The following is a 1,153,433-nucleotide window of genomic DNA, read 5'->3' as shown; positions in this document are numbered from 1 at the left end:
TCCCCGACGCCTCCGCGGTGCGCGGACGCTTGCCTTCCCGCTGGAGCTGCAGGGGGCGTGACCATGGTATTCAGAGGGCGGACGCTTTCCTTCCCGCCTCAGAATACGGATCAGGTAAGGGGCGCGCGGAGAGCGTGATACTTAACGCTCTTTCAGACGCTCACCATCTCGTTACTTTACAGACCCCCCATCGCACGTTGTGCGCTGTACTTCTGTATCATCAGAGATACAACTCCGTGACTTATAGGTGGTGGTTGGGTACACGCGGAGCGAACAATCGCTTCCCATTCATCGGCTGTGTATGAACAGAACGATGGTTTACCTTATATCACGCCTGAACTACATTCTCACACCGTGGCGCTCAAGTCACCCCTGACATTTGGCGCATGCACACCAGGGAGGGATTGGAACCCCCTACGCCCTAGGGATTCCATACTTAGGCCTTGTGAGTAGTTTGGGAACAATCCTATCCGAGATGTCTTGGTTTAGTACATGCCCTGTTCAGTATTAATGCATATGTTCTCACCCTTCTGCAGCCTACTCCAAGCCGTGTGGGACGGATCCATCACCCTGCACATACCTCAGCTATTCCCGATCGGATACCCTCTTCCCTGTTCCCCGAGGTGCTTCCCTCCATACCAGATTACATTGCTGGGTGGGAGGCAGTGACTGGGCGAATAGGGAGGTCTCTCTACACTGCTGTCGTCCCTGCTGGCTGTTTCATAAGGTTAGTGGCTCGCCTGTTTACCTTGTGCTGCTGACACCCTGACAGATTGTCAAGCCCAAGTTAAAAGACCGGCCTGGACGATGGACACCAATGTGGTCTTGTCCTCTCTGCTGGAGAGTCTAACGGCACTCCAGCAAGAAGTACATACCTCCCGGTTAGAAAACCAGGACCTGAGAAAGGAAATGAATACATTGCGGAGAGAGGTGGCAGGACTGTCTCGTAAGGGCCCTGGGATAGGTTCCTATATTCGTGAGGCCACCCTTCCTCCTCCAGGGGCGGTGCCCCCCCCCAGTGACAACCACTGCGAGTGAGGGTGGGTTTTTTGTGGTACCTCCTGTCTCATCCACCTCCTCAGGCCCTAACCCTACGGTGCACGTGATACAAAATACCGGGATTCCACTGGCACCTCCCGAACGCTTCCATGGAGACCCGAAGAAATTTGAAACCTTCCTCAATCAATGCAGGCTCCATTTCCTATGCAAACCCGCAGTCTTTCAAACTGATGTAGCGAAAACAGCATTTATGATGTCTTACATGGGAGGCAATGCGGCCAGTTGGACCATACCGGTAATGGAAAGAAATGATCCAGTGCTGCATTCCTTCCCTGACTTTTGCGTGGCACTGAGGAAATTGTTTGATCGCAAATCGCACATGTTATCCCTGGACCGGGAATTGTTGACCCTGCGACAAGGATCGCAGGATTTACTGTCCTATATTACATCCTTTAATAGATTGATAGTGGAAACAGATTGGCCGCCAGAGAAAAGGACCACTCTGTTCTATCAGGGTTTGAGAGGGGAACTAAAGGACGTACTGGCACAGGTAGTGCAGCTCCCTGCCACCTGTGAGGAAATGATTGACCTCACCGTCCAGTTGGACCATCGATTGCAGGAAAGAAAAGGAGATAAGGGTAGAAGTGATCCCCGAGGTTGAGACCCGGCGGAAAACTGAAGAGCCCGAGCCAGAGGGAGATCGCTGGTTTGGGTGGACGCCGGAATTCGATCTCTTCAGTTATAGCTAATACCTTGCAGCCAGCGGTTGCTCATATCTGTGTCAATGTTACCTTGTGGGTCTCCATTGACGAGCCCCGTGAGGTGGATGCACTATTGGATTCGGGTGCAACAGGCAATTACATGGATCAAGGGTATGCCTTGAGCATTGGAGTACCATGGGAGACGAAGAAAAAACCCGAATTGGTGAAGGCGGTCGACGGATCCGCGCTGACTTCAGGACCAGTGACATCACATACTGTACCCCTACTAATGCATTTTAACGCCTGGCACCAAGAATACATTCAGTTTGATCTCATAGATGCACCGCAATTCCGCCTCATCCTTGGCATGCCATGGTTGACTCTCCATGATCCCACAGTGAGATGGGGGGAAAGAACAGTGACCCTGGACTCTGCGTACTGCGACAAGAACTGCCATGAAAACCCAATCTCGGGGACCAGGTCCACCGATACCCAAGCCTGTCTGCTGGCTATAGCCAACACCCAAGATCGGATCTCTGTCACCCGAACATTACCACAGGAGTATGAAGAATACCGATCTCTCTTCGATAAGCAGACAGCTACACGGCTTCCGCCCCACAGGGAATACGATTGCCATATTGACTTAATACCAGGAGCACACATCCCTTGTAGTAGAGTGTATGCTCTTACAGAACCCGAGACACTGTATCTAAAAAATTACCTGGAGGAGAACCTGGCTTCCGGATTCATCGTCCCTTCCTCTTCCCCAGCTTCTTCCCCACTTTTTTTTATACCGAAGAAGGACTGTGACGAGCTGAGACCCTGCATAGACTACCGAGCAATCAATAGCATAACAGTGAAGAACAGATACCCGCTACCTTTGATTCCTGTTTTGCTGGATCAACTCAAGGGAGCTCGTTACTTTACAAAGTTGGATCTCCGTGGCGCATATCATTTAGTCAGAGTCAAAAGTGGGGATGAGTGGAAGACAGCCTTCCGAACGAAGTTTGGACTCTTCGAGTATAAAGTAATGCCCTTTGGGCTATGTAACGCCCCGGCAGCCTTCCAATATTTTATGGACGAAGTGCTGAGGGGATTGCTGGATACTATTTGTGTGGTCTACATAGATGACATTCTCATTTATTCTACTTGTCTCCAACATCACGTGAACCATGTGAAAAAAGTCCTCAACAGACTGCGTCAGCACGAGCTCTATGCAAAATTGGAGAAATGCTTTTTTCATGTGCAAGAGGTAGCCTTTTTAGGGTATTTTATCAACGCCCAGGGCTTCCAAATGGAAACGGGAAAGATCGAGGCCATCACTCAGTGGCAAACCCCCCAACATGTCAAATCAGTGCAAAGCTTTTTGGGGTTTGCAAATTACTACCGTCGGTTCATTAAAGATTTCTCCAAGATAATACATCCAATTTCCTGTCTTTTGAGAAAAAATGCGCCATTCAACTGGAGCGAGGAGGCAGAAACAGCCTTCCAACTGCTTAAGGCTCGATTCACACAAGCCCCCACCCTAGACACCCAGACCCGCAACTCCCATTCATAGTGGAAACCGATGCTTCCCATCACGCACTAGGAGGGGTGTTGTCCCAGAGACATCCACAAACCGGACAAATACATCCCGTGGCGTATTTCTCAAAAAAACTCACCCCCAGTGAGGTCAATTACTCCATAACAGACAAAGAATTACTGGCGATAAAAAGGGCGTGCGAGGAATGGAGGCACTATCTGTTAGGGGCCCATCATACAGTCGAAATTTACACAGATCACAGAAACCTGCTGTTCTTGAAAACCGCCAAGGCCCTCACCCCACGCCAGTTGCGATGGACGCTCTTCTTCGCGGATTATGACTTTGTAATAAAGTACCGCCCAGGGCCGCAAAATGGCAAGGCCGATGCCCTTTCACGAAGTATGAACACAGAGAGCGAAACACCTGCGAACGTCCCCGAGACACCTTTGATTTTGGCGGAAGGAGTGTTCAGGCAACAATCCCTCGCCCTGCTAACCACGACCGACTTTGTGGACAAAGTTAGATCCGCTGTAAAAGACATAGACGAACAAGACTGGCTTAAAGAACACCCCAGTCATAGGACCATGAACCTTGGACTACTATACCACTTCCATGCCTTATACGTTCCCATCCCTGACCTACAGCTCCAGGTATTGCAGTGGGCACACGATTCCAGCCTTGGTGGACATCTAGGAATCCACAAGACGATTGCCTGTGTGGAGCGATCCTTCTGGTGGAACTCGCTGAAAGAAGATACCAAGGAATATGTCCAGAACTGTTCGGTGTGCGTCCAAGGAAAGGCGAGACATGAAAAGCCTACCGGAATGCTTCAATCCATTCCTATCCCTCCTGGACCATGGCATACTGTGTCCATGGATTTCATTGTGGAAATGCCCCCCTGCCAAGGATACACAACGATACTGGTAATAGTGGACCATTTGACGAAGATGGGCCACTTCGTACCATTGACAGGACTGCCTACATCCTCGGCTCTTGCTCTTTTGATCCTACAGCACGTAGTTAGACCTCATGGTATTCCTAGCGTCCTCATCACAGACAGAGGGTCTCAATTCACCTCCCGCTTCTGGAAGGCCTTATGTACAACTATGGGAATCGATGCACGCCTTTCGTCCAGTTACCATCCCCAAACAGATGGGAAAACGGAGCGCCTCAACCAGACTCTTGAACAATATCTCCGGTGTTTTTCAATACAAAACACAGCAAACTGGCTAACCTTAGTGTGGATGGCGGAGTTCGCGTACAACAATGCGGACCATGCCACGTTGGGGTGCTCCCCTTTCTTTTGTCTAAATGGATACCATCCGAACATGCTTCCCTTCGAATGGCCTATTACCACCAACCTTCCCAGTATAAAGGAACACCATGAACACCTTAGAGCGGTTCTACTTGACGCCAAACAACATCTCATCGCAGCACAAGCAGCACAGAAACGCTTCGCTGACACGAAGAGAAAGAGAGAACCTGAGTATCAAGTGGGAGACAGGGTATGGTTGGCCACAAAAAACTTGCACCTAAGGGGAGTGGGAAAACTGAAACCCAAATATATCGGTCCCTACAGTATTGAGAAAGTGATAAATCCAGTTGCTATGCGATTAGCCTTGCCCGCCGCATGGCACATACACCCAGTGTTTCATGTGTCCTTGCTCCAACCCTGCCCCCCTACCGTGAGGTTACCAGATAAACCTCCACCCCTAGATGTTGATGGCCAAGAGGAGTATGAGGTCCAACAACTCTTGGATTCTAGATTGGTGCGGGGGAGAGTACAGTATCTGGTAGAGTGGAAAGGGTATGGGGTGGAAGACAGGACATGGGAGCCCATACAGAATCTCCACTGCCCTGACTTACTAGCCCAGTTCCATAGAAATAATCCTGGTAAACCTGGTCACCCGCCGAGCCGGCGGTCCTTGAGAGGGGGTTCTGTAGCGATAATTCACGGTTACAGGCAAGCCCGAGCTCGCCACCACCCTTATCAGGCGACTTCCAACCAAAGAAATAGACGGGAGCGGTGCACAACCCAAAACTACAACTCCCAGAACACCATGGGGCCTGGCCAGGAAACGCGCGGGAACAGGAAACAACCCGCCCCTATATAAGCTCCACCTCAAGTCAAGGTGAGTGCTTGACAATCCTACCGGAACCTGGGACTGCCCGAGGCTTCGTGGCAGTTGACCCTCGTTCGTCTATCCTCGGTGCGCGGACGCTTGCCTTCCCGCTAGGACCCGCCGGAGATCCATAACCTCCCCGACGCCTCCGCAGTGCGCGGACGCTTGCCTTCCCGCTAGGACCCGCCGGAGATCCATAAACATCCCCGACGCCTCCGCGGTGCGTGGACGCTTGCCTTCCCGCTGGAGCTGCAGGGGGCGTGACCATGGTATTCAGAGGGCGGACGCTTTCCTTCCCGCCTCAGAATACGGATCAGGTAATGGGCGCGCGGAGAGCATGATACTTAACACTCTTTCAGACGCTCACCATCTCGTTACTTTACAGACCCCCCATCGCACGTTGTGCGCTGTACTTCTGTATCATCAGAGATACAACTCCGTGACTTATAGGTGGTGGTTGGGTACACGCGGAGCGAACAATCGCTTCCCATTCATCGGCTGTGTATGAACAGAACGATGGTTTACCTTATATCACGCCTGAACTACATTCTCACACCGTGGCGCTCAAGTCACCCCTGACATTTGGCGCATGCACACCAGGGAGGGATTGGAACCCCCTACGCCCTAGGGATTCCATACTTAGGCCTTGTGAGTAGTTTGGGAACAATCCTATCCGAGATGTCTTGGTTTAGTACATGCCCTGTTCAGTATTAATGCATATGTTCTCACCCTTCTGCAGCCTACTCCAAGCCGTGTGGGACGGATCCATCACCCTGCACATACCTCAGCTATTCCCGATCGGATACCCTCTTCCCTGTTCCCCGAGGTGCTTCCCTCCATACCAGATTACATTGCTGGGTGGGAGGCAGTGACTGGGCGAATAGGGAGGTCTCTCTACACTGCTGTCGTCCCTGCTGGCTGTTTCATAAGGTTAGTGGCTCGCCTGTTTACCTTGTGCTGCTGACACCCTGACAACTGCCTGCAGAGCTGCCGTGGTTCTTATACCACTTTTTTAATATATGGTTTGGTCCCCCCCTGGGGCCCTGTGATTCCATAGCTATTTATTGTTATTATAAATGCTTTATTGAATTGTATCTTTACCTCCAGCCTCACAAGAAACTAGTGGGATTTGTTCTTAGAATAAATACATATATGTTGAATATATACCTGTGTGGACTACTCTTTCATTTGGTCATTCAAGAAGTTATCCATGGTAAAACAATAAGCTTAACACTCCTTCAAGACTTAGCCTGAATGCTGCTCTCCACAGATACCACTAGGATAGCTTTCTTTAAAGGTTGTCTTTTAACCTATCACCTTAAGAGTCGAATTGGACTGGTGCAAGGTGTCCCCTATAACTAGTGGACAGCATATGCCAGGCCAACTTCTCACATTGGTGTGCAGCAGTTGGATTCAAGCTTGCCATTGTTTTACCAGATAACAAATTGAATTTCTAAAGTGAAAGCCACTTTGGTACTAGAAGTACATATCAATTCAGCATAGAATACAATAAGTTCTACTGAACTTAGGAGTTGTGTGTAGAGGGCTTAGCACACCTTGACTACAACTCAAGAAAGGGTTCAGTAGGCCACACCTAGTGTAGGTAGATGCAACAATCCACTACACTAGAAATGTCTTCAGGATCAGGAGCCCATAAGGGCCTGGAAGGACCTCAAAGGGTCCCAGTCGACAGGTATGACAATCTCACTTTTGCTGAGCTAAGGGAGATGTGCACTGCTAGACATTTGAAGACAACCAAAGGTGCCAACACACAACGTCTCAGAGAAATTCTGCTCATTGCAGACTTCAAGCAGACTCTAGTGTCTGAAGGGGTAGACAGGTTGGGTGGGCATCCCACAGAAGAGGACACCCAGGTGGTGGACTCTGATGAGGACCAGGAAGAGGACAATGAACTCGACCTGGAAGAGCAGACCACTCACAACATGGAGGTGGGGACCCAAAGGGCACCCCCTCCATCCCTAATGGGAGTGTGGTGGATCCATACAGGAGAAACAGCTCACCCTCAGGGGAATCTGTCCATTCTGGGAGATCCAAAAGGACCTCTGCCTTTTCTCAGAGAAGAGATTCCTCTGAAGGGAGGAAATGCAGACTGATCCAGTTTGAGCAAGCCAAGCTTCAGCTCAGGAGAGAACAGCTAGCAATAGACAGGGAGTCCCTGGAGCTTCAGAAAGCTTCAAAAAGGTGGGGTCTAGAGACCCCTGGTGGCAGTAATAATACCCCTAGAGTTAGAGAGAAAGCTCCTGACAATAGGAACCTGCATAAGATTGTGCCCACCTATCAGACAGGGGATGACATCCATAAGTGGATCACTGAACTTGAAAGGGCCTGTAAGGTTCAAAGGGTCCCAGTAGAGCAGTGGACAGCAATCTCATGGCTCTCCTTTGCTGACAAAGGAAGAGACAAGCTCCTCTCTTAGAGAATGCTGATGATTATTATACCTTGAGGAGTGCTTTAATAGATGGGTTTGGTCTAACCACTGATCAATACAGGTTAAAGTTCAGAGATACCCAGAAAACACAGAATCAAGATTGGGTAGACGTTGTAGATTGTGCTACCAAGGCTCTGGAGGGTTGGTTAAATGGCAGTAAGGTAAATGATGATCAAGGATTATACAATCTCATCATGAGGGAGCAGATCCTTAATAACTGTCAGAATCAGCTATTGCATCAGCACTAGGGGTGGGCGGAATTTGCGTAATTGCGTTACGCAAATCTCCGCGAAACGGCAAAAAATCTCCGCGAACACACAGAAATTCCGCAAACACGCGGAATTGCTTGTTCGCGATGCTTTTTTCCTGTTCACAATTGCTGTTTGCGTGCTCGGGGAGAAATATCTCGCGAACACGCATTTTGAGAACGCGAACATGCAAAAATTTCGCGAAATCGCGGGAAGCAGACTTTTGAGCAATTTCGCGTTCTCCGCGGAACGCGAAATTACGCGAATTCCGCAAATTCCGCGAGCGGAGCGGAATTTACCGCCCAGGCCTAATCAGCACCTGGTGGACTCAGATCTGACCTCTCCCCAAGAATTGGGAAAGAAGGCAGACAAATGGGTCAGAACCAGGATCAAGCAAAAGGTCCAGCCCTTGGGGTGTGCAACTAAAAAGGAAGATGCCAAAAACTCTGAGAAGGGTGGGGAAAAGGGAAAAGACCAGCAGTCTTCAACAGGCCCCCAAAAAGCAGCATCTGAAAATTCCCAATCTATCAAAGCCAAACAGTCAAGGAAGCCATGGTGTAAAAACTGTAAGCAGAAAACCCATTGGACTTCAGACTGTAACAAGGCCAACGACTCCACAACTACCACTACACCTGCCCCTAAGGCAACTGTCCCCCCTAGTCCAGCTATAGGTGGTGGTACACAGAACAAGGGCTTAGTAGGGTTGACCCTGGGATCTGGAGAGGACTCTGGACTAGTCAGAACACCTACTCAGGCTGCGCTAGTTTGTGATTGGGACCTGTCCCTGATTGTGAGTCCCAGTGGTCTGGGCAAATACAAACAACAGCCTAGGATAAATGGAAGGGAGTCTCTAGCATACAGGGACATGGGGGCTAGTGTCACCATGGTGACTAAGGACCTTGTGGATCCTAGCCAAATCATACTTGGGGAAACTTACCAAGTGACCAATGCGAGCAATGTCAGTACTAACCATGCTCTGGTCATTGTTAACTTCTCTTGGGGAGGGGTACCTGGCCTAAAGAAGGTTGTGGTGAGTGCAGACCTACCAGTAGAATGTTTGCTAGGAAATGATTTGGAGACCTCAGCATGGGCTGAGGTGGAGCTAACTACCCATGCAGCAATGCTGGGTATCCCTGCAGAAGTGTTTGCCCTGACAAGATCAAAAGCTAAGCTGACAGAAACTGAACAAGCCTTGGATCCTGGAAAAATGGACCAAGGACCTCCCAAGAGGAGGAGTAGCAGGGGTAAGGCAGTGTCTTCCCCCCAGGATCAGTCTGAAGAAACTCTTGTAGCAGAAGAGAATCTGACCCCTGAAGAAGGAACTGTCTCAGATGAACTTGAGCTTGATCAGGTTGAGTTCTTGGGGACAGGGGGACCTTCTAAGGCAGACTTGAGCCTGGAGCAGCAAAGCTGCCCCACTTTTGAACCCCTCAGACAACAGGCTAATGCTGAGGCTGCTGGGAATGCTGGTGGAACCCATAAAGTATATTGGGATGATGAGCTCCTTTACTCTGAGGGTCGCGACTCCAAGCCTGGTGCAGCCAGGAGGTTGGTCATACCTCAGAAGTTTAGGGGTTTCCTGCTCACACTAGCCCAATAAGACTTGGGACAGACTTGTCCCTCACTTTCATTGGACTTAAATGAGTGAGGACTGCAAGAGTTTTGTAGCTCTTGTATTACCTGCCAGGCCAGTGGCAAGGCAGGTAAGTCCACAAAGGCCCCCCTGATACCACTACCGGTGGTGGGGGTTCCCTTTGAACGAGTAGGGATTGACATAGTTGGTCCCCTTGACCCACCAACAGCATCGGGGCACAGGTTTATTCTGGTGGTAGTGGATCATGCCACCAGGTACCCAGAAGCTATTCCCCTTAGAACCATCACAGCACCTGTGTTGGCAAGAGCCCTCCTGGGAATCTTTTCCAGGGTAGGGTTCCCTAAGGAGGTGTTGTCTGATAGAGATACACACTTTATGAGCAGTTACCTCAATGCAATGTGGAAGGGGTGTGGTGTTAACTACAGGTTCACCACCCCTTATCATCCTCAATGCAATGGGCTTGTTGAAAGATTTAACAAGACCCTCAAGGGTATGATCAAAGGACTCCCAGAAAAGCTCAGGCGAAAATGGGATGTTCTTCTGCCCTGCCTTCTCTTTGCATACAGGGGGGTGCCACAAAAGGGGGTTGGTTACAGCTTTTTTGAAGTTTTGTTTGGCCACCCTGTCAGAGGGCCACTCTGTCTAGTGAAGGAGGGATGGGAGTTACCTCTCAAACCCCCTAAACCGGATATTGTGGACTATGTACTTGGTCTCCGCTCCAGGATGGCCAAATACATGAAGAAGGCAACAAAAAACCTTGAGGCAAGTCAGGAATTACAAAAAGCCTGGCATGACCAAAAGGCTGTACTGGTGGTGTACCAGCCAGGACAGAAGGTATGGGTGTTGGAGCCAGTGGCCCCAGCAGCCCTCCAAGACAAATGGAGTGGACCCCAACCATATTGGAACAGAAGGGAGAGGTCACCTACTTGGTGGACCTTGGCACTCCCAGAATTCCCCACAGGGTACTTCACGTAAACAGACTGAAACCATATGTGGACAGGGCTGACATGAGCTTGCTCATAGCAAATGATGAGGGACAGGAGGAGGAGAGTGACCCTCTCTCAGACCTGCTCTCTCACAACCCTGATGATGGGTCAGTAGATGGTGTAGCCTTGGCAGGCAGCCTCACTGCTCAGCAACAGTCTGACTGCAGACAAGTTCTCCAGTCATTCAGGCATATGTTTTCACTGACTCCAAGTGAGACCACCTGGTGCACTCATGAAGTGGACACTGGAGACAGTCTGCCTGTGAAGAATACGATCTACAGGCAACCTGACCATGTCAGGGACTGCATAAAGACAGAAGTCCAAAATATGTTGGAAGTGGGAGTTATTGAGCCCTCAGATAGGCTTTGGGCTAGCCCAGCAGTCCAAGTACCCAAACCTCACACCCAGGGTGGCAAGAAAGAGATGAGGTTTTGTGTAGACTACAGAGAACTCAATGCAGTCACTAGGACTGATGCACATCCCATTCCCAGAGCAGATGAGCTCATAGATAAATTGGCCTCAGCCAAATATCTGAGCACATTTGATCTGACAGCTGGCTACTGGCAGATAAGGTTAGCTGAATCTGCAAAAGCCAAGACAGCATTTTCAACCCCTGGTGGGCACTATCAATTTATTGTAATGCCTTTTGGTTTGAAGACTGCACCTGCCACTTTTCAAAGGTTGGTAAATCAAGTCCTCATAGTCCTGGATGACTTTAGTGCAGCATATCTAGATGATATTGCTGTCTCCAGCTCCACCTGGGAGGATCACCTGATCCACCGGAGGAAAGTTTTGGAAGCCCTGCAAAAAGCAGGACTCACTATCAAGGCTACCTAGTGCCAGATAGGGCAGAGTCAGGTTGTGTTACCTGGGCCACCTTGTAGGTGGAAGCCAGGTTCAACCACTAGAGAGCAAAATCCAGACCATAATGGACTGGGTTGCTCCAACCACCCAGACTCCGGTCCGAGCTTTCTTAGGTCTGACTGGGTACTCCAGAAGATTTATAAAGGGATATGGATCCATTGTGACCCCCTTAAATGACTTAACCTCTAAGAGGATGCCCAAGAAAGTTCAGTGGACTGTCAGCTGTCAGAAAGCTTTTGATGACCTAAAACAGGCCATGTGCTGTGCTCCAGTGCTCCAAAGCCCCAACTACTCCAAAGAATGCATAGTTCAAACTGATGCATCTGAGGTGGGGGTAGGTGCTGTATTATCACAACTGAATGAAGAGGGCCAGGATCAACCAGTAGCTTTTATTAGCAGAAGGTTGACCCCCAGAGAGAAACGTTGGTCAGCTATAGAGAGGGAGGCATTTGCTGTGGTCTGGGCCTTGAAGAAGCTGAGGCCATACTTGTTTGGCACTCACTTCATTGTTCAAACCGACCATAAGCTCCTCCTTTGGCTAAAACAGATGAAGGGTGAAAACCCCAAACTACTCAGGTGGTCCATTTCCCTACAGGGGATGGACTATACAGTGGAACATAGACCTGGGAGCAACCATGCCAATGCAGATGGCCTCTCCAGATATTTCCACTTAGAACATGAAGACTCAAATGGTCAAGGTTAGTTTAATGTCCCTGCGTTTGGGGGGGGAGGGGTGGTTATGTAGGAGATTGGCATAGACTGCATAGTTGCCCCCAACTTTTTGCTGATGTTTTGACTGTTTTTTGACTCTAGCCAGGCTGTGGCCCTGCAATCCAGGACCCCAGCCTATCTGCTTCCTCTCTAAACTTATGTGAGTACCCTAGGTACATACCAATTGGATACCGAGGACACCCTATGAACCCCTTGTAGATGGGTCCCTCAGAGGCCTACCAGGGGCTGAAGCACTCATTGTGCCACCCATGGGACAGCCATACAAACTGACACCACCAGACCACTACTGTAGTCTGGGTAAGGTGGTGCTTGCACCCCTTACAGGGATATAGGTATCCTGTATCCCACTTAAATACAACACATATATCCTCATAAGTCACCCCTAAGGCAGGACTTGCTAATCCTACAAGGCAGGGTGCTGAGATACGTGTGAGGGGTTCTTTGTAGTGCAGCCATACCATATACTCTTAAGCGCATTATAATCAATCGCGATAGGATGCTAACTTGTGAATGGCTGCACAGAACCATATCGTGCTTGGTGTCAAACATCTTGGAATCATACCCCCAATCCCATCATGGGAGAGAGAGCATGATTCCACCTTGCTAGAGGGGTGATATGATAAAAGCGGCAGATTTTAGACACCAATTTAAAAGAGCACACGTAGTACAAAATGGATGCTACCCGCCACCCACACGATTCTGGCTGCCTGTTGCTGGGCAGAACTCCAGCCACGGCAGCTGGACAATAGGGATCTTGTTGCAGGGAGGTGTCCCAACCTCTCTAGACAGACTATGTGGATTGGAACTGGGTGGGTGCACCTTAGGATGCCTTTCAAACTTGCACGTAGGCTTCTCCAGTGCCTACTTCTGCATACACCACCTCAAACCGGTTCAGGGGCATCCTGTCCCCTGCCCAGGCGGGAAACACACAAAGGGGAGAGGGTGTAGCCACTGGTGGGCTCTGATTTAGACACTCCCCTAATCCCTGGATAAAGGTGGGTGCGAGGTCCCCAGAGCCTCAGATTAATCTTGGACGAGAACTTTGCTTCAAAGACTTGAAACTTGGACGAGCGGCTGCTCAGCTGAATGAAGAAATCTCCCTTGGGGTAAAGGAGTTACCCCCCTGCTTGGCAGGCACCTGAAACACTGCAAGTGACCCAGTTGGAAATCCGCTGCTCCTACGGACAATGAACACTGCTGCCTACCCTGAGGTGGGTTCCCAAGCATCCCAGAGGCCAGTGAGTGTGCACAGCAAATCTGAGCATCGTGGACCCCGTGGGTGCCGAGATACCCAATACCCCAGGATACTGGCCACCTCTTGCACAGCACACAAACCCGACAAGTGGGGAAGTTGTGCTTTGACCCATCATTGAGCCAACCTCCCAGCATCACCTGTGCCAAAGGACGATGCTCCAGCCCGCTCCGGCGACCCGTGGGCACATCTTTACGCACTCCAAATTGCTGCCTCCCCTGGTCCCTTGTCTCTCGACTGGTGGGCCCTGGCGGAGGTCAATCTTCACTTTCAAGGGCTCCTCTGGTTGCTCCAGGCCTGCTCTACAGTCTCCTTGCTGGAGACCTCGCTCAGACCTCGTGGGTCTGCACCGTAGCTGTTTCTTGATCCTTGTGTGGGTTGCGGTTGCCAAGGCTTAGTGGATCCAATCAGGACACTAACACCGCAGCAGCCTTCATCCTTTATGGGACAGTCACCCTCCAGCAGCTGCTCTTCCTTGACACCTCCTGGACCCCGTGGCTGCTGATCCAAGCTACCCGTCTTCAACCTGAAAACACCCGACATTAAAGGGCTCTTTCTCCGAAGGCCCCTGGTCACTGGCTAGTGACCCAGACTCTGTCCCCTCTGCTTTCAGGTCTTTTCCTTCAAGATCTACATCTTCAATCTGCATGACATTGATGACGCTTCTCGCCAGCAGCAGTTCTTCACGTTTTTCCATTGAAAACGAGACATCGACCCGACACTGAAAACGACCTATGCACCGGCTTCCCTGGGGCCGGTAACAGTGGTACCTCGGTACTATCATGGGTTTGAGCCCTCCAAGAGCTTAACTTTAAAATCCTGAACTTGAACTCCTGCTAGAAGTGTCCAGATTCTTGCATTTTCCAACCGCGACATTTCCCATAGGGTTTAATAGGGATCCCGACTGTAGTTTCAACACTGCACACGCTTCCCGTGGGTCCCCTTCCTCGCTACCTTGGGTGGTTTCGTAAGGGGCCAGCGATCCTAAGTGCCCTAGGCACTGCCTGCAGAACTGTTGTGGTTCTTATACCACTTTTTTAATATATGGTTTGGTCCCCCCTGGGGCCCTGTGATTCCAGTGCTATTTATTGTAATTATAAATGCTTTATTGAATTGTATCTTTACCTCCAGCCTCAAAAGAGACTAGTGGGATTTGTTCTTAGAATACATACATATATTTTGAATATATACCTGTGTGGACTACTCTTTCATTTGGTCATTCAAGAAGTTATCCATGGTAAAACAATAAGCTTAACACTCCTTCAAGACTTAGCCTGAAGGCCGCTCTCCACAGCTACCACTAGGATAGCTTTCTTTAAAGGTTGTCTTTTAACCTATCACCTTAAGAGTCGAATTGGACTGGTGCAAGGTGTCCCCTATAACTAGTGGACAGCATATGCCAGGCCAACTTCTCACAACCACCCTATGTGAAACTGTATGGAGAATACTAAGTAGTAATACCCTTCAGACATGACTCTTCCAGCTTCTCCAACCCTCTAAGATTCCCCCATGGAAATTGTAGTAAAACTGGTAAGGAAGTTAGTGCTAACATTCTTACAATAAGATCTGCAGAAAGGAAATATTTGAAGGTCTCATAAATTCAGAAGATATTTTTTGCTGAGTTATTTGCTCCAAATTTACCCGAAGCACAAGATAAAAAGTCCCACAGACTCTTTCTCCACATAATTGAATCCGCTCATCTCCATGTTTTTGCCAGCAACAAATATCTAACCATTTTTTTTTACCTGTTTAATTTTGCACTAGAGATTCTATTTTTATTCTTCATGATTGCAAACATTATATCTCTTTCATATGAAAGAGGTAGGCACCAAAGTGGTTTGTTGGAAAAGGTGATATTGTGTGACCATGTATTATAAGGAATAAAGTACTTTCTGCCATATATGATAAAGATATTGCAAGTCACCTCAGAGTTCCATAACCTTATAAAGGAACTCAGCCTTCTCCCTCCTTCGACTATATGGTCATGGAACTCCTTGAGGACTTGTAATATCCTTATAAAGTACAGCAGGGGATACTTTATCGTAAATATATTAGAGAGCACTGGAATGCTGGGATCTCCATGGAAGACAATGGCTCAGGTATATAATCGCTGATATAAGCCCTTTGTTCCCTTTTTAATTTAGAACATTGGACCGTCAGTGGGTGGAATGTTCTAATAGCCTTATTGCCTTTCTACCGAGGGATATACCAGTTGTTAAAGGCCCTCCCCCGCGTTATATGCCTGAACCACTCTGTTTCAGGGCCTTTTCAACCAATATAGTCCTTTGCAGTGGGCTATAAGGCTATATTAGAACACTGGAATGCTGGGAGCTCCATTGAAGACAAGTAAGTGCCTTTGGGACAATATAGGCTGGGATAAGCCTTGTGTTTCAACATTCCATTGTTTGTCTTTCTGTTGCTCATCTTTCATTTATAAACTTCTACCTGCAGTGGATGGACTGTTCAAATAGGCTTATAGCCCTCTTACTCAGGCTATAATGAGGGTTAAGGGCTCCTCACCCTTGTGAAACCTTTGAGGTCTTAAATCTGTCAACTTGCAGTAGGGGTGAGTGAGGTATATCTTAAGAGAGAGCAACAAAAAATATTATAATTAGATTTTTAATATAGCAGTGCTGTTGGTACATTGCTCTCAAAAGGGAGATGCTGAAGATGGAACAGTATTGTGTTTAGGGGGTTAGAATGGCATCAGAGCAGAGCACTAAAACCAGTGATATTGCAATGGGCTGAGTAGACGGGTCATTGTTATTGGAACACTACCAGACCAATAGTTATTTTTTCACATTTTTGCATTATCCAATTGAGGATATCTACAAATAGAGCCAGGTTTAGAAATAACCCATAATGTGCCAGATTAAGAACACCCAACACCCTTCTCTTGTAAATGTGTCTTTATATTGTATTCATATTTTACAAATGTACATTTCAATGCATAATTTGCCACACATTTCCCCAAAAAATCTTAAAGGAAGAATAATATTACAATCAGACAATATGCTAGAAAATGCACTAGGTGTTTTCTTCTTTAAATCGTTTTATTGAATTTTTTGGGAAGCAACAGTAATAAGAAAAGGTTGGTCAGAGAGACATATAATCCCAACTTTACTGGCTGCTTAAAACCTAACCACTCACGTTGGCACATTTTTTCAAAACTATTCTTGCAAGTAGAAACCCCCCATGTGGTAACCCAGTGATCAGAGCCCCTCAGCCTTTTGTTGATACCCTTCACATTGTTTTTTTCATTGGGGCCAATGCCCACAAAAACATACACTCATTCCTACTGCCCTGGGCAGATGTAGATTTGTGATCAGGCAAAATGTCATCACTCATAGGACAATGCAGCTGAAGTAGGCTGGCCCATTGCCCCATGCAGTATGCTGTCATTGACAGCAGATTGTGAATGACGCTCAAACAGACCAGTGGCAGACGAGGGCTGATACAAAGCCTCTCTATGCTTGTATACATATATGTATTTTCTTTTTTTTTCTTAAATAGAGCCTGGGAGATAACTAAACCCAGTACTTTATTTGAGCCGGTGTTTTCCAGTCCTCAGCACCAGCACTTAATTTTCAACACTGAGATTCATGGAAGTTTACCACATGGAGGCAATGTTTGTCTAGAGATGAGCATAACAACAGTTGTTTATTAATTCGATGTACGTTAAAAAAATACGGATACTCACTGCTTAACTTATTCATTTAGCTTTAGGGGTCTGGAATAGTCTGAATTGTCACACTTGTAAATGTGTGATGCTTAATACAGTGTTGGTACTGTAAAGCTGCATTGACCTCCTGATGAGGGCCCTCACACTTATTTTTTTACAGATTAAGCACTGATTAAGCTTATGAAGCTCTACTGAGATGTTCTAGAATGAATGATCACAGTGGAAATTCTCTACTTTCAGAGTGGGGCACCAATATCAAAACCACAACAATTTGTGAGGTTTCATGTCCTAACAGTTTTCAACACTATGTAATAAAATTGCACTATTAAAGGCTTTTTGGTTTTAACAAATACTTTTCACTATAAATAGGCCAGGCTTACTGTCTTAATCATGACATTTAATGGTAAACAGATTAAACTAATGGTATCTGTGGCACCTGACACCATTTTCTCCCAATGATCCAATCAGGACTATATGCTTGATCACTAACTTGTCACCATCATCCTCACAGGCCTACAGTATTGAGCTTTCCACAAGACAAACATCAGGCATTTAGCGAGGAAATTGCAAATATGTACAAAATTTCAGCTGGCAGGGCAATATGCCCATCAAGGATTATAAAAGTAGAAATCATCTACCCCTGGACTCTGTCAGAGAAGGTAACCAAAATCAAAACTCAAACAATCAATCAAATAGTATTTTTAAAGCACTACTTCTCACCCCAGGGGATATTCAGGTGCTGTGCTGCGGGTCTCAGTTGAAGAGCCAGGTCTTGAGTTCCTTCCAGAAGTGGTTGAGCGAGGGTGAGGTGCAAAGGTGGAAAGGGAGGGTGTTCATTGCTTTGGGGATGAGGTGAGAGAATGAGCGTCTTCCAGTGCTGCTGCAGTGGATTCATGTCATCTGTGCGAGGGTGAGGTGTGCAGAACGCAGGTTTCTGGAGGGTTGGTAGAAGGTCAGGTGGTGGTTCATGTAGTGTGGTCTGATGTTGTGGAAGGCTTTGTACCCATGGTTAAGGAGCTTGAACTGGCATCTCTTGTGGATGGGGAGCCAGTGGAGGTCTTTGAGGTGTTGTGTGATTTGTGTTCTCTTGAGGAGGTTGACGGATGAGTCTGGCTGCTGTGTTTTGTATTGACTAGAGTCTTTGCACAAGTTCTGAGGTATGCCAGCATAGAGTGCGTTGCCATTGTCGAGTCGGCTGATGATGGGGGGCCTGTGTCACCGTTTTCCTGGTGCTGGTGGCGAACCATCTGAAGATTTTCTGGATCAGGCGGATGGTGTTGAAGCAGATGGATGTAACAGAGTTGACTTGGCATCTCATGGAGAGTTTGCTGACCAGTATGATGCCAAGGTTGTGGGCATGGTCTTTAGGTGTAGGAGTAGGTACAAGCTCCAGTGGCTACCAGGAGTGGTTTTGAGGGCAGTGTGTCTGCCGAAGATGAGGGCTTGCGTCTTGTCCATGTTCAACTTGAGACAGTTGTCTTTCATCCATCTTGCTAGGTTCTTCATGCAGTTGCAGTTCGCTGAGAGTGAGAGGACGAGTTGGGTGTCGTCAGCTAAGGAGATGATGTTGATGTTGTGAAATCTGACAATGTCTGCGAGTGAAGTCATGTAAATTTTGAAGAGGGTGGGTCTGTGAGATGAGACTTGGGGTACTCCACAAACTGTGGGTTTGGGAGAGAGGAGAATGGGGGTAGGCAGATTCTCTGGGTGCGTCCTGAGAGGAAGGACTCCATACATCTGAGTGCGTCATCTGTGATTCTCATCTGGCGAAGTCTACTCTTGTTTACTATAGTAATTATGAGATTCCATGCAACAAAATGCCTCTGTGCAGGCTTTAACATATCGCAATAGAAATCTACCTTTGAATGCCTATTAGTTTTAACATATGGTTTCCAAACTAAATATTTGAGGCTTCTAACTTTGTGCAACTTTTTATAATAAACAAATCTGTCCTATAGCATTGATATCAGATTGTCACCCTAACCAACTCATTCCTATTGTCTTGAGCATTAGGTTTTCCTCAAGCCTATCTTGACGAGAATTAGCATGTATGCAAAGCCAAAGTCCCTTTCTCAGTAGTGCTCATTAAGGCTCTTTGTCTGTTGATCACATAAGGTGTGGCAACAGCTACACTGTCGGGCCAGACCTAAAAAAAGGACAGATATCAATCCTTCCCTCCTTTCTTTTAATTCACTATCCTTGTTGTCCCCCATCCCCTTTCCCTCAGACATCCATACTTTCTTCCCTTTTACTGCCCACTTTATTTTTAATTGCATAATTATTTTAACAAGATGGATATTTTGTGCATTTCAATCTTTTCTATTCTGTTTTTTCTTTTCTCTTCTCTTTCTTTTACATACTTAAAAGACAACATGTTTAATGCCATTAATTTCAAATTTTAAGCCATGATTATGCTTTGTGATATTTGTGTCTTTGGTTTTGGCTCTTGTATTTCTTATGTGGTGGCTGCTAGATGATTGCAGCAGTGGTCAGCGGCTGACTCTCCAAGTCTCAGACAGAGGTGGAGCTGGCCGGGATGAAGTAGAAAGATTTAAGTCTCATTCTCTATGACTCTCCATAGAGTCACCGAAAACTGCATTTTGAAGTTTGTGAAGCAGTGCTACAGAAGTACACCTCAGGTCCTACTAAATGATATCCACAAACCTAAGGGCAGAGACCTCAGCCTCTCCTATCTTTTCGATGAGGAGACTCTCTAACAAGGTGGCAGTAATCTCTGCAACCATAGGTATAGATTTGTGGAGTAAATGTGGGAGGACGAGGGAAGTGGCTGGAAAATGTAGACTTACTACTATATGGCAGAAGTTTAGGGAGGGTTTTAGCTCTCTAAAACCCTCCCTAAACTTCTGCCATATAGTAGTTAATTAAGTAGTTGTACTAATATAAACACCCACATAAATGTAATACCATTGCATTTCAATGATTACCCTCCTAAAGTAACTATATCCCAAAAGGTGTCAAAGGTGTAAATGTACTTCAGTCCAGCCTTAGACCTCCTTGCTCATAGAAATTCCCTTTGGTCATTACAGCCTCTTGTGGCACAGGCCCCTATTTTCCCTACGTTACTGTGACAATCCTTGAACTACCTGGATTAATCTCCTGAGTAGAGGGTGTGTATGTCCTGTGTGATTAGAAACAAGAACATCAATTAATCTTGGACAATTAATACTTGAATATTCAGTTTGCACCCAGTTGCCGGTAGCTAAGCCAGAAATCCTGGTAACTGGTGCTAAGGTATTTAGTAATAGATTTAGGATAAAAAAACAAGTGATAAAACAAAGGAAGATGGCAATCAAGCATCCGCTTTGATATAACCGTCAAATCCTGGCAGTAGTATCCTGGTTACCTGGGCAACATTCCCCTAAAAGAAAATGATTAAAAAAAAATCAGGATATATGTGACCCATTTCTCCCTGCAAATAAAAAGGTGTGGAGTGTTCCCTGTAAACCCTTGAGTTTAGGAAGGTAAATCGGAAAAAGAAAAGTTATTCTTAAGAAACAAAATTGGAAAATTGCATATGACGAATTGTAAAGCTTATTTGGAATACACTGTGGATTTAATCATAATAATGAAATTAATTCTGAATTTAGATGTACCATATAGCACAACTTAAGATATGGCTAAAAGATATACATTTATTAAATACAAAAACATGTACTACAAACCAAGATTAGTTAATTCAGAGGTAATTGCCAGAATCAAATCTTAAAATGACCTGTGTGATCTAAAATAGCTTGTCCTTGAATTTATGTGTCATAAGGAAGTCCTTGCTCATGAATGGAGCCGAGTCAAAATGGGTTAGCCAAGCCATTTTGAGGTATATAGTGACTTATCTCAAAGTGAATCTCACTAGAGTCCAAGTCTTTTTGGTCCGGCAGTAGGGAGGCATCCAAGAGGTGTTCATACGTTTTGGCTGAACAACAATTCCAAAAGACTCTTCAGGACAGTCTCAAGGTCCTTTATTTACAGTTATGGGGCATGTGACTTTATATTAAAGTGGCCGGCACACAATGAATTCCAGAGCTAAATAGTGTTGCCCTTTGTAATGTGAAGCTCAGAGAAGTGCTGGGGTAGGGTCATGTCTCACCCTGATCATATGCCTCATTGTGAGTTGCATTCCTCATTCAGAATTTCCCTGAAAATCTCTGATTCTGTAGTAGGGCTTCTTTCATGGGATTCTTAAAATCCAGTCACCATACCTCGTTACAGAGCTTCACAAATGCTCACAAAAAATAGAAGAGAATATTACAAGATCAGGACCTGGTTCCCAGGGGCTATGCATATATTAACCCTTTTATATCGGGTGGAGTAACAATAACTACCTACTGCAAAGGCAGGTGTTTAATTATTAAACAGTCACATATCCATATAGTTTAAATATTAACAACATTTCAAAATACACCTTAAAGGGACATTTTATGGAACAGGAAATTAGAACAAGGTCAGATGCTAACCTTTTAAACAAATCAAAAGCTATTTTGTATTGAAACGAGTACTTAAATAACTTATTCACAATTAAATTCAGAAAATAAATATTAATCACAGAAGTTCTTATCAGAACGCCATGCCTTTAAATCTATCACTTATAATCTGAATGGAGACAATTAAATAATACATTAGGCTGGATTAAATAATAATGCATTTTGTAGTTTGTGAAGCAGTGCTACAGAAGTACAACTCAAGTCCTGCTAAATGATGTTCACAAACCTAAGGGCAGATTCCTTGAACTCTTCTATCTTTTCGGTGAAGAGACGCTTCAACAAGGTGACGGTGACCTTTGCGATCATAGGTATTGATTTTTGTAGTCAATGTGGGACGGACCAGGGGGAGTGGTTGGAAAATATAGAATAATTACTACTAAATGGCAGAAGTCTAGGGAAATTTAGGGAGGCGTTTAGTGAAGGGCATACTCACAGAAACACCCACAAAGGTGTAAAACCATTCAATTTCACAGATTATCCTTCTAAAGTAACTATACCCCAGAAAGTGTTAAAGGTGTAAATGTATTCCAGTCCAGCCTTGGATTAAGACAAGTACTGCAACATCTACTCCAATAAAATGTATTTGAACACACTCTTATTGAAAGCACCCAATAGGAATGATTGTTAACTCAATTAAATTATTTTGATATTTAAATTAAGTATCTATATGTATATATAATGCTTGGGGCTCGATTACAATGTTGGTCGGAGTTGCCTCTGACCTACACTGTCGTGGACTGGGGACCGACCAACCTCCAGGCGGTGGTCCCGACACCGCAATTATAATGCAACCACACATTGTGTGGTCGCATACTCCCATTTCTCAATGGAAGCTTGTGCTGCAGACGTAAAACGGCTGTAGCACAAGCTCCCATAGTGAAATGGGAGATTCCGTTCATCCGTGAACCGCGTGGCAGGGATTAACAGGGAGGCACCATAGGTGCCCCTTCGGCCCTCCAAACGGAGACCGTAGGGAGAAGGGGGCCCTGCTAGGGGCCTCCAAACTCGCTTTCCAACAGACTTTCCATGTCCGAAAGCCCAGCATGGAAAGCCTGTAGGAAACCCTACAGCGGAAACGCTGATGTATTGGGATTACGTGCCTGTTCCGAAGGAGCCTGTCGGACGCCAGCTGGTATGACCGGCCGGTTTCAATTCTGACCGCCTACATTGAAATTAGGCGGTTGGAATTGAAACCGTCGATGTCAGTCAGAAATCTCTGACCTGAGGTCAGAGGCTTTCTGACTGACATCGAAATAGGCCCTTTAAAGTTAAAAACATTTCATATAACTAATAAATATTGATTTTATAATTTTCAAATGTAAATTTAAGCAAAACAAAAAATTTAAATTAGTGAGGGTGGGGTTCTTTCAGTTATTATTAAAAAATATATATATGTATACATAAATAAATTTACATTAATTAGTTTAATGCATATTTTAATACATGATTTAATGAGCTAATGTGCTGTAACGTCTACTTTATTAAATCTAGGTCAATAATAAATGTTTTAAATCAATATACATTTATATTCAACATTTAAGTATTTTTGTTTGAAGAAAAATAAACTTTAATAATTGTATCTGTACTTTACCATAGGGAACTCCTCGCCAAAGTGGTGGTAATCTCCATCATAGTGCGAAAAGTTACTAGAAGTAACTATACACTTTTAAATCCTGGTGTTGGAAGCCCCCTCTCTCTAGCTAAGACAATGGAGTCTAGGTGTAACTCTAGAGATGGAAATAGTGAATAACAATAAAGTAACAGCTAGGTGTATTAGTAAATATACATGTGAGTAAATATACACATGTATAGTTACCATCGTCAGTTATTTGCTTAGTATATCAATCACAGCACATTGGTTATCTGGCAAAGGGGCACTATCCCCCAATGACGGAGTTCAGTGGCTGACCATTGCACCACGTTTAGTAGGCATACTGTTTCCAGGCTCATCCAAAAGGCTATGAAACAGCAGATACCTTTATGTGGTCAACAATTTGGTTGGGTAGATTAGTAGCTCACACACTATTCAAATCTTTCTGCAACTGGGATTTCCTTTCACCTAGACCATCATAGGCAGTGGTGGGTCTTCCGCTAAGAAGGAGCAGCGTCGCCCCACTGCTCTGCAAGCAGTAGCAAGGAAAACTAAAATGATAATAACCAGCGTTATTATCATTTAGGTTTTCCGTTTCCTGGTGCGGCCAAGTGGGGCCGGGCTGGACTGCCAGAGCGGGGGCCAGGAGGAGGAGTGGTAGCTCTAAAGTGCGCACAACTGTTTGGCCGATCCTCTTGGGCCGACCATAATAGTCATGCGCACCTTGCATGTTCTGAAACCCAGGCTACACTACAGCCTGTGTGCTGAACATGCCTAGGTCCCCATTACCCATATGAGCGCCGAACCACAGCACTCAGACCAATCACAACACTGCACTGCAGCGTTGTGATTGGCTAGGGGAGTCACTAGCCTGGGTGTTTCCTGGTTCCTGCTTCCAAGGCGGCTGCTAGCGGAATGAGAGGCGGAGGCCGGCCGGGTGGACGGTCTGAAGGTAAGTGTTATTTTTTTATTTTCATTTACAACCACCCCCCTCCCCAGAACCGCCGGTAAATAGCAGCCGCCACTGCTCATAGGACCACATAACGGACGGAAATGCAGGAGATGCCTCTCAAATCATAGGTGATTGGTGCTTATTTTTCCCATTTAGTTGTACCAGGACCAACCCTGGCTTAAAAATATACCAGGGAACTAGTGAGGTCTGACCATTTGCCAAACAGGAAAGTGAATTATGTTTCTTTTTTCACAGATGGCATCACAGAAGTCTTGCATATAAAGAGGTTAGTGGATTGACACAAAGCTTTACAGAGAACACGGGGTATAGCCGAAGTTTAACACGTCAGCCAATAGTTACAATGCCAATTTTGCCTCTGAGGTTTGGTTGGCATCCATCTAGACTTTGCTCATAGGCTCTCTAATAGGGAGTGATGGGGCTTATTTTTCTTTGGCTTCCATAATGTTACAATGAAAACTGTCAGAGCTGTTGATGGATGAAACTTCAATTATAGAGGGTACATTTATGAAATCCTGGAATGTTTGCATTATGCAGTATTGTCACAATTTCCTGTTATGCAATTTTGAGGAGCTTTCTCCCAGAGTAGACTAGTTTGTGTGGAAAACGTCTCCACAAGAGACATTTTCTACTTAAACCATTCTCTTACCTCTACTTGGGACGTCTTTTTCTGCAAGGTATGTTCTCATCTGGAAAAAAAAACACACGTTTTGCACAACTTTGTGAAACATTTGTGAAATGTAATGACATTTAGAGAAAAAAAACTATAGCACTTCCCAATGTTAACAGGTTCCCTTACATAGCTTACAAGTAGAAACCACTAAGCACTGATTGATAACATTAAGTGATTCTAGTTGCAGCACATTGGCGAGAACCATGCTATTGCCGAAACCCAAGTTCCAAATGCAAAAAATTGACTTTTTCAATCTTAAGCATCTCTTGTGACATATACTGCGTTGGTGATACATTCACAACAAAAAGCGCTTGAAAGGATGAATATTTCAGAATACTCAACCATTGTCTTAGAGACATCCAGAGGCTTGTGATAACATGCCTTGTCTAGACCCATCTGATTGGGAGCAAAGATGTTTTTGAGAAGCTTCAACTTATTTATTCACTTCATTTAGCACCATTGGAAATCAGTGTCTCTTATATGGAAAACTTTATAGTAGTTTGATACGATGAAGTGGTACCACCTCACTCTCAATCATCATATACTGAGATACTGAACAATCGCAATGCAATAGACTGTACTGTCGCTCAACCAAGGCTGACTTTTCTGATACACTAAATTTATGGCGAAGAAATTACAGCCGGATCCAGACATCCAGTTACTGGAGCTGCATCTAAAACAATGTGACTGTCCACTAAATATTGTCCTCCTCTGCATCCAATATTCTTTATTAAATGTTTCAGTGATAAACTGTGAATAAAACCATGCCATGAAACTATAACATGTATTTTGTTTCATACTTCTATACTGGCACATTGAACTTCTCTGTGTATCACTTTAAGTGCTTGTTTAAGATAGATCTCTGCCACAGTTTTGAGCTGACTGGTGTATCACATGGCTGAAGAACTGGAACAATGCTCTCTTACTACTTTAGACAGTGGACATTTTTGCTTGTCTAGAGAACGTTAAAGGCATGTGCTGCTTTTGATGAAACTTAGCAGTATGTGTTGCATTGTATAGAGTAAACAACAGAACATAACTGTTGGAGAGTAGGATCTGCCTCTTATGTTGCCCCCACTTTTGTTCTGATGTTTACACTGGTTTCTGGCTATAGTCTGGCTGGGACCCTGCTGATAAGGGCCCCAACCTCTCTGTTCTCTGTAAACAACATGGAGTGCATATTAGGTGCACTAGTGATTGGATACTGTGGTGCCTTATGAGTCCCTAGTATATGGTACCTTAGGTACCAAGGGCATAGGTACTTCACAGGCCTACCAGGGGCTGAAGCATGTATGATGCCACCCCTGGGAAGCAGACTAAATCTGACACCACAGGCCTGTTACTGCAGCCTGGGTGAGGTGGTGCTAGCACTCCTCACTGAGATATAGGTTCACTATATCTCTCCTGCACACACATTTAAACCTATCAGTCACCCCTAAGGCAGGCCCTATCAATCCTGAGGGCAGGGTTCGTGGTTTCCATGTGAGTGGGTGCCTCTGCCTGAGCAGGGCCCCTCTGCAGCTCTCAGAGTCCGTTCTCTGGGGCTGTTTGTGAATGCGGTCAAACCATATACTCTTAAGTGCATTATAACCTTGCGGTAAATGCTACCTTTGGAATGGCTGCATCAAAACATGTCGTGTTTGGTGTCAAACGCTTTAGAATCATACCCCCACACCAGTAACTGGTGTGGGAGTATGATCCCACCCTTCTAGAGGGATAGACATGTACCTACTGTGGAAACGCGGTAGAATCCTGAAGAGCCCTGGCATCACAAAATGGATGCCACCAGTCACAGACACTGGGCTGCCCTCCTGCTGATGACCGAAACTCGCAGTGGAGGAAGCCCAACAATAGGTATCCTGTCTCAGGGAGGTGTGACCACCTCCCAGGCAGGCTTTAGTGTATTGGGGCTGGGTGGGTACACTCCTAGAGTGCTTTGAAGTCCTGCACTGGGGGAGCAGTAGGCTCCTCTGTGCATACACCAGTTCAAACCAGCTCAGGGGCTACCTGCCCCTGCTCTGGCGTGAAACTGGACAAATGGAAGTGGGTGTAGCCACCCACTCCCCTGACCCTCCCATAGGTGGGGCCATAGAGCTAGTCCCTCCCTTCCTTCCAGCATAAGTTAGGGAACCCTTGCCATAGCAAACTAGATACCCCTGGACGACGCTCTGAAGACGAATCCTGGGCCTTCGACGTTCCACTACCTCTGGAAGACTGAAGAATCTCCCTTGGAGTCAAGGAGTGACTCCCCTGCTTGGCAGGCACCAAAAACTACGAACTACGGTCGCAAACTCCACCGCTCCCGCCACAGCCTGAAGTCCCTGCAGCCCAGGAGGAGTATTTCCTGACTTTTCCAAGGCCATTGTGAGTCCCCAGTGACGCTGAGGCAAGTGGACCCCACGAGTGACGAGGAACCGCATTCCCTGGGTACCGTGCACTATTTTCAAGTGCAACCCCTTCACGACGTTCTACGAACCTGTGCCTTGGGCCACGTGTGGTCCAAGCTTCTAGCAGGGATCCCTTCAAAGATCAGAGGCCAACCCTGTACCGAGTGACCGTGGGCCACTGTTGAGTGGATCCTCCTGAGGCGTCTTCGCGATCCCTTGCCGGCTCGCTTGTGGGTCCCCTGAAGACTTTCCTACAGTTTCTAAGGGCTCCCCTGGATGCGCCATGCCTGCCCTGACTTACCCCCGCTGGTTGAGTCCCTCAGAACTTGCTGGTCTGCACCGCTGACTTTTTGTCCTTTCCACAAGATTTGCTGTTACCAAGGCTTGTTGGCTCCAATCTGGTCACCGACACCACAGTAAGCTGCAGAATTTGTGGGACACGCCGAATCCAGCTCCTGGTCATCGTCAACACCTCCTGGACCTCGCGGCTGAAGAGTTAAGACACCTGTGAACCACCTGAAAACACCCGACGACTGTGGGCATCCATCTTCCTTGCCCCGGGTCACTGCCAAGTGACTTTGAACATTTCCCCCTCTGCTTTCAGGTCTTCCTTCTTCTGAATCCAGGCTTGGATTCCACTGGACACTTCTTCTGTCTTCACAAGCAGCAAGTCTTCATTGGCTCCCATTGAAAACGACGCCGCGACCAGACACCAAAAGACACCAATGCACCCGGCTTCCCTGGGTGAGGTAACTCCAGCACTACGGTGCTCCTGTGGGTGTTGGCTCTAGAACTACTTACCCTGTAAGTGACTTGCTTGTAGACTCTCCCGAAGTATCCTTAAACTCTTAATTTCCAACCGCGACTTGCACCATTGAAGTCAACGGGGATTCGCGGCTGTGTTAACACACTGCATGCGTCCCCCGTGGGTCCTTTACTTACCTGCCTTGGGTGGTTTCATGAGGCCTCAACGCTTCTGAAGGCCCTAGGACTTGTCCCTTTGCAAGTCGTCATCTCTAAGTCTCTTTTTTAGTATATTGTCTGGTACGCCCCTAGGGCCCCAGCCATATTTGTGCTTAATCTATTGTGAAACGTTGATTTGTGCATATGTTCCTGACTTCTAATATCATAAAGAGATTAGCAGAGAGTTGTTTAGTAAAAAATACATATATATTTGATATATATACCTGTGTGGTGTCCTTTCATTTGGTAATTCAAGAGATTATGTGGTAAAACAAGCTGCTTTACATTCCTCTAAAGACTTAGCCTGAAGGCTGCTCTCCAAAGCTATCACTAGGATAGCTTTCTTTAAAGGTTGTCTTAAACCTATTTACCATAAGAGTCGAATTGTACTGGTGCAAGGTGTCCACTTTAACTAGTGAACTGCATTTACCAGGTAAACTTCCCACAATAGCAAACATAAACACAAAGCAATGTAACATCATAATTAAAACATAACAGGGCACAGCACAACAAAAGAGTCAAAATAGAGTGCATCACATCAACTGCAGTGCAACACAATAACATTACATTGTAATAATGCAGAAAAAACCCACACCAGGACAAAACAACAGATCACATCACCACCACAACAAAATGTCCCACAACAAATATACAGACACATTCTTGAGACATATTACCACCCCCAGAAATCCTGTTTTCTTATTATTGTGGTGGGAAGTATTTGCAGCAAGCAGTACCTTAATGTACGGCCAAGGCCATGAACTAGTGATTGTTAGACCTGGCCCTTTCTACAGGGTCACCCCCAAACATTTCCCCCCCCACATTTCTGACCTTGGTTTTGTTGGATTTAGGACTCTGGAAACCTTACCTCTGCTATCCAGTGCTAAAGTGCTTGTGCTTCCTCCCTAAACTGTGGTAACGTTGGCTTATCCACAATTGGTATATTTCATTTACTTATACGTCCCTAGTAAAGTGCACTACTTGTGTCCAGGGCCTGTAAATTAAATGCTACTAGTGGGCCTGCAGCATGTTAGGAGTCAGGCTTCCTGTACTGTGCTTAAACTACATCTCCCAGAAGCTCAGCCAGTGAGGTGGGTTCTGTGCTGTCCCATACTGCTTTAAGACTGGTCAGGTGATTGGGAGGTTCTTAAGCCTTCAGCTACTGTGCCTCAGTGCTTGGCTTTCCTCGTGTGAACCCTGCCCTGTTCCTTGTTTGGATTACCTCTTCTTACACCTGTTCATGGATTTGCGCTTTCGAGTCTGCTGGATCCTGCTGCTTTAGGAACTCCTGATTCCTTTTTGTATTGCCTTGAGCGCGAGGTCGCGCTATGAAGTACAGCTGTGTTTCTTCCCGCCTGCTGACTCCGTTTCATTCCTATCAGTCAACAGCACGAGGACGCGCTGCAATCCTCAACATAGCATCGTTTCTTTTGGCCTCGGACGAACTGCCTTTCATTTTTTGTTCAACGCGAGGATGTATTTGTTTCCTCCTCGCTGCCGTCTCCATTGCAAGACGCGCAGTCATCCATTTTTTTTGTTCAACGCGAGGACGCGTTGATTTCCTTTCCGCTGCCGTCTCCATTTGCATAACGCGCAGCTGTTAATTTTAGTTCAAACGCTTGGGCGTGTTGATTTTCTTCACACTGTCGTGTTCCGTGTGGGGCGCGCTACCTTCCCCCAGAAGTTCGTTAAGAGCAGATATCAGGCTCTTTATTTTTAAGTCCTCTCTGCTGGCAATAAAGGTTCTATTTGAAATCGTCCGAGCGTTCAATATTTATCAGACCGGATACAAGTAATCCAGTTTTCATTTGTCCAAGAATCCGCTGGAGTTTATTTTTTATTACATGAACTGCACTTTGGAGAACGAGCAGACGTATGCTCTAGGATTGTTTTTTTACTGTTTATAAAGCTGGATTAAGGAACAACTACCCTCACCAGCCTTTCTACCTTTTATTTCAAAAGAGACCTTCTTCTGGGACAATTGTGGATCTTCTTATGAGACAACACCCAGTGTTGAACCAAGTAAGTGTGGGATGGTACACAACCTAAGTTTATTAGCTTAAGTCTTGAGTGTGCTGTATATTTCCTAGACTTAGGTTCCTTAAATAATTGTGTCTGTTTATTTCTTGTCATTTCAATATAGAAAGACCGCGTCTAATTGGACTGGACCTTCTCCCTGTCGGCAGCATTGGAATTTTTCTGATTGTCCTCCTTGGTCTCTTCATTTTCTGAAGATATTTGCATTCCACTAGTGTGTTCTGTTTTGGCACTGGGGAGGCTGTATCTTTGGCGAAAGGAGGGGCTCCCTCTTCGCTCCTGGGGAACGGGTACTTCTGCCTGGGAAACCAGTCTCCGCCAGACACAGCACTGAGTGTGCCACCAACTTCAGTAGCCCTTTAATTATGTTTCAGGCCTGCCATTGCAGAGCCTGTGTGTGCAGTTTTAAATTGCCAAGCTGACCTAGCAAGTCAATCCTCTTGCCAGATTCCAACATTCCCTTTTAATATATGTAAGACACCCCTAAGGTAGCCCATAGAGAGCCCAAGGGTGGTGTGCAGTGTATTTCAAAAAAGGACATGTACCTTTAAGTTTTATATGTCCTGATAGTGAAAAACTCCTAAATTCATTTTTCACTACTGCAAGGCCTATCTCCCCCATTGGTTAACATTGGGATTACCTTATTACATTTTATAAGTGTAATTTCTAATTGGGAAGAGATGGGACCCTCAAGTTTGGTGTCTGTGGAATCTCAGTTTGAAATTCCAATTTATGGAGAAATTAAAGTTTAAATTGTAATTCTGAAAATGCTACTTTTAGAAAGTTGCATGTTCTTTAGCCATTTGGTGCCTTCTGTCGGTCTGTGAATACTTGTCTGGGGTGGGTGACAGATTGGGCTTTGTGTATTCCCTCTAGACAGCCACACACAAAAGGAGCATTAGTGTGACTGATGGTCTATCCTGGGCAGGATGGTAGAGAAGACCTGATACACCTGAATAGGCTGTGTCCTATCCTCACACAAAGGAATACTTAACTCCCTGTAATGAGTTTAGGGACAGGAATGGCAGGGACGCTGTGCACTTCAAAGCCACTCTTTGAAGTCTCACCCACTTCCAAGGCCCAACTCTGTATAAGTGCTGGACCTTAGACATCACCACTTCAGTACACTTGTGGACCTGTGGATACTCTGCCAGGAAGAAGGACTGCTGGGCTGTTACAAGGACTGCCACTCTGCTTGACAGCCACTCTGCTGGATACCTGCTCCGTTATGCTGATCTGCTGCCTGCTTCCCTCTTGGCTGGGAGTGAGAAGGACTGGACCTGCATCTCTCTATCACAGAACCAGAATGTCTCAAAGGGCTTGACTGCTTGCCTCCTGTTCTGAAGTCTCAGGAACATGAAAGACTATCAACAACCCTGCTACAACATAAACAGTAAGAAACAACAGTGGAACCTGCTGAATGTCAGCACCTAACCTAATATCACTCCAGTGATATTTTACCTTTCTATACTTCCAAGGGTCTGTGTCCACACTGAATAGCACCCACTGTCACAGTGCTTGTTCCAACAGGAACTTAACAATTTCATACATAAGCGAAGGTGCACCACATTGCATAGTATAGTCCAACAGGACAAATATTTCTAAAGAAAGTAGTTCTTTGATTATTTCTTTTTATTCCAGTTTCATTTTGTGTAGATTAACAAAGGAGAGTCCAGTTCTAATGACTCCACATACAGTACAGCCGACGCGTTTCGTCCTAATATAGGACTTCTTCAGGGCAATGAACAGAGATGAGATCAAATATTTGCTTCAACTGCAAGGGCATCAAGCTCACTATTTGTGATTTCTCCTCTGGTGCACCGTATAAATATGTCCGCAGTCTGCGAGCTAACAGTATAGAGCCCACGACTGGCCGAGAAATGCACGGGACGACCCTCGATACAGGATCAAAGTACCATCAACTTATGTTATATTGGATTGCCGAGCTAATTCCTTAAGTAAAAGATCTATAACGCATATAGGTGTCGTGAACGTATCAGCGACCTAAGATATTTTGGTCACAGGTCACAATATGATAGTTGTTAGGAGATTATGCGCTGAGAGACGTCGCTCCAAAAAGAGATCCTTGCCACAACACCTGGACTCTGCCGTGTGTGAGTCTTGTTCCGCCAAGTGGTGCGAATCCAGTCCTGAGCCCTTGAAAGTGGGTATTAAATGCTGCTCCAGTAAATATTCACACATCAATGCCGTTGCACTGTTCGGAGCTGGCGCATCTTCATCGAGGCCACAGCTGCGAGGATCAAGGACAACGCATCGCCGTTGTTGTGGCATTATTGCTTCCATTCCCGACGCATTTCCAACTTTACGCGGCTCAGAGCCAATGCATCGCCTACATCCTAGGGATCGATGCTGACACATCACCTTTTTTTGCTCTTCGCACCTCATCCTCAGCGTTGACGCAATCCCGAACCAAGGTGCTATTTCAGTGGGGGCAAGCCTGGTCCCTGTATCAAACCCACACTCCATCGCCTTCGGCCTCAACTGTTGCATTTGACCCAGTCTAGCGCGACCAGATAGTCCCGGTTGGTGCTATATGCTTTAAGTATAATCTTTAAAATAACATATCTCCGTTTCTACTTATTGGCTTTTTGAGTTTTGGTCTTGTATTATTCATTAAATTAAGCCCTATTTTTCTAACCAGGTATGGTATTTTATTGTGTGGTGTTTTTACTGTTTTACTGTTGAAGTGTTGCAACAATACTTACCCATTGCCTTTCAATGTAAGCCTGCCTGCTCTGTGCCAAGCTACCAGAAGGTTAGCACAGGTTAATATAGGGTGTTTCTGGTTTAACCTGACTAGGATTGTGGTTCCTGCTTGGACATAGTGCATACCTCTACCAGCCAGAACCCCAATTTCTAACAGTGATAGTACAAAATGCTTTGCGATCCAGCCCAAGAAATGTAATGTCCTCTTATGCGGGCTCTTACATTGATGCTGGGAATCGAAGAGAAACTATTTCCACAGTGTGGGGAGTCCTAGCAAATTCAGCTTGGACAGCAAACAAGAGTCACATAACACAATTTATTAGATTACAAAGGCTTTATTACACTTGGAAGTCTATCAGCATCTCGATTCCTAGCTCAGGAGCTAAGCCATCAACAGGAAACGTTCAACAGAGGTCTCAAGCGCACCATGTCTCAAACACTCCTGCACTCTTCCGCAGGGTTATAAATCACATAAGTTATTATCATGAAACTTAAGCTTATTGTTCCCTTTGTTAAACCCTTTAAAAACATTACTTGTTCATTCAATCAGTTATTTAGTTGAGCAGTCTCTCCCTGTCATCAATAATTTCTCAGGACTCGCCCATTCCAGTTTACAGTTCCACTCGCATTAAAAACGTTTATCTGCTCAATTTACCTTCACTTTACAGACTTCTTGAGATATTCGCATTCGTTTGCTATACAAAAAAGATAAATAATGAACTAACTGATTTGTAGAACAGCCTCTTCTGAGTAAATTCAGTACAAAAGACATCCAGGATTTTGGCCCTTACAGGGGCATTAGGTGATAACCTAGATGTAACAGAGGAACTGATATTGTAAACCCTTAATATTGATGGACAGATTACCCTGACATCAATGCAAAAAAAAACAAAAAAAAACGTAATCCTACAGTGAAGGCGGGGGGGGGGGGCTAAAAATTATATACATTTTAGCGAGGTGTTATTTGAGAAGATGATATAAATTATTAGAATTGGTGGCAGCAAGTTCTGCAAATTGTTAAAACGTAATTGTGTAATTTATAGGAATGACATTATGCTTGATCAGGAATAGAAGGAACGGAGCGTGAGCAAGGACCTTCCTATCAATGCTGAGAAAATCCTTGCAAAGTTGCTCTTTCTTTTGCAAAAGGCAAAGCATTTGCAGGAATTAGTTTCTGTGCCTGGCAGCAAGGTTGTCGCTAGACCATATGACAGCAACTGACACACTAGGCATGGAATGCAATCTCACCACCAATTGTTTGTCAATTTCGTGTTTGTGTGTGGTTTGTCAGGTCAAGCTGTAAAAGAGACCTATTTCTTGCAATAAACATAGAGTGGGGTTTGGAACAGCCCCTTTCACCCATTGGCTTTTTCAACCATGTTCTTTCATCCATTTGCTTGACACTTTTTTCAATCACATTTTGGCTCAAGCCAGTGGAGTATTCATGTCTTATCTTATGCTATTGTCTGTTGGATTGTACCATTTGCCTCCACTGAGTGCTTGCATTGAAACTAAGGAGGGGCAACTTTACAGCTACAATATACCTCTCTAGCTACTTCTGCTGCCTCCCTCCTTTGTCTTCCTGACAAATGCTAATGCTGCATGCAGTAGCGCATTAAACCCTTTGCCATTGGCTTGCTTGATCTGATTTTTTGTTTTAATTTGCTGTCACCCTTAACTTGGTGACTGCCTAGTGTGCCTACATAGGTCGGCCACCTATGCCTATAGATTTTGCATTTGTGTATAAAAGTTACGTTGCATAAAGATGCCTCACGCTGATCAGTCTAGAGCATGGTTTACTTTCAAACAAGGCCACCCTCTTTAATTATATTTGACTTAAACTGAAGCATTGTTTTTACACATAAACCTTTATTTTAATTCTAAACGATATAGAGATTTACTTTGTGCACTATTTAAAACTTGTTGCTGACCATCATTTTATTTCTGTCATTAACACTGCAATTAACAGCCTCTTTGGTGTTGAAATTCAGTTAATTAAAAGTATTCGCAATGTTTCTGGTATCGTGCTGTGGTTAATCGGATTTGTATGTGCACCGCCTCGGTGCTTTTATTCCTGACATCACAACACTTGGAATACAATGGATGCTCTGTTAGGAAACGGTGAATTATGATATGAACCAGATGAGAAGGGTCATTTAGTCCAACATGAGTGCCTTGCTGACTGCGATCCTCCTGTCAACTGATATTGCAGGAGGCGGGGCGAGCTAAGCTCGAGAGGTTTTCCTTTGTGTTGTTTTCTGGTGTTGCAATATTCCTGTCTGTAACAATGACCACACAGGCGCTCTTGATCTCATCTGAGCGCTGCTTCTAGGTGTCCGGGCAGCAATTGGACTTCAGTTTCCATGGCGACGGGAAGCAGAGGCTGTATACTCCCCGTGTGGACTCTGTTAGCCGCGTTCTCAGTTGGCTCATTTCAGATTTCGCTCCTTAGGTCTTTGCCAGACAAAAACCTGAACAAAGGGATTGACTAAATCTATGAAAAGGAAGCAATTTTCACAGCAACACGTTGTGCTGCAATCCTGAAATAATGTAAGGGAGAGATGGGAGGTAAGAATTCTAGCACACGAAGATGGAGGATTTAATACAAGAGCCAAATCAGATTCTCCCGGCCATATTGTGACATAATTAATGCACATTATAATTCAGCAGAAAACAGACGCTAGATGATTTCCTGTCATTTTAATTAAACAGAAGTGCATTTCACTTCCTTTTTTGTGGTCAGAGCTTGCAGCATACAGTGTGTGATCGGGGGAGGACAGTAGGTGTTAACAAGTAGGTGTATGATCTCACCCTATCTGCGAACCAGTGTCGGCTCCTCCGCTAAGGCGGAGGAGCGTCGCCTCACTGACTTGTTGCAGCAAAAGAAAGGAAAAAAATACAATGATAATAACTAACGTTGTTATCATTATTATATTTTGCCCTCCTGCTGCGGCAGCTTGCGTGAAGGGGCAGGGTGGGGCTGAAGAGGAGGGGAGGAGTGGTAAAACCCTCCTAAGTGCGCAATAACTGTTTGGTCGGCCCTCTTGGGCGGCCCAAAACAGTCATGCGCACTTTCCCCGTTCTCCATGCAGGCTGCGTTATAACCTGCATGGAGAACATGCCCACCCCTCCAGCCTCTGACTGAGCACCGTGTCACAGTGCTAGGATCAATCACAACGCTGCATTGCAATGTTGTGAGTGGCTGCGGGCAGCGTGGGAGTCCTGGCGCTTCTTGCTTCCGGTTTTTGCCAAGAAGGAAGAGGACGCAGGACAGGCGGCAACAGGTGACCGGCCGGGAGGTAAGTGATTTTCTTTTTTACCAGATTACCCCCGCCCCTTCTTCCCCACCAGCCCTGGGAGGCAGCAGCCCCGACTGCAGTGGACATTAGTCAACAACAATCATTTTCATGCTGAAATAACACATCAGGCCTGACTATTATTCAGTATTAGGCAGGCACACTCTGGATAGTGGATTTTAAACGAGCATTGGCAAAACCAAAAATGAAGGTTGCTGTGGATACATTTGCATCAATGGTTCCCAGTTTTGAAAATTGTTTGTTAAAATATACCAAAATGCATTCAAAGAGGACCTTTGTGGATGAATGCACATCTGCAGTGACCACCTTTGAATGGGATTTGTTAAAATGCAAAAAATATCCTTTCTAAGATGGCCGGTGTGCATAAGCTTTAGCGGTTATCTTGAAATGTAACAAAAAATATTTGAATACGACTGCATGCGATGGCGCAGTTGGTGCACACTATGAGGTGGGCTGATGGTGCAGAGCAGAAGCTGGGTGGTGGGATAAATAGAGGTGTTTGGGGAAGAGGGGGAGTAAGGAGAGAATGAGAGATGAGTCCCTTACATGTATTACAAAGCAAGGTCTGACTTCAACAGTGGAAGGATACATCATCCAATCAAATCGACGGGGAATGGAAATGCGCCTGCAGGTACAAACACAAGAATAGGAGCAGGGAAGTGATGCAGAGAACAAAGCCATTAAATCATGAACACAGGGCTGACAGCAAAGTTAAGTATATGTTATGTAATGATAACAATAAGTCTCCACCAGTTAAAGCTGTCTTTAGCAGAGACCTAAAAAACAGGAATACAGGACTTAATACAAGTTTACAGAATCTGCCGAATTGGTCTTCCCTAGTAATCAAATTCAAAACAAGTTCTTTCTTTAAACTTGCCAGGTAATCAGTATCGATGTTGTTCATTATACTTTCCTCAAACAAATTTAAGCAATCTACGTTTTAGATGCATCCAGACATCAGACTGGCTTGACCAATGACTCCCATTCAGTCAAAATATGCAAAAGTCTTAGATTGCAGCAGAAAAGCTAGGTGAGTAGGCAGATTCCTCTTGAAGTTTCCCAAACTCTTTACAAATTTGACAAATTGATCATGAAAACTGCTCGAGCTGCACAGACCTTACTAGTGGGTTTGTTGCTTGTGTTCCAGCTGCTGCTCATTGTAATGAACAGAAGGATTTTTTGCATTTGGCCTGATCCAGGCTCCAGAACCTACAATATTTATAATCTTTCTTGATGTAAAAGCACCTGACGTGTGCACCACTCCTTTTGCGACTTGCACTAGAGTGAGAAACAACAGTTGCAGATATGACCCACTGCTGACCCTTTGGCCTGGATTCAAGGGGCGTCTGACCAATCACTGGAAGTGACAACAGTTTCTACTTGCCACTTTTGCCATGATGCTAGAGCCACACTGAGCCCAAAGGAGATCTTGAATAACTTCTTCCTGTCGTTTTTCCATTCATTATTTGGGGTTGAGTGAAGGACCCCAGAAACCAGATGAGTTGTTCACTGCACCTGGTCCTGCAACTCAGGCAAGAAAGAGGGCCTGATTCAGAGTTTGGCACGCAGTTTGGCAACCCGGGTCTAATGACTTGATGTAGCAATGTTAATGTAGTCCTCAGATGATAACAATGTACTCAAGCTGCCACAGTCTGTTACTGTTTGTCCTAGTTTCTCTTGGAGCTGAAGCAAGTTATGACAATGGGGTGTAGTAAGTGCTGCAGACATTATGCCCAAAACCTAGTATCACCCCACTCAAATTTTAACAGGAACCCAAAACAGCAAAACTGAGTGTTACTATTTGGCGTGTGGAAAATGGATATAGCACATCTTTAGTATGTCCTCTATAGCAGTTCCTCTAAGCTGTAGTGCAAGTAATCGTGGTTACTTCAGAGGTGGTATATTGGTTTTAAAATCTGTAGAAATCATATGGCAAGTCTCAATAGCTACCAGAAAAGGTTACAATTATCCAAAAGGCTTATAGGGCAAAGGTTATGTTGGGCACAGACAGGACAAGCAAAAACATATTGCCGGACAACAGAAAGAAAAGATGGCCACCAAATCAATCATAAGACCAAATCTAGTGGTCTTAACTCCTCTTTGATCAGAAATTGCTGAATCATGACAAATCTTCATAACATCCACTTTTAATTACTTAGTGGCAGTGAATATAGCTTGCTGGATAAATACTGCTCATTTTGTCGAACAAAGTGGTTCTTTGGATGAAGATCCTCTATATCCATTAGATCTATCTGTTCTTGTGCAGTCACAGAAGACAGGTTAGCCACTGTAATATTACATGTACCATCACCCAGTTTATCAAACAGTGACCAGCATATTCCTGGGGAATGATCAGGCAAAATTGTGATGACAAGGATATTGCTCATTCTGCCCCATTGCAATAAAGATCATACCCTTTTAACCAAGGAATTCCAAATCTGACAGGATATACTGAGAGGTAATAAGACCAAAGGATACCATCTAAGTATGATCAGTGAAAGATATTTGTAATAGAGAAGAAATTACGCGTACAGGGTCTGAATTTAATGGTGAGCCATCAGTAGTTCTAAACTCTCTGGTGTCTACTTAACTATTTTAGGATTATGATTTCTTATGCCCCAATCCTGATCAATAAGCATTCCACAAGCCCCACTATCCAGCAAGGCAGAAGTCTTAACAACATTTCCCTTTTCTGTTCTTGTAACAATCAGTAAGAGGAACAAATAGTTATCAGCATTGTTCATAGAAGACACGATATAAGGGAGTCAACAAACTCATGTCTGAAGCTTGAAAACTCCCAGAATTTTTACAGGCAGTTTAATGAAAAGCCTCAACCACTTGCCCCACAACTCCACAATAAATGCACAACACAATGATACATTGATGTTCCTTCTCACTTTTTGGCCAGAGACCTTTCATTGCTCTAACATGCATAAACTTGATGGTGGACTTGGCCTTCTATGCGGGGTCATTCCTCAGACTTTTTCCCTTCACCTTTCTGTTTTCTGAACCCGTTTGTGTTGGCTTTTAGGATTCTCTTTTTTGTACCACTGCTAACCAGTGGTGACGTGCATGTGATGTCTCCTTTAAACATGGTAAAATTGGCTTGCACCCAATCGTCTCATTTAATTTACTTGTAAGTCCTTAGTAATGTGGTATAACATGTACCCAGAGCCTGTATATTAAATACCACTAGTCGGCCTGCAGCACTGATTGTGCCATCCACTTAAGTAGCCATTTAAACAAGTTTCAGGCCTACCATTACAGCCCGTGTGTACAGTTTTAAATTGGCATCTCGACCTGGCACTGAAAATCTTGTGCCAGGCCTAAACCTTCATTTTTAGTCCCTATAAATCAGGACCTAAACAGCCCATATGGCAGGGTGACGTGTATTTTAAAAAAATGGCCATGTCCTTTTAAGGTTTACATGCCTTGGTAGTAAACAAACTCTTACATTTATTTTTTTACTACTGTGAGGCCTACCTCTCCCATAGGATAACATTGGGTAGCCTTTTTACATTTATTAAGTGCTAAACTTATGAATGGTAACAGATAAACATTTCATGTTTGTTGTCTGAGAAATTGTAGTTTACCATCTTCTTTAATTGTAAAGTTGGATTTAAAGTTACAATTTTTGAAATGCCACTTTTATAAAGTTTACCTTAACTTGCCCTAACTGTTTATTAACTGCAGCCTGTTCCTATGTCACATGACTGGGTGTAGTTGGGCTTTGTTTATTTCTCTCAGACAACCACACAATAGAGGGATTAGGTTTGTTTGGATGGGCCATCAAGTGGGAGGATGGAGGGAGGGTGCAGCTGGGCACATCCCCACTTGCAACTGAATAGGCTGTGCCCTGTCTTCACACAAAGGACTTGTCACCACTGCACTGTTCATGACATGGTAGGGGAGGAAGGAAACTTCTAACACTTGAAAGGGAAGTCACTAGAAACTTTCCCTACTTCAAAGTGGGCAATGTGTATAAATATTGGGCCCTCAGGCTCAACTCTTCAGTACCCTACTGGACTTGTGGATGCTACAGAAGAAGGACTGCTGTGCTGATTTGCTACCAGAAGGATTGCTACTCTGCTGCTCAGTGCCTTGCTTGCTGAGAAGGAAGACTGGACATGCACCCTTCAACCCAAGGTAAAATGACTACAAAGGCCAGTCAGCCAACATCCTGTTCTGAAATACAGGCACATAACAAGCTCCAGAGGTTGCCTGCAACTACCCAGCTGACCTGCTCCCTGGACCTGCATGAGCCCTGCTGGCCACTGCTGGAGTGAGTTCCTGACCCCCAATTGGTGGCCCTCGGGCCCTGGCCTCTTGGAGTGGCCTCGGTTCAGCTTTCCTGAAGTTTTTGTATCGGTCATGTGCTCCATCATGATTGGGCTGAGCTTGTGACTTTCACATGGTATCGCACAACCGAATAGCCATGAGTGGAGCTTTGTTCTGTTTGGCACTATTTACACTTAAACCTTTACAATTTATTATATCCAGTTCTACTGATTGGATTTTTGTTGTTTTGGTCTTAAATTGTTTATTAGATTTAACACTACCTTTTTTAATTGGGGTGGCATTTTTCTTGTATTGTGTTTTCACTTTATTACTGCTTGAAGGGCTGCATAAATACTTTACACATTGCCTCTAAGTTAAGCCTGACTGCTTTGTGCCAAGATACCAGAAGGTTAGGCACAGGTTGATTTGGGGTGTGCGTGTGACTTCACCCTGACAGAAATTGTGTCTGCTGCTGGAGTAGGGTTTCACCTCCCACCCCCAGTCAGTAACCCAATTTCCTAGACTCGTCCAATGGTAATGGGTTCACATCCATCTCAGATTTACCACATGAAAAAGACATTAGGGAATAGCGAATGACTGAATCAAAACATCCATTTTACCTATATCTTCCTTGTAATCAGTGTTCAATCAAAAGTGCCAAATCATATGATGCTGTGTTTGACCTAGCTACTCTTAATATTCTCCTTTAACCTATGTTGTAATAATGTTATCTAGGCATCCTCAGTGGGTATACCAAATCAAGACATTAGAACATCTTCTCAAGTACTGATAAGGTGGCATTTTCGGACTGTAGCTAAGCATCTGAATTGTTGCTTATGGGGTTGCCCAAGCCTTTGCAGATCCAGTAAGATGGGTTAAGAGGTAACCCATTTTGACTTGCTCTTTATTAAACTGTGTGCAGAGAGAAAGGCAATATGCACCATAATAGAGTACAAAAACTCACTTAACTTAACTGGATCCCTATAAAAATTATGAGCTTTTGAAACTATTACAGGGATAGCTGTAGATGGTGACAAGAAGGTCTGGTTTAACTCCAAATTTACAAAGCACAAGTGTTTCAACTCTTGTACCAGGTTTTGTCTTGGATCCATAACAAATCAGAACCTGCAAAGTCAGTGGCAAAAGCAATTTGTCACTGGACACTGAGAAGGTCTGTCGAATGCCCTTCTAGATTGCCCAAGGAAAGAGTGACTAATCCCAGTAGCCATGATGCCACCACCACAAAATGAAAGACAAAAAGACATGAGAGGTGCTTAAGTATTTCCTTTTGAGGGTCTCAGCTTGTAAGGAAAACTGACACAGAGGAAAAATCCCACAGATGGCAAAGTTAGAAAATCTTTATTTGAGATGAATGTAGCATTGGTGTTAGTGAAACCAGAAAGGCACCAAACTCCTAAACATCATGAAGATGAAAATAGTCAAGCTGAGCTAAGGGATGAAGATGATGATGATTATCCACCTAAATAGAAAATGGGTATTGAGGACAACAACAAAATTTGAGAATAAAATTCAACATGATTCATCATTCAATTATAAACACTGCCCTATATTTACTTGAAACAGGAGCTAACATCACAGGAAGAAACACTGCAACATTTTGGATTGGGGTACTCCAGTAACTTCCAATGAACTGACCACCATCTTGGAAAGGGCACTGTAAGAAATTGGGTATGAGACCTTCACAAGTAATATTTCTGCAATTGTCTTTTTACAGGGTCCCAAGTACCACATTGTAACACTTGACTCTCTCAGGGTAGCAAAGAAGAGCAGTCTAATGCCTACTCAGGAGATGTGGTGTGGGCTAGTAACCCCAGCTCACTGGTACTCAGTAACAACACTCGATGAATCATTGTCCAGTGTGTTCCTTTTTTTTTAGATAGACACTTTTATTACACACTCACTAAATACTACATATTAATTTACAAATATATGCAATCAAGTACATAGAAATACCTTTTGTAAGACTTTCATATCAATTACTCCCTTAATAGGTCCTTAATCCTATAACCACAAACCCCCACCTATACTAGATAACATATGACAATTTATGCTGCAGTCATTATCAAAAAGGCAGGCCTCCTGGCTTTGTCAGTGTGACACCACATCAGTAAAAGCTGGGACCATGTGATAGTTCACCATTGTAACACCATTGAAATCACCGGAGACACTCCAAAATGCAATGCATGTTACCACTCACCAGTGAAATCAATGGAGGTAGTACCAATATTTAATAACATTCATTGTACTGTAGAAACTTGCATTGTTCATTACCAATATTCTCAATAAATCATTGAATTCAATAACATATGGACAGAGTTTTCCTTCTACTTTTATCATGCCCCATTTGCAGCCTTTGGACCCACCACTAGGGATCCTTGCACTCCAAAGCCCAGTTGCAAAGCCAGCAGCTCCATGAGTGTTTAAAACTGTGGGGCTAACTTGTGGGGGTAAGGAATTAAATCCTCAGGGAGATGCAGGGCAAGTGTATAACAACATCCCTGGAGGGAGGGGTATGGGGTGGCTTGCAGCCCCCAAAGAGCGTGTCAGAAATGTTGATGGTACATTTGTGGTGCCCCTGCCTATCGTGGTGCCGCCACACAGAAAATAGGCACATTTTAATGTCGTCGTGGAGGCTTATGGGGTGCTTCATGCCATAGGGCTTGAATAACGAGCGAGAGGCTCTTCATCCTCTTTTGAAGCAGCCTCATGCAACACTTTTATTCTTTATTTTTACACACTGGGTGCCTATGCCCAGCAGGCACTCAGGTGTTTCCAGAGTCATTGGGTTTTGTGTGGTAGCGGCATCCTCTGTGCTCCTTCCTCCACCAGTGGCGGCTTCTCCGCTAAGGCAGAGGAGCGTCACTCCACTGCTTTTTTGCAGTGAAACAAAGGGAAAATAAAATGATAATAACTAGCAGTATTATCATTTTATATTCTCCAACTTACACAGCTTTGCATGAGGAGGTGGGTTGGGGGCAAGGGAGGAGTGGTAGGCAGCACCCTCCTAAATGCGCAATGACTGCTTGGCCGGCCCACTTGGGCTTCCCAAAACAGTGTTGCGCACTTTGCATGTTCTCCAAGCAGGCTTCATTGCAGTCAGCATCAGAGTGCAAAATCACGGCACTCAGATCAATCACAACGCTGCTAAGGCAGCGTTGTGATTGGCTGACTGGGAGCCTGGGTGTGCTTCCTGTGGCCGAGCGAGGGAGGACTATGGAGAAGAGACGTGGCGAGGAAGTGACGAGAAGGTACGTTTTAATGTTATTATTTTATTACACCCACTTCCTACGCGTCCTTCCCTCCTTCTGCCTCCCTACCTCTGATCCGTGCCGGCCGCCGGTGGCCTACACTGTTCCCAGCTGGGAGGCTTAGAGCAAGATGGATGAGCAACGTGCAGGCCTCCTCCTTTTTCTTTATACCAGGGGATGGGGTCCCCTAGGACATTGTTTATTGTGGTGGCCCCAGGTGATGGAGTCCAGGGCCAAAAGTTGACTCAGGAAAGAGGACACACGCATGCTCCCTCACCATTAAAAATAAATTAATGTTGTTATGCTGGCCCCCGAGCTTTGGCTTTCTACGGAGGAATATTCATCAGCTGCCTTGAAGTATTATGCAGTTTCTTTACTGCCTAGTCCACCCCAGGTGACGAAGCTGTATGTCAGGCCTTGTAGGGCAAACTTTCACAATTTTGGGGCCACTTTACTCCTGGTAGCCTACTGGCCTCTAAAATTGTGTCTATTTAAGGAATGTGGGTTTTCTGGCTCCCTGTGCTAGACCTGACCTCTGCATCACTTTTAGTATTCTTCTCCTGTTTGTGGGGACGTCTTGTGCAGCCCCTCCACAGCCAATAAGCAGTATATCCATCCTGCTACACTCCCCAGGTCCCACAGCCTCACCAGGAACTGGGTGAAACAATGTAATGGCCCTGTGTGTGAGAAGGCATGTAATCCTCCTGTTGGAGAGCAGAGGATTTAACTTGACCCAGAATTGGGACAGAGGTCTGGAATCTGATTATAAGCTGAGTCAGGGAAATATGCCAAATCTTAAAGAACCATACGGAGTGTAGGTGTGATGACATGGACTGTGAATCTATGCTATGGGTACATATTTACCCCTAGATTGATACCTCAATGGACCCTGTAGACCTAAGCTGGGTGAAACTGTACATCTGATAGAGACTTCAAGCCACAGATTCCTTACCTTAGAATGTTCCCCAGCAATCAGATTGGGTCTGGAAAATCTTAAGCTGTACCTCTGCACACCGGTAGCTGGCGCCAATCGGCTCTACGTTTGTGCTTTCCAAGCCAGATGTGACGCATGCGGTGCCTATATAGGCACCACCCCATGGCCCTGACATCAGTTATTTTCTTTCCCCGCCATCAGCGCTGATCCAGAAGAGCTACCTCAGTCCTTTTTTTTACCGCTTTAAAAAAAACTTTTTGTCAACAATTTTTTAACAATTACACTCCCAGTGTACCTTAGCGACATCCCATAAGAAACAAGTGGATTTTAAACAAATGCAAATGTCTGTGACAGCCCCCCACCTGGTTTGCTTATAGTGCCTAGAGCTGGACCATGACTCCAAGGCCTGCCCTGACTGCTGTGTGATTAACCTCAAAACATTCAGGGAGAGTACGTAGAAGCTTCTGGTCGATCAGCATCAGATGATTCTGCACTGCTCCCGGTCCCGATCATGTGGAAGGTTCCGAGCCAACTCTCGGAGTCGTTCTCATCGGTTGTCGCCGAGGTCAAAACCTTCATCGTGTAACTCCCACAAGAAGAAGAAGACCAAGAAGTAAGAGCATTCTTCGACTTCACCGTGTGGATGCAAGGCTTTGAACGAGGCGCGGGAACAATGCCACAAGTCTAGTACCTGCTCCCACACTTCCCCTGCAGAGCCTAAGACAGGGGCTGGTCTGGGCCTCCCGAAATTTCCTGTCGCAGGAGTGACCCGCTCCCAACTGAAAGAATTCTATGAGGCTATGCACCTCATATATGTGTGAGCCAACCTCTCTGGAGTGCCTTCAGGCCCTGGGATTGGAAGGTGCATCTGGATTTCCACTGGTGGGTTTAACCTTGGCAACAATCGGGCCCTTTAGATCTGTTCCTGGATCCGGACTGGCTCCAGCTGAAAATCCACAACCTTCACCGGAGTACGGTCCCGTGGCGCCGACCCCATTACCTTTCCCGACTCTGATATAGAGCCGGAACAGCACCCTCCTATGTCAACTCTGGCCTGACTAGATGAAGAACCTCTGGATCGGAGACAGTGCCTGAGGTGGATCTGAGGATCCTTATGGTTACCCTGACTCCCTTGAAGAGAACTTGACTGAGAACAACTGGTAATAGGAACTGGCTGGACAGCTCGTCGGACCTGGGCTCACCTTCTAGTGTGGCTATGGAGGAAGGGGGTTCCTTTTCCATGGTGGTGCAGCGGGCGGCAGAAGTTCTAGAAGTTACACTACCCTCTGTGGCAGTCAAGACCAATATCTTGACAGAGTGGCTTCAATACTGGGTATACCCCATGGAACCTCTCCTCCCTTTCAGTGAAGCCCTCTCTGATGCCCTGCATTGGGGTCTGGGCCAAGCCCTGCACAGGTGCTCCTGTGCACAGGACAATCTCCCACCACCCCACTCCTGTGGACCCACCTACCCTCACCCAGCACCCCACCCCTGAGAGCCTGGTCATGCAGGCCTCAACATCCAAGTTTAACCATGGCGCCTTCCCTACCACGCCACCAAATAGGGGATCCAAGAGGCTGGACACCTTTGGCAAGAGGTTTTTAAGCAGATCCCGGTCATTATTCCCGCTACTTTCTGGTGCCAAAGATGGACGGAAGTCTCTTCCCTATTATAGATCTGCACCCTCTCAACTACTTCTTGAAAAAAAAGAAATTCGAAATGCTCGCGTTGGGTTAGGTTCTGTCTGACCTGGACCTCGGACATTGGATGGAAGAGCTGGTTTTGCAGGAAAAATATGTCCACATACCTGTCCTGCCAGCCACTGCCACCCAGTCGCCATCTTGGAGTGGCATTTTTATATGTTTATGATTTTGTTTTCTCACAGTTGTTTTAATTATCCATCCCCCTATGGCCTTCAAAGCCGGACGAGGAGCGTATATGCGCAGCCTGAGCAAATGCGCCTTGTTTTACTGACTGGCTTGTCAGTTTTATTGCCTTGTAGGCATTCGCGTGCCAGGGAGTTGCCTGGCTCCCACCTAGTTGCTATCTTGGAGTGGCATTTTTATATGGTTATGATTTCTTTTTCTCACAGTTGTTTTATTTAGCTTTTGCTTTTACAGTAGCCATATCTCACAAGGGAGCTTGTGAGTGTGGCCTAGTAGCTGGACCCCTGTTCTCATTTTATTTGTCCTCACATTTGGAATTCTCCTTTTTAAATCGAGCCCTCGTGCTCTACAGCACCTGTAGCCACACCTCTGTTAGCCCCAAACCCCATATGGCCTTCAAAGCCGGACGAGGAGTGCATCCGTTCAGCGGACGCACGCAGCGGGCGTGTCACTGGTGCTCCAAAGGCAAGCCCATCCATGCCCGTCCGCGCTCGGACTGCGCTCAGCGCCAGCCATGCTGCTAGTTTTGTCCCAGGTTCTACTTTACCCAAACATCCCCTGCAGTATTCAGCAAACACCCTGAGGGATCTCCGAAGCTCAGGTAAGAAATGCCCCGGCCCGCTCTTTGACCCATGTTTAGCTTCAGCTAAAATGCATTGCAATATCTGCAGCTCTAAATTTCTCTTTTCTACCTTGTCCACCTGCCCTAATGGAGCATCCTTACAAGTGAAGCCTAGACCATAGTCTTCATGCATTTTGATAAACGCTAAATCGCTGGTTAAAAACGACATCCCTTTTCGGGAGTTTCTAGAATCACATGACATTGACCTAGCGTTCATAACAGAGACTTGGGCAGAGACCTCCTCCGACCCAGATCTACTCCTGTCTCTCCCTCCGGGCTTCAAAATCCACAATGTGGATATTGTGGATAAGAGAGAGGGGGTCTTAGCGCTCGTCCTTAAATCTAACTTTAAATCCTGCATTTTAAAACTATCTGGGAATCCAGCCTGTAAGGCCATGAGCTTTAAAATTGAATTAGACAAACTTTATTTGCTGAACGGCATCCTTCTGTATAGACCACCCATCCCTAAGGCCCCCTTCCTTGATAATCTTGATTATATTCTCACCTGTAAAGTAAATCATTTGGACTTTATCTTTCTAGGTGATTTCAATTTTCACCAAGAAAACATTTCAGATTCAGACACCAGAGTACTCCTTGATCAGATGATCAGCGCAGACCTCCACCAACTGGTTGAATGTGCGACTCGTACTGCAGGCCACTGCTTGGACGGGATTTTTACGGACAACCCACACATTAGTTGGACTGATTCTCTCCCTTTGACCTGGTCCGATCACTACGCAATCCTCTTCAAAACCACCCTACCACATAAATCAAGCTTTAAATAGGTAGCGGAATCTCTTGTCAGGCGACCTTTGAATAAAATCGAGGCAAATCAGCTAGCTACCCGGTAATCTAAATCTTCTCCAAGTCTATCCTCTGACTTGGACTTAGCAGACACAAATTATCACTCCTGGCTAGACTTAGCCATGAGAGACTTGGCTCCACCAAAAAATAGCTGTCGCATTTGGCGCACTCCTTCTGAACCATGGTTTAATGACACACTTAAACAGCAAAAACAACTCTGCCGCAGACTTGAGTGGAGATTGGAAAACAACGCTGCCACTAAAAATGAATACAAAGAATCCCTTCAGACTTATAAAAATTTTATCATCCGGGAGAAAGCTGCTTATTTTACAGATCGAATCAGAGCAGCCAACAGATGTCCCAAAACCATGTTCACTATGGTAAAAAGCTTGTCCAAACTGCCAATTCCTTAGCGGACACCTTTCAAATTAAGGTCAAAGCTGTTTACGATACCTTTTTGCAACAGTCTAATGACCAGGTACAGACCTCTGTTCAACTTAATAAAATAAGACCTCCAACAAAGGCAACATTTGTCACCCTGTCCTCGTTTACTGCACTAACTGCCGAAAAAACCCTACAATTAATCAGGACCATTAAATTGGGTTCTCCTGCAGACCCATGCCCCCTAAAATCTTACATCTATCGCCTGAGACCTTTGCACCTCATTTGACAACAATATTTAACGTCCTGCTTACTTCTGGGAGGTTTCCTTTAGAATGGAAGAAAGCATCCATACTTCCTTTATTTAAAAAAACCACACTCGTCAACAAGGATCCACTTAATTATAGGCCGATTTACAGGCTCTCCTTCCCATCGAAGGTGGTGGAAAAGGCTATTAATGTAGAACTTTCCTGTTTCATCAAGGACAATAAAATCATAGATCCCTCCCAATTTGGTTTTTGTGCACATCATAGCACAGAACTGGCGTTGATCACAGCCACGGAGGAGCTCAGACGGATGCTGGATGGTAGGGATAGTGCTGCCCAGATCCTACTGTATCTATCAGTGATCTTTGATACAGTTATTTACAGGCTGCTGATGGACCGTCTGGCCACCATATGAATCAAGAGCCTTGCTAGGCTCCTTCCTATCTGAGCGATCGCAGTCGGTCGCACTAGGCGATTATGTATCCCCTCCATTTTCACTGCCATGTGGGCTACCTAAGGGATCCTCTCTGAGACCCACACTTTTCAATTTATACATTACCCTGCTGGCCAGACTAATAAAAAGCTACGGTTTTGCCCTAGTATCGTATGCGGATGACACACAACTAATTGTCTCTGTAAATGGATCTTCCAGTCACACAGCAAGCAGCTTCCACAACTGCATGAGTCGTATTGGGAATTGGATGTCAGACAATTGTCTGAAATTGAACTCATCCAAAACAGAGGTCCTACTTTTTGGCAACAATCCTCATTTCTGGACTAATAACTGGTGGCGGCCCAGCTCGGGCCACTACCCACGCCTGTCCCTAAAGCAAAATATTTGGGAGTCATAATGGCTAACAAACTGTCTTTTGAAGCTCAGAACAATTCTACCATCTCTAGCTGCTTTTTTATTTAAAAAATCTTGCGGAAAGTTCTACCTTCAATTCCGTCCTGATATCATCAAGACTGGATTACTGTAACGCCTTACTTACCAGCGCAACTGAACACAGCATCCAAAAACGTAAAATTGTACAAAATACTGCAGCCAGGATTCTTCTAGGAATGCCCAAATCTGAGTCTGTAACTTCAGCTCTTCTCCAGCTTCACTGGATGGCGGTAGTGAAGCGGATTAAGTTTAAGTCCCTTTCCATTGCCTTTTAGAGCTCTCAACTAAATGGGCCCAATCCAACTAGCATGCTATTTAAAACCATATGTCCCGTCTAGGCCGCTAAGATCAGCAGAACTCGGAAATGTGATTGTTCCCAGGATAAAAGAGACCAAGTGGGGTGGAAAAAGTTTTACAACCACCACTGCCAAATTGTGGACTACTCTACAAACCTCTCTTAAAAGAGATTAACTTGTTAAAGTTCAGGAAGAACTGAAAAACCTGACTATTTAGAGCATAACCTTTTCTACCCCCACTGTAATCGAGCTGTATAGTGTTTTTCAGGTAGCGCGTAGACACCTCAGGGGATTGCTGCGCTTTATAAATAAATCATTCATTAATTTATTCACAGACGTTATCTATGGTTCACGGTGGGCCATGAGCACTTTTACTTGACTGTTTTACTCTTTGGCCTTACCAGCGCCTCTCAGCTGTTCGCGAAAGTGAGGGCGGTAGTTGCAGTCCATCTGCTGAGAGCAGGGGTTCCAGTCTTCCCCACCTTGATGACTGGCTCTTGAAGGCGAGCTCTGCCCAGGTGGTCATCATCCACATCCAGACTATGGCGAACCTCCAGCATTCACTGGGATTCATTATCAATGTGCCAAAGTCATACCTGACTCCCTCTCAGATGCTCCCTTTTATCTGAGTCATTTTGAACACAGTGCACTTCCGTGCCTCTCGTCTAGAGTGGCGAGTCCAGTATATTCAGGCTATGATTACGATGTTGCAGCCTCTAGCTGGACTTCTGTGAGACTAACTCTGAGGCTGCTGTTTTTTATTTGCCTCCTGCATCTTGCTGGTAAGGCATGCCCGAAGGCGTATGTGGGCTCTGCAGTGGGACCTGAAGTCTCAATGAGCGCAGCATCAGTGGAATCTCTCTAGCCTGGTCCAGATATCAGAGGGAACTGCAAAAGGCCTGTAGTGGTGGCTAATGAACCACCATAGGGGCAGCATTAAACCCTGCTCCCTTCCCCACCAAGATCTCACAGTATTGATAGATGCGTCACAACTGGGTTTGGGCAGACATCTAGAGAGGTGGAGATCAGAGGATTCTGGTCGTCAGCAGAGTCTTAGCTCCACATCAACTTGTTGGAGTTCAGAGCAATTTGCTTAGCATTGAAAGCCTTGCTGTGATCCATCAAGGGAAGGCTGGCTCACTGACAACACCACTGCCAAGTGGTTCTGCACATACAGGACTGGGTGTGGTCATGGACCCTGTGCCAGGAGGCTCTGTGCCTCTTAATGTGGCTGGAACATCAGGTGTTTATCCTGGTCGGACAACACCTGGCAGGGTCTCTGAATGCCAGGGCAGACAAACTCAGCCGTCAATGCCTTGCAGATCACGAATGATGTCTACAGCCGCAGATGGTGTATAGTCTCTTCCACAACAGGGGAGAACCTTGGTTTCAAGGAGAGAGCCACATACAGTTAATGGAATGAGGTTTGGGAAGTCACAGCTCAAACATCGCAATTAAGTTTGAGCAGTTGCTAAACACATCAGTGAATTGGGAAGTCAATCCAGTTTCAGTTTGACCATTTGATACAATGACTCAGTGCACATGGTGCCAAACATTGAGATAAGTATCCTATACCATTTCCTGAGTGCCTCACAACCTATTTTGAAAATATGCATCTGCAATTGATGTTTTATTTAAGTTTTAGTTATGCCATTGAAGTATAGTTTGCTTTTACAGGGTAGCATATTTATATGTAATTTTAGATATAGGTTGCTTTTGACAGAAAATGTTTGACATATTTATTATCATTTTGCAATGTTCACTATGTTTGAGTCCTTAGTTTTATATTTATGTCTAGTCATGGGAAATTCAACAGGGGAAAATGCGCTGATTTAAGGATAGCTTAAACTCACCATAGACACATCTTGAAAATATAAAATTATTGAATGAGTTCATGAAATAAGGTACTGCCATGTAAAGCATAATTTCCTATGTGTGTTGTAGTTTTCGGTGTTTAGATCACCTTTTTGTTCAGCAGAAATCTCAATATTTGTATTATTTCCTCCATGTTACTTGCTGGCACATACCACGCCTGGTTGTTTGCACGGATACTGTTTTATTCTTCTTTTCAGTCTCGTCTAAAACAAAGACAAAGTTGAAAGCAAATTTCCAAGTTCCTTTACTTGGGGTCATCGGTCTGTGGGTGGTTATTGTAAAATATCCTGTCTGTTGTTTACCACTGGTGTCCCAGGGTCCCTTATTGCACTCCAAATGGTGACAGAAGATACTCGGTTTAGGCAGCTGACTCTCTCTCCATTGTTGTGACCTCAAGTTGACAAGGCGTATGCTTGGTGGTGGTCGGAGCGAGAAGCTAGGACACAGAACGAAATAGATTTTAATGCCCAATAAGCTCAATGCCCAGCCAATACCCTATTTAGAAAGAAGGAAGGGCTTTGCCACGTGCTCAATGAAGGAAGCTTACAGCAAACCTTCTCATCCCTGCAATGTGTTTCTTCCGGCACTGATGTTTATCGTCTCCTCGATCTCCGGATGAGGTAAAATTTACTGAACTCTGGATGAGGTGCAAGTCATTGTATCATATGACTCTGAATGTATCCAGCTTGTAAGGTACAGGCGGGACACCTGAGCCAATCCATTTAGGGAGGCATGCATTTGGGTATGGTGTGAAAGCAGGGCAGTTTCTGGGTGTTTTGCCGCCCTAAGCGAGGAATTTCAGGACCGGACTGGCCTAAGCAAGCACCGGGCGTTTTGCCGGTGGGCCGCCAGGGTGGGGGCCGGTTTTGTGCCCCTGGGGGGCCATTTTAGTTACGGGGCTGGCAATATCGGCCCCCTGTAACAAATCGGCCGAAACAGGCCCCAGCAAACAGCTCGGCTGCACCACCCTCCCTCCCCCAGGGGGGCCGGCCGAGCAGTTTGCCAGGGCTGGTTTCGGTTCCCAGTCCTGCCCTGGCGAGAATTGAAAAATGCTGCCCCCTCTTTTTTACTACCATCACTCTCTTTCCCTGTCATCCAGGCTAGAAGAATTAATGCCCCCTTTTGCCACCCTAGACGGCTGCCTAGTCTTACCTAATGGTAGAAACGGCCCTGTATGAAAGGGAAATGGAGGAACCATTACATGGGACAGCAAGAGGGCAATCTTGCAAGCAGGGGTGTAGATTAAAAGGTACAAACCACCAAAGTATAATAGACCCTACCGCTGCTGGGGACCTCATAACCCAGCATGAGAGGGCAGTAAACATTGTCACTTTTTTGGGGGGTAGGGGAGCGAGGGGGTGGTACTATGGGTGTAAGGTGTCCTTTAATCCAGGTTCTGCTGGCGAACAGCAATGTAAAACTTTGAAGCATTATCAGTGGGCTCGCATATTGTCGAGTTCATTGGAAGAGACCTATATGGGAGGCCAGAAAAACAAACAGGGCAAATGGCATAGTTTTTCTCTCCCTAATAGAAAATGTTCGTTCCAACATTACTCTAGTAATACATTTCTGTTTCTGGTGCCTCTATGCTTATTTAGAATTGACTTTCTAATGCGGTCCTTTCGAAGAAACGGTGGCCAAAAACACACAAACATCTCTGTTTGGAAAGAACATCAGGCACAAGTTTGTTTCAAATATATCATTTAAATCTGTGTACAGACACCTTTAGGTTCCTCCTGGACTTCATATCATCAACTTACACATATACAGAGAAAGAACCTTTGGTCCGCCTCCATCAGGCTTTTGTGTTTGAGGTGCCATTCACATTTTGTAGCTGTCTGCAGGAGTATTGTGCAGATATATACAATTTGTATATGCGATTTTAAAAAAATCAGTCTTTTGCCTCACAATCCAAAATGAGCACATCATAGGTTTTAAAAGTGTGATATTTAAAACCCTATTTTCAACATAGTTAGCTGAAAGACAGCCCTCGTCTGAGCAAGATCGCTACGACTCTAGTCTACTTAGGAGCTATATCTTGGTATTGTGTGGGACACTAATACGATCATAGTCTAGGGTCATCCTTCACCAGAAGGTGTGTTTCTTGTAACAGCAGCACATTGACTTCTTTATGTCAGGTCCACTTGAGGTAAGCAACACCCCCCACCCCAACCACCCCGGTTTAATGGGAAGTTCGGCCCCTGGGTGTTAGGTAGAAAATAAGTTTATTTAGACAATTGCCCATAAAACATTCTAAAAACACATTTAACGATTAAAATAAGTAGAAGGGCCCCATCTTACTACCCAACGCCCCCTTCCCACTATACTTCATCATTAAAATTCAGTTTAACAGACCATAAAAAACAAGCAATTCCAACTGCCACATCTAAATAACGCATATCTGATAACAATTCCACAGCTTTTCTCCTATGGAGAGTATCATATTTAAAAAACAGAGGTCTTAAAAACGTAATTCGATTTGCAAAATAAAAGACACAGTCCATAAGTATATGCAGCAAGGAACATTTTGCATTCAGGGGGCACGGGCAGAGACCACTATTATCCTGGACCCTGGCACGGTATGGGCGGGATGAGTAGAGTGGATTACATCCCACCCTGACCCTTAATATTTCATTTCGCAACGTAGGGAAAGACAGTGTCCTGGCCCAGAGTAGAAATTGAGAAGCTGATAGATGGTTTCTTGCTCAGGTAGAATAGGTCATTGGATTCAGACACCAAAGCAACTGACTCTTTCAGTGCATGCTTGTCTGGGAAGGGGTACCAGGATGTAATTGTACCACTGTCTGTATGGAGTTTCCTAAAAACAATTAATCTAGTTCTTAGATACTTTGCCCACCTTCTTTCATTATTTTCAATCTCTTCCCAACATAATTTGGAGACTTTGGACACCCCATCATCGTCTGAGAGTGTATTAAAATATCTTAGGGCACGAGTAAAGGCCATCAGGTTCCAAGAGACAAACTTACTCTCTCCTTACAGCTTGTACCATGGTGCCTTGGGGAGAGAGATAAAAGCCTTCTAATCACTGCCCCTTTTAATCTGTCCCATTCATATGTCGGATCAAGGTAGAAGACCTCTCCCCCATACAGACCCAATGGAGGAATCTTCCCTTTGTAAGCCTTTAGTAGTAGAGTAGGGGAAAGCCCCCCGCAAATCTACTATTAAATGTTGATAGATCACTGGTCTGCAATGGGGCCTTCTGCTTAATGCCATCCCAATGCGTGCCTCAATTCAGGTTCCTCCTAAAGGCCAGGCCCAAGTATTTATATTGGCCAACTTGTTCCACCTCCAGTGTGTCTAAGTACCAACTGAATTTCTTTGTTTTTTTCTCCCAAAAATAATATTTTGGTCTTTTCCAGGTTAATGCAAAGCTGGTTCTGCTAACTATACGTTGCTAGAGCATCTAGTTTCCTCTGCAGAGCAATTGGAGTACAATCCAGTAGTACTAGATCGTCTGGGTATAGCAGACAGTCAATGTGATGGTTCCCGACTTAAAGGGGAAAAAGACTTGGATTGGGAAATAAAGGTGGGAAGGTCGGCTAAAAATAGATAAAAGAGCAGGGGTGCTAAAACGCACCCTTGCCGGAGGCCATTCTCAATGGAGATTCTTTGGGATAACCGACCCGACTTGTCTAGCTCTACCTGAGCCTAATTGCCAGAATGCAGGGATGAAGTACACCAAGGAGGCTTAACGGAAGCTCCCAGGCAACAAGTTACCCCCAAATGGTATCCCTATCCACAGAATAGAAGGCTGTTCTGAAGTCTACAAAGCTACAGCACAGCCTTTGATTTACCTACAGTGCTTTCCGAATAATGGCCCATAATGCAAAGCAATGATCTATAGTGGAATGACCCTCCCAGAAGCCCCCCTGTTCTATTGGTATTCTCTGAGTTTCAGAAGCCCAGTATTCTAGTTTGAATAAAATAATTTTAGAGATGATCTTCAGTGAGAAATCCGGAAAGCTAATAAGCCTATAATGTTTGGGGTCTGACTGCTCCCATGTTTATGTATGGATGTTAGAGTAGCAAGTAACAATGTGGCCATAATTGGGCATCCTATAGAGTGCCTACAGGTTGCCTATTGTATGTCCTGGCTAACAAATCAGTTCGCCCTCCTGAATCAATACAGAATGTGAAGCAAAATTAGATGTATGCTGCTATAAGGAGAACGGCGCTTGGTGTGTGATAATGTGGATCATGTTACGCACCCTGTGGTGTTTTTATGTTTTAAACAGCAGGTAAAAAACAACAATAACAATGACAGAGGAAAGAACAATAAGTAAGCATCAATCACAAACATGTGCGCATTTGAGTAGTAAAAAAGAAGGTAATAGGGCAGCTACCCGGAAAATCTCGAACATTCCATGAGGCTGCAAGCTACACAGTATGAGAAAATGTTGGCAATCCACATGGAAGTATCAGTGTCCTTCAGTTTGAACAACCACAGGTCACCTGTAAGATCAATAGTCCCCCTCAAGTAAAGCAAAAAGATTGAAATAAAAACACCTACTGAGTTTGGGAGCCAGGTGCAGTCCAGGTAGCCCAAGCCATGACTGTCAAGGCTCTGTGTGGTCATCAACCACACCACCTAAGTTATCTCTGATGAATGTGGCTTTTTGTACCTCTCGACTCACTACTGAAGCGGACGTTTCCGGTGCCTTGCTTTGTTTGATCACAGTGTTTTCTATTCAGCACCAGAGGCCCCAGCTGATGGCTCATGGTCCGGGCCCCGGTCGTCGTCCGCCGCGGATAGATGAAGATCCTGAGCCTACTCTGGGGTTTTAGCCGAGTACAGCTTGTTATCTTTTTATAATGAAGCATAGTCAGAAGGATAGCCCCAGAGGTATGGAATCCTCTCCTGCCCGAGATGTGCCATGATATCCTTGAAGTCAGAGCTGCAAGCCAAGATCACAGAGGAGACGTCCTGAAAAATATATAGCTTAACTCCTCAAAACTACATCGTGTTTTGAGACTTAGACACCATGATAATGAAATATTTAAACTTGAAAAACGTTGACTTGTGTCTGCACATCTGGGATTAGATTTTATTTCTACTGGAAGGAAGAAAACACCCTATGGGTGTGGTCAAGCATAATCTCCAAGTCCACAGGAAGTTGGAGTATCTGACGGAACAGGTCTTGGACGTGCCAATCAAGTACATTACGTCTTTGTTAAGGCCTTTGATCCAGGTATTCTTCCATCATGACCTGCTCTCATAGTCCTCTAGTTTCTCCTCCAGCCATGCTTGAAGTGTCTACACTTCGTCCAACAGAAGATCTTGTTCTTGGTTATCATGATAATGCTTGGCTTGTGAGGTTTATATTTGATCAAGTCTAAGTTCGGATTTTTGGACATTGTGTTCCAAGTCAGAGATCGTTTTTTGAAAATCCTGTTGAGGTGAAGACATGCCCTTTTTAAATTCCAACAGCAACAGCTGGATATTGGCTTTAGTTGATGGCGACTGTAGGTGCCTGGCACCCGGTGGGTCCGAAGGGTCCAAATGAGGTAGAGCAGACTTCAACTCCCAGTCTTAGGGTGCTGGTAGAGCATCTCTTTAATGGAAGGTGTTTTCATTAACTTTGCCTTGTTAGAAGCCATATAAATAACATAACATAACATAACACTTGTATTTGTAAAGCACACTTATCACCCAGGGGTCTCAAGGCGCTGAATAACAGATGTTTTGTTGTTACCCAACTCAATGGTACTCATTTTATCGACCTCAAATGGATGAAAGGCTGAGTGGACCCACCGGGATTTGAACCTGTGACCATGAGGTCAAACACAGGCCCCTGTAGTGGATGCATTAGTCCAGGGGCCCATTGTGGTGTGCTGCGGCTGGAGGAGGGGTGCTGCTGGTGGGGCACTGCAGGACTACGTGCTGCTGCTGCACTTGTTGGGGGGGGCCAGAAGATTGACTTTTGGTGCCCTTTCACAGCTGAGTGCTGAGGGCTGTACGGAGTGTGGAGGCTGCCCCTTCTTAAATCCTTTTTGCTTAACAGCAGCTGTTGAGTGGAGGCTTTGTGGAGGCTCTGTGCTTCGAAGTGGTTAAGTGCAGAGAAGTGCAGCTGCGTGGCTCCAACAAGTAGGCTGGGCAGTGAATCCTAGAAGCACTGAAGGCCAAGTGATTCAAGTGTGGATTAAGGCAGGAGAGTGGCAGGAGGGCGGCATTACTGGTGAGTCTGATATTGTTTGAGACGCACCGCATAGCAGCTTGTGCGGCCATCAGCGGGGACAAAAGTGAGGACTCCAAGGCCAAGGCACAGAGACCAGCGGGGGTCTCAAGCTGACCGGCAGCCCCTCCTCTTTACTACTGGGGGTCCTTAACTGCCAGCATCCTCCCGCGACCCGAGACGCGCACGGGCGGACGCAAAGGGCAAAGGGCGGGCCATCCGTGGCCGTAAGAGGCCGGGCTGGGCCATCCCTCTAAGCACCTCATTAAGGTGAGTGACACTGAGCACTATGGGGAGACGTACAGTTGCACCAGGCCCGAAGACCTCCACTACTACTACCATTGAAAGTATGCTCGAAAAAGCTGTTAGCATGGTCTCATCGGAGATCAAACTAACTGAGAGGAGACTTTCTATGGGCCACCCGGCACCTCTACTGCATTTGTCTGGAGGATCAGAGCAGGGTAATTCAATTGTCCCTCTCCCATTATCACCCAACGTACTAATTACATTATCCAGTAACCGAGAAATGTTGCCTGTGGGCTTTGAGATTGATAAGGATGATGTGGAAATTTTTGACTGTCAACTCAAGTTAATGTTAGTATTGAAAATGTGGCCCCGGTTACCGAAGCAGTGGGGGAAAAAAGGAAGAGAGGTACGTCAAAACTCACAAGCAGTAAGAGGAAACAGCCACCCCGCCTAAAAACCCAACCTTCACCCTTGAGTTTGTGGAGATGAGGAGCTACTGCCGTGACTGCGAGCCCCATTGAGCAAACAAATGTCAACACCGTAGACTTGACCACATCAGAAGCAGTAGTTAACTCTATCCACACTCAAACTGAGCATAGAACTGCCCATGGTACTTGTGAAAGATCGGGTGAAACCCTAATTGACACTATAGTGGATTCTGTTTATGATCGTTTAAAAAATTTGGTAGATAAACAATTTAATGCCCTTTTTAAACGTCTGGACAGGTTGGAAAACCTGGTTAAAAAACCGGATATTCATAAAAAAGCTGTCACTATTGTTGATAAACTCAGGGGGGAACAGCACCCAAAATCAATGGAGCCAATTGATCAGGGTATATCAAAGGAGAGTGGTAATTGTATGCTTCCTATTGTTAATACTGCATGTGATAAGTGTGGCAACCATAAGAGCAGTTTTCTTTCCAAACCTATCCCCAGTTTGATGCCCTTGTCAAAAGCAGCACCTGGCAACAGGTCCATTGGCAATAGTTTGTCTCAAAATTTAGTATCAGCCACCCCTGTGCCGTTGGCTCCCGTTTTCACAAGTATGGCAACTGCTCCGAACGTTACTCCTATTCTTGAAAATCAGGTTAAGAATCCATCTGAAGATGTTCTCCATTTACCACCTGAAGCCTGCCCTTATGTTGTAATTTTAGTTGGTGCTCCCCCCCTGAAGAAAGACCAATCAGAGTCCTGGGAACAATTATATTTTAATGGTGCGAGGTGTAGGATGGGTAGGACCCTCAGATAAGAACATTACAGGTGACAGTATAGTCGTGAATTTTAGACGTCCCTCCCTGGTGAAATGGCTACTAAGAGCACAAACGCTCCACAATATTGCCCCAACCAGCATACTCTCACTACCTCTGGTCTTTTTTTACAAACCTCCTCTGGGCACACGTAATCTTACTATCCCGACATACATCACACAGAATCGGTTTACCGTTCTGTCTAGTCTGGAGAGCCAGGACTGACTATCAAGTCAACTATCGACTACTGTACCAGAGTTAGTGGAACCCTTAATAGTCTGTCCGGTTGTCACTGAACTCAGATCCTCAGATTCTAACTTAAATGTGCTAAGCTGGAACATTGCAGGATTAAGATCCAAATTGAATTCCATGGAGTGGGTCGATCTGGTTGGCAATTATGACATTCTGATGTTCCAGGAGACATGGTGCACAACTGAATTGTTTATTGGGGGATTTGCATGTTATAATAGCATTGTACCCTGCCCCAAAACAGGTCGCCCATGTGGGGGGTTATCAACATGGATAAAGATCTCAGTTGGGGGTAGTATAAAACCTCTGGTGACAAATAACGAGAACTTTCAAGCCACAGTTTATTCACAGGGGGCCTCGATATGTTTAATTAATTTTTATAATAATGATTTTACATCACTACCAAATAGGAATTTTATTAATTTGTTTGAATTTATTGATAAATTAGAAGACGAGCATGGGTATGGCAAATTGGACGGAATCTGCCTAGGCGGTGACTTTAACGTACGATTGTATAGTGGTATTGACAACACAACCATTGCCCCGGTTAGGGTCAACCTATGTTAAAGAGGGGAGGAACTCCGTAATTATACTTCTTCCCGTAATTTAATTAATTTAATGTAATGGAAAAGGCAGGCGTTGTCTCAAATAAGGGTCCACTGCCTACCTACAGAGGACGTGGATGTTCATCTATTATAGATTATATTTTTATATCATCTTCATTGGTAAACCTTTTAGAAAAGGCTGAGGTTTTATGTACTAGCCAAGGTGACCATAACCCAATTTTAACAACCATGAGATTTTTTTCTAAATGTATTACCCAAAGGGAAATAGGGGCTAAACATTTGGAGTCATCAACTGACAAACTTAGAGTGATTTGGAAAGGCATAGATAATAAAGCCCTATTCGCACGCATGTTAAAATCGTATCCCCTACTGGTAGAGACGTGCCTATCGAGCAGCATTTTGGGTGCAGAGATCATTGAGGCCTTTAGTGGTTTATGTGTTGGTATTAAACACATACTGGCACATGCATCAACAAAGACTTTTGCGATTCCTTAATTGCTATTTTTAAGGAATCGCAATTAAGGAATTGCAAAAGCCTATGCATGTAGGAATCGCTATAAAAATAGCGATTCCTTAAAATTCCTTAATTGCTACTTGCAAATTGCAAGTAGCAATTAAGGAATGCCGTCCCATTCATTCCTATGGGCCTCCGGGCCCATAGGAATTAATTGGAGATTGTATGAGCAAATTGCGAGTACCAGTAGGTACTCGCAAATTGCTCATGCAATTTCAAAGGTGCAAGGGTGTCAAAATGACACCCTATTGCACCCCTGAAATTGATCTGTGCACTTATGTTGCACACACACATGCTCTAAGGGCATGTGTGTGCGCAACATGAAACTTTGAAAAATGCACAAAAGTGCATTTTTCAAAGTTTTTGCAAATTACCATGAAGTTCAACTTCATGGTAATTTGCTCCCCTTTTAGCCAAATCGCTAATTTTTTAACTTTCATGCCTTGCATTTAAGGAATCTCAATTTGGGATTCCTTAACTGCAATCGCAATTTAAGGAATCGCTATTTAAAGATTCCTTAAATTGCGATTTTTGCATTTGGGATGATGCATCCCAAATGCAAAAATACCGGGAGCAAAGGGGCAGATTCTGAGAATCTGCCCGTTTGCGACCGGGTTTTGCTTTGATGCATATGGGCCTAAGTCTCAAGACCTGTTACCAACTCAAGCAAGAATCCTAGATGGTTCGATGGCATATGCTCGCGGGCTAATAGAGAATTGCGTGAAGCACTAGCGGCCATACCCAGGGATATAACCCGAGTTAGATCATTAAAAGCCTGCTATAAGAAAGCAACTAAATTACGCTCAGATGAGATATTGAGAGAACGTTGGGATAACCTTGCTAGTGCTGCCGCGCTTAAAGGTGTAACTGGATTTTGGAAATAAGTTAAAGCCATGAGATCTATGGGCTCAAATATTACCCCCATAAGCTGTAATATAACTAGCGAATTATGGGAGGAGCACTTTGCCAGAATCTACACAGCTTCCACAAAGATCTCTAATAGTCATACCTACCCCCCAGTTTTAAAGGTTGCTTTAACTGTAATTGAAGTCGAGGATGCCATAAAACAAAGTACAGGGAATAAAGCCCCAGGCTCGGATGGGCTACCAATCGACCTTATAAAATATGAACCAGGTTTTTGGGCTCCCCTTTTATGCAATGTTTTTAATAACCTGACCAATACGGCTATCCCGAGCACTTGGTCGACCAGTATCATTGTGCCCATCTTTAAAAAAGGTGACAGATCCAATCCCAGCTGTTACCGCCCAATTTCCTTGATAGACAATACTTTGAAGATCTTGGGCAGGGTTGTCTTTAATAAGATCAGGAAATGGGCTGAAGACAACCAAATTTTAAATTGTTGTCAGCTGGGCTTTAGAAGCAATGTCGGAACTGTCGAACAGTGTTTGAACTTAAATCTTATTCTGGGCAAATATACGATCGCTCAAAAAGTTCCACTTTATTTGGGTTTTATGGATTTAACCTCAGCCTTTGATTTTGTTAGTAGATCACGTTTACGGGAGATTCTTTTAAATTATGGGTTGGATGAGGCTTTGGTCCATTTTTTGGCGTATTGGCACAGGGATTTAAAGGCACGGAGGAGGATAAGCAATGATGCAGAGGTTTCTGGGGATATTGTCATTGGTAGAGGGGTCAGACAAGGCTGTGTTCTAGCCCCTCTACTTTTTATTCTTTATATAAATGAATTACATAATTCCCTGTCTAAATTGACCAATGATGTACCGAAAATTAATGGCAAATTATTCCCCGTGCTTTGATATGCAGACGATGCGGGCCGAAAAAACACTGTATTAATTCTATAACATCGGGCAGCGAATCCCTAACACGCACAAGCACTTTTCCTTATCTGGGCTTAGTTGTTTCAGAATCAGGCTCTTGGCAAGTCCATGTAGCCCACAGCAGAAGCAAACTTTCCAAAGCGGTTAATTCTATAATTAGTCTTCGGCAGCCAAAACAAGCAGAAGTGGTGTTACCTTTAATCCAGATATATAAATCGCAATGTGTATCGACGGCCACCTATGGTGCTGAAGTCTGGGGGTATGTAAATTGTAGCGGAATCCAAATTGAAGAGAATAGATTTTGTAGAAAAATTCTCAGGGCTCAAATTTCATCTCCAACTTACATATGCCACAAGGAATTGAACCTATATTATGTGGAGGATTTTATTAGGTCTCGTCCAGCTATATTCTGGCAAAAAATATGGCAGAACCCCGCTGCAGTTTTAATACGAGAGATAATTATAGATTGCCTTAAATGCGATAAGGGTGGTTGTATACCTTGGCTTGTTGCAGTTAAAAACAGTTTAGCCAGTGTGAAGTTGGAGCATATTTTCTTATGTCCATCAGCATTGGAAGGCATAAGTACAAAATCACTTAGGGGGCGCTGTATGATCTGTATCATAAAGAAAGACAGAACATCGAGCATCATAAATCATCGATTGTTAGGTATATGCCCTTTCTGGAGGCACCGAGCACTCAACATCATATGCCACAGAAATACCTCAGGAAGAATATAGGGAGATGGAAAAGGAGCTTACTTTTCCGCCTTAGGGATGGTAGTATAAAATATTCACTTTGCTTCCCGATAGGATTTAATAGCAACCTTGAGCAGTTGTGTTGCCCATGCGGTATTGGTAGTAAACAAACATTATTACATTTTTTACTTTTTTGTATATTTTATGCCAGATATACAAAACAGTATCTAACTCCCTATTTTAAGGCATGGGCTATCTTTGATTTCAAATTAGCATATTTTGAAATTTTACGGCTAGAAAGTGATGATTTGATTTTCCGAGTAAGCACGTTTTTACAAGCTGCGGTACGCTCACGTGCTTCCATGAACGAACCCTAATGTGCCACAAATTTTGTAACACTGCCTAGTGAAATTCACCTTTTATCTTTGCTCTTATAATAGTCATTAATATTGCCCGTAACTAAATAGTCTGATAAAGCTGCTAGTATTGGTAGACTTGAAAATGGGGTTTTAGTTAAATTATATCTGTACCTTTATGCCCATCATTGTCTGATTTATTGCACGCTATCGCACTTTATCTGTAACATACTGCTGACTTTGCACATTGGTCTAAACCTCATACTTTGTTATTAATGCTGCTAGATTCTGCAGGTTCGTCCAACCTTTTTACTGTGATTTTACTACTGTAACCTTGTATTTGTATTGGATGATATTGTATATTTACATGTTTTAAAACTTGTATTGTATTTGCCATTGGTAGTGATGAATTGTGCTTTTATGGATATTTTTATCCGAATAAAGATTATTTGACCTTTGATTAGTCCACTAAGCCAACAGACACGTCTGCTCTTGTGGGTCCAGGAGACAGAGATAGCATGTGTGCTGTAGCAGATAACTCTCCATTACAGCAGTCCAGTAAATCGGGGCCTTTGCCACTTAGTCCCAGCAGCACTAGTCCTGTATCTTCTCAGAAGTAAGGGGGCAGCACTGTCCGGGACCTCCAGGACCCGAGCGCTGTGCTGGTGGCAGTCACCACAGAAACCCATCAGCCACGGACCACCAGTCTACCCTTTAGATGTCCCAATAATCAGGTGTGAAGTAGTATTCCCCCGTGGCCCACTCCTGGGCACTAGAATAACATCAGGCAACAAGTCAACAAACCAGGACCTGAAGGGAGCTTGTGATGCCCTGATCAGGCCACAGTACCACGGTGTCATTGCAGGACAGGACTCCAGATCTCATTTTGTCACGTTCCTCAACATCCTACCAGCCACCAGGCCCAGACAACAAGGCTCCCATGAGGTCCGTGCTGGGCCATGCCACAACCCAGCTTCTGCAGGCCCAGCCTGCTGCCCCGACCCCCACTGGCCTCCAGTCCCCCACCTTCCCACAAGGCGACAACGAAAAACGAGTCACCCAACAGATCCTCGCTGCTTTGTTGTGATGCTGTCCCAGGGCTCCAGATAGGCTGAAATGCACCCTTCTGGCTGCCCCGAGCGAGCTTCTCCTACTGCAGGGCTCCCCCAGCACCCGGGCCTCCTTATCTACCTCTTGCTCCCGCCGTCTTGAATCCCTGGAAGCTCCTATCAGCAGCATATTGTTCAGTCTCTTGGCCTACTCTCCCAGCTCAGAGTAAGTCAATGGGGTTAAAGTTGTTAAAACCCCTGGGCAACTCACTCAGTTGCTTTGTGTTTTTTCCGGAATAACTCCATTATGGGCACTCCCAGTAAGCGAGGCCCAGAGCTCAATAAGGAGATATTTTGTTTCCGCCCTGTCATGGCCATGCCCCCTACTTTCCTTACTTAAGGCTACTTTTGAAAATAAAATAAGTTTTGCGCTGGAAAGTAAATCCAAATACAACAAAGTGACTCAAACCTGAGAGAAATTAGATAACAGAATAGCGAATATTGAACAGTTTCATCCCATATACTTTGTCTCCTAATGAACCTCCTATAAATGGAAAATAGTGGGGGAGCCCCTACTTTCCATTTATAGAGCACTTCTATCACTGCAGCTGCTGTACACACATGCCCTGCACCTGCAGGGGCAGGGTTGGACTCGGACAGAAAATTGACTTGGGCCTCAAATAAAAGGGTTCCCCACCAATGAATCAGATAGCTAAAAAAGTGTCCCACATCTGCAAATCAGGGCAGCTTTTAACTTGAATAGACAGGCTGTGTATGTGTTTTGCAAGGTATATGAGACTGCATGTGGTTGTGTTTGCTGCAGGCAGTGTTTGTTGCACTATCAGATAAATCCGTCTCACCAGACCAGGAAACCGAGCTGTCAGACTAGCCCTTCAGGAGAGTCCCAGTAAACCAGCACCTCTTTGTACACCAGATTAAAAGGGTGTTAATCTGAGCCGCAAAGAGATTCATAATATCCAACTACCACACAGAAAAAAGTTGGAGGCACCGGCATACAATGCTGTGGTGAGTCAGACTTTCTGGGAGCATCCGAGTCCAATTGCTGTGGCGGAGCAACGAAGCGATAATAAAGAAAAGTGGTGAGTTGGCAACGATAATAAAGGCGAATAGCAAATGATATTGAACACACAGCAGAGCGGAGCAGGCAACCAACCGAGCGCTACAATAATCTGTAATCCCGAATGAATATTGATCCAAATAGTGAAGTGAAGTGCAATAGGTGCATGGAGAGTGTTTTGGAGTGAGGTATGGCAGAGAATTTGTGTTAGGGGAAGGAGAAAGAGAAGAATTAGGGACAATGTGTGTGAGACAGATAAAGTTGGATTGAGTGAAGGGTGAAAGTGGGAGAAAGAGGAGGGAGAGAGAGCGGCAATAGAGACACTAGATACTGTGAGAGAAAACAAAGTGGATAGTGCCATGTGTATACGTGAGTAATAGAGACACACCTGCCAACCTCCAGAAAACCTCCCTGTATGAGAGGAAGAGACCTGGTGTGGGTGGGGCCTGGAGACGGGGTATGACCTTGAACCCATTACCTCCCAAGGCATTAAAGTGCTTCGGGGAGAGTGTGGCCATCGGGAGGGTGTAAGTCTTGGTGCAGGTCACTACCAATAATAAACCACTCTAAAACTCCCTAAAAGAACACAGACAAGGCTACAAAGACTGCGGCTAATGTACTGGGAAGGTTGCAAAACCCTGATGGACATTAGAGGTGCTTATCCTCTACATAATGTGAGTTAAAATCGCTCTCTGCCGGGGTTTTCAACTCACTTTGCCACTGAGTGATATCGGCTTCTCACTGGGTGAAAGGAGCTAATATCGTGTGACAGACAGTAGCACTGTGTGAATTGTCTGCTTTGTGGAGATCATGATTGAGAGAGAGTAGTAGGCAGGGGCGGCTCCTTCTTTGTGGCGGAGGAGCGCCGCCCCACTGCTGGAACCAGCAGACGCATGTAAAATAAAATGATAATAAAGCAATTAATAAAACTGCTTCATTATCATTTTATTTTACTCCGGAGCCACAGCCGAGTCTTGAGGGTGGGGCCATCAGCAGCAGGAGAAGTGGTGAGCACAGGGCCCTGTAAGGGCGCTTGTCGGTCTGGCCGGCCGTCTTAGGACAACGAAACTGAAATGCGCACTTGGATATCTCCAGGCTGTTGTTTGGAGATATCAGCAGGGCTCAGGAGCACAGGCTCTCACTCCCTGCTGGAGCATGGAACCAGCCAGCTCCGCCAAATCCCTATGCTTCTCTCATGCTGGGCAGCATGAGAGTAGTGTCTGGATTGGCGCGGGGGGGGGTGGTCTCGAAGCTGTGTCGGCATCGGATGTCAGGCTGGCGACAAAGAGGTCGCCAGGAGAGTGGGGGAAGGCTAAATAGCCTCCCCCTCACCCCAGGGCCAGGAAGTGACACGCCTTGCGCGTCACTTCCGGCCATCCCAAGGAGGGGGGCTCCGGACTGCGACCCCGCCCCCCCCCAGTGAGGAGGGGAGGGGTGACCGGTGCCCCGGAGGCACTAAGGCGCCGACCGCCGATTGGCCCCCTGCGGGGGCCGCGGTCAGCGGCAGGTAAGTTTTGTTTTTTTGGCCCCCCGCGCTGCCCCCGCCAATTTGCTCTGCTAGCGGCCGCCACTGGTAGTAGGTGGAAGAGAGTGTCTGTACGTGCGAGTGACTCAGAGATATAGATCATTAAGACAGTGTGATATAGAGATATGGGCAGTCAAATCATTTTGAGAAGATGTTTCTTCAGTATATCGATTCTAACACACTGAGGATCAACAAACGATTGTGTTCAATATTTTCACCATGGCAAAGCGAGGTTGAACAGCTATTTTTGCGAGCCATCATCACATCTTAAATGCCACCTTTTCTCAGCATAAGCTTTTTTAGCATCTTAAAAATGTCCAGTATAGCTCACTCTAAAAAACAGGAGGCAATTTCTGCTTAATATCAAACCTCCCCCTTTGTCCACCACTAAACAGAATTAAAATAAACATTGTTTATTAGGACGCAGACCGAAATAAGTAAGACTTTTTACATGTATCTTTTCCTACACTTTGAGCCCGAGATTGATTCACCCTCGTGTTCCTGAAACAAATGCACGGAAGGATGAAAAGCTATTGCCGGTCAAGAACCAGCCGTACTGGAATCACTGACTGAACAACCAAGAGATCTTCCTTTACCATAGTAGCTATATAAGTAAACAAAACGTCCACAAAGGAAACTGCATTACATAAAAACCCCATGGGCGGGCAACCAACCTAAAATCATTAATACAATAACATGAATGCATACATTATATCCAGATCAAATATATTGAGAGACAGGACACCATTTTTGATTGGAGGAAAATTATATCTCAGGTTTTTTAGAAAAGGCAATGTGGAAGGCGAGGTGACTTTTTTTCAATCTTTATTAGTTATTTTTTGACTTAGCATTTACAGTGTACCAGTCCATTTGATGACTAGGGTGGCTTTTGCCTGTTTTTAACAATTACTAAGCGGTGACGGTATAATACGTGGTAAGACCAATTTATGGTTTACTTCATGTCTCACCTTTATGAGGTGTTATTCACAGGCTTTTCTGAAAATGTCGCTGATCCCGTGATTATTGGGATTTATGGCATTATGTTCACAATTTCTTATGCACATTGACTTCTAGTTTTGTTTTTATGTCGGTCACTTTTATATAAATCATTATCTTATCATGGGTCTCTGAGGGTGTGTGGGATGATATCCGTCTTTGGGTTAGGCACAATGCCTTCATTTCACACTTACTTCTCTATTTTCTACTCAGATACTGTCTACCTTTCGGGCTTTTTCTCGACGTCTTTCTACCTATGCCTCTTTAGAAAACCTTTTATGATTATTACTTCCTGGCATACAAAATGTGTACATTTACAGCCTTGAAAAAGCCACTGTTGTAATGAAAAACCTGTCGACTGTTTTTCTTGATGTCATAAGCACATAGATCATTGGATTTGCTACAAATTTTCTCTTGAACAAACACCTTTGCACAGTTTTTTTCTACATGCCCTGCTTTGTGGATTTTATTTGTGGACTACCAATATAAGTGCTCTGGTATCTTTCTCTAGATCCCCTCGTTTGCCTGGGCCCATGCCCCAATGCAAATAAGGGATGGTCCTCAAATGTGTACCAGGGCTATCGGTATTACAGAAAGGGACACATATATGTCTGCGGTCCCTTCTGTAATAATAATAATTCCTATTTTTAAAGCACAAACATATCACACCCTTAAGTGTTTCAAGACGATTGGGGCTGTTGGGGAGATTCAGTGAGTTATTGCTCAGATTTACAGGACTCTAAGCTGAGCTGCCGCCGGCGTTGGGGATCGAACCGCAATCCCTGTGCTCTGGAGTCAGCGGCTCTGGCCCCTGCGCCACACCTCTCACCTAATACCATTGTTCCCCAGGGGTGAACAAAGTAGGCACACACACCGGCTGCCCCCCTCCACAGGGCAATCCATAATACGTCCCCTGGAGATCATAGCCCAGGAGAACATAGCTCCCAAAAAAGATGGAGTGATCATACGCCAGACGCACAGTTGGTCTGGCTTGCAATGGTCCCAGAGAATACAGGGGATTGTCGTTTTGTCTGGGGCCCAATGAATAATTGCAGAAGCATAGTCACATAGCCTCCTCTTCTGGAAAGAGAGCAAAACACAATACCGCTCTGCTTCTTCGCTCAGAGACCAGCGAAAATAGAAGGATGGGGGTGGCAGCTGTCGGTTAAGCCTATTGGCCTGCACTCCCAGAAGGCTTAGCTAGGAGGGTTAGGCTCCACTCTTTCAGCCCCTCCCTCTCGAGCAAGACTTGTTGCTAGCATAGGAATGAAACACTAACTTGCCATCTGCCAATTGTGCTTCCCTACCTGTGATGCAGGCAGTTTCATTAAGCCAGAAGTTGGTGTACTGAGAAATTATTGAATCCTGGACCTCACTCTTAATGGAGTTGGTCACTAAACAGAGCCTGACAGTGTGGAAGAAGACATCCAAGCTTAAAAATAGAAAAAGCTAAAGTCTCTGCTATCATCATCATTGGGTTTTGTATAGAGCAGTGAACCCCAAATAGGTTATGTCACATCCTCCCTAGCTCTGGAGTACGCAAATGACCATGCCACACATGGTGCTCTGTAACACACGTCTTTATTCTTCAGCATATAACCGTTAACTGAACACACATCAAGTCATAAACTGTATTGACCACACCCAGATTCCTTCCAACTGATTACGTAACTTTGTAAGGAGTCCGCTGAGGATGACAAGGGTTGTACTGCAAATGATCGTCTCAACTGATTACGTAACTTTGTAAGAAGTCCGCTATGGACCACAAGGGTCATACTGCACATGATCAAACCACACTACATCTCCCTTTTGTTAAAAATAAAAAGTATGGACAGCATATATGCATTAGAGCTCATTGAGGTGCTCATACCAATCTTCCAGATCGAGTCTTATGAGATGAAGGAGTTGCACTGTCGTCTGGCATCGTAGATGTGGACTCAGATGCTTGACTTGGGCACTCAGGTGGACTTGTCTCACTTGTGATGTCTGGAGCTGATGAACATCAAGGTAAATGCTTTAAATGGGATGAGTCCTTTGTAATGGACTTTCCTGGATGTTGAGCAGTCACCATATGTCCTTTATGTGTCACGACTCTTAATGCGTCAGACTTGTGCTACCGTTTTTGTTTGACTAGTACCCAGTCTCCGTTTTTAACAAACGTGTCCCAAGCTTGCCCTCTCTTATCTGTATAAGTCTTCATTTTGCTTTTACAAGAAATGACCGTAACACAAATCTCACCAGTGTATCAATCGGCTCGTGGTCCATTGTGGTAGCTTTGTCACAGTGGCTCTCCAAACAACAAGGTGGCAGGGCATTACCTGTTGTACAATGAGGAGTTGACTGATAGTCATGAAGGGCTGGACATAAGGCTTACCTGAGAACGGGTTCCTTCGCGCACAGTATGTTGAACCACTTTCTACAGGGCGCCCATAAATCGTTCAATACTGCCATTTAGCTGTGGCCAGAGAAGTGTGCTTTTCTGATGCTTGACATTCAAGCAACATAGAAAGTCCTTAAACTCTTTACTATTGAAGGTCGGACTGTTGTCAGACTTAAGAATGGATGGAACACCCCACGCTGTGAAAATATCATCCAGCCTCTTGATGACTTTGTCATGGGTGGTTGATATTAAATCTTTCTTTTAAGGGAAAACATGAGCACTCGTCACAAACTACCATGAGATGATGTCCATTGTTTAAGGGTCCGAAGAAATCAACAGCAAATTTCTCCCACACTTGTTTAGGAAGGTAAGACATATTTAGCGGATGGTGTGTCGTCGTAGGAGATAAGAAGTTACACAGGTGACATGCTTTCAGTTCTTCTCAACTCGTTCATCAAGGTGAGGAACCACTCTGGATCTCTGAAGGATCTTTTGGTAGCTACAATGTCACTATGTTCTGGGTGTGCTAGTCCCATGACTTGTTGACTCAGGCTCTCAGGTATGACAATTCTCGAACCCCTGAGTGCAATACCTTCTTGAATGACGGAAAGTACTTCCTACACATTTTCGAAACTTTGATATTCAATGTCATCTGTGAGAGGGCAAGTATGTTTTCTCCATGATTGTGTTGTGATGATATCCTTGAGTGTAAGTATGTCTCTGTGTTGGTAGCAGCAATGATCTGCTCAATGGATAGAGCTGCAGGGCTGCTAGACTTTACTATGAAATTAATGTACTCTTCAGCTGCTTTAGACATTGCACTGTGATGCTGTAACTGCATTCGTGAGAAGTAATCTGTGGTGTTTTGATCCTTCCCCGGCTTATGCACAATCATGTAATCATACTCTTGCCATTGAAATCCCCACCTCTCTTGGCTTTCGGATTTCCGAAAATGGTGATCAGTGCCATGGGTGAAATACTTTCTGTACAGAAGCTCTTTAAAATGTTCACAAGCCCACACTACAGCTAGTCTCTCTTTTTCTCGATGAGAATAGGCACGTTCAGTCTGAGATAGACTTCTGCTAGCATAGGCTGAGCATTTGGTTGTCTATTTTGTTGAACAAGGATCATGCACATCCCCACCGGGCTTGTGGTTACTATGATGTCAGTATGCAACTTTGGATCAAAATAAGCCATTACAGTTGCATTTTCAATTGTGTGTTTGATATTCTTGAAACTTCACATTCAGAGGACCACTAGTAGGGAATATTTTTTTTGTCAAATATCTTAATGGGGCACTCACCGTTGCAAAGTCACGAATGTGGCTGGGGCAATAGCTGACAATGCCTAAGAAGGATCGCAGCATTGTTACATTTTGTGGGGACAAGTGGATGACAAAACCTGTACCGTTTCAGGGTCAGGAGTCATTCCCTCTTCAGAGAAAATATGCTCCAACTGTTTTGAGTTGGGTTTTGTGAAACTCACACTTTTTTGCATTTAAAGTGAGACCTGCATCAGTGAGCAAACTGCATACTTGTATAAGAGCTTTGTCATGCTGCTTTCGTGTGGCACCAAATACTAATATAGCATCAATGTAGTTAAAAGCATGTGTGACAGGTTGAATTACTTGGCAAATGACATCCTGAAAGATTTCTGCAGTTGACGACATAACAAAAGCTGAGTCTTTTTGTATCTGACCAAACCAACGTGAGTTGAAAAAGTAGTAATGTTCTTAAAGTTCTTGTTAAAAATGGGGGTCTCTAGTTGGCAATGGTTTGCACCTTTGTCCAAATAGGGGCCCTTCCTTCTGGTCAGGATACCGGGGATACAGTCCTGAAATAACCCCTGCTCACCCCCTTGTTAGCTTTGCATGAGCGGTCAGGCTTATCTCAGAAGCAGTGTGTTAAGAATTTGCACATAACCAACAGTAATACAGTGAAAACACTGCAAAAGGACACCACACCCGTTTTCAGAAAAACAACCAATATTTATCTGTGCAAACAAGACCAAAATGATAAAAAAAAAGCCAATATACAGTAATCCAAAGTAGGCACATTGCTAGAATAACTCTAAAATGCAGTCCCTTGAAGCAAGTAGCTCTGTCCGGGACTACAGCGTTGCTGAAGACAACAGGCCCCCACAGTTCCGGTGATCGCGTCAGAGCGGGCCAGTGTTAGTGTCGGCAGACTTGTAAACAGTACTTTTTTGTTCTAGCCGACCATGTCTGTGCGGGCTGCTCTTGGCAACTGTCGCGGTTGCGATGTGAAGCGTAACGGTGCGTCGTGCGGTGCCCTAAAGTCGAGGTGCAGGTAGCAGTGAGGCGGTGCTCATTGCGCTTCTGACAGGTCATGGTGCAAGCAACAGTCCCGGTTGATGGGAGCTGGCGTCGGTCGCCCAGACTGCTGTGTGGGATGGGGCGGCAGAGTGAAGCGAGGCGGTGCAGAGTGCGGTACCCACAGGTCGCGTGCAAGCAGTGGCTTGTTGGCAGTGGCGGTTGTCATCATCGGTGAGACTAGGGTTGCAGTGTGAAGTGCGGCGGTGCCCTCTGTGATGCCTTCAGGACTTGGAGCCCACAGTGGTGTCAGCTGCTTTCTCCCTCTGAGGCAACTGAAACTCACGGTTCCAGAGGCAGTATCCAGAGGTATGTGAAGTCTTTGCTGTCCCTGAGACTTCGTGAACAGGAGGCAAGCTCTATTGCAAGCCCTCGGAGATACTCAGCAACAAGTAAAGAATGTTCTGTCCAGTCCTTTCACTGCCCAAGGCAGAAGTAGCAACTGCAGGCCAAACCAGCAAAGCAACAACACAGCAAAGGGGCAGCACTCCTCCTGGCAGTTCTTCCATCTCTTCTGCTAGGCAGGTTTCTTGATCCAAGCGAGTTCTAAAGGTCTGGGCCCCATTATTTACACTGCATTTCTTTTGTTCTCTTGGGCAGAGTGTCTCTGCTTAGTCCAAACTAGTTCTGTCCTCTCTAGCCTGGCTTCCCTGGAAGAGGTGGACACATTGTCCAAGGCAGACCAGGCAAGGAATTTATTTATTTATTTTATTTATTTGCAGTCTTCTATATAGCGCTGGCTAGACCCGGAGGTATCAGAGCGCTTTACATGAAAAAGTTGTACAGAATTACATCAGTTACCAGAGCATAAATAACACAACTAAGAGTCACTTGGAGCATAGAAGGTGAGTGGGGGATAGAGACAGGAATCTGGAAAGACGGACAAAGTCAGCCATACAGACTATGGAAGAAAGAACATCAAAGAACATCAAGGGACCCTCAAAGTCCACGCGCCCATAGTCCATTGTGGGTCACGGAATCTCATCAACTGGGGCCAGATTTGCTCTCTGTGCCCGAGCACCATAGGTAGTGGAAGGGGCCCAAAGGAAGGGGCGAAGAGGAAATCTCGCTGTGGTCATCCTTATTGGAGGGGGGGGGGGGGTAGGTGTCCCGAAGGGGGTGGTCGACTTGATGCAATATACAGGCTAGCGACACCAAGACGAGGACCGGCAGCTTGGAGCAATCTTAATAGCCGGTCGAGGCCGTCAAGATGGGAGATCAGGACACGGACCGGAAAACCTCCTGCACAAAATGGAGGGATTGCAGATCAACAAACATGCAATCCCAAAGTCAGTTAAGAAACCCACCTCCGGGAGCTGGACTGGAAGGGGGAGGCAGCCACGGGATCAGAAGGGCAGAAAACCGGAAAAATCACCGATCTTACTTGAGTCATCAAGAAAAGCATTCGGCAGCAGCATCTCGATTGTAACTTGCTGCTTTGTCACGGGATGCCGACTTGGGGGCCCAATCAATAGCTCCGGAAAGGGGAGGCAGCTATGGGGTCGGAAGGGCAGAAGACCGGGAAAACGCCACACTCACTAGGAGATTCGAAAAGGAGAAAAGGCTCGGGGGCACAGTGCAGCAGCTTCACAGCAATAACCTTGCAGCTTTGACAGGGGAATACGACTCAAGCGTCCAAGCAGCAGTCCCTGAGGGCGTAGCGGGAAGCTCAGCAACCAAGTTTATGCCCGGAAGGTAGGTGACGGCCGGAGGAGTGATCCCCAGCCCTTCTCCTCTCAGCTGCATAGGCAGCTCAACCGACCAACAGCCATGATAGCTAGGTATCCGCTAGCACCGGTCTGTCCTGGATACTCAGAGAGTGCTGAAGCTGGTTGTTGAAAATTCTCTCGGGTGGAGCAATCGCTGGACAGCCATCCACAGATACCTGGAAGAGTAGGTGTTCGGAAGAGGGGTTTTTCCCCGGGAATTATGTCCACAGGAATTCCCTAGCCGGGGAGCTCCTGGCCGGAGCTCTTACCCGGCGGCCATCTTGTTGAATTCTCCTCCCACTACTCTAAATGCAGCCCACATCTATTCAGCCCAGCCCCGACTCATCCATGAAAGGCAGGACACACCTCGACCCCCAGTGGCTGTGTGAAGCGAATGCGCATCCCCAGCCCCTGTCACTCCAAAGCCAGACAGTCAATACACAACCCCGCAGAGGCACACAGGATGGTTAAGCAAGAAAATACCTACGTTATAAAAGTTGTATTTTGAAACCCAGAACATAAAAAACATCTTTACTAAAAGAATGCATTTTGACATTCTGAGTTCAGGCATACTAAACCCCATTTCTCTATACTATCCCAATGGGCAGATACACTCATACAATGTTAGAGTATTTCCCATTCTATCCCATGGGGCTGATTGCCTTTCAACAGTGAAAAACAAATTACACTGTTTTTCACTATCAGGACATGTCACACACATCAGGACATGTCCTACCTTTCACATACAGTGCACCCTTCCCATAGGGGAATCTTGGGCCAACCTTAGGGGTGCCTCATATGTAATAAAAGGGAAGGTTAGGGCTTGGTAAGTGGGTGCGCTTGCCAAGTTGACAGGGCAGTAAAAACTGTGTGCAGACACTGCAGTGGCAGGTCTGATAACCCTTTGAAAGGCTGCTCATGTGGGTAGCACAATCAGTGCTGCAAGCCCACTAGCAGCATTTGATTTAAAGGCCCTGGAACTCTCAGTGCACTTTACTAGGGACTTACCAGTAAATCAAGTATGCCAATCATGAAAACATCAATCCATAATCTAATTTAGGAGCGCTTTCACTTTAACACTGGACAGCAGTGAGAAAGTGTGCAGAGACACTAAAGACCCTGAGACAGCAAAAACAGAGTCAAAACCAGGAGGGCAGAAAGCAAAAAAGACAGGGAAAACACACCCGAAAATGCCAGGTCTAACAATAGAACTTTAGGATCTCTTCAATGTAAGCATAGAAGCTATCATATGTGCTTGATCACGTTGTCATGAGCCCTGAGCAAAAAGAGAGGGGAAACACACCAAAAGATGCCAGATCTAACACATATTCCCTCCAGCTGAAAGTAGGGAGAACTACCCAACCTCCTTGGAGTTCTCTTCACCAAAGTAGAAGAACCTGGACAAAACATCAGCACTGGTGTGTTCTGTGCCAGGGCGGTGTTCCACCGCAAAGTCCATTCCATGTAGGGCGATGGACCACCTTAACAGTTTTGGGTTCTCACCTCTCATTTGCGTCAATCATCTGAGGAGCCTGTGGTCAGTCTAAACTCAGAAGTGCGTCCCAAACAGGTAAGGACTTAGCTTCTTCAGTGCCCAGACCACAGCAAAAGCTTCTCACTCTATGGCACTCCACTTCTGCTCCCTGGTGAGTAGTCTCCTGCTAAGGAAGACTACAGGCTGGTCTAGGCCCTCATCCTTCAGTTGTGAGAGCACCACTCCCATACCATGATCGGAAGCGTCAGTCTGCACTACGAATTGGAGAAGTCGGGTGCCTTGAGCTTGGGTGCCGTGCACATGGCTGCCTTCAGGGCATCAAAAGCTTTCTGGCAGGCATCAGTACAGATCACCTTCCTGGGCTGCTTCCTGGAAATCAGCTCTGTCAAGGGGGCAACAGTGGTGCCATAGCCCTTGACAAACCTCATATAGTAGACGGTGAGACCTAAAAAGGCTCTCACCTCTGTCTGGGCCTTGGTGGGCTACTAAGCCAGAATGGTGTAAAAGGCTGTAGGGGGTGCCACCTGGCCTCATCCTACCTAGCGCCCTAAGTACACCACAGAGCCCTGCCTTATCTGGCACTTACTGGTCTTGACCATGAGGCCTGCCCTCTGCAGAGCCTTCAACACTTCCCAGAGGTGATGTGAGTGTTCTTTCCAGCTGGAACTGAACACTGCAATTTCGACCAGGTAGGTCACACTGAAATCCTCCAGCCCAGCCACCCCCAGCTTGACCAACGTCTGAAAGGTAGCAGGGGTATTCTTCAACCCAAAGAGCATCACCCAAAACTGGCAGTGCCCCTCTGGGGTTTAAAATGCTGACCTCTTCTTGGCCCCCTTGGTTAAGGCAATCTGCCAGTACCCAGACATCAAGTCAAACGTGCTGAGGAACTTGGCAGCTCCCAACCGATCAATAAGCTCATAAGCTCTGGGGATGGGCTGCTCGTCTGTCCTGGTGACGGCATTGAGCCCACAGTCGTTCACACACAACTGCAGTTCAGGAGTGGCACCGGGTGCAGCAGACTATGGAACCAAGACCACCGGGCTGGCCCAAGGACTGTTGGAGGGCTCAATCACTCCTAACACCAACATCTTAGAGACCTCCTCTTTGATGCTGGTTCTGACCCGGTCAGTCAACCTGTACATTTTGTGTTTCACAGGAGGGCTGTCACCAGTGTCCACGTCATGGGTACACCATTTAGTAACAGCTGGGGTCAGGGAGAACAGCATGGCAAACTGCAAGAACAATTAGTGCCAGTAACTCTGCTGCTCCTGGGAGTTAAAAAATTCACCAGGTAGGTGACATTCCTTTCACGCGCCACCACCTCAAAAGGCCAATTCCACTTATCCTGCAAGGCACAAGGTTCAACTGGGGCCATGACCTGCACTTTCTGGTCTGGCTGAAACTCTACCAGTGTGGCATTTTAATTGTACCGGAGTTTCATCTCCTCCTGGCTTGCTTCCAGGTTCACATGAACGTGTTTCCTGAAGTGGGAAGTTTGATTCCTGAAGGCCAGCAGGTAGCTAAATACATCCTGGGGAGTTTTCCTGGGAGCTTCCTCCTCACCTTCCTTGAGCAATCTGAGAGGTCCTCTCACAGGGTGCCCATACAGAAGCTCAAAGGGACTGAACCCAAAGGATGTCTGTGGTACCTCCTGGTATGCAAAGGGGAGGCATGGTAAGAGGACATCACACTTACGCCTCATGGGTTCTGTTAGACTCTTGATCATTCACTTCAGAGTCTGGTTGAATCTCTCCACCAAACCATCACCTTGTGGGTGATAAGGAGTGGTGAACTTGTAGGTCACTCCGCACTCCTCCCACAGGTATGTCATATAATTGGATATTAAATTGTTCCAATGGTCAGATACCACCTCTCTGGCGAAGCCCTCACGGGAAAAGATCCCCATAAATGTCCAGACCACCACTGCGCTGTTGTTGTCTTGAGAGGGATAGACTCCCGGTACCGGGTGGCCAGTAGCGGCCTGTGGAGGGAGTGCTGTGGGGCGGGATGGGGGAGGATGGGGGTAATAAACAGTGGAATATGGATGAATGGAGGTAAGTAAACAATTAAATAAATAAAACAAATTTTGTTGTGTGCGCTGCATCGCAAAATGTGATGCAGCGCACGCAAGGAAATTCGTTTTATCTATTTAATTGTCTACTAACTTCCGTTCATCCATATTCTGCTGTTTATTACCCCCACCCTGCCCCTCCCCAGCCCCGCCGCCCCGCAGCACTCCCTCCACGGGCCGCTACTGTGGGTGGCATGGTCCACAAACTCCCAGATGTACCTGTTGCCTATGACTGTCTTGGGATCCAGTGGCCCCACAATATCCATCCCAACCCTTTCAAAAGGGGTTCCTACAACTGGAAGAGGATGGAGAGAAGCCTTACACTTCCTCTCACTCTTACCACTTGCCTGGCAAGTTTGGCAAGACCTACAATGTGCATCTGACTGCCTTCACATTTGGGGACAAAAGTAGTGGGAGACAATCCTGTCAAATGTCTTGTCTTGCCCCTAATGTCCTTCCTATGCGCTGGTAGCACCGTTAAAAGTGGTTTGTTCTTCTGGCCCAGAAACACGAGCATTTTGCAGAAGATGCTGCATTGAGTCAGAGGAACAAGAAAGTTGCTGGTTAAATGTATGCAGTGGCTGGTAGATGTCACAAAATGGAGCGAGCCATTGGTGTTTTCAGGGCAGCATCAATTTGCCTTTCTAGCCACTAAAGCAGCTCCTAACCTGTTGCCCACCATGGAAATGCCAGAGTGGTCAGGCCAACCTTGATTAGCATAGAGGAAAATATTCTAGGTTGGTGAAATGAAGATATGAATGAGAGAATTTTTTTTTCCAATATTTGTATGGTAAGTGAAGCACTACATTAAGATCGAAACTTGAGGGCTACAGAAAGAGTAACCTGCTGAGGATATATAGTCAAACCCAAGAAAACAACTCTTCGGGCTGTTAAGGCAGAATGAAGAACTCATTTCACATATGCGGCTGTGAGCAATCGTATTTAAAATGCAAATGAGCAGACCTATGCTTAAAAGTAAGCGGTATGACATTTACTTAACATACTTTAATTGTGCAATTAAAAGAAAATGAAATCCACGGCTAATCATAATATTTGAAAGTATCGCCCACAGTGTTAGCCCCCTCCGGAGAGCTACTGTGCTCTAAAAACTCAATCTGTCTAGCTGTGAGCGAACTTCTAAGAGCCATGAATGCTAATCAGCTTTAAGGATCGGATTTGAAGGGAAAAAAACCTCAGGAATTTAAATCTCCCACTTGAAAATTGTTCGGTTCTCTTTCTTTCAAACTCTGCTTCACAGCTTTTAAGAAGCAACTGCAGGATACTTTCCATTTGGGTTCGTGTTGCAGGAATTTTAACTTTGTAAAATAAAAAATACATGCTACTGGTATACTTGTAAGAACTGACACTTTCTGAGAATATATTTTTTAAAGTGAAGTAAAACTAAGTGAGCGATTTGTGAAATAGCTCACTGAGTTGAACCATCGCTGTATATGATCAGCAGGTTCAAATCCTGGCAAAGGCTGACTCTGCCGTTCACCCCTCTGAGGTTTGTAAATGAGTACCAATTTTGGTTGGATAATAATGTGTTCGTGGCATATGTAGCTGCATATACACATGCTGTGCATACTCCTACCATCTAGTGTTGGGCTCGGACGAGTGCCGCTTGCTATTCTTCGAAGAAGTCTTGGAGTCACAAGGTATAGTGACTACACCTATGAATGGTAATGTGCATGGGCATCAGCTCCATTGCAATTGTTTATTTTTTTTGCCGCCGTCAGGTTCAGGCGTATTTGTATAGAGCTCTGAGTTGACGTCTCTTGGTGTTTGTCGTCAATCGCCTTCGAACTTCTCCTTATTCGTAGAAAAAAGATAATGTGTCTGCAAGATCTTCGACGTCATCACGACCTCTGTTAGGCTCAACGAATGGATTCTTCTCTGCACTCGTTCGAGGCCCCTTGGGACCTTCACCCTCTCTCTTTCGTCTTCAAGAAAGCGCTCATTGTAATGGAAAGGACACATTTCCAGTACTACTCACAGTATAGAATGAACTAATCCAGGACATGCATCCTTCAGTTTAGCTACTTCTGTCTGTCCCCGGAGCACGACGAGGCATCTTGTGCTGCTTGTTTCACTTTCTACTCCAAAAAAGACCCTCAGGTGCCGACACTTTCAGCATCTCATTCGGCGCAAAATGGCTCAGCATCAAGAGAACAATACCCCCAACTTCTTCAGGGACCACAATGTCTAAGGGGAAGAGTTACCTTGACCATCAGGCGAGCAGGCCATCCACTTCAGCCTCAAAGCCAGCTTGCAATCCGAGTCAGAGACTGAAGAATGACAGGTCAAAGAAGTCCATCCGAAGAAGACGTCGACTGTGAGTACAACTACGACTCTTCCACCCCTACTACAACATCACCCTATCCACGAGGGTGTCTGGTTTCGAGCCCAGAAGCCAATCATCAAGCTTCCGGTCCACCCCTGCCTGAGGGCCAGGGTCGGCACTGACTCAAGGCTTTGGATCCAATACCAATCAAGCCTTCAGCACTGAAATAGCCATCAAAGACTCGACATCAATACAGAAACTGTCCTCAATGTCGAACTCAGCTCCGAAAACTCCATCAGTACAAATAACACCATTGGTTCGTGCAGGCCAGAAACCATCTTCGGTGCTGAAGATGGTGACGCCAAAAACTCTGTCCTCCATGGCCTTCTATGACCAGGAGCAACCGATTTTGCAGTGCTTACAGCAGGAGCTTGATGCCAGGCACAAGCGGATCCTAATTCATCCACAAACTGGCAGCATCTTCCAGCAGCCTTCCCCTAAGGCCCCAGACACCATTCCTCACAAGAGGATGCTGACTTTTGAAGAGGCTTTCAGAGCGGAGCCCGAACCACCAGCCAAAGCCAAGAAGCTCCAGGTTTGGGGCACTAGCCTGCTTCCAACCAGACCCCGCCCTCCTTCTCCTTGCCTTGTCACCTGGGGGTTCCCACACTCATCACCTGGTGGGAGGGGTCCTTCCTGTTCATTGGACTCCTGTGAGGCCCCTTTCAAACCTGAGCCTCAGGATGACCACTGGGATAACTTTGATTTAGATCTACCTGGGGGCTCTACCCTGCCAAGCCATCTCTCCGAGACAACACCACCTCATATCACAAGGTTCTCCATCAGGCTGCTGCCTTTCACAAGGCAGACTTGCATATGGTCCAGGAGAATGAGGATTTCCTTGTGGAAACGCTCTCCTCCACACAGCCCTCCCCCCAATTCTTACCTGTGCTCTGAGGCATGTTATAGACTGCTCATGACAAGTTCAAGAGCTGGTGAAGGCCAGGTTGGTTTACTCCTAGGGTGGACAAGAAATACATGGATTTCCCCCACATAGCCACCTTACATAAGGTGTCAGCTCCCCGAGACTCCATGGTAGTTAAAACAGCCCAGAAGTGCACCAATGACCAGGGTACCAGTGACCCCCCACCACCGGACAAGGAGATCAGGAAGATTGACACTGCTTGTAAACACGTCATGGCTCTATCAGACACCCATTAACTTATCGCCAATTTCTGCTGTCCAAGTATGACTGGGCTCACTGGGATGAACAGGAGGAATTCCGCCAAGACCTCACAGAGCTGCATCAAAAACAAGGTCATGACGTTATCAACCAGGGGAAAATTGTATCAAACACTACCATTTGTTGTGCCCCAGATCCTGCGGCTACTTCGGAGTGTGGGATCAACCCGAGCTTAGTTGTCCGGTGCCATGCTTCGTTGTGTGTCTCTGGTTTCAATCCAGAAAGGGCAACAGCACCTGCTTAACCTTCCCTTCCATGGGGAGCACCTTTTTGGCCGCAGGTTGGCCAGATGCTCGAGAAGACCAAGAAGGATACGGACACAGTCAAGGCCATGGGTGTGCTCCAGACACCTTCTCCTCGTGGTTCTTTTTGCAGGTCCCAGTACAGTGCAAGCTCAAAGTCCACATTCCCTAAAGCCTCTTCCTCCTTTGACAGGTAGAAGAGCTCGTAAACCTCTTCAAGGGGCTATTTCAGGGGGGTGTAGGGGCAACAACTCCCAGGGTATAGGAAGGAGTGGTGCCGCCAGAGGAGCTGCCAAAGACAAGCAGTTACTTGCTCACACTTCCTCCCGATCACACTGCTCCTGCAGGTGGAAGACTCCAGGGGTTTCTACCATGATGGGCAGAAATCACATCCGATCAGTGGATCCTAGCCATCAAAGGGCATTGTTACTGTCTACAACTCACCGCAACCCCTCCCAACTTGCCACTCTACAAACACACCTCCTCTGTAGAACATCAGCGCCGCCTTCAGGAGTAAGTAGAGTCACTCATTCGTAAGGTGGCCATAGAATCTGTACTGCTCCACCAACGCAGCAAGGGAGTGTACTCCCTCTACTTTCTCATCCCAAAGAGTGACGGGTCCCTCAGGCACACACTCAGTGCACAAACAGAATATTGAGTTTAAAATGTCGACAAACACAAATATCAAGTTTTAAATATCGTGATACAGAAATATCGACAGGAAAAATATTGTGGTCAAGAATATCGACTTGCAGGTAAGAACTATCGTTTTTGTAAATAACGAAGTTGTTAATATCGTTTGCAAAAATATAGTTGTTTAAAATATCGATGTTTTAATTAGTGTTATGTATTTTAGTATGTATTTTAAAACAGTGATCTATTTTTTGTATAAGAATTTTTTTTGTTTTTTAATACGTGTTAAATTGTAAGAATTTGTTTTCTTTTTTAATATATGTGTTAAATTGTTAGTAGTTATTAATTTGATCTTAAATACATTTTGCGTTTTTAAGTTCTGTAGCGGGTTGTGGGTTTATAGGGGAATCGGGTGGGAAGTAATTTATTATTATAAATTAATGCTTTTTTTTCTGTATTAGTATTTATTTAATTTAGATTTTATAGTGTTAATTTTGGGAATTAATTTATTATGGATTTATTAATTGGTTGTTAATTATTTTTAATTGTCAAGTATGTTAATTGTGTCATGTTTTTAGAAGCAGGTTATGGGTTTATTGGAAAATAGGGTGGGAAATAATTTAAATATAATAAATTAATTATTCATTTCTATGTATTAGCATTTATTTAATGTTGATTTTATAGTGTTAATTGTGGGAATTAATTTATTATTAATTGGTTTATTATTAGTTAATTGGCAATTATGTTAATTGTGTAATTTTTTTAGGAGCGGGTTTTGGGTTTATAGGGGAATAGGGTGGGAAGTAATTCCATTATAAAAATGTATTAATCCTTTTTATTTAATTTATATTTTATAGTGTTAATTGTGGGAGTTATTTTATTATTAAATATGTATTAATTGCTTGTTAATTATTATTCATTTGTAATTAATTATGGTAAGTGTGTCATGTAATTTTTTTAGGAGCGGGTTAATTATTAATTAATGTGTAATTAATTATGTTAATTGTGTCTTTTTTTTAGGAGTGGGTGGTGGGGTTTATATGAGAATAGGGTTGGGAGGTATTTATTTATAATTAATTAATATTTGTTAATGAATGCTAATTAATTAATTACAATTCAAATATGGCAATTGTGTAATTAATTTTTGATGTAAGTTGTGGGGTTTATAGTGGTAAAGGGTTGGAACTAAATTATTTTCAATTAATTAATAAGTTGTGAATTGATAATTTATTAATGTAAAATTAGTTATGGAAAATGTGTAATAGTTTTTAAGTGTAGATTGTGGTATTTATTGGGGTAAAGGGTGGAAAGTAATTTATGTTCAATTAATTAGTTGATTATTACTATTAATTTATCAATTGATTAATATTTATGGTACATGTTTATTGTTCTTTTGTGTGTGTGTTTGGGTTTTATACGGGTATCGATTGGGGTTGAATACATTTTTATTTGTTTTCCATTTTTTACAGTTAATAATATTTGTTTTATTGATAATTATCTTAATTATGGAGGTACCTTTTTTAATTTAAATGTGGGTTGTGAATTGTGTGGTGTTGTAGGATAGGAAATAAAAAAAATAACATTTATATAATAATTCATGTTTTGTTTATAAAAAGTTTCTTTTGAAAAATAGTTTAAAAAATATTTTTTTGAATTTTTTTAAATAATCTTTCTAGGTATTTGTTAGATCTTTTCAACATTCTAATCTGGTTCTATCTTTTGTAATAGTTAAAAATGTATATATGTTTAGTTTTTTTGTTTTTTATAATCTTTTGTGTTGTTATTGTTAATTTGTTTGTTTTTCATTTTGAACTGACTTCAGTGGAAATATGAATTTTCCCCCCTCCGCTATCCAACACTTTCCCCACTGTTGCACAAACTGGAGTGGGAATAGTAATTTTACCCCTTCACTAGCCAACACTTTCCCTACTGTTGCACTCACTGGAGTTGGAATAGTATTTTGTACCCCTCCGCTATCCAACACTTTTTCTACTGTTGCACCCACTGGAGTGGGAATATTAGGTTTTACCCCTCCGCTATCCAACACTTTCCCTACTGTTGCACTCACTGGAGTGGAAATAGGAATTTTTACCCCTCCGCTAACCAAACTTTTCCCTACTGTTGCACTAATTGGAGTGGGAATATTGTTTTAACCCTCCGCTATCCAACACTTTTCCTACTGTTGAACTCACTGGATTAGGATTAGTCATTTCTAACCCTCCACTATCCAACACTTTCCCTACTGTTGCACTTAATGGAGAGTAAAATGTAATTTTAAATACTATTACATATTTTAATGTTAAATTTATAGTATATTTTTTTTATTAGATTTTATGTTGTGTATGTAAATATATATTTTATTTGTAAATTTGTATATATTTATAAAATTATATAACAAATAAAAATGTATAGTTTATTAATTGTTTTAAAGGAAATATATATATATATATATATCCAACAACAAGGTTACCCCATTTAGAAGAGCCAGCTTGCAGGTAGGTGAAATCTTCGTTTATTATGCAGTTTATCAGCTCAGTGGAGGGAAACAAAGTCCAAAAGCAATGATGAGCCTGACGCGTTTCATGCTTCTCGAGCATTTCTTCAGAGGCTTGTGTGAACATTTCACGGAGCACTGATTAATTAAATCTTGAACACCTGCCCCAGTGGGCGTTGGCTCTCCCAGAGCCTGCTGGTGTTTGTAGTTTCGTTCATTTTGCTTCAGTGAGCTGCTCTCTTGAAATGTGAATATTCAAAAATAAAACCACTGTGGGTCTGGAAATCGTTCCTCTGACTCTGGGCTGCATATTTTAAAAGCTGCACCACGACCTTCCTGCCCTTGACACTGCTTGCCAGGTGACTGCAGCTCGGTCCACTTATATGTGGTAGGGCTCTTCCCCGACCGGGATCAGGCCGTAAAACAAATCCAACAACAAGGTTACCCCATTTAGAAGAGCCAGCTTGCAGGTAGGTGAAATCTTCGTTTATTATGCAGTTTATCAGCTCAGTGGAGGGAAACAAAGTCCAAAAGCAATGATGAGCCTGACGCGTTTCATGCTTCTCGAGCATTTCTTCAGAGGCTTGTGTGAACATTTCACGGAGCACTGATTAATTAAATCTTGAACACCTGCCCCAGTGGGCGTTGGCTCTCCCAGAGCCTGCTGGTGTTTGTAGTTTCGTTCGTTTTGCTTCAGTGAGCTGCTCTCTTGAAATGTGAATATTCAAAAATAAAACCACTGTGGGTCTGGAAATCGTTCCTCTGACTCTGGGCTGCATATTTTAAAAGCTGCACCACGACCTTCCTGCCCTTGACACTGCTTGCCAGGTGAACGAAGATTTTACCTACCTACAAGTGGCTCTTCTAAATGGGGTAACTCTGTTTTGGATTTTTTACGGCCAATCCCGGTCGAGGAAGAGCCCTGCCACATAGAAGTGGACCGAGCTGCAGTCACCTGGCAAGCAGCGCTGAGGACAGGAAGGTCGTGTGTGCAGGTTTTCGAATATGCAGCCCAGAGGCAGTGGAACGATTTCCAGACCCACTGTGGTAATATTTTCTTTGAACATTGACACTTTTATTTGAGCAGCTCACTGGAGCAAAACGAATTTAACTACAAACACCAGCAGGCTCTGGGAGAGCCAACGCCCACTGGGGCAGGTGTTCCAAGATTTAATTAGCCGGTGCTCCATGAAATGTTCACTAAAGCCTCTGAAGAAATGCTGGAGAAGCATGAAACGCGTCAGGCTCACTAATACAGTTGGACTTTGTTTCCCTCCACTGCGCTGACAATTTGCACAATAAACGAAGATTTTACCTACCTACAAGTGGCTCTTCTAAATGGGGTAACTCTGTTTTGGATTTTTTACGGCCAATCCCGGTCGGGGAAGAGCCCTGCCACATAGAAGTGGACCGAGCTGCAGTCACCTGGCAAGCAGCGCTGAGGACAGGAAAGTCGTGTGTGCAGGTTTTCGAATATGCAGCCCAGAGGCAGTGGAACGATTTCCAGACCCACTGTGGTAATATTTTCTTTGAACATTGACACTTTTATTTGAGCAGCTCACTGGAGCAAAACGAATTTAACTACAAACACCAGCAGGCTCTGGGAGAGCCAACGCCCACTGGGGCAGGTGTTCAAGATTTAATTAGCCGGTGCTCCATGAAATGTTCACTAAAGCCTCTGAAGAAATGCTGGAGAAGCATGAAACGCGTCAGGCTCACTAATACAGTTGGACTTTGTTTCCCTCCACTGCGCTGACAATTTGCACAATAAACGAAGATTTTACCTACCTACAAGTGGCTCTTCTAAATGGGGTAACTCTGTTTTGGATTTTTTACGGCCAATCCCGGTCGGGGAAGAGCCCTGCCACATAGAAGTGGACCGAGCTGCAGTCACCTGGCAAGCAGCGCTGAGGACAGGAAGGTCGTGTGTGCAGGTTTTCGAATATGCAGCCCAGAGGCAGTGGAACGATTTCCAGACCCACTGTGGTAATATTTTCTTTGAACATTGACACTTTTATTTGAGCAGCTCACTGGAGCAAAACGAATTTAACTACAAACACCAGCAGGCTCTGGGAGAGCCAACGCCCACTGGGGCAGGTGTTCAAGATTTAATTAGCCGGTGCTCCATGAAATGTTCACTAAAGCCTCTGAAGAAATGCTGGAGAAGCATGAAACGCGTCAGGCTCACTAATACAGTTGGACTTTGTTTCCCTCCACTGCGCTGACAATTTGCACAATAAACGAAGATTTTACCTACCTACAAGTGGCTCTTCTAAATGGGGTAACTCTGTTTTGGATATATATATATATATGTATATATATATTTCATTTTATGTATGTATGTCTAAATATTTAAGTGACATTATTTAATAATATTTGTAAAAATGTATATTAAATCTAAATAATGTTTTTAAAGTTAATTTTATAATTTAATATGTTTAACATTAATTTTTATTTAAATTAAAAAAACAATATTTTGTACATCTATATTTTTTTACATCAATATTTTTGTACTTACAATTTTAAATATAGGATGTCGATATTTTTTACATCGATATTTTTGCATTGTTATTTGTGTATGGGAAAATTGTGGGCATCGATATTCTATCAATGAACCCACATACTCAACCTCAGGCCCCTCAACAAATGCATCCTGTCAGAGCACTTCCACATGGTGACGCTCCAAAATGTCCTCCCTCTACTGCAGCAAGGCGACTTCATAACCACCCTCGACCTGAAGGACACCTACTTTCACATCCTAATCCACCCTGCACACCCCCAGTACCTCCAGTTCATGGTAAGTGGCCAGCATTACCAACTCAAAGTGTTACTCTTCAGGGTTGCCACCACCCCCAGGTTGCTCACACAATGTTTTGCAGTGGTAGCCGCTCATCACAGTAGAATCAGCATCCACATCTTCACCTACTTAGATGACTGGTGCAACCTAACAGCAGTGCTTGGCTCACACCCAAACCGCCGTAGACCTAGGGCATCATTAGGCTGGCGGGCGGACATTGTCCGCCTGCCATCCTGATGGAAAACGGGACCGCCCACCATATGTGCGGCGGTCCCGTGGGGTATATTAGGATGCGCCCACCACACTGGCGGGCGCATCACGCATTTTTAACAATGCGGTGGGTGATGCTTTCAGCGGCATCCGCCGCAATGGTAAAACTGCATGTTGTGCATTTGCATGCACAAAGTAGCAGGCACCACGCAGTGCCTGCTGCATTGTGCATGCAAATGCAGGGGGGTACCATAGGTACCCCCCATGTGCACCCCCCAATACCCTGGGGGCCCGCAACGGGCCCCCAAAGTCACTGTCCGCATGCCTTTCTGTGGCGGCGTTGCCTTCCTAATATGGATGGCGGTGTCTAACAGACACCGCCACCATACCAGGCCCCTTTTCTGCCCGGTCACCTGTGTGACTGGCGGAAAACCGGCAGACGGTCTTTCCATCCTCCGGGGTCCCCCCGCCATACTAATATGGTAGGGGGGAAATGGGTGGCGGGCGGGGAAGGATGTAGGGCGGATCGCCACCGCCATGCGGGCGGTGGCGATCCGCCCTACATCCTAATGGGCCCCCAAGTGTCTGGCCTAGGATTTGTCATCAGTACTACAAAATCCCAACTCCATCCTCATCAGATCCAGCCGTTCTTGGAGGATTTCCTAAATTTGGTCATGGGGAAAGCCTATCACAGTCTGATCTAGTTAGGTTTGGTAATAAGATCTTACTTTATGTTAAAAAACACAACCAAGAAATTCACTGAAAAATACAAAGGTTAAAGTGATATTATACTTATATATGGTAATAAGATATTATCTTGCAATAAAAAAAACCTCAGCAGTACACTGAAAAAACAAAGGTTAAATTGACATTATAATCAGGTGCTGAAATAAACCAAAAACAAACATTTAAAAATGAAAAAAAACACTGAAACGAACCAGTTATAGTTTACTGAGCTAACTATAACTTGGGCCCTAGCCACGCACTGCTTGTGATGTAACATATTACATCACTCATTACATGTTAAATGACATTATTGATGACATCACTCATGACATATTATGTGATATCATTGATGAAATCACTTATGACATCATCCAACAGATATGACAGTTTGCTATAAACTTTTCAGACTGGAAAGTCTGAAAAGTCTTCAAAAAAGTACACATAAACCCAATTTTCTATATCCTATGTAGTACTAATGGGTGTACATTTTTACAACAAGCAGAACGAGCAGAATATGAAGCATTTCTGTGAAACCACCCACATTAGGGGGCCAATTCTGATCTCGGTCGGAAGGGCACCGAATTGGGTTCGGCCGGAAAAACTACGCGCCGTACGCGTGTTTTCCGGCAGACTCGTACATTAGTACGAGCGAGCAAGTACGATGCGAGCTACATGAAATTCACCGACCGAGTCGTTTCCGGGTCCAAACCGCTCCGTACGTCCCGGTCGGAAGCTAACCGTGGTGTGCAATGGATGCGATTTACAACTGAGCCAGTACGATGCACGCGTCGGACAGCCTGGCAAAAGCTCCCAGAGTCGGACTTTGGGGGTCCGCGCCAGACCCCCTGACACCCGCAGCCCTATGACTCGGACACAGGGGGAGACCTATGGGTCTCCCCAACACAGGCATGTACGGTGCGGGTGGCACCGACGCATACCCACTGTAGGGGGCGCACTTGTTCGAGACGTACCCATTCAGTCAATGGGAGCCCATGTACTCGTCGTACGACCGGCTCCCATTGACTTCTATGGGAGTCCGACCGAACCGAGTCCGACAGCATACGTGCGCATCGTACTCGCTCGGTCGGACTGTAGGGGTCCGGCTCGGTCGGAAAACACTCCTGATCCGACTCGGTCGGAGTGATTTCCGACCCGGATTGGAATCGGCCCCTAAGTAGACTTTATGCTCTTTTTCTTTTTTACTGGAATTGAGATGCGTAAGAAACATAATGGCTCTGTTGAATGTGTGTATATATATATATATATATATATATTATCTACTGGCGGTCGCCAGTAGATAGTTATAGTTACAACCTAGTTTCCATAGGAAATCTCAAAATTCTAATTTGAATAACTTTGGCGCCGGTTGACGAATCCTCGCAAAATTTTCAAAACTAATGGGGCGCTCTGCTCAGCTCCTACCCTGAAAGTCTCGGGGTGATTCGTCAAGCGGGGGCCGAGAAAAAGGTGGGGTCCCAAAACGCGTTTTCCCCATGCATTTTTCCATAGGACCTTTAGTCGCAGCTACAGCCCGAACGGCTGAACAGAATTACGTGAAATTTGGCAGAGAGGTAGCCATAAGGTCAAGGAAGTGCCTTTTGCAGGTCTGGTGTAAATCTGTTCAGTATTTCCTGAGAAAATAGCATTTAAAAGCATATCAAAATCTATACGCGCGCACCGTGCGCGCACGGCGCGAGCGCAATTCTGATTGGTTGTTAGATGTCGGTAAACATTTGGTCGAAACCAGGAAGTGTCGGCCGCCATTTTGTCTCTCGCAGTCTGAGGGGGTGAAAAAAAAAGGTGGAGAACGTGAAAAGGGGGCAGAGTGGACAGTTCCTGACCCCCTAGCCTTGGTCAGGGGGTCACAGAAGGACCCCCAAGGGAGAAAAAAACAATTTTATTTTTTTTTTTAAATCGCGAGGTGCGCGCACCGCGCGCACACGGCACGCACTGCGAACCGTTGGGTGCTCGGTGCGCGAAGCGCACCGAGCGCGCACCTCGCGATTTAAAAAAATAGGATAAATTCACGGTGCGCGCACGGTGAAAAACCTGGAGAAAAAAAAATAATAATAAATACATAACTTAGCATTTAAAAAACCGTACAAATTCACTGAAAAAACCATAGGTTTCACACATGTTATAGTTACGAATTAGCATTTAAAAAAACTTGCAAATTCACTTAAAAAACCATAGGTTTCACACGTTATAGTTAGCTGGACATTTCACTCGTAAAAAACCATTGAAATTCCCCTGTTATAGTTAGTGCAGGCAACTATAACTCACGCGACCGCAATCCTCTGCTGATGACGTCAGATATTACATCACTGGTGACATATGTGTCTTTATGAAAAATAAATATTTGTAATATATGTATAGCTAAAGATTAATGGAAGAAGACATGGGTAAATAAGTGTCTAAATACAGTGATGTAATATCTGACGTCATCAGCAGAGGATTGCGGTCGCGTGAGTTATAGTTGCCTGCACTAACTATAACGGGGGAATTTCATTGGTTTTTTACGAGTGAAATGTCCAGCTAACTATAACATGTGTGAAACCTATGGTTTTTTAAGTGAATATATATATATATATCCTACTGGCGAACGCCAGTACGTAGTTATAGTTAGGACCAAGTTTCCATAGGAAGAGCATTTTTTGTTTTTGCCAGGGATGCAACAGAAATCCATTTCTTAGTCTAAAATGATAGGATGCCTCGCGCTTTACTGAGATAGACTGAGGGCTGCTCCGACTGCCGCCTTTTGGTGTAAGTGCTATCACATGCCTTTTATGTGTTACTGTCGGAATTAATCTCATGCCGGATTTACCAACCGCGTCTATTTAATTCTCGACAGAAACAAATTGCCAATGTCAGTCTTTCGATGCTGCAGCGGCCTACGAATTCAGTAAATTCAAATCGACTGCTGTAGAGCCAATTATATTCCGTTTGCATCTGCAACAAGACTGTACTGCAAATGAGAACAACATGGTTCAGTTCTGTTGAAGGGATGCAAACTGGACTGCTTGAAAACCGAGGCCAGTAAGGGAGAGGCCTGCAGAGTGCCAGGAAGTGAAATTGGCAACCTCTGGCCATGAAGATGGGCTTTCACCGCCTCAAACCTTTACACTATACGTTATACCTTGTATCCTCTTCAGCCTGACGGTCTAACTCTTAAACCTTCACTCCTGTCAGACTCTCCTCACTTCATGATATTTTGGAACAAGCACTATGAAAACTGCTTTTTTTTAAATAATTGGGAAGTGTTATTTTTAGAAGTGTTGTTTTCAAAGTTTTTAGAAAATGCCGTCATAACATTTTATGTGCAAGTGCCACCACCTGCTTTTGTCACCTGGGTGTAGCACTGAATGATTATAAAGCCGTCCGTTTTCCTTTCTGCGTTTGGGACAAAATATAGTGTTCAAATACATATTTGCACCCAACAGTTTGATGTGTATGATTTTTCTAGGCAAACTTGTTTTCTAACCGATACCCTGGAGGAGGAAAATTTCCTTTCTGAGCACCAGTCGGTCCTACTGTGGTGTAAATAAAACCAAGCATGTCCATGATCGGTGGTAGAGCCTTATTGTTTATCTAGTGCAAAATCAGGCGACATATTCCAGGGTAGTAGGTACGATATACCCACGTGCATGAATATGTTTATTCATACCAAACTCATTGAATGCAAAAACATTGTAAAGCCTCTGGCTGTTACTGAAACAGCTCCATCATCCATGAAAACCATAAATCTACACTCTACCCCAAATTTAACCTGTGGTGGAATAAATCTTGTACAGTAATCAAGGGCCATATGTATCAAAAAAGAGTTTTGCGATTCTCAAATTGCGATTTTTAGCGAATCGCAGTGAGAGAATCGCAAAATGCAATGTATGTAGGATTTTCTTAAAATTTTGCGAATCCTACATATTCCTTATTTGCGAATCGCAAATTGAAATACCCAAATAAGGAATACCTTTCCATTCATTCCTATGGGCTAGGAGGCCTATAGGAATGAATGGGAAGCCTTTCTCAATTTGCGATTACCAATTAGAGAATCCCAAATTGAGAATGCAATTTCAAGGTTGCAAGGGTGCCAAAAGGACACCCTGTTGCACCCCTGAAATATGCATGTGTGCACATTTTGCGCACATACATGCCCTAAGGGCATGAACGTGCGATATATGGCACTTTTAAAAAATCTAAAAAGTGCTTTTTTTAAAGAGAATCGCAAATTACCACCAACTTGAAGTTGGTGGTAATTTGCAATTCCTTAAGGCCAAATAGCACATTTCTAGTGCTTCCAGAATTGCATTTAAGGAATCGCAATTTGCAATTCCTTAATTGCTTTTGCAAAATATAGAATCGCAAATTTTGCAATTTTCTATTTTGTGATGGCCTTTTGGGATGATACATCCCAAAATACTTTTTCCCATTCGCAAACGGGCAGATTCTGAGAATCTGCCCGTTTGCAAATGGGAAAAAGGCTTGATACATATGGCTCCAAATCAATTAACCTGAGGTCGCTTTCTTGGCTTGAGTAACCATTTCAAAAGGGAACTAAATGCAAACTCAAACCCATACTCAAACTTTAATGTTTAAACCAGGCATTTAATATAGAGAAACTGTCCATGGCACCCAGATCATAACAATGGTATAGGCACTACAACTGCAGGTTTTGTGCTTGCCACAGAAGGCAGACCCTGCATGTCCAACCAAAGTATCTTTTGACAAGAAAGTAGTGCCTGAGAGGTTAGCCCATCCATGGTGTCAGAAATTAGGCCACGTCATATTCCTATCCTTCTGCCTCTGTACAGTGATGCCATCCGAACACAGAATTCTATCACACCTTCAGATCAGATCATCCACTCATATCCAGAACCACTACCCTAGTTGCATTCCTCATCACACTAACTACATCCTTCACAACATTAAAAATCCCTACCTAGGAGAGCTCATCATGCTCTCCCTGTTTACTACCACTCAAAGAAGTGGTACATTGCTACAAAATAGCTTACTACACTCTGCATTAACCTCTGTCAAGATTCCTATCATCTCAAGGAGGAGATGCACATCCCCCTCAACCAACACAAACATAGTGAATACTGTGAACCTCATTTCAGTCCAGATTCAAACAACTACTGTGTCTTAGACTGAGACCTCATGTCTCAGACGCCTATTCCACAAGTGCAGGACAGCATCCAAACACAATCTCAAAATTGCAGATATAATTGAAAGGCATAACATGAATCCACTGTTTGGAAGAGAAACATGGCTGATCGCCTCAAACTCAAGTTGCTTTGAACCTCCTCATGTTAATAGGTTGTTAAAGTGCTTGTGAAGATCCAGAAAAGTCTGTGGGTGGAGTCATCCTCAAAACCTCGGTACAGTGTAAAACTCTGAACCCAGTCCAACCATTGACATTCTCATGCTCATCTGTGGAACCAGAAACGTCTGAACGAAAGCCTAGAGTACTACACACCATCTACCAGTCGAAACAACTCTGTGGAAGAAATGATACAGATTTAAGTTTGGTGTTTTCAAAGATACAAATGGACTCCCTCCCCAGTAGTCATTTAGGTTCAACTTGAGTCCTAATTATAATTGTTGGGGAAGTCGACAAGGAGCGGGAGACGTTTTGCATATTTTATAGGCATATAACAGACTTACACCATATTGGCAGTTAATCCATATAGAAATGGAGGCATTATGAGAACAGAATTTCCCATTCACAGTAGGCATGGTAAGGTTACTTGTTTTTTCATAGGTAAGAAGTATAACTAAATGCTGGCGTAGATGATTTGGTACAGCCCCGTTGTTGGCAAAGTTGTGTATACTTAGGAAATTGAAAATCTGATATCCCACTGGAAAGAGATGAATCTTTCAAGGAAATGAGGGTGATGACAGGGCAAGAGAAACATTTATGGATTTGATAACCAATCACAGGTTTTCATGAGCATATGGGGTTGTTTTCTGTATAGACCCCAACATCTGCTAAGGTGGAATTGCTGCAGATCTGTTGGGCTCAGTCAGAGGACATTAGTATAAGGGTAGAAGGATGGGGAGTGGGACATGCTTTCACTAATGGGTGCAACTAGAAGTCGACATGGTCAGCGATTAGTGATACTGAGTAGGAGGAGTTGAGAGGAGAAAGGAAATATGTTGATTTGTTATGTAGATATTAATAATCTGATTTACGCTGAAGGGAAATTAGCCTAGTTCGTAGGCTCATGCTTGTTTTGATTTGTGGAAACAATATAATTCCTTTTGTCATTTATGTTAGATCACAAACTGTACATAGTAGAGTCCTGAATTGTTTTTAAGGCATATGATGCCTTTTGATCGTTCTTTTCTTTTGTTTCTCTTTTACCGTCAGTATGCACTTATGATGTATTCTTCATACTAAAAATGACTAAACAAATGTCTAAAAAAAAAATCTCTACAGGGGAAAAATGTAGATCCCTCAGTCTCACCACTGTAAACCTTCTTACTTGATAGTGACCTTGAACAGTCGTGATTAAACGGTACACATACAAAAGGCAAAACACTCAACCTAAAGGAAGAATTCTCAAGACTGATTCAAATTCTCATTGATTGGTCAGACCGCTTCAAACATCTGTGCGCTAAAAAAAATGTCATGGGACGAATCTAAACATCCAATGACCTGGATCAGAAATATCAATGATGTTAATGCACATACCCAAGTAAACAAGATCTCAATGAAACCAGGAAGCTGATGACCCCAGTCTGAACACAGGCATGCTAGAGGGGGCACATCGAATGTCTGACACAGACACTCCCATTGCCCCTCCCTGAAAATTAAAAAGCTAATGATAATTAAAGTCAGAAGTTGGTTCTCCAAAGAAAACTTTGAAGAATGGAAATCCCTTTTACTAACAGATCGGTTATTACACGAAAATACCTCAAAACTAAGTCTAATGACTTTACACAAGTGTAAAGAGTGCATATACCACATCTTTGAAGCCAAGGCTAACTACATCACATCAGAATTTGACCTTCCTACAAGAATATTTGACTGTGTTAGAAAAAATTAGAACCAATGCATAAGTTGGCCTGGCGATCCCAAACACCCAAAACTCCTCCAAAATATTTTCCAAATTTTTTTAATACAAAATAAAAATGAGCAATTTCTCTCCTGAATCAATAACTGATACAATTCCAGCAGAACAACTAGCCTACAACTGCCATCAATCTGGTCGTCCCTGAAGGAAATAACCCCCGCTGGTGTATCTGCAGTTGCCAAGTTAAAGCCATCCAATCACTTTATGCCCCCTTTCCTGGTAAAATACTCAGACATCATAAAATTAAACAAAACTGCTCAATCCCTATCAACCTATATTCAGATCAGGATGTAACCTGGAATCTGCAATTGTAGTGGAGACAGGGTTTTGTCTGCCTACATTGCTGTTAGCATAAGCGTTTTAGATGTTATCGCCATCTTGCCACTTTGCTGCTTTTGCACACGACACTACTGGTAGCTGTTATTATAAGTAAAACTGCTTGCTTGCTTTTTCACATGAGAACGGTCTGTTTTTCACATACCTAGACGTGCACCGTGACCTTAGTCTGAACACTGTGTGCAGAAACCGTCAAGTTCAAATAACAATGTATGCTTTTGAATTCAGGTTGATCGGCCCATGCACTAGACACAACACGCACACAGCTGCAAATATCTGAAACTCGGGTGCCTTTATTATTGCATTTGCATGCATGATTCAGGCACTTCGAGAAAACCTTTCCAGACACAGAGAGCAGAGCTGATCCTGTGATGTGATTCGCCTAAGCTGATCTTTGAGGTATGGGGTTCCCCATTCAAACCTAGAGACCTTCTATTATTATATAAAACTAACTTACTAGCCAGGGGAGGGTGGTGCACAAGGTATTATAGGACCTGTTTCCACTATCATTTTAATATAATTTCTCCCTTTGTTTTTTATGGTATTGTAACAATGCTGATGGTTTTATTTTTTATCATTTGTCTGCTTATGTTAGGCAAAGTAGTGCACCTTAGAGCACGTAGTTAAAAATGAACATTTTAAACTTTTCCGTGTCTCTGATTACTCACGTTGTGGACTGATATGAGAATAACAATGAAAATGTGTTTCTGATTCCCACCATTCCTGAGAGTACTCTAAGTCGCTTGTTCTGGGTTGTCTAATCATTGGTAGCTTCGAGATGATATGGAGAATGAATGAGACACTGATGCTAGTCGGATAGGGGTTCTGGGTACTGAGGAGAGTTTTTTTGGTACACCACAATTCACTGAGGTCCTGGTTTCCTGCGCATAGTTCTGTGCATGAGCAGAATCCCTGCAACACAATGTTGCATACATAAATAGATGATGTGCTCACTATCTTTAAAAAAAAATAACTTTGGTTTTCAGTTTTCTATAACACAACACAGCTGTGGTGAAAACCTGAGTTACAGTATATGGTGAGTAATACATGGGAAAGCACCCTGTATTACATCCAACATTCCCTTGCAGTTTCATTAGTGCTCATGGAACGGGATTGTCATTGCTGAGGGGGTTTGTTCCTTCCATGGGCTCATTGCCAAACTCCTCCTCATTGTCAGTACTGTCACTTTCCTCGGTTGTCAATACGGTGACAGGGTCAAGGAATTTGTCGCACAGGTCACACCAGACTAGGAGCTCCTTGTCCACCTTATCATCACTTCTGTTAAGCTTCATATGATCTTCCTCTGCCAGGGATCACTCTGCTACATCCTTGTGCCAGAGTTCTATATCTCAGGGGCCCACTGTCCCATCCAAGTGATAGCAACCCTGCGCCTAGCCAGTACCAGTCCAACTGTAAAGCTTTGTATGCCATTTTCTGGTCCTTGGGACTTTTAATGTTTCTCAGCAAGCAACACTGGGGCGTCCCCTCTATTCTTAGGTGCGTTAGCTGTGCTAATTCATCCATCACCTGGGTCCAGTAGTTCTGAACCCTCCTGCAGTCCCAAGCCAGTTGAAGAAATCCTGCCCTCCATGAACCACAATGGGGGCAAGCATCCGCCTGAGTCAGTGTCATGGGATGGAGACACCTCGGGTCAGATAGATGCGGTGCAGGAAATTGTAATGTACTAGCTTGAAGTGCTCATTTCTGGAGACTGACTGGGTAAGCTCACATATTTGTGCCCAGTCCCTAAGTTGGCACCCCAGGCCGTCCAGGCTCGTGGCTGGGTCAGCCCTCATGGCTTTGTATAACAGGGAAATCAAATGCCTACCTGCTCCGCAGGACAGTAAGATGTCCAGGGAGTGGGTGAATCCAGGCCCCTCGAGGAAGGAGGGCCAGGTCTGTCTGACCATCCCCGCTAGATCCGCATAGTGCAAGAAGTATCCCTGTCCTGTGTGAACTCCGCCCATGCGTCCTCAAAAGTGATGAAGTGCTCCCGGGGTAAAGATCCCCTAGTTGGGTACATCCTCACTCTCTTCGCTTGGGAGGACATATTAGCCACCATTTGCCTGATTGGTACCAGTATCCATACCGTTAGATCCCGATGAAATGGGGCATGTCTCAGCACTGCTGTTACAAATCGTTGCCATATGTTCGCAGTATGTCGGACCACATATGGCATATCAGCTTGCCTCAACCATCCCTGCCAGTGAACGCTTCTCCCAGCTGTCGCCTGCCTCCAACCATCGAACTGCATGCTGTAATTTGCTGCATTGTAGTACAAGTTCAGCCTTGGCACCTCCCATCGACCCTCCTCATATTTAGTCAGCATGACCAAGGCCACCCTTATCCGTCTGCACGACCACAATAGGGAAATGAGAATCAAGCCCATCAGTGATAAGGAGAGTGTATTCCAGAATGTTACTGAGGTCTGCAACAAGTCTAGGACCCTGCCTATATTGAGACACAGCTATTGTGCCCTAGTATGTGCTACCACTATCGCCGAGTATCTGAAGTGCGGCAACTCTCATCTCAACCCAATGTCCAGAAGGCGCTCCACAGGATTAAACACCAGAGACGGAAGTGGAAACAGCAAAATTTTAGTGCGATTGAGCTGGAGCCCCAAAGTAATCTGACAAACGAAGCAAAATCGCCAGTGAGACACCTGGGAGGAAAGGTAAAATAGTGTGTTGTCTGCATACATCGAGCCAATGTGCTGGACATTTCCCAGGGGTATGCCCCAATCCCGCAGCTCCAGGCATGCTTGGAATGCCAAGGGCTCCATCACAAGAGCAAACAGGAGTGGCAAAAGAGGGCAGCCTTGACGCAATTCCTTCTTTTCTGAGCGACTCTGCCCCACTCGCAGTTTGGCACTAGGTAATAGTAACCGGATCCATTGCCAGAAGCGGGTCTGAAACCCATGACCCTCAGGTCTTCAAGTAGATAGCCCAGTCCACCATATCAAAGGCCTTTTCTAGATCGATAGAAACCAGGACAATTTCATCCTCACATTGCTCAACCTCATGCATAACATGAGATAAGCGCCTAAGATTCATCCCAGTGTTCCGACCCGGTATAAACCTGCACTGATCCTCAAGGACCAAGCTAGTCATGTGGGGACTCAAACGGTTGGCCAGCAGCTTACACAGGACCTTCATTTCCTTGTTTATCATGGGGAGTGGCCTGTACACCGCAGGGTCGACTTTGTCACCTCTCAGTTTCAAGAGTATACACATTTCACCCTCTCTCATTTTCGATGGCAGCATCCCTTTTTCTCAAGCCTTGAGGAAAACCTCAAGTAGGCCCTGTGTCATTGTTGCAAAGAAAGCCTGATAAAACTCAACAGGGAAACCATCCCCACACGGTCCCTAGGCCCGCAGCAGCATGTGTAGCATTGTCCGCAGTTCCTACATTTCCTATGGGTTCGTCTAATGCCTCAGCTGCTTCTGCCCGGAGTCTGGGTAACCCCAGGCTCTCTAAGGTATTCCTATAAGGATCCGGGTCTATGTAAGGTGCGCAGTATACACTCGCTGCAGATGATCTCGGAATGCGGCCACTATGCCTGCTGTAGTGGTGACGTTGTTGCCCTCCGGCATCACCAAGTGTGTCGTCAATGGTGGTGAGTGTTCCCAACGCAGAATACAGGCCACAAGTATACCCGATTTATCCCCCTCCCAGTGCAATCACTGTCTGTACTGCTTCAGTGTGAATTTGTCTAGACGGTCCCAAATGTCTGCTATTCGTCTTCTCACCCCCCTGTTCCCATCTGCATATGTCAGTAATGGACTGATCCCCGGCTGTCTGGTAGCCAGCACTGACTCTTCTCTCAGTATCATCAGCTTCCTCCCATCCAGTGTCCCCTTCAACAGTACATACCTCCCTCCCACATCTGCCTCCATACATATTATCGAAAATGGCAGCCCTGGAGCGCTCCAGATTAGTGTCCTCCTAGCATATGTGGAGTAGGAGGAGCGGAAAACATGTCCTTGCCATTTTTTGGGTAAACATGTAACCCCTACATCATTCAAATGTATTTCCTACAAGCACACGACCATGATCTTATGTCTCTTCAAGAAGCAACGCACCCTGTGTCTCTTGATCTCGGGACCTAGACCCTGGACATTCCAATTAAAAAATCTGCAGTCACCCCCCCATTGTTGAGAGAGTGAATCCCACTCACACTCAACCACTGTGCATGCAAAAACAAACAGTTCAAATCAAACTCTAATTCTTCCCCCTTCCCCCAAAGACAAACATAGCACAACATTTTGTCTATCAATGCCCACCCATTGCTTGTGCCAGGACTGGTGCAGTATCCCTGCCCGTCCAACAAGGAACAGTTAACTGCATCAACCCAGCAAGCCACTCATATCTGCACACATTGTCTGAGCCCTATTGACTGATTCTGATCCCACCTCACAGGCCGGGGCCCCCAAATTTAGCGTCCCGTATAGCGTGCCTGGGTATAGTCCCCCTCTCTTTACATTTCTACAACCCCGGTTTGCTCTTGCCAATTGGCACACATCTGTTACGTGATGCCTTAACTTCCAGCTACATCCAGTTTCCCCAAACACATGCCTTACAAACCCCAGGGCAACATTTCTAGAGCAGGCAATCAACCTCAGGCATCCCCAGTCCCCACCTCCGGGCCAACCATGGTGTCTGGGATAAAGTCCAGGGCAGGGCCAGTAGCCCCAGTCTCTGTTCCGGTCTGAGCCCCATCATTCATCTCCATCTCCTGTGTCTCCGGCCCATGCAACTGCATAGTTATGTCTTCCTGTATTGTCACTCACAGGGGGGCCAAGGGGAGGGTGTTCGAATCCTCCTTGGCAGACAACTCTTCTGGATGGTCAAATAAACGGGCCTTCCCTTGCAACATGATCTTGAGTCCCGTTGGGTACAGAAGCATATATTGGAGTTGTAGGTCTCTCACTTTTTGCTTTACACGTAGGAAGGATTTTTGTTACTCCTACACATTTTTGGTCTAGTCTAGTCCTGTCTAGTCCTGGGTAAATGGCTATTTTGCTGCTCTCAAAGAGAGGGACAACCTGTTCGTGGGCAGCTCAAAGTATACTGTCTCTGTCACGAAAATTCAGGATTTTGTCAATGATTGCTCTGAGGGTCCAAGATATTCATAAAGGGTGACCAAAGAGGGGTCTAATACCAAACCTGATTAATGCTAAGGTGGCCCTGACTTCCTGACACAAAAGTGTTGTTCCCTGCCTGATCTAATGTTCAATAACAGCAGCAAATTATATCCTGAATGTGTACAATAATAAATTGTCCCCCCAGGTGACTACCAAATACTCATTCTCCTGGGCAACTAGATAGATAGATAGATAGATAGATAGAACCTTTGTAGGTGGCCCCAGCACTTTTATCTATGGCTTAATGTGTGCTGCCCCCCGTTTATTTTTAAAGATGCCACTGCTTGTGTGGTATGATTATCCTCCCAGGGAAAGGAAAATAAGGTACGCATTTAGATGTTTTAGTGGCACATCAATGCTTTCAGATGCCCCAGGCACTATTTATGACACAAGGGGCACATTTAAAGTGGTGCCCCTCTGCCATGGAGTTTTGCTTGGGGATCATGGCAGGGACTGCTCCATCAGGGATCCCACTAGGTAACATGGAACTTTGTTTTTTGGGAGGGGTTGGCCCACTTCAGCATGGTTTAAACCCCCCCCCCCCCCCAGGAGGTTTAATTCATTTAGAAACTTTCCTTGGGGGGAGGGGGGCAGAGGGACCCTCTTATATGGCATGATCGCCACCACCAAGGAAAGGAAATATGGCTATTTTATTATCAGTGGTTGAAGTGGGCTGACACATTGTCCTATGCCGTGGTGGGCAGATGCAAAGGGGAACACGGTTAACTTCATTGTTAGTCATCAATATTCTGCCTATTGCCAAGGAGCGCATCCTTAAACAATTCCTTACAGTGCCAGGGACAACTATGGCAATATGTGCTTTTGCCTTATTTTGTGTGTTTCAAGTTGAAGTAATATGTATATATTTTTTTTCTTTAGTTTCTTTGGAGAGCTTCTTTACATCACAGCCTGGAGACAGGTAAATCCTTTTTTTTCAAAAATTGTCATTACTACAATCTCAGTTGCACAGCTTTGGATTCTCACTTTCAGCTCATTGCAAAAACACACACAGTCACACTCACCTATTAGTACCTATTCATTCGACCTAGGACATACTGTTTGAGGAGGAACGTTTTAAAGATTAACAGAGATGCTACTTGGTGGATGACTTCTGCAGAGGCTCAAAAAGGAGAGCTCTGAAGCAGGTCCTGATTCTGAGACAGCATCTGATGAAGAGGATCAGGGAGCAGAATCTGCAAAGGATATTTTAGTTACTGGAGTTTCATCTGCTGATGACTTGTCTTCCAGTGATTCTGGGCAACATTCCCATGGCAGTCATGATGTTCCTTCACAAGTACAATATGTTCAGCTGAGAGACAGTAGCAGGGTAGCCAAATCCAGAGTGCAGGCAGGTATCGCGATGAGCACAGAGAGTGTGATCACTAGGCAGCACACCAATTTAGTTCAAACATACATCTCCCAATTAACTGCAGATGCTGGATGTAAATTATGTCACTATTTCAATTTTTTTTTTTAAATGAAACTTCCTTGAGGAAATTGTACACCAAATTAATTGGCATCCCAAACAGTCTCTGAGCGAGCATGGAGGCACTCTGGACACTCATTCTAGGGCACACTAATGGACAATTTGGGAAGCTGAAAACATTTCTGGGCCTTTTGCTTAATTTAGGAATAGTGCTCAAATGTGCAGGTCTAAGTGAATGGTGCTAAGCCCAGCCACACAAGTTGGGTACCTTTTTTTAACAGAATTGTGGTGATATCTGAACGGCAGCCAAGCAGGGTCCAAATTCTAGAGCTACTCAAAAGGTGTACAATCATTTAGTCTGATGTCATGTTTTGGGCCTTTTCTGTTGTGGGCAGTTGGGCCACCCACACAAGTTGGGTACCTTTTCTATCAGGAGAAATGTGGAAATTCAGAATAGTAAAACATTTGTTATTACTAATTATATTTATCCCCATTTTTCGTTTCCAAATGTAAGCAAGTGTGCAAGAAAAAAACACATTTTGCAAAAGGCTCTCTGGATCACATGATAGAATGGGTGAACCCAAATACAGATGCAAATAGTCATGATTCCTAAATTGAGTATCGTGTACACAATACATAAGTTTCCTTCATACACATTAATTTATTAGATTTTACCATATGAATTGCTGCATGGTTGGTACACAAAGAAAAATAATTATGAGCTGCTGCTCAGTTGTTGGCTCTGGGTATCATGTGCTTTTGGACAACGAACAAACTCTATATGTCCCTGTAACGAAAAGGGTCGTAAGGATATAACAATATTATTTTTGTAATTTAGCCAGCTAGGAAATAAATTATAGAAAACATTGTCATCAACTGCTACATTTACTACTTATTTTCAATGTTTTTATTAAATTCCAACTATCAGTTTCTTTTAGAAAATCGTGAGTAATCTTTGCAAATGAACACTTGCTGAATTCATAATTTTGTCTAATTTTCATAAATGTATAGCTTTTTGTGTTCACCATAAACTGCAAGTAGGTTGATAGCAAAAATGGAGCACCAGTTAGACAAATGCAAAAAACTGTGGTTACAAAATTGGTTTTCTTTTCCAACTCTGGTTGCTTCTGAAATCTGTGAAAATGGTGATTGTTGCACAGCACACCTTTCCTTGATGCCATTTTTGTTAAAAGAAAAAATATGCTTCTTGCACAAAACCTTTTTCGCATTTTCCCACAAAAATCATATTCTATTGCTATGTTTTGGCTATTTTCTCAGTTCCACTCAGGGGCATCCACAAATCATGGGTAACTTTAGAATTCCCAATGTGTGGGGGAGTAGGGTGCAATTTGGCGTGGATACCTTTTGTGGAAAAAAAGTTATGAAAGCCTCAATATGAAGTGCACCAAACATCAAAAAAGGCTCACTTGGTTGGATACATCCTCAGCAACGTTCATCTATCACCACCTTCAGAAGGTGGCACTTTACAAGTTAGGCCTAGGCCAGCCTTTGCCTGGGACTTTAACGTTTCTATATATAGGCAATTCTGTGAGTGTTTGCTATGGATGAACGGGCACCTGCCTATTATTTCCTATCCAGGTAATCTTTCGGTGGTGTCAGTTGGCCCTTCTACTTTTTCATTTATATATCAATGAACTAGAGTAAATATTGCTGGGCATTAATCTGCTGTCCCTTCCCTGGTGGGCAGACGTCATCGCATTGTATTAGTCATGGACAACATTATCCTGCTCACAAGGATTCTTAGCACCCTGAGGTCTTTGCTGTTTACCTTTCAAACCTAAAGTTATGTCAGTGGGGCCTTGGAGACTGAATTCATGTTTTGTGTTAGTGTCGAAATCCTGTACAAATTAAATGCATTTAATTCCTAAAGGGTAGTATTCTTCTAGGTACACTGGTGAGTGAAGGACATCAAAGTGGTGCTAGTAGCACTTAATCAAGCGACACTAGGTGTACGCTGCTCCCACTCTAAATGGTGGTTCAGTAGTAGCACAAATTATTTCATTATACCATGCCGAAAACAACCTTAAGGAACCTGTAGGAATGCTGCAGCATGCTTGAAGAAAAACAGGTTTTCGTCCTCCTTGTTGAGTGTCCCATAGTCCACCCCATGACAATTATTAGTGCCAAACTTGCTCTAAGTAAAGGGCTAGTTGCTGTAAAACCCTTACTTCTCTGACTTTAGATTTAACAGATGAAAGTTGGTCTTCTTTTCACACATACCATGTTATAAGTGCACCAGTTTGATAAGATAAGAAAATACACTGAAATAAAAGTATCAAGGTTTTGGACTGGTGCAGAGTAATCAAAAACTGGTACAATGCCTTGAAGTGGGATTTACTTTCTAGCACAACTTTAATTTGCATCGGAAAGTGACATATAGTAACACAAAGTAGCGCTTTGCACTACTTTGTGTCAAGGGGCTGTCACATGGCTGGTACATGGATATTCTCATGCATCCACCCATGGATTTTTATGCAAATACCTATCTGTTAAAAAAGGTAGCCACGGCTTTGTGCTTAAATGTTTTCTTTTCTCAAAACTTGTCTAGTGTTGCATGTGTGCTATGTTGTATAGTACACGCACACACAAAGTTACAAAACCTTTGAACTATGGCTAGGCATAGTTTTTTGTACTGGAAAAATGCCCTCCAAGTGCAACACCTATACTAGACATCATGTGTGTGTCGCACAAGGCAGCCTAAAGCACACCAGCATAAGGAATGATGTGTCTTTTCTCGGATGTGTGCTTAGACTTTCCATACATTCATGCCTAATTCTTTGTTCATTTCTACAAAGGCAGACTCCATGAAAGTCTGCTATTTGATTTATGCTTAAGAGTTGTCCTTGCTTCCATACCGAGCAGTCCCGATGTTGAACTGTTACCTGACTTTACAATTCGACTTTTGCTTTGAACTCACGGTCTCCATGTTAGACTCCCTTCTGATTTCTTTCTTTACATTGACGTACGAACTGAGTATATTTATGCTAATTCATTACTGAACTATATTTTGATTGTGGCAAAGTCTTTTATTTTATGACCTCTTGCAGTTGACTTGATGTGTTTTCATTATTCATGGTCATTCGTATCTGAATAACAATTTCTTGACTTCTGCAATGATACTTAATTTTGAATATACCTTTATGGTTTTGACATTGAATATTGTCCTGCAAAGGTTTTCTTTATGTGTACTAGGCCCCTGTCCTTTGGGACTTTCACACAGCCCCAATCCTGCACATAGGCACTTTAAATGTATTGGTGCAAAGTGCCAATACAATTAACCGTCTGTTGTACCCAAGTTCTCTGCCAATAGGCTATATTTTCACGAGGGCCAAGTTTCTGTGACCAACAAGATGGGACTGTGTGAAAGGACGGTGCCAGAAGAATGTAAATGTATAGATGCTCTTAGTGTTATAGAAACTATGATGTAATATTTTCACTTTTCTGTCTGTTGGATCTTCAGTGGGGAGTGTGGTTAAAACTTCTCCTTGTCGATTGAGGGATCTGGTGTACCAGGGAGGCCATGCAAGTTTTTCCTGAGACAAGACACATTTTGGGGATTTTTCCAGTTTTACTGTTTTTGTCACCCGCATTGAGGCTTGATGTATATGAAACAACTATGTTTGACAAGAATATTTGACTCTGCTGGCTAATGCCCTTGCGGGTGGTGCTGCTGTCCCTGACTCGTGGCTCGGGGCAGACATATTGCCGATCTATAAGAAAGGCGATCGCTCTGCCCCGGCCAATTATAGACCTATTAGTCTTATCGACGCAGTACAAAAAATTATAGCCCGTCTTGTTCTGGGTCGCATCCAAACTTGGATGTCTGATTTTGATGTGCTGTCCCCACTACAGTCAGGGTTCCGTTCTCATATTGGGACCCTGGACCAAGCATTCAGGGTAGTTCTCCTTTATTGGAAGGAAGTTCTTTTGGGGGGTGGTAAGCTGTACGCGGCCCCGTGGATCTAAGGTCCGCGTTTGACCTTGTGCCGAGGGACAAGTTATGGAATGTACTCGAGGAAATGGGCATGCCAAAAGAATTGGTTTTCTTTTCGGTTACTATCCATGAAAATACGTATGCCCGTGTTCGTTGGGGTAAACCAGGGGAGGTGACGGACTGATTTAAAGTGTCTAAAGGAGTTCGCCAAGGGTGTGTGCTCGCTCCCACGTTGTTTTCTTTATTCATCAATGGGGTCATAAATTATTTTTCGAATACCCCCACTGATGCTCCCACCCTGGCTGGAATGAAGATTCCCCTACTCATGTTCGCAGATGACACCCTTTTGATCTCGAAGACGAGACAGGGTTTGCAGCTCGCCCTGTCTCGCTTTGAGATCTTTTGTCGCGAGCATGAGTTGGAAATTAATATTGGGAAAACCAAGTTCATGGTTTTTCGAGGTCCCCGGCGTACTAAGGCGCAGGTATGTCTGGGTGGTGTTAACTTGGCCCAAACGGCTGTCTTTACCTATTTAGGGGTCACTTTTAGCGAGACATGCAGCTGGTCTCATCAGCTGGATCTTCTCGCTCTTAAACATGCTCAACTGGGTGGTGCTTTATTGAAAGAGCATAAACACTCCTTAACTAAACCATTAGCCCCCCTAATGAAGATCTATGGTTCCAAGATTCTACCTGCCATTTTATATGGTGCTGAAATTTGGGGTTTCAGCAACTTGTCTAAGCTGAAGTCTGCCCAGAATAAATTTCTTAGGTCAGCTATTGGACTTCCCCAATCTACTCCGCGCATCCCCTTATTGTACGATCTGGGAATCCAGCCTATAGAGGACTGGGCAGGGTATAGACCTCTGGCGTTTTGGCGCCTCCTGTGGACTACTCCTGAACTATCGATCTATGCAAAAGCCCTTTTAGAGTTTAAAGGGATGGAGGGTTCGCATAGGATTCCCTGGTTGTCCAGTATTAAAACCCTGTTGATTGATCTTGGGTTGCGTGATCTATGGGCTAGTTCGGATTCTGTGGTTTTCCCGTCGAAAAAAGTCCTTAAGGAGGCCTATTGGTGCTTTATTAAGAATAGGAGATGTACTTCCCTCATAGGCTCCACGATGACTGCCACATTCCTAGTTCTCAAGGACGACTCTGCTTATGAAAACTACTGGGATACTATTTTGAAGTATTTTGACCGCAAATTGTATCACCAGTTTAGAGTGGGCGCCCTACCACTGCGAGGACTCACCAAAAGCTGGAGTCCTCTTGGTAGTGACAAGTGCCCCTTTTGCGTAGACAAGATCGAATCCTTGGACCATTTTCTTTTTGGTTGCCCAATTTATCATCTCCCTCGTCGCGTTTGGCTTCGACCTGTTTGCAGATTAATGAGTACCTGTTCTGCACAGGTTGCCAGTAGAATCTTGAAAACCGATACCTCAAAACCCATAGTAATAGGTGTTCCCAAGTTTATTAGCTGGGCATGGATTCTCAGGGCAAGGAATCTTAAGATGTGATTTGTGTCTTGCTAGCTATTATTATTAGTACCCTGCTATGGATTATTAGGTTAACAGACGTGTCCCATTTTGTATCTTATTGTATTTTATTAAGCTGTGATTATTTTTAATCTAATTGCTTCTATGCAATATTTTAAAGGTCCAGAAGTTTTTCTTGTATTCTAACTTGAATTGTTTTATATATGAATTGTTTATATTTGTGTAGAATGTCTTTTATGATGTGAATCGAATAAAGACCAACTGACTGACTGACTGACAAGAATAGCTCCTCAGTGTACACGTGACATAGTACAGGCAGAAGGGTGCAGATCAAGAGGTGCTTGGATACCACAGAAAACAACATTCTTCCAGCAAACCTGGCAACATCTATAGAAAGTAAGAGATTGAAATTAGAGAAATGCATTCAGAACCGGACTCTACAGCCCCTACCCTATGCAGCATCATTACACTTTATGCATTTTAAGCAGGCTTGTTTAAGCTCACACTTTAAGAAATTGGAATATTGGTTGAAGGGTATGAGAACCCACTTCAAATAATAATTACAATCTTTGTCAGGGTGAACCACAAAAGTCATTAAATAAACTGTACTTAACCCTCTAGTAGCTTGCCACAAAAGAAGTCAGGCCTACCTTAGAGGCAATGTATAAAGTATTCATGCAGCACTCAAAAAGTACTAAAGTGAAAAACAAAACGCAAGAAAATTCCCAAAGCTATTTAGAAATATAGAGTAAACTTTAATTAATAAAATGACACCAAAATGATTAAAGTCCAATCTATAGAACCAGTGTTATGAATTTTTAAATTCATAGGTAACCAATAGCGCCAAAACTGTGAAGTGCCAACTGTGAGTATCTGGTTGCGCCATACAAGGACAAAGTCACTAGTTCAGGCTGACCGCCATGGAGCATAGTTTGCTCTATAGAAGGGGCCCCCTCTAAGGGTGCATAAGGTCTGGGAGAAAAGGGGGAACAACCACAACAAAAATACTATTGTACAACCTCCCGCTTGACCTCTATTTCTTTAAAATTTGTGCTAAATCTGCTCATACAGGCTTATCTTAGAAAAAAACCATTGTGAGACATTATCTACTCAACACCAACTTTATAACAAAAAGGATATTTTTATTGTTAATTTTGCTAAATGTTTTATACTTATTTTCATCAATAATAGCAAAAAGTGAATAAAAAATCTTTTTTCTAAAAGACATACATATTATTACAAAATCTTTTTTTCATATTATTCTTTTTTCTACATTTCATTAATATACAAACGGTTATGTATTTCTTTAAACAATACAAAACACAAATATGCAGTGCACCCCTGAATTCATACCAGCAATTCAAATCACTCTATTAGATCCACATTCATTCTAACTCATACCATACACACTAACAATCAGCCCTGAACCACATATACATCCTGGTCAGAAGGGGACAGTGGTGTTTGAGGTCTCCATGACATATTGTGGGCCGAGTGCATATGACTAGGTCAATGCGGGTTTCGGTGGAATAAGCCTTATCTTGACCACCTTCTTCAGGACCTTCTCAATTCATATGCTGCAGGGTTACAGTCAAATGCTTTGTACGTCGGTCGATCACGATTCTAGTGATTAGCTAGCAGTGTTTCTTTTGTTGGGGGGTCCTCCAAATCAGACAAGAATCTCTCCTTATTGGGCAAGTTCAACAATACCTTGCCATGATGAATTTTCTTATTGATATTTGTGTCCAACTGAATCGAGGGTTAACACCCCCGTGCATGGGTAATTCTCTATGCCTTGTATGTCCAAGGGTCCCCAAACGTCAATGTATATGTTCTCTGACAGGTCTCTTGTAAGTAGTACTTCTACAAACAGTGCAGCGAGTACTCTGATAACACCAATTTGTCACACTGTCATGTCAATCCGGTGCATTTCTTTTCCTGTCAGGACACACGGTGTCCAAGGCAGCAAAACCGACGCGCAACCTCACTCTTTAAGAAATTGGAATATTGGTTGAAGGGTATGAGAACCCACTTCAAATAATAATCACACTCTTTGTCAGGGTGAACCACAAAAGTCATTAAATAAACTGTACTTAACCCTCTAGTAGCTCAGCACAAAATAAGTCAGGCCTACCTTAGAGGCAATGTATAAAGTATTCATGCAGCACTCAAACAGTACTAAAGCGAAAACACAACACAAGAAAAATCCCAAAGCTAGTAAACTTTAATAAATAAAATGACACCAAAATGATAAACGTCCAATCTATAGAACCAGTGTTGAGTTTTTAAGTTCATAGGTAACCAATAGCGCCAAAAGCTGTGAAGTGCCAACTGTGAGTATCTGGTCGCGCCATATGAAGACAAAGTCAAAAGTTCAGGCTGACTGCCATGGAGCATGGGCCAGGTACTGGAGTGGGTTCAGCTCCCAGGGAGTTGTACCTTCTGCCCTTAGTTCGGGAGTTGTGCAGTGCGGCGATGCGAGGCTCTGTGTCTTTGGGTGTCTGGTAACCTAAAGCCACCGATCGGGAGCTGCGTGATGCTGCGATGCAAGGCTCTACATTGCTCTGCGTCGGATTCGGTGGAGTCGCTCGTAGTACTGTGATGGAAGGCCTTGCATCATTCTGCTCTACATCGGATCTGATGAACCCATCAATTAAGCACAGAAAAGTACACTTGAATTCCAGCCAGGGGTCCAGGACCTTGAGAACAGCACTTGAGAGTCAGGACTCACTCACACAGACGTCAGGTCCAGTTGGCTCTGTCCCTGTAGCTCAAACAGGAGGTCACCCGACTGGTTCTTGGAGTCCTGGGTTCAAGGCCAGCATGTCCAATGTTCCATCATCAGACAGAAGGGCAGTCCTTCTTTTGAATCTTCTCAAGTCCAGCAAAGTTCTGATTTCAGGTTCTGGGATGCCACTTTTCCGCCCTGTACAAGCTTGTGGGTGAGAGGCACTCCCTTTGTCTACCCCTAAACTGGTTCTGGTCAGTTCCTCTCTTTCCTCTGGTTTTGGCTTCATCTGGCAAGTGAAACAAAGGGCAGACATGCCTAGGTGTGAGCGGCATCTTCCCATGACAGGGTAGACACCTTCTGAAGTCAGGAAGGGTTGAGTACAGCCCCCAGGCTACTCTTCGAAGTGCAATCAGGGCAGAGGCACAACCCCTCCACAGACATCCTGTCAGGAAGACCCACTCCGAGCTACACCCAGGTACTTTGCCCAATGTCTGGTTCTAATACATATTTCCCAGTGGGACAGCCATCAACAGTCAGAAGACCTTGGACACTTGCAGAAAGGCACATTTGCCTTTGGCCGGAAAATGCCCACTTTCTAAAAGTAGCATTTCCAAAATAGTGAGTTAAAATCCGACTTTGCCATCAAAGAGGATTTTAAATTATCATTAGAATGAGTTGAAGAAGAAATTTCCCAGCTTTTCCCAAACCGAACTTAGCATTTATTAATTGTAACAAGGTAAATTAGTTTTAGTTTAAGGGAGGTCAGCCTTGCCATAGTGAAAGAACAACTTTGGGTGTTTTTCACTGCCAGGCTATATAAAACATTAAATGTACATGTCCTTCCTTTTAACTACAGTGGCCTGCCCTATGAGTCTTTAGTACCTACCTTAGGGGTGATTTGTAAGTACTGAAAATGAAGGTTTAGTCCTGGCAAATGGTTATTTTGCCCGATCAAAATGGCAGTTTAAAACTGCAAAGACCTGCTGCAACAGCAGGCCTGAGACGAATTTTAAAGTTCTACTTTGATCGGTGGCACAATGAGTGTTGCAGCCCTCTAGTAGCATTTAATTTTCAGGCCCCAAGTACATGTTGTACCGTATACTGAATTAAATATACCAATCAGGTGTAAACTGGTTTTACCATGTTTAGAAGGGAGAGCGCAAGACCTGTACCACCGGTCAGTAGGTGTAAAGTGGCGGAGTCATAAAGCCACAAAAAAGCAAAAATAGTTATGTGAAAACTAAAATCTGGGAGAAGACCACACAGAAAATGGTCATTTATAATACTTGCCATAACAGTACAGTTGAAATGACACTGGAAAGTGCTATTTGTAATTGGTGTCGGGGGCAGTTGAAAGATACTTTTAGTAAAGTGCTAGCACCTCTGGTGGGATCTAGCAGTGTGGCTAGGGCTTGCTTACAACCAATAGAACAGCAATATGATTAGTACTGACACAACAATCTGTAAAATGAGGTCAAAGGATGTTATTAGTTGCATAGAGGTTAGATCAGGTGCCTCAGGGATATATTAGTATCTATACAACAATTCATGTGACTAATCAGTACCATCATCACATGTAGTAACACTTGCCTCCATCTTTGGGGATTCCCAGGGATTTGTCGCTGTAATCAAAATGGCTTACTGAGGACTGCAGTTCAAGGACAGAAACCAATATAGAGATTAACCACTACCAAACAGTAGGAAGAATTAGGGGCATATCTACTAGAAACTGGCAGAGTGTGGTGTTATGCCAAAATTGGTAACGCCGTGCTCCGTCAGTTGCAAAACGCAGGGATGCGCTGCATTCACAAAAATACAGGGCACCCCTGCATTTCCCCTAGAGCTAAATATGCTGCCTAGCCCGAGTGCAGGCACTCTTGCGCCAAGTTGAAAAGGGTGCCTGTGCTGCAGGATGATTGTTTATATGGAGGAAGAGACGCCTCCCTGCACATAAACAATCTTTTCAGGCAATTTTCTGTTTCTATGTGTTCTGCAGAATGCAGCACACATGAAAAGTGCAAAATACTAGGAGAAATAAATAAATTCTCCTCGTATCGCCTGTTTAAGGCCAGGTATTCCCTGGCGGGATTTTTAGCGCTGCCCGATACCTTGAAAATATGGGGCAGCGTCAAAAAGCAATGGGTGTTGCGACGGAATGCCCACTGCAACCTCCATTAAACGCCCCTTTCCCACTAAGTACTGCGTGAATAGGGGCATATTTACAAGGCGGCATTAAGCCACGTTAAGTGGCTTAACGCCGCCATGTAAAAAAAGTAAAGGCATTAATGCCACCAGAACGTCGAAAAAGTGACGCTCTGGTGGCGTTAACTCTTTGTATATATGTCCCTTAGTTCTCTTTTTTGGACAACATACGACAAGCAAACATACAGTGGCCGTGTGATTTTTCTGCACGATTTTGCCTTGAACCCTCTCATGCCATTCACTCCCAATAATTTTGATGCATTCGGTAGAAAGGAAGGATTTTCCCTCATGTTTCAGGGGGATATACTGGCATGCATTTAAAATATCTTCACTTTTGAATAACGCTCGCAGCGAGCCGATGTGTTGCCAATCAGTGCCTGTGAATAAAGCCATAGTTCTGTGGCTTAAAAACACTTCAAGCATCTCTAAAACAAGTAGATGACAGCATCGCCTCATTCAGTTTGCAGCTGCATGCTTTTCTGATGTCATTCAAACCGAGTCCAACAATGCAAAAATTGTTTCTGATTTGGCGGGCTGACACTAAAGACATTTTGTCACCAGAACAACCAGTCATTTGTCTGGATGGTGCCATGAAGTGCAAATTCGTGGAATTGTTAGTCAAAGGTCTGATTCAGATGGAAATAGCAGGTGAAAATCTCTCAAAACACACAAGACCAGCACAGCCCATTAGCCGAGCAAATTAGCTTGCAAGAAAAGACAGGCTCAAGCAGGAAATGGCTCCTGTGAAGCACTTTCAGATTTCTCACCCAAAGAGCAGGAATTCTCATAGTGAGACTGCACTGTAGCACCGAAGAGGGCTGTAGATTGCTTTCGGGGGCCCTCCATATTCTCTTTTAGAAATATATGTTTAATATTGTTAATTTGTGCATCATTCCATAGTATCTTTCCACTACTTTTCGGCAATCTCATTATTTCAGGGGTAACTCCACTTACGAAGTTGTTATTTATGAACCTTATTTGTAAAAAAAAAATGAATTTAAAAAATGATAAATAAGTTCAGTGGTACAATGGTTTTCTTATGGGATTACTACTGGCGCCGCCAAATTCTGGGGTGGCTGCTTAGCACCACTGCCGAGTCTTGATTTCCCCCTCATGCCTTCTTCCATCATCCTTCACTTCCTGGCTCGTTATCTCATTTTTGCAGATTCTTTTTTATTCCTGTTTTTCCCTTTGTTACTGTGTTCCTATTTTTCTCATACTCTTTCCTCTCCCTTTCCTGCCTTTTTCTCTCTTGCTATTTGCCAAAGTCTGTCGAAGATAAATACGCCCGGGTACCATAAAGAGTGCCTTTCCACACAACCTACACCTGCAAGTACAAATTAAGCACTGTCTACTGGAAATATGGTTTTCCCTCCTCTGAGGTAAAATACCAAAGCTGTACTGGGTGGCATTACCAAGGCTTGAGGATACACCCGAAGCCAATTAGGATTTCATAGCACTGAGGGAGAAAGATGCATCCAACCTTGGCCTGACTAATCTGGTGAGCAGCCACACACATATTTTCTTACCTCCACATAGTCACACCTATGCAGGGCCAACTTTGTAACATAATGAGGGCTGGTGCCCAAGCCATTGATCAAAAGACAGCGACCGGTGTAATTAAATGTCCCTGCACGGAATACCAAGGCTGCGCAGTCCTGAATCCACCTCATCCACTGCCAGACACTCCCTGCCCCTTAATCTCACTCTGGCAGCCTCCTTCCTGCTTTCTCCCTTGTTGACGGGTTTTCCATCTTCTCTTCCTTCTTCTTTGCTCTTTCTGTGTTTGATAAGGAAAATAAGTACCGATGGGCTCCATCAGCTCCAAACATTAGTGCCAATGGGCCCCACCAGCAGCCACTGGCTCAAATGTTCTACTACACTACGCACTGTATACAAAATAGACATGTAGGTGAATGACGTGGACAAACCAGTCAGACATACAATCACTTCAGGCACACTTCTTAACAGGTCAAATCACAGATGAAATTACCTAAAAATTAAATATGGGTTGTTAAATCTATTAGATCCTATCAACGTTTTGTCCGAATTTACCAATTTTATATAAGCAATGTTCAAAAATCAGGCTCCAACGTGCGTAGTCTTTATGTGATCTGTTGTCTTTTAGTACTTGGTTTCAAATGTCATTTATTTTTTACTCTAGTTACTTCACATTTGTGCATAGTAGGTTGTGGTCGTGTCCCTCAACCCGGTCCTCCCTTCCTCCTCTCTAGGCAGTCTAGACAATTGAAAGCTGGTTGTTCTTCCTTATTTATTAAGGTAAGGTTTGTTAATGTCACAAAACTTTACACAGTTCTGATATTCGTAAAGATCCATATACAAAATCCAAAGATTCTCCTGGCTGGTTCAGGTCCTCTTCCGGCCTCTCTCTACTTCCGACTTCTTCCCAGGCTCGGGGTAGGACCTGCTTCCACGACCCTCCTGGGCCCTGGTGATGGAAGACCCTGCTCCTGAGTCTTCGTGGGAGGCAGCGGTCTTGGGCGCAGTGCTCCTTGAGTGGTCTCGGCGTCCTCCGTCGTCCTGTGTCCTCACGCTCCCGGGTCTGCTCCTGTCGTCTTCCTCCGCTAGCTGCTGCTCCTGGTGCTCTCTCCCCACTTCGTCGGGGTCCGTTGTCGTCCTGCTCTCTCCTCCGGTCCGCGGCTTCAGCTCCTCTCACCCTGCACTTGCCTCGCCATCGTTCTTTTCAGCTGGGCCCGTACTCGGCCGGTTTGCGTCCGCTAGACTGTCTCCCTCACTTCCGGTCTGGCGGATCGCGGCGGCCATGTTGGAGGTATCTGGGTTGTCCGATGGTGCGGGACCTTCCCCCCGGGAATGGACGATCGTACCATTCGAAGACAAGGAAGCGGTAAAGGAAGTCCACGTTCGTTTGTAGTTTCCCCGGAACATGAACAGTCACAAAGATGAAGGGCTGCAAAGCAAGAAACCATTGTAAGACCTTGGGGTTAGAGTCTTTGTTTCGTGACAGCCATGTAAGGGGGGTGTGATCAGTTACCAAAAGGAAAGAACATCCCAGAAGATAGTATTGTAAAGCTTCCATAGCCCATTTAAGGGCCAGGCATTCTTTCTCGATAGTGGCGTATCTTGTTTCTCGGGGATAAAGTTTTCAGCTTAAGTACAGTACAGGACGCAGATCTCCAGACGCGTCGGGCTGGGACAGGATGGCCCCGAGGCCTCCGCATGAGGCGTCAGTTTGAAGGACGAACGTTTTCTTAAAATCCGGACAAGCCAAAATAGGGTAGGTACACAGGGCTCTTTTCAGTTGCTGAAAGCTTTTCTCTTGAGGATCAAACCAATGAAGGCGTTTCCCTGTGTGTATCTTCGTAAGTAAATCAGTGAGGGGACTGGCGATCTCAGAGAAATGAGTTATGAACCTCCTGTAATACCCTACTAAGCCGATGTAGGAATGGATGTCCCTTTTACAGGTGGGTTGCGGTACACTTGCAATGGCCTCTATTTTGTTGACTTGGAGTCTTATACACCCTCCCTTGATATCATACCTTAGGTATTCAATACGCTCAGTTTCAAAGGTGGTATTTTTTGGATTAAGGGTAAGACCTACTTGTTCTAATGTTTTTAGGACTGTTTCTAGGTGAGCTAGGTGGGTGTTCCAGTTGGGGTCCAGTATACGACGATGTCATCAAAATATGCCACCGCGAAACGTTGATGTGGGGCTAAGAGGACATCCATTAGCCTCTGAAAGGTGGCAGGAGCCCCGTGGAGGCCGCAGGGTAGGACTTTAAATTGATAGAGGCCAGAGGGGGTTGAAAAGGCGGTTTTCTCTTTGGCTGCCTGGGATAAGGGAATTTGCCAATAGCCTTTTGTTACATCTATGGTGGACATGACTCTTGCCTCCCCCAGACGTTCTATCAATTCGTCTACCCTTGGCATAGGGTAGGCATCCAACTTTGATACCGCATTGAGCTGGCGAAACTCAATACAAAACCTGATGCTACCGTCAGGTTTCGGTACAAGAACTATTGGAGATGACCATGCACTGTGGGAGGGCTCAATTATATCTGACTCTAACATGGCTTGTATCTCTTGATTTACTGCCTGTCTTCTGGAATACGATATGATCTTAGCTTGATAGGTTGTGCTGTTTTTGTGATTCTATCATGTTCTACAAACTTAGTTCGCCCTGGTGTTCCTGACAAGACATTAGAGTACTTTTCACAGAGGGATAACATTTTTTGTTTCTGTTCTTCAGTGACTTGGGGCCCCAATTGAATGTTGTTCGCTAGTTTACTAGGATGAGGGGTGAAAGTTACCTCTATATGCTTGTTTATGGTAATATGGTGTATGGGTGTTCCTGTCTTTGCGTTTGTAGGTACAGGGTCCTCACAGGCTTTGGGAAGATTTATATGGTAGATTTGTCCAGCAGCTTGCTTGTGGGGAACATCTACTCGATAAGTTACCGGTGTTACTTTGCCCAGTATCTTATAGGGCCCTTGCCAAGTGGCTAGAAGTTTTTTTCCCAGAACTGGGCAAAAGGATGAGAACCTGATCCCCTACCTTAAATTCTCTCAGTTTAGTATGACGGTCATAAAGATGTTTCTGTTGGTTCTGAGCGTTTTCCATATTAGCGTGTACGTCTTCCCACAGGAAACACAAGGTATTCTTTAGGGAAGCCATGTACTGTAACAGAGGTTTGCCCTCGTCTTCTTCCTCTGTCCACTGTTCTAAGGCCATGTCTAGAAGTGTCTGGGGTCTCCTTCTGAATAACTCAAAAGGTAAAAAACCTGTTGATTTTGGTTTGTGTGTTCTGATAGCGAACATGACTAGGGGCAGTTGTCGGTCCCAGTCCCTCCCTGCTCTGTCTATGCTTTTCCGTAGGATAGTCTTTATCGTGCGGTTGTACCGTTCCACCAACCCATCAGTTTGAGGGTGGTAGACTGATGTATGTATCTGTTTGACTTTAAGTATGGTACATACCTGTTTCATCAGTTTTGACATAAACGGGGTTCCCTGGTCGGTTAACAGTTCCTGGGGGAACCCCACTTGGGGAAATAAAGTGACCATGGCATGAGCAACTGCGGTGGTAGTGGTGGAGGACAGGGGTATGGCCCCGGGATACTGAGTTGCATAGTCTACGAGCACTAATATATATTGGTGTCCTCGGGCCGATGGGATGAGTGGGCTGACTATGTCCATACCCACTCTTTTGAAAGGGACATCGATGATGGGTAGGGGTTGTAATGGAGCTTTGGGCAGAGAGGGTGCATTAACTAGTTGACATCGAGGACAGGAAGCGCAATATCTGGATATACCCCTGGCCAATAAAACTTGGGTAGTAAATATTTCAGGGTGTGTTCTTTACCATAGTGTCCACCCCCAGCTTGACTGTGGGTTAAACACAATACCTGTTCCCTAAAAGCTCGGGGTACTAACAGTTGTTCTTTCCTGATACCCTTTTCCTGAGATATCCGGTATAGGAGGCCATTTTTCACACTAAAGAAGGGGCCTGCCTTGTCTAGTTTATCCTCTTCTGCTTGTTCCCAGGCGTTTTGTAGGGTGGTATAGTCTCTCTGGGCTGCTCGGAAACTTCTACCTGTTTCTGAAGTCGTTTCTGTGAAGGCAAACACATGAGCGGGTATGACAGGCATTGTTTTTTGATACATGGCCCATTCTTCTCTTTTCTCCCTATTTATGGTACTTATGTAGCGCAGTCTCTGATTTTGGATATCAAGGCTCTGTATCAGTCCCTGGATGATACATCTGACTATTCTGGGCTTTAGGAGCATTTCGAGCAGCAAGTGGAATTCCTTTCCAATGTGTCCTTTGACATGGTTGGCGCCTCAGCCTTTTCTGGGGGGGGAGGGCTGGTATGCTGGTATGCTGGCTCGCTGCAATCTGGTTTTAAAGTATTGGAAGACTGATTCCACTCAGAAGGCTTCTGTCCTATGCTTGCCTTTTCAGGGGACTATGATGTTTGGGGAAGAGTTGGAGGAAAAATTGCACAAACTTTTGAAAAAGCACTCTCCTTTTTTTAAGTAATCCTCCACTGCGACGGTTTTATCTAAACCTAAATCCCTCTTTCATCTGCCCTCTCGATGGCAATTTTCTAGAGGTCATGGGAGGTTTTCTTCTGGCAGGGGTCGGGACAGGAAAGCGTAATCTCCCTCGCCGAAACTGCTTTCCTGACTATATGGCAGCCAATTCAGGATTGTTGGCCGGAGGTCAGCTTCAGCTCTTTCTTCTGGCCTGGTTGCAGTCATGTTCTGATGAGTGGGTGCTGGACATTTTTCGTCTGGGCTATTGCATCACGTTTTCATAGACTTCTCCGGATTCAGGGATTCGTCTACTACTTGGCCGTCTTGTTGGACCAAGTGAGCCGAGCTGTCTCTGGCAGCCGAGTGCCTCTTGGCGAAGGGGACGATTCAGGGGGTGCCTCCTCTAGAGATGGGGAGGGGGTTTTACTCACAGATTTTTCTTGTGCCCAAATTGACAGGGGGTTCTGTCTGGTGGTTTTTGTATTGTGGGTCAAAATGTTTACATCTACTACATGGACTGTTTTTTTAAATTTGATTGCAAATTTCAACACTCCCACATAGAGTGTTGGTTGTTATGTCGAAATGTCCTTATCAGTCTCACATACATATTTGCATTATGTATAGCACTTGCCACAAATTATTTGCTTAATCACTTTCACTGCACCATCACACCAATAGGAGCACCTTGTTTAAGATTGATACTCTGAATTGAAAAATCAAATTATTGTCGAAAACTAGACAATTTATTTGGGAATTCACATTCTAAACCTTATTAATTAAGGTTTTCTTGTAACTATTGTCGTAGAAGTCAAGGTCTACACTTCCCCCACAAGGACTAACCACTTGTGTCTTTATTATTTATAACTGATAGTGGCAGGTGTGCACTTTTGCTGATTTAATGTCACTAATCATATTATAAATGTGTGCCATATAGGGGAATTTATAGATCTATGATTTAAGCTTAGTGATGGTTTGCCACTCGATCTTTTAACTATCCCTAGACATTACACCACCGAATCCAAAAAATTGCGTTCCTACTCTAATCGGCTGCAACTTATCAAGCAGACGCATTGTAACTAGGTTAAGCAAAGTCTATTACTTAGAGCAAGTTGTCGTATGGGCAATGGTGCCGTGGCAGCCTAAGGCCAGGCGCAACAACCTAACTCACTCCTCTGTTGAAAATCAACATCCTAAAATGGAACACTTTACTAATAAATTCTAAAAGTGAACCCTTATGTAATCATGATGCTTGTCCTGGTTAATGACTGCTATAACACATCATCTTCCTTGCATAATACAATAGAAGACCAAAGGGTACAGAGTTTACACTGACAATTTGACATGATTCAAACTGACCTAATACAACACAGACAAAGACTAAGAAAGACTCACTTATGAAACAGATAATGAACCCTGAAGATTTAATATTTGATATTAACTTACTCAACTACTAATATAATCGCTCATCCAGTATGGCAGTCTTCGATGCCTACTGCGTAGTGCTCTAATGACATGGGATATACCACCTTCAGTTGAGCTATTCAAGTCACTACTGGATCCTGGTGCTCTTGGTGGTACAGCATCATCTGACCATTGTTCCACTGTTGATCTTCTCAGTATCACCATGTCACACATGAAAAACTATCCCCTGCATCTGTTCTCCTGATGCACACCTGAGCATATAGGCCATGTTTGCCTCCAAGATGAATTACAGGCATAGCAGATGAGACTGTTAGAAAGATGCCCAAAGCTGCCACATTTGTAACATCTCAGCATGGAATCTTTAGTAGCCCTCATTCTGAAGTTCTCCCCAGCCACCTTTTGTATCGCATGTTTGTTATCTTCATACATATCTTGGTCAATGCTGATCTAACCGGTCTCTCAGCAACACACAATTGGCTCTCCCACCTTGTCCTATGGCTGGTTCTGTGTCCTTTTGCCTCCTATGGAGCCTTTGCATTGCAAGGCATTAAGAACTATCGTCTCTCCTATCTCTCCATGCTGTCTCCATGCTATCAATCTCCACTTCTTGTCCTCTCTTCGTTCAGTCTTCTCCTACCCCAGCACTGTTCTTTCATCCACTCTCTCCCTGCTTTCTCTTGCTTCACGTCCCACAACTCCCTCCTCCAACTTCCTGCTCCCAGCACACAGATATTAGTTTGCCAATGCTTGTCTAGTTGCATTGGTAAATCAGATATTAAAGAACGTCTGTTTTTATTTTTTCTTCATAAAAACCATTCAAAAATAGCTGCTGGTGCATGCGCACACGTGCAATCACTTGGGCGACTGTCTTTAATTGCTTTAAGGTAAAAAGTACTCAACAATGGTTGCAAATAAATACACGTGTGTGCACACACCCCATCAGCCACATTGGAATGGATTTTGGTATACTTGCCACAGCTATGCCAAGCAAATAAGCATTGGGAAAACCAACCTGTCTGGAACCACTTATGTTATGTTATGTTATGTTACTCCGCACTTTTTGAGCGCACGGCTACCCCAGAAGGGTGTCCCGGCGCTTTGGCAAAGTGACCCAGAGAAACACGAAACCAAAGGGAAAGACCTACTACCGTCACACTAGGTTACTTAGTAAAAAGCAGAGTTTTCAACTCCTTCCTGAAAGCCAGAAGATTATTCGCAAGAGAGAATGGCTTTGCTAATGCTTGTTTACATTCAATTCTCCCTTTCTTGTTTGCTTAGTGCACAGATGTACAAGGTTTACAAGCATGTTTGAAAGTGCTATCTAATTATGTTTGCACATTGTACAGATTTGAGAGAGTTAAAATCATGTTTGATCTTTTGGCAATATTTAATTTTATAAGTTTATGTTTCATTGGCAAAGTCATTATCAATACCAGGGCATCCTCCAACCATCCGATGTGGTGGTCAGTCTATGAATGTAAAGTGTTTTAGCAACGTACATGTAGTGAGAATGGTAAAAGCACGATGACCTTTCTGCAAAGAAAATAGCGTAATGCCAGTATCACACTAGTCAAGTAGGTCAATATCATCTCTGACACCTTCCGCCAGTCTGTACATCTTTGTCATAATCATTTTGTATGCAGAGGTTAGTCAGTCACTACTTGCATTGGTAAATGTGAAACCATAAGTTGCCACAATGTTATGTCATATTGATTTAAAAGTCGGCCCTAGCCAGTTGTGACTAGCATGGACGTCAATTCACCAAAATGCCTGGGGTAGCAGAAGTGACATCATTCCTTGACCCTCCCTCTCATGACATCATAGAAAGTTATGCCATGTAACCTTTGAACCTGGAGACCATACAGGAAGTGACACATTTTAAGGCCTAGAATAAAAGACTAATGAAATAATAGAAAATATACGACAGTAAATAAAACTACATTACAACCCACATTTTAGCTGAGGTGTAGCTATAATAAATCAGCTGTGAAATCATCATATTCCTGTGGCAAACCCAAGACAGGTTAGGGCACATCTTTCTCAGACCAACACTTCCGCTACAGTACAGCCAGGCACATACACTGTATTGTCAAGTGTATATTCAAGTGCTCTAGGAACAACCTCCACATGTTCAGGCACAATCATATAAAACTACCATCATTATTTAGAGACTAGCCTGGATGATGCATGTGCGGTGTTTTCCTGATCAGAGCTAATTTGCACACAGCCTACAAAAATGTGTCTGTGTTCAACCCCTAACAAGTGAGTGAGTGCTCATGAAACTGTGACATTCCTGGAAACATAAATACTTTATTCACTAATTTGGGTAGCTTATGTATAGAGCTGAAATATCATAATAACTATAATCATTTGGCTCTTCAGATTATAAATACAGTAGCTATTTCTATAGCACCGCCAAAACATTGAATGCTCTCTAGTTGATTTAGAAATTGCAGGTGAGATGATCCAACAACTCCTTGAGCTATGCAGGATGGTGAGATGATGTTCAACACTCTGTAAGTACCTTTATCCATAACGTACCCTGCATTCACTTGGGCATTACCCCTAACCTGCATGCCCTAGCTATATGGAATGTTTGTGTTCTTTGCCTTAGAAACCGAGAGGTATTTTTGACAATAATTCACACTTTTTATTTATTAAGGTGTTACACCGTTTCATCAACACAGGTGGATTGTTTATTTCAGCCCTAAATACAGAGCATCCATAAACATTCTCCTTGTCGGGTTATTTAATCATTTCAAAAACTGAAGGAAACAACAATCGCCTCATATTTCATTTTTTCTAAAAAGAAATGATCGCAAGAATAAGCACATTTACCTGCTGGAGATCCCAATGGGTTCTACGGACCAGGGCCGGTTCTAAGGCGGTGCGACCGGTGCCACCGCACCGGATGCTGACTTTGGGTGGGGCGCCCTATTTGCAACTATATTATTCTTTTAAAGGCACCTGCTGCCACGTTCCTGGCCTCCAGACATTTTCAGGCAACTATATAAATGTCAAGATAACTTCCGTGATAAATGTTCTTCTTGGAGCGAGATAAGTTTTGTCTAGTGGAAGTTTTGACTCATCCAAACGTAGCAAAGAGGGTTAATAGGCCTGCTGCAAAGAAAATGTACCATTCAGATCATAAAGTGCATATAATGTAAATAGGTTAGTGGGTTACTGCTTTTGTCTGAAAGATCCTTTTGTTACTGGCAGTTTATACGTTATAATCCTAACATAGAACAGTGAGCTATTAACTGTCATCAAAGAGCTGCATGCTAGCTGCAAGGTATAGTTTAGAGCGTTATGATTTTTTCCCCAGTCTTTCATTTTACTAATGTTGCAAAAAAGGTTCATTTGGACAGAAATGAATTCTGATGAGTAAAGAGAACCCGCGATCATGGTGTTAAGTTTTAAATTCTGAGTTTTTGCTTCTCTAGACCCAGCATTGTTAAACTGTACTGCCTACCAGTATGGATGACATGTGATGTGACTCCTACACCTTTTAGCCCTCTGCCTTATGTAACATTTCCTACACACTGATTTGCACACCTATGATTGTCTCTGTGTAGTGTGTGCCATGTAAAGTGCTCTGACACCCTACACTGGTATGAGTGGCGGCGGCGCTATAAAACTAAATTAAACGCATCTGAGAGAGAGTGGTTATGGAGACTGAAGGGGCAGTACTAAAGAGTGGTAGTGAGGGAAGCTGTGGCAGAGGTGATCATTGGGGGGCGCCAAAAAACATTATCGCACTGGGCACCGCCAGCGCTAGAGCCGGCCCATCTACGGACACTGTGTCAGGGTTGTTAGTGAGACACTTAAAATACTTACGGTCTGTTCAATGCCTGGCAGGTACATCTCTAGTATATCACTGCAGCTAGTGGTACATTCACGGGACATGGCATTGCAGACTTCTGCTTCATGGGAAACTCCTCTGATGTTGCAGCACACACAGACCTTCTTGGACACCCAGAGGAAGTCTCTTCTACTGGGAAAGCTATGAACGTTTTCCTGGGTAACTCACACACTGAGAAGGGAGAAGGAGCAGGCCTCTGTCTCCTAGCTGAAGCACCAGGCTACTGATTAATTGCTTCCCGCATTTCTTTTCAGCTATTGCAATGGGCTGAAAAGTAACAAAGTAGCGAGGCCTCATTCAAGCTAAGGAAATCCATAAAAGGGAAACAATGTATAAACCCATTCACAGTTTTGCTTTAATGACAAACACCTGCAGCCTTTCCAAAAATGCACTTTCCCTCTTTGGAAAGCAGCCTTGTTCCCTTTCCTGTCTAACTACTCATATCAAATCTGACCACAGGGGTCGCAAGTGCTCTGGAAGGGGTCACACGGGCGAACCAGAGCCCTGGCGACCCCTAATGGTGACTTGCAACATGATTAAAGTCGTACTCACACTTAAGCCCTGTATGCTGGGGAAGACTGCAAAAAAGCAAGGTAGTGCAAGCTGTAAGAACCTGATGTTATAATATTTCTTAAATAAAATCTGAAGACAGAAAAAGTAAGCCTTTAATGTTCCTCTAAATGAGCCATGGTTCTGAAATAGTTACAAATGTGAGAGACGATGAAAATGTGAGGGTGATGAAGAGAGATCAAGTGATAAGCCGTGATTTTATTAAATATGAATGTTGCTTGTGCACCACAATAAAATAAATGTTTAGTAAACACTGAAAAGCAAACATTTTGTGGAGAGAGTGAAATAAGGACTGATGATTATTGTTCGACAAAAGATAATATAACCCTGGAAAACGCTTCCGGTGCACAAGAAAAATAAACACATAAAAACATGATTTCCCTAGTCAAAAGCAGCTCCTGTTAGAATTGCCCAATTATTGGGACTCAATTTGCTGACATTAGAAGGATGAGTCTCCCTCGCCTCAGTGCAGATTTCAATATCAAGTTGTAACTCATTGAGCGATTGATTATGCCAGCTTTCCGTCTTTGACTATCTCCAGGTATATGGTATTTCTGTTTCTGACTTGGACTACACACTCAGTTCTGCTCACTGGTTAGCCCTTTCACAGGTCATAGCTGCTAGGAGCGTGTCTTTTTCCAGCTATTGCCTTTTATTAACTCCTTTTTTGTGTCGTCTCACTTAACAAGCACTGGTCAAGCATGTGCGGCACCACAGACAGTAGGTATGAATTGGTTTAATTAAAGCAGCCTTTTCTATAGTGGTAATGCCACATATTAGTAAGGACAAAGTACTTGTAGACAAAGAAACCTACATGCAACAATGATATGTGCTGCACCTTGCACTCTCACAAGCCCACCGCTCACCCTGCACTTGCATGAGGAGAGACTTTTGCCTCTTGTATACTGGAAAATAAGAAAAACCATTTGACTGCTCTTGTGTAATGTGGGCACAACCAGCAGTCATGAGAAGAGGCACAAAGCATGTGAGAGCCCATATGGGGCTCTCACATGCTTTGGGCACTTGCAAGCACGCCTAGACACTCTGGACACGGGCCTGCAAGTGCTTTGTGCACCATGCAAAGTGTCTTAAGCAAGATTGATATATTCATTGAAAGTGTGTAGGAAGTCTAACTGGAATTTAATAAAATTAAATTAGTTTAAATTAATCGGTAAATTAAGTAATGGACATGACGGCTACATTTTGAGCAATCCGATGATAGACAATATATTTAGGTAAACCAAGCAAGATTACATTCCTATAATCCAAAAAGGACTACTGTCTAGATCACCAGCTTTCTCACTTCAACTCAGACTGAAGGAAGAGTTTTCCTTAAGCTCGGGTTAAATACATGGTAAAAAACTTCACTTCAAGTGCACAATAAATCCTATTCAATAAATGTCCAGTGTTTTTACTTTTAACAAGAAAAAGTACTTTACTTCACAAACAACTAAAAACTAAACAAAAAATGACAACTCCACACAATGAAATTGAGACCTCACTAGTGCCACCTGAATTAGCGATCTGGGTACGAAGCTATCTCAGTGTTAAAGAACGTAGAGGCCCTACGTATGGTGTTTGTCAAGGAGTTCGCAACAAAAAGTACTTCCTGTTGTAGTTGTCACACTGCTTGTTCTAAATGTAAAACCCTTTCCTCTTGCATTTGTCAATGAGTTCACATTGTAAAACCCGACTCTCAGGATATTGAAGCACAGCAGTCCAAGGCTGACTCGGGCTGGCGCTGTAGCCTAGAAAATCAGAAATGAGCAACACACAAAAGCAATGCACAATAAATCAATGCTTATTCTTTAAAAAGGAAAAGTACTGAAGAAGCCTATACTTTAGGCTGATTACTGTACAACCTTTTGAGTTGCAATAATAACAGTGATCCTTAAACCCAGACAGCCCCATATGAGGTGCACCTCGTATCATGCTGTTTCATTGACCAACTTAGAGACAAAGATACTGGCCAAGGGCCTAACTAATCGCTTGATAACAGTAATAACTAATAATTGTTCCCCGGGACGAAAATGGGTTCATGCTGGGCTGCAGCACTTGCCACTGTGTAAGACGGATGAAGATTGCTCTTGATTGTGCTCTGGGCTGTACAGACCAGAGACAACTGATCTCGATTGATTTCAAGAGGATCTTTGATTCTGTACATCATCCCGTCATGTTTCAACTCCTGGACTGCTTGAAGTTTGGGCGAATCTTCATAAGATATGTTTGGATTCTCCTTACAGGCAGTGCTTCCGGTGAACATAACCATATCCTCTCCATTTGCCATGTAGAGGGGAACTAATGAGGGGTGCCCTCTTTCACCCTTCCTGTTTGCATTAGTTGCCAAACCACTTGCGTAGCAGATTCATCATGTTGCCCAGATCAGTGGATTTACATGGGCTGTTCATTATATGCAGACGACATCCTGATATATGTGCTGCATCCCACATCATCTCTACCGCAATTGATGAAAAAACTGCTGGTCTTATACGCGGCCTCTGGCCTCACTGTCAGTTGTCCAAAGGCCGCCTTTCACTCACTGCAAGCAGTAATTACAACTTTACAGTGGGCAGGTAAACGAGCCTGATTGCGTTCTGCAAATGCAGACTAGCAGATAGGCAGTATTACCTAGCCAGCTAGTTGTTATCAGTGAATAAATGGCGTTTGCGAAGAGGCACAACCTGTACCTTATCTCGAAAGTGAATGTCATAGAGCAACATGGTTTGCATAATTTGCTATACAGCCCCTAGAAAAGATTGGGGTTGCCTCAGGCCACTGACACAAATTTGCAGTGCTGGCATCAGGCATTCCGTTGGAGAGGGTGGGAGGAGTCTTGACTGCTGATATTTCGCAGTGACAGGGAATTCATTTGCGCCACATGGTAGGCTTCTGTGTCTTTCTTCACTGGGAACTAATAGTCATCTTTAAGTTGGGCGATATATGTGATAGAGATCACATTAGACCATTCAGTCAGCTAATGGAGACTTATGACATACATAAATCTCAATTTTATAAACACTTATAGGCACTCCATTCCCTAGGAGTTCATGCTGGAGATCTGGGCACCCTCACAAAATGTAGTAGTTTAGAAACCTTCCGACCTTAGAGATGGGGGTGAAGGGGTATCCAGACTGTAACACACTCTGATGAATAATACTCCAGACCCACAGACACACTGGTACAATAGATGAACACATGATTTTGGCCCTCTAGATGATGCAGACTGTGCAGAGGTAGGTGATTCCCCGAACACTTGATGTAGCCATGCCTCTCAGGCTTGTCCAACTGAAGTATCAAGTGCAATATAGTATTCTGACCAGACTGAGTAGGAAGAAGAAGGGTTAAGACCATCATTGCCTTAAATGCAGAGTGGGACTGGGAACCTTTTACCACACAATATGGGAATGTCCTCTATACAGACGTACTCCCTCCAAGTACATTTTGATTTATCCGAATCAATATGCAGAATAATTGTCCCAGACCCTAAAATAGCATTGTGGGGACTGATGGATAAATGTAGGGCCCTAGAAGCACAAGACTCCTGTTGGCAGTGACATTCCTAGTGGTGAAGAGAGATGTTTGCCCAACACTCGTGTCTAGACAGGGCTCCCTCAATGAGAGAATGGACACAAGGAATAAACCATTGTGCAAAAGCAGAAGAGCAGGTGGATAACTCAAGTACCACAAAGTATGGGACCAGTGGTGGGAATATCATCAGGGGATAGACTGTAATGATCCATTGTCAAAAAGGAATAACATCTTAGAAATATCATGCATTGATTGGCACTAATGAGAAATGAGAAAACACCGGGCACAGTGTAGGTGACAAGCTTGTTACCTGTCAACTCCAAATTCAACAAAATTGCTTCTAGCTATACATCATACATACATACATACATTTATAAAAGAAAAAATTGAAGAAAACTAATAGAACAAACGCTTTTATGTATTTTTGAGCTTTTTTTTATTATTATAATGTATAAATATTTTTGTTTTACTTTCTTATTCTTCAATAAATTAATTTCTCTGTGTAAACATATACATTTACAATAATCAGTGAGTAATTATAATACCAGTATACATACAAATTCTATTCCTGATAAGTCTTGATATGATTTAATATAAATAGTAAACATCTGTAGCTGCTATTGTTTTCTCATTTTCTGAATTTGATCTGAATGATGAGGACTGAACATTACAAGAAAGCGATTGAATATTTAAAAAAAGAGAACAGTTCATACCTATCAAAACATAATTATTTCTCAACAAGCAGTTGATAGGCATTAGACATTTCAAGAAAACAATGTATACATATCATAACATGATTATTTCTCTACAGGCGGTTGGTAGACACAACGCGTTTCGGCCAAGCCTTCGTCAGGGACCCGCTCAAGGTTGTATACTACATGCAACAAATAATTACAAGAAATTAAAAACCAATGTTAGAATTAGGAGTCAACATGGCAATCTATACTTATTTACAAATTTGAATATCAATATACAAATAATCAATACAATAAGATCTAGTTTAAGGCTTCCAAACTGAACTAAATGTAAATGTAAATGTAAATGTTGTAGACTTGTAAAGCGCACAGCTGCCCCAGCAACGGGGCGTCCCGGCGCTGTAGACCGCTGGGGAACCCGTCCTGGCTATCCCTGTGAGATGGTCCCTTTCTGGGTATCTCCAAGGTGAAACCAGGCATCCCCGGTGTCTGTGGGGGGCCGTTGTAGAGATGAGGCAAGCTTAATGCCCAGAGTTGCCGAGTGTGTTCCTGGTTAGAGTAGGTACCGAGGCGAGAATTATCGAGTCTGTTTTGACCCTGGTCCACGACCCTGCCGCGTCGGGAATTGAACCCTGGTCCCTGGCCGATTCTCTGCTTACGGGTCTGCCGCCTCTAACCAGTGAGCCACACCTCTCCACAAGGCAACCACTTGTATGTTGGAAACACTACATGTCCAAGGGGTAATGGAACGCTTAAAGTGTTGCATGGCTAATTTAAGCTTCTACTCTCTTACATATAGAGTTTATTCCAAAATTGTTTAAACATGAATGGAATTACAATCTGTATGCCTACCTCTTATATCTTTGGAAGTTAACGCTATCCATTCGTACAAAGTGCATCAATATCAATCGTGTTTCAAGGTCATCTATATTTGATAGAAACAGGAATGTAATTAAATAATCCGAAAAGGCCCTGTACTTGTTAGAAGATCTACACAAGCAGTCATGTTAATGAGTATATTTTATGTACCTGTTAAGATTCTAATCTCTGATTAGTAGTATGGGTCAAGTGAATAAGGATCACTAGTTCTCTCCGTATTTATTCCAGATTACTGTTCAGTAATAACACCGACTAATAAAAACAAAAGTAAAGATACGGTAAAAAAGAAAAGATATGTCTTTAAACCATACATAATACTGCGTCAATACGCATATATTATTAAGGATACTTTTTTATGAGTGGGGTTTCTTATGACTTGATACCATAAATACTCACTTTCTAAAATGATTAGATTTCAGCTTGGTATATGGTTATTGAAATGTTGGAAAGTCACACTTTCTCCCCATTCTTCAAATGAGGTATGGTGTCAATAGTCCTAAACATAGGGAATATGAATAAATCAATAACATACAGGTATTAAGGGTAATTTACAAAGATGTTTGACTTTTTCTTGTTTAATAGATTGCCTGCAAGGTCATGTCCCTTAAGCTGTTTCGAGACGGTACGTTGCAAATTTGCGTACCCTTGGCCTCAAGGGTAAATCTATTTATTTACTGTAATGTCTCTTTGTTACACTCATCAAAAAAACACCCAACCTTATATACTACTAAAGGGTGTATGTACTCGATTAAATATTATTTAAACCATCGAGCATCACGCTAAGAGTCAGCCTAGATAGAGCAAACTTGAACGTATATATATTAAATGTCAAACAATTCTGGGGATAGCAGGTATCACATAAATCACTGCTGTTCCATCCTAAAAATTACCCTAATCTGAACCCTCAGGTTCATACTATTTATTCATGACTTCTAGTTTTAACTGATGTTCACATCATTGGCTGATATTTATACACCAATACATTAGAGTGTGCATACCTGTATTTACGTTGATCATACGTTCTGACTGAAATTGATTACTTTCCTATTGTCGGCCATCTGGGTCCTCTTATATATGTCGACTTGACACAACACAACCTAGTCAATAACATAAACATATTACTATTTATTAACCAGTATATGTTTTCCATATGGGCGCCATTTTAGCCATGCTCAATTATGATAAACGAACGAATATATCGATCTGTACTCCTTACTAATTTGTCGAAAGTTAACCAAACAACCTACATACCAAAATTTTAAACCGCCCGAGTATTAAATATATGAACGCTAAATGCAATCCATACCTCATCTTTACTCATTATTAATAGGGGTTTACCCAAACTGATACCACACAGAGATTTAGACTACTAAGGCCTTAAATTGGTTAACACTATTTATAAGTCATGTCTAAGATTCAAACAAATAACGAGAGCCAGATACTCATCCATCATGAATGTGAACATTATCTTCAACTGCAAGTATATTTTAGTCACTAACAATATCTAGCCTTAACCCTTACTTAAACCCATTATTCTCTGATGAGATCGTCAAACATCCAGAAGTTACATACCTACACTTGCGTTAATTCCGCGTTCTCATTAGAATCCGCAACTAACCATGTGGCGGCCATCTTAGTCCTTATAAGTTCGTCGACTAGACGCAAGCTAACTCGATCATTGACATGGATATAGGACTATTGATAGATCACTATATGCCAACTGAATTCGTGCCATCTTGGAATTCCTCGATTATAAATTAAAACACGCTAATATGCTGATGTCCACTCAATATTAGTAAATTCGAGGTTAGTCTAGAGATCTAATTCTAATTATATTGTAACCTCAATCAATACAAAAATTGGTCATAATACCTAAGTCTAATGATAGGCTCCATATAATTCGAGCCATAGCCAAAATACATGAAACAGATAACTCTGAATCAACCTTAGTTTACTCTGTAAAATGTGTTTGCTGTTGGCATTTGTTATTATAGAGATCAACTACAATCCACAATGTCTCCTGATTTAGACCCAATGCTGCCGTATTGAAGCTAACGCTAGCTACCACGGTCAGTGACATAAAAATGGGACTTGTATATTAACTTAATGAAAGCCATTTTAACATTCCCAAATTATGAGTAGAAGTGAGCTAGTACATTAGTACCTACTCGATGTTGGCAAACTAAATGTTAGCTCGCAAGAGACCGATTATTTTCGTTTTGTAACTGCAATCAAAATACAGATTTATCATGATACCTAAATCTAATAGGCTTGTTACAATTGAGGCCAAAACCGATATATCAAACAGATAATTTGAGATCAACCTATGTTTGATGTTATAATTACAGGGATTAGCGTCAGATAATAAATTCAAAATCATTATCCATTATTTTTAATCGCTTGGTCCCAGGGTATCTCTTGATTTAGACCTGATGTTGCTGTATTAAGAATAAAAATCCAGAAGACTTCCCTCATTTTTCTTGTCCTCTCTGTCAATACACCTATTTTAGGGCAAATTTTCTCCAGGATGTACCACTGCATTTCATCTGGTGTATGCCCTCAATTCACATAATGTTGGACCATGGGTGCCGACAATTTCTGCGTTCTGATCGCAGATCTATGTTCTGTTAATCTAGTGCTCTAAGATCTGCCTGTTTCTCCCACATATCCCATATTGCAGGGACATATGATCAAATAGATGACATCTGTCGATTTGCAATTGTTGAGCGTATTGGGAGAAATATATTGACCATTGAACACAAGTGTTGGCGCTTCAATGGCCGTTCCACAGGATTTACACGAAGTGCATCTGAAATTGCCCACTACTGTTTCCGTTCCTTCCAGATTGGTTTGAAGGAAGGTAGTGGCATTTTTCATCCTCGAGTGTACTATATGATCTTTTAGACTTTTGTTGCGTCTGTACCCAAATAGTGGTTTAGACATTGTGCCTCTCTCACTAGATTTGTCTACATTGAGTATTTGCCAACTGGAGCAAACCGCTTGACGAATTCTAGCATTAAGCATAGAATGCCGTGTCACAAAGACTAGAGACGGATCCTTTTTAGTTTTAATGTTCGTTAATAGATGCTGTCTATCATAATAACTAGCCCTTTTATAAGAATCCCGCACAATTTTGTTAGGATAACCTCTAGCTAAAAAGATTTTCTTCATCATATTAGATTTTTCATCAAAATCAATAATGCTCGTGCAGTTACGCCTGAGGCGTAAAAATTTGCCATATGGAATGCTGTTTTTTTCACTCATAGGGTGAAAACTATCCTAATGCAGCAGTGTGTTCCTAGCGGTAGACTTAGTGAATAATTCAACTACCAAAATACCCATATGATGTTTGATGAGGATGTCCAAATATTCAACTTGATCAGTACTAATGTTATGAGTAAATATGGGTTTAGCCCTTTAGGCTGTTTTTTGCATCTGTTGAAAGGGACATGGAGGCACCGAGGGAGGGAGAACTGAGGGCTGCAGGGACAGCGAGACTATGCGACTTCAAAATGACGGACACAACTGTGTCAGAGAGCAAAGCAGGGAGGCATTGAGGAAACAGATCTGTACGGGTGGGGTGGGGGCAGAGAAAATGACGACAAAGGTCGCCAGACAGTGGGTGAAAGTATGGAGACATAGGATGGCGGGCCTTTCAGACGGCACAAGAAAGGATAAGAGGGGCAAGTATCCGAATGGCCCTGTTCTAGATTCCTTTACCAAATATTGTACAACAAATAGCTACGAATGTGACTGACGGGTTAGTTAAAACTAGAAACACGGAGTACAGGAAACTGAAAGAAAGGCAGGGGGTGCTACCGTCAGCAGGTACAGTCCAGAAAGCAAATCATACCAAGGCAAGCATACTTTCCAGGGTGGGGTATCCAGTGCCACGAGCTAATGAAACTGCAATACCCAGGCCAGAGGTGATGGGTAGAAAGAAAGACAGCAATTGCAGAATCAAACACAAGCAGGCGATTTTGGTGGCAGGAAGGGGGAGGGTTAGACTCTGCAAATTACAAATGAAAGCACAAAAAAAGGTAATTCTCTACTGGGACCCCGCCATTCGCTCACAGCTTGCAGCCAGCGAAATGAGCCCTGCGTAGGCCATGAATGCCTGCCATGGAACCGGTGCCTCACAAAATGGCCTTTTGTCGTCATTTCTTGAGTGCCCCACCACATTGTGCCTGACCGGTTCATTTTGCCTCCATGCGGGAAAGATTTTCTTCATCATATTAGATTTTTCATCAAAATCAATAATGCTTGTGCGGTTACGCCTGAGGCGTAAAAATTCGCCATATGGAATGCTGTTTTTTTCACTCATAGGGTGAAAACTATCATAATGCAGCAGTGTGTTCCTAGCGGTAGACTTAGTGAATAATACCCATATGATGTTTGATGAGGATGTCCAAATATTCAACTTGATCAGTACTAATGTTATGAGTAAAGCTAATATTATCCTCACACAAATTTATCCATTCGATAAATTCAAGCAGCTTTTCATGTGTATCTGACCAAATAAAAAAGACATCATCTATGAATCGTGACCAATTGGTCACTGATTCATAAAATGGTGCCATCTCATTGAAGATAAATTTATTTTTTTTCAAAGTCATGTAAATGGTATCAAGCTATGCTTTGCTGTGCATTATCATTGCTGTAGTCAACTGAAAACTCAGTAAACAATGTTAGGGAAAAAAGAAGAGTACTTTATTGCACACATAAATGAGTACTATACTCAAAATGAAAAATATTAAAAGATTTAAGTCGAATTACAAACTAGAACCCCTCCATTAGAGGCCTCACAGATTAACCTGCAAATCAAGTACCCTAAAGAAACGTCCCTGTAAATGTAGTCTGCGCCCACAGTCTGTAAGATACCATCTGTCAATGTGTGCACCAGCAGGCTTTCATCCTTAAAACAAGCATTTACAATGCAATAGGTCTCGCATTTACGCGAGTTTGAGCTATTCACATTGCAAATAACAATGCCTTTTATTTGTGTTTTTGTTTTTCAAACATAAATAAAAGGCATCGTCATTTACAATGCCAATAGCTTAAACTCGCGTAAATGCGAGACCTATTGCATTGCAAATGCTTGTTGTTCCTTTCACTGTAGCAGTGACCTGGTTTGTTTTTAAAAAAATAAGACCTTTGGCGTCACGCTGTTTGTTTATTTGCATCTCACTGATGCTGGGAACAAAGAGATTGCAATCTTTACTGCCGATCTTAAAGCACTTAATTATCTTGTCCTGGTTTCGTTTCTCAGCTGGCGCAAACAAGCTGACACTTCACACTGTACCAGACTTTCTGTCTCTCTTTTTCACATCCTATTCCCATTTGAAGGACAATGCGAAGTGGCTGCTTGGGTGTTGTATGGACGCGGGTAGAAAACACTAGTGTTATGGTGTACATAGGTGCAGCGCTTTATGCAGTTTTACAGTTCTTCCCTGTCTCTTTATACATTTATAACAAATGGCACGCCCTGTCCTGACTTTGTAACGATAGCAGGGTGATTTAATGTCTGAATTAAGTCCTGTAAATATACAATCACACTTGATGTCATAAGCAAGCGTGAAACTTGCTTCAGTTTTATAATTGCATGTTCACTCACTATCAATGGTATGCTATGTATTGAGTGCGTAAGGATAGTAGGGTGAGTTCTTGTTAGTATTGAGTGTCTCCCTCTTGCAATTACTTGTTTTCCGATTTCTCCTCCAGTCTATCCCTGGCGCCGGGAAACCCACTGCGGGTAGCTGCGCGCAATATAAGTTCAATAAAATAAAAAAATAAATAAAATTGTAAATATACCATCCCGCTTGATGTCAGCAGTGAGCGTGAAACTCGCTTTAGTTTTATAATTGCACGTTCACTCACTCTGAATGGTATGCTATGTACCGAGTGCGTATGGATAGCAGGGTGAGTTAATGTTTGTATTGAGTCTTGTAAATATACCGTCCCACTTGATGTCAGCAGCGAGCCTGAAACTTGCTTCAGTTTTATAATTGCACGTTCACTCACTCTCAATGGTATGCTATGTACTGAGTGTGTAAGGATAGCAGGGTGAGTGCTTGTTAGAATTGAGTCCTGTGAATATATGCCAACCTACTTGATGTGAGCAGTGAGCGTGAAACTCGCTTCAGTTTCAAATTGCACAGGCATATGCATTACACGAAACATTATTTTAAGCTATGCGTGTACTATACTAAATATGGCTTAGCCCTTTAAGCTGTTTTTTGCATCTGCACAAAACAAAGCATTATTTGTTAAAGCTTTGCTTATGTTATACTGAATATGGGCTCAGCGCTTTCAGTTGTAATCTAGTTTTGACCTCTGGTGTTAGGAATTCTTTATAAATGCTCTGTCATGTACCGACTGCGTAGGGTTTGCAGAGCTAATGTTAGAAATATGTTCCGTAATATACCATTGCATTTGATGTCAGCAGCGAGCGTGAAACTCGCTTTCGTTTTGTAATTGCACGTTCACTCATTACCAATGGTATGCTATGTATTGAGTGCGTAAGGATAGTAGGGTGAGTTCTTGTTAGTATTGAGTCTTGTAAATATACCATCCTACTTGATGTCAGCAGCGAGCGTGAAACTCGCTTTAGTTTTATAATTGCACGTTCACTCATTATCAATGGTATACTATGTACGTAGTGCGTAAGGATAGTAGGGTGAGTTCTTGTTAGTGTTGAGTCTTGTAAATGTACCATCCCACTTGATGTCAGCAGCGAGTGTGAAACTCGCTTTAGTTTTATAATTGCACGTTCACTCACTCTGAATGGTATGCTATGTACCGAGTGCGTAAGGATAGTAGGGTGAGTTCTCGTTAGTATTGAGTCTTGTAAATATACCGGCCCACTTGATGTCAGCAGCGAGCGTGAAACTCGCTTCAGTTTCAAATTGCACAGGCATATGCATAACACAAAAATTCTTATTTTAAGCTATGCATGTACTATACTAAATATGGGTTTAGCCCTTTAGGCTGGTTTTTGCATCTGTTGAAAGGGACATGGAGGCACCGAGGGAGGGAGAACTGAGGTCTGCAGGGACAGCGAGACTATGCGACTTCAACATGACGGACACAACTGTGTCAGAGAGCAAAGCAGGGAGGCATTGAGGAAACAGATCTGTACGGGTGGGGTGGGGGCAGAGAAACTGACGACAAAGGTCGCCAGACAGTGGGTGAAAGTATGGAGACATAGGATGGCGGGCCTTTCAGACGGCACAAGAAAGGATAAGAGGGGCAAGTATCCGAATGGCCCTGTTCTAGATTCCTTTACCAAATATTGTACAACAAATAGCTACGAATGTGACTGACGGGTTAGTTAAAACTAGAAACACGGAGTACAGGAAACTGAAAGAAAGGCAGGGGGTGCCACCTTCAGCAGGTACAGTCCAGAAAGCAAATCATACCAAGGCAAGCATACTTTCCAGGGTGGGGTATCCAGTGCCACGAGCTAATGAAACTGCAATACCCAGGCCAGAGGTGATGGGTAGAAAGAAAGACAGCAATTGCAGAATCAAACACAAGCAGGCGATTTTGGTGGCAGGAAGGGGGGGTTAGACTCTGCAAATTACAAATGAAAGCACAAAAAAAGGTAATTCTCTACTGGGACCCCGCCATTCGCTCACAGCTTGCAGCCATCGAAATGAGCCCTGCGTAGGCCATGAATGCCTGCCATGGAGCCGGTGCCTCACAAAATGGCCTTTTGTCGTCATTTCTTGAGTGCCCCACCACATTGTGCCTGACCGGTTCATTTTGCCTCCATGCGGGAAAGTGCTTTACTTCTTTCATCTAGTTATTTTTTCAGAGTGGCGGATATAGCAATTCACTTCAATTGCAGTCTTTAAAAATAATGTGATTATTTTAGCCTTCTTTAAACACCAAAAGAGCACACTGTGCCAGAATGACCTGTTAAGCTACTTCTTGCAGCCAACGTTTTTTCGAAATACAGTAGCAACCCTATCCGCCTCTCATACATTGTTTTAGCCTCCTTTTTACTTTCCACCCTCTCCTCTTTTGTTGTTAAACTTGAGTTGCGTGTTGCAAAGCTCAGCCACCTTTTACATTTGTAATAGAGGCCTAGGCTGTGTGGCATGAATTCCTCGATTTTTGCATTAATACATCTCATCGGCTAATTAAAAATAAACGTTTTTTTCACCCCAAAAGATTTGTAGGAAAAGTCAAAATGTTATATAAAAATTGGTGACAGGTACTGTGGAAGAAAATAGTGACTATTTGGCAAAACAACTTTTTCAGTGTGGTGGCCAAAGGAAAAATTGGGGGTTCGTATGGACTCTAACCTTTTTGGGGAGGGGATGCATGGTCCGCGTCAGAGCCGTCGGCCATGTCTTCGGGAAAGCAACTATTTTGAAAACTGACTAACTTATTTACAACCCCCTTGCGACGCCTGTGCGTCACTTTTAATATGGAAAAAGTGACATCCGGTGGCGCAAGGGGCTTGCAAATAGGCCCCTCGGTTTCCTGTGCTAGCAGCCGCCTGCAGTCACATATGACGTGTTTATTTGTTGGCCTACATATACCTTTTCACTGTAGTTTGGTGGCAGTGGACTCTGATGTCAGAACATTTTAAAGTGGTCGTCTGTCACAAATGATGGAAGATGTGGAAGTAAGGGCCAGAGCTCTCGGCTTTGGAAGGGGGGAAGCAGGCTCGAATCTCGGCATCGGCAAATTACTTAATCTCCCCCTGCCTAACAACTATGGATGTGTCCTTCTGTAAAATAAGGGGTGCTCATATAAAGCGCTCGAATAGCTGCGGGTCGAGTTCGCGCTGTATAAAATTGCATTGTAGTTCCCAATTTAAGCTCCGTTTGGCTCTTTATCTAACTAACATGCCTATGGACTCCGAAAGGTGCAATTTTGCTCTTCCTAGCTTAAATATGTTTGTAAACATCCAAATATGACGCCATTACAAGTGGCCGGTTGGATGCACTTTTAGCGGGAAAAATCAAACCCCCCCCATCTGCTGCGGGTGTCGTCATCGAGTGCGGGGCTGGGCTGTGGGAGTGTTGGCTGCTGCTAGCGCCTGCTTTGACGGCAGACCTGTAGGTAGGTGTGAGCGCTCAGTGCCCAGTGATAAATGGCGCACACCCCTCGTGGTGCCAAACAAAGCCCGGCTGTCACCTCAGGTAGGATCCGTGGTGAAAGACAGGCCCACAACAACACAGGCTGGCAGCCCTCGTAGGCGAGCGTGCCAGTGATTTATGAAATGGTCCGGCCTCAGAGAAGTGCTCCGAGTGAATCACGAACGTAAACAAACAGCAGGGGCTTGTCACCATCAATCCAAAGGGGGCTTGTAAACCGGGGGGCCAGAGGCCCGGTTGTTAATTCTTTGGAGAAGAATTACAAATGAAAGCACAGATACAAAGTAAAAGTAAAAGTAACGGCCTCGCGGCCGTGAAAACGAAAGTAATAGCGATCAAAGCGAAAGTGATCGCGATCGCTTGGACGGGAGCGCTGTGTGGCAAGCACGCGAGTGGTGCGCGCGCAGCAGTGATGGCGGCTGCGCGTTCGTGCACGCTCACGCGCACTCAAGCTTTAGGCCACAGGCAGCACTTTAAAAATCCCAACTACAAAATGTCTCTCCGAGCCAGCGCATGCGCTGGGCTCAGCGAGACCTAAACAGGAATGCTCCATTAAGGTCCTATTAGAAAACATGAGGCTTCTCACAATCAAAAAGATTAAGCCTAAAGGCTTTGTCAAATGTTTCAAAACGTAAACTTTTAGGGCTACTGTCTTTTTCACAACATTTAATAATCCATTAAACGTGTTGACTAACATGAAACTATAACCATGTGGTCTCAGCCTAGAAACCCTCAATCATTTTATGGAGACTCAAAGTATAGATTGACCTTATGTCTTCCTGTGGAGAACGCAAGCATTTTCTGGTACCAGACCAGGAAAAGGGTTGTATGAATTAAACCCCTTCTTACTCCTTTTGTTAAAGAGTTCACAATGTAAATCCTTTTCCTATTGTATTTGCACATAGTTAAAATGTAAAACCCCTTCCTGTGGTGTTTATACCTGGTGAACACAATAGGAAGAGGTGTTAACTTTTAAACTCCAGGACAAACACATTCTGTTGAAGTTGTCCGAGTAAACAATGCATTGAATGCAACACCTGTTCCTACTTTATTTGTCAGAGTCCACAATATAAAGCTGAGCTATGGTGCTTGCACAATGCAAAAGCCTTTCCTGTGCTATTCCTCGGACTTCCTAGTGTAAACTTCCTTGATTTTATCAGAGTTTAAATGGTAAAATGCCCCACTTAATGCATGTGTCAGAGCTTGTAATGCAAAATACTGTCAATTTGTATTTGTCATAAAGTTCACAATATGAACATAAAAGGTGTCTCTTGGCACTACTGACAGATATCTGATGTTTGTTACCCAATTGTGTGGGCTAATTTTATTGACTTTGGGAGGATGAAAGGCTAAGAGGCCCAACAGAATTTGAAACTTTGACCATGAGATCAAACGCATGTCCCTGGATTGAGTGCATTAATCCACTGAGCCACCCGACCCAGTATTTAGAACTGCTGCATGCAAAGCTCCTTTCTTCCTGAGGTGCTTGGCAAGAAGTTGACAATGCAAAACCCATCCATGTTGTATTTGAGAAATATGGCTCAGGATGACCCAAGGCAGTCAGTAGGTACAGGGCCCCAAGTGTGTTAAGGGTGACTGCTTTCGTGTTCTGGAGCCTCTGTAAATAGTCTCTCAAACTAGGGCCACTTACCCATATTATCACTAGAATCTCAGGGTAATGAGGCAGGGCATTATGAGGCAAACTCAGGGAGGTGGTATGGGCCATAAAATCAATTTTCAGAAAATCAATGTTTAGCCAACGTTTAGACAATGCTTCCTTAAAAAGGGAAAGTAGTGTAGTGAACACACAACTAAATACTATGCACAAAATTACTAATATTTACAAGGTTTCAAATGGCATTGCAAATCGAGCCCCTCCCCTAAAGGGGGGGAGGGGATCACAGAATTGCAGAGTACTAATCATACATCTCAAGGAAATATCATAGGTAACAACTAATACAGTGAATTTAGTCAGTTTCCGTTATTTATGTTGTGCCAGGTGGCAATCTGTGCACCAATAGACTCTTATCCCTAGTGGTCCTCTTGCAGCACCTAAAGCTTGTCACGATCAGCAAGGTTAGTCCCTCAGGCTTTGTCAAATCTTTCAAAATGTAAAACGAGAGGCTTCGTCACCACAATTAAGTATCAATAAAGTAAACCTATTGGCTGAGCATGAACATTAACAGAACCCTGGAGAACCCATCAAACAAAGCATTTCTTGTGGCAATTGGCTTGTCACAATGACCAGCGAAGGCCTATCATACTGAGCATAATATGCGGAATACAGGTACTATTTTTCAGCGGAAGCACACAATTTCTTCCAAATCAATTCCCCTTAGGAGGACGGGGGTGGCCTGTGGATGGACTCAAAGTCCTTCTCTCTGCAGAACTTGTTTAAACTTTTTGTTGATCTTATAAGGTATTTAATGGCTGCACTGTAAAGCCAGACCTAAGATGCAAAATAGATATGACTACATGCAAAATATTATGTGAATAGATACCCTCTAAAGTAAACCTTTTATGTATCAAAGCATCAGCTGAATTCAATGTAATCATTATGTTAAGTTCGAGCCCCTTCAAAATATATATATTACATTACTTAAGGTAATAAAATGAAATATTTCTGAGATTGGCCCTCCCATTATTTTCTAAGATAATTTTCGGCTAAATCCCTATGAGATGTGTAACATGTGCTGGCATTTAGTGCAATACTCCCATCTAGTGTTCACACAGAGTATTTCTGCTAAAGCCAGTTATTGATGCGATTGTATTTCTCCTTAACTAATGACTAAAATAACAATATTTTGACTCTTTATATAGAATGTTTCACATAAAAGCTTTTCAGACAATCACCAATTAGACATTTCGTACAGCGCGCTGACACGACAAGGTATATTAAAAGAGGAATATCGACTAACGCTTAGTAAGCAAGGACGTTAAATGTCAACATTTCTGTTAAAATGAGTACACTTCGTATGTGAAGATTATACTCGATTAGAATGGCAAATTTATTATGTCCTATGATATAATCCAGAAATAAATGCTGAGCCAAAGAGGCCTTACAGACTACAAACAATGAATACAAATGTCCTTCTTTCTCTTGAGGGTGTTGGGCAAATCACTTTTAGATAACTTCAAGAAATTTCTATTGATTTTTAATTTTGTGGAAAATGCTTCGCTTAACATCAGTTATCCAATCACATCAGGTAGGGCTTGGACAGGAAAAGAAGAAAAAGTAACATAAGGACAGAAAGGAGCTATACCCAGTCCAGTATCAGTAAAGTCAGTTGCTACACATTCTGGTGAGGCATGTACAAGATACTATCTGATGTAATAAGATGTACGAATATTTCATCTGAACACACGATTAATACAAAGATAGTGACCATAGTTTTTTAATGTATACATTTTTATTAGCATTTTCATAATCAACAGTTCGATACTTACACATTAAGAGAACACAATGTTATTCAATAAAGAGATTCAAATGTAACCCCTCCCTCCCTCACCTTCAGGCTCTAACAAAATCACATTACTATATCAATACACTGTATAGCTGTAAACAGGGACATATTAATGTTAGTGGGCTCCCTGGGCCAAATCCACTTTGGGGGCCCTGGGCCAAATCCATTTTGGGGGCCCCTGTTCAGAACAGCTTTGAATTTATGATCCAATTTCAGCTCTTTCATACCCTCTTTGGCCAGGTCACTGGCAGTGCACAGGCACACTCGTCCAAATTCTAAATGTACTTACATTTAATATTCAGGGATAGTGATATGTGTTTTCAATATTGTAACACAGGAGGAGCACACTAATACTACTGCAAAAATCTCTGTGACACCCTCTCATTTCTCACATGTAAGGCCCTGTTTTGGTCTGAACGAAACTTTTATATGAATATTACATGATACATAAAAACAACATTTCTGTGCAAAATATCTGTTATAGATTCTCACACATCAACTACATTAAAAATAAATTAAAGCAAAGAGTATTCAAAACAAATATTATTCAAGGTCATTGGGGCAAGACTCGCAGAACAGGCCTGGCTGTATCAGAGGGCCTCCTTAAAGGCAGGAGCCCTGGGCCAGTGCCCACTTTGTCCTTACCTTAAAACGTCTCTGACTGTGGAAGATCAGAAGTAGAGAATTGAATAAATCGTCTGATACGTGCTATAGTGCATATAATCTACCAGTTCCAATCTGTCAATTAAATCGCACCATCCTTCAGCAGCATACGTATCTAAGGGTGCAAAGTGTCTGGGGGAGCCAAAAGTTCAGTGAGCATTGCTGTCCAAGCCTGTAGGTCGTCAGCAAGTTTGTTGTCCCTTGGTGTTTTGTCATATGGCTCTCTTCAGTATTGGCCCATTCAGCCAATCCGTTAACTTTGGTGCAGTTGGGGACAACCATTGTATGGCTCTTCTAAGCTTGGCTAGTACGAGACCCGTGAGGAGGAATTTCCCGCTTAGCTTCTTTTTCTTAATCGGGATTCATCTCAACAGACACTGCTCTACGCCTCTGGGGATGGACCACCCAGTGGTCTTATTCAGGGACTTTAGAATCGCTTCCCAGTATTCATTCAGCTTAGGACACCCCCAAAACATGCAAAGGAAGTCCGCTCCCTGCCCCGTGCAGTGGGGGCATAAGGAGGGCTGCGCCAAAATATATATATAATGTAGCATACTTCGGGGAAGGTAGAGCCTGGTGCACCACATTATACTTACGTAGTTTAAACCTTGCATTGGTGGAAGTGGTCTTCACCCTCTCATGGATTCCTTCCCAGTCTTTAGCCGAGAGTGGCACTTTCAATACCTCCTGCCAATTAGTGTGCACCGAGAGCTCACCAACAGGCGTATTCTCCCTCAGTGCCCTGTAAATGTGTCAGATCATTCTCCTTCCACCCACCATGTTCAACAGCATTCCCAAGCTCTGGGATGCCTGGGGGGACCTCAGGAAAGGACTGCCATATCCCATGTGGCGTCGCCGCAGTTTTTGCGAACTGCAGGAATTGTCTTGTGCCCAACTGAAAAGTTTCTATGGCATAAGTGTGAGAATGATAAACTGGTTGTTTGGGCATGAATCCCGCAGTATATCGAATCTGCCGGCACACCATTTCTCTATTGACATTGTCCGTGCAATAAGTTTCATGCCAGGTGCAAAGGGGGCCCTCTTCAGCACAAGCTTAACCACCCTCTCACATGCCCTGCAAACTTGTCTGACCACATATGGCAAGGAAGCCTGGACCCCCACGCCAATCATCAACAGCTAAAACAAAGGAACGCCATTGCAGGGACCCTTCAACAGTCTAGACAGACTCCCAGCTCTCAAAGTCGTCCAACCAATGGACTGTGTGTTGCAGCTGTATCGCTAGTTAGTAAAGTCCTAGGCTAGGTAGCTCGACACCTCCCTTCTGCCAGGAGCACTTGAGAGTGGCCAGGCTAACCCTTTTTCTCCCAGAGGCAACCACAGAAGTTCAACTGTCAGTCTATCCAATTCCAGAAACACTTTTAGATAATTTGTTAATTTAGAGATTGACTGCAGTGTTTTGTCATTTTCTTACTTTCTCAAAGAAGCCCAAACCGGGCAAAAATGCATCTTTACTCGGTTGATAACTTTTATTTGAATATAAATCCTTTTAAATTTTGCTAAGCATTGAGTTAAGTATTTTGATGGTTTTTATTCTTCTTTTAAAAGTCTCTTTTTCTTATCATGAGTGTGCTTTAAAGCAATTTCATGTAGAGAAGTGTGATATAATATGGGGTCAGGAAGCAATGTTGGGAAACTTTCATAGGTTGTGTCTACACTACTGAAGTGCCCAACTAAATATGGGTCACCAGCATGAGGGTAGCATTAGAGGATATTTGTGAGAAGCTGCACAGAAAAGAAGGATGAGCAATGCATGTTCCATATAAAAAAACAGAACAAAAAACTTGCCATTAGGTTTTTGGGTAATCACAACTGGAGATATCCAACTTGAGGCCTCAACGGGTTCTATGATACCTCCCTCCAACATTTCCTTTATCAAATTGTTGCCTTCATCTTGAACAACAGTCAGCACTCTTCTTAACATATATTGTACAGGAACTGCATCCTTTCTCAATACAATCTTGTGGACATACCCTTTTAGTTGTCCCAATCTATCTTTAAACACTTTATTTCCACCACCCAATAGATCCATTAACCTGTTATCCTCAACAACCATGACTTGTGTGGGAGCCGTGGAACTTACTATGACATGCAGGTATTATTGGTGTACTCAACCCAAAATGGGGGCCACATACACATTCTCTTGTATGGATCTGCTGGGGAATTCAAATGAGCAACAAAGTACCCTACTATGTCAATAGACTCCCCTTAGTATCCCCCTGGAGAAATATCCTTAGGTGTCAAGACTTTACCCACCCACTCTCGCTCTTATACACTCTTTGGAAAAATAGTATACATGGAACCAGTATCCACCATAAGTTGGATGGAATGCCCATTAATCTCAAAATTCGCTTTGGGTCTTTTCTTTCTCCTGTCTTCCTCCAATGTCTCAACATCTCCCCCCCACACCAGGTTTTCTGTCTAAGTGGTCACCATCACCACTTACATATTCATGAACTACTGCCACTTTGCCCCGTCCCTTTGTCCTAAACATCCTGCCATAATGACCTCTTCTACCGCATTTTACGCATTCTTTGTTGGTTGCAAAACAATATTTTGAATCAGCCATGTGACTGGTACTACCACGCCTGTTGCACATTCTGAAACTTGATCTAGCCTGCATGACTTCCTTTCCCACTATACTCTAACCCTCACTACAGATACCACACCAGCTTCAATTTCACTATTTTCGGCACCCTCAGATATTTCAGCCACCTCATGCACTTGGTTTTTCTTTTCCAACTCTCGCGTAGATATTTCAGACTGTTCAAAAACTTTTGCTAAATCAATGTCCGCCTTCAAAGTGGGGTTCTTAGCTGCCCAAAGCCTCTCTTAATTTTTTTTACATTGTACAATTAGCTGATATCTGATGAGTTCATCCGTTATGGTCCCAAATTTGCATTTGATAGGCAATTACCTCAATCTAGCTATGAACTCATCAATAGATTAGTTTCCTCAAGCTTTATGCTACGAGTTAGCTTCCTATCTGGAGGTTAAAATCGACAAGATAGTTAGGTATTTTGATCCACCAACAGCGGTGGAAGAACCTGACCCTCAGTAGTCCAATGCTGAGCAGTGTTCTCTGCCATCACCAGACTCTAAGTCCAGCAACCCTACCATTTTAAAACACTGCCAGCATACTCTGGATTGCTTTCTCATTCCCGATGAGGAAACATTTGATACCTTAGCCAGGGGTGTCTCCTCTGGGTCCCCCTTTGATCCCCTTCCCCACAGAATTTGGAAAGAATACGGGGTCGAGCTCTTTCCCTATTTCTGACAGATTTGTGGTCTATCCTTGAGTACGGGGGATGTCCCTAAAAACTGGAAGGAAGCAGTTGTGACCCCTCTTCTAAAAAAAAAACACGCTTGACTCCGGGTGTGTGGCCAACTATCGGCCAATTTCTTTATTGCCATATCCTGCTAAAATTCTGGAACGCATCGTCAGTAAGTCTCTATCCCAGTATCTTGAGGAGTATTCGCTCCTTGACAAGATGCAATTTGGCTTTCAGCCCAAGCACGGTACTGAAACAGCACTTGTTACCGTGCTTGATGATATGAGGATGCGGGCGGACAGTGGCCAGTCAGTGATCTTGGTGCTGTTGGACATGTCAGCGACTTTTGACACTGTAAACCACGGTATACTGTTGGAGAGACTTAAAGACCAGGGTGTGACTGGTCGCACCCTTGACTGGCTTTGTTCTTATCTAACAGACAGTACACAGACAGTTTGCCTTCATCTGTTCTCCGCTAACAAGTCTTTCTTATGACAGGGAGTCCTGCAGGGCTCAGGGATTAGTCCTGTGCTCTCTAACATCTATTTGCAGCCTCTCATTCCGCTTATTAGATCTTTTGGAGTGGAGGTGGTGAATTACGCGGATGATACCCAGCTCGTGTTTTCCTTGGAAGGGAATGATTCCATTTCCTTGGAAAGATTTCACAAGTGTGTGACTAGCACCACGAAGTGGCTTGAGAAGAACTGGTTACAATTTAACAGCTCTAAAATGGAAGTGGTCCTGTGTTCTTCCAGAAGATCTGATCAGCCTGTTTTACCCATCTTTCAGCTGTCCCCTACTGGCGCACCTATACCCCTTCTAGCACAGTACGCAATCTGGGGGTGATGGTGGATCAGGACCCCCAACTGAATTCTCAGGTTAACAAAACGGTTGGCACTTGCTTCTCACTAATCCGAGTGCTGAGAAAGATCCTCCCTTTTTTGCCTAACTCTGCTAGAACGCAGGTTGTGAGATGCGTAATTCTTAGCAGACTTGATTACTGCAACTCTCTATATCTGGGTGCGCCTAACACCCTTATTGGGAAGCTGTACAGAATACAGGCCATTGCAGCGAAACTCGTTTTAAATGGGCAGCGAGGGACCTCAACCACATTAGCCTTGCGAGATTTGCACTGGCTGCCGATCCACCAACAAATTCAATTCAAAGCTCTATGCACTGTCTTAAGGGCAGCTCATGGAACGGGCCCTAAGAACCTGCAAAGACAATTCAGCTGGTACTCTCCAACTACAAACCTTCGTTCTGCTTCTGCATTTCTGATGAATGTAGTCCGGTTCAGGCGGTCCAGAACAGGTGGCAGATCTTTCTCTGCCGTTGCTTCTCGGCTATGGGACACTCTCCCTTTGGATCTAAGTCAGGTCCAAAGTCTTATGGATTTCAGGAAAAAGTTGAAAACTTTTTTATTCCCTAGGCTGGAGTAATTTTTCCTTCTGCTATTATTTTTCTTTCCCTCCCTTCCTGTGTCACACCTTGGCTGCCCCTATTAACCTCTGGTGGGGACTCTCTCTTTTTTAAGCGCCAGGATACCCGTCGGGTGATAGAGCGCTATATAAGCATCTCATTTCATTTCATTTTCATTCATTTCATTAGTCATTCTTCTGGTGCAGAGTGAACTAATGCCTTAAAAACTTTAATGGTGTGTATATCACCATTGCTTGACACAAACAGATGAAATGCCTGAAGATTCCTTATTCCAAATTAAGATGGCTGCTGCAGGCACGCTGTCAGCTGACGTGGGGTGGTTCACGTTGTGTGCACAAGTCACACACGTTGGCAGCACGGATGACAAGTGAACACGCTACATCATCAACTTCTGCACAGGCTGACATGGCACAAAATCATTCATACGCTTCCCTTACTTGTCGGAAGATTATTTTGTGGATACTGCCTGTGTGGTAGGCGAAAACACCTCTTGAATATCCCATGTGCGTCTTTGAATATCGTTTTCACTCTTGATACGTCTTTATGTCCCGTCCGTTACTATATGTGCTCTGATCTGACCCGAACTGAAGTTGGTCCTTTTCTGTGTCCTTCTGGCCAGCTCGTCCCCATAAACTGTTGTAAAGAACCAACCAGGTACAGATAAATCCTGTTTATTGAAGTAAGGGCAGATAAGATAAAAGAACACTCCTTGGCTGGTCAGGAGGAAACTGACTCGCCAGATAATGTTTGGCTTCAAAAGAATACGTGGAATCTGATGTCCATGAACATCCCATGTCGGGAGACACAAACCATACAGTAACATGATGCTGATTGATACAACAGAGTAACCAAATGCTCAACTGTGAGCACACCTTAGAGCCTCACCCACAACATTGTAGTCCTACCATCCACTACGCCTTACAACCCCCACACAGTCATGCAGGATCTGACTCACAATCAATCAGACTACGCATGCAGGCTCCAGCCTGAAGACATTCAGACTAAGTATGCAGGCACCCGAGACTTTAATACGGTTATTTCACGCTAATTACAGAGCAAATATCATATTCTAAGTTACTACCATTGCGCTGTGAAATTGAGAGCACCACACTTTTTACTTTTACTTTCCTTAGTGAAATACCTCTGCAAAGTACTTGACCTCTGAAACTCCACAGTTATGGCCATAAACCATGGCCTGCACACCTGCCATACAAACCATAACTCTCACACTAAATGCAATGTTGACACCCTCACAATATTAAAACTATAGATAAGAGTATTTTACACCACATCTTTAAATACAACACAGACGATCACACTGTGTCTGTATTCCTGTCATACATAATGTTAATGGTAAAGTAATATGTAACATGACTTAGTAGATCGTTTATGTCTTTCGTTATGTCACTGATCACTTCAAGGGTGAGGTCAATCATTGCATTTGGTGTGTGTGTTGTGGTTTGCATGCCAGCTTTCATTTGGGGAGGAGCTAATCAAAAGTGTGGAATTTCAGGGTTGTTTGTGCCTTTTCTATAACCATAGCTGCAATTTAACCGTTGTTTTAAGTGACTTGCAGGACATTACATGAAGAATCTCTACATCACAGTGAGTACAACAGGAGTCATTTTACATCAGGAGTTCTTACATTGCAAGTATGTTGCACCACATCTTTGAAAGCGAAAAAGTTTTTCCAAACATCTATCTATATATAAATATATATTTATGTATACAAGTATGTTTTTAATTATTACTCTCTCTCCTCACACACACACACACACACACACACACACACACACACACACACAAATATATATATATATATACCACAACCCAGAGTTTACCTTTGAACAAGGCTGTTACACCAGCTGAAATGCGTCAAGATTGTTTAAATCAGGCTTCCACAACGCTATTGAATGATTTAATAAACATCTATTTGTATTCACGTCCAGTGTCCGGCACTCTTCTTGGCGTACTATGAAGGAAGTAGTTGTTGGATGTTTTGTAGGGGTCCTCCATCCCGAGCGATGAGACTGCCCTGGGAGGTCATGGTTCCTTAAGCGGAGACAGCAAGGTGGTTATATATATATATATATATATATTCACTGAAAAAACCATAGGTTTCACACATGTTATAGTTAGCTGGACATTTCACTCGTAAAAAACCATTGAAATTCCCCCGTTATAGTTAGTTCAGCTAACTATAACTCGCGCAACCGCAATCCACTGCTGATGACATCACATATTACATCACTGTATTCACTAAGATACTGTTAATAAGTCAGTTATACAATTAATTTTACAATAAAAACATCCATTTAGACACTTATTTACCCATTTATTCTTCCATTAACCTTTAGATATACATATATAAAAAATATTTATTTTTCAGAAAGACACATATTCACTGGTTGATGTCATCAGTGATGTCATCAGTGATGTCATTTGAGATGTCATCAGTGATGTCATGAGTGATGTCACTGACCATGTCATGAGTGATGTAATATGTGACGTCATCAGCAGTGTATTGCGGTCGCACGAGTTATAACTAACTATAACGGGGGAATTTCAATGGTTTTTTACGAGTGAAATGTCCAGCTAACTATAACATGTGTGAAACCTATGTTTTTTTCAGTGAATTTGCAAGGTTTTTTAAATGCTAATTCCTAACTATAACGTGTGTGAAACCTATGGTTTTTTTAGTGAATTTGTAAGGTTTTTTAAATGCTAATTTATGTATGTATTATATTTTTTATATATTTATTTTACAATAAACTACCTATGTATATAGTTATAGCTTGACTGTATCCTTTAATATGGAATGGCACAGCTCTTTTATTTTGAATTTGGATAAAGTTGAACAGCATAGTTAATATCTTCTATAAACTTATAAACAGTCTAAAATGTTTTTTTTTTAAGGGTTTTTCACGGTGAGCGCACGGTGCGCGCACCCCGCGATTTTTTGAAAAAAAATAAAATGTTTTTTTCACCCTTCGGGGTCCTTCAGGGACGCCCTGACAAAGGCTAGGGGGTCAGGAACTCTCTACCCTGCCCCCTTTTCATGTTCTCCACCTTTCTTTTTCACTGTCACACACAAAATGGCGTCCGACACTTCCTGATTTCGACCGATTCGAATGTTGACTGACATCTAACCACCAATCAGAATTACGCTCACGGACATTTGGTGCGCGCCCCGTGCGAGCACGGTGTGCGCATAGAGATATTTATGTACTTTTAACTGCAATTTTCTCAGGAACTACTGAACAGATTGACACCATATATGCAAAAGGCACATGCCTGACCTGAGGACTACCTCTTAGCCAAATTTCAAGTAATTCTGTTCAGCCGTTCGGGATGTACCTTCGACTAAAAGTCCTATGGGAAAATGCATGGGGAAAACGTGTTTTGGGACCCCCCTTTTTTCTCAGCCCCCGCTTGACGAATCACCCCGAGACTTTCAGGGTAGGAGCTGAGCGGAGCGCCCCATTAGTTTTGAAAATTTCACGAAGATAAGTCAACCGGCGCCAAAGTTATTCAAAATAGAATTTTCAGATTTCCTATGGGAACTCGGTCCTAACTATAACTATCTACTGGCGACCGCCAGTAGATAGTACATATCTATATCTATATCTATCTATCTATCTATCTATCTATCTATCTATCTATCTATCTATCTATCTATCTATATATATATATATATATATATATATATATATATGTATATATATAATATATATATATATATATCTATCTATCTATATATATATATATATATATATATATGTGAAGAAAAAGGTTGCCCCTAGTTGAGCAGCACTCCCAAAAGGTAAGGTAGAGATCAGGGGAAGCCAAGTTGTGCTCCTTGCGTCCAACAGTCCTGACGCGTTTCGAGCATGCGCTCTTCATCAGAGGACACCTGCAAAGAACCACCAGCAAACGTTATTCCAGAGTCTTCCCTTTATTTAAATTTCAAACAGGCTCAGGTGAGTATTTCGCTAAGCATTTTGGGTCTGGAAGTCCATTCACATATTAACCCCAGTGGGCTGCTGGCAGGTTGCAGTCGTGGCTAAAACAATCCGGTGCACACACAAGCACTGCCCCCAGTGCTAACGATCACCTTCTGTTCCGTTTAACGCTGTAAGAAATCACAGCACGGATCCGCATTCTCAGCGGCGGTGCAAGCTCGCGACCAGGCGGGCCGCAAATATGTGAAGAAAAAGGTTGCCCCTAGTTGAGCAGCACTCCCAAAAGGTAAGGTAGAGATCAGGGGAAGCCAAGTTGTGCTCCTTGCGTCCAACAGTCCTGACGCGTTTCGAGCATGCGCTCTTCATCAGAGGACACCTGCAAAGAACCACCAGCAAACGTTATTCCAGAGTCTTCCCTTTATTTAAATTTCAAACAGGCTCAGGTGAGTATTTCGCTAAGCATTTTGGGTCTGGAAGTCCATTCACATATTAACCCCAGTGGGCTGCTGGCAGGTTGCAGTCGTGGCTAAAACAATCCGGTGCACACACAAGCACTGCCCCCAGTGCTAACGATCACCTTCTGTTCCGTTTAACGCTGTAAGAAATCACAGCACGGATCCGCATTCTCAGCGGCGGTGCAAGCTCGCGACCAGGCGGGCCGCAAATATGTGAAGAAAAAGGTTGCCCCTAGTTGAGCAGCACTCCCAAAAGGTAAGGTAGAGATCAGGGGAAGCCAAGTTGTGCTCCTTGCGTCCAACAGTCCTGACGCGTTTCGAGCATGCGCTCTTCATCAGAGGACACCTGCAAAGAACCACCAGCAAACGTTATTCCAGAGTCTTCCCTTTATTTAAATTTCAAACAGGCTCAGGTGAGTATTTCGCTAAGCATTTTGGGTCTGGAAGTCCATTCACATATTAACCCCAGTGGGCTGCTGGCAGGTTGCAGTCGTGGCTAAAACAATCCGGTGCACACACAAGCACTGCCCCCAGTGCTAACGATCACCTTCTGTTCCGTTTAACGCTGTAAGAAATCACAGCACGGATCCGCATTCTCAGCGGCGGTGCAAGCTCGCGACCAGGCGGGCCGCAAATATGTGAAGAAAAAGGTTGCCCCTAGTTGAGCAGCACTCCCAAAAGGTAAGGTAGAGATCAGGGGAAGCCAAGTTGTGCTCCTTGCGTCCAACAGTCCTGACGCGTTTCGAGCATGCGCTCTTCATCAGAGGACACCTGCAAAGAACCACCAGCAAACGTTATTCCAGAGTCTTCCCTTTATTTAAATTTCAAATTTCAAACAGGCTCAGGTGAGTATTTCGCTAAGCATATATATATATACACATACATACCCACATAGACACACCTGTGGGGGTTGCCACTAGGTAGTTATATAGGTCCATACAAAGAGTGCTTTTCGGTTTGCTAATAACTTTGACCACTGTTGACGAATCTTCACAAAACTCTCCCCCAAAAAGTTCATCCACCTCATCTCCTTCCTGGAAAGTTTTTAGGTTATCTGTCAAGCTGGGGCTGAGAAACAAGGGTGGTCCCAAAATGCAAAATCCCCATGATTTTCCATAGACTTCTATAAGACGGGCTACAGCAAAAACTGCTGAACGGAATTACAACATTTCTAGCAGGAAGCTAGATCCTGGTCCACAGATTGTGTTTTTTGTGATTTGGTGAAAATCAGTTTAGTGGTTTTTGAGAAATGAAGGATAAAAACAATATTGATATCTGGATGGTTGAGCCTGTGAGAGTCTCGAGAGACTCTCACAGGAGCACCAATTTAAAAATGAATCGTTCTGATTGGTTCAGGAAGCTGTATTTCTCTTGGGCCATCTCGCTCCTGCTGGAGTTGGACTCACCTGATAGTGAGCGCTCTGAATGGTTGTCAGCAACATGACAAAAATGCTGCTGCCAGCCATTAAGGACTTGGGGACTTTGGCCCCTGTCCTGAAGTTACAAAAACCAATAATATAAGGGGACAGGGTAGAGATACTCTGACCCTCTGGGCCCCATTAGGGGGAAACAGAGGACCCAAACAGGGCAAAAAAAGGTGGGCAGGCAGCATTTATTTATTTTAGTCCCTGGGAAGCCTACCCCAGGGATGTGTTCATAAAGAGGAGGAAGCTGTGTGACCCTCCTCCCTACCAGCCAAAGGTCCAGGGGAGCCCACCCCCAGGGCCAAAATGACCATATATGGGGAGAGGGGCTGCCCGGTACCCCTTCCCCTGCCTGCTAAGGCCCCAGGGGAACCCACTCCGGGGCCAAAATTTGCTTATATCAGGAGGGGGACCAGGCAGCCCACCTCCCCGTGCCTCAAGACGCCTCAGGGAGCCCACCCTGCACTGATTCCATTAAGAGAGAGGGGCTGGGCAGCTCCCTTTCCTGAGCCAATAATGGCCTGGGGCAGGCTTACAGGTGGGGCATAGTGGTTTCTGTGTTTGCTCTCGCTTGGCTGGAGCATTTTTAAATCTCCCGCCAAGCGGGAGCAAACACCAAGTCCGCTCCCAGCAGGTAGTAGTTAAAAAATCCTTTAGATCTGTTCCCCTGCAGCAGTGATGCGTGCAGGGAAACAAATCTAAATATTGATCCTGCCTGCAGGCTCCTGCTGGATGCATGGATCTGGCTGGGGCTGCGGAGGTTTGAGGCTCCCACTGTGGGCCCTCCAATGACAGTATGGTGGATGCCTTGGGTGGGCACCAGGGACCCACTGGTAACATTTCAGGGCCCTGAGGTACCCCAGACCCAATCGGCCTGGGGAGAGGGCCGTGTACCCCCTGCAGAATGTCACCAGGCCCTGGGGATGGGGTCCCTGGGGCCAAAATCAGCTCAGTGAGGGAGGCCTTGTGCCCTCCTCCCCTGCAAATATCACCAGGCTCTGGGGGATGGGGTTCCTGAGGCAGAAGCTGGCACTGGGAGGGCGTCCAGATGCACCCCTCCCTTCAAAATTACTCTGGACCCCAGGGGATGGTGTACCTGGGACCAAAATCGGCCCTGGAAGGGGGTAATGAGTACTTCCTCCTCTTTATTTAAAAGAGTGGCCCAGGGGATGGAGTCCCCAGGGCCAATAAATGGTCGCAGAGGGGAGGCCCTCTCTCCTTAAAAAGCTTAAAAAGGATGGTGTCCCCAGAGCTTAAATAGGTTTGGAGAAGTGGACAGCGCTGCCCCCCTTCCCCTTTATTTTTGGGAATGGCCCTGGGGGATGGGGTCCCTAGGGCCTAACTAGGCTTGGAGAGGGGGCTCCTCTCCCCTTTGATATAAAAAAGCGGACATGGGGGATGTGGTTCTCTGGCGCCAGGCCCTATGGCCAATCCCTGCAGAGTGTGGTTGGCTGGATGGAGGGGCCCTGCAGCCATTCACCTTCTGCCCACCTCTGAAGGCCGGTTATGGCAGGGGGTTGCATTTTCGTAGGATAATTAAGTATTACATTAAGAAAACTAGACATTCACTGAACAAATGAAGGTTAAAGTAACATTATAGTCAGGTGTGATAAAAAAGATCTGTTTAAAACATTGTTATAGTTAGGTGAATTTGTTAACAATATTAATGTTTTGAACAAAAAAGAAACACAGAAAATGTACCTGTTATAGTTAGCAGTGCTAACTGCAACTGTGCCCCCGCCATGCACTGCCTATGACCTCACATATGCCATAACACATAACATGTTCTATGACATCATTTATGACATCACTGATGACATCTCAAATGATGTGATTGATGACATCACAAATGACATCATCCAATGAGTGTGTTTACATTTATGATGGGTAACTACCATGTTACTTTTCTACCTAATTTTGTACAGCTTGTGTCCAGCTAATTGGTATAAGTGTTTACAAAACGCATGTGCTCCTAATGCACAATAGGTGTGTAGAGGTACTGAACACGTTATAAATCTGTTTTGAAGAGTACCTTTGTGTGCAGGTGTCAGTTGACGACTTGAGTTGCTTATGTTCCAAGTTTTTTGGTACTGCAGAAAAAGTTTACAGCAGAGCAAAGATTCTATGTACTACATACTTTATTTACAAGCCCATTGCACCGCCGGTGCATCACTTTTTTATATGCACTGGCAGCGCAGTGTGCCTGCCCATATTTACAAAGCCACGTAAAGTCACCCTGCATGACTTTTCATGGCCTTGTAAAAATGTACCCTTTCACGCATTACTCTGCGTGAAAGGGGAGTTCCATGGGTGTTGCTGTTCCCACGCAGCATCCATGACACCTGACACATTCCCAGATTTATAAAGTGTTGTAAACCTGGGAATACGTCAGAATCTTATGCCACCCCAGGAAAGGCATAGGAGTAGTGCATTAGGAGAAATACTTTTATTTCTCCTAGTTTTTTGCTCTTTCTGTGTGTGCTGTACTCATAGAATGATATATTTTAAAGAAACAAGGGAACCCAAATAAGGTCTGCCAGGGACCTTGGGAATCTAGCTATTTTTGAGAACAGTGGTCCCTAGGAAAATGAAAATAAAGAGGGGGGAATGAATATAGACCCAGTCAGTACTATATTTGTATAACTTGTCCAGCCGGACAGAGGTCAGATATTTAATATTTTAAATTCAGATAGGAACAATACAGAAAAAAACAATTTTGTAAGTGGGACACACACCTGCATCCTACTAAACCAGGAGGGACAAACAATAGAAAACACAGAAGGCTCATGCAAAGCTGTAGGTTTGTTAAATACAAAATTTCTCAATGTAACAAACAAATCACAAGAAAACACCTTTACATGTTAAATAACAATTTAGAGCAGTGTATAAGGTGTATTGGGTGTCGAAGGCGTTTCTATCCATATAAACAATACATGGATCATCATCAGGACATTTAGAATAAGCATGCCTGTGTGTAATTGCCTGTAATGAGTGTTGGCAATTCCCGCATGGAAAGTAACCAATATATAGCTGCAGGCACAGATGGCGAACAGACAACCCAAGAAAGATAAAATCAGAGGTATGGGGAAACCGGACCGGCTAGGGCATCATAGGTAAGGGCGGGATATTAATGTAGAGTAACCCATCCAATGATGGGAAGGGGAAGGCACGATGGCTTATGTATCCAGATGGAGGAGGTAGCCCAGGGTTATTCTAGGTCCGTTTTCCTGGGTGGCAGACAGTGTGTGCCGGCTTCCGAAATGAGGGAACTGTACTCATAAAAGGAGCAAATAGCCTTTAATGATTGTTTAAGTGCAGTGAGGACTCCCTTCCTGCACATAAACAATAATCCCTGCAATGAAGGCACCCTTGCACCATGGCGTAAGGGTGTCTGCGTTGGTACAGGGCTGCTGTTTGTGCGGGGGAGAAGGACAGGAATGTACCCTATCTTATAAATAAAGTGCATTCCTTCCCTTTTATTTTAAAGCACAGCAGCTCAGCAGGAAGGCTTGCTGCACTGCCGGGCTTCAAATATAGTAAATGAGGCCCTGAGCAGGTATTGTAAGCAGCCTTGAGTTATTAGACAGAATCATCTCACAATGCCAATTTCTACTTAGCATAGAAGACTGTGTGCACCGGTACTAACCTAACCTATGTACATGTGCTTGTTTTGGTTCAGAAAATGGACTATCTGTAAAGTTTTCACCACAGTATGAAGCCTACAGGTAGTATGATCTTTAATACCTTTGTTTGGACACATTTTGCATAGACTGTTCTTAGTAGATCATTTTTAATACTCTGTGGTGTATTTCTCATGAGAGTTTCACTGTTTGCAAACTGTGTGGTACAGAGTAAAATCTCGCCGTAGAGTAAACAGTGTTAACAGAACCCACTTTTCTACTCATATCCATTTCATTTCTCACTGTAGTTTTAGTGACTTTCAGGGGTTTGATACGGGTAAAGACTGTCCATAGTAGGGCATTAGCTATGTAATAGGTCTTGAGTATCTGGAGGAACATGGTTTTCCCTGAACACTTGTATACACATTGAACACTGTGTGCAGCATAGGTTACCCTTTCATCTGTGCTTAATAGTCAACACGAACTTGGCTGCCCATAATGTGAAGGGTACAGGGTTAATGTTACAAATAGCACAGGTATGCTTTACCTATCATGGTTTCATGCATGATAGTAGTAAAGGCACTTAATTTTCTTCAAAGCTATTGTGCACTTTCATAGCTCTAATGGTATACCCTTTATAGAGCAATGTGTATACAAGAATCTTGGATGATATTAACAGTAAAATCATAAAAGATGTCATGAGCAATGTCATATGCGAGGTCATAACCAGTGCATGGCAGGGCGCAAGTTATATGCTAACTATAACTGGTGAATTTCTGTGTTTTTTTTGTTCAAAACAAATAATGTTGTCACTGACAAATACACCTAACTATAACGTTACTTTAACCTATTTGTTTCAGTGAACATAAAAAACAATATATATGTATATTTCTTAAGGTACATTAAATTATAGCTATTAGAGTTTTTAAGTATTATTTTATCATTTCCTTTATGTATATTTCAGGCTTCAATTTTAAGATATATGATGTTTAAAATACTATTGTTAGCGGGTAAATGGGAACAGGCACGACTCTTTGTGGTTATAAGGAGGATTTATTCGCACGATACAAGTGTCTCTCTTGATGTCAGTACAAATACACGGAATCAACAACGCCAACGTCCTAGGCTCCCGCTGTCCTCTTCCCCTCTCACGAAGTCGTCTGGGCGTCCCTCACGGCCTTCAGGGGTCCCGGGCTTGGTTCACAACAGATGGTGACTCGAGTTATATGCAGAAAACAAAAGGAAAGGCAGTGGGTGAGTCTCTAGGTCAGTGAAAAAACGAGGTGGGGTGGGGTGGGGTAGTGAAGGAGCACCTCCAAACGAGTGACGTCACCTCAAAAACGGGGTAGTGATAGTGCGGGGAGGGGGTAGTGACTAGTGCAGGACTCAGGCGTCCCCACCCAGCCCAGGAACCGCTTGCATACCTGGGTTAGTCACGCTCCTCCAGGAACGTGGCTGGGCAAAGCGCGGTCCTGGCTGCTCCTCAGGGGCTTCCAGTTGAGTTACTGCTGATGGATCCATCTTAGGTTACACCAATCCCCCTTGGGACACACTCCTGCCCCTGTACAGACTCCGGTAAAGACTTCAAGACCTGCGCTAGGCCCTTCCTCGATGAAGTCAGCACTAATGCCACTGGTGCTAGAAAGGAACCGGAGCATTTTTCTAAGTATGACAACCTCATTCTTAACCAGTGCCTCTACACAGGCAGACATGCCAGCAAAGGTTCCATAATCTGGCTCTGACTCTAAACAAGATACAGGAGGATGATGTGGGGGCCGTGGTTTACTCTTTCCTAACTATAAATATGTCATCTTTAATATGGAATTACAAGGTTCCGGGGGCCTGAAACCTTCCCACAAACAGGTTTTGACTCGCCTCTTAGAACACCAATGGAAGAGAATGCATCATTTGCAGTAGTAGTCCAATGGGCAGCTGATGTCCTAGATTTACAGCCACCTTCAGTCAGAACCAAAATGAATATACTTTTCAGAACTTGCAAAATGTTTGCAGCATGGGCCAGCCATGTCTGAGCCCCTGTTCCCCTTTGATGAGGATCTCACCAATATCTTGATGGACACATGGTGGACACATGGTCAAAGTCCTGTTCTTGTCGATCAGTGAATAGGCAGATGGCCAGGCATCACAGACCAACTCCTGGCAGTCCTGATTTTCTCACTATACATCGTACTCCAGAGAACCTTCAAAGAGGTATCTGTGAAAATCGAAATCTTTCAAGATCACTATCAGTTCGTGGTGTGTGCTTCGAGTCCAGTCTGTTTGCTAGGGCATGATCTTTTCTGTAAATTGAATTGTACCATCTACTGCACACCAAAGGGAATCTAATTGCAGACTAATGAAGTGGACATTGCTTTAAAATTGTCCAATCAGAATTATTACACAGCCATGTTTCCTTTACTGACAGTAAAGGATATTCCACTGGATTTGAGAAACACCGTCTCTCCAGTGGTATGGGAGTTCAAAGGGGAATGAAATCGGATTAATTCAAGGAGTTGAGCCAGTCCGCATACAAGTCAAACCAAATGCAGAATTTCCGAGAACACCTCAGTACAATCTAACCCCGAAACAGTGGCAGGGATTACACCTGTAATTGAATCCATGACTGCGCAGGGCATCTTAAAGGAGATCATGGGAAGTCCGTGCAATTCGCCTATCATGGGATTGCAGAAACCGAGTGAGATGTATCACATTGTTAAGGACTGTAGAAAGGTCAATAACGTAGTGATTCCATGTTGTCCGCAGTACCTAATCCTTCTGCGATCCTATTCCATATTCCTTGCAAAGCGGAGTGGTTCACATTAATTGACCAAGCCTTTTTCTCCATCCCGTTGCAGGAGGAGAGTCAATTTTTATTTGCTTTGCGTCTGGAGAATCGTGTTTTAACATGGTGTTGTACCCCTTAAGGGTATGCTGAAAGTCCACCCATAGTCAATCAGGTTTTGAAAAAGATCCTCCACTGGAGGGGCGCATGGTCTGTGTACAGGGTGAATGGGTGACCCTCTAGGTAATAGCGTAGTTTATCTATGGCCCACTTAACCGCTAGACATTCCCTCTCTATGGTAGGGTACTTTCTCTCCCTGGGGAATAGTTTTCTGCTGATGTATACGATAGGGTGATCTGCTCTATCAGCAGAGAGTTGGGACAGTACGGCCCCTATCCCATGATCAGAGGCGTCGGTGTGCAGGACAAAGGGCTTTGATAAGTCAGGGGAGATCAAGACGGGAGAGGTGCTTATGGCTCTTTTAAGGGCGTGGAAAGGTTCCAACATCGGGACTGTGGTTTTGGGTCTTTACGTCCCTACGAAGGGTGTCCGTCAAAGGGGCTGCTTTTTCAGAGAACTGTGGTATAAACCGTCTATAGTACCCTATTAGTCCCAGAAAGGCCGTCATTTCTCGTTTTGTGGAGGGAAACGGTGTCTCGCGAATGGCCCTAACCTTTTCTGTTTGGGGTGCAATAATGCCGTGTCCCAGGATGTACCCCAGATACTTCACATTTCGGTATCCTGCTCGAGATTTTTTGGCATTTACATGCAACCCTGCTTCTCGTAGGGCCTGGAGGATTGTCTGTGTGTGTTGAGGTGGGTTTTCCAGTCAGGGCTAAAGACTACAATATCATCCAGGTAGGCCAATGAGAAGCTGTTAAAGTCCCGCAAAACCATGTTCATTAGCCTCTGGAAAGTCGCTGGTGCTCCGTGCAGTCCAAATGGGAGCACCGTGAATTCATAGAGCCCGTTGGGGTTGAGAAGGCCGTTTTCTTTTGGTCTTCCTTGCGTAACGGCACTTGCTAGTATCCTTTGGTTAGGTTGAGTGTGGTGATATAACTGGCGTCCCCCAGTTTCTCAATCAATTCGTTGATGCGTGTGATGGGATAGTCATCAAAAGACGAAATTTCGATGAGGCTCCTGAAATCCATGCAAAAACGAGTGCTTCCATCGGGTTTGGGCACCATCACGATGGTGAGGACCATTCACTCCTCGAGGGTTGGATGACTCCTAGTCGTAGCATGTCTTGCACTTCCTTCTGTATAGCGATCCGTCTGGCTGCAGGGATCCGATAGGGACGTTGTTTGATTATCCGGCCAGTCGGGGTGTTGATCCGGTGTTCTGCCAGGTGGGTCTTCCCTGGTTTGTCGGAAAATATAGCCGCGAACGGGGCGAGCGCCGTTCTAAGGGAAGCTGTCTCTTCGGAGCTAAGTTCGTCGTTTATCACTAGTTGTTCTAAGGTGTGGTGGTCTTCTGCCCTAATTGGTAATGTAAGATGGGCCGCGGTGGGCAAAGTCCCAATCCATTTTTTAAGCATATTTATATGGAAGGTCTGGCTTCAGCTGGGGGATAGCTGGAGCCTGTAGGTGGTATTTCTTATCACTTTGGTGACTTTGTAGGGTCCCTTCCACTCCGACCAAAATTTCTTGGTAGATGATGGTAACAACACCAAAGCCCAATCACCAAGACACAGTTTCCTCCATCTCTTTCCTTTGTCATATACTGCTTTTGTCATTTTTGTTTCTCCTCTAAGTGGGAATATGCCAGGTCCCGGAGTTTTCCTATTTTGGCTCTCAACTGTTGGGTGTATTCCAACATGTCTCTGGTATCCACATTCTCTTCTTTCTCCCAGGCATCCTTTGTCATTTGAAGTAGGGTCCGTGGCTATCGACCATAAAGCAGCTCGAAGGGTGAGCACCCCGTAGAACTCTGTAACTGTCCTCTAATGACAAAGGGTAACAGCTGGTCCCATTCCTTCCCATTCGCATTCAACATTTTCCTCAAAGTGGTCTTCAAAGTGCCGTTATACCATTCAACGAGCCCGTCGGTTTAGGGGTGGTATACCGACGTCTTGATGTGTCGCAGGTCCAGGGTCTGGCAGACCTCTCTCATCATACGCGAGACGAATGGTGTACCTTGGTCTGTCAGGATTTCCTTAGGTAAACCCACCCGTGAAAACAGTTCCAAGAATTTGTCTGAGATGACGCGTCTTGTGGGAGCCCGTATGGGAAAGGCCTCCGGATAACGGGTGCCATAATCCACTATTACCAGGGCATACATATTCCCTCTTTTTGTGCAAGGAAGGGGTCCGATTAAGTCCATTCCTACCCTCCCGAAGGGGGTACCGATGATGGGCATAGGTTGTAAGGGCACCGCCGGCGGTCTATGGGTATTCCTTTTTTGGCATATTTCACAGGACTGACAATACTCTTTAATGTCTCTGTACACCCCGGGCCAATAAAAGTGCCTCAGTAGGTTCTGAGTCGTTTTCTCTGCCCCAATGTGCCCTGCTTTGAGGTGGGAATGTGAAAAAAACAACAGCTGGTCCCTAAAGAATAGTGGAACTAGCAGCTGATGGGAGTCAGTGGGGGAGCCCTGTCTGGATATGTGGGTATACCCCTGTCCTGTGACGCGTGTGCCTGTTCCCAGGCATTGAACAATGTTGCGTCGTTGGCCTGGGCGAATTTGAAGCTCCTGTCATGTAACCATGGTTCTGGGGTGGTCAAGGCTGATGAACGATTATCTGTGATTTCCCCAGTACCACTCTTCACATCTTGTTCCTTCATTACTCTCCGGAACAGTTCAAGGAACTTGGGGTTATCTGATCTGTTCCTATTATGACTTCCTCTGGGAGGCTTTCCAGGACCCCTACCTTAACGCTACATGTCACCCCGCTACTAGGTGTCAGGTCTATCATCGCCAGGGGATATGACTTGACGTCCCCATGCACACACCTGATATGTACAGTGGTGTCTGCTATAATCTGTCTAGGGTGTATATGGCGTCTTTGAATCACTGATTGTCTGCACCCTGAATCTAACAGGACTTTTACTTGTCTCCCACTCACCCTGGCACTTACATGGAAGGCGCTCCTCATCTCCGCAGTGTACATGATGGACTTGGGGATATACCCCACCTCCATTGGTTCTTCCGTCTGTCTCTTCCTAGGGCAGAGGCAGGCTATGTGGCCCCAATCACCACAATCATAGCATTGTGGCCCCTTGAAACCTGGTATGTCTGGTCTTGGAGGTTTAGGCCTCACAACGTCTGGGGTGGTTTTAGGCCTTTTGTCGTACGGCAGGGCAGTCGTCTATTCGTTTTCTCCATTTCCCAGGGTAGCGGTTTAGGCTGTGCGTAGGAATACGTGGTGGCCAGGTCTATGGCCTGTTCCATAGTGAGGTGAGTATGCTGCCTCAACCACTCCTGGGTGCTAAAGGGGAGGGCTTCCAGATATTGTTCTAAGTAGATCTTTTCCATGATCTCCTCCTTGGTACTAACGGCAGGGGTTAGCCACTTGTCGGCTGCCATTTTTAATCAGAAAAACAAGGTTTGGGGGTTTTCCTCCGGAGCCCCCTTCTCTCTCCTAAAACGCACCCTGTAGGCCTCAGCATCGAGACTCAAATGATCTAAGATTATGTTCTTGATGTCTATGTATGGTGTATCCCCTCTGGCGTTTGCGACTTGGTAGGTGGCTTGCGCCTCCCCAGTCAACAGGGGTGCCAAAAAGAATGGCCATTTATCCACAGGCCAGCCACACGCCCTTGCCGCCCTCTCGAAGTTCAAAATTAAGGCATCCGGATCCTCCCCAGCCACATACTTCTGTAGGGAGATACCCAATGGGGAATGTATGGTAACTCGAGTGGGGACTGACGGAGGATTCTCTGTTACCCTTTTCTGCAGTCCCTCCATTTGGGCCGCGATGGTGTCTTTAAAGATGTCCCGGTCAGCCTGCGCTGACGTCATCTGGAGTTCTACGGCCCATTCTAGTTTTTCTTGCCCCTTTACGAGGTGCTGTATTAGGCTCTCCATCTTGGTTTGCAGATGGTAGTCCTATGCCCGCATTCTCCACCAGTGTTAGCGGGTCAATGGGAACAGGCACAACTCTTTGTGGTTATAAGGAGAATTTATTCACATGATACAAGTGTCTCTCTTGATGTCAGTACAAATACATGGAATCAACAACACCAAGGGATCAGTCCTAGGCTCCTGCTGTCCTCTTCCCCTCTCACGAAGTCCCTGGGCGTCCCTCGCGGCCTTCAGGGGTCCCGGTCTTGGTTCACAACAGATGGTGACACAAGTTATATGCAGAAAACAAAAGGAAAAGCAGCGGGTGAGTCTCTAGGTCAGTGAAAAAACGAGGTGGGTTGGGGTAGTGAAGGAGCACCTCCAAACATGTGACGTCACTGAAAAAACAGGGTAGTGATAGTGCGGGGAGGGGGTAGTGACTAGTGCAGGACTCAGGCGAGAGTGCGTATCCCATAGGCGTCCGGTCTCTCTCGCCTCCCCACCCAGCCCAGGAACTGCTTGCATACCTGGGTTAGCCACGCTCCTCCGGGAACGTGGCTGGGTGAAGCACGGTCCTGGCCGCTCCTCGGCTCTCATGACGCCTTCGGCCTCCCGACGTCTTCTCCACCAGCTGGTATTCACGCTCCTCCTCGCTCTCCCGTTCCTCCTGGCTCGATTCGGCTTCCACTCTCCTCGCTTCCTCGTTTCTCGCTCTCCTCTCTTCCTCCGGTGTAGAGACACACCCTCTTCTGGGGTTCACTGTCTCTTGTTAGAACGAAGCCTGCCACGTCACGGTTGGGGGCGTAGTCGGATACCACTCCGTCCCAGTTAAAGGTGCAGTACTCAGGGGTAGCGGGACTCTCGCTATCGTCATGTGATGCTGCTAGCCAGTCATCCTGCTGTGCGCCTCCCACCAGTCCATCGTTCTGGGTAATACCTCCCCGGGCATTCCGACTCCGCGACAATTATATACCGTGGCAGTCACCACTATGTAGTTATAGTTAGGTCAGACTTTGAATAGAAAGAGCGGCTCTTGTTTTCCCAATAGCTTTGGTGTTGTTTGCCAAATCTGTACAAAACTTTTGAGAAGCAAAAAGTTCATCAGACTCAGCTCCTTCATCGAACGGTTTGTGTAAATCAATCAAGTGGGGACCAAGAAAAAGGGGTTGAGGTACCAACATGTTTTCCTAGGTGAAACTTTAAAAAACCCAACTCAACAGAATTACATCAAATCTGGCAAAAAGTTAGAGCTTTACTCAGAAAGTGTTAGTCCTGTCAGTCTTAGGGTGGTCTTCCCCCACACCTTTTGCCTTACTCCTCCATACTTTTCTGATCTCGTTTTTGTTGGCCTTAGGACTTTCTCCACTTGGCATATTTAATTTACTCAGAAGACCCTAGTAAAGTGGTACTACATGTTCACAGAGCATGTAAATTAAATGCTACTTGGATCTTGCGGTGCATATTGTTCCACTAACTTAAGTAGTGTTTGAAATATGTCCCTGGCCTGCCATTGCAGCCTGTGTGTGCAGTTGTAAACTGCCAATTCGACCTGCCAAAGTAAACCTTTTGCAAGGCCTAAACCTTAATTTTTAATACATATAAGTCACCCCTAGGGTAGGCCCGAAACAGCCCACGGGCAGTTAAAATGTATTTAAAAAGTAGGACACATACCTTTAGATTTTACATATCCTGATAGTAAATCATTAATTTAAGTGCTTTTCACCATTGCCTACCTCTCCCAAAGGATAACATTGGAGTTACCTTATAACATTTAGTAAGGTTATCTTCCAAATAGGAACACATAAACAGTTTGTGTATGGAATTGTATGAAAAATTGTCTTTTATGGATTTTGTATTACAGTTTTGAAAATGCCACTTTTAGGAAGTTGCCAATTTCCTGCTTAGGCCATCTAGTGCTTGCAACCTGTCTCTGGGTCACATGACTAGGTGCAGTTGGTCTTTGTGTATTCCCCCTATACAGCCACACACAATAGAGAGCTTAGGTGTGCCACGATGTGCCATCAATGGCAAGATGGGAGGGCAGAGCTGGGCACAGCCTTCTTTACACCGGACTAGGCTGTGTCTTGCCTTCACACAAAGGTTTACATGCCCACTGTAGTTGGTCTGGGAGCCAGGGCAGGAGGCAGGAAAACTGAGCACTTCAAAAGGAATCCTCTAGACGTTTCTTCCACTTCCAGGCACCAGGCAAAAATATTGGTCCTCAGAAGCCAAATCTTCAGTACACTTCTGGACCTGGGGAAAGTCTCTGACAGGAATAAGGAGTGCCGTGCTGCTACAAGGACTGCCACTGTGCTGGACTGCTGTCCTTAAGGATTGCTGCCTATTGTGCTGACCTGATGCCCTCTTACCTGGTTGAGAATTACTGGATCTGAAACCTGTACCCAGGACCACCAGAGTCACTGCAAGGGGTAGTCTTTTGTAACCTGCACCTGAACTCCACAAATGGGAGTCCTACCCTGCCAAGTGGTGCCACCTCAGTCATGGACCCTTGGAAGCGGACCTGAAGGTGCTCTGCCAGCCCATCTGTGTAACCAGCAGAGCCGACGCATCTCCTCTCCTGCATGGCACAACCCCAAACAAAACCAATGCATCACCACTGCTGCAAGGACTTTCTCGGTGCCAGAACTTCACAGTATAAGCCCTTCCGCTTTTTCAGAAGCACCGCTGAGCAACACATCTTCAACGCTGGCCCTCATATCGCAAGACGCTTGTCAGCGGCAGCCTTGGCGATGCAGGACTTCGCATCGCAAGCACTGTTGCTTCTTTAAAAGCAGCTAGTTTGGGACACTTCCTCGGCTCAGGACTTCGCATTACAAACCCCTTGTCGACCGTCTCCTTGATGACGATGCAGGAACTTGCATCAAAACCTTGCAGCTCCCAGGAATCAACGCTGAGTGACGCATCTGCACCCCGACCTGGCATTGCCTCACCTGCGCAACATATCCTCGACTGAGGACCTCGCAACATCCTGCAACCGGGCTTTAAAGTACTCTTGTTCAGTGGGCCTATGTGGGTCCCTGTATCTGCCCCGCATTCCATCGCCTGAATTTGTCCTGGTCTAGCATAGACCAGACAGCCACAGTTGGCACTTTTTGCTTTTTGGTGTTATTCTCATAGAAATCTATAAAATTGCATATCTCCAGTTCTACTGGTTGAATTTTTGTCATTCTGGTCCTGTTTTATTTATTAAAATCCACTCATTGTTCTAATCTCGATGATTCTTGTGTTGTGTTTTCACACAACTTGCACAGATACATTATACATTGCCTCTAAGTTAAGTCTGACTGCTCCGTGCAAAGCTACCAGAGGGTTGAGCACAGTTTAATTTAGGGGTTGCTTTTGACTAGTAGGGTTTTCTTGCCCCTCAATCAGTAACCCAATTTATTATAGAAAGCATAATTTGTGTAATTTGGTGAAAATCCATTGAGCCGTTTTCGAGAAATCAGCATGTAAATGGGGGCTCATATTAGGCTTGAAGGGGTTAAAAAGTTAGGTATGTCTGGACTTTTGGTGTACAAATTTGCGCTGAACGGCTATTTTAAAGAGGCTAGTCAATCCTGATCCTGATTGACTGACCACAACTGGAACAGTATGTTCACTTGCGAGGTGTTGGGCACAGGGCCTGCGCCATGGGGGATTGGCGGCCAACCGCACGCTGCACACGGCCTGAAGCTATGCTCAATGAGGGAGTTGGGTCAATATGATAACAAAATTGCAAAAACACAAAGGTTAAAGTGACGTTATAGTTAGGTGTGACAATAAAAGCTTTATGTTGAAAAAACCTCAAAACTTGTGATGTTACAGCGAAGAAAAGTAATAAGATTTTAGCTTACATAAGGTTATGTAATTAGTGACATCATTAATTATGTGATTAAAAATGTCATCAGTGATGTCATCAATATGTCTAATTTCCATTTCACAAGTAAGCACACCCTAACCCCTTAGGGGCATGTGGGTGGGGTCCTTTTATTGGCTGGCGACAACATAGACTTCAAGTGGCATTAATTACAGGACTAGAGAACATGTGCCCATTGTGAATAGCAGTGAGCGGAATCAAAGAGATTTAGTAATTCAGCGTTACTCATGTAAAGCGGGATTACTAATTAATTCCACCGTTGGAATTAAATCAGCACTGCTGTCACAACTTACGAGGAAGAAAGTGAAGAGGTATTTCCCCCTTACGTCTCCCCTGTTCTCTGTTTACAGTCTCCCATAGATACCGCTATGAACGAAGTTGACAACTCCTTTAACCCGTTAACCGCGGCGTAAAATCCGCCGCGGTGCGATTAAATTATTGTGCGGGCGGGGCCGCGGCGGCCAACGAAAATGCGCAGCACTACGGAGGAAGTGCTCGCGATGGTCGTTGGCCGACGGGCGCATCGAACGGGTTAAACAAATCAATTTCTTAGACGCCGAATCAACCCATGTGACAGGTGCACATGAGCCAATCAGAACCCCTGAAGGGGCAGTAGGAAGCCTCATATCCGGTCTCCCTCATCACAGAGGTGGGACGAACCTGGAAGAAAACGCCAGAATTGCCGAAAAACTGCGTTCAACCAGATTCAAAGCCCTACAGCGAATTTTGCCATTGTGGGACTAACAGAGGAGATCCCAAAGGCGAACGAGGAATCCAGAAGTAGTGCCGGAGAAACAAGAAGGGAGGTGGACCCGTTCCGACAGAACAAGGACTCCAGCCGGGTTCCTGGAGAAGCGTGGCTCAGCGAGGTACGTGGACGTATCTGCGGGCTTTTTTCCAACCGCAGCTCGGCTACTGCAATACCCAAGACAAGGGAAGGGGGGGTGGTGAAGTCTGGCTGTGAGAAGTTGGCCTGGCATATCCTGGTCACTAGTTATAGTGGCCACCTTGCACCAGTCCAATTCGACTCTTATGGTAGATAGGTTTAAGACAACCTTTTAAAGAAAGCTACCCTAGTGGTAGCTGTAGAGAGCAGCCTTCAGGCTAAGTCTCAGAGGAATGTAAAGCAGCTTGTATTACCTTATAATCTCTTGAATTACCAAATGAAAGGACACCACACAGGTATATATATCAAATATATATCTATTTATTTCTAGACACACTCTACTAATCTCTCTATGAGATTAGAAGCCAGGAACCCATTTAAATATCAACGTTTCACAATAAGTTAAGCACAAATATGGCTGGGGCCCTAGGGGCGTACCAGACCATATACTAAAAAAGAGGTTTAGGAAAGTCGACTTGCAGAATGACAAGGCCTAGGGCCTGTAGAATCGCTGGGGCTTCACTAATACAGTAAAAGCAGGTAAGTAACAGACCCACGGGAGACGCATGCAGTGTGAGAACACAGCCACGTGTTCCCCATTGATTACAATGGAGCAAGTCGCGGTTGGATTTTTAAAGTTTTAGGGTACTTCGAGGAAGTCTACAAGCAAGCCACTTACAAGGTAAGTAATTCGAGGGCCAACACACACTAGGGCACCGGATTGCACGAGTTACCTCACCCAGGGAAGCCGGGTGCATAGGTGTCTTTTGGTGTCGGGTCGCATCGCTGTTTTCTATGGAAGCCAAAGACGACTTGCTGCTTGCGAAGACTGAAGAAGTGTCCGGTCGAATCCATGGCTGGATTCTAGATGCAGATAACCTGAAAATTGAAGGGACAGTGTTCACAGTCACTTGCCAGTGACCCGGGGCTAGGAAGCTGGATGCCCACGGATGTTGGGTGATTTCAGGTTGTCGATGGTGTTTTGATTCTTTGTTCACGAGGTCCAGGAGAGATCGACGTGGACCAGCAGCTGGAATCTGAGTGTCCCACAACGTCTGCAGCTGATGGCGGTGTCGGCAACCGGATTGAAGCAAACAAGCCTTGGCAAAAGCAAGTCTTGTGGTGAGTGAAGAAAGTCGATGGTGCAGACCAGCAAGATCTGAAGGATGTACCCAGCAAAGGTAAGTGAGGGCAGGCCTGGAGATACCAGGAGAGCCCTTTGAGTTGATAAGAAAGTCTTAGGGGGACCCACTAGCCAATAGGCAAGGGATCGCAAAGATGCCTCTTGAGGAAATGCTTCACAGGTGCCCACGGTCACTCTGGACGTGGTAGGCCTCTGATTTTCGCTGCCAAACCTGCTGGAGGCTTGGGCCATACGTGGTCCAAAGCACAAGTTCGTAGAACGTCGTGAAGGGGTTGCACTTGACAATAGTGCATGGTTCCCAGGTATTGCAGTTCACCATCACTCGTGGGGTCCAGATGCCACAGCTTCGCTGGGGACTCAAAATGGTCGACAAGAGGTCAGGAAATCTGCTTCTGGGGCTGCAGGGACTTCGGACTCCGGCGGGAGCGGGAAAGTTTGCAACCGTTGTTTCAAGTTTTGGTGCCTGCCAAGAAGGGGAGTCACTCCTTGACTCCAAGGGAGATTCTTCCATTTTCCAAAGTTAGTGGAACATCGAAGGACCAGGATTCTTCTTGTAAAGCGTCGTCCAGGGTTATCTGATTTGCAATGGCAAAGATTCCCTAACTTATACTGCAAGGAAGGGAGGGACTAGCACTATGACCACTCCTCTGGGAGGGTCAGGGGGTGGGTGGTTACACCCACTTCCCTTTGTCCAGTTTCGTGCCAGAGCAGGGGCAGGTAGCTCCTGAACCGGTTTGAGCTGGCAAATGCACAGAGGAGCCTACTGCTCCCCCAGTGCAGGACTTCAAAGCACTCCAAGAGTGCACCCACCCAGCTCCAATACACTAAATCCTGTCTGGAAGGTGGTGACACCTCCCTGTGACAGGATGCCTTTTGTTGGGCCTCCTCCACTGCGAGTTTCAGTCAGCAGCAGGAAGGCAGCCCAGTGTCTATGCTGGTGGCATCCATTTTGTGATGCCAGGGCTCTTCCAGATTTCTACCGTGTTACCACAGTAGGTACATGTCATCCCCTCTAGAAGGGTGGGATCATACTCCCACACCAATTACTGGTGTGGGGGTATGATTCCAAGATGTTTGACACCAAACACGACATGTTTTGATGCAGTCATTCCAAAGTTAGCATTTACCGGGAGGTTATAATGCACTTAAGAGTATATGGTTTAACCGCATCCACAAACAGCCACAGGGAATAGACCCTGCCAGCTGCAGAGAGGCCCTGCTCAGGCAGAGGCACCCCCTCACATTGTAAACCAAGCACCCTGCCCTCAGGATTGCCAGGGCCTGCCTTCGGGGTGACTGATAGGTTTATATGTGTGTGTATGGTGAGATATAGGAACCTATACCTCTGTGAGGAGTGCTAACACTACCTCACCCAGGCTGCAATAGCAGGCCTGAGGTGTCAGATTTAGTCTGCTTCCCAGGGGTGGCATAATACATGCTTCAGCCCCTGGTAGGCCGGTGAAGTACCTATGCCCATGGTACCTAAGGTACCATATACTAGGGGCTCATAAGGCACCACAGTAACCAATCACTAGTGCATCTAATATGCACTCCAAGTCATTTAGAGAGAACAGAGAGACTGGGGCCCTGATTAGCAGGGACCCAGCCTGACTATAGCCAGAAACCAGGGTATACATCAGAAAAAAAGCTGGGGCAACATAAGTGCAGATCCTACTCTCCTACACAAACGCATGGACATTAAACTAACCTTGACCAGTTGAGTCTTCATGTTCCAAGTGGAAATACCTTGAGAGTCCGTCTGCATTGGCATGTTGGGTCCCAGGTCTATGTTCCACTGTATAGTCCATACCCTGTAGGGAAATGGACCACCATAGCAGTTTAGGATTTTCACCTTTCATCTGTTTAAGCCATAGGAGGGGCTTGTTGTCAGTCTCAACTATGAAGTGAGTGCCAAACAAATATGGCCTGAGCTTCTTCAGGGCCCACACCACAGCAAAGGTCTCCCTCTCTATAGCTGACCAACGTTTCTCTCGAGGGGTCAGCCTTCTGCTTATAAAGGCTACTGGCTGGTCTTGACCTTCATCATTTAGTTGAGACAGTACAGCTCCCACACCCAGCTCTGAAGCATCTGTTTGGACAATGAACTTCTTTTGGTAGTCTGGACTGTGCAAGATGGGGGCAGTGCACATTGCCTGCTTGAGGTCATCAAATGCCTTTTGACAGCTAGCTGTCCACTGAACCTTCTTTGGCATTTTCTTAGAGGTAAGATCATTTAAGGGGGTCACTATAGATCCATATCCCTCAACAAACCTCCTATAGTACCCAGTCAGGCCTAAAAAGGCTCTCACCTGTGTCTGGGTGGTTGGAGCTACCCATTCCATTATGGTCTGGATTTTGCTCTGCAATGGTTGAACCTGGCCTCCACCTGCAAGGTGGCCCAGGTACACAACCTGACTCTGCCCTATCTGGCACTTAGTGGCCTTGATAGTGAGGCCTGCTTTTTGCAGGGCCTCCAAAACATTTCTGAGGTGGACCAGGTGATCCTGCCAGGTGGAACTAAAGATATCAATATCATCTAGATAAGCTGAGCAATAAGTTTCCATACCCGTCAGAACTTTGTACACCAACCTCTGAAAAGTGGCAAGTGCATTTTTCAAACCAAAGGACAATACCACAAAGTGTTAGTGCCCACCAGAGGTTGGAAATGCAGTTTTGGCCTTGGCATCATCAGCTAACTTGATTTGCCAGTAGCCAGCTGTCAGGTCAAATGTACTCAGATATTTGGCTGAGGCCAAAGTATCAATGAACTCATCTGCCCTTGGAATTGGGTAGGCGTCAGCCCTGGTGACTGCATTGAGGCCTCTGTAGTCTACACAAAACCTCATCTCTTTCTTACCACCCTGGGTGTGAGGTTTTGGCACTAGGACTACTGGACTAGCCCAAGGGCTATCTGAAGGCTCAATAACTCCTAATTCCAACATTTTCTGGACTTCAGTCCTGATACAGTCCCTGACATGGTCAGGTTGCCTGTAGATTTTACTCTTGACAGGCAGACTGTCTCCAGTGTCCACCTCGTGGTTGCACCAGAAAGTCTGACTTGGGGTCAGGCTAAACATATGTCTGTACTGTTGCAGAACTTGTCTGCATTCAGTTTGCTGATGCTCGGTGAGGCTGCTTGCCAAAGCAACACCATCAACTGACCCATCATCAGGGTTCTGTGAGAGCAGGTCAGGGAGAGGGTCACTCTCCTCCTCCTGGTCCTCATCAGTTGCCATGAGCAAGCCCATGTCAGCCCTGTCCACATATGGCTTTAATCTGTTGACATGGAGCACCCTAAGGGGGCTCCTAGGAGTTCCAAGATCCACCAAGTAGGTGACTTCTCCCTTTTTCTCAACAATTGTATGGGGGCCACTTCATTTTTCCTGGAGAGCTGCTGGGTCCACAGGCTCCAACACCCACACTTTCTGGCCTGGCTGGTAAACAGTCAGGACAGCCTTTTGGTCATGCCAAGCTTTTTGCAATTCTTGGCTAGCCTCAAGGTTTGTGGTTGTCTTCTTCATGTAATCTGCCATCCGGGAGCGGAGACCAAATACATAGTCCATCACATCCTGTTTGGGAGGTTTGAGAGGTAACTCCCAGCCCTCCTTCACCAAACATAGTGGGCCTCTGACAGGGTGCCCAAACAGAAGTTTAAAAGGGCTTTAGCCAACCCCCTTCTGTGGGACCTCCCTGTATGCAAACAGAAGGCAGGGAAGTAAAAGGTCCCATTTTCGCCTAAGCTTTTCTGGGAGGCCTTTAATCATTCCCTTTAGGGTCTAGTTGAATCTCTCAGCTAACCCATTGCATTGTGGGTGAATTTGTAATTAACACCACGCTCCTTCCACATTGCTTTCAGATATCCTGACATAGAGTTTGGAACTCTGTCAGATGTAACCTCCTTAGGGAAACCCACTCTGGAGAAGACTCCAATGAGGGTTCTTGCCACCACAAGGGGCTGTGGTGGTCCTGAGTGGAATTGCTTCTGGGTAACTGGTGGCATGATCCACTACCACCAGGATAAACCTGTGCCCAGATGCAGTTTGAGGGTCAAGGGGACCAACAATCCCTACCCTTTTAAAGTGTACCCCTACCACAGGTAGTGGTACCAGGGGGCCTTTGTTGTGCCACCTGACTTGCCACTGGCTTGGCAAGTGACACAGGAGCTACAAAACTCCTTGGTGTCCTCTGACATGTGTGGCCAATGAAAATGAGGTACAAGCCTGTCCCAGGTCTTGTTTTGGCCCAAGTGTCCTGCCAATGGGATGTCATGTGCTAGGGTCAAGAGGAACCCCCTAAACCTCTGAGGTATTACCAACCTCCCGGTGGCTCCAGGGGTAAGATCTCTAGCCACAGAATATAGGAGTCCCTCATCCCAATAAACCTTATGGGACCCACTAGCACTCCCACTAGCCTCAGCAGCAGCCTGCTCTCTGAGGGGTTCAAGAGAGGGGCAGCACTGTTGCTCCTTACTCAGATCTTCCCTGGAAGGTCCCCCTGCCCCCAAGAACTCAACCTGACCAGGCTCAAGTTCCTCTGGGGCAGTTCCTTCTTCAGGCTCTGCTTCACCTCCCTCTGGAGGGGAATCTGAGATCTGAGACAGAGGGGAAGGCACTGCCTTAACCCTACTGCTCCTCCTCTTGGGTAGCATCTGGTCCATAGTTTCAGGATCCAGAGCTGGTTCAGCTTTAAGCATCTTGGCCTGTGACCTGGTCACAGCAAATGCCTCTGCAGGTATGCCTAACATCTCAGCATGAGTCCATAACTGTACTTCAGACCAGGCTGAAGTCTCCAGATCATTGCCCAATAGACATTCGACAGAGAGGTCTGCACTGACCACTACTTTCTTAAGGCCAGTTACCCCTCCCCAGGAGAAATTCACAACTGCCAGACTATGATTGGTCCTGGCATTGCTTGCATTGGTCACCTGGTACATTTCACCCAGGATGATCTGTGCAGGGTCCACTAGATCCTCTGCCACCATGGTGACACTAGCACCCGTGTCCCTGAATGCCAAAGCCTGTTTGCCATTTATTATAGGCTGCTGTTTGTACTTGCCAAGATTACTGGGGCTCACTAGGAAGGACATATCAAGGTCTCCCTCACAAACTAGCATTGCCTGTGTGGTTTCTCTGACTAGGCCAGAGTCCACATCAGAACCCAGGGTTAACCCTACTACACCCTTATTCTGATTACCACCTCCACCAGTAGCTGTACTAGGGGGAACAGTTGCCTTAGGGGCTTGAGTGGTGGTGGTTTGGTCTTTGGACTTGGTACAATCAGAAGTCCAGTGCCCTTTCTGTTTACAGAATTTGCACCAGGGATTAATTTGGCCTTTTCCCTTTGTAGACTGTGAATCCCCACCAGATGCTGATTTTTGGGGCCCTTGTGAAGACTTCTGGTCTTTTGCCTTATCCCCACCTTTATCTGAGCCTTTAGGATCCTGCTTGTTAGTGTCACCCCCTTGATTCTGGGTTTTCTGCCTCACCCTGATTCTGACCCATTTGTCTGCCTTCTTTCCCAATTCTTGGGGAGAGGTCAGATCAGAGTCCAACAGGTATTGATGCAACAACTGGTTTTGGCAATTATTAAGTATCTGTTCTCTCATTATACGATTATAGAATCCCTTAAAATCAGTAACTCTACTACCAACCAGCCAACCCTCCAGAGCCTTGGTTGCACAATCAACAAAGTCAGTCCAGTCCTGAGTCTGTGCTTTCTGGGTATCTCTGAACTTCAACCTGTACTGTTCAGTGGTTAAGCCAAACCCATCTATCAGTGCACTCTTCAGGACTTAATAATCATCAGCATCCTCTTCTCTAACAGTGAGGAGCTTGTCTCTACCTTTATCAGAAAAGGAGAGCCACAAGAGTGCTGCCCACCGTTTCTGGGGGACCTGCTGAACTTTACTTTACAGGCCCTCTCCATAGCAGTTATCCATTTGGACAGGTTCCTATGGTCTGGGATAAGATCTCTGATCCTAGGGACACTGTTGCTGCCACCAGGGGGTTCTAACCCCTCTTTTCTAGAAGCTCTCTGGAGCTCAAAGGCTTCTCTATCTAAGGCCAATTGCTTGGTTCTGAGGACAAGCCTGGCTTCCTCATACTGGAGCATCTTGTACCTTCTTTAATAGGAGGTCTCTCTTCTATTAGAGTAAGAGTTCCTCTGATGGACAGATTCTCTGCCAGAGTGATTTGAGTGGTCAGATTCCCTGGAAAGGGACCTAGGCCTCTCTTCACCTCTGTCAGCTCTCTTAGGGAGAATTCCCCTGTCCATGTCAGACCCATATGGGCCTGGCCCTTCAACCACAGAGTCCTGGTCATCCTGATTCTCATGATCTGACCCAGAGACTATAGCTGACCCACCCCCTGATCCAGATCCACTAGGTCCTAGAGCTAGTTTCAGATCATCTGCTGTCAGCAAATTTATCAGGTGTTGTGTGGAGGGACTCTGTCCTAACCCCAGGTGTCTTGCAACACACATGGCCTTCAAGTCAAAGAAGGTCATGTCCTTATACTGAGGTCGGGTGGGCCCACTGGGTCCATCCCTTGAGGACATTCTAGTGTTGTGCAGTGTTGTACTACCTACACTAGTTTGTGGCCTACTGATCCTAGCTTGAGCAAGGGTGTGCTATCCCTTCACAAACAGCTCTAAGTTCAGTAGAACTTATTGATACTAAGCTTGACTTTATATGTACCTTGAGTACCTTAAGTGGTTTTCAGTTAGTAATTCAAATAGAGATTTTCTGGTAAAACAATGGCAAGCTGGAATCCCACACGCTGCCCACCTATGTGAGAAGTTGGCCTGGCATATGCTGGTCACTAGTTATAGTGGCCACCTTGCAACAGTCCAATTCGACTCTTATGGTAGATAGGTTTAAGACAACCTTTTAAAGAAAGCTATCCTAGTGGTAGCTGTAGAGAGCAGCCTTCAGGCTAAGTCTCAGAGGAATGTAAAGCAGCTTGTTTTACCTTATAATCTCTTGAATTACCAAATGAAAGGACACCACACAGGTATATATATCAAATATATATGTATTTATTTCTAGACACACTCTACTAATCTCTTTATCAGATTAAAAGCCAGGAACACATTCAAATATCAACGTTTCGCAATAAGTTAAGCACAAATATGGCTGGGGCCCTAGGGGCGTACCAGACCATATACTAAAAAAGAGGTTTAGGAAAGTCGACTTGCAGAATGACAAGGCCTAGGGCCTGTAGAATCGCTGGGGCTTCACTAATGCAGTAAAAGCAGGCAAGTAACAGACCCACGGGAGACGCATGCAGTGTGAGAACACAGCCACGGGTTCCCTATTGATTACAATGGAGCAAGTCGCGGTTGGATTTTTAAAGTTTTAGGGTACTTCGTGGAAGTCTACAAGCATGCCACTTACAAGGTAAGTAATTCGAGGGCCAACACACACTAGGGCACCGGATTGCACGAGTTACCTCACCCAGGGAAGCCGGGTGCACAGGTGTCTTTTGGTGTTGGGTCGCGTCGCTGGTTTCTATGGAAGCCAAAGAATACTTGCTGCTTGCGAAGACTGAAGAAGTGTCCGGTCGAATCCAAGGCTGGATTCTAGATGCAGATGACATGAAAATTGAAGGAACAGTGTTCACAGTCACTTGCTAGTGACCCGGGCCAGGAAGCTGGATGCCCACGGATGTCGGGTGATTTCAGGTCATCGATGGTGTTTTGACTCTTCACTCACGAGGTCCAGGCGAGATCAACGATGACCAGCAGCTGGAATCTGAGTGTCCCACAACGTCTGCAGCTGATGGCGGTAACGACAACCAGATTGGAGCCAACAAGCCTTGGCAAAAGCAAGTCTTGTGTAGAATGAAGAAAGTCGATGGTGCAAACCAGCAAGTTCTGAAGGACTTACCCAGCAAGGGTAAGTGAGGGCAGGCCTGGAGCAACCAGAGGAGCCCTTTGAATTGATACGAAAGTCTTCGGGGGAACCACTAGCCAATGGGCAAGGGATCATGAAGATGCCTCTTGAGGAAATGCTTCACAGGAGCCCACGGTCACTCGGGATGTGGTAGGCCTCTGATTTTCACTGCAAAACCTGCTGGAGGCTTGGGCCACACATGGTCTAAAGCACAAGTTCGCAGAACGTCGTGAAGGGGTTGCACTTGACAATAGTGCATGTTTCCCAGGTATTGCAGTTCCTCGTCACTCGTGGGGTCCAGATGCCACAGCTTTGCTGGGGACTCAAAATGGCCAACAAGAGGTCAGGAAATTTACTTCTGGGGCTGCAGGGACTTCGGACTCCGGCGCGAGTGGGAAAGTTTGCAACCATTGTTTCAAGTTTTGGTGCTTGCCAAGCAGGGGAGTCACTCCTTGACTCCAAGGGAGATTCTTCCATCTTCCAAAGGTAGTGGAACGTCGAAGGACCAGGATACTTCTTGTAAAGCGTTGTCCAGGGTTATCTGATTTGCAATGGCAAAGATTCCCTAACTTCTACTGCAAGGAAGGGAGGGACTAGCTCTATGACCACTCCTCTGGGAGGGTCAGGGTGGGTGGTTACACCCATTTCCCTTTGTCCAGTTTCACGCCAGAGCAGGGGCAGGTAGCCCCTGAACCGGTTTGAGCTGGCATAGGCACAGAGGAGCCTACTGCTCCCCCAGTGCAGGACTTCAAAGCACTCTAGGAGTGCACCCACCCAGCTCCAATACACTAAATACTGTCTGGAAGGTGGTGACACCTCCCTGTGACAGGATGCCTTTTGTTGGGCCTCCTCCACTGTGAGTTTCAGTCAGCAGCAGGAGGGCAGCTCAGTGTCTGTGCTGGTGGCATCCATTTTGTGATGCCAGGTCTCTTCGAGATATCTACTGTGTTACCACAGTAGGTACATGTCATCATCTCTAGAAGGGTGGGATCATACTCCCACACCAGTTACTGGTGTGGGGGTAAGATTCCAAGATGTTTGACACCGAACACGACATGTTATGATGCAGTCATTCCAAAGTTAGCATTAACCGGGAGGTTATAATGCACTTAAGAGTATATGGTTTAACCGCATCCACAAACAGCCACAGGGAATAGACCCTGCCAGCTGCAGAGGGGCCCTGCTCAGGCAGAGGCACCCCCTCACATTGTAAACCAAGCACCCTGCCCTCAGGATTGCCAGGGCCTGCCTTAGGGGTGACTGATAGGTTTATATGTGTGTGTATGGTGTGATTTAGTCTGCTTCCCAGGGGTGGCATAATACATGCTTCAGCCCCTGGTAGGCCTGTGAAGTACCTATGCCCTTGGTACCTAAGGTACCATATACTAGGGGCTCATAAGGCACCACAGTAACCAATCACTAGTGCATCTAATATGCACTCCAAGTCGTTTAGAGAGAACAGAGAGACTGGGGCCCTGATTAGCAGATACCCAGCCTGACTATAGCCAGAAACCAGGATATACATCAGAAAAAAAGTGGGGGCAAAATAAGTGCAGATCATACTCTCCTACACTGGCACTTGGGGAAAGCGGCTAAAGTCGTAGTGGACAACATTGTTGAGTCCACAATTCATATATAGGCGTGACACTGGTGGTGGTGCAACTGGGTGCTTCTCCGAACCCCCTCACACCTACTCCCCCAAAGGGTCCTATTATATAACACCCTCTCCTAAAACAATCTCTTTATTCTTTGTTTCGAGTGACATCCCCTTACTAATTTCCTTTGGCTGGAAGAAAGAAGCCTTCTCTAACATTTTGCTGATTTGGATGATAAGAATCTAAGACTCTCCCGGGACCAAAGATCTGAGGACAAAACCATATTTGTATATTGGATGGACCAATAAAGAGTTGTTTAGTTCTATCACCTCTCGTTGTCATCCTTGGAGTGCCACAACTGCTCATTGCTAAGATGTTCCTAAACGTTCATGGGTGTTCAGGCTGTCACTTGCTTGTGGTCTTTCGAAGAGTACAGGCTCAGCTGTGGGGAAAATCGGGCAATGCCCTGCAGCATGGAAAGCAGTTCAATCTTTGACAAATGAAAGTGAAACATTTCAATAAGGAGCAAAACAGGCAATTGATTGTAATTTACCTAGAAATACAGGGTATCTAATGGCACCAGTCACCATGGAAGCAAGCTCTATTCCTGGAGGCTTTATTTTCACAAAAAGCATGTTTTCAAAGCTTTGGTTCAATTGAGTAAAGGCCAGTGCTTAATTTGTAAAAGGATAAGTGCCGGGGCTCTCGTCAAGAGGCAACTGCAGCTTGCACCTCACATAACCCATGCCAGCTGCCCATAACAGTACATACACAGCTACTGACCTTCACACTCCTACAAGTGTGACAAGTCAGACTATTTCAGGCCCCTAAAGCCAAAAGCCAGAAGAATGGCTTGGGAGGCAGGTATTAGTCATTGTTAATGTGAATGTTGCAGACTGTCATAGCCCCAGTGCTGGCAATAAGGTGCCTGTACGGAGCACCGAAAAAGCACTGGCTCAAATTAAGCACTGAAAGGGTCCCTGTTTTACAGCTCCCAGAATGCACCGATTGTTGAAAGAAAAAATACAGGGCCTGAAGTTATCTCGGTGTCATCTAAGTGCTTGTTTGCAGTTAAATGGTTGATTGTTTAATTTAAAATGCCACAGAGTTTGCAGAATGGTATAAATGTTATACAAGGCTGCCACTACAGTGCTCCACTGACTTACCGAAGTATACAATGCCGCAGCATTATCTTATTCCCTAAGCATACGGAAAGTCTTGAATAGAATAGCAGTAAATAGTGTTTCAGGCAGATTTTCCATAACTTAAAAATCGTACTAATAATTATCGTGCAAACTGTAAAATCAGATAATAAATAGAGCTAGACTGATTGTGATTAGGAATAAAAGTAGATGACTGCCGCTTATGTCCTCAAAGAAATCTTGCTTTACACAGTGTCCTCTCTAACATGGCTGTCAGTGCTTTACACGCCAATCAACAGGCTCTCGTTGACCCTCTTTAGTGCAGGACTGACCGTAGCGGGCACCAGGCATTGTCCCCCGCCCCCAGGGCCGGTCCAGCAGCAATCTGCCAGGGCTGGTTGCTGTACCTAGTCCTGACCTGTCCCTCTTTTGTTTTTAGCACACCAGGGGAAACCCAGTCTATTCCTGTTGTGCTCGTCAGTCCCTCGCACTTGCTGTCCACGCGCCACGGCTTCTCATTGTTTTTTTTTTTTTTTTTGTATAGCGCGAACTCGACCCGAGGGAATTGGAGCTCTTTACATGAGCACCAGTTACGTTAAACAAGTACATATTCATTTTTAGGTCTCGCCTGACCCAGCGCAGAGACTTATTGAGAGGGCTCCAAAAAGTGCTACCAGGCCAGCCTAGAGCTACAGTGCGCGGGCACGCGCACCGCGCTTTACTGCGATTACTTTCACTTTTGTGGCCGCTTGGCATAGCCAATAGGTCTCGCTTTTGGGACCTTATAAGTATTTAGTTATGCAACTGTTGCATGGCTAAACACTTATAAGGTCCCAAAGGCGAGACCTATTGGCTATGCCAATGCTTGTTTAATTTTTTTGGTAGGCACGGGGAGATTATGTGATTTGCCCAGAATTACAGGATGTGGAGTCGACCCCGAGCCTCGAACCTTGGTTTCCCAGCTCCAAAGTCAGCAGTCTAGCCGTGACACTACATCCTAACTGCAGCGCAACTGTCTAGTAGCCAGTGGGCCTGCTGTCACTGAGTGCACGGTGGCCACAACAGATCACTCTCAGTGCATATGGCAGTGAGATGATAGATTATTTAATTAGAAGAGTGCTATATTTATTGCTTATTATTTGCCTATTAGTGCCGGCCTTTGATCCTTCATTTGTCCAGCATGGTGGTCTTCAGGAGGTGCTCAAGCATGGCAGTGATGTTCAGTGAGCCGGACAAGGCCTACTGACCAGGCGAGAAGGTGGCTAGCCGCCTCCTGTTGTCGGTGTCCAAGGCAACGCAGGTTAGCGCTGTCCCGAAGCAGTGCTAGCCACTGGCGTAGCCAAAGTGTTCTTGTTGAAGGGCTCCCACTAGTGCAAGCAGGAGATGGAGTACCAGCATACCCAGAACACCCTGCGGATGGAGGACCAGGCTTCTGGTGAGTATCTGGAAATATGCATGGTATGTGTCTCATCATACTTAGTTTACAGTGGGTGTGGGTGTCTGTATGTAATAGACCATAACATCAATCAATATCACACATCCGCTGTTTGGGATTCCCTCGTTAAGGCTGCATCTATAAAACCTGCTTAATTTATGGATGCATGTATGGTGTAATAATACTAGAACATTTTTCGGGAGTGGATACCACTTGGTGCCCTTCCATACATAAAGAAGGCTTCAAAGGGTATGGACTGCACATTGCAGTGCCCTCTCTATGCCCCTTCACGGAATTCCGCTGAATTTTAATGTAATTCCGTGGAATGAAACTCCACCAATTCCGCCATTTCAACCCACCCTTAATTGTAATGCCTATAATGAAATACTGTTTTGATGGCAACAAAAAAGAGTACATATAGAGGGCGATAAAAGATTTTGGTCGCAAAATAAATCATTTGTTGGTGGTACCATACTAGTTTTAGGGGTTGTCAAGTGATCTAAAAATGCCAGTTCCCTTTTGGATTTGTGAACCTAGTTCGAGAGTAAACTGCTTTCTTTGATGATTTTGTCATGTATGTTTTGGAAGGTGCTCCAGAAGCTAACATGATAGCACATTTTCTATAAGTTCACACTGTTGACGTCAGCCATGAGAGAATAAAGTCTAAATACTTAGTAAAACATGTACTTCCAACAGTAGCAACAACCTCTCACTTGATTCACCAATGTTCTGTTGAAGCTTTTCACAGGATTCTAACATAACAAACAACTAGAGCGCTGACACACTGCATTCGTGACAAAATTGTGGCACACCTGAATCCATTTTGACGGAATCAAAGCATTACAAATTAAAGTATTATCTGCAGAAATGAACAAAATGAGGGGGTTCTTTATGTCATAAAAATAATGGTTTGTGTTCTAGAAACCTAGGCAAGGTTTCTATCCGTTCTCCACTATTGTCCCCATTTATCTCAGTAACACATCCTCATATACAGATTGAAACTTACTTTTATCACCAGCAACAGTCTTTCAGTTACCTCTCTAGTGATCAACTGCATCTTTACAACAAAGTTTTAATAAGCAAGTAGAGCGCTAACATTTTGCATTGAATGCAAAAGTTAGGCAATTCTGAATAATTTTTTGGGGGAATAGGAGCTGTTGGATTTAAGCCTTTCCTGAAAAGCTGACAGAAATAAACAAGCATTGACATGTTAATGCAGTCATAAAACCAGAGAGTGAAAAATGCGAGTCATCTCTTTACTCAGCTTACCCATCTTTTCATTCTCAGTCCCTTAAAAGCTCCCCAATTGTAAAATAGCAACATTTTAGTTGAGAGTTTGTTCATTTTGAAACCATAAAGAACAAACTTATTGCAAGAGGATGCCCTAAGAAACTTGTCAAAAATTCAGTGTTAATTTTCTTTTATACCCCTTTCCCCATTTTTAATATTTGTCAGGTAAATACTGTGAGTAGTCATTGGTGGTTGGGGTGAGGGTAGGCAAATGCATCTCTGCCATTTACCAGGGGGAGGTGAGAGAAATGTAAAAGACCAGATTATTTTTTCTGTCATACAACTAATCTCAAAAGCAAGAGATTGGCCTTTATCCTTAGACTAGGTGGCTAGTGAAATAACATCTCTGGTGGCCCTATAAAGAAATTCTAATTGCAGGTTTTTTTTCTGTGTAGTACAAGCTGCTACTAAAGTGACTCATTAGAGTCCAGCAAATTGAGCGAATATTGTACCGGACTGGCGGTAAGGTCATATCTACATGGGAAAACCATCATAAGGGCTAAAAAGACCATCCAGCATGCGGTGGACAAAACACAAATGGGCCTAACCACAAACTTCATTATGTGAAGTAGTGCTACAAAATGCTATTCACAAATGTACAAGCGGGGGTCTCCACCTCTCCTATCTGTTCTATGCAGAGATATCTGCACACAAAAGTATAGCTTTCTGATGAATACATCTAACTGCAGATTCTACACCTTAGAATGTTCCCCCTGTGCCAGACAGGATTCAGAAACTATTCTCCAGCAGTGATGGCACCATGTACTCTGCATTGGCTCCATACCACGTTCGAAATGACAGAACAAAGCTTGCCCTCTGATTGAAGTTCCTATTTTTCTGTGTCTTGAACTCCACTCCAAATTTTGGCAGCCTTGCAACGATTTCCAAACTTAACCAAGTGTGCTAGGGAATGATGTCCCCTCCTAAAACAATTGGTTTCAAACCATGACGTGACTGTAAAAAGCATATTTTGGTCAAGTACCTGCAGGAGATATGCCTCTGCTGTTTGGGCTGGGAAACCGACTCAAAGCCGTGCAACAAATGTGCCTTCGAACACCTGAAGGCGATCCGGGACGAGAAGCAAAGCTGTACATCATGAACATAGGGAGTAGTTGTTGAACTGACATTAGTCCTGCTTCAAATGTACTCCATTCCCTTCTCCAGATCAGAGGTCTACTTTGTGGTCACACTCAAATCAAATCAAAGTTCAAAGACAAAAAAATGAAGCAGCACTCAACCAAATCTGCCTCCATCCTTGGTCTCCAAAGAAAAGGCGAGAGACGTCACAATGTCAGTCGGTCTCCCAGTAGGTCCTAAGTTGCGGGCCAGTTCCACAGCAGATACCAATGTGCCCAGAGTTTTTCAGGCCATTGATGATACTGCAGAAAATTGATGCCTCCAAACAGGCCATGCTTCAGAGTTTTGGTGCAGTACTGGCTTTCTTTGGAACACCTACAGGTCCCGAGGAAAGGCAGGGGCTTCCAGTCGAGTTACTGCTGATGGATCCATCTTAGGTTACATCAATCTCCCTTGGGCCACACTTCTGCCCCTGTACAGACTCCAGTAAAGACTTCAAGACCTGCGCTAGGCCCTTCCTCGATGAAGTCAGCACTAATGCCACTGGTGCCAGAAAGGAACCGGAGCGTTTTTCAAAGTATGACAACAAAACCACTACACCTCGATCCTGAACTATGTCATGCTAAATGTTTACAAACGTGCAGCATACAGCCTCATTCTGAACCAGTGCCTCTACACAGGCAGACGTGCCAGCAAAGGTTCCATAATCTGGCTCTGACTCTAAACAAGATAGAGGAGGATGATGTGGGGGCCGTGGTTTTCTCTTTCATAACTATAAATATGTCATCTTTAATATGGAATTACAAGGTTCCAGCGGCCTGAAACCTCCCCACAAACAGGTTTTGACTCGCCTCTTAGAACACCAATGGAAGAGAATGCATCATTTGCAGTAGTAGTCCAATGAGCAGCTGATGTCCTAGATTTACAGCCACCTTCAGTCAGAACCAAAATGAATATCCTTACAGAACTTGCAAAATGTTTGCAGCATGGGCCAGCCATGTCTGAGCCCCTGTTCCCCTTTGATGAGGATCTCACCAATATCTTGATGGACACATGATGGACACATGATCAAAGGCCTGTTCTTGCCGATCAGTGATTAGGCTGGTGGCCAGGCATCACAGACCAACTCCTGGCAGTCCTGATTTTCTCACTATACATCGTACTTCAGAGAACCTGTTCAGGCTTCAAAGAGGTATTCGTGAAAATCTGAATCTTTCAAGATCACTATCAGTTTGTGGTGTGTGCTTCGAGTCCAGTCTGTTTGCTAGGGCATGATCTTTTGTATAAATTTAATTGTACCATCTACTGCACACCAAAGGGAATCTAATTGCAGACTAATGAAGTGGACATTGCTTTAAAATTGGCCAATCAGAATCATTACACAGCCATGTTTCCTTTACTGACAGTAAAGGATATGCCACCGGATTTGAGAGACACCGTCTCTCCAGTGGTATGGGAGTTCAAAGGGGGAGGAAATCAGATTAATTCAAGGAGTTGAGCCAGTCCCAATACCAAATGCAGAATTTCCAAGAACACCTCAGTACAAGCTAACTCCAAAAGTGTGGCAGGGATTACACCTGTAATTGAATCCATGACTGCGCAGGGCATCTTAAAGGAGATCATGGGAAGTCCATGCAATTCGCCTATCATGGGATTGCAGAAACCGAGTGAGATGTATCACATTGTTAAGGACTGTAGAAAGGTCAATAACATAGTGATTCCATGTTGTCCACAGGACCTAATCCTTCTGTGATCCTATTCCATATTCCTTGCGAAGCGGAGTGGTTCACAGAGATTGACCAAGCATTTTTCTCCATCCCGTTGCATGAGGAGAGTCAAATTTTATTTGCTTTGCTTTTGGAGAATCATGTTTTAACATGATGTTGTACCCCTTAAGGGTATGCTGAAAGTCCACCCATCGTCGATCAGGTTTTGAAAAAGAACCTTTGAGAGCTTGATATGCTGGAGGCTTGCAGGGACACTACTATTGCCTTACTGAACCATGTGGCTGACAATGGGAATATGGTGTCTCCGAGTAAGCTTCAGTACTGTCTAAACGAGGTACAGTATTTGGGACATTGAATTGAAAAAGGCAAGAGAAAGGTGTCACCAGAGCGAGTGGAGGCATTCATGAAAATGAAACCGCCCAGTACCCAGACAGAGGTCAGGTTGGCAACTGCCGACAACGGATTCATAATTTTTCTTTGATGGTGAAGCCTTTGCAGATGCTGACCTACAAGGGTGTGTGTGATCCGGTACCTTGGGATAACGACTGTCTGCTGCTTTCCTGGAGTTGAGAGAGTGCCTGTGGCAGGCTCCGGCTTTAGGAATGCCTCATTATGACAAGGCATTCTTATTATTCTGTCATGAGCGGGATGGTTGTGCTCTTTCTCTACTCATCCAGACACATGGGGGTGCCCATGGACCAGTGGCCTATTTCTCATCTACATTAGATCCTGTAGCTTCAGCGTTGCCCGGATGTCTCAAATCTATTGCTGCAACAGGTGTCAGTAATGAGCGATGTGAGAGCATTGTGATGGGTCATCCTCTTACTGTAAATGTAGCGCATTCAGTTGAGCTCCTGATGACGAGAACCAAAACACAGCATTTGATCAAAAACAGGTTGACAAGGTATGAGCAGGTGCTGCTTGCTGCCGAGAATGTTACCCTAAAGTGTTGTTCTGTATTAAATCCATGCAAAAGACAGGAAAGAAGTTGGAGGAAGGATTTCTCTGTTACCAGTAAAATCAAATACAAAGAGGCGTTAAAACTTTACAAAGCTGAAATAAAAGCTGCCCAAGCCTTTTACTACCAAGAAAAAATTACATCGGCGGCAAACTCCCCCGCAAAATGTTTAAAATTGCCAAATCTCTTCTCACACCCCCCAGCCCCCCCACTAACTCCGACAACCCTCAACATCGTTGCAATGAGATAGCAGAATAATTTCTGTCAACATTTTGAATATCTATAAGTCGTTTCCGCAGGCCACAGACCTACAAACCATCCCACCAACAGACATTACTAACCCAAAAGCACAAGCCTTGCTGGAGGAATTCCCGTCTTTGGACCTAATTTCCCTCCAAAGCTATCGGAGACTGTTAAAATCGGGTTCCCCTGCTGACCCCGTTCCCCCCACCATTTTAAATCAAATCACCGAGATTGTATCGCCAGTCATACTTGAAGTGATAAACACCTCACTCCGCACGGGAATCGTACCCCCCTTATGGAAACAAGCCTGGGTTAAAGCACTCCTGGAAAAAAAATTGAACCCCGAAGAGTGGGCAAATTATCAACCCATGTCCCTGCTACCTGGAATCAGTAAATTAGCAGAAAAACATATGAATTCTGCTCTTTCTAGGTTCCTGGAAGAAAATAATTGCCTCCATCCCACGCCAACAGGATTTAGATCCCAACAGGGCACGGAGACCGCTCTCCTAGCCGTGGTAGAAGGAGCGAGAAAAATTCTCGATGACGGAGGCTGCGCTGTCCTGATTTCATTAGACCTCAGCGTAGCCTTCAATATGGTGAACCATCAACGGATGATCCAAAGACTCAGGGAGGTAGGAGTAACCGGAATAGCATTGAAATGGTTACAGTCCTTCCTGAAAAATCGAGTTTTCACAGTCTTCGAAGAGGAATTCACCTCAAAGCAAATGCCGCTGCCATGTGGAGTCCCCCAAGGATCTTACCTTAGTCCAACCATGTTCAATATCTATATGAGTTCCCTTGCAGGAATCGTATGCTCAGATGGGGTTCAGATGGTCACGTATGCCGATGACACCCAGCTAGTTGTCTCCCTTAATCAGCAGGACAATTCCGGTCCAGGCCTGGCTTCATGTCTCGAGAAGGTATCCAGATGGATGGATAACTCATTCCTAAAACTCAGTGGAGCGAAGACTGATCTTATGATCCTGGGCCATTCGGCCCCATCAAATATAGACCTCTTGTAGCCCAGCTGTGTGGGCTCACCGCCTGCTCTGAAAAAGCAGATCAAGAGCCTGGGTGTCTGGCTCGACTGTAATCTCAACTTTAAGCAACAAGCTCAAAAAGTCGCTGCTAGTTGCTACGGCCTACTAAGAATGATCAGAGGGTCCTTCCCCTGCTCCCTTTTGTGGCTAGACGGCTTCTAGTTCAAGCTTTAATTTTATCATGGCTTGACTATGCCAATTGTTTTTTGGAACAAGGGTACCCCAATATACGAACCAGGGGTGATACAATGTGGAGAGAAACAATGGTTCTTAATGGCCTAAAAGGTCCAGGACAAAAAATTACCCTAGGGAGGGCAATGAGTTTAATAAGGTATTTAGAACTTAAGTCTTAGATGAGAGCGACAACTAATGCAGATAGAGGGACATGAAAGTCAGAGTTTGACAATTGTTTATTACACAAAAGAAAATCAAGTGCTCACTTATTCAGTGACAATAAGCGTGACGTGAAAGGTGAGGGTGAACTTAAAAGAGACATCGCATTAACAACAATAGTGAAACCCTTTTCTATTTATCTTAATATAAAGGGTTCATGTTGTAGGGGGTCGACGACGTTTCGAACTCAGTTATTCGAGTTCATCTTCAGGACAAATAGTGAGCAGCTAGAATCTAAAATAAAGAATTCAAAAGTAGGAATAAATCACTCATAGTCTAGTCCCTGAGTAATAGCATCACAAACATTTCATCATAATTATTTAAATGTATAATTCATAGTGCTCTCTGTTGAGTGATGCCACATGTATATTGTAGAACATCTAATTTATAGAGAACATAAATTGATGGTGGAAAACAGCAGCAAAAGTCAAGCTGTGAACTCATTAATTACACATTAAACACACTATTCATTGGTAGAAGTTAATCGTGGCTTACGAAATTCCTTGTAGAGGACAAGGAGGCATGAAGCATTAAAAACAACTATATCATGGGAATCTGGAGGGGCGCTGAAAAATCTGTGGCACTTACTTGGAGGTTGAAGCGGTGTGAGTAAACTGTGTTAAAGCGCTTCAGTGTAGTGTATAATCAATATACAGGCCGGATGTGGTAGATAGCACATTAATGAGGGCCTTGACGGAGCGGGAGGCCTGAGGAGAAAGGTTAGTAGGTGTGAGGAACTAATATAACGTAATGGATACTGAATAGCGGGGGTGGGCCAGGGGTAGCGAACTTACTTGTGCAGCGCGCTGAAAATCACGAGAAATCACTGGTCCGAGGAGTGGTAGAAGTTTTTTTCTGCGCCGGGAATTTAATCTGCAAGGAAGGGGGAATAATTAGGATCAAGGGGTAGTTGAGGTGGAGGAAGGGGAGAGGTGGAGAGGATCCTCCAGGTATAACTTACTATTTATGGCCGGTAGCAGTGCAGTAAATGAAAGCCGCATGGCGGGGTGGAGCGAGTCCTGCTCGTGTGTTCCTTCGCGCAGGGAAAGACGGCAGGGGCCAGGTGTGCTAGGTATATATGCCCATGAGTTGCTAGGGGTTACGCATGGTGCCAATTGGAAACAGCTGCGTGCGTGAGCATGCGTGTTAATCAAAAACGGTCATTGGCTCAGGATGAGTCAGGTGAGCTCGGTATATATGCCTGTAGGTTGCCAGGGGTTACGCATGGTGCCGAAGGAACAGCTGAGTGCGTGAGCATGCGTGTTAAACGAAGGACGCTCAATGGTTTGTGATAACTCAGTAGTGGAACATGTGTAATTGAGTGGTCTGTAAGCACAGCGAAAGCTCAGTGCTTGATGGGGGTATGTATTAAACAACTCCACATGACTTATAAACACACGGTACAGCATAGGGCTCAATGGTTAGCAGAATATAGTTGTGCCCAGTGAAAAAGAGGTGAACCTGATTTAGTAACAATGCGCGAGCCTGCGTGTCCTTTGATTAACACGCAGGCTCGTGCATTGTTACTAAATCAGGTTCAGCACTCAGCTGTTCCTTCGGCACCATGCGTAACCCTTGGCAACCTACAGGCATATATACAGAGCTCACCTGACTCATCCTGAGCCAATGACCGTTTTTGATTAATACGCATGCTCACGCACGCAGCTGTTTCCAATTGGCACCGTGCGTAACCCCTAGCAACTTATAGGCATATATACCTAGCACACCTGGCCCCTGCCGTCTTTCCCAGCGCGAAAAAACACACGAGCAGGACTCGCTCCACCCCGCCATGCGGCTTTCATTTACTGCACTGCTACCGGCCATAAATAGTAAGATATACCTGGAGGATCCTCTCCACCTCTCCCCTTCCTCCACCTCAACTACCCCTTGATCCTAATTATTCCCCCTTCCTTGCAGATTAAATTCCCGGCGCAGAAAAAAACTTCTACCGCTCCTCGGACCAGTGATTCCTCGTGATTTTCAGCGCGCTGCGCAAGTAAGTTCGCTACCCCTGGCCCACCCCCGCTATTCAGTATCCATTACGTTATATTAGTTCCTCACACCTACTAACCTTTCTCCTCAGGCCTCCCGCTCCGTCAAGGCCCTCATTAATGTGCTATCTACCACATCCGGCCTGTATATTGATTATACACTACACTGAAGCGCTTTAACACAGTTTACTCACACCGCTTCAACCTCCAAGTAAGTGCCACAGATTTTTCAGCGCCCCTCCAGATTCCCATGATATAGTTGTTTTTAATGCTTCATGCCTCCTTGTCCTCTACAAGGAATTTCGTAAGCCACGATTAACTTCTACCAATGAATAGTGTGTTTAATGTGTAATTACTGAGTTCACAGCTTGATTTTTGCTGCTGTTTTCCACCATCAATTTATGTTCTCTATAAATTAGATGTTCTACAATATACATGTGGCATCACTCAACAGAGAGCACTATGAATTATACATTTAAATGGTTATGATGAAATGTTTGTGATGCTATTACTCAGGGACTAGACTATGAGTGATTTATTCCTACTTTTGAATTCTTTATTTTAGATTCTAGCTGCTCACTATTTGTCCTGAAGATGAACTCGAATAACTGAGTTCGAAACGTCGTCGACCCCCTACAACATGAACCCTTTATATTAAGATAAATAGAAAAGGGTTTCACTATTGTTGTTAATGCGATGTCTCTTTTAAGTTCACCCTCACCTTTCACGTCACGCTTATTGTCACTGAATAAGTGAGCACTTGATTTTCTTTTGTGTAATAAACAATTGTCAAACTCTGACTTTCATGTCCCTCTATCTGCATTAGTTGTCGCTCTCATCTAAGACTTAAGTTCTAAATACCTTATTAAACTCATTGCCCTCCCTAGGGTAATTTTTTGTCCTGGACCTTTTAGGCCATTAAGAACCATTGTTTCTCTCCACATTAACTATGCCAATGCCCTCTATTTAGGAGCCCCTCAGGTCTCAACCAAAAGACTGCAAACTGTACACAATTGTGCAGCGCGCCTACTATTGAACATCCCTAGATGCCTCTCAGTGAAACCTGCTCTTGCCACTTTGCACTGGCTACCAATCCAAGAAAGAATTAAATTTAAGTCACTGTGCATTGCACATAAAGCACTCACTGGCAAGGGCTCCTCAATTATTCGTTCTATGATTCAGCCCTACCGACCAAGCAGGGCATTGAGATCTGTCAAAAAAGGCTTAATCTTAGTCCTGAGGATCAGGAGATCATGATCTGGAGGCCATCTATTCTCATATAACACGGCTAAGCTCTGGAATCAACTGCCAGACCACATACGGCTCGAACTTAATTATTTGAACTTTAGAAAACAACTTAAAACCTTTCTTTTCCCTTGATCTGCTTACAGTTTAAGGGTGCCACTGATAGTGCTGGGATGCCCACGGGTAACCACGCACTCTACAAATGCATTTTAATTCATTCATTCATGCTTCCCATACCCGACGAGTGGTCTTTCCGATGAAACAGCTCCTCTCCCATAAGCATTTCCAGCCGTGACCGAGGGGTCACTGGAGAGCACAAGCCAAGCTGTGGAGGTTCCTGAAGAGGCTGGATCCACACCAGATTAATCTGAGGGGGGGTCAAGTTACAGAAGATCCTGGTATAGACTTTGTGAAACAAGCAGTTTCACAAATAATAGGCCTTTAATTCTCTTTCAACTCTTTAGTCAAGGCGAAGAAACCACACAGAAGAGCTCTCTTGGTGGTGACAATGCCATGATGACCCTCATGGGCTAGTTCGATGACTTGTTGTCACAGGCTCTCTGGAATGATAATTCTAGAACCTCGTAATTTAATACCTTCTTGTGTGACAGAGTTCCTCGCTCACATTTTTTAACTTGTGTTATTCAAAGTTATCAGTACGAGATTGATTGTGTTTTTTCCAGGATTGCTGGGCAATAATGTCTTTGAGAACACACAGATCTCGATCTCTATTTGTAGCAGCAAGAAATTGCTCCACTGAAAAGTATGCAGGTATGCTTGACTTGACTATTAAGTTAACATAGGCCTCAGCTGCTATAGACGTTGCAGTGTGACACTGTACTGGTACTTGTGAAAAGTAGTCAGCAGGATTTTTATCATTACCTTGCCTGTGAACAATAATGTTATTATACTCTAGTAATCGCAACCCCCACCTCTCGATGTGAAGGGGCATCTTGGATTTTGAATTCCCAAAAATGGGAAGTAAAGCTTGGTGGTCAGTGACAATGGTGAAGTGTTTTTCGTATAGAAACACATGGAAGGGTTCACAGGCCCACACCACAGCTAGATTTTCTCTCTCAGGATGGGAATAAGCTTTTTCGGTTTGCAAAAGACTCCAGCTCGCATAAGCCACAATGCGCCTTTGAGTGTTGTCATGTCCACTGTTCTGGGCAAGGATCGCATCCAACCCCACTGGGCTGGCATACAAAATCCGAATATGACGCTTTGGATCAAAAACGGCCTTTTAAGTAGCATTCTCAATTGCATGTTTGATTTTCTTAAAGCTTCAGTTACATTCAGGAGACCATTTGAACACAGCGTTCTTTTTTGTCAAGTGTCTCAATGGGGCACTGACTGTGGCAAAATCACGAATATACCTGGAACAGTAACTGGCTATGCCAAGGAAGGATCGCAGCATGGTCACATCGTGTGTTGGAGTAGTGGACGATAAGGCTTGTACTTTAGCTGTACCTGGTGTCCTCCCCATTTTAGAGAATATATGCCCAGAGAACCTGAGTTTTGTTTTGTGAAACTCACGCTTTGCTGTGTTCAAAGTGAGACTGGAATCAGCCAGCAAGCAGCATACTTGTGTAAGGGCTTTGCAATGTTCCTTTCAATCAGTCCAAGATGCCAGTATATCATCAATATAATTAAAAGCATGTGTGACAGGCTGTATTATGCTGCAAATTACATCCGGAAAGAGTTCTGAAGCTGACGACACCCCAAAACGAAGGGGTCTATTTACTAAGATTTAAAGCTGTGTTTGTGTCACAAAAGTGATGCAAAACGATGCTAAATCTTTTGTTACCTGTAGGAAGGTGGAATCTGACTGCATGGTTGCCCCCACTTTTTTCTTGGTGTTTTGCTGGTTTTCGATTTAGTTTGGCTGGGATCCTGCTATTCAGGACCCCAGCCTATCTGCTTTCCCCTTTAAATTGATTACAAGTAGTTTAGGTACACTCCAGATTGGATTCTGGGGTACACTTATAAGTGGAAGAATTCAAGGGAAGAGCAAGGGATAGGGATAGGAGTGCGTCCTGTTCCCCAAATAGATACTGAACTTAAACAATGTGGACGGACCCACTATGTGTATGTAATTTAATCACTGTATGTAGTGTGAACATGGACCCATTAGGTATTCTTAAAAGCACCCTCACACACCAACCTGGTTGGTGTCATGCTTCATCATTGGGGTCCCAACCGGGCGGCCGAGTGCCCCCTGGTTGTGCTACAACGCCTGATTACAGCGGAGCTGGTGTTGGTGCGCAAATGTGATGCAAGGTGATATTTTACAGTTAAAAGCATCTCTGAGAATCCTTGCCTCTAATTTTAATGTTGGTGGCTCAGGATATGTCTAAAACCAGTATGTGTGGTGCAACTAAATAGGAGTTATTACCGTTTAGTTGGCTATGTGTGGCGTGCTACATGTTTCTGCCCGTGGTCTAGAGCGCGGTGTGCGCCGGTGTACTGGAGTCAATTATGCATTTAATTTGGCATTAAATGGCAGGGTGCTCCTAGTTTAGATAGTGAATGCGAGGTACGTGACTGCGTAGGAAGTGAAGGATTAAAAACATGCACAAGTGTAGTTTATATCATAGTTACAATGTTTTCAGGTATTAGGCAGATATCGAGGCTCAGGGGGTAGGGTGCTCTTCCATGATTCCGATCTGTAAATCAAAGAGCGCCTTGGTGAGCCCAGAGGTCTGAAAGGGCTCTATAGAGTAATACCATTGGAGCACGCATGGTCTTACTTGGTAATGGAGAGTTGTCCGCTGCAAACCTGAGTAGGTCCCCCGTAGTCCCGGCTGGTGCTGGGTATCGTGGGGGGGCCAGCTTAAGTAGTGTGTGGACCAAACCCGGTACGTGCAATGATACATGTCCAGGTTGGTCCGTGACTCGGCACTCTGTTCAGTGCGCATGCGCGCACGTGCGTGGTGATGGCATCAGGTGTTTGTCTGGGAGACGGGATGGGGCGTCCGACTTGGCGGCCATCATGGAGAGGGGTATGGATTCATAAAACCCATAGGAATTATTCAGGAAATAGGTGATATGCCCTCTCCATGAGTAGAATCGTGCAGATGTGTGTATTAGGTTCTCTGTGGGAGCGACGTGTACACAAACAAGGGAACATTTAAAGGGTGAAGAAGTGTTCCAGAGAAAATCATACTCGTAGGTCAGTTGTATAGTAATGCCTTTCATAAGCTTTATGGTTTGAGATAGTGTGTAGAGATTAGGTTGAGGCCTCTCTGACTGGTGTATTGCAACAGGTGGTGCAAGTGTATGCGTCCATACTACTAGTTTGCGTAGTCCAAAGTATATCTGCCACTGGCATATATCCATATATGTGGTGTCTACTGAGGCCTTATAAGTGATATCCGTCATGTTTCTCTCACTGCAATGGGAACATGGGTATATTGTTTGTAGTGTTCTATAGCGGCGGCAAAAAGAAGATGGTAATTATTGTTTGTTGAGGCTATTCCAGGGAATATTGTCATTCAAGCCTGTCTTATGGGTAGAAAGGCGATAGATCCATCTTTGTTCTGTCTGTAGTAGTTGCTGCTGGATGTTGGGCATGTTGGGGTCCAGAGCCTCTATGATGACCCAGCGCATGTCGTTGGTCGTGTGTCCTGCCTCAAGAAAATGATTGGTCATTTTTGTGGTGTTCCTCTTGCATCTTATGGTGCTCCGATGTTCACAAATTCTGTTTTTTACTTTTCTGTTGGTCATCCCAATATAGGTGAGATTGCAGGGGCACATGATGCGGTATATTGCATGTGCCGTGTTACAATTGGTGTGTTGTCGCAATTCCAACGTCTTCCCCGGTTCTAGGTGGAGATTCTTGGTGGTTACAATTAGGTGGCATATACTGCAGTTGCCACAGGCAAACTGGCCGGTGACATTGGAAAGTCCCCAAGCATTTAGGTCAGTATTCCCTGGCTTTCGCTCTTGGATCGGTCTGGTAGAAACAAGTGCATCCTTTATGGATTTTGCTTTCTTGTGGGATAGTAAGGGAGCGTCCCAATTGAGGTTTCCTGTCCTGAGGATTTTCCAATGTTTCTTTATGATGTTAGAGATTTTATTGGAGACCGTGTTGAAGGTTGTGACGCATGTCAGCAGTATCGGTGTAGCTTCACGTGGATGTGTCTCAATGAGTCCTTCACGGTTTTGGTTTCTGGCTCGATTTTTGGCCTTTTCAGTGATGTGTTTGGGGTACCCACAGTCCTGGAGCTTGTTGCTCAAGTCCTTGGCTTGATCTTTGAAGTCTGCCACATTACTGCAGTTTCTTCGCAACCGTAGGTACTGGCCATAGGGGAGGTTCTCCCTCAGGGTCCTGGGATGGAAGCTGGAAAAATGTAGGAGTGCGTTTCGGGCAGTGGGTTTGATATGCGTTTTGCTTTTGAGATACCCATCATCAGCCTCGATGTCCAGGTCTAGGAATGTTGTTTTTTTGATGATCAAAGCTGTGTGTAAATTTGAGGTTCTGGTCGCAGGTGTTGAGCCACTGGCAGAATGTGGTAAGCGACTCAGTGTTTCCTTCCCAGATGAGTAGGATATCGTCTATATATCGTTTATAGAATATTATTTCTGGAATTCGTGGCACGTTGTTGGAAAAAATGTACTTGGTCTCGAAGTGGTGTACATAGAGGCCCGCTACACTGGGGGCGAAAGTGCTCCCCATCGAAGTGCCGTATTTATGAAGGTAGAGATGGCCTTTGAATTAAAAAAAGTTGTCTTTCAGCGCAAGTTTTGCGCATTGCCAGATAAATCTTTTGGAGGTCTGGTGTTGGCAGTCCATTTTTCCCAGTGCCATCTCTAAGACTCTGAGGGTGTCGTCTTGTGGGAGACTCATGTAGAGGCTCTCCACGTCGAGACTTACTAGGAATGGAGTCTCTGGGTTGTAAGTCATGTTGTTCAGTAGTCTGAGGGGGTCCTGTGTGTCCTGTAGGTAGGTGTTGGTGGCCTGGACCATGGGTTGGAGAAAGAAGTCACAGTATCGGGACAGGGGTTCAGGTAGGGAGCCTATGCCAGACACAATGGGGCGCCCCGGGGAGGGGGGAAATGTGTATCTTAGGTACTACGTAAAAGTAAGGTATTTTGCCCGTTGTAGTTAGAAATTTGGCTTCTCCGGGCTTGATTTGTCCTGTTGTTTCTGCTACTTCCACCAGAGTGTGAATGCGTGATCTTAGACTCTCACTTGGGTCCTGATTGAGTTTTTCAGAGTTCTTGGTGTCACTGAGGAGTCTGACACATTCTCGTTGGTAGTCTTCTTTATTCATGATGATTGTTCCTCCACCCTTGTCAGCAGGTTTTATGACAATGGATCGGTTGGATCTCAGTGATTGTATGGCTGCGCGTTCTGCTGTGCTAGTATTCTGAAATGTGTGGTCTGCATTGAGCTCTTCAATATCTTTGAAGACAGCCTGTTCATAGACTGCTACCTCAGGAGGGATGGTATTAGGGGTGGCTTCAAGGTGGATTTGGCTCTAAATGAGGTATCTCTTTCTTGTTCAGTGGTAGGTTGAGGTGGTGAGTTTTCAAAAAAGGCTTTTAGTCTGAGTTTTCGGAAGAAAGCCGCTAGCTCACAGTGTAGCTGGAATTTGTCTAATCTGGCCGTGGGTACAAATCCGAGTACTTTCTCTAGGACTGCCAGTTCGGTAGGTGTTAGGGTGTGGGATGAGAGCTTGGTTATCAGGCTCATCTCGTGCAGGGGCCTGGTTGTTGGTCTTTGGATTTGCTCCCCATTAGAGCTCCTTCGTACTGGTCTTCTCTCCAATGGACTTAGTTCCCTTGTCGTCTTCTTCCTCTACCTCGTGGGCCTCCTCCTAAAAAAGGGAATCGTTGGTTCTGGTTCATGTAAAGTGGTGGTGGTGGGGGTCCAAAAGGCAAGTTCCAGCCATATCCATATTGTGGATGCATCGGCGGGTATTGGCATGGACAGTGTATGTTTGGTTCCGATGGTCCTGGTGTCCATGGTTGTTGCCAAACGGTGTTTCTACCCATTCCTTGTTGTTTTTTCCTGTAGCTATTTGAGCTGGAATTGCTGCTGCGTGACGAATCTTCATCCGAAGATCCTCCTGATGTATCACTTCTCTTGGGAGCTATAAAGTCAGTGTCAGCATAGGGGTATGTTTTCAAGTAAGAAAATCTTTTGAGGTCTTTCTGAAATTTGTTAATTTTGCTTTGTGTCAAGCTTTCTTTATATTCATTGATCTCCTTATTTGTCTCGTCCAGTCTTTTTATGAAAGAGGTCAGAGTAGCTTTGAAATGTGTTTCAGTGGTTTGAATTTCAATGAGAATGGCCTCGGCTGTTTGGATAATTAGAATAATCCAATCGCGTGTGCATCGCCACGCTATTTGTGCCCAATCCTTGCCGAAGGTCTCATCATCCAAGAAAATCCGGGGAGCATTCGTGACTATTAGTCCTCTGGGCGCTGTGTTGTTTCTCAAATATTCATTAAGGATGACTCCGTGGAGAATGGTTCTGATGCGTTGCATTTTTTCTCATTTAGGCTTTCCCAATCGGCTATTTGGGCAATCAATGTTGCCACATTAAAATCTGCCATGAGGGGAGGGTTAGCTAGGATGCTGTTGACATCATCCAGGGTAAAACCCAGGCCCTGATTTTCTGCCATGATGTAACTGGGCACTGTGCAAGTGGTCGAGGTAAAAACAATGGCTCTCTCAGCTGTGCGCTGCACAATTACTGGAAGAAATCAAGGGAAGAGCAAGGGATAGGGCTAGGGGTGCGTCCTGTTCCCAAAATAGATACTGAACTTAAACAATGTGGACGGACCCACTATGTGTATTTAATTTAATCACTGTATGTAGTATGAACATGGGCCCATTAGGTGTTCTTAAAAGACCCCTCACCCACCTAATGGGTCCATGTTCATACTACATACAGTGATTAAATTACATACACATAGTATAACCTTATAAGTCCCTAGTATATGGTATACTATGTACCCAGGGTATAGGTACCCCAGAGGCCTACCAGGGGCTGCAGCATGTATTATGCCACCCCTGGGAAGCCTTCCAAAAGGACACCACAGGACTGCTACAGCAGCCTGGGTAAGGTGGTGCATGCACCCCTTACTGAGATATAGGTTCCCTATATCTCTCCATACCACTGCCATATAAACCTATCAGTCACCCCTATGGCAGGCCTTACCAATCCTGAAGGCAGGGTGCTGGGTTATATATGAGAGGGTGCCCATGCATGAGCAGAGCCCCTCTGCAGCCTTCGGAACCTTTATTCCGGGGTTGTTTGTGATGCAGCTAAACCATATACTCTTAAGTGCATTATAACCAAACGGTAAATGCTAACTTTGAAATGGCTGCATGGAAACATGTTGTGTTTGGTGTCAAACACCTTGGAATCATACCCCCACACCAGTAACTGGTGTGGGAGTATGATCCCACCCTTCTAGAGGGAGAGACATGACTGCCCTGGTATTCCCGGTACCAGCTTAATAGACCCTGGCATAACAAAATGGATGCTGACATCCACAGACACGAATCTGCCCTCCTGCTGCTGAACGAAACTCCGGCAGGGAAGGCCTGGACAATAGGTTTCCTGTCACAGACAGGCTTTATTGTATTGGGGCTGGGTGGGTGCAGTCCAAGAGTGCTTTGAAGTCTGCACTGGGGGCACATTTGGTGTCCCTGTGCATAGTCCAGCTCAAACTGGTTGCAGGGGCTTAACAATCCTGAAGGCAGGGTTCTGGGTTTCATGTAAGAGGGTGCCCATGCATGAGCAGAGCCCCTCTGCAGCTTTCGGAACCTTTATTCCGGGGTTGTTTGTGATGCAGCCAGACCATATACTCTCAAGTGCATTATAACCAAACGGTAAATGCTAACTTTGGAATGGCTGCATGGAAACATGTTGTGTTTGGTGTCAAACACCTTGGAATCATACCCCCACACCAGTAACTGGTGTGGGAGTATGATCCCACCCTTCTAGAGGGAGAGACATGACAGCACTGGTATACCCGGTACCAGCTTAACAGACCCTGGCATCACAAAATGGATGCTGCCAGCCACAGACACGAGTCTGCTCTACTGCTGCTGAATGAAACTCCGGCAGGGGAGGCCTGGACAATAGGTTTCCTGTCACAGGGAGGTGTGACCATCTGCCAGACAGGCTTTAGTGTATTGGAGCTGGGTGGGTGCAGTCCAAGAGCGCTTTGAAGTCTGCACTGGGGGCACATTTGGCGTCCCTGTGCATAGTCCAGCTCAAACTGGTTGCAGGGGCTACCAGCCCCTGCTCTGGCGTGAAACTGAACAAAGGAAATGGGTGTAGCCACCCCTCTTTCCTGACCCTCCCATAGTTGGGTCCCTAGAGTTTGTCCTACCCCTTCCTTGGGTATAAGATAGGAACCCCTGGCAACATGACTTTAGATTACACTGAAACTTCGACGATCTACATTGAACTAGATGACTGAAGAACCTCCCTAGGAGTAAAGGAGCTACTCCCCTGCAAGGCAGGCACCAAAGACGCATCTGACCAGTTTGCATCTCTGAAGCTCCTGAGGACTCCGAAGAACTTTGCAACACAGGAGGTAGGTTTCCGTGGTCTGAGAGGTCGATCAGCGCCCACAGCAAGTCTGAGGCCTGTATCCCTCATGGCGACCGTGCAACCCGAATCACTGGACACCGCGTCACTTTGCAGAAGCATCAGCTTTCCAGCAACTCCTGCAGCTGAGCTTTGGGTTACTTGTAGCCCTGACCCCGAGCAGCAATTCCACCGAAGATTGCCCGCCTACACTCCACGAGTGTTCCATGAGCTGGCCCTTGGTGTTTTCTATTGAGGTCCCTTCTCGATCCCTGGTCTGTCGACTGGTGGGTCCCTGTGAAGACAACTCTAACTCTAATCGGGCTTACCTGGTTGCTGCAGACATGTCCTGACTCTCCATTGCTTGGGGAGTCCCCAAGACCTTGCTGATCCACACCAAAGCATCTTTTCTCTTCCTGCGTGGGTTGCTGTTGCCAAGGCTTGTTGGGTCCAATCCGGGCACCGACACCGCAGCACTCGACATCCTTTGTGGGCAGCTTGAATCCAGCTCCTGGTTATCGTCGACACCTCCTGGTCCTCGTGGCTGCAGAGTCACGCTCCACCTCTGCGCACCTGAAACACCCGACATCGGTGAGCATTAGTCTATCGTGCCCCTGGTCACTGGCAAGTGACCCAGACTCTGTCCCCTCTGCTTTCAGGTTCTTCGCCAGGCTTGGATCACACCAGACACTTTTCTCCTTCCCGGCAGCAGCACTTTGCAGCAGATCACCATTGAAATCAACAACGATTCCCGACACCATTTGACACCTATGCACCCGGCATCCCTGGGTGAGGTAACTCGAGTACTCCAGTGCTCCCGTGGGTGCTGGCCCTAGAACCCCCTATGTCTAAAGGGGTTTGCTCAAAGTCCTCTCCTAAGTGTCCTTAACTTCTAAAAATTCTAACCACGACTTTCCCATAGAATAGTACGGGGCTCGTGCCTGTGTTCTCACACTGCACGCGTCCCCCGTGGGTCTCCTGTGTCACTACCTTGGGTGGTTCCTTGGGGTCCCAGCGATTCTACGTGCTCTAGGCGTTGTGTCTAGTCAAGACGTGGTTCTTATACCACTTTCTTAATATATGGTTTGGTCTGCCCCTAGGGCCTATTGTATATTGGGCTATTTACTGTCGTTTTAGAATTGTATTATTGTGTATCTTGGACTCTTATCTCATAAAGAGATTAGTAGTGAGTGTTTAGAAATAAATACATATATTTTATATATACCTTGTGTGGTTCTCCTTTCATTTAGTAATTCAAGAGGTTATAATCTGGTAAACCAAGCTGCTTTACACTCCTTCAAGACTTATCCTAAAGGCTGCTCTCCATAGCTACCACTAGGATAACTTTCAATAAAGGTTGTCTTTAAACCTATCATCAATAAGGGTTGTTTGGACTGGTGCAAGGTGCCCGCTATAACTAGTGGACAGCATATGCCAGGCCAACTTCTCACATTACCCATTTCCTTTCCAGTGTGAATCCTGCTTTATGCTGGAAAATCACTTGAAAGTATTGTAAAGCAGCGCATACCGCCATGAGTGGTGCATTGGTGTTCCAATGCAACCACACAGAGTTTCTGATGCTAAACCCTATTTGCTCAAAAAAGTAGACAAGGTTTAGCATCAGAAACTAGCGCCCATTTTAGATGGGTACTATGAAGGAGAAATGCTTTTTTCACCTTTATTTTCCGAGTTTGCGTGTGCGCTGCACTGTACAGCACACTACAAAGTGGGAAAAGGTTTAAAGTTAGTCTAAGCATAGTATTTTGTACTGTAAGGGTATCCTTCCAGTACATACCCTATGCTAGACTCACAGAGACATCCTTGCACTGTGGTGCAAATGTGTGCCTTTGGCACATGGCCGCACATTTCTGCATTGGCGTTAGGGAGAGGGGAGAAGAGTGCCATATTTCTGTGAATATGGCACTCTCCTGCTCTCTCCTTCTCACTCAGTGCAGCATTTGCAGCTGCTGCACTGTGCTGCATGAGAAACTGGTAAATCTGGCCCTTAGTCTTTTATAGCTAAACAATCTTTATATCAGATCTTTTAGTATTGAATGATCTTTTTGTCATTTGCTTCTTCTAGCGCATCGATGAAGTCATCAAATTTCTCAATGCCGGTAGTCCATCTTGCACCAATATTCAGCTTTTTGGCAGTAGCAAATGGCAGCGGTGGTTTCAGGAACATGGCAGCATCATAACGACCTGTGGAACTTACTACTGTCAAGATCAGGACTTGCTCTTGTGCTGTCTGCTGCCCACTCGGACCTGCTTCATTCATAACATCTCTAAGCCCCAGCGTGTGTTTGCATCAGTGTTGTTGTGACCACTATGATGTCGTATGGCCTCTTTTTCATCTTGGTTGGTGAGTGACGCCTTTGTATCTTGCATACGTTCCCTTCCATTCTCAATCATCTGCATTGTACCTGGTTTTTACTGCCTCTAGTGTTTCTGGGTGCTTGGATGCTTCTACTTTTGATGTGCTTGTTGCACCTGGGTATCCCGCCTTCCACGCTTCTCTGTACATGGTGCGTTGTCACTGCCTTTGGCATTTCTGTGTACGAATGATGTCTCTGTGTTACGCCATGGCACAGTTTGTCTTCTTTCAGCCTTAGCAGCAGGTTCCGGGCCAAATGTGACTGAACTTTCTGTAGGGCCTTCGCCTTCTTTAAAAACCTTGCACTGGCTGGAGTGGCACTTTGACTCGACATGCGCCAACCGTTGATGGCTTCACTTCAACTGAGGCACGCTTGGCACACACAAGCAGTTTGCTGGACCTCGGCAAACTCTCAGGAAGAGCACTCCTATTACTTTGGTTGGCAGATCCCCTAATTCATCGCTAGTTGTAGCGTCCTCCCCAGCCCAGTAACATGCAAATGACCACACGGAGCTCTGTAGTGCACATCTTTATTCTTCAGAGAGCAACCGTTACCTAACTGTACGCATTGCGTCATGAACTTTATTAACCACACCCAGACACGCACAAACGATTACGTAATTCTTCTACGGAGTCCATTAGGGACCAGAAGGGTTCCGCTAAAGATATTTAAAAGACACTACAGTGGGCCAAGATGAAAAGCACAGAGGAGGTTGGTGAGTCCAGCAATTTACCCAACCAGATCCCATGTACTTCCCTTCGCAGCACAGAGATGCACAGTTGGGTTCTGGATGCCTGATTAAATCATCAATGCTGTCATTGGGAGCGAGATATGACAAACCCCAGGGCTGTGATTCAGGTAGTGGGATAGTACACCAGCCATAAACTGCTTTAACATGGCACAAGTGACCTAAAAAGACAATAGGCTATTATTTACGACCCATGCAGGCGTAATGCAGTCTTGTGGGGTGCACGTGAAAGAGAGTATATTGTCGCCAGGGGTAACTGGGAAACCACACATTTTTAGTACATCCACCTTTTTTACCTTTGGTAGAATTACAGGACCACTCCCGGGTAATTTGATCATGTTGATCATTAACAAAAGATTGATTGTCGTCTACAAAGGTAAGAAAACAAACCAGTGAAAATACAAGTTATTGTCCACGTTTATTCTACAGACTTTAAATAAACTTTTCCTAATGAAGCTATTAGACCTGCACGGTTCTTGCCCTCGTATGGAGGCTGTAAAGGAGGGCTAAGGCAGGTGGCAAGCTGCTAGTCGGTGACCTTTCCAACAGCCAGTCGCCTGTGGTGTTTGGTCCACGTGTTTCTTGTACCTCTCGTTCTCCTCAGCGCATGGTTCCTTCATTTGCTCAAAAATAAGCATCTTCTAATAACATCATGATCATATGTTGAGCAGGAATTACTGTCCGAGCAGATCAGTTTTGTACAAAGTGATGAAATGAGTTGAAGCTCAAAGGGACAATTAACAAGAATACGAGGTATGATCCAAGCGCAGATTGCACGAACTGAAAAATTGATTTTGATCTTGTCAATTTTACGGGTATAACTTTAAATAAAAAAGAAACAATACATTAACAACAGCCTATACCAAAAAACCTAACTAAACCGATCTGGGTTGGATGCTTTTGACATTCATTGTAAGATTTGATTTTGTGTAGTTACATCGTTCTGAAAATGGCAACATACTGTTTTAGTTCTATTTTTTATTTTCTTAACAAAGCAAACACCAAACACCTTCAACTGTCTCCATTTTTATTCCCTGGTGTGATACAACGCTTTAACACTAAACAAGATGTATATAAAGTTCGAGCCAATCAAAACTGCTCGACATTCTGCAGCATTGCGCAATACTTTGCTTGCTGGTGTCCTTGGTCACTGTTGTGCTAAAAATGCAGTGGCATCACCCTGTGGGGCAAACGCGAGTGAGCAAAGCCTTGCATGAGTTGTGTACCTGAGCAGTAGCCTCGAGTACATCTCTGCATCAATTATCACCGAAGGTTTATCAAACGATGTGCGTAATCTTTGAAAAAAATTACACAGGAAAAAAAATCATGCAATGAACCTTTTGGTTGTATCTGTTTTCAGTTGGTACTAGGATTCTATGGAAGGCGACGTCGCACTCCTTTGGTCTACTAATGTGGATCTGACTTTGCCTGGTATCAGTGGTGTAGCAAGTGGTGGTGGTGGGGGCGGGGCGGTCCACCCCAGGCGGCATTAGTTTTGGGGATGGCGCCTCCCCCCCACCCTCCTCTTACCTGCAGGCAACATGGGGCAGCCGTCGCAGAGATCGCCAGCACCCCCCAACTCTTATATGCGCCCACTGCGGACGGCAAACGCATGGACGCCCAAGGTACAACTAGGCAGTTGACTGGCATCCTATGGGTTTGTTCAATTCCTGTCACTAGAATACCTAGTTTGCATAGATTATGAATGTTGGTGCTACACAACGCAAAGCATCCATTTACATGGTAACGTTTTTGTGCGCAGTTGTTTGCACTACTTTGTGTCACGCTAGCACCCCTGTTAAAATGTAAGAGTTTGTTTACAAATTTCTCATGCAATGCAGCACAGCAGTCGAAAATTCTGTGCAGCTTTGTGTGAAAAGGAGAGAGCAGGACAGGGCTATATCTACAGATATATGGCACTCCCCTCCCCTTTCCCTTGTGCTGGCGCATATGGTCTGGTACTTACCTATGTCCCCTACTCCAACTACAGACTCTGGGGTTATGGATGGCACCTCCCACCCCCAGCGTAACAGTATTGGAAACCACACCAAAAATGATATAATTTTGGATTAGGTGGTGTAACCCACCCCGGCCGTATTTATTACAATTAACAAACAATTTGTAAAATATTATATACAGAAATTTTCGCAGAAAGTACAGTTACATTTGATAGACAGATATTCCACGGCTAACCTTAACACAGTCTAATACACAAGACACTCCTATCGTAAATCTATCAATGCATGTATTTACTTTCTGCGTGTCCCATCTAGAGCCTACGGCAAAGTCAGTGACTGGCAGCTCCCCCGGTCCCAGTGTACTCCTAAGGTTGCGCAGGGGGTACAGCTTATCGGATGGATATTTCCCCCCGGCCCCCCACTACGCCCTGTGCCTTAAACTCCATTACGGGGGGCTGCAGACTTCTGCATAATGGTGCCTTGATGCGCGTGCAGGGGTGGCCCCAGGTCCACTGGGAAGGATGACTCCCGCACCCCGACAGCCTACTTACCGGCTGTCACTACCCCCTGGAGTTACATGGTGCTGACCGCTAAGGACCGAAGACTATGCATACCAATCATGACCTTACCGCCACAGGCCAACCTAGTTGCCCGACTACCTGGTCTCCCCCTCACTCACTAGGAAGGTCATGTACTGCGCGTCATACTCTCCACCCTAGCTAGGATGTTTTCCATGAAAGCCTGATTCCCCTTATGTGAGAGGTGCACCCCCTCCTGTAGAAAAAACTGTTCCCCCTTGATGTATCTGTGTCCTATGAACCTTAATCTAGGGGTCCTGAATAACTTATCAAATTTGTTGTTCATCCGCTTTACCACATAATTCAACGCTCTAACTGACTCGCCCCCCCTCCATTGGGACCTGGGGATCATGTGTGACCATGCTATTATCGACTGAGGACACTGCTTCACTAGCCACCCCACTTCTGTGAGCAGATCTTCCACTAGCACTCTCCTGCCTAATCGGGCCAAGTCATTACCCCCCAGGTGCAGGATCCAGATCACCGGTGGTCCCGTACTTGCTTTCAAAGCTCGGTTCACCAACTCCCTGAATTGACCTACGCACAAGCCACCCTGTCCAATAAATGATAAGCTTATCCCTAATTGAGTGGCCCTACTCTTGATAGGCCCTGAAAAGAAATTCTTCAAATGGCGAACATATGAGTGCCCTATCACCCAAACATGTTGATCTTCCTGGTGCGAAGAGTGAACTTGCGCCACCATTTCCGTTGCTCGCCCGAAGCTAGTCGTCCGATGCTCTTCTGTTTGCTCCTGTGGCTTGTGAGTGCAAACGAGTGCAAGCTTCCCCCCTGAGTCACAGTATGAAGAAACTGAGAATGACGTGGAAACAAGAGAGCAAAGGTAAATGCTTTGCCACGCTGGCGTGAAACACACAAATTCCACAAAAACTGCACCTAGCACTATCTGATAGTGAAATGTACCCCTCTGAGTCACAGGGAGAAGGGAAAAAACCCCATTGCGCATTTTTACAAAATTGGACAGTCACACCGTGTTAGAGCATGTGCAGACACACATATCTCTTGTAACAATTAGAGGACCACCTACCGATCCTTTTGAGATGCTCGTCCCTCAGCCCTCTTGCTGCTTCTTCAGTGGCTGCTCCTATCCTGAATGAATGAGTCCCGAAGTCGGCAGTGTCTATCCTGGCACTCCTCAATGCCAAGAGCATGAGTCTCCTGAACTGGAACACCGTGAGAGGTGACCTGTCCCCATGTATCTCGTGTTTTGTGCCCGTTGGGCCATAAAGGTCTTCAAGCCTGTAGACAGGGCAGCATGAGGTATCCCCCACCCTGTGTAATACTATGCTCTCTCCCCTACCATCTTGATCGGTTTTGGACTTCAGGATGGAGATCAGCACTGAATCCTTCTTTATGTTAACGTGTCCTATCTGCAGGCCCCCCAGACAATCTTTCTTATTCTTTGCGGCTAGCTCGCCTACCCTAAATGCGCTGTAAAATGCAAGGCAGAATGCTGCTTGAAACAAGACCACTTCGCTTGGGGAAGTGCAAACCTGCGGCAGTGCCCCCACTAGTTTCCCCAGTATTTCTAAACCGATGGGTCTCCTGACATCCGGCTGTCCTCCCTGCAAGCGTTGCCATCCTTTCAGCGCCTGGCGTACCACGAAGTTCCTTGTGGGACCCCCTCTTCCCTTTATCTTCGCAGAGAACGATATGGCTGAGATATGACTTCTTGCCCGTGCTACCGTGCGCCCTTGTTCCCTCATGAAAGCAAGATATTCAACTACTGACTCCTGATCATGACACTTGTGCTCCCACTGTTCCCCCAAGAACAAACAAAATGACCCAAACGCCCCTTCGTAAGCACTCCTGGTTCTGGGCGCTAGGCTCGCTGCCACGAGGTTTGATACTCGGGGCACCAAGCTGCCAAAGCTGTTCTGGGAAAGGTGTTGGGTGCACTGCTGCCTCTGGGATGTGTGATCGGAATGCCTGCATTTTAAAACGAGACAATGCATAAGCTGCGTGATTCAGAATACCTGGCACGTGTTTAGCTTTAAAAAGGACATTCAATTTCATGCACTGCAACACAATGTCCTTCAACAAACGCAGCATCATGCCACATTTAGCCTTTTGGCTGTTTATGCATTCTACTACTGCCATGTTGTCGGACCAATATATTACAGACTGATTTTTTAGACCCTCCACCCACACAGTCAGCGCCACTAGAATTGGAAAAAGCTCTAAGAAACTTATATTAGTGGTGAGCCCAGATTCCCTCCACCAATCTGGCCATCGCTGAGCTACCCACTAACACCCTAGTATGGCCCCGAAACCCTCGCCACCTGCAGCGTCAGTCATTAGGCCCAGCTCCGGGCTGGACCTAGGTGGGCTGGGCCACACCACTCTCCCATTGAAGTCACACAAGAATGCTTTCCAAATCAACATGTCCTGCCTGACTTCGCCGGACAGCCTGGTGTGATGATGGCCTGACATGGCATGTGCGATGGTGCGAGAGAAAGGGCGCGCCATTGGGATTATGCATAGTGTGAAATTCAATTGCCCTACCACCTGCTGTAACTGGTGCAGCGTAACCTTATCTTTGCTGAGGCAGTGTTGCAATGCCACCCCAAAATCTTTGACTTTATCCGCTGGCAGTCTCGAGACCCCTTGGACAGAATCTAGTTCAATTCCCAGGAATTCAATTGCCGTGCTTGATCCCACTGTTTTGCTGGGTACCAGGGGCACACCGAACTCTTGCATCAAGGTGCAAAACTTTGACAATGCTGCCCCGCATTCCCCCCGAGTCTGGTGCCCCCAGGAAAAGAAAGTCATCAAGGTAATGTAGCACCCATTGATGCCCCGACTCCCTCCTGAATGCCCATTCTAAAAATGAGCTAAACTTCTCAAAGTACCTACATGTGCCTGGCGGTCTACTGCAAGTTCTTTTGTTAAAGTAAAAACAGACGCCTTTTTTACCAGTGTTCCCTGCCTTCCCCGTGACCCCTCCGTGTTACCGGTGGGGCCTGTTTTAAAGGGCTGGGACCGAACGGTGTCAGGTACCTGCCCCCGCCCATTGTCAGCTGCTCCCTTTACCAAATGTCTCAGATGAATAAACATGTCTGTCTGGCTCCATCTTAGAGTTGGATCCTGTGCTTTTGCCCTCCTAAACTCCATGTCATATTCCTTCCACACATCGCCTCCCTGTGTAGCATGGGCGACAGTGATGCTATTCTGATAACATGCCATCTCAGATCCAACCTCTGGCAAGCGCTCTAACATGACGGCCATGAATATAGTGAAGCCCTGTATCCTATTGGCCAAATTCTCCTCTACTCTGTATTTCAGGACTATGTTGGACCATTCTTTGTAGTGTGTCCATTCCTTGTTCTTCTTAGCCTCTTCTCTTTCTGCCTTGTCAATCAAGAGGGAAAACATGCTAACATATTTCCCCTTCCAGATCCTTTCCTTAGTCTCTTTCGACAAATGCCGCCCCAACTGTTCCCTCCCAGAGCGCATCTCTCCCAAGCCTAGTGGAGGCAGTGTTGCCCTCGTACCTGCTGGTGCTTTCTGCATCAGCTGTCTTGCCCGCTTCTGTGTTCTTCGCGTCGTTGGTTTTTTCCCCAGACACCTTCGCCACCGGTGCTGTGGCAACGGGTGTTGCACCCCCTGCCGGTATTGCCGGAACCTCACTTGCGCGCCCCTTTCCTAGCTCAGCCATTAATTTCTTCGCCCTTTCAATGGCATCCCCCCCGCCAGATGTCGCCCCTGCGGCGTGAGACCAGTTCCCTACCATCTCCAGCCAAGGTATTACTACCGCCAGGTTGGCTGCTATGTTAGGCTGAGCCGGCGTGGCTCTCCGAGTCCCGTCCCCGAGGGGGAGGGCAGGGACAACAATGGGTCCCACAGGCACTGCACCACTTGGGCTCCCCTCGCCCGAGGGGCCCGGCGTGTCTGCCGGTGGGACTGCGTCACCTGCGCCCCCTCACCCTGAGGGCTTGGCGTAGGTGCAGGCTCACTTCTTGGTGTCACCCCTGCCCCTCCCCCACATGGCGTGCGCCTGTTCCTCTTTGGCGGGGAGTAGTTTCTTGGTGGGACAATAGGCTGCCTACCCCTCCCCTCTGGTACCTCAGGACCCTCCACCGTATCCTGTAACCTGTTGAGGGTCTGCCCCATGACCTGGACTTGCTGCATTAAAGCCTCCAGCAAAACATCTGTGCGCGATCGCTTCTCGTTCCGCCGAACCGGAGGGGCCATGGCGAAAGATGTAAAATGATATGGGACCTGTCTGCACACGTAAACGCTGTCCCAGATAGGTGACTGTGTCACCCCTTACCTTCAAGAAGCGATGAGATGCTGGCTAGCCGGTGCCGCCCAAGTGAGTTCCTCCAATGACCACCAGTGACTTCTTTATCCTGGCACTGTCTTGTCCTCCCCGGAATGTGTGCTGGGGCTGTGGAAACACAAAGCCAGTTTCGCTGCGCAAAGCCCTACCCGTTTGTTACCCAACCACTTCTAATCACACTTCAGTCTGATTATAAGTCGCTCATGTGCTGCAACTCGTAACGCGCTCCTATTTATTGTGCTGCAGACCCCCAGCAACACTCACTTTGAGCACAGCACTCTAATTATCTCCCCACAGTACTGGCGTAGATACCGTTGGCCTACACTTTAGACTGAGCAAACATTGATATTGAAAGACCAAGGATTGACTACCTAATCTTCACAGTAAGTGTCAAAATGGCAACAGAAAAAATTATTTCCCTACTTTACTGAGGACAATACAACTGCCTACACTTTATACTGAGTAACAGTGCATTGAAAGACTAGGGGTTAAACACTTCAGAGTGAGAGATTTAAGCTGCTAACTGCAACACTTATTTCCCAACCTTACTGAAGGAAATACCACTGCCCACACTTTAGCCTGAGAAACAACAGTGCCTCTGCTTAATCGTGTATGCTAATTCAGAAGCGATGTGTTGGCATATTATTTTCAACACAAAATGTTGGCATATTATTTTCAACCCAAAATGAGCATTTCGCACCCAGGTTTCCTGCAAAATCAACACTGTTCAAAGCTTCACGAAAAAGTACAGCGAGCCAAGGAGATAGATTTCTCTATTTGTATTGACCAAATATGCATGAATGCAGCTTTATAATAGCGCGCGCTCGACCCGAAGGTTCGCTCGACTTAGGAGCGCTTCACACGTGCACCGGTTACGCTGCACAATACCACACGATAGCTCCAAGCAACACAAGAGCATTAGAAATCCGCCCATCAACAGTCACCGGCCGGATCTGCCGTGCCGCTCCCGCCAACACTTTATTCCCCCACCGCCTTCACCGCTTACCGCACTCCTGGGGGGGGGGCACAGCCAGCGATCCCAGGCGATCTTGAAACTCCACCTGCGGCCCGCCGAACACGCCGATACACGTCGCCGCATCCCTTACGATTCTCCACGGCAGTGGCGGCTTGGGAAACGGATCAACTCGAATGCCGGCAGTGCTCCTCAAATGATTCCGCTCCCTGGACCTGTAAAACACGAGAGAGATGCTGGACGTGCGCTGACCTTTCTCCTCCGCTTTCTTCAATGCCTCAAACCTGAAAGTTAAAAGAAACAAAAAGAGATTACGGGCCCGCAGCCGGCCCGGTGGACATTTCCTGTGGGGAGCAAGAACAAGAGACTGTTCTGCTCCCCACAGGCCCCTTTTAAAGAGGGCACCCAGGCTGACCGGATCAGATCGGTCTAGCTGGGCGCAGGCTGAACGTTCCTTGAGCCAGAAGCACCGAAGTGCTTCCGGCTCAAATGGGCCGCTTCGCCCATTGGCCGATGCGGGGGAGGGAGCGCTGCGTCATGTACTGACGCGGCCTCTCCCCCCCTACTCTTGGCTGGGGACTAGCGTGACCGCCATAATGGCGGCACGGTCTATTCAGCCCTCGCCTTCTCCACAATCAGGCTGCCAAGCGTCACCTGCAAGTCTTCGCACCATAGTGCAAAGGTGTCTGTGTGACTCTAGTGTAGGTTTTGTACTGGAAGGATACCATTCCAGTACAAAATACTAGGGGGCTTATTTATGAGCCCTTGCATCACTTTTGCGCCGCCGGTGCGTCACTTTTTGTGACACGCCAGCGGCGTAAAAAATGCACCATGTTGCGTCATATTTACAAAGTTATGCATCTAGGTAGATGCGCCCCTTTGTAAACCCCTGCGCCACATTATACCTGCGCCAGGTATAATGAATGCATGGTGGGCGTTCCGACGCAAGTAAGCCTCGTAGAAGTGACGCAGTGAAATCTATGCGATTTCACTATGCCACTTCTAAGACGCAAATGCGTCAATATTGTATGCCTGCTTCACAGCAGGCGTAAGACTGATGCAGGCACATTTGAAATGTGAAATGACCCATTGCTGGAGTTGCGTCACTTTTGTGACACACTCCAGCAATGCGTCATTTTTGCACCTACAGATACGTCAGAAATACTGCCGTATCTGTCACTCCTTGCGACATGATGCGTCATACTGTAAATATGACGCATCATTGGTGTGGCAAGGAAGGCGCAATGGAAAGTGACGCATCGCTGTTTTCACGCAGCGATGCGTCACTTTTCATAAATGAGGCCCTAGGCATAGACTAACTTTAAAACTTTTCCTACTTTGTATGATACCGCCCCTTTGAAAAAGGCTCTATGTTTTTTAATGCAAGCCCCTGTCTACTAGAACATAGGGTGTTCAGTCAAAAACCATAGGTGGTTGCAAGGGACCGCCCATGCACCACCCATGGAGCGTCCCCTTGATGCTAAGTAATGCACAGCAGCGCTAGGTGCTTCTTTGCGCTACTTTCAAGTTAATTTTCAGCGCACAGCATGTTTTATGATGATCAGCAAATTCGGAACAAATATTTTGCATCACTTTTGTGACGCAAAATCTTAGTAAATATACCCCATAATATACCAGTGCCCTATCGCACAAACAGAAAAACGCATCAACGGAGCCTTTGCTCCATGTTTGCGCTAGTCGAAGCTTTACCTACTCTAGGCCTCTTAATATTCGGATATAGCCGAGTTCTCCTTTCAACAACGGTTTTAAGAAAGGTGTTGACAGTTTAAAAAGAATTATGATTTTGTTATGCTTACTCCTGTTAATTGCGTAACGCCACTGAATTCAGTTTTACGAAGGAATGGTTGGTATGTTCAGAAAACAGCTCTGCAAAACCTCAAGAGGAGAGGTGTGTAGCAGTCATGGAAATAGTTTCTTTTCTGACAGACCACAAAGCATGTTTCCTGAAGGTGCAGTTTTTGTAATTCTGTCTGCCTGCTCCCCCCAGTGCATTCCCATCACAGTCCACGTGCACTTCACTTGAAAGCACTGGCGTGGGATGAAACAGAAGGCATGGAATCATGCACAGCAAAACGAGACGACCGCAACAGAAATTCCCCAGCATTTCTCTCTGCTTGTTTAACCTTTTTCTAAATACCGGCCTGGGAATCAGTGGCAAAAGACAAGGTTTCCATCAATGGGTTTTTTGAGTGTAGGGAACTCTAGTTGGGTCAGTTGCCCCTCCTATACTTGGGTACTGTGGGCTTTTTCACTTGGAATTCTTTTTTTTAATGAAGTAGTTATCCGAGGTATTATGATTGCGTTCAGTCCACAATGCAGTTTTCTAATCGAGGTCAGTCATTTCAAGTTTAGAAAAAAATGTGCTTGAAGATGTAAATGCTTGCCCCAAAGTTCAGGGGATTTCCAGTCTCTTCACGTTATTTCAGCTGGACATTCACAAGGATGATGAAGTGTACTTTAACCTCTTGCGTTCCACTGGCTATTTTCCAGTCCAGAATTTGCGCGATGGGAGGGGTTATTGTTGATCTCACTTGGTACCCTCTATTTGGTTTACTTTTTAGATCTTGCCTACCGCAGTGCAAGTGGTCTGATTGCAAAAGACCCATTGTGTGCGTAGTGTGCTTAGAGTCCACCCATTGCATACCACCATTGCTTGGCTTAATTATCACTTTTATTCATTGCCTTCCTTGTCTGTTTTTCGCTCCCCTGTATAATACTCACTTTGCATGTGTCCTTCCACTGCTTACTTTTCTGAAACGACATGTTTGTTTCTGGTTAAGCACTCCATGAGAGTGCTTGTGGTTTCCAGCTGTCTTCCTCATATGTTCCACTTGCCACTCTACTGCGCTATGTCTTGCTCTTTCTCTTCCGTGTGCTTCTCCCCCACCCCTTCCGTGAGAATTTACGACGTTATCCCGCATAATTTCATCCAGCATACCATCACTCCGCATTTTTCACAACGAAAATGCAATTGCTCCGTGATACCATTACCCCGCAAACTTTCACTCCTCATATGACTTTACCACGCATGCCTTTACAACGCAAATGCATGCGTGGTGAAGTCATAAGGAGGTCCCCTGAGGCTTGAGCCGGGTGGACGTTAACTTGCTATACGCGCGTGAGGTATTTGGTTGTTTTAAAAGTTTTAAATCTTTTTATTAAAAGGAGTTCGGGGACGATTTTATTCTTATTGCTGCTTTACACATTGCACATTGCATATTGCTGCTTTGCACATGGTTTAATGCACTTACCCTGATCTGGGTTCTGTTCGTGCCAGGGCAAGGCCGCCATCTTGGGGGAAGTCAGGACGGCGCTCTAGGCGTTCTCATTACCAGCTACTGAAACCGATGCCAGCGCGAGCGCGCCGCTGGCGCGCCGAAGTCGCGCCTAAGGCACACCTGTCTGAGCCCGTCCGCGCACGGCCCGCGCACCGTGCCAGTCCCCCTGCCCGTTCCCCTCCGAAATTACTCAGACGCCAGATTTATTCAGGCGCGATGTTGCACGATCTTAACATCGGGGAGAACAACCCCCGGTGTAGATGCATTTTTCCGGATGCTAAACCCATTTTAGATACTACTACTTGCTCTAATTGTGGAACTACTATACCACTGTATTGCTCTAAGCCGTCTAACACCGCAGAGACCCGGACTAAAGCTAGGACAGGAAGAAGGAACGTTTTTAACCCCTTCTGTGCCACGCCCTTTCCCCCTCCTGTGCCGGGCGTTTCAATAGTGGGCGGGTTTCATGACGAGATAGTCTCGTCATGGGCACAGCGCGACCGTGCTCCATGACAAGACTATCTCGTCATGGGCACAGAAGAGGTTAAATGTCTTCTATTAAACGCTAGATCACTGGTAAAACATAGTACTGAATGCGCCCACCTTATTGAAAATGAAGCAATTAAGATTGCTTTCATAACGGAGTCATGGACAGATGAGACTTCTGGTCCAGACATTGTGAAAGCCACACCCCCTGGGTATATTTGCCACACTCTTAATAGATTAAACAAGAAGGGCGGTGGACTAGCAATAATCTATCAAGATTCCATAACCGCTACCTTCAACAGTTCCACTAACTCAGAGTGCGAGGCTTTAGACTTTTGTTTCTACCTTTCGCACCAATACTCGTTCAAAGGTACTCTGGTGTACATGCCTCCTGGCCCTAAATCCCGGTTTATAACTCATGCCAGTAGATGGGTGGAAAATGAATTAGGAACAAGCTCATATTCTATATTAGGAGACTTTAATTTCCACCTAGAAGCCGAGGAAGACTCGGAGACGAATAACCTAATTGACCACATGAAAACGATCGACCTAAAACAATTAGTCCTGGGGCCCAAACACAAGGCTGGCCACACTCTAGATGGCATATTTTCCAATAATGCACATGTCACTTTCACTGAAACACTTTCTGTGACCTGGTCAGACCACAAAGCAGTAAAATTCACAGTATCACCCCCAATGCATGGCGCTATCAAAACTACGGCTAATCACACGGAGTATCGACCATGGAAAAAAGTGAAGGCTGACGATTTAAATAATCGCCTTGTAAATACCTTTCCTACTATTCCCTCAGATTTGGACGAAGCAGTCTTGAAGTATTCTAGTTGGCTAGACTCAGCATGTAACGAATTGACCCCAAAGAAAATCCGTCATAATTTTAGAGTTCGATCGTCGTCTCCCTGGTACTCGCAAGAGCTAAGAGAAAACAAACTTTGTTGTAAACAATTAGAAAGAACATGGCGAAGAAAATACGACATACAGGACAAAAACCTTTACAAAATTAGTCTGAACCACTATAAACAACTACTTCATAAAACTAAACAAGAGTTTTATTCTTCTAAAATTAATGAGGCAAGAAACTCGATTAAAGAGCTATTTAAAACGGTTAAAATTCTTGCATACCCTATTTCTCCCCCTATAGAAGCAAGCCAAGAACTTTGTGACAAAATAGCTAATTCTCTTTTCGAGAAGGTTGCAACTATCTTCTCGACTTTTACACGCTCCTCAAATGTCACATCCCCATTAGGGTTGGTAGATGTAAACTGTCCCGATAACAATGATGCGGTGCTCTACAATTTTGCACCCGTTTCGGTCCCCGAGGTTCATAAGCTCCCGGAGGCAACCAGATCAGGTTCCCCCATGGATCCCTACCCCTTATCAGTACTGAAGCTGGCTTCAGAATCGGTCTCAGCAATTCTTAGTCCCATTATTAATACAATATTCGCAAATGGATATTTCCCCAAAACATGGAAATCAGCATCCATCCTTCCGCTTCTGAAAAAGCCACAGTTGGATCCCAAGGAACCAAATATCTTTAGACTAATATCCAGGCTCCCATTACCTGCTAAGATAGTGGAAAAAATAATGAATATACAACTCAGTAGATTCTTGGAAGAAGGCCAGGTATTGGATCCCACACAATATGGTTTCAGAGCGGGACATAGCACTGAATCAGCGCTTCTTAAGTCAACTGAGGAAATTAGAGCTATATTAGACATAGGAGGAAAGGCCGCAATGATTATGTTGGACCTGTCTGCGACCTTTGATACGGTCCATCATGGATTATTGATGGACAGGTTACATGACATTGGAGTCAAAGGGAAAGCATGGAAGTTGATTACGTCTTTCCTAGCTGATAGAATACAAGCAGTCACGCTGGGAGACTTTACTGCCAAGGCTTTTTCCCTGTCATGTGGTGTTCCACAGGGATCATCCATCAGTCCCACACTCTTTAATGTCTATGTAAAACACCTGGCACCTCTGGTCGAATCCTTTGGGCTCAACCTTACTTCCTACGCAGACGTCACTCAGATTGTGGTCTCTATACTCCCCGGAGAACATTCGAACATAGCATCAGAATTTAAGAATTGTATGCTGGCAGTGGGCAGTTGGATGACCCAGAACTGCCTCAAGCTAAACTCCAACAAAACCGAGGTGGTGCTTTTTGGAAATTATCCAAATTTCTAGACACCAACATGGTGGCCAGAATCATTGGGCCCACTACCAACACCCTGTAGAAAAGTTAAGAACCTGGGTATCATTATTGATAATAAGTTCTCGTTTAAGGACCAAGTCAATGCAGTAGTCTCTGCGACATCGTACACTTTTCGGTCCTGTAAAAAGATCCTGCCTCTTCTACCCAAAGAGTCTCAAAGGATGGTTATCTCTGCCCTGGTGTTATCAAATTTTGACTACTGTAACAGTCTTAATCTAAACATTCAGGAGGGACTACAGAGAAAACTACAGCTACTGCAAAATGCTGCGGCAAGATTGATCTCCGGGATTCCTAAATATGCCTCTATTTCGTCGGAGATCAAAAAATTGCATTGGCTGCCTGTAAATAAACGAGTGTTGTTTAAAGCCATGTGCATCACGCACAGAGCCTTATATAGAAGTGGACCCCTCCACTTGATAAGGCACTTTCAATGGTACACACCTGGAAGAAACCTGCGGTCCTTAGAGGCCAAATTAGCTGCAGTCCCCAGGGTAAAAAAAGCGAATTGGGGCGGACGAAGTTTCCTAGCTAAAGCAACCACGGCATGGAACTCACTGCCACCATTCCTTAGACATATTTCCAACCATCTGGAATTCAGGAAGGCACTTAAGACCAGTCTTTTCACACTCTGAGTTTTCTACCCCCTGGTCTCAGACCAAGAATGGACCCCTTTGCAATAGCGCCAGGACACCTTTGGGTATTAGCCGCGCTCTACAAAAATTATTAACATAACATAAACGGTGTAAAAGTGCTTTACCTATATCTATTATCTACTGGCGGTCGCCAGTAGACAGTTATAGTTAGGATCGTGTTTCCATAGGAAATCTCAAAATTCTATTTTGAATAACTTTGGCGTCGGTTGACGAATCCTGGCGAAATTTTCAAAACTAATGGGGCGCTCCGTTCAGCTCCTACCCTGAAAGTCTCGAGGAGATTCGTCAAGCGGGGGCCGAGAAAAAGGGGGAGTCCCAAAACACGTTTTCCCCATGTATTTTTCCATAGGACCTTTAGACACAGCTACAGCCCGAACGGCTGAACAGAATTACTTGAAATTTGGCAGAGAGGTAGCCATAAGGTCAAGGAAGTGCCTTTCGCAGGTCTGGTGTAAATCTGTTCAGTATTTCCTGAGAAAATAGCATTTAAAGCATATCAATATCTATACGCACGCAGGGTGCGTGCACCGTGCGCGCACCGTGAGAGCACCCTAATGTGCGCGAGCGTAATTCTGATTGGTGGTTACATGTTAGTCAACATTCGAATCGGTCGAAATCAGGAGTGTCGGCCGCCATTTTGTTTGTTTTCAGTGCGAGAGTGAAAAAGGAAGGTGGCGAACGTGAAAAGGGGGCAGGGTAGAGAGTTCCTGACCCCCTAGCCTTTGTCAGGGGGTCCCTGAAGGACCCCGAAGGCAGAACATTTATTTATTTATTTATTTTTTAAATCGCGTGTAAAATAAATATATAAAAAAAAGAATAATACATAAATAAATTAGCATTTAAAAAAACGTACAAATTCACTGAAAAAACCATAGGTTTCACACACGTTATAGTTAGGAATTAGCATTTAAAAAACCTTGCAAATTCACTTAAAAAACCATAGGTTTCACACATGTTATAGTTATCTGAACTAACTATAGTTATCTGAACTAACTATAACGGGGGAATTTCATTGGTTTTTTACGAGTGAAATATCCACCTAACTATAACATGTATGAAACCTATGGTTTTTTAAGTGAATATATATATATATATATATATATATATATATATATATATATATATATATATATTACCTACTGGCGGTCGCCAGTAGGTAGTTATAGTTAGGACCACGTTTCCATGGGAAATCCGCAACATTCTATTTTGAATAACTTTGGCGCCGGTCGACGAATCCTCGCAAATTTTTCAAAATAGGTGGGCGCTACGCTCCGCTCCTACCCTGAAAGTCTCGGGGGGATTCGTCAAGCGGGGGCTGAGATAAAAGGGGGGTCCCAAAACGTCTTTTTCCCATGCATTTTTCCATAGGACCTTTAGACAGGGCTACAGCCCGAACGGCTGAACAGAATTACTAAAAATTTGGCAGAGAGGTAGTCCTCAGGTCAAGGAAGTGCCTTTTGTAGGTTTGGTGTAAATCTGTTCAGTAGATTCTGAGAAAATAGCCTTTAAATCAATATATATATCTGAGCCAGCTTACGGTGCGCTTACGGTACGCTTACCGTACGCGTACGGTGGCGTGCGCGAGCGCGATTCTGATTGGCTCTTAGATCTTAGTAAACATTCGAATCGGCCGAAACCAGGAAGCGGCGGCCGCCATTTTCTCTCTCGCACTGAGAGTGATTTTTAAAATATAAAGCCCAAAAACATGTAAAGGGGCTGTTTAGACAGCTCCCACACACATAGCCATGTTGAGGGAGTCCCCAAAGATCCCCCAAGGCCAAAAACGGAATTTTTATTTTTTCGGTAATTTCGCCGATTACGCTTACCGTACGCGTACGGTAAAAAATTAAAAAAAAAAAAAAATTATCCACACTCTCTCCACCCCGTGTGCAAATGGTGCCCGAAGGGCACCATTTGTGCATGGCTTATAAAATATACGAAAAATTAAAATATTACCTTTCAAAACGAAGTGCATCATATGTCCTCCATGTGCGCACGGTGCGCGAAGCGCATCGTGCGTACATGGCCCATCTAGCGTAACGTGGGCACGCGGTGCGCGTAGCGCACCGCGTGCCCACCGTGCGTGCACGGCACTAACTGCGTAAAGTGGGCGCGCGGTGCGCGAAGCGCACCGTGCGCGCACGGAACGAACTGCGTTAAGTGGGCGCGCACGCCACGAATGGCGTAAAGTAACTTAGCATTTAAAAAACCGTACAAATTCACTGAAAAAACCATAGGTTTCACACACGTTATAGTTAGGAATTAGCATTTAAAAAACCTTGCAAATTCACTGAAAAAACCATAGGTTTCACACATGTTATAGTTAGCGGAAATTTTACTGATAAAAAACCAATGAAATTCCCCCGTTATAGTTAGTGCAGGCAACTATAACTCACGCGACCGCAATCTTCTGCTGATGACATATGTGTCTTTATGAAAAAAAAATATTTGTAATATATGTATAGCTAAAAATGTATGGAAGAAGACATGGGCAAATAAGTGTCTAAATACAGTATTAGCATCAGCAGAGGATTGCGGTCGCGTGAGTTATAGTTGCCTGCACTAACTATAACGGGGGAATTTCATTGTTTTTTTATCAGTAAAATTTCCGCTAACTATAACATGTGTGAAACCTATGGTTTTTTCAGTGAATATATATATATATATATTTATTGCAATATATTTATATTTTTTTATGTATTCACCCCAAAAACAAAACCCACCTTGAGCCCTAAAAATTCCTTCTACACCCCAAAACCCTAACCCCACCCTGAGCCCTAAAATTACCCCTGCACCCCAAAACCTAAACGCACCCTGAACCCCAAAAATACCCCTGCACCCCAAAACCTTAAAGGCACACTTAACCCTAAAAATTCCCCCTACACCCCAAAAATAAAAAACCCACCCTGATCCCTAAAATTACCCCTGCACCCCAAAACCTAAACGCACCCTGAACCCCAAAAATACCCCTGCACCCCAAAACCTTAAATGCACCCTTATCCCTAAAAATTCCCCCTACACCCCAAACCCTAACCCACCCTGGTCCCTAAAATTACCCCTGCACCCCAAAACCTAAACACACCCTGAACCCCAAAAATTACCCTGCACGCCAAAACTTAAACACCCTGAGCCCCAAAAATACCCCTGCACCCCAAAACCCTAAACACACCCTGAACCCTAAAAATTCCCCTATACACCAAAACCCTAAGCCACAATGAACCCTAAAATTCCCCCCGCACCCCAAAACCTAAACGCACCCTGAACCCGAAAATGACCCCAGCACCCCAAAACCTAAACGCACCCTGAACCCCAAAAATACCCCCTACACCCCAAAACCTAAACGCACCCTGCACCCCAAAATTACCCGTGCACCTCAAAACCTAAACACACCCTGAACCCCAAAAATACCCCAGCACCCCAAAACCTAAACACACCCTGAGCCCCAAAAATACCCCTGCACCCCAAAACCTTAAACGCACCCTAAACCCTAAAAAGTTCCCCTGCACCCCAAAACCCTAAGCCACCCTGACCCCTAAAATTCCCCCTGCACCCCAAAACCTAAACGCACCCTGAACCCTAAAAATACCCCCAAAAAACTCCAAAACCCTAACCCCTTACCCCTAAATATACCCCAGTACCCCAAAACCTAAACGCACCCTGAACCCTAAAATTACCACCTACACCCCAAAACCCTAACCCACCCTGAACCCCTAAAATACCCCAGCACCCCAAAACCTAAACACACCCTGAAACCCTAAAATACCCCAGCACCCCAAAACCTAAACCCACCCTAAACCCTAAAAATACCCCAGCATCCCAAACCCAAACATACACATTACCCTAAAATAACCCCTCAACCCCCATAACATATACCCCTACACCCCAACACTTCCTTATACTTACATTTAAAAAACATGGGGCATATCAGAATCAACCGGTGATAATTATCGCTAAGCACACTTAGCGCTAGGATAATTATCGCTGGCTAATGCTGAATTTTATCGCTGAGATAGCGTGCTATCAGCAACGCTTATCTCAAAAGCGATAAAATTCCAGGCGCAAGCTGCCAAATGTGCGATTATCGCTGGAAATCCAGCGATAATCGCACAACATTTGGCGATAGCTTGCTGATAGGGCAGGGCAGACTCAGCCATGATATCCACCTTCCATTGGATATCATGGCTAAGTCAAACTAAAAGCAGGCGTAAGGAAAGTAGCGATAACCGTGGTTAGCGCATCTTTTCTTATCGCTATGCTTGTTAGCGTACCCATTGATAATTGGAGAAATGTCGGGCATCGACATTTCTCAAGTTATTTTGGGAAGGAACGCCCACTTTGCATCTCATTAGCGATGCAAGCTGGGCGTTGTTGTGACGGGCGCTAAGTCAGCAAAACAGGCGATAGCGTGTCTTTGCTGATAAGGCGATTAAATTATCGCTGCTTTTCGCATGAAAACGGACGCAAAAGCGGCGATAATTTCATAGCGCCGCCTTGATGATATGCCCCATACGCTTTTACCATTCATGCGTTGTAAAACCATGCGTGGTAGAAGCATATGAAATGTAATGCCATGCGTTGTAATGGCATTGCATAGTAATGGTATTTCGGGGTGATGGTATGCGGGGTAAAAGATTTGTGGTAATGGTTGCTTACCTTCCGTGCTCCCCCCTGCTTTGCTTTGCTTTCTTGCTTATGTGCTTCTCCCTTGAGTGCTGCTTCCCCCTCCAAGTCACTCTTCTTTGCACCTCCCTCCTCACGCACCCGCTCCCCATTGCTGCCCATTCCCACTCCCCCTTGCTCCTCACACAAGGCCTCATTTATGGGTTTTTTGCCATAGGGCAGTGCAGCAGGCCTACGGCAAAAGAAAAGGGCAGGAATGTGCTGTATCTATTAGATACAGTGCATTTCTGTCCTTTTCCCCTGTGCCGGCGCACAATGGGTTGCCATGCACCAACGCAGGCACCTGTGCACCATGGTGCAAGGGTGCCTCAGTTGGGGGATGATTATTTTTGTGCAGGAAGGGAAACCTTCCTGCACAAAAACAATCACAAGAGGCTTTTCCTCTTTCCATGCATGCTGCAGAATGCAGGACACATGGAAAGAGTAAAACCAAGGGGAAATTAAGATATTCCTCCTTGCTATACCTCCCTTAGGCCTCTTGGAGAGGCGTGAGTTTTTGGCACTGCCTCATACTTACGATTTCTCGTAAATCTAGGGCAATGCCAACAAGCCATGGATGTTGCTGGGAACGCCCTTTTCACACAGTGTTCTGCATGAAAGAAACACATATCTATAAGGCCATGAAAAGCCATGTAATGTGACTTTACGTAGACTTATAAATGTGCCAGTGGCACATTGCGCCACCGTAACATCAAAAACAGGAGTTCGGAAGCGCAAAAGTGCCACAATCTTTTTACATTTAAAGGACCAGGCACCAAGTTGCTGCTGGTCCATCCACCTAAAAATGTGATTGACCTACGTTAATTTTTAAAAATGTATTAATCCACTTGGTATAGGAAAATTTAAAAAAGGCACCAACTTCATTTTGTGGGCATGCATGCATAAAACAGCATGCACTCACCTACAAAAGGATGTGGTTACATCATTGCAAGTGTGTTTTTTAAAGCTTTTCGCTAAGCTGCAGAGTTTTTGCCATTACTGTACAGTATGGCTTAAAGTACTTTGCAAAACCAATAGATTCCAAAAGCTAGACCTACTGGCTTTACTGATGCATGTTTAAACTTTAATGTTCGGTTCATGGGGGATATGCTGTTGATATGGCTTATCTGAGTCGGTTTGTTTGTTCTATGTTAAAAGCAATCAAGATATAAATGAAAGGTGTAGGTGCATCAAAGTGATGTATGTGAGTTTACTCTGATTGTAGGGTTGGGATGATGTAGACCATTGGCTTGAAACCTTCTTTCCAAGTAGTGTCCATTACTGGATAGCATGAAAGTTGCTGTAAATTCCACTGACAGGTAGTAGTAACTCTTTCATTCAGTGTGTGTTTTGCTGGTGAGGCAAAGGGAAAGCCAAAGCGGATGAAGATGCGATGAAGACTTAGAGCCAATAGTATTTAAAGCCTGTGCAATAAATGTCTGTTTGCAGCCCTTTCAGTCTCTCAGATACAAGTGTTCTGGCAGTTATGTATAGTGCAAAGACAGCAGTTTGAAGAATAGTAATATAGGAGTAGGATTAGGGCTAAACAATCATTGGCGTAGCCAATAGGTCTCGCCTTTGGGATCTTATCAGTGTTTAGATAGAGCTATTGGCTTTGACAATGTTTTAAGCTATGTTGTAGAGCATTGTGGCTGCTGTGAAGCATGTTGAAAAGTTATTATAAAAAAGTGTTATAATAATTTTTGATACCCTATATAAAACCAAGAAGACATTATGTACTAATGAACGACCCTTTACATTAAAACAGGTCTTCTAGTTTTATTTTTGTCCTTTCAATGCTGGTAACTTCTTCCTGCCTGTTCAAAATAGATATATAGTACCCCCAAGGACAAGAGACTCCTATCTCACATAACTCAGATACCGGTCCACTGCCCGAGTGTCCGCCTTACCACTCTGACCCTAGGGGCCTTCTGCTATCCCCAGTAGTTACAAATACACCTTGTACCAGTAACTCGGAGGGGGAGGGGTGTAACTCGGTGCTACTCCTGACACGGTGACGCCAGAGCCAGTAGTCCTCAGGCAGCTCCGCATGTCACTCGACATCCAAACTCACGTGTAACTGGACAGGGGCAGGTTAAAGACAGTGGTGAGCACCATACAGTGCATTATGGGATTGTGAGGGGTGTTAGGAGTTTATGATGATTAACAATCTGAGGGGGTGTCAGGGTTAAGGTGGGCTGCAGGCTTAGGGTCAGATGTGTGTTTTATCTTTCCGAGAGAGTGGTAATCATGTGTACCGGATTCCAGAACCAAGCTATGAGTCTCATGAAAAATGCTATGAATAACATCATTCATTTCACCCAGAAACCCCGCCTGAGAGCGTATACGTCAATGCTTTCAACTTCATTGTTAAAGTTCAGACAGTAACTCAGGAATGAAGCACACATGCACAGAGTAACATGAAACCACACCTACAAACGCATGCTAACGGCCGTCACGAGCACTACCTCGGTAGTGCTGTGCATGTCCGTTGGCCGACGTGGCCCCGCCCACTCAATAGAACAGAATTACCGCCGCGGTAAACGGGTTAATGCAAAAATACCCAAGCATGCATTTGAGCGGGTATCTCACAAGTAGATGTAAATACGTTGTACGGGCATTCCTGTTAACATATGCTTGCGTGTGCAAACATACTTGTAAACACACAGATAGTGCTCCAGAAGCTGGTATGTGCAGATAGCTTTACCACTGCGGGGATATTAGGCATATTTGTTTATTCAAACAATGCAACTCTGCTGTTGATTGTGCACTGAATGCATCGGAACACGTACAGTTCCGGGGTATTGCACGTCCATTGGTGCATTAATGCTTGCTACAGACCAGAGCCGTGCATGTGCATCAACCTATTCACAATGGAAGGGTTTAAGCACACTCGTGGAATGATTGTATGATAAATCATGAACACACTGATTCATTAGTTCGCACGGATTCCTATAAGTGCAACACCCAAGCCCATGTGTGCCTGTAATTAGGTGCAGCATTCGAGCCATGTTTTTCATGGATTTGTCTGAGTAGCTTAAAAGCTATGTCCGTGAAAGCCGTTGCTCAAGTGCACATTCAAAGCCAGGCGCGTAAAAATGAATTGTAAACATGTGAGTCAAAAGCCATGCATATGTGATCTGAACCACACACATGCAATTCACAGCAATACATGTGAACTGATTATATAAATGTAGCATCAAATGCATGTAGGTACACTGATCCACTCCAGGGCAATGCATGTGAAATAATTTGTACAAGTGTAGTTACAGAGCCATGCGAAACAATTAGGAAACAGCTCTGTCAGAGCCATGCATTTGAAAGGATTAGCAAAGAACATGCTGGTCCAGAGATATGCATCTGAAAGGCTTTGCTCAGGTGGAGCTCCAGTGCCGGATTCACACTTAAAGCTCCGCAGCAGTGCACCTGCACTGATGTGTAGAATGCCCCAATTGGCTGCCTCGTGTCCGGGGCCGAACCCTGGAGGCGTCGTCACCCTTTCAGAGCCTTCCTTACCGTGAAACTGTTAGTGGGGTCACCCCTGTCCCTGATCTAAGCGTAGAAGGAAATCGCCGCCACCTGTTTCCTAGCTGCGGCCGCAGAATGCCCGTTGGCCCTTAACCAATCCAAGTATGAAATGAGTGCCCCTGTGTCGTGCCACCGCTCCGCCCACCCCTCATCCAAGAAAGAACAATACTGCCAGAACGCCCCTTCGTATGCTTTCCTGGTCCTGGGTGCTAGACTCGCTGCCACGAGGTCTGGTAAGCGGGGGCACCAATCTGCCAAAGTCGTTCTGGGAAGAGGGTTGCACGCTCTGCCGCTGCTGGGAGGTGAGCCCTGAAAACCTGCATCTTAAAGCGAGAAAGCGCGTCAGACGCATGATTAAGTACACCAGGCACGTGTTTTGCTCTAAACTGTACATTCAATTTCATACAGGTGAGAACAATCTCTTTCAAGAGGCGGAGAATCATCTTACATCGGGCTGCCTGCTGATTGATGCACTCAACAACGGTCATATTATCTGACCAGAAAAACACTGACTGATTACACAATTGTTCCGGCCATACAATCAATGCCACCCAGATGGGGAATAGCTCCAGGAAGCCAATGTTCCCTGTTAGGCCGCTCTCCACCCACCACGCTGGCCAACGTTGAGCAACCCACTCGGTACTGAGTATGGTGCCAAATCCCTCACTGCCCGCGGCGTCAGTCATTAAACCCAACTCAGCGGATGCAATGGGCGGACCCGGCCACACTACCCTGCCATTAAGATCCTGCAGGAATGCCATCCAAATCCGCATGTCCTGCCGAACCTCAGCTGACAGCCTTGTGTGGTGATGTTTTTCCTTGAGGCCAGTCATGGCTTGGGAGATGGATCTGGAGAAGGGTCTGGCCATTGGAATGACCCGTAGGGCGAAATTGAGTTGCCCTACTGTCTGCTGCAACTGATGCAGTGTGACCTTCTGCTTGCTCAAGCATAGTTGTAAACATGCCCTGAATTTGTTGACCTTGTCCAAGGGTAACCTAAAACACTTCTGGATAGAATCCAGCTCAATGCCCAGGAACTCTATAGTAGATGCAGGGCCAACCGTCTTCCCCGGAGCCAAAGGAACCCCAGAGCCTGCATGAGCGTGCAAAATTCCTGCAGCGCAGGCATACACATATCCATGTAAAAATTACCCTGAAATTTAAAACCAAGTAGATGATAATCGTCCGGATGTACCAGGAGTAACCGAAAGGCTGATTCTATGTCGGATTTCGCCATCAGTGCTCCCGGGCCCAACCCCCTGAGAATCTCCACTGCTTGGTCAAATGATGCGTACTTAACACTGCAGAACTCATCGTTAATAGCATCATTAAGAGAGTTACCCCTGGGAGCAGACAAGTTGTGTATGAGTCTGAATTCCCCTTCTACCTTCTTGGGGACTACGCCCAAAGGGGAGCACACAAAGTTCTCAACTGGCACAGTCTTGAAAGGGCTGGCCACCCTACCCAGGCGCAGCTCCTTGGCAATCTTTGTGGAGACTATGCTCGGATTGGTCCGGGCGGAGAGTTGGTTCTGGCACTCTGATGCCCCCACATAATTTGGAGCTGGCATCCTAAAACCATCCCTGAAACCCTCCAACAAAATTCTGGCTGTCAAATGACATGGGTATTTGTTGAGCCATGGAGTCAGTGCCGTGACGTCGATGGGTGAGCGCGCTTTAAGCGGGAAACCCACCTCACTCCTGTTTCTTCCTGCCCTTATCTTTGGATCTTTTAAGACATTTGGATTCAGGGTGGGATGGATTGGCGCAAATGGAACACGCGTGCTTGAACCTGCACTGACCCTGTGGTCTGGTGCAAGTCCGCTGTTAGAATCCGGGTTCTCTGGTTGGCACAGGTAGGTACTTGTGACAAGCAGGGAACCTTTCCTCTAGACAGGGTAAGGGGTTACACTACTAAAACAACCCCTCCTCACCCTCTAGGTAGCTTGGCGCGAGCAGACAAGGCTTATCTCAGAGCGTTATAGGTTAAGCATTTGTGAACACATACAGTAACCAAGTGACAACACTACAAATGGACACCACACAGGTATTTATATTAAAAATAAGAACTCTTTATATAGGATTATCACAAGACCATTAAACGATTAAAACTACACAATACGGTTGCTTAGTTGGTAGAAGATTGCTTAGTTTCTCTTAAGTTCTTAAATGCGACACTTTAAGTCAATGTACCTTAGATGCGACACGCAGAGCAACGAAAGTGTTGCAGCGATGCAGATGCGTTGAAGTTCTTGGTGCAAAAGAAATAAAGACGGGATCTTCCAGATGCGTTACGCTTCTCCGATGTTGCGAGAAGTCTCGACTCGATGCGTCAGCTACAGCAGCGTCACCCTTGACGAGATGCGACGACAGCGGCCTTGGCAGCGGCACTCTTCTCCGACGTTGCGAGACGCTTCCGCTCGATGCGATGCTGCAGCGGCGACACCTCTTCTGCGAGATGCAACGACAGCGGCTCCGACGGAGGCACGCTTCTCCGTGGATGCGAGGCGCTTTTCTGGATGCGGTGCAATGCGACAACTACGATGGCTGCGATGGCGACACGCTTCCTCCTCGATGCAAGACTCTTCTCTCGATGCGGTGCAATGCGACAGCTACGATGGCTGCGATAGCGACACGCTTCTTCGGCGTTGCGAGACACTTCCGGAATGATGCGAGACGCTTCCGCTGGATGCGATGCTGCAGCGGCGACACTCTTTGCGAGATGCGACGACAGCGGCTCCGACGGCGGCACGCTTCTCTTCCTTGCGTCGCGCTTCCAGCTCCTTGCGACACGCAGTCCCTCAGAAGGCCCAACAACAGCAGCAGGCACTTCCAAAAGACTCTGGGGAGCTGGGGGTGAAGTCCACTGGTCCTGGGACTTCGTTCAGGGGGCAAGCTCAGTTCAAGCCCTTGGAGATCTTTTTAAAGCACAAGTTGAAGCAAAGTCTCTAGTAGTCTTTCTCCTCTCCTTCAGCAGCAAGGCAACCACTGCAGGCCAATCCCCCAGGTCAGGGACAGTACTCCTCCTACAGCTTTCCCAGTTCCTTCTCCTCTGGCAGAGGTTCTTCTTGTTTCAGCAGGATCTAATTTCTTGGGAGCAGGGTCCCAATACTTATACCCCCAATTCCTTTGTTCCTCTGGGGTTGAGGGGCCTTTGCCCAGTCCAAACCAGTTCTTGAGCACTCTGTTGACATGACTCTGCCTTTCTATTCAGGGTGCAGGGCGGAGACATCAGTCGATCCACAGGGGGTGGAGCCAGCATTGTGGTAGCAGAGCACAACCCTATTCAGAGCCCAGGTGTACTCCTCCCACCCATCTGACTGCCAATCTTCCTATTCACCACCAGGCTACCTAGCCCTGCCCCTCTGTGTTTCCACAGCCCTGTCACTCACACAACCAGACAGGCAGATACACATCACAGCAGAGGCAGGCTGAAATGGTCAAGCAAGCAAATACCAACTTTCTAAAAGTGGTATTTGCAAACACAGAATACTAAAATAAACTTTACTAAAAGATGTATTTTATTATTCTGAGTTCAGGCATACTAAACTCGAATTTCTACCATGTTCCCTGGGTCTGTTAGGATCATAGAATGTAACAATTCTAACAGCCCATTCTGGCCTATGGAGAACAGGTAGCCTTACAATAGTGAAAAACGAAAATGGCTGTAATTCACTATTAGGACATGCCACACACATCAGGGCTTGTCCTACCTTATGCTTACAATGCACCCTGCCCTTGAGCCTACCATAGGGGTGTCTGATATGAAGTTAAGGGAAGGTTTAGGGACTGGCAAGTGTGTGCACTTACCCAGTCAGCATGACAGTACCAGACTGCACGCAGGTTCTGCAATGGCAGACCTTAGATACATTTTACCAGGCCGCTTCTGTGGGTGGCACAACCAGTGCTGCAAGCCCACCAGCAGCATTTGTATTTACAAGCCCTGGCACTCCTGGTGCACTTTACTGGGGTCTGACAGAAAACCAAATAAGCCAATCATGGAATCCAACCAACATATACATTTTAAATAGGGAGAGCATATGCACTTTAGCACTGAACAGCAGTGGTAAAGTGCCCAGAGTCATAAAATAGCCAACAACAGGTCAGAAAAAGTACAGGTGGAAGGCGAAAAGTCTAGGGACCATCCGGCCAAAAGGGCCAGGTCCAACATCCGCCTGTTGAAATCCCAGCACGTCCCTTTCCTTCCACTATTATTTCTTGAATTCGTGGTGTAGCTTGCGTTACCCTGTGACCGAAAGGGCTGTAAAGGCTGGGCTGGCTGAAAGGACTGACTCTTTATTCTACCATGGCCCTCGCCCCCGAATAGCTCTAACCAAGATACCGTGTAAATTCGATCCCATGACAGGGTTGGGTCAGATGCCTTAGCCACCCTGAAATTTTTGTCATACACTAACCACTCCCCGACCGCGAATTTATCATGGGCCAACACTATTCTGTTCTGGTAACAAGCCATCGGTGCCTGTAAGTTTGGAAAACGCTCAGCTGTGACTGCCATGAATATGGAAAAGGCTCTAATCCAATTAAGTAAGTTCTCTTCTACCCTAAATTTCTGCATCTCACTAGCCCATTCCCTTGGAAGCATGTAATCCTTGTTCTTCCTTGACTCCTCCCTTTCCCTCTCGCAGATCAGAAGTGAAAACATGTTAATATATTCACCAGCCCAAATTCTGTTTTTCAACTCCTGCGACACATGCCTGCCCAAGAACTCGCGCTCAGAGCTGATCTCGCCCACACCCAACATTGGCAATGTAGGGAGTTTACCTGTTACCGTTGTCCCCGGTGCCTCCGGTGGAATCACAGGTGCTGTACTGGGGACTGCCACCCCTTTGTTCTCCAAGGTGGCGGGACCCCCCCCTGAATTGATAGGTAACGAAACGACAGGCCCTGCAATGACCTGCTCCTTGCGCCCTGCATTGAACTCACACACAATTCGCGTTGCTTCTGCTAGCGCATCAGTACAAACCTCCTTTACTCCCACCGCAGGGGCCAAAATGCCTGCCTTCCCCAACCAAGCAGAATTGCTGCCAGATGTGATACTACATCTTGAGGGACCTCCCCCCCCACCGGTGGCACCCCCCCCCAAAGGTACTGGTAAGGGGACGGGACCCGGGGTCGCTGGGGCTGGCACCCCTAAGGGGGCGGGTTGTGGCACTGGGCCATCCGGAATCGCCGGCGACCCTGGCTGCAGAGGTGGGGCCAGAGGTGCCACTGGTGGTGACGGTACCGCTGGTGCTGTTGCCGGTACTGGTACCAACGGGCTCCCTGTGCCTGGCACTGGGACAGGGGTAGGTGGCACCTGATCGTTTCCCACTGGGGTCTGGGTGTAGAAAATAGGCCTCAGCTAGGCCTACCAGTGCAAGGGGTTCGCCCTTCTCTGCACAAAGTCCTCAGACTATTAGAAAGAAGTTGGCACAGAAACTGAAATAGAAAATACATAGTTTATTAAACCTCAGGAGGTGGAACCACATTCACCCAGCACCCTGTGGTGCTGAATGAAGGTAGCACCCAGAGTAGAAGAACCTTGGGTCTTTTATACCCACACAGGGGCTCAGGAAAAGGGCGGTGCAGGCATACATGAGAAGAGTTACATACATAGATGGTCATACAGAAATGCACCGTAAATAGCATAGGAGGAGCTAGCAGTTGCTGACTCTGGTAGAAACAACCTGATAGTTACAGACTAAAAACAGATGCATGGACAGTTAGATATTCCTGCGCATGTGCAGGGTAGCAGAGTCTAAGTATAGCCAGTCCTTTAAACAGAGCACAAGGGAAGACAAAATGGCTGCCAGAAATACAAAATGGATTCCACAAAATGTACAGGATAGCCTGTAAATACCAGATGGATTCTGCTAACGCTAATTTATTCGCAGCCAATTTACGACAGACGACCCTTTTAGCGTTAGCTGAAGACATCTCCCATAAAAAATGAAAAATATGCATATTAATTTTTAATAAATTTTTTTTTTTCATAAATTTACAAATTCATTGCTAGGTGGGCATTTCTCATTCTAAATATTGTTAAGCGGGTATGTATGAGGTATAAACAGAAGTACAAAGGGAACAGAGAATTGGGTCATACAGATAGCAGGAGTAATTACTATTATCAGAAACAGAATTATTAGCTTTCTAGTCCTAAGCAAATCCTAGAACCATCCAGTAAAAACATTTTCAAGGCTCCTATGCATTTCAGTTACCATCAATTTCAACTTCAAAGTATCCAACAGTACATATCTAATAAAAACATTTTCGCTAGACTTTTCCTGTGTTTCCTTTATGAGGGCTAGAGTATCTATCATTATACCCAATACAAACATTAAAGCAGTCAGACATATTATTTACAAAAATGATCCTGGATCCAGAGGACCAGGAGAACTACACAGAACCATGAGAATTAGGACGAAGAGCTGCAAAGGGTTGCTCCTCCTCAAAAATGGGACGATCAATGGGGTACATTTTCAACAAAAAGAAAAAGAAGTCCTTGGGAAATTAAAGCCGCTGTACAACCAACCAGAGGGGAGTCTTCTCCCTGTGTCCGTTTGAGCCTCACAGGCAGGCTCTTGTTGTTCCCACGGTGGAGCTGCACAACTCGCAACTCAGGAATCATGGCCCAGTTTCAAGGGAAAAGTTTCTTCTTTCAGGATAGGGCAATCACCCACCAGGGCAAATGCGCTCAGCGATCCTGTCCACTGTCTCAGGCAGTGCACCAGTTTTCTTCATTTCAATCTAACAGGCACCAGAGACACAGCACCTGTACCCTGAACTCAAGTCCTTCCCTAACTCCTGTATTGCTCTGCTGGCATACTGCTCTTTCGTTGGGGCCATGGATTGCATTCAGTTTGCCCAGGTATCTCCTTTACAGCCACTTTGGGACCAGGATTCAGAGGCCTGATGCTAGGATCTCTGAAGCAACCCTTGTTTCAAAGGGGGTTACCTCAAGCAAAAACCTTCTTCCCTTCCTGGTCGGTCTGTGACTCTCAGCTGGGCATCAAAAGTTTGATCCACGATTTCTCCTTTCTGATTTGTGACCCCGTCTTTCGCCCAAGATAGTAGCAGGGGTACGCTCATCACAATGCTTCCGGCCTTCTACCTTCACTGAGGTCCTGGTTGCCAGTAATGCCTGTGCTGGTTACCTTCCCTTTGACTTCAAGCTGGACTGGTGCTGACTCCTCAAGCTGGATCTGATGTCCGCGCCCCTCTGGCAATGGTTGTAAAGCAGCAAATATCTATTGGTGGACAGAACAAAAGGTCTTTAGACAAGGCACAGAAATAATCTATCAACAGAGAGGATAGTCTCAGAATACTTCCTAGTCCAGGGACGCCCCATATATTAACAAGGCACCCTGGAACCACTTTCATATATGTGAGAGTAAATAAAACAACAGTCTGGACCTATTGGCAAGTATAAAAAGAACTCTTTAGTGAACTGACAAGAGTAATACGTCACCCAATGCCAAGCAGTCAAGGAAGTCTGTGTTCATTTCTAAAGACCCTCAAGAAAAAGGAAATGTTATACACGTTTTACTCCTAAACATTGCATTATTTGTACAGGACTGCAGACACTTCTAAAATGATTTTTCTTAATTAAAGCACCTACATTGTATGCTTAGGACCAGGCTCTCATGTTATAGGAGCAACAGGAAAATCTAACACTGCTAATTTAACAGGGATTCCTATTACATACAGAACTAAAAACTTCAACATAATGGGTACATGTTCTCCAGCGGAACATCTTGTGACTAACAGACTCCTGTAAAACAATATTTTCCTCAAAAATGTTTGCTAAGGTTCACATGGGCATCTTCTCAGCATTCTATTTTTCACAATCCAAACTATGCAACATCAGCTCTAGCAAGGACTGTCAGTTTATTTACACAGACTAGCTAATAAAAACTAGCAATGCCCTTGCAAAAACTGTATGTAGCATGAGAATAACAAACAATAGTGGTGTTGTCACCTGAGAATTTTCAAACAAAAACTACCCACAGCTTGTTCCCCTTAAAGATCAAATAAGGAAGCAGCAATCTAGACTACTCATCCTCTCATAATTCCATCAGAGAGGATGGGTAGTAACATAGCAAAATATATTTATTCGTTTTATTAATGCTAATAATGTTGAAAACAGTATTACTGAATAGCCAATTAAATGTCTCATGGTTATTTCACAGACAGTTTAGACAGGCTCGAAAAAAATTAAGAAAAAGAGAGAGAACACATAAATTTGCCTATCCTTAATTTGTAGAGGAGCTAGCCCCCTTTCCCCAGTTTTGACAGTAAGAAACCTGTACCAGGTTTCATTCTGTCAACACTATCAACCCCAATTTGTAGCAACTGGGCATAAACAAACTCTGAGGAGCGAAATAGCACATTTCAGCTAGCCAAAGAACATATTCCTTTAGCAAATGTACTAGTGCAACATGAGGCCGCATGAAGTCAAACTGAATCCCATTGCTTCCTGAATTCAACCCTAAAAACATTTATACTATATATATATGGCAGAGCCATTGTCCTTTAAAGAGAGGTCACATATACTATGTGCATTGAGTGCACACAAAAACTTGCTTTTACCAAAAAAAAAAAAAGGGTAAGCAAAAACCTCTTTCTTCCCCTGCCATTTCGTCTTTCAAATGTCGAAATGTCAAAGCAACGTTGTGCTGAGCCCTACAGGCTTCTAAATGTAGGACTTTGACCTATAACCTATGCAGCTGTTCCCCAGCATGCATGCAAGGTTTTCATGTGGTGCTTCCAAGTCAAAGTGACCCTAAAGACCGAAGACAGAGCAGCAAAACCCACTCTGTGTGTCTACCAGCAATTTCAGAGGTAAGCTTAATAACTTCTGCCAATTTTTGTACATTGATATGTATAAGCAGTGTGCCAAGCGTTTGTCTAGCAGTATAGATGGTCTATGCTTACATATGTGCATTTACTGGGGCGTAAGGCAGTTTAAAAACTGATCTGACTGGAGAAAACTCATTTAAATAGTGAATTTTTACTCAATTTCGACTTTGATTTTCAGGGCACTTAAAAATTAATATCCTACAATGTTTTTGCATAATAGTCATCCCCAGAATGTCCTCTACATATCCCAGAGATGGGCATCAAAAATGTATAATGTATACCCTTATAAAAATGAGTTTTGTACGCCTGGGTAAAGTAACATTTTCACATGTAATTGACCCCCTATTGCTGTATAGCACGGCTTAAATGCAATTTGGATGCTAGGAGGTCACAGTATCATTATTAGGCATTATAAATAGTAAAAAACGAATTTGTTTTTGCACCTATTTGAAATAACATTTTTTTTTATATAATCAAAATATATTTTTTTTGTTAATAAATCTAATCATTTTGATGAGTCTACATATGAAAAGCGAGCTGCATCCCTTGCCTATTATATTGAAACACATTAATTCTTAGCCCTAAGCACAGAAGCTTATCTTGAAACATCTTAAGTCTGCGCCACTTTCAAATGAAGGACAGCCATTATTATTTAACATCAAAAACCACTCTTATCCTTATTTTAAAAAAGGCATTAAGAAAAGAAATCCCTACTGTCAATCTGCAAAAATAATGAAACTACATTTCTAACTTTGGAAACAGCAGTCTGAAATGCAGAATTTTACTCCGTGTTTTTGACTTCAACTATTCTCTGTAGCCGGAGTCCGAGATAGAAATGGTCTTGTTGACACAGCTGTTTAACACGTAAAGGTGTCGAAATTCACACGCCTTGCAAGTCAACCCTTCAAGCCAACACAAATCTGTCGTGCTGTATAATGTGAATGCCTTTGAATACCCTATACAAAAGATAAATGCTGTGACATTTTGTATCTGAATTTAGTCTATTGTAAAACACACAATTTCGTTTTTCTCTTTACACAGGTCATCTTAATTTTAACTTTCTAAAGGTAAAACTCTTATCCGATAATCCATGTTAATTTTGCGCCACAATTTCCACTGAGAAAATTAATTCTCAATTGGAAAATCGTTTTTATATAGGCATATAGCCCTTAAAATTTCAAGCAAGAGCATCATTTTACTTTTTGTGTAGGATTAATGCAACAGTTTTAAAAAAAAAAATAAAAACAGTTTTCTATGGAAAGTCTAACTGGTCTTTGCACAAAATAGGGCCGAGGAAGGCTCCTTGGGTTTCGTTCCTCAGCTGCCCTGTCTCATCAGAGAAGCTAAACCTCAGCGCAGAACCGGGCCACAGCGAGTGCTCCTAGCCCCCACCTTTCTCCAAGGCTGTCCTGCTGCAAGCATTACACATTTTCATGTCAGTGAAGCTTTCTAAGCAGTGATTTCACCTCCTGGTTCACTCCTCTATTTTTAGCCCCCACCTTACAAGCTGCAAGGTCAAAATCTGCCTTGCACAGCCCTGAAGCTGTCAAAGACAAAAAGCCTTCCTAATGTTATCTAAACTGCAATAATTTGCCCTATGGAAACATTTATTTTAATATACAATTTCTTTTCAAGGGTCATAAATTTAGGTTCAATTCTCAGATTAGCAGGTTCAGCTTAAATTAGAACCTACAACCCTGTGGACCCAGCACATTGGCTCACTGAACCACCAAGAACACAAAGCTGCATAGGAACAATTTGCAAATTCGAAATACCCACAATTTTTTCAAGCTAAACTTTTAACGGGTCCCTAATTACTCTTCATTAATACTTTTGTACATTAAGGGTGTCATCAAATCACAGGGGTTGCTCTTTCTCTTGCTACACCCCTCTCAATTTCCTTTTGCGACTTATTGATGGTGATGAGACCAAATTAAATTTACTCCTTAACAATTTCACTTCTCAGAATTCTTTCACATATTCACAGTCATTCAATCACACGCTTTTTCCAGTGCTAGCAACATCCAAAACACAATTTACCACACCATAACATGTAAACACACATTTAACCCACAGATCAACACTTAAGACAGAAACAAAAGACAGCCCACAGACTGTACTTAAACCAAACCATTTGTAAATACTAGTTGCAAGTCATATTCACCAGATTTGGCTGGCAGAACACCAAAAAAAAACGCTCTGCATCTCATCACTTGTGAATGTTACTAAGTGCACAGACCAGGATCCTTTTATGTACATATTTAGTTCCTCGGGGTACTAGTCACCACTTACAAGTATTTTTATTCCATAATGCGCTGTACATTATAGAAGAAAGACCATACTTAATATACATATCCCTATTAGGCGTCCCCTCCGGGGGGGGGGGGGCAGTTGTGCTTCATCAAGTCTCATTTCGGTACCATTCCAAAAGCAACACATCTTTTGAAGTGTGCTAAAGACAGATATGCCAAAAATAGTGCAGAATATGCAATATTATAATCAAAGTAGCACTTAAGGTACCTTTAGTACGATGTGCCGTTCAAATCAATTCAGTTAGAGAAAATTCTCCTCATTACCTGCCTATGTGAATTGCAAGTCACATATGTCAAAACAAACCAAGTTGGCCAACACAAAATATACCATACTCAAAGCCACAGTAAGCGTTACTAAACTACCTTACCAATCACAGGCATCAAAACCAACAGCAAGCGCCGCAGACACTTACCAATCACTTGGTGTCCAGATTCATCCTGCCAAGTTCTAAAATCGACCAAATGGTCACTGCACGGTGAATCAACAGAAGAGATCTCAGTCGAGGACCGGTGCCACCTGGATGGTCAGATCAGAAAGAAAGGAAAAGTCGCCGTGGATGCCAAGACTCTGGTCTTATCGGGCAGTGATCACGTCCAGAGCGAGATTCCAATCCTTTGTCGCGACCAATCCTTTGGGCATCCGAGTCACCGATGAGCCCCAAGTTGAGGCGCCAATTGTAGAAAATAGGCCTCAGCTAGGCCTACCAGTGCAAGGGGTTCGCCCTTCTCTGCACAAAGTCCTCAGACTATTAGAAAGAAGTTGGCACAGAAACTGAAATAGAAAATACATAGTTTATTAAACCTCAGGAGGTGGAACCACATTCACCCAGCACCCTGTGGTGCTGAATGAAGGTAGCACCCAGAGTAGAAGAACCTTGGGTCTTTTATACCCACACAGGGGCTCAGGAAAAGGGCGGTGCAGGCATACATGTGAAGAGTTACATACATAGATGGTCATACAGAAATGCACCGTAAATAGCATAGGAGGAGCTAGCAGTTGCTGACTCTGGTAGAAACAACCTGATAGTTACAGACTAAAAACAGATGCATGGACAGTTAGATATTCCTGCGCATGTGCAGGGTAGCAGAGTCTAAGTATAGCCAGTCCTTTAAACAGAGCACAAGGGAAGACAAAATGGCTGCCAGAAATACAAAATGGATTCCACAAAATGTACAGGATAGCCTGTAAATACCAGATGGATTCTGCTAACGCTAATTTAATCGCAGCCAATTTACGACATGGGGGTGGGTGAAGGTCTTCCCTTTGTCGCGCGCTTATTGGTTCTTACCCTTTTGGGGATTGCTGGAAAAGCAGCCTTGGGGGCACATGCGGGCGCCTAGGCCTCTCACCCTCCTGTCCTTCCACCTTCTCCCTGAGGTTAGCAAGATCCTGCCCCATCTCTGTCACCTTCCGCATCATCTCCTCCATCAGCCTCTCCATACGAGAGCCCTGCTCCCCCCTCTTAGCCTTCCCTGCCATAAGGCAAAACAATTCACACAAAAAACGCCAACCACCCAAACGTAACTTAAATTGAGCTTACTGGTAGTCGAACAATTGCGTACGGAGGTTAGCCCTCGCAGATTGCTTCAGGTCAAATGGTCAATCTGTACCACAAAACAAACTACACTTATTATTATTATTATTATTAATATTTATTTTTATAAAGCGCATAGTCACCCGGAGGTATCCCAGCGCTAAAAACCCTAATTCAACAAATCTGAGGCCCGGGAGCTAAGAGCAAAAGAGAGGAAGGGTGGGAAATCAAAACAGGGGGGTGGCATGGAAGCTAGGGAAAGAGATGTGTTTTTAGCAGCTTCCTGAAGCGCAGATATTGTGGTTCAAGACGTAAGTCATAGGGGAGTGAATTCCAAGGACGGGCAGCTTGTACCGAGAAGCGTCTTCCTCCTGATCGGGCTTTCCTGAATCTCGGGGTATTGATGAGGTTTTCTGCGTTAGAACGGAGGGATCTAGTGGTAATGTAAGGGGTGACAAAATTGCTGAGGATTGGGGGGCCTTGGTTATGCAACGTTTTGTGGACCAGGCACAGGGCCTTAAATTTGACTCTCTCCCTTATGGGGAGCCAATGGAGGAGTTTGAGAGCGGGTTTAGCAGATGATCTGGCCGGGGTGTTTGTGATGATCCGGGCAGCAGTGTTCTGAATTCTCTGCAATTTATTAAGGGTCGCTTCGGGAGCGCCCAGATAAATCACGTTACTGTAATCTAGTCTCGATATTATGAGACCTTGGATTAGCAGTTTTTGGGATTTAGGGGGAAGAAGGGGCAGGACTTTCCTCAAAGATTTAAGAAGACCGAAGCAGGTCCCTGCTACCTTCTTTGCTTGCGGAATAAATGAGAGATCGGAGTCGATCCATACTCCCAAGCTTTTCACCTCTGTTTTTGGGTCAGGGAGAGGACCTAGACAGGCTGCCCAACTATCCAGGGGGAGTGAGGTTCCTTTCGGGCCAAGTATAAGGACCTCCGTTTTTGTCCCGTTTAGTTTTAAGGCTGATCTATTCATCCAACGATGAACCTGCGTAAGGCAGTTGAAGAGATCAGCTTTCTGTTGTTTGGGATGGGACAAAGACACCACTAATTGTGTGTCGTCAGCATAGCTGACGACGCTCACTCCGAATGGGGTGATAACCTCCTCCAATGTGGACATATAGATATTAAATAATGTGGGGCTCAGGGAAGAGCCCTGAGGCACATCACATTGGAGGGGCATTTCGGAGGAGCGGGCGTTCTTCTCCCAAATCTGATAGGACCGTTGGGCCGTGAAAGATGACAGCCAGGATAGGGCTGTACCTTCCACTCCAACTCTTGCCAATCTTTCGATAAGGAGTTGATGGTCGACGGCATCGAACGCCGCGCTAAGGTCGAGGAGGATCACTGCCACTGATCCTCCCCCATCCAGTAGCACTCTGGCCTCCTCTACCGCTGCCAGGAGGGCGATGTCCGTGCCCTGCCCTGGTCGGAAGCCTGTCTGGGAACTTTTTAGTTTGTTATTGGCCTCTAGAAACTGCGAGAGTTTCCTGTTGACTAATTTTTCCGCGATCTTGCTGACTCCTGGGAGTAGGGAAATGGGCCTGTAGTTCGCCAGGTTCTCAGGATCGAGAGAAGGTTTCTTCAGTAGGGCTTTTACCACAGCTTTCTTCCAGCTCGAGGGTACGACTCCTTGTTGGAGTGAGGTATTAATCAAATGAGTAAGGGAGGGGATGATAGTGGGGGCTACCTCCTTAAGGATCCGAAGAGGAGCAGGGTCCCTAGGGGAGCCGCTCTTCATGGTGTTGAACGTATTTCTCACTTCGTCTATTGTGACCTGGCCCCATGTGGACAGACAAGTGGACGATGTCGTGTATTGGGAAACAATTTCTTCCCCTGGGCTCGAGGGAGGAATTGAGTCCAGAATAAGTCGGATTTTGTCATGGAAGAAATTAGCCAATTTTTGGCATTTCTCCTGGTCTGCTTTAGGATCGGAAGGAGGTCCCGGTCCTTGTTCTGGGGGTTTTGAGAGCTCTTTAAGAATGGCGTATGCTTCCTTACTGGAGCATCCCGCTTTTTCTATTCTCTCCTGATAAAACGCGCTTTTGGTTTTGCGAATAGCGATTTTGTAGCTTAGAAGAGAGGTAGAGTAGGTGTTTTTATTGGTTCCTGATTTTTCACGTCTCCAAGCGCGTTCGGTTTTTTTGCACTCTTGGCGCACAGCTTTAAGCTCTGGAGTATACCATAGAGCGGGGGAAATTCTCTTGGGCTGTTTAAGGGTGGTGGTTTTCGGAAGCATCGTATCAAGGGACGAAGTGATCCAATCACAAAATTGTTTGTCAGCCGTGTTGGAGTCAAAGGAGAGCTCGGGAATGGAGTCTGCCAGAGAAGCAGCCCATTTCTCCGATGACAATTTGCGCCATTGTCGGTCGGTAACCTGGGTTTTAGGGGTTAGGAGAGTAGGTTTGGGGATTTCCCAGGAAAAAGGGACCAGAAAATGGTCCGTCCATGGTAGGGTCACAGGTAGGTTGGTGGTCACCGCTGCTATATTGGTGAGGATAGGGTCCAATAGATGGCCCTTCTCATGGGTAGGCTCGTTATTCACTAGATGTATCTTTAAAGATGTTAAGTCGTGTCTAATATCCGAGGCTACTCGATCCATGGGGTCTAGGAAGTGGAAATTCAGGTCACCTAGTATAAGGAAGTTGGAGGTGGAGGAAGCTAATTGTGATACAGATTCGAATATGGAATTGATAAAATTGCCTGGGGCTCCTTGGGGGCGATAGATCAATAGCCCTGCCAGGGAAAGGGATGAGGAGATTTGGATGGAGAATTGGCCGCTCTCGCAGTCCTCGATACCAGCGTTAGCCATCCTACAGGTGAATTGTTCCCTGTGAATTATAGCTACCCCGCCTCCTCTCCCTTTAGGTCTATTTAAAGCTTGGCAGAAGTATCCAGTGGGTAGGGCCGCGACGACGTCAGGGTCGGTGTTATCTGATAGCCATGTTTCCGTTAAGAACAGTAGGTCAAGATCCTGATTCTGAATCAAAAGGTTTACTTCGGTAGCATGTTTGGGGAGCGAACGGCAGTTAAGAAGTCCCAACTTCAAAGGGAGTGTGGTAGATTTCAGGGGGGGAGTCGGATTGCATCGAGGACAGAACGAGAAAGCATTACCTGCGGTGAGCGTGTGGTAGCAGGTAAGGATGTTCTTAGGTCGAAGGGAGCGCAATGTATACGTCACTCGGTCCTGAGGGCCACCCGGCAGAGTAACGGGGCCTAGGGCCGTCCGGGGCCGGACGGGCCCAGACGGGCTTGCCTTTGGCGCGCCTTCGGCGCGCTGACGGCGCGCCCGCTGCGCCCGTCCGCTGCGCGTCCGGTGATTGCACATCCTTATAGGTAAAAAAAGGGGCGGGTGGGTGTGGCCTCAGGTGGGCGTGGCCTCGCTTCCTCGCCGTGAATGGCGGCGAAGAGTGATTTCCTGGCTATCTTTGTTGCAGCGAAGGGGTCGCTGTTTGTGCGTGACTCTAGCCCGCTGCTGGGATGCTTGCCGGGTGAGTGCGCTTTAAAAATGCAGTTTTACGTGGTGACACAGAGTAAACAAAGTGACAATTTTTAAAATAATCGGCGGTCTCCCGGCTTCCGCCTCAGGAGATTGAAAGGGTTCTGGTAGCTTAGCGCTGACAGCAGCGTATTTATGCTGTGGGAGTGGGCGTGGCCTCAGGTGGGCGTGGCCTCGCTTCCTCGCCGTGAATGGCGGCGAAGAGTGATTTCCTGGCTATCTTCGTTGCAGCGAAGGAGTCGCTGTTTGTGCGTGACTCTAGCCCGCTGCTGGGATGCTTGCCGGGTGAGTGCGCTTTAAAAATGCAGTTTTACGTGGTGACACAGAGTAAACAAAGTGACAATTTTTAAAATAATCGGCGGTCTCCCGGCTTCCGCCTCAGGAGATTGAAAGGGTTCTGGTAGCTTAGCGCTGACAGCAGCGTATTTATGCTGTGGGAGTGGGCGTGGCCACCACTTATGCTGAAGCCAAGCACCCAGGTGATAGAAAATTGCCCCTCCCTCTCACACAAAGCCAACAGTTATGAAAACAAGCGGCTGCATTGGGCACTATTTGTTCACCACACATTATGTTGTCGCTTGCCCGCACAGAGAAACTGACCTGTACAATGCTGCCCTGCCTAGGCGCTATTTAAATGAGGGCGCGCGGGAGAAAAAGGTGATGTTAGACACCCCGAGCCGCTGCCCCAGCAATTCCAGTAATCAAAATTCCTTCGGGACGGCTTTGAACTAGCGTCCGAAGGATGGCCAGTATTTTTTTTTTTTTTGCAGTCCTCCCTTCGGGACAGGATCTACCAACTGCGCAATTAGGGGCTCGCTTCTAACACCACCAACTAATGCGCATACCCAAAACTGAGGAGGTCGTTGTCTTCGACTATCAAGGAATGCACACCGACACTCCCGAGTACACCTAAACCAGCGTGACTCCTACCGTGCCCATGTAACAACGCGCGCGATGCATAAACCACAGACGGTGCAATGCGATGCTTAAACCACAGGACGGTGCAATTCACAGTTCGCAACCGGAGGGGTGAGCGCCGTTACCGGCTTTGCACAACCCCAACCGGGAACCTCAATCCGGATGCTGCCACCCTCGACCTCCGTGCGCGGTACGACTCATCCCACGATTCGGCCGATCTCTCGCAACAAGCAATGGCTCCTTCTCGCGGCCTCCGATGCCCCCCGGCTCCACACCGCAATCGATGGCTTCCTCCTTCCTGCGCTCGACGATCCGAGACTCGAGGTCCGGTGCCCGTCCTCGCCGCAGCAGTCGACCTGAAAAAGTAAAAACAAAAGTTACCGCCTCCTAGCGAGGCGTGGTGGGGGCAAGCTGGGGTGCCCGGAACCAAGAGGAGGCTTCCTGGGCTCCCCAGCCCTTTCTAACCCTGGATGGATGTTTGCCCCTCGGCGCGACCCGGAAGCGATTCGAATCGCTTCCGGGTCACGCCCAAGCCCGGGACCTATGAGGGAGAGGGGGGGGGGTGGCCGCCGCGTCACAAGGGTGCGCGAAAGGCACGCCCCCCCTCCCCCCCACCGCCGTGGAGGGGGCCGGCTCGACCGCCATACCTTTTGGCGTGGCCGATGCCGGCCCCGCCGTTATAATCTCCTTCGTCAGGCACATGCCGGGATCCAATGGGCAGCCGTAGGTGGCGCTGTGCTGCTTTTCAAGCGGACCAATCCTCTACTAGTCGGCCCCCAAAGCAGAGCATGACAGAAGCGCTACATGGCTGCCACTCCAGTGTTTAAAAATCAAACGTTTGCAGCCGGTAACGGAAGACTCAAGCACCACAAAGCCCAACGCAGCGCTTGCTGAAAGGAGCCCGCGAAATATTAGCGTCTAACTGAAAGCGGGAACTGCAGCCCAGCAGAGAAAGAAGAGAGCAGAGTTTGGTTGGCAGAGTCCTGCCCTCTCGTTTTGTAATTGTGCTTTTTTCAGCAACAAAGGAGGCAGTTAAAGCAACAGTACTGCAAAGAGCACACAATGCGCCTAAGGGCACAGGCGGCTGGACATAATTTACAGACTCCCGGGCTGTGTTTATTGTTTTGCCCTCGGCGCTGGGGTCGCCGTCTAGGAGCTGAACAAAGGTAGGTAAGGGGCAGAAAGATAAAGTAGTTTTCCTTAAACTCAGCTCTGAATGTTGCAGGACACCATATCATGACTGCAGTAGGAAAAACTAGAGCAGAAAAAAGAAAGTAGTGCTTACAGACTTAAACAAGCATTTGCAATGCAATAGGTCTCGCATTCACATGAGTTTGAGCTATTGGCATTGTAAATGACAATGCCTTTTATTTATGTTTTGGGTTTTAAAACATAAATGAAAGGCATTGTCATATACAATACTAATAGCTTAAACTTTCGCAAATGCGAGACCTATTGCATTGCCATAAAGGGCCTTCTCGCCCGCTTGTTAGATTGTAAATATCAGAGGAAGGGACCGGCCTGCAACGTCTTCAAAGTAGTAATGAATAGTGCAGTGAAAAAGATGTGTAAGTGTTGTAAATTAAACAGGCACACAGTGTGAAGTGAGAGTTACATAAGATTCGAGCTATAAACACTAACAAAGTGCTACAACACCCTTCGCTATGTGATTACACTGTCATGGCTCAGGGGGAAGAGCGGAAGGGGGGCTATTTGAGTGTGCTGTGTGGAATAGTGTCGTGTCATTCCTATCTTTGGCCTAATAAAAAACACTCCAGCTGTAATAGGGCCCTGGCTTCACCTTCTGGTGCAGGGAAGGCTGTGCTTTATGGCAGGCATGGAGGGAGGGATGGTCTTGGCTGCAGCTCTGGCCTCGTTCAGTGCCACTGTTATTACTACTGAGCGAGAGGCGCTGAAGTGGTTGTAGTGGTATTGGTGGTGGGGGGGTGGAATTGGTATTGGTGGTAATGATGGTGGTGGTGGTGCTGGTATTGGTCGTAGAATTGGTGGTGGTATTGGTGGTAGTGGTATTAGTGGTGGTGGTATTGATGTGATGGTGTTGGTAATGGTGGTGGTGCTACTGGAGGTGGTATTGGTGGTGGTATTGGTGGTGGTATTGGTGGTGGTATTGGTGGTGGTATTAAAACTGGTGGTGGTGTTGACACTATTGGTGGTATTGGTGGTGGTGGTTTTGGTGGTGGTGTGGTATTGGTGGTTTTATTGGTGGTGGTGGCATTGGTGGTGGTGGTATTGGTGGTGCTGTTGGTATTGATGGCGGTAGTATTGGTGGTGGTATTGGTGGTATTAGTGGTGGTATTAGTTGTGGTGGTATTGGTGGTAGGGTTGTATTGGTGGTAATGCTGGTGGTGGTATTGGTGGTGGTGGTAGTGGTGGTATTAATGGTAGTATTGGCATTGGTGGTATTGGTGGTGCTGTTGGTATTGGTGGTGGTATTAGTGTTGGTATTGGTTGTGGTTGTATTGGTGGTGGGTGGTATTGGTGGTAATGATAGTGGTGGTATTGGTGGTGGTGGTATTGGTGGTACAGGTATTGGTGGTGGTGATGATATTGGTGGTGGTATTAATACTGGTGGTGGTGGTATTGGTTGTGGTGGTATTGGTGGTGGTATTGGCACTGGTGGTGGTGTTGGTTGTATTGGTGGTGTGTTATTGATGGTTTTATTGGTGGTGGTGGTTTTGGTGGTGGTATTGGTGGTGGTGGTACTGATATTGGTGGTGGTGGTATTGGTGGTGTGTTATTGGTGGTTTTATTGGTGGTGGTGGTATTGGTGGTGGGGTGGTGGTAATGGTGGTGGTCGTATTAATACTGGTGGTGGTGGTATTGGTTGTGGTGGTATTGGTGGTGGCAGTGTTATTGGTGGTGGTGGTATTGGAGGTGGTGGTACTGATATTGGTGGTGGTGGTAGTGGTGGTGGCGGTGATATTAGTGGTGGTATTGATGGTACTGGTGGTGGTGTGTTATTGGTCGTTTTATTGGTGGTGGTGGTGGTATTGGTGGTGGGGTGGTATTGGTGGTGGGGTGGTATTGGTGGTAATGGTGGTGGTGGTGGTATTGGTGGTGGTACTGGTATTGGTGGTGGTGGTATTGGTGGTAGTGGTGGTTGTATTAGTGTTGGTATTAGTGGTGGTGGTATTGGTGGTGCTGGTACTGATATTGGTGGTGGTGGTGGTGGTATTGGTGGTGGTGGTGGTATTGGTGTTGGTATTGTGGTGGTATTGGGTGGTAGTGGTATTAGTACTGGTGGTGGTTGTATTGGTGGTGATGGTGGTACTGGTGGTGATGGTATTGGTGGTGGTATTGGTGGTGGTATTACCGCTGGTGGTGGTATTGGTGTGATGGTATTGGCATGGTGGTGGTGGTGGTATTGGTGGTGGTGGTGGTATTGATGGTGGTATTGGTGGTGGTATTAGTACTGGTGGTGGTGGTTGTATTGGTAATGGTGGTATTGGTGGTGGTGATATTGATGGCAATGGTAGTATTGGTGGTGGTGGTATTGGTGGGTGTATTAGTACTTGTGGTCGTGTTAGAGCACGGGTATTCATAGTACGGCCCGAGGGCCGCCAGCGGCCCGGCAAGCCTTCCTTGGCAGCCCGTGGACCTTGCAGACATAGTACCTGTGTTTTTAAATAGTGTCAGCAAACACCGCTTGTTTCAGCAGCGCAGACTCCAAGAGACTCTGCTCTATGCGGGCCGGGCGATTCCAGTGATAGTCAGAGTGGAGATGCAGGGGTGCCAAGAGGTGAAATACAACAAAGCCTTGTTAGCAGTAAATGGTCTTTTAAAGACCTGTGAAGTACCCGGGTGCGGCTGTGTGTGCGCCGTGGAAGCTGTCTCAGCTCAGGCTGACAAACACGCGGGGTGAGGTGACAGAGGGTGAAAGTGGATGGTAAACTGCAAAGGAAATCGGGGGCTGCTGTATAATGAAGGGGTAAATTGCTAACTTCGTATTAAGTGTGTCAGAAAGTAACATGGAATAATCATATCATTGCCAAAGCCAACTAGGTGATGCTGCATGTGGCCCTGCATTTCACTTGGATTTTCCATTAAATAGAGTCATGCAAGCTGTCAGTGTGTGTCCTGTTAAAATTGATGGGGAAGATGGAGCAAGAAACTTGAAAAGAGACAATAAATGGAGAAACACAGTCACAGGTAGGAAAATAAGGTAAAGAGAAAGAGGGACACAGATGAAGAGAAAAGAGACAGCAGAAGAGAGAAAGAGAAACAGAATGAGAGGGAGTTAGAGAGAGAGAGAAAAGTTTGTTTTCCAGTTACAGCCCATCAACAACAACAAGTAACACGATCACAGACATAGCAATCGCCAATTGGAACATGAAGATAATGGTGTGTACAATTTGAAAGCGAGCACAAACATAAGTCCTGTGTTTTAGGACAATTAATTATATGTGCTTTGATCCAAGCTGTGAAATTACAGGGTGACAGGACAGCAGGGTGTGAGAGTCGGGTGAGGTGACAGAGGACAGCAGGGAGTGAGAGCTGGGTGAGCTGACGGAGGGCAGCAGGGAGTGAGAGCCGGGTGAGGTGACTGAGGGCAGCAGGTAGTGAGAGCCGGGTGAGGTGACGGAGGGCAGCAGGGAGTGAGAGCCGGGTGAGGTGACAGAGGGCAGCAGGGAGTGAGAGCCTGTGATGTGATGTTTACCGCCAGCCTGTAGTCAGAGGGTTGAGCCAAGGCCAGGGAGCTCAGGCCTGGTCTCCGCTCTCGCAGCACAGCGCACAAATGCTCGCTGCCAGATTGGCACTATATATAATTGATGCATGCTTGCTTACAAGGACAGGTGACTGGCGCCAAAGGGGGTCTTTGATCTGACAGCTTGGGGTGAGAGTCAGAATTAAAGCCAGTGACAGATGTGACCCAAGGCCCAGTGGTGGGACACAAACCCCGCGAAGCAGCAAATTCAGAGAGAAAATGAGCTGGCTTTTACATTACACAGGGAGAGGGGAGATTGGGGGGGGCTGTCTCTGGGCTGGTGACGGGGACGTGTAGACACAGTATGTGTGCACTGCCCAAGGCACATAGACAGATAGAGACAGAAAGAGACAGATAGAGATAGACAGAGACATACAGGGACAGACTGACAGATAGAGGCAGAGACAGATAGAGGCAGAGACAGATAGAGACAGGGGCAGAGACAGATAAAGACAGGGGCAGAGAGAGACAGATAGAGACAGGGACAGGGACAGACTGACAGAGGCAGAGCCCGAAAGAGAGACAGTGCTAGAGACAGAAAGAGAGAGACAGAGAGAGACAGAGATAGAGGCAGGGATAGATAGAGACAGATAGAGGCAGAGACAGACAGACAGACAGGGACAGATAGAGGCAGGGACAGGGGCTGACAGATAGAGGCAGAGACAGAGGGAGGGAGACAGAGAGAGGGAGACAGAGAGAGGGAGACAGAGAGATACAGAGATAGAGACAGAGATAGAGGCAGGGACAGAGAGAGGCAGGGACAAGGGCAGACAGAGGCAGAGACGGAGAGGGAGACAGAGGGAAGGGGGCGACAAAGGGAGACAGACAGACACAAACAGAGGGAGACAGAGAGAGGGAGACAGAGAGAGAGAGAGGGAGACACAGAGGGAGAGAGAGTGAGTGAGACAGTGTGAGTGAGACAGAGGGAGAGGGAGGGAGAGAGAGAGAGAGAGTGAGTGAGACAGAGGGAGAGGGAGAGAGAGAGAGAGAGAGAGAGAGAGAGAGAGAGAGAGAGAGAGATGGATAGATAGATAGATAGATAGATAGATAGATAGATAGATAGATAGATAGATAGATAGATAGATAGATAGATAGATAGATAGATAGATATGTGTGTGTGTGTGTATGTCGAATCTGGTGGCTCAGTGGACAAAGACGTCCACTGCAGGGGCCTGTGTTCAACCTCAACTATCTTCTCTAGGTCTTTTTTTATCCTCAGAACCAGTGATGGTATTAAACTTCTTCGCAAAAGTATAGATTTGTCCCTCTCTATATTCCTTATGATCGCGCTTGATCTTACACAATTTCTTCTCCTTTAGATAATTTTGGTGACCCTCGATTACTTTCTTAACCCCTTTAGTGCCACGCCCTTTCCCCCTCCTGTGCCGGGCGTTGCACTAGTGGGTGGGGTTCATGACGAGATAGTCTCGTCATGGGCACAGCGCAACCGTGCTCCATGACGAGACTATCTCGTCATGGGCACTGAAGAGGTTAGGGATATCATTGTTCTTGTCAACCAAGTCCTTGTTCTCACAGGACTCGATCTCTTTTTCTATAGCTTCAATTTCTGACAAGAGCTTTGCCCCTTTCTCAATCGCATGTCTTTTTAATATTTGCATCTTAATCAGAGAAGCACCCTCTAAGTTCACCTCCCACTCCTTGAGAAGCTCATCACTTAGATCTTCGTCTTTCATTATATTATTCTTTTGTCAGACTTGTACGCGATGGGGACAGATTATTATATATGATATCGCTTCCGGGTCCCATACATCTCATCTTGAATTTAAGTTGTCATCTGTGATGACCTATGATCGGGATCATGCTTCTTGACTAACCAAACGTGGCGGCACAATTTATATTCTCTTGCTCACTAATAATTTTGTCGTTTTTCATTACGGTTCTTGTCAGACGTGTTCGCGATGGGGATCAACATAATAGGACATTCGTACTTCCATGTCACAGATTAACATATATGATATCACTTCCGCGTCCTGTACCTCACACTCTGAATATAAGCTGTCATCTATGATGATTTATGATCGGGATTACCGTTCTTGACTAGCCAAACATGGCGGCACAAGTTAACTTACCTTGCTCATTAATAATTTTGTTGCAGTTTACCCCCCCCCCCCCCGTCGCCTTTCCAGGACGTTTACGGTACCATGCCATATAGTTTCAATTTATATTTTCTTTTTTGGTGAGTGTAGTCATGACTTTTTCTTTTTAACCTGAAGTTTTGCTTTTCCATCGCATCTAGGCATACTGTGGTTGATCGCATCCAATCTGAACGCTGTGACTGACAGTGCAGGACGTATGCGGACATGTTTTTCTTATTAAGCCATAATAGATATCTAACCCTCTTGCTAGTTTGTCATGGCTCGGACTGATTTGGACTCTCCAATATGGCGATACATGGTAACAGTCAGATACAGCTACTCGAGATCGGGTATGACAACCCACCCAATTGGTTGTCCAATAGAGTCTGGGGCGGAGCCCCGTGTATTTAGAACAATTGGCGGGAGGAATCCAGGCTGAACACGGAGGAGAAGGACAGATTCACTTGCGATGTTGAGGTAATGGAATTTGGGGCGGCCGTAAGGGTTATGTGAGGTTGTTGTACGGAAGGGCTATGCAGATCGGCTCTTAGGATTGGGTGGGTGAGCAGTATATGCGTAATTGTGCTTGTATTCCTAAGGATCACCCTGCCGGTTATTTTTCCCACATAGCACGCTAGCGCTGGGTGTTTGCATTAAGGGTTAGAATTCACAGAGTTTTAGGTCTCGCTGAGCCCAGCGCTTGCGCTGGCTCGGAGAGACATTTTGTATGTGCGCTTTTTAAAGTGCTGCTTGCTGGCCTAGCGCTTGCGTGCATGTGAGCGTGCACGCGCGCAGCCGCCATGCGCTAGGCCAGCCAGCAGCACTAAGGAGAGCATCATCGCGATCACTTTCGCTTTCACAGCGATCGTGATCGCGATGACGTTATAATCACTGCACCCGCGCTTTACTTTTAACATTAAAAGTAAAGCGCGGGTGCCGCGGTTATACCAAAAGTAAAGTAATAGAAAAGACATCTATTTCTTTACTTTTGGTATAATCGCGGCACCCGCGCTTTACTTTTGGCCGGATCTTAATTATTTATTTTCTTGATTTGACAGGAATCCCTTTTTCTACTTAGAATATATCTGGGGCACGATGCAATACACTGTACCATATGAGAATTTTTGGAATATATTGTTGGTGATGCTTAGAAAATATAGAGGTATGACATCATAAAACCTTTGTGTGTGAAATTGATTAAATGTGGTACTTGATACAAGGCATCTCTGTTATAGTTGCTATTTTTGAGGATGCCTATCTAAGTTTGTAAATAGTTTCTACAACTTCGCGTTTAGGTCTTTTCTCACCATTAGTTGTTCCGAATTATAGTTACGGTTGATTGCGGGGCACTTTCTTGTTTCTGATGAGTGCCGTACATAAATGCTTATTCATTTCTCTCTTTCACTAGGCGCTCCAAATTACCTTTCCAATTGACCTTTTCCTGTGAAGGTGTATGATTTCCTTCATACGGATTCATTCACTACAAATCCTTGGAGTGTCTTGGGCGGTCACAACAGGTGCGTCCATATCGAAACATTACTTCGAATCATGTAACTAATGATGATTGTTAATATATGGGCTTCTTATTGTGACCAGAAAGATGCTATTTTGCTGATCAGATACTTATAGGGATAATATTGCTTTCTCATTTCTTGGAACTACAGCCAATACCTGTCGTTGACTTTTTCCCGTGGGGCCATCTTACCACATTTGGAACCCCTTTTCCAGATATCCAGTGGAAGTTCTTGCTGTCATATACAGGTGTGTGTGAGTTGACGGTTCATTGCAAATTCATGCGCTTCATGACTCCCTGATGCCCGCCGGATCCCATACCGTTTGGTTTATATATTTACATTTGGGCTATGATCTATACTTCACCCCCTTTATTATTGTTTATTCATGTTTTTGACTTGATCTGGTGCTCTTCTCATTACCAATTACTGTATACACATTTTCTTGTAGGCCTACATAGGAGTATATTATTCTATGTGAAAAATCAACTGCTTCAAAACAACTATTATTAACAACTATTTGCTGGCATCTTTTTTTAAAGTGTATTTTACACGCGACACATTGTTTGGTAAGAAGCTTTATATGGATCCTTATACCATCTTATCTCATTCAAGCCTTTTACTAATCAAGCTTGGTTTCCCTGTATTAAACATTTTACATAGGATTCTCCCCACTTTTTCTCCCACTCGCCTTCATCTCTTCTACATCTTATCCACATACTTTTTATTCGTCATTTCCTTGGATTGTTTCCGTCTAACCGTATGTCTTCTCTCTCCTATCTTATCTACTGCACACTGTAGATTTGAATCACTAGAAGGATTTTTACTGTGTATTTAAACTATAGTGTGTTATGTTATCTCACATGTCAATGAATTCCTTTGTAAATTACTGACTTAACATTGTTAGTATGTTGGAACAAGTAGTTGCTCCACTTTTATACTAATGTCTTAACCCCTTCAGTGCCACGCCCTTTCCCCGCCCTGTGCCGGCCGTTGCATTAGCGGGCGGGGTTCATGACGAGATAGTCTCGTCATGGGCACAGCGCAACCGCGCTCCATGACGAGACCATCTCGTCATGGGCACTGAAGCGGTTAAAATATATGTCTTGTTTTGATATGATGTTATGTTTGTTTACATTGTGTAGTTTGATTTCTGTGTTTTTTCTTTTCCGTCCTTATTAGCATGGTTTAGTTTTTTCAGTTTTTTTATATATAGTGTATTTGGTTTTGTTTAGTCCTGTGTCACATGATTTATATGTAATTTGTATATGTTTATGTCATACTTTCACAGCCCTGAGGAAGTTCCCTATATGGGAATGAAACGTGTTGGCTGGATTGTCTATACTCAAAGAAATTTAAAAGAATTTTTGGAATAAATAAGTTATTTTTCTAACTACCTTGGCCATTTGGACTTCTTGAGCTGCGCTCCCCTGTTTGTTACAATATTCTCTGATCTGGGGCACAGTGACGTTACTCAACGCCTGGCGTAGGGGCAGTTTGCACAGTGAACTCACGTATATGGAACTGGCACGAGGTCCGCCATTGTTGCTTTGGGAAAATTGTCTAAACGGTAATGCTAACTTTGGAATGGCTGCATGAAACCATGTTGTGTTTGGTGTCAAACACCTTGGAATCATACCCCCACACCAGTAACTGGTGTGGGAGTATGATCCCACCCTTCTAGATGGAGAGACATGACAGCACTGGTATACCCGGTACCAGTCAACCGAGCCCTGGTATCACAAAATGGATGCTGCCAACCACAGACACAAGTCTGCCCTCCTGCTGCTGGACGAAACTTCGGCAGGGGAGGCCTGGACAATAGGTTTCAAGTCACAGGGAGGTGTGACGACCTCCCAGACAGGCTTTAGTGTATTGGGCCTGGGTGGGTGCACTCCAAGAGTGCTTTGAAGTCAGCACTGGGGGCACATTTGGTGTCCCTTTGCATATTCCAGCTCAAACTGGTTGCAGGGGCTACCAGCCCCTGCTGTGGCGTGAAACTGGACAAAGGAAATGGGTGTAGCCACCCCTCTTTCCTGACCCTCCCATAGGTGGGTCCCTAGAGTTTGTCCCACCCCTTCCTTGGGTATAAGATAGGAATTCATGGCTACAGGACTTTAGATTACACCTGGACAAAACTCTGATACACAATTCTGGAACTTCGATGATCTACACTGAACTAAATGACTGAAGAATCTCCCTTGGAGTAAAGGAGTTACTCCCCTGCAAGGCAGGCACCAAAGACGCATCTGACTGGTTTGCATCTCCAAAGCTCCCACCGGACTCCGAAGAACACAGGAGGTAGGTTTCCATGGTCTTAGAGGTTGATCAGTGCCCACAGCAAGTCTGAGGCCCGTATCCCTCGTGGCGACCGTGCAACCCAATCCCCTGGACACCGTGTCACTTTGCAGAAGCATCAGCTTTCCAGCAACTCCTGCAGCTGATCTTTGGGTTACTTGTAACCCTGACCCCGAGCACAATTTGCACCAAAGATTGCCCGCCTACACTCCATGAGTGTCCCGTGAGCTGGCCCCTTTGTGTTTTCTCTTGAGGTCCCTTTGCGATCCCTAGTCTGTTGACTGGTGCGTCCCTGTGAAGGTATCTCTAACTCTAATTGAGCTTACCTAGTTGCTCCAGACTTGCCCTGACTCTCCACCGCATGGGGAGTCCCCAGCACTCGACATCCTTTGTGGGACAGCTTGAATCCAGCTCCTGGTTGTCGTCAACACCTCCTGGTCCTCGTGGCTGCAGAGTCAAGCTTCACATCTTCGCACCTGAAACACCCGACATTGGTGGGCATTCGTCTATCGTGCCCCAGGTCACTGGCAAGTGACCCAGACTCTGTTCCTTCTGCTATCAGGTTCTTCTGATCTTTAATCCAGGCTTTGATCACACCGAACACTTTCTCCTTCCCGGCAGCAGCACTTTGCAGCAGGTCGCCATTGAAATCAACGACGATTCCCGACACCATTTGACACCTATGCACCTGGATTTCCTGGGTGAGGTAACTCGAGTACTCCGGTGCTCTCGTGGGTGTTGGCCCTAGAACCCCCCTAAGTCTAAAGGAGTTTGCTCAAAGTCCTCTCCTTGGGTGGTGGTATGCGGTCAACCTCGGGTGGTGGTATGAGGTCAAACTCAGGTGGTGGGGCTGGTATGAGGTTGACCTTGGGTGGTGGGGTGGTGGTGGTAGTATGAGGTTGACCTCAGGTGGTGGGGGTTGTGGGAGTGGTATGAGGTTGACCTCGGGTGGTGGGGGTGGTAGTATGAGGTCAACTTCTGGTGGTGGGGGTAGTGGTATGAGGTCAACCTCGGGTGGTGGGGTAGTGGTATGAGATCAACCTCGGTGGTGTTGGTGCTGGTGATGGTATGAGATTGACCTCGAGTGGTGGTGGTGATTTCAGGTAGACCTGGAGTGGTGGTGGTGGTATGAGGTCACCCTTGGAGTGGTGGTGGTGGTGGTGGTGGTATGAGGTTGACCTCAGGTGGTGGTGGTGGTGGTATGAGGTTAACCTCGATTGGTGGTGGTGGTATGAGGTTGACCTCGGTGGTGGTTGTATGAGATTGAACTCTGGTGGTGGTAGTATGAGGTCAACCTTGGGTGGTGGTGGTATGAGGTCAACTTCGGGTGGTGGTGGTATGAGGTCACCCTCAGGTGGTGGTGGTATGAGGTTGACCTCAGGTGGTGGTGGTGGTATGAGGTTGACCTCTGTTGGTGGTGATGGTATGAGGTCGATCTCTGGTGGTGGTGATGGTGGTATGAGGTCAACCTTGGGTGGTGGTGGTAGGGGTATGAGGTCGACCTTGGGTGGTGGTGGTATGAGGTCAAAATCGGGTGGTGGGGTTGGTATGAAGTCAACCTCAGGTGGTGGTGGTGGTGGTGGTGGTATGAGGTTGACCTTGGCTAGTGGGGGTGGCAGTGGTATGAGGTCAACCTCAGGTGGTGGGGCTGGTATGAGGTTGACCTCGGGTGGTAGGCATGGTAGTGGGGGTTGGTAGTGGGGGTGGTATGAGGTTGACCTCAGGTGGTGGTTGTAGGGGAGTAGGATCTGCTTCTTATAGTTACCCCCACTTTTTGCTGATGTTTCACTGTTATTCGACTCTAGTCTGGCTGGGGCCCTGCTAACCAGGACTCCAGCCTAGCTGCTTCCTCTATAAATTGATTACCAGTACTAAAGATACACTCCAGATTGGATACCGGGGTACCCTTATAAGTCCCTAGTATATGGTATACTATGTACCCAGGGCATAGGTACCCCAGAGGCCTACCAGGGGCTGCAGCATGTAATATGCCACCCCTGGGAAGCCTTCCAAACTGACACAACAGGACTGCTGCAGCAGCCTGTGTAAGGTGGCGCATGCACCCTTTACTGAGATATAGGTTCATTATATCTCTCCATATCACTGCACATATAAACCTATCAGTCACCCCTATGGCAGGCCTTGCTAATCCTGAAGGCAGGGTGCTGGGTTTTATGTGAGAGGGTGCCCATGCATGAGCATGGCCCCTCTGCAGCGTTCGAAACCTTTATTCCGGGGTAGTTTCTGATGCAGCCAAACCATATACTCTTAAGTGCATTATAACCAAACGGTAAATGCTAACTTTGGGATGACCGCTTTGAAACATGTCGTGTTTGTTGTCAAACACCTTGGAATCATACCCCCACACCAGTAACTGGTGTGGGAGTATGATCCCACCCTTCTAGAGGGAGAGACATGACAGCACCGGTATACTCGGTACCAGCTAACTGAGCTCTGGCATCACAAAATGGATGCTGCCAGCCACAGACACGAGTCTGCCCTCCTGCTGCTGGACGAAACTCCAGCAGGGGAGGAAGGACAATAGGTTTTGTGTCACAAGGAGGTGTGACCACCTCCCAGACAGGCTTTAGTGTATTGGGGCTGGGTAGGTGCACTCCAAGAGTGCTTTGAAGTCAGCACTGGGGGCACATTTGGTGCCCCTGTGCATAGTCCAGCTCAAACCGGTTGCAGGGGCTACCAGCCTCTGCTCTGGCACGAAACTGGACAAAGGAAATGGGTGTAGCCATCCCTCTTTCCTGACCTTCCCATAGGTGGGTCCCTAGAGTTTGTCCCACCCCTTCCTTGGGTATAAGAAAGGAACCCCAGGCTACAGGACTTTAGATTACACCTGGACGAAACTCTGATACAGAATCCTGGAACTTCGACGATCTACATTGAACTAGATGACTGAAGAATCTCCCTTGGAGTAAAGGAGTTACTTCCCTGCAAGGCAGGCACAAAAGACGAATCTGACCGGTATGCACCTCCAAAGCTCCTGTCGGACTCCGAAGAACTTTGCAACACAGGAGGTGGGTTTCTGTGGTCCTAGAGGTCGATGAGTGCCCATAACAAGTCTGAGGCCCGTATCCCTCGTGGCAGCCGTGCAACCCAAACCCCTGGACACCACGTCACTTTGCAGAAGCATCAGCTTTCCAGCAACTCCTGCAGCTGAGCTTTGGGTTACTTGTAGCCCTGACCCCGAGCAGCATTTGCACCGAAGATTGCTTGCCTACAAGTGTTCCGTGAGCTGGCCCTTTGTTTGTTCTCTCGAGGTCCCTTCACGATCCCTAGTCCGTCGACTGGTGGATCACTGTGAAGGCAACACTAACTCTAATTGGGCTTACCTGGTTGCTCCAGACGTGCTTGGGGAGTCTCCAGGACCCTGCTGGTCCGCACCGAAGCATCTTTTCTCTTCCTGCGTGGGTTGCTGTTGCCACGGCTTGTTGTGTTCAATCCGAGCACCAACACCACAGCACTCGACATCCTCCATGGGACAGCTCGAATCCAGCTCCTGGTTGTCGTCGACGCCTCCTTGTCCTCATGGCTGCAGAGTCAAGCTTCTCCTCTTTGCACCTGAAACACCCGACATCGGTGGGTATTCGTCTATCGTGCCCCTGCTCACTGGCCCAGACTCTGTCCCCTCTGCTTTCAGGTTCATGCTTGGATCACACCGGACACTTTTCTTCTTCCCGGCAGCAGCACTTTGCAGCAGATCGCCATTGAAATTAACGACGATTCCCAACACCATTTGACACCTATGCAGCTGGCTTCCCTAAGTCTAAAGGGGTTTGCTCAAAGTCCTCTCCTAAGTGTCCTTAACTTCTAAAATTCCAACCGCTACTTTCTCATAGAATAGTACGGAGCTTGCGGCTGTGTTCTCACACTGTACATGTCCCCCGTGGGTCTCCTGTGTCACTACCTTGGGTGGTTCCTTGGGGTCCCAGCAATTCTATGTGCTCTAGGCACTGTGTCTAGTCAAGTCGTGGTTCTTATACCACTTTCTTACTATATGGTTTGGTCCGCCCCTGGGGCCCATTGCATATTGTGCTATTTACTGTCGTTTTAGAACTGTATTATTGTGTATTTTGGACTTTAATCTCATAAAAAGATTAGTAGTGAGTGTTTAGAAATAAATACATATATTTTACATATACCTTGTGTGGTTTTCCTTTCATTTAGTGATTCAAGGGGTTATAATCTGGTAAACCAAGCTGCTTTACACTCCTTCAAGACTTAGCCTGAAGGCTGCTCTCCATAGCTACCACTAGGATAGCTTTCAATAAAGGTTGTCTTTAAACCTATTCATCAATAAGGGTTGTTTGGACTGGTACAAGGAGCCCACGATAACTAGTGGACAGCATATACCTGGCCAACTTCTCACATGAGGTCGACCTCGGGTGGTGGTGATGGTGGTAAGAGGTCAACCTCTGGTGGTGGTGGTAAAAGGTTGACCTTGGGTGGTAGTGGTGGTGATGGTGGTATGAGGTCGATCTCGGGTGGTGGTGATGGTAGTATGAGGTCAACCTCAGGTGGTGGTGGTGGTATGAGGTTGACCTTGGGGGTGGTGGTAGTGGTATGAGGTCAAACTCAGGTGGTGGGGGTGGTAAGAAGTTGACCTTGGGTGGTGAGGGTGGTGGTGGTGGTATGAGGTTGACCTCGGGTGGTGGTGGTATGAGGTTGACCTCGGTGGTGGGGTGGTATGAGGTTGACCTTGGGTGATAGTGGTGGTAGTATGAGGTTGACCTTGGGTGGTGGCAATAGTGGTAAGAAGTCAACCACGGTGGTGGTGGTGGTATAAGGTCAACCTCGGGTGCTGGTGGTGGTGGTATGAGATTGACCTCGAGTGGTGGTGATATAAGGTCAACCTCAGGTGGTGGTGGTGGTGGTATGAGGTCAACCTTGATTGGTGGTGGTTTGAGGTCGACCTCGGGTGATGGTGGTACGAGGTCGACTTTGGGTGGTGGTGGAATGAGATTGACCTCGGGTGGTGGTGGTGGTAGTATGAGGTCAACCTCAGGTGGTGGTGGTAGTGGTGGTGGTTTGAGGTCAACCTCAAGTGGTGGTGGTGGTATAAGGTCGACCTCTGGTGGTGGTGGTACGAGGTCAACCTCGGGTACGTGGTATTGGTGGTGGTGGTGGTATTGGTGACGGTGGCATTGGTGGTGGAATTGGTGGAGGTATTGGTAGTGGTGGTATAGGTGGTGGTATTGGTGGTGTTGGTATTTGTTGGGGTAGTGATAGTGATATTGGTGGTGTTGGTATTTTTTGTATAGGTGGTAGTGGTATTGGTAGTGTTGGTATTTGTGGTGGTTTTGGTGGTGGTATTGGTAGTGGTGGTATTGGTAGTAGTGGTATTGGTGGTATCAATAGTGGTGGTGGTAATGGTGCTGGAGGTGGTGGTATTGATGGTGGTGGGAGTATTGGTGGTGGAGGTGGTGATATCGGTGGTGGTGGTATTGGTGGTGGTATTTGTGGTAGTGGTGGTGTTATTGGTGGTTGTGATGGTATTGATGGTGGCATAGGTGGTGTTGGAGGTGGTGGTATTTGTGGTGGTATTGGCAGTGGAGTTGGTATTAAATTGGCAGTGGTATTGGATTGGTGGTGGTATTGGTGGTGGTGGTATTGGTGGTGGTGGTGTTCTTGGTGGTGGTCTTATACGTGGTGGTATTGTTGGTATTTGTGGTGGTGGTATTGATGGTGTTGGTGGTATTGGAGTTGGTATTGGTGGTGGTGGTATTTGTGGTGCTGTTGGTATTTGTGGTGGTGGTATTGCTGGTGGTATTGGTTATGGTATTGCTGGTGGTGGTATTGGTGGTGGTGATATTGGTGGCAGTGGTTGTTTTGGTGCTGGCATTGGATGTGGTGGTGGTATTGGTGGTAGTGCATTTGTTGGTGGTATTAGTGGTGGTGGTATTGCTGGTGGTATTTGTGGTGGTGGTATTGGCAGTGGTGGTATTGGTGGTGGTGGCATTAGATTGGTGGTGGTATTGGTGGTGGTATTGGTGCTTTTTGTATTTGTGTTGGTATTGTTGGTGGTAGTGGTGGTGGTCTTATACGTGGTGGTATTGGTGGTGGTAGTGGTGGTATTGTTGGTATTGGTGGTATTTGTGGTGGTGGTATTGGTGATGGTGGTATTGGAGTTGGTATTGGTAGTGGTGGTATTGATGGTGGAGGTGGTGGTATTGGTGGTGGTGGTATTGGTGATGGTGGTATTGGAGTTGGTATTGGTGGTGGTGGTATTGGTGGTGGTGGTATTGGTGTTGATGGTATTGGTGGTGGTGGTGCTATTGGTGGTGGTATTGCTGGTGGTGATATTGGTGGCAGTGGTTGGTTTGGTGCTGGCATTGGATGTGGTGGTGGTATTGGTGGTAGTGCATTTTTTGGTGGTATTAGTGGTGGTGGTATTGCTGGTGGTATTTGTGGTGGTGGTATTGGCGGTGGTGGTATTGGCAGTGGTATTGGTGGTGGTGGCATTAGTTTGGTGGTGGTATTGCTGGTGGTATTTGTGCTTTTTGTATTTGTGTTGGTATTGTTGGTGGTAGTGGTGGTGGTCTTATACGTGGTGGTATTGGTGGTGGTAGTGGTGGTATTGTTGGTATTGGTGGTATTTGTGGTGGTGGTATTGGTGATGGTGGTATTGGAGTTGGTATTGGTGGTGGTGGTATTGGTGGTGGTATTGGTGTTGATGGTATTGGTGGTGGTGGTGCTATTGGTGTTGGTATTGCTGGTGGTGATAGCGGTGGCAGTGGTTGGTTTGGTGCTGGCATTGGATATGGTGGTATTGGTGGTAGTGCATTTGGTGGTGGTATTGGTGGTGGTGGTATTGGCGGTGATATTGATGGTGGTGGCATTAGATTGGTGGTGGTATTGATGCTGTTGGTATTTGTGGTGGTATTGGTGGTGGTAGTGGTGGTGGTGGTATTTGTGGTTGTGGTATTTGTGGTTGTGGTATTGGTGGTTGTGGTATTGGTGGTGATCTTATTGGTGATGCTAGTGGTATTGGTGGTAGTAGTGGTGGTGGTATTGGTGGTGGTGGTATTGGTGGTGAGGATATTTGTGGTGGTGGTACTGGGGTGGTATTGGTGGTGATGGTATTAGTGGTGGTATTGGTGGTAGTGGTATTGGTGGTGGTGGTAGTGTTGGTGGTAGTGGTAGTGTTGGTGGTAGGGGAATTGGAGGTGGTAGTGATGGTGTTGGTGGGGGTCGTATTGGTGGTGGTGGTATTGATTGTGGTGGTGGTATTGGTGGTGGTGGTGGTAGTGTTGATGGAGGTATTGTGGTGGTGTTATTGGTGGTATTGGTGGCGGTGTTATTGATAGTGGTATTGATGGTGGCATTGGTGATGTTGGTGGTGGAGGTAGTTGTATTGGTGGTGGTATTGGTTGTAATGGTGGTGGTGGTAGTGGTATTGGTGGTGGTTTTGGCACTGGTGGTGGTATTGGTGGTGGTGGCAGTAGTGGTGGTGGTATTGTTTGCGGTGGTATTGGTATTAGTGGTGGTAGTGGTGGTGGTGATGGTGGTATTGGTGGTAGTGGTATTGGTGGTGGTAGTGATATTGGTGGTGATGATATTGGTGGTGGTGGTTATATTGCTGGTGGTATTAGTGGAGGTGGTGGTATTGGTGGTAGTGAGTCAAGTCAAAATCTTTATTCGATTGTGTTCTTTACAATCATAAAAGTTCATTTCACAAACATAAAAATATAAACATTTTTCATATGTGAACAGTTAAAAACAAATCATCCAAAACCTTTATAAGACAGCATGTTTGAGAGACAAAATAAGTTACGAAATCATTGTGAAACTAGAGCAGCAGACAGCATAAACAAGATTTAAAAGAAATGTATAAATATTCAAGATAAAATGATTAAAAAGTACAATGATGGTGGCAGCATAGTTAGCCCTCCATACTATTCCTGAAGGTGATAGCTAATTTCAGAAAACTGCATATAAACAAAGTGCAGTCACCAGTCAGGAGTTGAAGGTAGTAAACAGCTGGTTTAGTCTGTGTGAAGTTTGGATTTTTTAAACAAGGCTTTAAAAATAACTTCCGCGGTACTGTATAATAAGGGCAAATAAATAAAAAGTGCACCAAGTCTTGCGGAGACTTCCCGTCGCAGCCGCAAGCAGGTAGCACTTGACCTCGATGGGCCCCTCTCGGTATTGCCAACAGGAGGTGAAATAGGTCAAAACGGAACCGTGTCAATAAATAACGGTCATAACCGGACATGGGCCAGGATAGGTATGGTTCCATACATAAACCTGTTCTAAGTAGGGCATGGTTCCTAACACTGACTTTCATCAGTTCTCTCTTCTCCCTGGCAAGATACCTAGAGGACATGAATGCTTTTTTCACAAAGATAACGTCAGCTTTAGTTATGGAGTTAGGGGATGAGAACAGATCTGGCCGTCCCATTTCAGTGAGACGGTCATTAATATATCTTAGCCACGGAACCTTAAACCTGCCATCCCAAGTTAAGGCTTCTTTTAATATATTATGAGTAAGAGGTATATTGTTGTTTAGCCAGGAATTCAGCCAACATAAAAGGGGATTTGCTGCTATTCTATCACTGAGAAAAGGTACACCTAGTTACTCGTGTACCGAAAAGTTTCCAGTTCCCCTTGGCAGCCTCAAGACCTTCTTCAAAAAATCATTTTCTGCGACCTCCAGGTCGTGCGTCTGGCTATAACCCCAGAGCTCACTACCATAACAGGCAGTGGCAACGCTCTTAGCTTGATATAATTTAAGCAGAGCAGCCACCGGACTGTTGCCCATTTTTCTAGCAAAGCCAAGTATGGCTGAGTTGACGCGTGTTACCACGCCCTTCTTTTTGGCGACAGCCGGGGCCCAGGATAATTGGCCATCGAGGAGGACCCCAAGATATGAGAAGGTTTTAGAGTTTGGAATGTTTTCCCCATTGATGGTGAAAGAATTAGGTTTTCGCGATCCATGGCCTATTTTCATAACATAAGACTTTGAGTTGTTGATGCTTAAGCCTCGGGACTTCATAAAATCATAGAATGAGTTAAGAAGTAACTGAAGACCAATTGCTGTCCTTGAAATAAGGACAGCATCGTCCGCTTAGAGCAGAACTGGGACGCCCTTTCTGGCGACATACGGATAATCAGCACCTGTTCTTATCAGGAAATCCACCAGCTCATTAATATACAAGTTGAACAAAAATGGTGCTAATATACACCCCTGGCGGACTCCCCGATTAATTCTAATGTCACCTGTCACTTTCAGGTCTTGAGTGTAACGGACATTAGCTCTTGTATCTGAGTGCAAGTCAGCCAAGAAATGAATTAAGTACTGCTCGACGCCCAGCCTTAGCATGATGTCCCAAAGTTTACCTCTATCCACGCAATCGAAAGCAGACGATAGGTCCATAAAAGCCATATGAATGGTTCCCTGTCGGGCCAAGGTATATTTGCCTAAAATCAAATATAGGTTCAGACATTGGGTTATTGTTGAGTGGCCAGGTCTGAAGCCATATTGTATTGGGGATATAGCGTTATTCTCATTCGCCCATGTTATTAACCTGTTTAGAATTACTCCCCCTACCACTTTTGCTACCGAGTTAATTAAGGATATTGGCCTGTAGCATAGCGGACTGCTCCGGTCACCCTTTTTAAACACGGGAACTATGGTTGATTGTCCCCAGGATTTTGGGCAGCCGGAGATAGCAGCTGCGTTTATTACCTTTGTGAGAACAGGAGCCCATAGTGAGGTACGAGATTTAAAAAGATCTGGAGGCAGACCATCCGGGCCTGGTGCCTTATTTCCAGTTAGCCCTTGAATAGCCTTTTCTACTTCATTGACTGAAAAAAATGGAAAGTTCACCATTGGTAATAAAAAATCAGATGCTGACTGTTGTTCATCACTTTTAAAAATTATACTAAAATGAGTGACCCAATCTGCCTCTGAGATATTAGTACCTAAAGCAGAGTCATTCGGGTTGTCAAACAAGGGTTTGTTGACAATTTCCCAGAATTTACTGCTATTACCCAAAACCGAGGGGTCAAGTAAAGACTCCCAGGTGTGGGCTTTTATTTCATTTTTCCGTTTATTAAGGGTTTTTTTATATATCAGTCGGAGATTTTTAATTAGACATGGGTCTCTGGGTTTGGTTTTTAGCGCATTTCTTAAGTTTCTACTTGCCAAGGAGCATGTATGATCAAACCATTTGGGACTGGTTTTGACTTGTCCCTCCACTGAAACTGATAACATTGACCCTACTGTTGTAACTACACCTTCAAAAATAACTAGGGTTTGCTCTGAGGACGTAAGTGTTGATACACAGTCCGCTAAATCTCTGCCACATGTCTTATTTATTTCGTTATAGAGATTTTCTTGATTTACTAACTGCCATTTCAGACGTCGTTTGTCATTTACACATTTTAAAATTCCTGCATCTTTACGGTGTTTTCGCTGTTCGAAAACGCCCCCATTCAATTTGATAGTAAGGGGGTTATGATCGCTGTAGATGCTAGTTTGGATGGTAAAACTAGATACCTGGTTAACGAAATCGGCAGATAATAATATATGGTCTATAAATGATCCAAGGGCTGAGCCTTTAAATGTTGGGACTTCGTGGATTTTGGTCTCGGGAACCAATGACATAGCTACAACCAGATTATTTTCATTTAGCAAATCATTTAAATGTAATCCACGCCTAGTATGATCAAAGTGGAAACCATCCATACGGTTACACCCCAGGGATCCCATAGGGGTATCACGGGGGTTACCGCAGGGATGTACATTAAAGTCTCCTGCAATCAATACGTTACGTGGCAATATGCCTGGTCCATCATTCAGCATTGCATTCAGTGATAATATATTACACTCCCCTTCGCTGGATATAGCGTTATAAAAGTTAACTAAAGTTAAAGCATATTTGCCTCTCTTCAGTACAATCATTTGAATGTTACAATTTACATTTTGTTGGCTGATTATGTTACAAGAAAGAGCCAAATTAATAAAGATGGCAAGACCCCCTTTCGCTCTACCACTAACTGAGGGGGTTGCTGGGCTAAGGAAGCTTTGGTATCCTTCAATGAAGGCATTATTTCCTTCCATCCATGTCTCTTGGAGGCATATAATTGCATGTTTTTTAGCAAATGCGAGCCAGGCGGAATCACATAATTTGTCAGCCAGGCCTGCTATGTTCCAAGAGACTAAACTCACATTACAAGCATCACCGATCACTTTATCAATTACTACCTCAATGGTAGTGGGTTCTTGTACCTGATTTGGTTGATCAGCATTTATAACTCCCACAGATATACTTGGCGCAGTGGGTACGTTCCCATCCAAAACCTCATCCAAGCCGCCCTTATTCGGAAAGTGTACACCCACTGTCTCCACCCCTCCTAACTGTAAGCTTCAATCACAGGCATCCAGACCGCTGAAGGTGTCAAACCTATTTGTCATCTCCAGCGGAGTGAATGGCACTGGGTAATCCGAGCTCATATGTACAGTTGCACCTGGCCTAGTAGGTACTAAATTCCAGCCCGGCGTCTCTGCGACCGGGGCTGCATAATGGACGTGGGCTGGGTTCATATTTTTCGGCATGAAGGGGAAGTTTATGATGGGGAAAGAATAATCATGGGCAGGTTGATGTGGGAATACTGCAGATCTTGGGTAAAAGTAAGTCAAAGGGCGAGGAAAAATACTACTATTAGAATTTGTCTGGGGCCAATTCAGGATAGATCGTACTACGTTCTGATCTCTGAAATTGACTATAACCACATCCCCCCCAATGTCTTTAGGTCTTCCACCCAACCACTGAAGACGGCGTACATGTAGAATTTTGCCATCTATGTTACTGGCAATTGGTCTATGTAATGTCAGCCAGTGAGTTATTTTATTCTTTAATTGGGAAAAACTCTCTCTCTTGTTCATTGAAAGCTCAGGCACCCCTGTGAGGATCACTACGTATGGTATAGCCTCTGGGGGAAGATCCGGTAGTGGTCGCCTAATCTGTTCCCCCCGGGTCTGCCTAAGGGCTCCCTCCTCTGTTCTCATTATTTTATTCAGACAACTACCCTGATCTCTGAGAGATTTATTATCAGAGATTGTTGGATAGCAAACAGGTTTTTCTATTGCGGTGCTCACCGGAGCATTAAGCATATTGATGGTAAAATTATTATGAGCACGTTTAGGGGGAAGAGCTATCCCGTTCAAAGGATGTCTTCTGGAAGATGGGACATCTGGAGTGAAATTATTTGGAATTGTATTTGATGTTAATACAGGTTCGATAGACAATGACCGGGAATTATTATCAGGATTATCCTCTAAGGAAGAGGCTGAAGCCAGTTTAAGGTCTGGGTTATTATTTTGACTTGTTTGTTTACTCTTCCTACCCAGTTCTACTTCTATTTTCCCCAGCCTGTTGGTGGTAGTGGTATTGGTGGTGGTATTAGTGTTGGTGGTGGTATTGCAGGTGGTGGTGGTGGTGTGTGGTATTGGTACTGGTCGTGGTGGCATTAGATTGTTGGTGTTGGTATTGGTGGTGCTATTAATGGTATTGGTGGTGGTGGAAGTAGTGGAGGAAGTATTGGTGGTGGTGGTATTGGTGGTGCAGTAGTGGTATTGGTAGTCATGATATTGGTGGTGGTGGTAATGGTGGTATTGGTTGTGGTTTTGGTGGTGGTGGTATTAGTGGGGGTGGTGGATGTATTGGTGCTGGTGGTGGTATTGGTGGTTGTGGTGGTGTTATTTGTGGTGGTTTTGGAACAGGTGGTGTATTGGTGGTGGTGGTATTGGTTGTGGTAATATTGGTGGTGGTATTGGTAATGGTATTAGTGGTGGTATTGGTGGTATTGGTGATGGTATTAGTGGTGGTATTGGTGGTGGTATTGGTGGTAGTGGTTTTGGTGATGGTGGGGATATTGGTAGCGGTGGTGGTATTGCTGGTGGTGGTGATATTGGTGGCGGTGGTTATATTGGTGGTGGTATTAGTGGAGGTGGTGGTATTGGTGGTAGTGGTATTGGTGGTGGTATTAGTGTTGGTGGTATTGCTGGTGGTATTGGTGGTGTGTGGTATTGGTGGTGGTATTGGTAGTAGTACTGGTGGTGGTGGCATTAGATTGGTGGTGGTGGTATTGGTGGTGGTGCTATTAATGGTATTGGTGGTGGTTGTAGTGCTGGTGGTATTGGTGGTGGTCGCATTGGTGGTGGTGTGTTACTGGTATTGGTGGTCATGATATTGGTGGTGGTGGTAATGGTGGTATTGGTTGTGGGTTTGGTGGTATTAGTGGTGGTGGTGGATGTATTGGTGCTGGTGGTGGTATTGGTGAAGGTGGTGGTATTGGTGGTGGTGGAGGTGGTGGTATTGGTGGTGGTGGTATTGGTTGAATGGGTATTTGTATTGGTGGTATTGGTGATAATGGTATTGGTGGTGGTACTGGTATTGATGGTTGTAATGGTGGTGGTGGTATTAGTGGTAGTGGTATTGGTGGTGGTCTTCGCACTGGTGGTGGTATTGGTGGTGGTGGTATTGATATTGGTAGTGGTGGTGTTATTGGTAGTATTGGTGGTGGTATTTGTGGTGGTGGTATTGGTGGTATTTGTGTTGGTGGTGGTTTTGGTAGTGGTGGTATTGGTGGAGGTATTGGTATTAGTGGTGGTGGGTGTATTGGCGGTGTTGGTATTGGTGGTGGTATTGGTGGTGTTATCAGTGGTGGTGGTGGTATTGGTATGGTGGTGGTGGTATTGATGGTGGTATAGGTGCTGTTGGAGGAGGTGGTGGTATTGGTGGTATTTGTGGTGGTATTGGCAGTGGTATTGGATTGGTGGTATTGGATTGGTGGTGGTGGTGGTATTGGCGGTGGTATTGGCGGTGGTGGAGGTGGTGTTAATGGTCGTGGTGGAGGTGGTGGTATTTGAGGTGGTGTTATTGGTGGTGGTGGGGGTGGTATTGGTGATCGTGTTATACATTGTGGTATTGGTGGTGATGTTGGTATTGGTGGTGTTGGTACTGGTGGTGGTGGTGGTATTGGTATTGGCAGTGGTGGTATTGGTTGCTTCGGTGGTGGCATTTGTGGTGGTGGTTGTAATGGCAGTGGTGGTGGTATTCGTAGTGGTGGTGGTAATGGTGGTGGGGGTTGTATTAGTGGTGATGGTGGTGGTATTGTTGGTATTAGTGGTAGTGGTGGTGGTATTGGTGGTATTGGTGATGTTGGTATTGGTCTTGGTATTTGTGGTGGTATTGGTGGTGGTAGAGCTGGTGTTATTTGTGGTGGTGGTATTGGTGCTGGTAGTGGTATTGGTGGTGGTGATATTGATAGTGGTGGTATTAGTGGTTGTATTGGTGGTATTGGTGGTGGTGGGGATATTTGTAGTGGTGGTAGTATTTTGTGATGGTATTGGTGGTGGTGGTGATATTGGTGGCGGTGGTGATATTGGAGGTGGTGGTGATATTGGTGGTGGTGGTATTGGTGTGAAGGAAGCGGCCCTTAGGGGCCACATGGGTTACTTACAACCTCCTGCTATGCCTTCCCAAGTAATGAAGAGTCGGTCAGACAGTAGAGAATGCAAACAGGCTTTTATTAGCAATACTCTGCAGAGGAGTCCAATCTGACCTGCACCCTAAGATGTCTAACGAGGGACTGACCCCCCCCCCCCAACAGCCCACAACACATAATCATTCCTCCCAGAAGCCTCCAACCACGCCCACAGTGGAAAGTTACCGGCCTTGGCCGAACATGAACAAAGGAGGCACAGAAGGATGGGCTACCACTTGCCAGAGGGGTACAAGCTATCTGTAACTCAAGGTTACCGTGCTGAGTCTCAGCGTCTCCTACCGTGGGAGCAGAACTACATACTTGGCAAGGTATGCGAGGGCAGAATGGCCTATTCATTAGTAAGTCGGGAAGCAGCCTTGAACAGAAGAGAAAATAATAATGAAATGCAGTGTTCTGCTGAGGTAAGCAATACGAATAATGAGGCCTAGTTCAGGCACAGCCTAATAGGGATTACAAAATACAAAATGGAGTCACGCTCACTAACTAAAGCTTGCACGTTACAGGGATAACTCAGAGGGTTGCATAACGTGAATACAAATGGTGTCTGTTTAACCACACACTGCTAACCTAATATAATATGAAATGAGTGCATAGCAGGAATGGGGTTTTCAAACCTAACAGACCCTCGTCTTTACACTTCTAAGTGGGGAGAAAGAAAATGCATAGTCACTCAAGTTACAAGGGAGAATAAGGCAGCACATGAGTATCACAATCTACTTAGTATTCAAAAATACCTTTGTCGATAAGCATCATGTCCTGTATATCCTGCATCATCATAGTAGAGACCTTATTATCACGTCCTGACAATTTAGGGGTAGGGGTTAGCTTGCTCACACAATAGGTACAACAGGCTGGAAGGCAATTAATACCTAAGCAACATGTAAAGATGACACCTGCGATAGCTACTAAGAAAAGTAGTATCTTCCAACCCCAGGATGTCAGCAGACCCCAGAACCACCCTGTGAGGGACCATGAACTATCCTGATGGATATCTGAAGCAAGCCTGTGTAATTTCTGTATTGTGGAGTATACATTAGGGGCGTTATCAGGAATGTAAACACAATAACTGCTGCCGATGACGTAGCAGGCCACACCCCTATCAGCAAGAATGACATCTAAAACCATCCGGTTTTGAAGAGCAACGAGCCTCGTAGCCTGAAGCTCAACTGTAAGATTAGTGAGTATACCTGCAGTAGTATTAATAACTCCCTCAACTACTCTGGCAAGGCAAAAAATATTACGACTATTGAACATGGGATCCCAGAACGGCAGAATGCCCTTCATTATGTCAGTAAATTGCTGTAGGGAACTATCTGTCTGATCTATATCTTCTGCGTTGATAACTCTTTTAACCTGATGCAAATATAGATCACTACATCCCCTGGGGTGCCATGTATAAGTCTGTTCCCCACAAACAAAGCATACATTTGGAGGTGTAAGCAAAGGTGGGCTACTAGTAGTGTTAAATCGGTATGTGTAGTTACAACTGCTCTGTCCTACTGGAATGTTCCCTGAACCTTCAACACAGAAACTAGCTGCTGTATTGATCACAGGGATGGGCATGGTTTTGTCTTCAGTGATATTTCGTTCCTGGAAACATTTAAAGTATTCAGTAACATTAAATCCTTAAAAAAACAACATCTCATTTTGTAACCAGGTGACATTCTTATTATTTTCATAAACTTTCATGCAAGCTTCTAGATGTAGGGTACCCTCCTTGCCATCTGCCCCAGGTGTATATCCTTGGTGTACTACTATATACTCCAACACTGCTTTGTAATCAGACTGTACCATTTTCATAGCATCAGCGTGATAGTTCATGTACACCATAGAAAGCAACTGGAACCAGGCCTCACAGCTACCTAAATATGACAGGGGTAATGACACAAGTAAATCAATCAATCAATCAATTTAGGCTTTATTCAATTTAAAGGTAGCTAAAGCATAAAAGCACAGTACATTAAAATGATAGTACATCAGGGCATATATAGAAATACATTTAAAAAGCTAAAAACAACTTACTAACACATAAGCGTCACACATAAAAAATGTGTGTGCAATTTAAGATGTAGAGGTGTCTTGCATAGTTTTCCTGAAACGGACACCAATAAATAGTTTTTGTGCATAACTGAGGGAAGTGAACCACACACCTAACAGTTCGTGGCATTAGTGGTGCTGTGTACCTGGTGAAGCATCTGTAAAAAGGCGTTCAACATAAGTCTGCCTATGTCTCTCTTTATGTGGGGCCAGTGTAACGAACAGATACTCAGGTAGAGCTGGGGTAATCCCTATCAAAGTGTGCGCAGGATGCTGTTCTTCTAAATACCATACTACCCCAAATAGGGTTAGCATTACTATGATAAGGACTACTACCACTACTACCCTACTCCCAGTAGGCCACCCAGACCACACAGGACTATTCTGCTGTAAAGGTGGGGCCACCAGGGGCTGTTCCTCCTTCATGACTGCACGGCCAAATGGGTACATAGAAAGAAACCTTAGGAATGGGAGCCACAAAAATACAACCGACCAGAGAGGCACAAGTCACCCAATGTCCTTCAGAGCCTCACTGGTAGAATCCTATTGTTCATCAACGACGGTGCTATGAAGCACTCCCACGGGGGAGTTGTGCAATCGCAGTCCTTGCTGGAAAACAAATCCTCTTCTTTCAGGATAGGGCAGCCTCCCTCCTGGGAAAACACCCTCAGCTAATCCAGTACAGTGCCCAGGCCAGTGCACCAATCTCTGTTACCTATTCGTATCACTGGTACCTTAGACAGAGTACCTACAACCTGGTCTCAAGTCCTTCCCTAACTCCTAGACTGTCCCTCTGATGCACTGTCCCTTCGTCGAGGGCGCAGGTTATACCTGGTGGCTCCAGGCACTGTCTCGGCAACAAAAAGGTGGTGGAACTCCGGGTCAGGTGGGCATTGAGACTCATATTCTTGTGCACCAGAAGCGGGAGCATCTGGGGCGGCCCTTATCTCTGGGGGGACTGCCTCAAGTAAGGCCGCGTCGCTTTCTTCGTATGTCTGCGCCCACCTCAATCGGGCGTCAGAGAAGGGAATGAAACGGGACACTCGCTCCCGTTCATGGTCAGCAATGCCGTCGAGGACCCACCAATCATGCGGAAGTGGGAGAGGGATCCTCTTGATGTGTGTTCCGTGCACCCAGTGCTTCCGGCCTTCAAGCTTTACTGCGGTGCGGGTGGCGAGGAGGACCAACAGTGGCCCCTTCCAACGAAGCTCCAGGCAGCTCTTTCACTGGAAATTCTTCACCAAGACATACTCCCTGGGCTGTAGCTGATGCCCGGGCCCCTCTGGTACTGGTTGCAGCGTGTCGTGAATCTGTTGGTGGATAGAACGAAGATCTTTGGGGGCGTGCCTTCGACGCCGACAGTGATGGCCGCCTGATACGAGACCTCCGCTGCACCGGGACGAGTTTCTGTTTGCGGGCGCCTGCTCTCACGTTCTTGCAACGGACCGCCGCTGCCTCCTGCTGGGAGAACATGACGCGCACCCGGTGAGCGTTCTTTTTCCCTGAAACAAGTCCAAATTGGCTGTGTTTTCTCACGGACATATCCTCCTCAGAATGGCCGCCATTTTGAGCGCCTCCTCGCGCTAATGCTTCTCAAGAACTACTCATGCTGCAGTGGATTCCTGTGATTTTTTCAAGTATCGGAGGCTTTTTCCCTGCATTAAATGTATGTCTGATGTTTCTGGCAACTCCCTGCTGCTTTTATTATGGCTTTTTTGCTGTGGCTGCCTATTGTTGTGGATTTTTCCCTCATTTCATACTTCCACTTAACCCATTTATATTTTTGATGTACAACTTGGGTCAATGTCTCTTTGCATCTATTCTGCTCCATTTTTGAGGAGTTCTCTCTTGAATCTTTCCGCAATCAGTTGGCGCCATAATTGTGATGCTTCCTTGTTGATGACAGCAGCTTTGCTCTTTGAGTGAATATCTCTCCAGCCGCTTCACGTAAATGCTCTTCATTAACTTTTTTTTTTTTTTGCCGTACTTCACCTCTATCATCTTCACCTGGTTGCTTCTCCTGTTGAAGTATCTTTCAGGCATTTTCATTTGACATTATTGCATTTGACTGTATTGGAAGCTTTTTGCTCTCTCAAGTGCCTGTTTTCTTTGCCTTTTGCGAGGTTTGCTGAACATACCTGTGTTGGACATGGCCCTTTTGGCCGGATGGTCCCTAAACTTTTCGCCTTCCACCTGTACTTTTTCTGACCTGTTGTTGGCTATTTTATGACTCTGGGCACTTTACCACTGCTGTTCAGTGCTAAAGTGCATATGCTCTCCCTATGTAAAATGTATATGTTGGTTGGATTCCATGATTGGCTTATTTGGTTTACTGTCAGACCCCAGTAAAGTGCACCAGGAGTGCCCAGGGCTTGTAAATACAAATGCTGCTGGTGGGCTTTTCAGCACTGGTTGTGCCACCCACAGAAGAGGCCTATGAAAATGGGTCTAGGTCTGCCATTGCAGAACCTGCGTGTAGTCTGGTACTGTCATGCTGACTGGGCAAGTGCACCCACTTCCCAGTCCCTAAACCTTCCCTTAACTTCATATCAGTCACCCCTATGGTAGGCCCAAGGGCAGGGTGCATTGTAAGCATAAGGTAGGACAAGCCCTGATGTGTGTGGCATGTCCTAATAGTGAATTACAGCCATTTTCGTTTTTCACTATTGTAAGGCTACCTGTTCTCCATAGGCCAGAATGGGCTGTTAGAATTGTTACATTCTATGATCCTAACAGACCCAGGGAACATGGTAGAATTTCGAGTTTAGTATGCCTGAACTCAGAATAATAAAATACATCTTTTAGTAAAGTTTATCTTAATATTCTGTGTTTGTAAATACCACTTTTAGAAAGTTGGTATTTGCTTGCTTGACCATTTCAGCCCACCTCTGCTATGATGTGTATCTGCCTGTCTGGTTGTGTGAGTGACAGGGCTGGGGAAACCCAGAGGGGCAGGGCTAGGCAGCCTGGTGGTGAATAGGAAGATTGGCAGTCAGATGGGTGGGAGGAGTACACCTGGGCTCTGAATAGGGTTGTGCTCTGCTACCACAATGCTGGCTCCACCTCCTGCGGAGCGGCTGATGTCTCTGCCCTGCACCCTGAATAGAAAGGCAGAGTCATGTTACAGAGTGCTCAAGAACTGGTTTGGACTGGGCAAAGGCCTCTCAACCCCAGAGGAACAAAGGAATTAGGGGTATAAGTATTGGGACCCTGCTCCCAAGAAATTAGATCCTGCTGAAACAAGAAGAACCTCTGCCAGAGGAGAAGGAACTGGGAAAGCTGTAGGAGGAGTAACTGTCCCTGACCTGGGGGATTGGCCTGCAGTGGTTGCCTTGCTGCTGAAGGAGAGGAGAAAGACTGCTAAAGACTTTGCTTCAACTTGTGCTTTGAAAAGATCTCCAAGGGCTTGAACTGAGTTTGCCCCCTGAGCAAAGTCCCAGGACCAGTGGACTTCACCCCCAGCTCCCCAGAGTCTTTTGGAAGTGCCTGCTGCTGTTGTTGGGCCTTCTGAGGGACTGCGTGTCGCAAGGAGCTGGAAGCACGACGCAAGGAAGAGAAGTGTGCCGCCGGAGCTGCTGTCGTCGCATCTCGCAGAGAGTGTCGCCGCTGCAGCATCGCATCGAGCGGAAGCATCTCGCATCATTCCGGAAGTGTCTCGCAACGCCGAAGAAGCGTGTCATCATCGCAGCCATCGTAGCTGTCGCATTGCACCGCATCCAGAAAAGCGCCTCGCATCCACGGAGAAGCGTGCCGCCGTCGGAGCCGCTGTCGTCGCATCTCGCAGAAGGGGTGTCGCCGCTGCAGCATCGCATTGAGCGGAAGCGTCTCGCAACGTCGGAGAAGAGTGCCGCTGCCAAGGCCGCTGTCGCCGCATCTCGTCAAGGGTGACGCCGCTGTAGCTGACACATCGAGTCGAGCCTTCTCACAACATCGGAGAAGCGTAACGCATCTGGAAGATCCCGTCTTTATTTCTTTTGCACCAAGAACTTCAACGCAACTGCATCGCTGCAACACTTTCGTTGCCCTGCGTGTCGCATCTAAGGTACATTGACTTAAAGTGTCGCATTTAAGAACTTAAGAGAAACTAAGCAATCTTCTACCAACTAAGCAACCGTATTGTGTATTTTTAATCGTTTAATGGTCTTGTGTTAATCCTATATAAAGAGTCCTTATTTTTAATATAAATACCTGTGTGGTGTCCATTTGTAGTGTTGTCACTTGGTTACTGTATGTGTTCACAAATGCTTACCCTATCACGCTCTGAGATAAGCCTTGTCTGCTCGCGCCAAGCTACCTAGAGGGTGAGCAAGGGGTTGTTTTAGTAGTGTAACCCCTCATCCTGACTAGAGGAAAGGTTCTCTGCTTGTCACAAGTACCTACCTGTGCCAACCAGAGAACCCGGATTCTAACAACCTGCCTTTTATCCTACATGCTTTTTTTGTTGTGTTTATTCCGTATCATCCATATATGGGAAAGTTCCGTAAACCACAGTTTGTGTTTATACCTAAGCTTCACACTACTTTGCCAACACCAATCTCTCCATCAGCAAGTATTTCACCTCCTAACGTGGGCGAGATGGCAGGTGTTTCTTCCAACCGCTCCACTTCAGCACAATCGACTGTTACTAAACCTTCTCCTCCACTATCATCATCCAAGCGTCTAAAGCAGGACCCACCATCTCCTGACAAATCGTCGCCTCCTCCTATATCTTTGGAGGTTTTAGTGGAAGAAATTAGAGCTCTTCGTCCATTTGTAGAGGAAACTAACAGTAAAATGCAACTTTTGGAGGAGAAGTGGTCTACGATGGAATCCAGAGTGTCCTCAGTAGAGCAGCAGCTCCATATGGTGCATGATACGTCTCAGAGACTCTTTTCCTTGGAGCAAGAGATTCGTGATCTTCGGTTACATACAGAGGATTTGGAAAATAGGAACAGAAGGAACAACCTACGTATTTATGGTCTTCCTGAATCCCTTGAGGGTGAGGACCCTGTTACCTTCTTTTCCTCCTTCTTGCCGAAGCTCCTCGATATGCCTTCTTCCACCTCTCTCAATATTCAGAGAGCCCATCGTCTGGGCCCTCGTCTCTCCAGCTCTGCGGCTCCCACGAAATCAAGAGGAGTCATTATTCTGTTTTTGAAGTTCACTGACTTGCTTTCTGTTCTCTCGGCAGCCAGAGCCAAATGTCAGCTTTCTTGGCTTGGTCAGAGGGTTTTTATCTCTCAAGATGTATCCAACGTAACGGCATCAAGAAGAAAGTAATTCCTTATTCTCCGACCTCCTCTGCGATCCCTTGGTGCTCGTTATGGCCTTTTCCACCCATGCATCTTTAAGGTGACATACCAAAATCAGACTCGGACTTTCCATGACCCAGCGGATCTTAAGAAATTCATCCATTCTCATACTGCTTCTGTTATGGATACAGCTGGTCCTTCCAATGGTTGACTTTTTGTCATTCTTTTTTTAACTCATTAGCTATTCTACAGTCATGGCCTTGTTTTTTTTAAATCTTTTTCTTATTATTGCTCTTAGATTTGTTTATTAAGCGGCCTGTTGCCTTTCTCTGAAATGTACCCATGCTACATGATATTTGTTGTCTATGTATTTAGTTATCTGTCTATTTACTTATTTGTTTATTTCTTTTCTTCTTCATGCCTTTTATCGCTAATTATTTCTTCTCTATTTCATATAGGTTTACTTGTCTCCGTAGCGCGTAAGGTCCTTACCTTTGTTTTCCCCCGTCCTGATGCGGTCCGAATGTCCTTGGTTTAGGTGATCCGTCCTGTCATGTGTCGTCCTTGCCCTGACATCTCTCCTCCTGATCCCTTTAGGTATGTTGTATCAGTCATCCTTTTTGGATATGTACTGTCTTTTCTTTCTCTTCCTTTGTCTTTTCCTTCCCCTCCTTTCTCCTCTCCCTCTTTCTCTCTCACAACCATACTTCTTTCCTATCTGCTGTCTCACCTAACTGCTTTCATTTGACCCTTTCTTTACTTTTCTTTTCTCACTGGTAATTGCCCCTTTCTCTTTACCCTTCTACTGTTCCTATCTCTCTTTTTCTTTTCTTCATTGAGTGTTCTTCTTTCTCTATCTACTATTAGATATTTGATTTTAAATAAGTATTTTAAATTTTTAATGTTTCTCCGTTCAGAGTTATTTCCTGGAATGTAAAAGGTTTTATTAATCCTATTAAACGACAGAGAATCCTTTCCCACCTAGCTTCGTATACTCCCGATATAGTTCTTTTGCAGGAAACACACCTTACAGAAACTGAATCTCTTCAGTTAAAGAGAAGCTGGGTTGGTACGGTCTTAGTCTCTCCATCTAACAATAAAAAAAATGGTGTTATTATTCTATGTCATAAAAAATTGAAGTGTAAAGTTTTATCACACGAGAATGATAAGGATGGAAGATGGGTTCTAGCAAAGTTATTAATCAATTCATTTTCTTTAACTGTTTTTAATATTTACGGTCCTACTCAACCTGATTGTACTTTTTGGCCTTTGATTACGCAAAAATGTATTCAATCTCGAGATGATTTCTTCATTCTAGGTGGTGACTGCACCCAAATTGTTGATCCGTTTCTTGACCGCAAGTCCACAGTCCGCTTCACTCCACATAAGACTCACAAACAATTTCTAGATACCATCTCTCAGACACATGTCATGGACTCTTGGAGGCTTTCTCACCCTGACACTCTTGATTATTCTTTCTTCTATTCTCCTCACGCTTCTCTTTCTCGCCTAGACTATATTTTTCTCTCTCAATATTTGTGCCAAAACTTACTGTCTTCTTCTATTGAACCCACAGTTATCTCTGATCATGCCCCAATTGTTACGGACCTGGACTTACTTCCTCCCTGTCCAAAATCCTCTCATTGGTGTTTTAATAATTCCCTACTTACTGACCCTCTTTTCTCCTCCTCTTTTCGCTCTTTTGCTAAGGAGTTCTTCGAGTTTAATTGTGACTCTGATTCCTCTCCCCATATTATATGGAATTCTTTTAAAGCTACGGCTAGAGGCTTCATCATAGATTTTGTCTCTAAGAAAAAGAAACGTTTTCTTCATAAGCAGAAATCTGCCTTAGCACATATTAAGCATTTGGAACATGAATTGTATACCTCTTCCACCAATTCTATTTCATCTGAGTTGATACACGCCAAGATTGAGTTCAATAAGTCTTCTACTGATAATGCGTCATCAGTGCTCCTTCGCAGTAGTGCTCGGTACTATGGTGGTCGTAACAAGGCAGGGAAACTCTTAGCAAATTATCTCAAATCCCGTAAGGAACGTAAGCTTATTGACTCTATTTACTCCTCTACTAACTCCATTCTGTACAAAGATCAGGATATTCTTGATGAATTTAAATTGTTTTATCAAAATCTCTATACCCCAGAATCTCCCCCTTCCTCTGCTCTCATCCAAGCTTATCTTGATAAACTCCCCATTCCTTCTACTTCTCATCTTAATTTTCTTGATCTTGAAAAAGACTTTTCACTTCAGGAACTTTCTACTGCTTTAAATACTCTTACTAAAGGCAAATCGCCTGGCCCAGATGGTTTTTCTGTTGAATTTTATTTACACTTTTCTGATCTGTTGCTCCCCAAGCATTTAACGTTCTTTCATTCATTCTATTCCACTGGTAAGACAGAAGGTACCTTTCAGGAAGCCACCATTTGCCTTATTCCTAAAGATGGTTGTGACTCTCAATTCTGTAAAAACTACCGCCCAACCTCCCTTGTTAATGTTGATTATAAGTTATTTGTTAAGCTCCTTGCATTACATTTAGACCCCCTCATGCCCCATCTTATTGGTAAAGAGCAATGTGGCTTTGTTAAAGGTAGGCTGACTTCCGACAATTCTCGTCTTTTTCTCAATGTCTAAAATAAAACCTCCTCCCTTTCCTCTTCATTGGCCGCTATCTCAGTTGACGCAGAGAAAGCTTTAGATAGAGTCGATTGGTCCTTTTTGTTTGCGTCACTACATTGGCATGGTTTCGGTCCTAATTTAATATCACTCATTTCCTTACTCTACTCCGCTCGGAAGGCCTCGGTTTTAGTTAATGGCCGTGTCTCTTTCTACTTTCCTCTTCGACGAGGTGTTCGTCAGGGCTGTCCTCTATCCCCTCTACTTTTTGTCCTGGCCCTCGAACCCTTTTTGACCTCTATCCGTACCAATGATTCCATTTCTGGGTTTTCTTATGGTGACCATCAATTGAAACTCTCGGCGTCTGCAGACGATATTCTTTTATTAGTTTCTTCTCCTGAACCCTCTATTCCTCCTTTAATGTCCGAATTTGTCTCCTTCTCACAGGTTTCCAGTTATAAAATTAACTCTGACAAGACTGAAATTCTTCCTCTTACGAAATACTGTTTTTCACACTCCTCCTCCTCCACTGGATTTGCATGGAACATTCCAAAATTAAATACCTTGGCATATGGTTTTCCAACTCCATAATGTCTTCCATTAAATTAAAAATTTCTGCTGCATTACCACGTATTAAGAAACTAATATCTTCTTGGAACCCTCTTTTTCTTTCCTGGTGGGGACGTTTAGATTCGATTAAAATGATGATTGCCCCGATTATAATTTATATCCTATCCATGCTTCCTGTCCACATTCCTACTCTTTATTTCAAAGGTAAGATTCATGCCTATCGAGATTTCTTTGGAAGAATAAAAAATCCAGAATTGCTTTATCCTCTCTTCGCAAACCAAAGTCTAATGGTGACGTGAACTTCCCGAACTTTCTTCTTTATCATAAATCCTTCTCTTTACGCCAAGCTTCAAAATGGCTTCTTTCGGACCCCTCCCCCTTTACTCCTCTTTGGCTCCTCATTGAACAAATCGCGTTACTACCCCATTCTTTCAGTGAAGTCCTCCGTTTCTACACCAAAACTTCTCAAGCCTCTCTTCCTCTATTTAAACATACCTGTTCCTTATTGAAACCTCTGTTCCGCCCTACTGTCATTTCTCGCGAATCCTTCTTAGAATCCCCTATCTGGCATAACTCGCTTATCCTCTTAAATAACAGACCCATTTTCTGGAAGGCATGGAGATTAAAAGGTATTATATGGGTCAAGCATCTTTTTGACGGTATCTCTCCTTGCTCCTTTCCCCACTTTCAGACCCTCTTCCATTGCTCTTGTTCCTTTTTTCCACAGTTCACTACGCTTATGGCGATAAAAACTGATACTTACTATTCTCTTCCCTCCTCTCCCTCATCGGATACTCATAACTCTCTCCTTGCGATACTTTGTACTTCACCTAAAGCCTGTCTTATCTACAAATTCTTTTCAGCCCCCAATCCAAGTCGTATGAAATCTAAACTGGAATTCTCCTGGGAGTCGTACCTAGGCTGCGAATGGTCTATAGTCTTCTGAGACAAACTTTGGACCAGATCCTTAAAGATTTCCCGCTCTGCCTCTCTAACCCAGTCTATGTTTTTCCTTTACCACAGACTCTATCTTTCTCCTGTTTCTTTATCTTGTTTCTCTTCTTCTACTGACTCTAAATGTTGGATTTGTGGTTCTTCAGATGCTGACCTTCTTCATCTTCTCTTCCTTTGTCCTTCAGTTTCTGTCTTCTGGGAGAAAGTCTGGTCATACATTTCTCGTTTGTTCACTATTTCCATTCCTTATTCTATTCCACTCCTCTTTGCTGGTAGTCTTTATGAGTCTTTAGTGCTTTCCCCACATTCTCATGGTCTTTTGACCTCAGGCTTGCCCTGGCTTTTCAGCACATTTCTCTCAACTGGAAATCCCTCACGAACCTATCCATACAGCATTGGTGGAACACTCTCTATCAATACCATAGACTAGATGTTGCTTTCGCCTCCTCATATGTACCAGCATATAATAGGGATTTGTTCTGGTTGCCTCTTACCATATATTTGGACCGAATTGTCCTACAGAAAATCTCACACTTGTCATCTGACAATTTTAATCCTCCTTGAATGATTATTATCTCTGTCTCCTTATATTTATATTATTATATTTATCCTATTGAATTGTTATACATTTTGACTTATTTCACAAATTGTTTTTTGATTATTTATGATATGTAATATAGTATATTCTTCTTTACTTTCCTACTCTCACCCTCTCCTCTTCCATTCTTTCCCTTCCCCTTCTGTTCTTTTCCTTCCCTCATTTGTAAAATCCTGAAAATGCTTTTATGCTTCTTTTACGATATCCAGCTCATACATTTATCTTATCTATCGTTGTTTCCTATATATATTGCTGGTTTGTTTGTATTTTACTAAATGGCAATAAAGCTTTTCAAACTTTTAAAAAAAAAAGAACGAAGATCTTTAGTTAACTCATACAGATAGTCCACAAGCAGGGGGTACTCTATCTCGGAGAAGCGCTTGAGTCTTGGGAAGCCCCAGACGTTGGCGAGGCGTCCAAAGACCACTTCGTACGGGGACAACCCTGTTCTAGAATGCGCTGTCGCTCTGGTAGATAAAGCCAAAGGTGAATCATCGGGCCATCACAAACCTGTACTTTCTTGAATCTTTTCTAATTTCAGTTTGAGAGTCCCGTTGTATTTTTCCACGAGACCCGCAGACTGTGGGCGATTAGCTGCAGGGAACGTCTGTTTAATGTGCAGGCCCTCACACATTAGTTTGATAACCTTTGAATTGAAGTGACTTCCGTTGTCACTCCAAATCAAACATGGCAATCCGAAGCACAGCAAGAACTCTTTTAGGAGCGCCTTCGCCGTCGCTACGGCAGTGTTCTCTTTAGTTGGCTAAGCTTCAATCCATTTACTGAATGCACAAATCACAACCAGCACATACCTCAAATTGTTCACTCGTTCCATTTCGATGAAATCCATCTGGAGGACCTCGAAAGGGAAGGAAGGCGGTGCAAAGTTACCTGCGGGTGTAGGAGTGCCTTTCCCAGGATTATGTTTCATAAAGATAATGCAGTGCTTCACTAGGTGTGTGGCTACCTTAGAGATATTATCGTTCTGCTGTACTGTGTCCAGTAGTTTACATATTCCTTTTGGCACTAATGTGTGCTGGGCTGTGGGCCATGGTAACAACAGGGAGCACAAAGGTATTAGGCAGCAACCGTCTGTTTCCCAGACAGGTCAGTCCAGCACCCATCCTTGTCCAAATGCCCTGTACTCTCCTCCCATATTGCCAGTTCATCTAAGGTCACCTCACTCTGTATTTCCCTGACATTTTCTAATGTGTCCTCGAACATTCCATTGAATGAGACCCACCTAGCGGGACCTGCAACAAACATCTTTTTCATATTCGATCTAGCTGTCTCCTTAGCTGTCTGATCTGCAAACGCATTTCCCCTTCCAACGTCATCTGTTACTGCTTTGTGAGCCCTACATTTTATTATTGCCAACTTATCAGAAAGTGTCAATGATGACAACAGTCTATGTATCAATGGACCATGCTGTATTCGCAACCAGTGCGAGGTCAAGAACCCTCTCTCCGCCCAGAGGCGCCCGAAATTATGGGCCACCCTAAAGGCATACTGGCTGTCGGTGTAGACATTGACAGTCAATCCCTCACTCAACTCACAAGCCCTAAGTAGGGCAACCAACTCTGCAGCTTGGGCCGATTGGTATGGGATACGGGATGTCTCAACTACAGTGTGTAACATTGTGATTGCATAAGCTGCAGTGGTAGTGCCAACTGGTAGTTTAAAATGAGCCATCGACATGTAGTTCCCCTTGGGGGTCAGATAAGGAAACATCAGTCGGGTCTACCCGTCCTTTCATTTCTTCCTCAGTCTGAAATAAACAATCATGGACATCATTGTCTTTTTTTTCAAAGGGAGGGGTAGTAACGTGTCTGGGTTCAGAGTAGCACATCGTTTGATGGTAATGTGCGAAGCAAACAAGGTTAATTCATATTCAGTCAGACGCGTACTAGTAAGGTGCTGTGTCTTTGTCTTATTCAATAGTGTATCCACACCATGAGGTACCATTACTGTGAGATCAGTATCAAGGACGAGCCCTGCCGATTGTCTGATAGAAACTGCTACTGCCGCGGCAGCTCTCAGGCAACTCGGGAGAACTCTGGCGACGTTATCAAGAATAGCAGAGAAATAAGCACAGGGTCTCTGTTTACCACTGACACCCTGTGTTAGAACAGAATGTGTGCAACCACCCCCTCGTGTACGTAGAGCACAAAAGGCTTCTGGTAATCAGGAGTAAAAAGCACAGGAGCAGAGCAAAGCGCAACCTTTTATTGCTCAAAAGCTTGTTGGCATGCACATGTCCAAGGCAAGGGTTCATGCACGTCTTTGGTGGTCAGGTAAAGGAGGGGTTTTGTTAGTAAGGAATAATTAGGGATCCAGTGACGACAATACGAAGTTATACCAATGAAAGCACGCACCTCGCATTGGTTCTTAGGAATTAGCATATTAGTAATAGCAGCTATGCGTTCAGGTGTTAGTCTGCGACCCTCCTTCAACAGTGGGTGACCTAAATATGTGACTTCCTGTCGACAATATTGACATTTTGAAAGTGACACCTTGTGTCCATGGTGTGCCAAATGCAACAGTAATTTAACTGTGGCCTCTTTACAACCATCTTCAGTGTCCGAAGCCACAAGGTGGTCGTCAACGTACTGCAACAGCACATTACCAGGGGGAAGTTCCAAAGAATCCAATTGAGCTTTCAAAGCTTGTCTTTTTATACTAGGACTTTCTGTATAGCCTTGTGGAGCACAGCAGAACCTAAAGCTCCTTCCGGCTATTGCAAATCCAAACAGATATCTTCTATCTGCATGGATTGGAATGCTGAAGAAAGTATTCTTCAAATCGATCATAGAAAAGAATTTTGCTGACAGGGAGTCATGGTCATGATCGTGGTAATGTCTGGAAGCACATGTACTGGGGAACCACTATTTTGTTAACCTCTCTAAGGTCAATTACGAAGCGGTAAACATCAGGGTGAGCATCAGAAGAATCCAAGGGTGACTTCTTAAGAATAGAAAGAATAGGGCTATTACACACATTCGCGGCTGTCTCCTCACACCAGACTTAATCAAATCCTGTATTATTTGCAATAAGGCCTTTTCTCCTGCCTGGGATATCTTGTACTGGGGAATACGTGGCAATACAGCATTGTTTTTGATCTGTATAGAGACCGGTGAGATCTGCAGTAACCCCACATCTGTTTCTCCCGTAGCCCATAATGTGCGTGGCACATTGTTAAACTCAGCAGGGAGGGGGGCATTCTTTGCGAGGCATTGTTTAGCATGGGCCACTTGTGGTCCAATAGTCATGTAAACGCCGTCTGGAGAACAAACAATTGTCGCATGCAACCTTTTTAACAAATCCAATCCCAACAAATTCTCCCCACAATTTGACGTTAATAAAAGTGATGAATCAACAGTGAAGGGGCCAATAGTCAAAGCAAGAGGTTTGGAAATGGGGCTAACAACCGGCATGCCTGAAAAACCTACTGACACATTATATTGGCCAGACAGAGCTGCCCCCGGGACCAGCGAATGAGAAACAGAGCTATTCATAGCACCCGTGTCAATCAAAAATGTCTTAGCCGTGCCTTGCAGATTCGCAGTGACATATGGTCCGCGTTGATCTACAGACACCGGAACTGGTCCCTTGCCCTGTCCCTGGCTATCCTAGCGGTGAGACATCCCCGTCACTTCGTCCATGTCATAGTCATCATGATAGTACTGCCTCCCTCGGAGATCGGCAAAATAGTTCCCACTCTGTCGATTAGACGATGTATTCTCTGACTGCATCTCCCCCCGGCCTCCTCCTCCTTCTCTTCCATGTCCTCTAAACCCCGACCTCTCAGGCCCTCACCTTTCTGCAATAACTCCGGACACTCATTCCGCCACGGTCCCTCCAGCTTGCAATATGCATATTGGTTGACCCCAATGGGTGCGTTCCTTATCCCACGCCCTGATCTGATCCCATGTTCCTCCTAATTTCACTACATGATCCTGTGTATGCACTTACCTCCATATATCCACCGGTATCAACATCAACAGGTCAAAGAATATCTCAATATCAGCTAACGTCATCACGGTGGAGGAGGCCACCTCTGTCAACTCTTTGTAGTACGCAGTCAGGTTTTTCCAAGAGTCCGGTAATTGACCTTTAAGAGATATTACCTCACTCCTCTTCCAAGGAGTATAGATCCACTGTTCCTGAAACCGAGCGTCGACTCATGGCCTAATTACAGTAGTCGTGGGGTCGTGCAGTTCTGGTATTTCAGGATGGTAAATAGGATGAACCTCCCTCATGGGGCACTGGGTCACCATCATCGGAACCTTTTGGAGTAATCTGCCCCGGTAACCCACCAATGTCGTTACATTGCTAAAAACCTCATTGGGAGCCATACCTGTAGCATATACCATGTCCCGTATGTCATAGATGATCTGCGGTGCAACACTCTGAAAACACTGCTCCCACAGTCCTATTAGCGTGGCTGACATATGCTTAACCCCTTCCATGCTCATGACGGAATGGTTCCGTCATGAGCACAAGTTCTAGTGTGCTCATGACGGAACCATTCCGTCATGATCACATGCTCAGGAAATCCCTCTGCTGCAGACAGCAGAGGGATTTCCCTTTTTTTTTATTGCCGGCGGAGGTGGGGAAGAGCTCCCCCTACCTCCCCAGGCCTATTTGTTAATTTCATTGCAATGAAATCAAAACTGAAACTTAGTTTCAGTTTCGGTGCTTGTGGGGCTATCTCAACCCCCGGAGCACCGAAAAAGATGAGAGAGGTATCGTTGGAAAGGGGAGAATCGCCCCTTTCCAATGGTACCCGTCCCTAGTGGATCCCTGCTTGGGGATCTCCCCATGAGGGCGATCCCCAAGCAGGGATCCACCTGCTAGCGCCAGGAAGGGGGGAGCGGCCCCTTGGGCAAGAGCCTTTGCTCCCCCCATGCTTGTTTGGCCGCAACAGACTTTCTGCCCCACCCTGGGGGGCAGATGGGGGCAGTAGCCCCCAATCTGCCCACCGGGGGGCAGAAAGCCCACTAGAGACCAGGGATTATTTTTTTATTATTGACTTTGGGGTGGGGACTGCCCAAAAAGGACATAGCAATTCTCCCACCCCCCCAGAGAAATGCAAGTCTTTCTGCCCCCTGGGGGGCAGAAGCACCCGGGGGCGGAAAGCCCACTAGAAACCAGGGATTTTTTTTTATTGACGTTGGGGTGGGGGACTGCCCAAAAAGGGCATGGCAATGCCCCCATCCCGCCACAGGGATGGTGGGCACTGGGGGGCAGATAGGGGCAGTAGCCCCCAATCTGCCCCCCCGGGGGGCAGAAAGCCCACTAGAAACCAGGGAAAATTTAGTTTTATTGACGTTGGGGTGGGGGCTGCCCAAAAAGTGCATGGCAATGCCCCCACCCCCACCCCTCAGAGAAATTTAAGTCTTTCTGCCCCCCGGGGGGCAGATGGGGGCAGTATCCCCTGGGGGGTAGAAAGCCCACTAGGAACCAGGGATTTTGGTATTTTTTATTGATGTTGAGGTGGGGGCTGCCCAAAAAGGGCATGGCAATGCCCCCACCCCACCCAGAGAAATGTCATTTTCTACTTTCACTGTAAAAATGTGGTGTCCACATTGTGTTTTGGGTCGTTTCCTGTCTTGGGCATGAGGCCTACCCACACAAGTTAGGTACCATTTTTCTCTGAAGACTTTGGGGAATGTGGGCTGGGTGGAATTTTGTAGATCCACGCAGATTACAGAACTTCCCACCACAAAAATGTGAGGAATATGTGTTTTTTGTTTTACAAATTGTGAGGTTTGCAAGGGATTCTGGGTAACAGAACCTGGTGAGAGCCAGTCAAGTCACCCCATCCTGGATTCCCCTGGGTGTCTAGTTTAAAAAAATGTAGAGGTTTGCTAGGTTTCTCTAGGTGCCGGCAGAACTAGGGTTAAAAAACTACAGCTAGGCACTTTGCAAAAAAATGGGTAATTGTTCTTTGTATAAATGTGGTGTGTTCACGTTGTGTTTTGAGCGGTTTCCTGTTGTGGGCACTATGCCTACCCACACAAGTGAGGTACCATTTTTATTGGGAGACTTAGGGTAATTCAGATTTGTAAAGCAACTGTTATTACCTATTGACTTTCAATGCATTTCTGCCTTCCAAATGAAAGACAATGTGTAAAAAAGAAGTCATTTTGAAAAATGACATAATTCTCATGCTAGTATGAGTATTCCCAATTTCGGTAATGTGCAAATATCTACTGTTTCTAAACTCTATATTTTGTTCCCATTTCAGAAATACATAGTTGTCTTTCATACTGATTTTTCCATGTATAGATTTTCCCAGAATAATTGCTATATACCCGGTACATAATAAAAAGCGATTGCAAGTTGCTGCTCAGTTTTTGGCTCTGGGTTCATCCAGTTCTTGGTGAACCTACAAGTCCTATATATCTCCACAACCAGTAAGGTCCATCAGATGTAACGGTATATTGCATGGCTGTTTTTAAAAAATAATTTTCAATTTTCCTATATTTAACTGTTAGTTTCTATAAAGAAACCTTGAAGGATCTACACAAATGACCCCTTGCTAAATTAAAAATGTTGTCTACTTTTCTAAAATGTATAGCGTTCCAGGGTCCATTATTGCTTTCCTACCCATTTCTACCATTAACTGGAAGGAGGTTGAAAGCACAAAAAATAGCAAAAATAGGATATGTCCCAGAAAAATGCCAAAACTGTGTAAACATTTTTGGTTTTCTGACAAAAGTCCGTTATTCCCTAAAAGCTGGGAAAATGGTGATTTCAGCCCCATAACCCCTTTTTTGATACCATTTTCAGGGGGAAAAAACAGACACTTTCATTTGCAGCACTTTTTGACCATTTTTCCCAAAAAACCCACAATTTAGCTGTATTTTAGCTCATTTCTGGGTCCCCTCCAGGGGAATCCACAAATCCTGGGTACCTTTAGAATTCCCATGATGTTAGAAGAAAAGGACGCAAATTTGACGTTGACACCTTATGTGGTCAAAAAGTTACAGAGGCCTAAGCGCGAACTATCCCAAATAGCCACAGAAAAAGGCTTAGCACAGGGGGGAAAAGGCCTAGCAGCGAAGGGGTTAAGAGCATGCTGCTGTAAGAAGCACTCAATCTTTCATCACACTCCACACTTCTTCCACACTATAGATCATATTCCAGGCCCACTGAGCTGCTTGATTCACCACAATTCGCCATTTGCTTTTCCTCATCACCCACAGCAGAACGCACCAACACTTTCTCCATGCGGTCTCATGCTGCCCTCCAATTCCCTTCATGTATCCCATGTACAGGGGTCTCGCCATTCTGCAGTGCTTGGGGTGTCATACTTGAGGGATAAAAAGCAGACAAAGAAGACAGGTATCCTCATGAATGGAGACAGTGTTGTAAGAGAGAAAGGGGGCATAGCTGCAGATACGGAGTCAGTAGACAGAACAGGAGAGCTAATGGCTCCCCTCCCCTGTTACTTGCATGAGTAGAGAGGATACAGGCGGGGCTGGGGCCGAAGCAGTTTGGCTAGAGGCAGAAATACTAGGGAGAGCGGCACCAGGGGCTGGGAACTGAGATGTTGGAACTTTTGGGTATATCCTCTCAGGAGCATAAGGTGGAGGAGGGTGAGAATCCAATAGCTCTTCAACGAAAACATCACCTTCCTCTCTAGTAGCATAACATTTATCAGTCTGCAATCGAAACTTTCTATCTGCACATTCTATGCCTTTCTCTATCTTTTCCCTTTCATAGGCCACTGCTTTCTGCGTTAGGGTTCGTGTCTGTCTCTTTCGGTCCTCTTTCTCTGCTCTCATATGCCGTTCCTTTGCTTTCTTCTGCCATACTCTTAGAGAATCAAACATCAACTGCCTGCTTTTTTTGGCGAACACTTTGTCCTGCAAGAAATTCAATTTTTGTTCATCAAACGAGGCAGTAAGTAGCCATTGTAACTCAGCATTGTCCCTCGTATATTTATTCCACAATGTGCTAAACATAATAGGGCCAATACCATGCTTGACATATACATCAAAATTTGGGGTACCCTCTGGAGGCGCAAGCTGGCTCTCTTCCAGTCAAGCCTCAGTAGAACAACACCGACATCCAAAACACCCCAGTTTACTTAGACAAGGCATCTTAATATAAGACACATGCGCTATCCCCAATGGACAAATATAATGGCAACGAGAATAATAAAGAAAAAAACAAATAATAAAAATTGTTCAAGAACAAAACAAAAATGGTCCGAAGACCGCTCCCTACAGTCCAGAGACTGTACCGAGTTCAAAAAGACAGTCCGGAGACTGTACCAAGTTCAAGAAGAGAGTACGGAGACTGTACCAAGTTCAAGAAGAGATTCCGGAGACTGTACCAAGACACAGCCCGTCGGCTAGTGTTGTTCAAGCAAGGCAGTCCGAAAACTGCAGCAAGACAAGACAGTCCAAAGACTGCACCAAGACAAGAAGACCGGCTCTAGCCCCAGACCTTTTCAAGAGTAGACCAAATTTCCAATTGGCCTGGCAGATTGTTCGCAAACAGTCCCAGGCCTTTTCAAGAATAGGCCACATTTCCAGTTGGCCTGGTAGACTGTTCACAAACACTCTGTGTCTTTTAAAGGGTCCGCAAACCCACGAAGTTCAAACCAAGACAGCCCGAAGACTGTACCAAGAAACAGCCCGCAGGCTCGTATTGTTCAAGCATGGCGCCATTTTTCCAAGAATCAAATCACTCACCTGGTGCACTCAGGTCGAGTCAAGTTATTCTCCACTGCCAACTCTTTGGACCAAACGGTCAACTCCAAGATTTCGCCTTCTCAGGACGCCAGCCGGTGAACACTAGACGAGGAGTCGCCCGATCAGATGGGCGGGGCAGATGCGAGAACCAAGCTCGATTGTGTAGGGTACCCCGATCCGCCCGACTGACCGGACGCAACCTCAACCCTGCAACCCGATTGCGGGTGAGTTGGGTCACCTTGCGGGGTCCCTGTTTGGGCACCAACTGAAGGAAGCGGCCCTTAAGGGTCACCCGGGTTACTTACAACCACCTGCTATATCTTCCAGAGTAATGAAGAGTTGGTTAGACAGTAGAGAATACAAACAGGCTTTTATTAGCAATACTCTGCAGAGGAGTCCAATTTGACCTGCACCCTTAGATGTCTGCCGGAGACTGACCCCCCCAACAGCCCACAACACAATAATTCCTCCCAAAAGCCTCCAACCATGCCCACAGTGGAAAGTTACCGGCCTGGGCCGACCATTAACAAAAGAGGCACAGAAGGCTGGGCTACCACCTGCCAGAAGGTTACCGCGCTGAGTCTCAGCGTCTCCTAACATGGGAGCTGAACTACATACTCAGGTAGGTATGCAAGGGCAGAATGGCCTATTCATTGGTAAGTCGGGAAGCAGCCTTGAACAGAAGAGAAAATAATAACGAAAAGCAGTGTTCTGCTGAGGCAAGCAATACGAATAATGAGGCCTAGTTCAGGCACAGCCTAAGCAGCCTAATAGGGATTACGAAATAGAAAATGGAGTCACGGTCGCTAACTAAAGCTTGCATGTTACAGGGATAACTCAGTGGGTTGCATAACGTGAATACAAAAGGGGTCTATTTAGCCACACACTGCTAACCTGATATAACATGAAATAAGTGCATAGCAGGAATGGGGGTTTTCAAACCTAACAGGTGGTGGTGATTTTGGTGGTGGTATTGGTGGTGCTGCTATTGGTGGTGGTGGAATTTGTGGTGGTGGTGTTGGTGGTGGTATTAGTGGTGGTGGTATTGGTGCTGATGGTATTGGTGGCGGAATTGGTGGTGTTATTGGATTTGGTGGTGGTATAGGTGATGGTATTGGTGGTAGTTTTGGTGGTATGGGTGATAGTATTAGTGGTGGTGGTGTTGGTGGTGGTGTTGGTGGTGGTATTGGTTTTGGTGGTTGTTGTATTAGTGGTGGTGGTATTGGTGCTAGTGGTGGTATTGGCAGCGGTATTGGTGGTGGTGGTATTGGTGGCGATGGTGGTATTGGTGGTGGTGGCATTTGTGATGGTAGTGGTGGTGGTATTAGTGGTGGTGGTATTGGTGGTGGGGAGGTAATGGTGGTGGTGGTGGTGGTGGTATTGCTGGTGATGGTGGTATTGCTGGTGGCATTTCTGGTGTTGTTATTGGTGGTGATGGTATTGGTGGTGGTATTGGTGGTGGCAGTGGTATTGGTGGAGGTGGTATTGGTGGTGGCAGTGGTATTGGTGGTGGTGGTATTGGTGGTGATATTAGTATTGGTGGTGGTATTAGTACTGGTGGTGGTATTGGTGGTGTTTGTAATTGTGGTGGTATTGGTGGTGGCATTCGTGGTGGTGGTTGTATTGGTGTTGGAGGTGGTGGTGGTGGTATTGGTGGTATTAGTGGTGGTGGTATTGGTGCTGGTGGTATTGGTGGTGGAATTTACAGTGGTATTGGAATTGGTGGTGGTATTGGTGATGGTAATGGTGGTGGTGGTATTGGTGGCATTGGTGATGGTATTGGTGGGGGTGGACTGGTGGTGGTGTTATTGGTGGTGGTGGTATTGGTGCTGGTAGTATTGGTGGTGGTATTGGTATTGGTGTTGGTATTGGTGTTGGAGGTGGTGGTGGTGGTATTGCTGGTGGTGGTGGTATTGGTGGTGGTGGCATTGGTGGTGGCGGTATTTGTGGCAGTAGTGGTATTGGTGGTGGTGGTGGTGGTATGTGGCAGTGTTGTTATTAAAACAGGCTTATGAAAACAACCCGTCAGGTCACTTTAGTTTAGATGGCATGTAACACAGATGTGCTGTTGTCAGCTTCAGCCCATTAGCAGAGGATTATGTGCTACGTGGAATTCACATGACTTAATTTGCTAATCATTTCTAAATCCATTTTACTTGGGGGGGGGGTGGGTTTGAAACAGACACAAGATAATGCAGGGGTAAAGTCTAAAGGTATTGGTGGTGGTGGACTTGATTGTGGTATTGGTGGTGGTGGTGGTATTTGTATTGGTGGTGGTGGTATAAGTGGTGGTGCTGGTGGTAATGGTGGTATTGGTGGTGGTGGTGTTGGTATTGTTATTGTTGGTGGTATTGTTGGTAGCGGTACGGATGATTGTATTGGTTGTGGTGGCAGTGGTATTGGTGGTGGTGACAGTGGTATTGGTGGTGGTATTGGTGGTAGTATTAGTACTGGTGGTTGTATTGGTGGTGTTGGCAATTGTGAAGGTATTGGTGGCGGCATTCGTGGTGCTGGTATTGCTGGTGGTATTGCTGGTGGTGGTATTAATCGGGGTGATATTGGTGCTGGTGTTATTGGTGGTGGAATTTACAGTGGTATTGGAATTGGTGGTGGTATTGGTGATGGTAATGGTGGCGGTGGTATTGGTGGCATTGGTGATGATGGTGGTGGTGGTATTGGAGTGATGGTATTGGTGGTAGTATTAGTACTGGTGGTGGTATTGATGGTGTTAGTAATTGGGGTGGTATTGGTGGTGGCATTTGTGGTGGTGGTGGTATTGCTGGTGCTGGTGTTATTAGTGGTAGTGGTGGTATTGGTGGGGTGGTAAAATTTACAGTGGTATTGGTGGTGGTATTGGCAGTGGTATTGGTGGTGATATTGGTGGTGGTACTGGTGTTGGTATTGGTGGTCGTGGTGTTGGTAGTATTGGTGTTGGTAGTATTGGTGGTGGTGGTATTGGTGGTGGTGGTATTGGCACTGGTATTGGCGTGGTAGTATTGGTGGTGGTGGTTGTATTGGTGGTGGTGGTGGTATTGGTGGTGATATTGGTGGTGGTGGCATTAGTGGTGGTAATGGTGGTATTATTGGGGGTGGTATTGGTGGTGGTATTGGTTGTGGTGGTGGTGGTATTGGTGGTAGTGGAGGTGGTGGTATTGATAGTGGTGGTGATATTGGTGGTGATGGTGGAATTGGTGGTGGTAGTGGTGGTATTGCTGGTGATGGTGGTATTAGTGGTGGTGGTCTTGATAGTGATGGTATTGATGGTGGTACTAGTACTGGTGGTGGTATTGGTGGTGTTGGTAATTGTGGTGGTATTGGTGGTGTTATTGGTGGTGGTATTGATGGTGGTGGTATTAGTGGTGGTATTGGTGTTGGTATTGGTGATGGTGGAGGTGGTGGTGGTATTAGTAGTGGTATTGGTGATGGTGTTATTGGTGGTGGTGGTGGTGGTATTGGTGGTGGTGTTGATACTGGTGGTGGTATTGGTCGTGGTGGTGGTGGTGGTATTGGTGGTGTTGGTAATTGTGGTGGTATTGGTGGTGTTATTGGTGGTGGTATTGATGGTGGTGGTATTAGTGGTGGTATTGGTGTTGGTATTGGTGGTGGTGGTATTGGTGGTGTTGTTGGTGGTTTTGATATTGGTGGTGGTATTGGTCATGGTGGTGGTGGTATTGGTCATGGTACTGGTGGTGGTGGAGGTGGTTGTGGTATTGATGGTGGTGGTGGTGGTGTTATTGGTGGTGGTGATATTGGTGGAGATGGTGGCATTGGTGGTGACAGTGGTGGTATTGCTGGTGATGTTGGTATTAGTGGTGAGGTATTGGTGGTGGTGGTATTAGTACTGATGGTGGTATTGGTGGTGGTGGCATTGTTGGTGTTGGTAATTGCGGTGGTATTGGTGGTGGTATTGGTGGAGATGGTGGTATTGGTTGGTGTTATTGGTGGTGATGGTGGTATTGGCTGTGGTGGTATTGGTGGTGGTATCGGAGGTGGTATTGGCGGTGATGATAATGGTAGTGGTGGTATTGTTGGTGGTATTGGTTGTGGTGGTGGTGGTATTGGTGGTGGTGCTATTGGTGGTGGTATTAGTGGTGGTAGTATTGGTGGTGGTGTTATTGAAATTGGTGGTGGTATTAGTGGTGGTGGTATTGGTGCTGAGATTGGTGATGGTATTGGTGGTGATGGTATTGGTGGTGGTATTGATGGTGGTGGTATTGGTATTGGTGGTATTAGTGGTGGTGGTATTGGTAGTATAGGCAGTGGTATTGGTGGTGGTGTTGGTGGTATTAGTGGTTGTGGTATTGGTGTTGGTTGTGGTATTGGTGTTGGTGGTGGTATTGGTGGTGGTATTGGTGGTATTGGTGATAATATTGGTGGTGATGGTATTGGTGGTGGTGGTGGTTTTGGTGGTGTGGTGGTGGTATTGATGGTGGTGGTATTGGTGGTGATATTGGTGAGGGTGGTATTGCTGCTGGTGGTATCGGTGCTGGCAATATTGGTGGTGGTATTTGCGGTGGTATTAGAATTGTTGGTTGTATTGGTGGTGGTGGTATTGGTGATGGTATTGGTGGTGGTGGTATTGGTGGTGGTATTTGTAGTGGTGGTATTGGTGGTATCGGTGGTGGTGGTATTGATGGTGGCATTGGTGGTGGTATTGGTGTCAGTGTTGGTATTGGTGGTGGTGGTATTAGTGGTGGTAGTTTTGGTGGTGGTGTAATTGGTGGTGGCGGTGGTGGTATTTGTGTCGGTGGTAGTGGTGGTATTGGTGGTGGTGATATAGGTGGTGGTGGTATTGGTGGTGGTATTGGTGGTGGTGGTATTAGTGGTGGTCTTGGCAGTGGTGGTGGTATTGGTGGGGTTTTTGGATTGGTGGTGGCATTGGTGGTTGTAGTGGTATTGGTGGTGGTATTGGTGGTGTTGGTATTGGTGGTGGTGTTGGTAGTGGTATTGGTGGTGGTGATGGTATTGGTGGTGTTGGTATTTATGGTGGTATTGGAGGTGGTGGTATTGGTGGTGGTACTGGTGGTGGTGGTTGTAGTGGTTTTGGTGGTGTTACTGGTGGTGGTGGTATTGGTGGTGGCGTTATTGGTGGCAGTAGTGGTATTGGTGGTGGTGGTGGTATGGTGGCAGTGTTGTTATTAAAACAGGCTTATGAAAACAACCCGTCAGGTGGCTTTAGTATAGATGGCATGTAACACAGATGTGCTGTTGTCAGCTTCAGCCCATTAGCAGAGGATTATGTGCTATGTGGAATTCACATGACTTAATTTGCTAATCATTTCTAAATCCATTTTACTTGGGGGGGGGGGGTTTGAAACAGACGAGATAATGCTGGGTTGAAGTCATTGAAAGCAGGCACTTGTGTGACGGGGAGGCCGTGTTGCTTAAAAAAACACAAGCGGTTTCAGCTGTCCGGCCTGCAGTAAGAAAAACTCAATAAAGTAAATAGTGCTAACAGACAAAATAATAGGTCCCGTGAAACAACTTAAGCAAAGGGGCCAGTCGCCATGGGAGGGTACAAATGAAGACAGGACTGTACCAAGGAGGGACTAACAAGCCTATTATTAATCTGAAGGCATCATTTACGAAAAACAATGACACAAGCTAATGAAAAATACGGGAGTAGAGTCGCAAGCCAAAGAAAAATATGGGAGGAGAGTGGGCGCGGCTTCTCTATCATACTCTACTACTGCAGTCTCGCAGAGAGAGAGCAGCACATGCGCGCTGCCGCTAGACTCGACCTAAAAAACATACAGTGTAACAACCGAATTGAAGGGACCAGTAGCCATAGGAGGTTACAAACAAAGATAAGGAGAGACTAAGAAACCAATTACTAAATCAGAAGCCATCATTTACAAAGGACAAAGACACAAGCCAATGAAAAATGTGGGCGGGGCTTCTCTTCAATACTCTACTACAGCAGATCGCCATAGCATTGCATGCGTGCTGACTCAGGCTCAACCTTAAAAAGACAAACTAACTGCTGCACTTAGAATTTAGGGACTGGTGTAGGGTCTGGCCAATGCACAAATGACCATGTATGGTTGGAGAAAGAACATCACCAGCATTGTAGGTTGCGTGCATGAGGTTGGCCTACCAAAAATCCTTGAACGACGGTAAGCAGTAGGTCCATACCGGCCAGATAAAATGTAGGAGTGTGGAACAGGGCAGACAAAGTGTGAGGGAGTGTGTGTATTACATTTTGTATGGTTGTGTTTCCTACAAACATGAAAAGGGAAACATATTGTTAAGGGAATGATTCGCGCTGTGCAAAACAGCATAGTTTTTTCTACATGAAGTACTCTTAGTCCGTATGAGAACTAGGAGCAGAATGGGTAATTTACGTAACAAATCTCTCCTTCAAAATTTTGAACTACTTTTTAATGCAAACATTGGTTTCGGACAATGTTCACATTAAATTTTAACATTACATATCATGTCAAAAATAAATCCCACGATGAAAGTCACGTGCACAGAACGGCATCAGTCACTGTCTCTCCATGGTCACAGATATATCCTGCAGAAAAACTGCAAATTAAAAACTGGAGGGAAATAAGCTACAGGCATGATTCAAGTATTACAACTCTACTCTGACACACATATATACACCAGTAGCGGGTCCGACAAACACCAGTCACACAAAATGTTTTACATGACTGTGTAGGTCCAGTTTATAAAATAACTGTGAACCACATATGTACCCTGCGGGGAGATCTGCGCGAGATTTTGTTCTCACAAAAACTACTCACAGCCTCAAGAATGATGGATCTAGTTAAGAAGAGAAATGTTGTGTACAGTTCTATTTACCATGATGTATGACCGTGTTCTACCGTGATTTATGACCTTTCAGGTAATTAGGATTTATGATCCTGTCAGAATAATTTGTGACACACAGGATGAGTTATGACAGTGTAAATAAAATGTTTTATGGACTTGTCATCTTTAATTAGGACTGACAACTGTGTTTTACGGGATCTATCATGTAACAGTGGAGTTCATGCATGTAATAAAACTGCGGCCGAGAATTCCCACAGAAAACGCAAACACATGGCTAATGTAAGATTATTCATAAGGGTATATGTGGGATGTGTACTACTTGGAGTGGGCCAAGTGCTGGCGTTAGAAGAATAGCTGTATTTAAATTTAAAAGGAATGATAATTTGCTGGTGCATGCGATTTTAGCTTTTCTTCAATGAAAATGTAATAAATCAGATTTCTGACAAAATTGCCTATTATATCTTTCCAAAACAGAACTATCCCTCCCAATTAGAGACAGTTGTGTCCTGCTCTAGTCCACCTACTGAGTTTGGCACATGTCAGATATATGCTTCTATCAATAGATGAGTGTTTTGAGCATACCTTCTGTCAATCTCCAGCAGCGTCCAGTGGCACAATTTTTCGTTGTAAACAGCATGGCAGGTGGGCTTGCCAATCTTGGATCAGTTTCCATGTTTTAACTCTTAGGCATGTGCCTATTTTTAAACATATTGTGATGTATGCCTTTGTCAAGTTTCCTGCAAGAGCATTATAAACTGTTAAAAAAATATATATAGTACACTAAATCACAATCTGAGTGAAAACAGATAGATAGTGGTGGCACACAATGATACTGCTTTCTTGGATCAAATAAACGAGATTACCTGCGGTTTTAAACTGCATGATGATATATCAAACATTTTTCTGCCAAAACAGCTGGTCTCCATTATGAAATATCCCTAGCAAATGTTGTCACTTACTTTGTGTATAATTATTGCTGAAATGTTAAACAGTTTCAAGTAGTTGTGAGTACTGTGCGTTTTCTTTAACCTGGAATATCCTGAAAGGATATTTTAGAATATGAAATATTTAAAGTTTATTATATGACTAAATTGAAGTTATCACCCCTGCTAGGGCTGCATTGACTCCTGAAATTATTAGTAGGCAGAATTCAAAAGTATTATGACATACATCTGGTACATGGTGTGCTTAACTTGAAAATGGAAAGATTTCAAGAATAATTTGTGTTCTAGGACCAGCTGAGAAACCTGTCAATTCAATTTACAGTTTACAATAATCAGCTCTGAATTAGTAAGTTAACACTGAAATAATGTTGGGAGTGGGCGTAAAGGCAAGTTCTCACTAACCAGGAATGTCGTCAAGTTACGCTGTGCAAGCTGCAATTGTATATCCTGTACTTTCTAACAAGGTCTGCTATGCACTGTGCGCAGGAGATCATTTAAATGCTAACAGAAACCTTCTGTTCTTCTGGGGAAGATGTAGGCGGTTCAATTCTCTTGAAGGGACAGCACTACAGTATTGCTACTACAGGGAGCAACTTTTATGGTGCCAACAACAAAGAGTGCCAGGTTGTAACTGATAGTTTCTTCGCCTAGGGAACAGGAGAACCCTAAATTCTAAGTTTCCCTTTGATTGGGGCTCCAACAATATTTGTATTGGTTGTAAGTTGTAAATTTGGAAATTGGGGTGAAAGTCAGTCTCCATGTCCCTCTTTTGCTCGGGAACAATGCAGAAGATGGTATTGGTTACATTAAATAAAACTAATGTATCGGGTCTTCAGGGTTCGTCTTCTGTAAGATTAGAGAATCGAACGCCCATGAGACTAGGGTGGTTGGTCAGGAGGCCAGCCATGTTGCAGATATTTGAAGTACCTTCCTCAACATGCTTCTGGTCTCCACCAGGGTCACCTTAATATTTCAAGGTGCCATTCCAGTCTTTCCGATAGACTCTTGTATAACTGAATCAGTCGTTTGCTATTTTGGCAGCATATAACCCTATACAGCATGCATGGTTCATATCCTTTTGTTTAGGTTGACTTCAGGAAGCATATAATGAGCATATTGGTTAATATTTATAGGATTTCCAAGACCCAGAATCTAGAAGAGAAATATCCACTTTCCAGTTCAGTTTTGGTAAACCACTCTCCAGTCTGAGATGAGTGAAGCATTGCAAATTTTTTGTCAGGAATGACACAAACCAGGTGAAGGATGAACTTACATGGACCCATTATTGCATCATCCGGACCCTGAGGAGTACAAAATACCTGACAGTATTGGTGGTGGTATTGATGGTGGTGATATTGGTGGTGATGGTGGCATTGGTGGTGGTAGTGGTGGCATTGCTGCTGATGGTATTAGTGGTGGTGGTATTGTGGTGGTGGTGGTGGTATTGGTGGTGTTGGTAATTGTATTGGTGGTATTGGTGGAGATGGTGGTATTGGTGGTGGTGGTATTGGTGGTGGTATCGGTGGTGGTATTGGAGGTGATATTGCTGGCGGTGTTATTGGTGGTGGTGTTATTGGTGGTGGTATTGGTGGTGGTGGTATTGGTGATGGTATTGGTGGGATGGTGGTGGTATTGGTGATGGTGGTGGTATTGGTGGTGTTATTGGTGTTGGTGGTATTGGTGGTGGTGGTAATGGGGGTGGTGGTGTTGGTATTACTGGTTGTGGTATTGGTGGTGGTGGTATTGGTGGTGGTATTGGCAGTGGTATTGGTATTGGTGGTGGTATTCTTGATGGTGTATGTGGTTTTGGTGGTGGTAGCATTGGTGGTGGTATTGGTGTCAGTGTTGGTGGTAGTATTGGTGGTGGTGGTATTAGTGGTATTGGTGTGGTAGTTTTAGTGGTGTAGTTGGTGGGGGCGGTGGTGGTATTCGTGTCAGTGGTCATGGTGGTATTGGTGGTGGTGGTATTGGGCGTGGTTTTGATGGTGGTATTGGTAGCGGTATTGGTAGTATTGGTGGTGGTGTTAGAGGTGGTAGAGGTGTTGGTGGTCTTGGCAGTGGTGGTGGTATTGGTGGGGTTATTGGATCGGTGGTGGCGTTGGTGGTTGTTGTGGTATTGGTGGTGGTATTGGTATTGGTGGTGGTATTGGTGGTGGTATTGGTGGGGGTATTGGTGGTGGTGGTATTGGTGGTCGTGCTGGTGGTGGTTGTAGTGGTATTGGTGGTGTTAATGGTGGTGGTAATGGTGGTGGTATTGGTGTTGGTGGTATTGGCCGTGGTATTGGTGGCAGTAGTGGTATTGGGGGTGGTATGGTGGTGGTGTTATTAAAACAGGCTTTTGAAAACAACCCGTCAGGTGGCTTTAGTACAGGTGACATTTAACACAGATGTGCTGTTGTCAGCTTCAGCCCATTAGCAGAGGATTATGTGCTACGTGGAATTCACGACTTAATTCGCTAATCATTTCTAAATACATTTTACTTTGTGGGTTTGAAACAGACACGAGATAATGCAGGGTTAAAGTCTAAAATTGGTGGTGGTGGATTTGATTGTGGTATTGGTGGTGGTGTTATTGGTGGTGGCATTGGTGGTGTTAGTATTGGTGGTGGTGCCGGTGGTACTGGTGGTGATGGTGGTATTGCTGGTGATGGTGGTATTGGTGGTGTTGGTGGTATTGGTGTTGGTATTGGTGGTGATGGTATTAATGGTGGTATTGGTTGTGGTGGCAGTGGTATTGGTGGTGGTATTAGTATTGGTGGTGGTATTGGTGGTGTTGGTAATTGTGGAGGTATTGGTGGCGGCATTGGTGGTGGTGGTATTGGTGTTGGAGATGGTGGTGTTATTGCTGGTGGTGGTTGTATTCGTGGTGGTGATATTAGTGGCGGTGGTATTGGTACTGGTGATATTGGTGGTGGAATTTACAGTGGTGTTGAAATTGTTGGTGGTATTGGTGATGGTATTGGTTGTGGTGGCATTGGTGATGGTATTGGTGGTGGTGGTATTGGTGATGATGGTATTGGTGGTAGTGGTATTGATGGTGATATTGGCTGTGATGGCAGTGGTATTGGTGGTGGTGGTATTGGTGGTGGTATTAGTACTGGTGGTGGTATTGGTGTTGGTGGTGTTATTAGTGGTGGTGGTATTGGTGCTGGTGGTAGAATTTATAGTGGTATTGGAATTGGTGGTGGTATTGGCGATGGTAATGGTATTGATGGTGGTATTGGTGGTGGTGGTATTGGTGGTGGTGGTACTGGTGGTGGTGGTATTGGTGGTGGTGGTATTGGTGCTGGTGGTGGTATTGGTGCTGGTGGTAATGGTGATGGTGGTGTTGGTAGTATTGGAATTGGTAGTATTGGTGATGGTGGTATTGGCAGCAGTATTGGTGGTTGTATTGGTGGTGGTATAGGTGGTGATGGTGGTGGTATTGGTGATGATGGTGGTATTGGTGGTGGTGGTGGTGGTGGTATTGATTGTTGTGGTATTGGTGGTGGTATTAGTGGTGGTGGTATTGGTATTGGTGATATTGTTGGTGATGATATTGGTGGTGGTATTGGTCGTGGTGGTGGTATCGGTCGTGGAATTGGTGGCGGTTTTGATGGTGGTGGTGGTGTGATTGGTGGTGGTGATGGTGGCATTGGTGGTGATAGCGGTGGGATTGCTGGTCATGGTGGTATTAGTGCTGGAGATATTGGTGGTGGTGGTATTGGTAGTGATGGTATTGCTGGTGGTGGTATTGGTGTTGATATTAGTACTGGTGGTGGCATTGGTGGTGGTGGTATTGGTGGTGGTATTGGTGGAGATGATGGTATTGGAGGAGGTGGTGATGGTGTTATTGGCGGTGGTGATATCGGAGGTGATATTGGTGGTGGTGCTATTGGTAGTGGTGGTATTGTTGGTGGTGGTGTTATTGGTGGTGGTGGTGTTGGTGGTGGTATTAATGGTGGTGGTATTGGTGCTGGGATTGGTGATGGTATTGGTGTTGTTGGTGGTATTGGTGGTGGTGTTATTGGTGCTGGTGGTATTGGTGGTGGTATTGGTGGCGGTTGGTATTGTTGATGGTGGTACTGGTGATGGTGGTGTTGGTAGCATTGGTGTTGGTGGTGTTAGTATTGGTGGTGGAATTGGTGGTGGTGGTATTAGTGGTGGTATTGGTGATGGTGGTATTGATTGTGGTGGTATTGGTGGTGGTGGTGTTAGTGGTGGTGGTATTGGCATTGGTGGTGATGGTATTGGTGGTGTTGATATTGGTTGTGGTATTGGTCATGGTGGTGGTATTGGTGGTGGAGGTATTGATGGTGGTGGTATTGGTGGTGGTGATATTGGTGTTGATGGTGGCATTGGTGGTGATAGTGGTGGTATTGCTGGTGATGGTGGTATTAGTGCTGGATGTATTGGTGGTGGTATTGGTAGTGATGGTTTTGCTGGTGGTGGTATTGGTATTAGTACATGTGGTGGTATTGGTGGTGTTAATTGTGGTGGTATTGCTGGTGGTATTAGTGGAGATGATGGTCTTGGTGGTGTTATTGGTGGTGATGGTTGTATTGGCGGTGGTGGTGGTATCGGAGCTGGTATTGGAGGTGATATTGGTGGTGGTGCTATTGGTAGTGGTGGTATTATTGGTGGTATTAGTTGTGGTGGTATTGGTGATGGTGGAGGTGGTTTTATTGGTGGGGGTGGTGTTATTGGTGGTGGTGGTGTTATTGGTGGTGGTATTGATATTGGTGGTGGTATTAGTGGTGGTGGTATTGGTGGTGGTATTGGTGTTGGTGGTGTTGGTGGTATTGGCGGTATTGGTGGTATTAGTGGTGGTAGTATTGGTGATGGTATTGGTGATGGTATTGGTGATGGTATTGGTGGTGGTGGTATTGATGGAGGTGGTGGTGGTATTGGCATTGGTGGTATTGGTGTTGGTGGTATTAGTGGTGGTGGTATTGGTAGTATAGGCAGTGGTATTGGTGGTATTAGTGGTTTTGGTATTGGTGGTGGTATTGGCAGTGGTATTGGTGGTGGTATTGGTGGTATTGGTGATAGTATTGGTGATATTGGTAGTGTTGGTATTGGTGGTGATGGTATTGGTGGTGGTGATATTGGTGGTGGTATTGGTTGTAATGGTGCTGGTGGTATTGGTATTGGTGGTGGTGGTGGTGGTATTGGTAGTGGTATTGATGGTGGTGGTATTGGTGGTGTTATTGGTGATGGTGGTATTGGTGGTGTTATTACTGATGGTGATATTGGTGGTATTGGTGGTGGTATTTGCAGTGGTATTAGATTTGTTGGTTCTATGGGTGGTGGTGGTATTGGTGATGGTATTGGTGGTGGTGTTATTGGTGATGGTGTTGGTGGTGGTATTGGTGGCATCGGTGGTGGTGGTATTGATGGTGGCATTGGTGGTGATATTGGTGTCAGTGTTGGTATTGGTGGTGGTGGCATTAGTGGTGGTAGTGCTGGTGGTGTAATTGGTGGTGGCGGTGGTGGTACTTGTGTCAGTGGTGGTGGTGGTATTGGTGGTGGTGGTATTAGTGGTGGTGGTATTGGTGGTGGTGTTATTGGCAGTGGTGGTATTGGTGGTGGTATTGTTGGTGGTTTTGAAGGTGGTGGTATTGGTATTGGTTGTTGTGATATTGGTAGTGGTGGTAGTGGTATTGGTGGCGGTGGTCTTTGCAGTGGTGGTGGGGTTATTGGATTGGTGGTGGCATTGGTGGTTGTTGTGATATTGGTGGTGGTATTGGTGGTGGTATTGATGGTGGTATTGGTGGTGGTGGTATTGGTGGCGGTGGTATTGGTGGCGGTGCTGGTTGTAGTGCTATTGGTGGTGTTAATGGTGGTGGTGGCATTGGTGGCGGCGGTATTGGCGGTGGTATGGTGGCAGTGTTGTTATTAAAACAGGCATATGAAAACAACCCGTCAGGTGGCTTTAGTATAGATGGCATGTAACATAGATGTGCTATTGTCAGCTTCAGCCCATTAGCAGAGGATTATGTGCTATGTGGAATTCACATGACTTAATTTGCTAATCATTTCTAAATCCATTTTACTTTGGGGGGGGGGGGTTTGAAACAGACACGAGATAATGCTGGGTTATAGTCATTGAAAGCAGGCACCCGTGTTACGGGGCGGCCGTGTTGCTTAAAAAAACACAAGCGGTTTCAGCTGTCCGGCCTGCAGTAAGAAAAACTCAATAAAGTAAATAGTGCTAACAGACAAAATATTAGCTCCCATGAAACAACTGAAGCAAAGGGGCCAGTCGCCATGGGAGGGTACAAATGAAGACAAGACTGTACTAAGGAGGGACTAACAAGCCTATTAATGAATCTGAAGGCATCATTTACGAAAGACAATGATACAAGCTAATGAAAAATACAGGAGGAGAGTCGCAAGCCAAAGAAAATTATGGGAGGAGAGTGGGTGCGGCTTCTCTACCGTACTCTACTACTGCAGTCTCACAGAGACAGAGCAGCGCATGCGTGCTGCCGCTAGGCTCGACCTAAAAAACGCACACAGTAACAACCGAATTAGAGGGGCCAGTAGCCATAGGAGGTTACGAACGAAGATAAGGAGGGACTAAGAAACCAATTACTAAATCAGAAGCCAGCATTTACAAAGGACTAAGACACAAGCCAATGAAAAATGTGGGTGGGGCTTCTCTTCCGTACTCTACTACAGCAGATCGCCATAGCAGTGCATACGTGCTGACTCAGGCTCGACCTTAAAAAGACAAACAAACTGCCACACTTAGAATTTAGGGACTGGTGTAGGCTCTGGCCAATGCACAAATGATCATGTATGGTTGGAGAAAGAACATCACCAGCATTGTGGGCTGCGTGCATGATGTTGGCCTACCAAAAACCCTTGAACAACGGTAAGCAGTAGGGCCATACCAGCCTGGAAAAATGTAGGAGTGAGAAACAGGGCAGACAAAGTGTGAGGGAGTGTGTGTATTATGTTTTGTATGGTTGTGTTTCCTACAAACATGAAAAGGGAAACATATTTTTAAGGGAGTGATTCGCGCTGTGCAAAACAGCATAGTTTTTTTCTACATGAAGTACTCTTAGTCCATATGAGAACTAGGAGCAGAATGGGTAATTTACGTAACAAATGTCTCCTTAAAAAATATTGATTTTGATCTACTTTTTAATGCACACATTGGTTTCGGACAATGTTCACATTAAATTTTAACATTACATATCATGCCAAAAATAAATCCCACGATGAAAGTCGCGTGCACAGAACGCCATCAGTCACTGTCTCTCCATGGTCACAGATATATCCTGCAGAAAAAACTGCAAATTAAAAACTGGAGGGAAATAAGCTACAGGCATGATTCAAGTATTACAACTCTACTCTGACACACATATAGACACCAGTAGCGGGTCCGACAAACACCAGTCGCACAAAATGTTTTACATGACTGTGTAGGTCCTGTTTATAGAATAACTGTGAACCACACAGTGGTGGGTGGAATTTGCGTAGTCGCGCTACGCAAAGCTTCGCGAAATGGTAAGAAATCTCCGCGAACACGCAGAAATTTCAGGAACGCGTGGAATTGCTTGTTCGCGATGCTTTTTTCCTGTTCGCAATTGCTGTTTGCGTGCTTGGGGAAATATCTTGCGAACACGCATTTTAAGAACGTGAACAAGCCAAAAATTCCACGAACATGCGGAACGCAGAATTTTGGACAATTTCGCATTCTCCGCGGAACGCAAAATTAGTCACATTCCGCAAATTCCGTGAGCGGAACGGAATTTACTGCCCAGGCCTAATATGTATACTGCGGGGAGTTCTGCGCGAGATTTCGTTCTCATAAAAACTACTCACAGCCTTAAGAATGATGGATCTAGTTAGGAAGAGAAATGTTGTGTACAGTTGTATTTACCGTGATGTATGACCGTGTTCTACCGTGATTTATGACCTTTAAGGTAATGATAATTTATGATCCTGTCAGAATAATTTGTGACACTCAGGATGAGTTATGAAAGTGTAAATAAAATGTTTTATGGACTTGCCATCAACTGTGTTTTATGGGATCAATGATGTAACGTAGAGTTCATGCATGTAATAAAACTGCGGCCGAGAATTCCCACAGAAAATGCAAACACATGGCTAATGTAAGTTTATTCATAAGGGTATATGTGGGATGTGTACTACTTGGAGTGGGCCAAGTGCTGGCGTTAGAAGAATAGCTGTACTTAAATTTTAAAAGGAATGATAATTTGCTGGCGCATGTGATTTTTGCTTTTCTTCAATGGAAATGTAAAAAATCAGACGTCTGACAAAATTGCCGATTATATCTTTGCAAAACAGAACTGTCCCTCCCAATTAGAGACAGTTGTGTCCTGCTCTAGTCCACCTACTGAGTTTGGCACATGTCAGATATATGCTTCTATCAATAGATGAGTGTTTTGCGCGTACCTTCTGTCAAACTCCAGCAGCGTCCAGTGGCACAATTTTTCGTTGTTCACAGCATGGCAGGTGGGCTTGCCAATCTTGGATCAGTTTCCATGTTTTAACTCTTAGGCATGTGCCTATTTTTAAACATATTATGATGTATGTCTTTGTCAAGATTCCTGCAAGAGCATTATAAGCTGTTAAAAAAAAATATATAGTACACTAAATCACAATCTAACGTGTGTACAATCTTTAAATATACATAATTTGAGTAAAAACAGATAGATAGTGGTGGCACACAATGATACTGCTTTCTTGGATCAAATAAACGAGATTACCTGCTGTTTTAAACTGCATGATGATATATCAAACATTTTTCTGCCGAAACAGCTGGACTCCATTATGAAATATCCCTAGCAAATGTTGTCACTTTCTTTGTACATAATTATTGCTGAAATGTTAAACAGTTTCAAGTAGTTGTGAGGACGGTGTGTTTTCTTTAACCTGAAATATCCTGAAAGGATATTTTAGAATATGAAATATTTAAAGTTTATTATATGACTAAATTGAAGTTATCACCCCTGCTAGGGCTGCATTGACTCCTGAAATTATTAGTAGGCAGAATTCAAAAGTATTATGACATACATCTGGTACATGGTGTGCTTAACTTGCAAATGGAAAGCTTTCAAGATTAATTTGTGTTCTAGGACCAGCTGAGAAACCTGTCAATTCAATATACAGTTTACAATAATCAACTCTGAATTAGTAAATTAACACTGAAATAATGTTGGGAGTGGGCATAAAGGCAAGTTCTTACTAACCAGGAATGTCGTCAAGTTACGCTGTGCAAGCTGCAATTGTATATCCTGTACTTTCTAACAAGGTCTGCAATGCACTGTGCGCAGGAGGTCAGTTAAATGCTAACAGAAACCTTCTGTTCTTCTGGGGAAGATGTAGGCGGTTCAATTCTCTTGATGGGACAGCAATACATTATTGCTACTACAGGGAGCAACTTTTATGGTGCCAACACCAAAGAGTGCTAGGTTGTAACTGATAGTTTCTTTGCCTAGGGGACAGGAGAACCCCACATTCTAATTTTCCCTTTGATTGGGGCTCAAACAATATTTGTACTGGTTGTAAATTTGGAAATTGGGGTGAAAGTCAGTCTCCCTGTCCCTCTTTTGCTCGGGAACAATGCAGAAGATGGCATTGGTTACATTAAATAAAACTAAGAACGCACTGATGTATCGGGTCTTCAGGGTTCGTCTTCGGTAAGATTAGAGAATCGAACGCCCATGAGACTAGGGTGGTTGGTCAGGAGGCCAGCCATGTTGCAGATATTTGAAGTACCTTCCTCAACATGCTACTGGTCTCCACCAGGGTCACCTTAATATTTCAAGGTGCCATTCCAGTCTTTCCGATAGACTCTGATATAAGTGAATCAGTCGTTTGCTGTTTCGGCAGCAGATTACCCTATACAGCATGCATGGTTCATATCCTTTTGTTTAGGTCGACTTGAGGAAGCAAACAATGAGCATATTGGTTAATATTTATAGGATTTCCAAGGCCCAGAATCTAGAAGAGAAATACCCACTTTCCAGTTCAGTTTTGGTATACCACACTCCTGTCTGATATGAATGAAGCATTGCTAATTTTTTGCCAGGAAGGCTGAACTTACAGTAGTAGCAGGTAGTGTTTAAGTAGTATGCTTGGTGTACGAATGAAACTTGTTTTCTTTTATATTCTTGTTTATGGATGCAGCAAACTGGACCAATTTTCTGCTGGCAGAGTAAAGTAAGGATGAATTTTTGAGCATGAAGGGTCATGTTCGTTGATTTTATTACAAGACGAAAAACTCTATTATGCTTGCTGTTTTCTTACTGCTTTGTTATAGCAGCAAATAAATTCAAAGAAACACTACATTTACCATAATCCTACTCCACTAGGCACGAAGCAGTGACAAGGAAAGGACACATATACATACATATATATACATATACTAAACAGGAATTTTCTCGTGCAATTTCCAGGCGCGTGGAAAAAAGAGTCGCACACAAGTTTTTCTTAGAGAAGTTAATTTAGTAATTCGTGACTTAGACGCATTTCGACACCACGGTCTTCGTCAGTAAGTCATTACAATGAACCAGGAAGTAGTTGTGTTTTTTAAGCAGTTCCTGTTGCCAAACAATAAACATAGAAGAAATATTTGTATTATTACTTAATACTGCTGTTTTTTAGTTTTTAGAAAACAGACTTCAACAACTTTACTCATAATAAAAACGAAAAAACATTTTTTGTTAACAACAAATAAACAGTAAATATAATCACTGTATTTCCTTGGTTGGCTTTTGGAACTGTTCTTCAGTAATGTTCTTTTTATAATTCATTTATAAGTTTACGAAAAATATAATTCGAGTTAATCGTTTTTAACATCATAGTACCCCAGGATGTTACCCAAGATCGAGCCAGGCCAGATATAACAATATAATACAAAGATACCATGAAATGTTATATAACTGGCATGAGAAAGATATGCACAGCAAGAACGAATATCTGTTCCTCTTAATACGTAAACCTGTCACACCGGTTTTCTATATGTTGCCAAAGGTGCACAAACATCCAACTGATCCCCCTGGTAGGCCGATCATTTCAGCTAATCAAAGCCTTTTGGAAAACACTTCTATTTATTTGGATTATTTTCTGTGCCCCTATGTCCTCAATCTTCCATCATATTGCAGAGATACCATGGATTTCCTGTCTAAAATACAGGAGATTCCATGGAAAGATACTTATATATTGGCAACGATTGATGTTATTTCTCTGTACACTTGTATAGAACATGATTTGGGCATACAAGTTTGTAAATATTTCTTGAGAGACAGACCGATCAATATGTATGATCATACTATCCTTCTGATGCAAATGTTACATTTCTGTCTACACAATAATTGCTTCTTATTTGAGGAAGATTGGTATGAACAGTACACTGGTACTGCCATGGGAAACAGCTTCGCGCCGAGCTACGCCTGTTTATTCATGGGGTGGTGGGAGGCAGAACATCTTTGGCATCAAGAGAACATTCGATATACCAATAATTTGGTTATGTGGACCAGGTATATCGATGATATCTTTCTTATTTGGGACGGGCCACAAAAATCTTTAGATCACTTCATCCAAGGCATGTCAGTGAATAATTTAAACTTGAAATTCACTAGCAAGACTGACCAATATGAAATTGAGTTTTTGGACGTCCAAGTAAGAGTAGAATCAGGAACATTACATACCAGCCTATACAGAAAGCCTACATCTACAAACAGCATTTTACATGCACATAGCCACCATCCTGCCAATCTTATAAACAGTATCCCATATGGGGAACTGTTAAGAGCTAAACGAAATTGCAGCTCAGTTTCCTCTTATGAGAAAGAAGCAAAAAACATGAAAGCTCGCTTTAAAAACAGGGGCTACACTTCCAAAACTATCAAAATAGCCTTAGATAAAGCAGACAGCAGAAACAGGAATAGCTTACTTATCCCAAAAGTAAGAGGAGATGAAAAACAAGAGGTAAGATTAATTCCAACTTACAATCATGCCTCAAATGAGATACATAGGATTATACGCAAGCACTGGCACATAGTTCAGAAGGATCTAATAATTGGAAAACTGGTCAGTCCATCACCACACATTACATACAGGAAATGTCAATCACTACAGGACATATTAGTCCATAGCCATCTGGACATGAAAACAAAGGCGAAAGGGACATGGCTGCGAGAGCTACCAGGTTTTTACAAATGCGGGCGTTGCAAAGCATGTAACAACAGTACAAATGTAAAAAAATTCCAATTACCGAATGGAAAAATGGGTAAAATCAATGTTTTTTTCAATTGTAGCACTGACTTTGTTGTATATGTGTTAGTCTGCATTTGTGGTTTATGTTACGTAGGAAGTACGATCTTCCCAGTGAAGAAACGTATACTCGAGCACTTGCGTGCTATTAAAAACAAAGATCTGTCCTACGCCATTGCGAAACATTGTGATCTGATACATCCCAATATGTCCAATATCAGCTCTAAAATTTCATATTTTGGCATTGACAGGGTGCAAGCGTCAGCCAGAGGGGGAGATCGGGAACGTCAATTACGACGCCTGGAATCTGAATACATTATCAAGCTTCAGAGTAAGACCCCAAGAGGCCTGAATCATGAGGAAGACCTTTATGTCCATCTGGGTTGACAAAATGTGCCTTTAAATCTCCTGGTCTCTGTCCTTACACTACTTTTGATGCTCTTTCGATCTCTGGGGATTTCTGGTAGTCCCGCTATAGCCGCTTCAGCTACTGATTTTTATTCATTGACTGCTAAAAAGAACCAGGACTAGACTTAAAAAATGTTGTTCTTTCCTTATTAAGACCACTAATAAGATGGATAATAGTGTATGGCACTGGCCATTTATCCTGTACGTGTGGGGTACTATGATGTTAAAAACGATTAACTCAAATTATATTTTTTGTAAACTTATAAATGAATTATAAAAAGAACATTACTGAAGAACAGTTCCAAAAGCCAACCAAGGAAATACAGTGATTATATTTACTGTTTATTTGTTGTTAACAAAAAATGTTTTTTCGTTTTTATTATGAGTAAAGTTGTTGAAGTCTGTTTTCTAAAAACTAAAAAACAGCAGTATTAAGTAATAATACATATATTTCTTCTATGTTTATTGTTTGGCAACAGGAACTGCTTAAAAAACACAACTACTTCCTGGTTCATTGTAATGACTTACTGACGAAGACCGTGGTGTCGAAACGTGTCTAAGTCACGAATTACTAAATTAACTTCTCTAAGAAAAACTTGTGTGCGACTCTTGTTTCCACGCGCCTGGAAATTGCGCGAGAAAATTCCTGTGTAATATGTTAGCGGGTCCAGCACCCGCCCGTCTGCACCAACCTCGCTAGGTGGATGTTATCGGAAGAAACGCTGGAATCTAAGTGCAAATATATACTTATATATATATATATATATATTCATACATACATATATATTCACTGGAAAAACATAGGTTTCAAGTAAGTTATAGTAAGAAATTAGCATTTAAAAAACCTTAGAAATTCACTGAAAAAACCATAGGTTTCATTGATGTTATAGTTAGTTGGACATTTCACTCGCACAAAACCAGAGAAATCCCGCCGTTATTGTTAGTTCAGCTAACTATAACTCGCGCCCCCGCAATGCACTGCTAATGACGTCACATAATACATCATTCATGACATGATCAGTGACATCACTGATGAAATGACATCACTGATGACATCCAGTGACAGTGTATTTCTGTAAAGTTTGAATATGTTTTATATATATGCCAAGGTGTTATGAAAAATGAGTGGGTGTATACGGGTCTGGATGGAGGATTTAGTAGGTGCGTGACTGACTGTGTAAGTGAGTGATTAAATGTGTCTTACTGAATGCATGGGTTAGTGAATAAACTGTGTGTCTGTATCAGTCTGTGTTGTTGTGTAAGCTGCTGCATGGGTTGGTCAGTGGCTACATGGGTGTCTATATGGGTTATTGATTGGTTGCCTGAGTATTTGTATGGGAGACTGAGTGTGTGTGCAGCTGGGTGGGAGGTGTGTGACTCTGTGAATAGATGTGTGAGTGGTTGATTCACTGGGTGTATGGGTTCAAGAGTGCATGTGGAAACCGCTGTATGGGTGGTGAGTGTGTGTATTGGTGAGTGAATGGATGTCTCAGTAGTACATGTCCAAGTAACTACATATGTAAAAGGCAGTGTATGTGAGAGTTAGAGTATATAAATGACTATACGTGAGAGTCAGTGATTGTGAGAGTGGCTGTATGGATGAGTCTGTACTTGTATCAGTGATTGTATAAGAGAGTAAGTATGCATTAGTATCTGTATGAATAAGTGAGGTGGTGTGTGCATTATTGTATAGGTGAGTAAATGGGAGTGTAATTGATTCTTTGCATGACTGACTAGGTGTGTGAGTAACTCCATGGATGGGTGGCGGTGTGAGTGTCTGTATAGGTGTATGAGTGCATATGATAGTGTTGTATTGATGAGTGACTGTATGTATGAGTAATTATATGGTGAATGAGTGGATGTGTGTGTAGACCTAGAAATCAGTGAGTGCGTATGTAGTAACTGGTATTGGTACGTCGATGGTTTCGAAAATGGTAGTCTGTATTTTACAGTGGGTGTATCAAAGGTTATATTGGAGTGTGAGGAAGTGCATCAGATTTTCATGTGGATGATATCAGTGATGTCATCAGTGATGCCACTGACCATGTCATGAATGATGTAATATGTGATGTCATCAGCAGTGCATTGCGGGGGCACAAGTTATAGTTAGCTGAACTAACTATAACGGCAGAATTTCTCTGGTTTTGTACGAGTGAAATGTCCAACTAACTATAACATCAATGAAAACTATGGTTTTTTCAGTGAATTTCCAAGGTTTTTTAAATGCTAATTTCGACCTATAACGTGCCTGAAACTTATGGTTTTTTCAGTCAATTTGAAAGGCTTTTTAGATGAAAATTTCTAACTATGACGTCCCTGAAACCTGTGGTATTTTCAGTGAATTTCAAAGGTTTTTTAAATGAAAATTTCTAACTATAACATCCCTGAAACCTATGGTTTTTCAGTGAATTTCCAAGGTTTTTTAAATGCTTATTTGTAAGTTTAATATTTTAAAACTTTCTTTTTTTTCTGTAAATTAATTTTTTTCCGGAATGATATTTTGGAATTGTAATGTTTAATTATTTAGTTTTTTAAAATTATGTAATGTCTTTTGTGTTCTAAACTATATATATATATATTTTTTTTCCTGAGGTAGAAGTGAAGTCGCGCACCCGTTGTGTACCCTTCTCGGTGGGTGCGCTGATTCAAGCCGCCATATTGCTAAAAGTCATGAAGGATGCGCGTTTGGTGTGCAATGGGTGCGCGGAGTCTGGCCCTGCATAACGTCATATGCATATCATTTCGCGTCATATGCGCGTTTAGTATGCGACGTGTGCGCAGTACCTGGCCCCACAATGTCATATACGTATGGGATCACGCCGGGTGCGTGACCCCTGCAAATTTTTTTATTGATTTAAAACTATATATATTTAACTTTAATGTATACATGAGGGCAAGAGATTATCTAGACTATTTATAAAAATAATATATTTGTACTTGTACTAAACTTACATTATTGTTAAATATGTTTTTGCAAATTCGCGTCGGGTGCGCTGGTTGCGCGCCGGGTTCGCGACTGCTATCTGATTTTAAAAGACTGCATTTCGTTGGTTCATAAGATTTCCCATTCTAAAAGTTGAAGGATCCCACCCATTTTAGTCATTCTCTCTGCAGCTTCACAGGAGAGACACCTGTTGTGTTTTTGCAGCTAGCCTATACATTTTTTGGTTTTTTTTGGAAAGAGTTCGAAATGGCTTCTTCCAATCCTCAACAAGAACATACTTCTGATGAAGAAGAGATAGAAGAACCTCCTCCGAAAAAGAGACCACAATCCCTCGTCTGGAAAGTTTTCACCATCCCAGATGATGAAAAGAAAGTCAACGTAAGGAAGGTCAGTTGTACTCTCTGTCCACGGATTTTGTCTAGAGGTAGTGACAAAAAATACTCTTGTGGCACGTCGAGAATGTACAAGCACCTCCAGACAATCCACCCCAGACATTTTGCACAGGAGCAGATGCGACGTGCACAACAAAATATGCAACAAGGTGACCAGGCAACTGGTCCCAGTACTTCTGGAATGTCAAGTACATCATCTCGAGGGCCAGACATATGCTCAGAGTTTGGAAACTTAAAACAGCTATGCATAAAATGCAAGCCATCCTATGTTGTGGTGAACAATCTGTGGAATATGTTTGTTCTGCTGCAAGAAACCATTGCTGATAAGTTTTATTTTTTGGAATGATTTTAGAATTCCAAAAGTTAAGACTTTAGCCTGTTGCTTTTTTCGGTTTTCCAAAAACACCCCAAAAATTTACAAAATAGTTTTAAAAAACACAAACAAAATTTAAAAAGAAAAAAGAAGAAAAAATAGAGTTCTTTTCAGACCTACATTATCTGGTTTAAAAATGGAAATAACTGCATGCTAATGTTTGCTGGAGTATATGTGTTCAGCATGATTGATTCAAAGACTGCATGGGTAGTGCATGGTAATTGTATGAGTGCATGAGTACTGCCTACATGATTGTATAAGTGTATCTGTAATCCGTGAGTTATTGCAGGAGTGGATGGATAATACGTGGGTGATTGCATTAGTATATAAGTGGTGGTTGAGTGATTAAAACAGTATCTATGTGGTTACAGGACTGCATAGATAGTGCACATGTGATTGTAGCTGTGAAGTGTTACTGCCTGGGTCATTGCATGAGTACATGGGTAGTGACTGGATGATTAGAGTGCAGCAAAGAGACTGCATGGACAATTTATAATTTATTCTGTATTAGTGGAGTGATTGCATAAGTACATGGTGCTCAATGGGTGCATGGGAAATGATAGGGGGATTTTTTGACTACAAGGATAGTACTTGGGTAATTGGAGGAGAGAATCAGTAGTGTGTAGGTGGTTAGACATCTGCATGGGTAGTACACAGTTGATTGTAACAGTGCATGTGTTAGTTGAACAAACAAGCCTGACAGTGGAACCCTCTAATCAACAGCACCTGAGCTGCTATCCCTTTACTATTCTAACCCCTCTATACTTGTTGGGGTCTGTGTGCACACTGATTCGCACCCACCGTCACAATGCAAGTCCCTGTAGGAACCTAACAATTTAAAACATAAGCACAGGTGCACCACACATCAATTTCAATGCAGAAAGAGCAATTATGTAGTCTGTATCCAACACTGATGTTCTTCAAAGTTTTCCTTTTTATTCCAATTTCAATAGCTTTTAAAACGAGGTCATAAACATCACTTTTCACAATGATACAGCCAACGCGTTTTCGTCCTTATAAATGACTTTTTTCAGGGTAAATATCAGCCAAAATGCAGGTTCCTTATCATAAACGGAATATGCCAGAAGTAGAAAGAGGAGCCCTCAGACTGGGCAAGCATCAGCGCGTAGCTCTTACAAGCCTAATTATTGTCACCCTGTGGAGTTGCATAAAGCACTGTATCATAAGCCACAACAAGGTGAGAAGCCGACCCAATCTGTGTCACTTCAAATATATTTTGTGCTCAAATTCAATACCAGCAGCCGAGATGAGGCTGTCATGATGTCTCAGAATGCCAAGCGTCCCGCCTAGATGCTTACATTTGCCCCCCATTCAGGCCTCAATAAATTTGAGCTATTTAGAGATCTAATGGCCTTTTTTAGAAAGATAAGATTGAGGATATTTTTTGCTAATAAAGACCAGCAACCAGAAAGTGTTAATCTGTCCGGTCTTGCCCCCCAATCACTGTTCACTCCCACAGTCCACCAGAAGTGGCAGTGTTCGAACAAGTGGTGTACAATAAGATCATGAACATCACGAAACATGTGCAGAAAACCCCTTTTAACCTCAATAAAGATGAATATAAAGCATTGCAAGATCTAAAACAAACACCAAATAAAACTGTTAAGGTATGTGATAAAGGAGGCGGCATTGTTGTTTTTGATACACCGACTTATATCTCGAAAATGGAAGAAATGTTGGGAGATACTCACTTTTATTGTCCAATTACTAGAGACCCTACATCTAATATAACAAACAAAATACGTAGATTAACCAATAAAGCGTTGAAAGATGGAGACATTTGTAATAAGGAATGGACATTCCTTAATAAGGAGAAACCCAGGATGGTCAGCATCTACGGTATACCCAAAGTACATAAAAAGGCCATGGATCCCCCGCTGACACCAATAGTAACTACTATTGGATCAGTCACAGAGCCATTAGCTAAATACGTAGATGCTATATTATGCGCAAACGTATCGAGAACACCTGCGTTCGTTCAGGACACACGACACATTATCAATTTAATTGAAAATATACCTTTTTGTGCTAATACACAATACATGGTCATTATGGATATTGAGGCTCTTTATAGTAATATTCCTATAGAAGGAGCAATAGCAGCGGTCCATTGGTTTATCAAAGCCTACAAAATCAAATGTTCCTCTATCTTTGTCCTTGAATGTCTGAAAATAGTTTTAGAGGACAACGTATTTGAATTTAACAAGCAGATATATAAACAAAATCAGGGCGTACGCATGGGGGCATCTTGTGCCCCCACTGTAGCTAACTTCTATATGTCCCTATTTGAAATGAAATTTGTTTTCAATGAGATAGCACCATTCTATGAATCTGTGACCAAGTGGTCACGATTCATAGACATGTTTTCTTTATTTGGTCAGATACACATGACAAGCTTCTGGAATTTATTGAATGGATAAACTTATGTGATGATAACATACGTTTCACTCATAAAATGAGCACTGATCAAGTGGAGTACCTGGATATCCTGATGAAACATGATACGGGTGTCTTGGTAGTTGATTTATATATCAAACCCACTGCCAGGAATACGCTGCTTCATTTTCATCCTACGATCCAAAAAAACAGTATTCCCTTTGGTGAGTTTTTACGCCTTAGGCAAAATTGCACAAGCATTAAAGACTTCGATGAGAAATCAGTCAATCAGTCACAATGAAGAACAAGTTCCTGGTCAGAGGCTATCCAAAAAAGATTTTACGGGCTTCATATAAAAGAGCCCGTTTTTATGACAGGCAGCACCTGTTAACTAACATCAAAGACAAAAAGGATCCCTCTCTAGTTTTTGTCACACGACACTCCATGCTTAACGACAGAATTCGTCAGGCAGTTTGTTCAAGTTGGCAAATTTTAAATATAGACATGTCCAGAGAGAGAGACCCTATACCCATAACGCAACAAAAGTTTAAAAGATCATGTAGTCCACTCCAGGATTAAAACTACCAACACATTTCTACAGACAAGTATTGAGAATAAAAGAGCAGTGGTAGGTAATTTCAAATGCACCTCCTGCAAATCCTGTGACACCGCCATAGAAGCATCTACATTCACTTACAATGGTCATTGTATATCTCCCAATACTTTAAATAATTGCAAATCGACTGATGTAATTTATTTAATTATATGCCCATGCAAACTAGGATATGTGGGTGAAACAGGAAGAACTCTCACTACCAAGCTAATAGAACACAGATCAGAACTAAGAAATTGACAGCACCTATGGTGCAACATTATGTAGACCAAGGACATACACCAGAAGACATGCAATGGTACATTTTGGAGAAAATCTATCACAAACCAGGTGTGACCACAGATAAGACGAGGAAACTTAGAGAGGTTTATTGGATTTTTATTTTGGGTACAGCAGTGAAAGGTCTTAACCAAGAAATACCTTGGGACCAAGCTATCAAAAATAACATTTAATTAAATAAAGAAGATGTTGGACTTGGCCCTTCTGGCAGGTTCACCCCCGGGACTTTTTTGCTTTTTATGGGTGACTTGGTGTAATGATTTTTGGTTTAGGCGCACTTTACCGCTGTGTCCCAGGGTAAAGTGCGTGCGTGTGTTGAGGTTGGCCTGCCCTCCCATAGGAATGCATGGGGGAATGTATGTGTCCTGGTAGTTCCTGATGCGTGGGGTGTGCAGGCCCGAGTTTGGTATGTGCAGACTCGTGTGAGTGAATGCTGCGCGATGATGTGTGCGGCGTGCATGTACCTAGTGTGGAAGTGCCACTTCTAGAAGTGGGCACTTCAGTGTGCAGTGTGAAATGTGTGGCTTGTCTGGCAATTGGCTGGTAGAGGTCATGTGACGGGCTAGGGAAATCCCCAGAGTCAGGAGGAGTCACCCAGTGGTGAATAGGGAGTTAGCATGCTGATGGCTGGGGAGGAGTATACCTGGGTCCTGAATAGGACAGGGCTTTCCCCACACAATGCTGGCGCCGGCCCCTGTGGTGCGTCTAATGACCCTAGCCCTGCCAGTGAATAGGGAGAGGAGCTGAGCAAAACAAAGTGCTCAGGAACCTGTTGGAACTGGTTCGCCCCTTCCCTGTAGCTTCAGACAAAGACTTTTTACTGTATAAAAAGGGGCTGTGTCCCCTTACAAGGTGTTCTCTTGCAGGATCATCTGGAGGGGGCCTGCTGCTGCTGGGCGCCAGGAGAGACCGCCACTGGGGACTGCCTCCCTGCTGGAGGGCCCTGTGAGCTGGCTCTGGGCCCAGCCTTTGCCCCCCTGCTCTTTAAGGACTCTCTGCTGGACCTTTTTGCTTGCAGCGCTTGGGGAGCGCTCCTGGAACTTTGTAGCGCTGTGCGCGCTGTTTTCCTGGACTTGCTATCTTTATAGCGCTGGGAGCGCTGTTTTGCTTTATAGCGCTGTGTGCGCTTTGATTTCGTTGACGGGTGCCCACCCCGCTTATTCGTCTCATTGGCGAGGGAGCCTACCCCTCTCATTGCCGAGAAATTCACCGCCGCGGCCGGGCTTCAGCCGGAAGTCAGGCAGGCCTGGGGGCGTGCCGCGGGACGGAAGCCTCGTTCTAAAAACAGGAAGCGGACGGGAGCCTACCCCGCGCTCCTGTGCAGGGCTGAAGAAGTGCCCGGGTGAAGCAAGGACGTCGTGGGAGGAAGCGGGCGGGAGCCTACCCCGCGCTTCCCCCAGGAGAGAAGGACTGCTGAGGCGGCGCCCCGAGGCACATTGTCGGTGCCTGCCCCGCCGCGAGAGAGAGCCGTCCTGACGCAGGAGTCCCCCAGAGAAGAGCCCGGTAAGTGGTGAAGGGCTGGGGGGACTCCGTATGTGTGGGGCAGCAGTGTAGACGAGTCCCCCGTGTGGGACTCTGACGGACCAGAGACATTGTCAAGGTCTGAGCGCGTGGCGCTCTAACAACGGGGGCGGTGTCCACGAGCCCTGTGAGGCTCCAAGCGCCGCATTGCTCACGAGCCCCATGAGGCTCCAACGACGGGGGTGAATTAAGTTTCGAGGGTCCCAGAGAGGGGGCCCCCACCCATCCCTGCCGGTACTTGAGCGGCCCCGCTTGCCAGAGGGCCGCTCCCACGAAGGGGGCACATTGTTTCACGAGCCTGTGAGGCTCGCGAGTCCCTGAGCAGGACTCCAACGTTGCGGGGCATTGTTCGTTTAGGGCCACGAAGGCTCTAGGGGCATTCTGAATAGACAGAGCCCAGAGAGGGCTCCAGAGGCACGTCGGTGCCTGAGTTTCGTTCTACAGCTGCCCAGCACTTAGTGGGCAGCTGCAACGTTTAGGTGGTGGCCTCTGTGTTTTAGCTTGCGCAGCTTGCGCAGCCGTGCCCTGACTTTTCTGGACACAGAGCGTCCTAGCCTGGACAAGGCCAGTTGGCCTAGGGACTGCCACAGGTGGTGGCATATGAGTCTTGCGCAATTGTTCCTTTCCTTGCACCTCTGAATGTGTTTTGATGCATCATGTGTTTTTCCTTCCCTACACCTCTGAATGTGATGCATCATGTGTAACGTTCTATTACCCCTACAGGTATTGTGATACTTAGGTGGTTGTTTGCTTTCTCCTAGTACAGGTGGTACTAGGGAGGTTCTGAGTCCCTGCGCAATAGTCTCCTAAGGTAGTTAGGGTTGCGTAGGTGGTACTTACCTGATACCAGTAAGTCCTGGTTGTGTGCTATACATATTATTTTTGTACTACAGTAATCTTATATATTTTTGTGTTACGTTCTAAAAAGTGCTAATTCCGGACAGTGGTCCAGGTGGCCCTGTCCCCTGTACATATAATCCCTTGTAAATTCTGCCCGTGCCTGTTGGCACATTGTAAAGTGTGTGTTTTTATCTAATGTGTTGTGTATAATACAAAGGCTATTTTTATAGAATACCTTGTGTGGAGTTTCCTTTGTGGTGGGCCTTGGGTGTTGTTGCTGGGTGCGCGCGCAAACGCTTTACACATTGCCTCAGAGATAAGCCTGACTTTTCGTGCCAAGCTACCAAGGGGGTGAGCAGGGGTTATCTTTGGCATGTAACTTCCTTGCCCTGACTAGAGTGGTGGTTTCTGCCTGGCTTTGGCGCAAGCCCTAGCCAACCAGAAATCCCATTTCTAACATTGGTGATCAGCGGTGGGATTTGGACTTGCGTTTGCGCTGTACCGCAGCAGCGACTGGCTACACCACAAAACTCTGCATTAGATAACCACATTTTTAGGGATTATTGTTTTTGAGTCCCATTATTTCCTCTCCTAAAGGTGTCCTTTGTGAATTATGTACCCCTGTGCTAGCTCAGACACTCAGGTTCCTTGTGTTAAACTCTTCTCATGAACGTCCGCCAAAATGGAGCCTGCTTTTAACTTCTGTGGTCTGTTTAGGTACAGTAGGTTGGAGCTGGTAAGGTTCTGTGAGGAGAGGGACATAGAGGTGGGTGGGTCAGATACCCAGTCCAAACTGAGGGACAACCTGATCCTATGGCAAAAGGATGAGTGGGAGCGAGAGCGCAGCGAGGAAGATAGGGCCCGGGCCGCACGCCGAGAGGGTGGTGGGTCTGAGGGGAGCCCTGAGGAATCTGAAGAGGAGGAGGATTACCTGACAGGGACGCCAGTAGAGCGAGAAGACCCCATAGATAGGGAGTCCCTTGCTGGGTCCAGTGTCAGGAGCAGCACCCCATCCCTTTCCCTGTCCCCAGAGGAGTGGGTAGATAGGAGGGAAGAGAGGGAGCATCAGCTGGCCATGGAGAAGCTCAGGTTAGAGCATGCCTGGGGGATGGCGCAGCTGACTATAGAAGAGAAAAAGCTGGAGACCGAGAGGGTCTTAGCGCAGGAGAGGATAGAGGAGGCTGAGAGGGCCTTCACCAGGGAGAAATCAGCGCTGTAGAGTAGACTATCCCCTGCGCGCAGTCTTAGTTTTCTGGGCTCCCCAGGGAGGGGTGAGTCCAGTGGTGGCAGCGAGATAGATTTCAGTGTAGGAAGTCCCAGTTCCCCCAGTCTGGTACCTGTTCCCCGGGAGGAGGAGTTAAGGTTGAGATTCAGGAGCCGTAGGAAGCTGTCTCACCAGGCTTGGGACGAGTTTTTGGGTGAATGTGAAGAGGCACTAGACGATTGGGCAGGATTTTGCCCGGAACGCAGTTATTGCGACATGTATAATCTGGTTGTCAAAGAGCAGATGCTCCGTAGTTGTTCACCAGGGTTGCGCCAACACCTGTTGGGGCGTGGATGGTCTGAGCCAATTAAGCTTGCAGAGGAAGCAGAGCGCTGGGAAAGCGTTAAAAGGTCTCTAGAGTCATTAGGGAGAAACTCCAAGAGTAGTGGGTCAGGTATCTTCCAGCCCAGCGTGGTGGAAGAGGCTCGGAGTAGCCCAGCTAGGTCCCAAAGTAGTGAGAGGGGTGTAGGGGCTTACGGCCTGGCTCAGTGGAGCGGGAGTAAGTGGGTGACTTCGAGTCCCCAGAGGCCCGAAACCCTGTCTCAAAACATGGATGGTTTCTTCAAGGAACACCAGGTTGGGGGCCTAGGCTGTCCTGTGAGTCCACTTGAGGAGGGTCACCTAGTGTATGGAGGACCTGGAGTCTCTGTAAATAGAGCTCCAGTGGTTCTGATGTCTGGCAGTACCGCTCCAGTAGGGAGGGTACAGAAGTCCAGCGAGAGGAGTGGCATGGGGCTGTGTTCCCCGGTGGAGGAGCCAGTGGGTCAGAGACCAGCCGGGAGGGCTGAGTCTCCTAGAAGTGACCATGGCGACTACACGTCTGGCCTGGGGGATCTTCGCGCACTGTCAGGTGGACAGGGGACGGGAGATCTGCGCCAGGCAGACGGTCATGCAACATATGAGGCATATGTTACTCTCGGGGGGATGGTGTGTAAATCCCCAGAAGTCCTGGAGTGCCAGGCAATTATTCCACCGAAGGTTCTAGACCAGAGGTTGGGAGGCCAGGTTCAGGATCAGCCTGACATGAAGGGTAGGACTACTGTAACAAGTGTCCTGACCGGTTCTTCTTCCAGAGGTACCGCCCCAGTTGGTAGGGAGCAGGACTCTGGAAGGGGGTGCAGAGGGTGGGAGAGCCCACCTCTGACCCCGGTGCAACCTGAGGGGTTAAACCCTAGGTTGGGAGACCAGTTCTCAGGGAAGGGTCCTGAGCTGGTTGGTGAGTTATGTTACGGGGTCGCCTCTCAGAGGAAGAGAGGGCGGAACCCTAGGAGAAGAGGTAGGGGGAGGAGAGCCTCACCCATGACTTTTGGGCAGCCTGAGGATACGGACCCTAGGCTGGAGGATCAGTGGCAGTTTAGAACTGCCCTGATGAGGGGTAGAGTGGAAAATGGTCACTATGTACCAGGGGTTACTATCCCCCACTCTGTGGTTAGGCAAGGACCAGTGGCGCCTAGGTGGTCTAGGGCCTGGTCCTGGCCACGGACAGCTGAGGAGTACCAGGAGGGTAGCCCAGTTGGTCCGCCGAGTTTTTTCAGCGGAAACCATGTGAGTTCAGAGTGGCGTAAAACCGGAGAGTGTCCCTGCCGTTGCGGGCCTGCGTCCGTGTTTTATCGCCCAAAGCAGGGAAGACCTTCACGGTGGTGATTGGTCTACCCTGCGTTTTGGCTGGAAGGGGGTTGTGTTGGACTTGGCCCTTCTGGCAGGTTCACCCCCGGGACTTTTTTGCTTTTTATGGGTGACTTGGTGTAATGATTTTTGGTTTAGGCGCACTTTACCGCTGTGTCCCAGGGTAAAGTGCGTGCGTGTGTTGAGGTTGGCCTGCCCTCCCATAGGAATGCATGGGGGAATGTATGTGTCCTGGTAGTTCCTGATGTGTGGGGTGTGCAGTCCCGAGTTTGGTATGTGCGGACTCGTGTGAGTGAATGCTGCGCGATGATGTGTGCTGCGTGCATGTACCTAGTGTGGAAGTGCCACTTCTAGAAGTGGGCACTTCAGTGTGCAGTGTGAAATGTGTGGCTTGTCTGGCAATTGGCTGGTGGAGGTCATGTGACGGGCTAGGGAAATCCCCAGAGTCAGGAGGAGTCACCCAGTGGTGAATAGGGAGTTAGCATGCTGATGGCTGGGGAGGAGTATACCTGGGTCCTGAATAGGACAGGGCTTTCCCCACACAATGCTGGTGCCGGCCCCTGTGGTGCGTCTAATGACCCTAGCCCTGCCAGTGAATAGGGAGAGGGGCTGAGCAAAACAAAGTGCTCAGGAACCTGTTGGAACTGGTTCGCCCCTTCCCTGTAGCTTCAGACAAAGACTTTTTACTGTATAAAAAGGGGCTGTGTCCCCTTACAAGGTGTTCTCTTGCAGGATCATCTGGAGGGGGCCTGCTGCTGCTGGGCGCCAGGAGAGACCGCCACTGGGGACTGCCTCCCTGCTGGAGGGCCCTGTGAGCTGGCTCTGGGCCCAGCCTTTGCCCCCCTGCTCTTTAAGGACTCTCTGCTGGAACTTTTTGCTTGCAGCGCTTGGGGAGCGCTCCTGGAACTTTGTAGCGCTGTGCGCGCTGTTTTCCTGGACTTGCTATCTTTATAGCGCTGGGAGCGCTGTTTTGCTTTATAGCGCTGTGTGCGCTTTGATTTCGTTGACGGGTGCCCACCCCGCTTATTCGTCTCATTGGCGAGGGAGCCTACCCCTCTCATTGCCGAGAAATTCACCGCCGCAGCCGGGCTTCAGCCGGAAGTCAGGCAGGCCTGGGGGCGTGCCGCGGGACGGAAGCCTCGTTCTAAAAACAGGAAGCGGACAGGAGCCTACCCCGCGCTCCTGTGCAGGGCTGAAGAAGTGCCCGGGTGAAGCAAGGACGTCGTGGGAGGAAGCGGGCGGGAGCCTACCCCGCGCTTCCCCCAGGAGAGAAGGACTGCTGAGGCGGCGGGGCCCCGAGGCACATTGTCGGTGCCTGCCCCGACGTGAGAGAGAGCCGTCCTGATGCCGGAGTCCCCCAGAGAAGAGCCCGGTAAGTGGTGAAGGGCTGGGGGGACTCCGTATGTGTGGGGCAGCAGTGTAGACGAGTCCCCCGTGTGGGACTCTGACGGACCAGAGACATTGTCAAGGTCTGAGCGTGTGGCGCTCTAACAACGGGGGCGGTGTCCACGAGCCCTGTGAGGCTCCAAGCGCCGCGTTGCTCACGAGCCCCGTGAGGCTCCAACGACGGGGGTGAATTAAGTTTCGAGGGTCCCAGAGAGGGGGCCCCCACCCATCCCTGCCGGTACTTGAGCGGCCCCGCTTGCCAGAGGGCCGCTCCCACGAAGGGGGCACATTGTTTTACGAGCCTGTGAGGCTCGCGAGTCCCTGAGCAGGACTCCAACGTTGCGGGGCATTGTTCGTTTAGGGCCACGAAGGCTCTAGGGGCATTCTGAATAGACAGAGCCCAGAGAGGGCTCCAGAGGCACGTCGGTGCCTGAGTTTCGTTCTACAGCTGCCCAGCACTTAGTGGGCAGCTGCAACGTTTAGGTGGTGGCCTCTGTGTTTTAACTTGCGCAGCTTGCGCAGCCGTGCCCTGACTTTTCTGGACACAGAGCGTCCTAGACTGGACAAGGCCAGTTGGCCTAGGGACTGCCACAGGTGGTGGCATATGAGTCTTGCGCAATTGTTCCTTTCCTTGCACCTCTGAATGTGTTTTGATGCATCATGTGTTTTTCCTTCCCTACACCTCTGAATGTGATGCATCATGTGTAACGTTCTATTACCCCTACAGGTATTGTGATACTTAGGTGGTTGTTTGCTTTCTCCTAGTACAGGTGGTACTAGGGAGGTTCTGAGTCCCTGCGCAATAGTCTCCTAAGGTAGTTAGGGTTGCGTAGGTGGTACTTACCTGATACCAGTAAGTCCTGGTTGTGTGCTATACATATTATTTTTGTACTACAGTAATCTTATATATTTTTGTGTTACGTTCTAAAAAGTGCTAATTCCGGACAGTGGTCCAGGTGGCCCTGTCCCCTGTACATATAATCCCTTGTAAATTCTGACCGTGCCTGTTGGCACCTTGTAAAGTGTGTGTTTTTATCTAATGTGTTGTGTATAATACAAAGGCTATTTTTATAGAATACCTTGTGTGGAGTTTCCTTTGTGGTGGGCCTTGGGTGTTGTTGCTGGGTGCGCGCGCAAACGCTTTACACATTGCCTCAGAGATAAGCCTGACTGCTCGTGCCAAGCTACCAAGGGGGTGAGCAGGGGTTATCTTTGGCATGTAACTTCCTTGCCCTGACTAGAGTGGTGGTTTCTGCCTGGCTTTGGCGCAAGCCCTAGCCAACCAGAAATCCCATTTCTAACAGAAGATAAAAAAATAACAGACCATAGACCCCTCTTCTTCATTAATTAAGGTCCTGGCTGCGGTTAAAGGAGATATGAATGATTATTCTTTACAGACCTCATGCCATCCATTGACTGTAAGCATATTTTCAGGTAGTTAGCCTTGGACTTTACATATGGTTGCATTAGTAATTTCACTTGAACTAAGGAACATATTAACCTAAGAAGACTAGATTTTTAATATTACACAGACCGTGAAATATAACAAGATTGGGGGCTCTTTACACACAGTAGTTATATTTTAATATACATGCAGACCTATACCCCTATCTTCACTTAAATACTATTAGTTTCTACTATAAAAATCTGCCCACCAAGGTAATATGAAGGTAGTCTAAGATGGCGCCTATGGTTCGGGCTATTTTGCCCACTTAGTTTGTTCTATTTCCATGACACTGCTCGGGACGTAATGCGAGGAATGGCAACATAATTAGAGTCGGAGTACATCTTCCTGGCTCGATTGTCGACTCCAAGAAGAGCATGGAACCTTTGAACCACAGGTATGTAGCGTCTAGTGAGTGCGCCCGTTAGTGCCCCAGACTAAACTAAATCTAGTTTCTGCCTGACAATAGCAAGCAGACTTGGTGGTGCGAGCCAGTACTCAGCAACGTTAGTTCGCGGACGGTCAGCGTCTACATTTGGAGACGCACGTCCGCATTGATCTAGTATCTTTTCGGGGACCTACATGGTAGCGTGGCCTCGCCATAACATGTCAGCTAATTCCATGAGGATGCTAGCGGATGGCCATTATTATACTATATACCACATTGTTTGATTACACATCACGTTTGGTATACACGGCCACGCAGGAAGTAAATATACTTTGCGCTTTTACGCAATAAGTTAAACCAACCATGGCGCTCCTCATATATTTTTTAAGTCAAATAAATAGACATACAGTTTACTTACCAGCAGCAGTTATAACCTTGTGCATTTCATTTATATTGGCCCTTTCTTTATTTTTTGTCCCCCATTCTTTTTCATCTTAGTGGACATATGTGGACATACAATTAAGGAGCATCAATTTACAACCATCATCTTTACCAAGTGTCAGCTGGCCCATTTTTTTCTTATCATCTTAAGATTAGTATACCTCTTGGACTTAATAATCATATCAGGAGGCTCTGTCCCCTAGGTTTAATAATTACATACATAATTGTTTAACCCTTTCAGGTAAACCTATCTTCGAGCCATTGGGACTTACAGTGAAGAGGCATTAAACATTGAAAACTGAAAAGTCAGATATAGCGAAAGGTAATAATCCTTTTTACGAAGTATATATCTGTATAGGGTATAGGTTTATATTTGACCAGCAGACATGAAATTCATTGGTCAAGACATTAATTCTGTTACCATATAGTGGATATTTATTTATAGCATGCATCCATGTCCTTTCTTTCAGTATTATCATCAGGCTGCAGCCCATTGAACGGCATCCCATACAGAGGCACAGTTAGAAGTAATTACCCATGTAAGATCAAAATAATTCAGATAAGAAGACTTTCTTATAAGGTATTAGATCTCAAATAGATCAGATTAAGTTATATACCTTCTTGATATGAATAATAAACATTGGGAAGTTAATATCATGCCTCTTTTGTCTTAACTAATATAGTAATTTTAAAGTCAAGATAGAGGTCTCCTGCAGCCATACTTACTTGAGGATAGTCACATCGTGAAGCTCAAGAGGTAGGCCCGAGGAGTATAATGTTGTGATCATCAAGACTATTCGCTAATCTAATTAGGTTATTTTTAAATTTGGTGTTGGGATAACCAGGATTTAAAGACTGTCATAACCAACTTCAGAAATTCTGGTCATGTTTAAGCTTAAATATTAATGCTCTTTTTTGTACACCTTAGCATGTATATCGAACTAATCCATATTAGTTAAGCTCATGTCCTATCATACATAGTAGTTTGTTTTGTTTTACCTGACAATAGTATTAGAACCTTAGACTAGATCCTTTCCACCATCTAATCAACCTTGTTTTTAATATTTGTAGATTTCAATATAGACATGTTAACTCTAGACTATAATTATGTTTGTAATAATTTTTCTATTTAGTATACCACTATGAGCGGATTCCTGATGAAGGCCTAGCCGAAACGCATTGTGTGCCAACAAACCGCCATTTCTGAATGTTCAGTACTTGTTTGTTAACAAGCCGTCAATACTTTATTGTCTAGTATCTATTGCCTTTGATCCAAAATATAGAATGTATAATCAAGAATAAGCGATGTATTCAAATTTAAAACTATATTATGTATATCAATATGAATTGAAAGTTATGAAATCATCAGATGTATATATTTTTTCATTGGGTCTATAGGAAGAGAACATATGTGGTTACAAACATCATCTAGATAGTTCTTGTATCAGTGTAGATTTTCTATTTATTTATAAAACTATTTTTGTATAAAAAAATAAGTATATTAAAAAAGAAATGTACAATTAACTCAAATGTTTTTTGTATCAATGATTGTATTTCTAGTTTAAAATTGATATATTTTTGTCTAGAGTTGAGATGTGTTTTATAGATTATATACACTGTGCCCGGGACATAGCGAGCAACAGCAATTGTGTTATCTGCAACATGTTTTATGTCCATATTTGCATTCCACATAGTCAAAATCACTGGATTGTAATCATTAATGTACTTTGATTCTTCTGTTCTTTTTATATTATATGTATTTTTTGGTGATCTTCGAGTGATAGTATGCCTCACTGCTGACATAAAAACAGTTCACTCTTCCTTTGGAAATCACTGGATGTGGAAAACCGAATAGACATTTTGTGTAAAGTTTTTCCTTTGACTTGTATTTCCGTCTACAAAATTTTCCACATCGATAATTTTGAAACTGTAAAACTTGCTGTCTCAAGTGGTTTACTGCTTTTTCTTTTGGTATGGTACAGGTAACATATTGTTCAATAAAAGACAAAACAGTCTCATCACTGTCAGTTCCAAATTTTGGTGCATTCTTGATCCATAACAGCATATGAATATGAGGTGCACCTCTAGCTTGGTATTTCTTTCTCCAAAAGAAATCAATAACTTCACCAATAGGTGGATTATTTTTATTACAGATGAAAGACATCATAGCTTCAAACCTATGATTAAAATATCTGCACACATTTACAGGAACCAGGGAACACGGTTCTCCAGCTGTCTTCAATTCAATATTCTCTATATTTGAATTTGCTTGTCGTAGAAAATCTTGTAAATCATCCCATGCGTACTCAGCACAACTAAGTATAACAAACAATGTAGGGGTTCCTAAATTCCTTAACATACATTTCAGTTCCCCATGACGTCGATACAAATATTCATTAGTGCCTCGTTGACATGCCATCAAGTTAATTAACTGTGTTACTAATTGTTTGTCTATTTCTTCAACTTTGTCCATGAATTGCTTTGCAGAAACATCCGAAAAAAGAATCCCTGTTCTTAATATGTGATTCACTGAATATGAAAGTGCAGAAAGGTCACTTTCAAATAAAAGATTAAACAAATATGGAATACATTGTCTAAATCTTGCATCTTCTGAGTACAGTCATAAAGTACGATATTTTGAAGTTGGAATCTGAACAGGTCGTTCTTCATATCGTCCACCTTTTCCAGTAGGGAACAGCTGTGGAAAACAACGAGCTTTCAAACTTTTTTCCCATACACTCATGGGAGTTCCTTTTGCTTTTTTCATCTAGAACAATTCAATACTGTCTCCTAACACTTCTTTTGAGTGTAGAGGGTGTATAGTGTAATGTTCTTAAATTTCTTCTTTTCTGGACTTCTCCACTTTTTGGATTTGTCCGCTTGCAATGTCTGTTTCATCTTCTAAACATATTTCTTGTTCTTCTACATTTACAGTTTTATAGTAAATATTGTTTTGCACCAGATATAATGTAGCCTTTTGGACTTTGGTGGCATTTACTAACTCTTGCCATATTTTCCTACTTTTTGTAGGTGCACCATTAACAAGAATGACTACAGGTTCACTTTCCTCTCTTTCTACGCCAACAGTTTCAACATTTTTCTTAAAATCTAAAGGTAAATACACAACTCTTCCTTTTAAACCTCTTTGTAGATCTGTTGGAGGCAGCTAACCTGTTTTAGGATCCATACAAAGTATAGCCTGAAACGGGTGCACAGATTGATTAAGGATAGACTCATATGTTTTTAAATCTTTAAGTTTTGGAGGTATAGCTACTAATTGTAGGTCATTATGAACAGCTCTAGTTGGCCTTTTGTTGTTCTCTTCTAACTCATTGTAACAATATTTACAAATACATTGTTGACTACCCAATTAAAAACGACCTTCCAACTAAGTAATAAACAGCAAATTCCCTTAATTTATCATTGTTTTCCTTTTCACTTTTTAAAAACACATCTACATTCCTAGTTTGAATTTTATAATGAGTACGTCGGTAACAAATACAAACATAGTTGGGAATTTCACCAGAAACTACTTTAAACTTTGTTGTTTCTTTTTCAAACTTCACATCAGTAGTATCTTCCATCTCTTCTTCAACACCTACACTTATCAAACTCTCACTTTCTCTACACTCCTCTTGACCAGCAAAGAAACGTAACTCTACATCACAAACTTTTTTACATCCAACACTGAACCATGCAAAAGAGCTGTATTAATTTCATTTAGACATAATGAAGAACTTTTCACGTAGTATGATCTTCTAACTTCCGAATTTCTGAATGATGTACTGTTAACATTCTTAAATGATGAAAACGACTTTGACACACTTTCCTAGAAAGACCAGCCAGAGAATGACCTTGCCAACCCTGTATTTTTTCTCCCTTTGCAAGGATCCAGTCCTTGTAATATCTTATTCTTCTGTTTCACAGTTTTTTCCCCATGTTCTCTTAAGAAATTTAGTAATATATCAATAGATTCCTATCATATTCTACAAATACTACTACAATGCCATGTAAACACTGGAGCCTAGGTACGTCTTCCTTGCACTTCCTCAGCTATTACTTTTTCCACATTTCTAGGAACCATCTTTTCTTTTTCAATTGGAGAACCATTTTTAAGTTCGTAAGAACGACCACAGGTATCAACTGCGTTAACTATTTTACAAAAGTTAATTCTATTTACAATTCTTTTTCTTTTACATTTGTCCTTCATAGACTTCATTATTGTATTTAAAGTTTTCAATCTGTTTAAAACTAAGATTAACAATTTTCTTTTCAATTCAAATGCTTTTTCAATCACACCTAGAATTTCCTTTTATTGTTTGGAAAATGCTGATCTCTTGATTTTTTACATTTTTAAACAAATTTTGTAATACTCTATTTTTATATAATCTTTTTCGAATCTCTAAAAATTGTTTCTTCCTTTTTTCAACATATTTTTTTCCACTTTTTTGTACATTTTTATTTTCCTTTTGTTTCACTGTACATCCTTTGTGTCTCTTCTTTATTTTCAGAATTTGTTAGACTATCAAACTTTTTTTTTTTCTCACAAATTCTTTACTTCTCTTACCAGAAGGCTTTTTCTTTAAGGATCCATGTTGTACTTGATCTAATTGCTCCTTTGCTGTTGTTTTTTTTTTTTACATAGGCCTCCTTTCTTTATTGGCTTTTTTTTTGCTCTTTTCTTGTCATTGTAACTCTGTCTTAATAATTATGCAAAATATCTACAAAAAATAAGTTTTAAAAACAATTTAGTATTAATAAAATAATTAGAAATATAGTATTATTGTATAAAATATATACAATAATACTACCACAATGATTAGAACAGTGGAATGGTACTACTTGGGTAATTGGAAGAGTGCATGAGTAGTGTGTAGGAGATTAGAGTACAGGATCGATAGTACGCAGGTGATTGTAGAAGTGCATGGTTAGTACCTGAATCATTGCATGAGTACATGCGTACTGCCTGGATGATAACAGTACTGCAAGAAGAGTGCATAGTGAATTTACAAATACTTGGGTATTGTCAGAGTGACTGGATAACTACATGATACTGGCTGAGTGATTGGAGGAGTGCATGGATAGTGACAGAGTGATGGCTGGAGTGTATAGATAGTGCTCAGGGGATTGTAACAGTGCATATATTAGTGCCTGGACCATTGCATGACTACAAGGGTACTGACTGGATGATTAGAGTACTCCATGGTGAATTTATAAGTCCTTGGGTATTAGCAGAGTGATTAGAAAACTACATGGTGCTGGATGGGTGATTTGATGAGTGCATGGGTAGTGACAGAGTGATGACTGCACTGCTAGGCTAGTGCTTAGGGGATTATGGCAGTCTATGATTTAGTGCCTGGATCATTGCATGAGTACATGCATACTGACTGGATGATTAGATTAGTGCAAAGAAACTGCATGGTGAATTTATAACTGCTTTGGTATTGGCATAATGTTTGGATAAGTACATGCTGCTGGATGGCTGATTGCAGGAGTGCATGAGGAGTGACAGGAGAATTCTTGTAGTGCATAGGTACTACCCGGGTAATTGGAGTGAATTAGTAGTGTGTAGCTGGTTAGAGATCTGCATGGATAGTGCACAGAGGATTGTAGCAGTGCAGAAATTAGTACCTGACTCATTGCATAAGTACATGGATAGTGACTGAATGATTCCAGTGCTGTAAAGAGAGTGCATGTCGGGCTCCTCAACTCCTCAGGATCGGAACGATGCTCATTATGGTCCACCTCTCGATAGCTTCAAGTCTGAGGGCTATTATAGCGCAGATCAGTGAAGCGATCGAGCGAGGGAAGGAAAGGGAAGGGACAGCAGGGAAGGAGACCTGTTAGACACAAAAGATAACACCGTTATCGTCCAATTAACCCCAACACTCTCTGCCCCTACACCTTTTGATAGCGCAAAGTACTAAGAATAACCACCTATAAAGAAAATTAAGGATACGTGTGATTCCACAAGTTTCTGGTCACGTGCTTCACCCAAGAACCAGAGGCCAGCAAGACAAGGCCTTGCTGCAACCAAAAACACACACACGCACCACTACAAGGGAGAAGACAGCGTTAGTTTCAGACATGCGCTGTTATCTGAGCATCCTCTCTATGCGTAACCCCTCCTCTTTGTTTAACGTACCCAGATTCTTCTCTGGTAGGGTGTCGCAGAGGTTGTATGAGACTGTCTTGTCTCATCCACAAACCCCTGCTAGGGAAACACGACCATAAGAACACAATTTAGCGATCTCACATCCTTGAGACTGTATAGTTCCACACACACAGGTAAACGGAGTGTTTCACAAACAAAACAAAGGCAGTCTTGGTTCACTCCGGGTGAACAATTCGTGTTTGACCCACACAAATCTGTTGTTTTCGAGTAGGCACGTATAATGCCCAGGCACAGGTATTCCTGCTACTCGCAAGAGCCTACAGACGTGTGGCTCGCCAACGAGGAGGAACACCAAGTGCGATAAAGAGAACGCTATGCCAAATTAACAAATCTGCTCATGCATACCCAAAAGGTCTGAAGAAAATATCTTTGTTCTAATTCAATCCATATTATGCCAGCTTTCACCATAAACGTCTATGACCGAGCTGGGCATGTCGGGGACTGTTGTGGTGCACTGCATCCTTACCGTACCAGCCCGAGTCTGCCAAACGAAAGTAACCGGTTTCCTCTCACCGGGACCTTTCTTACGAGGCGCGCTTCCAGCGTTGATAATCTGGAGGGCTCCTCCGGCTGCCATACAGGAACAGGGAGTGGGGACAGGAACCGCCACAACTGTGACCCAAGACGTCTCTGCAAACAAAATAATCGGCAATGCCGCCAGGCCGGAAGGGCTCTATGAAGAGTTCCGCGACTGCGCGCACATGCCGAGCTGCCGCTGACGCTCATGGGACATGTAGTCCTTGAGCGGTCTTGCGCAACTAGCGGGAAAAAAACAGGCCGTTTCCGCTTTCACTGCGGAAAACAGGACAGGGCCACGCCAACCCTGACAGTGCATGGTGAACTTATAAGTGCTTGAGTCTTCTCGGTGTGATTGGAAAACTACATATTACTAGATGGGTGATTGGAGGAGTGCATGGAGACTGACAGGGGGTTTGCTGGACTGCATGAGTACTACCTGGTTAATTAGAGGAGTGAATCAGAAGTGTGTACCTGGTTAGTGGCCTGCATGGATAGTACACAGAGGATTGTAGCACTGCATATGTCAGTGCCTGAGTCATTGCATGAGTACAGAAGTAGTGACTGGATGATTACAGTGCTGCAAAGAGAGTAGATGTTGAATGTATAAGTGCTTGGGTATTGGCGGAGTGATTGTATAACTACATGTTGCTCGATGGGTAATTGGAGGGGTGCATGGGGGAATGACAGGGTGATTGCTGTACTGCATGGGTACTACCTGGATAGTTAAAGGAGTGAATCAGTAGTATTATGTAGATGGTTAGAGTTCTGCATGCATGGATAGTGCACAGAGGTTTGTCGCAGTGGATATGTTAGTGCCTGCGTCATTGCATAAGTATGTGAGAGGTGACTGGAGGATTACAGTACTACAAACAGAGTGCATGGTGAATTTATAACTGCTTCGGTATTGGCGGCCTGATTGGCTAAGTACATGGTGTGAATAGGTGATTGGAGCAGAGCATTGGGACTGCCAGGGGGATTGCTGGACTGCATGGGTACTACCTGGATAATTGGAGGAGTAAATCAGTAGTATGTAGCTGGTTAGAGGTCTGTACGGATAGTGCACAGAGGATTGTCACAGTGCATATGTCAGTGCCTACGTCATTACATGAGTACGTAAGTAGTGACTAAGTGATTACAGTGCTGCAAACAGAGTGCATGGTGAATTTATAAGTGCTTGGGTATTGGCACAGTGATTTGAAAAGTATATACTACTGGATGAGTAATTAGACAAGTGCATGGGGTGACAGGGGATTTGCTGAAGTGCATGAGTACTACCTGGGTAATTAGAGGACTGAATCAGTAGTCTGTGGGTGGTTAGAGGTCTGCATGGATAGTGCACAGGGGATTGTAATAGTGCATGTGTTACTGACTGGGTTATTGCATGAGTACATAGATACTGACTGGATGATCACAGTAGTGCAAAGAGAGTGCATGGTGAATTTATAAGTGTTTGGGTATAGTTGGAGTGATTGGAAAACTACATGGTACTGAATGGGTGATTGAAGGAGTGCATGGGGAGTGACAGGAGGATTGCTGGAGTGCATGGGTACTGCCTCAGTAATTGGAGGAGTAAATCAGTAGTGTGTAGGTGGTTAGAGGTCTGCATGGATAGTGCACAGATAATTATACCATGGCATGTGTTAGTGCCTGGGTCATTGCATGAGTACATAGGTAGTGACTGGATGATTACAGTGCTGCAAAGAGTGCATGGTGAATTTATAAGTGCTTTGGTATTGGCAGACTGATTGGATAAGTGCATGGTGTGAATGGGTGATTGGAGGAGTGCATTGGCACTGACAGGGGGATTGCTGGACTGCACGAGTACTACCTAGATAATTGGAGGAGTGAATCAGTAGTATGTAGCTGGTTAGAAGGCTTGCACGGATAGTGAACAGAGGATTGTCGCAGTGCATATGTTAGTGCCTATGTCATTGCATGAGTACATCAGTAGTGACTGAATGATCACAGTGCTGCAAAGAGAGTACATGGTAAATGTATAACTGCTTGGGTATTGGGCTAATGATTGAATAAGTACATGATGCTGGATGGGTGATTGGAGGAGTGCAAGGATACTGACAGGACGATGGCTGCACTGCAAGAGTAGTGCTTAGGGCAGTAGTGGCCCATGGTGGGAGTGCTGCCGGGTGCTGATGTGGGGTGGGGAGGAGCAGGGTGGGGGGTAGTAAACTGCAGAATATGACCGCACAGAGGTAAGTATATAAACAAATCCATAAAACGAATTTCGTTGCGCACGCTGCATCGCCAAAATTAGTTTTATTTGTTTTTGTACTTACCTCTGTGCAGCCGTATTCTGCAGTATACTACCCCCCACCCCACGTCAGCGCCCGGCAGCACTCCCACCACGGGCCGCTACTGCATACAAAGTGCTTGAGTGATAATATCTCTACAAACCTATCTCACACCTCACTTTTTTGCTGCTGTTTTACCATTTTACAACTACTTATAATGTTACACCTAGCCAAATATAAAGCAGGAACCGTTCACATGTATCTGCTATAAGTCTCACCATATTCCTGAAAACATGCATGGATATATCCATAACTTAACACTATGTACACCTCATAAATTCACAGAACAAACTTCAAATTTAAATCAAACAATAAAAATTATGTGATGTATTTCGACTACACCTCTCTAAACTCTTATAAAAACTAGTCTAATTACTAATACTTTAACTGAACATATACACTACCAACTTGAAAGCAACACCTAAAATTATGCGGAATACTACAAATGTACATAATACTATATATATCAACCCTTGCCAGATGACTTCTAACTGAACCGAAACTACTGCTGTAATTTTATGAAGTCGCGACTCCACCGTGCTCCGAAAGCGATGGCACCACGAATCCATACGGGAGTTCCAAAATATATTACAAATAATGTTACCACTTTTTTTTTAACACCACACCACTTCTAAACATACAACTGAATTGGAAAATCTCACTGCAATAACATATTACTTTAATATTTATAACAAATTCACGTTTTAATGCCACAGTTAACTTTCAACCCTACCCCCATTCTGTTTAATACCGGATTCCATAGTAACAGTTCATGGAACACTCAACTGAACTCACAGGTCAGCACATTTTTAGGCTCACCATACAATGTTGCAAATACAAACAGCAGGTGTGGTTGACTGTACAAAATATGAGATTAGTCTTATCTACTGTGCCTTTCAAACATTTTTTACTAACCAATAAGAAACATGCTATTTAAAAACAGAAACATGCAACCTATGTTTCACTGTACAATGTTCTTACAAAACCAATCATTCCTCCTCTTTTTCAAAAACTTCATCTTATCCACCATGTTAGATACCTCTCATTCTAGCAACTGTCTACTTCAGATACAGACATCTTTTCAGTGCATCCAGACTTCACTTCAAGATACTTAGAGTGTGGATTGTGGAGCTCACTATGTTTTCTGGTGCAAAAGGTATGCTGAACATAAGGTATTGACAAAGACCTAGCTTCACCAAATGTGAACATTAAAAGGATTGGACAAAGAGGATTAAAGTGGCATCAACTAATACCTCTGGTTAAAACCTTTTTACATCTCCAAGCCCCTGACCTCATGATTGTGGACTGTGGTGGCAATGAACTAGGCACATTGACTGGGGTAGGTCTGGAAATGCCAATGAAGGACACCTTTGCCGAATTATTGTTGTTTTTCCCCCCAAACTGTCCTTGTATACTCTAACATATGCCAAAGACAGAAATGGAAGTGGTCCAATCAATTATGTCCTCAAATTGAGAAAGCTAGAAAAAATGTCAATAAAGCTGTTTCTGCTCATCTCAGAGACCATGGAATGGGCTCCATATACAACAACAATCTGCGTTTCGATATGGATGGCATCTACAGGAGTGATGGTGTGCACTTCACTGATAAGGGAAACAGAGTCCTTCTCAACAACCTAAGGCTCTGCATCGGCACTTACATGTAGCTACAAAAATCTCCCAATAAAAACAAGGTCTCTTTTTAGAGCCACCCAATAACCCAACATATAACCTAGCTTTACAAATTTGTTTTGTTAATTATTTATGCTTAGAGTCACGCACCCATCACGTTCACACTAAGGGGCCACGCACCCATCGCGTTCACACTAGGGGGCTGCGCTGAGAGCTAACATACATCTCCCCTTGCCCAAAAGCAATCATGCTTTGCTTCATTGAACCGAGAGCAGGTTTTCCCTCTCTCGCTTCAACGAAGCAACCAGGGTTTGCTATGACAGTGTGCGAGACATGCTTCCACCCTCTCATAGCAAACCAAAATGTCCCAGGGGTGAGCTCCCCGGGACATTGCAATAGCCGGCCATGGGGAGAGGTAGTCCCCGGGGCCATCAAGGGCTCCAGCAGTGGAGCCGGCGGCCCCCTCCCTCTATTTTCAAAACCCCGGAGAGGTGGTGTTTCCCGGGGCTTCGGGGAGACCGCGAAGCCCCCCTGCATATTTAATTAAAGCCCCGGGGGTAGCGATCCCTGGGGCTTGGGGGGGCCTCGGACACCCTCCAAAAATTACAAAACAAGCCCCAGGGAGGTGGGGGTGCCCGGGCTGCGGGAGGGCCATGTGCCCTCCTGCACCTAATTTACATAGCCCCGGGGAGGTGGCGGTCCCCGGGGCTGTAGAAGCCCCGCAGGACCCTGCAATATAATCATAGGATTACCCCCGGAACCTGGCCCACCCGGCGGCTCATTTAAATAAAGTAGGGCAGGTCTGGATTCGCGCACCCAACGCGCTTTCGCACGTTTTTATTTTTAAATAAAAAATCATTTTTGGGCCTGGGGGTCCTTGTGGGACCCCTGTGAGCAGGACTAGGGGGTCAGGGTGTTTCTACCATGCCCCCTTTTCATCCTTTTTAATCTTTTTTCGACTGTTTTCTTGGCTGTCAACACTTCCTGGTTTGGAGTGTTGGCAGCCAATCACAGTGAAGCTTGTGGTCGTGGCACCCAATCACAGTGAAGCGCGCGGGGTCAGGAGGGTGCGCAAACCCACCACTGCCCCAGACATCGAAACTTTTATTTTTTTAATATCTCAGCAACTACTGACCGGATTAACACCATTTAAAAAAATAAGTCGCTTTCTGAATCAAGCACTACGTTTTTGCTAAATTTGGTGTAAATCCGTTCAGCAAATTCGGGCTGTAGCCTTGCCTAAAGTTTCCTATGGGAAAATGATTTTTTTTACTTTTGTGAATTTCTCCGCAACTACTGAATGGATTTACACCATTTCATAAAAAGGTCGCTTTATGAACCAAGCTCTACCTTTTTACTAAATTTGGTGCAATTCTGTTCAGCAGTTCGGGCTGTAGACTGTAATATTATTTCCTATGGAAATTAACATGGAGAAAACACTTTTTGGGACCCCCCTTTTTTCTCAGCCCCCACTTGACGAATCACCCCCAAACTTTCAGGATAGGAGCTGACCTGGATAGACCTTTTTTTTTTTTTTAGAATATTTTGCAAAGATTAGTGAAACGACGCCAAAGTTATTAGCAAATAAAAAAATGCTTTTCCTATGGAAACTAGGTTCTAACTATAACTACCTACTGGTGACCGCCAGTAGAATATAGAGATATCTATATATATATTGGTTGCCAGTAGGTATTTTTAGTTAGGGCCTAGTTTCAATTTGAAAAGCATTTTTTGACTTGCCTATTACTTTGGCGTAGTCTGACCAATCTTTATGAAATCTTCCTAAAAAAAAGTGTCAAGGTATGTTCTAGTTGTCATGTAAAGTTTGGGGCGTGAAATAAGGGTGCATTTGTAATGTTAATTCCTATAGAATCCTTTAGCTACAGCCCAAACTGCTGAACAGACTTACACCATATTTGACAGGGAGATAGCTGTTAGACCAAGGAAGTGCCTATTGCCTATGTGGTGTAAATCGGTTTTGTAGTTTTTGAGAAATTTAAGCCGGACATTATAGTGATATCTCTGTTTGCAAAGCCTTCATGAACAAAGATGAGCTTGTGCAGGGAATATATATGAAAATAAAAAAGGGGGCAGGGTATGAATACCCTGACCCCCAAGCCATGGTCTTGGGAGCCCCCTGAGACTGTGCCATGGAATAAAAGCATTAAAAAAAAAAATGCAGAATGATCGCTTGCTTTTAAATAACACCTGGGTGGGCCAGGTCCCTGGGGTATGTAATAAATATAGGAGAGGGGCACACGTTCCCCCCTCCTAGGGCTCACCAAAACCCTGGGGGCCACCACCTCCCCAGGGCTATTTTCAATTATGACCCCCTCGCGCCCCAAGGGCCGCGACATCCCTAATTTAACAATATGGAGGGAACTGACAGCCTCCCTCTACACTGGGGACCACCACCTCCACTGCGATATTTTCAATAGTAAGGGAGGGTCTCGTACAGCCCCCACCCCGTGGACAGCTACCTCCCTGGGACTAAATTACCAATATGGGGGGGCCTCGTGGCTCCCCTCTGCCCTGGGGACTGCCACTCCCCTGGGGCTAATTTCATTAGTATGGTGGTCTCGTGGACCCCCTGCCCACCACCTCCCCTGGGCATGTTTTTTTTTAAAAAGCAAAGAGGCCCTATGGCCTCCCCCACAGCCCTGGGGGCTGCCACCTCCCTGGTGCTAAAATAAATAATGATGTGTGGGGAACTCTGCCACCCCATGCAGCCCCAGGGGCCACCTCACCATGTGGCAGAAATACACTAATGTTGGGGGTCCGTTGTGGACCTCTGGTCCCGGCGACCACCACCTACCTGGGGCAAATTTGAATATGGGAGGGGGACATGCGGCCCCCCTGCAGGAGCCCTACATGGCCCTGGGGACCGCCACCTCCCAAGGCCAGCTCCAGCAATGTCCCGGGTGCCCAACCCCAGGACATTGCAGTTTGCTATGGGATGATGAGAGCAGCATTCCTGCCATCCCATAGCAAACAGTGTGCTCCGATTTGAACAAGCGAGAGCATTTTGCTCTCCCTTGAAAGCAGAGCACAATTTGTTTTCTACACCAAGGGACCTGTATAGCAGCAGTTCCCTGGGTGTAAAAAGCAATGCTGGCTTCCGCAGGAGGCAGGAGCTGGCCGGGACCGTGGGGGCCTTCAGGCTCACCTGCGGTCCCTGACGAGATGGCGATGCCCCAGGGATGGGGTCCCGGGGGTGTTAAATGGCTCCAGGAAGAGGGTCCATCCCCCAATTAGTAGTGCGCCAGGAGGCGCATTTGCAGAGTGGTGGAGAAAGGGGGCCTGGCCACCGAAAACCTCTCAGTGAACCTTGTGTGTGGGACTTAATGGAGATAACAGGAGGACTTGTTGGCCCCCAAGGACCCGCTAGAGCCAAGAGGACTTATTCCCCCAACCAGTAGTACGCTGGTAAGTGCATTTGCAGAGTGGTGGAGAAAGAGGGCATGGCCTCTGACAACTTCTCAGCAATGCTGCTGTGTGGGATGTACTGGAGGAATAGGAGGAATAGGAGGGGTAGTTGACCTCCAAGGACGTCCTTGGGGGCCAATTACCCCTCATGTTACCTCTGGTATCTCCCATACAGCGGGATTGCTAAGAGGTTTTCGGAGGCTACGCCCCCTTTCTCCACCACTCTAAAAACACGGCTCCTGGCGCACTACTGGTCCACTTTACTCCTGAGGAACCTTGGGGGCTAAAAAGCCCTCCTGGTTCCTTTTGTAAGTCCTACACAGCGGAATTCCTGAGATCTGGTTGGAGGCCCGTCCCCTTTCTCCACCTCCCTCAAAGTAGTAGCCACGTTTGCAAAGCCATCGAAATTTACTAAAAAAAACAAAGGTTACAGGGACATTATAGTTAGGAATTAGCATTTAAAAAACCTTACGAATTCCCTGACAAAAAAACAAAGGTTACAGGGACGTTACAGTTAGGCTGACATTTCACTCATACAAACCAAAAAATTCAGCAGTTGTAGTTAGCTAACTATAACTCGCCCCGCAATGCACTGCTTATGATCTCACATATTACATCACTCATGACATGGTCAGTGACATCACTGAGGACATCTCAAATGACATCATCCGGTGACTGAGTGTTTAAAAAAAGTTTCAGAGTGTTAAATGAATAGACCAGGGTATATTGATGAATCAGTGGGTGTATAAGTGCCTGTATGGACGATTCAGTGGGTGTGTGACTGACTGTATAGGTGAGTGATTAGGTGTCTCACTGAATGTATTTGTGAGTGACTAGGTTGTGCAAATGTCTGTATCAGTCAGTCAGTTGGTGTCTAAGTGGCTGTATGGGTTGGTCAATGGGTATGGGAGTGGCTGTATGGGTGATTGATTTGTTGTCTTAGTACCTCTATGAGTGCCTGTGTGGGTGGGTGAGGGTATGTGTGACTGCCTGAATCGATGAGTGAGTGAGTGAGTGGGTGAGTCAGTGGCTGTATGAGTTAGTGAGTGCATCTGTGAGGGGCTTTATGGGTGACTGGGTGTATGGCTGAGCTGTTGAGTGAATGATGTGCCAGTGGTATATGGGGAATACCTGCATAGGTGAAAGGCAGTATAGGGGAGTGTTGGGAGTATATGAGTGACTGTATGCGTGACTGAGTGACTGCAAGAGTGGTTGTATGGGTGAGTGTATGTGCTGTGTCAGTGCCTGTATAGGTAAGTGAGTATGTGTTAGTATCTGTATGAATAAATGAGTGGGTGTATGAATAACTGTATAGGTGATTGCCTGTGTAGTTAACTCTATTGGTGAGCGACTAGGTGTGTGAGTAGCTCTGTGGGTGACTGCCAGTGTATGAGTGGCTGTATGATTGGATATATTAGTGCTGTATTGGTCAGTGAGTGGCTGTATAGGTGAGTGTGTGTTTTTGTCAGTGACTGTATAGGTGAGTATGTGTTAGTATCTGTTTGAATAAGTGAGTGTGTGTGTGTATAACTATAGGTAAGTGGCTGTGTGATTGACTTTATGGGTGAGTAGGTATGTGAGCACCTCCATTGGTGACTGACAGTGTCTGAGTGCCTGTATGGGTGTATGAGTAGATATATCATGCTGTTTTAGGGAGTGAGTTGATGTATGTGTGGCTTTATGGGTGACTGAGGGGCTGGGTGTGTAGTTCTATGAATCAGTGAGTGGGTGTGTAAGTATGGGTATGACTGTGTCAATGGTTTTGAACATGCTAGTGTGGAAGTTGGAGTGGGTGTATGAAAGGTTATACTTGGGTGTGAGTGGGTGCGTCAGTTTCTGTGGATGATGTCATCAGTGATGTAATTTAAGTTGTCATCAGTGATGTCACTAACCATGTCATGAGTGATGTAATATGTGAGGTCATAAGCAGTGCATTGCGGGGGCACGAGTTATAGTTTGCCCAGCTAACTATAATTGCTGAATTTCCTGGAGTTTGTAAAATGTGAAATGTCAGCTTAACTATGACATCCCTGTAACCTTTGTTTTTTTCATTATATATGAAATGTCACCAGTTAGCGTACTATTTTGTTGCTGCTATGAGAGTTAAGTGCTTCTTGTGTGTAATGCACTTTCTTTCAGTGCCAGTTAATTTTTTTGACATCGTGAAAACAAGCATTCATGGCATCTCACTTCATTTATAATATCCTCCTTGGGAGATTAGGAACTTTATACCACTTGTTGGTATGTTTATGGTGCCTGCTTCCTGAAGCTGGATACTACCTTGAGAGGCCTCTCGCATTGGAGATGAATTTGTTTTGTTTGTTTAAATCCTAGAAAGCTGGCTGAGACTAGACACGTCCTAGACTTGCAACAGAGATTCTTACACTTTCAGCACCCGTATGTTGATGCAAGTCACTCCCTAATTAGGTTTCATCATCGTTTCTTTCTAGAACTTCAAACATTATTTAGCCTCTGTTTTAGTGTTGGGCTTCTAAGCACCAGTTCCCAGCTCAGATTCCAGTTCAGCACTTAACATTTATTGTAAGAAAAATCTATATTTGGTGGGATAACAATTAGATAACCCGGCTGCTCTATTAGAAAGTTGTAAGTAACATTTTATTCTGTTTGTTTAATATGTTGACCGACTGGGTTCAAATCCCTAATTGTATGTATTAGGATTTGGTTAGTCTGATCATGGAGTGGCACCCCTATAACAGTCTCAGGGTGCCGAAACTGAGGCGGATGAAGGTTTGAAGAAAAGCCTGTGTGACTTTCTGGATGGCTCTGTGACCAGTTCCAATTAGAATGGCGCATCATCATCATCATCATCTTTTAGGACTGTAGCCACAGATATTGGCACCTCGGTTGCCAAAGCTTTATTTGGCACTCTGACGATGCCTGCTTGTGGGAGTGGGTCATATCCTGAACATTCAGGCCGGTTTCCTACAGGTTGCTCTAATGGAATGAGAGTATACAGTTAAGGTGGGAAGTGGCTTACAAAATCAAAACACCCAAGGGTGTCTTAATGATTACCACAGATTGGAGAGTGGCAGTTCAATCCTGCATTTTGATGTTGAGCTTGGGGCATTGTGGGAAGCCTCAAGTCCGGGGGTATTTGGAGGAGCAAATAAAAGGCTTGTTGATCTTTTAATCAGATCAGTATTTAGATGATCTATATGCGAATGATGCATATTATAATGAAAACTTTGAGCCCCCAACATTTGATGAGCATATGGACATTGAAAAAAAGCTTAGGGTCTTTAATGAGGCTTTAACTACATTGATAGACACTCTCGCCCCCCTGAAACTACAACAAACCAACATTCATAAATAATGTGCAGCTTGGTACACCCAGGGCTTACGTAATGAAAAATCCAAATGCAAAAACCTGGAAAAACCTTTGCGCAAAACCCATACGGAAATGGAGAAATTTTACTTTAAAGAAGCTCTTACCTCTTACCATAAGAATTTAAGAAAGGAACGGAAAGCCCATGTAATTTTAAAGCTCAATCAAGCAGGCAATTCAACCACCGAACTTTACAAAATTCTCAACACTTTCACCAGCTGTACTGCTTCTAATGTACATATTCCCCCTTCCTAAGCACTTTGTGATAACATAGCGAGCTATTTTGATGAAAAAATAAACCAAATATATGATCAATTCCCACAGGTCTCTAATTCCTTGGATTCCTTAAATTTGCTGCCTTCTACCTTGAGATTGTCTGTGACTGGCCTTCAACACTTCAATGCGATGCAGATATCTCAGGCAGAAGACATGTTGAGAACGGCTAAATCAGGTTCTCCCCTTGATGTTATGTCAGCATATGTGTTTGCCTTACTTGCCCCTCTCCTGGCTCCCGTTATTTGTGACATTCTCAACACTTCTTTGAGCGAGGGGGTACTCCCACTTGAATGGAAGGCTGCTCAGGTTCTACCTATTAAGAAAAAGCCCAGATACCCACTGAGGTGATTGCTAACTATAGCCCTATTTTGCTCTTGCCGCTTATGAGCAAAATGGTGGAAGGGTACTTCAACACCCAGCTGATGGGTTACCTTGAATCTAAAGAAACCCTTGACCCCTCCCAGTCTGGATTCAGACCCCACCACTACAGAAACCACTCTCATTGGTGTCATAGATGATATTAGAATGTCCCTGGATAACAACAAGGCAGTGCTCCTGTTGTTATTGGATCTGACAACAGCCTTTGATACTGTCTCTCACCAGAAACTGATTCACCAATTGGGAGAATTTGGTCTGCAGGGACAGACACTCACGTGGCTCACCGGTTTTCTGGATCAGCGCACTCAGACAATTAACTTAGATCCATTTTGTTCCCATACTCTGAAGCTTACTAAGGAAGATCTGACTGGATGACAGAAAATTTCCTTCAGCTTAATGCATCTAAGACTGAGATCCTTTTGTTTTGCTCTGCTCAATCCATTTGGTCCCCAAATTGGTGGCCCACATCGTTAGGCCCCGCTCCTATTCCATCTCTTGTGGCAAAAAATGTAGGGGTCCATTTGGATAACTCTCTGACCATGAAAGATCAAGTCATGACCACAACAGGGACCGGCTACCACACTCAGTCTCTTGCGCAGAGTGTTTCAGTGGCTGCCCTTATCAATTCACCGAACCCTGATTCAGGCTTTGGTTATCAGCTGACTTGATTATTGCAATGCTCTTCTAGCATCTGCAAACTAATCTCTTTTGAATAGATTGCAGATAGTCAAGAATGCCCCTGTATACCCGCTCCAGGCCTCTGCTGAGACAGCTTCACTGGCTGTCTATTTGCCAGAGAATTAAATTTAAACTCTCCTGCCTTGCACATAAATCACTTTATGGCAGGTGTCCCAGCTATTTGGCGGACAAAATTAAATTTTACTTTTCGAGCAGGCTTCTTAGATCTAAAGGGAAAGGGCTGCTTGTGGTCCCCCGTTACAGGAAACTACGAGCAGGAGGCAGAACCTTCGCTCACCTTGCTCCAAAATATTGGAACACTGCCCGAGGACCTGCGCAAATGTCCCAGTTTTCTCCGATATAGGAAACTCTGGAAGACTGAATTATTCCGGGACTGATTTGGGCTGAACCTGTACTTTGTCTCCTCTGCAGCGCGAAGATACCCCTTCGGGGGTGATTTTGGCGCTTTATAAATTCCTTTACAAACGGTGACATGGTTGACCCTCCCAAGAAATTAACAAATAACTGAAAAACCTTAGACAATGACTTTGGATGCAAGGGGCATACATATGTTTTTCCCGGGCTTGCTTCAGCATTCAAACTCCTTCAAATGATCCCCTCCATCATATTTGGAGGACTGTCTAAAAGCTAGAATAAAGAGCACTCTTAACAGGGAAACAAGATCTTAGATGAGGGCAGACTGTTCAAAGCTGCCTATAACCAATTAAGTACCCTCAACATATGTGATCATTCCCAAGATTTTCACTTTTTAAGCAGGGGAGGGTAAGATCCCAGAAGGAAAGTTGGCATAGCCTGGCTGTCATGCCAAGATAAAGCTCAATGAAAAAATATTGCCTGGTGGTGCAATCAAAAAAATGTGGGGGACCGCCTCAACCCTGAAATTGTCTCCAATGGTGCTAAAAGCACTGTTTGCTTTTAGGATATGCTAATATGGGGTTTCCATATATGTGACAAAGAAATGACAAGCTTTCATTGAAATTGTGCTAGATGTGCTAGTCATGTTGTCGTGCTTCATTTGTTTTAGGAGAGTTTCAGATGTTAGCTCTTCAATGATTAACTCAATGCTTTTCACGCTAGTTGAAGTTCACTTTACGATCACCAGACATACCAAATAATATTTCTACTAGAATAGAATTTACTATTTTTCCTGTCCACCCTAAACTTAGATATAATATGTGCAGGCTACAAAGAACTTGAGAACAACCTTTCGTCAATTATACTGATTTCCATATGTAAGCCTTTTATTCTTATAACTTATCTGAGTTTTCCTAGTTCCGGTCTCTACTTACCAAGCGTTATCATAACTATAGTGGTTAAAACAATTACTACAATGAAGAAATTAAGTATATAAGCTCATGTTGAACTCTGAGAACACAAGAGATAAGAACCATCAAAAAAATCATGAAAAGTACCCATGACAATTATTTAAAAAACACACATTATTGACCATATTTATAAAAAAAAATGTATACCAAATTCCAATACACACGGGGTTACAAAACAAAACACATTTCTGAAAATACAATTTACAGTATAAACAAAAAAACAATGGCAGAGAATAAGGTTAAACAAAACAGATCCAACGAATAACAGGAACAAAAAGGCAATATAGCATTATAGCATCACATGCAGGCAAAATCAGGACTTTCGCCTCCCTTTCACAGCCCGCCCTCTTCATCAATTCTAACCACCTATGGTACACATCCGGACCCCAGACAGACTTTCAACACATAGTCAGTTCCCTGCAGGCAAGGATCAAGGCTAGATCTAAAGTAAAAACTAATCAGTAGCCTTTCTAACTGCAGAGCATTCATGAAAGCACAAAGAATGGCTCAGGAGAAACTCTCTGTCCGTGACCCGATGAACAACCTGGCGGACAGTCATCCAATAAGGTAGTAAGATTGGGCAAGAACAGAACATGTGGAAGAAATCTGCATCCTCTGTGTGGCAACAAGGACATTCCGAGGTCGCAGCAGAAAATATAGAATGTATACAATGGGGAGTCAGATAGACTCTATGCAGATAAAAGAACTGAGTGAGTTTGAAACAGGAATTTCGAGATATTTTAGAACTGGATTCCTGGACCCTCCTCCATGAGGAATCTGTTAGAGGCAATCCTAGATCTGCCTCCCAACATAATCTGAGAGACACAATAGATTGAACTGCTCCATCCAATAAAGCCCTATATAGTAACGTGACCATTTTCGTTCAACCTGTAATAAGGAAGACATGATGCAGGCACTCATGTTCGTGAGGTTCTGCAATGCTGGTACCCCACCACTCCTGTATCTTACATGCCAAAATGCCATGGCGGATGAAATTGCCCTCTTGTATATCATATGAGACCCGGAGGTCTGAAAAGGACACAAGTGCCAAGCAAAAAGGTCACCCTGGACAATCCTGGTCGGGTCGGTGTACAAGTCCGCCGCAAGGCACAGGTCTGCACTCTAGAATCAGGAGTGGGCTTCAGAAGGAAAATCAGCAGGCAACCCCTGGAAAGAGAGACACAGTCAGCAGTCTCCACTCCTTTTCATAAAAGACCAGGCAACGTACCAACCACTAGAGCTATGCAACTAGATAACACAATTCCAAATCAGCTGCTGCGAGTCCCCCGCTACACGGCAACGTAAAGAGCCCCAATAGAGAGAAAGAAGAAGGCTATTGAGCTTCCGAAAGAAACATGGGGGGCAAATCCAACGGGATTGCTGCAAACAAGTAAAGAAGTTGCAGTAGTGCAATCATTTTGGAAACAGCCATGCGGCCACCGACCAAAAGACCGCAATGTAGTCCAGAAGGCAATGGAGCAATGCGCCCAAAATTCCTTTCATACTGTCAATCCAAGGAGCGGTAAATAGCAATGTCAAGGTACCGTACCGTATCTCCCATTTCAACATTGGTGCTTTAGGAATAGGACCATGCTCAGGGGCATCCCCCTTCAAGTGATAAACACAGGGCTTGAACTAATTGATCTCAAGGCCAGAATGAGCACCATAATCTGAGAATGCATCCACCGCTGCTAGTAGGTCGACGTCTCTGCCTCGAAGATACAACAACATGTAGTCTGCTTACAGAGAAAGGAAAGTACAGTTACAGGCAATGTTCTGTCCCTGATAGTGTAGCCTCTGGCGAACCATGCAGGCAAAGGGCTCCATAGCCAATGCACATAATAAAGGTGACGGGGCAACCTTGCAGAGTTCCCAGCTCCACCGCAAAGGCCTCTGATATCAAGGGACTGGTGTGGATCCTGGCCAGGTGTTCAGAATTAAGAGGCTTCGCCCAGTTGACAAAGGGCACACCCAGACCCATGCTAAGCTTCATAGCATCAGGAAGTTCCATCGGAGAGAGTCAAACACCTTCATAATGTCGACTGAGATAACCAGAGCTTCCGGTGGGAGGAGCACTCAATGGTCCAAGGCCAAAACCAATTGCCGGATATTAGGCTTAGTGATGCACATGGGGGTAAAGCCAGTTTGAACCGGGTAAACAAGAGAGCACAAATGGGGGAGCAACCACGTTGCTAGAATTTTACTTAACATTTTATAATCTGCATTAAGCATAGAAAGAGGGCAGTGAGAATCAAGAAGAGGGTCCTTATCTTTTTTAGGGAGTGATACAAGGGCTGCCTCTTGCAGTGAGGGCAAGAGCCAGCCTCACTGCCTAGAGTCACTGAAAAAAACAAAAACAACAAATGATGGACGGAATGCCAAACAAATCAAACATTCACCCCCAGTCACAGATTTGGGATAAATCCATTGTGTTTTTTTGCTCACCACGCCACGCCAGTTTGTAAACTAGCATCCTGGGACCGGTTCTTGGGTATCACACCTCTTCAGCCAGGCAAGCTTGAATCCAGTGGCACAGTGTGCACGGGACCCATGTTAGGCCATACCCTTCCCACTTAGGGCGACAAAATCAAAAAGATCAAAAGATGGATGGAATGTTGAACAAATCAAACATTTACCCCCAGTCACAGATCTGGACAAAACACACAAATATTTTGATAAAAAACGTTTTAGTGAAAATCAACTTATGTTTGTGGAGTAAATGAATGTGCAAGCTTTCCAAGGACTTTAAGCAATAAAAGCACAATTTATGAAAATCTGAGATTGCCTTTAGCCAAAAGAAAGGCTGAGAATGGAGACATTAATTACTGTTCTCACCAGTATTTACCATTCAATCAAAATTCAAAGTTGGGTCATGTACCATCTGGGGACAGTTGGCTTGTTTGTTTAGCTATAAAGTATGGGACTATGATGACTGACGCCTACTACCTCATTGCCCACATGCTGCTGGGTATTAACAGCTGTTAATTTAATTTATCTCTCAATATACCTCTGCAGTCACTTTTGCCCCATGATTGTGAAGTGCCTTTAGAAGATGGCAATAACAAGTAAGCATACATGTATTTGTTCAATGTTGAAACCAGTAGACCCATATTTAACAGAAGATACTCTAGTAATTTGGAGAACATTATAAACACAAATATGCTTGAGTAGCCATGGCACAGGCCAGTAAAAATTATTTACGAAATAAACTTTGACATATTTCAGTTCTAAAGTGATGGCACCAGATCATTTCCACATAACTTAATTTAGAATATCTCTGACATAGGTATTGTGGTAGCAAGTATTGGTGTAGTGGCGGCTGAGGGCCGCTATATATTATCTGGATAGTGGTGCCCCTCATCGTATCTAAAAAGCAAATAGCATGTTGCCTTAGAGTTTCGTGAACATTAAAAAGTAGCTTGGTCTTCCATCGTGTTCCTTTATGTGAGCACAGACCTCTTTGTTGATTTGAATTATCCTTATGACTTATTGTTGATGATACCCTCTCTCTTGTATTATAACATTCCTATCGAAATTTTCTGAGTTGTAGAACCAATTTTATAAACTGTTAGGAGACTTTAGACGCAAAAGTTATAAACGTATACGTGGAACAATATGTTCAAAATCAGGGATACACATTATTTACTGTGACATCACAAAAACCATTAAAAAATCAGACAAACTCACCAGGGGCTATGTACATTTATTTTCCTCCATACAGGTGATTAGTTTTTTAAAGTTCAGTTTTTTAATATTTATAATTCAACATCATTTAAAAAAATCACTAAAAAGCTAGAAAACCAAACAACAAATACAATCTGTATCTGATCTATATTTACAGATAACTGGTCGCTAATAGGGCTCAGAGTCAAATCTAACATTTACTATGATCTAATTGTTCAAATAGTTTGTGCATAATGTACCACTACTGGACAACACTGGATTGCATTCATGAAAAGTAAAATTCTAGTGCGAGTTAATTTCCTTATGCAGCCGTACCAAATACACAGATTATTATTTAACTTTGGTTTAAATGGTACCAGAACATTCTTGCAACAGGCCACATACAATTAATACCAAAGACATGATTTTCCCCATAATATAACACTACATAACTCCTTAGTATGTGCAGGGGCAGGATCTATTGTTTAGGAATTTTTAAAAAAACCATGTGCCGCAGCGTTCTCTTCATGAAAGCACTGCATGCATACATCAAAAGGCTGTTTAATGAGTATCAAAACCTAGAATTATTGTATTTTATAAAATAGAAATGTTATGAACAAAAATAATAATAAAACCTGCTGATTCAGCCAGGAACAAACACGTTTTAGGGCCCTGTTGAATTGTCAGCATCCTATCATTACAATCATCTAAGTCTACAAAGTAACCAGCCCTTTTAAAGTGTCATAATCATTCCCTTTTCGCTGAACACTGTGTTGTGTTGATTTTTAAATTAACTGAAACAATTTTAACAAGTGTTGCAAAGTTGTACATCAACCCTTGATTGCATATAAAACTACTGCAAGTGGTCATTTAATGCCTTCATTTAAAACACTTTACAGTGGTTTTTGTCTAACCTAAAACATTGGAAAAACATAAGATTTTACAGTACACATAATTCACAATATTTCCTGTGCTAATAAATTTAAACAATTGCTATTGTTTGGAAACTCAACATTGCATAGTTGGCATATGAGCAAAGGGGTTTCTTTTTGATGTTTCTCCTTGTTTAAAAAAACATCCAGAATTCTGGGTTCACTACATTATGTAAAATGCTGGAGCTGTAACACAAATATATTGGCCTTTCACAGCTTAAGATGGTACCAAATTGATGACTCCATTTCCAGTAAGCGTGTTTTCTGTCATTAAAAACCAGCTCTACAGAGTTTCTCAGTACCTTTGTTGCATTTATACAACATTTTCAGGAAGCACTTCATAAAAGTAATTTTCTTTTTTGTATTCTGGCAACATATATGTCTTGTCAAATAAAACTACCATTCTCTTTTCAGACAATGATTGTACATTTTTTGTTTGATATATTTCTTTCATTCCCAATCAGAGCTGTTCAGTAGATCTCTGAAACTATGCAACTTTATAGAATCTGAGAATGTTTAATAACAATAAATGTCCTTTAAGTGGCAGTATAATACAAAGTAGCCTTTGCTTTTAAATGGCTAATACAATTCAGTTGAGCTCGATAGGTAGAAGTAAATATTAGGAGTACACACAGACAATAATGGAAGATCCATTATGATCTTTCACTGCATCTCTTACATTGAACTAGTTTCACTGTAAGCGTTCCTTGAATCTTAAATTAAGAGTAAACTGGGCGGACTTACTATTGGTATTTGATTAGTGATGGACTACTTTTAAAAAGTGTTCCTAATAATTTACAGAATAACGTTCTGCATAGATAACATAGTGAGGGATGAAATGTATTATAGAAACACATAGCTAGACATAAGTGCCAATACAATTATTACATGGCAAGGAGTGGGAAACAAATCCACAGGACAAGGAAATCAGAACAAGTAAAGTGCAGAGAGACCTCCATAATTGTTTTAAGCAGTACCGGAAAAATCCTTCTTGGTATAACAAAAGACCATTTCTCCTGGCATCCCAGCTGTCCATTCTTCCTTCATTAAACAAGATAACAATTCAGTGCATATAATGTAATTAAAGAAAATAACATATTACAAAACAAACAAGGTTTTACTTGCAATTATGTCCAGTCTAAAAAAGTAAAAATGTAATCCACATTTGGTGTTTTCAAAGAAAAGTTTTCATGTACTATTTGGCACAAGTTCTTCTGTAGACAAAAATGCTTTGGTCCTTTCCAACCTTCCTCTGAAGTGCTGAGAGTAGTGTGCAGTGAAGGGTGTCCACAGATTGAGTGTTTATAGCAGGGATATATGCGTAACGCATGCTCTCTGCTACCAGCGACCACTAACACTAGCAATGTCTGAGTGATACTGGCGTGGAAGCCTTCCACTGGCTCCTCCTTCCAGAAATGCAGAACGTATGTTTGCAGGTTCGAAAAGCTTCCGCCGGTTTTTATTAAGTTCTAAAATGAAGGAAGGAACAAAAGTTAGTTAAGCAATTGTAAATATGTTGCTCACCCCAATGCAAATTTGTGTTATGGTATTTGCACAGTTGGTTGCCAAACAAAACTAGATATAAACCTGACCTAGTAATTCATAGTTACCATGGCTCACAACTTTGATAGCTGACTAAGCACTATATCCACACAAAATATTAAAAGAAACTTTGAAACAATAAAACACTTAATTAGAAAAAACTATTTCCATACAGGCAAATTCCACAACCATAGAATTTACTATCAATAATCATTTATCAAATTAAAAGTTAGAACACCATGCATAAAAAATGCCTTTTTGTACAATGACTCATTCAGACTCATTCCTGAAATGGTTAGTTTAAATATGAATATTAATTTACCTGATATTGCCAGGAGCATTTTTCTTCTTGCTCCAAATGTGGTAATACCTAGCTCTCTCAAATCTTGATCTGTGAGGGTAAGGAACGTTTGAAGGTCGATCTAACAAAACAAAAAATTAGTTAATGCTTTTAATTCCTTGCAAAATCACATATTACATTCTTAGAGATCTGAGCCCATTAACATGTCAATAATAAATAAGTATTTGAACTAAATTAATTTTCTCTTGTCAACATGTAGGGATGCCTTCATTTTAAAATATTACAGTACTATTGTATTGGGTTCATATGGAGTTAAAAGTGTAGAACACTGACCAATATAAAACTACATAAAATATTTGAAGGACAGAGTATAGCCAGACCAGATAGAAAAACAGATTTGATGGCAAAATCTGAGATTGTACAATATGCATTAATTCCCATAGAAAACCTCCATGAGTGAATGAAGATGCACAAAGCTCTAATTAAAACCGAGATGTTGCATCTCTTTAGGAATTCCAGATAATTTGCAGAATAATCCAGCCCAAAATAAGACTGCACTATTTAAACTTTAGCAACATCTATTCATTTACACATATAACATAGTGTGAAGTCTTACGCAATTGTTTGTACGCGAATGGGGGATACAAACTTCAGTAAGACGGAGCTCCTGTTTAGATACAAGGATCACTTTGAAAAAGAAAATCTCTCAAAAATTAACAGAAATCCCTGGGGTACTTTTTCAAGTTGAGTAAATTATGAAAATCTAGTTAAGGGGGTTGAGATGACAATCCCTACTGCATTTATTTTCTTGCCCCACATCCCTAGAGGAATTCACTAATACAAGATCTTAATGTGCTACATATGTGGCAATCTTTGTACAAAATTGTTGAAGTCAATGCTTTTAATGACTAGAGGTGGCATCAGGAGCTAACCTGCAACGTGCTTTTATTTCCATTGTAATGCTTCCTTCTGCAAATACCCTCAGATGAATCAACATAATTCTTCATATCCAATTTAGGACATTTTTCATATAAAATGTTTTGCAAGCAAAACTATTTTAGAAAAGGAATCAAGTAATCCCACACTGTATTTCACTTAAAATCTCATGTCACCATTACTAGTGACTTGTGACAACATTATACACTTACTAAATACAATATTAATCATTTACTGAACTACATTTGTGAAGATCTGAAAAACTTGACTGGAAAGAGAATAGCATGTGATGTCCCAACAAACTGGGAAAACAGTGGCAGTGACTAATTGGTAAATGCAGGTCCCCTGAAAATCCTAGGCTTACTCCTGGCAGTTAATGACACATGCAACACGCGTACCTCAAGAAAGTTTGCAACATATTTTAGCCGGTATAAAATAACTTGAAAGCCCATAAATCAAACACTTGAATTCCCAAACTAACGATTATAAGAAAAACAATGTAATAATTATAACTGACACCAAAATTAGTTTTGGGATCAGGAGTAACTGATTTTTTTGAAGAAAATGCAGACAATAGCAAAGAAACTAATATGGAACCCAATATTATTATTACTCTTGGTTGGGAGGAAAGGAGATTACGTGGCCTGCGGGCAACCAAGATGACTGCATAGAAACACAGCTCCTGAAATCAGGAGTTTAAACCCCTAAATATGCGTTAGTAAATCCACTCTTCCCCCTACTATCTCGCTGCCTCTAAGAATTGGACCAACACGGCACCTGTGGAATCGGGATTGGAGCACCGGATGACAGAGAAGACAAGCTGAGAATGGCCACTTGGACTCATGGCTGGGGCCATCATGAAGGCCGGTGAAAGTGAGGGATCTCTTTCTGCCTTCCATCCCCATGTGGGGGTCACCGTCAGGGAAGACAAGATGCAGCACAAATGACTGGCAGGTGAGTAGTGTTGTGATCTGACAGAATCAACATGAACTGAGGGAGATGACGCAATCACCCATAACAGAAGGAGGCGCATTTGACTGAGACAAGCATCTGCAGGAATGTTGGACCAGAACTGGAAGCAGGATGAGACTTCTCCTACATCCTGCCCTGAGAGAGAGTTGTGGAGGATGAGTAAAAGCAGGCAGTAGCGGAGGGAGAAAACTGGGCCACAGTGGGCAAAAAAGGTCTGGAAATAGGATCCGGAACTGATGCGGAGGCAAATGCCTGTACGAAGGATTAACAACAGAACTGGACCCTGGAGGAGAGAAAGACACAGCCAGTAGTAGGCCACAGAAAAGAACTGCAGTAAGACACAGGCGTTGCATGCTGGGTTAATTGCCTCAAAGTGGTGACTCCACCAGACAAAGGCTTTCCCACCATGATAAGGGAGCTCATGATAGGACCTGGTCTCAAGAGAACTTAGGCCAAAGAACCTAGCAGTAAAAGCACTAGGTAGGGTGGGACTTCACTAACTAGGGGCTATAATTAATTGATAGAACATTGGTGTGGGCCCCCTGGTGTGAGTTCCGAATTTAAAAGAAGATTGTGGGACAAGAGGAGGATTCTTTTCCACCCCCAGACAACACGTGGAGCCAAGAAACTTGAAAGAGATGAGTTCAGACTCTGCCCCCCTTCTCCCCAGAGACAGTGTGGCAACCAAAACAATAAATCTAGAGCTTTGGGGCCACAGGTGGGGTGGAATGAGAAAGGTGGATGGCTATGTAGGAGAGATGAGGATATGAAAAGGAAATGGTAAGCCCCTCCAGGTAGTCAATAGTGAGTATCACCTCCCCCCAACAAGATCTTGCCCTACACCCAGTCCTCCCCCCATTAAGTAACCATGCTCCTGCTGGTGGAATTGTTGTAAGGCACAACTGTGACTGACATTGTCACTATCACCCATTCATTGAGACCCAACAGGCCTAGAAGCGGGAGAAAAACACTCAGCAAACTAACTTGGACAGATTTGTAGTGTCACAGACTAATAGCAACGACACTCCTGCGGAGACCCTGCAGGGGGCAATTCACAGGAGGGTGTAGAACACAGGAAAATCTCCCTAAAAAACAATATGGTAGCAATACAGGAAGCGAAATAATCACTTGAACCCAAAATATACTCTGCAACATTTGAAGTTAATCTAATGAGAGCAGACATCAGAAAGATGGGTATTGGGGCCTCACATACTGTAAAATGATTGCCTCAATCAAAGACGAAAAGACACTGTGGTCAAACAATCAATCAATCATGACATTTGTATAGCGCGCTACTCACCCGGAAGGGTCTCAAGGCGCTGGGGGAGAGGGGTCCGTTACTGCTCGAAAAGCCACGTCTTGAGTTGCTTCCTGAAGGAGAGGTGGTCCTGGGTTGGCCGAAGGTGGATGGGGAGGGAGTTCCATGTCTTGGCTGCCAGGTAGGAGAAGGATCTTCCTCCGGCGGTGGCTCTGCGAATGCGTGGGACGGCGGCGAGGGAGAGGCTGGTCGACCGCAGCTGGCGGGTTGGCGTGTAGAAGTTCAGGCGGCTGTTGAGGTACTTGGGGCCCAAGTCGTGGAGAGCCTTGTGTGCGTGGGTGAGGAGTCTGAACGTGATCCTCTTGCTGACAGGGAGCCAGTGCCGGTCTCTCAGGTGGCCGGTGATGTGGCTGTGTCAGGGGATGTCCAGGACGAGTCGTGCGGAGGCGTTCTGGATGCGTTGGAGTCTTTTCTGAAGTTTAGCTGTTGTTCCGGCGTAGTGGGTGTTTCCGTAGTCCAGTCGGCTGGTGAAGAGTGCCTGGGTAACCGTCTTCCTGGTTTCGGTGGGGATCCATCGGAAAATCTTTCGGAGCATGCGCAGGGTGTTGAAGCATGATGATGAGACGGCGTTGACTTGTCTGGTCATCGAGAGGGAGGAGTCCAGGATGAAGCCCAGGTTACGTGCGTGGTCCGTTGGCTTGGGGGTGGTGCCCAGGGCAGGGGGCCACCAGGAGTCGCCCCAGGCGGAGGGCGATGATCCCAGAATGAGGACTTCCGTCTTGTCTGAGTTCAGTTTCAGGCGGCTGTTCTTCATCCACTCGGCGACGTCTTTCATCCCTTCGTGTAGGCTTGTTCTGGCGGTGGCTGGGTCGTTGGTGAGGGAGAGGATCAGCTGGGTGTCGTCGGCGTAGGAGATGATGTTGAGGTTGTGTTGGCGTGCGATGGCTGCGAGGGGGCTCATGTAGACGTTGAAGAGGGTGGGGCTGAGCGAAGATCCCTGTGGTACGCCGCAGATGACTTCGGTGGCCTCGGATCTGAACGTGGGGAGGCGGACTCTCTGGGTTCTTCCGCTGAGGAACGAGATGATCCACTCCAGTGCCTTCTCTTGGATTCCGATGTCGCTGAGGCGCTGCACTAGGGTGCGGTGGCAGACTGTGTCGAACGCTGCAGAGAGGTCCAGGAGGATGAGGGCCGCTGTTTCCCCATTGTCGAGCAGGGATCTGATGTCATCAGTGGCTGCGATGAGGGCTGTCTCGGTGCTGTGGTTGGCTCGGGAGCCGGACTGCGAGTTGTCGAGAAATCCGTTCGTCTCGAGGAAGGCGGCAAGCTGTCTGTTGACGGTCTTCACGATGACTTTGGCAGGAAAAGGGAGGAGCGAGATGGGGCGAAAGTTCTTGAGGTCAGAGGGGTCCGCTGTTGGTTTCTTCAGGAGGGCGCTGATCTCGGCGTGCTTCCAGCTTTCCGGGAAGGTGGCGGTGTTGAAGGTGGCATTGATGATGTCCCGGAGTTGGGGTGCGATGATGGAGTCGGCCTTGTTGAAGACGTGGTGGGGGCAGGGGTCGGTTGGGGATCCGGAGTGGATGGTGTTCATCGTGCGGGTGGTGTCTCGGTGCTGACCGGGGTCCAGGCGCAGAGGGTGGTGGTGGGGGGTGTTGGTTCGGTGGCTGGGTGCGAGGTTGGTGCGCCGAAGCTGTTGTGTATTTCGGCGATCTTGCAGTGGAAGAATGAGGCGAGTGAGTTGCAGAGGTCTTGTGAGGGAGTGATGTCGTTGTTTCTGGCGCTGGGGTTGGAGAGCTCTTTGACGATGCTGAAGAGTTCCTTGCTGTTGTGGGCGTTGTTGTCCAGACGTTCTTGGAATGCTGTCTTCTTGGTGGTGCGGATCAGCTGGTGGTGTTTGCAGGTGGCGTGCTTGAGGGCAGTCATGTTGTCTGTGGTCTGGTCTTTGCGCCATGTTTTCTCGAGTGTGCGGCAGCTCTTCTTGGAGTTCTTAAGTTAGTCGGTGAACCAAGAGGCTTTCTTGCTGCCGGGTCTGCTGGGAGGGGTCTTCAGAGGTGCGAGGATGTCTGCGCTGATGGTGATCCACTGTGTGAGGTTGCTGGCTGGTTCGTTGGGATTCGTTGTGCTGGCGGGAGGGTTCTAGCTGAGGGAGGTGGTGAGCTGGTCGGCGGTGATCTTGTTCCAGTTCCTGCGAGGGACCTGTTGCGGGTGGTGGTGGGTCGTGGTTCTTCTGAAGCTGAAGTGGATGCAGCTGTGGTCAGTCCAGTGTAGTCCGGTGGAGTGGCTGAAGGAGATGTGCTTGCTGGAGGAGAAGACTGGGTCAAGCGTGTGGCCGGCGTAGTGGGTGGGGGTGTTCACCAGTTGCTTGAGACCGAGGTTGGCGAGGTTGTCCAGCAGGGTGGTGGTGTTGCTGTCCTTGTTGTTCTCCAGGTGGAAGTTGAGGTCCCCTAGGAGGATGTAGTCAGCAGAGGGGAGGGCGTGCGGGCTGATGAAGTCTGTGATGTCTTCGCTGAATTGTGTGCTTGGTCCCGGGGGTCTGTAGATGAGGGTGCCTCTGAGTGTGGTCTTGGGGTTGGTGTGTATCTGGAAGTGGAGGTGTTCGGCGGCGGTGAAGGTGTCGTCGGAGCTGGTCGTGATGCGGATGGTGTTCTTGTGTATGATGGCGATGCCTCCTCCAGTTTGGTTGATGCGGTCCCTCCGGGTGATCTTGTATCCGTCCGGGATGGCGATGGCGATGTCGGGCGCTGAGGAGGCGGTCATCCAGGTTTCTGTCAGGAAGGCGACGTCTGGGGATGTTGTGTCGAGCAGGTTCCAGAGTTCGACGGCGTGTCTGTGGACGGAGCGGGTGTTGAGCAGGATGCACTTGAGGTGGTTGCTGCTGGTGCTTGGCTTGGCGGGTGCGGTGCAGGTCCAGAGGCAGGTGAATTTGCAGGCTTGGCAGGTGAAGGGTCCGTGTGTGCGTTTCGGGGTGGCTTGGTAGCAGGCGGGGGTTCGGCCGGCGTTGAGTGCGTTGAGGGTGGCGGCGTCGTAGGTCCGTCGTGTGGTCTGGCGTCGGAGAGGACCAGGGGTCCTGGCGCTGGGCGCGGTCCAGGCGCGGACGGGCGCAAACGGCTTGCCTTTGGCGCGCCTTCGGCGCACAATCGGCGCGCCCGCTGCGGAGCGGGGTGGTGCGGGGAGGGGATTGGGGTACAGAAGGCAAAAGGGGGGGCGGGGCAGCAGGGGAGCAGCGGCAGGGAGGGCGAGAAAAGACGGAAAGACGGCGAGAACGAAACAAAAACAAGCACTGGTAGCGAGCAGGTAGAGGCAGGTAGGGAGACCGGGCACACTCACGGAGAGCCGCGCGGCGGGTGGAGTGACCGTCACCGACCAGGGTCAGGTCAGGTCACAGCTCCCCGTCACGCTGGAACACCTTAAGTATCCGGAGGGAGGGAGGAGCAGTTAGGAGGCGGGAGCGGGGTGGCGCGGGGAGGGGATCGGGGTACAGAAGGCAAAGGGGGGGCGGGGCCGCAGGGGAGCAGGGAGCGGGGAGGGCGAGAAAAGACGGAAAGACGGTGAGAACGAAACAAAAACAAGCACTGGTAGCGAGCAGGTAGAGGCAGGTAGGGAGACCGGGCACACTCACGGAGAGCCGCGCGGCGGGTAGACCAGCTACTGAAGGAAAGCGGCATTGCCCAGGCACAGCTAGAGGACTACAAAGGACGCTCACAAAGATACAAGGAGTTGGGGGGGTATCAGAGAGGGTAGAGGGGACCAGCGTTAAACTGTTTTTAGAAGATTTTATCCTTCAAAAGCTTAAACCTAAAAGTCTCTCAAACTTTTTCTCCATCAAACGGGTCGAAAGATCCCCGATCCCGGCTCCAAGGCCCCTGGCCTCTCCAATAATAATATTCGCTCGTACCTATGCTCTGAAAAACATTGAAATAAAGCTCTTCCCAGACTAAAGTCCAAAGACAATGATGCTGCTTTGGTGAAGTCAAGAGAACCTTTAGGGTAAGAAATAAAATACAGATGGTTTACTCGGCTAAACTGCAGAGAGAAAAAACGTGAAACTTCATGATACCTTAGGAAGCCTGGGATTGGCTGGAGACCAGCTTGAAGGAGGCGTACAAACAATTGGAGAGGAAATCAGAGCTCTAATTAAGGGAGATGTATCTCTTCATCTAGAATGGATAAACACATCAGATTAACTGGATTTTAAAATTGTCCGAAAAATACAGCCTCCCAAGGACACAGATACAAAGTAAGTAGCCAAATCATGGAGGCGCGGCATTGTGGCACAGAGGGGATAATAACAATGGTTTTGCCAAAGGTGAGGGTTCCTCTGTAGTACTTTGGAGGGCAAGAGACTGGGGTGTCATGAGATGCAGAGTGAAGAATTGAGATTAAGCAATGTTAACAATAGGAGGTGAAAATACACATGCTTTATATTTATGATGGGGATGAAAGTTGTTAAGCAAGGAGATCAAGGTCACAGGAAACTTACTTCGTTAGATAAAACAAAGTTGGGCAGACAAGCACTCTGCAAGTTGAAATGCACAAGTAGTTTAAAACCTGTGATGCAAGGGGCAAGCGGGGGAGCAGTTGGGAGGGCATGATTTACATTAAAGTTTGTTGCGTTCAAGGTCATCTTGGGGACCTCCTACTGAGTTTCTCCTTAGTAAAAATGGATAATGGAGAACTTAAAAGAAACAAGGGAGTAGAATAAGCACAACTTACCATTGATACTATGCAAACAAGACACCATGAAGAGCTAGTCTGAAAGCATTATCTTGGAACATCAATAGCTTAGCTAGTACAGTAAAGGGAGAGTTAAATAATTCCTTCAACAGCATAAGCCAGACTTAGTAATGCTGCAAGAGACACAAGACAGGGGTGTCTACAAGGTGCTGACCCATTGGTGGCATACCTCAGACTCAAGAGGAGTGGGCCTGATGGTAAGGAAGGCAACACCTCATGCACCACAAAAAATATTTATATATGACCAGTGGAGGTAATTAGAGGGCACTGGGATGGCCTAAGATTAAACCTCTGCTCAGTGTATATCCCACCCAAGCTGTACTCCTTGGCATTACATGTATTGGGTTCCCTACTCAAGCAGCTAACAATGGAGATCATTCTATAAGGAGGAAACATAAACCTGACTTTCAGGGATACAATAGACAGAAGTGAAACACAACTAGTGGGTTACAAGTGCACACGTTTCCTGGGTGCACTGGGGATATTCGATATATGTGGACACAAAACCCTCTAGCTAGACTGTACATCTTCAACTAGGGAGCACACAATAACTTCACGCACATTGATTACTTTCTCATACATCATACGCACATGAGCCATTTCCACAAAGAATCTTTGCCCGGGGAATTTCGGCCCACTTCCTGCTATGGATGTAGTTTCCAAGATGGCACTGGGGATCAGAGAGGAGTTAAACATTGGACCAATGGTACCTTAGATACAGAGAACTAGCTACCAAGATACAAGAATGTACAACTCTATATTTTGAGGATAACTTAGGCACAGTCAATTCATGATCTGGGAGGAGTGCAAAATGGTCCTGTAGGGACAAGCCAGCTCCATGGTCAAGGAAGTCCAGAAAAAGAAAAGGGAACCAGCAGATACCACGCAGGCAGACATTTTCAGGTTGGAATCAGACTTTTAGTCATCCAGAGATCACCAAGTGGGGCACGAGCTGCATCTTAAACAGCAGGACAACAATGATAGGGCTGCCTTCCTGGGCTCTCAGCAGAGGCTTTATGGAGCAGGGAACGGAGCAGGAAAACTCCTTGGTTGGTTGAGAAAGAGAGAATGTGATAGAAATGGAGTACAGGAACTTAAAATGTTCCCTGAGCCCAAAATCTGGTCAAGTAGACCAACTGAGGAGACATTTGCAGAATACTATGGCAATCTACACACAGCCTCCTGCAAAAAAAGCCATCTGAGACACAAGAACTCCTAAAAGATATTATATGACAGACCCTTTCCCTGGAAGGTGTCCGAGATCAAGACACATATCAGAGAAGACAAAATGCAGGGGCAATCAGACAATGATATTTGGAGAAGGCACTATGGCTAAATGGCCTCCCAACAGAATTATATAAAAGTATGGCCAGTATTCTATCCCCACAAATGAGCCAGATCTTCCATGAGGCCAAAGAAAGGGGACTATTCCCATACAACCACCGCATGGCTGTCATTGTGAATACATTGAAGAAGGGGGAACAGCCACATGACTTTGCCTCATTTTTTTTTTAAATCTCTCTTTATTGTTTTGCATATTTCCAAATACAACCCATTGCACCTACTGGTTCCACAAGATAGCAATGTAATGGTGCGTATCAGTTAGGTCACATTAGTAATCAACACTAAGAAGTCACTGCACTCATCAACATCATGAGTACGTGTAACAAAAGGGGTTGAATACGAAACATTGCTGAAAAAACAGAAATCTGGGTGAAACATGCGATCTGCTGCAGTGACTACCAGACATCTGATCATGAGAGGGTAGGAAGGGGACCACCGTCAGGCCCAAATTCAGTTTACTGCTACACACCCTAGCCCACTTTCCTTGGCACATGAGAGGACAAGAAATTGTGACCAGTCATCAAAGCTCCCGTGACTATTCGCACTACCCATCTAGCTCCCACATTAGTGACTGCATATCCCTCACATGGGACGATAGCCCATTTACCCTCCCAATTTCTAAAAGTATGTGTCCCATATTGTGATGTCCGAGCCCCCAGATACCGGTCTAGCTAATATGAGAAGTGTGTCTGCCTCAGCTGTCCCCATGTGTTAAGGTCTCTGAGCTAGATTAAATGTTGGGGGGGATTTCCAGGCCTTTGCAATGCAACACTTTAACAGAACTAGTGGCAAATCACTAAAATGAAGGATGTACTGGTCTTTATTTGCTCTCTGTGTTAAGCCTAGTAGGCAAATCTCTGGATACTATGTAAGGGGGGGTCTGTCAGGTCCAACACCACATCCAAGACCACAGCTCGCATCTGTGATAATGGAGGGCCGGTACAAACCATTTAATACAAGTCAGCAGTAGGTTGTTTACAGCTTGGGCAATCGGAGAACACCTGGGCAACATACAGTGTATGAGAACCGGGGTGAGATAGGTCTGAAGAACATAATTAAATTGTGTCAATTTTAGCTTGGAGGTCAACACTTGTTTGATGTGTGGTAATGCACCCTGGATTGTACGTCAGATAACTCAGAGCCCATGCAACTCTTTCACTGATTTTTCAGAGACCTGTGTCACAGCAGTTGCTGTGCTAATAATGCTGAGTACAGGACCAAGATTACCCTCCTCCTCTGTTTATGCATCAGAATGCATTGTAGTACATATGATGTGGTTGGACTGAACCATTCAAATCTCCCAAATCTACAGTAGACGCGCCACCACACCACTGTAGGACAAGAATAGGCCTGGCCCCAGTCTGTAGTGCTCCTTTATGTACTGAAAGGTATATGGGATCACCACAGTGTATCAATCATCCATGGTGTATGCTCCTGCCTCAATCCAAGATCTACATGATTGTGCAGCAGTTAGCCTCTTTATCACTGGTATGTCCCAAACAAGTAAACCTAGGGCATAGGGGGAAAAATAAAAATCAAGGGTGAATCAGCATCTTGGCTTTTACCACACGTCCCATCGAGGACGGTGGTAGACTAATCCAGATGGGATTCTCCTCATTATAGTAAAGGTTTAAACCATGATATTTGAAAGTATTAAAGTTCCAATCTAGACGGATACAAGGTCGATCACCACGGTTATCGAAAGGCAGGTATCATAGGGGCAAATAAACAGTATTTGGACTGACTTATCCTGAAGCCAGACATGTCCCTGAATTCCGTCAGTGTCGTCAGCAACCTCAGCAACAGTACCTGTGGATCTCAAATGTAAATGAGAGTATAATCTAGGGACACTATATTCCGGCTATTGTGAAGAGGAATTCCCCAGTCAGGGCCATAATTACAAAGCATGCATCATGGCCAGGCACAAAAAAGCAGAGATGGGGGTAGCCCTGTCTCATGCTCCGCAATATGGGAAATTAACCCAATATGTCTTAACTCTGGCTAATGGGTTGGTGCATAACAACTTGATCCAGCCAATTATCTCCGAGCCCAGACCCATCGTTTCTAAAGTCAGCATGAGGCAAGGACATCCCAAGGTGTCAAAAGCCTTTTCTATGTTGAGGCATACTGCCAACTGTAGATCTGTGCTTTTTCAGATGCTACTATCAACACAGAAGCTGAAAAATATTGAAGAAGGTGCTTCTCACAGGAATAAACTATTTGGATGAACCTGTTTACCAATTACTGAAAGAAGACAATTAGCCAGCAGTTTGCCCAGAATCTTTTAGTCCAAATTAAATAATAGCAATAGCAGGCGGTAGGAGCACACGTCATGTTATGTTAGAAAAACGTATATAGCGCACAGCTACCCGAAGGTGTCCCGGCGCTTGCTACAGTCCTCCTAAGGTTTGGCCAGAGAGAATTAAAACAACCATGTTTTAAGCGCCTTCCTGAAAGCAAATAAATCATTGCAGTTTCTTAAGCCAACAGGATGTTTATTCCAGGCCTTGACTGCCCCAACGGAAAAGCTTCTGACTCCTCATCTAACTCTCTTAGAGGTGGGCACTACAATGAGTTTAGCTCCTAATGAGCGTAGAGATCTTCCAGGCACATACCATTGAAATTGTTGCTTCAGATAGAATGGGCCTATATCATGGAGAGCTCGAAAAACCAAGCAGAGTGATTTAAAAAGTATTCGTTTTTTTACTGGCAGCCAGTGAAGTTTTTTTATTGCACTCGAGATGGAAGCAAATTTCGAAGTCCCCGTAAGCAACCTGGCAGCTGCATTCTGGAGCATCTGAAGTTTTTGTAAGCTGCGCTCATGAATATTTAAGTAGAGGCTATTGCAACAGTCAAGTCTTGACATAATCAAGGCCAAGACCACTGTCCGCTTACAGTCAGCCGGCAAAAGGGGCAAAACTTTCCTCATGGTCCTGAGAGTGTAGGAGGTAGCAGAGACCACAGCATTTACTTGATCACGCATGTCAAGGTGTTCATCCAGCACCACCCCCAGATTCTTAACTTTCCTGGAGGGTACTGGGAGAGTACCCATGGCCTCAGGCCACCAACCAGGGGTCCAGAGATTAACATTATTCCCAAACCGAATCCTTTCTGTTTTGCCAGCATTCAATTTTAGACAGTTATGCAACATCCAGTCTCCCACTGCCCCCATACAGTCATGAAGCCTCTCACCCGTTGCATCCTCCTGACCTGGTTGCAGAGAGATGACAATTTGAGTGTCATCGGCATATGATGTTAAGCCAAAGCCGAAGGATTCAATCAAGGGGGCCAAGGAAGAGACGTATATATTAAAAAGCGTAGGGCTCAGGGAAGACCCCTGAGGCACCCCACAAGGAAGAGAGAAAGGTTTGGAAACAAACTCACCTAATGAGACAGTCTGGCATCTGTCTGAGAGGAAGGATTTAAGGAGAGACCAAGCTTTATCTCTCACTCCGCAACCCCATAGACGATCCATGAAAACCCCATGATGGACCGTGTCAAAGGCAGCAGAGAGATCAAGCAAGATCAGCACCGCCATTCCTCCCTGGTCCAGCGTTTTCCTAATCTCTTCCGTGGAATCAAGGAGGGTGGTTTCGGTACTGTGACCCTCTCTAAACCCAAACTGGGTGGGATTCAGAACCTTAGCTTCCCATAAGTAAGAACTCAAAGTAGTGTTCATATATTTTTCCACCAACTTAGAAGGTAAAGGTAAGCGTGAAATGGGGCGAAAGCTGCTTGGGTCTTTACTATCTAGGCTAGGTTTTTTTAAGAGTGGCAGGACAGACGCAGTTTTCCACAATTTAGGGAAAAGCCCTTCTACAAACATAGCATTAAAAAGAGTAGTAAGCGTCCCAGCTATTGGTTCATAAACCTTTTTTGCAATTGCTACTGGGCACAGGTCATAGGGTGAGCCTGATCTAGCGGATAAAAGAAGCTTAAAAGTGTCCGGGTAGATTATTGGAGGAAAACTATCCATGGTAAATTTTGATCCAGGTCCTACCTCAACATCATGGGCCAAGTCCCCTAACGTACTACCAGCATGGTCCTTAAAAGTGCTATAAATGGCTTCCACTTTAGATTGAAAGAACATGGCCATTTCTTCACAGAGAACCTGGCTGGTTGAGATAATAGCCGGTGGAGGGTGAGCAAGCTTAGTAACAACTTTATATAATTCCTTAGAGGAATTACTGGCTAGTTTAATCTGTCCAGCGAAAACTTGCATTTAGTATTAAAAAGCATCTGTTTATATTGTAGGAGGCCTTGTTTATATAAAGCTCTATTAGTTGGATGATAGTCCTTCCTCCAGGAACGTTCAAATTGTTTGCATTTCAATTTTTGAGTCTTTAGTTCCTGAGAATACCAAGGGGCCGTGGGCTGTATCCTCTTTGGAATTATTACTTTTTTAGGAGCTAGAATATGACAAGCATCCTCTAACCAAGAAGTGTAGGCAACCGAAGCCTCCTCCACCTCCAAGGGCAGAGAAGCCGGAGTCAAAAATAGCAACTCGGTGAGTTCTTTCTCTCCTACCCTATTCCAAGCTCTAATCTCCTTTGCTTTCCTAGAGGGGGGACCCCTACCCCGACCTCCATGAATGGTCAGTTCAAACATAATTGCAGCGTGATCGGACCAGGGGAGAGGTAAAACATTTACAACAGATAGGGAATTTGAAAAAAATCCCATCTAACGTGTGCCCAGCCAAATGCGTGGGTCCCTTCACTAATTGCTTTGGCTCGACACTATTCATTAGATCTAAAAGATTTAGCGTATCTTTATCTGCATCATCCTCTAGATAGAAGTTAAAATCTCCCAATATAGTGTACGAGTCAAGGGTCAAACCGGCTTCCAGAAGTGTGCCGACCTCAACTAGGAATGGGTTCCTAGGACCGGGAGGTCTATACACTAGAATTCCCCTGAACATATAATGATCAGAGGGGCTGAGAGAGAAGGATAGCGCTTCATACAAGGGATTAAGCATTATATAGAAACTAGCTTTGATGGAGCTATGATAAATAACTGCCAATCCTCCACCTTTTTTAAGAGGTCTATTAGCAGTATAGCATATGAATCCAGGAGGGGTTGCCTTCACAAGATCAGGGCCAGAAGCCTCTTCAGTCCATGTTTCTGTTATAAAGGCAATTTGAACATTATTGCCCTCTATTAAAAGATGCACATTCAATGCTATGTTTCACCAGAGAGCGTGCGTTTAAAAGAACACAATTAAAAGCCGGAACAACCTTTTTATTCAAACCCATCCTAAAGAATTCCCTGGCTGGATATGTGATACCTAGCTCTGGAAGGGCTGTTTCACACCCCGTGCAGATCTTTATTGTTGATCCGGACATTGTACTAGGATCCAAACAGACACAACCAAGTGTACTTTTGTGTCTGTTTAAAGCCAGAAGTTGTTCACTAGAATAAGTAAAAGAGGGTTTCATGCCTGTAATCATATCTCCAGGCGCAGACGGGCTTGCCTTAGGCGCGCCAATCCAAAAAATTGTGTTTGGGGTATAAAACCACCAACTCTAGTGGATCCCCCATCTAAGGTCCCATCTAGTCTTCAACCACCATATACCTCCCCTCGGTATCCACAAGAGTCAAATGCGGGACAAAAGGGACACCTGGGGAGATCCACACCAGAACCCCCACTCAAATGAGGAGTATATTGTGCCAGATATCTGCCACCTGGTATCAAAAAGAGAGTGAGGGATAGTATAAAGGAACATGCTTGGTCCCCCATTCAGAGTAGTATAAACAACAAAAGAGTGTGCCTTCTATCACAAGGAGCGAGCATGAAGAATCATTCTAGATTCTTTAAAAAGCCCTCACTCACCAACCTAGTTGGTGACATGCTTAATCATCGGGCCCCACCGGGAGAGGCCGAGTGCCTCCCCGGTGTGCTGCGACGCCAGAATTACTCCGGAGCTGGATTTAGTGGTGAAAAGTGAAGGTGTAATGAAGTGATTAAAAGTGTCTGGATTGTGGTCAAAGAAAATTTTATTAAATGGCCAATCAGACACACTAAAAACAAGGTGTGGGGAAAAAAGGGCTGAATAGATTGTTCAGCTATTTCCCATGGAGTGGGGTCGACATGTTTCTGCCCTAGTGGTATAATTTATCGGGCATTCATCAGGACCAAAAGGCTATACCTCAGCGGTATGGGCGCGCAAAGGCCAACCCTGACCAGAGGACGTGAAAGTGAAAATAGTGTAAAAAAAAAAGTGCAATCAGAGTATGGTGGATGGTCGCTCTTGTTCAGAGAAACCAGATTGCACCTGTAAATAAATAGAAAAACAATAACAAACATATAAAGAGAAGCCAAGACAAACCGTTATATTCTATCTTGCGCATTTGTTTGCTATAGAAATATCATGCTCTGGTGCTCTATAACGTGCACTTGCACTCAGGGTAATTCAATTCCCTGAGGTGAATGATCACATGCACTTGATTTCAAAATTTCAATACAGCCTGCTAGATTAATGTGACTGGTACCTTCCAAATAGCGCTATTTCACCTGCACGCCTACTAGGGCGTTTAGCGGTATCTCGTATTTGGTGGGAGGAGATATTTTAGATCCTAGTAAGTGAGCCTTGGTGGCGTGGCCAAAATCCCACACAAACACATGCTATATTAAAACGATATTTACAAAATATCCAGAATGTGTCTCAAGTTAAGTGTGAAAATTGTCCACACCATGGGTCTCGGGATGGGGGTGGTGGTGAGAATGGCACACCCTATTGATAAAAAGGAAGGGGTAGAAAGAAAGAGAAGTGAGTTCTAGACCCACAAGGTGCGCAATTTACTTATCTCAAAGAGCGCAAAGAAGACTAGCACCGACGTCGCCAGGTACCGGCTTGGTACCTGTGTGTTCCCTCTTAGACTGGACCCCGTCGATGCGAGGTCCGGTTCGGTGGTGGTTTTTAAACAAGTAAGGAAACCGGGCAATCTGGCGCGTTTCCGGAGATGTTGTAGGCATGTCAGAATGTGTAATGGCGTTTAGACTATCACACTTGGCCAATCACGGGACGTGTATAGCGGGATTGATGTCAATGACGCCAGTGGCGTCGATACTCGCTGTGTTGTTAGAGTAACAAGGCGAAAAAGACTAGACTGATACCTCGCCCAGTTCGCTTTCAAGAAAACTTTATTAGTGCGAGTTGTTTTTGCTGACATTAAACTCCCAGTCATTAAGGTCTACCCGCGTGCTGGTAGCCTCGACTGTGATGAAAAGGAGCAATTTGCCAAGAGTACGAGCTGTCAGGGCCAAAAGGGTACTTAAAGTACAGTTAATGGTGGAACTGAGCTCAGATGTTATACAAAGCTACGTGGGCTGGTGTATAACAGAAGAAGCTCCCCGGGGTAGCCCTCTATATGGGTACCTCAATGGTTCATAGAAACTATGTATTAAGGGTGTATCAGCGTGATTGTAAAGTGTACGGGCTGTCAGGACCACATGGTTAATTAATGTTCAGTTAATGATGGTACTACTGGTTAGAATCTTCCAAGCTGTAGAAGCTGTAACAAGCTCTTAGTATCTTTCAGATACGTGGATGTCTGTTGGATTATGGGTTTAAGGAAATGGTCACAGAAACGTGACAGTGGTTCAATTAAAGAGCAGATACCAGACATGATTGGGCATCCGGGAGGGGGAGTTTTGTTTTTTTGAGTCTTGGGCAGTGTATAGAAATATGGTATCACACTGTCCCCCGCGGTCAGAAAATCCGCTTCGTGATTGGTTATGTGGCCATTTTCCTCTGCTTCTTTTGCCATATCTACAATTCTCTTTATACGTTTGTTATTGTTTTTCTATTTATTTACAGGTGCAATCTGGTTTCTCTGAACAAGAGCGCCCATCCACCATACTCTGATTGCACTTTTTTGACACTATTTTCACTTTCAAGTCCTCTGGTCAGGGTGGGCCTTTGCGTGCCCATACCACCGAGGTATAGATTTGGGTCCTGAAGAATGCCTGGTAAATAATACCAGTAGGGCAGAAACATGTCGACCCCACTCCATGGGAAATAGCTAAACAATCTATTCAGCCCTTTTTTTCCCACACCTTGTTTTTAGTGTGTCTGATTGGCCATTTAATAACATTTTTCTTTGGACACAATCCAGACACTTTTAATCACTTCATTACACCTTCACTTTTCACCACGAAATCCAGCTCCGCAGTAATTCTGGCATCGCAGCACACCGGGGAGGCACTCGGCCTCTCCCGATGGGGCCCGATGATGAAGCATGTCACCAACTAGGTTGGTGAATGAGGGCTTTTTAAAGAATCTAGAATGATTCTTCATGCTCGCTCTTTGTGATAGAAGGCACACGCTTTTGTTGTTTATACTACATATATCTGCCACCTCCACCTTCTAGCAACCTTCTCAAGCTCTGGTCCTGTAATGTTTGTCTTTTGTAGTCATGCAGTATATGCCTGCACCAGAGGTATGCACACATTTTATTGAGTTTGCTGTGTGTAGCCATACAACATATATTATGGATACCATCAAGGAATGTCTGTACTTCTGCACACATCATGTAGTGCTTTTATCGCACCCGACCCCGTTTTTGCAAAGCTCCCCACCCCGCCACCACAAAAGCAAATCTAAGCAAACTATTGAGAGAAGCAACATCGACAAACCCAACTCCCCTTTCCAGGCGAAGAAAAGAGAATCATCATTGCCAAAACAAAGCTCAAACCAAAGAACAATACCATAAACTGTTTGGATAATCATTTCTCAAGTGAGTATTGTGAGCGTGACCCAGAGAGCCAATTGCTCAAACATGCAGGGCCCCTCCTGTATCCATACATGAACTGGCAGAATTTCTCACTGCCAAATGAAAAAGGAGTTCTAATAGTGCCCTCCTATAATGGTAAGTGTACAGGTCCAGACCTAAAACTATGAATTCAAATACTATCTGCTCTCTTGGGTGTCAAGGCAGGGCTTCTCAGGTGCTCCATGTAGCGGTCCTGAGTCACTGTGCATCTCACAGGTCGAAGCTAGAACCTCATATGGAATTTTTACTATCTCTGTGGGTCGGCTACGATGTTCCCTGTCCCTCCGCTGCTCCACCATTCCCATAGTGTTCTCTGCCCCTTCTCCTCTTAGGGGACTTCCAGTCCCTTAGTTTTCAACCATTGTCGTGCCTCGTTAGGCGATTGAAAGACAGGACTTCTTTTTCTCCATCCACCACCCTAAGTGTTGCTTGGAACAATCAGGTGGATTTCAAACCCATCTGGGATGATTGCTGTTTCGCTACTATGTAGGAGCTGCGCCTACATTACACCTTCATGGCATAGTCTGGAAATGTGTGGATCTGGTTCCCATTATATACCCACTGTTCCTTGATGCTTAAAAGCTGCAGGATAAGATCACGGTTCATAACTGAGCAGCCAAGCAACAATAGGACAAGGCACTGCTTTTGGTGGAGAAGACTGACCCAGAACCCGATGAGCCCTCTCGATAGAAAATAATTTTGGAACCTTACCAGCCAGAACAGAATCAGTCTACCATTCCTCTAGGAATAACTCCACACTCTGATCCTCTGTCTGTTCAGGGAACCCCAAAAGCAAATGTTGTTACGCATTGTGCGCCCTTTGGCATCTTCAGCTTGTATCCAAAGCTCTCTTCTCTCGGCCTGTAGGATCTGTAGTTGTGCTTGCATGTTTTCCAGTGTAGGACGCATGGTGGCCAGTGCAGATTAATTGTCATCCACATACTCTGTGAGGTTCTTGTGGTCTTCCTTAAGCAAATTGACTGAGTTAAACTAGGATTCCAGAGTGCTTTTAGTGTTTATGATGGCTTTGAGAATACTGTCAAAATTTTCCATGTTTTTCTCTAGAGTAGTTTCAACTTGCCAATGGGGGTCTACTGCTGGTGGCATGATTCAGAACATTTCCATCGTGACCTGGGTGATGCTTTATGAACTTTGCCTTGACAGTCCTCTAGTACAACACTCTGGCCTGCCGGTCTGGTTAGCCATCTGGTAATTAGTGTCTGCCCTCAGCTGCCAGGGCCGCCTCCAACCAGGAAACACTCCTTGACAGCAGAACGACACCATAAAGCATGATGACAAACCACGTACCCAGGAGCACCGAACAAAGAGGGCCTCGCTTATCGCCTGTACCCACTGTGAGGATGCCCATGTAATACAATCCGCAATTGGGACCGGGCTAGGTACACCCCTGTGTGCATGGTGCACTCAGGTCATATGTGCTTGCTGCTGGGGGGGGCAGACACAATCACAGTACAATCCAGTTGGGCTGCTCCATCCCCGCTCAATGCTGTTGCACCTCCACCAGTCCATCGTGGTCTTGTAGGAATGCAGAAAGGTCAATAATCCAGATCTCGTTTCGGTTGCTCCTCAGGGAACTTACCACAGACTAAGTTGCCAGTAGCTTCAAGGGCAACCGCTGAATGCAGGAGAAGCACAGTCAACTCTTGTGCCAACAGTCTACAGTTGGCCTGCCACAGATGCTTGTCTCAGGCATGCAAGGCACCCCCAAGCAGGCTTCTTGATGGCCTGAGTCAGTCACCCCAGGGCAATCAGTTGGCAGTAATTGCACCGCCCGCCATGCCTCACACAGAATGAAGTCACCACTCTCACAGGTCGCAGCCCCCTCAGCACGTTCGAGGGCCACTCGCTGCAGTAGGGTCATTCATCAGCACGCAAGTGGAAGGCACAGTGGAGAGCAGGCCCACAGACCTGCTGTTAGTCCCCAAAGTCCTGCTCCACTCTTTTAGCAATACACTGTCTCCATTGGCAGACCAGGCCGGTGGTCCCCAGCGGCTGTGCTGGCAGGGCGCTCTGGAATCTGAGGGGTCCGTTCAGCCAGCAACAAGGCCCAAGACCAACAGCCATAGTCAGTGAGCACTAGGAAATTATCGCAGCGTAGGTGCTGCCCAGTTTGCAGGATTAACTCTGGATTGAGTGGGGCCTCGTATGGAGATTATGAAAGTAAGTCTAGTGTGGCTGCCATTTTGGCCATGACCCCAGATGACTGAATCTAATACAGGTCTATTTCTCTGGTTTATGTAGAATTTAGGATCCTGTCAAAAGTGTCAGCCACTAGACTGAGACAGGTAGTTGCTGACTTGATACACCCGGACCAATCTGGTTTGAAGTCCAACTGGGGAACCAGGTTACACCTGCAGAGGCTGTTTTTAATGCACAGGCAGTATGGAGGCAATGCAGGAGCCGATTGTGGCGTCATCCCTAGATGCCAACAAGGCATTCACTCTGGAGTGGCCTTGCATGTTTGGAGTACTGGAATGAGTGGGAGTGGTCCCGCACTATAGGTGGTAGTTTGAACTACTATATCAACAACCAAGCAGCAGGGTAAAAGTAGACAAGACTTGGTCGGACACATACCAACGGGTGAGAGGAACTCGGCCAGGGTGTCCACTCTCCCCTATGATTTTCACGTTGGCCCTCAAACCCCTAACCTGCTGGATTAGAGAAGACTCACTGGTGCGGTGCCTACACTGGAAGGAGGGATAGGATGAGAGAATCTCATTGTATGTCAATGACATCCTATATGCAGCACTATCAGATGAAACTATCCCTAGAGTGTCACATATCTTCCTGATCTTTGATAAATTCACAGGCTATAAAATACCTTCTGTATCAGTTAAGAGGCGGGCCATGGACATTTGGCTATGAAACCCATGTAGTGATCTCTAAAGGAGGTTTTAGGTAAATGGGAAAATATATTACTACACATGCCAAAGCCTTTCTAGCCAGGAACCTGTATGCCCTCTTAGATAATTTTAGAAATGATTTAAGACACTGGAGAGCACTTCCACTGTCGCTATTAGGCCGCACTGCAATGTTTAAAATAATAACCCTGCCCAAATTCGTCTATACCCTTCAATGTATACCATTTAAAATACCCTTGCAGTTATTTAGGAAACTGGAAATAGAAATTAGAATATAGCTATGGAATGCAGGCCAGTAAGTAATTCCCTCACTTAACTTATGAAAGGAGTTGATGATGGGGGAATAGTGCACTCACATTTTAAGACATACTACTGGGCTTCAGAGTTAGTAGTAGTTAACAAGTGGGTCTTTGCATTAAAAGAGGTGCCCTCACTGAGAGTCGTCTGTAGAGCCATGGGAAGTGGAGGATACTCCTTAGTTTAACGTAAAGCTAACTTGCTTGTGGGCACACCCACACATACACAAGCTATGGCTCCAGCTTGGAGGGATGAAAGCAGACACCTAAGGTCGGAGAAAGGTTTAACGAATAAAACACCCCTATGGAATAGCAAAACACTTCCACAGGTTGGGAAACTTCCAGGATCCTCCAATTGGCTCACATTGGGATAAGTAAGTTACATAACTTGGGGAAGAAAAGGGAGCCCCTCTGGGAGCAATATCAGGCGTTGAGGTACTCGTTTACAGATATTAACATGTGAGATATCCTGTGCTGTCCCACGTAACAACAGTGTAAGAAAAGTCTTTTGCATAAATACCCCCATATGTTGAGGGGGGGCTGATGTTGGTTTCTTCACTCTATGCACTGAAACTCTGCTAGCGAGGCCCCAATGCATGTGCTCTCACCCCTAAAACATGTAGAAATTAGCTATACTCCTAATTGGTATATTTAACTTACCTATAGGTCCCTAGATTTTACACAAAGTAAACCCAGGGCTGATAAGTTAAATGTCACTAGTGGACTGCAGCAACCATTGTGCCACCCACTACAGTGACAGTGCAAACACGACTACAGGCCTACCATTGTAGCCTGGCTATGGCAGCTTTAAAACTGCAATTCAAACTGCCAAAATAAACCCTTTTGACAGGTCAAAACCCTCCTTTTAAATATTATTAAGTCACAAATATATAGACCTTATAAGCCCCAAGGAAGGATGCATGTGTAAGGGTAGGACATGTATAGCATTAAAAGCCTACATGTCCTTACAATGAAAAAGTCCCCAAAGCTATTTTCTCTGTAACAAGGCCGGATGTTCCATAGCGAAGTCCTTGAATACATTATTACATTTAATAATGCTAATTTTGGTTAGGAAACAGCTATTAGTCAAACTAGTTAAAAGACTCTTTTTAATAGTTATTTAGAACCCAATTAAATGGTAAAACCAAATCTGATAACTATTAAAGAAAAGGTACTTTTACAAAGTTACCTTACCTCTGGAGGTTTATACGCATGAGCTCCAACTGTCACCTGCCAGCTGAATGGTTCCATTGATGAGGTGTGAAAAATGTTCTCAGAGCAGGACAAATACCTTAGGTGTGGACAGGTGTTGATGTTCCTCTGGCAGGATGACCATTTGGGCTCTGTTTAACCCTGGGCGGAGAACTACGCTACGCTCGCGTAGGTTGCGTAGTTTGTGCTACTTCGCGCTACGCAAATTGCACGTAGCACAGTGCAAAAACGCATAGCGTAGCGTAGCTGCCATTTTTTGCTCGCTCGCGGTCCTCAACTTCAAGTTGGCGACCGCGAGCAAGCAAAATGACATCCCGGCGAGACTTTTCCTCGTTCGCGATCAGAAACATCAAGTTGCCGATTGCAAGCGTGGAAAATAAACCTCCCGGTGAGATTCTCAACGTGGGGAGGTCAGGTTTCTCATTGCGAGTGGTCACGTATGCTCGCGACCGCTCGCGATGAGAAACTACCAGTCCACGTTGAGAAACCTGCCACTCGAGTAAAATTCTACTCGAGCGGCAGAAAACGACAGCTCGCACTGTGCAAGATGCCGTTTTCAATGATTGCACAGTGCGGACAAGCATCCGTCAGTGTGCAATCATCGTTAACAGTGCACTACGCAGGTCGCGTAATGCTACGCGTATCTTGCGTAGTGCGAAGTACACTTTGCGTAGCTACGCGTAGCGCTACTACGCGAACTACGCCCAGGGTTGGCTCTGTTCAGCAACTTAATTACCTTCATAGAGGCTTATCCTGTAATAGGCAAATGTTAGGGTACACCTGGGCAGAGCCCTTATCTGTGCTCCCAGTCAGTCAGGCACCAATCACAATGGTAAAGGAGCTGTCCCTAATACTGGTTTGAAATGCCCACAAAGGAGAGTTTGCTCATTTACCTTTCACATCTCTGGGGTTTGCACAAAGGCTCTACACAAGGGGAGGAGGGTTTCACCATCTTGGATTTGGGCAGAGAGGGGCACTGTGGGATTGTTTTCAGTAGGGCACACAGTAACCGCTGCAAATGTGGGTAGAGTTACCACTGAGAACATTTTCCCTACTGATTATGGAGGGGCCAGGAGTTACTTCCACCAATGGGCTAGTGCCAGGCATAAACATGGCACCCCGGGCACCCTCTTCAGAACACCTTTAGACCTGTGGAAGATAAAAGAAGGACTGCACCTGCTGTTGAACCCTGTGAGGAGATTTTAAAGGCTGGGCTTGCTTTCACATGTTCCAAGGATAAAGCAGCTGACTCCAAGGTTCAGTTGACCTCTTGTTAATCTCAAGGGACAACACGCTGCATGTACCCATTTCCTTAAGAGCCCAGCTGACCAGTTCCAACTGCGCCTGCTCTGGCCCCTGCTGGTGGCTTCTGATGGAGTCAGCCTTGACCCCAAGTGCTGTTACTGAAGCTTGGTGACCCCTGACTGTGACATAATGTAGTACTCATAACTTCCCAAGTAATCTGGGACTTAGAAACTGTTGCGCTCCAAAGACCTCTGGAGGACCTCTGGAGGACCTGGATAAACCTGCAAGGTCAATCGACAAAGGTGGTTGCCACAGGGTCAAAGATTCAGGTTTCTCCCGCTTTGAGCTTTTCCACAGCAAAAAATTAGTTTCTGCGGGAAGTTGAGGGATAGGGTATCCAGCCTTGTGGAGCCTTGCTCAGCAAGAGCTTGCAGCCTTGTCTTTCTGCAGAAATCAGAAATCCAAAAAGTAGACATCTTAACTGGGGCAAGGTGCCAAAAGTAACCAGCTGGCAAGGGACCTTCCATTGACATGAATTTTTAATTGCTCCAACTCAGTTTTCCTACCCAAAAGTCAATAGCATCACTGGGGCATTGTTCACTGGCTATCCAGCCTCTTGAAGATCTACTCTTCAGCCTCAGCTTTTGTGACTTCCATTTCAGAGACCAAGTCTAAAGTTAAAATGTCTGGCCGGGTCAAGCCTGATTTCTGTGTCTGACCGATCTCAATCAGTCTTAAAGCGCACCTAGTTATCAGTCAAGAGCAACTGGATGAACGTGATTGGCGTTTCATGCTTTTGGGCGCAACGTTTATTTAAAAAATTTAAATTCATCTATCTGGTTCCACCTATTTGCTATTTGTCATTTTCTTCATTAAATAATTTTCTGTTTTTATAACTTGGTGGGGGATTTTTATTTTGTTCAGTTTTCGACTTTGTAACTGTTGTGTTACTCCTATATGCTTTTCACATTTTCTTGAAGTACGCCTGTCTGCTCTGTACGATAACTACCAGAGGTTAAGATCATGTTTCAGTTGCTGAAACCTTTACTAAACCTAATAATGATAGTGGCATTATTGACTACGACCCATCTCAACAAATAATCTGCTTACCCACAGACAGGAGCTATCATTGAAATGCCTCCTCAATGGAAGACATACTCCTCATGGAACCCCTCATTAAGAGAACTATCTTTCTGGCTTATAGGAGGATTATCAATAATTCCCCTAACCTTCTGGTGAAAATGAGAGCAGTCTGGGGAAGAGACAGAGGGGATATGGAAGACCAACAATGGGAGGCAGCGCTGAGAGTCCCAAGAGGTAGAAATCCGAGAAGGAATCAGGTTGCTTCAGCCCTGCAGCCTCCATAGATCATAATACACCAGAAGAATGCTGTAGAAAATGTGTAAAATAGCAGACAACTTTGTCAGAGGCTGTGGTTAAAAGGGTACCTTTCTTTATATCCTACAGTCATGCCTGAAACTAGGGCCTTACAGTAAAGGCATTTGGGTCTGCCTAAGTAAGGTCACTGGCATTCTGGGTGCATTACCAAAAGCGGATGCTGGAAGCCCCTTTTGCACCAAAAATTAAAAATAGTTATTAACAGATTACTTTACCTCACATATATGGAAAAGCATGGACAGAGTTAAACACCCTGTGGCTGGTACACTTATATGGTTCCAAACTCCACTTCCCAGAGTTCTTCTGGTGGAACTCAGGTCACAGATTACAGGGCAGAGACACTTCTGGACCCCACTGTTTCAGGACCAAGGCCAAAAGTCCAGTCTAAATTTAGTCCAGTCACTTAATTTCCTGATGGATCACCGCAAAACTGCAAACATTCCAAGAGCTCTTCTTGGAGACTGATACCACAGATCCAAAAGGGAGACAGATGTCTCTATCCCTGTTCTTTTGAGCCACAGCCAAGGTTTAGTCTCACTGGCCTGCTGAGATGTCCTTCAAAGGGTCTGTTTCCGGTCCAAGAGCCTCTGGAAGGCAGAAGGCCAGTTTCCCTTGGAGTCATTCATCCAGAGTTTGGATGAAAGGGAAAGCAGGCAAGGCATCAGCCCTTTCCACAGCCGCAAGCACATTTTCTCTCCTGCTGTTGTCCATTCAAAGTCCAGTGATGTTCTGATTCTCAAGTACTAAGCAAACGTGTAGTCTAGACTCTTCCCAACTTTGCAACAGTCCTCCCAACTTATGGTAAAAACAATCAGATGAAGCTCTATGTTTAAGTGACTGCTGCCATTGGTGGAGTTCTCTGACCTCCCCCATCAGGGTCTCTTTTAAAGGAGCTGTCGCCTTCTGAAAATCTTACCAAAACTGGTTCCAAGCGTTTTAAGGGATATCCATATGAAATGCAGGTCCTCACTAGAAAGTTGTTTTGCAGTCGCATCCGGCCGGGTGGGGGGGGGGGGGTCGCGTGGGTGGTGGGGGGGGTGGGTGTGAGTTAACTTACCTTTGCCGGTCAGTCCCGCGTCGTGTCTGCTTCTCAGTTTCTCACAGGAAGCAGACAGCCTCCCTCCCCTAAGCCAATCACAATGCTGCAATGGCAGTGTTGTGATTGGTTGGAACGCCGACCACACAGGCGTCTATGGGGAGGCCAATTTCTCCATGTTGACTGCATGCAGCCTACATGGAGAAAAGGCAGAGTGCGTATGACTTGTTTGGTCGGCCCTGGGGCCAAACAAACAGTCAGTGCCCTCAGTGGGCAAGCCACTCCTCCCCTGCCCTAGAGCAGGAGCGTCCACCCACCCACCCCCAACCAAACTCTTCTGCTTTCTCGCAGTGCAAGAAGCAGAACCATAAAATGGTATTCATAATACCATTTTATGTTTCTGCTTCTCACACTGCGAGAAAGCAGTGGGGTGACACTCCCCTGGCCACATGGAGGAGCCGCCCCTGCTGTTTTGGAATGAGAAGGGAATCTTCTAAAGTTCCTTCCAAAGTTCCTTCCTAAATTCAATTTGATTGCAACTGATTTCCCTCCTCTTTCACTTCCTAGCTAAGTGTATTGGATGGGCTGCAATTAAATAATGGAAATCCCATAGTTTTGCAACATTCATCTTTGCAACTATTCACATCAAATGCTGAAGCTGAGTAATGGACTTGATTTTTGCCAATGAGCAGAATACAGAGCGAATTCATTGTTAGGTTCCTAGGCCAGGATAGGCATTAACTGATATCATGCTCAAAGCAGACTTGTGCAAAAGATGAGGCTGCTTCACCCTGTTCAGGTGAATCCTGGTAGTGTAGAAAGTGCAAGCCACTTCAACACAGCAAGCACCTAGGCATTGTGAGTTGCAAGCCACTTTATACCCGTATTTTATTTAAAAGTAGCTTGCCTATACATATCAAAAGGGGTTATTCTGATGTGTTTGCTTGAGCCTACAGCAGTTAAGGACTGCCAGCAGTGCAGTTTCCTAGGCAAACTCAGCTTTACATAAAGCTCAGATATGCACAGCATGATTAGTCCGTTATTCTATGGGCCAGAGCAAACAATGTTGGAGACAATTTGCAGCCACTCACAGTCAATCTATGTCAGCAAACCTAATAAAAAACAGGCATGACCATGCACTTTCACCCATTAAATGACAATTATTATGTATATGTGTGCAAAATATGATTTCCATTTCACCAGCAATATGAATGTTTGCATCATGCCTGACTCTGTAAATAGTCCTGGCAGAGATTATCTCTAATTTCTGGAACACTAGAGGTCAACATATTACCCAAAAGAGAGAACAAAAATATCTGTATATGCTTCAACCAATGCTTCTAAACCACTTGGATCGTATAGGGACTTCATTTTTCCTCAGTTTATAGCTTTCATTGGTAGTTCATAAAGAGACCAACTACAAAAGCTGTAGTTAGTGATCAAATGCATGTTAATACATGAACCCAGAGACAGTCTCTTCTCTGTGATACCAATTTCCATATGAATGCCCCCACTGCTCTCTCCAACATCCGATCAATCAAAGTGCACTTCATGTAGGTGGTGGTGGTGGGGGGGGGCAGAGGCATGCAAGATGCCCAGAGCTTTTCTTTTTGCCATGTTGAGAGGTAAATGGGAGGGAAGTAAAGGAGAAAGGCTAAGCCACCCCAGCGGAAATTCCACAGAGAAAACACAAAGGCTGGAATGGAGAAGGACCTGTGTGTGCTAAAAGTTCATCCTAGGGCATCAAACAGCGTCTTACTGTGAAGTCAAGAGTGGTGGCCCTGCCCTACCTCGCGCTGACAGGTGCAGGACAGGTCCACCCTTGACCCAGGCTTTGGCCGGTTGTTGCCTATGGCAGAAGCACTTTTAGCGCATGTAGTGGAGGACCTCCCCCTTGAACACGGGCTGCAGCTGCACTTCCTGCCACGTCGTCTGTTGGGGGATGAAGTCCCCAGGCACAAGCGAAGGCCAGAGGGGATGGCGACCCCAAAACAACACAGCAGAATCACCCACGGAGAAGGATGGCAGAAGCGCTTTTAGCACGTGTAGTGGAGGCACCGCCCCCTTGAATACCTGACCGCAGCCATGCTTCCTGGCACATAGTCTGTTGGGGAATGAAGTCCCCAGGCAGTAGCGAGTTCCAGACGGGTTGGTCTATATTCATGGTTTGAAAGATGTTTACTACTATATATTGGACATTTGGTATGAACTGGATTAATCCACTTCCATAATATGCAATTTACTTTGTTGTTCTTGTTTATGAACCCATCATTTACTAATTAGGAATTTTGTTGATACATAATAACTTGTTACACATTTTTTTTCCTCCCAAGTAAAGTATGTGCCATCGGGGTCAATTGACAAAGAAATTCAGCTGTAAAGTTTACCTCGGTTATGTATGCCAAGAGTTCACAAAGGGATTCCTGACAGGTGTAAGCCAATTTAGAGTGTACAGAAATCTCCATGAGACGTGGTTTGCCTAAGCCCTCAAACAAGAATAAACTGCTCACCTTACCTTTTGAGATGGCAAAGGGGTGTATTTCTACTTCTGCCAAAGACTAGTTTTAACAGTCTTTCCATGATGGGACTGGAAATCGATCACCTCCAAATTTGGTGGGGGTCTAGGCAATGGGGTTTCCCAACAGGAAAAAATATTTCCCCCATTGAGAAAAATGTGCGCTTCCACGGGGCATCCATTTCCCCTGTGCAGAGTTCTTGCCTATTGAAAATTTGGTAGACAGTGCTTTCCTAACAGAAAAATCTTGCGATTTTCCCAAGGAGTCCACATTGACACTTGTGCCAGGAATCACTTTCCATGTGAATTCCGTGAGGAGTATGTGAATCCAAAAAAATAGTAGATCTGCAGTCACATGCAAATGTATAAATATTATAGCTTAGATTTCCTATTGTTTTTGTGAATAAGCCTCGCTATGTTCAACAGTATGGACGATATTAGATGATCCATTAAATTCATATATATTATTCAGAGTAAATATTGCTGAATATAAAGTATGTGGTAATATGTATATTGTGATAAAAAACACTCACCTCTTGCTGTTGGAACACATCTGTGTATTTCCCCAAACCTAGCTTGCTAAAGAGTTCAGGCAGATCAGCTCCTTTGAAAGACCCATTCAGGTTGCAGCCATTGCTTCCAGTCATTGAGGATATGCAGTCCATGTAATTGCTGCTACTGAGATAATGCTCAGCTGAAAGAACAATGTTATAGTCATAAGTTTTGTTCAAGTGAGCACCAAATACCATAACGAAATTGGAATAAAGATTACATTTTAGATTTAAATGCACTAATGCTCATATTTACAAAACAACATTGCAAAGCAACATTCCTTCATGCTCAACTAATATTGTTACAGTACGTAAATGCCACAGGCAGCAAGGGAATGACCCGATCTTGCAGATCTGCATCGGCCTACAGTGTACATCCACCCAGTACAGTGGCGTAACTATAGCCCCCACGGTGCAGGGGGCCCTGAGCTCCAGGGTGCCCCCTCTGGCACCCTGGAGCAGATCCCTGGCCTGAGAGCTCCTGACTGGGTCCGGAGCATGGAGGGCCCCCTCAATGCACTTTGCAGGGGATCACCTCAAGTTTTGTTACGCCACTGCCCCAGTAGGCTTCCATTTGAATTGTTTATCTTCACCTTCCTTTTGTATGTGATATATTAATCTGCAAAAAACATATTCAGTACCTCAATAACTATTAGATATTTCAAGTAGGCTAAGGTTTACAAAAAAAGCATAGTAACAGTTTTTAAAAGGACAACATTATTTAACAACACTCTATTGCAGACCATCAATGAATAACCTACAATTAGTTCTCCTAATGTTTTTGGTTCAGAAAGAAACTGTTTTTTTTATTATATCCCAAGACTAATCAATATAGTAACACTACTCATACAACTCTTATTTTGGGTAGCTTTATGTGAATTAAAGCAGACAAACTCAGACACTATTAAGCAGGATCTTTAACAGTTAAACCAAGATAAGTTCCCTGAGGAGGATTTACATACAAAGGAGGAAAGTAAAAGTGTGAAGTTTGTTATTTATAAATCTAAGTTGATAGTGGAAAAGTAATTTAGATGCCAAAAGAAATTAAAAATACTCCAGAAGATATACTAGCCAAATTCTGGGTGCATTGTGATCAAAGAAGGACTGAATGACACATTTTTTGCAATATTTCATAGTAAAAAGTATAGGATGAGGGTCAGGGTATGGACATGCAAGTTCTAAATATCGTGTGTTGGCTACACCTGTGGATTTATCCATGCTATACTCTGCTGAAGTGAAGTGAACCTTTAAATTACTCAGCTGGCTAGAAAAAGTTGTATTGTGATGTATTTGAATTTTAAATTTCACTTGCTTGGTGAGCAAGAAAAATGAGTAAGTTTTCAGTCAGGCAACACAATTCTACCACAATTTCTTTTATTAAACTTGGAAACTTCAAAGTATGCCATGATGGCAAGACCATACATTTTCAATTCCAACGGAACCCAATCATTATTAAGAACGTATTTTTGTACTAAATGGGTGACCACCGTCCCCAGGAAAAATGTTCCCTGGCATTTAGAAAAGAAATGACAGTTTTCTCTATGGGGTAACAGAGTAGAAGTGGAGAGAAGAACGGAGGTCAGAAGAATGTCACATACTTCACTGGAGATAATACAACTTCCAGTGGATCACTTGGGATAGGGATCCCAAAACTTTAAAACTGATTGGAGCTATGCCCAAGTAGTTCAAGTGATGAAATATAAGAAAACATTTGGAAATATGACTTATGATTGCTGCACTGTTTTAGAATGTTCAAGATGGTAGAAAGCAAACATTTTCAGTGTGGGGTAAATGCATTAACACACTCAGAAATAAACTTGTAGTTAGGGAGGGAAAGACATTGTTTACATCACTCCTCTCAATTTGATATTTCAATAAAGACTAGGTCAAATGGATTAATCGATTTAATTCAATTCAATTCAATTTCAATTTAATTGAAAATCTTTATGCGGTTTTGAAGTAAAACCACAGAAGTGCACAAAACAAATCCATAGTGTGTAAAAATACTTCATCATAACATTACATCTGGCATAAAACACTAACAATAAATGCACAACACAGCACAATTCATTAAAACATTTCAAAGCTCATAATAGGTAAGGTGTACAAAGTTAGCAAGATTTAAAAACTAGAATAACCAAGTCACTAGATGACATGATTCACAAAATGTTTCAAAACTGTCAACAAAATGCAGAAAAATATCAATATAAAAACTACAGTAGCTGAATGTTAGACCAGCCCGCTCGCTGTAAAGCGCTAATGCAATTTAGTATGTTTAAACCAATCCAGTAGGTTCACAAAGTGTTAATGCAGATATATTATTTTAAATGGGTCCAAATGACCTTTAGCATCGACAAGTGCGATTGCCATATTGAGTCAACCCCATAACTTTCATATACAGTTAGAAAAGCAGGCAGGTTATTCACTAGAGACTATAAAACAAAAACCTGTAACTAGGGTAGGCTATGTTAATATAAAATAAAGTGGTAAAACTACTAATACACAACTTTCAGAAATAATTGTTATGGCCTTAAAATCCCCAAGTCCATCATCATTGTACTAATAATTTTAAGTAAGCAAAACATTATGGCTTAACTACCAGGCCACTGCTCCACAATGAGGAACTAATTCCAAGGTGTAAATAAATATAAATTATGGCTTTTCCTGCCTGGGAATATGTTTGATACGTATAATTAAGATGTTTCTTAATACAGATGGATTTCCATTTAAAAGAAGCAACTCTGAAATACATGTTTGGATCCTCCAGGGAACAGAAATATGAATAATCTTCATTGTAGTTCCTAATATTATTGATAAAAGCAATGTTATTGGATATAAATTCCTAATTTCAGTTTAGAAACAAAAAAAAAAAAATAAGGTGCATTCTGCCTTGAGTCGATCTTCCATCACATGGACATTTTACACCTGCCTCTGGCCCTTGCTTCATTTCTGAACAGGCTACCAATATGTGAGCTGTGCCCAGTCATAAAAGTGCCAGGACAAAACTATGTTGGATGTTATATGTAATCATAAGATACCTCTGTAAGTCCTCATTTTGTGCCACAGAATGGTATCTTACAAATGAAGGTCTAATAGTGACTTTGACACATCTAGCATTAACCTTATTCTTAAGAAGCAAAAGCTTCAGATCCCTCTTGCCCAACTGTGTTATGCTATCTGGTTAATCTAACAATGGAGAATCATTAAACTAGACCATCTCTCCTGCGATATACAGGAGCCACGGGATTCTCAGTGCACTGTCTCATCTTAAACAATCCCTTATAATTGCTTTTGTTAACTTGTTCTCTTCTTTAAGCAAAATAGAGTGCCACAACTAAAAGGTTTCACTGCTAATAGGTATACCAATTGTTGCATACCCAATTACCTTTGTGCTATATAGGCGGATGTAAATGATGGTGTGGAAAGTAATCACAGAGGAACAATATTCTCTTGCATTTGTAAAATTGTGAATTCTTCATAACCCCAGAACCCACTGCCATAAAAGACTGCATATACACACCTGGATCTAATGATTGAGACCATCTCCCAAACTGGTTTACAACCCAACTTAGTGGCAAACCTACAATTGCCCTCACAAGCATGTGTCATATTTAACCTGTTATTTTTAATGTGTTTGGTCCAGGAACCGCTAAAAGCAAAAAGAATAGCTAGATAGGAAAATGAAGTGACCATTTTGATAGGTGTACTGTTGATGTAATGAACATGTGATTTACACAGATCCTTTCCACAGATCATTGCGTAGGTTTTCTTTAGATTTATTTGGAGTTCCCTGTCCTCCATAAGTGCTGTGAAGTGATGCATTAGTCTTTAAAGGCCATTTTCGGTCCTGGACAATAGGATAGCATCATCAGCACACAGGAGGACAGGGACTGCCCTCCCATCCACCAGTGGAGAGTCAGTGGCCTCATCCTAGAGCAGGCTATGCTCACCATTTATATTTAAAAGAAACAAAAAGGGAGCCAACACGCACCCCTGCTTGATTCCTCTCTGGATTTTAAACGATGGAGAGCACTTTCTATTTGGCCCATAGCGCACACTAGCTGCTAACTTCCTGTATAACTGAGATAATAATTACACTATTACTAGCGGTGCACCCATAGAAGACACGGGTTCATCAAGATTGGATTATTCAAGATAAGACTCCTACTGCGTTCGGACAAAGACTGCATTGATACATTGAGTGATATATCCATTTTGACTAAACTTCCAAGGCATTTTTAACTCAATTTGAATTTCAGATTTTTTTTTTATAGGGCATCTATTAAGTATTATTGTTGGTTATTGGAGCACAAATATCCAATGGGGGAGGGAGAGTCTGAAATGATTGCAATACCGGTCTTCTTCAGATACTGATTAGGTTGGGTAATCTGTCTATTGATGCAACGATGAATAATACTCACCAGGAGAATTTAAATGAAATGAAATGAAAAGGAGACTTATAGAGCGCAAAACATTAACCCAAGGGTGTCAAGGGGCTTGCTCATCAGACAGGATTAAACTGGGCGGTTCGAAAGCACCTTAGAGACTAAACAACCATGTCTTCAAAGCCTTCCTGAAGTCCAACAGATGGGTTTTTTGTTTCAACCTCATTGGAAGAGAGTTCCATAATTTGGTCGTGCCTACCAGAAAACTTCCACCCCAGGAAAAAATGTTGACCCTGGGAACAATCAGATCATGGGCAAGGGATGAACGAAGATGATGGACTGGAATATAAGGCTGTAGATTCTGTTTTAGGAAACCAGGCCCTGTGTCATGCGTGGCCTTAAAAGCAATGCAAAGAGCCTTAAACTCAATTTGTCTATTTACTGGCAGCCAGTGTAGATCTTTGAGCGCCCTTGATACAGATTTGTGTCTTGGGATGTTCAACAAGAGCCATGCCACAGCATTCTGCACCACCTGTAGTTTGGACAGGCACTTTTTTCGAAGATTGATAAAAAGCCCATTACAATAGTCTACTCTAGATAGAACATGTGCTGAGACCACTAATTTGCGTAGCTCAGGTGGAATGAATGGGAGAATCTTTCTCAGAAGCTTTAGTGTGTAAAAGGAAAGGGAAGCAACCTAATTGACATGAGTTTCAAATGAGAGCTTAGAGTCAAATATGACTCCCAGATTCTTCACCTTGATTACTGGCATTGGTAACGGACCTAACTCCAAAGGCCAAAGATCAGGGGACCAGAAATTGGTGTGGGCACCAAAGACTAAGACCTCCATTTTACTAGAATTCAGTTTTAAACAATTGGTAGCCATCCAGTCACCAACCTGACGAAGGCAGGTATGAAACTGTGCCATAGTGTTAGTGGGCGAGCCTGTCACTGAGACGATAATCTGCATGTCATTGGCATAGGAAATAGCCGAGAAACCCAGGGACCTGATCAACCTCGCCAGCGGTGCAACGTAGACATTAAAAAGAGTTGGGCTCAAAGATAACCCCTGTGGCACCCCGCATGGTAATGTAAAGTTAGGTGACTTAAACTCATCTAGGGCCACAAATTGATCCCTGCCGGACAAGAATGATTTAAATAGAGTCAATGCTTTCCCTTTGATACCGATCACCCTCAGAACTTCCAACAGTTTCTGGTGGTTCACCGTATCAAATGCGGCGGAAAGATCAAGCAGCACAAGTGCTGCATTGCTACCCGCGTCAAATGTCTGCCTTATCAGTTCAGATGATGTAATCAGAGCCAGTTCAGTACTATGATGTTTTCGGAATCCGAACTGGGTGTCATCCAAAAAACCATGCCTCTCAATATATTCTGATAGAATGCCATTCATGGCTTTCTCCACCATCCTTGCCGGCAGCCGAAGTCTAGAGATCGGGCGGTAGTTGTTGGGATCTGCCCCATCAAAATTTGGCTTCTTCAGAAGAGGGAGCACAGACGCCAGCTTCCAGCTAGCGGGGAATATACCAGAGGAGAACATTTGATTAAAGATAGGAGTAAAATGGAAGGCAAAAAGCTCTGGTAAAAGATGGCAAATTTTTGGGGGCATGGGTCCAATGGGGAACCCGATTTAGTGGACCGCAAAAGGTTTATTGTCTCTTCCGTGGTCAGTGTCGGGAAAGCAGATAGTTTGGGAAGGTCCCTAGATTCAACGGGGGCTCCGGGGATGATGCTAACAGCCCCAGACACGGCTAAAGCCTCTAATGAGGGTACCGTTTCTTGATCCGTGGATCTGGCAAATCCATTATAAATACCCACTTTTTTTTGGAAAATGTAGCCGCTGTGTTACAAAATGCCTGGTTTTTAGGTGAATCTATCGCCTCAGAGCATTTGGCTAACTTTTTTACCGCCGAGAAAAGTTCCTCTGAGGAGTTTTTTGCGGTTAGTATGGCCGTGGTAAAATACGTTTTCTCCTTATAAACACGTTTTTTGTACTCGAGCAAGGCTAGTTTATAGTTAACTTGACAGGGTTAATACTGGAAGTAATCTGAAGAGTATGTTTGCAACAATATTATTTAATTCCAAAAATGTGTAGATGGGTCAAGAATGTAAAACTATTGGTTTTTAAACGGTTCATTGTCACCAGTACAGTTCCCACAAACTACACTCTTTGTTTCCAAGCCGAATATGTTTAAAATGCCCTAAAGATAGTGGACAATGACACTTCTATGGAAGTATCCCTAGCGGTTTAAAGCAAGAGGATGATGAACGCTAACATTTAATATGTTGAATGTAGAAACGGAGAAGGATTCCAGAAAATCCACTCTACATGATTTGTATGATCTAAAATATTATAAAGCTTATTTGATGGAATTGGCCCATCAGGTTTTTATAGATGATGAGAAACTAATAGACATTAACAGATTATGAATGAACATCCCTTCAGAGGCATAAAGCAGGTCCCTGCAGCCCCTATGGTGCAATGGGCCTCCAACGCTTCCGGAGCCCGTAGTGCTATGGAAGAGCTCCATTCCACTCAAGGACAATGAGAATCTGTGAGATAAGGGAGAATCAGTGTCCACTATTCAAATTCTGTAGGGGCCCCCAACAATTACTTTACAGCACTGCACCCTTTAATCCTGAAGTTAACAGGTTGGCTAGAGAGAATAACTACACGTATTGTAAATAGCACATTAAACATATGACAGCTAGCTGGGTGAGTATTGGATCCCACAGGGGAGTGTTTCTATGCCATCTGGTGATGGTAGGGATCCACAGTGGTGGTGATATATAATGGAACCTCTTAATTTAAACTTTCTTTAAGTACATTATTGTTATGAATGGTTTGGTTCTGAATCCCCAATATTATATGTCTTTTTTAGATCCCCCCCAAAAGACCACCCCTGGAAATATTTGAATTATTGTCATGTGGTCCTGAAGAAGGTGGTTGGACGAAATCTATGCCTACACAGAAACGCGCGTTGACCGTTCGTGGAACAGTGATTCCAGCCCACAACTTCTCAATGGATAAAAAAATCAAAACTGTTTTTTCGTCATCGTTTGCTTTATTTGTGTGCAGAATGCTATGTCCGAGTATGAATTTAGTATATGATAGGCAGTGATTTTAATGTGTGTTGGAGAGAGTGGATTGTTGTGTATGGGGTTCTTACTGATTTATTCTGATTTTATGTATACAGACTAAATATTTTCTTTAATGTGAAAGACAGGTTTGTGTCATAGTACATGAAAGGAATTATTAAAATGTACTTGTATAACTGCTTTATGAGCGGTGTACATTGAGAATAATGAATATGACAGAATATAAGAAAAATTAATAAACATGGTCTATAAAAAGATTTTGCATTTGTAGCCCAATATTATTTGGGGAACAGAACCAACAGCACTAGTTAGACATCAGAGAAGAAATACAGGTCAAGCGGGATTTGATTCTACATTATTGTGTCCCAGTTCAACCACACCCCACCCTCATTCCTGCTCAAAATGGAACACTTGACCATGAGCATATTTTCTTTTGTTTGCACCTTTCAAAATTGTGAATGTTTAAGTTTTACTTGAGAACTGAATATTTAGAGGCCCCATTTTATTTTAAAAGGAGAATGCAACAAGGCACTTAAAAAAAAATTCTGATCAATTCACGATTAATTTTACTGTAGTACCTGATCATCAAGTACTGTAACAGATTATGGTCAAATAAGAGATTTTTGCTTGTGCTAGCAATGCATAGAAAAACGTAATCCCTGAACCACTAGTGACACAGAGCACATTGTATTCCATGGTTTCTTTGCATGTCTGTGCAACTACAGACAGGGACCAACTAGAGCTGATCCTGACTAAACATGGGACACTCCACTTCAAACTGTAATCCCATGTCCCTTCTGAATCACCACAAACAACTCGCTGTGATTCAAAATTACTGGATCTGACTGATAAAGCAAAGGGGGAAAGGAATGCACCCTTTTCACTGCCTATCATTTCACAGTATAAAAGTGACAAGTTGTGACCTGCATTGTTTATTCCATTCATGTCTGATCCTCTACTGTCAGATATTATGACTTTGTACTTTTCTTTTTTAGATTTATGTGTTTTTCGACTGCTCAGTGTTTTCATGCTAATAGCGTTAATTCTTTTTATCCCATTTCTACCTTGGTCATTATCCTAGAACTTTTTTTCAGTCTCTTGTCTTTTCTATTTTGGGATGAGTCTTTAATTACATTGTACGACCTTAAAGTGTGTACAGTACTTTGGCGTAAATTGCTTTATAAATCCAAACAAATAGCATTTCAACAACTAAACAAACACAATTTATTATTCTCATAGGCCAACACATCATTTCGGAAGCTCTCAACTTCTATTCTAGTAAAACAACAAACACGGTCTAAAAACTAAACAGAACAGTTTTTTTAAGAGACAAACTCACATTGTTATGCTATTATACTAATTTACAATACATTTGAAGGGTTGAATTATTTTTTTGAGACTTACCTGATTTGTTTTGTTTTCGCTTAGGACTTCCAATTGATGAAGCATATTCACTATGTATTGTACTGTCAATTCCATTTCGTTCCCTCCAATTATCAGAGTCACTACAGTTTCCCAGATGTTCACGACTATTTGTCCTTGAGAGAGACATCGGTGAACCCTAAAAGAGGCCCACTAGAGATCATTAAATACATTCAATGTGTCCTGGGTCACCTAGCATTCTATGACAGAGGTGAAGGAAATCTATAACAGTGATATACAGCTATTCAATTGCAATAATCATTAACAAGAGTTTAAGTTTAATGTCTCCAATGACTTCAAAATGGATCTTTGAATAAACACAGCTCTCTGGCTTATATTATAAATACAGACTCACTAGCCAGTCTTTTGGGGCACTCATATCCAGAATTGCCACTCTGTTTGCTAATTTTTAGACCACTTGTAGCGGGCTGAAGATTTGGGTTTATTTAACCTTCTTTGGGCCAGAAAAAACCTTAGAGTGCTGAGTGGGAGAATGCCATTTGTTAAAAATCTTAAAACCTAAACTGCTCTTCTTTATCATGGAATGTTTTATTGTAAATGGCCAGATTAATCTGACTAAATTGAAAGATAAATACCATGAAGGTAAGAAAGCTCAGTGTACTAATAGATCCATGGTTGTAAAACTGTAGTTTTTTTTATTATTTGAAGACTCACATATGCCTCCACTTTATCCTTTGTTTCGATAAGTGGAATTATATACATCACTGAGCAAGGCTGCAGGTCTGACAAGGTTTTGGTGGCACGCTTATAAACGTGGAAGAACATTGTAACTATTGGCATTACTGGAGTTTCCTTGGTGCAGCGTCGACACCCTTACTGTAACACGGAAGGGTAAATTGCATATGTGTGTATATATATATATATATATATGCAAGTTGTCCCTTTCATGCTACACAATAAGGGTGCAGATGCTGCGCCAAGGAAACTCCAGTAATGCCATAAGTTGCGATGTTCTTTCAAGTTTATTAACATGCCACCGAAAGTATATCAGAAGCGTTTCGGCTGTCCTGCAGCCTTGCTCACAGAGTGGTTTCAGTAGCATGCTAATACACTTGGAAGAACATTTCCACTATTGCCACTACTGGAGTTTTCTTGACGTAGCGCCAACACCCTTACAGTAGCACAGAAAGGACAATTTACATAGAACGCGGAGGTTGCTGCCTCTGCTACACGCAGATACACCCTTTGGTCTGGAGAACGACAGGACTCAGCCACACACAGTGAAGATATAGATAGATTTTCAGAGTGGTGGTACCTAGGCTGTAGTTCTAGATGGGATTCCCGGAGATTGGAATTCCTCAGATATTTGCTTGCTAATAACTTAGCCATTGTTTGATGACTCTCCACAAAACTTTGCAGACGTATTCTTTTTTCTGCATTGGCTGATGGTTCAAATTTTCATTATGACTAGTTTGGGGGTGCAAATCTAAAAAGGGGGGTGCCAAAACATGTTTTTCACCAATGCATTTTCCATAGATTCTTTAGGCAGACGTAGCAGCAAAATAGCTTGGATTTACATACTATGACACAACAATCCACACTATGACACACCACTCGATGACACAACACTCCACACTATGACACACCACTTCACTCTACAGCCCACCACTCTACAACACTACATGACATTATGCTCCAAAGTACGACACTCATTGCCCTTCTACTCTACTCCACTCTACAAAACTCCCTCTATGCCACTTCACTCCCCTCTACTGTATGAAACACTACTCCACTCTATCACACTCTGCTCTACTCTACCACACTCTTCCTCACTCTATGAGATAGTACTCCACACTACTCTATGTCTCTCCACTCAAAGACACTGTACAACAAGCCACTCCATGACATGCTACTCTACAACACCCCACTCCACTCTACAACATGCCACTCCAAGACAATATACAACGTGCCACTCCATGACATGCCACTTCATAACACTATACTCTAGGACACTCAACTTAATTTTATAACACACCACTCCACTCTGCTGTATGACATGGCACTCTACTCTATGCCCCTCGACTCTAAGACACTGTACAACATGCCACTCTATGAAACACCACTCCACTCCACTCCACTCTATGACATGCCATTCCATGACATCCCACTCTATGACATGCCGCTCCACTCTACCACATTCTACTCCACTCTACCACACCCTTCTTAACACCCCTCTATTTGAAGACACTGACACACCACTCCACTCTACACCACTGTATGACACTCTATAATATTCTACTAGGGTTTAACTGTGTCTGTGCAGCGAGTTTACACCACCACGTACAGATATGCACAAGTTATAGAATATTTTGGGCGGGGTGAAAATTATAACTAAGTTATCAGTATAACTTTTTAATTTGTAAGGCTTGTGTTGTTTAAATTGGTTTTGTATAGAAATAATAAATTAAGTTTTCCTAACAACAACAAATCTCAAATCTTTGAATTAGTCACTTACCTCATATGTTGTTGCCATACTTGGTTTATAAGGCACATGGTTAGCTCTTCGCAGCTCCTTGATCGTTTCTGCTGGCATTGATTTGGAGAATCCGAGCCCACTCCAAGTATTCGTGGGGGTTCTTACTTCTGTTACTACTGGCTTTTTCAACATAGCTATGCAAAATAACAAATAACAGGTACTTCATAGTTAGTTTCAGAAACATTTGCTTTCAAGTAAAAGTGGGGACATTATTAAATACTTAAAGTACAGTTGGTTTTTAAACGAGCACAATAGTAAACTTCAAATGGGAGACAAAATAACAGAAGAACAGTGGCTTAATCAAGTACTTGGTCTTTTTTTTGTGGTGAGAATTATTTAAAATAAAAGCATACACAATGCTGGGTGAACCAACGATGAAGTCATGCAAAGTAGATGATAACAAATAGTGTCCCATCTGTTTCTGTGAATGAGCAAGCTAGAAAGTCATTGGTCAAGTAGTTCGAACTGAATAGTATTTAAAAAACAGATGTTGTGCACTGCTAGAGCTTGCTTTGTTAGAGGTAATAAGCATGCACGCTTTTTTGTTGGAGGTGATTTGTTTTTCAAGTTAAACATGAATAAGGTTAGATTTCTTATTAACTTTGCACATAATTAAATGCAACACAACATGGAAAAAAGTCTTATTTTTAAAAGATATTTCTTTTCGATTACGCCTTTTAGCATTACATTACGTTTCCTAAAATGTTTCATTTGCGGTTAGATTTTGGTGGCACCTCCACACACATTGGCACACAGAAGACTAATCATTATGTTGCAATAAATCTTCATTTGCCTATTTTATGTAACCAACGTTGTTAAGATTGTGGTATAGTGCTGTGTCTAAGATGAACTTCCACTCCTTTAATATATTGTAAATATTTCAGACTTTTTCAATCTAGTATGTCAGAAATGGGTTATTAATTTGGGAGGGGACACCCCTAACATTCTAACAAATACAATCTAAGTTGGTTACAACAAAGTGTCTGCTCTGATACCAGCAACAGGCGCAGGAGACAGTGCCACAGAGAATGGTGTGTTAAGTTCAATCAGTACCAAACAATATTAAAGTCAAGAAACCAACAAAATAAAATTCCTAAATATATTTAGAAAATTACCAAGTACACACAAAGAGCTAATTAAAAGTCCCAGTTCAAGTCTGATGGGCCATAGGCCTGATTTTAGGCTCACCGCTATAGAGTGGCAGTTAGATAAGCCTAGTGGGCCATCTTGGCTAAAGTGCCTACTTTCCAATGTATAATATTTTCTAGAACTCCACGTGCTCCTTGATCAGGGCAAAGCAGCAAGCCGAAGCTGTTCAGGGTCATGTGAAAACAGATACACCATTTTTTAACTCACGCCAAAGCCTTCAGTTTTGTTGTCAAAAGCAGGATTTCTTAAATGGCTGAGGTTTTATCACTTGGGAGTTAGATTTGCCACCTCAGTCCAAGATTTTACCTTCAGACTTATGTTTTTGGCTCTCAAAATTATTCTCTATTATGTCAGGCTGGAAGCTGTAGCTGGGCAGGGAACAAGGAGGCTGACAATGGGGTCCACTGAAGTGTTTCTTCACAGCAAAAAGCTCCACATGGGACAAACATGAGTATCTTGCACACTAAGGGTGAACACTCCATGGGGTAGTGCAGCATTGGTTGTCCACAGTTGGATAAGCCCCAATCTGTTTTTGGTGCTAGAAAAACACTTATGGGCACTCCTGCAGCCATTAGATTCTCATGGCACACTTCTAGGCATTCTGGTGGGTTCTCCTGTAGGGTCCTAGTCCACAGTAATCAGCTGGACCATCTTATAGTCTAGAGTCTTTCTCCTTTTAGTATCCTTGTAACAGTTAATAGGAGGCTATCTGTTTGATCTTCGGAGAAGGGACCCCAGGGCCTAGGTGGCCGGCTGGGGTCCTGGTTTCCTGGGTTTTCCTTCTTTGAGCAATGAGGCAGAACCTTTTTTAATCAAAATGTTTCATCCTAGGTATAGTAATGTTCTAAGGATGTGGTGGTGTGCCAATCTTATATAGTGACTTTAGATTTCCCCATACACAATCTTGGCCACTTAATTGCAGAATTCCCACCTTCTTTTACAGCACTCCATCAGTCGGTCCATACTCACCTTTCCAGAATCCCTCAACATAGATTGCCCTAGCTGCCTTAAAAGAGCAGGAACCTTGTTCATCCTTCTAGCCAGTCTCCCTATGGCTAGGAGCTGTCCTCCCCTCTGATAGTAATAGAGCTAGTTTTCCCTCGTGTTGGGTGCAGGGATAGAAAATCTAGAATGATTCTGGTAATGAATGATTTCAGTTACTGGCAGTGCCATTTGCAACCCCCACTCGAAAATAAGAGTTATGAAAGCTGCCCTTTCTGTTCATTTAACCCTCCCATAACGCTATTCCCTGCCACATGGCTATTGTTAACACTTCTCCTGTCTTCCTGCTGCCGGAAGCCAAGCCATTGTCTTCCAGGTGATGGGTTGTTAACAGGCAGCCAGGGAGGTATGTTCAGTCTCTGGAGCAGGCTGCAAGGCAAACCATTTCTGAAGCAGTTTACTCTCAGATAGCCAAAATAACTGATATATGGCTATTCTTCAACTAAATCTATGAAAAATCTACTTTCACCAGTTAATTAGCCTTTTAAAACTAAGTGGAAAATAACTTTGATCAATCTCACTATCATTTTCCAACATCAAGATAGATTCCAAAAAACTCACTTTTATTCAAACTAGGCCTGTTCATGGAGACAAACAGCTTTTTGTAACTGCTCACTGTGATGGCATAGCTTTCCATAATATGTAGCATGCCCCACTGTACTATATTTTACACTGAGCACTATGGAGCTAAAGTGCAAACTTTAGGAGTAACTTAGCCATTTCATCAACATAGGTTTTTTTCTACCAGGTTAAGAAGTTTTTCCTTGCCAAGGGACCCTGAAATACTTTTAAATTGCAGCCAAGGAGAGTGTCACTGGTCCACTGTTCAATTGACCTAATGGCCAACAAAATTAGCCAATTAAAGTGGAGGCAACACAACTTAAATGATATTCTTTCTTAAATATTACAATTACGATTTTATTATCTTATGAAAAATAAAAAATAAATTGAATTACTGAGTTCAAGTTGGTATATAAAGGTATACGGTGACAGCCTCACAGGTTAAATTCCAGATTTTATGTCAAGACCCGGAGACTCATATTATGCAGTCTTTCGTGCCATGTATTTAAATAGTAGCGAGTTAAGAATAGTAAATCAACAGAAAAACATGATAGAACTACAATACCCAGCAAGCTTAAGTGCTAGACTACTAAGGTTAGACCCATAGGCCTCTCATTATTCCCTCTATAAATAGTTCTTGAATAATCTTGCCCTTTCTCTTCCTTACTGCTGGACAGTTAAGTAACATCATGTTTGGATTACCTACAGAATTAGGTTAACTTATTTGAAAAAATAAGGACTTTCCTACATGAATATTTGGAAAATCTACATGGTCTTATATATTCGCAACAATCCCAAAAATTGGAATTTATCAGTTATTGTGTACTTTGTGAGACGAAATACAGCAGCAAAACAGCAGTGACCACTGCATAAAAATTGGAGCAAAATAGAACACCACTTACAAATAACTCATCCAAAATTGCTCCTAAAGTCAAATTAGCACAGACCAAAAAAAAAGCAATGAAGAAAGGCTGTATATAGAATGATACTTAAAAGGAATGTCTCTGGGCATTCTAAAATCAACAGATCCGAGATAGACCTGTAAGGAACTTGGATCTATGCAAAGCATGAGTCTGGAACCGGGTTCCTAACCTCATTTTGGAGAAAAGCCAAAATGGATAACACCAGTCTGACCACTCCAGGGTCACGAAATGAGAAATTAATTTCCCACAAAATCTCGAATGAATTACAAGTATAAAATCAGTGTACCAGGTATGATTTTACTGGATCCTGTTAACCAACATAAACAAATGCCCTAATGACTCCCCAAAGACATGCATTGTAAATGTATTAAGTGTTTTCTTCTTCAAATAGTAAGGGTGGAACATAGTTCTGGCCAAATATTTTAAAAAGAAAGGTTACATTCGGCTGTTCTACCTCAGTCTGTGCAGAAAGAGGAAGGAAGGGTGCAGAAAGGACATGAGGAAAGAATACAGGACAAGAAAATGTCTGGAGAGAAGAGATAAAAATAAATTTCAAAAAGATTTAAGATTGGAAAAAAAGACTTGCTGGGTGGAGAGGTAGCAGGGAAAAGGAAGGCATAGGAAAGAGGGATAGAAAACAAGATGGAGGTAGTGGGATTGAAGGGTAAATATTACCTCATGGTATGAGACCTCTACAAAAAGAGCAAAAATAGAAGACAAATAAGAAGAGACATGGGGCCGAATCATAAGGAACAAGGCATATATGTTAGATTAAGGAAAATTAATTCAAGGGAATTGTTTGTGACATGAAAGGCATTCACAAGGTTCTATTCAACAACTTTGGAATGCTACACTGTTAAATAACAAGCATGGTTTTTAAAATAAAAATGTTAGTGGTTACATTTTTGCCACACTTCATAGCATCAGGGATGGGGTGCAGCATTGCATAAAGAAAATAAAAATGACATTTTTAAAATTAGAAGAAGTTTCCAACACAAGCGCTGCATCATTTTGTAGACACATGCACCGCACACAAAAAAATGGCAGTTTTTTTCTTTTTAGTTACAGATTTGAGTTGGATCATGGACTAAAAATAAAATAAAATGTGTAAAGCATTTTTTTTTCATTAAAGCAAGATGGGAGGAAACAGAAGCAATTGGGAGTGGGAGTAAAACCAACATGGGGAGGGGGGACTGGAAGCATAGGAACATGGAACAGGGCCAGGGGTGGAACATGGAGGAGGGTGGTAGGACTGGAAAGCAATGGCAATTGCAATTGGGTGCAATTGGGTGCAGGGAGGCAACAGGGACAAGCACACAAGCAAACACAACAAGCATTGGCATAGCCAATAGGTCTCGCCTTTGGAACCTTATAAGTGTTTAGCCATGCAACAGTTGCATAACTAAATACTTATAAGGTCCCAAAAGCGAGACCTATTGGCTATGCAAAGCGGCCATGCGGCAGCGAAAGTGAAAGTGATCGCGATCACGGTCAAACATTAAAGTAATCGCGGTAAAGCGCGGCGCGCGCGCACATGCACTGTAGCTCTAGGCTGGCTTGGTAGCACTTTTTGGAGCCCTCTCAATAAGTCAGGCTGGGTCAGGCGAGACCTAAAAAGGAGGGTGCTGAGAGGCACTCTGGCAACATAGAGCAACACACAGTGCAGGGGTAGAAAATACACTAGCTCAACAGTTCTAAAACGCATGTGCTCTCAAAGTGCCTAACAAAAAAAAAAAAAGAATGTGTCCACCTGTAACGAGGCTGGTTCTCATCAAAAGTGCTCTGATACCTTAGGGTCTAGGTCGTGCTATATACAACTCTCCTCACCCCAAAAAAAGGTGTGCTTAACAGAAACAATAAGAAGTGTTCAAAAGCAAGCAGTGGGAACAGAGATGCCAGCCAGTGAAAGAAACAGTAAAGAGGGAATGCTCCAAGGGAGAGACATCAGGGCCGGACGGGCTGTAGCAGACAACAGGCATTTGCCCGGGAGGCTGGATGGGTGGGGGCCAAAATTGGAGCAATGGGGGCTGGTTTTGGAGTGGTGGGGGCTTGTTTTGTCACTGTGGACTATTTTGCAGTGATGCTGCACGATCGCCCACCAGTAACAAAAGCAGCAGTGCTGGTGGTCGATTTTGTTAAGCAGGAGTGCTTCAAACTTGCGCCCCCCCTGGGTGGGGGCTGGTCTGACAAAATTGTCAGGGTCGCTTTGAGTTCCCAGTATGGCCCTAAGGAACATCCACAACATTGGCAAACAGACACAAATAGAAAGCAGGCAAATCAGAGTGACAGGAAAGCCAACCAATGGTAAGCAATGGTCGGGCTTGAACCCTCTCCAAGTGCTTTTACGTCAAAGTCTGCCGCATAACATACAGCACATGCGCTGTCTAGTAGGTTTGACCATAACACGAAGAAAATGGTTTAGGAGAAAGTTTGTATAAAGGATGAATTTATCAAGCTGTTTTTTCACCATAATGACATGAAACAAAATTGGTGTTATTTTTCCGCTTAGCTCCGTACTTGCATAGCTTGTAAGGAAAACTAGAACTATAATGACCCCCTTAAATACAGCAGTCCCAAGTGTGCTCAGGGGGTGTGGGTATAAGCACATGTTCAAGGGCTTATAAAAGCACCTTCCCTTGTGGGTATGTTCAGTACTTTGTATGCTGTGGTCAACAATGTGAAACCCAGAAACACAAAAATAGAGTTTTAAACTATGGGTAAGATAAACAATGAAGCTGAAATACATATTCCCGGACTCAAAAATTATCAAAACACGTTTGTTTAGTAAGGGGATACACTTTAACAATTTTGATTTATCTGCTGGCAATTTTTATATGGTAATCAACTGCCCTGGATCAGAAATATATATTCTGGGCCCAATAAGACGACACAAAATGTTAGGGAAGATATTATGTATATTATTTCATGCGAATAGACGTCAAGGTAAACTTATGCGACTCCCTGTTCAAATTCACCCACACACTACATACCTTTGGTAGCCAACAACTTCTTCTGTTCATAGTCAAAGGCCTGAAGATTAAAGAAACACAGGTTAGCTCAAATTCTGATTGAATTAAGCGTCATCGCACCTCGGCGATTACACACGAAAACACAGAAGCAGTGTGTTTAAGATGGAAATTGATGTATGCACAATATCATATCACAAAGTTACTTTGATTTGAAAATGCTAATATTTACCATGAAGCGCATTTTTCCGACAGTACATGATTATAACAATGGAATAAATTAGAACCTTAAGGTCACAGGCAGACATTTTCAAACTTCTCATATGAAAGACATCTGTGGACTTTGCTGCAAAGCTTCTGCAATATTTTAAAAATACCCAAGGCTCCTTCAGTTAGGCATGAAACATACTTCCCCCACTAACTTAACCTGCCTGTTCTCCACGTCCACCTGATTTGGTAACTCAACCTGTGCTTCTTGATAACTAACTAGTGTGTATATATGAAATAAGGCACTAACAAACGTTGCCTAACTTGCACACAGACTTGTAGGCCTGAATTTCGAATTCGATGCTACCATTTCTATTTTAGAGGTATGGTACAAATAACAAGAATATCAACAGAGATCTGAGATAAGTGATACAAAGAGAACATTTTGAGCGGAATCATGGACCATTTTATGTACTTTTATTTGGAAAGTAAAGGATGCCCAGAAGCTGTTTGAGGCGGGGTCACTGGCATTACCCTTCAGGGGTTAGGAGGGGGAGGGGGGTATGAATAGTAACAGTAACACATGCAGTTTATTTGAAAAGCAATACTCACATGTCAGCGATCATTCCACTGCACGACTCTAAGTGCAGTTGAATCGTGCAGTAAAACAGAATGCAGCATGCGAAGAAGAAAACAGATAAAGTCCATGTACACGTAAACAGGAGATGAGCTACATACTTACAATCATGACATAAGGGACTCAAAGGAGTCATAAGGATAGAAGACATCCACAAGTATTGTTCTGACTGTGCAGGAAGAGTTCTGAACAAAAACTTTATAGGTATTTAAGTCTCAATAAATCTTCCTACACTGTAATGCATGACCCGTTCTCTCCTACAATGGTGCAAGTTTCCCAGGCTCTCCAGAAGGACACCTTGGCCCAGATTTACAAAAGCTTTGCAACCAGACGCAAAGTGGTATGCTGGGATTCACTCTCCAACGCAAATCAGTATTTGCAATGGGTAGTCTTCCAAAGTAAGAGAAAGCTGCACAATGCAAAGCTTTGCGTTACATTGCGTCAAGGAGGCATTCCGTGGACAATGCATGGGCGTTCCCATGCAACCAGTAATAGGTTTCGATACAAATCCCTCTCCAAAAACAATCGTAAACAGGGATATGCACCAAATTCCTATGCCTTCTCAAGGAAGACACAATAAGATACAAAGTTTTCATTTGTTAACTTCATTTGCGCTATGGCTCAAGGGTGTGCGCGTTGGCTCATGGCAGCCAAAAGTGTGATCATTTAGAGTAGAGCTTTAAGTCTAGACACCTCATTTCTAGGACTTAGCCACTCTACACCATTTTAATAGGGTAGACTACATTCTGAATAAAGCATCAATTAGGACAGACTGACCCTTTTTAATTTTCATTTTCTGCTACATCCATTACACTAGGCCCCTCACCCCCAAGCACCTATCGGCAGGAACAGAAGATCCCCGACAAAGAGCCCCGGTTTCGGGAGCCCGTCAAGGATTGCAGCGCCGACTTGACGAGGGGCAGTGCTCATATGATGAAGCATGACACCTAGCTTGCTGGGTGTGTGAGAGCTCTAGTTCCACCAAGGGAGCTTCCCTGGCTTTCCACTGGTTACGTCCTGATAACCAATTGGTGGTTTAACCTTATCTCCACCTCCTTCCGTATCTCTTCCTTCCTGTACATGAGGAACTCTGTACCCTTTTTTGGTAATAGCCAAAAGTGTGCCAGCACAGGTAAACAGCGCAACATCCTAGTAGACATGATGATGTTCTGCTGGCTCACTTTCAAGCAGCGTAGTGCAACCCTTGTATCGATAGTAGATTTGTTTGTTACAAATCATTGTTTTTAAGTGGTAATTAAAAATAGGAGTGTCCATTCGCAAAGGCATTCTGGAGTATGTATAGTGATACTTTTGTAATACTCTTTTACATACTCTTGCACCCCTTCATGAATTGGACCAAAAACATCCAAGCTGGTAATAAAATGGCATTAGCCAGAGAATAGCCAGATGCAGTTATTAGATATGTAAAGGACTGTGTCTTTATTGCAATACTACTAAAAGGCAGTTGAAGGTTCATGCCTGATTCACAAAACTCTTCAAGTAATGCTTTATGTAGGCAAATGCTTTTGTAAATTGGAACTGAGATGTCCTTATGACTCAAAGGCAGGTGGGGATGATAGCCCACAGTTGAAACATTGATATGAACATACTGATAAGCCAGTATTTAAATGCATGTATATACATAGTAGGATAAAATCGCATACGCAAAATCCCTAAATCGTAGACAAATGATTCTGCATTTGTAATATGCACAGCTAATGTAATAGTAGAAGGTAAAGTGAGAGAGTGCTTTGATTTCTAGCCACAAATCTACATTAGTCTGTCTCTCATTACAGAGAAACCTGTATTGAAGTAAATCTGCACCTTTGTATATAGGCCCCATTACACTTTTTCCACTGTTTAGTTGGTTGAGGCTTACCCAATTTGAGACTGAATAATCCGACTTACAATAAAACAGACAATATCACAAACTAATGCACAAAAAGTGAAAAATATTCAGAAACAAAATGGAGTGATTCACTACTAATGCAGAACAACAGACAGAGCCACTTGCCCAAAGCCTTTACCCATGTGTTTCTCGCGTTGTGACATTTAGCCCTGAATTCAGATTAATTATGCACCCTAAATCACCACCATAAAACATCTAAAAAATAGAAAGGATCCCAGACCCTCAGGAAGTAGTTATTTTTGTGGTTGACTATTGTCGTAATACAGCTCAAAAGCCATTATCAAACCCAAAGACTCTTCAAAAGCATTGATGTAGCACAGTCACAGACAGATTCAATATCACCCAGTCATGTAAAGATTAAACCACAATTAATAGAATAAAAACATAAAATTAAAACTTTCCTTCATATCATAGAAAATAAAATAACTTCAGCATGGACAATAAGAAACAACCCCTATCACATCAGTCTTCTACAATGGTCTTCAGTAGCAGCTGGTAGATAAGTTAGAATGATACAATAGGCATAACAGAAATCATAAGGACAGAGATAGTAAATTAATTTGACGCCCAAACATAGCACCTTCAGAAAACTAAAGCAAATACTCAGCAGCAGTAGCTCATCTTTGAAGAGATTTAAAATTGGACAAATACACTACTCTCAGATCTTTCCAAAGTCTCTGGTGCAAGGAAATTATTATGAGAGAAAAACCCTGTTCAGGGACCCTGTCCTTAAAATGTCCATGCCTTCTTTTTATAGATCATCACACAAGTTTGAACAAATCTCACCGTCACCAAAGTAATTAAAAGAATTACAAAATATGAACGCTATGTTGAGTGAGCCTGTGCTTTGACATGGTCTATCTGATCAGAATAGTTGACCCCTTAGTCGCTATAAGATAGTTCCAGACACTGGGGTATTTTGTTCCAGGCTTTTTCTAGTTTAGCAATATCAGAATCTCGGTTGTTGTCCAGTGGCCAGAATTGAATGCTGGTCCATTGTTCTCATCTGTTTTCATTACCAAGCAAGGTCAACACGAGCATCCATCATAGAAACTTATGTTGAAAAAGCATTTATTTAAGCTGTTCCAGGAGGTGAGACAATGTATGTTTGTTCCACATCCTCAACCCCTTGGGAACCAGCCATTATGCTGCATCACCAATATCCAAAATACACCCAGGTTCATGAGCAAACGATTTACGACCATGCACCCTTGCACCCTAATCCAGATCGGCACTTAAGCCAATGAATGTTGGAGGAGAGCAGCAAATGTCTTGGTACTTGAGTGCTCAAGGCTCCTGAAGGAAGACTGTGTTTAGTCTATCTTGAACTGTGCCCCTATAAAAGTCTAGGGCCTCAGAATAAGGTAGCTTCACCACTAGAGGTGCAGTTATATTTCTCTTTGGGGAAAATATTAAGTCAAAGTTTGAACACAAGACTGGTAGGGAAGATCCACCAAAGGGGACCTGAGCAATCAACTCCCATCCAAATCTGAATAAGCATCCCGTGTTGTCCCAGATTCTCGAATTTCCTGGATAATCAGAGGAAGTATGCAATGCAGACAGTTCATTTTGATGCGTACCATGACAACAAAGTTGCTGATGCCCTTTAGATCAAGGATTCACCAGAATACCATTCAACTCACCCCACACTTCCAGAGGTATTCTCGATGTGGAAGAAGATGGACTACATTTCCTTCTCTTGCACAGGGAGAGTAACCTGAAAGATCACATTATCCATAGTCAAGGTTAGATACATCCTTTACCCTCCACCCCAGGAGCTGCTTCTTTGCCTTGCTTTTTTGGAAAAAGTGTAGAGCGGCGATGGGAATCTGAAGGAATGAAGGCAGATTAACTAGCTAACATCAGCCTCATTTATGACTGCTAATGGACACCTGCTAATCTATGATCAATTTCCTCCACAAATATTAGAAGTCTTAGATATATCCTTTCACAGAGGAACACAAAGTGTGCACTGCCACTAGAAAGTTAACTGTGTGGCTGCTTCTTCTGAAAAGCTATGCAGAAACTCCTAGACTTCCAATTAACTTAACCAACCTCATCTGACAACTCTGAGAAAAAGAATCATGATTTGTGGCAAGAAATCTGAGAGATGGTGACTTTGTCTACCCTGAACTACAGGGTATATTTATGATTCCTAAACACCTCATTTATGTATTGGTTTTTATACAGTGCTACAGAATTAAGGATTACAGAATCTTAGACACATAACTATAGTCAAGGGCAGTCAAGAGGATGTGTTCTTACAAAAAAATCTGGTAGAATGGTGGTGGTGAGAGAGGAACGATGGTACGCAGGAGAAGAATAACAGGATGGAATTAGATTCAATCAAATACCAGGCTAATCATCTCCTGCAGCTGACATCTAAACAAATGCTAGCTGAAAAAAATCAAGAACCTTCATCAGAGCTATCTGTTTTACAATGTTTGCTTTCTAGTTTATCATCCTTAGGCAACATGCCCCGGGAGAAGATATCAAAGCACTGAAAGGGACATCAGATTTAAACTTTGTGTAGGAGTACTCAGAACTATTCCATTGATGTATTCTCCATCTTCCACTTGAGATAGCAATGCCTTTAAAATCTTGACAAGCAGTTAAGCTGCTTTAGTTTCGGTCAGCATTAGCAAATTGACGTCCATGTATATTTTTGTAAGATTAACTTCCATCACCTAAGATTAAGTATTCAGAGGAGCAACATACTCTGTCAGCACAAAGGTCCTCCTCATCAAGTTTGACAAATTTCTTCTCTATCTCCATGGGGCAGCCTGGTCTCCACATTCTCAAACACCAGCAAGTGGAGTGGTACATAAACAGTGGTATTGATACCCAGTCCATGGCTTTATTCCTTCATATTAGATCCTGGCTGCACTAAGTAAGAGCAGCTTTGGAATAAAAATGAATGTCAGTGAAGGAAAAGCTTCAATCTGTCCATCCACAACAGCTCAGCTTCAGGAAATCACAGATTTTTTACTGAAATGCTCTAAGATAGGCAGGATGGGGCATTTCCTGGACAAAGACTGTGAAGGTCCCATCAACACTCAAAAGACTTGTCATGCCTCAAACTCTACTTCATCTTCCTTGGGCACTTCCCAAATGAGTTCATGATCATTTAGCGTTAATAAAACTGATTCTAGTAAGGGCATTATTAGCAAATTGGAAACATAGTCTACAGAGTCATGCGGGCTCTTAGACCTACAGTTTGGTTTTCGTCCAGGCCTGGGCACAGTTGATCAATCATTAAATCTCTTCCTGATTGTCCAAAAATGCAGAAAGGCCAAAAAGGATGTGTCCATCTTGCATCATGGACCTAACATGTGCCTTTGATATGGTAGACTGCCCAAATCTGTGGACCATAATGCTCAAATTAGGCAATGATAGCACAATAATATCCATACTCGGTAGGCTACATGAACATACTACAGTCAGAGTGTGGTATAGCAGGAACGGAGATCTATCTGAGGACTTCCCATCAATCACTGGGGTTAGACAAGGCTTTGTCTTGGCACTTTTTCTATTTTTTATTTATATTAATTCCTAGGGAGAGCGCCTGATAACGGCCAGGAAGAACCTGCCAAAGATCCATGAGAAGTCCCTGTGCTGCTTTACGCAGATGGTGCTGTCCCAATCGCACAAACTGCTAATAGCCTCCAGGTCTTTCTAATGCTTTGAATAGTTTTATGAGTAGCTTAGGACTATAAACAAATCAAACTAAGTCCCTTGTAATTAAATGCAGTCCCAAACTAGCCAAGAGTAAAATGTTTTTTCCAGGCGGGGAAGAAATTATGAAAACTTCACATTTTAGGTATCTGGGAATTCTGATATGGGTAGATTTTAACTGGAAATTTCTTTTGAATGTAAGAGCCATGCAATGCTTGGTATCTTTAACATTAAATGTGTGTCTGTTGAATCATTTGGGGCATATTGGTGGCAAATCTCTACAAATTGTGGAGAACAAGTTTATAAGAAGACTACTGGCAGTTCCACACTCCACCTCGACGGCCTTATGCCACGAAAGGTTGGCTTGATTATATATGCTCTATCAAGTTGCAACCACTTCTGTTATGGCACAGAATCTGAACAAATCCAGAACCCCACCTATGCAGGTCAATCTTACAGGACTGTCTGAAGCTGGACAACTCTCAGGCAATCCAATGGTATTAAAATGAGTTTAGAAACACTTGGTGCCCCAAATTTCTATCTTAACCCGGATAGTCTGTTGACCATTCCCCTAACTCAGACTAAAGCACTTTTTATTCAAAAAGTACAAAGGACATGGGCAGAGACTAGAGAAGTACGGTTAGGAAACACACTTCGGTTTTACCTGCACCCCCGCACTTTTGTTTACAGATTATTATAAATGAGTGGCACAAGTTTCTTCTGACACGGTTCCATCTCCAAGCTATACACTTTCAGCTAGCTTTCCCAGTTGAAGGTACTGGTTTTCACCTCTTCCTCGTGGTCACTGTGAATTCCCAGCGGACCAAAGCACTAGGCACTTTTTGCTTTGTTGCAAATTTTACACCGCACAAAGAGTGCGGTTTCCCCACCCTATATTACAAGCATTAAAAATCAGATCCCATATTTACAGCCTTTACTTATATGTCCTACCCGTGAAACAAAACCATTATACCTGATGTTTTAAATGACATGTTAAGTGCCATAAAGATACGATCTTATAAATGAACAACTCTTTTATGGTATAGATGTCTTTTAATGCCTGCTTGTAGTATATTTAACAAGTGTTTCCCTCAATCCTATGAATTTTAATACTGTATATGGTTTTCTTTTATCTGCTATGACTTTCATGGATCAGTTGAGCCGAATAAAGTATTTTGACTGACTAATAAAACTGTCTCTCTAACTTGCTGCGTTTATTAGAAAATAAATGACTGACATATAATCCTCCAAAAAGCATTACATGAACACTAAAAAGCGCACCTTTGGTATAGGTGACTAGTGTACATGCCTAGTGTGTCCTGTAACTGACAAGCCGTAGAAAACCTACAAAGTCTTTGGCAGGACTATACATCCACAGAAGACTGACCAACAAGGGATGATTTCAGGGCCATATGGGTCACACATCTGCTCAGAGATAGTACCATGTTTCTTTCCAGCACATCCATGTATGGTTGTGGCACAGAAATAATGCTTCTAGGTGTTGTGATGAACTATGAAATGTTGAAATATTTCAAAATGTTCCTTTTCAGAATTGCCTGAAAATCCTATGCATTGTTAGCCAATATATTTGAAAGCGTATGGTGTGAAAATAATGGTTTGTTTGGCTTTAATGGAAGGGTCACAGAAATACCCCTTTACTGCATGGCCACTTGCTTTAAAATCAAAATAGGCAACAGAGAAATGTATTTCAATGACACAGATATCATAGAAACAAGTGCTACATGAATGCCTAATATTATTGCCTTCAAAAATTTCTAAAAATATCGGACCAGTAACCAGATAATGTGGCATTTTGTTGGAATGGTCTAATGTGTTGAGGGTGGGCATGGCTCTAGAAGCCAAAACTTTGCATTATACCTGCCTAATAATCTCCCCACAACCAAGCCATCTGTAGACACATCCCCAACCTTACAAACTTCATCAAGATACTATAAAATTCCATCTTAGACCTTTGCAAGATGACTTAACATGAACATCTTTCTTCTTGTCTAATGTGTACTTGACTGCCATGCTATGTCTTGGGTACCTGCATGCTGTCAAAGGATGCCTGTGACCCCAGCCGTGCTCTTTCGGAGTTCTGCTGGGCAGCTGCGGCTCTTTCTGCTGCTCGTTCACTCCCTGGAGCCTTTTTGTCTGCCACTGGACTTTCAGAGGAACTTAGTTCGGAATCTGACAGCATTCTTTCTGTGGTACTGAAAAATGGTTTGATGTTCAGAAAATAAGGCCTGCAGATGTCATCTTAGACCAGAAAATCAACAGTTTGCTTGATATGCATTATCCTGTCAACTTTATCTACTGTGCAAATTTCTTTCTGAAAAACAATTTCAAAGATATAACACATATCTTTAGTTAAAAGATAGAACGATCTCTGGTATTTCAGAGAATAACTCACTGTAAGTGGGAGTTTTTGGTACCGTGCAACAATTCCACTGTTTGCCTCTTGTTACAAGAGACTTTGGCAGAAGTTATCATCTGCTTCAGCTCATTGGTATTTGCTGAATGTGAGGGGCTTCTTGGCATCCCTACTTCCACAAAGGCATCATTGCAACCTGCAAAAACAGAGTTAATATGATGAAGTTTGGGAACTAAATAAATAAAAACAACTGGAAAGCAAGCAATACATGTTTAAGGCAAAACACAAAAGAATGTTTTTTTGTTGAATCTGTGGTGGAAACAGTGATCTCTTAGTAATGTTTTTTTTTTTAATAGAATGTAATTTTTCAAGTGGGCAATGGTAGTCAGATCCTGAAGTGAGTTCTGGACAGATGTTAGTAAACATCACATGTTTCTCGTAACTAAATCCTGTGTTGATAATAGCACAAATTGTTATGAAAGATTAGTACTGCACATAGATGTAAGTGAAGTTACATGCATCTGTCAGGTAGTAATCTGTAAACAAACAAGTTCACAATTTTTCTCAGCTTATAAGCTTTGTGTGCATCCCTCGCTTTATATTTCGAATACTGGCAAGGCTCTATGCTCTAGAGGGAACCAGAATTATATGGACAATTTCACTGAACATTTTTGACAGGGGGTAGTATATGTCCTGGGAGGTAAGTTAAGGAAACATTTGGTACAGAGATATTTTATCACCATATTAAGAAAGTAGATTTATGAAGAAACTTGGCTAAGGACTGCATGTATCAGGCTTAGGACCCAATTATAAGTTTGGTGGTCCTAGAGCAGGCTGCCACGCTACCCCCCCTCCAAAGACCGCCAAACAGAGCCGCCACCTGCCCATCAGATTATGAGTTTCTTGTGGTCTGCCGGACGGGTGGGTGGCGTGGTGGTCCTGCAGCGATGTCAAAGGCACCTATGTATGCCTTAGAAAGGCATTGCCACACAACAGCAACAGCGTGTTCCAGCACAGCATAGACTGTGAGGTCCATGCTGTGCTGTAACTTGGGGTGGATGCACACAGGGGGGCACAACATGTGCCCCCCTGCATGCACCCCGATGCATGGGGCACGATGGGGGCCTGTAGGGCCCCATTTCTTCCATGACCAACAGCAATTTCACGGAGGAAGAACTTCCATGACACCGCGGGTGGTCGTGAGACTCGTAATATACATGGCGGTGCCTCTGCATATTGTGAGCCTCTGACTGCAGCAGTTGCGGCAGTGCAATGGTGATTTGACAACCAAAGTTGCAATACGGCAGTCGAACTACCGGTACGGTAGTGACTGGACTGCCATACCCCGCTAGTCTAGCGGGCCTTGGACCGCCAGACTCGTGATCAGGCCCTTAGTAAGTACTCTACGACTAAGGTACCACTGAGCTGTTGGAAAGACGTGACACTGTTTACGTTCATGAGGTGCGTGTGCAGACAAGGAATTTGAGTCACTCCTATTTACTTTTCACTGCGTCCTTAGGTACTTCAAGCCTCTTTGGTCCTGCTGTACTTGGGTTGAGCCTGAGGTGGTTAGACTGCTTCCAAATGGTTTGACCTGTATTATCTTATATATCTGAAAGTTCTTCATAGCCATTTTTTGATTCATTTCATTATTCCGATTAGAGGGCTAGCAGATGAACTTTTTGCTAAGTTATCCATCTATTTGTACACATGTTGACAAAGTTATACCAGTTCTGACATCCTGCCATAGGTGTTTCACTGAATGCTTACATTTAACAACATCAGCACAGAAGAGTAACTCAGTAGATTCAGAACATTTGGACTGGCATTTGAACGCCATCTGACTTCCTCCCAATTTGCATACACCGTCTTATTACCTTCAATAGTTTTCATAGGAACAATCACAGTGCGCACAGAATTGCGGACACTATGGTAAAAGATAAATAATTGCTCATCATTCATTCAGATAATCCAATATAACATGATAAAAGGCACTACATATTATTATTCAAAGAGTAGAAAGGTGTGCAAGGATATGAGGGCTGGTTAGACAGTACAGCAAGTTCAGAAGCACCTTAGAGCTCTATTTTTGTATGACCACCCAGCCCAAAATGTTCCTCGTGGATGGGTTAGAACAGCAGGCCAAACAATTCAAAATGCTCTGTGCTATAAATGAGAAACATGCTCTTGGTCCTATAGGACCTGTCCTATCCCTCCACCATGCACCTCACTGCGTATCTTTTTGGAAGTGGAGTAGTTACCCATGCTAGCAGACTTCTTGGAAGTGATCGCTTTGAGTTTGATCACACAGAAGATGTACCCGTAGCAGGCAGCCTTTGGAGTTTGTATAACAAATATATCCACGGGTCTGCATATATCGTTTCAGCAATAAGAAATCTAAGACTCAAAAAATATGCTAATTTCCTTAATAAAGACAATTAATAATGGAAAAATCTTATTTTAAGACGGACACCCATCACTCACCAATGGTGACATGCTTCATCATCTTGGTCTCCCCTTTGTGTCACTAATGACACTAAGGGCTGCAACCCCGTCAGAGGGAACAGGGAGCCCGAGGATGTTTTAAGAAGGGGTTATGAATATAATAATTGATGTCGTTCTACTCAAATAGGCAACCAGATGTGAATAGATGTTTTAAATGTGGGAATTAAGTGCAGTGCAATGTAATGTGATAAGAGTGGGTTAAAATTGAACTATGAGAGAAACAACCTTTATTAATATCCCTCAAAATCCAACCTAAAAAAAGTCCAAACGACAGTATGTATAACATTTTTAACTGTCTAGTGTATATAAAGGGTCAACATGTTTCAGCATTCACGGAAAACTTTGATTCCATGCCTTCTTCAGGACACAAATGTTTTGCTACTCCAATTATATGAAAAAACAAGAATAGTGCATAAAAACGGTTGGAACAGATACAACCAGTTCACCTGTAATCAGGAATGTGCATTACTTCCTCCGCAAATCATATGATGCAAATGGCATCCGAAATGCTTGGGAAGAAAACCTCACCTCACCTGGCTGTGGCTCAGGATAAAGGGGAGGCACCGCTCTCTCCGTCGGTACCTCTGGCGGACATCTAAGCGAGACGGCTTTTTTTTTTGTTTTTTACAAATTTACCACTGTTGAATACACTCACAAAGATTCAAACATATTATTATGGGGTCAAGGACAAATCCATGTATTTAATGCTTGCCACAAAGCCTTGAAGAGGAGGCCACTCCAAAACCTGAGCTTCAGAGAAAATTCATATTGTGCTCCATCACATTTGAGACAATTTGTAGTTGAATGTGTCAGATGAGGGATGTTCTGCAGCATTACTAGCACCTGGATCCAGAAGGTCTTCATTGCATGAAGTTGGAAGGATTTGTTTCTTATAAGCAGAACAGGATGAAGTGGACAAACCAGCAATTTTGACTTCAGTCCTGTGCTAAAGACGCACTCATTGATGGGAGGATCGGTCTCCCACAGCCTACTGGTGTCAGAAAAGCGTTTCCCGGGAACCCAAGGAGAAATAAAAAAAGTCGACACAACAATAAGGTATTCTTATTCTGCTTTCAGCTCTGCAGGAATGCCAATACTTAAGCCACATACACAGTTCAGTAACTGCTGGGTGACTCTAAGGCACTCACAGAGCCATGCAGAATGAGGAGGATTGAAGATATATTCTAAATTTTATGAACAGCTATTCTGGTTCCTGTTGGCATCCGCTTTTGCTGTAGTCTGCCACTGCCAGCAAAAGACATCTGAAGGCAGTCCTGGAAAGCCTGTGAGACACAAGAAGCTCCTATATGATCCCCCTCCTCAGGCTCTAAAGTATTTAGTAACGAAATGAAGGAGACAGTTAGGAAAATGACAGAAAGCAGAGAGTTCAGGCTGCAGTCCAGCCAAAACCCCAGACAATTTTTTTACAAGATGCTTTTTTATCTACATCTTTTCCACAGAGAATGTGTCCTGCTGAAATAAATTTTTAAATTGAGGGACCTCTACTGACAAAAATACCGGACACCACATTTTCTCTCAGTCCCTTGAAGAGTAAACATGCCAGAAATTAAGTTCTGCACTCCGATCTGCGGGGTGGAGCTTTTATAGTCTGTCTTCTACCATCAACAATTCCATTCAGAATTAAGGTCTAATGGACATAGTTAATGAAGCTAACCAGAGTGAGCCAGAGTACTACCAAACAAGAAGGAAATAACTCTGTTATCATTAACAGAGTTGTGATAGGGAGCCTAGTCTATCCTGCTGCCAGTGCATAAACCGCTAGGGGGGTAAAGGCCAATCCTGGACTTAGAATACGTGAATCGGTTAATTTCTTATCACATGTTCATGAACTTAGCCAGAATACCATATTTCGTCAGGTAATGACGTGGCATTTTTGCCGTCCTTGGAACTCCAAGATGCGTATTGGTCTTTCTATAGTGTAAATGTTCATATGACCAAATAACGTTTTTGAACTACAACAGACTCGCGAGTGCAACCTCTTGGTTTGCCAAGGTTCACCTTCATGATTGCACAGTGAAGAATTATATGCACCTAAATCCATTATTAGGCCAGAAAAAAACATTAGCCAAGGAAAATTATTTTCTCTAGGAGTTATAAATAAGTTTTAGTTTATAGACTGGATAATGTAACTGTCTGTAGGTTTGAGTTGAACAATGCAATTGTAATGACAATCGGTCTGTATGAAAGATACACTGAGCAACAGCAGTTTTAAAAATGCTTCAAAAACAAACATTTGGAAAAATGATACTGTACCTTCTTCATTGTTTGATTTGTTTGACACTTGATCAGAAGGGCTATGGCTATTTGTCTGTCTCGAAGGGTCTGAGTGATTTGCACTTAGTACCTTTTCTCCCAGAGATGATGCCGAAATCGAACCATATTTCATGCTTGAAGGCTGCAAACATTATGAAATAGATATATAACTGTAATAAACAAAAATAATACTTATTCTCCTAATCTTCCATGCTTGTTATAAAAGACCCTTCTTGCGGGATTCCTATTTTATCAGGGGAAAATCTTGGGTTTCACTTACAAATTCATGATTTTCTTACAAATGAACCTTGAAATACACATTTTCCCACACTCTGAAGCCATACTTTAGTTAAGCACTGAATCTAGTACCCTTTCAAGGTAAAGTGATAAAAAGAAAAACTTCACACTGACATATGCAGCTTAAACCTGCTATTTATGAACAATTTGTACGCAAACAAAATGAATGAGTGTTTTTAGATGATTATATCTTGTCTACGTTGTCTAAATAAAGGGAAATTATCTGGAAATGCAAGCAACCGCCGTGTACCGCAAAGTTTAAAGTTAAAAATATATTGCTAATTATCCCGATGGCAAACCATTGTATACAATTTGAGTGATGAACAATTCTATTGCTTGAGTGTAGAAAAATAAATCATTACTTAATTTCTATTTAGTTTTGTTACTTTAATCTACATGCATTATTACCTATCCTATACATAAGAACATTTCTGGGTAGCAACCACATATGCAGTCACCTTTAGGGAAACATCCTTTACCATGTATTTAAGTATTTGTACCTTTACCACGCAGGTTAGTTTTTTCTTTAACAACAATTTGCTGGTAGAAAAGTGATTTAGGTGAGGGTATAGGAAAATTGAGGTAATGGGGATTTTAGGGTCAAGGGAGGTAAAGGTCATTTTACAGTTTAGTGATTAAGGAAGGCAAGGGTGATTTCGGTGCTAAGGGGGTGGGTAAAGGGAGATTAGGGTGATTTTAAGTGGTGGGTAGAGATAAAGGGATATAAGTAGTAAAAGAAAAAAGAATGGTTCCCCAAAAACTAAACAAATAAATATATTTGTGTATATATATATATATATATATATATATATATATATATATATATATATATATATATATATATCCAAAAAGCACTTCTCCCCTTCCGGACAGCTTGGGACCCACGTAGAGTGGTGCACGCACCGGCAGGGAAATCCGGTTCGTAATATCATTAAAACATCTCCAAATATGTGCACTCTCAGAAACACGAACTCCGTACACTTAGGTGAAATTGCCGTTTATTCACTTGTGATAGAGTGGCAGACCTCCTCTCACCCTAATATAACCTTTGATACACACATTCAAAAATAAAAACTACAATTTTCAAAACAATGGACATACCAATACCAGTTACAACAACCTATTCAGTAATTCTAAGATCCACATACACATCCACTCATTCACCAACAGTCCTATACAGTCACTCATTAATGTACTCACCCATCATATGTACTCATACACCTATACATTCTGTTACACAACAACACTCATCCATAGAGTTACTCACACACAGAGTTACTCATGCTAATAAAGAATCAACCATCCATTTACTTGCATACACAGTTATACACACACCACAGCACTTACTTCTACAGAAACGTACACATACTTAGTCTTTTAAACAATCACTTATAGAAACACATGCTTATTCATACAGGAACTCTTCCAATCTCTCACTCTCACATATACTCACTTATATACACCAATATACTAGTTTAAAACATATGTAGTTACTCATAAAGACACTATTGAGACAGTCATTCACTCACTAACACACCCATACACACACTCATCCACCCATACAGTCCTGCACACATGCTGTCTTCAACACATACAGTGAGTCACTCATTCATGCACCTATGCACTATGTAATACCCCCACCGAACCATACAGACACTCAGATACTCATACTGATACTGATACTCAAAAAAACAACTAATAACCTATATAGACACCCATGTAGCTACTCACCAACGCATGTAGCCACTTATACACAAAGTGAGAGACTGATACAGATATTTACATATTGAAACAGTACTCACTAAGCCATGTATTCACTAAGATACACTTAATCAGTCAGTTATACAATCAATTTTCCAAAAACAAATCATCCATTTAGACACTTATATACCCATTTATTCTTCCATCGACCTTGAGATATACATATGTAAAACATATTTAATTTTCAGAAAAACACACATTCCCTGGATGATGTCATCAGTGATGGCATCAGTGATGTCACTGACCAGGTCATGAGTGATGTAATATGTGATGTCATCAGCAATGCATTGCGGGGGCGTGAGTTATAGTTAGCTGAACTAACTATAACGGGGGAATTTCTAGGGTTTTGTACGAGGGAAATGTCCAGCTAACTATAATGCCCCTGAAACCTATGGTTTTTTTCAGTGAATTTCAAAGGTTTTTTAAATGCTATTTACAAACTATAACATACCTGAAACCTATGGTTTTTTAAGTGAATTTCAAAGGTTATTTAAATGCTAATTCCTATCTATAACTTATCTCTAAAACTATGATGTTTAATGATTTTCATAGGATTTCTAAATCTTTATATTTCAGTGTATCAATTCCTTTAATTATGTTTTTTATATTGTTTTTCACCATTTTTTAAAGTTTTTTTTAATTAATTCTTTTAAAAATTAAAAAATATAATTTGTTTCTAATTATTTTTTTTTAAATTAAATTTTTTGTAAACTATTTTTTTAAATATTTTTTAAACTATATTTTTTAATACTTTGTTATTTTTTTTTACTATTTTTTCCTTGGAGTCGCGCACCCAACGCGCTAGGAACCGCCCACCCAACGCGTGAGAAACCATGCACCCAACGCGTTAGGATGCGCAACTCCTAATTTTACCTTAAAAAAAATAATAGCCTCTATCACTAATTTTTATCATCCCCGGGGACCGCGGGGGGAGCCCCAACACCCCCACGGTCCCAGCCGGCACCCCGCGTCCTTCGGGAGCCGGCATTGCTTTTCCACATGGGGAGCTGCTAACATGCAGCTCCCCGTGTAGAAAAGCAATATCATTTGGATTTTGAAAGAGAGAGGAGGTTTCCCTGCTCTCTCTTTCAAAATCCAAACAAAGTTTGCTATGGGAGGGCGGGAGACTCCAGGTGGCAGGCACTGTGCAGTGCCTGCACCACAGTGCAGGGACATGCAGGACATGCTTGTTTGGACATCGCGGCGGTGCTACTGGCAGCACCACCCGCCACACTGCTAACCGCCGCTATCCGACCGCTGCGGTCGAATTTCCACTGCGGAGCATAATAATTGGACTGGCGGTTTTCCCGCGGCCCTGGCGGATGGTGTTTTCCCGCTACCATGGCAGTTGGAGTGATTTTCCGACCGCCATGCTAATGGACCCCTATATGTATTGATGGCACTATTTTAATTTTTTGTAGGAGACAGAATTATCAACTGTTCAGGTCGAGGATATGGCAGCAGAACCAGTTGAGACTACTTTCTATGATATTGAATGTTAACTGAGAGAATTTATATATATATATATATATATATATATATATATATATACTAATACTTGAACTATGACCGAGGTTAATGTGTGCTATATTCAGGAATGAAATTGATGCTCAATTTTGTAACTTGGCCCACTTGGGCAGAATTGCACGTGATATTTGACACCTCTGACATTGGCCCACTTGGGCACCATTGATTATTATGGCAGTCTGAAACTCGTCATTTATTTAAATGTTAGCGACATGTCGTGTATTTTACACTTTTGGCATTGGCCCACTGGGGCATGATTAAATAACACGGTGATTCAGAATTCGTTATTCATGTACAATTTATCAAAAATACTTTGTACTATATACATCAAAATTATCTTAGTTCATGTATTTAATAATTATATCGATACTTTCATTAACTTGGTTATTTACATGTGAAAGTGGATGTTTCAGCATTTTTGAAAGACCATTACAAAATGGATGCCATGTTGAACATTGGGATAAGTAGTCCTACGTTTATGTTTAGTATTTGTGCACTATATGTATTCAGATTAGACAAACAGTTCCTTGACCCGTGACCAAGGTGCGGCTGCAACGAAACGCGTCGGGCGTTGTGCTTGTTTCATGATTGAATACATTTCACGCTCAATGGATCTGGGCTCGAGTTGATTTTTTACGGATGGAGTAAGAATCGAGTGGAATTATATATATCTATATATATATATGTGATCAAGGCCGACGCTTCGGCCGAAACGCGTCATGAGAGGCAGTTGAGAGATCAATAAATTCAATTTATTTTGCCACCAAGAGGAGTTCACTTCGTTCCTTCTCGCCATACCAGGAGGTTCAGGAATGATTGTTTGCAGCATATAAATATATTCACTTAAAAACCATAGGTTTCACACATGTTATAGTTAGCTGGGCATTTCCCTCGAAAAAAACCAATGAAATTCCCCGTTATAGTTAGTGCAGGCAACTATAACTCACGCGACCGCAATCCGCTGCTGATGACGTCAGATATTACATCACTGTATTTAGACACTTATTTACCCATGTCTTCTTCCATTCATCTTTAGCTATACATATATTTCTTTTTTTTTTTTCCATAAAGACACATATGTCATCAGTGATGTAATATCTGACGTCATCAGCAGCGGATTGCGGTCGCGTGAGTTATAGTTGCCTGCACTTACTATAACGGGGAATTTCATTGGTTTTTTACGAGGGAAATGCCCAGCTAACTATAACATGTGTGAAACCTATGGTTTTTTAAGTGAATTTGCAAAGTTTTTTAAATGCTAATTCCTAACTATAACGTGTGTGAAACCTATGGTTTTTTCAGTGAATTTGTACGGTTTTTTAAATGCTAAGTTACGTATTTATTAATATATTTTTTTAAACAAAACTTTTTCTCGGCGCGCTTCGCGCACCGTGCGCCCACTTTACGCAGTTCGTGCCGTGCGCACACGGTGGGCACGGAGCACTTCGCCCCCAAGGGCCAAATACATATTTTTTTTTTTTGAAAAATCATGGAGTGCGCGCACGTTGCGCGAACTTCGCAGAATTTTTTCCATTTGGGTGGTGCGCGCAAGGTGCGCGCACTCGGCGATTTTTCGACCCTTGGGGGTCCTTCTGGGACCCCCTGAGCACTGCTAGGGGGTCAGGAACTGTCCACCCTGCCCCCTTTTCACGTTCTCCACATTTGTTTTTCACCCCCTCAGAGTGCGAGAGACAAAATGGCGGCCGACACTTCCTGGTTTCGACCGATTCGAATGTTTACTAAGATCTAACAATCAATCAGAATTGCGCTCGCGCACGGCAAGGTGCGCGCACCCAGCGCGCACGCTGCGCGCGTACAGATATATATATTGATTTAAATGCTATTTTCTCTGGAAATACTGAGCAGATTTACACCAAACCTGCAAAAGGCACTTCATGGACCTTATGGCTACCTCTCTGCCAAATTTCACGTAATTCTGTTCAGCCGTTCGGGCTGTAGCTGTGACTAAAGTCCCTATGGAATAATCCATGGGGAAAACGCGTTTTGGGACCCCCCCTTTTTCTCGGCCCCCGCTTGACGAATCACCCCGAGACTTTCAGGGTAGGAGTGGAGCGGAGCGCCCCATTAGTTTTGAAAATTTCGCGAGGATTCGTCAATCGGCGCCAAAGTTATTCAAAATATAATTTTGAGATTTCCTATTGAAACTCGGTCCTAACTATAACTATCTACTGGCGACCGCCAGTAGATTATATATATATATATATATATAGAGAGAGAGATTTACAAAAACAAAAGTTACAGGGACGTTAGAGTTAGGCTCAGATTTCACTCATACAAAACCATTAAAATTGAGCAGTTATAGTTACCTAAGCTAACTATAACTTACGCCCCCACAATGCACTGCTTATTACCTCACATATTACATTGCTTATGACATGGTCAGTGACATCACTGATGACATCTCAAATGACATCACTGATGATAACATCAAATGAGTTTAAGTGTTTTCAAGAGTTTATTGGTGTTAAACTTATATACTAACAAACTACAAAATTGTGTGACTGTATGTATCCTTGTGTGTACGGGTGTGTAAGTGGCTGGGTGGGTGTGTCAGTGGCTGTATGGGTGAGTGAGTGTCTGAATGGCTGTATCGGTAAGTGACTTGGTGTGTAAGTGGCTCTATAAGTGAGTGAGAGGCTGTTTGAGAGGGTGTTTGATTAAGTGGATTGGGGACCCCCCACGCTTTTTTTTAGAGCCCCAGGGAAGTGGCGGTCCCCATTGCTGTGGGGGGTCACAGTGTCTGCCGCATACAATCAAATAAGCCACGGGCCTTATTTAATTAATAAGCCAATTAATTTGCGAGTGCCCCCGGGACCTGGCCCACCCAGGGGCTTTTTCAAAACAAAGCGCGGGAGTCCGCGCTTCATTTTTTAAAAATAATTTCGGCGGGATTCGCAACCCCAACGCGATTTCCGTCAAAATTATTTTAAAAAAATAGTTTTTTGGGCCCTAGGAGTCCTTGTGCGACCCCCTGAGCAGGCCTAGGGGGACAGGGTGTTTCTACCCTGCCCCTTTTTCTTGTTTTTGAACCTTTTTTTTTTCTGCTTTCTTGTGAGTCGGTTCTACCAAGTCACAAACCGAGTCACAAGATGGCTGCCAACAGTTCCTGGTTTGGAGTGTTGGCAGCCAATCAGAGCGAAGCTCGTGCTCGGGATGGGTTCGCGAACCCACCGAGGCCACAGATCGATATGTTTTCTTTTTCTAATTTCTCAGCAACTACTGAACGGATTTAAACCATTTAACAAAAAGGGCTCTTTCTGAACCAAGGGCTACCTTTTTGCCAAATTTGGTGTAATTCCGTTCAGCAGTTCGGGATGAAGCTTTGTCTAAAGTTTCCTATGGAAATTTACATTGGGAAAAAGCGTTTTGGGACCCCCCTTTTTTCTCAGCCCCCGCTTGACTAATCACCCGGAAACTTTCAAGACAGGAGCTGACCGGAGCGCCCCACTAGCTTTGAAAATTACGCTAAGATTCGGCAACCGGCGCCAACGTTATTGGGAAAAGAAAAAATGCTTTTTGAATAGAAACGAGGTCCAAACTATAACTACCTACTGGCAACCGCCAGTAGGGTAATACATATATAAATATATATATTATTTATATAAATATACACACACATACATGCACATACACACACATACCGTATACAAACCACAACTTGTGTGGTAAAGGTTCACAATGTAATGGCACGCCTAGTAAAGGTCAACGGATGATATTGCATTTGGGGCAAAGGCTTGCCTTTTCAATGTCATACAACCTCACCTTAAGTGCCACCTGCAGGTGTTCCACTCACAAATCCTTTTATCAAGGAGTAGCAACATGAGTAGCATCCACAAATAGGGGTGAGGGTGTCAAACAATGCATCATGGCTACAGTACGAAAACACTTTGAGACAGCTCTGCCATCACAAACCACATGTTTCCATTTAGGCCAGTACATCTCCCAAAATGAGATGCAACAAATCTTACTGTTTGTTCACAAAATGGGAAGGGGGCGCAATGTTTTATATGACAAAGAGGAGGGAAATTCTACTAACCCAAAGAGAAAAGAATTGTAAAAACGAGGATCAGAAACACTAAATTATGTTTTAATATTCATCTAATAAAAAATTCCGCTTATTTAGATTTATTTTCAAACTATCAATAAGCAGTTCACTAAAACCCGAGGATAAATTTAGTATTCAAAGAAAAACTGCAAATTAACTAATAAAGAATTGCTCTTAATTATATGTGAAACACTTGATGTGCAGAAACAGACGAGCCCCTACCAGAATGATGCGGTTATTACCTACGAGGACAAATACAGATGCGTTTGTGCTTACCTTGACATGGCCATTGAGAGAGCTGGGGCACTTCTTGCTTTCGGAATGCATAGCATTAACATGGACATCCACAGGAGTCAGTCCCGGAGGGGGGGATGGAGGGGTCTGACCATAATGAGGCACTCCAGACAGCAGTATGCTGGTTAATGTGGCCTGGGCAGCAGAAGGTAACACTAGGTGTGGAATGGCGGAAAAGCCTAAAATAAAAGTTATTGTAGTAAATGCTTTAGTTCATAGACACAACGGATCAAGTCCTGAACCATATGGACACAAGAGGACACACTTCCATTTTTTAAAAATACCGGCATCTGTATCATAGTTTTTCTCAAACAATTTCCATATTTTGGGTGTTTTGAGTAAAGCACCTCAAGAAAGCAACTTTTTAAATGATTTATTGACGCTCAAAGGTAGCAAGACCAACTCCTGGCAGGCCTCCATCCATCTTCGAGCTCTAGGCATTCTAGAACCTCCAACCTCAGAATGGAACCTTGCCAGCGTTATTCATATGTTAACAGTGCAACCAGCAAATTACAATTAAGAAACACAAGTTAATGCATATTAACATGTAGCATATCTCCTTATCTACATAACAACAAAATTACAATAGAACAACATATTTACGATGCCCAAATACATCTTGACAATGAAAATTCCTGAATGTTATCCTGTTCATGTAGTGCAAACATCCCTGTTCGATTAAACATATTACATCTTTACACAAATAGATAGTCTTTGTGCCAATAAGGTCTTTACATTAAAGGAACACTTTTACCATCATTAGTCACAAACCCTTGATTATTATTCTCCCTCACATTGTTTTCGACCATACTATGTTCCACATGTTTTCCCAATCAAATCAATTGTTCCAAGTCATTGCACAAAGTTAATTTTCATGCATTCCATTTATTGCCATAATCCACCTATAAGGTATTGCCTTTCACCTCGTATTTCTTTGAGATTTAAATCATTCAGAGCAACCCTTTCTCATATTGTACCCAAATGCACTCTTACCCAATCACTTATTTTTTAATATAGGTCTTTTCGTCCTAATGCTCTCATTGCGCCTTTGTTTATATTTCTTCTGTTAATCCGATGCAATCTTTCTAATTCAGCCATATTGACCTCAGCGTGCTGTTCATCCACGCTGGTGTTACCTTAGTACAAGCAATTCTTCCTTTGAGTAAAAAAAAAATGGTGTCTCACCAGTGGCTGAATATGGTGTGTTTCCATAGCTCTATAGCATGTTTTTGACTACTCTTTTATAATCCAAATCATTTTCAACAGCCAATTGCACACACTCTTTGAACACACAATTAAATTGTTCTTCAAGGCCATTTTGATGGGGATGATAAACCACCATTTTGTGATGTTTCACTCATTCATTTCTCAAGAACTTCTGGAACTCTTCTGCCACAAACTGCAGACCATTATTGGATACCACCCATTCAGGATATCCCACTCTTCTAAAAAACTCTCATCAAAAAAACTCACAATGCATCAAGCTTTGTCCTCCTTCACGAAAACTACTTCTGGCCATTTGGAAAAGTAATAAATTTCCTTCCAACCCCTTACAATTGGATGGTCCGCAAATATCAATCACCAGTCTTTGCCAGCTTTCTCAGGTAATTTAGTCGGTTTAATGGGGGTTTTCACTCACCACAGGGGAGTTGTCACTGCACATGCATGCAATAAAGTTTCACACAAATCTTTCGATCTCTCTGCCCATGCCAGGCCACCAATATTCCCAGATGGCCTTCGTGTACCAACTCTAATGGTCTGGCCCACATTTCCATGGGTACTACTATCCTTCCATTCTATCCCTGCTCAGGATCCCGTTCACAACAGACAATTCAGACCACACCATTCTGTAATCGCAAAGCTCTTGTTTTCTAATATCAACCTTTCTTGTGGTTTGGGTCAGACTTGACATGATTTACAGCAAAGCCTCATATGTCTTCAATGCTTGCCTCCATTCATCTTTTGAAATGGCACCTTTGAATAATTTTCTTACACTTGCCACAACCCAATTCTCATCCTCATTATCATCTTCTCCATTTGCACCAGGTAATGGCAACTGTGATAAATAATCTGCATGTATATTCTTCATACCATGAACATAGTTGAACTCAAAATTGTTACCTATAAGTGATAAAGCCATTTGACAATCCTTGGAGTCACCTTCTCAGGCCCCCTTGTACAAACAATTTCAATAAGGGGTTTGTGATCTGTGTGCAGGTCGAATGAAGTTCCCTACACAAACGTTTTAAAGTACTATATGCCCCACCGAGCAGGATAATGCCTCTTTCTTGATCACTAAACATGTACTCTCCACTCCTTTAAGTGTCCTGGATGCAAATGCAACCATCCTTTCTTGGTTATTTTTTCTTTGCATTAAAACAGGACCTAGACCAGGGGTCTCCAACCTTTTCCGTAATGAGAGCTACTTCTGATCAGTGGAAATCATCATGAGCAACTGAAGGGCAAGTAACTTGCGCATTGTTACCAGACACCCCCTTGCCCAGCTTCATTGGCTTTAAACCTAATGTCCATGGAGCCCGATACTATGGTTGCATCAGTAGGTCCATGGTCTGACGGGATGTACGAGCATGTGTGTAAATGAATGGAAATTGTGTATGCGTGGCAGAGCCTGTGTGATATGTACTTGTGGGACAGGACATACCTTTCGCCATATGCGGTACAGTTACATGTACAACATAAACTACAGCCATTTTGTCCAATATGAGAAATTTCAAGTGCTGAAGAATGTTCCACCAAAATGTTCCTAATAAGGAAACTTCTGCTCTTTAAATTCCTGCCATTTAATATAAATGTGTGTATTTTCCATATGGCGGTGTGCCTACCAGCCACTGGGAGCGAGGTGCCTGCTGTTTGTAAATGCAACACTTTGAAACAGGAGAAAGTTCAACTGAAGAGTTAACTTTATGTTTATATGCATTACATAAAACTCATCATTTTAATTTTCTTGCCTGTCAAAGTGTCTTTACAAGTAGCAGACATATTACTCCCCAGTGGCCTGTAGACATAGTGCCATATTTCTAACAGGAAAATACAGTCATTTGTTTAAATGTGAGGTATTTAAAGTGAAGAAATATGCTTCATAAATCATTAGGACTTAATTAGCTTAAGGGAAAGGAGAGAAAAACATTAAAGGCCTGATTACGAGTTTGGCGGACCAACCGCTTGAAAAATGTGTCCGCGGGTCCCCAGTAGGTCATAGCGCTGGCAATCTTTAGATGCCACATTATGAGTTGACCGCAGGGCTCGCGGTGTGGCTGCGGTGGTAGGCAATGGTTTACCATGTTGATCGATGCTTGTGTACACATTTTGACTGCACGTGTCGAATGTACACTTATGCATGATACAAGTGGAAAAATACCAACTACCCATTGCCGGATTCTGGCCCATATGTGGCCAGTCCAGCAATGGGTATACGGACAAAAAGAACTCACCTGCAGATCGCCACTATCAGGGTCATATTCTTCAGGTTGAACATGCTGCTGTGAAGAGGGGACCTAAAAAAAGGGATCCATGTCAAACACTGCCTGGAAGAACAGGAGAGGAGGGAGTTTCTTCACTTTAAATTTCTCCCATATAAAAGACTATATTTTTGAGTTTTAAATATGGCACTATGTCTACCAGCCAAAGGGAGCAAGATGCCTGCTGTTTGTACATGTGATACTTTGGAAAGGGAGAAAATAAAAATGAAGAGTTAACTTAATCATTAATGTAGGAAAGTGTCTCTTTTTACACGGTTAGCCCCCACTTTTTGCCTGATGTAATTTTTAACTGAGAGTTAACTTAATCATTAATGTAGGAAAGTGTCTTTTTACACGGTTAGCCACCACTTTTTGCCTGATGTAATTTTTAACTGATAGTGCACTGGGTCCCTGCTAATTGGGTTTCCAGTTCCAGATCTCTTTCCTAAAACGGTACCACGATTGGCACCACTTCAGCCACCCATGTAAGGCACTAGTAAATGGTATCTCTGGTAGCTAGGGCATGGATACTGAAGAAGGTCCTCTTGGGCTGCAGCACAGATTGTGCCACCCTAGGAACCTCTCACCAAGACCATGCAAAATGCCAATGCAGGATATGTGTCTTGGTGCAGAGAAAACCGAAGAGTCGACATGTCACACAGCCCTATGTGCCATGCCTCCATGGACTGCATGTGCAATAGGTAAGTCACCCCTACTGCAGGCCTTATAGTCCTAAGGCAGGGTGAGCTTTATCTCATTTGTGGACATACCTGCATGAGCAGATATGACCCTACAATATCAAGTCCATTCTTGGATAGTGTGTGTGTACAGGGTAGCAATAGAGAGTGCATGAGCTGGATACTTGTTATTACGAGTTTCCTAGCTCCATGATGACTTCACTTTACCCCACGATGTTTCGTATAAACATCTTGTCTTAATAAATTCCCACTGATGCCAGAGTTAAATTTATTAATCAATGCACACAGGAGACCATTTAGAGGGTCCCCTGAAAACCTGCCAAGCACTGGTGTGGTCTCTGACTTGCCTTAGCCATACCAAACGATCTGGGCCCTCGCAACCTGCTCCCTCGAGTGGGACCCACCCCCGCAGACTTAACCTTAAGTCCTCGTGTGCAGTGTGTTTTCAGGTGGCACCCTGCTACCAATGACCTCAGCAGTCTGTTCTACCGGCCGAATCCAGAATGATCCCCAACTTCTGCTGCTGGAACACTGGGCTCGATCTGGCTTCTTATCCGAATTCAGATGGTTAACCTCTAGAACGCACTGTGTGATTTTATATCCTATTTCCTATTTTCTCCCATTGACTTCCATTGAGTGTGACTGCGCACACCAGTTATTTATTTTGCAAACTTTATAAATTCATAACGTAAAAAGTACTTACCTTAGAATGAAGGTCTTGGTCTGAAAAATTATATAAAAATGTATGTTATTTTTACAAATTAGTCTCAGATTTATTCTTGAGTGTGTGTCTCATTTATTGCATCTATGAGCACAACAAATGCTTAGCATTATCCTCTTATAAGCATAACTGCTCGCCCACACTCCCACGAAGAGCATTAGTATTATCTACTTTAGCCTCTTAATTCCAATAAGGGATCCACTGGTCTCTGTACGGTGTTCTGCATTTTAGTAAACTACATAGAGAGCAAGTCTCCTACAATTAATGTTCTCTCATGTAACAGCATTCAGAAATAGCATTTTGTACTTATGATCCAATACTGAGTTGAGAAATACTTTTATTTAAGAGATAGGTTCCTCAGTGCTCCTGATTTGAACCTCTGTGACCCACGTGGGTCATAAATCTGAGTGAAGCAGTGCTCATTATCAGGCTCTACTAACTTTAAAAGGAAAACACAACACTTATGTATTGCAGATCTTAGTTAAAAATGAACTTAAGACTGGGAGCTACTGATAGGTCAAGATCAACTAGTTGGAGTCACCTGCCCAAGACGATAAGCACTAGCATCCACAACAATTATACTCTTGTCTAGGGGATCAAATAGTTTAAGAACTGTAGCCTTGATAATAGACCATTTGATATTTTGAAATGCTGCTTGGCATTCACTTGTCTACTCATACTGCACACCTTTTTTCATTAATAATCACAACACATGCACCTCATCATCAAAGTGTGGTAGAAACGTGGAATAATACTCAGCCAAACTGAGAAAAGAACAAATCTGTTCCTTATCACATTGACAAGTTGCCTTCTCAATGGCTTCTACTAAGTTCATCTTCAGTTTCATGCCATCTACAGATGTGTGTCCAAGATATTCTACTTCTGACATTCCAGATTTTTATTTATCAATATCTCCAGTCAATTCAGCCATCTCCAATCTGTCCAATACTTTGGTTAAAATACAATCATGTTCCTCAACATCTCTTTCCCTGCTCCACAATGTCGTCTAGGAAAAGTAGCCTGTTTGTCTGTACCTTCAAATTGCCACTCATCACACTCTGAAAAACACAAATTGAAAAGCGCCTTCAGAGGTTGTGAAAGATGTCAGGTGTTTAGATTATGGATGTAACCGTTTCTGGTGATATGCACTAGAAAGATCTAGCGACAAGATGTACATGCCATATTTTACATGTCATTTATGTGTGGTATAGGATTACAATGTTTCCAAATGCATTCATTAAGGTCTCTTAAGCCCTCACACATTTGTAACTTCCAATTGGGTTTACGTGCAAAAACTATAGGACTGCGCCATTCTGATGACTCAATCAGCTCAATCACCTCAGCCTTGCATAACGGATCAAGTTCCAACTGAAGTTGTTTTCGTAAACCTAAGGGAATACTTCTTAGCTTATGCACCTTGGGACAACTACCTGTCTTGAATATTATAAGCCCCTCAAATCTCTCCAAACAACCCAACTGTTCAGCGAATAACCTGGGATATTTACTACTCCATTTTGGCCAAGTGTGATCTTTCATCAGTAGAGCTTGATCTGGATGATTGAGATTCAGTGTTATACTCAGGGATTTTTGCTCCTTCCATCCCAGTAGCGACGTTCCTGTCCTTACCACATACACCTTAGCCATAGCCGTCCTGCCTTTGTATTGGATTATGCTGTCAAAATATCCCATGACAGGATGTTTCACACCACCATACCCTTCAGGTTAAATGTCAGTAGATAAAAACTAGCAACACCCTACCTTCCCAAGGTGTTTTGTCTTTTATGGTGTATGGTGGGACGTGGCCTGGGAACATGGCCGATGGGACATAGCTTTTTGATCTTCGGCCCGTGCAACTCCTCCTTAATTCGTGATGTTTGCCATCCACTGACACTATCCTCGGGTTCCCCTCTGCTGCGGGGACTCATGAAGTGTTGACTTTCGCTGTGAAAATCAGCGGGGGTGTCCCGATCCAGCTGACCCTATTGTGGGCTTGAAGTATTGCCAGCAAGAGACTGGTGTCGGAGACACCACGTGGAGCCCTGGTACTGCGAAGTGCACTGATTGTGGCTGTTTGAAGGAGGTGAGGAACCAATTCCCGAGTAGGTGGGAAGTCCTTACTCAGGCAGGGTTATTTGTGTGGTCACCGGGCTGGTGTGTGCAGCTGCCTTGTACGGAGAGGTTGAGAGAGAGCGACGTGCGCTCTCAGGCGGGGCGGCTCAGTCCCTAGGAACATTACCCAGGGGCTGGGATATGCGGGTCCGACCCCTGCCAATCGCATGACTGCAGTGCCGATGCAGAGAGTGTGAGCTCCCTTCAGTGGCCCAGTACAGAGGGGAGGGAGGGAGCAGAGGTGTGCCTGCCATGCAACCTACGGTCCAGAAGGAACGTGTGAACCATGGGGCCAGCCAGTGTTGGTGAAAGGCGCAGCCTATTCCAACTGAAGTGACGAGTCCTTGGGTGGTCTTGGGGGTCCATTATTCCCGGAGGGCATGACAGTGGCGGAGGGTCTCTGGAGTGAGAGGAAGGGGTTTGGGCCTGGTCATCAGATTTGAGTGGCAGTTGAGAAGTCGGTTTTGTTTGAGTCGGATCAGTACCTGACTGCAGGGCCCAGCCCCAAGGACCCGCAGGATTGGGAAATTCTGTTTAGGCTACTCTGCTGTCCAGAGGTCACCAAGAACTGGGAGGCTGCCCCACAATGTGGAGGGGAGTGCAAGTGGGAGCGTAGGCCCCGCTACCGGGCCCAAGTGGCAATTGTGAATGACCTGGGTGCCCCCCTCCCATTTTGTTGAGCAGTTTGATTTGTTCTACACTGGTACCCGATTGCATGGGCCCATACCAAGGGCCCATAGTGTTTGGCACGTTACTCTGAACCCTCTACTGCCTGGAGATCACCAAGGACGGAGAGGTGTCAGAACGTGGATGCTCGGCACTTTTACGAGTTGGGGACACTCAGCAGTTGGCAAGTTTAGGGCCTAAGGTGGTGCTTGACTCTGGGGGCACTTTGGGCTTAGCGGATTCATCAGGGTAACCAGGTAAATCATTGTGCCCTGGGCGTGCTCTTTTGCTGCTAGTCTATGTGTGGTACTGGGGCAACAGGCGACCCGTCCCTACCCAATGCCTCAGGTACGTTAGAGTGGGGCATGACCATGTGTGTGGGTGGCCCATCTGCTGGACAACACATGACTAAACATTGTTGGTGTCTGTGGGGGGAAACACTAGTGGATGACCCGCATGGCCCTGCTGCACAACCCCCTACATTGGGGAATGGCCAACAGAACTGGGGGCTCCCCGTTGGGGGCCAGAGTTTGCATGGGGTCCTGCGCGCATCAATCCAAGACATGGGAAAAGATAGAGCACAGATGGGAGCCCAGCAAGCCAAATTCTATCTGAATGGTACTTTTGTTACACTGGAGGAGGCTCTAAACCTGTTTGGCCTGCATCGCGGACAGTTTTTATAAATCGTTAAGCTGTCATGTGTGTGCTGTGAGATTTGGACTGATTTCCTGCGGAGCGGGCAGATTCTCAGATGCTGTACTTCATATTGGACCCAGGGTCGACTCTTGGGTTGATATACTGCTTTCATAAGGCTCTAAAGTGTGATTGCCGGGTCAACATGTCTGGGGTCATAGGCAGGTGGGCTCCTGCTCTGCCCGATCTGTTCTTGGGCGGCATTCGAGGGAGAGTGTTTGCTATTGTCTGGGAGGTGGTGAGTAATGTATGGTTTAAATTGACCCAATTTTATTATCTACACCATGCTTACATGACTCTGCAGCGTTTACACAGAATTTATGGAGCCAGTTCGTCAGTGTGTCCACGATGCGGGGTGAACCAGCATCCATCCTACATATTACAAGTGAGTGTGGTAGACTCCAAAGCTGATGGGGAGAGGTTCTGTGAATATTACGAGTGGTCACAAAGTAGCATTGGAGCCTTCCGTCAGCCACTGCTTATTGGGAGTGCTCCTAACACCCGGACGCATGACCAAGATGAGATACTGTTTTGCTCTTCTGGGGCTGGTGCTCGCAAAGTGGAGTGTGGTCATTCATTGGCTGCAGACCACTGCACCAGCAGAATGGAGATGGTGGCTAGATTTGCAGGAAAGGGGTGTGGCAGAGGAGAGGAGACTAAGGGTGGTGTGCACCAACGAGCATGCGTAACAGGACTTGGAACTTTGGGCAGCCATGCTGGATTGCTTTGATGAGGTGGAGTTGCCATTGAGCGACACCCCAGCCATCTCCCAGAGCCTAGGGCTGGTGACCCCCATTGTGGAAGGGTAGGTTGGGGGCCCTCCAAGAGACTATTACTGAATGTATGGGTCTGACATTTCACAGCTGCGGCGACTAGTAGGAGTTGAGGGTCGGAGAATGTTATGATGAGGTGTGGTCACCCCCCCATTCTCTCCCCCACTATTGTGGTTCCCCTTGGGGTGGTTCCATCCCCGACGGTGGACCTGTTGTCCCCCTGTGCTTTACTCATCCAAGTCACAGGGGTTTGCGGGGAGTAACTGGGGGGTACTCTTAGTATTAATATTAAACAAAACAGTGGTACAGTAGTAGCACACCCCTATCTTGACAGCAGTGTAGAATAAGTAAACACAACTGTGGTGCTCTGAACGTAAAATCACACCTGTTAACATGATGTTTAAGTCTGGACCAGAGGAGCAAATTCTCAGTCCATACATGAAGAACACAAAAAATAGCAGAGCACTCCTATCTCGGTATTCCATATTAGTTGTATCAATCTAGGTCCATTAGTACAAAACGCAAGTTTCTTTAGGCAATATAATCAAAAAGATCTCAAAATGATTTCCATCATTAAATATTGAGATAAATTATGTTTTTACTTGATTCAAATATTATAGTAAAACACAATGTTGTAACTGATAACAATTTCTCAACAGTAACTACAGAGATGGTAGCAATGCTTCATGGATGGTTTCAGCCGACACATGTTTCGTCCTTGCTTTGGACTTTTTCACAGCTATTTTGAAGGGTAGTGTGTGAGAGAGTAGATTGATATGTGCAGAAGGTTCAAGTCTTCAAGCCACAGGATCGTATAGACTACTTCAATTATGAGGAAATAATGCATACAGAGCCCAATGTATGAGCGCTAGTTCCATACAATAGCGCGTGTCCAAATGTATTTCGTTTATTTCGAGCTATGAGACCGTAGCCAACAGTACACAAAGGAAGCTACCAAATTCCATATGTGCAGAAACAATGACAATAATTGGCAGCCACTCAGATGAAATACCTTGATTAGCCTTAGAATATCGTAAGATTGAACGGCGTGCCATGTGTTCTGACCTCTCTCAAAACAGCTGACTTTTTTTTTAATCTTAGGATTGGCAGACTATTGCTGCCCACACTCACTGCTGCTACTTGTTTTTTGTTAATATAACAATGTTTAGCTGAGACAATCAGCAATGCTATTTCCTGTGTCGATATATTGAAAGCTTACGCTGCTTTGGTTTGTACTGGAAGTAGTGTACTCCACTACTCCTCTGAATTTAACTGTATCGTATTGCTATGCCTTGTTTATTGCCTTGATCTCAATAAACATATGTGTAAAAAAATGGTGTACGATAGGCATGTCAGCTCATATGGAAATGTCATCCCTGTCAATCTTTGGGCTACACTTTGGGCATAATATGGCTCTCGCACTTCACCCACCATGCGCTCAGCCACTGCTAACACTTCCACATCTCTTTCACATGTGACGCTTTCATCTTCATAGTACTTCTTTGAAATGTCATTTAAGCATTGACATCTTGTTTGGTCCCATTCCATTTTTTTGTTTTATGCTCCACGTGTACATTATCAACATTCTTTTTTTGTTTCTGTTGGCCTCCGCTTAGTTCTTTGACATACTTTGCAGTATTTTCTATACACCATGCAACGCAAATAGTTTTGTCCAATGACTAACAGCTTTTCTTGGATCGTCAAGTTGCTGGTGTATTAATTAATTGATCCCTTGTGATCTCTTCATGTAACTCTCTAAATTTGCATGTTAGCGCTAAGGTTCTGAGAACCGCAACAAACTACTCAATTCTCTCTTCAGGCAGTTGAGCACAAGAGAAAAATTTGTGTGTCTACTGTTTTTCTCATTTCTTTCATAATTCTCTTTTGAAGCTCTTATGGCATCCACATACTCTTCTGCATGCATCATCCCCATCAAGATTTGCAGCAACAGGTAATTTTTCAATACTTTCCTACCCTCCATTCCCAAATTACGTTTCAGCAAGACTAACTTACACTTCGCCACAAACACATCCCCGCCTATGGCTTCTGAGCAGGTTTCAAACAACTCTCTCCAATCCTCCCAAGGCACTATTGAGAGATCTGAATTTCGCAAAAATGTAGGAGGTGCTGTAATAGATGATGCATCAGTGGTATAATGATTAAAACGATAAGCCAAAATAAACAAAGAAGTCATCACAGGCACCAATTTAAAAATAACAAATCAACACGAATAAGATAATCCCCGTCTACAGAAAAGAGATATGGTCTATTAGAACTTAATTCCACTTAAAATTTAGTGGAGACAGCACTTCCAGTCTCCCTAGATGGGCTCGAACTTGTTACAAAGCTTATGTCTTGAAACCAGTCCTTCCTTTATTTCCTTGTAGTTTGGTGTGTAACTAGTACTTGTTCTATTTTCCTGCAGATTGTTTATTGGTTTCCTTACATTAAGATTGCTCCTCCAACAGTGTTCCGGGAAATTGTATTACTAATTATCATACATATATTTTGTTTTATTTTTTTCATCTCCGTGTACTTGTGCTGTGTCATTCTTTCTGTGTAACCCAGCTGATCAGCAAACTGACTACGACCCAGGTGCATGTCTTATATTGCCTCACCGCTCCTTCGCGCCGTGCTCAGCCTCAGTACACGCTCTCACTCTCAGTTCCACACTGCCACCCAAGGGGAGCATAACTCGGCAGCCACGAGCTTGCTCTGCTTGCCCAATTCTTCGAGCCGTGCGTTAAGGCCGTTGCAGCCTATACGTGCAGTCCCCCCGGCAATTAATCAATGTCCATCACAGGCTTGAGGAGCGCAAAGCCAACCGCAGAACTGATCAGCTGATGACAAACGCTTACTGCCGATCGCACGCAGCAACAAGTGCATACTCCAAATAAAGTTTATTTCCTTACAATAAAAAACACGAATTCAACCCTTCACGACTCCTCAGTCCCGTCAGCAACAATTTATAATAAACATACAATCACATCGTAAGGTGCTGTGATTTCCTTACAGCTTTCAGTGCTCCCATCCTTGTCACCAATTTTGAGTAAAGCACCTGAAGAAAGCAATCTTTTTTTAATGAATTTATTGAAGCTCAAAGGAAGCACGTACAACCCCTGGCAGGTCTCCAGCCATTTCCTAGCTCAAAGTATTCTAAAACATCCTACCTCAGAAGAAATCCTGCCAGCGTTATTCATAAGCCAACGGTGAAGCCAGCAAATTAAAAATAAGAAATAAATGTTGATGCATGCTAAGATACAACAGAGGGAATTCACAAAAATCTCCCAGAGTACTTCTGGGAATCTGCTCTAGTCATTGATTATGAGCTATACGGCTACTTCTCTATACTTATTGTTGTGCACTAACCACAGTGCTGGAAATCCTTAGCAGGACGTGAGCCAGAAATCTAATTGTGAATATTTTTACATTTCACGCACATTTATTCAAATAGAGTAAAAACCTACTACCAGGCCTCCCCAAAATAAAAGCAATCCCTCCTCATAAAAGTCATATATGAAGAGAGGTTACTTTATTCTTAAAGCATAGGATACTTTACTCATCCTGATTTTGATTACCGGTATAAAAATGCAGTTTCCAAGAAGAACCCCATGTGGCAATCCAAATCTTACCAACTCAAATCACCTACTGGGGCACTGCAGCTGTCAATGGAGGGACACTCTCAAGGATAGAACACAACACATCAATTATATGCATTTCACTCCAAGGGATGAAACACAGTCACATAGCTCAGACATGAAGTGTACCACAAAATAACAGGTGCCCTAGTAGCCACGGGGTACTGGAGAGGTGCAACCGGCATGTACAACCACTTTGTATGCCCTCGGAGCACTTTGGTAATACAAAAGGCCACAGATGCTTGTGCAGCCCCTTCTATTCTTCTGAAAACAGCATAATCTTGACAATGCGGACCCAAACAACTGTCGGCCTATTTCATGGCTTCCGCTTCCTGCCAAACTTGTTGAAAAGGTTATGAACGTCGAACTAACATCCTTTATCGAGAACCATACATATTTTAATCCTTTTCAGCGCGATATCAAAAGTCATCATAGCACAGAACTTGATCTCATTACAGCATCAGAGCAAATCAAGCAGACTGTTAATGCAGGAGGCAATGCTGCCTTGGTCCTATTGGACCTCTTGACAGCATTCAACACTGTAAATCACAATTTTTTATAAAATCATCTTGCTTCCATTGGGATCAAGAGCGGAGCCCTCACTCTCCTCAAACCCTCTCTCTCCAACCAGGAGCAGTTTGTTGTACTTGAAGATTTCAACTCACCTGCCTTCACATTACCATGCGGCATTCCTCAGGGTTCGTCATTGAGCCCTACCTGTTTTAACATTTATGTCACTCCTCTAGCGAAATTGATCAGGTTATTCAGGTTCTCAGTAGTTTTCTACGCCGATGACACCCAAATTGTGATATCTGGGGCCAGCGATGCAGCAGACACAGCCACCTGCTTTCATGACTGTCTGCTCCAGGTTGGAAAATGGATGTCTCAACTGCCTAAATCTCAAACCCAGTAAGACGGAGGTCTTACCTTTTGGCAATAACACTTCCTTTTGGTCCCCAGACCGGGGGCCACAGGAACTTGGCTCTCTTCCTACCCCTGTCAATAAGGTTAAAAACTTAAGGGTAGTTTTTGAGAGAAAGCTATCTTTTGAGGGCCACATTAACACCATTACCTCTACCACCTTAAACATATGAAGCTCCTCAGGAAAATCTTCCCCTTCATCCCGCTCAACTTGCAGAAAACTGTGACCACAGATCTTGGTCTATCCAAAGTTGACTACTGTAACTCCCTATTTGTCAACATACAAAAAAAAAAGGTCTTAAAAAACTCCCGATCCTACGGAATGCCACTGCCCGCCTACTCTCAGGCATTCCATATACAAGTCTGTATCTTCTGCGCTTAATCTTCCTCATTGGCTCCCAGTCAAGAAACACATAGACTTCAAAGCCCTGTGCACTGCCTTTACGGCAGTCCTTGGCATTGACCTCAACTTCTTCAGGCAAAACTTTCAATAGTATACTCTATCTAGACCACTTTGATCTGCCTCTGCCCATAATCTTATAGTACCCAAATTTAAAATATATTTCTGGAGCTGGAGAAGCTTTGTCATTGGCACCTGGGCCAGGTCTATGTTGCAGAAAGTGGTCCTCCAATCTTGGGGTGGGTGCACCAGTTCGACTTGCATATAATAATACATCTGAGGGCACCCAATCAGGTAATGGCAGTGGAGGAAACTAATATTGTTAACATTTTGGAGGAAGCCATTAGCGTGTTTAGGAAAGGATTGGGTCAGTTGAAAAGATATGTTCATGAGATCAAACTCAAAAAAGGGGCCATACCAAATAAACATAAGGTGAGAAGAGTTTGACTTGCCATCAGACTGGAGGTTAAAAAATGCTTGATGATATGCTGCGTGATGGGATAATTGAGCCTGTAGAGACATCCAGTTGGGTGTCTCCTGTGGTCATCACAGAAAAATCTGATGGGCGTTTAAGCTTTTTTGTGGATTTAAGAAGAGTGAACCATGAGATTATTACTGACAATTTCCCATACCCAAAATAGATGAAATGTTATTGTTGAATGGGGGAAAATGTTTCACAAAATTGGATCTGAAAAATGCATACCATCAGAATCGCCTGCATGAGAGGTCAAAGTGTTTGACTGCCTTTGTTACAATGAAAGGTACTTTCCAGTTCACCAGAATGCCATTTGGCCTCTCATCAACGACCAGTGTTTTTCAACGCATTATGGCAGAAGTGTTCAAGGAGTTTAAAAATGTGGTCTTTTTTCAAGAGGACATTGTACTTTTTGGTAAAACAGGAGGAGGAGTATAATGTGGTACTCCAACAAGTTTTAAAGCATTTGTCAGATGCTGGTCTCACACTAAGAAAGGATAAATGTAAACTTTTGGTACAAGAGATCGAGTACTTCGGTCATACTATAACCGGAGAAGGTGTTTGCCCAAAGAAAAACTTGAAGCTATTAGAGAGGTTCCAAGTCCGAGTGACAAGGATTAGTTGAGATCCTTTATGGGCCTCATGGAATACTATTCCGAATTAGTAAAATCATTTTGCAAAAAAAACTGAATGTTTGCAAAGTTTGTTAAGGAAGGGGGTAATTTTCAGTGGGGAATAGAGCAACAAAAGAGTTTTGAGAGAATTAAGAAGGAGATTTGCACAGCTGGGATTTTGGTGCAATTTGATGCAAAAAGAAAATTCATTTTGACTGTAGATGCCAGTGCTACAGATGTCGGTGCAGTGTTGTCACAAGTACATGATACACAGGAGAAGAATGTAGCTTTTGCTTCCTGTTCTTTTACTGAAACAGAATGTCACTATTCAGTTTTTGATCGAGAGGCTTTGACGGCTGCCCGGTCAGTGGAGTATTTCCGAACGCATCTGTGGGGGTGTGGGTTTGTGCTCCACGCGGATCACAAGCCACTGAGAAGAGCATTACTCACTGGTGGCGCAGGAAAAGGTTCAGCAAGACTAGCAAGGTTAGCCGACAGGCTACAGGAGAACAAATATAAAAAGTGAATATATTCCTGGTTGGAAGAGTATCCAAGCTGACTGTTTATCATGTCTGTCCATGGACTGGAAAGAGGTAGATAGGGAGGCAGTGATATCCAGGGAACTTGAATGTGCAGTGGCTTGGTTATCTGTTGTAGGCATTCCCTGTAATGTACCTACGTTTAGCAAGGAGGATTGAAATAAAGAGATGGAAATCGAAGTGCTGAAATGTGTCAAAATCATGATTGCTAAGGGGACTAGGCGTGAAAGTGCAGTGGCTGTGGGAGTGAGACTTCATGTAAAAGTATTGGATGAGCTTTCGTTGTGTGATCAAGAGATTATTATAAGAAAAGTTGGTGCATCCACAAGGGTTGAGGGGGAAATTGTTTCTTTAGCTCATGAGGGTCTCCTTGGACAAACCCTCACCAAGAAAAGGTTACGAGAATTGTTTTGGTGGCCTGGGATGGATGAGGATGTGGTAAGTCGGGTAGTGAGGTGTTTGGATTGTAGGAACAGTGGGAAGAGACTGGGAACAGGTGTAAAATCGGAAAAAGGACATTAATGATCCAGGGAAACCATGGTTCAAAGTGTGTTTGGACTGTATTGGTCCCATGAACGAGTTAAGAGTCGAGTTTAAATTTGCGCCGGTGATGATGGATGTTTTCTCCAAATGGTTAATGGTCAATTTATGAAGGAGGTGACCACCAGAAACACTATTGGTGTGTTGGAAAAAGTGTTTCAAAAGGAAGGGTTATCCCGAATGCTTATCATGGATAATGGTACTCCGCTCCCATCAGCTGAGATGCAGATTTTGAGAGAGTGGTTGTGGAGTTAAACACAGGTGCACCTCTCTTTATAACCCACAAGGCAATGGGCTTGTAGAGAGGGCCAACAGATTAGTAAAAGGTCCCATTTTGATGGGTCTTCAGAATGTAAAGGATATAAAAAGAATGGTTGATGAAGTCGTGTGGGCTCATCGCACCAATGAGAATAGTGCGGGTAGGGTATCCACTTTTGAGTATTTGAGGGGAAGGAATCCAGGAACTAAGTTGCACCATGGATGGTTTTTATTGCAAGATAATAGTTAGTTGGTGGTAAAAAGGATGAGTTGGTCCGTAAAGGGAGTGTAGTGGATGTTGGAGATTGGGTTAAGATCAAAAGAGTTTGTGTGTGGGCTAGACTTTCTAGATTCTTGGGACCCTTTAAAGTTAAAACAGTGCACAATTGGCATACAGTTCTGGAGAATGGAGACACGTGGAACAAGAGGAGGGTGGCGCTATACCAGCAAGGGGTAGGAGAATGTGTTGTCCAAAGTGGGCACCACAAAAGGCATTAGTGGTTACATGTTGCTGGAAGACTGTGATTTGTCTGGAAGAGAGAAAGAGGAGACACTGTTGCCAGGAGTGATGTAAGGGAAGGAGGTCTTGGGAGTTTGAGAGTCCGCAGACCTCCTTGTTATTTGAAGGGCTATGTTGAGTAATTATGGATTTATATTTTTTTCCTTAGTATCAGCTCATTGCAATGTTTCAACTTATTTACCTGTGTTATCCCTTTCTATGTATGGCTTTTCTTTGTTGCCATACAGTCTTGTTAAGTTTCCTTTAATTTCTATTGTACCATCCAGTTTCTTTGTTTGTAGTTTCACATTCTTTTTCTTGGAAGGAGGAAGATGTGTGGTGATCTTCTTTCCTCATGCTAGCTTGCGTTCCAGCTTCATTGTTGTTTAGGACTGTTGAGTTGCGTGGATTCCATCTGAGACAGTTGGATGGAGGCTGCCTGGAGGGAAGCCACGCAACAGATAGGCTAGAAATAAACGTACTTCTTTCGTCAGCTTCATGTGTGCAAAAGTTCTCCATCACAGAACACACTCCCCCTCAAATTGAAAACAAAAAACGATCTGTTAGCTTTCAGAAAAACCCTTAAGACCTGGATTTTCACCCAGTAACTCTTGCCCTGTAGCTCCTTCTTAGTTCAGCAAGCTAGCTTTCTCAGTGATTAGCGCCTAGACACTCCCGGGTATTGGACCGCTATCTAAATCTTACTTTAATTTAATTTAATTTCTGTAATACAGATTCCTCTGGCACATATGTGGCACTAGTGTGCTCCTAAGTGGCAGTTATCTCATTTGCATGGGTCATGGCTCCATGCACATAAAAACATTTTGTAACTGTGTCTATTATAGGTATGGAGGCAAAGGAGCTGGCAGGAGGCACTCTGATTGTGCAACAACAAAAGGTGGCGTACAATCAACCCATCACCCAAGGGGAGGGGAGATTGTCCAAGTGACCCCTTGGGGACCTGCCCCTGCAGGTGGGTGCATTCAAACAAAAGCAGGCAGTTATCCTGCCCACAAAGTGAAATATAGATCAGCTGCTTCCCAAATGTGCTTCCCTCATTCAGACAGGAGTTCAAGGCTGCCCATAGGGCAACGCATCAACTATATTAGGCGCACTGAACTTGTTTGAACCTGGCATACCCACTTAAAGGTGTCACACAGCACAGACTAGAGCAGTGCGCCCATTACATAATACTGGACCTGGGTGCTAGAGATTTTTTTCACTTTCAATATGATTTCTTAGAACTAAAGTTACGTTATGTCTCGATTTTACAAAGAACACTTTCACTTTGAGGTCTCATAGTGCGGATGCAAATAGTACATGAACTCACAAAGACTCAACGCAGATCAAAAATACTAGAATTAGAGCAAGGAAAGGTGAGTCTTAAGACTTCTTCCTGCAGTGTAAGTAGGATAAAATAGACTTCAGCTCTTCTGGAAAGGTATTCCCCAACTTAGCAGCAAGAAAACAAAAGGATTTACCACCAAAAGTGGATTTGATAAATCGGGGTAACAATAAGATTAAATGGGGATGAACTAAGAGGTTGAAATGGCCGATATTTATTTAGTCAACCTAGATTTAAGAAAGTTAGGTAAGGATTAATGGATACTTTTGAGAATCAGACGTATCGATTTAAAAGAGACTCTGCTCTGCACAGACAACCAATGAAGCCTTTCAAAATGATGAGTTGAATCAATGATCTATCAACTTGGTTCTGAATAATCTGAAGTCTGTTGATATTGTGCTTGGAAGAGCCAGGATAGAAAGGGTTCAAAGTTACTTCATAGCAACCATGTAACATAAAAAGACAAAAGTACAAGCACACATTCATGTACTTCGATGTGTTTCAATACTTCTGCAGATTTGGGACTGATACCTATGAGCTACAACATGAATGCTCATCACAAAATAGTAAGTCACTTCCTTCATTGTTTCATGGATTAGGAAAGCTTAAGAACATTAAAGTGCAACTGTATATCAATGAGAATATTCGTCCTGTTGCCCAAAACATAGATGAATTGCATTTCATCTACAAGAAGCTGTTGAGAAAGAGCTTGGGATGTTATTAAGGCATGATATCATTGATCGATCTACTGATCCAACTCCGTGGGTTTCACTCATAGTGATAGTACCCAAAATGGACTGCGATAGAGCTGTATGTATCTGTGTTGATATGCATCAAGCTAACAAGGCCCTTGAAAGATTGACATCCTGGTTTGCACATCTAAATGGTACCAAGGTCTTCTCTAGTCTTGATCTGAACAAAGGATATCATCAATTGAAACTCAAAGAAAAATGCAGGTACCTTACCACCTTTTCTACCAAGATTGGATTGTTGAGATATAAACGCTTAAGTTTTGGTGTGTCATCAGCTGCCAAATGTTTTCAAGGTGCATTCGACGTATCATACAACTTGTCATGAATGCTTTCAATTACAGTGATGACATGCTGGTTTTCAGAGCTACACAAAAGGAACAGGATAAATCTCTTACACAAGTATGTTGTCTACTTGCTGATGCAGGTTTAACTTTGAATACTGACAAATGTGAGTCTACAAAACAAAACGTAAGTTATTTTGCCATAACGTTTCTGATGGGGTCAGGACGCCAGATCTAGCTAAATTACAAGCTTTGTCAGCCACCAATTCCCCACAAGATGTTGCCATGTTAAATTCATTCCGGCATGGCCAGATACTGTTCTGATTACATACGTGACTTTGCCAAAGTAAGTGCTCCCTTAAGAGACTTAACAAAAATAAATGCTTCATTCTACTGGTCACACAAACGTAAACACAGTTTTAAGTAAATCAAGCATGCAAATGAGAATGCCACTAAAATGGCCTACTTTGATCCGATGCTCCATACAGAGGTTGTTGTTGATGCAAGCTCGGTCCAGATGGGTGCGATCCTTGCCCAACACAGTGGACACCCACATGCTTGAAGGCATATTGTGGCATACGCCTGCAGAAATTTGTTACAGACTGAATGTGCCTATTCCCAACCCGAGAAAAGGTTTAGCAGTGGTATTGACTTGTGCCCATTCCCACATATCTCTATATGGAAAACCTTCCACTCTTGTAAGGGATCATCAAGCATTGCTTACCATCTTTGGCAACCCAAAACCTCTTAGAACCGAACGTTGGGGTTTGTAACTACAGGTATAGGAGTACACTATTGTGCACCGACCATGCTGGCTACTTCTCATGAGTGCCAGTTCAATGCCTTGGCACCCCCTCCACAGGGGCCGAAGCCTACATTAACTTCATTGTAAAGTCCAATAAACATGCCACTATTTCAGTAGAACAGATCAGTGCTACAATGAGCAAAGCTTGTAAAATGTTGATAATAAAATACATTATTGCACATCAAGCCTAGAAACAGCACCAAGACCTCTCACACGTGAAAACAAATAAACTCCAAAAACATGAAAGATGGACTGTCCGTTACTCATGAAGGTATTGTCCTACGAGTTCAAGAATTGCCATACCGCGTAACTCACGCGCCCGCAATCCACTGCTGATGACGTCACATATTACATCACTCATGACATGGTCAGTGGCATCACTCATGACATCATCCTTGTGATAGAGTGGCGGTCGCGCGAGTTATAGTTATCTGAACTAACTATAACGCGGGAATTTCATTGCTTTTTTACGAGTGAAATGTCCAGCTAACTATAACATGTGTGAAACCTATGGTTTTTTAAGTGAATTTGTAAGGTTTTTTAAATGCTAATTCCTAACTATAACGTGTGTGAAACCTATAGTTTTTTGAGTGAATTTGTACGGTTTTTTAAATGCTAAGTTATGTATGTATTATTATATTTTTTATATATTTATTTTACAATAAACTACCTATGTATATAGTTATAGATTGACTGTATCCTGTAATATGGAATGGCTCGTTTAAAAAGTTTTTTTTAAAAAATGTTTTCCATCTTGCGCGCTGACAAAGGCTAGGGGGTCAGAAACTCTCTACCCTGCCCCCTTTTCACGTTCGCCACCTTCCTTTTTCCCGGTCGCACACAAAACAAACAAAATGGCGGCCGACACTTCCTGATTTCGACCGATTCGAACGTTGACTGACATGTAACCACCAATCAGAATTACGCTCGCGCACGTTAGGGTGCGCGCACGGTGCGTGCTTATAGATTTATATGTACTTTTAACTGCAATTTTCTCAGGAAATACTGAACAGATTGACTCCATATATGCAAAAGGCACATGCCTGACCTGAGGACTACCTCTCTGCCAAATTTCAAGTAATTCTGTTCAGCCGTTCGGGCTGTACCTTCGACTAAAGGTCCTATGGGAAAATGCATGGGGAAAACGCGTTTTGGGACCCCCCTTTTTTCTCGGCCCCCACTTGACGAATCACCCCGAGACTTTCAGGGTAGGAGCTGAGCGGAACGCCCCATTAGTTTAGAAAAATTGCGAGGATTCGTCAACCGGCGCCAAAGTTATTCAAAATAGAATTTTGAGATTTCCTATTGAAACACAGTCCTAACTATAACTATCTACTGGCGACCGCCAGTAGATAATATGTATATATATACACACACACACACACATATATATATATATATATATATATATATATATATTCACTGAAAAAACCATAGGTTTCACACAAGTTATAGTTAGCGGACATTTTACTGATAAAAAACCATTGAAATTCCCCCGTTATAGGTAGTGCAGGCAACTATAACTCACGCGACCGCAATCCTCTGCTGATGCTAATACTGTATTTAGACACTTATTTACCCATGTCTTCTTCCATAAATTTTTAGCCATACATATGTTACAAATATTTTTTTTTCATAAAGACACATATGTCATCAGCAGAGGATTGCGGTCGCGTGAGTTATAGTTGCCTGCACTAACTATAACGGGGGAATTTCAATGGTTTTTTATCAGTAAAATGTCCGCTAACTATAACTTGTGTGAAACCTATGGTTTTTTCAGTGAATTTGCAAGGTTTTTTAAATGCTAATTCCTAACTATAACGTGTGTGAAACCTATGGTTTTTTCAGTGAATTTGTGCATTTTTTTAAATGCTAAGTTACTTTACGCCGTTCGTGGCGTGCGCGCCCACTTTACGCAGTTCGTTCCGTGCGCGCACGGTGCGCTTCGCGCACCGTGCGCGCACAGTGAGCACGCGGTGCGCTTCGCGCACCGTGCGCCCACTTTACGCAGTTAGTACCGTGCACGCACGGTGGGCACGCGGTGCGCTACGCGCACTGCGTGCCCACGTTACGAATTGGCTGCATACACTTGTGAGTAGATATAGCCCTTCCCCCTTAAAGCACTGATAAACATAAAATAAATACTTTTACGTTTAGACATGTATAGACACACTTGTGACGCAATATCGAAAAGTATAGGTAATGAAATCACAAATAGCAAGGTATGCATTGAACGCATAATGCAGTAACTTATAAAACACATTACAGCATAGTGCATCAACAGTCTGTGTTGTCACTTGAATAAGCCTAATACGCGTCTGAATGTGTGCACAGGGTAATTAAATCACCAGCCTGTTGAGGGAACATATCTAACATACAAAGAAAGGCGCCAATCTCTCTAAAAAGAAAAGAAGGCCTTCATGTGAAAAACAATGAAATGCAAATACATAAAACCGTGCTACGACTATCCCAAGCTTGTTAGAACAGAGACATTTTTGAGCCCGTAATATTACCTCTGGTGACAAATGTCAACCAGCATCTAACCTGTGAACTGAACTGCAGAAATAATATTGCAGAATGCCCAATTGTGATCGCTGCAATATGACCATTCACGCACAAATGGGTAATTACAGTCGCACCGCAGAGCCAATATACACAAAGCGGAGCCAATCTACACAAATTGTGTGCATTTTCGACAAAAGTTCCTGCCTCCTGGTGAACACACTCATCCCCTAAAGGGACTACCACCCCCATAATGCCGTTTGGCGATCTAATAAAAGTCACAAATTCATGGCCATATATCCGTATGAAAGTCCGCATTTAAAACTTCATGATGACGGGTCCAGTGGGCAGAATTATGAAGAAAAGAACGGTAACCGAAGTCTCTTGATAGACAGTTGCAAAAATGTCTATAGTAACAAGCAGCACAAATGGAAATTGAAAAATGAACATGAACACGGGGTCGAAGGAGACCAGTGGATAAAAATTACTTATGCCAAACAATCCTCACCGCCTCCGTGTAGGCGTCCGTGGTGCTCGGTCACCAGAGGGCGCCAGTCTCCTGGGCAAGGCTTTTCTAGACTGGGGAAACGAAGGCCCTGTGCTGGCAGTCAGCAAACCGCCCCACTGTGGGATCCTCGCATCACAACTGCTGTCATCCTTGGTCCTCTTCCTGGCACAAACTCTGGGGGCTCCACCACTAGCATTCCCATACTACTCCAAAGCAAAATGCAGTCAAGAGTAGGGCCACAAGTCGACTGGAGTTACGTGGTCAGAGTTGAACCGCAACCGCTGTATTTTGATGAACACACCATCTCACTTCAGCAGAGAAGAAGGCACGTACTCGAGGATGTTGGATATGGCGTTCTTTATTGTCTCGGGTCTCACTCGACTCCGTGGCTCGAGAGACGCATTTCGGCTTTGCAGAAGCCTTTCTCAATCTGATTGGCGCCATACACCTGTGAGTAGAAATAGCCCTGCCCCCTTAAAGCACTGATATAACAGAAATACTTTTGCGTTTAGACATGTATAGACACACTTGTGACACAATATCGAAAACTTTAGCTAGTAAAATCACAAGATAGCAAGGTATGCATTGAACGCATAAAACACATTATATATATATATATAATATGGAGCGGGAGCTGTGTGGTGGCATTAGGGTGAGCACCTGGCTGAGCAACCACAAAAAACCATCTACACTACAACCCGCCATGCGGCCCACTTGGGAAATGGTGTTTGGACTTCCAGTCCCAGAATTCCTGCTATAGGCTCACCTGAGCGTGCTTGTAAATAGAAATAAAAGAAGTGGTCTGGAACTATGCCTCGCTGGTGGTTTGTAGAGCTCAATCCCTTGATGAAGAGCGTCTGCTCGAAACGCGTCGGGGACGCGATGGACTCTTCCTACTCCCCCTGAATCCATGCTTACCTCCTGTGTGTGCGGCTCACCTGGGGGCACCCTTATCTTCTCAAATAATGCGGCCGGCCCGGTCGCGAGCTGCACTGCCGCTGATGGGAGCGGATCCGTTGCTGATGATTCGTTGGTGAATATGGAGCGGGAGCTGTGTGGTGGCATTAGGTGAGCACCTGGCTGAGCAACCACAACAAACCATCTACACTACAACCCGCCATGCGGCCCACTTGGGAAATGGTGTTTGGACTTCCAGTCCCAGAATTCCTGCTATAGGCTCACCTGAGCGTGCTTGTAAATAGAAATAAAAGAAGTGGTCTGGAACTATGCCTCGCTGGTGGTTTGTAGAGCTGAACCCCTTGATGAAGAGCGTCTGCTCGAAACGCGTCGGGGACGCGATGGACTCTTCCTACTCCCCCTGAATCCATGCTTACCTCCTGTGTGTGCGGCTCACCTGGGGGCACCCTTTTCTTCTGAAATAATGCGGCCGGCCCGGTCACGAGCTGCACTGCCGCTGATGGGAGCGGATCCATTGCTGATGATTCGTTGGTGAATATGGAGCGGGAGCTGTGTGGTGGCATTAGGGTGAGCACCTGGCTGAGCAACCACAACAAACCATCTACACTACAACCCGCCATGCGGCCCACTTGGGAAATGGTGTTTGGACTTCCAGTCCCAGAATTCCTGCTATAGGCTCACCTGAGCGTGCTTGTAAATAGAAATAAAAGAAGTGGTCTGGAACTATGCCTCGCTGGTGGTTTGTAGAGCTGAACCCCTTGATGAAGAGCGTCTGCTCGAAACGCGTCGGGGAAGCGATGGACTCTTCCTACTCCCCCTGAATCCATGCTTACCTCCTGTGTGTGCGACTCACCTGGGGGCACCCTTTTCTTCTCAAATAATGCGGCCGGCCCGGTCGCGAGCTGCACTGCCACTGATGGGAGCGGATCCGTTGCTGATGATTCGTTGGTGAATATGGAGCGGGAGCTGTGTGGTGGCATTAGGGTGAGCACCTGGCTGAGCAACCACAACAAACCTTCTACACTACAACCCGCCATCCAGCCCACTTGGGAAATGGTGTTTGGACTTCCAGTCCCAGAATTCCTGCTATAGGCTCACCTGAGCGTGCTTGTAAATAGAAATAAAAGAAGTGGTCTGGAACTATGCCTCGCTGGTGGTTTGTAGAGCTGAACCCCTTGATGAAGAGTGTCTGCTCGAAACGCGTTGGGGACGCGATGGACTCTTCCTACTCCCCCTGAATCCATGCTTACCTCCTGTGTGTGCGGCTCACCTGGGGGCACCCTTTTCTTCTCAAATAATGCGGCCGGCCTGGTCGCGAGCTGCACTGCCGCTGATGGGAGCGGATCCGTTGCTGATGATTCGTTGGTGAATATGGAGCGGGAGCTGTGTGGTGGCATTAGGGTGAGCACCTGGCTGAGCAACCACAAAAAACCATCTACACTACAACCCGCCATGCGGCCCACTTGGGAAATGGTGTTTGGACTTCCAGTCCCAGAATTCCTGCTATAGGCTCACCTGAGCGTGCTTGTAAATAGAAATAAAAGAAGTGGTCTGGAACTATGCCTCGCTGGTGGTTTGTAGAGCTCAATCCCTTGATGAAGAGCGTCTGCTCGAAACGCGTCGGGGACGCGATGGACTCTTCCTACTCCCCCCTGAATCCATGCTTACCTCCTGTGTGTGCGGCTCACCTGGGGGCACCCTTATCTTCTCAAATAATGCGGCCGGCCCGGTCGCGAGCTGCACTGCCGCTGATGGGAGCGGATCCGTTGCTGATGATTCGTTGGTGAATATGGAGCGGGAGCTGTGTGGTGGCATTAGGTGAGCACCTGGCTGAGCAACCACAACAAACCATCTACACTACAACCCGCCATGCGGCCCACTTGGGAAATGGTGTTTGGACTTCCAGTCCCAGAATTCCTGCTATAGGCTCACCTGAGCGTGCTTGTAAATAGAAATAAAAGAAGTGGTCTGGAACTATGCCTCGCTGGTGGTTTGTAGAGCTGAACCCCTTGATGAAGAGCGTCTGCTCGAAACGCGTCGGGGACGCGATGGACTCTTCCTACTCCCCCTGAATCCATGCTTACCTCCTGTGTGTGCGGCTCACCTGGGGGCACCCTTTTCTTCTGAAATAATGCGGCCGGCCCGGTCACGAGCTGCACTGCCGCTGATGGGAGCGGATCCATTGCTGATGATTCGTTGGTGAATATGGAGCGGGAGCTGTGTGGTGGCATTAGGGTGAGCACCTGGCTGAGCAACCACAACAAACCATCTACACTACAACCCGCCATGCGGCCCACTTGGGAAATGGTGTTTGGACTTCCAGTCCCAGAATTCCTGCTATAGGCTCACCTGAGCGTGCTTGTAAATAGAAATAAAATAAGTGGTCTGGAACTATGCCTCGCTGGTGGTTTGTAGAGCTGAACCCCTTGATGAAGAGCGTCTGCTCGAAACGCGTCGGGGACGCGATGGACTCTTCCTACTCCCCCTGAATCCATGCTTACCTCCTGTGTGTGCGACTCACCTGGGGGCACCCTTTTCTTCATATACATACATATATATATATATATATATATATATGTATATATATAAATAAATTAGTAACAGTTAAAATGCAAAACAATAAAAATACCAAACCGAATTAGAAATAGAGAGTAACCTTTAATAAACGTAATGAAACCAAAATTAAAAAAACTCCAATAAGGGGAACAAGAGATATGAAGCTTTAAAGATATACATGGAAAAAGCGCCAAGATGAACCAATGATAGTCAATGGGTCATGCTAGACCTGGACCTAGAGGCAAATTAAGGCTGACCATGCTGAAGCATGGGGCATGTACACCAACCAGATTTGTTCTGGTCAAAGATTTTACCTTCTGACTTAGTCCTTTCAGTCCCAATCAATCATAGGAGTACAATTCTAAAGCCGCTAAGGACCTCAGGAGATGAGCTTAGAAAACCACCTGGTGTGAGGCAATGGCCAACAGCAGGTTTCAGTTGCCATTGGTGAGCTGGACAGTTGCAGGAAAAGCCTCTTGTGGCTTATTGCATCCCTGTGGTGAGAAGAGGAGGTCAGCCTTATGAACCTTGGGGTCAATTTCTTTGCCCTGGGTACAGGAGGAAGCAGGTCCTCTCCGTCAGGGCTCCTCTCAGGTCACAGGCAGCAGGTCTAGTCCTCTTATGTTGATTTTCATGTTCAGAAGTGCTTTGAAGTGAGTGCCTGGAGTTGCCATATTTATCATGGAACTAGGTAGTGGGTGGAATGATGCATGGGCAATACCAAATCAATGGGGTAAAAATTCCTGGACAAACCCTACCAACTTTGGGCATTGTCAAGATGGCAAACGTCTTCAGCCACGCTAAACGTTGGCTCTGAGAGCTGGGTTATGTGTTGGCAGTGTACTATAGCAACCCAAGTGTCCTCTTACATCTAACAACAAAGTCCAATTTGAAGAAGTCACTGTGCCTCCAATAAATCCTGAGACAGAAGTTAGGATAAAGGCAGGGTTTTCCAGTAACCAGACAGTGAACACATTAGAATTATCTTAGGATATAGTTCTCCACCTTTCAAGTGCAACCCAAAGTTTATATGTAAAACCAAGAGACAGAAGTCTGTCAGGACAAAAGCTGGGTTTTCGAACAAATAGACAGGTGAGGCACCAGAACTGTGTTAGCATCCTGTTCTCTGCCTTTTTAAGTGCACCCAAAGTGTTGAACTGTGAACCAGCAGGCCTTCGAGCAAGATGTGACACTATAATGTCAAAGAGGAAGCTCACAGCCCCAACCTTCTGCTGAGCTCAAATGTGTCATCCCTGCCAATTCCGGTCAACCTACCAATCACAGTGACCTATTGTGAAGATTCTGTAAGGAGGTTCACACCTATTCAAAGGCTAATCACTTGCTGGGAGCTGGCAGAGGATTATGCTAGTAAGCCTTCTGACAGTTCAGGCAGGTAAAGGTAACTTTCCAAGAGTTACTTTTCCTTAACATTTATTTAAAATCGGACTCCCCATTTAATTGGATTTTAATGACTATTAAAAATAGCAGTTTAATCAGTTTTTCTAGCTAGTCCATTTCCAAGATACAGTATTGAGATTTTAATTGGTACACTGGTTTTCTACATAGCATACCTAGACCTGCTACAGTGAGAGAACACTTTTGGGTGCAAGTCAATGTAAGAACATATTGACTTTAAATTTTAACATGTCCTACTTGTAAATACTATGCCTTATGTGCTACATTCTACATAGGGTTGACTTGGTAATATTTGAAAGGGAGGTTTTAACCTGTCAAAATAGCTTCTTTTGACAGGTCAAAATTGCAGCTTTTACACTACGTCAGTCAGCCTACACTGGTAGGTCTGAAACCATAATTTTTATCACTGTATTGAATGGAACAATAGATGCTGCAGTCCACTACTGATGTTTAACTTACAGGCCCTGGGTACACTTTGTACCATATACTAGAAACCTATTGATAAGTTCAATATGCCCATAAGGAGTACACCGATTTCATGTTGAAAGGGGGAGCACAGGCACTTTACCACTGGTTACCAGGCATAAAGTGCACACAAAACTTAGGGTCTAGCAAAAGGCAAACAATTCCGGGGTGACCACACAGAAAAGACAGACATCTTACACACTGCATACTCCTCTCATGAAAGCAGCCTTGTGAGTTTTTTCAGCGTCCATCTAAGCCATTTAAGAGACTGCCTCCCCTACTTGTCTGTATTGAGTTGAATGTTAAACAACCAAATGCACTTTTTGCCATTAATGACTTCAGTATTTGTTCCCCTTATATCTTTTTTCATATTTTACATTGCGAGATTTAGCACTGCTACTGACCTGTGGCACTTGATGCGTTGGCCATGGACGCGGCCCATAAAGTGGGGCTGGGTGCACCACTTGGGCTGTGGAGAGGACTTAAGGAACTGTTGAGCGCATTCATCAGCGAATTAGAAGCTGTAGACGTGTTAACGGATAGAGAAGTAGAACTCAAGAGGCCTGTAAAATAACACAACAAGGAAGCATGTTAATTTAGCACTTACAAAAACAACACTTTTCATGGCCTATTCTACCTATAAGGGTGACATCCTGTTGCTTGAGAGGATTTTCGAAACCATGCTGTTACAGGAACACACAACTGCGGCCATGACTCCTAAATAATAATACATTTTAATGTGCTAGTTTGACTTTCTGTAATAAGGCAATAAACGTATTGGATATTGTGCTCGATTATCTGGACGCTCAGTTTGATTGGTCTGTTGAGCAGGGAGTTTTTTCCAAGTATGGTGGGCAAATAGCATTAAAAAAGACATCCGATGAAACTTGAAAGACTTTACAAGGTAAGAAACCGTTTGGAAATATTTAAATTACAGGCATGTACATTCCTTAGCTAGAAGAAAGGTATTGCCCTACATATGTGTTTGTATTCACTAATCGTGTTCATACAGCGGTGCAGTTAAACCAAGCCTATTTTGTGATTTCTGTGAACTATGTTAACCAACCCACATTACCTTTGGGTCAACATTGCTGCTATGTAAAATGTTTCCTATCTAAATGTTATCACTGCTAAATAAATAAAAATCGTCCCTTTAGCACTAGTGATGAAAGTGAAGCTACACATAGACTGGCACATTTTTAAAACATCTCAAATTGCAATTGCAGTCGCTGCATTTGACAGGGTTTCCTAATCTTTTATCAAAAGTTTACTAATGTAAGAGTGTGCCCTTGGTGTGCATCATCCATTGAGTACATAGTTTTTGAAAAGACAGATCGCGTTCATCAGTCTGGATAACAACAAAGATAAAAAGAAAATACTTTTCTCATATGTAGCAAATACTACAGCTGACCTGGAATATTGGCACAAGCTAAGGAAATGCGATGATGTTATCACTTTGCAGCTTCTATGATCCATAATCTTTTGTTCCTACAAGCAGGAATTGTGTTACTTGTTGTCTGAGTTCAGCATCTGAACATGAACGTTTGACATGGCTACCTTTACTAAAATAATAAACTAATAGGCATATTCGAGGACACACTAGAATGTCAGTAGTAGACTGTGGCATCTATTGTTCCATTCAATACAGAAATGTAATTTTGTTGGGTTAACAAACGTACAAGAGACTACTCAGCTATGTGCTGTGATGGAAACAGACACGCTTGGATGTTCCTAAATGTTCTGGAAATTGGGTACCCAAGTTTAGGAGCATCTGTAAAGGATTCCAGGTATAAAACCACGGACATACACAAAGATTTGTAGAAACTATCCATTATTTATATATAAATCCACCATGTCAAAGTTCAAAACTGTCGGCCCCCGATTACTTAGTGGGTTGAGCCAAACCCCAGCTGGTGTACAGCTTTGGGCGAGCAGGCCTGGCTCGGTAGTCACACATAATTTTCTAGGTCTTTTCTGGAACAGCAGACTAATTTACCAGCCAGAAACGTCAGCCAGTAAAATTGCAGTTGGATTGGGCAGAGGCTGCAGATGCAAGAGACCCCACAGAACCTGCCTGAGACCCTCCTATCGCACGGGAAGCTTAGATCCTTCCAGGCTCCCCTCACCTCTGATACTAACTCCCTGCTGGTGTCCCACTCCCATTTACCACAAAGCAGGGGTGTACAGACAGAATATCGGAAACAAAAATATTGTGGGACAAAATATATTGTCAAGAGTATCGAGGACAAAAATATTGTACAGATACGTTTCTGTTAGTAAGCAAAGTTTTACTATATATAACTCCACATATATGTACCTTGACGATATATAAATATTTTCAAGGTACATAGATGTGGAGTTAAGATTAGAAATTCTATACCTACTTATTTGCACTTACCCTCTTGATATTCTGGTTCTCTGTATTTTTGACAAGATACTCTGTCCACATGATAATTTTGTTTCCGATATTCTGTCAGTGATCCCTGAGCAGGTGGTTAATAAGTATCCTAATCCAGACGAAAAAGGGATTTACTTTCATAAATTGACCTGGTCTGTGTGGTACACTGCACTTGTGTTATGTTACTGCACAGCAGCAGTGTTTTCTGGTGCAGAGTTTGCACCCCTTGAGAACCATGCAAAATGTTATCTGGACATTTTGTCTTGCTTTGCTGCACCCTCACTCAGTCACTGAGTGGCCTGTGAATAAAATGTAACCCACATGACAGTCCTGAACCCCATTCTTCCACACACCAATGGGTCACTTGAACAGGTTGAAACAACAGCAGCAGTTTGAAAAAGAAAAGCAGCAGTCTGCAACAGACACGCAGAATACCCTCATTACATTCCAAGACATACTCTCTGTTGTCCCCTAGCCTAACTTCTGATAATACTGGTGCAGAGGGGCAGAAGCTAAGCAGTCTGGGCTCTGTATTACTTCTCGGCAGTTCAAAGACATTGACACCTGTAGTGATACTTTACATGCTTAAAGGCAAAGTGAAATTAGTCATGCTTGCATTTATTACTGCATCATTTGTTGGTATGCAGGGCCAGTTGAAAATCCAAGTGAACAATGAATACTGATTGTTTTTTGTTTGTTTGAAAAGTTTGATATAGCGCTACTAGACCTGGAGGTATCAGAGCGCTTTACATGAGTTACAGCGAGTTACAGGTTACATAGTAACATCACTTAAATCAAAGAGTCACAGGGGGAGGAGGAGGGGGAGGGAGGGAATACACAACGGGAAAAATGAAGAAAACAATGACAGATGACCGGCTGGGTAGGTGACAGCTGAGGGGGTGAAACCAGGGCCAGACTCCTCTTTAACTGCATATGACAGCTCTACCGGGCATCGGCCAAGGTTGCTCGTGTATCCAGGTGATTACAAACAGTTTTGACGCCCATGGGGCGTCGTCAGAGGTCCATCAGAAGTTCAGAGGAACGTTATTTATGAGTTATATATAGTGCTGGCTAGACCCGTAGGTATCAGAGCATTTTACATTAGGCTACACAATGTTACTGAGAATGAAACCAAATACACATTACATCAAACATTAAGCAACAAATTGAGAGAGGAAAGAAAGGTGATACAAATAGAGAGGAGGGGGGGAAAGGGGAAGTGTGAAGGGGAAGGATGAAGGAAAAGACGGCAGGAGAGATGAAAGGAAGTCAGCCCAAAGACCGACAGGGTAGATGATGTCCGAGGAGGGAATCCACAGCCCATCACCCCAATAGCTAAACAGGTAGCTCCATCGGGCATCAGTCAGATTGCTAGGTCTCAACTGATGAGGGAAAGTTCACAGAAGAAAGTCCAGTGGATAGACAGGGTGGGAACTATGAGCAAGGACAGGTGAGGGCAAAGGTCAATAGGTGGAAAGAGGAGAAGAGTAGAGAGGAGGGGGTAGGGGGTATGGTGAAGAGGATGTCTTCTTATACAATAAAAAAAGATCGGGAGATAAATTTAACTCTTCACTGTTGTCAAAACCCATACAGTCTCCCTCCTGGTGGAGGACAAGGGAGCCCCTTGGAGAACAGAACACTTGAGTGACTGACCCATTGATTACACTTTCCACCCAGCCATACAAGTGGAGATAAAATATAGCCCTCAAACTAAAAGTGTGGTTGAGGGTTTCCGAAACAATCTCTTTGAGACTCTGGTCCACAAACACGTGATTCATTGCCAGCCCTGATTATTAGATATAATGTGGTATTGTGATAGAGAGAAGAGAGGGAGAAAGACTAAATGCACGTACTAGACATCCATGTGTAAATCCTGGCCATGATGCCTATATTCAGCAAAATCTTAATGCAAAGTTAAGCATGTACGAGCCAAAAACTATTTGGAAGATTCTGAAACTACCTTTTTCCCAACCAATCAATAATGTGAATGGCCAAAAGCCCAGGCAACTTCATACCTAGCCCAGTGAGTCCCAGTCCAGCTGATGCCAAGATATCAAGACCCGGGCACGATAACCCAACAGGGCAAGACATCGGAGAAGGATTTGCTGTCACTGTAATGCCACTGCTTTCAAGTCCCAGGAGGTATTTTCTTGCTTCATACATATTTAGGGCATTTCTTTCCACACTTTTCACAATCACAGACTGAAAAATGAAAAGGCAGTGTTAAGAGGCACATTCCTGTAATTTCATTAATATCTAATTCTTTAAAAATACAACAGAATGCTGACAAAATATGCTTATTTGACAAGCACCAAAGGGATCGCATATCCTAAAAAAGAATTACACAGAACAATGACCAGAAAATTATAACCCAACATGAAAAATATAATGACTCACTAAATATCAAATGCAATCAATTGTTATGATAACAAATATACGCTTTACTAAATATTTCTTTTAAGTTGCTACTGCAAAGTAAAGGTGACTACAGTAACAATTTTTTTTAAACCGATTTAGAGGATTTGCTGAAAAATACATGTATCTAAAAAAAGACCGTCGCCCCACTAGCTCAGAGCCAGCAGCTGAACAATAAACTGATCCCTTACTATCATTTTATTATTTCGCTGCTGGTTCGAAGCCAGCGTGTGCAGGGAGGGGAGGTGCCAGGCCATGGAAGGAGGCGGGATGTATCTTCACTCTAAGTTTTTTTAAAGTGCAGACTCTAATGTGGCCAATTAAGTAAGCTAGAACAGATTTACTGTCACATGTCCTTGTTGTGAATTTTTTTGCAGCAGATATTTTTTAAATAAATGTATATGTTGGCTGTCAGGCTCTGCTTTTCAAGCTCCTGCCCCAGTGACTCTGCCCCTAGTGATTCTACCCCTGTTCCTTTTCCACACCTTGACCCCCAATTTATGGGTTCCCAGAGTAATTTGTTTCCTATTCCGGCTCTGATTAGAATGTTTGTGAAGTGTCCAGTGAAAGGAGATACTTACTCTGCTGCAAGCATAATCCACCGGAGAATACCCTCATTACATTCCAAGACATACTCTCTGTTGTCCCCTAGCCTAACTTCTGATAATACTGGTGCAGAGGGGCAGAAGCTAAGCAGTCTGGGCTCTGTATTACTTCTCGGCAGTTCAAAGACATTGACACCTGTAGTGATACTTTACATGCTTAAAGGCAAAGTGAAATTAGTCATGCTTGCATTTATTACTGCATCATTTGTTGGTATGCAGGGCCAGTTGAAAATCCAAGTGAACAATGAATACTGATTGTTTTTTGTTTGTTTGAAAAGTTTGATATAGCGCTACTAGACCTGGAGGTATCAGAGCGCTTTACATGAGTTACAGCGAGTTACAGGTTACATAGTAACATCACTTAAATCAAAGAGTCACAGGGGGAGGAGGAGGGGGAGGGAGGGAATACACAACGGGAAAAATGAAGAAAACAATGACAGATGACCGGCTGGGTAGGTGACAGCTGAGGGGGTGAAACCAGGGCCAGACTCCTCTTTAACTGCATATGACAGCTCCACCGGGCATCGGCCAAGGTTGCTCGTGTATCCAGGTGATTACAAACAGTTTTGACGCCCATGGGGCGTCGTCAGAGGTCCATCAGAAGTTCAGAGGAACGTTATTTATGAGTTATATATAGTGCTGGCTAGACCCGTAGGTATCAGAGCATTTTACATTAGGCTACACAATGTTACTGAGAATGAAACCAAATACACATTACATCAAACATTAAGCAACAAATTGAGAGAGGAAAGAAAGGTGATACAAATAGAGAGGAGGGGGGGAAAGGGGAAGTGTGAAGGGGAAGGATGAAGGAAAAGACGGCAGGAGAGATGAAAGGAAGTCAGCCCAAAGACCGACAGGGTAGATGATGTCCGAGGAGGGAATCCACAGCCCATCACCCCAATAGCTAAACAGGTAGCTCCATCGGGCATCAGTCAGATTGCTAGGTCTCAACTGATGAGGGAAAGTTCACAGAAGAAAGTCCAGTGGATAGACAGGGTGGGAACTATGAGCAAGGACAGGTGAGGGCAAAGGTCAATAGGTGGAAAGAGGAGAAGAGTAGAGAGGAGGGGGTAGGGGGTATGGTGAAGAGGATGTCTTCTTATACAATAAAAAAAGATCGGGAGATAAATTTAACTCTTCACTGTTGTCAAAACCCATACAGTCTCCCTCCTGGTGGAGGACAAGGGAGCCCCTTGGAGAACAGAACACTTGAGTGACTGACCCATTGATTACACTTTCCACCCAGCCATACAAGTGGAGATAAAATATAGCCCTCAAACTAAAAGTGTGGTTGAGGGTTTCCGAAACAATCTCTTTGAGACTCTGGTCCACAAACACGTGATTCATTGCCAGCCCTGATTATTAGATATAATGTGGTATTGTGATAGAGAGAAGAGAGGGAGAAAGACTAAATGCACGTACTAGACATCCATGTGTAAATCCTGGCCATGATGCCTATATTCAGCAAAATCTTAATGCAAAGTTAAGCATGTACGAGCCAAAATACATGTATCTAAAAAAAGACCGTCGCCCCACTAGCTCAGAGCCAGCAGCTGAACAATAAACTGATCCCTTACTATCATTTTATTATTTCGCTGCTGGTTCGAAGCCAGCGTGTGCAGGGAGGGGAGGTGCCAGGCCATGGAAGGAGGCGGGATGTATCTTCACTCTAAGTTTTTTTAAAGTGCAGACTCTAATGTGGCCAATTAAGTAAGCTAGAACAGATTTACTGTCACATGTCCTTGTTGTGAATTTTTTTGCAGCAGATATTTTTTAAATAAATGTATATGTTGGCTGTCAGGCTCTGCTTTTCAAGCTCCTGCCCCAGTGACTCTGCCCCTAGTGATTCTACCCCTGTTCCTTTTCCACACCTTGACCCCCAATTTATGGGTTCCCAGAGTAATTTGTTTCCTATTCCGGCTCTGATTAGAATGTTTGTGAAGTGTCCAGTGAAAGGAGATACTTACTCTGCTGCAAGCATAATCCACCGGAGGTTTTCAGCAAGCAAGTTGGAGACTAGGCAAACTGTATTATATGCATAGTATGTTTCAATGAAGATTCAAAGGAAGGATAACCAGATTCGGCTGTAGTGCAATGTACTAGATAATGTGGTGTTTTGCTGTACTATATACATCTTCTAGGCCTGGAAATCTGTTTTGCTGGAAGTTTGTTACAAATGTGTTTCCATAGTCAAGTCTGCATAATACCAATGTCTTTACTAAAGAACACTATCCCCGCACAAGGTTAACCGTGTGTTTCAATTGGTGTTTTTGATATTTAAATCTGGGTGTATTTTCTAAACTAATAGAAGTATTTGGAGTGTCAAATTTGGCAGTAGCGAAGGAGGGAAGAACATTACAAAATGAGAATCACACTTTATTGTCATTATAGGACTTATCCTTTGGAAATGTTATTATGAAAATAAAAGTACTTACTTTACTTGGCTGTTTGGGCTTAGGTTTAATACTTATAAAGACATCTAATTGTTCCATTAGTTGAGTGATAAATTGTGGTTCAATATCAATTTCTTCCTTCATGTCAAACATCAATACAAGAGGAAGACAGCCCTGGAAAAGTGAAAATTAATGAGAATGCATTACTTATTATCAATTAACCAATAAATATAATAGTATTATTAAACAGATTGCTAATGACGTGATGTTGATTACAGTTCTTTTAAAGTTCTTTTCAAGATTCAATAGCAGTGGTGTGGCTATCGACTTTGCTGCCAGAGGCGATCACGCATTTGGCTGCCAAGAGACGGCCAGTGCGTGCAGGTAAGAGCCGGGGGGGAGGGGGCTTGCTAGCGAAGTGAATGGGCGAAGTGAAATGGTGGTGTGCTGCTGCGAGTCGCCCTCATAAAGAGTGCCGTTGGGGGAAGACCGCCACCCTCTCCCCCCCCCAAGCTACGCCACTGTTCAATGGAAATTCTTTACACACCGGAATCACATCCTCAGCCTATTCAGCCCAAGATGCTATTATGAATAAAAATCAATGCATCCTATTGAAAGTTAAACATACTTACTGCCTTAAAAATATACTTGTGGCAACAAATATAAATATAGGTGTGCCCCATTCTTTCTGCAACGTGTTCCAGGAGAATCCAATAAATATATGCAACAGAAATGAAAAAAGGTGGAATTTCTGTGTCAGCAAATCCACTGTGAACATGCTTATGTGTGGTTCTGGATGGGTTCACAAGCAGAAGCTGGGAAGCACCCAGATATTGCTTTTTTGTATGAACTGGCAATTTCTAGGCTGTTTTCTACCAGGAAAACCCCTGTAAGTTTGCTCTTTTCACTGGTGGGAGTAAATGTGGGAATGATATTAATGGGGAGGGAACAATCACAAAGGAGATGGATTGTTTTTCAGGAAATAATATTTTGTCTGTGCAGAAAATATGCCCTAAAAAAATGTCATGGGCAATTACGATTTACCCCTATTTACACATGCTGAACTAGTCACCTCTTACATGTTGATCTGCTGAAAACCTATGCATTCAAGCACTCATAGAAATCCAATTTTATTGTTGATTTACAGGAGTATAGAATAAATTAATCGTTAGTTCCTAAAAAAACATATATTTGTTCCACACATAGTAATCTTACAAGAACTAATTTCCAACTTTTTAAGAACATTTTTGAATTGGGCCACATTGTCCCCTACTACAAGAAAACAAGTTTAGATAAGCAGTTCAGAATAATGACAAACATAACTGTGTTTGTCTTCAGAGGCAGAATGATATTTCCCTTAACAATCAATTCAGGGAGGTTAATGTTTTCAAGGAGGACTGGATAAATCAGACTATAGATGTTATATATGCTTAAAACTATACCCGTTTCTCAAAATAACTTTATATTTTTTTTATCCAATTTTCAATGCATAGAGTTGTGGATTACTGCACAGAAGTTCTACACGTATCAACCATGCTAATTTTCATAATCAATTAGTCTCTCTACAGATTACCATGAGGGAACTAAGACCTTTTGTCAATATAAACTCACTTTATTATACACTCCAATTATGAGCCCATCTAGAGCCATTCTTATATTTTTGTCAATAATTCAGAGTTGACAAAAACCTCGCATTTGTTGATTGGCAAAGAAATAGCTGGAGGAGGTGAGAGTGTGGAACTGAGATTATGAGAAACAGTTTCCACCTTCAATTCAGTTTTTATTTGTACCCTCATGAGATAGAATACTATGCAAATTAAGGGTTCATGAATGGTGTGGTATAATTGAAAGCATAAAGGATTTAGGTCAGACATAACTTTAATAACAAGCTACCTTGATCAGTGTGCTTTATTTTCCAGGCCTCAAAATCAGTTAACCATTCTCGGAAACCGCAATCACCTTTTCATTTTTATGTTAGTTTTCTTTTTCATAACTGCTTAGTATATTCACACAGCATCCTGAATGTAAAAGCCTACTGTTCCAATGCAATAGTCAGTGACTAGACAAAACTTTAAATATCATTTAGTACCTTAGCAAAGTAAAACAATAAATAAGCCGATATAAAACAGATATATTTTATTTTGTAACACAATAAGACACAAAAAAAGGTGCAGGCGGGTTTTTTTTTATTGGAAAAAACTTTACATTTTGCTATTTACAAAACACATAAAACACGTATAAGCACAATACTCCATAAAAGGAAACCATATCAAACTATATTTTACTTTCAGATACTAACTTTACCCTCCTAACAGGAACAATTTCTTTTATTGCCAAATCACTCATTTATGATCAGGTCATCTGCTAGACACAGACGTGTTATATATATCATGATTACGAGTGCCTCATAAGTTAACTGTAGCAGGACAGGGCCACCCAAGTTTTATTACATTTATGTTAAGTAATGTGTTTGTAGTGCAGACTCATTTCTTACACAACCAAGTACGTCTGATGTGGCGGTGTTCTCTCACAATTAATGCTGACAGGCCTCTTTACGTAACTGGCTCACTCCTAAACAAACAAAATGCATAATCTGGCCTCAAACCATTTTCACAGGCCTTGTGGTGCTTACAAAGTTTTTGTTTTGTAAAGCATATGTACCTTGTGCCAAAATACCGAGAAAATAAATTCGATTAACTCCGTTTTAGAAATGAAGATGTCAAATATTATACTTTTCCTACCAAAATTGATTACTGTTTAAATCTCTGGTCGGGGGGAATAATGTAATTATCTTATACAGATGGTTTGGCAGTGACCATCAGTAGTTCCCAAATACTTTACTTGATAAGCATCCTTGCAGAGAAATTCAAATTTTCTGGCTTCGGGTCTGCATCAACAAATACAATTCACCCACTTGCAAGACAGAATTGAGCCACAGAAGAGATTAATCCGCCAAAGAATGTGTCAACATGAATCTGATGACCTTCTATTGAGCACTGTATCGGATTTCCATTTCTCTCCCACTCGGAGCTTTCACTGAAAACCTCTGAGGCTCAGAAAGGAAAATATGCTTAACCTTACATATGTAACAAACGTAGATAATAATGGACATGTCTGACATGGACATATTAACTTTTAAGAGTTGGATAACTGACAGAAGAGATGACAGACCCATTAAAGCCCTCTACAAGGGCCGTAGATGCTCGAGCGCATCAGAATATGTTTTTCATAAAGTAGTTCTCTAATGTTGCACGAGATATTAAGACACACACTTCCAATAATAATTAATGAATAAAGGAAACAGAAAGTAACACATTTAATTCAATTGAGTTGTCCTAATTGCTAGCAAGGAGTGTTTTTAGTGTAGATTCCGAAGAAGCATTTTCTAAGACATCGTGTACAAGGTGCTTACTTACTCTGTAATTGTTCCCTCTATTACAACTGCAATAGAAAAATTAAATCATGAAAAGGGCAACTAACATGAAATCAGTGATCGATGCAAACATATGCAACACGTATGAAAAATCAGAGATAAAGCAATCATTGCCATTGTTTGATAGGAAGACTTGTTTTAAGAAAATTTGCACAGAAAATAGAAACAAGTGAAAGAATCATCGTCACCTTCATCGGAGAAAGAAATGCTGTGTTCTTCAAAACAACTTTAATCTGTTGCGTATGTTTCTTTCCAAATTGCTAGGAAAGCACTGTTGATGGTCTTAAACAAAATTTTCTACCAATCTTTTACAACTCATTCGATATCAATTTCAAAGAAATCTTACCATGAGGTACTGTCTGGCAAGGCAGACGGACTCTATGGTGCCCTGGAGGTAGACAGTGGATTTCTTCTGTGGGTTGTTTGGATCAGGGAAGTGGATCTGAGCACCAGTTCTTTGCATGATATGTTTAATATTGCTCCCATTTCGACCCATCATGAAGAGGTGATGCTGAGCGGCAATGTCTAGCTGAGTGGTGACCGGAATAGCAGAGGCTAAGCTGCCTGCAAGATGTTCTAAAAGCATAGCAGTTCCTTCCTAAAAAGAAAGGAAAGACATATAGATATCCTAGGAACAAAATGTTTTTAAAATGCACAGCAAATTGTGATATTAAATAGCACCTGCCTCTTATGGAATAGGGATATGGACATGGTTCACAGAAAAGTCAAAGTATCAAACTAAATTACTTTGCAACTATAAAACAAAATTTTCAGACCTCCAACCCCCTCATGCCTCTGTACGGGAGAATAGATGTAAAGAAGTATACATTATTTCATCTAAGCCGGGAATATGAAGAGCTGTCAATAATGGTCTTGCTATTGCTAAACCTTCACTCTTTGGAAGGTAGTCTTGTCTTTTATTCCTGCATTGATCTGCTAGCCCACCCAAATATATAGTCCCCACAAAAATGGAGGAATAGGTTATTGGTGAGAGGAAGGGTTCGCCAACTAGATAGATGTACTGAATAAGAAAAAGAATATTGCAGTGGGATCTTTAAGCTTGCCTTGCAACTTTCCTTAATGACCTACTGGCCACTATTTACTTCCTAAATCATAGCCCACTTCCCCTTCAGGTAGGTTTGATGGACTATTTGGTGCAGTACTTCAAGTGTTAATTATACAAGAAACAGGCTTCACGTATATTTACTTACACACAGTTGGAGAGAGAACTACATATTTTCTACATAGTAAATCATATGTACATGTTTATTAGTTATAGAGTAACATGGTTAGTACGGAAATGCCTTTCCGTGTCTGCAGTCAACTGATTTTCATTTAATAAAATATTCCTTGATACAATCGATGTTAGTAATGAGTTCCTTTTTATGGTCTTGGACTGAAAATTCGACGGGGAATCAGGAACTGATCAGATCCAGGTTCCCTATTGTACTGACAATCCTCAGGCAAATCCTGCTATTTGAACCATAGAAGTACCACCTGACTAGATAGACGGAGGAATAGTAGAAGAACAAGAGACATACAACGTAGAAGAGAGGGGAATAGTGTAGAAGTTAGGAGACAAGTGGAGATAGAAATGCAGAGGGAACTCAAGAATGAGATCAGTAGTCTTTCTACAAGTGATGAATGTTCCTTCTGTCATGGATAGTAATTACTGCAACATTAATATTGTGGTGAAATTCTACAACATAACCTGCCCCACAAACATTAAGAAATGCATAACTAATAAACTTAGTGATGTTTTGGATGCAGCTTCTAAAAGGTAAGGGGAAAAGAGTTGCAAATGATCGAGCAAATTTGTTTTTATTAAGTATCTCAATGATACAATATGGCAGAACATAAAGAGCGGCCTATGGAGGTTGTTCTCTCTCATTCTTTAACCTCTTCGGTGCTCATGACGGAATGGTTCAATCATGAGCACCAGTGAACCATTCCGTCATGAGAACAGGGGCACGAAATCCCTCTGCTGTAAACAGCAGAGGGATTTCCATTTTTTGGGGGGGCCTCGGGAGGTGGGGAAGAGCGGCCCCAACCTCCCAAGGCCCTTCCCTGGTTTTCAATGTAATGACGATCGCGCGCATGGCATGCTGTCGTCATTACATGGAAAACGAAACTGAAACTTAGTTTCAGAGTTTCAGCGCTCGTGGGGCTATCTCAGCCCCCCGAGCACCGAAACACTTGGGAGGGGTATCGCTGGGAAGGGGAGAATCTCCTCTTTCCAATGATACCCTTTCCTAGTGGATCCCAGCATGGGGATCACCAGAGGAGTGTGATCCACCCACTAGCACCAGGGAGGGGGGAGCGGCCCCTTGGGCAAGGGCCTTTGCTCTCCCCATTGTGTTTTGGGCACAACAGTCTTTCTGCCCCCCCTCCAGGGGGCAGTAGCCCCCAATCTACCCCCCAGGGGGGCAGAAAGCCCACTAGCGCCAGGGATTAATTTTCCAAAAATTTAGAAAGCACACTAGGTGCCAGCGATTACACTGGCTTTTTTTATGCGTGAAGGTGAGGCTGCCCAGAATGAGCATACCAATGCCCCCATCCCCCCAAAAAATAGCAACAGTCTTTCTGCCCTAACTTATTTTTAGCAATGTGCCTACCTGTGGATTTTGGGCCCTAGCGCAGCCGGCACATAGGGAAACCTAGCAAACCTGAACATTTTTTAAAACTAGACACCATGGGGAATCCAGGATGGGGTGACTTGTGTGCCTCTCATCAGGTTCTGTTACCCAGAATCCCTTGCAAACCTCAAACTTAGTTTTAAAAACACATTTTCCTCAAATTTCCGTGGTGGAAAGTTTTGGGATCTGCGTGCATCCACAAAATTCAACCCACCCCACATTCCCCAAAAGACTTCCGAGAAAAATGGTACCTCAATTGTGTGGGTAGGCCTTGTGCCCGCGACAGGAACCGGCCCAAAACACAATGTGGACACCACATTTTCACAGTGAAAACTGACCCTTTTTTTGCCAAGTGCATAGCTGTAGATTTTGAACCCTAGCTCTGCCGGCACCTAGGGAAACCCAGCAAACCTATACATTTTTCAAAACTAGACACCCAGGGGAATCCAGCATGGGGTGACTTGTCTGGCTCCCACCAGGTTCTGTTACCCAGAATCCCTTGCAAACCTGAAGATTTGTACAAAAAACTCATTTTCCTCACATTTCTGTGGTGGAAAGTTCTGGATTCTGTGTGGATCCACAAAATTCCACCCAGCCCGCATTTCCCAAAGTCTTTCTGAGAAAAATGGTACCTCACTTGTGTGGGTGGGTCGAGTACCCGCGAAAGGCAAGGGCCCAAAACCTAGTGAGGCGACTTCAAAATTACCTATCACAAAACAGCCTGGTTTTGCAAGGGGGTACCATGAGTTTTTGGCCCCGGGCTCGGCGGCCATCTAGGGAAACCTACCAAACCCACACATTTCTGAAAACTAGACACCCTGGGGAGTCCAGAAAGGTATGGCTTGCGTGGGTCCCCCAACATTTCCCTACCGAGAGTCCCCTGCAAACCTCAACTTTAGCTGAATAAATCACTTTTTTCTCAAATTGGGAAAGTTCTGGAGTCTGCGTGGATCCACAAATTTCCTTCTACACAGCATTCCCCCAGGTCTCCTGATAAAAATGGTACCTCACTTGCATGGGTGGGTCAAGTACCCGCAACAGGCAAGGGCCCAAAACCTATTGAGGCGACATCAAAATTACCTATCACAAAACAACCTGTTTTTGCAAGGGGGGGGGTCCCATGGGTTTTTGGCCCCGGGCTCGATGGTCACCTAGGGAAACATACCAAACCCACACAATCTGAAAACTAGACAACCGGGGGAGTCCAGCAAGGTATGGCTTGCGTGGGTCCCCCAACATTTCCCTACCCAGAATCCCCTGCAAATTTTGTTGAGAAAATCTATTTTTTCTCACATTTCTGTGTGGGAAAGTTGTAGGATCACCGGGTTGACACAACTTTCCTACCACCCAGCGTTCCCACCGGTCTCCCAATACAAATGGTACCTCACTTGTGTGGTTAGGCATAGTGGCTGCAACAGGAAAAGGCCCAAATAGTACTGTGGAGACTTCAAAATTACCTATGACAAAACTACCTGGTGGGGGGGCACCTGGGGTTTTGGCCCCGGGCTCGCCGCCATCTAGAGAAACCTACCAAACCCACACATTTCTGAAAACTAGACAACCTGGGGAGTCCAATGAGGTATGGCTTGCCTGGCTCCCCCAACGTTTCCCAATCCAGAATCCCCTGCAAACCTCAAATTTAGCTGAAAAAAACACATTTTCCACATATTTTTGTGTGGAATCACCATGGCGGCACAAATGTCCTACCCCACAGCATTCTCCTTAGTGCCCTGAGTACAATGATACCTCACTTGTGTGGGTGTCCAATGCAGAATTGGCTAAAAACATTTTTTTAAAAATGTAGCACTTAGAATTCTTGGTGCTATACCCTTATTCCCTATGTTTTGGGCTCTTCCCAGTCACAGGCCCTTTCTCCACCCACACAAGTGAGGTATCATTTTACTTGGGAGACTGAGGGGATTGCTGTGGGATAGGAAATTTGTGCTGGCACGGTGATTCCACCTAAAAATATGTGGAAAATGTGTTTTTTCCAGCAAAATTTGAGGTTTGCAGGGCATTCTGGGTAGGAAAACGTTGGGGGATCGACACAAGCCATACCTCGCTGGACTTCCCCTGGTGTCTAGTTTTCAGAAATGTGCGGGTTTGGTAGTTTTCCAAGATGGCCGCTGAGCCCGGGGCCAAAAACCCAGGTGACCCCTCTTGCAAAACCAGGTTGTTTTGTGATAGTTAATTTTGAAGTTGCGTCTATAGGTTTTGGGCCCTTGCCAGTCGCAGGTACTTAACCCACCAAAACGAGTGAGGTACCATTTTTCTCTGAAGAATTTGGGGAATGCAGGCCGGGTGGAATTTTGTGGATCCACACAGATTCCAGAAATTTCCACCACAGAAATGTGAGGAAAATATATATATATATTTATTTTTACAGATTTTGAAGTTTGCGAAGGGATTCTGGGTAACAGAACCTGGTGAGAACCAGATAAGTCACCCCATCCTGGTTTCCCCTGGGTGTCTAGTTTTAAAAAATGTATATGTTTGCTAGTTTTCCCTAGGTGCCGGCAGAGCTAGGGTTCAAAATCTACAGCAAGGCACTTTGCAAAAAAGGGTCCATTTTCACTGTGAAAATGTGTTGTGTCCTGTGCGTTTTGGGCCGTTTCCTGATGCGGGCACTATGCCTACCCACACAAGTGAGGTACCATTTTTCTCTGAAGACTTTGGAAAACACATGGTAGGTGGAATGTTGTTGATCCACGCAGACTCCAGAACTTTCCACCACAGAAATGTGAGGAAAACCTTTTTTTTTTTTATTTACAAATTTTAGGTTTGCAAGGGATTCTGGGTAACAGAACCTGGTGAGAGCCAGTCAGTTCACCCCATCATGGATTCCCCTGGGTGTCTAGTTTTAAAAAATGTATTGGTTTGCTAGGTTTCCCCGGGCTCTGGCAGAGTTAGGGTTCAAAATCTAGAGCTAGGCACTTTGCAAAAAAAAGTGTCAATTTTCACTGAGAAAATGTGGTGTGTCCACATTGCGTTTTGGGCCGTTTCCTGTCACGGGCACTAGGCCTATCCACACAAGTGAGGTACCATTTTTCTCGGAAGACTTTGGGGAAAGTGGGGTGGGGGGAATTTTGTGGATCCACGCAGATTCCAGAACTTTTCACCACAGAAATGTGAGGAAAATGTGTTTTTTTAAACACATTTTTAGGTTTGCAAGGGATTCTGGGTAATAGAACCTGGTGAGAGCCAGTCACATCACCCCATCCTGGATTCCCCTGGGTGTCTAGTTTTCAAAAATGTATATGTTTGCTAGGTTTCCCTAGGTGCCGGCAGAGCTAGGGTTCAAAATCTACAGCTAGGCACTTTACAAAAAAAGTGTCTGTTTTCACTGTAAAAATAAAGTGTATCCACGTTGCGTTTTGAGCCGTTTCCTGCCGCGGGCACTAGGCCTACCCACACAAGTGAGGTACCATTTTTATCGGGAGACTCAGGGTAACAGAATTGTAGAGCAACTGTTATTACCCATTGCCTTGCAAATGAAAGACAATGTGTAAAAAGAAGTCATTTTGAAAAATGACCTATAGTTCTCATGCTAGTATGGGTACTCACAATTCCGGAAATGTACAAATATCTACTGTTTCTAAACTCTATATTTTGTTCCAATTTCAGAAATACATAGGTGTCTTTCATACTGATTTTTCCATGTATATATTTTCCCGAATTAATTGCTATATACCAGGTACATAATAAAAAACCATTGCAAGACGCAGCTCAGTTATTGGCTCTGGATTCGTCGGGTTCTTGGTGAACCTACAATTCCTACCCAATGGCTGTTTTTTCCAACTAATTTTCAATGTTTCCTATATTCAATGGTTAATTTCTATAATGAAACCTTGAAGGATCTACACAAATGACCCCTTGCTGAATTCAGAATTTGGTCTACTTTTCTAAAACGTATTGCTTTCCAGGATCCATTATTCCTTTCATACCCATTTCTACCATTAACTGGAAAGAGGTTGAAAGCACAAAAAATAGGCTATGTCCCAGAAAAATGACAAAACTGGAAAAAATAAAATGGTTTTCTCACAAAAGTCTGCTTGTCCCTGAAAGCTGGGAAGATGGTGATTTCAGCACAATACAACACCTTTTTTGATACCATTTGCAAGGGAAAAAAAAACAGACGCTTTCATCTGTATCCCTTTTTTCCCATTTTCCCCAAAAACCAAAATTTACCTGTATTTTGGCTTATTTCTGGGTCCCCTGCAGGGAAATCCACAAACCCTGGGTACCTTTAGAATCCCCATGATGTTGGGAAAAAAGGACGCAAATTTGGCGTGGATACCTTATGTGGTCAAATAGCTACAGGGGCCTAAGCGTGAACTACCCCAAATAGCCAAAAAAGACTTAGCACGGGGGGTGGGTGGAAAAGCCTAGCAGCGAAGGGGTTAAGATTTCGGATGTTATTGAGATTCATGGAAAATAGGCTTTGGCTATTTTTTGGTCGTTAAAAAAAGGTCTCCCAAAGCACAGGGTCAGGATAATATTAGCCCTCCTTGGCCAATCGTTTGGGATTAGATATTTTGAATCAGTATTTACTGGCAAGAGTAATGCACGAGCATGCATGGGTAGTAAAACACATGCCTAGTTCCCCATATAGCTTGCACAGCTGCAGTGCGTGTGGAAATTAGTACTGCCTGTAGCCATACACTACTACTGTTGTTTGTATTTTACCTACAGTTTGTGTCGCTCGAGGAATATTTGTTCTATATGAGTAAAGCCCGGTAAAATTATTTTATTTATAGAAAAGCTTCTAATTAAATATAGGTCTATGATTGTTAGGATGACAGAGTCTAGAGATTGAGTGCCAATTACCTGACGAGGTGGGTAGCACAAGATGCAAAGAGGCATGGAGCACATGGTCCAAGTGCAGGATACAATTGGGAACAGGGGTACCAAGGAGAACACAAGTTGTGCTCAGTGGCATTTTTTTAAAATGTGGGAAATCATTGGCATTCAACAGAAATAGAAATCGCAAAAAAAAGGTGTGAAGCAGCTATTTGGTTTGGTGGTCTCAAGAACTTTGGAATACCCTCCTGTAATAGGAATTACAGGGCATGAGGGTATTACTTGCCCTCCATCACCACAATGCCAGCGAGAATAAATCTTCACTCTTTGAAACTTTATTGTCTCATTTGAAATTAACACATTCAATGTTAATAAAAAATCCCTTTTCAATTGCTTTTTGAACCAATTAAGGGAAACATTAGAAGATACAAAAGCAGCAGAGGTGAAAGCCCTGGGTTACTCAGCCTACTGTAAACCTATTCTGTCTTCCTGAACAAAGCTGTGCTTGAGGGTCCAGACTACCTGCCTTTCTCGAGTTGCTCATGTCAGGTGTGAGTAGATGCCACACTTTATGTTTTAAGAAAACAATATTTTTAGTTCTACCTTCAGTAGGGAAATGGAATAGCAAAACTTCAAGTAACACTTGGCTCCCCAAGGCACATCATAAAAACAAGTATACACAGAGGAGCCTTTTAAAGGAATTTTTTTAGATCACAAGAAACCGTTTATGCTGGTGGCCCTATGGTCCAGCGCCAGAGGGAGCCAACATCATCACAGTGCGTTACATGGACATACATAATTTCCAAATATTGAAATACCATCGTTTAATTTCAATACCACGTTTAGGCTTAATGGCTCATCCTAACAGGTTAGTGTGTTCTGTAGTTGCCTCTGGCTTGTATTCTTTCCCTACTCAATGAGAAAACTTGTTGCCATCCATAACAAGCCAGACAGCATGAAAAAAGAATCCCAAAACATGCTTTCTGACACCACAATTATGATTCCTTACACAATCAACGGACATCAGTCAATTCTGGTGAAGGCTGTATTTTCACATAGCACAATCGACCTGCCCTGCTTGTGGCTGTTGACAACCCATTCTACATTTTAATTAAAGTAACAGGGCCTGATGATGGCATCATGGGGACAGGATTGGATTATAGATGCCCAGCCTGGTTTGAAAACTGCCACCTAGTCTAAGCCCTACATGGAAAAAGTCAGAGTGGTGTACTGGCTATGTGACAAGAATAAAGATTTATGATGGAACCAGCCAAGAAGTCCTTTTCTTGAAAAGTATAATCCACCTGTTTCCCCATGATGGTGCTTTGCTAAAACATAAACATGGATGGTGAGTTGTGGGTGGAAGTTTGTACTCGATTGCTCAGGCAAGAGGAAGAGTCCCAGCTATGGAAATGTAACACTTTCATTTATGCCTTTACCTATATCTAATCTTATTATTCAATTGAATAGGTAAAACATTTGCAAAGCTGTTACTGAATTACTTGCACAACTGATTATTACTTTAATCTGATACTTTTCACTCAAATTGCCATAAAAAAGCACTACAACTATTCCTACCAAACAACTGCAAAGTATGTCAGACAAAATGATTACATCTGTATTGCAGTTTTATTGATAACTATTCAGCCTTCAACAAAGCTGATTGCTGAAGATTCTGGTGGAAGCTCATTTTAGCATTGCAGAAGTACCTGGGCACCAATATGGCTTAGGACATTCATCTCTGAGTGACAATTTATAACCACTGTCTCCAAGTCCACCTGGTTGACTCTGCCTTTCGCCTAGCAGAGCCTAGGGCACTTACTCTTGAGAGCAAGTGATAACCAAAGTCATCTTCAAAATGTGAAGAACTATGGAAAGGCCTCTCTAGTAAACCCCTTGAGATTTTGGTGAATTCCACAGTGCTGAACAAAGGATTGTAGGTCCTTTTTGAAAGATCAGGAATTTACACAAAGAACTTGAAAACTGCAGCAAGAAGATTAGGAATTTCTCCTATAAGAATATGAAAATGTATCCACAAGCCTTGCAGCAATTTTAAATGAAGAGGACACTCCTGCCCCCATGTCTAGAAATAAATGATCTTTTTCTCCCTTGCAAGTTGGCCATCCCATGGCTGAATTTGACAACTAAAGCCGTGGAAGGCAGCTCCCTGTTTTATCCTCAGAGATAAAAGGGACATCTGCATTCAGTGCCCTGTCATCCGGTGAAGCCCCAGGAGCAGAGAAGATGTAAGTGCTTAACTCTGGAGTTCAGCAGAATAGAAATGGCTGAAAATAATGCAGCAGCAGCTCTGTGCATCCTAGAGCTCGTTTAAAAAAAGCCTGTGCCAGCCCAGTATAAAAAGAGTAAGTGACACTATCATAATGTGGCCATGGCTTGAACTGCCATTTGGAGATAAGATGGCCATCCTGAACAAGTCCTGCCTAATTTGCAAGATGCAAAGTTTGTAAACCATCAACTGCAGGAATCTGGTGAGTGATATTTAAGGATAGACTGACAATCTCAATAAAATAAAGCACACGTGCCCGAAAACTCCTGAATTATTTTGAAGATTCCAAATAGGACTGCATCAAAGCTTAACCACCAATCTGGGAAATATTTCACCTATCAGGATTTTGCAAACTTTGAAATGTTGTTGATCATTGCATCTCTATTGGCTTTTCCAATATAATGAAGCGTTTATCAGATGCAACCTCTTGAAGACCACGGGTAGTGAAGAATGTTCTCAATAAAGTGTCTAAATCCATCCAAAAATAACTTTGTCCTTAAACCACAAAAAGAATCCTCATCCCATACGCCCAAGGGTCATTCTTACCTTTGCCCCAATCACACTAAAAAGCCATAGTGACGGACATTTTTCCAGATTTTCCACACTTAGCGTTAAAACGATTAAGTATCGCAGGCAACCCCCTGACACTCTGGCCTTCTGAGAGTCCAGGAGGACAATAATTTGGGGGCAAAAGAAGCCTACGACTATGAAGCGCAGGAGATATGTCCAGTCACCCAAACCCCGGCACAGATGAACTTCTTCCACTGGGAAGCACAGAGGATAGTTGAGACCCCACAGCCTCAGCCTAATAGCTGACCGATCAGGGCTTACGGCGGATCTCAAACGGAAGTGAAGGCAATCCTCTGGAGGTTCTATTAATGAATGAGGAACTGTAAAGCGTCCGGGGTGGGGTGCGAGGAGCAGTTGAGGAAAGTGAAACCAAAGACGGCCCCTTGTAACCACACCACAACCATTGAGGGTCCCACTGCAGGGGACAAGTGGCAGCAATATGGTGTGCACAAAAACGTCACACCAAATATAAGGGGAAGCTGAAAAGGTAGAGCTGGAGGAGGCAGCCTTGCCCCACAACTGAGAGCAGACAAGGGCTTAGAGTCACATACAGCAATATTTCTGGCAGCCATTAAAGTGGTGTTGGAATGGAAAATTGAGACAGTATCACACAATGTGAACCTTTTACAATAAGACCTTAAGAAATTGGTAGACAGAGTGGCAAAGACTGAATCAACACTGGTGCAAACGAGACCAACAGTACTGTCTCATGGAGACTGCCTGTCCCAACTAGAAAAGGAAACAGCATTATGCGGGATGAAGAAGGATGACGCAGAAGGACAATCACAGAGGAATAACATCAGAGTGGTGGGTTTCCCAAAAAGAATGGAAGGACTGTCACTGGGACTGTATATGGAAAACTGGTTGGCCAACGTGGTGTTAAATGGTAAACGATCGAGAGGGCACATCAAATAGCAGGTAAATCTCTGCAACCAGCGACCCCTCCCAAGATGACGGTGGTTTGACTCCTGAACTACAGAGATAAAGATGTGTTATTACAGAGAACCCGATCCCATGGACCCTGGCAGGTGAAAGGAGTCTCAGTATTTCTCAATCCAGATTATACAATTACAGTGCAAAGACAGAGAGCAACATTTCTAGCAGTAAAGAACACTTACGGGCCTTCAACATACAGTTTGCTTTGAGTTTCCCAGCAAGACTTTGTATCATCCTGGAAGGAGACATGAACTTTTTTCAAATCTAGCAGAGGTATGGGAATGGCTTGAGCGCCAGGGTTATCCACCACCACTAAGGCAACCCGAAGGAATAATCCATGACTGAGTGGTGTGAGGTAAACAAATGATGCAAACCGTGCAGGAGACTGGCCCAGAAACCCTCCTGAGAACAAGTAGAGACTGAAAAAGCAAAAGTGGTGGAGGCATTACGCTAACAACAGACAACTCTGGGAGGCACAATATGGATATTCTTCGGGGGGGGGGGGGGGGGCATCTGGATCCAGATTCTCGAGGCAGAGACCCCACCATCAGTAGTGACACCAAGACCTCGGGAGAAATAATTTACATGATACCTGAGGAGCAGATGGGTTCTAAAGGCTCAGAGGAGACATTCATATTCCTCACGGACCCCGCCATGCTAACATTACTGTTACTATTAGACAGGGCAAATGACGTACACTGAATTAGGGAGGGCGGACAGTTGACCGACCATGGCACAGTAAGGCAGGATTTCAAGGTTATTTTGTAGTTGTCGAGGAATTTAGTCAAGGGGAGGTTGCTGAGGATAAACTGAGAGGTGAGAAGGAAGAGATGGGTCAAGACCCCTTAACATGAATACTAAAAGTGTATCAGTATTAACATGGTATGTGAACGGGGCGGGGCACAAATTCAAGCAGGGTTTGGTAGCAAAAGTCCTCTCAAGATGTGCTGCGGATATTGTGTTTTTGCAGGAAATACACATGAGAGGAACTCATTCCCTACTGTTGAGCAGGAGGAAATACAAAGTGCCGGGGCATGCAGGATACCCAACGGGATCTAGGAGGGGGGTAGATATCATGGTTAAAAGACACTTTAGGCTGATATATAGTGACACTTGGAAGGTGAAATGTTAGCACTAGTTAATGTATATGTACCAACAGGGCTTCAGATTGAAACATTACAGGTGCTAAGCCAGATAACAATAGAGACCCCACAGGCCACGACAATAATGGGAGTGATTTTAATATGCTTATGGATTCTACCCTGGATAGGACATATACTAAACCAGTACATTTATTTCACGAGGTGAGACGTAGCAGGTTTATAGAGGCACTGGGATGGTGGATGTGTGGTGCTCCCTCCATGAACAAGATGAGGCCTATTCTTTTTACTCCGGAGCTCACAATGTACACTCCTGTATCGATTATATATTTACACCCACTCTGACACACCACAAGTGCACAGATGAGAAATGTAGGGCACGGGGAATACTGCATAACTACCCCCAGGAAATTACAATACAGATTCAGAGAGTGATAGGGTTGAACAAATGGCGGATGGAGGCATGACGTTTAACCTCACAGAGGAGGTAGAGAGGCTAACTAAATCAATAGACCAGCATTTTGAAATAAAGTAGGCAACTGCTAAAGATGAGATTATCCTATGGGAGGCGTAAAAGGATACTCTAAGTGAGTAGATAATAGCATGTGAAGTAGCGGATAGGAGGAAGAGAGAATGTAAAGACAGAGCAAGAGATCAGGCAATCAGGCGAGGATAGAGAGGCTCAATGACAAACAGATGAGATAACTCATCATCTGGATCAGCGGAAAGCAGAGTATAAAGCAGTGGTGACAAATAAGGTTAAATAATTATACCAAGCTAGGCAGCAGTGGTTGTATGAAGGAGGAGACAAGACAGGGAAACTCTTAGCATGGCTAGCAGCCAGGGAAGCAGCAAGATCACACATAATTGAATTGGTTGACCCACAGTGGAATAGAGTGCAGGTAAGTGAGCCCATGGCAGAGGCCATGGCAGGATATTTACAGTACTTTTATAGGGCAAACCACATGTGAGAGGACTCAGAGTTAAAGGCTTTTATGAGGCATTGCCCCTGTAGAAAACTGGGTAAAGAGAAAGTACTGGTGGTAGAAAGTAGAAACAGACTTGACAGAGTAAATCAGTGTAGCACTCTCCCAGCAGGGAAGGAACCAGGTTCAAATGACCTACTGGTAGAGTTTCTACACTGATTATACGCAAAGGTAGTGCCTCCCCTATATAAGATGTATATCAAAGCTTATGAAAGGGGCAAACTTCCTAGGGATCTGCAGACAGCAACAGTGGTGCCTATCTTAAAATCAGAGAAACCTACAGATAGATGGGACTCATACAGACCCATCTCACTTTTGAATGTAGATAGGAAAATATTGGCAAAAGCACTAGCGAGTAGATTGAGGGAAGTGATACTAGAGCTGATCACCCATATCAAAATCGGTTTATGCCCCTCAGGTCCACACAATTTAATCTTAGGAGATTACACAATAATATAGCTGCAGCCGCAGGTTTACAGATACCACTGGTGTTGACCTCTCTAGATGCCCACAAAGCATTTGACTCAGTGGAATGGCCTTATATGTTTGTAGTTTTAGACAAAATGTGTTTTGGACCGAAATTCAATTATTATATACACAACCTCAAGCAAGATTGAAGGTAAACGGGGTCCTTTCTAAGTGATCCCAATTGGAAGGGGCATGCAACAGGAATGCCCCCTGTCACCATTATTGTTTTCAGTAACACTAGAGCCATTAGTGGAATGGGTGGGAAGAGATGCACAAATCAAAGGCTAGAGATGAGCTCTCCCTTGGGAGGATCACATCTCGTTATATGCAGATGATATGTTACTATATTTGGCTAACCCCGTCAAAACACTGAAGAGAGTAAGAGAAATATTTACAATAAATGGAGAATACTCGGGCTCCATATCAACTAGACTAAATCTCCAATTTTTCCGATGGGCACATGGGTGCTGAAAACTCCCCTCCAACAGCTATTGCAGATTGAAGATGCGCACTCTAAATTTCTGGGAATATGGGTACCCTGAACTACCACCTCGCATTACGAGGATAATCTTACACCCTTGCTGTGGAACCTGAAAATGGATGCGAGACACTGGGGAGGATTGCCTCTATCCATAATGGGGAAGGCGGCATGGTTTAAAATGGTGGCCCTCCCACGCTTCATTTATGTATTGCAAAACAGCCCTTAAAAAATACAGTTTTTCATGAAAGTAGATATGATAGTTCGTAACCTGTTGAGCCTGGGGTGACCCTGTGAATAGCACTCTCTACACTACAACTATCCACTTATGATGGTGGGTTAGCACTGCCAAAAATACGAAGATATTATGAAGCAGCACACCTGAGCATAATTAATGATTGGGCCTACGCACCAATAAATCACCCAGCATTCCAAATGGATAGGGAGATGATGGGAGAGAAGGGATATTTACATGTTCTCTAAGGGGGGGAAATTAAAGGAGGCTTCCCTGCCACAAAGTTAACAATAGCGCTATGGCATGAGCTCTACCAAGTGATGGGATGGAAAGGGCGATGTACCCCAGAGACTCCACTATGGGTGGGTGTAAGGTTAGAGGAAGTTGCTAATCTTGAGGGTTTTTGTCAATGCTGTTTGATAGTGCTCAGCAGGATGGTGGATGTCTAGGATGCTAACGGGATGGCGGCCCTTCACCTACTTTAAAACAGAGTATGAAATGTCATCCTCCCAAATGTTCAGGTACCTGCAATCACATCACGCGCTGCAGGCATAGATTACATCGGGGGAGGAAATTACAGAGGCCTCCTTGCTGGAATATAGATTATTGGAGGGCCCCTACATACAAAACTGATTCTCTCACCTACTAGACACTAATGAGGAGTACCCAGAAAGACCTTGCATCCATAGATGACAGTGACATTGGAGACCTTGATGATGAAGACTGGGTAGATGCACTAATGTTTCCCAGACAGGTGGAGATTAAGGCCTGTTACACATTTGTACAGCTAAAAATACAACATACAGTTTTTTACACTAAGATACACTTATATAAAATAGGGAAGGTATTAGATGATTCCTGCTTAAGAAGGTGTGGACAAAATTTAACCTTCCTAAATATACTTTGGGATTACCCGGCTCTGAATGCATTCTGAGAGGGAGTGACACATAGATTAGAGACAGCAACTGAAGTAGGGATATTGATAAGCGCACAAATTGCCCTATAAGGGATTTGGAGCAAATCGGACACAACCTCCTACCAACGCACACTAACTAATCTAGGGTTTCTCCTAGCAAAATGGGAAATAGCACATAAATGGGAATCCCCAGTGGCCCCCGGGATAAAGGACTGGGAAAGGGGAATTAATATATGTCACGCACAGGAAAAAACTAACTATGAAGGCAGAGGGTGAATTTTGAGGAGATTTGGAAAGGCTGGAAAAGTGATGAGTGAATTATTTTAGATGCCGGTGACTTCAGTGGGTGGGAAGGTTGAAGGGAGAGAGAGGGAAATAAGTGGGTTACTAAGGGCCATATGTACGTAGCCTAATACCGGTCGGTAACGGCCGATTTTTGGTAATTATACCGTTACCGACCGGTATTTAGGCTTTTGACATGTAGGGGGCTCATTTCTGTATTCGGTAATTTACCGAATCGGTAAAATTACCGAATCGGTAATTTTACCGATTCGGTAAATACCGAATACAGAAATGAGATGTAGGGGGAGTGTGTGGTGGGTGTGGGGAGTCGTTATTTACCACCAACTGAAAGTTGGTGGTAAATGACGAATGACTCAGTTAATGCATTTTTAAGCCCTTAGATGTGTGCAATGTGGCAGACACACATGCCCTCAGGGCATGTATGTGTGCCACATGTGCACACATGCAGAAATCAGGGGTGCAACAGGGTGTCAATGTGACACCCTGCCACCCTTGATTAAGCTCCCCCCATTACCGATTCGGTATTTACCGATTCGGTAATGGTAACTGGCTTCCCATTGATTCCTATGGGCCTCCTGGCCCATAGGAATCAATGAGATACAGGTTGCCATTACCGAATCGGTAAATACCGACTCTAAAATACCGACACTTACCGATTCGGTATTTTTTTACCTACATTACATTTACCGATTCATAAATACCGAATCGGTAACATTCGGTATTTATGAAGTGGTAAATGTAATTTACCTACATAAGGCCCTTAGTGTGTGTTTTATGGTTTGGAAAATCAATAAAATACTTGATTAAAAAAATAAAGTAGAATTATTGGTCGCAGCGTCTCAGTATGCTTGTCAATTTATCAATATGTTCCTGAAGCATTCTGTCATGAACTCCCCCTTTCCTTTACACATCCCCCAAAACCTGTCCGGTACTACAAGTTTATGTATCATTTAAAACCCTACTAGAACTGCCAGATTTCACCTGGCTAGATAACAGATAACCATTTCATATCTGCATGTGCTGTAGTGAAAGTGACATTTTACAGAACAAGGGAACCCAAAGGAATTAAGACAGGGACCTTGGGCAATTTCATGTTATAGAGAACAGTGGTCCCTATTCAGGAGGAATACAGTGTGATAGATAACCATACACTTAGAATAGAATGTATGTCTTTTGTCCAGCCGGACAAGAATTTATTTTCATAGTATTTTTCAAAAGTAGTATCAAATAAAACATTCAAATGACAAGTGGGCACAGCCGTGACCAACAGAACACAAGACAGAACAATGAACACAGAATTGGCCAAAAGGCAAGCCAAAAATGGGTCTGTACAGTTGTTCTCAGTAAACTCCGAAGCAGATGCGGCGATACTGCCCACGCTCACTGAAGTAATGCGATCGTGCATTCTCCAACAGCTGGCACACAGCACCCAACAGGACTTTCTGCCATAAAGCAAACAGAATTGATCCCGCCGGTGTCAACAACCCCCAAAGTCCAGATGTTGAGCGCTCCTGCGCCTATAATGAACCGTCGACTCTCTGTCACCTTAGAATTGTAAAAAAGGTGTGATATATTATCAAGACAGCAGTGCATTATTTGTTTGTCCTGAAGATGATGCCCTATATTTAATGTGGCATCGAAACGTCGTCGACACCCAAACACCCTATGCACTAGACTCAAGCTATAACACATTGTGCAACGGTGTTAAATGATTAATTTCTGTCTGTCTATACTGAGAACAACTGTACAGACCCATTTTTGGCTTGCCTTTTGGCCAATTCTGTGTTCATTGTTCTGTCTTGTGTTCTGTTGGTCACGGCTGTGCCCACTTGTCATTTGAATGTTTTATTTGATACTACTTTTGAAAAATACTATGAAAATAAATTCTTGTCCGGCTGGACAAAAGACATACATTCTATTCTAAGTGTATGGTTATCTATCACACTGTATTCCTCCTGAATAGGGACCACTGATCTCTGTAGTGAAAGTGACAGCATGATGCACTGAGGAAAGGTTTCAAAATGGAGCTTAAGGAGTTTGCCCCACAACTCTCAGAAAATGAAATCAAAGAATGCAAGAAAAAAGGATATTGGAAGGAAAGTTACTTTTTAAAGAGTGTGCTGTACCAATTAATTTACATTCGAAAAAAGTAAAGACTAAAATGTAACAATTTCTACCTTCATCCTATCATTTAAAACCTATCATTTTAAACAAGTTTTCCTCCATGTGCGGAGCGCTCTTAATGTGTTTTACTTTTCATAGAATAAAAGTTCCCCTGGTGTGGTGTCACCTACATGTCACTGCTTAAGACACTGTCTAATTGGGATTCAATATGGCATCAGGCTAGAGACCTGATTTCATATACTGCCCCCCTTGACCAAAATATGAAATCCTGCCACTTAGTGCTGATTCAGTTTGCAATTGAGGTTGCTGGGGCATCATCACAATCCCTAAATTGTAATAAAACGCTGAGGCAGTCTTTCAGAGATATGGCTGACATGGTATACCCTCCTTGAAGCAAGTTTGGAAAAACAAATGACATCAAACTTTGCTTTTTATAACACAAATCTCAAAAGAAATTAGCTCGTAATTCCTAGGCTGTACAAATTCCATAATAATTTAATACTTTAGGGTCTGCTACAGTAACTATAAGCATTAATTTGCAGCACCCATAAATATCTTTTGAATCTATAGGACTTACTGGAAGTGCAAAACTCAAGTTTTTGTGCCTCGATAGAAGTAGTAATGATATTGTGTGTTTAAGCGTGCTCCAGTTACAATACTTAGCCCATAAAAATGTTTTCCTGAAAATAAACCTCTGTCAAATTGCTGACCTAGGGTTATAGCAGCAATTCTGGTTTTACATTTTATGGCATAGAATATTCTATGGTAATCTATTGACATTGTGTGCCACAGTACTACCAGCAATTTAAATACCGGCACATTGTACACCCAGCTGTTCACTGCGGGTTAATTAGCTAAATAAAACTAACTCTCCCGACCGTGAACCGTCACCATGCTAAACAAGCATTTGCAATGCAAATAGGTCTCGCAATTGTGAGTTAGAGCTATTGACGTTGTAAATGGCAATTTATTTTTTACCTACACGTTTTATTTTTGGAGTGAATGAATGTAGTGTGCAAAATCCCTTGGAAAGGTCCTGCACTTCGTAATAAATATATTGAAAAAGACGCAGTGTGGATTGGGTCAACAATTGCTTGGCACGTACCTCATGGGTGAAGCATCGCCACACATGCACACCGTGGTGCTTTAATAATGCGAAACTCATTAATAAAAGTAGTGCTTACAGACTACACAACGCGATCGGAGCATGTGAATCTGAATCCCGGCTTCTCTTTCATTTTCTGGACTATTTGATTCACTAAAGTCACAGACTGAGGGAGGGGGCAATGGGGTGGGGAGACAGGGAAGAAAATAGTGTTAGGAGTAAAGGGGCCAATAGCCATGGAAGGATACAAATGATGAATGAGGAGGGATTAACAAGCCTCAAACCAATCAGAAGGCAGCATTTAAGACAAAAGCCAATGGGCAGAGAGTGGGTGGAGCTTCCACACTACAGTATATACTGAATGCCTCGCAAAGCGATGGCAGTGCATTTGCGCTGCAATGCTAGGTGAGACCTAAAAACACACGTGAGCTTCGAACCTCGATCGTGGCTTCAAAATTAGCAGAGCTGCAGGTCATTTTGTTGAAATAAAAACATCGTTAACACTCTTAATGTCCAAGACGGGGCGCTCTCCGTCCCCCACCTCACCTGCATTTAGGCACTCTACTCTTTTCCAATGTGGCTTGTGTGAATGCAGCAGCATATAAAGTAAAACTAGGGCCTGGTTTAGATCTGGGCAGACAGGTTACTCCATCAAAATGGTGGCGGATATCTCATCCGCCGAAGTATAAATCCCATTATATCCTGTGAGAATTATATTTTGGTAGACAGGATTTTAGACTGATTAACCTGTCATCCGAGATCTAAATTTGGCCCAAAGTCTGCTGTTTCTGACAGAGAGCCTTTAGCTGCACTCTGTGCAGGTGGACCCCTCCTCTGAGATGCCCCATATCACTGAGCATCACCGTGGAAGGACGCCGCACCTTCCCCAGAGAGGCTTGCTTCATTCACAAGCTCAGCCTACCAGCTAACTCTTTCTTCCTTTTAAACAGTCCTGTTTTTTGGGGCTGTGCTTTGAACAGTGTTGAGTCCTGGAGTGGTCCAAAATAAAGAGCACACCGAATCAGCCCACGCCATTATTTTTAAACCCCGCATTAGGTCATGCTTGGGTGAACCATTAGTTGGGACATGGCGGTTGACTCTGCCCAATCATCACCAACCACAACATTATGTTCCTCCTCAACTTTAATAAAAGGGAAACATTATGAAAACATGTTCTTGTTAAAACTAACACATCAAACACATACAGTCATAATGTTCACCATTTGAGCGGTATACAGTTACCAGTCCGCCGACTTATGCTGCACACCTCGCCTGGCTCACACCAGGAACCCCGCCAGACGGGATGATGGGGCTGGGTTGCTTCTCAGGTGATACCTAGAACGTTCACCCCGGTGGCGGCACAGGGGAGTCCCCAACGCCACACTCTCCAAGTGTGTTGGGGTGAGACTCTGAGAATTCCGGCATACTCTTGTTGAAAGGGAAGCCCGTTGGAGAGCTGCTGTGACTTGAAACCATAGATTCAGGAGAGTAATAGTCTCTACACTCATTAGCACCTTCTTCCAGATAGTCTGTCACAACTGTCAAGTCATGCACTTTTTAAAAAGCAAAATGTTCCAGGTGACTTCCTCCTCACCTTGGCGTGCTGTGATTATGGTTCCGTTCCGACGTATTATTGTCCACGGGCTGTGCTCAGAGGGGAGGCGGAACTTGCTTTCACAGGGGGTGATTCATAAGATACACTAAGTCCCCTGAGCAAATAGTAGATGTCTTGGCTTTTCGTCTTTCACTGGCTTGGCTATTCAGGACGGTCCTTTTTCTTAGAACCTGGGCGTCATCAATGGGCGTTGGGGTCCATGTGGGATGGTGTGAAATGGTGCCTTGCACAACCTGCCCCATGCTGGTGTGTCCTGGGGCCCTCTCTCTTGTGACATGGGGCGTCATCCGGTATTCTCTAAAGAAACTGTAAATGGCTCTTTCCACTGGCTAGTCATCTCCGTGACTGATTCTGATTACCTTGTTTAATGTCCTCAAACCGCTCGACTTCTCCATTAGCTTGTGGCCACATTGGTGTTGTCTTACGAAGACGCGTGCCACAGGAGTGGAGGTAGTCAGCACACTCCTGCCCATGAAAAGGAGGACCGTTGTCAGTCTTGACCACTTTGAAAAACACATGGGTCACAATAACCTTTTTTATCTTGGTGATGATCTCTGTGGTGGCTGGCTCCCAATGAGTTCTACTTCAGGATATGTTGTGTATTCAATGGCGACTAATGCATTTCTCCTGTCCAGGAGCTGTCCGCAATCCATGCTTACATTCTCCCAGGGATGTTTTGGTGAGAATAGGGGATGGTCATTCAGGGTTTCCCGACACTTGGCACCACTGACATGAGTGGCCTGCTTGCTTGACCATATTATCCATTACTGGACACCACACTTTGAGACTTGACGGGACAACTAGCCTGGGGCCCCTCAAAAGACAACCACTGTTGTCGGTATAGTTCTTACTGCACATGTATCAGAGACTCCAATATTTCTTTGGCCTGCGGTGTCCGCCATGTCAAGCTCCCCATGATTGAGCGCGAGTCATTGGCTCGGATGGTGGAGATCACAGGCTGCAAGCACTCGCCTTTCTTCGTGTTAGAAACCAGAGATTCTATATCCATCGGGAGGGGGAATGATTGCTCTGTTACGAGCCTCACATATGCTTGTGTCTTTGGCCTCCGCCTTCTCTCCAGCAATGATATTCCAAGGATGTCATGATAGGTAGTCCACTGGATTGGACGTCCCTGGCCGGTACTCAACCTTGTAGTCATACTCTTGTAGCTGAAGGATCCATTTTTCAATCCTTGGGCGAGGTTTTGACTCTCATCCAAGAAAGAGTGGTATGAGTGGCTTGTGATCTGTGGAGATAGTAAATGGGTGGCCGTATAAGTATATGTGGAAATGCTGGCATGCTCCGTGGATTGCACAAGCCTCCCATTCGATCTGGTAGTACCGTTACTCTGCGTCCATCAGGGAACAGCTAGCGTAGGCTACGGGGGGTTAGTTTTCACTTGGTTGTTGCGGTGTTAAGACTGCCCCAAGCTCGAACGAGCTAGCATCAACGGAGATGTTCATGGGCTAGGAGGGGTCAAAGTAGGAGAGAATGGTGTCTGAAGAGAACACTTCTTTAGTTTTCCTGAAAGCTTGTTCTTAGTCTTGGTCAGTTCCCCATTGCCAGACGGTGGTTGACTTTGTGAGATCCCGAAGATGGTGTGTTAGATTTGTTAAGTCCAGGATGAATCAGCCACAGAAATTGACCATTTCTAGAAAGCTTTACATTTCGGAGATGTTGGAAGATGCTGGAGCTTCCTGGATGTCACGCACCTTATCAGGATCTGGAGCAATGCCTTTGTCCGAGAAGGTGTAACCAAAAAAAAAAAAGAATCTGCCACCGTAGGAATTCAAATTTTTCCCGGTGCAGTGTTAGACCAGACTCGCGGATGCGTTGTAGGACCCCTTGAGAGGTGGTGGTGGTCATTGTGTACACCAGTATATAGTCACTGACGTTGAGGACCCCAGGGTGTCTACTGAGTCCCTCCCTGATGGTATTTTGGAATTCTTCAGCGGCACTGGAGATCCTGAAGTTGAGGCAATTGAATGGCTGCAGGCCAGTGTGAATCAAAAACGTAGTGATGTAGCGGGAGTCTGGGTGAATGCGTAGTTGGTGGTATCCTGCCTGGAGGTCCATCTTTGAGAACCACACAGCGCCGTTCAGTTCCCCTAAGAGGTCATCAATCTTCGGGGTGATATGACGTTCTCGTTTGATGGCGATGCTCAGATGCACACCTGCCCTGGCTGTTTTAGCTTCCTGGCGGCCACTATGGGGGACACACACGGGGTAGTGACGGTGACTTTCTCAATGATGCTTATTGTTCCAACGCTTCAAACTTTGTGTCAGGGGTGGAAAGCAATGCGGCGATGCCTCAGTGCCACTGGTTGGACAGATTGGTCGATGTGAAGTGAAATCTCCTTTCCTTTAAGGCACCCTATGCGGTGGAAGAAGTTTCCAAATTCATCAAGGGTAGTCGCAATCTCCTCTTCCTGCACTGTGAAGGCATACAATATTAACCTGAATGTTTCGGCGGTGGTTCTGCTCACTAGCATGCCTTGCTCCTCCTTGGACACGTAGACCGTGGTGGGTGTGGTTAACTCCTGGTGTGCAATCTCAGTCTTGAAACACCTGATGAGGGGAATGGGGTGTCTTTTGCCTGTATGTGAAAACTCAGATTCTGGCATCTTGCAACGGGGGGCTTGTGTACACTGATCGGTAAGTACTCGCAGACATGAGTTCGATAGAAGCTCCGGTATCGATGGTAGCCTTGACATCCTGATGGTGGATCTTGGGACTTAAGAAGACAATGCCGCTTCTGTGACTGCTTGTCCCCTGCAAGAACATAGTGTACTGGGTACTCTCCTGTGTCGTCGTCTATGTCTTTGCTGTCAGGGGCATACTCTAATACCAGCGCTGCCTCTCTCTGGGGTCTGCAGGATCTGCAGACTTTCGCAAAGTTATTAATCTTCCCACAGGCGGAGCTCCGCTTCCCCTTAACCAGGCACTTGCTCATTCAATGGGAGGGGAACCTCTAAAATAGCTGCACTCTTTCCGTTTCACTTGCGGGCTCTTGGCTGGTGAAAGGAGTGGACGAGTCTTCACCACATTGGCCTGTTCGGTCTTGATAGGGCGGTGGAGTGCAGCTTTAGTGTATGATGCTCTAGCTTTTGCCAGTTCTTTGGACCTCCCCAAGTGGCTTCCCTGACTCTTGGTGGATGTTCTTGTGGAGTTTCACGGAGTAGCAGCCTTGAATGATTTGGGCCCTGATCTCTTCCTGCTCATCCTGGTATCCACACATGTTGGCTACTTCCTTCCGACATCTGTGGAATATGTCTAGCGGCTCATCGCCTTTTGGCGGGCCTGTCTAAAGACAAACAGCTTGTAGTCCCTGTTCACCATCGGTTCGAAGTGGGCATTTAGAGTGTTGAGGAGGGTGGCGTATGTTTTAGGTTTGCTTCTACTAGGGTCTTATAGATCCGGTGGATGTAATTTCCCCCTAAGTGGAGTAGTAGGGCCCGGCATCGATCACTTGCAATGCCTGCCCCTTCAAAGTAGAACTGTAGATGGTCCATCCAGTCTTTCTATTTTGGAGCTAGAGAGGACAGTGCACCATCAACCATGAACGGTTCGAAAGCAGGGATGGCCGCCATAGTGCGTGAAAGATCTGGACTGTGGAGTGCCTTGTGGGAGGAGCGCTGTCTCCTTATGGAAGCCTCTAGACAGCCGCCTGACCAAGGGAGTCTCCTGTACCCACGAGGTGGTTTTGCTTCTGTGATATGACAGGACCTTGCCAGGTCACTCTCTGGAGGGTGAAGAGAGTACGTGCAAGCCCATGCAGGTCAAGTGGTAAGCTTGAAGTGTTTCTTCAGGCCTGTGGTTTCATGCAGGCGGCCTGTACTGGCTTCACCCCCTTCTCAGTGCACCTGGGCTAAAATGCACCTGGCTGGAGGTTGTGTGGCTGTGTAGTATGGAGTTGTGTAGCCCCCTCCTTTGGAAACGTCAGGAATACTGCTTGGTATTAAAGGGGAAAGGTAAAAAAATTGCAAGGAACTCCTTTCTGCCCGGCAGCCACTGGGTGGTGCACAGATGGGAAGGTCTTCTGACCTGGAGTGCTGTTCCCTTTCTAGTCTGGTGCGCTGTTCCCGTGACCACTGTATATGAGGTCAGAAGTGCGGGCACGAGCAAAGGTACCCCGCAGGCTGTATTGGAGCATGCTGGGCAGCTTCAGTGCCACGGTTACAGATCTGACGTCATGGATGGCCTCTCGATCGTCGGAAGCCATGGTAAAGCCAGCAGCACACTAGTGCAGCCACCTGATTGAAGGAATCAGGCAGGTGCTGCGTGCGGCGGAAGTGGGACTCGAACGGGTGAGTGGCCCTCGTCGCCAGTGTTGAGTCCTGGTGCAGCCCAAAGAAAAGAGCACACAGAGTCGTGGTTATTGCATCTACTCGTCCTCCGTGACTGATGTCATCGGCCCACGCCTGTATTTTTATACCCCGCATTACGTCATGCTGGGTTTAACCATTAGTCGGGCGGATGACTCTGCCCGATCACCCCAAACAGAACAGTGGGGTCCTCATGGTACATGTTATGCTCCATCCCCTCACCCTCATTTTCTCTCACCTCTTTCATGACCACATTCTGTCATATGCAATTCCTACCAACTGTATGATTTCCCCTTTCTCTTGTCTAAGTGTCTCTCCCCTCAGTTTAAAAAACAAAATCTTCTTCCTCTCCATGCTTGATGACAGCGAGAGGCAGTAAAGCTGCTTTTTGCTGACCCCCATCTCCGCTTGTACCATTACATCATTCGAATTGCAGGTTTGTTATTTCTTACACTGGGAAAGAATGAACAGTTACCTAAACTGGTTGTTAATTGTTTTCCAAGATGAAAAAGACATCCTCAGGCACGCCCTGCAGCCCCCTCATCCCCCCTTAGAATAGGAAAACCTTGAGGTATCCTTGCACCACATGGGACAGAGGGCTAATGTTGCGTCCGTGCTCTGCCCTTTTAACATTGGTTTGTACTGAGAAATATTGGAAATGATTCTGAGATATGGGTGTCACAAAGGGGGCTCATTGAAGTTACGTTCAACTATTGTATCACTACCCAAAGTGTTGAGGGTTAAGACAGGAGAATCAAACCACATACCCACATTCTTCTCCCTAAAGGGCACATGAATGCTGGCTATCCATCCACTTAGGTCTCCTGGGGTTACAGGGACTCTGCCATTTGATCGTGATAGTGGCTAGTTGCCTGTTCAGGTTCCAACTTGTTTTTGATTTTGGAGTACAATTAATGTTCCTGATGCCAAGGACCAAGAATGACCATACCTGACTAGATCTTAGCAAGGCTACTGTTGCAACTAAATTAGGGAAATTGGAATTTCAGAGTCAGAGTTTGCAGCCACAGTACAAACTGAACCTGCATTCTTATTCACCTACATTATGTTCTGGATTTAAAGCAAGCATTAATTTGCAATTTATGAAGAATTATATTGGCATCATTCTAGGATGGATTCTGCATAAACATCTGATGCACAGCACACACACATCCAGGCCCCGTGGCCAATGCTGTTTATGGCTGCCCCACTCCACTGAGGCTGAGGTTCAGTAAAGGGTGTGGTCGTGCAGGCATGACAGGAAGAGACTCTGCCTTGTGCTCTCTGCTGCTTTGGGAGAGTGCCACTTAGATGAATGGGAGGCAGGTGGTAAGAACATCATGTGACATAATCACTTGAAAGCCACTGACAGGAGAGGCATGCCATGGCTTAGGCCAATCTAGAGGGAAAGACTAGGCCTAGGTCTGAGAGTGCTAGTCCGAGAAGTTAGTACCCGTGGTGTCCACCAGTCCAAATGAAGTACTGCCACCTCCAATTACAAAAAAAACCTTTAAAATGTACTAAAATCCCATCTCCTTTAAATTTAGTAAAATCATATGTAATCAGAAATGTATTAACCGGAACAAGTTCACAGTAAATATTTGCAAAACTCCAACTTAAGTGAAACGAAGGATAAAGACCAAACTTATATTAATACATTGATTTATAGGATACAGCACTGCGTTCTGTGAAGCAAACCGTGCCTGCCAATCTATGTATTTTACGTGATTTACCTTCACCGCACTAATGTTATTCTGGGAACCTCGAACAACAACAGTAGCACCATACATTCGCGAACGTTGTTTAAAGGAAACAGATATGTTATATGTTTGCGATATATGTTGGATGGCGGGCGAGTTAGGATCAGGGATTGGTTGTAGAATACCAGCTATAGGTAATTCAAACATCAGTACCAAAGGAAGCAGCTCCTAAAATGAGAGAGACAAAAAGAAAAACTACAGTAAGTATTCACGAACACAGAGCTCTTAATGTACTGTCACCGGTCATGGTAGTTCCAGGTGAAGCTGAAGCTGAGGTCCAAAGCAGAATATTTGAAATATAACAGAGTCTGTCTCTTCAATCAAATAAATAATTTAAGTGTGTACTTATTAACCAAGCAATTTGGTACACAGGCACTTGCCTACTTCTCAGTGTTTAAAGTATACAACATGAGAGTGCTTGGATTATTACAAACTATAAATGACAATTTCATTAAACAGCTAAGATTGTGTAAAATGGAATGGAGTTGATACACCAAAATAAGTAATCCTGCGCGAGAATAAATTGAGAACTGCTAGTTTTGAAGTGGTTTAGGGAGACACTGCTAAAAAAGAGGGATGAAGAAAAGCGGTTTAACAAAGGTGCATTGGTTCAAAGGATATTACAGCCGTATGCCAACAACCGGGGACTACAGGACACACGTCCCTGAAAGCTGTGACTGCTTTTGAATGTGGAATGGGCAGATTAGCATTCTGCCTCTGGTAGAGGCTACAGTATGAACAGTTGTTTGGGCCTCCATGGAGACTAAAGTGGAGTTTTCGATAGCATAAATATAGTTCCGCCTTTTAATGTTACAACTCAGCATGTGTTAGCTTTCCATAGTGTCCTGAAAGATAATAAAATAGTTTTTAAGTGGGTAGCACAAAAGGAGTTCCACTGGACCAGGGACCAAGTGACTCTGGCAGAGTACCACCCTGGATATTCAGTTATGATGGTTTAAAAAGAACTAGACAGAAGAGGGAGGGTTTAAACAACAGAAGCCGAATTGCTGCTTTATTAAGCTTCACCTGGAACAACCCTAACAGGAATGCAGGTGTATGCAGACATCAAAATCATGAACAGTTAGTAATTTCCCGAAATGTGAATAAAATATGATATGCAATTTAAATCATTAGATGATTAAAACTGAATACCCAGTTTACGCTTAACTTTACTCCATTTGTTTTTTGTAATTTAATTTTTCTCTAGCTATGTAGATCATGTCTTGGCATTACCAAACGGTTTTAATAGTTGGATAGCTCTCTTTGGGTGATACTTGCATTATTGCAAGTTGTCTTAAGAAAAGGAAATGTACTGTGCGACAAGTCAGTGGCTGTGTTAATATGTGAACATGTACTGGGATCTAGTCAATCTCACTTCCTTAATCTCATGATTGCAGACTTATGTGAGTGGGAACAGGTATGTTTCAAACAATAGGTATGCACTGCTTTCACGTTCAGACAGAGCCCCAAGACCGACACTGCTGCATCCACACTATCCAGTCGGACAAGATCAGAGTGGACATGTCGCTTGATCATTGATTTACCAACCTCATCACAAATCTGTAACTCTATTTCATTGGGAAAGACTCTTCGATGTACCTTAGTCTGATACAATTTGGCAAGTAGTACTTAAAATTTCAATAAAAATGTAATATAAAGTGAAATTTGGAAATGTCTTAAAGACCTACATCTATCCTTTCTAAATTGAGCACCATAACTTCAATTGAATTTTACAGCAGTGTTTTGTGTGGCAGGGTTTTTTCATAGTACATACATGTTTCATACAAGCCAGGCCTGATTTTATGTCAACATGAAAGCACTAACTCTTTAGAGTGCATGCTTGACAGGCTCAGGTTCTAGAATAATAATATTTGCATGGTAACACTAACCAATAGCGAGATAGCCATATTATTTTCAGAGGTGTAAAATGGAAGTTAGTTGTGTTAACAAAACAGAGAAATGAAAATGTTCTGCGCTCTGGAAGCTACAGAGCTATGTGCAGCAGTTAGTGCTACAAGGTAATTTTGTCTCGGGCAAATTGGACTTGACAGGAAATTAAAATATCTACAACTGCCAGCCTTCTATATGCCTCTGCAACAGATGCATTGCCTGTGTTCCGGAGCAATGATACTAGGGGCTGTTTCAGCCGATTAAGTTACAGGGGCCGATATTGCAGCAACGCTGCAAAACCAGCCCCCGGTAACAAATACGGACCGTTGGGGCACAAAACTGGCCCCACCCTGGCGGCCCACCGAGAAACGCCCGGTGCCCGCCTCGTCCAGTCCAGCCCTGACTCTCCACAGAGAACAAGTGCAGGAGTAAGTATAAAGTGCTGTAAGGATTTGGAAGGGTCAGACACAAGGACTGAATGCTAAGGGGACATGCCAAATTGCCAATAAATGGATGGGTTTATAAGGCATGTGGGGATAATTACATGGCTTGGCATAGAAATATATATGAAGTAATAATAACCATTTAGTCAATATAACAATCGTAAGGCTGATAATGCGTATGTAGATATTAGGTAGGAACAAAACTATTGAAATAAGGAAGGTAGAAGTGTTTGATGAAATATGCTAGAGGTTTTCCTAATGTTCAATTTGTTTTAGAATATGACTGCAGAGATTACCATAATAATTTGCCATCATTCTGATACACAAGATTTATGGAGGAATGGAACATACTAAATTACTTTATGTTGTATGTATCTACTATTTCTAGAGGCTAGGGTGGGGATCCATATCTAAATACAATAGAGTTACTTTGGCAGGGTGGTCAGACTTATAAAAACATCTTAGCAAAATGACCTTAGCTTGTTGTAGAGAGGAGAGAGAGACATCTGCCAGTTCTCCTTTTCGCCAAAGAGATCACACTGCGTATTCCTCCACAGGCTTAGGAGTTCTAGACGAGTGTGCCCTCCCCAGTATGAGGGGTTCAATAAAGCACCACAAAGCTCTAGGATAAAAGTATGGCTCTATAAATCTACCAAATACAAGCACTATGAAGTGGCAGAAATGCAATGTAGAGCACTCTTGCAAATTATAATAAGTGCAAGAAAAACAAATGTATTTACATTAATAAGATCAATGATCATCAGAAATGGCTGGAATTACGGAGTGCATTCACTTACGAAGACAATGTTTGCTGTGATGCTAAATTTCCCATTGTTCATGTTTGGCTAAGTGATATAATGGGGATATATGAGAACTACATAAGTAGGTAAATTAAGATGTCATTCCACCAAATACCCAATTGACATGTATGTAGGTTAATCCCTGCCAATGCAAAAAAACTTGCAATACTGGTTCGTTTGATTTTTCCACTTTAACTCATTGGTGATCTCTGCGTTTGCCATTCTGCTTACTCTATTTAGCACCACCCCATGAAGATATTGCCTTGATTCAATACAAAATATTTAGACCCTGATTTTAGTTAGATTGATTAACATATTACATTTTAAAATGTATCGTTATATATTTTAAATGCACTTTAATTGTTTTCGAAATGCTTATTTTCAACACTTAAAGGAGCTTTAAAGAGCTTGAGGGAGCTCAAATGCCAAACTAGGGTGAATCAGATCAATTAAAGCAAGGGCCCTGATATGCAAAGCTAAGTTTGTAGGTATAGTTCTACACCTTTGTAGATCTATGCCTGCGTATAAATCTCTGCTTCTTAGCTAGTCACCATTTCCAAGTGGAGATTTACACTGAGATGGAGACTTAAAAGTCTTCACCCCCTGAAACGAGGAGGAGATGCCTACATCTTAAGTTATGATTGAAAAGTTAATATAAGTAACATTCCATCTGTTTGCGGAGGTCTCCACCACCGCGGCAGGGATCTCCCTTTATGAAAATGTAGAGAAATTAATTTAAGTTTATTATTTTTTAAAAAGCAATTTAATATAAAAATAAATTAAACAAAGAATATTACGGCAACTTAAAGGAAAATATACAACACATAACTCCCTGAAATTAACTTAAATTGTAAATTAAATACAATAATATCTTTAATATTTTTTTAAGACCACTTTTAAATTAAATCACCCACCCTGACAAAATATTTTAATTAATTTGTAACTAACATAGTTATTTATTTAGCATGTTACATAAATTCTGCTTACCTTTTTAAGACACACACACACACTAAATTAATTTTATTTATTTTACATTATTTTCCATGGAAGGTTAGCGTAGTAGCCCGCCTCATTTGCTTTCATTTAAGCCTGTTTTGTCACTATTAGGGCTGAAATAGAAGTGAATATCAAGTTTATTACTCTTATGTGAGTGTGTGCTTGGTAGTAGTATATTTCTACTACAGTCCCTCCTTAAATTTCCTTTGACCCTACCCATTTTGTAGTAATTATTCCCTATTTTCCACCACCTCCCATTGTCTCTCCTACATTTACAACTAAATCCTAAACTTATAGAGGTGGAGATCACCACCACTAGGGTGGACATCTCCATAACAAAAAGAGAGGCGAGATGGAGGCAGAGCTCTCCGGACGTAGGTTTGTGAATTGCACTTTGCAGTACATGAGGTAGTACCAGGGAACTGCTACATCACATAATACAAAATGTATTTTATCAATCGGGTGCATAATTATCCCTTCAAGCACCTTCAATGTTACATAAAGTGCCATACAGCCTCATCTACAATATTGATTGACAGATGCGGTCTTAATGCATTTGCTTTAATGAGGATTTCTTTGTACGAATACGTTCTCCTTACAGAAAAAAGATGAAATGCCCTTTTTTCCCCCCCCCGAGTACGCTACAAACTTTGAAATCAAGCATCTGATGGAGTGTCTCACAGTCTGCCACCTATGGAGTCACGCCACAGTTTTGGGAGGGATTGAGGACCCAAGTGACCCACTAGGTACTCCCTCAGATGTATGTTGCCACAAACAGACCCTGCCCCATTCCCAAAGACAGGCTCCTGGGGGACTTGATCAGATTCTGTCTGGGAAGCGAGGCCTGCCCAATCTGAAATCAGCATGCACTGCCGCACTTCTTTGCTGAGTTGTCCATGCGATGCAGATGTATGTTGTGTTTGTTCAGACAATAGGGGACATGGGTTAAGAGTTGTTTATTCCATCAATCTCTTTCTGAGCCCTTAGTACTTGGCTAAAATGTCTGCCTTATAGTATCTGATCATGTGTTAATCTTTTACTATATATTTTCTCTTAAGTACGCAATAAGTTGATGTTCTGTTCCTCGCTTGTTTCGATCACTGTTCACCTTCATCTATTCTATAACCATTACTTTCCAGCTTTAGTTGTAGAAGCTGCCTCTGATGCTTGTTTAGGTTAGTCTGAGGAGCCTGTATGGTTTACCCTTAAACCTTAAACTTTCACTAATATTCTCTCCATTCATATTTGCAAACCTTGATATTTTCCATTCCCATGCAGTGGAAACACAAAAAATCATGGTTTGGTCACATGTAATCCTAATGGTTTTATACCAAAGATTTTTGGTAATTGTCATCGCTGTGAGAAGATTTATTATATAATTCAGAAATCAATAGGGTAAAACTTGAAAAAGGAAATTTATAAAAGGGGTAACAACCTTTTTGTTTGCTCATTGCATTTTCCAGATGTGTTTCACCAAAATAGACTTCTGGACTATGGTGGAGATCCGAGGAAAACTTATTTACACACCACATTTTGTATAGATTTCACAATTAAGAAGGACTCAGCCACCAAATTGTATGCCCATAAAGTAAAGGTAACAAACATTCCATTTGACGGCAATTCTTACAAATATATAGCAAATGTCTTAGAAAACAGTGACCTAAACAATTGTTCATATTTCCTGGGACTTTCAAAAGGAGACACTTTGTTTATGTCAGTGGAAATATACACTTTTTTGGTTTAATAAGCACAAATAGTTACCCGGATTCTAATCCTGGCAGACTCCACTCCTGCTGGCTGTCCTGCGATTGAAACCTGAAAATGGCAGAAGTAACACAAATTAAATAGTTCATTTTTGTATTCCTTCAATTAGCAAGAAAACATGCCATGACCCAAAAAACTTAATGTGGAAAAGAAATTATGCATTTTTGGCAACCCCCTACAAAAGCACACAATCTAGCAAATTTATAGGACACTGGTGAGTGTCGGCCTTCCTTAGCAGTATTGAGGAAAAAATGGGAGGAGGACCTGGGATCCTTGGAAGATGATGATTGAGGGGGGCTAACAAAACCTGAGAGAGGTTGGCATCGGGGCAGGGTTCCACCTGGTACAATTGAAGATCCTGCACAGGGCCTATTTTACAAGGACTACACTTTGCTGTATAAGGAGAACAGACGGCATATGCCTGAGAGGCTGCAGCTAGGTTGGTTGGCGCTGCACACTTTGGTGGACTGTCGGGATATACAACTTTTCTGACAACCAGTGGGCCATTAAATGACGGCTATAACAGAAAATTTGACACTCTGTCCTTAGCTGGCTACATTGGGCATCTGATGAGCGCAGGCTCTACCGCAATAGACACCGCTGTTCAGCAATGAAGCTTTCATGGTGGGCAAGAGGGAAGTGGGGCAGCCCGTACATTTCGAGACTGGAACATTGGTTGGCTACCATGGATTGGTGTATACAGGCGGAGAAGTCTGTGTAGAAAGCAAGAGGATGCCCACAGAAATTAGAGAGAAAGCGAAAGGTCCATGGAGAGACTTCCATGAGTCAGACTGAAGCCCTGTGGTGAAAAGAAAGGATACACAGTGAAATCAAAATAGAGAGGGGATTCATTTGGATGATTCAAAATCAGGGGGTACGGATGGGGGCATTATTTCTTCATGTATAACCCACTATTAGTGGTGCATTTGCCCTGAATGCCTATACTGGGGAAAGAGGCATATGGTGTATCTGCACAGTGTTGGATTATTGATATAAATTCCTGTTTCTGCTGTTGGTGCAGCTGATGGAAGTTTTAATAAAAAGATTTAAAACAAATTATACATTTCTATGATGGTAGTTATTTTCCTTTTATTATTGTCGAGGCACTGAAATTATGTGACTTTCCACTCATCCTTAGAATTGTTGCTTTAATGCATTTGTCACATAATGCACCACCTGCTGCATAATTTGCAGATTTCAACAAAATAATATGTTTCTAGAACAAATGGATACAGGACAAGAACTAAAAAAACTGTCGCATACGATACTGCACATTGGAGCACCCTTGACAAAGGTTAACTGGTCACCTTTGAGTTACTGATTAAGGTAGTGTAAAAGTGGTGCTACTGAGGTGAAACATTTACCCATGCAGTATTAATGCATTTTGAAATGACAACGCAAGTGGCACATTATGGCAAATAATTTGTCTTTTCTTGTCGCATTAGTCAGTCAAGTCTGCGGCATCATTTGTTCCTCCACTGCTGTCAAATCTGATTGGCTCTAATCAATCTGTGTAATGCTCGGAGGTGATGCTGGTTGACTCCTGCATTAGTTTATACAAAACAGATTTATGTCAACAGCACTATTTCTTTAATTATTGATACACAGCCTTGAGGTCTTCACTCTGTTACAAGATTCAGACGTGGACATTCTTGCACTCTCTGAGACTTGGTTGAACGACTCAACAGTGCCAGACTTAGTGGTCTCCCTCCCCCCTTAGTTTACTGTCTTGACATGTAACCGCCGGGGCAGCAAAAGGGGGGAAGGGGTCGCGTTGTTCAGCCGTGGAACTTTTGCCTCGGAGAATATAGTGGAGGAATGTTTGGATGGGGCGGAAGTGCTGGGAATTAAGCTTAATTTGACCTTGTATTGCCTGATAGTGATAGTGGTGTACCGCCCTCCCCAACCTTCACCTTTATTCAATGACTTATTCTTTGAAATTATGAGTGATCTCCGGACCAGTTACCAACATATCTTGGTCCTCGGAGACTTTAACTATCATTGGGATGTATTGCCAAGAGAAGGTGCGGCCAGTAGACTGGATGATGCCATGACTACCTTAGGACTGCAGCAAGTCGTGAAGTCCTCCACACATGAGAAGGGCCACATCTTAGATCTCATCTGGACTACGTTGGCGGCCGATTTGCAGGCCGACTGCACCCCCTGCAGCTGGTCTGATCATTTCTTGGTTAGCCTTCTGCTCCCTTTTGAGAGTCGCCTTAAGCAAGCGCCAGTGGGGTGGAAGTCATTTCGTAATTGGAGTAACCTAGAGACTACTACCCTAGAAGACGCCCTGAGGAAGACGTCAGCTCCTAGGCCTGGGCCCTCGGACACAGATTCAGCACTTGCAGAGCTCTCAACTTGGCTGAAGACAGCCGTGGACGTAGTCATTCCCATTCAGAGGACCAAGACTCTGTACAGCTCTGCCAGAGTTCCATGGTACACTTGTGAGCTTAGAGGAGAAAAACAGGTCCTCCGCCGGGCTGAACGCCTATGGCGGAAATCTCTAGCCCCTGGCGACAAGGAGAGTTTCAAATCCAAATTATCCCACTATAAGGACTCTCTTATCAATACTAAATCAGCTTATTATGAAGCCAGGATTAGCAAGGCAAGTGACACGCAAAAGAGACTTTCACTTTTCTCAGGAAACTGAGTAGGTTGCCCGAACAGAAACCAACTCCCAATCAAGCCGATTGCGACAAAATTCAGAACTACTTCTAACTAAAGTCGAAGATATTATTCTGGCTATAAAAAACACGTGTGTTGCCCCTTGCCCACTACCAGCTGAGGAGGAGCCCTTCGACCCACCGAAGACCCCCCTATATCAGCTTCCGCTGCTTGAACCACGGGTCCTGGCCAGTATAGTGTCCAAGGTGAAATCCGGGTCCCCAGAGGACATCTGCCCCCCTAGGGTCTTCAAAACGCTCAGTCCTCTGGTTGAGGCTGAGGTCCTGGCCATCGTGAATTCATCTCTCAGGTCCGGACTGGTTCCTCAGAAGTTCAAGGAAGCAATAGTACTCCCACTGCTGAAGAAAGCTGGAGCCGATGCTAAAAATCTAAAGAATTTCCGTCCCATTTCTCAACTCCCGTTCCTGGCCAAAATCCTCGAACAGCATGTGCTCAGAGCTTTGACATCATACACTGAGCAACACCACTTATTGCACCATCGGCAAGCAGGGTTCCGAGCACACAACAGCACCGAGCTGGTGATGCTCTCAGTTTTGGACGATCTACGGCTTGCAGCAGACAAGAAGATCCATTCTGCTCTGATCCTGCTTGATCTCTCAGCCGCCTTTGATACGGTGAATCATGGGCGGCTACTTTCCCGCATGCAGTGGCTGGGAGTCACAGGGACGGCCCTTCAGTGGTTCACCTCCATTTTGGAAGACCGCCAGCAGAAAGTCCAGCTTGGTGCTCTCACGTCCAAGCAGGGTACCCTCCTCTGGGGGGTCCCGCAGGGTTTGCCGTTGTCCCCCCTGCTCTTTAACATCTATCTCCAACCCCTGATTGAGGCCCTAGCTGAGCTAGACTGCCAGGTGCTTAACTAGGCGGACGTTACCCAGCTAATAGTTTGCATCAACCACTCTGGTGGCTCACAACGGAATGTTCAGAACATCCTCAGGTACACCATGAACTGGATGACTCTGAATTCGTTAAAAGTGAACCCTGACAAGACTGAAGTCTTGGTACTCTTCCCAGACTCCTTCCCTTGGTCTGGCCTATTTTGGCCTCAAGAGCTTGGCCCCACCCCCACTCCAGTATCTACCGTGAAGAGCCTTGGTATCATACTGGATTCCGGATTGACCATGAGGAACCAGGTCTCCGCCGTGGTGGGAAGCTGTATCGGATTACTGCGCCAGCTCCGGAAAGTATCGGCCCTTTTGTCATTCACTACCATGCAAACGGTGGCAACTGTCTTAGTATTGTCTCGGCTTGACTACGGAAATACAGTTTACATTGGGGTCCCAGGATCACTCCTGAGGAAACTCCAGGTAGTCATGAACGATGTAGCTAGACTGATATTTAAGCTGCCTCGTAAAACGCATGCCACTCCTTTGCTGCGGCGCTTGCATTGGCTACCTATTAAACAAAGGGTTAGCTTCAAGGGCTTGTGCATTGCACACAAGTCCCTGTTTGGCGAAGCCCCCAACTACATCAAAGATCGCTTGAAGCCCTATGTCCCCGGTCGTCATCTTCGCTCTTCGCAGGCCAGCTTTCTTACCTGCCCTCGTTTTAGCTTGTCGACACTTGGGGGTCGTGCTTTTTCTATTTTTGTCCCGCAGCTGTGGAACAAACTCCCTGAGGATCTTCGTAAGGACACAAATCTACTTTCGTTCCGGAGGAGGCTGAAGACTATGCTATTCTCGGAGGCCTTTGTGTAGGCTTATGGGGATTGGGCCAACGTCAGCGTTCTACCCTGTTGTGTCGGTTATCTAAAAGGAAGCGCTTAGAGACCTTTGGTGATTAGCGCTATACAAATAACAACAAACATAAACAAACATAAACACCTGCTGATGTACAAGGTGAAGAAAACAAATGATCAGTCTAGGGTCCAGATTTTGATGGTTACAAGTAATAAGAAAATACACGTATTCTCCTCTTGTGAGATAATCTGCTCCAAGGGTCAGGAGTACTGCATGCACTGGAAAAAACAGTGACATGTAATACAGTAACAATGTGCAAATCATTCTTTAAATTATATTGCAGAATCCAAACTAGCACATTTGTGGGAGTTTACCGTATTTACTTCTCTAATTTTTGCAAGTATGCAGGATACTGGTTTATTAAAATAAAGTAATGCTTCTGAACCTGCCAGCTGTACATCCACTAATGTGCCACTAAATCCAATTTATCAACCTGTAAGCTGCGCACAGCGTCCAAGTTCTGTCAGGCACATCTTGCACTGGTTTTACCTTTTGGACCATGCAGATTTTGTGCATGCACAGATTGCGTTTTGTATGGACCCAAGTACTCTTTTCATGTATAAAAAAGTTGGCGAATTAGGACCAATAGTCTTCTTACCCACTCTCAGTGCACAATGCCTAAATGTCTGTACACAAAGTTGAACTGCCTTAAAGAATGCTTTAATATTGTATTTGCAGAACATACATGTTGATGATACTAATCTTTCACAACTTTCAACTTGTCCTCATGATTGTCCCAGGACCAGCTCCAAAAAGTCTGCCTCCCACCAAGTTACTAATACCAGGGAAATGGGTACATTCGGGTATACAGGGTTAATAGGGAATACAAGTGGGTCCCCTGGGGTCCCATAGTAGTAGGGATTTACCAGGGATTTTGTATAATTCCATTTCTAAGGTTATTTCTCATTACACCACTTTGAGAATTAACCTAGTGTGAGAAGCTAAAATCTCTGGATGAAATACAAAGGATCAGTAGATATACGGCTGTACTTGTAATTTCAAGGTGGCATTACCAGTCCCATTTGGATTTCGGAAGCACTCTTAATTGCCCCGTCAGAGTGTACCACATGGCCTAGCTGAATATTATATCCTGGACACTGAGGGACTTCGAATTGCGTAAAATACATTGAATATAAGTCCATTGGGAGTCTGTTTATGCGCATTAACATCAGGGGTCATTACATTGCAAAGTTGTTTAATTAAATGGCAAATATAGCCATTCAAAAATTAATTTCACAAAAGTGCTGCGTGTAAAAGTGTAAACTGCTGAATTTAAAAATTATAAAACCAACAGGGTTTTAAATAGCTTTTGGTAAGTATTGTCCTGAGGATGGTCTCATACATTAAGTATAACAGAGACTGAAATGTTGACGTCTGTCCTCTACTTGGTTCTGAAATAACAACACGGTACGCCCGGTTGCCCAAAATATTTTTTTAATCTCTATTTTTTTCTATCTACATTCAATATAGGTCTTTATGACTGGATGGGACTTCAATTTGGTTTTGGATTCATGTATAAGTTGTAGAGTGAATGATCCCCTTGTGATTACCTTATCCTTTCGAAGAGTTGTTAGCAACAAAAAAAAAAAAGTCTTCCAATGGAAAGTCTGTCCTAACTATAACTACTCAGTGGCGCCAATAATTATATATGACGAAAAGGTAAAAGTGTGCAAGAGGGTGAGAAAATACCTTACGCAATGACTCCTGAAGTTCTGCATACAAAGTAATGGCTCCCAATGTACTTACCTCTGGTGAACTAACCTAGACCCGCACAAATATTAAAAATATAACTCTCAAAACTGTTAAAAGGTAGCCTTTAAAATATCCCGAAAAGCTGCATAATTGATGCAAGTTTTTGAACGTCATTCCAAATCAGAAACAAATTTGGCTCAAATTAGCAAAAGCGGTAGCAGGAGACAATGTAACAAGCACAAAATGACTTTCCACATAGTTTAATGCTCACTGTAATAATTTTGGTTCATACTCTCACATAACGTTGGCACATGATTTACACTGACGGTTCACACAAGTGTATAGCAGCATGAATAAAGGGGACTTTAAAAAAAACTTGTTTTTCAAAAATATATTTTCAATATTATACAGTTGGAAGTTAGTCACTTTTGGCCATGTGCATGTTCCCTCAGACTGCTTACCAGCATGGTATTTAGTTTCCAGGCAAGTTCACATTGGCACACTGAACAGCAATATAATAATATATGATAGCACCCAAACTAAGACATTCAAGAAAACTGCAGCAGTACCAGACTTAATAGACCAACATACTTTTTATATCTAATTTTGCACACTGAGGATTTGTTTCCAAGTTGGGCAGAGCGGTATCCTTTGGGGGTTACCGTGTATTGCTCCGCTCAATTATGATTAGACCAGGTGTGGGTGTACACCCTGTGTCTCCTCCTCTGTTTCCACATAGGAGTGGAGACTGAGTTTGTCAAAATGGTCTGGTAATTCCAGTCCATACATATTAGTCCCTATTCTGGGTCAAGGACCTCGAAATAGCATGGTCCAGGGCAGGAATAACTGGCTGGTGCCAGGTATTCCAGCCATGCTAATTACGGCACCCTTCCTCTGCCTTATTTATAATATAACCCAACCACTGTGCCGCCATGTTCTACATCCATAAACAAACAAAAGGTTGAGCACCCTAATTTAGGGTGCCTTGTGTATGAGCATACCTACATTACCTGATTGCTTTTTTCTGCTTGGTTATTCCGATTGGAATCTGGAAAATGTATGTGACATCCCGTTTCTTCCATCACTTTTTTGATATTGTTACCGCCTTTTCCAATCACATGCGAGTGTTCCGTGTGCGACACATCCATCTTCAGTGTAACACGATTACTCTGAAGGCAAACATAATATTTACTCTAAAGATTAGCAGAATGACAAAAAAAAATTTGTCCACATTATCTAATAACAAATTACAAATACATTTAAAGATTTACGATCTGGTTTATGAGGAAAAATATGTTTTAATGCCTATTAACTTTTTTGGGGTATTTTCTGTCCTATCCGAGTCTAGAAAAAGGTTTGCTTGCTTCAAGGGTGTGAATGGAACAGGAGAAACTTTATTAATGCTAGCACATAAGAATGGCTGTCTTTTTCTTAATGATGTAGTGGAATATTTATCGGAGGAACCCCTAGATGTCCCTATTATAGCCGGAAGTAGGGTACCATTACTATTATTTGCTGATGATGCAGTAATGATGGCGAGAACAGAAAATGCAATCCACGAGTTATTAAAGCATTGTGTATTATTGTGACAACAAATCACAGCTCATTAATGGAAGTAAAACAAAGAGTATGACAGTGAGGCCACACCCCCAGTTTCAAGTGAAAACCTTTGATTGAAGGTGCTCCCACTGAGACTGTTAACCAGTACAATTATCTGAGGATTCGGTTCACCGAGAAATTGCATTAGAGTAGCCATTTGCAGAAGGCACCTACAGTCCTGAGGCAAATGGCCGGGCTGTCTTGAAGTTTAGACATAAGGAAGGTGTCAGAAGCATTGATGTTATTCTACAAATATACAAACAAAAGACAGTGGCAGTAGCTCGCGACGAGGCTGAGCTCTGGGGGTATGCAAACATGCATCTATTGCAAGTGGCCGTAAACAACTTCCTAACAGCCCTGCTGAGGTTGGGGCTGGGCAGCCCTTTATTGGAACTTTATGCAGAGCTTAGTTTTACCCCAGTATTGGAGATGCCTGCCCTCAGCCCAGTGCTATATTGGGTTGGACTGGTCAGAAAGCCAAAGCCAGCGATATAGTTAAGATCTCTGGAAGATGCATCCTTCAACGATGGCTGCCGAGGGAGCACATGGCCGTCCCATGTAAGGAACATTTTGAATGAGCTGCAGATGGGGGGGCCTTATGGTCTGACACTACTGGTGTAAGGCAGGATAATGCTGATATGATCAAAGATTGATAACAAGAATACCATCAGTTGAGGAAGCGGATTGTACTGAAGCCTGGGTCTATTTTAGCGAACTATTTTAACAACGATCATGGCCCTCCCTGCACATTTTATCTGGATTCGATATACCCTGAGCTTAAACGAATGCTGTATGTAAAATTCAGACTAGACACTCTGCCGACCAGGGATTATCTAACCAGAATACATAGGCTCGCTGCTGGTCTTCATAACTATGACTGTAAATTTGGAGGGGAGGACAATCTATCCCACTTTATCCTGTTTTGCATAGAATTTGATTTTGCACGTAGGCATAGGCAGCGGCTCTTCCCATTTAAACCGGTTAAATCGGCACTGATGCTTTGTGATAGAATGGACCATGAGTATGCTCTCAACCCCGGAGCATCATATTTATGGGCCCGTGGCCACATCTGAGAGAACGTTCTACTTCGCTAGGTATTATACCAACCAGATAACCCATTATAGAGTGTGTTTTAATTGTTTTTATGTATATTGTATTATGTATTGGGATACAAATTGGTTGTACAAATTTTCTTCTCTTCGAACCCTCCCATGTAACTGTCACTTTAAGACAACGTGGTTTCACACTGATGTATTAGATGATTGTTTGTACCGGAGCGGTTTGTGGAGGGACTGCTTGCTCTGTGTACTTATCCCTCCTTTGTTTGCACATGTTTTTACAATGGCCTTGCCCCCCCAGCAACTGAGTGCATAGACATTCGATTGTACTGTATATGTCTTAAGTATTTATGAAGATTTTTTTTTATTTTTATTCACAATTTTAACCGTTGTAAGGCTATAAGCTGAAACTATAAACAAACTTGGAAATTTGGAATGTCTGTGGGTGTTCCCGGTCTTTCAGGTCATTTCCATCCTGTATAATCCTCTCCCATGTTTGTCAAAAGCCTGCGAACTAAAGCAGGTAGGTTTTCTCAGGTTTCAAAATAGCAGGTAGGTTTTTCCTGGTTTCAAAATAGCTAACAAGTGTAACAATTGTGTCACCAGAAATTATGTTGTAGGACTTCTGCCTTGTGATTGTCATCACAGGAAATGACAGCACACTACTCAGGAAGGAGCAGCCCTGTTGTAAGTCCTGGTACACACCAAGATCTGCAGAGACTCGTACCAGATGCATTTATGGCAACAGTTAGTGCAGTGTATTCTAGAGAGACAGTTCCTCCAATAGGGCAGACATGCATGACATAGGGTTAATTGCTCTCAAGTGCAGTGGCAGTCTCCTACTGTCTTCCGTCACAGATGCAGCATGCTGCATCCCCGATAGGTGCAGTAGCAGTGCCGGTTTCTCACGTCACAGGTGGAGTATACTGCATGCGGGCAGAGGTGCAAGCACTAATGGAGAGGCGCAACTTTTGCCGAGACTTGGAACAAATGACTGGTGCAAAGATGAGGCTACACCCACAACACCAGGAAAGCACCATGAAGCAAGACTTTATTCTAACAGGGCTTCTGCTGAAGCCTGTGGGATATGACCAAGCAAAGGTTGTGTGTTCAGTGGCCCTTCCTAACACAATCTCATACACTGCAAGGGCTTGCAGTCAGACTAAACACTATCAATTATCAAATAATTTACTGTAATTATCCCCATAGGTAGACACATAACAGCTGTGAACTGTCCATTGACAACCTGCATTCTCAACTATTTACAGGTACACATTGATTTTAAGGGTTTGTTCAAAGTTCTGTATGGGTCTCAGGAGTTTAAAGTTACAGATAAACCAGAAGCTGAAGTCAAACAGTAGTGAGTTAATGTCCTGATGGCAAAATAGTGTGCAACCTGCTTGGTAATCTAAAATACCCTTGATAACCATTGTGCGATCCTGGACAAGTCGGTTTATTTCTTTATGCCTCAGTTGCCTTATCTGCCGAAAATGGGCAGACTTGGGCATAAGTGTTAACTAATCAGCAAAGTACCAACTATAAGCAGGGCCAGTGGAATTATGCGGTTATAGTGGTGGCCTACTTGCACACAATTATGTTGCAAGAAAAGGCAAATTATACAACATAATGCAGAACATTTTGTGGCAGTATTATTTCACTATTTTGACATTTTAGAACACATTAATAAAATCTGGGCAAAGCTTTGCTTTATTAGTACAAGGTTAACACCAGACTACAGCAACTTAAAGGTGATTTATCAATGTTCGAAGTGGGTCTACAACTGTACTGTCTCATGTTGATCACTCATTTTCTTTGTAACATGTGATGGTGAATAATGTGGTGATGACAATTTTATTTATAAATGCTTTTGCACACATTAATCTGCAGTACGCATACTTACGCATTGTGTGATATTCACATTAAGTGGACCATTGTTTATGTAGGCGTAAATTTATAATGGCTCCTGTTAAACGGTGTTGTCTTTTGCCATCCTTGTATTTTTCCTCTTTCCCATTGCAGGAGCCAAACTGTGCCAGTCAACGAAAATTGAAATGTATCATTTTGTTTTGGATTCTGTTAATTGGAGAGTAAAATAATGAGCCCTGCACCTGCAAGTGGGATCATCTGACTGAATTGTAACATCCCTCTAGATAAATCCAGCAAAGGCCGTGCCTTCAGAGGCTCCATTGTGTGGTAGCTGAGAAGACCACCAATGTTCTATCCTGATTTGTCCCCATCTGGGATCCCCCATGGGAATGATAGGAGGTTGAAACTTTCCAGCAGACAACATGATTTAACTATGCATTGCTGATACTTCGATTCAGATGACCTTTCCACTTTTCTCAGAGGAGACACTTTCTTTTTACCCTTGCACAAAATAGTTAGACTCCTGGGCAGATTCCCTTCTCACTTACTTGGTTTAATATTTATTAGATTCTGCCTTTAGAGGCTTTACTTGCTGACATCTTCTGCTTGTCTTTTCCTACTTAGTCAACTTCTCCGGCTAAGCAAATTAGGGATTCCCTTTATGGGAAACTGTGCCTGCTTTGATTTACTTTATGAGAACTTTAAACAGTTTGTCTCTGTATTTGCAATTTTGAATTACTTTGATTTATGACACATTTGAATGATTTGAAATAGCAGCTTTGCTCATCCGTTAATAAACCTTACAGATCTATCATTCTTCTTCATTTTTGTGGGGCCAAAAATGCTTCCCATCAACAAACTGTGTTTGAGTTGCGTTATGCATCAGTCTCGGCGTAAAAGTCCCCATCTGCTGGCGTGCAGCCTGTACTGCACCTGCATAATCACATTATTCCTGTGCCACTGACTATACGTTAAAATGGACGAAGCAGAAGAGACAATGAAACACATTGTAGACATTAGTGAATGGTAAATTTCATGACTAGTTATTTTCCTTCTCAGTAGGGACAATCTGGGTGTACACTTGTTAATTTGGTCCAATTAATGCCTCAGGAAGTGTAAGAATAAAGAAATCCTCATCTTGGGCCTTGTCAACTCTGCACAGCTGTAACAGACCGTGATGGAGATACAGAGCCTTGAGATGCCTACCAATGAGTAAAATGTATTTTTACACTTGATTTGACGTTAATATGCTGATGTAGTGCAATGGGTTATTCCCACTGTTATTGTATTCTGCTCTAGATGAGCAATCCCCAATTCCGCTATGATTTGCTACATTCAAAAGGCTTTTCTGTTGATTCACTGTGTTTTATTCATTCACATAACGTGTAATTGTTAATGTATCTAGTAACGTTCCAGCATCTCCAGACTACATTAGCATAGAGGGTGCTGAATATTTCTTAATGTAGTGGGTTAGGGCTTGGGTGAAAAGGCAAGGTGACATTTATTTTTCATGTGCTCTGTTTTGAAGAAGAAATTATACTTCTGCTCACACCACAGTGTTGCTGTGGCTTCTGTAACTTCATATGTGAAAATATTGTATAAAAACCTTCGATTTTGAGGGTGAGCCAGAAGCCTTTTATATTTTACTAGGGATTCTGTCCAATTCTTTACCGGTTTTGTTGCTCATTTGGACTTATTATACTTTCTAATTTGTAGGTACTCTGTATAACTCTGCATTTGAGTGCCTTCATGGCATTGGCCCTATACCGCTTATTATTCAATTCTGTAATAAAACCCTTTCACTTTTCATTGATCTGGAACTCAGTTGTTGAGTGGGTGCACTTAATTTTAACTAATGAATTTTGTATTTGCTCTCCCACATTTTGGTCACTGCAAAAGTGAATGTATTGTTGTGTTATGTACATATGCAATGCATGAAGATTCCACTTAGCTGGCTTGGTGCGGAAATAATTCAGGTTTTTAAAAAGGGCTCCCCACTCCTCCCGATCAACTATAGACCTATAAGTCTAATAGATATTTCCCAAAAAATCTTTGCGAGAGTTCTCCTCCTCAGACTGCATGGATGGAAGAGAGGAATATTTTGTCTGCTCTACAGGCCGGGTTCAGGGAAAAACTGTCGACCCTGGACCAAGTCCTAAGATTACAACTGTTGTATTGGAAAACCGTATGTCTGCAGGGGGTAGTCTCTTTTTAATCTTTGTAGATTTAAGATCAGCATTTGATCTAGTACCAAGGGAGAAATTATGGTTGGTTTTGGTCGAGATGGGGGTCCCAGTTTATTTAATTCAACTTTTTAAACGCTTGCATGAATGCAACTATGCGCAAATAAGGTATGGGAAGGATGGTAATCTTACATCCCCTATACCAATTAATCGTGGTGTTCGCCAGGGGTACGTGCTCGCGCCAACTTTATTTAGCCTTTATATCAATGGCCTGATTGATGCCTTGCTTGCAGAAAAAGATCTGGATGCCCCCAAGCTAGCTTCACGTAGAATCTCGGCAATGATGTTTGCCGATGATACCCTATTGGTTGCCAAATCACCTATGGGGATACAAAGGGTTTTGGACAAATTTGAGATGTTTTGCAGAGACAGAGGTTTAGAAATTAACCTACAAAAAAACAAATGTATGGCATTTAATTGTCCAAAAAGTACACGTCCCAACCCATCTTTAAATGGTAAACCCCTTGAAAGAGTGTCATCTTTTGTGTATTTAGGCTTTACAATCACCGAGTCCATGGAATGGGAGGCACACATCACAAAATCTACGCTAAGACTAGCACAATCTTCAGGAGGCATCATGAAGGTTTTTAATAAGTCCAGTAAAAGAATTGTTAGTCCAGCAATTGAAATTTATAGGGCTCAAGCAAGAGGTGGGGCTTTATATGGCGCAGAGTTATGGGGCCACCAAAATTTGACAAAATTATCACAGGTGGAGAATCAATATTTAAGACAGTTATTTAGATTACCTCGTAGTACCCCTTTGGTTCCGTTAAGTTTGGACACAGGTATAATACCAATAGCTGAAGTAGCGAGCCTCAAGCCCATAATGTATTGGCGTCGCCTCTGGACCTCCCCCGAACTCAAACCCTATAGGGAGGAGTTATCAGAGGTATTGAGGTCACGGGGTGCTGTAAAAATTCCGTGGCTCGACAATATTAAAATTCCTCTTATCCAGCATGGGTTTAGGGGATTGCTGGCTTGAACCTGAGTCAGCCTGCCCGTTAATATCTAAAGGTCGTATGAAGGCATGCTACAAAGATTACAGACTAACCCAACTTAACACCTCTTCCGGGATCGGGAAATGTACTAGTGTTTTTTTAGAAATAAAAGATTTTCCTTGCTTTGAATTGGCAATAGATCTCATTACTCCACCAGCGGCTAGGAAGCTCTATTTACAATTTAGATATGGGGTACTCCCACTCCGCTGATTTACATCCAAGTGGAGAGACCAACAAATGACCTAGTGCCCGGTTTGTGACCACCCAGAGGAAACAGAGCTCCATGTCTTTTTTAGTTGTTCTGGCTATCAGAAGGCAAGGAGACGCTGGTTGGCTCAGATTTGCAGGAATCTTGGAAGTAGGCGCTGCCTTGAAGCATTTAGGATACTGAAATCTGACTCAGGAATTCCAATAGTATACTCGGTGGCTGGTTTTTTGTTTTCAATGTGGTGCACTAGAAGGGCTTATTTGAGATCTCGCAATAATGAACTGATTGCCCGGTAGCAAATGTGTAAATCCATTTCCGGTTTTTCTGCTTCATGTATAGTTTTATATATAGGAACTTTTTGCTTCCTTTTATACAGAGGTTCTTTTTTAGCTAATTTATGTATTTATTGCACCATGCACTTGCCAAATCTAATTGTGTTATCTTTTGTCCAAATCCTATATCCCAAAATTTAATGTATTTATAATCTGAAATTGCGTGTATAATTATCATTGCTTTTTATTATTATTTACTATGACTGACAATATGACGGAATTTTAGATTTAAAATGTTTGCTCTGTGATGTACTTTTTAGGACATTTTGTCCGAAATAAAGTTTTTTTTTTAATTGAATTGAATTGCATAATGCATACATTTAAAATGGATTAACATCTGCATATCTTAGAGACTACTACAGACATGCTTTATGTATATACCAAAGGCATTTGTGGTGAAGTACAACATTAAATGAAAGTTCCCCAAATGTTTCTATTATGTAATACTTGTTTAGCTGTTGCCTAACATTTCTAAAACACTATTAATCACAGAGCAATTTTCACTGTCAAGGTGCCCATGTTCGAATGGACAATGACTGGAAAAGAGAAAACCCTGCAGATTGCAAGTGCATATCAAAGTTTGTTAGTATCTGTCTCAATCTAAGAGAGAGATCGCTCTAATTACTAGCTGGCGGGTAGTCCTTGCAGTGTCCCTTCCCTTAACACTGCTAAATTTCCAAGCGTTCTGTGAACTATGTTGCAGACCATCACTCGATGCTCAGTGGGATCTCATACCTGCTTTTCATATCACACTCTGAAGACAATTGTTATCAGAATGTGGTGGCAGTTCATCAGGTTTTAAAAAGCCATATGAATAAGGTGCAAAACAACCGTAGAAATTGCTAAAAAGCTCTGACCCACTGCTTTAATCAGTAGGGTTGGCAAGTAAACTCTCCTTGTAGGAGATATTTCACACAAAACTCTACATAGCAGTTAAATATTTTGCAAGTGTAAAGCAACTTTTTTAGCAAACATGGATTTACATCATTTACATGCGAAAGGTAACTGTACAATTGCGAATGGCTTGGTGAACTGAGCCCAGATTAATAGTTTACATGATGTTCAAGGCCACAAACTTCCATGCTCATCCTCCCCTAAAAAATATTTAAGTGAGTAAGTGAGGATGTGTGGTGAGTTTATTACTAAAAAAGTGTTTGCAAGAAACTTGTGTGTGCTGCCACAGGGTTGTGCACCAGCCTGTATTGCTGCTGATCCCTCCATCTGCCCTAAAAGTAACCCCCTGGCCTTCTCCCTCCCTTGGGTGTTTCTGTATCCAAAATAGCCAGTTTGTTATGCTGCTTATTGCAGGGTTTCCATGCAAATCAAATTGAGTGAAAAATAGGAAGTACTACTAATTGTGGCTTTGCCTACAAATTGCAGACCAGGCCTACTTAGCACATATCTTTTACTGTTCCTTCACAAGCAATGTACACTCTGTCAAACAACATAAAACACTACCTTCGTGTCCAGAACAGACATAATCCTGTCTTTAGCTTCCTTCACATACTCCTTCTTGCCAGAGACTTTAATATGAGGATCTACATGGATGAAGAAAATAAACTGTTAAAAAATGTTGGTTTACAAAGTTATAATTCAAGTAAAATTTACAGAAAAATTAATCGTACGATGCTATGGAAGATAGTCTTTGGTTATTTACATTATTTCAAATTGTGCTTTGTGGATTGAAATTATTAAACATCACAGTGATCAATGTCAACGATTTAAGATGCTAACACATTATTTTTAGTTATTAATGTCTCCTATGTCAAATTTTATTGCAACCTTTGTCCAAGGCAATGGCTTACAAAGTTAGTCAATGCATGAGTTTTCCCGCCTTGGACTAGACATTAGATAATAGTGATTGTCTGGTAGGTAAGTTCCAAATATGTCACTGGTTGTATTGCACCTGGGACACTAAGATAATGTCAACTATTTCTTCAGAGCATGGCCAAAGCATAAGCAACATGAAAATTAGGTGCGAGATGAAAATTGGCATTACCCCATGTAAGAATGAACAAAAAAGGTCATAAGCGCTTGACACTATTCAAACATCACAAGCTACCCCAATTAAACCGAAAAGGAAATTAACATGACTCCGAAAAAAGAAAGGTATGTGGAGATGGAATAATATTTATCTTTTGTTAAGTCAAGCATCCGTGACCTTATTTTATAATCCTATTTCCCAGAACAGGTACTGGAGCACGCGCAGAAAACTCCTATTGCTGTAGACGCCTTTCAAATAAAATATAACCTTGCTGAAGGCATATCTGCAAGATAGCTGATCTGGACTAAAAAATACTATCACTTCTCTCGTCTTCAACAGGACATTACTCTGCTGCCCTAACCAGGAACTATGAGGAACACAGAGCATGCTGGGCATGCAATGAACTCTTGAACTATGTTATGGAACACCAAGAAACGGCAAGAGGCACCAGGAGTTTCCTACACTAGTAATACATCCCTTACCCTGCTCTTTCCATATACAAAGCAGAAGTACCTACATTTCAATGAGTCTATAAGGAAATTAACTCTGTTGCAAAGGATAGTTTGGAAGACTGTGGTACATTGTTTCAACTACTGTAAGGTACAAAGTGCCAGATGTACATAGATTCAGGTTTGCGATTACCTAATAGCGAATTTGTGCGACTCGCTATTAGGTAATTCCACACAGCTATGTACTACGGTGTGTTTTGCACTGTTTGCAATTACCAAATTTGTCGCAAATTGACCTACCTCATTAATATTCTTGAGGTAGGTCGCAATTTGCGACCCATTGGGAATCGTTAAAGTCACAAGGATGGTGGCCAGGTCAGCAGACCACCATGGCTGTGATTGCTTTTAAGTAAAGCAACATTTTGTTGTTATGAATGCAGCCCATTTTCCTTAAAGGAAAACAGGATGCGTCTCAAAAACAAAAAAGGATTTCTTTTAATTTTGTCAGTGAACCACTTCCTGTTTAAAAAAAATGTTTTTCCAACCATTCAAAAAGGGGAAGGGGACCACTGGGGACCTCTTCCTGTTTGCGAATGGGTTACCACCTACTTAAAGTGAGCGGTAAAATGTTAATGTTTTGCGACTGCATTTCGGTTGCAAAACATTTGCACATACCACTGCGAGTTTCTATTAGGAAGGGATGCCCTAAACACACTCCTCCCTAATATCGAATCACTAACCCATTTTTCGATTCGGTAATAGGTTACCGAATCGCCAAATAGGGTTTGCTACATGGGGAAAATGCTTTTTACCAGTCACAAATGGGCCAATTTTGTGAATCGTGCCGTTTGCGACCTGTTAAACGCATTGTATATCTGGCCCAAAAATGTTGTTGAATCTGCCTCCACATTATTCACTTTGGCAAGATGGACCACCAAGAAGGGGGATGCTTTGTCCTTGGACACATGGCCAAAATATCAACTGTTACCTGGTGCAGCGGGCTGGCAGTGGGTTGACGCTGCTTATTCAGCGAGAATATGGTTGAAGTATTAGGGTGAATACTAGAATCATTTCTAGTGCCCACCATTGCAGATGGAATGTTCTTTCATGAATTACAAAAAATTGTTTACATCTAGTTTTGTTCCAAGAAATACAATCTGAGCACAGAAGTTTTTAAATTGCTATGAATGGAACCCACATATCTATGTTACTTGCTTTTTTTCCAGTGCTAGCGTTAGAAGTAAAACTTCAGTATCCTTCTTCCACCATCTCCCACATCTAATGAGGAGTCTGTACCAAGAATGGCACAGGGATTTGTGAAAATAGTCATTTAAATTGTGATTGGTAAATGCTGAACATAAATTGCCACCTTACTACTGCTGTGTTTGATGTTTTATGACATTATTAGGATGAATATGAATTTGTCAAAGAAATATAGGGCCAGATGTACTAAGTTATTTGAGTTTGCAAACTGCCTGATTCAAAGAATGTTGCCATTTTCAACCACGTAAAGTCATTTTGTTATGTGCTGAACCCAAATTGCGATTCAGTAACATGTTGCTGAATCGCAATTTGGGTTTGTGAATATATACCAATTCGGTATTTGGAAGGGGTGTGGTCACGACATCCCTTCCAAATATTGAATCGGAATGGGCTGTATTAATGTTTTGCAACTGAAATCCGGCTGCAAAACATCAATACTTTACCGACTACAAATATGTAGTGGTAACCCATTCGCAAATGGGAAAGACACCCCAAGGGACCCCCTGCCCTTTGGTGAAGGTTTTTGAAAAAAAATTGGTTTAATAGGAGGCATTTTGCCTCCTCTTAAACAAACAAAAAATAAAAAATTAACTTTTTTTTTTTTGCAGTCCCATTTCCTTTAAGGGGAACAGGCCGCATTAAAAAAAAGCCTTCTTTATAAAAAAGCAAATCACAGGCATGATGGTCTGTTGACCCCAGCAGACCACCATCCTTGTGGCAGCTACGATTCCTAGTGGGTCGCAAATTGCGACCTATCTCATTAATATTCATGATGTAGGTCAATTTGCGACCCATTAACAATCCATAATTTTTAAATAATTCTTTCATATATTTAGAATAGCGATAACCAAATAGCGATTCAAAAAAAAAAAAAATGCTATTTGAAAATGGCCCATGGTGTACATGAGAGAACACCATCACGTTAATGTCTCAACCGTGCAGATTTTTTGTCATGTTGGTGTATGATAGTTTGAAAATTGAGACTTCAATTGACACAGGATCCATATTCCTTTTGTATATGGTTTTATGACTTGAGGTTTTTTTTAACTGGTATTTTACTTACTCTGTATTGCAAACATTTTTTTATTAATTGAATTCAAATTCATTTGAAAGTAAGACTGCTCGCTGTGCAACCTAAAGAAGTTCCATCAGGTAACACCAGCACATCACTATTGTTGGGGCAAGAAGAGATGGGAAGCAACAACTATCTCAAGATACTACTTGCGGCTTTTAAATGTGAAAGTGTGACCAATGTTGTCTATATGTAGAGCGAGCAGATTGGGAAGGACCGGATCAGCATGTAACAAGTCAGATGAACAACTGGATGTAGAAAGCTTATCAAAATAAAACAACAAAAGTATCCCTGTAAGGTGTTTTATGGCGTTTGTTGTGTACGCTACATTTCACCACTGGCAAATGTCCGTGGTTTTGAGCAAGTACCATAATACAGTTTTTAACTGTGAATTTTTCAGTGAATTTCATGTTTTAATGATTCACAAAATGTCCAGCCCCCGCTGCAGGCTCCCTTTGTCCAGCAGCTTTCATTAAAGTGAGGTCTAAGCAGCTGAAGACCTATTCAACTTGGGAGCACGAATATGTATTTTACATAAAGTTACAAAAACATAATCGATCTGAAATTTCTACTGGACATGTAAAGGGTTCATGTCTACGCAGATCTGCTGCCCCAGCAGGACAGAGAGCCTCTGAGGACACAAGGAAAGAATGATCCAAGCACCACAGGCAAGAAGTGAGTAGAAACCTAAATGGATCCTTTTAAAATCATGCAAACATTTGTTTGGTCTTCCAGAAACCCCGTGAACAACCCTGCATGCATCTCGATATTTCCGCCCCAGAGTCTAAATTTCCAGATGTTTATGATCTCATCAGGAATGAGTCAAATCAACTGAAAAGAATACAGACAGATCTTGATCCTTCTGGTCAGATGAGTAGGTGTTAGAACAGTCAGAATCAATACCAGAGAGAGAGAGTGGGAGACAGGTTTTCGGAAACCAGACTGGCCAACATTAGCAAAATAAAAAAAAAAAACTATGACTAATTTCCATTGTAAAATAATCCAAGAGAATGGTACATTAATAATCAAACATAATTTCTGGCAATGCTACACAAGAGCAACACTTCTACACTGATGTCTTTCATTAAAAAAAAAAAAAAGAACGTGCAAGCATTGTCGGAAAACTGCTTAAAGTGCCGCAAATAATTTCTAATTTTCACATAGGTCATTCCAACAGCACAAAATTTGTGATCATGATGAAAATCTTCATGCCACTGAAAAAGATAGCCTATGCAGTCGTTAAATGAAACGGACAATGGAAAACTCAAATATTCACAAGAAAAACAAAAGTGATCATGACTCTCCAAGCACCCTGATACACATGACTAGCAGTGCAAGCACTATATAAAAACAGTATAAAAAATTAACCCAATCCCTTCGCTCTCAGGAACCAACTGGATTCCCAAAGAGACCCAATATATTAACCAATAGGCTTGACCTGGTACTGAGCATAGTGGTTCATCATGTCCTTATGGTAGGATTGTTGCTTCACCAACACTATTGGCCCAACCCATCCTCTTCAGAGAGAACTCCTGTCCAGGTGAAGTTATTTCAGTCACCATGATTAGCTCTTCCTGTTCCTCACTAATACACACATGGTGACATACAGCACACTCAGACAATGATAGGCCCTACAATCACTTGGAGCAGTGCAGAACCCCAGCTGTTGCCAGTGAAGCCCTAAAGAGACCATGGAATCATGGCCACCCTGATCTATCACTGAAGAAACTCTTCTTCCTTGAAAACCAGTAATATTTAATTGTCTGAACGCCTGCAACCTAGCGGCTACTGAGCCACTTCACAGCCCACTGCTATGTATACTGGGATAGAAAGGAATGCATCACTTGTCTATGCATACAGCACTTTGGGACCTGGCATCAAGCCCCTCCGCCCAAGGCCCCAAAGTTCAACAGCAATGACAAGGCAGGAAAAGAGGTCATTGGGGGTACAATACAGAACAGGCTCCTGCCTTAGAAGGAGACTTTGTGCACTACATAAAGGCTGTGCAGGCACGAAAAAATGCAATAGCTCATTCTTAAGATTATATTCCTTGTGCAACCTTACTTCGAGTCATGCTTCTCCCAAGTCTGGTACTTGCAGACAACTGCTGGCCCAAACACTGGGGAAGCAAAACATGCATTGAACCTCTTAGAACTCCAAATAATTCTGGAATTCAGGGCCAATCCAAGTTACAGTACTATCCTCATCCTCTATCTCATGGCATGTAGATTCCTTCAGGAAAAGAAGACGGGGCAACTTAAAAGCTGATCGCACATTCTGGACCTCTCTGACGTTCAGTGAAGCACTGTTCTCCCCTAAAGAGGGTCTGCTTTAACACTATTTCTGTGGCATATACTGTGATTCTGTAAATATATACCGAGATACCCAAACTTATTGAGCATGCACAGTAAACACACAGTCAGTCATTTTCATGCAAGTTAATGTGACGCTCAAATATGAACCAACCTAATACGTTTCTTACATTCATATACAGTATTCAGTAAAATTAAACATATGCTTCCTGATAAATAAGGTTCTACACAACCCAATGATGTACAGAAACATATTAATTTATTTGGAAACATAACCTGAACCACTCTCTGGGTGAAATGAAAAAAAGACTAGTACTGAGGTTGTTATAATTTCCTGAACCCATACAGTACCTGGCAGTATGTTCTAATTTTACATACGGTTCAGATGCCATTTGCCTCTACTGGTCTACAAAGCATTAAATGGGTTATCAGGGGAAATTGGAAAAAACGCTGCCTAGAGTTGACATATTTTAATCATTAAGACCGTCAAGCCAGAGTTTTTTCTGTATAGCTCAGGTTCTCAGAACATTGGTTCTTTACACCAGATCATCCAGCCATCACTTCTGGTACTGCAGCTCATGGTTTTAACTAGACAGTGTGGTTCTTCCTTTCACTGTGGCATTCATATAAAGATCATTCTTTGGCTCATTCTCACAAGGCTTGCATTCTGCTAGCACAACTTGTTTGACTACATTTCAGTAGAACTCAGGGCCCACATACACCAAAGCCTTGACTAACCTTGCACTACAAACACCAGCAAATAGCTTAAATGCATGTCTGACCATCTCACTGCCCGCAATCAAAGATTAGTAATTATAGAGCTAAGGCAAATTAAGCTGAATAATGATTACTTAAACAGTGATAAACATATTCAGAAAGTACTTGTCAAAGCAAACAATAGCACACTGGTTAATCAATGCAACATTTTCCAATTATAAGTCAATACATTTCTAGGAATACAGCTCCCAAGCACAACTTCATTACACCTCCAACTATCCATGATCTCTATGAGCTCTGTGAGTTGGAAAATATTAATAAGGAATACTTTAAGGGAGCACAATTGGATCAGTGATCTACATGCTCTGTTAATCTATAACCATGTGGAACTATTTTTTGGTACTTGTCCAGACCATAATAATTTTGAACTCTGCATTAAAACCACACACAGATTTTTTTTTTTATTCTATTTAGTTTTTTATATCTCTCATTACTATAGTTTGGAGGTTCAAGAAAAACTAAAAGGTACCATACGGTAGACTATATGGTTATAAGGTAGAAACACTGAAGCATATAATTTTTCTCTGACCCAAATTATTACACCTACGTAGGAAATACTTACAGAACTTTTAATGCTGTGAATTTTCGTACAACTAAAGAAGCAATAAGAACTATTTTTGGCTTACAAACTGAAGGTTTTTGTAATCTAAGCTAATTAAATCCTAGATCTAACATACAATCTGATAAAAAGTGCCAGGTCATAATCTTAAAATGTATCGCCTTAGTCTGATCAGTGTTTGGCCAGTGTTTATGATAGTTTTATCTGGTTTTATCATTTTCTTTCTGTCTTACTTATTGCAATTGATTTATTTATACTCAATAAAGTTTTAGTGTACCTGATCCATGACAAGGGTGTATCTACTTTATGATTTAGTAAGAGTAATGATAGATATCTCCTCACTGGAGCATATCTAATACTGCACATCTTGTGATGTAGTGAAGGAGGATGGTATAGAAGGTACCATACCTCACTTAGTCTAAATTGAAAATAATCATTAGAAACAATGAGCTGAGTGCGGTCATTGATGTGATGCACTCTTGTAAACCACCTCTGGGGTGGACAATGAATACTTGAAGGGTCCAGAGCAAGTGCTATAAAGTAGGTTAACTCAACCATTGGACTTGTGTTTCCAATTAAATAGTTCCATACCACTCCCTGCTGAAGTTTGCTTGCTAAATTGATCTTCTTTGTCAGTTGAAACTAAACAACTAGTGGAAATATTCTATGTGGTGAAGGAGTACTCTTAAATAATTGACATATTGCAAATCTTTATGCACTGTTACAACTAAACAGAAAAATGGTTTCTCTGTAACTCAGATATTTCAGTCGTTTATGAGCTGAGCAGGTTTAATACCTCTAATAATTGTAATAGTAGTAGCGCTGTTTAGATGTACCAAAGAAAAGGTTGTGTTCTTTCTAGTGATATGTGAAAATATAGTTCATGAAGCCCCTAGACAGCTAATTACATGTTTCCCTTATGTGACACTTTAGGTCACCAACAATGTTATCATAAGGGTATCAACAGGATGATATGTTAATTTCTTAACCGATGAGTAAATTCCTCTTAAGCAGGTAGAACATATTGCATTTTAAATTAACTTATTTATACTTTTAAGATAGTTTAAGATACTTTAAACAAAAAGCATATCCAAGCACTGTGTAAAGAGAAATTGAAAATATCTTTAAGGTAAGGTGCTTTCCATTTTTCCTATATACAAGTCTCACCTTTTGAAAGCATTGACCCATAGAACAGCTGTTGGCTTAGACAATTGTTACAATGTCCATAAATGATTATGACCTCATTAATGTCACATTACAAAATCCCTGGATATTACTTCTTGTAGACAAACACAGGCCAGTTATTCATCATTCTAAAGTAAATGCCTCTCAGTTGAATTAGTAAAGATTATGAAGGTTCTCAAACACTGCGTATCCACACAATGGGACTCCCCACACCCAAATATTCTGTCACATTGTAAACTATCAAGAATCATAGTCCTGGGCATACACAAATGTTCAGCACTTCCTTGCTTTCCGGCTGGGTCTGCACCATACAAATATAAATGTAAAAATGAGAACGCTAATGTTGCAATTTAGCCTAGGTGTTGAAGTTGGATTTATAATAAATGTTTGTTAGGAAAGTTAGCATTTTGAGGAAAGATGTATACAGATTCCAAAACTTTTATACCTTCTTATGATTAGGCATCATTAACAAAAGTAAGACTTGTCCTTTGGTCAGGCACTATATCATCCTCAAGTTTCACCAAAAAGTAGAAAGATGTTAAGTACACGTTCCTCCACTGTCAGGACATACAACTATGGGTTGTCGTACTTAAAGACTTTTTCTTTGGATTGAGACATTTGTGTTTCTGCAAACTCATGCTTTTTCTTCTGGTAGATCACTGCCACTGTATACAATTACTCAATCAGTTCAGGCCTGCTTCCTATTGAAACAATTGTCAGTGATCATGTGAACAATAATTTAATGCAGTAGCTGGGACCTCAACGAATGTGGCAATAATAACTTTAGTAGAATGCATTGTCAGGGGAATGGGGAAGTTTATCAAAATATGAGCTAGGACGAATGGATGTAGGAAGGGTGACACTATAAAACAAACTGAAAACTAACTGTTTGTGAACTCATATGCTAAAAATACTACAGACAAAAAACACAAGACAGTGGAAAAGAAACAAGTTAACTAAGGTTCTGACAAACGTATTAATCATTTTGTCAATGCACAATTAATAATCCTTCTCCAGTGTTGTTCAATGATAATCAGACTCCAAAAGAATGCTATTATAGTCTGATGAAAAATAATACGTTTCTCCATGCACGATGAGTAAGAAGAAACTTGCTACTTCCTTTGCATCACTAAGCAGTCATCTGAATTCTAAATGGATAGAGACTGCTTGAAATTTGTGGTAGCACGGAAAGTCAGTTACAGGCTAGCCCAAAAGTACTGCTCGATTTAATCCCTTTATGTTTAGTCTACTTTCCAACTTCAACTTTTTGTCCAAACAGACAACTTTGTCACTTATTGAACAGACCAATCTCTAACAGTTGCTGCTAGGCATTATACATAAATCCTCCCTCATTGTAGGCACTTCCCTGCCATCCACCCCACCTTCGGTGTTGAAAACAAGCCCATAGTATCAGACCCATATTGTCTGTATCAAACCTCTACTCCCCAGACTAGGGCTACCTAGAATCCTTAGAGCTATCTCCTTTCTTTGGTCAACTTGCATGTGTCCAACTTATAGGTGCATTTCCTACCATCCAATGAGCTGCTCTCTTGATTGCTTCACCACTAAATATGTTACATTTTCACATTCCCTACTAGAAGGTGGTCTTTCATACAGAGCTCCCCCAAGTCCAAGACTGCGTTAGCATAAAAAGAGTATTGCTTTTTTAGTCAGTGACCTCAAATCAAAAGCACCTACTTAGTTACCACTACTTTTGTTTTTATTTCCTAAAGGGACTCATTCCATTGGCATTGATAGCACGGTTGATAATAAAACTCAAGGTAAGGAAAAATCTCTCAAGGAGGGAGATCTTTAAAGGATGTCCACAATAATGTTCTAATTTCTGCTGGCTACCAACTCAATTATAAAGTTTCACTGGATACTTTATTTTGTAATTCACTGTTAGCCAATTGAGAGTTAATCTGGGGGACAGGTAACAATTCTCATTCCTAACTTGTGAGCTAAGGGCTCTACATGTCTAACTGGTATACAGCACATTTTGTTTTTGTAAAGTAAACAAAAAAAGACCTCTAGAAAATTAATTTGTAGTAGCCGCACAAAAGATACACATACACTAGTTGCTGAACTATATAACTTGTTAATGAACCGTATGTAGGAAGGTGGAATCTGACTGCATGCTTACCCCCAATTTTTTCATGGTGTTTTGCTGGTTTTCAACTTAGTCTGACTGGGATCCTGCTAATCAGGACCCCAGTCTATCTGCTTTCTCTCTAAATTGATTGCATGTACTTTAGGCACACTCCAGATTGGATTCTGGGGTACCCTTATAAGTCCCTAGTATATGGTATACTATATACCCAATAGGTACCTGAGAGGCCTCTCAGGGGCTGCCGCATGTATCATGCCACCCCTGGGAGACCATTCAAAATGACACAACAGGTCTACTACAGCAGCCTGTGTAAGGTGGTGCATGCACCCCTTACTTAGATATTGGTTCACTATATCTATCCTATATCACTGGACATATAAACCTATCAGTCACCCCTATGGCAGGCCTTATCAATCCTGAAGGCCGGGTGCTAGGTTTTATATGAGAGGGTGTACTTGCATGAGCAGAGCCCCTCTGCAGCCTTCGGAACCTCTATACTGGGGTTGTTTGTGATGCAGCCAACTATACTCTTAAGTGCATTATAACCTCGCTGTAAATGCTAACTTTAAAATGGCCGCAAGGAAATGTCGTGTTTGGTGTCAAGCACCTTGGAATCATACCTCCACACCAGTAACTGGTGTGGGAGGTATGATTCCACCCTACTAGAAGGAGAAATATGACAACACCGGTACACCCGATACCAGCTTAACAGAACCTGGCATCACAAAATGGATGCTGCCAGCCACAGACACAAGTCTGCCCTCCTGCTGCTGGACGAAACTCTGGCAGGGGAAGGCTGGACAATAGGTTTCCTGTCACAGGGAGGTGTGACCACCTCCCAGACAGGTTTTAGTGTATTGGGGCTGGGTGGGTGCCCTCTGAGAGTGCTTTGATGTCTGCACTGGGGGGCACATTTGGTGTCCCTGTGCATAGTCCAGCTCAAACCGGTTGTAGGAGCCATTTGCTCCTGCTCTGGCACAAAACTGGATAAAGGACATGGGTGTAGCCACCCTTCTATCCTGACCCTACCATAGGTGGGTCCCCAGAGTTTGTCCCACCCCTTCCTTGGGTATAAAGTAGGAACCCCCAACTACAGGACTTTAGATTTACCTGGACGAAACTCTGCTACAGAAACCAAGTACTTCAACTATCTACACTACGCTGGATGACTGAAGAATCTCCCTTGGAGGAAAGGAGTTACTCCCCTGCAAGGCAAGCACCTGAAACGCATCTGACCGGTTTGCATCTACGCAGCTCCTGAAGGACTCTGAAGATTTCTACAACACAGGAGGTGGGTTCCCGTGGTCTCGGAGGTTGATCCGTGCTCTCAGCAATTATGAGACCCGCATCCATCGTGGGGACCTTGCAACCCGAACCCCTGGGCACTGTGTACATTTGCAGCAGCATATGCTTTTTGGCGATCCCTGAGGCTGTGCTTTGGGCTACTTGTAGTCCAGACCTCGAGCAGTATTTCCACTGAAGATTTCTGGCCTACACTCCACGAGTGTTCCGTGGACTGGTATTTTGCGATTCAGCTTGAGGTCCCTTTGCGATCCCTGGTCCGTCGACCTGTGGGTCCCTGAGAAGGGAACTTTGACTTTAAGTGGGCTTTCCTGGTTACTCTAGATGTGCCCTAACTCTCCATAGCTTGGGGAGTCCCTAAGACCTTGCTGGTCCTCACCGAAGCATCTTTTCTCTGACCACGTGGGTTGCAGTTGCCAAGGCTTGTTGGTGTTCAATCCGGACACTGACCCCCCCAGCATTCGACATCCTTTGTGGGACAGCTCACCTGTGGACTTTGGTTGTTTTCAACATCTCCTGTCCCCGTGGCTGCAGAGTCAAGCTTCACCTCTTCTCACCTGAAACACCAGACATCGGTGGGCATTCGTCTATCGTGCCCCAGGTCACTGTGAAGTGACCCAGACTTTGTCCCCTCTGCTTTCAGGTTCTTCTCAGCTCCGATCCAGGCTTGGATCACACCGCACACTTCTCATATTCCCGGCAGCAGCACTTCTTTGCATCACACCATTGAAATCAACGAGCGTTTCCGACACCACTTGACCCCTATAGACCCGGCTCTCCTGGGATAGGTAACACGGTACCTCGGTACTCTCAAGGGTGCTGGCCTTAGAACCTTCTATGTTCCAAAGGGTTTGTTTGAAGTCCTCTCCTAAGTGTCCTTAATCTTTAAAATTCCAACCGTGACTTCCCCATAGAGTTGTACGGAGCTCGCGCCTGTGTTCTCACACTGCACGCGTCCTCCGTGGGTCCCCTGTGACACTATCTTGGGTGGTTCCTTGGTGTCCCAGTGATTCTACATGCTCTAGGAACTGTGTCTAGTCAAGTCGTGGTTGTTATATCACTTTCTTAGTATATGGTTTGGTCTCCCCCTGGAGCCCACTGTATATAGTTCTATTTACTGTTGTCCTAGTGCTTTAATATTGTGTACCTTGTTCTCTAATCTCATAAAGAGGTTAGTAGAGAGTGTTTAGTAATAAATGCATATATTTTATATATTCCTTGTGTGGTTCTCCTTTCATTTGGTCATTCAGGAGGTTATAGTCTGGTAAACCAAGCTGCTTTATATTCCTTCGAGACTTAGCCTGAAGGCTGCACTCCATAGCTACCACTAGGATAGCTTTCTATAAAGATTGTCTTTAACATAATCATCAATAAGGGTCGTTTGGACTGGTGCAAGGTGCCCACTATAACTAGTGGACAGCATATGCCAGGCCAACTTCTCATATTTCGTACATTTAAAAATTGTAGGTTGTCAAGAAAGTCCATCTTGAGAATTGCAAAGCTGAGATAATCGTCAGTTTTTTTGCAAAATATGTAGAATGGATTACCACTGCAAAATGTGTGTCTTGTTGAAAGCTCTGAATTGAGGTTAAACTATTTCTTCTATTACATCCAATTGGAGGTTGAATTATACACTCTCACAAAGAGCTCTTCACATTGCTGCTATCCAGGAGGGTAACTAAAGGAGCAGAGAAATGATACTTTAATAATATAATGAAAATATATAAATGGGAAATGGAATGTGCTAACCTTTTGGTTTCCATTTGGTTTTATATCAATCAGGAGTGCCCTGGAGAATGCATTTGAAAATGGTAAAGAAAATATAGCACACACATGGGGGGAGCGCCTGCTAGAGGATTAAAAAGTGAAAGGAAAATGTTGAACTAAAAATACCACACATCTAACACAGTAGCAGAAACAAGTCATGGCATGCTAATTTCAATAGATAAAGGCTCCCTTAAACACAAGTTGGTAGACATAACAAGCACTGGCAATAGGTCTCGCCTACATGAGGTATTGGCTTTGTCAATTTTCTTTTTTAGGGATATTGTACGGTAGCATGGCTACCGCGCAGCATGGCTGAAAGTAAAAACAAAAAAGCGCTATGAGATGCCCAGTGCGCTTTTTTTGTTATGGCAGGAAGAGGGGGCAAACACCACAACGGACCCAGGGAAGGGAGGCCTCAAGAAATCTACTCACCCACTTGCGGTGGCGTGTCAGATTTTTATCACGGCGAGCTATATTCAGGACCTACTCGCCCGTTCTAGCGAGTTGGCAAAGAACAGGTGTTCTCTTCCGTCAAAGTGAAGGAGCAATAAAGATGCCTTTAAATTTTGTTTATATCATATCGCATTTGCTGTGTGTTTCAGTTTGTCTTCTTACAATTACTTTTCTTTCTCTGACTGCAGAGCTCCAGGATTTGGTAAAGTGAACTGTCTGACCTGCTGTACTAAGAGCATGAAATGAAAGGATGTAAGGGTTCAGGTTTTTCCTAAAAAACACCATCTAAATAGCTAATAAGTCAACTGTACAAACATTTTAAAATATAGTTCAGTAATTATGAAAGCCCATTTTTTGTACTTGTGTGATGAAAAAAATATTTGAATAGTACTTTACTTGGTCATGTGCAAATGATAAACATATTTTCTGAAATCTAATTTTCACAGATTGGTTATACAGTATATAGTTTTATAAGTATAGTTGCAAGTAAGTGGGAAAGTTTTGGGCCATTTCATTTTCTGTAAATGAAAGTCTGCTACCACATCACGCTTCTTTGGTAATATATTTTTAATAGTGAGTTTTTGAACATGAACTGAGGAACACTCCTGCCTCTGCCCTGATGGCAATGCTATTAGTAAACTAAGAGACAAGTCAGAGATCATGTGTACCCTATATATGAGCTAGATTCTTATTATACATTGAGAAAACAGTCTATTTAATTAAACAAGAGTTTATTTTGTTTTGTTTTTTTACACAGAAGAAATGCTTAGCTTGCATATTTAAAGTAACAATTGTTCCACCGGAGCTGCACATCTGTACTTCCTACTCGTCATCAAACGCGTGCTGTATCAGGGCCAGACTGTTCTCATGAAGAAAACAAATAAATAAATGCTTATCTTTACGATGGAAAAGGAACACCAACGGTCAAATGAGTCTGACTTCTGCGAGCCGTGCACTGCTCCCCCAGCGACATTTTTAATTGTAGACAAAGATAAAAAAGTGAATAAATAAGAGCGGGGCGGCTCCCTTTTTTGTAATGAGTACAGGGCGCAATAGCTAAAGATTACGTTCTGTACGCAATGACCTTGGTGGACAGTCAAGCAAATCAATAGAATGTAAACACAAAATTACCTGCGATTGGTTACCGCCAAAACATTAATTACTTTGATCAAAGGGATTAAAGCGTAGCCTCAAGCAACAGATAGAAAAATCAGGATATATAAATATTTTAATTAGTGCAGTGTGACACACACACACACACAGTCACTGTAACCTGAGTGTGTATCACACTGCACAGCATGAGACCGGATGTTTCTTATTTGTATGCAATTTATATTACTGTTTAGCTGCATACTGGGTAACCTAGATGTGGAAAGCTATGTACGTCCATCTCACACGTTCATAATACCTCTGAATTCCAAACAGGAAACCTGTTCCTCACCAGACCCACCAACAGACTGCAACATGGCGGGCGCGGTGGGGGGGGGGGGGAGTGGGTATGTCACTAGGGCTTCGTCAATGCAACTTCACTAACCAACAGCATTCAGATACACTTTTGCCACCACCATGGTGAAAGAAAAAGAGAAACCTGCTACAATCAGACCTCTTTATCAGACATCAGAATTGGGTAAAAAAGACAAGCGAACTATCCCTTTTCCAATGGTATTAAGGCAGCAAATCACATTCGGGCTACCATTTTCTGCCACAAGAAGTCAAGAAAACAGTTTCATTTATTAGAGAGCAGAGCAGCTTAGGGGAGGCAGAGCATGTGACCTGACCTTACTCTAGTATAACTCCAGCAGCCAATCGCATCCAGGCTCTGTCCACCCCGAGATCAAGGCCCCAACGCTATCGACAGTGCCCTAAGGACATTGTTCCTTAGGTGTCTCCATCAAAGAGAGCACAAATATAGGGGCATCTTCTGTTTGATCCCGATAGGGTGTGGCTAAGGTCTTGGGTCTGTAACCTCTGTATCCTGATCTGTGCAAAACATAGAACATAATTTCCTCTCATCAACACCATTAACATTCACTCGATATCTCCCGGCACCATCGCGGCCATCTTGCCACATGCAAGCAGACTATACCCAGGATCTGGAATACCAAGGTCCATCCGTTTTCACATTTCTACATGGAGCAAACAAATCAATTCCTTCAAACCCCTCATTAAGGTGGTCAGACCACCCTTGAAGAGTGCATCTCAACCCCCCTATCTGTGGCACTTCCTCTATCCTCATTACTTCGTTCTCCCTGCAAGGCTGCCCCGGGAACCTTCCATTCTCAATTATAACGCACCCCTGCCACTGTCCATCAGCTCACCTCCCTTCTAACCTCCATTCCTCTGCTCTACTCTCTGCAAAGCTTCTACTCATGTTGTATTGTAGTATTGTATTGTATTGGTATTTGTATAGCGCACTGTCACCCTACGGGTATCCTGGCGCTCTGACAGAACAGATATCACTACTACAGAGGGAGGAGGCAGGTCGGGGGCCATCAAGCTGCTGGAAAGAGCCAGGTCTTAAGGCTTTTTCTGAATTCCATTAAAGAATCCATATGTCTAATCCGCAGTGGGAGCTCGTTCCACATCCGAGCACCCACCACACTGAAAGCCCTCCCACCCATCCTAGTCCGTTTGAATCTAGGTTGTGCCAGCAGGTTAGCGTTGGAGGAGCGCAACTGTCTGGTGGGAAGATACCGTGTAAATCTTTCCTGAAGAGGGACCGGGCCCATCCCGTGTATTGCTTTATGAACTAGACAGAGGGATTTAAAAAGAACCCTTTCTCTGACTGGCAGCCAGTGAAGCTCTCGCAGCGCCTGAATGGAGGAGGAGTCGCGCCTACGATTTAACGCCAGCTTCGCTGCAGCTGACTGAACTCTCTGTAGCCCCTGCAAGATGTATTGGGGGGCTCCTAAATACAAGGAGTTGCAGTAATCCATTCTGCTTAGTACCGTGCTCCTTATGACCGTAGCTCGCGTGTCTTCGGGCAAAAGCAGAAGGATTCGGCGTAAAAGCCGTAATAGCCCACAACATGCGCTGGCTGTCTTACTTGCCTGCGAGTCCAACTGGAGATTACTGTCAAACAGAAAACCGAGATTACGTATTGTATCAGCTGGGGCCAGTGGATCCTCATCCGGAGCGAGCCTGAGATCCACCGGCAAGTGTTGATTCTGTCTTAGCGGCGAATAATACAGTAGCTCAGTTTTTCCTCCATTGAACTGCAGGCAGTTTCTCCGTAGCCAGTCGATGGTCAGACTCATGCAGTTTTGAAATTGTTCTAGGGAAACCGCCTGTTTTCCTTCCAGTGAGAAAGCCAGTTGCGTATCGTCTGCGTAATTGACTAGATCAACCCCAAACGCCTTGATGATCGAACATATTGGCTGTAGATATATGTTAAAAAGAATGGGGCTGATGCTGGAGCCCTGCGGTACTCCAAAAGCTATGGGGGTTTTTTCAGAGGAGAAAGACCCCAGGGTCACCACTTGATATCTTCCCGCCAGATAGGAGCGGAGCCACTGCAATGCCCCACCCTTTACCCCTATTTCCTCCAAACGCTCCAGCAGGATTGAGCGACTTACTGTATCGAATGCGGCTGACATGTTCAGGGCTCTGTTGCTGTGCAGTCTGTGCTTGATAAATATCATACATACATTCATATTACATGACATCTTAACAGCAACTGTAAACCAAAAATTATTTCAGACACTACCCACGGTCTATTCCTATAGAATCTGCAATATTTCTTTAAGGAGGTAATGGTTATCCTGGGGTTTGTGGGGCTCTTGGAGTCTCAATTCAAGATGTTAGTAGGTGGAATACACCACTTATAAAGATAATTTAATGATCATGATAAGTATGATAAACATGTTTGGGTGATCAGCTTTACCAACTGGAAAATTTCCATTGAAATACCTCCATAAAATCTTTAAAGGGGTTTAAAATTGTTATTGTTCTTAAACACGTTTAATAATAATTTTGGGTGTAGTGTACAGGTGTTAATTATGCATTCATGATAATCATATTTGTATCCAAACTTTGCATCCAAAGAAACAGGGAGCAGCACCAAATAGCTGTGCTGAACAAATAGGGTGACGGAGGGTTGTTCAATCAAGCTAATATGATCCACAAAATGCTACCCCCTTTTTCATACTTCATAACACAAACTATAATATATTGTGTCAAAAATTGGGATATTAATTTGAAGGGTTTAACCCCTACCAACGTAATTAGCACAATCAGGTTGGGTCAAAAACATTTTTGAGAGAATCTCTGCTCAACACCTGGTCACTTTGGCACAAGCAGAAGGAAATCACCAGAGAAATGCATGTTAAGTTAAGCAGTACCAACAATTTCAAAGTAAGGAAAACACACACTGTAAAGTTCAACAAGCAAGAAGGCATCAAGATCATAAATTATATTGAGGAGAAACTGATGATTGAATTCCTAAAGTTTCACCTAGAAAGGAAAGTGCCTTCCAAAAACATTGTTTTTCAGCTGATGGTACCTAGGTGGGATTTCAGGTTGACCACGATGGAGCAGACATTATATATATCAAGAGGGTTGTTCCAGTCAAATATTTCACCTTCAGACTTGGATCTCTGTAATGGAAGTCAAAATCTTCCAGAGACACATGAGCCAGGGCTATGGCTGGTGAGGGTACCTTGTCATTAAGCTTCCACAAAAGCTTTTAGTTTTGATCTTAAATGGTCTAAGCGGGGCAAAGCTGGATTACATAGCTGCCAAATGGCCTTTTGCCAGTAACAACGATTTGCCATCTTGCCAAGGTTCACTTTTTGGATATCAGAATGCTCAAGTGGGGCAAAGCTGGACGTTGTAGACAGACTGCACACCAAGAGGCCGTACACCTTTCCATGAAGTCCAGTTTAACCTGTTTTCTGTGTGGTAGAAATGTTGTTTCCTTGTTTGCATAGGGCGCAACCTTCCTGGGTAAGCCTTAGTACTTTGTCCAGGCACTTCGGAGGTAGAAAAATTAACTAAGTCACAATTTTATGCAACTACTGGAAAGTTTGTTATTGTCAGTTCTGCAGTAGCTTGACATCAGGTCAGGCTTTTAGGCACCAGGTCTTTCCAGACAGGTCTTCTGTAGGGTCCAGTCATATGTGGTCAGCTGTGTCCTCTTGGATTCAAAAGTCCTTCTGCTTGTTGTGTCCCTGAAGCAGGCAAACAGGAGGCCAACGAATTAACTCATAGGGAGCAGTTGCTGTCCATAGGCGCCACTTTCCACTGCAGTCCACTTTCTCCAACAGGTTTCTTCTTCCAGGAAGAGCTTCTCTTCAGGTGGAGTATTTCCATGTCCAGGAATGTTGTGAGGAAGTGGTGGTTGAGGTGCCAGATTTAACTTGTGACCTACTCAGTAACTGGAAAATAAAAACTATTTTCTTGCAATCCCCCACCTCGTTTTGAAGCACTTTCTCTTTGCCTTACTGTAAAATTACACATGAACATCTGTCTAAAAATGGCAGAGCCCTTCTATGGGAAGGCAGGCCTATCTTCAGCTCCTTAGACACTTCCCTGTTTAGATATTCCCTCCCCCCATGTGACTGGGTCCAAACTAGTCGTCTCCCCACTCTAACTGGAGCCTGCCTTGTTGTGGAGGAAGGGCAATAAATTAATAGGAGAAGCACTCCCTAGCACTGCCAAGTTAAAGGAAGTAATGTTAAGGGTGTCCTTTGTTCTGCCAACTAATCATGTCCACTCCCAGACATTCTCTCCTGTTGAGTGGTCAGTGGTTAATACCACTATGTCCTTCCTGACCTCAGAGGCAGGCCACTGTCTTTTAAGCAAGGGTTGTTAACTTTCCCAGCCAAGGATTTATATTACAGCTCTGGTGGGGTGAGGAGTGGCTAAACTGGTCTTAAGTAATTTGTGGCTCAGCCAGTGCATTTTCATAAAGTACCTTTCCACTTAAGTTTGATTTTGAAAATTAAGTAGGAAATAACTTTGAATGCCTTTGCTAGCATTTTCACAGGCTAGTTATATGTTTTTATTCCACGTATGCCTCTCTTATGGAAAATGTAGCTGAACCTATACAGTGAAATAGCTTTTAGCTGTTCTCTCTCTGCGAGGACACTCTTTTTAAATATATATTGTGCCACTTTTTCTTTATCTATTGGGCTCCCTCTCTTGTTAACTTACAAGGCAGTCCTTAGAGGTGATTTATTGATATATAAAAATAGGTTATCCTGCATGGCAAAGAGATGTTTCCTTGATGTTCGTTACTGCAGTACCTTTAAAGTGCACCTGGACCAGAGGTCAGTAGTGCTCCTGGTAACCAGGTATAATTATAATGTGTGGGTGGTGTAAATGTGCAATTCAGCTCAAAATATGACATTTTGCTCCCATGCTATAGATCCATTTTCTGCACCATCTACTATGACCTTGCTGGAAAGGTAAATAGACCAATTGAGTGAAACCAGTTTTACCAATTCAATTTTCATCTGCATCCTCTTTTCTCCCCTTTCACCAGGACTGTATATGCTGCTTTACTAATTATTGGAAGCATACACCTTTATTCATTCCTTTAGTGGGTTTTGGTTCTTGAGTAAAAGTCTGCTGCTGGACAGACATATTGCACATTTCGGCCCTTCAGGCTGTATGGCAAGCCTGTTCAAAGTCTCATTTTCTGCCTGACATGGAAGTCTTCAAAATAAAAAATGTAAAGATGCTTGGAATACAATATCTCTATTCTGACTGCTTCAATTAAGGTCATTCTCTGTGCCCACTGTTTTTAATGCTTTGAAAATCTCTGCTGGTTAGTTACTGGCTGGTTCATTTCCCAGCCAAGCACCTCTCCTCCAACCCAGCTACGTCACTCTATCCCTGATAGCTGTCTAAAGAACATGCGGTCTGGACAAAAAGGGCAATGGTGCTAACAAGAGGACATAAACTACTTGTTTAAATTGATAACTGCAATGTTGACATAATATCAAACACCACCAGAAAACATCAATACACTTAGGAGATTGTTAGCCGGCTCCACAAAAAGTACAATGGCTGGATCCACCTCTCCAGGTTGTCACATAGTTCAAAGCTAACACAAACATAGTTCAGCCAGGCTGTGACACAGCAGTTTCTTGCGCCGCTCAATGTCACTGGGTTGGTAACGGTCATTGCGGTGCATGTCATCATTGGGTTTGTGTTCCAATATTGCTAAACCCTGAGAAAAAAGATAGTCTACAGACCAGGGTAAACAGCGTTTAGTTCGCATGCTAAACAACGCATGCCATAACAACGCGGTTGTTACAACGACCGCGTTGTTATTTTGCATACCGTTACAACGTAAGTCAGAACAACGACTTGCGTTAGGGGGCAGAAGGTGTTGGATTTAAAATCCAACACCTTCCCTAGTGTCCGCACAGACTGGAGTTGGAATAGTAAATTATACTATTCCAACATCCAGCACCCCCTAAAAGGAAGTCATTGTTCCGACTTGCATTGTAACGGTATGCGAAATAACAACGCGGTCGTTGTAACAACTGCGTTGTTATGGCATGCGTTGTAAACGCATGCGAAAAAACGTACTATATTCGCAGACCAGCACTGTGCCATTTTTTCTATTTCAGAAAACAAGCACCACATCATGTTTCCAACAAATGGAGATACAATTCTGAGAAAACAACCGCTCTGTCCAGCCAACCCTAGCACCTTGTGAATACAGCCTGGATCCCTGCCTAGAATCTCTGTGCGAAAGGACCTTATTCAAAGGTTACCACAAAATGACATCTGCAATTCCTGTTCAAGTAATAATTACCATTGTAACATGTGGGTCCCATTCCCTATCCTACAGAGAATTAATGAAATGCTGTTATTCACTGATTTAATGCCTCATCAGAGAGAAACAAAGTGTGCTTTCCACTGTCTTGATCTAACAATGGTCACTCCTGAAGATGGAGTCTAACTCCTTTGGGTCATGTTTATTTCTGTCTGAGACATCACAAATCGAAAAGCCTGCTCACAATGGTGGATGGGTTTGGAACCCACACGCAACATAACATTGTAGATGGAGAACTGTGAATAAAGGGGATATTTTTCACCTTGGGTGTCCGAGTTACAGACCACCCACACTTCCCGCTGCTCGTCTATTTCATGTCACTCAGGACCTTCAGGTGAGCAGCATCCTTGTTAGTCAGTTACCCACCCATAATTCTTCATATTAATCAGAGGAGCAAAATACAATAATATTGCTACATTAGAAAGCAATGCATTTCTGAAAGGTAAATAGCTTTCTGCTATTAGGTGTAGGTATTTGCATACATAAACACAATTAATATCATAGAGGAAGGCAGATGCCAGCAATTAATGTCAGCGTTGTGTGAACCCAATACTTCCACTTGTAAAAATTATAACACGGAGGAATGGGAAGGTCACAGTCATACCCATATCAGCTGTGTGTTTTGACACATTACCATTTTCAAATTCCAGGAATGGGGAGATCTTCACTCAAGAATGCCAAGAAAAGTCAACAAATGTAATGTGTTTCTGTAAAATCACACACCATCACACACCATCTGTAGGTGGTGACGTCGCTTTGTTAACCCATAATATTCACGTGCATTAGAGCAGATAAAACATCTGCTTTTATGATAAATCTCAACATACAACAAAAACAGAACAAAAATAATACAGAAACAAATAAATCATTATTTTCTTACTCTAGAGATGCATGCTCTTGTTTTACAAATGTGTGGCAATCGGGTACACACAAATCAAAGTAACATATTTAAAAGGTGGACTATAAGAATCATGGCTCCTTTTCAAAGTGAAACAAAGCAGCCTTACAGAACAGATGCGCACGTGACTTAGCTGCTTTATTTCATTAACTCGTGGAAATGATGTGGTGCTCGGAAATTTTGGATGCGCATTTTTCCATCCTGCCGATGCGCCCCGAGGGGCGAACGCTGTCTTTGGAATTCTTTACAGCCTTGACAAAAGGATGAGGTTCATGGAAACAATCTGTCTTTACACACGCACTGGGCTGTTGTGGCATTTGACATACAGGGCGTCGTTTGAGGTATCGTTTTACAAATTAATTACTGTGTCAATACAGTTTACGTATACACAAATGAAAACCAACTGTGAGGCGGGGAATACAAATACCTCCTTGCACAGTCTCCTGTAGTTTTAGTGAGGTACATTCGCCTGATCCATTCGAGAGCAGACAGAAAGTGAACAGCTCTTGAATCTTGAGAAGGACTTATTTCCAAGTGAGAAGTTTCTTTGCCGTTGGCTAAACGGACGACTTTGGAACTGTGGAACCAGGTTCTAGTCTCGGCGTCCGCTCAACATCTTGTGATTCTGGGCAAATCACGTAATCTCCCCGTGCCTAACAAAAATGGATGCGTCCTCGTGTAACGTAACTGGTTCTCAGTGACGTTACAAAAGCAACCGTAGCCTCTGAGGTGCGGGGGTCCCCGAGCTACATGGGCCCCCTCAGACACTGGCAGGCCCCTGGCCTGAGAGCTCTGGACTGGGTACAGAGCCTAGGAGGCCCACTGCATCTACTTTGTAAGGGGGGCCCCCTCAAGTTTTGTTACGCCACTGAAAGCGCCCCCTATACCTTGGGGTTGAGTTCGCGCTATATAAAACTGCAAAAAAATAAAACTTGAGCTTGGCAAATTGAAATTTGAATAGTCAAAATATGGCCTTATGAACAGTAACGAGCACCGCGAGTTCATCTTTAATTACGAGTTAATTCTTTTTTGCTTTGTAAGATGGGTCCCTCTCCATATGATGATGGAAGCGCAGAAAGATCCATTTTCACAGGCTTTGCGGAAACCACAAAGGAGTTTGTTTACCCTTTTTAGCTGGTACAACCCTTTACTACCACTCTAGAATAGGGCTTAAATTGGTGCCCCATGACTCAAACTAGGGCCCACTGTCACCAGCACCCACATGTTTGTGCCTGGGATCAAGGAGGTAAACAGAAGCCTCTGTGACTGCGACCTCTCCCTCCTATGCCAGAGAACTTGCAGGTCTAGAGAGGAATGAGGTGGTTCAGCACCTAGGTAGTGTTAGTAGGATACTGGCAGACAACAGTGCTGTAAGAGGCATGAGGGAAGAAAGTTATGTGCCGAAAACAAACCTGGATGCTGGTGGGCCCCTTCGACTCTGCAGTTCAAATGCTACCTTAACACTCAGAACACGGCTAATCTAGGTGAGACGCACATGATCTGAGGCCCATTGTGTGAACCTGTAGCACTCCTCAAGGTTTCATTCTAAATTATTCTATTCTCTGCACTTCTATAGACTATGGCTACCCAATGGGCCTCCCAGCACTCTGGGTCAAGTCAGGCTCAGTGGCGGTTGCTGACTTTTAAAAGTGGTAAGGCGTAACTGTCCTCAAATGAGCGAGAAACGAGTGAGTTACAGATCCACATGGTCCCAAGGTCTGAATTGCACAATGTGAAAGCAGAAGAAAATCTGGGCTCAATCCAGGCTTCCCAGCTTCACCAAATTGTGATCCTAGGCAAATGCATTTCTTCTAACCTCCTTTTTTTTCATTACCATATATGAGACCACCTTGAAATGTACGAGTTCAGGATGTGTGCTATAAAAAAAAAACCTTATGTTTATTTAGTGGGAAATAACGTTGTTTCATGTATAATAAAAATCCAGGCAACATATGCAGTGGCCATGACAACTAATTCACTAATGGCATTGTGCCAGGGTGGGAGACAGGCATGTCTTTAAGATCATGTTTAAAAACTATCACTTTTAAAAAATGGCTCTCAAAACAGTCAAGTTGTCTGACGCACTAAGGTAAAATGCTTACGCAAGTTAAAAAACAAACGTTTTTGAATTTTGGGGAGACTATCATATTTTTACACAATGCCTATTGCATGATTCACTTGCCTAAAGTTTTCATGGCCCTGCTAGTGAAGGGGCTCTTTGACCCAAGCAAGACCCTTGGCCTGTCCCTCTGTGTTAATGTTTTGGTTAGCCTATTGTTACTGAAGTGTATTTAGGCCATCTTCACAGTAGGCCATCTTCCATCAACCACTAGCACCGACATATGCAGACGGAGCAGGCACACGCTCACACTACACATCAGCACCAGCCAGACTTCTATTAACTGTTTTGGAAAGCAGGCTAGCTCCCTTCTAACTGACTGTTTCAACACCCTCCGCATGCTTTGCAGGATCTTCAAGTGGATCCCCACCGAAACTAGAAGAACGGTCACCCAGGCCCTAGTCAGAAGTAGACTGGACTACGGCAACGCACTCTACGCAGGAGCCCCAGCCAAACTCCTGAAACGACTCCAACGCATCCAGAACGCCTCCGCACGCCTGATCCTCGACATCCCCTGCCGCAGCCACATCACACCCCACCTGAAAGACCTGCACTGGCTCCCCATCAACAAGAGGATAACCTTCAAGCTCCTCACCCACACACACAAGGCACTGCACGACACCGGACCAGCGTACCTCAACAGACGACTCGGCCTCTACACCCCCGCCCGCCAACTCCGCTCCGCAGATCACGCCCTCGCCACCGTCCCCCGCATCCGAAGAGTGACCGCTGGTGGCAGATCATTCTCCCACCTCACTGCCAAGACGTGGAACACCCTCCCCATTCGCCTACGGCAGACCGAAGACCTTCTAACCTTCAGGAGACTTCTCAAGACCTGGCTCTTCGAACAGTAGCAGCATTCCCCCCCCCTAGCGCCTTGAGACCCTCACGGGTATGTAGTGCACTTTACAAATGCTGTGATTGATTGATTGATTGACTGTTGCACAAAGGTGATCCCAGGGGTAAAACTGTACCGTTAGCCACTACCAGTCACTGGCCCTCACACCTCTTAAATCACACTCCAGTACCGCTAAGGGAAATTAAGAGATGATGATTCACATGATTTCAACTATTGGTCAACAATGTAAACAAATCTCCCTGGCATGTTAGCTGTCAGAACGGCTAGAAACATTCACACTTGAGCTAAATTAGCTCCCATAAAACTTGTGCCAGGTGGAGAACATGCTAAGTGCGCATGACAGTTTGGCCCGCCCAAGAGGGACGGCCAAACCGTCATGCGCACTTAGGGAATGCAAACCACTCCTGCTCCCTCTGACGGCGGTGAGCCCAGCCCCATCCTGCCGTAACATGGCTTTGAGTGGCACAGAAAAGGAAAATGATAATAACGTCTTGTTATTATCATTTTATTTTTCTTTTGCACTGCTCAAAGAGCTGTAGGGCGACGCTCCTCCGCCTTCGCGTGGGAGCCGTCACTGGTCAGGCTCAACACTATACATGTTAGATTAACAGAAATGTCTTAAGCTGTTTCCGTAATCTCAGTTCATCCGTGTTCTACCTGATTGCTTCTGGTAAGGTGTTCCATAGCTTAGGGATCAGATATGAGAATGAACGTCCTCCACACCTGGCTTTTTGATTTTGGGGACAGTGAGCAAACCTTGAATTGCGGAACGCAATGGACACCCAGGACAATAGGGATTTATGAGATGTTGTAAAAGTTGTGTCCACTTCCTGTTTAACATACGATGTGCTATACATAGCGCCTTGAACTGTATCCTTTTGTGTTCTGGTAGAAAATGTAATGCTTCTAGAGAATTTTATTTCAGTGATAATAATTAACTACTAACTACAGCCACTGCTTCCCTCAACTCACGAACATCAATTCCCACCAATTTGCTGATTAAGCTTAAGTATACTCTAAAGTTAATTCACAAAATCAACCTGCTGCACTGGAACAGTGTCCTCCATGCTGCTATTCACCTCACCTGGATAAATCCCATGCTCATAGACCTCCACTGGCTCTCCCTGTCAGCAAAAATTCAGCACCCTTTATAAAACGGTCACTGAACTCATTCCAATATGCCTGGCTGCTCAGCACAAGACCGAAGTAGGTCTCAGTCTGACTTTCAGAAGAGACATCAAAGGCAGAAGATACAGAAGGAAAATGTTATGCCGTTGCCTGGTATACCCCTTAAATCTCAAATACCATCAATTAGAAATCTGTCAGGCTCCACTCCCTCCTACACTTCAGGAAATGCCAACTAACCCTGCTCTTCCATAAACACCATATCAGCATGTAACTCTATCTTGACTTATCTATGTCTGATTAAATGCGCACTTAGGTAGTGGATTTCAGACACCACCAACCTCAAAATTACACTTGTAGATCGATAGGCCTAGGAGTCCCGCCACAATAGATGTTGGTAGAATTTTTTCTGAGTGATAAATAGGTGCCTGGAAAATATCCTCGTCACTCGATGGTGTAAATATGGATCCTTAGGTTGCTTTTATTGCCAAAGATGTCTCAGTACTGATTTCAGTTGTTCATCAAATGTGCCATTGTCTTATGGCAACATTATTAATACCTCATAATTTTTACCAACTAATGTGGGGAAAGGTAAGGGAAACCTAGTCCTTTCTGAGAAAGAAGATTTTGATAGAATACATTCAAAATCAATTATTGCCCCTTAGGAGCCGATTACTATTTTGGTCGGAAGCTCTCTGACTGCACGGTCGGACTGTCGTCGGACCGTCCAATTACGATGTCGGCAGCTGGAACATTAACCGGCCGGTCATTCTGATGCGGTTTCGACCGGTTCTCAGAGTCTTCCTGTCGGTCCGAACCATACCGTAATCCCCTATGAACGGCGTTTCTGCTGTCGGGATTACAATGTCGGTTTTCAACAGCTTCTCCATGCTGGCCTTTCAGACACAGAAAGACTGTCGGACAGTGACTTTGGGGTCCCATAGCAGAGCCCCTTTGCCTCCACGGCCTATGATTGGGGGTGAAGGGGGTACTCAGAATACCCCCCCTGTAATACCATGCACTGTGTGGCAGGTACCATAGGGTGCCTGGTTTCACACATACACACATTTCTCTACAGGAGCCTATATTACGTCAGGTATACGGCCATAACACAAGCTCCCATTGAGAAAAGTGAGCATGCAAGTGTTGGGTCACATCGTAATCAGGTGGTCGGAACCACCGACCGTAGGTCAGTCGGGCCCGAGACCGAGTCGGTCAGAAGCAACTCCAACCAACATCGTAACAAGCCCCTTGGTGTTTAACAACAAGGTCCTAAAAGAACTGTACTGGCCATCTGGATTTAAAAGACCATATTTTTCAAAACATGGGTGGTGATATTGGACTGATTCTACACATATGACATGTTGTAGGGCAATGCTGGTAATACTACTCCACAAAAGCATTGGAAGGCAATTTATTAAAACTGAATGTAATTTTAGCTTTGTCAAAAGTCAATGTCTAAGAATTCCTTCAGGAAGGCGGTTCACAATCATGAAGGGCTTAGGCATCAAACTTCTACGATCCGATGGTTTGTATTTTAGGAGAGGGGCAAATGACGCCCCAAATAAGGGAAACAGGCTTTACAACAAATTCTGAACTCCACATGCCTTTACCACGTAGGCTTCACAATGCATGCATCTTTACCATGCATACTTTTGCAAAGAATATGCCTTCACCGCACATGCCTTTACAACAAAAATGTAAGCATTTAGAAGGTAAGTGAAATATATATATATTCACTGAAAAAAACATAGGTTTCACACATGTTATAGTTAGGAATTAGCATTTAAAAAACCTTGCAAATTCACTTAAAAAACCATAGGTATCACACATGTTATAGTTAGCTGGACATTTCCCTCGTAAAAAACCAATGAAATTCCCCCGTTATAGTTAGTGCAGGCAACTATAACTCGCGCGACCGCAATCCTCTGCTGATGACATCAGATATTACATCACTGTATTTAGACACTTATTTACCCATGTCTTCTTCCATTAATCTTTAGCTATACATATATTACAAATATTTATTTTTCAGAAAGACACATATGTCATCAGTGATGTAATATCTGACGTCATCAGCAGAGGATTGCGGTCGCGTGAGTTATAGTTGCCTGCACTAAGTATAACAGGGGAATTTCATTGGTTTTTTATGAGGGAATGTTTTTTTCACCCTTGGGGGTCCTTCTGTGACCCCCAGACAAACGCTAGGGGGTCAGGAACTCTCTTCCCTGCCCCCTTTTCACGTTTTCCACCTTTTTTCCACCTTTCCTTTTCAGTGCGACAGACAAAATGGCGGCCGACACTTCCTGATTTCGACCGATTCGAATGTTTACTGACATCTATCAACCAATCAGAATTTCGCTCGCGCACGGCACCGTGCGCACACAGTGCGCGCACGGTGCGCGCGTATAGATATTTATATGCTTTTAAATGCTATTTTCTCAGGAAATACTAAACAGATTGACACCAGACCTGCAAACGGCACTTCCCTGACCTGAGGACTACCTCTCTGCCAAATTTCAAGTAAATCTGATCAGCCGTTCGGGCTGTACCTTCGACTAAAGGTCCTATGGAAAAATGCATGGGGAAAACGCGTTTTGGGACCCCCCTTTTTTCTCGGCCCCCCCTTGACGAATCACCCCGAGACTTTTAGGGTAGGAGCTGAGCGGAGCGCCCCATTAGTTTTGAAAATTTTGCGAGGATTCGTCAACCGGCGCCAAAGTTATTCAAAATAGAATTTTCAGATTTCCTATGGAAACACGGTCCTAACTATAACTATCTACTGGCGACCGCCAGTAGATAATATACACATATATATATATATATATATATATATATATATATATATATATATATATATATATATATGTTATACATAGCTGTTAAATTTTTCCAATGCATATGCCTTTGCCATGCATGCCTTTACAACAAAAATGTTCATTGTAAAGGTATGCGTGGTAAAGACGCATGCGCTGTAATGACGGTGTTGTAAACACATGCGTGGTAATGGCATGTGTGGTTCTGTCAGTGAGTACCATTCAGTTGGGTAAAAATAAACATCTGTTATTCAGTGCCAAGATACCCTTATGGGTGAATGTGCGCTTTACAAATACATGTTATGTTGTGTCATACAACCATCAAATACCAATGGCTGCAATCTATACGCTGGTGTTTAACGATGCAGAGATTATTCAGGAATGTTCACAATCAATCCAAAAATGGATTAAAGGGAATTTGAGAAAGATCATCATTAAGGAAAGGTGACATGTGGGGCATGGATTAAAAACCTGGTCTGATGTTCAGCTACGCTGTCTACCCTTCCATCTGTAAATGCCCAACCCACATAATTGTCCTTTTTGTATTCGTTTTATTTTTACAGGTTTTCAATTATGCAATATGTAAAGTCATAAGCATTGCATGATGGGAAAGCAAGTTATCATTAGTTGACTGAAGTAGAACTGGTATGTTTCAGTGGTTTAGGGGACTTTTAACATTCACTCCTGTCTTATCCCAACAGCTGGCTATAACGTCACTTTAACCTTTGGGTTTTTTCAGTGAATTTCTGGTTTCATATTCTAAATTTGACCAACGGTCAATGCTTTATATGCAACCATCCGATTGTTTGAATTTTAGTACATGGCTTACGGGCATGAACAATGGGGTTGCACAAGGCATGGCAGCAGGGCCAGGCACTGTGCCTAATCTCTGCTGCACATGTGCAGCAGGGTTGGTCACAGGACCTGGACTTTGGCAAGGCTCAGCACACAAACGCATGCATGTGGCCACTCCCGCTGCCCACTGCCTTTGGCCTTGCATGCTCAAACTTCATTATCTTTTCCATTTTTTTAAAATTGTTTCTGGTACCGAGGTACTTCTGTGATACCCGCCATGCAAACATCCAACCCATGCTGCTATGGTACTGTGCAAGCTTTCTTGGGGTAGTGTGCACATTCAACGACACCATGGGTGTGGATGCATGCACAGCGAGTACCATTATATCTCAACGGAGGGCCACGGCCCCCAAAAAATAATTGTAATCTCTTGAGCGAAGAGTGTCTCCCTGTCCCCCCCCCCCACACACACACAGAATTGCCTGGGGGCGAGGGTGTGCCTAGCCTGTCCCCTTATATTGTTGTTTTTTTTTTTTTTACTTTTTCAGGATTCGGTGACCGTGTCCAGTAATGGCCATTGCTACGTTTTGAGATGTTGCAGCTGGCAAACCAGATCACAAGGTACCGCGGTACCCCATTGGCTGCTGGAACAAAAGACTGTCCTAAGCCAATGGGATTTGAGCTTTTTTTGTACATGTTCGATACTGGAAGAGTACTGCAGTGTGTAACAATCAAGTTATCAGTACACTTTCTTTTTTTTTTTTTTTTTTTTTTTTTTAAAAACCTTTATTCGGATATTTCAGATACACAGCTATTCAGCCGACAGCCCGGAGGTTCGGCAGCTCGTCAATCAACATGTGTAGTCTTCTATAGCTTTCAAGCAGGAGAGGAAAGAAGGTTTCAATTTTTAAAGTAAAACATAACAAGCAAGGCAATATACATCATGTGTTCGCGTCAGTTCCCACCGATGAGGCGGCCCCATATCCAACATCAAATCAGCCCTCAAGTGTGGAGGGGAGGGAGAGGCAGAGGCACTAACTTTCTATCAGATTTCATCAGCAAAACTCAAGTCGGAAGTGGGGCTAGGGGGAAAGGTGCTCCTCTGGTGGGTCAGTGGCAGGCGGCAGGCAGATGTACCCCCTATACTGGTTCCAACCCCCCCACACCTTATGCCATTTCTTGGGCCTCCCCCGTGCACAATACACTGTTTTCTCCCGAAACATGCACCAGTCCATGTTATCCTTCCATGCATCCAGGGTGGGCGGGCTAGGGGACCCCCACAATCGTGCAATATCCCGCTTGGCCACCATATTACCAAGGGTCACCCATTGAGTCTGCGCAGCATCGTAGTCTGTAGGGCCCCACACGTTCAAAAGACAGCGCCGCGCCTCTGAGTGCAACACAATACCCGTGACCTCCTGCATCACAACGTGAATCTGCTTCCACAATTCCGCAATCACACCACACTCCCATATAATGTGCAGGAAGGTGCCCATCATCCGGCAGCCCCTCTTACACAGCCCGTCCTCGGAGAAACCCATGTGGACCAACCGGGGGCCAGTGACATAGACTCTATGGAGTATCTTAAGCTGGACCAGCCGCAGCCTGGCGGGGATGGCAACCTCTTTCGGGGAGGAGACAGCGTACTGCCAGTCCTCATCGTCCAGCTCAAGACCGTCTCTAGTCCACTGGTCCCGCACCCCCAGGAGGAGATCTGTACGGACGTTCACCAGCTTCTTATAAATGAGAGAGATTGTGCTCTCCGGCACATGGCCGTCCAAGATCCGGTCCTCCAGCGGAGAGGATTCAGGCACCTTCTCCCCCTCAACGAGGACCGACCGCAGCGCATGGCGCACCTGCGCGTACCGGAAGTATTCCGTGCCCTCTAGCGCATATTCCGTCTGCAGCTCTTTAAATGACTTAATCCGCCCCTTGGCCAGCATGTCCCCCACCCTGGAGATACCAATCAGGTCCCATTTGTCGAAACCCTTAGAATGCCAGAGTTTCCCCAGCATGTCAGAGTCAAACAGCGGAGTGGCCAGTGTGAGTCTATCCTTCCACCCCAGGGAGTTCATGACTGCCTTCCACACGTGCACCGCCACCCCGGTCGGCCCCGTGAGGGACCCAGCCGGGGCCCTTGAATAAAGTGCTCTATAGTAGCCACCACTCCGCAGCAACCACCGGTCCATCGCGAAGCCGGGGCTAAGCGCAGGACCGTAGACGCCGTGGTTGATCGCGCTCAATTGGGAGGCCCAATAATATCTCCGGATGTCAGGAAGCGCGATACCCCCGTCATACCAAGGGAGAGTTAATTTTGCTATCGCTATACGCGGGCGGCCGTCCCACAGCAGCGAGCGTTGTAGACTCTCAACCTCCCGAAAGTAACTGGCTGGAACCAGCTCCTGGGTGTTCTGCAGGGCATAGAGAAAACAGGGAAGCGACATCATTTTAAATAGCGCCGCACGACCGAGGAGGGAAAGCGGCAGCCTCCTCCAGCCTGCCACGTCCCGCCGTAAGCGCGCCAACGGAGGGAGCAGGTTTCGCTCATACCGTACCGTGGGGTCGGCCGAAATATAGATCCCAAGATACAGAAAACCCTCCCGGGCGATCTGGATCGGGCAATTCCGCGGGGGAACCGGAGCGTCCCCACACAGGGCGTACAGATATGACTTACCCCAGTTGATGGTGAGCCCCGAGTTCCTCCCGAAGGAAGTCAAGATGTCGCAGACAACTATAAGGGACTGCCGGGGTGAGGTAAGATAGAGCAGAATGTCGTCGGCATAGAGGGAAATGCGGTCCTCGTGGTCGGGGGACCAGCGAATCCCCCTCACGTCTGGGTGCCACCGTATCCACGCCGCTAGCGGCTCAAGGGCGAGAGCGAACAACAGCGGCGAGAGGGGACAACCCTGCCTGGTACCCCTTCCCAAGACGAAGGGACTGGAGGCCCTCCCGTTAACTGCAACTTTGGCAAGAGGTCCTTCGTATAGGAGCCTCACCCAGCCCACAAATCCGGGCCCGAAGCCGAACTTCGCGAGCGCGGCCCACAAATATGCCCACTCAACCGTGTCGAATGCCATCGTTGCATCGAGCGCAGCCACCACGGCCGGTTCCCGCATCGTCCCGACCCTTGCGATCACACCATGAATGCGCCTAAGATTCAACGCAGTATTACGATGTGGGATGAATCCGGATTGGTCGGGGTGGATCAGGTCACCGACCACCCTGACTAGCCGGTTTGCGAGGATTTTAGCAAGGATCTTCGGCTCAGCATTAAGGAGCGAGATCGGCCTGTATGAACTGCACCTGTTTCTAGGCTTGCCATCTTTATGGATGGCCACGATCGTTGCCAGGCGCTGGTCGAGCGGGAGACAACCCGTCGCCCGCGCCTCCAGAAACATGGCTCGTAAATGCGGAGCGATCTTGTCCGGCTGGAGTTTGTAGAGCTCAATGGGCAGACCATTCGGACCCGAGGCCTTGCCCGGACGCAAAGAACGGATCGCCCCCGCAATCTCATCGACCGTGATGTCGCCATCAAGATCGTCCCTGTCCACGTCGGAGAGGCAAGGCAGGGCGAGATCGCGCAGGAGCGCACATGACTCCTCCACTGGCCTGTCCGAGACGGATGTATAGACCGTGTGGAAGTAATCCGCAAAGCACTGGACTATGCCATCCGGCTCCGTGACCGTGACGCCATCCTCCGTCACTAGGTCCGGCACCACTCGATTGACCCTCTCCTTCTTGTCCAGCCACGCGATCAATTTCCCGGCCTTGTCCCCGACGTCGTACAGACGGCCCCGCTGTTCCCTACTCAGAGCCTTGGCTGCGTCAGTCGCGAGGGCCCTGTACTCCGATTGCTTAAGGCTCAATTTGTGCAGCGCCTCCTCCGTGACCTCCCCCTCCAGGGCCAGCTCTAGGTCTGTGATCTCCGCCTCAAGCTGGGCGACTTCCGCGTCTTTCCGACGCTTGGCCGCCGTAATCAAGGAGAGGGCCTCACCCCTAATCACGGTTTTGAATGCTTCCCACAAGGACACCGCCGACGTGACCGAACCGAGGTTTTCTTGAAAATAGCGATCGATCGCCTTAAGTATCTCACTACGAGTCACGGGGTCTCTAAGATGCCACGGGTTAATTGGGGCCACCCTACCACCCACTCCTCTGGCAACATCCACACAGATCCACACCGGAGAATGGTCAGAAATACCTCGTGCCATGTGCCTGGCCTCAGAGACAAGGGAAGCGTGTGCAGCCAGTGTAAGGACATAATCAATTCTGGAGAGACTGCCATGCACACCTGAGTGGAAAGTGTACTGCCGTTGTGTGGGATGCAACATTCTCCAACAATCGACCAGCCCTAGGGTATCTATGAAATCAGGAAGCCACTTCTGAGCCCCCCCCGAAGTCCTCTGCGGGTGTCTGTCGAGCAGGCCTGAGCCGACCGCATTAAAGTCACCACCCACCACCAACACTCCCTCTGGGAGATCCAGTAATGTCCTCTCTAAGTCCGCTAGGGTAGAGGGCTGCAATGCAGGGGGGACATAAACCGACACCAGGACCAGCGTCCTGCCCTCCCACCGTCCCGCTACTGCCGCGAAGCGCCCCCTATCGTCTACAGTAGTGGAGTCAACCTCAAATGGCAGAGAGGACCTGACTAGTATTCCCGCCCCTCTGGAACCCGAGGTGAACCCGGAATGCGCAACAAATTTATAACCTTTACGATTGAGTGCATGGCACGTGTTGCCAATCAAGTGCGTCTCTATCAGTACACTTTCTAACCCCTTCATGACCAAATGAGCACCTTTTGAAACACAATATTCTAGAAAAACTACTGAATGGATTTACACGAAATAACAAGAGGCATTCCAAATAAAGTTCTAATTTTCTGCCAAATTTGGTGTATTTCCATTTAGCTGGTTTTTCTGTATCAGAGAACAAAATCCCGGTCAGGTACCTTGGCACAAAAACAGTCAGGCTTAATGTAGAGGCAATGTGTAAAGTATTATGCAGTATCCAAACAGTAATAAGGTGAAAACACACCATAAGGAAAATCCCACACCAACTTCGTAAAATAGTGTCAATTTTAATAAATTATTTGACACCAAAATGATGATAATCCTATCAGTAGAAATGGATATATGCAGTTTTAAAGCTTTTGGTAAACAAATTGTGCTTAAATGCGCAAAGCACCATCTATGGTTATCTGGTTGTGCTGGACTAGGACAAATTCACAGGTTGAAGATGACTGTGATTGAGTGTGGGTCAGATACAATGACCATGTTAGGTCCACTAATGTCCTAGATGTGGGGCATTTAGGGAGTGTGTAAAAACATAAAAGCACTGGTTAGGAGTGGTAAGGTGCACAGAGTCCTAAGGCCAAAAGGCTGACCGGTCTAACAAGAATTCATATGGGAAATCAATATTCTGGTACCCATGAAGGAGCAGAGGTGAGTGAAATTGTTTTTTGGAAACTTTCATGAAGATTCACCAGCAAACTGAGCCAAAATTATTTTAGTGTGTGTGTATAATATATATATTCACTGAAAAAACTAAAGTTAAAGTAACAATATAGTTAGGGGAAATGTTCAGTAGCAACATAACGTTTTAAATTCTAAAAACCACAGAAATTCACCAGTTCTAGTTATCTCAAGTAATTTTAACTCGTCCTAAGGTAACTATAATTTGCGCCCGCCATGCACAGTTTAATCATGAGTAATTTCATTGCAAATGTTGACATGATATTATCAATGAAGTCATAGAAGATGTCCTGAGCGATGTAATATAGGACATTGCATGGCAAGGTTGCAAGTTATACTTACCTTAGGAGGATAGGACACAGATCTTCCACGATTTTGCAGCAATTTTCATTATATTATTATTTTCTTTCTTTACTTTTTTTAAAATTAAAGTTATTCATACAACAGTACAGATGGTTTATTTGTACAATCGCAAAGTTATTTCTCTTCAGTCACTCGTTAAACATTTCTGCCTTAGTACATATTTAATTCCACAACTTTACATGTCGCCATCTGAGTCGCTATCATCTTCGGGGGGGGGGGGGACAGATGTTCCCTCTGTGCCCGTTCCACTTTCCCCACACCCTAGCCCATTTGCGGGGGTATTTCCTATTTATAAATGTGGCCTTCTCTGCTACCATGGCCATATCCATGTCTCTACTCCACTGCGTGATTGTTGGTACTGTCCCCAATCCCCATTTTTGCGCTATGTTCCGTTTAGCTATTGTCATGCCAGTCGTAGCCCATAGGCGTTCGGCGTGGGTAAGATCTGTCGGACCCCACACATTAAGGATACAGCTCTGAGGCTCAAGTGGAACCTGTTTCTCGGTGACGTCTGCTATTGCTCTTATCACTTCCTCCCAGTATGGCGCATCTTTGGGGTAGTTCCATAAGGTGTGATAATAGGTACCTATGTCCCCGCAGAGACGCAGACAGCTGGGTCCGGGGCCCTTTCCATCTTGTGTAATACCGTCCGTGTGTAATAGGTCCTGTGTAATATTTTAAACTGCACCAGTCGCAGTCTGGAGGAGATTGCCACTTCTTTTGGCGAGGCAACCGCCTCACGCCAGTCGTCAGGATCATCCATATCTCCCACTTCGGGCTGCCAAAGTTCCCTGAGTCGGGCGAGTGGGTCCGGTCGGTTGTTAATGATTTTTTTTATATGTCAGTGAAGTCGCTTTTTTGTGGAGATAGTCGGTAAGTAATCAGTCCTCTAAGGTGGAGGATTCAGGATGTGTCTCCGCTGCGGGGAGGGCTGTCTCAATCGCGTGTTTAATTTACAAGTATCGGAACCGTTTGCCTGGAGCCATTGAGTACTGTTCTTGCAGATAAGTGAAGCGGACGACTTTCCCTTTATGCCAAAGATCCCCCAATCGGGATATGCCAATCAGATCCCACTTTTGAAACCCTTTACTATTGCCTAGTGTTCCAAGTTTGCGTGTGTCCCATAAAGGCGTGTGTTCCGTAAGTTTGTCATATATTATTATTTTGTAACGTTTTGGCCCAAGGCCACCTGACCTAGGGGGTAAGGGTATCTCTACCCAGTCTCCTATGGATTTGTTTTGCATTTTTGTGGACTTTGGGCTGAGTCCTGAGTCCTAAAATGGCTGCCACCACTTCCTAGTTGGATGAGATATGTTGGCTCCATGGACCATGGTGTGGTATATAGACACATTTTGTTATCCTTAATGTCTCCAAAACTACTGAATGAATTTACACCAAAACACAAAGCACTTTCTGGACCAAGATCTACCTTTCTGCTAAATCTGGTGTAAATCCGTTCAGCAGTTTGAGCTGTAGCTGTGTCAAAATTTTCTATAGAAAGATTAATGGGGAAAATGCGTTTTGGGATCCCCTCCCCTTTTTCTCAACAGTTTGCTAAGAATAAGGATGCATTTTGTGTGTGTTTAGAGTCATTTTCAAGCTCGAAATCAGTCAAAACACAAGCTTCTGAGTACGAAGAAAAGTCTATAAAAATGGCATATTTGGTCACGCTGGTGTTAGAAAGTGGTTATTCAACATGAGGCATTGCAGCTGTAGCAACCCCTTTATGACATAAAGCATTTTAATGACTAACTTGAGGCAGGTAACTTTGTGGCTAAAAACTGCATGTACCACTATCAGGAGGTATTATAGGGAGAAAAGATTTATGGGGTTTAAGAATCACACTACACAATAGTCAGTGATGCGGTCTTAGTGAATGAAATAACCAACTCCTACATTGCACGGGATACATGTTTTAATGACAGAGTTGTCCTTTGAACGGAGCAACTGAATTAAAACATATTTAGCATTTCCCTAAATTAAAATACATTTCATTGACATCAATAGCGTTGTAAGTCGTTGATGTGCTTGATGTAGCGGAAACTGCATTTTGTCTGTAGGGGTGGATCATAATCATGCGCACCTGCATATAATCTTTTGTTGTGTTAACAAAGTGTTAGAATTGTGAAATGTATTAACTCGAAACGTGATGTGCTTAGATCATTGGAAAATAACGTGGAGAATTAAGTGAATGTAACTAGCAGAAAACATTAACATGAAGAATTTGTGTTGTGAAACTGACAATTATTCATGTATTAAAAATGTTTATTAATCATATTGTTTTACATGCAGGTAAATGAATGAATCGAATGTGCCTTATTTTCTTATGCAAATTCATGAAGGTACCATGCTTGTTTCTTATGTTAGCTGAGTTTTCTAGGCCTGAAATGCATTTCCCTGGAAACTCTCGCTTTAGAATTAAAAGCGGAGTTTCATGTGTGCTGTTGAATTTGTTCTTCCTCACGTTAGTGTTGCAGGTGAAAGAAGCTTTCTTGTTAGCTAGAATAATGTCTTTGTTTTATTAGCCAGGCAAGAAGAGAAAAAGTTACATCGTGATAAAGGAAGGCGTTGTGCCTCGCACAAGAGAAGGCCTAAGAACCAAGGACAAGCTGCTGTGAGAAGAAGAACACTGTTGTCCCGTGGAAAGCTACCTTTAGGATGGTACCCAGTGCAGCTGGCATGACCCACAAAGGCTCTTGGGAAAGATACCTGAAATAATGTAATGTTGGGAGTAAGGAAAGAGCCCACTTCCTCCTTTGCCTTCGAAAAGAGAGCACCTTAGAACAAGCTCTGTCTCGATAGCTTCATGCTATCAACCCATCCATGCTAGACACACTTCTTAGGAAGACTCCACATGCTTACACCTTTTATTCCTGTTTCTGAAGATGCATGAGTAGGGATGTCATTTTACCGTTAGTGTAGGGATAGATTAAGGCTTTATACTCATCATGCTCGATGCAGGGAAACTTGGACTCATGCTTTCTGATCCTCTGCATCCTATTTCTTGAATTGTTATGCTTATGCTATATCATCTTAATTGGATATGCAGATTTGGCTTCATGCCGATTCCGATGTATTTTTACACTCTCATATTGAGGTGTCTTTATGTTCAGTTATTTTTGGCATCGTAATAAATTAACTAACCTTACCTACTTATCTGTAGTTACTATGTGCCTGGAAAAAGTATTGATTGTCTCCCTAACTACTTTTCTCCCCTTTAGAGGTTCAGCTAGCAGTGGCTTCCACACAGAGGTGCATCAGGAATGCAATCCACAACCTGGGTGCAAGGACTGGACCAGGGGAATTGCTTAATATTCTCCTGGTGAAACCAAGGCGCTAATGTCATCAGTACAACTCATGGGACTCATTGCTGTAGTATTGCACACCAAAGTTCAGTACAGTGGGTGCAGTCATTTTTGATTGTGGTATTCCCACATTAGGAGTCATTTTGAGGGGAATAACTGCAAAAACTGTGTTTAAACAAAGATTCCAGTTGTTTTTCACTTATTCAATGTAGTTTTCCTTATTCAACTTTCACCAGACTTTTTCCAAGTGCCCTAAGTGTGTATCGTATCCACAGGATCTAGCATGACTTTTTGTCCTGGTTAACAAACGTGCCATGTGGGTCTTTCACAGGTGCAGCGGGATGCATGTGTTTGTAATCCTTTATCGGCCAAATGCAGAGCTTAATTTGTACATAAATAATGCCAGGGCCCTTGTCGGGAGGCCACTGCAGCTTGCACCACACATTGCCCCTGCCAGTGCTGCTAATGGTGGTATCAACACAATTACTAATCATCACAATCTTAAAAATGTGACATTTCAGCCTACTCTAGGCCCCCAAAGCTATAAGAACGCTTTGGCTGGCAGTCAATAGTCATGTTAATAGCGCCACCATGTGGCAGACTGGTACAAACCCCGGGTTTGACAATTAACGGCAGGTGATGAGCACCGTAAAGCACCGGCTCAAGTTAAGATCTTGCCAAATGTAATCAACACTGCTTTCAGTAGTGCGCCCACAAAAATAAAATCTACGTTGGTCCCCTGCATAAACGTGTCACGTGGTACCAAACAGGACGTTTAATTCTTAAAGCAACTAAATAACCAACAGTCACTTTTAGCCTAATAATATCACTTTCTGCACCTGGTGGTCTTTTGAGTAATCTCAAGGTCTCACTCTCTATTCTGGTTAATATTTTTTTTTAAGACAGTTGAACAGAAAAATAAAAGGTTGCGGCATCTCCGATGCCTGACGTCATGGGCATGGAAACAATAAGATTATGGCCCAGCACAGCTGCATTTTTAAAACTGCCCAATAAGAAGTTAAAAAAGCAAATAAAGGTTTAGAACAAGACACTCACGCCCACACTCAGACAACGTCAAACTTGGAGAAAAAAGACCTAATAAAAAGCAGATGTTGCCCGAAACACAATGCAACAGAAACATAATTACTAGAACATTCCAAACCAAACACATGATGTCAGTGTAAGACTTCCTTTAAATTTGGAGCTTACAAGTGCTGAAGGAATTAACCGTGCTGAACATGCACAGCTTCTCAGAAAGTCAGTTACTACTAGTGGGCTTAAACCATATTTCATAAGTTGAAAATGAGACAACACAACACAGTAGGAAATGGCACATTCAACAACATGGAACGCTATTTGCATAAAATATTATGTAGCAACAGCGAAGTAATTCCTAAGGCCATAAATCACGCTAGGTAGCGCAAGTGAAAGGCATGCATGGGACAATTTAATTTGTTGAAGGAATGAGGTCTGGCTATGCTGCATAATTCAAAAAACCAAGCGAATTAATCTGCAATAAAGTTTCCCTACCATCTCAACTATTGCCATGTAAAATAGTTTCCTCTAGTAAATACGCTTTATTTTAGCCTGCTGTTAGTCACGTGATATCTCACGCATTTTAAATGTTGCAGGAGGAAATTTTTTAACACATATCCTCACTGGGTCTGAAACTCACACAGTGTGTATAAAAAGCAAATTACGAAGGGTATTGGATCTCAGTGCAAAAAATTCAAGACACATAATGAGAAATCCCTTAAGGACGATTACCCTCACTCACCAAAGGTGACATACTTCATCATTTGGGAATCTCCTCTCAGTGGAAAAACCTGGTTCCACTGAGGGCTACAACCCCCTCACTATGAGGGAGGAGCTCAGGGATGTTTTAGAAGTTGAAGCTGCTAGCCTCTCTGGGATCCTAAAGTCCCATGGCTAGTAAGGTAAAATACAAAAATACGCAGCGCAAATGATAATAAACGTGACTTAAAACTACCTAGTGAGCAACAAAAATGAACTAGCTTTATTAATTTGCTCCCACTGGCAGAATATTAAAAGCAGTGCAACAGCAGTATGAGAATTAAACTGCTGGTTGTTAACAAAGGGTCAACATGTTTCAGCCCTTCCTGATCATCCAAGTATCTGGGCTTTCGTCAGGACCATACAAAGTACAAAGCTGCTGCTAAAGTGCAACATATCACAATGTTATTGAGATACTGAACCATTCTCCGTTGTATCCATCAGTAATAGTAGAAATACCTATAAAACAGAAAATAGGCATTTATCAGGCCAATACCCCACAATCAGCAAATAAACACACATATATCTTAATGAAAGGGCCTTATTACTTGTCCCTTATTTCAACACATTGAAAGGTGGAAATTGACACCCAAACTGTTGGATATTATGAGCCTCACCTCACCTGGCAACAGCTCAGGGAAAGGGGCCCCGCTCTACAAGCCTCAGTCTGCGACGGGGTACCGACGGCTAGGTGAGTAAACGCCATGCTGTTCCTTTATATTGGTTTTTATATTGATTGATATGTCCGTTTTTTAGACAGAGCTTTTCTATTTAGAAATAATGCTGTTGAGGGTGATATTTTGGCTATCCCCCCTTTCTGATGTTCTGTCTGATTTAAACTTAGCCGGCCATGTTCGTTTTTTTTTTAGATAGACTTCTGTTATGCTCTCTGTTTGGGTAGAGTGATCCATAGTTTCAGGCTTCACTCTTTCTATTTTCTCCTGGGGGGGGAGGTGAGGCCCTCAGGGTCTCATCCACTTGCTCAGGGATTCCTACCATTTTCAAATGGGCCTTGTGGTCAACCTCAGCCCAGGCTGAGATTTCTAGATCATTCCCCAGTAGACAATCTACAGGCAAGTTTGGGGACACTGCCACTCTCTTGGGGCCAGTGACCCCTCCCCAGCTGAGATTTATCACTGCCATGGGATGATCTGTCCTGATTCCATCTATGTTGGTCACCTGGTAGCTAAACCCAGGTAAAAGCTGATCTAGGGGCACTAGCCTCTTGGTCACCAGTGGACTCTGGCCTAGCCAGGGCCCCTGCATTAGCAACTATGGTCTGTGATGGTGGCATGGGGTTTGCCAACTTTACCATGAGTCCCAGTATTCTGGGCAGGTACAGACAAGAACCAATAATCAATGGTCAGAAGGCTGTGGCCTATAAGGACACAGGGGCCAGTGTCACCATGGTGACCAAGAGGCTAGTGCCCCACATAGATGGAATCAGGACAGGAATGGTAGGAATCCCTGAGCAAGTGGATGAGACCCTGAGGGCCTCACCTCCACCCCAGGAGAAAATAGAAAGAGTGAAGCCTGAAACTATGGATCACTCTACCCAAACAGAGAGCATAGGGGAGGAGGAGCAGTCTTCCCCCCACCAGACTACAGGTAAAGGTCCAGTTTCTCAGGGAACTGATCCTGCCCCTTGTGAAGTAACTGCCCCAGAAGTGGACAGGCTTGGCCTGCCCACCTCTCTGATGGCAGGGGACCCTTCCAAGGTGGTACCCAGTCTGGAGCAGGTATCCTGCCCCTCTCTACCCTGCCTCAGTCAGCCCAGGGCTGCAGAGGTCAGGGAGGTCAGTGGACCCTTATTGGGCCCCTGCCCAGAGGAACCCCCTCATCAACAGATTAGGGACACCCAGCAGAGTAGTTTCAGCCAGGTGAATATTCCTCTACAAACTGAGGGATCCCCCTTACCCCTAGGTATAGGCACCCCTCAAATGGATGTTGTTGAGCACAGGGAAACCTGGGGCCTAGCTGCCCCAAACTTTCCAGTGCCCTCCACTATTCCAGCCAAAGGGATCCAACCCCCAGCTGTAGGCAGCCAGAGGTTGAGCCTTAGGGCCAGATATGACACCGTCCTGGGCAGAAAGGCTTCCATAGTGGCCAGTGATCTGAGGAGGTTGAGACCAACCCAAGTAGGGTCTCACTTCCAGACTCAGACACCCCACCAGCCCACCTCTGACCCAAAAACCAATACAGGTAATTTCCCTAGACTTTGGAGAAACTCTAGAACCCCTTGGGGTAGGATTTCCCAAGTGGACCATGACACAGGGAGCAACCATGTTAGTACAGGTTCTTCCTTATATGGCCACTCAGGAAATACAGGCTTATCTGGACAAGGTTAGCCTTATCTCCTTTCGTTTGGGGGGGGTTATGTAGGAGAGTGGAATCTGACTAATGGTTGCCCCCAACTTTTTGCCTGGTATTTAAGTGGTTTTTGACTAGTCTGGCTGGGATCCTGCTATCCAGGACCCCAGCCTATCTGCTTCCTCTGGTAAACTATGTGAGTACCCTAGGTACCAACCAATTGGATGCTGGGCATGCCCTACCAGTCCCTTGTAGATGGTACCCTAGGTACCCAGGGCATGGGTCCCCCAGTAGGCCTACCAGGGCTGCAGCACTTATTGTGCCACCCTGGGACAGCCACCCAAACTGACACCACCAGGCCACTACTGTAGCCTGGGTAAGGTGGTGCTAGCACCCCTTACAGGGATGTAGGTACCCTATGTCCCATACCATACAACACATATACTCTCATAGGTCACCCCTATGGCAGGCCCTGGTAATCCTACAGGGCTGGGTGCTGAGGTATGTGTGAGGGGGGACCCCTACGTGAGTAGGACCTCCCTGCAACCTTCGTAACATCGTTACTGGGTTGTTTGTAGTGTAGCCATACCATATACTCTTAACCGCATTATAAGTTATTGCGTCATCGCTGTAACTTAGGAATGGCTACACAGAACCATATCGTGTTTGGTGTCAAACATGAAGGAATCATACCCCCAGTCCAGCCATGGGCATGGGGGCACGATTCCCCCTTGCTAGGAGGGTGATATGGGAAAAGCGGTAGAATTTGGACACCAATTTAAAAGTGCACATGTACCACAAAATGGCTACTGTTCGCCACCTACACGACTCTGGCTGGCTGTTGCTGGGGAAAACCCCAGCCTCGCCATCTGGACAATAGGGCTCCTGTGGCAGGGAGGTGCCAGCACCTCCCCAGACAGGATATGTGGATTGGAACAGGGTGGGTGCACCAAATGTCCTTTCAGAGTTGCACGTAGGCAGCTGCAGAGCCCCAATTCTGCATACACCGCCTGGAACCGGTTCAGGGGCGTCCTGCCCCTCGCCCAGGCGAGAAACACACAAAGGGGAGTGGGTGTAGCCACCCTTTCCCGCCTCTACTCTGATTGGTAGGCTCTTTTGGACCATCCCCTAATCTTGGGGATATATGGGAATAACTTTGCCCTAGAGCCTTAGATTCGTACAGGACTTCACAGAACTGACCTTCGACGAGCTGCTGCCCAGCTGACTGAAGAAATCTCCCGTGGGATAAAGGAGTTATCCCCCTGCTTGGCAGGCACCTAAAAGACTACAAGATACCCGGTTGGAACTTCGTTGCTCTCACGACCTTCGACGCCTTCCAGCAACCTCGAGGTGGGTCTCCAGTGCATCCCAGCGTCCTGTGAGTGTGCCCAGCAAGTCTGAGCACCCTGGACCACGTGGGTGTCGAGATCCCCGCATACCCCGAGACACCGGCCACCTCTTGTCCAGCACACGACCCCGACCAGTGGGGAAGTTGTGCTTTGGCCCATTCTTGAGCCAACCTTCAAGCAGCATTTGTGCCGACCCTCAGCTCCCTGGCCCGCTCCGGTGGCCCGTGGGAGCCCTTTTACACACTCCATTTTGCTGCCTTCCGCGGTCCCTTGTCTCTCGACTTGTGGGCCCTGACGGAGGACAATCTTCTTTTCTAAGAGTTCCCCTGGTTGCTCCAGGCCTGCTCTACGCTCCCTGCAAAGGAGAGCACCCTCAGACCCCGTGGGTCTGCATCAGCAGCTGCTTTGTTCATCTTGCGTGGGTTGCGGTTGCCAATGCTTAGTGGATCCAATCGGGACACTAACACCGCAGCGACCCTCAGCCGACGTGGGACAGTCGCCCTCCAGAAGCTGGCCTTCCTTGAAGCCTCCCGGAGCCCGTGACTGCAGAGCCCAGCTGTACCTTCCACACCTGAAGCACCCGACATCCACGAGCTCCTTCCTGTGAGCTCCCTGGTCACTATGCTGTGACCCAGACTCTGTCCCCTCTGCTTTCAGGTTCATCTTTGTCTTTTCTTCAACTTTAATCTTCACGACTTCATCGACACTTCCAGCTAGCAGCAGTTTGGACTCCTTTTCCATAGAAAATCAGCCCGCGACCCGACACCAGAATCGACCTATGCACCCGGCTTCCCTGGGGCAGGTAACAGTGGTACTTCGATACTTCCGTGGTGGTGGGCTCTCCAAAGCCTTAAGTCTCAAGCCTTAACTTTGTACTGTTGTTAGAAGTGTCCTTAAACCTTAATTATTCAACCGCGACATTCTCCATAGGCTAACATTGCGATCCCGATAGCAACTTCTCGCACTGCACACGCCTCCCGTGGGTCCCCTTCCTCTTAACTGTGGGTGGATTCTTAAGGGGCCAGCGATCCTGAATGCCCTAGGCATTGCCTGTAGAATTGTCGTGGTTCTTATACCACTATTTTAGTATATGGTTTGGTCCCCCCCTGGGGCCCATTGATTTCTGTGCTATTTATTGTGTTTATAAATGCTTGTTTGAAGTGTAACTTTGCCACTAGCCACATAAAGTGACTGTGGGATTCTATCTAGAATAAATACATATATTTTATATATATACCTGTGTGGGCTACTCTTTCATTTGGTGATTCAAGAGGTTATTATGGTAAAACAATAAGCTTAACACTCCTTCAAGACTTAGCCTGAAGGCTGCTCTCCACAGCTACCACTAGGATAGCTTTCTTTAAAGGTTGTCTTAAACCTATCATCAATAGGAGTCGAATTGGACTGGTGCAAGGTGTCCCTATAACTAGGAACAGCATATGCCAGGCCAACTTCTCACACAGATGCAAGTCAAGCTCAGTGTGATAACAGCAGTCTGGGCATATTATACAGCAATGAGGATCGAGATATGACAGATACAACTTATATGAATTCTTAGAGCATAGAATTCATTGTGTTTGTCTCATTCGAGTTTTGTTTTTATGCTTGATCTTTAGTATGAGGGTATTTAGTGTTTGTATGTCGTTGTGTAACAACCTGTTGTTGAAATGGACACATGTCACAGAGTTGTATACTTTTTTCTTGTAGAGCGGGTCCCCTTTCCCTGAGCTGTTGCCATGTGAGGTGAGGCTCATTATATCCAACAGTTTGGGTGAGTCAATTTCCACCTTTCAATGTGTTGAAATAAGGGACAAGTAATAAGGCCCTTTCATTAAGATATATGTGTGTTTATCTGCTGATTGTGGGGTATTGGCCTGATAAATGCCTATTTTCTGTTTTATAGGTATTTCTACTGTTACTGATGGATACAACGGAGAATGGTTCTGTATCTCAATAACATTGTGATATGTTGCACTTTTTCACTTTAGCAGCAGCTTTGTACTTTGTATGGTCCTGACGAAAGCCCAGATACTTGGATGATCAGGAAGGGCTGAAACATATTGACCCTTTGTTAACAACCAGCAGTTTAATTCTCATACTGCTGTTGCACTGCTTTTAATATTCTGCCAGTGGGAGCAAATTAATAAAGCTAGTTCATTTTTGTTGCTCACTAGGTAGTTTTAAGTCACGTTTATTATCATTTGCGCTGCGTATTTTTGTACTTTACCTTACTTGCCACGGGACTTTAGGATCCCCGAGAGACTAGCAGCTTCAACTTCTAAAACACCCCTGAGCTCCTCCCTCATAGTGAGGGGGTTGTAGCCCTCAGTGGAACCAGGTTTTTCCACTGAGAGGAGATTCCCAAATGATGAAGCATGTCACCTTTGGTGAGTGAGGGTAATCGTCCTTAAGGGATTTCTCTTTATGTGTCTTGAATTTTTTGCACTGAGATCCAATACCCTTCGTAATTTGCTTTTTATACACACTGTGTGAGTTTCAGACCCAGTGAGGATATGTGTTAAAAAATGTTGTGAATAGGGGACACCCTCCCTACTGGTCTTTAAAATACGTCCCTTGGACCCTACTTTAGTTGGTGGTGTTATGCAGGAGGAAATGTACCTTTCCCATCTGCCGGGTCCTAGTACATATACTGTGAAGGAGTCCTCATCCAGAAGACCAGCATCGCACAATGCCTTAAAAAAAAAACTCCAACAAAACACTGATTGAAAAGAAAACAAAAATGCATGCATACACAACATTATCTCTAAATATGATATTTTCATTTGTCATCGGGAAAAAAGGTGACGATAACTTCTGTTTAGTTTTGGTGAGGTCTGGTAGTCCAGAGGAAAAGCCCATTTGGTTTTGCTAATAACTTGGACGAGGTTTTACAAATCTGCATGAAACATAACAAAAACACAAATTTTGCCATGGTGCCATTCATGAAGCTTCATGCAGAAGAAGGGGACGTGGTGGAGAAGCATTTTAATTTCCAATTTAAAATTTGTCATGAGATAAAGTCAAACTGTTATGCGGAATACGACCAAATTCCGCCTCTCAGAAAGGGCCCAGAGTACCATGCACGCTCTTCTAAATGTAGTGTAAATCTGTTTATTACCTTTTACTGTAGCAATGAAAAAGTCTTTACATATATCGGGGCAGGAACGTACCCGATGTCCCAGATGTGTAAGGAACTCACAATAATATGAATGAACGTAGTGTCTGATTGGCTCTATATACTATTTTGTGGTTTTTCACGTTGTCTGCACACTACAGCAAAGTCCACAGACTAAAGATGGCATCACTGAAGTCAAACAACACCCCCCTAAAGTGCTAGATCTATCTGCAGGGAGGTGAAAATTAACCTGAACCACATTCAGATACAATGATAATATTTAACGACGGTGTTCACACACAGTCTGACAGCAATATGATGTATTCATTTTTGTTATGAATACACACATATTGTTTATATAGTTGTGTTTCTTCTCTGCACTTTTCCCAAAATGTTGCTACTTTTAAATATTTGTTTTTTTTACTTCGTCCATATCAGAATCTTCCAGATGTTCATTTCTATATTCATTAGTTTGGAGGAGACGTTTCTACTGATGCTGGTTTGCATATATTTATACAGAGCATGAAATCCAGGGTTACTGGAATTATGTAATTCTGCTGTGTTTTTCGCATAGTTATGAATTTGCTGCATTTGCCACATAATCCGTGATCTGCCACATAATCTGCGGATTTTAACAAAAAAAAAAAATCTGGTTTAAATAGGTGAAAAGTTACTAATCAATACAGCAACATGTGCTGCTGCGAAGTGGAAAGCTCGTTCCAAATGTTGTCTGCCCCCTTTCTGTTGCTTTTTGCTAAATTTGAGTATTAAACTGCTACTAATGAGGTACAACCTACTCTCAGACAGTGTTAACAAGTGTCAAAATAATGAAGTAATACTTTCACAAAATGTGCAACCTTGTGCCGCATAAAGTGGAGTTTTATGCTGCATAATTTAATCAACCCAGCCACATTATTTAGCTGTTCAATGCCGCCTAATTCCAGTGGCCCTGATAATATCCCTATCAAGGCACTGAAGCACATTTGTCATTTGGTACCACGCTCCTCCGTGGGACTGCTGTGGATGTAAGAGTTGCACTTATGTGTGAATTGAAGATAAAATGGATAAGAGAGAGGAGCAGGGGCAGAATGCAGCCCCCCTGCAGCACCTGTGGTACAGGGGTCCCAAACCCATCAGGGGACACTCAATGCTTCAAGGGACCCACATTGAGCCCAGAGTCAATGTACATCTGTGAGATGTGGGAGACTTAGGGGCCCCTCATCACTTTCTCGGAAGGGGGAGGCATTATTTTGCCTCACATCACCGGATAGGAGACTTCAGCATCAGATGCTAGTGTATGGATGGACAGGAAGTGGGGGAGTGCAGTTTATTCAATGTAATAATTGTTTTCATATCATGTGAGTTGCTGAGATAGATCAAACCTGGTCATACCCGCCATGTACCTTCTGTATATAGGGGTGTGTTAAAAAGGTTTGAGAAAAGAGGCTGCCACAATCACAGATCAATATCATATATGCAGAGGTTTGTGTAACAGCTTAAACTGCATTGAACATGGGAATTAGCAAAGTGTCCAGCAGAATGAGCGCTACTCTTGGGAGCTGCAATGGCGTAGGATCTATAGAATATGCTCTGGAGTTCAAAAACAGGCAGCAGAAGAGCAGCCCACAGTAATTAGGGTTAAACAACCATCCATAGTATATACGCTGATGAGTAGTCCTTGGAGCATTTATTACAAGACTAGCCAGATTAAGTGTCCAGACAGATGTGACAAAGAGCAACCCATATGGATGGGGCAATATATAACCAACCATGCTATTTTCTCTCCGGAGTCCCCACAGGGGCATCATGAGATGCCATTGAGAATGGGGAATTATACAAACAGCCTTAATAAATGCTTTGAGAGGTGCACTCAGGAGTGACACACAGAGTAACCCATACGAATGGGTATTATGCAACCATACATAGTGCATGGTCTGCAGTGTACACACAGACATTGCATATGTAAACAGGGGTGTACCCTGGAGCAGTAGTAGAGAGGCCCACTGGAGTGGGCAATATATGACCAGCCTAGATTTGGCGGTGGTACATGTTCCTGAGCTGTTAGTCCAGGGGCAGAGGGAGCCGGCCATAGCAGTTGCTGTTATACAGACAGCCATAGTAAATACTCCGAGGAGTACAGCCAAGAGTAAGAGCACACCAAGGAAATCAGCGGACCCCATCCATAAATGGGACTGCGGGGCCCACACAGTAGAAGTCATGGTAAGACCCTCACATCACTCCTCTCCCATAGATCACAATCATGTTTTGTATATACACAGTGCTCACTGCCACAGTTTTTGTTTGTCTGATCCCGTGTTGACTATAACTTGACACCTGATAGCCAGACACAGATTCCGCAAGCATTAACCTGCTACATTATCGCACCTTTTTCTCAGAGTGTTTTTTCCTCTGGGAGACCACTATGCTTATCCCTTAAATTGTACCATTTTTTGCCCTAAGACACCTTATCTGTTAAAAACGGGAAGACGAGCTCCATTTGTTTGGACACAGTACTTAGCCAGTGAGTGCTTAGTGTATTAATGCACTAGCTTTCATCAGCCTTAAATATTCAGTGTTTAGAAAATATATTTGCTGGCAGGAGATACTGTAGACTTAACTTGGTTGATGCTGGATACATCTTTTCTTTCTGTTTTCCTAGAACTACTTGTTATGTGTCCTGACTTGTGTTGAAACACATGCATTGTAGGAGTTCTTTCCAGCATTTTATGACGTATTCACTAGAGAAAGAGAAAGAGAAAGAGAAAGAGAAAGAGAAAGAGAAAGACAAAGAGAAAGACAAAGAGAGAAAGAGAGAGAGAGAGAGAGAGAGAGAGAGAGAGAGAGAAAGAGAGAGAGAGAGAGAAGCCTCTTGGCTTGGTAGAACTTACATTGGCCTATCTAAAGTGGGACCCTCTATTCAGCACAGCCGACATGCATGCGTCCTGACCAAGAGGTAGCTTAGGAAATATGGTACAGACTTCCGGCATCGCTCAGAAAACTCTCAGCTCTCTGAAGCGGACATAGGACACAACTGCCTAACATAGAAACATAATCTCTCACTCCACTGACCACAACTTCAACTTACTGTAATATACTCGGATCTGTGCTGGAACCCTGAAACATCTGGGAAGTGACCAAGACTACAGAAAACCACTGCAATGCCATACCAGTGACAGAGTGTACATTATTGGCAAGCAAGTTGACAACAAAGACAGCAGTACGAGGTGGGACATTCAGATCCGGACTTCAACAAAGCACACAACCTTCCCTTGGGTAAGGTTCAGCTCGGCTTTCTCTGCTACCATTCTCTTCCCTTAAAACGGCCTGTAAAGGGAACAGCTCGTTAGCTAACCATTAAGGAAGTAAGGCTGGAAATCCACTGAAGAAAGTACACCTTTCCTGATACACTACTCAAGTACTGGAAAGTTTTATTAGTGACCATTCCCAACCTTTTGATTTTAAGCCAAATGATGTGAAAAGTCTGTTGTAAAATGCATTTTTTGGCTCACTGTTTTCAAAGGGTTCTTTTCTTTGAAATCCTACCTCTACCAAGCCCCAGCAATGCAAGTTTTGATTGCTTGCTTCCTTTGGACATTTGAGCCACAAACGTGTCCACCAACACTTAGTGCCAATATCGGCAACAGTTATCACAAAGCACATAAGTACATAAGTACATAAATAAAAGACACGACACTAAGGTAAGTGGAGAAATATTGCTGCAGGTTTATTAGCATAACCAATATGCAAACAAGGTGGGTTATCTTACGGGCGATCCCGTCTGATAAGCCTAGAGTCACCATGGCAATGCCAACTGGTGTATACCAAATATTGGGATGGTCCACCCCTCCCATCCGTGGACCACCAGTCCACTTGCTTCACACGCCCCCCCGTGATGGGTGGGCGGAGCATACATGGCAGCCCCCGGTTGCTCAGACCCGCAACCGCCTTTCGGTTAACGGGGCGCCGTCGTTCTTCCAGGGGACACGCTAAAACATCCCTGGGTATCCTGGCTTAGCACCCCGCGGTGCTGCTGCATGATGTACCCCTTGGTATGTGCAGACCCTGGATCGCCCTGTAACTCCTCCACAGCCTTGGGAGTGGCCACCGTCACTACCAGGGCCCCCCACCAAGGTAGACCTGTTTACTTACAACCTGCTGCAGCCCAAGCTTCCCCTAGGTCCAGTAGGAAAAGGTCCATGCCTAAACTAGAGAGGTGCACCCCATCTCCCTTCAGGCACCCTGTGGACTTGGCGTGTATAAGACCATGCCTGATGAAGCCAAGACCTCTTTGCTCTGCGCAACTGCGCATGGCTCCCGATAGGCCTTCATACCTACAGCATACTGATACCGGGCTTCTCCCAGGTCCAGCCAAAACAATTCTACGCCCAACCGGGCCGGCGGCCAGCGGGCACAATCAGGACAGGTTCCCCCATCCTTTCTCACTCCCCCGTGTATTGACTGAAATGACCTTAAACCTAAAATAGGCGATGGTCCAAGGTTGCCTTTGCATGGCTAAATAACAATCTCTTTGCCAAGACACTCCTGCCTGGCAGTGCCCATGCGGGAGGAGGTAAGAGTTGACAAGCCTGCCTTACTTCCTCCTTCACTCCGTTGGAGTACGCCCATCGTATTCCATCAGTCACCACCAAATGTAAAGCCTTGCCCTCCCAAAATTCTGCTAGTATACCAGGGAGAGACAGATCAGGGTGACCACAGAGGAGAACAACGCCAATTGTTCTCCTGCAGATTTGTAGCCCAAAGTGTTGCCCCGTTGTTTCCCTTAATCGTATGGACCATAAGCCACTTCCACAACCTGCATAGCTGCCAGCCAGTGCTGGAGGGCGGGAGAAGTTCCCCGGTACTGATACTCGCATCAAAGGTACCCGTTTCGTCGAACTCAAGGGCGGGCTACTAAGTGAGCAACCAGGCTCCGCCCTAGTATCCAGAGGGCAAACCCAAGCCCCTCCAAGTTCTGCTGCCTCACCTGCCTGTTAACACGAATCCCAGGGCAGGCCACCGGCCTATAACCCATGCATGGCCATGCCTGAGCTAAAATACCTCTGAACAGCATGACAACAGGCTAACCACCAGCATTGCGTTCTGAATGTTTCTGACACTGCCAAGCAACATGCGCATAACTAGAGCAACTGGCACCATGCCATAAAAGTATCAATTCAGCCTTCTATGAAACAAAACGTGCCCATGTGGCGATCCGAGTAGTGCTCCCTCCAAGCCAGCAGCCCTACCCAGGCAACCCGCACCCTCTTGGCACTGGCACACCCCCGCCCCAGCTGCCCTAGAGTGCCTGGTCGTGTGTAGCCACAACCTATGTTTCATCACTGACGTTATATCGGGGTATGATGACACATCTAACTCTACTGCTGAGTGCCCGTTGCACCATCGCAAGTATGCCTTTGCCTGCTCAGAGTCTGGCTGCAAAGTTGGATGACATTGACACCCCAGCCCAGAGCGAAAATGGCAGCTTTACAGTATCTGGTGGTATAGACGGTCCCCGCACCCTGATGGAACAGAATGCAATTCCCTTGCTCCTGTTCCGCACGAAACCAAAACCAATTGCTCACCATGGTTCAATACCTTCCTGCTGCTAAACATTCCCTAGCCGAATGTAGACAAATTTAAGTTCTGCAATGGCTCTACTTCGCAGCCCGCACCATTCTGCCAGTGCCGAAAAGACCTTTGTCATGCTGCCTGGCCTAACCAATCTTGCCCTGTTCTAGAAGCGCCCGCTTCAGCCGTAGAGCAAACAATTCGCCAGTAACCCCAACTGGCCCCGATGCGAGACAAACCGAGCCAAGGCACAACAGTGAGTGTACTAACTAATAGCAGGTCTAACAGCGTCAACAGGCATCCTCAGCTTACAATAGGCGTGATGGAGTAAGGGTATCCATTGAGCATCAAGACGACAGCTTCCCATCTGCCCGACCGTGGTGGGAACCACTCCTGATATTCTAGTACACATGGTCCCTGTTCACATTAAGTCCACAAGCTGACAGTCAGTGGTAAGGGCCCACCAGCAGATAAAGGACATTGGCTATTCATGGCTGTGAATGACAATCCGTCCAAGCCAATTGGAGCCAATGATTAGGTGAGGCACCTCCCCTCAGCCACATCCCACACGTTAAATGACACTCCTCTGCTCTCGAGTGGGCCGCGGGCTGCCTCTTGTTTGTTGGAGGTTCTTTTAGCGCTGCGGCTGCCTAGGGTTGTTTGATGGTCCCGTTTCTTTCAGCGATCATGCCGCTTCTGTCAGTGGTAGCCATTTATCATGCCGCTTCTGTCAGTGGTAGCCATTTACAGCATTTGGTTCCACTTCCTTCCCCATTCTCTTCGACTTAACCTGCTTTTCCTTTTAAGTTCCAATCTATCAGCCAATACGTCGCATTTAAAGGTTTTCCATACGCCATCTGCGTTTCGCTACTTTTAAGTTCCTTGGGTGGCGCATCTTAATATATACCCAGCGACTGTTTACTGAACGCGCATTTTAAGGAGAATAAACGTAGAATATGTCTGCATTGCTTTTGAACGTGTTCGTTTTTTAAAATCGTAAATTTTCAATTGCTTTTGTTGTTTATTGTCTTCAGCTACACGACACTTCTACAGAATGGCGAATCAGCTCTTATGCTCAATGCCCTGTCAGTCACCGAGAGAAATCAGACGAAGCATCGCCTCTTAGACTGTTTACTCAGCTCTGCAGCTGGGCAGGCAGCCTAGAAATACAGGTAGAAATACTTAAAGCTCTGGTCAGCTTTGAGTCCCCACCGCAAAACGGTTTCCAAAGAAATGCATTTTGTTGATGTAAAAAGTTGAAAGTCCTCACATCCGCGCTCCTCTCGTGTAGGAGGACCGACAGAGTGAAATAAAATATAAACAGAAGAAAGCCTGGCTAGTACGGGTGGCAAGCAGGGGATTTATGACTGAACCCGAGCATTACACATTAAAGGGCGCATTGCAACACAGAAATGTGCAATAAGTTTAATTTTAAATGTATTCCATATTTTGATTATTCATTTTTACAAAAAATCCTAATAATGCACAAAATAAAGATGATACAAAACATTTTTTTAGACACGACTTAAAAATGTGTACAGTTTATAACATATATTGATAGAATTAGGCATGCCCAAATAAGTACAAAGCTTCCTTCCCAGTGCTTGTTTGTGTACAAGACCATCTCACACATATCAAACATCTCGTCGACGGGAGGGTGGCTGGGTGAAAGGCCAGACCCTGGCGAGGGCTGTGAATTTCGTGGCCATTTCACGGAAAGACGAGCTTTTCATGTGCATGCCATTTTCCCACAATGCCAAAGTCTCTGTTCTGACTAGAAGCAGATTACTGCTACAACCCAGTAGCTTTTTCCACACAGCTTGCGCTTTGTGAGAGGGTGTTACCAGTCTGATACCATGACTTTTTTTTTTTATATAAGAATCATACTTGGCTCTGGCTTTGGACCTGCCAATTAGATGTGCCGTGAATGCTTTAAACCAATCTGTTTATATGCCGGCTATGAAATAAGTAACTGTGACAGCGCCAGTGTAGAGTTAGGCATTCTACCAGTAAACATGTTGTATAGAGCAACTTGGCCAAACAGCGCCATCTGCAGGCTATCACCCGAATGCCTTAATTTACAGCAGGATCAACCTAGGTTCCTACCTTAAATGCTTCCCTGATGGGGGCAAAGAGGTAGTTGGGAACTCATAGTACCCCCAGGGGCACCCCGCTTTCCCCCCTCCCCCAAATTAGGTTACCCAAAGAAGACACAAGAAACAGTTGTAAGTGGGTAACAAATGCTGCAGGTTTTATTACATAATTCCAGGATATGTAATAGGTGGGTTATCTTACGGGCGATCCAAGGGCAGGCGGCCATCTACTTCACCTGCCCCGCCTGATGAGCCGGGCAGCACGGGAACGACCCGCAAGTGCTGCCCCCCAAGTGATTCTTTTTTCGATCACGTGCCGTTGAGATTCTACTCACACCCCCCCTCTCGGGGCGGAGCGTCGCATAGCAAGCCCCCGGTTGTTCAGGCCCACAACCGCCCGCAGGCCTAGCGGGGCGCCGACCGGCTTCCGGGACCTCTCTGGAGGCTCCTCGTTTTGGCTCGGGCACCACGTGGTGCCGCGCAGAGGTACCCTTTGTACCGGCCTGCTTCCAGATCGCCCTGTAACTCCGCCTGCAACGAAAAGGAAAACATTAAAACGTTCAGCAAAAAACCCCACCCCACCACACCTACGCCGGGTAAGCGGTAGGGAGGGTAAAAAGGCGAGGTGGGCGACAAAGAGGTCGCCAGTGAGGGTGGGGGAAGGCTAAATAGCCTCCCCCTCACACCTGGGCCCGGAAGTGACGCGCATTGCTCGTCACCTCCGGCCCCTGACACGGAGGGGGGCAACAGTCAGGATCCCTGCCCCCGCCCCCCCCGAAGGAGGGAGTGGGGAGGGGTGACCGGGGCCCCGGGGCCACTAAGGCGCCGACCGCCGAGTGGCCCCCTGCGGGGGCCGCGGTCAGCGGCATAGTACCCCCAGGGGCACCCCGCTTTCCCCCCTCCCCCAAATTAGGTTACCCAAAGAAGACACAAGAAACAGTTGTAAGTGGGTAACAAATGCTGCAGGTTTTATTACATAATTCCAGGATATGTAATAGGTGGGTTATCTTACGGGCGATCCAAGGGCAGGCGGCCATCTACTTCACCTGCCCCGCCTGATGAGCCGGGCAGCACGGAACGACCCGCAAGTGCTGCCCCCCAAGTGATTCTTTTTTCGATCACGTGCCGTTGAGATTCTACTCACACCCCCCCTCTCGGGGCGGAGCGTCGCATAGCAAGCCCCCGGTTGTTCAGGCCCACAACCGCCCGCAGGCCTAGCGGGGCGCCGACCGGCTTCCGGGACCTCTCTGGAGGCTCCTCGTTTTGGCTCGGGCACCACGTGGTGCCGCGCAGAGGTACCCTTTGTACCGGCCTGCTTCCAGATCGCCCTGTAACTCCGCCACAGCCCTGGAGGCGGCTAACCGTCGCAGCCAGGGCCCCCCACCAACCCGCTATAGTCTTACCTGCACCTCTCCTATCTAGGGCTTCCTGCAACTAGCTGGAAGGGAACCATCCCTGCAGACAGGAGGGTTTGCCATTCTGCCACCTCATGACAGTTTGACAGTGCTCGCGGGACTCAAACCCTGTGAGATCCCTTATAACCACAGGCCCAAGACATACCAGTGAGCTATAGCTCCTGGATTGTAGATGGCCCCATCTATGTCCCCAATCCCTAGACGCTATCCCAATCGGATAGGGTCTGTTGAAATAGAGGGGCCTGTGAAGATGTGCGATAACTATTCGCCCCCCAGCGGGAAGGTTACACCTATTCACAATCCTGGGCCTGCCCGCTTTGACTATTATGACGAGAAGGGTTACTTAACATTTGTACAGTCCCCTCAGATAGTTAACCTGGGGCACGGGAGTGCACCTCACTGCCAGCGCGTGACCATGGGCAAGGGGCGACTCTTGCCCCTGCCCACCATCCCTTATACCTTATAGGAATTATGCCCCTACGGATCCCTCAGTGATGATCCCTTAGGCATACCAGCTTCGGGAATCTGTTTGGCTTAAGCGTTGCGCGCTGTCATAATGTCCCCTTGTGTTTGCCCCGCTGACACCCCAGATATTGGGACAGCAGCACCAGTCTCCTGCAGCTGCCGTACGCGACCAGTGATTCCGGTGGGGAGTGCCACCAACCGCAATGGTCCTCCAAGCATTACGGAAAGCCCATTTTTACCTGGGCCTCTCTCCAATTGATGGTGATTACACCCAGCTGAAGGCCAGAGGCCCGCCTAAGGAGCCTATTCACTTGTTTTGCTACCCGGCTCCCTTGTGGGAGGGCCACAGAGTTAGGGCAACGCGTGTGCTCTCAGGGCACGGTGCTGCTGGAAAGCAGCTATCTGATACTCACACGCTGGTACCTTATCTGTTGCTAAATGCCCTACTGCAGGAAGTTTCCCAAGAACCGTAGACTTCGCGGTCCCACCTAACTTGATCCCATCACCTGGGGGGAACCCAGTGGTGGCAGGACCTGCATGGTAACTCCATCCCGGCGTAGCTATCGCTTATTTGTGCCGCCGGAGCAGGCAATGCCCCCTTAGTCTCAAGTTCTACCCCTAGAGGATAACCTTGGGAGCAGACAAGTCTGTGGGAACCAACCGGAAACTTTGGTGCAAATACCGGCCCTATTCTGAACGTAGCGAGTGCTGCACGGTCAATAATGCCCTGATGCCCTGGGGCTCTACGTGGTCTTTACCAAACTTTGAACGACCGCACACTTGCTATATAACAACCATACCACCCACCAGCCGGGTGGAAGGTCTTCATTGAAGCAACCCGAAATCTGTCTTTGGTTGTAGGGGAATACCCCCCAAAGTACATCTGGACCTATTCCTATATGGTTCCTTCAGCTACTCCTCCTGCAGGCCTAACTCTTGGTTATGGTGCCCAGCTCAGTGTTCTGCAGGCCAATCGGCTCAGAGGTAAACCACGGGTTGCAATCCGCTCGCGAGCGGCGCACCCGCCACCACTTGGACAATCACGCCGGTAACCTTGTGCCGTGATTTAGGCCCTAGTGATGCGCTATGTGGTGACCACTTATTCTTTTGCCGCTATGTCAGTGCGTCCCCGAATTCAATGCGATTGGGGCGCTGAGCTGCACCCATATCTAACCCATCTAGTGGCTCAATCCAGACTTCCTTTAGCATTAGATAATAACTACCATTCTATCTCGGTTGCGTTGCCCTGCCCGACTAGGCACCCACCCGGGTGTCTAGGTTACAGTTAGATATGTGTGAGTTCCCCATGTCAGTGACCGTTGAAGGCGGCCCACATAAGCATGTTGGCGGGGCCAAGTTGCGGGTTTAAGCATACCTCTTTTAGACGTCGCCAGTGAGGGTGGGGGAAGGCTAAATAGCCTCCCCCTCACACCTGGGCCCGGAAGTGACGCGCATTGCGCGTCACCTCCGGCCCCTGACACGGAGGGGGGCAACAGTCAGGATCCCTGCCCCCGCCCCCCCCGAAGGAGGGAGTGGGGAGGGGTGACCGGGGCCCCGGGGCCACTAAGGCGCCGACCGCCGAGTGGCCCCCTGCGGGGGCCGCGGTCAGCGGCAAATATGCCGTCTACATTCTATAGATATACTGCAGTAATTTTTAGAAGGAGAAGTCACTGATAAGACAGGAGTATTCTGCTTCACTACGATGCACCTGGGATGGGAGACAGAAAGGATTCTATTTATACTGGACTCTTGCCTAATGAATGTTCAAGAACTGCTGTTTGGATAAATTTCTCTTTACGAAGTTAGGAGTACCTTTGAAGTCATCCAATGACTCCCATGCCTAAGTAACGGGGTCATATAGAAGGAGGGAGATAGATGGACATCTCTCTTCCTGCATTGATGCCGTTTTTCACGTTTGCAGCGCTGAAGCCTCGGTTTCATGTCAGAGGCAGGGATGTAAAATGGCCCCTTTAGCAATACCAAACACGAGCTTCAATGTGAGGCAGTCTTGCCTAATCTTCACCTTACCCACCATGCACCAAGCAAGGTCACCTCTTAAAAGGAAGTCGAAATGTAGGGTAACTCACGAGTATGTCCATATTTGGAGGCCTGGAAGGGACTCTCACTGGGATGGAATCACAGGAACCAAAGAGAGCAGAGAGGCCTTGGACACTGGTGTCAGAGGCTAGCCCCGCTGTAAAATCCGGCAGTGATTAGGCAGGAAGGCAGTGCAGACTGATTCTGTTCTGTATGTATTGTAATCCAGCACATAACGAAGATGCATAGGAGGTGTTCCTTGCATTTTACTGCTGTTCCCTCAACAGGTAGATGTACAGGTGTTCTTCTAAACGAGAACTCCTGAGATGCTCACGAATCTATTACAACAAACTCACTGATGCCAAATGGCGAGGCACATAACAGAATCCTCAAACCACAGGTTCATGACTTTGGAAGAGCATATTGTACAGTATAGTACAAGGCTATATTGCTGGTCTAGAATAGTTCTTCTCAACACTAGAAGGTAGGTTTGTTAATCTTTTCGCAGTAAACATAACTATATTCAGTGTCAACAGCACTGTAAAACAGGACATCATTTTTGTCGTAGTCCGCCATTTTTTTTTCATGTCTTGTGTGATGGCTTTAGCATTTTGTGATCTATACCACTACTAAATAACCTGTGCTTTTACACTAAAACATATAATGTGCATAAGATTTACCCAATTTGTTTTATTAACATTTGCATCTGAGCATGATAGATAGGTCAGATAATGCGCCAATGGTATGGGAGTTCATTATAATGTATGGACTGCAGTGAATGTTTACACAACTCACATATGACAAAAATATATGGCTGCTAGGGCTGCCACTGTTCGTTGCTTGGCAGCAGTTTAAAAGTGCTACTGCGAAAAAAGAAAGGTACCTTTTCCATATAGGAAATTCTGTTTTTACATATTAAAGAGTGCCCCATAAAGTGAGCCTTGTAACGATTGGGGTGGGTGGGTGCTTAATCTATAAAAAGTGGCACCCTGCATTCTAGATATAAGCAACCCTAAACGTATTTTCACTAATAAGGTTAGGTTATATTCTCAATGAACAAGCCACAGTATAATTAAAACCCTTAATGTATGACTGCACTTGGGAAAATGCAAGCAACATGTTTCAAAGTCATTTTTCACTACGTTTAATGGAAAAGTTAATAAAAATGTACATTGTGTTGCCTGCACCAAAAATGATTTAGAACCGGTCCGGATCACTTCCAGAGAGACCGAACACATTCCTGGCTAAAGTTAATGCCCCTTCTCTCCGAAGGACAATGGCATGGCTTTCAGGCCCAGGAGGGCAGAGGTGTTGTCAATAAGTGGCCACTTCATTGGAACGAACCATCTTGGAGGGGACAAGAATGGTTGGCAGAACAAAGGACAGCCTTCAAACTGACACTTTGACTTTGGGGTTTGAGGAGATTTCTTTCTAAAAGGTAAAATCACATTAAGTACTACTCCAACCTCATGCATCTAAGCAAATGCATGAGTTATTAAAGGCAGCTCACTCCCTTCAGCCATCTCCCACGACGGAGAGGCAACAGAATGAAACAAGCTACGTATTTGACTTATTCAGGATGGGAGTAGCGTGTTGGGATGCCTACCGTTTCACCAGAGACTATGTTCCCCATTGTCACCTCAGCAGGGTGCAACCACTTGAAGAGACTAGAGGAGCCCGTCCCAAGACCACCAATCAGAATCGGACCTGGCCAACCCAGCGCTAGCGTCATGTGTGAGGAGATCAGAACAGCAACAATGCTGATCATAAAGGAACATTTTCTCCGTAGCATTGGTTTCAAACAATCATTGGCAGAATTACCAATATCAACCCATCCAACTCTCCCATATAGCAAACAGGAGCACTGCGGTTGATACATTGTGCAGTTTCCATGGCAAGCCGCGGCGCGACAGTGCTCGTGTTCTACTTATTTTACTTGGTCTCACTCCAAATTCATCAACTCTGGCTACTTTTCCTATGAGGGAAGGTTTTATTGTCGCTTTTCAGTAACCCATGCACAAAGTGCACATACTGTCTCAAAGAATTTAGTTAGACTCCTTTCCAGCAATCCAAAGCCAGTTACACGTTCTAGCCTTAGTCATGGTCAGTTGTAAGCAATCACTGACAAAATGTGACCACCTTGGCATTTCAAGCAATTCCTTACGTTGCAGCTGAGTAACATTATTTAAGTGAGAATTAAGTGAGAATGGCCAGAGAGGGCTGTGTAGGAGAGACAGCCGGGTTTATCAGGAGACATGGTGAAAATAAATGAGTGCAGACACTAGTGGGGAGGACTGGTTGCATATTTTCTGAGGTGTTCAAAAGCGCACACAGGTACAGTTGGTAATATGGTCAGAAGCAACTTACACGCTCTGCTCTCATACATCAGACCTGTTTTGGAGAGCATAGTACATAAGGATATACAGATCCATATGCTTCGGGAATGCTTGCCATTTTCTAATTTCTTAAATGACAAAGTGTATAACATAGATCAAAGAGTGGATTCCAACCTATCAAGGGAGCCGATATACACGACACTGGTCCTTCCCGCCCTACGAGTTACCAATTACATAAACCTTTGGTCACGTTGGCAACACATTTGCTGTCCATCTTTAAACAACTTGCTGGCCAGGTGAAGCACTACCATGATCCAGACCCAAGACATAGTATGGTTGTCCATGGCCACAGAAGTGATAGCTAACTTTAGAAATAACTCTCACAGTAAATTTGTCGCTTCTTGACTACAAATGTGACATGTCCTCAAAACTCAGGGAAAACATTAGGCCTGGGCGAAAATTTCGTTCCGTTCGCGGAAATTGCGATAATTTGATATTTTTGCGTTCTGCGGAGAGCGCGAAAATGTCAAAATTTCCGCTTTCCGCAGCTTGGCGATAATTTGTTTCTTGCTCGCGCTGTAAAATAATACATTCTCGCGCGCGATCGCCTTACCTGAATCCCTGCGTTCGTCGACAAGTTTTCTTGATCCGGTCGCGTTCTCCATGAGATGTTGTATTGTTTTTAGCCATTTGCGCTGTCTCGCGACAGTTCGCACCCGCAGTGACGTCATGCGTCGCGCGATAACGTCTTTCTTCTCGCGATCATGCACCGCGAGACAACTCAAAACAAGATGGCCGCGCCCGCGAGCAACCACATGGGTAAGTTGGCGACCCGCAACCATGCAGAAAATCTTGAACATGCGGGAAAAAAACTTCCTCATCTTCGCGATATTTCCGCTTGTTTGCGATAATTTTGAACATTTTCGCGATCATTTGCGAAAGTGGATTTCGCAAATTCCGCCCACCCCTAGAAAACATCCGTTTCAAAGTGCTGAGTGTGAAAAGTGTTTTGATTCCTGCGGCGTGTGATCTTTTAAGCTACATGGAATGCACTGGAGGGGGTTGTCCTGGAAAAGCGCAGTGTGAGGCCTTGGAGTGCCTTGAATCGATTTTGAGGGCTTGGGATATAGTCTTGGGGTGGGGTGGGAGAAGATGATTTGTATGGTGTCCTCTTGGTCTGGGAATGTCATCAAATTGCAAAACCGAGTTGGCCACCTTTCAAAAACAGAATGAAAAGGTTAGAGGTGTTTGTCCTCGCTGTGCAACACATTTTGTGTGAAAATCCATAAAACACGTTTTGAAACCCAACTTAGGGATTCAGAACAAGTTGCAAAACATGAACTGTACTAGACTCAAACATTTAATTGTAAAATTAACAGGGCAGTAGATTACTAGAACGGTGTATGTTTGACCAGAGCTGTCACATGCTGCTTTTAAACCCCTTCCTCATGCCAAAGAAATTAATTGAGTTCTCGCAGTCTATTTCACAGTTTTAAATACACTGCACCAGGATATCCAAGATGTGTCTTATTATTTTTTTAAATATATGAATATGAAAAATCTTCATAATACCAATACTTTTCATATAATAAAGACATGCAGATGGGGCCAATTTAGAGCGTATATCCCCTTTCAAAACTGCGGCATACATACAATTGTAAACAAACATTTTCAGTTTCCAAAAACCCCACACTTGTCGAGTCTGACTCGAAAGTCTCCCATACTCCTCCGTCACCTGGCCAGCTCACCCTGAGCGGCTCCCTTGGTTGTTGTAATACTTTGCTACACGGAAAAGATTTGAAGAACCCAGGGATCAGACTTCACCTGTGGAAAAACACTGCTGAGACATAAGGTCTTGCTTGCCCTTTAAACACTTTGAATGGTCTACACATTTTTAAAATCAGTGAAATGAAACCTGTGCCTTGAATATTTTTGCTTCCAAGCCGTGATGGACAGTTGCTAAAACAGATCTGCTGGATTATGTTATGGCATGTGCACAAAGCAATCAAGGAGAAAAAAGAAAAATTGTCAACAGCATATCAATCAAAAGAATTTTAATTAGAAACATGTGTTGTCATTTTTTTCATGCATACTTAAACCAGAAGTCAAATGTGGACTGTGCCATAAGGAGTATGTCTAATGCTTATAGTCTGTAATGCACACACGTATAACAAATACATGCAGCAGTGATGTTATGCAAACAATACCAGCTACCAATACATTTATGGCTTGTATAACCAGTTATAAATGTAAATTGGGAGAAAGCGACACTATGTGTGGCCATCACCATTTTTGTGGACTGATGTGGCTTTTTTGTTTTAAAATGAGCAATGGGACACTATTAACTGGGTCACCAGTGCATTTGCTTTGACCCCTAAGACATGTCAAAATTGGTTAAAACCCTGGCTGGCATATTTCATTTTCTAGTAAGGCCATAGTATATGGTGCCCAATGTACACACATGGAATGTAAAGTTAAATGCCGCCAATGGACTACAACACTGTGCCATCCACTAGTGTGATAAGAAACACACTCCAGGCTTAACACTGTAGCCTGGCTGCTGCAGGTCTGAAATTGCAACCTGACCTGTCAAATTGCACCCTTTTGAAGGGAGAAACCTCCCTTTGATATATTAATATGTCACCCATATGTAGGCCTTGTAGCCCACATGTTGCATGGTATTTAAAAGTAGAACATGGACAGATTTAATTTTAACTATATCTTTACTATGACTAGACCCCAAAAGCTATTTACACTGGTGGAAGCCTGGCTGGCCCATAGAGAAACACAGGGAAGCAATATTAAATATTACTTCTGCTATCTCAGGCTAGGGCCAAGTTTAAAACATAATGCAAGGGCTGGTTTTCATATTTATTAAAAGTCCAACTCAATGGTGATGTAGGATAATAAATATTAAGGAAAGGGGACTTTTTGAAAATAAAATTTTCCCTGCCGAACCACATTCAGAATAACTTGCATAGACTCCAACTGTCACATAACTGATGAATAGCCCAGATGAGGTTTAAAAACTACTCCCAGAGGAGAGACAAAGGCCTTCATGTGGGGAAGTGTTTTGTTCCTCGGGCAGGTAGACCAGTCAGGCAGTGTCCAGGAATTTAATTTCTTCAAAGACTCTCCCTTGTTGTCAGGCGCTGAGCCGAGGCGCCTACCAGAACAATGGAAGAGATGAACTACATCTCCCAGGAACCCGGCTGTTGGAAGGGGCGGGGCTTTTGCAGTAACTCTCAGCAAACGCGAGCAAGTCAGTGCGCGTAATACTGGTCGTTGGTTGTAGCCGTGTGGATACTCGGCTTCTCAGGTTCTCTTTGGGATTCTTCAAGCCATCTGTGTGCTAGTCGAGGCGTCTTCCCGTGAAACAGCTTCGTTCCTTGGTTCGCGCTGACGTAAGCACTGCTGAGCTTTGTTTTTTCTTGTTCCGCTCTTCAACGGGTACGAGGAGGTTTCTGTGTCAGGTCGCGGAGGGTGATTCCTTCTGCTCCTTTTTCAGTCCCTGGATTGGCTCGGATTAAGTATTCGGAGCTTCCTTTCTCCCGCTCTGTCGCCTGCATCGGATTCCTGAATCCAGCGCTACTCGGGCAGCTTTACAGAGAAAGAGGAAAAACCTCGATCTGGACTTCAGCTCAGGTACTTTGTTCTCCGTTTCTGTTCCTGACCTAAACCGCCTAGGGGAACAGTTCTTCCTGAGACTTTGGTTTACCTTATATTTTTTAGTAACATTGGGAGGGCCTTCTCTCTGGATTACCTTATTTTTAGATATCGCCTGACCCAGCGCATGCGCTGGTCTGGCGAGACTTATTGAGAGGGCTCCAAAAAGTGCTACCAGGCCAGCCGAGAGCTACAGTGCATGTGCGCGGGCGCGCGCGCCGCGCTTTACCGCTATTACTTTCACTTTCGCGGCCGCTTTGATGTTTGATCGTGATCGTGATTGCGATCACTTTCACTTTCGCGGCCGCACGGCCGCTTTGCATAGCCAATAGGTCTCGCTTTTGGGACCTTATAAGTATTAAGTTATGCAACTGTTGCATGGCTAAACACTTATAAAGTCCCAAAGGCGAGACCTACTGGCTATGCCAATGCTTGTTGCTCTTTGTTTCTATGGCTGATTTACAAAGCTGGTTGTGATGGAACACTGGAATTCTCAACCTTTATTTTTCTTCTATGTATGAAAGGAATATTAGGGGTATGTATGAGCTAGTGTGTTTACCTTTGTCTCACAACAAGAATGCTTGGGGGATTTGATTTGTCTTTGCTTTGTTGTTATAGGTACGCAGCGGTACAATTGGAGAGAAGCCTCTCTATGTTGATATATAGGAACACAGCAACATTACTGAGAGGGTCAACAGGTAATAGGCAGTTGTAGTGAGATCATATGAGCGTAGCAGAATTATAAAACTTGTGTTAACCTTGTATTCCTTTGTTACAGGTATCCTTATCCCCGCTGTTCCTTCCCTAATTCCTTTCCCTCGCCTGATTGCCTTATTACTCTGTGTTGCATTGTCCAGAGTTGGGGACGTCAGGAGGTGGACCCCTTTGTGCATCGCCCGGATCCTAAGGAGTCACAGTGAACCATTACACTTGTCACAAGCTGATATCAGAAGACACATGCACTTCTGTTCTATCAGTCAAGCAGGTACCAAACCCAGTTGGGGGGGGGGGGGCAAGCTGCACCCAGAACTAATTTGGAGAGAACAAGGAGGAGGGGACTGCTCATTAACCCGGCCACACATCTGTGTGGGCACACAGGCTCTGCATAGGGAGGGAAGGGGTTCTCCATCTTGGATTTACTGAGTGAGGGACGCTGTGGGGTTGTTTCATGTAGGGTACATAGAAAGCACTGCAACCATGTATATGGAATTTTACCCTATTTGTTAAGGAGGAGTCACTCACACCCAAAAGCTAGTGCTAGAGCTAAATGTGCTATCAACTGGAACCCTCAATTGAATTCTACTGGACCCGTGGAAGAGCAGTAGACGTACTGTTTGAGATGTGTGAGAAGACCTGAAGGCTGGACCTGTTCCAACTTGTACCCAGGATAAAGAAATGATCTACAAAGTTAGTTGCCTGACCTTCTGTGTAAACTGGAGGGCAACAGTGTGCTGCAACAGGGCTTTTCCTGAGGTGCTGAGTGAACCAGTACCAACTGGACCTGACCTGGACTTGCTGATGGCATCTGCGGGAGTAAGTCTTAAAACGAAAGTGCTGTTTCTTACATCTTGGACCACTTGCTTGTGTAACTGGACTTCTCCTAAAATCCCTGAAAACATGTCACTAAGAAAATATTTAGGACTGCAAAACATCTGGAGAACTAGGTCAAAACTTTCAAGCCAATCAGCCCTGGGTGTGTTGTCTCTCAGTTGAAGAAACAGGTTTCTTCCACTCGGAGCTTCTCTGCAGCAGCAAATCCAATTCAGTTGGACTTCGACTATTATGTGAGTGGCCTTGTGGAGCCCTTTTCACATACCGCTTGCAGCTGTGCTCCTCTGGAGGATTCAGAGCTCTGAAAGACAGACTACGTCCAAAGGAAGAAGTCTTAACCAAGCGAAAGGCCCAAAAGTATCTGGCTGCAAGAAGACTTCCCTCGGCGCAAGCTTTTCCTGCCAAAACCAACAACTCCACCGGACCTCATTCAATATCTATCCGACGTTGTGGAGCACTCTTGGAATACAGCTACTGCCTTGCTTCACTGAAGGATTCTCACTTTCAGAGAAGGGCAAAGGTAAAACCTCGGACCAGAGCACACCGATTTGGTGTATTTACCCACAATCCATCACGTAAGCCTGAAATCAAGCATTGGTCCAGGTTCATCATGACCACAGACTTGATGTTGGCTCTGTGCTTTTTAGTGCTATTTCTACTTAGAACCTTAAAAATTCATATTTCTGGTTTCCCTTATTGGATTTTGGTAATTTTGCTGTCATCTTGCTCCTTAAATATTTTGTATTTTTATGAACTGGAGTGGTATTTTTATTGTGTTGTGTTTTTGTCTTTTTAAAACTGTTTGCTTATTCAACATGCATTACACATTTTCTTATGTTAAGCCTTACTGCTCTGTGCCATAGCTACAAGGGTGTGAGATCAGGTTTAAATTATCGAAACCTTTAACTGGACCTTTTTACTTGTGGTGGGCTACCATCCACGCAAATTAGTAATTCACTTTCTCACATAGACATATTACTTTTTACTGCGACGTTGAAAAAGTTATCTTCTGTAACATTTGAGAAAAAAATACTAAATTGTGCATTTTACAAAATTGTTTATTTTTTAAACCACAGATACACTATCACTTGTGTATTATTTTCATGGTGTCTAAACTGAGAGCCACATTGAAATAACTTTTTTAACTAGACACCATTTTCCAGTATCCTATGGACGGACTATTGCCTTTATTTAGCATGACAACTAAACAGTTTCTTATTCTCAATATTCACATCTTATGAATAAAAAACACATTTAAAAATGTTAAGGGGAGAGTTATATGCTAACATCATTGTGTCTAGAAAGATTTGAAACACTGATTCCATTGTATGAGGTTCAATATCTCTGTTACAAACTGGGTCTCTAGTTTGCAGAGGTTTGCACCCTATCCATGCAGTAATCACAATCCTATTCAGGGTAAGCTACATACACACTTTAAATTAACCTGTGCTCATCCTCTGGTAGCTTGGCACAGAGCAGGCAAAAATATGAGGGAAGACCACCCTAAGAATGACAGGTCTAACACGTGCCACCCTTCAGTTGAAAGTGGGGAGATATACCTAATCTTTAGGGAGTTCTCATCACTAAGGCGGAAAAACCTGGACTTTGCATTGGCGTGGTCTACCCCTGGTTTGTGTTCCACCTTGAAATCTATACCCTGTAGGGAAATGCATAACCTTATCAATTTTGGATTTTCATCCCTCATTTGCATGAGCCACCTCAGGGGCCTGTGGTCAGTCTGAATCAGGAAGCGAGTGCCAAACAGGTATGGCCTCCATTTCTTCAATGCCCAGACCACAGCAAAAGCTTCTCTCACAATAGCACTCCACCTCTGTTCCCTGGGGAGTAACCTCCTGGAGATGAAGGCTACAGGTGGGTCCAGGCCCTCCTCATTTGACTGCGATAGCACTGCCCCATATCATGTTTTGAGGCATCTGTGTGAATGATAAACTCATTGGAGAAGTCAGGGTTCCCTGAGCACATGGCATGCTTCAGGGAGTCAAATGCAGTTTGGCATGCCTCGGTCCAAATAACATTTCTGGGCTGCTTCTTAGAAGTTAGCCTGTCAAGGGAGCAACAATGGTGCCATATCCCTTGACAAACCTCTATTAGTACCCAGCAAGGCCTAAGGGTGCTCTGACTGCACAGACTGGGTTTTGGGGGGCTCCAAGGCCATGATAGTCTCAATTTTGGCCTGGAGGGTCTGCACTTCCCCCTGCCCACCAGCTATCACAAGTACACCACAGACCCTTTGCCCTATCTGGCACTCATTGGCCTTGATAGTCAGGCCTACCTGTTGCAGACCCTGAAACACTTAGTGGTGGTGAAAAAGGTGGCCCTTCCAACTGCTACTGAAGTGAGCTATGTCATCCAGATAGGCAGCTGAGAAGGCCTCCATACCAGTGAGTACCTAGTTCACCAACCTCTGAAAGGTGGCAGGGACATTCTTGAGACCAAAGGACAACACTTTAAATGGATATTCACCCTCTGAAGTGGAGAAGACTGACCTCTCCTTGGCCCCTTCTGTTAGGGCGATTGGCCAGTACTCTGATGTAAGATCAAAGGTACTTAACTACTGGGCAGCCCGTAACCTGTGAATCAGCTCATCTGCCCTAGGGATGGGATGAGCATCAGTCTTTGTCATAGAATTGAGCCCACTATAATCCACAGAGAACCTCAGTTCAGGTGTGATGCCTGCTGGGGCAGCTTTTTGGTACCAGAACCACAGGACTGAACCAGGGGCTACTGGAGGGTTCTATCGCTCCCAACTCCAACATCTTAGAAACATCACTATTGATGCTGGCCCTAACCTTATCTAACAAACTGTAAGATGTATTCTTAACATTGAGGTTGCATCCTGTGTCCACATCATGGATGCACAGGTGGGAAGTCCAAGGAGTAAGGTAGAAAAGTGAAAAGTAGTGCCTTAACACTTGGTGGCAGTCACTCTGCTGTTCAAGAGTTAGTGTGGGTGAAATGATCACTCTTTTCAAAGACCCATCCTTCTCCTTGAAGTTCAAGAGGTCAGGGAGAGGTTCTCCCTCTTTTCCCACCTCTCCATCTGTCTTCAAAAGCATGGTGAGCTCAGTCCTTAAAGTGGGGTTTGAGGCGATTGATGAGAAGCACCCTATGGGGTTGCCTGGGGTCTTAAGGCCTACCAGGTAGGTAGCCTTACCCTTCTCCTTAATCACCTCATAGGGCCCGGTTCAATCGTCCTTGAAGGCCCTGGGCTCCACAGGTTCCATTACCCACACTTTCTGCCCAGACTGTGATTCCAAAGTGGTAGAATCTTGGTCATACCACTCTTTCATCACAGCCAGACTCGCTTCTAATTTGTCAGAAGCTTGCTTCCACGATTGCACCATCAGGCTTCTGAAGGCCAGCACATAGCTCACTACATCCTGGAGAGTCTTCCTGGGAGCTTGCTCCCACCCTTCCTACACCAGACTCAGAGGTCCTCGAACATGGTGCACGTACAGAAGCTCAAAGAGGCTGAAGCCCACCCCTTTCTGTGGTACCTCCCTGTATGCAAAAACAGGCATGGTAAGAGGAAGGCTTACTTATTCCTCAGGGCCTCAGGTAGGCCACTAATCATGCCTTTCAGAGTATTGTTGAACATCTCAACAAGCCCAATGATTTGTGGATGGTAAGGAGCGGAGAACTTGTAAGTTACTCCACATTCCTTTCGATTGACTGCATATAAGCAGACAAAGTGTGTGCCTTTATCAGACAGAACTTCATTGCGGAAACCCACTTGGGTAAAAATCCCCATCAGAGCCTTTACCACTGCAGATGCAGTCATGGTCCTCAGAGGGATTGCCTCTGGGTACCTAGTGGTACGATCCACCAGAACCAGGATGAACCTGCCTCCTGAAGCAGTCTGGGAATCCATAGGCCGATGCCCACACTCTCTAAGGGTGTGCCAATGACCGGCAGTGAGTTAAGGTGGGGCTTTAAGTCTTTGCCCTGTCTTCCAACTAGCCTGGCATGTTATATGCATCCTGCAGAACGCATCTAATGATCCCCTGATCTTGGTCCAAAAGAAATGTGGGCCAAGCCTTGCAAAGGTCTTTTCTTGGCCTAAGTGTCCTGCCAGGGGTGTCTTTTGAGCTAGCTCCAGTAGGAAGTCCCTGCACCATTGGGGGACATCCAAAGCCCTTACTGTCACATGCCCAGGAGCTTTAGGCTCACTGTAAAGGAGGTTGCCCTCCCAGTAAATGTGGTAACTCCCAGAGACACCAGCTGCTGCTTGGACTTCTGTCTGTTTCCTATTGCCCTCAATGCGTGGACACTCCCTCTGTGCCCTACTGAACTCCTCCCTGTTTGGTCCTCCTCCTACATGCCATTCAGCAAGTGTGGGCAGGTCACCAAGGTAAGCAGTGCCCTCCTCAGTGGGCTCTGGGGTGGCCACCACAGGTGCCCCACCCACCTCACTAGGAAAACACTCAGGGTCTGGTTTACCACACCCTCTGCCTTTTCCTATTTTAGAATCTGCCTGGGCCATTTTTCCAGGCTCCAGCCCTTTTTGACCCCCATCCTGGGCAGCCATGGATCTGGTCGCTGCACAGATCCTATCAGGTAACCCCAACATCTCCACATGATCCTTAAGCTTCACCTCTTTCCAGATAGTGTGCTCAAAGTCATTATTCAACAAGCAGTTCATAGACATTCAGGGCTCACAGCAACTTTCATAAGACCTGTAACTCTCCCCCACTCAAATGGAACCAGGGCCACTGGATAGCGACCCTCTCTGTTGTCAGCCAACACAACCTGGTGGAATACATTAGGAATTACCTGCTATGGGGAAACCAGCTGGCTCCTTACCACAATCATACTTGCTCCTGTATCACACAGAGCCTAAACACCTTGCCCATTGATTGTGACCCATTGCTTACACTTTGTAGTATTTGAGGGCACGTGGATCTTAGGAACCATCTCACTGTCACCCAGGGACACTAGGGTAACCCCACTAAACTCCCCCCTCTCCCCATTAACTGGGACAAACTTCTCCCAGTGGGAGGTGGTGTTCCTTTTGCACATTTGGGATCCCACTTATAGTGTCCATACTGGTAACACTCAAAGTACTTAATGGGCTTTGACTGCTGACCTTCATCACTGTATGTTTTCCTCTGGTGGCCAGATTGGGAATGTGAACCAGATCCTTTCCCCTGTGAGTTGTTCTGAGGGCCATTAGAGAACTCTATTTTCATCTTCTCCCTCTTTGTTCTGTTGGGATCCCTGACCACCCTTTTGGGAGTCCTCCACAGATGTCTTCTGCTGACCCAGATGTCCGCCTCTCCAGCAAGTTTCCTGGGGTCAGTTAACTTGCTGTCAACCAGGTGTTGGCACAGCTCTGGAAAACAAATTTCAAGCATGTGCTTCTTTAAAATCAAGTTGTACAGCCCTGAATAATCATCAACCTTGCTGCTCCTCACCCAGCCCTTCAGTGCCTTGCTTGCATAATCCAGGAAATCTACTCAGGTCTGTGAAAAGATCTTGTTGCTGCCCCTGAGCCTATACCCCTCAGGGGTCAGTCTAAACTTGCTGACTAGTATGTCCTTCATTACAGTGTTGCATGTTTGGTCCTCTACCTCTAGTGTAAGGAGTGTGTCCCTTCCCACCGTGGGCATATACCTCCACAAAATACCGCCCAAGAACTCCTCTGGGATCTTGTACACTCTCAGAGGTACTTCATAGGCTGCAGACCATTTATCTATGTCAACCCCCACCACATAACTGGTCAACAAATCCTTTGGGATCCCCACACTGAACTCACCATTGGCCACTGTAAGTATACTGCCACCATTGCTGTTGCTGGACACCACTTTTAGGGCTCTTATGTCCAGCTCGCTGAGGTTGAGCTCCTGGCTAAGTTCCTTCTTCTTCATTGCCACCCCCCTTTCTTCACGAGCCCGCTCCCACTTGGCAAGCACTAACTGTAATTTTCTTTCCTCTCGGTCTGCCAGCTCCTCTGGGAACAGGCTCTTTGAGGAGACACTACTCCCTGTTCTGGTAACCACTACTGCTCCTGGCAAGTTGTTGGCCCCTTCCACAGGCAGTTCCAGAGCCACTTCAGACTCCAGATTCAGACCACCCTCCCCTCAAGGATCTCCTGCTCCTGTTATGGGATGTCATACCCTGCATCCTGGGTCTCTGCCCAGGCCCTCAAAGCTTTCTGTAGCTCCACCTTCCTGACAAAGCCCCTTGTAGAAACTTGGAAGTCCTTGCAGAAATCTTTGAGCAGCTGCACAGTGTAGCATTCTAACCAGGCCAGCTCAAACTCCATTCCTGCAGGTGTGTTGTGTTTCAATTTAGATGCCCGTACATAGGTTTCCCTGAATCATGACCCAATATAGGCACAATTCGCTTTACCCTTATTTAGGAATAGAATCCCAGTCCTTATTTAGGCATTTGCCATGGTATCCAAATACAGCCATGGTCACCTACATCCATCCATCCTACGTCACAACGAGTTCTTAGAAACCAGACCCTTAAGCCATCGGGACTTTCCCTAGGATTATTGATTTCTCCAAGAACTCATCTATTATGCATGAACTACTATTCCTTAGGGGTTCATCCATGACGTCTTCCTCTGCCCGACTTTACGTCCATGCTAGCATTCCTAAGCACCTTCCAGGTATAAATATACCTTCCCTTACCATGGCAAACCATGGCACGGCTCGGCACGACTTGACTGCATGGTTCGCCACGGCTAGTTCGGAAGAGACCATATCCCGGCCTGGCCCACTGACCAGACGCTGTCATCCCTTCTCACAGAGAATCCAGCTTCCAGTGTTCTGACTCCCTTCGCGGGGTGTTAGAGTTTGAGACCTGGAAAGAGATTCCCACCTCTCTTATTCTAAGGAATGGAGCTGACTAAACCTAGAGGGACTCTTGGCATACAGACTTAGTATATACCATACTATAGAAAACAGCACCTACTCTTACCTCGGACTACACTTAGGTTAGGTACACTGGGGTAGAACTATTTAGAATCATCAGACGAGTATTCACTTTGTAGCCTGTGTTATTTATGTATGTATATATGAATATATGTCATAGCTAAAAGACAATGCTATTGCAGTATTATTTCTTCTTACTGCTTACGCTGTGCGTATCATATCTTGCTTTCATGTCTAATGATTGTAAAAACTCATATCTCTTACACGAGAAACAAGACTGTTCAATAAATCACTTTTATTGAAACGCCCGTCTATCTATTTCTGTGTAACTCTGAAGAAACTAAGCATGGACGATTGACTGAGTGAAACTGTTATCTATTGTTTCCACGATTCGGAGATGCGTTCCGGTTCCAAGGGAAACAAAGTTGTAATGTTTATGCGATTTTCAGAAAATAATCCCTTCTTGTTTATTCGAGAAGTTTCTAGTAACCGCTGAGTTAGCTGGCACACACAAGTAATTACGTTTATTGTACTCGTTAGGAGCATACAGACCTTAGTCCTATGCAAAAACTATAGTGTATATTATTCCAATGCGCAGAGCCTATAAGGGAAATAGGAACTACACTACAGGTGCAGGTGCAGCTTCTCCAGAGAGAGAGAGATCATTTAGCAAAAAGGCCAATCAGGTGTAATTGAAAAAGGTCGAATAGGTCCTAGGTATAGAGTTGCAGTGAACACTGAAATACATCTTATGGTATTGCAAAAACACAAAGTCCTATCCTCACGGCTGATCATCAATGTTAGAATTTGGGTCTCTAGTTGGCAGAAATGTTGCTGCCTGTCCAAGTATGGACCACAATACTAGTCAGGATGAGCTAGATGCACACTTCAGATTAACCTGTGGTCTCCCAAGATGGCCGACGAGTAAGGATCTCTGGCCGGGAGCTCCTGGGCTGGGGATCGCCTTTTTGGCAAGGCGTCCCAGAAAGCGGCCCATCACGACTCCACCACCGCTGGAGATCGGTTTGTTGTGGCACCGCAATTCTCCAGTGCCGCTTGGCTTCAGTCCCCACCGATGACGACCCAAAGAGAAGAGTTGGGAGTGGAACTGTGCCATCACTGCTGCCGGAACTAACCTACTGCCCGCGGCCGCAGCACTGCTGACCCCCTCTGCTGAAAGAATGGCGACTGTCGGAAGCGGAGAGGAGGTGGGGTGCTCGGCACGAACGGACTGAATGCACGGCTGATGGCACCCACCTGAGTCCTCGTGGCCACGGCCAACAGAGAATGCAGACTGCCTTTGCGTGCCCCCCCCACTCCCAAGGAAGAGGTTAGTCTGTGGGGCAAATTCATTTTTAATTGAATCGTAGGGGCTTGGGGGGCTAAGATGAAAGCACAGACTTCTAGATTAACCCTGCCTGACTTCAACATGGCGCCCAAGACGAGACATGCCTGACCCTGACTTGGCGCCCGCCATATAGATGAAGAGCAACATGCAGGTGCGAAGCTACTGTAAGATGTCAGCCAAGCTACATACCCTTTCCTATCATGCCATCTTCATCATCTCCACCCTCCCGTTTTTGGACTCAAGACTTTCGGTCACTTTAAGATCTCCATTCTAACCCGGTGGAACCTGAACCACATGGACGATTCCCGATGGAGCTGCACCGACAGCTATAGGGGAGATTGGCTCCAGTGCAATGCTATGGCCGTCACCTACCCAGCCAGACTCCGGACTTATGTCTTGTTGTTTTTCCCCGCTACTGTCGTCCCCCTCTGTGAACTTCCAGCACTCTTGGTCTTTTTGGGTCTTGACTTTTGTGTTCTCTAGTAACTCCTGTCTTGACTTTGTAATCACTCTGTAATCGATGTGAAATTTTGTAACTTGCAACTCGCTTTTTCCTTATGTAAAGCGCTCTGATACCTTCGGGTCTAGCCAGCGCTATATAAAACTCATCAAATAAATAAATAAATAAAATAACCTGTGCTCACCCTTTGGTAGCTTGATGCAGAGCAGGCAAAACATTGAAGTTAGACCATCCTAATGATGACCGGTCTAACAATCTCTAATCCTAAAACAAAAACTAATAAAAAAAACTGGAACTCAGGAGTCCCATTCGCCAATTTTGATCCAGTGTGGCAGTAACTGCCACACTGTGGATGAAACATTGGTTAATCGGACTAATGTGTGCTTGTTTTGTTGGTGTTTGGAATACCACCTTTGAGATTATTAGCGGAGTCTTGCGCCTGCTAACGAGAACAAGCCCCACCTGGTGGTCATGGTCACTTACCAGCAAGAGACTCAAATTGACATGTATGTATATTATATATTTTTACTGACAAAAACAAAAGTCAAGGTGAGGTTATGGTTAGCTTTGGTTAGAACACATGAGCATATGTTAAAAATAAACCTTACAAACCTACTGACAAAGAATCCAGTCAAGTGGAGTTAGGTTGCGATTTAAATCCCAAAAAACCACTGACATTTGCAACCTATGCTTTGGACCACAGTCCACAACTCACACAACAGACATGCCAATGATAACTGCACACTAGATGCAATGCACAGGCTTCTCCAATGAGCTACCTGTAAGTACCTCGCCTGTGTGCAGCCCAGCCGACTAAATTAGAATGTTTTGCTTGGTGGAAATAATGTAGGTATATTAAAATTGAAAAGCATGTATTCAGTTAAAAAATGCGTGCATTTTCAAAACTCATATGCCGATATCTGAACCAAAATGGCTGGATTTCCCAAAAATATTTAAAGTGGATATCTGAGAAGTAAATCATGGGGCATTGGGGAGACTTATTACTCATACTATTTCCTTGTTGCTAGCGGCATTGTAGCTTAGACTGTTATGCATTGCCCACATAAACGCATTCCACATTGAGGAAAACCTTTTTTACCATACCACTGGCAACCCTGTCTGATGCTGTGAGGTGATTGTTAAAAGTTCAAGTAAAAGACAGCGGAGGATATTTTTCAGTCTGCTTTATTGGTCATCTAACTCTCCGGAATCCCTGACATCTGTCAGCATTCTAAGGTCAGCTTCAGTGGAACAAACCAAGGTAGGGGGAGGGGAAGGGGCGAATGGGACGTACCATATACAGTGAGATTACAACAGTGATCACTACTGCAAATCTTACATATGGTGGCCACAAATGTAATGTCTGATGTGGTCGCTTATACAATACTAATATTATTAGTAGCTCGGGAAGATTTTCATTGCACCTAGGTAGCGATTACAGAAAAGGTTGGAGATCCCCGCTCTGAACCTTACACTTGATAAATGTTATTAAAAATGTAGTAAACAATCTTATAGATGGTAATACACCTCATAATACCCTTACCACAATGAAAGCAACTACTATGAATGTAGAAATATTTATTGGTTTAAATGTGCATTTAAAAAAAAATTATATTGTGCTTTTGGGTTTTGTTCCTTAACCCGTTTACCGCGGCGGTAATTCTGCCGCGGTGTGGGGCGTTCCATTGAGTGGGTGTGGCCGCGTCGGCCAACAGACGTGCACAGCACTACCGAGGTAGTGCTCGCGACGGCCGTTGGCCGACGGGCGCAACGAAAGGGTTAATGGGATGAATAGTTTGAAGTAATAAGGATTGCACTGTGTTGGACACCCATAGGCCACCACCTGTGGCCAGCCATCAGTTTGCGCGGCCTTCAGCCATGCACGCTGGGGTTTGGACACCTATTGCAGGTTGTTTGCAAGACCTGCGTCCAACCACTGCTGTGCACAGCAGGCTGCAAAGAAGTTGAATCTAGAATATCTTTAAAGCAATCACGGGAATTCCTTGAATAAACTACATTACACCATAAACACCTTTACATGGGCTTAAATGGATTTAAAACCTCCTAAATCTGTTCACGACAGACGCCATAGTAAATTGCACAGCAGCCATGAAAACCATAATTTGCACATTAAATGAAATTCTTAAGATTTTTATTTTACTGGATAGAGGAATGAATTTAAACATTTTTAAATGTGGCTACTTACTTATACTTGCTTGCAGTGTAATACCCTTGGGATATAGGGACTCCTAATGCAAATGTATCACAACTTACCTGTGATGTAGTGACTCCTGAAGTATGGGGGTATACTCTGCAGGGCGGTTCTTGTTTAATTTCCTTATCTTGCCGGTAAGTCGCTGTGCCACACTAGCCCATTCTGACACTCTTTATTATGATCATATTAACAGACCACTAACTGCTACTAGATAAAGACTAGTAGAAGGTATTTTATTTCACATTAAAGCAATAAACTGACTATGATTAAGGGAAATATGAGAATTCTAGGCACAGCAGTGGCCACATAAAGTATTTTATTTTAAAGCTTTTCTCTCCTTTGGGAGCTTGCCCTTTCCAGAGGACTTCACAAAAAAGCATACTGGTGTTCCTTCTCACATGTTTACAAAAAGAGAAAATGGTGAAGATGTGTCCATACATTCCCTCTGAAAGTTTAACAAATAAGCGGTTCACACTGCCTCTGGTGGCTTTTTCTCACATGCAGGGCTGCATGAAAAAAAACACTTTTCAATAGGGCTCTGCCCTGATCTTCAAGTCTTCCCAGACACAAGACACATTGCTCTATTCCTGCAGGGCTTAGAAAACATTGTTTCAAAAACTGTCTGCCTGGGTATACTTGGGTAAATAGTAATCAATGTATGATGTTTAAAACAGCACTGCCCCAAGCTATATTGGGACAGTGCTGTTTTAAACATCATACATTGATTACTATTTAGTTATCAATAGAATAAAACACAGATACAAAAGTCTAGCAAGGCCGTGGGTGGGGGCTCTACTGTTACTTTTGCCACCACACCATAGGCCTACTCTCCTCCCTCTTCTTTATTCCTATTTTTCAAGCCAACAATGTCCCCCCTTTACAGAGAAAAGTCAAAGAAAGACCAGCATTAAAAATTAGAGGCTGATGCTTAAGCGGACAGTAGCAGTAGACATCACTGAAGTATTTCCAAACTGTATTTTAAACCTGGGGCAGTATTACAGAACATGCCCCAGGGGCGTAACGGGCATGTGCGCTATCTTTGCCCGCCCCCAGGGCAGGCTGGTATTACAGAAAGGGCTGCAGACGCTTGTGCTGCACCTTCGGTAATACTGAAACCACTATATATAGCGCCAGCGCTTTCTCAAGAGGTCATTCACTCATTTGCATGGTGCGTGGCCCCATGCACATGAGAGGATCCCTTTGCCTCTGCGCCCAGCCGTATTATAGACGCGGGCCCAGAGGCAAAGAAGCTGTAAGGGGCGCACTGATGGTAGCCCTCTGGAGGGGGTAAAGAGGGTCTTATGGACCCCCCAGACATCCCCTTGCATGTGGAACAGTCACTCAACAGCACCCACCTGCAAGGGGATCTCAAATACCTCTAAATTGCAGACGGGTTGCCGCCTGCATAGAGAAACAACAGCAGCTCCGGATTTCTTCTGAATGCACTTCCCCAGGGGCAGCGCAAGTTAGCAGCTGCCCTGCGGGCAGTGCACTCTACATGATAGGACACACTTTTTCTGTTTGCTCCTGGCCGCCTGCTTAAAGGTGCACTGTGGTGCAAACAGGAAGAGTGCGCCCTATCTATAATAAGGCCCCTGGTGTACCTTAAAATAGGAGGAGGGGTGCTTCTAAAATAGGAATATAACTTTAAGTGCCACTTTAGGCATTTTTTGGAAAAAAAATCACTATATTTCAATACCATTGGGTAGTATTTCACCATGTCTTGTGTGTTATTTCCACTAATATTTTATATGATTTTATCTGTTTTTCTACAGTAGGGAAATGACCATCTGCAGTTGTTTCAAAAGGAAAATTAATTACAATTTTTATATAAATTAGTACCCTCTGGCCACTTGTCTCCTTTCGTTCTATTGAGCCTGATTGTCTTGCTTTTGGATTAATGGGATTGACAGGTAAACTGATTTTAGCAAAGACCCTGAGGAGTTCTAACCTATTACTGCTTGATTTGTCTGGTTGCTTTCTCAGGTGCATTCTCAAACCCCTCTGTTCCTCAGTTTTTGATGTGATCACAATATGGAGCCGTGGTACACTTCACATAGGTCTTAAAGTGCATAATGGTTGTGCGCTCCGTTTTCATCCGTGCTGTTTCAGCCCTACTATCGTAGGAGCTGATTTTATGGTGGCCTAGAACCAACCAATGCTTTCACCTGACAGGGTCAGAAATAGTTCACTCCCTCATTGTGACTGGATCCAAGCTATCTAGGAGAGTCCCGGGGATGAACAAGAGAAGCCCTCCCAAGTGTGTCCAACTGAAAAGAGGCAGGCAGGGCCAAGACTATCCTTGGCACTGACAGGTTTTTCAGTCCACCCCTGATAGCTTATCCCTGCTAATGCAGTCAGCCATTAACATAACCATGCTTCTTCTGGCCTCAGAGGAGGGCTATTGTCTTGCTCTCAAATTCAATGAAAAAGACCAAGCAGAACCTAAGTCTACTCCTTTCACCAAACAAAAGGGGTTAAACTAAAAAGGACATGGAACCCCGCACAGAAATTAATCTCACTTCTGGAAGGACAAGTAAAGCTACAAAGAAAGATTTAGGAGGTTTATTTTCCTGGTGGTAATCTGGGAGGGACTATCATTACTTGTGAGGATGCTCTAGTCTATATGGAAATGCTTACCTCCTGGTAGTCCTTGACCTATCAGCAAACTTTGATACTTCTGATCAAGATACTCTCCGTAAAATTCAAAGGAACGGCGTGGGTATTGAAAGAACAATGCTACACCGGGTCAGACCCCATGTCTCTGTCATTTCATTACAATGGGAAACCCTTTCTTTAGCCCTGTCAAAGTCCCTTGAAGAGTACCCCAGGGCTCGCCTTCTACCCTTCAATCTTTATGTGGAGTCACTAGGCGATGTGCTGATGAAACACAGTATCTATTTTCTGCAATATCCTGATAATGATCAAATCTATACTGCAATTGAAAGCTGCAAAACCCTTTTTTACCTCCCCTTCTGGATATACAGGATTGAGGTTAAACATCAAACTGAAGCTAAACCCTCAAAAACGGAATTCTTCCTTCTTTCCCTAAACAAAATAAACAGGAGCTTCAATCAGAATTGTCAATTCATCTCAGGGACATAGACCTCACACCAAAGGCCATCACCTCAGCTAAATCACTTGGGATCAAGCTGTAGAAACGACTCCACTTTGACCTACATATCACACCAATAGTTACAAACACTAAATTCCAACTAACACTTATCTGTAGCCTAAAGCCTTTCCGTCCAAAACAAGACTTGAAACCTTAGTCATCTGATGTAGAGCCAACTGGGCTACTTAAGTGTCACCAACCTCCTCTCACAGCAGTCATCCACTCAGTAGCCTGTATGGTCTCCCATACAAAAATATATAATTGCATCACAGCAGTCCTTTCCTGCCTAGTCAATGGATCCCTTGCCCTGTGTTTAAGACTGTATACATAACATACAAGGTAATCCATTTGACCAAAAGGCAACACTTACTTCAGTAGTGACGTCAGCTTGCTGTTAGAAACAGACCTTTAAAAAGCCATGCTCTGATCAAGTTAGGCACATCCAGATTTAAAAAATCCTTCCACCCTGAAACAATACCACTCTGGAAAAGCTCCAAGGAGTTTGAATGCTGTACCGACACACATCTGGCCACAACAATCTCAATTTTTAAAAGGGACCTCAACCAGAATTTCCTAGAAGATCTGTTGTAATCTCTATCCTTCTACAGAAATTTGTCTTCTCACATCCTGCACCACAAAGTTAACACCTCCTTTTGGAATACCTACATTTCTTTTTTTTCTGACATATATGCTTTTCTTACAGTTATTATGTGCATCGTCTCTTAAATACTCTGCCAAGCTATGTCCAGGGTCTTGACATGAGACATCAAGAACCTAAATAAATAAATATTAATGACTCTTGCAAAAGCTGAGTGTGTGGAGCTATGTTGTCCATTCCCAGCACTGTGATGAGGCCTAAGGCTAACTTTTATTGTTTTCAGTGGACGTTTTGTACAATGGTAAAACACTAGCTATATACATTTCTGGGTAGACTGTCACAGCTAAAAATATTAGAGTTGGAAATATCTGTCAAAGCCAATAGCAGAGTATTATTCTACTCTTCAAACTTGATTGTGCACGTTGGATTCAAGACTCCCATTTGGGTAGCAGCCAATCAGTGCTGTAAGAACAATGTAGTTGGTTCAGAATGTAGTACATTTGTGAGGAAATGTTTGCAAAATGTAAAGAAACTCCTAGGCCAGACTGGCAAATGGATGAATCAACAAATATTTAGATTGCACTGGTGTAGGGATTGGAGAGCTAGAATGATACTGATACACCTTGATTAGAAACAGGATCATTAGGAACTTGACTAATGAGCTGTGCAAATAAAATGTATTGGCTTTGATCACTACTAATCCGAGAGATTATCCTTGATTTTGAATGCCATTAAGATGCAGATCACATTATTGCACCAGTCTCATAAACAAGCAAACCCAAGTATTAGGAGGGATTAGAAGCCTGATTGGATTTCATTATGTTGCAAAACTCCTCAGATTTAGAGAGAAGGGCTTAAATACAAAGAAATACACTAGGGTAATTTCCTCCACCATACAATCCTTAGGGTGCTGGACCGACCAGTAGTAGATTCTCCACCCACGTAAGCCAGCAAATGGTGGATTTGTCAACACCAATCAACTAAAATCTCTGCTAGCAGGAGCATGATAGCTATGTGGAGGTGGTAATGAAAAATCCTTCTATTTCTGGAGGAAGTGCTTAATCCATTGGTAAAATATCCTCCTACATACTATATGTGTGGTGGAAGCATTTATACAGGTGGATCCTCTAAGAATGTAACATTTACTCCTGGAAGCGGAAATGCTGAATGCAGGCCCTAAGTGTGCTCGGAGGCTACGTCTGGCCCAGAGTTGCTCTGCTCAAAGACATTACAGGACGTGGCCTTATGATTCTACGTGGGTTCAAGGGGATGAAGTTAAAGTACAGCGGGAACTCAGAGACATCATTTTAGAGAACGTGGAGACTATGGGAGTCTCCCTTTGCAGAAAGTCAACTGAAAAACAGTGTTGGGCTTCGTTATAAACTTTGTCCATCTGGCCCATAGGCAGGGCTTTAAGTGGGCCGGGTCCTACTGGTGCTGAGCACTGGCAGTTTTTCAGAGTGTGCTCGAAACATGTCTCCATCAGGCTCGGTTTAGTGCCCTGGCACAGGCGGTCCATTTTTTTCTGGACTGCAATGACAGCAGGCACAACGATGTGCGCGTGCTCACACTGCCTACTTCTCACTAGTGGAGAAGTTCCGGCATGACGTCATGCCAGGTGACCATTTGTAGGGCAAGGGAAATCCTTTAAAGATTCATTTTCTCTCTGGATTTCTCTTCTGTTTTTGAAACTCAAGAGCAGCAACATTGTCGTGGTGTCATCAGGGCTTTAAGTGGAAGCTTTTTCAATATTATATACTAGCCATAGTTGCTACTTATTTATCTTATGTAACTAACAACCATGGAAAAGCCAATAATTCTGACGTGTTGTAGGTATGATGTTACTTGTTGTATCATATATCTGGATGCAATGACAGAAACAGCCAAATACTAGTCGAGCGGCACACTATGCTAAGTGCAGATTTAGCTTACGTGTTTTTAAGCCACGCCCTTAATTACTTTGTCCACGCCCTTTTGAGAGACCCCCCAGTTTTTTCATCCCACTCAGTGGTCGAAGTGGGCGGGATCGGCAGGGCACGGCGTGCCCCTACTTCTTTAATTTGATTGATTCCGTTCCCCTACTTTATTATTTTAAACACACGTCCAGGGACGGGCGGGCAGAGAAGGAACGGCAACGTCTCTTCCTTCCTCCTCAGAGAAGACAGGTCAGTGTCGACCTCTGCTCTGCCGCTGACAGCTGTCCCCCTCTCTTTCTCACTCATCCTCCCTCTCTTTCTGTCTTGCTTCTCCTCACTTACTGGAAACCCCGACTTCAAGAAACGGTTTCTCACCCTCTCTTTCCTCCTTTTGTTTATTTGTTCCTCCGTGAAAGGGCTCCAAAAACGAACAACACTTTTGCTGGAAATGTCTTTTTCGGACATTTTTCTATTCCAAAGTGCAGCATAGGGACGTAGAGAAATAAAAGGTTCAAAATGTGAGAAAATAACTAAACACATATTGCTTTATTTTATAGGCGCTTAAAAAGATCTTAGAGACTAAGCACCAAAATGTAAAATGAATCACTGGCCAGAAAGCTAGACTTGGAGCCTGGTCGGTGCACCACTGCTGCAGGGAGAACTCTGGGTGACTTGTGGCACCGGTTAGTACTCAGTTCACCTCTTGATGGAGTTGGGAGTTACACAGGCCAGCTCCTTTCCACTTTCTCCTTGCGCTACAGTTGCTACTCTCTCTGATAGTGAGGCGCTACACTAAACGGCTGAATGAATACATGGCAGGTTTCATAAGGAGGCTCTACTCTTTCAAGAACACTAAGGTCAGGAAAAGTGAAGCACGTTTCAAAATTAGCCGAGGAAACAAATATAACCGCTTATCTCTAAGGAGTCACAGGACTCTCCCAAGACTTAAACGGCAGCCGCCACTGTAAACGCCTGAAGTTCCTTGTGGTCCATAGCATCCTTGCTAAGGCAATTGTGATCCATAGTTGCTGCAGCTGTGCAGATGGTTGGCATTTAGAATTCGTGTAGCCTGTTAGTCTGAGAAGTCTTCAAAATACATGTCTGGAATCAGAGAAGTATTCCCATATAAAACTTGTTTAAGGATAAAGACTCGTATGTTTTTTTATTTTCACAAGGAGTCATCTACAGGATTGCAAACTCACAGGATTATGGGCAAATATATTATGTTTCTAAAAGCACTTGCTGCCTCCTTCCTGGCCTCCAGCAATTTTCGGCAACAATAAAAATGCCATGATAATTCTGGTGATTAATTTTCTTCCTAGAGAGAGATGGAGTGTTGTCAAGTGGAAGTTTTGACTCATGGAAAGGGAGCGTAGAGGGTGAATGTGCCTGCTGCAGAGAACATGTACCATGCAGATCACAAAGTGCACATAATGTAAATAGGTCAGTGGGTTACTGCTTTTGTCAGAGAGATCTTTTTGTTACTTGCAGTTTATAAGTTGAAATCCTAACATAGAACAGTGAGCTATTAACTGTCATCTAAGAGCTGAATGGAAACTGCAAGGTATAAATTAGAGCATTATTTTTTTCCCCAGTCTTTGATTATTCTAATGTTGCAAAAAGGGTTCATTTGGATAGCAACCAATTTTGGTTATTAAAGAGAAACCCCAACCATGGTGTTGCGTTCTAAATTCAGAGTGTGTTTCTCCAGACCAACCACTATTAAACTATACTGCCTACCAGTATGGTTGACATGGGACTCCTACACCTTGTGGTCCTTTGTCTTATGTAATATTGTGTATACAGTGATTTACACATATGATTGATTGTCCCTGTGTAATGTATGTGATGTAAAGTGCTCTGACAACCTACACTGGTATCAGTGGCGCTGTACATCAAATTAAATGCATCTGAGAGAGAGAGTGTGGTTATGGAGACTTGAGGAGCACTGTTGAAGGGTGTTAGTGAGTGAATCATGGCCAGCTTTAGGGTGGAGCGACCGGTGCAGCGGCACTGGGTGCTGACCTGTTTGGGGGGCACTGACCTCGGGGGGGGGGTGCAGTGTTTAGCAACAACTTACAATGTAAAATCAACTGCTGCAAAGTTCCTTGTGCCTCCAGCTTTCAGGCACCAATAAAAATGTCATGATAACTCTTGCAATTAATGTTCCTGCCAGAGGGACTGAGATGGAGTTTTGTCTAGTGTCAGTTTTGACTTGCCTTAAAGTAGCACAGCAGGTTAACATGCCTTCTGCAAAGAACAGATCTATATTTTATGTGGATAGCTGAGTGGATTAGTAAAGCCAGCCTTCACCAGCACTTTAAAACAAATTAAATGCATGTGAGAGAGGGTCTATGAAGAGGTAAGGGGCACTTTGGCCAGATGGTAGTGAGAGAATCCAAGGAGGAGGTCATGGGAAAGAGGGGCGCCAAAAAAGATTGTCGCACAGGGTGCCACCAGTGCTAAAGTCAGCCCTGCCCTTGAGGCCAGTCTGCCTCATCCATTGGTACTTCTATTGGCTTTGTTTCAGCAGTAGTAGCTGCAACTCACCAGGGAACGGCAATGCAGGATGTGCACTCACACCAAACTAATGTTCACAAACTTAATGGCCTCTCTGCTTCATGCACATGCATTTTTAGCATGTGCTGCCTGCTTTGGGGCACTGGAATTATGCAGTAATGGGGGGCGGGGGGGGGGGAATTATGCGAGTGTTGACTAAATTATGCAACAAAAGAAAGGCTGCGGCGTAATGCAGCATATTTTCTGATACTTTATTATTTTGACATTTCTACACATGCTAACAGTCTCTGCCAAGATTTTGCCTTATTAGTACTAGTGTAACATATAAATGCAGTAGTGAGAAAGGTGATCAGTCAACCTTTGCCCAGGGCCCTCCACTTCTCAGAAACACAAGTCACATCTTTTGGTAACTTTTGATCTGTTTGTGCTACAAACAAATTATTGGTTAAAATCGTCAAATTATGCAGCAGATGACGCATTATGTGGCAAATATTGCATAGCCATAATTATATGGTAAACATTTGCAAACTAGGGTATTTTGCCATTCATGTTTGAACTGCTCTTGTAGAAAAAGGGAGAAGTGCTGAAGACAGAAACTCTATGCTCGGAGACAATTGGCTTGTGATTCCACTTCTAAGCGTATTTGGGGTATTTTGTGATTGGAAACATATCCCACTTTCTGAATGTCAACAACTCATATTATACCTTAAATAGACGTGAATTCATTGGTTGAATTAAATAGCGTAATAATCTGTAACTAGGTAGTGAAATGCCAAACAAATTCTAAAAATTAGAATGATTTGCTCTTTCTGGCAACACCTCTGACTCCGCCCACTGACCCAATCCTTGGGTTATTCCCGCCCTCTACTTCTCCGCCCACACTTCCCCTACTTTTTTTCCCCCACTTCGACCACTGATCCCACTTAAAGCCCTGCCTATAGGGCAATCAAGCAGTGATCGATGGGCTGGTCTGAGAGATCATTGTATGGACTCTTTTGGGCTGTTTGTGGGCTTAAGGTCTGCACGGCCCGTTTTTACTGTCTTTTTCCCCGATATTAAAATAAGCATTGCCTGCAACAAGCTCAAATCCATACATTCCTCCATTTCGTCAAAACTGCCCCAATTTGGAAACACGTGCCACTATTTTAACTTTCTAATTTGTTAATGGGACCACTTTTATTTAGGTGTCTGGGCCTATTTTCTGACCCTGGTTGTAAAAGAAATATAAATGTGTTTCTCCTTTAGAAGGACAACTTTATTGTGAAAAGTTCATAACACAAGGTACAAGGGAGTGTCTTCATCCTGCCGCCAAATGTTTTAAAAGAGATCTCGCAGCTTGTTTACGAAAATCTGCTTATTATGCCTGACGTTGGAAAGGGTACCATAAGATCCAGAAATGTAGCGCACCTGCTGACGACATCAATAGCAAAAAGAGAACACAAACACACCCACAGCTAAGAACAAATTCAGTAGTAAAAAAATAAAAAGTGTGCACACAGTGGGTCGCGAAAAACTTTGTCCAATCAAAATATCGCAATATAACGTGCGTTACATTACATCACAGGCGGCTCAAGGAAAGACAGTTAAGCATTTTAAAACTGCGTGTATTCTTTGTCTGCATTGACAGAGCACTCGAGAAGGAGATATGTACCGCATTGGAGTTGCAAAGACTTTGTCACATGTACCTTCCGCAGCACAGCCAGCGTGAAATACTTACGCCAGCAGTTCTGTTGCCACAGGGACTGCAGAGAAAAATACTCACCTGATGCCAGACTGAGTTGCAGTTCTGTAGCAAGGCCCAATCTACAATTTATACCTTGGGGGGCGATGGCGAGACGAGTTATAAAATTCTGCTGACAAAAGAGAGCAGACCTCAATAAAGCAGTGGTGCCGAATTCCGCCTCTATTGATGAGGTTTGGACACCAGAGCATGCCGAGCTGGGGGACTCAGCAGCCTAGCAGGTCGCCATGGAGACTGAAACATACACGCAAAGCACGCAGAAAAAAATAAATAGAAAAGGCCACAACGGTGCTCTTTAAACCGTGTTTTCACAGCTGCTGAGTGCTTACGCTTCACTTCTGGTAAAACGGTCCAAAACAATGTGTCCCTATTGTATCTCAAGAGTGTGTGCTTTAAAGATGAAGCAACATCAGTTTTTATGACATGCGCACTAACCCTAACAATATTTTGAAGCGCCATTTTGATATCAGGCTGTAAAGGTAGCATAGGTATCCACTTTGGCGTCCCAGTCATTCATTTCTTGTTTTAGGCGAGAGTGAGATATTGTTATTTTGCGACAACATCTAAAATCGACATCATCAGTGGTTTGATTGTGGTTGCAGTGACGAAGACCTGGCATAGAGGCAGCACAATGAATAGGGATGTTGTTTAGTGCATCAGGATTTGTATGTTGATGTGACCATGAAGTTGCAGTCACAAAAAGCTAGGTAAACAAGTGTATGGCTACTGCGGCATTAAGGGTTCTCTGAAGCAACAAGACATATATATACACACACAACGTACAGAGGACAACCTCCAACAGCACAGTATACATCCCTGTCTATTCTCCATAAAGAGCCAGATTTTCATAACACAATACCCCCAGAATTTCTGTCACCCTGAGTTCTAGTGGTGATCCATTCCACACTTCTGCGTCCTGGACAGAGAAGAACCATCACTCGAGCCTGTCTTTCTTGAACTGGAGTTTTACTACTAGCTGCTGATTTTCCGAACAGAGTGACCTGGGTGGTTTATGCGGTCGACCATTAGAAGTAAACATTCCGGGACTTTCCTGTATATTACCGTTAACTATGCAGGAGGTTTGAAGCTCGTGCACTCCAATGCGTGTTGTTATGGGCTGGGGTTACGTGGTCCCACCTCGACTCCCAGTGGGACTCGCGAAGCTGCATTCTGTGGCTTCTGCCATCTGCATAGAACTTCTGGAAGTTGCAGTTAGGCTACATTTTCATAGTGCAGACTAGCTTATACCAAGGAGGACCTGGCTCAGCAGTTCGGGCTGGACAGTTCCCATGAGAAGAAGGGACAAGACTGATTTGCATATGGCTGGGTCTAAACTGGGGTGCCATAGTGAGCAAAAGAACAATGGATTTAACCCAGATCTCTCGACTGGGGGTGAATGGTTGATTTGTTCCCCATTTCATGCATCATTTGTGTCTCTTTTGTGTTTTTTTGCCCCAAGTGTGGCAGGTATGCCCAGATGTGAGTACTGGACACACTGTGCCACTGGATTAAAGCTAGCCTGGCTGATGAGGAGTGATACCCCAAAACCAGTCCCAGGATGCTCGTTTCTGGTCCAGGGAGGACTTGACTTGGCAGTTTGGGCTGGACGGTTTCCATGAGGAGCAGGGTGAAGACTGATTGGCATATGGCTGGGTCTAAACTGGGCTGACATGGTGGGTAAAGGAACAATTAATTTAACCCAGCTCTCTTGACTGGGGGTGAATGATTGATTTGTTCCTCATTTTGTCCATCATTTGTGTGTATGTTGCTAGCTTATGCCAACACCCGGATCTTCCTGACCTTGGGTTGAATGGACAAAAAGAAGATATTCCTAACTTGGTATTTCAGTGGATGAAACATAACACTTTACAAATAGAAATTGCTTACCCCCAAAAAACCGTTCTCCAGGGCAGAGCAAGCCTCCATGGATGAGAATCATATTACCACTGAGCAGCAGAAATCTATAGCCCCCCAATCAGGATCTCCGATTGGAATACTTTTAATTTCACCTGATTTTTGTACCTTGAGCCTTCCAAAGCTTCCAGCTATTTTGCAACGGGAACTAGGTGCTTGGTTGAGATGGGTAGATTTATACCACTAGCTGAGAATCATTTGCATAGTCTGATATCAACATAATCAATTCACTTGATAACAGAATTTACCTAAAGTAAACAATACCACTCACAACGCTGACCCTTGGGGCATGCCACGTCCTAGGACACCCAGGGTTCCAAGCTCCATTTTGCTGCAGAGGAGCCAAGAGAAAGTTAAGGAGTAGAAACTACACAAAATAAAAACAATTAAACTAAAATGGAGATCTTCTTGCTTTGCTTCCCTCCTCTTCCATAGTTCAGTTACCTTTGCTGCCTCTCCAATAGACCCAGCATTCTAAATGGGAAGTGAATTCAGTATGCTGCACTGCAGCACAGTGAACAAATGTGAATTCGTTCAGGAAAGGTACACGAGGAGCACTCTCTCTTCCCTTAAATCCAACGTATGACAATGAATCCTTGCTCACTGCCAAGTTTGACTAAAGCATCACTTTCTACAGTAGTCTCCAAAACTCCAGTTACATTGCAGAGACCAAAAATGTTGTTGTAACTCTGAAGACCAGTAATAAAAAGGAGAAACCTACTTTGTCAGGGAATGCCTTGGCTCTCTTCAAGAGTCAGGATAATAGTAAGCCCACAGGTTCCTACAAGTGAAGATCAGGCACAGACCGTGCACATAGGTAGACCGCTCACCCTACATTTTCCCTTAGAGGGCACTCTTCTCCAAGAGCTCTACCATCCTCAGCACACCGTGGAGAGAGCAAACCGATACTTCTCCATGCAAGATGTTCAGAATGCCCCATTCTTTCACCAGGCTGGATGCTATGTGAAGAGATGCTTGGCCTTCTTTAACTACACGCCGAGAGCGCAATGCCAGCTGATCGTGTCACAAGGCATGTGTACTGCTCGATTTTCCCGGCCCTATTGTGTTGACGGGTGATTAGTGTGACTTCAGTCTCTTACCATCCAAGTCTAAGGGTTAGAGTAGTGAATGGAGCCTATTTACTAGGCACTTCGACATGATCCTGTGTTCTTCCCCATAGATCAGGGCTTGCACACATATCCTAGGGGATAGATTCGTTAGTATTAGGGATAACCTGTCCTGTAGTGAGGGTATTTCATGGAGCCGTGCTGAATTCAGGCCTGGTAGGCCTCAAACGGGAGAGACTCCATCTTTCTTTCTGCTCCGGCAGCTTGAGATGCTTCTAGGTTAAGGGTGATGTTTTAGTTATGAGGTGTTATTCGCTTGGAGAGAACCGGTTCAGGCCAGCCCTTATCGAAGGATTGTATTTTTCTTCATGCCGAAGACACTACATCAGGCCGGCCGGCTGGGAACGTGTCCTTGGTACGGGGAGGTACAAGAATTTGGTGGGCGGCAGGTTACGGCCGGAATTTTCCATGAGGAAATGCACCTCTATATTAGTGAAAGTCTGAGGCAGATACGGCGCACTTACTTCAGTCCGTAGGCGGCATCTAGCCGTTAGCAGTAAAGCTACTACTTATTCCAGGGAAGACAGATGACAAACTTGAAGGCGGAGAAAAACCGAGAGACAGATACTCTTCTAGCAGAATAGCCAGAGAGGAGAGAGTAGCCGATGAGGAAGAGGTCCCAGTGACTCGGAGAAGGGAGAAGGGAACAGATCCGTGACTGTGGAGGTGTGACTTCCAGGCGAGCCGAGGCACAGACGAGAAGGGAACCTAGATGACCATTGAGTGCAGGCTACACACGACTAAGGTGATGTCGACCCCTTTCTTATTAGAGTGTACAACCTAATCTTTCACTTTTCTTTGCAGGTTATGTGTTACATAGTAATGTTATGTGATTGCGTATGTAATGAGTAATAAAGTACCCAGTTTGTAATGAATCAACATGTGCTGCGTGTTCTTGTATAAGAGGGTAGCCTATTCTTCTAGTCAGCTGTGACTTGACATGAACAGATGTTAACCCTGATCAGGTAAGTGGTAACTGAATAAGGGAGAGAGGAGCCCCTCGAACCAGAGAACAGGTTGTGCTCAAACTGGCAGTTCTTGTGTGATCTGATAAATAGTTGTATGTTATGGTAATCATAGGATGAACTTGTGCTGAGGCTGCCGTCTGGGTAGGAAGTCCTGGGTCCGTCTGGGATCGCGAGGCTGAGGCTGCCGTCTGGGTAGGAAGTCCTGGGTCCGTCTGGGATCGCGAGGCTGAGGCTGCCGTCTGGATAGGAAGTCCTGCGTCCGTCTGGGATCGCGAGGCTGAGGCTGCCGTCTGGGTAGGAAGTCCTGGGTCCGTCTGGGATCGCGAGGCTGAGGCTGCCGTCTGGGTAGGAAGTCCTGGGTCCGTCTGGGATCGCGAGGCTGAGGCTGCCGTCTGGGTAGGAAGTCCTGGGTCCGTCTGGGATCGCGAGGCTGAGGCTGCCGTCTGGGTAGGAAGTCCTGGGTCCGTCTGGGATCGCGAGGCTTGTGGAAATGTGGATTTTCCTGATCAGTTATGTCCCCTATCTTGGACCCCAACGGTTCTATATGCATGTTACAAGTACATGTATGTTCCCTCCAGTTCCAGTTTCTAAGACGCAAACATATGTGTGTCTACCGTCGACATGTTCTCTGTCAGATCCGCCATCAATGGGCTGTATATTCGATTCCTAAGCATGAAAGGCCACCGACTTTATATGGCTAAGTTACTCCATTTTTACAGTTCAGGCAAGTAGGCCCGATTCTGTCCTCAAAGCCTTTCCCTGCTCTCTGTCTTTGACAGCTTCAGCTTGAGCTCGCATCTGTATCCATGAACTTTGTCCTACTCCCTGTGCAGCTAATGGTGCCTGCCTCGGCCAGTTTTCGCCTGCCTGCCAAGAAGCTGTATTTCACCTTCGAATTATCTACTTTGCTCTTCAGCCGATGCATTCCTGTCTAGTGATTTAGGTAAACATTTCCTTTAGCTCACAAGCAAAGGACTCAGCCTTTCCGTCCTCCTGCAAGTGATTCATAGCCCTGCTGCCATGAAAAGTTTTCTGCCTCTCGCTTCTCACATAGACACTTAGGCGCTTGTACACGCACATACAGTTAGTATAGAATAGATTCTGTCCGAGAGTCCTTCCTTGTGGATAACATAGTTCTTTAAACATAGGATGTTAGATATGATTTGGGATTAGGTTGACTTGACCCCTCAGACTTCTCGTCTCCACATGTAGAGCTAAATGTCAAGTCCCCTTCACCCCCTAGTTGCACGTCAATCACACGTCATGCTGCCGCGCGCGCATCTATGCCAAGTATTATCTTATAGATCCACCTATGTCTGATAATCCTAACCAATCATGTTTCTTTTATTCCTTATTACGCCTAGTTTCGATTACGTACCTGTCATGTCACTTTTCTTATCAAATGTTACGCCTTCCACATTCGTTTCATTGTAATATACTTATTATAAAAATGCATGTCTGTCAATAAAGTATTGTACTTCACTTCCTGAACCCTCGTGGTGACGGAACCTGAAGGCCGCGACTCGAGTCGGCCATTTTGAACGGAATAAAGCCCATTTAGAAAACCTCTTATACCACGGATTCTGCCTCTTGTTATTCTGAGCTATTTTATTTTATTTCAAGATCCCGTATGAAATTCAGTCTGGTAAAGAAGATTTTATTTACCACATAATGGCGCCCGAATAGGGACACTTTCTCATCTCACGCGCCGGCGGTGCGTTGCAGGCCCGGTCTCCTGCCATAGCTGGACGGACCATAAACGCGTACCAGCAGGATTTCCTGTAAGCTCCCTCCGGTCAAGCGGGGGCGACTGAGGCTGCGATCAACCCAGACGAGGCGGTGAGAAGTGCGAAGTATCCCGACCAGAGCCTAGCTGAGAGAGCAAGATCCGAGGTATACAGAGGCCCACCAGGTTTCTCGAAATCCCGATGTCCAGAGGGTCCGCTGTCCGCAGTCATCGAGTCCTGTCCATTCTCTGAGGCCTTCCGTTTCAAGGAGCTACTCGGTGAGTACCATCGCCGGGGAGGCGTGTTGACGCGCACATAGGTTGTGCCGGTCAAGACGGATTTGGGTACACAAATCCGGTCTGCACTGTTTAGCAGTGTATATGTACTGTTTAGCAGTATATCAAGTATTCCGAAGTATTCAGTTATTGTCAAGAATTCAGCGTGGTGATTAGTTAGGCAGACTGTCATCATTGTCGGTCGTTGTTAAAATGTTTAATGTTTAATGTTTAAAGTGTTCAAATATTGTGGTATGAATGAGTGTTCATTGTTCACTGTTCATTATTGTGTTTTTCGTATTAAGTGAGTTCAAGAGTAAGTATCAGATCAGTTGTCAATATGCCGCTTTTCTCGAAGTTAAGACAGATTACTACCAGAAAAGGGGTGCTTGAAGAAGCAGTTCCTATTCCTCCTAGGGACACTCCAGGGTATTTTATGTACCATAAGCATGGCTTAGATGCCATATTGTTTCTTGATCTATGGGTAGATTATACCAAGGGATTGCCGGAAAGTCAAAGGTGGCCCGTAGCGGGAACCTGGGATGCAGAGTGCATCATGAAAGTGGAGGAAGAGTTATGGAAAAGAAAGGTCAGACAGTCACAGAAAGACGCTGTTGAGTTATGGCGTAAAGAATCTCATAGACGAACAGAAAAAGCACGTAGACAAGAAGAGAGGAGTAAAGAAAGTTCAAATAAAGTTCAAGAAAATCTATTAATTGAGGAAGGTATCCGAGTGAAATCAGAACAAGTAAATAGACAAAGAAATGCTCTTATGAATGGTATGTATCCCCTTCTAGCCGAAGGACTACCTAAGGCTGCTCCAGAGATGCCAAAAGACTTGCCACCCCCATTATTTCCAATTAAGGTACATCCTAAAGGGCATCCCAGAACCGCAGAAGATGTTTTTCTTTCCTCATATCTAGACGACGCAGCTCCCGAGTATGCTAACGCCACACCACATAGACCGTCTGGCGGAGGGGTTCAACGTCAGGATCAGGTATCTGTCCCCGTGCAACAGCAAGTCCCGATACAAACTTCGGCAAGCACATCTGTTTCCGCATCTGTCTCCGCAATCGATCCTACAGGGGTATCGACACCCATAGTTGCTGTGTCACGTTCAACGAATCCATTCACACCCGACGCCCCAGATGGGGCCACGGGAGGTGCTAGCAGTACCTTTACACCACCCAGAATAAATAAACTTGTTTTTCAAGAGTCAGCGCATTCACGTACACCTAAATTCGTAAGTGAACGTACGCTTAAGGAACTCCTTGTAAATTGTAGATATGACTCCGTCACAAATGCTACAAATGTTACAGTATCATCACAATAGAATTAGGGATGAACAAGAACACGAGCATAGACGCATGAAGGATACAAAAATGAAAATGCTAGTTTCTCAGACAGTACCAGCAGATGGTCACAAAAAGGGTGTGACACATTCTGGTGATTCTGCAGTTCCTGTAAAAGGAACCTGCAATTACTGTAAACAACTAGGCCATTATGTACACGATTGTCCAGTCCTGAAACGTAATATAGCTACAGGTATTGCAAAAGAGAGACCACGATTAGTTAGACACGATCAGAATGAACAAGGAACTATGCAGCATGGACAGTCCATGCCAGTTCAGCAACAGTCCATGCCAGCCTCACAGCAACCCATACAGTTTGTGCCAGCTGCACCACCGTTGCCTGCTACTGCCACACAAACCACAACACGACAAATGTATCAGACTGCACAGTATGAATACCCTGAGTATCAGCGTTACGCATGAACCAGCCTAGAGAGGGAAGTTGACTTACCGCTTATCGAGATTCCTGTAGATCAAGAAGGACCTTATGTACATAGTGAATTATTAGGTCAGGATAGAAAATTCTTACTCGATACAGGGGCAAGTCGAACAACCATAAAACGTAGTGAAGTTCCAGGGGCACCCCTCTCAGGCTCTCAAAATGTTTCCCTTGGTTTTTCAGGAAAACCTATTGTTAATGAAGTATCACAGCCTCTACCACTTACGATAGGACCTTTGACACGAACTACAGATTTATTGCTTACTAAATCATGCCCAGAAAATCTGTTAGGAATTAAAACTCTGAAAGCACTAGGAGCCATAATATGTTGTTCTCCGGAAGGAGTAAGGTTGTTTTTACGTGATTTTAAAGGTCACTATGCGTCTAGAGACATGGATCCCCGACTACAGACTTTACCAGTACATCTATGGGCACAAGGCCCTACGGATGTTGGCTGCATGAACATTACACCCTATCGAGTCACATTGAAAGCAGGAGTGGTACTACCACGAATGCGACAATACAAGTTACCGCATGATGCTGTAGTGGCTTTGCTGAAAATCATTGATGAGCTGATTGTCCAGGGAGTAGTTGTAGAAACAGACTCCAATGTATGTAATTCACCGATAATTCCGATTCTTAAACGAACTGATCCTACTGCCCCACCAGTGTACCGATTGGTTATTGATTTGCGTGAACTAAACATGTGCATTGTACCACAATTCTCTGTGGTCCCTGATATATCATCATTGTTGACAGCAATTGATTCCGAAGCAACATTCTTTACTGTAATTGATCTCAAGAATGCCTTTTTCAGCGTCCCAATAGATCCGGAAAGCCAATATTTGTTCGGATTCAGTTTAAATGGGCGCAGCTTTAAATTCTCACGCGCTCCCCAAGGATTCACAGAAAGCCCCAGCATCTACAGCCAAGCACTGAAACGAGAACTTGACAGTATCCACATGCCAGTCAATACTGCACTGCTTCAATATGTCGATGATCTGCTGATCACCGCAAGAAGCGAGCCAGAATGTGAAAAAGCTTCTCTGACAGTTTTACATTTTCTAGCCGACAAGGGGCACAAGGTGTCCCCTTCTAAGCTGCAATTCTGTGTCCAGCGAGTTATTTATCTTGGTCACTCGCTGTCCAAGGAGGGAAGGCAGCTTACACCTGATCGCATCCAGTTAATTGCTAACATGTCAATACCCCAGACACAAAAGGAGGTGCGAGCTTTCATAGGCCTCACTTCATATTGTAGGCAGTGGATCCCTCAGTACGCATTTCTAGCAAAACCACTCATTCAGTTAACCACACAGGAGGCAGCCACATCGACTGTCCTCCCTTGGACTCAGGAACATACACAAGCTTTTGAAAGCCTAAAGGAAGCTTTATGTCAAGCACCTGTTTTAGCAACACCATGTTATAGCAAACATTTTACACTCTTCGTTACAGAACGCGAAGGTACTGCCTTGTCAGTACTCACTCAGGATCAAGCAGGATCACGCAAGCCATGTGCTTATTTTTCCAGTACATTAGATCCCGTAGCTCAGGCTTTGCCTGCATGCCTGAAATCAGTGGCAGCGACAGCCTTAGCAATCAGACAAAGCGATGCCATAGTATTAGGACACCCATTGACAGTACAAGTACCACATGCAGTAGAGGTTCTTGTGAACCGAACACAAACACAACACTTGACCATAGCAAGACTTACCGGTTATGAACTAACATTGTTTCAACCACACATAGAGATCCGACGGTGTAATACATTGAATCCTGCTACACTATTACCTGTAATTGGAACAGACCCACTAGCTCATGATTGTGTTGAAATCATTGAAATAAAGACGAAACCTAGACAAGACTTGACAGACGTTCCATTGTTAGATCCAGACCTGACGTTGTATGTAGACGGATCGTGCATGAGAACAAGTACAGGAGATTTAGTGGCCGCGTATGCAGTCACAACAGACACTGAAGTTATTGAGACAAATTGTATAGATACTTTGTCAGCCCAAGCAGCAGAACTTATTGCTCTAACACAAGCCTGTATTCAAGCCACAAATAAGAAAGTTAATGTATACACTGACTCACGTTATGCATTCGGAGTTGTACACGACTTCGGCGTGCTGTGGCGAGAGAGAGGTTATTTAACTTCCCATGGTGCCCACATTCAGCACGGACCCCTCATTCATGCCCTGTTAGATGCAATACATCTACCCACTGCTATATCAATTATGAAATGTAAAGCACACACGAAGGTTACTAATATCATTTCTCAAGGCAATGATTTAGCTGACAGAACAGCTAAACAGACTGCTCAGAACCGCACATTAGACATGACAAAGCCAATAGTTCAGACACCAACACAGTGTATGACAATTAAGGATCCCGCACTTGACGTAATTGACATACAGACACATGCCACAGCAGAAGAAATAAAGAAGTGGACTGAACTAGGAGGGATCCAGACAGATCAAGGATGGATGACGAAGGAGAAATCTGTATGGTTTCTCCCTGATTCCATGGTTCAAGCCATTATAGCTACAGTTCACAGTCCAGCACATTTAGGAGAGAAGGCTATGCTAGACAGCATTCAGCACATTTGGTTCAACAAACATTTACGAGCAGCAGCTAAACAAAAAGTTCGTACCTGTATGATATGTTGTCAGTTTAATCCAGGAAAGAGTGTTCCCGTAGAGCAGGGTGGATTTCAGCCTCCTGACCATCCTTTTGAAGTCCTCCAGATGGATTATATTCAGATGGAACGTTGTCGAGGATTCAAATATGTTCTCGTAGTTGTCTGCGCTCTCTCCCGTTGGACAGAGGCGTATCCCGTATCAGATTACACTGCCCCGACTACTGCCAAGCAGCTAGTTCGAGAATTCTTCCCACGGTACGGTTTACCACGTGTTGTATATTCAGATAACGGCCAGCCTTTCTCATCCGAATTAATGAAACATGTCTCACTTTTGTTGGGATATCAGTGGAAATTCCACTGTGTCCGACACCCCGAGGCAGCAGGTCTCGTGGAACGACATAATCAACTTTTAAAAATCAGATTGTCTAAAATATGTCAGGAAAAAGGTGTGGACTGGATAGTAGCCTTACCAGTTGCGCTATTTTACATGAGGATGGTAGCACACTCTCGAACAGGGCTATCCCCTTATGAGGTGATCTTTGGTAGACCACCGAATATGTGGGGGACGCCTATACCCCGTAAAATAACTGATGTTGACTGTAATATGCTGACAGATTACCTGGCTTCCTTGATGTCTGCACTATAATCTTGTCGTTCACAGGTAGTCGCAGCTTTTCCCGACAACACCGAGGTGAAACCTCATGACGTAATTCCCGGCGATTATGTTCTCGTCAGGAATTTTGATCGGAAAACCCAACTGGAGCCAAGGTGGAGGCTTCCTAAGTTGGTCCTGCTGACGACCAGAACAGCTGTGAAGATCGAAGGGAGAAAAGGCTGGGTGCATTCCAGCCATATCAAGAAATTTCATGGACTTCCTCCTGACACAAACAGTACTCCCCGTGTGTCTTCCCCCATTGACTCAAAGCTACCTTTGGTTGAGGCCAGTAGCACCGAACTCTATAAGCAGAAACTCAGGTCCAGATCCAAACTGTCGGACGATTTGATTGTTTAAGTCCTCTCCAAGGTGAAGCGGTTGAATCTGTCCCGACATGTATCCCTTAGGTCTGAATCACGTAGAGTCCAGAATCATAATGAAACGACATGCTTATTGTAAATTACTGCGTAGCCACTGTATTGTGACTTTATTAATTTTGTTTTTCTTGAGTTTTTTAATAGTTACTGCAAGTATATTGTTGCATATGTATTATCCTGTTTCTAAACGTGCTTTCAATATAACTGATGAACATTTTTTTAGTGACCTACCCCCACATGAGTTGTCCTATAGACTTGCGCTGCGCAATAACACCTTCATTAGTATGTTACATCATTCCCATCAGACTAGTAATGCCACAAATTGTTGGGTGTGTGGCCGACTCCCTCCCTATCAGAATAACAACGGAGTTCTGCCTTTCTTTCCACATCCGTTCACACACAATGGCTCCTGTGGAGCATGGTTTAGTTTATTAAATTCCATAGACCCAGACACAGCAGTTTATCAACAACATTGGATATGGGGAAATCTGAATCTAGTTTTATTCAAAGTCTGTCACCCTAATAAGGAGGGTCACCCCAGTAGAACAGGAACTGAATTAGAAAATGAAGTGTATAAATTAGGTAATTTTACGCCTAATCTTATGATTTTGAATGTCAAATCCGAAGTTGAACTAATTCTGCCCACTATGTCAGTATTTCCAGTCAAGGGTGAATTATGTGTGAGAAAAGTTGGTTCCATACATATGGGCCACAGTAAATGCGTTACTACAGTAGAATATAGTGATCAAGGTAAATCTTCATTTAGAGCTTCTAGCCATTCTTACTTTATATGTGGTCAGACGGCATATATGCGTCTGCCTCTAGATTGGGATGGTACCTGTTACATAGCATTCCTTTTGCCACCTGTTTTCCTAGCTCCCCCTGATTATTATCGAAATGTTCATTTAGTACACAATAGAGAGCGAAGAGATCTCCCAGTTGTCGATTATACTGAGACGGCATGGGACAAGTATGTAGATTTCAATAAAGGTATCTTTCCCTATATAGGTACAATATCAAATAGTAAGCTGATACGCAGACTCACCAAGACTCTTGAAGCTGTAGTAAATGAGACTATAGCCGCCCTAGGCAATCTGACAGAGGAACAATCAGTGATGAGAATTGTTGTTCTCCAGAATCGTCTTGTCCTTGACGTCATCCTGGCCGATAGGGGCGGAGCTTGCAGGGTCATCGGATCCAGCTGCTGCATATTCATACCAGAAAATTCGCCATCTGTATATAAAGCTATAACACGCCTTCATAAGATTGTAAGCCAGATACACGAAAATCCAGGCACTTGGACGTGGTCCGGGTGGTTTTGGAGTGTGATATCAGCCTGGGGATGGAAAGTTCTATCCTTCCTAGGTATTGGCCTTCTTATGCTCTTCAGTTGTTGTTTATGCCTGCAATGTGGACCAGCGATTTGTGGTCTGTGTGCCACATCATGCATTCCATATCACAGTTCTCGTTCAAAATGCCGGAAGAAGAAGGAAGAAGAAATGATGCTCCATGAGCAAATCGATGGAATGATGAAGATTGATATCTCTTGAAGGGCAAGTAGGGGACAAGGAGGGAATGTGGAAATGTGGATTTTCCTGATCAGTTATGTCCCCTATCTTGGACCCCAACGGTTCTATATGCATGTTACAAGTACATGTATGTTCCCTCCAGTTCCAGTTTCTAAGACGCAAACATATGTGTGTCTACCGTCGACATGTTCTCTGTCAGATCCGCCATCAATGGGCTGGATATTCGATTCCTAAGCATGAAAGGCCACCGACTTTATATGGCTAAGTTACTCCATTTTTACAGTTCAGGCAAGTAGGCCCGATTCTGTCCTCAAAGCCTTTCCCTGCTCTCTGTCTTTGACAGCTTCAGCTTGAGCTCGCATCTGTATCCATGAACTTTGTCCTACTCCCTGTGCAGCTAATGGTGCCTGCCTCGGCCAGTTTTCGCCTGCCTGCCAAGAAGCTGTATTTCACCTTCGAATTATCTACTTTGCTCTTCAGCCGATGCATTCCTGTCTAGTGATTTAGGTAAACATTTCCTTTAGCTCACAAGCAAAGGACTCAGCCTTTCCGTCCTCCTGCAAGTGATTCATAGCCCTGCTGCCATGAAAAGTTTTCTGCCTCTCGCTTCTCACATAGACACTTAGGCGCTTGTACACGCACATACAGTTAGTATAGAATAGATTCTGTCCGAGAGTCCTTCCTTGTGGATAACATAGTTCTTTAAACATAGGATGTTAGATATGATTTGGGATTAGGTTGACTTGACCCCTCAGACTTCTCGTCTCCACATGTAGAGCTAAATGTCAAGTCCCCTTCACCCCCTAGTTGCACGTCAATCACACGTCATGCTGCCGCGCGCGCATCTATGCCAAGTATTATCTTATAGATCCACCTATGTCTGATAATCCTAACCAATCATGTTTCTTTTATTCCTTATTACGCCTAGTTTCGATTACGTACCTGTCATGTCACTTTTCTTATCAAATGTTACGCCTTCTACATTCGTTTCATTGTAATATACTTATTATAAAAATGCATGTCTGTCAATAAAGTATTGTACTTCACTTCCTGAACCCTCGTGGTGACGGAACCTGAAGGCCGCGACTCGAGTCGGCCATTTTGAACGGAATAAAGCCCATTTAGAAAACCTCTTATACCACGGATTCTGCCTCTTGTTATTCTGAGCTATTTTATTTTATTTCAAGATCCCGTATGAAATTCAGTCTGGTAAAGAAGATTTTATTTACCACAGGCTGAGGCTGCCGTCTGGGTAGGAAGTCCTGGGTCCGTCTGGGATCACGAGGCTGAGGCTGCCGTCTGGGTAGGAAGTCCTGGGTCCGTTTGGGATCGCGAGGCCGCCACTTGTGTATATATATATATATATATATATATATATATATATATATATATATATATAGTAGGAATTCCCTGTCCTTAGGTGGTATATATATGTGGTTACTAGTGTGAATAGGCCCTAGGGAGGGGGTAACGTTCTGGCTGGGTTAGAGAGGCTCTGCTGAGCGGGTTCTATCTGATCCGAAAACCCAAGCAGAACATTTGGCGTCACGAACCGTTTTCGAAACCTGTGTGCGTCGTGTTGTCTCGTGTTTGCTTTCGGCGTGTGCGTGGTTTTGTTTGTATATTATTTGTGGTATAATTGTGTGTATAGTTTTTCTTCTTCTTTCTTTTCTTCTTTCTTTTTCACGATGTTTTCTAGAAAGTCAAAATCTACTTTTAAGTTGCCCGTTGATATTCCCGGATGGGATTCAACGCCTTATGAAGCCTTAGCCCGTGAGTGGGCTGATTCTACTGGTTTGAGTGAGAATTGGAATTCTTCTTTGGAGCTGGCGGAGCCGGCTAATGTGATTACTTGTTTACAGAAGGCACCCGTCTCGAAGGGTGAGGAGATTCCCATTTTGGGGCGCAGAGGTTGGATTGTTCTGTCTGCGTACAGGATTCAGCATGAGAGGTTGTTGAAGCTACAGATATCTCTTAAGGATGTGGAAGCGCACTTTGTTGAGATTCAGAATTCTCATACTTTGTTGCGGTGTCAAAATAAGTTGCTTGCTGACAAACTTGAGACGTACCAAACTATTGCCGAGAGGGCGGCTGTGCGAATTGCTCGTTATAAATACAAGAATCGGCGTGGTCGGGTTTCGACGCGAAAGGTGCGTCTGGTCGTGGCGAAAGCCGGACTGGATTGGAATCCTGATGAATGGGATGGTAATATCTGGAACTCGAGTGATTCTCCTTCCTCGGGTGAGGAGTCTGCCAAGCGCGAGTCCTCTCGATCCGGCCGTGATTGTAGGTCTGCTTCTTGCGCCTCTGATGGTGCACCCCGTGATTGCGCTCGTCCTTCGAGAGGGGTCGATGCTTCTTCCACTGATTGTTCCTCTACGTGTACTGGTCGAGCTCCTTGTGATGCTCGTCCCGCGGTCTCAGTGCATCCAGTTTTTCGTCGGAAGTTGCAGCAGTCTCCCGCTGCTCCGCAGGGTGTTTCTTTAGACTCTTTAGAGGACTTTACTCAACAAGAAATTAGTGATATTTTGCAGCGATTTCGGCAGCGAGCTGGTGAGACCTTGCTCACATGGATGGTGCGCCTTTATGAACTGGGCGCTGCTGGCATTATGTTAGATAATGGCGATTGTTTGAAGTTTTGTTCCTTGAGTTCGGATTCTACTGTACAGGACCATTTTCGTAACTATAATGGTGGTGGTCAAATTTCTTTACTTCAATTGGCGACTGAGGGTTGTAATCAAAAGTATCCTACTGAGTCTGATTGGCCTGTGAATGACAAACCGTGGTATACTTTGCGCGACGCTGCACAACGTCTCAAAGAGGAGGTGATGAAAACGGCAATTTTTCTGGGTACTGCTGACAGGTTGCTTGATGGTTTGTTGACATCTTCTGTGCGGAATCGTATCATTCGTTCTTCCCCTGTTGCCTATAAGCAGGTCATGATGACTTTATTGATTATGATCAAACAAAATGGACAAGTTTCATGACTCAAAGCAAACTTTTTTCGCTGTCTTTGTTGAAAACAACGTGAAAGGAGGGAGAGCACAACTGCTGTGTAAGAAACCCCTCACCCACCTACCTAGTAGGTGGCATGCTTCATCATCGGGGCCCAACTGGATTGTCTAGCACAATCCAGTTGTGCTACAACGCCTGAGATACAGCGGAGCAGGGTTATGAGCAGTAAGTGGAGTGCTATGTGTGAAGTGATTAAGAGTTAAAAAAGTCTCTGGGAAATGCCCTATGAAAAAACTTTAATTATAAGGGTCCCAGGACTAATGTAAAAAGGGGTTTTTTTTTTTGCGGGATACGTAATTAGGAATGTTATTTTCCTTATATCCCTAGAAACTAAGGTCAACTAGTTTCAGCCTTCTTGATAGTTCTAGAGGCTTTCGTCAGGACCAGCCAAAATTAATGATAAAAATAATTTTGGTGAATGGCCGTAAAAATAATATACAGGCCAAGTGTAAATATCAGCACACACCCTAAAGTGTGCTGTGAGTGTGGTGATGAGGTACTCACAGTAACTCCGTTTGAGATTACTTGAGTAGAGAGGTTGTTATTCCTCTCGAGTTAGAACGCCGTATGGTTCTCCGCTTGCCAGTTTGTAAGGGAGAACAGGTCCGAAATACCTAGGGCGGCGATCGGTTCCGGCTTTATTGATTAATCAGACTGGTAACGTGTTATCTACGGTACTGGAATCGGTACGCCAACTCGGTGAGTTGGGTGAGTGGTTTAAACCTGAACGTCAGTCCCGGCCTGACACTCGTACTCCTGGTGACAATAAACTTACTAGACGTGATATCTTTTCTGGTCTTCTGGCCGATGGTGTGCGGAGGGAGGACATTGACGGTGAGACTACTGCTCGTTTGTGGGAGTTGTTTCGCAAACGTGGCTTGGATCGGAAGGAGGGTGCCCGGCGTGTTCGGACGACTGAGTGTGATCGTGGTGGTTCTGACGGTAGCGGTGATGACGACCGCCGTGGGCGCTCTGTTCGTCGTGATGATCGACGTTATGTACGTGATATGTCCCCCCGTCGTGAGAGAGACGGAGAGAGAGAGGAGGTAAGAGAAAGGGGGAGAAATGATTATGTTTACAGCAGACGTAGAGATGATAGGGATCAATCCCCTGAGTTGAGGAGGAGAGAGGATCGTCATAGTTTGGCCGATCGAAACCCGCAATACAATGCAGAAGACACGAATCCATTTCGTACTGGGAATGGATATGAACAGGAGGTACCGATACCTAAGAAACGTGACAGTCTTTATCCTGATTTATCCTGGTACACAGAATGCAGTAAGCATGACTAGGAAATAGGTCAAGCTCCAGTACACAGATGGGCTCACAGAGATAATAGACCCTATGTAGATATTGAAATTTATTGGAGACATCGTAATATCCAAAGGGCCCGAGCATTGGTGGATACAGGAGCGGAGGCCACTCTTATTCATGGAAAATCAAAGAAGTTTACAGGTCAGCCTTTTACAATTACCGGATTAGGTGGAAAGGAAACTCCTGCAGTTCAAACTTTACTTGAAATGAGAATAGGTAGAATCCCTAGAAAAGAATACTCTGTACTGGTGGTGCCACTCTTAGAATTCATAATTGGAATTGATATTTTGAAAGGAATGACTTTGCATTTAGATGATGGATGTTACCAATTTGGAACTACGCATTATATATCGTCTAGGCCTATACGGGTTGGTCGTTTAAGAATGCCCCCCATAAAAGTTCCTCAGGCGACAAAAGTGGTTTGTCAGAAGCAGTATCGTATTTCAGGTGGTCATGAGGAGATTAGTACCACTATTCAGGAGTTGGTGGATGCAGGTGTTATAACCCCAGTTACTTCTGCTTGGAATAATGCTGTTTGGCCTGTACGTAAGAGTGATAATTCTTGGCGTATGACTGTTGATTATCGAGAATTGACCAATCACACACCCTCTTTGACCGTTGCAGTACCGGATGTCATTACTCTAATTGAAAGAATCCAAAAACATCCAGGTACATGGTATGCGTCCATTGATATTGCTAATGCTTTCTTTTCGATTCCGATTGCCCCTGAGTGTCAGGAACAGTTCAGTTTTACGTGGAATGGGCGTCAGATGACGTTTCGAAGTCTTCCTCAGGGCTATGTGCATAGTCCTACGATATGTCACCGGCTGGTGGCAGAGCATTTGGCTGAGGTACCGGTTCATCCACAAATTCAGATGTGTCATTATATTGATGATGTTTTGATCCAAGGCGAAACACAAGAGGAAGTTCAGACCCAATTGGACAGAGTCATTGAGTGCCTGCGTGAGAAAGGTTGGGAAATCAATCCGGATAAATTACAAGGCCCGTCCCAGGCTGTAAAATTTTTGGGTATTAATTGGCATGAAGGGCACCGTGAAGTGATCCCTCAGGTTAAACAGAAAATTCTTGATTTTGCAGTTCCGAGGAATAGGAAAGAAGCCCAAAGCTTCATTGGTTTGTTTGGTTTTTGGCGTCAGCATATTCCTCATTTGAGTCAAATATTGGCCCCCTTGTACCGTGTCACTCGTAAAAAGAATGCATTTGAATGAGATAAACCACAGCAAGATGCGTTCAACCTAGCAAAAGAGGCAATTCAGCATGCTTTGGATTTATGGCCCGCACGTGATGGTGAGGTGGATTTGAATGTGTCTGTACAGGGCCTTTATGCGAATTGGAGTTTGTGGCAGAAGCAAGGCAGGAGTAGAGTGCCGTTGGGTTTCTGGACCAAAAAGTTACCTGATGCTGGTGAGCGTTATACACCTTTTGAGAAACAGTTACTAGCATGTTATTGGGCTCTGGTGGATACCGAGCAACTGACTTTGGGACATGATATAGTTTTGCGACCTGAAATTCCTATCATGCAGTGGGTTATGAGTTCGCCGAAAACTCACCGAATTGGACATGCTCAAGAGGCGAGTGTGATTAAATGGAAATGGTATATACAAGACAGGGCACGTGTGGGACAAAAAGGAGTTGCATCTTTACATGAGCAGGTGGCGCGAGCGCCATTGACTGAGACTGAGAGTGAATGTTCCGTACCTTTAGTACAGGAGTCTCCTGTCAAGTGGGGTAGACCTTTTGATGATTTGTCCACAGAGGACAGAAACCATGTCTGGTTTACGGATGGTTCAGCAAGGTTCATAGGGACGAAACGGCACTGGAAAGCGGTGTCCTATAATCCGATCACACAAAAACTGCTGAGCACAACTGGTGAAGGTAAGAGCAGTCAATTTGCTGAACTTTATGCTATTTATCAAGTTCTGAAACAAGAGTTACCTGGCACATGTCATATTTTCACCGATTCTTGGTCTACTGCCAATGGACTGGCAGTTTGGTTACCGACTTGGCATTCCCATAATTGGAAATTGCATTCAAAAGAATTGTGGGGAAAAGAATTATGGCAGGAGATTTGGGAGATGCTCCCACAGAGTACTGTTACAATCTTCCATGTGGATGCTCACACCCCGATAGATTCTCTTGACAAATTTTTTCATAACATTGCAGATGAGAAATCTAAAATTGCTGAGGCAGTGGTGGACAGGCAAGATTCTGATATTGCGGGATTGGCGAAATGGGCCCACCAGAAGGCAGGACATTTTGGAGAGAAAGCCACTAGCAGGTGGGCTGCTGATCGAGGAATTTATATTCCCCTAGATTTAATCAAAAATATTATTTTACATTGTCCCATTTGTCAGCATATCAGACAGCGCAAAGTGCCCCAAATTGTTAAAGGTCATTTACATCGCGGGAAACTGCCCGCTCAAATTTGGCAGATTGATTACATCGGTCCACTTCCCAATAGTAGGAATTGTCAATATGTTTGCACTATTGTTGATACATACAGTGGCCTGTTGGTAGTCCTTCCCTGTAAGCAAGCTACCCAATTGAATACCATTAAAACATTGGAATTGATTATGATGTATTATGGTGTGCCATTCCAAATTCAATCTGATAATGCATCCCATTTTCGTGGAAGATTGGTACAGGAATTCTGTGTGGAAAACAATATTGACTGGGTATTTCATATCCCATATTATCCGCAGGCCTCGGGTCTTGTGGAGAGATTGAATGGTCTGCTGAAGGAGCAACTGCGTAAATTGACAGATGACAAGTATAAGAATTGGCGAGACTTTTTGCCCCAAGCGCTATTAATTTTGAATAATCGTCCTTTTCTAAATGCTGAATCTCCACTTATGCGTTTGTTTCCTCCGAATGTTAATGCTCAGCCAAATGAAATCAGAGAGACTGTGATGTACTGGGAAATTACTCCCGGAGCTTTGGCTCCATGTAGAGCGACCCCAGGGTCGGCAGGTTTAGACTTGCATGCCATGGATGACACCGTTATAAAAGGTAAAGATCGGGTCATCATCGCGACCGGTGTTGGTGTTCATATACCACCCGGGAATTTTGGATTAATCGCCCCTAGATCGGGGCTGGCTGTAAAAGGCATTCAGGTGCTTGGAGGGATCATTGACAGTGATTATCAGGGAGAGATTAAGGTGCTCCTGCTGAATAGCAGTGAGGCTGACTTACTGATACATCAAACTGACCGAGTGGCTCAATTACTCATTATGCCTGTTTTCAGTGGAGAGATCACAAAAGGCACTGCCCCAACTTTGCTAACTGTACGAGGCCAGAAAGGTTTTGGCTCCACAGATAACCCTGGGGCCAGGGTTTGGGTGCAGTCGCCTAAGAATCCCCCTGAACAAGCAGAGGTCATCGCCACCGGTCATGACAATACCATTTTAGTTATGAGACCAGGGAAAGATAGCTGGGAAGCGGTCCCGGCTGACAAATGTTACTTACGAGAATGAATAATGCCTGTATTTGATTCTCTTTCAGATCATTCTTTGGACTGTTGCTGCAGGATGTGTCGTCGTCGGACTATTTTCGGGTTGGTTCGATGAGAGAGGAGGGATCCCGTCAACCCGGGATGAGTTACGCACCCGAGTGTCGCGTTCCCTCGCTGCGTGGGATTCGTCATCGAACTTTTGGACCTCACTGGCGAAAAGGGTGACTGATGCCCCTCACTTCTGTTTGACGCCGATGAGATCTGTACACGACATCTTGGCGACCTGTCTGGTTGCTGTCCCTGCTTCGCTAGAAACTTTGACTCATATTTTCAACATTTCAAAGGCTCGCCCCAATGTTCTTCTGGGCGATTTTGCCACCCATGCGTATTGCCCCTTATGTACTGAACTACCAGACCAGATACCCCCCATCCAGTCCCAAATAGTTACCTATAATATCACACAAGGAGATTTGTGTTTTTTCCTTACGTGTAATCCTGGTGCAATTTCTGAATGTCTGCGTCTAAAATTGAAAGGTGCTACTTCCTTTACCCTTCATGAGCGAACTTTGTGCTTTCAAAGGACACCGAAAACATGTGCTTCTGTCCAGAACAATATGACTTGCAAGAGTATGGTAGTTACCCCCAGTCATTATCGCACGATGTTACTACCTGCCGGATGGCTTTTCTCATGTGGTAATACTTCCTGGCCATATGTCCCCGCAAATATTTCTGGAGGCCCTTGTGCCATTACGAGACTCAGTTTACTGATGTTCTCGTCACATCCGAATGCCAATTCTCGTGTGATTCGAGATACAGTGATGTTACAGGAGGATTGTGACTCGTCTTTGCATTTATATTCCAAGTCTGAATACCTTAGCTTGGCTATTTCAATTATTGGTGTTCCTGCTTTGGCGGTTTATAATGCCAAATCTATTGGGAAAATGGCCTGTTGGATGGTAAAATCCATTAATCATACTTCTACAGTCCTGTCTGACATGCTGTTAGACGCCCAGGGTGAACGCAGAGCCATCTTGCAAAATCGAGCGGCCATTGATTATCTTTTGCTTAAACATGGACACGATTGTTCTGATTTTGAGGGTCTTTGTTGTTTTAACTTGTCTGATCATACACAATCCATTCGCGCTCACATTGATAAGCTACATGACTTGACAGAAGAAGTTAGAAAACACATTGACCAGGGCTGGTTTGACTGGCTCTTTAATTGGTTACCTGATTTGTATCTGTTACGTCAAATATTAGGAGGTATTCTGATTACCATCGCTGTTTTGATTTCTATCTGCTGCTTTATTCAGTGTATTCCTTCACTACTTCAATTCTGCACATTTGGTACTAGACATAGATCAGTTAGCTTTGTTTCATATTATTCTTCCACAGATGTTAGTTCTGTTTAATGAATGTATAATAGACTGAAGTCAAGGGTGAAATGTACTGCTCGATTTTCCCGGCCCTATTGTGTTGACGGGTGATTAGTGTGACTTCAGTCTCTTACCATCCAAGTCTAAGGGTTAGAGTAGTGAATGGAGCCTATTTACTAGGCACTTCGACATGATCCTGTGTTCTTCCCCATAGATCAGGGCTTGCACACATATCCTAGGGGATAGATTCGTTAGTATTAGGGATAACCTGTCCTGTAGTGAGGGTATTTCATGGAGCCGTGCTGAATTCAGGCCTGGTAGGCCTCAAACGGGAGAGACTCCATCTTTCTTTCTGCTCCGGCAGCTTGAGATGCTTCTAGGTTAAGGGTGATGTTTTAGTTATGAGGTGTTATTCGCTTGGAGAGAACCGGTTCAGGCCAGCCCTTATCGAAGGATTGTATTTTTCTTCATGCCGAAGACACTACATCAGGCCGGCCGGCTGGGAACGTGTCCTTGGTACGGGGAGGTACAAGAATTTGGTGGGCGGCAGGTTACGGCCGGAATTTTCCATGAGGAAATGCACCTCTATATTAGTGAAAGTCTGAGGCAGATACGGCGCACTTACTTCAGTCCGTAGGCGGCATCTAGCCGTTAGCAGTAAAGCTACTACTTATTCCAGGGAAGACAGATGACAAACTTGAAGGCGGAGAAAAACCGAGAGACAGATACTCTTCTAGCAGAATAGCCAGAGAGGAGAGAGTAGCCGATGAGGAAGAGGTCCCAGTGACTCGGAGAAGGGAGAAGGGAACAGATCCGTGACTGCGGAGGTGTGACTTCCAGGCGAGCCGAGGCACAGACGAGAAGGGAACCTAGATGACCATTGAGTGCAGGCTACACACGACTAAGGTGATGTCGACCCCTTTCTTATTAGAGTGTACAACCTAATCTTTCACTTTTCTTTGCAGGTTATGTGTTACATAGTAATGTTATGTGATTGCGTATGTAATGAGTAATAAAGTACCCAGTTTGTAATGAATCAACATGTGCTGCGTGTTCTTGTATAAGAGGGTAGCCTATTCTTCTAGTCAGCTGTGACTTGACATGAACAGATGTTAACCCTGATCAGGTAAGTGGTAACTGAATAAGGGAGAGAGGAGCCCCTCGAACCAGAGAACAGGTTGTGCTCAAACTGGCAGTTCTTGTGTGATCTGATAAATAGTTGTATGTTATGGTAATCATAGGATGAACTTGTGCTGAGGCTGCCGTCTGGGTAGGAAGTCCTGGGTCCGTCTGGGATCACGAGGCTGAGGCTGCCGTCTGGGTAGGAAGTCCTGGGTCCGTCTGGGATCGCGAGGCTGAGGCTGCCGTCTGGGTAGGAAGTCCTGGGTCCGTCTGGGATCGCGAGGCTGAGGCTGCCGTCTGGGTAGGAAGTCCTGGGTCCGTCTGGGATCGCGAGGCTGAGGCTGCCGTCTGGGTAGGAAGTCCTGGGTCCGTCTGGGATCGCGAGGCTGAGGCTGCCGTCTGGGTAGGAAGTCCTGGGTCCGTCTGGGATCGCGAGGCTGAGGCTGCCGTCTGGGTAGGAAGTCCTGGGTCCGTCTGGGATCGCGAGGCTGAGGCTGCCGTCTGGGTAGGAAGTCCTGGGTCCGTCTGGGATCGCGAGGCTGAGGCTGCCGTCTGGGTAGGAAGTCCTGGGTCCGTTTGGGATCGCGAGGCCGCCACTTGTGTATATATATATATATATATATATATATATATATATATATATATATATATATATATATATATATATATATATATATATATATATATATATATATATATATATATATATATATATATATATAGTAGGAATTCCCTGTCCTTAGGTGGTATATATATGTGGTTACTAGTGTGAATAGGCCCTAGGGAGGGGGTAACGTTCTGGCTGGGTTAGAGAGGCTCTGCTGAGCGGGTTCTATCTGATCCGAAAACCCAAGCAGAACAGCATGTAATGATGATCTACTTATGGGCTCTGAGAAACCAGAGAAAATGATTTCCCAAAACGCTTTAATGTAAAAAAAAAAAGGGTTTGATATATGACCATAGCATGGAGCCTTAGTGTTGTTAATTTAGCATTTTGCATATTTTAGCCAAAATTAAAAAAAAGAATTACATGATGCAATCCTTATAAAGCTTCAAACGTGGATGTGTCCACAAGATCCCATTATAATTTCTGCTCAGCTCCACCTTGTTTCCACCTGCATCTCACCAGAAATAAAAACTGCAAAGGCTCCACGCACAAAACTTAAAAAACGTGAATCTATGTATTATTGTGTATGAAGCGGAGTTAGTCATTGAGATCCCTGGTTCCAAAATGAAACTGTCTCCACTCCTATGTATTTAATTTAAACGACCTCAGACACATCCTAAATTATTCGCCAAAGTAACCCCGCTAGTCTTTTGTGCAGTGCCCGCGCTGCATCACCTGCTGTGTCAGGAGCAGCCGCTTGGCCACGCTCAAGTGACCGTTGTGGAGCACCATTGGGTACTAAGGCCTGGGAAAATAGGTATATTTCTCTGGTGTGATTGGATATAGGAGTAAATGGGGCCAATATGGGAGCGAGTAATTTAGCACTTTAAAAATTGTAACTGGTAGTGTAAGTAGACTGCAACATTGTAACAATTTATTTTATTTTTTTTAACTTCCAGAAACAGAAAGGCAAGTAAGTATGCCATATACCACTTCAATCATAAACCCACTGGTAAAATATGTGGGCTTAATTTGTCTCAAGTGTCTTGGCCAGAAAGTAGTGTGCGTTTTGAGATCATGGTCACTATGTTCAGGCCATATTCTGTTGATATTAAAAAACAAGCATTGGCATAGCCAATAGGTCTCGCCTTTGGGAGCTTATAAGTGTTTAGCCATGCAACAGTTGCATAACTAAATACTTATAAGGTCCCAAAAGCGAGACCTATTGGCTATGCCAAGCGACCGCGAAAGTGATCGCGATCAAACATCAAAGCGGCAGTGCGGCCACGAAAATAATCGCGGTAAAGCGCGGCGCGCGCGCCCGCGCACATGCACTGCAGCTCCAGGCTGGCCTGGTAGCACTTTTTGGAGCCCTCTCAATAAGTCTCGCCAGACCAGCGCATGCGCTGGGTCAGGCGAGACCTAAAAAGGGTTCTGGTTAAAGAGGGCAGCTCGTCCCAGAAATGGTAACTGAATATACACAGATCTCATGAATAGCGTAGATTCAGTTTAACAAATGTATTAAAGTTTAAATTCATTTAAAACCTTCCGAGTCTCTCAAGTTGTGAGCCAATAGACTCCTTTCGGTGTGTTTTCCTTTATTATATACAAGGAGCACATTTCCTACAGGGAAATAAAAATATTGAGTAGCCCGAAAGGGGGAACCTGCTTTTCTCCTCAAGTACAGCAGCCTTGGAGAGGGACAGTATCGACATACCCACAATTCCTTGGACGACACTATTTTCTGTGTGGTCACATTAAGGTGTACGTCCAAAGTGTGTCTAACTCCACAAGGAGAGGGTGGGGTGACAACAGTCACAGAGTACCTATGGTCTTACTGTCATACAAAGAAAGAAAAGGACTTCTTTTCTGAAAGCATAAGTACAAAAATGCCTGTGCAGTATTTTAAAAGACAGTTGTTACAAATTCAGTGAAGTAATTAACTGTGAATACATTCTTAATTAATCCCAACGTCAGATATTTACTCCAATTTGCCTAGATCTTGTAGAAACGTTCTCTTACCATCTGTGGCTTTTGTTCATGACATAAATGTGAATATTACAAAGGCATACTGGGAGACCCTTTTATAATACACACAATGAGTGGAATCTACTTGTGTAAGTCATATGCTAAATATAAGGAGTGTATTGTAACTAAGGCACCACAAATTTAATGGGCTGACAATGCATTAGAAAATATTGGTGCTGATATTTCTAACAGTGTATTTGTGTTCTAGGAACTGGGAATGCTGTAATTACACAGGATTGCGCTATAGAGCTCTCAGTAGTACACACTAATAAGCAAACAAATATGTAGTAGTCTTTTCGGCTAATAAAAGTTTTTTTCCCACGGAAAAATAGGTTCCTGCATAAGGCTCAATTTTCTTTTGTGCAATTTCGGCAGATTTTAGGAGAATTATGCGAAATTACGCAAAATAGAAATTGGCTTTTAGTGCAAAACGCCCCCGGTGGTTCATTTTGGGCAAGAGGATGCATTCCATACTTACTAAAACTAGAGTCAAAGATAGAATATATCAAGCCTTATTTCGGCAATGATGCCATAAAAGTACATAGAAGACAATCTTAAAGTATAAAATACATATCTATAAAACCTTTATAAAATCATGCGTAATTCTTAAGTCACATCAATTCATTAACCCAATGGCCGGTGTGTGGAGTGAAGTCAATAAGGCAGATTTGGTACAGATGTACAACATTAGAACTCTGGGGAGGTACACAGTTTTTGACCAACTCTCCAAATTGTCTTCAGATATCATGAGAGTGCAAAAACCATTGGCTGACTAGAGTCAGATTTCATAATTCTCAGGACCATCTTGTGTTCTCTGACACCCAGATTGCAAAACGGAGGTAATATCCAATTCTTCCTACTGCTCTGATAGCTCAGGCAGAAAAATATAAAATGCTCAAGCGTTTCTCTAGGATTGTCACGCGATGGGCACCCACAATCCTCCGCCCTATAGAACTAAACCTAGGGCCTGATGATTGTAGATCTGAAAGGCCGATGAGATGAGATGAAATTGGGAATCATGGGACCTTTTTACGATTCCAGGTTCCCGTTTGAGCCTGTACTGGGTTGCATAGGTGTGCCAGTCTAGCTGTTCCATAAATGTAATCCTCAAATAGTCAAAAGTGCGTACACCTTCCAAAGGGGTCCCCATTAGCATTGAATTAGGTCCAGTTGAATGACTAGGCTTAAGGGCCATGAACTTGGTTTTCCCTACATTAATCTCCAAACTCCTTTGCCAACAGAAACATTCAAAGTGGTCCAATAGTCTCTGGTGGCCCATAAGTGATTTGGAGAGAAGTAGGGTATCATCGGCAAATATGAGAACCCTCATGTAGGCCAGACTCTGTGCCAAAAACATAAGTGCCAAAAACAGCTGCTCACATTTTGGTCGTTTTCCTTGTTCCTGCAAAGCCACACTTGTAATTTTATCAGAATATTTTTTAATTACACAACCATTCATAGTGGATTGATTTTAGGAATTATGTGTAACAAGAAATGCCAGAAATCATGCAAGATTACACTAGTGTAATAAAAATGTTGCCTAGGCATACTTAGTGTGACACTTTAGCAGTGATTCTGACACTGGCACAGAAGGATGCAAACAAGGAAATTATACGTTTGTCTCCCGCACTTTGACCTCAATTTGAAAAGAGATACTTTACATGTACTATTATATGCAGTGTTTTTTTTAATCTGTTTATTGCTTTTGTTATGTTATGTGTATTTGTAAAGTACACTATCACCTGTGAGGGTATCCTGATGCTAAGCAGGTGTGTGCCAAGCCCTGCATATTGTAAGTTGATTAACTGAAAATCCAGGTCTTCATCTTCTTGCAGAATTCAAGAACAGAGGAGGGGACTCTGATGTGGAGTGGAAGGTCGTTCCACTCTTTAGGAGCAATGTAAGAGAACACTCGTCCTCCTGATCTGGTTCTGTGTATGCATGCAAGTAGGAGCCCTGCAGAGTGGAGTTGTCTGGCTGGTTGGTGGAAGAAGATGCAATTGTTCAGATAGATGGGACCGGAGTCATTTGTGTATTGGGAGCCAGTGTAGTTCCCTGAGGTGTGGTGTGATGGGACTTTGAGGATGAGTCTGTCTGTCATGTTCTGAATGGTTTTTAGTCTTCTACTGAGTTGCGTGGTGATCCAAGGGTACCCATAGTCCAACTTGCCGGTTACTAGGGCGTGAGTGGCAGTTTTTGTAGTGTTACTTGCGATGCATTTGAAGATCTTCCTCGGCATCTTTGGGCTGTGGAAGCAAGATGCAGTGATGGCGCAGCCTTGTGTGGTCAAGTCCAGTTTGCTGTTGATGATCAATCTGAGATTCCTGGGGCGGGTTCTGGGTAAGGATGTGGGTTCGATTTCAGCCGGTCACCAGGTGGAGTCCAATGGTTAAGTGTTCTTGCGCCAGATCACTACTTCTGTCTTGTCAGTGTTGAGCTTGAGACAATTGGCTTTCATCCAGTTGGCTTTCATCCAGTTAGGGACTTCAGTCATGCAGGCGGTAAACTTGTTTCTTGTGTTGGGGGTCTTGTTAGAGATAGAGAATATGAGTTGCATGCCATCTGCATAGGAGAGGATGTTGATGATGTGAGCGGTGCTGGCCAGAGGGATCATGTATGTATTGAAGAGGGTGGGGCTAAGCGATGAACCATGAGGCACCCCGCAGATGAGTTTGCGGGCTTCCAAAGAGAATGGCGCCAGGCTAACAGCTTGTATTCTAGCCATTATGAAGGAGCAGATCCAGCAGAGAGAGTGGGTCCTTGGATAGCAATCTTGTGCAGGGTGTGTTCGGTAACGTGCTGGTTGAGGCCAAGGTTTCTAAGGTTTTGTAAAAGGGCTATGGAGTTTGGGTCAGTACGGTTTTGTTGGTGAAAGTTAAAGTCTCCGAGGAGGATGAAGTCATTACCTTTGATGATGATGGGTGTAACAAAGTCATTTATGTTGCTGGTGAAATTGGTGTGGAGCCTGCTGGTTTGTATACAAGGGTTCCACCCAGGGAGAAGATGGCTGTGATGTGTATCTTGAATGTGAGCTGATGGGGTGCCTGTGTGGTTGGTGCAGCTGATGGTATCTTTGAATTGGATGGTGACTATCTCTGAGCTAATGCGGATTGTTAGAAATGGGGGTCTCTAGTTGGCAGAGGTAGGTACCTTTGTCCAAATAGGGACCCTTGCTTCTCGTCAAGTTAAGGGAGATACACACTTTAGATAACCCCTGCTCACACACTGGGTAGCTTGGCACGAGCAGACAGACTTATCCTAAAGGCAATGTGTAAAGTATTTGCACGCAAAACACACAGTAATACAGTGATAACACCACAAATGGACACCACACCAGTTAAAAAAATAAAGTATCTTTATCTAAACTCAACAAGAACAAAACGACAAAACTCCAACACATGTAATAAGAATATGACTTTTAAAGGTTTCACGTAACTGGGTCCATAGAAAACTATGGATGCGTGATCCTACACAAAGTACCTGTAGATGTGTCAAAATTCACAAGGCCAAACAGCTGCAGAGATGGGAAGCATCAAGAAATAAAGAGATGCATCAGTTCCTTAGTCCTTGGGGAGGCAATGCGACAGTTCTGCTGCACGCAGGAGAGGTGATGCGTTGAATCCTAACTGTAGGAGGAAGTGATGCGTCCATTCCAAGATGATTCTGGGCTTTGGGCGATGCATCAGGAAAACTCACTGCACAGGTGCGATTCGTGGAAATCCAAGATATGTCGGTGATCGATGCGGCGGTGACAAGTGGCGCTGCGTTGGTTTCTTCAGCCATGACCCCACAATGCAGTGGTTCTTGCAGCCACAACAGGCGCTGCGTCGGTTCGGCAGCAGCACAGCAATGCGTGGAGATTCTTCTTGCACGTCGGTGGTGCATCGGAAAAAACAGCTGCATGAAGAGCAAAGTGTCAATTTCTTCAGTTCTTTAGGTGTCTTACAGCTCCCAACAGCAGGAACAACCTCCAGAGGTCCAGAACTGGAACAGGCAACTCATGGCAGGTCAGAACGCTCAGCAGCAGAGTTCAGGGGAGCTGGGAGTGAAGTCTTTGTTTCCCTGAGACTTCAGAGCAGGAGGCCAGCACACACAGGCCTTTGTAGAGCTTCTTCAAGCAGGTTCACAGCAAGGTTCCAGTCGTTGTCTTTTCCTTGGCAGAAACAGCAACTGCAGGCCAACGCCACACAGCAAAGGGGCAGTACTCTTCCTCACAGCTCTTCAGCTCTTCTCCTTGGCAAAGGTTTCTCTTGAGTCCAGAAGTGTTCTAATGTTCTAGGGTTTAAGGTCTACCACTTATACCCCATTTTGTCTTTGTTCAAGGGTCTCTGAGCCCAGTACAAACCAGTCCTGTCTTCACTGGTGCAGTATGACCACAGGGGGTGGAGACAGCATTGTGCAAGGGATACAGGCCCTATTCAGGTGCAAGGAAATCTCCCACTACTCTAAATGCAGCCAAGCCCTATTTAGCTCATCTCAGTCATCCATTAGGGGCAAGCACACCTCAACCCCCCTATCCCCACCACCCCCGAGTGGCTGTCTCCAGTGAATGTACATGCCCAGCCCCTGTCACCAAAACCATATTGTCAATTCACACACAGACAGAGGCACACAGAATAGTTAAACAGATAAATGTCTACTTTCTAAAAGTGGTAACAAAAACTGGGTGTTGCTCTAATCAGTAAGGCTAAGACAAATATTAAAGTGAACGAGAAAATGCCAATACTGATGGGAACTAAAAATCCATTAAATGAGACGTGGAAGAAACCTCAAGCGACCACGCTGGTACTACTAAATAGTATTTATTTGAATTATTTTGCATATATTAATAGATGCAGATACATCTTGTATACAATTCTTTGTGTGTACAAAAATCTGAAGCCGTCTACAAATTAAGGACCTATCACAGTAAGCACTAACAATAAGCGTAGCCTACCTTCTTGGGTTCTAAATTCTCTCTTATTGTTTGTGTTTACTGTGATAGGTCCTTTATTTGTAGACGGCTTCAGATTTTTGTACACACAAAGAATTGTATACAAGATGTATCTGCATCTATTAATATATGCAAAATAATTCAAATAAATACTATATAGTAGTACCAGCGTGGTCGCTTGAGGTTTCTTCCACGTCTCATTTAATGGATTTTTAGTTCCCATCAGTATTGGCATTTTCTCGTTCACTTTACTTTCTAAAAGTGGCATTTTCAAACACACAATTTAAACCCCATCTTTACTAAAAGATGCGTTATTAAATTCTGAGTTCAGAGAGCCTAAACTGTATTTCTCTATTTTGTCCCAATGGGAAGTTATACGTTTAAGATATTACAAAGTATTACCCATTCCATCCTATGGGACAGATAGCCTTTCAATAGTGAAAAAATAAATTGGCAGTATTTCACTATCAGGGCATGTCACACTCACCAGTACATGTCCTACCTTTCACATACACTGCACCCTGCCCATTGGGGTACCTTGGGACTACCAAAGGGGTGCCTTAAATGTAAGAAAAGGGAAGGTTAGGCCCTGGCAAATGGGTGCACTTGTTAGGTCGACATGGCAGTTTAAAACGGTGCACCGGCACTGCAGTGGCAGGTCTGAGATAACTTTTCAGGGCTACTCATGTGGGTGGCACAAACAGTGCTGCAGGCCCACTAGTAGCATTTGATTTACAGGCCCTGGCACACACAGTGTACTTTACTAGGGACTTACCAGTAAATAAAATATTCCAATCAGGGAGAACCAATTGTAATCACAATTGGCACTCGAAGCATATGCACTTTAGCACCAATTAGCAGTGGTAAAATGCCCCGAGTCCTATAGGCAACAACAGGTAAGGAAAAATAGGATGAAGAAGCAAAATGTTTGGGGACTAACCCTCCAAAATGGGCCAAGTCCAACATTGATAGTCTCACCTAAAGATTGTGTAGCTGGTGGGGATGGCTGTAATGATGTTTGGTGCCAAGATTGGGTTTAGCCATGTTTCCGTGAGTAAGAGCAGGTCCGGAGCGTGTTCGTACAGTAGGTCCCTTATCTCTGTGGCATGTTTGGTGAGCTAGCAGGTGTTGAGGAGCATGCATGAGAGTGTGGCATGTTGTTTGGGTGGTGTTTGTTTTTCATACATATACATTTCTTGGCATCCACACATTTTTGTGATAATCTAGTTTCCGTTATTACCATAATTACATCAGGATATTTGATTTGTGCATATTTTGCTTTCCTCATTTGACCATTTGCCATATCCATATTTGGACCTCACATTAACACTTGGGGTTGGTGAGTGGCCATATCATATTATATTATTAAAACCAAATATACTTTAACTTGAAACAAACAAGCACTGATCACTTTTAACAGCTTGTGTATCCCTCCACCCATCTGTGGCCCAATGTTTTATTTCTAGATCTCCTAATCTTTTTCTCAACTGAAGTGGATTTATCATGCAGTATGCAATTGTGTGCTCGTTATGTTGATTCAGCATTGAGATTGTCTTAAGGGTGCTCAAAGGCCACAAATATTTCACTCCAGTACTCTGTCATAGGATATATGTGTTACTCATATAATGTACGGTAATAATGTGTTATTGATATCGACTTAAAAACACTGTATATTCCCTTTGGCATCTTTAATTTGTGTAACAGTATTGTCCCAGTGGCTTGATTTGGTGTGCCAGGCAAGGAGTCTCCCAGCTTTAGCTCCTTACCCATGCTGCCTAGCAAGATATTCAATGTCGCTTAAACGTCTCAACCTTTCCCCCAATGCGGATTATCCCTCCCTTTGTACTGAAAGTGACTCTCATTGTAAGTGTCTTCTACAGTTAGTGTTTCTAGCTTCTTTACTGATTTATTCAGTCCACCTAATTCTCTCTCTAGCAGCTTAAAACTCCCTATGCTTTCTCCAATGAATTGCCCTCTTACTACCATCTTAAATGTCTCCCATTCAATTGTGGGGGATGATGCATATCCCAAATTATCTTTGAAGTAATTACATATGATGTCCCGTAATCTGTCCCAAAATATTCCATCCACCCAAATCACACCCTGCAGTCTCCAGGTATTATATGCAGTATTGTAAGTACTTAATTTGAACCAGTTATTGCCGGAGGGGGCCACCACCACTTATTTTTGGGGACTGACACTTATATTTCCGCATCAGATATTTGCCAAGAGCAAGAGAGGGGAAAAAAATAACAAATTGGAAAGCCTGAGGAAGAGAAAGATGGAAAAACCATCACAAAAGGAGAATGTAGTAAGCGGCAAGAATGATGGTAGGTTTTTAAAGAAACATGAGGCGGATTTATGACAACCAGCCTTGGTATTTGCTGGTGGTGTCAGTTTCTCTGCACGGATTCTAAAGAGTATAGTGGAGAGAAAAGAATGTGAAATAGCCACCCTTCTTCTTCTGTTTCATGTCGAAAACACCTGCCCACCCCATGCTCCGTATGGCATTACTGTGGATAGTGGGTGGGGGGGTAGGGGACGCAGACAACATAAAGGGTAGATAGACATACGAGCAGATGACAAAAAACTCGCAGCATCAATGGGACATGTTTGCATCAATATGCACTATGGAATAATTCATGACAACAGGCTGTTTGAACTTTTCTTTGCTCCTGTCATATCAATGCTATACTTTGCCAAAAAAACACTAACACAAACTTAAAACCTAGAGGGGAGACTAAATCAATCACTGTTGGTATGAAAAACTCACTCCAAGAACTTCAATGCAGAGGAGAAAGCAATTCTTGGATACTAACAGTTCATTCTCAGTGGTGGTAACGTTCTAATTTGGCTGTGCACAGAGAAGCATGTCTTGTACGTTTGGAAATGTTAGATGCACATAAAAGACACTTTCCTACATAGCAATACAAAAGATTGCCATTATTTACAAAAAGTGACTAGAGTTTAGTTTTAAGCTACTTCAAATCTTCTTAAATATAATAAATTATTATAAAAAGCATGAATGCCAATCTCTTAGTTGGTCGAGTTCATGTGCGAATAGTTAGGCAGGTGGATACAACTTTTGGTCCCAAAGGATATTAATTCAGCACGGTTTCAAGTTGACAAGTTTCTGGCATGACAGGTGGGCTGGCATTTTCAAGAGTGTGGTAATTCACAATTCCTTGCTGTGGCCAGATAGGCTCACTTGAGAAGTCTCAAGAAAAATAGAGAGGGGGTGGTGTAGGGCATAGGGAGGGTGCAAAGAAAAAATTCACCTATTTTAGCAAGAATATCACTATTTAGGGACGGTGCTATAAGGAGGAGAGAACCACCAATTACTCCTAATCTGCAGCCTAGGCTGCCCCGAAAGGCAAAACACAAAATCCTTAGCACACGTCAGTCATATATACAATTCAGTTCAAACATTTGAGTTGCAAGAATCAATAATGCACAGCAGGGTTTTCTTGGTAATCTTCATTCTTTAATCCATGTGATGATTCATAATTCTTCAGTAGCGATAAACGTAACTGGTCCAACGATTCAACGTACACAGCTCCAAGCCAACACGTGTTTCGTCGCTATTAGTTATATATACATGCGACTTTTTTTTAAGGCTGAAAAGGTATACATCATGAAATTAATAAAGGAATGAATTCCAAGAGTAGTAAGTGAAGTGGCGAAACAGCAATACAATGGTAACTGCAGGGTACCAGTACGGATCAATGTAAGACTTTCAGTACATTAGCAAAGTTCTTAGTTCACATATTCAGTCTGTCCCACCAGCCGGCGTCCTCGAGTGCGACACTTCCTTACTCTGGCCAGATAGGCTCACTTGAGAAGTCTATGCGGACTATGCGACGGCGAGTGGTTAGGCTAGTGTAGATTTGGTAGCCACTTGGGTATTTTGTAAGGTGTATGCAGGTCTTTCGCTTGCGAAAGAGAAGCTGCTGTTAGGAGTAGGCATCGATCAACTAACTGAAATCTGTATGTGGTTTGAATGCTAGGTATAACTTATAAATTGTAGATAAGCTGTCTACAAGCCTGTGCATTGATTAAAGTATTGCACATAATGCCTTCTGACCCACCACTGATTCTGGGCCTTAGAACAATGTTTTTCATCCAGCGAGGATGTCAAGCTACTGGGTTTCATTGACTTTGCGCATGTCCACTGTGTGAGCCACTGCCAACGTAACGTTTAGCAAGATCCTTTTCACTTACTAAGGGAAGTTGGGCTTTTTTTTTCTTTTCTTAAGCAACAAAACAAAGACCCCTGTGAGATAATGATGAAGGGAGCCTCAGGGACCCTACGTTAATGTTCACTTTCAACCTGAAGAAAAGAATCCTTTGTCAAATTCTGAATACCAACTGTTGTTATTTCAAAAAACGTACAATGACACAAGACAGAAATTAATACTTTCTAGATTTTATGAGAAGATGTTTTAACATTTGGTTTCAAACGATGTCGAATATAACTCACGAACTGAAAGTATTATTCTTTTCTGCTGTTATTTTTGAAAATGCTTTAGCTTTTACAACTGCAGCACTATTAAGAGCAGTCATCACATATGGTAGGATAATGGGCTGTAACCACATTATTTCAATGCAATCAATATATTGGTATGAAAACTGAATTAAAGCCCATAATTTAGTGATTTAGCGGTTGACAGTTCTATGAAGAATCAGAGTAAAAGCTGGCATGAATTTTCTGGACTTTGTCGGATCCTTTTTATTCAACAGCAGTTACATTTTTTCAGCTGCGAATCTTCCAAAAACCGAGATTCTGGCAATATCTATAACATTTTATTGCCAACTTCAAAAGAGAAAAATGCTTAACATAAAATGAGATTTTGCAGGCTGCTAATATCTGTTAAGTCAATCCAAACTTGGTTCATATTGAGGAAATATTTTAGTAATCATACGAGCATGATAAATTGATATTTTCCATAAGGGCATATTTGGCTGTAAGATGATGATGAAATGGGAGTAGTTTTTTTTTTGTCTTGTGGGCGATGTTACTGTCAAATGGGCACTGACGAATGTAATTGCACTTCTTTTAAACTTTTATCAGTAACATTTCTGCACAGGGGAGAATGCAGGCTCTATAACACAATTGAAAAGACGAATAAGTCTACTGGGCAAACACCACAGCATCTAGAAGGCCGATTTGCAGACAAACATAGCACATACCCACTTGGGAATTTTCCATAGCTCCCTGGATGATTTTCAGATGAGGCTGGGGAAGCATAGGAGAAATTAATGGTAACGGTGAAACTGTCTGCTGCCAAATCCACTATGGCTGAAGTGGATGTTTCAGAACAAGAACTGCAGCCACAGAATATAAGTGTTATAGGTCCGCATATGATTTTAAGCATAGTAGTATGCAACTCATGTTAAAGATTTACAGCTTTAAATACTGCGGCGGCTCCTCCACTATGGCGGAGGAGCGTCACCCCGCCCCCCCTGCCAGCAGCGTTAAAAAAAAGAAAACGATAATAAACCCCAGTTTATAACCGTTTTATTTAGTTTCAAGGCCGAGTCTTTGGGGCAGGGCTAGGGGGATGATATGCACCGATGAGGAGTGGTGGGCACTGCTGTCAGTGCGCATGACTGTTTGGCCGGACAAACCGTCATGCGCACTGAAGCTCTCTCCAACCCAGATGCAGTGCTGGGTTGGAGACCGCAAAGCACAGTCTCCCTGGGAGCATAAATCCTCAGTGCTCAGGCCAATCCTACAGCTGCTGCCATGCATGAGAGCTGCTTCAGGATTGGCCGCAGGAGAGGCTGGGAAGCCTGTGCCATCAGTGGAGTAATGAGAGGAGCAGAAGGCCATGGATGCGGTGGGCTGCAGGTAAGTCCCTGCCCCCCTTTTTTGTTGTTGTCTGCCCCCCCTGCCCAGCTCTTCTCCTCTAGTACCAGCTGCTACTGTTTAAATACAGGGCACTTTAAAATCATAAAGTCTACCACACACTGGACTTGTATAAAAAAAAACAACTGGAAAATAAGCATTCCATTTCATTGTTTTTTGCTCCGATTGTTATTGCAAAGAGTGACCAGCTTGGTCTACGGGGACTAAGGCAATTCAGATTTGCTAACACTCGGAAAGGAGCAGTGCACGTCTCCTCTAAGCAGGAACACAACCCCAGGCCCGCCTCAGTCAGTGAGGAGACCTTGTTCTTTATTTGTTCATGTAAATTAATAACCCATGGACAACCTGACAAGGAAGGCATTTATATTCTTTAGCTTTGGAAATAAACTTCCAATGCATTTCATGCAAAAAGACTTTTTTGGTGTAGAATCACATATTATGCAGGGTGTGAAGACCTGGCTATTCAGCTAATCAAATGGACCCTGCCAGCACCTTGTTACCCTCATGAGTGATAAGTAGCCCTCTACAAATCTGATTGATTAAAAAACAAAACATAAAGACAAGATACTATGCTTTGTGATTAACTGCAATAGTTTTTTTTAATGTTGGGACCTTGTCTTATGATTGCAATGACACTTATAATGATGATTGTAGGAGAATGGAATCTGACTGCATAGTTACCCCCACTTTTTTCCTGGTGTTTTGCTGGTTTTTGACTTAGTTTGACTGGGATCCTGCTAATGAGGACCCCAGGCTATCTGCTTTCTCCCTAAATTGGTTGTTCATGTACTTTAAGTACACTCCAGATTGAATTCTAGGGTACCCCTATAAGTCCCTAGTATATGGTATACTATGTACCCAGGGTATAGGTAGCCCAGAGGCGTCTCAGGGGCGGCAGCATGTATTATGCCACCCCTGGGAGACCATTCAAAATGACACAACAGGTCTGCTACAGCAGCCTGTGTAAGGTGGTGCATGCACCCCTTACTTAGATATAGGTTCACTATATCTACTCCATATCACTGCACATATAAACCTATCAGTCCTCTCTATGGCAGGCCTTATCGATTCTGACGGTAGGATGCTGGGTTTTATGTAGGGGGTGCACCTGTATGAGCAGAGCCCCCTGCAGGCTTCGGAACCTATATTCCGGGGTTGTTTGGGATGCAGCCAACCATATATACTTAAGTGCATTATAACCTCGCGGTAAATGCTAACTTTAAAACGGATGCATAGAAACATGTTGTGTTTGGTGTCAAACACCTTAGAATCATACCTCCACACCAGTAACTGGTGTGGGAGGTATGAATCCACCCTTCTAGAGGGAGAAATATGACAACACCGGTACACCCGGTACCAGCTTTCTTTGCCCTGGCATCACAAAACCGATGCTGCCAGCCACAGACACGAGTCTGCCCTCCAGCTGCTGGATAAAACTCCGGCAGGGGAAGGCTGGACAATAGGTTTCCTGTCACAGGGATTTGTGACCACCTCCCAGACAGGCATTAGTGTATTGGGGCTGGGTGGGTACACTCAGATTACTTTGATGTCTGCACTGGGGGCACATTTGGTGTCCCTGTGCATAGTCCAGCTCAAACCGTTTGCAAGAGCCATTTGCTCCTGCTCTGGAGTGAAACTGGACAAAGGACATGGTGTAGCCACCCCTCTGTCCTGACCCTCCCATAGGTGGGTCCCCAGAGTTTGTCCCACCCCTTCCTTGGGTAGAAAGTAGGAACCCCTGACTACAGGACTTTGGATTTACCTGGACAAAACTCTGCTACAGAAACCAAGTACTTCGACTATCTACACTACGCTGGATGACTGAAGACTCTCCCTTGGAGTAAAGGAGTTAGTCCCCTGCAAGGCAGGCATCTTAAACGCATCTGACCGGTTTGCATCTCCCGAGCTCCTGAAGATTTCTGCAACTGGTGGGTTCCCAAGTGTCCCCTAGGTTGTCTAGTGCTCTCAGCAATCCTGAGACCCGCAGCCCTCGTGGGGACCGTGCAACCCATACCCCTGTGTACCGTGTCCATTTGCAGTAGCATATGCTTTTCGGCAATCCCTGAGGCAGTGCTTTGGGCTACTCGTAGTCTTGACCCCGAGCAGTATTTCCACTGAAGATTTCTGGCCTACACTCCACAAGTGTTCCGTGGGCTGGTATTTTGTGATTCAGCTCGAGGTCTCCTTCGCGATCCCTGGTCCGTTGACCTGTGGGTCCCTGGGAAGGTAACTTTAACTTTCAGTGGGCTGTCCTGGTTGCTCTGACGTGCCCTGACTCTCCATAGCTTGGAGAGTCCCCAGGACCTTGCTGGTCCTCACCGAAGCATCTTACCTCTGCTCGCGTGGGTTGCAGTTGCCAAGGCTTGTTGGTGTTCAATCCGGACACTGACAAACCCCCCCCCCCCCCCCCCCCTTCCCCAGCTCAGATCCAGGCTTGGATCACACCGGACACTTCTCATCTTCCCAGCAGCAGCACTTCTTCGCATCACGCCATTGAAATCAACGAGCGTTTCTTACACCACTTGACCCCTATGCACCGGCTCTCCTGGGATAGATAACATGGTTACCTCAGTACTCTAAAGGGTGCTGGCCTTAGAACCTTCTATGTTGTAAAGGGTTTGCTTGAAGTCCTCTCCTAAGTGTCCTTAAACTTTAAAATTCCAACCGCGACTTTCCCATAGAGTTGTACGGAGCTCGCGTCTCTGTTCCCACACCACGTGGGTCCCCTGTGTCACTACCTTGGGTTCCCAGCGATTCTACTTGCTCTTGGCACTGTGTCTAGTCAAGTCGTGGTTGTTATACCACTTTCTTAGTATATGGTTTGGTCTCCCCCTGGAGCCCACTGTGTATTGTGCTATTTACGGACGTTCTAGTGCTTTAATATTGTGTGCCTTGTTCTCTAATCTCATAAAGAGGTTAGTAGAGAGTGTTTAGTAATAAATACATATATTTTATATATACCTTGTGTGGTTCTCCTTTCATTTGGTCATTCAGGAGGTTATAATCTGGTAAACCAAGCTGCTTTACATTCCTTCGAGACTTAGCATGAAGGCTGCTCTCCATAGCTACCACTAGGCTAGCTTTCAATAAAGGTTGTCTTTAACCAAATCATCAGTAAGGGTCGTTTGGACTGGTGCAAGGTGCCCACTATAACTAGTGGACAGCATATACCAGGCCAACTTCTCACAATGATGTCCACCTTTTCAGAACAATAACTTAAAATCTGAAATAATAAAGGGGATTAAGCTACTTGTCAGGTTGTTTTGGCTTTGTTTCAATAACAGTGAGAGCTGGCATTGAAGCAGCACACAGTATTCCAGACTGCAGAAATGGAGGTTTTAAAACACTAACAGCCAGGGAAAGCTTCAACATTGAATCCAGGTTTAATTAGCAAATCTACTTTACATGCCTTACTTCTCGCCATCTGCACACATTGCTTCATGCCCACCATTCCTCCCGAGCACTGCACAGGGCAGATCTATTTTTGATTAGGGGTGCTGCTATAGAGTACACTGCAAATTTAATAAACTTCTAGGCACTTAATAAACTTCTAGGCACTTGAGCTGGTGGATACCTGAGGAATGTAGCAATTGTTGACTGGATTGAAAAACAACATGTTCAGAGAACTGTATGGTATTTAGTTATGTTCATAATCAGATGTCCAGGGAATGTCGAAGAAATTGGATAATAGACACATTTTGGAAGATACGTGACTTCTTGGGCCAGTATTAAAGTTAAATGAGGGTGAATAAAGGATGAGGTTAACCGAATACGGTTTAATCTTTACCAGAATCTTGTAAAATCCTTCCTCCTAGCTTAAATAGGAATTTGGCTTACAGCGGGAGGCAGAGAAAAATTTCAAGGGTAGTGGAGATTTTACTATGGTTTTATTTGGACTACTGTACAATCCTGAGAATGATGAGCTCCTTGGAGTCTTTCGACATATTTCATTCTTCATGTTTAGGTATGGGAGTTGCAGTTACGTAGGCAAATAATATCAATGATTCTAACTAACACTGTCTTGCACTGGGTAAAATGATCCAATTGTCCTTGTTGCCTAGAGCTAGTTGTTAGTGGTATTTGCCATACCCTCAACTTATTAACAAAGCACCACCATTAAGATGCATTCCAGGATTACAATTTTATGAAAGAGCACTGGTATTGGCACATAGAAGGTGGTTCACTGCAAGAAACAGTTTTTCTGGAATTTTCCAGGACATTATCATTAACGTACAGCCATTTTGATAAATGTGTGAACATTCACTGTCTCTTATTTTCTTGACAAACATATATGTATGTTTCAAAGACTGTTCACAGGATGCCCTTAAGATATATGCATACCTCTTTGCAATAGTATCTTGTTCTGTCCCAGATCAGAATGAAAAGATTACCATGTTTCTGCATTCGCAATGTTCCTCAAAAGCAGTAACAGACAACATCAAGTGCCATCCAATCTTCAACTGCATTAGGACAATCGGAAGTCATTACATTTAAAGCTAGAGCTGAACACCTTAAACATACTGCTGGATGCCAAATATATTCAGGACATTTTCAAGTGAATTTGTAATAATATGCACAAATATTGTTGATTTTCAAAAAGTCAAAATGGTACAAAGTCTATCTTTGTGGTCAATTGTCATGAGAATCAACACTAGGAAACCCTATACAAATGAGTTAAGCCAAGACTTTCCACAAAATCGACTTTTAGAGAACTACTACAACATGAATCCCCCAGTGGAAGCCACACAACAACCTTCTTTAGGTGACTTTAAAAAAAGTGGACAGTTGTGGTTGTTAAGCCAGGGGAATCTGAAGGGTCTTTGATGAAGATTGTGAGTACATCTGCTTTTCAATAGCAAATATATTCACTGATCCATCCAGAGAGCACCACAGATGAAGTGTCCAATAATGTGAATGTAACCTTCACTCAAAGATTTTTAGTGTCACCACACGGATCCTAACTCACTGATCCTACATACGAGTAACTGAAATGTTCACAGCTACTTGGAAGAGAGAAGTTTAAATAGGCTGATGGGAAGGTAATTTAGTCCTTCTACCCTGTAGGTACAGTTTCAGCTGTAACCAACAGAAATAATCTGTAGGACAATTATCACTGGAAAGACTTAAGCGATATTAAACAATACTCATTCAGAATCCCATATTTTTTTTTATAATTCTTTTTATTGAACACAGAGAGAACGGCATTTCTCGTTACAAAGGACAGATATTGTCTCAGACATAAATAGACAGTATTGCAGTGTTAGATCAAAACGGTAGGTCAGGGAGGCAGGAACTCAGGGTGTGAGAGGTTCTTCCAGAGGAGGAACGGTAAGTGGGACACAAATATTTCCTCTGTATACATTTCATTTGTCCCAAATGGCAGTCCACTTTTTGGGGCATCCTCGTGCTACATACACGGTTTTCTCCCTAAGCATGCACCAGTCCATGTCTACCTTCCATGACGTCAATGTAGGCAACACTCCCGACCCCCACAGTCAGACAATATTCCTCTTAGCCACCATCAGGCCCAATGTGACCCAAGTTTTCCCCCTGCTATTCACATCAGTAGGCTCCCAGACGTTTAACAGACATCGTTTGGCTTCAGGCTGGAGTCTCACCCCGAGTACCTCATTTATACACTCGTGTATCTCCTTCCAATAATTCTGGATAGTGACACATTCCCATATTATGTGTAAGAAAGTACCCTCTTGACCACATTACCTCCTGCACATTCCATCAGACGCTTTCCCCATGCTAACAAGCCTGGCTCCCGACACATAAACCCAGAATCCCACATTGATCTCAAAGTGGAGTGGGGTATTCAGGAATGTCCAGTGGACATGTTTTGTCAGAGCACTGCAACTCACCCCATATTCTAGGGGTAACAGGCAGGATGCTCTTTTAGAGAATGTTGGTGCTGCCCTTTGCACTACTTGAATGCTGGTCCTGAAGATGCTGTACATGTTTTTGCATGGATCCCATTGCCACAGCCCTGCTCCTTTTCGTGAAGGCTATAGCGGGGCTTGTGTACCTCTTGTAAGTAATAAAACATTTAGAAAAACAGGACACCCTTTAGATGGAGGCTCCCACTAATGAGATGCCGCCTATAGGTGTGTGAAACCATTGCGCTCTGTAAAAAAAAAAACGTAGGCTTACATGCATATCTGCTTAAAAGAGTAACATACTGTAGTGGAACACTACTTCTGAAAGATGACTGGATAATCATTAAACACATGCTTGCTAGACTTGTATATCTGTAATGTGTATCCTTATCTTTATTTGGATAATTTCTTTTAATTTTTACGAAGTTTAAAAACACTATGAAGGATGCACGACGACTAAAATCAATCCAAATGAACTGTAATCTGGATTGAGATGTCCTGTTGGTTGTCTCCTAATTCTCTCCCTTATATTCTGGATCTGTGCTCCACTTGACCAGTAACTACAGAAAGAAGCTGCCTGTCCCTGACCCCCTCCCACCCGCCAACTTTTTAGAAAACTCAGTGCTGATATGAACAAATAAACATAGTCAGCACATTGTAAAATGTCAGCACCGTGGTAAACATGTGCTGAGTAGAAACACTGCAGAAGTTAAGACTACACAACATTGAAGTGCTCACAGATGATGGGATGCACATAATAAGCCTAGTAGCCAAGCTGTCAAAACACCAAATGGGCTACATACTCCAGACCGACCTACAGCAGTCTTTACGAAAAGCAGGACAACATCTTTGGCCGAAAGGTCTGCCTCATCAGAGTCCCAAAACTGGACTAAAAATGTTGCTGGTAAAGGAGCAATGGATTTTCCATACAGCTGCGTTCAGATACAGACCACTCCCCCAAAAGTGCGTCTGGGTATTTGAGTGCCGAAAGGGTGATTCAGCTCATGCAGGGAACCCACACAGCACTCCTCCGATATGTTATATTTTTGAAGCATGTGTAAAGTCACAGTTATTTTCAAAGTTTGTAACTTTACATCCTACAGTGTAGCTGGGAAAGGGAGCGCCATCATACAGAGACCATCTTGAAAGGGTGAGTGCCTTAGTCTGAGTGGCCACCCTGTACCCTCTAATAGGAAGGACTGTGAAGCAAGTGGTTGTGTTTGTACAAAGCTGGGAAAAGTAACAACAGTGTCCTTTTAGGGCCTACCAAAAAGGGTTGAGCATGAAACACTAAAATTCAAGAATAAAGACCCAACTCTTTTCCTGCCTACAGGTAACGACAAAACAGACTCTCTCGGAGCATGGTAAGCCTCTTCTCCTTATTCACCTCAATTTAACAAGCATCCTGATTTCCTTTAATCTGAAAAGCAAGTGTTTTACCATCTACCTATGTATTCTTCAGCTTGTGTACAGTCAAAATATGCATTGCCTATCTACTTTGGCATGTGGTAGTCTCGATAACGGCACGATTTATCTCTACGGACTAGGCAGAAAGTGCTGCGACTTCACTTCCCCATCCGGAATAGTACAAGCGGCATCAATAGTCCGAGAGGTCTCCTGCTCACCCATCAAACAGACATAAGGTGTTCGTCTTTCCAACAATTGAGTCTAGGAACTGTAGCAGACTAAACAAAATTTAGCTTGGTTTGGCTTGAATTCTGTGGGCGAAACCAAGTCAAGTTGAAGAATAGCTTTCATATGTTGATCTCATATGCCACTGTATCCACCTAGATGAAAACAATATTGCAATCTGTGCATGGAGATGAGCAGACAGTTTTTTGAGTTTTTTTATTTATTTTTTAAGTCTCTAACTTTTGCAGTGTGGTAGTCTGAAACAGAACAAATACACATAACATTTAAAAGCACACACATCTACTGTGTCAAGTTGAATTTTGACCAAGCACACTTTGAGATCCTACCTTGGTTAAGGTGATGGGCTTTACCTTCGCCAAGGATGTATAACCTAGTAGTCCTATTTATCTTGAAACTCTAGATTCATCTTGTTGATGAAAATATTCTTGTTTTCACATCTACCTTCTATCTTGAATGGGTAGAATCCAAAATATCCTACTCATCTCTTCCCCTGTGCTGTTTGGTTTCTTTTCTACGTTACAGTGTTTTTTGTTTGTTTTTTGATTTACACTGTCCCATATTTCTTTCATTTCTGGTACCTTTATTCAATGTAGTTAAGCATTTGCCGGCCACAGTAAGTTTGTTTGGTGCCAAAAGCATTGCTCAATATGTATGTTCCAATGTTTTTCTTTGTTGATGTTTCTTTGTTGGAATTTTGGATGCCCACCCTGTGATTTCAGTTCATCACTGTGGCCCCCAAAAATGTATTACTATTGGCAAGAAGATTATAACCATCTCAGATTGGATCCTGAACTTGATTCAGCAATATATTTATTGATGCAGACCAGCAAACTATAATTTTACCCTACAAGCAGAGCATGATTTGGACTCAAATAAATACTCCTGTTAAGTGAGGCGCGGTTTCTTGAATGCTGAAGTTGAGTTGTTAGACTCCAATCCTCCTTGTCCAGCACTGGATTCCACTGAGGTTTTCAAATCTCTGCAGGGGCCTCTACCTTATTATATCTGGGCCCAGCTATCTTCTAGTACTAGTGATTGTTACTTTGTGATACCAGCTAGGTTTTTTTAATCCGTCACTCAGCAGGTGGGCATTTTGATGCCGGACCCTTCATAAAAATGTACTCTGACCTTAGATGATTTGTACTATGAATGTTCATTTCCTGAACAGTCTGTGCTAGTCTTGCTTCCATTTGGAGGTTGCGTGATTGTTTACCAATTTTCTTTAGGCTGTTTTATGGTTGAATGTCAGTCTTTTCCAATATAGATCAGGTTAATGATGAGGATCAAAGCATTGTAAAAATAAAAGTCCACTGATTAACTGGTCCATGAGCAAAAATCCTTATCACGGTCGTCATAGTTTTCTACTCTGTCATTTGGGTTTAGAGACCGTTTGGCATCCAACACCATTTCCAGAAAAAAAAATACCTAATTTAATTAAGGGCAAAATATTCAGAGCGTGTAATCAATTTTGTCTACTAATACTTTATGAGGAGAGGCGTTGAGGGTGAACCCCAATTTTACTTGTTCATTATATCTTAATCAGAAAGTGCACGCTATACAATCTTGAATGTGAAATTGACACTTTAATGTAATGTAGCCAGCTGAGGTAGTACAAATGGTGTGCACTAATAAAGCAAGCGATTGTAAAATGACCACATATGCTATGATGCCCTGATTTTCCAATAACAATAGGTGTTCGCAAATAAAAGATTAATGTCCTATGTTCTGACACACTTTCAAAACAATATACTAGATACACCAAGAAACAGTCATATGCATAGTGTGTTTTAGACTCGAAAGTCCATTGTGAAAGTAACCAAAAAGACACTTTCAGAATGGTATAAAAAGAAAAATAATTTACCCTTCGCAATGAAACACACACTGCACGGCTCACAAACCAGGGCCATGCAGTATGTTTTTCAGTTCAGGTCTAATTTGAAGGTGGATTCACGTTCCCCCATGTGGAGAATAAAAACGTGTTTTTTAGGACTGACGTCCGCTAACTAGCTTCCAAAGGGCGATCGTGGGTGAGTTTGTGTTCTTGCGCACCAGAACTGATGTAATTGTCTGGGGGCACCACGCTTGAATTATGAGGTGGCTGGACACGAAACATTTAAACATTGGCACGCAATATTAGAGAGCCGTTACATAAAACCTCTCTTTTCATAGAGCTAACTGATTGCCAACATAGACATTTCGAACAATGTAGCAACACTAAATCACAAAACTACCAATTTTGAAACCTGTTGAGCAAGCATTTTCCTACAGGCCTCAAATGTTCATTTTTATTGTGTATGGTGACTGACAAAGCTATTACGAGTCTTATAAGAAACACGTACTTAGGGCGCTGTTATCCCTCATAGGCTGCATTAAATCTGACTTTAATTACATTTGTATAGCATGCCAAAGAAAGCCAGGATGTAGCCTTCACTCCACTGGTCAGCAATTTCCAACATCCACCTTTTCTGGATTTTAATACAAACGTATTACATTTTGCTTCCTTATAATTTCATTATGGTGACGGCACATTGCAGACTTGCCATTCTCAAAATGGATTTTCATGTTTACCAAAAATGGACCCTCGGAAAAATCTGGAAGACCACAGTATATTTACAAGACATCTTCCACATTATTAGTTTAGCTGCACATTGCCACGAATTTGACACCTGATTACAAGTGCTCTGTTTGGAACCTGCTGTTTAAGGCTTGTAATAAAATCGGACCCCTGGGGACCAGAGTTATTGGGGAATAACGTGGTTTGGTGCTAACTGCACAAAAAATCCATAGGTCACTGTATCCGCCACACGTTTCCACTTTTAAATCCCAGCAGATTTTACTTGCGAAATTTAATGAAGGGTGTAGACTGCATCGCACTGGGTGGTTACCGGATGTGGTAAACTCCACTTAATGTTTTAATTCCAACGCCTCACAAACAGGGGTCGTAAAATTTGTATTGAAACATGAAGGATATGATAATTCATATATAGTGTTCTGTGCAAGAGTTATTTTATGTACAAGGTTTTAAAAATATGCATAGGCACTTTTTGTAATTTTTCAGTGTAATAAGGAATTGTAATTCTTGATAAAGAATTATATATATATATATATATCCAATCGAAAGCTGCACCAAAATTGAGGCACCACACATGTGCGTATACGACCTTTTATTTCGGCAAGTTGCAGGGAAATCAGGCTCCACATCACAGTGTAAGTCACCAAACATGTTTCGGGCTACCTTAGCCCTTGCTCACTGGTATTCCTCGGGGGGCACAGCATAAGAGTTTCCCGCCGCCTTTGCAGCATTTGAAGTATTGTCCCGCCCAGTGGGCGTGCCTCGCAACGGCATGCTGGTCTCAGTAGTTCAGGCTGATTGACATCACTAGTGGATATCGCTGTGTCTCCCAAGAGTCTCTCAAACCTCAAGTGGGTAACTGTATATGTCAAGGCTGGGTCCCTGCTCGTAGTCTCGCCAGAAATGGTCACGCCATTCCATTGTGCGCCGATAAAATCACAGCGCACTGGAGCTGCTCGTCCGCAGCGGGGTGTCTCGCGACCTGGGCAAGGCCGCTACACATCCAATCGAAAGCTGCACCAAAATTGAGGCACCACACATGTGCGTATACGACCTTTTATTTCGGCAAGTTGCAGGGAAATCAGGCTCCACATCACAGTGTAAGTCACCAAACATGTTTCGGGCTACCTTAGCCCTTGCTCACTGGTATTCCTCGGGGGGCACAGCATAAGAGTTTCCCGCCGCCTTTGCAGCATTTGAAGTATTGTCCCGCCCAGTGGGCGTGCCTCGCAACGGCATGCTGGTCTCAGTAGTTCAGGCTGATTGACATCACTAGTGGATATCGCTGTGTCTCCCAAGAGTCTCTCAAACCTCAAGTGGGTAACTGTATATGTCAAGGCTGGGTCCCTGCTCGTAGTCTCGCCAGAAATGGTCACGCCATTCCATTGTGCGCCGATAAAATCACAGCGCACTGGAGCTGCTCGTCCGCAGCGGGGTGTCTCGCGACCTGGGCAAGGCCGCTACACATCCAATCGAAAGCTGCACCAAAATTGAGGCACCACACATGTGCGTATACGACCTTTTATTTCGGCAAGTTGCAGGGAAATCAGGCTCCACATCACAGTGTAAGTCACCAAACATGTTTCGGGCTACCTTAGCCCTTGCTCACTGGTATTCCTCGGGGGGCACAGCATAAGAGTTTCCCGCCGCCTTTGCAGCATTTGAAGTATTGTCCCGCCCAGTGGGCGTGCCTCGCAACGGCATGCTGGTCTCAGTAGTTCAGGCTGATTGACATCACTAGTGGATATCGCTGTGTCTCCCAAGAGTCTCTCAAACCTCAAGTGGGTAACTGTATATGTCAAGGCTGGGTCCCTGCTCGTAGTCTCGCCAGAAATGGTCACGCCATTCCATTGTGCGCCGATAAAATCACAGCGCACTGGAGCTGCTCGTCTGCAGCGGGGTGTCTCGCGACCTGGGCAAGGCCGCTACACATCCAATCGAAAGCTGCACCAAAATTGAGGCACCACACATGTGCGTATACGACCTTTTATTTCGGCAAGTTGCAGGGAAATCAGGCTCCACATCACAGTGTAAGTCACCAAACATGTTTCGGGCTACCTTAGCCCTTGCTCACTGGTATTCCTCGGGGGGCACAGCATAAGAGTTTCCCGCCGCCTTTGCAGCATTTGAAGTATTGTCCCGCCCAGTGGGCGTGCCTCGCAACGGCATGCTGGTCTCAGTAGTTCAGGCTGATTGACATCACTAGTGGATATCGCTGTGTCTCCCAAGAGTCTCTCAAACCTCAAGTGGGTAACTGTATATGTCAAGGCTGGGTCCCTGCTCGTAGTCTCGCCAGAAATGGTCACGCCATTCCATTGTGCGCCGATAAAATCACAGCGCACTGGAGCTGCTCGTCCGCAGCGGGGTGTCTCGCGACCTGGGCAAGGCCGCTACACATCCAATCGAAAGCTGCACCAAAATTGAGGCACCACACATGTGCGTATACGACCTTTTATTTCGGCAAGTTGCAGGGAAATCAGGCTCCACATCACAGTGTAAGTCACCAAACATGTTTCGGGCTACCTTAGCCCTTGCTCACTGGTATTCCTCGGGGGGCACAGCATAAGAGTTTCCCGCCGCCTTTGCAGCATTTGAAGTATTGTCCCGCCCAGTGGGCGTGCCTCGCAACGGCATGCTGGTCTCAGTAGTTCAGGCTGATTGACATCACTAGTGGATATCGCTGTGTCTCCCAAGAGTCTCTCAAACCTCAAGTGGGTAACTGTATATGTCAAGGCTGGGTCCCTGCTCGTAGTCTCGCCAGAAATGGTCACGCCATTCCATTGTGCGCCGATAAAATCACAGCGCACTGGAGCTGCTCGTCCGCAGCGGGGTGTCTCGCGACCTGGGCAAGGCCGCTACACATCCAATCGAAAGCTGCACCAAAATTGAGGCACCACACATGTGCGTATACGACCTTTTATTTCGGCAAGTTGCAGGGAAATCAGGCTCCACATCACAGTGTAAGTCACCAAACATGTTTCGGGCTACCTTAGCCCTTGCTCACTGGTATTCCTCGGGGGGCACAGCATAAGAGTTTCCCGCCGCCTTTGCAGCATTTGAAGTATTGTCCCGCCCAGTGGGCGTGCCTCGCAACGGCATGCTGGTCTCAGTAGTTCAGGCCGATTGACATCACTAAAGAATTATATATATATATATATATATATATATATGTGGACTCGTCAAACGGCCCCAAGGGAGAGCGCGCTATTGCACAGCGGGTGCCAGTGTCGAGAACGGGCCAGTCCTCGATTCAATTTTTCACCGATTTCCTCAAAGAAGGAACCACTGCACACCAAGGAAGTTATATGATTAGGATTTTATTCTTTCCGTGCAAATTATCACCAACTCCACCACCAACGCGTTTCAACCACAATCGGTCTTGCTCACGGTATGTGAGCAAGACCGATTGTGGTTGAAACGCGTTGGTGGTGGAGTTGGTGATAATTTGCACGGAAAGAATAAAATCCTAATCATATAACTTCCTTGGTGTGCAGTGGTTCCTTCTTTGAGAAAATCGTGAAAAAAAAAAAAAACCCATTATATATATATATATATATATATATATATATATATATATATATATACACATCAAAAAATCGCCCTGAAGCAAGGACGCCCTTCGCAGATGAGTGCTTTCACACAAAGCATTTATTTTTCAAAACCGGCATTTCAACTCCAAATGTAAATCCCTTACGCGTTTCAGAGCTCAGAGGCTCCTTCATCAGAGGGTGACGCTGTTTGAACTGCCAACATCGCTGGGGCGCCATTAACTGCATGCACATATACTGCCCACGTGGGCCTCTCAGGTGAGTCATCTTTCAGGCATGCTGGAACCCGTAGTTCAATACCTGCGACAAGTTTTTCCCTTGTGGGTTCAGTTCAAATATAGTGTCATTTTCTTAAGCAAATAAATCCCAAGTGGGCTGCAGTGAAAACACCAGTTCCCTTTCACAGAGCTCAACTGCGCCGAAGGTCCGAGTATTCAAACCTCTTGGCCCCATATTAAAGTCCATGGTGGGGCATCCTTCTCGGCCAGGCTGCCGAGTTCAAATACATCAAAAAATCGCCCTGAAGCAAGGACGCCCTTCGCAGATGAGTGCTTTCACACAAAGCATTTATTTTTCAAAACCGGCATTTCAACTCCAAATGTAAATCCCTTACGCGTTTCAGAGCTCAGAGGCTCCTTCATCAGAGGGTGACGCTGTTTGAACTGCCAACATCGCTGGGGCGCCATTAACTGCATGCACATATACTGCCCACGTGGGCCTCTCAGGTGAGTCATCTTTCAGGCATGCTGGAACCCGTAGTTCAATACCTGCGACAAGTTTTTCCCTTGTGGGTTCAGTTCAAATATAGTGTCATTTTCTTAAGCAAATAAATCCCAAGTGGGCTGCAGTGAAAACACCAGTTCCCTTTCACAGAGCTCAACTGCGCCGAAGGTCCGAGTATTCAAACCTCTTGGCCCCATATTAAAGTCCATGGTGGGGCATCCTTCTCGGCCAGGCTGCCGAGTTCAAATACATCAAAAAATCGCCCTGAAGCAAGGACGCCCTTCGCAGATGAGTGCTTTCACACAAAGCATTTATTTTTCAAAACCGGCATTTCAACTCCAAATGTAAATCCCTTACGCGTTTCAGAGCTCAGAGGCTCCTTCATCAGAGGGTGACGCTGTTTGAACTGCCAACATCGCTGGGGCGCCATTAACTGCATGCACATATACTGCCCACGTGGGCCTCTCAGGTGAGTCATCTTTCAGGCATGCTGGAACCCGTAGTTCAATACCTGCGACAAGTTTTTCCCTTGTGGGTTCAGTTCAAATATAGTGTCATTTTCTTAAGCAAATAAATCCCAAGTGGGCTGCAGTGAAAACACCAGTTCCTTTTCACAGAGCTCAACTGCGCCGAAGGTCCGAGTATTCAAACCTCTTGGCCCCATATTAAAGTCCATGGTGGGGCATCCTTCTCGGCCAGGCTGCCGAGTTCAAATACATCAAAAAATCGCCCTGAAGCAAGGACGCCCTTCGCAGATGAGTGCTTTCACACAAAGCATTTATTTTTCAAAACCGGCATTTCAACTCCAAATGTAAATCCCTTACGCGTTTCAGAGCTCAGAGGCTCCTTCATCAGAGGGTGACGCTGTTTGAACTGCCAACATCGCTGGGGCGCCATTAACTGCATGCACATATACTGCCCACGTGGGCCTCTCAGGTGAGTCATCTTTCAGGCATGCTGGAACCCGTAGTTCAATACCTGCGACAAGTTTTTCCCTTGTGGGTTCAGTTCAAATATAGTGTCATTTTCTTAAGCAAATAAATCCCAAGTGGGCTGCAGTGAAAACACCAGTTCCCTTTCACAGAGCTCAACTGCGCCGAAGGTCCGAGTATTCAAACCTCTTGGCCCCATATTAAAGTCCATGGTGGGGCATCCTTCTCGGCCAGGCTGCCGAGTTCAAATACATCAAAAAATCGCCCTGAAGCAAGGACGCCCTTCGCAGATGAGTGCTTTCACACAAAGCATTTATTTTTCAAAACCGGCATTTCAACTCCAAATGTAAATCCCTTACGCGTTTCAGAGCTCAGAGGCTCCTTCATCAGAGGGTGACGCTGTTTGAACTGCTCACATCGCTGGGGCTCCATTAACTGCATGCGTCACCCTCTGATGAAGGAGCCTCTGAGCTCTGAAACGCGTAAGGGATTTACATTTGGAGTTGAAATGCCGGTTTTGAAAAATAAATGCTTTGTGTGAAAGCACTCATCTGCGAAGGGCGTCCTTGCTTCAGGGCGATTTTTTGATATATATATATATATATATATATATATATATATATATATATTTATTTATTTAATCTTTATTTCGGCCAATTTGGCCATAAAAGATATACACAAGAAACACATATGAACATGTAAAACCGTCAAAGAAAAATAATCAGGAAACACATCAGATAAAAGACCATACAATTAAAATTAGAACTTAAAATTAGGTGGGAGCCTGCGACTTTAAAATACGGGTACGAATATACCAGACATTAGTAAGAAATTTGGCTAGTGCAAACACAATTGGACCTGAAACGTCAGTTTTTAAAATTCTATACACCGGGAGGTACTCCCTAAAACCAAGGTTTCTAATAAGTGGTAGGAGCCAATATTTCCTGGTGGCCTTGTAAGTTGGAAAAAACAAGACCACATGCAGATCGCTTTCCTCTGCTCCCACACATGTCGGACATAGCTTGGTAGATGGCAGTGTTGACCAGGAGCAGGTGTAAGATCGCAGAGGCAATGTGCCATATCTCCATTGGAGAAATTGCTTCCTGGCCAACACAGGAGACATAGCGTCCAGAACCCTCTCCAGCCGGTATGAGTCCTTGCTTTGCGCGAATACAAATGTTAATGACCCCTCATTCTTGCAGTCTAGGGCCATAGCTAATTTCTGCTCGTGGTAAGCACTGACCAAAGCTCTTCGTGGAATCCTTAGTGAGGTGTTAGCTGGATCCGACCACAGGTCAGGGAGCCCCAATCCCATACAGGACTTTTTTATATATTTTATCCACGGGATCTGTAGAGCTTTGGGGTGGGTTAGAAACTCCCTCAGTTCCGCCCTATAAGAAGAAAGTTCTTCGCTGCTCCATAGCCTTCGCCAGAAGACTATGGGTCTGAGACCTAGTTCGTCTGCTATTGGTCTCAGACCCAGGTCCATCCTCAGGGGGAGGAGCGGGGGACTGGACGGGAGTGCTACTATCTGTCTAATGAAGTTGTTCTCAGTTATAGACAAGCTGCAGGAAGCTGTGTGATATTCAAAGGTGGAGACTCTCTCTAAACGTGATGCTCCCAGTAAGGGGTTCGGGCGTGATCTTGGGGTTGGGTTCAGGACCATAAACTTGGTTTTGTTAGCATTGATTTCTAACCCCCTATCTGTGCAGAAAGCCACAAAAGAATCAAGGATCCTCTGTATCCCCATGGGGGTTTTGGACAGCAGCAGGGTGTCATCTGCAAACATGATTGCAGGCACCCTGCTGCCATTCAATTTTGGGGCATCAGTGTATTCAGTTCCATTGAGATGGGCGATTACCCCGTTGACGAAGAGGCAGAACAGGGTCGGTGCCAGTACACAGCCCTGTCTAACCCCCCTATATATATATATATAATCTACTGGCGGTCGCCAGTAGATAGTTATAGTTAGGATCGTATTTCCATAGGAAATCTGAAAATTCCATTTTGAATAACTTTTGCGCCGGTTGACGAATATATATATATATATATATATATATATATATATTCACTGAAAAAACCATAGGTTTCACACACGTTATAGTTAGGAATTAGCATTTAAAAAACCTTGCAAATTCACTTAAAAAACCATAGGTTTCACACATGTTATAGTTAGGTGGATATTTCACTTGTAAAAAAACAATGAAATTCCCCTGTTATAGTTAGTTCAGATAACTATAACTCGCGCGCCCGCAATCCACTGCTCATGACGTCACATATTACATCACTCATGACATGGTCCGTGGCATCACTCATGACATCACTGATGACATCATCCTTGTGATAGAGTGGTGGTCGCGCGAGTTATAGTGATCTGAACTAACTATAACGGGGGAATTTCATTGGTTTTTTACGAGTGAAATATCCACCTAACTATAACATGTGTGAAACCTATGGTTTTTTAAGTGAATTTGCAAGGTTTTTTAAATGCTAATTCCTAACTATAACGTGTGTGAAACCTATGGTTTTTTCAGTGAATTTGTACGTTTTTTTAAATGCTAATTTATTTATGTATTATTATTTGTTTTATATATTTATTTTACAATAAACTACGTATTAAATTTTTTTTTTTTTCACCGTGCGCGCACGGTGCGCGCACCCCCGAGATTTAAAAAAATAAAATAAAAAATTCTGCCTTTGGGGTCCTTCAGGGACCCCCTGACAAAGGCTAGGGGGTCAGGAACTCTCTACCCTGCCCCCTTTTCACGTTCGCCACCTTCCTTTTTCACTCTCGCACTGAAAACAAACAAAATGGCGGCTGACACTTCCTGATTTCGACCGATTCGAACGTTGACTAACATGTAACCACCAATCAGAATTACACTCGCGCACGTTAGGGTGCTCGCACAGTGCGCGCACCCTGCGCGCGTATAGATATTGATATGCTTTTAAATGCTATTTTCTCAGGAAATACTGAACAGATTTACACCAGACCTGCAAAAGGCACTTCCTTGACCTTATGGCTACCTCTCTGCCAAATTTCAAGTAATTCTGTTCAGCCGTCCAGGCTGTAGCTGTGTCTTAAGGTCCTATGGAAAAATGCATGGGGAAAACGCGTTTTGGGACCCCCCTTTATTCTCGGCCTCCGCTTGACGAATCACCCCGAGACTTTCAGAGTAGGAGCTGAACGGAGCGCCCCATTAGTTTTGAAAGTTTCGCGAGGATTCGTCAACCGGCGCCAAAGTTATTCAAAATAGAATTTTGAGATTTCCTATGGAAACATGGTCCTAACTATAACTATCTACTGGCGACCGCCAGTAGATAATATATATATATATATATATAATCATACAAACAACTCTCTCATGTGATAAGTGGCGTTTTTCGTTGTTAGGATTTAGAATTACTGTAATATGTTCATGTGCTTTTATTGTTTTTATGATCAATACATAGAATTGGCTCCCTTTTTTTTGGAACTCTCAGTACTGTGGTTTCTAGTTGATACGTTGGTCCTTTTTGCTACCGTTTCGTAAACAACATCTCTTATGGTTAGTTTATATCATAGGTGAAATGGGAATCTGTTAGTGTTGTTTGTCGGAAAATTCCGGCCATACCTTAGGAAATCAGACGAAATGGATACAAATAGATACCATAAGTTTGAGACACAACTTGTCTGTAAAATCTTACACAAGCAATCAAAGGTCACGCATAAGTGTCACAAAAGTTTGCGCAGGCGTCATTGTTGTCATCCCTGCACCGAACTCCAAACCATGAACCTGCGGTTAAGTAATGCATCACAGAAGTCTTGGTAACCTTTTAATGCTTCCTTCTGGACGTGGAAAGATCTCAGTACCATCATTGCTTAGACTGAAGAGACAGCTCAGTTGCAAACCAAGATTCTAAGGATCTTAGAGTTTCCCAGCTATGATAAAGGAATTGCAAGTGTCATCTCTGGTAACCCCATAAGTGATGCCAATGGTGGCTCATTTAAAATAAGGGATAACAGATTCACATTCCTAGGACAGATAACAGGGATGTAGTAAATAACTGGGAGAAACTGAGGGCCACTTAAACCATAGGAACCTCTATCCAGAACATTCACAACACACTAAACCTGATAACTACTTGTCATATCTACACACAAATATCTCATAGCGCATACATACATCTTGACAGATTTCATTTTCATTACCTGACATCGTTTACTCAATAATGATGGTACTCAATCTAAGGGTAAAGGAAAAACGGAAGGCTTAGACTCATTTTCCAAGATTCACATTTATGGCTTTCAGCTCAGTGCGGTTCACTCACTGAGCCACCTTGTTAGCTGTAAAAGGCTATTACAAGCTACATCCATTTTGTGTCTTTATCAAATGACTTCTCCTTTGACTTTGTCTCTCTTTTCAGTCATGGGACTCACAATATCCTGTGACTGTGACTTGCTAATCCTTAAATTGAATGCAAGATCTTCTTGAGTCCATCTATTAAATATTGCTACATTGTTTTTATTACTTTTGAAATCATGATATTCAAAGTAGCAGTTAATATACTACTACATCAAAAACAGAAAACAGACCATGGTTTTGATCCTTTCTCTGGATCTGTAAAGATCAAAACCGGATTATGTATAGAAATATCTACTTACATTCACTTTACAGCATCCATACGGCATGAACATTCTACAGTTATGTTGTACATTCTGACCCAATACATTCCTATCCTTATTTTGTGATGCACTTACTATTGTCATTGAAATTGCTTTGTACACTGGTCCATGGTGTAATAATGTATCTACATATAAATAAATATTAATTGAGATTTTTGTCACATATGACTTTAGAAAGTGTTAATTCTATTCATAAACAATTATCTGTGTTATACATTATGCACGTTTTATACAGCATTCGAGTCTTCCGTAAAAATAGGAATGGTATCTCATCCAAGGAGGGCTTTAACCTCATAGTCCTTTTCATAAACATTCTTACATTATAAACATGCCTGTAGGCTAAATAGCAATGTCATTTGTTTTGATTGTACATTCTCCAGCCCTCTTTTTTGACTGACTGTCATTTCGTACTTAATCACTTCATGGCACGTCCTACTTTAGAACATGTTAATTTACTAATGTCTTTAATGTTTGTGGGTTATCTTGCAGAAGTTTGTCTTAAGTTTCTTCCTAATACCAGCAATCAAAAATAGCTGTCTTTAGTCATGCCTTCGTTGGGATATTTTGTGTGTGTGTTTGTTTTCAGAGTTTAATCGTTGCTAAGTCCTAAGCAACCAATCTATGGCATAGCGTATTTACTTCACAATTAGAACACAATCCCTACCTTTTTTTGACTTTGCTCCTATTTTCAATTTTGATGGCCAAGCAATCTGTGTATTGGTTTCTTCCATAATCTGTTCAATAAGAAAAGAAAATAGTTTTCTTTGTTACAAAATACTTAATTTTTCTACACATCAGTGCATTCAACATGATACCACGGTCGTATTATCGACTACACTATGGAGTGCCCCTTAAAAATCACAAAACCATATTATTTTAATTGTAAATAATTTTAAAACTGTCAATCCTTTTACCAAACATTGCCAAGTAAGAAACAGGAACATGGGCAAAGGCACATGTTGAGCAAAACAATAAAATGCTGAAGTAAACTACGAATACACAAGCGATTGCAAGAGAGGGTGACTGCAAAATATAAAACAAAACCTTGTGAAAGTAACATACACCACAGAGTGATCAATATTTTCTCCACAAGTGCATCAATGTGGACAAATACATAATGGCACTGAAACAAATAATGTGGTGAAGATAAACACTAACCCAAAAACATATTTTTTCCTGTGAAGGTTTTTCAATGGATAACACCTTGCCTTCCAGCAGTAGATTCCAAAAATCACTATGAAATGGTAAAAAAAAAATACCTAGGTACCTCACGTGTTGTTGGAAAATGGCCCTCTCTGAAGGGTCACCTCAAACTTTTTAGCTTCCCATTTTTTGACCTTTTTGTTGGCTTAGGACTCTGACCACGTTACCACTGCTGACCAGTGCAAAAGGACACATCCTTCTCCCCTAAACACGGTAGCATTGCTGTATACACTATTGGCATATTTAATTTACTTATAAGTCTCTTGTAAATTGGCTTACCATACACCCTGGCCCTGTAAATTAAATGCTACTAGTGGGCCTGCAGCACTGATTGTGTCACCCACTCAAGTAGCCTTTCAAACCGGTCCCAGGCCTGCCATTGCAGGGCCTGTGTGTGCAGTTTACGGCCAATTCGACTTGGCATTTAAAACCATTTGCCAAGTCTTAAACTATGCTTTTTTTACACATAAGCCACCCCTAAAGTAGGTTCTAGGTAGCCCTATGGACAGGTTGCTGTAAAATGTTAAAGGTAGGACATGTGCTTTTACGTTTTTTACATGACCAGGTTGTGACAAACAGTTAAATTCGTTTTTCACCACTGAGGTCTACTCCTCTCATAGGCTAACGATAGGAAGTCCTTAAAACACTTTTAAGCTGTAATTCCTGATCAGAATGGAGTAGCTGCATCATGTTTTATATCTTTGAAATGGTAATGATAAATCCTCTTTGCTGTTAAAGTTGCAGTTAACATTATTATTTTAAAAATACCACATTTAGAAAGTGGGCATTTCTCTGCCCTTACTGCTATTAATGCCTGCAGCCTGTATCCAATACACTTTGTGCATTCCCACTATAAAGCTACAAACACAGGAAGGGTAGGTGTGATGGAGTACCCATCTGCATTCTGATAGCTCTTCCTGGGCAGGAATAGACAGGGGAGCTAACACTTACACCTGAATAGGCAGTGTCCTGTTTCCCACACAAAGATCTGATTACTCCCTACTGATAGTCTGGAACCGGGGCGAGGAAGGAAGGGCTTGTGTGCATGTCAAGGACCCTTCTTTGAAGTCACCCTCACTTCAATGGCACAACTGGTTATGAGTACTGGGCCTCTAATCCTTCCAAGAGAGTACACTATTGGAGCTGTTAAAACCCTGTCCTGAAGAGAAACTGCTGTGCTGCTACAAGGACTGCCACTTAGCTGGACTGCTGCTCTGGAAGAACCACTTTTCTTCTCTGATGTGCTGCCTGTTGCCAGCTGCTTGCTACCCTCTGCCCTGCAGAGGAAAAGGACTGGACCCATCTCACTTGAATCCAGAGTGACTCCAAAGGCTTGCTGGTTTGCCCCCTGTTGTGAAGTCTCAGGGCCTTCAAAAACAACCTGCAAACCCTGCAACAGAACCTGGACTCCTTCATATGCGAGCCCTGCCTTGTCAAGCGGTGTCACTTCAGTCCTGGGCCCTTGAAAGGGCTAGTCTCTGTGATGACCCAGCAGAATCCATGCTTCAATGACTTAGCGCTAATTAGAACGGATGCCGAAACAGCTGCTGCCTGACATCGCTTCAACAGACTACACAGCTCGACAATGACTGACTGCGCAGCCCTATGATGACGCATTGCATGCATCGCAAAGGGGTTCATTGACGAGGCTTCATTGACTGCACGGATCAGAACCAACGCATCACCTGCATCCACGGGATCGATGACACCGCATTGCCTTCTCTGCTCCTCGCATCAGTTCCTCACCATTGACGCTACTTTTTCAGCAGGACCTATGTGAGCCCTGTAGCCTGCCTGCCCTCCATTGCGGTCAGCCTGAAGTTTGGATTGTCCCCGGTTGGCGCTTTATGACTCTAAGCACTATATTTTGATTTAATCTTTAGAAATTCATACCTCTGGTTCTCCTTATTGGATTCTTGTCATTTTGTTCTTGTTTTACTCATAAAATACAATCTAGTTTTCTATACCTGTGAGGAGTATTTTTGTGGTGTCACTGTGTGTGTGTTTTGCACAAATACGTTACACATTGCCCCTTTAGATAAGCCTGACTGCTTTGTGCCAAGCTACCAGCGGGTGAGAACAGGTTATCTTTTAGTGTGTATCTAGCTTATCTTGACTAGAACAGTGGTTCCTGCTTGGACAGGGTGCATGCCTCTGCCAACCAGAAACCCCATTTCTAACACATGTGCACCCCATTAAAGACAAAGATCATAATGCAGGCTTCAACCCAGCAATCTATTTTTATCCACACATATAGACTGGGACAATAAGGAAATCAATAGATGTAATATCCCATACTTTGTCGTCGTCATACACCAATTACCCTCCATACTCTTAGCAGTGGTTTACTCTCTTAAGACATCTTTACTGAGGAAACAAAACAGCATCAAACGTTCAGCAAATGTAATAATTAAATCAACCCACAGAATATCCTACTGTGGCCAATCCAATTCTGATCCTAATTCATTAAACTTCATGTCAGAAATACTCAGCAGTCTAAATGTACATAATTCTTAGAAGGTAAACCTGCTGCAGCAATGATGCTGAATGAAAGCACTACTTCAATGCCTCAAGCATTACAGAAAATGTTTGTCAACGTAGTAAAATCCCTTCCATACTAAAGATACTAAGAATGTCCAGATAGACACCCCCCCCCCCAACCAGCCTCCAAGATCCTTTTTATTCATAAACCATCCAAACATTGTGACCCAGAGTCGCTTTAGCTCTAAATCCAAAAAAGGGGAACCCCTCCGTGCCAGGGCATCAAAGCGGGTATCTAATTCACAGTAAGTGCATATTGTTCTCCCATTTCATAATCACTGTATAACAAAGCACTCTTACACAAATTAGTTTTGTCCTAAATAGATAAAGATGCCTCAATTTACTTATAATTCTCAGGGAATCCCATTAGGGACTTAATTCACCATCACCCTTGAATACCACTCTCATCACATACCATCACTTCAATATTCTCTGCCTGTTTATGTATTTTGTACAACAATCTGCAAAATTCTTAATATAGCTTCTCAGGTTATTTTTTTTCCCTATTTATAATAGTACAACATTCACAATATTCCATATCCACTGTCTTATCACTCATACAAATAATGTTAACTAACGCTAAATAAAACCATGGCATTTTCTTATCATCATCTAACATGCATAGAGCATGCCATAGTCAACACTATATAGCATGTGGACGCTTAACACTAACTTCCTCAGGATGCCTTTGTCAGTTACTACCTGAAACAAAATTGTCTTGTTCTCTCGAGAGAGGAGACCCAACGTTCAAAGCTATTCACTACTATATTGCATTGAAAGGTCTAACATCTTGTAGAGCGCAGTTCGCAACACTTCTTAAACTCTAAAGCATAGTCCTATCAGACCACTTAATCTTTTATTGTTACAGAATTTTCTGATATGTCAGTTTCATCGTGTCACCTTATTATATCCCAGTCAGTAGATGTTGGATCCTTTAGTGACCTTCAGCCTTAACGTCACCAAGAGGGACACAAGGAGAAGATCAGAGAATCAGCCAGGGTTCCGCATATTGAGGATCAGATGGAAGGAAGAATGCCCTTCTAGCAACATATTGTTTTTAAAAATCTGCTCTGATTTTATCAACCTGGCTTCAGAATGATGTGCTGCCAACAGACAGCCACACTCCAGATGCTGCATGAGGCTCTGCGTACCGTAAATAAACATGACACGTACTAGAATTATGTGATCTCACAGAGACCTTTAACCCCTTCCCCGCTCATGACGGAACCGCTCCGTCATGCCATGACCAGTTGGCGGCCGCTCCGCCCACGCGGCGCTGTTTCCCCACCTGTGCGGTGGGACAACGCAACTGGGCGGAGTCATGACGGAACCACTCCGTCATGAGCACAGCTCAACCGTGGCTCATGACGGAGTGGCTCCGTCATGAGCACAGCGCCACCGCGCTGCCCCCCCGCACCCCCCAGCGCTGCGGCGGGATTCCCGCCGCAGCGAAGGGGTTAATACCGTAGAACATGAAAAACTATTGAATATGCTTGCCTAGACCTGGCATTAAGAGTTACCTTATTGTACTGGTGTTCCTCATTTACTTCACCCGTTACCCAGTTTGAAGAATGAATGGCATGATTTTGCTAAATCGAAGTCCAGTGAAAAAAATAAATGCTTCTTCTTATACGTGGAAACAATCACCCAAAAATACTAAGATGACTATATTAGATAAAACTGTTTGAAATATCTTGTATTTGAACAACTCATCAATATGTTTGGATCTAGTCAATAAATCATGTCATAACCTTTAAGAGCACATTGGGAAGATGTTTTCATTTACAATGTTCCAGCTACACCTGTTGACATTTAAAATGCTATCTCTCCTAAGGATGTCAAACTGGTGGTACAGACTATAGGAGTCTAATTTCTGAATGTCAAAATGTTGGTCCAGCAGGGCTGCCTTAAAGAGTACTGGTTATGCTTTGACCCACCTAGCAAGTGACCACTCAGAGAAACAGGTGGCAACAAATTTACTCAAAATCCTCACAACTGATCAACCTCCTTAAGCTCCTTTTGGAACATAGAATCCAATTTACAAAAAGATATTGTAGAGCCTATCAAGCAGAGAATTAAAGGATGGTCATGCAATGTGGGAAACACATCAAATTCCAAATGGGAATGTTTAAAGTCAAGAAAATGAAAACGCTAAACAATGCCTTCATATACGAGTCTCTGGAGCTTACTAGACTACCGGTGACCGATTGCAAATGTGGCCTATTAATGCACTGAAAGTTTGTGACTGAATGGCTAGTGCACAATCCTATTACACAATCCTATTACAGATGAGGTTGGATCAGATTATTTCTCAGCACCTTCACTAACATTAGACATTGAAGTCAAAGATTGCTGGGAGGCAGTAAAGTGGAGGAGAAATGTGTTTTCAGTGATTCAAGTTAGAAATGCAGAATAAACTAAAAGAAGGCCTAGAGCCTCAATCGAATTTTGTGTTTTTAAAACAAAAACCAGCATATTTAATTTGACTTGTCAGTTAGGAACCACTGTACCACCTGACTGGGATAGAATATATCAAGAATGGTTTCATGCATTTCCCTCATTATCGAAATGTTTATTATTACTAATCGCAGACAGGACCTTGGGTATCCTATTTAATTTGATTTTGAAAGTTACTCTGATTCTGCTATTAAATCAGGCAGTCTGCCAGGTCAGTCAAGGCTTCCTTCTCCCAGGCAGAGGAGTACCCACATGATTTAGAGACCCTTGCCTTTCTGGTGAGCATCTTAGTCACTGAATTGCTGAGCAGTCCCCATTTTTTTTTTTTGCCCTGCTCTGAATTTTTGTGTTTTTTACATAAACACACCTCCTAACTAAGAATCTGTGTAAAAAGGCATCAGTGGCCGTGACACTCAGAGAAGTTTATCCTTGTATGCATAGACTATTGATGGAATTCCCTGCCTGTGACTGCCATGCTTCATTTAGTGCTTCTAGGCCGGGAAATATTGTGACAGCCACCAGACTCGTAAGAGAGGACAGACATCACTATATATTGGTGGTCGAGTTGTGGGAGCACCACTAGATCAAGAGTTTCCATGGATGGCACTTTTTTGGAGCGAAGCTGTGACAATGTAACTTTTAAACCCTAGAGTATTGAAATTCTAAAGGTTTTGAAATATTTTATATGAAAATAAATCTGGTTTAAGAAATAAAAAATGAATGTTTTTATAGAACTTGTTCAATATTTGTATGTGAATTTCAGGGTGAGTAACAATATAAATTCAAGCAATCATTCTTAACAATTAAAATAAATTCTTGAAATATTTACCAGAAAAGTGCAGCAGCAGGAATTGGAGAATAATCACAGAGCAAGGATGGTAAGCAATGTGTCAGAAACAGCGGTAAAATTCACCAAACACAGTGCCGTAGGCCTCATAAGGAGTATGAAAGTGCTAAATGAATGCCACTGCACAGCAATAAAATATAAAAGTGGCTATATTCTGTATACTGTGACTACATTCCCTTTACTTCCTCCACTACCACTTATCAATTTGCTAATTTCACTAAACGTTGATGAAAATAACGATTATTAAAATCTAGTTGTGAGCAATTGTTTGAAGAAGATGCCCCAAACTCTACTGCAAAATATATTTTAAAAAACTATGCACTTTCATGAAATTTGTTTGCCACTAGAATTGCACATTTTGTTCAGCAAGAGATAGTAAAGCTCTTACATAGCCGCATCAGTCAACAATACCTTATCCCACATCACTGTTTCAGGCAATCCCTCTCCACTACATTGTTAAAGTTGGGATTCCCTGTGCAGTTTAAAAAACAGATGTGAAAGGCTCTTTACATATAGTTACAGACATATGTTATTTAATTATACAGGGATTCCCAAACCCCGCTGCAAATGTAATAGCTTGATTAATGAGGCCCTCATCCCAAGGAATCTCCTCATTTCTTGGCAGAAAGAAAGCACAGGTTCAGAGATGCTTAGACCTTATTCATTGCTTTACAGTATACTACAATTCACTATACATAACATATAATTTTCCATAAGCAACTCTCATTTTAAATGACCATACTGTATTTTCTGTATGTATTGAAAAACGAATGACGAATATGGTTTTTCAAAATATGCATTTTCAAAAGTATTTTTAAACTAAAGCAAGGAAATGCATATATAAAATATTAAAAAACAACTTCTGAGAATGCATATTTACTATGAATATAAACTGATAGAGATATTGTGTGGTGGAAAAAACACCAACTACCCAGAGCAGTTAAAAATGAACAAGAATTTACTAAAAATAAAAAAAAATACAGTTTTAAGAGAAAATTGTGGCCCCATACCAAATCCCCTTTGGGAACTGATGGGCCAATATACAAAGGAAAATATAGAGTTAAGAAGATCTTAATAGTGAAAAAGCTCTTAAGCTATTCTTATTCACATGTTTTGCAATTCACAAACTGCTGTATGATAAATCACGTCATTGTAAATCCATAGAATAGGAAATAATTCTACAGCACAATGTAACGCTATATCAAGACCACACATGACTGGTGGCACTATTTGGAATCACACTACAACTCAATACACATGCTAATATTACCTTCCCTACAATGCATGCAAACAATCCAAGCATGCATACACAATAACACACAGACAGTATCGGTTGTTCTTAAACTTTGGCCTAAAATAACAATGTCCACACATACATTTTATTGAAAACAAACTCATTCCATGCCAAGGAAATGCATGCATGCCTATCTCACCCCATGAAACATCTGACACTGGTGCTTTCAATGCAAGGGTGAGTATCTTGTATTTTTAAAATACATACATGTGCGCACAATATGCACCTGTGATTTGTGTCTTTTAGGCTTACAAAATGAAGCTAAACCTTACACAGCTTTGTCAGGTTCAAATGAGACATAACTATGGGATTTGTTGGTCACTGTGATGCTCTTCAAATGTACACACCTACAATTCATGAGAGGTACTTGGAGGTAATATGGTAGTGTGATGTGAGGGCATAGCTGTTGTTGCTTGAATATTGGGACAAACGTGCAAGCTGTTAACACTAAGGAAAGATCTTGGGAGGTGGAGGAAAGAGGGTTCTGGAGGCAAACCCCTGAACAGGAATTAAGACCTAGTCAAACCTTTTAAAGATTTATTGCATTTTCACCTATAAACAAAGCACGTAGAGGCAATTATTAATAAAAAAAACATTCTAGGAATTGCTTTCTACCAAACAGTTATGCACATATATTTTAAAAATGTAGATATGTCAATTAAACAGTATGTTTCACAAAATTGAATATTTATTCATTCATATTTTATATGAAATCACATACAAACTATTTAGACACTGCATGAAAACATGGACCAACAACGAAAAGGCTCTTGCAACTGCAAGGGCGTGGGAGGCCTTAGTTGCATTGTTACGTGACCCTGAGTTAGATTCGGATGGAGACACAGTGCTAGAAACATAAATGGAAGAACCTTGAGCAGCTGCCTAACAGGAGAGTTGAAGAGTTGATCAGGCACTATAATAATACACGTGACTATAATAGAATGAGCTGAACAACTAGGGAGCTACTGAGTTATTTAACTTTGTGCATCACAGAGCATGGTTTCTACACACTTATTGCACATAACCTGAACACACCAGTGGTAGGAGGTAGTAAGGGGGAGGGAGTGAGGTGGGAAGATCTGGTTTGCTTATTACTGATGCGGTTGCTTATTAATTAAAACGATGTGTCTTGTTTGATGGCCACTTATAGCCCTACAATTGCAAGAGGACAATTGCTCAAAGGGGCAGTACTGAGACATAGCCTCTCATAGATGGAATTGTAACCACTCCAACATATAGACAACTAATGGGATACAATCTATTGAAGAACTTTGGTAAAATGTATATCAACCAAATGTATGTGACTCAAACACCAGTAGAGTTGGTTTCTCTTTGTTTGTTTGAAAATTCAATAAAAAATATTTTAAAAAAAAATGAAAACATGGACCAAATTATTTTCGAAAGGGGGAATAGACAAGGGCTTCTACAACTTGCTTGCATTTCCAGAAGCTAAGAGAATACAACACAGAGTCACTTTAATAGATACATTTAGACATTTTTTGTTTTGCTTTTAGTTAATTTTCCAATGCGGCATTAATTGAAAAAAAAAAATTCTGCTGTAACATTTCTGTAAACATAGCATATTGACTCCATGGTTGTGTCTTCCGTATCAAAACATGTGTGCCACTTATCAATTCCCTGCATGTCAACGCTTTCCGCTCTTCCAATATACTTTGTGGTAAGTGCATTACTGCCTTGTGTCTCTCATCCACATGATTTATTCATCTTAAGTCATACAACAGGCCTCTGAAAAATATCACCGGTTCCTGTTCAACAAATATTCAATAGTGTTTTGTGTAATAGAGACAAATGTGTTCTGGCACACTAATATTGCAGAATAGATTCCATATGTAACAAGCTGTTCCAAGGATGTTCACCTTCAGTTTTCAAAATCCAAATTTTTCCTCCTTATATAACATAATTCAAAAAAAGGAGTTGCGAAAATAAGTTGCAAAGAAAAGGGACTTGTGGAACACTGGGAAACTGGAGGACTATAGTCGTTCATATCAAAACTTGATTTGTGTTTTGATTAGAGCAGCTTAAAATACTCCACATGTCTTATATGTCTTCTATATATCTTTTTGAAAACCCGAGCAAAGCATGTGGAGTGAGTACCATAGTCAAGATAGGTAGAAATACTGATTCAAATTGTCGAGGGAAGTGTCGGCAGGAGGGATCCTTTTTTCATATTATTTGGGAGTGCCCAGTAATATCGGTCTTTTGGGGTTTTGTCATGAATTGTTATCAATAGTGTAAGTGGAACTGATTTTACGCCTTCGACCAAGTGGTGTCTTCTTAACTTTTGGGATGACACGCACTAGGTATGATGATGGGTGAACTAAACATAGCTCAACTTTGAAGGCTGAATTAGCAGGGTCTCAGATTTTGGAAACTCAACATGGACTGGTGCATGGTGGCAGAAAAAGTCATGTATGAAAGCAGAGGCTGCCCTGACAAGTCGGGGAAGATCGGGGGTAGATGAAATGCCTGTAGAGGGAGCCCGTGTGCTGGCCCCATTGTGTTGTCCTCAAGGGCTAGTACCAATGATTGTGCTGCATCTAAACTACATCAACCTGCAACTGGGGTATAACACAGTTTTAGATACTGTTTGAGATATGAGAGCCGAATATACCTGTGCCCCTCATGTGTAATTCTTGTGGCGTTCATTTCTACTGCTGTCTTAATATGTGCCTAATAAAAATATGTATCTAAAAAAAACTTGATTTGTGGTGCACTCCCAGGGACTAAAGTTTATTGCTAAAAATTACAAGTGCTTCTAAGAGTTCATCTTCTAAAGGAACAGATAAAATCAGAGAAATTAGAAGAATGAAATGAACAGAGTCCAGAATGCAACTCAAATTATAGAACCCACAACTGGATGAGATCTGAGCACATATGTTAGAAGGCAAGAAATTTAGTAAATGCCTCAAACTATTTTTTTCAGAAACAAATCAGCAATAGCCCCTTGATCAACTCCTGGACCAGACAAGATTCTCTAGCAACTTAACAGCAGTGCCAAGAGATGATCCACTCAGTACAAATCTAGAAGTTTAGACCTATATAGATATAGGAAGTTAGGTACTGTCACAACTTGAACAAAGCTGTTCATTATAAAACAAGAGCCAGATATATGTAAACAGACAACAATGTTTGACTTGCAGAAAATGTGAAGGAAACATTAGCCCAATTATTTCTTGAAAACTTGCATAAATGCAGTGGTCGATTTTGCCGATTACTTATTTGTACAATAAAAGAACCATCAACTAAGAGACATCACCCCTTCTGATGATGAAGATAACTAAATATCAGTTTTCTGGATGGGTTTTTTGGGCATTATCATTTCATCTTCATTGTCAGTTCATCTCTACAGTCCGCATGCCAGGATTATATTTTTCTGTAGGGTGGAATGAAATGCCATAGAAAAAGACCATCATTGAAAATTACAATAAACAACTAGGAGTAGTGAAGTAAAACTAAGCTAAAGAGACTACAAATATTGATTACAATTGCAGCATAAGCAGAACAGCTTCACTTAGGGAGGATTTAATCAAAATATCAGCAATGTAGCCATCGCTCTCTTTAAAATTCTGTTTAAATCCAAACAAACACATAATTACTCTAACATCACACATCTACATACCTCTAGTTACATCTCTTTTCTCTGTCATGTCCCAATAATATTAACTCTTATTTATCAGCAAATTACGAGTTTTTCAAACCACCTCTGCATCAGAATACATTAGCTCTAGCAACCACAAAGGTAATGTCTGGAGTAACTAGTCATGGTAGACTGGCCACATATCAATATCCTGGTAGTACGGATCCAGAACAGGTTTTCACACAAATGGTGAGCCAGTTCTTTCTCAGTCCTAGGCCCAAAACTTTGTAACTCCCATCCTCTGCCACTCAGAGCTAAAACCAATCTTTTAAAATGCAGGTGTCATCTAAATATTTGATTTTTCTCTTTATAAATTAGGTTTGGATACTGTAATCTTCCTTTTCAACCAGAGGCTCTAATGATGCACATCATAACTAAATATATTCTTAGGCATTTTCTCCACCCTACAGAAATTTCCATCTGGAAGAACTCTCTTCAAATTCTCTACCTATCTCACAAGATTTGGGGTATGTGAGTACAATCATTTCAAAGCAATAGCTCCCTTTTAAAACAAAACTAAGGTAAGGCCTTCAAACTGGAGGCCAGGTTCTCAATGGTATAAAATGGAACACTGTGGTTCAATAATGAAAGGGATGACTTACCAAAGGGAGAGACCGGTTCATTATCCCCTGTGCAGATTGCTCAGATCAGTCAGACACCATAATTGGGTTTGGTTAAGTATAAGAAAAATAGACTAGATTGTGTATGTTTATCATATATGTGACCTCATCTGCTTGAGAGGAGAGCCTTCCCTTCGAAAAATATCTGCAGATCTGTTTGTTATACAATAATTGACACAGTGATAGAAAACAATTCAGCAGTAACACCCATGTCAATGTTAATAATAAACTTTATAATGGTCACATATTACATGGTCTTACCAATGTTTTATGAATATCACCAGAATCGGTTTCAAATGGACTACTGATATGAGCACTGAAATTGTACAGGAGTACAGCATCAGAATATTATCTGGCATAAATATTGTACTCCTAATACTGTTGAGTCTTCTGCACTCACTGATGAGGTTGAACTTCGATCAACATCAGCAGCATGGTTCACTGTGAACTATTTTCTTACCCTGGGGATTCTTGTGGCTCAACCTTTCAACTGGAGCTTCCCATTGTTTGGATCAGAGACTAGTTCTTGATGGCACTGACAATTTTTAATAGCTCTTTACTATGATCCTCATTGTGAAACTGGACTCAGCTACTTGTTCTTCACAACGACTTCCATAACTCTATTCTCTTCAGTAGTTTCAATTTTTTCTTTTTTTTTTACCCTCTCTGGATCCACGCTGAAAACTTGAGCTTGACGCCTAGCTGCCAAAAATCACATCACAGACTTCAGGAGGAAGGTCGAATGCTGTCAACTGCCGCCATTCACTCTCCACGCAAGAAGGCGTAGAGTTGACAGGTTTGGGTGGAAGATCCTCCCCTGCTGCTGCAACAGATGATCCTCCTGGAGGGGCAGCCTGATCAGAGGAAGGATTCTCAGTGAGAGAAGCTCTGGATACCAGACTCTCTGTGCCGAGTCTGGAGCCACAAGAATGACTTGGACTCAGTTGCCCCTGATCTTCTTGAGCACTCTGGACAGGAGTGGTATTGGCAGAAAGGCACACATGAGGCCTGATCTCCGCTTGAGACGAAAAGCGTCGCAGAGCGAGTGCCACCTTGGAAACTCCAGTGCGCAAAATTGCTGACATTGGATGTTCTCGGCAGAGGCGAACAGTTCTAACCAAGGCTCTCCACACTTCTGAAAGAGACCTTGTGCCACCTCCGGAGATGACATTCATGATCCGCTACGGGTTGACGGTTGAGTTTGTCTGCCCTGGCGTTCAGAGAACCTGCCAGGTGTTGAACCACCAGGGATTTGTCTTGCTGTTCCAGACATGCCCAGAGAAGCAGGGCCTCCTGAGAAAGGGTCCAGGACCCCACCCCGCCCTGTTTGTTGCAGTATCATGTGGCGGTGGTGTTGTCTGTGAACACCTGAATCAGCGTTCCCTTGATGGAAGGGTGAAAAGCTTTCAATTCCAAGCAGATCGCTCAGAGCTCCAGAAAGTTGATGTGGAGAACGGATTTCGCCGGAGACCAGAGTCCTCTGATCTCCACCTCTCCCAGATGGCCGCTCCATCCCAGGTGTGGCACATCTGTCACTACTGTGTGATCTAGTTGGGGAAGGGAGAGGGACCTGCCTCTGACCCAATCGAGGTTGGTCATCCACCACTGCAGATCCTGTGCAGTCCCCTCTGAGATTTGAACTACTTTAGAGAGATTACCCTGATGCTGTGCCCACTAGAACTTCAGGTGCCACTGCAGAGCCCGCATATGCCATTTATCATGTCACTAGCAGGATGCAGGAGGCCTTGAGGCCCAGCAGCCTCAGTGTCATTCTCACCAAAATCCAGGATAGAGGCTGAAACATTGGTATCATAGCCTGAATATCCTGGACACGCCACTGGTGAGGATAGGCCAGAAAACGTACTGTGTCCAGAATCCCTCGGGTGAAATGGAGCGTCTGAGAGGGAATCAGGTGTGACTTCAGCAGGTTGATTGTGAACCCCAGAGAAAGCAACAAATTGGCCTTAGTCTGGAGGTGGGTGAGGGCAGTCCGGGGTGAGCTCACCTTCAACAGCCAGTTGTCACAATAGGGGAAGACTGTCACCCCTGATCTGCGCAGATGAGCTGCGACCACTACCCTCACCTTGGTGAACACCTGAAGAGCACTGGTAAGACCAAAGATGGGCACTATGAACTGAAAGTGCTTGTTGCCTACCGTGATCACAGGTAGTGTCAATGGGCAGGCAGAAAAGGAATGTGAAATAGTCGTCCTGCAAGTCCAATGCCATCATCCAGTCTCCAGGGTTTAGGGCACACAAGACCTGACCCAGAGTGAGCATGTTGAACTTCTCCTTTTTGAAGAAATAGTTGAGGGCTCGCAGATCTAGAATAGGACTAAGGCCCTAGTCCTTTTTCAGGACCAGAAAGTAGAGGAAACAGCAACCACAGCCGACTTCTGGCACAAGAATCCTGTCTGGGTTTGGCCAAGAGTCCAGACTTCCTCCTGACGTAAGAGGGAGAGGAGTTGGCCTAACGGCTAGGGCGGTCGACCATAGACCTGGGGAACTGGGTTAGAGTCTCGGTAATGACGCTGAACGTCCTGTGATTCTGGGCTAATCACTTAATCTCCCCGTGCCTAACAAAGAATGAATGTGTGTCTTAATGTAACGTAACTAGTGCTATGTAAAGCGCTCTGATACCTGATTGGATTCAGGTCAAGTTTGCACTATATAAAAAAACTCTGCAAAGTTCAGGTGGTCCTCCTTCAGGCAGTCGCAAGTCGGAGGCATGGAGCAGGTAGTCTCGAATAGGATGGTGTAGCCCCTTCAGACTATCTGAATAACCCGCTAGTTTGATGTGATGTTTTGCTAGTGGTGAAGGTGATGGTTGATCCTGCCACCGGCCGCCCATGATCTTGAAGGGCTAGACTAGGAAGGTTTAGAGGGTGCAAGAGGGAGGAGTGGACTGACTGGACCTCTGGCTGCCTAACCCACGGGGTCGAAAGGAGCCACGCCCACGGCCGCACTGGGGTTGCTGAATTTGCAGGTGGGATACGGCTGACATAGCTGAAAGCCCTTTCTGTGGCCACTAAAGGGGCAAAAGCAGATGGAGGATGGGTGGGCACTGAGAGGCCCAAGGATTTGGCCGTTGTCCGCGAGTCCTTGAGGTGCTCCAGAGCCATGTCTGCCTGGCCTCCGAAGAGACGAGCGCCATTAAAGGCCATGTCTATAAGGGAAGCCTGGACAGCCCCACAAAAGCCATAAGTTCTGAACCAGGCATGACATCGAATAGCCACTATTGATGACATTATTCTGGCCAGTGACTCGGTGGTGTCAAGCCCCAATGAATAGGGAACTTTGCTGCATCCCTCCCATCTGATACAGCTTGGGAGATAATGGCCCAGGCCCTCTTCCAGGACCTGTGGCAGCATCTATGAAATGACTCCCACAAGGAGTGGGCGTAACAGCTCAATATGTGCAGTGTTCATCGACCATAATGCGAGGCTAGTGGAAGAAAAATCTTCTTGCCCCAGCTATCCAGACTCTTGGATTCTCTGTCTGGGGGTGGAGGAAGAAATGCGCCCTGGTGGAGGCCTGGACCACCAAACTCTCTGGGGTAGGGTGGTTGGTAAGTAACTTCAGGTCGCCCGGAGCAGGGCGATGAATGCAGGCAACTGTCCTATTCACAGGGGCCCCGGTGCTGGACTTGGACCAGGTTCCCAGATGGACATCAGTCAAGGCTTTGTTGAAAGGCAGGAGGGGTTCCAAGGAGGAAACACCTGACTGCAGGACCTCTGTCAAGATCTTCGTCTTGTGTTCCACTGAAGGGAGTGAGGTTCCGTGTGAGACGGAACAACACTTTTTGAGTGGTGTCGAATATGGATGAGTTTGGTGTCTACGAACCGCAAATGACGAGTATAGTGGGCGTACGCAGTTTCGCTACGCAACCACGTATGGTTCGTCTCATTTTTGGGTTTGTCCATCCGAACCCTCGGGTTCCATTTTAGATACGGCATCCATTTTGTTTCTTGCCCTCAAGTAGCCAGCGAACGGACTTTGTCCGCTCTGTGACCCTGGTACTCTCAAGCTTACACGAGGGACACGTGTTTCTTTGAGGGTGACTTTTACGATAGGGGAAATGACACGGCGAAGGCAGATGGCCCCGCTCGAGGCTCATCTTGCCGTGATAGTCTATTGTTTCAGTCATGCATGCATTGGACACGAGGTCTTTGATCCTGTTATCAAGTTTCCGTTATTACTCCCAACACTCTTTTCTAATCTGTTGCGCATCCTTGTTCTTTCTTTGCATCTGTTTTTGTCCCCTCTCTTAATGTGTTTACGGTCAGAATGGAATGTGTTTTATTGTGGGGAAGATATGTTTTTACAGTTGGGAACCGGCAATGCTGCTGTAATTATGTTCCGGCCTCCTGACACATGAACACGACTCTTTTGAAGTTTATTGTGGGAACTGAGTTGTAACCTTTGTTTGCCATGCTGTGCAATGGCAAAAACGTGTATAAAAGGAGCGACCCACTTTTGCAATTTGAAGCAGTCTCCGAGAACCTACACGTTGTGTACTTCTTGTGATTTCTGTATCCCTGCAGTAAATAAACGCTGATCTCTGACATCGCTGGAAGTGTCCCGTGTCTCTGTGTTTTGTACGCCAGAACAGGTAACCCACGAAGGTTTCAGGTGTTGTCCCCTGGCACCGCTGGGTCTTAGAATAACCCAGTCCTTCAGTTGGCGCCCAACGTAGGGCGACATCAGCGGTACCGGTCCAAAGCCCGACGATCGTGAGGAACTTCGTGTGAAATCTCCGAGGGAAGGTGCACCCCGCTTCATCGATCCAGTTGTCGAAATAAGTGGCCCAACGTCTTTTCCCGCGAAGATCCCCGCCTCCTGACGGCTGCGACGGACTGATGCCCTGACTGTCGACCTGTTTTGGCGCCTGGCGTAGTCCTTTGTACGGCGAGACGATAGACGGGCCTTCCTGGTGACGCCATTGCTCTTTCAGTTAAGTATTTGTGGGTCGCTCCCAGTGTTCCTTTGTTGTTTGCATGGTTCCATTGCATTTGTGGTTCTTAGTTGTTGGGTTCTATTTGACGATTGTAATTGCCAAAAACCGAGGGTCTTGCATTTTTTGTGCGAGGACATCATAATTCGATAGCCCTTGAAGTTTGTAAACTCGGTTAGTGTGCACGATGCCTGGCCGTAGTACTTTGTTTGGTTTTCTTAAATGTTGCAGAACGGATTCCAAGCTGGAGGATTCGTGTCCGATACCTCCGGTTGGAACTCCAATTTACGAGATCTATAGTCGCCATGGCGTGGGTCCTATCGTATATAACGAATATTGGGTTCGTTACACTAAAAATGATGGTGTTCTTAGTTGGCCATCACATGGTAGTTTCGAAACTGCCGTCTTAGATAATCTGGAAGCTAAACTGTTTAAAAAGAAGGCTAGGCCAGCCATGTTTGATTCCTTCCGGTTATGGCGTAAAGAGGCCAAGCAGAAAGAAATCAAACAGAGTAAGAAAAATAAGAGAGAAGGTGTCATTACGGTGATGCGAAATGCAGAACAGTATCAGCGAGACAAAGATGAGAAAGAGCAGGAAGTTAGTGCTCGACTTCATCATATGGCGGTGGATAAGTGTTATCCGGTGTTACCGTCTAATGCCGATAAGACGGGAGAGGAAGTGATAGAAGATTCGTTATTGTCTTATCTGTTGAAATCACCACCTCCCTATGCTCCAGATACTGTGGGTCCTATGATTCTTCCTATTCCTCAACCTGCTGTTCTGGCGGCTGCTGGTCAGCCCGTCGTTCCTCCCGCTCCCCCGAATCCTCTTGTGCCGCAAATTGTTCATCCTCCTTTACCGGCTTTTCTTCCTACTGCGCCTTTCCCAGTCGCTCCTCAGCCTGTCGTTCCCGCTACTCCTGGTGCCGCGTCCACTTCTACTGTCTCCACTCCTACTGTTCCTGCTCCTGTACCTTCTTCTTCTTCTCCTTCTGTTCGTAGCCGTCTCCTGAATGCTGTTGCTACTCTTTATTCTCCGCTTTTTGGGCCAATACTTGGATCGACTCTTTCTGATATTGCCCAGAGGCGCAGTCAGCTTCCCGATGGTAGGGAACGTGAGTCGTTGGTAAAAATGGCACGTAAATGGATTCGTAATCCTGTTTAGTACACTTCGCGTATAGTGTTTGAAACATTTTCCCAGTTTAATGCGCCCACGCAACGATTCGTGTTTGAGGAAATGTGTAAATCGTTGAAGGAAGAGTGGGATCATGATGTGGTCGGTAATGTACCGTCTGAGGTTTCTGAGCTCCAGCATCAATTTACAACTGGTGTGATTGTAGGTGATAAGGTTCGAGGTGCTCTGGAACGCCTGTTATCCTTTCGATGTACAGTGCAACCTCGAGCATTGTTTAAAGACGAAACTGAAGAGTGGATGGCAAAACCTGGTCAGTATCCTATGCGGGAAGTTCCCCCAGTGTGGATGCCAGGCGATCCTAATGCTAATCCTGCTGTCCCAGGACGTTTTCAGAGAGTGTGGATACACCTCCCTTGGAAGCGATCGGAAGTTTTGCAGGTGAAGCAAACTTTGCCCGATCCCCGTAAAAATCCTGCAGGTTATTATAAGGAGTTGTCCCAACTAGTGGATGCTACTGTTATGAATCTTGCTGATATTGACATGTTGTTTGGCAATGTAGTGCCTCAGCCGATTTGGGCGAAAATTCGTCACGAGAATCACGCGGCTGAGTTGGGCGGTGACTGGGCTGCCCTTACGGCGGCAGCCGCCCAGAAAGTTGGTGGGGCTAAACCCGAACAGCTTATTGTGGATTTGCCCCAGAGGATAATTACTCTTATGAAAACACTTATGCCAGCAATGCGCGTCAATTGGGACAAATTGTCCGCGTGCAAGCAAAAGAGGGATGAGAGTGTCTCCGATTTCTTTACGAGATTTGAGGAGGCGTTTGTTGATCATAGTGGTCAGGACATGAGTTCGGAGGGTGGTCAGCGGTTGTTCGTTGATAAATTTGTATCGAACTTGTTGCCCGAACTCAGCAACAAGTTGAAGAATTCTGAGAGTTCGTGGGCTGTTTCTACCACTGCTCAAATATTGGCTACGGCCCAATACTACGAAAACAGAGAGAAGGAAGAAAGTGAACGTGCAGATAAGAAAACGAAGGATCTTAAAACTAAGGTCTTATTGCAGCAAGCGTATCCTCCGCGCTCGAATTCCAATGACTCGCAACAGCCAAATCGATCACAATCGCAGTTTTCCAGATCGCAGGTGCGCAATGACTCTCCCGCACCTCGCTTTGTGTTGGGGTATAATCAATGTGCATATTGTCGAGGGGAGGGTCATTTGAAGTTTAATTGTCCAGTTCTACGTGACCGGAACAATGGTGTGTCGGCTCGAGGAGGTCGTAGTGGTCCTCAACAAGCTTCACGTGGTAGAGGTCGCGGCGTTACTCAGAATCAGGCCGAGCGTCTTGCCACTTCCTCAGACTCGCAGAATTGTTTCGATCGACGCGATCTCTCGTCTGGTAGATCTGCACAGTATCATGTGGACGACTATTATGTCGAGCATGATGTTGACACGGACGGTATCTACTAGGACAGCCATAGACAGAGGAAGGGAGAAGTATCAGTTCCGGTAGATCAGAGAGGGCCTTATGTCGCAGTTGCCACATTGGGCGTCGTTGAGCCTTTTCTGTTGGACACTGGTGCAGCGAAAAGTTCCATCATGCATTCGAAACTCCCTGGCGCACCTTTGTCTGGCTTAACGAATGTTTACGTTGGATTCTCTGGCGCCCCCGTTAGCAATCCAGTTTCTAGCCCCTTGCCCCTTACGATTGGGTCTCATGAGTTAGAAGCTCCTTTGATTTTGACTACTGGTTGTGGTGAGAATCTTTTGGGCTTGGACTTGTTGAAACGGTTACATGCGACTTTGTACTGCTCTCCTACGGGAGTGGAGCTTACATTGGGTCAGAGAGTGATTTCCCCTATGTATCTGTCGATCGATAAGCTCCCACCGGAATTGAGTTCTCTTCCGGCTTCTTTGTGGGCGACAGGTCCCAATGATGTGGGCCTGCTGGATATACCACCTTATGTTGTTCAATTGAAATTCGATGCGCGATTACCGCGCATACCCCAGTATCGTATCTCCCTTGATGGTGAACGGGCACTATTAGCGATCATTTACGACTTGATCGATAAAGATGTTATTGAGGAGACACGAGGTAACGTGTGTAATAGTCCTGTGTTGCCCATTTTGAAGCGAACTGATCCCTCCAAGCCTCCCGTGTACCGTCTAGTTATTGACTTACGGGAGGTAAATAAAATTGTTGTCCCGCAGTTTCCTGTGGTGCCCGACATTACAGCTTTACTGACTCTGATTCCAGCCTCTGCATCATGGTTCTCGGTAATCGATCTGAAGAATGCGTTCTTTAGCATTCCGATTGCTGAGGAAAGTCGAGATTTGTTCGGTTTTTCATTAGGTGGTCGTAGCTTCCGGTTCAAACGTGCACCTCAGGGCTACTGTGAGAGCCCATCGATCTACAGCCAAGCTCTTAAGAGCCAACTTGATGCTTTTGTGCTGCCAACTGGTGCGGCCTTGATTCAGTACGTTGACGATCTGTTGGTAGCTGCAGATACTGAACAAATTTGCAAGACTGCTACTGTGTCACTGTTACAGCATCTATGTGACTTACATCACAAAGTGTCACCTTCTAAATTGCAATATTGTTGTCAAGAAGTTACCTACCTAGGTCACTTATTGTCAAAGGCGGGAAAAAGGTTGACCCCTGAAAGAATCGCAGCAATTGCTCGAATGACTGTGCCGACGACTCAGAGAGATGTGCGTGCCTTTTTAGGTATTACGTCATACTGCAGACAGTGGATTCCAAATTTTTCACTGTTAGCGAAGCCATTGATAGCTCTCACGTGCAAGGATGTTTCGACTCCTTTGCCATGGACGGAGGAATGTCAGAAAAGTTTTTCTGAACTTCGTGATGCGTTGTGTTCGGCTCCTGTGTTAGGTACTCCTGATTACAGCAAGCCATTTACACTATACGTCCACGAGAGGGAAGGTTGTGCGTTGAGTGTTTTAACGCAACAATTTGGTGGCAAGCAGCGCCCGTGTGCATATATTTCCTCGACCTTAGACCCGGTAGCTAGAGCGTTGCCGAGTTGCTTGAGGGCGACGGCGGCAGCTGCGGCGTCTATTCGGCAATCCGCAGGTCTTGTCATGGATAATATGCTCATAGTGATGGTTCCGCATGCAGTTGATACTCTCTTGAATCGTACAAAAACTCAACATCTGACGAGTGCAAGGTTGTCTGGGTATGAGCTGACCCTTTTGGCAAGTCATATACAGATCAAGCGTTGTAATGTACTGAATCCGGCGACATTGTTGCCGATTAATATGGAATCAGATGATGTACCACCACATGATTGTTATTTACGAACTGAGGAAGAAACAAAGGGTCGTGTGGACCTGAAAAACACTCCATTGACAGATCCCGATGGTACGTTGTATGTTGATGGTTCTTGTTTCAAGTTGCCGAATGGTGATGTGATGACTGCGTATGCTGTAGTGACGTTGAGCACAGTTGTGGAAACTGCGAGATTGAATCAGAATTCAGCACAAGCGGCAGAGTTGATTGCATTGACAAGGGCATGTGTTTTGTCTAAGGGAAAGCGAGTGAATGTGTTTACCGACAGTCAGTACGCATTTGGCGTTGCGCACAGTTTTGAAAGACTGTGGAGAGAGAGAGGATTTATGACATCGCATGGTACGAAGATCCAACACGGGCAGCTCGTGAATGATCTTTTGGATGCACTTACATTGCCTAAACAGGTGGCGATTGTTAAATGTAGTGCACATCGGAAAGTGACGGATGATGTGGGTCGTGGTAATGCATTTGCGGATGAGATTGCTAAGGAAACGGCTAAGAATCTTACAACCCGAATGTATGTGACAAATTCAGTGAGATGGCCGACGGAAACTGGTATGTGTGAAGACACTGTTGAGAGTGTGAAAGCAATTCAGAACGAGGCCACTGAAGCTGAAAAGACCAACTGGAAAGAAAGTACGGGAAAGTTGGATATGCATGGATGTTGGGTCGACTTGACGGAACGTCAGAGGTGGATGTTACCAGATGCGTACGTATTAGCTGTCGTGACGATGGCTCATGGGTTGTCACATATTAGTGCAAAAGGGATATGCAAGTTCTTGTCCCCTGTATGGAAGAATGAGGGTATTACTAAGTGTGCTGAGAGAGTGGTTAAGAATTGCATGGTGTGTTTGATGCACAATCCTGGCAAGGGCACCCCCACTCCACCTGGTCATTTTGCTCCCCCTGTTTGTCCCTTCGAGGTTATCCAACTGGACTTTATCCATATGGAGAGATGCAATAACCTGAAGTATGTTTTGGTTGTGGTTTGTGCGTTCTCTAGATGGATTGAGGCTTACCCTCTTAAGGATAACACTGCCCTGTCCACAGCGAAAATCCTACTGAAGGAATACTTTCCCCGGTATGGAATGCCACGGATTGTGTGGTCGGATAATGGAAGTGAGTTTGTGGGAAGTGTGATGCAGAGTGTGTGTAAGGGCCTTGGAATTCGTCAGAAATTCCATAGCGCTAATCATCCTCAGGCAGCGGGTTTAGTTGAAGGGTACAATGGTACCCTGAAACTGTAACTTGCAAAGATACAAGCTACGACTGGTCTATCATGGCCTGATGCCTTGCCTCTGGCTCTCCTATCAACCAGGGCGACTGTACACTCTCGAGTAGGGCTTAGCCCATATGGGATTGTGTTCGGCCGCCCTGCGAACATTTGGGGAGTCCCGAGACCTAAGGCCTTTGATAGTCTTGAGTATCCAATGCTAATTGATTACCTTCATGATTTGACCACTAAACTACGGTTAATCCACCAACAGGTCTTTGAAGCTCTACCGGCGCAGACAGAGGGTCCTGGACATCAGCTCCGGCCAGGCGATTGGGTCGTTACCCGAAATTTTGGTCGAAAACGTAACTTGGAGCCAAGATTCGTAGGACCCTTTCAAGTCTTGTTAACAACGAGGACTGCGGTTCGATTGGAAGGCAGGAAGAACTGGGTTCACGCCGGCCACACGAAAAAGGTACCGATCCCCTCACCAACAGACGGTTGGGTGAGAACTGGGATTGCGGCAACGGAAACTGAGCCCCCTTTAAACTTTGTGCCGTTTAGTGATGCTCAACCTGTAGGAGACGATTTGTCGCTGCCAAACCCACTTGTGGAGTCATCAGTAGCAGAGAACCCAAGGTCTGAATCGTCGTTCACTTCATCGAACACTGTTGTGCCAGCTGAACAATTGTTTGTAGAGCAGACTCGACCTGGAAGAAGTCGATACTTTCTTCGCTCAAGGACTAATAAAAATTAGTCTTATATTTGTTTTCCCCTTTTCTGGTGCTATGAACATTATGGACAATTACATCCTTTCTTTTTGAGTTTTTATGTGCTTTTCACTGCTAAGAGATTTGTATTAAAACTGAACGTTTTGAGGAAACCTACCATCCGGGTTACCGTAGGGCCGTGCGGGTACTCCTTTCTGTTTAGCAGGTTTCTGACACTAGGTCGGTTACTTTTGTCGACTCCTGGGAACTCCTGGGACTTGATAATCGCTACTCAGAACGAAGTGCGACAAGTACGTCACAGACGGTTTGTAGAGGATGGCATTCTCTAAGCTGTTGGAAGTAGAAAGGATGTCGGCGCAGAGATCAGAATTGCATAAGGTTATACGAACAAAATGTTTTCTGTTTCAGGTATTCCTACTGTTTCTGACTGTGTCTATGCTATTGGTGGGCGGAGTGTATTTTGGAATACAGTTATTACCTCCTGTTTCACCTACTCTTTCTGCTAAACTAAGCTCCATCACCACTGTTTCCCCACATTCTTTTCATCCCTTGCCTCAACACGAACAGGTTAGACGTGCGGAATTTATGAACAACTCCTTCGTTCAACTCCTACATCAGCATCAGTTGGTGATGAATACTACCAACTGTTGGGTGTGTGGGTTAATGCCACATACCATGGATAGGGGTATTCCGTATTTGGTCCTTCCTTACAGCTCCCAGGGTTCAGCTCGAGCATTCCAAACTATGTTTCGTAGTGCACTGGATTCCTACCCCAGTCGAGAGCCACGCTCTGTCAATTTTGGTCCTGGTCCGTACCACAAGCCTTTGGCGATAGCGATAGCGGATTTAGATAGAGATGTTTTTGATGCATCGCTTATCCCAGATGAAGAGGTGCAAGCCTATAAGGATCTGAGTGAGGCTGAGTATAGTACGTCAGTGGGTGATAGACAGCTTAAGAGCTCGTCCCCAATATGGATTGTACCACACCTCGGTAATTTTTGCTTGAAAGGTTTGGGTCGAAATCCGAGAGCACAACTTGGGAACAGTGCTTGTACTGACACGTATGTCCTACCGATGCTCTCTTCCCCTGTTTTTCTGACTGCTAAGGGCACTTATTTCGTATGTTATGAACGCGCATATACATGGTTACCCCGTGATTTTTCGGGTACCTGTTATATTGCGAATCTTTTACCACCGACTTTCACAGTTGCCTCAGACTATCACAAGACTAGAGTTGTGAGAGGCATTATTAGCAAAGAGGATACTGCCGGTCAAGAAGCAGGAGATTTCTTTAAGGGTTTCTTGCCGTTTTGGGGACCTATGGTTAATAGTAGGAACCTAAGACAGTTGACCCGTGTAGTTGAGTCGACTGCTAATATTACTGCGAGTGCCCTTGGTAATTTAACAGCTGAACTACAGGCGGATAGACTCATGACATTGCAGAACCGGATGGTTCTAGATGTTGTTCTTGCAGATAGAGGTGGTGTGTGTAAAGTTATCCATTCGAGTTGTTGCATTTTCATTCCTGACAATGCTCCAACTGTCTACCAAGTCATCTCAAAGTTGCACAAGATTTCCGAGTCCATACACGTGGACGAAGGTAATTGGACACTTCTAGGATGGTTTTGGGGTTTGATGTCAACTTGGGGTTGGAAGATTCTGATGATCGTAGGGGTTGTTGCAACATTTCTATTCATGTGTTGTCTTTGTGTACAGTGTGGTCCTGCCTTATGTGGCCTTTGTGCTACAACGTGTATAAGACGGCCATCTGTTACCAAGGAGACGTTGATGAGTAGAATGATGTTCCAGCAGCAGCTGAACGATCTGATGAATATTGAAATCGATTCCGATCTTGACTAGTGCTTGACTAGTGCTTGCCTACATGAGGGCAAAAGGAGCGTCTGAGGTTCCGTGTGAGACGGAACTACACTTTTTGAGTGGTGTCGAATATGGATGAGTTTGGTGTCTACGAACCGCAAATGACGAGTATAGTGGGTGTACGCAGTTTCGCTACGCAACCACGTATGGTTCGTCTCATTTTTGGGTTTGTCCATCCGAACCCTCTGGTTCCATTTTAGATACGGCATCCATTTTGTTTCTTGCCCTCAAGTAGCCAGCGAACGGACTTTGTCCGCTCTGTGACCCTGGTACTCTCAAGCTTACACGAGGGACACATGTTTCTTTGAGGGTGACTTTTACGATAGGGGAAATGACACGGCGAAGGCAGATGGCCCCGCTCGAGGCTCATCTTGCCGTGATAGTCTATTGTTTCAGTCATGCATGCATTGGACACGAGGTCTTTGATCCTGTTATCAAGTTTCCGTTATTACTCCCAACACTCTTTTCTAATCTGTTGCGCATCCTTGTTCTTTCTTTGCATCTGTTTTTGTCCCCTCTCTTAATGTGTTTACAGTCAGAATGGAATGTGTTTTATTGTGGGGAAGATATGTTTTTACAGTTGGGAACCGGCAATGCTGCTGTAATTATGTTCCGGCCTCCTGACACATGAACACGACTCTTTTGAAGTTTATTGTGGGAACTGAGTTGTAACCTTTGTTTGCCATGCTGTGCAATGGCAAAAACGTGTATAAAAGGAGCGACCCACTTTTGCAATTTGAAGCAGTCTCCGAGAACCTACACGTTGTGTACTTCTTGTGATTTCTGTATCCCTGCAGTAAATAAACGCTGATCTCTGACGTCGCTGGAAGTGTCCCGTGTCTCTGTGTTTTGTACGCCAGAACAGGTAACCCACGAAGGTTTCAGGTGTTGTCCCCTGGCACCGCTGGGTCTTAGAATAACCCAGTCCTTCAGGAGCTGAAGGTCTAGGACCTCGGCTGCCTTTCTCATCATCATAGCATATGAAGCTCCCTCCTCCATAGCCACGGTAGGGCGAGAAAGCAGACCAGAATCTAGGGAGGTAACCAGGCCACCAGTCTCACCCAGTTCCTCATCCCAGTCCATTTCGTACTCAGGCTAGTTTTGTAAAGGGTCAAGCGACTCTCAATCATCCTCCACTCCTAGCCCCTCAGAAGAAGGCTGAAGAATCTGACTCGGACCAAAGGTTGCCGCCTGTGCTGGAATCAGCGTCGACTGGCACTGGTCCGACTCCGGGTGGTCGGAGATGAGAATTGGGCTGGTGCCGGAAGACATGGCATGGGGGCCGGCACCAGGGAAGGTCACAGGGGAACGACCGACGCTGGTCCGGATCGCCACTGTATCCATTGGTGGGGGCATCGGCGGCAGGCTGGAGCTGCCAGTGCGGAACCTGATGGAGCCGCTCCTGAGCCTCAGGGGCCTGAAGGTGTGCCAGGCGGGTCAGTTACCCAAATATGAGACACATACCATCATAGAAGTTTTTCAGCTGGGCGGGGGTCCCTGGAAAAGCTGGGAAGCATGGAGCCAACCCAGACGCAGGTTCCGCAGAACGAGGCCGTAGTGGGTCAAGGCTTCCCCGTCATGTCGGCTGACAGATAAGGATTCGTTGAATCATGCTTCGACTGCTTGTGCCTCTCATGCCTCTTACCTGACTGACTCAATGATTTCAAGTGGCTGGACAAGGACTTAGGACTCCCGGAGCGGTGCTGGGACGTGCGCCTCAACCGGGAACGAGTCTTCCAGGACGAACGGCATAGAGTTGAACGCCGGGCCGCAAGCACCTTTAGGGACTACTCCCTCAAAGCCTTCGGAGTCATGCACTGCCAGTTGGCACACAACTTCGAGTCGTAGTCATTCTCCAGTCAACATAGACATACTAAGTGTGGATCCCTCACCGACATGGCGGGATGGCAGGCGTTGCGTGGTTTGAATCCAGAAGTCTTCAATAGCGAGGAAAAAGCTACAGGCCAGAAATTTGCGACAACATGGCGTAAAAAGCCTGCCAAAAAGTGACAGAGGGCAGCTCTCTTCCCAGAAAAGAACTGACATCAGCGGACCAAGGTGGCGCCTATATAGGTGATGCGGATGTCACTTCCATCGTGGAAGGCACTGCTGACGTCACGCAGAGCCAACTGACACCACCTACCGGCACGCAAGGGTATTGCTTTAGCAAAAGTCTTCCGATCCAGCCTGATGCCTGGGATATTGGAAGGTAAGGAATCTGTGGCTAGATGTCTCTATCAGAATGAGTAAGTTAAGTGATTGAATGAATGGATGGCTTTGACTGGAATGCTGGAAGTGGCCACAACACACTTTATTGGAGGAGGCCGTTCGCTCCTCCAGCCTTAATTTATCATGCACTCCATCATCCTTTCATTAATCTATCCATCCACACTCAGTCACTCACTCTTCTAGCATCCCTGAAAACACTCATCTGTCAATTCATACAACCATTCACTCATCAATTTCAACCATCCACAAACACAAAATTGCCAGTCAATTAAGAGGCACTTTCAGAAACGAAAAAGCCAGATGCATTGGCTTCACCGGTGAGTGTTTTTCAAGATTACGAAACTTCACATCTCTTTGCAGATCTTGCTGAGCACAGCACAAAATCCAGTCATTCGTTTAGGATATTTTAAAGGAATATGCAAAAGAGGAATGTGAATACATGATTTTTTAAATAACCAATACTGCACTAGTTAATGTGTTTTCATGAAAACTGAAGTGGACGTGGATTTCAGTAGAGTGAACTTTTACCCCTCCAACGCAGATGGAATGCATGGAGTTTTCCACAAAGAATGGCGTCTGCTAGCCAACGAACTCTGGGTTAACAAAACAGTTGAATATTGCATGTGGCAGTTAAATAAATGGCGCTAAAGATCTGCCAAGACAAAAAAAAATGTAGCCAAAATGCATCCAGATCCAAACCCCATTTTGTCAAACAACTCCTTATGAACTTTAGGCAGGATATTCTATGTGGCTACAGAACCCACACAGTCCTTCCAGGACAAACGGAAACCCGATACTCAAGTACCCGGTTTGCTTGGCAGAGGTTTTCAAGTATGCACAGGATGAAATGTTCTTTGTTCGTTCTGTCACATTTTCGGAATTTTACCGATTTTTAAATCATGCTTATTTAAGGAAAACAGAGCCACCACGCGATTTTGATTTCGATTGAGACATCTACTGGCTAAAATAGAAAATCATCTTTAAAATTGGAAACTCATGGGATTTTCCACCCCCAAAAAAGAAAAATCAAGAAGTGTAATTGACAGTATGTGTCATTTTTATAGCACTGAAAGCAGCAGTGACTCGGTTCTGTCTATTTATGGGATGACATAGGACAGGCCCGCAACACCCATTGGACTCAAAGGGCTTCAGCCTCCCAGGCACACACACAGCCGCCCCCGAGCACTTCACAGGTCTTCAAAAGACCATTTGCATGTTAATGAGGCCTTGCTATTGTTTCACCCCTTCTAAGAGCCCCTGCAGCTCCACTCTGCCTATTGCTTAAAGATTCAGGCCCCCCCCCCCGAAATTTGGCCCTAGTTGCGCCTCTGACATAGGAACAGATTTCTATCTTAACTCCATATGTTAATTCTTCAGTTGAGTTTTCAAGCTCTGACTTAGCCCTTGTGATGTAAAGAATAGCTATATTGGGCAGTACCAGGATCTGTAGTGGCGAAGCAGTGGCCGCAGAGGTGGGCGCACCAGCAAATTTACAGGGAGAGCTGAGCCAAGGGTCTGGTTTCTTGGAGCCCGTGCACGAGCTGAGCCATGAACAAGTTTGCTATGTACATCACACAACAACATTAAAAGGAAAGTATGATAAAGTCACTTCAAAGTTAAAAAAAAGTGTGTTTCTTTAACATGTGAAGCACTGACATTAATAGGTCACATTATAGATCTGCACTGAGAAGTATTTGTTGAAAATTATAGTTTTTAAACATAAACCATTAGTGCACTGAGAGGCATAGGCAATCGCCATGAAAACACTGTACGTGGCCCAGATTATTATAGAGCAACATTATATTCTATTAAATCAAGCAAACTAGATGTTTGTACAACTGATATTATGAACTCATATGAAAGTGCTTTCATAGACGATAATAAAGAAAAATGTTTTGGTGAAATAAAATATTTGCCTAAGACCACACAATGTAAGTACCGATTTATCCAGGTTTCACTTTGTACAAATCAGCCAGGAAATGGCTATCAATTTGTCTTTCCTTATACCTCTTTGCGTATTTTTCTGTAGTTTTTAATAGCATGCATTAAACACAATGGCAGTGGAGTGCTTTACACGAGCAGCAGTTACATTACATAAGGTCACATGCATTGTTTATAGGCATGGGAGATTAAGTGAATTGTCCAGAATCACAGGATGTTGAGCCGACGGGAGGCTCAAACCTGGTTTGCCAGCACCAAAGTTGGCAGCACTGGCGGAAATGCCACATCCTGGTTGGAGGGAGGGTGGCAGACAGAAGCCACATAAAAGCTCAGCTCCTTATGGCGCGAGCTTCCTACAGAACCTCGAGCTCAGACAGAGCCAGGCTTCAAGCTCAAGCGTTCAGTGACTCCCCCACCTCCAAGGGTCTTTTCCCTACTGAAGCATACCACACATACATTTTATCCCTACTCACTACTTTGAAACTGTACCATACATGCACTTCTTTTGGTGCGGAGAACACCCTCATTTCAGACTCATTTTAGATAACTTATAGAATTGACCCTGAGAAATATTCATCCAACACAGAGCTCTTTGGCACAAGCTCAGTTGCACTGGGCGGCTTCCTGTATGGTGCAGACAATGTCAAATTTGTATGTGCCTGTGGATAGGCTCATAAAAAAAATTGGCTCTTCACAAACATATTGTGTGTCGGAGAATGGTCACCTCACCCCACCAGCTACAGAAATATTGAGTACCCTCTCTCAGGGTGTCAGCTTCTAGGTGAATCCCGGAGCTACCAAAACAGGACCAGAATATTGGTAGAATCCTACCCATTCCACTGCACGTTAAGCTGAAAGCAGTGCTTAATTAGATTATGTTTTTGCAGGTAGGGGCTCACTGGCATTCATTTTTGGGTACTAGCATTTACTTTTCCTCATTAGACTTTGATCCAGAGCAAGAAAATGAACACAAAGGGGAAAGATGGAAAAAGAGCAAGAAGGAAAAAACGTTAAAGGTGAAAGCAGGACTTGGAAGAATGACGAAAGGCGGGGAGTGTCTAGTGGTGGATGAAAGAGGCATGAGGTGGAATCAAGATTACACAGCCTTGGCATTCGGTACACTGACAGTCAGTAGCCCCAGCTGGAGGCTATTGAGAAAAATGTTTGGCCCAACACTTACTCATTTACAAATGAATTACTGCCTGAAACCATGTTCAAAATGGAGGACACTGTTGAGACGGCGTTCCATCCCATTGCCAATGGAATGTCCCTTAAAGACACATCTTTCTTTTATTAAGACATTTCACTAAGACCGGTTCCTAATGAAGAAAGTGGATTTCCAACTCTGGGGCCTCCAAGCTAAGCATTGCACAACATATTCTTAAATGTGTTCTCCATGTCTTACAAACGTGTTATAAATCCATATCAAATATTGTCAAAATGCCCTGAACACAGCTTGATCAATTCACACCGATATTTACCAAATGTGGCTTCCATTCAGATGTGTGCGAGAAACGAGCACATGTTAAAGTCATTCTTTCTCAAGAAACCATGAAGTTTTAGACCATCCTAGTCACAACCACCACTAATTTCGTTAAATAAATTGCCTAAAAAATACAGGCTGACTTTCATAATGTTGATACAGCACAACATGCATTTCTTGCTGGCAATTTACAGATCACAGACAGGAAGCATGATTTTGGACTGCACTGCATGCGCTAAATGTGCCATGAAGATCTGGAAACACCACCCCTCGCTCAGACCTTTACAGAATAACATCAGTTTTTCTTTGAAGGCCCAAAGAGAGGTAGGGAAATAAAAATGCACAGAAGTGCTTTGGCAGAGACCTGAGCAGAAAAATAATGTTATCCAACCGCCCAACGATAATTATTATTTCAGGTGTTTGATATTTATTAATGGTTCAAAACCAAACAGCCCTCATAGGGGATAATCCTATTTTTAAACAGAAATCGAGGGGACAGGGCGAGGAGAAAAACAGAAGGAATTTCTGGCTGAACTATTAGGTTTTTATTTTTGGAAAAGCTAATTAGTTTATATCCAATTGATGTTTGGCTCTAGAAATCTTAATTGTGCAAATAAAGCACAGAAACAGATGTGTCAGTGTAGTTTTAAAGTTATCCCTGACTGGATGACAATACTCCAGCATAGAGACAAAATACTAAAAAACAAAATACCAGAGCAAAAACACAAAACGAAAACTTGCGAGCTCTTTTAAAGAATTACAGCAAATCAATTGCATGCCAGAAAGTGCTCTGTGTTGTGTGGGTAGAGTAGTCCCCATTTATGAGCAAGGGTGGTGGCATGCAGAAATGAATTAAGGGTTTTAATAGGGCTCTCAGGAAGATAAACAGTTGCACATTTAGTATGTTTAGAAGACAACACGAGTTTTATTTATTATAAAGTTATCACAATTACCAAAATCCTTTGAAGAAAAAAAAGGTAGACAAAACACTACTGACTTCTTGTTAACAGATGTCACAATCCTAACTAAAAACGTCATTGGAATCTTTTCAATAATCTATATATTTTTACCATATTGGTCGCTGCTTGCAAAGTTCGCCTTCGAATTAATTGACTCAATCAGTTAACAAAGGGGTTACTAAAGAAGAAATAACATTGAGAGACAAAGTTATAAATATTTATTTTTCTAGATGCACACAACGGTTGAACTTTAAGCTGCGGTCATATAATTTTTTTTTTACCAACAATTTATCCTATTCTAGTGAACTGATGCTCGGGCGGGATGCGCACGTGCATGATGTACAATGTAGGGTTTTTTGGTCCCGTCTGAGCCAGCGCTTTAGCGCTGCTCTGGCGAGAGTTTTAGTAAGCGGGATTTGGAAGTGCAGACTAGTGGCTTTTCAGGCCTCCAACTACAGTGCATGTGCGCCGGGCGCGCGCACCATTTGTCAGCCTGCATGATCACTTTCGCAGCCGCTTTGATGTTCTCAGTGAGCCGCGCAGCCACTGAGAACATCAAAGCGGCCGCGAAACTGCACACCATTTGTCAGCCTGCGTGCCTCTCTCCGCCTACCCCCCTCCCTTATCCCACTTCCTGCTTGTTTTATTAGCAGCCTATACATTTCTTTTGTGAATGTTCCTGTGCCAGTATTTATTCCTCACATTGTACACTATTTGTCCTTTAGCTATTCTCCCAACGCACGCATTTCAAGTGTGCTGTTTTTGGCAGCTTTTTGTATTTGGATTTTTAGATATCTTTTTACCTTATCTTTTGAGCATGCCACTGCACGTATTTCAAGCATGCTTTTGGGCAACATTTATGTTTGGATTTTTAGATGGCTTGTGTACCCTGTCTTCTGATTGATGCACAGAACAGTTCACAAATCTCAGCGCCAGCGGTTTGATTCCAGACCCTGCAATTATGTGCTTTAACTTTATGCATTTTTCCTATGTATGTGTACATGTGCCAACTGGAGGCAGCATGTGAAGTGGAAAAAATGCCCTCCCCTATTCTGTACTCTTCAAAGTGCACATTGACCTAGCAAAAATTACAAATCATATTGTAGAATCATGGAGTTCTTTTAACTCCTGCTAAGAGGTTCCTGTGGCCTATTGCAGCCATCTTGACAATCTATTGCTTTCCACACATACTATAGAAGAAAAGACGTGTGCACTTCCTATGCATTGCACATCCTCTTATCAATGGCACCACAGGACATACAACAAACACACAACTTGCAAGATAAGGCTACACTTTTCAATTACACCTGTCCATTCCTTAACCGCATATGTCAATGGCAAATGCATTTGAGGTAACTATGCACAGCACAAAATACTGACAGCGAGGTGAATCACAATATCTTTGCAATTGGCGGAAATACAAACAGTGGTTATGTGCCAGAAAACAATACTTACAATTTCAACAAAATTGTTTTGTTTTTATTATGTCTGCTTGCTTTTATGAAAACGGATTTACACTAACATTATATAACTCTTACAGATCAGTTTAACGTGATTAAAGAATCTGGTTATCTGCTCAAACTATGAGATATAATCAGCCGCAGCCTGTGCATGTAAGAGCGATGGGGCAGGGTTGGGGGGGATTTCGACAGACGACGACAAGGGAAAATGTATTATTTATTTAATTTTCCTTTGTGGTCGTTTGTCGAATCCCCCCTCCCCCAACCTGCCCCTACCGCCCTAACCGCTCCTACCGGCATGGGCCGTGGCTGCATATAATACATGCCTGGGAATGCTTTATTTCAGTAGGTCTGCAAGCCCACATTTGGACACGCCTGTGCCCGCTCAACCTCAATTTGTAACAATTATACTTGCGTTACAGCTCAAAAGCAGCACACACTGCAGAAAGTCAAAATGCTATTAAAACAAGGTCTTAAACAGGCCGAGTACCTATTTACATGTAGTACTCAATCAGGGAATTGCACTTCCATAACAGAGGCACAGACTGTTTAAAGTAGCTAAGGAGCCTGGGACTGGTGTTCCAGCTTTTTCTGTCTCCCATTTATGCATCTGCCTGAAAATGTAGATCGAACGGTAAACATAGTTTAACATATTAAGCGATGAAAACATGAGTTGGCCAACAAACAACTGTCTATCTTTATTCTTTTCTGTGACCTAGACTGTTGTTATTCTATCTTTCGCCTTAGAATTTATAAGGAAAAGGTTGGTTTAGCCCCTTCAGTGCCACGCCCTTTCCCCCTCCTGTGCCGGGCGTTTTATTAGTGGGTGGGGTTCATGACGAGATAGTCTCGTCATGGGCACAGCGCGACCGTGCTCCATGACGAGACTATCTCGTCATGGGCACAGAAGAGGTTAAACCGACAGTGCACAGTGGTTTACGATATTGTGTACATACAGTGTCCAGGGGGGGAGGGGCATGGAACAAAGAACCGAGAAACAAGGGACAAGGGCTTTTTGTTGTTTACGTAGCTTAACTTAACCTCAGGTCCATTACTTCTACTTTCCAGTACTCCATCCCTTTATTTCTACCAACAATTATCTCTACTAAAATTATTTTGCATGCCATCACTTCTGCAGTGCATGTCAACTTCAATTGCAAGATATATGGCTGAAAAGAAGTCACAGCTTTTAGCCGAATTTGATTTTATTTGCTTACCTAGGTAACATTTACAATCAGCGTTAGTTGCATTTGGGATTAGAAATAACCCTCCTTTATAAATTAGCCACATTTGGGGTTATAGTTGAAGTTATGGTTACATTTATCACATGGACTCGTTTTATTTTAGAGAAAGGTGTGTGTTAGCATTAAATGAGTTTTAGAACTTCCGATTTTGTTCTTTTTAAATAGCTAGTTTAAATTAAAAGTAATTACTGACACTAATGTTACTACAGTGAAGCATTTCAATCATATGTACAAGGTTTTCATTTAGTTAAATGTCATTTTATCGCCTATACTTGGCGTTAATGACTAGATTAGCACTAAGGGTTAACTTTGGGGTTACAGTTTGGTTTAGGAATAAGTTTAAGAATAGTTTTATGTGGCATTTTACTCTTCAAGTACAAGTTGAAGTGGTGTGGTTGAAATGAAGGTTGTTTTAATGTAGACAGTTAAAGAGTGTCTAGATGACAATAGTTCGAAGTTCTGCATTCAAACAATGGTCACTTTTTTAAAGAAGGATGGCTGAAGTAACAGAGTAGAAATAAACAAAATGACATAACTAATACTATTATAGTGGTGACATGGACTACTCTATATCCTATAAGGCGTCTTGACTGCCTCTGCCTAGGAGTTGTAATGCGGTTGTCACACGAAGCCACTCCTTTGATCGTTTTGCTTATTACAAGAGCTATACTGGACTTAACAACAACATACTGGGGTATGGTAAGAGAAACAGTATGTCTGTCAAAGGTTTAACACAGAAGTCCACAAGTAATTGCAAGTGATAATATTAACTGCAGCTGCATCACTTCACATCAGCTATGAGGATGACAACTGTGATGACTGATTTTTTTCTTAGAGTTTATGGTTATACATTTCTCTCAGTTTTTTTATGTATAGTACATTACTTGGAAATACTAAATCTGGACAGACTAGACGATTTCAGCGACTGGGGAAGAAGATGGCTGCTGTAGCTCTTAAGCAGTGCGTAATATATAATAGACTATGTTCCAGTGTCAACGTTGTTCTCTGAAACCTGCCTGCTGAAACATGTTAGAATGCCCCAAATACCAAGACGTCGTAAACTTGATTCCACCTCATGCCTCTTTCTTCCATCACCATAAACTCTCTGCCCCTTTATTTCACTCTTGTGGGTTCTTCATCCCTGTTTCACCCTTTGACACTAATTTTCCATTTTTCTCTTCCCGTCTCCTTTCCTCCTCTTGTGTTTTTCCTCTCTCTTGCACTGGATCAAAGTCTGATGTGGAAAAGAAAGTGACAGTCCCAACATATGAGTGCTAGTGGGCCCCACTTGCAACCACAGATCAAATGAAGCACTACTTTTAAGGATATATTTTTTTTCAACTTGCAGGTTGCTTTCTTCAGGAGATTGCACCTGATTCAAATAGTTGAAGCACACTTTATTCTGATGCATTGCCTAGCTCTACGAGAGTGACTGAGGGTATCTAGATAGCTGGAGCTCGGTGGCAGCAGCAGGCACTGAAATAACTGGAAACAATTAGTCTCAAATACTACATATAAACATTATTTACCTTATACCACGCACTGCAGAATAGTGTATGGTATGAGCAGGTCATGAATTATCACACATCACAACACAGCAGGTACAATCTGAAAGCCATACTTGTCTTTGAAATGCTATTGTACACTGGGAATAAGTACAAAATACTTCTTAACTTATTCGGTTTACTGGTTATTTCCATGCCTTCATTCAGCTAGGTGCATTTTCGAGGTCTGCTTACAATACATGACACTCCAAAATAAATAAATTGACGAATACTAAAGCGTTATGTAGACTATTTGTACAAAATATGTATGACAGATTGGTGTTTATGGGGAGTGGATGGCGCATATCTTAAAATTTGAGAGAGCAGTTTAAGTGGAGTAAAGAGCACCTTAGTTATCTCGAGAGGACCCAGTGGTTTGTGAAAGTTAAATATACTTTGGACAAAAAGAGTTTACACAAAGTTGTTCTGAATAAATGTTTTCCACGACAATATTTTTATATTTATCAAAAATGGGTTGCACCAGATTGACAAAACCAACCTACCGAAAAACTTTCTTAAAGAAAAATTACTTTCTTAAAGCTGCCTTTTCCATCTAAATATTTTTCTGAATAAGGTCATTTGAACTTTTATCTAAAATTAGGTTTCATTGGCCTGTTTTTTTTTGTTGAAATTCATCCAACTAACTAATTACTGTTTTGCGAGTGGATCGACAGAGGGAAGGTCTCTTAAATACTAACTGGCACATGCATCAACGTAGGCTTTTGCGATTCCTTAATTGCGATTATTAAGGAATCGCAATTAAGGAATTGCAAAAGCCTATGCATGTAGGACTCGCTATAAAAATAGCGATTCCTACACATTCCTTAATTGCGACACGCAAATTGCGAGTCGCAATTAAGGAATGCCATCCCATTCATTCCTATGGGCCACCTGGCCCATAGGAATGAATTGGAGATTGCATGAGCAATTTGCGAGTACCAGTAGGTACTCGCAAATAGCTCATGCAATTTCAAGGGTGCAAGGTGTCAAAATGACACCCAATTGCACCCCTGAAATTGATCTGTGCACATATGTTGCACACACACATGCCCTAAGGGCATGTGTGTGCGCAACATGAAACTTTGAAAAATGCACAAATGTGCATTTTTCAAAGTTTTTGCAAATTACCATGAAGTTCAACTTCATGGTAATTTGCTCCCCCTATTAGCGAAATCGCTATTTTTTTTTACTTTAATGCATTGCATTTAAGGAATCTCAATTTGGGATTCCTTAAATGCAATTGCAATTTAAATAATCGCAATTGAGAGATTCCTTAAATTGCGATTTTTGCATTTGGGATGATGCATCCTAAATGCAAAAATACCGGTCGCAAAGGGGCAGATTCTGAGAATCTGCCCGTTTGCGACCGGTTTTTTCTTTGATGCATGTGCCTGTAAATGCGCCAGGATTTTAGAGAAGAATGCTCGCTGGGAGGCAGGCCAATAAAATGGGAAGACGAGACAGCTTGTGCTTCTTTTCTTGGTGAGTGGTACAACAAAGTGCGACTCAGAGAACAGAGGATAGAGGGTGCGCATAAGGACCGACTAAAGAGATACCAAGATGATGTAAGAATATACAAGCAGAAGGCTTGTGATGATTTTGGGGCGAAATGTGTTGTTGGGGGTACAAAAGGGATTGACAGGTCTGAGTGGAAGAATAATTCACTCAGTAAAGTTCTAGTAAAGGAATTGAAGTGACAGGATTAATTTGTGGAATAGGAGGATGTAAGCACGAGGAGGTAGACACAGTGGCTCTGGTAGTGTTGATTTTAAAATAGAAGTTCTAAGCAATCTCGTCAACCTCAAGAGTTGTGTGATATATGGTGGCACTATTGTGATAGATGATTTATATGAGATCACAATGAAAAGATTAAGTCCTAGTAACAGAAGGATTTGGCTGAATGAAAGGAGATCAAAAGACGCTGACCTTCAAGATCAACAGGGCACTACAGCTTCTTCTGTCTTCAAAACCGAGAGTGCATTATGGCACGCAGATAGGTTGAAGGCTCGCAGCGGGTTGCATGTGGAGTAATGATGTGAAGTGGTAAGTTCCCATCTAGATCACCAATCATGGTGTTCTTAAAATCCTCAAAGGAGTAAGTGAAAGCTAAAACATGAGGGGCTGTGGATATGGTGGAGATTGAAAGGGACAGAGGCAATACGGAGGTGACATATAAGCTGGAGAGCTGACATAGATATCATAAAACTGAAGGTAGATCGGGGGCAAAGGAGGTGCCAATCCTCACAAATAGGTCATAAGTGGGTAGGGTTAGAAGGCTATGGAATATAAAGATACTTTGCAGACTATAGATGTGTACCATTCAGTCATATGTAAACCTATACAAGGAGCAATTCAATGCTCACAGGGGGCTAGGAGATGTTGTATTCATCTAAAGTTGAGCAAGGTGAAGTCAACAGTTCAGAACCATGGGGGCTCCATTCACTCTGACGGGAAATAATAGCTGGACTGTTCCCATGAGGCACAGGGTCAGACTGATTTGCATATGGCCATGTCTGAACTGGGGTGGTGGAGTGAGCTAAGGAATGATGATGGATTAAACCCAGATCAGTCGACTGGGGGTGAATGTTTGATTTGCTCAAGCGCTCCGTCCATCATCCCCTTTGGTATCGCTTTGGGAAATAATAAGGAGCATGAAAGTGGACAATTCACAAAATGGCATAATTCACTTGATGCAGGTAAAGGTTCACAGAGTGCAGAGGAGTTGGACACTGTTAGTTCAGATACATCATCACCTAGATTAGGCAGCCTCACTTTCTTCCAACACATGCAGAGCTGAGCTGAACACAGATGTCTTCAAGCAATATAATCGTGTGTACTCTCCCAGTACCGACTTCTCCATGATAATTCCAGCCCTCTCCCTCCTCACCTTTCTCCCATCTGCTAGCCGATTACACCCCCACCCCTGCCTTCTCTCATCCTACCCTTCTTCCTACGTAGTCTCACCTCACTGTTTTAACCTTTGTCCACAACACCTCAAGGCTCCATAACTTGGTTTTTGCGGAGTAAACCACACATATATATGTGTGCTGGTTCAATGGTCCAGTCCCCTTTTGATTGACTAGATTAGCAAGCCAGAAATTGAAATTGTGCATTTACCTTTGAACAAATTGTGCATAAAAACAGAACATCATGAAACCCATTTTTGTAATAATTCTAGTATTTGGTCAGTTGGTTGGTTGCTACAAAAAGACAACGCACCTAGTCAATAAACTTAACGGAAAATGTAAATTAGTTGCCCAGAACATATAACACACTTTAACGCTTTTTATGAAACAATTTCATTGTGATACATGTGATCATTTACATATTAAGTCGTTTTAATGTGTGAACTGTGGTTTACAAAAGTTAGGGTACATTTGCTTGTCTTTATCATAGTCGTTTGCAAGGTGCTACACAGAAAGGTTTGGCGTCACTGAGACATATTATGCACCTTCCTGAAGGAGGCAGTTGAGCATCTGGCATTGCATAATTGCATCTACCTAATCTGCATGGGATTGTAATTTAATATTATGCAGCTAAATTATCTTGGAGTATCACAATCATAGGCAGACAGGTATTATAGCAGAATACAAGTAGAGGTATACCCGAGAATAAACACTGATCATAGTACATTTGTGGCATCACAGTTGCCCTTTTATCGCTCTTATGATTTCAGAAAGTACTGTTAAGAACAGCACTGCTCTTTAAGTCATACAACACTGCTGCTCCACTTTTAGTATAGGTCTTGATTGTATGTTTGTAGTATTTGTATGTCACTGCGCTGCTATGTTAACACTATCTCGTAGACTGCCTACTGGTTCTATATGGCAAAATATATGTTTGTCAACTGTACTATTCAATGTAACATTTAATAGACAGATCAAACAAACAAAAAAAAGGCAGCAGAGCGCTATAAAGAGTAAAAGGTAAAGGTGCAGTCAAAAGATATTTGGATTGGAAGCTGGGTTCTGAGAGCAGAGATGGATTGTTACTTTCTCTTGTTCACCATCCTTAACGCATCTGAGGCTTTTGCGCAGCTCTTCTACAAAAAACCTTAATCCAAACCTCAATACCAGCGGTGTATCACAAGCCGATGGCGCTCCGTGCAAAATTTGATGAGAGATCCTGAAAAAGTTCACCAAGACTTTCCTCCTCACAGATATACACGTGGGCATGAGGGATAGGTCCCCTGCCCCCTGTACTCTCTGTGCGAAGTATAAAAACAAAAAACAAACATTATCTAAGACAATAGGTCTGACATTTTTTTATGAAAGTGCATTGATTGGCTATTTTCTGTTTGTTTTCAAGCAACCCTACAAAATGATCCAGAGCTTATGCATACCATTGCACACCAGAAAAGGCCATCATGCACCCACAAATGCCAGTCAGATACACAAGCAATCAGACACTACTACATATGATGAGGCACTAACACACATGATCTGACACCAACCTCCCCAGTCCTCCTGCTAAGATGGCCCATCCTGGCCACATCTAAGCTTCCTTAGTGTTACTGTATGGAGGCAATACACAACTCTCCAACAGCAGAGCATTTTAAGTCATGTGACCCAGAACATCGACAGAAGGCACAGTTAGTTGGAACAAGAAAATGAAAACTTTCTACAAGTGGCATTTTCAGAATTCTAACTTAAAACTCAACTTTAGCATTAAAGAGGATTTTAAATTGCAATTTATTTGAGTGCAAATAGTATACCTCTATCTGCTCCTAATCCAAATTCTTCACTTTTTAAATTTAATAAGGTAACTCAACCTTAGACAGTGGGAGAGATAGGCCTTACAAAAGTGAAAAATGACAATAGGAGTTTTTCATTGCCAAAACATGTAAAAAGTATGTACCCATGTCCTACTTTATAAATAAATACAATGAACTCTACCATATGAACCTTTAGGGCCTACCTTAGGGTTGACTTATATTTATTCAAAACAAACAAAGGTTTAGGCATGGCAGAAGGTTTATTTTGCAAAGTTAAAATCGTAGATTAAAACTGTATACAGGCTGGAGTGACAGGCTAGGGACTTTTTTTAGACTACCACTTCAGTGGTTGGCAGAATGCGTGCTGCACACTCACTAATGATAATTATTTTACAGGCCCTTGGTACATAGAGTACCATTTACTTAGGACTTATAAGTAAATACACTGTGCCAATTAGATGTAGACCACTTTTAACATGTTTGAAGGAGAGAGCACAAGCACTTTAGCACTTGTTAGCAGTGGTAAAGAGTCCTAAAGTCAACAAAAATAATTAAGTAAACAGAAAGGGTGACGGCAAAATGTTTGGGGGAATACCACATCAAGGATGTCAGGTCTGACACCATTCATACAACTGTTTTACGAGTGAGGGAAATCAGATTACACACAAAGAAAACATGTACTTTGCCCTCACTTATTTCACATTTGGAGCAAATATGGTGTTTGTTGGAACAGAAAAGTCCTCCGCATGGTAAAGGACGTGCATCCCTGCCCGGAGTGCCCCAACTGTATTGATGTCTGTATACTTTTGTTGTCACAGGCAAACAGTTCATGCTTGTGCACAATAAAAATTGGCCTGTCACACAGATTGCAATCTTGTTAGACCGGGTGGGGTGCCCAAAGCGCTACCCTCATAGTGGTGAAAGGCTACTGCCTTTAACAGGAGTTATGAGCTAAGCAGCATAAGTGCGGTAGTGGCAGCATAAAGTGTAGTGATCTTTAGGAGTGAACAGGTCCTTTTTAGGTGTGTCACTGTTATGAGACCTACAGGCTCACTAATTTAAAATTCTGCTGCCCTGTGCTTAAACTCACCCTCGGCCTACATCGGTTTGGTGTATAGTGCTGCTCAGTGCACATGTGATGTACATGTGCTCTGGGTAGGTGTGCCTGTGAATGGTACTATACAAGAATAATGTAGTACAGTGCAGTGTGTGTATGGTATATGCATGTGCTGGGTGAATGTGTGCCTGCGAGTGGTATAATACATGGTTGGCTCTGGGTCCGTTTGGGAGACCCAGGGCTGCATGGTGAAACATGAGGAGAGGAGGTAAACTAATAACCATAGACAAATTTGTATATTGCTACATTCCTGTAAGCTGGGTGGGGCACACTGGTGAGAGGGCGAGCCAGGCTCCCCATTACGCTTTTAAGGGGTCTCTTTTATTCAGAGAGCGGTCACAAGGAAGGGGCCTAGGCACATCTAAGGAAGAAGATAGGGCTGATAAGAGAATCATAAATAGAAGGGCTAGCCTTTTGATACACATATCACTGTGGCTGAAATCCAGGCGTGAACTCCTAGTCACTCCCATGGCCTGTGTTGTATGGTTATCAGCTTTGAAGTCGCTCCTGCTATGACAGGCTGTGTTCTGGAGGAAGAGAGGGCAATTGCTCCGATCCTGCAGGTAAGACTGATTTAGGGCCATTAGGTCACAGGGGAAACGTGCTTGCCAGATAGTGTGTGGCTCTGGAACACTTTTGACTTTAGTACAGAGGAGTGGAACTCCCGAGGTGAGAACTACTAATGATGCTTCACCTGAATGTCGTCTAAAGTGAATGGGGAATGCCCACTATCACTAGAGCAAGGAGAGAGTTGGACTCAGGGAAGCGGCTTAAGAAACACTAGCGCTCCGACCTCAGGGGACTGTAGAAGCTGTTTGTGAATCTTGTATTTCTGTTTGTGTTGGTAGCAGTAAATAAAATAATTTTTTTTTTATAAAATTAAGTTTTTGACTGGACAATTCTTTATTTCTGCGGCTCCGTGTAGACCCAGGCTATCAATGATAGTCAAGTGCTGAAGGGGTAACCTGGCTTAGTTGCTAAGGATCAACAGTAATTGTTCCCCAGGACATCATGGCTAAAAGGTCTCAAAACCCATGGCTGGGCCCAGTAGCCCCCGGTACCCACGTGGCCCTCTGAACAGGTTCATGACAGTATTATATTTTTCTCTAAATGCAGAAATGTTGGAACATGTGTAGGTATCTATTTTCACCTAACAGCTCTCTCACAATCAGCTGAACATTAAAGCTAAATCTAACCTCTTTCAAAGGGAAATCTTACCACATAGGAATGTGTCTGGTGAAAAAGATAATTTTCCAGGTAAAAGTATATACTGAATTCACCATTGTACACTTTTTTTGTGGGATATCTCAAATGATTAATGCACATGCTGAAAGTATAAAAAGGCACATTTTAACTGGAAAAGGTCCAAAGCAGTGCTTGAATTGAGCCAGTGGTTACTGGTGGGGCCTCCAGCGCTCACTTTTAGGGACCAGCAATTATTTTTCCTCTTCAGACATTTCCAGAGGGCAGGAGGGAAAACTCAAAGTTGAAGTAAGAAAAGGATGGAAAACACATCACAAATGGAGACAAAAGGGAAATACAAGAGTGAGATAAAGGGACAGGGAGTGCCTGGCATTAATTAAAGAGGCCTGGTGTGGATTCTAGCAGACCCAGCCTTGGTATTCAGTTCACTGCTATTTAATAGCGCCGGCTGTGGGCTTCTAGGCAGAGCTTTGGGCACCGGCACACTTTCTTTTACAAATTAGGCACTGGTCCAAAGCTTTCATTTTGATATTCCAAGCAAACGTTTAAATCAAGGCAATAAATTATAGACATTGTCACTTTTAAAGTCACTTTGTGTACTAAAGACATACATTGCTGAAAGTTTTTCAATAGACCACCTTGTTTAATGCTCTACCTGGGATATCCTTGAATTTTTCCAAAATAAAAAATAAAAAAGCTGAAAGGTGGCAGGTAAACACCTTAGCAATAAGGGTTAAAACAAAACAAGCACTGACAATCTCAAATATTTTGTCTTTTGTAAAATGAAAGATGCTCTCACGCTCTAGGAAGACACAAAGAGCAGGGAGCACATGAGCATCAATGTATGTGCACACACTTGCTCCTGGAGGACTGGTTTAGGACTGGCTGCAGATCAAGAAGCATATACAATGTGCACACACACTGCAAGCTCTAAGCACCCACAGAAAAGGTACAATGTGGCTTAGCACAGCAAGGTGACATACAAGGCAGAGGAATCAACCTGGTATCAATCCTTAGTGTTAGTTTGTCATGCAGTCACAGGACAACTATAGTCCAGGCAGCAGTACAAGTTCCCATCAAAACAAAAGGGCAGCGGGTCAGGTGGGCTAACCATCAAGACCCTGTCCAGCTGTGTGGAAGTGCTTGAAGAGGTATGTAATGACAGTGATTTTTCAAACATTCTGCTTCTTAAAAGACTGAAAAAATCCTCAGTATTGCATCCCTCTCCAAGCACTTTCTCAGCACTTAACATGAGCTTTGCTGTCAGCTCATCTGTAAAACAACCAGAGGACTGAGCCAAACCTTCTCTGCTGCAAGACAGGCTGGGGAGGGGGGGCGGCCTTGAGACTGAGGTAAGAGCATGGGCAGTAGAAGTTGTAACAATCAAGGATGTAGTCATGTAGGTTACAAAAGGTTTAAGTTTATTAGGTTTAGATCAGGTTACAGGTAAATCAGATAAAGCCCCACCAGGAGCAGCATCCTGCTGCTCAGCACTTCTCAGTCCAACTCTCCACTCATCCAAGAAGCCACCACAGAAGCCACATGAAGACTCTTCATCTTTGGCTCAAATGTCCAAGAGGATGCGGAGCTGATTTCGAGCAAGGCATCTGGCTCGAGCCTTCAGCGGTTCACACACCTTTAGTCACACACGAAAGATAGGTCATGCAGGTAAGCCAGGCTCAGTCTGAAGCCTCGGAGCCAGAGGAACATCAGCTCTGGGATCCATTCTGTAACTGGCAACTCCTCTGAGCACCCTGGCTCTAGCGGCCTCTTTTCCTAATCACCGAACCCTCATCCCTCCCCATGTCACTGGGTAGTGAAAGATTGCACTTGGAATAGAATATACAAAAAGACACTCAGTCTTTGAGAGGGAGTGACTGCAACATGAAGATAAAGAGCAAGATAAAAAAATACAGAGCAGGTGAAAAGAAATTGTGCAGAACGGTTTAACAAGCAGGGATGTATCTCCATACTGCAGCAGGTGCATTGGCACCAGGGTCCTCGCGCGTCAGGGGCTCAAAGCACCTCAATTATAGCAGTTTTTGCTACCGAGCCAGGGGAAGAGGCACTAAAAGAGAAGGAACGGAGCAGAGGCTAGTGGTACTAATAGCCAGGGAGGCCTAGTTTTTAAGAGAACCCAATCACATCAGCCCCGGCTGGAGAGGGCAGCTGTTAGTGAAGCAGGGCCTGCAAGATTATTAACATGTACTTCTCAATAAACATATACCAAAAAATAAATAAATAAATAAATAAATAAAATGTCTGTTCATTGTACTGTAAAAACCTTATTTTAATAATTTCAAAATAAAATGTGCGTTCAAGAACAAGAGTGTACCTGTATCACGAATACCTATGACATTTCTCAAAGCAATAAAGATACTGAGAACACAGCACAACACAATGTTTACAATAAGGTAGAGATGTGTTTAGCTAAGAGATTACAGGTTAAGAGACACGAACGACATTTTCACATTAAGGTTTCCCTGGTTAAATGTAAATGGTGAGCGTGTGTTCCTACCAGTGGCGGCTCGCCGAGGGAGTGCTGCGGGGCAGTAGGGCGGGCGGGGGGAGGGGCAGTGTGGGGGCATAGTAAACTCTGGCATACGGCGGGACGGAGTTAAGTAAATAAATAAAGAAGACAATTTACATTGCGCACACTGCATCGCCGAGTTGGCATTGCAGCGCTCGCAATGTAAATTGTTTTATTTATTTACTGAACTCCTTCCCGCCGAATGCCGGAGTTTACTACCCCCCACCCCACCGCCCGCAGCACTACCTCGGCGAGCCGCCACTGGTTCCTACTTTAAGTGAGAAATGTGTTAAATACGGATCAGCTGTTGTTTACATGATGGCTCTGTAAGGTTCTTGTAATAGAAGGGATACCTTTGCTACACGAGTCCTCACTCTGTAAGTAAGTGGAACCTTATTAATAAAGTTCCCTTGTGTAACTTCTTAACCTAGAAATACTCTAATCTGTGAGGTAGATTTGTTGTCCAAACCCGGAGTCTGAAAGATGCGTTTTACCTGGGATCTGGCTCAGTTGCTGAGCCAGGACACTCTCTCTAACTTCCAAATATTTTTTACGTTTGAGCCAGCAGGGTCTCTTAATTAAGCCTGGGCAAAGCACTACGCTACGCTCGCGTAGTTTGCGAAGTTCGCGCTACTTCGCACTACGCGAACTGCACGTAGCACAGTGCGAACACGCGTAGCGTAGTGTTGCGTAGTGCTGCGGTCATTTTTTGCTTGCTCGCGGTCCTCAACGTCAAGTTGGCGACCGCGAGCAAGCAAAATGACATCCCTGCGAGACTTTTTCCTTGTTCGCGATCAGCAACTGCAAGTTGGCGATCGCGAGCATGGAAAATAAACCTCCCGGCGAGATTACCAACGCGAGGAGGTCAGGTTTCTCATTGCGAGTGGTCGCGTATGCTCGCGACCGCTCGCGATGAGAAACTACCAGTTCGCGTTGAGAAAGCTGAAGCTCGAGTAAAAATCTACTCGAGCAGCAGAAAACTACAGCTCGCACTGTGCAAGATGCCATTTTCAATGATTGCACAGTGCCGGTTGCTTGTCCGCACTGTGCAATCATTGAAAACGACATCTGGCACAGTGCGAACAAGGTACTACGCAGTTCGCGAAGTGCTACGCGTAGCTCGCGTAGTGCGAACTTCACTTTGCGTAGCTTCGCGAAGTGCTACTTCGCGAACTACGCCCAGGCCTACTCTTAATTTGAGAGTTTTCAGTCAAATCCTGACCCTGTAAGACCTTGCACAGCCTCATACATTGCTCTCTAACCTGAGCTGAGGAGCAGCTCTGTAGTCTCAAACCTGAGCCTGTGAGATCTCTAATCTGAGGGGGGTTCAATTCCAGCAGAAGCTGCTGCCTGTGAAATCTTGGTAACATAGGGGACAACTCTAAGGTGTGGGCCATTAAGATGCTTGTAATCCATAGAATTGCTGCTTGATGCCTGGGTCTAGAAGACCTTTGCTGCTGAGTACGTCTGTCCGTGGAAGATCTGTGCAACAGGAGAAATGACTGTTAGGTCTCATAGTGCAACTGTTACAGATTCTGTTAATGCTTCTGGGCATCTTTTTTAAACAGATGTGTGTTTGAATGCTTTCAGTCTCAGATCTGTATGACGTGAGACGGCCATTCTGCCAGAGTACTTATGCTGCAAGATCTACGTTGCCCAAGAGATCAGTTTACAGTTCAGATGATGTAAGATGTGTAGTCCAAAGCTTACCTTTGTAATCTAGATGGAGCCTTCTCCTGTACTTTCTCTGCAGTACAAGGATTAGTTCAGTTATCTGAAAGCCAAGCCTGTAGGATCATAATGCCCTGAGGACTGCTCTATTATCTGAAGTTAGAGACTGTCTAATCTGCAACTTCGGATAACACTAAGATCTCATTTCATAATGGATCAGGAGCTTGACATGGAGATCCAAGCACGGAAGGTGGCAGGCACTTGCTTTGGGCTATTAAGAATGCTCCGCAAGATCCTCGAGCTCATCCCTACACAGCTAAGGAAAATGGTCATAAATTCTTTGGTCACCTCACAATTGGACTACGTTAACTGGCTCTTTCTAAGCTCGCCTAGATATGTTATCAGTAAGCTACAGGTAGTCCAGAAGGAGCTTTTTCCCACCTGGAGCCTAAGCTGTGGAACTCACTCCAGCGGGAGATTAGATTTACAACCTCAGAGGGAACATTCAGAAAAAAAACTGAAAACATGGTTGTTTACAGATGTCAATTAATCGCCTGTTCTCTCGCCGCTGTTCCATTAGTCCACTTGCTTAGCGCTGGGAAGCCTTTGGGTAGCCACGAGCTCTATAAATCCTTTTAACATTAACATTAGATCTCTGCAATATAAGAAATTGCAGTCTCAGCCTTAATGAATAAGATGTGTGCAGCCGCAGATATGGATCTGCTTCCTATGAGGGAAAGTTTTGTTTTCTGAACTGGACCAGCAGGAACCTTGTCATCCAATAGATAGCTCCGGTGTCTTTGTGATTAGATGAATACTTCTGTTTACTTTGTGTAATCTGAGCACATTTATTTTCTTTGAATTCTCAGCTTGTGACTTTATTTCAAGTCTACATCTTTCAGAATACAGAGTATGTGTATGCAAAGTCAACACAGGATGTTTCTGACAATGGCAAAATAACTCACATTTTGTTAAATAACAAACAATTGCATTAAAGAGAATTCGGTTCAGATTTAGCCTTGAATCACAGTCTTTTCTCATTTTTCAGTTTCTCAGCCATCTTGGGTAGTCTAGGCATGCCCCAACTGCTGGTCTAGGCTTTTCTTTTCCCCCTAACTTCTTAACTATGTACGGTGTATATGAAATGGGCATGATTTTGATGGAGTGTTGGATAATATTACTAAATATGTTAAGGTTCCCAGTTATTTAGGTTGTTTGTTTTAAATTCTATTATTTAATTAAGAGAATTAGACTCAGATTTAGGCTTGAACCACACTCTTTTCTCCTTTTTCAGATTCTCAGCCATCTTGTGTAGTCTTGCTGTGCCACAACTGCTGGTCTAGGCTTTTCATCTCTCCCAACTTCTTAACTATGTAATGGTAGAGGCTGTGCTTCAGCACTAATGCCACATCATAGGAAAGCCTCTCTGTACTCACCCATAACATCCACAAATCATGTTGCCCAAGTATCTGTTGATGAAAAATACGAAAATGCTGTAAATAACCCTCCTAATTTTTCTCTTCATCTAAACTGCTCTCACTATTTGGAATCAAGTCTTCCTTCGACACGTCTGCTTAAGTAAAAAGACAATGGCTTACCTAAACCTCTGCAATCCAAAGATTTTAATTAATCATCACACAGATTAGCAACCCAACTAGTGGATAACACAAGCCCATACTTTCCTCATAAGTGAGGACCAAGAACAGATGGCCTTTATTTTTAACTAGAGCCCAAGTAATCTGCTCACTAAAATTGCCCCCCTAAAAGAAAAGACTGCATAGAAACTAAAAGGACAGAATCCATGGGCCTCGAATGAGCTTTCTCAAGCCAGATGTTAATTCGCCATCTAAAGATTATAGGCTTGAAGCCAAACTGCTTTTTATAAAACAGTCAAAAGCAAACTATGTTAACAAGCCCCAAAAAACATTTTTCAAAAGCAATAGCCAATTCCCCAAATTTGGCTAAAGAGTTATTCAGAATTGCTGGAGAATTACAACAACCTTAAGCTTTACTCTCAAACTTAGCATCATCACAAGGGTATGTACAGATGTATATTTTTTAAGCAAAAATGTATCAAATTCACAGAGCATGGCTAAGCTGTCCAAAATGGCAGACGAGCTTTAGTCAAGCTTCACTAGCCCACAACACAATCCTACAACATTCTACTGGATACTTGCTTCTCTAACTGATCCAGGCTCTGGGTAGACTCTCAGAGCATAGTGGGGATTACAAGATCAACTGTCCTGCTCTGTGACGTACGGTGAGTCGAGGCGGCTGCTGTGCCGTTCGAGGCGCTTCCTGGAGTCTGGCATGTGACACCGACGGTCAGAATGTGGCTGCCTGGTGCCGGCGGGTCTAGTCACTGCCAGGTGACAGACCGGGTGGGAGACACCCGCGGCGTGTGGAATTTATCTGTGCCGGAGTAGGAGGCGGGTCGCATGTCTCCTGAAGCAGAGTCGGTGGCTGGAGCGGTAGCTGATCTAGCCTGAGTCCCGGGCCCGCCTCGACCCATCGAGTGAGGACTGCTGAATGAGAGGTAAGGCAGCGTGCAGCTGGTCCCTGGCTTGCCCCCGCCGGACCTGCAGACAATGGCAGAGATCCTGGACTGCCTGCTTGCAGACCGTCTGGTGGTGGGCGTGTCCGCATAACTTGCTGATCCCAGGCAGCGTGCATCGAGGCCCTGGGATCAAGATGAGTTTCTTCCCGCCGGTGAGGCTGAACAAGACAGCAGCGATGCAGGAGTTGAAGCACCCACTAGAGGGGTGGGGTGCTTCTCTCCAGACCACAGAGGCAGCCAGGCTCCTCCTGGTGCGGCTTGTGGCAGGGGGCCCTTCCTTGGCCCACTCCTGCAGGAGCACCATTGCCAAGTGCTGTAGAGAGGCGAACTGCCCTGCCTGACATTCCTGTGGCCCTCTCTCTTATGTAATAAGGACACTGTTTCATGCCCCTATTATTGTGCTCACCTTCCATTTGCTACATTAAAGCCACAGGACCCGCCCGGAGACGGAGCCCCAGCCAATGCGGGCCGGGCCTCCGGGCCCATCTAGAGGGAAACTAAGCCAAGGGGAGGCCCACGGATAGGGCCCTGGTGGATCTTGCCTATGACCATAACCAAAGATAGGCCCATGGCAGTGAAGCCCGGCAGAGCAAGATCGACCGGTTCACTGGGGTCGCGGCCCCCACTGCAGATGCAGGAGGAAGTGCAAGTGGATCACCAGATAACTCTGCGTTATTAGCCACAATCACCTAATTGAGAGACATTCTGGAGCCTAACATCGGAGTGGTGGGCTCGGAAGTGACATTACTGTGCCAGGACCTTCGCAGGGCGGTTGAGCGGCTCCGAGGTATGGTCCAGGGTCTCCGGTGTGGAGGAGGCTGTCACTATGCTCCAAGCCAGGGTGTTCACCCTTGAAAAATTAACCAAGGGCCTAGCAACATGGGTGTAAGATGCAGAGGGATGTGCCTGCAGAAACAATCTCTGCTTTGTGGGCTTTCCTGAAAACTGCAAAGGGAATGGCATGTATAAATTCCTGACTGAATGGCTTACCTCGTGGATCCCTGCGGACACCCTATCCTCATGCTTCATAGTAGAACGCGCACATAGGGCCCTATTCCAGCGACCGCCCCCGGGGTCTAAACCACGACCTATTGCTGCTAGAATTTTAAATGATCATGACCGTGACATCATCCTGAAACAAGCTCGGTCACAGGGCGAGCTCCTATTTGAATCCCATCGGATACTGGTTTTCCCCGACTATACTAGGATGTTGCAACAGCAACGCCAGTCCTTCTAGGCAGCCAAGGCTCGTCTCCAAGATCTGAAATTCTCATACATGCTCCTGTTCCTGGCCCGACTGCGTGTAGTATACAACTCCCGCACCCAGTTCGACAATCCAGAGGATGTTTTTATTTGGACAGATGAAATAAGACACTTGAAGCCACATACTCCACCACATCGGGACTCAGATTCTTCATCAGGGGAACCTCGTCGGTCACAGAATAATCAGAAGGACAAACACAGACACCGATCCAGATTGACCTGGTGCTCCAGGGCCTGCAACGGGAAGCAGGCAGAGGCTCTGGAAGCTGGGGTCTGTAACCCTCACAAATGACTGCTTTAGGAAGCTATGTGCAAAGCCTTCAGGTTTCTTCCTGCATCTTATATGATCTAGTATCTTGGTGTTTCTTGTGGGCTGCAAAAATAGGGTGATACACCGCAACTCTGTCTGCTGACTCCGTGATGATGGGGGTGGTTTGGGGATCCATTTATGGTTGCTCTGTTGACCTCCTGTTGGGGGCAGTTTGAGATACCAGCTACAACAGATACTTCAGCTGTTGCGAGGGGAGGGTGAGGTGAGGGTTCGGGGATTGTTTGAGAGTTCGAGTTATTATATTTTGCTGCGCAGTCTGTGTTGTCCTAGGGTGGCATACCCATATCTTGGTGAGAAATAAATCATGGCTCCCAGATACATATATTGACCCAGGCTGATGAAACCTCACCAGGCCAGCTACAGGTGGTGAGCTGGAAGGTTAAAGGCATGATTGACAAAATTAAGCCAGGTGCGATACTCCGTCAGGCAAATCGCATTAAGGCAGACATCTTGCTACTGCAAGAAATGCACTTTTGGTATACATACACATACCATGCTGATTCACGAGAGGTTCTAGGTGCGCTGCTTTTATGATGCAGCGCAAAATTCTGTTCATGTTTGTCCAATCCTGGGTGGATACACAGGGTAGGTATGTCCTGTTCATGGGACCATTTCTGGAGAACACGTGGTGATAGGCAGTATCTACGCCCCCCCTCCTCTTAGTCAAAGCCTTTATTAACTGCTTAATTGAGATCGGGGGACTTTTACCCAAAGGCGATCATGGGCGTTGATTGGAACGATGTACTTTGCTCAACCAGAGATCGATGGTGAACGTCCGGGGTTGTGGGGGCTACACTGGGGTCTCAACTGAAATCCCTGGTAGATCTGGTGGGCTGGAAGGATACATGGAGGTTCCTCCATCCACACGGCACAGGATATATGTACTACTCCCTAGTCCAAGTATCCTTTTTTAGGATTGATTACATTTTTGTTCCACGCAGCTACATACATAGAGTATCAAAAGCCACAATACTGCCCCACGGGTTTTCAGACCACTCCCCAATAGCTGTACAGCTTTTAATAGGCCCGAGTCGAACTCCATTTCGGCGTGCGGCACATAGACAACTCTGTTTTGCCCAGCAGCAGTATCAGGGGGAATTGATGGAGGAAGCGCAATGCATGTGGTTGAATCTACCAGTGGGAGTCAAGTCAGGGAAGCTTTAATATCGACTATCATCAGGCCGTGACGCTGACCCAACTCCCCGCAGTCTGTGACACCAATGGAGTGGTGCTCACAGATCCGGCAGCGATACCGAGTAGCTTCACTAATTTCTATGAGGCCTTGTATGCACAGAAGGAGGCACTCAGTGCCCCGCTGATTGAGAGTTTCTTTGAGGATATAACCCCAAAGGGCTTGTCGAGCTGAAGTCCTTGGAGGACCCCTTACCTTGGAAAAATTGACTCCAGCGTTGTTGGAGCTGTGGTCTGGCAAGGCACCCGGCCCTAACGGGTACCCTTGCGAATTTTACAAGGCATATGTGTCCCAGCTAGGCCCACATTACCTAAATGTCATCCAAGAGGTGATCCAGATGGCTTGTATGCCCCAGATTGAAGTCTCACAGAGATTGTAGTCTTTGTGAAACCAGGCCAACCTCCCCCCCCCGAACCTCACGCCTAATATCGCCCGATATCCCTTCTAAACAGAGGCGAAAACTACTGTAGAAAATCCTGGCAAACAGACTAGGGCCACATATGTCAGATTTGGTTCACCCAGATCAGATGGGTTTTATGCCTCGTTGTGCGACCTGTCAGGTGAGCCCAAAAATGCCATAGCTGCAGTTAATCCCTTAGGCCGGCCGGCTGCCCTTTTGCTAGCGGACATGGACGAAACAGTTGAATTTCAGTACACACTTCATATTATTTATTCGGCTACTCTATACATATCTGACCGTGTCCATGCGGGTGGCCGCTGTACTTCTCTCCCAATTAGACGCGGCACTCAAGTGGGTTCTCCTCTATCTCCCCTGTTATTCACATTGCCCATCAAACCCCTGGCTGTTTGGATCTATAGGGCACCCGGGGCTAAGGCTTCCAACAGACAATGAACATTTGTGATGGTATTGCTTTATATGCAGATGACTATGTTCTTTCTCACAGATCCGCATAAATCAGGCCTCATAATCTTGCAGATTATGCAAATTTTAGGAGAAACGTCAGGCCTCTATATGAACATTCACAAATCGACAATATAGCCATTGCGATGGATGCTCGGGAACGGCCAATGGGCTGCAGACCTGTCGCAGGCCACAGAAGGTCTGCAGTACCTAGGGGTCTTTCTGTCAGACAACCAAAAGATGTCTGTGGATCGCAACTTAAGCATCGCGACTGAAAGGGTGAAGATGAAAATTAGATCCTGGCCGGGATTGCCACTGTCTCTATATGGAAGGTCTGCTATATTTAAGATGTTCTCTCTCCCATGGTTACTTTATCATCTACAGAACCAACCCTATTCGATCCTGCTTTCGTGGTTTTGTCAAATTAAAGAAATGCTGGGACAGTTTCTATGGGGGAGTGGAGAGCCCCGGGTAGCACTACGCACATGTTTTCAATCCATATATTGCTGTGGCTTTGCGGCTACTGATATTCAGTCCTATTGTGCAGCCTCGCACCTGAAGGTGCTCAATGACTGGTGGCACGGTTCTAGAGATGATTCAGCCGATGCCGTAGAGCACTGGTTACTGGATGACCCCACTCTGTATTCATACTTATATAGCAGGCTGGATGTCCACGTTCTGCCCCCGCCACAAGAGTTGTGATACTTACGTGGTGACAGTCTCTCCACAGGATGGGATGGTGACGTTTTTGTCACAAACGAGATGGCGCTTTGGAACAATCGGCTGCTGCCTCACTTTGCGGATCTCTAGGGCTTTCTTGGCTGGGATAAGATAGGGATTTCCTCTACTGGAGATGTCATGCATGGCCATACTCTCAAATCATTTCAAGAAATTAGAGAAGAATACTCCATGCCCCATAGCCAGTTTTACAAATATCTTCAATTTTGCCACACACTAATGCCATACATAACCAACATTACAACACTCCCAGATTTTAACCCATTCGAAGGCACGCTCTTGATGGGTGAGTTGGGCGAACACAAAATTGAGAAAATATATCAATCTCTCATTACACACAGTAGCACCACTCTTGAGATTCTAAGGTCGGCATGGCAGTTGGACCAGGGACCCCTTGACAATTATGATTGGGCAGAGGCCCTCGAGCCCCCCGGGGAGCGGCAATTTCATCATGCCTCAGATTGATCCAATTCAAACTCCTACATAGGGACTATTACACACGATACAAGCTTTGGAGGGCTGGGCTGATAGAATCCCCTATGTGTCTGCACTGCCGTAATTAAGAAGCCACTTTCCTACATATGATATGGGCCTGCGTGGCTCTAAATTTTGGAAAGGAGCTAATGCATGTCTTGCTGAGGTCCTGGGGTGGGAACTCCCTAGATCTCCCAGACTGACCCAGCTCCATATTATAGACGAGGTTGGCTGTAATAGATATAAGTGCCATCTTTTATGTTTGGGCCCCACAATTGTTAAACAAGACATAGCTAGATAATAGAGATCTGATATGCCACACCGGGTAAGCATTTAGAGGAGGGAGATGGACTTTTGTATGGAGTTGGAGGAGTCTGTTTTTTGAGCATAGTGATGTCCCCAGAAACTTACAAAGATTTGGCAGCGGTGGGCTGAGTACCGAGGCATCACTCTGCACACCCAGGTGTTGATTGTCAACACCATTGATGAGGAAGTTCAGTCCTATAGTCGAGATATGTGATGTACTGTATAGAATGTTTTGGGTTTATCGTGCACCAGCAGGGACGGGCTCAGGGTAACACAGACTAGTTCTATTTCAGCGTGTTGTACTGTTTTTGTTTTCTAACACCAGTATGCACTGCTATGCCGATGAATGTAATGATCTATAGATGTATATGTGGCCCTTGGGCCGTATGACGGCAAGAAAGTCAAACTTTGTTTTGAAATGTTTTTTTTTTAATTCACAACAAAATTAAAGAAAGAATGAATGCATCACTTTTTATTTATACTTAGACCATTTGACACGGGAAGACTTACAGAGAGGATCAATCAAATTTGAATGATTTGATCCAATCACCACTTCAATGCTACTTTAAATAATGAAAACTATACACCAATTAGGTTGCCTGAATAATCCTTATTTCATTAAATCTGGAGATTGTTATAGAAATTTTTAAATGCTAGGGATTGGATGTTCCTTTCAAACAAAACGACCGACTGGTGAAACACACAGCAATTAAGGAACTAGAGGAAGCGATCAGAGGCAATGCAGCAATGTTCGACTCAATAGTGCTTTTGGCATGTATTGATAAAGAAGTCTTGGAATTTAAAACAATCATAGAAAACCAAAAACAGAAGAAAAAACAACATAATATAGTCAACGTCTATTTGGAAATAGTATAACTATACTTAAAGAAAGATTATTTCAAACAGCCTGAAAAACAACAATTAAAGGATGAAGAAATAAGTCTGCTAAAAAAGGGAATGTCCTTTTTGCGAACTAGTGAACTCTTAACCTTTGAGGGGAAAAAAAACATTTCATAAGACCTGGATAAAGTGACATTGCGGAAAAAATTTATCAAAACTAACCTCCCCGAAAGAGCAATGCAGGTCCTCCAAAATCTGAAGAAATCATAATCAAACTAGCGGGCAAGGGTGGTCCATTAACAAACATACATCTTACCAGGACAGCCTATAAATTCAGGTGTGATTTCTGTACAGTGTTAAAGCCATGGACAAGATTTGTGGATGGTTTTCTTAAGCCACTTATTATAAATATCCCCAGCTATGTCAAAGATGCTATAGACATAATAAATCAAATGGATCAAATGATATTCAACGATCAAGAAGAAAAATGAGTAAAATTAGATAGTGCGATACTATATATTAAAAATTTTCTGGAGGTTACACTAGAATCATGGGAATGTTTTCTGGAACAAAGATCCAGGCAACAGCAAGACCCTACAACATTCTTCTATAACATGGCTAGAATGTGCCTGGGAAAAAAACGTTATTTTACTACAACCAGCATGTTTTACATTCAGGTGAAAGGAATCGAGTGGATGCCCATCTGTTCCGGAAATGGCCATAATGTTTATGGCAAAATACGAGGAGGAAAGGGTTAATGAAACAATCCATACAAACATCATTTGGTAAAATAGAAACGGTATAATGACAATATCATCATGGTGTGGACGGGTAATGCAGAAACTCTCATGGAATTTTACTGACTCCACATGCAGAGCCCTGACTTCAATTCTCCATTAATCACAGCCACCAAAAGATCAATGTTTTGGATTTAACCATTAAACATGAGGAAGGTCAGATATATAGTACACTATACACAAAAAACACAGACCGAAACATGTTTCTACATTATTCCAGATTTCGTCATAGAGATCTCAAAGACAATCTTCTATTCAGTCAGTTTTTACCCAGACAAAGAAATTGCTCCAAAAAAAAAAAAGGACTACCTTCAGGAATGCCACAACATCAAATGGTTAAACCAAGAGAAAAACAATATCTAGATTGGTGAAAAGTACCATGAAAATAACCTGGTATACGCCATAGGAAAGCTTACTCAAAACGAAGGGCAAAAATAAGATTAACAGACTGCTGTGTGTCACCACTTTCAAAGATGACACAAATCAATTTAAAGTTATTAGGCACAACTAGCACATTGACTCAGGATTGTAACCACTCTTTGTACTAAAAAGAAACACAAATTTCTGCAACAATTTAGTCCATTCTAATTGCAAAAGAGCCTCTCTAATCTTAGATCTTTACTTGGGTTTCCTCGAGTAAGGAGGTCATCATAGGTGAGGCAATTGTTTGGCATGCACTAGTACAATAGAGGAATGGGAATTTAAACACAACAGTATTACAATATGCTATCTGGAGTTCACAAACTTCAATAGCTGCAATGTAGTATATTGCATATATGCTCATGTGGAAAGGCATACGTCAGAAAAACCAACCAAGAAATAAAGAAAAGCACTGGACTGCACAAATCGCGGATTAGATATAACACTTTCACTGCCCCTTTGGTAACCCATTATCGGAAACACAATCATACCAAATCTGACATAAAATGGATGATAATGCGTCATGCAAAGACCCATGCAACTGATCGTGTGCCAATCTTCTCAGACTGTAGGCATATATGATATTCAGTTCACGTGCAACACAACGCATGTTTAAATGAAATTACTCAAATTAGCAATATATTTCCATAGAAACAACAGGTTACAAGAGCCCTTAGAATCGTTCAAATATGTGCTCCCCATTCAGCCAGGAGTTCACTACTCCAGTACAACATCCACCCAACACATTATAACCGACGTGCGAAGGTGCGCAAAATGGGCACTCATTGACAAGGAATACATCCAGGAAGGACCAATCTGAAAGCAAATGTACAATTCTACAAGCATTTGTACTACAATAGGTCTCGCATTTACGAGAGTTTGACCTATTGGCATTGTAAACGACAATAGATTAAACTCTTGCAAATGCGAGACCTATTGCATTGCAATCGCTTTAACATAAAAGCGGCACATGCCGCGCTTTCACATTAATGGAGCCCGTGCCCCTTTCTTTAGACGAGCTGCATCTAAAGAAAGGTCTGTGGCCGCCTTTAAAGTAAAAGCGCAGTATGAGATGCTTTTACCACAAAAAGGATTTGTTTGTCAAGTTGACAAACAAATGCTTTTTTTTGTAAGAGTGCCCCATGCTGCGGTCTCACTTTAATAACTGCTGCGGGTCTTTCTTAAGATGTGGCTCATCGAAAGAAAGAAAGGGGCGCAGCCCCCATTAACATGAAAGCGCAGCGTGGGGGGCTTATAAACAAAACAAAAATAGTGAATAAATCGGGGGAAAAAACACGTGGGTGTGTTTGGCGCTGCAAATAAAACACAGGCATGGCCGCTACTATGGGGTGCAGTGCTATTAAAAAATAATAATAATAATCGTTAGGAGCGCGCGGGTCTTGCCTGCAACAGCAGGCAGGTAAAAACCATCTGAAGAAATAGGGCTTGGAGGCTGTAATTAAAGCCTACAAAGTAACAACACAAGTAAGAGGGCCAGTCCTTTTGGGAGGTTACAAGATGAGAAAAAAGCAGAACTAAGGAGGCACTAACTAAGCCTATTGACCAATGAAAAGCCACAGTTTACAAAGGAAACAAGCCAATTAAAATTATGGGCAGAGAGTGGGCGAGGCTTCAAGTTCATACCTGAATACAACACGCCTCGTGACCTAAAAATGAGCAATTCTTATATTACTGTGTAGCCAGTTTGACAAGGAATTCCTGAGGAGAGCCTAATAGTCACCTCGAAGAGTTAGAAGCAATTCAATTCATATAAAATATGACAAACGTGTAATGCATGATTATAATGATCACCAAGGCCAAACACTACCATTCCCATAATGCATCTAAATCAACTGCATGTTATCTGGGACAAGATCAATAATGATCAAAAGCGTAATAGAGTTTGCTGTCTTTTAATATGCAGCAATTTCCCTCTACCCACCAATTAATTTCCATTCCTGTAATAAGAGAAGAAATATCAAGGAATTAACGTAAATGGATAGAATGAGGCGTCTATGTGAAAATTACATCATCACATTGAGACTAGTTAAACATAAATATCCAGGGCAATACGCATTGCTCTTTGAATTGGATGCCAGGAATTGGCCTCATTGCATTATGCTCCAAAACTGGACAGAGGAGCGAGCAGTAGGTCAGAAACCCAGCACCACCAGGACAAAAGCAAGCAGCGCCCTGCTAACTCAGATCATAAATAAATAACTGTTTTGAGCAATGGTGACAATCTCATCAGTACCACACTGGTCTCAAATCCTAGAAAAAATTAACTGAAAATGGTCCCAACAATAGATTTGATTTTTATAGCAATTTTTAAAAGTTTCCCTCAAATTCATGTCGCTGAAGATTGGAAATTAGCAATCCTAAAAGTATCATTAAAAAAGCCCACCTTAAAATCTACTGAACTTAGTATTTTTAGACCCATCTTTTTACGTCCATTTTTGATAAAGGTGTTGGTGAACTTCTTCTACAGTCAACTTCAAAATTATAAAAAACTGTCTTCTGGATTCTCGTCAAGCAGGTTTTCGTCCCATCCCAAGTACTTGACTAGCTGTAATATCTGCATTGAATGACTTAAGAGCAATTGATCAAGGTGAGGTTGGGCCCTGGTCCTATTGGCCCTATCAGCGGCATGAATCACTATTAATGACTATTACATTTTCCACACAATAAGATGTTGGTATTATATGCACACTGCCTGGCTGGCTTAAATCGTTTTGGGAAAATAAATCTAAAAAATCTCTGGTCTTGCCCCCATAGCGAGCTGAAGACATTGGATTGAAATATGAAATACATCAAGGATCAGTCCTGTCACTGTAGCTATTTATCATTTGTTTTAATCTTTTTACAGAGGCATTCAACCAGATGGGAGCATATTATAAGGATGCTGATGAGTTCATTTTCAGCATAGGTTAAGCACACAATTTCAATATATCTTCAGGTCACTGTATGAAAGACTGTTTGCGATATACCAAATACTAGATGTCAAAGAATTTCCTTAAACTTGATCTTTCCAAAACAGAGCTTTAGCTCACTTCATATGAACCATACCTATCCAACTCATTACATTGACCTTTAGAAATGGGCTCCTGGGCTGTACCAGTCAAAACGGTTCGCAAGCCTAGGTACCAACATCAGCAATGATCGGTCATTAAAGGACCAAGTTACAAAATTGATCAAAAACTGTTGACAATGACTGGTAATTAAAGAACACTTCTTCCCTAACTTGAAGATTGTCTCCTCATTAGACTATGTATATGCCATATACCTTGTATCCTACAAATCCATAGTCTATCACTTACCACTAGTACAGAATGCAGTAGCACGCCCAGTTATAAAAACCTTGAGGGGTGTTCACATTTTCTCAGTATTGCAAACAACTCCACTGGCTGCCTATGAAGCAGAGTATTTTCTTCAAGGCATTACCAATGACACACAGAGCACGTAATCAGCAAACACCAGAACTTTTAGCAAATAAAAGTTCCTGGTCCTGAGCCAAAATGAATATTGTGGTCAAACTCTATAAATTATCGAACCTCCTAAAACTGTACGGTTTGATGACAGAGCATTTTTAGTAGCAGCTGCAAACATGTGGAACTCCTGTTTTGCCTTCAGAGTCAAATCTCTCCCATTTCAGAAAACGTGAAAAAAAAGTTTATCTGGTAATAAGTCCTATCCTATGATTGCTTTATACTTGAGCACCAAGAAGCTTCTGCATCGTGTGTACTTTACAAGGAACCCACTATACCCCATAAAAGCCTTCTGAATGATGGAGATTCTCGTGTTTCACTGTATGTGGGCTTATTTTTCTGTCAGTCTTCTGTGTTTGTTGACTTGCCTTTTATGTTGCCGTGTTCTTCCAAACTGATCCCTTCCATCTGTGTGGGCTGTCCAATGTTTCATGCTTAGGTAATCAGTAGCTGTATTTTGGAGTCTCAAAGATGGCTCTTATCAAACCTACAAATTCATATGAAAGCCCGTTCACAGCAGACTTTATATTAGACTTCTAGATGCAGTGTGTTAGACCTGGCACCATTTGCGTGGGTCTCCCCTGCATTTTTTGCTTTTGCCTCCTGTGTTTTGCTGTGTGTTGGACTCTGTTTTGCTGGTCTAGATGCTTTGGGCACTTTGCCACTGCTGTTCAGTGCTAAAGTACAAGTGCTCCCTTTGTAAATTACTTTTATGGATTGGTGTTTTCATGATTGGCTATTTGATTTACTAGTCAGTCCCTAGTACCAGGGCCTGTAAATCAAATGCTGCTAGTGGGCTTGCAGCACTGATTGTGCCGCCCACAAAAGCAGCCTGTAAATCTAACTCTGGCCTGACATTGTAGAGCCTGTGTGCAGTCTGGTACTGCCATGTCAACTTGGCAAGTGTACTCACTTGCCAGGCCCTAACCTTCCCTTTTCTTACATATTAGTCAAACTCCTAAGGTAGGTCCAAGGTACCCCTGTGGGCAGGGTGCAGTGCCTGTGAAAGGTAGGACATGCCCTGGTGTGTGTGGCATGTCCTGATAGTGAATTATTGCCAATTTAGTTTTTCACTATTGCAAGACTACCTGTTCCCATAGGATAGAATGGGGAGTTTGTTTATAACATCTTATAAACAAGGTAGGAAAATAATGTTTGGTACGCCTGGGCTCAGAATGTTAAAATCTTTTAGTAAGGATGATTTTTACATTCTGCCTGTTTTGTGCATTGCATGTCTGGCTTTTGGATGACAGGGGTTGGGGAGGAGCAGTGGCTCTAGAGAGCCTGATGAGACAGGCTGGGCTGAATAGACCTGGGCTGCATTTAGGGTAGGGGGAGGAGATGTCCTTTCACCTGAATGGGCCTGGTCTGCCTTCTACAATGCTGTCTCCACCTCCTGCCAGGAACCTGCACCAGAGAGGACAGAACCGGTTTTGACCAAGCCGGTCTGCTCGTGCCAAGCTACCAAGGGGGAGAGCAAGGAGTATTTTAGAAGTGTATCCCCCTTACCCTGAAGAGGAAGAAGGGTCCCCACTTGGACAAGGGTACCTACCTCTGCCAAGTAGAGACTCCCATTTCTAACACAGTTGAAAAGCTGATCCTCTCCTGACAGATGGAGGGTTTGCAAAGAACTCTTTGCCACAGTGTGCGTCCACTTGCAGCCTCCTTAAAAATTATTTGATGTGTAACGCATGGTGGCTTTGGCTGTTTCTTCTGGCCTGCAGATTCACACTCTCCAAGGATGGAATGACGTGTAACAAGATTTTTAGTGGGATATGTGAGTTATGTCATCTCCTCCCCTTTTTTCTCTCAGCTGGAGAGGCGATCCTTCATGAGCAGCAACAATACCCAAGAAGAGCTGCAACTGAACTGTACACTATATAATAGCCTCTAAGCAGAGTCCCGCGGCTTCCCCACCCAGAACTCTAACCTGTGTCCCGTCTTTTAAGGAATATCTCACAATAGAAGCTCATGCTAGGGCTAGATCACTTGGTGTACACTTCTCTTCTACAGCACAGAGGGAGGAATAGTTTGCTGGGAGGTGGGCCAACAGATTAAACGCGGCAGTGTAGGCTACTGAACCAAGATACGCCGACTGGATAGGCTCAAAAGTGGCCTTGATTTATTAACTGCGCACAAAAGGACACTGCCCATGCCTTCTGAGAGTACTGGAAACTAGGCATGATCTGCTAAGTTGGGCACACTGGCTATATGCCATGATATACCAGTTGAACATAATATGATTGGTAAATTATGTACGAATTGCCAATAAAAGTTAATGGCAAGGAGGTGCTAATCTTTCATAAAGTAATGTTGTGAAAAGAGCCAGTAACAGATTCTTAGTCAGATATCCTATAAAATCTTAACAGTAATGTGTGAATGAGGAGCTAAATGGGAGCACAGAAAAGCTGTATCCAAGTTTGCGCACTTTATCACTCCATTTTAGACAAATGCTACAAAAGACTTTAAAATTGTATAAATTGTGGCAAACCTTACTTTGGGATCGCCCCAAATCTCTATATAAAGTGCTGTCTTAAACTTTTCAACGCATTACTAATGTTAGTGGCCCATTGTGATTTTCAATACAGCACTTGCACAATCCCTTCTGTAAAGTCGTCCTTACACCTGGTCAGCAAATGCACTTTAAATGCAGAATATGGGACCAGCCTTCCCAAACGTACTTCCAGGGATCAACTGCCCATTATATTTAGTTAGTTCTAAGGTACGGTTTCAATACAATTGACTTTACGCGCACAGTTAAATGTATAGACTGGAGAACTTCAAAAGACTGCCAACATGAGGGCTATGGGCTGCGCAAATATTGTCCTCGCTTTGGTTTAGAAAAGTTGACAGGAATGTATAAAAAAAAAAAGTAAACTTTTTTGAGGGTTAGAAAAACGCCATGTTCTCAGTAGGCTGAACGACTGATGATGTTGAAGGCGTCTTGCACTAGTCATACATACGTTCTAGCCAGGCAACGTGTAAAGGGATATATTTTCGTTCTGCTCCCACTTAGGACATTAGACCTTTGTGCAAACATTTGTGCATCGTTAAGGCTTGTATTCTCGCCAGCGATGATGTATGAATGATGTTAAAAAATAAATAAAAAAATAAAAAAAGAAGAGCTAGAGAGAATAACACTGTGGTATAAAATGGCGGCACAAGGTGACACTTCAAGCACTTAGAAGTGTTTATTTCTGTCAGATCTATAATGAGATCTGCACTTGTTCCACACACATCCACTCCACGAACATTCGTCGTATCAATCCTAGGCTATCCGAATTAAACACACATTGACTCCGTTTTTCAAAATGTCATTTTGAAATGGAAACTGTGTGGTGCCCAAAGTTTTCAGCTGCCTGGTTGAAATAGTCTTCATGGAACAGTCAAAAGAGCAGTGCAGCCCAGCCCCTAACACTCCTGTTACAAAGACGAATAAACAGACCGTGGAAACTATGCCACATTGCGAAATCATCAGCCCGCACTGAAATATTGCTAACATTGTTACCTCTTTTTAACTTAATACTGTAAGTAAAACACGCCAATTATAATGGTTAAGTCTACGCACTAGAATCAATTCAGTCCATTTAAATTGGAAACATCAGACTGAGATGAAATCAAGTCCAAAAACGCAAGGCGAATCGGAAAGAAAATAAAATACGAATGAATAACAAAGTGTTTCCTGTGGGATCAGTTAGGATCTCACGGAGTAATGCAAAAACGTCTCGCATGACACCAGGAGAGAGGTGGAAATGGGCAATTTTTGTGTGCCGACTGTTGTAAGGAAGATGGGCTTAGGACCAGATTTTTTTGGCATGATCTGGAGTATAGTCACAAAGAATTACACGTGTGACCTCTAAAAGTCCAAGGTATTTTACCAAGACAATGAACAAATATTGGCAGCTAGGGGATCAATTACTGCACCACCTGTAGTAGTCTACAAATTACAAGCAAATATTGCCAACCTCAAAAGACCAGCTACCAATTGGTCAAGCATTAGAAACATTTGTAGATTGTAGAGGCAACCAGAAATATAGAATGGAAAGAGAAGTTTGTTGAAAACAGAACAGGACGAATAGACCCTATGTGATTGTAATTTGTATTCTTGTTCTTCATCAAAGTAAACAAGGAAGTGCTTCGCCTTGTCACAGGCTTCCCTCAGGGCTTAAAAAATAAGCGGTCTTGAGTAGGAACACAACTGTCCAATGATCAACATCTGATAAGTGATGTTTTTTCAAAGTAAAGACGCGTCCAAGCTTTGTAAAAGCAGAATGACTTAAATCTTGGCGTTCATGTCTGTGACCTACGTTAGGTTGCGATCAAATATGTAAAAGCAGGAGTTTCAGACCTCCAAGCTGTGTTTGGCAGCAGGACCACATCCAGTGTCCAAGCCACATATTTGATCATGACCTGACGTAGGTCACGGAACATTAACGCCAAGATTTAAAACATTCTGCTTTTACAAAGCTTGGACGCGTAAAACTTTTACCTTAAAAAGCCATCATGAATCAGATGTTGGGCATTGGACAGTTGCATTTCTACTCAAGACCGCTTATTTTTTAAGCCCTGCGGCAAGCCTGTGACAATGTGAAACGCGTTGGCTGGGCCTGCTTGTTTACTCTGATGAATAATAAGAATAAAAAAGACCATCACAAAGGATCTATTCATCCTGTTCTGTTTTTGACAGACTTCTCTTTCCACACTCTATTTTTGTTGCATCTCTACTATGTACAAATTTTACAATGATAAACCGGCTTAATGTTATACATTATTTAGCAGTAATAAAAGAAAACAAACTAAAATTATAACTCTCATGTTTACCTTCAGTTAAAAATATAATATTTCCATGAATTGTTCTCAAAAAGTGAAGATCGTCCATGCAAGTAAAACCTAACCCTCTCCTTTGTGGGTTTTCTTAGGAGACGAACAAATAAATTAACAACACACAATGGATTTGGAATCACCTATCGGCGGTTCACACCAAAACAGACAGAGCCGATAGGCCTAAATAAACAACTGGATTTCAAAAGCAATCTCAAGTTGAATATGTTTAATCTAGTTGCTTTGTACTTTTTTATATAAGGAATAAAGTACCCCCTGCTGTACATTATAAGGATATTTCAAGTCACTGAGGAGTTCAAGAACCATACAGAGGAACCAGGCAGAAGTCAGAGTTCCTTTATAAGAATATGGAACTCCAAGGTGACTTGCAATATCCTTATCATGCATGCCAGGGGGCACTTTATCCCATATAATACATGGTCACACCATCACCTTTCCCACAAACCACTTAACACCTAAGTATGGAGCTCATTCATATGAAACAGCAAGCATGTTTGCAAACATGAAGGATACCAATAAAGTCTATCAAGCAATATTGAAGACATCAAAAACATGTAAGTTATTGGTCACAAACACATATTAGAAACAGTTCAATTGGAGACAGTTTGTTTCGAAACAAAAACTTAGACTAGCTTAGAATGTGTAGAATCATGCAGAAACCTTCTAGTTTTTCTCTAACTATCTAATGAGTGCAAAAAATAAACATGTTCTCTCTGATTGTCATGCAAGCCAAGGAAATAAAGCAGAAGAAAGGACATCAATGTTCCGTTTTTGTTGCTTTAAACAGCCGCTTGAATTATGCTCCGTGACCTGACCTGCTTTTCATCTCAGCTGCTGGCTCTGGCAGCCAGCATTGTGACATTAGAACTTGACTGTAATAATTTATAATAGTCAAGTTCTGACATCTTTTCTTCATAATCGGCGACTGGGTGCGTCACAATTTGCCCATTATAAAGAAATTAGAGACTGACATTTATACAGGGATTACAGAATCTCAGTTAATAAAATCACTATTAACAGTTTCGACTTCCTTTTACAGTGCTCAAATTACAATTTATAAGACTGGACGTCGTGGGGGATGAGTTGCCATAGAGATGCAGGGAGGGCAGTCTGGCCATAGGCGCAATGAGAGATTCTGTGTTCAACTAGAGGGCAGGAAAAAATAATAAGCCAAACAGAGTGCTAGACCCTCCAGAGCAGGAAAAAAGAGAAGCAGCACAGAGATGGTTAGACTGACAGACTAATTCTTACTTTTGGGGTTCTACGGTATTAGTAGAGTGAGAAATTAGCTGCACTGATTTTGTTGGCAGTTGGTACTGCAGAAGTGGATTCTTTGCCGCTCTCATTTTTTCATTTAAAAAATGTGTTCCAATTCTCTAAGTAGCACTGGCCATGAATAGGAAGACACAGTTTCGTAAGATATTATCAAACTTAATGCAATAGGATGTTGTTAGTTAAGTGGGGGGGCACTTCCTAGGTGGGACTGTGGTCAGGTATATGGAACTGAGAAGTTATAACACTTGCTACATCATACAACTATTGAACATTATGGTAAAATAGCTAGACTAATGATCAAGCCATTTCTCAATTCCGGGGATGGACTATATTAACAATACAGTTATGTTATGTTATATTTATTTATATCGCGCACGGCTATCACCAGAGTGTGCCGGCGCGTGCAGTGGAAAGAGGAAGCTCAAGCCTAGCAGTAACTAAAAGAGAAAGGTTTTTAGTTTTTTCTTGCAGATTATAGGATCCTGGATGCCGCGCAATGCCAGTGGCAGCGCGTTCCAGGCCAAGCCAGCTTTCCGAACAAAAGAGCTCCCGCTAAGCCTTTGGCGGTTGAACCTAGGGGTCTGCATCAGTAACTGAGAGGAGGAACGCAGCTGTCTCCCCCCTGGTTATAGAAAACAAATCTCTTCTGAAGGTAGATGGGGCCTAGACCATAAAGGGCCCTATGCGCAATGGTCAGCATTTTAAATGTTAGCAGAGACTCCACTGGGAGCCAGTGCATGGTGTGCAGATGGACGCGCACACTACACCTATTTGACAGACCCAGTAAGTAGTAGTTAATCTTATTGGTACACATGTCTCACTAAGAATATTACTTTAAAGTCCTCCATCCAGAAGTGGGGCAAAGCATAACCGGAGGATAGGCTGGAATGGAACACAACATAGGTGAAAATTTGTGATCATTCTAAAATGGGCATGTTTACCAACTGGACCCAATAACAGAGCAGACGAATGATGGGTTAACTGGGCAGCATCCAAATAATAGACCAGAGACCCGTACACTTTCAGATGTTCTGAAGGCAATAACTGAGAGCTAAAGAAGAGAGTAGCTTCATTATGGGATGGTGGGAACCTCAAGTACATCTCCATTTATAAAATGTACACAAAGCGAAGAGCAGAGTTTCAGAGGCAAAACAGATGATATACAACATAGTGGATAAAGTGAAATCTTTGTGAAAGCAGGTACCAACATATCCCAGGTGTGGTTATTTGAGATTCGGTGTTCACTAGTTGGAGAATTCATCAAAATTAGATGGGTCATGCCCCCAATTTCTTGATTGTTAGTGATAGTTTGCACAGTAAAGTATGAAATATTCTGGCCAGTTAGGACTGCGCATCTGCAAATCAATCTTATAAGTGATTATTATGATATGGAAACCGGACAACATTCCCTCTCATTTAAAAGATGAAAGTCATAATTTGGCTAAGGAAAAAAGGTGCTGATAAAATAGGTCACTCTAAAGAAATCAGTAACTAAGGGACAGATGGAAATAGGTGGACCGAAACTGGTCTATGCCGCACTAAAAGTTGTTCAGAAGGCTGCTAGGATTCCAGAGAGAAAGATCTATGCAGACTCCAATGGCGTATCGCCAGTTGGTGAAAACTGGGCCCCAACTGAAGTAATGCAGTGGAGATGTATCATGATACCCCTCCTCTAAAACATTATCTGTACTTATGCGTGTACTAGGGCACCTGGGACTGTTTGATACAGTATATTTCAGTATTGGCACCGATTTCATTATTCATTTGGATCCCAGTATGATGCTTTGTTAAGCCTATAATGAAATCTATAAACATGATTATGAAAAGTACTAAGATAGCCCGTTATTAATACTACCACAACCGAGTGACTTTTCCTTTTGTTTCTTTTCCTTACATAATTGTGACCAAACCATTAAAAAATAATAAAAACGATAAAAATATTACAGTATTAATTAAGGTTTCTAAAGTTCAGCCTACAATTCTACCATTACCCAGAATGCCAGGGGCGAACCTTGCCTGAGAGGTCAGCGGTGTGCTCCCACATCCTGTTGTCTATTTAAAGTACTCCTGTGAGTCAATGAGCTGACGAGCTCGTGGATGAAGTACCTGCACGCCAGTGAGAGGTACCGGACCTGATATAATGTTTGGCAGCCTACACAGCAAACCCCAAAATCCAAGACTGTATTCTCTACTGATGACGGTTAATAAACCAGAAACACGTGTCTAGAGATCAGCACTATCTGTGCCAACCTTGGCGAAACACTCGAAACTATCAGAGCAATCTACAAGAGACTGCATTACCCAGAATGCCAGGGGCGAACCTTGCCAGAGAGGTCAGCGGTGTGCTCCCATATCCTGTTGTCTACAATTCTGCCATGACTACGTAATCTATGTTAGCAAGTCGAGGTTTTCTCTATGATTGTCATGTGTATGTATAGGCCAAACCTCTCACAATGCTGCAGTGCCGACTAAGTATGGACCCCTTTCCATTTCCAATTTCATGTGCCTTTCATCAGTTCTTTAACGGATTATGTGTTTGTTCAGAGCTACGATACGCAGTCTGAGCCTTTTGTATGCTACATAACATTTCTAAGTATGTAGTTACTGCTTTTGCTAAAGGCAACACAGGAACACTGTACCTCAGAGCCACAGGATGTATTTAAAACGTCCCAGTGTTTGCATGGGTACTACAGCACCTGAAAGTACCTACAAAGCTACATTGAGTGTATATTAACTATCACAATTTGAAGGACATGGTACACCCCATGAATATATTCGACCATACATTCCTATAGTTATATCTTGAAACCTAAACATACGGATCCAATCCAAAAAACATCAACTGAACAATAAAACACAAAAGTAAAGCTAAAATCCATAACCTTAACCAACTGAACGTTATACTCTAGCCATAATTTTGCCTGCGGTTTAAGCTGGAACCAAAACCTAAACTAAAAGCACCCTAGGCCTCAGCCTAACCCTCTCCTTGTAACCCTCGATGCTTCTAGCCAAGGCTAAACACATATGACCTATGCTACATATGCTGACGGACAAACCTGTAAACCTGAGGTTAGCAGACTGACCCACAATTGTTTCAGGGTGCCATGAATTATTAACTCAAGAACGGGAAATATTTTAAGAATATCAATGGATACTGTTAGCCTTGGATATATGGTGATTAAGTGCCAAGACAGCTTGGTATCCTGTCAAACTATTGTAGATACAACCATTGGCTGGTTAATAACATCAACTCTAGAAGTGGCCCCTGTGATGAATAATCTGTAGTGAAGGATGATCAGGATCCACGTAGTTTCAGGAAGTATATTTATTTAAAAGTAAGATGGTACAGGATAAGAGTACATTCATTAAGTAAAAGTAAAGGAAATAATAACTAATAAAAACCCCACCAGGAGCAGGATGGTTCCAGCTCATGCCTAACTCTCAACTGACTCAAGGGAGTCAGCCAGCATTCTATTGCATCATGTGAATGGCAACATTCTACTGGGCTAAGCAGGAGAGAATGTGAAGAAGTATGAAGTGCTGACACTACATAATCAAAGGTCATTATTCACAGCATCAGGATCTGAGAGATATTATGTTTGCAGGTGGCATTTAGAAATGTGCACATTTTCTGCATTTATAAGTGAGGGGGGGAGAAACGGTTAATGGATACTCTATACTCAGATGTACATATGTTTCTTATCTTTTCTTTGTAGACGCTAGAAAAGGATAAAGCCGATGTTTAATGCGTGTGGAGTATGTAATGTTTAGGAAGTGATGAAATATTTATTCAGTCCTAATTGAATTTAAATATGGGCGCTGGGGCGTGTTTTTCAAACTTCTATATTCAAAGGCATTTGTGTAGGATGTGAAACTAGAGATGGAAAGATTTATATACCAAGATCTGACCTTTAGACTCAGTGGTGAGGTAAGTGATCTTGGGTGGGGTCAGTATCCCATGCATTGTAGTTTTTAATGTGAAATACAGAGGAGTGTGAGTAATACTTGAAGCTAGCATGCTGCAGAAACCCACATAAATCATGCGCAATCTTTACATACCACCAATGAAACCTTGTGCATCCAAAACTATGAGTGAAGCCCCATGATAGATTAACCAATTATTCTTAATTGGTTAATCCATGGAAGATAACCCCTGCTATCCTGGAGAAGTTTGGAGACCAACGTGTCCAGCTAAGGATTCATCTGATTCTGGGCAGCGCTTTACTGATGTTACAGGGCATGTGCAAATGAAACACAACTGACCAGTAGGAACTTTGAGTCCAAAAGGTGAGGGATTGAGTGATACTCAGACTATGGGCGGAGTCCAGGCTCAAGCAGTGGGTGAGTAGGCACTGGTGTGTGCGGGGCGTCAGTAGGCCCCCACAGTGCGGGGGCCCCGAGCTCCTGTGGGCTCCCTCAGCAAAAGTGGTAGGTGGTGGGCCTGGAAGAGGTGGCCTCCACCATGTACTTTGCAGGGGGGGGCACCTCAAATTTTGTTATGCCACTAGATGTGCGCTTTGCTCTTGTCTACTTCCTTGCGTCGAGGAGGCCATATTGGATTAGCTATACTTGGGTGCTGATGGCACGGAACACAGGTGTTGGCTGACGGCCGAAGCTATTGACGCAGACGAGCCCAGAAACAAGTCTGCTTCCCCACAAAGTGCTATTTGCTGTGTAAATTAATTGCATTATTGACAACATCATAACTTAAGTGCAAACTGGTGTGGAACTGAGGAGAGGTCATAACGAGAACTGAGAAACAACCACCATTGACCATAGCAGCAGTGTCCCACAAAAAACTCATTCCTGTGGATGAGATACAATCAAGAAGGTTGGCAGACCAGAAAGGCTGACACAGTGGACCGTGAAGGAAAGACAGAATTTGTAATTTAAAGGTATCCTATTTGCAATATGGTGTGTCTATTCTAGTGGTTGAGTAACTTGCCTAGCATACTCCTTAGAAGCAGAACTCCCCGGGGAAATGGAATCCTATCAAAGAGAGTTCTATAAGAGGAGGTAATATTAGTCACAGAGCTGGGAGGGCACCCACCTTCTCTGTGTGCTCACCCAGTTTCATTAAAAGAACGTTTCTTCATTTGAAGAGGGCGTAAATCTGTAAACTATGCCATCTCAAAATCACAAACGTGTGTCGCCCACCCATAATGAAGGTCACTGACATGGAGGGTTCCTGCAGGCTTGCCAATATCCACCCTTTGGCCCTGACATAGAATGTGTCAATTAACCTAATCGTGCCAACTGCAGACTCCTTAATCACTAAATTTAGCCGATGTATGGCTGTTCATGCAATATAGCAGACACATTGGTCCACACAGGCTAGCATAAACATCCTAGCCCCCCTGTCAATCTACGATCATGAGAGTGGCCCATTTCAGAGACAGGCACAGACTGCTGTAAGGGGCAAAGGAGAATAATATGATACAAAGGGATGGGCTATAGGAATCAAATACTCACTGGTAGAAAGGGACAGATAAAAAGTGAATATCTCTGGCAGAAAGGTATGTTTGAACATGTTGCCCAGGTTATGCATCACATGATCATATAGCCATCAAGTGGTCCTGTATCATGTGCGACACTGTGGGCAAGTAGGATTTTTGGCGACCAGTAGTTTGCATGTTGGGAATTTTAAGCCCAAAGCTAAAAAGTTAAACGCCAAAAGACATGTCCCAATATGCATGATGCGATTGGCCTAACTCCAGGTCTGGCTCCAGATAGTAGATGTGATGAAGGGCACCATGAAGCTAGGAGCATATCTAGTCACTTGAGACACTGCAGACTTTGTACACTCTGTGCGTTATCAAGGCAGAAGGACAGTTTGTAGTAAAATGTAAGGTCTTACAAGGAATGCCAATACAAGCAATGTCATCTGTCAACGGGTTTATCGCAACATCATATATCCTGGCTTTCCCAAAACACTCATCCCCAGGATAAAAAGGCTACTAAATAAGAAACCGACTTAGCCTTCATAAATGAGACATCAACAATGAATTAAAAGTCTTTAATTGGCTACCAGCCAAAGTGAAGTTCAAACGCTGGGTTCTCTACCCTGTCCACAAAGCCTTATGGGGTAAAAATGTCCAAAATATCTTAAGAAACATGTTCTACATTACAGTCTAACTGGGCATCTATCCAGCGGCTATCAAATTGATGAAAACGCTTGTTCAAAAGGATGCAACATGAGGTAGATCCCTTGGCCTGAAAAGCCAAAGACTGAATATTGTCCTCAGCCACTCCCTGAGAGCAAAGTCCAAACACAATTTCATGCACATCAGGAAACTCTTGAAAAGCCAACTGTTTGCACTACCATTGCAGAAAACCCATGCATTAACAGGATTGTGAACTAGGGGCACCAGCCCCACCAGAATAGATGTTCCCATGCCCTTGCTTCACTTTCTGCTGAGTACACCTTTCCTGTGCTCCTCATTTTGCATTCTGAAGTAACTAGAAGATTAAGTGAAGCAACCATGAAATGCCAACATAAATAAGCAAATAAATGGCTCCACTGTTCATTTGAGAGGTGACAGCCATATCAAGCAGCTGGCCCTCACACACACACTTGGGAAGCAGGTGTATTAGCCCATCAAGCTTTCTTGCGGACATTGGAACATACGATCAGCAGGTTAAATGCAAATCACTCCCGTTTGAGCAGGTTACCTGTAGGCCACAGGAGGCCTGTGGCATGTGATCACCTCAAGGAACTTGTCGCAGCTTTACACAAGCTCTATTTCACAACACACATGACCCTCGGGCCTGGATAGATTTGAAGGGCTTTAGGGGCTTGAAGGGCTTTGTGGATGTTGCTTTTTTTTTTTTAGAATACTGCCCTACCTCTGTATGGCACCGCTAACAATCTCTTGGACAGTTCACCGTTCAAGTAACGTTAATTCTCCTCCTACCTTTGGGCTCATTGCATCATCATTTTTCTCATGTAGACTGTGGGGAGAGTAGGGAAATTTCAGATTCACCTCCTTTAGCGTTACTCACTAACATATGTCCCTGCAGTTTGGAGCTAGTGGCTGGACCCACAGTGTTCTGAGGCCAGAGTCAGCATGTTCGGCAGGTGGGTGCTGGTAGCCACTGGCCAATTACCAGTACCCAAGGACTCTGTGCAGCCAAGCGCATGTCTCAGGGTATGGTCAGAGCAATGGCGTAGCAAGAACTTTGGCTGCCCGCGGCGACCCCTGTGATTGCTGCCCCACGATGGCCGCAGGTAAGAGCAGGGGCGGTGCTGGCGATCACTTGTGACACCCGCAGGTAGGAGCGGGGTGTTGGTGATCCCTGCATTTGCCGTGACGTCTGCAGGAAAGAACGGGAGAGGCCGCTGCCTTCAAAACTTGTGCCGGCCCCTTGCTACGCCACTGGCGCAGAGAAGCTGAGCCATGGGGGACATACCTAAATGAACGAGGCATCCACTAAATTGAGAGAGAGCTTGCAGGAAGACAGGTGGCAGGGGTGAGGGCAGCTCACACAACTGGAAGAAACAGTGCACACCATTCCACATTGATTCATCTCGCCATTACACCAATGACATGTCTGCATGGTGGTGTGCATGCAAAACTCTTTTTCTCACGAATGACAGTTGCATCCAACTAATGCATTGGGCGATCAATATGTCAATAACACAACAACAAAATGCTGAGGGAAGCTGGCCTTTTAGCCGTCTCTCTGTATGAGCAGTGTTATATCTTTATCATGTATGATGAATACCAACAGTTACAATGTGACAATCGTTAACAATTGACCCACAGCCAGCTATGTGGATCACCTTCTACTTTTTAGAATCCAAAACATTAGCGAAAATTAATGCAGGGGCAGCAGTGGCTTAGTAAAGCATTTCATCAAACAATGACTAATAAAACCTAGTAAAATAGATAATTTGGGTATATTTGGGCTAGTTAATGCAGCAGCGGCTGGACAACAGTGACTCACTAAAACATTTTATCATGTAATTGGTAAAATTGTTAAAACCAACCACGTGAAAAATGATTGGTTAATATAGTCATCTGCATGAACCAAACTAAATGCGCCCAGGACTAACTTTCCCTATTTTTCTTCCACTAGTGTTGGCAGTTGGATTCCTGGTTGGCTGAGGTGTGCACCCAGGCCAGGTAGGAACCACTACTCTAGTCAGCGTAAGCTAGTTTCACAATAAGATAAGCTGTGCTCACCCTCTGCTAGCATGGCACAGAGCAGTCAGGCTTATCTACAAAGGCAATGTGTAAAGTATTTGTGCAAAACACACACACACAGTAGTACAATGAATACACCACCAAAAGACTCCACACGGTTTTAGAAAAATAGAGAATATTTATCTGAGAAAAATTAGACCAAAACAACAAAAATCAAATCAGTAAAATTCGAGATCTGACTTTTAAAAGAATAAATCAAAAATAGTGTTTAGAAGTCACTAGCAGTCAAAACATTACTTGGTCACAATGGACCGGTGTAAATCTAAATTTTAGGCCAATCGTGTTCGAGGGCAGGCCGGCTACAAGACCCAGACAGGTCCCGCTGAAGAAATACCTTGGATGGAGGTTTAGTCGCCATCAAGAGTATACTGCGTCATTGTCGAGCCACGCAAAGGGGGTCCTGCATCGTCGTCGATCTCCGTTGGAGTGAATGCAATGCATTGTCTTCAAGCCAAGAAGAGCATAATGGTCGAGCCACGCAGAGTGTTGTCATCGAGCCATGCAGGCTATGGAATTGCTGTTGTTTGGCAGCCTTTGCGCCAGCGCCGAAGGGCGATGCAGCAGAATTACTCATGCAGTTGATGCAATGTGTCAGTTTTTGATGAAACCAGCTGCAGAACCCACTTCTGAGGCCCAGAGCTCAGAGAAGGCTTCTCAGGCAGGGCTAGGACTCACAGAAGGCAGCGTCCAGCAGAACTGTAGGAAGTTGTTTGTGTCCCTTAGAGTTCAGAAAACAGATGGCAAGCCAGCAAGCCCTTGGAGAACACCTGGAGGAAAGGCAGAGCCCTTCCAGCAGCCAGGGAGCCACAAGCAGCAGGGCAACAAACAGAAAAGCAATCCTTCCAGAAAAGCAGGCCAGTTTAGTCCTTTAAGCAGTACAGCAGTCCTTCTGGCAGAGGTTCAGTTAAAGATCCAGAAGTGTCTCATTTTAGGGGTCAGAGACCCATTACTTATACCAAAAAGTGCCTTTGAGGTAGGGGTGACAATAAAGGAACTGTCTGAAGTGCACAAGGATTACCCCATCCATTCCTCCTTGCCCAGGAAGACTCATCAGAATGCAGATGAATGCTCATAAGGTAGATGAGCCTCACCTTTCTTTGGCTGTCTAGAGGGAATGCACAAAGTGTAGCTGTCACCCAACCCAGACATGTATTGGAGACAGGCTGACAGGCACAAAGAGCAGGAAGTACAGAGAAATGTCCACTTTTTAAAAGAGGCATTTTCTAATAAGGTAATGTTAACTCCAACTACACCAGTAAGGAGGACTTATCATTACCATTCCAAACATATCAAACATGAAAAAGCTACTCCTCTCTGATTAGGCATTACAGCATTAAAGTATATTAAGGAATTCCTAATGCTGGCCTATGAGAGGGGTAGCCCTCACAGAAAGGAAAAACGAAATAGGCTGTTTGTCACTACCAAGACATGCAAAACATAAAAGGTACATGTCATAGCATTTACTTACATAGCACCCTGCCCTTAGGATTACTTAGGGCCTGCCTATGGGGTGACACATGTAATAAAGGGGAGTTTAAGGCTTGGCAAGAAGATTTAAATACCAAGTCGCAGTGGCAGTAAACTGCACACCCAGACACTACAGTGGCAGGCCTGAGACAGGTTTGAAGGGCTACTTCTGTGGGTGGCACAATCAGTGCTGGAGCCCACTAGTAGCCTTTGAAGTGCAGGCCCTGCTTATATGGTATGCCACTTTACAAGGGACTTACCAGTACAAAAAATATGCAAATTAGGGGAGAAGCACATGCTATTTAGCACTGGTTAGCAGTGGTAATGTGCGCAGAGCCCAAAGGCCAATAAAAAAAATCAGCAAAAAGGCGAAAAGTTGGGGAAAGACCAACCAAATGTTGACAGGTCTAACAACCAGCATCATAAACTTCCTAAAAGCATTATTTGGTTGCAAGTTGCTCAGGTCCAGGCATGTGATAATTGCCTTTCTGCAGGAGCAAAGAACCTTTTCATTTAGCAGTTTTTTTCTCAATAGATTTTGCCGATCAGCTAGTAAACTAGGACAAATGCAGACCATAGGGATAATAGTCTCAGCTGCTGAACTGCACAGTCTGCAATCATCAATTTGTTTAAATGTGATCCAAGGTGGGGCATGGTCTTTTGTAGGTAGGCCTCCAAATCTTTAAAGCAGGATCTTTGTTTTTCTCTTGTGCACAGTTGCAACAGTAGGGAGACTGCAGATTCACCCCCTTCAGTTTTAATGACTAGGATATGTCCCTGCATTTTGGGGCTAGTGCCTTGCTGTCTTAAAGCTGGACCTTCAGTGTGCTTTGAGGACAAAATCAGTAAGTAAGACAGGTGGGCAAGGACTCCGTGTAGCCAAGCACATAGCCCAGAGTATGGGCAGTGAAGCTGAGCCTTCTGGGAAGTACCTAAAGGAGCGAGGTACCCACTAAATTGAGGGGGAGCCTGAAGGAAGGTGGGTGGCAAGGGTGAGGGCAGCTCTCAACAACTGAAAGAAAGAGTTGACTCATCTCACCATTACACCAATGAAAAGTCTGCATGTTGGTGCACACGCAAAACTCCTTTTGCCATGAATGATAGTTGCATTCAACTAATGGATTGGGCGATCGATATGTCTATGACACAGCAACAAAAGGCTGAGGGAAGCTGACCTATTGGCCTTCTCTCTTTATCGATAACAAAAGATTATTTTTGATGCTGCCCTAGTCCGACCAAAAATGGAAACAATTTCTGATGGAGAAATTTTAAAGAACTAAAACACAACAAAAAGTAAAGAAGTTTGGTGAAGTAGTCAACCGACTGCACAGAAGTGGCCTGGGGCCACAGTGCTTGTGAGATTCTTCCTGGCATTTGAGATCTCAATGCAGAGGAAACGATCTTACTAAACAATATTGTAATTAACGCAAAGATTATTAAGCACATCCTGGCAAAGTAGTTGTTGCGAAGAATAAAGCCACAATTTCAGGTGAGAGGAGCACAAATGTGACATACTGTAATTACCACGCAAAGAATCATATCGAACAAGTTGTGGTAGCATCACCAACAGTGCTCCCAAGAACAGCCCCAGTAAGTGATCAGTACTCCCATACCTCCAATGCCGCTCACTGTACTGTTTCCTTTGCAATTCATCGAAAAGCAGCAGCCCAACATCAATCCTGCATGCACTATTCAGCAACAGTTCAGTAGCACCAGTAGCACCAGTGCTTAATTTGAGACGGTGGGGGACACCGGCACTCATTTTTGGATACCGCACTTAATTTTTCCTCATCAGACATTGACCCAGAGTAAGAGAGAGAAAAATACACAAACGGGAAAGGAGAAAGGGGAGAAAAGCGGAAAAGCCATAACTAAGAGAGAACCTGCAAAAATTAAAGGGGAGGAGGGTGTGTGGTAGTGGATTAGAGAGATGTGTGGTGGATTAAAGGCTACACAGCTTTGATAGTCAGTGAGCTGACATTTAATAGCGCCAGATGCATGGTTCCAGACATACCTTTTAGCACCTGCACCCATTCTTTTATAATGAATCACTGAACAGCATACACCTTGCACCCTTCCCAAAGGGCAAGGCTGGACATTCTGTTTTTCTGGTATGTTCCCATTGCACTGCAGGCTCGGTGGCTGCTTTCAGAGCTGGGTGGGCTGTCATGGCTTCACTATCAAACCCAGATCTGTTGACTGGGTGTGAGTGTTTGATTGGTTCTGATGCTCCGTTCATCACCACCCCCTTTTGTACCGCTTTGTTCGCCATAAGTTGGCAGGGTATGCTCAGACGTGAGTCCCTTGCTCACTTTGCCACTGGATTCAAGCAAGCCTGGCTGAAGACGGCTGAAATGCCAGAAACCGGTCCTAGGAAGCTTGTTGCCGGTCCAGGGAAGGCATGGCTTGGCAGTTCGGGCTTGACTGTTCCCATGAGGCACAGGGTCAGACTGATTTGCATATGGCCATGTCTGAACTGGGGTGGCAGAGTGGGCTCAAGAACGGTGATGGATCAAACCCAGATCTGTTGACTGGGTGTGAGTGTTTGATTGGTTCTGATGCTCCGTCCATCACCACCCCCTTTTGTATTCACTATGAAACCCCCATGCCTAATTTAGCTGCTGCTTCCACTGCAGTGTTAAACAGGTTAGACCATTCTGGCCAGGGCGGATTTTGGTTTCCAGTCCAGCTCTGCTTTCCCTTTGGCTCCTCCCACTCACAGATTATGTCAGGACAGCTAAGTTGCCGCTGGAATTTTCCCGGTGGTTTGTAGGTGAGGGGGCTGCTGTCAGAGCAGGATGAGCTGCAATGACCAACCATGCCGGTGTAGCAGTGGCATGACTTAACTTGAGGGCCCCCCCTTCCAAAGTACAGGAAGGCCCCCTGCCCCGACTCACCACCTATCTCTTTGGTCCCAGACCCATTAAGTGTACTGTGCTGAGGGGGCCCCCTTGTGATGGGGGACCCCTGCAGTCAGTGGTGTAAAATAAGCCCACGCGGTGCGGGGGGACTGAACTCCAGGGGCCCCCTCAGCAAAAGTGCACGGTGGTTGGCCAGTGAGGGGGGTCCCCTCCGTGCACTTTGCTGGGGGGGCCTCATGTTTCGTTACGCCACTGCCTCCGCCACGCGGGCTGGGGGCTAATGTTATGCCACTGCCCTGTAGCACCTTTCTATTCATTTTCCTATGCAGTCTGGGGCAGATTTAAACATTTTTGTCAGAGCTTTGTCGTGATTTTTGTTTCTGGTTTTCAGGACCCGAATGGCCTTCTTCAGTACAGTACTAATTAGTCTATATAACTATCAGTTAACAGCACTCTGATGACAAACTTGGTATTGATGGAGTGCGTTATATCTGTAGCAATAAAAACCTAAAAACAACAGTGGTGAAATGAAACTGCTTCCTTTAATCTGAACATCAAGTCTGCTTTTTTACGTTTCATGTTTAACGAGGTATTAACTCCTGTTTTTCTCATGTAATACATATTTACAATTATTGCGTTCTCTTCAAAGTGCGATCAAGAAAAAAATCTGAACCCTAGCTTGAAAAGCTGGCATGCATGTCTAAGTGACCGCACGTTTACAAACACACACCAAGTTAGTTATTAGTCCGAAAGAATGTTTCCAGAAATCATTAATGTTTGCATGCAACGATGATCAAACCACGGTGCATGAGAGAACATACCACACACCACACTTGGGTACAGCTGCAGGCCATCCTTCATATTTTTGTGATTCTACACATTTCAGGAGGGGCTGATGGGGGTGGGAGGTCAGATCAGAAACCTGAGGGTAGATGAGCACTTCTGGCAAAGTGCGAGAAGGAACCAATGGGTTTAAACCTCAGACAAGGGGAAAAAAACACACAAAATAACTTTATATGTTCCCACATTCCTAAAACGACTAAGTGCTGCATTCGTTCTGTAACTCTGATAATGCAAATGCGGTTTTACAGCACAAACCGAAGCCTATGTAATGCGTGCATTGATGTTTCGGAGCTTATGGTGTACAATATTGTGAAAAACAAAATTAAAATACTTTCCTGCTCTAAAAAGTGAAACGTCATCAAGAGCAACGACGAGACTGAAAAGCTGCAAGCTCCATCCCAAAGCTGAGATATTATAAGAAATTCATTTTAGGTATTATTATGTATGCTAAATGTAAATGTGCTATGAGTGGAGCTGGTTAAAAGGAGCAGTCATCAGATACTAAACTCACACTAACACAGGGGCGTGGCCTCACCTTGTGTGTTCCATAGACTCACTGTTGTAAAGTTCAGGGAGGACGTGACCTGGCAGGTTTGTCTGGACTGTTCCTACTGGAGCAGGGTCAATAAAGATTTGCATATGGCTGGGTCCAAACTGAGGTGGTATGGTGTGCAAAATAACGATGGATCAGGATGTAGCCCGAGTAATAACCTGTGGCTGAGATGAATTCAAGCATTCCAGTCATCACTTTTTGTGTACTTTAATGTGCCACCCTAAGTGGGATGAGTTTGCCCACATGTGGGTCCTGTGCACACTGGGACCAAGCTGCACTTAGCTGATGAGCCCATAACTAGGCTGAAATTGGTCCTGGGCTGCTTGGGTTCAGGTATATGGGGTTCCTGGTCTGGCAGTTCAGTCTGGACTGTTCTCATTTAAGCAGGGTGAAGAATGATTTGCATATTGTGGGGCCATATGAGGTGGTATGGTGTGCAAAAGAATGATGGGCTGGGATTTGGACCGGGGTAATTATCAGTGGCTGGGATCAGTTCAAGTATTTAATCCATTACTTTTTTTGTATGCTTTAGAAGATTTAAAGTAATCAAGACAAACATTCTTGTTACACACTGTAACTATTTACAAACTAATCCATGTTCTGAAGTGACACCTCCTCAATGGAACGTTAAAAATGCTGGCTGAATGAAAAACTAGACTTTAACATTGTTGTCTTAACACACTAGCAATACAATAAGAAGCATTAGCAAAGCCATATTCGGATTTAATGTAGTAACTCGAAGCATAAAAACATTAAAACCAGACAAGAAACAAAGTCACTCTAGATGTATAGTCCCTCATGGAGTTTAATGCAAGCACTAGGGAAGAGACCAGGGGATACACCCAAACAGAATTAGGTAAAAGATGAATTCTCCACTAGGCTGATCCAAGAGGTAGTCGAAGATAGTAAATGTTTGCAAGAGGCCATGCCAAAGCCTACTGTATAAGCATCATTATGATGCCGGACAGTGGGACCGCCGCCCGACCCTATAGCGGTCTGGAGACTGCCCAACAGGCAGGCAGTGGTCCGATTGCCCAATTACGATGTGCCCGGCGGTGCGGAAAAGTGGTCTATAACACTGCAACTTGTTCAGCGGCCCTGGAAAAGGTCTGTAGCACAAGCCACAGTGTTATAGAACACTTTGTGCATATTCATACTACGTGGTGCCTGGCACATGCTGCATGACTATCTATAGGGGCACTGCATGTGCCCTCGGGCCACCAAACAGTGGCCTACAGGGGACGGGGGCCCTAATTAGGGCCCCAAAGCCCCTTTCCATCTGCCCATGAAAAGGCAGTCGGACAGGGACATCCAAATCCCTACGGCAGTGCCTGTGCAGGCACCGCCTCCATTGTAGGATTAGGATTCTGACCGTTGGCACAACAGGATCTTGGCTCCTGTTGGAGGTGTTTGTCCTACCCCCTGTCCTCTGCTGTCCGATCGGCTGTATCCTAATGCAGTGGTCGGATCGATGCCCTGTATGTCGGGCAGGCCGCCACTGACGGCCTGTCGGTGGTGGTCTGCCCGACATCATAATAAGGGCTATAATATCCTATTGCAAACAACCAGTCTGCTTGACAGCTGCTCTGTCAAAACTCAGATGAAAAATCAATTGTTAAAGAAAGCAATAGCCCATGCCTAAACATATGATAAATGTATTCTTTTCTTCAAAACATTAAGCGGTGAAGTAATTTTATAACTAAAGTCATCTATTTATCGTTAAAGGTCATAATGCCCACAAACAATCTCAGCAAATGTATAATGTTAAAAAGGTAATTTCTCCATACAAAAGAAGGTCTAAAATCTGGTGAGAAAAAAGGCAGACACATTTTGTATAAAACATGTAGCCCAGCGCAATATACTTATTGAAAATTAAAGAAAAAAAAATATCACACTTTAGGATTTGGTTACTATACAATAGCGCTGCTAATATATTGTGAAGTAAATCCTTAATCATGAATAAGCCCAAACAGTTCCAGGAAGTACCAAATTTATGAATATTAAAATAGAGTACCTTGAACTAATGTTCAGGTTTATTCTATTTCATAGATAAACAAATGCATGTCTTTTTGAAACTTAAAATTCCACTACAGGTCAGCCCAAACAAGTCAAATATGATTTTCGGAAAGAGACTCTTCCAAACTCAAAATGCTACTTTCGGTTTCTCATCACTTCAAACCCTAACCCAGCAGCATCTTAAGAATTTTGGGGGCCCTGGGCCAAACGTATTGGAACAGTTTTGAATTTATGATTCAGTTTCAGTTCTTTCATGCCCTCTTTGGCCAGGTCACTGAGTGCACAGGCACACTACTCCAGATTCTAAATGCGTTTACATCAAATGTTCAGGGATAGTGATGTGTGTCTTCAATATTGTAACACAGCAGCAGCAGCTCACTAATATTACTGCAAATAATCTATGTGACACCCTCCCCTTTCTCATATGTGAGGTTCTGTTTTGATTTAAAAGGAACATTTTTATGGATGTTGCAAGAAACAAACACATTTCTCTGCAAAATGTCGGTCATAGACTCTCACACCATCACCAACATTAAAAATAAATTAAGGGACTAACAGTATTTAAAACAATTTGTTTAAGAATGATTCAAGGTCATCAGGGCTAGACTCTCTGCAGAACAGGGCAGGTTCTATAAGGGGCCCTCTGAAAGGCTGGGGCTCTGGGCCAGAGCCCACTTTGCCCATGCCTTAAAACGCCTCTGCCCTAACCCAGCGGAAGCCAGCATTTGTACACATTTTGTAAAGAATGTGCCCTCGGCAATCCGGATAGGACTGTTCCCCTGCTGCAATACGACAAATCTGAACTGCTTCAAGGTGGAGATGGACATGTATTATCTTCTAAACCTAAAGTCCCCCTTTGCAGAGGGTAAATTAGAGTACGTAATATTGAAAGTAATGCAAAAAGATACAGGAGTTGATTCAGATATAGGATACTGCCAAAAATTAAACATTCAAGATCAGATTTGACAAAATCTTCTGAGCCCCAGTGAGAGGTCAATGTGGTGAGGGACAAGGCTAATCTCCGCAGGGAAATGCAAGAATCTGCAAATATTACAACACAAGGAAATACTATGGCCATCATTTGTTGTAATGAGTTACATATTTCTGAGGGTCCTGGCATCATACTAGCTGTTGATTACTATAGATGCCTTGTGCCACATGTGCTGAGGGAATCTACACATATGGGAAATGTAATAGTACTCTCAAGGGCAATGCAACGGAAAATTAATACTTGATAGAAGTGTCTCATGTAGAATTATGCCTTGCCCATAGCCCCACCCCTGGCCCTTCCCACTAGCCACACCCATTGCTCATTTTAATGAGTACCTGCACTTTTATATTTCCATTTAACGCATGGCTTAGAGGAGTGCAAAGAACATGCTCAGTGAAAGACTAATTATTCCTCTCTAAGATAGAGTTTTTGATATCTATTTACAGCCACGACACCCCCTGATATCATTGAATCTTAATCAATCAAGTTAGATATATTTGAAGAACTGTCTTTGGGTAAAATAACAAAACACGAACAATTGATTAATTAAGATTATTACAGGTAGTGCGGACATATTTTAGTCAATTCTGACAGCATGGTCTCTAACTCAGTTCTTTAGGGGTGAAAAATGTAACACTGATAGGTCCAGTTGTAAATCTCTCTGAATTGCCAGCCTCCATAATTCTATTAAATGTTTAGCATCACTTATATTTGAACGACCACTAGCCGGCCTTTAATTTGTCAACATGCAGGTTTTCTGAACACTTCCGACAAGCTGACTGTGTGTTCGGATTTGACTGGAACCTTTCACCCCGCCTATTTAGTTCAAGCCTCTCTCTGTCTCTTTCCACATCAGCCTACCTTATCATATTCAGTCATCTGGATTTTCTCAAATGCAATGTTTAATCCAAACAGTTACAATCGTCAGCATGAAATACAAAAATAGTTTGTCTATTTGATATAGACTATTAAACATGACCATTGACAGTGACAACTTGTATGGCACATTCCTCCCAAGGGATTGGACACTTCAGGCCATGCTAAAGTAGGCCCATTATTTTGCATTGCATTTTTCAAGCTACTTTAACATGAACCCAACATGAGTGAGTGCCTACCGTATATCATGTGCTTAATGAATGATTAAAATGACTCATAAAGTGGGACAGCTACCCTAAGGGTACTCTGGCGTTGGGCATGGAGGACTGTACTGTCTAACATTCACAGAGACTTTACTACATGGCAAAAAGCTGGAAATTAAGCCTTTTTGCGAAAGGAGGGGTAAGTGAGTTACAGCTCCTTTCCAGTGTCAGAGAGTTCCGTAGAACTGAGCCAAGAAGGGAAAATGTAAAGCCGCCCAGCCTGGAGCACCTAAAGCGTGGCACAGATATAAGCTGGGCATCCGCAGATGTAAGAACAGGATCGAGTGTAGTGAGTACGTTCAGACTGCGGAAAGCTGGTTTCCTTATTGTAAAAGACTATGACACAAACAGATCCTTAAACCTGATGTGTAGTTGCACAGTTAGCCAAAGCAAGGTATGGAAGTGTGAATATGCGGAGCAGAAGAGAGAGGGATCTATAAGAACTTCTTTAGAGGCATTATGAATCTACTGAATAAGTAGAATCATTTCTGGAAGACCAAGATTAAGCACATTTCAGTAGCCTAAGTGGAATGAATGATAGTGCACAACGCAGTGGTGGGTGCTGACTTAGGAAACAGCAGAAGTACCTTACGCAGCAGACCTAGATAATGAAAACTAGGGGATATTAAGTTGATTTGTCTGTCAAAGCAAAGAGACAAATCCATATTCATCCCCAGACTTTTGACCATGTCATTCGGGGTAGAGCAAGGCCTAAATGCTCTGGCCACCGCCTAAGGCCCAAAGCAACCAAGTGCCCCCAAAGAGAAGTGCCTAGGTTTATCAACAATGAGTCGGCAGATTCTGGAACAGCAATAAAGTTGTCCTCAGCTGTAGATATGGCCCTCGTCCAAGTATATACAGTAACGGCATGACCTTTGTTTGCTTTCTCTCAGAAGGATTCTATTCATTCTAGAAATACATGTTTGCAGCCTTTAACTTCCACTGAAGTAAGATGTTCGATATAGCAGAATAATGTAAGCTATGAGTAACCAGGAAGCTTTGCACCTCCCCAACTTTTTGAATTTTGATTCTATTCGGTCCAAAATGTTATTGTGTTTGAGCAAAAAGGTATCCCTAAAGTAATATTTTGGGCCAAAATGTAATCTTTGCCCCTTCACTCCCAATGACAGCAGGACTACTTGAAGTTATGGACAACTTGCATATTGAAAAAACGAAACTGGAACAGTCTGATGTAATAGATGTCTTCACATCATCATTTGGGGGAGGAGAGAGAGGTGGCCCTTTCATGGGAAATGTGAATCAACAGTTAGAGCTGGACTGTCCTCTTTGGTGCAAGGCCAAGACCTATTTGTATACGTTTTCTCCCTGATTCTAGTAATACACCGAGCAAAGCAATAGAGTGGGATTCAGCTCAGAGTCCTGTCTACCAACTCAGATTAACTCAAGCATCCTATCAATAACCTTTGTTGCTCTTACCATTGGCTACATGAATCACTGCCTCTACAGGGGTAGTGTAGTTCTCCGTAAACCTATCCGCAAAGTGCATCAACCAGATACAACCACACAACACTGCAGCATGGGTGACAGTCCTACAGTTCCCTTAAGGACCTTCCCCAAAATGAAACCTCGAAAATGGCAGCCCTCATCACAGTCTAATATGCATATTTAATGGCATGCCACTGTTGACAATAAAACAAAGAGACATTGTCTGGAATGCCATGGCTGGGGCTCCTCATCAAGGTTAAACCCATTCACCCATAACTTGACAGAGAGATGGAACACTTGGCTCATGATTAACAAAACTCATACTTTGTACATCTGTTTGAAAGAAGCGGGATTATCACAATGTGCATCACGCGGTCCTGCCACCCGCTCTCGACCCATGCGACAAAAACGAATTGTGCATGATTTTAAAACCAACGAGTCACATTCTATAAAAAAAACATGTATCCTATACACACATGAAGCTGCTTCTGCCAAAAAAATGACTTGAATCAATCCCCGATTACATCATGTGTTTCTGAACAAATCTCTCTGCTCCACTTCTTTCATATGCAAACATTTGGAGTGCTTAGAAATTATCCAAATGGCAAATAACATATAGGCACAGCAGGGATTATAATGTTGCAAAGTGCTTCCAACTTAAAACACTGTTGGATACATTGTGTAACTATAGTTGCCATTAATGGTGGCCTGGGTTCTCAATTATTTGCTAGCCTTATGTTGCTGCTAACACCTCCTGTAAGGGCATGGCAACTCTTATTATTCGAACAACCATGGCAGCTGTGTGAGAATGTATTTAGCTGTGTGCGAATGTATTTGGCGCTCACTGGCTTTAGTAGCTGCGCGCCTCTGCCTCATCAAACTACTGCCTGGAAATATGCCGTCTACGCGAGTTTTTTTATGAGGATTATCCAAGTACAGCAGCTCATTGCAGAGGTCAACGGTCAAGTGATGTCACAGGCAACGCCACTAAGGCCTCGGAAGTCGGAACTCAGTACTTCCGGGTCTGATACGCCCAGATGTTCCTCGTCTAAGAGCCCGAATAAATGGCGACTAAGGATTCTATGAGGTGGGCCCCAGATTTTCAGGTGTTTAATTTCAAAGCCCTGTAAATTACAATACTAGGGTCCGAGGTAACTCCAAGTAATTCACTTTTTCCTGGAGAAAGCACCCACAATCTCAAAGTTAAAGTAAAATGCTCCAAGGCCTTCCTGCTTATCTTTTAATTCTGATGGAGATGAAAACTGCTGTTTCCAGCCCCACTGGAATTAAGTGGCCACTCATAATAAGGGCCAAAATGTGTATACGTCAGAGTGGACGATGCATTTTTTTTAATGAAAACATACATTGGCAGCTTTTAAGCTTGAACAGCTTGCGCCAGCAGGGCAAAGAACCACTTCTACTGAGGCGGATTCATTGTCGGTAACTGCAGACATGGCGTAACATGTATGACCCTTCACAGTCTCCGCTGTCTTCCTCCAGCTGTTCGCCATCTCATTGACCATGAAAACGTGGTGTAAACAATCGCAATGAACTGCTCGATGTTCTGCATGCATTTTTGCTCCAGGACTCTCGCGAGGATATCTTGTCTTGAAACCGTGCCATAATACACATGGCATTTTGCCTAAAGATGACGTTCGTCTCTGACTAGATAAGATTCACAGACTGCGCCTGGTTTTGCATTAAATGTACAGGGATGATATATGGAGATATTGGCTATACTCTGTGCGTCCACCACATACTGGTATCATAGGACCTGGAATGAGGGGCGCTGTGGGTGCTGCAGCACCCCAAAATAAGCATGCTCGTGTTTTCGAAAGTGAATAAGCAATAAAAATGCATTTAAACACATTTGCCTTGCTTTAAAGTCAGAGGACAAATGTCAGACTAGGTCTTCTGACAAATTGTTCCTTATTCGTCTAACATGGAGATTGCAGTCAGAGAAAGAAACTGTAAACACCAAAGTGGGGAGATTTTGTTAATTGAACTGTGACAATGTTGCTGGTGTGAAAGGAAACACAACATTTAAATATTTATACATGAACTGTACAGATATTCCAAAACATATCCGCTAGGAAAGCCCAAATGAAGTGCTTCTTTTTTGTAATCATGCAGTGTGATGAAAAAAAAGATTTTAATAGGATCAAAACATATCAAACCACTTTACTTGGCGATGCAGAAATAACAAATATTCAGTCAAACCCGATTTCCACACCCCATCGTTTGCATATTTAGTGGCGTTTTCAATGTCTGTAAATGATTACCAATAGAATATATTTACAACAGCGCGCTTCGAATGCACCACCCGCTACATACTACACCCTAACCACTCTTGCCGAATAGGAGTAGCCCATTTGCCACACCTGTTCTTTCCATGGTGCATGGATGTTTCATAATCCCTGTGAGTTCAGTGATGTAACATTGATGGCAGCACTCCCACTCTGGAAATAGGTCCAGCACCACTGGTTGGTATCACAGACACTGCTCCAATCCAAATGGCATTGTTCGTAGAGCATCCCTTCATTAGTCTAGGCATTCATTTTTCATTCAATTTTAGGGTGCATTAACACCCGCGGATATCAGGCGTAATCTACAGGTCACAAGTTTGAATAGGGATAGGTATACTAGTTTTTGGCATACAGTGGGGCCTACGCGACAGGACTGGTCAACATTGCAACATTAGATTTCAAAATGTTTGCTAATTATTTGGGGAATTTTTAAGTTCTATCCAAAATATTCTAGGACTAGAAATAGCACAGTAAATTAGCTATCCCAGTTCTGCAGGCAAGAAATTCATAGCCACATAAATTGAGGACTAGTAATTTCACCACACACCCAAAGATTATCATGGCACTAAGGAAAACACATAGGTAAAGAACACAACAACCCCAAGGACTAGGGAGACAACAAAGGACTAATCACTTTGGCTAAACATCCACACTTTTAAGGCTTTCATAAATTCAGAAATATCAGCTGTCCATCTTAAAACCTGTGGCAAAAAATTCTACTAAGTAGCAGTGTCCACAAAAACAGTGCTGAGACATTAATACAACAGATGTTATTGGAAGGAATCTGGGTGAGAGGAACCCAGAGTAGGCAGAGGCCTATTGGAATAACTGGGATCTTCCATCCTTGCTGTCCTGGAGCCCCTGCACCCCGGACCCGGCAATTGAGAACCACGTTCCCATTTTTAGCACTTAGTTCTCAGGGTCGCCAGGCTGAATATTCCACAGCTTACTTAGAGGAGATGCTGTGGGCTAGATACTCCGAACTTGACAACCCAGCACACACCACTTAGTAATTTACTGTCCAGCCAGTGCTTTTGCTTGTAAAAGGAAAATTTGTTTTTATACACACTACTACATATTATGCACAGATTAATAAAAATATACAAAATGGAACTTGGAAATACACACAGTGAAAGTCTCTAAGGGGCCTGTCAACCAGCTAGGGGCCCACACTCAAAGATCCCACAGCCAGGTAATCCCCGACATATACCCCGGAAAACCTGCAGAGGAGGCACCAGAATCTATCAGTGCAACAGCAAGTCCTGAACCCTAAAACCACATTGCACCCAATGTGCCAAACACAACATATAGGGCTACATGTATTAAATGTCAGGGCTACTGCCTTTGTGAGGATAGCTCCAGAACAGTTAAAGGCAAAATATATGCTCAAACACAATGCAATTAATATTCAAAGCCTTTCATGATGGTACTACCCTTTACTCATTTAAGGGAATAAATAAAGTAATTTACTTTCAAACTATACAAGACAATTACGTTTTTAATATTCAAAACAATGGAGTGTCAGGCACTTCCTTTAAAAGGAATGCAAAGCAAACAAGACCTTGCAACGAAAGTGCATGTACTCCCGTGCATGAAGACAACAATACCATCTGTAGGCCTGTTTGCAACAGTGAAATGCCTCGCACTAGGTCATGGATCTCTCAAACTAGGAGACTTACGTTGGAGAAATGAACAATTAATACAGGTTCATTGCTGCCATTCTCCTAGCAGCCTCCCAAATGTAAAAGAATCTCTACTGGTGGTGCCACTTGCCTTCTTTGGACACCACCAGTGTTGATTTGAAACTGAGTGCCCTTCCAGTGGCCTAGGAAGCAGCTTCCCACTGCCTAGGCAAGTTATTGAATCAGCTTCCACCGGCTAGTGAATGTTTCCCTTTTAGGTCTCGCCTGACCCAGCGCATGCGCTGATCTGGCAAGACTTTTTGTGAGGGCCCAAAAAAGTGCTACCACTGTAGCCTAGAGCTACAGTGCATGTGCGCGGGCGCACGCGCCTCACTTTCGCGGCCACTCGGCTGCTTTGATGTTCTCCGTGAGCCTGTTTTTTTTCCCCCAGTTTATTGCTTCTATGTAGTAATGGCGGCACCCGTGCGCCGCCATTACTACAGAGCAGTAATAAACAGAAACAAGCATTGGCATAGCCAATAGGTCTCGCTTTTGGGACCTTTTAAGTATTTAGTTATGCAACTGTTGCATGGCTAAACACCTATAAGGTCCCAAAAGCGAGACCTATCGGCTATGCCAATGCTTGTTTACTTTGTTTTCCCCTGACCCAAATGCCCTGTAGCATGTTTCACCTTCAGGTGCCCTGGTCTCTTTCCTAAGGCACCCACATAGAGAAAGCAAAGCCTGCAAAGGATCCTAAGCTCGCGCTGGCAGTCTGGCTAAATCCCTCTCCAGCTCTTCTCTTTTAGCCAGTAAGAGAAACTCTTCCGTTGCCTCCTTCATTATTTTCTGCAAGTTCTCCTTCAGCACAGGGAACTGGCGTGAAGGAGGATGGCTGCTGTGGGCCGTAAGGGCTCTCCATGAAGGACGGATCGATGGTGGGGCCCACGTGGGCTCAACTATAATGTAATATTATGTCATCAGATCCCCAGGGGGTAATATATAATGGGATCCCTGGGGCAATAGCCTACCTAGTCTTATAACAACATAGATGGGAGGGTAAGTGATTAAGTCACTTGGCTGGTGGCACTGAAGCTTCACAGCAAAATGATCAAAGTAAACACAATTTTAACTGCTCTCTCTCGGAAGAGGGAGAGATCAAGTAACTCCTTCCCCCTGGATCTTTAGCTACTGGTAGCCTAATTCTGTAAGGTGTTTTTGGTTCCAGAACCCAGCTGACTCCTTCCAGCAGCAGTGAGTACATGTCTGTAGAGTTCCTCCACTCCAGATAGGGGTTCATCCACATGGGACCCAACATTCCTCTTTTTCTGCAGTTTCCTTTTTTTCCTGTGGGTGTCTCCATTGTGCAGGGGTTTAATAGTGGCATTGAAAAGTTCTATCAGATGGGAGGCTCAGAGATGCCACATCATTCGTACACCTCTTATCGACACTTTCTAGAAGAAGTCGACTGGCTGGTCAACAACCCCTTTGCACAGTATGATGGGATTTTTTGAGATGGTAGAATTAATCTTTGTTTTTTTAACAGCTTTTTCCAGGGCTTTAGAATAGCCCCTGTAAACTTCAAACCGGTTCTTTCCCTCCAAGGCTTTAAAAGGGAGCCCCTCATGCGACTGGTGTCAGCAGTTTCTCCCTTGGTTGTTGTGAGATAGACAGGACTAGGATTATCAGTGAGGTTACCCATAGGAGGGGAAGGCTTAATCCCATCCAGAAAAGTCTATTGCGAGAAAGGTGGCGAATGAAACTGTGGGGGCAGGGTGAGGGTGTAAGGTGTGGTGGAACTCAAGAAACCAGCACAGGTGTGGGTCAAAAGGGAGGAGCATTCATGCTCACCCGTGATATGGAAGGGAATCAGGCAGTGGTCTAGGCCAGAGTGCGCTTGCAGTTTGAGCCTCATGTGATGTCACCAGACAGATTTTCGCTTAAAATAAATTTGGGCTCATGTTCCTGCACCTGGTATACCCAGATGTAAGAAAAAATTGCAGTTAACACCATTGCAACTTGCAATTGTGCCTTTTTCCATTCAATTTACAACAATCCTTTTGCTGGTAGAAATGTGGATTGGCTTTCCATGCAGTAATTCAGTTCTTTAATTGTAAAATGTGCAAAAAAAAGTGCAAATTGGATAAGGTGTCATTATTGTGTTATTAATCTTTTTTTTACCATGTACTCCCGTGCGTGAAGACAACAATACCATCTGTAGGCCTGTTTGCAACAGTGAAATGCCTCTCACTAGGTCATGGATCTCTCAAACTAGGAGACTTAGGTTGGAGAAATGAACAATTAATACAGGTTCATTGCTGCCATTCTCCTAGCAGCCTCCCAAATGTAAAAGAATCTCTACTGGTGGTGCCACTTGCCTTCTTTGGACACCACCAGTGTTGATTTGCAAAACGGAGTGCCCTTCCAGTGGCCTAGGAAGCAGCTTCCCACTGCCCAGGCAAGTTATTGAATCAGCTTCCACCGGCTAGTGAATGTTTCCTTTTTAGGTCTTGCCTGACCCAGCGCATGCGCTGGTCTGGCGAGACTTTTTGTGAGGGCCCAAAAAAGTGCTACCACTGTAGCCTAGAGCTACAGTGCATGTGCACACGCGCCTCACTTTCGCGGCCACTCGGCTGCTTTGATGTTTGATCGCGATCACTTTCGCGGCTGCACGGCCGCTTTGATGTTCTCCGTGAGCCTGTTTTTTTTCCCCAGTTTATTACTTCTATGTAGTAATGGTGGCACCCGTGCACCGCCATTACTACAGAGCAATAATAAACAGAAACAAGCATTGGCATAGCCAATAGGTCTCGCTTTTGGGACCTTTTAAGTATTTAGTTATGCAACTGTTGCATGGCTATACACTTATAAGGTCCCAAAAGCAAGACCTATTGGCTATGCCAATGCTTGTTTACTTTGTTTTCCCCTGACCCAAATGCCCTCTAGCATGTTTCACCTTCAGGTGCCCTGGTCTCTTTCCTAAGGCACCCGCATAGAGTAAGCAAAGCCTGCAAAGGATCCTTAGCTCGCGCTGGCAGGCTGGCTAAATCCCTCTCCAGCTCTTCTCTTTTAGCCAGAAAGAGAAACTCTTCCGTTGTCTCCTTCATGCCCCCTGCCTCCTTCATTATTTTCTGCAAGTTCTCCTTCAGCACAGGGAACTGGAGTGAAGGAGGATGGCTGCTGTGGGCCCTAAGGGCTCTCTATGAAGGACGGATCGATGGTGGGGCCCACTTGGGCTCAACTATAATGTAATATTATGTCATCAGATCCCCAGGGGGTAATATATAATGGGATCACTGGGGCAATAGCCTACCTAGTCTTATAACAACATAGATGGGAGGGTAAGTGATTAAGTCACTTGGCTGGTGCCCCTGGGCACTGAAGCTTCACAGCAAAATGATCAAAGTAAACTCATTTTTAACTGCTCTCTCTCAGAAGAGGGAGAGATCAAGTAACTCCTTCCCCCTGGATCTTTAGCTACTGGTAGCCTAATTCTGTAAGGTGTTTTTGGTTCCAGAACCCAGCTGACTCCTTCCAGCAGCAGTGAGTACATGTCTGTAGAGTTCCTCCACTCCAGATAGGGGTTCATCCACATGGGACCCAACATTCCTCTTTTTCTGCAGTTTCCTTTTTTTCCTGTGGGTGTCTCCATTGTGCAGGGGTTTAATAGTGGCATTGAAAAGTTCTATCAGATGGGAGGCTCAGAGATGCCACATCATTCGTACACCTCTTATCGACACTTTCTAGAAGAAGTCGACTGGCTGGTCAACAACCCCTTTGCACAGTATGATGGGATTTTTTGAGATGGTAGAATTAATCTTTGTTTTTTTAACAGCTTTTTCCAGGGCTTTAGAATAGCCCCTGTAAACTTCAAACCGGTTCTTTCCCTCCAAGGCTTTAAAAGGGAGCCCCTCATGCGACTGGTGTCAGCAGTTTCTCCCTTGGTTGTTGTGAGATAGACAGGACTAGGATTATCAGTGAGGTTACCCATAGGAGGGGAAGGCTTAATCCCATCCAGAAAAGTCTATTGCGAGAAAGGTGGTGAATGAAACTGTGGGGGCAGGGTGAGGGTGTAAGGTGTGGTGGAACTCAAGAAACCAGCACAGGTGTGGGTCAAAAGGGAGGAGCATTCATGCTCACCCGTGATATGGAAGGGAATCAGGCAGTGGTCTAGGCCAGAGTGCGCTTGCAGTTTGAGCCTCATGTGATGTCACCAGACAGATTTTCGCTTAAAATAAATTTGGGCTCATGTTCCTGCACCTGGTAAACCTAGATGTAAGAAAAAATTGCAGTTAACACCATTGCAACTTGCAATTGTGCCTTTTTCCATTCAATTTACAACAATCCTTTTGCTGGTAGAAATGTGGATTGGCTTTCCATGCATTAATTCAGTTCTTTAATTGTAAAATGTGCAAAAAAAAGTGCAAATTGGATAATGTGTCATTATTGTGTTATTAATCTTTTTTTTACCATTTGTAAAAATCTCTAAATATGTATTTGAGACTCTTACTTGCTTGTGTGGGTCGTAGGCACCTCCATCTAGCAATATAAAGAAATTGCAGGTATTATTCTAGTGATATCACAGCCAAATTCTACCCTTGAGATGTATTTAAAATGATCCATTAGGACACAGTTTAGCTATCATAGACACTATACACAAGATAACAATGTAAAGCTGGTAACAATAACCATTACTGCACTGGCTAAGAAAAAAAGTGTGTTGTACACAGAGGCGTAATGCATTATTTTCAAGGGAACCATTGACTAAGGACCAAACTTGTACATCAAACTAGTTAAGAGACTTTATGTAGACAAGCTAGTAACTCAAACAACATCTCCGACTGGACGCACCATCTGCCCAGTGGGATGCAACTGTCATTTGTCGTTAGCAGAATGGAAATGTCCACCTAAAGCACTATGTGGGCATAACATACTTTTTGTTGCAGCTCTGTTAGCCAAATTGTACTTAAATCCCTATTCGCATGTAATTTTGGTTTGCTCTATTTTTGTTTCATGTTATTGTCATTTGAATAGGCATCACTGTTGAAAGTAGCACATCTTTGTGCATAGGTCATCTTTCTATGTTGGTATTGTCACCAGTCAGCAGTGACCAACTTACCCAGTTGTTTTGTCATGTTTTTTTTTTTGGGGGGGGGGGGGGGGGGGGGAGTCCCACCTGTCAGGACTGTACTATTAAACCCCATCATTTTCAAAAAACATAGTGAGCGCTATAATAAGGTAATCCATGAAGATGCAAACACTTTATCATACCAGGCTCATGGGCGCAATACCAAGCTTTTAAGGGCTCACTTCCCAAGTTGTGGTAGGAGGTTCATGTTACTGCAGATGCAGCCAGGACCAGCTAGGGCCTGGACCCCTCAAAACAATCTCTATTTTTCATGCTAGTTCTTTAAGTACAAAATTACAATTAAAGTTCACTGAACAGTTTAGAATCTCAGTTTTTTAAAATCTATTTCTTAAATAAAGAAAGGTATTTCTATAAGTATACATTTTGATAATAACCAATGTTTATCATACTGGCACTCTAAAAGTGACACCTGTAGCAAAAAGAAATATATCAGAGAGCTTTTACCTTCTGAAAAAAATCTTCTCCGCTTTTTCCTTTTCCCTCGGCAGCAGCTGAAAGCAAAAAGAAACATACTGTTACATTTCCATTATTGATTTTTCAACAAAAAACATTTGAGCAGCAGTTGAAAAGTTTGTATTTTAAGCCGAATGTGTGCTCTTGTATGATTGTTTTCAAATCAACTTATTTCAAGATGGGAACACAAATATATAAGGTACACCCAGTGGATGATGTCACAATGCATTTCCAACCCCCAGCTGAGACCATTAACATAGCATAATAGAATGCACATTATTGGTGATTGTTAAAGGTGCAGGACTGCATAAAGAGAAATGTTTTTTCTCTACACGGAATGGCGAGTCATGATGGAAAAAAAAAAAAACGATCAGGAGCATTTGTGAAATAACAAATATCTGCATTTAGGTACCACAAGAAAAAAAGCAACTCAGATTATAGTGTAAGGTTCCTGATTTTAAACTTTATCACTATTCTTTTTATTTGTGGCAAGCTTCATCTTTGTTTCGTGTAAATATTGATTACATATCACCTAGATTGACTATAGTTGCAAAAGTTTAATTATCTAATTTGACTTTCAAAGAAAGTATTTTTTTTCTAATACTGGCCATTAGAAGAGTCTCTCATGAATGGCTGAGTAACCCAACCATTCCTAATGGTAGTACAAAACAGGTATTTCCTGTCTCGACTAATTGTTATAAATCTCTAAAAAACATATATGGTAAAATGATTTACTAGGGTTCATGGACAAATAAAAGTTATTTTCTCAATTTCTCGGATTTCCTGAGGCTAAAGCTTTACCTTTTAATTGAATTTTAAAATGGTTTTAATTTTTTGCCATCACTTTCACAATGGTTATTTAACTAGGACAACGGTTATCTCCGAAGAATTTTTATCTACACAATATATTGCAAGTATGTATATAGATAAAAACTCATAGAATGTTAATGACTCTCTAATGGCTAAAGTAGGACTTATTTATAAGACATTACATAGAATGTATTACTGTCCAAGAACTTTAATGTAGAATCTTTGTGTTCAGCGGATCTACAATCTTCATGACCCCTTGAACCTTGAACAGCTAGAACTCAAACTTTAATTTTTATTTTTAACCAACTTCTTTTAACACCAATTAAACAACATTTTTTATAATTCTCATATTATTTATTGGTTTGTTAACTCTTCTAATGCTAACTTATACTTTTCACTTGTAAATGTGTACAACATTTCTGGAAATCTATGTGAGGAACATCCAATAAGACGCTTGATTTGGAATAGCCTCCACCCTTCACATTCATTTTCTTGGGCTCCTTTGCAAGTCTTAAGCAAATAGCTTTATCTGATAATATCAATTGCTTCTCAACAGATGTTTTGTTAGATCTATGTTTTAATTCCTGGTGGACTGTGGTTTGCTCTAATCATAATTTGGATATCCCAAGTAGTTACAATTAACAATCAAATTAATTAGTATCTTCTTTGGCTTCCACTCACTAAATATTTATCAAATATTTTCTGGAAGAAATAAAATCTCAAAATGACACTTTTAATCCACCAGAGTTTATAGCTATTTAATAATAATATTACAATGATACTGCATTAAAGTTATGATACCTTAAAATGTGGAATATTTCAGTAATTTAATACCTATTGTTGTTTTTCAACAGTAATTGGCAGTGTCTTGGTAACTTCACTATGACTTACTTCTAATTTTATCTTCCTCTTTGTCTCACTATTCTTTTTCTATGGCCACTTTAGACTTCTCTTTTTTTAGAAAAAATAAATCTAAATTATTTTTTACTCAGAAATTTCAATATGCTTCTTAGTGTTAACATTTCTAATGCTATTTGGTAACTGATATCACATTTTAAGTATATTTAGATCTCTTAATACTATATAATTGTGCCACTAAATTCCATTATTTGTATTTGTATAATTCTTATTATATTAATAGCCTTATCATCATGTACTATGTGGAATGCATTTTTATTTCACTAAAGTTTTGTGAAATGAAAACAACCCAAGAGCCTTCTACTATGAAAAAATATTACGTGTTAACAAGTAGACTAAAGGGATTCATTACATATAGCAAAAATAGTTCCATGCAATGTCACACTGATATTTCTACCAACTGACCAATGCAAAATACCATTTACAACTAACAATTCATGTGAAAATGAAATGTTTGCAATAGTCAGAAAGTAATTATTGGTTGGCTGTAAATGGAATTTTTTCAGTAGCCAATCTGTGCATATTTGCCATGTGCCAGTTTATTCATTGCATAATCTGGTCTATATTAATAGCAATCATCATGATATTGTGCAAACAGAGTAAGATTAGTACTTTATTATAGGAAATGTGTCAATCCAGTAAAAAATACAATTAATCAATTGCATAATCTGCTTTGGTGCTGCTTACAGTATAGTGTTTGCTCATTTTGGATCAATTTCTTGGGGCCCGAATCCATTTATACACCCTCCTAATCTGGAATGTTTTGTCTATCCTACCTCAGGAGTTAATTTCTATATGTTTCCAATATGATTTGCAAAAATAAAGATACACCAGATATTACATTACCTTTTGGACTGCTACTGACATGTTCTCAAAGGCTTCTATCAATGAGGTCTGTACTTAATAAAACTATCAATCACCATCCAGTAACATATGTAGAGGGGCAGGATGGCATACTCCACCCTACTAGTAAGGAACTAGGCTTTTTTAATTTAGTTCTGTACTCTCAGTATGCATTTGCATTGCCATATCTGCACCTTACAAGTGGGCTGCCTACTGTATATGCATTTAAACTATTTATGTTTTCCTGCTGGTTTCAGGAACCGGAAGTCTGGGAAGCCCAAAAGGGATAATTTTGCTAAATGTAGCATCACGCTTAAGGGAATTGTTTTGCTCATCTACAACAGATCTCCCAGTTAATAAGTCATTAAAATCCTATCAATTTTAAATAATGCTACAAACTCAGATTTGCACACAAGATTTATTGCCACTAAACTGGTCTGCAGTTTGCCCTACCCATGTTCGCCATGAATTCCAACACCCCAAAGACCCCCAAAATATTTAAAAGTCCTTAACACCCCTATACTCCTCCCTAGCTGGCAAAAGGTGTCTTGCGCTCCTCTCCCCGGTTGCAGAGAGCTCAACCAAAACACTAACATTTCTCTGCTTGTAAATGACCTGACCACCAGTTGATAGTATTTGTTGAGAATGTTCACATGCTCATTGCAGGCATACAAAATTGCAACATCTGGATCTATATATTTCTAAATCTAGTGAAACATTCTCACACCAGTGCCAAACATGGAAACATACATGTTTATTTGACTAAATCATATCTAGATGCTCTACTGTATGTGTTAGAACAGAGGTTTCCAACCTTTTCTGTAGTAAGAGCTACATATGTTCAATCAAAATCATCCCAAGCCACTAATATTATTAATATTGTAATAGTGACCACATCCAACAAGATTACATTAGTGGCCATCCTAAGCCAGTAGTGAACATCTTAGTGCATCAAGCAGGGTTGTCAGCAGTAATGGAAAAAAGGTTTTGTCACTTTGGGATGTCTTTGCACAGTTAATAAATTGGCCAAAGTTGTGATGCTCATGGCACCAAGGTAATCAAAATAATATTAATATGTCTCACAAATGTCACATCACTTATCATTGAAATATCAGGTTTAATAATATTTTGGAAATTCAACCATTTTCTCCAAACATCAGCTTGGAGATTCTGAAAATGCACACATTTTCGTCTCAAATACACACTTTTAATTTTTGGTATAACTATATGAATTCAGCCAAGGAAAATCTTCTAATTGAGTAGGCTGGGCTGCACATAGGAGAGCTATTTACAGGTAGCTGGAGGGCTCCCAGTACCTCAACAAGGTAGTGATTGGAGAAGCCCAGTTAGAGACTACCAGGAAGATATGAAGACAGTATAACCAAAAATGTTAATGACTAGCTACATACTGCACACCACAAAGTAAATGGTTTCTCAAGCTTGATTAATTAAGCATTGCTGCCTGCACCTGTGGAAAATAAAAGATGTGTATTACTCTCCCGATAGTTTTGGGTCTATGCCTCAGGTGAGGGCACATAACAAGGGGGGGAGGGAGTTAATCAACAGCTGGTAAGGGATTGTTGACTATTACCATTAGTCCCCTCAAAATAATTGACAGCGATGCAGGAGATATCTCTTATCAGAGGAGTTTGGAAAATATCAACCATAAAAAAAAAAATTGGAAATTTATTTTTGTATTACCTTTTCACATTTTATTTGACTGACTGGGTATCCCTCTCAAAGGGAGTAGTCCAGACAGCAGAGTGTGTGTCACAGGAGAATTGCGCAGTTGTGTTCATATCTTCAGGCAGGAAAGAAAAAGCTCCTGCTGCCACAGTGCAACAGTGCTCTCATGGCAGACTAACTCATACAAAAAGTTGTGGATGGAATGCATGAAATAATCTCAGCTACTGATAATTACTTGGGGTCCACATCCCAATCCATCGTTATTTTGCACACCATAGCACTTCAGTTTGGATCCACAATCAAATCAGTCCTGACCGTGCTCCAATGGGAACGATCGACACCGAAGTGCCAGGCCTGGTACTCTCTGAACCAGAACACAAGCAACCAAGGATCGGTTTCACCCTAGTTAGAGCTCATCAGCCAGCTATAGCTTGGTTTCAGTGATAAAGTGTGCATGAGACATACCTGTTAACTTAGGGCGACACACTAAAGCATACAAAAAGTGATGGATGGAAATTCTTGAATTAATATCTGTCACTGACTGCCCAGACTTTGGTCCAGTGAACACTGTGCCCGAACTGGGGTAAAACCAGTCCTAGGTTGCTTGTTGTTGCAAAGTGAAAGTATAATGTGGTATGACAGGGTTGCCATGAAATACTAGCACAATACACAAAGATGGATCCTGGGTGCTCTCTCAGTACACCTTCTCTCAGTCATGGTAGAGTGGCAAAGAGGAGACAGTCTACTTCATGTGTTAAGTAGTTCACATCACCAACATAGACAATAAGCAAATGACGACTCAGGAAAAATCCAACACCAATTTATAAAAATAGCTCTGATTTTTATATATTTTTAGACACCAAAATGAAACCAATACATACAGTATAACCGGAGTTGTCAATTTTAAAGCATTAAATAAATCAGTACTTTGCTATGTGAAAATATTAACGCTGCGGTCAATGGGAGAAACACATATATGCAATCGGTTACTCAGAGTGAGTTAATGGAACCCACTAAGAGTTAAGGTCTCATGAGTCCCTAGATCAGTACACAACAGCTAGCACAATTTTACCTGGTTCAGGGGAGCGGGGTGCAGAGGTGCACTTTAGCTGTCAAACTGAGCTGTCAGACTCAGGGTGTTGAAATGGTACCCTTAGCAAAAAGATACTTGCAGGGTGAGTAGAGCGAAACCCTCTAGAACCTATGCAAGGAGCAGGCCCTGGGCCAGGAGTCGCCAGGCAGATCAGATCTATGTGGCTCGGGGGACTCTGGTGCAGAGGTGCTCTTGGCTCTCAGTGGTGCTGAACTGGATCCACAGCCAGAGGAGCTGGCAGGTGTGCCAAGAGAGGGTGAAAGCAAATACAAGATCTTTACAATGGATCAATGGAGGGGTTTGGTAGTTCGTACCAGTGAATATCTGCTCTTGAAGTATCGAGTAAAGCAGGTTGTAGTCGGACAGACCACCAAGCCTTGGTACCTGCAAGCACTCTGGTTGAGGAACTCTTTATCCAGGGGAACGTTGTAGAAAGTTGAGCCTCACTAAGGGTCGGGGCTACAGTTGCCAGAAGACACCTGCCCAATAACTTTGAGTTGCCACGCCAGACGGCTCGAGAACAGGACTTCCAGGTAGTGGACTTAGCAGTTTATGCCTGACTACTGCAGGGCACTAGTTCCTCTAGCCCAAGGGAGTTCTAGTGAAGTCTGGAGTTTCACCTTCCTTTTGGAATTGGTCTCTTGCCTTGGTCGAGTCAAATTCCAGTGGGTGCAGGGTGGCAACCTCAGGTGCAGAGCTTAGAGCCTCTCTTCGTGAAGTCCTGCCTTGTCCAGTAGTGCAGTGAAGCCTTTGAGGCTCACTGCCACACTGGTATAATCAATAGCCATTCTGTGTGGGCAGAGTGGTCACCTCCTACAAATACAAGTCTTTGTCTCTGGCCTCTGGGAGTGGCACACACTCCCCAGCATGAGGTAAAACTTCTGTCTTGGTGGCAAACGTTTGCAAAAGCCCTCAAAGGCATGAGAACACTGGATTAACTTGGTGGACACTCTCTAAAGTGCCACCTAGGTACATGCTGGAAAAACCTCAACACCACCATCGTGCCGGGGGTTAAAAAAGCATGAAATCTGCTGGGCCATCAGTGAGCTGGACATATAGGTAAAGCCCATATTCCAGCCCATGTTCTACGATGAACTGCTGGTCACTTGTGGTAGATTTGCGTTTAGAATGCTACCACAGGGCAATATATGCTTGCACACATATTCCCACAAATGTAGTATAATGTCCCCTGCCTCCTGTGATAAAGGGAGGTAAGGGTGACTGACATATTAGATGCAGTGAGGTGATGCGGTCACAAATGGTGTGTGCAGGGTTGAACTCGAGCAGGCAACCTGCTTGTGCAGGGTGGACATGGCAGAAATGCAGACTTTGGTTTTATTTTGGTCACTCAGGGTGGCACAAAATGGTCTGCAGCTCTGGTACCGCTTTTACACCCCATACATACCATATACTAGTGCCTTACAGGAGCGCAAAAGTACTTGCCAATTGGGTGTACCAATTCACATTTACAGTTTAAGGGGAAGAGAACTGGTGCTGGGGTCTGGTTAGCAGGACCCAGCACCCTTTCAGATCAATTACCAGAACTTTTAGCAGCAAAAAGCAGGGGGGGGGGGACATTCTGAAAAAAGTCCAGTTTACTACGCTTGTTATCTGGTTCTGGAGGAACATTAAGAACTGGCAGGTTACTCCTTTTAGTGGGCCTGTAATAATAGCTTTGGCCTGCAAAATGAGCACAAGGGGAACTAATAGGTAGTACTGCCCAATATAGCCATGTGTTGGGTGGTTTTCAACTTGTTTATGGCTCATAAGTTTATGCAATATACTATGAACTTAATTTTTTATATTTCTGATCAAAAGTGTTATGATGGGCTCACTAAATAAACTTTAAAAAAGGTGGTTGATATGATTAAAATAGCAAAAAAGAAATGAAAAATGGGTGGCCCCACACACTTGGCAATGGAATTTGGGGGCATTCACAAACATATTAAAAATAGTAGCATGATAGAAGGATTATGAGATCCTTGAGACTGGATGGGAGAAATTCTGATAGTGTGGATAGAACTCGATATAAGCGAAATGTTAGTAATTTCGCTTTATCACTATTAACTTATTGCAGGGCAAACTATTGTCTTCAATTATCTCGGATATCCAATACTTCAACTTATTTTTGCAAAGATAAAAACATCTTAAATAAAAATGTTTATTCAAGGATACTTGATGCAAGTTTCCTCTCAGATAGGGAATGACAGTGCCCCATACAATTACAGCACAATTTTCGCACTCCGACATTTGTAGTAGAATTTTCATTAGTAGCAGTTAGGTTTTAATGGAACCAGTTGAAGCCTTGCAGTTTTTGTTGATGTAATGAGCGTATAGTGGGTCTCACAATAACTGTTCAGGCACTCTAGGTCATTAGTTGTGCACCACAAAGTGGTGTTCTACTTTGCTTATGTATCTAAGTGGTTTGCCATACATTGCTAGTCCTCTTACAGACACTTTAGAGTCCTCCAATATAAAAGGATTGTGATCCATACAAAAAATAAAGACAATCAGATCCAAAGAACACCCGACTCAGCCTACTTTGGTGGCTGACTCAAAGTCTTATTGTGAGAATTGTTAATGAGACAAGAGAAGGAAGCCTGAATAACACTTAATCTGGAACTTGTGGGTTAGAAAATACTTGGGAGGCCATATTAGGGTGGGACAAGCTTCAGACATTAAACGGGGAACACTGTGAACAAGAAGAACCTGGAAATGGTGAGACAAGAATAGCAATGATTATATTCAGGCTTAAAGATGGTTTTTCAAGTTTGTTTGTTCAAACTCAATTTCTGTAGAAAGTTCCCTTCCGTGCACGCAAACTGAGACCGTGTTCATTATTTTGATACTGTTTTGTCATGATAATTTCTGGTGCTGGTTTCTCACTCAGGCAGGCCGATAGATCGTTCCTCCAGCCCCACTGGACCCTCATGAATTCACCTAGTATACTTCATATTGCTAATATTCCTATCGTTGTCCTTCAGGAGCTGGAACTTTTTGTTACTCATCTTTGGACACTGGGGTCTTGTGATTTAATACACTCTCTCTTTGTTTGGTGTGGACAGGGGCGGTTGTTGTCCGGCAAAAATGATGAGGTGACATTTTTAGATTTTTTTTTTTATATAGCGCAAACTCGACCCGAAGTTATCAGAGTTCTTTACATGAGCACCAGTTGCATTACAGACAGACCCATTCATTTTCAGGCACAAGGTGATTATCGCCCTATTGTAAAGCGTTCTTACACTTTCTGGTAAAGTACGCGCTATATAAAAAAGCATAAAGACATGATTTGCCCATAATCACAGGATGCTTGAGCCTCCTGCCAAGCCTCAAACCTGGTTCCCCAGCTTTAAGGTCAGCCCCTTCCTCTTCTCATCACATATCATCATAAACAGAAGGCAAAAATACATACAAATAAAGAAACATTTAAAAATTTAAAAAGAAAAGAAACTTACCTCAGCCTGCAGTACTTTCAACTCCTGGCTCCAGACGACTCCTTCGAGGACAAGGTCCCACAGCTCCCACAGGTTCTTATCCAATCCAGACGCTGCTCTCATGCTGTTCAGCAGCATGAGTGGTCCATCGCCACCCCCTTTTGTACCGCTTTGTTCGCCATAAGTTGGCAGGGTATGCTCAGACGTGAGTCCCTTGCTCACTTTGCCACTGGATTCAAGCAAGCCTGGCTGAAGACGGCTGAAATGCCAGAAACCGGTCCTAGGAAGCTTGTTTCCGGTCCAGGGAAGGCATGGCTTGGCAGTTCGGGCTGGACTGTTCCCATGAGGCACAGGGTCAGACTGATTTGCATATGGCCATGTCTGAACTGGGGTGGCAGAGTGGGCTAAAGAACAGTGATGGATCAAACCCAGATCTGTTGACTGGGTGTGAGTGTTTGATTGGTTCTGATGCTCCGTCCATGACCACCCCCTTTTGTACAGCTGTCTAAGACAGCTGGGTTGGAGAGTTTGAATTGCGCATGTCAGTTTGGCCGTAACAAGTTAGTCGGCCAAACCGACATGCACAATTCATAATGAAGGAGCCACTCGTCATTGCTGCCAATCAGCTGCAATGACGCACTGGCCCACCCTACCCTCTCCGTTTGGAAAAATAAATTGATAGTAAACTCCTTCTATTACCATTTTATTTTTCCAGCTTTCTGCGCAGCAGTGAGGTGGAGCGGGACTACTCTGCTCATATGGAGGAACCGCCCCTGGGTGTGGATTGCCTTCTAGTTGGGTTTCTTAAGCTTCTTGAGTAATGCAGTTTTCCATTGGATGGCTATGTGGAACTCCGTTTGGCAGACGTTGGACTGACCATCATTTTCAGGTGACTGCCTTCGTGGGATTCCCTCATGTTTCCTGGTCACACATCCGTTCAATCCCATTTCCCAGCATATGCACTCTCTTTCCTTGGAAAGATTACTGATGGGCAATAATTTCTTCCAAAATATCAATAATTTGAGTGCTGAAGTTTGAATAACTAAAATAACACATTCTTCACCCATTGGTCTGTTGTGTAATTGAATTTTTTGTTCTGTCTACTACAACACATTGTTTGGGGCTATGGGTCAACTGACTTCAGCCACTGACTAACTTCCCTATGAGTGACAGAATTTGGCTCTTTCACAAGGAGCATATCTGCACTCAGAGCAGTTGCCTTATGTGCCAGAGACTGCTATGAACTGTGTGCTTTCTGACACCCAAACATATTTTTGGTTTTAGCCAAATTTGTTTCAATCCTGGCAGCTGCTCCAACAATAACGTTTTGCAAAATCAATGACAATACGAAAATAGCACTGACAAACCCAAAAGGCTGACAGCCAACACCAGACTGAACAACATAGTGCCAATACTTGTGTAATCTTCGACGCTGCTACAAGTTACTGTGACCAAGAAGCACATCCTTTCTCTCATTCTTGAAGCTTCCCTTTCTAGGATCTTCTTCCAGATTGCTGCTCTCAGACTTTGACTAGGCGTATTCCTTTCTAGGATTAAAACCATCATGTACAACAATAACAGTATTGTTTGTCCTCTTGCTTCCTTTTTGCCGGAACTTGCTTGACAGAACTCTCAACAATATGTGGAGTTGGCTGCTTCAGCTCTAGGATTGTTATTAAGACCGAGGAAAGTCTGTGTCATCTGTACTTCTGAACTTGCAGGGTCCACAGGCTGATTTAATGACGGTCTTTCCATTTTTACCCATGTTAGTACATCTCCAAGATCAACCTGTTTTTATCATTGTTTCACTGCATCCACCTCCTTTCCATCAGGGATATCAAGAGGCTCGAGAAGGCATCAGTCCCACTCTCTTTGTTGTCCCCTTTAGTCTCTATGAACCCACTCCTATCACCTAACAGCACTGTGGCATAGAAAGAGGAACTTTAGGTTACAATAACCAGCAGGCCACAGAGTCTGGAGCAAGCCACAGAGTCTGGAGCAAGCCACAGAGTCTGGAGCAAGCCACAGAGTCTGGAGCAAGCCACAGAGTCTGGAGCAAGCCACAGAGTCTGGAGCAAGCCACAGAGTCTGGAGCAAGCCACAGAGTTTGGAGCAAGCCACAGAGTCTGGAGCAAGCCACAGAGTCTGGAGCAAGCCACAGAGTCTGGAGCATTCCACAGAGTCTGGAGCAGGCCACAGAGTCCGGAGCAGGCCACAGAGTCTGGAGCAGGCCACAGAGTCTGGAGCAGGCCACAGAGTCTGGAGCAGGCCACAGAGTCTGGAGCAGGCCACAGAGTCTGGAGCAGGCCACAGAGTCTGGAGCAGGCCACAGAGTCTGGAGCAGGCCACAGAGTCTGGAGCAGGCCACAGAGTCTGGAGCAGGCCACAGAGTCTGGAGCAGGCCACAGAGTCTGGAGCAGGCCACAGAGTCTGGAGCAGGCCACAGAGTCTGGAGCAGGCCACAGAGTCTGGAGCAAGCCACAGAGTCTGGAGCATGCCACAGAGCCAGACAGTCACATGAGCAAGATGCAATGCCGCTCTACCAAATGCTCCACACAGAGTTCAGCTTCTCCCCCGATGAAGTGTGATGGATACCTCAATTTTTAACACACCACTGCTCCTTCCTTTGGCTTACAGTTTCAAGTTTAAACGAGGAATACCCAATTTTGTTTAAGATTCAGACTTGGGCCCAGATGGAAGCACATCTAAATCAGTGGGGCATCTGTCATGCAACGTTAAATGATGACTGAAAATCACAAGGGCCATTGGCAAATAAAGCAGGGATTTTGACTGCAGACTGATTGTTTTTTAATTATTCTGTGTGTTGTTTTTACATATCATTATTGGAATTTCTTTGTACATAGACGTTTACAGATCCGGAGCATTGATAAAGTGGTACTCCCTCCCCTCCCTCCTTTTAGTATCCAGTACATCAGCTTAAAACTTAATTCGGTCATTTTACAGTCAATATGAAGGACCGCTGTCGTAGGCTCTTCCTCCATGCCTGCCAATGAGTATCAAGAAACTTCCACGGTACCCCTCACCCGTCCCATCCTGTGTCGAATTAACATATGTCGTGCTAGGTGTATCATATAAGTGCCTTGCCTATAGTGTAAATATCCCTTCTGGGGCTTTCCTGTGAGCCATCCGTGATTTAATTCTTCAGGGGTTCTTCCGTCTCCTCCACGGTCTGCATTGTCTGAGTCAGTCATGGCTGCGGATCCCACAGATCCGCTAGCATTGCAGCCTATGCTCTTAGATCGTCCTCCAATTTGTCGTCTGTATGGACTTGTTTCATGCGAGCCACCTCTGACGTTGCCCACTCACACATACCCTTCATCCAAGTCTCTACGCACAGAGGTGTGCAGCATTGCCATGTTTTCGCAATTCTTCTTTTTGCCAAGACTAGCCCCAACATACCAAATTTCCTGCTCAACCTCTTTTTTGGGGGGGTTGGTAGCAGCCCCAAATACACTGTCCGTATCTCTCTGGGTATTACCCACCCTGTAGCTCCCTGTAAAGAGTCAGTATAGTCTCCCAGTATATCGTCAGGGTGGGGCAGGACCATACCATATGTATAAATTCAACTTCCCTAGCTCCTCATTGGGGGTATTCACCTGAGCGGTCTGGATAGATTCTGCTCAGTGTCCGTGGGGTAAGATATGTCTGATGTATAAAATTATATTGAATAAGTTTGAAGCATGCATTAGTGCTTACAGTCCTAACCCCCTGGTGAATTTTTTGCTAACCTTTAATAGTGAGAGTCTCCCCCAAATGTACCATCCCATTTTGCTTGAACTGGGAGTGCCCCCCCACCGGGATCATCATCTTGGATCACCTGATACCGATGTGAGACCAGCCGACAGCCCTGTGCCTTATATAGTATGGTTCGCAGTACACTGTTGTGCATGGGGCTTCTCCGGAAAGGATGGCTATGGCTCGCAAGGCACACTGGATATCTTCCTGTATTGTAGGAGCTGTCCCAATTCTAGTGAAAAGGAGGTATCTGCCCCTCTTCGGGTTATAAAGTGCCCACTATCGTATAGGTCTCCAATCAGTTGACAGCCCCCCTCCTGCCATCTTCTCATCGACATGGAGTCCGCTATTTGCCGGAAGGGTTTCACTACTCATAGCGGCATATCCGGAGCATAAGGCGCATGTCATATAACCCTGCAGACCACGTGTTCCCATACCTCCGCAACATGCCGCATAACAAAGGGAAGGCCTGCGAGAACCCCGGATACAAGGATCAAGAGTTCCAGTAAGGATCAAGCTCCATATGTGCCCTTCAGTAACTGTTTTTCCCAATTCTCATTATCGTCCAACTAGTGGACTGCGTGTTGCAGATGGGAGGCCATATAGTGGAGCTCCAAGCAGGGCACCTCTAGCACCCCCCCCAGACCATGTCTTTTGCAAAGTTTTTACCCGTACACATTTTCGTTTAGAGCCCCACAGGAGGTCCACCATCAGCCCATATAATATTCAGAAGTACTGTTTGGGGATTTTGTAAAAGAATAATCATTCTGCGAGTTGGGACAGAAAAGTGCTCTGACCCGAGTACTATTGTCTGTATCTCTAATACTGAGTTTTTTGTTATAGATAAACATGGATCGTGCGAGTCTCAGTGATTGCTGTCTTGGACAGGGAAGGGCACCCAAAGCAATACCCTCATAGTGGTGGAAGGCTACCACCTTCCCCAGGAGCTAAGTAGCACAAGCATGGTGGTGGCAGCATACCATGTAGTGAACAGGACCTTTTTACCCTGTGTCACTTGAGTGAGGCATAGAGAATCACTAAATTTTTAAGGGTTCTGCCGCTGTGAGCTTAACTCACCCTTGGCCTACATCAGGCAGATGTGGAGTGCTGCACAGCACAGGAGTAGGGACTCTGCGTGTTTGTCTGTGTGCCTTTGTTTGGTACAATATAGGGGTAGAGCGGTGCTTTGTAGTGCAGGAGAGATTAGCACATGTGCTGAGTGTATGTATTCCTGTGAGGAAATACACGAATATGACAGATGTTGTGCTGCTCAGTGCATGTACAATAGATGCATGTGCGGAGTGAGTGTGTGTGCCTTAAAATAACACACTCTGGTTGAATATAGAAAAGCTTCAGTGAAGACCAGTGCACGCAGATTGAGGGTGTGCGTGAAATGCATGTGTACACGTGAGGGTACGATACATAGAGTTATTAGTGCTGAACAGTAAGTGTACTCTGAATGTACACTGAGTAAATGTGCCTGCAATGGTATCTGAAATGGAGGACCCTGGGTTCAATTTTGGGAAGCCAAGCCCTGCCTGGGTAAGGCATGAGGAGTAGCGAAATCCCCCCCAGATAGACTTGTGGATTGCTGGATTACTGTGAGCTGGGAGGGACATACACTGGAGGGAAAAGGAAGATGCTCCCTTTGCACTTCAATAGACTGCTCTTTGATTTAATGATAGATCATAAGGAAGAGGCCTGGATGCATCCCAGAAAGGAAGAGGAAGCTGATAAGGGTATCATGAAGAGTAGGACTGGGGGTCTGGGATTAACCTTTTGATGCACATATCACTGTGGCTGACATCCAGGTGTGAACTTGGTCACTCCCATGGACTGTGTTGTTGTGGGACAATCAGCTTCAGATTCTTGCCTGCTGTGGCAGCTATCGTTCATGAGAAAAACAAAAAAGAGAGAAGTGTCCACTTCAAAAGAAGAAAGACCCCAAAATAAAACTTCAAAGGCGCATACCCTAAATCACATTTGGTGTCTGGAAAAGGAATATAAGAAGGGGAGGTTAAGTCCGCAAAATTGTGTCGTCTGCTAAACAGCCAGATGGTCTGTGTGAGAAGGAAGGAAATCTCAGAAGGAAATCTGTCTGTGACCAGGACTGGGGGTAAAGACCTGCTAGTCTCCCTGCTGGGTGAGGGGATATCATCCAGGGCACCAAGATCACCTGACCTGGAGCAACATTATCTGCCTGCTTGCCAAAACCAATGTGCCCTGTGAGGCAGAGGCGAGCACTGGGAGGAGCGAGGTCCAGGGTGGAGCTCAGCATGAGGGTTCCCTGAGTAAGGTGCGAGGCTGTGCACCAATTGGGCTATTGCCTGTGTGCAGTATCAGCTCAGCAAACCCCATATGCCAGGAGAGGGCTGCCTTTTTCTAAGCCATATCGGAGGCATTGGGGGGTAAGCACCAGGCCGCGCTACACTGACCCCGTATGCCATACAAGGTCACTGGTGAACTGATTTTGGGACAGGAGTGTGAGTCTTGTGACTACCAAAATCAGCACCCCCTTATGCCATGATGGGGCACTGTAGTGAATGTGATCGCATCAGGCGGGCCTACGCCCAGATATATATTACTGCAGTAACCTCGTATTGCAGAAGGGGCTGCCGGTATCACCTTCGTCTAGGGTTTCGGTATGTCACCCAGACCAAAGGAAGACAGCTGTAACCAGTGGGCTGCACCCGCACATGGCAATCTGCACCTGACAAAGCCCTGAGGTTCACTAATAGGCCGCCGAGGTCAGCATATTCAGAGCTCTGTCTGGAGCCAGAGGATCAGACCAGTGCCCCACCCCTCACCCCCCACCAGGGGAAAGAACAACATTTTGTGTCCACCGAGAGGGAGGAACTCCGATCACAGGAACAGACTGGCCACACTTCTTGACAGGGAGAAGCTGCACCGCTGGGCGCTGCAGCGTCCTTTACAGGATCTGAGCACTTGAGCTCCCGAGGAGAGGGCCCTTGCTGAACACTGCCATACTGCTGGTGCAGGTAACACTGGAACCGGGTCTTTGGGGCCCCAGGGGGCTTGCTGCTAATGGTGTTGCAGCACCTTAGACACTTTTGACTAATTCCTAGAGAGTCAAAAAGAGAACTCGAGTACAGCCTTATAGTTTGCAATCCCTGGGTGCAGCCACCAGTGAATGGGGAATAACACTGATCATGTTACATGAAGGAGTGTGGGACAGGGATTTGCCTGACAACTACTGGATCCCTGAACTCAAGGGCGATCTTGTTATTGTCATATATCTTTGCACGTTTGGAGTTAGAACTAAAAAGACTTATTTTTCTATAAAAGCAAGTATTGGACTGGGCAATGTTTTATTGCTTGTACTGTTTGCACTTTGAGCTAGGAGTTGTGCTCACTGGCCTGTATTTACATTCCCTCCGAGGGAGCCATGACTGCTTGACCGCAGCTACCACTGGGAGTCAAGTGTAAAAGGGGTACTTGGCCCAGTTGCTCAGGGTCCATGGTTGGTCGGTCCCCTGGACATCAGGATGAAAAAGGTCTCAACCCCCACGGTTCTGCCCAGTTGCCCTGTATGCTCCATGGCCCTCTGAAAGGGGTTCGCGCACAGTGTCCATGCAGAAAACTCCATCTTTATTATTAGAAAACAAAATAACTATAATACTCTTAACAGGAGGCAGAACTTGATTATCAGTATATGAGCAAACCAAGAACACCATGCTAGGATTCCAGACTAGTTTGCAACTGCAAAGAAAATGCATTTCTTTAAAAGTGCATGCAAAGCACTTCAATTGAGTGTATAAAACGAAGCAATTTATTTTCTCAAGCTCATTTACATTTTCTACAAATAACATGGCTTATTGTGTTTCACTTCTCCCCCTTTTCATGAAATATAGAATTTCAAGTCCGCTATCCAATAAAAACAGTGCACAGTTGAAACAGGTGCTAACTATTATAGTCCCCAGGAACAGGAGAGTTGAAGTTATTTATACAAAAAAAAAAACTTGCACAACTGCAATTTCCCAGCTCACATGAGACCTGTAAACCTACTCTTAACAGCACTCATTTCCAAACCAACATTCATGTCTATAGTGGGTCAAAGATTGCAACCTTACAATGTACACTCAGTTATCAAACGCTTACCACATGTATAGTTCTGTCCTTCATTATTTTTAAAGCCATTTTGGCCCTTCTCTTTTTCTTCAACTCTCTCGGCAGAAAATGTCTTAACTTAGATTTCTAGGATTGATCTTATTCGGGGATATAGTTCTTCTACAGCTATCTATATATAAATATTCACTGAAAAAAAAAAGTTTAAAGTGACTTATAGTTATGCATGGTGCAATCTTAGCTTGTGTTTAAAAAATCCCTGAAATTCACTGAAAAAAACCCAAAGGTTAAAGTGACATTGTTAGTCGCTGAAGTTGCACAGAAAATAATGTTTAAAAAACAAAAGGCAACTGAAATTCACCAGTTATCATCAACTAATTCCCTGCGATGCACTGCTTATGACCTCACATACTACATCACTCTTAACAAGTTAAAAGACTACAGTGATGACATCACTAAGGACATTTGGCCAAGCCAGGCACTCAGCTCCCTGAAGACCCCAATCCTCCCTGCTGGCTTCCCACTCCCCACCTGTGGGCCAGCCCTGCACGCAACCATCTGCTGTTAATGGCCAAAGGCCATTTTCACCATGGGAGGGCAGTCTGTGGAGGGTTGGGTGCAGACTCTGTGGTCGTGTGCTGCGGAGGTTGGCTGCACATGCAGGGTTGGGTGCTTGGTCTGGCCAGAAGTTCACTTTAAATGCAGTATGGTTATAAAAAACAACCTAAAAAACAATTAAATTCGGCAATTATAATTGAGTGAAGTAATTGTACCTTGTGTCGCTGTCATGCACAGCTTATGGCCTCACATCTTACGTCGCTCATGACGTTAAATTACATCACTTATGGCATCTCAACTGACATAATTGATAACATACCTGTATTTTCAATCCTCATCCGCACCTATCTCTTTACTTCATTCAATAAAACTCTACTCCCCCCATACCTCATAAATTGCCTCCTCTGCTATAAAACTTGGTGGACATTTATCAACACCTTCCACCAGTGAAAAGTCACATAAAGTGATGAAATCACATAAACACGTAATCCAGAATTTACTTTCACTTCATTTGTATTGGAAAGTATCAAAATAAAGCAATTATTGCTCTGCACTGACGGGACTTCTCATGGGTGGTACATGGGCATTCCCACACTACTACCAACTGTAAATGACACAAAATTCAATCTACTAACAATAGCAGATGAGGCTTTCCACTAAACATAATGGCTCCTTGGGGAAAGCATTACAAAATCTTTTAATTTCTCTAAACATTTTCACATTGCATGTGTTCTGCACTGCACAGCACACGTTTAATGTGGGAAAAGTTGTAAAGCACATTTAAGCATAGTATTTTCCTGGACAAAATCTTCTAGACAGCAATGTTCCTGGAAGACTGGAAGCACTTAGAGATCAACCCTTGCTGACTCAACAGACCTCCAGAACTACAGACCCATCTCTCTGCTCCCTTTCCCAGCCAAGGTCATCGTGAAAGCCATCAACAGCCAACTCTCCAAGTTTGTCAAGACTAAAAACTTCCTGCAACAACAGCACGGAGACCGCTCTCCTCGCTGCTACAGACGACATCTGCACCCTCCTCAACCGATGCAAGACTGTAGCCCTCATCCTCCTGGACTGCTCTGCTAGCTTCAACACTGTCTCCCACCAACCCCTCTGCGCAAGACTCCACAACACCAGCATCCACAACAAAGCCCTAGAATGGATCCGCTCCTTCTGTACTGGCCAAACGCAGAGTGTCAGACTTCCACTGTTCAAATCAGAACCCACAGAGATCAGCTGCAAGGTGCCTCAGGGATCCTCCCTGAGCCCCACCCTCTTCAACATCTACATGGCCACGCTTGCAGACATCGTCACAAGCCACGGATTCATCTTAGTTTCCTACACCAACGACACCCAGCTGATTCTCTCCCGCGCAGACAAATTCACAGCTGCCAAGAGCAACTTCCAAGACAGGATGAAGGCAGTCGCCACTTGGATGCAGAAGAGCTGCCTCAAGCTTAACTCCGACAAGACCAAAGTTATCATCCTGGGCTCCTACCCCTCCACCTGGGATGACACTTGGTGGCCAGCAGTGCACAGAACCCCCCCCCCACATCCATGGGCCATGCATGAAACCTCTGCATCATACTGGACTTCTCTCTCTCAATGAACTAACAAATCAACAGCGGCTTGTCCCCCTGCTTCCATATCCTCTGCCTCCTTCGTAAGATCTTCAAGTGGATTCCCACTGAGTCCAGGAAAACGGTCACTCATGTGCTCATCAGTAGCAGACTCGGCCACGGCAATGCACTCTATGCAGACACCACCCAGAAACTCAACAAAACCCTGCAGACCGTCCAGAATGCCACTGCCAGACTCATCCTGAACATCCCACACCGCAACCACATCACTGGCCACCTGAGAGACCTTCTCTGGCTACCTATCAACAAGATAACCACTTTCAAGCTTCTCACACACACACCTACAAAGCCCTTCGCAATGCCGGACCTGCATACTACATCCACCGCCTCTCCTCCTACACTCCCACCAGACACCTCCGCTTCGCCAAACTGTCCCTGGCCACTGTCCCACAGATCGTCAAGACCATGGCTGGAGGAAGATCCTTCCCCTACCTTGATGTGAAGTCCTGAAACTCCCTGCCTCTGCACCTCAAGCAATCATTATCGCTCCCGCAATTAAGAAAGGACCTCAAGACCTGGTTCTTCGACTGAACCGCAGACTCAGTCTTCCACCCCACCCAGCGCCTTGAGATCCTCACGGGTGAGTAGTCGCACTTTATAAGACGTTGATTAATGCAAATATTGCCCTTGATGTTCTTGCCACCCCTTCAATGAAAATGGAATCTTTCGTTACCACTATGGCCATGAAAGATGATGTCAAGCAATGAACATACTTCAATGTACTTCAAGGTACTTCAATGGGGGCTATTTTCGCTCCGAACCTGGCCATTTTGTACATGGACTCACTTGAGACCAATCACATTCTGTCCCCCACTAACCCCTTCAACAATAGCATTAGACAATGGAAAAGATATATAGACAACATCTTCATGATCTGGCAGGACACTGAACAAACCCTAGAGTAATTTCTTCACTGGCGCAATAAGAACTGCGCTGGCCTAAATTTTACCCTCACACATGATAGGGCATCAATCCCATTCCTTGACCTGAACATTATACACAGAGAGGGTATACTCATTGCCAGTCTATTTCGCAAACCCACTGAACTCAACACCTTATTACGGTACGACAGTCATCACCCTCGAGCACTTCGAGACTCCCTTCCTTACTCCCAGTTCCTCCGAATCAGAAGAAACTGCTCCATGAAGGAAGACTACTTCCATGAGGCTAAGTTGTTAAGCAACAAACTGACCAATAGAGGCTACCCGCATAGTCTGGTACGCAATGCCATGAAGAGAGCTTGGTACTGCCCACGCGAGGTACTACTGGAAGTCAAAACTAAACCATGCCAAAATCGTTTAGTTTGCGTTACCACTTTCTCCCCAGTTTCCAACACGGTATGCAAATCTATCCTAAAAAACTGGAACGTTCTTAACGCAGGAACTCTCAACCTTGAATGCCCCATGTTTGCTTTAAAAAAAAGAAAAAACATTAAAGATCACCTCGTGCGTGCAGCACTGCCCGCCAAAAGACAATCTGTCACCTTAAACGATCAATGGGGCTTACCACCTATCACGGGTCACGCAAAATGTGGGAATTGCAGTATCTGTGATCTAACGATTAAAGGCAAGGTGTTTTGCTTTAATGATATATGATTTGAACTTAAAACATTCACAAAATTCAACACATGTAATGTTATATAAGCTATTTTGTGCCCTTGCAACAACATATATATTGGACAAACCACACAGAAAATCCGAATGCGCATATGTCAACACCGCAGTCGAATAAGATGCAAGACACCCAATGCGCCACTGGTCAAACACTACACACAGACTGGACTCTCGGAAGATGAAATACGCTGGACTATCATATGTGTGATCAAACCCCCACAAAGGGGAGGTGACATTGCCAAACTGCTCAACAAATTAGAACTAAAATGGATATTGAAAACCAACAGTTTGCATACTGGGTTAAACCGCCTTGAAAACTGGACTACCCTTATTTGATTGCTATGTTGATACTCCTTTCTGTAAAATTTTTCTTGATGAAATGCATTCCTTTTAATTCACCGTTCCTAAACGTCAATAAGCTATTGCCTCACAGTCTATTGTTTTTAACTCTTCTTTTTAGCCTTGTCACACGTGAATTGACTTTCTTCTAACCAACTCTCTGAGTTCCTACCCCACTCCAAAATGGCCCCGTTCACATCATTCAGTCCTTCTTCTATTCCCACTATTCCTCATGACCACCTGACAGCATTCAGTCCTTCTTCTATTCTCACTTTTCCTCATGACCACCTGACAACATCCTCCAATCATGGCAGGTCTCTCTGTATATGAGACTTTGAGATAGACTTCTTACTTCCCCCGCATTTACGGACATTGATCCCCTAAAACATCACGCCGTATCCTACGGCTAAAGGTAAGCGCATCACGACACCTCAGGCATGCTGCAACTCACCCCCATCCTCGATCCTTTCTGAATGCCCTTATTTCTTTCACAGGCCATTGTACCCACAGAGCACACTCTCGTGGCTCTTTTTCTGATTCAACAATTGATGGTGAGTCTCCGCTTCCTGCTACGCGCTTTTAGTAATGCGGGTAGCTTCACTTACTCAATTTAATTATTTCCCTTCCTTCCTGCCTCATCATCACGCTAAACTCCTAAATTTACATCGCAACCTCTACCTCCGCCACTCCCATTGAGGACATTCTCGCTACCCTTAATCACCGACGTATAAATCGACGGTAAGCTCCCACACATTCACGTTGCATGCAGCTGCAGGTTTCTTAACGCATTACCTATCGCCTGACTTCGGCATGATTCATCGCTACTGCCGCATCTTTCTTGACCGTGTCCCCTTCATTCTCATGCGTAACTCATGCGACAACGGACCTTGTTTTCCATTCCTTCTATTAAGTCACTCTTTCTCTCTCTTAAATCTCTAAATTTGGGGCCAGTAATTGAAATAAGCTACCGAGGTCTCATAATAGTGTTGAATCAATATTGTTTTCACTAAGTCACTGGGCCGTTTTTTGTAAATATGCACATTGTCACAATACCTACTTGTTGACGCAGCACTTGTTGAAAAGTCTTTTTTGCCACCTTCTTGCGCCATCTTTCAATGCTGAACTCCGTGTTATTTGGCCTAATCTTGCAGGTTGTTCCAAATTCAATGTTAGTCTCTAGAGGTGCTATTTTTCCAGAATGACATACAAACTAAACTAGGTAACATTGTCAAGATATATCCTCCTAATTCCAATCTTCTTGTTTTTCTCTCCATAATCCCTTCTTTCTCCCAAACTGTTTTGTTCATATAGTAATTTAAGGCACCTATAATTCAGGCATGCTTATTTAATGTCCTGAAGATGATCCACACATTTGTCTCCTGGATCGAAACACCGTCAATACCCTAAAACACCTCATACATAAACTATGATGTTACTATTTGTCATGTAGAGCTGTTCCTTGCGATTTGTTTACCTATAACTGTGAATTTTTTCTCCTGAGAACAAACAGTGAGCATTGCCTGAGCCTTGCTTAAATGTTTCCCATACTATATGTTTTGTATGTTTCTACGTTTCTGTAGTGGAATGCGGGCTTGTGTCCCACTCTCAGTATATTGTCTTGTACATATCTCCAAGAATTGCTGAAAAATTAAATATTGAACCTCTGTCCGGCTGGACACGTTTAACTAATACAGCACACACTGGGTTTGTATTTATCAGTTTTGTTCACCTCTTCATGTAAGTGCAACAGTTAATACACAAAGGTTACCACTTCTCTTTCAATGTTACTTTATAGACAATAAATCAAAAGGGAGTACATCTGGCATATGTGAACCACCGCCAGAACAGGAAGATGAAGCCTCTGACACTGACTGATGATAAGGACCTGGGAGCACCTATCGGGGGCAGGGATGCCGGATTTGGAAACTTGGGCGGAGGCGCTGCGGGAGGATTGGATGTGGGGTTAGGGGAGGCGCTGGTGTCTGTTGGGGAACGAATTTGTTATTCTCACCGACTGTACTGTACCGTTTTGTGTGAAAATAATAAAAAATTTATTTAAAAAAAAAAAAAGGGAGTACATCTTTTGATAAGGAAATTGCTCAAAGGAACAATGCTGTGTATACCTCCTTCTACCAAATCTCATTCTTTATAGGATGTAAATTTTCCTTACAAATATTTGCATCTTGCAATAATAACCGTTGTCGATCTCTAAAGACTCTATTTGCAAGATTAACAATAATGCTCTGCTTGATGTCTTTTCAAAAAGTATCTGGTTTCAGACCTTTGGATGTTTCCGCAAACAATTTAACCCTCCTGGATTTACACTATGTCTAATAGTAAAAATACTCTTACTTCATCAGCCTAATAGCCTTGTTTGCTGGATCGTTCAAAGCTCTGTGTGGTGAGATGTTTTAAGGAAAATGAACTTTGGATCACTTCCATAAGATCTTCTGCTTCTAAGTTCTTTTAGAAAACCTCTTTTACCACTCTCCCCTTTCACTCTTTCCAGATGGATCTACTGGGTTATGGATTCCGCAGGAGTTGATAGGTCTCTATTTGGTGTCCATTCTTTTAGAGGAGTTATGGCTTCTAAAGCCTTTTTGCCTGGGGCTAGACTTGGAGACGTTCAAAAAGCTGTGGATTGCTCCTCTGTTGCTACTTTCGTGGCCTTTTTATCCAAAACCTACTAATCATGCGTCAGAATATGTCATTAATGCACTTTTAAAATGCATATTAGGTGTCTCCAGTCACAGAAAATGAGGATTTTCCAACTTGTTTGCTTAGGAAAGTCCTAATTGTATTAAAGACATGATTTCTAAGACGAGACAGGGGTTACAGCTTGCACTGTCTCGCTTTGAGCTTTTCTGCCACGATCATGAGCTGGAAGTTAACGTAGGGAAGACCAAATTTATGGTCCTCCGTGGTCCAAGATCAGTTAAATCAAGGGTTAAAATGGGTGGGGTTATTCTTGACCAGACAGCTGTTTTTACTTATTTGGGAGTCACATTTAGTGAAAATTGTATTTGGAAACCCCAGATAGATGTCCTTACCCTTAAGCATGCCCAACTTGGCGGAGCTCTGCTGAAGGAACAAAACCATTGGCTCCACTGATTAAAATCTATGGTTCCAAAATTCTTCCAGCCATTATGTATGGGGCGGAGTTGTGGGGCTTTAGTGATATGTCCAAACTTAAGGTTGCACAGAACAAATTTCTTAAATCAGCAATAGGGTTACCGCAATCAACTCCTCGTATTCCCCTATTGTATGACCTAGGCTGTAACCCGGTGGAGGACATGGTACGGTATAGACCACTTGTGTTTTGGCGGCGCCTGTGGACGACACCGGAACTGTCTATGTATGCCGAGGCACTCCTGGAAGTAAAAGGGCTACGGGGTTCGTCCGGGATTCCTTGGTTATCAGCAATAAAAGCTTCCCTGATCGATATGGGGCTGGGGTCCTTATGGGCTGATCCTGTTACTGCTGTTTTCCCCTCAAAGAAGCTTTTTAAAGCAATCTATTGGAGTAGGATTAAGGAAAAGAGATTAGCAGCTGTTTTGGGTGGCTCCATGACAGCACTATTCCTTGTTATCAAGGACGTTCCCACTTACGATGAATACTGGGACATTATAGCAAAGCCATTTGATCGTAAATTGTATCATCAGTTAAGCGTTGGCTCTCTCCCTGTTCGTGGGGTAACGAGTTCATGGTATCTATGTGGCAATGATAAATGTCCCTTTTGTGTGAAGGCGGTAGAAACTGCTGATCACTTCCTTTTTTGCTGCCCAATGTACACTCAACCTAGACGTGTATGGCTAAAGCCTGTATGCTGTTCACTGGGAACAAGATCAGCTCAGGTTGCCAGTAGAATCCTAAAATCTGACACTACTAAGTATATTGTCATAGGGGTGTATAAATTTGTCAGTTGGGCTTGGTCAATTCGGACCCGGAATTTGAGTCCCTAATCCAGTAGTACACATAATGTTGCTAGTGGTTTAGCATATTGTTTATTATACTATGAAATCTGTTCTTATCTTTTTAGTGGCTACTGATTGTACCAGTCGTAAGTCTTTGTATTTAATAACTTTTTATCTTGTTTTTAGTATGTAATTTATTTATGGATTTTATGGACAACTAGGACAATTTATTATGGATTGTGTTTTATATGTATAACATGTATTTTATGATGTAAATCGAAATAAAGACCTTTTGACTGACTGACTGATTAAAGACATGGAAGCAAATATCCTTCTCTTAATCATTTAAGGAAATGTTTTTTATACACTATACCCTCCCAAAATATTGCCTGGATGTTATTAACAAGAGCTCTCTCAGTGCTTCCTTCTACTTGCAGTCGCTACTTCATCTATTTCACAATGTTTCTGAAGATGGTTTTGAAAACGTAAGAGGGTTCTAACCATTGATCAATGTTTGTTTCTATTATCAGTTTCACAAGGACACTAAGGTTTATCTTTTGCATTTAGAAAACAGGGTTAAACATAGCGCTGAAGGTTAATATACTTCTTGGGAACACATTACATGCACATGTGGGCACACTTTGGTGTTCGCTCTTTTATGGTTGCCTACTGGGATTTAAAGTTTTTCATTTCTTCTTCATTATCTGAAGTTTAACTGGCTGTTATTGGGAAAAAACTAGAAAGAGAATGCATAATACTTACCTCTGTGTCTTTAATAAAATTCAAACTTCTTTACATTAATAACATCGAAAACCTACATAATAGCTTAATGCCTCTTACCCTCTATAGTTTTAATCTTGCTCCCAATACAGAAACCACCTTGCCCGCTGTATCTATTTTTATTCCCGTCATTTGGAACTGTCATAATGGCTGGTACTTTTGGATCTTAAGCTGCTTTTGATACTGTTCCTCACCCTTTTCTTCTTTCTTCTCTACCTTCCTTAGTTTATTTCCGATTCCGTTGTGGAATTCCTCTTATCCATATGGTTGTTCTTTTTTCTTTTTCTTGAATTGTATCTAGCTATTTCTCAGTTTCGCCTATTTTGGCAAGGTTCTGTCCTTCGTGCATCATTTTTCACTTTCTATTGGATCAAATGATTTATTAGTTCATCATTTGGGTTTCATTCTACTTTCTATGCAGTAAACAGTTGAGTTTACTTTCTTTTCAAGAGTTTTCTGACTGTTGATGCTTGCCTTTTGGTGTCTATATAATCAATGAAAACTGACTAACCATTTCACTTTCTCATTCTAAATTCTTCAAAAATGTCTATTTTGTTCTTGGCTATATATAACTCCTTGTTCTTTCCATTATTATTTATTTTTTCCACTCTGCTATTAGTTCATCTTCTTTTGCTCAAGTTCTAGTTCTTACGTACGAGACTTCTCTTGCACACGAAAAATCCTCTGAATTCAAGTTCTTGCCACATCCAGTAGAACAATATCATGAAAATCTAGTTTTCTGTGACTCAACTTTGCATTCAATCCCAAGTTCTGTCACAGTTTAATTACTGGTGTTCTCTATGTGTACTGTAGGCCTACTGCAATATTCTTTGCTTCCATTTTAAACAATTCTTCTATCCATATAGTTTTGGGTTTTCTAACTCTTAACACACAACTTCTTACTTATGATTACATTGGTTGTCTGTTTTCAATGGCTATAAATTTCAATTTATTTACTTACTTATTGTGTTGGACTTGGCCACTTCTGTAGTGTCGTCCTCAAACATTTTACCTTCACTCCTCCTATTTTTGCTGAATTCTTTTTTGTTGGCCTTAGTACTCTATGTACTTTACCAGTGCTAAAGTGCTTGTGCACTCTCCTCTAAACATGGTGAAATTTGGCTTTTACCCAACTGGCATATTTAATTTACTTGTAAGTTCCTTGTATCTAGGGCCTGTAAATTAAATGCTACTAGTGGGTCTGCAGCATTAGTTGTGCCGCCTACTTAAGTAGTCTTGAAAATCTGTCTCATGCCTGCCATTGCAGGCTGTGTGTGCAGTTTGAAATGGCAGGATGTGAGGGTGGGACTGGGCACAGCCATACTTCCGCTTAAATAGAATGTGTCCTGCCTCCACACCACGGGCTACATACTGCCTGTAGTTAATCTGGAGCCAGGACAGGGAAGGCAGGATGCCTGGTGACTTCAAAGGGAAACCTCTTGAAGCTTTTCCCAAGGCACCAGGTAAATATATTGGACCTCAAAGACCACCTATTCAGTACACTACTGGACTCGTGGATACTCTGCCAGGAAGAAGGACTGCTTTACTTCTGAACTGACTGCTACCCTGCCCCACTGCTGCTCTGAAGGAACTGCCACCCTTCTGTGCTGACCTGCTGCCCTCTTGCCTGGGTGAGGACTGGACCTGCATATGTTGAACCAAGAACCCCAAAGTGACTCCAAGGGCTAGTTGGCTACCCTCCTGGTCAGAGTCTAAGGGACAGAAGACTCCAACAACCTTGAACCCAGCACCTGGACTCTGCCATCTATGGCTCATACCCTGCCAAGTGGGGTCACCCCAGTCCTGGGCCCTTGGAAGTGGGCCTGAAGGTTCTCTGCCAGCCCATGGGTGGATCTAGCAGAATCGATGCAGCTTCTCCGCAGCGTGGCGCATTTACAGCAGACCCGGCTCAATGCTTTTGCTGTTTGACACATCGCCTACAAAACGGACTCATCGCCTTTGCTGCAAGTGTTCTTCTGATGCACATGACCCTGCATCGACCCCGCAGCCACATCAGAACCGCCGCCTGTGCAAAGCATTTCCAATGCAGGCCCTTGCACCTGTCATTGACAGCAACCTCGACTACAATGCAGGTTCATTAACCGCAGACTTACAGCTCCTCGGAACAGACATTTTGCCTCAACTGTGCGACACATCCTCTACGCCCAACCTTGCATCGCAAGCCCATGTCAATGGGAGCCTCAATGACAATGATGCAGGACTTCGTATCACAGCTCTGCCTCACCTCAGAGCCAACTCATCATCTTGGCTGCACAACACATCCTGCACAGAGCCTCGTGATGCTCCACATACCAGGATCGAGGGAACTCTTGTTCAGCAGGCCTTAGTGAGTCCCTGTAGCCAGCCCACGCTACATTGCGGTCAGTATGAACTTGTGACTTTGTCCAGGTTCGGTGCAACCAGATATCCACTATTGGTGCTTTGCACTTTTTACACTATTTTTACTGAAATCTTTAAAACTGAATATCTCCGGTTCTACTAATTGGATTGTTGATGTTTTGGTCTCGTTTTATTTATTAGAAATTACTCTATGATTCTAAACTGGTTTGGAATCCTTTTTATGGTGTATATTCACAGTGTTACTGTTTGAAGTGTTACACAAATACTTTACACATTGCCTCTAAGGTTAAGCCTGTGCTCTGTGCCAAGCTACAGTAGAGTTGAGCACTGGTTAATTTAGAGTTTGCTTGCGACTTCACCCTGACAAGGATAGTGGTTCCTGCTGGAGTAGGGTTTCACCCCTTCAACAAGTAACCCGATTTCTTACACATTGTCTTTAATCTGCTATAGTTCTTGTTCCATCGTTTATGGTTTCTAGTAACCTTGTGCAGTGTTCCTCTTCCTTTTGGCTACTCTTTTGAGTACTTTCACGCCATAGAAATACTATATATAGATGTACATACTACTTGCAAACAGGACAAAAAGTCTTTCCTGGCCCTCGACCTCTCCCTTTAGGCCCTAGGCTATGGAACTAACTACTCTCTACTGTTAGGCATTCCAGTCATTGTTTGAACAACAAGTTATTTATTGGGGGCTTACTTTTCTATGCCAGTTTGAGTAGTCTTCTGTCGCATTTTCTTTCGGGATGTATTGCTCAGGTTTATGATATATGGTGCTACTTCTATAATCTTGTACAGTTTATTTCTTTTAGCAGTGCTTTAGATAACAGCACTGTAGGAAACCTGACAGATTGCTGGACTTTAATTCTTGGTTGGCTTTTGAACTCTGTGCACTTTACCCCTGCTAACCAGTAGTAGAGTGCCTGTGCTCTCCCTTTTACCATGGGTTAATTGTCTTATCCTGATTTTAGTCCCTCGTATATGGTGTAAAGAGTGCAACCAGAGCCATGAAGTTAAATGCCACGTATGGAATGCAGCCCTTTTTCCGCCATACGCTATATGTTTTGGCAGAGCAAACATAGCACAGTGTGTAGCCTGACTGCTGCAGTGTGAAACCTGAAGGGTGACTGACTAAAATAACCTTTTTGACAGGTACAAACCTCCCTTTTAAATATTAAGTCACCCCTATGTACACTTTATGGTCCACAAAATAGGGTGCAGGGTATTTAAGAATGAGACATAGCAAATTAATATTATCATGCCCCTACAGTGACAAGCCCAAAATGTTATTTTCACTATGGCAGGCGTAGCTGTCCTATGTAAAAAACCAAAATGCAGTTTAAAATACTAATACTGCTAACCAAGGAAAGGGACCAGTCTATAAACCTACTTAAGCCACCTTTTTAATAGCTATTAAAAATCCAATTCAATGGAGAAGTTGTATTTATAATAAATATTAAGGAAAAGTAACTTTTAGAAAGATATCTTTTCCCTAGCTGAAGTTCTTGGAGGCTCATTTATACCACCTCTCTAGCTTGTCTCAACCTGAACACAGCCTGGAATAGGTGTGAATCAGGTGTCAAATACTGCTCAGAAGCAAACAATACGCTGACCTGAATGCGCAGAGAGGACTCGTCTGACCTCCACAGAATACAGAGTAGGGCTATGGGCATCTTGTGACATCAGACTGTCAAATTCTGCTTGATAGGTTTGTTGAACCACGTATAACACTTGGGGCACACTTGAAAGGAAGACAACAGGATACCAAGACAATTCTTGTGGTTTCCTTGTCTGGTAGCTGAAGGACCTTGCTTTTGTCCTACCAGACTTCTGTCTCTGGGTTACCTGCTTCAAATTTAGTGTTAGATGAAGTAAGACACTGGGGATTTACCCATCACATTCCCACACACACCCACCCAGCCATCAGAGCCCCAGTTTAGTGTGGCTGAATACTTTCGCCATCTTCAAAATGCACTGACACAAGGCATTTTGAGCCTGTTTGCAGTAAGGCAAACAAGAACTTATAGAAAAGTGGGTAGGGATGGCCAAGGGGCTTTAGCCCCAACGGTTAGAGAATGGCCAGGAGTCACCCAATCCACTAGCAGGTGCAAGGCATATTTGCAGCACCTACAGGGACCCACTTTAGAACACTTTTGGCTCTGGGGAAAAATGGAAGAGGACTGGATATGTGGTCTGTGAACTGAGAGGCTCCCTGAAGAACTATGCCTGCTCCACTTTGTACCAGGACAACAAAGTGGACTCTAAAGGTTAGTTGGCTGGCATCCTGTGTGGCTACAGGCATACAACAAACTAGATGATGCCTTTTCCTGGAAGTACCAATATGACCAGTGGCAACTGGTACTGAAGTGGATCCTGTTGGGCTCTCCCTGACACCCTGCAAGTCTGTGGGTGACTCCTGTGAGGTCGTGGGGGGCTTTAGAAATGCACTCATGCAGTTATTTAGTCACCAGGAGAAAGTTTGTAAGCCTTTTCCTCCAGACCAGTGAGAATCTATTTTTAACTTTCTGAATTCTAGACTTTAACTGGAAGATCGCGGTCAGTATGAAATTGCATTTCAGTCCCCATCTACCACAACCACTGACTATCATTTGCGCTTTATTTTTTCTTAGTGCTATTCCTACTTAAAACATTAAAAGTCATATCTGTTCCCAAGTAGATTTCTGTCCATTTGGTGTCATTTTGTTTAATCAGTTTCTAATTTGGTTTGGGATATTTATTATTTTGCATTTTGACTTTATTACTGTTTTGGTACTGCATAAATTCTTTATACATTGACCTAAAGTGTGTCTGCTCGGTGCCATAGCTACCAGGGCATTGAGTTCAGGTTAATTTAGTGACTTTGCGGGCTCATCCTGAGAAAGGTTGTGATTATTTATTGAATTGGGCAGTCTCCCACCCCAAACAATAAGCTAAATTTCTACAAGCACTTTATCAAATTCAAACAAATAAATACAACTGTGAGGTGAAGGAAGTACCAGGGTCTGTGCAGCAATGCAGGATACTGAGTGGTAGAGGCACCCTTTCTTCTCTGCACCCCATCTCAGGAATCACCTCTGGGATACCACGAGTACGAGTCAACCCTACCCTTGGTCCACATCTGGGTGTTTCCACAGAAGTAAATATAGACAGATTAGAGTCCAGCCATCAAGATCTCCATTTTGCATGGTTTGTCTCTGCTGATATCTGTCACATTATATCCCAAGGTTGTACATCCCAAATAAGGCATTCTGAAATTGGCTCAGGTGTGGGATTAACTGTAGAAGTGTGCATAATGACTTGCAACACAAAAGTGAATTATTTGTATTGATGCTACAATGTCAGAGGGGTTCTATAATCTTTGGTGAAGAACGCATTAGGGAGCCATTGACAAACCTCTCACCTCTAGGCTATTCCCTCATTTGACTTCTAAACTGCACTGAGACAAAGAAAATATGGTTCTAAAGTATATCCTGGAGCCAGGGAGTTGTGATATTCAGCTGTGTCTCTTGAGGTTTGGTTGCTTTTCCAACGTGGCATGACATGTGACATACATGCAGGTGCATATCCGCCAAGGTATGCCCCAATCCAATATGGCATGCATAGTTGCAATGTTCATAAAACAATATTAGTGCACTATGCTTACAATAACAATCATTTTGGCATAACACACTGCAAACGATGTACTCCTCTAAATCCCACTGTGGTGACAATGATGCAACTATAGCCCATTAAAAAGATTGCTAACAAGTAAAATCTAGGATTTTCATTTGAGGTGCAATATAGCCTATTAGGGAGCAGGCTGGTTTTCTAAGACAGTTTTCATATAGATATATAACAGCTTAGATGATATGACTGTGCGTCTTGATAGTGTATAGGCATTAAATGGACCTACAATAGTTTCTTGTGTTGCTGTGAATCGGATACATCTGCTAAAAATCTAACCAACTTCAGCAATAAAGTTTTAAGCAAACCTTTTAGCGAGCAGCTCTGTAATTAAAATACGTTTCTATGGTATTGGCATCTATATTGCCTTTAATTCAGGTTTTACAGAGACCTTTACAATACACATAACACAGTACACTATCCATAAAAATTATTTCTTGCTACAAAAAAAAATCCAACATATCTGACTCGCTAAAACAAGGTATTACCAAAATCAAATAAAATATTTTACAATCCCTCAGTCTAATAAAACACCAATAATAATTACTTTTCCAAAATCTCGTATGGCAACAAATGCTAGTAAAGGCAGATTCATTATTCAGCTTTCCGACAGCCACATAACACAGCTGCACTAACTCCACAGCACTACCAACTCTGGCACAGTCATCCAAGAATGATACAAGAATTAATAGGCAATCCACCTCACAAGTTGCCTTAACCAGCTCAGCCACCTCCTTTGCACCATATTTCGAACACTGGGATTGCTTATGAAAAGCCGGTATTAAAAATAAACATTATGGGCACATTCAAGTAGTATGAGGGCTCGTTCCACCTGTTGAAAGAAAAATGCTGCTCTGCAATTATCCAAACTTGGACCCAAGCCATTTCTTTTACAACATATTCTCAATATACTGGCTCAACATTCATAGGTTTAAAGTTTTTTCTGAACAGAAACTAATGAAAAATTTCCAATACGTCAGGGTCTGGCATTACTTTCAGCAGCATTAGTTCTTGGCAGTTTCAAGTGTTGCAAATACTAAAGTTTGTGTGTTGGTCCCAAGGGCTTTCCGTAGGGCTGATGGAGCTGAACATGTCTGTGATGCCCCAGCTCGGCAAGTGCCCGCCATCACCCAGTCCAGCGGATGCTTTCCCTTTGCCACACACAGTCAAGCCAGCCCTGCCCCTATCCACCTTCTGTTTTAGGAGTACATTTGGCATTCTTCAACTTTGATATCCTTTTGTTTCTCTGAATTTGGACAAGAACATTAGAATGAGACATTGCTCTTTCCTGTACCGCTCTGCCACGCCCAAAGCTATGAGTAACAATTCCATCAATTGGCTACAGAGATCTGGGAAGACGTAGGAATGTATATATTTGCTTATTGGTTAGAATCGGCGCCTGTAGTTTAGGACCTTAACTGTAAGAAAGGTTTATTCCTAAATCAGCCCAGGAACCATACTGCAAAATTCTAAAGAATGTAATATGAGCCATGATGGATCTGTTTTGTTTATGAAAATAGATCACTTACTGTGTATGTATGCATGACTGACTGACTGAGTGAGTGGCAGCAAACTGGACAGGACCAATAAAAGAGCCAGAAGAGAGCCTTCCGATCTCACTTTGATTGCTTCATATAGATCATCAGTGTTTCTAGATAACTCACTATATTCACACTTTAATTATCAAGCAGAGTTTGTTTGGTTGGATAACAAAGTATGAAAAGGGGATGCGAATGTCAGTCTCCAGTTTGATCAAACTCACAGCACTTTTGTCCCGTGAGTATAAAGTCAGGCTACGTTGATTTCTGGATTTAATCATTAAGAACAATATCATCCAAGACGCGTCTTGAAAATACCTCAATCATTTGCGATTTAAAATCATATTAGATCCAGTAAATTCTTAGCACGTTAATATTCAGTGTATCATTACGAGTGCTATGCTTGGCGAATGTCAGTTGTTACCGCAATGTTTTCTACATTGTGGTACATTGAATTATACTGCAATTTTTTTATTTTGTGGATAATTAACCCCACAATTTATGTATTATGTATACATACATGCAGACAAACCGGTATGAAATATAGTTTACAATCTATTCTGATATATATAAATATATATACACATGTGTAAACCTTTATTACATTTCCAAATGATGTGTGTATACACATTAAAAATATAAATTAAAATACATATTTAGATAAGTCTATTAAAACTGCTTCTTTCTAAAGAAAATTTACATTAGGTTTACATTTTATTAAAAAAATTATTTAATTACATTTTAAGTAAACCCCCTTACTACCTCAAACTATCCATCCCTGAACCCTAAAATTGTATTACTACCCCTACTCACTGCACATCCCTGAACCTTAAAAAAATATATATATATTTCCCCAACAAAGTACCCATCTCTAAACCCTGATAGTCCCTTACTATTCCTTAACACTACATATCCCTAAACATGAAAAACGCTTTACTCCCCACATACATAATATATCCCTGAACTATTTTTCCCCCACACAATCACTTCTCTAGACCCGTTGGAGGTGGAGCGTATTGCTGGAAGTTCAGACCAGCAAATCTTCAAATCAGTGTCATCCAAGTAACGCTCACTCCGAATCAGTTGCAGTGAATATGACCTTTATTTCCACAGCAACTCATGACACGTTTAGGCCTCCAGCAGCCTTGTACACGTGGTTAGCACAATCAACCCAACCCCATAAATACCAACAAAAGCAGCAGAAAACGGATGAACGATACCCCAATATGCTTTAGTTTCGTGGTTCAATTATATGAACTGTTTACATACAATCTTTGCAGGTATTTTGGTCAATGCACTTGGGTAATGAGATCATATGATGAGTGAGGAGAGGATGTCACATCAGTATGTACACTATGTATACCCTGGGTAATGGTTTAGCTGTGTTTGGCTCAGGTACCACCATTTTGATTAAGCAATTGGTTGTTCAGATTTAGCATATGTAATTCTCTATTGGATAACATGACATTTACGATTTGCATTAATTTGGATTACTATTTTTTTCCAAATTAGATTTAAATTGAGATACTTGTGTTGGGACGCTTCAATTATGGTATTTTAACAGGACTGTTAAGATTGTTACCTGTACCACTCCAACATAGCATCCATCGAACAGCAGTTAGTTTGTTTTTTTTCACCCTTTTTCTATGTCACTTTTCTTGATATTTATGAGGTCTGATTGACTGTACTAGTCAACTGATCGAGGCAGACAGAGGTCGAAAAACGTTGTGTTGCTGTAGAAATAAAGATCATATTCACCGTAACTGATCCTTAATGAGTGACAACAGAAATATTGTGGCAGCCATTGTAGGACTCAAAACTTGGTCTTCTGAACTGAAATTGTATTAAAAAATGTCCTAAGAGGGCAGGGTAGGAATATCCTGACCCCTAACCCCTGAGAGTTCCCCCGAGCCCAACATTACAAAAAAGTTTGGGGTGGGAGGTGTCGTAGTGACCCGCAGGTCTCCCAGGGGTACTGCGGGGGAAGTCTGGAGGGAGTAATGAGTGACCTAGAAAATGTATTGCAAAGAAAATGTGGGGTGGGTGTCTGTGCTGTACACGGCAGTGTTTGCCTTCAACTTCTTGACCACTCCCCTACCACCGGTAAACAGTCTTGTACAGGTGAGTCTCACCATCTTCAAATAGGGGGCTTCTGAGTAGTTTTACAATAAGGCAAAGAGAATATGGCACAAAAGGAAGTGGGAGGCTGGGAGAAAATTGTAAGGATTGGGTGGTAGCATTTCTACGATCACGGGCTAGTGCACAAAGTAAAACTGGCACTAATTCTCCCCCAGTTAGAACATACCAGGACCTGGGAAGCCTCCAGCTGAAGAAGACCCTGCTACAAGAATAATCACAACTCCTGGCTCCTGTGGGAAGAAAGAGGACTCACACAAGGACTCCTGCTGGGAACCAGAGAGTGGAACTGCTCTTCCTGGGTCAAGTGGTTGACATCTTTTATACCTTCTTAAGGGACAAAAGAAAACAGGATTCCTAACTCCAAGAGGGCCAGATGACTAACGAGCACTAGACTCTGCAGGTGACTTGGCACGAGAGAGACGTGGCTTCTAGAAGCCTGCCCGGAGAAGCTAGGATCTGGAGGACTCTCCATAAGAAGCTTTCTCAGTAGTCAGAGACAGAGAGCGATTTATGGTTTGGTGGACGATACTCCATCAGTCGGGGTGGTGGGGGACATTCCCAAAACCATCCTGAAGGAATACTGGCCTATCTCTGGTCATCTCTGTACATTGAAAGATACCACCATTACAGCAGTTCATTTCAATGTACAAAAGGTTTGCTGGATAACTGCCGTCGATTTTGATATCCATTAACTAAACTTTTTCAAAGTTTTTGCTTTTCTAGAAACACACTCTGAAAGCGGGAGTTTGTTTCAGTAAAATAAAAAAACTAACGAACCTTACCCCTTGGAAGTTTTCTAAAAGATGCAGCAGTCGCTTTTTCATGTTGAGTTTCCCCAGGCTTTTTATGCCCATGTCGAACAGAAAAAAACAACAAATTACACTGTCCACCCTAAGTAGGACAGGCAGTGTAATATCCTTCCTCTGACAGCCCCTAGTCCATCTGGCAGGCACAATATGTTTTCTGCTGATGGAGCCAACAAGGGCTCAGTTGATGGAAAACTTAACATCCACCTCTCTCTAAATGAGGAGAGCGGACCTAGGGTTTGGAGGACAGGCTGCCCTGACAAGTTTGTGACTGAGTACAGACCGTAAAACTCTAAATCAGGCCCGAAGGCTGGAGGTAAATTCTTTGACCAGAATTACCTGCATGGTGTATCGGAGCTCCGTTCCATCATGAGTAGCCTGAAATTGCACCTCTGCCCCGGTTCACTGTGATCTGTTTTTCCATATTGCTCGACTTTAGCACAGAACTTCCTATCTTAAAATCTGCCAAAATCCTTATCTCTGGTTCCCCTTAACATATTATGAGGATTGTGGTGTTTTCTTGCTCAATAAAGATTCCTTTATCTTTCTAAGTTTTTTGGGAATTTTTTGTGTTGTGTTCTTTACCTTTATATTGTTAGTACAGCTTGAATGTAGCACAGAGATTTTTGTGGATTTCAAGCAACTTATGCCATTGCTATGTGTTTTGACCTAATCAGAGAGGGTTTATTGGGCTGGAAGAGGTGCTCAATTCCCAAATTAATAACCTAATTTCTGGCAGTGCTATCTTGGATTAGGGGAGTTGAATTTGGGATGACTACAGATAATCAGGCTTGGAAAATATCAAGGCAGGTTTTAAAGGTGCTGAATTGGGTACAGTATATGAATAATCATTGGCTCTTTAATGTATAGTTGGGGCTTTTCATGTATTGGCAGCATGGGATATCTTTTTGGACAAGGTGGTCTCCCATGGGTTTGATGTATAGTTTTAACACTACATATGTGATTTTATAAGGTAAGTAGTAGATATGTTGGTTGATTTTGTTTTGTCTTGAGTATTTGAAGTGGGGAGGGTGGGTTAATCGAGCCGGAGGAGGGTTTTAATATTTTTATGGCCTCTAGGAATAATTGAATGTAATAGTCATACCCGGCCATGGTAATATTTTATTTGCATGGTTTACTGGTTGTTTTGCGTGCTGTGAGGTTCTGAGGTGTCTAGGAGTGTTACCATGACTTTGAGTTTAAACATGAGTCTTTTACTTGCATTGAGTTCCCACATTCACCATAATGTAGAAGAATTAAATGTTGTACGTGCTGGAAGGGGAGTCAATATTTGATAAGAATCAAATTGCAGTGTTGAAAGTAATGAAGAGTGTGTTAGTGCCATACGTTGTGGTGGGTGGAAGCAAGAGGAGATACTTTTTAAATGAGTGCATGAAGAAGTTCTTAAATGCCTATGGTGACATGTGTCAGGTTGGGCTGGACAATCTGCGATTCTAGGCGAGATGAAATCTATTAGATTGGTGTGTTGGTAAATCCAGTTAATGGGAGATAGCTTTGACATGACAGGAGGACAGAACAGCAATTATGAAGTCCGAAGTGTTAGCTATGGAGCAGTAAATGTGTCTGTCCTGGGTTTCAAGGAGGTGGTGGTGATCCATTGAGTGGCTAAAATCTCTGAGGTAGATGTTGGTAATAGTTACTAAGGATGTGAATTATGATGGTGCTGGAGTAGGAGTTTGTTATAAAAAGTGAAGGATTGTGTGGAAGCGGTAGCTGATCTAGGTGATAAACACTCAAGGGAGTCAGAAAGTGATTATTTCATGAAATGAAATGAAAATAGGTATTTATAAAGCGCACGGCTACTCACATAGAGTGTCCCGGCGCTAAACCACCAATACCGTAACAGAAAGAAACTACACAAACCTACCAGAGTGCTATTGCTGAAATATCCATGTTTTAAGTTGTCTCCTAAAAAGCAGCAAATTCTCAACCTGTCTGAGCTGCAAAGGCAAGTCGTTCCACAGGCGTGCAGCTAAAACCTGAATGGAACGTCCCCCTATCCGAGATCGTGCGAACTTGGGAATGAGCATGAGGGACTGTCCTGAGGACCTTAAGACCCGTTGGATCCTCTTTCTCAGGTAAACGGCACCCGTACCATGGGCTGCTCGATGGACCAGCACTAAAGCCTTAAACTGAATCCTCTTTCTAACCGGGAGCCAGTGCAATGCTTTCAGGTGGGGTGACGTGCACTCTGGGATTCACCATAAGGTTAGCTCGGGCTCCGGCGTTCTGGACAACCTGCAGCCGATTGAGCAGATATTCTGGTAACCCCAGATACAAGATATTTACATAGTCCAACCTGGATGTAATTAAGGCTTGCACTACGGTCTTTTGATATTCAACCGGTAGTAGAGGGAGGACATTTTTGGGGTGAAATAAAGGATTATTCTTTTGGACCACAAACGCATCAAAGCACTTGGAAGTGCTTAACGACGGTAACTGTGTATGCACCTGGTGTGAAATTATCAAGGACTAGGATGCTCGAGAAGAGAGACGCGTTTCTGTGATGAATGCAATATTTATGTGTAAGCTTTCAATGAGGTCTGCTAAAGCCCCATGTCTGTGGATGGACTGAGCAGTGATCAGCACAAATGTGAGGGGTGGTATGCTGATAAGTGATCATAGTGGGGTTGGTGGGCAATGGATTGTAATGTGATTGAGGTTGTATGGCATTGAGATGCATTTGTGTGGTGCTGGTAAGAGTGCGTTTTTGCTAGAATGTGATGGCGATTATGGGGAGAGCCAGGTGGAAAGGAGACACTGGTGCTTTACACCCAAGTGCTGAGGTGTAGTGGTTCGTCTTATCGACGCTTCAAGCTCTCAGACCCAAAAAGTTGATAACCACCATTGTCACCCTTAGTAGCTGCAGCCCTGTATTCTATGCTCCCGTCACAAATCAGAAACGTATGACATGGAGAAAGTCATCATCACTCAGCCAATCAGGCGCCCCCCAGAGGTCTTAGAAGGGACAGCAATTTTTGCCAGAAGCCTACAGCTCTCATGGTTTGCAAGGGTGATCATGGCACCCCTTCCAGCTCTTGCTGGGTCACAAAATGCAGCAAAGGGAACATACTGTGCCTTTAGGCAAAGATCTTCAGTTTCCCTATCTCTAGGAGTTCTGTTCAGTTAATTGGGCGATGGCATTCAAAGTATAATTCCGAATTCCATTCCAATGACATAACACTTCTCCCTGAATGAGCCTGACTGAATATTAACTCCGCTCTACAAATATTAACTATATCTCAAATGAGTTTAAATGGTTTCAGGGAAAGAACTATCGACCGCTCGTTATCACACAATCTGACACGGATCTGGCAATCTGTCTTCAGTGGATGACTTTATATATGTTTTCAAAATCAGATCAGCGTCATCACATCTAAAGTTTTAGCACTGTATATAGGGTAAATCCACGGTGTTTTCTTTTCTGGTTCAGAAATGTATTTCACGAGCCTGCAGGGCCTTAGCTCTGACATCTGATTACAATTTAGTTCAAAAGTTCCTGGTTGGCCAAAATAGAATACTTTTTCAGCTGTTCTTTTACAGTTTGACCAAGCTTACAACGTGATGTTTACATAATCAGTAGGTTTCCTGTTACCGAACAAATATGTTCTGCAATGCAAAATGTTTTTACAAGAACTAATTTCACTCTAGACATGCTGAAAAGATTGCCTTGTAAAGACCATGCGGCAATACTTAGCAGCCATAATGTGGTGATAATGAAGGTGCATAACGTATAGGACTATATAAAGCAGGCGAATCACGTGATCAGGTTTCCAAACACCTCTACACGCACCCGTCAAATACATTGAAGTGCACGCAGCGCTATTTATGCTGTGTCTGGGTAAACAAGAATTGAATTTGATTTTGCTGAGCTGTAAACAAGCTAAGGCCCTGACTGATACGCCTGGATTTTTCTTGAACTGCCCTGTCTCATTATACCACGTAGACCACTAAAAACGATGAAAACCATTTAGGTTTACTGCGAAAGCTTCCCAGCAAAAAGAAAAAGCACTGACAAAGGTCTGGCTGTTCATTTATTGGAGAGTTTGTGCTAGTAATCGTGTCAGAGGGTGATACTGAGAATGAGTTCATAGGTGGATAGATGAGTGAGTGCATCGAATGAGTGGGTATATGAAAAGGAGTGCATAGATTGATAGGTGGATGGCTGAATGACTGCATGGATGAATGACCAAATCAATGAGCACTGCATGGGTGGACAAATGAGTGATGACAGTCTAAGTGCATGAATTGGCCAATTGATAAGTGTGTGTGGCTGGATGAGTGTTCATGTGTGGGTCTATAAGTGCACGGATGGAAAGGTTGATGAGTGAGTGTGACTTCAGATTAAACTTCTAATATGGCCAACTCAGTAAATGCTTCGTACATCCACTATGATTTTGCCCTACATGTTTTGGCCATTCCTAATGCCTAAATGGGTTATTGGCCTTCTTCAGGGATGAGTAGATCCCTGTCAATTCAACAATTTTAAAGTATCTGGATACCTGCATTTATCTGAAAAATAATATACATAAATTCCAGTAATGGTGGAGTGCATTTAAGTGGTATTTACCTACCTGGATGGGAAGAAGACACTAATGAAGCATGCCACAAAGAATCATGCGAGGCCATCCAGGCCTCGGTTGCTCCTGGTTACCCTGACACCTTCCCAGCTCCCAGAGTTTAATTGCAGCAGGCACTGGAGACTTGAAGACCAAGAGGGAGAAAGAAAGAGGGGGCAAAGGTAGGGACAAAACAATTCGAGAGAAGAGCTGGAGAGAAAATGACTGGATAGATGAAAAAGGGAGAGATTGCATGAGGAGACAGTGTGGGGCAGTTTCAGAAATTTTGTCAGGACTGATTTCGTCTTCCCAGTCTGGCCCTGGCCTCTTCCAATATCTTTGGATACATTTAATGTTTCAGTAGGCTACCAACTGAGATCCCTAAATGAACCCAAGGACTTAATTGTGTAGGGATGTGAATTTAGGGTGGTTGTGCATAGTCCTTTATCCTCTTCCTCTCTCCTTCGTGTGTAACACTATTATATAATCAGCATGAGTACTGGCACTGTACCCAAAATGTGAAGGCAATCATGTCAACAAGACTAACTCATGTATTAGACACTTCTCTGAAATCCCCAGTGATTCCCAGGGATGACACAGATGTAAGGGGGACACAGAGTATGCACACCGACCAGTGATGCAGAATTTCCTACGATAGGCACAGAAGCCCATCCAATTACAGGGTAAGTGAAGAGCAAACATTCCATCTGTCAAAACGGATAGTTTCTACTTTAAATTGCTATAATATGGGCTCTTTTAAACTGAGAATAACACTTCCCGCAACCCCCTTTATAAGAGGAGCCACAAAAGCACCCGCAAAAATACGACTACTAAAATGCACTCATTACTTTTCTTGTACTTCTCTTTGGCATTATCACCAGTGATCAACTGATTAACCCCATTAAGGTAAGACGTGAAAACATACTTGCAATCAATAGGAACACCTCTGAGGCAATACATGCAGAATCACAGCTTCAACCATTCACCTATACAAAGCAGACCACCACCACCAACACTGTAGCAACAGAAACCCAGACAAAGCTGTCTAACACATGCAAGGTTTATGAAAATTGATCAGCTGATGCAATATATGTTATCATAATTTTGAGGAAGAAAGCAAAAAGGAAGTCTTAGTGGAATGCCTACAAGGCATATTTTGAGCAAACTTAAATAAAGATGCTCATTTCCACATAGGGCCTGCCACTGATGATCACCCCAGGAAACTGATGGATAGTATGATGTAATTTCCTATCAAATAACATATACTACTGGCAGTGCAGGCAGGTGGGTCTGTGCATTCCTGCAATAGCAGGGTGACACTGTTGCGAGTCCTAGTGACTGCAAGAAAAATGTTTTGGTAAGCTTTACCAAAGCTAAATAAAAGGCAGGTGAGTTAAAGGGGAGTGCTCCCAGGTCATGTATAATGTTAATGGAACGATGAGGAGACTGTGTCAGTACAGGAAGAAGGTAAATGTCTATTGAACATTCCAGGTAAAGCAGAGGTGATAGATACTGCGCCAGAATATAGCAACAGGCTGCTCAAGCAAGGGAGGAGAGAATGAAAAGCAAGAAACACAATGTGGCAGGCAGGCTGAGCTATGAGAATGTGTGAAAGTGGATGTAATGCAGAACAAGGTAGGACATCTTTACCCCAGACGTGTCACCAAGAGCACGGCATACTGTTAGAGGAGGTAGTCTTTCCTCTCACAAATATTGGTAAAGTATGACAAGGGTAAAATATAGATTGCCTGGTCTGAGGGCATTAGACAGCTAAGCACAAGATAGCAAATATGGTGTGAGAGATCGTCTTTGGGTGGTGGGGCAAGCTAGGGCAAAGACAAATGACTATTTCTCTGGTTAAAGATTATTCATCTGTAGCACACTGAGAGAATGGACTGCTTTGTTTCCACAGCCTGCCCAGTGCCTCTGTTGACTCCAAAGGCTCAATTATAGGCTGTCCAAGTTGACCAGTTGTGAAATTTAAACGAGAGTTCAGATGCGGGATGCTGGCATTCAATCCAGAAAGGCATACTCACAAGTCATTCTTTGGGACAAAAAAGGGAGAACACCTACTCAGCTTGGTTTTCAAGCTAATCTCACTTATTGCGAATGGGCTCAATTCATCTAACAAATAAAATCTACCTGCAGGCAAGTAACCTAGGGTCCATGTTCTCACAAGATACACATTTGCGAAGGGTGGACAAATTCTGAATAAGACACAAAGACTACCATAGACAGCCCAAGATGGAAGGAAGGTGATGTTACTCAACATTTTGCATTGATTATTGTGTAAGGCAGATTTCTGAAAGTTCTTTGCACCGATAGTACACAAGAACTAGCCATAGATCTGCTATTGGAAGGGGAGTTCAAGTTGGTATACGATCAGGTGCTGGACTGCTCCAACCCCAGTTAGCCCAGGTACGAAGGACGTAAGTGAAATGGTCAACAATTTCCAGAGGGACTTGTGGCTGGATAAAGTTGGGTGACATGCAGTGTGCTATTTCTCTGGAGTGCGCGAATTCGCTTTCTACATTTTTTTTTTTTAACATGTACATCAGGTGTACACCCACGTAGATTATGTCTCCAGGATAACATTTGGAACAGGTTAATAGAAAATGCACCTTTTTGTAGAGGTTATCCTCTTAACTGTATCATTCCTCTTCAGTGATCTCTCCTGAAGGTGTTTAAGGAATTGTAGGAGTTATGGAGAATATCTGGCTTATGCATGAATTGAGATAAATTATATATTTCAAATGTGTTAATTTAGTCGAAACAAGGTTGCGCTTCTCAAAACTCTGATACCCCCTTTAATGGATGGAGAAACCATTGAAATGTTTAGCAAATGGAGATTAAACCTCTGTACGAAGTGAAGTCGGTTAATGCTGGGATGTTTCGACTTATAAAAGATGGTATGTATTTTTAAGTGTATACTCTTCATTACATTTTAAATCTCACATTTTACCCCAATTAAGATTAATAGATTTTAAATCTCACATTTACCCCAATAAAGATTAATGGATTTATATGCAGTAATTTCTAAGTTAAGGCAAGAGAGGCATCCATCATATTATAACATAATAACCCAACTTCCACCTCTATCTACATCACCATTCCAGAGGCAGTTGACAATTGAATTTTAAGTGAATTGCCCCCTCCCGCACCACTTACGACTGAAGGAAGGATAATAATTTGAGTTGCTGAAATCATCAAGTACATGTAAATTAGCATGTCAATATGCTTCCAATCTTGGTACGTATTTAATCCACAAAAAAGATTAAATCAATGGACTATTGCGAGGGTTAAGGTACTGTTGTGTCTAACCCAAAACCAATAAGCTTTTACTAGTGACTGAATTATGCTCTGCAAGACTGATTTCAGGGGGTTGTAACTAAAGGAAGTTAAAACAGAGCGAGTATGAACAAATCATGGGAGATCTCTTGCCTCTTCACGCGTAAAAGCTTTTGAATGCCTTTCTATAGGTACAGTTAAAGATGCTCAGTGTTCGCATTCAATGAAGGACGTGTATAAGTCCGACCACAGACTAAATGCTTTTGATACCTAGCCTCAGATATAATGGAATACTGGTATGCTCTAAGGAACTTTGAAGAACCTTTTCTTCCAAGTCATTATCCATTGGTCGTTTTCAGGCATAGGGGTGGAGAACACCAGGACAGTCAACTTTTCACCATTCCAGTCCCAGTAATGTATACCTACCTTCTTTAGTCAAAAAATGAAATTGCTTTGTGGGCATAGGAAGGAGCAGACCATACTGTCAGTATTTACAGGTATGATGGATTTCACACGACTAGCCAGATCAGTCGGTACACTTTTATTTTTGCCTGTGTTAGGAATCAATGGGTATAATGAGGCAAAATCTGGCAAACATTTCAAAGTTATATATATTTTACATGAACCACATATTAAGTTACCATCACTGTTTATGCACAACTGCTGGTATTGCAAACCCTTTGGTTCTACCAGGAAAGAGATGTATCATAGTAGATTAACAATGTAGGTTTACACTGTTATTTATTTCATGTCATACCAACTTTAGCAGCACAGATAATACCATCAAAACATTTTACCTACCATAAAGCCTAGTGGTTGTTTTCAAAACCTTACTGCCTTCTAGTTCAACTTGCATTTGGAGACTTTCACACATACAGAAAGTACACAAGATGCTCGCTTGGGTCTGAGCCTAATATCAATAAAGAACTCAACCATTTGGCAAATGACCTGGCACATGCCATTCAGGACTCTTTAAAGCAATTTTTTAAGCATAGATTGTCACATCAGAATGTGGGATAGTGGTATGGAGATATTAAGGTAACCATCCTAAATTAAAAAAAAAATGTTTACAAAAAAATGAAAAGAATAATATTTAGTTCTTGCATCAAATCAATTGGTCTCAGCTACAGAGGTGTAATTCCAAATACGATTCCTAGGTAAAAATGTACACTCTTTGAAACCCCTTCTCCCCATTCTAGGTGTATTTCAACTGTTGCTAGAGGTTTTAGCCAAGCTTAGTCTCAGGCATAGATTAGGAACAAGGCAGTTCACTACATCTATACTCATGTAGATTATTTTGTAGTTCACGTCAAAGGTTTGTACCCAAAATGGGACTGCATAAGTACCAAACAATGTTCCCATTGCAGAACACGATCTGCGCATCTAGCTCAGTCTTTCACATGTGAGGCCCCATAACCTGCGGACGTTGTTTCAGTCATGTGTACTGGTGGTCATTGTCCTAGCCAGCGCTTTCAGCAGTGATACAGGACATCGGAAGCTTTCCTGAAATTAGACAGTGGTGGGTGACTAGCATTGCAAGCCTGCTTGACAGTTACACATCTTGGCAGATGCAACGTCAGGGTCAGGATCCAACAGGTGCTTAATGGAGGCAGTTGGGGTCACACAAAGGGTGCTCATCTGACATGGGCAGTCTCCAGGATCAGGATTCTGCTTCAGAAGCAGTTTTTCCACTCAATTTGCTTGGAGGGGGCCAGCAGCAGCATAAGGACATCAGATTTTGCCAGACAGCATGTGGTTCCTTCTCAGACTTTATTTCTTTATGGGGGTCACTGCAGGAGAGATCATGATGAGAGACTGCTCACTACACAGGTAGTTCAGGCTTCACTTCCAAGAGCATTCTTCAACGTCAGGGTGTCCCGCGTAGCGGGAACATGGCTGGATTCTACTCCTGGTCAAGCTTTTCTCCTCCAGGGACAGGCACTCCTCTTCTCTCCTTGGACATGCAGACAGACGTGTGGGTGCTAGGGAAACCTTCAGCTTCTTCAGCAAATTTTGCAGACTTCAGGAGATGTCGCCCTATCCTCTGGGAGACTGGCTATCATGCAGACATCGGCCATGGCCACACAGCACCTCATAGAGTACTCTTCTGAGCACTTCATTCCTTAGTCAAGAAGAACTTGAAACTAAAAGAAAATTGGTGGTATGAATCTCACTTCTGTGCACATTTTCTAGACAGGGGACTTGGAGCCACTTTCTCAGGTCAATTTCTGGCTGGTCTCCAGACGCACCCTTTGTGCAAGCGGATGGCTCTCACATAAGGTAGCAATGGAATTTGCTCCAAAAGAAGTGTCAGAAACAAGGGACCAATGCAGACTGAGAAGGCTGCATCAAGCGGTCATCAGACTTCTCGAAGCAGTAATTAGTCATAGACAAAAGGGCATGTTCTGCCTAGAAATTTCCTCACTTAAAGAGAAACGGTACACCCACTACTCCCCCTACTATCTACCAAATGGGAATGCTCAGGAAGAACTAATCAGAAACCATTTGCTAACAAGGTTCAGGATAACAGCTCCACATACAGTCGAGCATTCAGGGCAGGATTAATCATCCATTCACCGTGTAGGGACTATTCCTATTCCAACAATTTTAGGCTTGTCTCACTGTACCCAAAGAGCTGGGATAGTAGAACATTTTGTAGCAATGCCTCCCTAAACCTTGTGAAAATTCAGCAGAGTGATCAGGTGCTGTCGACCAGACTATAATTCAGAATGTTTTCTGTTTTACTAGCTTGTTCTTCTTTTCCGATTCTAGCTTTGCAAAATTAGAATTCCTCTACCCCCTGAAACGCTCTTTATGGGTAATATTTTCAGATATTGCATTACTCTCTCCAAATATTTCAGCATGGACTCAGTACCTTTTGGGGAGTGAGTGGTGGCAAAAGTGGATATTTAATCTTATCACAACCAAACTGTCTGCCATTTCTGGGCTAGGCACATGTTTGCTTTAGAACTTTAGCTTAATCTCCCTACATGATCACTCTTTACTCTCCAGGAACTATACAGCCAAGCATCAGCAACTTTGGTACTGTTCACTGATATTTTTATGGTCTGGATTGACAGTGCAGCTGTCGCCAGACAATTATGTGAGAATCACCAAGAGAGGGCCTTTGGCTCTGCCCATAAGTTGGAAGCCAGGCATACTTCTGATTGGGCAGAAGTTGTGTGCTTCCACAAAAAAGTGCTTACTTTCCTTACAGCTGTAATCATTTTGTTTATTTATTCAGCTGCATCATATTAAACTTTCAAGGGTACACACATGACATTGCAAACCTATTAAAGTCTCTGAGATAACTAGATAATGTATGATGATTTTCTCTGGCAGCAGCACAGATGGGAGAAGGTCAGTCATTAATCTACATGGAATTTTAGGTTTGGCTTGCCAGTGAAAGTGTCACCCGATTTTCAACCTATACCAATATTACTCTACAGTTCTTTGCTTCCACACAACATGCATATCAATCCCATGCTATCTACTTGTAATGCATCACATTATCATTTCAATCCAAACCTATTGGCATTGGCAATGATTGTTTTGGAGACTGGGCTTCCCCTGTGCTGTTTTTCCATCTGGTGCTCTGCTTTTAGTTTGATTATGTTTAGATAACAAAGGCTGTTAAATCCATTATTTTCTCCCTACTTGGTCAGAATCAAATGTCCTACCTCCAGAGGAAATGATCCTTCAGTCTGTGCCACTATAATGCACAATACAGTACTGGAAGTCTTATTAGAGAGATACAGAGTGCAGTCCGTAAGAGCACTGGGGCATGATTTAAGATTGTGCACAATAACATAGGAGGGGGTTGGAAACAAACATGATCATGTCCATTAGTAGGATGGAACAGCCTCAGTCAATGGATTGCTTTCCTAAGCAAGGATGGAGTGAAGAAAGTTGTCTCACTGTTGATAAGCTCAGGGTGCACTGCTAGCAAGCTCCTTACTAGAGGCAGATGTTTTCTAGTTTCAATATTTCACATGCATATTTAATTAAGTTTAATGGACAAGGGAAGAGAATTACAGTGTAATAAAATTGTTGTCTGAATTTAAATTGGCTTACCAATTCAAGTTTCTAAAATGGCACTGAACCTTGTAGTATATCTCTGCAATCAAAACTACGAAAGATAAGTCTATCAGAGACTTTATCAGCGCCATTTTACTAAGCTGGAAATTTAAAAAAAAAAAAGCTTGAGAGAACTGCGGTAGAAGATGAAATTAACAACAAGAAAAGCAACAGCCTAAGTAATTTTTAGGAAGGAAGGCTAACTTCAGAGAAACAGTTTGCCAGTAAAAAAATAAAAGGTATTGTAGAATGTGGACATCTCTAGACTTCCCATGCAGAATTAAGACACTCCAGTCACTACAAGATAACTGTGAATTGCAGACCCGACTAGTTATTTGAAACCTCCTTCCCTCTTCACTCAGACTTCAAATGATCTTCTTTGAAATTCCCAAGTCTCTTAAAATCTTTCTAATCCAAAACAGAAAAACCTTCAGGTTGAAACATTTAAGAATAAATGAATTGTTTTTGTAACTGGATCTAACTAACCTTTCTCTTCTGGCAAAGGTTTAAGAATTTGCTTTTCTCAGCTGCGGTAACACTACTGAAAAGTGCTTTAAATATCCATTTCCTTATCTGATTACAATGAAAAGAATGTTGTGTATGAAAGTTCTACTTATAAACGCACTGTCAATGGTCGGACATATAGGGCAGGGTTCTCCAAAGGCAGGATCCATGCCAGATTTTTAAGATAACTACATTTATCTAAATGGGGATATGCTAAAATTCAGGCATGGATCCGGCTCTCCAGGACCGACTTTGGAGAACCCTGATATAGAACAGCCATGTGACAGAAGTGAAGCTCAAATGTTCAAGAGAGTAATCATTTTCCCCCAAAGTGTGATCTTTGGCTATCCTGATAGCTCTCTTTTTTTCAAACCAATTTTTAGAGTGCAACCTCTCATCCAACATGATATCTTGGTGCTTATGAGAGGAAATCAAAGAAAAAGAACTGAAAAGAAACTAAGGGAACATGCCAGAGATGAGGTGAGAGACAAGTCGTTTAGGGATGTGGGCTGTAAGTAAGAAAGTGGGTGACCCTCAAGGTGGGTCCGGCTGAAATGTGAAACACTGAACAGAAGCTGGGAAACTTTGTTTAAACATTTAGATGAATATTGGCGGTAGTAGCTGAAATGGATTATGCTTTGAGAATTATGTGTATTAAATATTACAGATGAGGAGAGGGTTGTAAAGCATCTTGGGCTTGTTGACCTCCTGCAAGAAGTAAATAAACCAGGTTTTGGGACAATATTCTATTTTTTTCGGCTTTAATCCAGGAAATTCCATGTAAACCTCAAATTAATCTGCCCGGTAGTTCATGATCAACACTACTCAATAAGCACTAAGAAACAAAGAGCCTGACCACAGACAATGCAGAAAACACTCAATTGTTCATTTATGCCTGTGGTCCGCTTACTTATCAACATTTAGCATTTTTCAAACACCTTAAGGACACGTTCAGGTCTTGCAAATATTTCCTGAGGCCAAAAAACTTGTAATGAACTGGCAGGATTCTGAAATCTCTTCCAAATTCAGGTTTATTTCACCATTTTAAACTTCTTCTGGGGGGAAGCAAGCCCTTGCAGACAACTGATAATTTTTAGTAAATGCAGCACAGTGTTAATTTAATAATACAAAATATTTCTTTACTTATTAAGCCCGAGTAGGGGTGCTGTGCGATCTCAAAGTACTGTTATCTATCATACGGCATACAGGAGACAGCAACCTTTTACTATTTCTTCAGGACTCAAGGCATAGTAAATAAGACTACCATTTGCAATATGCATATAGTAGTCCTTTTATTATGCCTCAAGACCACAAGAGTAATAAAGAAAAAGCCTGCAGTGTATTGTGCAGCATGTAGGAGATGAGGACATGTTTCCTATGTCTCCAGGGTTGTAGACATTGTAAAAGGAATCCTATGTGCTACCTGCTGTATAGCAGTGGGCATTTTTAACAGGAATTAATATCATTCCCAATGAAATGTCCCTTAAATGGGACCACTCATCTGAATCTAATGCTGATTTTAAATCAACAAAGCCAGAGAACAAGCAGCCCTTGCTCAGGTGGACATACCTCTAGGCAAGGAAAAATAATTATAGGCAACACTGTAAGGTGCCTACAGAGGATCTAGCTAGGAGTGCGAAGGTCTTGGCTGACGTATTATCTAATAATATTGGCCTGTAATTCGCGTGTGAACTGCAGTACCGTTTGCATAAAAATGGGCACAACCACTTCTGCCCTCTTCAATGTATGAACAAACCTTTCTATAGCGTGAATCATGTTACAATGACTAATATGACTAAATCCACGGCACCATATGAGAGGTTAAACATAGCCAACCCATTATTGGTGTTACCATGGATGATCACGCACTACGACAAATGGGGCATCTGCTCTCCCAACAAGGTAAACAATTCTAGGGAAAAAATAACATTCTTCACTTGTACCTGCTGATTCACACACGTGTCAGATAGACAATGCATTTTTAAAGAGTATTTCAAGCAACTGCAGCTGCAGGTTTTCTTTTATATCATATGGAGTGCTAATAGGAAGCAGACAGTGTAAGTACTGCATTAGCAAATTGCCCAGCATGACCTACTGCCATTTTCATTAGTATTGGTGTTCTCTCATGCCTTAAAATAAGTGCTTATCAAATAAGATACAGTTTTGTTGGCTTCTCACTTTAGGATTCAATTCAATATAGAAGATGGGAACATTTTCAGTGAATCACCTGTACTCCGAAAAGATTAAAAATAGCAAATGGGGCTGCCTCAGTTGAAAGGACAAGCAGGAGCTAAGGAAGCATAGAGCGCATAATCAGGGGAAGGATTCTAGTGTGGAGCATCGTGGAAGGAATATTGAGCCGGAAGGTATTGAGACAAAAATATTGAAAGCAAAATTATTGACAAGGTAGGTGCAGATTGAATGCAATGAATTAGTTACAGTATAATGACTTTGTATTTCCAGACAGTCAGAGTTACTTTTCAATTACTTGTCTTACGCAGTCAGGTAGATGCTAGGCTGGTGCATTTCCTGAGGGAAAAAAATGAGTCAATTCATCTTGCAAACTTAATACAGACGTACAATACTACTAACGAGACACATTTAGTCCTGAGAAGGCAGAACGGAGCATACGGGTCCTCGGGTAAGATTTGGTCAAATGGGAACTCGAGTCGCACCACCAGCGGCACAGAAGTGGCAGGTTACGGAGTCCAGGGACCACACGTTAGCCAACGGGCTACGCACGGTCGAGGGCTTGGGGACTGCATCGAGCAGGCCACCAGGTTGGTGAACAAAAAGCTCCTGGGGTTGAGGTCTGCACTGAAGGGGCCCAATGGCCAACACAGGAACTACACCACCAGTGGCGGAGGGGCGGCGGGGTGTAGGATGCGGCCTTGGCTGATGCTGTAGCTTTGGTTGCGGTTCCTTTGGAGTCGGTCAGCTGCTGTTGAGGCGAATGGGGGCTTTGGAAGTCGTCGTCCTGTGACCGCAATCGTTTGGTGATGGAGTCGGTCGGATGGCCGCAATTGCTTTTTATGGACTGCTTCGGTCAGGGAGTAGGTCCGGGGCGAGGGAGTGGTCACCTTCGGTCGCGGTTGAGGGGACCTTTTAGTTGTTGGCTGCAGGCTTGCTTTAGGAACTTAGGGAGGTTCAGCGGTCACTGGGATCCAGGCTAGGATCACTTGGGGGGGGGGGGGGATATCCTTAGGGAATTGGGCCACTCGGGCTCGGGGTGCCAGGAGCAAAGTGGTGGAGACTCACGAAGTCGTCCAGAGTCCGAGTCAGTTACCTTTGAGCAAGTCCGGTGCTCACGGGAGACAAAGTTCTTTTTAGTCGCAAAGGCAGGGCAGGTTCTATGGGTTTTCAAGGACTGCTGGACACACCGAGGTTCTGTTTGAAGAGTCTGAGCTCAAGACAGGCCGGTAGGACTGGGGACAAGTCAGTAGGTGTCCTCCTCCTCTTCTCTCTGCACAGCTGTTCGGTCCTTCTTCTTGCTGCTTCTTTTTAGCTCTGGTCTGAGGAGGCAAGGTTCAGGGTGGCCCATAAATACTACATTTAGGGGCGTTACTGGTAGGTACAGGTCGGGACCAATGGGTCCCTTCCTTGAGGTGGGTACACCCCCTATTATGCCACCCTCCAGTGGGAGGGGGGCCTTTGCCTTACTCGGGATGGCTGGGTCCCCCATCTGCAAGATGGTGGGGACTGAGAGTCGAGCTTCACCTCGTCTCCCCCAGGGGGTGGGGTTGGCAGAGGCGGGCACACCTCTCTTCCTAGCTTGCTTTTCCCGCCTATTCCCCTGCCCAGAGTAGGGGTCAGAACCGGTAGGGACCAGTTGCTGGGAGCAGCAAATGGCTGGGGTAGGTCACAAAGGCAGCAGGCCTTTGAAGCTTCCCCTTCGTGGACTCTGCAAATCCTGAGGAAGGAGGCATGGCACCTCGTCCCAGTATGTGCTTTGTTTTAGGACCCCGAGAGTGGAAGGCTCTCAACCCAGGGGTCCAGAAACATGTCTGGTGGTGGCAGCTGGCGAGCAGCCACTCAGCAAGGACACTACAGTTAGGTCGTTTTTCAAGGGGCATCTCTAAGATGCCCTCTGAGTGCATTTTTCATTAACACCTACCCTGGCGTCAGTGTGGGTTTAATGGGCTGAGAAGTTGGGTGCCAAACTTCGCAGTTTTCAGTAAAGCCATAATGGTGCTGTGGAGTTCGTAATGACAAACTCTCATACCATATACTCTTTATGGCAGTACTGCACTTACAATGTCTAAGAATTTATTTAGACACTGTTGGGGGACAGTGCTCATGCACCTGTACCCTCACCACTGGTATAGTGCACCCAGCTAGAGGGGTGGCTTTCCTATGCCAGGGCAGTGGGTTGTAGGCAGGGCACACAGGGATGTGCGTCATGTCGACTCTTCCCTTTGTTCTGCACCACAACACGCAGCCTGCAATGGAAGTTTGCATGTGTAAAGGTACAGGGCCCCTAAGTGTGGCACAATTACTGCTGCAGCCCTTAGATGTCTTCCATCGTCACAGTGCCCTTGGTACATATGGTACCTGTTACGAGGGACTTACATGTGGCCAGAGAGAAGCCAATTAGATCTTGCAACAGTACAGTTTAGGGAAATAACATAGGCCCTGGGTACCTGTTTGGCAGGAGCCCAGGCACACTCAGTCGAAGTACATCAACATTTAGGCAATAAATGGGGGCAAACATGCAAAAAGGGGCACTTTCCTACATAGCCCCATTGGTCTTCACTGTTATGGAAATTCATGTAAATGACTGCTCCTAGATCTCCCACAACATCAACGAAGAAAGGTCCATACGACCAGTGGTGGGGATTTACGATGATTGCACTTGACTTTTGACATTTAAGAATCTCCGCTCCATCATAGTGTGGCAGCCAATAGCATTAAGCACTAATTTAGATGAACAAATCAATGGCAGGTTTCAGGCTGTATAAGGAAAGTACCCAAATATAAAAACCTTTGTTGTATTAATTGTAGAAATTTAGCCAATATTTCTGTAAAGGTCAACCTGTAGTGATTTAGGACTATGGGGATTGTTCATACATGAGGTGAAAATCTAAGGAATGCCACAAGGGTAGGTGAAGGAAACTTCTAATTTTAGCATAGTTCTCGTTAACCCCTTCAGTGCCACGCCCTTTCCCCCTCCTGTGCCGGGCATTGCACTAGTGGGTGGGGTTCATGACGAGATAGTCTCGTCATGGGCACAGCGCAACCGTGCTCCATGACGAGACTATCTCGTCATGGGCACTGAAGAGGTTAACAGAGTTCTCGTTAGTAGAGTACTGACTTTGGCTCTACCTGAAACCACATAACCACACAGATATCTACTCCCACTATACAGAGGCATTTGCTGAACCATGATAAGATTGGAATCAATTGAGATGGGATATGATTTTTGAATAGTTGCTGTCCCTTTTACATTAACAGTTTATGACAATAGTTTTCTGGATATGTGGAATTTAACAAATATATTACCACACTTAGAGGCATCAAAATGCCTAGTTTCATCCCCAAAAGGTGCCAGAGCCACACTTGCACGATGGGTTCGAGATTGGTTGGAGGATTTACCTTTCTGCTGAATTATCACATTCAACAAGAGGATCTGTGTGAACCAATGATAATGATAACCCAAGTGTAATTAGGAGGAGAGGGCACATGTCCAACCGAATCTCTGAGGCACCTCTCATTCACTCCTGCTCTATCAAGCCCCCGACAGGACACGGACCCAGCACTGTTAGCTGGCTAACTAAATATCCTAAGGACTATTGATAAGCGGAAGATACCACCAATGTCAGTAAAGCCACACCATGTCTAAATCATCCTCCAGCAATTAAGTGGATTCTTAAACCAGGACATTGCTAATGGATAAAAGCTACATTTCATTGCTATAATGTATTTACCATTTTTGATAGGGAAAATGTATTTCCACCATGGCCCCTAAAGTCAGAATCTATATAGGTGGCATTTTAATATGAAGAAGTGCAAATATGAGACTCTAAAATTATCCTGTGGCTACAAGATACGCATTTTAAACGTATATTAGGCTTAAGATGTTCAAAGCAATAGTACGATCTAGGAGACATTTTTTAGAACGTTTGCAGATTTGGGAGAGGCCTACAATGGAAATCTACAAATTGCCTCCCAGGGTTGGTCCGACAGCAAAGTGTCTCACATTTCCCAGCTTAAAAAGCAGTGAGCCTCAGGGTGAATGGGGGAGATGACCATGGTTCGGAATGGACTGTCCCCATAAGGCGCTGGTCAGCACTGATTTGAATTAGGTGGGTCTCTGGAGCTGATTTTGAGTTTGACGAACAGGTACACCATTTCAATTGGGACTGAGTATAGCTGTCCACCAAACTCAAGGTCCCCCCAACCGATTTTGTTTGGGGGAATGCAAGTTATACACTGAGGGAATAAAATGTACTCGGTCGGTGCAAAGCTTCTTCTAATGGCTCAACTGAGTAAGGGCTATCAGACAACCAATCCAGCCGCCAGTCCTATTTAGAGTGGATGATCAAATGGCCTTTTTTTGTTTTATTGTCCATCACAACCAGGTATATCCCGGCTGCAAGGGATAGAAAGACAAAAAATGACTAACACCATGGGAGAAAACACCCATGGTGTGGGTGTCATTTGTTTTGTTTGGTAAAAACAAACCTTGCTTTGTCTTTGAAAGAAAAATAAAATTGGGAAAAGTTTGACAACCAGCCATAATTTTTTACAGAGCTGTGTATCAAACTTTTCCTACATTGATAGAATCTGCCATTACTGTGGTTCTTGCCAATTTGTAGAGATTTCTGCAGTGCTGAGAGACAGCTCTAAATGAGCTGGATGGAGAAAAGGATGGATGGCATACAAAGTCCTCAGTCACCAAAACCAAAATCAAGTCTCTGTCTAGTGTGGCACAGTGCACGGAAAACAATGTTTTGGAGTGCCACCCCAAGCGATTACCAGTGGTAGACTATTTCCAAGTATTTGTCCCATCACCTTTTGGATTTTTATGACACCAGCACAGTAAATCAAGCGTTCTACTGCCAATGATTATGAATATCAGAAGTTTGTAAATTTGCATCCAATCAAGGAGTGCTTCTATGGGTGCACATTTGCTACTTTTTGGTAAACCAGTCACGTTAAGTTCCTCATTTAAAAAAATCTGAATGAAACCAGGACAATGAGAAAAAAACTGCAAAGATGTAGCGACCCGACTTGGGCCCACCAGACAACAACCCTGAAGACCCCGATGGAAGGCGATTGATTTGTTGGCCTGACTACTCCTGCTGTGCCTGGAGTGATGCGGGGTACGGGCCTGTGCTAGTCCTGTGGATCCAGCTCATTGGGGGCGCATGCAGGTGTCAGTTGGTTCTGGAGGGCTTCTCCTGGGCATCTGGGCACTTGTTGGAGCTGGAGACGGTCTTGCTGCAGTGAATGTTGCAATTGGATGGGCCTGTGATCTACTGGGACACCTGTGATTGCTGTACACCTGCTGGTGGAGGACCGTGGCTGTGAACTCCGGGGAGTGCTCTCCTTCTGTTAGACCCATTTCAGATTTGTGCTCTGATTGCTCTGGGGTCACATTTGCTGGTCTGGAGGGGTTTTTCACCTTCGCTTCTCCTGCTGCCATCCCTGGGTGCCTGCTCTCATTGGGGAAACTCTCTCTGGAGTGGGTTTGGAGCGGTTACTCTGCATTTCCCTAGCTTCCCCAAGAGGTGCAGGGTAACACTATCATGCAGAATACTAGTCTTTGGCAAGTCATCCATAGGATCACCAGATAGGGGCTTTGGAGAATGCCGGAGGACTCTTCAGAGCATCAGGAGGAACCATCAAGTGCTGCCCTTCAGGGGTTCAGGGTGGTCTCGGAGGGTCAAATTACTGGAGTCGCTTTTAAGGTGGGCACTGCACAGTTGAAAATCACGTCCCTCCAAGCGAAAGTCTGACATCTCAAACAGCAGGCAGTGTGCCTGACCACAGTCACCGGCACCCTCGAGGATAGGGTGGGAGATGCAGAGGGTCACCGAGGTAGAATAACCTATGATGGCTGGGGTCTCTTGAGTGGGCGGAGGAACAGTCAGCAGAGCAGTTCCTGGAACAGTGGGTGAATTAGCTGCCACCCATAGGGCTGTCCGACACCTTTGTTATTGAACGTGCCCATAGAGAACTGGCCCCAGTTACTCTCCCAGGAGCTCCCCCGAGAGCACTTATTGTGCGCCTATTAAATTATCTAGACAGGGATGTTCTCCTGTGAGCAGTTAGGGATGCTTCGAGTCCACAGTTTGAGGGCACAAATATTGAAATTTACCCTGACTATACACAAAAGGTGCAGGAGTGCCGTAAAACATTCTTGGAGATCAAGAAACGCCTCTGCATTATGGAGCTTCAGTATATGCACCATTACCCGGTTAAGCATCGAATCATCGAGTGAGGAAATTCACACTTCTTTGAGCATGCATATGGTGTCTGGATGTGACTGGTGTGCCCGGGGGATGTCGCTTGTGTGAGGTTGAACTATTCCATTCTGGTGGAAGGCAGCTTGGGCAAAGATGGCATCGAACTGTAAGTACCTTGCATCCTGTGGTGGGTGGCTCAGGCCATGTGGTGATCCATGATGATGGAACAATGGATGCAGGGGCACCGGAGATGCAGAGAAAGGTGGAGTTTCCTGGGGAAACATCCTCTAAGGACGATGAGGACACGGACACTCAGGCAAACACCAGGGACATTGTTCTAGACACTGGGACCTGAGGGAAGAGGCCATTCTTATGAGGGTCACTTTGGATGTGAACTTTGATTGATGTGAATGCAGTGTTGGGTAGGAGAGTGCAGGGGGTGGGAAGTGTGGTGTTGGGTGGCCGTGGATTACCACTTTTGCGATGTTGAGCATGTGGTCTGAAGTGTGTTTGGTGCACGTGGAAAGACATTGGTTAGATGCTTCCTGGTGGGTCTTGTACGACATTCTTATTGAAGTCACTTACTATTAGGGACGTGGAAGGGGAGGAAGTGGGTGTGAATGCAGTGTCCTTGGCGTCATATCAGTGTGTGTGTGTGTGTGTATATATATATATATATATATATATATATATGGTCACACTTCAGGGTTCTGACGGTATCTTTTTATTTTCTCTTGCGGAGGTGGGTGGTTTACTTTTGTTGGGGGTGGAGGGTAGGGTATTTGTGTTTATGTGAGGTAGGCGAGTGATGGTGCGCGTTCTGTTACATCCATTACTTTGGGCATGTGTATGGTTCTTGTTCAATACTACTTGATGCAGCTGTTTGGAGGCGTCCTTACATCAGGGCAACCTTTTCTGGATTTATACACGGCAGCCTGGCCGTGAAGGACGCCACACCCTTCGAGAAAAATGGGGCCCAAAAGGTTTTGAACACTTTAGAACCTGAGGAACTGCTGTGTTTTAAGAAACTAAACCGGGAATCCTATTCCGCAACCCACTGGGGCTGAAGAAAGTCAAATAAAGACACGGAAGTGAACGGAACCCACCAGGGAGATTATTCATGAAACTACCAGCACCAGCATGCTTCAGACCGGAAACGCACTTGTTTGGGCACCGGGAAGGTATAAAATCGTTTTGCATGCAGTGAATGGTGCTGTTGAATACTGAAGCTGTACCCGATGTCATTCTCTGATGAAGGAGCCATCGTGCTCTGAAACGCGTAAGAAAAGAGACTTTTAATCACGGAGCTGAATTGCCGGTTTTAACAATAAAGGCTTTCCTAAGCATGCAGCTGTTTGGAGGCGTCCTTACATCAGGGCAACCTTTTCTGGATATATATATATATATATTACCTACTGGCGGTCGCCAGTAGGTAGTTATAGTTAGGACCACGTTTCCATAGGAAAACCTCAACATTCTATTTTGAATAACTTTGGCGCCGGTCGACGAATCCTCGCGAATTTCTCAAAATAGGTGGGGCGCTACGCTCCGCTCCTACCCTGAAAGTCTCGGGGGGATCCGTCAAGCGGGGGCTGAGATAAAAGGGGGTCCCAAAACGCGTTTTTCCCATGCATTTTTCCATAGGACCTTTAGACAGGGCTACAGCCCGAACGGCTGAACAGAATTACTCAAAATTTGGCAGAGAGGTAGTCCCTAGGTCAAGGAAGTGCCTTTTGTAGGTTTGGTGTAAATCTGTTCAGTAGATTCTGAGAAAATAGCCTTTAAATCAATATATATATCTGAGCCCGCTTACGGTACGCTTACCGTACGCTTACGGTAAGCGTACGGTGGCGTGCGCGAGCGCGATTCTGATTGGCTCTTAGATCTTAGTAAACATTCGAATCGGTCGAAACCAGGAAGCGGCGGCCGCCATTTTGTGTATTTCACTCTGAAAAAAAAGAGTGAAAACAAGGAAAGGGGGCAATGAGGAGAGTTACAGACCCCCTAACATTTGTAAGGGGGTCAAAGAAGGACAGAAAAGTACAAAAAAAACATTTATTGATTTTAAAAAAAATCACGGGGTACGCGTACGGTAAGCTTACGGTAAGCGTACGGTAGAAAAAAAAAAAAAAAAAAAATGAAAATCAGATTTAAGTGTTTAGATATTAGGGGGCTCTAAAAAGAGCCGTTGTGTTTATGAAATGATTTTTTAGTGGTACCTACAAGTAAGTACCGATGCAGAGTCTAAGGTTCAAGAGGAAGACTCTGTTCCCTTCATCATTGAAGTGCACACCATCTCCTCTATAAATGTCTTGCATGTCATAACGCAAGTTGTTGTGGTAAATGGCACCCATACCATAGTCACGGAGGAAAGCAGAAACAGATTTGTTGACGTGCTTTCTTGCTTGGTCATCGCACCGCGTGCCCACCGTGCGTGCACGGCACTAACTGCGTAAAGTGGGCGCGCGGTGCGCGAAGCGCACCGCGTGCTCACTGTGCGCGCACGGTGCGCGAAGCGCACCGTGCGCGCACGGAACGAACTGCGTTAAGTGGGCGCGCACGCCACGAATGGCGTAAAGTAACTTAGCATTTAAAAAACCGTACAAATTCACTGAAAAAACCATAGGTTTCACACACGTTATAGTTAGGAATTAGCATTTAAAAAACCTTGCAAATTCACTGAAAAAACCATAGGTTTCACACATGTTATAGTTAGCGGAAATTTTACTGATAAAAAACCAATGAAATTCCCCCGTTATAGTTAGTGCAGGCAACTATAACTCACGCGACCGCAATCTTCTGCTGATGACATATGTGTCTTTATGAAAAAAAATATTTGTAATATATGTATAGCTAAAATTTAATGGAAGAAGACATGGGCAAATAAGTGTCTAAATACAGTATTAGCATCAGCAGAGGATTGCGGTCGCGTGAGTTATAGTTGCCTGCACTAACTATAACGGGGGAATTTCATTGGTTTTTTATCAGTAAAATTTCCGCTAACTATAACATGTGTGAAACCTATGGTTTTTTCAGTGAATATATATATATATATGGTCACACTTCAGGGTTCTGACGGTATCTTTTTATTTTCTCTTGCGGAGGTGGGTGGTTTACTTTTGTTGGGGGTGGAGGGTAGGGTATTTGTGTTTATGTGAGGTAGGCGAGTGATGGTGCGCGTTCTGTTACATCCATTACTTTGGGCATGTGTATGGTTCTTGTTCAATACTACTTGTACGGGGTGGGGGTGTCCTTTTCGGGATGTTAGTCATATGGCTTTCAGGGTTTACTGCCATCTTGACATGTAAGGGGGAACACAGTCTGACCACTTGGTGTCCAGTGTAGATGACCGTCCCAAGCAAATATAACCTCCTCTCTTGAAACATGCAGTGGTTGGGGTTATACAAAAATTGATTTAATTGGCTTTACAGTACCTTTGATACAGAATCGGAAAAGTATATTTAGATAACAGCAAAAAAAGCCTTAGGCTCTCTAACATGATTCCAAACAGCTTTTTAACTTGTGGAAACCAAGCTGTGTTACTTAGCCAGATTCCATCATGCTGGATTTGAGAGCAGACCAAACAAAACCGAATGAACCAGCATAGGTAGCGAGCAATTGCAGAGAAGTCAGCAAAAATTACACAAAGAATCTTTCAAGCATGTTCATGAAATAAAATAAACAGTGGCTGGATCTGTTCGATTTTTCTAAAATCATCTTATGGCGTGTCCAACATTATTACTGCTATGAAAAAATTAAACTTGGTTCGATCAAACAATCAAACAGGACCGCATTTTACTGAATTTTTTCGCGGTAACGATTTAATATGTTTTCTTTTGTACATTTCCTGCCCAGACATTGACGTCCTAAATTGAAAACAGAAGCGAGAAACTTAAACACGTTCCACTGCAAACAAAATCTGAAAAGCTAGACATTTGACAAGGATTCTGAGGCTAACACACTTGCGCCTCTCTTCATAAAAGACCGCGTTGCAGCAGACGAAGGCCTAAAGCAAAGGAGAGGGCCTTTAGCAACCGGCATAGCCTGAGGCAGAAGGACTATAAGGCTATTACACCCACTGAGGGTAGAATGATCTAAATTATAAAGGAGAAACATAAAGACAACATTGGAATGTTGGAGGAGAAGGCTTATACCAGTCATTATTTGCCAGAGCCACTCAACTGCCTTCAATCAGAGCCTTCTATATGCTAAGTGTCGAGGCCGAAGCGCTTTGCATATATAGATCTCCAAGGTACACAACAAGCATGTGATCAGTGCTGAAGTTCTACACAAAATAATCGTTTTCATCTAAGCCCCAGGAATTAGCTATTTTATTACAAGCTTTCAAAAGAGACATTTTGAAAAACAAAAGGCGGTACTATTGAGAAACAGCTGGAGCATTTGTCTCCAACTGTTGGCACTGAATCAGGGGGACTCCCAACACTACTCCAAAGATTTCATTCACACAGATGCTGAATTACAACAGTTGTATTGCACAAAATCACATCAGCTAGAATATGTTCAGAATGTGTCGGTCTTAAAGATAGACTGGCAAGGAGTGCTCTTGCGGCACAGCAAGAAATAACCGCCAAGGAGATAAATGAAGAGCACACAGAATGCACATGGGGAGAGGATGTAGTCTAGGCTAGAGCGGTCGGCCTCGAAGCTGGGGAACCAGGTTCAAGCCTCGGCAGACACTAAAGCTGGGGAACCGGATTCGAGTCTTGGCAAGGGATGCTCAACATCCGGTCATTTTGGGAAAATCACTTAATCTCCCTGTGCCTAACAATATGAATGTGTCCATCTGTAATGCAACTAGTGCTCATGTAAAGTGCTCCAATACCTTCAGGTCAAGTTTACGCCATATAAAACTCCGGGGGAAAAAAATTGAGGACCATAAAAAGAACGGGAGATCTGACCTCTGAAAGAACCAGCTCCTTATCTCCTGCTGATAGTTCTCATCATGACCGGCGTTCAAAAACATTCTAGCATCTTCAGGTGATGGTTTCCAGGAATAGGTATCACATAGCCTTTAGACAATGGTGTAAAAGTAAAACGTGGTTCCAATCATTCCCATTCCTTCCCCCAGAAGAAGCTCTGCACCCTGGCAAACATAAAGGTGAGACCCCACACGTTGAGTCTTTGCCAACCCCAAAACTTACAAAACTAGATGAGATGAAGGATGTTGGAACATGTGGATTTGAAGAAAACACCGACTGGGGTGCCTGGAGGCGGGGCAGAGAAGGGGTCATTGAGAAATAATTAACCTGCTTGCCTCCTGCACATTTTCTGTTGTTGCCTGTGGCTCTACACTTTTGAAAACCATGCCAAGCAGCAACCAATACAGAGGGCTAAACTAATAAAAGCAGAAAATAGGAAAGGTCTTGAAACAAAGTTGCTGTTACTTCCACCTAAAACAGAGAGATTTTATCAAGACAACAGTCTTATTCAAAGTGAGAAGTATTTCACAACTCTTCGCTCTCCCCAGTCCACACATTTCTATATAATTAATCTAAATCTGATGCTCTTGTGTCATACAGAGTGTCAGGAGAACTTCAAAATTCAACAACAGACTTAAATATCAGTTTCTTTTAACCCAAAAGCCCCAGCAGCCTGCTGATCATTCTTGTAGAGAATCAATTGCCTAAGACTTTATGGCTTCAAGCTTAAGAAGTAAACCTTTTCTATTTTTCTCAGGGTATTATTCATCCAGTAGCTAAACTGGCGACTTTGGAACCTTGGGACTTAATCTTCCTTTGTTTAAAAATAAAAATATCCGAAATGCCAGTGCAGATTGTCATTCGCTAATTCAAAAGATATAAAAGGTGTAAATCACCATTTTATGCACAGTCTTGGTCTGCCAACCAACACATCTGATAATGTGCTGCTCCCGACCTAGGTTTGCGCTAATTTAATACCATACATTTACATACGTGCAGTAGAAGTTAGATCGGGCCATTTCTACAACCCAATTTCAAAAGTTCAGTAATTTTCTAATTCAATATAGGAGAGTAGGCATCCATCTAACTCTTCTAGGCCACCAAGGTCTACAACACACTGGAAAAGTGATTTGCACCGTCACAGAAACATTATGTTTGTGCTTTAATTGTATTGAAAATATAAACAAGCACTTGCAAACCCAATAGGTCTGGTGACGCCAGCCAGCCCTTTGTGTTAATGATGGTTTTGTCATGTCTTTGTACAAGAACTTGGGTTACTGGTTGACTGGGGTGTGAGCCCTGGTCAAGCAGCAACCACAATCCTAGTCAGGGTAAGGCACAAGCAAACCCCAAAATTAACCTGTGGTCACACCCCTGGAAGCTTGCCATAAGAGCTGTCAGGCTTAACGTAGAGGCAATGTGTAAGGTATTTGGGCAACACATCAAACAATAAAACAGTGGAAACACCACACAAAAAGATTCCATACCAGGTTAGGAAATTATTAAATAAAACAAGACCCGAAAATAATCCAATTAGAAGAACCAGAGTTATTAACTTTTAAAGAATAGACTGTAAAACAGCACCTAAAAGCAGAAAACTCCAACAAAATCTGGTTGAGCTGGACCAGGTCAAAGTCAAAAGTTCAGGCCAACCACAACAGAGACCAGGACGGATACAGCCCAGGATTAGTCCTGCTGAAGATTTACGTTTTCAAGTTTTGTGCCAAGAGTCCAGTTCACATTGGAGTGGATCACAGGGAGCAAGGAGAGTGTCTTGGGCAGAGGTCAGTGTGGTGCAAAGAGCAGGCTAGGCATCGTGGACAGGCAAGCTAGTGCTTCGCAGTGGTGGTCCTCTGTGGCTGATCGATGCTTGTAATGCAAAGAGATTGGCTGACGATGGCTTGTACAGAATTTCGGTGTGAGACGTGCAGTTCTGGTGCAAACTGCCCTGGTTGCTATCGTGAAGAGCCCAAAAGCTTGATTTAAAAGTCAGTGAGCCACACCAAGGGTCCAGGCCCTGAGAGGTACCACTTGGGGGTAAGGAACTCGCTGCTGTTGGGTCCAGGTGCTGGTTCGGGAGCCTTTTATGTCCTAGAGGATCACATCAGGAAGCCAGCAGACTAGCCCTTTGAGTCACTCAGGGGTCCTGGGTTCAAGATGAAGTTGCAGGTCCAGTTCTTCTCCATGCAAAAGGGCAACAGGCAGCTGATCAGAACAGCAGGGCAATAGTTCTTGGACAGCATCAGTCCAGCAGCGTGGCAGTCCTTGTAGTAACACAGCAGTCCTTTCTGGCAGAGTATCCACAGGTCCAGAAGTGTACTGAAGAGTTGGCGTCTGAGGTCCTTCTTTTATACACAGTTGTGCCTTCGAAGTGGGGAGAAGCATCTAGAAGCATGCATTTGAAGTGCACAGATGACCTGCCTTCTCTGCACTGGCTCCAGACTAACTAGAGGGGGTATGCAGCCCTTTGTGTGGAGGCAGGGCACAGCCTATTGTGTAAGTAGGGCTGTGCCCAGGTCCTCCCTCCCATCCTACCAGTTATGGGCCACCCAGTCACTCCTAAGCTCCCATTGTGTGTTGCTGTCTAGGAGGAGTACACAAAGGCCAACTATCACTCACACCCAGTAATGTGACACATAGACATACTGCAGGCTCCAAATGGCTAAGTCAAGGAAATTCCAACTTTCTAAAAGTGGCATTTTCAGAATTGCAATTTAGAATCCGACTTCTCCATAAGTTAGGATTTCAAATTTTGATTCCAAAGAACACAAAACATGAACTAGTTATCTCTTTCCATTTGGAAATTACACGTATAAAATGTAACAAGGCAACTGCAATGTTATTATATGGGAGAGATAGACCTTGCAGTAGTGAAAAACGAGTTTTTCAATACCGGGACATGTAAAACCTAACTACTTGACTTAGTGATTAAGGAGCAGTAGTCAAGTAAAACAACAACATTTTTCTTTAAATACAAAATTCCATAAAATATATGTCTGCAAGGGCTGGAGTTCTTTGGTAATTTTTTTGTTTTCCATTACACTGAAATAATGATTAGCAAAGCAGGGGATGGGACAAGGGAAAACAAAAGTTAACAGAAAAAGCAAATAACAGGCCACAGGCTTAAATTGATTCTTTGTGTCAATCCTATCAGGTGTGATGCCTTCTAACAGAATCGCTTTGCTGCCCCAAATACATCTAGTTAGTGGACAGGCCACACTCTTGTGAAGCCATTAGTGTTGTTATTGGAGCCAACATGCACACAGTATGATAGGCAGATATGAATAGGAATTCATAACACAGCAGACATCCATCCCTTTGGAGTTTGCATGTAACCCAGGGGTAAAACTGAACATTCACTAAGGTAATAGAATGCCTGCATCAGAAGTGTTGGAAAAGCCATCACAGGTTCTCACATCCTGCATTATATGACTGAACCTGATAGATGGCAACAGCCATTCAAGGAGGAGACCTGGGAGGTACAGACCCCCAGGCTGATAATCAATTGTCTCCTGTCTCTGATGCTATTTCTCTTCCTCATTCCAAGCCTAACCACCTCATTTATGGGCCCAGGTGGTGTTGAACCGCCATAAGCACTGGCTGATACAAACAACCGTAGTGTGGGCATAGATGAGGACTCAGAAAACATGTGTTTTATGTTGCCTAATGTGGCCATGAGGCCGCATGACTGGCATAAATGTCAGAATTCATGGCATGATCGTAGGCTTTTACAGCGCACCAGTCCATCCTGGTATATGACAGCCACCCAGGAACAATTGTGGCAATGGCTTGTTAAGTGACACACTCTACATAGTTGAGGCTTAATATGAGATTCCATAACAAAACTGTTAATGTGGGACACACTTTATTTGATAAAACGGTTTGAATGACAATGTAAAGCTGTAATTTGAGCACAAGTTATATTTGGTCACAAAATGAGGGACTGGCAGGCAAGCTGGAAGAGAGCCTGAAGGAGAATAACCCTTCTTAATACCATCAGAAAGCACTGATTATGACTGGATGCTATCCTATGGTTTGTGCATATAAGGAATCATGTGCAATTAGAGAAAATGAGAGAAACAATCCACAAATGAGGCATTACATAGATCCTACTATGTGGCGAGGAAGATCTATGTACCTGCTGTAGCAAGAGATTTTAAAATCGTTTTCAGTTGAGACATGACAATAGCTAAAGATGCTAGGACACCACTGCTAGACATGTCTAAGTTAATGTGCCATTGATGCAGCGAATGGGGGGGGAGGATTGATGTGAGGTCTCCTTCAGTTGACTTGGATATTTTTTCCCCTTTGTTTAATCATCTAATATCATGACTACAAGAAATTTAAATTATTGTCCCACATTTTTATATTTATTTTGTCAAACCACATTAAAGATCAAGGTTGAATAACTGGCAGCTCATCCCTGATCCCACGTTTATGTTGAGGGACTTCATCTGCTTATGTAAAGTGCCCAGGAACCATACCGGTCTCCTGTTTGTCAAATGTGCCATAGGTGAAGCAAACGTTTCCCTAAATTTCCTCTGTATCATGTAGCGTATTCCCCATGCCTTTAAAGGTTTTGCTCACTTTTATTTTGCAAGTTTCTTAATGGCTTTAGTTCATGACATGTCTTTATCCAGGTCTCAAATGTTGTACTTCCGTTGATAAGCTATCGGCATTCCCTGTTTTCTGCTGAGAACAATTCACAAATCTATATGCTCAATGATCCAACTTTTTCCTAGTTCTCCAAAGTACAGTTTTTTGCTTCACTCCACAGATGTAAGATTCCAACTTGACCTTATTTCCATTACCATTGCATCCACTTAAATTATATCTGCATGTTGGATTGTGTGAGGTATTTTATACTAAGTTTATACTATGTTTGCCATTTAGCCATGATCATACATTATCACAATTCATGTAGCCCCAAAATTACAGGAGATTGGTCAAACAGAGCCCACTTCTTTGTCCTTGGTACAAGCGGGGGGGGGGGGGGGTAGGTGCAGGCCTATTTATGTCTGCCACCGGCTAATGGGTAATGGTGACTCATTGGCACTCCCTAACCAATGGGGTGAAAGTTAATGGGGCCACCATTACCCTTTTTTCAGTAGTTATGGTTTGCCTTAATACAAACAGACCCTAAATGTCTAGGATAGGACATTTTCAAGGTGGCAAAAGTTGTCTGCCACACTAAACGTGAATCTAAGAGTTGTGGGTGTAGGGGAGTGCACTATGCTAATCACTAATGTGCTCCCACATCAAACACTTAAGTTTGAAGCAGGCCCTGGATCCACAACAAACCAGGAGACAAAAGTCTGGTATGAAAAAGGAAGGGTCCTGTAGCATCAATAAGACGAAATACAAGAATTCTCCAGGCATCCTATTTGTTCTCTTTTTTTAAAGGTTTTTATTGGCATTTTCTTAAGTATATATCTTCACACTTCAAGAACAGTACACATCAACAATGTGTCCAAAAGCATTTGTGTACATAAAACAACAAGATGCAACAGTGTAAAAAAACACGGCAGTTATCCACATAGAGGCCTCCAATTAGGCCCCAAAAGGATAACAACAAATAAGATATCAAACAATAATACAAAATATGCGTAACTGAGGCCTGCTGGAGGGCAATTTTGTCAAAGAATGCAACAAATTGCTATCAACATGTGAATCAAAACCAGTCGAAAGGCACTTTTGGAACATGTAAAGAAACAATAAACATAAAAAAAGAAATCAATTAGAAACTACACTAGTTCGGGAATACATTGTAAAATAACACAGAAGTGATGGATCCAAGAGGGGGAGGGGTGGGCGGTGAAGTAGTGTATAATGTCAGTGAATATTTATTGAGACCTATGTATTGAAATTGATACCTAGTGAAGCGGGGGTGGGGGTGTGCCACAGACAACAGGTGGAGTCCAGGTTCTCTGCGGTACCCTCGATGAATTTGTCTAGAAAGGAATCCCACATATCTGAGATCCCTCACCTCCTCCTTGCGTAAGAGTGTGCTCTCCCCCTGAGTCCACACCGCAAGGGAAAGTACCCACGCGGAGGACGTCAGTGGATTTGCTGCCTTCCACTTGCAGGCAGTCAGTCTTTTTGCCAATACGAGGGTGATGTCCGCGAATCGTGCCGCTGTTCAATATTTCTTACCGTGGCGGTAGAGTTCCACGATACACATCTCACTAGTATTTGTTAGAACGGATCCCATGCAGCGTGTCAAGTGTGAGAGGACATCGTTCCAATAGTCAGTAAGTAGGAGACAAGACAGGAGCATGTTACTAGTTCCATGTCGCATGTCAAACAGCATGTATTGTCGTTGCGATTAAAGTATCGATTTTTTTTTATGGGGGGCTCGATGGGCTCGATGTAGTATGCAAAGTTGAATCAACTTAAAGTGGGTATTTCGGAACAATTCTGGAGGATAGGCTAGTAGGAGTTGTCACTATTTGACGGTACACAAGTGATCAAGATCTGCATCCAATGTCTCCTCAATGCATTAAGTAATACAACAGTGTGCGTATGCATGGCATCTGCTAACCTCGGGTTTGGTGTCCTCCTGTTCCCCAAACATGTAAATATTCAATGGAAAGATGTTGTGGGGGTTCCTGTCGTATTTTTCCCCAGATTTAGTTTAGTGTCACAAGAAAAGAGGCATGTAGGAGAAACTGACCATGCAGAAATTCAGAGCCAACCAATATTTCCTCCATGGAGATGAGGGTCCAATCTTGATAGAAATCGCCCAAGGTGTGTAATCCAGCTGCGTGCCATTGCACTAGCTCCCTGCGAGAAGTGGGCATGTGTCCGAGCAGCATTCCAAGTATTGGCAGGGCTGTAGTATAAGGTTTAGTTGAGTGGGTAAGAAACAGGGCCCTACGATAACATAGATAAGTGACTAGTGTGAGTGGAATATATGGCGGCGGCTCTTTGGCAAGAGGGTTAAACGGGCCAAGTATTCTCTCCAGTTCCCAAAAAGGTTGGAATGTCGAAGTGTCTGCCAGGTTGGTGCCTGAAAACCAATGCAACCCATTGGAGTTTGAAGGCCAAAAAATATTTTCAAAGTTAGAAAAATTGAGTCTGCCTCTGTCCGTGGGGAGGTAAAGCTTGAGTAGTGCCACCGTACGATGTGCATTGTGCCAGGTAAGATCACTTATCATGCGCTCCAGGGCACGAAAAAAGGGACAGAGCACAAAAAGAGGGAGACAGGCGAAATAGTAAAATAGTCAAGGCAAAACCACCATTTTCGTAACGGTCACTCTCCCTGTCACTGACAGTGATAAGGTCTGCCAAAAGGACACTTGTGCCTGTAGCGTGTTAACAGAACAGACCCGATTGCCCTCAAGTAGATCTTCAGGTGTATGATAAATTTGGATACCCAGATAATCAAAGGTGGATGGTTGCCATGCAAGGGCAACATCGTTCAACATGTACAGTGGGTCTGGGGTATCAACATGGAAAGAGAAGAGACATGACTTAGACCAGTTAAGTCGAAGATCGGATAAGGTGGGACATTTGAACAGGAGCTATGCGATAGGAGTGATAGACCAGATGACTCTGAGATAAAGCAGCATATCATCTGCATACAGAGAGACCCAGTGTATACCATCCTCAATTCTGGCCTTGATTGCGCAGGTGGTGTGCCAGTGGCTCTAGTGCCAGAGAAAACATCAGAGGAGACTGTGGGCAGCCATGGTGGGTTTCCCCTGTTGTATAGTAATGGGGTCCGATATATAAAATCCAATTTTGACTCTGGCTGTGGGATTAATGGATAAGAATTGAACCAGGTGGAGGAAGCAGGGCCCCAGACCATACCGCTGAAGTACCTTGAACAGAAAGGACCACTCGAGGAAATCAAAGGCTTTATGTAGATCAAACACTATGCAACCCCAGTGTGGTTAACGTAGTAGGGCATGTGTTAATATATGAAACAAATGCCAAGGTTCAATGAGATGCTCCTGGCTAACAAAAAAACATTTCGATGTGAGTGGAAAAATTGCAGTACCAGAGGGGCCAGGCAATCTGCCAGGACTTTAGCTAAGATCTTATAATCCGTGTTTAATAATGTAAGGGGTCTATGGGATTCTCGGTCAAGTATGCCCCTACCAAGTTTGGGCAAGGAGATGAGGAGGGTATCTCTTAAGGTGGGTGGTAGCAATGCTGTAGTGAGTGAGGTATCATGGTGTTTTCAGGTGCAGCCCCAGCTGAGCTGAATATTTCATATAAAACTCAGCCGGTAGGCCATCTGGACCTGGGGTTTTGCCGTGGCAAGGGCACAGATCCCTTCTATTACCTCAAAAGTACAGAACTCTCTATTGAGCTCTTCCTGATTTGCTGGTGAGATCTGTGGTAGTGTTACAGGAAGGCACCTACGGTGACCAAAGACGTGGTGGATACTAAGGTATATAGCTGAGAGTAGTGGAATGTGAAGGTGGTATGTATTCTGTGTGCAGTATGCATCCCTAAGCATTGTGGATAGACAAACTAAGGTGCTGATCTACACCTTGATGTATAATCCAAGCCAATAATCTACCTGGATGGTCAGTGTCAGCGTGTGTGCATTTGGTGTGTTCCGCATAGTTTAGGCAGTGTAATCTTCCCAACAGAGTAAGGACCTGTGCAGCTGTTACAACCCGGTGTTTGAAGACTGGGCTGGTTCCGCTAAGCCCAAAGGTTTACCTTCCAAAAATATCAGAAATATCAGTGTTAAGGCGATTGCGCATGTTAAGCATATTGCCCATACAGTGGCCACGTATGGTTACCTTAACGGCATCCCATTCCACCAAAAGAGAGTAGGCCAAGTCTGTATTTACTTCAAAGTACTCTGTGAGATTGTTGTTAATGAAGATACGCAATGGGGGGGGGGCTTCCAAAGTGGATACCTGTAGTGTTCAAAGGGGTATAGGCAGAAGTATGTGTGCAGAACAGAGTTGTAGTGGATTGTGATCAGAGTGCGTGCAACCAAAGTAGACCAGGTGTGTAACATTTGGAGCAATGTCTTGGGTAGAGGAAAATCTATCAATACAGACGTGCAGATTGTGTACACGCGAGTAGTGGGAGTACACTTTAGTAAGGGGATTATCGCGCAATGTGTCTATCAACCCCAATGGTTAAGCCATGTACGAAGTGTACATGTGTTGGGTGTGTCAACACTACGAGGGAGTAGAGGGAAGGAGCAACCCAAACCAATGTCGAGGACACTATTGAAATCTCCTCCCAAAGCCCAAGAGATATCACTCCAGTGGGACAGAGTGGGCGAGAGGGAGTGGAGGAAAGGGGCCTGATCTTCATTAGGTGTGTATATCGCTCCAAGGAGCAGTTGTTTACTGTCTAAACAGCCATCTACAAAACATATTGGCCTGCTAGGTCTATCGCCTGTGTGGCAGCAAAAGGCGCTGATCCATATTAGGGATCCCTCTCCCCGGGCATAGATCGAGTAACTGGTGAAGAACAGCTGACCTCGCCATCTCTTCTGTAGTCAAGATGTTTCCAGATGCGTAATGTGGGACTCTTGTAAATAGGCAATGAGCATGCATCTGCAGTGGCAGTAGGAGTACACTGCGTATCTACAACAAGGGGTGTGGATACCCCTCATGTTCCAGGTAATGACTTTTGTGGTAGCCTCTGTGTGCTATTTGAGAGAGTGGATGCTTTTGTGATCCCAAGTATGGGCTTCGGTGTCGGATTTAGTATAGCAACCATGGACGAGTGTAGTGTGGTACAATAATAATCACTAAACAACACAACATAACTATGAACAAACAATACCATAGATAGCAGGTGCACAGCGGTTACCTGCCCAAACCAGGGGAGATACAAGTTCCGGTAAGATGCAGCCAGTTTAGGGGACAGGCAGGGAGACAAGGCGTGGAATAAACAAAGAAGGAGAACAATCCAATCAGTCACCAAAGACCCCATCATGGGAGTGTAGGCTAGTTGAGGCCAGTGGGAAGTGGCAAGAGAACCCACCAAGATAGTGCAAAGACTGACTATGGAATCCCATCCATCTCGTACGACCAGAACCCAATATGGTACAAATCACACACAGCCGGGGGGAAGGGAGGCCAGGGGAGAACAAGTATAGATATGCATGCACATTATTTTCAAAGGATAAAATTGGAGGTTTGTGGAATTCTATTTGCTCCCTTTTAAGTGCATCAAAGTATTGCATGTGGCTCAAACAGACATCGGAGGCAAGATATGACACTGGAGTGCCAACAGGATGGCAGCCCCTACCTTTCTTCTGAGCTCAGATGGGCTACCACTGCTCATTCAGGTTGACCTGCCAATCACAGTGACTTACTGCATGGTTGCTGGGAGGATTTCACACCTATTTTATACCTAATTCAGGCCAAGTAAAGGCTGAGCAGTTACCAGAGAGCTAATGCAAACTAGCCTCCAGCAGCTTCACGCAGGGTAATGGTAACTTTCTAAAAGTTAAATTTCCCATATATTTAACAAAAATCCAACTTTACCATTAGATTGGACTTTATTAAATATAACAATAAGTCTTTAAATGGAGTCTGTAGCTGGTACAGGTCAAAAGTTATAAAACAAAGTTTAGTTTTTTATTTAGTTTATTCAAGTTTTCATGAACAAAATGCAGAAAAACAACATAGCAACATTGTTACACATTAGTTACAGGCAGCTACATATCTCCGTAGGGGGAAACGCAGGTCTCATACCAAAAGTTATAGATGAAAGTATAAAATGCATACTTTGCCTTTTCCTAAGTTCCAGTTACAGAATGACCAGTGCCAATGACATCACCATCCTTTCCTATGGTGATGACACCCAATTCATCGTTTCCCTGACAGACAAGACAACCACCACCAGAATAAACTTCACCAACTGCATAACAATTATAGCAGACTGGACCCGAACCACCTGCCTGAAGCTCAACTCTGACAAGATAGAAATACTGGTCTTTGACAACAAGACCTCCCCATGGGACTCAACCTGGCAGCCGTCAGAGCTAGGACCAACACTCACAGCCACACCCACATCCACACCCACAGACCATACAAGAAATCTAGGGATCATCCTAGACGACAAGCTCAACATGACTGCTCAAATCAATGCAGTGTGCACCTCCTGCTTCCATATCCTATGCATGCTACGAAAGATCTTCAAATGTTTGGCTCAGAACACCAAATGGACCATCACTCAAGCAGTGTTTAATTTGTCAAAAAAGAAGTGCCAGGGCCCCATTTAGGAAGCCCCTGCAGCTTGCTTAAAAAGTTGCCCCTGCCAGCGCTGCCAATGGCAGTACCAACACTAATTACTAATCATCACACTCATTCAGTCTACTCTAGGACCCCAAAGCTATCAGAAAGGTTTGGGCGGCAGTCAATAGTCATTTTTAACAGTGCCACCATGTGGCAGACTGGTACAAGCTCCAGTGTTGAAAATTAAGTGCTGGTGCTGAGCACCAGAAACCATCAGCTCAAATTAAGCACTGCACTCAAGCATTTATCACCAGCAGGCTGGACTACGGCAAACCTCTATGGCGGAATCTCCAAACAATGCCAGGACACCGTCGCAATACTTACATTCAACTCCCCACACCGCACCTACATCACACCGCACCTCGGGAAGCTTCACTGGCTCCCATTCACAAGCACAGGCAAATCAAACTTCAGTCGCACACAAACAAAGCCCAACACAACAAAGGACCAGAATATCTGAACAGCTGCATACACATTAGACAGCCCACCAGTCGCCTACACTCTGCCACACTCTCACACACTGCCTGCAGCGCAAAAGCTAAACTGGAGGTCCTCATTCTCCTACATCGCACCCAAGACATGGAATGACCTCCATCAACACATCAGAGCCTCACTTCTTGAGCTCCGCAAGAAGCTGAACACCTGGCTCTTCATATCAGCACTTTGGAGACCATACACCAATACAACTGAGCAAGCACCTGGATACCCTCTCGGGTGATTAGCGCACCATGCAAATCAATATAACAAACTAATGTTGCTTTAGGCCCAGTCACTTGGACAATAAGTAATTTCTAATGTCACACATGTTCCGCTCTTAAATGTAACATATCCTACCTTATGGGCAGCCAGATGTGTTTACGGGTGTCTTATTTAATATTAGGGTTTCCTACCTTTCAAATGGGTGGTTTTAAGAGGTCTGTGTTGCAATTCTCAAGCTGCCGCTGCTGGGCTACCCAGGGTAGGCCTGAAACCACGTGTTTTTCTGCCACTGTGGTGGATGACACTATAAGTGCTGCACAGTGGCATTTAACTTTCCATGCCAGGGGTGTTTTTCCACACCATATACAGTGGCCTGATAGTAAAGTTATTTGCGCCAATCAGGGTTAAAACAATGTTGACATGTTTAAAGAGGGAGCACAGGCACTTTACACCTCTTTAGCATGGGTAAAGTGCAGAGAGTTCCATTGCAAGCAAACTAAATAGCATAAACATTGGATTGGACATCAAGTAAAAGATGGTCAATTCCTACAAAATGTCTCTGGGATACAACGTGGTTGGTAGAAATGTAACTTGCTTTACTACAATGATGGGAGGCATGTCACTGAAATTTACTGATAGCAAAGCATAACTGTTTGATTAACCAAAGCTCCATTAAAAGGCATGGAAGATATATTAACCACCAAATTTGTTGAGTGGTCACTGCTGACCTCTATCTGTACGTGTCCTGCAAGGCCACTAGTTCGAATGCTAGTGGGTCGAGCTCATCCTTTCATCTATTCGAGGGCAATTAAATTAATACCATTAAATTGAACAAAAGTAGCATTTTTATTTACAGAGTTCTGTATAGGGTATAAATTGCACGAGCAGGTGCTATATAAAACAAGTTAATAATATTTTTACCGATCCATTAGACTAATACCTGTACAATGAAAACCAAATATTACATAGATTCAGTGATATCTAACATAAGCAACCCTGTATCTTTTAATTATTAATTTTAAGGAACGTTAAAATGGTATACATCATGACTCAAAAAGTGATAAATTCTTTCCTCTTAAATATTTCTGCGGCATGATCAGGCGTGATAAAACTGACCTTTGTCTATTTTACCATTACTCTCACAAAATGCAGGCTCAATCTTGCCCTTCAGTAAAATGACTTTTTCACACAAATCAAACCCTTCAAGTAAGAAATCCTCCTTTCTGATTCCTCAAAGTCATTAAACTAGAACTAGTCGGGTCAGTGTAGCAACAATTCATCTCTGAAAAAAGCTGCTCATCTAAAATCAAGCATGCAAATTACATGCAGACATTACATAAAGCTCTGGGGAATCTGACCATAGTCAAGTAAAAGGTTATCTCTGGTCCCTCAAAATGTTCAACCATTTATTTTCTTCATTATGAGTGAAGGACAAGAACACAGAGGATACACTAAATCTATTTACGACCACAGCTGGCAAGCACTAGTGCATGTACTGCAGAACATACATGACATTTTAGTGTTATAATCCGTTGCCGAGAGCTATGTTGAGAGCAAAAGACCGTGTCCTGAGGTGTAAGTCTATAACGAGGTCTTTTAACCAATGGTATAACCTGAGGCACAAGAGCTACAACAGCTACTAGGACATTAGAGCAGAATGTTCTGTATTAAACACCAGTTGGGTAGCTAGACCTATGGCCGCCCGAGGCAGACCCTGCGTTTGCTGCCCCGCAGCGGCAGCAGTGAAGTTCTGGCGATTCCTCGGATTGCCACCCCGCAGCAGCTGCACTGAGGAGCGGGTGGGGGTGTTTGCTGGCAATTGCCGCCCCGAGACAGCATGTAAGAGCGGGAGGAGGCCGCCGCCCCCAAGACTCGGGCCACCTCCCCTTGCTACGCCAAATAGGCAAATATTGGAAAGTTGGTGCAGGAACTCTAAGCCAGTCATTATTGAACCTCTGCCACTTCACGGTCTTCGATGAAGCTCCCAACATTCCCCTGTTCTGTAGCCTTGGAACCCATAGTCGATTGTTAAATTGGTTGTTAAAGGCTCTGAAGAGGGCTTTTGGCAACCAATACATCCAGAGGCAGAAGGGCTATGAGGCTATTAGAACATTCCACCCACTGAGGGTAGACTGCTCTAAATTAAGAAGGGAGGAAACAAAACAAAATTGAAATGTTGGTGAAGAAGGCCTAGAACAGCCATTATTCATTGTCAGAGGATTCATTGTCTTCAGTGGAACTCTCTACATTCCTGTGATCTCATCAATGCATTTGCTCATTTGAAATGCTATAGGACCTTCCAATTGCTGAAGATATATTCAGAGTGTACCCGGCTTAAGGTCTAAACATGAAGGTGAGAATATTTTTTTTCATATGTTTTCTTTCTGCTGCGGGTCCAGTGTTTTACACTCTGCAGTGGAACACACCTCTTTTATGGCAGCTAATACCTATTATTAATAATGTGCAGCCTCAACATAACTCAGTTTTCAAACTAACATTACTTCTATGTGAACATTGACAAAATTGAATTGAACTGAATAAGGGAACATAAGGGGGCTTCAAGAGCAGGTGCCTCATTACAAGGCATCAGGATACCAGACAGGAGTAGAGAAGCCCAGAGAAAAGTGCTTTCAAATGGGTGGAAGTGCATCCATAGGCATATGACATTTGGGTACTTACATACAGGTGTCATGTTGTTTAAAGAGCTGTGTCTTATGTCCCTTTCAAAAGTGAACAGACTGCATTGAGATGGAGTTCCACACCCCCCGTGTCCTAGTAGCAAGTCTGTCATCTAATGTTCTCTTTCCAGCATTTTCCTATTTAAAGCCTGGCGACATTGCAACTGAGAGAGTAGGGGTAACTACAGGAGATATCAATCTCACTTACCAGCTAGAACTAGGTGCTCAAATTCACCCCTCTGAAGATGCAGGCAGGTGGGCATAGTGGAGTCCTCTTTAGCTTAATATGTTGCTCGGTTACATATTTGCCATATCAACAAGAATATACATTTACAATGATAAAGAACCACTCCAAGAGATAATTTCTATACTCTAGGGCAGTGGATCCTAACCTTTTCACTTTTATGGGACCCAATGAACCATTATTTGAATCCTGGGACCCCCACTGAGTCAATATTTGAAGGCCAGAAACCCCAACCTCAGCAATTTCTATGATTTGAACCTCAAAACAATACTAAAAAATAAAGAAACAAGTATACGCCAAACAAATGATAAAAATGTTTATATTTTTTCATTCACAATCAAATATAAAACTGTTTTAATTTTTCAATTTTGCTTCTAATTGTATACTTAATTTAAATATTATTTAATTTTGTAAAAAAAAGTCACGGACCCCTGAGTAGACCTTGCAGACCACCCAGATGTCCTCAGACCACAAGTAAAGAGCCACTGGTCTAGGGCCATTTGAAGTGGGAAGACAGTTCTCAATATCCTCCTGTGAATTGCAGACAAGAGACTGGTATTTTGAGGTGTTACCTGTGATGCGTTTTATAATATTGATCATGCAAAAGTTTATTGTCTACCCATTAAAGAATTCCCACTAATGTCTATACTTGCTGAGTGGGAAATAAAACCATTGACAAACTCCCTTGATAAAGCTCCTTTTTAGGTCTCGGCTAGGCAGCGCATGCGCTGTCTCGTCGAGAGATGCCCTGCCCACTTTCCATCTATGTTTTCATTGGCTTCAATATTAAATGCTGCATTTTGATTTGTTTTCAGGTTGTTAGTCCCTCCTCCTGATGGCCATGTTGTCATGTATATCCTTCCCTTGCTATTGGCCCCTTTACTCCAAAACTATTTTTGCCCCTGTGTCCCTCCGCCCCCTCCCGCAGTCCGTGACTTTTCGCACCCCCCCTCATTCCCCCCCCACTCCCGTTCGTGCCTTCCTGGACCCCCACCCTCCCATTTCCAATGCAATAGGTTTTGCGTAAAAACGCCTCCTATTGTATTAAGAAATGCTTGTTTGGCATGTGATTGGTGGGTAAATTTGCACTCTTTGTCTCGCATGCCTTACATCGCGCGCCTGCGAGATAAAACAGTGGCGTTTTGCCAAATCACTGTGGCGGGCAGAGACACCACAAGCAGCGAAGCGGTGGCCGGCCTGGCCAGTCACCGGTCGGTGCTCCTTGTTTCATCCCGTCAGGTCCTGCTTGTTAGGTCTGAGGAGTTACTGACACAATCCAGAGTGAAATTATGTACTTAACTTGCATCTTCAGAGGTTCCGGTGTCCCTGGACACAGCCGATGCAGTCCGCAGGGTTCGGAAATCTAAGGGATTCGGGTTGTGTTTTTTCTGGAAAACGGGTTCCAAGATGGTTGTTCAAATACAATGAGAGTACAGTGAGAGGGCAATGGGGGAGGGGATGTGACTAGAGGGGTCCATTATACTGGTTTCATAATCATAATGCACACCAGACCCCGCTATTGAACTAAAAATGTGTCACTTTTAACGTTCAAGGTTTCGGTAGCATGAAAAAAGTTAACGAAAAGGGGTACCGTAAAAGCTCGTCCACGGCGAAGGCGGACTGTTGTTTACATCATAATAATGGTGGAATAATTTCAGTACTGAATGCTGAACACCAAAATTTCCATCAAAGATGTGTATGAGCTAAGACGAGTGACCCACACTGTGAGCTTCAAATGAAAGCAGTCCTGCCAATAAAGTTAAGAGGTTGATTTGTGGCGATGAAGGCTGTTGTTGCGATCGTATCTGTAAAATAACAGATCGTAAATATAAACCAAGTAAAATATTAAGCCGCATGTACGTCACAAACAATTACAAGGCAAATCTTCGCTGGGTGCTTTGTTACTTGTGTTCGTCTTTCCCTAATTGCTGTTTAGGTGCAAGTGTATAGTTTGGCAGTGTTGTGTCGGTGAATATACTCAGACGTCTTCTGGGATATGCAGTAGCCTGCAGCCTGTCCCTCCCTGCACACTGGGACATCTTTTACATGTCAGTGCATTCATTGTGCAGTCTTTCTGCTATGAAGCGGTTGACTAGTCTAAGAGGCGTTTGTTGTTTTTGCACACAGTCCGCACCCTGACTGTACTCAGCCTGGCTATATAGTGAGTGTGTAGCATAAGGTGCATTTGTTTTGTGAATTTGTAGCGTATTTGGCAAGCAATGACGGCGCAATCCAGCTTTACCATATAGTAATTGCATAGCCAGGGTAAGAGATGAAGCATAAAGGCTTGTGCTTGTACAGTGTGTGTACGTAGTATGTGCACGATGATAACACTTAGATTACACCCTCCTATGTAAAGCATTTTAGGTGCCATGTAGAGTGTACCAAGCCTATACCAGGTAGTAATTGTGTAACTTTAGGGTGACCGGGCGTCCCGAAATTGTCGGGACACACCTGATGTTCTTCCAGCGTTCATGGCAGATTTTGACAAATTTAGCTCATGTCTTGGTTTTTTAGAGACTGCAAACGGAGGGAGGTTGATTTTTAGGTGCTCAAAGTCAGGAAGAGTTCACAGCTCTTATCAAAACACAACTGAATTAACACCAATGAGGCTGGGTTTAAAAGTTGCTTTTAATTTCATTCCTTAGTGCCTCGTTGTCTGTGTTTCTCTGTGAGGCGCACTAACATTTAAGTCATTTTCTGCCCCATGACTTATGTAAAAGCGTAATTCTTCTCTGTCACCTAAAAATGTCCCCCGGTTTTGCTTTTTGAAATTTGGTCGCCCAAAGTAACTTGAGTGGGCAGTGCTCATTATAAGGAAGTGACTGAGCAGCTGTGGATGCCATACATAGTGTGCATAGAGGGGCGCTCAAACATCCTGTGATTTGGGGCAAATCACTTACCCCCTCCTTCCTAAAATTAATGTGTCAGTCTGTAACGCAACTGGTGCTCGTGTAAAGCACTCCAATGCCTTCGGTCGAGTTCACGCTTATGTAAAACTGCAACAAAAACAAGCATTGAAAATACAATAGGTCGCACCATTAATTAAGTTAAAGCCATTTGCTTTGCTATTCAATACCATTAGCAAAGCAAATGGCTTTAACTTAATAAAAGGCGAGACCTGTTGCATTTTCAATGCTTGTTGAATCTTAGGCCCACTATTGGCTACAGATTGTTGCAATGATCTACTAAACTGAGGTTATTTAGGTTCCCCTTTGGGTGAATCCTCCAATAGGTTAGCATACTCCAAAGGAAATTTCCACAAGTGATTATACTTCTATGTGTGAGATAAGCTCTTACAATGATAATCCTATTGCAGCGGAAGCTGCTGGCTGGACATAGGTGATGGTGACCTTAGCACCATTTAGAGTTTCTGAAAGTATTCTTGAAAACCTTTTACTGGCCTAATTATAAGCAGTCCACATACAAACTAATTCAATGAAAATTAATTTATTAAAAACAAATGTATGAATGTGGCATACTATTATCAGGTGTGCTGCTATATGGTCTATTTCTTTTTAATGAGCAATACCTCACACATAAAATGATAGTCATATAAGGTCAGATTGACAACACAGGCCCTATGTCACATGATGATCACAAAATAAATTTCACCATTAACAAGTGATCTGACACAGACAGGGCAATATCCAAACTGCTCCTCAATGTTCATTAGAGTAATTTTCTTTTGAAGAGAGGGTTGACAAGTAGGTCCATATATAAGCAATTGTGGTAGTTAATCCGTCAACGTTTCGGTCTCCTTTTGTCTAAACAGTACACAAGACCATCTTCAGGACAATGTGTTGAAGATAAAATACATTGTTGATCCCTTAGTTACAAATACAGGGAATGGATCCCAAGAATGTAGTATACATAAAGGGGCTGAGAGTCCCCAAAACAATGTTATCAAGCTAAATCCGTTCTGCAAAATAATCCTCATTACAAAATTTCAGAAACCTTCAAGAAACTTCAAACAATGAGGGCATCCTGTGTGGAGTCAAAGCTGTTGAACCACACTGGGGCCAGGAATTAAAATCTGCCACTGGCATTCACAGTGGACTGTCCACTGAGATTGCCAACAGGAGTTTTTCACAGATTTAGCTCAATACCTTTTTTTTTTTTTTTTTTTAAATCAAGCAAGTGGCATCTTATTCACACTAGGGCAACTAAACAACACATTCCAAACTCAATTATGCAGCAGGAAAGAGGGTCAACTTATTCTCTAGTTAAGTCTTAAAAGGATACACTGATTGTAGGTTATCCAGCTAGTGACTGCCAACAAAGGCCTTTATATATAGATATCCTGCTTGGCATCTATTTATTATTAGGCTTTTGTAGGACTGAGGTGCTGTGCTTCTTATTATAAGTATTTAACAAGACTCAAAAGTGCTACACTTCTTTTTTGTCCAAGAAAAAGTCTCAGACATGTCCATGACAACTGGAGTCGCCTGAAAAAAGCAGACCTATCTCAGCTTATGATACGTTTCCTGTGCCCGAACCATTAAATCAGAGCATAAAGCAGATTTAATCCATTCACCTGAGTTCTCTCTAAGGAAACAGACAGTGAGCTATATTTGGGGAATTGAGGTAAAATCAACAACTTGCAAATTTTAGCAGTAGATAAAGTGTGATCTAATTGAGAAATGAGGCAAGCATCAGTACCGCTGTTATTTAATTTCTACATTCTTGATTAAAATTGGAATCTACCCAAATGAAACCGGTACCATCCAAATGTATGAAGTTCTCCTCTTCAATAGGATACTTCTGTCAAGCAGCGTAACATTAACATTACTTGCAATTGTCGGGACAAAGAAAGGTCACCTGCATGACTGTGGAGAGATTGCACCCCTGCCCTGAAGTTCCAATAGCAAGCCGTAGCATTTTTGACCCCCACACCTCAGTACACACAATGATCATGCAAGTGGGATGAGCCATTTCTGTGATGTGGAATCAGATCAAGGAGAGGGCTATCTGGCCAGGAGGCCGGAAGTGCATTCCCCCAATTTTTTGAAGAGTGATTCATCATCCTGGACTGTATAGGACTGACAAAAATGAGAGAGATATAATTATAGTGCAGGCTATGCTTTCTTTCCTGTTACCTGCTTCAGGAAGAGCAGCTAACTGAACTGTCATTTGCTCTAATCTAATTGTTCATACAGACCCGATAACCATGTCCATAGTTCATCTATAAGAGGAATGAATGGTATGTGTTTTACAGATATGTAGAATGTTGCGTGCATGCATGCTGCCTACATGTAAAGAATGAATGTGGAACGGGAGATAGTGCATGTGGCTACAGCAACAGTGAGTTTTAATTTGTGTAAGGTGCACGATCCATAGTACCCAACTTGGAGTCTTGCAGAGACAGCCGAGACAGCAAAAGCATATTGTAGTGCTTCTCCAGAACATCCCAAAGGTTCTCTTTCAGTAGATCAAACAGTGGAGTGTCTCTAAAATTAAGTGCGTCCTTTTGTAGCTAGGGCGTTCACCCATAGACCTTTGTGACCCATTGTTCAATGAGTGAGGCTACCTCCCACAAGTTAAAACCTAGTTACGTGGGGCAGCCTTCCTTGCCTTTGCGCTCTTGTTTTGATTTGCTCCGGAGAGGATACTCCGAGCTCCTACCCGCCTTCCTGCTTACACTGTTGGCAAAGACATGGCGGGATCAGTTTGCATAGAATTCACGCAAGTGCATAACTCCCCGGAACTGGTCACAAACTGAACCTTTGGAAATCACTAGGCCTGTCTACAACTTGGGTTTAAAGGTGAGATAGAACCTTCCAGTCAGTGTTCAAAGATTTCTTGACCAGAAACCTGCAGACAACCCCGGTGACAACCAGGAGAATTGTTAGCTACCAGGTTAGGGTATTGAACACCAACTTCCCTTGAAACATTTAGGCCCAGAAAAGTAGGTAACATAAATAATATATCGTACCTATGCTTCAGGGCCTGAACTGGCAAGGTAAGTTGGTGGTCGCTACCTGGGAAATATTCACTGAACATGCAAATTGGTCTGCCTGCATAATGCATCCAGAGTAAGAGCTGACTGGACACTCAGGAGGGCCCTGGAGGTATCCATGTACAAATAAGACACTGTCCAGAAGACGTAGAGGCTGCAAGGACCTGAATGGAGGGGAACAGACGCCTACATGATGAAAAGGGACATGACCTGTATCAAGATGCTGCAGTAGAGGTCCAGGGGCTTGGATGTGTCTCCCCTGTGAAGGCAACATTAAACCTGGGACGCCATAGAATTCTAGTGAAGAGAATTCTACTTAGCATCTAGAAGGACCAAAGCACTGACAACTGTGATAGTCAGGGTGGTTAGACTTTGAATAATCTCCTGGTGTGGAGGGGATAATCCAACATCATATAGACGAGTGACACTGCTGCGACTTGGGGTGGGAACCTGCTTGTTCAGTAGGAGGATTTGAGATTGTGCCCACAAAAGGCCCAAGCAGCAAGATCCCAGCAACCCTCAATCTCCGCTGCCACCCGTGCACCTTCACTGGTCTTGTGTTAGCACTAGCATGACTTACTTTTGGTTATAGGTGGCGCACAATGTGAAACAGGAGCTCCACAGACTGAAGTATCCTCACTTGGTAGACATGCTGAGTGTATACTATGGGAGCAGGGCGGCCTCCCCTGACAGTGCTACAAACAGGTAGCACTTGTTAAAAAACTTCATGAACTTTACCATTAAGATGAAGAAAGATACTGTGGCATTCCTCCCCGAGGGACGCAACGCGTGTACTCAAGTGGTAACCAACTGAAAAATTGTACAGAGACAGGAGTAACCAGAGCAACAAGCAATATTAGCTTCCAGGCATTGTATTGCTTCCACCACAGGGGCCAAGGGCCAATGTACTCTACTAGAACAAATGTTGTCTCAACATACTGAGAGCACTGTTCCTGTTAGTGCCCGATTAACTGCCCCCTACTTAACTGTGTACAGTGTTCCATTTTTAGTATCGAGTGATAAAAATGAAATAACTCTAGTTTCTAGAAAACAAAGTACTGGCTGAAGAGCGATGTAATGCTTTTCACCCGAAGTCTGTTGAGTGCGTAGTGTCAGACCCCAACCACCTTCCCAAGTAAGACTAGTCCTGCTTGACTTTGTTATCCTGAGAGTGTAAAGAAATGTACTTGCTGATGAGTTTTAGATCCCATAGTAAAGTTAAGCCCCTGGATGCCAGTGATAAATGGCTTTGGTTGATACAACTTGAACCCAGTAACTCTTGGCTGTCTAGGGAGTCATGGGCAAGCTCCCACAGACATCACTTTTTTCGAAGTGGTTATGACAAGTGAGTTGCACAATAGATTTGTCGCAGATAATGATTTTTGGAAGGGCTCGTAGAAAATATGAATGAGAGCCTGATAAGAATCTCCTACAGTAAGTCTCAAACTTTAGGTACCTGGGAGTCTGAATGATGGCAAGCTTTGCTATCCTACAGATTATCCATCCAAAAAGTACCAAAGTTGTAGCAAACAGCTCAGGTAAGTTTAACCCCTTCCATGCCCATGACGGAACGGTTCCGTCATGAGCATCGGTTGCACTGTGCTCATGACGGAACCGTTCTGTCATGGCCCCGCCCGCGCTCGAACCCTTCAGCACCGCGGGGGAATTCCCGCCGCGCTGAAGGGGTTAAGTACTATGTTGGTGGAAACACAGGAAAGGGAAATGGAGCCTGGCACCCACCATTAAATGGTATTCTCTATACTTTATTATTTGTGGAGCTTTACAAGATAGCTTGCTCCATGTGCAGATGTCACGTTTAAGTAAGGCTAACACAGCATCTAGAAGCAACATTCCGTCTTGGAATGGTGCAACACTGATGAAGTAAAGACACGACTATTTACCCATGGCTGCACAACGTTACTGCCATTGCCAATGCTTTTGGGACAAACAAACATGGGCACACCAAATATTGACGAGTAGCAGCTCGCAATTCTACAAGCTCTAGTAAAGCAAGCAAGACTGATTGGCTTTTCCAGTGCTTGTTATTTTCAGGAGTGCCTCAGCAGCAAGCTTCAGCTCTCTTTTTGAATCATCCCAGCACACAGGCACTGGGTGATGCTGCGGGTGGGGCAGGCGACAGGAGTAGTTTTACATGCAGGGGCTCTCACTCAGGGTTTGTGCCACTTTGGTCTGACTTCCTCCAATCCCTCATCGATCCCACTGGCTCTAGGCACCGTAGGACTTTGGCACTGTGATGCAGTGCCGGTGCTCACAAAACCACGTATCCTATTGGCGCTCCTCTGGATTCTAACCCCAGCAATGAATACCTGCCAGCATGCAGACACAGAGTAGAGGGGAAATGTATTTGGAAAGGGGGAAAAAAGAGCGGACTTTTCCCACTGTCAAGCATCAGAGGATGACATTTTAAATGCAGAAAGCTAAAATAAAATATATAATTTGCTTTATAAAGCAGGAGTCTAGCACATAAATTGGGATTATGGACATTAGACTAAACTAGGTGAATGCAGATGGCTTGGACATACTTAAACAAAATGAATTAATGTTGTGCCCGTAGCAGCCGCCTCCCTTCTGCGAGCATGAACTACAAATGAGTAATGCGCCTAGATTGCATACATTAAACACGTGTAATGTAAACTGCCATTGACACGAGAGGGGTTGGCCATCCCATACCGAGCCATAAATAATGTCTGGTAGTAAGAATAACAGCATCTTCGTCCTGAAAGGTATTTACTTTAACTATATTTTAAAGAAAACATCATTTTCTTTTATGAAGTTGAAGGGTTACAAAGGACAACATGGGGGTAAAAGAAAAAAACGAAACAAAGAATGTCTGATGTCTGCCAGAGTTTTAAAAAAATGATACAAAATAAAGCATTTCTGGCCTACTTATGTTTTCCAGTTCCTGTGTGGGAGCTGTCAATTTGCCAAGAAACACAGAATGGCTGCACAAAAAGATGAAAAAGTGCAATTTTGAAAAAGCAGACTCTTATGTGTCTAACACTTCAAGGCTATTTTTCAATATTCTGTCCTTACATGGAATGCTGTTGTTTGTAAGACTTTAAGTTAAACCTTGGCGGTGTTTGTCAGGCACATCATGACTCCCTAGATATAAGCAACCTCAAGCTTTAGCTGAGCCTGCCAACTTGCACCACCCACATTAGCACCATCTCCACGCTTGATGCACACAATCTCAAATTGCTATGGGAGGCATGCATGTATGGCACAGAAAGACAGCTTTATGTGTGCCCAGTGGGATATGACTTGGGGGCAGAAGAATACATAAATACGGAGCAAGCCTGGGAGCTAGTGCGTGAGATAGGAAGCAGCTGGTTGACGCATTAAAATATCACAATAGCACTATTAGTGGTCTGGACTATGAAATTATGTAAGAAAATTCAAGATCATTTTGAAAATTGTAACAGAAAAGGCAGTCTTACTATATCATGGAAACTTGGTGACTTGGTATTTTGTAGAAAATATTTCTGGGAGCACAATCCATCTAGAGAGGATTGGAAAGGGGATAATGGAAGGATAGACAAAGCAAGGGGCAAGGGAGTAACAATATTGGTGCTCAGAAAAAGGAGATAACAATGTAAGTATATTCTTCGGTGATTCTGCTGTTTCACCTAAGGTTTTCAGTGCATTCATGTCTCCGAGTGAACAGGATATGAATGGAGCCAGGGTTAATACTGGAGTTCTGGGTTGTGAGAGGGCTGACAAAAGTGAAGATGGACCACAGGAACACGGCTATGTCAATATTTTTGACTGCATCTGTGAAAGGTGGTTTGTGCCTAGTCAAGGTCACACAAGATTCTACTAAGACTAATGGCACAGTAGAAGGGAACTAATTGGGTGATGAGAAAATGCTTCTATAAATGTAGATTGGATTTAAAGAGTTTGGGACCCATTTACTTAGAATTGGAGTAATGAGTCAATTTGGGAATAAGCAGAGGGGATTTTACAACACTAGGCAGGTGGCTGTCTGAGAGGTTCAGGGGGTTACATACTTCCACCCCTTTACTCAGTAAAAAGGGTCTGACATTTGGTCATCATCTAAGAATGTCCAGGGAGACAGGAAATACGTTGGACTTGTCTATCTGTAGTCAGTACGTTGTGAAGTGGTGTGGGATGCGTGCAGAAAGGATGAAGGGAACAGCTTGATTTTTCTTTCCAGGAAGCAGACATGCAGGGGCATTCATCTCAGTTACTGGCGATGCTGAGAAAGTAAGGACAGAAAATGACAGGTCCCAAAAATGCTGGTAATATACATGGGAAAGAACAGCATGGCCTTAAATCACCAAACTGGTTGTAATGGCTTAATGCAGAAATAGATTAGGTGGCCATATAAAGACTGGTATTGACTCAAATCATACATTCAGGATATGTGTGTGCGTGTGAAGTAATACAAGGCTATCAACAGGAGATAAAACATGCTACTAGAGAGGTAGCAGGATTTGTCAAAAGCAAGAAATGGAGGCTGGAAGGTGTTAACACATGGCTATAATTTGCAAGCGTCGGGATTAGAATCAGGACAAACTATACATTTGTCTTTCTTAGAAAAGGAATGATGGTGAACGCGGGTGATGGGATAATTGTCCAGTTCATGAAAGTAATATTGGGACAAAAATACAAATCTGGTTATTTACCCAGTTCAGAAAATCACTAGGAATTAGTTGACAGTTGCTAAATTTGGAGGATTATTTAGGAGGGTTAGAAGATATTACATCTCTGGTCCAGTGAACGGGCAAGCAGGAACAAGTCAAGTAGGTCTAAGGTGAACAGACTGGTCGGGCAGGTAAAAACATACAGTGACATGTAGGCCTGTGATGCAAGTGGTAGGTCCTGGAAAGGAAAAGAGGCTGGATGGCCGGACATGAAATAGAAGGTGTATTAAGGCCAAATAGTTTAATTAATGATTTAAAGGCAGCTATAGGTACATTTGCTGTTTTGACGTGTCGGGCGAGAGACCTAGAGAATTACATAATTTGTAGTTAAGGCGACTACAGTACCATAAAAGAGGATTAGCAGTATCCACATACAGCATATTCAAATTATTCAAGGAGACTAGTGGAAAATATAGTGATCAGAGGACAGAATGGTAAAGAATCTGTAACAGCAGATAAGTTGGACTAAGAAATACAAAAGTGTTGTTTTCAAATGCAGAAAGATTTACTTCGAAAGCACACATGATTTGCTTAGCATGAGTTCTGTAGAAAAAGATTACATAAAGACCAGTTAAGGTTAATGTTTCAAAGCAGTAGCAAAATCTTGGAACCAGAACACAAATACTACACAATAGTCAGCTTTGTGAATGCAAATTAAGCACCCTGCAAAACAGTTCAGTTTGTGGGCTATGTTACAAATTCACTTTAATGCATGTATTTCCCATGAAGCACGCAAGCCAAGGATAATTCAATGAAACGCCTACCACACTAAGAATACAATTAATGCAAAATTGTAATGTTTCTAACAGGCAGCCTAATATATCAATTAAAGGTGGTTGAAAGTTCTGCATAAAAGTCTTCAATATATTGATAAAACATTCAAGAATCAGAGCAATGCTGTTAACATGTCCACTGGAATAATGTACATTAAATATTTCATAGGTATCTGAGACTACACACCCAATGAGAATGTGAAATAATGTGTCATCGCAACTAAATACATCATTTGACTGTCATTTAATGATATCCTTGAAATTATACAGAAGTAGGAGAGGAGAGGAGTTGGCCTAACGGCTAGGGCGGACGCCCTTGAATCTGGGGAGCTGGGTTCGAGTCTCGGCAATGACACTGAACATCCTGTGATTCTGGTCAAATCACTTCATCTCCCCGTGCCTAACAAAAATAAATGTGTCTTCATGTAATGCAACTGGTGCTATGTAAAGCGCTCTGATACCCGATTCGGGTCAAGTTTGCGCTATATAAAACTCTGTAAATAAAAAAAATAAAAAAATAAAACTTTTTTTTTCTTTTTAAAGTACGAAGTCAGATTACACCTTAATAAAATATTGACCAATTTAGTTTTATGTACTTTTTTAGAAGGGTATCCAAGAATGCACAGTAGTGAAAGCTGTTAAGCACCAAGGTGAAGATGCAATTCTTTGCACTGAAGAAGAAACATACTCATGGTCATACAAACTTCTGCTTCTCTAAAGGATCTTCTGACAAAGTGTTGGGCTTCAAGGTCAATGTCTCATAAGTTGGAATTTCAGTGTGAATGCTGCATAGTTCTACGCATGCAGAGGTAATATGGACATGGAGGACAAGGAAGAGAAGATGGCTGTGGAGTGTCCATAGACCCTCTTCTGCCGAGCAGCAAAGAAAGAATTTTTTGTGGCCACCAAAATTCTAGAAAAACACCCACAAACGACAACACGTGCAAACCCTGAGTCCTCAAAAGCTTGATTTTTGTACTATGATTTCAACATTCATGCTGTCAGAGTCATGGGCCATCTTCACTCAAGTAAGTAACATGAAGTGGTTAAAATAGCACAACCCCAATCTATTTATTGAAAAGTTTTCAGGGTATCCTGATGAAGGCCAGCCGGTAACCCTTCCATTTTTCATACAACTCACTCACTGCCAGATCACTAAAGATTATATTGCGTTCCAACAGAAAAATGATGGATAAACCTTGATCTGATTTGCAAGGGTGAATGAGGTCCATATTGTTGAACAAGTGCACAGTCAACAGACAGAGTAGTGGCCACTGTTTGCAAACATTTCTTTGGCCTAAAGCAGTGATTTTCCTGGCCACTGAAAATACATGTCATCTCACCAAGGTAGTGATTTTAGGAACAATTAAACAAATTGGCAGGTTTTATTAAAGCACACATACTTGAAAGAAAATGCGATTTACTTCTAGCTTTCTTTCCAGCAAATTGAAATTAAACTTGGTTAAGAATAGGCTATTGTGCAAGATACAAATTCAATTCCCCAACCCAGACCTTAATGTGGCATTGATCGACAAGCAGTGCTGTGTTGTTTGAATCTAGAATTTTTACATTTATTATGCCTTGCTTATGGGGCATAATATCAATTTCTTTCGAAAATACAACTGATGGTAAAGGTTTGGCTGTGAGGAGTCAAACAGTCATGTAAATACAGAGTAGCATTGCCCAATCACAAAGTCTGTGGCGGTCTTTGAAATCGGATTTCCTGGACATAAATCAAGTAATCCAGTTAAATTCACAAGCACTCCACAAATGCGTAGATTAATATTAAACCCGGGTGCACTGATCCACACCATCCTCCCTTCAGGACCAATCAACCAAGCTATTGTGCTATATGAATCAGCAGATAACACGTTTGTAAACAAAACATGTCTGTCTTGCCTCTGCCTTCCTGGACATGGAGGAGGGCGCTATTCTAAGCCCAGTACCCAATTCACTCCTCCTATGATCCCTTCTTACATCAGCCTTATTTAAGTATTTTTACGTATTTAAGTAAGGGCTTTTATGCTAGAAGAGGTGAACAGCTACAGCATAAAAAGGGGTCTCCGGGATGAACAGGGATGTCGTTGTCCCATCAAAAAGTTTCAAAAGAGCACAATATATTAATATTTTACAGGAAGCAACCCTTTTTGCTTTTTTTTCTCCAAAGTATTAGTATTATTCTTCTTTAATGACCAGTTATGTTAATTAGCACGAAATAGTGCCTTTTAAAGCAGAGGGAGCCAGAAACATTGGAACTTTTTCAGAAAATGTCTCGAATGGGGCACTGGAAGCACTTCTAGCGAATAAAATGATGGAAACTGAATAGAAAATAAATTCAACCATGAACTGAATTGTGTATGCTCTGTCAAGGTACCATTTCAATAGTGTGTGGTCTTTCTAAGCACACTATGCCAATTATCATTCATTACAATTAAATGGGTTTAAAAGCAGCTCTAAGCACATTGATGTATAGCTAGGAGTACAAATACTTTGTGCATACAAAACAACCACTCTCAGTCAGCACTGTGCAGACGACCTGGCTCCTGTAGGAGAGACCTCGATGCAGCCCTCAACAGGACAGTTAGACAAGGTAGGCCTAGGATATTGGGGGGTATTTGCAGAGTTCAGGGAACAAGTGAGGCAATGGGTCCACTTCAACTAGCCAGGCAGCCACACATCCATCATGCCAGAGTATACAACACACTGCTTAAGTTGTGTAGAAAGTTGCAGGTGGGGACCCAGGCATATTCAATCAGCAGACTTTGACTAGGACCAAAAGAGAGAGAGAGAGAGAAGAAAAATGAGGAATATACATGTATAGAAACAGTAAAAATGTTTTTTAAAAAGCGGAGTTGTAGGTAAGGAATAGAAACCACAGGAGTAAGAAAAAGACAGGAAATGTGGGGTGATGGGTGAAAAAAAAGCAATGAGATGGGCTTAAAACTAGGAAGTCTTAGTATTCGGTAAACCTGGTCTTTAGTAAAGCTTGTGGCTAGCCATGCATTTCTTAAAAAAACAAATTAAGCACTGCTTTGACCGCAAGACACTAACGAGTGGTGGTGAACTTTTTGGGACCAGACTCTCACTCGGTACTGGTCTTTCTGCTTCTGTGGCTGCTTGCACAGTGCTGGGTAGGGGACAGTGCAACTGAAACTATGACGAAAGCTCAACCAGGAAGGGAAAGAAGAGCCCTTGTGTTATAACCTGTTGTGTTATGTGCATCTTCCTCATTGCTACTCTGTCCCTTGCTGCTCAGCCATGTGTGTGATGTCATTTAGAATGTTGGGTGTGAGGGACTGGAGGAGTGGGCAGTTGGATGAGATGGGGCTGAGCAGCAGGGAGGCTGCTCCTGGTGGGGCTCCACTGGAGATCTGAGGCCTTACTGATGATCTTTATATGAACTTTGTTACCTGTCAAATAAACCTACAATCTGTTCTAAGCGGCCTGTCTACGAGACATCCTTCATTATTACACTGGCGACGAGGATGGGATGACATGTAGTAGGCCTAGCCGGATTGAAGCTTGCCTTTTTTGCAGTGTGACAGCAGAAATTATAAGGCCCCAGCCAACTTCTGGAAACCGAAAAGGGTGTAGTCTGGGAACTCACATTGCTGAGCCATGGATTCCGGTTATTTTGGGTAGGGCTAGTGAGTCAGTGTATGAAAATTGATAGGCTGCCTTATCTCAAGAACTAAGGTTGGGAAATACTTCTGATGACCACCGATTGTAAACGTTATACCCTCTCGGTGCTGAGGGCTGTTCAAGAACATTGTTCTTTAGCTGGGACCATAGACTTTCCGGTTTGAATGCCCATGGTTACAGTGTCTATGGTTTCCTGGTTTATCTCACTGGGCTAATGTCTGAGTCAACATAATAATTTCCCTGTGTCCTCTTGCCCCAGCATCCGTGACCTTGTGTACGTTTCGGTGACTGTGTCCATGGTCCTGTGTCTCCATATCCTCATGTCCCAGTGTCCGTGTTAGTCAAAATGTCCATGTCTCAGTGTCCCCATATCACTGTTCAGTTGTCCATGCCCTGTATCAATGTCAGTCTCTAAGTGTCCCTTGGCCAGTTTGGGATCCTTTGTCACTGTACCAGTACAAATATCCTAATCTCAATGTTTGTCAGTGTCACAACTGCAATGTCAGTATTCCTATGTAAGTTTCACTGTCCCATTAGCAGCAATACGTTTCAAAATGTCCTTGTTAGTTTTCCAGTGTCAGTAATGTTAGCCCTCTGTTACTATGTCAATGTATCCATATCAGCGCACTTTTGTCAGTGTCCCAGTGTCAGTGTTTCTGTGTCACTGTCTTCCCATCAGTATCCTTGTGCAAGTATTGGTGCTTCGGTGTGTGCCCCTGGTATACTCCCTAGATCAGTGTTGGTGCTATTTTACCAGTAACCCTGTGCCTCTATGAAAGTGTACTTTTTACACATCAATTTCTAGTGTTTGTATTCATGTGCAGTAGCATCCCTGCGTCGGTGTACCAATGTTGGTGGCCTTGTGTCAGTCTCTCACTAGTAGCGCTTGTGAATTTATCAGTTTTGCTGGGTCAGTGTCATTGCTAGTACTTGTGTGCTAGGTTCTCCCTGTCAGTGATCCAGTATCAATGCCAGGGCCCCTATTTTTCCATTTCGCTTGGTCAGTGCCCTGGGGTCAGTGTCAATTTCCCCTGTCAGTTCTATTAGGTGATTGTCAATTTACCAGTGGTAATGCAGCTATGTTAGCTTCAGTGTTTCTGTGTCAGTGTCCTCTTGTCCCACTGGCTGTCTATGTACATAGGCAGGTTCACTGTGGCAGTGGCCCATGCAAACTTTACATTGCCCAATGTCCTCTTTAGGGTCTTCAATCAATACTAAACCCTACCTTAGTGTGTCCAAGTCACTATCCTTGTGTTAATATGCCAGTGCGAGTGACACATTTGAGTAACCACAGATCAGTATGCCAATGTTGTGTCCCACCATTCAGTGACTTTTGTTAGTATTCAGTGTGATTTTACTGTCCTGTGCTGTATTCAAGTGTGAGAATCTTAATGTCAATCTCAGAATGTCTCTGTTTCAATCTTCCAGTGCACTGACCATTGCATGGTCCCATAAGCCATGTCTTTAAACCAGTCAGTGTTCCTGTGGCACCTTTCACAAATCCATGTTCGTGGTTGTATTCTTGTTTCAGTGTCTAAGTTTTAAGGTCGGTCTGTGATTCATGGTGCTGCTATTTCAGTGTCTTACAGTCCGTTTTGGTGCCTTAGTGACTATGTCCGAATAGCAACGTTTGTGACACGCCAATGTTCTAGTGTCACTATTCCCATGTCAACATCTCCATGTTACTGCTGGTGCCCCCATTCTCGTGTCCATATCTCAGGGCCACTCTCAGTGTCACTATCTCTATGCCCGTGTCATTACACCTGGTCAGTATTCACATGTCGGTACACTAGTGTCTCATACTCCCAGGCAAAGTCTCCAACTACAGTTAAAATCAAGAGCCACATGCAATAAATATCAAACAAAATGGTACAATGTATAATGAAAGAGAGAAGTTTTGAGGAGGTCATACAAGAAAAAGCCATAGGTACCAAGAAATAAAACCACAAAGTCAAGAAAAGAAGGCTTCTCTGTTTCTTACAATATAAATTGTAGCATTTTCTTTGATATTTTTTGCGTGTGCCTCTCTTGATATTAACGATCACTGTTCAATCACTTGATTAAAATTAGGGGAGTTGGGTTCATCGCCCCATCATTTGAGAGCACCGCGAGTGAGAACCCTTAAGACAAAACGTGAATGTGATTGTCATATGAGCGCCTCAAACCTTTCAAACACCCATTTGAACAAATTAAAGTCTCCAACTAGGTGTCCCTATGTTTGGTCACTGTTCTGGTATTGTATTATAGTGTCACTATCTTAGTCAAGGTATCCTTATGCCCTAGTGCGAGTACCGCTGTTAGTGCCCCCTTGTTATTGTCCTAGTGTCAGTGCACTTTTGCCACTCACCCATACCAATATCCCCAAGTCACTGTTGGTGCTCCGGTGGCAGTGGGCCAGTGACCGTTGGTGTCATGGGATAGGTTTCTTTGTGGCAGCATGGGCACCCGTGTGTTGGTAAAGCACCCTTAGGCCTCAGTTACAAGTTGTACAGAGATAACTTCCAAGGTGGACTTCCACTCCCCATAATTATAAGTTTGCTGGTATTCATGCACCCCAGCTTTAGCGCCTAAAAAATCTGAGTGGTAAAATTGAATTGGTATAGAGCTGCAATCCCAGTTCAATCCACTGCCAAGGTACTAGGGAACATGTAATGCTAGTGCACTCGCAGATAACACCCTTCCCTTTCCTCAAACACATTCCCCACCCTCTCCACCCACTACCCTACACTGGCCTGCTTGCACACATTTAACAGCTGTTAATGCAGGTGACAAATGAATGTGGTAAAAGGCACCGAATTTGGAATTCAATGTGGAATTCCACCTGCCAAACATGAGACCATAAAAATTTCAATTCTATGGTATTTATCTCATAATAGATGTAAATGGGTGGTAAAGGAAATTTGGGAGATTCCACACACAAATCCTCCTCACTCTTAATCAGGATCATAGCGCCCCACATCGTGTCACGATTTCCTCTTAAACTACTTATTCCTTGTTAAAGTCCACTACAAATTACAAAGGAGGATAAAGATGGATTTGAGATCTGACAATCTAAAAAATGTTTCGGGGTAAGGAGTAGTTTAGGAAAGATAATTGAAAAAGGTTGTGATACATTTCTCCTTGGAAGACCCACTTCAAAAAAGGGAGTACTGACAAGTAAAATGTGTTTCATTAATGCATATGTTACAATCACTCTTGAAGCATTATGATTATCCCCCACATCACACTATTTTTTGTACAGAACCATACAAAATCAATTTCACTGATCATTTGAAAATGAAAGGAATGGTTTGACACTTGTTTCCCAATGCTGTGCTAGTCTTTAATGTTAGATTGCTTGTGAGGGTATCCTGGCGCTGAGCATGTGTATGTGCTTAGCCCTACCTATATTAGGTTAGTTAAATAAAAAGCCAGGTCCTCATCTTCTGTTATGTGGTGCAGTATGGCCGCATTGCAGCGAGAAGCAGTCGGATCAAGCACATGGAGGAGAGCAGCAGGGAGTCATTGGGTGGGGGAGTACCAGGGTTCCTTGCACTGGGAGCATTCCAAGCATAGAAGGGCGCCGACGGGCTTGTCTTTGACACGTCCCCACTGCAGATGCCATTAAATAGGTCCAAGAAGGAGGGAGAAGTACAAGGTATGTTGAGCAGGAAACCAGCGATATCACTTCCTGTGCAGAATCCGTTTCCTAATAACCTCAAGGTTAACTGATACACTTGCTTATTTGTTAATTTGTTCAGCTGCCCTGCCATCTCATTATAGACCCCATTTTCCGCCCTAGTCTTCTGCCAGAGACAAAGTTTTAATTGACAGGAATCATTCAGTAATGTTCAGGAAGGTTCCAGTAACTAATGTGCTTGATCAGCTCCGGAATAACACTTGCAGAACAGGCTGCAAATACTGCTTTGACATTCAGCCTCCTGCTTGGCTTCGTTGATCAGTCTTGAGAGGGAGCTGTGTCTCATCAGCACCGTCCTTGGGTTCTGAGGCCCGCCGCCTGCGACCAGAATGACCTGCTCATCACCACCTGGAAGCTGGGGGTCAGCAGCCCCTTTTTGAACTCAGTCCCTTTCAGACAGCTGCCACAGTCTTGAGCCCTGTAAGCCGGTCAATCAGCTAATGCCAGCAGGCCCCCATCACCTTGACTATGACCATCTTTTTGAGATTTAACTCTCCAGCAATTACGGCCATTATGCAGACCTACCGGAAACTTCTAGTTTTGGTATCCCCTTTTTCTTCAAGGGCACCATAGCAATCAGAGTTTGAATAAGAAAGAGTTGGCAAAACGAAAAGGACTAGCTGTGTCAAGTGACAACATTGAGGACAGATATGGATTTTGAAATCATTGAGCAGAGGCTAAAGGATACACGCTCAGGATTCAGCGCAGGAGTCAGAGCTCAAGGCCCCTTTACATGGACCTGAAATTCTCATAGTAATTCTGGTTTGCCCTGTGTCATTAAGGACTCACAGCTCTGGCGGATTGTAACGGTATTGTATGGTTGTCTGAAATTATGGTGGTCTTGATGCAGAGTACAACTCTGACTGAAGGAGTGCGCCTTATCTCTAGAACTTGAGGAGTCCTGTTCAGAATGATGAACACCAACACACAATACTTTTCATGGGAGCTCCAGGTACACCACAACTCTCTCTACCCCTCTCTCAACCCTCTTGCCCCCAGAGATAGTCACCGGTATCAGCCATCTCTTCTGATACAAAGGATTGACATCAAGTGGAAGTGGTGGCAGATCTCCGCTTTAGCAGATATCCTGGGTATTCACATAAGTGTCCCTTGGTGCGACATGAGTCACACAGACAAGCTACTTACTTCTCCACATATTGCATGATGTTACAATGTATTATCTGCAATTTTAAAGGGATAAAAGTTCATTCTTATGTTCATTCTTATGCTGAGCTCTAAACCCAACAGTAGTTGGTCAGATAGGAATGCCTTTGATGTGGGTCATTCAGCAGTGTTTGAAAAACTCCATCTGAAGGTGGAAGGTGTGGGAGCTCTTTGAGAATCACCACAGGCTACTTTACAGGCTGCGGGCCTGAGCATAAGAACGTGTGATGAAGCAATTAGTAGTATTATGCATATAAATGGGGCATACAGGAATCTAATGGCAGGGCTAGGTTTCGGATAACTGTATAAAGATAAAATCAGAGAGACTAAATAACAAACAGAGAAAAGTGACATGGAGTGAATGTATAGATTAAATATTAAGCTATGTAATAAAAATACTTATCTCATTAAAAGTAGACGACTTAGTCTAACAATACTTTAATTCGGGTAGCAGGAGATACTATAGTGGGTTATATTTCTCATCCTATTCCCAGCAATGAAGAAAGTACGTTTTGATGTTAAAAAAAAAGAAAATACTAAAACTACATTTTCCTGAAATATAATAGATTGTTTATAAGTGCCCAAGTACTGAGTGCATGATTTTTTGTCTCTGCGCCTTCTGCAATTTTATGCTGCATTTGGGAAGGCAGTGCACTAACAGATTGATGCCTTGCATTGAAATTATATTATTTTACTATTCCAAATCATCGTTCATTCTAGTCCAATTGATTTCTTTACAGAAGAAAACAGTACACGCTTTATGCACGAGTTAACCATTTATTTATCCATCACAGCAAGACTGTGATCATGTGCAATCAAGTTAAAAGATGAGCTGACAAGGAAGGTGACCTTTACACAGAATGGAGCTATATGAAAATTAATCACAGCCTTTTACGACTTGATTCACACAAGCTTTGACTACTTAGGCGTGACCCAAATGACATATCTCAATTTATGGAATCAGTACCTGTGGATATTTAAGGCTACTGATGTATAGCAAGACTCAAAAAAAGCATCGGTTGGATGGGTTTTAACTAGTTGTAAGTTTACACAAGAGGTGAAAGTATACAAGACTGGTGTGTCCATAAGGTGAGATAAAGAAGCTCCCTTACATCATTGCCATCGGGATGGCAAAACGACTGCACTGTAAGGCAGAGCTATACATACAGCTATTGTGCTGGTGTTGCAGGAGCCTCTCAGGAAAAATGCTATTTTATCTTTGAAGCAGATAATCCCCAGATCCCTTCATATATTTATATTCCAAAACACCACATCCCATCAAAGACAATGTACTGCGCACTCGTCGTCTTTGATGGGACGTGGTGTTTTGGAATATTGATTGCGGTATCGTCCACGCAATTGGCGCACCCGCACTGTGGAGAGCGAGGGAGCTGGGCGGTTCCGTGTGCATATATATATCACTGAAAAAACCATAGGTTTCAGGGGCGTTATAGTTAGCTGGACTTTTCACTCGTACAAAACCATAGAAATTCCCCCGTTATAGTTAGTTCAGCTAACTATAACTCGCGCGCCCGCAATGCACTGCTGATGACGTCACATATTACATCACTCATGACATGGTCAGTGACATCACTCATGACATCACTGATGACATCTCAAATGACATCACTGATGACATCATCCAGTGAATGTGTGTTTTTCTGAAAATTACATATGTTTTATATATGTATATCTCAAGGTCGATAGAAGAATAAATGAGAAGAATAAATGGGTATATAAGTGTCTAAATGGATGATTTGTTTTTTTTAAATTGATTGTATAACTGACTGATTAAGTGTATCTTAGTGAATACATGGCTTAGTGAGTAATGTTTAAATATGTAAATATCTGTATCAGTCTCTCACTTTGTGTATAAGTGGCTGTATGGGTTGGTGAGTAGCTACATGAGTGTCTATATAGGTTATTAGGTTGGTTTTTTGAGTATCAGTATAAGTGTCTGATGTCTGTATGGTTCGGTGGGGGGTATTACGTAGTGCATAGGTGCATGAATGAGTGACTCACTGTTTGTATGTGTTGAAGACAGCATGTGTGCAGGACGGCATGGGTGGATGAGTGTGTGCATGGGTGTGTTAGTGAGTGAATGACGGTCTCAATAGTGTCTCTATGAGTAACTACATACGTTTTAAACTAGTATATGTGACTATTGGTGTATATAAGTGAGTATATGTGAGAGTGAGAGATTGAAAGAGTTCCTGTATGAATAAGTATGTGTTTCTATAAGTGATTGTTAAAAAGACTAAGTATGTGTAAGTTTCTGTAGAAGTAAGTGTGGTGGTGTGTGTATAACTGTATATGCAGGTAAACGGATGTTTGATTCTTTATTAGCATGAGTGACTATGTGTGTGAGTAACTTTATGGATGAGTGGCGTTGTGTAACAGGATGTATAGGTGTATGAGTACATATGATGAGTGAGTACATGTATGAGTGACTGTATAGGACTGTTGGTGAATGAGTGGATGTGGATCTTACAATTACTGAATAGGTTGTTGTAACTGGTATTGGTATGTCCATTGTTTTGAAAAATTTTATTTCTATTTTTGAATGTGTGTATCAAAGGTTATATTAGGGGGAGAGGAGGTCTGCCACTCTATCACAAGGATGATGTCATCAGTGATGTCATCAGTGATGTCATGAGTGATGTCACTGACCATGTCATTAGTGATGTAATATGTGACGTCATCAGCAGTGCATTGCGGGCGCGCGAGTTATAGTTACCTGAACTAACTATAACGGGGGAATTTCTATGGTTTTGTACGAGTGAAAAGTCCAGCTAACTATAACGCCCCTGAAACCTATGGTTTTTTCAGTGAATTTCTAAGGTTTTTTGAATGCTAATTCCTAGCTATAACGTGCCTGAAACCTATGCTTTTTTCAGTGAATTTCAAAGTTTTTTAAAATGCTAATTTCTAGCTATGCCTACAGAGATAGGAGATGTGAAGAAAGAAGGAAAAACGCACAGAAAGAAAAAAAAGAAATGCAGAAAGAAGCAACAGAAGTCCTCAAAGACGAAGAAAAGTGCAGGAAGAAGTATAACGTGCAGAAAGAACAAACAGAAGAGCAGAAACAAGCCTTGTTGCAAAATCATCCTGTACCCTCAACTTTTTCAGACGGATACTGGTGGTAACTGAGTCTGACTAACCAGTCCTAGAGCCAGTGCTATGATAAAAGACACTCAGAATACAGTGAAAACCCCCTCCCTTCCCCGCTGTGTAAACATGCCCTGTAGCCGTTTTAAGTTGGGAGATTAAGTCCCATTGAATCCTGAGGGTCCCTAGGGTCCAACTAGACCACTAGGTACCTCCAGTAAGCGCCACAGAGCTGCGTTGCAGAGAGGTGTAAAAAGTGGCACGGCCTGCACCACCTCTCTGCAACGCAGAGCAGTGGTGCTTACTGGAAGCACCTGGTGGGCTAGTTGGACCCCAGGGTCCCTCAGGATTGAAAGGGAATTATTTCCCCAAATTAAAAACGCGCCACAGGGCCTGTGGGCGTTCTGAGTTGAGAGATTAAGTCCCCTTGAATCCTAAGGGTCCCTAGGGTCAAACTAGCCCACTAGGTACCGCCGGTAAGCGCCACAGAGCTGCGTTGCATGGAGGTGTAAAAAGGGGCGTGGCCTCAGAACACCTGTCTGCAACGCAGCTCCCAGGCGCATACTGGAGATACCTGTTGGGCTAGTTGGCCCTCAGGGACCCTCAGTATTGAAGGGGAATTAATTCCTCAACTTACAACTGGCCAGGGGGCGCGTTTGCAGAGTGCTGCAAGGATGGGGCGTGGCCTCCGGCGCGATGCCGGTCTTTTATTTATTTATTTTTAAGAAGGAGGGCTGTGTGGCCCCCTTTCTTTTTCTAATTTATTAGCCCTGGGGACCCCATCCCCCAGGGCCTGCACCCTATTTTATTTTGTTGAAAAAAATTAATTTGGCCCTCCCAAGGCCTTAATCGGCCCCGGGAACCCCAACCCCCAGGTCATGGCCTTTTATTTATTTTTTTATTCTTTAGGAGGGGGGCTGTGTTGCCACTTATGGCCCCGGGGACCCCATCTCCCGGGGCCGGCCTTTGTGTTTTTTTTTTTTTTTTTAAATATATTTATAGAAACACCTAGGACATGCTGGATAAACCGTATGTACCTATCACCATGACAATTTGCGTGATATTCATTAAAAGGCGACAATGCATACAATGAATCCACGTAGAATGTATTCACACCGCTAGTGAAGCTCTGACATGTCTGACACCCTACCGTGCCTAATCCCGCGCCCCCGCTGGTGGGTACTCTCCAAGTAGACACCCTTGTCGTTTATTTATACAAACATGGGTAGCTATTGACGGGTACATTTAATACACATGCACACCAAGCCATTCAAAGGGGATTCGACAAAAATTCGACCAAACTATGCAAGAAACCCCCTCACGGTTAATAAAACACACATCCACCGCCGGATGTATAATACTTTTTATTTTACTCTCTGGAAAGGAGACAAACCTCACTTGAGAGTCACAGCGTGCTCCTGGCTGAGCCCAATGCTGTGTTACACCCACCAGTGCCAGCCGAGTGCCACACACCTCTGTGTTGTATTCCACCAGCTAGTGCGTATGCTATGACACTCTCTAGCCCATGTGCACTGTAACACCACCCCGTGAATATGTCATGCCACACTTGCCTTCGCACGGGTTATATTGCCCCATCTAACGTGCCTTCCTCGATGCCTATGTTATAAAGCACAGTGCTATGCCATACATATTACAATCTGGGATCCATATCTTTGTCACAGTGCATATGCAATGTTACACTACCCAGCACATATTTTATATTACAACTTTAGAGACTACTTAGGTTACACAACACTGCCCTGTGCATATTACACTCCAAGGCGCATATCACATAGCAAGCGCTAGTGCCTGTGCTATCTCGCGCTCTCCAATGAATCTGTCATTGCGCACAATGTATTGCATATTATATTTCACGCCCCGGTTCATCTTATATCACACTTTTTGGTGCATAGTTTATACCATATACTATATCTAGTTTTCATTTTCAATCGTGCTCTCAGGACTATGTTCTATATAACACTGCGTCCACCTACCCTTTTCACGGGCATTACATTTTGCGATGGGGGGTGGAGGGTCAGGGGATGTTTCTGCCAAGTGAGCCCGGAGTCACAGTCCCAAACATCCTCTTCTTCCTGAATAAAAGTGAGATTATGCTGCATACTTGTTCATATTTTAAGTAGTTCGCACAGACACACATTTTAAAAACAATAAAGTTCCTAATACCCACCTTCTCTGAACAGTTAGCTTGCTGCCCCATCCACCTCCCTATCCTCTGTTGTCTGAATCCATGGACTAGCCTCCTCCCTCCTGCCATGCATGGTCTGATGTGCTGCCACTGCCCTGCATTTAGCATGATGTACCAGTCCACTCATCCTGCCCTGCATTGCCCAATTCTATGGCCCATCATTGACCTCCTGCTTAGCCTCTGTGCTTTGCTTGCTGCCCCTATTCTCCTCCCCCCTGCCCTCCGATGTCTTTGTGCATGCCCCTGCTCCATCCTTTTTGACCACCATGTTCCATGGACCTGCCACTCCTATCTACTCTGAGTGTTCTGTTGAGCTGCCACTCCCCTACCACCTGCCTAGCATTGTCAGATGACTGTAACCTGTCCCTGCCACCTCCACCCTGCCTGTCCACATGCCATGCCCCTATCCTCTTCCTCCTGTCCTACATGGTCCATTGTACTGCCACACCCTTCTGCCCTCCCTGGTCTGTTGTGCTACAACTGCTCCTCCTGCCTGCCCCGCGCGGTCTGTTGTGAGGCCCCTTCCCCTGAACTCTCTTGTCTGTGCCCAGGTCCTGACCCTCCCTTCTATCCTCCATGGTCCTTTGTGCATGCCCCTGCACCCTCCTTCTTGCCCATCATAGCCATTGTGCTGCCACTAACCCTCCCGCTTGCCATGCATGGTCTTCTGTGCTGCCATGGCCCCTCCCACCTTCCCTGTGTGGTCAGCTAGCTGCTCCTGACCCCCTCCCACCTTCCCTCCATGGTCTGTGTGTATGCCATCATAGTCTCACTGTTGCTCTCCATGGTGTGTCTTGTTTCTAGTGCCCATCCTGCCTGACCTCCATGGTCATCTTGCTGCTCCTGCCCTGCCCCCTTGCCCCCAGCCCTCTGTTTCCATGTGCAGACCCCTATTCCCTCCCTCCTGGCTTGTCGGTTCCATGGTAATGCCCCTGATCCATCCCTCCTGCCCTTTATGGTCTGTTATGCTGCAGCTTTCTCTCCTGTCTGTCCATTATGGTCAGCTAGCTACCATTGCCTCTTTCCCCTCTGTTGTCTGTTGTCCATGTGCATGGTCCTGTCCCCTCCCTATTGCTTTCTATGGATTGTTGTGCTGCACTCCCGTCCCGCATGCCCTGTGTGGTGTATTGTGCTGCTGCAAACCCTGATGCCTGCCCTGTAGGGTCAGTTTGGTGCACCTCTCAATGTCCCTCCTGTCCTCTGTTATCCGAGTCCATGTCCCTACCCCAATTCCTCCTGCCTACCATGATCCAATGTACCATACTTGCGAACATTTTGAACTTGGTAAGAGGGAGATTTTGAAATAAAACTGGGGTATTGATTTTCCCCTTTGAGTTACATTGAAAAAGAGAAGATTGTAGACAGGAAACAGATCAAGTAAAGCCCATTTGAGCTTAAAAACATTGGACGTTTCCTGGCTGAAACGGGTCTGTTGGCATGTATGGTTGTATGACCACTGCCTCTTCCTTCTGCCCACAGTGGTCTATTATATTGCCACAGCCTCTCTTGCCAGTCTTGTATTGTTGGTTTGTTGCCCCTGCCCCCCTTTCCACTGCCCTCCATAGTCTGTTGTGCTGCCACTGCCCTTCCTGCCTGCCTAGTGTGGTCAAATTGTTGCCTCTGCACTCTCCTACCCGCCTTCAATTTTCAGAGTCCGTGCCCCTGACCTCTGCCTCTCAACAGTATCCCAATGAACAACTAGATTGCTAACATTCTATATTTATTACAAAAGTGTGGAATGCCTGACGTCATCTTGATGTAATCAAAACTGTAATACCTAGAGCATTTCCTTTAGAAATTACATATATGAGAGGGTCTTATTCGCATCAAAATTATGGTTAGTGCTCTAAAAAACTAAAATGAGGACATATTTTCTGAGTTTTCAAATAGCGAAAAAGAACTTTTAAAATATTTGTAATCTTAGTTTGTTTATCCAGTTGACCACTTGATTAAATGTTGCATCCAAGGGGAGAGGGTGTGGTGTTACTTCCAGAGCTGCAGACTTTGCAACTGGGTAACCAGGTTGGAGTTTCTGCTTCAGCTCAACATTCTGTGATTCTGGTGAAATCACTTAATCTCCCCATGTCTACAACCAAAATGAATTTGATCTTGTGTGATGTAACCAATGTTCATGTAAAGCACTCCAATACCTGACAAGTCTGCACTATATAAAACTGCAAATACACAAAATTAAGTGTTTTGCACACTTCTGTCATTGGGCTACATCTGGGTGATATTTGGGCTACATTTGGGCTCTTTTGTCTCTGGTGGCCATTTTAGGAGATTTATTTGTTATGAAGTTTCCTAATTTCCTCATTTACTGCAGTCTCCTCAGTAGGAAATGCTTTCAGTTTTTTACTTTGATTCCATCAAGAAGGTATTCAGATATGTCACACATTTGCCATAAATTCTGAATGTTAGCACTCTAGTTGCTCATTAGATCACTGTAGTAAAGCTACTGCTCACCACGGAAGTCTGCTGCTAGTATTAGAAGTGCATGTTTCAGTCTGCATATCAGAATTTTTTGATGAAATAGAAGAGGATTTGAGAAGTCACTCAAAATGTGCCCTAATTTTTCTTTCTTCAGCACTAATCAGATTTTCTATGGCAAAATGAACCCCCTCATTGTGTTCCTTTTTAAATTAAATGTTTTAAGTGTTACCAGGTTATTCCAATCAAGATGGCTTCAGGTGTGCTATACTTTTGTCATAAGTAAGACAGTAAGCGCTCTAGTTGTTCTTAAGAACACTCTGGGACATTCTGTCATTGGGCTATACTTGGGCTACATCTGGGTGATATTTGGGCTACATTTGGGCTCTTTTGTCTCTGGTGGCCATCTTGGGAGAGTTATTTGTTATGAAGTTTCCTAATTTCCTCATTTACTGCAGTCTCCTCAGTATTTATTTATTTATTATTTATTAAAATTTATAACGCGCAACAGCTACCCTCAGTGGGTTTCCCGGCGCAAGGGATAGACTCAAGAAGAAAGCAGACCATATAAGAGACAACACCGTAAATCCTCAAAGCGGCACAAATCATTGAAAAAGTATAGTTTTCAACTTTTTTCTGAAAGCAAAATAATTTGTTTCCATTTTTAAAGAAATGGGTAGGGTGTTCCAATATTTGGGGGCAAGATGTGAAAAAGCCCGTCCCCCCATTCTTGTAAGCTTAAAACGAGGAATAACAAAATCGCAATTGGCAGAGGATCTGAGAGTGCGACTGGGCTTATAAGAGTGGACCAAACTTTGTAGATATCTTGGTGCAGAGCCTTGCTTGATTTTAAAAGATAGCATAAGGCTTTGAAGTTAATACGACTAGGGATCCGAAGCCAGTGTAGGTCACGCAACGCCTGAGTGGCCGATTGTCTTCTCGGAATGTTACAAAGAAGTCTGGCCGCTGAATTTTGGACCACCTGAAGTCTGTTAACAGTAGCCACATCAGCACCAAGATAAAGGACATTTCCGTAGTCCAGGCGAGATGTAACTAACGCCTGGACAACGGTTCGTCTGGTAGAGGAAGGCAGCATCCAGAGAATCTTCTGGAGCCATCGCAAGATGGCAAAGCAAATGGCGGCCACCTTAGTGGCCTGCTGTCGCATGGAGAGTTGGTCGTCAATAATAAAGCCCAGATTACGGACCACAGAAGATGGCTGGGGAAGAGATCCCATTTCCTCAGGCCAATGTTGAGGGCTCCATAACTCCTCAGTAGGAAATGCTTTCAGTTTTTTACTTTGATTCCATCAAGAAGGTATTCAGATATGTCACACATTTGCCATAAATTCTGAATGTTAGCACTCTAGTTGCTCATTAGATCACTGTAGTAAAGCTACTGCTCACCAGGCAAGTCTGCTGCTGGTATTCAAAGTGCATGTTTCAGTCTGCATGTCAGAATGTTTTTATGAAATAAAAGAGGATTTCAGAAGTCAAAATGTGCCCTAGTTTTTCTTTCTGCAGCACTAATCATAATTTATATGGCAAAATGAACCCCCTCATTTTGTTCCTTTGTAAATTAAATGTTTTAAGTGTTACCACTTTATTCCAATCAAGATGGCTTCAGGTGTGCCATACTTTTGTCATAAGTAAGACTGTTAGCGCTCTAGTTGTTCTTTAGAGCACTCTGGGAAGCTGCAGTAGACCACAAAGGAATCAACTGACAGCCTCTGCCCTTGTTGGATGTACATGTTTTACTAAGAATGTCAGACTTCATTCTTACATGACTGAGAAAGATAATGTGAATTTACAGAAAATATGCTCTCAGTTTAGCTTATAGATCACCTTCCACACCTCTGTGGGAAAAGTATGAGAAAATAGTTTTCTCTCAAACATGGTTCGTGATATCACAGCAGAAGGCTTTTTCACATGGTAAAATCACCTTAGAACACACCACAATTCCTAAAATGAGTATGGTACCATCAACAAATGATTTATAATGTAACTAAAGTCTTAAAACCTTCTATTAACTGCAAAGCTTTTTAATGAGGTGCTATCATGTATATTGGTCCCAAGATGGCTGCCAACACTTCTTGGATGAAGTACTGACAGCCAATCAGATCTCACGATGAGATGTGTGGTTAGGCTCCGCCCAGATATGTATGTGATTTTACTTTTGATTTTCTCAGGAACTACTGAACAGATTGACACCATATATGCAAAAGGCACATGCCTGACCTGAGGACTACCTCTTTGCCAAATTTCAAGTAATTCTGTTCAGCCGTTCGGGCTGTACCTTGGACTAAAGGTCCCTATGGAAAATTGCATGGGGAAAACGCGTTTTGGGACCCCCCTTTTTTCTTAGCCCCCGCTTGACGAATCCCCCCGAGACTTTCAGGGTAGGAGCGGAGCGGAGCGGAGCGCCCCACCTATTTTGAAAATTTCGCGAGGATTCGTCAACCGGCGCCAAAGTTATTCCAAATAGAATGTTGCGGATTTCCTATGGAAACACGGTCCTAACTATAACTATCTACTGGCGACCGCCAGTAGATATTATATATATATATATATATATATATATATATATATATATATATATATAACATACATACATATACACACAAGGGAAGGAATTCCTCCCTTTGGAAAAATGTGTCCCCCAAATATCTCAATAGATTCTGGTGGAAACTGGAGGGACGCAGACATATTGAACAGACACGAACTGGACCATAAACGTTTGTTATTCAAAATGTTGGAACTTTTCCATGTTCTATGCAGATGGGATGGAATACATGCCCTTCCGAAGTGGATGCCCCCACAGATATATGTTTGAATGATACTACATTTCACAAGTTTTTGAAAGCAAACAATACTGAAAGTATGCACACAAAAAGAATATTAACTTATTATCTTTTTTTTTACTATGAGACTCACAGGTCAGGAAAATATGGTTAAGTTTCTGGGAGAAACTATGGAAATAGAAAAAAACCTTTACTTGCATGGTCCACTCCTTGATAAAAAAGTGTCAGCCGCAACATTTTGTGAGCTACGAAAGCTTATGTACAGAAATTGCCAGTAGGTAGTTATAGTTGGGACCTAGTTTCCATAGGAAAGTTTGGCGTCGTTTGAGCAATCTGCATGAAATTTTGCCAAAAAGTGTCACAGTGGGTACTATTTATTGGGATAATGTAAATTCCCATAGGTACCTATAGCCACCTCTACAGTCCAAACTGCTGAACAGACTTACACCAAATTTGGCAGGGAGGTAGATGTCGGTTCAAGGAAGTGCCTTTTGCTTATTTGGTATAAATTCGTTCAGTAGTTTTTGAGAAATGTAAGTTTAAATTATAGTGATATCTCTGGCCATGGATATTTCGCGAAGGTTTCGCGATTACTCACAAATGCACGAGTCAACGGAAATGCTTGGATTGGCTGGACGCAACCTGAATAGAAAGCTGCAGCTGCTATTTTATCTATTGGTAACAGTTCCCGGGGCTAAAAATCTGTGTGAAAGCCCACATAAGGGATCAGGATGGAGATACTCTGACCCCATGGTTGAGAAATGGAGGTGTTGCTGACATAAGTTATGTATCCAAAATGGATTTTTTTTAAATAGCTTGCAATATTCACGATGATGCCACGACTGCCAGCACGGCTCCCTGTATACCATTGCGGCAACATTGCGACTATCAACGTAGTATTGAATATTGGTGAAAATATTTAAATATAAAAAAATATATCAATGAATCATTAGAATGCATTGTTATAGGAATATTGATAAATGTTCTTATAGAGTTATTTATATAGTGAGTTATCTACTGTGATGGTTAGAATTAATCATATAGTTATAACGTTTTAATGTGGTGGTGGCTTTTGAATTTCTGCTTTTGCTTTTTCCATCTGTGACGTAATCATTGGGATCGCGATGACCAACGTCATCTCGAACTCCGATCTCACCGCGAAAATGGAATATGGTTGTTCTAGAAATACACTAGAAAAACATGAGTTTGAAGTGTACAGTCATAAACCTCTAGTGTGTTAAATACAGTAATGTGTGTACATTTTTGTGTTTTCATTTTATGGAAAAGTTGCTATCGCCGCAGTCAACAAAAACGTAAAATAGGTCTGAAATATGGTTTTTAAAGAAACTTAGTACAAACATATTAGTTTAAAAATGCTTTGAAAGAAGTATGTATATAGTAATGTGTGTAGAGGTATGTTCAGAATGGATTTTTTTACACATCTATTTTTGGATGTGTTGGTGGTCATTGAATGTCTGCTTTTGTTTTCCGTTTTTGTGACGTGTCTGGGGGAATCGCAATTACAGACATCATTGCAATCTCCCGAGTCACAGTGAAAAAATAAAATAGGTTTTACAGATGGTTTTTATAGAAACTCTCTACAAAACATGACTTTTGAGAATGTAAGAAACCTGTAGTGTGTAAAATAGTGTAGTATGTGTGCTTTCACTTTATAGAAAAGGTGCGATTGTCGTGGTGAACAACGTCTTTGCGACGTCCCGAATAACCGCGAAAATGGAAAATAGGTCTGAAATATGATTTTTAAATAAACTTAGTACAAAAATATGAGCTTAAACTCGATTTGAAAGCAGTATAAGTATAGTGATATATGTAGGGCTATTTTGATTTATTTATTTTTACATATTTTTGATGTGTTGGTGGCCTGAATGTCTGCTTTTGTTTTCCGTTTTCGCGACATGTCTGCTGGATTGTGACATCGTCGCGAAGATTCCCAAAAACTAAAAAGAAAAAAAACTTTTACTGATGACAGAATATCCACAGTAAATGCAACAATGTTGTGCCAATGTACAGAATTGTTAAAAATAAAACCAGTTAATGTATTTTCTGATAAACACATATGAAATCAAAAAAGGAGTAGTGTATTATATTAATAGAATACACAATATCTAATTATAGAAAAAGTACGAAAATCTTAGAGGTTTAACTTAAAAAAATGGACGTTACAATTAAGAAAAATGATTTTTAAAAATCTTAGAAATTGAATAAACCAAAGGATACAGGAATGTTATACTTAACAATTAGCATTTAAAAAACCTTAGGAATTCACACAAAAAAAACAAAGGTTACAGGGAAGTTATAGTTAGGAATACATTTTTTAAAAACCTTAGAAAGTCACTGAGAAAAGCAAAGGTTACAGGGAAGTTATAGTTAGTGATATTTTACTCGCACAAAACCAGAGAAATTCAGCAGTTATACTTAGATGAGCTAACTATAACCCGCACCCGTGCAATGCATGGCTTATGACCTCTCATATTACATCACTCATAACATGTTCAGTGACATCACTGATGACATCTCAAAGGACTTAGCTGTTTTCCAAACTGCAGAACAGGAAAAACAAATCTTTACTTGCATGGTCAACTCCTTTCTAAAAAAAAAGTGTCAGCAACAACATTTTGCGAGCTGCGATTTTTGTTCTCTACAAACATGAGATTTACTTTTCATGCAAACAAAGCTATAAATCTAGTAGTAGTAGGCATACATGTGAGAGGAGGACTAAGGTAGAAAGGAACATAATATCGCAGCATTTTTAGGTACAATAGGTTCAAGTCACCTAATTTGTGAGTAAATATTCTTAATTAATCTAGGCTTATGAAATGCGCTTTTACAGATGACAGAATTCTAAAGGCAGCATATCATGAAGGGGTGCTTTGGAGAGACTATGGAAAAATATACATCTGGACTATTGCACGTTATTTTAGGACAGAGAACTGATTTTATCTGAAACGTGTTCAAGGAACACAATGTCATCTGAATTATCATTAACACAAGTAAACAGAAGGTAATCATTCTAGACCTGGGTTGGCCAACTAATTCAAAAGTAAGAGATGAGTTGAGCTGATTGTGCTAATGAGACTGATGTCAAATGAGGTATGTGAAGCATTCTTCCCATTGTGGGGGGATAGACTGCATTCAGGTTTAAGTCTATTGGGTAAGAGGTGGCCTCTGGATTATGATCCTACCAATAGGAAGAGACTGAAACTGAGACGAAGGGAAGATGTGTGAATTGACTTTTGGCAGGACTAGGAGGGTCTATGAACACTAGATAAGGCCTTTATAGAAGGATGACAGGAAATTGGAGTGCCTGTGGAGATTAGTTCACAGAGAGAAGGATTAGGTACGTTTTGTGCCAGCCAAGACGATAATTTAGAAGGAAAGTGCCCTTTCCTATTGCCACACATGCCGTACCAAAGCATCTGATACGCAAATGTGTAATTTTATACAAAGCGCTTAAGAAAGCAGTGTTCTCACAGAGCTAGAATGAGAAAGAAAGAGGTTAACTGTAAGTCTACAGGACACAACTTTATTTTGGCTACATGTTTGGGCCCACCTTGAAATAGATGTGTGCCTTGCGAATAAAGCAAACTCTGAGGTAAAATTAATGTTCCAAAATGCTATACAATCAGATTCCAAAGGAGTTTAAGTAGAGTGTTAAAAGGTAGGAATTTTAGCAGTTAAAAAAAAAAAAACCTTTTCTGACTGTACCAATGTGAAGCAAGAAACAGTTAAGCAGCTTCAGAGTAAACAAGCTGATTTCATGTGTGTCAGTATGAAGCAAAAGGTCTTTGTTATTGTGCCTTCTTTCATAGAGTTGATTTGATTTTTGACATTGTACATTGTTGGCTTACTTCAAGGTAAATTATAAAATAATTGCTAGTAGTTTGGTTGTATGAGAAAGGTTATCAGAAATTTCAAACAATGATGTAAATGCAACTGCATATTTGCAATTCAACCAAAGACCTGTAAAGCATGACTGTTCAGGGAAACTCTTTAATGCCTTCTTCATTATTCCAACTGTTTTCCTCTGAAACAAAGAGTTCCTGAACGTAAACGCCAGGATAGCATTCAATCTATTAATTGGACTCTTGAAAACAACTGGGGTTTTTAGGGAACTATTTTCAAAATAAGCATATTTTGGAGAAATTGAATTATGATGTCAACTTTATTCTGGTGAGAACTTCAAAGCACTGTGTTAAAGAAAGCATGCATGCTGATTGGTTACAAATAAATGATTTATAACTACCTAATTTTGTTGAAGATTTCATAAGAAGAGTCAGAGGTTTATTTCTTGTTATATTGTTGGTTTTGGGCAACATGAGGGCTTGGGTCAACGTATATGTGGGATCCAATGAAACCGGTGTATGTTATTCTACCTGGTGTCTCACATAATGTATATTAGGATGTATGCTTAGAGTAGCTTCTCATATAACCCGAGGTTTTGAAAACATTGTGAGTATATTCCTAGACACCCTCACTGAGCAGTCAGATTAATCCATCTCTTACACACAAAAAAAGCAATCTATTAATGAGGGTGGATAACTTGGTAAAGGCAAATCCTTGTGCTTCTGTGGCAAACCTGATCTCTTGGACTTTTAAGTCATTTAATAGATGCAACAGAAATGTAATGTCTCTTTTTTATTAATTAGAAGCATATGAATGTTTGATTGTGATTTAAAGCACAATAGAATTATATACGATACATTAAAATGGTTTTATTACAGAGTTTTTACTTTTTGTATAATTTTGATAATGAGTAAATGCATTTTTATTTCCACAGACCGTTTTCTGGCGTGTGGTATATCAATTTGAAACGAATTTCATTTACTAGGCACATCTCAGAAGAGTTTTTTTGCTTAAATACTTTTATTGAGAAAAGGGCATAAAAAAAAGTAAAATTGAACGACCAAGAAGAGTCTTCAGTCAAACACAAATCTTAAGTCATGAGCATGCTATCTGAAGTCCTACACATTCTATTGAGATGTCACCAAAACCTGCTCTATTGGGAATAATGACGGAGGTGGGATTTGTGTGTGGGTCATGTACATTAATCGGATTGGGGTGTTTGGTGTCTACGTAGAACTTTGCTAAGTATTGACTGTAGTTAAGGGACTCACCAATGAAGGAATGGCTTGGAGGAATGGACAGATGCACTAAGATGAAGAGAAAAGGGTATCAGCTACATGCCTGCCCTTGTAGGCACACCCAAATGTGGGGTCTCTGAAGTTCTCAGCTTGGACTTGAGGAGTAGTTTGAATGCAAGAAGTAATCGGACACTCTCTTGCTGGGCAAAAGATGTAGGGTAATTGTTATGCAGTCATAATGGTGAATTCTAATTGTTTGTGCTGTATGGCTGATATGATGCCGTGTGGCTGATATGATTCTTTGTTAATGATAACATCAATGAAGAAACACTAAAAAAACATATTTTAAAATAAAGTTTGAGGTTGACACTGTGTATTAGCAAAGCACAGAAAATGTAGGTGTTTCAGTCTATAATAATCCCCAAGTCAACTATTGTCCCCTTTTAAAAGGGACATATGAAGTGAATTTTAGAAAATATGTTTACATTACAAAGTAGGTATCTAATCTAGGAACTGCAAAGCTCACAGGAAAATGTAATGACAATTTTAATAGTAGTGAGGGTTTATATAGTGCATACTGCAAACTGACTATGCAAAATAGAGGCATGGGCAACCCCTGGTAGGCCACTTGCTCTTAAAGAGCTTATTGCTCAGTAAATCCTCAAATGGCTGTTGGAGTGATGAGGTAAGAATACATTTATTACTGTTGTACAAGTAGCTTCTCGCAGAAGGCAGGAATGTCAGATCAATGTAACATCCACAGTTTTATGATCTAAAGGAAAGTTTATTACAAGAAATTTAATTTCTATGTAGATGGATAGATTTCAAATCTGCCAACAGACAATGAACAATACCTTCTTGAAGATTCCCAGCTCTAGACACAGAGGATCCATCATGGACAACTTTGTATTATTTTCCAACAATGCTATAGAGGGATTGTGGATCCGATGATATAGTAACGTCTTAAGCTAAAAGTAGAGTTGTGTGTAAATGTCGCCGTAAGCCTAACGTGGCCTTGTTGGACCACAGTGCATTACTCATCATGTGTTTATGTTGCATCTATTTTGTGGTGAAATTAGCATGATGACTATGCCCGGTTTCAATACGGAAATGTTTACTGAAAACCGTCAGTGTTTTGTTGTCTGTAATATTTTTTTCCCCAGAATGTGAGGTTTTAGTGAAGCCTTGTTCTGCCTTGTTAAATAGCACACTCTGTTTTTTTTGTATGACAAACATTTGAAGCTGCTTCCTGTAAGGGTTAGATAAAATCGTTCCCTTATTAAGATTAGAATGTTCATTTTGTTTACCTTTTATGAAGAGTATTGGAATTAAGCAAAAAGAAATATGTGAACCTTAGAGTTGTTTGGAGATTTCGCTATTGAAATACATTGTTATGCTTAGCGAATAATTATCTGGCAGCAAGAAAACCAGACCAATACCATATTAGGGCCAGAACACACACTATGGTACTGAATAGCAGTGTCACAGTGCACGGAATCTTAATACAAGCAAAAATAGGTTCCAGAAAAAAACTAAAATTCTGGGGTGCCCATGCAGACAAGGAAAATTTGCTACAATGGCTAAGTAGCCATGTAATATGTTCCAATATTGCCAATGAGGGATTCTGATGACATGACTTAAATCATGAGTCCAAAGGTAGAGTAGTTTGTAAATGTATCCCGGACCCCAGGATTCCAGTATAGGACAATACTTCTACAAATGTTGCCCTAATGTGTTTTTATGCTGTAGGTTTATTTGGGGGCAGTGAAAAAGAAAATGTGTTTTTGAATAGGAAAATGTTTTCTTGTAAACAGTAAGTGAGATATTGAAGTATACTGGTTTAGTGTCTGCAGTAAAAAGAAGATAATAATCATGTAGTTAAGAATGTAGAATTTTAGAAAAAACAATGTTTGCATTGTTGAAAAAAAACACTATTTCTGTAGATGGTAGAGACTTCTGAAGCTGTTCTCTTCAAAGAGCAGCTGGCAATGGGCAGTGCTTGGAATCAGAATGTTCAGGTTTTTTTTTTACCTTTTCTGAACAGATTTTTGATGAAACTATGGGCGATACGGTTATAAGAATCTGTGGCTTTGGCGCATAACCGCATAATTATGGATTTACAACACTTATGTATATTTTGCAGATTTCAACTAAATTTGTTTCTAGCTCAAATAGATCAAAATAATACTGCCAGACAGGGGCGCAACTAGATCTTAACTTCAGGGGGGGGGGGGCTAACATGGCAAAGGAAGGGGAGTGGCTATTGCCAGAGTATATCACTGCAGCATAATGCTGCACTTTTGTCATCGCTCACCACAACATTCGGACCTCCATTGCAGCATACTCCTTATGGCCGTAACATTGGTGAAGCTCTGCAGAGCAGTTTGGGTGCTGTCAATAGGATGAGACTTATATTTCACAGGATTCCGCAACATCTTTTCCATGTGTACTTCGGGCAATAAAAGCACCATAACCTTCTCTGAAACTATGGAATAAACTAGATTCATACTTGCAAAAAATCAAGCCTCCTTCAGATAGAACACTTTCTTGCCCCCAACGGTAGGTCTAGACCAACACACCTCATCTGCTAAGGTTTTTAGTACAAAATACCCATTCTCTGATCGTTGCCAGGTTTTTTTTTTAACCAGTGGTATCTCTCTCCTTCCCCTTCTCCCTCTTCTTTCCATCTCTTTTTCTCACTCGCTCTGGGGTACACATTTTGTTACCCCCATCTCTCTCCTCCCCCCCCATCCCACACCCTCTTCCCCTGGGGTTTTCCTTACATCCTCAATATTTCTGAACGTACATTTGTGATTTAGATATATACCCATCTGATTTCGTCTTGATTTATTTGTGGATGTATGTTTATATCACAAGGATTATCATCATTGTGACTGTCCAATACCCCTCCCCTTTTACCCCCCCCCCCCACCCCCTTTCTTTTTGTATCCCATAAAACCAATACAATCTTTTGGAAGAAAAGTACCCTAACATGTGATATATGTGTATGCAAATGTAACTGCGGTTCTGGGAGTGCAATATATGCTAACAAAAGCACACTGCTTTAGCTATTAATGCAATCCTCATGCAGTGACAGTCCCAGCCCCATCATGTAAACAAACCTAGAACTGATGCATATTTACAATTTTCTTGACGTAAGCATTTCTACTACCTCATGGTCACTATTAATTACACTTTCCAATATTAACAAATGGAACTTCCTGGAAAAATGCAGTAAACCGGCAAAGCAAGCTCTCTACACATTTACTCGCCTGACCATTTCATAATCTGCCTTTACAACCGGATAAAATACTTTCCAAACGCGACAGGGCTAATATGTATTAAACGAAGAACGGCTGCTGCAATAAATAAGAACAGAGTGTCAGCGCCAGTATGTTCCATGCTTTTGTGCTCCCTCCCATGGGAGGTAAAAATAAAAACATACAAAACCAGCTATTTAGGCAAACCATTTTTTCTGTTCTGGAATGTAGACCACAAATAAAGGTTTTGAGCCCAGTCACGTTTATAGCGACGAATAAAACATATTCTCCTAACTTTGCATTGGAACATTCGAGGCTTACAGCACTCAGAACAGACGTTCCTATATCCCTTGCCCACGTGGTAACTCTTGGCGCCTTCCTCGTGGACAGTTGCCAAAGAAGTCAATTTACAGATCGCACAGGTCAATCACAGCGGACGGGTCGCCACTCCCTATTTCATAATAGAATTCTCAAGAGAGAACCAAACAGCAGGTCGCCTGCATGTGGTAAAATGTTTTGAGATGCTGTTACCTCTTCCCTTGGTGCCTTCTTGATTCTAGAACGTTACATTTGTTTAGGAGGGGCTGCCACTCCCAGAGGTTTGCAGCACATTCAAGCCAGACTAGTCCTAGAATCACAGCATGTAGTGCAGGACTGGGGCCAAAGAGTTTTACTGCTGAATTCAAAGACAGCATTTCCTAACCAGGCCCCCGGCCATGTGTCCTCTCCTCCTCTTGTGTTGAAATGTTATGAATGGCGGATGGGCCGGCTAGGGTCAGGGCTAGGAGGCTTGATGGAGGAAGCACCACAGAAGGTGAGCAGACTGAAGCCTGAAAGGGGCGAGCGGCAGTGGTGCCCACTATAGCCCCCGTCCTCCGAAGGCATTGAAGCAGCTGGTGAAGGCGGTACAGGTATATATGTAGTGCCCTTAGCCACTCCCAATTCCGACCAGAAAGAAATGAGTGGGACAGGAAGGAGGAGAGAGGATGTAGATGTACCATGAGCCTAGTTATTTTGAATTTGCACTGTTCGATGCGCCATCTACCCTACCTTTAATAAACGGCCGCCAAGTTACAGACTCGTCAGTTAACCCCAATCCTGGCATCAGTGTTGCTAACCCTACAGACTTGATGGGCTCATTTATCACTAATACTCCTAATGGGTCCTTTACAGAGAATGTGGTTCTGAGACAATTTGAGTACCGGGTCAAACCTTTGTTGATGAAAGTACATTTAGAACTAGGGAGCTGGTGTACTGAGGTGCGTCATGCCTTTGATGAACAGTTTGGTTGTTAATGATTGGGGTGATGCAAGGGTCCTTCATAATTTTAATGTAACAAATAATAACAGCATGGTCTATCTTTTCGATGATCTTTATTTATGTGGTTTTTACTTTTGCGTCGGAGGCTCACACAGTGTGTTCTACTGATGGCCACAAAGCATCTATGCAGAGGATTAAAGACCAGAAATTGGTGAGTTCCACCTAATCAGAGATTATCATTATTTCCAGGTGCATCATCAGAGCTGGGAATACTTTTATTTATTTAATGCTTTCTATAGCATAACTACGCCCATGAGCATCAGGGCAACCTATATTTAACAAAGCGGTCAAATTGAAATAATACAGTTATAAAGAGACAGGTCTCTTTCTCAAAGTATCCCGGAAGATTTATTTTGAGAAAGTGACTTCAATAAAATCCATGTTTTTCAACGGGTTTCTGTGGAAAGATAGTTTTGTGGAGGTCTTCTGTATTAGGACCAGAGAATTTTAGCACCTTTTGGAAATTATAGTTTGTTTACTGCAATGAAACCACCCACTACAGAGTCTTAAGTCTTCCCTTTCTCTGGAATACTTTTGAGATCATGACTTCAATCTAAGCCATGAAGTCAATATTCGCAGCTGACCTCTGGCATGCAACCTCACCGGTGAGCCTGGTAGGATGATTAGCTTCCTTTTATAGATGGTCTGATATCACTGCGTTTATCAGATGAGCAGTGGCTTTTAAAACGATTGGACATAGCGTGATCTACGATGTCTATCAGGCTTACTGAAACCTGCGAGCACTGTCTTGTGGGGGGTGTCTCTTAATTTCTGTAGGTTAGGACTCAGGCAACACTGGGTGGTACCTGTCAACAGTGGGGCCTTTCCATTTGAGACACAGGAAATTACGATAATATGAACACTATTATTCACTGTGTATGCACATTTCCTGTGGGACACTATCCCTGGGTATAATCAAATGGTAACTTAAAGGTAAATTATGGCAATATCCAAATCTTGTTCTTTGGATTAGAATGCTGCTCTTTCTTAGCTTGCAGGTACTCAAAATCTGATTGCTAGTAATGGGGCTAAAATCCTCCTGTTCAGAAGTTGAGGTTCCATGTACAAGAGGTGATTAAATGTTAATTCAAGAGTGTGGCCCCCCTAGTGCAGAACCTCATGGGTCATTGTTAAACCATTTCAGCACAAAAATAGTACGCAATGCCCCATACATGATTATAGTCAGGGATAAGAAAAATGTTCATTACACCAATGTAATCTCGCAGAAAAAAAGTCACATTAGACCGTCAAAAATATGTATTTTCATAATCTTTTGAGAAAAGTATACTTATTACACAAAATAAAAGTTCCACGATTAAGACCCCGTCTATATATAATCGGTAGTTACCCTTATAAAGTACCAAAGTACCCAAACTGCATAAAACTACTAAGGGGAAATCGTAATCCCTCAGCAAATCTTTTCCTAAAATAAAGCATTTGATTATCCCCTCCTGCCAACACACCTACAAGCACAGTAGGATCTTATTTTACTCACCTTACTGATTACATTGTGCAGAGAAGCTGGAGTATTTGAGTTATTCACACCGTGACGTTCATTTGTCCAGACCAGAGGCGTAGCCTTCATTGGTGCAAGAGGTGTAGGGGCACCGGGGCTCAGAGGCCAGGGGGTCCCACTCAGTGGCATAGCAAGAGGGACAAACACAATTTGTGAGGGCGGTGGCCTCCCCTGCTGTTATCTGTGGCCACGGGAATTGCCAGCACCCCCCGCTCTCTTAAATGCCGCAGGGACCCCCACAGGTGCCACATGGTCTAGCTACGCCACTGGTCCAGCTACGCCACTGGTCCTACTAAACCCTTATTATTGGTTTATTTTACAATTTTAACAGCAGCTAGGGCACCCATTTCCTAGCTTTCACTAGGGATCATGACACACTGGCTATGTCACGGACCCAGACATTTTTTTTTAATCTAAGGCCTGCTGTGCTCGAGTGTAAGGAAACAAGAAGTGCCAATACATCTTAATTTTACTATTCAGACCCGAAATCTGCGGTTGTGTTTTGTCTCAATGATTTGACATGTTTATAGTTGGATGAGGCAGCGTTAGTAACTAAATATTCAAAGTTTAAAAGTGCTCTCCATATGGTTTCATCATTTAACTAGGAGATAATGTAAACGGATTATACACAAGGACTATAGGCTGAAACATATACAGTGCTATCTGTTGTACTGGATCATAACAAACATGTTAGGAGTTTGAACATTGTTAGATTTTGTACTAATATGAGCAGAACCTAATACAATCTATACAGGAAAAAGCAGTCAACAAGATACTTAATTAGCCGCACGAGGTCCCCTGCACCTCGGGGCTCCTCCATTTTGGATTGTACGTGACTCTGCGCACCAGCCTACGTGACCCCGCTCAACCCGGCCTCGGCCCCAGCAAGCCCCGACATCAAGGCACCAACAACTGGCCAGGGGGTACCACGTGAACACTTCCCCACTCCCGGCGGAGGGCAGTATCGATGGGACCCCCAACCGTCCTCCCACACCTAGGTGCGATCGCCCCACAGCTCTCCTGGGACTGGCGCCTCTCCTGCTGAGCATATGGCCGCTCCCGACCCGGCCTCTCCGCCGCCCCGGGCGCAAGGGTCCGGACATCAAAGGGCTCCAGACCTATATCTGGGGCGACACTGCAACAGGACAGCAGTTGTATCCCGGAGTCAAGAGCCCTGCTGATCGGATCGCGGCTGACCCTACGGAGAAAGACTCATCCTGGAACCCCGCTCTGAGCCCTGCTGACTACGTCGCGGCTCCACCGTGCTTAAAGACCTTCACAAACCCTTGGGGCCCTGCTGACGCTGTCGCGGCCCAACCTTGTTGAACTTGCCATCAGAGCCCGGCTGACCTAGTCGCGGCTCGACCGAAGCGGACCTACCACCGGAGCCCTGCTGACTGTGTCGCGGCTCGACCCAAGCGGAACTACCACCCGAGCCCTGCAGACCCCGTCGCGGCTCTCCACGTCCGAGCGGCTTTGAGACCAGCACCTGCCGCTCCGGTCCCCGGAGCCACCTTCGGCCTAACGCAAGGTCTGGCGCAGAGCTTCCCCGTACCAGGCTGGTACTAAGACTGTCCCGCTACCCTGTCCCTACAAAGACATTGAGACTCTTTCTGGATCTCTCGATCCCCCTGTAAATATTTCAAATGTGCTACTATTGATAAAGTACCTAGATAAGCAACTGATACGGAGTCCTGTGTGGTGGTGTTACTGGGCCTAGTATGAGCATAGGAGAAAGACCTCTCCTAGGAGGCTTCTCAGCGGCGCTCGGCTATTACTTTGCGGTAGGAAGGTGCCCCGGAGTGGGCCCCCTGACTCCCCGGTGGTCCTCCCTCCAACACGGATTATACACAAGGACTATAGGCTGAAACATATACAGTGCTATCTGTTGTACTGGATCATAACAAACATGTTAGGAGTTTGAACATTGTTAGATTTTGTACTAATATGAGCAGAACTTAATACAATCTATACAGGAAAAAGCAGTCAACAAGATACTTAATTAGTCAAATTGCATGTATTTACAAAGTACATCATAAACACAACCCTTTATTGAGTGTAATGCTGCAAAATCAAATGAAACAAGCTTTGGCAAATCCAAATAGGTCCGGCCATAGTGGAAGTCTTCACGCCTTGTAAATATTTGTTTTATGATTTTTGAAAAACGTTATTATAGGGGCAACAATTGGGCCGCTATAAAAACAAATGCCACAAAAAAATATATTTTGTGGTTAAAAAAAGCATACAGTGCCTCAGCTGTCCCTGGCACTGAAGTGACCTACTTTGTGTGCAGATGTTCTCCTTGTGAAAGTGCAGGGTGCCATCACTCACAGTTAAGTTAACCCCTGCTGTAGTGGGTGGAATTGAAACGTGAATGATACAACAGACCAATCCTATATGTACGCTTACAGCTAACATGGTCAAAGCACGGGTTAGCAATTTAATCACTACTCTCAGTGGAAACGTCTGTTTTTAAACCTGAATGTACTCACATTTTGAAAAGACACACTTAAAACAACTTTCTATACAAAAAACGTTTAAGCCTGAATAAACGTATATGTATGCATGTTTCGAGTTAGTAAATGAACTGGTGATTTAGAAAAAGTTTTATCAGAAATAAGAAGCACACATGGTGTAATATTTCAATATTATGGGCTCAAATGTGTTTAACATAATACCAATAAAAATAAAAAAATCAATGCTGAAGCCCAATGCTTATGTACATTACAAAGCTTCACACTATGATTTTAATTTCTACACATGAATGTGCACGATTTCCTCGCTATTCTAGGTAGTTAAGGAACAAGCATCCAAGTTATAAGGGAGTGTGCATATTTGTTTTTTAAATTTAATGAAATACTATGAAAATGTCATGAAATTATGTATTCAGAATGAAATGGGGTTTGACAGTATCAGGCATGACTGTTCTTCAGTGACTACGTAACTCTATTACAAAAAGGCATTAAGGATACGGGCAAGACACTGGTTTGAGCAAAATATGTCCTTCAACAAGGTATTTCCTGTGTGAACCAGTCTCCTGCTGCCATCTCGCAAATATTTTTTATGCAAGATGTGCGCTCACCTAAAAAAAGCAGTGCAAAAATGCGTAATGCTAAATTCTAAAAAATATCACATATTTCAAATTGCATGAAATTCTGCAAATGTGCAAATTTCTCCAGCATAAATAAAGAAGTACCAAATTCTGTTCATGAGAGTTAAAACTAAGGGCCTGATTTAGAGTTTGGCAGGTGGGATATCCGCCGTATCACAAGTGCCATTGAATATAATCCACTCCTAATCTAAGTAGCGTTTATGACGGAGTATCCCATCCGCTACTCTAAATTAGCCCCTAAAATGGATAGAAAAACAACGTCAGAGTCTGAAAGAAAACACTAACTGTGCACTTTAGACAAATGCTTGAAACAGGCAAGACCAGCCCAAAAAGGTGGTTCTGTCCTACAATAGCGGTCTACCACAGGTGTCAAAACAAGAGAAGAAATAGCAAATAAAAAAGCAAATTGCTAGTTTGCTGATCATGATAAAAATCTATGTTGTTTTGAGCTTTTGTATGTGGTTTGTGTAAAACTAGGAGCGTAAGGTAGTTCATTAGGAAGAGATTATTAGGATTAAGTCTGAGTAATGCAAAGGAATACTTTCTTAATAGTTTGATTAGTCAATGAAGTGACACAATCATTTAAAAAGATCCCTACTGCATTTATAATGTAAAGGTTAATTCACAACTGCAGACCGTTCACAAAACAACACAGAGGGCTACTCACAAAGGTAAATTACGTTTGTGAGTAACTTACATGCGTAATTTACTTTTGAGTAAATGTATTACTTTTTGGCTGTTCATAAAATCTGAGTGTAAAGTTTCTCAAAAGTGCAGATTTGCATGTCTCGACCCGCGGAAAAAGGAGATGGAGCCAAATTTATAAGTGTAAGATATTGGCATAAAAGAAACAATAGTGTCCAGCATCACACATGGCCAACCATTACTATTGCAACACACTCCCATAGAAAATAATGGAAGTAGGACTTGAAATTAATCCGGTAGAAAATAATAGTAAATGTAATGTTATTGTCTAAAACAGGTACAAATTGAAAAAAACATAACTTATTGGTAAAAAAAATATCTAAAAATAGTACATATTTATATTTAGTTATAAAATGTGTTAAAACTTTTGAATTTGAAATTTAATGTTAATGTAACATTAATTTACAAATTCAAAAAATTATGTTAATGTATTTCATAATAAAATAAAGGTTTTATTTTTAGATATTAGATAAATGTTTGATTTTTAGACGCTTAAGATTAAATTATATTTTAGTTAATATATATCCCACTATTTTAAATAATTCTACTTATAATTCTTTTTATTGGGATTTATTTATTTTAAGTCCCTACTGCTATTATTTTATATGGGAGGATGTTGTTGCATCGGTGGTTGGCTTTGTGTGGTGCCAGACTTGCTCCCGCTTCGTGTTGAATTAATTTACTACTGTTTAAGTCACCTTTTGGCTGTAGTAATTTTTGAAGTGCAGGTTGTGAATGTCAATGTGCTTGCTCTTTCGTAGGTGAGTGCATGTCCCTTCCTTAAACCCCTTCATAACTCTCTATAAACCCCTCCCATTTAGTAGTAAGTATGATTCTTTTTCCAGTCTTTTCCCCTGGTCCCTACCACATTTACTAATTGTAAACTTACATGTGTGAGGATCTCCCCATAGAAAAGATAGAAGTGGAGATCTACACTTATAGGTTTGTGAATAGCATTTTGTTGGGTTTTCGTAGTAGTAACGAATGCACTGAAAAATGCAGTTTGTGAAAAGGGCCTATAATTCATTCTTTTTAAAAGGTTGGAAAACACAGCAGTGTTTTAAAACAAATTACTGATGAACAGAACAGGCTTAGCAAGAGGAATGACATGTCATGGGCATCTCATTTGCTCTCATTGAAGTCTTGAATGATGCCTCCAAACCACTCCACACCAGTCTATGAACCAACTGAAAGAATTAGAGGAGGGAGTACTAGCCACAAAAAGGATATGAAACATATGTCTGCTTTTCTTCACCAACATCTACTTGTTGCCAGAAGAGGGTGTGTGAGGATTTAAACTGTGTGGGGGTCCGCTTCTGCTATAGACCCTGGTAACACAGTAGCCATTGTGGGGTGTAGGAAGTAACTTTCTGCTAACAGCAGCCTAATATTTTGTCAAAACATTAAAAAAAAAATCTACAGAATAAGGCTTATTTTCTCATTTGGATTGTGAGGAATGAAGATAACACCCTAGTTATGTGTGTCTTACATGATACAAAAAAAAGCCATATGGTCTGATTTAGAGTTTAGCGGACTGGATACACCATCACCAATGTTACTGAATTCCTGTCCGATGAATTACAAGTGCATTTTATCCTATGGCAATTGTAATGGAGCAGATGGGCTAACCATCACATTTGTGATGGAGTATTGCATCTGCCGAATTCTAAATCAGGTTCATATTTTTATAAGAGTGTGTTATGCAATTGGTTTAATTCCATTCTAACTTTGTAAAAACTTTAATAGGCATTTCGTATAATCCAGTCTTCATTCCATTATTCATTTAAACACTTTTTTTTTTTTTAAAACAACGATCCAAGTAATCTAGGTTGTTGTTGCTGGAACAAAATCAGCAGTTTAGGAAGGCCTGAGTTCTCATCTGCCCTAAATTTCTGTTTAATCAGACGAAGGATTAAATTCATCTTTTTTTCGGGAAACGTTCCATTGAAACAATTTTTTTTTTTAAGCTATTGGGAAATCATTTCAGACACATTGTCCAAATACTTGTTGTTTGCAATCTTACTACTGCAACTCCTTTTTCCAAACTGCACTCTTTTTTGGTTTATTTAGGTGGCAACGACTTGCAAGTGACGAACAATCTAGGGGCGGTTCCTCCGTAAAGGTGGAGGAGCGTCGCCCCACTAATGCCCCAAGGGATTGAAAAATTAAATGGAAATAAATTTCCATTTTATTTTTCAAAATACCTTCCTGAACAGAGTTTCAGAACGGAGGCGGGACTTTCTGATTTCTGCTGCTGCCAGTCAGGCAGCAGCAGAAAGCAGCGATAGACAGGGCACTTAGGTTTAAAGTGTGCATGTTTTTTTTGGCTGCCCGTCTTGTGACGGCCAGCCAGAAGGCGCAGTTTAAACCTCTCTAACTCAGCTGTCTTAGACAGCTGGGTTAGAGACAATGTAGGGCTCCAGTACCCTCGGGAGTGGCAAGAGAGGCCGCTTCCTCCAATCCTGGTGCTACTCTCATGCAGCATGAGAGGAGTACCAGGATTTGTTAATGCAGTTTCCTGGAGCTTGCCTGCCTGGACAAGACCCGCGCGAGGAGGAGGGTGTCGCGCATAGAAGGTAAGTGGGATTATTTTTGATTTATTTTATTTTGTCCCCATCCACCGCCCACCACCCTTCTTACATGCCAGCTGTCAGTGGAAAAATAATCAGCTGTGACAACCAGAGTCGTCTTGCTATGTTAATCTTTGGTGAACAGACTTTGACTTTAGAGGGCTAAAACATTCTTATAGTAGACCTAAAATGCATTAAAACCAAATTAATACGAAAATAAAAAGCATCCTTCTTCTAACTCCCATTTTAAAAACATTAGAAGAGGATGCCAAGATAAACCTAAAATAATTGGAAAAAATATAGTCATAACTTAAGTTTCCATATATTTGGAAACATTATGGGTTCTAAGTAAATAAGCTCGAACTAATCCGTGTTCGCAAGCCAAGATGTTCGAAATGCACGGTTGGTTTGTAAATTGGGATACAAATTGCGATGTGGCTTTTGTAAAGAGTTTGTATAGTTGTTTGAGCGTAATAACAGGACCTATCTTTATTTATGTCCCTAAACGTATGCCTGTGTTCCTTAAAGTTAGAGGCTTCTTTTCAATAAAATATTAAAAAAGAGTTTGTTTGGACAACATCACATGGGACTCTGCTTTCTCCGGCTGGCATGATTCACATAGTGGAATTTGCTCCATCTGGGCAGATTCTCTTTTGGGAATCAGATACCATCACAACTCTGGTGGTGGTATCTGATGGATGGTTTGCAACCACAATTGTTACAAACCACAGATGCCTTTCATTATGAACTTCAATCAGAAGGGGATTCATCCAACATTCCCCTACTAACTGCCATTCGTAATGTGAAAGGCTTTTCTGACTCACAAAATGTCTTCGATACACGTCTTAGCTAAATTTTATTTCACTAATCGAAGCCTTTGATTCTGTGAAATGCAATGATACATCAGGCGCATGGTCTTTTATGATTTGGGATAACATCCCAAAAAACAGGCAACGACCTCTGAACATAAATTAGCTGAACTATACAGTGTAACAAATCCAATAGATAAGCTGGCAAAACACAATGCCTGCTTTAAAATGTATACCAGTTTGGGTATTTAAGTGGCCTGAATTTCAGATATGTTCTGAAACTACCTAGAGGCAGCTTAAGAAGGCAGAAAGCCTGGGCACAGCCAGCCCAAGGGCTTGAGAAGGGATTGTCTAGTGGCTTATGTCAACCAACTGTCCGATGTGTGCTTCCACTGATGTATTTTCTGGAATAAATACTTCCAATAAAAGGGAGCGACTGGCAGCTAGTTGCAAAGTAGATGCCTAGAGGTATGGAATTCACAAGTACATAGAGTGTGATGTCCATCTGCTCTTTGCTGAACAGTCAATTGAACACTTTATCAGGTTGCTCACAGGCTAGAAATTAGTTAAGTCTCAGTATCTAAATCTTGCTACTGGTAAAGGTTCAGATGTTAGATGAAACATGAAGGTGGATTGGACCGAGGGAAAGGGCAACCCCGTAAAGAATTCAAGGGCAGGGAGCCCCCAACATGCACACTTAAAAAACGTTCCCAGCTCGCGGACATTGGGTTTCAGTTTCACCTACACCGGTGGATGAGGGAATCTGCAGCTCAGAGCACATCTCTTACCAATGAATGCACGGTGAATCTCTCTCTGACTGACTGCAGCTGGTCCTTCTTTCTCTTCACGTCCGTCAAGGAGGCCTCCACCTGTACAACAGGCGGAGGAGCTTTGGGGAGCGATCTTGTAGCTGTGGCCCAACATGTAATGATGGGGCTTCCCATGGGCGTCAATTCACCAAAATGCCAGGGGTAGCAAGGGGCAAGCCAGGGACCACGGCTGTGACCCCTCCTGACCTCTATATGACGTTCATGGGGCGTCCATGCAGCATGTGGAGCGGGGCCCCGGAATCTCCCATACCCTACATGTATTCATTGGCCATGGGCTTAGTTACACCGCCCTAAAGGTTTGGTGGGGTCCTGATGGTTTGGGGGCCAGCTGCACTGCAGGGTCCTGCCTTACGCCCCGGTCTTTTAAGAAATGCTGGGCAGACAACAGCATACGCAGCCCAACAGCGATAAACAAGAGCTCATATTTTTAGACCAGAAAACAAAGAGTACTCCAAAGATCCAGTTTAATAAATGCTGAAACGCATCTGTGATAAAATGATTTCTTCAAAACAAATCCGACACCCTTAAGAGATACACGGTCACTTCACGCGCTAGAACCTGAGGTCTGGGAATGGCCCAATGGCCATGCACGTTCATGAACATTCATAAATATTTTCTTTCTTTCTAAAAAAAAAAAAAAATCTGCTTAGTAAAACGGTACATAATAAAATGGCCAAGGTTACTTAAAAAGAGTCCACATTGATTTTATTTGTGTATTGCCTGCTATATCCTGTGTTATTATTCTGTACTGTTATCCTGCTATGTATAGACAGGATTCTGATTTTAGTTCAGGTTTGGTTTCCAGCTGCGATTGGCCTTTTAGTTTATTTTACAGCACATCGTTACGATGCCTCTGGGCTCGAGTGGCACTTTGGAAAAAAGTTAAAATAAACAAAATAAAACGTAAACGTAATGAAAGATTTCTGTCACGGAGGTGAACCCGACTGTTTCTTAGCTTTGGACTTCTAAACACTTAACAATTTTTAAAATGAACTGCGAAAGTAATCGCCAAAGGGCGCACAGGAAAAGAAAGTTTTACGTGGGCACATTCAAGTATTTTATCAAGCTCGAAAGAATTTGGCAATTCTGCACAGCACAGCACTTCTGCACACCAACATCTGATTAAAAACAGATTTTCCTTGTTAAAAGTTTAACTTCAACAACAAAGTTTCGAAAATCGCGGCCAGTTGTAATCATCGTTTCCTTCATGCCAATGTCTGTATATACGAGCCGCACCACGCATACCCCTTCCTTCCTTGTGGGCATCCTTGCTCTGAACGCCTCTGCTAACAATATAATGAATTACATTGTTTCAGCCCTTTAAATTTGAATGCACTCGTTTTTCGAAGAGATGATATCAAACTAAGCATCATTGCAAGTAAAGTGATGGTGGAAAGGCTGCTCACTGACTTTGCATTGGCGCAGTAGAGATTTTCAAATTGATAGAAATGTTCTATATTATTTCCAAAGGTGTTTTGCTTTTTAAGTCTGGTAAAAGGGAGCCTGAGGTTTGCACACACAAAAAAGAAAGGCGTACAGTTAAAAATGGAAATTTGCTTTAGTTGGCAGCCTACTCTGAGTTTTTTTCCCTGGAAGCCTCAATCGATGGACCTTCGGCAATTTTAGCAATGAAGTTGACCGGAAGGCGTACTCATCTTCCGGCCAGACATCATTGCCCAATAACTCTGATCGTTTAATTCCCAATGACCAGTCAGAGCAGATAACGGACCGGAAATTGCTGACTGGCACTGTAGCTCGTGTCTGCTGCAAACATGAGATGCAGTACCAGAAAGAAGTATCATTCTAAAGGTGCCTTGTTCTTCTTCAGAAAGTAAAAAACAATATACCAACACAACTGAGCAGCTTGGGGGTACTGAAACTAGTTGATTGCCCCTTTTTACAACGTCATCCTCTCACCCGAGTTGCTTGCCGCAGGTCTGCCCCATCAATGACGTACCTTGGGACTGGTTGCCGGTCGATTATGATTGCAGCCGTGCAACCACCAGGTCATGGAGAGACAGGAAGGGAAGGCGGGTGTAGCTAGCTGTATGGCAACGATTTATTGCAAACTTAAGTGACATGGCACTGGAGCTCAACTTGTACAAAGTGGAAACTGGTACAGTAACTACATTCCCCTACCTATGGCAGGCATAGCAATGAAGATGTAATGCTTCATTGCTACCAGGGAAATATTGAAACTGGGATGGCGACAAAAAAAAAGTGAGGAGCCAAGATGGCGACCGGGACGGCAGCGTAGACTCCCGGCTCCGTGAACCTCCGCATCCCGCACGGATATCCTGCATGAGATCCTCAGCCTGCGCTACGCGCTCGTATTTGTGAATGAGAGTGGCAACCGACCGTGTGACTCCGAAGTTTCTGGCGGCTGTACCGCCGGAGAAATGTGCCTTTGAAATTTGCGGCCCGTGCAGCCCTGGAGCCAGGACCTCGAGTGGACGCCTTGGCCGGGTGGCAGTTCAACAACAGTGGCCTGTGGTGACTGGGTGGAGTCGGACCACCGGAGCGGTGCACACCTCGGCCTACATTTCGCCGTGGTCGTTCCTACCGCTAAGCGTAGCGGACCGAGTGCATGCCCGGGGTGGCAATTCTGAGATTCTCCGGTGATTGCCCCTGCCTTTGACGGTGAGCTGCCCGGACGCCGCCCGTAACTCGCCCTGATTCTTGCGGGCTGCTCCCGGATTTTCGCGGGCGCTGGTCCGTGGTGGGGACGACTGTTGCCCGTGACCACACAACGGATAATTTTTGCCTGCCCCCGGGACCCTGTTTCCAGCGACGTGGACCTTGAGGCGCTTGTCCCTGGGTCCCGGTCCCAATACGGGTCGGGCCTACCCGGCGGCCATCTTGTTATGATGAAGCCTACCATCCTGTCCACCGGGTCACAGCAGGATTGGGAGTGTGTGACTTTTGGGAGTGTGGCGGAGCGATCGCAGAGAGCTGTGCTGGGGTACGGCGACCTCCTCGAGGCTCTCGGTGCCCTTCATTCCACCTTGGTTCATGGCATCGGGGTCTTGGGGAGTAAGCTCGATGGTGTGGCATCAGCGTCGGGACAGTTGCGGCCTGCCTGTCCTCAGGTACACAGGGACTTCCCACACTGCACACAGGAGGACAATGCCGCGGCCACCCCTGAGATTAGTGAACAGCTGGAAACTCCGGACAGTATGCTTCCGTGTGATCGGCTGGCTGTGGGTCTGATCTGTTCCGGAGGTATTGGACCTGAGTGGGAGGTGGTGGCCTCGTCCCGTGCACGGCCTCCGGCGACCCAGGGAAAATTCAAGCAACAGTTGTCTACTTTGGCTGATTCCGACTTCCTGGACCTTGTGTGCAGTGCAGATCCTGGGGCAACACTGGGAAAGACGTCACTCCATGATGCGGACTGTGTTGGTACTCAGAGACTTCCACCCCACCTGTGTGCGTCGCTTCCCGGTCGTTTTTGGACACTCCTTTACCTTGTAACATTGGACATGGCGCTGGGTCGAGGGGTATGCATGGGCAGATTTGCAAAGAGTGGTCAAGGATAAGGCTGATCCTTCAGGGGTGGTCATCTAGTAGACGGGCGGGCTCAGGGGTTGCGTGCTCTCATGGCATAGCTATTAGTATAATTGGTGCATAATGCTCCCCATCTTTCTTTGACATGGTCGATTTTGTGCTGCTTACTGTTTGCCTTGGGGAAAACTTACCGTGCGGGAGGGAGAAGCCGGGGGCATGTTTTGAAGGCCCTCCTCCAGTTTATCAATACTCTCTCTACCCCCCGTCTGGTGGGGTTCTTTTCTTACTCCCTTTTCTCTGTTCTTCTATATTTCGGGTCTGGTTCCAGGGCGACAGGCACACTGCTGGGGGGGGGGGGCCGTACTCATCTGCAGAGGTGCAGGGTGGGGGGTTGGGGAAGGGGATTCTTTAGTCTTTACCCTTTTTTTCCATGGCCTCCTTTTTCTTCTCTGATTCTTCTTTGTTTTTCTTTTCTGGGATCAGCGTGGTACAACTCCTTTGTTGTGAATCACTGCTTTTTCACGTGTGCCACAATTTCCGGGGTGTTTTCTGGGCTTTAGGGCATGGGACTGCAGGCGCAACTGGTCATGATACTTCTCTACATCCTGCACTTCCTGTTTTAGCGCCATTGACTCGATAGATTGCCGTTTATTGTTTGCGTTTGTTATTCTGCCTGCCATTTATCGCTGCTGGGAAATTGTTTGGCACCTGATCCTTTCGTCTTTCCCTATTATAAAATGAAAGCCTTCTTAATCCTGGTGTCCTACTTGCGCCATTCACTGGCCGAGAATATATTAGCATGGAGATTCTGCTCCCTGAGGTTCTGCCTGTATCAACATTGGATCTCTGTTGCTTTGACTGCTTAGCGGCCGGCCCCGGGGGGTTGTAGGCCCATACTTGTTATTGGTTGAAATGCTAATAAAGGTTTTTCAAAAAAAAAAAGAAAAAAAAAAAAAGAAACTGGGATGGCGACTGAGCGTCACGTATTGCGACAATATTGAAACTGCCAATGCTTATGGAGCTTTATCTACCAAAGACATGTGGAGCGGGTATGGCAAGGGTATTTTACAAATGGGGTGACCAGCAATGGAACTTTACAAAGTGGGGCAATGCAGAAACAGGCCCAGCAATTGAAATTGCATTTATATAGCGCTTACTACCCATGACGAGGCGTCGAAGCGTTCAATGGTACTTTACATACAGCTGCAATGTGAAATCTGGCGCAACAAAAGTGCTTTATCGAGCCAAGCAAGGTCGCACATGAGCATGGCAATGTGCGCTTTACATATTAGGAAAATGTGGAATTGAACCCGTATACCATTGTATGCTTTACATTCCCAGTATCCGCAACTGAATGGATGACAATGTGGTCTGATGCCTCAGTCTGTTGTACAGTAATCAGAATGTAATATATTACTGCTGTATGTGCAACGAAGGAACGGATCAACTGTGCGTCGGCAAGGTGGGCACCACTTCCTGCCGGCTGCGCTAGAGTCCTCAACAGACTGTGTATTGGTACAGAGGGCTAGATTATCTCTAATTGAACACAAAATGCTCCTGGCAGATCTTACATTATGTTCTGATGGTACTTCTTTCAATGGTTAAAAAACATATCTTTCCAAGACCCTCTGCCTATTGTTGCTCATTGAACAGATCCAAAGTAACCAGAATACCCGCCTATGCCCGTCTCTGGTGTTGGGATGTCAGGTGCTTGGGAATTCATACCCGCTGTGCAGGCAGGCAAGCAGGAGCCTGTGCACGTCCCATGCAGTTAGGTGCATAGAGGAGGGAACTGGAGTTGAAACTACTGCCACAATTTGAGCAGTAGAGCCTCGCCATCTGCAAACATTAGCGCCGGATGACATCCTTAAAAGGGACCTAGGAATTCATGGCCCACAGCAGTGCAAGATCCTCAGTCTGGTCACCTCATTTGTAGGTTATTTTACAAGACTGAACACTTCCAGGAAGCTGTTCAGGGGACTAGGTGGCTGTAATAAACTGAGTGGTCCCTCAATATTCTGTGGCTATTTCACTGCAAACAACCTTACAATACGACCTCTGTTGTGTTTAGAGGCCTAAAGAGCAGGCTCTAGGCCCTGTATGTTTTGTGTAAAATGGCATGTTCTTAACTTTCAGTGCTGCTCCTGCTGTTGCTGGCATGCTGTGGCAGGAGCAACAGCACCAGGCTGACATTGGAAGGAGTTTCATATTTAATAGCAATTGTGCACTAAAATAATTGTTGATGTAAATGCTATATATATATATATATTCACTGAAAAAACCATAGGTTTCACACACGTTATAGTTAGGAATTAGCATTTAAAAAACCTTGCAAATTCACTGAAAAAACCATAGGTTACACACGTTATACTTTGCTGGACATTTCACTCGTAAAAAACCATTGAAATTCACCGCGTGCCCACATTACGCTGAATGGGCCATGTACGCACGATGCGCTTCGCGCACCGTCCGCACACGGAGGCCATATTAGGCGCATCGTTGTTAAAGGTTATCTATTAATTATTCTGGATAATTATATGCCATGCATAAAAGGTGCCCTTCGGGCTGCTTTTGAACACGGGGTGTGGAAAACGTGGATATTGTTTTTTTTTTTAAATTATTTTTGTCCGTACGCGTACGGTAAGCGTAATCGGCGATTTTTCAAAAAGAAAAAAAATTACATTTTTGGCCTTGTGGGTTCTTTTGGGACACCCTAACCATGACTAGGTGGTTAGGAGCTGTCTAGCAAGCCCCTTTTAATGTTTTCCGACTTTGATTTTCCTCCCCCCCCTCAGAGTGCGAGAGAGAAAATGGCGGCCGACACTTCCTGGTTTCGACCGATTCGAATGTTTACTAAGATCTAACAGCCAATCAGAATCGCGCTCGCGCACGGCACCGTACGCGTACGGTAAGCTTACCGTAAGCGCACGGTAAGCGCACCGTAAGCTGCCACAGATATATATATTGATTTAAAGGCTATTTTCTCAGGAACTACTGAACAGATTTACACCAGACCTACAAAAGGCACTTCCTTGACCTGTAGACTACCTCTCTGCCAAATTTCAAATAACTCAGTTCAGCCGTTCGGGCTGTAGCTGTGTCTAAAGGTCCTATGGAAAAATGCATGGGGAAAACGTGTTTTGGGACCCCCCTTTTTTCTCAGCCCCCGCTTGACGAATCCCCCCGAGACTTTCAGGGTAGGAGCGGAGCGTAGCGCCCCATTAGTTTTGAAAATTTCGCGAGGATTCATCGACCGGCGCCAAAGTTATTCAAAATAGAATGTTGCGGTTTTCCTATGGAAACAGGGTCCTAACTATAACTACCTACTGGCGACCGCCAGTAGGTAATATATATATATATATATATATATATATATATATACATATACACACACACACAGTTACATGGATGGATATGGTCTGGTTGGGGAGTTATTTTTCGTATTCAGAGATGTCTCTGTGATTTAATATGCGGCAAGTAAGCTGTAAATTTCCACGGTGGATTTTCAGAACGTCAAAGTCGTAATCCAATCCATAAATTCAAAAACACTTGCACAATTTTGCACTTAGCGGTATTTTGCACAAGTAGCACTTTGTTTACATTACACAAACAAAAAAACTGTATCTTCGATAAAAACAAACATGTATTTATACAGTTATTAAGGGAATTGCGTTACATTAGTATAAGATGTTTTCTATGTCTATTCCCATGACGCGGGAGAACCCGCCTTCCCTTTCTGTGTACTGTCTCCTTAAAAGGTGTAATGACAATCATGTGGTGTATCATGTGATCAAGGCTCGTGTAGAGCTGAAACGCGTAATGGCGGCGGTGCTGGGCACGGAATAAAACTTACATTCACAGAATCTGGGTTCGCCTCGTCTTTCCAGCATACGGAGTGTGGGCGAGTTGTGGCGATACTTTACCGAGTGGTTTCATCGGTATTGGCGAACCCCTCCTTCAGTTCTGGGTCGAGCGGCAGGAAACTACCATTCCGACTTTTGGCGGGATTTATACAGTCTCCAGCGAGGAGATACCGCGGCACCCCCGGACGGCGAGACAGGAGCACCTACGGTAACGCAGCTAGGAGCAGGGAATCGGACGAATCCGGCTCCGGAGGCCAAGCAGTACCAGGAGCTGACGCAGTGTCCGGCGAAGGAGTGTGAGGTGCTTAAAGGCAAGTGACATTCAATCACCTACCTCCAGGCACAACGTAATTTTGCCCCAGTTTAGTTTGCACCATGTCCGCTGATACACTACGGAACAGAGAGGCTGCGGCCTGTGATATGTTCAATGACTCACCAAGCGTTGAACCTGTACTAAGACCTGTGGCTCACAATACATCCAATGAGAGCAACAATGTACGAGAGCTTTTCAAGAAATTAGAGAAGCTGATGAAATCAGAGCAATCGAAATGGTGGGAGCACAAATCCCTCAGCAGATATCTTGAAGTTGGGCGCATACCGAGGGGGCTTCGTATAATGCTTGCCCCTAGCTATGAGAATCCGGATCCTAAAATGCTTTCCGAATGGGCTGAGTGCAATCTTGAATCTTCACGAAGATTGGTCATTCTCTTGGTGAAATATGCAGAGAGTGATCGAGAAAGAATTCAGAAAGAGATTGACCTGCTCAACATGGAGATTAACAAAATAGAGGTGACGGACATCATAACAAAATATAGAGAAGATATGATTGGCAGACTTGCACGAGAGGAAGAGATAATAAAGAAAAGGAAAACCTATAAATTTCAGAGGGATAAACTTGATTACGAACATGGTCAGGTATTCACGTTCGCCAAAAGATACGATAACGTGAAAGCAAGAAACAAAAGGGTAGCACTACCAGCATCAGCTCCTAGCAGTGCAACTAATGACCCGGCTCCCTCAACCTCAATCTCTGACCTAAGTTCGGCTGTTGACAGCGAGTCCGATAATGAATTGACAAGGGCTCAGAGGTCGGGGTTTCAGAAATTCTCTCTGGGGCAGGAATTGGAATGTCTACGCCAAGACAGAAGACAAACACTGCGCCCCCGTGCTCAAGGTGCCAAAGACAGTCCGGACGCAACTTCAAAAGAGGGGAAAGACGAAAGAAGTGCAAACAACGTAGGGAAAAAGCACTACAACAGGAAGGCAAAGAAACAATGGGTGCGCAAGTAGTCACCAACAATGATGACCAAACTATTGTTAATCTATCCAACGTTCCTCTAACTAACAACGAGCGAAATATTTTGTCCTTGGGGTTGTCTTTCAGTCCTAGGAGTGACTTTAACTATGCAGAATGTCGTATTGACATATTTAAATTTGTGCGCAAATTGAAATTGCGTAAGTTCCATTTACTACAACCTGCAAAAAATAAACCTGTTGGGGCTTCTGACAATATCACACAGGCCTTAACGGTGGGTGATAGTGATCTGATGCGGGACTTATACGATCTACAACAAGAGTCTGGCGATGGTATATCATCATTCAGCCAAGAAATAATGCGACAGGAAGTTGGGGCACTAACAACATTCAAACCAAAATCAACATTTTGCCCCATCATGATCAAGGATAATATCGACCTATTCCATGACAAAGTCACACAGGAACTGAAATCTCTACATAAAAAGCAGGGGTCGATCAAAAAGAAATACACTGCACAAGACAACCAATATCACTGTCTAGTAAAAAAACTTAAGGACAATAAGGACACAATCATCCGACAGTCAGATAAGGGTGGCAACATTGTCCTTTGGCCACGCAGTATGTACATGACAGAGGCACTTAACCAACTTAATGTAACTGATTGTTACAGAAGGAGTGATATGATCACGGTCAAAGCGTTTTGGAAAGTATTCTACTCGAATCTACTGGCATGGAAAAGCAAGGGACTATTAACATTGAATGAATTTCGTTTTCTCAAAAATGACAACCCTGTTATGCCAGTCCTGTATTTTATACCAAAGATTCACAAAAACGCACTCATACCACCTGGGAGGCCAATCATATCAGCCCGTAATAGTATCTTAGAAAATGCAAGTAAATACGTTGATTTTTTCCTACAGGATTTTATGAGACAATTACCTTCATTTATCTTAGATACGGGTGATCTCTTGCGCAGGTTGGAGGACTTTGTATGGCATGATGACTACCTACTCATCTCTTTGGATGTTTCTTCGCTTTATACAAGCATTAACCATAGAGACGGTCTCAAAGCTGTAGAGTTCTACTTAAACAAACGCCCCATTTGTTTTGCGGAACATAACAAAATGCTGATGTCAATTATCTCCATGTGCCTAGAAAACAACTATTTCTTATTTCAAAGAATTGTCTACCAACAGATCAGAGGCGTTGCGATGGGGGCCTGTTTCTCCCCGAGCTATGCTTGTCTGCATATGGGACTTTGGGAGGAGCAGGTCCTCATGGCATCGTTTCAAGAGGTCGTTCACAACCACATAATCCGTTGGTACAGGTATATTGACGATCTTCTGATCATTTGGAAGGGCCCGGAGATTGGGGCTCTTCAATTTATTGATGACATCAACAACAATGATTTGAATCTAGAATTTTCAGGTCAAATTAGTTCCAATAGTATTTGTTTTCTTGATGTTGAGCTGTTTGTCCTAGATAACCACCTACACTCTAGACTCCATAGGAAAATGACGGCTGGAAACTCCCTCCTACATGCAACTAGCCATCATCCTGCACACCTGATTCACAGTATCCCCTTTGGGGAGATGCTGCGCATCAGAAGAATATGTACCACTGATTCGGATTGTTCCAAGGCACAATCAGAATGCCGAGAACGGTTCCTGAATCGCGGATATACCACAAAAACGATAGATACAGCTATATCTAAAGCCAATAATCAGGGCAGGTCTAAGGCTCTAACCAGAAAACCATCTAGGGATCAGACTATCGACCCTAATACCTCAGAATCCCCGAGATTAATTCTGACATATAGTCAACAACAGCAGACTATAAGAAGAATTGTAACCAGAAATTGGGCGTTGGTCAGAAGTGACCCCATTTTGGGAGACACATTATGTCGTTCACCCAATCTGACGTTTAGGAAGGCACGCTCTATGAGGGATGAATTGGTTAGCAGCAGCCCTGAATTGGTAGAAAACACATCGTGGTTATCTTCTAGCAAAGGTTTCATTAAGTGTGCTAGTTGCAAGGCTTGCAAACATGGGATTAACAAATCTGAATATACTACACCATGGAGTGAGAGGATGACTAAAATTGATAAAAAACTTACCTGCAAAACAGAATTTGTTGTCTATGTACTTGAATGCCCATGTGGCTTACGCTACGTGGGCAGTACAAAATTACAAGCACATAAAAGAATTCTGCAGCATATTCGAGCCATCAACCATGGTGATCCCAGTTACCCAGTAGCACGTCATTTTGATGAAGTACATTCTAGGAGATCTAGTGAACTCAAATATTTTTTGATTGACTCAGTCCCTCCTTTAAGGAGAGGTGGCAATCGTGATTCTTTATTAAGGAAACTTGAAACACGATACATAATTCAATTAGACAGTAAGATCCCAAATGGTTTGAACTTCAGTGAGGATTTTTATACTCACCTGTGAAAATCTATTCTTATCAACATTCAATCCTGCTGTCTATTGACCACTGAATCACTAGCGCTCTTCTTCTCTGTGTTCCTTTTTAACCTATGATCAATTTAAGACTTTTTTTATTTAACACAAATAATTTTATGATTATTTATTGCACAATATTGCACTTTTAGGTTACCCTACACCTTTTAAAGATGACATCAGGTAGATTCTAATTTTAATGTGCTACTTTTGTTTTGCTATGTGTAATTATCCATTATGGATATTAATAAGACATTAATGCAGTCTGTTTTCATGTGTCAACAAGGTTATATATAGATGGTTTCCTCAAGAACCACTATTTTATTTAGTAGGATTTTTTTATACAAAACTATGAACGTTTATTTAAACCCTGGTATCGTTTGTTTTAAAATCCTGTTTTTTAACCGTATGTGAATTTTTAATGAATATATTTATATATTTATTTATTTATTCATATCTCATTTGACCATGTACTTCGTTTTGGTATTTAGACCAGAACACTTGCACAATTTTGCACTTAGCGGTATTTTGCACAAGTAGCACTTTGTTTACATTACACAAACAAAAAAACTGTATCTTCGATAAAAACAAACATGTATTTATACAGTTATTAAGGGAATTGCGTTACATTAGTATAAGATGTTTTCTATGTCTATTCCCATGACGCGGGAGAACCCGCCTTCCCTTTCTGTGTACTGTCTCCTTAAAAGGTGTAATGACAATCATGTGGTGTATCATGTGATCAAGGCTCGTGTAGAGCTGAAACGCGTAATGGCGGCGGTGCTGGGCACGGAATAAAACTTACATTCACAGAATCTGGGTTCGCCTCGTCTTTCCAGCATACGGAGTGTGGGCGAGTTGTGGCGATATATATACATATACACACACACACAGTTACATGGATGGATATGGTCTGGTTGGGGAGTTATTTTTCGTATTCAGAGATGTCTCTGTGATTTAATATGCGGCAAGTAAGCTGTAAATTTCCACGGTGGATTTTCAGAACGTCAAAGTCGTAATCCAATCCATAAATTCAAAATGTTTGAAAGCTGCGGATTGAATATTCACTAATGAATTGTAGTTTCATCTGAAATGTGCAGTTCTTCAAAGATACATTAAAAAACGCTCTTCTTTTATGATAAATCCAAGTTTGACTATTTCATATAATGTTTTAGTCTGATGTGAGCTCGATGCAAAACTAAATCTTTTGTACTTGAGGTACATTAAATTAGAAATATGTTAATCGATCACCCCGACATTTTCGAAGTACAAATGGAAGAAAAAAGGCCTAATTGGACAAACGGAAGGAAAAAGATATGTAGTTGTACCTGTAGTATTTCCTACCTGTAGTATTTCCTACCTTTAGTATATATAAATGACTCAAGCCAATCCGCTGCTATCAGCTTGGAAAGTCTTCCACAAACTTCCTAACTCGAGGAATCTGCATGGGGGATGCCTAGGGTAATTTCTGGAGCATACAAAGAATGCCCTTGTCCTGAAATTACTGTTTGGGAAATAGATTTTTCATTTCGGACATATTTATATTAGGGAGGCCAAAAGATGTCTCTTTTGGATGCTGTTAGCCTGAAAGAACATCCCACAGTGTAAATGAAGGCTCATTAAGGGGAGGAAATATTTCAGTATTGGCTGGCTATTGGTGGTTTAGACATAACTAGATGCTCCATTAAAAGTCCCTGAGGAAAACAAAAAGTCAATTACACTGGTGTGTGGATCTAGGTCACCTCAGAGAGGAAGTTTGTTAAAATGAAACGTCCCTTGACCCCTTTAGATTTCACACCACAGAACCATATCTGAAATACAGATGTTGTTCGAAAGTCAGGCAAGTGAGTTGACTTTTGGCCAATACCCCAGAGTAACTTTAACTAGGTGTATTATACACTGGTGATTGACTGGATGCTCAATTACATTATATTTCAACCCCTAGAGTCCAAACAATTTGTCTTTGAAGTTTGATCTCAGTCACAGCTTTCACCCAGAGATTGTGTCTGGGCCTAGGCCACATGCTTGCAGTATCTAGCCTTGCTTTTGAAACATTCACCAGGCTACTCCCATTGAAGACTTTGGAGCTCCATAAAACGCAATCAGCACAGAACTCACCAACATCTCAACACTTCCATCAACACAGCAACCTTCTCGAAAAAATGGAAGCACGCAGAGGTCAGACCCCTCATAAAGAAACCCTCTGCCGACCCCAGTGACCTCAAAAATGACCGACCAGTCTCTCTGTTCTCCTACCCAGCAAAAGTACCTGAGAAAGCCATCAACCAACAACTCACCAACTACCTGTAAGAAAACCACCTACTTGACCCTCAAAATCAGGATTCTGTGCCGATCACTGCCACAGACAATATCCAAACCCTCCTTGACCACAGAGAAACTGCAACCTCGATACTCCTCAACCTCTTTGCTGCATTCAACACCGTCTCCCACCACACCCTCATCAACACTCTCCAATATCGGCTTACACCAAAACGCCATCAAGAGGATCGCCTCTTTCTCATCAGAACACACACAGAGCACCCGACTGCCTCCTTACACCTCCACACACAAAAACATCTGCAGCGTACCCAAAGGATCGTCCATCAGACCCACCCTGTTCAACATCTACATGACCTCCTTCGCAGACATCATCAGATCTCATTGACTCAATATAATCTCCTACGCAGACAATGCTCAACTCATCCTCTCACTCACCGAGGACCCCGCCAACAGCAAAACCAACTTCTGAAACGCCATGACTGATGTAGAAAAATGGATGAGAGACAACTGCCTTAAACTCAAATCTGATAAAACATAAGTACTGATCTTTGGGAAGGATGCCTCCGCACAGGACCAAGGCTAATTGTCAGAAGAACTTGGACCAGAACCCACCCCAACAGACCATGCACGCAACCTGGGCATCATCCTCGACAACCAACTGACCATGAAATGACAAGTCAACACTGTCACTGCCTCCTGCTTCCACAGTCTTCGCATGCTCCGTAGACTCTTCAGATGGCTCCCAACCAACATCAGGAAGATCGACCATCACACATGCCCTGGTCACCAGCCGCCTCAACTATGGAAATGCCCTCTAGGCAAGAATTTCCAACAAGCTCCTTAGAAGACTTAACAACATACATAACAACGCAGCCAGACTCATCCTGGACATCGCCAAACGCACTCACATCACCCCCACCCCCCACCTCTGAAACCTCCACTGGCTACCTATCCAGAAAAGATGCAAGTTCAAGATTCTCACCCATGCATACAAGGCCCTACACAACCAAGGACCGTCCTACATCAACCATCCACTGGCCTTCCATCGGCCCGCAAGTCAACTGCGGTCTACCTCTCTTGCCCCCCCCCCCGCATCTATCGCAGCGGAAGCAGGGAACCCACCTTCTCCTACATCACTGCCAAGACCTGGAACGACCCGCCTCTCTAGCTCAGAACAGCAGGACTTCAGAAAGCAAATCAAGACCTGGTCTTCGACAGAGACATGGCAACCTCAGTGCCCAGATACCCCTAGGGGTGACAGGGCTGCGCGATATAAATACTGACTGATTGATTAAAATTATGTTTTAGTGTTGCATGTAAATAGTTCTCTTTTTCTACAAAGAGCACAAGGCTGAACAACAGTTATTGTCTCTGTTGCATAATTGTTTGAATTGTGAGTCTCTATCCCCGACCCCAGGTCACTGAAATACCTTCAAGTGCTCACTACCATAACAGTCAAGGGCAGAGAGGGTGTACTTGAGGCCCAGTTTTCAGTGCCATAGTAGATCAGAACCAAGGAAATCAGTGGTAAAACGTTGTGCCACCACCCCCGGGTGAAAGCCTAGTATCCCCTGCTTGCCCTATGACCCCCAAATAGGTTCTGACACCAAATTAGAGCACAGGAGTAATAAACACTGGGTAATTGTTTGATGTACCCATGTAACAACGCAAGCAAGCACTTACAGTGGCCAACGTGTGACAATGTGGTGCCATAGAAAACATCAAAATGAGAAACTGCAAAGTAGTCTTCTGTTTGGTTAATAAAGCACTCGGAGATCATGTATTTAGGTTTTTGCATGGGACGGACGAAACTGACACTAGGTATCAGGCTGCATTACAACAGACAGAAAACAGTGGCTAGAAAAGGGAAATGCAAGTAGGGTTCTCACTTCAGTGAACACCAGGGACATGATATGTAAACATGAGATGCACCTGAATGTGAAGCTAGTGTAGGGGAATTCCTGGTTTGGACTCTGCAGTTGCTGTGCTACTCTGGATTACAAAAATCCTGCTGCACAGCAGTTGTGGGCGAGCAGGTAAATGTTTCATTTCTTGGCAGAATGCTTTTGTTATCTTTGAGGATGCGTGTGCTGTTGGATTACCCCAATGAGGGCAGGATTAGCCCCAAACTTCGTCCTTCTTTGAGGGGACATATTGCTCTCCTTAAACGGCAGCTGTTAAGTTTTTTAGCTCAGAACTAGGCTGTCTCCACCTTTGCTCATTGCCTAGTCCTGCACCAGAGAAGCAAGTGGCAAACTCTGTAAAATGGCTAGACAATTAAACACAGCAGCTCAGAGGATGCAGTATCCAAACAGAGCAGTTTAACAATTCAGACTAAGGGGCTGCTGTTCATTGGGTGATACTGAATAGCCTGATTTGCATGTGAAGGAAAGAAGAGGAGGCGCGTGTGGGTGTAAAGTTAGGAGCTCACTCATTGAATGATTTCAGACCATAACCCCTCCCCTTCCTCACTCCCAACACTGCAGAGCTACCGGTTTCGGCTGAATGAGATCCCTATGCTTGAATAGCATCCTGCAGATTTATGGGTTATTAAAACACACCAGGGGCTGTATTATGGAAAGGGCGTACTGCCCTGGTCTGTGCTACAGTACGCCTTCAGCAAGGTGCACCAGCCACAGACTACTATTTCCATCAGTGCACTGCCCCAAAAGCAGCAGCGATCTCACACCTGCCCTGGGGCAGTCTATTAGTGAAAGACTGAGCTGCAACTTGAAGCAGTCACTCAGTCTTTCACTGTATAAGTGGAACTCGCCTGCCCTTCACACAGTGATTCCTCTGCAGGCAGGTGCAGTGAGTGACTGCACCCACCTGCCCGCAGGGGATAATCTGTGGGGTGGGGTCCATGGGACCCCCTGTTCTCCCCTCCAAAGGGCTGACCGCGGAGGCGCAGACTGTACGCAACCTTTTTTATAGGGCAAAGTCTGTGCACCTCCTGACAATATCTTTGACTCTCCACTCATTTCCATAATTCCGCACGATACAAAGGAAGTGTTTCCCTCATTTGCATGGGGCCACACCTCCATTCAGAAGAGCGAATAGCTGTTTAGGAAAGCGTCAGCGCTATCAGTATTATAGAAGGGGCACAGGTGTCTGCGGCCCTCATTGTAACAACAACACAGTGCCACAGGGTGAGGAAAACATGCATAAACCCTTGCACATCCGGGGCACTGTAATGCGGAGTCAGAGTGACTTGCTTTGGTAGCTGCCTTTATTAATGGTGCGAGAGAAGGATAGCTAAAGAAGCATTTAAACTAGCAGTAACAACTCCACACTGGAAATATACATTTCCACCCATTTCTGAGAGCATATTTCACTGTTGGCTAGAATATTTGCATATGTATTCAAATTATGCGTGGACTTCTGCTCTGCTCTACTGTCAAACTTTTTCCTTCTTGTGCTTTGAAGTTACCGAGTGCCACACTGGTGCTATATAAAAATCAATGTTGATTATAAATAAGGGCAGTCAGGTTTATTAAAACTAAAGAAGAGCTGCGACTCCATGATTTCTAAAATTACTGGAAAACTGGATTAATGTAAACATTTTGCTAGTAAAGATCCTTTAAAGTACTCTGTGAGCTCGAACATACCATTTCAAAGCTATGCAGTTTTCAAGCAATACCATTTGCATAGAAACAAACAAGACAGGTTTTACATTTTGTGTGACTTTCTGTCAAAAGTTAAAGAACACGGATATATGTCCATGCACTAAATCTTCTCTTTATTTTAAATGATTTTGCTCCTGTTAGTACAAACTGAGGCATCATCACCACGCAGCATAAACATAACAAAGATTTGAGTCCTATTTTTGGTCGACACTGATAAGTTCGAATCCATTTTGTTAGCTTAGTTCTAAAAGCCTCTGGAAATAGGTTGTCTGAGCATCCCATTAGATCTTTCACTGTATGAAATCCCTATAGCAATCCCTAATCAAGTTCCAAGCAGCCTGTGGGGCCCCTTGCAATTTTCATGCACTAGGGACTGTGAAGAAGATATGGACAGGAATGGCAGGAACCAAACCAGATATTTACACATCCACTAAAGAACAAAGATATGGTGTCCAGATTACTCCAGGTTGGGGGTGGGAGAAAGGGTTCACCAGAAATAAAAACAAATAAGGAATTCACCCGTTTCAACATTCCAAAAGGCTTGAGGAAGATCTTGTGGTTATGCACTGCGCTCTTTCCTGCCAAAAACATCACCTCCTGTCTGCACAAGACAACCAATGAACTGGTGAGTCTTGGACACACAGCCAGTGCAGGAAGGGCAATAGGGTTTCAACCAGAGTTCCAAAGTGTGAATCAATATCCCCCAATTGAATAAGAGATTCTAGAAAGCTGGAGCTGAACACCAATGGATATTAAGGCCTTCATTCTAAGTTTGGAATAATTACCGGTTAGGTCCGAAATGGAGTTACTGTCTGGTTGTGGAATTACAAAAGACGTGGGCAAACTACACTTCTGATTCTTCCCCCCACCTAAAGAAACTTCACCGGCTGAAGGCTTGTGACAACTTCGAGTTAGAAACAGATTCAAAATGGGGAGTTATCACAGGAATTGGCTGCGATAACTCCAACTTCTAGGGTAATTGCACATTTCTGAGAGTACCCTCTGTGTGTCTCACTTTGAACACTATTGTATTCCTGCATCACAGAATCACCAATACCTGGGTTGAGGAATCATGATATGGGGAGTGAAGAATTAGGAACATCAAGCATTTTCGTAATCAGGGTCTAGGTGGGTTAATTGTGCCCTATACGTGAGCCATCAGGCATGGCAAACTTGACAAGGTACGCAGATGAGATCGGTTGCCTTTTACCCTTGCAGCAGGAGAGCTGCAAGGGTAAAAGTTGATTAGGGCTCTGTTCTCCCACAGGGGAGGATAAACTGGTTAAGTAGTAAGAAAGTGGGTGAGCGAACAGATTATTGGATTCCCAGGGAGAAAACCCTGATGTGTCAAGGATGGTTCTCTCATTACTACAAACAAAATGGCAGACTATTGAATCTAAAACACCAGTCTCTGTGCCCTACTCGTATCTACTGCATGCTGTTTTCAGTACCATTTATATATCTTCAGTGATGCAGGATGGAGAACACTTTGTAAAACCTTCCTGCAACGTCAACCACCATCTCCAGATGTAATATGGTAATTGTAAGATTTTAGGATAGATAGTTTTATTTTAATTTTTTTATTAACTTTATTTTTTCAGTTTCATATATATTCACAAAAAATAAAGCAGTCAACAGTAAAATGCAAGGTAGGAAGGCGTAAACACCCAATGCACATTTCCACCACAACAGGGTAAAAATCAGAGGACAACAGGTCACACTCCGCCATTCGTATCAGTACTATCAGCAGACACCATTTCAGAATCCGGATCTAGCAATTTGGCACAGAGGCCTCTCCATTCAGCCAAATCATCCACCATCTTTTCATCTCGTCTACTAGCAAACATATGTGTCTCGTCTGCTAAAGTCCACTCCATGACATCCCTATGACAATGTGCAATCTCGGGTGCTCTTTGCCCCATCCTCGTAATGGTCATCCTGCGTTTAGCCAAGACCAAAACCAGTTATAAGAGTTTAAATGGGATCTTCCTATGTTTCGATCATTTTACATTGACCAGAAGACAATACTGGGGAGTAAGGGATATCAGCAAATGCGTGGCCCTGTGTACGTCTTCCATCACTTGTGTCCACGTATCTTGCTCCTGGCTGCTCCGCCAATCAAAATGTAAAAATAAAATAAAAACGGCATTGTCTAAGTGACACCAGGGACAAGTATTAGAATTAGATCGAGGCATGGGTTACGCGTTGCAGGTCTCTAGGTGTTAAATATGTCCTGTGTAGGAAGTTGTAATGAATCAATTGAAAGCGAGTGTTACATTATATAGTGTGTGTGTGAGTTCATTTACTCGTGTACAGTCCTCACTCACAAGAGGGGTATCCAGGACCACATCCCGAGCCACATGGGCCTGTGGGAGTGATCCCAGCATGTCAGCATGCATGGTCTTATACAGCAGCGCAATCAAATGGCGAGCAGAGCCGCAAGTTAAAAGGATACCTAAGAAAGGACAGGTAAGTTTGTGGCGCTTCTAGAACGCAATTATTACCCACTACCCACAACTCTCAGTAGGTGATTTGCTGTTACATGTAAGGCATTAGTCTGTCTGGCTATGTTTATGCCAAGACTCAGACAGCAAGTCTCTTAAAGGTCTCAGCATTAACATCTCCTTACATACATCACTCAAACCATGCTCTTACTGATTCACTGCACAGTCACTCAAATTAATTCTTCAACACAGTTAGCATTGTTAGACTTAACCTTCTTGTTGTGGTTTGCCCCAAAGTTTTTGCTTTCACACCTCCTGTTTATTGAATTCAATTTTGTAGTCTGTTCATTTTAACACAGCTAACCAGTGCTAAAGTGCTAGTGCTCTCTCCCTAAAACATAGTAAAATTAGCTTACATCTAATTGGCGCATTTAATTTACTTGCAAGCCCCCTGTAAATGGTACTTCATGTACCCAGGGCCAGTAAATCAAATGCTACTAGTGGTCCTGCAGCACTCATTGTGCCACCCACTAAAGTAGCCTTTTAAAACATTTATCAGGCCTGCCACTGTAGCCAACAGTGCAGTTTTAAACAGCCATTTTTTTTCCGCTAATTTCGCCGATTACGCTTACCGTACGCGTACGATAAAAAAATATAAAAAAACAAAAATTATCCACACTCTCCCCACCCAGTGTGCAAATGGTGCCCGAAGGGCACCATTTGTGCATGGCTTATAACAGGTGTGAAAAATTAAAATATTACATTTCAAAACGAAGTGCATCATATGTCCTCCATGTGCGCACGGTGCGCGAAGCGCATCGTGCGTACATGGCCCATCTAGCGCAACGTGGGCACGCGGTGCGCGTAGCGCACCGCGTGCCCACCGTGCGTGCACGGCACTAACTGCGTAAAGTGGGCGCGCGGTGCGCGAAGCGCACCGCGTGCTCACTGTGCGCGCACGGTGCGCGAAGCGCACCGTGCGCGCACGGAACGAACTGCGTTAAGTGGGCGCGCACGCCACGAATGGCGTAAAGTAACTTAGCATTTAAAAAAATGTACAAATTCACTGTAAAAACCATAGGTTTCACACACGTTATAGTTAGGAATTAGCATTTAAAGGTGTGAAAAATTAAAATATTACATTTCAAAACGAAGTGCATCATATGTCCTCCATGTGCGCACGGTGCGCGAAGCGCATCGTGCGTACATGGCCCATCTAGCGCAACGTGGGCACGCGGTGCGCGTAGCGCACCGCGTGCCCACCGTGCGTGCACGGCACTAACTGCGTAAAGTGGGCGCGCGGTGCGTGAAGCGCACCGTGCGCGCACGGAACGAACTGCGTTAAGTGGGCGCGCACGCCACGAATGGCGTAAAGTAACTTAGCATTTAAAAAAACGTACAAATTCACTGAAAAAACCATAGGTTTCACACACGTTATAGTTAGGAATTAGCATTTAAAAAACCTTGCAAATTCACTGAAAAAACCATAGGTTTCACACATGTTATAGTTAGCGGAAATTTTACTGATAAAAAACCAATGAAATTCCCCCGTTATAGTTAGTGCAGGCAACTATAACTCACGCGACCACAATCTTATGAAAAAAAAATATTTGTAATATATGTATAGCTAAAAATTTATGGAAGAAGACATGGGCAAATAAGTGTCTAAATACAGTATTAGCATCAGCAGAGGATTGCGGTCGCGTGAGTTATAGTTGCCTGCACTAACTATAACGGGGGAATTTCATTGGTTTTTAATCAGTAAAATTTCTGCTAACTATAACATGTGTGAAACCTATGGTTTTTTCAGTGAATATATATATACACACATACATACACAATATACATACACACACATATATATATGTATATATATTTGAAGAACGAGACACCTACTGTTCCGACTTTTTACCTCCTCCCCAAAGTCCATAAAAACCCCACGCAACCTCCAGGCAGGCCTATAGTTTCCTCCAAGAACAGTCTATTGGAAAATGTTTCTATGTATGTAGATTTTTTTCTATCTGAATATGTGAGAGATTTAACATCGTATATCAGAGATACGAAAGATTTTCTGCAGAAAATAGAAAACATACATTGGGACGTGAACTATTGGCTTGTCTGTTTAGACGTAGAGAGCTTGTATACGAGAATTAGGCATACCGATGGACTAAAAGCATGCAAACACTTTCTTGACTCCAGGAGTATACATTTGACAAAACATACTTTGATGTTACTTCAGATGATCGAATTTTGCCTTGTGGAAAATGTGTTTACCTTTAATGGCTCATTGTATAAACAAATACAAGGGACTTCCATGGGCACCTGCTTCGCTCCAAGCTATGCCAATCTTTTGGTTGGCTGGTGGGAGAAGCAGGTGCTCTGGGGTGAAAGAATGGAACATTGGACAAACAGGGTCCGTATCTGGCTTAGATTTATCGATGACATATTTTTTGTATGGGAGGGTGGAGAGGACGAAATAGTGTTGTTTTTGTCAGAACTTAATGAGAATGCCCTGAACCTAAAATTCACGATGCAGTATGGCCAAAAAACTGTTGACTACCTAGATATTAGGGTGACAGTGCGAGAAAACAAATTAGAGACTGATTTATTCAGAAAAAGCACAGCAGGTAACTCTGTTCTCCACGCAACGAGCTGCCATCCTCACAACTTTAGGTGGAGCATACCCTTCGGTGAGTTCCTTCGTGCAAAAAGAAATTGTAGCACGGAGGAATCATATGTAAGAAACAAAAAAGAGATGTCAGAGAGATTCCTTGCCAGAGGATATCCTTAAATGATGCTGAAGAGAGGTGAGAAAAGAGCAGATGCCATTACTAGACGTGAGCCATTGTACAAAGCACCTAGGAGCAAACAAATTGAAACAGAGGCACCTATCAGGTTGATTACCACCTTTAATTCACAATCTAATCTTTTCCAGCAGATTGTTAAGAAAAGATGGGATATCCTGACGCATGACAAGATACTCAAACAAAAGCTAGGCCCATATCCAGCGATCACTTACAGAAAGGGCACCTCGATTAAAGATATGATTGTAAGAAGCCACTTCAGTAACACCAAACCCACCTGGCTAGACAAAATAGGAGGGTTCCATCGTTGTGGAAAATGTAAAGCGTGCAGCCACAGCGTTAATGTTAAAGAGGTAGTCCTTGAGAGAACTAAGAGAAAGTGGTATATTCAAAAGAATATACAATGCAGCACAGACTTCGTAATCTATGTGATCACTTGCCCTTGTGGCAAGTGGTACATAGGTTCCACCACTTTTCCAGTGAAGAAGAGAATACTGGAACATTGGCGTGCTATAACCAACAACGACTTTAGTTACAGTACAGCCAGACACTTCCATAACGAACACAATGGAGATTGGACTAAGGCGAAATTTTTTGCCCTAGATACTATAACCAAAGACCCCAGAGGAGGGAACAGAATTCAGGCCCTGCGTAGAGCAGAATCCAAGTTCATCTTACAAGCAGGAAGTGTAGCCCCATTCGGGATGAACAATGATGAAGAGATGCATGTGCATCTGTAAACTGTATGTTGTTGATAGATGTGGTTTCAGCCTCAAGACATCCAGTGACTCCTGTTCCGTGTTACATGAGTTCAGTTTAGGTTGCAATTTTAGCTGCTGTGTACGGTAATATTCATGAAATATTTAGTTAATTGTACCAGAATATTTATTTAGGTCTTTAAAATAAGCCACCAACAAAGACTGCAGAATTGATTTTGGTTTGTTTTATGTCCCATGTTGGAGATATGCATTTAGATCTAATTTTTAATCTTTTGGTAGGTGAAGTCCAGATATACTACATTAGAAATGTGGGTTTCACGTGATACTGCACTGTGTGTTTTAATATATATTCCACTTTGTTTTCTACATCTAGATGGGACCTGGAAGCTTTCAGACACCACCGTTACCGTTATCTGATACGAGCACGGAGCATTTGGTGACTATTGCTTAGCACCATCTCCTTAAGGGTCACCCTTATACTTATTATAGTATGAAATAATATAGTTCTAAACTCGCTCTTCTTGAGAAAGATAGGGTACTATACCTTGATTCCTGGTGGGACCCATGAACAATGAATTGTTTATCTTATTTGTATATCTCTTCGGTGGTAAGCCTATGTGTTAGTTGACTTACTATAAGTTTGATAATGTACTTATATAAATACAACAAAATGAAGTATGTTAATTCTGCATGTCTTTCATATACTTGTGATTTTCACGGAGACGCACTAGAAAATGAATGGTGTTCCTTTGAATTCTCTAATTATGCTTTGATGTTTGGAAATGCCATTTCACAGCAGTTAGATGGATTATAAGTTAATACCATCACTATTTTTCTTTTAAACTAATGAACTGACGAGTCTGTTGTTTATGTTTTTGTATGACTTTAAATACACTGAACCCGGAACCTATGGTCATGTGACCAAGAGCTTGTTTGCTCGAAACGCGTCATTTTGCTTGCCCTTAAAAAATAAAATATTGCAATTCGACTGGATTCGTGTGGCTCGTACTTACAAGAGATGAAGGATCTGTGAGCTGACAGAAAATATATATATATATATATATATATATATATATATATATATATATATATATATACACACACATACGCATATATACATACACACATATATACATACACACATATATACATACACACATATATATATATATATACATGCATGCACAAGTATGCAAAAAAGGGACCACTGAATTATGGGTAGTTACCAACTTTAGTTGGAGAACAGTTCCTGTATGGATCACCTACAACACAACCAACACTCTGAATCTGCTCCCCTCAAATGTCTTTTTCTCCAGCAGAATCTTTAGGTATAGGATTACCACAGTGCCATACACGCCGAACTAGAGAGAGACATGGTCATTTGCCATGTTTACAGCAACATCTTTAAGCATAGGATTAGCAAGTGTCATCCATGCTTCCATGAAAAGTGACAAAAACCTTTCACCACTCCAGGCACAGTTTTATAGTATTGGATTGGTAAAATACCATCTAAGCCAACCTCGAATGAATACAAGCAACCCCTGACACATGTTTAGCTCTAGTTAGAGCTCTTCAGACAAAAGTCCAGACAAAAGTGAGCATCTAGTATAAGTCAAGACAATACCCCTTCAGGCTTAGGCGGCACTCTAAGCTTGAAAGGGTATTGGCTCGATATACACATATATGTATATTATTGCTTATATGACAAAATAAATAGTTTCTGAACGTTTGCAACAGTAATCATAAACATAGCAGTCAGGTGGAAAAAAACTGCACTGTAAAACGTAAAAAAAATATAAAAGTGAGTTGAAAAGTAATATGCATGTGTCAACGTTACAAAAATATGCAAAAGTGTAGCAAGACTATGATGTAAACAAATACTGCACAAATAGTGTAAAATGAGCAGATCATAGTGAAAGGATTGCTAGCCTATAATCAGAAAAAGCAGTGCTTCCAAAACTTTTTAGAACCAGGACCCAATTTTTATAATGACAAACGTTTGCGAACCACCTTTTTTTTGTGGACATGAGTAGGGTGATTTTTTTTAATCTACCTAAAGTATTGTGTGCTAGCGTACTGTCAGTTACCGACAGCATATGTTCCATTGAAATGGCTGCTAAATTTGCAAAGACATAGTTTTACTCATAAATCTATACTGCACACAAATGATAATGTGTGGAAAATGGGTTTCAGTGAATATATATCATTTGTGCATCATCAGGTGTCTTAATTTGTTTTGATCCTATTAGTCTTTGTTTCAGTGACACATCAGAATTACAAACAAATGTGCTTCATTTGTGCTTTCTGAATGTGTACAGTTCATTTACAAGCATTTGTATTTTTGTCTGGTACAAAAATGACACCCTACAGCCTTTTACACTCCTTGTACACCAGTGAGATTGTCACATAATTCACTTTAGTATTTTTAAATGGCTGCAAAGTAAGAGAAGGTTGTAAACACCAATGCCCATGTTAAAAAAAAAAAAGCAAAAAAAAAGCAAAGCAGCAATTTGACAGAAAACATAGCCTGACTTTTGACCTCCGTCTTTGAAGCACAGCAAACAAATACATGATAAAAACTGAATTTATAGGCATCTCTTTATTGAGTGGACTTTCAAGACCCACCACAATAGATGGATCCCACAGTTTAGGAAAAACCGACATAAAGTCCAATGACCTATAAAATAATATTTTTTTAAATAAACCATACATCAACAACCTCAATCGTCCACCATCCATTATAACATATGTTATCTTTATAAGCTCGCAAAATTGAGCCAAGGGAAAGTAATGTTAATGAGGCAGGCAGGTTTTCTCAATTTCGGTCTACTTACTGAGAATTGCCAATTCTCATGGCCAGAAAATCTAGTAAACTTAATTCTGCAGATCTGGATTTATAATAAGCCAACAACCATCCATTGTTCACTCTTCAAGGTGTTCTGCTTCCAGTGGAGAAAAATTCTAAAAAGAAAGCCTTTTGAAGAATCTCTGATACTAATCAGTAGTCAATTAATAGATCACATAAAACCAGCTACAAATTGACATCATCTTTGGTACCAAAAGGAGCCTACCAGTGACAGTTTGCAGTTTCTACACTGTCTCAATCTGTAAGGCTTGTATAATCCAAATGGGAGCTGATCAAGTTGCCAAGTACTGCAGCAGGATCTTCTACTGGAAAACAGTAAAATTAACAAGCACTGGCTAAGCAAAGAGGTCTCACTTTTAATGTGCAAACACAGACCTATTGATGTTAAAGTACAATAAAACATCATTGTAAGATGGTCTACCCACGAGCACGTGTGCACATACAATACAATTAATTCTGCTTTTGTTTGACCAAAAATCATTCCAATATGATCCTCTGTGCATCTGTGCACATGTTCATGTACAGATGCTATCTTATAATATATTTATATTATCCTTCATTCTTACCTACTGGTTCAAGGTTGGTAAGGCCATTTTCAGGCTGTAAATTAATGAATAAAATATGCAGAGGGTGCAGCACTGATGGGTAACAGAGAGTGGGCCCTGTAGCAGTTTGGAGCTGCCACTCACTTGCAAAAATTATTTTAAAACAAATTACATCTATAGTGAGGGGCAGGGGTTATAAGCGGAGACCAGGTAGGCACAGATTCTGGGAGAGAGGGGAAAGCTGTGTGCTCCTTTCAAATGCTAAAATGAAAATAACTTGTGTCCCCTCATGCCAGCAGTGAAAAGATACAACTCATCTAATCAGAAACAATATAAAGACAAAATATTCTGGGGGGTGCACTAGCAAAAGAATATGTAAGCAAGACCTTGAAAATGGGGAAGGGAATGTAGATACAAGAAATCTAGCACATCATGAGTAAAGCCCAGACATGCCTTTCGGACATCAGATGCTAGTTCAGCTAGGAGTGGAGGAAGCAATCCGTGAGCTCCGTGCTCCTGTGCCGCGAGGATTTCGTGTTGAGCTGAGGAAGCTGTGGAGGAAGCTACTGTTGGGTCTTCCACACCACTTTCTGGGTCTTAATATGGAGTTGTACATGGATACCTGGTGACAAATTCTGATGGTAGGGACGCAGGGTGTATCCCGTAAGGATAAAACATATAATGGTCACAATCAAAGTTGATTGTTGGCTCCCCTTTTGCCTTATTTATATATTTTTGACCTTCCAGGCACAATAAATCAAGAAAGGGGTTATTCCCCAGATATGGTACAATGTCCATTGGCTTCCTACTATACATTGATGACGTAGCCATTATGGACTTAACTCTGATTGGCTTACGGCGCCGTTTAGTAGCATTGTCAAAGTATGCTCAAGCCCACTTTCTGAAAATTAATATTTCCAGAAGCAAAGTCCTGATCTTTCCCAAGAATGAGTCTAGACTAAAGGGGAACCTTAATTTGTATTTGGGTACTGATAAATTGAATAGTGGACTCGTATCTTTATCTCAGGAAGGTTTTCTCCAAGAATGAGCGGGATATTGATCACATGAAGCTATGTGCGCACAGGATTCTCTCCCAGGCCAATGCCCAGTATATATTTTTAAAAATGTGTGAGAGACGTCATTTTGGGCATATCTTGTCAGTTTATAAGGCTAAAATCCCCCTTCTTTGTGCCATGCGTGTGGTGTTAGACTAGAGTTTTTGGAACACTTTCAGGGGGATTGAAGGTCACATTTTCTGTCAGAAATGCAATTTAAATACACTTGCAGCCCCCTATCCTCTGCGCCTGGAGTTTGGCTTAACTTCTTATGCCTTCTCCTTCGCTGCTGTCCTATGGTGGGGACATTCACTCCTTTGTGGAGAGGACAGAAATTTACAGGCAGCCTTGAAGGTCGAAATGTTTTCCCTGCTGAGTGCGTTCTTTAGGTCTTTTGAGCGGGCTAATGAAACTTTTGGAATTTATCTAAATATAGATTATTTTATGCCCAAGTCAACTCTGTAGAGCTTAAGAAGGGTCCTAACTAAACTGGGCCAAAGATATTGTTCTATGCCAGTCAAGGCCGTGCAATCAGGTGATGCAGGAGAGTAATCTGGGGAATAAACCTCAGCCCTATGTAATATGGCATTTGACACATGGGATCAGAAGGTGGATTCTATTTTTGAGACTGGACCTGCTTCCTTTACATTGGATTACTGGCATTTGGGACAACATCCTGAAACAGAACAGAAGATGGGAGCTGTGCCAGTTACACATTCAAGACCTCAATCACGTAAAATGTGTGTGCCCTGCATTACAATGTTCTTCACCATTTTTTAAGGCCCACATTTATTAAATGTAGCATGCGTTCTGATTTGGAGGCTAGTAAATGTATATCGTTTCCTTTGAATGAAATGATCTGTAATAAAATATACACATTTTTAGATCTTTTCTGAATATCTATTAGAGCCATGGGGCGGCATATTATGGCTCTAGTGTAGTTTCGGTGGGTGTTTAAAAATGTATGCAATGCTTTCTCTAAATGATTTGATTATAGGATTTTCGAGTGTAATAAGATCTAACATTTTTACACTTTCATTGTACTTCAATTAGGGCTGCAGCTCCCCATAGGTGAGTACACACTCAATGTTAATGTTCTGGAATGCTCTGATGGAATGTGCTGGAAGGTTTTCTTCTGGTCATGTTCTTTAAACATGCATCCTTGGTATATCCTAACTTTGTGTATGTATGCCACAATTCGATAAGGTTGCATTTATAAAAATGAATTATAGCATATTGCACTACTCATGTGGTACTTTATAAAGGCTCAAAAAGGAAGCTTTAGAATAAGCTTCAAATGTGTTATGACTGTTTTCCATTCATGTCTATGACCTCTCTTGTGAGGTTGGGATTAAGTAAACGTGTAAAGTGTTTCCAGGGTTGTGTTAATTTAAATGTGATGTTTGCAACAAAAAAAATTATTTCACTTTGCTTGATTATGTTTTTAAATGGTTGCATCTATAGAACTGTAGTTGCATAATATATTTTTCGTGGTGTTATGCATGTCGTCACTTTATAATGGACAGCTAATGTCGTTTTTAGATGATGTATGTAACAGACTGGAGGTCAGGGCCGACCTGACTGTAGCGGGCACCGGGCATTTTCCCGGTGGTCCAGAAGGGTGGGAGCAGTTTTTGTTACTGGGGGCCGGTTTTGCAGCAGTGCTGAAATATCACCCCCTTGTAACAAAAGCGCACCAGCTCTCCGCCCCCTGAATCCCCCCCCCCCAGAATTGCTAGGGCTGGGTTGCATTCTCAGTCCAGCCCTGCTGGAGGTTTTATACTTTTTAACTGTTGATCTTAACATGTACTTTGTATCATTGTTTTATTATTGTTTTATGCTTTGTGGACTTCAGTATGAGTTCCGTATCATAATAGAAATAAACTGAAACTGAAATCATGAGCAGGGGGCAGATCAAAGCCCACTATGTACTGACAGCTTAAGTTGTTGGTGGGTGAGACTAATAAATAAGATTTTCAATGCCGTGGTCATTTTCAAGTCCAAAATGTGTGGGGTGCGCATAAACACACCCAAGTTAACCACCCTACAGCTAAGAAAATACAGAGAATATGGTGGCATTTACAACTTCGCTACTCCAGACTCAACACCATGGAGGTTCCAGGCAAGGCAACATTAGGCAGGTGCCTTGGAGAGCACCAACAGGTAGCACCCAACCATGCCTACAAATGAGAACAGCTGCCCCCGTGTCTAAGTGGCCACCTACTGTTTCAAAAATGCGTGTACAGGTCCTTTTCAAATGTTTGCTTGTGCAACCTTGGAATAATACAAAGAAACCGTTATTTTCTCTCAGTACCGCTGAAGCTTTCTTTCTGAACTTCATCAGCCTTATGGCAATGATTTCTACGTTAGGCTATTATAAGACACATTCCACTTGAATAAGATGAAATTCCGCTTGTCACACACAATAAATGGCTACTCATCATCAACTCGGTGGCGTCCTGGAAACTCAGAGACCAATTTTTCTCGAGGGAAATGCAATGGATGAACAAGAAGTGTTAACTTGTTTCCACGTCGATCACTTGCTTGAAATTTGACACAGTTCACAGGCCAGCAAAAAATGAAACAACTTGTACAATGCATAGAGTTGCATGGTACTCTTGGTAGACAAGTCTTGTATAACACACATTCACTATTATAAGCATAAAAAGTAAAACTCTGAGGAAATTAGAGCACTTGTCTAAGTGCAGAAAAAGAACCAAATATTTTAAAATTAACACCACCAGAGATTATTAACACTAGCCCACTGTTAACCAAAAGAAAAACTCAGTTTGCAATGGGTAACCTATGTGTAAATATTTCAACCATTTTGAACTGTTTTGTCTCATAGCAACCTATGACTCCTTAAACTGGAATTCTACTCGCATACCGCAGTGGTCATTCGTTAACAGACTTTAATCACTTGTAAACGTTTGTCCTCAAAATCACAATGTTTGGTAAAAAGCAGAAGAAATTCTTCCTCACGTTTTTCCAAATGTTTAGCTTTGCAAGCGCATGTATGTGAGCAGGCGTGTCTGTACAAACACAATCAGTGCAGTGCTTTTTTTTAACCCCTTCTGTGCCACGCCCTTTCCCCCTCCTGTGCCGGGCGTTACATTAGCGGGGGGGGTTCATGACGAGATAGTCTCGTCATGGGCACAGCGCGACCGTGCTCCAGGACGAGACCATCTCGTCATGGGCGCAGAAGAGGTTAATACTTAATACCTTCCTGTCCACTGCAATGCTAAATGTTGAGATGCTTCATATAACATAACACGTGTATTTGTAAAGCGCACGTTCACCACTACGGGTATCTTGGCGCTGAATAACAGATGTTTATTGTTACCCAACTCAATGGTACTCATTTTATCGACCTCAGATGGATGAAAGGCTGAGTGGACCCGCCGGGATTTGAACCTGTGACCATGAGGTCGAACACAGGCCCCTGCCAGCAGACGCATTAGTCCACTGAGCCACCAGACCCGGAGACAGACAGACAGACAGACAGACAGACAGACAGACATTATACTCCATACATAACATGTATGCAAAAATATACAACAAGATATGACCACCCCAGGGAAACAAGATGACATAACTACTTAGGCAGTCTTAAAATCTTGATAGCTTATTTATCAAATATATATATTATATACATATAAAAGCCATCACCCCAAATACACACATTGTTGGACTGATGTTGCTGGTTTTTCAAGGCTGTAGTGAACAGGGCCCGGCTGTTCAGGCCCCAGTGCATGTGCTCTGACTCCCAAAGTATGGGTACAATTGGCTAATACCTAATTGGCATATTTAATCTAACTTTAAGTCTCTAATATATGGGGCAAGTAGTACACAGGGCTAGTAAATTAATTGCCACTAGTGGACTGCAGCAGTTAAATGTGCCACCACTGCAGTGACCAGATGAAGCCACCACTGCAGTAACAAAAAAAGTGGAAACGTGACGCTAGGCCTGCCACTGCAGCCTAATCAGGCAGCCCAAACCTTACCTCAACAGGGGAAAAAAAAAACTTTTTACCAAGTCAAAGCCTTCCACAGGAAGGCTTTGGCAGCCATAAGGCAGGGTGCCTAGTCCTAAAAAGAAGGGCATGATCTTTATTGTTTAACGAGCCCTGACAGTCAAAACATGAAGTCGCCGTTTTCTACGTAGCAATGGCTGGTGGCCAACATGAAGTTTCACTACCTACCATGTGTTAATTTCCATTTGGAATCACCAAAGCTATCGAAAGGTATCAAATTCTTCATTACATTAAACACGACTCATTGCTGAGATTAGATTTAAGGTAACGTTTGATAGAAATGTGACTTAAGAGAGTCACCACTTTGCTGCCTAAAACTTCAGTAGCCTTTCCTAACTATCAGCAGCAGTTGTCAGCATAGACAACATACTATCCCCTGCTAGGAAGTGTGAAGGGCTCGTAGAAACATGAAAGGAGGATTGCTAGAGGAAGGAGGTGTGATCTCCTCCAACAAGAAGACTGCCAGGAGGTGGCCCAGCTCAAGGAGGCTACTGCCTTAGTGAAGCAAATGGCAATCACACCTTCATGCTCCTTTGTGTAGGCAGACAGGCTGGGATGTCTTGCAGAGGGGAAAGCCCACTGCAGAAATAGTTTGGCTAGTCAGAGTTCTAACAGGTGTTTTAGCCAGCTGGCTAAAAACCACTTACATTGATTTATTGCATCCAAAGACGAAGGGCCCGATTACGATCTCGGCGGACAGGGTTACTCAGTCCTAAACATGACAGATGTCCCGTCCGCCGTATTACAAGTTCATTAAGATATAATGGAATTGTAATTTAACGGATGGTATATCCGTCACGTTTGTGGGGGAGTTACCCTGTCTGCCAAGATCGAAATCAGGCCGCAAGTTAAAGTGATTTTATTGACCTTTAAATATATCTCATCTCTGATTTCCCGCAATAGATTTCTGTAATTTTGGTGTCTAAGCTAAAATACAATGTATTTGTATATATTGTTGTTGGATTTAAGTTTTGTTGCGTTCCTTGTGTACCTGTTATTTGGTTCTTTTGATTAAGCCAGACTGCTCTGTGCTACAGCTACCATGGACCTAGCTAAGGGCTTATTTAAAATAAATCTGACCGGATAAGCGATTGTATCATTGCATGGTGAGGTCATACAACCACACCACATAATGATCCATTTGTTGGAGTAGTTTGAGGGCATCTTGTTCACCTCAACTTAAATTATCAACAACCTTTTTATGTCGCCACTGTGTATCTTTATCCCATTTCTCCATATCTCTACTCATTAAGTTGTAAAATGTGTCAATAGGGTTGCCCCTTGATCATTTTGGTGTCCATTCAGATTTCCTTTTCAGTCCACTATCAACACTCTTATCAGATTGTACATTGAGAGATTCTAGAACACTTTCTGCAGTGGTTATGTCACCCTCCATGTCCGTAATAGATAGTAACATTACTGTATCATGTAAGTCCTGAATGGTTAATTCATCACACTGTAGGTCAGATTTGGGTATGCATTTTGTTTTATTGCCACTAGGGTTCATGGCAATTAAATTTTTTTTTTAAAAAAAGTGAATTGATAAACAAATTTAAATAAGTCATGGAACATAAGTCTCCTACTGTACTAGGACAAAAACGAAGTCCCAGTTGCAGTAAGGACACCATATCTGGGCCAAGGGGTGTATCGGACAGGTTAATAATTGAAACCCCTGAACCCTCTGAGCCTATTTTTTCTTGTCCCAAGACCTGGAATGCATGCCCTTCCGATCTACATAGACTCGATAATTTCATTTTAGGATCGATTAGAGAATTTACTCTGATGGTGTTACAGGACTATGAGGCAAAAAGTTCTTATTCAATCTTTAAGTATTCTAGTACCATCTTAAGAGGGCGGTGATGATTGACCTTACGCTCTTCATGCGTATATTTTTGCACGCTTCCGTAAACATGGCGTGTGAGCCAGAGTAACTGACACAGACGCTCTGCCGGGATATTCGAGACACCGGACCATACTCGGGTAAGGATTTACTATGTTGGTTTTGACTTTTTGTATTTATGCGCTCAACGAACCCGACAGTAACTTAAGTTTTGTGTGCAATAGAGACAGTTAGTTATTGTACCTAGTTCATATTGAAGCATGCCAATAGTTACTGCGTCCAGAGCATCAGTTATATTGTGTGGCACTTAGGATCACGATGCTCGTTCGACAGTATGTCACTTTACATTGTAGGAGGCGGTATTCTACCATTGGACAGCCGGATGCTTATACATTTTAACTGTTATACATTTGTTGGTTACAACTGATATGGATTGGATATCGTGGACACAGTTATTTATTGTTTGAAGGTACGTTGTTTCGATTGAGCACAACCTTATGGTTATTAATAATTCTTACTGGTACTCCACACAGTGGGCCTGAATTAATATGTCTCGACTTCTTTTTAGAATACAGAAAGCACTACAGGTACAATTATTAGTTTGAGTGTTTTAGAGTTTTTGAGCAGGTCACTCCTTGACCTTCACACTGCATGGGGACTTATCTTAACAGTGTACACTTTCTTTGGTGGCAGTGGCAATTGAAAATCGTGAGCAATGTACTATTTCTGTTAATTCTGTTTATATGGAGAACCTTTCTGGAGGTTTAATCACTTACAATTACTGTCTAATAATTGATGTTATAATCTTAAATTGAGATTTTCTACATTAATGTGGTTTTGAGGTTTCCTCTGGGTACATCAGTAATATCTGGTGTTATAATCTTACACAACATTTTGTTAATTGATATTCCAGCCCTGAGGAAGCCGTAGGGTGACTCACCACGAGGACGAAACACGTGTTGGCTGGTGCAAGACTGGTGCATAATATTTGATTAAAAAGAAGATCTGATGAAAGTGGAAGACGTCTGTAGTACTTCTTTTTTGGACTTAAATATTGCATGTTTTGTCTCAGGTAAAGTGCGTAGCAGGGAAGCCAGGTATGAATTCAGGGCTAAGGGATAGTCCTCAATATATTCTCTTCCCTTAAGAGATTTTGATGTGAGCAGTCATACAACCGTTACTAGAATCGGATATTGAGAAAAAGTCTGCCTCTCCTTATGAAACTTTTTAGTCTATCTGTTAAGGGCAGTTATGAACAATTCATATTATTATAAAAAGAATACTTGGTTTATGCTAAATTTGAAAGCTCATAAAAAAGACAAACTTGGAAATTAAAGGCATGAACAGAACTGCACGGAATAATTTTCTCTTTCAGCATTTGCAATTAATTTGAAAAGCTTTCCCAAACCCACCTGGTTAAAAAAGAAACATTGCTTCGGTTCATAATCCACAGACAAAATAGTTCTGGGAAATGATGTACTTTGTGAAAAGCCTAGATAAAAATGACCACAATGGCAACACTGAACGTCCCACTTGCAGATCGCTTTGGGCACATTAAACCTTTATATTTCTCAAGTAACGCACCATTTTCAAGCACCTTAATTCCCAACGACATGGGAGATCTGTTTTTTCCATTCACCACATTTGAAATTGAATAAATAAATTCATCTAAAAGCCCACATGAAGCCAACTGACACAATCCTATTCCTGCTACAGTCCATAAACAGGATACTAGCTTTTAGACCCAGGAGATGTATGGATTATTTTTTACCTCTAGAGCTGAACTGTCGACTCCTGTATCATAGAGAGGGTCTATACATTATCCTCTAAATAAGAAAGGTGTTTCTGCAGATTCCTTGAGGTAATGGTTAATCATATGTATAGACACCAAGGCTGAATATTAGGCCAAACTACTGTTGTATGAACTAGAAGCCTGAGTTACACCAACAGCATTGATTGCAAGCTACTGGACCATCTTTCAACTCATCTGTCCAATATCAGCCAATTTAGATTTGTCTGTGCTAGTTAATGCTTCCTTCAAGCAAGCCTGGCTGAAGACGGCTGAAATGCCAGAAACCGGTCCTAGGAAGCTTGTTTCCGGTCCAGGGAAGGCATGGCTTGGCAGTTCGGGCTGGACTGTTCCCATGACGCACAGGGTCAGACTGATTTGCATATGGCCATGTCTGAACTGGGGTGGCAGAGTGGGCTAAAGAACGGTGATGGATCAAACCCAGATCTGTTGACTGGGTGTGAGTGTTTGATTGGTTCTGATGCTCCGTCCATCACCACCCCCTTTTGTACCGCTTTGTTCGCCATAAGTTGGCAGGGTATGCTCAGACGTGAGTCTCTTGTTCACTTTGCCACTGGATTCAAGCAAGCCTGGCTGAAGACGGCTGAAATGCCAGAAACCGGTCCTAGGAAGCTTTTTTCCGGTCCAGGGAAGGCATGGCTTGGCAGTTCGGGCTGGACTGTTCCCATGACGCACAGGGTCAGACTGATTTGCATATGGCCATGTCTGAACTGGGGTGGCAGAGTGGGCTAAAGAACGGTGATGCTAACGGTGGGCTAAAGAACGGTGACAGATCTGTTGACTGGGTGTGAGTGTTTGATTGGTTCTGATGCTCCGTCCATCACCACCCCCTTTTGTACCTCCTTTACCAGAAGGCAGCTCTTTATTCAGGTTTTGTATATTTTAGGGCTATCTTCGTAGCAGAGATAATGCCTTGCTCTGGTCAAAACATGGGCAATTCTGGCTAGTATTCTTTGAGCCACTCAAGACCTATATTTACTCTAACAGTGTTAGAATCAAAGTTGGTAACAACCAATTTTTACCACAGAAAATCAGTACAAATAGAGACCTCTAGCAGGGTTACATATTAGCTCCATTAATACTCACTCTTTACAAGCATGGGGACATCCCTGTGCATTGCAAGTAGGCTGACAGTCAAACTAGTAGGACAAGATTAGTATTGCCAACGATACAGTGCACCTAGATAACACAGGCATTGGACTTCAAAAATGACTTGTGAAGATTGGCAGCTGTGCATCAAGGTTCTGCAGGGTTCCACGTCACTTGCCATTGGTTCAGATTAAGCTGGCAGCTGTTCAGCATGGCTGAGCATCATTTTACAACAGTTTTTATGAAAATCACAGCTGGGCTGGCCAGGCATATCTATCCCCACTTCCAAGGGTCCAGAACTGGAAGGGCAACATTGGGGGGGGGGGGGCGGGGGGAATAGGACTCGCAGCAGGCAAAATCCATTTGCAGGGTTCAAGATTTTAGGTGGTTTTCTGTCCCTGGGGCTGTGATAAGAAGGCCTGAAAACTAGCCCTTGGAGTCCCTCTGGTAGTCCTGGGTTTACGATACAGGTGCATTCCTTTCACTCAGGCTGCAGGGCCATAGAGAAGTAGTCCTACTTGCAGAGCAGCCGGGCAGGCCTTCTGAATCTTCCGCAGGTCCAAAGGTGTACTGAGAGTTGGGTCTGAGGGTCCACTATTTAACCTTGGTGCCAGCTTTGAAGTAGGAGACATTTCTAGATGATTTTACCCTCAGAGGGTCTTGGCATTTCCTGCCTCCCAGCTGTAGATCCAGTTTGTCTGGGGCACAAAAAACTAGTAACAAACCCTATGTGAGTGTACTAGGCATAGGCATCGTGTTGTGCAAGTGTGGTAGGTGACAGCTCTGCCACCTCATCAAGTCAGAGATGGCCCATCCTGCCAACACCTATTCCTCTTTGTCTCACTCTCTGGGAGCAATACACAAAAAAACAATTACCAGCTAGACCACTCATGTGAACCAGGATGCAGGCTGCAGACACCAAATGGTTGAGACCAGAAAATGCCAATTTTCCAAAAGCGGTATTTTCAGAATTGTTAGAATGAGACTACCATTAAAGAGGGGTTTAAATTACAATTCTTAAGACACCAAACTCATTATTCCTACCTGCTCCTAATTGAAAGTTATTACTTATCAAATGTAATAAGTAAACTAAATGGTATCCTATGAGAGAGGCAGGCCTTGCAGTAGTGAAAAACTAATTTAAGAGCTTTCACTACCAGGACATGCAAAGGTTAAAAGTACATGTCCATCTTTTTAAATGCACTATACCCCTGCCTTATGGGCTAAGTAGGCAGGTTTAAGCCTGGCAAAAGGTTTATTTTGCCAGGTTGAAATGACACTTTAAAACTGCACACACAGACCGCAATGGCAGGCCTGAGACATGTGTAAAAGGCTACTTAAGGGAATGGCACAATCAGTGCTGCAGGGCCACTAGTAGAATGTAATTAATAGGCATTGGGAACATGTAGTACCACTTTACTAGGAACTTACACGCAAATAAATGTGTCGATTGGGTGTAAGCCAATTTCATCATGTTTAAAGGAGAGAGCACAAGCACTTTAGCAATGGTTAGCAGTGGTAAAGTGTGCAGAGTCCTTAAAGCCAACTAAAACCGATTCAGAAACAGGAGGGCAAAGGCACACTGTTTGGGGATGACCCAGCAAAGAGGGCCAAGTCCTACAGCATTTAAGACCTTTCGTTAGATTCTTATTATTACAGCAGTTGTGCGATTTTAATGTAGAAGATCTATTTCGTACTGAATGTGATAAAAATATATACATTCAATGAAATTATCTGTCACGGTTAACAACAAATATAAACTGTGTTAGGGTATGGTCATAAAGGCAGGCCTCTTATCTCAAACCCTAGCATTGTCTGAAGATCCTTGTCTTCAGAAGACCCGTACCAAACTAGAAATACTAGTGTATCGAAAAAGCAACTCTTAAGACCTACTTGCCAGACAAAATAACACTTGGTGCCTTCAGTCTTAATCTTCATTGCTGTCAATGATAAGAAGTAGGGCTTGCCAAATAGCAGATAACACACTATCAGAAGTTGAGTGAGGAGCACAACTCATTTATCAGCCCAGCCATGCTGGCACAGACACACTGCTGTCTACAGCTCAGCTAATACTTCTTTCTAAAGATATGAAGGCTGAGAGGATTGGCACAAACTAAGCATGCCTAAACATTGTGTCTTTGTTCTGGCTTAATACACACATTGTGAAGTTCAAGATAAACACTAGGAAATCAAGATTTTGTATAATTGTCCATTAATCATAGACTAGTGTACATTTCACAGCAGTTGTTATGAACCTACTGTGCAGGTGGCACAGTGTGCACACTGTGGCGCTTTCACAGTATAATCATTCAAGACCAATGTCGAAATTCTGTGCAACTGAAATGCAGCCCTCCCCAAGGACAACCCATCACCCCTCCTGCTCACCACACTGCCAACGCAAGAATCTAATCATTCTTCAACTCAGTCGCTCTCATAATGTGGGTTGAATATGGGCACTGGGGACAAGGAATGGGAAAATTCTCTGTTTCAAACAAAAAGGTTGTGCCCTCTTCTGCCTTTACAGTTGCCACCTTTCCCGGAGAAAAATATCATTAACTGTACATATTTTGATGTCCAGGATGGAACACTTGAATAACAATTTGTGTAAGATCCTACGATTATTTTTTCTTACAACGTGATTCTGACCGTATTTGCTTTAAAATAGTTCAGGAATAATTTGGGCAATTCTTTTGATGTGTTTGAATCTTGTTTTTGTTGCTTTCATTTTATATTTCAAAGGGCAAAAAGCACCGGATATTGATAAATTAAAAACACAATTAAAAAATGTACCTGCATTCACGTGATAAAGGTTGGCCAAGCCACTTTAATACTGGACAGGTGGCAACCCTAGCCACCATCCTCCTCTTCTTCGCCACAACAAATATGAGCCTGCTGCAGTATTCTTTAGCTTTGTGGCTTTCATGGAATCCAGTGATACCACAGGGGACTGATGGGAATTTTGAGTGGGTTTGGGTCTCCTGCAAGTGATGGAGCCTGCTGTTTAGTGATCCATGAAGGATATGTAGTCCTGCCACATAAATTAGTGCACCAAGGTCCATAGCTGGAGCAGAGAGAGATTTAACTCTAGTTGGTAGCAGGGAAGACAGTGAAATGAAAACAAGGGTGTTGAGAGGGGACTATAGGATTAGCTCTTCAGTGGTTGCCATTAGCAATTGTTTTACAAAGATTTTCATCTATAATGTACTACATGAGAAGCCATGACCTTACAGTTGTGGAATACAAATTTAGGCACATTTTGAAAGTATGATTATGCTCAAACTGACATCGCTATAAAAATCTCTTGCATGTACCTAAATTTCCTACCAACCACTTGCGGTTAGTTGCAATTGGATAAAAGATCACTAACAAATATGAAATAGGTCAAATGATACATTATAAAACAAATGAACCTTAAAAAAAAATTCAGGACAACATTGCTTCGCAATTATTGCTGAGAACACACTTGTGTTCCTCCTAGCACACGGTATACATGTTTTAGAATTGTCCCACTAGTAGCCAATAGATAAACCACACAAATCGACTATGCCTGTAACTATTATATGTAAAAAAAAAGCACTCAATAAGAAGGAACTACATCAGAAATCAAACAAAAAACCTTTAACAGTGGATTTGATCGGTCTTTTGGGCGTACAAAGGGAGTTAAGTAACAGCAGCTTAATCTAAATTTCAATTTGGCTGCTTTTGGGAGCCAGTGTAGCCTGCACGGATGGGGAAATGTCACTCATGTAACAGTTCTCCCTATTTCAGGTAGTATGAGCTTACATGGGGTGAGTAATGATTTAATAACCCAGAAAGAATTGAGATTACTCAGAGTAGAGGAGACAGCACAGTGGCTTCTCAAATCGAATTGAAGTTTTCTGAAGACCTAAATTTTACTCTGCTGAGAGTTTATGTTAGCATTCTTGTAATGCTATTTTGTAGATTAATCCAGGAATCGATAACGAAGCAACAGGATTTCTCAACCAGGAATACAAAATATTTTCAGTGACTTTAATAGATTCAGTAAGGTATATACATTTGAGCGGAGTGGTATTTTCCAGAAAATGGGAGAACGTTTCTGGTTGCAATTAATTTCAGCAGGGAAGGAGGAGGCTGTCCATGATGCCAGCTAGCAAAGAAAGTAGTACAGTTTAACAACTCTGGTGGAGTATAACCGGTAGCGAGTTACTGGTAGCGATCAGCATATTTTTGAAGTGCAGAATCTGGAAAATAGTCATCCTAGTGTTGTATTTGGATCTAAAGCCTCACTGGAAGCAGCAGGAAATATTTGCTGAAATGTGATCTTACAGTAGAGTGAAGATTTTTTCTTCAATTACCATACCTAGAAATAGAAGCTTAGATATTTACCAGTCTAAGTTTAAAATCCAGGTCCATGTAGTTTCTTCTGGGGAAATGCTTTCTGCATGTTGGAAGTATTTTGGAAATTTACCCTGGCTCAGATCATTGCGGTTGTGGGCTGAGAGGCTAGAGGAGTGTGCCATGAACTTCAATAGCAAAGGGTCATCTGCGAAGGAAGAATGCTGCATGGACTTAATGGGGTGGGATAGTAAATTGAGGCTGATTTCTTTACATTATGACCTCCTGGGGACTGACCCTTATGTGTAATGACAGTGGGCTGAGTCAAAAAAAAATTGTGTGCTTAAGAGCTTTCATTTAATCAGTCTTCTCACCAAAGACACTGGAGATTTTGGTGAGTATCTGGAAGATGAAGGAGGGTTGTCGGATATATGGGGAAGGTTCACAAAGAAAGTAGTGAATCGACACTAGTGGATTTACAACTACACCATTTTGTAGATTTACTAATTTATGCAATTCACAAAAATTCCAAGGAATTCAAGTGCAGGTTTTCATGAGGATTTTTGGAAACTCATGATTTGCCAATTGCGATTCAATTTTCCCTGTACCCAGTTCTCCATGGCAGAGAACTTTGCACACGGGGAATAGGATCCATTGTGCAAATATACATTTTTTCTTCTCTTCACCATCGGGAAGCATATTTTTGCATGTGGAGAAATCTCAAAATATGTGGTGTTTCATTTCACTTCCTACCTGGAAAGGGATTTATGCCAGCTCTGCGCTGTAAGAAAAAGCCAACCATTTCTAGGCTGGAAAAGGGAATGTGAGGAGTTTGTGAATACCCAGAAATGTCGTTCTTTATGGTCATTCCCAAACTGCCAAGACCAACCACACCTTGAAATACTCATATTCCCCCTCCTTGAATGGGATTCACAAGTGAGGAAAACTCCCTGCCATTAATATCTTGTTAAATTCCTGGAAAACTTAGTGTGGTAAATTTGGTCATAAACTTATGTTTATAATCAAATTCACCATTGAGGCTTGGAATCCATAGCATTTCATCAGGGCAACGAAAATGCATGCTAAGTATTTTTGACTTGTTATTCTTGAAGTAGCAGATTTCGGTTTCTTAAACATTATCTTAATGATGCTACCTGGCAGCATTCAATAGAGACCAGCCAAATTTGTTCTTACAGAGCTTCCAGTTTGAAGAAATAACTCCAGCACAGATGTGAGGAAGAGTTATTTATTTTGTCTCGAAAGGTCTCCTTAGAACATGAACTGTGAGGGAACCAACATTCTAAACTGTAATGACTAGTCAAACCATAATATAAGGGAAAGGAATGAGAGTTAAACGATGAAGGGCACCAATAGAATAACATTTATGAATAAATATTTGTATACATACATAGACTACTTTATGTTTATGTAAAATACAGCATATCTTCCCACATAAATAACTAGAAACAGCACTTGGTGGGTACATTCTCTTTGAGTACAGGGAATTCAGGTTCTTTCTCCACTTCTTTGTTCTGCAGAGGGAATCCAGAAATCCACCGCTAGTTTTTGTGTTCCCGGAACATACTCCTTTTTTAAACAGAAATCGTCTAGTCCCAACATCCATTCTGGATTGCATGGTGTGCAGGTACTTGATCCTTTAGCAGTAAACATGAATGTAAGAGGTTTATGAACAGTACGTATTTTTAACGGCAAACCCCATAAAAAGAACTTGAAATGTTAAATGCCCAATAGCATGCCAGCACTTCCTTTTCCACTACTGAGTAATTATTTTTGGCCTTGGACAAGCACCAAGAAGAAAACGCTGCACTTCTCTCTTTTCCATCTACAATTTGGGAGAGTGTTGCATCAATTCCTTTTGTGGCTTGCATTTGTAGTAAGGATGGTTTTCTTTTTGGTGTTGATAGACGACAAAAGAATGAGCTTAAATGATAACCTGTTTTAATCATTCGAAAGCCTTTTGACAGTCACGATCCCATGAACAAGGAACTCTTTGTTTAAAAGGTTATGCAACTCATTAATGATGTCTGCAAAGTTTATTTTTCTTCATATTAAGACATACATTCTGCCAATTATAGAACAGATTTATATTTCTCTTTATTGCCAATGCGTGGTCCCTTTCTAATGGCATCCCCTAGGCTTATGCTGTGTTTCAAGCCTGCTTTAGAAATGGTATGACCTAGGTCATCTACCGAACTGGCCCCCAGTTGACATTTTTCTCTCTTGACCGAGACCTGCATCTCTTAGCCTCAGAAATACCTCACAGTGTCTGAGAACGTTCTAGTTTGCTATTTCCAAATACTAACATATCATCTTGAAAGCACAATGTGTTAGCCACACCTTTAGAATCTGCTGCATAATCTTCAAGGATACTGCAGCTGCTAACCAAAATGGCATTCTGTTAAACATAAAAGCACCTAGAGGCGTGATTAAAGCAATCAGTGACCTACAATAAGGATGTAGCTCCACTTGAAGATAAGCCATGGCGAGATCAATTACACTGAAAAATGCCTCCCCCATAGTACTTAGGATCTCATTGAACTGAGGAAATGGATTTCCTTCTACCAGAGTGGTGGTGTTTAAACACCGAAGGTCAACATATAAACGTAGCACCGGTCCATTGGATTTGTTAGCAAGTACAATATTAGCCAACCACTCTGAACACTCTATAGGCTAAATAATGCCCATCTTCATTAATATGTCTAGGTCAAACTCAAGGGGTTCTTTCACCAGATATACTACAGGGCATAATTTGTGTTTAGCACCAACTTTAAGTATAATATTGTGTTGGAAGTTGTTTAACAATCTGAGGTCATCAGAAAATATATCTTTGTACTCCTCATACATCTGTTCATATCGAACAGATCTATCAATGAGTTGCACTTCTTCACTGTTATTGGGATCTAAAGTAGCATCCAACTCTTTCTGATGTTGCGATCATAGCGAATTAGAACCTTTCTTGGTTATATTCATTTTGTCTTAAACAGAACAGTCTTTGAAAGTTATACAGAACTTGGCCATCACTTCCAGGAGAATGAGATTCTTGTTGTAACCACTCAGCAAAATGTCAGAGTTCTTAAACGTGTGCGACATTGTGATTCTAATTGTTTTAAATCACCAATGTTGATCTGTGTAAATGGTGAGCTTTAGTCTACATACACTATTATTTTATGTCCATCTAATCTTACATACCACTTAACAAATGTTGCGTTACTACATCCGTTCATACTCACTTTGAACACAGCCTTACTTTCTTCATTTAGACAGACTTCAGATGAGATTAACTGTTTGACATCGCCCTCCTCGCAGACTCCAGCAACATGTGCCCATTTGGTACATTTTCATCAGGTAATTTTCCTAGCCTGACAAAAATTACTGTTTTGTAAGGCGATGGTACTTCCACAATAGTAATTGTTCAATGTATTAACCTTATGTATAACTTTATTCTTACTGATAGTTCTAATTTTTTTTTTGCAGATTTCATTTACCGGTTTCTCTGTTCTGATCTCTGAAACTGATTCAGAAGGTATTTTCATATCTTTTACACAGTGAGCAGTATGTTTAATAGACTTTATTATCTATGGCTTCTTGCAGTGTAGGATTCATAGCTAACATTTTATCTACTATAGGATAACTATTGCTACAGCTAACAAACTAATCCCTTATCAATGGATCAGTGAAGCTTCCAAAGATTTAAAACTTTGATAACCCTTTCAAAACTGCTATGCAAATTGATACACTTTCTTGTGTCTCTTGTGTCCTGTTAAAAACCACATTTATTTTACTCTCAAATTGGGTTTTTTATTTTCAAAAACAAACATCAAGTTCCCCTTCTTCCCCCTCAATCTGGTGATTCTGCAGGTTCAGATAACGTTTTAAAGCTCTTTCTTCCCTGGAAGCCCAAATTATGCAACAACATTTTTTGTTTTATTATAGCATTGAATCTTTCACCACTTGTAGCTATTAAGTATGATTCAAATAATCTAACACATTCTTCTTTCCATGGTAGATTTGTCTCTCCGTTGTCATTTAAAAATGGTGGGGGCTGACTCATGCTTGCTTCCTCAAATTTGTTTTTACATTAGAAAATGGACAGTAGACAAGAAGGCAGGCAGGAAGATTTTAATGATATATGTAACTCCAAGTTAAAATTCCAGATATTAAACACCCGCAAAATATTTTGTCAAAATTAGACGCTACTAGTACACCGATATCTAGCAATAAGTTTACAAAGCCTAACCAATTAGGAAAAGGGATGTACTTCCAAAAATTACAAAATTGTAAAAAATATACAGTTAAGGTTTTGTTGTATATAGGAAACAAAAACAGATGTTAATATTTTACTTGATATTATTGAACAAGTGCAGCTGGGGAGCAGCTCACCATGACACGCTGTAATAAAAGGTGTGCGCGTCACCAGCGTCAAAACTCCTTTCACCTCCAAATCATCAAAAAATGGCTTAACTGTGAGGAGTCTGACACATTCAAATCAGATGGTAAATTTTTCCAGCATTGTCAGAAGACAAGTCCTACTCTTTCCAACCAAGCGTAAATCGGTGCACTTTACAGTGCGAGGCCCTGTACAGAAGTTAGGGTAACCAATCACATGCGCGACCCACCCTTCGAATTAACTCAGATATGCCAGACAAAGTATTGTTTCCTGTTGGCTCCAAGGCATAGCTGACAACATGAAAGGAGGCTGTCCCTCACTATTTCTAATCATAATGGGCAGAGTTCCTCCTGCTCCTCAAGTGCCGAAAGCTCCCATGATTTGGGCTGGTACAATGGTAACAGAAGTTTGATTGGCTATATGTTGCTTCCATAAAGCAATATAATTTAATAATTTCAGCTCCTCAGAAATAGAATCTTGCTGAGTTGTTTTGCCTCAAGGTAGCTCAATGGCAATTAAACCTGAGATTGATTGTATCGATGAGGTCAAATCTATTTCCAAATGTACGGTCGGTAAACTGTCAGAACGGATCAAACCACTGTATAGGGGAAAGGGATGAAGGTTAAACTATGAATGGCAAAAATAGAATAACATTTATAAGAAAATAATTTTATACATACATAGAGGACTTTATGTTTATGCTAAATACAACACAGTTATTTTGCTGTTTTGGGACTATTCTAGAGCAATGATTCAATTCAGAGGTTTGTAATATCCTTGGGTGAGATCGTGCATGCACTGCTCGGGATTTGGAAACAGATGGTTTAGTCCCGGGTGATTTTCTTATTTCAGTTAAAGAAACTGAAAGCCGGTGAGCATTGCAAGCTTATCAACTGTTACATAATTATTTGCACCTTAGTTTCACTGTTTGAAAGGTAAATGTTCATACTCTGATGACATATTTCTCCCTTTTCCTGGTAATTTGGAAAGACAGGGGTTTTGATGGGTGAGGGGAGGAGCAACATTGTTTCAACAGTTGAGAGGCACGTTGGAAAAGGATGGCTACTTGGGTTGCCACCTGGCCAGTTTTATACAAGCATTACTGGTATTTTAATGCCCCTGCGGTACAAAAATTTGAAAAATCACCTAAAGCGGTTATTTTTTCTGCTTATCAGTTCATATTGTAAAAATGTTAAGCCCAACATTCATTCAAAAAAAAAAAAATATTCATTCACCGAAAAAAACACAGGTTTCAGGGACGTTATAGTTAGTTGGACATTTCTCTCGTACAAAACCAGAGAAATTCAGACGTTCTAGTTAGTTCGCACTGCTGATGACGTCACATATTATATCCTTCTCGACATGGTCAAGGCACAGAAAGAAGCAAGAGAAATGCAGAAAGAGGCAACAGAAGTCCAGAAAGATGAAGAAAAGTGCAGGAAGAAGCAAAAGATGAGCAGAAAGAACCAACAGAGGAACAGAAAGTCCTCCTGTGCACCCAACTTTTTGCTGACGGGTACTGGTGGTAACTGACTTACCAGGCCCAGAGCCAGTGCTATGCTAAAAGACACTTAGAATACAGTGAAAACACCTAGATACACAAGGGAACACTATGCGTTGGGGCACCCCTGTGCTTAGCATGACCTCCTCGGTAAGGCCCTAGTACAAAATAGGGCAGGGGGATTAAAACTACCTCCAAGTCAGAGGTGCAGAAAGATGCTTCTTTAAGTAGTAGTCATGTTTGCAGATTGGTGGAGAAAGGGTGCTGGGCCTCCGAGCAGAGCTCAGGAATTCCGCTGCCTAGGAATTACAGGAGGTACCAGGAGGGCTTCTTGGCCCCCAAACTCCCTCAGGACTCAATTCGACTTCAGCCCCTGTAGTCTGCCAGGAGGCCCGTTTGGAGAGTGGTGGAGAAAGGGGGGCATTGCCTCCAAAGACGTCTTAGCAATCCCACTGTGTGGGACTTACTGGAGGTAACAAGAGGGGTAGTTGGCTCCCAAGGACATCCTTGGGGACCAAGGTCCCCTCCTATTACCTCCAGTAAGTCCCACACAGCAGCATTGGTAAGTACTCGTACCAGACCACGCCCTCTTCGCCCACCACTCTACAAACACGCTCCCTGGCACGCTCTTGGAGGGGATTGAAGTCCCCTTCACTGCTGGGGGCCCTTTAGGAGCCAACTAGCCTACCTCTTACCTCCAGTAAGCCCCACGCAGTGGGATTGCTGAGAGATAGACAAAGGTCATGCCCCCTTTCTACACCACTCTGCAAACGCGCCTCCTGGTGCGTTGTTAGTTAGGAAATTAATTCCCCTTGAATACAGAGGGTCCCTGTAGGCCAGCTAGCCCACCAGGTACCTCCAATATGCTCCACAGAGCTGGATTGCAGAGAAGTGGTCCAAGGCCACGCCCCTTTTTTACACCACTCTGCAAACATGCCTCTTGGCACACTGCTGCTCAGGGGATGAAGTCCACTTGTGTCCTGAGGTCCTCAGGACACAAGAGGACCTCATCGCCCACACCAAAAGTGCGCCAAGAAGCGCGTTTGGTGTAAAAAGAGGCGTGGCCTCAGACCACCTCTCTGCAACGCAGCTCTGTGGCGCATATTGGAGGTACCTGGTGGGCTAGTTGGCCCCCAGGGACCCTCAGTATTCAAGGGGCATTAATTCCCCATCTAACAACGAACCAGGGGGCGCGTTTGCAGAGTGGTGGATAAAGGGGGCGTGGCCTCTGGCGAGATGCAGCTTTTTATTTTATTTCGTTTTTACAAGGTGGGCTGTGTGGCCCCCCTTTTTTTTTTTACTTTTTTGGGGCCCTGTGGACCCCATCCCCCAGAGTCTGACCCCTATTTTAAAATAAAATAAAAAAACGGGAAGGGCCAATTTCGGCCCTGGGGACCCCATCCCCCGGGGCATGGCCAGACTTTCTTTATTTTTAAAAAAAATGTATTTATATGGAGGAGGGTTGCGTGGCCCCCTCAGGCCAATTATGACCCCGGGACTCCATCCCCCGGTGCCGGCCTTTTCATTTATTTTTTTGTTATTAGAGAGGAGGGGGGGCGAGTAGCACCCCTCCCGGGCAACTTTTGGCCCCAGGGACCCCATCCCCCGGGGCCTGACCTCTGATTTGGACCGTGGGGGAGGCCCCAATGCCTCCACGGTCCCGCCGGCTCCCCGCCTCCTGTGGCAGTCGGCATTGCTTTTGAGCAAGGGGAGCTGCTGACATGCAGCTCCCCTTACTCGAAAGCAATTCTGCTTTGCTTCATTGAAGCGAGAGCAGGTTTCCCTGCTCTCACTTCAATGAAGCAAAGCAGAGTTTGCTATGACAGGGCGGGAGCCGCACGGCTCCTGCCTTGCCATAGCAAACAGCAATATCCCGGAGGTGGGCACCCCAGGACATTGCAGGAGCCGGCCCTGGGGGGTTGCGGTCCCCAGGTCCATCGAGGGTTCCTGGAGGAGGGCTGCACAGCCCCCTCCCTTCATTTTAAAAGCCCCGGGGAGGTGGTGGTTCCCGGGGCTTGGGGGTCCGTAACAGACCCCCCAGTTTCCATACTTAGTGTCCCAGGGAAGTGGTGGTTCTGAGCCCCCTCACACTTTTTTTTTTTTTTTTAAAAGCAGAACCTGGGGTGGCAGCCCCCGGGGCTTGGGGGGCCCGCGAGGCCCCCTCACCCTAACTATTAAAAAAGCCCGGGATGTGGCCATCCGTGGGGCTTGGGGGGGCCACGAGGCCCCCCCACTCTGTCTGAATAATGGCCTGGGGAGGTGGCAGTCTGCACGTGCCCACTGCACATCATTAATAAAGCCCCGGGGAGGTGGCAGTCTCCGGGGCTGCGGGGTCCCCCGCCACATAATAAGGCATGCCCCCCGGACCTGGCCCACCCGGGGGCTTAAATATAATGAAGCGTGGGAGCCCGCGCTTTGTTTTTCTTTTTGGACGGATTCACGACCCCAGCCCGAATTTGGGCGATTTTTTTTTAAATGCTTTTTTTGGCCCTGGGGGTCCTTGTGGGACCCCCTGAGCAGGCCTAGGGGGTCAGGTTGTTTGTACCCTGCCCCCTTTTCATGTTTTTTAAAATCTTTGTTTCACCCTTTTTCTTGCGACTCGGTTACTGAGTCACAAGATGGCTGCCAACACTTCCTGGTTTGGAGTGTTAGCAGCCAATCAGAATGAAGCTTGTGCCGGGAGGGTTCGCTCTCTTCGGTGCTCAGATAGATATTTTTCTTTTTTTAATTTTCAGCAACTACTGAATGGATTTACACCATTTAACAAAAAGGGCGCAGTCTAAACCAAGACCTACCTTTTTGCCAAATTTGGGGTAATTCTGTTCAGCAGTTCGGTCTGTAGCTTGTAATAAAGTTCCTATGGAAATTAACATAGGGAAAACGCACTTTGGGACCCCCCTTTTTTCTCGGCCCCCACTTGACGAATCACCCTGAAACTTTCAACACACAAACTGAGTGGTCCAACCCTGTTTTTCGGAAAATGTCACGAGATTCGTCAAATGGCGCCAAAAATATTGGCAAATCAAAAAACGCTTTTCCTGCGGTAACTAGGTTCGAACTATAACTACCTACTGGCCACTGCCAGTAGGTTATATATATTATATGCATCAGACAGGAAGTGGAGTTGACCCTGTCCAAAACAAAGTCACCATGACAGGCATTAGCTGCTGTTAAGTGACAAATTGTGCAATGACTACGTAAGTCAGTCACTTTCCTCATAGGCTAAATGGTCCTATCCAGATTCAAAAGCGGGGCACCACAGTCTAAATGTGTTCAGGAGTGAAGCAGCTAAAAGCCTGCAGTGTTTCAAATGTTGAAAAAAATATCCAGGGATCAAGAGCTTGATAGTCAGGGGCTAAGGCGGAGGAGCATCGCCCCACTGCTCTCAGAGCAGAAAAAAGAAAAAGAAAATTATAATAATCTGGTTATTATCATTTTACTTTTCTTTGCTACGGAAAAGGCAGGTCCGGGCTTAGAGCCTAGGAGGAGTGGTGAGCGCATACTCTCAAAGTGCGCATGACTGGCTGGCCGTCTTGCGTACTTAGCATGATCCCCATCAGATTGCATTACACAGCTTGTGAGGAACATGTCCAGGCTCCCTGTCCCCATCTGAGCACCGAACCATAGCACTCAGACCAATTACAATGCAGCATTGCGATTGGCTTAGGGGAGCCCAGGTGTTTCCTGTTTCCGGACTTGCCAGAAAGAGAAGGAACGATGGAGAGACGGCGGCAGCAGAAAGGTAATTGGTTTTTTTGGTTGCTTTATTTTTTTTTCAAACCCCCTCTCATGTCACTGCGAGCCGCCATTGTTGATATTCCAATATCTTCTGCATCCAACACGCTCCTGCCATATATTTTGGCAAGCAACTGTTAAGGGGTACTGGAGCATGTTTTTTCTGGAACGTAGTAAACGGTCTCTGATATAGATATTATTGTCTCTCAATATTAGGTGAACGATTGTAGTATTCCCTAAAATGCAAATAGAGAGAGCAAATGAATACTAAGAGGACGGATCAAGTAAAGGTTTCCACAAGATCTACATATATTCCTCAAGACCCTGCCAATCACTTGTTGGCCAGAGCAGCATAGACAGCTTCCTAGTAACTTATGCCCACTTGCTCCATGTGTAGGCTTGAGGTGCACTTAATGTGCAGGGTGCTGCTCTCTGGTATCGAGACCGACGTCTAGTGCTGGAAAGTAGTGGGATCCGACTGGATGCCGGTTGCAGCAGCTATTTCTGGCCTGGATCTGGGATCCGGCCAACCCAGGAAAATCTGTTGAATTTATCCTGGCGTAATTTTCCAACACGGGTACACCATTCATCAGCGCCCCCACATGGTTTCCTTTCTGTTCATTTGGAGCAGCAACCTGGAGAGGGGGCTTTCTTATTTTTACTTCCAGCTGAATCCAAAATAAAAGCTTTTTTAAAGGGCCATCAGCCCTTCTTTACTTCAAGTATGACCCTGGCTGGGAGTCATCTCAAGACTAACACCTAGACACTAAAACAATGGAAAGAAATAAAGGCACACAGCTTATAACTTCACAGGAACGTTAGAGAAACTAGGACTTGGAGGCCGGTTTTTCACTTTATTCAATCCTCTGTGTAGGAGATATGCACACACTGTAAGAATGCCAGATGTACTTGTGTGTAAGTAATAATTCTAACAAGAAGGGGAGAGCGAAGAGATTAAGAAGGACCCACCTCTTCACTAAAGAAAGTCCTAACAAACAGAAAGAGCCCTTCGCTGAAGAAATAAGTGAAGCCTATTTCCCACCAAAAACAAACAAGCATCTTTGTTTTTTTTTTTTTTGTTTTTTTAAAGACTTTCATCCACGTGGCATGTCTCTTCAATGAGTCCTCACCCAGAAAGACTACCAATACCCGGCAGGTTCAACCCCACTTTTGGAGGGAGCACTTTGGTGTTATTTGCAAAGATTCAAAGGATCAAGTAGGGAATTAAAATAGCCTATTGGATATTCCGTATCCAATTTATTTCTAGGGTACCTATGGCAAACTAAAAGCAAAGCAGGATGCATCTAGGGGAGGTCATTGTCCCCAACATCCACAGATCAACATGTTTCAGCTGGTCATGTTCTGACTAAAGGGTCCAATGGCTTTCATCCGTAGGATCTCTGGTATGCCACCATTCGAGTAACGTGGGTAAGGCCAGGCTTCTAAATTGAACTTGGGGGTAACACTCAGACATAGGAAATTGTGGGCAGGCTAGACCCTTGTGCCAAGCATGCTCCAAAAGATCAACTGGCTAGAGCAGCGAAATCAGGTTTCCCAACTCCTGGATATTTAGGAAGCCTGGTAATGCACAGGTTACTCAATGGCATTTTACCAGTAATCCTTGGTGATGTAGCTATGAGTGTATGCATGTTATTGATGTGCATGAAATGTGATCGGAGGAAAAGATTGAATGTATGAAGACAAACCCTGTTAAAATTAATGTGAAAGAAGAACAGGCTGAAAATAAAACGAAAAGAAAGAATTGCAAATGGATGATTCTCATGAAGATGGTAAATGTATAGATGAGCTTTTGAATTCCAGTCCTCCTTTATACACAGAGCTTTGGGTACAGTTCCTACGAATGTGGGACCAGATACAGGTGCTGAGGGAGAGAATACTGTGGTGCATTCTACTACTGCAGTGATACCAAATGACTCAGTAATGACAGCAATATCCAGTACAAATAGAAAGGTGCAAGCTGAAACATGGATTCAATTTTCCACTCCTGTAAATAAAGTGGTAGTTGAAGAGGTTCCTAGAGACATTAATATTGGCATTTTAAAAATTGAATTTGGTGAAATGCTGCAGGCTAAGTATTTTAAAGTCCAACATTGACTTACCATGTTGATGAAATGAGATATTTGATTACGGGACCAGCAAAATGTGTCAATGAAGCACATGATAAATTAAAGGATTTAGCTGATGAATTGGAGGTTGACATCAGCAAAATGAAAAATATGAAACACAATTCTAAAGTGTACCTGATGAAATTAAGGAAATGGGCTTGATTACTATGAGAGATCATTTTAGAAATTTAGATGGGAAAACAAGAGAATGGGGTGACAAAGAAATATCGGGAAAGATGGAAGAGAGGGACAACATGTAAAAAGAACTTAAAGGGGATTGGCAGCGGGACAAGAAATGTGGCAAGTGATGCAGAAGCGATGTTAGGAATCGTTTCAGATTTTCCTTTGAGGGAAGTTCATAGAGGGAATATTGTGCACTTGCCTTGGTCAAGAGCTGACGTATATGCCTTTATACATAATTTTCCAATATTACGAGAGGAACCAGCAAAATGATATGATGAGGTACACAAATTGGCACACATTTCTCACATTCTGTGGACAGATTTGAATTCAATGTTTAAGATTGGGGTCCCTAGTGATTTTCTGGTAGAGTGTAAACCATTAACTGCATGGTCAGCACAAAAGCCAGCTAGGATTTGTACTAATAATGCACCATGTGCAGAAGTAATGGACAAATATAAGGCTGCGATTGAGCATTTCAAAAACAAGTTCCAGAGAAGCACATAAATTGGCAAACGATTGAGAACTTCATAAGAGCTGAAAGAGTCAGGGCATGCATATTATAAAAGGCTCATATATATTTTCAAGGAACTTAGGGGAGTCAAAATTCCCAAACAAGATGGGGTCAGTGGTTTTGTGGCTGCTTTTTTCTGAGGATTGAGATGAGAGATTAGTAATCCCATTTAACAGAGTTAAGTGTGTTGACAGACTAGAAGCGTAGATGAGATTTAGGACAGTAGTGATTATTTTGATCTGAAACAGAAAAAGCTTAAAGAGAAGCTGATGAGTGATCAAACAAAGCAGTTTGAGAAAGGACCTTGGAAATAAATCGGCTCAAATATGAATTTTGTGCAGTCTAGAATGAATGGAATAAATCAAGTACAGAATGGGCAGATGAGAAATCGAATGATGCAACATGGTGGGATACAAGGAATGATGAATGATGGCATAAGCATGAATGTTCAAATGATAAAAGAATACAGCATGTCACTTCTATGATAAAATCAGGCATCAGAAGAGGGAATACAGACAGAATCCAAATAGGATACAAAGAAGGAGGATGTCATTCCATAAAGGCAGAGAAAGGTGTGGAGTATGCATAAGTTTCAACAGAATGTGTGGAATCAGAAATCATTTTGAATGGCAATGCCTACAGCTTTAGTGATACAGCAAAACAGGAGAAACAAAATGTCCTATAGTGCATATATATGGACGGAGAAGTCAATGACCATCTTGTTTCATTTCTGATTAACACCGGGCTACCAGATTAACAGTGCATCCAGTAAAAGTTCCAAACCTACCCCTCTCAGAAAGAGAGGTTCACGTTGTAGGGAATTGTAACAAATTATTAATTAGATTTCAGATGATGTTCAAGTTAAAATTGATCAGTTGGAGAACAAATGCCAATTTATTGTGGGTGATTCAAGTCTTCTAAACTTGTTATGAAGGGACTTAGTCTGCAAATTAAATTATGTGATCTATTGCATACCAGAAATTCAAGAATTCAGTTGTTCCCAGTTTGGATAAAGGATAGTTTGCCTCTGGATGTAAGACTCTGTCAAAGATGAGGTATGGGACTTTACAGGAAAATAAATTGGATTAACAGAGCAAAGCCAGTCAATATAAAGGTTAAAATGTGATGCAATATTTCTAAAACCTTGACAGTACCGACTTACACAAGAGGCAGAAGAGGTAATAGAGCCAGTAATTGAGAAAATGATTGAGCAGGGAATCCACCGGGAGGTACTTAATAGTCCTTGTAACTCTTCCGTGATGGGATTTAAAAAGTTGATTGGCAAGTGGCATATTGTACAGGATTTACGAAAGATTAAAAAGATAGTGATTCCATGTTGTCCAGTGGTACCGAATCCTGAAGTGATTTTATTTCAAATTCCATCTGAAGCAGAATGGTATGCAGTCATCAACTTATGTCAAGAGGTATTTTCAATTTCTGTGCATGAGGAGTCACAGTTTCCCTATGTATGCCATTTGCTAAATAACGTTTTTGTGTGATGTAGAATCCCACAAGGGTATATTGAAAGTCCTTCAATTTTCTCAGAAATACTAAAGAAAGATCTAGAAAGTTTGAGGTTACCATGGAATTCAGTGTTAGTACAATGCATTGATGATCTACTGATCGTATCGAAGACAAAGAACAACTTAAAACAATGTAGAAATGCTTTGTTGAATCATTTGGCTGAAAATGTACATAAGGTTTCCCCAGCAAAAATGGAGTGCTATAAAAAGGAGGTGATTTATCTCAGACACTATGGGGCCGATTCCGATCCTGGAAAAAATGTCCCCGTACGAATCGTATCCGGATTTTTTTTCCGTACGAATCGTACAAGTACCGTACAAACTGGCAAGTACGATTCGTATGGGAAAAAGTCCATACGAATCGTATCGGGAAAATTCCCCCACACATCCTCGGGTCGGAAAACGTTTCCGACACGTCCCCAGACGATTTTACGTACAAATGTGAAAACTCAAGTCCGAGCGCGCAAGTACGATCCGTACCGGGCGTCTGATGTTACAACTGCATGGTAAAAACACCGTACGGACCGAACTCCCATAGCAACCATGGAGACATGTGCCTGCATACGCGCCGAACCCCCCCCAGCCCCCGTATGTATGCCCCGAACCCCCAGCCCCCCGTGTATGTACGGACCGTACCCCCAGCCCCCGTGTAAGTGCGGACCGTACCCCCAGCCCCCGTGTATGTACGGACCGTACCCCCAGCCGTGTAAGTACGGACCGTACCCCCAGCCCCCCGTGTATGTACGGACCGTACCCCCAGCCGTGTAAGTACGGACCGTACCCCCAGCCCCCCATGTATGTACGGACCGTACCCCCAGCCGTGTAAGTACGGACCGTACCCCCAGCCCCCCGTGTAAGTACGGACCGTACCCCCAGCCCCCCGTGTAAGTACGGACCGTACCCCCACCCGTGTATGTACGCGCTGGGGGTACGGTCCGTACATACACGGGGAGCTGGGGGTATGGTCCGTACATACACGGGGGGCTGGGGGTACGGTCCGTACATACACGGGGGGCTGGGGGTACGGTCCGTACATACACGGGGGGCTGGGGGTACGGTCCGTACATACACGGGGGGCTGGGGGTACGGTCCGTACATACACGGGGGGCTGGGGGTACGGTCCGTACATACACAGGGGGCTGGGGGTACGGTCCGTACTTACACGGGTGGGGGTACAGTCCGTACATACACGGGGGGCTGGGGGTACGGTCCGTACATACACAGGGGGGGCTGGGGGTTCGGGGCGTACATACGGGGGCTGGGGGGGTACGCCGCGTACCGGGCCCCCTATTCCGCTGGCATCGCGGCGTACTTAGCTTTTCCGGCACTTTTTGGGTGCCGTAAAAATATTGCCGTCCGGACTGCTGTGGGTACGAATCGTACTTGCTGGTACGTAAAAACAAGCCTACCTCCGTCCGGACGTCACGTCCGGATCTCATTCGTATGTATTTTTCAGTCGGTCGGTGTTTTTTCCGACTCGTACGGAAATGGTGTTTCCGTACGAATCGTACTTGCAAGTTTGTAGGGTTTTTTCCCGGGTACGAGTCGGACGGAGAAAACGCTCCGACCGACGGTTCGTACCCGGTTTTTCCAGGATCGGAATCGGCACCTATATGTTGAAAAAGTCATGAGGAAAGTCTCAAAAGAATGTGTTTCTGCTATTCAGAAATCAAGTCCCCTGACCCACTCAGTTGTTGCTTGGAATAGTTGGATACTCTCATCAGTGGATTCCAAACTTTTCCTCGATTGCAAAACTTAGCACGATTAACCTGCATTGATGTCCAAGATCTGGTATCACTTGATAAATAATGCCATGATGCATTTGAAAAATCGGAAAGAGTGTGTCGCAAGCCTGTACTTGGGATGCTCGGGTACAATTTCACATTTTTCCTGTTTTGTCATGGAAGGGATGGGTGTGCATGTTCAATTCTTGAACAAAAGCATCGAAATTTGATGTACCCAGTGGCCTGTGTCTGCAGTGTTGGATCCTGTAGCTGTAAATTTTCCAGGATGTTTGAAATCGGTTGCAGCTCTTTGTAGGGCTATTGAACTCAGTGACGGTATCATGATGGAACATCATTTAATTGTATAGATTCATCGTGCAGGGACATCATTTAATTGTAGATGTTCCTCATTCAGTTGAGATTTTGTTGACAAGCATTTAACCAACAGTAGGCTCACTCGTTATGAGCAAGTGATACTTGCTGGTAAACACATTCCTATTAAGAGATGTAATACTTTGTACCCCGCAACACGAATTCCAATTTCAGACAGAGTTTGTGAAGATAGGGAAGATGAGGAAATTGACAATGAACCAGAGCTTGTGTCTTAAAGTGACTGAGTTATGCACAAAACCAAGACCAGATATAAAAGAAAGTCCAATTGAAATGGCTGATCTGACATTATTTGGTGATGGGTCTTGTTTAAGAGACTAATATGATGCGATGATAGCCGACTATGCAATATGCACTGTTTCCATGTCTTTGGAAGCATCTTCTCTGCCGAATGTAACTTCAGCACAATTAGCAGAGTTGGTTGCATTGACAAATACTAGTTGCTTGTCCTAAACTTTGGATTGACAATTTATACAGACAGCCAGTATGGATTTGGAGTTGTGCGTGACTTTGGTCAGCTGTGGTCACAGAGGGGTTTCATGACATCTTCCAGGGCCCCTATTAAAAAGAGTGTATATATTTTGGATGTGTTGAAAGCAATACTGAAGACAAAAGAGATAGCTGTTGTCAAATATGTTACCCATATATCGGGGAAAGATTTGGTGACACTTGGCAATAGCTATTCAGATAAAATGGCAAACTACTGTGCATTGCAAGACAAAACTGTTGAACAGGAGGATGAGGCTGATTAACGTGCTAGGGAGAGGTGTGGCCCAGCAGCCAGAGCACTGATCCCGGAGCGTGGGGCTCACGGTTCAATCCTCGGCTTCAGCTCAGCTCAGCACCATGTGACTCTGGCCAATGGCTCACTTAATCTCCCCAACAGCCCACAGCACTTTGAGACCCTTGGGGTTGATTAGTTTTCGCTTTACAAATACCCGATTGATTGAATACAAAATGCTGAGCATAAGTTGCTTCTTCATGAACTCGATCTAGACTTCACTGAGTGAATGAGGGGATTTGCAGGATGATGCCCCAGATGATGAGAAAGAGAAATGGGAAAGACTAGTATATAAGAAGAACTATCAGGATTTGTATGTAAATAATGAGCATACATATATATTAAATGATTCTATGAAGCACCTTTTGTGCAGGTTTCTACATAATACAGCACATGCAGGGAAAGAGAGCTTGACCAGGATATTCAAGAAATACTGGGAGAATGAAAAATTTAGAAATGTTGCTGATGTTGTGTGTTCTAGATGTCTGGTGTGTCAGTTAAATAATCAAGGAAGACGAATACAGACATCAGTTAACCATACTGGAAGTTCAAAAGACCCCTTTATTTCAAGCAGATTTTATTGAGAAGCTGAATTATAATGGATTTAAGCACAACTTAGTAATTATCTGCTTGTCCTCTAAATGGGTGGAGGTGTATCCCAAGAGGAGATCAGATAGCCCCACAGTTTCCAAATTGTTGTGGAGGGAGTTAATACCAAGATTCGACCTCCCTATTAGAGTCAGTGGAGACAAGTCAGGAAACTAATTTTAAAAATTAGCTTCTATATGTTAATTGTGAGGCCTTTGTTCTAAGGCAAACCTTTCACTGTAGCTATCATCCTCAGTCTTCTGAAATTGTGGAAAGGGCAAATGGCACTCAAGAACAAACTGGCACAAACTGGTGCATCGAAAGGGTTGAAGTAAGTAGCACAAAGCATTTCCCAATGTTTTGATGAATATGAGAATACTCCAGATAGAAAGACTGGTTTATCGCCATATGAAATAGTCATGGTCAGAGCAATGAGACTTGCCCATGTCCCAGCAGCTGCGCTAGTATCAATAAGTGATGACATTTTGCTATAGTACTGTAAAGGTCTGGCTGATTTGGTGAAATCTGTCTCTCGTCAGGTGAATGTGGCAACAGAAGTAACCAGAGATATTGCATGCCATAGTCTGAAGCCTGGTAACTGGAAAACAGTTTGTACATGAAGATGAGATGCCTGGAGGAGAGGTGAAATAGACCATACCATGTTATTTTGACAACAAACACTGCAGTCAAGTGAGGTGGTGTGCTGCAGTAGATCCACGCTGCTCACACAGAGAGTAAGAGCAGATGAAGTATTGGATTAGTCAGCTAATCTTAAATCGAGTACACAGAGTCAAGGGCAGAGTCAAGCACAAGATCATGACTCGGCAAAACTCATGTTTGCAGGGTGGATACAGAGGGGGGTGAACATTATGAAATTGATGAATATGTAGAAACAAAGTGAGAAAGTTTGAGTATCAGCTGAGTGAAAGTTCTGAAAAAGAAGTTACAAATTGTGAAATCCAGTTTTAAAGCAAAGATTATAGTAAAGAGCTGTTGCAGTGCAAAAGTCAAAAGCATTAGCAGCAGCAAGAAGTAGCAGTTTCAGATCTGATCAATAAAAAACGTCAGCTGAAGATCAAAGTTACAAAGACCACCAGAGGAAGAAATAATTTTGCAGTAAACAGAGCAGACAAAGAAAAAGTTGATCAAAAACAAAATTCAGGCTCAAAATTATGCACAAGTTCAAGTGCAAAAACCAAAGAGACTGAAACAGAATGTTTTCAAAGAAACGAAAGTTGGAGAAAACATCCAGAGAAATAGAACCTGCAATAGAAAGCACTGTGAACCAGTTGAGAAATCTGAGAGACAAACAGAAATTGAAACTAGTGATAGTGTAAATATGAGCCTAATACTAGGGAAGAATTCCTGATTCCCCCCATACATATATTATAAATCAGCAACTCGGGATTAAAATTATTTGCCCCAAATCTGCAGTGGTTAAGAGAAATGCTGTTCCAGCATGCTATCCCTGCATTTCACAGGGCACCAACAAATCGAACATGCACCTAAGGAACCCATTTGCGATTCTCACAGTATCTCAAGAATTTAAGTAGTGCAAAGTTCAATCAAGGTGTAACATACCATTCCACTAAAAACAAGGTCTCTTCATAGTGGAAACACTTTCCTTCACCAAACAGCCGTCATAGAAAACGTGTTTAGCTCCAAAATGGACATTAAATGCGAAGGAAAAGCTTGAGGTAGACCTTACAAACTGTTGGTGACACACAAGAGCAGTCAGTTTTAGCTTGAACTGCACTTGACACGCCTTACAAGTGTTAAAGCACACATTTCTATCACAAGATTTATTCTGTGGAGCTTCCTACAAAGAGGGCTTATGGCTATATTTGGACACTATGGCACAACCTGCCTTGAGATACCAGATTTCTAAGATCAGATCACACCCAAGGATCCTGATGAGGCAGAAACTCAGACCATTAACAATACAGGCCCTGCTACTCTGAATTGCTTTGAAATAGATTGAATGATTTGTATGAGGTTGCTTCTGCAGGATAATGACACATAAGCGCTAAAAATGAAACAATACAAACTGCTGTGCTGAGGTGCATTTCGTGGTCTAGGTATGCTAAATTCCATCATATGCATTGCTCTTGGTTTATTCGCCATTGAAGAGTAGACATACAGGAGCAGAATACGTGCTCACTTTGTCTTCAGATTTAAACACCATCCAACCTTTCACGCTAAAAGCTGTAACTGGATCTGGTTTAGCAGTTCAGACCAGACACTGTTTGGCACAGGGTTTACAGATTTGAATAGGGATGGTCCTCGTCTACAAAAGACGTATGTAGACTGGACAGAAAAGGAATGCTGGCCAGGTGCTCCCATTGATTGAGAAGAGTTTATGGTCGAGTGTCCATCACATTGCCTGTATGCTCTCTCAAAACCATTTGTCCATACAATGTGAGAGTGTTGTCTTAGAAGACTGGGGCTGCTGCCCTTTAGTAATGGCAAGTACATGTCGTTGGCAGGTACAGGCCATGTGGTCCTTGGAGGCAAGGCCAGTGGCGGCTCCTCCACTAAGGGGGAGGACCAACGCCCCACTGCTCAAAAGGAAAAATAAAATGATATTGCAGTCAGTGGCTCGCGGGCTGGCCAGAGCAGGGGGTGTAGTTTACCCTCTGTAAGTGTGTAGGACTGCTTGGCCTAACCTCTTGGGACAGCCAAACAGTCATGTGCACTGTGCATGCTCCCCACCAGGCTGTAATGCACAGCCTGGTGAGGAACATGTCCAGCCTCCCATTCCCCATGTGAACAGTGATCCACGGCGCTCAGACCAATCACAATGCTGTATTGCAACATTGTGATTGGCTCAGGGGGGGCTGGGAGGCTGCGTGCTTACTGCTGCCGGAGACAGGAAGAAGAGGACGGAGAAGATGCGGCGTCCGACCGTTTTCAGGTAAATAGTTTTTATTTCTCCATTTTTCTTGTCCCCTCCCCCCTTTCCCCTCCACCTGGGTCCGGAAGCAGGCGCTACTGGAGGTACCACAGCCCGACTTTAGGGAGCTGCTGCCAACACTACCCTCGCTGGATATGCAGCAAGAAGGATACTTCTTCTAGACTGTTGTCCTGAAGCCACTACTGCCAGTATTCTCTCTTAAGTAAACCCTTGTATTACCGCATCTGTTTAACGATTTAATTGGCTGCTTGGGAAGTGCTTCTACATCTCTGCTTCTATTTTCCCTTTTTCTCATTTCTCGAGACAATATTTGCGGCTCTAACGGGTGTGTTTCAATTAAATGAATGTATTTAACCAGAGAATTCAGTCTGTAACTAGTTCCTGCAATTCGCCGCTATGCCGTGTGAAATAGATCTACCATTTCTTTATGTAAAATACCTTGTTAAGGTTCTTCTTCTCTCTTCACTAGACTTCACCGGTTTCCTCTCTGTTGGCGTTTTCTGCATTCTCTTTAGCTTTAGAGTCTTATTGGCATCCATAGTCGTTCCATACCTCCCCAAATAAAAACGAGTTATAGGTTATTTCCATTTTTTAAATATTTTTTTTACTTCGGCCTACATCTGACTGTGGTTAATTCTTTCAACCGATAGATGTCCAAAAACTATCCTCTCATCACTATCCAACAACCATTTTTATCCCTCTGTTCTTCCTCTCTCTTGGCATTTAGTATCCCCGATTCCACCCTGTATTCGTTTCAGGATTAGACCGTTTGCTCTATTAGCACCCAGACCAGTGCATATTTTATGCAGGTATTCACAGGTGGTGGGCACCAGCACTCATTTTCGAGGACAGTCTTAGTTCTCATTACCAGACTTAGACCCAGGGCAAGCCAGAAGAGACAAGGTAGGAAGTAGAGAAAGAAATGAAAACAGCAACCAAAGGCGAAAGAAAGGATGAAAAATAGCATGTAAGAGTGAGACACAGGGAAGTGGAAGAAAGAAGCCCGAGCTGTAATCGGTCCCATGCAGCCTTGTATTTGGCAACCCTGGCATCGCCAGCTGCCGCAAAAAAGTGTCCACTGCTCTTACGTTTTGCTTTTAAAAATATTAAGCACTGTTCCAAACTATGGAATGGTCTGCCTCGTCACATCTTTAATTTTATTTCAAATCAAAATAGTGCGTGTTCAGAATTTGTGTGGGGGGTTCTACAGCTTGATGATTGATGATCAAATGAGTTAAATATGTACAAATACAATGAAGCAATCACATTGTTGTATTTTGTATATTTTTACTTCATCGGGATAAATTTCACGAAACAGAGGGACAAGTTAAGCGTAATGATTGTTCGGGAGGGAAACGATGCCTTCATGTGGGCCTTTGTGCGGCTGGAAGTGTCCTCAATGTATGGCAAGTTGAACGACGTAGAAATGGTCCTTCCACAGACTTTTTGTAAGAGAAACACAACGTGTTTTAAAATAATCTTTTGTTACTGGTTAACCTGTGATTCAAATTCAGTCACACAATCTATTAACATGCCAATGGAACGCATGCATGTAGAGTCCGAGGCTCACAAGAGGTTACATACAATATAGCGGATGGGAACATAAACGACATACTGGCACTAGTAATTAAAACACATTCTAAAATTCAGCATTGTGTTAAACAGGCACCTACGTGCATTACCGTTTTCAAAATTCTTTGCACCAACATAAGATTGTGAAAGGAACAGATGTTTACATTGAAAAAGTGCAAATTAAAAGACAGTGGGCCACAGTGGAGACCACTTTCACAAGCTTGTTTACTTTGGCACAGAGACTCTTTTTGCGACCAGTTCTTCAGATTCGGGGACAGTAACCTAAAGGGCAGGTAGATGTATGTAAAAGCGGAAACTGGTAAAGAAGTGACTAACAGAATTGAAGCAAGCCTGTGTATGGAATTAAGGACATAAGTTCTAACTCCAGAACTGTGAAACAACCATATGCCCTTCCAGGATGGTTACATGATTAGCATTACTTTAATACTAGTTAGTAATAAAACCAAGCATATGCTATGCAATCAGTTAGTATATGTGCCTATAAATTATAAACATAGACACAAACTGTTAACAACAACCAGACTCCTCCAGTGTCTCAGCACGTTGATCCGCTGCAGACCCACTTGCTTGTTGCTAACTTTCAGATTTGGAACATATGTTGAAGTAGTTTGGTTGCAGAGCTCCTGTTTGCATGATCTATAGTCACAAACAAGATAAGTGTCATAAAATACATTTATGGATCCTGAACAGATTTCCTCTTCAGGTAAAGGGTGTCAGCCCCAGCTATATCCATCTCTTCCGCCATCTCCAGGGTGAATACCACCTGTTAAAGTTTGCTCATGCACACAAGTCACTAAACAGAATCCCAATTTATCCCCATAAACTGATTTAAATGCAAATATGTTAAGAAAAACAGCATATGGAGGGACAGATGCTAAGCAGTCTATTGTACAATGAATCACCTTAGGGTCATATGCTTGTCCCATGGCTGGGATGCAATTGGAGGAAAGCGGTAACAAAGTCAGCCATCTCTTGACAAGGCGGCACAAGGATAAGGGTCAATGCATGCTCAGGACGAATTCAACAGATCACACTATACAACTCCCATAACAGGGACACATCTACTTTTCGGAAACACCCTGACTACTGTTCGAATTGTACTGGAGAGCTTGTTGAAAGTGTATTTGGTTAAACCAAGAGCCAAGGTGCATATTTAGGCCTTAAAGAACAAACAGCCAAATTAAGTATAAGGGCACACAAAAAAACACATTCCTAAATATTTCAACATTAAATCGGCAATAATGTATGGTTCTTTTGACTAAATAGTCTATAGAGGCACAAGTTATGTAAATGGCATCGTAGCATACATGCACCATGAATAAAATTAGTCTAAACATGCACAGTTGATTTAAAAGACCAAAGGTTTGCATTACATACTGCCACTTTGGGACTTCTCACATTACACTAGTACTAGCTTATTTTTCTTGGCTCACTTGGTAAACATGTTTGGTCATTTAGAATGAATGCCACCTTCCTAAGGCGTTAATACTTAACTGCCATACCACATACACCCGCACAAATCAGTACATTCCTGCTTACCAAACAGCCTCCTCTGAGTCCTCAGTGCCTCTTCACTTTCTCCAGTAACCCCTCCTCCCTACCCTTATCTAAAGGGGTCTCTGGACCAAGCCTCCGAGTCGAATGACTCCATCCATCACGTGCCCAAGTCCTTCGTACAATTATCATAGTTTTAGACAACGATGTAGAAAGATACTAAATACAATGAAAAAGATTCAAATGGGCTGAGGCGTCACCATCGAGTCCTGGTTACTCAATACCTGAACGCAGAGGAAGTATTTTAAGTCACTTGTCATCTGTTCTCAAGGTACGACCTTCAAACCAAACGTCCCTAATTCCGGACCACTCATGTAAAACAGTAACTGAGCAAAATGACTTATTTGCATCAACACAATTTGCTTTGCAGGCGCTACTTTTCCTGTGATATTTTGAGGTAAACCTACAACAGCACAGAGAATGTTGTTCTAAATACTACAGGCAAATGCTTTTAAAATAAAATCTCAACAAAACATCTTTAGGGGACCGGTAGAGACCGATATTTACCTCCACAAATGTTTAGGCTGAATTTAATAATTTCTGAGCAGTGCGTTTCCTAGTTGGTCGATTTTATTCTTGGGGTATTTTGTTAAAAAACACAAAAACACACACATACCAAAATGATATGCCCATTTGAAAAGTTTTTCGTCAGTTCAGATGCGGACACCTTCACCTGACAGCAGAAACATGAACAAGTCAAGTACCAACAGCATAATGCTCACAGTTCCTCGGTAGTCCTTCCCACTGACCAGTGTCAGCAGGTACAGCATAATGACCGCAGCTAAAGGACCAGAGAAAGCACAGACCTCACATCAGTAAGAGAATCATCTGAAGAAGAAGCTTGAAGGGGACATTCTAGGAAACTGCTGATTGCAAAGTAGCTTCTCCCAAAAAGATATTGCTATTTTTATCAACCAACTATTTAATGTGATTGATGCCTCCAAGGGAGGCCACATCCTGCCTGTCTTCTCTTTCAGGGGTAGCTATTATTAGATAGAAGGTGCAGTGGTACCAAGATTAATAGGTGCGAGAGGCTCACAGTACCCTAGTTCTATAGGTTATTAACCCAAATAGGGGCAGCAGGACATTTTGCTGTCCTGCATTATAGTACGTGGCACCATTGCTAAGACCTGTTTTGGGAAAACAATTCAGGTGGATTTGGTGTTTTTTTTTTTTTTTAACAACTTGATATTATGTACCATGTGTTGGTACTTATATGATACACAGGCACACAATCCTGATTAGAGAAAACCTTGCATTGTTTATGCAATTAAATAGACACACAAAGAACAGCCTCAGGGCATTTCAACACCGCCCAGGGAATATAACATCACCACTTCATTCCTTAAAATTAATTTTGTCTAGCTTTTCTGACCAGTATTCTAAATCCTTTCTTTAATATCTTGGGTGTAAAACATTTTTTATTGAAGACAATCTAGGTATCAGGTACACAGCAGAAAGCACAGCTCTCCTACACAGCCAGGAGAATTAAAATCAATCCTCAGTTACTCACCAGCACAAATCCACATCTAGTTAAGCAAATTGACCCATCCATTTTCCCCACACCCGTCCATGTTTCTGGGAACAGCTGTGGGCTTCAAAGACCATGCGCTCTTGTTGCACAAACCAATCTATGCCCAGTCTCCACCCACACAGGGTAGGCGATCCAGGAACCACCCAGCGCGCAGCGATGTGCCGTGTCACCACCAGAAGGGCCGTGCTCAGGCATGCCCTCCCAGCCCTTGTGCCCCAGAGCCTTCAAACACCCCATTAAGAACGAATAAGGGAGAAAGGGGAACCTCACATTCCAGCACCTCCAACAACTCCGGGGTCACCTTTCTCAGAACTGGAGCACAGCTGCGCAGGTCCATACCATATGGTAGAAATCTGCTTGCTCAGTTTTGCATTGAATATATGCGAAAGTGTGGTGTAAACCCGCCCGGTACAGCTGAAGTGGGGAAAGGTATACGGAGTATAGATATTTTGTCTGAATGAGTAATAGTTTGGAGGAGTTGGTAAGCTCACAAGGGGTCATCAGGCATCTCACCAGTCCTCATCTTTTACTGGGCCCATCCAACCCTCCCAACGAGTCCTAAGATGAACTCCGGGAAAGTGTCAGCAGGGAGGGAATGAGCGTGGAGGGCATGTCTGAGTTGGAGGGATTTATAAAACTGGGTGTGCATGAGGCTGTGTGTCCATCAAAGGAACACATGTGTGTCTCCAATCATCCATTGCCCAGTGGTGTAATACCCATGAAATCCAAGGAGCGGAAACCGCAGAGATCGGCCACCACCTTCAACCAGGTGCCTTGCCAAAGTGGCGTCTGCCAAGTAAGTGTGGCCTCCCACTGTAAATGTCTATGGCCACCTTTCACATGAGAACCACCACTCGTGTCACCAGTAGCATCGAGAGGGAGACCGGAGACCTGTAGAGCATGGCTTGGAGATGGGAAAGGCCCAGCAATTTGAGTTCTAGATGACAGGCAAGGTCAGACCATCCCCTATTAAACCGGTCATGGAGGGCAAGGAGATGGGAGGGCAAGTAATAGAGATAGAGATTGGTCATGCCCAGGCCTCTATCATAGGGACCCCAAAGGCAGTGTACAAAGGCAATGCGTGGTCATGAGCCCCGCCACAGAAATGCTTTAGCAGTACTGTCTAGTACAGTGAACCATACCCAGGGCAAGTGAAGTGTTACATTTTGAAGAAAAAAATAAATCGCAGGAGACTATTTTGTAAAGGGTAATGCGCCCCATGACATTGGGGGGGGGGGGGGGAACACCATTTAATAAGGTCTGACTTGGCTTTCTGAACCAGGGACTGGAGGTTAAGGGCCCAGGTGAGTTTGGGGTTCAAAGCGATCCATATGCCTAGATAATTAAACCTAGATAGGAATGGTCATTTGCCAGTTGATGCAGTCCCTAGACGGTGCCAGTGGAACCAGTGCCAATTTAGAGGGGCACAATTTGACTTCTCAAATCCTCTTCTATTTCATAAAAAAATTCTGACATGCAGACTGAAACATGCACTTTGAATACCAGCATCAGACTTCCCTGGTGAGCAGTAGCTTTACTACAGTGATCTAATGAGCAACTAGAGTGCTAACATTCAGAATTATGGCAAATGTGTGACACATCTGAATGCCTTCTTGATGGAACCAAAATAAAAAACTGAAAGTATTTCCTACTGAGGAGACTGCAGTAAATGAGGAAATTAGGAAACTTCATAACAAATAAATCTCCCAAGATGGCCACCAGAGACAAAAGAGCCCAAATGTAGCCCAAATATCACCCAGATGTAGCCCAAGTATAGCCCAATGACAGAATGTCCCAGAGTGTTCTTAAGAACAACTAGAGCGCTTACTGTCTTACTTATGACAAAAGTATGGCACACCTGAAGCCATCTTGATTGGAATAAACCGGTATCACTTAAAACATTTAATTTAAAAAGGAACGCAATGAGGTGGTTCATTTTGCCATAGAAATTATGATTAGTGCTGCAGAAAGAAAAATTAGGGCACATTTTGAGTGACTTCTCAAATCCTCTTCTATTTCATTAAAAAATTCTGATATGCAGACTGAAACATGCCCTTTTAATACCAGCAGCAGACTTCCATGGTGAGCAGTACCTTTACTACAGTGATCTAATGAGCAACTAGAGTGCTAACATTCAGAATTTACGGCAAATGTGTGACATATCTGAATACCTTCTTGATGGAACCAAAGTAAAAAACTGAAAGCATTTCCTACTGAGGAGACTGCAGTAAATGAGGAAATTAGGAAACTTCATAACACATAAATCTCCCAAGATGGCCACCAAAGACAAAAGAGCCCAAATGCAGCACAAATATCACCCAGAGGTAGCCCACATGTAGCCCAATGACAGAAGTGTGCAAAACACTTATTTTTTGTGTATTTGCAGTTTTATATAGTGCAGGCTTGTCAGGTATTAGAGTGCTTTACATGATCATTGGTTTCATCACACAAGATCAAATTCATTTTGGTTGTAGACATGGGGAGATTAGGTGATTTGACCAGAATCACAGAATGTTGAGCTGAAGCAGAAACTCCAACCTGGTTCCCCAGTTGCAAAGTCTGCAGCTCTGGAAGTAACACCTCATCCTCTCCCCTAGGTGCAACTTTTAATCAAGTGGTCAACTGGATAAAAAAACATAAAGATTACAAATAATTTAAAAGTTCTTTGTTGCTATTTGAAAACTCAGAAAATATGTCCTCATTTTAGTTTTTTAGAGCACTAACCATAATTTTGATGCAAGTAAGACCCTCTCATATATGTAATTTCTAAAGGAAATGCTCTAGGTATTACATTTTTGATTACATCAAGATGACGTCAGGCGTTCCACACTTTTGTAATAAATATAGAATGTTAGCAATCTAGTTGTTCATTGGGATACTGTTGAGAGGCAGAGGCCAGGGGCACGGACTCTGAAAATTGAAGCCAGGTAGGAGAGTGCAGAGGCAACAATTTGAACACACTGGGTAGGCAGGAAGGGCAGTGGCAGCACAACAGACTATGGAGGGCAGGGGCAACAAGCCAACAGTACAGGACTGTGGCAATATAATAGACCATTGTGGGCAGAAGGAAGAGGCAGTGGTAGTACAACCATACATGCCAACAGACCCGTTTCAGCCAGGAAACGTCCAATGTTTTTAAGCTCAAATGGGCTTTATTTGATCTGTCTCCTGTCTACAATCTCCTCTTTTTCAATGTAACTCAAAGGGGAAAATCAATACCCCAGTTTTTTTTCAAATTCTCCCTCTTACCAAGTTCAAAATGTTCGCAAGTATGGTACATTGGATCATGGTAGGCAGGAGGAATTGGGGTAGGGACATGGACTCTGATAACAGAGGACAGGAGGGACATGGAGAGGGGCACCAGGGTTTGCAGCAGCACAATACACCACACAGGGCATGCGGGGCGGGAGTGCTGCACAACAATCCATAGAAAGCAATAGGGAGGGGACAGAACCATGCACATGGACAACAGAGAACAGAGGGGAAAGAGGCAATGGTAGCTAGCTGACCATAATGGACAGACAGGAGAGAAAGCTACAGCATAACAGACCATAAAGGGCAGGAGGGACGGATCAGGGGCATTACAATGGAACATACAAGCCAGGAGGGAGGGAATAGGGGTCTGCACATGGAAACAGAGGGCTGGGGGCAAGCGGGCAGGGCAGGAGCAGCAAGATGGCCATGGAGGTCATACAGGATGGGCACTAGAAACAAGACACACCATGGAGAGCAACAATGAGACTATGATGGCATACACACAGACCATGGAGGGAAGGTGGGAGGGGGTCAGGGGCAGCTAGCTGACCACACAGGGAAGGTAGGAGGGGCCATGGCAGCACAGAAGACCATGCATGGCAAGCGGGAGGGTTAGTGGCAGCACAATGGCTATGATGGGCAAGAAGGAGGGTGCAGGGGCATGCACAAAGGACCATGGAGTATAGGAGGGAGGGTGAGGACCTGGGCACAGACAAGAGAGTTCAGGGGAAGGGGCCTCACAACAGACTGCGCGGGGCAGGCAGGAGGAGCAGTTGCAGCACAACAGACCAGGGAGGGCAGAAGGGTGTGGCAGTAAAATGGACCATGGAGGACAGGAGGAAGGGGATAGGGGCATGGCATGTGGACAGGCAGGTTGGAGGAGGCAGGGACAGGTTACAGTCATCTGACAATGCTAGGCAGGTGGGAGGGAAGTGGCAGCTCAACGGAACACTCAGAGTAGATAGGAGTGGCAGGAACATGGTGGGCAAAAAGGATGGAGCAGGGGCATGCACAAAGACATCGGAGGGCAGGGGGGGAAGGGGAATAGGGGCAGCAAGCTAAGCACAGAGGCTAAGCAGGTCAATGATGGGCCATATAATTGGGCAATGGAGGGCAGGAGAAGTGGACTGGTACATCATGCTAAATGGAGGGCAGTGGCAGCACATCAGACCATGCATGGCAGGAGGGAGGAGGCTAGTCCATGGATTCAGACAACAGAGGATAGGGAAGAGGTGGATGGGGCAGCAAGCCAACTGTTCAGAGAAGGTGGGTATTAGGAACTTTATTGTTTTTAAAATGTGTGTCTGTGCGAACAACTTAAAATATGAACAAGTATGCAGCATAATCTCACTTTTATTCAGGAAGAAGAGGACGTTTGTGACTGTGACTTCGGGCTCACTTGGCAGAAACACCCCCTGACCCCCCACCCCCCATCGCAAAATGTAATGCCCGTGAAAAGGGTAGGTGGACGCAGTGTTATATAGAACATAGTCCTGAGAGCACGATTGAAAATGAAAACTAGATATAGTATATGGTATAAACCATGCACCAAAAAGTGGGATATAAGATGAACCGGGGCGTGAAATATAATATGCAATACAGTGTGCGCAATGACAGATTCATTGGAGAGCGCGAGATAGCACAGGCACTAGCGCGTGCTATGCAATATGCGCCTTGGAGTGTAATATGCACAGGGCAGTGTTGTGTAACCTAACTAGTCTCTAAAGTTGCAATATAAAATATGTGCTGGGGAGTGTAACGTTGCATATGCACTGTGACAAAGATATGGATCCCAGATTGTAATATGTATGGCATAGCACTGTGCGTTATAACATAGGCATCGAGGAAGGCATGTTAGATGGGGCAATATAACCCGTGCGAAGGCAAGTGTGGCATGACAAATTCACGGGGTGATTTTACAGTGCACATGGGCTAGAGAGTGTCATAGCATACGCACTAGCTGGTGGAATACAACACAGAGGTGTGTGGCACTCGGCGGGCACTGGTGGGTGTAACACAGCATTGGGCTCAGCCAGGAGCACGCTGTGACTCTCAAGTGAGGTTCGTCTCCTTTCCAGAGAGTAAAATAAAAAGTATTACACATCCGGTGGTGGATGTGTGTTTTATTAACCGTGAGGCGGGTTTCTTGCATGGTTTGGTCGAATTTTTGTCGAATCCCCTTTGAATGGCTTGGTGTGCGTGTGTATTAAATGTGCCCGTCAATAGCTACCCATGTTTGTATACATAAACGACAAGGGTGTCTACTTGGAGAGTACCCACCGGCGGGGGTGCCGGGATTAGGCACGGTAGGGCGTCAGACACGTCAGAGCTTCACTAGCGGTGTAAATACATTCCACATGGATTCATTGTATGCATAGTCGCCTTTTAATGAATATCATGCAAATCGTCATGGTGATAGGTACATACGGTTTGTCCAGCATGTCCTAGGTGTTTCTATAAATATATATTTTTTTTAAATAATAAAAAAAAAAAAGGCCGGCACCGGGGGATGGGGTCCCCGGGGCCTTAAGTGGCCTGAGGAGGGGGGCAACGCAGCCCCCCTCCTAAAGAATAAAAAAACAAAAAAGGCCATGACCCGGGGGTTGGGGTCCCCGGGGCCTTGGGAGGGCCAAATTAATTTTTTTCAACAAAAAAAATTAGGGTGCAGGCCCTTGGGGATGGGGTCCCCAGGGCCAATAAATTAGAAAAAGGAGGGGGGGGGGGCACATAGCCCTCCTTAAAAAAATAAAAAAAATAAAAGACCGGCATCGCGCCGGAGGCCACGCCCCCTCCTTGCAGCACTCTGCAAATGCGCCCCCTGGCCAGGTGTAAGTTGGGGAATCAATTCCCCTTCAATACTGAGGGTCCCTGAGGGCCAACTAGCCCAACAGGTATCTCCAGTATGCGCCAGGGAGCTGCGTTGCAGACAGGTGTTCTGAGGCCACGCCCCTTTTTACACCTCTATGCAACACAGCTCTGTGGCGCTTACTGGAGGTACCTAGTGGGCTAGTTTGACCCTAGGGACCCTTAGGATTCAAGGGGACTTAATCTCTCAACTTAGAACGGCCACAGTGCGCGTTTACACAGTGGTGAAGGGAGGGGACGGGGCCTGAGGTGACGTGTGCAAACACGCCCTGTGGCGCGTTTTAAGTTGGGGAAATAATTCCCTTTCAATCCTGAGGGACCCTGGGGGCCAACTAGCCCACCAGGTGCTTCCAGTAAGCGCCACTGCGCTGCAATGCAGAGAGGTGGTGCAGGCCGTGCCCCTTTTTACACCTCTCTGCAATGGCACTTACTGGACGTACCTAGGGGGCTATTTTGCCCCTAGGGACCCTCAGGATTCAAGGGGACTTAATCTCCCAACTTAAAACGGCCACAGGGCGTGTTTACACAGTGGGGAAGGGAGGGGACGGGGCCTGAGGTGACGTGTGCAAACACACCCTGTGGCACGTTTTAAGTTGGGGAAATAATTCCCTTTCAATCCTGAGGGACCCTGGGGGCCAACTAGCCCACCAGGTGCTTCCAGTAAGCGCCACTGAGCTGCGTTGCAGAGAGGTGGTCCAGCCCGTGACACTTTTTACACCTCTCTGCAACGCAGCTCTGTGGCGCTTACTGGAGGTACCTAGTGGGCTAGTTGGACCCTAGGAGCCCTCAGGATTCAAATGAACTTAATCTCCCAACTAAAAACGGCCACAGGGCGTGTTTACACAGTGGGGAAGGGAGGGGACGGGGCCTGAGATGACGTGTGCAAACATGCCCTGTGGCACGTTCTAAGAGGTAGTTTTAATCCCCCTGCCCTATTATATACTAGGGGCTTACAGAGGAGGTCATGCTAATCACAGGGGGACCCCAACGCATAGTGTTCCCTAGTGTATGTAGGTGTTTTCACAGTATTCTGAGAGTCTTTTAACATAGCACTGGCTCTAGGACTGGTTAGTCAGACTCAGTTACCACCAGTATCAGTCTGAAAAAGTTGAGGGTACAGGATGATTCTGCAGCAAGGCTTCTTTCTGCTCTTCTGTTTGTTCTTTCTGCACGTTATCCTTCTTCCTGCACTTTTCTTCATCTTTGAGGACTTCTGTTGCTTCTTTCTGCATTTCTTTTATTTCTTTCTGTGCGTTTTTTCTTCTTTCTTCACATGTCCTATCTCTGTAGGTATAGTTAGAAATTAGCATTTAAAAAACCTTAGAAATTCACTGAAAAAACCATAGGTTTCAGGGGCGTTATAGTTTTCTGGACTTTTCACTCGTACAAAACCATTGAAATTCCCCCGTTATAGTTAGTTCAGCTACCTACAACTCGTGCGCCCGCAATGCACTGCTGATGACGTCACATATTACATCAATCATGACATGGTCAGTGACATCACTCATGACATCACTAATGACATCATCCTTGTGATACAGTGGCAGACCTCCTCTCACCCTAATATAACCTTTGATACACACATTCAAAAATAGAAACTAAAATTTTCAAAACAATGGACATACCAATACCAGTTACAACAACCTATTCAGTAATTCTAAGACCCACATACACATACACTCATTCACCAACAGTCCTATACAGTCACTCATACATGTACTCACTCATCATATGTACTCATACACCTATACATCATGTTACACAACGCCACTCATCCATAGAGTTACTCACACACAGTCACTCATGCTAATAAAGAATCAAACATCCATTTACTTGCATATACAGTTATACACACACACTACCACACTTACTTCTACAGAAACTTACACATACTTAGTCTTTTAAACAATCACTTATAGAAACACATACTTATTCATACAGGAACTCTTCCAATCTCTCACTCTCACATATACTCACTTATATACACCAATAGTCACATATATTAGTTTAAAACATATGTAGTTACTCATAAAGACACTATTGAGACAGTCATTCACTCACTAACACACCCATGCACACACTCATCCACCCATACATTCCTGCACACATGCTGTTTTCAACACATACAAACAGTGAGTCACTCATTCATGCACCTATGCACTACGTAATACCCCCCACTGAACCATACAGACACTCAGACACTCATACTGATACTCAAAAAAACAACTAATAACCTATATAGACACTCATGTAGCTACTCACCAACCCATGCAGCCACTTATACACAAAGTGAGAGACTGATACAGATATTTAAATATTTAAACATTACTCACTAAGCCATGTATTCACTAAGATACACTTAATCAGTCAGTTATACAATCAATTTTTCAAAAACAAATCATCCATTTAGACACTTATATACCCATTTATTCTTCCATCGACCTTGAGATATACATATATAAAACATATTTAATTTTCAGAAAAACACACATTCACTGGATGATGTCATTAGTGATGTCACGGACCATGTCATGAGTGATGTAATATGTGATGTCATCAGCAGTGCATTGCGAGCACGCGAGTTATAGTTAGCTGAACTAACTATAACGGGGGAATTTCAATGGTTTTGTACGAGTGAAAAGTCCAGCTAACTCTAATGCCCCTGAAACCTATGGTTTTTCAGTGAATATATATGTGTATATATATATATTTATATATACACACACACACATACATATATACACATATACACACACGTTAAACTTTCTAAATGGGAATACTTTAGTAATATTCAGCAAACTCGTGAATTTGGCAGGTCTAAGATGTTTTTTTCTTCAGACAGACGAATGTTTGATACCTCTGAGGCTTGCCCTCTCTCCCTCTGTACTTGAACAATGTTCATCAAGCCTTCCCATTTCCCTACAGAAAATCTAGTGCTCCAAGTTTGCCAAACTCACTAAATCAAGATGGCCGGAAAAAAAAATAACAGAAACAAGAAGCACTGGCATACTGCCTCGAACTAATGCAAACTGTTCCAGAATAATTTAGCTGCATCATTTCATGATAACTCGAGAATACCAAATGGATTTAAGTGTTAAAAAAAACAACAAATACCATTCAAACAGCTTATTTAATAGGTATTTTTGCGCTATATTTTTAAATTTCTCGTCTCACAATATATATGGGAGATACTTAAACAAACATTGGCTGAACATTTTCATTAAGATAATACCTTCAAATGGAACATTCAATAAGTGAAAGTTACAAGAAACAATCGAACACAATCTGCCTTTGCGTTTGGTGTAGAATTACTGCGCGTCAAAAAAAAATGGTAATCTCTTTTTAAGAGTAATAAGCCACAGCAAGAGCATTCACAGGACCAATCACAATGTTTCCCAGTGATGAAACATTCATTTTTTGACCTATGCTGTAGAATACAAAAATACCTGCCCTTGACACCACTGGCACGTGCCTCATTTGTCACTGATGGTAAAAGGCTAGAAAATCATAGACACTGAAGGTATGACGGCCTTCAAGACACGACTCTGCTAGAAATAACAGAAGACAGACTATAAAATCTAAAACCAGCTCTCCCACAAACTATCTTTTTTTTTTTTTGGGCCCCGACAATTAGCCGAAAGCTAAATATTGCAAACCATGAAAAACGATGCAAAGTTTCATGTTTCCAAACTTCAAAAAGAAACAAGAACCGTAAGCCAGGCAGCCTTAAAGTATGCACCCGAAGATGAACTCACTTACCAATGGAAGCTCAGATTATAATGTAACCAAAAGGAATGTGCAAAGCAGCAATATTTAACTAGGCTTCCCGGGCCAAGCCATGGTCGCTCGTTGAACAACCTAAACACTGAAACAGGAGAAAGTGATATTGGTTCAATTGTTGAGGCTGGAATGCGAAATCGTTTCCACACGTGCGCAAACGCATTTCAGGCATTTATTTTTTTTTTTCGCAGAGAAGTCGACTCAGCTCACTTGGGATTTCACCTTCTGAAAGAATACCTGCTTGTGTTTTTGCAGCAAATGTGTACGCTATTATGGGATTTTTCGCTTCCGCAGCGGCAGCCGTATATTCTTGCTAAAAAAAATATGCGTTCGCGGTTTTCCAAGGAGCCGGGTCAAGCTCGCTGAACAAAAAAGAAAAAAAAAAAAAGTTCAGAGCAGAACACGCATAAGCGCCGCCTGACCTATAAGCAATTCCCGCGTTTGTGGGCAGGTTTTCTCAACACCAGCTCTTGGCAGTGTTGTTACAGTTTGTGTTATTTCGCTTTAGCTAGTCCATCTGTGTTGTACAGCTTATAATGGCGCCCATTTAAAGACCAAATTCCAGAATGTTTAAGTGTTTAAAAAATCTGGAAAAATGTTCAACAGGATTGGTGTGAAAAAACAAATATTCAGCAATAGTTGAAAACAAATAATTTTTTTAATTCGTCTATGGCTGGCTCAAATACTTAGATTCACAGAAAAATGTCCATCACATAGGCCAGGCACATAAAATAGATGCTTTAAGCACATATAAGGGATACATCATCCTACCAATAAGCCTGCACCTACCAGCAACTGGCATACTCGGGGAAACCATTGCCTTTTGATATAGGCGATCACCACCCTCTAGTAAGTTATTCCACCACAACAGTGGCACCCTGAAAATCCTTCCTTTTTAATCAAGTATACTTCTTTGCATTTTTTTCGAAGCCAGGGCATACTTTTTTAGATTAGAGCTCAGATCACTCCCTCTTTCATATGGTAGAATATAACAACATGCCCACGAAAGTAAAAAAAAAACAATTATTCTTAAATTAAAAATGCCTTGAAGAATTTTTCAATGGTCATCATTATGTAGGTTTCAGTTCAACGGCGTAAACTGTAAAATAGATACCACATAAATAACTAAGAGTTTTAGGACCCAAAGATATTGAGGATGGCATGGAAGTGGCCTGAGCAGTGATCTGGAACATCGCTCCGTTGCTGCAGGAGGGGCACCAGCTACAGCACATGTTGTATCAAGAAACAAGTCTAACCCCCAAAAAACACCAGTGACATGGCTGTGTCCCTTACGCGCTGTTTGAACTAAAGGTAGGTCAGACAGCCAGGGTAGTAAGTCTGAAGATGTAACCTATGTCCATGTATCTCTTCCTTGTGCACTATTTTCACTCAACACAACCCCTCACACACATGCCCTAATAGACCATCACATCACCCTAAAATGGTGATACAAGTTAACAATCACGTCTCTTTCACCCACACATAAAGCTCATACACTTAGCCCCTCCTCCACAATGCTCTGCATACAGGCATACACAGCCTTTGTACAGTTCCAAAAACCCTGGACTCCCATCCTCACTCTTGGCCATATCCCGCTTACTGTGACGTGATCAGATCACACCTCTGGCCCTCACACCTCACATACACAAAACCCCCCTCAAAGTTGCATTCAGGCGCCTCACTGCTCTTCTACTGCCATGCCAAGGCTGGGTACCCAGTGCCTCCACAATTTCTGAAACTCACCTGAGCTGCTATATCCTCTCTGCAAAACAACTGAAGCGGCACCAAGATATTCATGCAAACATTATCCTTCTACGTATAGGTTACATCAACCAACACCCTTCTTATTCTCACCTTCATGCACCTGCTGGCCTCTCCTGGCCACTAAGGGCAAGAGAACAATGCTTTGCGCCCACATTAGTGGCTGCAAGGCGTTACATAAACAGGGCTAATTAAAACCTCAAAAATTGTAATTTGTAATTGATCATGAATAGCATTGCACATGTGATTACTTTTTATTTCAAAGAAAGGTAAAAACACATACAAGCATGTTAAATACATTGCTGGGACCATATAGGAGTACCGCATCATTTAGCCACCACATCACAAATGACGCGCCCACTTGCAGACACACAAGTCTTCCTTGCTCATGCTGGGAACTGCACTAACAGACACTGATCAACACTCATGGGGATCAATATTCACAGATCGCCTTTCTAAGCGATACAGTAGGACATCCTTTGCTGTCCCTAAAATTTAAAGAAGGTGAATTTGTATTTTAGAAAAATAAGTGTTTAGTGTGTCTCACTATCATTTCCCCACAAATAAAAGCCATTGTTTTTCATCTTTAAAAGAAATTTATTTCACCCCTTTTCTTTAAAGGATTCAACAAAAGTACTAGAGTATGTCTCGCTGGATGTGACATCTGTCTCAGCGTATATCTTTCCTAGCACTACATTAGCAGGATATGATGGCTGTCCCTTATCATGGCACTACACTAGCCGGATAGGGTGGCTGTGCCAGAGTATCTCATTCATAGCTCTAAAACAGTTAGATAGGATGTCTGTCTAGGAGTACCTTTTCCATAACTCTACACTAGCTGGAAAGAGAGCCTATGTCAGAGTACATTTTCATAGCTCTACACTAGCTGGATAGGGTGGCTGTGCCAGAGTATGTCTTTCATGGCTCTACACCAGTTGGATAGGACGCCTGTCTCGGGTACCTTTTCCATAGCGCTACACTAGCTGGAAAGAGAGCCTATCTCAGAGTACATTTTCACAGCTCTACACTAGCTGGAAAGAGAGCCCATCTCAGAGTACATTTTCATAGCTCTACACTAGCTGGATAGGGTGGCAGTGCCAGAGTATGTCCTTCATGGCTCTACACCAGTTGGATAGGATGCCTGTCTCGGGTACATTTTCACAGCTCTACACTAGCTGGAAAGAGAGCCTCTCTCAGAGTACATTTTCACAGCTCTACACTAGCTGGATAGGGTGGCAGTGCCAGAGTATGTCCTTCATGGCTCTACACCAGTTGGATAGGACGCCTGTCTCGGGTACATCTTCATAGCTCTACACTAGCTGGATAGGGTGGCTGTTCCAGAGTATGTCTTTCATGGTTCTACACCAGTTGGATAGGATGCCTGTCTCGGGTACATTTTCACGGCTCTACAATAGCTGGAAAGAGAGCCTCTCTCAGAGTACATTTTCACAGCTCTACACTAGCTGGATAGGGTGGCAGTGCCAGAGTATGTCCTTCATGGCTCTACACCAGTTGGATAGGACGCCTGTCTCGGGTACATTTTCACGGCTCTACAATAGCTGGAAAGAGAGCCTCTCTCAGAGTACATTTTCACAGCTCTACACTAGCTGGAAAGAGAGCCTCTCTCAGAGTACATTTTCACAGCTCTACACTAGCTGGATAGGGTGGCAGTGCCAGAGTATGTCCTTCATGGCTCTACACCAGTTGGATAGGACGCCTGTCTCGGGTACATCTTCATAGCTCTACACTAGCTGGAAAGAGAGCCTCTCTCAGAGTACATTTTCACAGCTCTACACTAGCTGGATAGGGTGGCAGTGCCAGAGTATGTCCTTCATGGCTCTACACCAGTTGGATAGGACGCCTGTCTCGGGTACATTTTCACAGCTCTACACTAGCTGGAAAGAGAGCCTCTCTCAGAGTACATTTTCACAGCTCTACACTAGCTGGATAGGGTGGCAGTGCCAGAGTATGTCCTTCATGGCTCTACACCAGTTGGATAGGACGCCTGTCTCGGGTACATCTTCATAGCTCTACACTAGCTGGATAGGGTGGCTGTTCCAGAGTATGTCTTTCATGGTTCTACACCAGTTGGATAGGATGCCTGTCTCGGGTACATTTTCACGGCTCTACAATAGCTGGAAAGAGAGCCTCTCTCAGAGTACATTTTCACAGCTCTACACTAGCTGGAAAGAGAGCCTCTCTCAGAGTACATTTTCACAGCTCTACACTAGCTGGATAGGGTGGCTGTTCCAGAGTATGTCTTTCATGGTTCTACACCAGTTGGATAGGATGCCTGTCTCGGGTACATTTTCACGGCTCTACAATAGCTGGAAAGAGAGCCTCTCTCAGAGTACATTTTCATAGCTCTACACTAGCTGGATAGGGTGGCAGTGCCAGAGTATGTCCTTCATGGCTCTACACCAGTTGGATAGGACGCCTGTCTCGGGTACATTTTCACAGCTCTACACTAGCTGGAAAGAGAGCCTCTCTCAGAGTACATTTTCACAGCTCTACACTAGCTGGAAAGAGAGCCTCTCTCAGAGTACATCGTGCCAGATTATGTCTTTCATGGCTCTACACCAGTTGGATAGGACGCCTGTCTCGGGTACCTTTTCCACAGCTCTACACTAGCTGCATAAGATGGTTGTACCACAGTATATATTAATTGGTTGTACACTAGCAGCATATCATGGCCGTCTCTTGGACCATCTCTTTCACAATACTACACACACGAGAAAGGATGGGTTTCCCAGAGTAGGTTTTTCATATTACATATCTCAATTTCCTGGCAAACTAGTGGATATTAAATAATTTCCGAAGCACATGGAATTTGTAATATTTCAAGAGTTTTGATGGTCAAGAAGCACAGTGAGACTTAAACTGAATGTGTTACACTTCGTAGATAATATTGGATTGTAGTAGTTTTCTAGCTCCTGATAACGCATTCAGGCGATTTTTATTGTTACACCAATACAGCGCGGTTTGCTCAGGGTTTCTTAAAAACTGTTAACGTGACTCATGCGTACCTTAATCTTCACGACAAACACTACTACGTGCTAGTAAGTCAGTTGTATTTATTATTCGCCTAAAATAACACCCGAAGGATGTATCCGTTGTTTGCCAGCGCACGGACCGGGGCATTCTAAGCCTCGTGAATGATGCTGCAAGTGAAAACCGCCAGCAAACACTGTACTCATAACATCAGAATCCACAATCTGAAGGTACCAAAGTCTTGACTTTACTTTAATATCTCCCGATAGAAACGTCAAACGCCTGAATCAAACCAAAATCACTTCCCACATATGAGGTTTGGGTTACTGCACTATTCTATTCTCGAGCCATTTCTTTTTTTAGGACAAATCCTTGGTAGTGGAGTTAGGGGCAAGTGGAAATGTTCGCAGGGACAGATTTATACATCAGGGCTTTGGTAGCCTATGTGCAAAGTGCAAAGTCTATGGTTTGGTTATGGTTTGCTATGGTTGCTCTGTAGTCTATGTTTCCACAATCTACCACACATCTGTGTGCTGCCGGACCTGTCCTTTAATCAAAGAAACTCATATAAGGCAGTTCGTGCCACCAAACTTCACCGTAACATGGTGCCAGATTCAAGGACGTGCAATGGGGGGGGGGGGGGGGGGGGGGGGAGAAGCTATATTACATTTTGAAGCACCTGAAAACCATTTTGATAAAAAAAATTCACAATGAGCAGTTGTCCAAACATTATTGCTGTGCAGCTGAAGTATATATAGAAACTGAAATTCTAATTGAAACAAAAGACTTTTACATGCACTGCACGTGCACACAAGCACACGCACACAGTACGATTGAAATCATTAAGCAGAAATATTTCTTCGTAAATGCTGGAATTACTGCTCCAGAAAAGGAATCGTAAAAAGAGGGCCATGCGCATTGGCGGATACGCTCACATCTGCAGACAGTAAACAGATCTGCCTACGACAAGCATTTCCTGGCAGCGTTCTCAATACCGCACAGTCACCGATGACTCTGCTTGGAATGTACACTGTCCAGACAAGAGGGACGCGCTATCCACCCTCCGCAATCTGAGACCTATAGATACTCCCCCGTCTTTGTTTTTTTTTTTTTTTTTTAATTGTGACTGTATCGGAAGGGAATAGCAAATCTAACCGTCCAATGCGGAAGCACCAATGACAGCTACGCGTCACGCAGATGCGAGGCCACATATGGAAATACTTGAATGCCACACGCATTCCAGATGTGATGTATAGGAAAGTTGAACAGAAATGTAAGTGGAATCCAAGAAACAATGAACATTGAGAGTGAATTGAATTTACTTTCGGTGCGTGTAGTGTCATGGTAACTGACCAATATTATTTCGAAGGAATGTTATGCAGTTGCAGCGGGCTAGAGTTTCTTGCGCCATCTTTACTCCCCGACCTAAGGGCTGCCAACAATTCGCCCGACGCCTTCAAAGAGGCGAACCGTTCCTAACAGGTCTGCGAAGCAAGTGGCAGTGATCTGTTGCAGTAAAGGCGTGTTTGCCTTAAATGATGCCACCCTTCTCGCGATACCAGCACGTGACGAGTGGGCATACACACACACAACAGTGGCCACTGACTTCAAGTGCAAGACTATTTACTACTCTAGCTCCACCTTCATTTGGAAACAGACCAAAAATATAAAATCATCAGTTCAAAGTGTAAACCTACCACATACTAGGACGGTGGGGATCAAATTTGCTCAAAGGTGATCCCTAGAATGGATCTATCAGATTGAAGATGAATAAACAAGAATGCCCTCGTCATATGCACATGTAGGATGATCCTAGCAAATTAGCATTAATATCAGAAATATTGACAAAGTTATAAATGTCCATACACCATATGGAATAGCTTTGGTCATATTTAAATAAAACATATAGGACTTGTAGGGATACTTTGAGTGTCCTCAGAGCAGGGGCAATAACTAAAGACAAAATGCAACCAAATGATGCAAATAGGAACACTTGTAATGTAAAGCTCAGACTAGCTCATCTGACAGAGGGAGTTGAGGGGATAGGTGGGCCCCTGATGCTGTGACTTTGCATTTCATCATGCCAGATGATGAGAGATTTGCCTTAAACTGGTGCTCAGATTACAAACGCATTAGGGTAAGAAGACTTTGTGGGGCCGCCCATTTACCTGTAAACATCATCTATACTGAAACACTAGTGAAGGCAATATGATCCGCTCAGAGAGTGACCAGAATGTTTAGATTAATCAGATCTGATAGATTTAATGTTTGGGAACTGAATGTTATATTTATTCAAATGCTTAATCAGCGCGTACCTTTTTTAACATAAATAAGGGTGGTCCTAAATTTCTTTCAAGTCTGTCGTCCGTTCTACCTAATCTTGCTTTGATTCCACTTCATACTTCTTTTATCCACGAACTTTACGTCTCTTATTTCACTTTCTGGAGGCTCTTTTTCATCCCTGCTTTCTACTTTTGTCACTGTTTTCCTAGGTTCCTCTCTCTCTCTTCAGCTTTTCCTAGTGTTGCTCCGAGTCAAAGACGGTGATGAAAAATGAGCCCTACTCCATTTAAATGAGGTGCCTTGAGAACCACACGCACCAATTAAGCACTGTGATTAACAGACTATTTTCAGAGATAGTCTAGTCATATATATATATATATATATATATATATATTTATTTTTTTTTTTTAACTGAGTTTTACTTTCCTAAGCTTCTATATTGACATTAGGAGTCCTCAATTGTTTTTAAAATATATAGCATTGTGCATGTAATTTCAATTTGCAAAAACATTATTCAAATACTAGGCAGAGAAGTATAAAACACAAAAAAATGACATTTAACAAGGACTACAAAGAAACTTAGCCCTATAGGCAGGGGCGTAACGAAGGCCGCAACAGCGCAGTGGGGCCCCCAACCCTACAGGGGCCTCTCAAAAATACAAAGTGGTCCTATTCAGCTCAAGATCAAGGCATGCCTGTAAGATATGAGAGACTCATGGGCCCCTCATCACATTCTGCAGGGGAGCCCTATCATCATTTTGTGTTACATCACTACCTATAGGGAAACTAATTTCAATGCATTGAGTGTGGAAGCCGCAGCACTGACTTTTGCAACACAAGGATGATCACATTTCCAGGCAAAACTTTCGAGTGATTGCCTGACACAAACATGAGACCAGTTAGCCACCTCTGAAAAGACCTTCATAATTATGGTTAAGGAAGACTGTTAAAACTACTGAAAAGTACCCTCATAAAATACCCCCCAAAAACTCATTGCCCCCCATCTTCTAAATCCAGAAGCCAAGGTTTGCTATTTTTCACCCTTTGAACTTACTCTGCTTTAAAAACAGTCAGACCACCCAGCAAAGCAAACCAGACAATTATTATTCCTCGTACAGAATAAAGCCTGGATCCTTTCCCAACCAAAAGTTCACAGTGACATGACAAATCATTGCAAGAATATTTGCCAGGATGAAAAGAGTTTTCAAATTTCCTTGCCTGAATATAAAATGGAGAGAGATATTCGTGGTGACCCTGGTGCCGGTGGGTCTGAAAACCGCTCAAGGCTGATTAAAAGTTGATTACTTTATGCACTCTGCTTCAGAAACCGCTTGACATATCTCGCGACCCCAGGCTTGCCTGCATGGCGCCAGTGCGCGGACACTTGTTTCCACAGAGGCATGGCGGGGAAACCCTGTGGTCTACCAACAGCATGCTGCTACATTGCTCGCTACAGAAAGGTTTAACAATGCTTGGCTTCATTGTAAAAGTCTGGCTCTGAAAAGCACAGAGCGCCCTACAGAGCGTGCGCATTTGAAAACACACCACTGTATCGATTTAACTGAAGAAAGCTGCTGGAGCCAACTGAAAATGCTAAGATAAGAGGGGTCGGTATACACCATAAGTGGGATGAAAAATCGGGCATCCGTCAGAAGTGGCCGCTCCTCCGCTAGGGCGGAGGAGCATCGCCCCACAGCTTTCGAGCAGTGGAAAGGAACGGAAATATAAAATGATAAATAACTAACTTATTATCATTTTATGTTTCCTTTGCGGGTGGTCGGGCGGGTGGGGCTGCCCTGCTCTCAGAGCGGGCAGGGGAGGAGAGGTTTGCCCTCTCCTAAGTGCGCAGTGACTGTTTTGTCGGCCCTCTGGCTCAGTCATGAGCACTTTCCCCGTTCTCCATGCAGGCTGCATTACAGCCTGCATGAGAACAAGGCCAGGCCCCCATTTCCTGGTTGAGCATCAAAAAAGGATGCTCAAAACAATTACAACGCTGCAATGCAGCTTTGTGATTGGTCAGGGGAGCGTGGTTGTTCCTGGCTTCCTGCCCCACGAGGAGAGCAGGAGCAAGGAGCAGCGACTCGGGACCTGGCGCCAAGGTAAGTGTGTAATATATATATATATATTTTTTCTTCATTGCTAAGCCTCACGCCCCCCCCCCCGCAAGTCATGCCGGCCAATACTGCTTAAAGAGGTGTGGTCTATGTAATGAAGGGCGTGGCCATTTTATTAAGGCAAAGGTAATACGCAACAGGTCATATACAGCTAATATCATGGGGCAGCACATTGACAGAATTAGAGTATATTAATGCACAGTAAGCTACATCATAAATAAGTCTAATCCTCAAATAATAGTTCCACAGCTCAAACACAGTTTTACTCCTGTCCTAACAATAATTTCCGGTTTCGCACATATATAACTTAGAGCCAGGTCTGGGGCCATTTGCCTTCAGATATACAACACAACAACCAACATACACCTAAAGGAAGTCAGGACTATGGGCTTTGTCAATGGTTGTTCGCCATCCGGGCCGGACTGGGAACCAAAACCGGCCCTGGGAAAGTGCTCGGCCGGCCCCCCGGGGCTTGGGGGTGCCGCCAAGCTCTTTGCCAGGGCCGGTTTTCGGCCAATTTTGGTACAGGGCCGATTTTGCAGCTATGCTGCAAAAACAGCCCTGTAACAAAAACGGCCCGCAGGGTCCCAAAACCGGCCCCCACCCATGCGGCCTACTGGGGGATTGCCCGGTGCCCGCTACAGCCAGTCCGGCCCTGTTCGCTGTATTAGATAAATGACTAACAACAATGATTTGTTTCAATTTTGAAATTATTTGAATGTGAATTAGACGTTACTGAGGTTTGTAGAAGTGGCAGTGGGCTTCAGAGTGTCTCAAACTCTACCATTCTTCTCTCACACCTCATTCCTCTGCAGTTTATGTTAGAGACTTGTGCCTTTTTTCCTCTTTACTTATTTCTGAAATCCTCCATCTGCATATCTGACACCTCATATTTCTCTACTCTTCAGCAGTGGCGGCTCCTCCGCTAAGGTGGAGGAGTGTCGGCCCACTGCTTTTAAGGTGTGTAACTAAAGTAAAAGTAAAATGATAACAATGTTATGATCATTTTATTTGTTCCTGCTGCTTTGCTGGTGGGGCTGCTCTGGTCTGAAAGCAGGGCAGTGGTTGGCCCACTCAAGTAGGCATGACTACTAGGCTGGCCCTCCCGGGCCGGCCACACAGTCATGTGCACTTTGCATGCTGGGGGCCTGGGCATATTCTCCGCGGGGGGCTGTAATGCAGAATGCGTGGAGAATATACCCAGGCCCCCATTCCCTGGCTGAGCACTGAACCACGGTGGTCAGACCAATCACGACACTGCATTGCAGCATGGTGTTTGGTCAGGGAAGCCTGGGTGCATCCTGGTTCCTGTTCTGGCCGAGTCCTGACGCAGAGGAGAGACGCAGCGGCGATAAGGTATGTTTTATTTATTTATTTTACATTTCCCTCCAACCCTGCCCCTCTCCAGCTCCGTCTTTTCACTCTCCGCTATATGTACTTCTCCACATCTCCTTCATTCAGCACACCCACTCAATACGCCCACTCTCAAGTAAGCAATATATATTCTTGCCGTGTCAATATTTTGACCACTATCTATCTCCTTCGCACACATGTACTTAGTATCACAGTTGCAACTGGTGCACAGGACCACTGATCCGTGCACCCTGACAGAGGTCATGGATGGAATAACCATGCTTTCTGAAGACCTGTTTGACCTAGTGACAGCACTAGTGAGAAGCTCAAACTGCGGTCAGCCTCAACTCCAGAAGTCTCAACTGTAGACCATTATAAACACTTGGAAGTGACTCAATTCAAAGTATGCATTACATAAGAGCAAAATGCTTCATAAAAAACCTACAGAAACACATCCAAGACAAACATTCTTGGGAAATGGAAGATCAAGTAAAACATGTGAATTACATACAGGAATTAAATTGCTGATGTGGATCACTTTTTTTTAATAAATTGTATTAAAAATTGAAGAACACCAAACAATACAGCTGCCAGATTTAACAAAACAGGGGCATGAAATATTGAAACATTTGCATAGCTGTGTCAACCACAATGCATAGTAAAGCATACAGTAGTTAGCAGCTGAGTAAACTTTTAGAAAAGGGATGGAGGGTCGAGTCAATAAAGGGAAGTGGGGGGAAGGGAAGTGGGGGGTAAGGAAGTGGGGGGTAAGGAAGTGGGGGAGAGGGGCAAAGTGCATGTGTAGCAATTGGAGATCAGTGGATAAACGGAAGTATTGCCTAGAAGATTATGTACGATGGAATAGGGCAGTTGAAACTTGTATGAGTAGGCGGGGGGGTCATTGTGCTGTAGGGAGCTTGGGATCGCTATGAGGGTGGAGGGGGAGCTGTGCAATGCAGGGCATAGAGTGTTGAGGAAAAAAGTTAATCAGACTGGCACGTCCATGGCAAACGTAGACTTCGCCTCTTTCAGGAGGGCCTCCCAGGCGGAGGGAACGGGATGTTTACGAACAACTCTGACCAGCTCTCTGTGCATTCTTTTACTTATGCTTTTACTTTCTGCCTGCAAAAGACACACAATTGATGGACGGAATGCAGAACAAATCAATACATTCACCCCCAGTCAAGAGATCTGGGTTAAATCCATCATTCTTTTGCTCACCATGCCTCCCCAGTTTAGACATGGCAATATGCAAATTCGTCTTGACCCTGTGCCTCATGGGAACAGTCCAACCCAAACTGCCAAGCCAGGTCCTCCCTGGATTGGAAACAAGCATCCTAGGACCGGTTTCTGGGTTTCACCCCTCTTCAGCCAGGATAGCTTGATTCCAGTGGAACAGTGAGCCCGGGACTCACGTCTGGGCATGCCCGGCACACTTAGGGCGAGAAAGCAAAAGACACACAATTGATGGACGGAATGCAGAACAAATCAAAACATGCTTGTTTCCGGTCCAGGGAGGACCTGGCTTGGCAGTTCGGGCTGGACTGTTCCCATGAGGCACAGGGTCAAGACTGATTTGCATATGGCCAGGTCTAAACTGGGGTGGCATGGTGAGCAAAATAATGATGGATTTAACCCAGATCTCTTGACTGGGGGTGAATGTTTTGATTTGTTCTGCATTCCGTCCAGTCAATTGTGTGTCTTTTGCTTTACTTTCTGCCTGAGCACATTAAAAACAAGCATTGGCATAGCCAATAGGTCTCGCCTTTTGGACCTTCTAAGTATTTAGTTATGCAACTGTTGCATGGCTAAACACTTAAAAAGGTCCCAAAGGCGAGACCTATTCTCTATGCCAATGCTTTTTTTCTTTATAAATCGCGGCACCGGCGCTTTACTTTTAACATTAGAAGTAAAGCGCGGGTGCCGTGATTATAGCAAAAGTAAAGAAATAGATGTTTGTTTCTATTTCTTTACTTTTGCTATAATCGCGGCACCGGCACTTTACTTTTAATGTTAAAAGTAAAGCACTGGTGCCATGATTAGCAAGCTAAAAATGCTACCGCCGGGGGAGGAGCCTAGCGCGCAACCAAGATGGCCGCGTAGGTGCGAGGCTCCCGAGGACCTCCGCGACCTCCTACGTTTATCCTGTCTTCATCCTGCATCGGTTGAGGGGACTGTGTCGGTGAGCCTGAGCCGAGGTGGTACCCGTTTCCTGTTTTCGAATCGGACCTCGGGTGCCGGAGTGAGCACCGATTGAAGTTTGCGGCCTGCTGCGCTCCTGACCCTGGACTCGCGTTTGGGGGCGATCCGGTGGCAAAGTGAACAACAACGGCGGGCTGGGCCTGGCGAGTCGCGTACCCCGCACTTTCGCTTTCACTTTCGCGCCCCCTTGCCGTCTTTGCAAGTGAGATCGCGGCGCTCTTTGTGTTGGGGTGGCCTCGCTGGGTGACCCAGCCTGCCTGCCTGCTGTGGCCCGCTCCGCCGTCCTGGGGTGACCCCCCGGAGCCCGTGGCCTTGATTGCTTGCCTTTTACTGCGTGGCTGGTGAGGGTGTGAGACCCGCGACGATGGCCACGAAACAAGATGGCGATCGGTTGAAGGCCAAGTCGACCCGGCGTGGCGCTGCACATCAGGCCAACATCATGGACCGCTACACCCTCCCGAAGGGATCTCCCGGTGGACCGCACAAGTCCTCTGAGTGCCCCCCGGATGCCCCGGATTTGCCCACAGAGCTGACTCTGCAAGACGTCATGGGCGCCATTGCTGAGATGAAGGCCTCGGTGGGCCAGCGGTTTGACACTTTAGCCCATAAAATCGACGCGGTCCTCGTTGATGTCAACCTGGTGAGGGCTGATCTCTCCAAGACCAACGACCGGGTCGACTCTTTGGCCCACACCGCGTCGGGCCTCACGACTGAGGTGGCGGCCCTCCAAACGGAGGTGCACCGACTTCGTCAGGCGAGTGCGCTCATGGATCGGCGCCTGGAGGACTCCGAGAGTCGGGCCCGGAGGAATAACATCCGCATCATCGGAGTACCCGAGGGACGGGAGGAGGCGGCGGCGGATCTCTTTGTGGAGGACCTGATCACTACCCATCTCCAGCCTCGGGGACTGAGTAAATTCTTTGCCGTGGAGAGGGCTCATAGAGTTCCCGGGGGAAAGCCGAAGGTCGGAGCCCCTCCGCGGCCTCTCATTGCCCGTATTTTTAACTTTCAGGACAGGGACGCGATTCTGCAAGCCTCCAGACTGCAAGGGCCGATTAAGCTGGAGAACATGGGGGTGAACTTTTATCCTGACTTCACCCAAGCGGTCCAGAAGCAGAGACTGAGTTTCCTGGGCGTCAAGCGGCGGCTTCGGGACATGAACTTAAAATGCGCCATGCTCTTCCCGGCCAGGCTGCGGATAGAGGTGGATGGTCGCACGCACTTTTTTGATTGTCCTGAAGCGGCCGGGGACTGGCTGGACACTCTGTCTGGGGGTCGTGATCGGGATGGCGGGGGGGGCGGCGGGAGGAGACGGGCCACTGGACCGGGCCTGAGGTGTTGATACTGGGCCTCACTCTGGACGGATATGATGCCACTCTCGGCCAAGCTTAGGGTCTTTCGTTCTTCTGTATTCGTTTTTCCCTCCTTTGGAGGTGGTGCGGGGTCTAGAAGGGGTACTCTTTCCTCCTCTAGGGGGTCTAGCTAGTTTCATTATATAGGGGCGACAGGCACACTGCAAGTTGGGGGGGGCTGTCTGGGCTCATGCAGGGGTGCAGGGAGGGGGTGTTTTGTTGGGGCGGTTGGGTTGGGGTGGGGCGTTGTTCGTTTACACCACAAGGCAAAAGTATCGTTGTGCTATTTCTAAAGTGCTCTCTGGGGGACGAGTGATTGCTTTCGTGTATGATGGGGGGTAGGGGACCGAGTCTTTTGTCCTGGAATGTTAATGGACTGGGTGACAGGATAAAACGAGGTGTGGTCCTGCAGTTCCTGAAACGAATTTCACCCGATATAGTTTTTCTGCAGGAGACACACCTCATTGGCAACTCCTTTTGTGCTATGAATCGACGGGGCTACCGCCTTGTGGCCCATTCGGGCTTCACGTCTGGTTCAAGGGGTGTGGGCATCATGGCCAAGAACTCGCTCCCGTTGGAAATTGATGAGGTGCTCCATGATGACAGGGGACGTTACACGGTTCTGGTGGGTAGAATGGAGGGCAGAGTGGTCGTTTTTGTGTCTGTCTATGTCCCGCCAGGGTTGCAGACGACCACCTTTGCGGATCTGGGACGCCTCCTCCTTGGCCTTCCGGAGGGGATTCTAGTGGTTGGGGGGGATTTTAACGCTGTGGTTTCCGGAACGGAGGATCGTCACCCCCCTAGGGATCTCCCCCGTGCCCAAGCGTGGTTGTCTGGCCTCTTGGATACCTTGGGGCTGGTGGATTGTTGGCGTTTGAAACATCCCACGCAGCTACAGTACACCTTTCATTCTGGGGCCCATGGTAGTCTCTCAAGGCTAGATTATGTCCTGGTGCCGGCGGCGCATGCGGGGAGGATAGGGGAGGTGCGCCATTTGGCGCGGGGTATTTAAGACCACTCCCCGCTCTTGTTGCACTTTGATATTCTCCCGAGGGGAGAGGGTAGGGTGGTCCCGATTAATCCCTGGTACCTGCGTGACCCCACCATTCGCGCAGAGTTGGTTAAATCCCTTAAGCGATACTTTGACGATAATGTGGGGTCTGTGTCATCGGCGGTCTATCTGTGGGAGGCGTTCAAGACGGTACTCCGGGGGGAGGCCCTGTCCCTTATTTCCCATTCCCGGAGGCGCGAGCGGGAGGAGGTGACCCGTGTTGAAACTGAGATAACCGAGTTGGAGGGTGATCTAGAATGTGGGGTGACGGATGACAAATTACATGTTCTCCGACTCAAGCAAGCGGCCTATAAGGCCCTCGTCACGGAGGCGGCCAGGGGCCTCAGTAGAGAGCAACAGGGGAGACTGTATGATGTGGGTGATAAGGCTGGTAAATTGATTGCGTGTCTGGACAAAAAGGAGAGAGCGAGTCGAGTTGTTCCAACGATTGAGAAACAGGATGGTGTGTGTGTCACTGAACCGGAAGAAATTGTTGACTGCTTTGCAGAATATTTCCGTGGGGTGTATTCCCCGGTGTCCTCCCGCTCGGAAGAGGATTCCCATGCCCTGCTCAGAGATATCGTGCTGCCTTCCCTTTCGGAGGAGGACAGAGTGTCGTTGGACGCCGCCCCAACATCTGAGGAAATTGCCCTCGCCATACGTTCGGTCGCTTCCGGCAAGGCCATGGGTCCTAATGGTCTTCCCATCGAGTTGTACAAGCTGCGACCGGATACGCTGGCGCCGCATCTCCGTGCTATGTTCCTCGCGGCCCACTCGGCGGGTTCCCTCCCGCTAGACCAGCGTCTGGCTACTATTGTGGTTATTCATAAGGAGGGGAGGCCGCGGGACCGGGTCACATCCTATCGGCCTATTTCGCTGTTGAATGCGGAGCCCAAAATTCTCGCCAAGGTGTTGGCTACTCGGCTGGTTGGCGTGGTGTGCGACTTGATTCACCAGGATCAGTCTGGCTTTATCCCTCATCTCAACACTGCGCTTAACCGTCGGCGCTTGCATGGGGTGCTCGCACGTGTCCCGTTCATACGGGAGCCGGCCATTTTGGCGTCCTTGGACGCCACTATGGCGTTTGACACACTTGAGTGGCCATATATTTGGGCGACACTCGCGAAGTTTGGGTTTGGCCCAGGATTCATCGGTTGGGTAAAATTGTTGTACTCTGGACCGCTGGCACAGGTGGTTGTGAACGGTAGAGTGTCGGCTCCGTTCGAGCTGGGCAGGGGCACGCGGCAGGGCTGCCCGTTATCACCGCTCCTTTTCGCGCTTGCCTTGGAGCCCCTGGCGGCGTGGCTGCGGTGGGAACCTTCTATCCGTGATCTCCGTTGGACCCCTGAGTATGAGGACCGCGTATCTCTATACGCTGACGATATTCTTCTGTACCTGGCTTCCCCACGTAAATCACTGATAGTACTGGTTGATGTATTGCGCTCATTTGGCCTCAACTCCGGCATTGTCATCAACTGGGCTAAATCGTGTGTGTATGTTCTCTCTGGGGAGGATCCTATCCTTCCGCGGGGTTGTCCTATCCAGATCGCCCCGCGGGGATTTAGGTACCTGGGTGTCTTCATTACCCTGGACGCGGAGGCCCGATATAGTCAGAATTTGCTTCCCCCCCTCCAGCACCTGAAGGAGGACGTCGCGCGTTGGAGGCGCTTGCCGCTCGGCCGGGCGGCATTGTTTAAGATGATGTCGCTGCCACGTTTCCTGTACGCTTTACAGAACACAATGGACGTTGTCCCGGCATGCTACTTTCGCGAGGTGGAGAGTCTGCAGCGCCGACTGTTTTGGGAGGGTAGACCGCGTATCGCCCTGGCGAAGCTGACGCTCCCGTGGTATGACGGGGGGGTCGCCTTCCCGGATATCAAGCGATATTATTGGGCCTCCCAGCTGGCTGCGATCAATCACGGCCTGTACGGGCCCGCTCTAAACCCTGCCTTTGAAATGGATAAGATGTTACTGCCGGGTGGTGATTATAATCGGGCGCTTTACTCTAGCTCGCTCGACGCACGTCTGACGGGCCCCACGCGGGTCATGGTACGAGTGTGGCACGTGGCTAACGTGGCGATGGGGTGGAGGGACCGCTTGACCCGGGCGACGCCACTATACGCATCTGAGCGGCTGGGCTCCCTGTGGACCTCGAAGGGCTTTGAGAAGTGGGACATGATAGGCATCAGCAGGGTGGGCGATCTCTGGACGAGGGGGGGATTCAAGACGTTCGATGTGCTGCAGACAGAATTCCAGCTGCAGGACAGGGAGTATTTGATATCTGCAGATTCGTCATGCGTTGTGCTCCGTCTTTCCGGACGTCGCCTCCATCCCGGAGTACTCCCCTCTGGAAGATAGAGTGCTGGATGGGCATGTACCGGACGGCACGATTTCATTAATTTATAAAAAACTTATCAATGACCGTTCGGGACTGCTGACTAGCCTTCGTGAGGCATGGGTTGCCGATGGACTGGAGCTGGATGACGAGGACTGGGTGTCTGCGGTGGCCTCCCCGAAAGAGGTGGCCATACCGGCCCGCCTTCGCTTCGTCCAGCTCAAGATACTCCATAGGGTCTATGTTACGGGGCCGAGGCTGATGCGTATGGGCTATGCTGTGGACGGGTTGTGTAAGCGTGGGTGTGGCTCTTTGGGGACCTTTCTCCATATTTTGTGGGAATGCCCGGATGTGGCGCGATTCTGGCGTGGTGTGCATGAGGTTTTGCGGGTAGGTACGCGTGTGCCGCTGCTGCCCGAGGCGAGGAGATGTCTTCTGAATGTGTGGGAGCCAACCGACTACTCGGTGCCGCAGACGTGGTGGGCGACTCTGGGATATATGGTGGCCAAACGTGACATTGCTCAACTGTGGGGCTCCCAGAGGTCGCCGACTGTCTCGGCGTGGAAGGATAACATGGATTGGTGCATGTTTCGGGAAAAGGTGGTGTATGTTGCGAGAGGTAAGCCTGGGACATGGGTGAAAGTATGGGGCCCCTGGAACGCCTACCGTGGGGGAATCTGTACCCCGCCGTTATTGCCCGATCCGTCACCGGCCCCGTCTCCTTAGCCAGTTTGTCTTCCCGGTTCTGGGCAATGAGTCTACTTAGTCCCCGTCCTGACCTTTTCCCCCCCTCGATGCTCCTATGGACTGGTGGGGTCCCCCTCCTCGGGGAGCACATGCTGCTGTTTCCGATTGTGGGTTGCCTTGTGGATTTGTTTTTTGTTGTTATTTATATTAAAAAGAGACCGTTATGTGGGGTCCGGATGGTGTGGCTGCCAACGCTTCTTCCAACTCCTGTGAATTTCCCTCTGCCGCAGCATGCGTGCTATTGTCTGTATCACATGCTCCTTCTGCTTGCTAGCGGCCGGCCTGAAGGTTGTAGGCCCATCTTTGTATATTTTTTGGATTCTGTAATAAACGGTTTAAAAAAAAAAATAAATAAATATGCTACCGCCGGCCACAGCTTGCAGTGCATGTGCGCGAGTGGTGCGCGCGCAGCAGTAATCACGCCATATGGCGCCTCTGCTGAAGCGCGCGCCCGCGCACATGCATTGCAAGCTGTGGCCGACTGTAGAATTTTTTAAAGCCCTTACTAAAGTCTCTCCGGGCAGCGCATGTGCCGACTCAGCGAGACCTAAAAAGGACCGTGGTAAAGGTTGCATCTGCAGGGGGTGGGGTGGTGTAGGGAGATCCCTCCTTGCATCTGCAGGAGAGTGCGTGCTTCACCAGAAGAAGGGCAAGTTAGCAAAACTGGACGCAACCTTGCCAGATTTGGAGTGCTTATAGATGCCAAGTGCACGGACATGATTCCCTTAATGTTTTTTATATAAATTTTTCAGAAACTGATGTGGTTTTGTCTGTAAAATTAAGGACATTATTATAGGACCCAATAGCGACCCAGTTCAATGCAAGTTTTTAATTGCTACAAGACCTTAGACCTGGCTCCCCTAAAGCCCTGGCTAGGAACGGCTGCTGTGAAATACCAGTCGCACCTTTTGAACCCAATGACATTGCACGGTTGCCCTTGCGCGCCACCTATAGGCAGTCAATACTAAATAGCCTCCTGTCTGCTGCTGAGGGTTTGGTTCAATTCAAGAAGTAGAAACTACTGGAAGAGTGCATAGCCCTTAAAACCTTATTAACTTTCTGTTCCTGCCGCTGCCTTCTTCAGTCTTGAGACTTCTGTGTAGTAATGGCAGTACAGGGGTACCAGGTGCTAACCTAATCAATGTCCACGAGAATAAGTGAAGGTTGTAAATGCAATGAAATCAAATAGGTAAGAAGAAAAAACACAGAGATATTGTCGAGGAAAGAGAGGTTGTTGGAAAAGTCACATGGGGGAGTAAGCAGTAATGATTGGAGACGTGGGTATGGAGGCTCAAGAATTCCAGGTGGAGACACTGAAGAACAGCAAGGGCAGTGGAAGGAGACTTCGAGACTCAGTCAGAATATCTTTATTCGGCCAATGCATATGACCACAAAAGCACAAAGTATAACCATTCTGCACTTCTGTAATTAATACAATAAAAACAAACCAGCATCACCATAAACCATACCAATTTAGTTAAAAATACAAAATGACTAATTAACTAACAGTAATACTTGAATGCATGGTTATTGTCTACCCAGGGGTTAAAGGGCATAGTGTCTTCTTAATTTGATTGCAGTAACAATATAGTTAAGGGCAGCAGTACAAATCTCAACAGAAGATACATTTTGCAACTACATTAGCTCCCCCCTTTGAGAGAGAAGCATACCAGGTGCATTCCATGGGAAAATTAACTGTAGTCAATCGCAGTCTATTGAGATAAAATCTGTGTTCTGGCTCTAGGCCTGTAGATACAAAAATGTGAATATATTTAGTAACAGATGGCATATCCAGTAGTTTCTCGAGTCTTGTTTCCTCTATAAATGATCTGTATGCCCCTGTAAGTATCGCTTTAGATATACAGCCAATGTTTCCAGACAGTGCTTAATTTGCAAGTAACATAAGTGCCAGGGCTCTCCTCAGGAGGGCACTGCAGTTTGCACCACACATTGCCCCTGTTATGCTGACAATGATAGTACAAACAGAACTACTAACCATCACACTGCTACAAGTGTGACAATTACGAGTATTTCAGGTCTCCAAAGCTATAAAAATGACTAGGGCAGCAGGTAATAGTCATTTAAAGGTAAATTGAATTACTAATTAACCGCTGGTGAGGTCATGTCTAAATTAGCCAGACAGCGCCACCTTGTGGCAGATATTGTCACAAGTGCGGGTGTTGAGCACTGGAAACTACCGTCTCAAATTAGGCACTGCTTCCAGGACTGTCAAAGAGACAGCCGAGGCCCATCCTGCAAAAGGTGTTTTTCACACAAACCATCCATCTATGAGACTCGTTAGGAGGGCCCAGACACGCACCAGTTCACCCTCCTCTCTGGGCCGGTTTGCAATTATTCATGTGCTCAAGACAAATGAGCCACTGAAATGGATTCACGAACTCCCTAAAGTATTGCAGCAATTTCAGTAAAAAAGAAGATACAACTACGCAAGACCCTCTAGCTGAGAAACAAATAGTTTCCAATTGGAAAAAAACTAGGAGTTCTCTACTTTTCAATCAGGGATGGTTCGTGGATGCCCATGAAAATTACATATTTTGTAAAGTATCGAAAACAATGGGTAATTTAGTTTAAGAGAATGATTTCCGATTAGTACGTCGGAATTGTTGACAACAGTCAACAGGCTTTTAATATGAAACGGAGGTAGATGCCAAATAATGTGCTTTTAAATGCATTTTTCTTAAAATTATATTTGGCTTATCTTTGGATATCATTCTTAAAGTAATGTCACATAACATCCTGCTTTTTAAATCACATCCACACGCTCTGTAGACTCTAAAACGAAATCTTCTTCTGCTGCACAGCAGGTCAATTTCCAAAAGCAGATCAGGTTTACTGTTGTTGGCACAGCGATCTATGATGTTTCCATCTTTATTGAACTGTTCGTTTGAAGAACACGTATGGGTGTTGTGCCTCCGATGACAAGTTTCCATCCCAATCAGTATAGTTTCCAGAAATATGGATTTCAAAATCATTTACTTCTCACAAGTATGCGTTCTGTAGTAAGCAGGTAGAAGACTGAGGCCTCACATTCCTTTTTCCATGCAGAAGAAATTTACGTTTAGTCAACGGAGATCTTGTGACGCATTGCCAAGGTATTGAAAGAACATCTGAAGGGTGCACCTACATGTGTGAGGGTCACTAATAATGTCCCAAATTTCTTACATCCTCAGGCAGTTTAGAAATGATCAACCGTGAACGCACCTGACCACTTTTCAGAAGAAAGAAACAGAATGTGCCATACTTTAACCCTTTTACTGTCCCGGAGCAGAAAGACACATCCAAGTAGCAATACCTCTGAATAAAGAGTCTTTTAAAGACTTTCTTCACAACTCACAGACAAGATCATGTAACATATGCAAACCCAACTCAATCCACGATGAATGTCTATGCACTCTCCTCTCATAAAATAGGAGTTACAGATCGGACAACTCACTGCCAGCTAAGAGCTACCCATAACCAATGGAACAGGACAGGAAACCAATTCAAAGGATGACCGAACACAAATTAAACCTCCCTGGTCAGACATAGCTTCTGCAAGAGGATGCCATCAGTCAGCCAGGGGAAGTCAGAAGCAGCAATATATGTGATTCAGCCACTGTCCCCAGGATATGGAAAACTGAGGGGGAGCAGGGTTGAATCCTGTGCATTCAGCATTGAAGATGGTATTTATGATATGTGAGATTATCAATGTTCTCATATCCTATTGATGTATTGGTTGATTTGTACTTAATAATTTCTTACTGTATTGTGCCCATTATATAAGCAGTGATAAAGAAAGTAAGTGCAGAGGTCCAAGGTTTTTCATATGAGCACACCATGAGTGCTGCAGAAGGCCAGGACTGCCAAATGTCTAGCCTGCCTAGTATTGATTATACCTCATGCCTCTTTCTTTCACCACCATACACTGTGTCTCTTTATCGGACTTCTGCAGTTCTTTTTCCATCGCTGCTTTTTACATTTGTTATATTTTCCCAAGTTCTCAGCCTTCTTGCCCAATTTTTTACCTCTCTTTCTCTAGCTCATGATCAACGTCGAATGGTGAAAAATAAATCCACGCCGCAAATATGACCACCACCCACCAGCACTACATATTAAGCTTTGATTGTTTGTTGGAAATTGGGAGATATCATTTGAGTTGATGGAGTGCTGTGTTGCATAGAAATGGGACCTCTTGAATGGTTTCAGGTTTGTACTGTCCATACTGACCTTCTGAAAGTAAAAGATGAGCCTAAAATAAAAGTCTTCAAACACTCACATGTTTACACAACATTCTAAAGTGAGGGATGAAGTAAATTGTATGCATGTTATGATAGCATAAGCAAACATGGTCGGAGGGGCAACACATTCATACACTGAGTTTCCATGCTATAACAATCTTTCAGAGACGTAGGTTTGCAATAATTTTTCAACTGATTTCCTGTGTGCACTTTTTAACATCTCTAGTAGAGTAATGCATAATTGCATCAGCTATTTTTCTAATTTAAAACTAGAACTACTGCATTTGTCGAAATTAAATTTCAGGTAAAAAGCAACTCAAGTGACCTTCTCCTCTGCAAGACGAGACACCACTATTAACGAGCATTGGCAAAGCCAGTAGTTCTGGCATTGGCTTTCAGCTTTTCTGTTTAATTGATGCTTGTTCTGTCATGCTTTGTGTCAAACATTTTGCTTGGGAAGTTGCTGGGCACGCACCCATTAAAAATATATTTGGCGCAGGAAGGCTCATACAAGGACCTGCTATCTTAGTACACATGGCTACAGGAAGATCTTTCGTCCAAGGAGTTTCAGTATACTCCCATGCGCTCAGTGTTTCCTGGGTCATATCAAGGACCGATCTAATATGAAAAGGAGTAGGGTTGCTCTATCAAGCTTTCAAGAGCGAAAATTCAATTCTTTGCCAGAAAAACGGTTATCCGTTTCTGACTTTTAAAGGCCAACACAGTATGTCAAGACAACCATGTGATTGTTTTTAGTGTTTGGTCAAGATGGTTAAAAAAGGTGGTATCAATCTTCAGTGTTTGGTCAAGATGGTTAAAAAAGGTGGCATCAATCTTCAGTGTTTGGTCAAGATGGTTAAAAAAGGTGGTATCAACCTTCGTGTTAATTTTTGCTACGCCCCCCTTCTTTGAGGGCCCTTTCGTTGCTATGGCCTTATGATGCATCCAATAAGAATTTTATATTTTCACGGTCCTCCGTCTTTGTGTCACACAGTACTGCAATGATTAAAAGAGAACAAGCATTTACTCAAGATCCTATTGCCAATTTGAGTTTTTCCCTGCAAATGTGGTTCGATTACAGTAAGGCTCGAGAGCGGTGATGCCCAGAGAGATTGGTCGTGGAGGAGATTTAACAGACCAGCACAAAGAAGATTTGAAATAGACTCCCACGCAATTAAGTGTGGAAGCATGTACATCTTTTCTTAACTGTTCACAAAGGCTCAATTGGAAACATCTGCGATCTACCCCTAGATCGTTGGTTCTAAATACATTTATCTCCAAGTCCTGAGATGTGTAGGAGGTAGAAGAATACTTGGGAGGCAGACATTCTGCACTCTACTTTTTCCCTTCGAATCTCACCAAAATCAGAGACAAGGATTGGTAGGCTACTAAAACTGGACACCGAACAAGCTTCAGAGCCATCTCTACCCCATTGCAGACTATTATTGCACACGTTAAATGCTCATAAACAATGCAGTTTGCGTTTGAGGTAGTGGGTAATCAGCACATATTTGGGTGCCTTTTTAGAGTTCGATCCCCCAAAAATCTACTTTTAGGGAGCCATACAAATAGTATGAGCACCTAGATTGCATTTACAATGCAATCAAGAACTGAAAAAGAAACAAAGAATTCAATTAGAGCTGTATTAGTCCATTGACCCCTACTGCCATCATCATGTGTGCACCATCATTTGCTCATGGCTCTGGACAAAATGTTAGGCCTGGAAACCAACACAAGTCACCTGTGTTTTACCAAAAGCAGTACATTTCTGAGATTTGAAAGTTTCCTTACAGATAACATTAAATGCCACTGAAGCTAAACCCTTGCTTTTGCCTCCACCTATTCCACACAACTAACATTTACAAATTATTTCTGAATAAAATACGTTGCTGTTTCTTATAGAAATTAAACTACAGTTAAGAAAACGATCAATCTAGCTGAGTTGTCAAATTATAGATCTCCGTTTTCTGTGGTGTCAATTCAATGGGCACTGCTTATGGCTCGCACAGCAGTAATAATACAAGAGTTGACAAGAATAACAATGAAAGTAGATGCTGGGTGAACAATACAAGCCCTGTGCATTCCAACGGGAAAAAATTACTAAGTCTGCGATCACCCTGTAATTTGAAGTTAGGTTAACTAAAAAATGTTAAACTTTTACAGATTTTATTCATCCGAGATTGCCCTCGCTCTGTTACCATATTTGTTGATTTAGGCAGCATTTAACAAATCCCACATTTAAAAAATATTGCCCACAAAGGAATAGAAAGTGAGCTGTGTATTCATACAAACCAGAATATGCACTTCATAGACAATAATCGAGAATTATTCAAGCCACATGGAGTCGACAAGCATGTGGAAAAATATGTATGCAATCAAAACGCCTGGTCTTTAGATTAGTGCATACGGTACATCCTTTAATGGCATGAGGCCAGCTGCACAGGCGCAGTTAAAGCAGAACCTCCCGATAGTTTAAGGGCACAAGTAATCTTTAATCGGTCCTACGTTTCTGATCAACTCAGTGAAGGTTGCAGCTATCAGGTAATACAATATTTCTGTGTGTGAAGCAAGGAGGAAGATACGGGGCATCATTACCCAGGGTAGTGGTGCAACATAAATTATTGTTAGATTTTAAAAATAAAACGATCATCTTTATTAATGACGCGGTATACAGCAGGAATGTGCTCATAGGTTGCAGCCCAACTAGGCGCTTGGATAAAAGTTCCCTCTAATTATTGTTTCATCTTATTCAATCGCCATAAACGGGAACTCGAATGTTTAACACATTCCCAATATCACTACTATGTTGCTCGCTTTAAGTGTGAGTGCGTGTGTTTGAGTATGATATTGGATGTATGGTGTGAGTGATGAATGAATACATGGGACCTGTCTTTTTTCTTTGATCTCATCTTCTGTTTGCATTTGCCAACATATGATATTTTAATATGATATATCTTTTTTTATCATTGAATATATTTTTTAAAAAACTGCATACAGAAAAATCAAAAATAAATAATGTTTACATCAATCTTTTGATTCCAATAGCATGATTATTCAGAGTGGATTTAAATATGAATTGATGCACAGCATAACCCAATCACATAGGTATAGGTTTCGCTCTTTGCATTTTGCGGCCCATCTAACGTCTACCAATGTAACCTATTTCAAAGTGGGGGCCTGCAGCAACATGCATTTTGTCTTAATTGGTGACTATCTATGGACCAGTGTGGATGCTGTGTGTAGAAAATGCTGTAAGGTGGCACTCCTGCACTAAAGATGCCTCTACATTTAGCCTCCCTTGAGTGAGAGGACCTGCAATATGCCACACTTTGAGGAGCACAAAATGTGGAACCTATTTATATTCCCCACTTTAAAATAGAGATGTATATAAACACAAGACTATCTAAGTTCTCAAACTACAATGTCCAGCAAGAACAAAGGAGTAAAGCATGGTCTCCTTAATGGCCCGTGTCCTCACTGAGGGACGAAGAGTCAAAACTTGGCTGATGTAAAAGACAGTTGTAAAGAATCTGCATTTCTGGTAACTCTTCAGGGACAACTTTTTTCTTGTTCACAAAGAAGCAAAGGATAGGAAGGGGTACCAGAAAGTTTACCAGAAGACCTGGTAGACAAAAAGAAGCAGCGCTGCTGTCCTAAGTCTAACGCTAGGCACTGACAATATTGGTACTAGAGCTTAACACTTTAGAGCTTGGTTATAACTGGGCTGGAATCAAGTTTGTTTACAAGTGTAAATTTCACACTTTATGCCTGACAGCTATCTGCAAAAGGATATCTGTCCGGTGTAAATGGTTTTACTCTGGCATATTTCTCTGCCATAAGTGTGTAGAATTATGCAGTAATCAACCCCATAGAAGGTGTGCGAACCTGGAGGAATACGGCATGGCTTTTTTGTCAGTTTGTAAATGGCCACAATTTGCAAATTCAAGTATTGACAAATTCCTATTCAACTCTTTCCCACCTAGGAAACGAACAGAGTTTTACTCCAGCATAGGTTTGGAGTAATCCACCTTTCAGGGTGGTCAGGGCAGTGGAGTATCCCAAACTGGGTAGGAGTGTAGGGAGAAATGTTTTCCCTGTGGATATAACAAAAAAAAAAAGAACAATTTCCATTTTAACAGTGCATAATGATAAGCTATGCACAATTACTCATTTGGGAAAAGGCAAGTGGTAAAAATGGCACATGACATACCCAGTAGTAGAACTGGAAACCTGTTTCTGTTGCAGTACACTAGGGGGACGATTTCAATGCGGTCAGAAACGGCTCAGTGTTCCAACCGCATCAAAATGTCCCGTTCAGATTCCTTTACGACCGACCCATTTTGATGGGGTCGGTCGGAAAGGAATCCAAACCAAATTTCCAAATGGCCTCTAACTGGCTCAGAGAGCCCGGCTACCATTCGGAAATCCTCCATCAATCCCTCGGGTGGCTCTTTCCGGCTGATGGATTATGATGGAAGATTCCCACAGTCTTTCTGTGACGGCGTTTCCGACACAGAAAGGCTGTGGGAATCCGAATTTGGGGCCCCCAGCAGGGTCCCCATGGGTGCGAGGCCTCCAGGTGGCAGCCGTAGGTGCCTCCCAGTTGATCCCTGCACCCCGTGGTGCCTGCCACAGGGTGCAGGGATGAAATAAACCGCTGCTCTTTACAATGAGAGCATGAATTCTATTCAGAATGCATGCTCCCATTAAAAAGTATAGCAGTGAGACCGAACAGGGTTCGGTGGCATCCTACTTGCTGGGCTGGAACCAACGACAGGCGGTAGTTCGGTTCCAGTTCCCAAACGATGTCGGACGAACTCTGGTCCGTCCAACATCGCTATCGGGCCCTAGATGTACATCTGGAAATGTTTGTGAATTGCAAAAAAAAAAAAAATAATCAAATTAAAGTGAAAATCTCAATTTGTACCACGGTGACCACCTCACTCCAGGTCATTAAGGACATTGGTTTTAATTGTGTTCGTTTAATTAGTTCAATGGAAGCAAAAGAAGACTAAAACATCCCAAATTAATTATGCTTTCACACAAAAGTTAAGGAATGGATCCAGTGTCTCTAATGACCTGAGAGGAAGGCATCGAGTACCTTGTAGGTTTACAATTGTTTAGTGACTCGGGGGCAAAAGTGTTTTGCACTAACAAGTTCAGCTAAGGTGAGCAAAAAATACATTTGCAAAAGGAAAAATTCTTCCAGAATAGTGGAAGATCCATAATTGCAAATACAGGGAAAGGGGTAGAGTTTCTGGCCATTCCTCGGTAGATCGGTCTGCATAATTAAGATAAGGCCCATGAGCACGTTCATTTGTGGGTGCTCAACCTAGAAATGCATGCAAATGTGCTTCTCATGAGTAGATGGGTTTTCAGGGTGAAAATGGGGAGAGAACAGGGCATAATGGAAGTATAGTTTCCCTATCTAGAAAGGAAATTAAAAGTTGAATGTACCAATGCATATTTGCATCACAATTCCGCATGAAGCAATTTCTACATGTACAGACAGAACTGCACAAGGAAGTGTACAACTGCAGTAGATGTCCTTGAGAACTCCTGAGATCTTCTGTGAATCCCATAGCAGTTTGAACTTTACACCAAATGTAGAAGCAATCCTGTGAGAGTAGATTTCATACTTTTTCACACAGCTCTTTAAGGATTGGGTGCCTCTGATGCTGCAACATAACAGACACACCTACCAAGACGTTGGTGGACAGTACCAGGAGATGAGCATTGTACAGTAATCAAAGAGTAGGTTTGGATGTACATACATATGGGACTAAAAGAGGCATAGCTAAAATGTGATGGAAAGCAAATCAGTTGTTGCATACGACGGAAATACCACGGCTAACTCCATCACACACTTCCACTGATCCTTTTATATATTGTTTCCAGTGACTGTTTATATAAATAGATATGTCTGTTTTATTGAACATCTACTCCATCTTTTGAAGGAAGGAGCATTTTATTATGTAATCTCCAAATCCCTTCTTGAAGGAAGGCACTGAATGGTGTAGCATGCTTCCCGGTACGAGATTGCTCTATGGGCACAATACAAAGGGTTGGAGAAAGTGACAAAAATATGGCGTAACAGTGCACTCAATAAGGACGGGTAACAAAAAGAAACCACTCAAGCCTTATAAAAAGAAAAAAACATACTTTTAGGAATTCGCAAAAGTATTGTCCAGTGCAAAACGTTACGGTCATGTGGAATATCTTCATGAGTAAAGATCAGAATATAATCAGCAATTAATGGAATGGTACATGGTAAATGTGTTTGAGAAACAAGATGGCCTAAGACAGTACTGAACTAATAACAATGGGATACTTTCTTCTGTCACTCCTCTAGGATGCCAATTTGATTAGCTCTTTGAATATCTCCCACCATAAATGTACTATTTGATGAATGATGCATATGTTGGCCCTGCTCTCCTTCATATAATCTTGGTTCTTGTGCTTTTTGGGTTACCTTAATGATATCCTCCAATTCCTGTTGAAATAGTCACTGCGCAACTGTGAGGATTTCATCTGGCAACCCCTTGAATTGTTGTAAAAAGTAGGGTTGGCTGGATCATCTCCACTGCTCTCCCCCGGAGTCAATGCACCAACACTACATGTCCTAGTGAGCCTCATCCCTACCCCTTTACACACCCTGGAGAGAACATTTTTCGTTTCTCTAGGTTGTGGGTAATGTGATGCATAAACCTTGGAGAGACATTGATCATCAGACAAGACAGAAATAAGAAAAAAAGAGGGGGTGGTCTAGCAATAGCCTTTGGATCAAGACTAAGGGTCAGTATACTGGAATCTCTTGCCTCTGACTGGGTCCAACTCTGTATTTCAGAATGGAGATTCACAGAAAAGGTTCGTGGAGAGGCGCCCTTGTTTATAGACCCTCAGGTCCCGGAACAAACTTCACTAACTGACTGGTTGAAACCAGTGCTCCTCACATACTTGCAGCAGATAACTTTCTCCTCATCGGAGATTTTAATTTTCATACAGAGATACCCACGGATACAGACACAAATCAGCTAATCACTAATCTTAATACTTAAGGCCTTAAACAAAGGGTAACCGGACCCACATATATTGCAGGACACACACTTGATCTGGTATTCTCTAACAAATCCAATGTCAGTGTGGACCCCCTCTTCCCCAGATCTGGTCAGACCACAGAATTTAGAAATTCCACACACAAGTAGTTTCCACTCAAAGGAAAAAGACCCCAGAACAGAAAATAAGACCATGGAAGAAAATAAATCTTGCTTTTTTTCTCCACTCATTTCTAGCCACCTATCTTGAAAGAGTAAGACAACCTTGATCTCGCACTAGACAACCTGGAGACAGCCATTACCCAGTCTCTAGATTTAATTCACAAAGATCAATGGATATCTGCAAAGCAAATGGCAAGGCTAAAACCTCACCCTGGTTCACCAATTTACTAAAAAGAGATAAGCAGGTGAATAGAAGAGCGGAACGTAAATAGAGGGCAACGAAGAGTATAGAGGACAAAAACGCCTTTAAATTCTCGCACTAACAATAACTAAACAATAACAAGGAAGCTAGAAAAAACTATATTGTCAATAGGCTCAACAGAGCAGCCAACTCCCAAAGAGAACCATACAGAATTATAAATGAATTAACCAATTCTCCATCCTGCTAGAGCACCAGCCCCTCCTCACAAACCTGGGCTGATGAACTCTAGTTTCTGTAGAGAAGAAATTGATAAGATCTATAACACCCTCCCAAACCCCAAAGTAGAAAACCCCAATATGGAGGATGACTGCTGACACACACGCAGGACAGCCTGTCTTGAGGGGTACATTGAACGAACTCAGGAAGAGGTTGGAGTTGCACTTAATAAAACTAAATCAGGGTCTCCGGAAGACTTAGCCACGCCTCACATCTTATCCACTCTGTCCCCTGCAATACTCAATAGTCTTACCGAGCTCTTTAATAGGTCTTTAAACCTAGAAAAAGTCCCCATCAAATGGAAATCAGCAAGGGTCAAACCTATCCCAAGGAAACAATCGGCAGAGCCAAAAGAATTCAACAACTAATCGCCCTATCTCCCTGCTGCCATACTTTGGTAAAATAATTGAATCCCTGGCCTAACTCGAACAGCTCCAACTACTAGATCCCTCCCAATCAGGTGTCTTGGCCGGTTTCAGTACTGAAACGGCCCTGGTGGAGGTAGACAACATAAAACTCTCCTTAGATGAAGGGCAGTCAGCAATGCTGGTCTTGCTGGACTTATTGTCGGCCTTTGACAACATATCTCATGCTGTTCTAATACAAAGACTAAAAGAGATTGGAGTAGGAGGTAAAGCTTTAAAGTGGCTGAAAAACGTTCTAAATGACTGCACCAGCACTGTCCAAATTGAATGAATAGTATCCAGTAGCTCAGAGGTTGACAAAGGAGTCCCCCAGGGATCAGCATTTAGTCCCATCCTATTTAACATTTATGTAGCACCCCTAGCTAGGATAATCATGACATATGGTTTTGAAGCAATTTCATAAGCAGACTAATTGTCACCTTGGGACCTAACCCAGAAGACACAAGAACCAGATTCATCACATGCATATCCCATGTATCCAACTGGATGCAATAAAACGTATTTCCAACTCAATGCATGCAAGACCAAAGTAATTGTGTTTGGCAACGCACAATCATTCTGGTCAACTGCATGGTGGCCCACTAACTTAGGCTCTTGCCCCACACCTAAATCTATGGTGCGAAATCTAATAGTGGACAAGTTAATCATGAAGGACCACGTAAATCAGACCCTGGCCACATGCAATGGCACTATGCGAATACTACGAAAGATCTTCCAATGTATACCATTGGAAGCCAGGAAAACACTGGTTCAAGGTCAAATAATTAGATTAGATTATGGCAATGCATGTATGGCCTCCATTAATGAAGACCTATATACCAGACTTCAAGTAATGCAGAACACCGCTGCCAGGCTAGTTTTCAATCTTCCTCCTCGAGCCCCCTCTGTACCCTCACTGAAATCACTACACTGTCTCCCAATCAGGATGCATACCAGTTTCAAACTCATGTGCATTGCACACAAGGCCCTGTATGGAGCTGGGCCAAGCTATCTATCTAAAAACCTCAAGTGGTACTCACCAAGGAAAAACCTTAGGCCTGAAGAAAAACATCTACTCACACCTTTGAAAATCCAAACCGCCAGAAATGGTGGAAGGTCTTTCTCTCACCCGGCCTTCCAACAATGGAATAAGCTTCCAACACATATTTGTGCTATCTCTGAGCATAAATCGTTTAAAAAGCAGCAGAAAACCTGGCTATTCTAAAGCCAGTTCTCCATGTCGTTGGACCCCCGCCTTTGATGACCCCGAAACAACACCATGAGACCCCTGGGGTGATATGTGTGCTTTACAAATGGCCATAACATAACGATGCAGGGCCCTGAGGGCCCTTGTGTGAAGGCAGAGCACAGGCTAATACGTTGTAAGAGGGGTTTTGCTCAGTTCCACCACCCCATCCTGCCAGCAGATGGCCCATTGAGGCACACCTAATCCCTCTATTGTGTGACTGACTGGGAGAAATTCACAAAGTCTAGCTGTGATTTACACCCAGTCTTGTGACGCAGGCCGGGCAGAAAAATGGCAACTTTCTAAAAATTTTATTTTTAAAATTGTGATCAAAAACCCAACTTTACCATTAAATAGGGATCTTCACCACAATTCCAAAGACACCAAACATGACATAGCGGCCTGCTCCCAATTGGAAATTACAACCTACTAAATGTAATAAAGAATCCCCCAATATTATCTCAGGGGAGGGGTACGCCTCACAATAGTGAAAAACTAATTATGGTGTTTTTGCTCTACCAGGATATGTAAAACCTAAAAGCACATGACTGACCAACCTTTAAATTACACAGCACCCTGCCCTATGTCCTATGTCCTACCTAGGGCCTATCATATTGGTGACTCATATGTAATAAAAGGGGAGTTTAAGGTTTGGCATGGGGATTTTAATGTGAAGTCGACATGGCAGGTTAAAATTGCATTCAGGCTGCAATGGAAGGCATGGGACATATTCTATGGTGCTACTCAAGTGGGTGGCACAATAAGTGCTGCAGGCCCATGAGTAGCATTTATTTTACAGGCCCTGGGTATGTGTAATACCACTTTACCAGGGACTTACAAGTACATTAAATATGCCAACCAAACCATGTTTAGGGGAGTGAGCACAAGCCCTTTAGTACTGGTAAGCAGTTGTAAAGTGCACAGAGTCCTAAGGCCAATATAAACAAACTCAGAAAACCAATTGAGGGTCAAGGCTAAAAGCCTGGTGGTGACCCAGCAGAGAGGGCCAGGTCTAACAATAAGCAATTGTCGAAAATATGAGCAGAGAGCGTATCATTCAGATGAGACAGAATATCTAACAGTGCTTCCTCATTATATAATCAAAGATTGAGTAGAGTTAAACCACCATGTGCGTTATTCAATTGTAAATAAGAAGAACTCAACATAGACTGATGATTGTTCCAAATTAAACGGCATAACAGTAAACCAATCTCAAAAATTAATTTTTAGGAAGTTGAATAGGAACGTTTGAAAATAAAAAAAATGAATAGCGGCAGAATAGACATTTTAATCAGGGCCACTCTGCCAATCACTGAACTAAGTAGAGATTTCTATTTAAGGAGAAGATTAATGTGGCCTCATAATTCGATTCAAACAAGTTGCCATGGTTTGATGTAGCAAACACGTAAATACCTAATTGGGTGGGTAGGGATATACCTATGACCCAGACCCTACGGACTATTGGCAATGGTAGCATTAAATAAAACAAGCTATGTGGTCCCCGGATTGATTTTATCTCCCCCAATCAAGGTGAAAACCTGAATCTTTCCTAATACGTTTTTGATTTTAGACTGTTCTGTCTTCAGATAAACAACCGAATCAACTACATAGAACTTAAATTTGGATATATCGGAAAGAGGAGGACACATTTTATTATCTTCACTAATGGTTTTAGCAAGAGGCTCGATAAACAAAGTGCACAAAATTGAAGACAAAGGGGAAGAGTGGTTGCCTACACCTAATGTTCATGGACCTTAGCTCTATTTGCATCAAGGGAAACTCTGGGAGACTATTACAGAAATGGGAGTGGAATCCCCAATAGTGCATTTCTTAGGGCAACTTCACAAGGAGGTGGCTTGGTGCATTAAGTATGGGCCGAACGTTGAATGGACAACCCGATCAAGATCAAGCAGGGTGTTTCTTGGCCTCCTTTCTTTTTTGTTTATATATTAATGACTTTGACACATTGTTAATACAAGGGAGGTGGATACGCCTAGGGTGGGAACAAGAAGTCTCCCTGCACTGCTGTATGCAGATGACTGTCCTCTTACTATCAAGAACTGGTGTGAGTCTTCAGAGATTACTGGACAGATTTGTCCTGGTTATGAGTGAACTAGAATTGGCAACTAATATAGCCAAGTTGTGTACCATGGTTTGTGGGCAAGGCTCAAACAACTTGAAATCCCACTGTATTAAAAGTACCAAACTCCTTCGCGTTCCAACCTTTACATATCTGGGGGTACCATTTGATAGTAAGAGTAACTAGGTTCATTTAGTTATGAAAACCCAATTTTAATGAACCGTAGAGGCAATTTTTAGGTTCTTTGGCAAGTTAGGCTCCAAAGCCCTAGATGCAATGGTTAATATTCATAAAGCACGATCCTCTTCTGTCTTGATGTATGGTTCAGGCATATGGGGATAGTGTTACACCTGCAGGTCAGTAAGAAAAACAGATTAATGAATCCCATTATTCAACACAAAAAGAATCATCAACATTCAGGTTATGTCCTGAGAGCCACATAATTCGCCTGTAATCAATCAATCAATCTATCAATCAGTGATCTTATAAAGCGCGACTACTCACCTGTGAGGTTCTCAAGGTGCTTGTATATTTTAGAATATGAATTTTGGTTCAAAGGTCCTTCTGCAACAAAATGCCTAGTATCTGGTGATTTCATCTTATTTTGGTTTTGCATGGGGAGATTTCTGCATAGGCTCGGTCAATAAAGTGTCATGTACCAAAGCACTTCAAGTAGATTTTCTTGCCCGTCTGTGAATGAGATATAAAATCCCTTTTCAAAATATATGAGCAAATGCCACAGTGTGAACTAGGATGTTTGTGTATTCTGTTTCAGTATATTTTTGTTGTTGTTTTAGTTGGACCTTAGTATTCCATGTTGCTGATTTCACATTCATCGTTTTGATGTTTTCTCCTTTCTGATATCTGGGTTTTTGTGTAAATAAACCTTTTAGATCATTTTCCTCTTCCACCGGTTTTCAATGTTTAGGAAGACATTTTATTTGAGAGCGTTGTAAGAAATATTTCATAATGTAAGTCACTCTATTATCCTCCGAAATGTAGTGATATCACAATAGATTTCTTTAAAGCAAGGAGCTTTGATTCATCCTCAGTCAGGTGTCCTCTGCATAATCTCGCATTCTGAGTTTTATTTTTATTTCTTGTAATACCTTTTATAAAATATCAGAAACTATTCTCTTTGATCTGATAATTTGACAAAAGGAAAAATAGGAATTCAGATGGGAGGATAAAAACTGGCAAAAATCGGTGTATTTTATTTATAAATATTAGTGTAACATTTTGGGTTTGATAGAAGCATTTCAACATCCAAGAAATATATTTGTGATTCATTAATATCAGCAAGAAACGTAGTCTATCTGGAATCGTTTTCAACTCAACAAGGCAAGGCAAGTGTATAACAGAAACTATCATCAACATACCGGTCATAACATTTTAATTATTTTTCTCAATTGCGATTCTGAAGAATGTGCAAATACAGACAAGTGGATGATGGAGCTACATTTGAATGCCTAGATGTCTCAGTCTGTTGTAGGTATAAATTGCTGTTCTATTCTAAATGGTTATATTTCAGAACAGTGTCTTTTTCTTCTTTTTTTTTTGATTGGAGATTTTTTCATTTACGCCCCCTACCTGCATACACAGAGATAAAAGACCTACAGAGCAAAAAGCACAACCTTCATAACACATTTCATATAGTGGCAGGCATGTATCACTTATATATAAATATTCCCTTATGTCATATGAAAAGAGAAAGAAACTACGAAGTTTATACTATCATCTTATGTATAATCATCTATCTAGCAGCTTTGTGATATCCAAAGATTGACTGGACTCCTACCATCGACCCGTCTTAAGCGGGATGAATGAGGCAGTTACCCTATATAAGTCAATATTAAGCCATACACAGTCACACCAGAACAGTAGAATCAGCAATCCCATGATAAACTTCCTTTTCAATTTTGCTTTCCCATAATCCAGTCTATAAGGGGAACCGATATCCGCTTCCCTCTCTTCCTAGCTTTTCTTCCCTTACCAGAATATAGCGAGATATCTTGATTATAAATTGCAAGGAGCTGCACAAGCCATTGCTGGAAAGAGGGTGGGTATTGCTCGAGCCAGGCAGATGATATATATATATATATATATATATATATATATATATAAAATCAGTATGCCGCCATGGAGACAAACAAACAGCTGGGCTGAATGGGGAACTCTTCCCTATGTACACCCAATAGAATAAGCTGGAGGGGTTTTCTCAAGGAAGTTACCTATCTCTGCTTTAATCACATCTAACACAGGGCAGCTCCCAGACATATGTACTAGATATGCCCCCGAACACTGGCATCTTGGACAACTGATACCTGTATCACCCCCCCCCCCCCCCCATTTAGAGATCTTCTCGGGGCTGTAGTATAGGTCGAAAATGGTTTTATAGTGTTGAGCTGCTAAATTAGTGGACAACAGTATAGAGTGACCTTGTTCCAATGACTCCAAGAATGAGCTGTCTGAGGCCCCCAATTGTATGTGCCCTTTCAGAGATTGTTTCTCTACATCGTCCTTCGAGAGAGTTTAAAACCCCATATACCCGACCAACCATGAAATGTGACCCCCTCACTAATAGATCTATAAGCTTTATTCTAGAAAAGCCCTGTGGTCCCATCCTTTCTTGATTAAAAAATCTCAGACTTGCAGATATTTAAAGAAATCCTTTTGACTAAGCTCAGACTTCGACATGAATTCCTCGAAAGACAAAGCCAGATTCAATATAGAAACACCCTTTCCTGCTCAGACCTTTACCATTAAATCTTAACATATAAGAGTCCCTAGAGACCGCCAGGAGACATGGATTTTCATGTACTGGGGTATAGAAATTAAGTCGGCCCAGCCCCAGTTTCCTTCATAATGCTGCTCAAATCTTATAGACTCCCTGAATGGTCTTAAATTGTGTGTTTTTTAAATTAACTTGGTGCTATCTGGCGTAGAAGGCACTCTCTAGCCTCTGCTCCGAGCAGCAATTTGAATCCCGAAGGGGATTTCTTCCCTTCTGTATTGCATTCCACCCCCCCCTCTCCATTAAGGTGACCCGGTATTGCAGCGCAGAAGCCCAGTATTACATTTTAAAATTTGGAACGACCCAACCTCCTCTTTCCTTAGGAAGAGTCGAGAACTTGAGGGGCCTCCTGGTTTTAGAATGAATCTAATTACAATTTCATCAGTCAATTTAAACCAGTGGTTCCCAAATTTGAGTGGTATAGCCCGAAAAAGATATAGCACTTTGGGCAAAAACATAATTTTACCAACATTACACCAGTGGATTATAGACAAATGCAAGTTGTCCATTCTCGAGAAATATTTCCTTGTCTTTCCAATCACAGGGGACAATTTATTCTCAACAACTTGATCGTTCTCTGCGAAGATACTAACACCCAGGTACACCGCCTTTCCTAACACTTGGGTATAGTTGAGCTGAGCACCGCTGTTAATAACCACTTGGGTTTTGTCCTGGTTTAAAAAGAGTACCCCGAGAGCCTTCCGAAGTTGCCCACCTCTTTTTCAAATTTGAATAATGCCTTTGCCGGATCAGGGGTCACTATGGCTATAACGTCAGCATAAGCCAACACTTTCGGATCCCTCACTGATAACGCATTGGTAGAAATACAGAACTATCCGTTTTTCATATTATATGGTCTATATATAGGGCAAAAAGTAATGGAGAACATGGACACCCTTGCCTTGTGCCGTGTTGAATTGTTATCTGTTCGGAGTACCCTCTATTAGTGCCATCTTAGTTGTAGGATTTCAATATAAAACTTTTACTGCTTTAATGTACTTAGGTCCTATACCAAACCTATTCATTACAACCCACACGTATCTCCAGGAGATCCTATCAAACGCTTTTTCAGCGTCTAATACAATCAGCACCATAGGGTCTCCTGCCACCGAAGAGGCGCCTAAAAGTGATAAACCATCGTGTATGGTCAGTGGTCCCCCTCCCTGGAATAAAACTGTGTTGCATAGAGGAGACGACCTTGCTGATTCTACATGACAGCCGGATGGCTAATATTTTCAAATATATTTTAGTCTGGTTGTTCATCTGCGTTATAGGGCAGTATGACCCAGCTTCATTGGGGGATGGGAGGTTCAAAAGACTACTATGTTCGCAGTTGCCCAGGACACAGGGAGAGTCAAGTCCTCAGATATCAATGAACAAATCTGTCAAAAATGCCTACAATTGAGTGGAAAATACTTTATAAAACTCGATAGGAATCTTGCCAGTACCGACCGCTTTTCCTTTTTATAGCGATCTGGATTCCCTCCCACATGAGGGTAGAATCAAGTGTTTATTTATCTATGGCATTCAATTTTGGAGAGGAGAATTGATTCCAAAATGTTTACCATCTCATCCTCCCCTGCTCCGCATCTTCACTGTAAGAATCTTGATAATACCCTCAAAATGTTTCCTTTAGATGTGCAACCAGTCATAATATTCTAATCCCATAATTTCAACAACAAAGGGATTTCCGCAAGCCTCCAGATGCCTCCCATCCGACCTGGAGTAACATCCATTAATCCACCGGGTCCCCACCAGAGTACAGACATTAAGACAAATAGAAAAACAATTTTTAACATGCAAAAAGCAACCATCGCTCCCAACACCTTTACATATTTTCCTCATGAGCCTAGTGTCTCCACTGTTGATCCGGAGGATAGTGCTTGCAGATACTCCTTGGCTTTTATTTCCGAGATAAATGTCTGGATCTTTCCTCAACCTATAATTTTCATGCAGGCCGGATTAATTAAATATATTTTGCGGCCAAGGAGCTGGAATGGCTTGAATAACTGTCTCAACCGTCTCCTGCACACGTTCATGAAGCAAGATGGCGACTGAGTAGCATGTCAAATGGGCTGCTCCCTCCCAGGCTGATCGTTTTCGGAGATACAGTGTTGCAAGTCAGGAGACCAGGGAAAATGAAGTAACTCTGAGGAATGTGGAGTTAATCTTGTCAGAGAAGCTGTTCCTCACATTTAAGCATTCGTGCTCCAAGGGTCCAGGTTTTTGTGGCAGCAGTTACGTTTTCCTCTGGAAGTTATCGGCGGCGCAATCTCCTGGAGGGTATAGGGGGTTTGGAAAGCATGCCTCCGAAAGGAACAAGACACCAACGTGAACAGGCAGTCGACTTTGCACGCTGGTCTGAAAATTACAGGCAAGAGATGACAAGAGAACGAGGTGTGGAGGGACCTGGTAACCCGAGGGCCATACAGTGAAGCAGATAGTGGAGCCCACAATGGAGAAACACGGCATAGACATCGTGCTGTAGTCAATAATCCACAGCCTTTCATTGTGGATTTTTTTGCCATCTCAGCACCAGTACCAAGTCTCCCCAGTGCAGAAATCGAAAAAGTTCAAGAGACGGAGCCAAAATCAGAGCACACGATAAACAACAAATTGCTGAGACCATAAACAAATGCACTCAAGGTGCTAGATCAAGATAAAGAGAATGCATTGGTGGGGGGGGGGGGGGGGAAGCCCTTAAATGTAATATGCCTAGGATAGATGGAACTGACCCAGTTATAACGTCACAATTGGGCACTGGCAATGATCGTATTGCGAGTACTGTGAGCTTGTTACTACCCCAGATATGGGTCTAACAAACACAAATAATGGGGACACTGAGGAGACTATGGGAGCCCTGGATCATGTAGAAAAACTCTTCTCACTTAACCCCTTCGCTGCCAGGCCTTTTCCCCTCCTGTGCCACGCCCTTTTTTGGCTATTTGGGGTAGTGCGCGCTGAGGCCCCTGTAACTTTTTGACCACATAAGATATCCAAGCCAAATTTGCGTCCTTTTCTTCCAACATCATGGGGATTCTGAGGGTACTCAGGGTTTGTGGATTCCCCTGGAGGGGTCACAGAAATTAGCCAAAATACAGCAAAATGTAGGGTTTTTTGGGGAAAATGGGAAAAACGGGCTGCAAATTAAAGCATCTGGGTTTTTCCCTGCAAGTGTTATCAAAAAAGGGTTTGTGGGGCTGCAATCACCATTTTCCCAGCTTTTAGGGGAGATCAGACTTTTGTCAGAAACCCAACATTTTTTACACAGTTTTGGCATTTTTCTGGGACATAGCCTATTTTTGCTATTTGTTGTGCTTTCGACCTCCTTCCAGTTAATGGTAGAAATGGGTACAAAAGCAATAATGGATCCTGAAAAGCTATACGTTTTGGAGAAGTAGACAACTTTTTGAATTCAGCAAGGGGTCATTTGTGTAGATCCATCAAGGTTTCTTTATAGAAACTAACAGTTAAATATAGGATAAATTGAAAATTTGTTGAAAAAAAGCGCCTTTTGTGTCAACATTTTCACCTGTAACTTCTTCTAAATTTGACAGCTCTTTGAAAGCAATATACCGTTACATCCGCTGGACATTTCTGGTTGTGGGGATATATAGGACTTGTAGGTTCACCAAGAACCCGACGAACCCAGAGCCAAAAACTGAGCAGCAACTTGCAATGGTTTTTTACTATGTACCGGGTATATAGTAATTATTCTGTAAAAATTTGTACATGGAAAAATCGGTATGAAAGACACCTATGTATTTCTGAAATGGGAACAAAATGTAGAGTTTAGAAACAGTAGATATTTGCACATTTCCGAAATTGGGAATACTCATACTAGCATGAGAATTATCAGTCATTTTTAAGAATGACTTCTTTTTTACACAATGTCTTTCATTTGGAAGGCAGAAATGCATCGAAAGTCAATAGGTAATAACAGTTCCTTTACAAATCTAAATTACCCTAAGTCTCCCGATAAAAATGGTACCTCACTTGTAGGGGTAGGCATAGTGCCCACGACAGGAAATGACTCAAAACCCAATGTGAACACACCACATTTTCACAATGCAAAATTACCCTTTTTTAGCAAAGTGCCTAGCTGTAGTTTTTTAACCCTAGCTCTGCCGGCACCTAGGGAAACCTAGCAAACCTATACATTTTTGAAAACTAGACACCCAGGGGAATCCAGGATGGGGTGACTTGACTGCCTCCCACCAGGTTCTGTTACCCAGAATCCCTTGCAAACCTAAACAATTGCCCAAAAAAACACTTTTTCCCCACATTTCTCTGGTGGAAAGTTCTAGAATCTGCACGGATCCACCAATTTCCACCCACCCCGCGTTCCCCAAAGTCTTCCGAGAAAAATGGTACCTCACTTGTGTGGGTCGGCCTAGTGCCCGCGACAGGAAACGGCGCAAAACGCAACGTGGAAACACCTCAATTTCGCTGTGAAAAATGACCCTTTTTTGGCAAAGTGCCTAGCTGTAGTTTTTTGAACCATAGCTCTGCCGGCACCTAGGGAATCCTACCAAACCCACATATTTCTGAAAAGTAGACACCCGGGGGATTCCATGGAGGTATGGCTTGCGTGGATCCCCCAACGTTTCCTTACCTAGAATGCCCTGCAAACCTCAAATTTAGCTGAAAAAAAATCACCTTTTTCACACATTTTTGTGTGGGAAAGTTGTGGCATCAGCGGGCTGACACAAATTTCCTACCACCCAGCGTTCCTCCGATAAAAACGGTGCCTCACTCGTGTGGGAGGCACAAGTACCCACGACAGGCAAGGGCCCAAAACGTATTGAGGCGACATGAAAATTGCCTACATCAAAATGACCTGGTTTTGCAAGGGGGGGGGGTTCACCTGGGTTTTTGGCCCGGTGCTCGGCAGCCACGTAGGGGAACCTACCAAACCCACACATTTCTGAAAACTAGACACCCGGGGGATTCCAGGGAGGTATGGCTTGCGTGGATCCCCCAACGTTTCCTTACCCAGAATGCCCTGCAAACCTCAAATTTAGCTGAAAAAATTCACCTTTTTCACACATTTTTGAGTGGGAAAGTTGTGGCATCAGCGGGCTGACACATATTTCCTACCACCCAGCGTTCCCCCGGGTCTCATGATAAAAACAGTGCCTCACTCGTGTGGGAGGCCCAAGTACCGGGGCCAAAAACTCATAGGACCCCCTTTGCAAAATCAGGTTGTTTTGTGATAGGTAATTTTGATGTCTCCTCAATAGGTTTTGGGCCCTTGCCTGATGCGGGCACTAGGCCTACCCACGCAAGTGAGGTACCATTTTTCTCTGAAGACTTTGGGGAACGCAGGGTGGGTGGAATTTTGTGGACCCACGCAGATTCCAGAACTTTCCACCACAGAAATGTGAGGAAAATCTGTTATTTTGGACACATTTTTAGGTTTGCAATGGATTCTGGGTAACAGAACCTGGTGAGAGCCAGTGAAGTCACCCCATCCAGGATTCCCCTTGGTGTCTAGTTTTAAAGAATGTACAGGTTTGCTAGGTTTGCCTACGTGCCAACTGCGCTAGGGCCCAAAATCCACAGGTATGCACATTGCTAAAAAAAATCCGGAGCCCAGTGGCCTTTCTGCCGCCCTGGGGGGGAATCGGGGAAGGGGGTTTCATCCTGATATGCCCCTAAAGGGGCAGAAAGACTGTGGCTATTTTTTGTGGGGGTGGGGGCACTGGTATGACCATTTTGGGCAGCCCCCACCCCCACGCATAAAAAAAGCCTGCATACTCGCTGGCGCCTAGTGGGCTTTCTGCCCCCTGGGGGCCACTGCCACCATCTGCCCTATTTTTTTTTTATTTTTTTTACAATTCCCTGGTGTCTAGTGGTCTTTTTGCCCCCCCGGGGGGGCAGATTGGGGGCCAATGCCCCATCTGCCCCCCAGGGGGAGCAGAAAGGCTGTAATGGTGGTGGGTGGGTGGGGGCATTGGCGTGCCTGTTTTAGGCAGCCCCCACCCCCATTTTTGTTGTCAAAAAAATTCCCTGGTGTCTAGTGGGCTTTTTGCCCCCCCGGGGGGGCCGAAAGACTAAATGTGCCCAAAATTATTTGGGGGGAGCAAAGGCCCTTACCCAAGGGGCCGCTCCCCCCTCCCTGGTGTCTAGTGGGTGGATCCCTGCTTGGGAATCACCCTCCTGTGGTGATCCCCAAGCAGGGATCCACTGGGGAGGGGTACCATTGGAAAGGGGAGATTCTCTCCTTTCCAACGATACCTCTCCCGTCTTTCTACGTGCTCAGGGGGCTGAGATAGCCCCCTGAGCACGTACAAAGTGAAAGCTGAAATGAGCCTCTTGGCTCATTTCAGTTTCACTTTCACTGTAATGACGTCGGCGCGACGTGCGCGCCGATCGTCATTACAGTGAAAGGGGGGGGGGGGGGCTCGGGAGCTGGGGAAGCTCTTCCCCAGCTCCCGAGGCTATTTTGGTTTAAAGGGAATGGGAATCCCTCTGGTGCGGGCACCAGAGGGATTCCCTAGGGAATGCTTCATGACGAGCTGGACTCGTCATGGGCACAGCGCGACTGTGCTCCATGACGAGTCCAGCTCGTCATGGGCATACAAGGGGTTAATGAGGAGTCAGGAATCTCCAATTCCAATGGTAGGGACTTCAAAATAGACCTGAATACTTGGGGGGCAGGGTAAAGCTCCAACAGTGCCCCAGATTAGCTATTTCAAACAGCAAAGAAAGCACTACCGCGAAGGTAGCGCAAAGAAAAGTCAGAAGGGGGGGGGGGGAGGAAGCCTCCCAGGGAGCATATACCTATATACCTGGAATAGAGGAGAGAGGGGAGCCCTCATTAGGGCTTATCTATCAATCAATAAAACTACAAGAAGAGTCTTGGATTGCTAGTCGCAAAGCCTGCTTAGCTACTAACTAACTGCAGGGGGGCTATAAGGGAAATTAATTAAAAATACTGAAATTAGAGGACAGAATTACATTGGTGGAAAAATGAGTCAATACATTAGGGAGGGAGACTGGTGCAGTGAAAGGTCAGCGTGAAGCCCATGAGTCACTACTGGTAGATGTAATGTGGAAGATTTCGAGAACAGGCAGAGGAGAAATAATTTGAGACTCCTAGGTGTGCCAGAAGGGAGCAATATAAGATCTTTCATCCTGAGCCTGCTGAAGGGGTCTTTCTGGACCTTTCAAAGTGGAACTGGGACATGGAGGTACACTGTGTACACAACTTTCCACTGATGAGGAAAACAAACACAAGAGGATCAGCTAGACGGACCTAGAGCCATTAGTTTGTACTCCGGCAAATTTTGTCCTGCAAATTGCTATTGTACAAGCTAGAGATATCCATTGGACACATCAGCCATTTATTCTTTTTCAACAATTTTGAGATTTACATAGTAAGTTCAGAGTACCTAGGATACTGCTTTTTTGCTTGTTGTAAAAAAAAAAAAAATGATCACCAAAAATTGCTGGGTTTTGAAATTCTAATCAGTTCCAGATATATGTCTATAGCTGCTTTACAGGTGTAAATTCTAATGACAATTTGTTTCTCAAAAAGTGACAAAGTCCCTTTCTGCATTGCACTTAGAAGAAAAGTCAATGCTTTTCTTCAAAAAAGTGACAAAGCTCCTTTCTAAAGTGAGACTCAAACTTTTTTGACCTTTAGACTTCCAGACTTCTACTGTGGCCAATCCACTTGAGGTATCCGATCTTCATCGAGGTTGACCTGAAATTACACCTTGGTCCTGGTTTGCTTACATTGGGGGCTTTATTTTTCTAGATGCCCTCTTCACCCCCTTAATCTTTAAACATGTATATATGTGGTCTCTCTTATTATATTTTTGCAGTTTCAATCTTTATTTCTCTTTATTTAAAAAAAAAAATTGGTAATGGAGTTTTATTGGATTTTATGTGACTTAGATCAAATGCTACATGGGAAGTATTTAAGTAGTACATTCACAGTTGAAAACGTCTGACTGCTTTGGGTCACATTACTAACTATTGAGCACAGGTCTCTGTTATTTAATTTGTGAGACATAGAATATGTGTCAGCCTTATCCTGTGAGGGGGACCCTTGTCCACCTCAAATATTAATCCTACCACGTAACAACAGTGGCCTTGTGTAGTAACACATATTGTTATAAAAATATAGGGATGTTGGACTTGCGTTGACTAGAGTGAATGATAGAGGGAAACAGTGAGCAACAGTGGACAAGAGTTCATAATGAGGGGGAAACCAAGTGAGATGGAAAGAGTAAATGACAGGGTGAGAGTGAAAGAATGAGGGAATGCTAGTTGCGGTGTGTATGCAGACACTGCCCCTCCGCTAAAGTGGAGGAGCATCGCCCCACTGCTTTTCGCAGTGAAAAAAATGAAAAAATAAAATGATAACTCAATGTTATTATCATTTTATTTCTTCCTGCTGCAGAGTCTTGGTGGGCGGGTAGATCTGCTCTGCTCTCAGAGCAGGGGGAGGAGTGGTGGGCACTGTGTAAGTGTGCATAAATGTTTGTCCGGCCCTCTCGGGCAGGCCAAACATTCATGTGCTCTTTGCATGTTCTCCACCCAGGCTGCATTACAGACTGAGTGGAGAACATGTCCAGGTTCCCATTCCCTGGCTGAGCACTGAACCACTGTGCTCAGACCAATCACAATGCTGCATTGCAGCATTTCGATTGACTGTGGGAAGCCTGGGCGTTTGCAGATAAAAAGCCAGGAGGACGACGAAGAGGACGGAGGAGAGGCGGTGGCCGGCCAGCAGGTGTGTGATTTTTTTTTTTTAACCCCCCCTCCTACCCGCTCCCCCCCTCTCTTCCCCCTACCCCTCCATTTCCCCCTCCCCACCCCACTGCGGCTTCCCAGGATCAGCCGCCATTGTGTATATGTGAATCGTATAGGGTGAGAGTGAGGGATGAAGGATGGCAGTAAGTAATAGATGGGTAGAATTCATGATTCAGTGCAAGCAGGAGTCATAGAGAGTAAGAGTAACTGAGCCCAAGATGGCCAGAGTAGGCTAGATTCAGTCAGGGCCGGCTCTAGGGCGGTGCGACCGGTGCCACCGCACCAGGTGCTGACTCATCCAGTGGGCGCTGCATTTGGAAGTTTTTTATGGCTTTAAAAGCACGTGCTGCTGCATTGCTGGCCTCCGCAATTTTCATACAAAAATAAAAATGTCAAGCTAACACGGTGTTCTTCCTGGAGATAGGAGGAGTTTTGTCAAGTGGAAGTTTTAACTCATTTTATGGTAGCACAGAGGGTTAATGTGTCTGCTGCAAAGAATGTGTACCATGCAGATCACAAAGTGCATATTGTTTAAATAGGTCAGTGCTTTTGTCAGAGCGATCCTTTTCTTACAAGCAGTGTAGATGTTAAAATCCTAACATGGAACAGTGAACTAATAACTGTCATCAAAGAGCTGCATGCAAACTGTAAGGTATAGATTTGAGCATTATGATGTTTTCCTCCGTCTTTCATTATTCTGATGTTTCAAAAAGGGTTCATTTCATTAAAAAAAATTAAAAAAAAAAACCTTGTTATTAAATGTAACCCCCAACCATGGGGTTATGTTTTACATTCGGAGTCTGTTCTTCTCCATACTAAGCTCTCTTGAGCTATACGGTCTACCCGTATGGATGACATGTGACTCACCTTGTAGTCCTGGCTTATGTAACATTTGCTATACACTAATTTACACACATAGGATTGATGGTCTCTGTGTAATGTGTATGTGATGTAAAGTGCTTTAACACCCTACACTGGTATAGCTGGCACTATATAACTAATTAAATACATCTGAGAGAGAGTGGTGATGGAGACTTGAGGGGGCACTGTTAAAGGGTGGTAGTGAGGGAGCCTGTGGGGGGCGCCAACAAACATTGTCGCACAGGGCGACACCAGTGTTAAAGCCGGCCCTGGATTCAGTGTGTGGCGAGTGACAGAAACAACAAGTGATATGAAGTGGAGAATGGAGTTGTAAACAGCAAGTGGCAGGGTGCGGGACAGTGTGGAGCCGGTGTCTCTCTAGGAGTGTTTACGTCTCTCTCATACCTTCGAAATGTTGGTGGCTTTGAGAAGCATAGGACACCAAACTATGGTAATGAAGATTGTCAGGTTTCTGTGCAAAAAACTGTAATAAAAGGTCGCGGTCATGCACAAATAAAAGGAACAACTCCAGACAAATCATACTAGAGACAGCACAGGCAAGGCAATACAACAACATTCGGCAGGTAAGAGAGTTGCAAATGATGACCTGTTTAATAAAAGAGTTGGAAAAAAATGCAATATTTCACAAGAATTTCCCTAGCATTATTTACCGACGAGGTGGAAGGATTTCCTGAACGCCTAGCTTACATAGTGGGGTGGGGGAGGTCCTGCTAGCAAAATGAATTAACCTATTAAAGATTAACTTACCCCCAGCAGACAAAATCCAATTTCCAAAACATTCCAAGCACTTTAATCACCATGGTATATTATGAGGGTTTATTCGTCGCTAAACCAAGCTGCAGCTTGAAAAACCCACATTTAGGATTTAACATACTTCGTAAAGGTTTGTATGGAATTAGAAGCAGGCTGGTCTGATAATGAAGGTTTTCTTGACCGAATGGGTTAACAGTGCCCAGCACGCTTTGACAACAGATTACATACTGCAAATCACGACAGAACCATGCTCATGCTGAGGTCAGCTACTCACAGTATGGGGCAAAAAAGACCTGTGCAGCAAGATACACCAGAAGAAAACCACGTTCTGAGATTCTTCTAGATGGCCGTGGTCCGGATGTCTCAGACATGAACATGGTTTTCATTATTTAAACCACCTTAGGTGTATATGAGAACGTCAAATGTATCCACCAATAACAAGAGCGCATTTAGTGTACAATATAGTGTCCAAGGACACCCCAAGTTTTCTTTGCAGAGTTTTATATAGCGTGAACTTGACCCAAATCGGGTATCAGAGCGCTTTACAAAGCACCAGTTATGTTACATGAGGACACACATTCATTATTTTTAGGCACGGGGACATTAAGGGGCAGATTTATAATAACTGGCGCATCCCTGCATATCAGCAGGGATGCGCCAGTTATTATGCACCACAGCTGCGCCACCATGGATGCGCCGCATTTATAATGCGGCGCACCATGGGGCAAAAACGGCACAGATGCGTGACGCATCTGTGCCGTAAAAGTGGCGCATTGCTGGAGTTGCGTCGCAAGCGCGACGCAGCTCCAGCAATGCTCTGGGGGGCCCTATCTGTACAATGCTGCGTCAATCCTTACGCCTGCTTCAAGCAGGCGCAGGGTTTTGACGCAGCATGGGCCTAAAAGTGACTGAGTGAAATCTTGTAGATTTCACTCAGCCACTTTTAGGAGGCGTTCCTGCGCCGGAACGCCCCCACCTGCCCTGGAACGCCTACATGTGGCGCAGGGCTTTACAACGTGACGCATCTCCCAGATGCGTCACGTTGTAAATACCCCACACCATGGCGCAGGATTTGCGCCGCTGCTGCGTCACAAAAGTGACGCAACGGCGGCGCAAAAGTGGCGCAAGTGCAACATAAATCTGCCCCTAAGTGATTTGCCCAGAATCACAGGATGTTCAGCGTCATTGCCGAGACTCAAACCCAGTTGTTCAGATTCGAGGTCGACCGCCCTAGCCTGTTAGGCCAACTCCTCTCTCCAGGTAGGTTTCAATTTCGCGAGGGGTACAGATGGGGTGCCTTCTTCCACTGTTTACACCCTATTCGCACGATTTGGTTCCCTGTTTGCTGTGGATTTTCAGCTTTATGACGGCCACGCAGCAAACCTGCTCACAAAAGGTCTTTACCACACCGGCCTAACACCTAAATATCCTTCAAATGAAGCCATAGACAGGGCCAAAGTCATGCAAGCAGACAGGCTGCATCAGCTGCGCGCTGAAACCCGCCAATGAGGGGAGCCGGAGATTTAAACATCCTAAAACAACAAAAAGAGAAGGTATCCAAAGGACATGAGGCCAAATGCTAATTAGGGTCAAATATAGACAGAGAGAGATGGAAGACATACTTCTTAAACTATGGCATTTTATTGTGTAAATAATCTGAAAATAAATTATTTTTCGAGATACTCACTGCCCTGCGATTCATTTTACTCACAAAAGGGCAATCTGAAAATACCCACGTTTGCTCTTCCCGATTTAGCATACGTGGTAAAAAAAAAAACTTTAAAAAAATAAATAAATAAAAAAATCTATTGAAATGTATATATACACCCAACATCTTTTAAGGGGAGTAAATGGCTTTTAACACTTGACCTGCTTATATATTCCTGTTGGAGAGAAGCAGAAAAGAGAAGTTTGCGTTTAAAAGCCGCTCAGAACAAAAGAAAAAAAATAAGAAAGACCATTTTATCAAAGCTTTTAGGTTATTTATTCATGTAGGAGATTAGAGGTCTGCTGCTCTTTACACAATATGTAGTGAGTACAGATTTGGAGTAATTGTAGATTTTTTTTTATATTTGGCTATAACCTTTTGTGATCGATTGTTACAATTAGACTGACGAGTCAACCAAGATACTCTACTCTCTTCAAGGCATACAATCCCCCAATGAACACAAACACACAGCTCTGTACAACACCACATCACGCTATACATTTTTTATTACAAAAACACACCTGATCATACTATGCCACTGTCTCTCAACAGATCATACGGCACACATACACCATCCAACACCACTATTTACAAAACCACATCACACTACCAAAACACAGAAGTATAAAAGGTTTGGGGCATGTGTATTTACAAAAAAAAGCTACTCCATCTGGAATGTTATTCCTTTGTACCTCTGCTTCCGGAAACATCTTAAGATTCACCATTCTATCCTAGCTTTTAGACTTCTGTGATGGTCAATTAAACCTGCTGTTTCTTCTCTCACCACCACCACCACCTGTGCTCCAGCAGGCCTCTGTGGAATCCAATGATTGAACTATTGTTTCAAAAAATAAAAATAAAATAAATAATAAAAGGAAATGCCTGACCGCCCTACACATCATCGCAGATTACCCTGCCACAACACTTTAAAAAACATCACAAAATGCCTAACTTAACACATTATACTGCCCTGGGTTTTGCCCTTCCACTCTACCCTTTTTCACATTATACTCCAGAGTTCACCACACCAAAACATCCATGGGCTACCTTATCCAACTGTGCCACAACATTCCACACCATCTCACAATACACCTTAACACACCATCCAACAGTTCAGCTCGCCAGGCCTCACCATTCTTCACCACATCAAACAATGTTACCCTGTAGAACACCACAGGACACTACACCACCACCCACACACACCAATACAGAAACCATCATGCCATAGTTCATCCTGCACAAATACTCCTTAAGGAACCACACCGTATCACAGCCTGTGAACTTTTAATGCAGATCAGACTTCAAAGCACACCAAACCTGCATCAAGTTAAATGTTCCTACAACATACCCCACAATATCACACCACACCTTACATCATAACAAGGCACACACATCGCACCATGCCTCCTTGCTGTTCATCACAGCCCTCCTCATTACCATTCCATGTACCAAATCCTATCACATGAGCCAAGACAACATCACATCACAAACCCACCCCACACCAGATAGCACCATATTTCACCTGACGATACACAATCTGCAGAACAATACATCACATAATATTACATCACCCTCACTACCAAATTCCAAGTGAATGCTGATCCTAAGTTGTGGAAGGGTCATATCAGTGTGGTGTCTATAGCACAGAGTGTTCCACACACAGGGATAATGTTTCAGTAAAGCACCGTTAAATCATAAGAAGCAAAAAACAAAAAAACAAAAAAACAAAAACACAGGCGTGTAGGCCAACTAGGTGCTACAGACATTCCAGGACAGAAAGAATCAAATACATAATTTTTATGAATAGTGTCTTTTGCATAGTTAGTCTTGCGTGACAGAGCGGGTACAATAAATATCTACAGGGCGACTGAGACAAATGATTGACGACGGGTAAACACAAAGTCTAGGAAACTTTATACAGAGTTATCGGAGGGGGGGATATTATCGGTCTAGGGCCCTAGGAAAATGATTTGAAGTAAGACCCAGAGCAGAAATGGATGACCCCACACTCCAGAATAAGGAACAATAGAAACACAACCAGAAGGTGACACAAACACTAGCATTGTGAAACCCCAACTTTAGCAGTTGAAGTGATGGGTGGCCTTTGGCTCTAAAGGACTACTAAGCTGGAACCTGAAACATGTATTAGATGTTTATGGGCTTCTTCTATCTACACATCCTGACAATACCTTAAAAACAACACTTTAAGGGTATGCGATCAAAGAGCTAAGCGGTGAAATTGAGGAAACAGCAAGAGTCAGTGAAAGAAGCACATGGAAACAGTGAGGAAGAGGGAATAAAGCAAGAAAGGAAACGTAAGCAGGGTAGATAGTAGAAAGAAGGAGAGAAGAAAGGATGGCAGCAAGGAAAGATGGAAACAAGGAAGAAAGTATATAATAAAAAAAAAAAAAAAGAAAAAAAAAAAAAAAAAGAGTAAAAGTAAGGGTCCAAAGAAAGAAGAGTGAAAGGATGGACAGATCAAAGGGTGAAAAAAAGGAATAACGAGAGGGTGAGCAAATGGGTGGAAGGAAGGATGGAAGTGTAAAAGGATATGGATATGTGAAATGATTGGTGGATGGAAAGCTGAAAGGATGGATGGAAGAAAGGTTGTAAATTTGAAGGTAACTCGTTGAGGGATGCTCTGGTACTTGCTCACTCTGTACCGTTAGAGGTATCATTCAAAGCGGGGGTATTTTAATTTTCCACTGCTCCCTTACACTTACACAACTCTGACAAAAAAACTAAATCAATCGCAGACAAAAAGCAATGAGTCAACAAAGACCCTAAAATGAAGACTCCCAAAGCCAGTTCACAATGGCTTACAAACTCCATCTGTCGCAGAGAAAAGTCTTTAAGCCTGCAACGTTTAGATGTGGGATCAAATGACCCAAATTCTCTATGGAACAGCTCACATGGAAATCCACATGATTAACTGACTGACACCCCCCCACCCCCTTAGTCTACAGCCAAAATGTAAAAAGAGGGCAAGCAATTCTTGGAGCAGAGCACTACATACAATAAAATAGCACAGCAAAACACCACCATATAATGACACAGAAATGTCTAGGTTTCCAAAATACATTTCAAAGTTTTAAAAAAATTAAGAGGAAGAAGGTCATCTAACTAGACAAACGTGAGAAGAGGGGGCTTTTACTAATGCATTGGCTACTCGAGTTACAGAAAATGAATGAGGAACGTGTTATTCTGCTGTGATTCAGCATTTTCCTCCGGCAATTCCTACCAGTTATTGTGCATGGATCGACTGTACCCAAGTAGCAGAGAAAACTACAACTGTTATGAAAATCAACAAACTGGCAAATTCAGAATACTTGGTAAAACATCCCCGGTTCTTGCACGTGATTTACATTTGTATGAAAGGGACAGCAAAACATTTCATATTTCTCAGAATACCTCTTACATGAAAAGAAAGGCAATCCTTTTTTTTATAACTTTGACATGGACCCAGAGATGAGCACAATGTTTATAACAAAAACATCTGGCTGTGACAGACCATTACATGCAGTGTCATGGCTATGGTGATAGAACTATTCAACTGCGTGACTGGGAAAATTAAGAACATGGTAAACCCTTGAAACAAAAATATACCCATTTAACGGATTAAAATGATGGATTCCACAGTGTGTATATCTTTTGTGTATGAAATGTTTTGAGTAAGACAAACAGATAAATATTTTTATTTCAATGAAATCTGAAAGAAAATATGTACCATGAATCATTGAAGAAAGACGATTTCTGCTTGGAATAATTTGATCACTTAGTAATTTAAGAAGGAGCACTGAAAAGTATCTTAAACCCAATAGTGTAATCTAGTGTAAAATAGTGAAAATTAACCCTTTATTTTTGTTCCAATGAAATCATTTTGAATATAAATCAACTGAAGCTTACTTTGATAAATGCAAACGTTTTACACGAGTAATCAATATTTCCCTTTATGGTTAACAGACTTACAGTGTAACTGTAAAATTATAGTCAATTAAAAAAGAAAAGCCTTGCCTAAATCTTAGTAAATAATATTTCAATAACAGAATAACCGGCATTAGGAGAGATGAACAAAAAAGATGTCGGCTTGGACTAACATCCACTGATTTCAACCAATTTTATTAAAGTTTTGAATAAAAAAGAAAATACACAGCGCAGATCTTTCAAAAATCGACAACAGCTTTCGAGGAATGAGACAGATGTGACATTCAGAAGAAAATAAGATCCATGTCCATGTCGAGTAACGTATCTAGAAGGGGAGTATACAATCGTATGAGGGAGTGTAATAGCGACCATGATATGCAACAACACTGAGGGGTTTTCCTTCGAAAGATAGGAGAACCAATCTCTATACCGATGTCCACTGAGTAGTAAATAGGGACAAGAATGAGGAGAGTAGCGCAGGGTGCAAAAACAAGGGGTGAGGAAAGAATACTAGGGAAAGGGGGAAGAGGGAAGGCGAAAAAAGCTAGTCCGGTTTAAAGGGGGTCGGCAGGTCCAATGGCAGAATGCAAGATAAAGGTGATATAACCCACCAGAGAACCAATCTCTTTGTAAGCACTGTATGGTGGGAAGCCCATTAGGGTGGCTTGGATGTCTGTAGATACTCATCAAAAGAATCCTATACATGTCATAGCGCTAGACATGTTGTGCAGTGTTTTTATACATCAAGTTGTCAGCACTTCTGGTGGAGCATAGCATATTGAATGGGGTTTCGGATGTGGATTTCCACTCAGATAGAATCGTCTTTGCACCTAGTGAAAGCATCAGGTCCAACAATAGTAGGTCCTTTTCAGGCAGTAGGGAGGGGAGCGGGTTGGCCATTAGTCCTAAGGTGATCATGAGGAAGTCAATCTTAAATAGTATCTTGAAGATATCTTCTACCGTGTGTTGTAGTCTGGTCCAAAAGGGATGAGTTGGACTGCATATGAGAAACGTAAGTTCAAGGGATCGCGTCCCCTCCCCACATCGTCAACAAATGTCTGAAGCATTGAAGCCTAGTTTGTGAAGCCTGATAGGGGTTCAGTAGGTTTTGTGTATAGAACAGAATGTGTATTGGGCCTGTGCAGGAGTGATCTATGCCATATAAGGAGACTGCCAAATTCTACTCCACACAGAGTCCTTGAAGCGGGACACCTGAGAGGGTTGAACGAGAGGTTGCCAATTCTTTATTATACTTTTAGATAGGGAAGTCTTGGGGATGGTTCTAATAGTTTACATAGATGTGAAGCAGAGTGTCCTAACGTCCTGAAGTTGCCCAGTAGGTTGGAGATATCGGGGGAGAGGGCAAAGCAGTTTGCGTACAATGCTCTTTATTTGCAAGAAATTATAGAATTCTATGTCAGGAAGGTCATAGTTGGCCGCAATGCAGAGAATGGAATAGAGTTTAAATAATGTGCCCAGGTCACCAATTGTATTTATACCTTTAGAAACAAGAAATGATCAGCACCCACTATTTTAGATTCGCTCCATATTTATTATACCTTTGTGGGCTCCCAGGTCCCGAAACAACCTTTTCCCCTCTTACGTTAATCTTGATTGCGCGACCGAGAAGCTAGGATTGAGCCCTACATGTGTTTGCTCAGCAGTTAATCTACTTGCAAAAAAGCTGCAATTGTATCCAACAATATAGGTTGAGTGGTGTAGGTGAAATAGGTTGATACATCGGATGGATTATACCAAGAATAGAGATATGGGGTGGGTTAGTCGCGTTTCAATTTATAGGCACGGGGAGAGAGGTTGTCTAGGTCCTTGAACCACAAGGAGCCTTGGGATGCCAAAAAGGAATGCTGATATATCAGGAAGTCTGGGAGGTAAATGCCTCCCCTCTTCTTATTCAATTTCAAGAGGTCATCAGAGATTCAGGCTCTCTGCCTTTCCACAAAAAGTTTGATATTAGCGTACCCATTTCTGTAAAGGAGGCAGAGAGAGAAATTGGGACCATACTAGTGAGAAAGTTAATCTATGAGGATATCATCATTTTGATGGTTTCTGTGTTCCCCCACTGGGTAATGTATTTATGGGACCATTCATTGATAGGGAGGTGTGTAGGTCTTTACCAAACCATATGCCAAGGTATTTAAGGGCTTTGGGTTCCCATTTCAGTCTGGAGTTGCCTAGAATTCAAGCAGTGCAGTCGACATTTAACCAAAAGACTTCATTCTTAGTCCTGTTTAATGAGTAGCCAGAAACCTGAGAGAATCTTTCTATGTCGAGCATTATGTGGGGGATGGAATGATCTGCATCTCCCATGAATATCAGCACATCATCTGCATAGGCTGCAACCAGGCGTTTGCCAGATTGAAATTGTACACCCTTAATGTTTCTGTGACAACTGAGTGAAGAAAGAAGTGGTTCAATGACTAATAAAAATAGAAGTAGAGGCAGTGGGCAGCCCTGCCATGTACCTTGGCCTAACAGGAAGCAAGTACATAGATGGTCGTTAACCCTAACATTCGGCACCGGATTTGAATAGAATGCAATTATCATGCGAATGAAGTTCTAACCCTATTGGCATTGATACAGGGCTGACTGCAGGAAGGTCCAAGAAACCTTGTCTAAGGTTTTTTCCATGTCCAGAGCTAATGCTGCTCCGGGAGAATCAACGCTGTTCGCCCTGTCAAGGGCGTGGCAGAATAGTCTAATATTGTCAGCCGCTAACCTGCCTACCCGGAAGCCAGTCTGGGAGAGCGCAATGAGTTTTATTATGACCTTTTCCAATCTTAATACCAGGATCTTTGTATATATTTTGCAGTCTATATTGATAAAGGAAATGGGCTGATAATTCCTGACGTCCAAATTATCCTTCCCCTCTTTTGGGATGGCTTCAATTATGGCCTCTGTCACTGAGCCAGATACACAGCCAGAGTATGCATACTGGGCAAAAGCTATTGAGTCCATGAAAATGTTGCAGAATTTGGCGGTGTAACCGTCCGGTCCCGGTGCTTTCTCAGCTTTGATGGAATTAATATAGCCTTATAGCCCGCCGTAGCGGGCTATACCGGCTGTTAATGGCCCGCTGCAGCGTTAAAGGCCCGAGCCGAAGGCGAGGGACTTTAACAACAGCAGCGGGCCATTAACAGCGGTATAGCCCTGCTACGAAGGGCTATAAGGCTATTAGAACATTCTGCCACTAGAGGGCAGAATGTTCTAACAAAACAAAGCCCTTCAGGGAGCGCGAGGGGATTGAAATCCCCCTCAGGCTCCCTGAAGTCTTTGTTCACAGCCAGAGCTGTGAACAAAGACACATTGGAATGTTGGTGCTCCGGGCTTATACCGGCCAGTATTAGCCCGGAGCGCTCCATTGTTTTCAATGGAGCTGCCAACGTTCCCATGTTTCTAATGGCCTTTAGTATCTCCTTTTTATCAATCGGAGCATTAAGAAAAATCCGGTCCTCCTGTGATACTTTAAGGAGGGTGCAAGAGGAGAGAGATTCATGGCATAGATTAGGGAGGACCATATTTCTGGGGTTATATTGGTCAACCTAAAAGGTTTTGAACTCATCCAGGATGTCCTGCGGGGACGCAGCTAGATTCCTGGAAGAGATTCCGATAGTAGAAAAAGTGGAATTGTTTTTGGTATATTTCAGGTAATTCGCAAGAGCTTTCCTTGCCTGTTTCAGTTCATCACATCCACTCTTCTTCATTGCCATTAACAGACTGAAGCTTTAATAAAACTTGGAATGCAGTTGCAATGGGATTGACAGATGTGGATGCGACCAACCAAGGAGACACTCTTGCTCATTCGACCAATGTCACAAACCTGTATGTGGCTGCCTAGTGTGGAAAAGTTTATGTGATGAGACAATCAAGTAGTCTGCACTGTTGAAGTGTTTAATGTAAACTTAGATTATATTTACCTAGAATATTTCAAGTGTGTCCTGCATTGATTGCTCCACCTCCAGAGTGATGAGGGTATTACAAATATTTTCAATTGACAATGAATCTTTTAAATAATGTTCTGAGGCATCTTACTCAATGTCACCCTATCTCAATAACATTCAGTCAACCATTAACTGACAGAGGTCGGTAAAGGCAAGAAAGTGAACACACAGGAATCTAAATCAGATAAGAAGCAGCCAAAGTTGCTTTAATCAAAAAATACAATAGAATTATTGTCTACACCAATGTTTCAAGCTTAAGACAAATTGCTTTTTATGTATTATATTAAATGATACGGAGTACAGACGGTGTTTCAATACAAGTTATCCCTGACTAAAACGTTTAAACCTGCATGCACATAAGAGTCCATTTTGACCAACCTGACCAAATAAATGAGCTAAGAGAACTGTTAGTTGTGAAATAGTAAAGTGCCCTGGTTTGATTATTTAACTTAGAGGAAATAGTCTCGGAAAACAATGAAGAGACAGAATTAAACCTGCATAAATTAGCCCCAACCATTAATAAAAATCATCTGAAAATACTTTCAATGGAGATTGTTATTATCTGCCCAGTGACAGATGTTTGTTTCAGGCCCCTGCTTCTTTGCCAGTGCCAGACATGTTTCAGCCTGGCATCCTTTTCGGGTACCCAGTGTAGCTTTCCTAAGATTGCTTTACTTCAGGGCTTTCATGGAAGCATTATGGGGCGAGTTTGACTTCCAGAAGTCCAAGTTAAATTGCACTAGTCAAATATTGTTTCATTGGTTCATTGGCCCGCCTTCCAAACACCTATTAAAGAACAAGTATTTTCACCACCCAATAAATGAAACAGGAAATGCAAAATTCTTATAGTGAACTCTCGAAAGCGAGCCTTTTATTATGTCTGGGTCAAGATATCATCGTAATTATGAGAGAACCATCATTCAAATTGTTCATTTACTTTTTTTAATTGTAATTGATTACTTTTAACACGGCCATTAGACATAGTCTCTAAAGAAGACAATCAATGTAAGCGTGATAAAACATCAATAGAAACTAAAATGCACTCCTTCTTCCTCCCCATTTATGGGAATACGTAGAAAATATTTGGTACAAATTTAAAAGATTAGAGGTTTTCCTCAAAAAGAAACCAGCAGATTGTTACTGTGCTGGGCTATACGGATTAACGTGAACTCATTACTATACTCTTTAGCACAAAGTGGCCATCATGAATGTTCATGTTTCGGTTTCCACCTGGGCCTGTCTAAAAAAGGGGTGCTTAGATTCCAACTTCACCCAAAATAGGTCAGTTAGAGTGCATTCAATGATAAACCAATAGATTTTGAGATGACAGCCCTGAACTCGCCTTTGGGTCTGGAGTGTATAAAGCGCAAGAGATTGTGTTTGATGCACAAGCGCCTGCACGGGTCTTGCCCAACTTTCCGTGCCAGAACGGGTTCTCTAAACAGTTTGGCTATGTTCTTGAGGGATTTTCCCACTGACGTTATTAGCATCCAAGTGAATGCACTTCGGTCCAACTTGCCTTGCTACAGCAAGCATTGCTTAAGACAACTCTTCTACGCCCAGATCTTAAATTTAGTAGAAAAGTCATAAGGAGGATCCCACACGTTTTCCATGATAGGAGCAAGTTCTAACTGTGGTATGTCCCTTGATAGGATACAGAAGTCTATGAGCAGAAAAAATGCACTGGTGATAATTTAATGCCATAATATTGTAATGGATATGAGGCGGCCCATTCTCATCTTGGATCTGTTGATTTTCCCAATCACTCAATACACGCTCACTCCAGCTAAGCAATTTGCCATTTCCCTTAAAATTCTTACAAACTAGTAAAGTATTGATTTATATTTGAGACACATGGGATCAATAACTAAAAAAAACAAGGGTCAGTAGGAATCTCCTGACAAGCATCCTCTGCTACTGCGAGCTACCTGTCCAAAAGCAGGGCTCTCCCATATTTTAAGAGGTGGATCTTTAGAAACCCTGATGCAGAGAGAGACCTGGTGGCAAGACCTCCAGAGAATGGATTTATCACACCACACAGCAGCCCTGCAGGGCACCCAAGGGTAAGGGGGAGGGGAAAAGACACCATTCCTTCCTGTGTTGGCAAAACTGAGTGTTGTCCTATACACTTCTTCCTCTTCAAGCCGCAATGCCAATTTTACAGAGAGGGCGGCATTCTAGACTCTATATGTACCTACATGTACCAAGATAAGGAGGGTTCAAGGCGGCCAGTGTTCTCCGGTCAGCAGCGAGGTGGTGGGGTGAAAGCCACCTCCCTTGTGAACCCAATCTATAAACTGGGGAGTGGCTTCCATTACCCCACAGATTTGTGTCTGAGTGTGTAACATCCTAAAGGCAAACTAGCAAAACTGAAGCCACTGCCATGTGGGGCTAGGACATGTGTCCTTTCCACACCTTACCATGAGACATGCAACTACAGCAGAAAGCAGGAGGCTCCTCCAACAAGTGAGAGACGGCTCATTCAGAAAGACCTCACTTCCACCTGAGTAACAAAGTTAGCATGGAAACCATCTAACTATGTTCTTTACTGCAACGCTCAATGACAATTGAAATTGAATGTACCGCTGATAACGAACAACGTTCATCTTTAGCGGGAATGTATAGGTAGTACTGTGTAACAGTGCAGGATGTAAAGTGATACTCGGCATAGCTGCCTTAGGTGTTGAAAACAATGACTAACAGTGTGATTAGAGCATTCCAAAAGATTAGAACTATTAGATTAATTGGGCATACTCAAATGCGTGCAAAATTTTCCCATATCTTCAATTCTCAGTCACTGCACAATCGAACTCATACGATGACATTAGAAGAAAAAAAAACACCTTTCTTAAATTAGGGTAGTTACAGATCCAGCAAGGAAAGGGGGTGGGGGCCACAACCCAGCCTGTCTTTGGGCCGAAAACTAAGTGGCATTAAAAGCAAACCAGTCCAACAAGAAGAAAAAAATGCAGCAAACTAAAAGAACCATAGGAAAGACTGGGAACTTGGATATATATATGGCAGATGAGGATGAAAGCAAAGTAATTGGACAAATAAGAAATGTGCTGGGTGCAGGCATAATAAATATGGCTCCAAGTTTTCAGTTTCTAATGATTGTTATAGCTCATTAATTTGAGAAAACCACCCATTTCCCAGTCTGTGTATATATGCTATAATAGGTGAAAAAAAGTTAATATGTCTACTTTTAAGCGATGATTGATGCGGTCAATGATGTCAATCTGCACACCTGAGGGCCTGGTAGTGAAGCGGGGAATTTAAAGTGAGGCTTCCTAACAAAGCTCAAACAACTGCAGATCTACAATGCTAAATGTTTTTAAAAGAGCGCATTGAAGTATTATCTCTGGCCATTTAGAGCTGTAAAACCCATGAGGCATACAAACATGAGCGTACATTTATTGGTTAAATAAATGGGAAAATATTAGCTGCAGCTTTCGTCTTTCACTAAATAAGTATTGATAAAAAAATAAAATACAGATGACCATAAGACTGGGTGCCCTAATTATAAAGGTAGCAAGGGACCAGTTAAGAAGAACTTACATAGCTGTAACTCCTTGGTCCCCAGCAGGAGAACATGTCCATTTATCGACAGCAAATGCAGTGTTGAAGTACATTTGCAGCATATTTTGTCACTACATTTCCACAACGTAAGCATATTCTTACATACAATTGTTTAAAAAATCAAAAAAAACAACAACAAAAACAAAGAGACCAGTTAATTTACAATTTAGGTAGAATGTAGTAGTGGCTGACAGGCTCAAGCTTCTTGCGGGAGCAAAATGGGTCAACGTTGGAGCCCAACACTGGCCCTTAGAGTTTTTCTGACACCAAGACACCCATCAGCATGCCCGGCTGCCAGACTATATCAGCGCAATGACAAAGGAGGAATCTCCAAAATAGACATTTTATTTTAGATCAAATATGAACACCGGTCACAGCTGTACTTAAAACCTGATGAACAGTTAATTTACTGGCCTTAAACAAATTGATCGAGTGATGCTCGATCAATTTGGCACTGACAACGGACTCCTGAGGCGGAAAGCCGGGAGCTAGACTCTGCTATCATTTTAACTATTTGAATGTTATACTGTGTTTTTACAACTTTGCTCTCTACCTACCTGTGCTGACATCCTCTAAACAGCGCTCCACGCTGCAACGACCCCTTCTTCTTGCCGCCATTCACGAGGGCGAGGCGCGCCTCCGACACGCCCCCTCGGTTGGCCACGCCCCCCCGCCACGTTATAAATAGTGCGCGCCAAACGCTGGGCGCTGCACTGACAACGGACTCCTGAGGCGGAAAGCCGGGAGCTAGACTCTGCTATCATTTTAACTATTTGAATGTTATACTGTGTTTTTACAACTTTGCTCTCTACCTACCTGTGCTGACATCCTCTAAACAGCGCTCCACGCTGCAACGACCCCTTCTTCTTGCCGCCATTCACGAGGGTGAGGCGCGCCTCCAGACACGCCCCCTCGGTTGGCCACGCCCCCTCCGATTCCCTGATTCTTCTCCATAAATCATGTGCCTTGGCAGGAAGCGCAGCGGACGAGCGCAGCGGGCGTGACGATTGCGCGCCGAAGGCGCGCTTAAGGCAAGCTCGTCTGCGCTCGTCCGCGACCGGCCGGGGCTAGGGGCTCGTCACTCTGCCCCGCGTATCATCTATTCCCCCGACCAACTTCGCTGCTACCAGGGCCCCTGGTCCATTTCGGACTCTATCTGCTCTCGCATCTCCTCCCTGGGTCTTTCCTCTGCTTCTTCCTTTCTCTGTCCTTCCCCTACAGTTGACACCCCTTCCGGGTCTTGTAGCACCGCCCCCCCATCAACCCCCAATGCCTTCACAGCCTTTTATCTCAACACCCGGTCTGCTGTTGCCCATGCACATGAACTCTCAGTTTTACTGGATCTCCATGCTCCCGACCTTCTCTTTTTGACTGAGACATGGTTCTGCGATGACTCCCTCCCTGCCCTACTATCCACCCTACCGGCCACCTACTATGCCCTCAGGGCGGATCGCCCTTCCGGCAGGGCCGGGGGTGGCGTGGCGGTCATCGCACGCACCAATCTTCCCTTTCAAATGTTATCTTTACCCAACATCGCGACAACTGAATTCCTGGTGATCCGCACAGTTTCCACCTCTCCCCCCCTGACCTGCTTCCTCACCTACCGTCCCCCTCTGTCCCCCTCACAGTTTCTTCCAGATGTTTTGGAGGTCTTGGCCACCATCACAATCAACAACTCTTCCATTCTGCTCATCTTGCCCATCCTCCAAGGAATTCTCCGAAACCCTTCACTCCCTCAACTTCATTCCCCACGTCTCCTCCCCCACTCACATCAAAGGTCATATACTCGATCAGATCTGGTCCCTGAACTGCCCTGTGGATTCACTCTCTATTACCCCTTGCTCCTGGTCGGACCACCACCTAATCTCATTCCTTATTCCTATCCACCCTCCAGCTAACCCCCCCCGGCCTAAAAACACCTGGGTCCGTTCATGGGGTCGTGTTAACCTGGAGAATCTCTCCTCCCTCCTCACCTCGTCCCTCCCCCCCTTACAGGGTATTCCCACTCTTTCCCAGGTCGATGCCATAGATCAGTGGCTCTCCAATGGACGCGACGCTTTTGCCCCGCTCAAGCGCATTACCTCCAAACGCGACAAGGACGCCAATCGGTGGTTCACCGAAGAGCTTAAGACCACCAAATTAACAGTTCGCCGCGCGGAGCGGGCATGGAGAAGGAATTACTGCCCCACCCTGAAACTGGTCTATACTAACATCCTGAGCCAGTATAAAAAAGACATCTTGGAGGCAAAAACATCTTACTTCTCCTCCAAAATCTTAGCCGCGGAAAATCAGTCCAAGGAGATATTCACCATCGTCCACAACCTAGCGTTCTCGGACAGAACTACTCTTAAGCCGGCCCCCTCCGAAGCACTCTGTTCTTCCCTCAACAACTATTTCATTCACAAAATCATCACCATCAAGGCTAACATCCCGCCACCCTCCTCCTCTTTTGTCGACCCCCAATGCCCCCCCCCCTAAGGGCGAGCTTTCCTCACTTCCCCCCATCACTCGGGAGAGCCTGATCACCTTGGTTCCCCTGGTCAAATCCGGCTCTCCTCTTGACCCTTGTCCCGCTCACATTCTCCGCCATATTTTTGTTTCCTGTCCTGACCCTCCCCTTCATCTTCTTAACAGCTCTCTCGCCCAAGGCATCGTCCCTAAACCCTTGAAATCTGCGGTAATTGTGCCTATTTTAAAAAAACCCGGGGCAGATCCCTCTGTCCCCGCCAATTTCCGTCCTATCTCCCTCCTACCATTCTTGGCCAAGGTGCTCGAGCGCCACGTCACCTGCGCTCTGAGCTCCTTTGTGGAGAATTATGGTGCTCTTGCCCCCCGTCAAGCCGGTTTCCGCCCCGCACACTCTACGGAGTCCGTTGTCCTGTCGGTCCTGGACACCCTCAGGGAGGGCATGGACACCAATCAGCGCCAGGCCCTTGTGCTCCTCGATCTCTCAGCCGCCTTCGATACGGTGGATCATACCATCCTCCTCTCCCGTATCGGAGCGGCGGGGATCGGGGGGACCGCCCTGGTCTGGTTGTCCTCCTTCCTGAGCGACCGCACCCAGGCTGTTCGACTGGGTGACTTCACGGCGGACGTCCGGAAAGTTCAGTGCGGGGTTCCCCAAGGTTCCTCCCTTTCTCCCCTCCTGTTTAACCTGTACATTGCTCCCCTAATCTTCTCTCTTCAACAGATGGAGGTCGGCGTATTTAACTATGCGGACGACCTCCAGCTTGTCTTCAATCTGTCTTCTCCTTCCTCTATTCTAAACTTTCAATCTGTCATGCTTCACATCAGGGACTGGATGAACCACAACCACCTTAAACTCAACCCTGACAAAACCGAGTTGGTGTTGACGGGTGGTTCATCCAGCCCCTGGTCCCCTCTTTTCTGGCCCCCTTCTCTTGGCCCTCCTCCTACCCCCGCTTCCTCAGTTAAAACACTTGGCATAAAACTTAATTCTCAACTCACCCTTCACTCCCAGGTTAGCTCTGTGGTATCTTCTTCCTTTCTTTCACTGCGCACTATACGTAGGGTGTCCCGTTTCTTCACCTTTTCTGCTCTAAAGCTCATCATCCTGGCCATGGTGGTATCCCGCCTGGACTACGGCAACGCCCTGTATGCCGGCTTCCCCGCCTACAGTCTGCGTCGCCTGCAACAGATCCAAAACCAGGCGGCCCGCCTGGTTTTTAAACTCCCCAAATTCCACCACTCTACCCCGCTCCTGAAATCACTTCACTGGCTCCCTGTGCGAGCCAGAATTGAATTCAAGCTTGCTTCCATCACCTTCCGGGCCCGACACGGACTCGCACCTGAATTCATCTCCTCCGAGATTGTCTCCTATATCCCCACCAGGGAACTTCGTTCGTCCTCCCAGTCCCTCCTCACCATCCCACGCTATCGGAGAAAGAAGTGGGGAGGCTCTAAATTTGCCACCCTCGCCCCTACCCTCTGGAACTCTCTTCCCCTTGAACTCCGCACCATCTCTCTTTACCCACAATTCCGTAAACAACTTAAGACCTACCTATTCACGAAATCTTTCGAATAACAACTCTCTTGTTCCCCCAGCTTTTTTTTTTTTTTGAAACCGTTTATTGCAGGTTGTAAAAGTTACAGGTATGGGCCTACAACCACCCGGCCGGCCGCTAGAATGACAAAAGCATATTGCATACATACAGTAAAAGTCTCTCGGCAGTGCAGAGCAGTGAAACAGGAGTAATCAGTGGTGCAGGCCACACAGCTCCAAGCCCATAGTACGGTTCCCTTTTCTTGAAACAAAACAACACCAAAAAACCACACCCGCAAGGCAACCCGCGATCCAAAGTGACAGCACGTGCTCCATAAGTGGGGGATCCAAACCAGCAGCAGAACTCTGAGGAGGGGAATGGGAGTAGGTCAGGGACTGGGGGGACCGCGCGCCCGCGGCCGAGGGAGGGGGGCCGTCTAGGGAGACGGAACAGGTGAGGCAGCCGGTAGCAGTGGTGGCTCACAAATACCCCCGCGGTAGGCGTTCCAGGGGCCCCAGAGTTTCACCCACGCCCCAGGCTTACCCCTCGCCACATACACCACCTTTTCACGAAACATACACCAATCCATATGCTCTTTCCAGGCCGATACCGCAGGGGGCCTCTGGGATCCCCACAATTGAGCAATGTCACGCTTAGCTATCATGTATCCCAGAGTCACCCACCGCGTCTGCGGGACCGAATAGTCATTCGGTTCCCATACATTCAGCAAGCATCTCCTCGCTTCAGGCAGCAGCGCGACACGCGTAACCACACGCAGGACCTCATGCACACCACGCCAGAATCGCTCCACCTTCGGGCACTCCCACAGTATGTGCATGAAAGTCGCCAGCGCACCACAGCCACGCTTACACAGTCCGTCACCAGCAAAACCCATACGCAGAAGCCTTGGCCCCGTCACGTAAACCCGGTGAAGGATCTTGAGCTGGACGAAACGAAGGCGAGCCGGGATGGCCACCTCTTTCGGGGAGGCCACCGCGGAAATCCAATCCTCGCCGTCCAGCTCCAGCCCGTCGGCAACCCAGGCCTCGCGGAGACTAGTCAGCAGGCACGATCTGTCGTTGATCAGTTTTTTATATATGAGGGAGATCGTGCTGTCCGGTACATGGCCGTCCAGCACTCTGTCCTCCAGGGGGGAAGACTCCGGAATGGATGCGACGTCCGGGAAGACGGAGCCCAGCGCATGGCGGACTTGTAGGTACCGAAAGTACTCACTGCCCTGCAGCTGAAACTCCGCCTGCAGCGTCTCAAAAGTTTTGAATCCCCCCCTCGTCCAGAGATCTCCCACCGTGCTGATTCCGATCGTGTCCCACTTCTCGAAGCCCTTCGACGTCCATAGGGAGCCCAACCTCTCAGACGCATACAGCGGTGACGCCCGGGTCAAACGGTTCTTCCACCCCATAGCTGCATTAGCCGCGTGCCAGACACGCACCATAACACGCGTCGGTCCCGTCAAACGGGAGTCGGGCGCGCCAGAGTAGAGCGCGCGATTGTAATCGCCACCGGGTAGGAGCATTTTATCCATCTCAAATGCCGGGTTCAAGGCGGGCCCATAAAGGCCATGATTAATTGCAGCTAGTTGGGAGGCCCAGTAATACCGTTTAATGTCCGGGAGGGCGACCCCCCCATCGTACCACGGGAGCGTCAATTTAGCCAGAGCAATGCGCGGCCTCCCGTCCCAGAACAGCCGCCGCTGGAGGCCCTCCACCTCACGGAAATAGCGTGCCGGGACCAAGTCCATAGTATTCTGGAGGGCGTAGAGGAATCGCGGCAGGGACATCATTTTGAACAAAGCCGCTCGGCCGAGCGGCGAGAGCGGCAGACGCCGCCAGCGCACCACGTCCTCCCTCAAGCGCCGGAGGGGGGGCAGCAAATTCCGCTCATAGCGGGCCTCCGGGTCAAGTGTGATGTAGATACCCAGGTACCGAAAACCGTGGGGGGCAATCTGGATCGGACAGTCCCGTGGTAGGGCCGGAGCCTCCCCAGAGAGCACATAGACACAGGATTTCGCCCAGTTGATGACCAGGCCCGAGTTGCGACCGAATGAGCGCAAAACATCAACCAGGACGATCAGTGATTTACGCGGGGAGGCGAGATACAGAAGGATGTCGTCAGCGTAGAGGGACACACGGTCCTCATGCTCGGGGGTCCAGCGGAGACCACGGATAGAAGGGTGCCACCGTAGCCACTCCGCCAGGGGCTCCAGGGCCAGGGCAAACAGGAGAGGCGACAGGGGGCAACCCTGTCGCGTACCCCTCCCCAGCGCGAATGGGGCCGAGACTCGCCCATTCACTACCACCTGCGCCAATGGGCCCGAATATAGCAATTTGACCCAGCTAATGAAACCCGGGCCGAACCCGAATTGCGCCAGCATCGCCCAGATGTATGGCCATTCAAGCGTATCAAACGCCATGGTGGCGTCCAAGGATGCCAAGATGGCCGGCTCCCGCACAAATGGGACACGCGCGAGCACCCCGTGCAAGCGCCGCAGATTGAGCGCCGTGTTGCGGTGCGGTATAAAGCCAGATTGGTCTTGGTGGACCAGGTCGCCCACCACGCCAACCAACCGGTTGGCCAACACCTTGGCAAGGATTTTGGGCTCCGCGTTCAAAAGCGAAATCGGCCTATAGGATGTGACCCGTTCACGGGGCTTCCCCTCCTTGTGGATCACCACAATTGTGGCCAGGCGCTGGTCCGGCGGAAGGGAACCCTGCGAGTGGGCCGCCAGGAACATCGCGCGCAGGTGGGGCGCCAACACATCCGGGCGTAGCTTGTAGAGCTCGATGGGAATACCATTGGGGCCCATGGCCTTGCCGGATGCAACCGAGCGAATAGCCAAGGCAATTTCGTCCGAGGTGGGAGGGGCGTCAAGCGAATCCCTGTCCTCCACCGTTAGGGAGGGCAGTGCGATGTCCCGAAGCAGGGCATGGGAATCTTCCTCCGAGCAGGGGGAAACCGGGGAGTAGACTTCGCGGAAATAATCCGCGAAGCAGGAGACAATGGCTTCCGGCTCGGTGACACACGCACCATCAATACTCTCAATCACAGGCACCACGCGGCTCGCTCTCTCCCTCTTATCCAACCACGCAATCAATTTGCCAGCCTTATCACCCACATCATACAATCGCCCCTGCTGCTCTCTACTGAGGCCCCTGGCCGCCTCCGTGACGAGGGCCCGATAGGCCGCCTGCTTTAGGTGTAGGACATGCAACTTGGCGTCTGTTACCCCGCTCCCCAGGTCACCCTCCAGTTCTGCAATCTCGGCCTCTACCCGGGTCACCTCCTCCCGCTCGAGCCGCCGGGCATGGGAGATAAAGGAGAGGGCCTCCCCTCTAAGGACTACCTTGAAAGCCTCCCAAAGGGAGATGGCGGAAGAGACCGACCCCACATTCTCGTCGAAATATCGTTGTAAGGATTTGATCAAGTCGGCACGAATGGTGGGGTCACGCAAATACCATGCATTGATTGGGGCCACCCTGCCATCCCCCCTCGGGAAGACATCGAAATGCAACAACAATGGGGAGTGGTCCGAGATACCCCGTGCTAGATGGCGCACCTCCCCCACCCTCCCTGCATGGGCCGCCGGGACAAGGATGTAATCAAGCCGCGAGAGGCTACCATGGGCACCCGAGTGGAAGGTGTACTGTAGCAATTCGGGATGCTTTAATCGCCAGCAATCCACCCGGCCCAGCGTGTCCAGAAGGCCGGGCAGCCACGCCTGTGCTCGGGGGAGGTCCCTAGGGGGATGGCGATCCATAGACCCAGAGGCTACCGCATTAAAGTCCCCTCCAACCACCAGCAGGCCACTCGGAAGGTCCAGAAGGAGGCGCCCCAGGTCCGCGAATGTGGTGACTTGTAACCCAGGCGGGACGTACACGGATATAAAGACAAACACTCTACCCTCCATTCTTCCCACCAAAACCGTGTAGCGTCCCCTCTCGTCATGGCGCACCTCATCAATCTCCAACGGGAGCGAGTTCTTGATCATAATACCCACCCCCCGCGAGCCCGAGGTGAAGCCGGAATGTGCCACCAAACGATATCCCCGCCGATTCATTGCATGAAAGGAGTTACCTATAAGGTGCGTCTCCTGCAGGAAGACAACATCTGGTGAAATACGTTTTAAGTACTGCAGGACCACACCACGCTTAATCCTATCCCCCAGGCCGTTAACATTCCATGACAACACAGTCAAATCCCTACCCCCCATCATACGTCGAATCAATCAGTCGTCCCCCATCGAGCATCTTAATAACAACAACATAGTAGCGGGTTTGCCCTGCGGTGCTAACAAACAACACACCCCCCCCACCCCCCGGTCCCAACAGAACTCCCCCCTCCCTGCACCCCTGCATGAGCCCAGACAGCCCCCCCAAAGTGCAGTGTGCCTGTCGCCCCATAGCTAAATACTAACTAGTCCCCCAGAGGAGGAGGGAAGCCCCCAACAGACCCCACGCAACCTCCATAGGAGGGGAACATACGCAATCAATAAATGGTGAAGGAACAACGTCCAGAGCAAGGCCTATTCAGTCACCCCTCAATTCTGATCCGGCGGGCCCTCCTCGCCAGCCGCGCCCCCCCCGCCCCCCCGGCCCCGATCTCCAGGCAGAGTGTCCAGCCAGTCCCCAGCCGCCTCGGGCCGGTCAAAGAAGTGCGTGCGACCATCCACCTCTACCCTCAGCTTGGCTGGAAAGAGCATTGAGTACTTGAGGTTCAGGTCCCTTAGGCGACGTTTAACCCCAAGAAAGCTCTGTCGCTGCTTCTGGACCGCCGGAGTAAAGTCAGGGTAGAAATGTATCTCCATGTTGTCAAGCTTGACCGGTCCCTGTTGCCTGGAGGCCTGGAGGATAGCGTCTCTGTCCCGAAAATTAAAAATCCGGGCAATGAGCGGCCGCGGCGGGGCACCAGTCTTAGGTCTGCCCCCGGGGACCCGGTGAGCACGCTCCACCGCAAAAAGCTTACTCAGCCCCCGGGGCTGGAGATGGGTCAGGATCAAATCTTCCACGAAGAGATCCGCCGCCTCCGCCTCTCGTCCCTCCGGGACCCCCACAAGACGGACATTATTCCTCCGGGCCCGACCCTCGGAGTCCTCCAATCGCCGGTCCATCAGGGCGCTCGCCTGGCCAAGCCGGCGCACCTCCTTCTGGAGGGCCACCACGTCTGTCGTGAGGCTCGTCGTGGTATGGGCCAGGGAGTCGACTCGGTCGTTTGTTTTGGACAAGTCTGCCCTCACAAGGCTCACATCCACAAGGACCGAGTCTATTTTTTGCGCTAAGGTGTCGAAACGCTGGTCCACCGAGGCCTTCATCTCTGCGATGGCGCCCATGACGTCCCGGAGGGTCAGATCCCCTGGATGAGCAGATGCCTCCGTCGGGCCCACCGGGGATGCACTCGATGTCTCCGGAGAACCCTTCTGAAGCGTGTAGCGGTCCATACTGTTGGCCTGGTGCGCCGTGCCACGGCGGGTCGTCTTCACCTTCGCCCGGTCGCCATCTTGTTTGGTGGACATGCTGGCTCTTCCACAGTCGTGCCAAGCTCCCCAAACGGGCCGCTATACCAGTCACGGGTGCCAGGGGGGGGGCAGGGGCGACCACCGAACCGCGGGTCAACCCACCGCCGGCGGGTCAGCCGGGCTCCTGGACAAGGCCACCGCACCCCGCTCCGCAGCCCGACCCGGCTGAGAGCTAGGAGGGCGCAAAAGCGAAAGTGAAAGTGCGGGGTATGCCAGTCGCCCAGCCCCGCTCGCCGCTGTTATTCACTTTGTCCCCGGATCGCCCCACTACTCCAATCCGGGGGGCCGGCGAGGAGAAGGCCGCAACCTTCGATCGATGCTCCCACCGGCGTTCGGGGTCCGATTCGAGCCCAAAAAACGGGTGGCGCCTCAGCTCCGGTTCCCCAACACAGTCCCCTCAACAAGGACAGGATATCGCCAGGATTAATTCAGGAGGTCGAGGAGGTCCTCGGGAGCCTCGCACCTACGCGGCCATCTTGGTTGCGCGCTAGGCTCCTCTCCCCCCCAGCTTTTTAACTAGGATCCTGTCAGTAATAGCGCCAAGAAACCGCAGGTATATGAGCGCTCTATAAGAAATTTTAAATTCAAAATTCAATTCAAATTCAAATGCTCCAGAGAAGCCTGGCTAGCATTAGCCCAGAAACAGAGCACTGCCTCCGACTCCATGGCCCTCTGGTACGGCGATCTGGGATGGCAATGGGAGAAGGGGCATTATTCCGCAGGACACAAGTTTTTTTAGGGCCGACCGGTGTGAGGTGTCAGAGGGCAGAACGAGTGGTTTATCAACGTACGGGGTTTCCCAAAAAATGTAAAAAAAAAAAACTATGGGGTGCCTGATGTGCCTTCAAAGGCTCCTGACGGGGACATGGGGTAAAGAAGGTGTGAGAAATGTCTTCCTTTTCTGTATGTTGTGCTGAAACTGTTGACTCTCCTAGGAAATGTGTACCAGCCATACAGGCGCCATCCTGATTATATATCCCTATCTAAAACCTGAAGAGCAATGTTGTATACAAGGTTTTTTTTTTTTTTTAAAGCTTTTACAGGGTCCCTCAGTCAGGTTCCGGAATTTATTATAGATTTTTAAAGAAGGGTGTCGTTTATTAATGATGTCTTTAAGACTGTTCATTAGTGCTTGATGCTGGAGCGGCCAGGTTTTATTTTTCCCTTTGGGGCACTTTTTACATTTCAACACGTTTAATTTATTTTAAAACTTAGAAAAAGTTGCTCGTCCTATCAAAGGTCCAACTGAGTTCTTGACCTGGGATTCTGACATGTCTAACAATGACAATCTGGGGAAATCGCCAGGCGAGGCTACATTGGCTTGCTTTCCAGGCAGGAGGCTACCGAAAAATTAAATGACAGCTCAACTGAAAGGAAGTAAACACAGAACTGATGCATAAAGTCCACAGGTCGAGTGCAGAGACACATTTGTGACAGTAAAATGACTCTCCTGGAGTGTGGATCCAGAGGTGAATAAACTGCCGGATGACTGCACAAGGTTATCAAGTTACAGGAAGCGCTGACTATCCTCTACCAATGTTGTGATGGTTTCTAAATTGGTGCTTTTATGATAGAAGCTGGTGGAATGCTTTTAGAAAAGAAGTTTGATCGAAATACATCCCGGGGAGAGAGGAACGTGGAAAGTAAATGGAAAATGATAATTTAAGGCAGGCTTGATGCTCAGATTGTAGAGCTACAAAAAAAAAAAAAAAAGATTCGGATAGAAGAAAACAATGGTGGTGATAGAGCATGTGACAGAAGTAGCACATTGACAACAGCTTAATGTCGACAACAACACGAAATCTTGCTGTTGTACTGAATGCAAGCAAACTTGATAAATTATACCTCTGTGGTAGCACGTTAAGTTTTTTTGATAAACAGTATGACAACATGACCATCTTGGAGCACAATATAATTAACGAGTAGAAATTGGTCATTTCAAATGAAAAAGATTGGGGGGGGGGAAAAAGAACATTGACCTTACTACTAAATCAGGGTGTTGGAGCAATGGCTCATGGGGTCATTTGTCCAGCAGAGACTAAGGTTTCTTTTCACATAAGCGGCCCTATCTGACACACAAAATGCAGGACCTCTCTTTGAGATGGCAAACGCTACAAGAATGCGCATGGACGCCATTTTGCCAATTTGCATGAGGGCCTCGCCTCTGGCCTGGAAGGGAATCCATATGCCCATGGGCACTGTCGATATTGCTGACTCATCCACACAGGCAAATAGGCGCTTGGGGGGAGTGCTGGACTGGTTAACCACTCCCCCCCCCCCCCCTTTCAAGGCACCCTTTAAGAAGAGGCATGGAGGACATGTCTCGCTTTTGATTCATTCAATTCCATAACATAGCGCCTATCCCTCGCCTCTATTCATGTGGAGCCAGGGGCGGCCGCCCTCACACTCTCATTTGATAAATCACTTAACATGGTTCCATTTATGTCCATAAAATGAAGTTGTAATAAATCCTCACTTTGGTGAGTCCTAAATGAGGCACAGACACACCAAATGAGTATCCTTACTGCAGAATAAAATACTTGCATTGTAAAACAGTTTGGGACCGGTGCACATATAATGTGAGTGAAAATGGTAACACACCATACAAAACGTGAATCACCCAGGAAAGTGGGCGAGCATTCAAAAAGCAAGGGATCTCAGTGACCATCTACCGCATGAATACAGAGAGATTCCTGTGTTTTCTTTGGTATGACAAGCTGGAGATGACCACAAACCAGCAGACACTTGAGGTGTGGCAACTGTGCTGCATGCCCAACAAACACCCAATGCCAAGACTTTCAAACAAGCCAATTTCAAGTGGCGACATAAGACACACACCATTTGCGGCTCAGAAAACTTGATTTATTGTATCTCGTGCCCACACAATAAACGCCATGTCCGCAAAATCACGCAGACTGTCAGAGTACCACAGCACAGTCATTCATCAGATGCAGAGTGCAGAATGAACCAATGGACAGTCACGACCAAAAGGGAGAGCATGGAGCCGAATATATGAAATGGGCTGAGTGGGGGCATGTCATCACCTGAAAAAGAACCAACAGGGCATCTGTTTTGACATATAAAGAGAACTACAGACTAATCCGTGCCCGTTGGCCTTTGCCAATGTGTTGAGCTGAATGTTTTTATTTGCCCAGGCTCCATTACCTATTTTCACTACCGGCTTGTGAATGCCACATTCAAGAAGATGCTAATGTTTTAGAAAGTGTACACTGTTGCCCTGTCTGTAGCCACAAGGAATGGCACTATTATGATTTATTCTTATGGACATAGTCCGTGCATGAGACCCACTGAGTATGTGCGTTTTTTTGGGGGGGGGGGGGGTGCAAAAATTCATGTAATTTGCTTTGGCATAATAATGTTAAAATTCTGCCAAAATTACTCAGAATTACACAAAATGCAAAACTGGTATTTAGCACTATATTTTAGGACAACATGCATGCCTCCTCATGTCTATTTTGGATGCGAGGATCAGGGCTAAATTTGAGCCAGTGGTTTCCGGTGCTCTTAACAGGCACTTATTTGTCAACACCAGCACTTGAGACTGTCTGCCACAAGGTGACACTGTCTGGCTAATTTAGAGAGAATTCCAACAACAGTTAATTATTAATTCAATATATATTAAAAATGTGTATTACTTGCCGCCCGGCCATTCTTATAGCTTTGAGGCCTGGAATAGTCTGAATTGTCACACTTGCGGAAGTGTGATGGTTAGTAGTTGTGCTGCTACTATCATTGGCAGCATGGCAGGGACAATACGTGGTGCAAGCTGCAGTAGCATCCTGCCGAGAGCCATGACACTTATTTTTTTGTTTTGTTTTTAACTAAGCACTGGCGAGGGTGCAGTTCACACTAAAAGAAATAGCTAAAACAACAAGCTCCACAAACGTCAGCAGCACACGTTCTGCCAGTTCAAATTGTTCACCTACTATAGCGCTAAGACATTGCCACGAACATGACATGATTACGCCATGAGGGGTGATTTCTGAAATTTCACTTAAAAAGGGTAATATGATATTAAGCGACATTACAATGGTGTAATTGAAATTTCACCAACGGCCTAATGTTTAAGGAGCCTTCTTTTGTCCTTGCTCCAGTGCTTAATTTGAGCGGTGATTTCCAGTGCTCTGCACCGGCACTTAACTGTCAGCACTGGCACTTACTACAGTCTGCCACATGGTGGCAATGTTTACCTAATTTAGAGATGAGCAAAACAACAGTTGTCTATTTATTCAGTATACATTGAAAATGTTATCTGCTGCGCAAGCCATTCTTATAGTTTTGGGGGCCTGGAATCATCTGAACTGTTACACTTGTAAGAGTGTGATGGTTAGTAGTTGTGTTTGTAGTGTCATTGGCAGGGGCAGAGGATGGTGCAAGCTGCAGTGGCTGCCTGACGAGGGCCCTGCCACTTATTATTATTTTCCAAATTAAGCAATGCAATGCTCCAACTAATGGTGTGTTCTTAGAGCCCACGTCCACCTAGACAATGAGTATTGCTTAGGACTTTACTTATATATCATATTTAGATGTATTCCTTCTATTTAACTATCTAGCAAGAATATTTCCCTATTAGGACTATGTATAACAAAAACATTTATTTCTGACACCAGACAATGCTTCTTCTATTTTAAGTACCTTAAGCACTAAGGATAATTGGCATAAAAATGGACTATAAATTCCTGTATCTCAATTAGTATGGTGGCGGTAAATTACCCCTCTGGTGCATCCGGATTTTATAAACTCAATTTGTGCTAAAAATGCAGTTGTTGGTTGCGTATGAACTTAGCCCTCTGGCTAGTTACAGTTTTAAATGTGAAATCTCCCTCTTTGAACTATGCACACCATTCCTGCACGACCAAATTGCAATGTTAATGGTTTCTTTTTAGTGCATTTATGAATATTGAAAACTCAAAAACCAACTCATTCACATGTCACACATCTAATATTTGACCTGCAAACGATTGTATTACATAACACACTTACCTGAAAAAACTATCAGTGGAATGTGAGATTGGACCCCAAATTAGGGTGCCTATCTCTGCAATTAATACCACACTGACGTTTTGCTCACAATTTTTTCGTTAGTTAAACCCTAATGGAATTAATTCTGGGTTTTTTTTGTTTTTTTTGTTTTATATAGCGCGAACTAGCCGAGAGACATCGAGCATCAGATCGCTTTACATGAGCACCAGTTTTGTTACAGATGAACACATTCAATGTTGTAAGGCACAGGGAAATTAAGTGATTTGCCCAGAACCACAGGATGTAGAGCGTCGTTGCCAAGACTTGAACCCGGTTCCACAGGTCTGAAGTCGACCGCTCTAGCTGCAAGGCTGCATCCTCTCCCCATTCGGGAACAAACTGAACATTCCATGGTTGCACGCCTTTGGATATGGGTAAACACGCGGTAGTACCACAGAATTCCCACCCAGAAGTGTGGCATTCAGAATAATGCGCTAACAGTGCACACAGAAAATACTGTCGTTCACGAGATCACTGCACCACATTGCAATAGATCTTTAAACAAGCATCAAGGCAGAGTGAGTGTACTACAAAAATAAACTGGTCACTTCCCTCAATTCTACAGCACTCTAGGCCCTAAATAAGCACATTTGCTGAGTATAAACTTGGGTTGGTTGGATAATCAAAATTATTTCAAAACTTTTCATAAACATACAAACATGCCACCCTTCCTGAGAAACAGATGTCACGGTTTCAGCTAAAAATCTTGACTGTTTTCATAGGGGTATCCCCTCGCATTCCCTTCAACAATTTCCCAAAGGCAGGCATGCATGTATAAATTAAAAAACAGTAGAATCGCTACAATATTTTCCATCACTGACTACTATCGATAGCAGTTTTCTTGGGGTACACACAGGTGGTTATAACTTGCCTAACGAAAATGTTCCCTGATGAGAGCATCATTGCTCTCTAAAAGCTTGGCAACACAAGCATTGGTAAATGCATTAGGTTTCACCTACGTAATAAATAATATGCAGTTTTTTGTTGTAAATTGTAGCTTGCTGAGTAGTTCTACAATATAAGTTACAGAAAATCTGTTAATGTGTTATGACTTGTTTATGTGCAAAAAGCCAATATATTGTGCTGTTAACTGTGGTACAGTGCGGGTAAGTAATAGCAAAAAGTTGAAAAATGAAAGAGGGAAATAAAGGATTTAATTGCTGTAATAGCAATATTAAGTGTTTAGAGGAGGTCTGACAACTTTAGGGCCACTGCATCACCATCGAAATCATGGCTCTAGTGCCTGCAAGATAACTGCACTTGTGACTGTTTAGTAGTAAAATTTAGCAATATTCTGCGTTTAGTGGGGTCCCCTAGAGCTTTTAGCCAAGGTGCCACTGCACCTGCTGCACCATTCAAATCAAGCCCCTTTTAACTGCAAGATAACTGTAATTGTGACTGCCTGTTTAGTAGTCAAATATAGCAATAGTTTGTGTTTAGAGGAGTTCTGGCAACTTTTGGGCCTGGTTACCACGCATGGTGCACCATTCAATTCAATACCCTGTCGTCTGCAAGGTAACTGCACTTGTGGCTGCTTGTTGAGAAGTAAATATAGCTTAGCTCTTGTATATTAACTTTATGTTTAACATGCAATGTTTATTACAACATTTAGAAAGTGATCATAATGACCAAATAGATTAAGGTGAACAAAAATCAATCCGATAATGCCTGCAAAGTGCAAAGAAAGGTTCTGAGGCATGATTAGGAAATGCCACAACGTTCTAAGGCTCAAGCATCTGCTTTACACAACTAAGTAATAAAAAGCAAGCATTGTAGCATACTGTTAGAAGCTGTCTGCCTTTTCAGTGGGAAGAGATCATTATCTTGACAGTGAATGGGGCTTAAACAGTGTGACCAGCTTTAGTAGATGTATTCTAAATGCTTCAGCCAGGGGAATTTAACCCAAAAAAAGTTCCACACAAAAGCGAATGAACAGAAATTTGGCACTGGAAACTAATAAGAGCACCCTTTTAAGATATATTAAATACAAGAGATTTCACAGGCACAGCGTAAGCGAAACCTAAAAAACACTGTTTAACGGGTGTGACTTCAAGTTTATGGTCAAAACTTGCAGAAAGGAGTCAGTCAGCATATGGCACCTCCACTTGAAGGCACTATGCATACTTTTCAGGAGACCGTCAATAGTCTGAATGGAACAGTCCTGGAGCTTCGCAGTAGAGCGAGTACACCTGAAACTTGACAGTAGTGGCACTCCACAGCCAGATGGCTGCACCCTTCCAGACTGGCACTTATCGAGAGTTATCCAACACTTCTAATGAGACTGTACAGGGAGTCTCGAAGGAGTCTCAGTATGAACAATATGACACGCACTTCTTGTTTTCCATCTCGGCGACTGTTTAAAGTATTTAATTCAACCCAGGTTTTCCTTCAACCTCTGTTTCTCTGACTAAGCCTTAACGAATGTCTGTGGAAAGCACAGGTCCCTGCAGCAGAGGGGTTCGGTGGGAACCTGGAAAGAGAAACCCTGGAGGAGAGTCCGGATGCTCACCGCAGACTGGCGGCCATCCCGAGCGCAGCATCATCGCTAGTCAGAAGCCAAACGCCACTGGAGCTAGGTGGCCGGAGCGCCTTTCAAAAGTGGCCCGGATTGGGCAATATTTTGCGTCACTACGAACAGAAAGGAGCTGTAGTGACGCTGCTGCTCGTAGTGCCTTTTAACGCCAGCAGCACTCCGGCACAAGCCGGAACTGCGCCCAGCCGCCCTGTCACCTTCTATTTCCGGTCACCTCCTGACAGGGACATTTAACACAAACGACTTTCCGTTTTTCGAGTTCATGCTAATCCCCAGGTAAAAGCGGTGGAAGTATAAGGAAGAACATTATGGTGGCTAGTCAGTATGGCTAAGCTTTGCAACTGCATTAATGTAGCGTGTCAAACTTTTGACCAGCCGCCGCGGCGCCTTTGGTGGCCAAACTAATGCACCAGAGACTGGAGTTTTAACATGGTTTACATGGATAGAGACCGTTATGTTTTACGTACAGGCCGCTATCCATGTCCCTAAAGATTTAAATTGGCTATAGAGAACAAACTACAGTGCGGCCGGAGAAAGCGATTTTTGAGGGCAAATGAGCTGGCTACAAAATCTTTAAGCCCAATAAAAAGTACACTTTTCTCAAAAAGCTTCCTTTAAAGACGCCTTTCTTCATAACAAGCAGCATTCATGACAACACAGTTCAAGTAGACAGATGAGCAAATATTCAAACGGTTAATTTAGAACACACCTACACGCTTCACAGAAGCACGTGATTAACTGGCTAAACTAGCACACACAGCGGTCAAACCAGGTGCCTTTAATACAACTCTCACACTTCTGGGCAGTCTCCAAGACTAACACGTGCAGCCAGTTAATGAAACAGAAGTGGGCAAAGGTAAACAATCACTTTGTATGTATTATGTTTATCTTCCCCAAAGTAAGTATACGGTGCTTGTGCTCAAAGATGGTCCCATTTGCAGACCTGCTTCCGCCTGGCCCTGTCACCGGGAAGCTGTCACTGCGCGCCCGGCTCCAAGCGCTAACAGCAAACATCTGCCGCCTGGGATGGGGAATGTAACGGATCTCATAGGAGGGGAGGCTCCCGGGACGAGCCTTCTCTGGCCCTGCACACTCCTCTTTCTCAAGCTGTCCAACGGATGGCACACTCCATACACTTCAGCCCCACAACGGGCGCCCCCAACCCGGGTTGTAAACAGACCGGGAGGGGGTGAGGCGCGGGCCGTGCTCCGTCTGAGTCACCCTCCCTCCAGTCGGCGCTTCGCCGGGAAAACTTTCCATTACTTCCCAATCCCCGCCGGGCCGGTCCTTACCTTGCAGCATGGCCTCGAGTTTCTTACGGTCCACTCGGAAGCGCTCCTCGGTCCACTCGGGGTCGGGCGGGCTGTGCGGGCCGCTCAGGTCGTCCTCGGAGCCGGGCAGCGGGGAGTCGGCGCTGCGCTCGCTGTTGGAGCCCGGGTCCGACTGCTGCTGCTGCAGGAGGTACCCGCCTGCCCCGCAGAAGGGGTCGCATTGCGCCGCCATGGCAGGGTCCGGGGTCCTGCTGCTGTTGGGCTCACCTGGCTCTCTGCTTCTTGTAGCGCCCAGGCTCTCTCACCTCCGGTCTGCCGCAGCCCTCCTCTCACAACCTGTGCATGGTGCTACGGCCAAGCAAAGCAGATCCTGTAGTCTCAACTCAGCCCCTGTCCAGAAGAGTCGTGTGCCCTCAGAGCCTGTGCATCTCCAGCTCGGCGTCCTTGGCAGCAGCAGTCCTACCTCTCACCTCCCCCTGCACTCCCTCCTCTATGTGGCCCCGCATCCGCGCAGCCCTCCTCTCCCCAAGCCCTGCCTCTGTCCGCCGGTCTCCTACGCCTCTTCCCCGCCCGCTCTCCGAACCGCAGCTCTGCGCTGTGATTGGATAGCTAGCGGCCCGTTAGCCCCTCTAGGCGCAAGGGGTGGGAGCTGGGGATCCCAGGAAGACCCACTGTCTGTCCCGTTACCTCTCTGACAGGTCGATGCCCCCACTTCCTCACACCTCTTCCAGCCTAGACTGACAACCGTACCCCAAGCTTGATGCTGTGGAAGACCATGTTGTGAGCAGCATCCACGTGTACAACAGGGAAGAGACGGGAGCCTGTGTCCCAGGACATCCCAAAGCAGGATTCAACGCGCCACTCTGGGATATGGTGTGTCTTGGTCGCGATGTTAGGTTTTATTTGAACGAGCCGTTAGGAGGGGAACGAATTTTGTCTCGTGTCACAGGCACTCTGACTGATGTGGTCACCTTGCTCTTATGAGCACAGCCGCAGCCTCTTGGATGAGAGCTGCCCCTGCTAAAACAACACCCATAGTAAGTGTGGTTGACATGAAACTTTCACAAAAAACACACTGGTTGCGCTCTAGTCCTCCAGAAAACCACGAACTTCTCTGGCACTGACGTGACCTTTCTGGTCCAGCTCCCATGGCGCGTGAACCGGCTCACCTTTGAATATATGGTAGTTAATTTACTAATCTCGCAAGGAAGTAAAAACTGGGATTACATATCATTGTCGGCACAGGCATTCAACTCACTGAGCCATCCTGCAGCCTATAATATGTCCCGGTGTATATATATATATATTTCCTTTAATTATTTATTTATGGGATTCTCACGTGTAGCACACAAGGTCTGCGGGGACCAGACCATTTAACACATGGACAAAGACCCACATTACGAGAAGCCCTGTTCATTGCGCATTGTGTGGTAAATGCTCCTAGGGCACTTATCACAAGTATGAGTTTTTGAATAAAATCGACAGGTGTAATATGTCTGGTATTTACCAGACAATCATGAATTTGGTGTGGAAAGCACCAAAATCCGCATGTTATTCCACAAAAACAATTAATGAGATAGCAGTTATCACACTGATAAATTACAATTGGATTTTATCAGGTGCCATAAATACTAGGGTTGAGCAGAATATGGTGTTACGCCTGCAGATTGCTGCATGATGGAATTTTTTCCTTGAGCGTGGCGGTGCCTAGTGCAAGCAAGATTTGGCATCTCCTAGCATGTCTTACGGTAGCTAGACAGACATCCCACAAGAGTTTTCTAACACGGGCGGTCGTGACCATTCTGGTTCAGAAGGCTGCCGCTCCAGAAGAATATCGATTTGAGTATCCGCAAAATCAACTCAAGTCGCTGCACTCTCTGGCTCACTATGTGGTGACGTTCGCACTGACTTTTGAGCACGGAATGCACTACAGGTGTTAAATCACAGCTCAAGCATGCCTATTCTGCTCCGCGCAATCTCATGGAGTTTATATATAAATCTGCAGAATTCTGTTGAGTCAAATTCCGTGAGTTCCGTCCACCTTTAATAAATATCAGTCTAATAATTGTAGGAGAGTAGGATCCGCTTCTTATAGTTACCCCCATTTTTTGCTGGTGTTTCACTGTTTTCGACTTAGTCTGGCTGGGATCCTGCTATCGAGGACCCCAGCCTAGCTGCTTTCTCTTCTAAATTGATTGCATGTACTTTAGGTACACTCCAGATTGGATACTGGGGTACCCTTATCAGTCCCTAGTATATGGTATACTATGTACCCAGGGCATAGGTACCCCAGAGGCCTTACAGGGGCTGCAGCATGTATTATGCCACCCCTGAGAGACCATTCAAAATGACACAACAGGTCTGCTACAGCAGCCTGTGTAAGGTGGTGCATGCACCCCTTACTTAGATCTAGGTTCACTATATCTACTCTATATCACTGCACATATAAACCTATCAGTCACCCCTATGGCAGGCCTTATCAATCCTGAAGGCAAGGTGCTGGGTTTTATGTGAGAGGGTGCTCCTGCATGAGCAGAGCCCCACTGCAGCCTTCGGAACCTCTATTCCAGGGTTGTTTGTGATGCAGCCAACCATATATACTTAAGTGCAGTATTATCTCGCGGTAAATGCTAACTTTAAAACGGCGGCAAGGAAACATGTCATCTTTAGTGTCAAACACCTTGGAATAATACCTCCACACCAGTATCTGGTGTGGGAGGTATGATTCCACCCTCCTAGAGGGAGAAATATGACAACACCGGTACACCCGGTACCAGCTTAACAGAACCTGGCACCCCAAAATGGATGCTGCCAGCCACAGACACGAGTCTGCCCTCCTGCTGCTGGACGAAACTCCGGCAGGGAAAGGCTGGACAATAGGTTTCCTGTCACAGGGAGGTGTGACCACCTCCCAGACAGGTTTTAGTGTATTGGGGCTGGGTGGGGGCCCTCTGAGAGTGCTTTGATGTCTGCACTGGGGGCACATTTGGTGTCCCTGTGCATAGTCCAGCTCAAACCGGTTGCAGGAGCCATTTGCTCCTGCTCTGGTGTGAAACTGGACAAAGGACATGGATTTAGCCACCCCTCTGTCCTGACCCTCCCATAGGTGGGTCCCCAGAGTTTGTCCCACCCCTTCCTTGGGTATAAAGTAGGAACCCCTGACTACAGGACTTTGGATTTACCTGAATGAAACTCTGCTACAGAAACCAAGTACTTCGACTATCTAAACTACGCTGAATGACTGAAGAATCTCCCTTGGGGTAAAGGAGTTACTCTCCTGCAAGGCAGGCACCTTAAACGCATCTGACTGGTTTGCATCTCCCGAGCTCTTGAGGACTCCGAAGATTTCTGCAACACAGGAGGTGGGTTCCCAAGTGTCCCCGAGGTCGACTAGTGATCTCAGCAAACCTGAGACCTGCAGCCCTCGTGGAGACTGTGCAACCCGTACCCCTGTGCACTGTGTCCATTTGCAGCAGCATATGCTTTTTGGTGATCCCTGAGGCTGTGCTTTGGGCTACTTGTAGTCCAGACCCCGAGCAGTATTTCCACGGAAGATTTCTGGCCTACACTCCACGAGTGTTCAGTGAGCTGGTATTTTGTGATTCAGCTCGAGGTCCCTTCACGATCCCTGGTCCATCGACCTGTGGGTCCCTGAGAAGGGAACTTTAACTTTCAGTGGGCTTTCTTGGTTGCTCCAAACGTGCCCTGAATCTCCACTCACCTTGCTGGTCCTCACCGAAGCATCTTTTCTCTGACCACGTGGGTTGCAGTTGCCAAGGCTTGTTGGTGTTCAATCCGGACACTGACCCTCCAGCAATCGACATCCTTCGTGGGACAGCTCACCTGCGGACTTTGGTCATCGTCGATCTCGCTTGGTCCCCGTGGCTGCAGAGTCAAGCTTCACCTCTTCTCACCTGAAACACCCGACATCAGTGGGCATTCGCCTATCGTGCCCCTGGTCACTGTGAAGAGACCCAGACTCTGTCCCCTCTGCTTTCAGGTTCTTCTCAGTTCCGATCCAGGCTTGGATCACACCAGACACTTCTCATCTTCCCGGCAGCAGCACTTCTTCGCATCACGCCATCGAAATCAACGAGCGTTTCCGACACCACTTGACCCCTATGCACCCTGCTCTCCTGGGATAGGTAACATGGGTACCTCGGTACTCTCAAGGGTGCTGGCCTTAGAACCTTCTATGTTCCAAAGGGTTTGCTTGAAGTCCTCTCCTAAGTGTCCTTAATCTTTAAAATTCCAACCGCGACTTTCCCATAGAGTTGTAAGGAGCTCACGGCTGTGTTCTCACACTGCACACGTCCTCCGTGGGTCCCCTGTGTCACTACCTTGAGTGGTTCCTTGATCCCAGCACTTCTACGTGCTCCCCAGCACTTCTACGTGCTCTAGGCACTGTGTCTAGTCAAGTCATGGTTGTTATACCACCTTCTTAGTATATGGTTTGGTCTCCCCCTGGGGCCCACTGTGTATTGTGCTATTTACTGTCGTTCTAGTGCTTTAATATTGTGTACCTTGTTCTCTAATCTCATAAAGAGGTTAGTAGAGAGTGTTTAGTAATAAATACATATATTTTATATATACCTTGTGTGGTTCTCCTTTCATTTGGTCATTCAGGAGGTTATAATCTGGTAAACCAAGCTGCTTTACATTCCTTCGAGACTTAGCCTGAAGGCTGCTCTCCATAGCCACCACTAGGATAGCTTTCAATAAAGGTTGTCTTTAACCTAATCATCAATAAGGGTCGGTTGGACTGGTGCAAGGTGCCCACTGTAACTAGTGGACAGCATATACCAGGCCAACTTCTCACATTGGTGTGCAGCGGTTGGGATTCAAGCTTGCTATTGCTTTACCAGATAATCTCTTTGTGTGACTAACTGAAAACCACTAAAGGTACTAGGTACATATAAATCAAGACTTGAATAAATTAAGTTCTAGAGTTGCGTAAGTCAAGGGTCTAGCACACCCTTTCTCCAACTCAAGAGAGTTTATTTGTTCCCACTAGGTTAGGTAGGTGCCACACCACATAACACTAGTATGTCTTCTAGGCCAGAAGCCAGTGGGCCTCTGCCAACTAAGTATGACTATATCCCATTCCAAGAATTGAGGGCTATGTGTACAGCTTGGAAACTGAAGACAGGGAAAAGCCCCCGCACTCAACACCTCATAGAGGCTTTGCTTCTGGATGACCTCAGAAAGACCCCAGGGTCTGATGAGGCAGGCAAGTAGGGTGGGACAGCAGAAGAGGAAAGGCCAGGAAGTGAAAACTTCTTTGACCTGGACTCTGATGCTGGCCAGAAGGATCCTAACCTGGACAATCCAATCCTTCCTGAAGGTGAGGGAGAAGGCCTCAGTGGCCCTCTCTTTACCCTGCCTGGAAGGGTTAACAGTTTACCAAGAAGATCAAGATCTCCTTCTCAGGAGTCTAATCATTCTGGTACTTCTGTAGGGACCTCTGTTTCTCATAGGACCTCTGCTTCTCATAAAAGGGAGTCCTCTTATGAGAAGAAGTGCCAACTTCTTGAGTTTGAGAGAGCTAAGCTCAGAATCGAGAGAGAGCAATTGGCCTCAGATAGGGAATCCCTGGAGCTTCTAAAAAGTTGGGGCTAGAGCCCCATGGTGGCAGCAACAGTATCACTAGAGGTAGAGAACATACTCATGGCCATAGGAACCCGAACAAAATTGTCCTTCCCTACCAGAGTGGGGATGACATCCACAAATGGATATCTGCACTGGAGAGGGCCTGTAAAGTACAGCGGGTCCCTCAGGAGCAGTGGGCAGCAATCTTGTGGCACTCCTTTGCAGACAAAGGTAGAGACAAGCTCCTCACTGTTGGAGAAGAGGATGTTGATACTGACAAAGTCTTGAAGAGTGCTCTGATTGATGGGTTTGGCTTACCACTGAACCATACAGGATTAAGTTCAGAGATACCCAAAAGGCACAGACTCAAGACTGGGTTGACTTTGTAGATTGTGCTACTAAGGCTCTGGAAGGCTGGTTACTTGGCAGTAAAGTGTATGATTTTAAAGGATTGTACAATTTAATTATGAGGGAGCAGATCCTTAATAATTGTCAAAATCAGTTGTTGCATCAGTACCTGGTGGACTCTGATCTGACCTCTCCCCAAGAATTGGGCCAGAAGGCAGACAAATGGGTCAGAACCAGGGTGAGGCGGAAGGTTCAGAACCAACGTGGTGACTCCAAGAAGCAAGATTCTAAAAACTCTGATAAGGGTGGGGAGAAGGGTAAAGACCAGAAGTCTTCTAAAGGGCCCCAACAATCTGCATCTGGTGGGGAGTCACAATCCAACAAGGGAAAAGGCAAGAAGAAGCCATGGTGTCAAATCTGTAAGCAGAAGACCCATTGGCAAAGTGATTGTACCAAGTCCAAAGACTCAACTCCAGCCACCATTGCCCTTAAGGCAACTGTTCCCCCTAGTTCAGCTCCAAGTGGTGGTACTCAGAATAAGGGTGTAGTAGGGTTAACCCTGGGATCTGAGGTGGACTCTGGCCTAGTCAGAGTTCCAACTCAGGCTGTACTGATCTGTGATGGAGGCATGGATATTGCCTCCTTCTTTGTCAGTCCTAGTAATCTGGGCAAATACAGACAGCAACCTTTGATAAATGGAAAAGAGGCCTTGGCATTCAGGGACACAGGAGCAAGTGTCACAGTGGTGACAAAAGATCTTGTGGCTCCTGAGCAAATCATACTTGGTGAGATGTACCAAGTGACCAATGCTAGCAATGTCAGGACAGACCATTCCTTGGCAGCTGTTAAATTCACCTGGGGAGGGGTAACTGGCCCTAAGAAGGTTGTGGTAAGTGCAGACCTCCCTGTTGAATGCTTGTTGGGCAATGATTTAGAAACTTCAGCTTGGGCTGAAGTGGAGCTCAGCACTCATGCAGAAATGTTGGGAATCCCTGCAGATGTGTTTGCTATGACTAGGTCACAGGCAAAAATGTCATCCACTGAACAGGCCATGGGTCCTGGAAAAATGGACCAGGTGCCTTCCAAGAGGAGGAGCAGTAGGGGTAAGGCAGTGTCTTCCCCCCTGCCTTAGAATCCAGACCAGTCTCTTGAGGGAGCTGATCTGAGTCCTGAAGAAGGAACTGTCCCAGATAATCTTGAACCTGATCAGGTTGAGTTCTTGGGGACAGGGGGGCGTTCCAGGGCAGATCTGAGCCAGGAGCAGCTGAGCTGCCCTTCTCTTGAACCCCTCAGGCAGTAAACTGCGGCTGAGGCTGCTGGGAGTGCTAGTGGATCCCATAGGATCTACTGGAATGATGGACTCCTTTACTCAGAGAGTAGAGACCCCAAGCCTGGTGCCACCAGGAGGTTGGTTATATCTCTGAAGTTTAGGGGCTTCCCATTGACACTAGCACATGACATCCCTTTAGCAGGTCACCTAGGCCAAATAAAGACTTGGGACAGAATTGTCCCTCACTTTAATTGGCCACACATGTCTGAAGACACCAAGGAGTTTTATCGCTCCTGTGTCACCTGTCAAGCCAGTGGTAAGGCAGGTGGTACTACAAAGCCCCCCCCCTGATACCTCTACCTGTGGTGAGGGTTCCCTTTGAGAGGGTTGGGATTGATATAGTTGGTCCCATGGATCTTCAAACTGCATCTGGGCACATATTTATACTGGTGGTGGTGGACCCTGCCACTAGGTATCCAGAGGCAATTCCCCTTAGAACTACCACAGCACCTGTGGTGGCAACTGCCCTCCTGGGAATCCTTTCCAGGGTGGGTTTTCCTAAGGAGGTAGTATCAGACAGAGAGGCAAACTTGATGTCTAGTTACTTGACTGCTATGTGGAAGGAGTGTGGAGTGAATTACAAGTTTACCACCCCTTATCACTTACAATGCAATGGGTTAGTTGAAATGTTCAACAAAACCCTCAAGGGCATGATTAAAGAAAAGCTTAGGTGCAGATGGGACATACTTTTGCCCTGCCTTCTCTTTGCCTACAGAGAGGTTCCTCAGAAGGGGGTTGGTTACAGCCCATCTGAACTTCTGTTTGGACATCCAGTTAGGGGTCCATTGTGTCTAGGGAAGGAGGGATGGGAGTTACCTCTCAAATGCCCTAAACAGGATATTGTGGACTATGTACTTGGTCTCCACTCCAGGATGGCTGAGTACAAGAAGAAGGCAACTAAAAACCTTGAGGCTAGCCAGGAATTGCAAAAGGCCTGGAATGGCTGAAATGCTGTGCTGACTGTTCACCAGCCAGGGCAGAAAGTATTGGTGTTGGAGCCTGTGGCCCCAGCAGCCCTCCAAGATAAGTGGAGTGGCCCTCATACAATAATTGAGCAAAAGGGAGAGGTTACCTACCTGGTGGACCTTGGAACTCCCAGGAGCCCCTACAGGAAGCTCCATGTCAACAGGCTCAAACCATATGTTGACAGGGCAGACATGGGCTTTCTCATGGCTACTGATGAGGGACAGGAGGAAGAGAGTGATCCACTCCCTGACCTGCTCTCACAGAACCCTGGTGATGGTTCAGTTGATGGTGTAGCCTTGGCAGGCAGTCTCTCTGTCCAGCAGCAAACTAATAGCAGAAAAGTTCTCAATCAGTTTAGACATATGTTTTCACTGACTCCAAGTCAGACTACCTGGTGCACTCATGAAGTGGACACTGGGACAGTCTGCCTGTTAAAAATAAGATTTACGGGCATCCTAACCACGTCAGGGACTGTATCAGGACTGAAGTCCAGAAGATGTTAGATTTGGGAGTTATTGAACCCTCAGATAGCCCTTAGGCTAGTCCAGTAGTCTTAGAACCCAAACCTCACACCCAGAATGGTAAGAGAGAGAGGAGGTTTTGTGTTGACTACAGGGGTCTCAATGCAGTCACTAGGACTGATGCCCATCCAATACCTAGGACAGATGAGCTTATAGATACTTTGGCCTCAGCCAAGTTTCTGAGCACATTTGACCTAACAGCTGGCTAATGGCAGATCAGACTAACTGATGATGCAACGCCAAAAACAGCATTTTCTACCCCTAGTGGGCACTACCAATTTGTGGTGATGCCCTTTGGTTTGAAAAATGCACCTGCCATTTTCCAAAGGTTGGTGAATAAAGTCTTTACAGGCCTGGAAGCCTATAGTGCAGCTTATCTAGATGATATTGCTGTCTTTAGCTCCACCTGGGAGGATCACCTGGTCCACCTGAGAAATGTTTTGGAGGCCCTGTAGAAAGCAGGCCTCACTATCAAGGCCACCAAGTGCCAGATAGGGCAGAATCAGGTTGTATACCTGGGCCATCTTGTGGGTGGAGGTCAGGTTCAACCATTGCAGAGCAAAATTTAGACCATCATGGACTGTGTTGCTCCAACCACCTAGACTCAGGTCAGAGCTTTCTTGGGCCTGGCTGTGCGCTATAGGAGGTTTGTCAAAGGTTATGGATCCATAGTGACCCCTTTGAATGACTTAACTTCCAAGAGAATGCCAAAGAAAGTTCAGTGGACAGTTAGCTGCCAAAAGGCATTTGATGACCTGAAGCAGGCCATGTGCACTGCTCCCATTCTGCAAAGTCCTGACTATTCCAAACAATTCATTGTCCAAACAGATGCATCCAAGTTGGGGGTAGGGGCTGTGTTATCACAATTGAATGATGAGGGTCAGGATCTACCATTAGCTTTTATTAGCAGAAGGCTGACCCCCAGAGAGAAACGTTGGTCAGCTATTGAGAGGGAGGCCTTTGCTGTGGTTTGTGCTCTGAAGAAGTTGAGGCCATACGTGTTTGGCACTCACTTCATTGTTCAGACATAAGCCCCTCTTATGGTTAAAACAGAGGAAGGGTGAAAACCCCAAACCTTTGATGAGGGGGTCCATTTCCCTACAGGGGATGGACTATACAGTGGAACATAGACCTGGGAGTAACCATGCAAATGCAGATGGACTCTCTAGAAATTTCCACCTAGAACATGAAGACTCAACTGGTCAAGGTTAGTTTAATGTCCTTACGTTGGGGGGGGGGGGTTGTGTAGGAGAGTAAGATCTGCTTCTTATAGTACCCCCACTTTTTGCTGATGTATCACTGTTTTCGAATTAGTTTGGCTGGGATCCTGCTATCTAGGACCCCAGCCTAGCTGCTTTCTCCTCTAAATTGATTGCATGTACTTTAGGTACACTCCAGATAGGATACTGGGGTACCCTTATCAGTCCCTAGTATATGGTATACTATGTACCGAGGGCATAGGTACCCCAGAGGCCTCTCAGGGGCTGCAGCAAGTATTATGCCACCCCTGGGAGACCATTCAAAATGACACAACAGGTCTGCTACAGCAGCCTGGGTAAGGTGGTGCATGCACCTCTTACTTAGATATAGGTTCACTATATCTACTCCATATCACTGCAAATATAAACCTATCAGTCACCCCTATGGCAGGCCTTATCAATCCCGAAGGCATGGTGCTGGGTTTTATGTGAGAGGGTGCTCCTGCATGAGCAGAGCCCCTCTGCAGCCTTTGGAACCTCTATTCCAGGGTTGTTTGTGATCTAGCCAACCATATATACTTAAGTGCAGTATAACCTCGCGGTAAATGTTAACTTTAAAACGGCTGCATGGAAACATGTCATGTTTGGTGTCAAACACCTTGGAATCATACCTCCACACTAGTAACTGGTGTGGGAGGTATGATTCCACCCTCCTAGAGGGAGAAATATGACAACACTGGTACACCCGGTACCAGCTTAACAGAACCTGGCATCACAAAATGGATGCTGCCAGCCACAGACACGAGTCTGCCCTCCTGCTGCTGGACGAAACTCCATCAGGGAAAGGCTGGACAATAGGTTTCCTGTCACAGGGAGGTATGCCCACCTTCTAGACAGTCTTTAGTGTATTGGGGCTGGGTGGGTGAACTCTGAAAGTGCTTTGATGTCTGCACTGGGGGCACATTTGGTGTCCCTGTGCATAGTCCAGCTCAAACCGGTTGGAGGAGCCATTTGCTCCTGCTCTGGCACGAAACTGGACAAAGGACATGGGTGTAGCCACGCCTTTGTCCTGACCCTCTCATTAGTGGGTCCCCACAGTTTGTACCACCCTTCCTTGGGTATAAAGTAGGAACCCCTGACTACAGGACTTTGGATTTACCTGGATGAAACTCTGGTACAGAAAACAAGTACTTCGACTATCTACACTACGCAGGATGACTGAAGAATATCCTTTGGAGTAAAGGAGTTACTCCCCTGCAAGGCAGGCACCTTAAACGCATCTGACTGGTTTGCATCTCCCGAGCTCTTGAGGACTCTGAAGATTTCTGCAACACAGGAGGTGGGTTCCCAAGTGTCCCCGAGGTTGTCTAGTGCTCTCTGCAAACCTGAGACCCGCAGTCCTCGTGGGGCCCGTGCAACCCGTACCCCTGTGCACCGTGTCCATTTGCAGCAGCATATGCTTTTTGGCGATCCCTGAGGCTGTGCTTTGGGCTACTTGTAGTCCAGACCCCAAGCAGTTTTTCCACTGAAGATTTCTGGCCTACACTCCACGAGTGTTCCGTGGGCTGGTATTTTGTGATTCAGCTCGAGGTCCCTTTGCGATCCCTGGTCCGTCGACCTGTGGGTCCCTGAGAAGGGAACTTTAACTTTCAGTTGGCTATCCTGGTTGCTCCAGATGTGCCCTGACTCTCCATTGCTTGGGGAGTCCCTCAGGACCTTGCTGGTCCTCACCAAAGCATCTTTTCTATGACCGCATGGGTTGCAGTTGCCAAGGCTTGTTGGTGTTCAATCCGGACACTGACCCCCCAGCACTCAACATCCTTCATGGGACAGCTCAACTGCAGACTTTGGTCATCGTCGACGTCTCCTGGTCCCCGTGGCTGCAGAGTCAAGCTTCACCTCTTCTCACCTGAAACACCCGACATGGGTGGGCATTCACCTATCGTGCCCCTAGTCACTGTGAAGTGACCCAGACTCTGTCCCCTCTGCTTTCAGGTTCTTCTCAGCTCCTATCCAGGCTTGGATTACACCGGACACTTCTCATCTTCCCAGCAGCAGCACTTCTTCGCATCACGCCATTGAAACCAATGGGCGTTTCTGACACCACTTGACCCCTATGCACCCGGCTCTCCTGGGATAGGTAACACGGGTACCTCGATACTCTCAAGGGTGCTGGCCTTAGAACCTTCTATGTTCCAAAGGGTTTGCTTGAATCCCTCTCCTAAGTGTCCTTAACTTTAAAATTCCAACCACAACTTTCCCATAGAGTTGTATGGAGCTCGCAGCTGTGTTCTCACACTGCACTCGTCCTCCGTCGGTCCCCTGTGTTACTACGGTGGGTGGTTCCTTGGGGTCCCAGCGATTCTACGTCCTCTAGGCACTGTGTCTAGTCCAGTCGTGGTTGTTATACCACTTTCTTAGTATATGGTTTGCCCCCCCCCCCTGGGGCTCACTGTTTATTGTGCTATTTACTGTTCTAGTGCTTTAATATTGTGTACCTTGTTCTCTAATCTCATAAATAGGTTAGTAGAGAGTGTTTAATAGTAAATACTTATATTTTATATATACCTTGTGTGGTTCTCCTTTTATTTGGTCATTCAGGAGGTTATAATCTGGTAATCCAAGCTGCTTTACATTCCTTTGAGACTTAGCCTGAAGGCTGCTCTTCATAGCTACCACTAGGATAGCTTTCGATAAAGGTTGTCTTTAACCTAATCATCAATAAAGGTCATTTGGATTGGTGCAAAGTGCCCACTATAAGTAGTAGACAGCATATACCAAGCCAACTTCTCACAATAATTACCAGGGTTCTAATGACAGTCAAAGACCAGTAAATACAAAGCACTTTATCAAGTGTGAGTGGTGGGGTTAAGCAAAACAAATGTCTCAATTGACAGATTAATTCAAATCAACATTTGTGACAGCAGGGAAAACATGGCGGCCAGCTAAGTGGCAGGCTGCGGGTGTTCCCAGAAGCGTGCAGTGATTACTGTGGTTTCAGAACAGCGGGTCCACGAGGAGCGATATAATTAGATGTAAGAAGCAGAGGAGCGATAAAGTGATTTTTGTAGATTCCCAGGCGGAAAGAAAAAAAAGGTTTTACCTGGATGTAGGCTACAGGCTGATCAGCGTTGTATGGCGCCAAGGACTCCCGATGGTGAACTCGGCCTGGTGAGGGCAGAGTAGGAGTCAGCGAGTTCAGCGGAGCTGCCGTTGGGGAGAGCGGTTTCGGAAATAGGCAAGGGACGTTGCGCCGCTGCGAGGATTCCTTTGCGTGGCGGATGAGGAGGAGGAAGGCAGGCGAATTATCGGTGAGAGAAACGCTGTCAGGGATACGGGAGAGCGGATTTCACCGGCCGGGAGTTTAAAGGGACGGGCCCCTATCTTGTTTCATACGGCGCAGGAGAAAGAAATCAGCGAGACGACTGAGACTAAAAAGTTTGCTGATAGAGGGAGGAGGTCGGGTTTTGGAAATGCGAGGAATGATAATAAAGTTGCTGCTGGAGGAGAGGAGGGGGTGACTATAAAGGGGATTTCCAGGTATACTCTAAGAAGTGCGCTGAAAGGGGGCGTAAAGGTGCTTACTGATTTAAAAGGCTCACCCAACCAGGCTAAAGAGTGCCAGAATAATAAAAGGGAGGTGAAGGAGGTTAAGGTTAGGGGTAAACGCTCTGTTAAAAACACTAAAGTGCACAACAAATTGGCAAGAGGGGCCTCTTTAGAACGTAAGATTAAGGTAACACCGTCCCTCAGGTCCTATTTTAAAGTGATCCCTAAGACTTTGGTGTTGAGGGAAAATTCTAGGACAAAGGTAGGGGTACCTCATTACAATAAGCAAATACAGCAGCAAGGAGAGAGTAATTTGTTATGATCAGGTGAGTGTGTGGAAAGGGTGACAGACATAGACCTAACTGATTGGTCCGAACACTTGAGCCCAAACCGATTCCTGGTATTATCTGAAGAGATGTGTGAAGATCCAGCGTCTGTCCCGGATGGGGCTACTTTAAGTACTTGGGGAGCTGGTTCAGACCCTGAAGCCACATTAATGTCAGTAGGAGGGGGAGGGGTGGAAACATTGAAGGGACCACAGAATGAGTTGTTGGGAGGGTTGGAGCAAATGGAAACGGTAGGGTCTGATAATTCCTCTATAATTTTGATGCTTACGACCCTCAGTCTTGAGATGCAGAAAAGATTTGAGATTTCAGAATCAAATCAGCAAAGTATAAAGGCCGTATGCGAGGGGCTGGAGAAAAAGATAGACAATTTGAATAGTCAGACTTTGGCTTTAGAGGTTGAAGGGAGAGACCTCAGGGAGGAGATGATGGTTAATAGAAATGAGATCGAAGGGTTTGAGGTCAGGGAAAGGGTGCAGGAGGAAAGAGTAGAAAGATTGGAGAATTTTCGAAAGAAGGAATAATTTAAACATTTTAAAACCCCAAGAAAGTAAAGAAGGAGGAAATGTTAAAAGTTTTGTGGTGCATTTGTTGAGGAGTGAGTTACAACTGGAGGAGTCAGTGGAAGAAATCTCTAGGGATATTCAGAGAGTACATAGGGACCCCTTCAGGTTGAATTAAAATCGGACTAGACCAAGGAGAATTTTGATCAATTTTCTCACATATACTTTAAAGGAAAAGATTCTAGCCAAAGCGCTGAAAAAGAAAGTTTTGGAGGTGAACGGAGTTCAGATTGAAGTAAGATCAGATTTGTCAATAGTAACGTCTAACAGGCAATGGGAATTAGGTAAAAGGATCGAGCCACTAAGGAAAATGGGTGCTTCAGTATAACTGAAATTTCCAGCTCTGTTGAAAGTGATGTTGAACAATAAGATGCACTCCTTTTGCTTTGTAGATGAGGTGGATAAGTTTCTTGAACAACATCAGTCTGGGAGTTCATGAAGGTTTGAATCGTGTTGCTGTTTTGACTAGGAATATGAGTTGTTAAGGGTGTTTTGAGATTTATTATTTGCTCCGCACTAGGGTGTTTTAGGATATTTCACTGCACGCTGAGGGGTCGCTCATAGGGCTTTTGCCATGGGTAGTTGGTTAGGGTTTTCCAGGGTAGGAGGGTGGGTTGTGGGCTTTTGGGGGAGGGGGGTGGGATTGGTGGGGGGAAGGTGTAGAAAAATGCCTCATTGGTCTTGTTGCTGTTGTTGCTGTTGTCTGAATATGTGTTGTGCGTTTTTTTTTTAAGATGAGTGGGGTTAGATGAAATGAGTTGAACGTTCTGTCATGGAATGTAAATGCTTTATGTGTGAAGAGGAGGAGAGATTTGATAATGGAATATTTGAAAGACTCTCCAGCGCAAATTATTATTTTACAGGAGACTCATCTGATGGAGGAAGAGAGTAGGAAGATTTTTGCAGCACAGAGATGGCCTGCTCATGCAGTTTATACGCAACAAACAGCAGTTACTAAAGGGGTTGCACTATTAGTTAAGTAAGGTTTGAATATTTCAATAGAAGGCAAGGCTTATGCTAAAAAATTGTAGGATGTTATTTGCTACCCCTATAGGCACTGAAATAGGAGAATGTACAGAGATGCTGAAGAAGCAGAAAAATGCTGAGAGTGGGTTTTTGTTTAAATTTGATGATCCGAAATCTTTTAAGAAGGTTAGATTAAAAGTTTTAAAGGACTTGGCAGAAACATGGTATAGAATCAGAAGGGCTTCAAAAATTCCATATTTTAGTCAGATGGCTCCAATTTGGGACGCACCAGGATCCCCACTTTGGACTAAAGATTTGCTGGCTCGACCCGTAAAAGAAATGGTTTTTTTGAGGTGGAAGCAGTTTTTCCCAGAAGGGAAGTTAATGTCATGGGGGCAGTGCGAGGAGGAGTGGGTCCCTAGTTGTTCCAGATTTAAATACCTCCAGATTCAGAGTTGGTATGCGGTATCGGGCGATTTGATAGGTACCCCTAACGAACTGGAGGAGAAACTTCTTTCTAATTGTACTTTTAAGAAATAAATTGCACTGTGGTACTGGCTAATTCTCGAGATGGAGGATGGTCCTTTTACGCTACCAGAGAGCCTTTGGGGAAGGTGCTTGGCGGAGATCGCGACGGAAGACCAATGGCAAGTAACAATGTCTATGCTTTATAAAACAGTGAAACCCGCATATTTAAGGAGGAACCACTTTTTTTACTATGCATAGGGCCTACTGGACTCCACGAAGGCTTTCAAAATTTGGATCAGGTGGAGTGGTGGTGTGTCCCAAGTGCAGAAGCCCGAATGAAGATGATTTGCACATGTTTTTGCAGTGCCCAAAGATTCAGTCCTCTTGGGAGGCTGTGAGTAGCTGTTTAACAAGAGTTCTAGGCTTGCAGATAAAGGTAAGCCATGAGTTGGTTATATGTGGAAGATTAGAGCTGCACGGTAAGGGCATGAGTGACAATGCAAATCTTATATTTTATGCTGTATTGTTGGCTCGAAGAGAGCTATGCAAACTCTGGGTCTCCCCTGCCAGTCCTATGGAGTGTGGTTGGTTACAATCAATGAGATTTGCTGCAAAAATTGATATTTCAGATCAGTCTAAAAATAGGTATAACTTTTGGAAGCCTTTCCTAACACGATACGGTTGAGGGTTGGGTGTGCATGTCATAGAGTCCAATGATTAAGCCTTATCTGCTTCGGCTGGTGGAAATCTTCTCTGTTTACACAGGAAGACAAGGGAAACGGTATGCTTTGTGTGGCCGGGGGAGGAGGCCCTCCAGAGGTAATCGAAGGTGGGATGAGTGTGGGGGGGCCTCTAATCCCTAGGCTTTACATCTACCCTCCTGCATCCAGTAAATGAAGTTGAAATCCCAGGGCGGTATCGTAAGGAGAAGGGTGGCAATAAGGCGAATGAGGACAAAAAAAAAACATTTGTGACAGTGGTGTCAAAAAGATAGTCATTAGTATAAACAAGAGTGTAGTGGGAAAATTGTTTCGATCACAGCAGTAAATTAAATAGATAATGTTACATGAGCTAGAAGATAGAGATTAAGGGAAATGTTCCTACAGTAGCTCCAGAGGTGGGGAGAGGATGTAGCCTTACGGCTAGAGGGGTCGACCTTGAACCTGGGGAACTGGGTTTGAGTCTTGGCAATGACGCTCAGCATCCTGTTAATCTGGGGAAATCACTTAATCTCCCCGTGCCTAACAAAAAATGAATGTGTTCATCTGTAACGAAACTGGTGCTCATGTTAAGCGCTCTGATATCTGATGTCTCGGGTCTAGGTCGCGCTATATAAAACTAAAAAAATAAATAAAAAAAAGGTATAGTGCAGGGAGCAGAGACCCTAGAAGGCGGATGGAGGAAAGCACTGCTCCTGAAGGGAACATTTCAGTTCTCTATTGAAAAAGGAAAGAGAAAATAACGATACCACGGGGTTAGTTAGTTATCCGGTTGTTCTGCTTGGGTTTTCGGATCAGATAGAACCCGCTCCTCAGAGCCTCACTAACCCAGCCAGAACGTTACCCTCTCCCCCTCCCTAGGGCCTATTTACAATAGGTAACCACATATATCTACCACCTAAGGACAGGGAATTCCTACTCATACATACCAAGACCTCTTATAATCGGCGGCCTCGTGATCCCATACGGATCCAGACCTCTCTGCCCATACGACAGTCTCAGCACAAGTGGCGGCCTCGCGATCCCATACGAATCCAGACCTCTCTGCCCATACGACAGTCTCAGCACAAATGGCGGCCTTGCGATCCCATACGAATCCAGACCTCTCTGCCCATACGACAGTCTCAGCACAAGTGGCGGTCTCGCGATCCCATACGAATCCAGACCTCTCTACCCAGACGCCAGTCTTAGCACAATTGGCGGCCTCGCGATCCCATACGAATCCAGACCTCTCTACCCAGACGGCAGTCTCAGCACAATCGGCGGCCTCGCGATCCCATACGGATCCAGACCTCTCTACCCAGACGGCAGTCTCAGCACAATCGGCGGCCTCGCGATCCCATACGGATCCAGACCTCTCTACCCAGACGACAGTTCATACGATAGTTCATCCTATGATCACCATAACATACAAAAAGGGAATCAGTCTCACTATTCATCAGATCACACAAGGACTGCCAGTTCGAGCATAGCCTGTTCTCCGGTTCGAGGGGCTCCTCTCTCCCTTATTCAGTTACCACTTACCTGATCAGGGTTAACATCTGTTCATGTAGCCGCAGCTGACTAGAAAAATAGGCTACCCTCTCATACAAGAACACGCAGCACATGTTGGTTCACTACAAACTGGGTACTTTATTACTCATTACATACGCAATCACATAACATTACAATATAACACATAACCTGCAAAGAAAAGTGAAAGATTAAGTTGTACACTCTAATAAGAAAGGGTCGACATCACCTTAGTAGTGTGTAGCCTGCACTCAGTGGTCATCTAGGTTCCCGTCTCGTCTGTGCCTCGGCTCGCCTGGAAGTCACACCTCCGCAGTCACGGATACACGTCTGCACCACTATGCGCTGTTCCCTTCACCCTTCTCCGAGTCACTGGGACCTCTTCCTTATCGGCTACTCTCTCCTCTCTGGCTATTCTGCTAGGAGAGTATCTGTCTCTCGGTTTTTCTCCGCCTCCAAGATGGCGTCTGTCTTCCCTGGAATAAGTAGTAGCTTTATTGCTAACGGCTAGATGCCGCCTACGGACTGCCCTTGTAACTGCCTCAGACTTTCACTAATACAGAGGTGCGTTTCCTCATGGAAAATTCCGGCCCGTAACCTGCCGCCCACCAAATTCTTGTACCTCCCCGTACCAAGGACACGTTCCCAGCCGGCCGGCCTGATGTAGTGTCTTCGGCATGAAGAAAAATACAATCCTTCGATAAGGGCCGGCCTGAACCGGTTCTCTCCAAGCGAATAACACCTCCTAACTAAAACATTACATTTGACCTAGAAGCATCCCAAGCTGCCGGAGCAGAAAGAAAGATGGAGTCTCTCCCGTTTGAGGCCTACCAGGCCTGAATTCAGCACGGCTCCATGAAATACCCTCACTACTGGACAGGTTATCCCTAATACTAACGAATCTATCCCCTAGGCTATGTGTGCAAGCCCTGATCTATGGGGAAGAGCACAGGATCATGTCGAAGTGCCTAGTAAATAGGCTCCATTCACTACTCTAACCCTTAGACTTAAATGGTAAGAGACTGAAGTCACATTCAATCACCTTTCCTCACAAGAAGGCCGGGAAAATCGAGCAGAACACCGGTGCAATAAATAGCATCTATTACGAGTTTCTGGGGAGTAACATGCAGATTTAGGTGCGTTCAGCACCAAAATCCAGGTCATACGGTAATTACTGTATGGTTTTCCCTGTTAAGTTTCATTTCAGCATATTAGACCTGCCAAAATGTAACGCAGGTTGAGTTATTAATGCATCTGATAATTATCAGATGCGTTCTATATTTAACAACTCGTAATTCCAACCCATGCATAAAATGGGGTTTACCCACAGGCTTGAATTAACCACCCAACTCATAATCAGGCCCTTGGTGTGTTTTTTTTATGAGAGGGATCACAAGGAGAATGGTGACCACATTGCAAAGTATTCACGAACTTGCTCAAATCTTCAGCTTTCTGGCCAAATGAAGTGAATGATCATAATGTAAGGATTTGTGAACGAGACAGCGAGGAGTGTAGTATCAGAGTAATATGGTCAATACAGTCACTCCTGAAATCAAGCAGCAGCCACAAGGAGAGTAGCTTTTGAGGGGAGCTAGATAAACGTACGCAGGCGCTATTAAATGTCCGTATGCCTATTCCAAAACTGTGCAGTCTTGAAGCCCCCGGCTTCTTTAATCCACTGCCAGACACTCTGTGGCTCTTTATCACACTCTTGTGGGTTCCTGCTTTATCCCTTTGTGATGTTTTTTAGGACTTTATCTTCTGCTTTCTTTCCCCTTTGTGTGTTTTCCCTCTCTTGCTCCCAGGAAATGTGTGAAGAGGAAAAATAAGTACCGGTCCCCAAAAATAAGTGTTGGTAGCCCCAACCAGAAACCACCAGCTCAAAATGAGAACTGGAGATAATGTGAGTAATTTCGGTATGTGAAACGTCTTAGTTGTTAGAGGAGTGCTGCTCATTGCAGGACACAGAGAAATCAAGAGACCTTGAAGTGATGATTTTATTTTGGTGTCAAAAAGACCACAAAAGTCTTTACTTTTTATTAGGGTTCTAAACAACTTAAAGAGGTAAGTTAGTAGGTGGCAGATTTTACAGTGTTGAAGAGTTTCTTTGTAAGTTTTTTAGCTGAGTAAACAAATGGACAGGGATTTGCTTCAAAGATCTGGACCATGCATAGCTCTTCCTTAATGTCCAGTAGTGGGGTTTTAGTGCTTCTTCTGGTCTGATTGGAGGTCATTGAGGAGGCCATTTGTTTCAACGTGATGAAAAGATTGGTGTAAGTCAACTGTTTCAACTACTTTTGTAACACAGATGAGACCAGAGATTGGCCTGTGGTTCTCCATGACTTCTGGGTCTGCAGTTGGCTCCTTTAGCACAGGAGATATGATTACATGTCTGAGGTCATTGGGTACAATCCCAGAAGTGTTTGTCTTTTTCCTAGTCTGCCCTTCCCCAGGGAGATTAACATAAGGCCAAGCCCTTTTGGGTGTGAGTAGGGCACCTGAAAATGCCTCGACGGTCCACTGCCATGGCAGAACAATGGTGCAAAACTAGGTGGGCATCAGTGGCAGCTCGCAGAGGGACTGCTGCGGGGCGGCGGGGGAGGGGCAGGGTGGGGGAGGGTAGTGGAGTTGGACATACAACGGCCAGGAGTAAAGTAAGTAAATAAATAAAAAAACTATTTACTTTTTGCTCGCTGCATCGCCGAGTTGGCGATGCAGTGAGCACGAGGTAAATAGTTTCATTTATTTATGGCAGGCTGAGAAGAGAGGAAACCGGGAGAAGTGAGTGTACCCCCATGGCCATAAAAAGATTGAAGGAACTTTTCTTTTGATAGACCTACTTCATTTATATAACCCCTATATGTTACCAACTTTCATCCAAAACCCCTGAGTATATGGTCCTTGAATAATTATATTAATAAACTCATTCACCTCACCTACTGTTTTGTGTTTCTTCTGTCTGAACCTGTTACAGTTGGGTTTCTTCTCTTCACAAATACGATTATTTTCAGAATGATGGCATGGCTAAGCCTCACAATGGTATTTTTCCTGTTTAATCCGGTATGTGTAGACAGTGCCAAGTGAAGGATATTTTTTTTTAAGTAAATTTTTTTATTAAAGAATAAAAACAATGAAATAAAACATTTGCAAATCCAAGAAATAATTATAGTGTCATTTCTGAAAACATATTGAAAGAGAATAATAGTTCAATCTAGAGAAGGATGAGTAAGTTGAGAGTTGGCAGTACAGAGCAAAATAAACATGTTGGAAAGGGAAGAGAAGAAGAGAGAGAGACAATAGAGGAAAAGAACAAGATGAAAAAAAAGGTTGGAAAGTAAATGAGAAGATAAAGAGCCAAATATTATAGTAGATAATATTACACAATACACTAGCCAAGTGAATAATATACAATATTAATAATAATATCAATGATATTCTTATAAAAGGTGAATACTTCAGGGAAAGCAAAGAAGTGTTAATGTTGTTTGTGTTACTGCTGTTTTGATTGCTTGTATTCTGCCTGATGTATAAACTGTAAAGCGCTCTGATACCCTCGGTGGTCATGTTCGCGCTATATAAAACTTTCAAAATAAATAAAAATGAATAACAACATTATGAGACAGATGATTGGTTAGTGGTAACCACAGTTTATCACGTTTAACAGTTAACTGAAGAGAGTTTAAATTAAATATATTCAGTCTGTGGTTATGGCATACTAAATTCCACCAATATTGAATGGTGATATTGTCTGTATGCTTCCAGTTTGAAGTAATAACCAGTAATGAAATTGCTATTAGGAGTTCTACTAATTTACCAAGCTTCCTATTATGTGACCATACACAATGCGCCCACCAAAACACAGAATGTCCAGTGAAAAAGGTATAGAAACATTAACAATAACCTAAATTCTATTCCACAACTATGCCCATAATTTACAGACAGTCGAGTACAGGAAAAACATATGTACCATGTACCCAAACGAGAATGGCAATACCAACAAGATTCCTGTCTAATGAGCTTAGTTTTAAATAAATATACGGGAGTGACAAACATTCTAATGCAGCATAAAAATATAGCCTCTGTTAAACTTGCAGAACAAGCTGTGAAGTGTATTTTTGCCTGAATTGTATCCCAAACTGAGATAGGCTGTGTCCATTTTAAATCAGTGTAATCCTGCATGCTCCCAGAGATGGAATTCCAAGATGGCTGCCGGAGTTCGCAACAGGAAAGAGGAGCCTGGCATTCCAGTGGCTCAGGTCAGCATCCTGACATCATCGTCTGACAGCAATATGAAATGGCTGGAGGAAGAACAGTTGGTGTGTCTCGGCAGGAGATGAGAAACACATGGGAACCGGAGAACACAGAAGACGCCGAGACCTGAAGAAGTATACCTGAAGGAGAAACAGAGCCAAACACAGAGAAGGACGGAGAGGAGAACGAGGGCCAGGAACCTGGCGAGTGACCGTGCACAAGTCCATTAGTTCCTACGAACTAGAGGATGTTGTTACCCCCACCGCCACGACCCTGGAGGGCCGTGGCCTTAGGCAAGTTCCTGGTTTCACTTCTGGTCCCTGCGGCGCTGGTGGGGTTGGGAGAACACCCTCTGCAACGAAAACCTCACAGTAGTTGAGCACCAAACACAAGAGCACAAAGTCACAGGTGTGATGACGGGTTTGTAATACCCTACTTTCAGATATATTAAGTATAAACCACTGACCCTGTGTATTATTTATTTTGAGGGACAGTCTTATAATTTTGACAAAGACAAGCAAGAGAGACAGACCCAAAAGAAGAAAATGCCTGCAACCAATTCCAAGGAAGGGAGAGGTTTCCCAGGAAGAAACAGAATCAAGCCAAACAAAGAGACACTTGACTAAGTCAATAAACGTAGCTCTTTATACCCAAACTTGTACAATATTTGGTTACCTACGGACACTGGCCAGACAAAATCAGATTCCCACAAAACTTATTTTTCGATTTAGATCTGTCGCAGTTGGGCATTCAGATTAGTTTAATAAATGGCTGCAGCTTTAAATGATTTAGAGGTCAATTACGATGTTGTTCGGAAAGGCGCCGAATGGAATTCGGTATCTCAGAATTGATTTGGTACCCTTGTTTCCGACCAAATCATACACATTTCCGAACGACCAATTACTAGGCCTGGAAACCGTTCAGGCTGTCCGATTTGGTTCCAAAATATATCTAGGGGTAGTGAAAGCCTGGGCAGAACTGCATGAGCTGATACCCATAGAACAAGGGGGGTTTAAAGAAGAGCACTCGACCGTTGATCACTGCCTTAGTTTATGGGCATTGGCAAGAATGGCAATAGAAGTGCGTGGCAGCTTGTTTTGCTGTTTTGTTGATTTCCGAGCCGCATTTGACTTGGTAGATCGCAATATATTGTGAAGTATGTTGGTAAAACTCAGAATCAACAAAGCAGTTCTTTCATTAATCCAGGATATGCACTCTAAGAATTGGGCTAGAGTAATCCTGGATGATCTTGGGACATTATCTAAGAAGATTCAGATAATGAACGGCCTGAGGCAGGGCTGTGTTTTAGCCCCTTTGTTATTTTCCCTGTTTTTATCCGACCTACCAACTACATTGAGTAAAGCAGGAGGTTTAAGCCCTAGGATGGGGGGAACCCGTATTTCATGTCTGCTATACGCGGATGATTTAGTGATAACAGATATGAAAGAGTTAGGTTTACAAAAGAAACTGGATACCTTTTTAGAATACTGCAATAAGAAAAGCCTCACGGTTAATCTAGAAAATACCAAAATAATGGTATTTGGAAAAAGAAAAAGTTCCTTCTACTGGAGACTTGGGGATGTTAGAATTGGAATAGTAGATAAATATAAATATTTGGGCATGTGGTTTGATAGTAGATTAAATTGGAAAGACCACATACAGACCTTAAAAGCGAGGTCCCTTTCCACAGTCTGGGGCCTTAAACAATGTAAACAGAAGTATGGAGGCCCATCGCTGCGACCAATACTCTCAGCGTTTACTGCATCGGTCCAACCACAATTGTTATATGGTGTCGAGGTTTTATTCATGGGGGGTAAATCAGATTGGAACCAAGAGGAGGGAAAATGTGTGAAGCAGCTTCTCGCCTTCCCATCTTCAACCATGTTACAGGCTGTGCGAGTAGAATGCCATCTCACAGCCTGGAACTATCGTGGAATGCAAGCGACATTTAATTTCTGGAAAAGATTGAATGGAGAAGGCCCCCCCAAAATAGCATATCTTTGTAAGAAAGAAATAGAGACCAGCGATCTTACTTGGGCGGTCCAAGCAAGAAATAAACTAGATAAGTTATGTGTTAAACTTACTCTAGAGCAAGACCATTGGAAATCAATGCAGCAGATCCCTAAGCGGGAGTTACGGGCCATTGTTAGCGCGGAGGCACGAGAAGAAGACTTATGCTACTTGAAGAGCAAATTTTCGGCCCGGTTTCTGATAAATGGATGGGTCAATGACAATATTTTCCCCTATATAGAAGCTATGCCTAACCCAAAACTCAGAAATGCAATATTGAAATTTAGAGTCGGCCTGAACCCAAGTAACATTAGTGGGAAGATAAAATCACTTATGTTGAACGACCAAGGCCTGTGTTCTTGTGGCCTACAAGTAAAATGCAGTAGCGAACATATTTTGCTGGATTGTTTGTGCTTTTTAGAAGAACTGATTTATTTTTTAAAACCTAGTTTTATTGTTTATAAAAGTTTTAGTAGAGACCAAGCACTTAGTTTACTGACAGATATGAGATTTTTAAATGTGGCATGCGCAATAGGAAGATTTTTAATTGGTATATAGGAGTCAATGAATGAAATGGCATAGAATGAAAAGAACATATGATGAAAATTCAATCTTACCTATGATCTGGGGACTACGCGAGATTTTGTACAAATGTATAGCTAATGTATAAGCAACTCCTTGCTGATGAATGAAGAGCCCTCATATGTGAGCCTTTTATGATATAATTTAGTAGGCCTTCATTGTGTAGTATACTGTTTTATGGTAAAACCTTTGGGATAAATCATGTTTCAAGTGTTTGTAAAGTGCAAATTTTTATGGTGAAATATGCCAAATAAAAATATTCAAATGGATGGTTCCAAAAGGCATTCGGACAGGCCGAGTCTGTCGGAGCTGAATCGAACAGCTCTATGGGTACGGTTTCAGAGTGAGCGATTATGATGACTGATTCAGACAGCCGTTCCGAATCGGTCTGTCCGACACAAAACGGCTGTTGGAATCTGTCTTTGGGTGCCTAGTGCAGGCCCCCCTTCACCCGGAGGTGTTCGGTTGGGGCCCATGGGGGTACCCAAGGGACCTCTCTTTCCAACCATGCACAATGTGGCAGGCACCATGGGGTGCCCGTCACAGGGTGCAAGGTTTTCCCCAACCACCCCTTTTTTCAATGGGAGCCAGTGTTCTCATTCGGAACACAGGCTCCCATTAAAGTAAATGCGAGTCCAACTAAACGATGTTGGGAAGCATCTAATTAGTCGGTCGGACTCGCACAACCTGATTTGATCGAAAATTATTACGGAACAGTTTCCGAATTACATCGTAATCGGCCCCATAGTAGTAGGAGAAATCATATTACTATGAATATTGATGTTTGCACTAATGGAAGGAGTGAATGTGTGGTGTTAAGAATCATTTGTACCCATTATATTGCTTAACCATTGTAAAAGAAAGGCGCATAAGCTTGAGATAGCCACAAAAGTAAAAATAGAATTGTTCTATAATGGTTGAGAAATAATACAAATACCTTTGTGCATCAATTGTTTCTATAATAGAGTCTTCCCGTATTTCGTATTCAATTTATTGTACTAAGTGGGACTACTAACACACTGGTCAAAAGGAGAGATTTTAGGAACTAAGTAAGGCTCAAATAAAGGAACAAGAATGCAATACAGTTCCCGTCAGCCAAACCTTAGGGTGATTGGACATAAATAGAGCATGTTTGTGAATAACAGAGGATACTATAGCACGTTCTAAATTATCCCACAATTTACAAATGTTAGTAGTTGAATCTACCAGATAACACTGTATTTGTTTTATTTCAAAAGCTTTGTAATATGTGGAGAAGTTCAGATTATTAACACTATCAGCTCTCTTAGGGAGTTTCTAATTGTCTAGAGCAGGGGTTCTCAATGTACGTCCCACGGCCCACAGACCTTCCACTGGGAACCTGTAAACAGCATAGATATAAAGCTTCTTGAACTCCATTTTTCTCATGTTGCTAAGCCACATTGTTTGGTGATTCTGTGCTTCTTTTCAAGAGACACTTTAGCCTATTTTATGAGAAGGGCGCTCCTGCTCATAAAACAAGCTGAAATTACTGTAGAAACAAAGCCCAGAATCAGAAATCAAGAAAATGATGTTGCAAGCATACTTTTGTTTTACTCTCTAGTTGTTGTCTTTGTTTCTACAGCCAGTTAGGCTTGCACTGTCATAGAAGAAAGCCTGCACAAGGGGGAAAGGTGAGTTGAGTGGACTATGGGAAGGCATAAAAATAGTATGGGAACAGGGGTATAACAGAATTGGTTTGAGTTAGTAAGTGAGTTTTCATTTGCATTCTGGCACATCCGAGGTGCTACCAGATTTGATCCAGCGTTTCTGTGCTCACAACAGGAGTTTTAACGTCTATCTCCTTTACTGGACCACTAAAACATTTACTTTCTATCTTGGTCGTCCAATGGATCTGTAGAAGTCACACTGAGGGGGAAGAGAGTTAGCATTTTTTGTCCAACCAATCTCAATTACATTTAAAAATGCAGCCAATGTGGCTACACAATGGTAGCAAAGTTCAATGGGTGTTTATAATAAATTAGTGTTTAAGTTCAAATAAATCACTCTTAAGACCATAGAGATACAAGATGGCAACAAGGAGACCAAGCCTCCTGAAGAAGTTTAAATGAACAAGAATTAAACAAACAATGAGCTCCGTTGCTGCAATACAGAACAATACCATAAGAATCCGATGCTCGGAAAATAATCTCAATTGGCATTTTTTAAACATTAGCAATCTAAGTCTTCCAAGCACAGACGAAGGCACAGGAATGTTCAGAGCTCAGAAATCAAAGAGCTCTATAGAAAATGATAGGTATAAAACAAGAGTATGAGCAACAACAGCAGTAACATTGCAGAAGCTTGGTCAAGAGTTTTCAGTAGTTTTGAAATATGTGTCAGTCTAAACCACACTCGGACAACATAATAGAACATAGGGGAATTTCTCAAAGAGTCCATTCAAGGAGCAACGGGGATTCAGAAAATAGTTAGGGTAGGAGTCCAAGGAAGGTTCTGCTTAGGGTCTTCAGAAGGGGTTCAGCAAAGAAGTCCAGCATACGGTCAATGGGAGGTCCGAAGTCATCTGCCCACTCGCACAGGGTATATGATATGTCATAAACCATAAAATCCATTGATAACTCCCCTTTAGTCGCATCATCAATAGAAGTCCTTTTGTATTTGTTTTAATCTCTATGTGGATTTATATGGAACACACTACAACAGTAGAGAAAACTCCCACAGTGGACATGGGAACGCCTACTTGGTCACACGCTCAGGCTAGAGCATACTAGTCTTTTATTCATCCACAGGTTTCTTTTGTGCTTGCAGTCAAGGCTCTTTTCTAAGGCTATGTATCTATTCCTGTTACTAGAAATGTATCTATTCTAAACAAGCAAAGCATGAGAATACCTGCAAGAAAAGCAAATCAGCAGAATACGGGAGCACAGTAAATTATAAAATAAAATACAGGGCTTTAGAGTAAATGCTAACTTAAGACAATAAATCAATAGTGCACGTTTGATATGCGTGTGCAAGTACAAGTATATTTCTTTAGTACTTTTAGTTCATGATGCGTAAAACATACAGTAAGCAATTCAAATTGTTCAAAGGTGAGTATGACTAAGAACTACTTTTGAAAGTACATACTTGTAACATTAATGCTTACATTGAATAACGTTTATCGTTTAACTTGAACTAAGATACGATACACATAGGGATCATTGAGAGCTAAGAAAGCTGTCTCTATCAGTTACACAAACAATATAGCACATGTTTAGGAATCATGAGTAGCTTCAGCAGTGAAGTAAAGAGAGTGGTTTGAAACAACTACACATTACAAATTTTCATTTTTGTATTGCAGCCTATGTTATAACATAAAATCCTTTTAGTTGCAATAAAGCATATATGTTTTGTTACTACTGGTCAGTTACTTTATTAATCAACATCAAGTTATTATTTATACTTCATTTATATTAAATGCATCTCTTATTCAGTTAAGACGGTTCCTAAGTTAAATAGCAAATGCATTTATTTCAACATTAGTGTTAGAAATGGGGTCTCTAGTTGGCATTAGTTTGCACCAGGTCCAAGTAGGGACCCACACTCTAGTATAAGTGTAGTACACACTAAGTTTACCTGTGCTCACCCTCTGGTAGCTTGGCACACACAGCATTCAGGCTAAACTAAAGAGGCAATGTGTAAAGCATTTGTGCACATATACACACAGTAACAAAGTGAAAACACCTCAAAAGTACTCCATACCTGTTTAGAAAAATAGGCAATATTTATCTGAGTACAACAAGACCAGAATGACAAAACCCAACATACACAAGTCGATATATGAATCTTTCAATATTAAATGCAATTATAGCGCTTAGAAAACAATAGTTCCAACTGAGGCTATCTGGTCATGCTTGACTGGGACAAATACACAAGTTCAGTCCGACCGTGATGGAGAGCGTGATAGCTACTGGTGTCATACTGAACCTGGTGCAGCACCTTGGATAAGTCACAAAGTCAAAGACGGTGCGGTGCGCAGATGAGGTGAGGCTTCACGAAGGCAGATGATACGTTGTTTCTCATCTGCTATGCAGATTGCTGGCACATTGCACAAAGGAGTTGAGGCGTCACTGTAGCAAAGTGATGGGTTGGTTCCTGGAGGCGGTACAGGGTCGTTGAGCCGCTTACACCTGGGGGCAATACAGGACACAGGGGAGGTGATGCGTTGGTTGCATGTGTGAGACCTCAGGTCCTGAAGGCAATGCGGTGTCGATGATGCGTGCATTGATTCCAAGATGGTGATTTCAAACCACCAGGCTGCAGGCGTGGAGTCCGAGCGGTGCGTCACAAACTGCGATGAAGTGGTTCTCAAGAATCACATAGCAGCGGTACTTTGGAGGCACTGCGGCTCCGTCGGTGCTTGGGATGTAAGCCACGGTCATTGTGGTGCACACTCAGTGAGCGGGGACAATGGCTTCAGTGCAGGCAGTGGCAATACATTGATTTTGCAGGGATGCGCCGGTTCCAAAATGGAGATTGGAGTTGATGTGTCGGTTTCTTGGTATCAGTACCAGAATCACCTCCAAAGGTCCAGGACTGGGTTTGGCACCACTTGGCAGGTCAGGACTCCCAGCAGAGTAGTGCCTTTAAAGTGGTGGCTAGGGGATCTTGCATACAACAGATAGCAGGGTTCCTCAGAACTCTTGAGAGAGACCTAAAGGTGGCTGAGCAAAACCTGGCCACCTTCAGCAAAGGGGCTGACCCGTTACTTTCATCCCAGTTGGCAGAGGCAAAGACCGCCTATGTGGCTGTTCTTGAAACCTGAGACTATAACTTTAAGGGTCATGCCACCAGGGTTCACCGAGAGGGTGACAGGCCTGGCACACTCCTGGCATGGCTCATCCATCAAGACTCGGTGTCTCATCCCATCACTGGGGTGACTGACCCCACCGGCGACAAGGTCCGTACCCAGACAGAAATCTTGCAAGCTTTCTTCAACTGTTCCTCCGCCATATACCGGGGGCCACTGGGCACCTAGACGGAACCAACAGGTGAGTTCCTAGCTGACCTCCCCGTAACCCAGATCCCCACTCTCGTGAGGAACTCCCTAGATGGAGAGATTTCATCCATTGACATGAAGCAGGCAATCATTGCCCTGGCCTGCAACAAAACCCCAGGACTGGATGGCCTGCCCCTAGAATACTACAATATTTCTAAATCATCCTGGTGCCCTGGTTGGTGACAATGTATAAAGCTGCTTTGAAAGATGGTGAGCTCCTCCACTCTCTGTGCGAGTCTCTTTGGAGCTCGATTCCAAAGCCAGACAGGGGTCCCACCCAGTTAGCCTCCTATAGGCCACTCGCTATATTTGGGGCCGATTACACAATTCAAAGCAAAATACTGGCCGACCGATATGCTCAGTTCCTCTCGGAGGTCGTGCACCCAGATCAGAACGGCTTTGATCCCAGACGAAGCACCACCCAAAACATCTGCCATCTTTTTCACATCCAAGACCAGGTGCGGGGTCATTTTCCCCACACTGCCTGCCTTGTCCTGGACTTAGAGAAGGCGTTTGATACCCTGACCTGGCCTCACTTAGTTGCAGTGCTCACCCGTATGGGAGTGGGTCCTAGAATCCTAGCATACACAAAGTTACTGTACTCAAACCCCACCTGCGGGATCCATTTGAGTAGTTACATCTCGGCTCCTTTCCCAATCATCTGAGGCATGTGGCTCGCTACTATTTGTGCTGGCTATGGAGCCCTTAGCCATGTGACTCTGTGGGGGGGGGGGCAGATTGGGGGATTAGTGCATTCCTTTGGCAGGCGGGGCACATAGTGTGTCCCTATAAGCAGATGAGCTGCTTCTTTACATAAGGGACATAACGGCTGACCTTAACACCCTTCATGAAATGCATGCAGACTTTGCCACAGCGGCTTGGCAACTGGATGAAATCGACCATTTGCCCACTCAGCCCCGACCTCCCACCAAAAGAGGGGCGCATTGGGGTCTCATGTCTTGTATGGCAGGCACATTCGCCCTGCTACCTGGGAGTCCACCTGTATCATAATCCTCGTGATATTTATGAGGGTAACCACCGCAGGGCCCTGATGGGTGTATGCTCCCAAGTAGACTCCTAAAGGACTCTTCCCCTAGGCCATATCAGCAAGATTACCCTGGCAAAAATGGTAATTCTGGCTCGCCTCCTATATTACTTCGCAAAACTTCCAGATATCCCACCTCACTCTTAATTTAAAGAGCTGGATACGCTCCTCTGTTCACTAATTTGGGGGCCTGGCCCTGATGCAGCTACCAACAGATCGGGGAGGCCTTGGGGCACCATCCTTCGAGGCCTGTTTCCTGGTGGCTCAGCTCCAATGGCTGTCCTGCTGGATGGCTGGGCACTACCTCAGGGAGGCCTGCATGAAGACTGGGCCCCTTCTTCTACCGACAATCTGCTGTTTGCTTCTGCTGGGATCCTAGTCCGCTCAGACCTATCCTATACAACTGGCAATAGCAAAGGTCGGCATATCTAGGATACATTGTCTCTCCCAGAATGCTTCTCTCTATACCCCTTTGCTGCCCCTGGTTGGCTTGCTTCAAGCCAAGGTTGTTATTCAGCTGGAGAATTGCGCGCCTGGACCATGACTCACTTGGAGGCCCTATTCTTGGATGGCCAGCTTCTCCCCTTCGCTCAACTAGCTGAGGACAGCGGGCTCCCTTTGGAGCAGTTGTCCTTCACAGGCAGCTTATATACTCCTGCCAGTGACTCTGAGACCTATCCGGGGGATGATTCAGTGACGCATCCAGTGCTTCAGGCAGTGCTGACCATGGGACCAGGTTGCCACTTTATCACATGGCTGTACAAAGCCATGCAGGAATTGATGGCCCTCCCCCTCTCGACACGCTTCACCAAAAATAGGAGGAGGGGTTTGGACGGGTGCTTCATGTTAAAGAATGGGGAAAGGCCCTGGAATTCCCAAAGTAGGTCTCTCTAAACTCATGTTTCAAAAACATACAGTTCTTCACCCTACATCGGGCCTATCTGATGCCAGCGCAGCTCCATCGTCACTTCCTGGAGTCACACTTTGCTTGCCCATGATGTCACACACCTAACGCATCACATGCACACATGTTATGGTCATGGACGGCTCTACACCATTACTGGGGTGGCATCCATGCTACGTTGCGGGAAGTCACAGGATTCCCAGACATATACACATTTGGGAAGTCTGCTCGCTAGGCATTTTAAAGCGCCGGAAGCAGCACAGGGTGCAAACACGCTTGGCCACCGTGGCACTGCTCTTAGCCAAGCGAGCAATCACACCACACTGGTGAGCGCCATGGGGTCCCCCAGTGGAGGTATGGACTGGGGTAGGGTGCAAATGGGGTGCTGCAGAGGAGGAAGCACTTCGGTACAAAGATGTGCGTCAGATACGCGGACGCCCCATCTCCCCACAGTGGGCCATCTTGCTCATGCTCTTGCTCATGCAAGCAACTTACAAATGTTCTGATCCCCCGCAGTTACAGCACCTGCAAGTGGCACCAAGGTGGCACCTTTCCCAACCGAATTGACTAACCCCCCCCCCCCATGAGCGCTGCCCTCTCCAGGCCCTCATTATTTTCACTACTGTCTAACATCCAGAAATCCCATTACACAGCTCTCTGTGCCTAGACCCATTTACCGCCCTCTGTTATTTGCTTTGAGGTAACAGTTTAGCTTTATTCATGGGTGAGATAACACAATGCATCCCTTATCACAAGGGGTATCTTAAAGTACCAAGACTTACTTCTTATCACTGCCTGTTTAATGGATAGACCTGAATAACATGTTACGCCTTTGGCCCACAATGGCATTTTCTATGTAATGGCACTCTGATGCATATGGCTACACTTTGCATTGCTATTGTACCATCGGAAAATCCAATCAAAACTTTTGGGAAAAAAAGCAATTCAAGATATTCCCTATATACCATTAATTTTTGTAATCATATTTATGTACATTGTTTTCATAATTCGTCTTTCTTAGTTCTCAAACAATTATTTAACCAAACATGATGCCAATAGTTATATAAAAAATGTGAAAAGACATCTCTTGGAGAAAAATACAGAACATTTAAAACCATTAAAAAAAACACTGATCCAAACATGCTCCTCCTTCACACTCCATATATTAAAATTCTCACTGGTGGGAGTGTTTTAGAGGTCACACAATGTCTTAGTTGATTGTCTGCTGCATTATTCTATGTTTGAATAGGTTTGGCCATATTAACTTCATTAAGACGTCAATAAATAACAACTAACAATGGCTAAATGGGAGGATAGCTCCCACAACGTGCAGGCTTCAAGGACAATCTAGTAAGGGATCTAGAAAGGAAGAAAGGACAGAGTGAGGTTGGAGTAGGCAGGGAAGAAAGACACCAAGATTAAAGAAAAGAGAGAAGGGTGTGAGTAAAAAAAAGAGAGGACCTGCTACAGGTGGGGTCTCTTGCTGGGCAGGCTGGTAAGACACCAAACACTCAGTGGAAGTGGCAACAGGAAAAAGAAGCCTGGAAGGAAAACATATTGGGCTGAGGACTGGGAGTAATACATCGAAATTAGGTGCAAAGGGCTAAACAAGAAAGTCACAGGACAACAATGAAAGAGAGAAAGAGGAGTCTGACAAGTGGACGGAGGTATGGTGGGTGCCTCCTCGGGATGGCGGAATTTATGAGCCCACCAGTCTAGGAAGGCTGTGGCCAAGCCAGGGGTGTATTACAGAAAATGTGCCGGCAGCACAACAGATGTTTGTGCCCGCTTTGTGTGCTCCCGGGCACTTTAGTTTTTCAGAAGGTGCCCCAGATGCATGTGCCGCTGTTTCTGTAATACAGATAACGCTGGCAAACATGTAGCGCTAGTGCTATCATGTGAGGGTGCTCCCTCATTTGCATGGGGGAGTGGCCCCATGCAAATAAGGGAATCACTTGGCCTCTGCGCCCACTCTGTATTACTGACATAGACGCAGAGGAAATCGTGGCTTTAGGAGGCACACTGACAGTGCACCACATAAAGGTGGCACACTTTCAGTGTGCCTCCTATAGGCATCCCTCTAGAGGGAAAAAGGGGGTCTCACGGACCCACCAGACATTCCCCTGCAGGCTGCAGCAGTCACTCACCGCACCCGCCTGCAAGGGGATTTCGCTCCCCTCTTGAAAGTGCAGGTGACATGCCTTCTGCACTATGAAACAGGAGCGGCTTTGAAGCAGCCATTCTGTATTTCACATGAATAAGTTGCCCCCAGCGCAGCACCCGTTAGTGGCTGCCCTGGGGCCAGCATATTCTTTCTAATACGGTGCACTGTCCATGTTAGCACTCGGTGCACCTTTTGAAAGGTGTGCCGTGGCGCAAACACTGAAAGTGTGCCATATACATATTACAGCCCCAAGTGGGTAACAGAAGGAGGAAGGAGGTCCCAGGTTTCTCAAGAGAACCTGAATGGGGATTTTCTTACACTTAATTTGTCCTGGGCCATTTAGGATGTAAAGGAAGAAGGCTGAGGAGAGTGAGGGAAAGTTAATGAAGGGAAGGTGAGACGAGTGAGTTTGGGAGGGCAATAAAGCTGGGAACTCTCAAACCCAGGAATCAAGAAACGTATGGTTTCTGCATGACCTATATATGTGGTCCTGTGGAGTTAAACGGGACTTGTAGAACAGGACATAAAATAAAGGGAAATGATCACTGGAGAAGCAGGCAGCATAACCAAGTCAGTACTCTGCTTACCTTATGAATTTTCATAATCATGAACACCCTTCCCTAGCTTTGGAGACCCAAAGATAAGAAGGAACAAGCATTGGCATAGCCAATAGGTCTCGCCTTTGGGACCTTATAAGTGTTTAGCCATGCAATAGTTGCATAACTAAATACTTATAAGGTCCCAAAAGCGAGACCTATTGGCTATGCCAAAGGGCCGTGAAAATGAAAGTGATCGCGATCAAACATCAAAGCGAAAGGGAAAGCAATCGCGGTAAAGTGCGGCACGCGCGCCCGCGCACATGCACTGTAGCTCTAGGCTGGCCTGGTATCACTTTTTGGAGCCCTCTCAATAAGTCTCGCCAGACCAGCGCATGCGCTGGGTCAGGCGAGACCTAAAAAGGAGTAAACTACACATGACTTAGGAGAAGAAACAGAACATTTCTTTTTTTTTCTTTTTTTTAATACTCATCTATTGTTATTGTCTTTTCTCTGAGGGACGCCATCCAAAGAAGAGGTTATCGGTTTACTCACTGCTAGAGAAAAGAAGCGAGAGAAAATTAAAGATAAAAAGTGCTTTGTTTTAAAAGTGAACAACTACAAAGGCTGTAGGAATGTTGACAATAAAACAAGAAACGGACTACCGTAAAACACTTTACTCAGTTTTTATTTACCCACATTCTACAACACCCATTTGTTTAAAATTCAACCCAGTTTATTTAGGTGTACTAGTAAAGCAGTGGTAGGCCATTAAAGGGTTTAGACTTATGGCGGCATTTCACAGCTGTCTAACAATTGTTTTGCTTCAAATTACAGACACAAGGGTTAAAGACAAATCTGTCCCTTTCACTCTGCAGCTTCCAAACATGAGGCAGTTGCAAGTGGAAACCACTAGGCCTAATTCGCTGCTTTGTATTTGAGGTATAGCTGTAGAGAACAAGCTTTCACTGTGTAATGGCAACTGGACCATGGATCCAAAGACGGAATGGCCTCTTATGTTTGTTTGTATATGCACCTATACTTCACATATTGAGGGGTGACTGCTTATAACTTACAATACATCCACTGCATAACATGTTCCTTTACCTAGGTCTTTCAAAGCTGCTAGATGGATGGTGTCAGAAGTGGGATGTATACACTTCCAGGAGTCATCATGGAACAAACGATGAAGCTGCTGGCAGAAGGACTGTGTCGCCTTCAATTAGTGTTAGAAAGACAAACTGAGCTAGCAGAACAAGAAACGGATGTCTTTTGAGAAATTCGGAAATTATCAACCAGTCAGATATCCACAAACCAGTATGTCCAGAATATGCAAATACTTTACTTCCTGGCATTATTGCTAGTTCACTTGACCACCCTGGTACTCTCATCTATTTCACAAAAATATGTACCATTGGAAGATCAAGATTTTTTTTTAACCAATTTAGAGAGAGTGGCAAATAACGCAGCATGGCTACAAAAGAGGTAGGGACCTTATGTAGCTCCACTACTGGCCAGAGAATTACAGACAGCCTAACAGGCAGTCAAGCCATTGGGAATGACTCCCCATGTGGAGATATAGATGCTCATTCTTGAAGGTCTATGTATTATTAAGAATATAAAAAAACTGCCAAGCCTGCTTCTGTTTCCATCAAGAAAAAATGGTTGCATGACAAAGTCCTTGTACACTTGATTACAGTTTACAGGATAGAGCTCAAAGGAGGCTACAACCAGCCAACACATCTTCATCCGATGCAATACACAAAATAGTATTGGAGCAACTTATCAATTCCCTACCATCAAACACACAGGAGTGGATAAGATATCACTCCAGGTTGACAATAGCCAGGGCTTTAGAACTGGCTACTGCTTATCAGCGGCCTCCTGATTTCATTCCTCCAACCAACATTGGATCTGGTACTTTATTGCAACTAAGAAAACGATATCTGTGAACACTCTTCTGTGTGCAGTGATTGCTTGACCAAGACCGATAGGCAGACATGTATTCTACAGGTTCAGGGATCAGGACCCTCTTCAATACCTTATGGACCATTGTGATTTGACTGTTTGGGCTTATTTATTTATTTATTGATTTAAAGATTTTATATATCGCTAGCTAGATCCAAAGGTATCAGAGCGCTTTACATAAGATAAAGATCGTTCCATTGAAGTAAATACATATATACAGATCACGAAAACCTTTGTGCAGTCAGGGTAAATACAATATGAGGCCAATTAGCGCATCACAAGATAGTGGCAAGAATGAAATAGAAGAAGATTCAGCAATCAAATGACCTCCTTTAAGGGTCAGGAAGGATTGGGAGTGATCTTTGGGAACTTAACTCAGATTGTTTGGGATTTAAGAAATTTGTTAAGCAGTAGATATTTAAGGTCCCGTTTGAAGCAGAAAAAGGATGGGTTGCAGCGGAGATCTCTAGGGAGTGAGTTTTAGATCCTGGGTGTATTTCCAAAGAAAGAGCAAGTCTGCGAAGATTTTTTTTCCAGTTTGAGAGGAATGAGTAGAAATGATTTGGAGCTTCTCAGAGCCCTGGCTCTTCCTGCTTTGGAAAGTTTGGAACCAAGGTGGATTGGGTTGTGAGTGTGCAGGGCTTTATGTGAAATGCAAGCAATTTTGTAGATACATCGTCCTTCAATGGGAAGCCAATTGAGGCTCTTGAGGGCCAGTGAGATGTGCTCAAATCGACTAACACCTGTTAGTAGTCATGCTGCTGTGTTGAGAACAGTTGTAAGGGGGGAAAGGTGTGATTTTGGAGGTCCTGTGAGGATGGCGTTGCCATAATCCAATTTGGAGAGCACAAGAGACTGCACTACCAACGTAAAATCAATGGACGTAAAAAAAGCAGAAAAGTGGGAAGGAATTGACATTGTGTTATGTCATTTTGTTTGTGGTAGAGAATTTACATCACATAAAGGCTGCTTCAAAGTTTGGTGAGGAAGCAGAAGAGGGTAAGAACTAGACATGCAAAGAGATGCAAACACAATAGAGGGAAGAAAGATGTAAGGGAGTGGCTAAGAGATTATAACTTTGTCATGTTGCTTACTTGTATGATCCTAAAGGAGACCTAGTGCAGTTTCATATTTCTGAGAGGAAAGCAGGAGATATAAAAGGGTGAGATTAATTGGGCAGGGAGCTGTGTAACCATGATTGGTCGCTTGTGTGGCATTTATGCCATCCTTATGCAGATGGTGGAATTAAAGCCAGATAAGGGTAATTTGATGAGATTCAGAAAAGAGGGAAGGAAGACATAAGGGCGAGGTAAGAAAAGAACACACATTATGTCATGTTGGTTGCCTTTACAATAAAGTACTCTTTTTCTCATTTGTTTTTTTGTGTTTCCACTACATTTAATGTTGAATTGGCAACTTTATGGCACCCAATTCATAAACTGCCTTTTATAGTACATAAAGCAGTACTACTGTATTACTGCTTACTGCAAAATGCAATTCACAAACCTGTGTGTAGATCTCCACCTCCTACAAGAATGGCACCCCCAAATATGCTATTATAGGTTCGCGAATGGGAGCAGGGGGGCAGCACATCAATTATAAATAAACATTCCTGCTTCACCTATCTACATTAATAAATGGAATTAATCCAACATAGTCACTGACCCCCAAAAATATTTAAAACATTTATTCTGTTATTCATAATTTACTTTCATTTACATATCTTTCATTTTTTATACACATATTGAGCAACAATTTTTAATATATAAACCACCCTACCCCACCCGTTCACTGTTTTAAGTAAACAACGAGTGGGGTGATTGGTGACATATACTGTATCGATTTAGTCATTGTTATTTATATGTTGTATTTTTCATGGGGATAAATAAGTATGATTAAGAGTTTTTAAGAAGAATGTGAAAACATGTTGTGTAAAAAAATGGAAGCTATGTAAATGAAAGTAAGAAAAATATTTTTAAAATGTTGCACAACATGTGTATACAAAAATTAAAGCTATGTAAATTAAAATAATTTATAAATAACAGAACAAATATTTGAAATCATTTTAGGGGACAGTGAAAGTTGGATTAATTCCATTTATTAATGTAGATAAGTTAAGCAGGAATGTTTATTTAGAAATGAAGCTCTCCACCTCGCCTATCTTTTCTATGGGGAGACCTCCATGCGTGTACATTTACTACTTTATAGTAAATGTGGAAGGGACCAGGGCAATGCTGGGAAAATGGGGAATATCGACAATAAAATGGGAGAGGTTTAGGGAAAAGTTAGGAGGGGCTCAGGAGGGATGGGTCACTACTAAGACCCACCAACAAAATAGTAGACCCATTGCTACTCACAAACTACATTTCATATTTACAACAGCCCTACATTCAAGACAGTAGTAAATGTTATTAGTTCTATATTAATTAATATTTCATAGTAGGTTGTATTTATATTTTATGTTAAAATATTTTAATAATTTTTTTAATGAATAATGCAATTAATTAATTTCCCTATAGGTAGAGTTCCTCCACGGTCTTGAAATGGGGGCTCCTGGGGGTGGCAATTACAGATTGTCCACCCCCGGGAAGTTTCGGGCAATGGGATGGCCCAAGAACAGGCAGGCAAATCCTATTGGCCGGCGGATTTTTAGCGCGATCGCGAGGTTCGGGAGCTGCGTAGTGCGCTAAGTTTCGTCGTGAGGCAAGGTAGGATTTTTCGATTTTGTCAGTCGCTTCGTATTTACTGTGAGATAAATTTCATAGCACGCTTCAAATAATGGACGCGGCCGCTTCTGTAAGAGAAGCGCTACGTACCTTGTGCGAGGCAGGGCGAGAAGACCTCCTCGTTCCTGGAGTGCTCTCTCAGGCGTGGGTGAGGCTAGAGCAGCGGAAGAGGCCGGCAGCGGGCGGGGTATCGGCAGCAGTGACTGCCTGCCTGTCGAGTGATGTTTCACCAATGTCGCCTGTCAGAATAAATCACTCGCTGACAGGCGCTTCACCACCACATAAGCGGCATACCTCTCTGTCTCCTCTTGCTGCCTCGGCTGTCAGGGGAAAGAGAGGGAGGGGCAGGCCACGCACCGGCAAGGCTCCTATTGGATTAATAAATGCAAAAACAAAGGGAAAAAGAGGTGTTGCTTTGAAAGCAGAAATGTTTCAAGAAACTAATGAAAGTGCTCCACCTAGTGGGCAAACACAGCAAATGCAAACTCCTGCTTTACAGGAACCACAAGTTTTGGTATCAAAAAATGACATTTGCAGTTTTGGTAGAAAGCAGCCTAAAAATTTCGATATTGTGAATAACAAATTTTCTGTTAGGGTTTTGTCTCCTATATTTTCTAGTGAGAAAGGCGACGCCATGTTTCAGGAAAAAAAACCATACAATGTACAGGAAGAGACATATGTATCTCCTCAAAAAAGCATACTTGATATTGAAAATTACTCAGTGCCTTCAAACGTAGATAAGAACAGCGATTTACTCTTGGGCAGTCGTGACAGAAATTTTGGGTGTCAGACTACACACTCCAAGAAACAGGATGGACAATGGGTGTGGATACCGCAGGAGATAGATGATGACTTCAGGCTATTAAAATTAAAAGGCAACAAGGATATTCCGGTTGCAACTTCCATCGTTTTGCAACACAACGTGGGCGAAATACCGCCAGTCACACGAAAGGGTGGTAAAGAGGGTCCGCTCAGGTGTCTATCGCCCTGCAACTTGAGAAGTGGCGTGGAGGGGGATTTTGAAGCGAAATTCCTCACGTCGTTGGACGCAAAAAGAGTCGCTAAATACAAAAAAGCTCTAAACTGGAGAACATATGACGGGGTATAGGGGATGGTGAACAACCAAGTGGTAGTATGAGGGGTGGTAGTGTAGGAATTAGTAGGGTGTTAGACAGGCATTTGTCAGAGGATGAAATGGAGTAATTGGAAGAGGTGGAAATTGTGGATGAAAGCACGATACTGAAGGGTTTAAAGGAATCGATGAGGGGAAAGGGGGTACGTACTAAAAATGTCTCTAGATCTTATTTTTCGCAGGATAGAGAAAACAAAAGCGATCAGGGCAGAATCCTTTCAAGATCTCACGACAGGAGTTTGAAGAAGAGAGTTTTTCCGGAAAACTACATTCCCACAACATCAGGTGAGACTCCCACACAGGTCATTCAAAAACGTTTGAAGGGTGACACGAGTTTGGGTACAGTTAACGAACGATATAAGGTCACGAAACAGGACAAAGGTAGTCAGGTAGGAACAGAGGGTGAGTTGGTTGATGACAAGATAAAAGTCCTAGTATGTGCTGACAGCAACGCTAAAACAGCTGATTCCCAGTCTACGTCATCTATAAAGCGTTTACCTTACATGGGGCTGTCCATGCCACTGGGTGCACATTTAAGCAAAGCCACCAAAGAGAAAATCTGGAAAGGGGAGTTTATTGACATGTTTAAACTTTTACATAGAGATATACAAGCGAAAGAAGGGTCAAAGGAAGAGGCATGGGAGTTGTCAAGGAGGCCAAGGGTGCCAACCAATATAGATACTTGGACGTCAGCTTTTCTTATTTTCGCAAGCGTGTACTGCGAAAAATTCCCTGACAGGTCGGTGTCAATTTTTAAGTATTTAGATACAATTCGGAAGGCTGCCACAGAGTTCGGGGGTTCTGCCTGGTTGCACTACGACGAGGAGTTTAGAGCCAGATTAGTTTTAATACACGAAAAACCTTGCGGGGAGGTGGACAATGAACTTTGGGTTCAGTGGATGTACCTCCAAAGGCCTCCTCCATCCATGCATACGGCTAGCGGCTTAGCGGTTCCTTATCGGCCCTTTCAGAGCAGGCCCACCCTGGGGGGGGTGGGTTCTTGGAATAGAGCACAAACGATCATATCCAGCGCATGCTGGAACTTCAACAAAGGATTCTGTGCACGAAACCCTTCTAAATACAAGCACGAGTGCTCAAAATGTGGGGGAAAACACGCGGTTATGCAATGCTTTGGAGAGCAATCAAATTGGGGAGGGAGCCTTTTTCCAAACAGAGGAAGAGATATTGCGTTCCAGCCTGGTCACAAGGGCTTCTACTCCGGTCAAGGTGGACAAGCTATGTAAATGGCTAAAAGTTTACCCGGGCACATATGAGGCTACAGTTTTAGAATGGGGCTTCAGAGAAGGTTTTAATCTAGGTTGCCAAAAGCCCAGGTGCCGCAGGTTTGCCCAAAATTTAAAATCAGCAAACGAATTCACAGACGTAGTCAGGCAAAAACTGCTGGCAGAAGTCATGGAGGGGAGGATGGCAGGCCCCTTTCAATTTTGGCCGTTAGACAATCTCATGGTTTCCCCAGTAGGCGCAGTTCCTAAGAAGGCAGAGGGGGGATATAGGATGATTCAACATCTCTCATGGCCTCAGGGATTTTCCGTTAACAATTTTATTGCAAAGGAGGACTCTATGGTCCAATTTGCTTCTGTAGATTCAGCATTGATGATGATAAGAGACACAGGGGTGAATTCTGAATTGGCTAAATGTGACATCAAGTCAGCCTTCAGGCTCCTACCGGTACATCCCTCTGATTTTTCATTACTGGGCATCTTTTTTGAAGGAAAGTTTTTTGGTGGACAAAGCCCTTCCCATGGGCTGTGCAACATCATGTAGGCTGTTTGAGTCATTCAGCTCATTCTTACAGTGGTGTTTCTCTTTTCAGACAGGGCACACTGGGGTTACGCATTATCTGGACGATTTTTTATTCATGGGGCGGGCTGGTTCACAAAGTTGTGAAAGAGCTCTGCAAGCTTTTAAGGATTTTGCTCAGGACCTGGGAGTTCCCTTGGCACAAGACAAAACGGAGGGCCCCAGCTGCTGTCTAACTTATTTGGGCATTGAAATAGACACTACGAACATGCAAGCGAGATTCCCTGTAAAGAAAATACGGGAAATAGCTAGATTACTGGAATATGCCATTAATGCACATAAATTGACTTTACGGGAAGTTCAAGTTTTGTTAGGCCATCTCAATTTTGCCTGCAAGGTCATAAAGGCAGGCAGAACATTTTGTAGGCGCTTTGGCTTTTCCATGTCTGGTGTCAAGCTACCACACCATAGAATCAGAATAACCGCCAACATGCGGGCGGATTTTGAGGTATGAATCAAAGGTTGGTCGCACTCTGCTCGTCACACCAGCAAGTTGCCCCAAGGAACTGTGGTCAATGTAGTGGCGACGGCGAGTACGCCTATGCCACGGTGTATGTAGAAAAGTATGTGTCGCATTAGCCATCCCTGGACACGTGTTTCGAGGTAGTTGCCTCTCGTCAGCAGGGAGCAGGTCAGTGTAAAGGGGTGCCGCGTGGACTGCCAAAATGTAATTAAAACAGGTAGAGTACCTCTCATGGCGCGCAGGTGCAGGTCCATGGCTCGTCAGCCCGTTGGCTCAAGGGAGCCGTAATAAATTAATCAAAGGTTGGTCGCACTCTGCTTGTCACACCAGCAAGTTGCCCCAAGGAACTGTGGTCAATGTAGTGGCGACGGCTAGTACGCCTATGCCACGGTGTATGTAGAAAAGTATGTGTCGCATTAGCCATCCCTGGACACGTGTTTCCAGGTAGTTGCCTCTCGTCAGCAGGGAGCAGGTCAGTGTAAAGGGGTGCCGCGTGGACTGCCAAAATGTAATTAAAACAGGTAGAGTACCTCTCATGGCGCGCAGGTGCAGGTCCATGGCTCGTCAGCCCGTTGACTCAAGGGAGCCGTAATAAATTAATCAAAGGTTGGTCGCACTCTGCTCGTCACACCAGCAAGTTGCCCCAAGGAACTGTGGTCAATGTAGTGGCGACGGATTTTAAGGTATGGTTATGGTTCTTAAAAGATTTTAACGGTGTCACACTTTGGTCACTAGACGAGGATTTTGTGTGGCAAATGCAATTGTTTTCTGACGCTTCTGGCGCAAATGGCTTTTGAATTTTTTGGGAAGGGAAGTGGTGCGCCGAAAGATGGCCTGACAGATGGGTGGCTGAAAAGAAAATCATAGCTTTCCTTGAATTTGTCCCATTGATTGTAGCCTTGGCTGTTTGGGGGCATAAGCTAGCGAATAGAACAGTGCTTTTTAACATGGATAACAGGACAGTTGTAGATCTAGTGAACGGTCATAAAGCCAAGGACAGACAACTGTTGAAGTTACTGCAAATGTTCATGCTAGACTGTTTAAGGTTGAATATAATATTCAAAGTTAAGCACATTGCAGGGGTTGAAAATAACATTGCAGATGCCCTATCTCGTTTTCAGTGGGAGAGATTCCGTGGTTTGGCGCCCGGAGCGGATCTACGGAAAACTCAGGTACCCAGCGGGATATGGGATCTGGCAAAATGAAAGCTCATTTACTCATTGAAAATTCATTGGCACACAGTACCAAAATGGCATACAGAAGAGCTTGGTTGGAGTTTCTAGATTCAGGCGCATCATATAGAGCTCATGATAACAAAGTGTTGTGTCTCCGCAGGGCAGACGTGGTTAGTTTTATTATGCTCAACATAGACAAGAATATTTCCCCTACGACTATCGCTGGGAAGTTGGCGGGAATATCTTTTTACGGCAAATTCTTTTGGGGATACGAGCCATCAGCGGGGGAAATGGGCAGAAGGATCCTGCAGGGCTGGGCGAAAACAAAAAAGAGAGGGCAGTACAAAAGAGAGCCCATATTTTTAACATTACTGTACAAGTTAACAAACAATTTGTATGCCGTTTGCTTTTCCCCTTTCAAGACACAATTGTTGAAGTTATGCATGATTTGGCTCTTTTTTGGAGCGTTTGGGATATCTGAGTTGCTGGGTACCGCTATGAATGGGGATCTAAAAACACAAAATGTATCGCTGGTTCATTCAGATATAGAAATTTTTCTTGAGCACTCCAAAACAGACCAAACAGGAAAAGGTTCAAGAGTCATTCTACAGCATATTGGTGGTCCTTTATGCCCCACACAGGCATGGTTGGAATTTACAGCGTTAGGGGGTGCATCTTCAGATTTTGTTTTTCGCCATTTGGATGGATCTCAGTTAAAGGCCACCCAGTTCTTAGCAGTCCTGCGGAAGTCTTTAACGAGGCTTGGGAAAAACCCTGCCCTTTTTGGTACACATTCTTTTCGCATTGGGGCGGCTTCGGAAGCTGCCAGATGGGGTTTTTCCATTAGTGATGTTAAGAAATTGGGTCGCTGGTCCTCGGACTGTTGTCTGCGTTATATTAGAAATTTAGAGCACGAAGTTTAAGAAATGCAGGATATTAATTGTTTTTTCTTTACAGGTCGGAGGACAGGTTTATCAATATGTCAGCGCCACGTGTGGATTATTGGACACTCGTTCGTCAAATGGGCTGCAAAACAAGCAGCAAAAAGACATTTTGGAAAAAATTTAGGTTTTAGTTCTGAAGATGTGTCTATTATCTGGTGGGGCAAAGGCGGCATGAAGTGGGGTCAATTTTTACCTCTTATGAGTGAGTTGTCTATTAAAAAGAAGCCTGCAATTGTTCTGGTCCATTTGGGGGAGAATGATCTTGTTCAATTATCAGGGCTTGGGTGACTAATAGAGATGAAATCCGATTTGGAACTTTTTTCGAAAACCTGGTCCACATCTCAGCTGGTCCTGGCGGCTCTGATGCCACGCAGAATTTGGAGGGGGCAGAGAGATTTACAGCAGTGGAGAGAGCGCGGCGGAAAGTGAATAGAGAGTTGCAGCGTTTTTGTTCTTCTAACAGGATATATTGGCTTGTTCACAATGAAATCTCAAAAGAAGATTACCAGTTCTTTAGGCATGATGGAGTGCATTTATCCTTTATTGGAAATTAAATTTATATTCTAAACATAAAGGAGATGATTTCTAAAATTCTTGAAATACAAACATGGTGTTGAAATATTGCTGTTTAAGCGGCAGCATTTGTTGCATTTGCATTAGTATCAAAATTACAGCATGGGTATCATTTAAACAAATGTTTTTCACTTTTATGTAAGGTTTGCATTAACCTCTCCTGCCCCCCCCTTCCCCCCTCCCTTTTTTCCTCATATACTACGGTATCTTAGCCTTATGGTGGTAGTTTCTTTGGACATTTAATGTATATATATGCAGTAACCTGTTTGGCGACAGTGGAGTTTTTCATTTAAGTGTGCATCTCTTACTAATGGCTAACAAAGAATAAACTTGTTCAACTGTTTGGCGACAGTGGTGCTATGCTTTTTACTTGAAAATATAATACATTCTCGGAGCAAAAACGGTGATCTTAAGCAAAACGGGGGGGGGGGGGGTGGGACAGGAAAAACTCCTGAGTTAGGGTTTTTCCTGGTGGCAGAGCTGGAGGAGATCAACACAGGCAGGAAGGGTTGGGGGCATTAGGAATAGCTTCGGAGAAACAAGGGAGCGAGGTTGGAGGCAAGAGGTAGGCAGGAGATGTAGATAGGGGTTTGGGTAAGAGGATTAGGCCGAACAATGTGGGTAATAGTTGTTTTGGGGTATATTGTTTAGGGGCGGGGGGTGTTAGGGGGGGGATATGTTTTGGAAATATGATCTGTATATGATCTGTATTTTAAGATATGTGTGTATTTGCCTGCCTGTCCAATAAAGCGGCCTTTTACCCCAAGTTTTTGGGTCTTGGTTGTACTTATTGCCCGAATCTCCATCTATGTGTGAAAAGTTACTAGTAGTAACTTTACACTCTTAAAATTCGGTTTTAGACATTTCCACTCCCCGACCAGAATGGGGTGAAGACATACACGTAAATCTATACTTAGGTAAAAATCTACACATCTGTGCAGAGACCTTTGTGACTACACCCCCCCCCCCCCCCCCCCCACACACACACACACGTCTTTTAATAGTTGGAAAGGGAGTACCTTGCACACAATGACATTAGATGGCACTCACTGCCTGGCATTTGACAAACTATTTGCCACAATTGACAAAAACTTAGTGAAGAGCTCTGATTCCAAATGCGGGATGTTATAACAACACTGCCATTTACACCTGTAAACCGGTAATTTTGCAGTAGGAAACGACACGAGTTCACGAGACCAGGAAAATCACAGGAGCAGCACGTCTTGTAATCCCACCACTCTGTCTCTGCCGTCAAAGCGCTCTCCGCTGCACGCCCACATTTTCCTTCATCCGACCATGCTGGCAAGCTCCAAGAATGCCTTCAATCCCCAAAGGTGAGGAAACCAGAAACGAAAAAGAACATCTGCAAGCTTGCTGGAAAAGCAACCTCCACGCCGTGGAAGACGAGAGGAAATGAGTCAGGGCACCCAGTCAGAAGGAAAACAGAACCGCGGGCAGCGCGCGCACTTAACATGTCCGCAGCGTCGGAACGGCTATTACGGTCCGCAGAGGCACGAACAGGAAAGGATAACATTACTGGATAACATTCCTGACGTAAAAAGCGCGGCATTGTTTCGTCAGTGCGAACTTTATGGCCACATGTGAAGTGGAAGAAAGGCGGGTAACACTAATTGTATTGCTAGAATAATGATAACCATCTGCATCAATATATACTATCAACGTTATTTAATATTTATAAAGGTTCAAAGGGCGCTTGCGTGGCCCTGAGTAATCTTCCTCTGCACCGGTAGGCTTTTTTAAAGAAGGCAAATCGACGTAATGTTTTGAGTCGCAACTTTAGTAAATAACTGCCTAAACATACTACCTTAGTTCTAAGCAAATAACATTTCATATTTTTTGTGTGTGCAGATTTTATATAGCGCGAACTCGACAAGAAGGTATTGGAGCGCTTTACACGAGCACCGTATTTACATTACACATCCAGGCACGGGGAGATTAAGTGATTTGCCCAGAATCACAGGATGTGGACGTGACCCCGAGGCTCGAACCCTGGTTTCCAGCACCAAAGTCGGCAGTCTAGCCGACGGACCACGGGTTACCGCTATCGATGATATTTTAATAACTAGGTTCAATATTCTCCCCTAAAACGACATATCAATTTAAACGCCCTAAAACGATTACATAACATTTGATTCACCATAAATAAATATTGGAACTTTTCCAGAGATGGAATGCATGTGCAACTGTCAGGCCCTGGCGAAAGGCGTCTGCAGTAATATACTCAATTCCCAGAATAGCAACTCAAATTATGAAAATACACTATATGTCGAACTTGGTAAATTCATTGAGTGGAGTTTCCTAAAGCTGGAACGGCTTTTCATTTAAAGAAGCAAGCTCGCACCCTGTCCGCAAATTTGCAAGCTGAATAACGTGCAACTGTTGCGCAGTAAAAAACACAAAGCAGAGGTCCTAATCTCGCCTCAGAGGCGTTAGACAGTTAATTTTATTTTGCAGTAAGTGATATGACCCCTGGTCCTTCAAGGGTGAAAGGATGCTGTATTGCAGTCTGTTTGCGGCCGCGTCATACGAATTGTTCAAGAGTGAAAGCATAAAACCTTCCAAAATCGGATATCATAAATCACAGTTTGACCTCTAAGGAGGTGAGCTGTTTTAAGGGGAAATTGATGACAGTGTCGTGATTCCTACTTTCCGCAAGAATATCTTGGACTCGTCCACTCATCGAATATTAACAAGCATTGGTAAAGCCAATGGATCGCGTGTCAACTGGTTTAGTCAAAGCTTATTTTAGCAATGTTTTTAGTTTTGGGGAAGGTGTTGGGGATTCACCAATATAAGAAGAGAAATCTTTGGCTGAGATCATTTTTTTTCCGGTTTTATAAAGCACACATTGCCATAATGGTCCCTCGCGCTAAAGGTAACTATTTTGTAAGAAGATGTGCTGGTAGTGAAAGAGCAGAACGCCCTCACTCATAGTGAAGTTAGCCGATGTCTAACGGGGACCGAGCTATTGTCCCACTGTATGCTGTAGAAGATGTAGGAGAATGTGAATGACAAATTACCAATGGACGAAAAGCACGACCTGAAAGCCCCTAAAAGGAAGTATATCTAATTTCACAAAAATCAAAAAGTCTTGGCTTACATCAGAACTAAAAGTTAACCTGTGTTTCAAAACGAGGATCATGTATCCAAATAATTTCTTCTAAAATTCACTATGTCTGAATTCACCTCATGTTCATTCTGGGTGGCATGAAAACCGGAATTTCTGTGGGCGAACAAGACCAGTCAAACCCACAGCCAAAATCCACATTAGATTACTTAGAACAGTGAAATAAGAACACAGAAGATATTATGGGGTTGAGAGGGCTAATCTTGTGTGGCTGGTGGGTGGAGTCAGGTGAGTCAAGAGTGCTACAGCATTTCCTTCAAGTTTCTTAGTTAAAATCCTGCTTCATTCCAATGGCGAAAGTTATAGGTATTTTTACAACTATTTGCCAATTTAATGTTATTTGGAGAATTACTTAATGGAATGTCACTATAGCTGTGGCACTGGTGAAAAGAGTAAATAATATTCTGAGTTATAAATTAAAAAAAAATATTCTGAGTTCACTTTGTTGAAGGTCAAGAAATACAATTGGCTACATGATCTCTGATATACTTCCACCAGAGCTTCTGCACGTCACAAATGTTGGTCAAGCTGCACGTGTGTTGGGTTTCTGATTAATGTATATGTCCGTCACAAGTGCAGTACGTGCACAAGTCTGCTTTGAGGACAATCTATCCTGCGTGGACCATTTATAGGTGAAATGAAATGAAAAATAAATGTATAAAGCGTGAAACATTCACCCGGAGGTGTCAAGGCACTAGCTCATCAGACGGGAAATGCCGGACAGCCATAAAATCACATCAGAGATTGAAAAGCCACGTCTTTAATGCCTCCCTGAAGGCCAACAAGTCTGTTTCATCTTTTAACTTCAGTGGAAGTGAGTTCCAGTGTCTGGTCATACCGACCAGAAAGCTTTTTCCACCCCAGGAACTCTTTTCGAACCTGGGGATTACCAGATTGTGAGCGTAAACTGAGTGAATATGGCGAGCAGGGATGTATGGCTGCAAATTCTGTTTGAAAAAGGCAGGTCCTATGTCATGAGTTGCTTTAAAAGCTATACAAGGAGCCTTAAACTCGATCCGTCTCTTCACTGGTAGCCAGTGTAACTATTTGGGCGCAGAGGAACCAGATTTAGGTTTAGGAATGTTCAACAATAAACGTGCTGCTGCATTTTACACAATCTGCAAGTTAGCCAAACATTTCTTCCGAAGATTAATGAAAAGACCGTTACAATAGTCGGCTCTAGATAAAACAAGAGCCGAGACCACCAACTTCCTCAGATTTACCGGAATATATGGAAGGATCTTTCTAAGTAATTTTAGTGTGTAGAAAAATATGAATGTGACCTGGTTTATGTGGCCTTCAAAGGAAAGCATGGAGTCGAACGTGACTCCATGCTTTCATGGAGTCACACATAACATAAGTGCGCATAGCAAAGACTTCAATAGACCAATATGTCTTACTCCATGTACATTATGAAGTGTGGAAGAAAGCACTATAAAGGGAATTCAATGTACCAAAACAGTAAGAAGAGATTTTTGAGAATGAAGAAAAACTACTTGTCACATTGGGTGTGCTTTAGAGTTTGGCAATGCTTCCACCCTGTCAACCTCATGGTTTCTCTAGACTATTCAAAAGTGGGGAAATCGCTAGGTTTCGATCAAAAGAACTTCAGCCAGGTCTGGGGGTGGAAACTCTTGACCTGGTACTTGCCAACTAAAGAGTCACCAGGTCACGGTACCTTACCATTCCCTATTTAGGGCAAGACAGCTGTCAATAGATTTCACTCCGTGGAACTAGGATGCCGGGTAGGAAAATTGCACAAAGGCCTACAAGCGCAGGGAGAAAACTCTGCCCCTTGAAGTCATTGCTATTTTGTTCTGCAAGAGCAACTCCCACTCTGGTAGGCTGTCCTTGCAGAACAAAATACCTTTTTAAGAGGGCACCTCAAACATGGTGCTCCCTCAGCAAAGGATGAAAGCCCTCAATGAAGCTGCTGCAGAGGCTGCTCTACTGAAGGTGCAGAGATCCCAGCCAGGCAGACAAGATTCTCTGTTTAGCACTTTTTGATCAGAAAAAAAACACTTTACTCAAGATGTTGCGTGCTGGCAAGATTGTTCAACAAAGGAAGGGCTTCCTCCTGATATGTGATGTGGTCAGCAGGTCACACATTCATGCCTCTCTTGGCAAACTAACCTTTTCATACTTCTAATGTTAATAATTTGAGTATTCCCTTTTACTGGAAATCTTGGAGAACCCGAGGTTTGATTTGGATTTCGCAGCTCTTCTCTGGTTCCACCTTTGTTTCTTTTCCTGACCTCTGTTCCTCCTTTGGCTTACCCCAATCCTTTTTCTCCAAGTATCTTCTCCTCAAGGCTGCTGTCCTGGAGATTTATGTACGACTTTCGGTTTCTCCTCCTCCCCCTATTTCTATCACCCCTATTGTTCGACTTCATTCTCTCCTTCGCACTGCCCCCAAAGCATCTCTTCTTTATAAATACCTTCACGCACCTGAGTCACTTAGACCTAAATCCAAGGTTGAACTTCAATGGGAAAGTGACCTCGGGATAGAGTGGCCGATATTCTTATGGGACAAAATTTGGACAAAATTGCGCAAAACTTCCAGAGCGGCTTCGTTGACACAATCCCTATTTTTTATTTACAACAGGCTACTTCATACTCCTTCCACACTACACAAGCGATTTCCTACTACCCCAGACAAGTGTTGGTCATGTGATGCTCCCAATGCTACCTTACCACATATGATATTTCTTTGCAAACATGTTCATGATTTTTGGTTACAGGTGTGGGCCCAAATCAATGTTATTTTTCATACTTGTATTCCTTTTTCTCTTACTCACCTTTTCCTGGGCAGTTTGTCCACCAGCTGGAATAACGTAGATATGTCTGCTCGCATTGTTGATTTGCTATTGGCTGTTGCTTTTCAGCAGATTACTGTTAATTGGAAAAATGCATCCAACATTTCTTTTAAAGCGTGGTGGTATAATGTCTGTTATAACCATAGACTTGATAATGCCTTTGTCTTTCCTGTTCATTTGGCAGCTAAACGTGCAGACTTGTGGCTCCCCATTACGCTATACTTAAATAATTGTGCTGCTCGCTCTTTCCTTCCATCCCCTGCTCAACAAGAAGTTCCCAAGCCCCCATGATACCCTTTTCACGTTCTGCATATTTCACCCTGCTGTTTTACTTTTATGCTCTTTGTAATCAATTGTTTAGTCAGGATTGATATAATTTCTTTATTACTTTTCAATGCCCATGTTCATTGCTTTTTTGTGCACCTTATCTTATATATTTCATTTACAATCCCCCTTCCCTCCCCTTTTTCTACCCCTTCTACCTCTCCCTATCATCCCCAATTGATATTTTGTATTGCATTTTCCTGTTCATTGTTTAATAAAACTCTCTTAAACTGAAAAATAATTTGAGTATTATTAATTTGGCCATAATATCACTTTTGATTTACGGTGCTCAAAATGGCAAAACTTTGGAATGAAGTGCCATATATAACAATGTTATTATGATTGTTCCTCATGCACAAATGGCATTTGATAACCCTGACATACATAATTGTCTTCAGGTGGTCTGTGTGAATATAAAGATCATTCCCATGAAACCAATGCCACAAAGTTTTGTTTTTAGAGCTGTCACCAAGACTTCTTTTACTATGACCCATCCATCCACATATATGGGTAAGTCATGGCTGTCCACATTCCTCTTGTCTATCGGCACAAATAAATAATGGTTTTCTTGGTATTTTTCGAAGACTCTGGGTTTATTGGTTGTAGGTCAGGTATTTTAACATGCCATTTGGATACGTTGTGGAAGGGGAAAGCGCTAAAGCCTAAAGGCCTGACAGCCTATTGGTTCAGTTCCCCCTGCTGCATATCATTTCACTCTTCGGATGGGATGTTTGTCAAAAAACAGTCCATGGGGCGTGGCTTGCAGAAGCAAGATGGTGGACATCCTTTAGCACCGCTTCCCAACAAACCCTGTTTATCTGCCATTTCCAATATTTGTAAGTCGCCATCCAATGGATCGGACTGAGCCCGCTGACCCAGGGTGAGCACCGGACTGCGCGGATACCGCAGACGGGGATGCTGTACCTGCTGACAAGCTTGGTGCCGGCCGAGGGCAGATACCGTCTAGCCCACATAGGCTGTGACTTCCATTGAATGCTGTCTACCATCAGGAGGTGACCAACCGCAGCTGTAGAGGAACGCATTGGGGCTCTAACACCTGAACTGCCCCGGTATGACGAAAAAGACTGCAGTGCTCATCTCTGCTCCTGGAGACATGCAGAGTCTGAGGTGGGCCGAATCACGTGAACAGAGCCACACGGCAAGAGCTGCCTGCAGAGGAAGGGGCCTGATGGGTGCAGTAGATGACCGCGGCAGGAACACCCGCATTAGGAACCCACGTCTGGAAGTTGGCACAGATGTTTGGAAGCTCAGGGAAGTGGCGTAGTGGAGCAGGCTGTGCTTGTGGTCCATAATATGAATGTACTTCCCCGGAACCAGGTGCACGCCACAGTCCGAACCCGATGAGACGCTGAGCCTGCACGCAGAAATCGTTGTTGAGCCTGGTGGTCTTGAGGTTGAGGCTGCTTCGTCCACCTCCTTTACTTTCTAAACACGAGTGCACGGAGCGGGAAGCAGAAGGCTGTTGACAACTATAGTGGAGGCGGACTGGAGATGGTGGCAGGGCTATGCAGGGACAATTAACAAGGTCCATGGTATCCTGAGGAACTGGTACGTGCATTCATCTTAATCAGTGGGAGCACACAGTGGAATGCCCCTCACCCTGCCCCCTCTCACAACTCTGGTAGTTCATTAAAAGCAAGATATTAAGCGGAGAGGTGAAGACAGGAACTGCTGCCGAAATGCATTTTGCTAATTGATACATATATAATAGGCACCCATTCTATTGACCGATAGTGCTGCACTGGGACATTCTTCTGGGGTGAACTAGTCACAAACCTTATGGTAAATCTGAGCCCAGCATATGAGTCCGTGACACATTACTTGGGGCACTTTAGCTACCTTCTAATTAACTGGAGCAACTCTGTAACAAACTGGAGAGACGGTAGTTGCATGCATACGGGATATCTGTGTCGTTCTGCAACCATGCCCCATATAACACCTCAGGTTCATAAGCTGTCCATTGATCCGGGGAATGAGATAGCATGGTTGGATGTTACATGGACACGTAACTTCACCCCACTATAGGTTGACGGGGACTTCGCCACACCAGAAGTTACTACATAGCAAGGAAGCATAATCAGTAGTACACACAGCTAATAATTACCAGAGGCAGCCGAATTGGCCTGTGTAACATTCAAATGGGGTACACCAGGGGGGCCTGCTCCAGAACCTCCTTCAGGTCATCCTCTGTAATGGATGCAGAACAGCAGAACTCGTCAGACCCCACTAGCAGGGGACAGATTTAATGCAATATTTCAGGATATTGAGAGATTCAGAATCTCCCTGCAATCTACAATTGATAATGTAGCAGCAGATCTTCTGCTCCTTTATGCCGCCCACAAGAAACTATCCGACCGTGTCACCAATGTAGAGCAAACCTTAGCTGAAGTACAACCAACCACAGATACTATTGAAAAACAAATGAGGGAATATGAAGGCAGACTTCGACACCTGGAGAACAGGGTACAGGATGGAGAAGGTCGCTCCAGAGGCAACAATGTTCGTCTAATTGGCCTACCGAAAGGAACAGAGGGCCAAGATGCAGTGGGGCTCACAGAAAAATGGGTGCAGGAACTACTGCCAACAACGTCCCTGTCGCCCTTCTTTTCAGTTGAGAGGACGCATCGTGTACCTCCTAGGAGGCTAGCTGCAGGCTCCAGTCCCTGCCTGTTTCCATTTAAGGTACTCCACCACCGCGGCAGAGACCCACTATTATGAGAGACACGAAAGCTCCAAGAGATCCGAGTGGAGAATACTAAGGTGATGTTTTTTCCGGATTATACTGTTAGAATACAGCGCCAATGCAGCTCTTTCTTAGCAGTAAAGCAACAACTTTGGCAACTCGACTTCCAATACTCCCTGCTCTTCCCTGTGAGCCTGCGCAGAGTAGCTGATGGTAAAACTAGGTTTTTTGATGAGCCGCAGGACTTATGGGACTGGCTGGAGGCATCAGGGAAATTCCCGGGTCCCAGGCCGGTTGCCAGGGGAGGTGCGTGGGGAGATGCAGCAAAAATTGCTGAATGGCGCAGACAGCAGAAAAGAGCCTGTACACCTAAATTGACTGCAGTACCGAACCTAGAACAAATAATCAAAGAATGACAGCAGACTGTTCGGTAGGCGGAGCGGATAGCGGATCTTGCCAAAGAATCTGACAGAGACGTGGTGTCAGCTCAGTTGTCTGAAGATGAAGGCTCATTGGTTGCCTGTCCTTCTGATACTAACTCTATGACTCTGCCAGATGTCACCCCACAGGCGTTGGATGGAATCATCTAAGATATGCCATACAAAAACAGAGTAGGTCGCACACTGCTCGTCATACTAGCAAATAGCCCCATAGAACTCTGGATACTGTAGTGGCAGCGGAGAGTACGCCTATGCCACGAGTGTAAAAAATAATGCCATCCCTGGACACGTGTTTCGAGGTAATTGCCTCTCGTCAGCAGGGAGCAGGTAGGTGTGAGGGGTGCCAAGTAGACTGCCAAAATATTAAAGGTAAAATACCTCTCACGGCGCGCAGGTGCGGTACCAAGGCTCGTCAGCCCAACGCGCTCAAGGGAGCTTAAATACAAAAACAGAGTAGGTCGCACACTGCTCGTCATACTAGCAAATAGCCCCATAGAACTCTGGATATTGTAGTGGCAGCGGAGAGTACGCCTATGCCACGAGTGTAAAAAATAATGCCATCCCTGGACACGTGTTTCGAGGTAATTGCCTCTCGTCAGCAGGGAGCAGGTAGGTGTGAGGGGTGCCAAGTAGACTGCCAAAATATTAAAGGTAAAATACCTCTCACGGCGCGCAGGTGCGGTACCAAGGCTCGTCAGCCCAACGCGCTCAAGGGAGCTTAAATACAAAAACAGAGTAGGTCGCACACTGCTCGTCATACTAGCAAATAGCCCCATAGAACTCTGGATACTGTAGTGGCAGCGGAGAGTACGCCTATGCCACGAGTGTAAAAAATAATGCCATCCCTGGACACGTGTTTCGAGGTAATTGCCTCTCGTCAGCAGGGAGCAGGTAGGTGTGAGGGGTGCCAAGTAGACTGCCAAAATATTAAAGGTAAAATACCTCTCACGGCGCGCAGGTGCGGTACCAAGGCTCGTCAGCCCAACGCGCTCAAGGGAGCTTAAATACAAAAACAGAGTAGGTCGCACACTGCTCGTCATACTAGCAAATAGCCCCATAGAACTCTGGATACTGTAGTGGCAGCGGAGAGTACGCCTATGCCACGAGTGTAAAAAATAATGCCATCCCTGGACACGTGTTTCGAGGTAATTGCCTCTCGTCAGCAGGGAGCAGGTAGGTGTGAGGGGTGCCAAGTAGACTGCCAAAATATTAAAGGTAAAATACCTCTCACTGCGCGCAGGTGCGGTACCAAGGCTCGTCAGCCCAACGCGCTCAAGGGAGCTTAAATACAAAAACAGAGTAGGTCGCACACTGCTCGTCATACTAGCAAATAGCCCCATAGAACTCTGGATACTGTAGTGGCAGCGGAGAGTACGCCTATGCCACGAGTGTAAAAAATAATGCCATCCCTGGACACGTGTTTCGAGGTAATTGCCTCTCGTCAGCAGGGAGCAGGTAGGTGTGAGGGGTGCCAAGTAGACTGCCAAAATATTAAAGGTAGAATACCTCTCACGGCGCGCAGGTGCGGTACCAAGGCTCGTCAGCCCAACGCGCTCAAGGGAGCTTAAATACAAAAACAGAGTAGGTCGCACACTGCTCGTCATACTAGCAAATAGCCCCATAGAACTCTGGATACTGTAGTGGCAGCGGAGAGTACGCCTATGCCACGAGTGTAAAAAATAATGCCATCCCTGGACACGTGTTTCGAGGTAATTGCCTCTCGTCAGCAGGGAGCAGGTAGGTGTGAGGGGTGCCAAGTAGACTGCCAAAATATTAAAGGTAAAATACCTCTCACGGCGCGCAGGTGCGGTACCAAGGCTCGTCAGCCCAACGCGCTCAAGGGAGCTTAAATACAAAAACAGAGTAGGTCGCACACTGCTCGTCATACTAGCAAATAGCCCCATAGAACTCTGGATACTGTAGTGGCAGCGGAGAGTACGCCTATGCCACGAGTGTAAAAAATAATGCCATCCCTGGACACGTGTTTCGAGGTAATTGCCTCTCGTCAGCAGGGAGCAGGTAGGTGTGAGGGGTGCCAAGTAGACTGCCAAAATATTAAAGGTAAAATACCTCTCACGGCGCGCAGGTGCGGTACCAAGGCTCGTCAGCCCAACGCGCTCAAGGGAGCTTAAATACAAAAACAGAGTAGGTCGCACACTGCTCGTCATACTAGCAAATAGCCCCATAGAACTCTGGATACTGTAGTGGCAGCGGAGAGTACGCCTATGCCACGAGTGTAAAAAATAATGCCATCCCTGGACACGTGTTTCGAGGTAATTGCCTCTCGTCAGCAGGGAGCAGGTAGGTGTGAGGGGTGCCAAGTAGACTGCCAAAATATTAAAGGTAAAATACCTCTCACGGCGCGCAGGTGCGGTACCAAGGCTCGTCAGCCCAACGCGCTCAAGGGAGCTTAAATACAAAAACAGAGTAGGTCGCACACTGCTCGTCATACTAGCAAATAGCCCCATAGAACTCTGGATACTGTAGTGGCAGCGGAGAGTACGCCTATGCCACGAGTGTAAAAAATAATGCCATCCCTGGACACGTGTTTCGAGGTAATTGCCTCTCGTCAGCAGGGAGCAGGTAGGTGTGAGGGGTGCCAAGTAGACTGCCAAAATATTAAAGGTAAAATACCTCTCACGGCGCGCAGGTGCGGTACCAAGGCTCGTCAGCCCAACGCGCTCAAGGGAGCTTAAATACAAAAACAGAGTAGGTCGCACACTGCTCGTCATACTAGCAAATAGCCCCATAGAACTCTGGATACTGTAGTGGCAGCGGAGAGTACGCCTATGCCACGAGTGTAAAAAATAATGCCATCCCTGGACACGTGTTTCGAGGTAATTGCCTCTCGTCAGCAGGGAGCAGGTAGGTGTGAGGGGTGCCAAGTAGACTGCCAAAATATTAAAGGTAAAATACCTCTCACGGCGCGCAGGTGCGGTACCAAGGCTCGTCAGCCCAACGCGCTCAAGGGAGCTTAAATACAAAAACAGAGTAGGTCGCACACTGCTCGTCATACTAGCAAATAGCCCCATAGAACTCTGGATACTGTAGTGGCAGCGGAGAGTACGCCTATGCCACGAGTGTAAAAAATAATGCCATCCCTGGACACGTGTTTCGAGGTAATTGCCTCTCGTCAGCAGGGAGCAGGTAGGTGTGAGGGGTGCCAAGTAGACTGCCAAAATATTAAAGGTAAAATACCTCTCACGGCGCGCAGGTGCGGTACCAAGGCTCGTCAGCCCAACGCGCTCAAGGGAGCTTAAATACAAAAACAGAGTAGGTCGCACACTGCTCGTCATACTAGCAAATAGCCCCATAGAACTCTGGATACTGTAGTGGCAGCGGAGAGTACGCCTATGCCACGAGTGTAAAAAATAATGCCATCCCTGAACACGTGTTTCGAGGTAATTGCCTCTCGTCAGCAGGGAGCAGGTAGGTGTGAGGGGTGCCAAGTAGACTGCCAAAATATTAAAGGTAAAATACCTCTCACGGCGCGCAGGTGCGGTACCAAGGCTCGTCAGCCCAACGCGCTCAAGGGAGCTTGAATACAAAAACAGAGTAGGTCGCACACTGCTCGTCATACTAGCAAATAGCCCCATAGAACTCTGGATACTGTAGTGGCAGCGGAGAGTACGCCTATGCCACGAGTGTAAAAAATAATGCCATCCCTGGACACGTGTTTCGAGGTAATTGCCTCTCGTCAGCAGGGAGCAGGTAGGTGTGAGGGGTGCCAAGTAGACTGCCAAAATATTAAAGGTAAAATACCTCTCACGGCGCGCAGGTGCGGTACCAAGGCTCGTCAGCCCAACGCGCTCAAGGGAGCTTAAATACAAAAACAGAGTAGGTCGCACACTGCTCGTCATACTAGCAAATAGCCCCATAGAACTCTGGATACTGTAGTGGCAGCGGAGAGTACGCCTATGCCACGAGTGTAAAAAATAATGCCATCCCTGGACACGTGTTTCGAGGTAATTGCCTCTCGTCAGCAGGGAGCAGGTAGGTGCGAGGGGTGCCAAGTAGACTGCCAAAATATTAAAGGTAAAATACCTCTCACGGCGCGCAGGTGCGGTACCAAGGCTCGTCAGCCCAACGCGCTCAAGGGAGCTTAAATACAAAAACAGAGTAGGTCGCACACTGCTCGTCATACTAGCAAATAGCCCCATAGAACTCTGGATACTGTAGTGGCAGCGGAGAGTACGCCTATGCCACGAGTGTAAAAAATAATGCCATCCCTGGACACGTGTTTCGAGGTAATTGCCTCTCGTCAGCAGGGAGCAGGTAGGTGTGAGGGGTGCCAAGTAGACTGCCAAAATATTAAAGGTAAAATACCTCTCACGGCGCGCAGGTGCGGTACCAAGGCTCGTCAGCCCAACGCGCTCAAGGGAGCTTAAATACAAAAACAGAGTAGGTCGCACACTGCTCGTCATACTAGCAAATAGCCCCATAGAACTCTGGATACTGTAGTGGCAGCGGAGAGTACGCCTATGCCATGAGTGTAAAAAATAATGCCATCCCTGGACACGTGTTTCGAGGTAATTGCCTCTCGTCAGCAGGGAGCAGGTAGGTGTGAGGGGTGCCAAGTAGACTGCCAAAATATTAAAGGTAAAATACCTCTCACGGCGCGCAGGTGCGGTACCAAGGCTCGTCAGCCCAACGGGATGGCATTATTTTTTACACTCGTGGCATAGGCGTACTCTCCGCTGCCACTACAGTATCCAGAGTTCTATGGGGCTATTTGCTAGTATGACGAGCAGTGTGCGACCTACTCTGTTTTTGTATTTAAGCTCTCTTGAGCGCGTTGGGCTGACGAGCCTTGGTACCGCACCTGCGCGCCGTGAGAGGTATTTTACCTTTAATATTTTGGCAGTCTACTTGGCACCCCTCACACCTACCTGCTCCCTGCTGACGAGAGGCAATTACCTCGAAACACGTTTCCAGGGATGGCATTATTTTTTACACTCGTGGCATAGGCGTACTCTCCGCTGCCACTACAGTATCCAGAGTTCTATGGGGCTATTTGCTAGTATGACGAGCAGTGTGCGACCTACTCTGTTTTTGTATTTAAGCTCTCTTGAGCGCGTTGGGCTGACGAGCCTTGGTACCGCACCTGCGCGCCGTGAGAGGTATTTTACCTTTAATATTTTGGCAGTCTACTTGGCACCCCTCACACCTACCTGCTCCCTGCTGACGAGAGGCAATTACCTCGAAACACGTGTCCAGGGATGGCATTATTTTTTACACTCGTGGCATAGGCGTACTCTCCGCTGCCACTACAGTATCCAGAGTTCTATGGGGCTATTTGCTAGTATGACGAGCAGTGTGCGACCTACTCTGTTTTTGTATTTAAGCTCTCTTGAGCGTGTTGGGCTGACGAGCCTTGGTACCGCACCTGCGCGCCGTGAGAGGTATTTTACCTTTAATATTTTGGCAGTCTACTTGGCACCCCTCACACCTACCTGCTCCCTGCTGACGAGAGGCAATTACCTCGAAACACGTGTCCAGGGATGGCATTATTTTTTACACTCGTGGCATAGGCGTACTCTCCGCTGCCACTACAGTATCCAGAGTTCTATGGGGCTATTTGCTAGTATGACGAGCAGTGTGCGACCTACTCTGTTTTTGTATTTAAGCTCTCTTGAGCGCGTTGGGCTGACGAGCCTTGGTACCGCACCTGCGCGCCGTGAGAGGTATTTTACCTTTAATATTTTGGCAGTCTACTTGGCACCCCTCACACCTACCTGCTCCCTGCTGACGAGAGGCAATTACCTCGAAACACGTGTCCAGGGATGGCATTATTTTTTACACTCGTGGCATAGGCGTACTCTCCGCTGCCACTACAGTATCCAGAGTTCTATGGGGCTATTTGCTAGTATGACGAGCAGTGTGCGACCTACTCTGTTTTTGTATTTAAGCTCTCTTGAGCGCGTTGGGCTGACGAGCCTTGGTACCGCACCTGCGCGCCGTGAGAGGTATTTTACCTTTAATATTTTGGCAGTCTACTTGGCACCCCTCACACCTACCTGCTCCCTGCTGACGAGAGGCAATTACCTCGAAACACGTTTCCAGGGATGGCATTATTTTTTACACTCGTGGCATAGGCGTACTCTCCGCTGCCACTACAGTATCCAGAGTTCTATGGGGCTATTTGCTAGTATGACGAGCAGTGTGCGACCTACTCTGTTTTTGTATTTAAGCTCTCTTGAGCGCGTTGGGCTGACGAGCCTTGGTACCGCACCTGCGCGCCGTGAGAGGTATTTTACCTTTAATATTTTGGCAGTCTACTTGGCACCCCTCACACCTACCTGCTCCCTGCTGACGAGAGGCAATTACCTCGAAACACGTGTCCAGGGATGGCATTATTTTTTACACTCGTGGCATAGGCGTACTCTCCGCTGCCACTACAGTATCCAGAGTTCTATGGGGCTATTTGCTAGTATGACGAGCAGTGTGCGACCTACTCTGTTTTTGTATTTAAGCTCTCTTGAGCGCGTTGGGCTGACGAGCCTTGGTACCGCACCTGCGCGCCGTGAGAGGTATTTTACCTTTAATATTTTGGCAGTCTACTTGGCACCCCTCACACCTACCTGCTCCCTGCTGACGAGAGGCAATTACCTCGAAACACGTGTCCAGGGATGGCATTATTTTTTACACTCGTGGCATAGGCGTACTCTCCGCTGCCACTACAGTATCCAGAGTTCTATGGGGCTATTTGCTAGTATGACGAGCAGTGTGCGACCTACTCTGTTTTTGTATTTAAGCTCTCTTGAGCGCGTTGGGCTGACGAGCCTTGGTACCGCACCTGCGCGCCGTGAGAGGTATTTTACCTTTAATATTTTGGCAGTCTACTTGGCACCCCTCACACCTACCTGCTCCCTGCTGACGAGAGGCAATTACCTCGAAAAACGTGTCCAGGGATGGCATTATTTTTTACACTCGTGGCATAGGCGTACTCTCCGCTGCCACTACAGTATCCAGAGTTCTATGGGGCTATTTGCTAGTATGACGAGCAGTGTGCGACCTACTCTGTTTTTGTATTTAAGCTCTCTTGAGCGCGTTGGGCTGACGAGCCTTGGTACCGCACCTGCGCGCCGTGAGAGGTATTTTACCTTTAATATTTTGGCAGTCTACTTGGCACCCCTCACACCTACCTGCTCCCTGCTGACGAGAGGCAATTACCTCGAAACACGTGTCCAGGGATGGCATTATTTTTTACACTCGTGGCATAGGCGTACTCTCCGCTGCCACTACAGTATCCAGAGTTCTATGGGGCTATTTGCTAGTATGACGAGCAGTGTGCGACCTACTCTGTTTTTGTAAGATATGCCATAGCCTTTATTTAGCCATTTGCTTAGTACTGTACTCTTAAATGCTTGTATGAAGATCATTAGACACTGCTATGTCGTTTGTATGTGGATTGACACTGACGTTGGTGGGTGGGGAGTGCTTTAACCTCTATCGATGAAGAAGTGGTCAGGGAAATTATCACACTAACATAGGGTGGTCCTGTTGCACTTGAATACTTTGTGACACTACGAGCCCTTGCACCCACACACTATAAGGGGTTATTTTCTTCAATTGTATCACAGCTCTTAGTTTGGGCAGTCCCTCACGGTTGTAAGGGCCGTTGTTTTGGTATTGGATGTTTGCCCTGTTGGCATTGGATTCTAAATTAAGTTCACTCTGGCACTACTGTACCTAATTTATGCTGACGCCACTTTCAAACAAGACCACATGTATGCATCCTCGCCCCTCACAATTTATACATTTGAACACAACCAAATCATGGCGCCACAGCACATTAAGACCTGGAATGCCCGAGGTCTGGGCACCCCCTCCAGCAGATACGCAGTATATGCATACCTCAAATGAGATAATGTGCAGATAGCTCTTCTTCAAGAGTCTCACCTAACACATTCAGAGATTAATAAATTACAACACAGGTGGAGGGGACAGATTTTCGCCACAAACTATTCAGTGTTTGCCGCAGGAGTGCTGATTTGGATTAGCCTACGCATCCACCCAACAAGGCAATTGAACAAGAGAGACATCCCATTCCGTACATTGCTGATATGATCACTCAACTGAATGGTGCAAAGTTCTTTTCTTGACTCTACTTAAAAAAAGGATATCTCCAATAGGATTTTGAAGAAAGATCCAGGTACCTTACAACCATTCCTACACATATTGTTCTGTTTCGCTATATGCAATCTAGTTATGGTGTATCATCTGCTGCAGAACTTTCCCAAGACATCATACGATGTATCATACATCCTGTAGTAAATGCTTTTAGATATAGTGATGATATATTGGTTTTAGGATCCACACAGAAAGAGCATGACAAAGCTCTCTTGCAAGTTTTTCCTTTGCTGAATGATGCAAGCTTAACTGTGAATGCTGACAAATGTGAATTTCACAAGAGAAGTTTGAAATTCTTTGGGTGTGTCTTTTCTGATGAGAGCATGAAATCTTATCCAGCTAAAGTGCAAGTGTTGTCTACTGCAATTCCCCATAAGACATATCTATGCTACAATCATTTCTTGGAATGGCCAGTTAGTGTTCTAGGTTCATACAAGACTTTGCTACGGTCAATGCACCATTACGAGAACTAAGAAAAAAGAACGTGTCTTTTCATTGGTCTCATGATTTTGAGAAGAACTTCTAAAAAAATCAAAAAAGCTATTGTGAGTGCCACTGAAATGGCCTACTTCGGTCCCAAACTTCATACAGAGGTTGTAGTTGATGTAATCCCTGTTGGGTTAGGCACAATCCTTGCACAGCACAATGGACAGCCAAATGCCCGGGAACATATTGTGGCATACACCAGTAAAGGCCTTTCACAAATGGAACGTGCTTACTCGCAACCTGAGAAGGAAAGTTTGGCAGTGGTTTGGGCTTGTGAATATTTCCATGTTTTCATGTGCAGAAAGTCTTTCACAGTAGTGACTGATCATCAAGCACTGTTGACAATAAATGATGGATATAGGCCCAGATCTCTGTACTGGGGTGAATGTATGACATTGTTCTGCATTCTGTTCATCACATGTTCTTTTGGCATTTGTCACCAGAGTGGTATGGGTATGCCCAGTTGTAGGTCCCGTGCTCTCCATGCCACTGGAGTAAAGCTAGCCTGGCTGATGAGGGGTGAAATCCCGAAACCGGCCCTAGGATGCTTGTTTTCAGTCCATGGAGGAGCTGGCCTTGCAGTTCAGGCTGGACTGTTCCCACAGGGAGCAGGGTCAAGACTGATTTGCATATGGCTGGGTTTAAACTGGAATGGCATGGGGTGCAAAAAACAATCGATTTAGGCCCGGATATCTGTACTGGGGTGAATGTATGACATTGTTCTGCATTCTGTCCATCAATTGTTCTTTTTGCATTTGTCACCCCAAGTGGGAGAGGGTGTGCCCAGATATGGGTCCCGTGCTCTCCATGCCACTGGAGTCAAGCTAGCCTGGCTGATGAGGGGTGAAACCCCGAAACCAGTCCTAGGATGCTCGTTTCCAGTCCAGGGAAGACCGGGCCTGGCAGTTTGAGCTGGACTGTTCCCACAGGGAGCAGGGTCAAGATGGATTTGCATATGGCTGGGTTCAAACTGGAATGGCATGGGTTGCAAATAAATGATGGACTTAGGCCCAGATCTCTGTACTGGGGTGAATATATGACATTGTTCTGCATTCTGTCCATCAATTATTGTTTTTTTTGTATCCCTGTTGAGTTAGACACAATCCTTGCACAGCACAACGGAAAGCCAAATGCCCGGAAACATATTGTGGCACACACCAGTAAAAGCATGTCACAACTGAAACGTGCGTACTCGCAACCTGAGAAAGACATTTTTGTCAGTGGTTTGGGCTTGTGAATATTTCCATGTATTCTTGTGCAGAAAGACTTTTACGGTAGTGACTGATCATCAAGCACTGTTGACAATATTTGGCACTCCCAAAGCAAGATTAACTTCTTGAGTTGAAGGTTGGGGTTTGAGGTTACAAGAATACAACTATACAATTCTTTATCATCCGTGGAAAGTTCAGAATCCTGCGGATTATTTTTCAAGAGTGCCATTACAGTACCCTGGTACCCCATCTAACACAGCAGAGACCTACATCAATTTTACTGTGAAATCAAGCCCCCCAGCTGCCATGTCTTTAGAGCAAATTGTCACTGCCACAAGCCAAGATAGTGACATGTTAAAGTTTAAAAACATTATTGCTCATCAATCGAGGAACCAGCACTCTAGACTTCTCATTAATGGCAATAAGTATTTGAAGTTAAAAAATTTAAGAGATGAACTTTCAGTGACTCAAGAAGGACTCATTCTATGAGGTATAAAAATTGTTATTCCCGAGAGTCTACAACAACAAGTGATCGGCGTCACCCATGAGGGACATCAAGGAATAGTTGCCACCAAGAGAGCTCTTTGTAGCGGAGTCTGGTTTCCTTACCTGAATGAAAGGGTAAAAACAGACTTAAAGACTTGTCATTTATGCAACTGTCTTTCATCTCAAGTTATTCAGCACCCGTTGAACATGTCAGACTTCTTTGGTCATTTGAGAATGGGCATTATCTTCCAGTCATTGCCGATGAATACTCCTGTTTCCCATCGGTAGAAGACCTTTCATCCACTATACAAGAAAAGGTTATTCAAAAATTAGATGGCATTTTTGTGACATGGAGTGTACATACAGTCTTAAAATCTGACAATGGCCTACCTTTTTAATAGTTGAGAATTCAAAGACTTTCTAAATTACCTCACTATAAAGTATTCAAAAAGAACCCTTTCTTTGTCCCAGGCCAATGGTCTGGTAGAACGGTTCATGAGTACTCTAAAGAAAGCTGTTCAGTGTGCTGTATTGGTGAAGATCGACCTCAAACTTCGTTTGAACACTCTCTTGAGCTTACTGTTCGATCCCTCACTCAATGACAGGGTAAAGCTCTACAACTCTTATGTTTGGTAAAGCCTTGAAGACCAAGCTGTCCCAATGGACCAACCTCAGATCCAAGAATTAGGAAAACATTCATACTACAGACTTTGGTCCTCAAACAGAAGTTGTAAATATAAGCTGACAGATAACGTCATGTAAAAGATGTCACTTTTACAAGAGGAGATTGAGTGCTTGTCAGACAGCATGGAAAAAGAAAGTCTAATGCTCCTTTAGAGGCTGAGCCCTTTACCATCACTAACACCAAAGGACACATGGTGACTGTCCAATGTCCTGGGAAGTCCCCTACAAGAGATTCCTCTAATTTTCGACATGTGGCCCATCACTCACCAAACATCTGTGTCAATGAAGAGGCTGGGTCCAGACAGACTGTTGGTGACTGTGTCTGCTAATGATTCCACCTCACCTGTGCAGATCACTGACACCTTGACTGCCAGATCCCGGTTTCCAGTGACCCACTCAGGTCATGTGATTCAGGTGCCACAACGCTTAATAGAAGAATTATAATTTCCTGTATATCTATGCATTGATTCATGTATTTTGTTCGTATATTTATGTACTTATTTTGAAAATGTTGTAACTTTTTATTTAACAACACTGGAACAAAAGAAGGCTGGTACTTTGGTTCCCAGTGTACACCTTGTGCCTGTGATGATAGCATTGGAAACACGTATGTCACTAGCCTATAGTGGAGAGATGAGTGTACAGACAAGAGACAAGTTGAAGGCAGGCTTAAAATGTTGAGTTCTGACTGACATGCAGTGGAATAAAGACATGCAAAATTACTTTCTGTGAGTGACATGGTTATTGGCGAGTACCTGGGCTGGCAGGACGCTACAGTCCGGGGTACAAGAGAGAACTGATATAGTCCATCAATGCTCTCCTCTCAGGTCACAGGCAGCAGGTCCAGCCCTCCTCTGTTCTTCCACAGGACCAGAAGTGTTCTGAAGAAGATGCCAGGAGGTGCCACATTTATGTGTGGCACCATCTAGTGGGTGGGGGTGACTTTTGGGCACCCCAAACCAATGCAAAAGTTTCTGAGGCCCAGTCTACCCAGGTTTTCTGAAATGTATTTTTGTCGTATTGTAAACAGGCCAAAAATGCTGTGTGGCAGTGTATTTTAAAGATGGTGAAAGTCTTTGACCACACTAAATTTGGGCTCTGAGGGCTGTGTGTGTGTATGTGTATGTGATGCGTGTGTTTGTGTGTGTGTGTGTGTGTGTGTGTCTCTCTCTGTTTCGGGAGGGAGAGAAATCACCAGTTTTCTCCCATATCTAACACTACATCCAGTTTGAGGCAGGCAATGTACCCACAACAAACCTAGAGGCAGACAGCTGTAAGGAAAACAAGCAGGGTACTTCAGCAACCAGACAGGGGATTCACAAGAATTGTCCTGGGATCCTGTTCTCACCCTTTCTAATGCACCCCAAGTGTTACACATGGCTCAACAGAGCTGTTAAGCAGACTTTAACACTGTGCCGTCAAAAGAAGCCCCACAGCCCTCACCCTGCATATTCTATTGAGCCCAGAGGAGTCATCATTGCCCATCCAGGTCAACCTATTGTTTGCCCCTGGGAGGCATTTCACACCTCTTTCACAAGTATCCACGGCTAATCACTGGCTGGGCTGGGCTACTGCTGCATAGCTAGGGCTAATTAGCCTACAGGCACTTCAGGAAGGGAAAAGTAACTTTCTGAAAGTTACTTTTCATTAATGTTTATTTAAATTCCAACTTCACCATTGAATTGGATTGTTATTAACTATTAAAAATAGTGGTTTTATTACTTCTCTAGCTGGTTCCTTTCCTAAGTTAGCAGTATTAGTATTTTAATTTGTACTCTGGTTTTCTACATAGGACAGGTATTTTGTCCCTTGTTATTGTATGGACATGGTAATATTAAATTTCGATGTGTCTGACTTTTAAACGTCGTTCACCCTAACTTTTAGGCTACAAGGCTTATATAGGGGTGACTTAGCAATATTTAATAGGGAGGTTTTTACCTCCCAAAAAGGATTGTTGTAACAGATTAAACTGCAGGTTTTACACTGCAGCTATCAGGCTACAACAGTAGGCCAGAAACCATGTTTTCTTTTGCCACACTAGTGGATGGCACAATAAGTGCTTCAGTCCACAGGGGACAGATCATTTTTCATGCCATAGATTTATTTCAGCACCATCTACTATGGCCTTACAGAAAAGTTAAATATGCCAATCAGGGGTTAGCCAGTTTCTCCATGTTTTAGGGTTCAGAGCACATACACTGAATGCTGGACAGAAGTACCCTACAGAGCAAAGTCTAAAATCAAACAATAAGATAAGGTCCAGCCATAGGTGAAAAATAGGCGTAACCACATAGAAAAGGCAGATTTTCTGCATACAATATTTGTTGAAATTTGGGTCTTATGATACACGTTGGATGTTGATCTGTTATAGGGTCAAAGAAAAACTTTTGTGTACCAGTAGTGCTAAACCGGAGGCTTTTGTTATTGATGATTCAAAAGAAGAGAATCTCATCACTCCAGGAAATAGGAACAAACTTAGTCCCAGCACAGAAAGTTACACATCATTGGGCATGTTTGACCAGGTCCATTCTTTTGAGTAATGGCTCATTTTTGCATTGAATGGGGAAAGCGTTTGACTGAGGATGCTCAATAGAGTCCTCCTATTCCATTAAGCCGAACACCTCATTGACCACACCAGAGCCGGGGTAGTTTGCCACTTTGAAAATTGTAATGCATGGTCTTAAAAGCATGAAAGAAAAAAAGAGCCTGGAATCTTTTGAGGAGATAATAAAAAGTGGTGAATCTGAGTCAGGGTTGAGGCTTTCTGACCATATCACTTTGCCCTGAAAGAGCCCCATTCACTTTCAGTAGAGCAATGACTGAAATTAGAAATAATTTCAGTGTCAACAAAGCCTATGATGAAAAGCACCAGAATACCCGCAGAACAGATGTCAACACCAGCACCTATAATAGCCTGCCACATCATGGCGCTGTTTTTGTAATGTGGAGATGTGAACATCAGCATGGTTTATTAGTTCAGTATACCTAAAAAAAAACGAGTAATACATGCTCTCCAAGCCATTCTTACAGATTTAGAGGCCTGGAATAGTCTGAATTGTCACACCTGTAGGAATATGATGGTTAATAGTTATTTTGTTACTGGCTTTTTTTTTTTTTTTTACAAATTAAGCACTGCCATAGAATCTCATTCTCAATAATCCAACGGTCTAGCCCTAATATCTGGCAGTATCAATGAGCCATCTAATCAAATTTTATGTACAGGAAACAGGAGGGAAACAATCTCAAATCACTGGGATGAAGGGTCTGGAACAATTTCAGCAAGGTTCTGAGGGATTTACCCACTGACTATCCTTCGCTGCAACCCTGAAGACAAATTTGTTCAAGAAGCTTCTTTCTGTGGTTCAACCACCGTTGGGAATGACCCCACTTAAAAAGAGACCAAGCCTCCTCAAATACAGGCAGGGTCTTGTGTAAACCGTGAATCCTGACCAAGTCTGGCAGATCCGGATCTGTGCATAGCACTTGGTGATCAAGATTCTGGAACATACAGCACACTACGCTACTTCGCTAGGCAAGAACTGCCCAGAAGGCGAATGTAAGCCCTTTAAAAAAATATTCAATAAAAAAGGGAAAACATTTTTTTTTTTAAGTTTGACACCTCAAATACTTGACCCACCATTAAACTAATAATCCACAGTGTTGTAAAATATATGCAGCAATGGTTGATGTTTTAAATATCTCCCAGTGATGTAAGATAATTCTCAGTGATTAGAGGGTCAGCCTATGTCATACAAGTGAAGTGTGCTCACGTATTAGTGTAGGCACTAATTATAAGATGAGGGGGCATATGTATCAAAATCCGATATTGCGATTATCAAATAGCGATTTTTTGAGAATCACTATTTGAGAATCGCAAAACGGGATGTATTTAAAAAAATTAAAAAATCGCAATTATTTTGCGATTTCTTGTTATTCCTTAATTGCGATTAGCAAATTGCGAAATCGCAATTAAGGAATACCTTCCCATTCATTCCTATGGGCCAGGAGGCCCATAGGAATGAATGGGAAGTCATTCTCAATTTGCGATTCGCAATTAGAGAATCGCAAATTAAGATTAATTTCAAGGATGCAAGGGTGTCATAAGGATGCACCCCTGAAATGAGCATGTGTGCGCATATGGTGCACATACATGCACTAAGGCCATGTATGTGCGCCACATGGCACTTTGAAAAATGCCAAAAAGTGCATTTTTCAAAGAAATCGCAAATTACCAACAACTTGAAGTTGGTGGTAATTTGACATTTCTTAAGGAGAAATCGCACAACTTGGGGGCTTGTTACACGGCTAATCACTGGCTGGGCTGGGCTACTGCTGCATAGCTAGGGCTAATTAGCCTACAGGCACTTCAGGTAGGGAAAAGTAACTTTCTGAAAGTTACTTTTCATTAATGTTTATTTAAATTCCAACTTCACCATTGAATTGGATTGTTATTAACTATTAAAAATAGTGGTTTTATTACTTCTCTAGCTGGTTCCTTTCCTAAGTTAGCAGTATTAGTATTTTAATTTGTACTCTGGTTTTCTACATAGGACAGGTATTTTGTCCCTTGTTATTGTATGGACATGGTAATATTAAATTTCGATGTGTCTGACTTTTAAACGTCGTTCACCCTAACTTTTAGGCTACAAGGCTTATATAGGGGTGACTTAGCAATATTTAATAGGGAGGTTTTTACCTCCCAAAAAGGATTGTTGTAACAGATTAAACTGCAGGTTTTACACTGCAGCTATCAGGCTACAACAGTAGGCCAGAAACCATGTTTTCTTTTGCCACACTAGTGGATGGCACAATAAGTGCTTCAGTCCACAGGTGACAGATCATTTTTCATGCCATAGATTTATTTCAGCACCATCTACTATGGCCTTACAGAAAAGTTAAATATGCCAATCAGGGGTTAGCCAGTTTCTCCATGTTTTAGGGTTCAGAGCACATACACTGAATGCTGGACAGAAGTACCCTACAGAGCAAAGTCTAAAATCAAACAATAAGATAAGGTCCAGCCATAGGTGAAAAATAGGCGTAACCACATAGAAAAGGCAGATTTTCTGCATACAGTATTTGTTGAAATTTGGGTCTTATGATACACGTTGGATGTTGATCTGTTATAGGGTCAAAGAAACTACGCTACTTCGCTAGGCAAGAACTGCCCAGAAGGCGAATGTAAGCCCTTTAAAAAAATATTCAATAAAAAAGGGAAAACATTTTTTTTTTTAAGTTTGACACCTCAAATACTTGACCCACCATTAAACTAATAATCCACAGTGTTGTAAAATATATGCAGCAATGGTTGATGTTTTAAATATCTCCCAGTGATGTAAGATAATTCTCAGTGATTAGAGGGTCAGCCTATGTCATACAAGTGAAGTGTGCTCACGTATTAGCACTAATTATAAGATGAGGGGGCATATGTATCAAAATCCGTTATTGCGATTATCAAATAGCGATTTTTTGAGAATCACTATTTGAGAATCGCAAAACGGGATGTATTTAAAAAAATAAAAAAAATCGCAATTATTTTGCGATTTCTTGTTATTCCTTAATTGCGATTAGCAAATTGCGAAATCGCAATTAAGGAATACCTTCCCATTCATTCCTATGGGCCAGGAGGCCCATAGGAATGAATGGGAAGTCATTCTCAATTTGCGATTCGCAATTAGAGAATCGCAAATTAAGATTAATTTCAAGGATGCAAGGGTGTCATAAGGACACCCTGATGCACCCCTGAAATGAGCATGTGTGCGCATATGGTGCACAAACATGCACTAAGGCCATGTATGTGCGCCACATGGCACTTTGAAAAATGCCAAAAAGTGCATTTTTCAAAGAAATCGCAAATTACCAACAACTTGAAGTTGGTGGTAATTTGGCATTTCTTAAGGAGAAATCGCACAACTTGGGGGCTTGTTACATAGCATTTAAGGAATCGCAATTTGCGATTCCTTAAATGCTTACGCAAAATTAAGGAATCGCAAAATTAGCGATTCCTTAATAATGCGATGCGAAAATGGCTCATACATCGCGTTTTGTGATTTTGTATTCGCAAACGTTGTTTTTTTGCGAATCGCAGCGTTTGCGAATACAAAATCGTTTGATACATATGCCCCGAGGTGAATACTAACCCTTGTGCAAATTCGGAAATCAGAGTTTTGCATAAACTCCCCCCCCCCCCCCACACAAATTTTCTAGTGGCACATTTCGACAGGTCAAATCTGCGGAAATTTACTGGGATAAAACATGCTGTAAAACTCTGGCATGTGCGGAATTTTTCAAGGTAATTACAGTTTCTGCATTTAATTGAAAACTTGGAATCCGAGGGTATTACCTCACCCAGTAAATATTGCATCATTAGGTATCGGTGTTTAGTAGGTGCGGTAATCACCTCCGACTTCCCCGGACCACTATTGAACACGGCCTTTGCAAAGACGAGGCTATTTCTATAAATAAACAGAGTTTGCCTCGTTCCCTGATAAACTGCTTTCAGTTCTTTCGCAAGTTCCAATGTATGGGCAATTAATTATTCAATTGTTTAAATGGGCTGGTAAAATAGCTTATTAAATTGTTTACATTTATAGTAATAAAAAGAAAAAACTGTATAGAATTCAAGGCATTGTAAGAACTCCTCCATTTACATTATTTATTACATAATTAATTGATGAGACATTACTACGAGTTAACATATTTGTCACTGTAAGGGCTGCATCCAGCTTACCAATGTACCTCATCACGCGCCTTTCTCTACTCATACAAGGTATATTCTGGCCAATAAAATGGTTAGGAAAGAATCAAAATGCTCATACAGGACGACCTTTTAGTTACTGTTCCCTCCTGGTACGCAACAGGATGCAGTCAGAGCACAAAATCTGTCAGCGACATACTCAGACCTGCGCATCATTGCCAGTTGTTTCATGAAAAGTAGGCCTGGGCGAAAATTTCGTTCCGTTCGCGGAAATTGCGATAATTTGACATTTTCGCGTTCCACGGAGAGCGCGAAAATGTCAAAAATTCCGGTTTCCGCAGCTTGGCGATAATTTGTTTCTTGCTCGCGCTGTAAAATAATACATTCTCGCGCGCGATCGCCTTACCTGAATCCCTGCGTTCGCCGACAAGTTTTCTTGATCCGGTCGCGTTCTCCATGAGATGTTGTATTGTTTTTAGCCATTTGCGCTGTCTCGCGACAGTTTGCACCCGCAGTGACGTCATGCGTCGCGCGATCACGTCTTTCTTCTCGCGATCATGCACCGCGAGACAACTCAAAACAAGATGGCCGCGCCCGCAAGCAACCACATGGGTAAGTTGGCGACCCGCAACCATGCAGAAAATCTCGCGAACATGCCGGAAAAAAACTTCCGCATCTTCGCGATATTTCCGCTTGTTTGCGATAATTTTAAACATTTTCGCGATAATTTGCGAAAGTTAATTTCGCAAATTCCGCCCACCCCTAATGAAAAGATATCTCCACGGAAACGTGTTTCTGTCTGCATCCATTTACTGCCCAGTGAGTGCTACCGGGCGCTTTACAATGAACGGCCACGCACATTTATTAACCGGCAGGGCCGGCTTTAGGGCAGTGCGACTGGTGCGGACGCACTGGGCGCCGACCTGTGGAGGGGGGCGCTGACCTCAATGGGGGCGCTGTTTTGAGTAATAGCTTATCATTGGAGAGATGAGGGGCACTTTTGCCTGGTGGTTTGAGTAAATCCGAGGAGGCAGTCATGGGGAGTGAGGGCGCCAAAAATGATTGTCGCACCGGGCGCCACTAGCGCTAAAGCCGGGGACAAGTGCCATCACCATCAAATGAGAAGAAAATCAATCACCGGATTGGATCTTTTCACGACTTAATTTCCTGTGTTTCGTTTCTCTTCTGTTGGTATTCTTTTAAAGCTTTAGCCGTTTTTCCAGGTAACGTGCACCAAATTTCTTTTTTCTTGCTGCCAACCTCCTTAATTAACTTCTATGGACCAGATTCATAAACTGCTTTTTGTAGTACATACGGTAGCGCTACTTTACTACAAAATGCAATTCACAAACCTACGGATGGCGATCTCCACCTTGATGGGCCGATCGCCGCACATGTAAGTTTACTACTAGAGCCCAGAATATGAGTTAAGGTGTTATTTATCGCCCCTGATAAATAATGATACTACGGGGAGAGATAAATAACACCTATTAAGAGTTATTGCAGAATAACATGCAGATTTTGGTTTTTAGTGCACCAAAATCCGCTTGGTACTGTAAATACCGCACACATTTCCCCTGTTACATTTCGGCAGGTTTGACCTGCTGAAATTTAATGAAGCTTGAAGTATTTCCTTATCGGATGTGTCAAATACCTTTTAACTCATAATTCGGAACCGTGCATAAACTGGGGTTAACGGAATGTGGAATACAACTAACCACCCATACTCAGGCCCTAAGTAAACCTGGGAGGGACTACGGGAGTTGTGCAGTGGCGTCTCTAGACATGATTTTTAGGGGCACCCAAAGTGATATCTATATATATATTTAAACTTATGAATCAGACTGGGAATTAAACATTATAAGGTGCTTAAAGTGTCTCAAGCACTTCCGTTTTCCTCACATGACGTCTGCAGTCCATTTGTTAGACATTTACACTCTTTTTCTATGAGTCTTTCTGAAACGTCAAACTACATATCTCACACCTCATCTCTTTCCTCTTCAGCACCCTCTTTTCAATCTCTCCTGCACGTACTTTCTTGCATCCAGTAGCGTTTCAGCGTGCACAGTGAAATTCGTTTTATTTATTTCTTTACATTACTCCGGTCGGCCGTGAGTCGGAGTTTACTACCCCCCACCCTGTCCCTCCCCCGCCCCACCCCGCCGCCCCGCGGAACTCCCTCCACGGGCCGCTACTGCTTCTCCTTCACTTCAGTAATCCCACTATACAATTGCAATACACCTGTACACACTGTATTTTCTTTAACGTTTCCCTGTCAATTTTTTTGACAATTGTGTACTTCCATCACACCTTTTACATATAATCACAATTACAATTGGCACACTTACCCATTGCTCTGTGTGGTCAGCAGATAAGCATGTTGTCCGAACTCTTTTGTGACCCACTGGGAAGCAATGTGAGAAATTTGCGCTGCATTCTGCCTGAACTCCACAGCTTTCAACCATGGTCCACCCACAAGTTGAACTCACACAGCTGCATAGTAGCCACTCTTTACACACTACACAGTATGCATGACAAATATGTTGCATGAAAAAACACGCCATCCTGGAAAATTCAAGTCGTACACATAACCATTTTTAGTATGTAACATCTGACTTTAATCACAATAATAATATCAACACTTTATTTCGGACTTAGACATGCATATTAGAAAAATAATTATTTGCTAAAGGAAGCCTACAGTACTCTTTATGCCAAAAGTCTTGAATTCAGCGGCCAGCAATGAGGTGCTAAATTCCAAGTTGTGCCAACATGGTGCTGTGTAGGGTGTGTCCTGTGTCCTCTGATCAGAAGTTCCTGCTCTCCAACATCCATAGCTGTGGCGGCCACTATTTAGCAAGGGCGTCGGGGTGAGAGAAGAAGGAGGGAGTGGCGGGGTGTAAATTAAAATAATAAATAACAACACTTACCTTCAGGCTGGCCACCCAGGCAGCCGCCACCTCTCAGTCCGCTTGCGGCCGCCTCTCGCTGGAAGCAGGAACCAGGAAGCACTCAGGCTCCTGAATCCCCTAGCCAATCACAGCGCTGCAAAGCAATGTTGTGCTTGGTCTGAGCGGCGGGGTTCGGGGCTCAGATGGGGAATGGGGGCCTGGGCAAGTTCTGCACCCAGGCTGTAAAGCAGCCAGGATGCAGAACATGCAAAGTGCGTATGACTGTTATGGTTGGTCCAAGAGGTTGCGCACTTTAGAGTGGAGCAACAACTCCTCCTCCTGGTCCCTGCCCTGGCAGTCCAGCCCTGCCCACACCAGGAAACGGAAAACTAAAATGATGCTATTTATTATCATTTTAGTTTTCCTTTAATTACTGCTTGGAGAGCAGTGGGGGAACGCTCCTCCACCTTAGCGGAGGAGCCACCCCTGATCCATAGGTTAGAACATTTGAGACAATGCAACAGTCTTAACCACAGAACTCTGCAATCTTGCACCTTCCTCCAAAGTAAGGTGAGGGAACAGTGTGATCCCTACTTTCCACATGGAACATAAACTAAATGCAGAAAATGACTTGTGTATGTAGTTGTTGATTGAGTATATTGTACTAGAGGTGGGCACAGAGGTTTCTAAATGCTTCTTGTGCTTTTTATTAATGCTAAATGTGGTATAAAAATGAACATGCACTTACAAGGCTATTCCTAAAGGTAAATTACACTTCTGAGTAAATCTACATATGTAATTTACTCTTACACTTTTGAGTAGTTTTACTACTTTTGGCTATTCACAAAATCTGAGTGTATAGTTGTGGAAAATGTAGACTTACACTTGGACTTAGACTTACACTGTCTGTGTGAATCACAGAGCTGAAAAAGAGTGGAGCTAAATTTACAATTGTAAGTTACTACAAGAAACGCAGTTTTGAAGTCGAGCACTACACATGGCCAACCAATGGTTCTGCGACCCCATCCCACAGAAAAAATAATGGAGTTTGGAACTTAAAATAAAACCTCATAGGAAATAAAAGTACACTACATTAAATTATTTAAAATAGTTAATATATAAATACATATAATTTAATGTTAAAAAAAATTCATAAAACAGTAGATATTTGTAATTTAATTACAAAATATAACCTTTTCTGAGAGTCTTTTCCCACTTCTAACAAGCCTAGATCTCCCTTTCCCATTCAAAGTGGTATTAAAAATGTATTTGCAGTACAATCGATGTCAATGCACTTTTGCTACATCTACCGTTATGTCCAGCTGCAATAATATTCCTTTTTTTTTTTTTTACAAAGACCAATAAAGTAATTTTGAAACTTTTGAAAATAATATCTCTGTTTATAATCCATTCCTCTCTACATCTGTTTTCTTGCTTAGTAACTCTGCACCTCTTTTAGGTCTCACTAGACATAGCAGACATAAATTGCCTGTTACAATTTCTTTAAAATATACATAGAGAGCTTTGGCTCCATCCACAGGAGCTTTTGTCTCTCACCTCATGTTAATGCTATTGGCTGTTTGGTCTATCATTGTGTCTCCTATGGATGGATGTATTCAAATGCATGAAGCACTATACACTGATTCATTATGTTAAATTATTCATCTCACAGATTTATTTATTCAGAAAGCAATAGCTTTTTATTGTGTTTTTTCCCCACTGCATTAGACTTTTTAAATGATGTGTTAACCAGACCTCTTGGCTTTGCCAGTGCTTGTTTGAACAGTGCTCTGTTGCTTTTTTGTGTGGTATAAGATCGCCTTGCCCAACGAACAGCCTCACCTCTATTCCCTGTAGCTGTAAAACAATCATATATGTTTATACTGTGACTGTGTCTGACTATGCATGCATTGCTAAATTCCAAATGATTCTAGAAGTACTTCCACAAACTGATATTGCCTTTATCTGCCACATATTTAACTTTGTACGGCAGTTCTGTTGCAAATCTTACCAAACCTCATAGATACAAAAGCAAACTACTGACCAATCGGGAGGCAGTGCTGCGTTACATGAAAGTGTCCTCTGAAAAGCTGCTAAAGATATACAAAGCAGGAAGTGATGTGCTCATTATCTAATCAGCAGGAATGCATACCTCACTGAATGTCACAGCAGATGGGCTGCTCCTCCTTGCCATCTAAATTAGAAAAAATACTGTTGTAAAGCAGCAATAAGTGTAATTTACCTAGCTGATATTTCTCTTGGAATTTTCTAGTAGTATGAAACCAAGAGAATTCAGCAGCTTTTCCCAGGTTTTTCTAAGTAGCACTTCTACCTTTCCTGGAAAATTATTGCATAAAACACACAAGAATGAACTTTGAGGTTGTTAAGTAGATTTTCTATGTAGTTGGTTGTGGGAGAAAGATATGCAAGCATTATGGCCCAGGAAAGGAGTTTTTCTTTCTTATAGGTTAATAAAATGTATACACTGGTAGCCCACTGGCGCTTCGAGAAAGTGCAGTTTGTAATGAGAGTACTTTGATGCGGACTTTTGTTGTGGCAGCTGTGTGAACCACAGCTTTCTAATGCAAATGTTTTAATTTTCAATGCAGGCCGACATGCGTTCCACCCCTACTCCCTACATAATGGTCCTATAGCATGCAAGCAATTGTCAGCAGGCAAAACAAACAAACATAGTCAGTTAAGCACACTACAAGAATTTAAAGGAAATTGAATGGCTATTTTTTCCAACTTGTTCCCAAAAGCATTTAATGTATTTGAAAGAAAGATGTAAAAAAAGGGCTAACTTATGTTTCACACATGAAAATAGTTCAAATGAAGGTGTGCAACATTTTATGAATTTCAAAACACATTTAATGTGCTTAAAAGAATATGAAAATAAATATAATGGTAGCTTGCTAGATGTACTCGTCACCAGAATTTTGCAAAAGGGTTTTTAGTTACCAAACAGTAATGGAACTGTTACATTCTCATATACTACCTAGTCCAGACCACCTGGAATCATTGATGTGCCACATTAAAATGAGTACTGGCCTGCTTATGGAGTCTGCTCTGGATACAAAGTATTTGGTATGAATCTCTGTGGACTAATGGTGTCTGTGTTTTGTGACCCTGTAAATGTTTACTAATTGCCAGCCTCTGTGTGTTGGTTTGTGACTGTAGCTACAATCCTCTCCCTATTTTACCCTGACACCTAACAGTTTACAATGCATGCTAACACTACATCTGGCCCATCTTCCTCTGGCTGAGATTTACACCCGCTAAATTTTTATATCATACCTTTTCCTACACTTTTCTTTCCAACCAGATGACTCTAGTTCGCCACCCACTACTGTTACTTTTTGGAACAATAAATCAAATTTCACAGTTCCTCATCATTCACAACCTATTGATACATTACCAATCAAAAACGTGAAAGTTGTCAATACACTGTCCAGCAAACAAAAAAAGCTGCCTTTCATTCCCTACATATACTCATGAATAACCACATGTATCAGCTCTACAGGCTCCCCACTGGCTGCTTAGGAAAATGTAACTCTTTGAAGGCTCCCTGCAGTGTCCACTGGGCTAATTCAAATCTTTGGGCCTACCTTCAGTCACCTAAATCTACAGCCATGCTGTCAAAATATTATTCTCTGATTCAGCGGTCAACAGTCCTGGCCATTATTCCCCCTGAAATATGCATGTTGATGGTAGAAGTTGCAGAATCGGTTGAGCTCCAAGCCTGTATCTGATCCCAAGTACAGGAGAATGGCCTTTGTTTTAGTAAATGGATGCTGTACTACGCTCTGGCCATAATACAGAAGGTGCTTGCTTTGACAGCCTCTGCATCAGGGGTCTCCAAACATTTATGTAGTAAGAGCTACTTAGGTTCAGTGAAAAATCATCCTGAGCTACTGATTTTAGTGATGTGATAGTGACCACCCCATCCAGGATTGTCAACAGTGATCACATCTGTGCATTAGGCAGGGTTGCCAGCAAAGCACTGTCAATTTTGAATGCATCTACATGAGTAATACATAACGGGCATAGCTGCAATCCCCTTGGCACCAAATTAATAATCTGATTAATATATCTCTCCATTTCAAATAATAGCTTTAAATTCATTTTGAAAATGTAACCATGTTTCTCCAAACATCAGCTTATGAGTTCTAAAAATAATACACATTTTCATCTTGAATATATGCTTTTTAATTCTGGTACACAAATAATAATTCAACCATCAAAAGCTTTTATATTAGTAAGCTTCACATGGAAGAGCTACTCAGAGGTAGCTGGAGAGCTACTGGTAGCCCAAGAGCTACTCGTTGGAGACGCCTGCTCTACATGCTTTAAATGCAATCATGAGAATGGAGACTGGATACATATGATACTTACCTGCCCCTTGACTTATTACATCTTGGTGTAGATCTTTTTAGAAATGAGCACTAAATTAAAGGCAAAAGTATCCCGTGATGCCTATGGCGCTCTTTTCAGTATTGCGATTAAGCCTCACGAAATGTCGATAGGACAGCACGAATTCTTTTTTATTTCCACTCTCATGGCGAGATTACTGATATTAGCAAACTGGAAATCCAACATAGTACCCACATTAGTTGCTGAGATGTATGATTTATGTATTTGATGCTAATGAATTGTGTTTTTTTACTCTATCTGCTACATCTCAAATATAAATATACAAATTAAAAACCTGTGAAGGATATTTTGGTGATAAAAATGCCCATCTGGGTATAAGCAGATCATTCGATTTACAAACAATATTGTGCATGTTAGGAGTGGTAGCCACGGGTGTAATTGAATGATCAACAGAGTAGTAAAAGGACTGTTCCTGTTTAGAAAACAATCCTTTTTAGAGGCTGCAGAATACTTAATGGAAGTGCTGTGGTTAGTCATAATAAATTCTGAAAAATGAGCAAAAGTCTACCTAAGATTAGCTCTCTGTCGAAATAAAACGATTTAAAAAACAAATCCCTCAATATTCCACACCATCTTCCACCCTCTGTGCGATCATCTATTTGGTGACTATCTAAATGTTCTCATAGCTGAAAAAATAGTGCAGCGTTAAAAATATTTTCCTTGAACCTTTTTCTTCACAATTCACCAAAACATCTACCTGGGAGTCAAGCAAAAAAATTATGTAGATTAATATATCACTCTCAGGAAATAAGATCTCCTGTAAACGAATTAACACCGACATTGATGTGGGAGCAAATAGAACCATGGATTCCATATACACAGTCCTGACAGAGGTGGCAGAGAAGCTTAACTACAAAGACAATTACAAGTGGTTTTCAAAAGAGTTATTTGAATAAATTGAATCTCTTAGGGTGGCTAAATACATATTGCCAAGAACACATGCAAGTAGAACCTAGAATCACTATGTGAGAAGCTCACAAATACAAAAAACCTTTCCAAGCAAACACAGAGCCTTCTCAGATCAGATTAATTTGGTGAAAAAGCTTCCAATGAACCATTTGACAGAGCCTAAAAATCAGCGGTTCTTGATATTTCAATCAAACATTATGAAAGAGGTGGATGTGACCATCACTCTGTACCTGAACAACGTGATAGACATGTCTCTAGCACAAGGGGTAGTTCCTGATTGACTTAAATGTGGACAGGTTACCCACCTTCATTAAAAGAGTGGTGCACATCTCACAGACCTATGCAACCTCTGCCCAATATCCAACATACCATTCACAGCAAATATTCTTGAAAAGCTGCCTTGAGAAACATCTAAAACATCTTAGAGAAAACTGCCATAATGATTTTCAACAGGGATCTAGGCCTGACTATTGCACTAGCAGACAGCAATGTTACAAATAGTGGATGATGCTCTGTGCATTGTGGAAAAGAGCAAATCCTGCCTTCTAATTCTCCTCCACGACGGAAGTATTTTCCACAAAACAAATCAAAATAAAGCTATCAAAAATGATTGGGTCAACCTAGTCATCAGCATATTGAATAATGAAGAGAATTGGAATACTGAATGTTAGAAAAGTTATGGATGCTGATAGCTTAAGGTACCACAGGGCAGTTGACACCATAAACATCAATCTAAATGAAGTCTTCATTGAAAATTAGGTCAGGAAAGCTCTGAGGCACTGGACAGATGGAAAACTGTGGGACTTAGCATTGTCACATCCGAGATTTGTATATGTATATAGGAGGTTGACAGTACTTTGAAACCACTGCTTCCACAAGTGTTTAGCAATGCCTTTTTTTCTGCTCTCAAGACCAGCAGCACAGTTGTTTCAAAGGCCCAAAAATGTCTAGCAAACCTTGCAGAGCCATTAGGCTCAAAGAGAATGATTGCAAACTGTTAGAAATGGGATTTCTGGTTGGCTAGGGCTTGCGCCTACGCCAGGCAGAAACCACCACTCTAGTGAGGGCAAGAGAGTTACACGCTGAAGATAACCCCTGCTCACCCCCTTGGTAGCTTGGCACGAGCAGTCAGGCTTATCCCAGAGACAATGTGTAAAGCGTTTGCGCAACACACACATAGCAGCAACACACTAGGCACACCACAAAAGAAACTCCACACAAGGTTATATCAAAAATAGCTTTGGTATTATCATAAACACATTAGATCATAACCATACATATACACTGTGCCAACTGGTACTATGCAATGTTCATAGGGGACTATATACACAGGACAGGGCCAATTGGGCCACTGTCAGAACCTCTAGAAAGCACACGTAGCAATTGTAAAACACAACCAGTAACTACTGGTACAATAATGACCTCCGCATTATCACATTTTGGCATAAAACACATTAGGCCCAAACCTTATTAGCATAAACATACTACGCAATAGGCCGTACCAGAATAAACACATTATGCAATAATCAGGGTGCATCAATCACATTTGGCAACCATCAGCATAAACACATTATGTCTGCATCACAATTAGGCATAAAACACATGGTGCATACACTTCCTAGGCATAAACACATTACGCAATAAGCATCATAAGCCTAAACAGTGCACCACAGTAACACTGGAAAAGTGCACACAGCACCTTAGGACCTTGCACCCTATCACAATCAAGAAAATGACCCCCAGGCCAACTGGCCTTTCAATGGGGCTTCAAATGCCCTCTGTCCCTAAAAGTCAGGGCTTGAATTGGGGCCTCCCAAATGGCCCCCTAGCTGCCAATGCAGCGACGATGCTCCGCAATGCGCTGGGGCAAAGGGGAGCGTCTCACCCCCTCATTATCACCAAATAAATGCCACCAAACGTTGCAGCTGCCCGCGTTCTCACAGTGCAGATGAGTAAACAAACCAACACTGGCACTCACTGTGCCTCATGAGCCCCACTCTAGGACTCTGCAAAAATAAAACTTGCCCCACGTTGCAGCTGCCCGCTACGGCGGTGCAGCTGTGGATTATTAGGCACCACATTGCCTTGATAGCCCCACTTCGGGACTCAGTAAAAATCAAAGGGGTCCCTCCGTTGCAGCTGCCCGCACTTCCGTGGGGCAGCTGTGACAAGCAGCAAAAGCACTGGCTGCTCGATGCCCAATGGGAGTCCCACTCACCGGGGCTCTCCTTTGTCTGCTCCAGTCACCTTGGAGTACCAGCATCGGGGCCATCTCCTCTCCTTGTGCTTGCTTGGGGTTGCACTCATGCAGCACAGCCGTTTCCTCCTCCCGTAAACACGAAGGGGGCAGGACATGGAGCGAAGTCTCCGGCGGCCCTTTCCACTGGAGGCAGCCCTGCGCACAAACAGGCAAGATGCCTGACCTCCGGCTTCCTCCTTTCTGCCGTGCTCGGTTACCCTCCACAGGGCTTCCTGGGGACTGGCTCCGCCCTTGGTCAGGCGGCCCGCCTGACTTCTGCTTTACCGGTCTCGGCCGCTCTGTTCCTCTGGGCATAAAGGCGGTGTGGGCTCACGCCTCTACACGCACCAATGCGGGGTAGGCTCCCACTCTCCTCACAAGTATGGGGTGGGCTCCCACCTGTGAATAAAATTAAAAGCGGGGTGAGCTCCCGCTTCCCTCGCATCCAGGTGAGGGAATCCACACTCTGTATTTTCTTGAAGTAAGTTGCAACTCAGCGCTGCAGAACCCATGCACTCCTCTTCTCTTTGGCCATAAAATATAGATGCAGGGCTCACGAGGCGCTGGGCATCCGTAAAAGTCAGGGGGGCACAGCTGGGCCCAGGCAGACCAGCACACAGGGCCCTCCAGCAGGGAGGCAGTCCCTCGTGGCGGTTCCTCCTGAGGCCCAGCACCAGCATGTCCCCCAGTACAAGGAAAAGCACAGAAGCACAACCTTTTCATGGGGTCACAGCCCCAATATTTATACCGGCATTCTCTTTGTCTGCCCTGCCACAGGGCTTGTGGGAACTAGTCCTAACTGGTTCTGGGGAGTGTGGAGCACTTTGTTTACAGGGCTCCTCTTCTCCTTTGTCAGGTTGGGGCTCTGTCATCAGACACCACAGGGTGCACCCACTACTCCATATGCAGATTCCCTATTCAGCCTAGCACTGACTCACCCTGCCCCTCCTGGAGCCACACACACCTCACCAGCCCCTGTCACTCCAAAGCCAGACATTCAATCCACATCAGGCAGGCAAACACATAGCACACAGAAATGCCAACTTCTAGAAGTGCCATTTCTAAAATAGTTATAATAATTCTGTGCACAACATTGCGTAGCATTTATTATTACTATTCCAAACATAACCACGCTGCTCCTCTCATATCAGGAATTACCACTGAAACACTTATCAGGGAATCCCCAATGCATTCCTATGAGAGGACAGCCTCACAGTAGTGAGAAACCAAAATGGCTATTTGTCACTACCAGCACATGTCACACACTTAAGGTACATGTCCTACCTTTTACCTACAATGCACCCTGCCCGTAGGGCTAGCTAGGGCCTACCTTAAGGGTGACTGACATGCAGTAAAAGGGGGGTCACAGACATGGCACTGTTTTTAGGTGCCACGTCACAGTGGCAGTAAGAGTGCACGCACAGGCCCTGCAATGGCAGAGACCTGGGATAGGTTTGAAAGGCTACTTTGGTGGGAGGCGCAATCAGCGCTGCAAGCCCACCAGTAGCATTTAAATTACCAGCCCCGGGTATATGAGATACCACTTTACAAGGGGCTGACAGGTAAATTAAATATGTCAAACAGGTGTAGACCAATCCTTACCAAATTTAACACAGAGAGCACACACACTTTACACTGAACAGCAGTGCTAAAGTGCCCAGAGTCCTAAAACCACCAACACCATGTCAGAAAAAAGGCTAGGAGAAAGGCAAAAAGTTCAGTAATGATCCTGCAAAAAGGGCCATGTCCAACACAAACTATTTTCCAAATTAATTTTATTTCCCACTGAAATTGGGGTTGAAAATCAAATCCTCAACCCCTATGCAGCAAGACCTTCATCTGGTCTTCCCTACAAAAGATCAGATCTCTGTATTTCATAAATATAGCCAGACAAAACAAATAACACTGTTACACAAGCTGACTTTTCCTCTGCCTTTCACCTGAGTACAGGGAGATTTTATGGAAGAAATGATCAGCCTAGAAGATGTAAATCATTAGAAAGTTCTATTCTGACAGCCACTGGGGGCTGGTGATCCTTAAAACTGGTGCGGCGTAATACTTGCTACATCGATTTCAAAATTTGCCTTGGGTGCCCTCACACACAAATGTACCCATATACTTACACTCACTTGTTCTCTCACACAAACTCACTTGCACACACTCACCCTTTCACAATCACTGAATCTCACTCACAACTACTGATGTTCAGGGACTCTGAACTGAACACCTAGGGTACAGGTGTTCGGCTTTAACAGTGCAGCAGGGCCCCTTTGCCATGGTGCAACTGCACATGCTACACCATTGATATAGACACACCTGACACTCCCATTCCTTATATCAATCTCCCTCTCACTCACTCATTCAGACCACTCACACTGCTTTACTCACTCATTTATTCTCACTCATTCATTCTTATTGGCACTCTCAAACACATAAAACTAACACTCAATCTCATTCTCTCTCAATCACTCAAAAATGCATTTCCACTCACACATCCACAGAGAAAGAACCCTTTCTGGCAACCCAGATGCTACATGGCAGCAGCGGTGAAGGAATCCGGAGCTGAGCAGTGGAACCAGCAAGCCAGGATTCCTAACGAGGGGCTAGACTGAGTAGCAGGGCCAGGTTACAGAGGAAGATCCGCCCCAAGCCCTCTTCCACCTTCCTGATAGGACACGAAGCACAGCCCTATCAGAAGCTGGGGCAGTGCTGGGGATCCTGTCCATGCTGCTCTGTGTTAATCCTTATAGGCCTCATGGATGCACTGATGTGCGCCCTGACAGCCCCATTTTATCAGATTTACTCTGCTACCTTAGGCATGCTCAGTATGTCTGCTAAATAAAAAGGATTGTGCCTATGTGAGGGGAGCACAGTTGAACTAAGCCCCTCATATACACAGTTCAGACATTGGCCTACAGAGAGCTGTGTTCCTAAACAAAACTCTGCAGCTGGATCGTCGCTCAGCCCCCTTCTGCCTCCTCCTCCCGTCATCAGAAGCATGATGGAGAGGCCAAGAGAGCTGACCTGCACACTGTAGAGTTCATGAAAATGAAAGTCTTGTTTGCATGAACACTGTAAAATTGTATTTATTACACTTGGAAGTGTAACAATTTGAGTAACCTGTGGCTCTATGGGTTCACAGGTGGAACCGACCTGAAGAGGAAGCACCCCTGCTATCTGAGGGAAAAATATATTTTCTTGGAAGATTGAGTAGGCTTATCACAACAACATAAGCATGGTAAAACAAGAACACATTTTACCTTGCTTCTATTCTGAGTCTATGTCAGGAATATATGGTATACCTTCCTGGAAATGTCACAGGGATGTTCAAGTTATAAGCTTCCTGGTTTGTCTCCTAATGTACATTTTGGAGGCGCCTATTGGTGTCTTCACTGAGTAGGTCTTCCAGGCACAATCATATGCCCTAGAGGCTCACTGAAAAGCCATCATCTGCAGCTAAAGATATCAAATTCCAAAACCAGGTTTTTTTAATTGCCCACAGAAGGGGTAAAGTGAGCTAAGTATATTTGGGTGCTAAATCACTTGATGAGATGGGAATATATCTTTGTTATGTATGGCTCTCATAGAGAGCCTCTATCCTTTATGTCAGTTTCTAAATGTTATAACTCACTGCTGTGACGTAGGAACAGTGGATAACAAAACTCGTTACCCACTGTTGCTACGTCATGAAGGCCTTCCAGGCGGGGCTAACAGGGGCTCTCTGAAAGCCTCAAAGCACTGCTTATCTGCTTTTACCCAAAGCAGAGAGTACAGTTGCTGGAGGAGGAAGGAAGGCAGAGAACGTGGTAGGGGTTGGTTAAGGATGGCAGGTAAGTCATTTTGTTTAAGTTGGCCGGGGAGTAGAGGCCATCTAATGTATGGCTGTCCCATGACACCTCTGCCCCAGCGTAGCAGTTGTAAGCAGAGGAAGATGGTTTTGGAGTGCTGTGCACAACATAAAGGTATAGATGGCTAAAAAGTGAATTATGGGGATGTTTTTCACCTCAGGGTTCTGCGTGACATCATAGAAAGCGCGAGCTTCGCTCTCGTCATCTATTTGATGCCACTCAGAACCCCAAGATGAAAAACATCCCCGTAATTTACTGTTAAGCATCTATAATTCTATATATCTTGCAATACTCATTTCCGATGAACTTTTTAATTTTGATTCACTATGAATAGGTAAATGTATAGGTATTTATATAGCGCCGATGACCACTACGGGTATCTCAGCGCTGTACTCATACCGCTGAAGGAACCCTTCCTGGCTTTCCGTGTGGAGTGTCCACTCCTGGGCATCCCCATGGTGAGGCCAGGCATCCCAGCGCTGTTGGGGCCGTTGTGGAGATTAAGCAAGCTATTGCCCAGAGTTGCAGCATGGGACCCAAGATTAGAATAGGCACTGAGGCGAGAATATCCGGTCCGCGGAATTTATAGCCCGAGACCCTGCCACGACGGGAATCGAACCCTGGTCCCGGACCAGTGCTCTGCATCGAGGTCTGCCGCTCTAACCATTGAGCCACACTTCTCCACTAGGTAGAAGTTATTGCAGCGCTATCGTCCAGCGCAGGCTGCTCTCTAAGGTGATAGTCACCACCTCGGTCTGCAAAAATCATCAAAACTGTGAAACCAAAAGGAAGAGGCATCTGTTTGGGTCAGTAGGATGATAGAAATCCAAAATGTCGTTCTCAATTGACCTTTGAACCGGTCCAGGTTCAGTATTGAGTATCACAATAAACATCCCCCATTCGATGTCTACAAAAAAGTGATCGACTTATCTGCAACATCTAGAAACACGTCTGATGCCATCTATTACTTATGCCTAGTATCTTACAAACGATATCTGAGATGAACTTAGGAAAAAAATAACATTGAAGATTTTCGTTTTGTTGAACTATTATCTGAAATGTTGCCTCTCCTTACGATTTCAGATAGGCATTTTCAACTAGGCGCTGTACATAAACAGTTGAACTCGCAATCAAAAGGAGTGCCAAATATGAAAGACCTCTGATGCAACAACAACACAGGTACAATATTAATTTTACAAAAAGCTTTGAGTTGGCTGTCGTGAAGCATGAGTTGGCTGTACCATAGCCTGAAAATCAAACACAAGATAAGACAATATAATCTATAATTCTGATCACTGTATTTACCTGGTATTATAACTATGAAAAAGTATGGTTATTGTACATATCGGTCTTTCAATACTGAACTTACATTTGGTTATATTGTTTTGAAAATATTTTTTTTCCCTATGCAACCCTAATCACATGAGTAGGCGTTTATGAACTTGTTGAATAACCCAGCGAGTTGTTTATCTTGTGGCATCAAACCTCTGCAAGAAATTAAACGGTTTGCCTTCGGAAGAGTGTACAGTCCACCACTGAAAACGAAGAAGCCGTCAAAAAACAGCCAGACCGCTACAAATAATGTATTTGTGCTGCAAGGCCAATAAAGATGTAAAACACATTTTTTGCTCTGCTCCTCCCATAGGATACCTGTCAGAAGACACCTTTCCATCACAGAAGAGTGAAGGCAGAAGGGGCACTAGTATGGCTCTCTTTTATGATCTCGGTGACATAAACCAAAGGGGCACAAAAACACTCCAGGATTTCCAACAGAAACTTTGGACATTGGAAACAAGCATTAAAAAAGCCAATAGGTCTTGCCTATGCAAGAGCTATTGGTCTTGCCAATGTGCTTTAGCCATGTTGTACACAAGCGTGGCTGCTGTTTAGCATGGCTAAAAGTTAGCGGTGTAAAGAAGAATGCTGTAATGTGGCATGGCGTAGAGTATCATGGAGTGCAGTGGCATAAAGTGTCGTGGTGTGGCATACAGTGGTGTAAAGGGGCATAGAGTAGAGTGGGGTAGAGTGGAGTGGTGTGGTGTGGAGTGGCATAGAGTAGAGGGGCATAGAGTGTTAAGAGGGAGTGGAATGGAAGGGCACAGAGTGGAGGTGTGCAGAGTAGATTACAATATCATACAGTGGAGTAGTGTAGAGTGTCGTGGAGTGGCATTGAGTGGAGTGGATTGGCATAGAGTGGAGTAGAGTGTTGTAGATTTGAGCGGCATAGAGGGGAGAAGAGTGTTGTAGAGTGGAGGGGCATAGACTGTCATTGAGTGGAGGGGCATAGCGTGTTGTGGAGTGTCAGAGTTGAGTAAAATGATGTGGAGTGATGTAGCATATAGTGAAATAAAGCATCACAGAGTGGAGTGGCATAGACTGCAGTGGCATAGAGTGCTATGGCATAGAGTGGAGTGGCATAGAGTGGAGGGGAGTGGGGTAGATTGGGGGCATAAAGTGCAGTGACATAGAATGGTGTGGTGTAGAGTGACCCAGAGTGGAATGGCGCAGAGGGAAGTGGTGTTTCGAATAGTGGGGTGGAGTGGCGTGTCAGAGTAGAGTGGTGTGTCGTAGAGTAGAGTGCCGTGTCAAAGAGTAGAGCGGCATGGCATGTCATGAAATGGCATGTGTAGAGTTAAGTAACAGAGTGTAGTATCGTAAAGTTGAGTGGCTTGTCGTAGAGTGGAGGTGCATAGAGTGGAGTGGTGTAGAATGGAGTGGCGTAGTGTGGAGTGTGCATGGTGTGGTGGTGCGCTGCCATTGCAGCCAACACATTATCAATTGAAATGACCATTAACTTTACACAGATATACAGTTTTACTGATAAAAGTGTACAGTGTACAAACAATAACCGGTGGAAATATCATCACATAGTGTATTGATTTGTTTTGAACGTATTAAAATATTTATTTCCACCACACTTCCGAATTTTAAAAAATGTGCCTCATTTGTGCTTTGCTAATTCTGATATATTCTGAAATATCTGTGCAGTTAATTTACAGACATTTACATTTTGTGTGCTAGAAAAAAGCCTTTCCTTTCACAGCAAGATTGTCATTTAAATCCTCTCACTTTGAAGTCAGAGAAAGAAAAGTAAACACCAACCTCCATTGAAGATAAAGCCTATTATTTGACTCTGTCTTTGAATGCACAGCAAATATGGCAAGATCAGAACAAGGTTTAAAGGCCTGTTTACAGAAAGGGAGCACTTGTATAAAATAGAGTAAATACGCTGTGCTGCAAGGGAGGGGAAATCTCAAGCCTAAAGCAAATAAAGCCAGCAAATAGAAAGAAGGCAAATGTGAGTTATAAAACACAAAGCCAATAGTAAGCAATTCCCGGAGGAGCTTTCAGAATGTCCACAAGAAATCTTTAGCAAACCAGTAGGCTTTGACCTAAAAATATGTGAAGCTATACACGTAGAGCAGGGGCTACAGATCTATATGTCACTCTACAGAAAACTTTAATTGTTAACTTCTGCATCTAATTAATGTGATCTGATATTGAAATATATTACCCCCTTCCTGTATTTGATTTTATATAGGTTGATTTTGAAACAAATGCTAACCTTACCCCATGTTTAGGGTTGACTTCAAATGATGCCAAATACACAGTGACAACATTTTAACAGTTCTAGATGTGAAGTTTTTATCGAATTTTAACGTTAGATGTGATCTATGTTTTGAAGTGATCTAGTATTTGTGTTAGCTCACTTTGTCTTTTTTACAGTATTTAATATACTTTTCTGATGCACGACAGGTCTGACAGATAGAAACTGTTTCTATCAATTGATATTGGCTTCTGCAGTTATTCCAATCTAACGTGTCGTAGGAGAGTGTGCAATCTGATATTTTAAAACTGAGCTGACTTCCTAGGAGGACTTTGAATCCAAAAAGGAAGGCCTTCAGGTGAATATGTGGATTCCAGAAGAGGGAGCTAAAGAGTTGAGTCTGGTGGATTTTTTCAGGAGTGGGCCGGAAAAAATCCAGCAAATTCTTTATTTTTGTTCATTTTTTGAACAATTTCAACGTAATGTATTTATCACCAAATACGCCTGTGGTCCTCCTTTCACCTAGATGTACCCAGCAGAGTATGTTTTTGGAACATAAGCTATGCTTCGTATAGCTGCTTTTATGATTACTAGTGAAGAATAAAGAGGGGGCTCAAAATGGATCCCAGATCCAGTAGTTACCATAGAACTGGATTCAGGATCTGGCCCAGCCCCAGCTAATCTCAATGACTGTCCTGATGCCATGTGTGAACACCGCAACACATTCAGTGTTGCCTCCAGGGGGCGAGGGAGAGCACAAGGTTCCCTTCCAGGTCAGGCAACTGCACTTACAGGACAATCAGCAACTTCCTTTGTCTGACAAATCTCGAAGCTATTGGATGGCAAAGGATCACAGCTGAAAACTAACACCTTGATAACACATTTGGACGGATGTCGATAAGAGCACATAAAGGCATGCAGCCTGTCAATTTTCACAAGTTGCTAAATTGCAAACCGAAATTTGAAATCGATGTTGGCACTTTTAAGCCACTTTTAAGCCCTGTATGTAGGACAAATGACCCCTCGCTGAATGTAGAATTTTGACTAGTTTTCAGAAATGTATAGCATGCTAGGTTCATCCCTGGGTTAAATACTAGGCCTGGGCTAAAATTCTGGGAAATTGCGATAATTTGACATTTTCGCGTTCCGCAGAGAGCGCGAAAATGTCAAAATTTCCGCAATCCGCATTTTACCGGAAATTTTTTGCTTGCTCGCACTGGTAAATAATACATTCTCACGTGCGCGCGATCGCCGTACCTGAATCCCTGCGTTCGCCGACAAGTTTTCCCGGTCCGGTCACGTTCTCCACGAGATGTTGGATTGTTGGTAGCCATTTGCGCTGTCTCGCGACAGTTCACGCCCGCAGTAACGTCATTCGTCATCACGTCTTTCTTCTCGCGATCATGTACTGCGAGACAAGTGAAAACAAGATGGCCGCGCCCGCGAGCAACCGCATGGGTAAGTTGGCGAGCCGCGACCATGCAGAAAATACCGCGAACGGGCGGGAAAAAAACTTACGCATCTTCGCGATATTTTCGTGTGTTTGCGGAGATTTTTAACATTTTCGCGATAATTTGCAAAAGTGAATTTCGCCCGCCCCTCTTAAATACCTGTTCCCACCACAAACTACAAGTAGTTTGAAAGCACAAAAATTAAGAAAAGTTGGCTACCTGCGGTTAAAAAAATGTTTTTTGATACAAGTGTGCGTGTTCCTGAAAGCTGGGAAGAAGGTCGTCTTACCACAGCAAAACTTTTGTTGATGCAATTTTTAAGAAAAAAAATACCCTTTCTTGAACGGCACATTTTTGTCATTTTTTTTTTAAAAACCCCCAAAATGTTTCAATATTTTGGCTATTTTCTCAGTTCCCTCTAGGCCAAGGGATATCTACAAATCAGGGGTACCTTTAGGGTATTGACAAAGAATGGATGTACATTTGGCGTGGATACCTCATGTGGAAAAAATGTTGGAAGGCGTAGGCATGAAGTACTCCAAATAGCAAAAATGGGACCAGCACTGGGGTGGAAAAGGATCAGCAGTTGAGGGGTGAAATATAACTCAGACACTGTGGAAATGGTCCTGGTGTCCTTCATATAATTTCCCTGGTGCTGATTTTTGTTGTCATGGACGCACAAGGATTATGTATGTGTGCCATTACATAGGTCTGTCTCATGGAATGCGGTCTTGTTGGACTGGGAGGGTTGCCCAAAACGCTACCCCAATACTGATGTATGTCTACTGCCTTTGCAAGGAGTTAAGCAGCACGGGTGCGGTGGTGGCAGCAAACCATGCAGGATCAATGGAAGTGAACAGGCATTTTTACCTGTGTCACTGGAGATAGGCAAACTGGCTTACTCGTGTAAAGTTACGCTGGTGTGTGCTTAACTCACATTCGGCCTACATCAAGTTAGTATGTAGTGATGTGCAGTAAATGTGTGTTGTATGCATTTGCTGGGTGTATGTGTGTGTGCCTGTGGATGCACAATACATTAAAGATTATTCTGGGTTTCATTTTAGAGACCTAGGGCTGATTGGAGGTAGAGGAATGTCCCCCTCCTCACCAAGTCAGACTTGTGGATTGCTGCATTTCTGTGAGTCGGGTGGAACACATACTGGAGGAATGAGTGCCAGGCTCTCCAGCATAAAAAGGGTGCTCTTTCATTCAGAGGAAGGGCATTGGAAAGGGATCTGGGCACATCTCAGGGAGGAGATGGGGCTGATGAGAGAATCATAAAGAGTAGTGTTGAGGCTGTGGGGTAACCTTTTGATACACACATCCCTGTGACTGACATTTAGGTTTAAACCTCCAGTCACTTTCATTGCCGTGTTGTGGGGCTATCAGATTTGTGATAGACTTCTATCTGGGGGAAAGGCAGGGCAGAGGAGAGGGCACTTTAAAAGGAGGAAGCAGACCCCCGACACAAACTTCAAAGTCTCAGACTCTAAATCACATTTGGTGTCTGAAAATGGACTATAAGAAGGAGAGCCTCAAGGCCCCAAAATGTTCATCTGTCATGCAGCAAGATGGACTGTGCAAGGAGGGGAAGCTCTGCAAAACTTCTGCCTGCGAGCGAGGAAGAAGGCTTGGGCTTGCCAGTCTCCCAGCTAGATGAGAAGAGATTATCCAGGGACATCCAAGACCACTTGCCCCTGGATCCTGGAGCATCAGTACCTGCCTGCTTGCCAAGACCAGTTTGCCCTGTGAGGAAGAGGAGAGCGCAGGATAGAGCGAGGTGTAGAGGTCACAATGAAGTTAGCAGTGATCATCTTCACCGCCATGCCGATCTGGCCATTGCCTGTGTGCAGAGTGTAAGTCTGCATTTCCGTATGTCAGAGGGGGCCACTGTGAGGTTTGCTGTGCTGATAGGGCCACTGCTCACGTGTGGTATGTAAGTTAGTGACCCGGTATGCCGGAGGTGGCCACCATGAAGATTGCTGTGCCGCTATGGCTGTTGTTTGTGTGCAGGGTGTAAGTTGGTAACCCTGTATGCCAGAGGGGCTGCAGCTGATCGGACTGTTGTCCATGCGCAGTGTGTAAGTCAGTCCCCTTGTATACCAGTGGGGCCACCGTGACGAGGGGCCTGATGTTGTGCCAATCAGGCCATCCCCTGAGTGAAGAGCAGTTGTGGTGGCCCTATATGTCAAAGGGGGGCCACCGGTGGAAGAGAAGGATTGTATTCTGGTGGATGCCATTATGGTGAGGAGAAGCTGCTGTAGTGACCTGTGAGAGCCCAAGACCTGACTGAGGACCATAATCAGAAACCATTGAAATCCCACCTCCTGCTGTAGGGAAGTTCGAAGGACACCCAGCCATGGCCCCTGCAGAGCCGGGTGTGTGATATTAACCTGAGGCAGCCATTTCAGTCACCATTCCTGTGAAAGAGATGCTCTGTGTTTTTGGCCAGATGATCCCTGCTGGTGCGGGTAAGACTGAATGAAGGACCAAAAGGCCCTGGGGGAATTTGTCTGCCAGATAGCCCTTTGGTGCTGGAACATTTTTGACTTTTCTAACAGAGTCAGAGTGGGACCCCTGAGACTGTCCCCTGTAGTGAATGGGATTAACTACGACCGCAAGTGAGAAGGAAGTGGGACTCATGGGACTGTCATTAAAACACTAGAGCCCTGACCTCAGGGGACTGTGTGGATTGTTTGTGTATGTCATATTTCGCTTTGTGGTCATAAGAATACTCTTTTTGCAATTAAAGAAAGTATTTGACTGGACAATCACTTATTGGTGCTATTGCACTCATTTTGAGTTGTGAGCACGTGTTGACCCTCCCACCCTGCATCTAACTCCCCCAACCTCGAAAAGTCTTGGACTGCTGGACCCACGCTACCACTGAGAGTCCTGTGCTGGAGGGGGTCCTTGGCCCAGTTCAGGATCCATAGTAGGTTGGCCCCCGGGACATCAGGTGTAAAAGGCCTCCACCCCCACGGATGGGCCCAGTAGCTCCTGCTTGCCTTGTGGCCTCTGAATGGGGTGCTGACATCACTTTACATGGTATAATTCAGGAAACCACAAATCTTGTGGACTTCCCATGAAAGAATACAGATCCAGTAAGTATAATTCTGAACAGCGAGTAATAAATAACTAAATTCCTAATAAAATTAAAGGAGTTAGGTAACCGCCAATCAACGTTCAATGAAGCATACTCTCTAACCCGTACCGGCGATTAGGGTATTTTTCCAACCTGTTGACAAGTAAGATAAGCACGGATTGCAAAACCTTCGCCAAAAGCTTAAAAGAATGTGCATCACTAATAGACTTGAAATCAGGCTTGGTAGATTGCCTAAAATTCATGTTTCCTGTTGAAAGCACATCCAGTACACTTGGACTTACTTGTCTGAATGTGAAATGTGAATGGTCTGCGCTTTTTTATGTACACTTTATTTTGCAAGAGTTGCTTGTTGTTTCTGGCTGCACACACCCACACAACTATGGTAAGCTGGAGTCGTCAGGGACTGGAGCATATCAGAGGTAATTGACTTGGTATGCCATCTTTACTTGATAATCAGAAACTCTTGGGCCCAAAAGCAAGAACTGAACATATTCCCTGTGCTGGGCCACGTGTTACAGGCGTTGGTGAAGAGCAATCGTAAGGACATGCCTACAACTGGAATGTGAAATTAAACACATGGCTCTGGATGTGCGTATTATCACACTGTCCTGCCCACGTGGCCTATATTTATTAAATTAAAGCACATTCCACAGTGCATGATGATGACTGCTCATTGGAGCAAGCCTGGATACATATGCGTCGTGCCAAAACGCATTGAATACAAGTGCTTTTTACCATAATTGATCACACTTTATAAAGTATGCGTTAATTATTGACAGATTGACTGAATGGATGCCTTCCCTGTGTTTTCTTTCTTATAACTTTGGAATGGGAAAAAAACATATTTTAACATTCCCCAGGGTTTCTCATCTTTCTCTCTTCCTCACTGATTGATGTTGTGAAATCCCTCAAGTAACATCAAGTAACATGACGTTAGTGTTTTGAAACAGGATGATGTGACTTCAATTCAAGGACTTGCCTTGAGAGAAAGAGAAGGATTGGGAAGGAGAGAGAAAGAGAGAGGGAAAGAGAGGAAAAAATACAGCGAGAAAAAGAGAGAAACTGGTGCAGAGTGGCATATGTTTATAATTCTGTCATCCCTTACAGTTTTTACTCAAAGGATTTAACAGCAATAAACCACAAGCCCCGAAAAGTCATAAAGTTCAGCGGGACTTCCCACAAGACGTTGCTTTATGGTGTCATGTTATGCTTACAAATGACAGTTGTTTCTTGTTTGTTGAAAGGTAAATGCTTTTTATTAGGTCTACCCTTAGCCTTACCTTCGGATTTTACTAATAGTATATATGTACTAAATTATAAGGACATTCAGTCAACCCTCTTCACCTATTGGTGTTTGTTGTATCATTGAAATATTTCTACAGCACACTATTGCATACAACATGGGGTAATGGGTCAGGCCACTTCAGACATTTGCGAATTTCATTGTGAGGTACACCCACAAGCAAAGTAGTTCTCTTCGGTGTCAGGGAGCTGTATGACAAAATGTGCACTTTGAGTACTTGTGCCACAACATATAAACAAAAATATACAAACTTACCACCCTCTTAAGTTTGGATGCCTCATGCTTGCAATAAATCTATGATATTGTTCGGAAAAAACACTGATCTGGCTGTGTTACTAGTGTCAGGGACTGTCTGGGACACAATCAGGGACTTGGCCAAGGACTGGGAACCAGATAGAAAACTTACACAGAAAGAGGAGTACAGTGCTGCCCAGGATCACACAGGGAGTCAGAGGAGAAAAAGGGATCCAAAGGGTAAGCCTGTACAAGCAAAAAAGCTGGCTAAGATCCAGAAAGGACAGGCACTCATGAGGCGGTTCAGCAATCAGAATCACTACAACCAGGACAGATGTGCAATACACATATATAAAACAACCATAACAATAAAGGGAGTGTGGGGTAAAGCACTCAGGAGCTCCACAAGGTAAGACTGAAGCTCAGTAAGTTCCACACCCACAATTGCTGTTGCAGATACTGACTGCAAATACCCACATATAGGATATTCATGCAAAGGCAGGGTCTGTGGAGCTTACACCTATGGTGATGTTGTAAATGTAACTCAAAGACAATACTCACAGCGAACAAGAAACATCACCTAGGTAGTTAGCTGTGCCCACGGATCCTGACGATCAAACAGGAACATGCAAGGCAGTAACAGCAAGGGGGTAGAACTAAACAAAAGCACAATAGACAAGGATCTAGCAAAGAGGAGTGCTTAACAGGAAAGGAAGGAAATCACAGGGCAAACTTGGCAAGTAACAAACATACAAGGTAATAGAAGCAAAGACAGCAGAATAGAAAGACAGCAAACTAGGAACGGGAACCAAGGAAATGGGAAGGAATGCAGGGACTGGAAAAGGCTATACAGAAGGGGAGGCTTTAAGGGTATACGAGAATAGTGCTGGTTCAGGAATCAAGAAAACAAAGTAGCACTGAAGCCAGTGCTGGAGCAGGAACTAGAATTGAGCAAAAGCTCAAGAGTCAAGGCAGCACCGTAGGCAGTGCTAGTTCAGGACCAAGGGTTCCTGCTGCAGGTTAGGAACAAGGAATGCTAAGGCTCAGGAGTCAAGGTAGCACTTCAGGCAGAGCTAGTTCAGGAACAAAGGAAAAAGCAGCAGCTAGGGAACAAGGGATAACTTTTTAAGTTCAAAATATGTTTATTGAAATAGAAGAATACATTAAAGCAATAAATACAATGTTAATAGAAGTAAAGATATTACAAACAATGGGATAATGCAATCTTGATAAAGCATAAATGGTGTGTATGTAAGTCCAATAAGCATAAAATAGTTAAATATCAACAACACAGTAAAATCGGTGTGAAAAGGGATAGTTGTGTTCAGCGCTAATACATCAATTATAAATTGCATATAACTATACTATACATTATCAACATGAAGGAAGTCATGGAGGTTTAGCCACTTCCTGCTGGAAAGGAGTCAGAGACGGAACAAGGGATAACTAATGCTCAAGAAACACTGAAAACAAAGTTATCAAAAGCTGAGGAACCACTGCAAACAAGGATGTGTCTCACCGGTACACAGCTACAATGACCGACCTTGGCCAGAAGGGAGCTGGGGTTTAAAAGAGCTCACAGTAATCACATGCATCAGCTGTGAGCAGGCTAGCAGCAGCCAGCCACGGGTGAGCTGAATTCCTCCACCCATCCTTGGCCTGCAGGGGTAGAGATGAAGCAGTGAGCAGGGGATTATAAGTAATGGAGTTTCCAGCATAAGCAGACTGGCTTCCACAAACCCCGGCATGGATTGGGAATGGATGTCAATTCCTAAATGGTGTCCAAATCCCTTGAAGTCAGGATATGCATGCAGGGGAGTGTCTGAAAGCATATTACACACTGGAAAGCCCCACAATTCAGCCCCCATGTGATAGGCACGAGAGCACAGAGAGTGAATCGTGATGCTAGTGGTGTTTTTTAAATACCAAGCCTTTCAATTGTGCCCCAAATTTGAATGAGACAAGAATAAATCTCCACCTAAATGAGGATTCAAATACAAGGCAGCTTCAATTTTATAATGTTACTTAAAGACTTCATAACAAGAACAGTAAAAAAACAGAAGGAAAACAAATTGACATCTAACGGGCACCCTAACTAAAGGCAAAATAAATAGATGTAGTTTATAGTGGGAAAAAAGCACGCTTGGAACCAGCCTTGTCACTGAACAGAAGACGGTTGTATTTAACTGAATGTGAACAATGTGCTCAGGCCGTGTGAGGTCACTCAAACTGTAGGAAGTCAATGGGCAACGTGGGCTGACTCATTGTTGTGTGCGGGGATCGGTGGAAGCAAAATGAGAATGACAGTGTAACAGACCAATGGATGAAGCTCATTAACCAAAAGTCCCTGGTATATGTATATCATGTATGAGGTTTTTTGAAAAGCAATAGTCTGTGAAGAGGTGTAAAGCAGTCTTTAGGTCATACCTCATAATGTGCTACTGTGTTCCTTTATGGAAAGTTGTCTGCATATTTTGAACATTCAACTGCATACTGACAACGACATTGCCTCTACCTGTTTCTTGCTATCCGTGGCAAAGAACAAAGGGAGCAGCATGGAGGTGATTTTTTACATTCTAATCAGAAATGTGTGTACACTGAATCTTGATTTGAACTGGATTTAAAAGTAACATCATAACTTTTTGAAGTAGGCCGACACCAGGTGAGTTTCGAATAAACTTTATTGTAGCTCATAAAATGTGAACTGCCAGAATAACCAACTCTCCTCTCTTGAAACCCCAATATTCCACCCAACATTCCAACCCCCAGCCCCTCATGCAAGACCAACCTTAGGGCAACATACCCATTTCTCTCACCATTATATAACACAAACTATTTACATCTCCAAGAAATACTAGATATTACGATAATACATGAAAAGCTATATACCCAAATATTATCATAAACAAAAATAAAAAAATTACAAAAAACCAAACTACTAAATCAAGGTTTAATTTAGCAAACAACAAAATCCCTCATTCTCTTAGAAGACACCACAACTCTTCAGCTTCTGGGGACATTCACAGAATATGCAGTGCCAGAACAGCAAAATTCAACACCTCAAAACAGGCTGTCCCGTTCCACCTTCACTTTCCACAACCACTCTCTCTGTAGCAAACCCGAAGGAACTTGCGGAGCTAATCAGTTCTAACAGTCACTTCCCAACGCTGCTCCCTCCATATCATCATACTTATTCCACAATCATGAAGTAATAGACAAGTTTTTATTTTCACCCTCCTCCTTCCATACAAGGAATTTACCACACTTAGCAAAATCACTAATGTGCCACACATTATTGTCACTCACCTTCACAGAATTCGAAAACAGATTGATCACTTTTAAGGGTTGACCATACCTACTCCTCCTTTCCATGGTCCTCATGGGTTTCTTAACACATACCCAATCTCTCATTTTAAATCCTGCTTCTGTCTCTCCATGTTTTCGGTCGTAATACTCCTTGTAAACACTTTGCACATCCTCAACATTCTCTATCACTACCTCAGGTGGCCACTCGTTTTCCTATCACCTGACAATCTGTATTGTCTTTGGTAAAAGGCTATCTTCACCTCAACACCTTAAAGGGACTATAGCCAGTAAGCGCAGGAGTACTCCCATATGCCCATATTAATCTATTGAATTCCTTCTCCCAATTTATACCACTCCCAATGGCAATCTGAGCACTTCCCATGATCACTCTGTTAAAGATATTGCCAGTGAAATTATACAATGACATATGCCTTGCTTTTTTGTCATTCCATTCCAAAATCATCTTCAAATAGGCAGAAACAAACTGAGGATCATTGTCAATCAAGAAACCCTTAGGTATTCCCTCCTGAAGAAAATTTCCCTCCCCCCAAAAAATAACAGGCCTAGTAGGCTGTAGACTGTAGGCAACACCTCTACTTCAAGCAACTTAGAGAACAAACCGATAAGCACAAATGCAAACTTCGGTGCACCATAAAAATCCAAAATTAGACCCGAAATATCAACAGCCAGGAACTCCCAAGGAACAGCCCAACTGGCATTTTCATGAACCGGGAACATTAGAAAAGGGTAATAGAAGCAGTACAGTTTCTACTATCTGGTAGTATGCTGAGGTCAAGTCTACGGTGGAAAACAGATTAATTCCCTTTGCCTGTGCAAGCAACAAATTAACTCTCGGTAATGGGAATTTAGTAGCAATTGTACTCCAAGTAAGGTCCCTCAGAGTGACGCATAATCTAACATGACCACTTGCCACAACTAATGGAAACAACCATTCAGTGATGTCCACTGCCTTGATAATCCCAAACCTTGAAACAATTCTATGAGTGAACCATCTGAGCTTCCCGACTCCCTCCGAAAACACCCTAGGAAATTCTTTCTCCATCAGTGCCTTCATCCGTGTTTCTTCACTTTCAAGTAACGTAACAGACTCTCTAATAGGATCCAGGGTCATCCCCAGAGTCTTCTGATCCTTCCAACCTAACACAGATGTGCCACACTCAGTCACATGAATTTAACACTTGCTCATTTCATTTGAACTCAAAAAGGTTTCTAAATCCCCACATTCAAATGTCTTCCCCTGTGTAAGCCACAAATCTCACATCTGGGGGGAGTAAACTTTCCCCCAAAACCTTTTTAAATTTGCCATCCCAAACCGATTTGTTCACAATGGTGTATGGCGAACCAGAATCCAACACAATTTTCCTTTGCACCCCTCCAAAGGTCACATCACAATCTGGTTTGTTTTTGCTATTATCAATATTCAAAACCACATCTTCCGAGATCAATACACACTAAGATGAGTTTTCATACACTCCAGATGAGTCTGGATCAGACTGTTCAACAACACACTTTACAGATTTCTCTATTTTTCTGCTCACTTTAGAAAATTTCATGATCATGCCACAAAATGAACACTTTTGATCAGAGGCTGGACAAATCTTGTCCCAGACAAGATGTACTTTGCTGCCACATCGAAAGCCTATGTCTTTCATTGCCGTTCCAAGACCGTGGTTGCGTTGCAACCAATCTATGACTTCCTTTTTCGATGCTTTAGGTCCTGGTTTGAATGTGACTTTGTACACAATTTAATTACTCTCAGTTTGAGCTTGGTGAATGCTACCATTCTTAAGAGTAGCCATTATGTATTTTCTGTCTTCAATTCTGTCTTCTTTTCAACCACTACAACCTCCTTAAAGGAAGCATCACCAATTGCCCATTATCTTTCCTGAAGATTAATCTTATTTGTGTGCATGGTAATCTGGTCCCAAACCAGCAGGAAATAGCTAATTTCTTCAGGGCTGCCACATAATCATCAACAGATTCCGACAGATCCTGTCTCTCTTGGAAGAAATTAAATCTGCTGTTCGCTACACGCACCATAGGCTGAAAATAGTTCTCAAGATCTTCAAAGACGTTCGTAAACATCAGTATCCTCTGCCAGTCTACCTTTTTCTATTTGACGGTAAAACTCATAAGCCCTATGGGCCTAAAGTATGAAGGAGAATGTTTTTCTTCCTTAAAGTAGAGAATTCCTCTACAGCATCATCCTCAATAGTAGATATGTAGTTTAAGAAATATTCCTTTCATTCAGGACAACGCATTGGAGGTTCCCCTGTCACTGAAAGGAAGGGTTGAGGCAGAGTAAAAGTAAAATTTGGGCAGGAGCACTCAAAGTGATCGGTCAATAAATTTCCACATAGTTATTTCAGGAAGATCAATAAACAAGTTACAGAAATTAAACTTGCCAACAGAAGGATTCCTTTTCCTTGTTGCAACACATAGTTCTCATGAAACTTAAAACTAAGCAGCCCCAATATGCCCACCACATGTAGCATGCCCTGTCATCCCACAAGTGTCCACAAGCCGGTTGCTCAAATATGCATGTGCTGGATCAGAGCTAATGCTCCTCCAGTGCAGCTCTTGCTGATTACAGGCACAGGCTCGCCATCAGATACAGCTCCATTGACGCTCCTCCTAGGCTCTGCACAGCTCAGTTGGCCCAAATCCTCAGCCCAGGACACAGTCTTTTGGCAAATCACTGAAAGTGGATTCAGGCAAAGGTAGAAAAGGCTAAACGAAAGGAAGCGGTACGCTGCTGCTTGCATAGTAAATCCTCGCTGTTCCACGGGTCAATACAGGTTACCAGTAACACAAGAAGTACGTCCATGCATCGCCAATGTGGAGTAGGCAGACTCCAGGAGAATTTGCAAATCAACTTTATTGTTGCTCATAACATATAGCCGGCCACAGCTCAGGTCTCTCCTGAATGACCAAAGCTCCTCACTTCAAATCTCAGCATTCCACCCAGCATTTCAACCCACAGCTCCTTGACCCGGACCAATGCTATGGCAACATACTACACAACTGGAAGATATCATCCTGCTGACATCAATTTAGCAATTGCAGAATGATGCAGATCCTCTTTGCCATCCAGGTCTGTCAAACAGGATCAGTATGTGCAGGCTTTAGTCATAGTTACTGTGCAGACACACCAAACACAGGCTGCAAACTGAGATCCATATTTAGTTAGCCTGTTTGGTAAAGAAGGGCCACGGCCCCTCTTTACCACAGAGCAGGCGCAGTGAGTCCATTGGGGCGTTGCCCCCCGCCCCCGCGCACCCGCCCGCGCCCGCAGCTCCCTCGGTGTCTCTGAACTTAGTTTACTTAAGTTCAGAGACGCCGAGGGTGGGGAGAACTGACAACAATGCATGTCAGTCAGCATGACGTCGGACCGTGGGTGGTCCGGCGTCATGTTGACTGACATACATTGTCAGACCAGGCAGCACTGCAGCACAAGTGCGCATGAGTGGGCATGGTGAGCATGGGTGGGCACGGACTTGCGCATGCCCATTAGGAGCCCCTCGGTCTCCTAATGGGCAGGCGGCAGGCGAGGAGTAGGCTGTGCCCTCAGCCAATCCTGGCGCTGCAGCAGCGCCAGGATTGGCTGAGGGGTTGCCACTGCAGTGCTGACATGCTGTTATAGTTTGAAGAGGGCAGAGGCGCCAACGCGGACCAGGAGCAGAGGCGGTCAGGTAAGTTTTCCTTTTAATTTTAATAGTATTCACCCGTGCGACCCCCCCGCCCGCGCGTGACCCCCCCCTCATGATTGCTCACACATTCGTTTGCTTATTCTCCCGTGCGACCCCCCCCCGCGCGTGACCCCCCCCTCGCGACTGCTCACACCTTCGTTTGCTTCCTTTGCAATCATTTTACGCCCTGCCACTTTCAAATGTCACCAGCCGCTCCTGCCACAGAGAACTATGAAGCAGTGTTTGTTGCTGAAGTTTGTGCTTTCTTTCTCCAGAGGATTCCGGGCTTGGGGCTGTGTTTACCACTCTGGTGCATGAAATGTAGACCATGTATGTCAGCAAGCCACAGTCTATCTTCACCATACAGGTCCAACAGAATTAACCTTGGCTTTAGGCAACAGTCTGTTTATTACTGCAGTTATGTTGCCTGTGTGGATTGTGGTTCCAGGTGATGATTAATTTTAGGTGCACACATGCACAAAATACGGACCACAGCTAGGAGGATGACCAGTGGCAGCTGGAGACATACTTCTTTACCATTGGATCTACAAATCCAAGCAGCAGTCCCAGGTTGAGCTCTGTGGTTGCCTCTCAGACGCAACAAACATGTATATTAGCCACAGATGGTGCTTTACAGTTAGATTGTGCATAGAGGGAAATAGATCAGGAGTTTGGGCAGACTGCTATTTTTGGGTTGGCTCAGGACATACAGGACATATTTTCTTCAAGCTGGCCCTCTATCGCTGTGACATAAAAACAAACGTGATGAAACTGCTGCCATGATACCAGTGCCAAAGCTTTCAGCCCTGGAATACTTTACAAATTCAAAAACACTTGCAAGGTAATTCCAAACTTAGTTGTAAACTTATGGAAGTAGTCACAAAATCTTTTGTGACTCGAGCCTTAAAGCATGCACATACATATGGGGTGTGAAAGGTAGGTACAGCCCTCTAGATCATTATTAGAAGCTGTCACTCCATATTCCTATGGGGCCAAACATGCCAACTTTGAAAAATGATTTTGCTGATGTACTGACATAATTCTCCTCAACCTTTCTGGCGAGAGATTATTTAATAATTGTTATTTCCAGGGATTTTTAACTGTGGTTAAGAAAGGAAATGAAAATACATTCATACGTGTCTAACTTTGAATTAGTACTCCCTGAAACTTTACAGTTGTTCAAATAAGAGATAGGAATGTCCTAGTGAGCCAAATCAAATGTCTAATGCTTTTTAAAAGATAACACATGCGTAAATAAATGAGATATAAATAAATGATATTTGACTTAATCCTAATAATGCATTTAAAATGTAGTGTTGTTATTAAGAGGCAGAAGGGAAAACAGGCTTAATTGAATAGGAAAGTTTTGAGTTTTTTCCTAACTTGAGCAGGGTTTTGAAGGCTACGGAGCTCCAAGGAAAGAGAGTTCTCAATATATTCTCAATTGTCTTTGTGCCTAAATTAATGTTGAACGTTTTGCAGTTCTCTCGTTAGGCCTTGCAAGACATCAGATAGGTCACACCATTTTCTTTTTCAAAATACACTGCATCACTTGAAAATCTAAGACAATCTTGTCAAAATAAAATGCTGTATGATGTAAGTGAAATCATGATATGTCCACCCCACCAATGGGTCTAGTGAGATTCTGTATTTTAATATTTGTTCTCTGGGTTTATTGTTTAAAAGTAATTTAGAATTTATGCCGCCTGTTTTACAATAAAAAGGTGGTCATTATAAATGTACCCCGACAGGTGTTGACTTATCTATTACAAGACAGATCTGTAAGTGGCTTGGGGATAAGGGGCCCGACTACTGCTTCCGGTCAGACATTACACAGGTGCAAGCAGGCCGCCCTGTAGGTAGGAAAGAGGGGAAAGTCTGTAAGGGGTGGACTTTCTCCTGTCCATTCCATGGGCCTACAAATTACCACCCTCATTATATTGATGGGGTCAAGGTCTACTAAAATGGTGGACATGGGGCCTTTAGACGGGGAGATGCTGCAGGGCAGGAGAGTTGCATTACAGAGTTGATACATACTTACTGGGTCCTTCTCCCTCCTTAATAGGAACGTGTTGATGCTCTTGAGCTAGTTAGGAGATGACACAAAGCAGGTTGGAGGCACACTTACAGGTATATCTCTCCTTATTAAAGTAATTAGGAACTGACATTTCTAAAAAATGAAGTAATCCACTTGATCTCATCCCAAATCTCACTCCAGTAGAAACAGATACTTTGTTACTGTACCTAGGGACCTCGACCTGTGATATTCTATATGAGAATGATGTTCTTAACTGTAATAAACACCAAAAGTGACCATCCTTTATTGAGGTCAGGCGTGAGAAGTGCCACATGTAGGATAAGGTAAGGTATTCAATTTGAGACTGCTGCCAGATAATATATTTGTTATTAACATTATGTGTGCAGCACATATTTAAGAGGAATTATTTGATCTTATTCAGAATTAGACTGTAGCTCGATACAGAATAGCTATTAATAATGTTAAGGATACTAGCTAACTATCAGATTCATTGGGGGCGTGGCCGAGCTGGCGGCGAAGAAGGCCACCAGCGAGTAAAGCTCCGGAGATCGGCCGGCCTCATCTGCGATTCCCGCATGAGGCACCCCGCTCATTCACAACTGCTGCGGCATTCCTGGCGGCGGAGGAGCAGCGGCGTGGGATGATCCCATTCCCGGACGCCGGCGCTCGCAATTTGTGAGGAAACACCGTGTTGGGGGAGGAGCGGCCTGCGCCGGTGCGGCCTGCTCCGGCGTTCCGGTGGACCTTGCCTCGCTCCCGCCCGGTGCTGGGTGAAGATCGCCGTCGGCAAGATGAAGGTCCGAGCCGGGTGAGTCGGGCAGTGGCTGCTCCGCCCCGCTCCCGCGATATGAGAGGAGACTGGGCCCCGGTCCTTCGCCTCTGGGGCTGTGCGCTGGTCTGGTGCCGCGGTTGCGGTGTGTGGGGGCGGCGGCCGCGCACCTGGCTGCACCCTCAAGCGGCGAGGGCCCCACCTGCCTGCTGACCTACCCTGAAGCGCCCTGGGCCCTGGCTGAGGCCTCACTTCGCTCCGGGCTGCAGGCACGCACTTTCTATGCTGTTGCCGCAGGATACACCACCATTGATGCAGGGTGTGCGGCGTCGCTCTGTACATACATCCTTCCCCCCACCGGCAATGGTGACCACCGGCTTTCTGCAGCACCCGCTCCTTCCTGAATGACAGAGACTTTGCCATTTTGGGTGCCCTAGCCAACGAGGTGCAAACCTTGCTGCGAACACGCATTCGTACCAGCCTGCCACTCTTGCTGGCCTGGAGGATCCGGGGCTCACACAGCGTTGATTCTTGCCCTCTGTTAGTGCGTCCTGCATTTTTGCCTGTTCCCCCCCCCGCCTCTCTCTCACCCTCCACTCGCGTTATGGGCCGCAAAGATCCCAGGCAAAGAACTCTGCCTTTTGAAAAAGCTGCTGCAGGTGCGCCATCTCAAGCCTGAGCCATCGGGTTCCACCGTCGCCTCGCTGTTGCTGGAGATGAGGGCAGGCTTCAAGGCGCTGGACTCCCGCTTCGACTCCCTGGACCAGACAATTGCATCCCTGGGCGCCAAAGTACAGGGCCACGACAGGCGTCTCGATGTGGCGGAGGCTCGGGTTTCCGATCTGGAAGATGGGGCGGCTCAGTCCTTAAAGCGTCTGGAGCGGGCGGAACGTCTTCTCAAGGAAGTAGCCATGAAAAATGAGGATTTGGAAGCCCGCGGACGATGCAACAACGTCCGCATTATGGGGGTCCCAGAGACGACATCCACAGGCCGCATGGACCTCTTTGTAGAGAAGTTACTTACAGACTTATTTGGCAGCGAGGCCTTCACGCCTGGATTTGTGGTAGAGAGAGCCCACAGATCGCTGGGTCCCAGGCCTCCCGCCTAGACCCATCGTAGCGAGCCTCCTGAATTTCAGGGACCGAGACTCCACGCTCCGTCTGGCAAGAGAGCGAGGCACGGTTGAATGACAGGGGTCTAAGTTGGCATTTTATCCAGACTTTACTCCGATGGTCCAGGAGGCGCGCCGCAAATTCCAGGGAGTCAAGTCAACGTTACGCAATCTTGGCCTTAAATATGGCATGCTATACCCCGCGAGACTCAAGGTAGATGTGGACGGCAGGTCTCGTATATTTGATGCCTCGGCGGAGGCCCAGGAATTCTGTCGCACTTACAAGGCGCGGAACTTTCAATCATCGACGGGTGGTGCGCTTGCCTCCCCACCACATAGCGGCTCTGATGCTAGTGCGGACGTATTTTCAAACACTGGTGCTGGGTGAGGGTTCACTGCATGACATGGGTTAATTTCAGTTTGCTAAATGGGAATGTGCATTGTTAATATTGATGTTTGCTTTACAGACACGGCACTAGGCCGGTTCGATTCTGGATTGCCGCCCCCCCTGGTGTATCCGTTCAGTTGGTTTATCTCCACTTGGGGCCCACTTTTTGGACCGCACCTGTCTGCTTGGTGCTCCCTATGACTACCGAGCATGTTAACCTGCTAGGGATTGGCCACCTAAGGGACGGTAGGCTGCTGGGAGGGGGGTGGGGGGTGGGTTAAGTTTACACATTGCGATTGTTATAAAGGGGGCATGCATTTCCAAACAATCCGGTGTCCTCCGGGATTTGCGTCGGACGTTAACCCGTATCGAGCGCGACATGGCCAGGCTTGACTCCCAACTCGCGTCTGATCCAAATCCTAAGGCTCAGGCAGAGAGACTCGCCCTCCTGTCTGAGTATAGAGACACAGCTGATAGGGAGGTACTGTATTTGGGGAAATATCAGACTGGGCGGCGATACGGAGAGGGCGATCGGCCTGGCAGAGTATTGGCACAGATGTTAAGACCACCTCACAGCAAATCGTACATTACTGAGTTGCACTCAGCTTCCGGCACCTTGCTCACCTCCACAGCGGCCATTCGAGATGAATTCCTGGACTACTACTCCACACTGTACTTCTCTAGGGCAGACCCAGATGGTGCAGCCCAGACTTCCCACCTAGATGAGATTGCGCTGGTGTTTCTGGAGAAAGACATGCTGGACTTCATGGCAGTGCCCATATCAGTCACGGATGTCACACTGGCAATAGACTCCCTGCGCAGTTCCTCCGCCCCGGAGCTTGACGGCTTGACGGGGGCTTTTTATAAAGAATTCAAAGACATCCTGGCCCCACAGCTGATTGAGGTCTATGCGGAGGCATTGGAGAAACAGGTTTTTTCCCCCACACTGCGGGCCCACACTGCGGGAAGCTGTAATCGTACTCCTTCCGAAGCCTGGCAAGGACCATCGGCAATGCGGTGCTTACGGACCATTGTCTTTGCTGAATCTGGATTATAAAATCCTAGCTAAAGCGCTCGCAAATAGGCTATCGCAGCTGATGGAGTATATCATTTCTCCCAGCAATCCAGCTTCGTCCCCCGACGTTCTAGTTCCCTAAATCTTCTCACGCTGTTCTCCGTGCTCCACAGAATAAGTCCCGATGTCCCCGCGGCGGCGGTGTTGTTGGTCGCGGAGAAAGCGTTTGACTCCTTGGAGTGGCCATTCCTTGTGGAGGGGATGCAACGCATGGGGTTTCCCGGCGGTTTTATTTCCACGGTCTCGCTGTTATATAGCAAACCAGCAGCGCGACTCCGCCTGAATGGCACCTTGTCTAAGCCATTTCAACTATATCGGGGGACCAGGCAGGGTTGCCCTCTGTCCCCGCTTTAATAATCCTAGCCATGGACCCTTTAGTGAGGCATTTCCAGGAACGCCACCTACACAGGGGATTGTAGTTTAACACTGGTCCGCTCCTTGCTTCCCTATACGCCGATGATACCATTCTTTACGTCCGGGAGCCCCACATTAATTTGACCTCCCTGATTCGTGAAATTGTTTGTTTTGGTAGATTTTCGGGGCTGGGTATCAACTGGAATAAGTCGATCATATTTCCGCTTACAGCATGCACGGCCCAATGGGAATGCAAATTTCATCTTGAATGGTGTCAAGACTCGGTTTAATACTTGGGTATACACATCCATCTGGACACCGCGCAAATTATTCGGTTAAATTATGGGCAGACTTTTCAAAAGTTGGAGGAGCAGGTCGACAGATGGCTGAGGCTGCCGCTGTCCCTCGCCGGTAGGGTCGCTATCTTGAAAATGGTGGTCCTGCCCCAAATTCTTATATCTCTTTAACAACATCCCGATCCCCCTTACTAATGGATTTTTTCGCTCCTTACAGACACTCATGACACGATTGATATGGGGCGGGAGGAGACCGCGTGTTCGCTGGTCGGTTATGACACTTCCGTATGACGGGGGGGGTTCAATGTGCCAGACTTTCACTTATATTATCTAGTGGCGCAATGCCACTATGCGTCCGCTTGGTTCCATCCTGATGCTCGTGTCCATTTTTGCGGCTGGAGTCAGACCTGGTTCTCCCCAATAAATTAAGCGAGGTGCTGCCGAGTGGGTTTCCTAGAGACAGGAGCGACATACAAACAGTGTCCACCACTGCTTGGGCGTGAGCAAATTGAGACAGTACACAGGCGCGGCACAGCTTTACTCCTCCTCCCTACCTTTGCCCAATGCTCGATGGTTCCCAATCACAGGAGAGAGGCTAGTTCAGAACTCGTTGTCCGCATTAGAAATTGCAAAAATGGGTGATCTCTTCCCTGGGGGTCATATTTTTTCATTAGATGAGGATGCCAGGTTCACTGGGTGCAACTTCATGTCGCAATTTCTCCTGAGCCGCATGAAATCCGCACTGCGCGCCGCCCTCCCCTCTTTCCCAGTTGAGCCGGATTCTTTCCACCCCACTCACTCTGGTTTTGGAGACCCCTGGAGGCAGACGTCTTATTTCCAAAATGTACAAAGCATGCGTTAAGATGCTGCTGGTCGATGACTCAGGCATTAGACAGGCCTGGAAGACGGACACGGGTTGCACCATTACTGATGAGCAATGGACCAGGTGTTGTGGGGCTACTGGGGACATATCACTTAATAGTCGCCATAAGCTGCTGCACTGTAGATTTCTCCGTCGCGCTTACTTCACACCTGCCTTAGCACATAGGATAGATGCCAATAAGCCACACACCTATCCGAAATGCTCTGCACCGCACGCAGACTTCATACATATGGCATGGCTCTGCCCCCGTTTACAGTCTTATTGGACTGCGGTACATGCGACCCTGGGGAGGATGGTGGGCGTTCCAATGGTCCCCATCCCTGAAATAGCACCTTTGGAGTACACGGTGCAGATCCCTAAGAAGGTCAGGAAGCTATCATCCTTGGGGTTACTGCTAGCTAAAAGAGAGGTTGCCATCCACTGGGGCAGGAAGTCCACGCCTAAGCTGCAAGACTGGCTGGGGAGTCTGGCGCACTGCAACTTTAATGCTGAAATATACGCCAGTCTTATGCCACAGTCGTCAGGCCCACGGGCCATTTGGGGACCATTGCGGTACTATTTAGACTCCTCCAGGTGTGCCGCTGCCACGCAGGCTGATAATGGGATTGTCCCTGAGGGGGTGGGCTGAACGGGGTTGGTTCGCCGGGCAGCGTTGGTAGTTTTCCCCGACCTGTGCTTCATAACTATGTATGACTGTCACAGCGGTCGGGGTTGCCCTATTTGATGGTCCGGGGAGCTGGGGGCGGGTGGGGTGTGCAGTTATCTGCTTGATGTCCGGGATTCCTGGCCTGACATGTCTGTGCTATGCTATAATAATTAATGCGGTATGTCACTGTCTGGTACAAATTGATTGGCATGTAAAACGATCGTATGCAATGCAATGTGAATGTCATCCTTTATTTGAAAAATAAAACAGAGTTTATAAAAAAAAACAAAAAACTATCAGATTCATTAATAAATAGTAATATATTGCCTAGATGAGGGCAAAAAGCCAAATCATAAAGGATTGGGAATAAAGAGATATCCACAGCTGGTACCATTCAATGAATTAACGGATTTAGATGGCCATCCATTGGTATAATCGAGAGATGGGCATATTGCACAAAGCATACGTTATACATGTAAAACCTGGACCAAAGCTCAACAATGGCATAGATTTATGAAGAAATGCTACCAGAAACTTTACCACATGGTTTCTCAGCAATAAGGGCCAAAAGACTTATTTTTGACATCATATATTTAACAGATGAGACTTCATGGAGTACAACTTTGGTATAATTAGAGTATTGCCCACTATATAATAAACTGACCATGCTACAAAATTGTCCAAATCTTCTTTTGGAGAATATAATAACCCGTCTGTTGCTATTTTTGCAGACCAAATAAAGTGGACCATAGTTAGCAAAACGTATGGTTTCATTGGCCATTTTAGATATTATGCAAACTAAAGCTACACTGATAGAGCCAAAAAAGCTAGTATAATTTATAAATTGAAAAAACAATTATAATAATAGGGAATGGTGTGAGTGGGAAATATATAGCCTGGTGGCATCAGCTGCTTCATCATATTTAAGGGAGGCCGTTGCAGTAAGGAAATGATGAGTCAGTATAGATGTAGGCAACGTTTTACTTTCACGTAGTGACAGACTAGATACATTGGAAATAAGCGGGAAATCATCCATTACATTGTTATTTGTATATGTTAGCATTAAAACAAAATATGATTTTATACATGGTAGCCAGCTTCATTGTACAACATAAAGTCATACTCTTCAAATACTCTACTGGGCTGAAACATATGAGTATTGTTTTTGGTAGGTCTGAATCAGCATTCTAATCTAGCAGTTGTTTATAAAGAAGGTGTATAAGAGCCATACCTGTGCTTATGTTTTTAAATCCATTCCAATGCATTATTTCCAAACTATCCTATATATTGGTATTCACAAAATACGTTGTGGTTGATGTCGTCAACATGATCTCTCTATTGTTTTCTTTCAAGATTTTGTCCACATTCATTCTCCGTGAAGGTCTAGAGAGAGGATAATCTGATAATCACATAGAGATAAAAGCAGGATCAGTGTACAATTTGCTTCTTTGTTATGGTCTGAAATCATAAAGCTCATGTTCCTTGATGACAGGCAATAATCAATTCTTGATAAAGGTTGGTGCAAGTTTGGAAGAATGATAGATTTGTTGGAGGGTATGTCAGTGGCAGACTGGTCAACTAACTTGGTATTTTTTTTAGAGAACCTGGATGCTGAGAAGCGTTTAGGAAACCAGTACTAATAGGATGTTTACAAGTAAGGGGCCTTGTGTAAGATTTAAGTGACCCCCATGTAAATAAGGATGTTCTGCCCTGATGAAAAACCTACAATGTCATATTCTTCTGAAATAGACAGTCATCCTCTGGTGAAGCATGCACATTTAGCAAAAAAAAAATTTAGTACCCGTCTGCATTTTAACAAATGCATATGACCCTTCACTATAATTATGTTGATCCAAAATCTGTACCTGAAGGTTTTTACCAAATATGATTGCTTCTCTGTTATGTTGTTACCAAACTATCCCTCAACAATTGTGCTTAAGTCCATATTGCTAACATTTGTCTATTGCAAAAGACAAATCTCAGATTTGCATTAGGCTACATGATGTTCTTCAATGTAGTACGGTGCTCTAAAGGGTTAATGTTTAATGAGATACTTTAAGGGCCCAAGACAGGTCTTGAGCTCAGCCAAATCTTTTTTTACTGCAAGGTGGACCGCCTCAGATGCAACGATGAAGGTGCCCACTCTCAATGTATAAAGTTGCTACTTAAACAGAGATTCAGTATGATATTATTAGTGCAACAGGTCAGTATAGTTGATATGGTTCTCTTGTAGGAGTTTTTTGTGTTATATTTGCTGGAAATGTGTATACACTACAATCTCCTCCTTTGCCCAACGCTATGAAAGGTATCCTGATTTTGCAGTTTCCACTAATTAGAATTGATGTGAAAATAGACTGTATTATTGAGCAGTTACAGGATAATAACTAATGTTCCCCGTACACAGGAGCCTTAATATTATTTTTTTTTCATTAATTATTATGAATCAATACAAGTTTGGTGACTCAAGGGTCTTAGAAGCAGGGTCTTAGAAGAAGTTAATCTTTAAAAAAAACCTCAGGGGTCTTAGAAGAAGTTAATCTCAATAAAAACTCAAGGGTCTTAGAAGAAGTTAATCTCAATAAAAACTCAGGGGTCTTAGAAGAAGTTAATCTCAATAAAAACTCAGGGGTCTTAGAAGAAATTAATCTCAATAAAATCTCTGGGGTCTTAGAAGAAATTAATCTCAATAAAAACTCAGGGGTCTTAGAAGAAGTTAATCTCAATAAAAATTCAAGGGTCTTAGAAGATGTTAACCTCAATAAATTAGATGCTTTCGTTTGAGTTTGGGTAGAAACCAGAAAGCACTGGGGTATTTTGAGATATGTAGAAAAATGTGTTATTGGGGCTATGCTTCTCAACAGTTACACTAAGGAGTAGTGGTCATTGGATTTACAGGAGGTGGAAAAGTTATTTTAGGGGTCAGCATTCTACCAATTAAGAATGGAGTTTAGGGGGCCAAGGAAGAGGAGACAATTTTTCAATCAACACCTTTCTCCAGAAGAGAAACTATTTTTTAAGGAGTGTACTTTCCTGAACTTGGTTTCGGAACAAAAGAAACTTTCCACATTAAGTAGTACACATGTTTGATGAAGTAACAAGGGCACATGTTGTAGTGTGGGCAGAGAAATGTACTTATTAGTTGGTTTTATTGCTTACAAAGGGAGAAAGATCTTAATAGATTATCAAGCAATGTCAAATGTCCCCATATTCATTTTGCAGTAATGCTCCAGCTCAGTTGATATTTATATTCGATGATTTAAAAATGCTATTCTGTATAAACTCAGAAAAGGAGGTGCTCTAGGTGTTCTTCTCCCCGTGCAGAGAGGTTTCATCCATTTACAAGATGCAGATCCTTAATTAACTTTTGAAAAACCATCTTTAAGAGTTTGAGTAGATTTTTGATGGTCAATCCGCAAACAATCTTTTTAAGGGAATCAAAAAATAAACAGACGCTTCATGCAGTGATGTTTGTAAATCATAGGCATTGTTTGGCACTGAAGAGTGATCAAGTATCCTCTGTCTAGGTTTGGAGGAGCAAGATATGTAAATTTCATTTGTTACAAGAGTGCTTCTGCCTAAGGTATTTAAAGTGAAATAGATCAGTTCACCCTAAATTCCTTTCACTGGAGTAGCCAGAGAAGTTGTTAATAACCTAGTACCATGTGTCTATAGCACTCCCAATCATTCAAATGATTGAATGACAAATTTTATGTTTTACTATTCTTCTTTCCTTCATTTATTCAGGCAACTGTGGAATTAACTTAGTAAAGCTATTTTTCTTCTCTATCATCAACAACCATCTGCAAGTCTCTCAATAAAAAAAATGATTTTAGGACTAACCATAGTTCCAGTATTGCAATGCACGGTGAACCATCCCCTCAACGAAGACTTTGTATGTATTTTGCTAACTAAGACAGAGAATGAAAGATAAATAAACTCCAAATAAAGAGCCACATATAAATAACAGAAACAAATCAGAGGCTAAATAGCCACTGTACCTCCCCACGCTAAAGTGGCTATACAATAGAATACCCCAATTAAGCTGGGGTAGATGAAACCACAATAGTGTATAACTCCAATTCTTATAATACAGTTATTTTAGATGAAGCATGTAAAAATTGTGGGCCCAATTCCTAAAGCAATGTGGAAATGTGCACATGTAGTTCTACCACCATGCCTAAATGCAAACTTCTTAAATGGTGAAATTGAGGATGTGTTTTCCAAGAGTGTACCTTCTGGGAAACCTCTGGGAATTCTAAATTGTGCCGAAAAAGCAAAGAAGGGAGTGAACTGGTACAATAAGTCATGGACATGGCCTCCTCTACAAGTAATGAAAAAAGAAAGAGAGTCCACTCTCAATTCCAAAAAACCCTGCTGTCCTTACCAACAGTGACTTAACCCAAGGGAACCATTCGGTTTCTAGCATCAGAGAAACGATATATATGTTCTAAAATAACCCTCACCCAACAAAAGGTCCCTTGATGGCATGATTCATCATCGGGTTCTTCTCGCCCCACTGCGGGACGGGACATGCTATGACTTACGGATACGTGGGAGCACTTTCAAGTGAAGTGAAATAATGTGTTCAATGTGAGAGTGGAAGAGTCAGAAGATAAGTGAGTTAAACAATACCTGGCTGCGTGGAAAACTAAACTTTAATACTCCCTATAGCTGGTATTAATAAAAGTGGGAAAAAGGAGGAAAAAATGCTATAATGGGTAGTTTCCTCACGGGTCTACATGTTTCAAAGCCTACCCATAAGCTTCTCTTCAGGACCTAGGATGTTGATCCCTTTTACCACTCTGACTGTTACCTAGTGTGTTCAGCCTAGTCAATGTCAAAGGCTAATATGCATCTTTGTCAAAAATACATTCATCCAATACCTACTTGGTATTCTCTTTAAAAACGATACTTGCCTAATTAGGGCCCCATGAGCTTCAACACAGGAGGGGAGGAGCGCTTCTAGTCAAACATTCATCAAAGCATCTCTCTTACCCAAGACACTGCCTGCCTGTTGCTCCGATGAACATCCCCTCCTGTGTTGAAGCTCATGGGGCCCTAATTAGGCAACCTAAGTATCGTTTTTAAAGAGAATACCAAATAGGTATTGGATGAATGTATTTTTGACAAAGATCCACCTGAATGGGCCTGGTCTGCCAAAGACAATGCTGTCTCCGCCTCCTGCTGGGCAGCTACACTGAGAGAACAGAACTGGTTCTGGCTGGGCACAGGGCTCCTCTGCCACCAGAGAACAAAATATTTTGCTGTATAAAAGATAGAGCCCAGACCCCTGAACGGTAGTTCACTTCTGGAAATCAAGAAGAACCGTTGCCAAGGAAAAGAGCCTGAGAAGCTGAGGAGGAACACTGCCCCTGTGCTGTTTGCTGTATAGGGTTGGCCTGCAGTGGCTACTTGCTGCCAAGGAAAGGAGAAGGACTTTGCTGTTTGCTCTGTCCCCTAATTGAGGAAGATCTCCAAGGGCTTGAAATAGAGCTTTCCTCCTGTTTGGAAGTCTCAGGGACACAAAGACTTCATTTCTGCTGTCTTTCTGCATCTAGAAATGCTGTTTCAGCTGCCGCAGTAAGAAATTGCAACACTAACGCTGGCGAGCGACGCCGTAAACTGCACCGAAGTCATGGGCACCGCCGGTGAAGAGCACAACGCACTGCCCCAACTTGCACTGTAGGCCCGGAGTCTGCTAACGGCATGCCGCATCAACTCCGAAGCTGTCACCGAGGCCGAGGCACCTTAGCCCCGACTTCACCGACACCGGTGCTTCATCAGCGCGGAGCCGAAACTCGAAGTGGGTGACTTCTTAATCCGTCAACACCGCACCATCGTAAGGAACCACTACCGCGCAGCCACCGTGATATCACCTACCAGACACAGTAAGCAACCGAGGCTTCACCTCCCCTGGGGTCCTAAGGAACCTACGCCGCCCGGCACCAATGAAGCATTACCTTCCCAATGCCATGCACGTCTTTGCTTTTATCGTTTCCAAGGTACTATTCTTTGGGGGTCTGCTTGACTCCACGGTCGGTGCCATACTTTGGGATTTTTAATCTGTCACGAGATCGTAATAACCCCATGGTGGAGTCATTTGTTGCTACAAACTTTATTTGAGTGAATAACCTATTTTTAAGGATATCTTGATAACTGTATTGTGGATTTTTTTCATTTGGTCTTGTTTTGGTTTAGCTAAAGACTACTTATTTTTCAAACTGGTGTGGTGTTCATTTGTGGTGTTTTCACTCTATCATTATATGTGTTCACAAATGCTTTACACACTGCCTCTGAGATAAGCCTGTCTGCTCGTGCCAAGCTACCAAGGAGGTGAGCAGGGATTATTTATAGAAGTGTATCCCCCTTACCCTGACTAGAAGCAAGGATCCCTATTTGAACAAAGGTACCTACCTCTGCCAACTAGAGACCCCCATTTCCAACATTCAGCATTAATGGAATCCCTATAATGGGGCTTGTTTAGCAAAGACAGTTTTTCTATTATCAATCCCCCCCCAAAAAATCTAATTGTCAACTCTCATAATTCGGACCAAGTAGGACAAACCCTGGATGATCTCCACTCGAGCAAGAAATGTATATTATAATTCCATGTCTCCATGACAGTAATATCAATTTCTCCCCTCCCGGCTAGGTGTTTCACTGAGACACTCAGAAAGGGATTGTAGTTGGCGGGCCAAGAAATAACTTTTCAGGTCAAGCCTGTCCAGCCAGTATTTTTTATACTGTAATCCTAATATGTCAGTCTGAATCTTGGGCAGAATCCAGGCAGTATGAGAGAACACAGGATAATATCCATTTCCTTAAAAATAGATCTAGGGCTCAACCAAAACATCCCTCAGAAAAAATGCAAAATCCCCTCTTTTATTGGTGTTATGCACTATGCAGCCCACCTAGCAGAGGGCTTTTTTTCTGAACTAAACAGATTTGTGTATCGTATCTATTACTCAACCTAGCATCAGTTTGATGTAGTCATCCAGATCATGTGCCATCATAATGCCTAGAATGTTTGATTCAGTGGTCTGCCAATTCAGACCCAAACCAGAGGGAACAGCCCAGTCATCATGGGTCCATAATCCCAAATGTAAAATTTTAGATTTAGCTCAATTAGTGTGGAGACCCGATAGGCTCCCAAATGCAGCAATTATATGCCCAACATATAGAGAACAAAAATGGCACGTCCATCAGATGTTCTAGAGTTCTCTCAACATACATTCACCTTGTCATGTCCCATCTTCTTTCCCAAATTTACTGATCCAGAACATATTGGTTGTTCTTTATTATTTTGAAGTGTAATAATATACCATCTCATTGAGCAGGTAAAGCTTAAGCAGAGGCCCTCTCTGTTATTAAAATGAGGATGAGACTAGAATCATCGACAGCCCTTTCGGAGGTCTGTAGAGCAAAAACAGAAGCATGAGCTTTCGATGGTGCCAGAACTGTGGGGATGTCCTGAAGCTAAGCCCCTCACTGGTCCTCAGAACTATTTTCTTGCTAAAAGTTTGTGGTCTTTGAAAATTAACTGCCTCACTTCTCCTAAAGAAAGTCTTGGGAATAGCTTGTGTTGCTTGGATTGCTACTTTGAAACCCTTTTATTTTTGGCTACATTATGGGTGAATAAGGCTGCTAAGGGATTTCAACTGAGCCTGTGAGATTTCATGACTTGCAACAACTCACAAAGCCTTCCCTGTCATACATGTATAATAGTGGCTTTCTATGCACTCAGATATGAGGCTTCTTCATTCCTTATAAAAGTTAGTACTGTATACACGCAATAGTGTTGCCACCCGGGATGGTCGTATGGGAAGGTTAGATGAGTAGACCCCGATGCTAATCCACACAGGAAACCATGAAACCAAGTAGTAGCAAGGTAACTTGTTATTGCTATACTGCTGCTTAAATTGTTCTGGGTGCAGTCCTTCCCATGTTCTCAATGGTTTTCTTTCCCTGAATGTCCTGGAAGACCCAGTCCCTGTATATGTCATTACCGAGTCTTCCACAGTTTCCGGGTCTTTGATCGCGATATGTTCTTGTGTATCCAGGTTGTTCTTATTTCATGTCTGGACTTACATTTTGTGGTGCCTCTTGACCTTTGTTGTGTCATGACAAATAGAGAAGATCTCAATGCTATTTATTAATCCACTCTTGGCTCTAAGTATAGGTGTTTTAAAGTGCTTTACTGATGTGAGTCCTTCCTAGAGCTTAAGACCCACTACATGAGAACTGTATTTGGAGATTCAGGTTGGATATTCTCCCTCTAGGTAGTTATCAGGTAAATGGGCTCAAGGAAGTGAAATGGCCTATCCCACTTGTAACATAATTGAAGTCCAGATGTGTTCTCTTTGCTCATATCCCTTCAAGCAGGAGTTAAGAAAGGGCTAGTCGTACCCATGCTGCACGAGTATGGAATCTCTAACAGAAGAGACGGTTTTTGTAGATACTGGAAGTATCCCAATCCAATTTTAGCATCTTTATATTTGTAAACTATATTTTATACGGATGCTAACGTGAATGCAATATATTTTACTTATACATGCATGGATTATGGACAAATACACAAAATTAAATATATTAACTGAACTAAACCGAGGAGGTCACTAGTATGTTAATCCCATTGGGTTATACCTCAGCTAGTTTTTCTTCTATGAATTCTCTGCATATAATTTCTTTCTTTCCCTGCTCAATATTATGACAATTGCACTGATATCAGGCAATTTCGAAATAACATGTGCATTGCCAATAAATTCGAAAATAGCATTTGCCTTGGCTGAGCAATATAAAAGGCAACTTTTGTACAAGTTGCTCTGTGCAAATTTTCTTTTAGGACAGGTGTAAAATTGCCAAAAAACAGGACAAGCTAGTACCCTACTTATAGTTTATCTCCACCAGAGTAGTCTATAATCTGAAGAGGCCAGGTATAGCGTCTTCAGGAGCATTGTTTTTAAAAAAAATATTACATGGGGCTACGCCACGACGACGATGACGTACATATAAGCATAATAAACTTTAAGACTCCAGGAACCTGATTACTGTGGGTATCTATGTTGGACATATTCATACCTTGGGGTGAAAAGATTTTAATTCGATCGAGTACACTGACTCATTGGTAGAGGTAACAGAAGATACAATGTACACACACGACACGATGAAAGTACTCGCTAATAGTTGATGGCAGTAGCGGTCGGTAGTGGGAGTAGCTGCCGGGCGGTGACGTGGGGAGGGAGAGTGGCAGAGTGGGGTGTAGTAAAATATGGATTACGGAGGTTTACAGGTAAGTAAACATATAAATTAATAAAACGAATTTCGTTGCTTGTACTGCATCGCATTTGGGGATGCAGTGCGCGCAACGAAATTCGTTTTATTAATGTATATGTTTACTTACCTGTAAACCTCCGTAATCCATAGTTTACTACCCCCCACCCTGCCCCTCCCCACGTCACCGCCCGGCAGCTACTCCCACTACCGATCGCGGCTGGTATATGTTTACTTATCTGTAAACCTCTGTAATCCATAGTTTACTACCCCCCACCCTGCCCCTCCCCCTCCCCACGTCACCGCCCGGCAGCTACTCCCACTACCGACCGCAGCTGGTTGATGGACAGAGAGACTAAAAAGAGTAAAATAAGAGCCCTGACAATTGGATGAAACATGCCTTGACTGTACATTTTGAGAACTCACGATTGTCCGGCAGCAAATACACAGGTGAACGCTGCTGAATCACAGAACAGAAGAGTTTCGTTTTTTAACGGCATGTGCAGGTGGTGTTATTTTTTAATACTTTCTAAATACAAATGTTTAAAAAAAAAATGTTACACGTATTGGTGACTGAGCTCCACCATCAATTGCATTCATATTTGTAATTAGGAGTGTTTTGTTTGCATTTTAATAGCAACTGTACAATATTAATTGATGTGCACGGTCGTGACGAATGTACGAAACTAGTCTAGCACCAGCGCAAAATTGCCCATCAGTGATGCACTTTATATGATCTGGCCATTTTTCGAGTTTATCACTGCATCTGAATTTCTTTTTTAAAATTCTCATTCTTCATCACCATTGTTAACGTTTCCACTTTGTTCTAATAAGTGCTTCTCGATTTTTAGGTCGAGCGTGAGCTCTGATCTGTGAAGAGCTGTGGTAGTTGAGTATGCAGAGAAACTTCGCCCACCCCCCCTGCCCTTAACTTTCATTGGCTTGTGTGTTTGTCCTTTGTAAATGCTGGCTTCTGATTCATTATGAGGCTTGTTAGTCCCTCCTTACTACAGCCTTGTCGTCATTTGTATCCTCCCATGGCTACTGGCCCCTTTACTTCGTTGCTACACAGGGCATGTACTATTTCCTTCGTACACACGTGCCCTCAGGCCTGGCAGCTAGTCATAAGCACAGCAGTGAGCAATATAGTGATTTCAGCGGTGCTTATCTGTGAAAGAACCGAAGGGTGCTTTTAAATCCCTTCCTTATTTTGAGCAGCGTGGCACTAGCCTGGGTTGTGTAGTCAAGGGGCTTTCTGCATCCTCCCCCCTTTCTCTTTTACAATCAAAGAGGTAATTTCTGTTTTTAGGTTCCGTGAACACAACCTCCGACGACATGCGTTACTAGGCAATTTTTGCAAGGTTTGCTTGTCTGCTGCACAGTTTTCCTGATTTAGTTGTGCGGGGAAGGCAGGTTGGGCTGTGCTTCTAGGCCTTGCCTATTCTCGACCGACTTGTTAAACGGCTTCCTCGTTCTTGTTAACCTCCTTGGCTGCATGGTTTCCCCCCTGTCCGGGACTGCGACGGAGCTGTAGGTCAGTGGTGGTATGTGTGGAGATGAAGTCTGCCGCCTATTTATGACCTCCCACCAGCGGGGTGGTGGTGGCTGTTGCAGAATAATCCCTTATACAGCACTTTATGGGCAGGACATCTTTCATGTGAAAATCTGTATACCAGCAGCCACACTTCTGACACAGGTATGGGAACAGAGGGGGTGGGGGAGCAGGCAATGGGGGGTGGACTGCTTTGAGTCTGGGGAGGGGAGCAGTGTATATCAAAATGATGCGAGGGAAGAGCTCCCAATCTGAAGTAGTGTGCAAGGACAGGACTTGATTACTTTGCTGGATAGAAGGACCGAAACCGAGAACGGAGACTGTCGTCACTGCCCTTCCAAGGCCTTTACTGTACCAGAACAGTATTTGCTGCAGCAAGTTCTTTATGTTTATTCTTGTAAATGTTTGCAGGCTTCATAAACATCAAAAGCAAAATCTGGAAAGCTTTTAATATTGCGAATTTTCAGCTTCCCACACTCCTAAAGATCTGTGGATGTGAAGATTTCAGCACATGAGCAAAGCTCAGGATAATAATTGATTGGACATTTTAGGAGACCTACAATTTAGAATAACTAACATGTTAAACATGCTCAGTTTTCAGATTTTTTCAGGAATATAACACATAATTTAAAAGCTTGAAAAGCAAAATGAACAGATGAGTAAAAAACACACATTCCTGCCTTGACTCAGTAGTGCTGCTGGGAGACAGATTATCTTCCGTGCCCTTATTGTGTGTTTTACCCCATAAGTAACTCTTTTAAGGTGAAGATTCAGCGCTT

At 43.9% G+C, this 1,153,433-nt stretch overlaps 1 protein-coding gene and 1 long non-coding RNA gene across 4 annotated transcripts; one reads left to right on the top strand and one right to left on the bottom strand.

Annotated features, from left to right (window-relative positions):
* Positions 1-252,123: 252,123 nt before the first annotated feature.
* LOC146867381 (uncharacterized) lies at positions 252,124-389,459 on the top strand. Of its 2 annotated transcripts, XR_014961443.1 has the most exons (6): positions 252,124-252,233; positions 252,381-252,477; positions 276,778-276,916; positions 309,987-310,066; positions 329,082-329,165; positions 389,008-389,459. It is a non-coding gene; the product is annotated as an uncharacterized LOC146867381 (long non-coding RNA). The 2 variants fall into 2 exon arrangements; XR_014961447.1 differs by lacking the exon at positions 252,381-252,477 and having other exon boundaries at positions 252,135-252,233.
* On the bottom strand, positions 349,820-1,031,632 carry BICC1 (BicC family RNA binding protein 1). Of its 2 annotated transcripts, XM_085604750.1 has the most exons (21): positions 1,030,801-1,031,632; positions 750,404-750,450; positions 654,707-654,776; positions 509,501-509,580; positions 500,749-500,907; positions 493,620-493,673; positions 487,703-487,897; positions 461,435-461,686; positions 457,698-457,829; positions 454,255-454,441; positions 450,246-450,404; positions 421,253-421,449; positions 413,326-413,467; positions 408,586-408,742; positions 408,220-408,385; positions 399,769-399,808; positions 393,123-393,277; positions 390,629-390,785; positions 381,705-381,865; positions 352,593-352,692; positions 349,820-352,197 (listed from the first exon to the last, which is right to left on the bottom strand). In XM_085604750.1, the coding sequence occupies exons 1-21, from the start codon at positions 1,031,009-1,031,011 to the stop codon at positions 352,067-352,069; spliced, it is 2,952 nt and encodes a 983-aa protein (XP_085460876.1). In that variant the 5' UTR covers positions 1,031,012-1,031,632; the 3' UTR covers positions 349,820-352,066. The 2 variants fall into 2 exon arrangements, with proteins under 2 accessions (XP_085460876.1, XP_085460887.1); XM_085604761.1 differs by lacking the exon at positions 487,703-487,897 and having other exon boundaries at positions 1,030,801-1,031,631.
* Between the last annotated feature and the right edge of the window lie 121,801 nt (positions 1,031,633-1,153,433).

Source organism: Triturus cristatus, chromosome 1_2 (assembly GCF_964204655.1).
Source record: "Triturus cristatus chromosome 1_2, aTriCri1.1, whole genome shotgun sequence".
Classification (NCBI taxonomy): Eukaryota; Metazoa; Chordata; class Amphibia; order Caudata; family Salamandridae; genus Triturus; species Triturus cristatus.
Note: the sequence above shows the minus strand (reverse complement) of the source record. Positions and strands in the feature narration are given on the sequence as shown.

What these genes read in the sequence shown, in the direction of transcription:
- BICC1 (XM_085604750.1), bottom strand. Translation starts at nt 1,031,011, where the DNA reads ATGGCGGCGCAATGCGACCCCTTCTGCGGGGCAGGCGGGTACCTCCTG. An exon ending in AGCCCAAACAGCCAAGTAAA is followed by an intron (nt 454,442 to 457,697) that starts GTAAGTACTTTT and finishes TTCATTTTTCAG; the next exon opens with TCTGTGATTGTGAAAAGTGT. An exon ending in ACCAAAAACTCCCACTTACA is followed by an intron (nt 408,386 to 408,585) that starts GTGAGTTATTCT and finishes ACCATTTTTCAG; the next exon opens with TACCACAGAAAGAATGCTGT.